At 42.4% G+C, this 919640-nt stretch overlaps 5 protein-coding genes across 6 annotated transcripts; 3 read left to right on the forward strand and 2 right to left on the reverse strand.

Moving 5' to 3' along the window:
• The first annotated feature begins 6996 nt into the window (after nt 1–6996).
• LOC132393888 (probable G-protein coupled receptor 150) lies at nt 6997–10887 on the forward strand. The gene is made up of 2 exons (XM_059969299.1): nt 6997–8313; nt 8448–10887. Exon 1 carries the CDS (start codon nt 7074–7076, stop codon nt 8238–8240), a length of 1167 nt encoding a protein of 388 aa, XP_059825282.1. The 5' UTR covers nt 6997–7073; the 3' UTR covers nt 8241–8313; nt 8448–10887.
• A 598-nt stretch (nt 10888–11485) lies between these two features.
• arsk (arylsulfatase family, member K) lies at nt 11486–46313 on the reverse strand. Its single transcript, XM_059969298.1, has 8 exons — nt 46108–46313; nt 41275–41404; nt 29712–29871; nt 18358–18640; nt 16316–16487; nt 14719–14943; nt 13555–13776; nt 11486–12684 (listed from the first exon to the last, which is right to left on the reverse strand). Exons 1-8 carry the CDS (start codon nt 46288–46290, stop codon nt 12404–12406), a joined length of 1656 nt encoding a protein of 551 aa, XP_059825281.1. The 5' UTR covers nt 46291–46313; the 3' UTR covers nt 11486–12403.
• Nucleotides 46314–46522: 209 nt separating this feature from the next.
• On the forward strand, nt 46523–257370 carry skic3 (SKI3 subunit of superkiller complex). Its single transcript, XM_059969300.1, has 41 exons — nt 46523–46572; nt 59166–59259; nt 64387–64530; nt 81463–81554; nt 83771–83846; nt 98489–98629; nt 103574–103672; nt 105013–105121; nt 105490–105630; nt 108550–108651; nt 116235–116371; nt 117804–117884; nt 119313–119416; nt 130209–130335; nt 133039–133218; nt 133758–133882; nt 136980–137233; nt 139657–139759; nt 147732–147914; nt 149743–149887; nt 157062–157140; nt 160626–160687; nt 160913–160969; nt 161191–161259; nt 162740–162814; nt 170391–170532; nt 172009–172102; nt 185098–185175; nt 192765–192889; nt 195892–196015; nt 200047–200268; nt 204791–204863; nt 205763–205816; nt 205975–206086; nt 218658–218786; nt 219205–219329; nt 221091–221249; nt 222217–222369; nt 226429–226559; nt 235035–235158; nt 256838–257370. Exons 2-41 carry the CDS (start codon nt 59170–59172, stop codon nt 256913–256915), a joined length of 4698 nt encoding a protein of 1565 aa, XP_059825283.1. The 5' UTR covers nt 46523–46572; nt 59166–59169; the 3' UTR covers nt 256916–257370.
• Nucleotides 257371–259023: 1653 nt separating this feature from the next.
• On the reverse strand, nt 259024–295568 carry fam81b (family with sequence similarity 81 member B). 2 transcript variants are annotated; one of them, XM_059969301.1, is made up of 9 exons: nt 295440–295568; nt 293303–293370; nt 289917–290166; nt 275360–275478; nt 272908–273037; nt 271731–271837; nt 270135–270270; nt 264397–264592; nt 259024–261746 (listed from the first exon to the last, which is right to left on the reverse strand). In XM_059969301.1, exons 2-9 carry the CDS (start codon nt 293341–293343, stop codon nt 261610–261612), a joined length of 1116 nt encoding a protein of 371 aa, XP_059825284.1. In that variant the 5' UTR covers nt 293344–293370; nt 295440–295568; the 3' UTR covers nt 259024–261609. The 2 variants fall into 2 exon arrangements, with proteins under 2 accessions (XP_059825284.1, XP_059825285.1); XM_059969302.1 differs by having other exon boundaries at nt 293303–293402.
• Nucleotides 295569–307503: 11935 nt separating this feature from the next.
• Nucleotides 307504–907610, forward strand: LOC132393891 (multiple C2 and transmembrane domain-containing protein 1-like). The gene is made up of 22 exons (XM_059969303.1): nt 307504–307959; nt 372792–372866; nt 429297–429411; nt 443669–443811; nt 470404–470483; nt 481982–482093; nt 483920–483958; nt 488832–488996; nt 506104–506234; nt 553460–553640; nt 598250–598343; nt 626739–626841; nt 655691–655793; nt 656711–656812; nt 657035–657109; nt 694599–694718; nt 760450–760569; nt 789453–789512; nt 854510–854619; nt 859856–859965; nt 895289–895386; nt 907174–907610. The coding sequence occupies exons 1-22, from the start codon at nt 307504–307506 to the stop codon at nt 907246–907248; spliced, it is 2667 nt and encodes an 888-aa protein (XP_059825286.1). The 3' UTR covers nt 907249–907610.
• Nucleotides 907611–919640: the final 12030 nt, after the last annotated feature.

Below are 919640 nucleotides of genomic sequence, written 5' to 3' on the forward strand. Positions count from 1 at the left end.
ATCTGGGTGGAATGAGTCTCTGGCTGAATGTACTCCTGTGCCTAACCAGTACATCATGGAGTGGATGGGAGACATTGTCCAAGATGGCATGCAACTTGGACAGCATCCTCTTTTCAGACACCACTGTCAGAGAGTCCAGTTCCACCCCCACAACTTCACCGGCCTTGCGAATGAGTTTGTTGATTCTGTTGGTGTCTGCTACCCTCAGCCTGCTGCCCCAGCACACAACAGCAAACATGATAGCACTGGCCACCACAGACTCATAGAACATCCTCAGCATCATGATGTTCAGTGTAGAACACCACTCAGGGACTTCAGCAATATGATTTCTTATTTTTATACCTGTATGTTTTTCTGCAACGGTAACCATATTGTGCTGTATGCTGTTGGTAAAGTCTTTTGCACCTTGGCCCCAAAGAAACGCTGTTTCATTTCGCTATATTCATATATGGTTGAATGACAATTGAACTTGAATTTGATACTTGATTGAATGCCATCTCCTTCACCTCTAAAATAATCCTTTTCTGGATTAATGAACATTGTTAAACAGCATTCTGTAAACCCATTCATAACTTTAGCACCATCCCCAAATTAGTAGCTGAAACAAACTCAATGGATAAGTGGCAAAGGTGATTGAAGTTTCAGAGTAAGTGTGGAGGGGCCACCGTGGTGGTGATGGTCAGCAGCCAGATTGGTGCGTTTGGACCCAGATCGGCAGCATTCAGATCCGGGATGGAGCTCACTCTTTACAGAAGGTCAGAGTTTATGTGGCTGTGCTCCATTCATCTCTATGCAGACGGAAAGATGTTCCCGATATTATGAGAGTTCTGTGATTTTTGGACTGTACTTTATATTGGTTTCCTTCAGTTTTTCACCCTTTATTCTCTTGTGGCCGATTGGCAGTGGGTGATCTGTTAATTTTTGTGTATGGGGGGGGGGTTGGGGGTTTTGAAGCTACTTTCGCTGTTTTTTTCTGTCAGGGAGGCGGTCGGGGATAGTTATTGTATCAGTTTTTCTGTGAGGGAGGAGGTCGGGGATAGTTATTGTATCAGTTTTTCTGTGAGGGAGGAGGTCGGGGATAGTTATTGTTGCTGTTTTTTCTGTGCGCGAGAGAGTGGGGAACTTGGGGTCTGCGAATTTTATTTCTTTTCTTTTTCATGATGGGAAGAGTTGATGTCTTTTCTTTGAAGGGCTATGGGGAGATTGGGGATGAGAGGAAAATTGCATCAGCCATGATGAAATGGCGGAGCAGATTCGATTGGCCAAATGACCTAATCCTGCTCCAATATCTTACTGTCTTATGATCTTCAATCAACTCCCATGGTCTTTCTGTATTTTATAGCTATCTGGAAAAGACAAATATCAGAGTTGTGTACTTTGAAAATAAGATGAACCTTTGAATCTTTTTTCTTAATTTGGTCTATTTCTTTAATCTGGTATTTCCTCATAGTAAAGCTTCCCATAGTACCTGATCATTACCACCAAGAAGCGCTGAAATTAACTTCACATCAAAACATACCTGATGGGCCAAAGGACCTAATTCTGTTTCTACAGCTTGTGATCTTATAATGAATAATGTGTGGCTAAGGAGAAATCATAAAAGCAAATATGATAGAGAAAATAAAGCAAACAAAATGAATGGATCCTGAAGGCAGAAAATAAGGGAAATGATTGTGTGTCCCGTGAGAGTACTCTAAAGACAGGGAAAGTGTATGAAATGATTGTGTGTCCCGTGAGAGTACTCAAAATACAGGGAAAATACAGGAAAAATCTCACTCAGCATTTATCAGAGCAGAATTCTCAGTTCCTTAACCCAGGGTAGAGGTTATGGTCCTCATTTCACCAATCAGACAAGAAACCAACCTCCTGATGAAGGGTTTTGGCCCGAAATGTCGTCACTACCTCCTCCCATAGATGCTGTCTGGCCTGCTGAGTTCTGCCAGCATTTTGTGTTTTTAAACCAATATCATTGTTAGCATTCTGCTTCTGAATTAGATCAGTGAGTCATTGTTTGCAATTGCAACCTTAGACGGTTCTTTCAAGGACATCAATGTACCTCTCATATGGAGGGATAGTTTAAAATAATAATTGATATGGCTGTTGCATTAATGATGCAGATGAGGAAGTTATTATCTGACCTTAGATATTGACAGGAGGAACAGGTCACAGCTGCAGCTAAAATTTCCTGCTGTCTTTGCTTCACTCACAGAGATCAAGTGCTTGTTTAATTAGCTCTTATCCTTCATTTTAATTTTCTTCTAACTCTCAGAATATGTATTATTCATCAGAGAAAAAGTAACAATAAGCAGGCTCCTCATTAGTGTCTGCCCTCTAACAACAATATTCACACGTTCAGAGTTTCCATGTTATACAATGGGGGAGTCTAAGACCACAGAGGGGTGTCCAATTAGAACAGAGATGAGGAGGATTTTCTTTAGCCAGAGGGTGGTGAAACTGTGGAATTCATTGCCACAGACGGATGTAGAGGCCAAGTGTTCAGGTATGTTTAAAGCAAAGATTGTTAAATTCGTGATTAGTAAGGGTGGGCAAATGTTACGGGGAGAGGCAGGAGAATGGGATAGAGAGGGAAAATAAATCATCCATGATAGAATGGCAGCGCAGACTCGATGGACTGAATGGCCTAATTCTGCTCTGACATCTTATGGAGATATACTGCCTCACCACTCAACATGCAATTGGGCAGCGTTCCAGCAATCATTATTAAACACCATGCAGGTTACAATAAATGTAAATTTTTATCTAATTTGGATGTGCAGTAGAGAGCATCCTAACAAGCTGCATCACTGCTTGGTTCAGAAACCTGAGGTGGACAGGAAAGCTCTTCAATGGGTGGTCAAAACTGCCCTGTGCACCACAGGCAGCAGCCTACCTGCTATCAAGGACATAGATACAGAAAGGTGCTGGAGAAGGGCCAGCAACATCATAAAGGATCCCACCCACCCTGCACATGGACTGATTGTCCCACTCTCATCAGGGAAGAGGCTGCATAGCATCCACATCAGGATCACCAGACTGAAAAACAGTTACTTTTCCCAAGGAATAAGACTCTTCAACCCAGTAACCCACCCATCTGCAGCACCGCACCTTCCCCCCACCAGCAACACTACTTTATAGCAACATACACAAATTTCTGGAGGAACTCAACAGGTCAGGCAGCATCAATAGAAATGAATAAATAGGTGACGTTTCAGACCAAGACCCTTAATCAGAACTGGAAAGGAAGGGGGAAGATGTCAGAGTAAAAGGCAGGGGGAGGGGAAGGAGGACAGCCAAAAGCTGAAGCCAGATAGTTGGGGAAGGTCAAGGGCTGAAGAAGAAGGAACCTGATAGGAGAGGAGAGTGGGCCATCGGAGAAAGGGAACCAGGTGGAGGTGATAGCCAGGTGAGAAGAGGTAAAATGCCAGAGCGGGGAATAGAAGAAGAAGGGAGAAGGAGGGAAACATTTTTTTATCAGAAGAAGAAATTGATATTCACATCATCAGGTTGGAGGCTACCCAGATGGAATATAAGGTGTTATTCCTCCATCCTGAGGGTGACCTCATCTTGGCACAAGAGGAAGCCATGGACCAACATGTTGGAATGGGAATGGGAATGGGAATTAATATGTTTGGCCACCGGGAAGCTTTGTTTGCTTTTGGTGAATGGAGTGGAGATGTTTGATTAAGCAGTCCCCCAATTTATGACGAGGCTCACTAATGTAGAGGAGGCTGAATCGGAAGCACCCCACACAATAGACAACCCCGGCAGATTTGCAGGTGAAGTGCAGCTTCCAAACCAGGCCATCAGACTGATTAATTCATGCAGATACAATTGTATTTACTCTCCTGTTGTACATACTGTTTATTATAATTTTCTATAAATTGCACACTGCACATTTAGACAGGGATGTAAAGATTTTTACTCCTCATGTAAGTGAAGGATGTAAGTAATAAAGTCAATTCAATCCAATTAGTTCAGGTGTAGAACTTCAGCTGCTCTCAGAGAGATTAGTGAAAAGTGACGATTGGACAAGGGAGTCACAGAGGGAGCAATCCAGCTGACGTACAGATTCCTGTGCTGAATGTCACTTTATGGACTTAAAGTTAATCTACATATATAATCTACCTTATGTATTTATACTTATTGTTTTTCTATTCTGGTCTTTTGCATATTGTGTGTGTTTTTGTACTGACTTGGATCTGGAGTAACAATTATTTCATTCTCCTTTACACTTGTGTACTGGAAATGACATTAAGCAATCTTAGGTCTTGGATATAATTTATAAATTAAAAGTTGAAAACCCAGAGTTTTAGACAAACTGTCGTGGTCCGGTCCGTAAGGTCTGTGTTCTGGTTCACAGTCTGGTCCATGGATTCCGGACTCCAGGTCTTCTGGCTGTCCGTTGTTTCAGTTGGGCTTAATCACAGGCACCTGATTCTCATTTTGTGGCTGGAATATAAGTGGGTTCAAGTGTGGTTGCTGGTTTGTCTTGTTGGTAGCCTGTCCTTGCCTCTGTGGGATAAGTCAGGCGGTCTTTGCTGTTACCCTGAGGCTGGACTGTTCCCTTCCTTCCCTCTGTAGCCTGGCCTGAAGCCTTGCCAGCAACCTCACCTGTATTGCTGTCAAGTTCAGCCGCTGGAGTGAGACTGGAGCCTTGCCACGCCAACAGAAGGAACTATCTGTCGTTGAGCTTGGAACTGTCTCTTTGTGGCCCTGTGTTTAGTGCCTGTGTATGAGTCCTGGCCCTACGTCCTGTCCCCAAGGAGGGGTCCTGGCTCTGTGTTCTGTGTTCCTGTGCTCCAGTCCAAGGCTCTGAGGAGATTCCTGTGCGTGTTCAAGGTTCTAAGGAGGTTTCAGTCCGTGTCCAAGTCGTAGCCTAGTCCCCCAGTCCTGGTCTCATCCAGGACTAGTGTCCATGTCCAGCTATGCCTCTCCCTGCTTCTGCTTTGCTCTCCCTTGGCCTAGGCTCTGTGTTTCTGCTCTCCCGCGATCAAGACCAAGTCTGAGCTTCATGTCCTCATCCAGCCCTGGAGCCCTGTGTCCTGCCCCCCATATCCAGTCCTCGCCTGGATCCAGTCTGAGCCTGAAGCAAGACCAAGGTTCTGGGTCCCTGTTCAGTCTCTGGAGTCCTTGTCCAGGTTCCTAGTTCCTCATCCAGGTCACACTTTCCTACTCTAGTCCTAGCCCATGCCCTGTCTGCTAGTCTTGTCCAGTGTTGTTTCTTCCCCACTTCCCTTGCTTTCTTGGTACACCTAGCCCTCTCCCCAGTAATTCAGTGTCAGTATTTCGCATTTGGGTCCACTCCCAATGCCCACCTTATGACACAAACACAGGAATCAGAGACCCAATTAATATAAATGGAGTTAAAATGGAGAATAGGTTCAATCAAACATGCATGCAGTTTGAACATTAGAGCCAGGAAATTTTGAAAATACATTCAAAGTATATAAAATAAATAATGACTAAAATGATTTTCAGTCTTTGCTGATAAGCCGGGATCTTTGATGACCTGCTTTCCCTTCGGTTTGAGGTGGCCTCTGAGGCAAGAGATTCTGTCACCTCTGAGGCAAAAGGTATTGGATGGGTCAGGAAGAGGAATAGTTTGGGAGGTCCTGTTCTTCTTCCACCGGGCTTTTCTGTGCTCCCAATGAAAGCTTAATGCTATCTCAAACATTCCTCTTTACTTTGAGTGGCTAGTGGACAGGAATTCCCAGTTGTTGCTGGAGATTTTGGAGTTTTCAATGTAATTTTGAGAACTCCCTCTAATCTTTGGTAACACACGAAATGCTGGAGGAACTCAGCAGGTCAGGCAGCATGTATGGAGAGGAATAAACAGCTGATGTTTTGGGCTGAGACCCTTCATCAGGACTGGAAAGGAAGGAGCAAGTGAAGCCAGGTGGGTGGGAAAGGTAAAGGGCTGAAGAAGAAGGAATGTGATAGGAAAGGATGTAGACCATGGGAGAAAGGGAAGAAGGAGGGGCACTGGGAGAGGTGGTAGACAGTTGAGCAGAAGAGGTAGAAGGTCAGAGTGGGAATAGAAGAAGGGAGGGGAGGGAAATTTTTACCAGAAGAAATTGATGTTCATGCCATCAGATTGGAGGCTACGTAAACAGACTAGAGAGGTTGCTCCTCCACCCTAAGAGTGGCGTCATCATGTAGAATGGCATTGGGGATAGGAATTAAACTGGGAAATTCCACTCTTGGCAGATGGAGTGGAGGTTCATGGCCTGCTCTACTGAGGCAGTGAGGTCACACTCAGGTTGGAGGAACACCTTATATTCTGTTTGGGTAGCCTCCAACTTGATGGCATGAATATAGATATCTCGAACTTCCGGTAATGCCCCCCCCCCCACTTCACCATTTCTCCCGTCCCCCCACCTTCTAACTCTGAGTCCTCATCTTTATTTTCTCCAGTCCTGCTGAAAGGTCTCAGCTTGGAATATCGACTGTACTCTTTCCCATAGATGCTGCCTGGCCTGCTGAGTTCCTCCAGCATTTTCAGTGTGTTGCTCGGATTTCCAGCATCTCTTGTGTTAACGTAGAACATTACAGCACAGTACGGGCCCATTGGCCCACGAAGTTGTGCTGAACTCTTAACCTACTCTAATATCGATCTAACTCCTCCCTCTTACATAGCCCTCCATCCTTATGCCTAACTAAAAGTTGCTAATTCAAACAATCTTTTCAAAAGTGGTAGTTGTTTAGGCATGGAGTGCCAAGAGTTTTCTCCATACTTGAAACTCCATATAAAGTTGGCCCCTGGTCTAGTCTTTAATTCAGAAACGGCACCAGCTTACATTAAAAGTCTGAAACACTAGACTACAGTGGTATCACCCGAGGCGACAAAAGCGATAGGTCTGCGATAAGAGCGTGCGTGTATTTCTCAGTGAAATGACAGGCAGAGAAAGCCAGCGAGGACGTCAGAGATGTCCTGCCGCCGACGTGAACTATTTGGGTTAGTTTAATCGCTCTGCGTTGTCAGATGCCGCGGGTAAAACACACAGATAGAGATCTTCCGATTTCAACGCCCTACCCGTGAAAATAATTTCACATTTATAAACCGACGAAGTGTAATGGAGATGGCGATAACTTTGGACAACGCGATTCAAGCCAACTTCTCTCCGTTAATGTGGACTATAGATGCATTAAGTAATGTAAGCGAAGTACTTGAAGCCCCGTTTTACAAGAGACGCAGCAGGATCATCTCCGTAACCCTCATTTTCACCCTGGCTTTCATGGGGAACCTGACAGTGGTGTATAAAATCTGTGGCAGCAGAAGGAAGCGGAAAATTGATTTCCTCGTCGCTAACCTGGCGGCGGCAGACCTCTGTGTATCTATCATGACTTTGCTCTCTCAGGTCGTTTGGGAGATGTTGGAAGATGCGTGGTTAGTCGGTGATCTTGCGTGCAGATTTTCCAAAGTTTTCCAGGTCTTTGGACTGATTGCTTCTTCGAATATTATAGCGACTATCGCTTCGGAAAGGTACCACGCCACAGTCAATCTAAAGGAAAGTCCTTTCCCCACCAAGATCTTAACGATTATATCGTGGATCTGCGCTCTCATATTCGCAGCTCCCCAGGCGTTCATCTTCAAACTGACCATACAGGAAGGAAACGGAAAATGCCTCAGTACCTTTGGTCAGATGCATAAATGGCACTTCCAAATGTTTATAATATTTGGAGCTATTACTGACTTTTTTGTTCCCTTTTGCATTTTGTGCGTGGCCTTCACAAGAATCCTCTGGACCGTTTGGAGGAGAGCGTCGTTAATCGAAAACTGCACAAAGGAAGTACAGCGCGATGGATCCTTTCCAACCATTGCTCCCAAAAGCTCAATCCCAAGAGCCAAGATAAAGACTTTGAAGATGACTTTAGTAATTATTATATCCTTTATAATTTGTGGGTTGCCTTATTTTGTCTTAGAGATGAAAATTGCCTTTGGGACAATACCAGAGGCGCACACTGATTTAATCACGGTCCTTGGAATCTTGGTGGTTTCCAATAGCGCTGTCAACCCCTATGTCTATCTGTTCTTTAGGACCGATAACGTCCATTTAAGGCGACTGGAGAAGAGAGTGTGTTTCTCGTGCCTGAAAGGCTACAGAGAGGAAACATTCCACAGAGAATTATGCGCAGTTGGGAAACGGATGGAGGACACCAACATCACCGCTTCCGAGGATGACGCGGCTCACCATTTAGCTTCTGTGGACAACGGCTCGTCTCCCGTCTCCAGTCTGTGACACCGCATCCTGTCAAACTTTTCTGTGAGGAGTGTCTCGCTCAGTTTCTGTTATTGTTGGTGGAGATTGGACGGTAAATTGCATAATTCCATTATCTGGATCATTTCAAGCTGGAAAGCAAATGTGAAACAATTAAGTAATCGATCATTTTCCTTCTATTAAATCGTTATTCCTTCTTCAGCTATCTAACATATTTCGTTCTGTTAGCGATACAGAGATGATCGGCATTAATCGCTTCGTAGGGCTCTGCTGCTCGTGACAGGGAGAGAGAGAGAGTGACAGAAAGCCACAGCAGGACTGCTCTACAGCACTGGGAATCCACTTATTCTGGAAACTACACCAATATTTTGATCATAGGATTCTCCCAACAATGCAATGAGATTTTGTAAGAATCCTGTCAGTTACTTAACAGCAGATTCGACAATCCTAAACTATAAAATATACCAATAACTTTGTTATCTTTCTGCTTGGAAGTGAGCATTTAATTGTTTTACGCTTTTTTTTTGTAAAGAAAATATTGTTCGTGTAATGTTTTATTAATTTTTTCACCAACTGTAATCTTTCAATTTATTTCTTGCCTTGTAGCTGATAAGGAGAATTAATTTCTGTCTCACACACACACACACACACACACACACACACACACACACACATTTGCAGATGCTGAAAAACCAATGCAACACACTCTAAAAATGCAGGTCAGGCAGCATCTGGAGAGAAATAAAGAATGGATGTTTTTAGCTGAGACCCTTCGTCAGGAGCCACACACACTTCCTTTTTCCGTTGTTCTGGCAGTGTGTCTTCAAAGGTAATAAGACAACAAATTGGAACCGTCCATCCCGTGTTCTTCCAAGAATTGTCACTCAGAATGGTGTGGGGGCTAGGGCTAAGCTGTTCTGAAGAAACCTAACACAGTTTAAGTTATTATTCAGTTCTTTAAGTTTTGGACTACTTTGTCCTTTAACTTGCCAAGTAAAACAAAAAATAAGTCAGGAAAATCTGGTTAGACAATATGGATCCTTCAGTTTTCGTTCTTTTTTGCCAACCTGCAATCTCATTTTTCCTGGCGACTTTACAGTTCACTGTTACTAAAAGACAACTTTCATTTTGTGTTTCTGTTGTGCCTTTTTTCCTGGTACATAATTCAATACAGAAATCCTATTTCTTATTTGAAGATACAGCACAGTAACAGGCCCTACCAGCCCAAACCACCTGTTTACACCCATATGACCAATTTACCTACTAACTGGTAGGCTTTTGGAATGTGGGAGGAAACCAGAGCACCTGGAGAAAACCCAAGCATTCCACAGAGGAAGTACGAGTTCACTACGGACAACAGCGGAATTGAATCGGGGTCACTGCCGCTGTAATGGTGTTACAGTAACTGCTACACTAAAATGTTAACATTAGGACCTTTCATGATTTCAGTTATGAAATTCTGATACATAATGCATTGGGGGAAAATCAGTCACCAACTTGCATACAGCTTGATCTCACAAAGATCAATATCATATCACATTTAATATACAATTTTTGTGAATGTTAACTGAAAGACTGATATGACTAAAGCACAAGTTTGCTTCTATAGAATGCCTTGGAAATTATTCACAGGTAGCTTTAAAAGTGCTTTGATTTAACATCACAGTTGAAGGATGGAATCAGTGATGGTCTCACAGGTATTGATTGCACATTCACATCTCTACAGAGGCAAATTAACCCACAATGATTATGACTAGTAATCCATATGGACACCACAGTCCCAACAGAATGTGCTAATAGCAAGAGGTTTACCTACATTTAAAAAAAATGGCTTTCAATGACATTATATCTTTCATATCTTCAACATGTCCAAAAAGAGTTTCCAGCCAAGTAAATAGCTTTTAAAGTGCAGTCATTGTTGTAATACAACTGTGAAGCAGGGAACATCACAACTGACATGCACACAAGTTTCCAGAGCAGTAAAGCCATGAAGAGCAGATAAATGTTTCAGTGATGTTAATGAAGAATAAGTACAGTATGGTGACATTAGAGTTATTGTGCAGTTGTTTTATTCAAAGTAAATCTCGCAAATTAATATATTTACACATTTGATTAGTCCACAAAGCAGTTCTGTTTTGTAATATAGAGAAATATGTAAACTTGAGCTGGGGAGTCATTAATGGATAAATAAACTACTGATTAAATGTGAAATACCAACTGGATCTGGAATTTCTCTAGAGCAATATGATATATGAGAACAATGTACAAGTTACACAGTAATCTCATATGGATTTCAGTACAAATATTTGTTTCATACATATTCCCAAACAATGTAACAGCATTCTCTAAAATGGTGAGCAGAAATTAATACTATAATAACACAGCAGTTTAAAACAAAAGTACAAATTCTGGGCTGTCAATACAACAATTATTAGTTAATAATTTGTGCACTAATAAAATCACTGCAGCACTATATGAAAAGAATAATGAAATGTCTGACTTTGACTGGATCAATAGACAGTAGGTGCAGGAGTAGGCCATTTGGCCCTTCTAGCCAGCACCACCATCGCTAGGCATTTTCTGTTAAGGGGGATGGGGAAAGAGATCTGGGCCTAAGGGTTCAGGAAGATGCATGGGGATGGGAGATAGGGAATTGAGGTGGAGTCGTTTATCACAGCATCAATTTGAAGTATCAGTACCTGTGTTTGAATGATATTGTTTTAAAATACCAAACAGATAGGAATTGTAACAAAGTCAGTGATAGGTTCTTGGAACATTGCAAATATGGTGCATGATGAAACTCAAGGTCATTACAGGTGATTCCACTCCTGTTCAAATACATATGAATGAAACTATCCAATCACTGTCACAAATAGGAAGCATATCAGGATACTCTGGTCAACTGTGTTACAGGGATACAGATACTGAGAAGGGGAAATTGTCCTAAAGTCAGAGTATCCCATTTGTGACTATAATTAATATGGAGTTAAGGGGATGGGGGCAGAGACCTGGAGTCAAAAGGGGGGGATAGGGGAGATCTGGAGTGAAAAGGAGGGTGGGAGGAGAAGACCCAGAGTCAAAAGGGGAACAGAGTCAGAAGGGGGATAGGGTGGAGGGGAAAAGATTTGGAATCAAAGGGGGGATGGGGGTAAGAGATCTGGAGTTAAGGGGGATGGGAGAAGAGATCCAAAAAGGGGATGGGGGTGGGGGAGAAAAGATCCAGAGTTAAGGGGGACAAGATACAGAATTAAGGGAGATAGAAGGAGATCCAGACTTAAGGTGGAGGGGTGGGGAAAGAGATCCAGACAAGGGGGACAGGGAACGTGATCCAGAGAGGAGTTAGAGGCAAGGCATCTGAGGAGAAAAGCAAGGAATTTCAGGAGGGGAAATTGAAGATGAGGTGTTTGATGAGAATGTTTGACAAAAGCTGTTTGATAAGAGGTGATTGACCTGAGGAGTTGGATGTGAGGAGTTTGAGGAGAGGAGTTTTCCACTGAGGCTAGGGGAGAAAAAAACCAGAGGTCATGGTTTAAGGGTGAAGGGGGAAAAGTTTAAAGAGAACATTAGTGGGGGGCTTCTTCACGCAGACAGTAGTGGGAGTGTGGAATGAGCTGCCAGATGAAGTGGTGAATGCGGGCTCACTTTTGACATTTAAGAAAAACTTGGACAGGTATATGGATGAGAGGGGTTTGGAGGGATAGGGCCCAGGTGCAGGTCAGTGGGACTAGGCAGAAAAATGGTTTGGCACAGCCAAGAAGAGCCAAAAGGCCTGTTTCTGTGCTGTAATGTTCTATGGAGTGTGAGATGTGGAGATAGAGAATCAGAGTTTCAGCTGAGGAGTGTTGCTTGAGTTGAGGAGCGTGATGTGTGGAGTTTGAGGTGAGTTGAATTTGGTGAGGGGTCTGGATAGAGGAGCTTGAAAAGAGGGGTTTGAGATTGGGTCTGACAAGCTCCAAGAGCGGGAGTTCCCAACCTATTTTATACCATAGACCCCTACAATTAACTGAGGTTGGAACCCCTGCCGTAGAAGTAGAAGGCCAAGGAAGGTAGACCTGCATTTCATTGGTGAGTGTATAGTTTCTGACTTTACATTTGTGGACAATATCTACTGTCTCCAAAGTTCAGCAAGTAGATAAGTGGAAAGGACTAGACATGGATCCTTGTAGGTAATAATACATGGAAAACTATATGCCAATAGTTGAATTTAACCAATTTTCAATTGCATTTTGATAAAATACAGGATTCTTTTGCCAACTCTGGTGCCACCGGAGGTTGGCAATAACATTTGTGTAATTCTTTCCCAGACTTTCTTTCCATTTGCTGAATTGAAGCTTGTTATATTGATGAACAGATCTGGATACCTCTGGGTAATCTAATATGGAGCGAAGTTTCTTATCAAGAGTCCTTGTAATTTTTGTGTATTTGGTCGCCACATTTATCAATTCATCTGGATCAGCAATCAGATCTGAAGAGAGGAAAAAACATTATTATCATTAAACAATCTAAAATCAACCATAGCAGAAGGGTAGGTCATGGCAAATGTTTTGAAGATGGTTACCATTCTCAAACACAGATTCTGGGAGGAAAAAAACTGTGGTCAGTGAGATTGGCTTTCCACAGGCAGGCAGGGACTGGGGTCAACAAGTGTAGTTCAGCACAATCTTGCAAAATGGCTTTTATCCTTTCCTAACATTTTGTTTGGGAAAATAGACACACAACTGAGGATCAAACTGAGTGTTCAACATTACATCTGAAACTAAATACAGCGCTGAGTGGCAACGTTCATCTTAGACCTTGAGATTATTAGCAGTATTAGACCACTTGGCCCATTTCATCATGGCTGATTTATTATCCATCTCAATCCCATTCTCCTGTCTTCTCCCTGTACCTTTGATACCTTTACTAATCAAGAAGCTATAAACCTCCACTTTAAATATAGTCAATTATTTGGCCTCCACAGCATCTGAGGCAATGAATTCCACAGATCCACTATCCTCTAGCTAAAGAAATTCCTCATCTCCATTCTAAACAGACGTCCCTATATTGGAGCAAACACGAGGAAATCTGCAGATGCTGGAAATTCGAACAACACACACAAAATGCTGGTGGAACACAGCAGGCCAGGCAGCATCTATAAGGAGAAGCACTGTCGATGTTTCATGCCGAGACCCTTCGTCAGGACTGACTGAAAGGAAAGATACTAAGAGATTTGAAAGTAGAGCTCTTCAGGTTCTGTTTTGAAACAAACATACATATTTGGAATGACTGTCATTATTATCAATTTGTTCTGTCTTATAAAGGAATTAGAAAGTGTTTTTTTTAAAATAAGACTTACCAAACAGTTGGGAAGGTACTGAAATCCCATCAGCGTAGGTTATGTACTTCCACCTGCTAGTCCGAATCATGTAGGTGGAAGCATTAACGTTGCAGCCATGAAACTCACTAAATACCCAGTCAGGTCGGGAATTTTTCACAAAAATATTGTTTGGTGTTCTTCTTAGCAATGGGAGTAGAGAATATCCACTTAGGTTTTTTGGAAGAGGGATTCCCACAATATCTGTATGGAAAAGTAAGTGGATTTTCTAAACAAGATTGAAAATCATTGTAATGAAATAAAGTAAGAAAGAACTGAATTTAGTTCATTAACTGCATTTATAACTGTACTTAATCCATTCAGTCCAGTCAGTGAGGGTTACCCTGTAGTCATTCCTTTCAGCATCAAATATACCCATTTGGATACTCCTGGGGCGGGGTTGACCTATCAGGGCACAACAGCAGCAGCCAGACCAGTGACTGTAGCTAGCCCTGAGGATCAGTGTGGAAAGGTAAAGTCAGGCATAGTGGTAGTGATAGGAGTCTCATTAGTTAGGGGGATGGACAGGAGATTCTGTGGCTACAGGAGAGAAACTAGAAAGATGTGTTGCCTTCCAGATGCAAGGGTCCAGGATATCTTGGAGCAGCTGCAGATGATTCTCAAAAGGGATGTGAGCAGCCAGAGGTCTTGGTGCATATTGGCACAAATGACAGGTAGAAAGGAGGAAGGCATCCTGCGCAGTGAGTATAGGGAGTTAGGGAAGAGGCTAAAAAGTAGGTCCTCCAAGGTAGTAATCTCTGACATGAGAAAATCTGCAATTGTGGAAATCAAGGCAACACACACAAAGTGCTGGAGGAATTCAGCAGGCCAGGCAGCATCTATGGAAAAGACTAAACAGTTGACATTTTGTGCTGAGGTCCTTCATCAAGACCCATAGGATTTCTTGTTTAATTGTGGATTAAAAAGGTGCCAAGAAATTAAAGCTAATGAGACTACCCAATTTTAAATTCCTTAGAGTCTGCAGTTCAAGAAATTTTCATTCTTTCAGGATTATAATGGACTAGATTTTATTGGGATGATAGCATTACCTCCTGCATTACACAACCTTGACCAAATACTGTATAATTATATTTACTAAATTTTAAGGCTCAGACATTAATCTCAGACAATCAAAAAATTACGTACCAAGAAGAGTTGGATAGATGTCCACAAGAGATACCAAATCTGATATGTGTTGTCCTTCTGAAATACCTGGTCCAGTTATCAGCAAAGGCACATGAGAACTTCCTTCATACATGCTCATTTTATAGAACTGACGATGCTCCATTGCTAACTCACCATGATCAGAAGTAAAAATTAAGTAAGTGTTGTTTTGGAGTCCAGTGTCATGAATAGTTGTTAAAATCTTACCTGTGTAAAAATAGAAACAATTGTCCAAATCTATTAACTTAAACTTTGTCAGAATGATCTGGAAAAATCACAAAGTTAAAAAAAAAATTCTGATAAGGTTCATACATTTTTGAGCTGACTTATTCATCTAGAATAGATAGAGATATTTGTAAAGATGTCATCAGTGAGGCCTAATTTGGTGTACTGTGTGCAGTTTTGGTCACCTACCTTCAGGAAGCATATCAATAAGATTCAAAGAGTGCAGAAAAAATTTACAAAGAAGTTGCCAGGACTTGAAGACCCAAGTTATAGAGAAAAATTGAATAGGTTAGGGCAATTTTCCCTGGGCCATAGGAGAATGAGGGATGATTTGACAGAGGTATACAAAATTATGAGGGGATAGATAAGATAAATTTTTCATTGAGGTTGGGTGAGGCAACAACTAGAGGTCATGAGTTAAGGGTGATAGCTGAAATGTTTAAGGAGAATATGAAGGGTAACTCAGAGGGTGGGGAGAGTGTGGATTGAGTTGCCAGTGCAAGTGGGTTCAATTTCAACATTTAAGAGGAATTTGGATAGGTACATGGATGAAAGGATTATGGTGGGCTGTGGCTTGGATGCACACTAATGGGAATAGGCAGATTAATAGTTTGGTATGGACTGGATGGGCCAAATGGCCTGTTTCTGTGCTGAGGTGTTTTATGACACTTTGACTCTGTATGAGAACCATGGATCCCCCTCACCCCCACGGCCTTCTAGGCCTCCACTCTGCAGACTTCAGGCAAGATCTTCAGGGTAGTTATCTCCAGTGTAGGAGAAAACAGAAAAATGTGCACGATAAGTGGATGGCATATATAATAATTTCATTTAAAATAATTCAGCAATGTCATGATAACTGTTTTTATATACCTCCCTATCACCCTTGTTCAAATATCAATTCCATCTGTAATGGTTGTGACATTTTCCAGAATGCTTCTGAGAGGTTTTCCCTTTTCTTTAACCATGTCTTCCTCTCCACCACAGTTGAAAGAGCTCTGAACTGCATCTGATCCATTTTTCAAATCTTTGCTCCTGTGATTAACTAGATCACTGGGCAACACAGCTTGAAAGGCCAGAATGGCCTGTTCCACACCATATCTCAATAAATAAATAAAATCTTTTACCAATGACTTCAACCATCAGCAAATTCTGCAATGCCCATGAATGGCAGCATAATAGCAGAGTTCTGTGGAGTAAAGGGGAGGAGTAGTGGCAATGAATACTATCAAGTTTGCAATACAGTGACGCAAGTGGAGTTCACACTGTTACAAACCTGCAGGATAAGCAAGCTAATTAACACATATACTGCTAAACAGTATCCAATACAACCTTTCATAAATAAGGAAGCACTTACCTAGCATTGAGTCAGTTTCAGCACACATTGCATAGTAAAATGCTCTGATGTCCCTGATCTCCTGATCTGTGAAATTGCCAGTACAGTTCTTGGTATAGGAGGAATAAAAGTCCACAGGATGCATTCCAGTGAAAGAAAGCCACTTTGGAATCCTGACTGCTCGATGATTCACCTTGAATTACAGAAACCAAACAAATTTCACAGTACATATATCACCATATGCAATCATAAGATTCATTTTTTAGCTGGGGGGGGGAATCATGGTAAATGCAAGAAACACAACAGAATCGATGAAACACCACATCCAATAGGACAGGCATACAACAGTGTGCAAAAGACAACAAACTGTGCAAATACAAAAAGAGAGAGAAACAAATTAATAATAAATAAATTATGAATATCGAGAACAGAAGATGAAGAGTCCCTGAAAGTGTGTCTGTAGGTTGTCTGGAGAGGATGAAATTAAAATTTATATTTACATGTTAAGAACCTAAACTAAAGAAACCTCCAGATCCTACCATGTCAAAATATTTCCTACAATACTGTTTCAAAGTACAAGCGCTTTATTATTCTTTACCATTCAACGCATTGAAATAATATATCATTGGGCATTGGGCCACAATCTCTGTCAGCACAAATCACCACAAAGCTGTGTACTTAGCCCCCCATTCCCCACTCTACTCACTTTACACTGATGACCCTGTGGCTAAGCATAGCTCCAATGCCATATTCAAGTTTGCTGAAGACACCATTGTATGTTGACTCAAAGGTGGTGATAAATCAGCAGAAAGGAGGGAGATGGAAAATCTGGCTGAGTGATGTCATAACATCAACCTCTCACTCAATGTCAGCAAGTTGGTTACTGACCTCAGGAGAGGGAAACCAGAGATCCATGAGCCAGTCTTTATTGGAGGATCAGAGGGAGAGAAGGCCAGCAACTTTAAATTCCTAGGTGTTGCTATTTCAGAGGACCTATCTTGGGCCTGGCACGTAAGTCCAATTATGAAGGAAGCACAGCAGTGCCTCTACTTCCAGAGGAGTTTGCAGAGATTTGGCATGACAGTTAAAAGTTTGACAAACCTCCATAGATTTGTGGAGGAATATATATTGACTGAAACATCACAGCTTGGTATGGAAACACCAAAGCCCTTGGATGGAAAATCCTACAAAAAGTAGAGAATTTGGCCCAGACCACCACGTGGGAAACCCTCCAAATCATTGCACATATCTACATGAAACACTATCATAGGGAAGCACCATCCATCATTACGGACCCCCACCACCCAGGACATGCTCTCTTCTCATTGCTGCCATCAAGAAGAAGGTACAAAAGCCTCAGGATCACACCACCAGGTTCAGGAACAATTACTACCCTTCAGCCATCAGGCTCTTGAACCAGAGGGGATAACTTCACTCAATTTCACTTGCCCCATCATTGAAATGTTTCCACAACCAATGGACTTACTTTCAAGGACTATTCATCTCGATATTCATTGCTATTTATTTATATTTGCATGTGCACAGCTTGTCTCCTGCACTCTGGCTGAATGCCCTGGAAGGGTTGTCTTTCATTAATTCTGTTGCAGTTCCTGTTCTTTGATTTGTTGAGTATGCCCACAAGAAAATGAATCTCAGGGTTGTATATGGTGACATTTATATACTTTGATAATACCATTTACAGAACTTTGATATATTATATAATAATATAACATTGGGCACCAGGTAGCATAGTGGTTAATGCCATGCTATTACAGGTTGGGGAATTGAATTTTGACGTCCCTGTAAGAAGTTTGTATGTCCATCCTGTTGCCGCGTAGGTTTTCTCCTACAGTTTAAAGAATTCCCAGTTGGTATGTCACTGGAAATTGTCCCATGATTAAGCTAGTGTTAAGTCTAGGGTTGCTGGACAGTGCAGCTCAAAGAGCCAGAAGTGCCCATTCTATCGCTAAATAATTAAAGGTAAAGAATGAATCTTGACTAAAATAAAGAGAACCACATAAATATAACACTAAAGCAAAGGTATTGTCAGCTCCATAGTGTACCTTTTTAAGCCAATATGGTGATGTTTTAAACGTGGACCCTCCACATGCTTCTCCCATACTTGGAGTTGGATAGGGATGAGGCAAATTCAGACCCAAACTCAGAACAAATGGTTGATTTAGCTGTGTTGCTTTGTATCGTATCCATTCAGCAGCCTTATCTACATTTTTCCAATCACGGTCCATGACTCTTACAGTTGATTCATTACCAACCAGCTCTGCTATCGGTCTACCTTCTTGTCTGAGCAAAAACTTGACATCCCTGGTCCAGGCTTCGACACGATTACTGAAATAAATAAGAAATAATGTTAGCGTCATAGAGTGAATGGTAGGGCAGAGAGGTGTAGGAGCACATATATGTAGTTTGCTGAAAGTGGCATCATAAATAAGCAGAGTGGTGAAGAATGTGGCCTTCATTTGAGTTTAACTGCTGAAATGCTATATTGCAGTTGTACACAAAGTTGATGAGGTCACACCTGGAGTGTTTTGGTTACCCTGTCATTATCTGGTTTATGAGAATGCTGCCAGGCCTTCTGGGTCTGATCTATAGGGAGAGTTTGAGCAAGATAGTACTTCATTCCCTGGAACATAGGAGACTGAGGGACGATCATACAGAGGTGTATAAAATCATGAGGACAAAGATGAGACCATGGACATGAGAGCAGAATTAGGCTATTTGGCCCATCAGTTCTGCTCCGCCACTTCATCATGGCTGATTCATTTATGATAGAGTGAAGCCACACAGTTCCCCTCCACCAGGAAAAGGGGAGGAAAATATAGAGGGCATAGATTTAAGGTGAGAGGGGAAGATTTAAGAGAGACCTGAGAAGTAACTTCTTGGTCATGCATAAATGAAATGAAACCAGTAACATTTAAAATCTGAAAGGTAAAGAGTGATATGGGCCAGATCCGAACCAATGGGACTGGCTTAGATGGGCACTTTGGTTGCACATGGGCAAGTTGTTCTGAAGGGCCTGTTCCCATGCTGTGTTCTGCAGTGACTCTACAACTCTGGGTCTGCTTTTGTTCTCAATCTGCAAAAAAACAAATTATTCTAATCACAATAACAAATTATTATAATTCAGTCCAAAATAGGATTTTTAAAAATCCTATTTAAGAATGCCAGAGTCCAGGGATGTCTCTGATCGGGTGCATGACATCCTGGTACGAGAGGGAAAGCAATTAGAAGTCGTGATACATGTTGGGACCAACCACAGAGGCAGGAAGAGGGATGAGGTCCTGAAGTGTGAGTTTTGGGAACTAGGCAGAAGGCTGAAGAACAGGACCTCAAGGGTGGCATTCTCAGGATTGCTGCCAGTGCTAAGTGATAATGATGGAAAGACTTGGAGGAGATGGCAGTTGAATGCGTGGCTGAGGAGTTGGTGCAGGGGGCAGGGTTTTAGATTTTTGGACAATTGGGATCTCTTCTGGGGAAGGTGGGACCTGTACGGATTGGATAGGTTCCACCTGAACTCGAGGGGGAGCAACATCCTTGCTGGTAGGTTTGCTAGCATGGTTCGGAGGATTTAAACTAATTTGCAAGGGGGATGGGTCCCGGAGCGATAGAGCAGTGAAAGGAGTGCATGGAGTAAAGCCAGATCTAACATATAGAGAGGCTTTGAGGAAAGAGCAGCAGAATAAAGGGTATAAAGGTAGTAAGGTAGAAGGGCTAAAGTGTGTGTATTTCAATGCAAGAAGCATCAGGAACAAAGGTGATGAACTGAGAGCTTGGATACATACATGGAATTATGATGTAGTGGCCATTACGGAGACTTGGCTGGCACCAGGGCAGGAATGGGTTCTCAATATTCCTGGATTTCAATGCTTTAAAAGGTATAGGGAAGGAAGGGAAGGAGGGGTGGCATTACTGGTCAGGGATACTATTACAGCTGTAGAAAGGGTGGGTAATGTAGCAGGATCCTCTTTTGAGTCAGTATGGGTGGAATTCAAGAACAGGAAGGGAGCAGTTACTCTACTGGGGGTATCCTATAGGCCCCCTGGTAGCGGAAGAGATACCGAGGAGCAGATTGGGAAGCAGATTTTGGAAAGGTGCAAAAATAACAGGGTTGTTATCATGGGTGACTTTAACTTCCCTAATATTGATTGGCACTTGATTAGTTCCAAGGGTTTAGATGGGGCAGAGTTTGTTAAGTGTGTCCAGGATGGATTCCTGTCATAGTATATTGACAGGCCGACTAGGGGGAATGCCATACTAGATCTAGTATTAGATAACAAACTGGGTCAGGTCACAGATCCGTCAGTGGGTGAGCATCTGGGGGACAGTGATCACCGCTCCCTGATCTTTAGCATTATCATGGAAAAGGATAGAGTCAGAGAGGACAGGAAAATTTTTAATTGGGGAAGGGCAAATTATGAGGCTATAAGGATAGAACTTGCAGGTGTGAATTGGGATGTTGTTTTTGTAGGGAAATGTACTATGGACATGTGGTCGATGTTTAGGGATCTCTTGCAGGATGTTAGGGATAAATTTGTCCAGTGAGGAAGATAAAGAATGGTAGGATGAAGGAACTATGGGTGACAAGTGAAGTGGAAAATCTAGTCAGGTGGAAGAAGGCAGCATACATGAGGTTTAGGAAGCAAGGATCAGATGGGTCTATTGAGGAATATAGGGTAGCAAGAAAGGAGCTTAAGAAGGGGCTGAGAAGAGCAAGAAGGGAGCATGAGAAGGCCTTGGCGAGTAGGGTAAAGGAAAACCCCAAGGCATTCTTCAATTATATGAAGAACAAAAGGATGACAGGAGTGAAGGTAGGACCGATTAGAGATAAAAGTGGGAAGATGTGCCTGGAGGCTGTGGAAGTGAGCGAGGTCCTCAATGAATACTTCTGTTCCGTATTCACCAATGAGAGGGAACTTCTCATGAGTGAGAATGAGTGAGGTTGATGTTCTGGAGCATGTTGATATTAAGGGAGAGGAGGTGTTGGAGTTGTTAAAATACATTAGGACGGATAAGTCCCCGGGGCCTGATGGAATATTCCCCAGGCTGCTCCAAAAGGCGAGGGAAGAGATTGCTGAGCCTCTGGCTAGGATCTTTATGTCCTCGTTGTCCACAGGAATGGTATCGGAGGATTGGAGGGAGGTGAATGTTGTCCCCTTGTTCAAAAAAGGTAGTAGGGACAGTCCGGGTAATTATAGACCAGTGAGCCTTACGTCTGTGGTGGGAAAGCTGTTGGAAAAGATTCTTAGAGATGGGATCTATGGGCATTTAGAGAATCACAGTCTGATCAGGAACAGTCAGCATGGCTTTGTGAAGGGTAGATCATGCCTAACAAACCTGGTAGAGTTCTTTGAGGAGCTGATCAGGCATATAGATGAGAGTAGTGCAGTGGATGTGATCTACATGGATTTTAGTAAGGCATTTGACAAGGTTCCACATGGTAGGCTTATTCAGAAAGTCAGAAGGCATGGGATCCAGGGAAGTTTGGCCAGGTGGATTCAGAATTGGCTTGCCTGCAGAAGGCAGAGGGTTGTGGTGGAGGGAGTACATTCAGATTGGAGGGTTGTGACTAGTGGTGTCCCACAATGATCTGTTCTGGGACCTCTACTTTTTGTGATTTTTATTAACGACCTAGATGTGGGGGCAGAAGGGTGGGTTGGCAAGTTTGCAGACGACACAAAGGTTGGTGGTGTTGTAGATAGTGTAGAGGATTGTCGAAGATTGCAGAGAGACATTGATAGGATGCAGAAGTGGGCTGAGAAGTGGCAGATGGAGTTCAACCCGGAGAAGTGTGAGGTGGTACACTTTGGAAGGACAAACTCCAAGGCAGAGTACAAAGTAAATGGCAGGATAATTGGTAGTGTGGAGGAGCAGAGGGATCTGGGGGTACATGTCCACAGATCCCTGAAAGTTGCCTCACAGGTAGATAGGGTAGTTAAGAAAGCTTATGGTGTGTTCGCTTTCATAGGTCAAGGGATAGAGTTTAAGAGACGGGATGTAATGTTGCAGCTCTATAAAACTCTAGTTAGGCTACACTTGGAGTACTGTGTCCAGTTCTGGTCGCCTCATTATAGGAAGGATGTGGAAACATTGGAAAGGGTAGAGAGGAGATTTACCAGGATGCTGCCTGGTTTAGAGAGAATGGATTATGATCAGAGATTAAGGGAGCTAGGGCTTTACTCTTTGGAGAGAAGAAGGATGAGAAGAGACATGATAGAGGTGTACAAGATATTAAGAGGAATAGACAGAGTGGACAGCCAGCGCCTCTTCCCCAGGGCACCACTACTCAGTACAAGAGGACATGGCTTTAAGGTAAGGGGAGGGAAGTTCAAGGGGGATATTAGAGGAAGGTTTTTCACTCAAAGAGTGGTTGGTGCGTGGAATGCACTGCCTGAGTCAGTGGTGGAGGCAGACACACTAGTGAAGTTTAAGAGACTACTAGACAAGTATATGGAGGAATTTAAGCTGGGGGGTTATATGTGAGGCAGGGTTTGAGGGTCAGCACAACATTGTGTGCTGAAGGGCTTGTAATATGATGTACCATTCTATGTTAAAGAATTTTCTTAGAAGTCAATCATGCCATCTGCTTTGAACAAGTAGAAATAATACAGGAGGAGAGGAAGTAGGTGTCCATTATGTTTCACTCTGGCTCTATGTTTCCAATCTTTAACTCCTAAAGGTGTAATTCCTTGAATTTCATCAGCAGCAACATTTCATAATTCATAAATATTCTGCAATAGATTTCCTTTCTTCTGATGGTAGCTGCAGGGAGATTTTGAAAAATGATCGCTGGCTACTTCGACTGTTCAGAGTTACCTGATGAAAAACAGTACTAATTTAAAACATATTAACCATTTTGCAGAAATTGAACTAAAGATCGGAACATATTTAATTGGGAACCATAAATGGAATGGGATTTGTTTAGAAAAATTTTGTAATTTTGAATTACTTAACTGCGAGAATAATTTTACACTTTGCACAAGTTTAGCATGGTTTGCAGTGTCAAAAGAGCACAAACTTTGGTAAGCAAGGGACAAAGGCCCAGGTTCAGAGTCAATTTGAAATAATTAATAATTAGTTTATTTTTGGTTCAGTGAATTAATGTGATGGTAAATCTGAGATACCCTGGTAAGAACATGACTTTCTTCCTTTCCTCTTTAAAGTAAATAAAACTTCCATCAGAATCAGGTTTAATATCACTGACATACAGTATGTTGTGAAATTTGTTTTGTGGCAGCAGGACATTGGAATACATAACATTTACTACAAATTACTTTATATATTATGTATGGAGTATATACACACAGACAGACATACACATAGTCAAAACTTGTATCATAAAACTAGACAAAATTACAAATATAAAGAATAAATAACCATGTGATAATTTAATTTATTTGTTAACAAGGTTGTCAATGACAGACACTATAGGTAATTGCTGCACTTGTCATGTATGTGGAATCTGATGGATACCTGCAGGCTTTTCTACATATCATTTGCGCTGAAGTCTGCAGAGCAGAGATAGGAAAAATTACCTGAACACTTTGGCTAAAGTTACAGCCACACCCTTAATATTAAGTAATCATTTCTATTAGGAGAGTCTGACCAAGAATGAAACTGGTTAAGGGATCCAGAAAGTACAATGAAGAATTCTTAATGTCTGCACTTTTCAACAGGTATAAAATGCTTGCAGTCTGTTTGGATGACAGCAGAAATTGAGGAAAGGAGAAGCACGTTGAATTTCAAAGGCGATGTGCTTGCACAGTTCCATGTTGAAAGGAATTTGCATGGGAGAGGGGAGATTCCATTCTCATCATACATTTAAGATTTAATAACATGGAAGAACATGGGCATGATTGAAGGGGAAGATTTCGATGAAGGAATATGAGCAGCCAGGATCCAATTTATAAAGCAGAAGAATAACAGAAATAATCTCAGGATTTTTACTTGAATCTTAAGTAAATTAACATTGGCTCAATAAGATCAGAGAGTTGAATGTGTGCTTAAAGATTAGTAATTGAGAAATTGGTTTCAATTCATGGAACTGGTACATTACTGGGAACAAAGAAGAGATAATGTGCAGATGCTGGAAATCCAAAAAACATGCTCTAAATGCTGGATGAACTCAGCAGGCCAGGCAACATCTATGGAAAAGAGTACAGTCAACATCTTGGGCCAAGAAAATAGAGGAGGCCATGGATTGACATATTGGAATGGAAATGGGAAAGCAGGTAGGGGGATGTGGAAGCTGAAAATTAAGCTGCTGACCCCAGAGAACATTAAGGAAGTAGAGAGGGTGTACACATGTTGGAGAACTTTGAAAGCCTTCTTTGATTCCCCTGTTCACTGATGCAAAGCAACCAAGAACATCAAGACATTTTTCATCCGCAAAGGGATCCAGAAAGCAAGGCAGGGTCAGAAGGATCTGCGTAAACTCCAGACAGAGTTGCAGCAATTTCTCTTTCTGCAGTTGAAGAGGGTAGATGTGAGTGAGGGCTACGAGAGATGAAGAGCCAGCAAGTCCAGCACGTTGCCAGCGAATCCTCCAAGATCTTCCGATCAAGGGTCCAGACCATGGAACAGGACGAGACATACTCACGTTTCTTCTTCCAAAAGGTGCATGGGGGTGGGGGAGCTCTGCGATCCACAGCCTTAAGGAAGAGGACGGCTCAGTCGTGTCCTCACAGACAGACATACTGAGGATCTGTAGGTCCTCCTATACTAGTCTGTATGACAGAAAGGCCACAGACACCACAGCCTCCCAGAACTTCCTGTCATCTATCACACAGATCTTTGACGATGGCAAGCGGGAGAGTCTGGACCAGCTATTGACTCTGGATGAGTTGACTGGCTTCAACCATTCCTTTGAGTCAAGTAAGGCTTCCAGCAGCAACGGCTTACCAGTTGAGTTTTATTCGGCTCTGTGGGACTGGATAGGCCCAGATCTGCTGGAAGCGTATGATGCTATGCTTCTAGCCAGCAACATGTCAGAATCCATGAGGAAGGGCATCATTACCCTCATCTACAAGCAAAAGGTTAAAGGGAGGACATTAAAAATTGAAGGCCCATATCACTTATGAATGCATACTATAAGATCCTGTCCAAGGCTATCGCCAACAGAGTCAAGTCTGGTCTGGGACAGGTGATCCACCCAGATTGTAACTGTGCTGTACCGGGCAGGAAGATGTTGGACAGCCTCGTGCTGCTGAGGGACACCATCACCTATGTGCAGGATAGAAGTGTGGACACCTGCCTGGTCAGCTTGGATCAGGAGAAAGGCTTTGACAGGATCTTAGACACATACATGATGAATGTACTCTCCAAAATAGGATTCGGGGAGAGAATCAGGAATTGGATCAAACTGCTCTCCACAGACATCTGTAGTGCAGTCCAAGTCAATAGGTAAGAAACAGACAGCTTCCCCATCAAGTCTGGAGCCAGGCAGGCCTGCCCGCTCTCTCATCTTGTTTGTGTGTTGTATAGAACCCTTTACCAAAACCCTTTGAGGAAGGATCAGGGCATAAGAGGGGTGACGCTGCCAAGTGAAAACCTCCCTGTACATGGACGATGTCACCATCTTCTGCTCGGATTCGATGTTAGTTCACAGGCTGATTAGCATGTGCAACCAGTTTGGGCTGGGTCAACCACACGTAGACCTAAGTCATGCTCTTTGGCAACTGGCCTGACTGATCCAGCGTCCCCTTCACCATCAGGTCCGATTATGTGAAGGTGTTGGGGATCTGGTTTGGAGGAGCCGAGATGAACAATAAGAATTGGCTGGAGCGGACTGCCAAGGTAAAGCAGAAACTGGGACCGTGGGGCAGGTGCTCCCTATCAATAACAGGGAAGAACTTGGTCATCAGGTGTGAGGTGCTCTCAAGGCTGCTGTACCTGGCGCAAGTGTGGCCCATCCCCTTCTCCTCCAGCTCAGAAATCACCCGAGCTGTCTTCAGGTTCATCTGGGGATCAAAGATGGAGTGGGTCAGAGGGTCACCATGCACAAGTCCCTGGAAAATAGGGGCAAATTCGTTCCCAATGTTGCCCTCATCTTGATAACCAGCTTCATATGTGGCTGCATCAGGTGGTGAGTGAAACCCAGACACGTGGGCACCAAGTACCACTGTGTGCCAGGTTCTACCTGTCGCCCTGGTTATGAAGGATGGGTCTGGTCCCATTCCCACGCAACGCCTCAGTCAGCTGTATGTTGCCACACTACCTGTCCTTCGTGGAAAAGTTCTATCAGAACAACGCCTTTGACCACAAGGCCATCAGGCAATGGTCAACATGGAATGTCCTGCAGACACTGCAGAAGAAGGATATGATGGACATAGTTCATGATTTTCTGAGCAGACGGTCCAGGTCACTTGGCAAACGTCTCATCACCAGACCTCACCAACAGGCACCAAAACCTAGCCTGGCTGGCAGTGAAAGGGGCCCTCCTAGTCAGATCCCTCCTGTACGCCCGGAGGTGTGGAGGAAGATGAAAGGGCTGGTGTCACGCTTCATCCCCAGCAGCTGCATAACAGAAGACTCTCTGCTCTATGGGCTGTTCCCGGGTACGCACACGGAGACAAACATCCAGTGCTGCTGACAGATCATCAACTCGGTGAAAGACGCTCTTTGGTCGGCCCGAGACTTGATGGTCTACCAGCACATTGAGATGTCTACGGTAGAATGCTGCTGACTGCCACATTCTCGGCTGCAGAAGTACATTCTAACGGATGCACTGAAACTTGGTGCAGCCACCGCAAGGGCTCGGTGGGGAAGGACCACTGCATAGAGATCTTCTTCCACGGGAGAAGGAGGGGTTGGGTGGTGGGGAGTATATCCCTCAACTACAATTGTATTGTCTAATATGAACACAGAGTGGCATGTGAGTGTCTGAAATATTTTAAGTTGCATGGAACGTAATGATAATGTCTGTAAAGAATTAAGCATTATTGAATGATTTATTGCAAATAATTTTATTGTGAATAAAGTTTATCTTGATAATAAGAAAATGAGAATGGGAAGTGGAACTAAAATGGGTAGCCACTGGGAGATCCCGTTTCTGCTGGTGGTCAGAGTGTAGGTGCTCGGTGAAATGGTCTTCCAATCTATGTCAGGTCTCACTGATATACAGGAGGCCACACTGGGAGCACCGGACACAGTGTATGATCCCTAAAGGCTCACAGCTGAAGTGTTGCCTGTGAAGGAGGAGGTATAGCACTTGTTCCTCTTTCAAGGATAAGTGCCATTACTAGGGAAGTGGGTATCTGTTCTGGTAGAACAGACCGAACCTGAATTTGGGAGAGACAAGCAAACTTAAAAGTAGTGCCGTAGATGAGGCTTTAAGGTGAGGCAGTGTGGAAGTGGATTCTAGTGAAGGCAAATTTAATAAGGTCAACAGAAAAAATAGGACAGGACAGGATACTGAAGAATAAAATTATAACAAGATCCTGCCATTAACGTTCAACAGCGTTGAACGTCTCGGTGAGCGTCTTTCACCGAGTTGATGATCTGTCAGCAGCACTGGATGTTTGTCTCCGTGTGCGTACCCAGGAACATACCAAGCTTCCCCTTCAACTAACCCTATTCTGGCTCGATCCTTGCTTCCTCATAAATAGTAGGCTGGAGAATTGGTAAGTGAGAATCACAACTTAAAACTTGTACAACTAGGTATCACAATCAGAGTGGCTGTATGTTAAAGACTTACTGCTTCATTTGGTTGCCCAGTGTATTTCAAGTAAGATTCTGAGGAGTCACAAAGCTAAGCTCGCTGCATGGGACTTGCAAAGGCTGATGGCCAGGAACAGATCAGGTTGGTAGTAGCCACGATAAATAGCAGTAGGTAGGATTTAAGCAGGGCAGATAAAACATATTTTAAAAGGCTGAATTTCTTCAAAGAGAGAAAGAGATTTGTCACACATACCTCGGAATATGAAGTGAAATGCATCGTTAGGTGTCAATGACCAACACATTCCGAGGGCAGCCTGCAGGTGTTACCAGCTGCTGGTACCAACATAATATGCCCACAGTTTACTAATCCTAACCTGCATGACTTTGGAATGTGAAGGAAACCAGAGCACCCAGAGGAAACACAGAGGTAACAGAGGGACATACAAACTCCTTACAGGCAGTGCTGGGGATTGAACCCCAATTGGGAATTGCTGGGCCTGTAAAGTGTTGCACTAACTGCTACACAACTGAGTTGCCCCGCAATCTCTCTGACTCTGTAATCATTTGTTTGAACACCTATATAATTTCATAAACCTCAGTTACAGCATCACACAAGCATTAAAGAACAGTCTACTATAGATTCTTGAACAAGAGAAAACCTGCAGATGCTGAAAATCAAAGCAACATACACAAAATGCTGGAGGAACTCAGCAGGCCAGGCAGCATCTATGGAAAAAGTATAAACAGTTGATGTTTCAGACCAAGACCCTTGGCCCGAAATGTCAATTGTTTACTCTTTTCCATACATGCTACCTGACCTGCTGAGTTCCTCAGCATTTTGTGTTTATTACTACAGATTCTCTGTGGGATTTTCCTTCTGCCTGAATCTGCAGAATGCATTTTTCCCAATCTGTACAGCAGTTTAACAGATTAAATAGGGTGGACTTGCATAATATGTAATGATCCAAATGTGAAAATATTTTCCTTGTTTACTTGGTAAAAGTCGACATCTTGGTGATTTTTTTGCAGACATACCATTTCTGCATCAAAATGTTGCTTTCACAATGAAATAAGATCATCAATGCAGATATGATCTCACAGCTATTAGTACAATTGGCCGAAACATATTAAAAAAAATATGGTAAAAGACCATTTGATTCTAAAACAAAATATATCTCCTGCAAGAAAGTGGCTACTGAGTGTATTTTCATGGTTTTCTACTGCTGTAGCCCTTCCACTTCAGGGTTTGATATGTTGTGTATTCAAAGATGCTGTTCTGCACACCACTGTTGTAACACGTGGTTATCTGAATTACTGTTGTCTTCTTGTCAGCTTGAACCAGTCTGGCCATTCCCCTCTGACTTCTCTCATTAAAAAAGCCTTTTCACCCACAGAGCTGCTGCTTACTGGTTGTTTTTTCATTTTTCCACACCATTCTCTGTAACTCTAGAGACTGTTGTATATAAAAATCCCGGGAGATCACAGTTTCTGAGATTTTCAAACCACCCTGTCTGGCCCCAACAGTCATTCCAAGATCAAAAACACTTAGATCACATTTATTCCCCATTCTGATATTTGGTCTGAACAACTGAACCTCTTGACCATTCCTGCATGCTTTCATGCATTGAGTTGCTGCCATATGATTGGCTGATAAGATATTCGTGTTAATGAGCAGGTGTACAGGTGTACCTAAATAAATGGCCACTGAGTGTATAGTACTTTCCCAAAACAAATTCAGCCTTACCTCACTGAGTGGTGTCCTGAAGTATAATCAGTTTTTCCATATACTTTTGTGTAATAGCCATGATTCTGTAGGACTTTCATCCAGGTGGGGTAAACAGGGTTCAAGCACTTGAAATTATTCCAGGATTTTGTTAAATGAACAAATAAGCCACTCCATAAGGCTGAAAAAAAGAATAATCAATACTTTTCACAGCTTTATATGTAGGAATGAAATTATCAAAGTATGAGAAAAACTATGGATATAGTGCTGAAAGCTAGTGGGGTACTCAATAGGGCGGGGGTGCTACAGCACAGTAGATTGGAATATGGTGAGAGAAGACTTACAAAATTAACCAGGTCCTAGAAAAAGGCAAATTTAAGAACACAACACATAATATCAAGGGATGGCCACACATTCTGTTTGAGCATTTACCCCGAAACATTAAAAAAAACCAGTGAAGTCCAGCTGATGGCGTAGTGGCATCAGCGTCGGTCTTCAGAGTGAACGCTCCCGAATTTGAATCCAAAAACCTGGCGAAGGATGGGCTCCACCATGTTTAAGATGCCCAAGACACATCGTATGATAAGCAATCACCAAAAAAAAAATTGGTGTAAAGAGCTTGTCATGACGGTGTTCCGATGACTCCACCAGGAGTTAAGGGTGCACACACACACACACACACACACACACACACACACACACACACACACATTATAAAAACCATGGCTGATCATGTGTCTCAAGTCCAGTTTTGACTCTATCCCCATATCTTCTAAATCCCTTGCTACCCAAAAATATTTTATTCTCAACCTGAAGATATTCAACTATTGAGCAACTATAAATTTTCAAGGTACAAAAATCCAAGGACACCCTCACTGGGTGAAGTAATTCTTTTCATATCAGACCTAAATGACCAACCTCCTTATTTGAAACTTTACCTGACACCTCAAGATTGCTCACTTCTCAGCATCTACTCTGTAAACCCCTGCCAGAATTTTGTACTGATCAATGAGATATCTCTTATTATTCTAAACTTGAGTGAGATTGGCCAATCTTATCCAATCTTTCCACATAGTATAGTCCTCATATTCCAGGAAACATTCTGGTGAAATTCCCTTGCACTGATACCAAGGCAAGGGTAGTTTTCTTAAAACATGGAGATCAAAACTGCCAAGACTTTCTGATGTACCGCAAACCCCTTGAGATGATAATTGGTTGAATTCTTTGCCTAAATGAATATACCAATTCTTCTACATCTTGTGAACCAACATAACAAAATCCATCTGAGTGTTGATGAAAAGAAAGTTTTATCTTATTCTTATCAAATGTGCCTAATCCCACATTTTCCATCTGCCACCTCCTTGCCCATTTATTCATCCATTCTTCTGGGATTGTTCCATAAACCAACATTTCATTTTATGTCATTAAACTTTTCATAGATAAATCAGATGTGACCAGTTGAGGTCTTAGTAATAGCCTGGCAGTACCCACTAACAACAATTTACACCATCAGAACTTCCATTTCCTGATCAGTTATCATTTTGGACTCACTTTAAAATTACGTATTAATTCTCTTTGCTTTATAGTCTTCCTCTGCTAAAAGAAGTCTAAACAAAAACTCCTTTTGAAGGGACACAGTTATTTCAGACAGAGCCATATTAGCTCCAAAATGTAAAAATCAAGCACATCTTTTATTAGAGGCTTAAATTATTGCAATCCTTCAAATCAGGGATTAGAGACAGGATTGCAATTCTCAGTGAAACTATAAAAACCATGTACTAACAATTAGCATTACACTATTACAGTTTGGGGAGTCAGAGTTCGGAGTTCAATCCTGCACGCTCTGTAAGGAATCTGTATGCCATCCTCATGGAATGTGTGGGTTTTCTCCAGGTGCTCCGGTTTCCTCCCACAGTCCAAAGACGTACCGGTTAGTAGGTTAATTGGTCATTGTAAATTGTCCTGTGATTAGGTCAGGGTTAAATCGTGGGGTTGTCGGGAGGTGCTGGGCAGCGCAGCTCAAAGGGCTGGAAAGGCCTATTCTATGCCGAATCTCTAAATAAATAAACTATAAAGCTAATTGCCCGACTAAGAACTAATTAGTAGCAGAATTAACAAAGTGCACATTTGGTGCACAATGTCTTTGAAGAATCATTCACTTAATTAAACCATGGAGCTTGCTGTTGCAGGTTACTAATGAAGAGTTTTGATGATTTTGAAGTAAAAAGGAAATTATTAGATGGATCAGTATTGCTTTCCTGACCAGCTTAAACCAGGACAGAATTAACTGAAAGCAATTTCTTAAAATATAACACTTACGTTGAGAATTGTCCCCCCCCCATTTTGAAGGTGGTAGAGGCGAATACAATAGGGTCTTTTAAGGGACTCTTAGATAGGTACATGGAACTTAGAAAAATAGAGGGCTATGCGGTCAGGAAATTCTAGGCAATTTCTACAGTAGGTTACATGTTTGGCACAGCATTGTGGGCTGAAGGGTCTGTAATGTGCTGTGGATTTTCTATGTTTCTATGTATTTTCTTTATTTGTTTTTAAGACTTGATTAATCTCTTTTGCAGGTTGCATTCTACAAGCAGGATTTGACTTCAATTTTTTTAATAACATGGGGGAATTTGATACAGATATTCTATATCCCAGTTCTGTCATTTCACCTCTTAATATGTTATGTTATTTGGTAATCTGTCGACTTCTCAAATTAAGTATGTATCTAATTAAATGGGACCCATTGTTCCTATATGTTCCAATGATTCACTTTCACAGTATGCAGACATCTTTACATCCCATTATACACAATTGATGATGTATCACGAAGGATAATAAATCAGCCATGATGGAGAGGGAGAGAGATGCAATGGGCTGGATGACTTAATTCATCTCCTATATCTTAAAGTTTTATATAATTTTAAATGAATCATTTCAAAGTATTAATCCTCATTAATCTACAGATAACCATATAACAATTACAGCACGGAAACAGGCCATCTCGGCCCTTCTAGTCCGTGCCGAACGCTTACTCTCATCTAGTCCTACTGACCCGCACTCAGCCCATAACCCTCCATTCCTTTCCTGTCTATATACCTATCCAATTTTACTTTAAATGACAATACCGAACCTGCCTCCACCACTTCTACTGGAAGCTCGTTCCACACAGCTACCACTCCCTGAGTAAAGAAATTACCCCTCGTGTTACCCTTAAACTTTTGTCCCCTAGCTCTCAATTCATGTTCTCTTGTTTGAATCTCCCCTACCCTCAATGAATAAAGCCTATCCAGATCAACTCTATCTATCCCCCTCATAATTTTAAATACCTCTATCAAGTCCCCCCTCAACCTTCTACGCTCCAAAGAATAAAGACCTAACTTGTTCAATCTTTCCCTGTAACTTAGGTGCTGAAACCCAGGTAACATTCTAGTAAATATTCTCTGTACTCTCTCTATTTTGTTGACATCTTTCCTATAATTCAGTGACCAGAACTGTACACAATGCTCCAAATTCAGCCTTACCGATGCCTTGTACAATTTTAACATTACATCCCAACTCCTATACTCAATGCTCTGACTTATAAAGGCCAGCATACCAAAAGCTTTCTTCACCACCCTATCCACATGAGATTCCACCTTCAGGGAACTATGCACTATTATTCCTAGATCACTCTGTTCTACTGCATTCTTCAATGCCCTACCATTTATCATGTATGTCCTATTTGGATTATTCCTACCAAAATGGAGCACCTCACACTTATCAGCATTAAGCTCCAACTGCCATTGTTCAGCCCACACTTCTAACTGGCCTAAATCTCTCTGCAAACTTTAAAAACCTATTTCATCATCCACAACACCACCTACCTTAGTATCATCTGCATACTTACTAATCCAATTTACCACCCCATCATCCAGATCATTAATGTATATGACAAACAACATTGGACCCAATACAGATCCCTGAGGCACACCACTAGTCACCAGCCTCCAACCTGACAAATAGTTATCCACCACTACTCTCTGGCATCTCCCATCTAGCCACTGTTGAATCCATTTTACTACTTCAATATTAATACCTAACGATTGAACCTTCCTAACTAACCTTCCATGCGGAACCTTGTCAAAGGCCTTACTGAAGTCCATATAGACAACATCCACTGCTTTACCCTTGTCAACTTTCCTTGTAACCTCTTCAAAAAATTCAATAAGGTTTGTCAAACATGACCTTCCATGCACAAATCCATGCTGACTATTCCTAATCAGACGCTATCTATCCAGATATTTATATATACCATCTTTAAGAATACTTTCCATTAATTTACCCACCACTGATGTCAAACTGATAGGCCTTTAATTGCTAGGTTTGCTATTTATTGTAGATATCGCTCTTTTTCCTAATCAAGTTTCCAATATCCCTTGAAAACCATGGCACTGTCAAACTTTTAACCTTTCCTTTCAACTTAACAGGAACATAAAGATTCTGTACCCTCAAAATTTCACCTTTAAATGAACTCCATTTCTCTATTACATCCTTCCCACAAAACAAATTGTCCCAATCCACTCCTAAGTCCTTTCGCATCTCCTCAAAGTTAGCCTTTCTCCAATCAGAAATCTCAACCCTGGGTCCAGTCCTATCCTTCTCCATAATTATATTGAGACTAATGGTATTGTGATCACTGGACCTGAAATGCTCCCTACCACATACATCCGTCACCTGACCTATCTCATTCCCTAACAGGAGATCCAACACTGCCCCTTCTCTAGTCAGTACCTCTATGTATTGCTGCAAAATTTTTTTTCCAGGTATTTCCAGGTATCAATCCATGCTCTAAGCTCATCCACCTTTCTTACAATGCTGCTAGCATTAAAATAAATGCATTTAAGAAATTCTCCACCTCTTCCTCTCTGTTTATCTCTAACAGTACAAAGATCTTTACTGTCTTCTTTTTCTTCCTTCTCCCATACATCTGTTCCTACACTCTGGTTCCCCTCCCCCTTTGTATCCTGTTTAAATCCACTGCAGCCTCTCTAGCAAACCTACCTGCAAGAATACTTGTCCACCTCCAGTTCAAATGTACACCATTACGCTGGAACAGGTCCCACCTTCCCTGGAAAACTGCCCAATTATCTATAAATCTGAAGTCCTTCCTCCTGCACCATGTCTTCAGCCACATGTTGATCTGCACTATCTTAATATTTCTAAACCCACCTACACGTGGCACTGGAAGCAATCCTGAGATTGCTATCCTGGAGGTCCTGTCCTTTAACTTGGCACCTAGCTCCCTAAACTCACCTTTCTGGACCTCCTCACTCTTCCTACCCACGTCATTGGTCCCTACATGGACCACGACATCCGGCTGCTCACCCTTCTTCTTGAGAATACTGAGAACTCAATCCCAGATGTCGTGGACCCTGGCACCAGGGAGGCTCAGACCATCCGGGATTCTCGATCTCTTCCACAGAACCTCCTATCTGTCTCCCTAACTATCGAATCCCCTATCACTACTGCTCTCCTCTTTTCCCTCCTTCCCTTCTGAGCTGAGGGTCCAGTCTCGGTGCCAGAGACGCAACCACTACAACTTGTCCCTGGTAGGTTGTCCCCACCAACATCCAAAATGGTATACTTATTGTTGATGGGAATGGTCACAGGGGTGCTCTGCTCTTCCTGTCTATTCCCCTTCCCTCTCCTGACAGTCACCCAACTACCTGTCACCTGATTCCTAGGGATGACTATCTCCCTGAAACACCTGTCTATTTCTGTCTCTGCCTCCCGAATGATCCGAAGTTCATCCAGCTCCAGCTCCAGTTCCCTAACATGGTTTGTCAGGAGCCGCAGCTGGATGCACCTTTTGCAGGTGTAGTCATCAGGGACAACAGTGTTCGCCCTGACTTCTCACTTACTGCAAATGGAGCACTCGACTGCCCTAACTGCTGCCTCCATTACCTACTCCTAATCTAATTAGATTAATTAAAGGAGCTTACCCAGCCTTACCTCACCAGGAGTGAAGCTCATACTCAGCCTCTGCTCGCTATTTAAATTCTCCCGCTGCCTCACAGACCGACTTGCACATGCTTGCGCAGTTGTGCCCCGTTCAAACCTCGCCTCTGCCTGTTCTCGCCAAAGCCTGATTGAGCCAAAGCCAACCCACTCTGCCTCAATCCACTCTGACAATGGCTGCTACGACGATGGCTGTTGTATATGGCGGTCTTCCTTTTTACAACTTTGGTGCATTACATAATGCGCCTGCGCAGTCTGGCCTCTTTGCTGCGATCAGTTAAAAAAAAGCTTCTTTTACCTCTTCCTTCTCTGCCTCTTGCTGCGATTTAAATCTCACCCTTCTGTAATAATTATTATTATCAACAACACAAAATATGTTTAAGTTCTATGTTGAGTTTTAAATCTATATTTTGTTTAGTAAAAATCATTTCACAGATTAGAACTGTTCAACTTCAAAACAACATGAAGTGATGCAATTGATTTTGTTACAATGGAAATCCTACTAGCTTTTGTCCGCAGTGAACACCAGGTGACAAAATTATTTTATAGCAAAAATCATTTGAGCAGACAGTGCAAACCAATGCAGGGTTAAAGTCATTGATAATGGACTGGTAATTTGGTGTTCAACTCAGTTTTATATTGTTCTCTCTCTGTTTTACAGTGATTGTGTGAGCTTTCAACTCATGGAAGCCCCAGGAGTGTTTTCCTTTTCATTCTCTTATCACTGACAAAATTAAACAAAGCAGATTGTCTTTTTAAACATGATAACTTTTTTATACTTTTGTAAATTTTTTCCAGATATCTATTTTTAAGGTAATCGGGTCAGAAAAATAAATAATAAACTATTTGAAAAGATATGTCTGTAACAACTATCTCATGTAGATTGCTTCTAATCTTGGCATACAATTATGTATATTCTGTGAACAATTATTCATGAAGAGCTTCCTGTCATGACATCATCGCCACTTAACAAGCAAGAACTACGGTGCTCTATTAGTTTGTTAACTCTGACAGAGTTATTTTGAACTTCTCATATTCTGTTATGACTTTGAATCAGCCATTGGGTCCATTGAGTATATGCAAACTCTTCAAATATTCATATTCCTCATTTATTTCCCTGTAATCAAGATGAATATGATGAGAAATATTTTACTCAGAGGATAATAGCAAAAGAGAGGGCATATAACAAAGCAAAAATTAGTGGGAAGACAGAGGATTGGAAAGCCAACCCTACAGAGAGCAACTAAAAGAATCATTAGGAGTGAAAAAGATGAAATACAAAAGCAATCTAGCAAAATATATCAAAGTGGATAGTAAAAGCTTTTCAAGTATGTAAAAAATAAAAGAAAGATGAGAATGGATACAGGACTGCAAGAAAATGAGACTGGAGAAATAATAACAGGGGCTAATGGAGATGGTAGATGAACTAAATTAGTATTTTGCATCAGTCTTCACTGTGGAAGACACTAGCAGTGTGCCAGTTGTTGAAGGGTGTGAGGGAAGAGAAGTGACTGCAGTTACTATTACCAGGGAGAAGTGCTCAAAAAGGTGAAAGACCTAAAGGTACATAAGTCACCCGGACCAGATGAACTGTACCCTAGGGTTCTGAAAGGGTTGCGGTAGAGATTGTGAAGGCATCAGAAATGATCTTTCAAAAATCATTAGACTCTGGCATGGTGCCAGAGGACTGGAAAATTGCAAAAGTCACTCTACTCTTTAAGAAAGGGAGAAGGCAGCAGAAAGGAAATTATAGACCAGTTAGCCTGACCTCAGTGGTTGGGAACATGTTGGAGTCAATTATTAAGGATGAAGTTGTGGAGTACTTGGTGACACAGGACAAGATAGGACAAAGTCAGCATAGTTGCTTAAAATCTTGCCTGACAAACCTGTTGGAATTCTTTGAGGAGACAGATAGGATAAATAAAGGGAATGCAGTGGATGTTGTGTATTTGGACTTTCAGAAGGCCTTTGACAAGGTGCCACATATGAGTCTGTTTACTAAGTTAAGAGCCCATGGTATTACAGGAAAGTTACTGGCATGGTTAGAGCATTAGCTGATTGGTAGGAGGCAGCAAGTGGGAATAAAAGGATCCTTTTCTGGTTGGCTGCCAATGACTAGTGGTGCTCTGCAGGGGTTGTTGTTGGGACCACTTCTTTTTATGCTTTGTATCAATGACTTAGATGGTGGAATAAACGGCTTTGTTGTCAAGTTTGTAGATGATAAGAAGATTGGTGGAGGGGCAGGCAGTGCTGAGGAAACAGGTAGGATGCAGAAGGACTTAGACAGATAAGGAGAATGGGCAAAAGACTGGCAAACGTAATATAATGTGGGAAAATGCAGGGGTGTGCACTTTGGTAGTAGAAATAAATGTGCAGACTATTTCCTAGGGAGAAAATTCAAAACTCTGAGATACAAAGGGACTTGGGAATCCTTGTGCAGAAAACGCTAAAGGTTAACTTGCAGGTAGAGTAGTTGGTGAGGAAGGCAAATTCAGTGTTAGCATTCATTTCAAGATGCTGAGGCTTTCCAAGGGACTGGTGTGGCTTCACCTTGAGTATTGTGAACAGTTTTGGGGTCCTCATCTTAGAAAAGATGTGCTGGCATTGGAGAGGGTCCAGAGGAGGTTCATAAGGATGATTCTGAGAAAGAAAGGAATTGAATTGAATTGACTTTATTTCTTACATCCTTCACATACGTGAGGAGTAAAAATCCTTGTGTTATGTCTCCGTCTAAATGTGCAATGTGCAATCATATGATCATATGAAGAATGTTTGATGGCTCTGGGCCTGTACTTGCTGGAATTTAGAACGATGACAGGGAGATCTCATTGAAATGTTTTGAATGTTGAAAAGCCTAGACAGGATGTGGAAAGGATGTTCTCCATGGTGGGGAAATCAACGACACGGTCTCAGGCTAGAGGGGTCTTCATTTAAAAAAGAGATGCAGAAAAATTTATTTAGCCAGAGGGTGGTTCATTTGTAGAAATTAATACAACAGGCAGCTGTTGAGGCCAGATTATTGGGTGTATTTAAGGCAGAGCTTGATCAGTTCATGATTGGACATGGCATCAAAGGTTATGGGTACAAGACCAGGGAGTGGGGCTGAGGAGGGGGAAGAAAGGATCAGCCATGATAGAGTGGCGTAGCAAACTCAATGAACCAAGTGGCTTAATTCTGCTGCTATGTCTTAAGGTCTTATGATCTAATAACTTCTGGAATTACCAAAAGATCAATGGAAAAGCATTTGCTGAATATACTTGAGAATTTTTTGGATATTATAAGAATTAAGTTCATAGAGGAAAGTGGAACCGAGATAGGATTCAGCCATGGAGTGGCACAGTAGCATAGTGCTTCTCACGATGCAGGTGACACAGATTCAATTCCCACTGCTGCCTGTAAGGATTTTGTACGTTCTCCTCATAACTGCATGGGTTTCCTCCGGGTGCTCTGGTTTCCACCCACAGTCCAAAGACATACCAGTTGGTAGGTTAATTGTTTTTTTGTAAATTGTCCTGTGATTAGGCTGGGTTTAAATCAGGAGCTGCTGGGGAGTAGGGTTCAAAGGACCAGAGGAGCCTGCTTCACTGGCAAAGGAAAGGAAGTTACAGGCCAATTAGCCTAACCTCAGTGGTTGGGAAAGTGTTGGAGTCGATTATTAAGGATGAGGTTTCAAGGTACTTGGAAACTAATGATAAAGTAAGACAAAGTTAGCATGGTTTCTTTGAAGGGGAATCTTGCCTGACAAATCTGTTGAAGTTCTTTGAGGAAGTAACAAGCAGGGTACACAAAGGAGAGGTAGTGGATGTCATTTCCTTGGATTTTCAGGTGTTTGATAAGGCGCCACACATGAGGCTGCTTAACAAGGTAAAATCCTATGGCATTACAGGAAAGATACTGGTATCGAAAGCAGAATGGCTGACAGGCAGGAGGCAGTGAGTGAGAGTAAAAGGGGCCTTTTCTGATTGGCTGCCAGTGACTAGTGGTGTTCCTCAGGTGTCATTATTGGGACTGCTACTTTTCACATTGTTTGTCAATGACTTGGATAATGGAATTGATGGCGTTGTGGCAAAGTTTGCGGATGATATGTGGAGAGGTAGGTAGTGCTGAAGAAGCAATGCGATTGCAGTGGGTGTTGGACAAGTTGGAAAAATGAGCAAAAAAATGGCAGATGGAATACAGTGTTGGGAAATATATGATAATGCATTTTGATAAAGAGAACAATAATGCAGACTGTTATCTAAATAGGGAATAAATTCAAACATCAGGGGTGCAGAGGGACTTCGGATTCCTCTTGCAAGACTTCTAGAAGGTTAATTTACAGGTTGAGTCTGTGGTAAAGAAGGCAAATGCAATCATGGCATTTATTTCAAGGGGAATAGAATATAAAAGCAAGGAGATAATGCTGAGCCTTTACAAGACACCAGTCAGGCCGCACTTGGAGTATTGTCAACAGTTTTGGGCCCCATACCTCAGAAAGGATGTGTTGTCATTGGAGTGAGTTCAGAGGAGGTTCATGAAGAATAATCCCAGGAATGAAGGGGTTAATATACAAGGACTCCTTTGGGACTGTATTCACTGGAATTTAGAAGAATGTGGAGGGACCTCATTAAATCCTACCAAATGCTGCAAGAACTAGACTGGGTGGACATGGAGAGGACATTTCCTTTGGTGGGGATATCCAGAACTCGAGGGCACAGGCTCAAAATGGAGGGGCAACCCATTAGAAAGAGGTAAGGAGAATTTTGTTTTTAGCCAGAGAGTAACCAATCTGTAGAATACCCAGCCACAGACTGCAGTGGAGCCAAGTCCATGGGTATGTTTAAGGTGGAATTTGATTGTCTCCTGATCGGTCAGGGCATTAAAGGTTAGGCTAAGAAGGCAGGTGTATGGGGTTGAGTGGGATCTGGGATCAGCCTTGATAGAATGGTGCAGCAGACTCGATAGGCTGAATGGCCTAATCTGCTCCTATGCTTTATGGTCAACGCTGCATCTCAATCAATCAATCAATAAATAAATAACATTTTGGAATGGGAGATGAGGAGGCAAGAGGGACTGAATGTTCTAGTCCCATTTCTCCATTTTATGTTTGTAAGTTCATAGATGATCATTGAGTTAATAACATAAGTACATTTTGAGAATTTTTTTTCAAAGTGTAATATCTCGTTCCCAACATGCTGCATGACAGAACAGATCCAGTGTTTTATTACATGAATCAGATGGCGCCGGTAACTGGTGACTCTGCACGTGCTCTGCCGAGCAAACTGTCCTCATTTTGTTTTTCCTCACAGATCAAAATTTCTCCACTTACTTTGTTTCTTCAGAGTATGCTGGAGCTGGCTGTTGCTTTGTTACAGTGTGAATGATTATTAATCATTTGCAATGTAGCCCAGGAAAGAAGAACATTAAAACAAATGTGATATCATTTAGCCTTTTCTGAAAGTTGCTTCCTGTCCTTTGTGCTGCGGTTCTCACCCTGCTGACACAGCTGAGGTATGTAAATAGCTCATTAAGTACCATGTGTACACATCAACATGTTTCAGTCTGCAACAACTGCACTTAAAATGACACAGAATATAAACAATCATACCTGATCGAGAAGGACAGCAAATTGGAGAATTGCTATAGGTATTGAGAAAAACTGCGCCATTGTCTCTCATCAGGTTTATGTTGGGAAGATTAATTGTCTGGTTCTGTGGGCTGAATGTCAATCTTCCATCCTAGAAAGAGATGCACAGATCAAAAATGTATCAATATAATGGAAATAGAATCAAACATCCAATCCTTCCACAAGGAAAGGAGAAATTATGTGAAACAAAATTATATTTCTCTATGAATAAAATGCTGCAATAATGATGAACTTTCAACACTCAGGTTAAGTTCTTTTCCACTCATGGCCATACAAGTTGACAGGGTGGTAAAGAATGAACATGCATGCTTGTCTTTATGAACTGAGACATCAAGTTCAAAAGTCCATAGATAACTTTACAGCTTTATAAAACTTTAGTTGGGCCACATGGAGGACTGCAGTCATTTCTGGACACCCCAGGAGGCTTTGTAGAGGTATAATAGAGGACCACCAGAACCTATTAGAGGGCATGTAGAATAAGGATAACTATAAGCCTACAGACTCTCACAGCTACCTGGATGATTCCTCTTCCCACCCTGTCTCTTGCAAAAAGGTTATCCCCTTCTCACAATTCCTCCGTCTCCGCCGCATCCGCTCTCAGGATGAGGCTTTTCATTCCAGGACGAAGGAGATGTCTCCCTTTTTTAAACAAAGGGGCTTCCCTTCGTCCACCATCAACTCTGCTCTCAAACGCATCTCTCCCATTTCCCGCACATCTGCCATCACCCCATCCACCCACCACCCCACTCGGGATAGGGTTCCCCTTGTCCTTACTTATCACCCCACCAGCCTCCAGGTCCAATGGATAATTCTCCGTAACTTCTGCCACCTCCAACAGGATCCCACTACCAATCACATTTTTCCCTCCCCCACTCTTTCTGCTTTTTGCAGGGATCGCTCCCTACGCTACTCCCTTGTCCACTCGTCCCCCCCATCCCTTCCCACCGATCTCCCTCCTGGCACTTATCCTTGTAAATGGAACAAGTGCTACACCTGCCCTTACACTTCCTCCCTCACCACCATTCAGGGCCCCAGACAGTCCTTCCAGGTGAGGCAACACTTTACCTGTGAGTTGGCTGGTGTGGTATACTGCGTCCGGTGCTCCCGGTGTGGCCTTTTATATATTGGTGAGACCCGACGCAGACTGGGAGACCGTTTCACTGAACACCTACGCTCGGTTTGCCAGAAAAAGCAGGATCTCCCAGTGACCACACATTTTAATTCCATGTCCCATTCCCATTCTGATATGTCTATCCATGGCCTCCTCTATTGTCCAAATGAATCCAAACTCAGGTTGGAGGAACAACACCTTATATACCGGCTGGGTAGCCTCCAACCTGATGGCATGAACATTGACTTCTCTAACTTCCGTTAATGCCCCTCCTCCCCTTCTTACCCAATCCCTGACATATTTAGTTGTTTGCCTGTTCTCCATCTCCCTCTGGTGCTCCCCCTCTCCTTTCTTTCTCTTGAGGCCTCCCGTCCCATGATCCTTTCCCTTCTCCAGCTCGGTATCACTTTCGCCAATCACCTTTCCAGCTCTTAGCTTCATCCCACCCCCTCCAGTCTTCTCCTATCATTTCGCATTTCCCTCTCCCCCCACTACTTTCAAATCTCTTATTACCTTCCCTTTCGGTTAGTCCTGACGAAGGGTCTCGGCCTGAAACATTGACAGCGCTTCTCCCTATAGATGCTGCCTGGTCTGCTGTGTTCCACCAGCATTTTGTGTGTGTTGTTTGAATTTCCAACATCTGCAGATTTCCTCGTGTTTGCTCTTTAAAAACATTAACTGTTCATTTCCTCCATGGATGTTGCTTGACCTGCTGCATGTTCTAAATGTCCAGCATCTACAGTCTCTATTGTGTCTGTATTAGTTCTGCACTTCCACAAGAATCTTGAATACTTTGTTTCTATAAGACACTCATGTCCTTCAACACAACTCAGATCTTCAAAGCTTCAAAGCCTCATGGCTTTCCATGTCCTGATCTCTGCCACTGAAAAGCCTAAATAATTAATGTCTAAAGTCAACACAATTCTTTAAGCGAAGCCACTTCATAGCACCGGGGTTTCCTCTCACTGCTCTATTCTCTATATATCCATGACTGTGTGACTAGGCATAGCTTAAATATCATCTATAAATTTACTGATGATACAACCATTGTGGTGACGAGAGGGTGTACACGAGTGAGATACGCCAATTAGTGGATTGGTGCCGCAGCAACAACCTGGCACTCAATGTCAGTAAGACGAAAGAGCTGATTGTGGACTTCAGGAAGGGTAAGATGAAGGAGCACATACCAATCCCTACTGAGGGATCAGAAGTGGAGAGAGTGAACAGTTTCAGGTTCCTAGGTATCAAAGATCTCTGAGGATCTAACCTGGTCCCAACATATCGATGTACTTGTAAAGAAGGAAAGACAGTAGCTATACTTCATTAGGAGCTTGAAGAGATTTGTTATGTCAACAAATATACTCAAAAACTTGTATAGTTGTACCATGGAGCGCATTCTGACAGGCTGCATTACTGTTTGGTATGTGGGGGGTTGCTACTGCACAGGACCGAAAGAAGCTACAGAAGGTTGTAAATCTAGTCAGCTCCATCTTGGGCACTAGCCTACAAAGTACCCAGGACATCTTTAGGGAGCGGTGTCTCAGAAAGGCAGCGTCCATTATTAAGGATCTCTAGCACCCAGGGCATGCCCTTTTCTCACTGTTATCATCAGGTAGGAGATACAGAGGTCTGAAGGCACTCACTCAGTGATTCAGGAACAGCTCCTTCCCCTCTGCCATCCGATTCCTTAATGGACATTGAAGCTTTGGACATTACCTCACTTTTTTTAATATACAGTATTTCTGTTTTTGCACATTTTTTAAAATCAATTCAATATGTGTAATTGATTTACTTGTTTATTTATTATGCATTATATTATTTATTTCTTTTTCTCTCTCTCTGTCAGATTATGTATTGCATTGAACTGCTGCTGCTAAGTTAACAAATTTCACGTCACATGCCGGTGATAATAAACCTGATTCTGATTCTGTCCAGTCCTCACCATCATTTTGAAATGGAAAACAGATGGATAAACTATCTACCAAAATCAACTGTAAGCCAGTTGCATCAAGGTTCTCAACTTGATGAGGTTCTGTACACATTTGAGATTAATGTAAAGATGTCACAGACAGCATGCCAGTCAACTCTGTCACAATCCTTGTCCCACTGACAGGAAAGATCAACTGGAGGAAGCAGTGCATGGGCTATTCACAGGGAAGTGTAGAACTCTACACTTCTCTGAGCCCGTGTAGCAGGTACTACAGTAGTGTCACAAATGTGAGAAAATCTGCAGATGCTGGAAATTGAAGCAACACACACAAAACCAATGGTCCTGATGAAGGGTCATGGCCTGAAGTGATGACTATTTAGTCTTTTCTATAAATGCTGTCTAGCCTGAGAGCTCCCCCAGCATTTTGTGTGTGTTATTGTGATGCTATTACAGCTCAGGTGTCGGAGTTCAATTCCAGTAGCGTCTGTAAGGACCTTGTATGTCCTCCCCATGTGTGCATTGGTTTCTTCCGGGTACTCTGGTTCCCTCCCACAGTCCAAAGACATACCGATTAGTGGGTTAATTGGTCATTGTAAATTGTCCCATGATTGGGCTTGGGTTAAATCAGTGGGTGGTGAAGCTCAAAGGGCCGAAAGGGCTTGTTCTGCACTGTATCTCTAAATAAAAACAATAAAGTCATCAACATTGATTCCATATGCTGTGAATTCTCACATGAAATGTTCAAGCTATTCAGGGAATAACTTCTAATCAGACCTAGTGAAATTTAGGCTATGCTTTGAGCACCATACAAGGGGAAGATGCAGTTAAAGGGAAAGAAATGGCTATTGCAAACTAAGAGAGATGGAATAATGGCAGTGGTGGCAGAGCAGGTGGTAAAGTTTTATTAATCAATTATCTATCTGGAGTTCATTTAAATTGAAGATGTATGAGGACAAGAGGAGCAAGGAAACAACAATGCTGGAACTGAAATCAAGTGCGTTTCCAGAAATTTATAATAAAAAGGAACAGTGGAAATGGATGACACATAGGTGCCACCTCAGAACTTCGGTGACGTGGATGTTAGCTGCCATCTCTGTGGAGATTAAAATATTTCCCTATATTTCTGCAGGTGCTCTTGTTGCTTTCCAATTCCACCAGTATGGTGTACAGTGAACAAGTTCAAGTTTATTGTCATCTTACTGTACATATACAGGATACAAACATACAAGGTTCCGCTGGACCACAGTGCACCCACACAACATATATCACACACAGCACAGAAACCAAAATATTATTCAATAAATAAGTGAATAAAAAATTCTGTAATTCAAAATGAATGTAGTAAAGTGTAGCACGCTGTTTTAGTATGAGACTTCGGTGGTGGCAGGATGTTCTTTAGTCTCCCAACCTGAGGTAAGAAGTTGTCATTTACTCTGGCAGTCCTAGTCCTGGTGCTCCTGTATCTCCTTCCAGACAGTACTGGGTCAAAGAGATTGTGGGATGGGTGATAGATGGGGGTCGTCAATATTGCTTTGGGCCCTTCGTCTGCAATGTTTCCACTAAATGTCACAAATCGCGGTGATCCTCTCGGCGGGTTTTACAGTCTTCTGTACGTTCCAGCAGTCTGTTTCCTACTAAATGGGGAAACAAGTTCCTGAACAAACTACAGACTGATACATTTCATTTACTCCACAGCTCTAGTAGTTCAGAAACGACAACTCACAATCTTTAGAACGCTCAGTATTTCCCTTACCAAAGAATCACAAGTGACCAGTACAATGTTGGGTCCGGGGACGTGTCTTTGCTGCTGCCCCGTGGGGCTCCGAGAGGAGCTGACATTGTTGTGCCGGATCTCCGCGCTGACGACGGCGAGTAGGAACCACAGCGCAATGAAGACAGTTCGGGTGGAACGGTTTAAACCCACTGCACATTCCATCTCCTACAAGTGACAGACAGGCGCGAACTACAAATCCCATCAGCCCTTCGGTCCAACAGGATCATGTGATCATGGACCCATTTCTAGCTGAGCAAAAAACAACTAAATCAGGGGAAATCATGGATGTCTTTACCGTTTTTACCGAGGTATCTGTGAATCAATTGTTTTAAAAATAGTCCGGTTTTGCGCAGTGAAGAATGTGACCCTTAACCCCAAGCGTCATGTCGGTGAATACGTGGAGGATGCTGGGCTTGATGTTTCTGTGCAGAGGAGGGTGAATGGGTGAGTTGTGGGTCTTCTGTTCACTCATTGACTTGGGAGGAGAGGTGGTACTGTTCTTTGAGCGATTGGATGGAATAGTTAAAGAGAAGTCGTTACCATTGAATCAGAATCAGGTTTTGTATCACTGGTGTATGTCATGAAATGTGTTGTTTTGGAAGCAGTGTATAACAACTGTAAATCGCAGTAAGAAATATATTTGACAATAAATTCAAAGTTAATTTATTATCCAAGTGCATAAGTGTCAACATCTACAACGCTGAGATTCGCTTACTCAATAAGACCGTAATGGAATAATAACCATAATAAAATCAACGAAAAGTGCAAAAAGAGAGCAAAAATAGTGAGGTTGTGTTGATAGGTTCGTTGTCCATTGAGAAATTTGATGGTGAAGAATAAGAAGCTGTTCCTAAAACATTAAATGTTTGTTTTCACACATGTGGTGCGGAGTGCTGTGAACTTCCCATGATTCAGGACATTTACAAAGACAGGTGTGAAAAAAGGGCCCGTAGGATCACTGGAGACCCGAGTCACCCCAATCACAATCTATTCCAGCTGCTACCATCCAGGAAGCGGTATCGCAGCATAAAAGCCAGGACCAACGGGTTCCGGGACAGCTTCTTCCACCAGGCCATCAGACTGATTAACTCACACTGATTTGAGTGTATTTCTATGTTACATTGACTGTTCTATTTATTATAAGTTACTACGATTGCACGTTACACATTTAGATGGAGACGCAACATAAAGATTTTTACTACTCAGGTATGTGAAGGATGTAAGAAATAAAATCAATTCAATTCTTGTACCCGCCCCCCCCCCCCACCTACCCCTCCGATGAATGTTGGTAGCAGGACAGTTTGTAACTGAGGAACTGAAGTAAGTAGCTAAAGAAGAGGGCAGCGATGAGGCATTGTTTGCAATACTCTGTAAGGAAATTAAGAAGAGGAGTAGGCTACACAAGCAAAATGCTGGAGGAACTCAGCAGGTCAGGCAGCATCTATGGAGAGGAATAAGGAGTTGGCATTTTAGACTGAGATCCTTCCTCAGGAATGGAAAGGAAGGTGGTAGAAGCCTGAATAAGAAGGTAGGAGGAGAGGAAGGAGGACAAACTGGCAAGTGATAGGTGAGGGGGAAGGTGAGTGGGTGAGAGAGGAAGGGGTGAAGTGATAAGTTGGGACGGGAAGGTAGAGAGGGGTTAAAGTGACATGCTGGCAGTGGAATGTAGTTGGGTGGGGATGAGTGAGAGCTGGGAGGGATTGGTAGAAGAAGTAAAGGGCTGAAGAAGGAATTTAATATGAGAGAACAACATCCCAGGCTGAGTACTCAGGGAGTGTGCACATCAGCTCACAGACATCTTTAACACTTAACTCATCCAGGCTGCTGTCCCCACATGCTTCAAATCAACCACCATCATCCCTGTACCGAAGAACTCTTACACCTTCAAAGCTAAATGACCACTAGAGATGGTGTTGAAGGCAATGATCAGGAACTACTTTGAATGGCTGGCAGCAGCACATATCAAAAACTGCATTCCTGCCTCATTGGACACTTGCCAACATTTGTTTATTTATTTATGGAGATATTGTGCAGAATGGGTCCTTCCAGCCCTTTGAGCCGCATTGCTCAGCAAACCCCCGATTTAATCCCAGCCTAATCACACCAGGGCCATGGAAGACAGACAGGTGGGTCACAGTCAGGAGGGAGAAGGGGAAGAGTCAGGTACTAGAGAGTGGCTGTACCCCTTGACAATAAGTACTCCTGTTTGAGTACTGTTGGGGGGGAACAGCATACCTGGGGGAAAGTGCAGAGTCTGGCCCTGTGGCTCAGAAGGGTAGGGAAGGGAATGGAAAGGCAGTAGTGATAGGGGACTCTATAGTTAGGAGGTCAGACAAGCGATTCTGTGGACGCAGGAAAGAAACTCGGATGGTAGTTTGCCTCCCAGGGTCCGGGGTGTTTTGGATTGCGTCCATGATATCCTGCGGTGGGAGGGCGAACAGCCAGAGGTCGTGGTACATATTGGTACCAATGACATAGATAGGAAAAGGGAAGAGGTCCTGAAAAAAGACTACAGGGAGTTAGGAAGGAAGTTGAGAAGCAGGACTGCAAAGGTAGTAATCTCAGGATTACTGCCTGTGTCACACGACAGTGAATATAGGAATAGAATGAGGTGGAATATAAATGCATGTCTGAGGAATTGGAGCAGGGGGTAGGGATTCAGATTTCTGGATCATTTTGACCTCTTTTGGGGCAGATGCGACTAGAATTGTTGGGGGGTGGGAACCGAAATGAAGAGACTGGGGAAGAGGCGGTTGGCTCACAAATAAAGAAAGCTTGTAGACAGTACGAGAGGGAGGATAGGCAGGTGATAGAGAAGGGACGCACTCAGACAGACAGTTTGAGATGTGTCTATTTTATCGCAAGGAGTATTGTGAACAAAGTGGATGAGCATTGAGCATGGATCAGTACTTGGAGATATGACGTGGTGGCCATTACAGAGACTTGGATGGCTCAGGGACAGGAATGATTATTTCAAGTGCCAGGCATTAGATGTTTCAGAAAGGACAGGGAAGGAGGCAAAAGAGGTGGGTGTAGCACTGTTGATCAGAGATAGTGTCACGGCTGCAGTAAAGGTGGACATCATGGAGGGATTGTCTATGGAGTCTCTGTGGGTGGAGGTTAGGAACAGGAAGGGGTCAATAACTTTACTGGGTGTTTTTTATAGGCCGCCCAATAGAACAGGGATATTGAGGAGCAGATAGGGAAGCAGATCCTGGAAAGCTGTAATAATAACATACTTGTTGTGATGGGAGATCTTAATTTCCAAATATTGATTGGCATCTCCCTAGAGCAAGGGGTTTAGATAGGATGGAGTTTGCTATGTGTGTTCAGGAAGGTTTCCTGACACAATATGTATATAAGTCTACAAGAGGAGAGGCTGTACTTGATCTGGTATTGGGAAATGAACCTGGTCAGGTGTCAGATGTCTCAGTGGGAGAGCATTCTGGCGATAGTGATCATAATTCTATCTCCTTTACAATAGCATTGGAGAGAGATAGGAACAGACAAGTTAGTAAAGCATTTAATTGGAGTAAGGGGAATAATGAGCCTATTGGAGGAAATTGGAGGCTTAAATTGGAAACAGATGTTCTTAGGGAAAAGTATGGAAGAAATTTGGCAAATATTCAGGGGAAACACGAGGAAATCTGCATATGTTGGAAATTCAAACAACACACACAAAATGGCGGTGGAGCACAGCAGGCCAGGCAGCATCTTTAAGGAAAAGCACTGTCGACGTTTCGGGCCGAGACCCTTCGTCAGGATTAACTGAAAGGAAAGATAGTAAAAGATTTGAAAGTAGTGGGGGGAGGGGGAAATGCAGTCTCGGCCCGAAATGTCGACAGCGCTTCTCCTTATAGATGCAGCCTAGCCTGCTGTGTTCCACTAGCATTTTGTGTGTGTTGTTTAAATATTCAGGGGATATTTGTATGGAGTTCTGCATAGGTACTTTCCAATGAGACAGGGAAGTTATGGTAGGGTACAGGAACCGTGGTGTACAAAGGCTGTAGTAAATCTAGTCAAGAAGAAAATAAAAGCTTACGAAAGAGCAAGAGGATAAGATGTGAAAGAATAGGGCCTATCAAGTGTGACAGTGGGAAAGTGGTATGGAACTGGAGGAAATAACAGAGATGCTTAATGAATACTTCAGTATTCACTATGGAAAAGGATCTTAGTGATTGTAGTGATGACTTTCAGCAGACTGAAAAGCTTGAGCATGTAGTTATGAAGAAAGAGGATGTGCTGGAGCTTTTGGAAAGTATCAAGTTGGATAAGTCGCCAGGACCAAATGAGATGTACCCAAGGCTGCTGTGGGAGGCCAGGGAGGAGATTGCTGAGCCTCTGGCGATGATCTTTGCATCATCAATGGGGACGAGAGAGGTTCCGGATGATTGGAGGGTTCCTTTATTCAAGAAAGGGGGTAGAGATAGCCCAGAAAATTATAGAGCAGTGAGTTTTACCTCAGTGGTTGGTAAGTTGATGGTGAAGATCCTGAGCGGCAGGATTTATGAACATTTGGAGAGGTATAATATGATTAGTAGTAGTCAGCGTGGCTTTGTCAAGGGCAGGTCGTGCCTTACGAGCCTGATTGAATTTTTTGAGGACGTGACTAAACACATTGATGAAGGAAGAGCAGTAGATGTAGTGTATATGGATTTCAGCAAGGATTTGATAAGGTACCCCATGAAAGGCTTATTATGAGAAAGCAAGGAGGCATGCGATCCAGAACTGGCTTACCCTCAGAAGGCAAAGAAGGTTGTAGACAGATCATATTCTGCATGGAGGTCTGAGACCAGTGGTGCACCTCAGAGATCTGTTCTGGGACCCTTACTCTTGTTTTTTTTTTGTAAATGAACTGGATGAGGAAGTGGAGGGATGGATTAGTAAGTTTGCTGATGACACAAAAGGTTGGAGGTGTTGTGGATAGTGTTGCTGTCAGAGGTTGCAGTCGGACATTGATAGGATGCAAAATTGGGCTGAGAAGTGGCAGATGGCGTTCAACCCAGATAAGTGTGAAGTGGTTCATTTTGGTAGGTCAAATATGACGGCAGAATATAGTATTAATGGTAAGACTCTTGGTAGTGTGGAGGATCAGAGGGGTCTTGGGGTCCGAGTCCATAGGAAGCTCAAAGCAGCTGCGCATGTAAGGACATGTTCGGCACAGCTTTGTGGGCAGAAGGGCCAGTATTGTGCTGTAGGTTTTCTATGTTTCTTTGTTAATCAAGGGACATTTTACAATAACCAATTAACCTACTAATTGGTACATCTTTAGACTGTGGGAAGAAACTGGAGCACCTGGAGGAAACCCATGCAGTCATGGGGAGAATGCACAAACTCCTTACAGGCAGTGGCAAGCTTTGAACCCGAGTCGCCTGTACTATAAATCGTTATGCTAACCACTGCACTGCAGTGCAGTTCCGATATGCCCACTGGCAGAACTGCTCTACAATAGTTGTCATAGCATCTGTCATTCACCTGGTCCTGACACACTTAGAAAACAAGGATGTCAACTGCTGCAAGATATAGTCTGTGAATCCTTTGCAATTTCCTGGTTTTCTGAATTTTTTACTCATAAAAATGTTGACTGATGTTCAGCTAAGTCACAGTAATAGACCTACACAATCTGCTTAAACTAATAACACGCAGACAATTGTACCTCTCGTCACTTAAACAATCACAATCTAGGTTCGAAAAGTATGTGAACCTCTGAGGTGATGCCTTCTGCAAAGGCTATTTGGAGTCAGGTGTTCCAATTAATAGAAACATAGAACCATAGAAAATCTACAGCACAATACAGGCCCTTCGGCCCACAAAGCTGTGCTGAACAACTCCCTGCTTAGAGATTACTAGTCTTACCTACAGCTCTCTATTTTACTAAGCTCCATGTACCTATCTAAAAGCCTCTTAAAAGACCCTATCATATCCGCCTCCACCGCCATTGCCGGCAGCCCATTCCTTGCTACCCCTGACATCTCCTCTGTACTTACTCCCCAGCACCTTAAACCTGTGTCCTCTTGTGGCAACCATTTCAGCCCTGGGAAAAAGCCTCTGACTATCCACATGATCAATGCCACTCATCATCTTGTACACCTCTATCAGGTCACCTCTCATCCTCCTTCACTCCAATCATCCCCCTTTGCTCCAAATGAGGAGAAATAATGAGATGAGATTGGAGGTGTGGATTGTAGAGGTGGCCTGCCCTTTAAAAAAGACACAAAGTCATGTTACTGACAGAGCCTGCTCTTCTCTAGAAAGATCTGTTTATGTGTACCATGCCTCGATCAAAATGACTTTCAGGGGACCTTAGAAGAAGAATTGTAGAGATTTATAAAGCTGGAAAAGGCTACAAAAGCATTTCTAGATACCTGAGTGTTCATCAGTCCACAGTAAGAGAAATTTGTCTACAAATGGAGGAAATACGATACTGTTGCTACTCTTCCTCGGAGTGGGCATCCTGCAAAGATCATGCCAAAAGCTCAATCTGCAATGCTGAAAGATGTGAAAAAGAACCCAAGGGTGACAGCAAAAGACCTGCAGAAATCTCTTGAACTTGCTGAACTTGTCCATATGCCCTGTATAAGAAAAAATATTGATCAAGAATGGTGTTCATGAAAATACACCATGGTAGAGACCACTGCTCTCCAAAACAAACTACATACACATCTCAAGTTTGGAAAAGACCACCTGAATGTTCCACAATGCTTCTGGGACAATGTTCTGTGGATAGCTGAGACAAAAGTAGAATTTTTTGGTAGAAATTCAGATCGCTACGTTTGGAGGGAAAAGGGCACTGCACACCCACACCAAAACCTCATCCCAACTGCGAAGCATGGTGGAAGGAGCATCATGGTTTGGAGCTGCTTTACTGCCTCAGGGCCTGGACAGCTTGAGAGAACAATGAATTCAAAATTGTATCAAGACATTTTACAGGAGAATGCCTGGATGGTTGTGGTCTGTCACCTGAAGTTTAATAGAAGTTGGATGATACATCAAGACAATAATCGGAAACACAAGAATAAATCAACAAAAGAGTTGTGTAAAACGAAGAAAATTTGTGGTTTGGGATGGCCAAGTCAGAGTCCAGACCTTAACCCAATTGAGATGCTGTGGCATGACCTTAAAAGGGTTGTTCATGCAAGGTATCCCAGAAATATTGATGAACTGAAACAGTTTTGTGTGGAGGAATGGACTAAAATTCCTCCTCACTGTTGTGCAAGTCTGATCAACAGCTACAGGAAATGTTTTTTGGATGTTATTGCTGCTAAAGGAGATTCTACCAGTTATTAAATCTGAGGGTTCATATACATTTTCCAGCCTGGACCGTGAATGATTAAACAATTGTTTATGTGTTATTAGTTTAGGCAAATTTATTTTGACCTAGATGAAGATCAGACCACATTTAATGAGTAATTAATGCAGAAAACCAGGTAATTGCAAAGGATTCATAAACCTTTTCTTGCAAATATGTGTCACAGTGCTGTTTGTGGATTTCAGTTTGGCATTCAGCACTATTGTCCCATAGATCTTAGTAAACAAACTCCTACTCCTTGGTCAAAATACACCACCATGCCACTTGGTGTTGAATTTCCTAACCAGCAGACCTCAGGTAGTCAGAATGCACAACTACTTCTCCCTCCACATCATCCTTACACATGGATACGCTTGTATCCATGAGCTAACCCCTATTGATATCAGTGGATGTGGGGTTGAGAGGGTAAACAGCTTTAAGTTCCTCGGCATTCATTATCACCGAGGACCTTGTGTGTACACACCAGCTGTGTGGTGAAAAAGGTACAACAGCACCTCTTTCATCTTGACGGTTGAGGAATTTTGGTATGGGCCCCCAAATCCTAACAATTTTCTACAGAGGCACAATTTAGAGAATCCTGACTGGCTGCAACACTGCCTGGTATGGGAATTGTACCTCTCTTAATTGCAGGACTCTGCAGAGGGTGGTGCGGACAGCCCAGTGCATCTGTAGTTGTGAACTTCCCATGATTCAGGACATTTACAAGGACAGGGCCCGTATGATCATTGGGGACCCAAGTCATCCCAATCACTATCTATTCTAGCTGCAACCATCCAGGAAAACAGTACCGCAGCATAAATGCCAGGACCAACAGGCTCCGGGACAGCTTCTTCTACCAGGCTATCAGACTGATGAACTTACGCTGATTTGAGTATGCGCTATTAACTGTCCTATTTATTATAAATTATTATGATAGCACATTGCACATCTGGATGGAAATGTACCGCAAAGATTTTTACTTCACATATATATGAAGGATGTAAGAAATAAAGTCAATTCAAATTCAGTGATGTGTGCTGAACCCATTGCTGTACACCCTACTCACATGTGACTACACAGCCAAACACCCCAAGCAATTAAATTGTCAAGTTCGCTGATGACATGGCAGTGTTAGTGCTCATCAGCACAACAATGAGACAGCCTACAGTTAGAAGATGGAGGGGCTTGCTACCTGGTGCCAGGTAAATGATCTCTTCGTCAATGTCAACAATGCAAAATAAATGGTAATCGACTTTGGTAGAACTCGCAACCCTCGTTACATCAGTAGCACAACACTGGAACCTATGAACAGTTCCAAATTTTTGAACAGTTTCATTTATACTTCATATCATTTTACAGATGTGCAGTAGAAAGCATCCTGACAAGATGCATCACTGCATGGTGGGGAAACTGCATTGCAGCAGTCAGGAAGGTCAAACAATAGTAGTCAAAACTGCCCAATGCATCACCAGCTAGAAAAGAACCAGTAACAACATGAAGCAAATGGGACAACAGGCCCACAGCAGAGGCCATCTCGTTGGCTCTTCACTGAACCCTGGAACATCTGGATAGCAAAGATGCTTACATCAGGATGGTCTGTATCGACGGCAGCTTGGCATTCAGACCCATCATCACCTCAAAATTAATAAGTTTCAAGACCTTGGCTTCAATGCCTCCTTGTGCAATTGGATTCTGGATTTTCTCACTTACAGACCCAAATCAGTTTGCACTGCTCCCCAATCTCCATCAGCACAGGTGCACCGCAAGGCTTTGTGCTTGCCCCACTGCTCTGCTCATTTACACATATGACTGTGTAGCTAAGCATAGCTCCAATACTGTATTGGTTTGCTGATGACATCATTCTCGTAGGCCGAATCACAGATGGTAATGAATTAGCACACAGAAGGGAGCATGAAAATCCAGATGACTGGTGCCACAGCAACAACATCCCTCTCACTCACTGTCAGCAAGACCAAGAGGCTGATTATTGGCTTCAGGAGAAGGAAATCAGAGGTCCATGAGCCAGTCCTTATCGGAGGATCATAGGTGGAAAGGGTCATCAACTTTAAATTCCTCGGTATTATATTGGATGACCTGTCCTGGACCCAGCATGTACGTGCAATTATGAAGAAAGCATGGCAATGCCTCTACTTCCTTAGAAATTTGAGAAAATTCCATCAGATCAAATATTTTGACAAACTTCCATAGATGTGTGGTGGAGAGTATATTGACTGGTTACATCATAGGCTGGTATAGAAACACGAATGCCGTTGATTAGAAAATCCTACAAAAGGTAGTGGATACGGCCCGGTCCACCATGGGTAATGCCCTCCCCACCATTGAGCACATTTACATGAAATGTTGTTGCAGGGAAGCTCCATCCTTTATCAGGGACCCTCACCATCCAGGCTATGGTCACTTCTTGCTTTCTTTCTTTTTCAATCTTTTTATTGAGTTTCATATAAATATAAAAAAACATAACATAATAATGAATAGGTTATGAATACAATAGACTTAAGATTACATTAATAATAGGATAATGATATCCTATTAAACATCAACAACAAAAAAGTACATTAATCAATCAAGTCTATATAATTATATATGAAAAAAAACAAAACTAATCATCAAAAGAAAAAGAAAAAAAAATTAAAAATGTGTGAAAGAAAATATATATATGAAACAAACACTGAACTAAAACTAACATGGGCAATAATAACAGTTTATAAGTATATGATAGTGTCAAAGAACTCCGGAACTCCATACCTGAACAAGAATAAACAAAGAGAAGATCTGGGAAAGGCCAAATTAATTCGTATGAAAATGTCGGATGAACGGTCCCCAAGTTTCTTCAAATTTAATTGACGAGTCAAAAATAGTGCTCCTAATTTTTTCCAAACTCAGATAAGAAATAGTTTGAAAAAGCCACTGAGACGTGGTAGGAGGGTTTACTTCTTTCCAATTTTGTAATATAGACCTTCTGGCCATTAATGTTACAAAAGCAATCATTCGTCTGATTGAAGGAGAAAACTGATTACCATCCTCATTTGGTATACCAAAGATTGCAGTAATAAAGTTAGGTTGTAAATCGATGTTCCAAATTGAGGAAATGGTAACGAATATGTCCTTCCAATAGTTATGTAAAGTAGGACATGACCAAAACATATGGGTCAGTGAAGCCACTTCTGAATGACATCTATCACATTGAGGGTTAATATGAGAATAAAATCGAGCAAGTTTATCTTTAGACATATAAGCTCTATGTACAATTTTAAATTGTATTAAAGCATGTTTAGCACATATAGAAGAAGAATTAACCATTTGTAAAATTTTTTCCCATTTATCTGTTGGTATATTGTATCGAAGTTCACTTTTCCCATTGTTGTTTAATTCTGTCAGACATCTCTGGTTGTATCTTCATAATCATGTTGTAAATAAAAGCAACTAATCCCTTCTGACAAGGATTTAAGGTAAAAATCAAATCTGAGAAATCCGTTGAAGTTGAGTTGGGAAAAGATGGTAAAACTTTATGTAAAAAATTTCTGATTTGTAAATATCTGAAGAAATTAGATTTAGGTAATTTAAATTTATTGGAAAGTTGGTCAAAAGACATCAAAGTACCTTCAAAAAAAAGGTCACGAAAACATTTTATACCTTTCCTTTTCCATATGCTAAAGGCTTGATCTGTCAAGGAAGGTGTAAAGAAAAAATTAAATAAAATAGGGCTATCAAGCACAAAGTTTTTCAAAGTAAAAAATTTCCGAAATTGAAACCAAATTCGTAATGTGTGTTTAATAACAGGATTAGATATCTGTTTATTAAATTTAACTAAATCAGCAGGAAGAGAAGAACCAAGAACAGAGAATAAAGAATATCCCTTTACTTCATTGCATTCCAAATTTACCCACTGCGGACACAATAATGAGTCCAAATCTAATTTCCAATACGTTAGGTTACGAATATTATTCGCCCAATAATAAAATCTAAAGTTAGGCAAAGCTAAACCACCATCTTTTTTAGATTTTTGTAATTGCCTTTTACTTAACCTGGGGTTTTTGTTTTGCCACACAAATGAGGAAATTTTTGAATCAATGTTGTCAAAAAAGGATTTAGGAATAAAAATTGGTAAGGCTTGAAATAAATATAAAAATTTTGGTAAAATCATCATTTTAATAGCATTAATCCGACCAACTAATGATAAGAATAAGGGAGACCATCTTGTAGTAAGATGTTGTATTTGAAGAAGCATAGGTAAAAAATTCAGTCTAAATAAATCTTTATATTTCTTGGTAATTTTTATACCTAAATGGTTACTTCTTGCTGCTGTCATCAAGAAGGTGGTACAGGAACCTCAGGGCTCACACCACCAGGTTCAGGAACAATTATTACCCCTCAGCCATCAGGTTCTTGAACCAAAGGGTATAACATCACTCAACTTCCCTTAACTTCACTTGCCCCTTCACTGAACTGTTCCCATAAACCATGGGCTCACATTCAAGGACTCTTCATACCATGTTCTCAATATTTATTGCTTATTTATTTATTATTACTTTTCTTTTTGTATTTGCCCAGTTTATTGTCTTTTGTACACTGACGCTCAGGTGAAGTTATTGATTCTAGTATAGCTATTCTATTATGGATTTATTGAGGATAGAGTTCAGAGGATGTTCGTAAGAATGATTCTGGAATGAAAGGATTAACGTATGAGTAGCATTTGATGACTGTGGGCCTGTACTCACTGGAATGAGGGGGGGGGGATCTCACTGATACCTATTGAATATTGAAAGGCCTATATAGGTTGGATATGAAGCATATGTTTCCTATAGTGGGTGACCAGAGAGAACTGCCTCAGAATTGAGGGATGTCCATTTAGAACAGAGGTAAGGAGGAATTTCTTCAGCCAGAAGGTAGTGAATCTGTGGAATTTATTGCCACAGATGGCTATGGAGCCAAGTGGGTATATTTAAAGTGGAGTCTGATAGGTTCTTGATTAGTTGGATAATCAAATTTAATTGAGAAAAGGCAGGAGAATGGGGTTAAGAGGGATAATAAATCAGCCATGGTAGAATGTTGGAGCAGGCTCAATGGACTGAACGGCCTTGTTCTGTTCTTATGTCTCAATCTCTACCAGAAGGATGTCAGGGTTAAGGTTTTTGTATGGTGGGTAAATGGAAGGCTCTGCCAGGGTAGTGTAAGAGTCACATATATTAAGACACTCTTAGACAGACAGACATACTTTATTGATCCCGAGGGAAATTGGGTTTCATTACAGTCGCGCCAACCAAGAATACTGTAGAAATATAGCAATATAAAACCATAAATAATTAAATAATAATAAGTAAATAATGCCAAGTGGAAATTAGTCCAGGACCAGCCTATTGGCTCAGGCTGTCTGACCCTCCGAGGGAGGAGTTGTAAAGTTTGATGGCCACAGGCAGGAATGACTTCCTATGACGCTCAGTGTTCCAACATAGACACATTAGACACATAGACGATAGAAAAATGAAGGGTTATGTAGGAGGTAAGGGTTTGACGGATCTTACAGTAGGTTAAAAAGTTAGTGTAACATTGTGTGGCCTTAAGGGCTTATACTGTGCTGTATTCATACGAGCCGTGTCGTCTCATTTCTCTGGATGACCATTTTGACAATAGTCATGTTGTTAAAACTAAATACAGCCTTGAAATTGAAATACAGACACTTTTGTGAAGTCTGTATTAATTGTGTTCTAATTTTATTTTTCATTTGCAGGACAATGTCCAGTAAAGAAATAAAATCCATTTTGAAAAATGCAAGAGAAGCTATTAGAAATAAAGAGTATAAGGAGGCACTGAAACATTGCAAGGTATTGTGAGAAACTTCTTCTTGATTTCCATTTGAATATTGCTTCTGTATGCCAGTATTTAGAGTTGTACAAAGAACTGAATTCCAATGTTTTCATCTCACAAAGCTGTATCAGGTAGTTGGACAATAAAGTAGAGCATCTGTGGTTCAGATGCCATCACAAGTCGTATTTACAAGAACTGTTACATAACCTGTAGAATGTTAATCCATGTATCCATTATTCTTTGACTTTTCTGTAACTGGATCTTGGATTTCTTGACAGAAAAAACCCCAGTCAGTCAGAGTTGGCAGCAATATCTTAAGCTCCGTCACGCTGAGCACTGGGGCTCCCCTGTGCTTTGTGCTCAGATTGCTGCTGTTCACGCTGCTGATTGATGACAGTACTGCCAGATCTGGCTCAAATCGCATTATCGTTGGCCTCATCAGCATCATTGATGAGTCTGCATACAGAGAGGAGGTAGAGGGGCTTGTCAAATGATCTGAGAACAACAACTGGGGTGTCAATGTGGACAAGACAAAAGAGATGATTTGGACTACAGGCTGACCATTCTCCATTGCACATCAATGACTCTGTTGTGAAGAGAATAAAGAGCACGAAGTCCCTTGGAGCGCACGTAACAGATGATCGAACCTGGACCCACAACTTCTCAATAGCCGAGAAGGCACAGCAGTGTCTACACTTTCTGAAGAAATTGATGTGTGAAAGATTCCCGGTCCCTGTACTAACAGCTTTCTTCAGAGCACAGTTGAGAGTGTCATGTCTGGCTGCATCATTGTGTGGTACAGAACCTGCAAGGTAATTGACTGGAAGGCTCTACAGAGGAGAGTTAAACCACCAAGAAGGTCACTGGGGTCTTCCACCCACTCCCATTTGAGACATTTACAGATGAAGGGTTGAAGCATTGTTAAAGATCTTGGCCACACATCCCATTATCTCTTTGACACCACACACAAAATGTTGGAGGAACTCAGAAGGCTAGGCAACATCTATGGAAAAGAGTAAACAGTCGATGTTTCAGGCTGAGACCCTTCTTCAGGACTGGAAAAGAACTGGAGAAGTCAGAGTAAGATGGTGGGGGAGGGGAGGAAGAAGTACGAAGTGGCAGATGATAGGTGAAACAGGAAGAGGGGAAGGGGGTGGAGTAAAGAGCTAGGAAGTTAGTTGGTGAAAGGGATAAAAGCTAGAGAAGGGAGAGTCTGATAGGAGAGGACAGAAGAAAGAGAAGAGGAGGAGCGCCAGAGAGAGGTGATGGGCAGGTAAAGAGATAAGGTGAGAGAGGGAAAAGAGATTGGAGAGTGGTGAAGGAGTCGAAGGGGAGGAGCATTGCTGGAAGTTTGAAACATCAATGCCTTCAGGCTGGAGGCTACCCAGACAGAATATAAAGTGTTGATCTTCCAGCCTGAGTGTGGCCTCATCATGATAGTAGAGGAGGCCAAGGACTGACGTGTCGGAATGGAAATGGTAAGTAGAATTGAAATGGTGGGCACCAGGAGATCCCACTTCTTGTGGCGGATGGAATGAAAGTGCTCAGTGAAGTGGTCTCTCAATTTAGGTCGGGTCTCACCAGTATACAGGAGAAATCATTGAGGTGAAGACCCATTCTGCCAGATGGAGAGGAGTGGTGGAGAACGGGAACTGGTTGAGTCTGTTGTGCATCCTCTATAATTCCTCCTTCAGCTCCTCCCATTTTTTTTCAAACCAAAGGTGTAGCCCTGGGCACTTGCATGGGTCCCAGCCATGCCTGCCTTTTCATCAGATATGTGGACAAGTCCACGTTCTAAGCCTACAATGGCAATGCTCCCCAACTTTTCCTACATTACATCAAATGCCTTGGTGCTGCTTCTGCATCCATGCTGAGCTCATTGATTTCAGCAACTTTGCCTCCAACTTCCACCCTGCCCTCAAATATACTTGGTCCATTTTTGACACTGCTCTCCCCTTTCTTTATCTCTCTGTCTCCATGCCTACTATTATAAACCCACTGACTCTTGCAGCTATCTGGACTATACCTCTTCTCACTCCGCTGTAAAAAAATGCCATCCCCTTCTCTGTTCCTCTGTCTCCGCCACAATTGCTCTCAGGATGAGGCTTTTCATTCCAATAAGTGAAATGTCCTCCTCCTTCAAAGAAAGGGGCTTCCCTTCCTCCACGATCAACGCAGCAATCATCTGTGTCTCTTTCATTTTGTGCGCATCTGCCATCCTCTCACCACCACACAAAGGACAGGATTCCTCTTGTCCTCACCTGCCACCCCACTAGACTCTGCGTCCAGTACATAATTCTCCGTAACTTTCGCCATCTCCAATGGGACCCACCATGAAGCACCTGTCCCTATTTTCCTCCCCAACCCCCCACTTTGCTGCAGGGATCGCTCCCTATGCGACTCCCTTATCCACTCATCCCTCCCCACTGATTTCCCTCCCGATACTTATCCTTGCAAGCAGAACAAGTGCCACCCTTGCTCTATACCTCCTCCCTCACTACCTCAAACAGTCCTTCCAGGTGAGGCAACACTTCACCTGCAAGTCTATTGTGGTCATTTACTATATCCGGTGCTCCCAGCATAGTGTCCTGTATATTGTAGTTTGGGAGTCTGCTTCGCCAAGTACCTACACTCCATCTGCCAAAGATGTGGGATTTCCTGATGGCCACCCATTTCAATTCTACTAGCCTCCTCTAGTGCTGTGATGAGACCAGACTAGATCGGAGGCACAACACCTTATATTCCATCGGAGCAGCATCCAACCTGGTGGCATGAACATCTCTTTCTTGAACTTACAGTAATGGTTTCCCTCCTCCTCTCCTTCACCATTCCCCATTCCTGTTTCCCTCTCTTCTCTTTTCTCCTTACCTGGCTAACACCTCTCTCTATTGCTCCTCCCCCTTCCCTTTCTTCCATGGTCTTCTGTCCTCTCCTATCGGACTCCCCCTTCTTCACCCCTTTATCTCTTTCAACAATCAACTTCCTAGCTCTTTACTTCACCCCTCTCCCACTGTCTTACTCTGAGTTCTCCCCTTCCTTTTCAGACCTGAAGAAGAGTCTTGGCCCGAAATTTCAACTGTTTACTCTTTCCCATAGATGCTGCTGGACCTGCTGAGTTCCTCCAGCATTTTGTGTGAGTTGCTTTGGATTTCCAGAATCTGCAGATTTTCTTGTGTTTGTGATATCACAATCTCTTTGACCCACTACCACCAGGAAGGAGATACAGGAGCATCAGGACTCGGTAACAGCTTTTCCCTCAGGCTTTGAGAGTAATGAATACCCTGCTACCACACAGGTCTCATCGTTAGTATAGCATGCTGTTTACTGTTTACCTGTGTGGCGCTTTACCACATACATTTTGAATTATATTTTATTAACTTATAGTAATATTTGTTTAATGTGCTGTGTGTGATATATGTATTGAGGGTGCACTGTGGTCTGTAAGAACATTGTTCAAAGATGACATTAAGTTTATTATTAAAGTAAATATTTGTTACCATGTACAACTTTGAGATTCATTTTCTTGCAGGCGTACACAGTATGTCCAAGAAACACAATAGTATCAATGAAGGTCTGCACCCAACACGATGGACGAACAATCAGTGTGCAAAGAGCAACAAACTGCAAATAGAAAAGAGAAAAATATTAATAAAAAATAAATAGGCATTAAATATGGAGAACATGAGGTAAAGAGCCCTTGAAAATGAGTCTGTAGGTTGTGGAAACAGTTCAGTGAAGCTGAGTGAAGTTATCCCCTGTGGTTCAAGGGCCTGATGGTTGATGAGTTATGATTGTTACTGAACCTGGTTGAACCAAAGGGTGTGAGTCTTGAGGCTTCCTGATGGAAGTAGCGAGAAGTGAGCATGGCCTGTTTCGTTTGGGTGTATATACGTACAGTCAGATGGCAATAAATTTGAACTTGAACTATGTCAAAGACTTTCTTTTAGTTGTCTAGGATCCTAATTCTAAGTCGCCAGTGATTTATGGGATTTCAGTGCAATTAATTAATTTTTTTTACTAAATCAAAATTTTTTCATTCCTTTTTGTTAGACTCCTGGTTCCTTGGGTGCTGTTTTTTATTTAGTCAGTGTTTCTGGTTTATATCTTCACACTTCTGTTTCAGGCACAGCTGTAAAACTTTTGGCAAGTTCTTCTGCACTCCTTGTTCAAGTTCAGTTTATTGTCACTCAGCTATACACACATACTGCTAAATGAAGCAATTTTTCTCTGGTCCAAGGTGCACTACGCAGTTCATATAATTCACACACATAACACAAAGTAATATTACTACAGGAAAATCAACAAATAATAAGGTGCATACATGATACAAATTAAATTTAAACAGTATTACACTATTGCACTTCATACGTCATGAGACCATATGATGAAATTCATATGTGGTGGCAGGGAGTTCACTATTAAACCAGGCTTGGATGATAGGGTAAAGTGATGCCAGGTCATGATGTTAGACTGTAGAAGTGTCCATTTCTGTTGTTGGTGGTCCATAGAGTCTCATGGACACCAGCTTTGAGCAGACAGTTCTGTTCTGTAAATACATCCCTTTCAATAAAAGTATTGGAAGAAAGCTTGAACTAATTATTTCTGAACTAATTATTGATTTCTGGACATGCTGATTTCCTAGTTGTTGCTTTCACTTGTTTAAAGAGATTTTATTTCTTAATTTTCTTTTCACCACTGAAAATTGAGTGCAGGTGCATCTGGATGCTTAATATTGCCATGTAACGGTTCCAAGTTACTCTGATAAAGTTAAAGACAGAATAAGGTTTTATCTACTCTGCTCCAGGTGCACTTCAAATATAAATATTTTTCATTTCCTTTGCATTTGATTAAGATTAATATTTCATACCAAGACTATAAACACTTGAGTTTGTAAACATTGTATGTCACATGTGGCTTGGCATTCAATTTGGCATTTTGTCAGATTAACCGAGCCTGAGTTCAAATCTATTGGATATCAAATAGTTAATTGGTTATACAGTATAACTTGTGGATTCACTTTAAAAACTGCAAACTTTAAATTTGTTTTATTGGTCCTCTAACATTATCTAGGGAATTAATCTGGCTCAGAAATTCTATCGGGGTTAATTCTCACATAGTTGAATGGTTGTTTTCTAATTGTTCAGGCTGTTTTGAAACAAGACAAAAATAACTACAATGCTTGGGTTTTTATCGGAGTTGCTGCAACAGAGTTGGATCAGCCCGAACAAGCAAAGACTGCATATAAAAAAGCTACAGAACTTGAGCCTGACCAACTGTTAGCATGGCAGGTATGTTTGTGATTAATTGTGTCCTTGCAAATTAATGAGCAATGTTTCTGTGATTCAGAAAATCCATTGTATGTACAATAATATAATGCACAACACAGTTTGATATTTGCTGCTACGCGTTTCAGTTGAGTTATATCTCTGGACTTAAGGCTGCTAAGTTATAGGTTTGGTTTCTGATTTTTAGTGCTAGTTCTTAATGGAGGAGTGAAATATATTTTACCAATAGTGAGATGGACTTTTAGATTTATTTCTTCAGTTATACATTTGATCGCTTGAGTGATTGCGAATCTCATATGAGATTGTCAGCTTGATGCTGCTTGTGTTCAGGTGTATGTCTCCATTTCATATCTTGCATCAGTTCTACTTCTGCTTTCCTTTCTTTGTCAACCATTACATTCTGTTTCTAATTCCATGTGGTTGATGCTGGGAACTAATCAGGAGAAAATGAAATGAACCATAATTGGGGCTGTGGTCAGCAATAGGAGGCTGGAGAGTGTGTTGCAGGTTATGCTGGGATTTCAGCAGCAGGAGCAAAATGACAGGGACAGTTTCAGAGTATATGTCTGTGAAGTATGTCTGTGAATGGGCTGAATGGCCTAATTCTGCTCCTATGTTTTATGGCCTTATGTTAACAACTAGAAAGCCAGCAGTGAACAAGGGGCGGCCAAGGAACTTTCAAAGTAAATCAAGGGATTGATTTTGGTATAGTTAAGCAAGGTTAAGATAACACTGTGACCACAACATTGACCTGCAGGATTAGAGAGCCTGAGTTATAGGGAGAGATTGGCCAGGCTGGATCTTCATTGCTTGGAATGTCTGAGAATGAGGGGTGGTCTTAAATAAATGTTTAAAATGATATGCATAGTCAGAGTTAGGTTTATTATCAGTCTTACATGGCATGAAATTTGTTTTGCAGCAGTATGGTGCAAAGAAATACTGCAAATAAAAGGAATAATGAAGTAGTGTTCATTGAATTTTCAGAAATTTCATGCTGAAAGGGAAGAAGCAGTTTCTGAATTGTTGACTGTGGGTCTTCAGGGTCCTGTACCTCCATCCGGATGGTAATGCGAAGAAGTGAACATGTCCCAGATAGTGAGAGTCCTTACTTTTCCCCAGGGTAGGGAAGTCCAAATCCAGAGGGTATCAATTTAGAATAAGGGAGAAGATTTAAAAGGGACTTGATCTGCAGCTTTTTACATAAAAACATAAGAAATAAGAGCCATCTGTGTTTCGCCATTCAATAAGATCTTGGCTGATCTGACCACGGACTCATTTCAACCTAATGTCTTTTCTCCATAACCCTTAATTCCCTTACTATGCAAAAATCTATCCAACCTTGTCTTAACCTTTTACATGTAGGAGGTGGTGAGTTTATGGAACAAGCTGCCAGAGGACATATTTGAAGCAGGTATCATTTAAGAAGCAGCTGGATAAGAGCATGGATAGGCGGAGCCTGGTGATATGTGCAGGAAATTGGGGCTAGCTAGGGTGACACCGTGGTCACCGTAAACTCATTGGGCAAAATATAAGATACATATAAGATTATTAAGGGATTGGACACGCTAGAGGCAGGAAACATGTTCTCGATGTTGGGGCATGTTTAGAACCAGAGGCCACAGTTTAAGAATAAGGGGTAGGCCATTTAGAATGGAGTTGAAAAAAACTTTTTCATCCAGAGAGTTGTGGATCTGTGGAATGCTCTGCCTCAGGAGGCAGTGGAGGCCAATTCTGTGGATGCTTTCAAGAGAGAGTTAGATAGAGCTCTTAAAGATAGCGGAGTCAAGGGATATGGGGAGAGGGCAAGAACAGGGTACGGATTGTGAAAAATCAGCCATGATCACTGTGAATGGCGGTGTTGGCTCAAAGGGCCGAATGGCCTACTCTTGCACCTATTGTCTATTATGGCCTTTATCTATGTTGTACCACTCTGACTCTAAAAAAAAAACTTCCTTATACCTTTATATCTTCTAGTTTGCGTTTATTCAATTCATTGTTCTTTAATAAAGGCCGTTTTTAGCATCAGACTGAAAAAAAGCCTGCTTGTTGTCTTTGTGAATGTTTTCAGGCAATAAATGTGCTATCAGTGATTGCAAGTTAAATTGTTAGATGTAAGATTTACTTTATAGTTATAATCTAAATTTTTGGAGACCATGTTAAAGAATTGGTGTATGTAGATCTGTGGAGTAAGGAACAGTCTTCAGAATGTTTTCAGGAAATTGAAGTGAAATGGTTACCTGAATTGTTTTCCTTATTTTTTGTTACTGTACTAAGTGTTTAATTTTGTTCCACATCAATGGTCACTCTTAAATTTGGGTCTCTTGTTCTTTACATCTTAATTGTGCTATATCTTGTTTGAATTATAGGCATTATATATTCAAATAACAACCTTGTAATAAAGAGCCTTGCTTTGTAATATGAGTTCTCACAATTGGCATGGTCAAGAAAGAGGATCAAATCAAAAAACGATTTCAAATAGTAAATTCTTAATGATAGGAAAGACATGAAAGAATAATACAGTTTAAAATATTTACCACTTCCAGATAGAGAACAATAACTTCTTTCACTCCTACCCAAAACAACCTGAAGCAACAGTGTTTTACTGACTGATCTTTTCTATTTTACCTCCTTATCTCTGCATAATATTTTGTTGCTCATAATTGTAAGGTACACTCCCGGTATGACTCTTTGAAAGAGCAATGATGTATATTTTCAGTTTTTTCTTTGATTGTATTAATGACTGTCAGTCAAATTTGGAACCTGCTGGGGATTTGTCCTTTTATCTGTGACTGCTGGATATAGAAATATCCTGAAAGAAGGCTGATAGGTCATTAAATTAAGACACATTGCTACTTATCAATATTTAATGATGGTGATCTCTGGCAGTGGTCTAAGATGCTTGTTATTGAATATGCTAGTTTCATTACCTTGAATTTTCTTTTGCCATTATCCAAAGAATTAATTCAGAGTCATGCAGGCAGCTCATCTAGAGCATTGCTCTTTAAATAATAAAGCCTGTTTTAATTTTCTCCTCCACATGATGACAAATCTCCACTTCACAAAATTAGTAAGTAAATACAAGCAGGCTTTTTCCACTGAGGTTGGGCGAGACTACAACTAGATGTCATGGGTTAAGGGTGAAAGATGGAAGGTTTAGGGGGAAGATGAGGAGAAACTTCTTCACTTGGAGGGTGGTGAAAGTGTGGAACAAGCTGCCAGTGTTAGTGGTGGTTGCAATTTTGATTTCAACGTTTAAGAGAAGTTTGGATGGGTACTGGCTGGGAGGGCTGTGGAAGGCTATGGTCTGGGTGCAGGTTGATGGGAGTGGCAGTTCAGCTAGGATGAGATGGGCCAAAGGGCTTGTCTCTATGCTGTAGTTTTCTATGATTCAAATATTAACAACACAAAACACAAGTTAGTCAATGCCACGTTGCTGTCATACCCTCTACATCCAGCACATTATCCTCTGCAACCTCTGCTGTTTCCAGAGGGAGCCTATTACTAGGCATGTCATTACTCCACCCCCACTCCTCCAGCACTTTCTGCAGGTATTGCTTCTTCTGTGATTCCCTTGTCCATTAGTCCCTCCCCACTAATCTCCCAACCGGAACTTATCCCTGCAAGTGGCCTAAGTGCTTCACCTGCATGCACACCACCTTCCTCGCCTCCATTCAGAGCCTGAAACAGTCTTTCCACTTCCCCTGTGAATCTGATGGGATTGTCTATTGTTTCTGGTGCTTCAGATGTGCTGGCGGCCTCTGCATTGGTGAGACCTGTGGTAAGTTGAGGGAACCGCTTCATTGAGCATCACCACAGCATCCGCCACAAGCGGGACTTCCTGATGGCCAAACATCTTGATTCCGATTCACATTCCAGTTCCAACATTTTAGCTCATGACTGCCTCTTGTGTCAGGATGAGGCCAGTCTGAGTGGATGGGTGTTACGTGATCAGCAGCAATGAATATTGAATTGAGTCAGGTTTTATAAACAAACATAAACATTTATTAAACTCTGCTCAATAGAACTGAAACGTAAACAAACGACTAACTTAACTGGAAGTTACCTGCTATATGGCAATTTAACAAACAGCTGAGCTCTGGAATAGTTCTTAAGGTGGTAAATTCGAACACAGTCTTAAAGTGGTAAATTCGAACACAGTCTTAAAGTGGTAAATTCGAACACAGTCTTAAAGTGGTAAATCCGAAGTCCAAGTGGTTTATACAGTCAGTAAGGAGAGACCATATAAAAACTGATTTCTTCGAAGTAACGATGATCTGCCGATCCTACAGCCAAGCAATGCCTTGTCCAAAGGATTCACGACGAAGGAAATAAAATGGCTTAAAGGAACTGATCTTTTTGCTGGAGGGTGAACACTACACAAACATAGAACATAGAATAGTACAGCACATTACAGGCCCTTTGGCCCACAGTGTTGTGCCAACCCTCAAACCCTGCCTCCCATATAACCCCCCACCTTAAATTCCCCCATATACCTGTCTAGTAGTCTCTTAAACTTCACTAGTGTATCTGCCTCCACCACTGACTCAGGCAGTGCATTCCACACACCAACCACTGTCTGAGTGAAAAACCTTCCTCTAATATCCCCCTTGAACTTCCCTCCCCTTACCTTAAAGCCATGTCGTCTTGTACTGACCAGTGGTGTCCTGGGGAAGAGGCGCTGGCTGTCCACTCTGTCTATTTCTCTTAATATCTTGTACACCTCTATCATGTCTCCTCTCATCCTCCTCCTCTCCAAAGAGTAAAGCCCTAGCTCCCTTTATCTCTGATCATAATCCACACTCTCTAAACCAGGCAGCATCCTGGTAAATCTCCTCTGTACCTTTTCCAATGCTTCCACATCCTTCCTATACTGAGGCGACTAGAACTGGACACAGTACTCCAAGTGTGGCCTAACTAGAGTTTTATAGAGCTGCATCATTACATCGCGTCTCTTAAACTCTATCCCTTGACCTATGAAAGCTAATACCCCATAAGCTTTCTTAACTACCCTATCTACCTGTGAGGCAACTTTCAGTGATCTGTGGATATTTACCCCCAGATCCCTCTGCTCCTCCACACTGCCAAGTATCCTGCCATTTACTTTGTACTCTGCCTTGGAGTTTGTCCTTCCAAAGTGTACCACCTCACACTTCTCTGGGTTGAACTCCATCTGCCACTTCTCAGCTCACTTCTGCATCCTATCAATGTCTCTCTGCAATCTTTGACAATCCTCTATACTATCCACAACACCACCAACTTTTGTCTGCAAACTTACCAACCCACCCTTCTACCCCCATATCCAGGCCACTAATAAAAATCATGAAAAGTAGAGGTTCCAGATCCGATCCTTGTGGGACACCACTAGTCACAACCCTCCAATCTGAATGTACTCCCTCCACCACGACCCTCTGCCTTCTGCAGACAAGCCAATTCTGAATCCACGGGCCAGTTTCCCTGGATCCCATGCCTTCTGACTTTCTGAATAAGCCTACCATGTGGAACCTTGTCAAATGCCTTACTAAAATCCATGTTGATCACATCCACTGCACTACCCTCATCTATATGCGTGGTTGCCTCCTCAAAGAACTCTATCAGGCTTGTTAGGCACGATCTGCTCTTCACAAAGCCATGCTACCTGTCCCTGATCAGACCATGATTCTCTAAATATCCATAGATCCTATCTCTAAGAATCTTTTCTAACAGCTTTCCCACCACAGACGTAAGGCTCACTGGTCTATGATTACCTGGACTATCCCTACTACCTTTTTTGAACAAGGGGACAACATTGGCCTCCTTCCAATCCTCTGGCACCATTCCCGTTGACAACGAGGAAATAAAGATCCAAGCCAGAGGTTCAGCAATCTCTTCCCTTGTCTCATGGAGCAGCCTGGGGAATATTCCGTCAGGCCCCGGGGACTTATCTGTCCTAATGTATTTTAACAACTCCAACACCTCCTCTCTCTTAATATCAACATGCTTCAGAACATCAACCTCACTCATCTTGTCCTCACCGTCATCAAGTTACCTCTCATTAGTGAATACTGAAGAGAAGTATTCCACAGCCTCCAGGCACATCTTCCCACTTTTATCTCTAATCGGTCCTACCTTCACTCCTGTCATCCTTTTGTTCTTCGCATAATTGAAGAATGCCTTGGGGTTTTCCTTTACCCTACTCGCCAAGGCTTTCTCATGCCTCCTTCTTGCTCTTCTCAGCCCCTTCTTAAGTTCCTTTCTTGCTACCCTATATTCCTCAATAGACCCATCTGATCCTTGCTTCCTAAACCTCACGTATGCTGCCTTCTTCCACCTGACAAGGTTTTCCACTTCACCTCTCACCTATGGTTCCTTCACCCTACCATTCTTCCTCACTGGACAAATTTATCCCTAACATCGTGCAAGAGATCCTTAAACATCAACCACATGTCCATAGTACATTTCCCTGCAAAAACATCATCCCAATTCACACCCGCAAGTTGTAGCCTTATAGCCTCATAATTTGCCCTTTCCCAATTAAAAATTTTCCTGTCCTCTCTGATTCTATCCTTTTCCATGATAATGCTAAAGGTCAGGGAGCGGTGATTACTGTCCCCCAGATGCTCACTCACTGACAGATCTGTGACCTGACCCAGTTCGTTACCTAATACTAGATCTAGCATGGCATTACCCCTAGTCAGCCTGTCAACATACTGTGACAGGAATCCATCCTGGACACACTTAACAAACTCTGCCCCATCCAAACCCTTGGAACTAATCAAGTGCCAATCAATATTAGGGAAGTTAAAGTCACCCATGATAACAACCCTGTTATTTTTGCACCTTTCCACAATCTGCCTCCCAATCTGCTCCTCGGTATCTCTGCTGCTACCAGGGGGCCTATCGAATACCTCCAGTCGAGTAACTGTTCCCTTCCTGTTCCTGACTTCCACCCATACTGACTCAAAAGAGGATTCTGCTACATTACCCACCCTTTCTGCAGCTGTATCCCTGACCAGTAATGCCACCCCTCCTCCCCTTTTCCCCCCTCTATCCTTTTAAAGCACTGAAATCCAGGAATATTCAGAATCCATTCCTGCCCTGGTGCCAGCCAAGTCTCCGTAATGGTCACTACATCATAATTCCATGTATGTATCCAAGCTCTCAGTTCATCACCTTTGTTCCTGATGCTTCTTGCATTGAAGTACACACACTTTAGTCCTTCTACTTTACGACCTTTATATCCTTTATTCTGCTGCTCTTTCCTCAAAGCCTCTCTATATGTTAGATCTGGCTTTATTCCGTGCACTTCTTTCACTGCTCTATCGCTCCGGGTCCCATCCCCCTTGAAAATTAGTTTAAACCCTCCCGAACCATGCTAGCAAACCTACCAGCAAGGATATTGCTCCCCCTCGAGTTCAGGTGCAACCCATCCAATCTGTACAGGTCCCTTCCTGATCTTGCAGGGTTTATCTCAGATGCAGGCCACTAATCCTGAAGGAAGACTCAATAACGTCGATCCTTAACAAATTCGCTGAACGACACCAACTTTACTCGATCCTTCGGGTTCCTGTACTTTGGTAATGTCTTCACTCTCCAATGCTAGACTGTAAAGGTAAATCAAAGATGCAACAAACCAGAATTGGCAGCGACTGGCGAAACTGCCGGCATAACGGTTTGCACCTTACAATAGAAAGTAAAAACTCCACTTTAAAATGAAACTGCGTCATGAGACGAATACGCAGCAAAAGTAACTAACAATCGAACTACCCTGCATCACAACAGGGGTTTCCCCTTATATACCTGTTGGAACTTGCCATAACATGACCTCACCGGTGGGAAAGTTGTATCATGTGACCTCATACTGGCAGGAAAATTACATCACCCCACCATCACAAGACAATTACATCATGCTCACAAGATACTCAATTGCATCATGGTCATAAGACAGTCACAAGATACCCCCGGGGTATGTTAACATGGGCAACACCTGTGTATCCTCCAACCTGATGGCATGAATATCAGTAAACAAATTCCACCCCAACCCCCATCTTCTGTTCCCCACTCCGACCTCTTACCTCCTCTCACCTGCCTATCACTTCTCCCTGGGTCCCCTTCTTCTTCCCTTTCTCCTATGGTCCACTCATCTCTCCTATTGGATTCCTTCTTCTCCAGCTCTTTACCTTTCCCACCCGCCTGGCTTCACCTATCACCTTCCAGTTAGCCACCTTCCCCCCTCCCCCTTTATTCTGGCATCGTCCCCCTTCCTTTCCAGTCTTGATGAAGGGTCCTGGTCAAAATGTTGACTGTCTACTAATTTCTACAGATGCTGCCTGATCTGCTGAGTTCCTCCAGCATTTTGAGTGTGTTGCTTCCAACTGAATCTTCATTTTGTTTTCAGAAAGTCTTAATCAAGAACAACATCTATCAAATAAATGGTAATTGCAATAAACTTGCAATTTTAAAAAAAGTTAGAAATGTTCCTTTTACTCATGGTTGCTGGTGAATGATCAGTAAAACATGTTTTGTGATTGGTATATTTATTCAATGATGTGAACTGAAATGTGTTGCAAATGTATTTAACAAAAGATACAATTCTTAAAATGAAACCATCAAAGCTATCTAAAATATATTGGAAATACTTCCAGTCACTTTGTAAACAAATTGGTATTGAGTAACACACTTAAAATGCAGGAGGAGCTCAGCAGGTCAGGCAGCATCTATGGAAATGAATAAGCATTTGACATTTCAGGCTGCAACCCTTCTTCGGGACTGCAAAGGAATAGGGAAGAAGACAGAATAAAAAGGTGGGGAAGGGAGTAAGGAGGACAATCTAGAAGGTGGTAGGTAAGGCCAGATGAGTAGGGTGTGGGGTGAAGTAAGAAGCTGGAAGATGACAAGTGGGAAAGGTAAATGGCTGGATGAGGGGCATCAGGGGGAGGTGATAAGAGGCTAGTACAGGGAGATGAAGAAGGGGAAAGGGGAAATTAACAAATTGGAGAAATTGATGTTTATGCTGTCAGGTTGGATGCTATCTAACTGGAATATGAAATTGGTATTAATGTCTATAAATGGGTGAGGACATTTAGAAAAATCTCAATTAGAACTAAAGGATTTTCTAAAATGAAAAAATGTAAATAGAGTGACCTGTATTTGAGATTACAGTACAGAATCCAACACAGTCTTGTTGGCAGTTTGCAAAGACAATATAGGCAATAGGTGCAGAAGTAGACCATTCGGCCCTTCGAACCTGCACCGCCATTCTGAGATCATGGCTGATCATCTACTATCAATACCCAGTTCCTGCCTTGTCCCCATATCCCTTGATTCCCCTATCCATAAGATACCTATCTAGCTCTAAAAGCCACTGAGATGTGCTGAAGGCACAAGGGAACACCACCTGAACTTCACCTCAAAGCCTTGCAGCATCTTGACTTTAGATGTCTTCATTGTAGCTGCATTTAATTTCTGGAACTTCCAACCCAACATTTATTGTGTTACCTTAATGTAGGGAAGGCAAATGCAATATTAACATTTATTTCAAGAGGTCTTGAATTCAAGAGAAGGATGTGATGCTGAAGTTTTATAAGGCACTGGTGAAGCCTCACTTTGAGTATTGTGAACAGTTTCGGGCTCCTCACATAAGAAAAGATGTGCTGGCATTGGAGAGGGTCCAGAGGAGGTTCACAACGATGATTTCAGAAATGAAAGAGTTAACGTACAAGGAATGTTCGATAACTCTGGGTCTGTACTCGCAGGAATTTAAAAGGATGAGGGGGGTATCTCTTTGAAACCTTTTGAGTGTTGAAAGGCCTAGACAGATTAGATGAGGAAAGGATGTTTCCTATGGTGGGGGAGTCTAGGACAAGAGGACACAGTCTCAGGATAGAGGGGCATCCATTTAAAACAGATGTGGAAAAATTTCTTTGGCCAGAGTGTGATGAATTTGTGGAATTTGTTACCACACGCAACTGTGGGGGCCAGGTTGTTAAGTGTATTTAAGGCAGGGCTTGATAGGTTCTTGATTGGATACAGCATCAGAGGTTACGGTCAGAAGGCCAGTGAGTGGGCTGAGGAGGGGAGAAAATGATCAGCCATTATTTATTGGCAGAGCAGACTCAGTGGGCCAAATGGCCTAATTCTACTCCTAACTCTTATGGTCTTATTATACAGGTTAATACATGGCTAAGGAGTTGGTGCAGGAGGGAGGGCATAAGATTTTGGGCTCTCTGACAGTTTGCACCTGAATTGGAGGGGGATTAGTATTCTAACAGGAAGGTTTGTTAATGCTGCAGAGTGGGGTTTAAACTAGAGTTGCAGTGGAAAGGGACCCAGAGAGCCAGAACAGTTAATGGAGAGGTTGTGGAGGCAAATGTTAGTAAGACTTCAGACAAAGTTAGGAATCAAAATGTTGAGTATGGTGTGACTAGTGTCCTAAGCTACGTACATTTCAATGCAAGAAGTATCATGGGAAAGGTGGATGATAGTGCTAAAGATGAGCTAGCTGGTTTACAAACAGAGGCAATATGTAGTGAGGAGGAGCTGTTGATAGGGCAAAATTGTAATCAATAAGATGAGTTGCAACATAACAGGCAGACAAAATCAAAAAGGGTGAACACAGGACTGAATGTGTTATATTTGAATGTGTGCAGATTGGTGAAAAAGGTAGATGAATTTACAGTACAGTTGCAGATGGGCATGTATGATGTTGTAGGCATCACTGAATCATGGCTGAAAGAAGGTTATAGCTGTGAACTTGATGTTCAAGGATACACATTGTATCGAAAGGACAGACAGGAAGGTAGAGGGGGTGGCATTGCTCTGATAGTGAAAAATGAAATCAAATCATTAGAAAGATGACATTGAGTTGGAAGATGTTGAATCATTGTGGATAGAACTAAGGAACTGCATGGATAAAACGACTCTGATGGGAGTTGTATTCAGATCCCCAAGCAGTAGTAAGGATGTGGTCAACAAATTGCAACGGGATATAGAAAATGCATGGCAGAAGGGTAATATTAAAATAGTCATGGGGGATTTCAAAATGCAGGTAGATTGGGAAAATCAGGTAGGTGCTGGATTCCAGGAGGATGAATTTCTGGAGTGCCTACGAGATGGGTTTTTAGAGCAGCTTGTGGTTGAACCCACTTGGGTCAGCTATTCTGAATTAGTTGTTGTGCAATGAACCAGAATTGATTAGAGAAGTTAATGTAAAAGAACCCTTGGGTGCAGGTGATCATAATATGTTCATATTCACCCTGAAATTAGAGGAGAAGCTAAAGTCAGATATATCAGTATTGCAGTGGAGTAACTGGAATTACAGAGGCATGAGAGAGAGTTGGCCAGAATTGATTGGAAAAGAACACTGGCAGGGATGACAGCAGAGCAGCAAAGACTGGAAATTCTGGAAGCCATTCAGAAGCCACAGGATATATACATCCCAAAAAGGAAGGTGTATTCTAAAGGCAAGATGATATTACTGTGGCTAACAAGAGAAGTCAAAGCTAACATAAAAGCCAAAGAGAGGGCATATAATAGAGCAAAAATCAGTGGGAAGTTAGAGGATTGGGAAGCTTTTAAAAACCAACAGGAAGCAACTAAAAAATTCATTAAAGTCAGACAGACAGACATACTTTATTGATCTCGAGGGAAACTGGGTTTCGTTACAGCCACACCAACGAAACCCAGTTTTCCTCGGGATCAATAAAGTATGTCATGATACAAAAGTAGCTAGCAAATAATATTAAGGAGGATACCAAAAGTTTCTTTAGATACATAAATGTAAAAGAGTGGCGAGAGTTGATATCTGACCACTGGAAAACGATGCTGGAGAGGTAGTAATGAGGGGCAAGGAAATGGCAGATAAACTGAATATGTATTTTGCATCAGTCATCACTGTGAAGACAGCAGCATTATGCTGTAAGTTCCAGGTGATGGGTCATGAAGTGTGTGAAGTTATCATAACTAGAGAGAAGGTTATTGGGAACCTGAAAGCTCTGAAGGTAAATAAATCATCTGGACCAGATGGTGCACACCACAGAGTTTTGAAAGAGGTGGCTAAAGAGGTTGTGGAGGTATTAGCAATTATCTTTTGAAAATCACTAGGGTCTGGAATAGTTCCAGAAGACTGCAAAATTGCAAATGTCACTCCATTCTTCAAGAAGGGACAGAGGCAGATAAAATGAAACTGTAGGTCAGTTAGTCTGACCTTAGTGGTTGGGAAGATGTTGGAGTTGATTATTAAGGATGAGGTCTCAGGGTACATATGTTAAAATGTGTCGTAATCAGCATGGTTTCCTCAAAGGAAAATCTTGCCTGACAATTCTTTGAAGAAATAACAAGCAGAATAGACAAAGGAGTATCAGTTGATGCTGTACTTGGATTTTCAGAAGGCCTTTGACAGTGTGCCACACTTGAGGCTGCTTAACATGCTACAAGCCCATGATATTGCAAGAACGATTCTAGCATGGATAGAGCCGTGGCTTATTGGCAGGAGGCAAAAAAATGGGAGTAAAGGGAGCCTCTTTTGGCTAGCTTCCAGTGACTAGTGGTTTTCCACAGGGGTCTGTGTTGGAGCCAATTCTTTTTACGTTATATGTCAATGATTTGGATGATGGAATTGATTGCTTTGTTGCAAAGTTTGTAGACGATACTGTTATGAACCCTATAACTGGGTGTCTTACCAGCAAAGATAGGAGTATCCGTTGAAGTCTGATGATACTATTTTTAACAGTATTTATTAGTAAAAATACACAAAATAATATCAATGCAAATATACAGATAATATACGACATCAATACTAAACCTAAAAGTGCGGGTATAATAATAATCAATAAGAAATAAGCTCTATCGTTGTCTAGGGGATAATGAATTGTCCGATGGAAATATAAAGTTCAGTTCAGTTCAGTTCAGTTCATGCAGGCTGCAGTAGTTGTTGTTCGTGGTGTTGCAATTGTTGGAGAGAGAGAAAGAGAGAGAGAATAACAGCTATTAACTTGCCGATTTTCCTTTTACGATCTTGATCCATCTCCGTCCTTTAGCTAGACCGTTCCGTAGAGGACTCGTCACCCAGGCAAGGGTGGACACACACACAAGCCCCCCCCACCGGTCTTGTAGCGTCTCTCCTGGTGCATCTGAGGGGTGTTCCCCAGACCCTACTTTTATCCCCACTCATGGGGTTTCAGGTGTCAATCAGGTTGGGATGATGCAATCCCTCAACCAGACCACTCTGGTTGCCCCCTGAGGGGTTTCAATGAATAGAACAGTACTCAATACAAGATTCTTTCTCCAAGAGACAATCGCAGTAATCTCTGTCTTTGTCAATAGGAGACATTCCAACCTGTGCTATGCCCCTCTCTCATAAATTTGTATGAGCTGTGTATCTCTCTCATTTCCTTTGATAACAGCATCAGAATAGTAGCGATTTGCGATTCTCCGGGGGGGGGGGGTGGCATTGGCGATTCTGTACCCTTCTGCCCATCAGAGTTGCTCCTCATTCGTAACAATATGAAGATAGGTGGAGGGGCAGGTAGTTTTCAGGAAGTTGAGAGGTTACAGAAGGACTTAGATTAGGAGCAAGGGCAAAGAAATGGCAGATGGAAGACAGTGTCAGGAAGTGAATGATCATGCATTCTGGTAGAAGAAACGAAAGGGAAAGGGTATTCTCAAAATTGAGAGGAGTCCTTGTGCAAGATTTCTAAATGCTTAATGTGCAGGTTTGGATTGTAATGAGGAAGGCAAGTGTGATTTTAGCATTAATTTCAAAAGCCCCAGAATATAAAAGCAAGGCTGTAATGTTGATACTTTAAGAAGCACTGATGAGATGTCACTTGGAGTATTGTGAACAGTTTTGGACCCCTTATCTGGGAAAGGATGTGCTGAAACTGGAGAGGGTTCAAAGGAGATTCGCCAAAATGATTCCAGGATTGAATAGCTTGTCATATGAAGAGCATTTGATGCCTCTGGGCCTGTATTCACTGGAATTCAAAAGTATGAGGGGGTGACCTAATTGAAACCTATTGAATGGTGAAAATCCTTGATAGAGTGGATGTGGGGAGATGTTTTCTATGGTGGGGTAGTCTAAGACCAGAGGACACAGCCTCGGAAGAGATGAGCGTCCTTTTAGAATGGAGATGAGGAATTTCTTTCTCCTGAGAGTGATGAATCTGTGGAATTCTTCACCACAGGCAGGTGTGGAGGCCAAGTCTTTATGTATATTTAAGGTTCTTGACTGGTCAGGGCATGAAGGGATATGGAGAGAAGGCAGGAGATTAGGGCTGAGTGGAAAATTGGATCTGCCATGCTGAAATGGCCAGAGCAGACCCAGTGGGCCAAATGGCCTAATTCTGCTCCCGTATAATAATAATAAGAAGAAATACTTTATTGATCCCGAGTGGCAAATTCTTTTGTTACAGCAGCAACATTTAAAAACACACTTAGCAGTGTGCAGACATAACTCATAAGAAAGTAGAGAATAATAATATACACAATAATAATTACCTGTGTGCAATAATAATGTATGAAATGATAAAGCAGAGACTATTGTACTATGAAGTGTGTTCTGTTGAATAGAGATGATCTGTTGTATATGCTGATTGCATTTGGTAGGAAAGATTTTCTGTGACAGGGGAGCTGAATGAGTCTGTTTGAAAGGGTGCTCTGCTGCTTATTTAGAAGGTCATGGAGAGGATGTGCCAGATTGTCCATAATGGATAATAGTTTTTTTAGCGATCTCCTCTCCACCACTAACTCAAGAGTCTGGGTTGTAGCCAAAGATGGATCCAGCCTCTTTGAGGCTTTTTGCATCACGAACACCGATGCTGCTCCCAACATAAAGCTGCAGAGGAGACTGCACTTGCTAGAACACAAAGTACACTGCAGATGCTGTGGTCAAATCAAGACGTACGAACAAGCTGGATGAACTCAGCAGGTCGGGCAGCATCTGTTGAAAGGAGCAGTCAATGTTTCGGACCGAGACCCTTCGGACCTGATGAAGGGTCTCAGCCCAAAACGTTGACTGCTCCTTTCAACGGATGCTGCCTGATTTGTTGAATTCATCCAGCTTGTTTGTACGCCTTGACTTGCTAGAAAAGACTGATTAAAAGATCTCCAACATCCTGCTGCACGCATTGAAGGATTTCAGCTTCCTTAGAAAATAGAGTCTGCTCTTACCCATCTTGTAAATTGCCTTGTTGTTGGTTTTCCAGTCAAGTCTTGTTGCCGAGGTGAACACCCAGGTGTTTGTACTCCTCCATCACTGCAACTACTTTTACCAGAATGTATCCAGGACTTGTCACAATCCTCTTCCTCCTAAAATTGATCACCACCTCCCTTGTTTTGGCCCCATTCAAGAGCAGATGATTCCTCCCGCACCACTCTACAAACATGTCCTCCAGTCCTCTGTACTCCAACTCCTGCCCATCTCTGATATACCCAGCCACCGTAGAATCATCAGAGAACTTCTACAAGTGACAAGACTCAGAGTTGTACTGAAAGTCTGAGATGTACAATGTGAATAAAAATGGAGACAGAACAGTCCTTGTGGTGCCCCAGTGCCATTCACCACCACCACTGCAGACAGAAAACTACCCAGCTGTACAAACTGGATATCACATGTACCAAGTTATAGTGAAAACTTTGTCTTGAATACTATCCATACAGATCAGATAATTTACAGTGTATTGAGGTAGAACAATGTAAAATAATAACAATGCATAATAAAGTGTAAATGCTTCAAAGTGAAGTGCAGGTTAACAATAAAGTGTAACATTATAGCTGAGTTCATAGAACATTGGCATTTTAGTGTGTCAGTAAGCCCATTGTCTCTGTGATAGAAGTTTAAGGATAAGTGTTCAAAAACCTCAGTGGAAAATGTATTCAAACAAAAATAAGACAATTGTAAATGAAGTAGACTAGGGTAAAGATAATTCAGTTGCAGAAATGCAAGGAGAATTGGAGTGCAGGTTGAAGTAAGTAACATAAGTAACAGAATGACTTGTATTTTCTGTGGTGCCTATGCAAATACTTTCATCCATTGTGATTTGAAGTTCAGTAGAAATGGTAATGGGAAATGACCATTTTGGAAAATTGGTTCTCTGCTTATAATTTTGATTACCTTTTATAGTTAGAATGTAATGCAACAGTTCTGTAATCAATTTTAGCAGCCCCATTTTTGTCTCCTGCCAAACTGTTGGCAGTGTGGTTTTGTTATTTTTGCCATACATGATCATATTTGGTTTTGTGCATGATCTTATTTGGATTTGTGGGGGAATTGATCCAGAAATTGAGACAAGCTAGGCTTCTAACTATAAGATACAGCAGTTACATTACCTTGGTGCTTTATAAAATTTAGTCATGTCATCATTAAAAGACTTACTACAGTCTGTAATGATCTAGAAGGATTTTGAATTAATCAGGATGAGAATATTGCGAGGAGTTGGCGAAGGTGATAGATATGTGGATCATGTTGTAGGGTCCATTGAAGGAAGTGACGATTTGGATAAACTAAGCTTTCCGAGGTTTGGAAGGTCAGTCAAGAAAACGTATATGTCTTTTGAGGTTGTGATGATAAATGCATTGGGGATGGTTTCATTTGCATTAGTGAAAATCTTGGCCATTAATATGACAGAAATGGAGATAGGTTTACTTTGTCTAAATACAGAAATTCTGTGCCTATTAGGGCTTGGGTGATGAATAGTCTGCTTTATTTCATTGCCACTCTCTTGCCTCTCTTACAAGCTATGCAAGACAAGTTTCTCACTATCTCAGTACGTGTGACAATAACAAACCAATTTAATCCTTCCCCTGATAACAATCATATCTTCTCCAATTACTGCCAAACAAAAGTCTTATTTGCTTTCAGGGAGAAGAATTGTGAGCAAGTTTTCTCCAGTTAAATTCTATTAAAATTTAATTTGTATAAAAACCAAGGAGGGTTTCTAATGCAATTTCATGTTCTTTCAGGGTTTACAGAATTTGTGTGAGAAAAATAATACATCTGATAACAGACATGAGCTCTTGGGAGTTTATCAGAAGCTAATAGAACTGCTTGAAAGGTAAACAATGTAATTCTTTTGCATGTAGTTAAATTAAGTCCAGTTGTTTAAGAGATAGCTCTGTTTGTCTATGCCAAATCTTAATGCTCTTGGAAATATAAATCTTGCCAGATAATAGATTTTTTTTCCTCTCTCAAGGTCAAGGTTCAAGGTTCATTTTATTGTCAAAGTATGCATGTATAATATAACTCATATTTGTCTTCTCCAGATAGCCAAGAAATACACCTGAAAAAGTAAAAGAAACAAAACTTGCAGACCCAGAATTAAGGGAGGTACAGTTCCCATACTAGGCAGTGGTGCAGCCAGTCAGGATGCTCTCAATTGTGCCCCTGTAGAAGGTTCTTAGGATTTGGGGGCCCATACCAAACTTCCTCAACCATCTGAGGAGAAGGAGGCACTGTTGTGCCTTTTTCACCACATAGCTGGTGTGTACAGACCACGTTATGTCTTCGTTGATGTGGATGCTGAGGAACTTAAAGCTGTTTACCCTCTCAACAGCTCCATTGATGTCAATAGAGGTTAGCCCACCTCCATTCCTCCTGTAATTCACAACTAGCTCCTTTACTTTTGCAACATTGAGGGAGGGGTTGTTTTCTTGATACCACTGTGTCAGAGAGATGACTTCTTCCCTGTAGTCCACCTCTTTATTGTTTGAGATTAGGCCAATCAATGTAGTGTCATCAGCAAATTTAATTAGCAGATTAGAGTAAAGGAGGGGACTTAGTACACAGCCCTGAGGGGCTCCTGTGTTAAAAGTTAGAGGGGTGGAGGTGAGGGAGCCCACTCTTACCTCCTGCTGGTTATCTGACAGGAAGTCCAGGATCCAGCTGCACAAGGCAGGGTCAAGGCTGAGGTCTCTGAACTTCTTGTCGAGCCTGAATGGAATTATGGTGTTGAATGCTGAACTGTAGTCCAAGAACAGCATTCTCACATGAGCATCCTTCTTCAGATGTGTAAAGATGGTATGTAGAGTAGCAGCTATTGCGTTATCTGTTGTAGGCGACTTGTAGGAGGTCCAGTTTGGGTGGTAGCAAGTTGCAGGCGTAATCCTTGACCAGCCTCTCAAAGCATTTGCTTATTATTGAGGTGAGTGCGTCAGCGCGCCAGTTGTTCAGGCATGTTACCATGGTCCTTTTTGGTACAGGGACAATGGTGGATAATTTGAAGCAGGAGGGCACTCTATACTGGGAGAGGGAGAGATTAAAAACACACCTGCCAGTTGTGCTGTGCACATCCTGAGTACTTGCCCTGGGATGCCATCCGGTCTCAAAGCCTTGCGACTGTCCTCTGATTGGAAACCTCTTCATACTTCAGCCTCAGTGATGACCAGCTTGCAGGATGCAGTGGTGGCATTCCTTGGAGGCTCAGAGTTAGTGATAGCAAACCAAGCATAGAATCGATTGAGCTCATCTGCGAGAGAGGCCACAATGTTGGCGGCACCATTACATTTGGCTTTGAAGTCAGTGATGGTATGCAACCCTCGCCACAAGTTACATGTGCTATTTGTTGTGAATCTTGACTCAATCTTGTCCCTGTATTGTAGTTTCACAGCCTTGATAGCTTTGCACAGATCGTAGCTGCTTTTCTTGAGCTCGAGCTGATTGCTGGCAATGTAAGCTCTGTGTTGCACAGTAAGTGCTGCTCGCACAGAACTATTGATCCAGGGTTACTGGTTCGAGAAGACCCTGACCAGCTTCTGGGGGACAGTGTTGTTGATGCACTTCCGGATGAAGCATGTGACTCCATCCATGAACTCGGAGACATTCTCATTTCAGAAGAAATTTCAGTCGACGTCATCGAAGCAGTCCTGCAGCACAGTGACTGATTGGTTGGACCAACAGTGGATGGTTTTAACTATGGCTGCCTCTTGTTTCAGCTTCTGCCTGTATGTCAGCAAAAGCAGTATTGAAGAGTGGTCTGATTTTCCAAAAGATGGGCAGAGGAGAGCTTTGTAAGCGTTGTGGAAGGGAGTGTAACTGTGGTCAAGTGTCTTATCTCCACGAGTTTTGGAGAGACTTTGGAGAGACTTTCATCAGTGATGCTTGATTAATGTCACCAGCGACAATGAAGGCAGCCTCTGGGTGTGCAGTCTCCAGTGTGTTAATGGTCTCGTAATCAATAGAATTGCAATTTCTTCTTTTCTAAGTAAGTGCTTAATGATACTCAATACATTTTGATTGGGCAGATACGTAATTCCTTTTTGTTCTGTTTTGCAGTTCTGATAAACAAAAATGGTATGAGGTCAGCTTAAAATTAATCGATCTCTATCATCAAGAGGAAAAATACTCAGAGGTGAGCATTTAATGCATTTTCAATTCACCGTGCAGCATTACTGCATTATGGTGGGATGGAATCAGCAGCCAAAACTTGCAGAATATGTTTGTGCAGTTTGTTTTGCTCACATTTTATTGCTTTTGTTGATGTTTCATTTATATTCAGAATATCTAGCCTGGAGAAGGCTACCTACTTGAATTATGTGGTGATGTTTCTTCCTTGATGGTTAATTTTAAGTTTTTGAGCCATCGTGAAGGGTAATTTCACCACATGGCCAGGTTGTATCTGGCTTGTGGGTGAAGGTATTGATTATGCTGCTTGAATATTGCTACTCCTGTATTTCTCTGATCGTTAAGTCACTGGTGAGTTCAGAGCTTTGGAGGTAAGGTCAGGAGAATTGCCACAGTGCTTTTAGTGATGTTGGTAGATTTTGACTCCAGTATTGAAGCAGCTTGAGTATTAGCAAATTTCTTTAAAATGAATGACTTCAAGAAAATGCTGTGTAAGAGATATCTGCTATTGTTGCTATTAATATTGTCCTATTAATTAGAGTCATGTAGCCAAGGAACCGATAGAGCACAATGTCCTTGCCTATCTTTGAGTTCCCATCATTGAGTTCCATTTTCCTGCCATTGGCCAGCAGCTGTCTATGCTTCGGTGATTGATGAACTCATCTAGATATCACTAAAATGTTTGCACAGTCTCTCCCGCCACCACCCATCAGGAACTTTCCACGTTCCTTTCCAAGCCTGCTGATTCTCACTTGCAACTTATACCCTGTCACAAGAGAAAATCTGCCAATGCTGGAAATCTAAGCTGCACACACAAAATGCTGGAGGAACTCAGCAGGCCCGGCAGCATTTATATGAAAGAGAGCATAAGAAATAGGAGCAGGAGTAGGCCATCTGGCCCATCGAGGCTGTCACACCATTCAATAAGATCATAGCTGATCTGTCCGTAAACTCAGCTCCATCTACCTGCCTTTTCCCCATAACCCTTAATTCCCCAACTATGTATAAACCTATAACCACATAACAATTACAATACAGAGACAGGCCATCTTGGCCCTTCTAGTCCGTGCCGAACACTTACTCTCACCTAGTCCCACCTACCTGTACTCAGTCCAATACCCTCCATTCCTTTCCTCTCCATATACCTATCCAATTTTTTTTTAAAATGACAAAATCGAACCTGCCTCTACCACTTCTACTGGAAGCTCGTTCCACACAGCTATCATTCTCTGAGTAAAGAAGTTCCCCCTCGTGTTACCCCTAAACTTTTGCTCCTTGACTCTCAACTCATGTCCTCTTGTTTTGAATCTCCCCTACTCTCAATGGAAAAAGCCTATCCACATCAACTCTATTTATCCCCCTCATAATTTTAAATACCTCTATCAAATCCCCACTCAACCTTCTACGCTCCAAAGAATAAAGACCTAACTTGTTCAACCTTTCCCTGTAACTTAGGTGCTGAAACCCAGGTTATATTCTAGTAAATCTCCTCTGTACTCTCACTATTTTGTTGACATCTTTCCTGTAATTCGGTGACCAGAACTGTACACAGTACTCCAAATTTGGCCTCAGCCATGCCTTGCACAATTTTAACATTACATCCCAACTCCTATACTCAATGCTCTGATTTATAAGGGCCAGCATACCAAAAGCTTTCTTCACCACCTTATCCACATGAGATTCCACCTTCAGGGAACTATGTACCATTATTCCTAGATCACTCTGTTCTACTGCATTCCTTAATGCCCTACCATTTACCATGTATGTCCTATTTTGATTAGTCTTAGCAAAATGTAGCACCTCACATTTATCAGCATTAAACTCCATCTGCCATTTTTTAGCCCACTCTTCTAACTGGCCTAAATCTCTCTGCAAGCTTTGAAAACCTACTTCATTATCCACAACGCCACCTATCTTAGTATCATCTGCATACTTACTAATCCAATTTACCACCCCATCATCCAGATCATTAATGTATATGACAAACTACATTGGAACCAGTACAGATCCCTGAGGTGCACTACTAGTCAATTGCCTCCAACCTGACAAACAGTTATCCATCACTACTCTCTGGCATCTCCCATCCAGCCACTGTTGAATCCATTTTACAACTTCAATATTAATACCTAATGATTGAACCTCCCTAACGAACCGTCTGTGTGGAACCTATCTAACTGTTTCTTACATTTTGGGTTCAGATGAAAAATAAACTTGTTATAGAACATAGAATAGTACAGCACAGTATAGGCCCTTTGGCCCACAATGTTGTGCCAACCCTTAAACCCTGCCTCTCTATAACCCCACACCTTAAATTCCTCCGTATACCTTTCTATTTCTAGTAGTCTCTTAAATTTCACTAGTCTATCTGCCTCCACCACTGACTCAGGCAGTGCATTCCACACACCAACCACTCTCTGAGTAAAAAAACTCCTTGAACTTCCCACCCCTTACCTTAAAGTCATATCCTCTTGTATTGAGCAGTGGTGCCCTGAGGAAGAGGTGCTGGCGGTCCACTCTATCTATTCTTCTTAATATCTTGTATACCTCTATCATGTCTCCTCTCATCCTCCTTCTCTCCAATGAGTAAAGCCCTAGCTCCCTTAATCTCTGATCATAATGCATACTCTCTAAACCAGGCAACATCCTGGTAAATCTCCTCTGTACCTTTTCCAATGCTTCCACATCCTTCCTATAGTGAGGTAACCAGAACTGGACACAGTACTCCAAGTGTGGCCTAACCAGAGTTTTATAGAGCTGCATCATTACCTCGCGACTCTTGAACTCTATCCCTTGATTTATGAAAATTAACACCCCATAAGCTTTCTTAACCACCGTCTCTCCCTGTGAGGCAACTTTCAGGGATCTGTGGACAAGTACCCCCAGATCCCTCTGCTCTTTGCACACTACTAAGTATCCTGCCATTTACTTTGTACTCTGCCTTGGAGTTTGTCCTTCCAAAGTGTACCACCTCACACTTCTCCGGGTTGAACTCCATGTGCCACTTCTCAGCCCACTTCTGCATCCTATCAATGTCTCTCTGCAATCTTCGACAATCCTCAAAACTATCCACAACACCACCAACCTTTGAGTCAACTTGCCAACCCACCCTTCTACCCCCATATCCAGGTTGTTAATAAAAATCACGAAAAGTAGTGGTCCCAGAACCGATCCTTGTGGGACACCACTAGTCATTATTATCATGGTTTATGGATGCTCTTCTAATTTTACTATAATGTCTTTTTTCTTAATTTTTTTCCTCTGAATTGGATATACACGTTAATACTCTGTAATAATGATTTATTTTTTAAGATGTCATTTCTTCTTCCAATGAGACTTTGCTTTCCGTAAGCATTTATTTGCTTGTACTTGAAAATGGGACGAATGTTTTGGATTTTTGGACCTTTTTTTTTATATATTGTAGTGATTATTGAATCCTTTTTTAATCCTACTTTGATGACCTTTTTTTTAAAAAAATTTTTAATAGATTGGTGAATTTACATTTATATTCTGTAATATGATTTTTTCAAAATGTCGTTTCTTCTTCCCATAAGTCTCTGTTTTTGAAACGTCATTTTCTTGTATTTGAATATGGAATCTTTTTTTTTAAAGGCATATTACACTATTTTAAACTTTAATGTTTATCCTTTTTTATTAATGGTCTTTTGCTTTATTATATTATTTTTTCATTTTGATTGATATATATTCTTTCTTTTTACAACCCTGTATTTATATCTGGGTGTTATATAGTCTTTTTTTTTCTTTTCATGGAGTTGCCATCTTGAAATGGGGGTAATATTAGTATTAGTTTGTGCGCCTGCCGCTTGGCTTTTTCTCGTGGGGTTGGGGGAGGGGGTAGGGATCTTTTTTCACGCTTTTGCTTTTTATTTTTTTGCTTTTAGTTTATGGGCCGACTTTAGATTATTAATATTATTGAAGTGTCATGTTCTCCGGTTGCTCCTGAATCATTTTTCCTTCTTCCTGAATTATGGGTTATGTGTCTTTTTAACCTTTTATGATATACACAATTAATATTGGCATGATGGATAAGTCTATTAACTTTATCTCTTGGAATACTAATGGTTTAAATCATCCGATTAAACGTAAAAAAATATTTAAAGTATTCCTTAGACTAAATGCTAATATTATCTTTGCACAGGAGACCCATATTAGGAGGGAGGATAATCAGAGCTTTTTTAGGTTCTAGAAGGGTCAACAATTTCACTTGAATTGTACCGCCAAAATTAGGGGTGTGTCTATTTTTATAGACCCCTCAATTTCGTTTACACATCATGAAATTATTTCTGATCCACAGGGCAGATTTTTGTTGATAACTGGCTCTCTTTTTAATCGAAAAGTGGCTCTAGTTAATATTTATGCTCCAAAATTTGACTGCCCTGAATTTTTTAAACATTTATTTACTTCCCTCCCTAATCTAAATGAATATATGTTGATAATGGGTGGAGATTTCAACTGTTGTCTGAATCCTTTGATGGATAGATCTAAACCTATTCGAATTCTTCCAAGTAGATCAGCCTTACTTATTAATTCCTTTATGGTTGATTCGGGAATTACTGAAATATGGCAGTTTTTGAACCCTAAAGATAAAGAATTTTCATTTTTTTCACATGTATATCACAGTTATTCTAGAATTGATTACTTCCTTATTGATCATCGTTTATTAACAGGTGTTACTGATTGTAAATATGATTCTATTGCCATTTCGGATCATGTACCTTTGAAGTTAACTATCAAGATTTCGGACTCTTTCAATAATACTAGATCTTGGAGACTTAACGCTACTTTGCTTCAAGATCCAGAATTTATCACCTTCATAAAACAGCAAATTGACTTGTTTTTTTCAACAAACTATACCGAAGAGATTGACAGAGGAATACTTTGGGACTCTTTTAAGGCTTTTATCCATGGACAAATTATCTCATATTCCGTCGGTAAAAGAAAACAAAGATATTTAGATATTGCTTTATTAGTGGATAAAATTAAAGAAATTGATAAAATTTATTCCGTGACTCCTACCAAAGAACTCTATAAGAAGAGAGTTGAGCTTCAAATGGAACATAGCTTATTATTATCTCCTTCAATTGAGAATCAATTAATTAAGACCAGGGCTCAATTTTATATTCGTAGTGATCGAACTGGTAAATTGTTAGCTAACCAATTAAAAGCTATTTCGACTAAGCGACAAATTATTAAAATTCGTAAACAAGACGGTAATCTGACTACTGATCATAAAGAAATTAATAATACTTTCCAAGATTTTTATAAATCTTTATATCAATCAGAATTTGATGGCAATATGTCCATGATGGATAATTTTTTTAACAATTTGAATATTCCTAAACTGGCAGATGAAGATCGGAGCTTGTTCGATGCTCCTATTTCTATGGCCGAAATAGGAGAGGCTATCTCATCAATGAATTCAGGGAAAGCTCCTGGTCTTGATGGTTATATTATAGAATTTTTAAAAACTTTTTCTTCTTTGCTTTCCCCTTGGTTAGGTGAAATCTTTAATGATGCATTTACTAAGAAGAGATTACCCCAGTCTTTTTATGAAGCTACTATCTCTCTAATTCTTAAAAAAGATAAGGATCCTACTCTATGTGCATCTTATCGCCCTATATCGCTATTAAATGTAGACTCTAAGATTCTTACAAAAATTTTAGCTATTAGATTAGAAAAGTTACTATCACAAATTATTTCAGAAGACCAAACTGGTTTTATTAGGAACCGGTATTCCTTTTTTAATGTTAGAAAATTGATTAATATAATTTATACTTCTTCACCCACAACCCCAGAATGTGTTATTTCATTAGATGCTGAAAAATCTTTTGATAGAGTTGAATGGACATACTTATTTAATGCCTTGAGAAATTTTAATTTTAGTCCTAATTTTATATCATGGATTAAATTAATATATTATAAACCTGTTGCTTCTGTTCTTACAAATAATTACAGATCCTCTTTTTTTCAATTATCTCGTGGTACGAGACAAGGTTGTCCCTTAAGTCCTTTATTATTTAATATCGCATTAGAACCTCTAGCCATTGCTATTCGTGAATCCCCTGATATTTTTGGTATTACCCGTAATGAGAAGTTATACAAGTTATCACTTTACGCTGATGACTTGTTGTTATATATTTCTGATCCTGACAGGTCTATTCCCGCTATTTTATCCTTGTTGGTTCAATTTGGTAGTTTTTCTGGTTATAAACTAAACTTGGATAAGAGTGAATTATTCCCTTTAAATGCGCAAACTTTATTGAATGACAGGATACCATTTAAAGTTGTTACTGATAACTTTATTTATTTAGGTATAAAAATTACCAAGAAATATAAAGATTTATTCAGATTGAATTTTTTACCTATGCTTCATCAAATTCAACAACTTACTACAAGATGGTCTCCTTTATCCTTATCATTAGTTGGTCGGATTAATGCTATTAAAATGATGATTTTACCGAAATTTTTATATTTATTTCAAGCCTTACCAATTTTTATTCCTAAATCTTTTTTTGATAACATTGATTCAAAAATTTCCTCATTTGTGTGGCAAAATAAAAACCCCAGGTTAAGTAAAAGGCAGTTACAAAAATCTAAAAAAGATGGTGGTTTAGCTTTACCTAATTTTAGATTTTACTATTGGGCGAATAATATTCGAAACTTAATATATTGGAAATTAGATTTGGATTCACCATTGTGCCCACAGTGGGTAAATTTAGAATGCAATGATGCACAGGGATATTCTTTATTCTCCGTTCTTGGTTCTTCTCTTCCTGCTGATTTAGTTAAATTCAATAAACAGATATCCAACCCTATTGTCAAACACACATTACGAATTTGGTTTCAATTTCGTAAGTTTTTTACTCTGAAAAACTTTGTTCTTGATAGCCCTATCTTACTTAACTTCTTTTTTAAACCTTCTTTGACAGATCAAGCTTTTAGCATATGGAAAAGGAAAGGTATAAAATGTTTTCGTGATCTTTTTTTTGAAGGTAGTTTGATGTCTTTCGACCAACTTTCCAACAAATTTAAGTTACCTAAATCTAATTTTTTTAGATATTTACAAATCAGAAATTTTTTACATAAAGTTCTACCATCCTTCCCCAATTCAACTTTGATAGATTTTTCAGATATGATTTTTACCTTGAATCCTTGTCAGAAGGGATTAGTGGCTCTTATTTATAATATGATTATGAAGATACAACCAGAAATATCAGGTAGAATTAAACAAGAATGGGAAAAAGAACTTCAATATAATATATCAACAGAAAATGGGAAAAAAATTTACAAATGGTTAATTCTTCTTCTATATGTGCTAAACATGCTTTAATACAATTTAAGGTCGTACATAGAGCTCATGTGTCTAAAGATAAGCTTGCTCGGTTCTATTCTCATATTAACCCTCAATGTGACAGATGTCATTTAGATGTGGCCTCATTGACCCACATGTTTTGGTCATGTCCCACTTTACATGACTGTTGGAAGGACATATTTGCTACCATTTCCTCAATTTGGAATATTGATTTACAGCCTCATTTTATTGTTGCAATTTTTGGTATACCAAATGAGGATGGTGATCGGTTTTCCACTTCAATTAGACGAATGATTGCCTTTGTAACATTAATGGCCAGAAGGTCTATATTACAAAATTGGAAAGAAGTAAATCCTCCTACCACGTTTCAGTGGTTCTCTCAAACTATTTCTTATTTGAGCTTAGAAAAAATTAGAAGCACTATTTTTGACTCATCAATTAAATTTGAGGAAACCTGGGGACCGTTCATTCGACATTTTCATATGAATTAATTTGGCCTCTTCCAGACCTTTTCTCTTTTTATTCCTGTTCTGGTATGGAGTTCCGGAGTTTTTGACACTATCATATACTTATAAACTGTTATTACTGCCCAGTTTAGTTTAGGTTTAATTTTTTTTTCAATATATATTTTTTTATTGTATTTTTTAATTTTTTTTTCTTTTGATGATTATTCTTACTCTTCTTCATGTATAATTAATATAGGTTTGATTGATTAATGTACTATTTTTTTTGCTGATATTTTAATAAGATATTGTTATCTTATTACTAATTCAACTTCAAGTCTAGTGCACTTATAACCTATTCAATATTATGATATTTTTTTTATATATGAAATTCAATAAAAAGATTGAAAAGAAGAAAGACATCTCCTTGGTACCTATTTCCAAGTACCTTAAAACTATGCCCCCTTGTGTTAGCCATTATAGCACTGGGAAAAAGTATCTGGCTATCCACACGATCAAAGCCCCTCATCATCTTATACACCTCGATCTGGTCACCTCTCATCCTCCATTGCTCGAAGGAGAAAAGGCCAAGTTCACTCAACCTATTCTCATAAGGTACGCTCTCTAATCCAGGCAACATCCTTGTAAATCTCCTGTGCACTCTCTATAGTATCCATATCCTTCCAGTAGTGAGGTGACCAGAAATGAACACAGTACTCCAAGTGGGGTCTGACTAAGGTTTTGTGTAGCTGTAACATTACCTCATGACTCTTGACCTCCGTCCCACTGTTGATGAATGGCAACACACCTTACGCCTTCTTAACAACACCGTCAACCTACGCAGCAGCTTTGAGTGTTCAGTGGTCAAGGACCCCAAAATCTTTCTGATCCTCCACACTGCCACGAGTCTTACCATTTATATTATGTTCTATCTTCAAATTTGACCAACCAAAATGAACCACTTCACATTTATCTGGGTTGAAGTCCATCTGCCATTCTCAGCCCAGTTCTGTATCCTATCGATATTACGCTGTAACCTCTGACAACCCTCTGGACTATCCAAAACACCCCCAAACTTTGTGTCATCAGCAAACTTACCAACCCACCCTTCTACTTCTTCATCCAGGTCATTTATAAAAATCACAAAGAGAAGGGTTCCCAGAACAGATTCCTGGAGAACAGCACTGGTCACTGACCTCCATGCAGAATATGAACCATCTACAACCACCTTTGCTTTCTGTTGGCAAGCCAATTCTGGATCCACAAACCAAGGATATTGCTGATTGTAGTGATGACTTGCAGCAGACTGAAAAGCTTGAGCATGTTGATATTAAGAAAGAGGATGTGCTGGAGCTTTTGGAAAGCATCAAGTTGGATAATTTGCCGGGACCGGATGATATATACCCCAGGCTACTGTGGAAGATGAGGGAAGAGATTGTTGAGCCTCTGGTGATGATCTTTGCATCATCGATGTGGACGGGAGAAGTTCCGGAGGATTGGAGGATTGCGGATGTTGTTTCTTGATTCAAGAAAGGGAGTAGAGATAGCCCAGGAAATTATAGACCAGTGAGTCTTACCTCATTGGTTGGTAAATTGATGGAGAAGATCCTGAGAGGTAGGTTTTATAAACATTTGGAGAGGTATAATATGATTAGGAATAGTTAGCATGACTTTGTCAAGGGCATGTCGTGCCTTAAGAGCCTGATTGAATTTTTTGAGGATGTGACTAAACACATTGATGAAGGAAGAGCAGTAGATGTAGTGTATGTAGATTTCAGCAAGGTAATTGATAAGGTACCCCATGCGAGGCTTATTGAGAAAGTAAGGAGGCATGGGATCCAAGGGGTCATTGCTTTGTGGATCCAGAACTGGCTTGCCCACAGAAGGCAAAGAGTGGTTTTAGATGTGTCATATTCTGCATGGAGGTCGGTCACCAGTGGAGTGCCTCAGGGATCTGTTCTGGGACCCTTGCTCTTCTGATGACACAAAGGTTGGAGGTGTTGTGGATAGTGTGGAGGGCTGTCAGAGGTTACTGCGAGACATTGATAGGATGCAAAACTGGGCTGAGAAGTGGCAGTTGGAGTTCAACCCAGGGAAGTGTGAAGTGGTTCATTTCGGTAGGTCAAAAATGATGGCAGAAAATAGTATTAATGGTAAAACTCTTGGCAGTATGGAGGTTCAGAGCGATCTTGGGGTCCAAGTCCATAGGACGCTCAAAGCAGTTGCATAGGTTGGCTCTGGTTAAGAAGGCGTATGGTGTATTGGCATTCATCAATCATGGAATTGAATTTAGGAGCCGAGAGGTAGTAGCAGCTATATAGGACCCTGGTCAGACCCCGCTTGGAGTACTGTGCTCAGTTCTGGTCACCTCACTACAAGAAGGATGTGGAAGTCATAGAAAGGATGCAGAGGAGATTTACAAGGATGTTGCCTGGATTGGGGAGAATGCCTTATGAACGTAGATTGAGTGAACTCGATTTTTCTCCTTGGAGCAACAGAGGATGAGAGGTGACCTGATAGAGGTGTATAAGATAATGAGAGGTGTTGATTGTGTGGATAGTCAGAGGCTTTTTTCCCAGGGATGAAATGGTTGCCACAAGAGGACACAGGTTTAAGGTGCTGGGGAGTAGGTACAGAGGAGATGTCAGGGGTAAATTTTTTACTCAGAGAGTGGTGAGAGCATGGAATGGGCTGCCAGCAACGGTGGTGGAGGCAGATACGATAGGATAGTGGTCGCCAACTCATCGATCACGATCGACTTGTTGATCTTTGAGACTTTCCCAGTAGATTCCGAAAAAAAAAATAAAAACACAAGTACTGTTGAGAGATTGTTTCTGGATTGGGGGGGTGTTTTAGTTCTGTTGTTTCTGCTCAGTGTGCATGTGTGTAGCTCCCCCGCCACGCACTATACAGTGTACTTCAGTGGTCCCCAACCACCGGGCCACGAGGAAACGATATGAGTCAGTTGCACCTTTCCTCATTCCCTGTCACGCCCACTGTTGAACTTGAACACACGCGAGGTCATCAGTTGCCTAAACACAGTGATATGCTCGTGCCAGGGATCACTGGTTGGTCTCACATGGCCGGCGGGAAGTGTTGTTGCTACTGGCCTGGAGCACAGACAGATGGGTGCCCCTCTGAACCTGTTTACCACACCGAATGTTCATGGGGAACCCGGTGCTAAAATATTTACAGATGCCCTAATTCATTCCGTAAGTAGCAGAGTAGCTATCTCGCTGCGATCTAATGAAAGTCATCCCTCCAGCCAAACTTTTGTCGGGTAATAGATCCTACAGGGGGGGTGGGCAGGTGACCTGTTGCACAGCTGGCTTGGTCGGTTGGTCACTCTCTACGGACTGCAACCGCCGCGGTCCCAGTACGGGAACAGCTGCACCTGGCCAAGGCGTCTGGCGGTGGGCGGGCAGGAGGTTGTCTAATGAGGCAATGAAGCCCTCAAAACTGCTTCGGTACCTTGAGTCCAAGCACCCTGCACTTAAAGATAAACGTGTTGTTTTTTTCCCAGCGGAAAAAACGTGAGCAAGCGGGACAGAAGCTAAGTGCCAAGAGTCGCGTAAACTAAATTGGACATAAGGAACCTGCTTTGAGTATCGCTGTATTCCGGTCATGTTTAACACCCCCTACCCCCGCCCACCCCTGGTCGGCTGGTCTGCAAGAATATTCTCAATATTAATCCGGTCCACGGTGCAAAAAAAGGAGTGGTGACCCCTGGTGTTCATACTTGGTTTCTACTTCTGGGTTGCAGGGTTTTACTTCTGTTTTTTTCTGCCCTGGTGCGCATGCATGTAACTAATTGATTTGGGGTTGATCTTGCCTTTCACTAAGGCTGAGGTAGGGAATCTTGGGCTTCATAAGGTTGGTGACCACTATGATAGGGTCTTTTAAGAGGCTTTTAGATAAGTACATGGAGGGCTATAGGTAAACTTACTAATTTCTAAGGCAGGGACATGTTCAGCACAACTTTGTGGGCCAAAGGGCCTGTATTGTGCTGTATTGTGCAATGTTTCTATGTCTCCTTGGATCCCATGCCTCCTTACTTTCTGAAGGAGCCTTGCATGGGAACCTTATCAAATGCATTACTGAAATCCATATACACTACATCCACTGGTCGACCTTCATCAATGTATTTTGTTGCATCCTTAAAGAATTCAATCAGGCTCGTAAGTCATGACCTGCCCTTGACAAAGTGATGCTGACTATCACTAATCAGATTATGTCTCTCCAAATGCTCATATATCCTGCCTTTGAGGATCTTCTTCAACAACTTGCCCACCACTGAGGTCAAACTCACTGGTCTATAATTTCCTGGATTACCTCTACTCCTTTTGAACAAGGGAACAACATTTGCAACCCTCCAGTCCTCCGGTTCTTCTCCCATCCCTATTGGTGATGCAACGGTCATCGCAAAAGGCTCGGCAATTTCCTCGCTCGTTCCCACAGTAGCCTGGGGTATATCTCACCCGGTCCCTGTGACTTATCTAATTTAATATGTTTCAAAAGCCCCAGCACATCCTCTTCCTTAATGTCTGTATGCTCAAGCATTTCAGTCCACTATAAGTCATCCCCACAATTGCCAAGGTTTTTTTCCCTGGTGAATATTGAAGTAATGTACCTCCGCCACCTCTTCCAAGTTCATGCACGTGTTTCAACTATTGCGCCTGATTAGTTGATTCTTACACATTGTTCTTCACATTGTTGTAGAATACCTTCGGGTTTTCCTTAATCTTTCTCACCAAGGCCTTCTCATGGCCCATTCTGGCTCTTCTAATTTCATTCTTAAACTCTTTCCTTGCAACCTCTTGGAATTTTTTAGAGCTCTAACAGTACCTAGATTCTTGAACCTTTTTGTAAGCTTTTCTTTTTCTCTTAACTAGATTTTGTACATCTTTTGTACAGCATAGTTCTTTAATCCTCCCATCCTTTCCCTGCCTCAATGGAACATACCTATGACAAACTCCCTGCAGGTGTTCCCTAAACATTTGCCACCTTTCTGCTGTGCATTTCCCTGAGAACATCTGCTCCCAATTTATGCTCACAAGTTCCTGCCTAATAGCATCATATTTTTCCTACCCCAATTAAATGTTTTCCCAAATTGTCTGCTCCTGTCCCTCTCCAGTGCTATGATGAAGGAAACAGAGTTGTGATCACTACCTCCAAAATACTCTCCCACTGAGAGATCTGAAACCTGACCAGGTTCATTTCCCAATACCAGATCAAGTACAGTCTCTCCACTGGTAGGCTTATCTACATATTGCGTCAAGAAACCTTCCTGAACACACCTAACAAACCCCATCCCATTTTAAACCCTTTGTGCTAAGGAGATGTCAATCAATATTAGGGAAGTTAAAATCTCCCAACTCCCTATTATTATTGCACCATTCCAGAATCTGCCTCCCTATCTGGTCCATGATATCCCTGTTACTATTGGGGGATCCGTAATAAAATACCCAATAGAGTTATTGCTCCTTTCCTGTTTCTAACTTCCAGCCACACTGACTCAGTAGACCATCCCTCCATGACTTCCTCCTTTTCTGCAGCTGTGACACTATCCCTAATTAGCAATGCTATGCTCCCACCTCTTTTGCCTCCCTTTCTGTTCTTTTCAAAGCATCTAAACCTGACACACTCAGCAGCTATTCCTGGTCCTGAGACATCCAAGAATCTGTAATGGCCACAACGTCATAGTTCCACATATTGATCCATGCTGTAAATTCACCTGCCTTGTTTATGATACTCCTTGCATTGACATAGACACATCTCAGCCCAGTAGGATGAGTAATCTTTGCTGTAACATCTTCCTGTCCTTCCTCACAAACTCCCTACAAGCTGGTTCCACCTGTGCTCCAGCCTCCCCATTCTCTGCCTCTTCACTTTGGTTCCCACCCCTCTGCAAATCTAGTTTAAATTCTCCCCAACAGCGTTCGCAAACCTCCCTGTCAGGATATTGGTCCCCCTTGGATTCAGGTGCAACCTGTCTTTTTAGTAGAGGTCAGACTTGCCCCAGAAGAGGTCCCAATGATCCAAAAATCTAAATTGTTGCCCGCTGCTCCAATCCTTCAGCCACTTATTTATCCTCCACCTCATTCTGTTCCTCTACTCACTGTCACGTGGCACAGGCAGCAATCCCGAGATTACTACCTTTGCAGCCCTGCTTCTCAGCTTCCTTCCTAACTCCCTAACTCTCTGCTTTCAGGACCTCCACCCTGTTCCTAACTATGTCATTGGTACCAATATGTACCATGACCTCTGGCTGCTCACTCTCCCATTTCAGGATATTGTGAACATGCTCAGAAAAATCATGAACCCTGGCACTAGGGAGGCAAGTTACCATCCTTGCTTCTTTTTTGCGCCCATGGAATCACATAAATGTTCCTATCTGTGACCGTTGACACTTCTGGAAGAACATTGACCATTAGCTCCCTCAATATCACATTTATTTATTTGCCTGTGTGTCTACCTACTTACTTAACCAAGTACCCACCTACTGCTGAACAGGCCCTTCTGGCTCATTGAGCTGTGCTGCTCCAGCAATTTACAATGACCAATTAACCTACTAAACAGTACGTCTTTGGTGGAAACGAACAAGCACACAGGAAGAACATACAAAATTTCTTACAGAAAAAGTCAGAATTGAACTCTGACACCCCAAGCTGTAAGAGTATCGTGCTACTCACTGTGCTACCATGACCAACTCCCACTCATCAGATGATCACTTAGTGACTCCTAATCGACTTCTGCCAGCTCCTGCCTCTTGGATTTGAAATCTGTCTTCCCCATGTTCAGGTTCTTGTTTTCTAGTTCATCCACACCCTTTTCCTTAGGTATCTGAATTCTCTCTGGATGGTGTCTCCGTTGCAGGCTGCTAAAACATGGAATCGATTAATACAGCTAAAACAACAAGATGGAGCTGAGAAGCAAGAACTTCATCAATTGTGGAGGAAGATGATCCAGTTACTTGTTGGCAATATAGAGAGTCAAGATAACGAGACTCAACAATTGGTAACAAAGACATTTTTTTCTTTCTTGCAACACGAGTGAATCTGCAGATGCTGGAAATAAATAAAAATACAAAATGCTGGCAGAACTCAGCAGGCCAGACAGCATCTATGGGAGGAGGTAGTGACGACGTTTTGGCCCGAAACGTCGTCACTACCTCCTCCCATAGATGCTGTCTGGCCAGCTGAGTTCTGCCAGCATTTTGTGTTTTTCTTTCTTGCATTTTGTTGTAGCACAGAAGGAAGCCATTTAGTCTATCAAGGTCATGCTGCTTCTCAGCATTCACATAACCTCCAATCAAATTTTCTCCCTGAGTTAACATACAATATTGTGTCAAAGTCTTTGGTACATATGTATTGCACTGTATTCCTGCCACAGTAAAAAAAGGAAATTTCATAATCTAAATGATAATAAACCTGATTCTGATAGGGGTCTCTATTGTGGACTGAGAGTGGGAAGAGGGCAAGGAGAATGGAACCATGGTTGAGAAAAGGGCAAGGTGGAGGGGAGGGAGCATTAAGCACCAGAGAGATATTCCGTAACGATCTATAAACCAATAAACCAATTGTTTGCAATCTAATGACCTTGGTATGACTGTCTGGGTAGTCTCCAGCCCCTTGGTATGACCGTCTGGGTAGTCTCCAGCCCCTTGGTATGAACATCGAATTGTCCAACTTCCAGTAATTCCCTCCCTCTCCCTTCCCCATCCCACCTCTACTCTGTCTCCTCTTCTAGCTGCCTATCACCCCTCATGACTCTGCCTTCTTCTACTACCCATAGTGCTTTCCCCGTAGATTCCTTCTTCACCTCTTCTGCCTATCCCCTCCCTGCTTCCCCTCCCCCACCCCTTGACCTTTCCTCTGATTGGTTTTCCACCCTCCCCCCACCTTCTTTAAAGGGCCCCTGCCCCCTCCTTCTTCAGTCCTGATGAAGGGTTTCAACCCGAAACGTTGACTGCTTCTTTCAACGGATGCTGCCCGACCTGATGAGTTCATCCAGCTTGTTTGTACGTCTTGATTTGACCACAGCATCTGCAGTGCACTCTGTGTTTAATGACCTTGCCTGATGTCTGAGGGTTGTGTGTGTTTATATCCACACCAGAGTTCAAAATAAGTTTATTATTGGTATGTATAAATTATATAACCTTGAGATTCGTCTCTTTACAGGCAGCCAGAAAACAAGAAACCCAAAAGAACCCAATAATAAAAAACCAACAACCGCACCCCCCCCCAAAAAAAACCCTGGCACTCCTTCTCTGCCACCTGTCCCACATCCCCCTGCGGAACCTCACAGTCTGGAGGATAAATTTGAATCACTGGCATTTTCTTTTGTATTCCTCGTTCAAACATTCCTCTGCAAAAATCCTAAAATTGTTTTTACTCTGTAAATATGGTATAAACATGTAGTTTTATTAATGCTGCAAAGTATAGATCAGTTTTTTAAAAATCAATAATTGCATTTAATGTGTTCAAATTAATAATATACTGTGTTTTCAAGAAAAAAGTTGAAAGGTGTTTTAATTGTGTTTTCCTTTCAAAGGGGTAAAATGTAGAACTTCATCTTTTAGTGAGTTTGCTATGGAGAATTGCAATTTATGGTGATTTGTGATCACAGCAGGAAGTTCTGTAGGCACGAAGGAGATTCCCAGATATGTATTTTGCCTTTTGAGTACCAGGGTCTGGGCTGTCTTGGATCGAGTCCTCAGCAATCTTAAGTGGCAGGGTGAGCAGCCATAAGTCATGGATAATATAGGTTCTGCATAAGGAGTTCAGGGAGTTGAGTGCTAAGTTAAAAGGCAGGACCTCCAGGATTGTGATCCCAGAATTGCTACCCGTGATGCATGCTAGCGAGTCCATAACTAGGAAGATTATACAGTTTAATACGTGTCTAAGGAGTTGCTGTAGGAAGGAGGGTGCAAGATTTTTGGATCATCGAACTCTCTTTCAGTGAAGTTGGGGCCCATACAGAAGGGATGGTTTGCACCTGAACTGGAGAGGGATTGATATTTTAGTGGGAAGGTTTAATAATTTAGGAATCAATAGGTCGACCACGGTGTGACTAGTTTTCTGAGCTGCATATATTTCAATGTAAGAAGCATCGTAAGAAAGATGGGTAAGTGCTAAAGATGCGGTAGCTTGTTCAGAAACAGGCAATATGTGTAGTGAGGAGAGGCTGTTGATCGGACAAAATTGCAGTCAACAAGATGAGTTTCAGAGTAAAAGGCAGACAAAATTGAAAAAGGTGAATACAGGACTGAAGGTGTGAGTGTGTGCAGTATGGTGAATAAGGCAGATGAGCTTGTAGCACAGTTGCAAATTGGCAGATATGATGTTGCAGGCATCACTGAAGCATGGCTGAAAGATTATTGCTGGGAGCGTACTATCCGAGGATTCACATTGTATTGAAAAGACATGCAAGAAGGCAGAGGGAGTGATGTTGCTGTTTGCTTTATAAAAAAAAATTGAAATCAAATCATTAGAAAGAGGTGATATAGGGTCAGAAGGTGTTCAATCATTATTGTGGACAGAGCTAAGGAACTGTAAGGGTAAAAAGATTTTGATGGGAGTTGTATACAGACCCTCAAATAGTAGTAAGGATGTGGCCTACAAATTACAATGGGAGATAGAAATTGCATGCCAAAAGGGGAATGTTACAATAGTCATGGAGAACTTCAGGTTGGTGCTGGATTACAGGAGGGTGAATTTCTAGAATGCCTATGAGATGGCTTTTTAGAACAGCTTGTGGTTAAGCCCTCCAGAGGATTAGCTACTGTATTCTGGATTGAGTGTTGTGCAATGCACCAAAATTGATGAGAGAGCTTAAGGTAAAAGATCCCTTAGGGTCAAATGATCATTGTATGATCAAATTCACCCTGAAATTTGAGAATGGGAAGCTAAACTGTCCTTGAACCTGGTAGTGTGAGTCCTGAAGCTTTTGTACCTTCTGATGGCAGCACCAAGAAAAATGTGGAATAGGAAATTAGGAAGGTCCCACAACAAATGAGCTCACTTTAAGTATTCTTTATCTTGTTATTTCATGCTCTCGTTATTTTTTGCTATTTATTTATATTTGCATCTGCACTGGGTTGGGGGCTGGACCCTCCCAACGGTGCAACTCTTCAGTGTGAATGACAAGCTGGATTGTCTGCGGCTGACCCAGTGCGAGACGCTCTGATTTGCACTTGCCTGCTGAACCAGCATGAGATGAGGAACTGTTAGATTCCTGTTTATTGTAGAAATCTGGCTTCAGGACAGTCAATTTCAGGCCATGACACTCAGAGACTTGTGCTAATCTCCACTGTAATACCGATGCGTCTGACTTTAGCTTCCCATTCTCAAATTTCAGGGTGAATTTGATCATACAATGATCACTTGACCCTAAAGGATCTGTTACCTTAAGCTCTCTCATCTGCATATTTCCTCATGTTTGGGGATCAAATCTGATGTGATGCGACCTCAATGAATATACTGAAATCAGGTTGGCAACCCCAGCTGTCTGATATTTTTTAAATGAGTCATGCTGTGACTCAGCAATGAAGCCTTTATGACTTATTACCATAACAATAAAGGCCCCAGTTAACTGTTGTCAGACAATTTTTTACTTCGTCCTTATGATGCACATGTTTTAAAGATTTTCAAATTGCCGTAACTGACTAGCTTCTAGAGTGTGACCCCTTGATTGTAAAATAGAATTTTAAAAGTTACTTTTAGAACTTAATGTCATAATTAAGAATTACAAGTTAATGTTGTATAGTTATTTTATCCTTGTAAGGTGTATATCCCTTTCTATTGTTTAATCGATGATAGTAATTTAGAAAATACTTAGCGTCACATTCCAGCCCTAGATTTGAGCATAAATTCTAGATTGGGGTATTCAAACTCTGGGGCTTGGACCATATTAAAGGTTGGTGTTGAAGACAATAGAATAACATAGTGACTGGTATTTCTGTACAAATGGTGAATCAAGGAAGAGAAGCTGCTTAGCATGTGCGTGTTGCCAACTGGTACACAGCTTTCTACTGGCCATGAAGCCTACACATGATGCAGTCTGTACTCTGATCATCTGACGCACTATTCAGTTATTTCCTTGATTCTTTATCTGAACAGTCCCTAACCCTGTTTTGATGCCACCCAACCTTTACTCTGTATCACTTCCCAGTCCACAATGCATGGGTTCAAATATTAGAGACCCGTCAGCTGCCCATCAAGGAATCACAGTGTCTTTTATCTGGATTAAAGAAGTACTTTGTTTGAAGTGAGTTTGTCAAAGCTGCATCTGCCATCAAGTGGGCATCAAATCCACTGGTCACATTTTCAGGAGCAGTCGGGGACCTTCCTAATCTCCTATTGGACATTTTTCGCAGTGATGCCACCAGGTAGAAAGTATAAGAGCTTCAGCACTCACACCACCAGGTTCAAGAACAGTTACTGCCCCTCAGCCATCAGGCTCTTGAATAAAAGGAGATAACCACATTTACCTATCGAGGTGTTCCCACAACAAATGATCTCACTTTAGGGGCTCTTTATTGTGTTATTTCATGCTCTCATTATTTATTGCTAATTATTTATATTTGTATTTGCAGTTTATTGCCTTATGTGCTCTACTTGATCTTTCATTGATCCTGTTATAGTTGCTGAGTATACCAGCAGAAAAAAGAATCTCAGGGTTGTATGTGGTACCATACATGTACTCTGATAATAAAATTTACGTTGAACTTTAAATTGCCCATTTAACTTCCATGAAGACTGACTGTGACATTGCTAGGTGTGAGACTTTGCTGGGTCAGATCAGGCTGATGGATTTTACAACTTCATACCAGTGACTTTCTTATTAGCTGTAATGCATTGCAGGATATCCTGAAGTAAATAAAATATTATACCAGCGCACATTGTTTATAACATTTGTCTTTCATCTATTGTCAATTTGTTTTCATTTTCTCTGTCGTAGTTGATCACTGCATTTGAAAATGCCCTTTCATCCCTGGACAAGATTCCGAGTGACAATCATCAGCAGCTTTCTACTGACTACATTAAATTTCTATCAACAGTAAGGATGCATGTCATTAAACTCCTGACATAGAGTAACAATACTAATTATAGATTCAGCTATATATATTGATATTAAGTCTCTGGAAAGTTATTATGTTCTATAAGAAGAGTGTCACAAGAATTCTTATATCGGTAGTATGTGATTTATTTTGTCTTAGACTTGTTTTCACCAGGTTTTTGCTTTGGAAAATTGACACTCTCAGAAATTCAGATGCTGCTTCTGTAAGTATGCGTGTATTTGTAGTTGATCTTGGAAATGCCAGAGTATGTACAGAAGGAAAGGTTTGCACCTGAACTGGAGAGGGACTAATATCCTAGTGGGAAATTTTGTTAATGCTGTACAGTGGGGTTTAACCGAGAGCTGCAGGGGGATGGGAACCAGAGTGCTAGAACAGTTAGTGGAGAGATTGTAGAGGCAGATGTTGGTAAGACCTCAAGACAAAGTTAGAAATCAAAAGTTTGAGCATGATGCAATTCGTCTGCTGAGCTGCATATATTTCAATGCAGGAAGTATCGTAGGAAAGGCAGGTGAGAGTGCTGAAGATGAGGTAACTGGTTTATAGATAGGCAATGTGTAGTGAGGAGAGGCTGTTGATAGGGCATAATTGCAGTCAAAAGGATAAGTTGCAATATAAAAGGTGGACACAATTGAAAAGAGTGTATACAGGACTGAAGGTCAACGCTTGATTTATTCTAAATAACTATTTGGTGAATAAGGACTCAGAGTCAACGAATGGTTTTTGTAATCATTTTATTTTGTAATATTTCTGAATAAAGTATATTTTTGAAAAAAACATCACTGAGCATGCCGGAAAGAGAATTATAACTGGAAGCTTAATGTCCAGGAACTCAGAATGTTGAGGGGCGATCTCATTAAAACCTTAATGGTGAAAGTCCTTCATGGAGTGCATATGGAGAGTCTGAGACCAGCGGACACAGCCTCAGAATAGAGGTGTGTCCTTTTAGAATGGAGTTGACGATGCATTTCTTTAGCCAGAGGGTGGTGAATCTATGGAATTCTTAGCCATAGGGTGCTGTGGAGCCCGTCTTCATGTATCCTTAAGGCCGAGGTTGATAGATTCTTGATTGGTCGGGGTATGAAGGGATGCTGAAAGAAGGCAGGAAAATGGGGCTAAGAGCAAAATTGGATCAGCCATGATGAAATGGCGGAGCAGACTTGATGGGCCAATTGCCTAATTCTTCTTCTAAATCTTGTGGTCTTGTGATTATGGTTTAAAACGCTTTTACTGTTAGTACTATGTAAATTATAACATTTTTACAAATACTAACATTCAGTGTCAAAGTTTTCATATTTTTATTTTTTAACTTTTGTTTCAGTTGCCACATGGAGGAGATAAGCTAAAACTAACTTGTGAGGCATTGATAGCTCAGTATCCTAATTCGTCATCTTCACTGGAAGTACTGTGCATGTATTTCATCCAAACAGGTAGTTAATGAATTTTCAAAATCTTATAGTTGTTACACCTTTGGGAGATGCATTGTATTTGAAGCCCAATATTGTACAATTTACTTGTAGGTGAATTGAAGGTTACATTGGCTGATTTTAAGTCGTGGTATGCTGAATTGATACCTTTAAAGTTTATTGGTTTTTTAAACCATTTAAACCATTTGTCTTTAATCCTTGTTCCCTCAGTTTTGGTGTTTCCCTTTTAAATGTTAGTGGCAAGTTTCTCCAGCATGTGGGGATGTTGTTATTTGGAAAACAGTGAAAAATGGGATCATGTCAGTGTGCTTTCCATCTTGGTGATTCACCTGTACATAACTAAACGACTGCTACTTTCCCCTTTCACACAGAGTGCTTCAGTGAAGAGGCTCTACAGTGTTATACAAGGCTTAGTGAGATGGAACCTGCAAATGGACTCGGGCTTATTGGGCTTGGAATCAAAGAAATGCAAGAACAAAAATATGAAGAAGCTGCAAAATACCTGAGCGAAGGTGAAGTGCACACATCAATGTAATATGCCATTTATAATGACTCTCGTGTGGCAGTCCTCTGAAACTACCTGTGTACTCACTATCAGTTATAATTAATCAAACAGTGATAATATAGATTATTTGCTTATTATTTGGGCTAGTGTTTGCTAATGCTGATTATTTTGATTCGTAGATCATTGTGATTAGTATAATTCCCTTCTGCATTTTTGACCAGACAAGGATTAAAATGGCTGGTTTGTTCAAAAAACTTGTGTGAATCCGAAAATAAAAATGATTGAAATTGAAGAAAGCAGAGTATGGAAATGTATTACCTATGTTGCTTGTAATCTTTGAGTGGTTGTTATGGGTATTCAGAATCAAGAGGTTCAGGAATATTTTGTTCTGTCTTTGTCCCAGCTGCTTTTGTCCCCTTCACGTAGAGTTCATTGACTTTGAAATAGAAACATAGAAAACCTACAGCACAATACAGGCCCTTCGGCCCACAAAACTGTGCCGAACATGTCCTTATCATAGAAATTATCTAGGGTTACCTATTGTCCTCTGTTTTTCTAAGCTCCATGTACCTATCCAGGAGTCTTTTAAAAGACCCCATCTTATCGGCCTCCACCTCCGTTGCTGGCAGCCCATTTCATGCACTCACTGCTCTCTGTGTAAAAAAAAACTTATCCCTGACATCTCCTCTGTACCTACTTCCAAGCACCTTAAAACTGTGTCTTCTCGTGCTAGCCATTTCAGCCCTGGGGAAAAATCCTCTGACTATCCACACGATCAATGCCTCTCATCATTTTGTACATCTCTATCAAGTCACCTTTCATCTTCCATCATTCCAAGGAGAAAAGGCTGAGTTCACTCAACCCATTCTCAATCTCAATCTGAAATAAAAACAGAAAATCATCAGACAGAAAGACAGACAGACAGACATACTTTATTGATCCCGAGGGAAATTGGGTTTCGTTACAGTCGCACCAACCAAGAAATATAGCAATATAAAACCATAAAGTTCAGGACCAGTCTATTGGCTCAAGGTGTCTGACACTTCGAGGGAGGAGTTGTAAAGTTTGATGGCCACAGGCAGGAATGACTTCCTATGACGCTCAGTGTTGCATCTGGGTGGAATGAGTCTCTGGCTGAACGTCCTCCTGTGCCTAACCAGTACATTATGGAGTGGATGGGAGACATTGTCCAAGATGGCATGCAACTTGGACAGCATCACTGTCAGAGAGTCCAGTTCCACTCCTACAACATCACTGGCCTTATGAATGAGTTTGTTGATTCTGTTGGTGTCTGCTACCCTCAGCCTGCTGCCCCAGCACACATCAGTAAACGTGATAGCACTGGCCACCACAGACTCGTAGAACATCCTCAGCATCTTCCGGCAGATGTTAAAGGACCTCAGTCTCCTAGGGAAGTAGAGACGGCTCTGACCCTTCTTGTAGATAGTCTCAGTGTTCTTTCGTATCCCCAGATATTTGTAATCCTCCACCATGTCCACACTGACCCCTTGGATGGAAACAGGGGTCACCGGTGCCTTAGCCTTCCTCAGGTCCACCACCAGCTCCTTTGTCTTTTTCACATTAAGCTGCAGATGATTTTGTTCACACCATGTGAGAAAGTTTCCCACTGTAGCCCTGAACACCGCTTCATCTCCCTTGCTGATGCATCCAACTATGGCAGAGTCATCAGAAAACTTCTGAAGATGGCAAGACTCTGTGCAGTAGTTGAAGTTGGAAGTGTAGGTGGTGAAGAGAAAGGGAGACAGGACAGTCCCCAGTGCTACTGACCATTCTGTCTGACACACAGTGTTGCAAGTGCACGTACTGTGGTCTGCCAGTCAGGAAATCAATAATCCATGACACCAGGGAAGCATCCACCTGCATCACTGTCAGCTTCTCACCCAGCAGAGCAGGGCAGATGGTATAGAACACACTGGAGAAGTCAAAAAGCATGACCCCCACAGTGCTTGCTGGCTTGTCCAGGTGGGCGTAGACACGGTTCAGCAGGTAGACGACGGCATCCTCAACTCCTAGTTGGGGCTGGTAGGCGAACTGGAGGGGGTTTAAGTGTGACCTAACCATAGGCCAGAGCTGCTCTGGAACAAGTCTCCAGGGTCTTCATGATTGTCATCAGCAGGTTAAATAGCAGTTAGAAAGAGGATGTTAATATTTGAAGTCTTAGACTTTGTCTCTTTTCAGAACTGCGAAGGAAAGAAAAATAACGTTAGTTTTCAGTAGCAGAGAAGATGGGGAAGGGATGGATAGAGCACAAGGAATATTCCTGATTGGGTGAGACCAATGTAAAGTGGCAGTTAGAACCCTGCTCTCTGCAGTTTTAAGGCCCTGGAATGTGCACAAGTAAAAGCTGAACTGAAAGGATGACAGGAATGGCCGGTTCAGATACAGACAAAAACTGCCGATGTTAAAATCTGGAGCAGCATTCATCCTTCACCCCCTCAGCTCACCAATAACCTCAGGTTTCTGTTTTACCAATTCCCTGCCCCAGTCCTTTATACTAGCCATCTCCTCTTTCCACTTTAAGTCCCAATGAAGTTTTGAGCTGACATGTTGATAATTACATTCCCATCACAGACTTTCAATGTGATCCTTCTGCAGATCACTTACTCCAGAAAGAAAGAGTGTGTGACCTAAACTTGGAGAATTTGATTTTCAAAAGGCGATAGTGAGCTATGACAAAAAAATGAGTCATTGTGCCTTGTAATGGTGCAGGAGACAGCAGACAGATTCATGTAGGAGTTGGATGTTGAATTAAAGTGGGACGACAGGATGCTCAGGATTGCTCCTGCAGACTGATCACCTGACCTGTTTCTTAGAGGAGAGGCAACTGTACTTTGGATGAACATTAATTGTGGGAACTACCTGTCATTCATTGTGTATTTTGAGATGGTTGTCCTTGGTGTTACAGGCTTAAAGCACGCACGGTCGACAATTGTAGCCTGGCTTTATCTAGCAGAAATCCAGCTCCGGATGCACAAGTATGAAGAAGCAATTGACACTTGCAGACAAGGTGTGGAATTTGCATATTTCATAAGCTAATTGATAAACCATAATGCTGTCCACAAGTACCTTGAGTTTTGCATTTTCCTCTCTTACAAGTAATCAGTTGTTTGATTGTGGTGCTTACTGTTATGTTTTTCATTGTCTTTATCCCTTTATTAGACTTTATTTTATTCAACCCCTCCCCATTGTCACTTGCGGATCTATAGTTTGAGAGGCAGCTTCAGTTCTGTCGTGTCATAATTTGTACCATTTTCTGTTCTCCAATTATCTTTACACATGCTAACCAACTCCAAATCCTCCCCATAGAGTTTTCATTGCCTCATATCTACTCTACTTTATCTCCTTATTACTGTTCAATTTTATAATTGAGAATACTCTGAGATACCTAAACTTTGAAATGTTGGCTTCAGAATCCTGGAAGTTCAACTCCACATTAATTGGTGTGTCATACGATCATTTAAGAGCAGAATTAAGCCATTTGTGTCATGGAATCAGCTCTGCCATCTCACCATGGCTGATCTAATTTTCTTCTCAGCCCCAATCTCCCGCCTTTCCCCGATTTCCTTTATGCCCTAATCAATCAGGCATTGATTAACCTCTGCTTTAAATATACTTAAAGACTTGGCCTCCACAGCTGCTTGTGGCAAAGAATTCCACAGATTCACCAGTCTCTGGCTAAAGAAATTCCTCCTCCGTTCTAAAAGGATGCCCCTCTATTCTGAGGCTGTATCCTCTGGTCTTAGACTCTCCCACCATAGGAAACAGACTCTCCACATCCACTCTGTCAATGCTTTTTGCCATTCATAGAACATAGAACTCTATTGTATGTTACAAGCCACTCGGCCCACAAAGTTGTGCTGACCATGTAACCTACTGTTGAAACTGCCTAGAATTTCCCTATCGCATAGCCCTGTATTTTTCTAAGCTCCGTGTACCTATCTAAGATTCTCTTAAAAGACCCTATTGTATCTACCTCTAGCGCTGCTGGCAATACATTCCACACACCCACCACTCTCTGTGCAGAAAAACTTGCCTCTGACATTTGCCCTTGTACCTACTTCCAAGCACCTTAAAACTATGCCCCCTCGTGTTAGCCTTTTCAGCCCTGGGAAGAAGCCTCTGACTATCCACATGATCAAAGCCTGTCATCATCTTATACACCTCTATCAGGTCACCTCTCATCCTCTGTCACTCCAAGGAGAAAAGACCAAGTTCACTCAACCTATTCTCATAACGTACGCTCTCTAATCCAGGCAGCATCCTTGTAAATCTCCTCCGCACTCTATATAGTATCCATATTCTTCCAGTAGTGAGGTGACCAGAACTGAACACAATACTCCAAATACACCTTCTTGGCAACACTGTCAACCTGCACAGCAACTTTGAGTGTCCTGTGGACATGGATCCCAACATCTTTATAATCCTCCACACTGCCAAGTGTCTTACTATTTATATTATGTTCTGTCTTCAAATTTGACCAACCAAAATGAACCACTTTACACTTATCTGGGTTGAGGTCCATCTGCCACTTCTCAGCCCAGTTTTGCATCCTATCGATGTTCCACTGTAACCTCAGACAACCCTCCACACTGTCCACAACACCCCCAACCTGTGTGTCATCAGCAAACTTACCAACCCACCCTTCTACTTCCTCATCCAGGTCATTTATAAAAATCATAAAGAGGAGGGGTCTCAAAACAGATCCCTGTTGAACACCACTAGTCACTAGAATATGAACCATCTACAACCACCCTTTGCTTTCTGTGGGCAGGCCAATTTTGGATCCACAAAGTAAAATCTCCTTGGATCCCATGCCTCATACTTTCTGAATGTGCCTTGCATTGAGGAACCTTATCAAATGCCTTACTGAAATCCATATACACTATATCCATTGCTCTACCTTCATCAATGTGTTTTGTTACATCCTCAAAGAATTCAATCAGGCTCATAAGGCATGACCTATCCTTGATAAATCCATGCTGACTATCCCTAATCAGATTATGTCTCTCCAAATGCACATAAATGCTGCCTTTCAGGATCTTCTCCAACAACTTGCCCACCACTGAAGTCAGACTCATTGGTCTATAATTTCCTGGGTTATCTGTACTCCCTTTCTTGAACAAGGGATCAACATTTGTAACACTCCAATCCTCTGGTACTTTTTCTGTCCCTATTGATGATGGAAAGATTATTGCCAGAGATTCAACAATTACCATCCTTGCTTCCCACAGTGGGCTGGGGTATATCTTGTCCAGACATGGTGACTTATTTAACTTAATGTTTTTCAAAAGCTTCAGCACATCCTCTTTCTTAATGTCTATATGCTGAAGCATTTTAGTCCACTGTAAATCATCCCACAATTGCCAAGGTCACTGCTGAATACTGAAGCAAAGTATTCATTAAATACCTCTACTACCTCCTTCAACTCCATGCATACATTCTCACTATCATACCTGATTGGTCCTATTGTCACATGGCTCATCCTCTTGCTCTTCATATACTTGTAGGATGCCCTCAGGTTTTCCTTAATCCTGCTCGCCAAGGCTTTCTCATGGCCCCTTCTTGCTCTCCTAATTTAATTCTTAAGCTCCTTCCTGGCAACTTAGTAGTTTTCTAGAACTCTAACAGTACCTAGTTTCTTGAATGTTTTGTAAGCTTTGTTTTCTTCTTAACTAGATTTTCTACATCCTTTGTACACCATGGCTCTTTTACCCTGCCATCCTTTCCCTGCCTCAATGGAACATACCTATGCAGAACACCATGGAAATGTTCCCTGAGCATTTGCCACATCGCTGCCATGCATATCCCTGAGAACATCTGCTCCCAGTTCTGACCCAATAACATCATATTTCCCCCTACCCCAATTAAATGTTTTCCCAAATTGTCTGTTCCTATCCCTTTCCAGTGCTATGATGAAGGAGACAGAGTTGTGATCACTACCTCCAAAATGGTCTCCCACCGAGAGATCTGACAGCTGACCAGGTTCATTTCCCAATACCAGATCAAATACAGCCTCTTCTCTAGTTGGCTTATCTACATATTGAGTCAGGAAACCTTCCTGAACACACCTAACAAACTCCACCCCATCTAAACCCCTTGCTCTAAGGAGATGCCAGTCAATATTAGGAAAGTTGAAATCACCCATTACTACAACCCTATTATTATTGCACTGTTCCAGAATCTGCCTCCGTATCTGCTCCTCGATATCTCTGTTGGTATTGGAGGGTCTATCAAAAACACCCAGTAGATTTATTACCCACACTGACTCAGTAGGCAATCCCTCCAGGACTTCCTCCTTTTCCGTAGCCGTGATATTATCCCTGATTAGCAATGTTAATTCCACTCCTCTTTTGCCCCCCTCCCTGTCCTTTTTGAACCATCTGAAGCCTGGAACACTCAGCAGCCATTCCTGCCCCTGACATCCAAATTTCTGTAATGGCCACATTAATGCTCCATGTACTGATCCGTGCTCTAAGTCCATCTACCTTGTTCATGATACTCTTTACATTAAAACAGACACATCTCAACCCACCTGCCTATCCTTCCTCACAAACTCTCTCCAAGCTGTCTCTGCTTGGTGCCATCTGGCCTATCCTCTGCTTCTTCACTTCAGTTACCACCTCCCTGTGAATCGAAGTTTAAACCCTTCCCATTAGCATTAGTAAACCTCCCTCGCAGGATATTGGCTCCCCTTCAGTTCAGGTCCAACCCATCCCACTTGTACAGGTCACCCTTTCCTCAAAAAAAGTTACCAATGATCCTAGAACTTGAAACCCTGCCCCCTGCACCATCTTCTCAGTCACTAATTTGTCTGCACTCTCTCTGTTGTGACCTCCCCTAGCTCATTGCACTGGGAGTAATCTGGAGATTACTGCCTTGGAGGTCCTGCTCTTCAGCCTCCTTCGCAACTCCGTAAGCTTACTGTGCGGGACCTCTACCCCCCTCCTGCCTATGTCATTGGTACCAACATGTACCACAAACTCTGGCTGCTCATCCTCTCATTCAGAATATTCTGCAACTGCTCAGAGACATCCTGGACCGTAGCACCCAGGAGGCAACACACTATCCTGGCATCTGTTTTGCTGCCACAGAATCACCTATCTGTCCCGCTAACTATCAAGTCCCTTATGACTATTTCTCCTGCCCTTCTGAGGCTTAGAGCCGACCACAGTACTATTGGTTTTGCATCTGCTTCCTTGCCCAGATAGGTCATCCCCCTCAGTAGTATCCAAAGGGGTATACTTGTTGCTGAGGGGAATGGCCACAGGGACACCCTGCACTGACTTCTTTCTCCCTTTATCTCTCTCAGTGTTCATTTATCTACTCCCTGAATTCTGTACTCTTGGGTGTAACCATCTGCTCAAAAATCTAGTCTATCAATTGTTCTGCCTCCTGGATGATCCTTAGTTCATCTAGCTCCAACTTGAGCTCCTTAATGCGGTCTTTCATGAGCTGGAGTTAGCTGCACTTCTTGCAGGTATAGTCATCATGGAGACCATGAGGTTCCATGAGTTCCCACATCCTACAAAATCTTTCCTGTAGTACCATGGGCTTGTGTGGCACTTTGTCAAAGGACTTCTGAAAATCCAAATATCAACATCAAACAATTCTCCTTTTGTCTATCCTGTTTGTTACTACTTCAAAGAATTTCAACAGATTTGTCAGGTGAGATTTAACCTGGAGGAAACTATGCTGACTATGACCTATTTTATCATGTGCCTCCAAGTATCCTGAGACCTCATCCTTAATAATCAACGCCAACATCTTCACAACTGCTGATTGGAGTTAAATTCTCTGATTATTCTCCTATCTGTTACCTTTGGCCATTGATGTTTAAAATTGATATTAATATTGCTGAAGTCCATCTATTATTTGTTAACTGTTTAGTGATACTGCTGATGTTCTGATAGTGTATCAATTACCTGTAGTTACTATCAAGTCACTAATAAGCAACAGAACTAGGGCCTCTGTACCTCCCTCTGTAATTGGATCCTTGACTTCCTAAGTGGAAGACCACAATCTGTGTGAATTGTTAATAAAATCTCCTCGCTGATGATCAACACTGGCACACCTCAGGTGTGTGTACTTTGCCCACTGCTCTGCTTTTTCTGTATGCACGAATATGGCTAGGTATAGCTCAAATGCCATCTATAGATTTGCTGATGATACAATCATTGTTGGCAAAATCTTAAATGGAGACGAGAGGGTGTACAGGAGCAAGATATCCCAGCTAGTTGAGTGGTGTTACAGCAACAAACTTGCACTCAATCTTGGTAAGACGAAAGAGCTGATTGTGGACTTCAGGAAGGCTAAGATGAGAGAACACAAACCAATCCTCATAGAGGGATCAGAAGTGGAGAGAGTGAGCAACTTCAAGTTCTTCAGTGTCAAGATCTTTGAGGATATAACTTGTTCCCAGTAGATCGATCCGGCTCTAAAGAATGGAAGACTGCAGCTGTATTTCTTTAGGAGTTTGAGGAGATTTGATATGCCAGCTAAAATACTTAAAAACTTCTTCAGACATACCGTGGAGAGCATTCTGACAGGCTGCATCACTGTCTGGTGATGGGGGTTGGTGGTGATGTGTTACTGCAGAAGATCAAAGCAAGCTGCAGAAAGTTATAAAATAAATTAGTTCCATCATGGGTACTAGCCTCCAAATTATCCAAAAGATCTTCAAGGAGCAGAGCCTGAGGATGGTGGTGTCCATCATTATGGACCCCACCAGCCAGGAAGGGCATACAGAAGCCTGAAGGCACACAACCAGTCATTCAGGAACAGCTTCTTCCCCTCTGCCATCCAATTCCTAAATGGACATTGAACCCATGAACAGTACCTCATTTTTTAAATATTATTACTATTTTTATTTTAACTATTTAGTGTGTGTGTGTGTATTTTCTTACTGTAATTGATTTATTATCTATATTACCATGTACTTATTATATTGTACTGCCTCTGCTAAGATAACAAATTCCACAGCATATGCTGGTGATATTAAACCTGGTTCTGATTGTGACTGATGTTCTATGCTAATGATCCAGTGATGTGAATTTGAATCCACCATCACAACTGGGGAATTTCATTTGAACTGATTTAAAAATTATGAAAAAAGCTCACTTCCTTAAATAAACATGGAAGTGCAGGCAAGTAGTAAATGCCTACCTGGCTCACTAAAGTCTTTAGGAGGGAAATCTGGTGTTTTCATCTGTTTTGACCCGTATGTGATTAATTCTCAGTTTAGGGGTAAGTGGGGTTGCACAATGCCAGTGGTTTCTACATTTCATTAAGGAATAAGAAAATTTAAATGTTTACTTACATCGAGCTAAATTTCCTCCTAGCTTTCTTGTATAAGCCCACTCAATGTGCTTTTTCCACACAATTTCTCCTCTTTGCAAGAACAATGAGAGGGATAATTTTTTTTTGCAAATTATATCCAGTAATATTGATTCTGGAGATCAAAGACAAAATCATTACAGAATTAATACTTAGTCCAGAAATGTATTAATTGTAACATTGTTTTCATCTGTTTGATCAGTATATTATTATGCATCATAAACTAACAGCTGCCAAAAATTCCATTCAGGAATTTAATTGAAATTGGGCCAGAATTCTGGTCTTTGTTCCCATTCATCACAATGTGTGTCCAGCTTTTTCATAGTTGCCTGTTCAGTTGGGATTGAACCAGTTAAACAGTGAATAGATGGATTCAATACAAGTCTAACTTTTTTGGCAAATACGTTAGTGTGTTCTAATTTGAAGTGTGTTTTGACATTGACCTGATTGCCACTGAAGGATTACCAGTCTTGGATTATTCGTTTCATGTTTCTGCCATAATGGAAAAGGCAGCATGTGACCTGACAGTAGCAGAGCTACTTTACTAGTCTGTGAAAGGTTCTGTTATTGCCCATTCTCTTCATTTATTACGACTGCAAGTCCCTACAAGGGATTGCGCGGACTGCTGAGAGGGTCATCGGGATTTTTTTTCCACTCATCAGAGATGTTTATCAAGAGCGCTATGTATGCAAGGCACTTATCATTGTCAATAATCCCTCCCACTCCTCCAATAATCTCTTTGACCTCCTATCATCAGACAGGAGGTGCTGTAGCATTCAAATAAGGACTGTTAGAATGGGAACAGATTCCACCCCCCCTCCGTCCCCCAGACTGTAAGACTACTGAACTCCCTGCCACCATATTTGTGGTGATACTACTTTGTATTGTGTGAGTTATATGTACTGTGTTGTGTACTTTTGTCCAGAAGAACTTTTATTTGGTGGTATACTTGTGTGCAGCGTAATGACAATAAACTGAATTTGAACTTGAAAAGAACTCGGTCTTTCTAAAAATGTTGATGAATGATACTAAGCAGCAAATTCTATAGCTTAAAAGTAATTGGTGTAGGACTTATTGCAAGTCTGTGAAAGGTAATTTTAAACATCTATACCCAAGTGTGTGAGTGTCTGTGTAATTGTATTACAACAGTAAGTTTGCTGATAGATTAAGACTTTTTTGTAGATATTCACTGGAAGTGAGGTAGGAGCTAAAGTTTGCCAGAGTTTTCTGACTTTCTTCATTGATGACTATCTGCAGGTGTGAGATGGTTGGAAATGAATATCCATAATGGAAACAGTCATCAAAAGCCCAAACTTCTTCATTTGCAAGTAGAAGCTCTGGTCAGGTCTGGTGACCCAAATCATGCAGATCTCGCCTTTGGTATCTTTGAGCAGGTATGTTCCTGACACTGATTAAACACTGACTATCTGTTTCCGATGCGAGTCCTTTTACAATTAGTATTAATGTAAATCACATCCAAAAGCTTAATAGATGATTACTGGCGCAGAATAGAGACAATTCAGATTTTTAAAAAGAGCAGGACTGAAATTCTAGGGCTTTCAGACACTCTGAATATTTCCATTTATTATGTATGTCTTTTATAATTTTGTTCGGTCATGAAAATACAATAAGTGACATATCTGAATCCCCCTTGCCTCTGATTAAATAGCAAATATTTAGCGATAAAGTTCAAAATATATTTATTATCAAAGCAGATATATGTCACCATATACAACCCTGAGAATCTTTTTCTTGTGGGCATACTCAATAAATCCAAAATAGAATAATAACCATAATACAATCGATGAAAGACCGCACCAACTTGGCCATTTAGCCAGTGTGCAAAAGGCAACAAACAAAAGGAAAATAATAATAATAATAAATAAGCAATAAGTGTTGAGAACATGAGATGAAGAGTCCTCAAAGTGAATCCATAGGTTGTGGGAGCATTTCAATAATGGGGCAAGTGAAGTTGAATGAAGTTTTATCGTTTAGTTCAAGACACTGACGATTGAAGAATAATAACTGTTACTGAACCTGGTGGTGGTTTCTATACCACCTTCCTGATGTCAGCAGCGAGAAGAGAACATGTCCTGGGTGGTGGAAGTCCCAGATGCTTTCCTACAACAAAACTTCATGTAGATGTGCTCAAAGGTGGGGAGGGCTTTACGTGTGATGGACTGGGTAATGAATGAGCCATAGTTGACATAGACTTTATTAAAACAATTATAGATGAGTGTGTCTCCACAAAATCATTCACAGTATTCCCCAACCAGAGACCCTGGATGAACCATGAGATTCACAATCAGTTGCGGCCCAGATCAGTGGCATTCAAGTCTGGTAACTTGATACTAATGTGATCCACTTGTCAGCAGTGTGGGTTCACTGCTGGTGCTTTCTTTGGCTTCACATCGAAGGAGGTTTTCTAATTGCTTTGAATTGATAACGTTATTTTTTTTAATAACTAGTATGCAACTTGTGCTTTCTGGAACAGACAGACATACTTTATTGATCCTAAGGGGAAATTGGGTTTAGTTACAGCTGCACCAACCAAGAATAGTGAAGAAATATAGCAATATAAAACCATAAATAATTAAATAATAATAGGTTAATCATGCCAGTGGAAATAAGTCCAGGACCAGCCTATTGGCTCAGGGTGTCTGACACTCCGAGAGAGGAGTTGTATAGTTTGATGGCCACAGGTAGGAATGACTTCCTGTGACGCTCAGTGTTACATCTCGGTGGTTGTAATTGAAATGTTACAGATCATTTGAAGAGCAGTTAACTGATCTCTGTGTAAAATTGTGGATATATTTTCCTTTCTAGTTTCCCAATAATGAACCTGTGCTACTTGGCATGAAAGGTCAAGCTTATTTGAACAAAGGTCTGATGGAAGAAGCATCTCAGGTTGTTCAATGTTTTAAATTGTTTGGGAATGAAATACGAATGAGTACAATCATGCTATTTGGACAGTTATTAAAAATGTTCACTTTGCAAATGTAGCTCAGACAATAGACAGTAGGTGCAGGAGTAGGCCATTCGGCCCTTCTAGCCAGCACCGCCATTCACTGTGATAATGGCTGATCATACATAATCAGTACCCTGTTCCTGCCCTCTCCCCATATCCCTTGACCCCGCTATCTATAAGAGCTCTATCTAACTCTCTCTTGAATGCATCCAGAGACTTGGCCTCCACTGCCTTCTGGGGCAGAGCATTCCACATATCCACCAGTCTCTGGGTGAAAAAGTTTTTCCGCATCTCTGTTCTAAATGGCCTACCCCTTATTCTTAAACTGTGGCCTCTAGTTCTGGACTCACCCATCAGCGGGAACATGCTTCCTGCCTCCAGTGTGTCCAATCCCTTAATAATCTTATATGTTTCAATCAGATCTCCTCTCATCCTTCTAAATTCCAGTGAATACAAACCCAGTTGCTCCAATCTTTCAACATATGACAGTCCCGCCATTCCGGGAATTAACCTTGTGAACCTATGCTGCACTCCCTCAATAGCAAGAATGTCCTTCCTCAAATTTGGAGACCAAAACTGCACACAATACTCCAGGTGGGGTCTCACCAGGGCCCTGTACAGCTGCAGAAGGACCTCTTTACTCAATTCCTCTTGTTATAAAGGCTAGCATGCCATTAGCTTTCTTCACTGCCTGCTGTACCTGCATGCTTGCTTTCATTGACTGATGTACAAGAACACAGAGATCTTGTTGTACTTCCCCTTTTCCTAACTTGACTCCATTTAGATAGTAATCTGCCTTCTTGTTCTTGCCACCAAAGTGGATAACCTCACATTTATCCACATTAAACTGCATCAGCCATACATTTGCCCACTCACCCAACCTGTCCAAGTCACCCTGCATTCTCATAACATCTTCCTGACATTTCACACTGCCACCCAGCTTTGTGTCATCAGCAAATTTGCTAATGTTACTTTTAATCCCTTCATCTAAATCATTAATGTATATTGTAAACAGCTGCGGTCCCAGCACTGCACCTTGTGGTACCCCACTGGTCACAGCCTACCATTCCAAAAGGGACCCGTTAACCACTACTCTTTGTTTCCTGACAGCCAGCCAACTTTCAATCCATAGCCAGCCAATTTTCAATCCATATTGCTTTCAGTACATTTTCTTTCTAGTAAACGTAACACGAGTAACAAGCTAATATTTCTGGTAGAGCAAAAATGACGGTAAAATAGTATTCAGTGTTTTTGCAGTTGTTTCTGCCCATCAGTAATGATCCAACTATATATCAACAGATACCTCGTATAATTCTAACTTTTTTTTGCTGAGAAGATAAAGCAATGTTTTCCCATTCATCAAACAGATTTCAACAGATCTTACTAGATCTCATCCTGACATGTCCGAGTCATGGAAACTACAAGGACTCATTGAATATACTCTGAAAAATTATATGCAGGCGGAACAAAGGTATGAAAGGCAAAAGAAGCATGATTATACAGCTCTATTTCCCATTCCACAGAATCTTCTGAACATTTTGTGCTTTCAGATTTCTGGTATTTGTAGTTTTTGTTTTGGATTTCATTTTCTCTAGCTTCTCAGTGCCTTCTCAGATGCTCCATCTCTCTTTTCATCATTGTAGATAAAATATTCCTGTCATGATCCAGGCATTCCCATAAATCAGTGAAGGTGTCATTTTTTTTTCAGGAAACTTAAAGCATTTTCTCTGTCGCTGGTAACTTGCTGTTTTGGGAGTCTGGTGTCAAACCTTTGATCTATGTGACCCACCAATCTGAACTGGAAGTTTATAATGAGAGTGCTGATGGAAGAGATTTTGCTGAGGGAGAAGAGCCGAATGTAGATTTGCCTCATCTGCCAATGGTTTATTTGAAGAATTTTGTGAAAGCAGAGATAGTGGTATCTCTTTGGTACTTTGAGATTTATTTATATAGTCCATGTCCATAACATATACTGCTAACGCTGTACACCATGAGTACAAATGTTGGGTTAGAGGTTGGAGCAAGAAGGCTGCGAGTGATGGCTGATTTCGGGAATGAAGGCAGTTTTTGCTACATGGGGTAAAAGAGGCAAGACTGCGCAGGCGCGTCACATCAGCCAGTAGAGCGCGAAAGGTTTAGAAAGAAGACCGCCATATCCAGCAGGCAGCGGATTGAGAGGCAGCAGAATGATAGGGCTTTGGCTGAACGGGCTTAGGCGATAATGGGACAAGGCAAGGTAGGTTCACTGGTGTTAACTGCAGAAAGGAGGAAGTATGTGTGTGAGGCTGGTGTTATGTGCTTGGTGTCAGATATGACAGGCTCTGGAGTCTTCCAGCCTCCCAGACGGCCAGATCTGCACCCAGTGTGTTGAGCTGCAGCTCCTAAGGGGACTTAGTTAAAGAACTAGAGATGTAGCTCAGTGCAGGTCAAGGAGAGCGAGGAGGTGATAGAGAGGAGTTATAGGCAGGTGGACACACCGGGGCAATGGGAGACAGACAAGTGGGTAACAGGAGAGGGAAGGGGAAGAGTCAGGTACTAGAGAGTACCCCTCTGGCTGTACCCCTTGACAATAAGTACTCCTGTTTGAGGACTGTTGGGGGGGGGACAGCTTACCTGGGGGAAGCAACAGTGACCGTGCCTCTGACACAGAGTCTGGCCCTGTGGCTCAGAGGGTATGGAAGGGAAGAGTAAGGCAGTAGTGATAGGGGACTCCTCAGAATATGCTGATAAGCCTACAAGAGGAGAGGCTGTACTTGATTTGCTATTGGGAAATGAACCTGGTCAGGTGTCAGATCCCTCAGTGGGAGAGCATTTTGGAGATAGTGATCATAATTCTATTGTGGCGACCCACTTTCTATGCAGGCCAATCGGCTCACAAGATGGCGCGTGCGTCAGCAGAGAGGCCAGCCCCAAAATGGTTGCTGGGCCACCTTCTTCACCAGCAAGGAGAGAAAGCCCATGTGCGGGAAGAGACTTTTGTAATGCACCTCTGACGTCATTTCTGCCCGGAGAGGGCAGGAATGGAACTGCGTAAAAGCCAGTGTCACAAAGTTTGAATAAACTAGTCTGGAGTGCAACTTACAGACTGTGTGTCGCTATTTCTAGCTCTGTGTGTAGCACATTGCTACATTGGTGACCCTGACAGTCCAAACGGGATTTGGACCAAAGATGATCGACTTTTCATCTGTTCACGCAGTTTCGCTAAAACTGTCAACTTTCTGGATGCTGCGAGCACGCGTGTGGTTTAGCCAAGCAGAAGCCCAGTTCCAGATTCGGCAGATAACCTCTGATTCCACGAGTTACTATTATGTGGTGAGCTCCCTTGACCAGGAGACAGCTGCCCAGGTTGAGGATTTTATACAGTCACCCCTGGAAGAACAAATATGCAACGTTCAAAGCGGTGCTTATAGGGACCTTTGGCCTCTCACGGCGTGAGCGGGGTGCCCGCTTGCTGCACCTGGATGGTTTGGGAGACAGACCACCGTCAGCATTAATGAACAAGATGCTGGCCCTGGCTGAAGGACACAAACCCTGCCTCATGTTTGAGCAGGTGTTCCTAGAGCAACTGCCTGAGGACATACATCTGCTGCTGGCCGACGCAGATTTCAGTGACCCCCGGAAGGTGGTGGCCCGGGCAGATGTGCTGTGGAAAGCCAAGAGGCTAGAGCAGGGTGTCCGTCGGTCAGATTACCAGGCCACGTGCCCAACAGCAGGCCAGACCAGGCCCAGCAACAGAGCACACACAACCCAGAAGCAGGACTGAGGAGGTCAATGAACAGTGGTGTTTCTACCACCAGCGGTGGGGCACAGAAGCCTGACATTGTCACCCACCCTGCAAGTTCCTGGGAAACTCCAGGGCCAGCCACCGCTAATGGCTATGACAGCTTGCCACCAGGACAGCCTCTTGTACGTCTGGGACAAACAGTCGGGACACTTCTTCTTGGTCAACACTGGGTCAGAAATCAGCGTCTTACCCCCAACAGGGTATGACACCCGCACAGGAAGCCAGGACTCACCCTGAGGGCTGCAAACAGCAGCACGATACTGACCTACGGCACCTGCACAGTGCAGTTGCAGTTTGGCGCCTGCTGGTTCAAGTGGGACTTCACACTGGCCGCTGTGGCCCAACCACTCCTGGGGGCGGACTTCTTGTGAGCTCACAGCCTGCTGGTTGACTTGCAAGGGAAAAGACTGGTCCATGGCAAGACTTTCCAGATGTTCTTCCTGGGTGAAGTGAAGTTGCCGGCCTCACACCTGGACTCTGTTACGCTGTCTGACAATGAATTCACCAGAATCCTGGCAGACTTTCCATCGATTCTGGCACCGCAGTTCACGGCAGCCATGCCCAGACATGGGGTACAGCACCACATTCTGACCCAGGGACCACCCCTCCACACCTGCGCACGAAGGCTCCCCCCGGAAAAGCTCCGCCTGGCGAAGGAGGAGTAAAAGAGGATGGAGGAATTGGGGATCATACGGCAGTCCGACAGCCCATGGGCCTCCCCCCTGCACATAGTGCCCAAAGCAGCCAGGGGCTGGAGACCATACAGCGACTACCGCAGACTGAATAAGGCTACAGCTCCTGACCGCAACCCTGTGCTTCACATACAGGACTTTGCAGCAAACCTGTCTGAGGCAAGCATCTCTTACAAAGTAGACCTCGTCCGGGGATACCATCAAATCCCAGTACACCCTGAAGACATCCCCAAAACAGCACTCATCACCCCGTTCGGCCTGTTTGAATTCCTCTGAATGCCGCACAGACGTTCCAGCGGCTAATGCAACTTACAGACTGCGTGATGTTATTTCTAGCTCTGTGTGTAGCATATCGCTACACTATCTCCTTTACAATAGCATTGGAGAGAGATCGGAATAGACAAGTTAGAAAAGCGTTAATTGGAGTAAGGGGAATTATGAGGCTATCAAGAAGAAATTAGAAGCTTAAATTGGAAACCAATGTTCTCCGGGAAAAGTACAGAAGAAATATGTTCTCCATAGGTGCGTTCCAATGAGACAGGGATGTTATGGTAGGGTACAGGAACCATGGTGTACAAAGGCTGTAATAAATCTAGACAAGAAGAAAAGAAAAGCTCACAAAAGGTTCAGAGAGCTAGGTGATGTAAGAGATCTAGAAGATTATAAGGCTAACAGGAAGGAGCTTAAGAAGGAAATTAGGAGAGCCAGAAGGGGCCATGAGAAGGCCTTGGCGGGCAGGATTAAGGACAACTCCAAGGCATTCTACAAGTATGTGAAGAGCAAGAGGATAAAGCATGAAAGAATAGGACCTATCAAGTGTGACAGTGGGAAAGTGTGTACGGAACAGGAGGAAATAGCAGAGGTACTTAATGAATACTTTACTTCAGTATTCACTATGGAAAAGAATCTTGGTGATTGTAGTGATGATTTGCAGCAGACTGAAAAGCTTGAGCATGTAGATATTAAGAAAGAGGATGTGCTGGAGCTATTGGAAAGCATCACTTTGGATAAGTCGCCGGGACCGAATGAGATGAGTAGTCCCCAGGCTATTGTGGAAGGCGAGGGAGGAGATTGCTGAGCCTCTGGTGATAACCTTTGCATCATCAATGGGGATGGGAGAGGTTCTGGAGGATTGGAAGGTTGCGAATATTGCTCCTTTATTTAAGAAAGGGAGTAGAGATAGCCCAGGAAATTATAGACCAGTGAGTCTTACCTCAGTGGTTGGTAAGTTGATGGAGAAGATCCTGAGAGGCAGGATTTATGAACATTTGGAGAGGTATAATATGATTAGGAATAGTCAGCATGGCTTTGTCAAGGGCAGGTCATGCCTTACGAGCCTGATTACGAGGATGTGAGGATGTGACTAGATCTGTATATGGATTTCAGCAAGGCATTTGATAAGTTACCCCATGTAAGGCTTATTGAAAAAGTAAGGAGGCATGGGATCCAAGGGGACATTGCTTTGTAGATCCAGAAGACAAAGAGTGGTTGTAGATGGGTCATATTCTGTGTGGAGGTCAGTGACCAGTGGTGTGCCTCAGGGATCTGTTCTGGGACCCTTACTATTCGTGATTTTTATAAATGACCTGGATGAGAAAATGGAGGAATGGGTTAGTAAGTTTGCTAATGACACAAAGGTTGGAGGTGTTGTGGATAGTGTGGAGGGCTGTCCGAGGTTACAGTGGGACATCAATAGGATGCAAAACTGGGCTGAGAAGTGGCAGATGGAGTTCAACCCAGATAAGTATGAAGTAGTTTATTTTGGTAGGTCAAGTATGATGACAGAGTATTGTATTGACAGTAAGACTCTTGGCAGTGTGGAGGATCAGAGGGATCTTGGGGTCCGAGTCCATAGGACGCTTAAAGTAGCTGTGCATGTTGATTGTGTGGTTAAGAAGGCATGGTGTATTGGCCTTCATCAATCGTGCAATTGAATTTAGGAGCTGAGAGGTAATGTTGCAGCTGTATAGGACCCTGGTCAGACCACACTTGGAGTTCTGTGCTCAGTTCTGGTCACCTCACTACAGGAAGGATGTGGAAGCCATAAAAAGGGTGCAGAGGAGATTTACAAGGATGTTGCCTGGATTGGGGAGCATGCCTTATGAGAATAGGCTGAGTGAACTCTGCCTTTTTTCCTTGGAGCGATGGAGGATGAGAGGTGACCTGATAGAGTTGTATAAGATGATGAGAGGCATTGATTGTGTGGATAGTCAGAGGCTTTTTCCCAGGACTGAAATGGTTGCCACAAGAGGACTCCGGTTTAAGGTGCTGGAGAGTAGGTACAGAGGAGATGTCAGGGGTAAGTTTGTTGCTGGCAATAGTGGTGGAGGCGGATACAGTAGGGTCTTTTAAGAGACTTTTGGATAAGTACATGGAGCTTAGAAAAATAGAGGGCTATAGGTAAGCCTAGTAATCTCTAAGGTAGAGTCATGTTCAGCACAACTTTGTGGCCTGAAGGCCTGTATTGTGCTGTGGGTTTTCTATGTTTCTACACTTCGTGACAAATGTTAAGCCACTTTGCTTTATTGGAGAGAAAGGTGAATTACATCATTTATGTTTGTTTTATGTGAAAGATGACTCGCAGTATATGGAAACTGGTCCATATTCTTCAAAGTCTCATCATGGTTGTTTAATTTGAGGTTCCAGGAGGCTGCTGGAACAGGGGCTTCCAAATCTACCTGTCATTGATACACTGTGTTAAACCTTACTTCTAAGTATTACCCGTTACCCGATGCAAGAACACATAGTACTTCGGAAGATAAAGCAACAGCTTTTTTTTATTAGTAGCTTGCTACTAGGAAGAATCTTCCTTCAGCACTCTCTTGGAATCTGCACAGGGGTCTCCAATTACTTGTACTAGCATGGCTCTTTTATACACATGTAGTCATGTAAACTTGTTAGGCAGTTGTGCAATTTCTTCTTTACTTGCCCAGCAATAGTAACATAAGATGCTTGTAAGGTAATTGATCATTTAGAGAATTATTGTTCTAAGAACCTGCTTAGCTTGGATAGTTCCCGTTTACTTCTAAGAACCTGCATTAGGACATTGTCTCATCAGGCGGTTCTTTACTTAAACCTTGGTCTAGCAATTTCAAGAACAATGTCTAGCATGTTAAGAAAACAGTGTATAATTAACACAGCATCCTCTGGTGTGTCAGCAACATCAGAATTACTCTTTGATCCCATCAGCTGCACCTTGAAGACTCGTGGAGCAGAGAAGTTGGAGGCTAAACAATTCCCCATTTGCACTCTAGTGCTATTTCATTCCAGCAAAAGAATATTCAGGAGTTTTTGCAATGAAAAAATCTTGCTTGTTGGATCTGTTGATATTTGTATAGCTTTCATTCAACAAATATAGAATACAGGTAATTTTCTGAAAGGCTACCATTATAGAGATTATCTGCCATTCATCTTGGTTGATGTAGGTAAAGGCATTTGTAAGGTTCAGATAGTTCCATCTGGTCATTGCTGCTCCTTGCAGTTAGTTTAAGCTGTTGAAGATTATGTCCAGAGATAGTACTTCTTGATAGTCAGCAAGCACTTTGGAGTAGTTCTTTGGCCACTAGGAGGAGATAATTGTTTATCTGTAACTTCCTGTGATAAGAGAATAAGACCAAAAGATACAGGGGCAGAATTAGGCCATTCAGCAATAGGACATCCCTCACTTGTTACCTCAAGTTCAAAATAATGTGTGTGTCAGTTACAAGGGAGATTATGATTGATTACTAACAATAGTTTAAACTAAGACGTTGAAAAATCCTGTTTGGAAATTCTATTTGCAACTATTAAAGTAAGAATTTAGAATTTGTTTAAATCTTCAAAACATCCCACAGTGTAAGGAAGTAAGAGTTTTTATGTAATGACTCCATTGCAATGTCGAAACATGAGAATTTAAAAGTCTAGGCTTGTAGGAAGAAGCTATCCTGTAACTTGCCGGTCCTGGCTTTAATGCTATGGTAGCATTTGCTAGATGGAAGCAGCTGAAACAGCGTATGGTTCAGGTGACTAGTGCTCCCAATGATCTTTCATGCTGCCTTTCTGCGTCTGCTGCTGTAAATATCCTCAATGATGGGAAGTTCACATCCATGGATGCGCTGGGCAGCCCGTACCACTCTCTGTAGTGCCCAGTGATCAAGGTTGGTGCCGATTCCGTACCAGGTGGTGATACAGCCAGTCAGGATGCTCTCAATGGTGCCCCTGTAGAAGGTCTTGAGGATTTGGGGGCTCACGCTGAACTTCTTCAGTCACCTGAGGTGGAAGAGACACTGCTGTACTTTTTCTGCCACAAAGCTGGTGTGTACAGTCCAGGTGAGATCATTGGTGATGTGAGTACTGAGGCTGTCTCATTACCGCTAGAAATAAGTCCAATCAAAGTCACGTGGTCTGCGAATTTGATCAGCAGATTGGAGCTGTGTGTGACAGCACAGTCCTGGGTGTAGAGTAGAGGAGGGGACTCAGGACACAACCCTGGGTGGCATCTGTGTTGAGGGTCAGAGGAACAGAGTGAGGGTGACCATTCTTACCACCTCTTGGTGATCCAATAGGAAATCCAGGATCCAGCTGCACAGGGCAGTGTGCAGGCCGAAGTCTCTGAGTTTTCTGTCAAGTCTGGAGAGAATTTTGGTGTTGACCGCTGAACTGTAGTCCAGGAACAGCATTCTAACATATGCATCCCTCCAGCTGAGTGAGGGTGGTGTGTAGTGCTGTGGCTATTGCGTCACTGGTAGATTGGTTCCATTGGTAGGCAAATTGTAGGGGGTCCAGTCTGGGTGGTAGCATGCTGCAGATGTAGTCTTTAACCAGCCTCTCAAAGCACTTGCTTATAATTGAGGTGAGTGTGACAGGGCGCCAATCATTCAGACATGCAACTTTGGTTTTCTTAGGTACAGGGACAATGATGGATGATTTGAAACAGCAGGGCACTACACACTGGGAGAGGGAGAGATTGAAAATGTCTGTAAACACACCAGCCAGCTGTTCCACACACACTTGGAAGACGTGCCCTGGGATGCCATCCAGCCTTGCTGCCTTGCAGCTGTTGACATGCTGGAATGTTCTACATACCTCAGCCTCAGAAGTGACCAAGGTGCAGGTCTCATTGGCAGCTTTCCTCGGATGTTCAGTCCTAACAACCTCCAATCGAGCATTTAAAAAAAAACATTTAGCTTGTCCAGGAGCAAGAAGGCAATGTTGGCTGTACTGCTGCGTTTCCTCTTGAAGTCTGATGGTGTGTGGTCCTTGCCAGGTGCTGTGTGTGTCATTGTTGTGGAGTTGTGGCTGGATTTTGACTGTGCTGCAGTTTTGCCACCTTGATGGCTCTATGTAAATCATAGTGGCACCTCTTGAGCTCCTGTTGGTCTCTGGAGGCGAAGCCGGACAGATATTTGGGGAACAATGTCTTCAATGCACTTCCGAATGAAGCTTGTGACCACTTCTGTGTATTCGGAGATGTTCTCAGCTCAAAGTACCTCCCAGGTGATGCTATCAAAACAGTCTTGTAACATTGAGTCTGATTGGTTGGACCAGCATGGGATAGCTTTCACTATCGCTGCTTCCTGCTTAAATTTCTGCCTGCAGGTGGGCAGGAACAAGATGGAGGAAATGTCAGCCTTTCCAAATGGAGGGCGGAGAAGTGCTTTGGAGGGGTTGCGGAAGGGAGAGTAGCAGTGGTCGAGTATGCTTCCTGCCCGTGTGCTCACCTTGATGTGTTGGCAGAAGCTCAGGCAAACTTTGGTCAGTGATGCTTGGTTAAAGTCTCCAGTGATGACGAAAGCAGCCTGTGTGTGTGTGGTTTCATGGATATTGATGGTTTCACAAAGCTCATTGAGAGCCAGGTTGGTATCGCCCTCTGGTGGGATGTACACAGCTGTAATAATAACAGACGTGAATTCTCTTAGCAGCCAGAAAGGTCTACATAGCAGCAAAAAGTACTCCAGATCCAGGGAGTAAAAGGATTTGAGAGTCTGTGAACTATCTGGGTCGCACCAAGCATTTTTCATTATGAAACATACTCTACTTTTCCCAGAAAGATCTTCAGACCTGTCTACTCAGAGCACAGAGAACCCAACTGGTTTGATGGCTTGCTGTGGTACTTTCTCCGATAACCAGGTTTCGATAAAGCATAAGATGTTCCAGTGCTTTGTTTCCCGTTGGTAGGAGATTCTGAATCTCTGCTCACACAATTTGTAGTCCAGGGACTGTACATTGGCCAGGAGTATGCTAGGGAGCGGCAGCTGATTTGCGTGCCGTCTTAACCGAACCAAGATGCCGGCTCTTCTTCCTTGCCTCTGGCGACGCTGCCTGGTAATACTGGTGTGGTGAATGAACCTCCCGTGGCTTGTGCGAGCAGGGAGTCCCGGTGGTAGGGAGGCAGCACGTTGTGACTGAATCCAATCTTTTCAACGGTCAAAGGAGTCAATCGATCATATCTGATGTGACTTTCAGCTTCTTGTAAGAGAAGTTCAGAGAGAAGGAGAGAGAGAAGCAGAAAATTACAACGCCAATTTGGAGTACAGTAAACTTAACGGCTGCCGTACACCACGCCATCTTGGTAGTATGTTCAAACAATAGTTGTAATAGGACGCTTCAATGAATTTTGAAGTTGAATATTGCAGCCTGATGTCCTTTTCATGTAAAACGGTCACATGTCGTATCAAAATACAGTGTTGGGAAATGTGTGGTAATGCAATGTGGGAGAAGGAACAGTAGTGCTGACTGTTATCTAAATGGGAAGAAGGTTCAAACATCAGAAATGTAAAGGAATTTAGAAATCCTCACGCAAGACTCCCAGGAGATTAATTCACAGGTTGAGTCTGTGGTAAAGAAGGCAAATGCAATGTTGGCATTTATTTCAAGGGGAATAGAATATAAAAGCAAGGACATAATGTTGAGGCTTTATAAAACACTAGTCAGGCTGCACTTGGAGTATTGTCAACAGTTTTGGGCCCCATTTATCAGAAAGGATGTTTTATCATTGAAGATAGTCCAGAGGTTCACAGGGACGATTACAGGAATGAAGGGGGTCAACATATGAGGAGCGTTTGGCAGCTTTGGGTCTGTACTCATTGAAATTCAGAAGAATGTGTGTAGACCTCATTGAAACTTACCAGATGTTGAAAGGAGTAGATAGGGTGGATGTGGAGAGGACGTTTCCTATGATAGGGGTATCCAGAACTAGAAGGCACAGCCTCAAACTTGAGGGGCGACCTTTTAAAATGGAGGTAAGGAGGATTTTGTTTTTAGTCAGAGAATAGTGAATATGTGGAATGCTCTGCCACAGACATGGTGGAGGTCAATTCCGTGGGTATATTTAAAGCGGAAGGTAATTGTTCCCTGATTGGTTAGGGCATCAAAGATTATGGTGAAAGGCAGGTGTTGAGTGGGATCTGGGTCAACCATGATGGAATGGTGGAGCAGACTCAACGGGCTGAATGGCTTTATTCTGCTCTGTCTTATTGTCTTTTGGTCTAAGTTCAGTTAAAAATAATATAGTTCCAATAATAAAAGGTTTGCTTTTGTGCAATAAAACACCAGCGACTTGTAATACGAGGCAAGACAAAGCTGACTTCCTGACATAATGCTGCCTCCAGAATGGTTGGTCTGATCCTTCTGTTGCAGTTTGACCTGGAGGCTAGAGGAAGTGAAATGAACTGCTTAACAAAATTGCCCAGAGATTTTACAATGTCATTGTTCTTTCCTATAACATAAGTCTTTGCCTTTTCTATCAACCTAGTTACTTCCTCTTTAGAAGAAAAAGTCAGATAACAATTGAACATGTATCCTTACAGTTTCCGGAAAGCTCTGAAAATCAAAGCAGACTGTGGAGATTATTACTTCTACCTTGGACTGACTTTCTGGTTCATGGGAGAGGAGACGAGAAAAGATAAAACTAAAACTGCTACACATTTATTAAAGGTTTGTGAGAAGATGATTAACATTACTCTTAGAACTTTCATATTTTATAAATAAACACACTAAATACATAATATTGTTTTACAGAAGAAAAGATCTGTTCTTTAAATGAAATTACAGAATCTAGCTCTTGCATACCATATACAGGTGCTGAGACAGACAGACATACTTTATTGATCCCGAGGGAAATTGGGTTTCGTTACAGCCGCACCAACCAAGTATAGTGTAGAAAAATAGCGAAATAAAACCATAAATAATTAAATAATAAGTAAGATTATTCCAAATGGGAAAAAAGTCCAGGACCAGCCTATTGGCTTAGGGTGTCTGACACTCCGAAGGAGGAGTTGTAAAGTTTGATGGCCACAGGCAGGAATGACTTCCTATTATGCTCATTGGTTGGAATCAGTCTCTGGCTGAACATACTCCTGTGCCTAACCAGTACATTATGGAGTGGATGGGAGACATTGTCCAAGATGGCATGTAACTTGGACAGCATCCTCTTTTCAGACACCACCATCAGAGAGCCCAGTTCCACTCCCACAACATCACTGGCCTTACGAATGAGTTTGTTGATTCTGTTGGTGTCTGCTACCCTCAGCCTGCTGCCCCAGCGCACAACAGTAAACACGATAGTACTGACCACCATAGACTCGTAGATCCAGCTTTTTCTGGTGGACAGCGTGCAAGTGCTCAGTGAAGCAGTTCCTGTCCTATGTCGGATCTCACCAATTATACTAGAGGTCAAACCGAGAGTGCCAAACACAGTAAATGACCCCAACAGATTTGCAGGTGAGTTGTCGTCTCACCTGGAAGGACTGTTTGGGGCCCTGAATGGTACTGAGGGATGAGGTGTAGGGGCAGTGCACTTGTTCCACTTGCAAGGGTAAGTGCCAGGAGGGAGATCAGTGGGGAGGGATGAATGGACAAGGGGGTCACTTAGTGAGCGATCCCAGTGGAAAGCAGAAAATTTGGCGGGGGGAGGAGGAAAGATGTGCTTGGTGGTGCAATCCTGTTGGAGATGGCAGAAATTTCAGTGAATTATGTGCTGGGCGCGGAGTGGTAGGTGAGGAGAAGAGAAGCCCTATCATTGGTGGTGTGGTGGGAGGATGTGATGAGGGCAGCCATTATTGGAACTGTCTTTTTTCACTGATATTCCTTCTGCCCAGTGTTACGTCCATAGCCCCCTCCTTTGTGAGAATCGTAAGATCACTGTTGGGTTGGGTCAAGGGGGCCCAGGAAATGGGAAAAGAGATGTACAGGGTGGCTCATTTCCCCGGCGATGTAAAGCTACGGGACCTGGCCATTGTCTCTTGGAGACCAATTTGTGGATTGAGCTACTATACTACGTGAACGCCCTCAGGCAAAGTGGGCTGGTTGAGGGAGAGAGTGCACACCCCCAACCTGATTGACATCTACGACCCTGCGAGTCAGGATAAAAGAGGGTCTGTAGGAACAGTCCCTCAGACGCACCAGAAGAAACGTTAAGTGACCACGTAACAGCAGGAAGCCATCGGAAGGAGGCCACGTGCGTTCAGTTCCGTGGCTGGAATCACGGAAAACAGTTTTTAGCTAACAACGGGGGAATCCGCTCCCCTGACTCCACAGATTGGCATCATAAAAGACTTGGGCAAGTTTAAACTGCATCGCTTTTAAACCCAACAACACTGCAGCCTGAACGAACTGATAGTGACTGTTATCTTTCCATTGGACAATATATTATCCCCTAGACAACAATAGAGCTATTTCTTCTTGATTATTATTATACCCGCGCTTTAGATTTAGTATTGACGACGTATATTATCTGTAGGTTTGCATTAATCTTAATTTTGTGCCCTTTATCAATAAATACTTTTAAAAATAGTACCATCAGACTTCAACAGACCTCTCTATCTTTGCTGGTAAGTGATCCAGTTATGGGATTTTGTAACACCAGTTTGTGATTTCTTTTGGGACACGTCATTGTTTTGTATTTTAGTGTTACGTTTAACCCTTCCACTGCTTACTTGGAGAGAGCAGTGAAAGCACTGTGAGGTGTTTGATGGTGTTGTCTGCTTCAGCAGCTTTTTGCAGAAGCAGATGGAGACCCAGTCTGTGTGCAGGGTGGAAAATCAGTCTGAGATCTTCATTGAAGTAAGAACATTCCAAGTAGTACACATATTCGAAAATCTGACATTGTAGACTGCCACGCTAGCAATACATCAATGTACTGGCATTTCCTTGATTCTATTTTAAGGTGTTTAATGGTACCTAAATATGCTACAAATCCTATAAAATGGAAAATGTAGAGTCATACAGCACTGAAATGGGCTTTTCTCCTCAACTGGTCAATGCAAACCACAATTCCCATCTAAGCCAGTCCCATTTGAGCAGTAGTTGCGTAGTGCCTAGTGTAATGCTATGACAGTGCCAGTAACCCAGTTCAATTCCGGCTGATATATGAAAGGAGTTTGTACGTTCTCCCCGTGGCTGCATGGGTTTCCTCTGGATGCCCGGATTTCCAAAGACATTGGGCTAGTAGATTAATTGGTTACATTAGTGTAATTGGGTGGTGCTGGCTTGATGGGCCAGAAGGGCCTGTTACCATGTTGTGTCTAAGATCAGTTGTCCGTGTAAACTGAGCGAAGTATTTATTTCAGTTTGTTTTGAGTTTCACTTCTGATTGAGGAAACTTACTTGTTCACTTAAGATTTTATTTTCCAACTGCAGGCTGCTAAGTTGGACCCATACAATGGAAAAATATTTCGCTATTTGGGCCACTACTATCAAGACGTAGTCAAAGATAAAAGCAGAGCCCGAGGCTGCTATAAAAAAGCCTTCGACCTCAACAACCGTGATGAAGAAGCAGGCGCTGCAGCTGTTGATCTTAGTGTTGAACTTGAAGATATGGTATCAAAACTTGTTCTCCTTATTTTGTATTTTGAGAACATTTAAAGATTTGTCATTGAAGCCAAGATTAGAATTATGGTTCATTAAGTGTCAGTTTACTTCTTAGGGTGGCACTTCCGTACATCACAGAGTAGATATTCCTTTGTTAAAGGAGAACTCTGTTGGTCCAAATGATCTTTTAGCCTGCACTGTTTTGTGTACTATCAGGACACTGTGCCTGAATTGTATCTTACTGTAATTGTTTTAAGTGTCACTAAATATGTCCTGCCCACAGATGCCTAGTGGGTTGGATATAAAATTGGTATAACTCACTGAAAACATCATTTCAAATCAATGTGTATTTACTTCGTTACTGTTTGTGTTAATTGCTAACCAGGTAAATATTAAATTCTGTCATCGGTTTTCACAAAAATTTAATTTGTAATGTTCGAAATTTGCCTTAAGTAGTTTTCCAAAGCTTAATAAGACAAACTTCTGGTTAATTAAAGTGTATTAATTAGCAAACATTGAAACACATTTCAAATTGTCTTTTCCTATAGGAAACCGCTCTTACAGTTCTGAGAATAGTGACTGATCAGTCGAGTGCTGGGACCGCAAAATGGGCTTGGCTCAGACGAGGACTTTATTACCTGAGAGTCAACCAGTATTCACAAGCTATTGCAGAGTAAGGGATGTTATTTGAGCACTACTGATTAGCAGTTTCATTTGAGAAGGTGTAAGGAAGTAAATGGTGGGGTGTTCTTGGGGCTTTGGGGTGTGAAGACAGGTTGTACTTGAATCTAAGGGGGACCAATATTCTTGAAGGTATATTTACAAGAGCTGTTGGGAGTGGTTTAAACTAATATGGCAGGGGAATAGGAACCAGTTTGATCGAGCTGAGGATGAGCCAACAGGTTTACAAGTAGATGATGGGTGTGACATGAATGTAAGGAAGGACTAGCCAATGATTGGGTACAAATGCAGACAGAGCAAAGAGTTAAATTGTACCACAGATAAAATTCAAAAGGGCAAAGAATACAGCACTGAAAGGTACTGCATTTAAATGCACATAGCATTTGGAATAAGCTGAACAAACTCATGGCACAAGTAGAGATTGGTTGGTATGACGCTGTGGGCATCACTGAATTGTGGCTGAAAGGAAACCATAGTTGGAAGCTTAACATCAAAGGATATACTTGTTATTGAAAGGACAGGCAGGAAGTCATAGGCGGTGGTCTGGCTTTGCTGATAAGAGATGGAATTACATCTTTGGACAGAGATGACATAGTGTCAGCGAATGTTAAACCTTTGTGGGTGGAGTTAAGAAACTGCAAGGGTAAAGAAAATCATTATGGGAATCATATATAGACATCTGAATAGTAGCTAAGATGTGGGGTTGAGATTGCAAAGGGAGCTGGAAAAGGCATGTAATACGGGTTATATCACAATTGTAATGGGGGACTTCAATATGTAAGGGAAATCAGGTTGGTGACGGATTGCAGGAGAGGGAATTTGCTAAATACTTAGGAGATGGCGTTTTTGAGCAGCTGGTGCTTGCACTTACTTGGGGAAAGGTGAGCTTAGACTGGGTGTTGTGTAATAATATGGATCTTATTAGGGAGCTTAATGTAAAGGAACTCTTAGGAGGCATTGATTGTAATATGATTGAATTCATACTGCAGTTTGAGAGGGAGAAGCATAAATCACATGTATCAGTATCACAGTGGAATAAAGCTTGCCTGGGTGGATTGCGGGGGATACTGGCAGGCATGACGGCAGAGGAGAGGTGGCTAAAGTTTCTGGGAATAGTTCACAAAGCGCAGGATAGATATTTCCCACAGAAGGAGAAGTTCTCAAATGCAGGATTAGCCCATCGTGGTTAACAACGGAAGTTCAGGACTGCTTAAAATCTAAGGAAAGGGAATATAAGGTAGCAAAAGTGAGTGGGAAGATGGATGATGGGGAAGATTCTAAAATCCAACAAAAGGCAACTAAAAAAGCTGTAAGAAGGGAAAAGCTGAAATATGAGGGCAAACTAGCCCTTAAAATAAAGCAGTATACTGAAAGTTTTTTTTCTGTTATGTTAAGTATAAAAGAGGGGTGAAAGTTGATAATTGGACCACTGAAATGTGCTGGTGAGTTAGTAATGGGGGACAAAGAAATGGCAGAAGAACTTAATAGGTATTTAGCATCAGTCTTCACTGTGGAAGACTCTAACAGTATATCAGAGGTCTGTGAGTGTTAGGGAGCAAGAGTGAGTGCCATTACTATTACAAAGAAAAGAATGATAGGCAAACTCAAAGGTCTTAAAGTCGATGTCAACTGGACCAGATAGATTACATCCAAGAGTCCTGAGAGAGGTTGCTGAAGAGATAACGGATGCATTGGTCATGATCTTTCAAGAATCACTTGATTCTGCCATGGTCCCGGAGGACTGAAAAATTGCAAATATCACTCCACTCTTTATGAAGAGGGGAAGGCAAAAGAAGGAAATTATACCTCAGTGGTTGGGAAAGTGTTGGAGTCTATTTTTAAGGATGAGGTTTCGGGGTACTTGGAGACTAACGATAAAATAAGTCGAAAGTCAGCATGGTTTCTGTAATGGGAAATCTTGCCTGACAAATCTGTTAGAGATCTTAGAGTTAGTTTCCTGATCGGTCAGAACACCAAAGGATATGGCGAGAAGACAGGTGATTGGGGTTGAGTGGCGGATGGGATCAGCTGTAATGGAATGGTGGAGCAGACTCAATGGGCTGATTGACATAATTCTGCTCCTGTGTCTTATGGTCTAAGGCGCAGAGACACAGATCTCGAGTTGGTGTGATGGGGGCGCGGGGCGTTTAGTGTGCGAAGACTCAGAGGCAGAGATCTCGAAGCAGTATGATAGGTGGTTTTGGAATGTGAAAAGACAGTGTAATAGTTCTTGAGTCAATATGATGGAGGGTTTAGGGCTTTGTGGTTTGAAGAGGCAGTGTCACAGATCTAGAGTCGGTGCACTTGGTGAAAAGAAAATGAGCGGTGGAAGATGAAAGCAGCTGAATGCTTGGTCTTTTGTGCTTTGGACAGTTATTAGGAAATTATTGGGAGGATCAGAAATATGTTTAAGGTAGTTAAATTATACTTTTTCTCTTTGGCATTAAAAAAAAGGTTGTTGCATACACAACTTTCAGAATTTAGACTTCTAAAACCATTTGATGGAAAAGTTAATATCTAGATCTAAATGTTTTGACTTACTAAGTAATCTATTATTTTTGATATTATTATGTTTAATCTTTTTATGTTTTTATTTTCCATGTTTGCATTTTATCCCATTATAAAGTACTTTGAACTACATTGTATGAAAAATGCTGCAGAAACACAGTAAATTATTATTATTGATAATAGTTCTACAGATCTTGTATGTGGAATATTTGTTTTTGGCATAAAACCTACCCAGTAAAATTATTCCCTACACAATTGAGGGATTGAAATATTGAAGCCAGAAGGAAATCACTTCAAGCAGACAAGCACAGTGATAAAAACACAAAATGCTGGCAGAACTCAGCAGGCCAGACAACTTCTATGGGAGGAGGTAGAGACGACGTTTCGAGCTGTCATCACTATCTCCTCCCATAGATGCTGTCTGGCCTGCTGAGTTCTGCCAGCATTTTGTGTTTTTATTTATTTCCAGCATCTACAGATTCACTCGTGTTGCCTTTGAAAGCACAGTGATAGTTTTGTCTTGAAATTTATTGTATTATATTGAAGCTTATAGCTAAGTTAACATCCATTTTTATTTTAAGCTTGCAAGCAGCTTTGAGAGCAGACCCAAAAGATGCCAATTGCTGGGAATGTTTAGGAGAGGCTTATCTCAGCCGAGGAGGTTATACAGCTGCTTTAAAAGCCTTCACAAAAGCCAATGAACTCAATCCAAATGCTGTCTACAACATTTACAAGATAGCAGCCATCAAACAGATCATTGGCAAGTATGCTGATGCAGTTACAGAGTATAAACAAATAGTTCAAAATTCGGAAAACTATGTGCCAGCCCTCAAAGGTAAGTTTTCAAAAATTTTCCTTCTTAACAATCTTGGAATGCACATTGTCCAATTTCTTTTTTAATGAGTGTTCTGAAATTAAAAGTTGTGTTCTGAATTACCTGTTTCTTGAGTTCTACAAATGTCCTAAGAAGTTCAAAAGTACATAAATGATATACATGTGCAGTTTAGTCTTGATTATGGCAAATAGCATAATTGGTCAATGCAGCCACACTCAACAGTTATTTGTACACTGTTTTATAGGATTGTTTTTATATTTTTGCTTTTTGTTTTTTACGCTGCAGCATATCTGGAGTAACAATCATTTAATTCTCCTTTACACTCGTGTATTGATGAATGACAATAAACAATCTTGAATCAGAGCAGAATTATTATTATGAGCTGTAATCCAATCTCAGTGAACTTTCATCAAAATTTCAAAGACTAATTCACTGGTGTCACTAACCAGCATATAAAGTTAAACATATTGATACCAGTATTGTGATTTTTTTTTATATCATAACATTCCAACTAACATGTTTTTCAGTGCAAGTCATCACAAATGATGATATACAGCACTGGAACTGTCCAAACCATCACAATTTAAAGATTTTAAATCTATGTGCTTTTGTGAGTTGTTTTATGTTATAAAAGCCTGATGTTCCTAACCATTGATGCCACCGATATATATTATCTTTGCTATATAGCATAATAGAAAGGATAAAAAAACAGAGCAGGTGTGTCTAGAGGATGGACACGGGGCAGGGCAAAGCTGAAGGACTCTCTGGAGAAGGGTATGTGTGTACCATCTGGGCTGTTGTAGATTGAGCATCAACATGTGAAGGAATATGAATGAACATGTTCAAAACATTTCATTGGAGTAATATGGTTTTTAAAAAGTAAATGAATGAAGGGATTTCACATCTTTGAAAATGAGTAAATGTTGAGGTCTGGAGGAAATTGAGCCAGAGAAGCATGGGACAATTCAGTGATCCATTATGATTTTTCAGTCTTTCCTGGTGATAAGAATGATGCCAGAGGTTAAGAATATTGCTGACTTTAGAGTGTTATTTAAAACTGAGATAAATCAAATAATTGCAAGCAACTTCGTTTCACATTAATGGAGAAAAAGTGATTGGAATTCTCTGAAAGGATTAGTCTCAAATCATAATATTGACAAGCTTGGGTGAATTGGAAGCTGTCAACATAGATCTGTTAAAGGAGTTGTTACAGCTGACCTGTCTGAATGTAACAAGGTGGTCAGTAAGGGTTGTGCATTTGATGTTTAGTCAGCCTTTTGACAAGTTCTCACCTGGCAGTTTGGTCATAAAAGACAAAAAAAAATAATGTGCAATCCTTTAGGAAATGGAAAATCGCAGCCCACATCCACTTTCTGACTTGTGAGTTAGAGACAAACGGCTTCTATAGCCGACAGAGCTAATGATCAGGTCTTGTTCAGGAATGTTTTGGGAAACACACCAGCAGAAGCCGTGACAATGGAAAATGTGATGTTTTAGGCCTGCAGTCAGCCCCTCTACATTCTGACTCGGGAAGTATGAGGATGGGGAGATTGCACTGGTAATTCTTGCAATTGGGTCAGAACAGTAAACTTTGGCACTTGAGCTGAAAAGAAAGCTTCTTTCAAATTCTTTACCAAGAATTAGTCCTGAGTATTGTTAAAGCTAATGGCTTTAACTTCCCAGCTCATAAGTGTAATTACAAAGAAAGCACAGTAATGCCTCCACTTCCTTAGGAGTTAGTGAAGATTTCAGCATGATATTTACATATTTGACAAACTTCTATACATGTGTAGTGGAGAATATATTGACTGGCTGCATCACAGCCTGGTATGGAAACACCAATGGCCTTTAATGGAAAAGCCTACAAAAAGTAGGACTCTTCATCTCATGTTCTTGATATTTATTGCTTGCTTATTTATTATTACTATTATTTCTGTCTTTTTGTATTTGCACAGTTTGTTGTCTTCTGCACTCTGGTTGAGAATCCAAGATTTTGCAGTCTTCCATTGATTTTATTATAGTTATTGGTCTATGATAGATTTAGTGAGTATGAACATAGGAAAATGATTCTCAGGGTTGTTTATGGTCACATACTTTGATAATAAATTTACTTTGAACTTTGGAAGCTTTTGGGCTGAGAAGGGGAGAAGGAAGAAATATGTGCACTCTTCTGAGCGATACTTCTCTGATTCATAGTTACTCAGAATGAGGCAGAAGTCTCTTCATTCACTGAAAACCTTCACAGAAAAGTACAACTTGAAAGGCAAGAGAAAAAATGTAGGCAACTCAATATTAATGTCATCTTTTTTTCAAAATTCACTGCAAAATATACAAAGTTTTATCTTATTAGATAAAATGTAATAGGATCCTCATTCCTCTCTTAAGGGTAAAAGCACATCCAATTTGCAGTTTTCCTTTTCTAGGATTAGGTGAATGCTATTTAATGATGTCCCGAAGTGCCCTCAGCGATTTCTTGGATGGACAAGCCTTGGATGCAGCTGAACAGGCGCTACAGTACTTAGCTGGGTGAGTAATGATAAAGCAAGGGGTTCAATGAACACAGCTACTTTCGAACTCACCTCTTTGAAAGCCTACTTGCCAAAAGTTAAGAAAAATTCAAGAAACCCTTCACACCAGTGGGGAAAATAGAATACTTTTTTTCGCAAACTGGTATGTTTTTAGATCACAAGATCATAAGATGTAGGATCAGAATTAGGCTGTTTGGCCCATTGATTCTGCCATCTCATCATGGCTCAACAATTTTCCTCTCAGCTCCAATCTCCTGCCTTTTCCCCGTATCCTTTCATGCCCTGACCAATCAAGAATCTATCAACCTCTGCCTTAAATATACATAAATGCTTGGTTTCCACAGTTGCCTGTGGCGAAGAATTTTTCAGATTTTCACACTCTGGCTAAATAAATTGATCTTCATCTCCATTCTAAAAGAGCACTCCTCTATTCTGAGGATGTGTCTTCTGGTTTTAGACACTCCCACCATAGGAAACATTCTCTCCACAGCCACTCTATCAAGGTCTTTCACCATTCGATAGCTTTCAATGAGATCATTCCTCATTCTTCTGAATTCTAATGAATACAGGTCAGTCATTCTTCATATGACAAGCCATTCAATCCTGGAATCATTTTTTTGAACCTCCTTTGAACCCTCTCCAAGTGAGGCCTTATTACATGCTTGTTTTTATTTTCTAGTCCTCTTGAAATGAAGACGAACATTGCATTTGCCTTCCTCAGCACAGACTCAATCTGCAAATTAACCTTTAGGCAATAAGACCTTACGAAGCAGGAGCAGAATCAGCCCAGCGAATCTCCTCCACCATTCCATCGTGGCTGACCCCGGACCCCACTCAACCCCATACACCTGCCTTCTTGCCATATCCTTTGATTTCCTGACCCATCGGGAAACAATCAACTTTCACTTTCACTATACCTATGGAGTTGGCCTCCACTGCAGTCTGGAGCAGAGCATTCCACAGATTCACTACTCTCTAGCTAAAAAAAAAACCCTCTTACCCCTGTTCTAAAAGGTCACCCCTCAATTTTGAGGCTGTGCCCTGTAGTTCTGGATACTCTAACCAAAGGAATTGTCCTCTCCACATCCACCCTATCTAGTTCTTTCAACATTCGGTAGGTTTCAATGAGATGCTCCCACATTCTTCTAAATTCCAGTGAGTACAGGCTCAAAGCTGCCAAACACTCTGCATATGTTAACCCCTTCATTCCTGGAATCATCCTCGTCAACCTCTTCTGGACTCTCTCCAATGACAACACATCCTTTCTGAGATATGGGGCCCAAAACTGTTGAGAATACTCTGACTAGTGCCTTATAAAGACTCTGCATTATATGCTTGCTTTTATTTTGTATTCCCCTTGAAATAAATGGTATAAATTTAATTATCTAAATCATTGACAAACAATGTGAGAAGTCCAACCATATACTGACCCCTAAGGAACATCAACTAGTCACTGGCAGCCAACCAGAAAAGGTCCCCTTTATTCCCACTCATTGTCTCCTGCCTGTCAGCCATTCGTCTATTCATGCCTGCAGCTTTCCTGTAAAGCCTCATTTATGGCATCTTATCAAATCCAGTCCACTGTTGACATCCACTGTTTCTCCTTTGTCCACTCTGCTTGTTACTTCCTCGAAGAACTCTTAACAGATTTGTCAGGCAAAATTTCCCTTTACAGAAACTATGCTGACTTTGACTTATTTTATCATTAGTCTCCAAGTACCTTGAGACTTCATCCATAATAATGGACCAACAATTTCCCAACCACTGAGGTCAGGCTATCTGGCCTACAATTTCCTTTCTTTTACCTTCCCTTCTTAAAGAGTGGAGTGGCATTTGCAATCTTCCAGTCCTCCAGGACCATGCTGTAATCAAGTGATTCTTGAAAGATTGTGACCTATGCATCTGCTATCTCATCAGCAACCTCTCAGGATTCTGGGACGTAGTCTACCTGGTTCAGGTGACTTATCATCTTAAGACCTTTGAGTTTGCCTAGCACTTTTCCCCTTTGTAATACAATGGCATTCATTCCTGCTCTCGGACATTCACGGACCTTTGGCACACTTTTAGTGTCGTTCACAGTGAAGACTGATGCAAAGTACTCATCAAGTTTATCTGCTGTTTCTTTCTGCCCCATTACTACCTCAACAGCATCATTTTCCAGTGGTCCACTATCAACTTTAACCTCCCTTTTAGTCTTTATATAACTGAAAAGACTTTTGGTGCCCTGCTATATATTATTAGCTAGTTTTCCCTCATATTTCAGCGTTACCCTTCTTATAGCTTTTTAATTTGCCTTTTGTTTTGTTGGATTTCAGAATACGAATCAGGTGTATTATCACTGGCACATGACGTGAAATTTGTTAACTTAGCAGCAGCAGTTCATTGCAATACATAATCTAGCAGAGAGAGAAAAATAGTAATAAATAAAATAAAACGTAATAAATAAACAAGTAAATCAATTATGTATATTGAATAGATTATTAAAATATGTGCAAAAACAGAGATACTGTATATTAAAAAAGTGAGGTAGTGTACAAAGCTTCAAAGTCCATTTAGGAATCGGTTGGCAGAAGGGAAGAAGCTGTTCCTCAGTTGCTGAGTGTGCGCCTTCAGGTTTCTGTATCTCCTACCGGATGGTAGCAGTTAGTGAGAAAAGTGCATGCCCTGGGTGCTGGAGGTCTTTAATAATGCATGCAGCCTTTCTGAGACACCGCTTCCTAATGACGTCCTGGGTACTTTGTCGGCTAGTGCCCAAGATGCAGCTGTTACGTATCCCATAACTGGATAACTTACCAGCAAAGATAGAGAGGTCCGTTGAAATCTGATGTCACTATTTTCAAACGTTTTTATTTATAAAGGGGCACAAAAGTAAGGTTAATACAAACATTCAGATAATGCACGTCGTCAACACTCAATCTAAAACGCGGGTATAGTAATGTTCATCATTAAGAAGTAATCTCGACTGTTGTCTAGGGGATAATATATTGTCCGTTGGAAATATAAAAGTCACTCAGAAGTCTGCAGACTTTAGCCTTTCGGGAATCGCTGGGTTTCACGTGTTTTAGAGAGATCGGTAAAAAACGGAAAACTTGCCCAGGTCTTTATGAAGCCATTCCGTTAAATCAGGGGAGCGTTGTTTCCTCGTTGTTAGTTCGAAGTCCTTCTCGGTATTCTCAGCCACCCGCTCCCCAGGCAAAGGATTTAGGAGCGCACGTGGCATTGAGTGGCTTCCAGCCACAGGAGTACTGAGCAATGGTGTGTCCTTCGGGTGCGTTGCTGGGGTACCACCTCCTGCAGTCCCCTTTTATCTTGACTTGCAGAGTTGTAGATGTCCATCAAAGTAGGGTGATGCAATCCTCACCCCCACATTGCCCAAGGGTGTCCATGTCCCTGATAGCTGTCACATAGCAGGGACATGCACGTCACACAGGTGCCTCCAGAACCAAAACCGTTGCATTGTCTCCCACTTCCGAGACCCGAATTAATAGCGATCTTGCGATTCTCCGGAAGGACGGGGCTGCTCCCGCTCCTTCGGCCCCTCTGAGCTGTGGTACCTTCATAAAACAGCTGACTAGATTTACAACCTTCTGCAGCTTCTTTCGGCCCTTTGCAGTAGCCCCTCCATACCAGACAGTGATGCAGCCTGTCAGAATGCTCTCCACTGTACAACTATAGAAGTTTTGGAGTGTGTTTGTTGTCATGCCAAATCTATTCAAACTCCTAATAAAGTATAGCTGCTGTCTTGCCTTCTTTATAACTACATCGATATGTTGGGACCAGGTTAGATCCTCAGAGTTCTTGACACCCAAGATCTTGAAGCTGCTCACTCTCTCTACTTCTGATCCCTCCATGAGGATTGGTACGTGTTCCTTTGTCTTACACTTCCTGAAGCCCACAATCAGCTCTTTTGTCTTACTGACGTTGAGTGCCAGGTTGTTGCTGCGGCACCATTCCACTAGTTAGCATATCTCACTCCTGTACACCCTCTCGTCACCACCTGAGATTCTACCAACAATAGTTGTATTGTCAGCAAATTTGTAGATGGTGTTTCAGCTATACCTAGCCACACAGTTGTATATACAGAGAGTAGAGCAGTGGGTTAAGCACACACCCCTGAGATACGCCAGTGTTATTCGTCAGCGAAGAGGATATGTTATCACCAATCCGCACAGACTGTGGTCTTCCGGTTAAGAAGTCGAGGATCCAATTACAGAGGGAGGTACAGAGGCCCAGGTTCTGCAACTTCTCAATTAGGATTGTGGGAATGATGGTATTAAATGCTGAGCTAAAGTTGATGAACAGTATCCTGACGTAGGTGTTTGTGTTGCCTAAGTGGCCTGAAGCCATGTGAAGATCCATGGAGAATGCGTCTGCTGTTGACCTATTGTGACGATAGGCAAATTGCAATGGATCCAGGTCCTTGCTGAGGCAGCAGTTCAGTCTAGTCATGACCAACCTCTCAAACCATTTCATCACTGTTGATGTGAGTGGTACTGGGCGATAGTTGTTAAGGCAGCCCACATTATTCTCCTAAGGCACTGGTACAATTGTTGCTTTTTTGAAGCAAGTGGAAACTTCTGTCCATAGCAGTGAGAGGTTGAAAATGTCCTTGAATGCTCCTGCTAGTTGGTTGGCACAGGTTTTCAGAGCCATGTCGGGTACTCCATTGGGACCTTCTGCCTTGCGAAGGTTCACTCTCTTTAAAGACAATCTAACGTCGGCCTCTGAGACGGAGATCACAGGGTCATCAGGTGCGGCAGAGATCTTCACAGCTGTAGATGTGTTCTCCCTTTCAAAGTGTTCATAGAAGGCGTTGAGTTCATCTGGTATTGAAGCATCGCTGCCAGTCATACTATTGGGTTTCACTTTGTAGGAAGAAATATCTTGCAGTCCCTGCCAGAGTGGCCGTGCATCTGATATCACTGCCAACATCGTTCGAAATTGTCCCTTTGCCCTTGAAATAGCCCTCTGCAAATCATACCTGGATTTCTAGTACAGGCCTGGGTTGCTGGACTAGAATGCCACAGATCTAGCCTTCAGCAGATGACGTACCTCCTGGTTCATCCACGGCTTTTGGTTTGGGAATGTACAGTAAATCTTTGTTGGCACACATTCATCCACACAGGTTTTAATGAAGTCAGTAACAACTGAAGCATATTCATCCAGGTTCGAAGATGAATTCCTGAATACAGTCTAGACCATTGATTCAAAGCTGTCCTGTGCTTCTCCTGTCCATTCGTTCTTGGTCTTCACTGCTGGTGCTGCAGTCTTCAGTCTCAGGGAGTAGAAGTACAGCCAGGTGATCAGACTTCCCGAAGTGAGGGTGTGGAATAGCACGGTAGGCATTCTTGATGGTGGTGTAACAATGGTCCAGTGTGTTGTTTCCTCTGGTATTGCAAGTGATCTGTTGATGGCAATTGCTCAGTGATTTTTTTTCAGACTGGCCTTGTTAAAATCTCCCAAAATGATGGTGAATGTCTTAGGGTGCGCTGTTTTGTGCATGTTGATCCGATTGCTCAGATCACCTAAAGTCTGATTAACATTGGCCTGAGGTGGAATGTAAACTGCTACCAGAATGACCCCAGAGAATTCCTGTGGTTTGTAAAAAGGCCGACACTTTACTGCTAGATATTCCAGGTCAGGTGAGCAAATTGGGACAGCACTGATATATTTGTGCACCAAGAAGAGTTGATCATGAGGCATACTCCTCCACCTCTGCTTTTGAGAGACTCAATCAATCTATGAAGACGGTGTATAATAAACCCGTCGATCTGAATTGCTGCATCTGGTATGAAAAGGGTTAACCAGGATTCTGTGAAACAAAGGACACACAGAGTCCTAACGTCCCTCTGATTTAGCACCCTGGCTCTGAGGTCATTGACCGCATGTTCGCCAATAAGATCATCGGTATAGGGAGTTTAAAACCCCATTTCCTTAAACACTCTTGCAATCATTATCTCTGCCCATGCTTTCTCTGATGTTTCCTTCGTGGACCCTTCCGACCACAGAATGTTGTTTCAATTGGTTTTAAGCAGTGATAGTTTGTTTAAACACATTAAGACATCTTTGTTGACCTGTACTGACCTTGGAAACAGTTGTGCTTTTTAGCTGTATCAGGCTGAAACGGGAATATTTAATTGTATCCATTGAGAGTACTGCTGCTACTTGAGTCGTGCCTAGGCACCCCGGAGGAACTTCCCAATCATCCAACTCCCCAACTTACTTTTGCTACCTTATATGCCTTTTCATTAGATTTTATTCAGTCCTTAATTTCCCTTGTCAGCCACAGTTGCCTACTCCTGCCATGCACAAATTTCTCATTCTGTGGGACATATCTATCCTGCGCTTGTGAACTATTCCCCGAAACTTCAGCCATCTTCACTTTGTTGTCATCCCTGCCAGGAATCCTGAACAAGGATTCCCAAGACCCTCTTTGCCTCAGTTTTTTGTATTTCTCTCCATTTTGAAAACCCTTTCACTTCTTCTACCAAAGTGCATGACCATACACATTTCTGACACCGTATTCCATCTGCCATTTCTTTGCCCACTCTCCAAATCTGTCTAAGTTCTTCTGTGGCTTTGCTTCTTCAAAACTACCTGGCTCTTCACCCATTTTCATATCATATGCAAACTTTGCAACCAAGCCATCAATCCCAATATCCAAATCATTGACATATAATGTAGAAAGAATTGGTCCCAACACAGACCCCCTGTAAAACACCACTAGTCACCATCAGCCAACTGGAAACGCCTGCTTTTATTCCCACTCTTTGCCACCTTCCAATCAGCTACTGCTTTATCCATGCTAGCATCTTTCCTGAAAAGCAGCCTCGTGTGGCACCTTGTCAAAGGACTTCTGAAAATCCAAGTACACAACATCAACCAGTTCTCCTTTGTCTATCCTGCTTGTTAATATCTTCAAAGAATTCCAACTGATTTGCCATGTGAGATTTTCCTTTGATGAAACCATGCTGACTACAGTCTATTTTGTCATGCGCCTCTAAGTACTGTGAGACCTCATCCTTAATAGTTGATTCCAATATCTTCCCAACCACTGAGGTCAGACTAACTGGCCTATGGTTTCCTTTCTTCTGCCTCTCTTCCTTCTTGATGAGTGCAGTAACACTTGAAATTTTCCAGTCTTCTGGAACCATTCCAGAATCTAGTGATTCTTGAAAGATCATTACAACTGCTTCCCTGATCTCTTCAGCCACCTCATTTAGAACTCTGGGGTGTACACCATCTGGTCCAGACCTTTCAGTTTCCCAAGAACCTTCAGTCTAATTATAGTAACTTCACACACTTCATGCCCCCTGACACCTGAAACTTCTTTTTCTTTTGACACAAGAATAGAGGTGTTGTCGATCGTCTGGAGGGGTGTCAGAGGTTACAGCAGGACATTGTTAGGATGCTGAACTGACCTGAGAAGTGGCAGGATGAGTTCAACAGCAGGGTCTCGGCCCAAAACGTCGACAGTGCTTCTTCCTATAGATGCTGCCTGGCCTTCTGCGTCCCACCAGCACTTTGTGTGTGTTGCTTGTATTTATTTGAAATGGCTTTAACTGTTTTTGAATTATGTATCACATTTGTGAAGCAAATTTGTCCCATTCATCCACGTTTATTCAATGTTGGACTCAAGCATCAGCCTAGATGCAAGAAAGACTTTTAATTACACTTGTCTTTTGTTCATTTACGGATCTTGCTGATTTAAAAGTGGTGCTGTTTGAGTGGTGTGACATGCCATTTCATGGGCAAGTTGAGCATGAACTTGATGATTATGAACATGATAAAATTTAGGCTGAGGTAAGTGGAGGAATTTTTCAACCATGTAAGGATAAATCTGATTTGTACAACATTCAATTAATTTTGTAGTTATTGTAACTGACCCTAGCATTTGCTCCCGAATTATTTACCTTAGTGTGACTGAAGAAAAGAAATGTCAGTTTCATTTTGTGTGTTGTGTATTGTAGAGCTGTGAGGTATCGACCCGATGTGTCTTGCCTATGGAAACTAATTGGAGACACGTGTACCACACTCCATGTCCTGTCAGCAGCAAAGCTTCATGTTCAAGTCCCTTTAGTTCTCTTTGGACAGGGTGAAATTTCTAATTTGCAAACATTAAACAAAAATGAAGTTCTTCACCTAGGAGGAAGGTAAATTATTTTCAATTTAAAAGTTGCAATTTTAATCTTCTGGAGATGGTTTATCAATTTTATAAGATTTTTTTTTGCCCTTTTATGCTCTTGTGTATGTAAAGGGAAGATTTCCACACAGGCAATTTTCCTTGAGCGTACCCATACAAATTAAGAATGAAATCTTTAAACTGAAGAAAAGTATGTCATTTGAAAGCTAAGTTAATCACTTAATACCATGATGCTGGAAAGTTTGTGAACCCTGTGGAATTCTCTCTATTTCTACATAAATATTACCTAAAATCTTATCAAAGTTAATGTAAAAGCAAAAGAGTGGGCATACAACAAAGCAAAAATTAGTGGGAAGAGAAAGGATTGGGAAATTTTAAAAACCCTACAGAGTGCACCTGAAAGAATCGTTAGGAGGGAAAGGATGAAATATGAAAGCAAGCTAGCAAACAATATCAAAGTGGATAGTAAAAGCTTTTTCAAGTATGTAAAAAAAAAGTGATGAGAGTAGATATAGGACCACTAGAAACTAAGGCCAGAGAAATAATAATGGGGGACAAGGAGATGGCAGATGAACTAAATGAGTATTTTGCATCAGTCTTCACTGTGGAAGAGATTCGCAGTGTGCCAGATGTTTAAGGGTGTGAGGGAAGATAATTGAGTCCAGTACTATTACAAGGGAGAAGGTGCTCAAAAAGTTAAAAGCGTAGAACGTATGAACGTAGAGCATAGAAGAATGAGAGGGGACTTGATAGAGGTCTACAAGATTATGAGAGGCATAGGTAGGGTGAATAGTCAGTACCTGTTTCCCAGGGCACCAATAGCAAACACCAGAGGGCATATGTACAGAATTAAGGGAGGGAAGTTTAGGGGAGACATCAGGGGTAAGTTTTCTACACAGAGGGTTGTGAGTGCCTGGAATGACTTGCCAGAGATGGTGGTGGAGGCTAAAACATTAGGGGTATTTAAGAGCCTCTTGGATAGGCACATGGATGAAAGAAAAATGGAGGGTTATGGGGTAGTGTGGGTTTAGTACTTTTTTTTAAGGATTATATGGGTCGGCACAACATGGAGAGCTGAAGGGCCTGTACTGTGCTGTAGTGTTCTATGGTTCTACAAGAGTAAATCAACAACAGAATGGTTTCATAAGAAGAAAATTCGTGTTTTGGGATCACCGATTCAAAGTCCTGACTTTAATCCTGTAGAAATGTTGTGGAGGACCTGAAGCAAGCTGTTCATGCAAGGAAACCAACCAACATCCGAGTTGTAAGGAGGAATGGCCTAAAATTTCTCCAAGCCAATGTGCAGGACTGATCAACGCTACTGGAAACATTTGGTTGAAGTTATTGCTGTATAAGGAGTCACACCAGTTACTGAAAACAAAGGTTCACATACTTTTTCCAAAAAAATGAATGTCATCTTGGATCATTTTTCCCAATAATAAATGAAAAAGTATGGTGTTTTTTGTTATTTATTGGGTTCTCTTTATCATGTTTTAGGACTTAAGTGACGATCTGATCATGTTTTAGGGTATATTTATGCAGAAACACTGAAAATTCTACAGGATTCACATACATCTGTAAATCTAATGTGATTTAAGTTCCTGTGTGTTGAGGTTGCTAATCTTCTGAGTGCTAAATTTCAAACTTTAAATTAATTTAGCTTGAATTTCATGTAATCCAAAATCATGAATGAAAATTGGTTATGTTGCAAAGCTACATTTTGATCTTTTCAACTGCAGTTTAAATTGTGAATCAAAATTACAATTCTATATTTTCAATTGTATTTATTGTACAACAAAGTAGTCACTTTTAAGAAATGGAACTCTATTGTTTCTTAGGTGCTATGTGCGAGCCCTTACGTTGAACTCTACATGTGCCAGTGTGTGGTGTGACCTTGGTGTGAATTATTACCGACAGGCACAATACCTAGCCAGTATAGGAGAAGAAAATACAGTGCATGAGTTGCTGGAAAAATCACTACAGGTAAAAAAAAAGAAATCTGAAACAAGAATTAGAAGATAAATTTTTAATATAATAGTCCAGATTGTAAAATAAAAATGTGTTGCAACAGATTGACTTTTCTGATACTGTTTCTTTGCAAGAATCTAATCGTGAAGTGTGATTTTTGTTTTACTTTACTGCCAGCAATCATTCAGTTTTTGTCTACACTAAAAACGTACTCTTCAATGTATTACCTTATTAATTATCACCCAATTCCCAGAAACATGGTTATGTATTTCCCCCTCCCAAAAACTATTCATAATTTTTATTTAAAGATATTACTCAGAATAGGCCCTTCTGGCTCTCCAAGTTGTGGCACCAGTAACCCCCTGATTTACCCCCAACCTAATCACAGGATAATTTACAATGACCTCAGTAGGAATAAGTCTTCATTGGTCAGTCAGAAGACACTTCAATTTAATTTGCGTGACGAAAGAATTTCTGAATAAACTTCATTTTAATTTTTTCTCTGTTATAATCACAACTATTTAAAATGTCTTTCTTTTCTTTTTCAAAGAAACATAATATAATAATAAATAGGTTATAAATTCTTAAGACTTGAAATTGAATTAATAGTAGGATAACAATATCCTATTAAAATATCAACATAGAAACATAGTGCATTATCAATCAAGTCTATAATAATTATATGAAAAAAATAAAAATAATCATCAAAAGAAAAAGAAAAAATTATAAAAATACAGGCAAAAAATATAAAAAAAATACTAACAGTTTATTTGTATATGATAGTGCCAAAAACTCTGGAACTCCATACCTGAACAAGAATAAGTAAAGAGAAGGTCTGGAAGAGGCCAAATTAATTCATATGAAAATGTCGAATGAACGGTCCCCAAGTTTCTTCAAATTTAATTGATGAGTCAAAAATAGTGCTTCTAATTTTTTCCAAGCTCAGAAAAGAAATAGTTTGAGAGAACCACTGGAACGTGGTAGGAGGATTTACTTCTTTCCAATTTTGTAATATAGACCTTCTGGCCATTAATGTTACAAAAGCAATCATTTGTCTAATTGAAGGGGAAAACTGATTATCATCCTCATTTAGTATACCAAAAATTGCAGTAATAAAATGAGGTTGTAAATCGATATTCCAAATTGAGGAAATGGTAGCAAATATGTCCTTCCAATAGTTATGCAAAGCGGGACATGACCAAAACATGTGGGTCAATGAAGCCACATCTGAATGACATCTGTCACATTGAGGGTTAATATGAGAATAGAATCGAGCAAGCTTATCTTTAGACATATGAGCTCTATGTACAATTTTAAATTGTATTAAAGCATGTTTAGCACATATAGAAGAAGAATTAACCATTTGTAAAATTTTTTCCCATTTTTCTATTGATATATTATATTGAAGTTCTTTTTCCCATTCTTGTTTAATTCTACCTGATATTTCTGGTTGTATCTTCATAATCATATTATAAATAAAAGCCACTAATCCCTTCTGATAGGGATTTAAGGTAAAAATCATACCTAAAAAGTCCATTGAAGTTGAATTGGGGAAGGATGGTAGAATTTTATGTAAAAAAATTTCTAATTTGTAAATATCTAAAAAAGTTAGATTTAGGTAACTCAAATTTGTTAGAAAGTTGGTCGAAAGACATCAAACTACCTTCAAAGAAAAGATCACGAAAACATTTTATATCTTTCCTTTTCCATATGCTAAAGGCTTGATCTGTCAAAGAAGGTTTGAAAAAGAAATTAAGTAAAATAGGGCTATCAAGAACAAAGTTTTTCAGAGTAAAAAATTTACGAAATTGAAACCAAATTCGTAATGTATGTTTGACAACAGGGTTGGATATCTGTTTATTGAATTTAACTAAATCGGCAGAAAGAGAAGAACCCAGAACGGAGAATAGAGAATATCCCTGTGCCTCATTGTATTCTAAATTTACTCACTGTGGGCACAATGGTGAATCCAAATCTGATTTCCAATAAATTAAGTTACGAATATTATTCGCCCAATAGTAAAATCTAAAGTTAGGTAGAGCTAAACCACCATCTTTTTTAGATTTTTGTAATTGCCTTTTACTTAACCTAGGATTTTTATTTTGCCACACAAATGAAGAAATTTTTGAATCAATGTTATCAAAAAAAGATTTAGGAATAAAAATTGGTAAAGTTTGAAATAAATATAAAAATTTCGGTAGAATCATCATTTTAATAGCATTAATCTGACCAACTAATGATAAGGATAAGGGAGACCATCTTGTAGTAAGTTGTTGAATTTGATAAAGCATAGGTAGAAAATTCAATGTAAATAAATCTTTATATTTCTTAGTAAGTTTTATACCTAAATAGATAAAGTTATCATCAACAGCTTTAAATGGTGTCCTTTCATTCAATAAAGTTTGCACGTTTAAAGGGAATAAATCACTCTTATCCAAGTTTAGTTTGTAACCAGAAAAACTACCAAATTGAGCCAACAAGGATAAAATAGCGGGAATAGACCTGTCAGGATCAGAAATATATAACAACAAGTCATCAGCATAGAGTGATAACTTGTATAATTTCTCATTACGGGTGATACCAAAAATATTAGGAGATTCACGAATAGCAATGGCTAAAGGTTCTAATGCAATATTAAACAATAAAGGACTTAAGGGACAACCTTGTCTCGTACCACGAGATAATTGAAAAAAGGAAGATCTGTAATTATTTGTAAGAACAGAAGCAACAGGTTTATGATATATTAGTTTAATCCATGATATAAAATTAGGACTAAAATTAAAATATCTCAAAGTGTTAAATAAGTATACCCATTCAACTCTATCAAAGGGTTTTTCAGCATCTAGTGAAATAACACATTCTGGAATTGTGGGTGATGAAGTGTAAATTACATTGATCAATTTTCTAATATTAAAAAAGGAATACCGATTCCTAATAAAACCAGTTTGGTCTTCTGAAATAATCTGTGATAATACCTTTTCTAACCTAATAGCTAAAATTTTTGTAAGAATCTTAGAATCTACATTTAATAGTGATATAGGGCGATAAGATGCACATAGAGTGGGATCCTTATCTTTTTTAAGAATTAGAGAGATAGTAGCTTCATAAAAAGACTGAGGTAATCTCTTCTTAACAAATGCATCATTAAAAATTTTACATAGCCAAGGGGAAAGCAAAGAAGAAAAAGTTTTAAAAAATTCTATAATATAACCATCAGGACCAGGAGCTTTCCCTGAGTTCATTGATGAGATGGCCTCTCCTATTTCGGCCAAAGAGATAGGAGCATCAAACAAGCTACGATCTTCATCTGTCAGTTTGGGAATATTCAAATTGTTAAAAAAGTTATCCATCATGGACAGATTGCCATCAAATTCTGATTGATATAAAGATTTATAAAAATCTTGAAAAGTGTTATTGATTTCTTTATGATCAGTAATCAGATTTCCGTCTTGTTTACGAATTTTAATAATTTGTCGCTTAGTCGAAATAGCTTTTAATTGATTAGCTAACAGTTTACCAGCTCGATCACTATGGATATAAAATTGAGCCCTGGTCCTAATTAATTGATTCTCAATTGAAGAAGATAATAATAAGCTATGCTCCATTTGAAGCTCAACTCTTTTCTTATTAAGTTCTTTGGTAGGAGTCACTGAATAAATCTTATCAATTTCTTTAATTTTATCCACTAATAAAGCAATATCTAAATATCTTTGTTTTCTTTTACCGACAGAATATGAGATAATTTGTCCACGGATAAAAGCCTTAAAAGAATCCCAAAGTATTCCTTTGTCAATCTCTTCTGTATAGTTTGTTGAGAAAAACAAGTCAATTTGCTGTTTTATGTAGGTGGTGAATTCTGGACCTTGAAGCAAAGTAGCGTTAAGTCTCCAAGATCTAGTATTATTCGAAAAGTCCGAAATCTTGATAGATAACTTCAAAGGTGCAAGATCCGAAATAGCAGTGGAATCATATTTACAATCAATAACATCTGCTAATAAACGATGATCAATAAGAAAATAATCAATTCTAGAATAACTGTGATATACATGTGAAAAAAATGAAAATTCTTTATCTTTAGGGTTCAAAAACCACCATATTTCAGTGATTCCTGAATCAACCATAAAAGAATTAATAAGTGAGACTGATCTATTCGGAAGAATTCGAATAGGTTTAGATCTATCCATTGAAGGATTCAAACAACAATTGAAATCTCCACCCATTATCAACATATATTCATTTAGATTAGGAAGGGAAGTAAATAAACGTTTAAAAAATTCAGGACAGTCAAAGTTTGGAGCATAAATATTAACTAGAACCACTTTTCGATTAAAAAGTGAACCAGTTATCAACAAAAATCTGCTCTGTGGATCAGAAATAATTTCATGATGTGTAAACGAAATTGAAGGGTCTATAAAAATAGACACATCCCTAATTTTGGCAGTAGAATTCGAGTGGAATTGTTGACCTTTCCAGTACCTAAAAAAGCGTTGATTATCCTCCCTCCTAATATGGGTCTCCTGTGCAAAAATAATATTAGCATTTAGTCTATGGAATACTTTAAATATTTTTTTACGTTTAATCGGATGATTTAAACTATTAGTATTCCAAGAGATAAAGTTAACAGGCTTATCCATCATGCCAATATTAATTGTGTATATCATAAAAGGTTAAAAAGACACATAACCCATAAATCAGGAAGGAGGAAAAATGATTCAGGAGCAACCGGTGAACATGACACCTCAACAATATTAATAATTTAAAGTCAGCCCATGAACTAAAAGCAAAAAAATAAAAAGCAAAAGCGTGAAAGAAGATCCCTACCCCTCCCCCAACCCCACGGAAAAAAGCCAAGCGGCAGGCGCACAAACTAACACTAATATTAGCCCCATTTTCAAGATGGCGACTTCATGAAAAGAAAGAAAAGAGAAACTATATAACACCCAGATATAAATACAGGGTTGTAAACAAAAAGAATATATATCAATCAAAATGAAAAAATAATATAAAAAAGCAAAAAATCATTAATAAAAAAAAGATAACCTTTGAAATTTAAAATAGTGTAATATGCCTTTAAAAAAATTCCATTTTCAAATATAAGGAAATGACGTTTCAAAAACAAAGACTTATGGGAAGAAGAAACGACATTTTGAAAGGACCATATTACAAAATATAGATGTAAATTCACCAATCTTTTTTTTAAAAAAAAGGTTATCAAAATAGAATTAAAAAAGGGTTCAATAACCACTACAATATATATATAAAAAAAGTTCAAAAATTCAAAACATTCATCCCATTCTCAAATACAGGCAAATAAACGCTTACGGAAAGCAAAGTCTTATGGGAAGAAGAAACGACATTTTAAATAATAAATCATTATTACAAATTCTTAACATGTATATCTAATCCAGAGGGAAAAAAAATTAATTAAGAAAAAAGACATTATAGTAAAGTTAAAAAAGCATCTGTAAATCATGATAATAATAATAAAAAAAAACCAGGTCTACAGACCAAAATAAAAAGCTATACCGCAGCTTCATAATTTAAAGCCTAAAACGGAATGGCGTCTTCTCTCCAAAAGTTCTCCACATAACACATAGTTCAAGTTGTACTAGAAGAGCGATATTCTTCAACGAATTTCTTCGCTTCTTCCGGAGTATTAAAGAAACGCTGACTGTTGTCGCTCAACGTAATTCTGAGATTCGCTGGATATCTTAAAGCTTGTTTAAGTCCAATCGAATGAACCTCCGCCATCACCGGTTTAAAAGCAATTCGCGCCCTCATTATCTCGAATGAATAGTCCTCCACAATACGAAACTTGTTGTCTTTGTGAGAAATCATACCTTTCTGACGAGCTAATCGAATTAAAAGCTCTTTCTCCCGAGGATAATGGAGACGGACAATCACAGCTCCTGGCTTGTCTTTCGCAGCCGAAAATCTCGAAACTCTGTGGGCACGATCAATAGTAGGTTTAACCCGCAAAGCGTCCTCGCCAAAAATTTCCCACAATAAATTAGAGAAATATTCAGTTAAGTCACCAGACTCGAGATTTTCTGGAAATCCAATAATTCGCAAATTCTGTCTGCGAGACCGGTTTTCAAGATCGGTGATTTTAAACTTATACTGCTCCACTATTTTAGCGGTCGATCGTACCTTCTCCTCCAAAGTTTCAATTGTTCGTATTTTTTCACAAATTATCTTGTCAAGAGCTGCAAACTTTTCTTCATGGCGTTCAGTAACTGCTGCCTGCGATTGAAGCTTGATATCAAATGATTTAACGACTTCTTCAAGCTCCGATATTTTCGCAGTAAGTTTGTTTTCCAGACTTGCAAGTTTAGTATCCAGTTTAGTATGCAGAAGATTGGAGATTGCATCGAGAGTTATAGGGTCTTTAGACGATTTCTTAGGTACAGACATTTTAAGTTTGAAAAAATTAAATCCAGTGTTATTTTTAAAAAGAAAAATAAATCATAAATAACAACCCATATGATTAAGTACGAAAAGATTTGATTAAAGGGTGATTATAGCTTAAAAAATGAAGAGGGCCTAAAAGGCAGATGTCTACGTCGCCATCTTGAAACTCGACCCCCTATTTAAAATGTCTTATATTAATTTGGATTTTGTGGCTGGCTTCTCTGCTAATTTACACCAAATAAATCCTTAATCTTGCCAAAATTAAATCAGAAATACTAAAATTTGTAGAATTATAAAAAATTCAAATTTGTGTATCTATGACATAAAAAAAAGCTGTGAGCAGAAATACTATATGCTCAAGCATCTGCAATCATTAAGCAGTACATTTGCCTAAAGTAGATTTGACTGACAAAACTGGCCAGGTTTCAGATAGGAAAGAAGAATTTAATATGTGTATTCTTAGCTGGAGCTGAAGGCCAGTTTTATGAAAATTTTCTTCATTTGGTTTGGACATAATTGCATTTTTTTTTACTAAATATTGCCTTAATATTACTGAGTCCCCAAACTATTCTATTTATTTTTATTAATGAATACATCATCAAATAGGCTCCAATTGATTTATGCAACTTCTTTATTCACCCCATCTCATCCAAATTTTTCCCCATTTGTGAGAGGCCCTCAGGAAAATCAGTAAATAAAATTTGCTCCTTGATATTACCTGACTTCACCTAATTTTAAAACATTTACAATAACAAAACTTTTTTGAAATATTCAACAGTGCCTTAAAAAGTCTGTGATGATGAACAGCAAAAGTCATCAATACTGGAATGCACTTGGAGTTGTTGCCAGTCACAAAGGTACTGTCAGATATAGTTTTATTCTTATCAATCTTCTATTGCCTCATGTGCAGCTTAATCCTTGTAAGCAGGCTGATCCTCATCACTCTAATAGTGCAAGTTTCAATCACAAACTCCGTGGCTGAACTTGGAAAGCAAATGGTCATAGAACATGGAAAAGGCTCTTTGGTCCACCAAGCTCACTTTGATTCTCAGCCACCCATTTGTGTGCAGTTCTGCTTAGCTACCTACATGAATGACATCAATGAGATTGAAAGAATATAGTTAAAATTTACAAGGATTTTGCCAGAACATGAGGACTGAAAAACAAAGGGAGATTTGATCAAATCAGAATCAAGTTTATTATCACCGGCATGTAATGTGAAATATGTTAACTTAGCAACAGAAAAATATAAATAAATAAAATAAAAATAATAATAATAAAATTGAACAAGTAAATTAATTATGTATACAGTCGGCCTTCCTTATCCACGGATTCCACATGCGCAAATTCAACCAACCGCCAATCGTGAAAACCAAGTGCTCTTCCAGCACTTGTTGTTCGAGCACGTACAGACTTTTTTTTCTTGTCATTATTCCCTAAACAATGCAGTATAACAACCATTTTACATAGCATTTACATTGTATTAGGTATTATAAATAATCTAGAGATGATTTAAAGTATACGGGAGGATGTGCGTGGGTTATCGTGCATCGGGATCGAAAAAAATCGGAAGTTTTCTTACTAAGTAAGTCGGAACAGGTTCATCCGGTATTATTTAGCGTCAGTTAGTCAAACGTTTGTCTTAGTATATAATATATAATTTACCTTTCTATGCATATAAAACACTTAAGAACTTATGTTTCAGCACCGGGCTCAGGAACGGAAGTTCTCAGGACTCGGGGACAGACTGCTTTCAAGTGCCGGGTTAATGTGGAGGATCAAAAATTCAAAACTCCAAAACCCAATAATGAAACCACTGCGCTGCTTAGTAATAATTGTAGCTTTCATCGGCGCAGAGCCTTTCTCACTTTATCCTTTAAAATTGTTCCGATCGTTGACCGACGTAGCCTAACGCTTTTCCAATGACCGATGGCGTTTCACCTCTTTCCGCTCACTTTATTATTTCCACTTTATTTTCAATCGTGATCGTGATTATTTTCGTGAACAGCAACACTGTGCGTTCAGAGCTCTGGTGCCGGGTCCTAATGTCCACTGCACTGAGACAGGTTAAATAAGGTCTGGGGTTTCGCTGGGTCCTGAGGTCCACCGGATTGAGACAGGTTGAATAAGGGACTTGAGCATTGGTGAATTTTGGTATCCACGAGGGTTCCTGGAATCAATCCCCTGCGGATAAGGAGGGTCGACTGTATTGAATAGATTTTGAAAAAATGGAAAAACAGAAATACTGTATGTTTTTTAAAAAGTGAGGAAGTGTCCAAAGATTCAATGTCCATTTAGGAATCAGATGGGAGAGGGGAAGAAGTTGTTCCTCAATCGCTGAGTGTGTGCCTTCAGGCTTCTGTATCTCCTACCTGATGGTAACAGTGAGAAAAGGGCATGCCCTGGGTGCTGGAGGTCCTTAATAATGGACGCTGCCTTTCTGAGAAACCGCTCCCTAAAGACATCATGGGTACTTTGTAGGCTTGTGCCCAAGATGGAGCTGACTAGATTTACAACCTTCTGCAGCTTCTTTCGGTCCTCTGCAGTACCCCCTCCATACCAGACAGCGAGGCAGCCTGTCAGAAGGCTCTCCACAGTACAACTATAGAATTTTTGAGCGTATTTGTTGATATGCCAAATTCCTTTAAACTCTTAATAAAGTATAACTGCTGTCTTGCCTTCTTTATAACTACATCGATATGTTAGGAGCAAGTTAGATGCTCAGAGATCTTGACACGGAGGATCTTGAAACTGCTCACTCTCTCCACTTCTGATCCCTCTGTGAGGATTGGCATGTGTTCCTTCGTCTTACCCTTCTGGAAATCCACAATCAGCTCTTTCGTCTTACTGACGTAGAATGCTAGGTTATTGCTGCGACACCACTCCACTAGTGGCAATCTCACTCCTATACGCCCTCTTGTCACCACCTGAGATTCTACCAACAATGGTTGTATCATCAGCAAATTCATAGATGGTATTTGAGCTATGCCTAGCCACATGTCATGTGTATATGGAGAGTAGAGCAGTGGGCTAAGCACACACCCCTGAGGTGTGCCAATGTTGATGGTCAGTGAGGAGGAGACGATATCACCAAATATTTATACAAATTTATGATGGGTATTGATAGAGTAAATGCAAGCAAGCTTTTTCCCCTGAGGTTTGGTGAACCTGGAACTAGAAGTCATCGGTCAAAGGTGAAAGGGTCAACATTTGTATTCTGAACATCCTTATTAAATCTCATTTAATTTTCTTAATATTGAACAGAACACTAATCAGTCTTCATTAACAAAATTTGACTCCATGTTATAGTGGTAAATCTCATATAATAATGGAGAGGTATAGCACAGAAAAGGACTTTGAGATCCATTTGCACTTATTCTATTTTAATCCCATATTCCCCAGATTTTATCACATATTTACACACCCAGTTTGATTTACAGTGGGTATTTAGCCCACCACTGTGTTAGATTGTACTAGGAATGGTAGGACACAGGGGAGGAGCTGAATCCTACCACTGTGTTCGATTGTACTATGAATGGTAGGACACAAGGGAGAGAGCTAAAAAGACAATGAAAGCATGTGTCACAGGTAGATAGGATAGTGAGAAACACATTGAACTCTGGCTTTTATCACTCAGGGAGTTGAGAAGAGGAGTTGGGACGTTATGTTCCTGTTGTTTACATTGTTAGTAAGGCTGCAGGATGTACACTTCTGGTCACTCTTTATAAGAAAGATGTGGTTAAATTCAAAAGGGTTTGTGAGGATGTTGTTAAGACTGGAGGACCGGGAATATAGGGAGAGGTGCTTTGGTTTCCTCCGACAGTCCAAAGATGAACCGGTTGGTAGGTTAGTTGGTCATTGTAAATTGGGCAGGGATCTGCCCAGTAAATTGATAGAGGAAGGGCATGGAGGGATATGGACTGAACATAGGAAATTGGAACATGGTTGTCATGGACTGGTTGGGTGACAGGGCATCTATCCATACTGTATTGCTCTTGTGACTTTACAAATCTACACAATTTTCAGATGTGGGGGGGAAGACAAATCTTCCTAAGGAAACCCATGGAGTCAAAGGGAGTGTGTGAAACTTCCACACACAGTACCTGAAGGGCTGGATTGAACCTGGGTTTCTGGCACTTCCCCTGTTAGAGGATCTGTGCACATATACACCCAGCTCCAGGATTTAACCAATATTGTCTCCCTTTTTTTCCAATGCACATCATTTCACACATATCTGTATCAAATTTCAGTTACTGCTTGTCTGTTTATTCACCCAACCTGTATATATCTATATCAGGTTGAATATTCACAGATCTAAATTAGTTTTCTTGGTGTGATACAGGTATTGAAAATTATGCTCTCGCACAGCATGCATTTATTAAGTCTGTTCAGGTTGAACAAAATGTAAGTAAATTCATTATTTCTCTTTCATATTTAACAGCAAATACATTTTACTATTTGTCTTTAATTTGCATTCACTGTTGCTAAAATAAAGTGGTTTTCAAAATGATATGAAGAGTTATAAGTTAAAATATGCAATTTTGAATTAAGAGTAATTGCAAATCTTTTAAAAAGTACAATGATGATGTTTACACCTTGATCTTTAAATGTTATGATCTCTTGTATTAGAATGTGGTGGCATGGACCAACCTGGGGGCAACTTATCTGAAGAATGAAAACATTGAGGTAAGTATTGAGAATGTGAGTTATTCAACTACAATATAACTGAAACTCATGATTATTTAGTAATTCTACACTCATTTAAGGCCTGTTAATTTTATCCCTCAGGTACAGAAATCACTGTTACAAAGCCCTCTAGAAGTACAATAGTTTATGTGTGATTTTAAAGACTGACTGCCATTTTTGATGTTATCACCATATTTGTTTCCCCTGTGCTTCCATTCCAGCTTGCCCATGAAGCCTTTAAAGTAGCCCAGTCTTTGGAACCCTCATATGTTATGTGCTGGATCGGACAGGTATTTACAGTTTTTGCAAAATTTCATTCATTGTAATATTTCTCTATTTTCTTGCAAATATTAATACTGGTGTGCCTGGTATAAGCTTAAAAATTGTACAGAGGACATTCAGGGAACTAAGGATTCATCTGTTTTATTGAAAAATATATTTTGACGTTTTTCCACATTCTGTTGTTAAGTTTTGCAACATTCTGAAAGGATTTTGGAACAAAATAATGCAGCATATTAGCAATAAAAGTCATAAGGCCTTGGTTGTTTGAGGTCAACCATAGATGTCGTGTTCTACCTGAGAATGTTATATGCAGGACAGGGCAGTGTGATATAGAGAGCAAGCCGTTGCCCGTGTAGCAGTCATGTAGCTGTCTTTTAAAATTGTTATTTATTGTATTGTACTCCTGCCGCAAAGACAACAAATTTCACAACGTATGCCGGTGATATTAAACCTGATTATGACTCGGAGGCTGCCTCTCTCCACACAGCTGATGAATCCAAAGGACCAACAGAGACCAATACAGTTTGGCACCAGCAGTGACACAGGAGTTGCCAGTCAGTGTTGAACTCAATGTAACACCTCCTGAGGAGCTCCAGCTCCAGATTCAGATTTTACTCTCAAAGCCTTCCTCATGAGTGGGTACAGTTGCAAAGCAGCAGAGGTTTGAAATTCAGAGAACTGCAGCTGAGAACTCCATCTGCCTGAAGTGAGCTGTGTTAAGGCCAATGTCACTTACTCTGTCAATAGAAATGGTTCTGCTGGGCGAAGTAGCTAAGCCACACATGAAGGTCAGGAGCTGGCCTTGGTTGTCAGAGGCTACTTGAGACACACAACTGAGAGCATTTAATAGTGGAAGCTTATCCCCAATAATTCCTGCCCCCCAATTATAACAACCTTAATGAAAAACTACAATGCGAGGAAATCTGCAGGTGCTGGAAATTGAAACAACACACACAAAATGCTGGTGGAATGCAGCAGGCCAGGCAGCATCTGTAGGAAGAAGCACTGTCGACGTTTCGGGCCGAGACCCTTCATCAGGACTAACTGAAAAAAAAGATAGGAAGAGATTTGAAAGTAGGAGGGTGAAGTCTCTTACTATCTTTTCTTTCAGTTAGTCCTGGCGAAGCGTCTCAGCCCAAAACATCGACAGCGCTTCTCCCTATAGATGCTGCCTGGCCTGCTGCGTTCCATCAGCATTTTGTGTGTGTCGTTAAGGAAAAACTATATTGCTGTGATCCTTTGATACAATAATGACCCATTTATATAGTAACTTCATGTGGGGCAAAAGCGTTCTATACTTCTGATGGCTTTTGCTTTAATTTTGATGTATTATTGCTTTTCCTATTGAATTAAGACTACATGCTGTTTAATTGTCAATATCATTGTTTCATTCTCAGTGCTTCTATACAAATATTGATTTTTTTCCACTTCCATTGACAAATTATTTTCTAATGGCAGTTGTAATTTTTGGTTATGTGTTTTTTGCAGGCACTTATAGCAGAAGCTGTCGGCAGCTATGAGACAATGGACTTGTTCAGACATACAACTGAGCTTGGTGTCAATGTAAGTGTTCTAATATATTAATTGTTCGTACTGGATTAATTTTAATCAAATCTAAACTATGGTACGATTAAATCAAATTGATTACTATCAATATTACTAAGATGTGGGAATTGTTGGTGTTTTAGTTTGCTGTCCAAATAATATCTGAGTGAGCCTGGCATCCCTTCTTCATGTGAAACAGCAGTTAAAGATCCGATTGATGTTGCTGCCCTGCCATTGACTTCAAAGCCAGCATTTGCCTCGATTAAAGATCACGAAGTGGCTGTTTTAGAATACATCATTCTCCACTCTCCTCACTGACGACATGGTTCCTACTCTCGTCTCTGACGACATGGTTCCTACTCTCCTCACTGATGACATGGTTCCTACTCTCGTCTCTGACGACATGGTTCCGTCTCTCCTCACTGACGACATGGTTCCTACTCTCGTCTCTGACGACATGGTTCCTACTCTCCTCTCTGACGACATGGTCCCCACTCTCCTCACTGACGAAATGGTTCCGTCTCTCCTCACTGACGACATGGTCTCCGCTCTCCTCACTGACGACATGGTCCCCGCTCTCCTCACTGACGACATGGTTCCTACTCTCCTCACTGACGACATGGTCCCCACTCTCCTCACTGACGACATGGTTCCTACTCTCCTCACTGACGACATGGTCCCCGTTCTCCTCACTGACGACATGGTCTCCACTCTCCTCACTGACGACATGGTTCCTACTCTCCTCACTGACGACATGGTCTCCGCTCTCCTCACTGACGACATGGTCTCCGCTCTCCTCACTGACGACATGGTCCCCGCTCTCCTCACTGACGACATGGTCCCCGCTCTCCTCACTGACGACATGGTCTCCACTCTCCTCAGTGACGACATGGTCCCCACTCTCCTCACTGACGACATGGTCCCCACTCTCCTCACTGACGACATGGTCCCCACTCTCCTCTCTGACGACATGGTTCCTACTCTCCTCACTGACGACATGGTCCCCGTTCTCCTCACTGACGACATGGTCTCCACTCTCCTCACTGACGACATGGTTCCTACTCTCCTCACTGACGACATGGTCTCCGCTCTCCTCACTGACGACATGGTCTCCGCTCTCCTCACTGACGACATGGTCCCCGCTCTCCTCACTGACGACATGGTCCCCGCTCTCCTCACTGACGACATGGTCTCCACTCTCCTCAGTGACGACATGGTCCCCGCTCTCCTCACTGACGACATGGTTCCTACTCTCCTCACTGACGACATGGTCCCCACTCTCCTCACTGACGACATGGTCTCCACTCTCCTCACTGACGACATGGTCTCCACTCTCGTCACTGACGACATGGTCCCCGTTCTCCTCACTGACGACATGGTCCCCGTTCTCCTCACTGACGACATGGTCCCCACTCTCCTCACTGACGACATGGTTCCTACTCTCCTCACTGACGACATGGTCCCCACTCTCCTCACTGACGACATGGTCTCCACTCTCCTCACTGACGACATGGTCTCCACTCTCCTCACTGACGACATGGTCTCCACTCTCCTCACTGACGACATGGTTCCCGCTCTCCTCACTGACGACATGGTCTCCACTCTCCTCACTGACGACATGGTCCCCGCTCTCCTCACTGACGACATGGTTCCCACTCTCCTCACTGACGACATGGTCCCCGCTCTCCTCACTGACGACATGGTCTCCACTCTCCTCACTGACGACATGGTCTCCACTCTCCTCTCTGACGACATGGTTCCTACTCTCCTCACTGACGACATGGTCTCCACTCTCCTCTCTGACGACATGGTTCCTACTCTCCTCACTGACGACATGGTCCCCGTTCTCCTCACTGACGACATGGTCCCTACTCTCCTCACTGACGACATGGTCCCTACTCTCCTCACTGACGACATGGTCCACACTCTCCTCACTGACGACATGGTCTCCACTCTCCTCACTGACGACATGGTCTCCGCTCTCCTCACTGACGACATGGTTCCTACTCTCCTCACTGACGACATGGTCTCCACTCTCCTCACTGACGACATGGTCTCCACTCTCCTCACTGACGACATGGTCCCCACTCTCCTCACTGACGACATGGTTCCTACTCTCCTCACTGACGACATGGTCCCCGTTCTCCTCACTGACGACATGGTCTCCACTCTCCTCACTGACGACATGGTCCCCGTTCTCCTCACTGACGACATGGTCTCCGTTCTCCTCACTGACGACATGGTCCCTACTCTCCTCACTGACGACATGGTTCCCGCTCTCCTCACTGACGACATGGTCTCCACTCTCCTCACTGACGACATGGTCCCTACTCTCCTCACTGACGACATGGTCCCCGCTCTCCTCACTGACGACATGGTCCCTACTCTCCTCACTGACGACATGGTCTCCGTTCTCCTCACTGACGACATGGTTCCCGCTCTCCTCACTGACGACATGGTTCCTACTCTCCTCACTGACGACATGGTCCCCGCTCTCCTCACTGACGACATGGTCCCTACTCTCCTCACTGACGACATGGTCTCCGCTCTCCTCACTGACGACATGGTCCCCACTCTCCTCACTGACGACATGGTCTCCACTCTCCTCACTGACGACATGGTCTCCACTCTCCTCACTGACGACATGGTCCCCGCTCTCCTCACTGACGACATGGTCTCCGCTCTCCTCACTGACGACATGGTCTCCGCTCTCCTCACTGACGACATGGTCCCCGCTCTCCTCACTGACGAGATGGTTCCTACTCTCCTCACTGACGACATGGTCCCCGCTCTCCTCTCTGACGACATGGTTCCTACTCTCCTCACTGACGACATGGTCTCCACTCTCTTCACTGACGACATGGTTCCTACTCTCCTCACTGACGACATGGTCTCCACTCTCCTCTCTGACGACATGGTCCCCTCTCTCCTCACTGACGACATGGTCCCCGCTCTCCTCACTGACGACATGGTTCCTACTCTCCTCACTGACGACATGGTCCCCGCTCTCCTCACTGACGACATGGTCCCCACTCTCCTCACTGACGACATGGTTCCTACTCTCCTCACTGACGACATGGTCTCCACTCTCCTCACTGACGACATGGTCTCCGCTCTCCTCACTGACGACATGGTCTCCACTCTCCTCACTGACGACATGGTCTCCACTCTCCTCACTGACGACATGGTTCCTACTCTCCTCACTGACGACATGGTCCCCGCTCTCCTCACTGACGACATGGTCTCCACTCTCCTCAGTGACGACATGGTCCCCACTCTCCTCACTGACGACATGGTCCCCACTCTCCTCACTGACGACATGGTCCCCGCTCTCCTCACTGACGACATGGTCCCCGCTCTCCTCACTGACGACATGGTTCCTACTCTCCTCACTGACGACATGGTCCCCGCTCTCCTCACTGACGACATGGTCTCCACTCTCCTCACTGACGACATGGTCCCCGCTCTCCTCACTGACGACATGGTCCCCACTCTCCTCACTGACGACATGGTCCCCACTCTCCTCACTGACGACATGGTCTCCACTCTCCTCACTGACGACATGGTCTCCGCTCTCCTCACTGACGACATGGTCTCCACTCTCCTCACTGACGACATGGTCCCCGCTCTCCTCACTGACGACATGGTCTCCACTCTCCTCACTGACGACATGGTCCCCGCTCTCCTCACTGACGACATGGTCCCCGCTCTCCTCACTGACGACATGGTCCCCACTCTCCTCACTGACGACATGGTTCCTACTCTCCTCACTGACGACATGGTCCCCACTCTCCTCACTGACGACATGGTTCCTACTCTCCTCACTGACGACATGGTCCCCACTCTCCTCACTGACGACATGGTTCCTACTCTCCTCACTGACGACATGGTCTCCACTCTCCTCACTGACGACATGGTCCCCACTCTCCTCACTGACGACATGGTCTCCACTCTCCTCACTGACGACATGGTCCCCACTCTCCTCACTGACGACATGGTCCCCACTCTCCTCACTGACGACATGGTCCCCACTCTCCTCACTGACGACATGGTCCCTACTCTCCTCACTGACGACATGGTCTCCGCTCTCCTCACTGACGACATGGTCCCCACTCTCCTCAGTGACGACATGGTCTCCACTCTCCTCACTGACGACATGGTCTCCACTCTCCTCACTGACGACATGGTCTCCGCTCTCCTCACTGACAACATGGTCCCCGCTCTCCTCTCTGACGACATGGTCTCCACTCTCCTCTCTGACGACATGGTCTCCACTCTCCTCACTGACGACATGGTCCCTACTCTCCTCACTGACGACATGGTCCCCACTCTCCTCACTGACGACATGGTCCCCACTCTCCTCACTGACGACATGGTCCCCGCTCTCCTCTCTGACGACATGGTCTCCACTCTCCTCACTGACGACATGGTCCCTACTCTCCTCACTGACGACATGGTCCCCACTCTCCTCACTGACGACATGGTTCCTACTCTCCTCACTGACGACATGGTCCCCACTCTCCTCACTGACGACATGGTTCCTACTCTCCTCACTGACGACATGGTCTCCACTCTCCTCACTGACGACATGGTTCCTACTCTCCTCACTGACAACATGGTCCCCACTCTCCTCACTGACGACATGGTCTCCACTCTCCTCTCTGACGACATGGTTCCCACTCTCCTCACTGACGACATGGTCTCCGCTCTCCTCACTGACGACATGGTCTCCGCTCTCCTCACTGACGACATGGTCCCCACTCTCCTCACTGACGACATGGTCTCCGCTCTCCTCACTGACGACATGGTCCCTACTCTCCTCACTGACGACATGGTCTCCACTCTCCTCACTGACGACATGGTCTCCGCTCTCCTCACTGACGACATGGTCTCCACTCTCCTCACTGACGACATGGTTCCTACTCTCCTCACTGACGACATGGTCTCCACTCTCCTCACTGACGACATGGTTCCTACTCTCCTCACTGACGACATGGTTCCTACTCTCCTCACTGACGACATGGTCTCCACTCTCCTCACTGACGACATGGTCCCTACTCTCCTCACTGACGAAATGGTCCCCGCTCTCCTCACTGACGACATGGTCCCCGTTCTCCTCACTGACGACATGGTCTCCACTCTCCTCACTGACGACATGGTCTCCACTCTCCTCACTGACGACATGGTCCCCGCTCTCCTCACTGACGACATGGTCCCCGTTCTCCTCACTGACGACATGGTCTCCGCTCTCCTCACTGACGACATGGTCTCCACTCTCCTCACTGACGACATGGTTCCCACTCTCCTCACTGACGACATGGTCCCCACTCTCCTCACTGACGACATGGTCTCCGCTCTCCTCAGTGACGACATGGTCCCCACTCTCCTCACTGACGACATGGTCCCCGCTCTCCTCACTGACGACATGGTCCCCACTCTCCTCTCTGACGACATGGTTCCTACTCTCCTCTCTGACGACATGGTCTCCACTCTCCTCACTGACGACATGGTCCCCGCTCTCCTCACTGACGACATGGTCCCCACTCTCCTCACTGACGACATGGTTCCCGACCCGCTCACTGACGACATGGTCCCCACTCTCCTCTCTGACGACATGGTTCCTACTCTCCTCACTGACGACATGGTCTCCGCTCTCCTCACTGACGACATGGTCTCCACTCTCCTCACTGACGACATGGTCCCCACTCTCCTCTCTGACGACATGGTCCCCGCTCTCCTCACTGACGACATGGTCCCCGCTCTCCTCTCTGACGACATGGTTCCTACTCTCCTCACTGACGACATGGTCTCCGCTCTCCTCACTGACGACATGGTCTCCACTCTCCTCACTGACGACATGGTTCCTACTCTCCTCACTGACGACATGGTCTCCGCTCTCCTCACTGACGACATGGTTCCTACTCTCCTCACTGACGACATGGTCTCCGCTCTCCTCACTGACGACATGGTCTCCGCTCTCCTCACTGACGACATGGTTCCTACTCTCCTCACTGACGACATGGTCCCCACTCTCCTCACTGACGACATGGTCTCCACTCTCCTCACTGACGACATGGTCCCCACTCTCCTCACTGACGACATGGTCTCCACTCTCCTCACTGACGACATGGTCCCCACTCTCCTCACTGACGACATGGTCCCCGCTCTCCTCTCTGACGACATGGTTCCTACTCTCCTCACTGACGACATGGTCTCCGCTCTCCTCACTGACGACATGGTTCCTACTCTCCTCACTGACGACATGGTCCCCGCTCTCCTCACTGACGACATGGTCCCCACTCTCCTCACTGACGACATGGTCTCCACTCTCCTCACTGACGACATGGTCCCCGCTCTCCTCACTGACGACATGGTCCCCACTCTCCTCACTGAAGACATGGTCCCCACTCTCCTCACTGACGACATGGTCCCCGCTCTCCTCACTGACGACATGGTCCCCGCTCTCCTCACTGACGACATGGTCTCCGCTCTCCTCACTGACGACATGGTCCCCTCTCTCCTCACTGACGACATGGTCCCCGCTCTCCTCACTGACGACATGGTCTCCACTCTCTTCACTGACGACATGGTCCCCACTCTCCTTACTGACGACATGGTCCCCATTCTCCTCACTGACGACATGGTCTCTGCTCTCCTCACTGATGACATGGTTCCCGACCCGCTCACTGATGACATGGTTCTCACTCTTCTCATTGACTACATGGTCCCCACTCTCCTCACTGACAACATGGTCTCCACTCTCCTCTCTGACGACACTGTTCCCTCTTTCCTCACTGACGACATGGTTCCCTCTCTCTTCACTGACAACATGGTCTTCTCTCTCCTCTCTGATGACATGGTTCCCACTCTCCTCTCTGATGACATGGTTCCCTCTCTCTTCACTGATGACATGGTTCTTCACTCTCGTCACTGATGGCAAACCCTCCCACGTGGTTCCCCACTCTCATCGCTGATGGCAAACTGTCCCACATGGTACTCAATTGTTGTGATTTATGGCTTACTGTTCCAGTGATGTGAGAAACATTCATCTCTACCATGCATGGCTCCAATACAGAAACTGAATTATTATCAGCAGATAGCCTTGCTCCTTTGTACGTGAATTTATGGCCTATTCTGGAATGTCAACTTCGCTTTTTCCCTCTCTGTAATTCATTATGCTTTTGTTACACAATTTGGAATTAATTTCAACCATGCAGCCTCTTTTTGAGTATTTTCTATTTATTCTTCAGACCTCAAACTTGATTGGTTAAGATTGTACTGTTTGCTTGCATTCCATGTTTCTTGATTTTCTCAGTGCTGCCTTAAGAGCTGAAAATTTCAAGTTTTCAAGCTGCTCCAGTGTTAAATACAGCTAATGGCAGACATTACTTCTGTTCCCTTCTATAGCAAATGCTTACCCATTAAGTTTTTTTGTGTTGTGTATAAAAATTGAGTCAAATATGTCAGCAACTTTGAATTTAAATGCCAGTGCAATTTAGGATTGAATTGGTAAAGCAAAATTGCTGAAATTTTGCTCGAATTTATTTTAATTTTAGAATGTGAAAAGTAAATAGAAAAACTCTTCTTTGTACAGACTGAAGGAGCTAAAGGTTATGCACATTGGGTTTGCACAACACTGCAGGATAAATCAAACAGAAATTCCGAACTGTACAAATACAACATTGTACAGATGAATGCAATAACTGCTGCGCAAGTTGTCATGAGCAAGTATACAGGTAACGTAAAGTGCTGTGACAGGCTGGGCATTTAAATATGAATTCATGTCCACAGTTTCTTTAAATAGAAATACTTTATACCAAAACATTGCGATGTTTTTATGTATATATAGCAACCCACGTAAAATGCTGGAGGAACGTAGCAGTTATGGCAGCATTTATGGAAGAGAAAAAATTGTGCACCACAGTAATCTAGAATATAGAACAGAGTGATCTAGGAATAATGGTGCATAGTTCCCCGAAGGTGGAATCTCATGTGGATAGGGTGATGAAGAAAGCTTTTGGTATGCTGGCCTTTATAAATCAGAGCATTGAGTATAGGAGTTGGGATGTAATATTAAAATTGTACAAGGCATCGGTAAGGCCGAATTTGGAGTATTGTGTACATTTCTGGTCACCGAAATATAGGAAAGATGTCAACAAAATAGAGAGAGTACAGAGAAGATTTATGAGAATGTTACCTGGCTTTCAGCACCTAAGTTACAAGGGAAAGATTGAACAAGTTAGGTCTTTATTCTTTGGAGCATAAAAGGTTGAGGGGGGACTTGATAGAGGTATTTAAAATTATGAGGGGGATAGATAGAGTTGATGTGGATAGGCTTTTTCCATTGAGAGTAGGGAGGATTCAAACAAGAGGACATGAGTTGAGAGTTATGGGCAAAAGTTTAAGGGTAACGCGAGGGGGAACTTCTTTACTCAGAGAGTGGTAGCTGTGTGGAACGAGCTTCCAGTAGAAGTGGTAGAGGCAGGTTCGGTATTGTCATTTAAAGTAAAATTGGATAGGTATATGGACAGGAAAGGAATGGAAGGTTATGGGCTGAGTGCGGGTCAGTGGGACTAGGTGAGCGTAAGCGTTCGGCCTGGACTAGAAGGGCAGAGATGGCCTGTTTCCGTGCTGTAATTGTTGTATGGTTATATGGTAATGTTTCAGTTTGTGCAATGATATTACAGCTCAGGGCGTCAAAGTTTGGAGTTCAATTCCGACTTGGTCTGTAAAGAGTGGTACATCCTCCCCATGAACACATGGGTTTCCCTGGGTGCGTTGGTTTTCTCCCACGTTTTAAAGCCATCCCGGTTAGTAAGTTAATTGGTCATTGTTCTGTGATTAGGGTAGGGTTAAAAGGGTGAGTTGCTGGGTGGTGTGGCTCATTGAGCCAGAAGGGCCTATTCCACACTGCATCTCAATAAATAAAGTATCAACATTTTGGGCTGAGACCTTTCAGCCAAGTGAGGTGTAATAGAAGTTTCAAGACTCCCTTCAAAGTACAGTGATTAAGAAAACAGACGTCATAGGCCTGGGAGTGATGGTAGTAAATCCAGTGAGGTCATGCAATAGGGCTTCGCTTGTTTGTGTTTATAAAATAAGGGTTATCTATTATAATCCAACATTGTAAATAGGGTACGTAGCAAGTGATTGGCACTGCTCTTTTGTTTGTAGTAGATAACAGGAGACACCTTAACTTATATTTTGAACAGAGAGAATTCAGATTGATCCAGTAGCTTTCACAATGTTGGGTTACTTGAATGAATATCTAAGCCTGAAGAGACAAGCAGCGGAGGCATATCGCAGGTAAGGTTCCATTATAAAATAAAATTGCTTTGCATGCATTACTCTGAACCTGAATTTCTTAAATGTAAGTAAGTTACTTCAAAGTTCTTTCCTCCAGGGTGGAAACGAATAAGCAATTCATGAGCTTAACTTGGGAATAAAAAAAATTCTTGCATCTATTAGGTTTTAAAATGTAGTGTTGTTCATTAAGGGTTGGTGAAAAAACCTTCTCTTCAGCTCATGAACAAGATGTGAGTAAAGTTAAAAATGAAAAACATTAATCAATTCTTTTAGCAGAAAGGTGGAAATGGAAACTGGCAGCAGGTAGTCTGGTGGTTAGCATGACATGATTACAGCTCGGAGTGTTGGAGTTCACAGTTCAATCTTGATGTCTTCTTCATGGTTCTTCCCATTTAATGAGAGAGTTTCCTCCCACAGTTCCAAGGTGTACGAGTTACTGATCATTGTAAATAGTCCCTTAGGCAAATGTTAAACAGGATTGTCAGGATTGCTGAGCAGTGCAGCTCAAAGAGCCTGTTCTGTGCTGCATCTCTGAAGTCAGCTTGATAAAGTCACTAAATAGCTATTATCAACTAATCACCTTTAGTACCAGAGGAAATAACACTGGACATTGCAAATACCCATGTCAGGATGCTGTTTCTTGACTATAGCTCAGCATTTAACTCCACCATACCTACAGTCCTGATCAAAAGGCTGAAGAATCTGGCCTGTGTACCTCCCGCTGCAACTGGGTCCTCGACTTCCTAACCAGTAGACCAGCAGTCTGTGCAGATTGGAAATAGCATCTCCACTTTTCTGACACCTAACACTGATGCTCCACAGGGAAGTGTGCTTGGCCCACTGCTCTACTCTCTCATGACTATGTGGGTAGGCACAGCTCAAATAGCATCTATAAACTTGCTGAAGATAAAACCATTGTTGGCAGAGTTTTAGAAGGTGGCAAAAGGGCATGCAGGAGAGAGATGTACAGTCAGTTGAGTGGCGCTGCAGCAACAACCTTGCACTCAGTGTTACAAAATGAAAGAGTTTACTGTGGACTTCAGGAAGGGTAAGACAAGGGAGCACTAACCAATCCTCGTAGGAGGATCAGGAACTGGCAATCAACCCCCAAATCCTTCCTCCTGCATAAAAACGGCAAAACGGATCAGGCACATTGACCCACAAATCCTCCACTCTGCACAAGAAAACAAACAAAACAGATCAGGCACACTGACCCCCAAACCTCCCTCCCTACACAAAAAAATGAGAAGATTGAATGAGAAAACAGAATATAAAAACTATAACACTGAAAAAAGATTTTATTGTACATGTCCGCATCCAAAACCCAGCAAGTCCTGGGCAACGTTCTCCTCAGCAGAAGGCTCTCCCTCTCTGGTACTGTAGAAGAGCATTCAAAAGACAGGCAGCAGGTGCTCACCCTCTGTACTCACTTCGATGCTTGAATTGCCTTGTTGCTTTAGTCAGTGAAATGGAGCCAAACATTGGCTTGCGTCCTGTTCTGCTACTTGCCTACTGGGAGGTTGCGCATGTTGTCTCTGCCTTTTGGAGACTGCAGAGCACTGGAACACAGACAGACAGACATACTTTACTGATCTCAAGGGAAATTGGGTTTCATTACAGTCACACCAATCAAGAATAGTGTAGAAATACAGCAATATAAAACCATAAATAATTGAATAATAATAAGTAAATTATGCCAAGTGGAAATAAGTTCAGGACCAGCCTATTGGCTCAGGGTGTCTGACACTCCAAGGGAGGAGTTGTAAAGTTTGATGGCCACAGGCAGGAATGACTTCCTCAGTGTTGCATCTCGGTGGAATGAGTCTCTGGCTGAATGTGTTCCTGTGCCTAACCAGTACATTATGGGGTGGATGGGAGACATTGTCCAAGATGGCATGCAACTTGGACAGCATCCTCTTTTCAGACACCACCGTCAGAGAGTCCAGTTCCATCCCCACAACATCACTGGCCTTACGAATGAGTTTGTTGATTCTGTTGGTGCCTGCTACCCTCAGCCTGCTGTCCCAGCACACAACAGTAAACATGATAGCACTGACCACCACAGATTTGTAGAACATCATCAGCATCGTCAGGCAGATGTTAAAGGACCTCAGTCTCCTCAGGAAGTAGAGACGGCTCTGACCCTTCTTGTAGACAGCCTCAGTGTTCTTTGACCAGTCCAATTTATTGTCAATTCTTATCCCCAGGTATTTGTAATCCTCCACCATGTCCACACTGACCCCTTGGATGGAAACGGGTCATCGGTGCCTTAGCCTTCCTCAGGTCCACCACCAGCTCCTTAGTCTTTTCCACATTAAGCTGCAGATGATTTTGCTCGTACCATGTGAGAAAGTTTCCCACCGTAGCCCTGTATTCAGCCTCATCTCCCTTATTGATGCATCCAATTATGGCAGAGTCATCAGAAAACTTCTGAAGATGGCAAGACTCTTTGCAGTAGTTGAAGTCGGAGGTGTAGATGGTGAAGAGAAAGGGAGACAGGACAGTCCCCTGTGGAGCCCCAGTGCTGCTGACCATTCTGTCTGACACACAGTGTTGCAAGTGCACATACTGTGGTCTGCCAGTCAGGTAATCAATAATCTATGACACCAGGGAAGCATCCACCTGCATCACTGTCAGCTTCTCACCCAGCAGAGCAGGGCAGATGGTATTGAACGCACTGGAGAAGTCAAAAAACATGACCCTCACAGTGCTCACCGTCTTGTCCAGGTGAGCGTAGACACGGTTCAGCAGGTGTTTGTTTCAACACCCAAACAATCTCCAAACTTCTGCACTCGCCTAGATGTTTCAGTCGCCATCAATGCTTTAATCAGTGAACAATAGAAGCTATACTCAGTGAAGGGGTCAAATTTTGGCTCATGTGCCATCTCGCTACGAGGTTCACTCATGCTGCCTCTGCTTTCTGGAATCTCTGGCGACCATTGAGGCAGCATTAAGAAGAGGGACGCTTCACGTCTTAATAAGCTGGTAAGGAAGGTGGGCTGTGTCGTGGGCACAGAACTGGAGAGTATGAAATCGGTGGCAGAGCGGAGGGCGCTGAGTAGGCTACGGTCAATCATGGAAAACCCTGAACATCCTCTGCACAGCACCATCCAGAGACAGAGAAGCAGCTTCAGCGGCAGGGTGCTGTCAATGCAGTGCTCCTCAGACAGGATGAAGAGATCATTACTTCCCAACGCCATTCGGCTCTACAATTCAACCACCAGGGGCAAGACATGTTAAAGTGCCGGGGTTAGGACTGAGCTTAAGTTACCACTCAATGCACTTTAGTGAACTATTTAAGAACTTTTTAAAAGCTATTTATTAATGCTTTTTGGGAGGGTGATTTTAGATGCATATCATATTTATACTGAGTTAAATACTGTATGTAATTAGTTTTGCTACAATAAGTGTACGGGACACTGGAAAAATGTTGAATTTCCCCTTGGGGATGAATAAAGTATCTATCTATCTATCTATCTATCTATCTATCTATCTATCTATCTATCTATCTATCTATCTATCTATCTATCTATCTATCTATCTATCTATCTATCTATCTATCTATCTATCTATCTATCTATCTATCTATCTATCTATCTATCTATCTATCTATCTATCTATCTATCTATCTATCTATCTATCTATCTATCTATCTATCTATCTATCTATCTATCTATCTATCTATCTATCTATCTATCTATCTATCTATCTATCTATCTATCTATCTATCATTGAAGCACCCAAACGATCTCCAAACAGCAAAACATTGTCTCCAACAGTTTCAGAATCACATCCAAGACAAGAAACAAATGTTGACATCTTCTGGATAGATCATGTAGATCATGGAACCATAAAAGAGGTGAAAAAGATGGTTCTATGATCTTTCCAGAAGATGTTGACTATAAAGGATCTCTGTACTCGGGCACCATCTTAACTGGAAGTTCCTGAGTGTCAATATCCCTGAGGATTTAACCTTGACACAACAACAAAAGAAGGCAAGACAACTGCTATATTTTATTAACAGTTTGAGGAGGTTTGGTTTGTGAAATGCAACACTTGAAAACTTCAACAAATGTACCATGAAAAGCATTCTGGCTGGCTGCATCACGGTCTGGAATGGGGGGCAGGGTTGCTGTACCAGATCAAAATAAGTTAGAACCATAGAACATTACAGCACAGAAACAGACTTCTTGGCTGTGCCGAACCATTTTTCTGCCCAGTCCCACTGACCTGCACCTGGGCCATATCCCTCCAAACCCCTCTCATCCATATACCTGTCCAAGTTTTTCTTAGGTGTCAAAAGTGAGCCCGCATTCACCACTTCATCTGGCAGCTGATTCCACACTCCCACCACTCTCTGCGTGAAGAAGCACCCCCTAATGTTCCCTTTAAACTTTTCCCCCTTCACCCTTAACCCATGACCTCTGGTTTTTTTCTCCCCTGGCCTCAGTGGAAAAAGCCTGCTTGCATTCACTCTATCTATACCCATCATAACTTAATACACTTCATTCTTACATTTATACACCTCAAATCTCCCCTCATTCTTGTGCGCTCCAGGGAATAAAGTCATAACCTATTTAGCCTTTCTCTGTAACTCAGTTTCTCAAGACCCGGCAACATCCTTGTAAACCTTCTCTGCACTCTTTCAACCTTATTAATATCCTTCCTGTAATTAGGTGACGAAAACTGCACACAATACTACAAATTCGGTCTCACCAATGTCTTATACAACCTCACCATTACATTCCAATTCTTATACTCAATACTTTGATTTATAAAGGCCAATGTACCAAAAGCTCTCTTTACAACCCTATCCACTTGTGACGCCACTTTTAGGGAATTATGTATCAGTACTCCCAGATCCCTCTGTTCTACTGCACTCCTCAGTGTCCTACCATTTACCTCGTATCATCTACCTTGGTTTGACCTTCCAAAGTGCAATACCTCACACTTGTCTGCATTAAACTCCATCTGCCATTTTTCAGCTCATTCCTCCAACTGATCCAAATCCCTCTGCAAGCTTTGAAAACCTTCCTCACTGTCCACTACACCTCCAATCTTTGTATCATCAGCAAATTTACTGATCCAATTTACCACATTATCATCCAGATCATTGATATAGATGACAAATAACAATGGACCCAGCACTGATCCCTGTGGCACACCACTAGTCACAGGTCTCCACTCAGAGTAGCAATCCTCCACTACCACTCTCTGGCTTCTTCCATTGAGCCAATGTCTAATCCAATTTACTACCTTTCCATGTATACCTAGCAACTGAATCTTCCTAACTAACCTCCCATGCGGGACCTTGTCAAAGGCCTTACTAAAGTCCATGTATACAACATCCACTGCCTTCCCTTCATCCACTTTCCTGGTAACTTCCTCGAAAAACTAATAGATTGGTTAAACATGACCTACCATGCACAAAGCCATGCTGACTGTTTCTAATAAGTCCCTGTCTATCCAAATACTTGTAGATCCTTTCTCTTAGTATTTCTTCCAATAATTTACCTACTACCGATGTCAAACTTACCAGCCTATAATTTCCTGGCTTACTTTTTGAGCCTTTTTTAAACAACGGAACTACATGAGCTATCCTCCAATCCTGACCTGTGGATATCGACATTTTAAATATTTCTGCCAGGACCCCAGCAATTTCAACACTAGTCTCCTTCAAGGTCCGAGGGAATACCCTGTCAGGTCCTGGGAATTTATCTACTCTGATTTGCCTTAAGACAGCAAGGACCTCCTCTTCTTCAATCTGTATAAGTTCCATGACTTCCCTACTTGTTTGCCTTGTTTCCATAGACTCCATTCCAGTTTCCTTAGTAAATGCAGATGCAAAAAACCCATTTAATATCTCTCCCATTTCTTTTGGTTCCATACATAGCTGACCACTCTGATCTTCAAGAGGACCAATTTTATCCCTTACTATCCTTTTGCTCTTAACATACCTGTAGAAGCTCTTAGGATTATCCTTCACCCTGACTGCCAAAGCAACCTCATGTCTTCTTTTAGCCCTCCTGATTTCTTTCTTAAGTATTTTCTTACTCTTTTTATACTCCTCAAGCATCTTATTTCCTCCCTGTTGCCTGTACATGTTATACATATCTCTCTTCTTCTTTATCAGAGTTCCAATATCCCTCGAGAACCAAGGTTCCTTATTCTTATTCACTTTGCCTTTAACCCTGACAGGAACATACAAACTCTGCAATCTCAAAATTTCTCTTTTGAAGGCCTCCCACTTACCAATCACATCCTTGCCAGAGAACCACCTGTCCCAATCCACACTTTTTAGATCCTTTCTCATTTCTTCAAATTTGGCCTTTTTCCAGTTTAGAACTTCAACCCAAGGACCAGATCTATCTTTATCCATGATCAAGTTGAAACTAATGGTGTTATGATCACTGGAACCAAAGTGTTCCCCTACACACACTTCTGTCACCTGCTCTAACTCATTTCCTAAGAGGAGATCTAATATTGCATCCTCCCAAGTTGGTACATCTATATATTGATCTAGAAAAATTTCCTGAAGACATTTCACAAACTCTAACCCATCTAGACCTTGAACAGTATGGGAGTCCCAATCAATGTGTGGAAAATTAAAATCTCCTACAATCACAACTTTCTGTCTCTTGCAGTTATCTGTTATCTCTCTGCAGATTTGCTCCTCCAATTCTTGCTGACTATTGGGTGGTCTATAATACAACCCTATTAATGTGGTCATACCTTTCCTGTTTCTCAGCTCCACCCATGTGGCCTCAGTAGACAAGCCCTCTAATCTGTCCTGCCGAAGCACTGCAGTAATATTTTCCCTGACTAGCAAAGCCACCTCCCCACCCTTCATCCCTCTGCCTCTATCACGTCTGAAACATCGGAACCCTGGAACATTGAGCTGCCCGTCCTGCTCCTCCTGTAGCCAAGTTTCAATAATGACTATGATGTCATAATTCCATGTGTCAATCCAGGCCCTCAGCTCTTCTGCCTTTCCCACAATACTCCTTGCATTGAAATATACACACCTCAGAAGATTAGTACCACCACACACAACCTTACTATTTGTGACTTTGCATGAACTGCTAACATCATTTATTTTCTCCTCCATTCCACTATCTACTCTGGCACTCTGGTTCCCATCCCCCTGCATATCTAGTGTAAGCCCTCCCCAATAACATCAGTAAACCTCCCTGCCAGTATATTGGTCCCCCTGTGGTTCAGGTGTAACCCGTCTCTCTTGTACAGGTCCCACCTGCCCCAGTAGAGGTCCCAATGATCTAGAAATCTGAAACCCTGCCCCCTACACCAGTTTCTCAGCCACATGGTCATCTGCCAGAGCATCCCACTCTTACCCTCACTTGCACATGGCACAGGCAGCAATCCGGAGATTACTACCCTTGAGGTCCTGTTTTTCAACTTCCTACCAAGCTCTCTATACTCACTCTTCAGGACCTCCTGACTCTTTCTATTTATGTCATTGGTACTGAAGTGTATCACAACATATGGCTGCTCACCCTCCCATTTCAGAATGCTGTGCACGTGATCAGAGACATCCCTGACCCTGGCACCCGGGAGGCAACAAACCATCCAGGAGTCTCTGTCACGACCACAGAATCTCCTGTCTGTACCCCTGACTATGGAGTCCCCTATCACTACCACTCTCCTCTTCTTCCACCCTCCCTTCTGCTCTGCAGAACCAGACTCAGTGCCAGAGATCTGGCTGCCACTGCTTGCCCCAGGTAAGCCATCCCCCCTCCAACAGTATCCAAATCGGTATACCTGTTCTGAAGGGGAATGGCCACAGGGGAACCCTGCACTACCTGCCCTTTCCCCTTCCCTCGCCTGACGGTAACCCAATTACCTGTGCCCTGTTCCTTAGGTGTAACTACCTCCTGTAAGCTACTATCTATAATCTGCACAGTCTTCCAAATGATCCGGAGGTCATCCAGCTCCTGCTCCAGTTCCTTAACGTGGTCTGCTAGGAGCTGCAGCTGGATGCACTTCTTGCAGATATCGTTGTCAGGGACACCAGAGTTCTCCCTGACTTCCCACATCCTGCAAGAGGAGCATTCCAACATCCTGCCTGGCATATTCTCTAGTCTGAACAAAAAAAAAAGAAGAAAACAGAAACTTACCGGAATCTATCCTCGCCTGGGCCTGTTTCTCACCGAAGCCTGATTGAGCCTAAGCCATCCCACTCCGACTCAGTCCACTCCAACGATGGCCGCTGTATATGGCGGTCTTTCTTTTAAACCTTGGCACGCTATATCACGCGCCTGCTCACTAGAGCCTCTTTTCCTTGATCAGTTAAAGAAAAGAAAAACAACCTTCCCTCCGCGATTCTTCAGTCTTCCACTCTCAGCCGCTTTCTTCAATTGAAAAGACTGTTGAAAGTTTTTCTCCTCCTTCTAAACCTTGGCGTGCTACGTCATACGGCTGCGCAGTAGAGCCTCTTTCCCCCGAAGTTGCAGAAACTTGTAAAGTTAGTCAGCTCCATCATGGATACCAGCCTCCAGAGTATCAAAGACATCTTCAAAGAGTGGTGCCTTGGGAAGGTGATGTTAATATTAAGGATCCCAACCATCCAGGACATACCCTCTTCACGCTGTTACTGTCGGGAAGGAGATACAGAACCCTGAAGGCACACATTCAGCGATTCAGGAACAGCTTCTTTGTCTAAATCATCCAATTCTAAATGGACATTGAGCCCATGAACACTGGCTCACAGCTTTTATATTTCTGTCGTTTTGCACCTTATTTTAACTGAACTGTTTTAAATATAAAAAATATAATTTTACTTTTTATTTTCTCTATATTTATTTATTATGTATTTCATTGTTCTGATGTTGTTAACAAATTTCACAACATGTGCTGGTGATATTAAACCTGATTCTGAAATAAAAAATTAAAATGAGGAATGCCAGAAGTTAATCAACAGTTAATGATGTTAATTAGAGTGATCCATAGACCTCCCTCAAATGTTTTATTAATAATGTGGTTTCAACATCCCTCAAGGCGAGTAGGTGCTATTATTTTGAAAGGAAGTTAATCTCTTTCAAGGGTTTCTTCCACTTTAATCAGAACTTACTGAAAAATACATAGATTGGTTTGGAATGTGTGAACAGAGTTAGGGTTTAAACATTTTGCCCAAGGTTTTGCAAAATCTATGCAAATTGACCATGGATTGGTTACCTAATTACAGGAAGGATATTAATAAGGTTGAAAGAATGCAGAGAAGGTTTACAAGGATGTTGTCGGGACTTGAGAAACTGAGTTACAAAGGTTGAATAGGTTAGGACTTTATTCCCTGGAGCGTAGAAGAATGAGGGGAGATTTGATAGAGATATATAAAATTATGATGGGTATAGATAGAGTGAATGCAAGCAGGCTTTTTCCACTGAGGCTAGGGGAGTAAAAAAACAGAGGACATGGGTTAAGGGTGAAGGGGGAAAAGTTTAAAGGGAGCATTAGAGGGAGCTTCTTCACACAGAGTGGTGGGAGTGTGGAATGAGCTGCTAGATGAAGTGATAAATGTGGGCTCATTTTTGACATTTAAGAAAAACTTGGACAGGTACATAGGTGAGAGGTGTATAGAGGGATATGGGCCAGGTGCAGGTCAGTGGGATTAGGGAGAAAAATAGTTCGACACAGCCAAGAAGGGCCAAAAGGCCTGTTTCTGTGCTGTAATGTTCTATGTATGGAAAAATTAAGAGATGCATTGCAGGTTAGTTTTGTACTTTTGTTCTGTTGCCTCCATACCAGGGTTTTCATCGCAGGACCTGGAGATGTCAGATTTTTGACTCTTTGGTTTGGTGGGCTCTGCATTTCATTTTTGAAATTGAGACAATATTTTCACATTTTCATTGCACATTGCAGAATTTGTGCTTGTCTCAGAATGGTTCGATAGGTTCTAGAGAAAGAGGCAGATCTAATCTGCCAACATTTGATAGAACTGTCATGTTACGTGGTATGATCCAGATTAATACTAGAGGCAAGTGGATTGGGAGAGTAGTCATATATTACAGCTAGTGGTACTGCTTGTCAGCAATGTGATGATTTAAACCATAAGACCGTAAGATTTCAGAGCAGAATTAGGTCATTTGGCCCATCAAGTCTACGGCATTTCATCATGGCTGATCCAGGTTTCCTCTCAGCCCCATCTCTTGCTGTCTTTCCGTATCCCATCATGCCCTGACCAGTCAAGAATCTATCAACCTCTGTCTTAAATATACATGAATTCATGGCCTCCACAGCTGCCTGTGGCAAGGAATTCCACAGATTCACCATTCCTTGGCTCAATAAATTCCTCCTCAGCTCTGTTCTAAAAGGATGCCCGTCTATCCTGAGTCTTTGTCCTCTGTTCTTAGACTCTCATATCATAGGAAACATCCTCACCACATCCCCTCTATCATAAGTTTCAATGAGGTCCCACTCATTCTTCTAAATTCTACTCCGTACAGGCCCAGAGCCATCAAACGCTCTTCATATGACAAGACATTCAATTCTGGAATAATTTTTGTGATTTCTTTTGAATCTTCTCCAGTGTCAGCACATCCTTTCTAAGATAAGGAGTCCAAAGTTGTTCATGATACTCAAAGTGAGGTCTCACCAGTGCTTTGTAAAGTCTCAATATTACACCCTTGCTATTATTTTGTAGTCTTCTTGAAATAAATCTTAACATCACTGTTGTCTCAACCTGCAAGTCAACTTTTGGGGAATCTTGCCCTTAGCACCTCAGTTTATTGTATTTTCTCTGGATTCAAGATAGTCATCCCTTTCATTTCTTGACACTTTTTGACACTATTCCATCTGCCATTTCTTTTGCTCATTCTCCAAATCTGTCTGTCCTTCTGTAGCCTCTCTACTTCTCAAACTACCTGCCCTTCCACCTATCTTCATGTCGTCTGCAAACTTTGCAACAAAACCATCAATTCCATCATCCAAATAACTGACATATTGGTCCTATCACCGACCCCTGTGAAACACCACTAGTCACCAGTAGCCAGCCAGAAAAGGCTACTTTTATTCCCACTCTTTACTTCCTGCCGATCAGCCACTGCTTTATCCATTATAGAATACTTCCTCTAATACCATGGTATTGTAGCGTGTTAAGCAGCCTTGTGAATGGGACCTCGTCAAAGGCCTTCTGAAAATCCAAATACACAACATCAACCAATTCTTCTTTGCCTATCCTACTTGTTACTTTATCAAAAATTATTGGAGTGGGATACATAATGCCCTACAAGACATCTTTAAATGTGAAATTCCCTTAGAGAGTAAGACCATATATTCTGGATATATACCTCAAGAATAGTTAAAAAGAGATAAATATTTAATGAATATACTGCTGATGGCTGGTAAAAAGGCCCTTACCTGGAAATGGTTATCACAGGAGAGCCCAACTTTAAATGTATGGATAGAAATTACAATGGACATTTATAGAGAAGATAACAGCATCTGTTAATCATAAGTTGGAACAATTTGATTCATACTGGGAAAAATGGTTTAACTACGTAACACCTCATAGGCCTGAATTTATTCTCACAAGTCAATGAATATGTTGTAAAAAAAAAGATCACTCCCTACTTTGTACATTGTTTTCTTATTTCGATTGTTCTTTCTCTCCTCTCCTTTCTATAAGTGATTGACATGAAAATGACATGCCAGCATTTACAAAGACATAATAGTCAAGTAATATCAAAAATAAAACAGCACTCTGGGTTTTTCTGATAATGTACCTATAAACATTTACTATTAATCCATTCTGAATTGAACTGACTTTATTTCTTACATCCTTCACATTCATGAGGAATAAAAATCTTTACGTTATGTCTCCGTCTAAATGCGCAATGTGTAATCTGTAGCAATTTGTAATAAATAATATGTATAACAGGATAGTCAATATAACATGGAAATATAATTCTATCAACATGAATTAATCAGTCTGATGGCCCGGTGGAAGAAGCTGTCCCGGAGTCCTGGCTGTAATACTAAGATACTGTTTCCCGGATGGTAGCAGCTGGAACAGTTTGTGGTTGGGGTGACTTGTCCTTGATGATCCTTTGGGCCGTTTTTATGCATGTGCCTCTGTAAATGTCCTGAATAGTGGGAAGTTCACATCGACAGCTGCACTGGGCAACCACTCTCTGCAGAGTCCTGCGATTGAGGAACTTACAATTCCTATACTAGGTAATGATACAGCCAGTCAGGGTACTCTTAATTGTGCCCCTGTAGAAAGTCCTTAGGATTTGGGGACTCGTGCCAAATTTTTTCAACGGTCTGAGGTGAAAGAGGTGCTGTTATGGTTTTTTCGCCACATAGCCAGTATGAACAGACCATGTGAGATCCTCGGTGATATGTATGCTGAGGAATTTAAAGCTGTTCACCCTCTCAACCCCAGATCCACTGATCTCAATACGGGTGAGCCTGTCTCCATTCCTCAACCAGCTCCGTTGTTTTTGCGACATTGAGGGAGAGATTGTTTTCTTGACACCGTTGTGTCAGGGTGATGACTTCCCCTCTGTAGCCTGCTTCATTATTATTTGAGATAAGGCCAATTAATGTAGTATTGTCAGGAAATTTAATTAGCAGATTGGAGTTGTGGGTGGTGACACAGTAATGGGTATACAGAGAGTAAAGGAGAAGGCAAGGGCACAGCCCTGAGGGGCACCTGTGTTGAGGGGCAGAGGTGACAATCTCTGTAATGTGCAGTAAAATGAGGAAATTCTAGAGTCTAGATTTCAAAAATAAACGGCATACTGATAAGACTACCTTGGCTTGAGTCTGAAGATGAGGGATTGGAACACAGCAAAGTTTCTTCTAGAATTAAGGCTGCTTGAAAAAACAATTGATAGAGAAAATAGTTAATGAGCAGAGTTAATCAAGAATGATAGGAAGCTGACTGAAGATAAGCACTCGTCTTATACTTCTATTAAATGATTGTATTTTGGAAAATAGTTTTCATTTTGATAATTATCTGTTGCATTAATTTTCAGAGCAGTTGTGCTGTTACAAAATACAGAAGACAACGAGAAACTTCCATTCGCTCAAAGAAATTGGGCTCGAGCCTTATGGTAAGTTGCTACAAGATTATGGATAACATGAATATAGTCTGTCAGAGTAGTCATCCTCCATTTTTTCTGAACACTTAATATATTTCAAATAATATGAGTATTATTAATATGACTAATATAATATGAACATAGTTTACTTTCAGTTAATTCTGTGCAAGGCAGCAGATTTAGTTTACATTTTTTGTCATTGTCTTCCCTTTAAACTATTTTTTGAGGATAATAACCGAATGTAATTACAAAACAGTGTGATAGTGCTTTACAGTTCCTGCAACCTGGGTGCAATTCGCGCTGCTGCCTATAAGGAGTTTGTATGTTCTCCCCATGTTCATGTGGTTTTCTCTGGGTGCTCTGGTTTCATCCCACAGCCCAAAGGCATACCAGTTGGTAGGTTAATTGTTCATTGTAAATTGTCCCATGATTAGGCTTGCGGGAAATTGAAGTTTGCTGGGTGGTGCCAGATGAGTTTATTCTGTTCTGTATCTCAATAAATAAAAACAAAAAAATTTTTAAAACTTACCAAATTAAATTTCAATATTGGTATTTTGGTTGGTACTTGTGAGGATGTCTACACTGAATAATATAGAGATGTTCTTTGACATTTTATATATTTAGTATCTATATAACATTTGCTCTTGTATTACTATATATGTAGAATGCATGATAACACAGAAAAGGTTGGGATTTATCATGGCTGTTGTTGGGAGCATCCTAAATGGGTATGTGAGCATACCCACACCCCTCGTGGGATTTGAAGAAATAGGACTAGAAGTTGGCCAGTGGGCCTTGAAACTACCTTCTGATTCAGGCAGTAATGCCTGATCATCAGCTTCAACTGCATTTTCTCCTGTAGACCAAAAACATCTGATATTTGAATGTTATTGTCATAGCATCTACATTCTCTGCCCAAAGAATTACAAATTCATAATCCTTTGAGAGGAGATATTCTTTCTCATCAGCATCTTAAGTTGTAATCCTGAGATGGTCCTGTCATTCTAAATTCCCTCAACAGCAGAAATTTCTTGGCAATGTTTATCCTGTAAAGTTCCCTCAGAATATAATTGTCTCTTGTTCTTCCAGATTCCAATAATTTTAGCCCTATTGTATTCTACTTTTCCTTATAAAGTGATCCATCAACAGAAAAATTAAACTGATACTATAAACCTTCTTCACATAGTATTCTGTCTCCAGTAGTAAGCACAAAACTATACAGTAAGCACCCATACTTCTGCAGAAAAAAATTGTCTTTGTATTCCATGCCTCTTGCAGTAAAGACCAGTGTTCAGTTTGCTGCTTTTTAAACTCTTCTCAGGCTTCCAGCAGGGTACAGGTATCAATTTTAGCTGACATTTTGATGACAAACTCTGCCATCTTTATCAATGGTGATGCCTAGATATGTCTAGTCCAGTAATATTTATACTCCTGTTGTCCATCCCTCCTGATTGGTTAGGCCTCATCTAACCAGGTTTCTGCTGTCCCACCTTGCTCGCAATTGAATTTCAGTTCTTACTTAGAGAGAGGCCTTCGACTTTGTTAAAATTCTTTTCCTCTAGTTTTATTTCAGTGGCTTTCTTCACCAAGTTGTCCCAAAAGTCATTGGTATGGCAAAGTAGTTTTCTACCGTCAAGGTCAATCCTTTGGCCTTTGTGAATGCAGTGCTGTGCTACCACTGATTTCTCCAGATAATCCAAATTACTTTGCCGCACCAATAGCTTTTGGGACCGTCTGGTGAAGAAAGACATTGAAATAAAACTAGAGGAAAGGAATTTTACTTAGGTCTCGCTCTAAGTAAGATCTGGAAATCAATTGCAAAGAAGTTAGGAGAGCAGAAATCTGATTGGATGAGAACGAGCTGATCAGGAGAATGGACTATGGGGATATAAGTACCACCTGACTAGAATGCCCAGGCATCATCCCTGAAGAAGATGGCAGAGTTTGTCATTGAAATGTCGGTTAAAATAAACACCTGTACCCGGCTGGAAGCTCGAGAAGAGTTTGTTCGTCATGTACGTCAGGAAAGCACTAGATCGTTTTTGCTGCCTTAGTTATGTATAATAATTTTCTTTGTTTCTCATACAAAGCCCATAGTTCTCTGAACGCAAAGTTCTGCAGGTGCCCTATCAGAAATATTCTTTGTTCTACTCATAGAGGCAGGTGCATTTACAGACATTTTAAATCTCTTCCTCTTCTCCCAGTGTGGAGTTCCCTCTTGTTTCAAAATGTCCCCCATTGTTCCTGTACCTAAAAATATCAAGGTAACATGTCTGCATGACTAGCGTCCTATCGCACTCACCTCAATAATAAGCAACTGCTTTGAGAGGCTGGTCAAAGACTGCACCTGCAGCAAGCTACCATCCACACTGGACGGTTCACCTACTGACAACTGATCAACAGATGACACAATAACCACAGCTCTATTCACCGTCCTTGCTCATCTGGAGAAGAAGGATGCTTATGAGAGAATGCTGTTTCGGACTACAGTTCATCATTCAACATCGTAGTTCCATCCAGGCTCGACAAGAAGCTCAGAGACCTCAGCTTCACCCTGCCTTGTGCAGCTGGATCCTGGACTTCTTGTTAGATTTCCGGCAAGTGGTAAGAGTGGACTCCCTCACCTCCAACCCTCTGACTCTCAATACAGGAGTCCTCCAGGGCTGTGTACTAAACCCCCTCCTTAACTCTCTGTATACCCATGACTGTGCTGCCACTCACAGCTCTAATCTGCTAATTAAATTTGATGAAGACACTATGCTGATTGGTCTAATCTCAAATTATAATGAGGCAGACTAAAGAAAGGAAGTCATCTCTCCAACACAATGGTGTCAAGAAAACAACTTCTCCCTCAATGTCGCAAAATTGTGGACTACAGGAGGAATGGACACAGGCTCATCCCTGTTGACATCAATGCATCTGGGGTTGAGCTGGGGATCAGCTTTCAATTTCCTGGCATACATATCACTGAGGATCTCACGTGGTCTCTACATGCCAGCTGTTTGGTGAAAAGAGCACAACAGTGCCTGTTTCACCTCAGATGGTTGAAGAAATTTGGTATGGGCCCTCAAATCCACAGGGGAACAATTGAGAGCTTCCTGACTGGCTGCATCACTGCCTGGTATGGGAACTGTACTTCCCTCAATCGCAGGACTCTGCAGAGAGTGGTGCAGACAGCCCAGCACATCTGTAGATGTGAACTTCCCACTGTTCAGGATGTTTACAAAGACAGTTGTGTAAAAAGGGCCCGAAGGATCATTGGGGACTGTATCCAGAGATACCGGCCACGTGACAGATGCACTGCCACCTGGCTGGTCGGAGGACACACCACATGCCAATCAACATTTGGTCCCTCCCAACTAATCAATGCGCACCTAAGTTATTGGTCACCTTAATTGGATTATCTCGCCCAGCCCCATGCTATAAAAGGTGAGACTTGGCCCTGGCTCACTCTCTCTTACAGACCACCTCATTGAAGGTAAGTGCATTGATTTATGTTTGGGAAGGTCTATCGTTTGTCCTGGTAAGGGAGCCGCAGCTATCCAAGGTAAAGGAGGATAGCTGTCACTGTGCTTTTCCCTTGTTCTTTGTTTGTGTAACCGTACCCTGTCCCTGCACCGTTTCCTGTGTATTGTAGTTGCTTGTGTTGACCCAACTTCCCCTTTAATAATAAATTCCTTATTATTAAAACTGTGTGTGTCCAGGCCTCTACTGTTGAGACTCAAAGAACCAGTTATTTTCCATCACAACAGGGACCCAAGTCACCCCAACCACAAACTGTTCCATCTGCTACCATCTGGGAAACGGTATCGCAGCATAAAAGCCAGGACTAGCAGGCTCAGGGACAGCTTCTTCCACCAGGCCATCAGACTGATTAATTCACACTGATACAATTGTAATTCTATTGACTGTCTTGTTTGTACATACTATTTATTACAAATGACTATAAATGTACACATTGCACATTTAAACAGAGACATAACAAAGATTTTTGCTCATGTATGTGAAGGATGTAAGTAATAAAGTCAATTCAATTCAGTGGAGCCATGAAAATGCACTCACCCCATGATGTCCCCGCTGATCAATGGGTACCCATTCAGATTCAATCCATTTTTTGATTTAAGACGGCACTGGGGAATCTCAGCGGCTACTTGCTGGTGGCAAATAAAATAGAAAACAACAAAATACTTTATTAATCACTCTTTTTCTTGTAAACAATCACTGTAGACATTAGCCTGTAACTTCCCTGTTGGAGTTGAGCTTTTCAACCACCTGTATACTCTGGCATTTATGTGGGCTGAGCTGAAGTCTTGAAGGTTTAGGGCGGTTGCGGCAAGGCAGGTACAAGCTGAATCAAGGTGTCTTAGTCCAGGCTGGAAAGCAGGGAATGCACCCAATGTATGACCATTGCTGGAGCAGAATTTGATCCAGCAGAACAGAGTTGAGGTAGACCCAAGACCGAGAGTAAGGAAAGACCCGAGGTTTCGTCGATTTAAGCACTGGGCTGGAGGCGAGGGATGGACTTGTTCAGTTCGCTGCTCTGCAAGGTTAACTCGTCTCTGCACTGAACTGTTTGTGGACAACAGGAGGAATGGAGACTGGCTAACCCCGATTAACATCAATGGATTTGGGGTTGAGAGGGTGAACAGCTTTAAGTTCCTTGGCATCCACATCATTTATGACCTGGTGTGGTCTGTACAGACCAACTGTGTGGTGAAAAAGGCACAAAAGTGCCTTTCACCTCAGATGGTTGAGGAAGCTTGGTATGGGTCCCCAGGTTCTAAGAACTTTCTACAGGGGCACAATTGAGAGCATCCTGACTGCATCACTGCCTGGTGTGGAACTGTACCACTTAATCGCAGGATTATGCCGAGAGTGGTGCAAACAGCTCAGATCATCTGTAGTTGTGAACTTCCATTGATCCAGGACATTTACAAAGACAGGTGTGAAAAAAGAGCCCGAAGGATCATTGGGGACCCAAGTCACCCCAACCATGGTCTTTTCCAGCTGCTACCATCCAGGAAATGGTATCACAGCACAGAAGCCAGGATCACCAGGCTCTGGAACAGCTTCTTCCACCAGGCCATCAGACTGATTAACTCAGGTAGATTTGAGTGTATCTCTATGTTATAGTGACTGTTCTATTTATCATAAATTATTATAAATTACTACGATTACACATTCAGACGAGATGTAATGTGAAGATTTTTACTCATGTATGTGAAGGATGTAAGAAGTGAAGTCAATTCAATTATGTATGTTCTGCCATTCAATCATGTCTTGATTTTTTTTTTAAATCCCTCTCAATCCTTTTCTCCTGCCTTCTCTAATATTTGATTAAATCAGGGTTTCTCAACCAGTATTCCGTGAAACCCTAGGGTTCTGTGAGAGATCGTAATTTAAACAAAACTAAGCAGCCTTTTCGCATATTGCATGATGCTAGCCCTCGCAGTGGTGGGCACTGACCGAGCAGCCCCATTAGTAATCTCAGCCCATTATGGCAATGCTCAGTAGAACTATGTTTATTTGTTTGAGTCCATTCTCAGTTTTTGACACAAGATAGGGGAGGCTGTTAATAATTAGTGAGCGTTGTATTGCACGGAGGGGAGGTTGGTAGGCTGATAATTGGTGAGCGTTGTATTGCACGGAGGGGAGGTTGGATGGCTGATGAGTGTGAAGAGTGTTTTCTGAGCATTGAATGGACTTGTCCAACTTGGGCTGTGATGCTAGCCTCTTCCTCCTAAATTACCTCCCCAAACATCCCCTTACGTGATGCCGATTGACCTATGGGAGCCAATAAACTACCGGTGTAGTAGAAAATTGCAGGGAAATTTTCATTCTAAAGATGTCCAGTGTAGTGATTATTGAAGAGGAGGTATGAGATGGAGGAGGAAGATTCTAGACCTACGGACAGTTCTGATAAGTTAACGACAAAGGTACAATCTTCTAAATCATTTCACTGCACTAGTTCAACAATTGACACACAAAAAAAAAGTCCATCTTTACAATGAAAGCTGCTTATCACTGGGCTTCACATGGACTGGGGATCCGAGTTGTCCTTTTCCAATGTGCCTAGTCTGTGGTGGGCAACTTACAAATGTAGCAATGGCTCTGGCAAAACTGAAAAGAACTTGACTTAAATCACAGCCATATGACACAGAAAAGTGCTGATTATTTTAAATGTCTACTTGAATCTCAAAACAAATAGATTAAAGCTTCTGTAGATAAGGTCACAGTCAATAAAAAGGCTGAAAATAACATCATAGACAGTAAAGAGCATCAGGGAGCAAGTTATTTAGTAGCTTTATGACCAGTTCATGACAGAATGTTTAAAAAACTGTGTGGAAACCTGGACAAAGAGCACACCATTCTCCTGTTACATTCAGAAATCCGGTGGCTTAGCAGGGGAAGAGTTCTCAACAGGGTGTTTGAGCTGAAAGGTGAGTTGCAGGAGTGCTTTCAAGAAAATACTCCTGAGTGCTTTGAAGATGAAGAATAACTGCAGGAACTAGCTGACTTAACAGATATTTTTCATCATGTGAACCATTTGAACAAGTCTCTGCAAAGCCCTGGGGAAAATGTTTTGACTTTAAGTGACAGGATTCTTGGATTTAAAAATAAACTGAATCTTTGGAAAAAATCATGTTGCAAAAGGAAATCTTGAAATGTTTCCACTGCTGCTTGAGCTTGAGAGTGAGGAAGGATATCAGAAAGTCTTGAGACTTACTGAAAACCACTTAGAAGAACTGCAGAACAAAATCGAACAGTATTTTTCCTCGTTTTCAACACAAGTGGGTGACTGACTGGGCTGAGGGTCCCTTTCTCTGAATCTTCTGTTCAGCCTGAGAACTTGACTTTAAGAGAAGAGGAAGAACTTAGTGAGCTGCACTCCGATCATGCACTCAAGATGAGATTTACTGACCTGCCCCAGGACAAGTTCTGGACTTATGTGAAAGAAGGGTAGTATCCTGCCATCTATAGGAAAGCAATGGACATTTTTCTGCAGTTTTCAACTTCTTACATGTGTGGCCAAGCTTTTGCTTCTTCAGCAAGCATCAAGAACAAAGATAGAAATCATCTTATTTCAGTTGAAGGTGAAATCTGTGTGTGCTTATCTCAGGTTTGATCCAGAACTGTGAAATTTATTATGTTTTCCTTATGAATTTTAAAAATTTATGAAAGGGAAAGAAAGATTAATTTCAAGGAAGTTAAGCTAAAAATTTATTCTGTACTCAAAAGAGCATTGACAATTGCCTTTGCATTATTATATCTACAGTTTACTGATCACACTAATGTGGATACAATGATTTTTATGCAGAGGTTCCCTTAGAACTGAAAATTATTTCAAGGGTTCCTCCAGGGCAAAAAGGTTGAGGAAAACTGGATTAAATCATACCTCAATGCTCTTAAGCCTTTTAACATAATTTTTTGGTGAACTCTATAGTACTTTTGCCTAATTCTTTCCAGTTGTGTGAGCTTGTCCTGAAAAGCATTGATCACTAAATAAGCTTATCTTGTAGTTTGGACACATGCTGTGAAGAAGAATACATCTTGTGTGCCATGTCTTGCTGCTATATCAAAGTACCCTTTCCTTGTTTCAGTGTTGCAGGTCACTATCAGGAATCCATCCAGGTTTATAAGTCGAATCCGCTCATGGAGCTTGATGACATTATTGGACTTGCCTTAGCTTATTTCAAGAAAGGACAACTTCAGGAGAGTGCCAAAGGTGAATATAGAATTTTCATTAACTAAGTACTTAGGAATTATCTGTTGTCTTGATATTGAGTACTCATTTATTCTAACCTTAACTGTATAGGTCTCAAATTCAGGCAGAGAGAATGTGATGTGTGGTTTACTTCTACTTGCTGACTGCATCACACAAGGTGCCGAACTTGTGATACCTTCACATTATGGTGATTTCATTCAACACTGACCGTGCTCCTCATTGGCTGGACAGATCAGTACTGAATCAATGTTATGAGTGATTATCTCTCTATAAAGACCATCAGATATAGGAGCAGAATCAAGTTATTTGGCCTATCAAGTCTGTTCTGCCATTTCATCATGGCTGATCCAATTTTCCTCTCATCCCCAATCTCCTTCCTTCTCCCTGTATCCTTTCATGCCCTGACTAATCAAGAATTTATCAACCTCTACTGAAATATACTGAATGACTTGACCTTCACAGCCATCCATGGCATTTAATTCCACAGATTCACCACCCTCTTGCTAAAGAATTCTTCCTCATCCCCACTCTAAGTAGACATCTCTCTGTTTTGAGGCTGTGTCCTGTGGTCCTAGACTTCCCTGCTATAGGAAACCTCCTCTCAACATCCACTCTTATTGAAACCTTTCAAAGAGGATCTACATTTTGATAGCAGAAAATTCTAGCAACTGGAAAGTCAAAGTGGCCTATAAAACATAAAGGTCAAGCACATGTTTTCCAGATGTTAACCTGAATTCCTCTGACAGAGATACCAAATAGGAGGTGCTTTGTTTCAGAAGTGGAGCATGAGGTTCTGCTGATGTGCTCTCAGAAGGTTCTGAGACTGTTGTCATGGTGGAGTCTGGCAACAGCTAGGCTCAGTTTAGAGCCTGTCATTTGTATTGTTTATGTGGTGACACACTTAATGGACCCAACCCTAATGCTGAATCTGAGGCCCAATATGACAGAGTAAGCAACAGCTACCTTGATTGTATAAGCAGTGGAATAATCAGACCATTCATGCAAGCATGGCTGTTGCCACGAATAGCAATATGTTATTATACAAATATGATTAGACATTATGGTGTGCAAAGGTGGCATTATAGCAAACTCCCAGTTGTATTAGGATGACAGAAGTCCTATCCAAAAAGGTGAAAGTGGCTCCATGAATCATAATTGTTTTCTATTTGGAAGATTTGTACACTCATTCTGCCAGTAAGCCAGTCCCCTCACTTGAACTTCTTTTTTCAAGTTGGAGTAAGAAGCTTGTTGATCCAAATCAGATTGATGTTGTCTTGAAAGGTTATCTGCATTTCAGCCGTATACCTCTTTCTACCACCACTCCGGATATCTGCATTTCATCCGTCTGTCTGTCTGTCCCACCACTCCGGATATCTGCATTTCATCCGTCTGTCTGTCTGTCCCACCACTCTGGATATCTGCATTTCATCCGTCTGTCTGTCTGTCCCACCACTCCGGATATCTGCATTTCATCCGTCTGTCTGTCTGTCCCACCACTCCGGATATCTGCATTTCATCCATCTGTCAGTCTGTCCCACCACTCTGGATATCTGCATTTCATCCGTCTGTCTGTCTGTCCCACCACTCTGGATATCTGCATTTCATCCGTCTGTCAGTCTGTCCCACCACTCTGGATATCTGCATTTCATCCGTCTGTCTGTCTGTCCCACCACTCCGGATATCTGCATTTCATCCGTCTGTCTGTCTGTCCCACCACTCTGGATATCTGCATTTCATCCGTCTGTCTCTCTGTCCCACCACTCTGGATATCTACATTTCATCCGTCTGTCTGTCTGTCCCACCACTCTGGATATCTGCGTTTCAGCCGGCCGTCTCTCTGTCCCACCACTCTGGATATCTGCATTTCAACTATCTGTCTGTTTGTCCCACCACTCTGGATATCTGCATTTCAACTATCTGTCTGTTTGTCCCACCACTCCGGATATCTGCATTTCAGCCATCCGTCTGTCTGTCTGTCCCACCACTCTGGATATCTGCATTTCAACCATCTGTCTGACTGTCCCACCTCTCTGGATATCTGCGTTTCAGCCGGCCGTCTCTCTGTCCCACTACTCCAACAGCAACTTACCTGGAGCTGTTCTGCTGTCATTGCATTATGATAAGCTGAGATGCACAAAAGACATCCACATGGTGATGACTTTATGCCCTGAATTTTTGTTTTCTGTAAGCCCAGGCAAAAAGTGACTTTGCTATCTGATATTGGACCCTTCCCACATCTGCATGCGTGTTCAGATGTTATTAATTAAAAGAAGATCATTGAGTTCCAAGATGGCAGTACTTCTGGCAAATCAGCTGTAACTGCTGATGGCTGTAACAATCTGCTTTTTTGGGAGACATTCACTTTGTGAATTTGCTAATGTTTTTCCTAAAAATTACACCTCACGCATTTCATCACACATATGACTCTTGCTACTGAAAAATAGGTGCCAATCTCCAGAATTTATTGCGAACTATCTCTCAATGTGAAGTGTTCTTGGATTAAGCAATTCGATTTACGTACGACAGTGGCTGCCATTTAAAGCTCTTGTCACTGCAATTTTATTTTAGGGAATTCATGGAACAAATCAATTTAGAGCAACACACACTAAATGCTGGAGGAACTCAGCAGCATCTGCGGAAAAGATTTCAGTCAACATTTTGGGCTGAGACCCTTCAGCATTCCTGGAGAAAACATGCTGAGGAGTCAGAGTTAGAAGGTGGGAGGAGGGGAGGACGAAACACAAGATGATAAATCTGTTTTGATGTTGGAATATGCCCAAGGCACCATTTATATGCCAGCTTGCTTAAAGGGAGGCATTCCATAATCTTATTATCTATATCCAATGAACTGCAATTATTTTCATTTTGCAATCTACTGGTGCACTTTTTATTCTTCCTGTATTCAGATTAATTTTGTAAGTTATATAATGTATGGAGTTTTTGGTTAGGATGCAAGTTGATTTGCTTAAATTCTGACATTTCAGCCTATTTTTTTTTGTCAGCTTATGAAAAGGCTTTAAGTATTGTCCACACAGAGAAAGAGAAGGCTCAGATACTGATTGCACTGGCCATGATTGAGTTCAAATGCAACAGAATGGACAACGCTAAGACTTTACTTTTCAAGTGGTGAGCATTATTAACTTTCCATTCCCATCTCAATTTCAGAGCATATCTTCTTTCGGTTTATATATGTTGATAATTAAAGAAAGACATAAATAACATTCAGAATTCCTATATCTTCAGTGACACTAAGTTAAGAAAGGACCAAGAAGTAGTAAAGGGGAACCACAAAATAGCAGATGAAATGTATAAGTATTTTGCATCAGTCTTCACTTATGGAAGTTCCAGGTGTCGGGCATGAAGTGTGTGAAGTTACTCTAACTAGAGAGAAGGTTCTTGGGAAATTGAAAGGTCTGAAGATAGATACCTGGACCAGATGTTGTACACCCTAGAGTTCCAAAAGAGGTGGCTGAAGAGATTGTGGAGGCATTAGAATTGATCTTTAAAGAATTACTAGATCCTGGAATGGTTCCAGAAGACTGGAGAATTGTAAATGTCACTTTACTCTTCATGAAGGGATAAAGGCAGAAAAAAGGAAACTATGGACCAAGTTAGTCTGACTTAAGTGGTTGGGAAGATGTTGGAGTTGATTATTAAGGATGAGGTCTCAGGGTACTTGGAGATACAGGATAAATTAAGCCACAGCCAGCATGGTTTCCTCAAGGGAAATCTTGCCTGACAAGTCTATTGGAATCTTTGAAGAAGTAACAAGCAGGATAGGCAAAAGAGAATCGGTTGATATCATGCACATGGAGTTTCAGAAGGCCTTTGACAAGGTGCCACACATGAGGCTGCTTAACAAGCTGCAAGCCCATGGTATTACAGGAAAGATTCTAGCATGGATAAAGCAGTGGCTGATTGGCTAGAAATAAAGAGTGGGAAGAAAAGGAGCCTTTTCTGGTTTTCCACTGGTGACTAGTGTTGTTCCACAGGGGTCTGTGTTAGGACCAGTTCTTTTTATGTGATATGTAAAGTTGTATGAGATGTAATGTTGAAACTTTATAAAGCCTCACAATGGTGAGGCCTCACTTGGAGTATTGTGAGCAGTTTTGTGCCCCTTATCTTAGAAAGGATCTGCTGAAACTGGAGAGGGTTCAAAGGAGGTTCACGAAAATGATTCCGGGATTGAATGGCTTGTCATACGAAGAGCACCTAATAGCTCTGGGCCTGTATTCTCTAGAGTTCAGAAGAATGAGGGGTGATCTCATTGAAACCTATCGAATGGTGAAAGCCCTTGATCAAGAGGATGTGGAGCAGATATTTCCTATGGTGGGAGCGTCTAAGACCAGAGGACACAGCCTCAGAATAGAGGGGCATCTTTTTGAAACAGAGGTGAAGAAGTTTTTTTAGCCAGAGAGTAGTGAATCTGTGGAATGCTTTGCCACAACAGCTGTGGAGGTGAAGTCTTCACTGATATTTAAGGCAGAGGTTGATAGATTCTTGATTGGTCAGCACATGAAGGGATACAGGGAGAAGGCAGGAGATTGGAGCTGAGGGGAAAATTGGATCAGCCATGATGAAATGGCAGAGCAGACTCGGTGGGCCAAATGGCTTAATTCTGCTCCTACATCTTGCAGTCTTAGGGACCTTTGCTCAAAAATGTACATTTTTGATTTACTTTCTTTAGACTTAGTATGAACTATCAGGTAAGTAGTTGCCCACTGTATAAAAAGGCTGGAATTTCTCTGTGAGGAAGTGAAAGAGTACAGTCGGCCCTTCTTATCCACGGATTCCGCATGGACGGATTGGGAAAACCCAGAAGTTCTCTCTCCAGCACTCGTTTGAGCATGTACAGACTATTTTTTCTTGTCATTATTCCCAGAACAATACAGTATAACAACTATTTACATAGCATTTACATTATATTAGGTATTATAAGTAATCTAGAAATGACTTAAAAGTACAGGCAGTCCCTGGGTTATGAACGACTTCCATTCCTAAGTCCGTCTTTAAGTCGGATTTGAAGTCGGAACAGATACATCCGGTATTATTTAGCGTCAGTTAGTCAAACATTTTTCTAGTATATAGTACATATTTTACCTTTCTATGCAGATAAAACACTTAAGAAACATTTGTATTTCAATAATTAAACCACTGCATTGCTTAGTAATAATTGTAGCTTTCTTAGGGGCAGGGCCTTTCACATCCATTAAAATTGTTCCGGTTGTTGACCGACTGTAGCCTAACGCTTTTCCAATGACCGATGGCATTTCACCTCTTTCCGATCGCTTTATTACTTCCACCTTATTTTCAGTTGTGATTGTGATTATTTTCGTGAACAGAAACACTGTGGATTCAGAGCTGCGCCGGGTCCTAATGTCTACTGCACTGAGACAGGTTAAATAAAGTCCGGGGTTCCACTGGGTCCTAAAGACCACCGCACTGAGACAGGGACTTGAGCATCCGCGTTTTTTGGTATCCGCAGGGGGTCTCGGAACCAATCCCCCGCGGAAAAGGAGGGCCGACCCTACTTCAAAGCGAAAGATTGCTTTCCTGGCAAATTGTTTAAAATGTACTTGTGGTAGTTAAAGGTAAAGATCTCTTTTAAAGATTAACTTTATTTGCCACAATGGTTGTGTCAGCAACTAAGAGTCTGAGCATGTATTGTGGGCAGCCTGCAAGTGTTACCACAATTCTGTCGCCATCGTAGCATGCCCAGCACTCACTAACCCAAACCCGTGTGTGGTTTGGAATGTGGGAGGAAACTGGAGCACCTGGAGGAAACCCATATGTTCACAGGCAGAACATACCAACTCCTTACAGACAGCAGTGGCAATTGAACCCCAATGTTAGAGCTGCCACTGTAAATCATTATGCTAATTGCGGTGCTACCATGCCCCCCCCCCCATCTATAATTTGAAGAGATAAGGAGTTACAGGAAGTTGACCAAATATCAGGAAAATAATTCCAAATAAGAATGTTTGAGAGGATTCTGCTAATGAGGGTGGGTGTGTCTGACCCTCTACTACTTTACAGATTATGCTGAGGCTTTGGGTAGTTAAAGATTAAATCATGTTAAAGGTGATAGGTTAGCTCTGATACATTCTACCAAGTTTATCTGGCTATGTTGAAGGTGTGGCTTGTTCTGAAGTATGTCTTCCAGATGAGACAACATTATCATTTGCTGTTTCCTGCTCTCTCAGCTTCTTTGCTATTACATGGAATTAGTTGAATTCTACGGTGGTGTTGTCCTTAAAGTCAAGATGAATTATCTATATGGCATCTCAAGCTAATGGTGATGCCACATATTTCTGCCTTTACATTTCTACATTTTGGCATTGTTGAAGTTGGGGTTTTCATGGTTGAATTAGTTATTTAACGTCACTGTTTGTGCGGGATTGCACACTGTTCTGCTCTAGTTCATTCATTGGTTGTGGAGCTGGGCAAACCACTATTCCCACCCTTGCATTATTTGGTCTGAGCTGCAAGTTTTAAAATTGTTATTACTTATTCAGTCTATCCTTATTGGAACACATGCACACATATTCAAAGAGAAGTAAGAAAGAATAAAAAATAAATGACCTCAAACAGTCTTGAGGGGGGTGTTGGGGGGGGATGTTGTTATCACTTTCCCGGCTATAGGTTGACTCATTATAGAGCCTAATGGACGAGGTTAAGAATGCCCTTGTACAGCACTCTTTGGAGAAGTGCAGTTGCTTTGTCAATTACTAAAAGTCCTCCTCTTTTCAGCCAAGGTAGCATGTAGAGGGTGAGAAACATTTCCAGAATTGTCAGGATTTTCCATAGGGTCTCTTGTTCTAACACAGCTTCCAGTGTGTCCAGTTTGACTCCTATAACGGAGCCAGCCTTTCTAATCAGTTTATAGGGCCTATTGGTATCACCCATGTTGATGGCATTTCCCCAGCACACCACCGCATAGAAGATTGAACTGGCAAAATAGATGATCTGCAGATATATCTGTTGACTGTATGTGAGCCTGGTTGTAAGATTTACTGACTCAAATACACTTGAAAGCAAGGCATAAGGCACTAAACAAATTACACAGTTTTTCTCTTTTAATTTGTGATTTGTAAGTATTTGGATATTAGAATACCACAAATTCCAGAGTTAATTGTACTTTTGTTGTATTTTAACAGCTCCATGTTGAAAGAGCCCAGTATAGAAAGTCTGCAGGCACTGTGTGCTTTGGGACTCTTGAAGAAGGACACCACCCTAACTACAGCAGCACTGAATGAACTACTCAAACACTGTGATAAGAACAGTTCCACTTATGAAACCTGCCTTCTGTCTTCAGGAATGTTTTCTTTGCAAGATAACAGTTTAGCTGTACAGAGACAGGCGGCAAAAGCTGTTCATAGGTAAGACAAATGAATTTAAAACCTACTTTAATAGACGGACTAGAATTCATTTTTTTAACTAAAGAGAGATAGTTTGAATTAAAAATATGATCTTTATCTCCTTGTAATCTGTATCCCAGCAGAAAAATAATTACCAGATATGCACCCATTTGCAATGTTGATTATTTTGGTCAGAAATGTGAATCCTGCTGTCAGTTACTTTTAAACCTGATTCAAATTCCAGAAAACTAAGCAGTGGATCATAATTAAAACCTTCAGTTTAATTTGAACTGAAGTGTTCCAAACTATTCTAAATTTGAAGCAGTTGGTTTAGTTTATACTTATTACCCTTTTGTACTTGGAATTTCTCGTTAGTATCAAAAGTGGAGTGTGAAAAATAATTGATTTCTTCATTATAAAATTCAAAAAACTTCTTGATATAAATCAGTCAGAGGCTTAAATTAAATAAATTGAATGATCTTTATTGTCATGATACATCGGTACAATGAAACTCTGTTTGGTTTCCTCTCAGGCAGTCAATCAAAGCGGTCGATAAAAACAAGACAGTAATAGAAAAACAGTATTAAATAGATAAGTAGCAGAAAATATGTTGCTTCAGCACCAGAATATCATAGTAATGCACAAAGTGCCGTTAGTGCAAGTATTTGAGTCCTTGTGTGTGCTCACAGTTTCAGTCATTGTTCTGTGGGAGTGGTGTGATGGAGGCCACAGCTCTGGGGTAGAAGCTGTTCCTCAGTCTAGTTGTTCTGGTTCTCAGTGTCCTGAACCTTTTGCTGGACGGCAGCGGGTCAAACAGGGAGTGGCCAGGGTGTGTGGTGTCTTTGGTTATGCTGATTGCTTTCCTCCTGAGTCAGCTGGAATAGATGGTGTCCAGTCCTGGGAGCTCCATCCTGACAATTAGCTGGGCTGCCTTCACCACACAATGCAGGTGTTGTCGCTCAGCGGCTATGCAGCTAGCATACCACACTGTGGTGCTGTTGGTCAGGATGGTTTCAGTTGTGCTTCTGTAGAAGTTAAGCAACAGCTTTTGTGGGAGTTTGGCCTGTTTCAGCTTTCTGAGGCAAAAGAGTCTTTGATGTGCCTTTTTTACAAGCATTGAGTTGTTGGTGATCCATGTCAGCTGCTTTGACAACATAACTCCAAGGAACTTTAGGTGTTCCACCCTTTCTACTACCTCTCCATGTATATGGAGGAGTGTGTGTACTCTGTCCTTTGATCTGCTGAAGTCAATGATCGTCTTTTTTGTTTTAGAAGTGTTAAGGACCAGGTCGTTGTCCTTACACCACTCTGTCAGATGATCTACTTCGAGCCTGTAGGCTGTTTCATCCTCATCTGAGATCAGGCCAACCACTGTGTTATCGTCTATAAATTTAATTATAGAATTTTAGGTGTAAATGGGGGTGCAGTTGTGTGAAGAGTGTGTAGAGCATAGGGCTCAGCACACGGCCCTGCGGGGTGCCTGTGTTTGAAATGAGGGTAGTGGAGGTGTGCTTACCAACTCTGACTTGCTGTGGTCGGTCTGTGAGAAAGTCCATGTAATATTCCAGTAATCCTATTCTTATAGGCTTAAATGAGTTATGGCAACCGTAATACAACTGATTATTTTAGACCTTAAGATTTTGGAACTGAATTATGCCATTTGGTCATAGCTAATCCAATTTCCTTCTCAGTCCCAAACCTGTCTCCCCCACACTCCCCTCCCTGTATCCCTTCATGCTCCGACCAATCAAGAATCTATCAACCTCTGCCTTACATATACATAAAGGCTTGGCCTCCACAGATCTGGTATAATGAATTCCACAGATTCATAACTCTTTGGCCAAATAAATTTCTCGTCATATCCGTTCTAAAAGGATGTCCCTCTATTCTGAGGCTGTGTCCTCTGGTCTTAGACTCTCCCACTATAGGAAACACCCTCTCCACTTCCTCTCTGTCAAGGCCTTACACCATTTGATAGGTTTCAGTTAGGTTACCCCACATTCCTCTGAATTTTAGTGAATACAGGGCTAGAGCCCTCAAACGCTCTTCATATAACAAGCTGTTCAATCATAAATCATTTTTATGAACCTTGTTTGAACTTTCTCCAGTTTCAGAATGTCCTTTCTAAGATAAGAGGCCCAAAACTACTCATAATACTCGCAAGTTAGGCTTCACCAGTGCTTTATGAAGTCTCAACATTACATCCTTGGTTTTATATTCCAGACCTCTTGAAATGAATGCTAACATCACATTTGCCTTTCTCAACACAGACTCAACCTGCAAATGAACCATTAAGGAATCTTTCACAGTATTCATATGTCCCTTTATTTTTTCATGCTTTCTATCCATTTAGGAAATAATCTTCCCTTTTATTTCTTCCACCAAAATGCATAACTTCCCAACAGTGTATTCCATCTGCCACTTACTTGCCCATTCTCCTAATCTGTTTAAGTCCTTCTGTAGCCTCTCTACTTTCTCAAAACTACCTGCCCCTCTGCCTATCTTTGTATTGTCTGCAAACTTTGCAAGAAAACCGTCAATTCCATCATCCAAATTGTACACTTCATGATCCCTGACATCTGGAACTTCCACTGTACTGTTGGTGTCTTCCACAGTGAAGATTAATGCAAAATACTTACTCAGTTTGTATGCCATCTCTTTGCCCCCCTCCCCCATTACTGCCTCTCCAGCATCATTTTCCAGTGGTCTGATATCCACTCTCACCTCTCTTTTACACTTGATGTGTCTGAAGAAATTTTTGGTATCCTCTTTAATACTATTAATGACTTTTTTAGTTGCCTTCTGTTGGTTTTTAAAAGCTTCCCAATTCTTTAACTTCAGTAATTTTTGCTCTATTAGATGCTCTTTATTATTCTGCTCTTTGGCTTTGACTTCTCATGTTAGCCAAGATGGTGCCATATTGCCTTTAGAGTACTACTTTCTCTGTGGGGTGTATATTTCCTATGCTTTCTGAATTACTTCCAGAAATTCCAGCTATTGCTACTCCACCATCATACCTACCAACTGTTCTTTTCTAATCAATTCTTCCCAGCTCCTCTCTCATGCCACTGTAATTCCCTTTACACCATTGTAACACTGATACATCTGACTTTAATTTCTCCTCAAATTTCAGGGTGAATTCAAACATATTATCACTTGCTCCTAGGAGTTATTTTACCTTAAGCTCTTTAAGCAATTCCAGTTCATTGTGCAACACCCAATTCAGAATTGCTGATCCCCCTAGTGGGTGCAACCACGAGCTGCTCTAAAAAGTCATTTTGTAGGCATTCTAGAAATTGCCACTCTTGCGATCCAGCAGCAACCTGACTTCCCAATCTACCTATGTATAGATAGTCCCCATGATTATTATAACATTTAGCACGTATTTTCTATTTCCCAGTGTAATTTGTAGACCACATCTTTGCTATTGTTTCAGGGTCTGTATCTAGCTCCCATCAGGCCCTTTATATCTTTACAGTTCTCCCTCCGCTCTGTCCTCAACAGTTTAATACCTCCCAGCCTACGTCACCTCTTATTTAATGTAAGTAGTGGCTTGGGCTTGTCATGTTAATTCATTTTGCAGAGGTCCTTTTTAAGGTTGGTTAGTTCTGGCTGGTATTAATGGTTTGCATTCAGTGAAATGGTCATGAATGCAAGTGAGATTGCATTCTCCAGAATAATTACTGGTGATTGATAAATTAAACCCAAAATATTAAAGAAATTCTCATTGGGTACAGTGTGATTGGCAGAAGCAAATCAATTTTAAGCTAACTCAAAGATTTTGAACAAAATTATAAAATTGTTTATAATTTATCAGTTATTTTAAGTGCTACAGTTTAGTCATGAATGACTAGTTTGTGTCCAGAGCTCATCCAAATCTTGTGTTGACCACATCTAACTTTACCAAGTGTGCTTATTAATAGAATGATTTACAATTATTTCTTTAGCCAAGTGTCAAACAGATTAAGTTAAATGCTGGAAATTTGAAATTGATGCAGAAAGGGGTGCTGAATGAAGACTGTAGGCATGGATAAGAGTGACCCTGGTGTCTGACCATTTGTTTAGTAGCCTAGGAAGAAGCAGTTCTACCAGCTAAATGGCTGGTGTCTCATCAGAATGCAGTCTTTATAGGTCAGATTTACAGAATGGCTGAAGGAAATGGAAATAGGTGTGAGCCAGTTACTAAGCATAGTAATCTGCATAATACACATTCATACTAAAGTTACAGCTGCATATCCAACAGATTAGACTCTGAAGATTATTGCTTTAACTCAGTAGGTATTTACTTGTCCTTTGTCACTGCAATTTTACTTTGATAATTTTAATGCATATTCAGATAAAATTTGTTGTCCTCCTATCATGTTGCTAGTAAAAGGAGATCTCAGTTTTGCGATGTTTTGAACTAAACTCTGTGTATGTATTTGTGAGATTTACCAATCTCACCACCAGATAATCTGTTTGTTGTAGAAATTTATGTGTAGCTTAATTGAGTTAACACATATTGCAGATTTTAAAACCTAACTTACTATACCATCCCTCCCAGCAATCCAGCTGATCCTGCCCTTTGGACATTATTGTCCAGGATCATTCCTCAACACACTCCCCAAAAGGCAGATGTAAGTAGCCAATATATTTTGTCTGAAGTCCTGTTGAGATACTTAGAAATGTGTATTGTTGATATTTCTAATCCCACATTCACCATAATTAAACTTTCACCATAGACACTGACATGAGTAGGTTTATCATATCCACAAATACGAATTTATAAACATTATGTGCCTTGTGACATGGTAAGGGTTAAAATTGAGTGTCCAGTCATTAAGAATGTATGGTGATGGGAGTAGATTCGGAGGCAGAAGAAGAGCAAGTCGGTTCTTTGAATTTCCTTTATGACTTAAAGCTTAAAGCATTATACAACCTGGAAAATTGGTTCAGATTTAGATTTACTTATCACATGTGCATCGAAACATACAGTGCAATGTGTCATTTCTGTTAACCAGCACACCCAAAGATGTGTGGAAGGGGTAGCCCACATATTCCAGTGCCAGCATAGCATTCCCACAATGTTCAAATGTTCAATACAATAACAACATATAAGCAGTAACAACAGAACAAAATGACAGCAAAACCAGCATCTTTCCCAAATTCCCCTCCCAAATTCCACCCCCCCCCCCCGTACGCACTCTCATATACAGTCACACTCTCACAGACGCGCACGCACACCTCCATCCTCAGCTGGTTGTCACCATTGAAACACCGAAAGCAACTGACACCCATCACCTCCATCCATGGCCACAATCAGAAATAAATAGTCCTTGATCAACAATGTCTATCACTGATATTTGCCTATAAGGAGCACTGAATTTACGTTCATTAAGACAATATTCTGTTAACAAAAGTAAGCTCTGTTGATGAAAGTAAAGTAAAGTTAATCTCTTGTGGGAAAGATAAAAGCTGTGCACTGAATTGAATTTATTTCCATTTACCTTTCTCTGACAAATGTTTGTTTTTGTAGGGTGGGGTCGTGACAGGTATTGTCGCACAGATCCTAAGTTCTCATCATTCAAAGGTAAATTCAAACTAAGAAGTGTCTACATGGCTCTTTTTGTTCAGTCTTCAGATTAATGTATCAGTTGTCTAATATATTATTAAAAGATGTAGCATTCTTTAATCTGACACCCTATATGGGATGTTTGAATTTATACATTTGATTTTCTTCTCTTCTAGAGTGCTGTGTTGTTCAGTGCTGTTAACCAGTTAGCAGCAGGAAAACATGCTGCAATTGATAAAAAGGATAATGCATTAAAGACCATTCAAAAGGCAATTCATCTGTATCCAGGTATGCTGGTCTGCTGGCCATTACTGCTGCCTTTCACACAACCAAATACCTTTTAAATATTCATCGGTGAGAATTTTAATTATATTGAAAGCATTTTGTTGATGGAGTTATGTGTCCCACAATATTCTGTGCATATTCAGCTATGTAGTCAGGTTATCAGGAAAAAATGAGCACTGAGATAGTCTGCTAAATGGTGCAGTGATACCACATCTGATTTTAATTCTGACTCCAGTATTCAGTGTGGCTACAAGCAGCTGTGAGCAATCATCATCCACCAAAAAAATGGAATTGGCCCCATACCAGTTTATTATCAAAAACTTTAAAAAATTAATACCAGTAATCTGAAACAAAATGATGGCAATATGAATCAAGTCAAGCCTCATCCTGTTGAGAATGCCATTAACTCTGTCAGAACTGGAGAAGCGGGAAGTCTGTGTTGTAGATTTGTAAGATATGGATGTCTGTGATGGGGGGAGGTCCAGGTGATGTAATATTTTTGGAGGTGTGGAGTTAGTAAACTTCCAGTTGGAGAAACAAGATCTAGACTGGGTGATTGCTTAGTGGCTGCCTATCAGTATTTGTCTATGTATGGTTTCTTTTATCTCTATTCCATCACAACACTCATAATTCTACATTTAATAGTATACAGTGAGTTCTGTTTAATTGGAGCAGCAACTTATTTGAGAAAACTCTTAAAGAATAAAAACAAATCTAGAAAAAAGCCAGGATTCCCTTTGTTCATTTGGGATCCTATGCCACTTAGTTGAGGGAGGAGACTGCTGCCAAACTATTTCTAGCTACTGTCAGTCACGTTCACGTCGTGTGGTCATCAGACACTACACTGTGCTTAAAGCAAACAATTTTTAAATGGCGTCAGTTGAGTGTGCATAAAGCAGTGATTTTTGTCGCTGATAATTAGCAGGAAATAAGAAGTAAGACAATTCAGAAATGTTTTGCTTACTGTGATTTCAAGCCTTTAATGCTTGGAAATGTGCAGGAGTGAAAATGAAACTATTTCACTACTTCATCATGTTAGGAATACAAAGAGTTTGAAGGTATCGACAACCATCTTGAATGTTACCCCCTGTAAAAACAAGCTGACCTGCAACCCAGGTCACCTTTGACCTGTATAATGCCATAAGATGTGGGCGCCAAATTAGGCTATTCAGTCTATCAAGACGGCTCTGAAACTTCATCATGGTTGATCCCGGATCCCATTCAACCCCATACACCTGCCTTCTCACCGTATGCCTCGATGCCCTGAGCAATCAGGAAGCTATCAACTTCCACTTTGAATATACCCACGGACTTGGCCTCCAACGCAGTCTGTGGCACAGCATTCCACAGATCCACCACTCTTTGACTAAAAAGAATTCCTCCTAACCTGTTCTAAATGATCGCCCCTCAGTTTTGAGGCAGTAAGAGGTCACTTGGGGTCTTGGTATGGAGTAAACGTGTGTGCTGGGAGCTGTGCCTACTTTCACCTTTTGCCTCACCCAAATAGCAGATGATTCTATTTTGTAAGTGACTGAAGTGAGCTGTAACAGTCTGAATGAAATGACAAAGCCAGGTAAAGGGAAGAAACAAGAAAAGAGTGCAGGAGAAGAAGATACTGGCAAGGGCTTCGCAAAGCTAGCAGGCCCAGAAGAAGCTGAAGCCAATGCTGCTAGGGCCCCAGTCCCCAGTTACCATCGAAGAAGTCCTTGAGATGATAAACAAACTGTACAGTTTGGTAGATGGGAGACATGCAGAGCATAATAAGTCAATTATGAATCTAACAGCGACTCTAGCCAAAGTCAGTAAGCATGCTTCTTTAACGGAGGGTGCCGCCGAATCATATGAGAGACGAATTGAAGAGTTGGAGAGGTGGCTTGATAGCCTGATATCCCAAAACACGCAGCTACCTTGAAGCTCGATCAAAACATTCACATTATCGGGGTTCAGGAGAAAGCCAAAAACAATAAGCCGATAGAATTTGTAGCCATGTTTCTTCTGAAGTTGCTGGGGAAAAACATTTCCACCATCCGATTGAAGTAGACACTGGAGCCTAGCACTGGCTAAAAATGGTAGGCCAAGAGCTATTATTGCGAAGCTACACCATTACCAGGTTAAAGAGCCTGTGCTACGGTTGTCCAGGGAGAGAACTCTGCTGCTATATGACGGACATCCAGTGTTCATTTACCCGGATTTAACCTCAGCTACCATGAAACGTCAAGATTTTCAGCATATTAAGAAGAAATGCAAAGCCAGGAAAATTAGTTGTGGATTCTAGTATGCAGCAACATTTGTGGTTATGGTTAACAATAGTACCAGTACATTCAGCACTGCAGCTGTAGCGGAGGAGCTCCTGAGCCGAGAAGTTAAAGATTGGCATTGGGACACCATATAAACCTAAAAACGGATTAATGCTGGGTTACTGGATTCGTCGTTGATCGATAGCGGCTTCATCTGGAGACTGTTATGTTCAGCGCATGAGGAACTGAAAAATAAGCTCACACTAAGATGTGGGTGAAGACTGATTGTTATTGTTTATTTTTATATTTCATGGTGTATTTGTGAAGAGGTGTTTCTCCCGTGTTTAGTGAGTATTGGGTAGTTATCTTGTTATTCCGGGCCATTTGTTGGCCCGTGGATATAGCTTTCTCTAGGTTAGGGGTATGGAAGTACTACTCCTGGTGTGTTTTTATCTCTGGGAGGGTTTTTTGTGTTTCTCAAGGGGTTGTTACAGCACATCTATTTGTTCAAGTTACTGTTTGTTATGCTGCGACCATACAGCATATTTTTCTCTGTTAAGCAGCAGATATGGCATCTAATTTGCATATGCACAGCATTGTTGAGGCTAAACTTGTCAGCTGGAATGTACGGGGGATGAACAGTCCACTGAAGAGAGAGGGAAGGTGTATGCACATCTTCGTACACTCAAAGCTGATATTTGTTTTCTCCAAGAAACGCACATTAAGAAAACAGCAGAGAAATTGTTTTGTCCCTCCTGGGCATCTCAGGTCTACCAGTCGGATTTTAGTACTAAAACTAGAGATGTTGCAATCCTAATAAAAAAAACCATACCGTTTGTCCACACACAAACTATCACTGACCAGAGGGGCAGATATGTAATAGTAAGTGGAGTATTAAATTCTATACCATTGACACTAGTAAATGTGTACGGGCCCAACTTTGATGATCCAATTTTTTTTCAGAACCTCTTTAAGGCCATGCCTAATCTGTCTGACTCTAACATAATTGCAGGTGGAAACTTTAATCGCATCTTAAACTCCCTCCTAGATAGACAACATCCCCAAGTTTGTTCATTTAAAAATAGTGTAACACTTAATAATCTCATGCAATCGGATAACATAGTGGATATTTGGAGGCTTCTTAATCCCACGAAGAAGGATTTTTCATATTTCTCCGCAGTACACAAATCCTACTCTAGGATTGATTATTTTCTGTTAGATTCGAAATTGGTCTCATCAGTAATCAGTTACACTTACCATAATATACTTATATTGGATCATACTCCTGTCTCCCTTATATTCAAATTGAACCACGAAAGAGGTGAATATAGTTAGCAGTTAAATAATGCTTTGCCAAAGGATAAGGATTTTTGCTCTTATCTTTCAGATAAGATAGATCTATACTTAAGCACCAATGATGTGTGCGATGTTGATGATTCCACTCTTTGGGAGGCTGAAGGTGGTTATTAGAGGTTGCATAATAGCATATGAGACAGCAGAAAAACGAAGATTCAAGAAAAGGTTAACAGATGATCAGTTGGCAAATCCGGAAGCCTCTTATAAATCAGGAAGCAGAATTACTTAATAAGATTACTGCCTTATGGTATGAGTATAATTGTATAATGTCCAAGAGTGTTGCAAAACTACTGACACAAGTCAGGCAGAGATATTTTTGAGCTTGGTGAAAAACCCCATAAGTTATTAGCCCATCAGTTAAGACAGATGCAGGCCTCCAGGGCCATACATCGTATAAAGCCAAAAGATGGCTTTTTATTGACAAACTCAGAAAAAATTAATAAGGGTTTTGCAGAGTTCTGTGCTAATGTTTACCAATCACAATGTGGTCCGGATGTTGAAGCTATAGAAGCATTTTTAGATAATCTGAATCTGCCCACACTGTCAACAGATTCAGTAAATACACTTGATGCTGATACAAGCCTAGATGAGATCAAGAAGGTCATTTCTTCCCTCCCCAATAATAAGGCAGCGGGTCCAGATGGTTTTAGCATGGAATTCTTCAAAGTATTTGGTCCAAAATTGTCATCTCTGCTCTTCCGAATGTTGAATCACTGCAGGACAGCTTCCAGTTTGCCACCTACTTTATGTAAAGTCAATGTTTCTCTGATTCCAAAACTAGGTGTTTTCATCATATCACCCTATTTTGCTGCTGCCCACTGAAACCAAAATTCTAGGGGAAGTCCTGGCCAATAAGTTAAAAGAATGCATTTGTTCTATTATTCATCCAGATCAAACTGGCTTTATGCCAGGTAGACATATGCATTTTAATTTGCGTAATCTTTTCAATATTTTATATACAAAATATGCAGAAGAGGCTGTCACGCACAAAATGCTGGTGGAACGCAGCAGAGCAGGCAGCATCTATAAGAAGAAGCACTGTCGGCGTTTCGGGCCGAGACCCTTCGTCAGGTCAGGACAGGTCGGAAGAGGCTGTAGTCATTTCATTAGATGCATAACGTGCATTTGATCAAGTGGAATGGCCATATATGATGTTTGCACTTAAGAAATTTGGATTTGGACCATCTTTTATTAAATGGATTGAGATAATTTATTCACAATTGCTTCTATTATCACCAATCAGAATATTTCCTCCCTTTTGCAATTCATCGTGGAACTCGTCAAGGCTGCCTCCTTTCTCTGTTTTTGTTTATAGCTATCATTGAGCCACTGGCTATTAGCATCAGACAGGACCCTTTGATATCTCCCATTGATATGCATGGACATAAACATCACTTTTCATTATACGCTGACGATGTCCTTTTATATATCTCCAGCCCACAAACATCAATACCCGCCCTTCTGACTCTAATTAATAATTTTAGTAGTTTCTCAGGTTTCTCTGTTAATTGGGATAAGAGTGATCTAATGCCAGTCACTGCAGTGGTTAATACAGAGTATGTACAGTCTGTTCCCTTTAAAATAACTTGGGATAATTTTTCCTATCTTGGTGTAGTGAATAATGACTTTTGGAAAACCCTTCCAACTTCTTTGGTGGGGTGGGGTGCAATCAAGATGATTGTACTGCCATGATTTCTTCATCTTTTCCAGTCAATTCCATGTTTTATTTCTCTGTCATATTTTAAGCAATTGGATTCAGTTATTATACCCCATTTGGAATTATAAAGTCATTAGAATTACTAAAAAACACTTGTCAAAGCCCAAGGAAGCAGGTTGTTTTGCCCTACTGAACGTTAAAATGTATTACTGGGCTGCCCACCTATCCATTCTTGCATGGTGGAGAAAAGGCCTGCCCTCTACCTCAGACTAATGCCCAGCATGGTTACTCATAGAGCAAGTTCTTTGTAAGAAGACTTCCTTACCAGCTCTCCTTAATCGCAGTTAATAAGTCACATTTTAGTAACAGCTTTGTGGTTGGCAGCACTATAAGAATTTGGAAGCAGGTTCAACTACACATTAAGGCCCCAAAAACTTACATTGACACTCCGATTTGTGACAATCATTCCTTTTTGCCTGGCCTGAATGATACTGTTTTTCCTTCCTGGAAACAGAGTGGCATCTGTAGTGTAGGTGACCTATATACTAATGGAAACTTTGCTTCATTTGCACAGTTACAAGCAGTTTACAATTTCCCTGCATCTAGTTTTTTTTTAGATATTTACAAATTCAAGATTATGTTAGGAAATATATACCTATCTGCTGCATGACGCAGCTTGCAACGGCCACTCCGGAGCTGATATCTGTTATTTGTTAAGTGGGTGCTGTGCGCAATCCTAATCTGATGAAAAATGGATGTGGGAGCATGGAGGAACATCTGGAAATCTCCAGGAAGGTCCTCTTCGTTAGTGCTGCTGCTGTGAAGTCCGGTTCTCTGCTGAGAAGAACAGGTCCCCAGTCCTTGGGTTCACGCTGCCGGTGGCTGTTGGCGGGGGCGTCTTAATACACTCGGAAGAGGATGGTGCTCAGAGAAGCTGTGCCGGAGGGGATGGTCGGAGGCTTGGAGTTTCGACAGACTCGGGGTCCGCTGCGGTCAGGGTGTGTGCTTTCACTGTGTGCTGTGTCTGTGAGGCTGAGTCCAGTAGCGCCATGGAAGTCCATAGCGAGGGTATTCCCTTCTGCCGCTGGCATGGGATGGTGAGTCTGTCGGGACCCTGAGGGCTTGTGGAAACTGTGTGGTGGTTTCTTTTGAACTTATCATCTTTTAACATCTTTGGGCTATTTTTACTGTGCCTGTGGTCTGTTTTTCATAATTATGCTATTCTTTGCACTGTTGTAACTACGTGGTTTCGTGCAGGCCTTATAGCTTTAGTTTTTGGTTTTGTTTCGTCTGGTGGGTTTGGAGCTCCTTTCCGGGAAATGCGCTAAGACAGGAGCACGATATTAATACACAACAGCCTCTCCAGACTCTGGATTGGGGATTGCCAAACATCATGTAGATTTTCTGGTGTAGTCTGTTTTGTCATGTGCTTTTGTGATATCATTCTGGAGGAACGTTGTCTCATTTTTTAACTGCATTACACTTGTGGTTTCTAAATGACAATAAACTGAAACTGAACTGAACTAATTTCGAAGTTTTAGACAAACATGAGTCCCTGGAGGCAATAAATAAATTTGATTCGGTTACTCATAGTGCCGCATCCTATTTTTATCAGATCCTACATAATGGAGCTCGGGTGAACACTGCAGGTCTTAAATAGGCATGGGTGGATGAATTGGGTATAGAACTGACAGAGGAGGTGTGGGATGAATGTTTAGAGTATACATGATTGTTCGGTCAATGTCAGACACAGACTTACACAGTTTAAAACAACACATGGACTCCATTATTCCAAAGGAAACTTGCACAACTTCTACCCTGATGTTTCACCAGTTTGTAATAGATGTAAATCTGAGAACAGTAACTTGTCACATTCATTCTGGTCGTGTTGTAAGCTTTATGCATACTGGAAAAGTATTTTTCACTGTTTCTCTGAGGCTTATGGGAAGCGGTGGAAACTGGACCCACTCATGGCCATCCTTGGAGCAACAAGCTCCCCATCTTCAGCCAATAAGTATGAAAAAATGGTTGTATTGTTTGGAATGGTGATTGCTAAGAAGTTAATCTTGCAAATATGGAAAATGGACTCTGTGCCTACGTACGATCTGTGGCTGAGAGAACTGGCAAATACTTTACATTTGGAGAGACTGAGACTATGTAATGGAGACAGAAGGGACATCTTTGAAAGGATATGGGGCCCTGTATTGGACTTTCTTGTGCGGTGCACCTCTGCTGTCAATGTTTACTTTTGCCTTTATATTATTCTCCCTTTTGCTGCTCAATATTTAATTTGATTTTGTTAAGGTCATGGTTTTTGTGGATGTGCTGTATTTTGTTCGTTTGTTAAAAAAATATATTTAAAAGACAGTTTTGAGGCTGTGCCCTCCAGTTCTGGATACCCCCACCAGAGGAAACATCCTTTCCACATCCACCTTAACTAGTCCTTCCAACATTTAGTAGATTTCAATGAGATACTGATGCATTCTTCTAAATACCAATGAATACAGGCCCAAGGCTTCCAAACGCTCTTCATATGTTAACCCCATCATTCCCGGAATCATCCTCGTGAACCTCCTCTGGACTCTTTTCAATGACAATACACCCTTTCTGTGATAAAGGCTTAAAACTGTTGTCATTACTCGGTGTGGTCTTATAAAGCTTCAGCACTACCTCCTTGCTTTCATATTATATAAGGCTTCAAATAAAGGCCAACATTGCATTGGCCTTCTTTACTTCGGACTCAACCTGTGAATTAACCTTCTGGGAGTCTTGCACGAGGACTTTCGAGTCCCATGCACCTCTGTTGTTTGAACCTTCTCCCCATTCAGATAATAGTCTGCGCTATTATTCCCTTTACCAAAATACGTTATCATATATTTCTTAACACTGTATTCCATCTGCCACTCTTTTGCCCATTCTTCCAATTTGTCTCAGTTCTGCTGCAGTCGCATTGCTTCCTCAGCACTACCTACCCCTCCACCTGTCTTTGTCATCCACAAACTTTGCCACAAAGCCATCAACTCCACTATCTAAATCATTGACAAACAATGTGAAAAGTAGCGGTCCTAATACTGACCTCTGAGGAACACCACTAGTCACTGGCAGCCAACCAGAAAAGGCCCCCTTTATTCCCTCTCACTGCCTCCTGCCTGTCAGCCATTCCTCTATCTATTCCTCTATCTATATTTTCTGTAATGCCATAGGTTTTTTTCTTGTTAAGCAGCCTCGTGAGGCACCTTATCAATTGCCTTCTAAAAATCAAAGTAACTGACATCCACTGCCATTCTCCACCCTGCTTGTTACTTCCTCAAAGAACCCCAACAGTTTTGTCAGACAAGATTACCAGAAACCATGCTGACTTTGATTTATTTTATCATTAGTCTCCTTGTACCCCGAAACTTCGTAGTTAATAATGGACTCCAACACTTCCCCAAACACTGAGGTTAAACTACCTGGCCTATAATTTTCTCTCCTTTGTCTTCCTCCCTTCTTAAAGACTGGAGTGACATTTGTAATTTTCCTGTCCTCTGGGATCTGCCAGATTCTTGAATGATCATGACCAATGTATCCATTGTCTTTTCAGCAATCTCTTTCAGGACTCTGGGATGTAGTCCATCTGCTCCAGGTGACTTTATCTACCTTAAGACCTTTGAGTTTGCCTAGCACTATTTTTTGTGACTTAAGCTATGGCGAGCTTCCTTAAGGGTTTGTGGATATTGCTAATCCAATATTTCTTCAGGATCTCAATGATCCTTCCAGAAAGAATTATTTACAGGAGACTGAAAAACTTGATATTAAGAAAGAGGATGTGCTGGAGCTTTTTGGAAGCATCAAGTTGGATAAGTTTCTGGGACTGGATGAGATGTACCCCAGGATACTGTGGGAGGGAGGAAGGAGATTGCTGAGCCTCTGGCGATGATCTTTGCATCATCAATGGGGTAGAAGAGGTTCCAGAAGACTGGAGGATTTTGAAATGTTGTTCCCTTATCCAAGACAGGGAGTAGAGATAGCCAGAGAAATTATAGACCAGTGAGTCTTACTTCGATGGTTGATAAGTTGATGGGAAAGATCCTGAGAGGAAGGATTTATGAACATTTGGAGAGGCATAATATGATTAGGAATAGTCGGCATGGCTTTGTCAAAGGCATGTTGTGCCTTACGAGCATGATTGAATTTTTTGAGGATGTGACTAGACACATTGATGAAGTTAGAGCAGTAGATGTAGTGTATGTGGATTTCAGCAAGGCATTTGATAAGGTACCCCATGCAAGGCTTATTAAGAAAGTAAGGGGGCATGGGATCCAAGGAAACATTGCTTTGTGGATCCAGAACTGGCTTGTCACAGTAGGCAAAGAGTAGTTGTAGACGGGTCATATTCTGCATGGAGGTCGGTCACCAGTGGTGTGCCTCAGGGGTTTGTTCTGGGACCCCTACTCTTAGTGATTTTTAGGAATGACCTGGATGAAGAAGTGGAGGGATAGTTTAGTAAATTTGCTGATGACACAAAGGTTGGTGGACTGACAGAGGCTACAGCGGGACATCGATAGGATGCAGAACTGGGCTGAGAAGTGGCAGATAAGTGTGAGGTGGTTCAATTTGGTAGGCCAATTATGATGGCAAAATATAGAAACATAGAAAACCTACAGCACAATACAGGCCCTTCAGCCCACAATTGCTGTGCCGAACGTGTCCTTACTATAGAAATTACCTAGGGTTACCCATAGTCCTCTGTTTTACTAAGCTCCGTGTACCTATCCAGGAGTATCTTAAAAGACCCTATCGTATCTGCCTCCACCACTGTCACCGGCAGCCCATTCCATGCACTCACCACTCTCTGTCTAAAAAAACTTACCTCTGACATCTCTGCACCTGGTCCCAAACACCTTAAAACTGTGCCCCCTCATGTTTGCCATTTCGGTCCTGGGAAAAAGCCTCTGATTACCCACACAATCAATGCCACTCATCATCTTATACACCTCTATCAGGTCACCTCTCATCCTCCGCCACTCCAAGAAGAAAAGGCTGAGTTCACTCAATCTGTTCTCATAAGGCATGCTCCCCAATCCAGGCAACATCCTTGTAATTCTCCTCTGCACCCTTTCTATGGTTTCCACAGCCTTCCTGTAGTGAGGTCTGACCAGGATCCTATATAGCTGCCACATTACCCCTCAGCTCCTAAACTCAATCCCACAATTGATGAAGGCCAATGCACCGTATGCCTTCTTAACCACAGGCTGAACCTGCACAGCAGCTTTCTGCGTCCTCTGGACTTGGACCCCAAGATCCCTCTGATCCTCCACACTGCCAAAATTCTTACCATTACTATTATATTTTTCTGGTCTCATCTATAAACCCTTTAGTCCCTAATTCTTCATATAGGATTTAAATTATTTCCATCCTGATAATATTGTGCCTTTTGCAACTGTGCTAACTCATCTTCCTACGTCCAGTCCTGATGAAGGGTCTTGGCCCGAAACGTCGACAGTGCTTCTCCTTATAGATGCTGTTTGGCCTGCAGTGTTCTACCAGCATTTTGTGTGTGTTGTTTGAATTTCCAGCATCTGCAGATTTCCTCGTGTTTCATCTTCCTACTCCTGTATTTGCTGCATTTTTTTAAAAAAAATGGCCTTTGTCCTCCCTAAGAAGTGAAGAATAATCTGAACACTGAGTATGAACTGCAAAAGGCTTTTGGATGTCTTTGGTTGTCTGGCTGGTGTGCCCTGCATTTCCATTCTAACAGTCGGTGTCCACTGACTGCAAACAATCATTTTGATCTTTTTGTTTCTGAATTACATCTCTTTGGTCTTTCCCTTTTGAGGTTAAATTGTTTCAGCTGTCTAAGTTTGAAGAAAATTGTAACTCAAAAACAAGTTTCCAATTTCAGCAACGAATGTGTCTGGAAATCAAGGAAATTACATTCACCATTGAGCTAAACATCTGTTGCTTACTGTCATGTAGAGCTCTAAAATCTGTCCATTATGTCAGTGGCTAATCACGCAAATGCCATGGAATTAATATCAATAACAATTAACCATAACTGGACAAAATTGACCAAAGGCTAAGGATATCCATTTGAATTTATTTACCAGGATGAAACTGAAATAACGTCTTTTTTTTTCATAGAAACATAGAAAATAGGTGCAGGAGTAGGCCATTCGGCCCTTCGAGCCTGCACTGCCATTCAGTATGATCATGGCTGATCATCCAACTCAGAACCCTGTACCTGCTTTCTCTCCATACTCCCTCATCCCTTTAGCCACAAGGGCCATATCTAACTCCCTCTTAAATATAGCCAATGAACTCGCCTCAACTGTTTCCTGTGGCAGAGAATTACACAGATTCTGTGTGAAGAAGTTCTTCCTCATCTCAGTCCTAAAAGGCTTCTCCTTTATCTTTAAACTGTGACCCTTCGTTCTGGACTTCCCCAACATCAGGAACAATCTTCCTGCATCGAGCCTGTCCAATCCCTTTAGAATTTTATACGTTTCAATAAGATCCCCCCTCAATCTTCTAAATTCCAGCGAGTATAAGCCTAGTCGATCCAGTCTTTCTTCATATGAAAATCCTGCCATCCCAGGAATCATTCTGGTGAACCTTCTTTGTACTCCCTCTATGGCAAGAATGTCTTTCCTCAGATTAGGGGACCAAGACTGCACACAATACTCTAGATGCGGTCTCACCAAGGCCTTGTACAACTGCTGTAGAAACCTCCCTGTTTCTATACTCGAATCCACTTGCTATGAATGCCAACATACCATTTGCCTTTTTCACCGCCTGCTGTACCTGCATGCCCACTTTCAGTGACTGGTGTACAATGACACCCAGGTCTCGTTGCACCTCCCCTTTTCCTAAATGGCCGCTATTCAGATAATAATCTATTTTCCTGTTCTTGCAACCAAAGTGGATAACCTCACATTTATCCACATTAAATTGCATCTGCCATGAATTTGCCCACTCACCTTACCTATCCAAGTCATTCTGCATCCTCTTAGCATCCTCCTCACAGCTAACACCGCCGCCCAGCTTCGTGTCATCCGCAAACTTGGAGATGCTGCATTTAATTTCCTCGTCTAAATCATTAATATATGTTGTAAACAACTTCAAAGCATTTAAGTTTTAAAAAAAAAAGGCCTGATAAATGTTTTCATAAAATTACTAAAGAAATGCCTTTATCTTTAAATGTGAAATTTGGGCAATGGCTTTACTGCCTCCATGTTAGAACTGTAAACAAGGGAAGCAGCAAGGTGCAGCATGGAGGATTGAAGGATGTTTTACCTAGTTTTTCAGTTAAATGAATGTATTTTTTATTTGTTTCACTTTGCAGATGATCCCACTGTGTGGGCCAGTTTAATGGCAGCATGCCACATGGAGAAAACATTATCTCATCTGAGTGGTACAACACCTAAACTGACTGCAAATGAGGAGCTGTTCATTACAGCAATCTCTACAAAAAGTATGTAATTTACATGGTAAATTGCCTACAAAAATCTGCAATACTTTATTTCAGTATTACCCAAACTTTAAACTGCCTTTTGAAAAGGGGCAAAAGGGGCTTATTGATGTATCTGCAGTATTTTGCTGCTGTCACAGTAGCTGAAACACTTTCATCTTAATAATCTGGAATCATCTCAACATTGTAGTTGCCTGCTAAATTAAGCTGATATTTCTGTTATCTGTGCTATTGCCTAATACTGAAAGCATCCTTTTTAAAATTCATAATTATTGGATTCAGATCTCAAAGTCACCCCAGATGCTGTACTCTATATTTAGTGATCTTTGGCCTAGGGATTCTCAGTAGTTTGGCATGTTATGTCTTACACTGGATTATTTTTTGGGTGGAGCAATGATAACTAATACATATTATTTTACAGTAAAAACAAATAAGACCATGCCAACATTCTATCTTCAATCCCTGGAGAACTGGTCTCTGCAACAGGCTGCAACTGGGCTCAAAGAAATGGGCAGGCATTGTGATGCGGAAGCCTTCTGCACTAAGGTACTGTACAGTTCACTATGAAGTCTGGTGATTGTTTTTATACTCTTCAAGTAAAAACCTTGCAGTGTATTTCATTCATCCTCCTTAGTGGTATGTTTAGAAAGATGAAAGAATTCTGATTAATGCACTATTGTAATCATTACCAAGTGTCAAGAGAACATAATTGGACAAGGTCCTCATGGTTTTATGAATATAAAATCATGTTGGAATAATTTATTAGTTCTTTGAGAATGTGTATAGCAGGACTTGGATGTTCCAGTTATAGAGGTGAAATGACTTCCAGAATGCTAAGTTTAGTTTTGGTCTTTTGAACGCTGGAGGTTACTTGATTTTGAAGTAATGTAACGGGATTTTACTCGATTGATTCTTGAGATGCAAGGACGATTCCGTGAAGGAAGATCAAGTAAAATGGACTTATGTACTTAATTGTCTTAAACAATTGAAGAATGATGCAATTGATGATGCCTGGTATGGATTCAGAAATACGGCTACGCTTAGCAAGAGACCCTGGAATTATAGGACTTCATCTCAGGAGGCACATCTTCACTGAGGGGGTTGAAAAACTAACGTATTTGTATTCTTAATGATCAGTTGAGCATATCTAGGCTGAAAGGGTTTTGGGAAATGAGAAGGAAAGTATTGAGCAAGAATATTGACCTTGATTTGGCTGAATGGTTGAGAAACTCAAAGGGCCATGTTCATTCTCCTGTGTATTTATTCAGTAATGCCACTCAGATATGAAGTATGCATCTTCAGATGGAAAAACTTTTAAGGACTGGATCAAGATGGATCTGGCTTACAAAACCCAGCTGCCACAGTAGCATGAGATTAGCATGGCGCTATTACAGCTCTGGATGTCGGAGTTCGTAGTTCAGTCCTGGCGTCCTCTGTAAGGAGTCTGTACATCCTCCCTGTGGAATGTGTGTGTTTGCTCTGGGTGCTCCGATTTCCTTCCTCACTCCAAAGAGTTAGTAGGTTAATTGGTCATTGTAAATTGTCCTGTGATTAGTCTAGGGTTAAATCTGGAGTTGCTCGGTAGTGTGGTTTGAAGGGTTGAAAGGGATTATTCTGTGCTGTATCTCTAAATAAATTTAGTCCCTGCCAGTCTGTGCTCACCAGGACTAGAGGTTGTGGAGTATTCTCATCTCTCCACTTTGTAGGCTTGGATCAAGAATGGAATGGATTTAGTAGCAGCAGATGTAAATGCCATGGCTCTACCCACAGAGTGCTGCTGACACATTTGGCAGCTGCACTCACAGCTTCAACTGTTTTGAAAGCCTGTAAGTGAATTTATGATCTTAAAAACTAACACAGTATAATTAAATCATAGTAAAATACATGTAACAATCATGTAAATTAATTAAAATAGTGCTCAATACTCCCTAATGTATAGGCCAAAGATTCCCATTGGAATCATCGGAATCCCAGTGAGACGGTGCTCCTGGATTTACTACACTTTAAATAAACGTCCTTCAAAACCACCCATAGGGTTTTCCTCCAAAATATTTCCTGTCATCACAAACAATCTGACTGTTTTGAAAGATGCTATGTGATTTTGTATATCAAAGTAGGACTTCTGTAGGAAGATGCTTCACAAAATTGTATTTTAACAAAAATCCATTGAGCCAGAAAAGACGATATTCAAACTTGGTGAAATAGTTTCACAGAGAATTTTAAAGAGATAGTGGACATATTGAGGTTAGACCAGATTTGCAAAGAAAAAAATTGCTTGTATTTTATTGACACTTTCTTTTATTTTAGGTACTTAAGAGCCACCCAGACCATCCTGCAGTGTTCCTCGTGTTGAGACAAGTTCAGTGCGAGCAACTCTTGCTTTCCCCCCAGCAGCTTCCAGAGACAGTTTTAGAAGAGCTAAAGAAGGCAGTGATGTCAAACTTCACATCAGTAACAGCTTGGCATGTATGTTCCGTGTTTGTGTGCTTTGTTTTTCTTTAGTAGTTGCGTTTATGACCCACTTTGCATCACATTCTAAAGCAGTAATTTATAAACAATTCATAATTTCTGTATTTCTTAAAACAAATTCTTTAACATAAATTGTCAGCATCTTTGTTAAGCACTCGGCATTCACCACTGACGGAGTCATTACTTCAGTCATAGATATCAGTGGATTCCTTTATAAATGAGCAATCTGACAGTCATGAAAATTGCTTTCTGTTCCATCTGTACATTGAAGCAATGCCAATAGAATTAGAAGACATAGCTTAATAGAAAACAGTGCTGTTAATAAGACTGGCTTGACTTAATGCTCTTTTCATTTGTTACATAGTAACCCTAATGGTAAATGTATTTTACTGTGTATTTAGAAATCATTCCATTAGTGTGGTTTTGGATCAGTGAGTAAGTCACATGCCATTTTTTTTACTATAACATAGAAGAGGCCAATCAATTCTTTAAGCATGTGCCAACTCTTGAAGTATTTGTATCAGTCCCATGAATTTTTATATAACTTATTCTCATCACATGCTCCCCTATTCTGCCACTCAAGTAATTGGTGCAATTTATAATAGTCAATTAATATGCACTGTGCCTTTTGAATGTGGGAGGGAATTGGAAGCGCGAGGTGAATTGCATGTGACCAGTGGGAGAATGTGCAATTTCAAGATAGTATATGATAACATGTATGTACTTTGACAAAAAATCTACTTTAAACCAGATACAAACAGAGGTGAACTATGGTCGTTGGAGCACGCAAAATGTTCCAGAATCCTGCTTTTGAAACTTTGGAAAAGAAAATTCTTTAATCCAGCACAGTTGCTTTTTTTCAGCTCATATTTTAAGGACTCATGAGCTTTTAGTGTTGATTAAAATAAGAATAAAACATTTGGCATGAATCTCTGTTCATTTTTGAATATCTGTTTCCCACTAGTGGTTGGCAGAAATATATAAATCTCAGGGTTTGATGGGAGCTGCGGAGATGTGCTACAGGCAAGGATTGCAGCTGTCTTCCCAACAAGGTGATGTGAGTGGCAAGTTGTCAAGTCTGCTCCGGTTAGCACTGCTCGCTCTTCAGCTCAGCACGGTGAGAATCGCTGCAAGTTTATGAACAATATTTCAAGCTAGTTTGATTTTTTTCCTCTTCCTAGATCAGTGGTTGTCAACCTGGGGAACACAGACCCCTTGCTTAATGATATTAGTCCATGGCATAAAGGTTGGGAACACCTGTCCTAGATGTTTTTGATACACTGGCATTTTCAGAAGAAGCTCCATTTTATCCTTTATTTATAAATATGCTGCAGAATTTTAAAAATTCATTGAGGTCATTCATTGCTAATTTGCAGCACTACAACATTGCAGCTGTTTACTGCAGTCAATAAATATGATTAAACTGTTGATTTTCTGGAAATTAAAATTAGAAACATTGCAATATCATTAATTTATGAGGAAGTTTATGATGTTTTAGGCAGAGTAGAGTAGATGCTGTCATGCTTTCCTTTTTTATACTGCTCATGAATTTGAAAGGGAAAACACACCTTTCACTTGTTTCACAATTTCTAATGAATATGTAAAAGCACTTTGTGCATCTGGCCCACTAAGTTTATTGTCTTCTCTATGAATAGACAGCCTAGGTTATTACTATGTCAAATGGTGCAAGTTGAATCATCTGCTGCTCAACATCAGTAAGACAAAGGAGATGATGATGGACTTTAGGAAGACTAAGTCTGCACTGCACACTGTTACTATTGATGGTGAGGATGTGGATGTGAGGACCTACAGGTACCTGGTGGTGCACCTGGATGACAAACTTGAGTGGAGCACCAACACAGAGGCTGTGAACAAGAAGGGCCCGAGTCATCTCTACTTCTTGAGGAGGCTGAGGTCCTTTGGAATATGCAGGCCTCTCCTTCACATGTTCTACCAGTCTGCTGTCACCAGTACAAACGTCCATGTGATGGTGTGCTGGGGCAATGGTATCAATATGGATGATGCCAACAGGCTCAACAAGTTGATTAGAAAGGCTGACTCTGTTATCAGAGTCAAACTGGACACACTGGAGGCTGTGGTAGAACAAAGGACTCTATGGAAGATCCTGGCAATTCTGGACAATGTTTCTCATCCTCTTGCTCTTCATATACGTAGAATGCCTTGGGGGTTTTCCTTACTCCTGTCTGCCAAGGCCTTCTCATGGCCCCTTCTGGCTCTCCTAATTTCATTCTTAAGCTCCTTCCTGCTAGCCTCATAATCTTCAGCATTTCTATCATTAGCTGGTCTTCCATAGAAGCTGCCTGGCCTGCTGAGTTCCTCCAATATTTTGTGTGTGATTCACTGAATGCAAAATATTCACTGAGTTCATCTGCTATCTCTTTGTCCCCCATTATTATTTATTTAGCCTCATTTTCTAGCAGTTGTATATCCACTCTTATCTCTCTTTTAGTTTTTTATATACTTGAAAAAGCTTTTTCTATCCACCTTGATATTGTTTGCTAGCATGCTTTCATATCTCATATTTTACCTCCTGATGATTAATTTAGTTGCTTTTTATAGGCTTTTTAAAGCTTTGCAAGCCTCTCTCTTCCTGCCAATTATTGCTTTGTTGTATACCCTACTTTTCCATTATTTTTGACTTAATGTGTCAGCTACAGTTGTACTATTTTGGCATCTGTGTATTTCTTTGTTTTTGGAATACATCTATCCTGCACCTTCTTCAACTTTTCCCAGAAACTCACACCGTTGCTGCTCTGCTGTTATTCCTGCCAGCAACTCCTTCCAATTTACTTTGGCCAACTCCTCTCATACCACTGTAATTTCCTTTACTCCACTGAAATAGAGCTACATCAGACTTTACTTTCTCCTGATCAAATTTCAAGTTGAACTCAGTCATATTGTGATCATTGACTCCTAAGCATTTCTTTACCTCGAGCTCCCTAATTGCCTCCAGTTCATTACAGAATGGCCAATCCAGTACAGTTGATCCCCTAGTTGCTCAGCAACAGACTGATCTAAAAAGCCATCTCATAGTTATTCAACAAGTTCACTGTCTTCAGATCCATTACCAATCTGATTTTCTCAATCTGTAGTCCACATCTCAGCTACTGTTGTGAGGCCCATATATAACTGCCATCAAGGTCCTTTAACCCTTGCAGTTTCTTAACTCAACCCACATGGATTCAGCTTCTTCCAATCCTATGTCACTTCCAATTCTAATGATTTGATGCCATTCTTTACCAGCAGGGCCACGCCACCCTATCTGCTGATCTTCCTATCCCTCTGGTACAATGTGTAACTTGGACATTCAGCTCCCAACCACAACCATCCTTCAGCCGCGATTCAATGAGGTCTACAACATCATAACTGAGGGTCTATAAAAGTGCAACAAGATTATCCAGCTTGTTTCTTATACTCCGGACATTGAGATATAACACTTTGAGTAATGTATCTGCTACCCTTTTTGATTCTGCATCCCTAATGTACTGATACTCACCCTGACACCCTGACATTTTGCCCTAACATCTTCCTGACCATCTGACTGCATGCTATCTTTGCTTTTTTACCATCTGTCCTATCCTGAGTTCCTTCACTCTGATTCCCGTCCCCCTGCCAAATTAGTTTAAATCTTCCCCAACAGCTCAAACATCCTGCCTGTGAGAATATTGGTCACCGTTGGGTTCAGGTGCAACACGTCCCATTTGTCCATCTCTTTCCCCAGAAGAGATCCCAATGATCCAAGAACCTGACAACTTGCTCCCTGCACCAGCTTCTCAGTCACAAATCAGCCTTTTTCTACCCTCACTGGCCCATGGCACAGGTAGCAAGCCGGATGTTACTCCCATGGAGGTCCTGCTTCTCAGCTTTCTAAATTCTCTCTTCAAGATTTCTTTGCTTTTCCTTCCTGTGTCATTGATACAAAGATATCTGGCTGTTTTCTCTAACCCTCTTAGAAAGGATGTGCTGAAATGGTCCAGACTGACCGCTGGTCAATGCTTATTTACGGAATAAGGTAGATGATCTTGCAGTACAGCTGCAGATGGGCAGGTATGATGTTGCAGGCATCACTGAAAGACGAGTATAACTGGGAGCTTAATGTCCAAGGATGCATATTGTATCAAAAATACAACAGTGGTGGCATTGGTCTGGTGGTGAAAAATTAGAAGGTGACATCGAGTCGGAAGATGTTGAATCATTGTAGATAGAGCTATGGAACTGCAAGGGTAAAAATACCCTGATGGTATTTGTATACAGATGGTATTTGTGCAGGATTCCCTAAAGAATACTTTGTAGGTTGAGTCTGTGATGAGGAAAGCAAATGCGATGTTAGCATTCATTTCAAGAGGACTAGAATATAAAAGCAAGGGTGTAATGTTGAGGCTTTATGGCACTGGTGAGGCTTCACTTGGAGTATCGTAAACAGTTTTGAGCCCTTTATCTTTGAAAAGTTATTCTGAAATCAGAGAGGATTCAAAGTAGGTTCATGAAAATGATTCCCGGATTGGATGGCTTGTTATATGAAGAGTGTTTGATGTCTCTGGGCATGTATTCACTGGAATGCAGATGAATGAGAGGTGACCTCATTGAAACTTACCGAGTGGTGAAAGGCCTTGATAGAGTGGATTTGCAGAGGATGTTTCCTAAGGTGAGGGAGTCTAAGACCAGAGGACACAGCCTCAGAATAGAGGGTTGTCCTTTTAGAACGGAGTTGAGGGGGAATTTCTTTAGCCAGAGAGTGGTGCATCTGTGGAATTTTTTGCCACAGGCAGCTGTGGAGGCCAAGTCTTTACATATATGTAAGGCAAAGGTTGATAGATTCTTGATTGATCTGGACATGCAGGGATATGGAGAGAAGGCAGGAGACTGGGGCTGAGAGGAAAATTGGATCAGCCATGATGAAATGGCAGAGCAGACTCAATGGGTCAAATGGCCTAGTTCTGCTCCTCTGTCTGACAGGTTCTTCAGGTCTCATGGTCTTGTGGTAATATTTGCTATGAGTGATATATATTTTGTGGGTGCACTGTGATTCAGAGGAACGTTGTTTTGTTTGGCTGTATATACGTAGTCAGATGACAATAAACCTGCACTTGAATAACTCTTTAATTGAGCCTACCATATTACCTTATAAATTTACATTTTGCCTTCTTTTTGCTAGTTAAAACTTCAGAACAATCGATGGACATCCCTGGTGAAGGAAGCAGCTGGTGAATGTCAGAAGATCTGCTTCTGCCCTCTTGCTGCTCTGTTTCAAGCTCTTCTGCAATTTACACTGAAAATGGGAGCAAGGTAATTTCGTAACATTACTAAAACTTCAGAGACTAATGTTATTGAATCATCTTCAAGCTATTTTTAAAAATACAATACCCCAATATTTTCCCTCATATTGATCACCTAGATAATGACATCGTTGTTCTTTGGGTCACCAAGTTGAAACATTTCACAGTATATCTCTGATCACATATGCTGCCTGCTATGTATTGGTGGTATTAAATTGCTTGATTTTTACTACATCTTAATAAACCAATTTAAGAACATAATGTTGCAATTTATTAGAAGACTTTTGCTGCTGCTGAATTTTGCCATGACTCTGCATGGATAGAGTTCTATAATACATTATTGAATTGAATTGACTTTATTTCTTACATCCTTCATATACACGAGGGGTAAAAATCTTTGCAATACGTCTCCATTTAAATGTACAGTTTAAAGCAATCGATAATAAATAGTATGTTAAACAGGACAGTCAGTGTAACATAGAAATAGTGAGATAGGTTATCTGTGAAGAATAGAAACAGGAAGTGTGTCTGTGAGGCTGGTGTTCTGTACTAGGTGTCAGATGTGGGAAGTCTGGGAGACTCCCAGCCTTCCGGAAGGCCACATCTGCACCAGATGTGTCAAGTTGAAGCTCCTTAGTGATTGGGTTAGGGAACTGGAGATGCAGCTCAATGACCTTTGAAAGTGAGGAGGTGATAGAGAGGAGTGAAAAACAAATAGTCACACTGGGGCCTCAGGAGACAGATAAGTGGGTAACAATCAGGAGAGGGAAGGGCAAGAGTCAGATACTAGCGAGTACCCCGTGGCTGTCCCTCTTAACAATAAGTTACTCACTCCTGTTCAAGTACCTTGGTGGGCAGAACAGCCTACCTGGAGGAAGCAACAGTGGCTATGTATCTGGCACAAAGTCTGGCCTGTGGCTCAGAAAGGTGGGGAAAGGAAGAAAGCATCAATAATAAGGAACTCTAAAGTTAAGGGGTCAGACAGGCGATTCTGTGGAAGCAGGAAAGAAACGCGGATGGTAACTTGTCTCCCAGGTGCCAGGGTCCGGGATGTTTCCGATCGCGTTCACGATACCCTGAAGTGGGAAGGTGAACAGCCAGAGGCCATACTACATATTGGTACCAATGACAGGTAGGACAAGGGAGGAGGTCCTGAAAACAGACTACAGGAAGTTAGGAAGGAAGTTGAGAAGCAGGACCTCAAAGGTAGTAATCTCAGGATTGCTGCCTGTGCCACACGACAATGGGTATAGGAATAGAGTGAGGTGGAGGATAAATGCGTGGCTGAGGAATTGTAGCAGGGGGCAGGGATTCAGACTTCTGGATCATTGGGACCTCTTTTGGGGCAGGTGTGACCTGTACAAAAAAGACGGGTTGCACTTGAATCCGAGGGAAACCAATATCCTGGCAGGGAAGTTTGCTATGGCTTTTGGGGAGAGTTTAGACTAGAATTGCTAGGGTTGGGAACCGAACTGAAGAGATGGAAGGAGGGGCTGTTGGCTCACATATAGATGGTTTGAGATGTGTCTATTTCAATGCAAGAAACATCATGAACAAAGCAGGTGAGCTTAGACTGTGGATCAGTACTTGGAGCTATGATGTTGTGGCCATTACAGAGACTTGGATGGTAAAGGGGCAGGAATGGTTACTTAGAGTGCCAGGATTTAGATTTTTCAGAAAGGACAGGGAGGGAGGCAAAAGAGGTGAGGGTGTGGCACTGCTGATCAGAGATATTGTCACAGCTGCAGAAAAGGAGGAAGACATGGAGGGATTGTCTACAGAGTCTCTGTGGGTGGAAGTTAGAAAGAGGAAGCGGTCAATAACTCTACTAGGTGTTTTTCATAGACTACCCAATAGTAACAGGGATATCGAGGAGCAGATAGGGGAACAGATTCTGGAAAGATGTAATAATAACAGAGTTGTTGTGCTGGGAGATTTTAATTTCCCAAATATTGGTTGGCATCTTCCTAGAGCAAGGTGTTTAGATGGGGTGGAGTGTGTTACGTGCGTTAAGGAAGGTTTCCTGACTCAATATGTAGATAAGCCTACAAGAGGAGAGGCTGAACTTGATCTGATATTGGGAAATGAACCTGGTCAGGTGTCAGGTCTCTCAGTGAGATAGATAACAATTCTATCTCCTTTACCATAGCATTAGAGAGGGATAGGAACAGACAAGTTAGGAAATTGGAGTAAGTGGAAATATGAAGCTCTCAGGCAGGAACTTGGAATCATAAATTGGGAACAGATGTTCTCAGGGAAATGTACGGCAGAAATATGGCAAATGTTCAAGGGATATTTGCGTGGCGTTCTGCATAGGTACGTTCCAGAGAGACAGGGAAAGGATGGTAGGGTACAGGAACTGTGGTGTACAAAGGCCGTTGAAAATCTAATCAAGAAGAAAAGAAAAGCTTACGAAAGGTTCAAAAAATGAGGTACTGATAGAGATGTAGAAGATTATAAGGCTAGCAGGAAGGAGTTTAAGAATGAAATTAGGAGAGCCAGAAGTGGCCGTGAGAGGGCCTTGGAGGACAGGAGTAAGGAAAACCCAAGGCATTCCACAAGTATGTGAAGAGCAAGAGGATAAGATGTGAGAGAATAAGATCAATCAAGTGTGACAGTGGAAAATTGTGTATGGAACCAGAGGAGATAGCAGAAGTACTTAAAGGATAACACGAGTGAATCTGCAGATGCTGGAAATAAATAACAACACAAAATGTTGGCAGAACTCAACAGGCCAAACAGCATCTATGGGAGGCGGTAGTGACGACATTTCAGGCTGAAGCCCTTCATCAGGAGTGAAGTAACATGGGATGGTCAAGGGGGGATAAAAAGTGGGTTGAGGGATGAAGTAGAGAGCTGGGAAGTGATAGGCTGAAGGTAAATGGGCTGGGGGAAGGTGGAGAAATATGGGAAATAAAAGAGCAAGAAAGGTAGGGCTGGGGGGAGATTATAGTGAGGGGGGAAAAAGAGAGAGGGAGAACCAGACTAAAATTATAGATAGGGATGGGGTAAGGGGGGGGGCAGTGGTATAAACGGAGGTCTGTGAGTTGAATGTTCATGCCGGCAGGTAGGAGGCTACCTAGGCAGGAGATAAGGTATTGCTCCATTGACCTGCGTGTGGCCTCATCTTGACGGTAGAGGAGGCCATGGACAGACATGTCGGAGTGGGAGTGTGAAGTGTGTGGCCACAGGGAGATCCCGCCACTGCTGGAGGACTGAGCGCTGGTGTTCGGCGAAACGGTCTCCCAGTCTGCGGCGGGTCTCCCCAATGTATAAGTGGCCACATCGGGAGCACCGGATACAGGATATCACCCCAGTTGACTCGCAGGTGAAGTGGTGCCTCAACTGAAAGGACTGTCTGGGGCCTGGGATGGTGGTGAGGGAAGAAGTGTGGGGGCAGGTGTAGTACTTCTTCCGTTTGCAAGGATAAGTCTCTGGGACTGGATGAGATGTACCCCAGGATTCTGTGGGAGGTGAGGGAGGAGATTGCTGAGTCTCTGGCAATGTTCTTTGCATCATCAGTGGGGACAGGGGATGTTCCGGGATTGGAGGGTTGCAGATGTTGTTCCCTTATTCAAGAAAGGGAGTAGAGATAGCCCAGGAAATTGTAGACCAGTGAGTCTCACTTCAGTGGTTGGTAAGTTGATGGAGAACCTGAGAGGCAGGATTTATGAACATTTGGAGAGGCGTAATATGATTAGGAGTAGTCAGCGTGGCTTTGTCAAAAGAAGGTCATGCCTTCCGAGCCTGATTGAATTTTTTGATAATATGACTAAGCACTTTGATGAAGGTAGAGCAGTAGATGTAGTGTATATGGATTTCAGCAAGGCATTTAATAAGGTACCCCATGCAAGGCTTTTGATAAAGTAAGGAGGCATGGGATCCAAGGGGGGCCTTGCTTTGTGGATCCAGAATTGGCTTGCCCACAAAAGGCAAAGAGTGGTTATAGAGGGGTCATATTCTGTATGGGGTTTGGTGACCAATGGAGTGTCTCAGGGATCTCTTTGTGATTTTTGTAAATGATCTGGATGAAGAAGTGGAGGGATGGGTTAGTAAATTTGCTGATGACACAAAGGTTGGGGGTGTTGTAGATAATGTGGAGGGCTGTCAGAAGTTACAGTGGGACATTGATAGGATGCGAAACTGGGCTGAGAATTGGTAGATAGCATTCAACCCAGATAAGTGTGAGGTGGTTCATTTTGGTAGGTCAAATAAGCATATAGTATCAATGATAAGACTCTTGGCAGTGTGGAGGATCGGAGGGATCTTGTAGTCTGAGTACATAGAACGTTCAAAGCTGCTGTGCAGGTTGACTCTGTGCTTAAGAAGGCATGAGGTGCATTGGCCTTCATCAACTGCAAGATTGAGTTTAAGTCCCAAGAGGTAATGTTACAGCTATATGGGACCTGGTCAGACCCCACTTGGAGTACTGTGCTCAGTTCTGGTTGCCTCACTACAGAAAGGATGTGGAAACCATAGAAAACGTGCAGAGGAGATTTACAAGGATGTTGCCTGGATTGGGGAGCATGTCTAATGAGAACAGGTTGAATGAACTTGGCCTTTTCTCCTTGAAGCAACAGAGGATGAGAGGTGACCTGATAGGAGAGTACAAGATGATGAGAGGCATTGATCATGTGGATAGTCAGAGGCTTTTTCCCAGGGCTGAAATGGCTAACATGAGAGAGCACAGTTTTAAGGTGCTTGGAAGTAGGTACAGAGGAGATGTCAGGGGTAAGCTTTATTTACGCTGAGAGTGGTGAATGCGTGGATTGGGCTGCCGATGACAGTGGTAGAGGCCAATACAATAGGGTCTTTTCAGAGTCTCCTAGTTGGGTACATGGAGCTTATAAAAGTAGACGTCTATGGGTAAACTTAGGTAATTTCTAAGTAAGTACATGTTTGGCACAGCATAGTGGGCCAAAGGGCCTGTGTTGTGCTGTAGGTGTTCTATGTTTCTAAATACAAATGGATCAGTGTGAATTGATCAGTCTGATGGCCTGGTGGAAGAAGCTGTCCTGGAGCCTGTTGGTCCTGGCTTTTATACTGTAGTACCATTTCCCGAATGCTAGGAGCTGGAACAGTTTGTGGTTGGGGTGACTTGGGTCTCCAGTGATCCTTTGGGTTTTTTTTACACCCACGGCTTTGTCAATGTCCTGAATAGTGGGAAGTTCACATCTACAGATGCACTGGACTGTCCACACCACTCTCTGTAGACTCCTGCCATTGAGGGAAATGCAGTTCCCATACCAGGCAGCGATGCAGCCAGTCAGGATGCTCTCAATTGTGCCCCTGTAGAAAGTCCTTAGGATTTAGGGGCCCATACCAAACTGCTTAACAATCTGAAGTGAAAGAGGAGCTGTTGTGCCTTTTTCACCACACAGCTGGTATGTACAGACCATGTGAGAGCCTTGATATTGTGTATGCTGTGGAACTTAAAGCTATTCACCCTGTCAACCCCAGATCCAATGGTGTCAATAGGGGTTAGCTTCTCCATTCCTCCTGGTAGTCTACAACCAGCTCCTTTGATTTTGTGAGATTGAGGGAGAGGTTATTTTCTTGACACCACTGTGTCAGTTTGATGACTTCCTCTCTGTAGGCTGCCTCATTATTATTTGAGATCAGGCCAAACAGTGTAGTGTCATCAGCAAATTCAATTAGCAGATTGGAAAGTGGCCAGTGAGTGAGTGGGCCAGTGAAGGAGTGGAGATTTGAGGCTTTGACTCAAGAGATTCTGGCAGTTTTGGCAGTTGGACTGCGCAGTCAAGTCAATCAAGATTTGAATAGCTCAGACTCTGCAGAAAGCAGCTGACTGGGCAATCGAGGTCAGGTGACCAAGCAGTTTGAAAAGCTCAAACAAATAAATAGAGGGTTACCTCAAGCGGAGCGGCCTGTGGAAAGCAGCTAGTGAATGAGTGGGACAGCGAAGGAGTGGAGATTTGAGGCTTTGACTCGCGAGGCTTCGACGAGAAGAGGCTGAGGACGAGCTTCACTCCAAGTGAGTTAAGGCTGGGTAAGTTCCTTTCAAAGGAGAAAGTTTCAAAAGTTGAGGCAAGTATTGGGTAGTCATGGCAGCTGAGATCGGCCCCGTGGTTTGTTCATCATGCAGCATGTGGGAAATCAGGGATACTTCCAGTGTCCCTGACGACTATGTGTGCAGGTAGTGTGTCCAACTGCAGCTTCTGGCAGACCGCATTGAGCGTCTGGAGCTGCGATTGGATTCATACTGGAGCATCCGTGATGCTGAGAAAGTCGTGAATAGCACGTTCAGTGAGTTGGCCACACCGCAGGTAAAGGCTACATAGGCAGAAAGGGAAGGGGTGGCCACTAGACAGCGTAGCAGTAGGCAGATAGTGCAGGAGTCCCCTGAGGTCATCTCTCTCCTAAACAGATATACTGTTTTGGATACTGTTGGGGGAGATGTCTCATCAGGGGAAGGCAGCAGCAGCCGAGTTCATTGCACCATGGGTGGCTCTGCGGCACAGGAGGGAAGGAAAAGTAGTGGGAGAGCTATAGTGATAGGGGATTTGATTGTAAGGGGAATAGATGGGCGTTTCTGCGGCTGCAAACAAGACTCCGGGATGGTATGTTGCCTCCTTGGTGCAAGGGTCAAGGATGTCTCTGAGCGGCTGCAAGACATTCTGGAATGGGAGGGTGAACAGCCAGTGGTCGTGGTGCACATAGGTACCAACGATATAGGTAAAAAAACGGGATGAGGTCCTACAAGGTGAATTTAGGGAGTTGGGAGATAAACTAAAAAGTAGGACCACAAAGGTAATAATCTCTGAATTACTACCAGTGCCACATGCTAGTCAGAGTAGAAATAGGAGGATATTTCAGATGAATGTGTGGCTTGAAAAATGGTGCAAGAGGGAGGGATTCAAATTTCTGGGGCATTGGAACCAGTTCTGGGGGAGGTGGGACTGGTATAAACAGGACGGTCTGCACCTGGGCTGGACTGGAACCAATGTCTTAGGGGGAGTGTTTGCTACTGCTGTTCAGGAGGCTTTAAACTAATGTGGCAGGGGGATGGGAACAAGTGCAGAGAGACAGAGGGGTGTAAAATGAGGGTAGAAGCAAAAAGTAGTAAGGTGAAAAGTAAAAGTGGCAGGCAGGCAAATCCAGGGCAAAAAGCAAAAAGGGCCACTTTTCAACATAATTGTATAAGGGCTAAGAATGTTGTAAAAACAAACCTGAAGGCTTTGTGTGTCAATGCGAGGAGCATTCGTAACAAGGTGGATGAATTGAATGTGCAGATAGTTATTAATGAATATGAGTTGGGCTCCATGGTGACCAAGGATGGGAGCTCAACGTCCAGGGATATTCAATATTCAGGAGGGATAGACAGGAAAGAAAAGGAGATGGGGTAGCATTGCTGGTTAGTGAGGAGATTAACGCAATAGAAAGGAAGGACATTAGCCTGGAGGATGTGGAATCGATATGGGTAGAGCTGCATAATACTATGGGGCAGAAAACGCTGGTAGGAGTTGTGTACAGGCCACCTAACAGTAGTAGTGAGGTTGGGAATGACATTAAACAGGAAATTAGAAATGCGTGCAATAAAGAAACAGTAGTTATAATGGGTGACTTCAATCTACATATAGATTGGGTGAACCCCATCTCGGTAAGGCTGATGTATCGGAGGCAGATGAGGCAGATCTCATTTGATTGTTGCACTGAGAATTGGTTATCAGCAGAGTATATATATAATCTGATAAATTTTACTTTGAACTCTTAACTCTTGGAAGTTCAGTCCTGTACAGTGTGGGGAAGGCTGACCCACAGTGCAAGCATATTCTGCTTTGGTGACAAGTTCTAAAGTGTGCTCCGGGAGATGTGTCACTAAGATCCTGCATAGCAAAAATAAGACAGAACTACTGGAATATTTCTGCAATAAAGACACACATACATTACTGTTCTTAACATGTAGGTGAAATATTATATTGATTTTTCAGTGAAACTGAAATCCTTTTAAACATCTACACATATCCTGTCCACCTAAAAAAAAATCATAGTGGATAACTTCACATTTTTCCCATGTGAGATGGAGAGCTGGAAGACAGGCTGATGGGATTCTGAAAGTGTGGTTGTTAATGATCTGGTGAAAATCTTTATGGAAAGGTCATGAACATGGATTTATTGAAAGGAAATGTGTAAGCATATTGAGGGCAACAAATCAAAAGATGAAGTATCAGGCTGAGCTGAGGTTAACAAACGATGAGGGTAAGGATTAATGCTGATGCCCAGAAGCAAAGGGACATAGCAGGATGAGTGAGTAAATAGTAAAAAAAAACAAAAGATGAGAGACGTAACTGTGGAGTGTTTAAATTGATACCAATGGAGTAGGGGAACAGGTTAGGTGTAATGTGTTGATAAAGTAGTTTCAGTGTGACAAATGTAATAAAGTGTATCAATTCCAATTCTAAGCTTTGAGAAGCTTAAGTGGTCAACTAAGAGAGTGAATTGATAATATATATCCATCCTCCAGGGAGACCCGACGGCTGCTGGAGAGAGTCGTATATCAGCCAGGTTATTCTGAAAGCATTGCATCAGTTGCACGCTGGTACCTCCTCCGACATCTGTGGGCCAAAAATGATGACACACTTATTACGGTAAGGCTAAACTATGTTAAATCAATGAATTGCATGAAGATTCAAAGTACTGAGGAACTCCAGAGCTGCTGAATTATTTTTTAAGTGTGCTCATGGGCATAATGTGGACAAAATCAGATTATAGATAGATGCTTTATTAATCCCAAAGGAAATGACAGAGTCACGGTAGCATTACAAGTGCACTGATATAGAAATGTTAGAAGAGAAGAAAGAAAGAATAAAAAAAAGTTTCCTTGAAAATAAGATGCACAAGATTTACAAGATTTCCAGGTTCACAGTGCAAGAATTACCATAATTATACAGTAATGGGTGCACAAGAAGTGACGGTTTTATTGCACATGATAACTGCAATAAGAGTGTGTGGTAAACAGATGTTAATAGCACTCTAATAGGAGGGGGTCATCACTTCCCCGGCTATACCATCAACACCAATAGTAACAGGAAGCAGTGCAGGCTTGATCTTCCTGAAGTCCATCTTCATCTCCCTTGTCTTACTGATGTTGATCTGCAGATGATTCAGCTTGCACCATTTGACAAAGACCTCCACCGGGGCCCTGTATTCATCCTCCCGTCCTCTCTTCATACACCCAGTTATATATACATATTAAGATGTTGCGAACAGCTGTAAAAATGTATTTTAGCCTGATGTTAGTTGTAGCATTTTGGGCTATACAAGAAAAATAATAAATTTACTTTGCTTAGTAGCATTTCTTATCTTAATTAGCATTGTTCCTCCTCTAAAACTTATTTGTCTAACATTTCAAAAGGTTTCAAAGGTACATTTAATGTCAGAAATGTGTACAATATACACCCTGGAATTCATTTTCTTCTCAAACATCCACAAAAACAGGAGTGCCCCACAGAATGAATGACAGTTAAATGTTACAACCCCAAAGCCCCCACAACTCCCCCCTACCAAGCATAAGCAGCAGGAAAGCAACAACCGCCCCCCCAAACCAGCAAAAAAGCAACGACTGTCCCCCAAACCAGCAAAAAAGCAACGACCGTCCCCCAAACCAGCAAAAAAGCAACCGTCCCCAAACCAGCAAAAAAGCAACGACCCCCCACACCAGCAAAAAAGCAACGACCGCCCCCCACACCAGCAAAAATGCAACGACCGTCCCCAAACCAGCAAAAAAGCAACGACCGTCCCCAAACCAGCAAAAAAGCAACGACCGTCCCCAAACCAGCAAAAAAGCAACGACCGTCCCCAAACCAGCAAAAAAGCAACGACCGTCCCCCAAACCAGCAAAAAAGCAACCGTCCCCAAACCAGCAAAAAAGCAACGACCCCCCACACCAGCAAAAAAGCAACGACCGTCCCCCAAACCAGCAAAAAAGCAACGACCGTCCCCAAACCAGCAAAAAAGCAACGACCGTCCCCCAAACCAGCAAAAAAGCAACGACTGTCCCCCAAACCAGCAAAAAAGCAACGACCGTCCCCCAAACCAGCAAAAAAGCAACGACCGTCCCCAAACCAGCAAAAAAGCAACGACCGTCCCCCAAACCAGCAAAAAAGCAACGACCGTCCCCAAACCAGCAAAAAAGCAACGACCATCCCCAAACCAGCAAAAAAGCAATGACACCCCACACCAGCAAAAAAGCAACGACTGTCCCCAAACCAGCAAAAAAGCAACGACCCCCCACACCAGCAAAAAAACGACCGTCCCCAAACCAGCAAAAAAGCAACGACCTTCCCCAAACCAGCAAAAAAGCAACGACCGTCCCCAAACCAGCAAAAAAGCAACGACCGCCCCCCAAACCAGCAAAAAAGCAACGACCGCCCCCAAACCAGCAAAAAAGCAACGACCGTCCCCAAACCAGCAAAAAAGCAACGACTGTCCCCCAAACCAGCAAAAAAGCAACGACCCCCCACACCAGCAAAAAAGCAACGACCGTCCCCAAACCAGCAAAAAAGCAACGACCGTCCCCCAAACCAGCAAAAAAGCAACGACCGTCCCCAAACCAGCAAAAAAGCAACGACCGTCCCCCAAACCAGCAAAAAAGCAACCGTCCCCAAACCAGCAAAAAAGCAACGACCCCCCACACCAGCAAAAAAGCAACGACCGTCCCCCAAACCAGCAAAAAAGCAACGACCGTCCCCAAACCAGCAAAAAAGCAACGACCGTCCCCCAAACCAGCAAAAAAGCAACGACTGTCCCCCAAACCAGCAAAAAAGCAACGACCGTCCCCCAAACCAGCAAAAAAGCAACGACCGTCCCCAAACCAGCAAAAAAGCAACGACCATCCCCAAACCAGCAAAAAAGCAATGACACCCCACACCAGCAAAAAAGCAACGACTGTCCCCAAACCAGCAAAAAAGCAACGACCCCCCACACCAGCAAAAAAACGACCGTCCCCAAACCAGCAAAAAAGCAACGACCTTCCCCAAACCAGCAAAAAAGCAACGACCGTCCCCAAACCAGCAAAAAAGCAACGACCGCCCCCCAAACCAGCAAAAAAGCAACGACCGCCCCCAAACCAGCAAAAAAGCAACGACCGTCCCCAAACCAGCAAAAAAGCAACGACTGTCCCCCAAACCAGCAAAAAAGCAACGACCCCCCACACCAGCAAAAAAGCAACGACCGTCCCCAAACCAGCAAAAAAGCAACGACCGTCCCCCAAACCAGCAAAAAAGCAACGACCGTCCCCAAACCAGCAAAAAAGCAACGACCGTCCCCCAAACCAGCAAAAAAGCAACCGTCCCCAAACCAGCAAAAAAGCAACGACCCCCCACACCAGCAAAAAAGCAACGACCGTCCCCCAAACCAGCAAAAAAGCAACGACCGTCCCCAAACCAGCAAAAAAGCAACGACCGTCCCCCAAACCAGCAAAAAAGCAACGACTGTCCCCCAAACCAGCAAAAAAGCAACGACCGTCCCCCAAACCAGCAAAAAAGCAACGACCGTCCCCAAACCAGCAAAAAAGCAACGACCGTCCCCCAAACCAGCAAAAAAGCAACGACCGTCCCCAAACCAGCAAAAAAGCAACGACCATCCCCAAACCAGCAAAAAAGCAATGACACCCCACACCAGCAAAAAAGCAACGACTGTCCCCAAACCAGCAAAAAAGCAACGACCCCCCACACCAGCAAAAAAACGACCGTCCCCAAACCAGCAAAAAAGCAACGACCTTCCCCAAACCAGCAAAAAAGCAACGACCGTCCCCAAACCAGCAAAAAAGCAACGACCGCCCCCCAAACCAGCAAAAAAGCAACGACCGCCCCCAAACCAGCAAAAAAGCAACGACCGTCCCCAAACCAGCAAAAAAGCAACGACTGTCCCCCAAACCAGCAAAAAAGCAACGACCCCCCACTCCAGCAAAAAAGCAACGACCGTCCCCAAACCAGCAAAAAAGCAACGACCGTCCCCCAAACCAGCAAAAAAGCAACGACTGTCCCCCAAACCAGCAAAAAAGCAACGACCGTCCCCCAAACCAGCAAAAAAGCAACGACCGTCCCCCAAACCAGCAAAAAAGCAACCGTCCCCAAACCAGCAAAAAAGCAACGACCCCCCACACCAGCAAAAAAGCAACGACCGTCCCCCAAACCAGCAAAAAAGCAACGACCGTCCCCCAAACCAGCAAAAAAGCAACGACCCCCCACACCAGCAAAAAAACAACGACTGTCCCCAAACCAGCAAAAAAGCAACGACCGTCCCCAAACCAGCAAAAAAGCAATGACCCCCCACACCAGCAAAAAAGCAACGACCGCCCCCCAAACCAGCAAAAAAGCAACGACCGTCCCCAAACCAGCAAAAAAGCAACGACCGCCCCCCAAACCAGCAAAAAAGCAACGACCCCCCACACCAGCAAAAAAGCAACGACCGTCCCCAAACCAGCAAAAAAGCAACGACTGTCCCCCAAACCAGCAAAAAAGCAACGACCGTCCCCAAACCAGCAAAAAAGCAACGACCGTCCCCCAAACCAGCAAAAAAGCAACGACTGTCCCCCAAACCAGCAAAAAAGCAACCGTCCCCAAACCAGCAAAAAAGCAACGACCCCCCACACCAGCAAAAAAGCAACGACCGCCCCCAAACCAGCAAAAAAGCAACGACCTTCCCCAAACCAGCAAAAAAACGACGACCGTCCCCCAAACCAGCAAAAAAGCAACGACCTTCCCCAAACCAGCAAAAAAACGACGACCGTCCCCCAAACCAGCAAAAAAGCAACGACCGTCCCCCAAACCAGCAAAAAAGCAACGACCGTCCCCCAAACCAGCAAAAAAGCAACGACCGTCCCCAAACCAGCAAAAAAGCAACGACCGTCCCCCAAACCAGCAAAAAAGCAACGACCGTCCCCCAAACCAGCAAAAAAGCAACGACCTTCCCCAAACCAGCAAAAAAACGACTGTCCCCCAAACCAGCAAAAAAGCAACGACCGTCCCCCAAACCAGCAAAAAAGCAACGACCGTCCCCCAAACCAGCAAAAAAGCAACGACTGTCCCCCAAACCAGCAAAAAAGCAATGACCCCCCACACCAGCAAAAAAGCAACGACTGTCCCCAAACCAGCAAAAAAGCAACGACCCCCCACACCAGCAAAAAAACGACCGTCCCCAAACCAGCAAAAAAGCAACGACCTTCCCCAAACCAGCAAAAAAGCAACGACCGTCCCCAAACCAGCAAAAAAGCAACGACCGCCCCCCAAACCAGCAAAAAAGCAACGACCCCCCACACCAGCAAAAAAGCAACGACCGTCCCCAAACCAGCAAAAAAGCAACGACTGTCCCCCAAACCAGCAAAAAAGCAACGACCCTCCCCCAAACCAGCAAAAAAGCAACGACCCCCCACACCAGCAAAAAAGCAACGACCGTCCCCAAACCAGCAAAAAAGCAACGACCGTCCCCCAAACCAGCAAAAAAGCAACGACCGTCCCCCAAACCAGCAAAAAAGCAACGACCGTCCCCCAAACCAGCAAAAAAGCAACCGTCCCCAAACCAGCAAAAAAGCAACGACCCCCCACACCAGCAAAAAAGCAACGACCGTCCCCCAAACCAGCAAAAAAGCAACGACCGTCCCCCAAACCAGCAAAAAAGCAACGACCCCCCACACCAGCAAAAAAACAACGACTGTCCCCAAACCAGCAAAAAAGCAACGACCGTCCCCAAACCAGCAAAAAAGCAATGACCCCCCACACCAGCAAAAAAGCAACGACCGCCCCCCAAACCAGCAAAAAAGCAACGACCGTCCCCAAACCAGCAAAAAAGCAACGACCGCCCCCCAAACCAGCAAAAAAGCAACGACCCCCCACACCAGCAAAAAAGCAACGACCGTCCCCAAACCAGCAAAAAAGCAACGACTGTCCCCCAAACCAGCAAAAAAGCAACGACCGTCCCCAAACCAGCAAAAAAGCAACGACCGTCCCCCAAACCAGCAAAAAAGCAACGACTGTCCCCCAAACCAGCAAAAAAGCAACCGTCCCCAAACCAGCAAAAAAGCAACGACCCCCCACACCAGCAAAAAAGCAACGACCGCCCCCCACACCAGCAAAAAAGCAACGACCGTCCCCAAACCAGCAAAAAAGCAACGACCTTCCCCAAACCAGCAAAAAAACGACGACCGTCCCCCAAACCAGCAAAAAAGCAACGACCTTCCCCAAACCAGCAAAAAAACGACGACCGTCCCCCAAACCAGCAAAAAAGCAACGACCGTCCCCCAAACCAGCAAAAAAGCAACGACCGTCCCCCAAACCAGCAAAAAAGCAACGACCGTCCCCAAACCAGCAAAAAAGCAACGACCGTCCCCCAAACCAGCAAAAAAGCAACGACTGTCCCCCAAACCAGCAAAAAAGCAACGACCGTCCCCCAAACCAGCAAAAAAGCAACGACCTTCCCCAAACCAGCAAAAAAACGACTGTCCCCCAAACCAGCAAAAAAGCAACGACCGTCCCCCAAACCAGCAAAAAAGCAACGACCGTCCCCCAAACCAGCAAAAAAGCAACGACTGTCCCCCAAACCAGCAAAAAAGCAACGACCGTCCCCCAAACCAGCAAAAAAGCAACGACCTTCCCCAAACCAGCAAAAAAACGACTGTCCCCCAAACCAGCAAAAAAGCAACGACCGCCCCCCACACCAGCAAAAAAGCAACGACCGTCCCCAAACCAGCAAAAAAGCGACGACCTTCCCCAAACCAGCAAAAAAGCAACGACCGTCCCCCAAACCAGCAAAAAAGCAACGACCGTCCCCCAAACCAGCAAAAAAGCAACGACTGTCCCCCAAACCAGCAAAAAAGCAACGACCGCCCCCCACACCAGCAAAAAAGCAACGACCGTCCCCAAACCAGCAAAAAAGCGACGACCTTCCCCAAACCAGCAAAAAAGCAACGACCGTCCCCCAAACCAGCAAAAAAGCAACGACTGTCCCCCAAACCAGCAAAAAAGCAACGACCGTCCCCAAACCAGCAAAAAAGCAACGACCCCCCACACCAGCAAAAAAGCAACGACCCCCCACACCAGCAAAAAAGCAACGACCCCCCAAACCAGCAAAAAAGCAACGACCGTCCCCAAACCAGCAAAAAAGCAACGACCCCCCCAAACCAGCAAAAAAGCAACGACCGTCCCCAAACCAGCAAAAAAGCGACGACCCCCCCAAACCAGCAAAAAAGCAACGACCGTCCCCAAACCAGCAAAAAAGCGACGACCTTCCCCAAACCAGCAAAAAAGCAACGACCGTCCCCCAAACCAGCAAAAAAGCAACGACTGTCCCCCAAACCAGCAAAAAAGCAACGACCGTCCCCAAACCAGCAAAAAAGCAACGACCCCCCACACCAGCAAAAAAGCAACGACCCCCCACACCAGCAAAAAAGCAACGACCCCCCAAACCAGCAAAAAAGCAACGACCGTCCCCAAACCAGCAAAAAAGCAACGACCCCCCCAAACCAGCAAAAAAGCAACGACCGTCCCCAAACCAGCAAAAAAGCAACGACCTTCCCCAAACCAGCAAAAAAACGACGACCGTCCCCCAAACCAGCAAAAAAGCAACGACCTTCCCCAAACCAGCAAAAAAACGACGACCGTCCCCCAAACCAGCAAAAAAGCAACGACCGTCCCCCAAACCAGCAAAAAAGCAACGACCGTCCCCCAAACCAGCAAAAAAGCAACGACCGTCCCCAAACCAGCAAAAAAGCAACGACCGTCCCCCAAACCAGCAAAAAAGCAACGACTGTCCCCCAAACCAGCAAAAAAGCAACGACCGTCCCCCAAACCAGCAAAAAAGCAACGACCGTCCCCCAAACCAGCAAAAAAGCAACGACCTTCCCCAAACCAGCAAAAAAACGACTGTCCCCCAAACCAGCAAAAAAGCAACGACCGTCCCCCAAACCAGCAAAAAAGCAACGACCGTCCCCCAAACCAGCAAAAAAGCAACGACCGTCCCCCAAACCAGCAAAAAAGCAACGACCGCCCCCCACACCAGCAAAAAAGCAACGACCGTCCCCAAACCAGCAAAAAAGCAACGACCTTCCCCAAACCAGCAAAAAAACGACGACCGTCCCCCAAACCAGCAAAAAAGCAACGACCGTCCCCAAACCAGCAAAAAAGCAACGACCATCCCCAAACCAGCAAAAAAGCAATGACCCCCCACACCAGCAAAAAAGCAACGACTGTCCCCAAACCAGCAAAAAAGCAACGACCCCCCACACCAGCAAAAAAACGACCGTCCCCAAACCAGCAAAAAAGCAACGACCTTCCCCAAACCAGCAAAAAAGCAACGACCGTCCCCAAACCAGCAAAAAAGCAACGACCGCCCCCCAAACCAGCAAAAAAGCAACGACCCCCCCAAACCAGCAAAAAAGCAACGACCGTCCCCAAACCAGCAAAAAAGCAACCGTCCCCCAAACCAGCAAAAAAACGACCGTCCCCAAACCAGCAAAAAAGCAACGACCGTCCCCAAACCAGCAAAAAAGCAACGACCGTCCCCAAACCAGCAAAAAAGCAACGACCGTCCCCCAAACCAGCAAAAAAGCAACGACCGTCCCCCAAACCAGCAAAAAAGCAACGACCGTCCCCCAAACCAGCAAAAAAGCAACGACCCCCCACACCAGCAAAAAAGCAACGACCGCCCCCCAAACCAGCAAAAAAGCAACGACCGTCCCCAAACCAGCAAAAAAACAACGACCGTCCCCAAACCAGCAAAAAAGCAACGACTGTCCCCCAAACCAGCAAAAAAGCAACGACCGCCCCCCAAACCAGCAAAAAAGCAACGACCATCCCCACACCAGCAAAAAAGCAACCGTCCCCAAACCAGCAAAAAAGCAACGACCGTCCCCACACCAGCAAAAAAGCAACGACTGTCCCCCAAACCAGCAAAAAAGCAACCGTCCCCCAAACCAGCAAAAAAGCAACGACCCCCCACACCAGCAAAAAAGCAACGACCGTCCCCAAACCAGCAAAAAAGCAACGACCCCCCACACCAGCAAAAAAGCAACGACCCCCCCCCCCACACCAGCAAAAAAGCAACGACCGCCCCCCACACCAGCAAAAAAGCAACGACCGTCCCCAAACCAGCAAAAAAGCAACGACCCCCCACACCAGCAAAAAAGCAACGACCCCCCACACCAGCAAAAAAGCAACGACCGTCCCCCAAACCAGCAAAAAAGCAACGACTGTCCCCCAAACCAGCAAAAAAGCAACGACTGTCCCCCAAACCAGCAAAAAAGCAACGACTGTCCCCCAAACCAGCAAAAAAGCAACGACGGTCCCCCAAACCAGCAAAAAAGCAACGACCGTCCCCAAACCAGCAAAAAAGCAACGACCCCCCACACCAGCAAAAAAGCAACGACCCCCCACACCAGCAAAAAAGCAACGACCCCCCAAACCAGCAAAAAAGCAACGACCGTCCCCAAACCAGCAAAAAAGCAACGACCCCCCCAAACCAGCAAAAAAGCAACGACCGTCCCCAAACCAGCAAAAAAGCAACGACCGTCCCCAAACCAGCAAAAAAACAATGACTGTCCCCAAACCAGCAAAAAAGCAACGACCTTCCCCAAACCAGCAAAAAAACGACGACCGTCCCCCAAACCAGCAAAAAAGCAACGACCTTCCCCAAACCAGCAAAAAAACGACGACCGTCCCCCAAACCAGCAAAAAAGCAACGACCGTCCCCCAAACCAGCAAAAAAGCAACGACCGTCCCCCAAACCAGCAAAAAAGCAACGACCGTCCCCAAACCAGCAAAAAAGCAACGACCGTCCCCCAAACCAGCAAAAAAGCAACGACTGTCCCCCAAACCAGCAAAAAAGCAACGACCGTCCCCCAAACCAGCAAAAAAGCAACGACCTTCCCCAAACCAGCAAAAAAACGACTGTCCCCCAAACCAGCAAAAAAGCAACGACCGTCCCCCAAACCAGCAAAAAAGCAACGACCGTCCCCCAAACCAGCAAAAAAGCAACGACTGTCCCCCAAACCAGCAAAAAAGCAACGACCGCCCCCCACACCAGCAAAAAAGCAACGACCGTCCCCAAACCAGCAAAAAAGCAACGACCTTCCCCAAACCAGCAAAAAAACGACGACCGTCCCCCAAACCAGCAAAAAAGCAACGACCGTCCCCAAACCAGCAAAAAAGCAACGACCATCCCCAAACCAGCAAAAAAGCAATGACCCCCCACACCAGCAAAAAAGCAACGACTGTCCCCAAACCAGCAAAAAAGCAACGACCCCCCACACCAGCAAAAAAACGACCGTCCCCAAACCAGCAAAAAAGCAACGACCTTCCCCAAACCAGCAAAAAAGCAACGACCGTCCCCAAACCAGCAAAAAAGCAACGACCGCCCCCCAAACCAGCAAAAAAGCAACGACCCCCCACACCAGCAAAAAAGCAACGACCGTCCCCAAACCAGCAAAAAAGCAACGACTGTCCCCCAAACCAGCAAAAAAGCAACGACCCCCCACACCAGCAAAAAAGCAACGACCGTCCCCAAACCAGCAAAAAAGCAACGACTGTCCCCCAAACCAGCAAAAAAGCAACGACCCCCCACACCAGCAAAAAAGCAACGACCGTCCCCAAACCAGCAAAAAAGCAACGACCGTCCCCCAAACCAGCAAAAAAGCAACGACCGTCCCCCAAACCAGCAAAAAAGCAACGACCGTCCCCCAAACCAGCAAAAAAGCAACCGTCCCCAAACCAGCAAAAAAGCAACGACCCCCCACACCAGCAAAAAAGCAACGACCGTCCCCCAAACCAGCAAAAAAGCAACGACCCCCCACACCAGCAAAAAAACAACGACTGTCCCCAAACCAGCAAAAAAGCAACGACCGTCCCCAAACCAGCAAAAAAGCAATGACCCCCCACACCAGCAAAAAAGCAACGACCGCCCCCCAAACCAGCAAAAAAGCAACGACCGTCCCCAAACCAGCAAAAAAGCAACGACCGCCCCCCAAACCAGCAAAAAAGCAACGACCCCCCACACCAGCAAAAAAGCAACGACCGTCCCCAAACCAGCAAAAAAGCAACGACTGTCCCCCAAACCAGCAAAAAAGCAACGACCGTCCCCAAACCAGCAAAAAAGCAACGACCGTCCCCCAAACCAGCAAAAAAGCAACGACTGTCCCCCAAACCAGCAAAAAAGCAACCGTCCCCAAACCAGCAAAAAAGCAACGACCCCCCACACCAGCAAAAAAGCAACGACCGCCCCCCACACCAGCAAAAAAGCAACGACCGTCCCCAAACCAGCAAAAAAGCAACGACCTTCCCCAAACCAGCAAAAAAACGACGACCGTCCCCCAAACCAGCAAAAAAGCAACGACCTTCCCCAAACCAGCAAAAAAACGACGACCGTCCCCCAAACCAGCAAAAAAGCAACGACCGTCCCCCAAACCAGCAAAAAAGCAACGACCGTCCCCCAAACCAGCAAAAAAGCAACGACCGTCCCCAAACCAGCAAAAAAGCAACGACCGTCCCCCAAACCAGCAAAAAAGCAACGACTGTCCCCCAAACCAGCAAAAAAGCAACGACCGTCCCCCAAACCAGCAAAAAAGCAACGACCTTCCCCAAACCAGCAAAAAAACGACTGTCCCCCAAACCAGCAAAAAAGCAACGACCGTCCCCCAAACCAGCAAAAAAGCAACGACCGTCCCCCAAACCAGCAAAAAAGCAACGACTGTCCCCCAAACCAGCAAAAAAGCAACGACTGTCCCCCAAACCAGCAAAAAAGCAACGACGGTCCCCCAAACCAGCAAAAAAGCAACGACCGTCCCCAAACCAGCAAAAAAGCAACGACCCCCCACACCAGCAAAAAAGCAACGACCCCCCACACCAGCAAAAAAGCAACGACCCCCCAAACCAGCAAAAAAGCAACGACCGTCCCCAAACCAGCAAAAAAGCAACGACCCCCCCAAACCAGCAAAAAAGCAACGACCGTCCCCAAACCAGCAAAAAAGCAACCGTCCCCCAAACCAGCAAAAAAGCAACGACCGTCCCCAAACCAGCAAAAAAGCAATGACCCCCCACACCAGCAAAAAAGCAACGACCGTCCCCAAACCAGCAAAAAAGCAACGACCCCCCACACCAGCAAAAAAGCAACGACCCCCCACACCAGCAAAAAAGCAACGACCCCCCAAACCAGCAAAAAAGCAACGACCGTCCCCAAACCAGCAAAAAAGCAACGACCGTCCCCAAACCAGCAAAAAAGCAACGACCCCCCACACCAGCAAAAAAGCAACGACTGTCCCCCAAACCAGCAAAAAAGCAACGACCGTCCCCAAACCAGCAAAAAAGCAACGACTGTCCCCCAAACCAGCAAAAAAGCAACGACCCCCCACACCAGCAAAAAAGCAACGACCGCCCCCCAAACCAGCAAAAAAGCAACGACCGTCCCCAAACCAGCAAAAAAGCAACGACCGTCCCCAAACCAGCAAAAAAGCAACGACCGTCCCCAAACCAGCAAAAAAGCAACGACCGTCCCCCAAACCAGCAAAAAAGCAACGACCGTCCCCCAAACCAGCAAAAAAGCAACGACCGTCCCCCAAACCAGCAAAAAAGCAACGACCCCCCACACCAGCAAAAAAGCAACGACCGCCCCCCAAACCAGCAAAAAAGCAACGACCGTCCCCAAACCAGCAAAAAAACAACGACCGTCCCCAAACCAGCAAAAAAGCAACGACTGTCCCCCAAACCAGCAAAAAAGCAACGACCGCCCCCCAAACCAGCAAAAAAGCAACGACCATCCCCACACCAGCAAAAAAGCAACCGTCCCCAAACCAGCAAAAAAGCAACGACCGTCCCCACACCAGCAAAAAAGCAACGACTGTCCCCCAAACCAGCAAAAAAGCAACCGTCCCCCAAACCAGCAAAAAAGCAACGACCCCCCACACCAGCAAAAAAGCAACGACCGTCCCCAAACCAGCAAAAAAGCAACGACCCCCCACACCAGCAAAAAAGCAACGACCCCCCCCCCCACACCAGCAAAAAAGCAACGACCGCCCCCCACACCAGCAAAAAAGCAACGACCGTCCCCAAACCAGCAAAAAAGCAACGACCCCCCACACCAGCAAAAAAGCAACGACCCCCCACACCAGCAAAAAAGCAACGACCGTCCCCCAAACCAGCAAAAAAGCAACGACTGTCCCCCAAACCAGCAAAAAAGCAACGACTGTCCCCCAAACCAGCAAAAAAGCAACGACTGTCCCCCAAACCAGCAAAAAAGCAACGACCGTCCCCAAACCAGCAAAAAAGCAACGACCCCCCACACCAGCAAAAAAGCAACGACCCCCCACACCAGCAAAAAAGCAACGACCCCCCAAACCAGCAAAAAAGCAACGACCGTCCCCAAACCAGCAAAAAAGCAACGACCCCCCCAAACCAGCAAAAAAGCAACGACCGTCCCCAAACCAGCAAAAAAGCAACCGTCCCCCAAACCAGCAAAAAAGCAACGACCGTCCCCAAACCAGCAAAAAAGCAATGACCCCCCACACCAGCAAAAAAGCAACGACCGTCCCCAAACCAGCAAAAAAGCAACGACCCCCCACACCAGCAAAAAAGCAACGACCCCCCACACCAGCAAAAAAGCAACGACCCCCCAAACCAGCAAAAAAGCAACGACCGTCCCCAAACCAGCAAAAAAGCAACGACCGTCCCCAAACCAGCAAAAAAGCAACGACCCCCCACACCAGCAAAAAAGCAACGACTGTCCCCCAAACCAGCAAAAAAGCAACGACCGTCCCCAAACCAGCAAAAAAGCAACGACTGTCCCCCAAACCAGCAAAAAAGCAACGACCCCCCACACCAGCAAAAAAGCAACGACCGCCCCCCAAACCAGCAAAAAAGCAACGACCGTCCCCAAACCAGCAAAAAAGCAACGACCGTCCCCCAAACCAGCAAAAAAGCAACGACCGTCCCCCAAACCAGCAAAAAAGCAACGACCGTCCCCCAAACCAGCAAAAAAGCAACGACCGTCCCCAAACCAGCAAAAAAGCAACGACCGCCCCCCAAACCAGCAAAAAAGCAACGACCGTCCCCAAACCAGCAAAAAAACAACGACTGTCCCCCAAACCAGCAAAAAAGCAACGACCGCCCCCCAAACCAGCAAAAAAGCAACGACCGCCCCCCAAACCAGCAAAAAAGCAACGACTGTCCCCCAAACCAGCAAAAAAGCAACGACTGTCCCCCAAACCAGCAAAAAAACAACGACTGTCCCCCAAACCAGCAAAAAAGCAACGACCGCCCCCCAAACCAGCAAAAAAGCAACGACCGTCCCCAAACCAGCAAAAAAGTAACGACTGTCCCCCAAACCAGCAAAAAAGCAACGACCGCCCCCCAAACCAGCAAAAAAGCAACGACCATCCCCACACCAGCAAAAAAGCAACCGTCCCCAAACCAGCAAAAAAGCAACGACCGTCCCCAAACCAGCAAAAAAGCAACGACCATCCCCACACCAGCAAAAAAGCAACCGTCCCCCAAACCAGCAAAAAAGCAACGACCCCCCACACCAGCAAAAAAGCAACGACCCCCCAAACCAGCAAAAAAGCAACGACCGTCCCCCAAACCAGCAAAAAAGCAACGACTGTCCCCCAAACCAGCAAAAAAGCAACGACTGTCCCCCAAACCAGCAAAAAAGCAACGACTGTCCCCCAAACCAGCAAAAAAGCAACGACGGTCCCCCAAACCAGCAAAAAAGCAACGACCGTCCCCAAACCAGCAAAAAAGCAACGACCCCCCACACCAGCAAAAAAGCAACGACCCCCCACACCAGCAAAAAAGCAACGACCCCCCAAACCAGCAAAAAAGCAACGACCGTCCCCAAACCAGCAAAAAAGCAACGACCCCCCCAAACCAGCAAAAAAGCAACGACCGTCCCCAAACCAGCAAAAAAGCAACCGTCCCCCAAACCAGCAAAAAAGCAACGACCGTCCCCAAACCAGCAAAAAAGCAATGACCCCCCACACCAGCAAAAAAGCAACGACCGTCCCCAAACCAGCAAAAAAGCAACGACCCCCCACACCAGCAAAAAAGCAACGACCCCCCACACCAGCAAAAAAGCAACGACCCCCCAAACCAGCAAAAAAGCAACGACCGTCCCCAAACCAGCAAAAAAGCAACGACCGTCCCCAAACCAGCAAAAAAGCAACGACCCCCCACACCAGCAAAAAAGCAACGACTGTCCCCCAAACCAGCAAAAAAGCAACGACCGTCCCCAAACCAGCAAAAAAGCAACGACTGTCCCCCAAACCAGCAAAAAAGCAACGACCCCCCACACCAGCAAAAAAGCAACGACCGCCCCCCAAACCAGCAAAAAAGCAACGACCGTCCCCAAACCAGCAAAAAAGCAACGACCGTCCCCAAACCAGCAAAAAAGCAACGACCGTCCCCCAAACCAGCAAAAAAGCAACGACCGTCCCCCAAACCAGCAAAAAAGCAACGACCGTCCCCCAAACCAGCAAAAAAGCAACGACCCCCCACACCAGCAAAAAAGCAACGACCGCCCCCCAAACCAGCAAAAAAGCAACGACCGTCCCCAAACCAGCAAAAAAACAACGACCGTCCCCAAACCAGCAAAAAAGCAACGACTGTCCCCCAAACCAGCAAAAAAGCAACGACCGCCCCCCAAACCAGCAAAAAAGCAACGACCATCCCCACACCAGCAAAAAAGCAACCGTCCCCAAACCAGCAAAAAAGCAACGACCGTCCCCAAACCAGCAAAAAAGCAACGACCATCCCCACACCAGCAAAAAAGCAACCGTCCCCCAAACCAGCAAAAAAGCAACGACCCCCCACACCAGCAAAAAAGCAACGACCCCCCAAACCAGCAAAAAAGCAACGACCGTCCCCCAAACCAGCAAAAAAGCAACGACCCCCCACACCAGCAAAAAAGCAACGACCCCCCCCCCACACCAGCAAAAAAGCAACGACCGCCCCCCACACCAGCAAAAAAGCAACGACCGTCCCCAAACCAGCAAAAAAGCAACGACCCCCCACACCAGCAAAAAAGCAACGACCCCCCACACCAGCAAAAAAGCAACGACCGTCCCCCAAACCAGCAAAAAAGCAACGACCATCCCCACACCAGCAAAAAAGCAACGACCGTCCCCCAAACCAGCAAAAAAGCAACGACCATCCCCACACCAGCAAAAAAGCAACGACCGTCCCCCAAACCAGCAAAAAAGCAACGACCCCCCACATCAGCAAAAAAGCAACGACTGTCCCCCAAACCAGCAAAAAAGCAACGACCCCCCACACCAGCAAAAAAGCAACGACCGCCCCCCAAACCAGCAAAAAAGCAACGACCGTCCCCCAAACCAGCAAAAAAGCAACGACCGTCCCCACACCAGCAAAAAAGCAACGACCCCCCAAACCAGCAAAAAAGCAACGACCGTCCCCCAAACCAGCAAAAAAACAACGACCGTCCCCAAACCAGCAAAAAAGCAACGACCGTCCCCAAACCAGCAAAAAAGCAACGACTGTCCCCCAAACCAGCAAAAAAACAACGACCGTCCCCCAAACCAGCAAAAAAGCAACGACTGTCCCCAAACCAGCAAAAAAGCAACGACTGTCCCCCAAACCAGCAAAAAAGCAACGACCCCCCCCCACACCAGCAAAAAAGCAACAACCGTCCCCAAACCAGCAAAAAAGCAACGACCCCCCACACCAGCAAAAAAGCAACGACTGTCCCCCAAACCAGCAAAAAAGCAACGACCCCCCACACCAGCAAAAAAGCAACGACCGCCCCCCAAACCAGCAAAAAAGCAACGACCATCCCCACACCAGCAAAAAAGCAACCGTCCCCAAACCAGCAAAAAAGCAACGACCGTCCCCAAACCAGCAAAAAAGCAACGACCGTCCCCAAACCAGCAAAAAAGCAACGACCCCCCACACCAGCAAAAAAGCAACGACTGTCCCCCAAACCAGCAAAAAAGCAACGACCCCCCACACCAGCAAAAAAGCAACGACCGCCCCCCAAACCAGCAAAAAAGCAACGACCATCCCCACACCAGCAAAAAAGCAACCGTCCCCAAACCAGCAAAAAAGCAACGACCGTCCCCAAACCAGCAAAAAAGCAACGACCCCCCACACCAGCAAAAAAGCAACGACCCCCCACACCAGCAAAAAAGCAACGACCCCCCACACCAGCAAAAAAGCAACGACCCCCCAAACCAGCAAAAAAGCAACGACCGTCCCCAAACCAGCAAAAAAGCAACGACCCCCCAAACCAGCAAAAAAGCAACGACCCCCCACACCAGCAAAAAAGCAACGACCGTCCCCAAACCAGCAAAAAAGCAACGACCCCCCACACCAGCAAAAAAGCAACGACCGTCCCCAAACCAGCAAAAAAGCAACGACCCCCCACACCAGCAAAAAAGCAACGACCCCCCACACCAGCAAAAAAGCAACGACCCCCCAAACCAGCAAAAAAGCAACGACCGTCCCCAAACCAGCAAAAAAGCAACGACCGTCCCCAAACCAGCAAAAAAGCAACGACCCCCCACACCAGCAAAAAAGCAACGACTGTCCCCCAAACCAGCAAAAAAGCAACGACCGTCCCCAAACCAGCAAAAAAGCAACGACTGTCCCCCAAACCAGCAAAAAAGCAACGACCGTCCCCAAACCAGCAAAAAAGCAACGACTGTCCCCCAAACCAGCAAAAAAGCAACGACCCCCCACACCAGCAAAAAAGCAACGACCGCCCCCCAAACCAGCAAAAAAGCAACGACCGTCCCCAAACCAGCAAAAAAACAACGACCGTCCCCAAACCAGCAAAAAAGCAACGACTGTCCCCCAAACCAGCAAAAAAGCAATGACCCCCCACACCAGCAAAAAAGCAACGACCGTCCCCACACCAGCAAAAAAGCAACGACTGTCCCCCAAACCAGCAAAAAAACAACGACCGTCCCCAAACCAGCAAAAAAACAACGACCGTCCCCCACACCAGCAAAAAAACAACGACCGTCCCCCAAACCAGCAAAAAAGCAACGACTGTCCCCCAAACCAGCAAAAAAGCAACGACCGTCCCCCAAACCAGCAAAAAAGCAACGACTGTCCCCAAACCAGCAAAAAAGCAACGACCCCCCACACCAGCAAAAAAGCAACGACCGTCCCCACACCAGCAAAAAAGCAACGACTGTCCCCCACACCAGCAAAAAAACAACGACCGTCCCCAAACCAGCAAAAAAGCAACGACTGTCCCCCAAACCAGCAAAAAAGCAACGACCGTCCCCAAACCAGCAAAAAAACAACCGTCCCCAAACCAGCAAAAAAACAACGACTGTCCCCCAAACCAGCAAAAAAACAACGACCGTCCCCAAACCAGCAAAAAAACAACGACCGTCCCCCAAACCAGCAAAAAAGCAACGACTGTCCCCCAAACCAGCAAAAAAGCAACGACCGTCCCCCAAACCAGCAAAAAAGCAACGACCGTCCCCAAACCAGCAAAAAAACAACGACCGTCCCCAAACCAGCAAAAAAACGACCGTCCCCAAACCAGCAAAAAAACGACCGTCCCCCAAACCAGCAAAAAAACGACCGTCCCCAAACCAGCAAAAAAGCAACGACCGTCCCCAAACCAGCAAAAAAACGACCGTCCCCAAACCAGCAAAAAAGCAACGACTGTCCCCCAAACCAGCAAAAAAGCAACGACCCCCCACACCAGCAAAAAAGCAACGACTGTCCCCCAAACCAGCAAAAAAGCAACGACCGTCCCCAAACCAGCAAAAAAGCAACGACCGCCCCCCACACCAGCAAAAAAGCAACGACTGTCCCCAAACCAGCAAAAAAGCAACGACCCCCCCCACACCAGCAAAAAAACAACGACCGTCCCCAAACCAGCAAAAAAGCAACGACCGTCCCCAAACTAGCAAAAAAGCAACGACCCCCCACACCAGCAAAAAAGCAACGACCCCCCACACCAGCAAAAAAGCAACGACTGTCCCCAAACCAGCAAAAAAACAACGACTGTCCCCAAACCAGCAAAAAAGCAACGACCGCCCCCCAAACCAGCAAAAAAGCAACGACCCCCCACACCAGCAAAAAAGCAACGACCGTCCCCAAACCAGCAAAAAAACAACGACCGCCCCCCGAACCAGCAAAAAAGCAACGACCGTCCCCAAACCAGCAAAAAAACAACGACCGTCCCCCAAACCAGCAAAAAAGCAACGACCGTCCCCAAACCAGCAAAAAAACAACGACTGTCCCCAAACCAGCAAAAAAGCAACGACCGTCCCCCAAACCAGCAAAAAAGCAACGACTGTCCCCCAAACCAGCAAAAAAGCAACGACTGTCCCCAAACCAGCAAAAAAACAACGACTGTCCCCAAACCAGCAAAAAAGCAACGACCGTCCCCCAAACCAGCAAAAAAGCAACGACTGTCCCCCAAACCAGCAAAAAAGCAACGACCGTCCCCAAACCAGCAAAAAAGCAACGACCCCCCAAACCAGCAAAACAACGACCGTCCCCAAACCAGCAAAAAAGCAACGACTGTCCCCCAAACCAGCAAAAAAGCAACGACCGTCCCCAAACCAGCAAAAAAGCAACGACCCCCCAAACCAGCAAAACAACGACCGTCCCCAAACCAGCAAAAAAGCAACGACCGTCCCCCAAACCAGCAAAAAAGCAACGACCCCCCAAACCAGCAAAACAACGACCGTCCCCAAACCAGCAAAAAAGCAACGACCGTCCCCCAAACCAGCAAAAAAGCAACGACCGTCCCCAAACCAGCAAAAAAGCAACGACCCCCCAAACCAGCAAAAAAGCAACGACCCCCCAAACCAGCAAAACAACGACCATCCCCACACCAGCAAAAAAGCAACGACCGTCCCCCAAACCAGCAAAAAAGCAACGACTGTCCCCAAACCAGCAAAAAAGAAACGACCGTCCCCAAACCAGCAAAAAAACGACTGTCCCCCAAACCAGCAAAAAAACAATGACCGTCCCCCAAACCAGCAAAAAAACGACTGTCCCCAAACCAGCAAAAAAACAACGACCGTCCCCAAACCAGCAAAAAAGCAACGACTGTCCCCCAAACCAGCAAAAAAGCAACGACTGTCCCCAAACCAGCAAAAAAGCAACCGTCCCCAAACCAGCAAAAAAACAACGACTGTCCCCCACACCAGCAAAAAAACAACGACCGTCCCCAAACCAGCAAAAAAGCAACGACCCCCCCCCACACCAGCAAAAAAGCAACGACCGTCCCCAAACCAGCAAAAAAGCAACGACCCCCCCCCACACCAGCAAAAAAGCAACGACCCCCCCCCACACCAGCAAAAAAGCAACGACCGTCCCCAAACCAGCAAAAAAGCAACGACCGTCCCCAAACCAGCAAAAAAGCAACGACTGTCCCCCAAACCAGCAAAAAAGCAACGACTGTCCCCCAAACCAGCAAAAAAGCAACCGTCCCCAAACCAGCAAAAAATAATGACTCCCCCAACGAGCACTCAAGCATGCAGCAAAGCATCAATAAAGACACAGACTTGCAGTACCCCAAGACTACTCGTTAACCTGTTAATTTGACATACCACAAGCTCTCGCTTTCTCTCCCTCTATTAAGGGAGAAAGAGGTGTCTCTTTTTCACAGTTATGTCACGGAGACATAACAAAGCAACACTCTGATTTATTATGTTAAAAGTCTGTTGTGTTGCTTTTTCCGAGCTCTGTGCCCAAAGAACTCAGGTCTCTGGGCACACAGCCAGCAGCCAGCTTACTGTATTCGATCTTCATCTTCCATGATACACCAACTTTCTGCGGCTGCCCACATCTCGAGGCCACCCGCCTCCAGAGCCATGAAATCCCGGAACCCAGTCTTCCAGCACGCTAGTCTTCTAGGCCGCGTCCTTGGTATATCCAATAGCGGCCAGTCGTGAGACCCCGCGAGCGTGTCCCATTCCCGCAAAGAACTAAAGTCAGCGTGTAACTCCAGGTCAGGGTCTTCAAAAGAACCCTGAAAGGGAACAATAGAGATATTGAAGATAGAAATAGCAAAGGAGTCACTGTTAGGAAATTTAAGAGCAGTGGAGATATTAGAAAATAGAAAATAGGTGCTGGAGTAGGCCACTCGGCCCTTCGAATTGAAAGATGTATTTCAATGGGTTGAAGGTGGTCTTCGTTTAGTATCTTAAGATCTCCAAGTTCACTTTCATACCTCACTTTCAAACCTATTATGCTGATTTGATTCCTTAAGGTTGTTATTGTGGGGGCAGGGGGCATTGTGGGGGGGTTTGGTAGTGGCGAGAAGCTCCCACTACCTATTAAAAGCTCCAAATGGCATGTGTCTCAGAGTGTCTGAGAACCAAGTTTGGCTCCTGGCCTTCAGGTCTATTGTCTCATCATTATAGATTGTGACCGCAGTCTGCGTCCTGTCTCGGCCGGTGTACGTTGTGTGTGATCGCGGTCTGCATCCTGTCTCAGCCGGTGTACATTGTCTGTGACTGCAGTCTGTGCCCTGCCCCAGCCAGTGTACGTTGTCTGTGACTGCAGTCTGCATCCTGTCTTTGCCAATGTACGTTGTGTGTTACCACAGTCTGCGTCCTGTCTCGGCCAGTGTACGTTGTGTGTGACCACAGTCTGCGTCCTGTCTCGGCCGGTGTACACTGTGTGTGACCGCAGTCTGCACCCTGTCTCAGCCAGTGTACATTGTGTGTGACCGTAGTCTGCGCCCTATCTCAGCCAGTGTACGTTGTGTGTGACTGCAGTCTGCACCGTCTCAGCCAGTGTACGTTGTGTGTGACCGCGGTCTGTGTCCTGTCTCGGCCGGTGTATGTTGTGTGTGGCCGCGGTCTGTGTCCTGTCTCGGCCGGTGTATGTTGTGTGTGACCACGGTCTGTGTCCTGTCTCGGTCGGTGTATGTTGTGTGTGGCCGCGGTCTGCGTCCTGTCTCAGCCGGTGTATGTTGTGTGTGACCGCGATCTGCGTCCTGTCTCGGCCGCTGTATGTTGTGTGTGCCCGGGGTCTGCGTCCTGTCTCGGCCGGTGTACATTGTGTGTGGCCGCAGACTGTGTCCTGTCTCGGCCAGTGTATGTTGTGTGTGACTGCAGTCTGTGTCCTGTCTCGGCTGGTGTATGTTGTGTGTGACTGTAGTCTGTGTCCTGTCTCGGCCGGTGTACGTTGTGTGTGACCGCAGTCTGCATCGTGTCTCGGCCAGTATTATGTCACGTGCGACCACAATAGTGTCATAGATTTATCTGATAAATTTTATGTTTATGAAGCATAGAATGATCAAACGTTTGGTCAAAATAACCTGTTCTAAATGAATTTATTGCGCTTGCAGGTTTTACTTCAGAATGCACAACTGAAAGGGGATTCCAGAGTCGAAGAACTGTACCAGAAACTTAATGAGTCTTCATAATCATTAAATTGGAACAAAGATCTGACCATGAATGTGTGAACAGTAAACTGTAACACGGGGGCTGTGGCTTTTGGCTGCTAACATTACTTGGATGTCTGATGTTCTAACTGCAGTACCTATGGCTGGCTGACTTTTCCTGAAGCAATACCCCTCCCTTTGCTCAGTGCACCTTGGATGTCTATGTAAAAAAAATCATGTATCATCTGGATCAATACTTTCTCTTCTATGCAATCATTGTATTGTCCTGTGTTTTACATTTGAATATTTTTCATGGTCAAGGAGTATGCCAATTTTTTTATTTGAAGATTATTATAACTTGACAATGAAGGTGTAATGTGTGATTACAGTGAAACAATCATGTTTGACCATTTGCTGCACAGTTCATTACAGCATAGCAAGCTATGCATTCATTACTTCCTACTGAAAGTTACAATTAAAACTTCTATTTAACTTCATGCTTATCATTAAATTCACCATTCTGATGTTCTCAATTATTTTTAACAAATATTGCTTCATCTTTTGCACCAAATGTATTCAAACATCTCATTTGTTACTGGGTTATTGAAGTGAAGTTTTAATGCTGTGTCTGCACAGGAACTGTTTTAAAAATGCAAACTGGAGCTGGCGCTGGAAATTTGGAATTAAAACTAATCATGAAGCATCTGTGTACAGAGAAATTGTTAATGGCTGATGAGATTCTATATCCAGAATTACTGCTCACGATACACACATTTGTGCTGCTGGTGGCTGCAATGGATGCAGAGAGCCTATAGGTTTGGCCCTGTCCCTGTGCATCTTTAAATTCAGTTAATGGGTGAAATGCTGGTAGATAAGATTCTCTCTCCAGAATCACTGCCACAGTAGTCTATATATCTGTGCAGTTGTCTGACTGCAATGGATGCAGAGTGCCTGCTTTGGCCCTCTGCGTCTTTAAATTCAGTGCCATGGGCCCACCGAGGAATTGGATATCAGACAATGTTTTGCAGAAGCCTCACCTTCAAAATTCCCAGACAAGCTTACAAAGCTGGGCTGCTTTGCTAATTGAAATGGGTTGTAAAAGCTGTTCAAATTGAAGATAATGAAACACTGAAAACAAAACAAATACAAGTAATTTCAAAAACTAAATCAAAGCAAATTTTTTTTTTCACCTAGAACTATCTGGTCTCAGATTCTGCACTGTTAGACTTTCTGAAGGAACAAGAATAGATGCAACACCATCTGTCAATTTGGCAAGTCAACATGGAAAATTTGCAGCCAACCTCTCTTTCCTCTGAGCAGTAGCTGTTGCAGTTAGAGCTACCAGCATCGCATTAAGAGTTGCAGTTGAAAGCTATGGGGGAATCATGACTGTCAACAGATGTCAGAGTGGATGGGTAATCACAGCACAAACAAGAGAAAATCTGCAGATGCCGGAAATCCAAGCAACATATACAAAATGCTGGAGGAACTAAACAGACTCATCTATTTGTCTCCAGTCCAGCTGAAGGGGCTCACCCCAAAACATTGACTGTACTCCTTTCCATAGATGCCTGTCCTGTTGAGTTCCTCCAGCGTTTTGTGTGGGGAATCATATCAGTCAGTTTGCAATAGAAATGACAAATAATGACTTGATTGAGCTTTTTTAAACTTCCATTTATGTAAAATATGAATCAACAAAGGATATCAGAGTGGGTGATGGGGGAATGTTATAACAGTCTAAAATAATTGGAATACAATCAAAATCCTACCTTCTCAGCAAGTTGAAGACTATAACTTTCCAATACTTGCCTGAGCAAAACAGCAAATAAAGATAAAGGGCAGGAATCAACAAAAGAGCAGGAACACAATGTTATGATCAAGAAAAGTTTGGATAGGTAGGAGATTGGGAGAGGTACGGAAGGGCCATGGTCCAGGACAGGTCAATGGGACTCGGCAGACTAATGGTTCGCCACAGACTAGATGGGCTAAAGGGCTGTAATACTTTGTGATTCTTTGTGAAGATAGTGCAGACATTTAACAACATGTAATTTTCTTAAAATAGTCAAAGGCAAATGAGTGTTAATGATCTGTTTTAGGATGCATATCTTTGTTAGGTACAGTATTGACAAAATAAATGACATCAACAGAGCCTAGGAAAATATCTGCACTTTATTCTGAAGTATAATGTTACACATTTGTTTTTATGACAAAATGAATCAGGTGCTATCATCAAGATGTACTCAGCTGTTAGCTAAATTAAAATTAATAAACTAATTTAAATATGCCATACAATTGATTCCCACAGTAGTTAATAACTAAATCAAAATATAAATGCACTTGGACTTGCAATATAACTGCATTTAGCTGCCTTAATTTTAGTAGTTTATATAAATGCCAGATACAAAACTGTATAAATCTTTGGTTAACTATATACAAATGATGTTTTGATGGACAGTTCTAGTTTGTACATGAGGTTATGAAATAAGCATGGTGTCAAAGATATAAAATTTAAGCAGTGCTGGAAATGCTTGACGGTCAACCAGCAGGTGTGAAGTGTGAAAAAGCCATTGTTTCTGGTTAATCTTCAGGAGGATAATGTTTTCCGTTTTTTCAAAAAAGAGAAGAGATGAGAAGGAAGATGGCGAGGGAAGTTCTGTGACACAGTGAGAAAGGAGAGGAGATATGATGTTAAACTGCGCTTGATAAAACAGAAAACGGTAAAAAATGGATTTGAAAGGTGATCATTAAAGTAGCAGTATCATTTAAAATTGTTGAATTTGGACGTCTGTACTGTGTTTGGATTAAAGAAGAGGTGCTGACTTACAATTTTCTATTGACCATTCTTGGAACAATACAGGATTCAATGTTGGGGTGGGACAGGGAATTAAAACCCAGAAACTTGAATATAGGTAGTCTTCAAAACAGGCACCTTATTCATAAATGTTCTCTTCAATTTAGAGGGGGATATGCATGAGCAGTCAATACAGTACACTAGCTTGAAATAAACAGTCACTTTCACCTGAATGCAGGGATATATGATAGTTGGAGGGAGCAAGTGAAAGAGCAGATGTTTATGGTGATTAAAATTGAAAATGTATTAAAGTTTAAATTGCTCGGCATCCAAATCATTTCACGTGGTCTGTACACACCAGCTGTGTGGTGAAAAAGGCACAACAGCACCTCTTTCACCTCAGACAGTTGAAGTTTGGTATGGGCCTCCAAATCCTCAGGGCTTTCTACAGGGGCACTATTGAGAGCATCTTGACTAGCAGCATCACTGATTGGTATGGGAACTGTACCTCCTTTAATCACAGGACTCTGCAGAGAGTGGTGCAGACAGCCCAGCGCATCTGTAGTTGTGAACTTCCCATGATTCAGGACATTTACAAGGACAGGTGTGTAAAAAGGGCCCGTAGGTTCATTGGGGACCCGAGTCACCCCAATCACAATCTATTCCAGCTGCTACCATCCAGGAAGCGGTACTGCAGCATAAAAGCCAGGACCAACAGGCTCCAGGACAACTTCTTCAACCAGGCTATCAGACTGATTAACACACGCTGATTTGAGTGTATTTTTATGTTACATTGACTGTTCTATTTATTATAAATTACTATGATTGCACATTTAGATAGAGATGTAACATGAAGGTTTTTACTCATGTACGTAATGAATGTAAGAAATAAAGTCAATTCAATTCAATAGATTTTAGATTTAAATATAACCATATAACAATTACAGCATGGAAACAGGCCATCTTGGCCCTTCTAGTCCATGCCCGAACGCTTACTCTCACCTAGTCCCACTTACCTGCACTCAGCCCATAACCCTCCATTTCTTTCCTGTCCATTTACCTATCCAATTTTTTTAAATGACAAAATCAAACCTGCCTCTACCACTTCTACTGGAAGCTCGTTCCACACAGCTACCACTCTTGAGTAAAGAAATTCCCCCTCGTGTTACCCCTAAACTTTTGCCTCTTAACTCTCAACTTATGTCCTCTTGTTTGAATCTCCTCTACTCAATGGAAAAAGCTTATCCATGTCAACTCTATCTACCCCCTCATAATTTTAAAATACCTCTATCAAGTCCCCCCTCAACCTTCTACGCTCCAAAGAATAAAGACCTAACCTGTTCAATCTTTCTCTGTAACTTAGGTGCTGAAACCCAGGTAACATTCTAGTAAATCTCCTCTGTACTCTCTCTAATTTGTTGAAATATTTTCTATAATTTGGTGACCAGAACTGTACAAATTGGATACCAATGGATTTTTTCTGACATTGTCCTGCTTCATTCTGGGTACCATTAAGATTAAAGGATAAATTAGACAGTGTTTCATAATTATTTCATTATATGTGGACAGAGTTGCAGTGTCTTTAATTATACAGTTCACTACTGTTCACCAAAGCAACAGATAAGTTTTCAAAAGCAGGGTTACATGTCATTAGAAATATCTTGAATTAGTTGGACAATGACAAACTGAGAATTTTCTGAGGCAAATTATCTTTCTTTTGTTGTCATGTGGAATGTAGCTATATATTAGAGAAAACTAACGGAAACATGTAATTCCAAAAGAGATTTATTATTCATTTTAGAGCTGCATAAACTACCTGGGTTATTAATTTCAAACTATTTCACTGTTGGAACAAGAAGGAATATAAAACCCAGACTATATGGTGTGTAAATAAAAAGTTTCAATTGTTTGCTGGTTACAGATATCAATCAGATCCTACAGAATTTTATGGATAGCGTTTACGATCAATTATCTGTCGTCGGATTTGTTTTAAGTCTTTCTGAACCTTTTCTTTGTCCAGTTTTATCTTCCTGTCACTGATTTTATTCAACAAATTGATTGATTCCTTAATAGATTGAAATCCTGTTAAAGAAAATTTGGATTTCAGAAATTAATATAATCTAAAATGCAATTTAATTATTCATAGACATAATTATAAGTAATATATACCATATCTGCATTCAACTTACAGAAGGTAATAAAATAACTTTAAAAATATATTTTGCTCCCACTTAACATAGACTTGAAAGAAAACTATATTATGAACTTGTTACTTTTCTGAACATTAATTTCTAAGGTCATACTGTAATTAAATTATGTCACCATTGTAGAATTAAAATGTGATAGAAATTTGTTTTGTTTTGTCACTGCTGTGAAATACCAGAGCAGAAGTTCATTTTCACTTCAGTCACTGAGGCAGTCAAATCTTGTCACCTGGGGCTGGGTATGCTCTGAAAGTCAAACCTGGATTTGCTTTGGAAATTAAAGGCTTGCAACTAGATCTGGTGTTGGGTAGGAACACTGCTATCTGAAATGGAGCTTCAGCACACGAGCAAATATTACTTTAAATTAGTTTGTGTTAGTTGAATGTTTCTCCTTGCTTTGTTTTCATTGATAGTTTGTGTGTTTTTTTAAATTATTTCTTACAGCTTAAACGTATTTAAGTGTACTAATTAATTAATTAATTTGGTTAGTTGTATAAAATGTGCGTTTTGTATCTGAAGGTTGACAAGGTGCTTACAGATAACATGTCAATTTTATAAGGACACTTGTGGAAGAGAGGGTCCCCAGAAAATCGTTCTCCCCAACCAGAAGTCATGGATGAGCCATGAGGTCTGCAATTTGCTGAGTGCCAAATCCTCTCACTCAAAGTTGGGAAAACCAAGGAGCTGATTATTGACAATCGGAGGTCCATGAGCTTGGCCTCCTCAGGAGATTAGAAGTGGGGAAGATCAGGAACTTTAAGTTCCTTGGTGTTATCATTTCATCCTGACCCAAGCATGTAAGTGGTATTGTGAAGAAGGTATGGCAGCGCCTCTACTTAGAAGCTTGCAATGATTTTGCATGCCATCTAAAACTTTGAGAAACTTCTACAGATGCATGGTAGAGAGTATGCTGACTGGCTGCAATGGTATGGAATCACCAATACCTTTGAAAGAAAAAACCTACAAAAAATAATGGTCATCCCAATCCAACACAGGTAAAGCCCTCCCACTACTGACCAAATCTAAAAAGAGCACTTTTGCAGGAAAGCAGCATCCATCATCAGGGACCCCCATCGTCCAGGCCAAGCTCTCTTCTCACTGCTGCTATCAGGAATAAGGTACTGAAGCCTCAGAACCCACACCACCAGGTTCAGGAACAGTTATTACCCCTCAACCATCAGGCTCTTGAACCGAAGAGAATAACTTCATTCACCCCATCACTGAGCTGTTCCCACAACCTATGGACTCACTTTCAAGGACTTTACATCTCATGTTCTCAATATTATTTACTACTTAGCTATTATTATTTTGCTTATTTTTGCATTTGCACAATTAATTGACTTGCACATTGGTTGCTTGTCCACAAATGTGTGAAAATCTGTGGATGCTGAAATTCCAGTGCAACACACACAAAGTGTTGGAGAAACTCAGCAGGCCAGGCAGCGTCTATGGAAAAGAGTATACTGTCGATGTTTTGGGATGAGACCTGAGATCCAGCATTTTGTGTGGGTTGCTTGGCCACCTTTGTGTGTAGTTTTTCAGTGATTCTGTTGCATTTCTTTATATTTACTGTGAATGTTGCAAAAAAAATGAATCTCAGGGCATATTAGTACTTTGATAATAAATTTACTTCTTTGAATATAACTTTAAATTAATGTTTTAGTAAAAGTTTCTTTTTATAACACTTGAATGACAATTACACTGTATAAATTCAGATTAAACACTGGAGCAGGTTCTGGCATTGTACAAAATGTCCTGTTGGGCATCCCCAGATTGCTTACATTTTCTTTTACATTGAAAAAGTTACAAGTGGTGTGAATTGATAAGTCACATCAAGAGCATCATGGCATCATATAGTTCAATTGACAGTGGTATTATTGAAGTACACACTATGTTAACTCTACATTGAAATCTTAACATCTTCATAGATCCGCTCCTTAGAATTTTAGATTTTCAGGGATCACCAGAGTTCAAACTCCTTCCACTAATCCATTGTTCTGGCATCTGAACTGGCTTAATTGGGAATAACCAGTCACCTTCCTGATATCCGGTTTCAATGGGAATAACCACTCACCTTCCCAATATCCAGCTTCATTGGGAATTACCACTCACCTTCCCGATATCTGATGTCAGTGCGAATTGTCACTCACCCTCCCAATATTTGGTTTCAGTGGGAATTACCACACCTTCCTGATATCCGGTTTCAATGGGAATAACCACTCACCTTCCCGATATCTGATGTCAATGGAAATAACCACTGACCTTCCCAATATCTGATGTCAGTGGGAATTACCATTTCCCTTCCCAATATCCGATGTCAATGGGAATAACCACTCACCTTCATGATATCCGGTTTCATTGGGAATTACCACTCACCTTCCCAATATTTGGTTTCAGTGGGAATTACCACTCACCTTCCTTATATCCGATGTCAATGGGAATTACCACTGACCTTCCTGATATCTGATTTCAGTGGGAATTACCATTTCCCTTCCCAATATCTGATGTCAATGGGAATAACCACTCACCTTCCCGATAATCACTCTTTATGCTTTCTATTTCAAGCCAGATACTCTTCTCCACTTTGGCAAGTTTTTCATTAATCTTTGTGTCAGAGTATTTCTTCCTGTTGAGTTCAATATCCAAACCTTGTCTGTCTTCTAATTTTTCTAGTCTCACTGAGATGTGATTAAGTTTCTCGAATATTTTCTTCTCTACAAGTTCCTACAGAAACAAAAAAAATAAGTTAACTCCTTTTTAAAGCAGTTTATTCCTCCATCTCTCCACAAATGATGTTTGAGTTCAATCTGTGACAAAAACTGGCATGTTTCTCCTTCTCTGCATTTTTTTATGAATCTCCTCTAAATGCTTCTGTCAGGGAATGTTAACCAAGTATACTATAAATCTGTTAATAAAATGTAGTTCAAAATGGAAGTGAGTTTCTCATTGTATTGAGTTTCTGCGTAAAGTCTGTTTTCAAACCTCTCGATCTCCCTTTCATTTTCTCCTTTGACCATCAAAACCCACTGTCATGTTTCCTCACATCCCCAATCCACATGTCCAGGACGAAGAATCTCTGCACAAATGTCAAAATATTGACTGTTTATTCCTTTGCTTGACCTGCTGAGTTCCTCCAGCATCTTGTGTCTGTTACTCTGGATTTCCATTATCTGCAGAATCTCTTCAAGTCAAGTCAAGTCAACTTTTATTGTCATTTCAACCATAATTGCTGGTACAGTACATAGTAAAAATGAGACAACATTTTTCAGGACCATGGTGTTACATGACACAGTACAAAAAAACTAGATTGAACTATGTAATTAAAAAAAAAACGAGAAAGCTATACTACAGACCTACACTGGACTGCATAAAGTGCACAAAAACAGTGCAAGCATTACAATAAATAATAAACAGGACAGTAGGGCAAGGTGTCAGTCTAGGCTTCGGGTATTATGGAGTCTTAAAGCTTGGGGGAAGAAACTGTTATATAGTCTGGTTGTGAGAGCCCGAATGCTTCGGAGCCTTTCCCCAGATGGCAGGAGGGAGAAGAGATTGAATGAGGGGTGCTTGGGGTCCTTCATAATGCTGTTTCCTTTGCGGATGCAGCGTGTAGTGTAAATGTCTGTGATGGCAGGAAGAGAAACCCCGATGATCTTCTCAGCTGACCTCATTATCCGCTGCAGAGTCTCGCGATCTGAAATGGTGCGATTTCCAAACCAGGCAGTGATGCAGCTGCTCAGGATGCTCTCAATACAACCCCTGTAGAATGTGATGAAGATGGGGGGGGGTGGGAGATGGACTTCCCTCAGCCTTCGCAGAAAGTAGAGACGCTGCTGGGCTTTCTTTGCTGTGGAGCTGGTGTTGAGGGACCAGGTGAGATTCTCCGACAGGTGAACACCAAGAAATTTGGTGCTCTTTACGATCTCTACCGAGGAGCCGTCGATGTTCAGCGGGGAGTGGTCACTCCATGCCCTCCTGAAGTCAATAACCATCTCTTTTGTTTTGTTTACATTCAGAGACAGGTTGTTGGCTCTGCACCAGTCCATTAGCCACTGCACCTCCTCTCTGTAAGCTGACTCATTGTTCTTGCTGATGAGACCCACCACGGTTGTGTCATTAGTGAATTTGATGATATGGTTCAAGCTGTGTGTTGCAGCACAGTCATGGGTTAGCAGAGTGAACAGCAGTGGACTGAGCACACAGCCCTGGGGGGCCCTCATGCCCAGTGTAATGGTGTTGGAGATGCTGCTCCCGATCCAGACTGACTTGAGGTCTCCCAGTCAGGAAGTCTAGGATCCAGTTGCAGAGGGATTTGTTCAGGCCCAATAGGCTCAGTTTTCCAATCAGTTTCTGAGGGATGATTGTGTTGAATGCTGAAATAACGTCTATGAACAGCATCCGAACGTATGTGTCTTTTTTGTCCAGGTGGGTTAGGGCCAGGTGGAGGGTGATGGCAATGGCATCATCTGTTGAACGTTTGGGATGGTACGCAAACTGCAGGGGGTCCAGTGGGGGGGGGGGCAATTGGGTCTTGATGTGCCTCATGACGAACCTCTCGAAACACTTCATGATGATGGATGTAAGTGCAATGGGACGGTAGTCATTTAGGCAGGACACTGAAGACTTCTTCGGCACGGGGACGATGGTGGCGGCCTTGAAGCACGTTGGAATGGTGTCGCTGCTCAGGGAGATGTTGAAGATGTCGGTGAGTACATCTGCTAGCTGGTCTGCACATCCTCTGAGCACTCTACCAGGAATGTTGTTTGGTCCAGCAGCCTTCCGTGGGTTGACCCTGCACAGGGCTCTTCTCACTTCGGCCACAGAGAGCCATAGCACCTGGTCACTTGTAGGAGAGGTGGACTTCCTTGGTGTCACGTCATTTTCCACCTCAAACTGAGCATAGAAGTTATTCAGCGCATTTGAGAGGGAGGCATCACCTGCACAGTCAGGTGATGTTGTCTTGTAATTGGTGATGTCCTGGATGCCCTTCCACATGCGCCATGTGTCACTGCTGTCCTGAAAGTAACTGTGGATTAGCTGGGCATGTGCACGCTTTGCCCCTCTGATGGCTCGGTACAGATTGGCCCTTGCTGTTGGTAAAGCTGCCTTGTCGCCTGCTCTGATGGCGGAGTCGCGGGACCTCAGCAGCGCACGCGCCTCTGCGGTCATCCATGGCTTCTGGTTGGTACGTATAGTGATGGTCTTGGACAGAGGAACATCATCAATGCACTTGCTGATGTAGCTGGTTACTGATGCTGTGTACTCCTCTAAGCTGGTAAGAGCCGCCATCTGTTGTGCCAGTCAGTGTTCTCAAAGCAGTCTTGAAGAGCAGAGATGGCTCCTGCTGGCCAGGTTTTCACCAGCTTCTGAACTGGTCTGAAGCGCCTGACGAGCGGTCTGTATGCTGGGATTAGCATAACAGAGATGTGGTCTGAGTATCCGAGATGAGGGTGTGGCTCTGCCCGGTACGCGTCGGAAATGTTTGCATAAACCAGGTCCAACGCGTTCTTCCCCCTCGTTGCAAAGTCCACATACTGATGGAATTTGGGGAGCACTGATTTAAGGTTCGCGTGGTTAAAATCACCGGCGACAATAAACAGTCCATCAGGGTGTGCGTTCTGCAGTTCGCTAATAGCCCCGTACAGTTCACAGAGCGCCTCCTTAGCATTAGCGCTGGGGAGGGGGGGGGGGGGAATGTAGACACCGAATATAAGGACAGAGGTGAATTCCCAAGGCAAATAAAATGGTTTGCATCGAACTGCCACAAACTCCACTAACGATGAGCAGTGTCTGGAAACCAGCACAGAGTTCTCACACCATTCTGTGTCGATTTAAACACAGACACCGCCACCGCCACCGCGGACCTTACCGGAGACAGCTCTATCTCTGTCCGCACGAAACAAGGCGAGCCCGTCTAGCTGAACGGCAGCGTCCGAAACCCCATCAGTGAGCCATGTCTCTGTGAAGACAAACGCGGAGCAAACTCTGTACTCCCGCCGAGTATTATGTTGGAGTCGGATGTTGTCCATTTTATTGTCCAGGGAGCGGACATTGGAGAGCAGAATGGACGGGAGAGCCGGCCGGCTAGGGTTTGCTTTGAGCCTGGCAGGGACCCCTGCCCGTTTACCTCGCTTCTGCTTCCTCGCACATCGCTTTCAACGTCTCCATCTCCGGCTCCCAGCATCAGGCAAGTCCGAGGATTGTAGGCCCGTTCCCCTCAGCAAGCCGACATCGCGTAATTCAGCCAGCAGATGTGTATGGAGGTTTGTTTTTGGGCGATCTCTGTATTGTAGAGATACAGAAATGGCGATGGCAGATAGCCCCTCTGTTATTCATGTGCCCTAATCGAAAATTGTGTATCAAACTTAAAATAGAAAATTAACTTAAAGTAACACCGGGTCTGAAAGGCCGCTGCTGCCGTGCCGCGCTGCCTCTTGTGTTTATGTTTTCTTAACTCTCTTTTATGCCCGTCACCACAAAATTATTCATGAGATCCGGCTAGTTAATCCTCGTCGTGCTCTCGATTCAGAGGATTCCACTGGTTGTGGTCAACTATGGATGTTGTGTCTGAGCTGTTTAAATGAAACGCAAACCAGGGCAGTACGATATGGAGAGCAAGCTCCCCATGCAGCTGATGAACCCAAAGGAATGGCAGAGACCAATACTGTTTGGCACCAGCAGCATAGGACTGAACATAGGACTTCCTTAGGGCTCCAGCTCCAGATTTTCCTTGGGTTTACTCCCAAAGCCTTCCCAACTCTCAATTCAAAAAGCCATGAATTAACACTGGGTTAGCTAAATGGATTTGTCCTAATCTATTCAACCTTCCCCTATAACTGAGGTCCTCAAGTTCCGGCAATATCCTCTTTCAAGCTTATCGACATCTTTCCTGTAGGTAGATGACCAGAGATGGACACAGTGCTCCAAATTAGGCCTCACTAATGTCTAATACAACTTCTAATCGTTACTGAATAACTGATAAGCATGAACTTATGAAATAAGATGCTAATGTTTCAGTTAATTGCCTGTTTCAGTCACTCAGTACAGATAGCACTGTTGTGAAGAACACAGAGCAATACAGTCTCTTTGGCCCAAGATGTTGTGCAGACCTTTTAACCAGCTCTGTGATTACGACTACAACATGTTATTTGTTCTCAATGAATGTTTAATAGGCTTGAGCACATCATTTTCTTGCATCAGTTATCTTCTTACAAACTCTGTCAGATTGCCTGCATGTGCTTCCATTCCTATCAATGAAAATCCATCTGCAGATCTCCATTTCTACAGTAATGTCTGGAATTCCCCATCTTTGTTAATTTTCCATCACTTCCTGCCTTCTGCTCCTCATAAGCTTCCTCTAAACCTCTGCCGAACCTCCGCTGCCCCGCAGTGAATTTGGCTCACCCACAGCTCCATTTAAATGACCCTCAGTTAATCTCTAAGCTTCAGTACATTAAGTTAAAAAAATCCTTTTGAGACATTGCTTGAACTTATCACAATAAACTGTTGGTGTAAATTCTTCTTTAATGAACAGATTTTGTAGTCCTTGGACTTGTTACATGATCCCAGGATTTTCCTGATTTTGCACTATTTGTTTTTTGTACAGACTTCACTTCTACACCTGTTCATTAATGCAAATATCCAATCGGCTAATCACCAGCAGCAACTCAGTGCATAAGTACCTGCAGACATGGTCAAGCGATTCAGTCAGACCAAACATCAGAATGGGGAAGAAATGCCACCTAAGTGACTTTGACTGTGGAATGGTAGTTGGTGGTTTGAATATCTCAAAAACTATTGATCTCCTGGGATTTTCACATGCAACATTCTCTAAGAGAATGGTAGGAAAAACAAAAAACATCAGTGAGAGCAATTCTGGGGGTGAAATGCCTTGTTAATAAGAAAGGTCAGAGGAGAATGCCCTGATTAGTTCAATCTGACAGGAAGACAGCAGTAATGCAAGAAACCACCTTAGAGCTTCTCTAAACACAATATGTTGAACCTTGAAGTGGACGGAGTACAGCAGCTAAAGATCACACTGGGCTCCATTCCTGTAATTAATAAAATGGCTGATGAGTTTAGATTTCTTGTTGTAATTTAGTTTTTATTATTATGTATTGCAATGTACTGCTGCAGCAACACAACAGAGTTCACAACATATATCTGTGATAAAATTTGATTCTAATTGCATACTTTATTAGCATTCTGTGCGATTGATTACTCTAGCTAGCTTTTATTCAGTGTGAAAATCAATTAAACAGCTTACTGTTTTCTCTTGTATCAAGTGTAATAAGCGGTTGACACTTAGCCCGTGTTCATTCTCGACTTTCTCCAGTTTCTGCTGTGCCCACTCTTGCTGGTGTTGTACTTGTGCACGTACTTCACTCAGAACAGAATTAATCCTGCAGAATATTGTTCAGTGACTTATACAATTCATGGAACATTCAAACATATCTTTTACAGTACTCTCAATAAATTAGTCACAGCCTCAAATGAATAGAAAGTAAAGCTGATTTGCTGAAGTGGATTTGTTACTTGCAGTGATTTTTGGGAAACAGTTTAATATCACCATTCTAATGATTCCTGTACATCAGAGCATTATGCCATGTAAGGCAAGAATTCAAATCAGTGAGAAGCCCCTATTATATTTGGGAACAATGCAAAATACTTGTCATAAAATCTGGATACGAGATTTTTTTTCTAAGTAATTCCCCTCAATCGTTTAGAATGTAGAAGATTGTGAGGAGATTTGATAGAGGTATACAAAATTATGAAGGGTATAGATAGGGTAAATGCAAGCAGGCTTTTTCCACTGAGGTTAGCTGGGATTACAGCCAGAGGTCCTGGGTTAAGGGTGAAAGGTAAGAAGTTTAAGGGGAACATGATGGGAAACTTCTTCACTCAGAAGGTTGTGAGAGTGTGCAATGAGCTGCCAGCACAAGTGGTGCATGCAAGCTCAATTTCAATGTTTGAGAGAAGTTTGGATAGGTATGTGGATGGTAAGGATATGGAGCACGATGGTCCCGGTGCAGGTTGACACAAATTGGCAGCTTAAATGATTCAGCATGGCTAGATGGGCCAAAGGGCCTGTTTCTGCGTTGTAGATTTCAAAATTAATCTATGACTCTAACGTAATAGTATGTAAATTTATTTTTGATTGTGCCAGAGTTCTATATATAAAATCAGTTTGCTGTTGGAATTGGTTTATTATTAACACGTACTGAGGTACAGTCAAAAACTAGTCTTGCATACAGTCCACTGTCTGTCAATCAGATCATTACACATTTGCACTGATGTAGAATAAGGTAAACAAGAACAATGCAGAATAAAGGGTAAAAGCTACAGAGAAAGAGTGCAGTGCTGGTAAACAATAAAGTACAAGATTATAACGAGGTACAGTCCACCTTATCATCGCAGATTGGTCCGTTCATGAGTCTGGTAACAGTGGGATGGAGCTGTCCTTGACCTTAATCTTTCAGCTACATCACGGTATTGTCAAGGTCAATGTTAAATGGAACAGTTTGACAACTGTCTTATTTCATATTATACACCTCCACCACATTCATAAGAAGTCATTCCTGCCTGTGGCCATCAAACTTTGCAACTCCTCCCTCGGAGTGTCAGACACCCTGAGCCAATAGGCTGGTCCTGGACTTATTTCCACTTGGCATGATTAACTTATTATTATTTAATTATTTATGGTTTTATATTGCTAAATTTCTACACTACTCTTGGATGGTGTGGCTGTAACGAAACCCAATTTCCCTCGGGATCAATAAAGTATGTCTGTCTGTGTGTTAAAACAAAAATCCACAGCAATAAAAAATTACAAATATTTCTCCATATGAGAATAAATGTTTACTTGAGATCTTGGAGCTGAAGTTGATGATGTTGTTCTGCTCTTGCTGTCCTTACTTTTGTGTTTTGTTCATGTTTTGAGTTATCAATTTTCATTAGTAGCTGCATCACCTATGCAAAAATCAATGACAATCGGCAATTTCCAGCTTCTATGAAAATCATTTTGCTGATCAGAATTACATTTTTCTTAAACTTCTGTCTGTCAGAGTTTCCTTACTCGAAACAATCTACACGTCTACAAAAACAATCCAGTTGTGACGGAGCAATCAGAATCGTGTCCATTACCTTCGTATTACCATCAATGTGAAACTGAGCGAAGGCACAGCAAGCTGTGAGTCCTGCTTCTCTGCTGTTATCCCACATCTCAAAGATGCTGGTACATCTATTCATAGATGTAAATTGCCACTCTCCCTCCACCTTCTTATTCTGGCTTCTTCCCCCTTCTGTTCCAGTCCTGTGGAAGGATCTCAGCCCAAAATGCCAACTATTTACAGTATTCCCCTCCATAGATGCTGCCTGACCTGTTGAGTTCCTCCAGCATTTTGTGTGTGTTGCTCTGGGTTTCCAGCATCTGCAGAATCTCTTGTGTTTCTGACTGTGAAGTCTCTCTGAAGTATGCCTACCCTGAAGAAGTTTAAATCTCTTCAAAGGGAGTTCAGTGAGATCCTTTCTGTTGCTCTCCAGCTCTTCAACCATGTGATCCTATCATATTCCTTCTTCTTCAGCCCTTTACCTTTTCTACTTTTCACCTCCCAGCTTCTCACCATGCCCCTCTCCCCTCCATACACCTTCCCCCCTTGCCTGGCTTCTCCTATCACCTACCACCTTGTATCCTTTCCCCTCCTCCAACTTTCTTATTCTGCCTTCTTCCCCATTCCTGATGAAGGATCTCAGCCTGAAACATCAATTACTTATTCCTCTCCATTGATGCTGCCTGACCAGCTGTGTTCCTCTGGCATTTTTGAGTGTGTTATTACGTGAAAATGGATAGGCTACAGATATGTAAGCATGGTATTGGTACAGACAAGTGTTCTCAACTACCTTCAACATTGGAAACTAAAAAATAATATATAGAACAGTAAATAATCTTATTTTTCTTGTTTGCATTTGATGTAGTGGATAAAATGATTTAAATCAAAAGCTCAATTCAAATAATTTAACATAAATTATTTGCTACCAACCTTTTCTTCCAATTCTTTCATTTGCAATTTGAGAGAAGACTTGACGTCTTGAATTTCTGTCTTTGCTTTCTGTATCTCAGTCGTATTTACATTAACATCACCAGCAAGCTTGGAGATACTGGCATCACATCTTAGGATGGAAAACAGTACTTTAAAATCGCAGCATTGCTTTAATAGTCAGGACATCAGATTTCCTACATATCCAATTTTCCTTCTTGCTCTGCATTTGAGTGATTGCATTCCTTCTGTAAAAGGATAAGATGCTTCTAATCTTCAGGAGGTTATCTTTAAAATTATATTTTCTTTTGTTATATAGTTTTATTTGTAATGCAAGAACAATCATGAGATAGAGATCAGGAAGGCAAAGCTAATGAACAAGTTGGAAGAGGGAAGTGCTCTTGGACAAAAATTAATTTAATCAAAGATAGCTTGAACCAGTCAACCATTCAGTACAAGATGCTAAAAACAAAATATTAAATTATTACTTGGATGATATTTTATTGCCTAACGGATAAGAGAAGTCTTGAAATGACACCAGCTGTTATCTCGAAAACTACAGATCCAAATCTTTTAAGTTCTCAAAAAAAAAACCGTGAAAGTTCAGGAAACATTCAGTCAGTACTTAGTTGCACAAAAAGAAAAATTAAATAGCAAGTGGGTGTCCCAAGTAAAAACTGGAACTTCAGATCCTCAAAATCATAACCTCATAGAATTCTAGGTTTTCTGAAAATCTATTTTATTAGTATTGTAGAATTTCTCTACTTTGATACATGCAGGCCAGGAAATATTGCAGCACAGTACAGGCCATTCGGCCCAAAATGTTGTGCCAGCTTCTTGACCTACTCCAAAATCAGTCTAATCTTTTCCCCCACACAGCTCTCCATTTCTCTATGTGCCTATCTATGAGTCTCTTAAACGTCCCTAATGTATCTGCATCTACCACCACCCTTGGCAGGGTATTCCATGCACCCACCACTCTCTATGTTTAAAAATATCATAAGACGTAGGAGCAGAATTAGACCATTCGGTACATCGAGCAGTTCCGCCATTATATCATGGCTGATTTATTATCCCTCTGAACCCCATTCTTCCGCCTTCTCCCCACAACCTTCAATGTCCAACTAATCAAGAACCTATCAAACTCTGCTCTAAGTATACCCAATAACTTGGCTTCCACAGCTGTCTGTGGCAATGAATTCCACAGATTCACTACCCTCTGGCTAAAGAAATTCTTCCTCATCTCTGTTCTAAATGGATGGCCTTTTAAAAGGCTGTACCCTCTGGTCCTATACTATCCCACTATAGGATACATCTTCTCCACATCTAGGCTTTTCAATATTCGATGTTTCAGAGAGATGCCCCCCGCTTTTCGTCTAAACTCCAGTTGGTAAAGGCCCACAGCCATCATACACTTCTCATATGATAAACCTTTCATCCCAGAATCATTTTCTAGAAAATCCTCTTGACCCTCTCCAATGCCAGCACACCTTTTCATAGACAAGGGGCCCAAAACATTGACAAAACTCCAAGTCCAGTCTGACCAAAGCCTTATGAAGCCTCTGCGTCATATCTTGCATTTGTACCTTTGACATTCCCCCTATTCTAGCCTTCAATCATCTTAAAATTAGGTCTTGTTAGATCCTGGTGCTTTTGTAATCCAAATGTTCTCTGGAAGTCAAGAATGAGGCATCAAACCTGTTGCTAAGCAATTTCATTTGGTGTTACAAGAATAAAGAATAAACAAAGAAAGAGAAGCTGAGAGAACAAAGGAAAGACAAAGAAAAAGTAGTTGTGATCATCTCGGACGAGAACTAACATAAATTCCTGTGATAACAATTCACCTGTAAAATAGTCAGATTCAAGTAGTGTGACACTTGCTGCAGAAAACTAAGAAGCTTCTAGAAATATAGAGGAGCAACTTTACCATAATTACTGGAAAATTCACTGAACAGATCCATGAATATAGTTCAAAATTTAAAGTAAATTTATTATCAAAGTATAGATATGTCCACCATTTGATTTCTTGTGGGTATACTCAATAATTCCATAGTAAGATCAATAAAAGACAGCACCAACATAGGCATCTAACCCGTGTGCAAAAGACAACAAATTGCAAATACAAAAAGAGAGAAACAGTGATAATAAATAAACAACAAATATTGAGAACATGGGATGAAGAGTCCTTGAAAATGAGGCCTAGGTTGTTGAAACATTTCAGTGATGGGGCAAATGAAGTTGAGTGAATATAGGTGATTACATAAAAATACATGCCAGCACAGGAAAGTGAAACTACAATTATACACACCAGGCCAACACCTCCCTTGTATTAGCGATTTCCACTCTGGAAACAAGTCTAGCTATCAGCATTCTGAGCAACCGCAAGATCCTCAAAACAAGAGGTATGAATAAACTCGTTCCATTCTCTGCCTGACTTGGTCTCCATTCCACATACCTGGCAACTCTTCCACGTAGGTCCCCAATACCCATCAAATGCTTCTGATCCATGCTCAGAACTGCATAGCTAGTGCCGACAGTCACATCATCTCTTGTTCTAATATGCTTTTCCAGAATCTAGGGGAAATACAATATTTTATTTTCTGTGTTTACCATGTACAGTATATTTTGTAATTGTGGTGCAACTCCATACTCAGGATGTGACCTCAACTGGTGATGAAACATCTGCAAGCTAATGGCTGAGCTCAACAAACACCACATCAAATGCCTTAACCCAAACTACCAATATTCACCACCATCCTGTATATAGTACATGCACTGGTACCTCCTATACCTAATAAAGTGGCCACTGAGTGTATGTTAATGGCCTTCTGCTACAAGGTTCCACATGTTGTGCATTCAGGGGTATTCTTCCCACCACTGTTGTAACGTGTGGTTATTTGAGATACTACTGCCTTCCTGTCAGCTTGAACCACTCTGGTCATTCTCCTCTGACCTCTCTCATTAACAAGGTGTTTTCTCCCACTGAACTGCCACTCTGGGTGTTTTTTTTTGTCTTTCACACCATTCTCTGTAAACTCTAGAGAAATTTCTGCGTGAAAATCCAGGAGATCAGCAGTTTCTGAGATATCAAAATTACCCTACCCAGCACCAACAATTATTTCACAATCAAAGTCACTTAGATCAAATTTCTTCCCCCATTCTGATGTTTGGTCTGAACAACAACTGAACCTCTTGACCATGTCTGCATGCTTTTAAGCTTTGATTTGCTGCCAAATGATTGACTGATTAGATATTTGGATTTACAAGCAATGGCTAACAGACTGGTGCAGAGCCAACAACCTGTCTCTTAATGTGAACAAAACAAAAGAGATGGTTGTTGACTTCAGGAGGGCACGGAGCGACACTCCCCGCTTAACATCGACGGCTCCTCGGTAGAGATTGTTAAGAGCACCAAGTTTCTTGGTGTTCACCTGGCGGAGAATCTCACCTGGTCCCTCAACACCAGCTCCATAGCAAAGAAAGCCCAGCAGCGTCTCTACTTTCTGTGAAGGCTGAGGAAAGTCCATCCCCCACCCCCCATCCTCATCTCATTCTACAGGGGTTGTATTGAGAGCATCCTGAGCAGCTGCATCACTGCCTGGTTTGGAAATTGCACCATCTCGGATCGCAAGACCCTGCAGCGGATAGTGAGGTCAGCTGAGAAGATCATCAGGGTCTCTCTTTCCGCCATCACGGACATTTACACTACGCACTGCATCCGCAAAGGAAACAGCATTATGAAGGACCCCATTCAACCCTGATTCAATCTCTTCTCCCTCCTGCCATCTGGGAAAAGGCTCCAAAGCATTTGGGCTCTCACGACCAGACTGTGTAACAGTTTCTTCCCCCAAGCTATCAGACTCCTCAATACCCGAAGCCTGAACTGACACGTTGCCCTATTGTCCTGTTTATTATTTATTGTAATGCCTGCACTGTTTTTGTGTACTTTATGCAATCCTGTGTAGGCCTGCAGTCTAGTGTAGCTTTCTCTGTGTTGTTTTTTTTACGTAGTTCAGTCTAGTTTTTGTACTGTGTCATGTAACACCATGGTCCTGAAAAATGTTGTTTCATTTTTACTATGTACTGTACCAGCAGTTACGGTCAAAATGACAATAAAAGTGATGACTTGACTTGTACAGACATACCTAATAAAGTGGCCACAGAATGTATAAATATTAAAATGAAACCTCCAACTTTATTTTTTTTGAGGGACTAAAATGATAGTAAGTTAAGGAAGGAATATTTTTATTGTTTAAGTCCAATGTTAGGAAAAGAGCAGCACTATGGTGTTCCACTGTTCCTTGTCCGTCTGGAAACAAAGATTCAGGCTTCGACCCATCAGTGTGGAGCTTAAGGTATTCCAATGGACCACATGGGCTTCCCCCAGGTATTGCAGTAACCAAGCAAGCATCCCAAGGGAATTCTGGGAGGTAGATGAATTGGTACCGCAAATTGCCCCATTGCAGGTAGGTGGCAGAAAAATCAGTGAAGGGAGCTAGAGTTGACGGGGGGAGGGAATGACATTGTGAGCGGAACCATGAATTGACTGATTGTGGATTTGAATTGGGTTGTTGTGGACTCTGTAGACATGATGCATGGATGGGCACATGTCTGTAACCCGTGACTTTATGATTCAAACTTTTATTGGCCAAAATGAGTAACTAATTTCAAGCAGCTCTATCTAAAGTGCAGTTAACTGTCCTCAATACAACCACAGCACTTATCCACATGGATAGTGTGGCAGTTAGTGTAACACTATTACAAAAGCACCATAAGACATAGGAGCAGAATTAGGCTATTCAGCCCATCGAGTCTGCTCCACCATTTCATCATGGCTGATCCAGGATCCCAGTCAACCCCCTACACCTGCCCTCTCACCATATCCCTTGATGTGCCGACCAATCCAGAATCTATTTGAATATACCCACTGACCTGGCCTCGACTGCAGGAATTTTGCACAAGGAATCCTAAGTCTTCTTGCACCTCTGATGTTTGAATTTTCTGCCCATTTAGATTAGTCTGCACTTTTGTTCCTTTTACCAAAATGCATACATGCCCCAACACTATATTCCATTTTGCCACCTTTTTACCCATTCTTCAAATCTGTCAAAGTCCTGCTGCAATCACATTGCTTCCTCAGCACTACCTACCCCTCCACCTATCTTCATAGCATCCACAAACTTTGCTACACAATCAACAATTCCATTATCGAAATCATTGACAAACAATGTGAAATGTAGATGTCAGCAATCAGGGTTCAATTCCTGCAGCTGTCTTTGAGGAGTTTGTGGGTTTCCTCCCATATTCAATGACGTATAGGTTAGGGTTAGTGAGTTGTTTGTATGCAATGCTGGTGGCAGATGAGTAGTGGCCTTGCGGGTTGCCCCCAATGACTGCTTTGGTCATTGATGCAAACAACACATTTCACTGAATGTACATGTGACAAACAAAGCCCAATGGAATGACATTGGAAAATAACTAGTTAAAATACTTTGGGACATTTCTGTGTTGTGGCATTCACTCCGTTGGAAAATACTGGAATTTTTCCAAGCTGATATCATGAAAGATAGAAGGAACATGACATTATTCTGCATTTGTAGCCAGAGCAAGTAGTATTTTCCTCATGCATCATTTCATCTCCCAACACAATGCTTGTTGTTATTTCCCTAATGAGATTGCACAGTAAAATTAAACATCTCTGAATAGGAGGGCAAATCTTTCAATGGGATGGGTCTGCTGCTGAAACACTCATCCAAGCGAAGACTTAAGGAAAAATAAATGGACTTATGTAAATATAAAATAGCTTTGGGCATCAGAGTTCGGAGTTCAATCTCAGCGTCCTCTGTAAGGAGTTTGTATGTCCTTCCCATGGTGTTCTCTCTGGGTGCTTCAGTTTCCTCCCACAGTCCATAGACATACCAGTTAGCTGGTTAATTGGTCATTGTAAGTTGTCCTGGGACTGGAAGCATAAATTGGGAACAGGTGTTCTCAGGGAAATGCACAGCAGAAATGTGAACATAGAACATAGAATAGTACAGCACACTACAGGCCCTTCAGCCCACAATGTTGTGCCGACCCTCAAACCCTGCCTCCCATATAACCCCCCACCTTAAATTCCTCCATATACCTGTCTAGTAGTCTCTTAAACTTTACTAGTGTATCTGCCTCCACCACTGACTCAGGCAGTGCATGCCACGCACCAACCACTCTCTGAGTGAAAAACCTTCCTCTGATATCCCCCTTGAACTTCCCTCCCCTTACCTTAAGCCATGTCCTCTTGTACTGAGCAGTGGTGCCCTGGGGAAGAGGTGCTAGCTGTCCACTCTGTCTATTCCTCTTAATATCTTGTACACCTCTATCATGTCTCCTCTCATCCTCCTTCTCTCCAAAGAGTAAAGCCGTAGCTCCCTTAATCTCTGATCATAATCCATACTCTCTAAAACAGGCAGCATCCTGATAAATCTCCTCTGTACCCTTTCTAATGGTTCCACATCCTTCCTATACTGAGACGACCAGAACTGGACACCGTACTGCAAGTGTGGCCTAAATAGAGTTTTATACAGCTGCATCATGACATTGCGTCTCTTAAACTCTATCCCTCGACTTATGAAAGCTAACACCCCATAAGCTTTCTTAACTACCCTATCTACCTGTGAGGCAACTTTCAGGGATCCGTGGACATGTACCCCCAGATCCCTCTGCTCCTCTACACTACCAAGTATCCTGCCATTTACTTTATACTCTTCCTTGGAATTTGTCCTTCCAAAGTGTACCACCTCACACTTCTCCGGGTTGAACTCCATCTGCCGCTTCTCAGCCCACTTCTGCATCCTATCAATGTCTCTCTGAAATCTTCAACAATCCTCTACACTATCGACAATACCACCAACCTTTGTGTCATCTGCAAACTTGCCAACCCACCCTTCTACCCTCACATCCAGGTCGTTAATAAAAATCATGAAAAGTAGAGGTCCCAGAACAGATCCTTGTGGGACACCACTAGTCACAACCCTCCAATCTGAATGTACTCCCTCTACCATGACCTCTGCCTTCTGGAGGCAAGCCAATTCTGAATCCTCCTTGCCAAACTTCCCTGGATCCCATGCCTTCTGACTTTCTGAATAAGCCTACCGTGTGGAACCTTGTCAAATGCCTTACTAAAACCCATCTAGATCACATCCACTGCACTACCCTCATCTATATGCCTGGTCACCTCCTCAAAGAACTCTATCAGGCTTGTTAGGCACAATCTGCTCTTCACAAAGACATGCTGACTGTCCCTGATCAGACGATGATTCTCTAAATGCCTATAGATCCTATCTCGAAGAATCTTTTCTAACAACTTTCCCACCACAGACGTAAGGCTCACTGGTCTATAATTACCTGGATTATCCCTAATACCTTTTTTGAACAAGGGGACAACATTCACCTCCCTCCAATCCTCCGGTACCATTCCCATGGACAACGAGAACATAAAGATCCTAGCCAGAGGTTCAGCAATCTCTTCGCTTGCCTCGTGGAGCAACCTGGGGAATATTCCATCAGGCCATGGGGACTTATCCGTCCTAATGTATTTTAACAACTTCAACACCTCCTCTCCCTTAATATCAACTTGCTCCAGAACATCAACCTCACTCATATTGTCCCCACCGTCATCAAGTTCCCTCTCAGTGGTGAATACCGAAGAGAAGTATTCACTGAGGACATTGCTCACTTCCACAGACTCCAGGCAGATCTTCCCACTTTTATCTCTAATCAGTCATCCTTTTGTTCTTCACATAATTGAAGAATGTCTTGGGAATTTCCTTTACCCTACTCACCAAGGTCTTCTCATGCCCCCTTCTTGCTCTTCTCAGCCCCTTCCTTCTATCCTATATTCCTCAATAGACCCATCTGATCCTTGCTTCCCAAACCTCATGTATGCTGTCCTCTTCCACCTGACTAGATTTTCCACTTCACTTGTCACTCATGGTTCCTTCACCTTACCATACTTTATCTTCCTCACCAGGACAAATTTATCACTGACATCCTGCAAGAGATCCTTAAACATCGACCACATGTCCATAATCCATTTCCCTGCAAAAACATCATCCCAATTCTCACCCGCAAGTTCTAGCCTTATAGCCTCATAATTTGCCCTTCCCCAATTAAAAATATTCCTATCCTCTCTGATTCTATCCTTTTCCATGATAATGCTAAAGGTCAGGGAGCGGTGATCACTGTCCCCCAGATGCTCACCCACTGACAGATCTGTGACCTGACCCAGTTCGTTACCTAATACTAGATCTAGTATGGCATTACCCCTAGTCAGCCTGTCAACATACTGTGACAGGAATCCATCCTGGATACACTTAACAAACTCTGCCCCATCTAAACCCTTGGAACTAATCAAGTGCCAATCAATATTAGGGAAGTTAAAGTCACCCATGACAACAACCCTGTTATTTTTGCACCTTTCCAAAATCTGCCTCCCAATCTGATCCTCGGTATCTCTGCTACTACCAGGGGGCCTATAGAATACCCCCAGTAGAGTAACTGTTCCCTTCCTGTTCCTGACTTCCACCCATACTGACTCAAAAGAGGATCCTGCTACATTACCCACCCTTTCTGTAGCTGTAGTAGTATCCCTGACCAGTAATGCCACCCCTCCTCCCCTTTTCCCCCCTCTATCCTTTTAAAGCACTGAAATTCAGGAATATTGAGAATCCATTCCTGCCCTGGTGCCAGCCAAGTCTCCATAATGGCCACTACATCATAATTCCATATATGTATCCAAGCTCTCAGTTCATCACCTTTGTTCCTGATGCTTCTTGCATTGAAGTACACACACTTTAGACCTTCTACCTTACTACCTTTATACCCTTTATTCTGCTGTTCTTTCCTTAAAGCCTCTCTATATGTTAGATCTGGCTTTACTCCATGCACTTCTTTCACTGCTCTATCGCTCTGGGTCCCATCCCCCTTGCAAATTAGTTTAAACCCTCCCGAACCATGCTAGCAAACCTACCAGCAAGGATATTGCTCCCCCTCGAGTTCAGGTGGAACCCTTCCAATCTGTACAGGTCCCACCTTCCCCAGAAGAGATCTCAATGGTCCAAAAAACTAAAACCCTGCACCTTGCACCAACTCCTCAGCCACGCATTCAACTGCCATCTCCTCCAATTCTTACCATTGTTATCATGTAGTACTGGCAGCAACCCTGAGAACGCCACCCTTGAGGTCCTGTTCTGCAGCCTTCTGCCTAGTTCCCAAAACTCACACTTCAGGACCTCATCCTTCTTCCTGCCTATGTCGTTGGTCCCAACATGTATCATGACTTCTCGTTGTTTTCCCTCTCATACCAGGATGTCATGCACTCGGTCAGAGACATCCCAGACCCTGGCACCCGAGAGGCAACAAACCATGCGGGTGTCCTTCTCACGTCCACAAAATCTCCTGTCTGCTCCCCTGACTATAGAGTCTCCAATGACGACAGCTCTCCTCTTCTCTGTCCCATCCTTCTGCACCACAGGGTCACCACTAGAGGCCCTGCCACCGTGGCTCACACCTGGTCAGTCGTCCTCACCAACAGCATCCAGGGCGGTAAACTTACTCAGGGAATGGCTACAGGAGTGCTCTGCACTACCTGTCCACTCACCTTTGATTTACCCCCTCAGACTGTCAACCATCGACCTGCTTCCAGCAGCCTAGGTGTGACTACCTCCCTGTAGCTCTCATCTATGACTGCCTCATTCTCCCTAAGGAGTCAAAGGTCATCCAGCTGCTGCTCCAGTTTCCTCACACCGTCTTCCAGATCGCCCAGCCGCAAGCACTTCCAGCAGATGTGACTCTGTGGGAGAGGGGAGTTCCCTCAAGACTGCCACATATCACAGGGGAGGCACATCACCGTCTCAGGAGGCATTGTCAAGACTAAATGGGAACAAGCTCGTCCTCTGCCTCTTCTCGTCGAAGCCTCTCGAGCTAAAGCCTCAAATCTCCACTCCTTCACTGGCCCACTCACTCACAGTCTGCTTTCCACAGGCCACTCTGCTTGAGGTAACCCTTTTTTTTGAGCTTTTCAAACTGCTTGGTCACCTGACCTCAATTGCCCAATGAGCTGCTTTCTGCTGAGTCTGAGCTATTCAAATCTTGATTGTCTAATTAACGGCTCTCTGCTGAGCTATTCAAATCTTGATTGACTTGATCGCACAGTCCAACTGCCAAAACTGCCAGAATCTCTCAAGTCAAATCTCCACTCCTTTACTGGCCCACTCACTCACTGGCCGCTTTCCACAGGCCGCTCCGCTTGAGGTAACCCTCCATTTATTTGGCAAATGTTCAGGGGATATTTGTGTGGTGTTCTGCATGGGTACGTTCCAATGAGATGGGGAAAGGATGCTAGGATACAGGAGCCATGGTGCACAAAGGCTGTTGAAAATCTAGTCAAAAATAAAGAAAAGCTTATGAAATGTTCAAAAACTAGGTAATGATAGAGATCTAGAAGATTATAAGACTACCAGGAAGGAGTTTAAGAATGAAATTATGAGAGCCAGAAGGGACCATGAGAAGGCCTTTGTGAGCAGGATTAAGGAAAACCCCAGGGCATTCTACAGGTATGTGAAGACCAAGAGGATAAGACATAAGAGAATAGGACCAATCAAATGTGACAGTGGGAAAGTGTGTCTGGAATTGAAGGATAGAGCAGAATTACTTAATGAATACTTTGCTTCAGTATTCACTATGGAAAAGGACCTTGGTGATTGTAGGGATGATATACAGCGGATTGAAAAGCTTGATCATCTAGACATTAAGAAAGAGGATATGCTGGAGCTTTTGAAAAGCACCAAGTTGGATGTCTCCAGGACCAGATGAGATGTACCCCAGGCTACTGTGGGAGGTGAGGGAAGAGATTGCTGAGCCTCTGGCAATGATCTTTAAATCATCAATGGGGACAGGAGAGGTTTTGGAGGGTTGCAGATGTTGTTCCCTTATTCAAGAAAGGGAGTAGAGATAGCCCAGGAAATTACAGACCAGTGAGTCTTACTTCAGTGGTTGGTAAGTTGACGGAGAAGATCCTGAGAGGCAGGGATTATGAACATTTGGAGAGGTATAATATGATTAGGAATAGTCAGCATGGCTTTGTCAAGGGCAGGTCGTGCCTTATGAGCCTGATTGAATTTTTTAAGGATGTGACTAAACATATTGATGAAGGAAGAGCAGTAGATGTAGTGTATATGGATTTCAGCAAGGCATTTGATAAAGTACCCCATGTAAGGCTTATTGAGAAAGTAAGGAGGCATGGGATCCATGGGGACCTTGCTTTATGGATCCAGAATTTGCTTGCCCACAGAAGGCAAAGAGTGGTTGTAGATAGGTCATATTCTGCATGGAGGTTGATGTCCAGTGGTGTGCCTTGGGGTCTGTTCTGGGACCCCTTCTCTTCGTGATCTTTATATATGTCCTGGATGAGAAAGTAGAGGGAAGGGTTAGCAAATGTGCTGATGACACCAAGGATAGTGTGGAGGGCAGTCAAAGATTACAGTGAGACAACAATCTGATGCAAAACTAGGCAGATGGATTTCAACCCAGGTAAGTGTGAGGTGGTTCATTTTGGTAGGTCAAATTTATGACAGAATATAGTATTAAGGTGTTTTGAAGTAGGTAAAGAGGAGATGTCAGGGCTAAGGTTTTTACACAGAGAGTGGTGAGAGGGTGGAATGAGCTGCCGGTGATGGTGGTGGAGACGGATACGATATGGTCTTTTAAGAGACTCCTGGATAGGTTAGAAAAATAGCTTAGAAAAATAGAGGGCAATAGGTAACCCTAGGTAATTTCTAAGTAAGTACATGTTTGGCTCAGCATTGTGGGCTGAAGGGCCTGTATTGTGCTGTAGGTTTCCTATGTTTCTGTGATTAGGCTGGGGTTAAAATGGGGGCTGCAGTAACCCTTGGCTATTGCACTTCGTGAAGCTAAAGATATTCATGGAATTTTCATAAATGGCACTGTTCATAATATTTCTCTTTATGCTGACGATCTCTTAGTTTATATTTCATATCCTGAAGAATCCATTCCTAGTTTATTGAAGTTATTAAATGATTTTGGAAAGTTTTTGGGATATAAACTGAACTGTCATAAAAGTGAATTATTTTTCCTAAATGATTTGCTTCTATATATGATGACATTCCTTTTAGAGTTAGACTCATTTAAATATTTAGGTATTATTATCACTAAAAATCATAAAGTCCTTTATGAAGCTAATTTGGTTCCTTTAGTGGATTTTATGAAGCAATTATTTTGTAGATGGAATCCACTTACACTTTCGTTAGTCGGTCGAATTCATGCAGTTAAAATGATGATTTTACCAAAATTTTTATATGTATTTCAAAATATCCCTATTTTTTAACTAAGAAGTTTTTCGATCCGGTTGACTCTATTATTTCATCTTTTGTTTGGAATAATAAAAGACCAAGAATTGGTAAATAACACTTACAAAAATTTAAAAAAGATGGAGGTCTTGCTTTGCCTAATTTAAGAATATTATTGGGCTGTCAATATACGTTATTGTGAGGGTATCCACTTTGGTGGCAAGAACAGGAAGGCAGATTACTATCTAAATGGAGTCAAGTTAGGAAAAGGGGAAGTACAATGAGATCTAGGTATTCTTGTACATCAGTCAATGAAAGCAAGCATGCAGGTACAGCAGGCAGTGAAGAAAGCTAATGGCATGCTGGCCTTTATAACAAGAGGAATTGAGTATAGGAGTAAATAGGTCCTTCTGCAGCTGTACAGGGCCCTGGTGAGACCCCACCTGGAGTATTGTGTGCAGTTTTGGTCTCCAAATGTGAGGAAAGACATTCCTGCTATTGAGGGAGTGCAGCATAGGTTCAGAAGTTTAATTCCCGTAATGGTGGGACTGTCATATGTTGAAAGATTGGAGTGACTGGGCTTGTATACACTGGAATTTAGAAGGATGAGAGGGGATCTGATTGAAACATATAAGATTATTAAGGGATTGGACACGCTGGAGGCAGGAAGCATGTTCCCGCTGATAGGTGACTCCAGAACTAGAGGCCACAGTTTAAGAATAAGGGGTAGGCCATTTGGAACAAAGATGCGGAAAAACTTTTTCACCCAGAGAGTGGTGGATATGTGGAATGCTCTGCCCCAGAAGGCAGTGGAGGCCAAGTCTCTGGATGCATTCAAGAGAGAGTTTAGATAGAGCTCTTATAGATAGTGGGGTCAAGGGATATGGGGAGAGGGCAGGAACAGGGTACTGATTGTGTATGATCAGCCATGATCACAGTGAATGGTGGTGCTAGCTAGAAGGGCTGAATGGCCTACTCCTGCACCAATTGTTATATGTGTTCTTGGTTATATTGGGCTGATCGAGATGAACTACCGCCTTGGGCTGATTTGGAATTGAATGCTGTGAAACAGTTTCATTTAACCTCATTATGAGGAGCTTCTTTACCTGTACAACTGACCAAAATTACTAATTTAAATTTATGTCCTGTAATTAAGCAGTCATTATGAATTTGGTTCCAGTTTTGTAACATTTTTAATCTTAAAAAATTTAAAACTTTTTAGTTTAATTTATCAAAATTATTTATTTAAACCTTCATTAAGTGATCCTACCTTTCTTTTTTGGAGGAATAAAAGGGTTTATTCCTTCATGGATCTGTTCCAGGATGGCTGATTGATGTCTTTTGAGAAATTAGTAACTAAATACTCTCTCTCTCTCATATTCGCATTTCCTGCGATAACTTCAGGTCAAACGCTTCTTATAAAATACTTAAGTAGTTTTCCATATATACAAGATTCTGACCTGTTGGATATTATTTTAAAAATGAATCCTTTAGTGAAGGGTTTTATTGGGAAAATTTGTAATTTATTGTTACAACGGCACAATTACCCATCACTTAAGATTAAGCAAAATTGGGAGAGAGAGCTTAACATGACCCTGATAACAGAAGATTGGTTGCGGATTTTGAAGTTGGTTAACTCTTCTTCGATCTGTGCCAATCACTCTCTATTTCAATTTAAAATTGTACATCGTTACTATTTGACAAAGGAGAGACTGTCTAAAATGTTTTCTAATGTTGATAGTCAGTGTGACAGATGTAAAACCGAGACAGCCGCATTGACACATATGTTTTGGTCGTGTTCTGTATTGAAACATTTTTGGAAGTCTATTTTCTCTACAATTTCTAAAGTTTTAAAAATTAATTTACAACCTAATAAATTGACAGTTTTATTTGGTATAGTCCCTCAATATATTCGTGGTATTTCTCTATCAAGCCAACATGTAATTGCATTAGTTACATTATTGGCCAGAAGGGCTATTTTGTTGAAATGGAAAATGTTTCTGCTCCTCCTTTGATACAATGGGTCTCTCAGGTGATGTTATGTCTTAGTTTGGAGAAAATCAAAAGTCGAACTTTTGATCCTCGATTTGATTTTGAGAAAAGGTGGGATTCATTCGCCTGCTACTATCATCTGATTTGAGTTAATTAATGTGGTTTCCTTCTGATTTTTTTTAAGTGGATTTGAGCTGGCGGATTGATTTTTTTTCTGTGGAAGCTTGTATGATGTCTTGCTCCGGGTTGTGCTCCCAATGGGTATTTTTGTTTGTTTTTTTTTCAGTTAGTAGGGATTCTTTTAGTTAGTAGGGGTTCTTTTTTCCCTTCTTTTTCTTTCAAAAAAATATTCTTAACACTTATTTTCTCTTATTATTATTGATATATTGCTTAGCTTTGTCAATCAGTTATTTGCTAATTTAACTAATTTCCTAATTTTGAACAATTTCTCTTCTCTTCGGTATTCACTAAGGAGAAGGATATTGAATTGTGTAAGGTGTGGGAAACAAGTAAGGAAGTCATGGAACCTATGACGATTAAGGAGGTGGAAGTACTGGCGCTTTTAAGAAATTTAAAAGTGGATAAATCTCCGGGTCCTGACAGGATATTCCCCAGGACCTTGAGGGAAGTTTGTGTAGAAATAGCAGGAGCTCTGACGGAGATCTTTAAGATGTCATTAGAAACTGGGATTGTGCCGGAGGATTGGCGTATTGCTCATGTGGTTCCATTGTTTAAAAAGGGTTCTAGAAGTAAGCCTAGCAATTATAGACCTGTCAGTTTGACATCAGTGGTGGGTAAATTAATGGAAAGTATTCTTAGAGATAGTATTAATAATTATCTGGATAGACAGGATCAGATTAGGAGTAGCCAGCATGGATTTGTGCGTGGAAGGTCATGTTTGACAAACATTATTGAATTTTTTGAAAAAGTTACGAGGAATGTTGACGAGGGTAAGGCAGTGGATATAGTCTATATGGACTTCAGCAAAGCCTTTGACAAAGTTCCAAATGGAAGGTTAGTTAAGAAGGTTCAGTCGTTAGGTATTAATGCTGGAGTAATAAAATGGATTCAACAGTGGCTAGATGGGAGATGCCAGAGAGTAGTGGTGGATAATTGTTTATCGGAATGGAGGCCAGTGACTAGTGGGGTGCCTCAGGGATCTGTTTTGGACCCAATGTTGTTTGTAATATACATAAATGATCTGGATGATGGGGTGGTAAATTGGATCAGTAAGTATGCCGATGATACTAAGGTAGGAGATGTTGTGGATAATGAGGTGGGTTTTCAAAGCTTGCAGGGAGGTTTATGCCGGTTAGAAGAATGGGCTGAACGTTGGCAGATGGAGTTTAATGCTGAGAAGTGTGAGGTTCTACATTTTGGCAGGAATAATCCAAATAGAACATACAGAGTAAATGGTAGGGCATTGAGGAATGCAGAGGAACAGAGAGATCTAGGAATAACAGTGCATAGTTCCCTGAAGGTGGAGTCTCATGTAGATAGGGTGGTGAAGAAGGCTTTTGGAATGCTGGCCTTTATAAATCAAAGCATTGAGTACAGAAGTTGGAATGTAATGTTAAAATTGTACAAGGCATTGGTAAGGCCAAATTTAGAATATTGTGTGCAGTTCTGGTCACCGAATTATAGGAAAGATATCAATAAATTAGAGAGAGTGCAGAGACGATTTACTAGGATGTTACCTGGGTTTCAGCACTTAAGTTACAGAGAAAGGTTGAACAAGTTAGGTCTCTATTCATTGGAGCGTAGAAGGTTGAGGGGGGATTTGATCGAGGTATTTAAAATTTTGAGAGGGATAGATAGAGTTGACGTGAACAGGCTGTTTCCATTGAGAGTAGGGGAGATTCAAACGAGAGGACATGATTTGAGAGTTGGGGGGAAGAAGTTTAAGGGAAACACGAGGGGGTATTTCTTTACTCAGAGAGTGATAGCTGTGTGGAATGAGCTTCCTGTAGAAGTAGTAGAGGCCAGTTCAGTTGTGTCATTTAAGGTAAAATTGGATAGGTATATGGACAGGAAAGGAGTGGAGGGTTATGGGCTGAGTGCGGGTAGGTGGGACTAGATGAGATTAAGTGTTCGGCACGGACTAGGAGTGCCAAGATGGCCTGTTTCCGTGCTGTGATTGTTATATGGTTATATACTGACATATTGACTTAATCTATCTTTTTTTGTTAATCTTCAATAATAATTAATAAAAATATTTTTTAAATGAAAATGAAAATGGGGGTTGCAGAGTGGCTGAAAGGTCTATCCACACTGTATCTCTAAATAAATTTCTTGGGCTTCTGTGGAGCTTGCAGCCATACCGTGGGCACATACAACAGCCAGTCATATAAGGGGCAACACAGTAGCACAGCAGTTAGTGGTACGCCATTACGGTGCCAGTGACCTAGATTCAATTACCACAGCTGCCAATAAGGAGTTTGAATGTTCTCCGCAAGGACGGATCTGTTTCCTTCGGGTGCTCTGGTTTCTTCCTATATCTTATGATCTATGACCTTATGATCAAAGACGGACTGGATAGTAGGTTAACTGGTCACATGGGCTGGAAAGGCCTGTTCCTGTGCTGTATCTCTAAATAAAAATAAATGCAAAAAAATCCCCTCACTCACATAGAATCCACAATATTCACTGTCGACTTAAGCAAAATAAATTACATACTTCGATATCCGTACTGAGTTGTTTGAGGATACTGGTTATAACTTGTATGTGGCTTTCCAGCAGCTGGTGGGATATTCTCTCCAGTGTGTTGTTGCCATGGTTTCCCCTCAGGTAAGTACTGATGTCCTCTTTTATCCGAAAAGCTTGCTCCAGGAGTGTTGCTGTGGTTCTTTCCTGGTTAGATATGCGATCATCCATGCTTTGCAAGTGGCTTCTAGAAACTAATGGCATTTGCAGAAGGGAGTGCTCCCTGCATAAGGAACAGCAAAATTCATTTTATTTTGCAACTACTGTATATGTATAATACGAGGAAATTTGATATGTCACCAAAGACACAAATTTCTACTGATTTATTGTGGAAGGCATCCTGACAGATTGCATCACCACCTGGTATGGAGGGGCCAGTGCCCAGGATTGGAAAAAGCTGCAGAAAGTTGTAAACTCATCCAGCTCCATCATGGGCACTCACCTCACAAGCATCCAGGACACCTTCTAAAGGTGATGCCTCCAAAAGGCAGCTTCCATCATTGAGGAAACCCATCACTCAGGACATGCCTTCTTCTCATTGCTGTCATGAAGGAGGAGGTACAGAAGCCTGAAGACACACACTTAATGATTCAGGAAGAGCTCTTCCCCTCTGCCATCTGATTTCTGATTGAACAATGAACCCATGAACACTACCTCACTTTATGCTATAGTTCATTTATATATATCTTACTTATTGTAATTTATAATGTTTTATGCATTGTAATGTACTGCTGTCACAAAACAACAAATTTCATGACTTATGTCAATGGTATTAAACCTGATTCTGGTTCTGATTCTGACTTGCATAAGAAAATATAAAAAGACAACAAGACTTGACTACTCAAGCCTGGTCTGGCATTAAGTAAAATCTTAATTGATTAGACTGTAACTTACCTCTAGACTCCTGTCTACAAAGATCCTACCTCAGTTATTCTTTTAAGATGAATAGGCTCATGATCCTCTGACAGAAAAAAATACTCATATCATTCTTGCCCTTATCTATAAACAGATTCTGAATTTTTAATTCTTTTCCAAGAGGAAGCTTCATATTAACATGTCAGGCTACGTAGGCTACAGAGAACAGTCCATGTTCCAAGCCTTCCCTGGTAATGCTCCCCAACTCCTCCTCCACTACACTGACGACTGCATTGGTGCTGCTTCCTGCACCCACGCTGAGCTCATCAATTTCTTCAACTTTGCCTCCAACTTCCACCCTGCCCTCAAATTTACTTGGTCTATTTCTGACACCTCTCTCCTCTCCCTTTCTCAATCTCTCTATCTCCATCTCTGGAGACAAACTCTCTACCAACATCTTTTATAAATCTACTGATTCCCATGGCTATCTTGATAATACCTCTTCTCACTTGATCTCCTATAAAAATGCAATTTACTCAGTTCCTTTTTTTTTGTGTCACATGTGTTCCAAAGACATGGCTTTCCTTTTCAGAACATCAGAGATGCTGTCTTTTATACAACAGGGTTTCCCTTCCTCCACCATTGATGCTGCCCTCACCTACATCTCCTCCATTTCCTGAACATCTGTACTCATGCCATCATCCTGCCACCTTAACAAGAATAGAGTTCCTCTTGTCCTTATCTACCACCCCATGAACCTCCACATCCAACACATCATTCTCTGCAATTTCTGCCATCGCCAAAGGGATCCTATCACCAGACTCATCTGTACCTTTCCCCTCCCTCCCCCACTCTCCACTTTCTACTGGGATTGTTCCCTAAGTGATTCCCCTGTCCATTTGTTCCTCTCCAGCAGTCTCCCTCCTGGCACTTACCCCTGCCCCTCCATCTCTTCCCTTACCTTCATTCAGGGCCCAAATAGTCCTTTCAGGCAAGGTAACACTTCATCTTTGAACATGCTGGGGACATCTATTGTATCTGGTGGTCCCAATGAAGCCTCCACTACATTGCTGAGACCCATTGTAAATTAGGAGACTGTTCGTCAAGCACCTCCACTCCATCTGCCAAAAGCAGAACTTCCTGGTGGTCAAACATTTTAATTCCCATTCCCATTCCCATTCCAACACGTGAGTCACAATGAAGCCACCCTCAGGGTGGAAGAGTAACATCTTATATTCTGTCTGAGTAGACTCCAACCTGATGGTGTGAATATCGATTTCTCCTTCCAATAAAAAAAATCCTCACCCTCTCTCTCGTCCTCTTTTGTCCACTCTGGCTTCTCACCTGCCTATCACCTCCTCCTTGGTCACCTCCTCCTTCCCTTTCTCTTAAGATCCACTCTCCTCTCCAATCAGATTCCTTTTTCTCCAGCACTTTATCTCTTCAACCGACTTAGCTTCACCTATCACTTTCTAGTGATACTCCTTCCCCCCCCTTCCTTTCCAGTCCTGAAGAAAGGTCTCAGCCTGAAACATCGACTTTATTTCCCTCTATAATTGCTCCTTGATCTGCTGAGCTCCTCCAGTATTTTATATGTTCCTCTAGTTAGATATTAGTTTGGATTAGTGCAAAGGAAATGCCTCCAAGAACTGGATACAGATGTGGCAAAGACAACTGGTTAAAGAACCAGAGACCAAACATCCTGGCTGTAAGATACCAACTGTAGAAATCCCTGAGAACATTGTTGCAACACTACCGATTACAACCACTTCATCAATGGTGTTATGTTTATTAAGATCTGGAATGTATTTTTCCATCATCTTTTCTAAGCCCCTGAAAACCCAAAATAGTACAATCTGCTACCATAGTTAACCATTCGAAAAGCTGGTCAGTCACTTATATCCCTGGGTGGCATGGTAACTCTACGGTTACTGTAATGCTTTACACCACAGTCTGTAACATTCGGGTTCAATTCTTGTAATGAGTGCTAATCGGGTGTCCGCTTAAATAAAATGAGTACCATGGAATCCCTGAGCCAATCAAAATAAATTTAACAAGCTGAAACAGAAAACCCAGGAGACCACATTACAAAGAGTGAGTCACTCGAGAGAAAAACAAGCAACAATTATCCTTTCCAGGTGCTCTAAAATCCTTAAATCCCAAAGTTCTCCAGCTCCCCATACAGGCCCAAAGGGCTCAGCACACCTGCCACTGGCTATAAGGAGTTTGTAAGTTCTCCTACACCCACATGGGTTTCCACTAGGTGCTCCAGTATCCTCCCACATTCCAAAAGACGAGTTAGTGAGTTGTGGATGTGCTAAGGTAGCACCAGAAACATGGTGACACTAGTGGGCTGCCACCAGCACACCCTCAGACTGTGTTGATTGTTGATGTAAACAATAAATTTCACTGCATGTTTTGATGTACAGGTGACAAATAAAGCTCATCTTTAATTCATGCAATTTTGCAAAACCACAAAGTAAAATATTATATCTAAAACTTACTTCTCTGGAATCTGAAGGGGTAGCAGGTTTTCTCCAGACATTTTTTGAAGATCAAAAACAAGAGGTGACTGCAAATATTAAGAACAAGAAAATATAGTACCTATAACAGAAAATACAATATTATTCCTACTTAATCAGATTGTACTATTTCTCAAAATAAACTGACATGTCAACAGGTAGTCTTGAGGAAGCAGAGAGTATGCATAAAGATTTAGGCAGATTGGGAAAATGAGCAAAAAGGTGGCAGATGTAATATCGTTTGGGAAGTGTATGGACATGCACTTTGGTAAAAGGAATAAAAGCATAGACTATTTTCTAAGTGGAGAATAATTTCAAAAATAAGAAATGCAAGGAGACTTGGGAGACTTTATGCGGGATTCCCTGAAGGTTAACTTGCAAGGTGAGTCTATGGTGAGGAAGGCAAATGCAATGTTAGCATTCTTTTCAGGAGGACTAGAATATAATTTGGAATTCTTTGGCCTGTTAGAATTCTTTGAGGAGATTGCAAGTAGGATAGACAAAGGGGATGCAGTGGATGTTGTATATTTGGACTTTCAGGGGCCTTTGACAAGGTGCCCCTCGTGAGCCTGCTTACCAGTTAAGAGCCCATGGTACAACAAGAAAGTTACTGGCACGGTTAGAGCACTGTCTGGTTGGTAGGAGGCAGTGAGTGGGAATAAAGGGATCCTTTTCTGGTTGGCTGCCAGTGACTAGTGGTGTTCCCTGGGGTCGGTGTTGGGACCACTTCTTTTTATGCTGTATATAAATGATTTAATAGACAATAGGTGCAGAAGTAGACCATTTGGCCCTTTGAGCCGAATTTAGATGATGAAATAGATGGCTTTGTGGCCAAGTTTGCAGATGATACGAAGACTGGTGGTGGGGCAAGTACTGTTGAGGAAACAGGTAGGATGCAGAAGGACTTAAAACGGATTAGGAGAATGGGCAAGGAAGTGGCAAATGAAATACAATGTTGGAAAATGCATGGTCATCCACTTTGGTAGTAGAAATAAATGTGTGGACTTTTTCTAAATGGGGAGAAAATCCAGGAATCTGAGATGCAGAGGGACATGTTTCCCATGGTGGAAGAGTCTAGGACAAGAGGGCACAGCCTCAGGATAGAGGGGTGCCCTTTCAAAACAGAGATGCAGAGAAATTCCTTTAGCTAAAGGTGGTGAATTTGTGGAATTTATTGTCACATGTAGATGTGGAGGTCAGGTCGTTGGATGAATTTAAGGCAGAGCTTGATAGGTTCTTGGTTGGACGTGGCATCAAAGGTTACAGGGAGAAGGCCAGGAACCGGGGTTGAGGAGGAGAAAAAAAAGTATCAGCCATGATTGAATGGGGGAGCAGACTTGATAGGCCAGATGGCCCAGTTTTGCTCCTATGTGCTATGGTGTTACGGTCTTATAAAAGCAAGAATGTAATGCTGAGGTTTTATAAGGTAATGGTGAGGCCTCATTTGGAGTATTGTGAGCAGTTTTGGGCCCCTTATCTAAGAAAGGATGTGCTGAAGTTGGAGAGGGTCTAAAGGGGTTCATGAAAATGATTCTAGGAACTAAAGGCTTGTCATATGAGAAGTGTTTGATGGCACTGGGCCTGTACTTGCTGGAATTTAGAAAAATGGGAGGGCTGTCATTGAAACCTATCTAATATTGAAAGACCTCAGTCGAGTAGATGTGGATGTTTCCTATTGTGAGGGAATCCAGGACCAGAGGGCACAGTATTAGAATAGAGGGGCATTGATTTAGAATGAAGACGAGGAGGAAATTCTTTAGCCAGAAGGTGGTGAATTTGTTGTCACAGCCAGCTGTGAAGGCCAAGTCTTTGGGTACATTTAAGGGTTGAGGTTGATAGGTTCTTGATTAGTCTGGGGGTGAAAGGTTACAGGGAGAAAGCAGGAGAATGGGGTTGAGAGTGAAATTGATCAGCCATGTGAAATGGTGGAGTAGACTCGATGGGCCAATTGGCCATGTTCTGCTGGTATGTCTAATGGTCTTATGGTGTTATGGACAAGGAGACAAGGATGTGGACAATGCACAGGATTCGGTTGCAAACAACTTCGAACAGGCAGATACATTGCTTTTTCGTCGGAAAATTGCGAAGAGCACAAGGTACGGTTATGTGTAAAACTCACGAGTGTTTAGGCCGAGATAACGTCCTTGTGTTCAGGAGCTCGGGTCCACCCAGTGTCTTCCTTGGTCGATAAAAGAAAGTGGCAAGCAGCCCTGTGTCCCGTTTGTAAACCGGATCAATTGCACGGAAGTGTGGTTCTGAATACGGGTTTGTTTACTGCGGTTTCCAAGTTACCGCAGGATGGCCAGCACAAAGGGAGAAGAAAATCATGTGTTTGCAACACCGGTAGGATTAAACAAACAATAAAGTAAATATTTCACAAATTTTTATCCTGACATTGCTTATTTAAGCTATTTCAGCGTCCCCGCGCCTTTTTTTTTGGAAAAAGTATACGTAATTATTTCAAAAAGTAGCAAAGAGGATTTCCTTTCTTAAGATAAATCAGTCGCTTGTCTACATCAGGAATCAATTTATTCGCCATGTACGCCGAGATATTATTAGTAATTTGTTTAGGTGTGTTGCTGCGCACTAGATCAAGCCACAACATTCAACAATTATGAAAATAAAAAATTACTTAACAAAAAAGTTAGAGGTTAAACACGAATATGGAATAAAATATGCACAGATATATAAATACTACAAAGTATTTACAACATAAAGTGTTATAAAAAGGGTTTAGTGTTTAAAGTGCAGTGAACTGTATATAACTTAACTTAAAAGTTGGTACCATGAGATGGAAAAACGTAAGAAGTTCTTTTATGTGCAGATTTAATTATTTCTAGGCTTGAAAAACGAAGTATTTACTGATGTGCTGTCCAAATTAGGTTAAAATCAACTTGTCGTCGAGTTCAAAAGAAATGAGACCAAACATTATTTGAAGGTGCGGTGTATGGTAATAATTTAGCACCGGCTTCCCTCCCTCCTTCCCTTACACTCACAACCCATTCTCTCCTCCCCTCCATCCCCACCCTCCCTTTCTCTCAGCCCCCTCCTCTTCCTTCCCTTCTCTCCCTCCCCTCACTCTTCCTTCCCTTCTACTTCCCCCTCCCCTTACTCCCCTTCTTTCCCACCTCCCCTCCACTCACTCAAGTTACCCCTTCCTTCCCACCCCTTTCCTCCCCTCCCCTCACTGCCCTTTCCTCGACCTTCCCTTCCACTCCCTTCCTGTTCCCACTTTCTCTCCCTCCTTCCCTACACTCCCCTCCCCTCCACATCCCTCCCTTTCCCTCCCCCTTTCCTCCCCTTCCCTCTCTTCCTTCTCCCCCTCTCCTCTCCCCCTTCCCTCTCCCCACATTAGCCTAGTATGCCCCCAATTGGGATGGTGAATGGGAGGTGTGGATGGAGAACTTAGTAAAGTAAACATGTTGTATGGCGAGAAATTCAAAGCATCATGCATTTTGAATGTACACACACCTGTGTACTTCCCACATTCCAGGTTGGCAGCTTTTCATCGATGAACCTTGTTTTTGTTGAGTTTATTCTAATCAGGCTTGGTAAGACAGTGATGTTTCCAAGTCAATATGTGGTGTTGCTAGTGGTGAAACAGATACTAAATGAACTCCAAATAGAGAATTAGTGAAAAGATCTCAATATTTATTCCTGTTCAACTTCAATTTATTGTCATTCAATAGTACACATGAATACCACCAAACGAAACAACATTCCTCCAGACCAAGTAATATTACCACAAATAAATATGCCTCAAGAGCGGAGCAAGGGTGGACCCAAACACAGGACACAAATACGTTTTGTAGGGTTAATTATATAGTGTTTATTAATAGTTACAAGGAAAACCCTGACGCAAGGATAGAACAGAGAGAAATCAAGGAGAGGGCAAAGCGGAAGCGGGAATAAGCGTAATGGACTAGGACTCAGGCCCTGGACTTAGGCTGGGACTCAGGGCTTGGGCTAGGACTTGGAACTTGGAGACCCAGCCTTGGACTAGGTTCTAGGAACTCAGAGCCAGGACTCAGAACATGGACCTTGGAGCCTGGAATATAGAACTCAGGACCCTGGACTTAATGCTTGAACCTCAGCAATTGGACTTGATACTTGAACCTTGGAGCTTGGACTTGATACTTGAACCACGAAACCTGGACTTGGACACAAATAGACAACTCAAGGTAGTGGCAGACAGCTGGACCTACCCTGCGGAGGAGAGGACAAGAAACACTGAGCCAGGGGACCTCCCTGGACACAGGACAGAGTCGGGACTCTTTTTGACGCAGGATCAGGACCCTTCTAGGGCACAGGGCCGGGACCCCTTTTTGACACCGGACATGGAGACAAAGACCACACAATGTTAGACAGTTCTTTATCTGGACACAAGTTTGCTCCAAGCAGTGCGGAGCTCTTGACTCACCCCGGCAGGTTAATTTTGATAGACCCACTCTGGCAAGGGAAGGCGGCTTGCTGGCACTTGCTTCAGGAGGAGACTTAGCTTGCTCTGGCAAGATGACTTTGGCTCACACTAGCTTCGGTGACTTTGTTGACACTCCATAATGCTCTTGCGCCGAACAGCTGAAAAATGGATACTTATAAACTGCCATTCAGTTGAGAGTAAATTGCCTTTAATCACCAAGCCCGAGGGACATGGGAAAACAGGGAATTAAAGGGAAACAAGGTGTCAATGGTCCCAGTAAAACATCCAACTGGATTATGTGACTGTGGTAGGGCAGTAATACACCTAGATGCAACTAAACTGCTGGAAATAGAAGAAAAAGAAGAAGAATGGTCCCGATCGTAACACAAACAAAGGAAATTTGAAGGGAACCCGATCTAGACCATGACAAAATAACAATTACTAAGGTGTATTTACGATACCCAAGCTAAAAGGAAACAGTATAATGCTACTGGTGCCTCATATGAGATCAGACAAGGTGGTGGCAGGGAGTTCAGTAGTCTCACGGCTTGGCGAAAGAAACTTTTCCCATCCTAACATATGAATGGTACCTCCTGCCTGATGGTAGATGATCAAGGAGATTGTTGGATGGATGGGAGGATCATTGACAAGGCTATGGCCCCTGCCTAAACACTCCTGATAAACATATCCAGAGTCCAGTTGCAAAATGTCATTTTAGAATCAATGTTGGAGATGAGGGGAAATTATTCTGCTAATGTTTCATGAAACAGTCAGTCAGATCTACACAACAGATGGCAGGAAATTGAGCAACGCCTTTAATGGTGATATGGCAATTACATTTGCAGCATCCTTAACTGTGGTATATTTTGTATTAGATTTGCCTGAAGCAGGCAATGTCCTTTGAAATAATTTCCGAATGCAGTGTGTTTAGGTGATGAAAGGCATATTCTTGGGCTTTTTCCTACAGCAAAATGAATTAATCTAATATGAATAGATTAATGTATCCAGATTGAAAACAGAAAATTGCTCAGTATCATATATGAAAACAATTTTCATTAATTTTAAGGTCAGGTAATTCACAGATGGAAGACAATGAAATGTTTTTGTTTCTGTTAAGTACATTTTCAACTGTTTAGTATTTTTAAGCAATAAATTCAAAGGAAAGTAATAAAGAATTGTTTTGTCTTACAGTACACGCCCATTGAAATTTGCATTTCTGATTATGCAAATATCCTTGCAGCAGATCATGAACATGACCTTGTGAACATCTGGCACATTCAGAGCAGTTTGACCTGTTGTGCCGAGAAAGGAAAATATAACACGCCACGCTATCCAAAATGTGGTAACATGTGAATTCCATTTGTGCAGAACTGATAGGAGACTGGTTTCCCACAAAGACAATGTCCATTTGCCCCTGCCGAGGCATGGTGTGTGAGAGACTGGCACTGTTGAGACAGAGTGACCGCACTGTTGTCTCACATTCCTGACCATGTACAGTTTACATGTTCGCTCTGTGATGGAGTGGATATCCACCAGCTTCATAGAGAGTAATACAGTACAGAAGCAAGCCATTCATCGCACCATTTCCATACTGACCATTGGGTACCCATTTGTAGTACTTCACTCTTCCAGCCTTCTCTGCCAACATGCTGGAAGAGTGTCTAGAACTCAATAAATGCTCTCAATACCTCTATCTCATTCAGTGTATTCCAGTTTCTCCTCAGACTTTGTGCCAGGAAACGTAAATGCTTGACCCAAATGGAGAGGAGCGGGGATGATTCAGCAGTGAGTGATTACTTTAATAATAAACTGCAAAATAACAAGCCACAAGGGGCCACAAAACAGACACTTAACATGACAAGGTATCAAGTCACTGAAGGCCAGGAGTAACAGGTTGCGGCTGGCTGATTCAATGACTGAACAAGGTTTGTGGATGAGAGTTGGGTTTAAATAGGCTGCAGGTGATGAGTTGGAAATGAGTGACAGGTGACTCCTGTTAGCTGGGTGGGGATTGAGAGGTTCCTGACACAATGAGTGAAATAGGCTTCCTCTGATCCCCACTAGGTCTCGTACCCCAAGACTAAACTGATATTCTTTGGTTGTATGTACCCCTGATTTGTGTAAAAAATTTCCTTTCCCAACCTCCTATGTTCCAGTGAAAACAGCCCTCACTTGTCGAGACTGACTGCTCATAACAGAGATGTTCCATCATCCTCTGCACCTTCTCCAGTATTGTTACATCTATCCTCAGAATCACCATGAAATTTGTTGTTTTGCACCAGCAGTACATTGTAATGCATAATAATGATAAAATACATAAATTACAGAAAGAAAGAAATATTAAAGCCATAAGTAGTTCAAAAGAGAGGGAAAATTGTGAGCTATTGTCGGTGGATTTGTTGTCCATTCAGAAGTCTATTGGCAGAGGCAAAGAAGCCATGGTTGCAATGTGGAGTGTGTGTTTTCCAGCTCCTGCACCACTTCCTTGGTGGTAACAATGAGAAGAGGCCATGCCCTAGGTGATGGGGGTCTTTAATGATGGACACTGCCTTTTTGAGGCATCGCCTTTTGAAGGTGGATGCTGGGGAGCCTGGTGCCCATGATGGAGGTCTGATTCTTATGAACAGAACTGTAAGGAATACTTTAGCTGAAGTCTCGCCAATGTTTTATAAATTTAAAGCATATAATTAAATGCAGCATCTCCAAGTTTGCAGATGACACAAAGCTGGGCGGCGGTGTTAGCTGTGAGGAGGATGCTAAGAGGATGCAGGGTGACTTGGATAGGTTAGGTGTGTGGGCAAATTCATGGCAGATGCAATTTAATGTGGATAAATGTGAGGGTATCCACTTTGGTTGCAAATACAGGAAAACAGATTATTATCTGAACGGTGGCCAATTAGGAAAAGGGGAGATACAACGAGACCTGGGTGTCATTGTACACCAGTCATTTAAGGTGGGCATGCAGATACAGCAGGCTGTGAAAAAGGCAAATGGTATGTTGGCATTCATAGCAAAAGGATTTGAGTACAGGAGCAGGGAGGTTCTACGGCAGTTGTACAAGGCCTTGGTGAGACCACACCGAGAGTATTGTGTGCAGTTTTGGTCCCCTAATCTGAGGAAAGACATTCTTGCCACAGAGGGAGTACGGAGCAGGTTCACCAGATTGATTCCTGGGATGGCAGGACTTTCATATGAAGAAAGACAGGATCGACTAGGCTTATACTCACTGGAATTTAGAAGATTGAGGGGGTATCTTATTGAAACATATAAAATTCTAAAGGGATTGGACAGGCTAGATGCAGGAAGATTGTTTCCGATGTTGGGGAAGTCCAGAACGTGGGGTCACAGTTTAAGGATAATCAGGAAGCCTTTTAGGACCGAGATGAGGAAAAACTTCTTGACACAGAGAGTGGTGAATCTGTGGAATTCTCTGCCACAGGGAACAGTTGAGGCCAGTTCATTGGCTATATTTAAGAGGAAGTTAGATATGGCCCTTGTGGCTAAAGGGATCAGGGGGTATGGAGAGAAAGCAGGTACAGGGTTCTGAGTTGGATGGTCAGCCATGATCATACTGAATGATGGTGCAGGCTCGAAGGGCTGAATGGCCTACTCCTGCACCTATATTCTATGTTTCTATACGTGCCCTTTTCTATTCAGTGCTCTCAAACTAATGAAGACCAGTATCCTATAAACCACCTTAGCCATGTTGTCTACCTGCATTGCCACCTTCAAGGATATTTTGGACCGTGCTGCAAGGACTCCCTGTTCCTCAGTACTTTCGAGGATCTGTTGGATTGGACTGTAAATTGTTATTTTTCTTGTAGTTTAACACCCCCACGATTGTTTGTATGTTTATATTATCACCTTTATACATGTGAAGTTTTTCGTGGTTACACTTGCCTCTGTATTTTTCTGGAAACTTCAGTGGTGTTGTGTCACATTACTTGACTCTTACCTTTTCATTCGTTAAAATGTTATCAATGGAATACAATCGATACAGCAAAACGCCGGCCCTTTATCCATGACGCCCCACCCCAACCCTCGACAAAGCCAATTAACCCTAACCGACTCACGGTACAATTGACCTGTGGGAGGAAACCCACTCGTCCCCCGAGGGGGAGATATAGATGGAGCCAGAAATGAACTCCGAACTCCCACGCCCCGAGCTGTAATAGCGTCGCGCTAACCGCTACGCTACCGTGACACCCGTTAACAGTATCGGACCTCCCTTGAGTAGTTGCTCTTTCCCTGTGCTTCCCTTTTCCCCGATCTCTCTCTCGCCATGCTTCCTCCTTTCCATCCTTCGCTCTTGAAATGCGTAGCAACAGGTTTTATGCCTCATTCTTAACTTGCGAGGGACCTTTGGATTACAAATACACCAGGATCCAACAGTTCTTACCATTTAGTCCTCATTAACTAATGTCTATCCGGATTAATTCTGACCATTTCTCAGTTTCTCCCGCCCCCCGTATTTTAACCAGCTTTAACAGGAGCTCTATCGAGAGTGTCCTGGCCAGCCATCACTGTCTGGTACGGGAACTGCGAGGCGCCTCACAAGTCTCTACAAAGGATTACAAGGACTGCTGAGTGGATCGTTGGTGTCGCTCTTCCGCCCATGAGATAATGATCAGGAGCGCTGTGTACGCAGGGCTCTCCCATCTGCCCACAATCTCTTTGATCCCGTATCTTCAGGCAGCAGGTACCGGAGCATTAGGACAAGAACTGTTAGAATGGGAAACAGCTTCTTCCCCACACAACTGAACTCCCTGACACCACGGGTCTCATTATGAGTGAAGCGCCAGTCACATTATACTATTTACTTTTTAACTTATATGATATATGCAGCTTATTATTTGTTATTATAGAACATAGAATAGTACAGCACATTACAGGCCCTTCGGCCCACAATGTTGTGCCGACCGTCAAACCCTACCTCCCATATATCCCCCCACCTTAAATTCCTCCATATACCTGTCTAGTAGACTCTTAAACTTTACTAGTATAACTGCCTCCACCACTGACTCAGGCAGTGCATTCCACGCACCAACCACTCTCTGAGTGAAAAACCTTCCTCTAATATCCTCCTTGAACTTCCCTCCCCTTACCTTAAAGCCATGTCCTCTTGTACTGAGCAGTGGTACCCTGGGGAAGAGGTGCTGGCTGTCCACTCTGTCTATTCCTCTTAATATCTTGTACACCTCTATCATGTCTCCTCTTATCCTCCTTCTCTCCAAAGAGTAAAGCCCTAGCTCCCTTAATCTCTGATCATAATCCAGACTCTCTAAACCAGGCAGCATCCTGGTAAATCTCTCTGTACCCTTTCCAATGCTTCCACATCCTTCCTATTCTGAGGCGACCAGAACTGGACACAGTACTCCAAGCTGCATCACGTCTCTTAAACTCTATCCCTCGTCTTATGAAAGCTACCACCCCATAAGCTTTCTTAACTACCCTATATACCTATGAGGCAACTTTCAGGGAACTGTGGACATGTACCCCCAGATCCCTCTGCTCCTCCACACTACCAAGTATCCTGCCATTTACTTTGTACTCTGCCTTGGAGTTTGTCCTTCCAAAGTGTACCACCTCACACTTCTCTGGGTTGAACTCCATCTGCCACTTCTCAGCCCACGTCTGCATCCTATCAATGTCTCTCTGCAATCTTTGACGTTCCTCTACACTATCTACAACACCACCAACCTTTGTGTCATCTGCAAACTTGTCAACACACCCTTCTACCCTCACATCCAGGTCATTAATAAAAATCATGAAAAGCAGAGATCCCAGAACAGATCTTTGTGGGACACCACTAGACACAGCCCTCCAATCTGAATGTACTCCCTCCACCACGACCCTCTGCCTTCTGCAGGCAAGCCAATTCTGAATCCACGGACAAACTTCCCTGGATCCCATGCCTTCTGACTTTCTGAATAAGCCTACCATGTGGAACCTTGTCAAATGCCTTACTAAAATCCATATAGATCACATCCACTGCACTACCCTCATCTATATGCCTGATCACCTCCTCAAAGAACTCTATCAGGCTTGTTAGACATGATCTGCCCTTCACAAAGACATGCTGACTGTCCCTGATCAGACCATGATTCTCTAAATGCCCATAGATCCTATCTCTAAGAATCTTTTCCAACAGCTTTCCCATCACAGACGTAAGGCTCACTGGTCTATAATTACCCAAACTATCCCTACTACCTTTTTTGAACAAGAGGACAACATTCACCTCCCTCCAATCCTCCGGTACCATTCCCGTGGACAACGAAGACATAAGGATCCTTGCCAGAGGCTCAGCAATCTCTTCCCTCGCCTTGTGGAGCAGCCTGGGGAATATTCCATCAGGTCTCGGGGACTTATCCATCCTAATGTATTTTAACAACTCCAACACTTCCTCTCCCTTAATATCAACATGCTCCAGAACCTCAACCTCACTCATATTGTCCTCACCATCATCAAGTTCCCTCTCATTGGTGAATACTGAAGTATTCATTGAGGACCTCACTCACTTCCACAGCTTCCAGGCACATCTTCCCACTTTTATCTCTAATTGGTCCTACTTTCACTCCTGTCATCCTTTTGTTCTTCACATAATTGAAGAATGCCTTGGGGTTTTCCTTTACCCTACTCACCAAGGCCTTCTCATGCCCCCTTCTTGCTCTTCTCAGCCCCTTCTTAAGCTGCTTTCTTGCTACCCTATATTCCTCAATAGACCTATCTGATCCTTGTTTCCTAAACCTCATGTATGCTGCCTTCTTCCACCTGACTAGATTTTCCACTTCACTTGTCACCCATGGTTCCTTCACCTTACCATTCTTTATCTTCCTCACTGGGACAATTTTATCCCTAACATCCTACAAATGATCCTTAAACATTGACCACATGTCCATAGTATATTTCCCTGCAAAAACATCATCCCAATTCACATCTGCAAGTTGTAGCCTTATAGCCTCATAATTTGCCCTTCCTTAATTAAAAATTTTCCTGTCCTCTCTGATTCTATCCTTTTCCATGATAATGCTAAAGGCCAGGGAGCGGTGATCAGTGTCCCCCAGATGCTCACCCACTGACAAATCTGTGACCTGACCCGGAGGAACATTGTTTCATTTAGACATGTATATGGTTATAGCTACTGTGTTGTGCACCTTGGTCCAGAGTAACGTTGTTTCATTTAGAAATGTATACATTGGTTGAATGACAATAAACTTGAACTTGAATATCAGGCTGCAACCTATGACTACTATCAACCAATCATTGTGTCATCTAAGAGCGTACCTCTTATATCATATGCAGTCTTTCACGTGTTACATACAGCAAGGGAGCAGCTCTGTTAAATGACACTAATCACTGGCATCCATTCACAAAAATAAATCTCTACATCTGCCTCTTATCACCAAGCAAGTTTTGGATCCTATTTATTAACTTGCCTGGAATCTTACACTCAGTGCCACTTCAGGCCACTTTATTAGGTACGCCTGCTCGTTACTGCAAATATCTCATCAGCCAATCATGTGGCAGCAACTCAATGCATAAAAGCAGCAGACATGGTCAAGAAGTGCAGTTGTTGTTCAGACCAAACATCAGAATGGGGGAAGAAATTTGATCTAAGTGTCTTTGATTGTGAAATAATTGTTGGTGCTGGGTAGGGTGATTTTGATATCTCAGAAACTACTGGTCTCCTGGGATCTTCACACACTACAGTGTCTAGGGTTTACAAAGAATGTGCAAGAAACATCCAGTGAGTGGCAGCTCTATGGGTAAAACACCATGTTAATGTGAGAGGTCAGAGGAGAATGGGCAGACAGGTTCAAACAGTAATACAAGGTGATAGTAACTCAAATAACCATGGGTTACAACAGTGATGTGCAGAATAGTATCTCTGAACTCACAACACATCAAACCTTGAAGTGGATGGGTTACAGCAGCAGAAGACCAGGAACATACACTCAGTGTCCACTTTACTAGGTACAGTACTTAACAGAGTGGCCACCAAGTATATACACCCCTCACCGTTTGGGTAAACCTCCCACGTGGGACCTCTCCAAGGCCTTACTTAAGCCAGCACGTCTGTTGCATTGTACTCATCAATCTAATTGAATAGTTTTTGTTCAAACTGCGATGCTGGCGGGGCCTCATTGGTCTCTGTCTTCCCCACTGTTTACCTATCGCACTTTACATCCAATAATTTTGCTGCAACTGATGTCAGGCCCACAGGTCAGTAACTGCTAGGCTTTCCTCACTGCCCTTCCTGCAAAGTGAAAACCACGTCTATTGGTGTCTATGCTGCGATCAGTGCGTATTTAAAAATCTCACCTGGGCTCCCTTGTCTTCGCTTACCTACATAACAGCCTGCATTAAATCTCATCTCGTGTGACTTTAACACTAGTGAAGTAAACACCATTTATAGAGACTAGCATTATGCTAGAGGCACCACAGTCGCCTAGCGGTCAGGGTGTCGGAGTTCAGAGTTCGGTTTCTGTGTCCCCTGTACATCCTTCATGTGTGTGCGTGGGTTTCCTCTCACTTACTGATCAGTGGGATAATTGGTCGTTGTAAACTGTCTCGTGAGTAAGCTAGGGTTAAGTCAGAGGATTGCTGAGTGGCGTGGGTTTTTGGGCTGGAAAGGTCTGTTCCACGCTGCATCTCAACATCTATCAATCAATAAGCGGATACATGGATGAACAGATAGATAAATTAAACCCCACAAATAAACAAACAAATTAATTCACCAACACACATACAAAATGCTGGAAGAACTCCGCAGACCAGGTAGTATCTATAGAACAAAAAGTATAGTTGCGTTTCGGGCTGAAACCCTGACTGTGCTCTTTCCCATAGATGCTGCCTGGCCTGCTGAGTTCCTCCAGCATTTTGTGTGTGTTGCTCAGATTTCCAGCATCTGCAGATTTTTTCTTCTTTGTAATTAATTCACCTTCTCTTTTATCTTTCATCCCAAATTCCAGTTAGCAGTTTAACTGGTTACTGTCACTTTTTTGCGCTAATTTTTATTTTGCGGTTTATAGTCTTAGTATTGTACTGCTGCTGCAAAACAACAAAATTCATGTCAGTGATAATAAACTTGGTTCTGTTTCCTTCGTGAAGGGGAGATGGTAGACGTGTATTGGCAAATAAGTTGTAAGGCACGTGAAAGGTGGTTTGTCAATCTTCGTGTGTAGTTTTTCACCGATTCTATCATATTTCTTTGTTCTATTGTGAATACCCGCAAGAAGATGAATCTCGGGGTAGTATATGGTGACATATATGTCGATTGATAATATAATTACTTTTGATAATTTTACTTTGAAGAATGAGGCTGGTGGAATCCGGCATGGATTTGGAGGGCCGAACGGCTTCCTTTGTGCCGTTATGACTATCAGGGCAAATGCAGGATCACATTTAGTGTAAATGTTTGAACTGAGTTTTAACAAAATCCGCAAGTTCGGAGAACCACCCCCTTCTGAGACGTGCTGGCCTGATCAATAGGAGGTCGCAGGCTGTGTGTGAACCCGCTTCCTCCGACGTGAGAGGCGAATTTGGCGGTTCAGATCAATCGTGCCCACGGCCAGCAGGTGATTTGCCTTAGAATGGATTTACTGATCCAAGCGTTTTGCTCTGTGGTTATCGCACGCTCCTCGGGAGTTGTCAGCCTGAGTGGTTAGTGCTGGTTAACTGTTGAATGAAAGCAGAAGACAGTTCCGAAGAGAGCGGCGGCTGCTCGATCTCTCCCTGAGTTTGAAGCAGGCACTGCCGCAGAATGGACGAGGTCGCCGAGCCCGACGCCAACACCAGGCAGGAATCCCACTCCCTGCACACTCGCCTTCGAAAACACTTCCAAAAGACCAGACCCTTCCTTAGCCCAAAAACCGCGTCCGAGCAGAAGGGCGAGGGCGAGGGCAAGGGCAAGAAGGAGACAGCGGGGAGAGTGATTTGGAAAGGCAAGAGGCAAGTGCTGGACCGTGTTTTCTCGTCCTCGCAGCCGAACCTCTGCTGTTCGGGAGCTTCACGGGACCTGCAGGATTCCCGAGCCGGGGCTAAACTGCTCTCTGAGTCCAAACAGGTGACGCCAGTGAGGCAGAGGGCGATTTTCGCCAGCGTGTGGTCGGCTGTGACACACCAAAAGCGCCCGGCTCAGGGTGCAGACGAATGTTCGAAGCGCCCCGAGCCCGCCCGAGAGCAGGAAGCGAGCAGCCTGGCCGGGACTGCGGAAACTGTGAGTAACGGCTGCGAGTGACAGCCCCTCTGTTTTGGCGCAGTGTTCAGGCTACACACGTAGCAGCTTGTTTTCCGCACGGGTACTAGGGGTCGAGTACTCGAACCTGAGTGTGTGAATGTCTGCATCGCGTTTACTCTTCACGGACAGTAGTGGGCAGTAATCTGGTCTGGGTCTCGGTCCAATCCGCAGTAAATTGGTAGTAAATTACTCTGAACACACTAGGTAAATGTTTGTGTTTTGGCTGGGATTCCATGCAAAGCGGAAGATGCAGCGCTCGGGATTCAGACCGAAGCTTCTGTCTGGGAGAGCTGAGAAACTTTGTGACCCGGGTTGAACGGTTGGGGCACCGTTTGCAGTTGTGCAGACATCTCGGCCAGCCTACCCAGGGAAATCTCACCGACATGCTTTCGGCTTTGAGATCTGTCGGATAACTTGTGGTTTCCCATTCCGATCACATCGGTGTCTGCACCAGCTCGGGGCTGCACCCATCCTGAATTTGGCGATCACCCTGCGGCAACCGGCAGCAGGCGAACCGCGAACATTGGCATCTGTATATCCGGATCTACAGCGACTGTTCAGTCACTGGAGAGTGATCCTTGAATAGAATACCCTGCCAAAATATACAGTTCCGATCAGTCACTAGTAACCTGAATCATCGAACAGCACAGACCCAGGCCATTCGGCCCATCCAGGCCGTGCTGAACTGTTACTCTGACAAATCACAGACAATAGCTCGCTAAACACCCACTCCCATCCATGTACATATCCAAATTTCTCTCAAATGCTGAAATCAAACTTGCATCCACCACTTGAGCTGGTTGGTCGAGCACGCTCGCATTTCCCTCCTTTGGTTGAAAAAATTCTCCTAAACCAGGGGTTCCCGACCTTTTTAATGCCATGGACCCCTACCATTAACTGAGAGCTCTGTTGACCCCAGATTGGGAATCTCTGCCCTAAACATTTCACCTTTCACCTTTAACCTGTGACCTCTAGTTGTAGTCACCCAACCTCAGTGGAAACATCCTGCTTGTATTTACTTTATACCCTCATAATTTTGTATACCTAAATCAAATCTCTTCTCGTCTTCCTGCATTTTTAGGCATGAAGTCCTAACCTAGTCAACCTTTCCCTGTAACACAGGTTCACAAGACCCCACAATAACCCCGTCTCTCTTGACCCTTCTGCAGCCTTTTCATCTGGGGATCACTTGACATGCTTCTCTGCCTGTCTGTGCTTCAGTCTCTTTCTCGGGGCAACACAGTGGCAAAGCTGCTGGTAGGCAGTGCCGGCAAAATGGTTTCAGTCCTGATCTCCAGTCGCTGTCTTTGTGGAGTTTATCCTCTTCACCATGTGGTTTTCCACTCGGTGTTCTGGTTTCCTCCCGAATCCCAGAGGTGTGCATTGGTGGATTATTTGGCCAATGTAAATTGTCCTGACGAAGGGTCTCAGCTTGAAACATTGACTGCTCGTTTCTATGGATGCTGCCTGACCTGCTGAGTTCCTCCAATGTGTTTGTATGTGTTGATTGGACCACAGCATCTGCTGTGTACTTTGTGTAAATTGCCTATGCTCTGTAGGTTGGTGATAGAATCTAAATCTGATGCTATTTAGAGGTATAAGTACAAACATAAGAGATTCTGCAGATGCTGGAAATCCAGAGCAACACACACAAAATGCTGGAGGACTCAACAGGTCAGGAAGCATTAATAGAGAGGCATAAAGAGTCAATGTTTTGGACCAAGACCCTTCATCAGTTCTGTGGAAAATGGTGTAGGATTAGTGTAAAAGGTTGCTTGCTGCTCAGTGAAGACTAGGTGGACAGAAGTGCTGATTTATGGTAACTTTTCCATAAAAGTCTGATGGACTCATTTGTGAAACAGGTGTAGGAATTATATCTGGTCTTTGGAGCCTGCTTTGCTCTTCATTAGATCAAGGCTTCATTTCTCACTTCTTCACTTTGTATTGAGTTATCTCCATATCCAGAAATCTATCAGCCACTCAGTCTGCAGGAGGAACACCAACCCTCAATTAGACTGTTTAGAAGGGTGTAGAACTGGGGTTCCTAACCTGGGTTCCATGGACCCTTCGGTTAATAGTAAAGCTTCATGGCATAAAAAAGGTTGGGAATCCCTGGTTTAGAGGAATGGAAAGTGACATAATTGAGGTACAAAGTTCTGAGAGCATTGTCCATTATCCTACTAATGGCTCAAGGGTGTTCAGGAACCTCACAGCCTGGAGTAAGAAACTGTTACCCAGCCTGGCGGTCTTTGTTCTTGCACAGTGTATCTATCACCTGATGGTGGGAGGTCAAAAATAACTTGCCTGATGGGCAAAGTTAAAGATTAGCATAATTTGTCATATAAACATTGCAACATACAATGAAATAAGTAGCTTACATCATCACTTGTTAGGTGCTGGGGGCAGCCTACCAGTGTTGCCATGCTCCTGGTGCCAATGTAGCATGCCCACAACTTACTAAACCCAGCCTGTACATCTTTGGACTGTGGGAGGAAACCAGAGCACCCAGAGGAAACCCACATGGCCATGGAGAGAATGTACAAACTCCTTACAGACAGAACTAAACCCTAATCTTCCAATCGCTGTTGCTGTAAAGTGTTGTGCTAACGGCTGCACTACCATTTTTCGCTAAAGATGGAAAACCAGGCAGCAAACGTCAGTACTAAATACACTATAGTCCTTGAAGACCATAGTTGCCCTAAAGAGTTTTAATAATCAATCTACTTCCTGACTTACTTATATTTATTGTTTACATGTTATTTTGCCTGCACATTGGGTGTTTGATGGACTTTATTTTAATGGGTGATTATTGTGAAATAGAAGAGACCCTCTGGCCCTTTGAGTTGTATAGTCCAGCAATCCCCCAGTTTAATCCGAGCCTAATCACAAGACAATTTAAAACAAACGATTAACCTACCAACCTGTATGCCTTTGGACAGTGGGAGGAAACCCATAGAGTCATGGGGAGAATGTACAAACTCCTTTCAGGTAGTGGCAGGAACTGAACCCGGGTCTCCCACACTGTAAAGCATTGGGCTAACCACTGTGGCACCCCATTTTCTTTGTTTATGGCTGCCTTTAAGGAGACAAATCTCAGGGTTCTATGTAGTATACATACTTCGATAATAATTGTATTTTGAACTTTGAAAACACATTGGTTACTTGCTTCTTAAAACTGGGAATTGGCACGTTCATGTTAGATTGAATTCCTGTTTCAGATTTCTAACATTTTAACCCTCTGCCCGACTCACAACTGACCATTCCTGAAGGAAAAGATTTCAAAGTTCTATGTAAATTTATTATCAAACTACGTATATCACCATATACAACCCTGAGATTCATTTTCTTGTTGGCATTCACAATAGAACAAAGAAATACAATAGAATCAATTAACGCACAAAGACTGACAAACAACCAATGTGCAAAAGGCAATCTGTGTAAATACAAAAAAAATCAAATAAATAAATCTTATATTTGCTAGTATTTTCACTGCTGGGGTTAAGCTTAACTTCTACCTTGCAAATGAATGCTCCAAATTATTTTAGTAAACTGTCATTTGTAATTTCCTATCTGAGAGCTGTAGGGTTTGCAGCCTGTGAAATTCTGGCCCTTGCCTCTTCCATCTCCCACAATTCTGTGGTCTTACCATGTTATGCAGTCTTGTCATGTGACCAGCCATATGCTCTGATGATAACAGCATTGCATTACATACCCAACTTTACAGGCACACCCAATATCTATCATGTGGAAATAAAAATATGACAGTGTTAACCAATATACAAACCTAATTGACTGGGATCTTGTAAATAAAGCAATATCAAATTTCATTGCAGAATTATGCTTCCTTCAAATTATTGATTGTCCAAGTACACATTTGTGTGTGATTTGCTGCTGGGTTAACAGGTCTCTACAGGATGTGACTGTATAATTCCAAAAAAAAATTATGACTCACTTAGTAGTAACACTTGGCAGAGAGTAATCAAATGCTTTTAGCCAATAAAATGTATGTGATCTTGTTAGTATTGGTATCTAGAGGAGCCTTGGACTTTGCTGCACAATCTCTCCTGCTTGTACGAAGGATGTTTTGCTGAGTTGTTCATTGGTGGTGGAAATGGTGAGGCCTGAGGTAATGATTGGTACTAACCCTGCTATCACTTCATTCAGAGGTGCTGGTGTGTCAGCTGTATACACTGCAGATCAATGGTCTGACTGAAAATGAGTTTTCAATTCAGTTTTTTCAAAATGGGTAGGTAGCGCACTGCTGTATCAGTTAGTGCCCACTGGTCAGGGTTGATTCCCAATGCTATCTGCAAGGAGTTTGTATGTTCTTGTCTTTGTACATTCTGGGAAATGGACTCAATGGGTTGAATGGCCTAATTCTACTCCTTTGTCTTGTGGTCAGACCAGAAGTATAGGAGCAGAATTGGACTATTCAGCCCATCGAATCTGCCCTGCCATTCCCTCTTGGCTGAACCCGGACCCCACTCAACCCCATGCACCTGCCTTCTTGACATATCCTTTGATGCCCTAACCCATCAGGAAATGATTAACTTCTGCTTTAAGTATACCCACGGATTTGGCCTCTACTGCACCCTCTGACAGAGTATTCCACATATTCGCTACTTGCTAGCTAAAGAAATTCCTCCTTACCTCTGTTATAAAAAGTTGCTCCTCAGTTTTGAGGCTGTGCTCTTTAGTTCTGGATGGCTCTACCAGAGGAAATATCCTCTCCACATGGGTTTCAGTGAGGTCCCCCACATTCTTCTAAATTACAGTGAGTACAGGCCCAAAGTCACCAAATGATCCTCAAACCCCTTCATTCCCAGAGTCGTCCTTGTGAACCTCCTGTGGACTCTCTCCAATGACACTACATCCTTTCTCAGATAAGGGGCCCAAAACTGTGATTGATACTCCAAGTGTGGCCTGACTAGTATCTTGTAAAGCTTCAACATAATCTCCTTGCCTTTATATTGTATTCCTGTGAAATAAGTGCCAACATTGCATTTTCCTTCTTTACCACAGACGTAATATGCAAGTTAATCTCCTGGGTGTCTTGTACGAGGACTTCCAAGTTTCTTTGTACATCTGATGTCTGAACCTTCTCCTCATTTAGATAATAGTCTGCACTATTGTTCCTTTTACCAAAGTACCTTTTCATACATATCCCAACACTATATTCCATCTGCCACTTTTCTGTCCATTCTACCAATCGCATTGCTTCCTCAGCACTACCTACCCCTCCACCTGTCTTTGTAGCACCACAAACTTTGCCACAAAGCCATCTATTCCATTATCAAAATCAGTGATAAACATTTTGACAAGTAGTGGTCCCAATACTGACATCTGAGGAACACACAGATTTCCATTATTTCCACTCACTGCATTCTGGCTGTCAGCCATTCTGCTATCCATGCCAGTAACTTTCCTGTAATGTAACAGGGATTCATCTTATTAAGCAGTCTCATGTGTGGCACTTTATCAAATGCCTTTTGAAAATCCAAGTAAATGATATCCACTGCCTCTTTGTCCACCCTGCTTGTTACTTGCTTGAAGAATTCTAACAGATTTGTCAGTCAAGATTTCCATTTACAGAAACCATGCTGACTTTGACTTATCATTAGTCACCATGTACCCTGAAACCTCATCCTTAATAATAGACTCCAACCCTTTCCCAAGCACTGAGATTTGGATAACTGGCCTATAATTTACTTTATTTTAACTTCCTCCCACCTTAAAGAATGGAGTGACATTTGCAATTTGCCAGTCCTCTGGGACCATACCAGAATCAAGTGATTCTGAAGGATCATGACCAGTGCATCCGTTATCTCTTCAGCAACCTCACTCAGGACTCTGGGATGTAGTCCATCTGGTCCAGGTGACTTATCCACCTTAAGACCTTTGTGTTTACCTTGGACTTTGTCCTTTGTAATAGCAATGGCACTCACTCCTGCTCCCTGCCACTTATGGACCTCTGGCACACTGCTAGTGTCTTCCACAGCGAAGACGGATGCAAAGTACCCATTAAGTTCATCTGCCATTTCTTCATCCCCCATTACGACCTCACCAGCATAATTTTCCAGAGGTCCAATATCAACTCTCACCTCCCTTTTACTCATTACATAACTGAAAAATATTTAGTATAATGCTTTATATCAGTGGCGAGTTTGCCCTCGTATTTCATCTTTTCCCTTATAGCTTTTTTTAATTGCCTTTTGTTGGATTTTAAGAACTTCCCACTCACTTTTACTACTTTATATACCCTTTCCTGGGCTCTTATGCAGCCTTTAACTTCAAATGTCGGCCTTCTGCCATTTAAGAACTTCTTCCTCTGTGGGTCATATCTATCCTGTGCCTTGTGAACTATTCGCAGTAACTTCAGCCAACTCTGCTCTGCCGTCATCCCCACCAGCATCCTCCTCCAATCCACCTGGACAATCTCTCTCAAGCCTCTGTAATTCCCTTTATTCCATTGTGCTACTGATACGTGTGAGTTATGCTTTTCCCTCTCAAATTCAATCGTATTATGCTCACTTCCTCCAAAGGGTTTTTTCATGTTAAGCTCCCTAATAAGATCTGGGTTATTGCACAACACCCAGTCTAAGATAGAAACCCCAAGTAGGCTCAAGCTCAAGCACAAGTTGCTTGCAAAAGCCATCTCATAGGCGTTCAATAAATTCCCTCTCTTGCAATCTGACACCAACCTGATTTTCCCAATCTCTTGCATGAAGTCCCCCATCAGTTTTGTGACATTACCCTTATTACATGCCCTTTCCAGTTCCCTTTGCAATCTCAACACCACAGCTTGGCTGCTATTTGGAGGTCTATTTAAGATTCCCATAATGTTTTTTTTACCCTTACAGTTTATTAACTCCATCCACAAAGATTCAGCATTCCCTGTCACCCTGTGGTTCTCTGCATCACCATGTGGGATTTTACAAGGTCTTCCAGCTTCTTCCGCATTCCAAAGAGTTTCACTTAGGATTAGTAAGTTGTGGCCATACTATTCTGGCTCCAGAAGTGTAGCGAAACTTGCGGCCCGCCCAGCACAGTCCTCGCTGATTTGATTTGATACAGATGACACATTTCACTCAATGTATCGATCCGCATGTAACAAGTAAAACATTTTTAAAATGTTTTGTTGCAGCTTTTTGCTTGAATATGTAAGCCAATAATGATGGTTTCAAGACACTTATTTTTCACTTTCCATCATAGCTTTGTCAATAAGTTACAGGTTTCTCAAATTACAGTGACATTGACTACAATACTGTGTCCTTCCCTACCACTACCACCCCGTCTGGATCTGAGATAGAGCCAGAGTCTCATTTCTTGTAGGAATCGCATTCAAACAGGCTTCCAAGCTCTTATTCTCAACCATCTGTCTCATTATTGTCCAAAAAAACCCTGCATTCCTCCTCTATCAACCGTACAACCAACACTCCTGTCTCTCTTGCACTTCTGGGCAGTCAACTCTGATCCGTTTCCTTTGTTCTCACTCAAAAAAGGCAGTAAACTGCTTTTCACTGGATAATATCTGATTCTGGGGATGCTTATGTTTTGCTCGTCATGTAGTACTTTTTAATTTAGAGGCCATCACGGTAACAGGCCCTTCCAGTGCTACAAACCTCTGCTGCCCAGTTCCACCCATGTGGCCAGTTAACCTAGTGACATGTATGTCTTTGGGATGATCGTAGCACTTGAAGAGAACATACATGTCGAACGGACACTGAGAGAAAGTACGAACTCCTTACAGCCAGTGGCGGGAATTAAACCCTGAGCCTGGTGTTGTAAGGCAACACGTTATCTGCCATGATACCATACCACCCTAATAATAAAACATTTATTATTCCTGACTTTCTCATATTACCTCTCCTGCATGGACATATTTAATCTTTCCATCCAGTTTTACCTGCATTAAACCAGCTAGAAACATAGATAAACTCCCTCAACAACACCCAACAAATGCTTGAGGAACTCAGCAGGTCAGATAGCATCTCTGGAAAAGAATAAACATGATGTTTTCAGCCAAGACCCTCCTTCAGGGCTGAGAAGGAAGGGTAAAGATTCGGAATAAAAAGGCAGGGGGAGGGAAAGGAGGGCAGCTGTAAGGTGATAGGTGAAGCCAGGTAGTTAGGATAAGAAAAGGGCAGGGGAAGAAGACCATGTGACATAGGAGCAGAATTAGACTATTCAGCCCATTTAGTCCACTCCGGCATTTCCTCATGGCTGATCCTGGATTCCATTCAACCCCATATACTTGCTGTCTCACCATATGCCTTGATACCCTGACCAATTAGAAAACTACCAACTTCTGTTTTGAACATACCCACGGACTTGGCCTCCACCATGGTCTGTGGCAGACTAATCCACAGATTCACCACTCTTTGACTAAAGAAGTTCCTCCTTACCTCTGTTCTAAAGTGTCACCCCTCAATTTTGAGGCTGTGCCCTCTAGTTCTGGATGTCCCCACCAGAGGAAACGTCCTCTCCACGTCCACCTTATCTAGCCCTTTCAACATTCGGTAGGTTTCAATGAGATCCCCCCACATTCTTTTAAATTCCAGTGAGTACAGGCCCAAAGCTGCCAAACACTCCACATATGTTAACCCCTTCATTCCTGGAATCGTCCTCATGAACCTTCTCTGGACTCTCCAATGACAACACATCCTTTCTGAGATAAAGGGCCCAAAATTGTTGTCAATGCTCTAAGTGTGGCCTAGTGTCTTATAAACTGTCAACATTATCTCCTTGTTTTATATTCTATTCCCCTAAAATAAATACCAACATTGAGTTTGCCTTCTTTGCCACAGACTCAACCTGTGAATTAACCTCTGGGAATCCTACAAGAGGACTCCTAAGTCCCTCTGCACCTCTAATGTTTAAATTTTCTCCCAATTTAGATAATAGTCCGCACTTTCATTTCTTTTATCAAAATGCATTTTCATACATTTCCTATCTCTGTTCCATCTGCCACTTTTTTTGCCCATTTTTCCAATTTGTCTAAGCCCTGCTGCAATTGCATTGCTTCCTCAGCACCACCTACCCCTCCACCTATCTTTGCATCATCCTCAAACTTTGTCACAAAGCTATCCATTCCATTATCTAAATCATTGACAAACAGTGTCCCAACATTGTCCCCTGAGGAAAACCTCTCATCATTGGCAGCCAACCAGAAAAGGCTTCCTTTATTCCCACTTGCTGCCTCCTGCCTGCCTGTCAGCCATTCCTCTATCCATGCAGTATCTTTCCTGTAACACCATAGGATTTTGGCTTGTTAAACAGCCTGATGTGTGGCACCTTATCAAATACCTTCTGAAAATCCAGGTAAATGACATCCACTGCCTCTCCTTTGTCCACCCTACTTGTTACTTCCTTGAAGAACTCTATCAGATGTGTCAGGAAAGATTTTCTTTCCAGAAACCATTCTGATAGTGACATTTTATCATAAGAAGAAATCTGATAGGGGAGGAGAGTGGATCACCAGAGAAAAGGAAGGAGGAGGGGTTTCCTTCAATGTCATTGGATTCTCCCTTTTTGATTTGTTTTATTTTTATGCCCCTCATTAAGAAAGCAAAGTGTCCTTTAATGAATATAAAGTACTGAAATAGAACAAAATTGACTGACTGTCATCCTCTTCCTTTGGAGAGTTGCCTTCCTTAAATATATTCTGTGGTCCTTTGGAGGCCAATTCCTCTTATTTCAGGAAATTTCATCTTCATTTTATTTTTGCCATGTAAAGTGATTAGTCTATCTTTTCTTTGGGAAGTTAGAAGAAGACAGCAGGAAACATCTGGTTTCCCTTTTCAACAGTTATTTTTTAAGTTAGAAAATTTACTATTATATTTCCCTTTGTGTAACCTGGTGTGCTGGCTATTTTGATATACTTCTTCCACCAATGGATCCCTGCACACTCCCCAAATCTCAATCAGAATTGGCTTTAAGATCACTGATATAATGAAATGTAGCTACTCTTCTTTCAATAGGTTGGGCCCAGGATAGATCCTCAGATATTGAAATTGAAACTGCTCGATGAGAACTAGAGTGTGATGCAAGACCAACTCTAAATTATCCAAGTCCATGATTGGAACAGAGACTCTGATCGTATCTCACTCAGCTACATGCTTCCTCCCAAACTAGTGATCGCAGTACAACCAAAATTCTTGCTGGAGCTTTGATTGCCCTCAGATGTGGCTGCTTTTCAATGTAAAAGCTGAGTGTTCAGTGAGGGACTAGCTTGGTGGGGAGCAGGTGATCAGAGTTACTACTTGTCAGCAAACAAGACTTCAACCTGAAAATAAAGTTTCTTGTGGTAGCTATCAGTCTGTTGTCCCGAGGCTCTGGGCTTGTGTGTTGGCCAGGGTGAACCAAGTTCGAATTAAAATACAATCTGTTCCAAGTCATACCTGTTAGTAGGTTAGCTGGTCATTGTAAATTGTCCCCAGATTAGGCTTGGGTTAAATCCGTCATGCTGGGTGGTTCGGCTCGATGACCAGAAGGACCAGTTGCCCACTATCTTTAAATGAGTAAAAGCATCCACTCGATTTTTGAGTTTCTCCTGTTGTATCCAGTCAATAATGGCAATATCCTTTATCTCCAGTGATGTGCCTAGTATTTGGAATGTTGTACTCTGAATGATTTAGCCAGCAGGATTCCCTTATGGTTTTGGTCCATGATTGATCATTTAATGCATTCTAATATCTGATTTACTAATTGATGTGAGCAAAGTTACAGTAAATTCAATTTATTGTCCATGAGCACCACCAGATTTAAAATTTTTCCGAAGTAGCTTTAAAATGCTACGACTGGGGTTCAATACCCGCTGCTATCTGTAAGGAGTTAGTTCTTTTGTGCTTGTGTGCAATTCCTGCGGGTGCTCCCATTTCCTCGCACCTTCCAAATACATAAGAGTTAGGGTCAGTAAGAGTGGGCATGTTCTGTTGATAATTTTAACTTGCCTATAGTTTAAATGTAGTCTTGTTATTTAATGTGTTAATAAAGAAGTGCACACATTACTTTATCACAAATTTGGTTTTTAAATACTTTGATAACTATTTCAATATAATTGGTGTCTTTTGCAATTTTGTATATTGTATTTTATATATTTCAGTACATTATTCTGAGAAGGATCCATTGGCTTCACCAGACTGCCAAAGGGGTCCTTGACATAAAAAAAGAACCTCTGGTCTAAATAAACTTCGTACACCCTGGGCCATTTTATTAGTCCCCTCTTGGCCACAGAGTGTGTGTTCATGGTCTTTTGCTGTTGTAGCCCATCCACTTCAAGGTTTGGTGTGTTGGCCATTCAGGGAAGGTCTTCTACACTTCACTATCGTCTGAGTCTGAGGCTTCTGTCAGCAGGAGTTGACCATGTATATTGCATCCTAGCTGTCTACATGATACACAAGCCTGGGCAGTATGATATGGAGAGCAAGCTGTTGCCCATGTGGCAAACTGCCCCTCTCCATGCATCTGATGAACCCAATGGAATGGCAGAGACTGATACTGTTTGTAGCAGCAGTGCTGCAGAAGATGCCAGTCAGCATTGAATTCAATGTAGGACTGCCTTAGAAACTCCAGATTCTTCCTTTGGGGTTTACTCCTGAAGTCTCCCCATGACTGGCTATAGCTGCAAGACAATGGAGGTCTGAGATCAGAGTTTTCTTTCTCCTAGATCAGCTGCTAGCCATGGCCAATGAGCCCTATCTGCTCGAAGTGACAGAATTTAAGGCATCAGTAACCTCCCTTTGCCCCCTTCTCCTGTCGGTAGAAATGGTTCCACCGGGCTTAGTAGCTAAGCCACACGTGAAGGCCAGGAGCTGGACTTGGCTGTCAGAGGCTTTTTGAGGTGCACACCATTGGGAGCATTTAATAGGTAGTGGGAACTTGTCCCCATTGCCACCCCTGGCTATAACAACCTTAAGGAACCTGTTATAAAGTGTGGTTATTTGAGTTACTATCGCCTTCCTGTCAGCTTGAACCAGTCTGGCCATTCTCCTCAGAAATCTCTCATTAATGAGGCATTTTCACCCACAGAACTGCCACTGACTGGATTTTTTTTTGTTGTTTTTCACAACATTCTCTGTAAACTCTAGAGACTGTTGTGCATGAAAAGCCCAGGAGATCAGCAGTTTCTAAGCTATTCCAACCAGCCCATCTGGCAGCAATGATCTTTCCATGGTCAAAGTCACTGAGATCGCATTTCTTCCCCATTCTGGAGTTTGTTTTGAACAACAAGTAAATGTCTTGGCCAGCCTTGCATGCTTTTATGAATGATTGGCTGATTAGATATTTGCATTAATGAGCAGGTGAACAAGTTTACCTAATAAAGTAGCCACTGAGTGTATAATAGTTTCTTCTTGAAATCATTGTCCCAATGTAAGGTACCTCATGTTCTCCACACTCAATCTCATCTGGCCCAATCAAGATTTAACAATGGTCAAAGTTGCCCATGGTTCATTTTATTTGGCTTTGGATATCCATTTTCTTCTCACTGTGGACTTACCCAGTTTGGAAATTGGCATTTTGCCTGAATTGTTCATCAAGGAGCTTCACCCACTCATCTTCTAACAGTAAATTGTTGTCCAGGCTTTGTTTCTTCATCACTTCTCGCTGACATATCAAGCAAAGCTATTCATTCACTTTCAGCATCTTACCTGGACATTTATTATTGTCACATGCACCAAGTTGTAGTGAAAATCTTGTCTTACATCAGCCTTGTCTTCCTCCTTCCTTTCCAGTCCTGCAGAAGGTCTTGGCCTGAAACTTCAGCTGTTATGTAGATGAATCCTGGCCTGCAGAGTTCCTCCAGCATTTTGTGTTCCTATAGATCTGACCAGTATACAGTGCATTGAAGTAGAACAAGGTAAAATAACAACAATGCAGAATTAAGGTGCACCATCTGCAAAGAAAGCGCAGAGCTGGTAAACAATAAGGTGCAAGGTCATAATGAGGTAGTACAAAAAAGCTGGATGAACTCAGCAGGTCGGGCAGCATCCGTTGAAAGATCAGCTCTTTCAACGAATGCTGCCCGACCTACTGAGTTCATCCAGCTTTCTTGTACGTCTTGATTTGACCACAGCATCTGCAGTGTACTTTGTGTTTATAATGAGGTAGATTGTCCCTCTCGTCGTACAAAAGAACAGTTTAAAAAGTGTGTTGTAATGGATCTTCAGCTGTACTTGAACTGGGTGGTATGGGTTTTCAGGCTTTTGTATCTTCTGCCCAATGAGAGAAGGGAGAAGAGAGCACATCCAGGGTGGCTGCTTTATTGAGCTGGTGAGAAGTATAGAGAGAGTCCATGGAAGAGAGGCTGGTTCCTGTGATGTGTTGAGCTGTGTCCATAACATGTGATTTCTTGTGGTCACATGCAGAGCAGTTGCCATATCAAGTCATTAAGCATCCAGACAGAAAGTTTTCCACAATTCATCAATAAAAATTGGTTAGGGTTTATGAGGCCATGCTGAAATGGAGATGAGGTGTTGGTGAGCTTTCCTGGTTGGACCAGGAAAGGTGTTGTTAAATTGACATCAAAACAATTCTATTACCTCCATTTTAATGTTTACTGCAAATAAATTTCAATTATAATGTGAGATAAACTTATAATATTCTGCCTTTTAATCAAATTTTAATAAAAATATTTCATTTTGCTCAATAATTCTACATTTGGATTGAAGTTCATATTTTTGTGCATATATCTGGTAACAGTGGGAATTTCAATCTTCCAGTAATATAAAGCTGCATCTAACCTTTGATCATGGCCTGAAAGATTTATATCATTCGATTTATACTACATGAACAAATCTAGTTTTCTGTAATAAGGAGAAATGAAGTCAACTGGGCTGGATTCTCTTAAAGGATTTCTGTGTAAGGAGAGACTGGGCTAACGACAGTTTCCCCTAAGCCATTAGACTCCTCAATTCCCAGAGTCTAGTGTCTCTGTCTCTGTCTCCCTCTCTCATTTTTGCTCATTTCTTTCTCAATTCCTGCAAAAACATTGTTTACATTTACATCATTTATTATTATATTGTAATATGCCCTTTACTGTGCCCATTGTCTTGTTTATTTTGTACCATCTTGCACTGTTTTGTGCACTTTATGTAGTTCCGTGTAATTCTGAAGTCTAGTGTAGCTTTGTGTTGTTTCATGTAGCACCATGGTCCTGGAGGAACGTTGTGTTCGTTTTTACTGTGTACTGTACCAGCAGTTATGGTTGAAATGACGATAAAAGTGACTTGACAACTTGAGAGGAGAATGAGGGAGGATATCCTATAGGCTCATCAAATGGTAATAAGGAACAAAAATGCCATTGGCATTTTGCTGAGGGATTTTTTTTTCACAGATCTTCCAGCAATCAGCTGGAGAAAGCAGAAGTTCAAAGTAAGTTTTATTATCAAAATATATAAATGGGTGGGCAAGGAGATAAGGTGAGAGAGGGAAAAGAGGATGGGGAATGGTGAAGGAGACGAGAGGGTGCCCATCACCTCCCTCTGGTGCCCCTCCACCCCTTTTCTTCCATGCCATTCTGTACTCTTCTGTCAGCTTCCCCTTCTCCAGCCCTGTAGCTCTTTCATTAATCAACTTCCCCTCCCCTTCCGGTTTCACCTATCACTTTGTGTTTCTCTCTCCCCTCCCCCCAACTTCTAAATCTACTCTTCAGCTTTTTATTCTGCAGTCCTGCCGAAGGGTCTTGGCCCAAAACATTTGATTGTTTATTCATTTCCATAGATGCTGCCTTCATGGACCACTCTCCTCTCTGATCAGATTCCTCTTTCTCTGGCCCTCTAACTTTTCCACCTACCTGGCCTCCTACCTTTTCCACCTACCTGGCCTCACCTGTCTCCTTCTAGCTAGCCTCCTTCCCCTCCCCTCCCCCATCTTTTTATTCTGGTATCTTCCCCCTTCCTTTCCAATCCTGAAGAAGGGTCCCTCCATAGATGGTGCCTGATGTGCTGAGTTCCTCCAGCAATTTGTGTGTGTTTTGTGTTATTTAAGAAAGGCCTAGTGAATTGCCTGGTAGCAAGTTTACAAACCCAACTTGTCAGCATGACAACAAACCATGTTAGAAACACAGTGTCCTGAGCTTGCACACCCTTTCAAGCTTCCCTTCTTCAATACTTTAAACCATGATTTGAGCAGTGGGGAAAATAATTATGTTATTGTCTTGTGTTTTATTGTTAGCAACATAGTTACTGTTAGCTTGGAACCTATTCTGTGAGCCAGCACCTTTATTGCATTGGATTGAGTGAAACATGTTTATTCACTCAACCATTAAAAATGCACATTCTACAGCACCAATCTGGTCACTCTAATTTACAAACAAGCTCCTGTTTAATATACCTCTCAAGCTGAGTGTTGTTAGGAAAATATATTTGCATTTTGACAGTATTTATAAATAATGTAGTCTGTGGCCATTTTATTCGTTATCTCCTGTGCCTAATAAAGTGGCCACTGAATGTATGTTGGTGGTCTTCTGCCGTTGTAGTCAATCCACTTCAAGGTTCAACGTGTTGTGTGTTCAGACATGCTCTTCTGTACACCACTGTTGTAACACATAGGTATTTGAGTTGCTGTCATCTTCCTGTCTGTTTGAACCAGTCTGGCCATTCTCAGAATCAGAATCAGGCTTATTATCACCGGCATGTGTTGTGAAATTTGTTAACTTAGCAACATAATATACCAAAACCCCCCCAAAATAAAATAATAATAAATAAGCAAATCAATTACAGTATACATACATTGAATAGATTAAAATTGTGCAAAAAACAGAAATAATATATATTAAAAAAAGTGAGGTAGTGTCCAAAGATTCAATATCCATTTAGGAATCGGATGGCAGAGGGGAAGAAGCTGTTACTGAATTGCTGAGTGTGTGCCTTCAGGCTTCTGCATCTCCTACCTGATGGTAACAGTGAGAAAAGGGCATGCCCTGGGTGCTGGAGATCCTTAATAATGGACGCTGCCTTTCTGAGACTCCGCTCCTTGAAGATGTAGGCTAGTACCCAAAATGGAGCTGACTAGATTTACAATCTTCTGCAGCTCCTTTTGGTCCTGTGCAGTAGCCCCTCCATACCAGACAGTAATGCAGCCCGTCAGAATGCTCTCCACAGTACATATATAGAAGTTTTTGAGTATATTTGTTGACATACCAAATCTCCAAACTCCTAATGAAGTATAGCCTTCTTTATAACTGCATTGATATGTTGGGACCAGGTTGGTTCCTCGGAGATCTTGATACCTAGGGACTTGAAACTGCTCACTCTCTCCACTTCTGATCCGTCTGTGAGGATTGGTATGTGTTTTTTGGTCTTACCCTTCCTGAAGTCCACAATCAGCTCTTTTGTCTTACTGACGTTGAGTGCCAGGTTGTTGCTGCAACCCCACTCCACTAGTTGGCATATCTCGCTCCTGTACACCCTCTCGTCACCACCTGAGATTCTACCAACAATGGCTGTATCATCAGCAAATTTATAGATGGTGTTTGAGCTATGCCTAGCCACACAGAGAGAGTAGAGTAGTGGGCTAAGCATACGCCCCTGAGGTACATCAGTGTTGATCGTCAGCAAAAAGGACTTTTCTCATTAACTGCTGCTCACTGACAGTTTTTAAAACTTTTCTCACCCTTTTCTGCAAACTCTAGAGACTGTTGTGGAGATTCTACCAAATTCTTGCCATAGAATGTGTATTTTTGTATGCTCCATTAACGAAGCAGTCACAAGATGGAATCGGCCGGCCCTGAAGAAATTTTATGTGACAATACAGAATGTTTCAACGTATGTGACAAATAAAATGAATCTTTAATCTTCATTATAAAGTAAAATATGAGAAATGGATATTGCTACTTTAAATCTAACTTCAATGGCATGTTGTAAAGACAGAGTTAGTTTTTTTGATAGCTTAAACTTTATAGATTATCAACAAGATACATATAGGCTAATGGCATTAAGAGTAAAATCTGAGTATATGCTTCTTCGGCTCAGCAGTTTCTTATCAGTTAACTTGCCTAGTGAATCTCAATATCGGATAATGGAAAGTAATGTGGGTGTTTTCCATGAGACATTCAAGGAAATGGTTATATTCAATTTGTGTTACTGTACAGGATAAGCAAGATTTTTATCTATTCATAAATATTTACTAAGCAAATTGTCAAGTTAGCATTAATACACATCTAGGTTTTCATCATACTCACTGCCTGTTATGCCGCTGGCTTTTACAACAGTTATGGAGGTCTCTCCATCTTTGTCTGTCCTTGGCCACCAACCATGGAAGTTCTGCGTGAGACTCAGCCTTGAGTTAAATCCCCAGACGTAGAGGACTGGTGGACAGCTCTTAGCCTGGCCTCTACCCTCTGACCAGTTTGGCATGGGTGACCCTATCAAGATCCAAACCATAAAACCTTGACTCCAGCCAGCATAGCTCTCTTGCAAGCCTCCAACACATCAAGGTTTGTGGTTCTCCAGGAGAATTTTCACCATAGGCAGCATGATAAAAATGGACTTAAATTTTCTCTTCTAATTTTGTTCATTGTTGAAAGCATTTTGTATAATTTGTTTATTTTGTGAATGCTGCTTATCTGATGCTCTGCCTGTGATGCTGTGACAAGTAAGTTTGTCATTTCACCTTTGTGCATCTGACAATAAATGGTGGTCTAACTTGTGGCACATGGTTTCATCCAGGTAGGGCCATCTATTGTTGTCTCAATCTTAATTCAAGGTTTGAAATGCCATTTGATTAAAGGATCCCTGGGAGGAATGCTCACCTATTGACTTGGTGCTTCTTGCTGAGAGATTGGGAGTGAGAAATTTTAGAGGTTTTTGAATGTTTCTAGTTTGGCGTTATTGGTAGTAAAAAATCAATTGAAGAAAATGGCACAAAACAATTGTCCTCAAGACTATGTTCAGCTCAAGGAATCCAAACCATTCTCAAGATACCATTGTAGGTATAACACACAAAATTCTGGAGGAGCTCAGCAAGCCAGGCAGCATCTGTGGAAAGAAATAAACAGTGGACACTTCAGGCTGAGACCCTTCATCAGAACTAGAAAGGGAGAAGCCAAACTGCTGAGTTCCTCCAACGTGTGTGTGTGTGTGTGTGTGTGTGTGTTGTTCTGGATTTCTAGCACCTACAGAATCTCTTGTGTATTTCATAGTAGCTGTCCTCCTCCAGATTTGGGAAAGGATGACTTGATCCAGAACTAAATTCAAAACCAGGACATATCCAAGGAATGAGAGCTGCCACTGTGTCTAATGTTTCTGTGGCAAATAATGCCATTGTCACAACTTCTCGAGTTGTCATTCATTAAATGCAAGCTGTTGAATAAGCTTGCTTTGTCAGCCTGCATAAAGATTTGGAAACATACATTCCAGTTCTTATAGCTAGCAATCACATTGCATGAAGGATTTCTATGACTCTCCAAGGAGTGGTGGTTAAGCTGTCACCTTCAGTTTTACCCTCATTCACGGCTGTGCATGACAGTGGTTACTGCATTTTGTCAACTGCTGTCATCTGTCACCAGATTTTCAGTACCTTCTGCATTCTGCTGAAGGAAGAAATTGGTTATAGTGACCAATTCACTATGGCTTCACTTGGCTTGTTGTGAGTGGTTCTGGAAAAGGGTAAATTTGAGTTATATCGTCATTAAGATTAGGAGATACTGATGGAAAGAGAAGTCAAACTACAAAATATCAGTTTTAACACAAGATAATTAAGAAAAAGGAATGTAGCTATAAAGTTATAAAATTATACACATGTAGAGCATGACAGCAAGCTATTCAGCCCACCACTTTAATGCCAATCATCTACACTAGATGGCCACTTTATTGGGTACACCTGTACATCTCTGATGCAAGTATCAGCAATTCAGTGCAGAAAAGCATGCAGACATGGTCAAGAAGTTCTGTTGTTGTTCAGAGCAAACGTCAGAATGGGAAAGAAATTAGATTCAGATTCAGTTTATTGTCACTTAGAAACCACAAATGCAATGCAGTTAAAAAATGAGACAACGTTCCTCTAGAATGATATCACAAAAGCATATGACAAAACAGACTACACCAGAAAATCCACGTAACGTTTGGCAATCCCCAATCCAGAGTCCAGAGAGGCTGCTGCGTATTAATATCGTGCTACCATCTAACGCATTCCCCAGAAAGGAGCTCCAAATCCAAATGTGATCTAAGTTACTTTGACCGTGGAATGATTGTTGGTGTCAGGAAGGGTGGATGGAGTATCTCAGAAACTGCTAATGCCTGTGATTTTCATGCACATCAGTCTCTAGAGTTTACAGAGAATAGTGTGAAAAACAAAAAATAAAATCTTGTGAGCAGCAGTGGTCAAAAATGCCTTGTTAATGAAGGAGGTCAGAGGAGAATGACCAGACTGATTGAAGGTGACAGTAACACAATAGTGCTGTGCGGAGGAGGATTGCTGAACGGACACGTCGAACCTTGAAGTGCCCAAAGGGGACCCTACCCGGTACTGGAATCATGTACAGCTGCAATTACCTGCATCTCTGCATTATTTACTCATAAAATGTGGTCTGATATTCATCTAAGTTGCAATTATAGACAAACACAACCAGCCTAAACTATTAACACACAAACAATTGTACTTCTCAGTATTGACAACAAGTACACCATTTGAATAATCACAGACTCGATTCAAAAAAAAAGTATGTGAAACCCTGGGGTAATGCCTTCTACAAAAGCTATTGGAGTCAGGTGTTCCAATCAATGAGATGAGTCTACAAAAACATCTCTGAAGACCTGCGTGTTCATCAGTCCATGGTAGGAGAAATTGTCTACAAGCGGAGGAGATTCAGTATTGTTGCTACTCTCCCTCGGAGTGGGCATCCTGCAAAGATCGCACCAAGAGCACAATGTGTAATGCTGAAAGTGGTGAAAAAGAACCCAAGTGTAACATCAAAAGACCTGCAAAAACATCCAGAGCTTGCTAAATTCACAGTTCATATGTTCACGATAAGAAAAACACTGAACAAGCATGGTGTTCATTGAAGGACATCACAGAGGAAGCCACTGCTCTCCACAAAATGTCTCAAGTTAGCAAAGGACCAGCTGGATGTTCCACAAGGTTTCTGGGACAATGTTTTGTGGACAGATGAGAAACAAGTTGATATCTTTTGGCAGAAGTGCACACCATTATGTTTGGAGGAAAAAAGGCACTGTACACCAACACCAAAACCTCATCCCAACTGGAGTATGGTGGAAGGAACATGATGGTTTGGGGCTGCTTCAGGGCCTGAACAACTGCAATGAATTCAAAACTGTATCAAGACATTTTACAGGAGAATGTCAGGGGAACGGCCCGTCACCTGAAGTTTGATAGAAGTTAGACAATACAAGACCATGATCTAAAACACAAGATTAAATCAACAACGGAATGGTTTACCAAGAAGAAAATTTGTGTTTTGGAATGGCCAAGTCAGAGTCCAGACCTTAATCCTATAGGACTGTGGCACGACCTTGAAGAGGGCTGTTCATGCAAGGTATCCCAGAAATATTAATGAACTGAAACAGTTTTGTATACAGGAATGGTCTAACATTCTTTCTCACTGTTGTGCAAGTCTGATCAGCAGCTACAGGAAACATTTGGTGGAGGTTATTGCTGCTAAAGGAGTTTCTGCCAGTTATTAAATTCAGGGGTTCACATGGTTTTTCCATCCTGGACGGTGAATGATTGAATAAAGTGTTCAATACAGGTATGAAAAGTACAATTGTTTGTGTGTTATTGGTTTAGGTAGAAAGTGTTCGTCTATTATTGTGACTTGAATGAAGATCAGACCTCATCTTATGAGTAATTAATGCAGAAAACCAGGCATTTGCAAAGGGTTCACAAACTTTTTCTTGCAACTGTACCTAGTAAAATGTCCACTGAGTGTATATCCTTGCATTCCAATCATTAAAAGCAAACAGTTACAACAAGCTGTTATGAATGCAAATAATATGTGTTGGATTTCATTTCAAAAAGTTTTGAGTACAGGATCAAGCAGGTCTTGCTGTAGTTATACCTTAGTGAATATTGTGTGTAGTTTTGGTTTCCTTGTGTAATGAAACATACATTTGTCATGGAGGGAATGCTATAAAGTTCCATCAAACTCATGTTGGTGATAATTTGGTCAGGAAGAGGTTAGATTGACTAGGCTTAGATTGATCTGAGTTTAGAAGAATCTACAGTTTAGATTCTCAAATTAGGAATCACTATCTCAGAAGACTGGCAAAGACATTTAGGACTGGTATGGTGATGGGTGCCAAGTTACTTGAATATATTTAAGAAGGAGATGTCTAAACACAAAGATATGTGTTGGCATGGGGAGAGAATGGTAGTCAAATGGAGGATGAGCCAGGGCCATTTTGCATCGCAGGGAAGATCTGAAGCGCCAAATAGTCAACACTTCCTTCTCTCTATTATGATTTCTCTATTCAACAGGAATAGCAGCAGTCTCAGCAGTTCTTCATTTAAAAATAAGTGAAAACCTTTAAGTTAATTAAAGTTAGTTATTAATAGTTTAATACATCTTAAAACATTGAATTTCATAATATAAATGTCCTGCAGTGTAATGTACTGTTATAATAATGTGCTCCTAAGCCAGTGTAGCATTAGGAGTCTTCACTTTCTTTGACTGTGGCTTTAAACAGAAATGATAGACTATTCAGATTGATGCCTCCTGATCTCTGATATTGTGAAGTTATCTACAGCAACAGATTGCAGCCATAGCACAAATACAACGTTATGCACAGGACATTATGTGCTGATTGTTTCTTCCCCTCCATAGATGCTGCCTGACTTGCTGAGTTCCTCCAGCATTTTGTATGTGTTGACTAAGATTTCCAGCATCTGCAGAATAATGATGTTGAAGAGGTTTATGCTTGAGTAGTTTACCACTGTCATTAAAATGCAGTTATAACATTGTTGAGTATGCCACAATGAGCTGACATTGGGACCACCATTTTCAAATTTTAGAATAGTTCAGTTATTCTTTTTGTACCTTGCGTGACTAACTACATATCAACTACTTCATTTAGCTGTTGGCTGGCTTTTTTTATAAGCTATTGTACAACTATATAAGGGTTGTTTAAAAAAAAATGCCACAGGAAGAGGTTTGAGGTGTGAAAGACATTTTATTGGTGTTGAGACATTTTCACAAACACATTGCTCCGAGGTGGCTGGTCTAATAATGCAGTGCCTCAGCTGCAAACTGATCATAAATATGCTACCCCCGGAAGTGTTTTCATCTGAGTTGGAAGTTTTCTCTTTGCCTGCTGTGGCTTTCTACTTGAATTCCTGAATGAGAAGAAGGACACAACGATTCTACCATAAAGTGGGAAGCAAGGCAGTAAGAGGTGAAATCCTGCACCATTGTGGGTGTGTATGAATGTGTGTTGAGGAAGAACTGGGTCTTAAGTAGAGGACTTGGTGTGAAGGCGTTACCAGCATTTATAATTTTAGCTCTGCAAGTGACCGTGGGTACTGAAGTTCCTATGTGGGCTAATGCTGCACCCTCTATGGAAGTAATTGGTTCATTATTGTCACAAGAAGGGTGGCACAGTCATGTAGTCGTTAGCACAATCCTCTACAGTACAGGTGACCTGGGTTCAATTCCTGCCGCTACCTGTAAAGAGGTTGCACATTCTCCCTGTGGCCGTGTGGGTTTACTCCGGGTGTCCTAGATTCTTCCAACAGTCCAAAGACATAACGGTTGGTAAGTTAATTGGTCACTGTAAATGGCCCTTTGATTAAACTAGGATTAAATCAGGGGGTTGCTGGGCAGCATGACTTGAAGGGCTGGAATGGCTTATTCCATGTTGTATCTCAATAAATAAACACATGTATAGCAATGGAGGAAAAGGCTTTAATCTGCATTCCATCCGGAGAGATCACTCCATTGGTAAGTGCATTGAGGTAGTACAAAATGGGAAAACCAGTGGAGATGATGGTTTTATATACAGATTATGTATATATAGCACTATAATCTGTTGATACAGCGAGAGAGAGATTATATTATTCAGCATCATGTTTAATATCACTGGCATATGTCAAGAAACTTGTTGTTTTGCAGTGGAAGTACAGGGCAATAAATTACAATAAGAAATATATAAAAATGAATTAAGTAGTGAAAAAGTGAGTGAATTGTTCATAGGTTCACTGTCCATTCAGAAATCTGTTGGCAGAGTCGAAGAATCTCTTCCTGAAATGTAGAGCATGAGTCCTCAAACTCCTGTATCTTCTCCTTGATAGCAGCAATGTCTCCAATGCCTATACCTCTCCAATGCTCCTATATCTTAAGGGTTTATGGTTGTGGTTACAAAGAAGGTAGACTAATGGCAAATTGCAAGGGTCATGAACACTGAGCTGAACTGAATATGCCTGGACTCCTTCATTCTTGTGTTGTATACCTTGTATTTTTTCACTCGCTTTCTTTAGTTACCAGTTGCACAATTTGATTTTTGTTGTACACGGGGGGAGTGGGGTTTGCTGTTTTCTTTGAATGAGTTCCATGATGTTTCTTTGTTTCTTGTGTGTCCGTGGGAAGATGAAACTCAGGTTGTATACTTCGATAATAAATTACTTTGAATCTTTGATAAATCAAGGATTTATCTTTATTGTTAAAGTTGTCTCTTCAAAAATCTTAAGCATTTGATAGAAGTTGTCCTTGCCCTGACAGTAATGATTAGGACTGGTCATTTCCCACTGTACATAGTTATTACTGTCTTGTCCTGAAAAGGAGTGGTGCCACTTAGTGTTGGCTCTTCTTACTGTCACGGTTGAGTAGCTGACAGTGAGTGCATGCATCAGGTCTGACACAAGACAATATACACGATGCTGATGTAGAGTATAGAAATAAAAATGTAATGAGTTCCGATATGGAGTAAGAATGATTAATGGTGTGGTGAATTGTACATTATCTAAAAATTACTGTACAGTTTATAGCTAATGTGCAGGAAAAGACATGGATGAGTTTTGACCACTTTTGCAATGTTATTTCTGTTTCCTGAGCATTTTAGACCATAATACATAGGAGCAGAATTAGTCCACTCATCCCATCGAGTCTGCTCTTCCTATTGATCATGGCTGATTTATTATCCATTGACAGTGACAAATTAAGGGGGACAAAATCAAAAAGGGTGATGAATACAGGACTGAAGGTGTTGTATTTGAATGTACGCAGTGTATGGAATAAAGTAGATGATATTGTAGCATAGTTAGGTTGGCAGGTATGATGTTGTGGGCATCCTAAGTCATGGCTGAAAGAAGATTATAGTTGGGAACTTAACATCCAAAGATACACGTTGCAGAGACCAAGGGCAGGTAGGTAGACAGAGGGGATGGGGTGGCTATGTTGGTTAAAAAAAAAATGAAATCAAATCCTTAGAAAGAGGTGATATAGGATCAGAAGATGCAGAATTCTTTTGGTAGAGTTAAGGAATTGCAAGTGGAAAAAGACCCAGATGAGAGTAGTGTACAGGCCTCCAAACAGTAGCCAGGATATGGGATATAAATTACAAGGGGAGATAGAAAGGCATGTAATAAGAGCAATGTTACAATAGTCATGGGGGATTTCAGTTTGCAGGTAGATTAAGAAAATCAGGTTGGTGCTGGATTCCAAGAGAGGGAATTTGTAGAATGTCTATGATGTGTCTTTTTAGAGCAGCTTGTGGTTAAACCCACCAAAGCAAAGGCAATTATGGGCTGTGTGCCGTGTAATGAACCAGATTTGATTAGGGAGCTTAGGTAAAGGACCCCTTGGTAGACTGTGGTCATAATATGATAGAATCGATCCTGCAGTTTGAAGAGGTGACAATAAAGTCAGGTATTTCAGTATTGCAGTGGAGTAAAGGGAATTACAGAGGTATGAGAGAAGAGCTGGCCAAAATTAATTGGAAAGGACTCTAGCAGGGCTGACAGCAGAGCAGCAATGGCTGGAGTTTTTGGGGGTAGTTCAGAAGACACAGGATAGATGCATGCCAAAGATGAAGAGGTATACTTAAGGGAGGATGAGGCAACCATGGCAGAGGTGGGAAAACAAGAACAGCATAAAAGCAAAAGGGAGGGCATATAATATAGTAAAAATTAGCATGATTAAGAGATTGGGAAACTTTTAAGAACGATAGGCAACTAAAAAGCCATATGGAGAGAAAAGAGGAATTGTGAATATCTAGCTAGTAACATCAAAGAGGAAAGCAGAAATTGTTTTCAGACAAATAAAGAGTAAAAGAGAGACTGAATATCGGACCACTGGAAAGTGACACTGGAGAGATAGTAATGAGAGACTACAAAATGGCAGATTTTTGTGTCTGTCTTCATGGTGAATGGCACTAGCAGTATGCTGGATGTAATTGTGAGTGTAATTGTTATTACTAAGGAGAAGTTGTTTGAGAAGCTGAAAGGTCTGAAGGTGGATAAGTCACCTGAACCAGATGAAAGAATTGGCTGAAGAGAATGTGGAGGAATTAGTAATGATCTTTCAAGAATCACAAGATTCTGGCATGGTTTTGGAGGACTGAAAAAATTGCAAATGTCATTGCACTTTTCAAGAAGGGAGAGAGACAGAAGAAAGGAAATTACAGGTTAGGTAGCCTGACCTTAGTAGTTGGGAAGATGTTGGAGTCGATTGTTAAAGATGTGGTTTCGGGGTGCATGGAGGTACATGATAAAATGAGCCAAAGTCAGAATGGTTTCCTTGTGAAAATCTTGCTTGACAAATCTGTTGGAATTCTTTGAAGAAATAACAAGCGGGTACAGACAAGGAGAATTGGTGGATGTTGTATGCTTGGATTTTCAGAAGGCCATTGACAAGGTGTTACACATGAGGCTGCTTAGCAAGATAAGGACCCATGGTATTACAGGACCGATATTAGTATCGATCGAGCATTGGCTATTTAGCAGGAGGCAAAGAGTGGGAATAAAGGTAGCGTTTTCTAATTGACTGTCAGTGACTAGTGATGTTCTGCAGGGCGAATCACAAACGAGAAAATCTGTGGATGCTGGAAATCAAAACAACACACGATGCTGGAGGAACGGGGACTTCTGGTGAGGCACGAGGCAAGATGGCAGCACAGTACTGAGCGCTGACATATAACCCTCCTTTTTCACATTTTTAGGGCTCATAGATGGTCTTACTACAAACTTGAGTTGGAGAAAGATCTAACTAAAGACATAACCTCAAAAAAAGATCCAAATTCAACCAAGAAACAAGATATCAGCAGATGACACCAAGCTAGCAATTCATCTGAGGAAATAGCTACGTTAATTAAGCAAACAACGGCAATGGTAATGGAATCGCTGCAAAAAAATGGTAGCCCACATGCTAATGAAATTGCTGGAAAAGGCTCTCGACCCCATACAGAAACATATGGCAGAGAATGGCAACATTCTCCGGTCGTTAAAGGAGCAAGCAGACATTCATGGTAAAAGATTTAGCACAGTCTTCAACAAAATAGACAACATTTGGTTTAGCTTACGCAAGAATGAGAAAGATACTAGCTCCTGTCTCGCAGAGGTGACTAAGATACGGAAGAAGTTAAACGACTTGGAGGACAGATCCAGAAGAAACAATGTGCGGCTGGTTAACTTACTGACCGGTGCTGAGGGCGTCGATCCGAGGGGTTATCTCCAGGAGATGCTGCCTAATTGGATTCCAGCGCTCAAGATCTCCCACATTGATGAGAAGAGGATGTTTCCTGTAGTGTGGGAGTCTAGGACTGGAAAGCACAGACTCAGAATAGAGGGGCATCCATTTAGAACAGAGAGGAGGAATTTCTTTCGTCAAAGGGTGGTGAATCTGTCAAATTTGTTACCACCGTAGACTTTGAAGGTCAGGTTATTGAATTTATTAAAAGCAGAGGTTGATAGATTTTTGATGTCAGGGTGTGAAAGGCTATGGGAAGAAGGCAGGAGAAATGGGGTTGAGAGGGAAATGGATCAGTCATGTTCAAACTGTGGAGCAGACTCGTTTGGGCCATATGGCCCATTTCTGCTCCAATGACTTGTCTTTAACACCCTGACTAATCAAAAACCTATCAACCCCCACTTTTAATAACTTGGCCTCTACAGCCATATATGACAATGAATCCCACAGATTTTACACCCTCTAGCTGAAAAAATTCCTCCTTATCTCTGTTCTAAATGGATGTCCCTCTGTTCTGAGTCTGTGCCCTCTGGTCCTAGACTTACCCACTACAGGAAACATCCTCTCCACATCCACTCTATCTAGCCTGCAGGTCACCCTTGGGCAAGGTCTAGCACCTGCTTAGCCAAACCCCCCAGCTGGTGTATTTCATATGTCCCAGTAATGTGACCTCTGACACCAGGAAAGCAATCTCTAAAGAGTAATGATAATGGCTGGGGGTCACTCATTTTATAAAGACACTGCTCAGAAGAAGGCAATGGCAAACCATTTCTGTGGAAAAAAAAAATTGCCAAGAACAATCATAGTAATGGAAAGACCATGATTGCCCATGTCAGACAACGTGACACGTAATGAATGAACGTACCCTCTGCCTCACAACTGTATCCATGAACCTTTTGACTCTTCCAGGTCGTTAACAAGCACAGTCTGACTGCGTAGTGAGAGAAGAGCAAGAAGTCAAGTCAAGTCACTTTTATTGTCATTTTGACCATAACTGCTGATACAGTACATAGTAAAAATGAGACAATGCTTTTCAGGACCATGGTGTTACATGACACAGTACAAAAACTAGACTACACAAAAAAAATGAAGATACAACATCATTCTTTACACTTCATCCAAGCTACCAGTTTAGGTCCTGACTCTCATGTACATTTAGAGGCCAGAGATGGGATCTGCACAGGAATGTAAGAATCAAGATCAGAGACTGCTCCACTGTCCTAAGATCACAGTTCACCCACTCTCAGCCTCAACACCACTTTCTTGTATGCTTGCCTCTTACCCCTTAACTCTCTTGAAACTGACATGTCTGTAAACCTCTAGTGTGATTACATTCAGTTTCACAGTTCTCAGCAGTAACAGAGTTCTCTAAGATACACAACTCTCAGATAAAATTCCTGCTTATTTCTGCCCGGTACTGGAGGAGCTCAGCAAGTCGGGCAAGATCTATGGAAGGGAGTAAGCCATCAAAGTTTCAGGTCAAAATGCTTCTTTGGGACTTTGTGTTGCTCAAGATTTCCAGCATCTGCAGGATCTCTTATGTTTACATTTGTGCCTAAGCTGAGTAATTATGAAACTAGAGTGAGAGTAAGTGTTCTGCACAGACTAGAAGAGCCAAGATGGCCTGTTTCTGTGCTGTAATTGTTATATGGTTATAGATTTGTTAGTTCTAGACACTATTTAACCTCCCCCAAATTACTCTGTGCCCAAACTAAAGAGAGATTGCCCTAGAATGTTATGCTTCAATACAGAGGCCTCTCATTCTTCTAAACCTCAAACTGCTCTAACTTTTCTCATATATCAATTCCTACAGCTCAGGAATCAACCTCACAAAGCTTCTCTACACTGCCTACGATACAAATATATCATTCCTTAAATATGGGAACTGGAGCGTATGGGGTATCTGTGGTGGAGGTGGTGTAGAACCTCTGGTGAAGGGGCTCCTCATGTCCTATAAGAAGAAGCTCAATCACCTTTGGTCTTCACCTGACGCACAGCTCTCAGCTGTGGCTCCAAGCAGCTGTTTGCATGTGACAGCAGCCACATCACAAATCAAGAAATGCCCCAGTTGTGATGAATCTGTGCCACTGGGCCAGATTTCTGAGGTTGAGAAAGTGGAGCTGCCCCAGTGCAACAGCTTTTATGCTGTAAAAAAAAAACTTCCACACAGGTTTCCTGACATAGCGGAAAACCAACACCAAACATAAGAGCCACAGCGTTCTGCAGAATGAGGCCATAAGACCATAACGTGTTTCTGCTCGGCCATTTCACCATGACTGATCCAATTTTCCCCTCAGACCTCCTCTGCCTTCTCCCCTAACCCTTCATGCCCTGACTAATCAAGAATTGATCAAGAATTGAGAACACCTTTGTCACAGATCAATGCCTGTCATCATTTTATACACCTCTATCAGGTCACCTCTCAACTTAAGTCACTCCAAGGAGAAGACATATTCTCATAAGGCGTGCTCTCCAACCCAGGCAACATCCTTGTAAATCTCCTCTGCACTCTCTCTATAGTATCCATAGCCTTCCTGTAGTGAGGTGACAGTACTCCAAGTGGCGTCTAACCAAGGTCTATATAGCTGTAATATTACATCAGACAACCTATTTTTAATATTCCATACTCTTTGTTATAAAGCCCATGAGCCTTCCTAATTACTTGCTGTTTCTGCCTGCTAACTTTCATTTCATGGTTCTGGGCACCACAGCTCCTGAGGAGAAGTTGGACTGCGTAGTGGGAGAAGGTTCAAAATAAACGAGCAGGGGAGGTTGGGACATTCTGCATGCATCAGTTCCTGAAGAGACATTGGATTGTGCATACAATAATTAGGCAATTGGCTAGGACCAATAAAAGGGTAGGCTCAAGGGTAGGCCTTTGTAGGAGCAGGCCAGTGTTAGAATGGGGAGCTCAGGCTTTGTTTGGCTCATTTAGGTTTTGGCAAGGAGATACATTTTATTTCTTATTACACAGTTAGAGCAGTGGACATGCCAGGCAGGCATGGTCAAATGCTCTTCTTGCGGGATGTGGGAAGGCAGAGAGACCTTCAGTGTCCCTGACAGGTGTATCTGCAAGGTGCATCCCCTGCACTTTCTTCAGACTATGTTAAGGAACTAGCTAGGACATATAGAGAGGTAGTTACACCCAAGGTGAGAATGATAATCCATCTGTGGAATCAAAAGTGATGGGGGAGATATTGAATGATTTTCCTTCCCTCTTTATTTACCCAGGAGACAGACACCAAGTCTATGGAAGTGAGGCAAAGTGGCATCAACTTTATGGACCCTCTACTGTACTGTTTATGTAGGAGGAGGTGTTTGCTGCCCTGAGGCAAATCATGGTTGATAAATCCGCAGAGCCTGACAAGGTGTTCCCTCAGACCCTATAGGAGGCTAGTACAGAAATTGCCGAGGCCCTAGCAGAGATATTTAAATCATCCTTAGCCACAGGCAAGGTACCAGAGGGTTGGAGGATAGCTAATATTGTTCCGTTGTTTAAGAAAGGCTCCAAACTTAAACCAGGAAATTATAGGCCAGTGAGTCTCAAATCAATAGTGGGCAAGTTATTGAAAATTATTCTATTCTATGTTATATGGTTACATGGGATCGGATATATAAGTATTTGGATAGAAATGGAGTGATTAAGGATAGTCAGGATGGCTTTGTGCTGGTAGGTCATGTCTAACCAATCTTAGACCACAAGATTATAAGATATCCAAGTAGAATTAGGCCATTTGGCCCATGTAGTCTGCTCTGTCATTTCATTATGGCTGATGCACTTTTCCTCTCAGCCCCAATTTCCTGCCTTCTCCCCTCATCCCTTTAAGCCCTGACCAGTCAAGAATCTCTAAACCTCTGCCTTAAGTATACGTAAAGACTTGGCCACCACAGCTGTCTGTGGCAAAGAATACTGCAGATTCACCACTCTCTGGCTAAACAAATTCCTCCTTATCTTTGTTCTAAAAGGACATCCCTCTATTCTGAGGCTGTGTCCTCTGGTCCCACCATAGGAAACATCCTCTCCATATCCATTCTATCAAGGCCTTTCACCATTCGATGGGTTACAATGAGGTCACCCCTCATTCTTCTGAATTCTAGTGAATACTGGCTCAGAACCATCAAAAGCTCTTCGTATGACAAGACGTTCAATCCTGGAATCATTTTTATGAACCTCTTTTGAACCCTCTCCAGTTTCAGCACATCCTTCCTATGATAAGGGGCTCAAAATTGCTCACAGTACTCCAAGAGAGGCCTCACTGGTGCTTTATGAAGTCTCAACGTTACATCCTTGCTTTTACCCTTTAGGGTATCCTGCATAAGGAATTCCGTGTCCCTTTGCACCACAGTTTTTTTTGTATTTTCTCTACATTTAGAAAATAGTCAACCCTTTCATTTCTTCTATCAAAGTGCATGACTGGACACTTCCCGACACTATATTCCATCTGCCACTTCTTTACCTATTCTTCTAATCTGTCTGAGTCCTGTAGCATCTCTACTTTCTCAAATCTACCTGCCCAACCACCTATCTTCATATTGTCTGCAAACTACTCTATCCACAATGATTCATCACCTTCTGCCCCTATGTCACCTCCTTCTAGTGATTTGATCTTAATTTTTGCCTATAGAGCGTTACTGCCTCCTCTGCTTTCCTACCTATCCTTTCAATACAGTGTGTATTCTTGGACATTAAGCTCCCAGCTATAATCTTTCGGCCATGATTCAGTGATGCCTTCAACATCATACCTGCCAACCTGCAACTGTGCTGCAAGTTCATCTAGCTTATTCCATCAGATTCACCACCTTCAGTCCCTTGTCGATTTGGTCCACCTTTGTAACTATGAAAATGGACAAGGGAGAGCCAGTGGATGTAGTGTACCTGGACTTCCATAAAGCTTTTGATAAAGTCCCACATAGGAGATTAGTGGGCAAAATTAGGGTACATGGTATTGGGGGCAGAGTACTGACATGGATTGAAAATTGTCTGGATGACAGGAAACAAAGAGTAGCGATTAACGGGTCTCTTTCGGAATGGCAGGCTGTGACCAGTGGGGTACCGCAAGGTTCGGTGCTGGGACCGCAGCTGTTTACAATATACATTAATGGTTTAGGTGAAGGGATTAAAAGTAACATTAGCAAATTTGCTGATGACACAAAGCTGGGTGGCAGTGTGAAATGTCAGGAGGATGTTATGAGAATGCAGGTGACTTGGACAGGTTGGGTGAGTGTGCAAATATATGGCAGATGCAGTTTAATGTGGATAAATGTGAGGTTATCCACTTTGGTGGCAAGAACAGGAAGACAGATTACTATCTAAATGGAGTCAAATTAGGAAAAGGGGAAGTACCACAAGATCTAGGTGTTCTTGTACATCAGTCAATGAAAGCAAGCATGCAGGTACAGCAGGCAGTGAAGAAAGCTAATGGCATGCTGGCTTTTATAACAAGAGGAATTGAATATAGGAGTAAAGAGGTCCTTCTGCAGCTGTACAGGGCCCTGGTGAGACCACACCTGGAGTACCGTGTGCAGTTTTGGTCTCCAAATTTGAGGAAGGATATTCTTGATATTGAGGGAGTGCAGCGTAGGTTCACAAGGTTAATTCCTGGAATGGTGGGACTGTCATATGTTGAAAGATTGGAGCAACTGGGCTTGTCTACACTGGAATTTAGAAGGATGAGAGGGGATCTGATTGAAACATATAAGATTATTAAGGGATTGGACACACCGGAGGCAGGAAGCATGTTCCCGCTGATGGGTGAGTCCAGAACTAGAGGCCACAGTATAAGAATAAGGGGTAGGCCATTTAGAACTGAGATGTGGAAAAACTTTTTCACCCAGAGAGTGGTGGATATGTGGAATGCTCTGCCCCAGAAAGCAGTGGAGGCCAAGTCTCTGGATGCATTCAAGAGAGAGTTAGATAGAGCTCTTATAGATAGCGAGGTCAAGGGATATGGGGGAGAGGGCAGGAACAGGGTACTGATTGTGTATGATCAGCCATGATCACAGTGAATGGCGGTGCTGGCTAGAAGGGCCGAATGGCCTACTCCTGCACCTACTGTCCATTGGCTATTGATGTTGCAACTCATTCTGTTGACTGCAATTTTGCCCATTCAACAGCTTCTCCTCACTACACATTGCCTCTTTTTGTAAACTAGCTACCTCATCTGCAGCTCTATTATCCAGCTTTCCTACGATACTCTTGCATTGAAACATTAGCAGCTCAGGACACTAGTCACACCATACTCAACCTTTTGATTCCTGACTTCCTCCGAGGTCTTATCTACGTCTGCCTCCGTAACCAGCCTCTCCACTAATGTTCTGGCACTCTGGTTCCCATCCCCTTGCAACTCTAGTTTAAACTGCACCACACAGCATTAGCAAACCTCCCACTAGGATATTAGTCCCCCTCCAGTTGAGGTGCACACTGTTTCTTTTGTACAGGTTCCAACTTACCTGGAAGAGAGCCCAATGATCCAAAAATCATATGCCCTCCCTCCTACACCAACTCCTTAGCCACGTATTAAACTGTTTAATCTTCCTAGTTCTGTCTCACTAGCATGTCGCTATCCCGAGATCCCAGCTCTGGAGGTCCGGCCCTTTAACTTATCACCTAACTTCCTGAAATCCCTGTGCAGAGCCTCATCACTTGTCATTGGTACCTACCTGGATCATGACTTCTGGCTGTTCTCCCTCCTACTTAAGAATGCTGAGGACTCGATCCAAGATATCCTGGATCCTGGCATCTGGGAAGCGACATACCATCCAGGAATCTAGTTCTTGCCCACAGAACCTCCCATCCGTTCCCCTAACTAACAAATCCCCTATCACCACAGGATGCCTTTTCTCCCCCAGCTTCTGAGTCACAGAGGCAGACCCAGTACCAGAGACTCGACCACTGTGACTTTCCTCCGTTAGTTCAACCTGCCCACCTCCCCACCTCCCCATCAGTATCCAAAGTGATATTCTGTTGTTGAGGGGGATGGCCACAGGTGTACTCTGCACTGGCTCCTTAACCCCTTTCCCCTTCCCAACTGTCACCCAGTTTCCTGCGTCCTGCACCTTGGGTATAACTGCTCCTCTATATGTCCTAGCTGTCACCCCCCTCCCAAATGATCCAGAGTTCATTCAATTCCAGCTGCATCTCCTTAACACGGTTTATTAGAATCTACAGCTGGGTGCACTTCTCACAGTTGTAGTTGCCAGGGACACTGGAGATCTCCCTGCTATCCTCATCCCGCAGAGGGTCATTCCACTGTCCTGCCTGTCATCCCCACTGTTCTAGCTGAGCGGATATAAAACAAAGGAAAAAAATGAGGTTTTCCTTCCTTTGCTTCCTCTGACTGAAACCTCTTTTAGTTGAAGCCTTGAAGAGCTAAAGCCTTAAGATCACTGCTCTGACTCTGTTCACTTAGACAATCGCCACTGTGATGATGGCTGCTGAGTTTGACTTCCTTTAATTTTCAGGCCATAAGACGTAGGAGTAGAATTAGGCCACTTGGCCCATTGAGAATACTCTGCCATTTAATTATGGCTAACCCTATTTTTTCCCTCCTCAGCCCCACTCCCTCAGCTTCTCCCCATAACCTTTGATGCTGTGTCCTATAAAGAACCTATCAAGCTCTGCCTTAAATACACCCAACAACCTGGCTCCCAGAGCTGCCTGTGGTAATAAATTGCACAAATTTACCACCCTCTGGCAGATTTTTCCACATCTTTGTTTTGTATGTATGCCCCTCTATCCTGAGGCTGTGCCCTCTTGTTCTAGACTCCCCCACCAGAGGAAACATCCTTTCCACATCTACTCTGTCCAGGCTTTTCAACATTCAACAGGTTTCAATGAGATACCCCCTTCATCCATCTAAATTCCAGTGAGTACAGACCCAGAGCCATCAAATGTTCCTCATATGATAACCTTTTCATTCCTAAAATCATTCTTGTGACCTTCCTTTGAGCCTTCTTCAATGCAAGCACCTTTTCTTCGATGAGGATCCCAGATATGTTCACAACACTCAATGTGAGGCCTCACCAGTGCCTTATAAAGCCTCAGCATCACATCCTTGCTCTTGTATTTTAGACCTCTTGAACTAAATGCTAACATTGCTTTTGCCTTCCTCACCACCTACTCTACCTGCAAATTAACCTTTAGACTGCCCTACACAATGACTCTCAAGGCCCTCTGCGTCACAGATTTTTGGATTTTCTCCCCATTTAGACAATAGTCTGCATATTTATTTCTTCTACCAAAGTGCCTGACCATGCATTTTCCAACATTCTATTTTATTTGCCTCTCTCTTGCCCATTCTCCTAATCTGTCTAAGTCCTTCTGCATCCTACCTGTTTCCTCAACACTATCTGCCCCTCCACCAATCTTCAAATCATCTGCAAACTTGGCAACAAATCCATCTATTTCATCATCTAAATCATTCATATACAGCATTAAAAAGAAATGGTTCCAACACCGACCCCTTCAGAACACCACTAGTCACTGTTAGCCAACCAGAAAAGGATCCTTTTATTCCCACACACTGCCTCCTACCAGTCAGCCAATGTTCTAATCATCATAGTAACTTTCCTGCAATACCATGGGCTCTTAACTTGGTAAGCAGCCTCATCTGTGGCACCTTGTCAAAGGCCTTCTGAAAGTCCAAATATACAACATCCACTGCATCCCCTTTATCTATCTTACCTGTAATCTCCTCAAAAAAAACTCCAATAGGTTCGTCAGGCAAGTTTTTCCTTTAAGGAAACCATGCTGACTTCATTCTATCTTGTTCTGTGTCACCAAGTACTCCATAACCTCATCCTTAACAATTGACTCCAACACCTTTCCAACCACTGAGGTCAGGCTAATTGGTCTATAATTTCCTTTCTGCTATCTTTCTCCTTTCTTGAAGAGTGGAGTTACATTACAACTTTCCAGTCCTCTGGCATCATGGCAGAGCCCAATGATATTTGAAAGAGGATTAATATCTCCACAATCTCTACCATTACCTCTTTCAGAACTCTAGGGTACAGTTCATTTGGTCAGGGTGACTTATGTACCCTTAGGTCTTTCAGCTTTTTGAGCACCTTCTCCCTTGTAATAGTAACAGTACTCACTTCTCTTCCCTCACACACTCTGATGTCTGGCACACTGCTTCTGTCTTCCACAGTGAAGACCGTTGCTAAATGTTTATTTAATTCATCTGTCATCTCCTTGTCCCCTCTTTATTTTTTGATCATATTACGGTCACTTTCCCCTTAAAGGTTCTTTTACTTTGAGCACTATAGAGTTTAGACCAGTGGCCAATCCGGACATCAGAAGTTTGGAGGAGTTCTCTTAGTAATCAATCTCAAATGCCTATTGGTCGCTGGTCAAAGCTCTATTATGCTGCCATGAGCCCCTCCTGCCTTTTATCCTTGGGCAGAGGACCTGATTGAAGCCCCCTCCTCTCCAAACTTCCGATGTTCAGATTGGCTGCTGGTCAAAGCTCAATTATGCTGCCACAACCTGCTCCTGCCTTTTATTCTCAGGCTGTGAATCTGATCCAAACTTTTCCAAATGTTGAAGTCCCCTCCTCTCCAGACTTCTGATGTCTGGATTGGCCACTGATCAAAGGTCTAGAGTGCATAAGGTAAAGGAATCTTTAGGGGAAAGTGATCATAAAATGATCAAATTCACCCTGAAATTTGAGAAGGGGAAGCTAATGTATCAATACTTAAGTGGAATAAAGGGAATTACAGAGACATTAAAAAGTAGTTGAGGTTTTGGGGTACTTGGAGACTAATGATAAAATAAGTCAAAGTCAGCATGGTTTCTGTAAAGGGAAATCTTGCCTGACAAGGCTGTTGGAGTTCTTCAAAGAAGTAACCAAGTAGGGTGGACAAAGGAGAGGCAGTGGATGACATTATCTTGGACTTTCAAAAGGCATTTGATAAGCTGCCACACATGAGGCTACTTAACAAGATAATATCTATCATGTTACAGGAAAGATACTGGCATGGATAGAGTATTAGCTGACAGGTAGGAGACAGCGAGTGGGAATAAAGGAGGCCTTTTCTGGTTGGCTGTCAGTGACTAGTGGAGTTCCTCAGGGGTCATTGTAGAGACCACTACTTTTCAGATTGTTTGTCAATGATTCAGACAATGGAGTTGATGGCTTTGTGGCAAAGTCTGCAATGATATGAAGATAGGTAGAGAGGTAGATAGTGCTGAGGAAGCAATACAATTGCAGCAGAAACAAATTGGAAGAATGGGCAAAAAAATGGCAGATGGAATACAGTGTTGAGAAAATATTTTATTAAAAGGAACAATAGTGTGGACTATAATCTAAGTGGGGAAAAACTTCAAACATCAGAGGTGCAGAGGGACTTGGGAGTCCTTGTGCAAATTCCCAGACGGTTAATTTACAGGTTGAATCTATGTTAAGAAGTCAAATACAATGTTGGCATTTATTTCAAGGGGAATAGAATATAAAAGAAATTGGACAAGGCTGAGTCACTCTGCACTTGACACTCGTCAGGCTGCACTTAGAATATTGTCAACAGTTTTGGGCCCCATTTCTCAGAAAGAATGTTTTGTTTTTGGAGAGAGTCCAGAGGACATTCATAAGGATGATTCTGGGAATGAAGGTGGTAACATATGAGGAGTGTTTGGCAGTTTTGTGCTGTACTCACTGGAATATGGGGGAATCTCATTGAAACCTACCTAATAATCAGATGAGGTGGATATGAGAGGATATTTCCTCTGGTGGGGTTATCCAGAACCAGAGGGTACAGCCTCAAAATTAAGGGGCAACCTTTTAGAACAGAGGTATGGAGGAATGCTTTTAGCCAGTAATCAGTGAATCTATGGAATGTTCCACCAGGGACATCAGTAGAGGCCAATTCTCTGGGTATATTTAAAGCAGAAGTTGATAGTTTCCTGATTGGTCAGAGCATCAATGGATATTGTGAGAAGGTAGGTATGTGCAGTTGGTTGGGATCCAAGATCAACCATGATGGGATTTTGGAGCGGACTTGATGGGCTGAATGGCCTAATTCTGACCAATGTCTTACTGTCTCATGGAAGCATCTCCTATCCTGGCACCAGGGAAGCACCATACCATCTTGGCGTCCCTGAACACACCCAAAGAATTTCATGCCTGTTCCTCTGATTATGGAATCTCCTGTTAACACTGCCATCGTCTTCATCTGTCTGGTCTTCTGAGGCACATCACCAGACTGAGTGCCAGAGACTCAGCCAATATGTCTCCCTGCCCCAGTAGGTCATCCCCCTCAATAGAATATAAAGTTATAGATTTAACCAGGGGAATGGTCATGTGTGTATTCTGCACTGGCCGTACTTTACTCCTCCTCCTCCTGACAGTCACCCAGTTACATGTCTCCAGCAATCTCGGTCTGACTACTTCCTTGTAGCTCCTGTCTATCACTTCCTCATTGTTGCGTTTGAGTTGAGAGTCATTGAGCTGCAGCTCAAGTTCCTTGATATGTTCTGTCAGTTGTTGCAGCTCAGTGCAGCTGAGGCAGATGTGTTTATCTGGGAGACTGGAGGTCTCCCACACACCATATAAAACACTGCCTTTGGAGCCATTCTCACTAAAACACTATGCCCTGACCGATGGGGAATGAACAAATAAGAAAAGCGGAGAGAAACTTAGCAGATATGTTACCTCATCTGAGCCTGATGAGCCAATGCCACTTTAAAGACTGGCACACTCAAAAGAATGGCTGTTCCAAGATTGGCCGCTGCACTTGCACTTGAGTTATTTTTATTGGCCCTTTCTAATGAATCCTTCCTGTTGATTGGTCGCTCTTCAACTCAGAGCAAACAGCCACAAAGCTTTGCTTTTAAAATCTTATGGAGTTTTTTGAGGTAGTTACCAGAAAAGTGGATAAAGGCAAGTCAGTGGAGGTTGTCTACATGGACTTTAGCAAGGCATTTGACAAGATACCAGATGGGAGGCTGGTCAAGAATGTCCATTTACTTGGCATTCAAGATGAGTAAATTGGATTAATCTTGGGCTTTGAGGAAGAAGACAGAGAATGGTAGTAAAGGATTGTCTCTGAATGGATACCTAAGATTAGTGGAATGCCATGGAGATCGGTGCTGGGTCCACTGTTGTTTTCACGTATGTCAATGACCTAGATGATAATATGGTTAACTGGACCAGCAAATTTGCAGATGAAATCGAGATTGGGGTGTAGTGGACAGTGAGGAAGGCTATCATGGCTTGCAGAAGATCTGGATCAGCTGGAAAAATGAGCTGAAAAATGTCAGATGGAGTTTAATGCAGGTAAGTGCGAGGTATTTCACTTCAGTAGGACTAACTAGTGTGAGTCTTACACAGTGAACAGTAGGGCACTGAGGAGTGCAGAATAACGAAAGGATCAGGGAATACAGGTCCATAATTCATTGAAAGAGGCATCACAGATAGGGTTATAATTAACGGTTTTGGCACATTGACCTTCATCAATTACTGTATTAATTACAGGAGATTAGATGTTATGTTAAAGTTTCATAAGATGTTGGTGAAGCCTAACTTGGAGTATTGTGTGCAGTGTTGGTCAGCTACGTACCGGAGAGATGTAAATAAGTGCACCCTCTCACAAGAACTCTTACACCAACTGGGCTCGTTAGCTGACTCTGCTGACAGCCATGTGACTAAGTGGTGAGAAGGCCACCTTTCAGAAACTATATGCCTCTAGGGCTGGTATGATCTGTGGTTCTACAAAGCAGGAACGTTAGGATGCCGCAATTAGGGAACAATCTGTTTTGGCGAATGCATGTAAATAATACTACTGGTAGCCCAGAAATGACAGGTCATACACCAAGATAAAATTATAAAGCAAGTATATTTACCAAATTTTCTTTTCTTTTTGTAATTTATTTTTTATTGAAGTTCATCATCAAACATTTCCATAAGATGTATTTCAGACATTGTACATATATATCATATATATCACAAATCTCCACATAGTATTTATCTGAGGTACACACTTACAGAAAAGAGTGGAAAGAAAAAAACAAGCAAAAGGAAAGAACTATGTACAAGTAGGGAGTGATTTTTTTTTTTACAACAGATTTATTGATTTGTGAGAATAAAATCAGGCTTATGAGGCATTATGTAGATAAACCATTTTTCCCAGTATGAATCAAATTGTTCCAGCTTATTATTAACAGATGCTGTTATCTTCTCCATTTTGAAAAAGTCCATTGTAATTTCCATCCATGTATTTAAAGTTGGGCTCTCCTGTGATAACCATTTCCTAGTAAGAGTCTTTTTACCAGCCACCAACAGTATATTCATTAAATAGAAACATAGAAAATAGGTGCAGGAGTAGGCCATTCGGCCCTTTGAACCTGCACCACCATTCAGTATGATCATGGCTGATCATCCAACTCAGAATCCTGTACCTGCTTTCTCTCCATACCCCCGATCCCTTTAGCCACAAGGGCCATATCTAACTTCCTCTTAAATATAGCCAATGAACCGGCCTCAACTGTTTCCTGTGGCAAAGAATTCCACAGATTCACCACTCTCTGTGTCAAGAAGGTTTTCCTCATCTCGGTCCTAAAAGGCTTCCCCTTTATCCTTAAACTGTGACCCCTCGTTCTGGACTTCCTCAACATCGGAAACAATCTTCCTGCATCTAGCCTGTCCAATCCCTTTCGAATTTTATATGTTTCAATAAGATCCCCCCTCAATCTTCTAAATTCCAGTGAGTATAAACCTAGTTGATCCTGTCTTTCTTCATATGAAAGTCCTGCCATCCCAGGAATCAATCTGGTGAAACTGCTCTGTACTCCCTCTGTGGCAAGAATGTCTTTCCTCAGATTAGGGGACCAAAACTGCACACAATACTCTAGGTGTGGTCTCACCAAGGCCTTGTACAACTGCAGTAGAACCTCCCTGCTCCTGTATTCAAATCCTTTTGCTATGAATGCCATCATACCATTAGCCTTTTTCACCGCCTGCCCACCTTCAATGACTGGTGTACAATGACACCCAGATTTTGTTGCACCTCCCCTTTTCCTAATCGGCCACTGTTCAGATAATAATCTATTTTCCTGTTCTTGCACCCAAAGTGGATAACCTCACATTTATCCACATTAAGTTGCATCTGCCATGTATTTGCCCACTCACTTAACCTATCCAAGTCACCCTGCATCCTCTTAGCATCCTCCTCACAGCTAACGCCGCCGCCCAGCTTTGTGTCATCTGCAAATTTGGAGATGCTGTGTTTAATTCCCTCGTCTAAATCATTAATATATAATGTAAACAACTGGGGTCCCAGCACTGAGCCTTACGGTACCCCACTAGTCACTGCCTGCCATTCTGAAAAGGTCCTGTTTACTCCCACTCTTTGCTTCCTGTCTGCCAACTAATTCTCTGTCCACATCAATACCATACCCCTAATACCGTGTGCTTTAAGTTTACACGCTAATCTCCTGTGTGGGACCTTGTCAAAAGCCTTTTGAAAATCTAAATATACCACATCCACTGGCTCTCCCCTATCCACTCTACTAGTTACATCTTCAAAAAATTCTATAAGATTTGTCAGACATGATTTTCCTTTCACAAATCCATGCTGACTTTGTCCAATGATTTCACCTCTTTCCAAATGTGCTATTATCACATCTTTGATAACCGACTCTAGCATTTTCTCCACCACCGATGTCAGACTAACCAGTCTGTAATTCCCCGGATTTTCTCTCCCTCCTTTTGTGGGGTTACATTAGCCACCCTCCAATCCTCAGGAACTAATCCAGAATCTAAGGAGTTTTGAAAAATTATCACTAATGCATCCACTATTTCTTGGGCTACTTCCTTAAGCACTCTGGGATGCAGACCATCTGGCTCTGGGGACTTCGCTGCCTTTAATCTCTTCAATTTACCAAACACCACTTCCCTACTAACATGTATTTCCCTCAGTTCCTCCAAATCACTAGATCCTTGGTCCCCTACTATTTCCGGAAGATTAATTATGTCCTCCTTAGTGAAGACAGAACCAAAGTAGTTATTCAATTGGTCTGCCATGTCCTTGTTCTCTATGATCAATTCACCTGTTTCTGACTGTAAGGGACCTACATTTGTCTTGACCAATCTTTTTCTTTTCAAATATCTATAAAAGATTTTACAGTCAGTTTTTATGTTCCCTGCCAGCTTTCTCTCATAATCTTTTTTCCTTTTCCTAATTAAGCCCTTTGTCCTCCTCTGCTGATCTCTGAATTTCTCCCAGTCCTCAGGTGTGCCACTTTTTTTTTGCTAATTTATGTTTCTTCTTTGGACTTGATACTATCCCTAATTTCCCTTGTCAGCCACGGGTGCACTACCTTCCCTGGTTTATTCTTTTGCCAAACTGGGATGAACAATTTTTGTAGTTCATCCATGCGATCTTTAAATGCTTGCCATTGCATATCCACTGTCAACCCTTTAAGTATCATTTGCCAGTCTATCTTAGCTAATTCATGTCTCATACCTTCAAAGTTACCCTTCTTTAAGTTCAGAACCTTTGTTTCTGAATTAACTATGTCACTCTCCATCTTAATGAAGAACTCCACCATATTATGGTCACCCTTGCCCAAGGGGCCTCGCACGACAAGATTGCTAACTAACCATTCCTCATTGCTCAATACCCAATATTTATCTCTTTTCAACCATTCTTGAGTTATATATCCAAAATATATGGTCTTACTCTCTCAGGGTGTTTCACATTTAAAGATGTCTTGTAGGGCATTGTGTATCCTCCTCCAATAGTTTTTGATAACAGGGCAGTCCCAAAAAATATGATAATGATTTGCATTTTGATTTCCACAATTTCTCCAGCAAGCAGAGAGGTTACTATCAAAATGGGATTTCTGAGAGGGCGTAATAAAATATCTTATCAAGTTTTTCCATCTAAACTCCCTCCATTTCTGTGAACTGGTACACTTCCATTGATACCTCCATATTGTTGTCCATTCTTCCTCAGATATAATTATCCCTCATTCCTTCTCCCATTTTGATTTAATGTCTGAAGTCGAATGTGTTTTAAGATTTGACAATCCCTTATATATGCTTAAAATGACTCTACTACCATTATCTGAATTATATGCTTTTCTGAAGAGCTCTAACAAGCATGTATTTGCCTTGGTTCCATTTTTAAGCATCTCATTAACATATTGTCACATCTGTAAATATTGATAAAAATCTTGTTTTTCTAATAAGTGTTCCTCTTTAAGCATTTCGAAACTGAACAGTGTTCCTTCTTTCATTATGTTGCAAAGAACTGTTATTCCTTTAACTGTCCAGTCCTTAAATCTAGCTTCCAATTTATTTGGTGTAAAATCCATGTCATATGCACACCATTTAAGAATTGCAATATCTCCCTCTAGATTATATTCTTTTATAGTAGTTTTCCATATTTTAAGAGTCAATTTCACCCATGGGTTATCAATAGTATTTATGTACCTTTGCAGGTTGTTATCAGCCAAAATTGCTTGTATGGGGATGGGAAGTACCCGCTCCTCAATGTTTTTCCATTGAGCGTCATATGATGGGTTGCACCAACATATCACAGCTCTCAACTGTGTGCAAAATAATAATCTCTAAGAGAAGGTAGGCCCCATCCCCCCTTTTCCTTTGCTATTTGCAAAGTTTTGAGATGAACTCTAGGCCTTTTACCCTGCCAAATATACCTTGATAACATCTTGTTCCATTCATTGAATTGATTTTGATTAATCTCTAATGGTAAGGTCTGAAAGAGATACAGCAGTCTGGGTAGTATATTCATTTTAATAGACTCTATTCTTGAACTGAGACTGAAAAAAGGAATCAGGCTCCATCTTGCCACATCTTCCTTAATTTTTTTTATATAAAAGCTGATAATTACATTCTGATAATTTTGCCAAATCTTTTGGCATAATGATGCCCAAATATTTGAAAGACTCTGTGTGCCATGCCCAAGGGTATCGACTTTCAATTTCTCTTGGTGGGCTATAATAATATGAAAGTAATTGGGTTTTATCTATGTTGATCTTGTATCCTGATAATTGACCATATTGTTTAAAGGATTGCATCAATTTAGGTAAAGTGTATGTTGGTTGCCCTAGATAGATCAAAATGTCATCCGCATAGCAAGCCAATTTATGCTCTGTCCCTTAATAGTAATTCCCCTGATATCTTCATTTTGTCTGATGTATTGAGCTAATGGTTCCAGATATAACGTGAAGAGTAGTGGTGACCATACACAACCCTGTCTCCTGCCCCTTTCTAGGGTAAGACTGTTTGATAAGTATCCATTGATTTTAATCCTAGCAGTAGGATTATCATATAGTGTCTGTATAGTTTTAATAATTGTGTCTTGGAAACCAAATCTATGTAAAACTCTGTAAAGAAAATTCCAATGAACCGAATCAAATGCTTTTTCAGCGTTCACACTTATCACTATTGCTTCAATTTTATTTTTTGTACATGATCCATAATGTGAAGTGTCTTTCATATATTGTCTTGTGTCTGGGGTTGTCGTATAAAACCTGTCTGATCGTTACATATCAGTATGGGTAGAAACTCCTCTAATCGTTTGGCCGTGATGGAGGTAAATAATCTATAATCTACATTAAGAACAGATATTGGTCTAAATGACCCACATTCCATTTTATCCTTGCCTTCTTTCAGTATAGCTGAGATTATCACTTCCTTCCACCTGGATGGCATTTGTGCCTTTTTTAGAGCCCAGTTCAGTGTGGGGAGTAAAACAGAAATTAATTCATTTTTAAATTCTTTGTACCACTCTGTCGTATACCCATCTGATCCTGGTGACTTGTTTAATTTAAGCCTACTAATTGCAGCTTTTAATTCAACTTCAGTTATGTCAGCAGTCATCGTTCTATTTTGTTCTTTGCTTAATGTGGGTAACTCTATAGAATTCAAGAATGTGTCATTTTGGGTTATGCTTCCCCCTGGAACTTTGGAATATAGAGTTTTGTATTCAAAAGCTTCTTGAATTTCACAGCTTATTTTTTTATCATTTTCATTCTTGGGTCCCTAATTCTATGAATTGTATTTTCTGCTATCTTTTTTTCCAGTTTCCACTCCAGTATTTTCATAGATTTTGATCCACTTTCATAATGTCTCATAATGTAATTTCAGAAACATTAAGTTTTTCCTGATTTCTTGCGTAGCCAAATTATTTATTTCATTCCTAATTCTTTTAATTTCCCCTAATATATCCTATGCCAAATTCAATTTGTGTTTTCTCTCTAGTTCCTTCAGCCTATTTTGTAATTCCTGTAATGTTTTATTCCTTATTTTTTTTCTTATATGAAGATATCGCTATAATTTTCGCTCTTAAGACCGCCTTCAGAGTATCCCATAAAATGGGAGGTGAAACCTCTCCATTATCATTATATTCCAAGTAGAGACCAATTTCTTTTTTAATTTGTTCCTTAAAGTACAGATTATTGAGTAGACTTGAATTTAGTTTCCAAATAGTATTCTTTGGTTGTAGGTCAAAATCAACAGATAAATATATAGGTGCATGTTCACTTACATCTATTGTCCCAATTCCACAGGTATTTATTTTGTCTTTGTCTTTTTCAAATGTTATGAAATAGTCTATTCTTGTATATACAGAATGTGGAGCAGAATAACAAGTGTAATCCCTCCTGTCAGGGAAAAGGTCCCTCCATTTATCAATTAAACCAACATCCTCAAAAAGCGTATTAACTTTCTTATGTAAAGATTTTGTTTCATAGGTTTTTCTATTGGAAGAGTCTAAGTTTGTTTGTTATTGTAAATTTAAGTCTCCCCCATATATCAGGAGACTTTCTGTTTCTGTTACCATAATATCAGTAATATTCTGAAAGAAACCAATATCACTTTCTGGGGGTGCGTATATATTCAATAGAGTAACTGAATTGCCGTCTATATTCCCCCTTACCAGAATATATCTGCCTTCTTTATCTCCCATTTTGAATATTTTTTCAAAATTTAGCTTACTTGAGATAAGAATAGCAACTCCTCTCCTATGTCCTGATTTATATGAGGAGAAAAACAGATTAGTGAAGCCCAATCTCTTTAGTTTTTTATGCTTATTATCACTTAAATAAGTTTCCTGTAAATATACTACATGGGCTTGTTATTTTTTCATTTTGGATAATTACGTTTGATTGGATTTAATAGCCCACTTACATTAAAAGAAATGAATTTTACCTTGCCCTTAGCCATCTGTCAATGTATCATTGAAATTAGAATAAAACTTAATCGATCTACTCCCTGAACAAATAAGAACCAAGAAGCTCAAATAATAACAAAAATGGTAATGAATATGTGATTCCAAGGCTGAGGTCTCTAGTAGATGACCCTGCGTTGAGCTAGAGGAAATATCTAGCTGTGGGGGATAACCCCTCCTACTTGTGAGTTGAGGGCCCCCATTGCAGTAATCATAAAAGTCAGTGAACAAATCCATTACACAGAAAAGATTTCCCTATGTACTCCTATATGTACAAATGTTTGTACATATATACACATTACATACATACACATATATGCACACATATATATATATCTATATATATATATTCATATATACTCATTTTGGTGGGGAAAAAGGAGTAAGTGAGCGAATAAAGAATAACAACTAAATAATATAAAATCCACATTATAATAAGTATTTTTCGAGACAGGTATATCACCGTGTACTTTTGCTTCTGTTTAGCTTCTCAACATTTTTAAAGTTCGCCAAACCTTATGGCTCTTCTGAAGGTGGTGAGGACTGTCTTTGGGAAACTCCCTATCTCTTCCTAATATATTTCTCTCGGCCTCCTCACGTCTCCTGCCTTCTTGATTCTCGCACTATTTCCCAAGCGGAGCGGGATAATTCCTCAGCCAGGCTTTCCCTTGTTTTGGTCATACTGACGGGCAACCCTCTGGCCTTCATGTCTGTAGTCGCCTCTTCCACTGTCTGGTACAACCACGTCCTATTGTCATAAAACATTCAAAGTTTAGCAGGGTACGGAGTTTGAAATCTAATCTTATTTTGGTTTTAGTACTCGCTTTACTTCAGAGTATTCTTTGCATTTCTGAAGGACCGCAGGGGGTAATCTTGGTCAAAATATATTAACTTATCCTCGAAAAACACTCTCTTCTTACCCCAGGCCCTTCGTAGAATCTCCGCCTTGGTTCTGTATTTGATGAGTTAACGGGGCTCAATACATGTTTTTCCGGAGGAGCGAGTGACTTAAGCTGCCATTCTCGACGATGATGTCACCGGAAAACCTCTTTACCAAATTTTCAACTTTAACAAACAGTTCGTGGAAAAAGAAGTAGATAAAAGGGCCCATTACAGTTAAGTGATTCCAATGTGCACATAAACTTTGGAGCTCATTCCGGAGTACTCGGTGGTTTAATGCTTTACCCACCTGCTGGACCCAGAGTCTGCGACTCAGACCGTTATCGTAGCTGTTTACACTGCTCCTCATTTCAAACTGTTCTGAGACATCACACTGAAATGTGAAATAATTCATGAACTTTCCAACTGATATAGATCATAATTTGATATATTCCAGTCTAGCTTCCTGGAACTATGGCTAACTAATCAATACTATTGGGATGAATCAGTAGATTTATGTCAGTCACAGACTGATCAGAGATTTGAAAATAAAGTGCTGTACTTGTCCATCACCGTGTCTCCATCACCCTGTTACAGTTCTCCAGAAGCATGCCCCCATCACTATTACAGTTGTCCATCACCCTGTTACAGTTGTCCAACACCATTTCCCAGTCTCCCTGTTCCAGTTGTCCAACACCATGTCCCAGTCTCCCTGTTACAGTTGTCCAGAAGCATGTCCCTGTCAACTTGTCATAGTTGTGCAACATCATGTCCTTTTCTGAGAGAATTTTAGCAGTTCCTTTACACATTTATAGATGTCTAAACATTTCTATAATCTTTGTGAGTCTTTGTTTATGTTATATGAATTTTGCTGCTTTTTTCTAGCATGTAACTTGAACACAAGTTCGGAAAGTGGCATGATGTTGCTTTAATTTTCTCAGTAAAAAATCCTATTAATTTTAAACATAGTGATTCTGTAAATAGAAATATAGAAAACCTACAGCACAATACAGGCCCTTCAGCCCACAATGCTGTGCGGAACATGTACTTACTTCAGAAATTATCAAGGGTTACACATAGCCCTCTACTTTTCTAAACTCCATGTTCCTATCTAGGAGTCTCTTAAAAGACCCTATTGTATCCGCCTCCACCACCGTTGCCGGCAGCCCATTCCACACACTCACCACTCCGCGTTTTTTTAAAAAAAATCTCCCCTCTGACATCTCCTCTGTTCCTACTTCCAAGCACTTTAAAACTGTGCCCACTTGTGTTAGCCAAATGATACAAATCTGTAGAAAAACAGAAAATTTTGGAGGATCTCCATAGATCTGTTGGCATCTATAGAGATGAATAAGCAGTTAATATTTCCGTCTGACACCCTTCAGGAAAAGATGTTATGAATATGGCAGTTATTTATCAAATTGATTTCTCCTCATGCGGTGGTAAAATTTTGTGTGGTATCTTCCATGTGCCAGTCTGCTGATATTAATTTTGGATCAGGTCTCCTGTAGGATGAAGAATGATCCTGGTATTCATTGGGCAGGTACATGGGTAGGAAAGTTGGTTCGAACTCAGGCAAATGGGACATCTCTGGTGGGCACCTTGGTTGGCGTGGACCTGTTGGCCAACTGTCCTGTTTCCACGTACTACAACTCAATGTCTCTGTGACTCCCTCAGAATTAACCTGTGAGGTTCCTTAAGGTTGTTATAGTCAGGGTGGTAATGCGGATATGCTCTCATTACCTATTAAATACTCCCAAAAGTGTGCATCTGAAATAGCTTCCAACAACTAAGTGCAGTTCCTGGCCTTCACGTGTGATTAGGCTCTAAAGGTGGAACCATTTCTACTGAAAGGAGATGGGGCAAAGGCACCTTAAAACCAGTCACTTTGGGCAGCTGGAGCTCACCAACTGTGCTTGGCAGCACATGTCGGTGAAGGAAAATTCTGATGTCAAACCTCCAGTGCCTTGCATCTATACCCACTCTTGAGGAAGGTTTCAGGCATAAACACTGAGGAAAAATCTGGAGTTGGAGTTCTAAGTGAGTCCTACATTGAGTCCAACAATGACTGACAATTTCTGTGATGCTGCTGGTGCCACCCTGTATCGGTCTGTGCTGTTCCTTCGGATTCATCAGCGATGCGGAGGGGAAGAGCCAACTCCATGGGCAACAGCTTGCTCTCCACTTTATACTGCCTTGGCCAGCATACTGGCTTGCATGCCATGCAGACAGCTGGGATGCAACATCCATGGTCCACCCCAACTATTGGAACGCTCTCTGAATGGTCATCTATTTTTGGAACCGAAAAGGACGGAGGAGATCTTAAGTAGATGTTTGTGTCTGTACAGTATTTACTCCGGAGGTCAACACAGAGTCTACAGAAGTGATGCAAAGCAGCAGTGAGGTCATGGGCCCTGTACAGAATACAGAGGAGGAGGTGTTTGCTGTCCTGAGGCAAATTAGTGTGGATAAATCCCAGGGCCTGACAAGGTGTTCCCTCAGACCCTATGGGAGGCACGTGCAGAAATTGCCGGAGACCTAGCAGAGATATCTCAAAGTTCAAAGTAAATTTTACTATCAAAGTACACATATGTCACCATATACATGGCTGAGATTTGTCTTTTTGCATGCATACTCAGCAAATGTATGGTATCCATGGTAGGGGATTCTAGGACAAGAGGGCATGACTTCAGGATTGAAGGGTGTCCATTTAGAACTGAGATGCGGAGAAATTATTTTAGTCAGAAGGTGGGGACTCTCTGGAGTTTGTTGCCACGAGTGGCTGTGGAGGCAAAGTCATTGGGTGCATTTAAGGCAGAGATAGATAGGTTCTTGATTAGCCAGGGCATCAGAGGGTATGGGGAGAAGGCAGGGGAGTGGGGATGACTGGAAGAATTGGATCAGCCCATGATTGAATGGTGGAGCAGACTCGATGGGCCAAATGGCCTACTCCTGCTCCTATATCTTATGGTCTTAGAGTAACTATAACAGGATCAATGAAAGATCAACCAGAATGCAGAAGGGAACAAACTGTGTAAATGCAAATATAAATAAATAGCAATAAATAATGAGAGCATGAGATAATTTATTACTGGAAAGTTACTGACATGGTTAGAGCACTGGCTGATTGGTAGGAGGCAGCAAGTGGGAATAAAGGGATGCTTTTCTGATTGACAGTCAGTGACGAGTGGTGTTCCACAGGGGTGGGAGTTGGGTCTGCTTCTTTTTGTCTGTATATCAATAATTTAGTTGATGAAATTGATGGCTTTGTTGGCAAGTTTGCAGATGATAGAAAAATTGGAGGGACGGGTAGTGTTGAGGAAACAGGAAGGCTAAAGTAGAAATTGGACAGATTAAGAGAATGAGTAAGAAAGTAGCAAATGAAATACAATGTTAGAAAATACATGGTCGTGCACTTGACAGAAGAAATAAATGTACAGACTATTTTCTAAATGGAGAGAAAATCCAAAAATCTGAGATAGAAACAGAGAAAACCTACAGCACAATATGGACCCTTCAGCCCACAAAGCTGTGCTGAACATGTCCTTACCTTAGAAATTACCTAGGGTTACCCATAGCCCTCTATTTTCCTAAGCTCCATGTACCTGTCCAGGAGTCTCTTAAAAGACCCTATCGTATCCGCCTCCACCACTGTTGTTGGCAGCCCATTCCACGCACTCACCACTCTCTGGGTAAAAAAACTTCCCCCTGACATCTCCTCTGTACCTACTTTCCAGCAACTTAAACCTGCACCCTCTCGTGCTAGCCATTTCAAAAGCCTTACTATCCACACGATCGATGACTCTCATTATCTTATACACCTCTATCAGGTCACCTGTCATCCTCATGAAGGATTTTTGATTCAAAGGCATTGATGTTTCAATACCAGGCTGTGATGCAGCCACTTATCACACTCTCCACTGCACATACAGAGGTTTGTCAAAATTTTAGATGTCATGCAGAATCTCCGCAAACGCCTGAGGAAATGCGTTCTTTGCAATTGCATTTACGTGCTGGGCCCAGGATAGGTACTCTGAAATAATAACACCCAGGGATTTAAAGCTGCTAACTTTCTCCACCTCTGATTCTGCAATGAAGACTGGGTCATGGACCCCTGGTTTCCCTCTCCTACTCTATAATAAGTTCCTTGGTCTTACTGACATTGACTGAGTGAGAGTTGGTTGCTATGTGACCACTCAACAAGATTTTCAATCTCCCTCCTATTTGCTGATTCATCACTGCCTGTGATTAAGCCTGCTACAGTGGTGTCATCAATTATTACTCCTGTTTGAGTACTGTTGGGGGGGGGGGGTGGGGACAGCCTACCTGGGGGAAGCGACAGTGACCGTGCCTCTGGCACAGAGTCTGGCCCTGTGGCTCAGAAGGGTAGGGAAGGGAAGAGGAAGGCAGTAGTGATAGGGGACTCAAAAGTTAGGGGGGGTCAGACAGGCAATCCTGTGGATGCAGGAAAGAAACTCTGGTAGTTTGGCTCCCAGGTGCCAGGGTCTGGGATGTTTCGGATCGCATCCAAGATATCCTGCAGTGGGAGGGAGAACAGCCAGTGGTCGTTGTACATGTTGGTACCAATGATATAGGTAGGAAGAGGGAAGAGGTCCTGAAAACAGATGACAGAGAGTTAGGAAGGAAGTTGAGAAACAGGACCGCAAAAGTAGTAACTCGGGATTACTGCCTGTGCCACATAACAGTGAGTATGAGAATAAGATGAGGTGGAGGATAAATGTGTGGCTGAGGGATTGGAGCAGGGGGCAGGGATTCAGATTTCTGGATCATTGGGTCCTCTTGGGGTAGGTGTGACGTGTACAAAAAGGATGGGTTGCACTTGAATCCCAGGGGGACCAATATCCTGGTGGGGAGGTTTGCTAAGGCTACTGGGGAGAGTTTAAATTAGAATTGTAGGGAGGTAGGAACTGAACTCAAGAGATTGGGCAAGAGGAGATTGGCTCACAAATAGAGAAAGCTTGGAGACAGTGCGAGAGGGAGGATAGGCGGGTGATAAAGAAGGGACGTGCTCAGACTGAAGGTTTGAGATGTGTCTTTTTTAACGCAAGGAGTATTGTGAACAAAGCAGATAAGCTTAGAGTGTGGATCAGTACTTGGAGCAATGATGTGGTGGCCATTACAGAGACTTGGATGGCTCAGGGACAGAAATGGTTACTTCAAGTGCTGGGTTTTAGATGTTTCAGAAAGGACAGGGAGCGAGGCAATGGAGGTGGGGGCGTGGCACTGTTGACCAGAGCATCACCGGAGCAGAAAAGATGGACGTCATGCAGAGATTGTCAATGGAGTCTCTGTGGGTGGAGGTTAGGAACAGGAAGCGGCCAATAACTCTACTGGGTGTTTTTTTATAAGCCGCCCAATAGTAACAGGAATATCAAGGAGCAGATAGGGAAACAGACCCTGGAAAGGTGTAATAATAACAGAGTTGTCATGATGGGAGACTTTAATTTCCCAAATATTGATTGACATCTACCTAGAGCAAGGTGTTTAGATGGGGTGGAGTTCGTTATGTGTGTTCAGGAAGGTTTCTTGACACAATATGTAGATAAGCCTACAAGAGGAGAGACTGTACTTGATTTAGTATTGGGAAATGAACCTGGTCAGGTGTCAGATCCCTCAGTGGGAGAGCATTTTGGAGATGGTGATCATAATTCTATCTCCATTATAATAACATTGGAGAGAGATAGGAACAGACAAGTTAGAAAAGCATTTAATTGGAGTAAGGGGAATTATGAGGCTCTCAGGTAGGAACTTGGAAGCTTAAATTGGGAACAGATGTTCTCAGGGAAAGGTACGGAAGAAATGTTGCAAATGTTCTGGGGATATTTGTGTGGAGTTCTGCATAGGTACGTTCCAATGAGACAGGAAAGTTATGGTAGGGTACAGGAACTGTGGTGTACAAAGGCCGTAATAAATCTAGTGAAGAAGAAAAGAAAAGCTTACGAAAGGTTCAGAGAGCCAGGTAATTTTAGAGATCTAGAAGATTATAAGGCTAACAGGAAGGAGCTTAAGAAGGAAATTAGGAAAGCCAGAAAGGGCCATGAAAAGGCCTCGTCAGGCAGGATTAAGGAAAACCCCAAGGTATTCTGCAAGTATGTGAAGAGCAAAAGATATGAAAGAATAGGACCTATCAAGTGTGACAATGGGGAAGTGTTTATGGAACCAGAGGAAATAGCAGAGGTACTGAATGAATACTTCAGTATTCACTATGGAAAAGTATCTTGGTGATTGTAGTGATGACTTGCAGCAGACAGAAAAGCTTGAGCATGTCGATATTAAGAAAGAGGATGTGCTGGAGCTTTTGGAAAGCATCAAGTTGGATAAGTTGCTGGGACCGGATGAGATGAACCCCAAGCTACTGTGGGAGGCAAGAGAGGAGATTGCTGAGCCTCTGGCAATGATCTTTGCATCATCAGTGGGGACGGGGGAGGTGCCAGAGGATTGGAGGGTTGTGGATGTTGTTCCCTTATTCACGAAAGGGAGAAGAGATAGCCCAGGAAATTATAGGCCAGTGAGTCTTAGCTCAGTGGTTGGTAAGTTGATGGAGAAGATCTTGAGAGGCAGGATTTATGAACATTTGGAGAGGTATAATATGATTAGGAATAGTCAGCTTGGTTTTGTCGAATGCAAGTTGTGCCTTACGAGCCTGATTGAATTTTTTGAGGATGTGACTAAACGCATTGATGAAGGAAGAACAGTAGATGTAATGTATATAGATTTCAGCAAGGCATTTGATAAGGTACCCCATGCTAGGCTTATTGAGAACGTAAGAAAGCATGGGATCCAAGGGGTGGTTGCCAATCTGAACTGACTAGGGTCTACAAGTGAGAAAATCTGTGATCCAATTGTAATTGCAGTATCTTCAGCGTATTGATTAGTTCTGAGGGGATGATCATATTGAACGCTCATCTGTAGTCGTTAAAGAGCATCCTGAGGAATGCACCTTTGCTGTCCAGATGTTCCAGGATTGAGTGAAGAGCCAGTGAGATGACATCTGCTGTGGTCTTGTTGCTCCAGTAGGAAATTGGAGCTGATCCAAATCACCAAGAGCTGATGGGTTTCATCACCAATCTCTCAAAACATTTCATCACTGTGGATGTAAGTGCTACTGTATGATAGACATTGAGGCAGATAACCATGCTCCTCTTGGGCGCTGGTATAACTGAAGTCTGCTTGAAGCAGGTAGGTAGCACATATTGCTGAGAAATTATAGGCCGGTGAGCCTGACATCCATAGTGAAAAATTATTGGACTGATTTGATGGTCAATATGCCTTTGCACATGTTAGATCATGTCTAACCAATCTTATAGAGTTTTTCGAGGAAATTATCAGGAAGGTTGATGAAGGCAAGGCAGTGGATGTTGGCTACATGAACTTTAGCAAGACATTTGACAAGGTCCTCCATGAGAAGTTGGTCAGGAAGGTTCAGTCGCTTAGCATTCAAGGTGAGATAGTAAATTAAATTAGATATTGGCTTTGTGGGAGAAACCAGAGAGTGGGTAGTAGATGCTGATTGCAATTTGCCTATCGCCACAATAGGTCAATGGCAGACGCAATTTCAATGGTTCTTCACATGGCTTTAGACTACCTAGACAATACAAACACCTACGTCAGAATGCTGTTCATCGACTATAGCTCAGCATTTAATACCATTATTCCCACAATCCTGATTGAGAGTTTGCAGAACCTGAGCCACTGTACCTCCCTCTGCAATTGGATCCTCGACTTCCTAACTGAAAGACCACAGTCTGTGTGGATTGATGATAACATATCCTCCTTGCTGAAAATCAACGCTGGTGCACCTCAGGGGTGTGTGCTTAGCCCACTGCTCTACTCTCTGTATACACATGACTGTGTGATTAGGCTTAGCCCAAACACCATCTATAAATTTGCTGATGATACAATCATTGTTGGTAGAATCTCAGGTGCTGACACTCTAATTTTTTTTCAATATACGATATTTCTGTTTTTGCACATTAAAAAAAATTTATTCAATATACATAATTGACTTGTTAATTTATTGCTTTGTTTTATTCATTTTTTTTCCTCTCTGCCGGATTATGTATTGTATTGAACTGCTGCTGCTAAGTTAACAAATTTCACGTCACATGCTGGTTATTTTAAACCTGATTCTGATTCATTTCTCTGGCTGGAAGACTGTGTCTCCTGGAATGTCGCGGTGATCAGTGCTGAATACTTTGTTGTTTGTCATCTTTATCAATGATCTGGATGATAATGTGGTTATCTGGATCAGCAAATTTTCAGATGACATCCAGATTGGGGGGGTGTAGTGGATGGCAAGGAAGGCTATCATGGCTTATACCCGGATCTGGACCAGCTGGAAAAATAGGCTGAAAAGTGGCAGATGAAATGTAATGCAGACAAGTGCAAAGTTTTGTACGTTAGTACGACCAGCCATGGTAGGTTTTACACAGTGAATGCTAGAACATTGAGGAGTGTGGTAGAACAAAGGGATCTGGGAATACAGGTCCATAATTCACTGAAAGTGGTGTCACAGGAAGTGTTGTAAAGAAAGCTTTTGGCACTTTGGCCTTCATAAATCAGTCTATTGAGCACAGGAAATAGGAAGTTGTGTTGAAGTTGTATAGGACATTGGTAAGGCCTAATTTGGAGAATTGTGTGTAATTTTGGTCACTTGACTACATTGAGGGGAGATTGAGGGGAGGTTTGATAGAAGTATACAAACAATAGATAGTGTAAATGCAAGCAGGCTTTTTCCACTGAGGTTGGGTGGGACTACAACTAGAAGTCAAAGGTTAAGGGTGAAACAGAGAAGTTTAAAGGGAGCATGAGGGGAAGCTTCTTCACTCAGGGGTTCTTGAGTGTGGAACGAGTTGTCAGTGCAAGTTGTACATGTGAGCTCGATTTTAATGTTGAAGAGAAGTTTGGATAGGTACATAGATGGTAGAGGTATGGAGGGCTATGGTCCTGGTATAGGTCGATAGGAATAGGCAATTTAAGTGGTTTGGCATAGACAAAATGGGCAGAAGGGCCTATTTCTGTGCTGTACTTTTCTGAATCTACGACCAGACCATTTCACAGGAGGCCTCACCAATATCTTGTACAACTTTGACATAACATCCCACTAGTTTTCTCTTTGACAAGAATTGAACTTGACCCTGCATAAGTGTTTCACTATTATTTGCTTCAACTTTTCCATGGAATAACAAATTCCACATCTTACTATTATCAGAGTAAGAAAACAAGGAGCTAATTCTCGTTCAGAACACTATCTTCTGCTGCTTGTTATCTTGGGGGATGTTTTATTCTCCAGGGGTTTATTTCTGATATTTCCTTTCTTCACAAAGCTGTAACAATTCTGCTTGTGGTCTTTTCCACTTCTCTCATTTGACAATAAGTTAGAAAGAAAAAATATGTATTTGTTTTATTTGTCACATGTACATCAAAATATCTCGAGAAATATGTCATTTGTGTCAAATCAAATCTGCAACAAAAGTGCTGGGGCAGCTCATAATTATCGCTACATTTTTGGTGCCAACGTAGTATGCCTGCAGCTCACTAACCCTAACCATGCGTCTTTGTATTGTGGGAGGTAACCAGACCACCCTGAGGAAACGCATGTGGTCACATGGAGAATCCCTTTCATATGCACCTATTTCCAGTCATTACCTTTGCTATGTGATTTCACTCAGTAAGCACTACTGGAGCTCTGCATGATTCCACACCTGAACTTTCAAAAAATCAAAAAGCCACCTTGAAACGCTGTCAGACTTCCAAATTCCTTCATCTTCTGGGGCAGTGTTCTGCCATTCATTGTGTTAGCACTGTCTGACATCAAAGGCATTTATTTGTGTAATTGTATGTGGGCCCAAGATATCCATGCTATGAGGGTCAATTACATTCACTTCATAAACGTAGTATTTACCCTCGTCATTATGTGCTGTGATGTATGACCTGGGTGAACAAGGTCTTCATCTGTCTTTTATCTGCTTACTCTATTCTCTATCCATGACCATTTGGCAATTTTTTCTACAGAAGTAGTTTGCCATTGCCTTTTTATGGACAGAGTCTTTACAAGACAGGTGACCCCAGCCATGATCAATACTCTTCAGAGATTGTCTGCCTGGTGTCAGTGGTCACATAACCTACACTTGTGATCTGCACCTGCTGCTCATACGACCACCCACCACCTGCTCCCATGGCTTCACGTGACCCTGATCGGGGGCTAAGCAGGCTCTACACCTTGCTACACCTGCAGACCAGCTGAGGGAAGGAGCACCTTACATCTCCTTTCGTAGAGATGTATCTCCACCCCACCACCCAAAATGTAATGTTACAAAGTGTATTTTTAAGAACAAACAACAGAAAGTCTGTAGATGCTGGAAATCCAAGCAACACAGATAAAATGCTGGAGGAACTCAGCAGGCGAGAAGCATCTATGAAAAAGAGTAAACAGTTGACGTTTTGGGCCGAGACGCTTCAGCAGGACCTGCCAAAGGTTTTTGGCCTGAAATGTCGTCTGTGTACTCTTTTTTCATAGACGTCTTTTTCCATAGACGCCTCCAGCATCTTGTGTATGTTGCCTGGTACTTTTAAGGAGCAATTTTTAAAAAGAGAAACAAGATGTTTGGAAAAATACTGAAATTGTTCACTAAAAATAATTCATTCATCATGTCAAGAATTTGCTTTGGGTTGTTAATTATGATTTTTAGAGAGGAGTTTGAGCTTTTCTCATAATGGTTTTAACTTGGCAATAATAGCTGATTAACTGCTTGTCACATAACACGTGCTACCTTCTTATTCCAGTTAAGCATCACAGCAGCACAGAGTACTCTTTGGTGGTCTGCTACGCAAACGGAAGCCTGAATCATGCTTCCTTTGGGGTTTGAACTACTCGTTCAAAACAAAACAATTACTGTAAATGCAAATACAAACTTCATGCAAACAGAACAATGAGGAGACATTCAGGAAATATGAAGGAACATGCATTTTTGATTTAGCATTACTTTTACTAGTGCAATTTTTATCAGCGTGACAATGAACTATTTTTACTACATGTTGCTTTTGACATAAAGCAAAAAGAAAAGTCAACAGTAACATTGAAATTAATGTTCAGAGTGAAAATGTACAGAAAGAAGCAAGCATCTTGAAGGTAGTTGCAACTCCTTAGAAATTGGAGTTTGCTATTGAGAACTTGGAAATTGGAATCTTCCATTCCCCCTTCTCTCTTTCTTCATCCCCGTTTTGACTTCCCTTTTACCCTTCCTTCCTCCTCAACTGCCCTCCACCTCCCACTGTTTCCCCTTTTTCCCATAGTCCACTCTACTCCTATCAGGTTCTTTCTTCTCCTGCCCTTTACCTCTTCTACCTATCTCCTCCCTGCTTCTCACTGCATTACCCCCACCACACACCTACCTTCCCCCTCCCCTGGATTTGCCTATCACCTTCTAGCTCTTCCCAATCTTGCTTAATGGTATTGGTCCTTGGCATAAAAAAGGTTGTGAAACCTTACACCTTTCCCTCCCCCTTATTCTGTCGTCTTCCCCTTCTTCTCCAATCCTGGTGAAGGGTCTCAGCATGAAATATCGACTGTTTATTCCCCTCTAGAGATGCTGCTCAACCTGCTGAGTTTCTCCAGAATTTTGTGTGCATTGCCATGAGAAGAGAAGCATGTTTTTGCAGACAGTGGTAAAACTTTGAGCAGGAACTAAACTGAAAGGTCATTGACTGAATCAAGGATTTTTACTTCACAAATCCTCTCTGATCTGCTGATTATTCCCAACATCATCTGTTTTATTACTGATTTCCAGTGTCTGCTTTTTGGGAAATGTAGTGGAAAATCCAATTAAAAGATATCTGCTTTTAAAATGTACTCTCTTCTCAAGCAGATTTAGATGAGTGTAAAAGTATGAGATTACCTAAACATATTTACAATCCAGTTTTCTCTTTAACTATTCTGTACTAAGTAGTTTTGTTTGTGACTGGATATAACTGCAGAAGTCCAGTGACAAAGTTAGTTGTGGAAATAAAAGTCAGTTGCCTGGAGACGGAGTGGAGCTTCCTTAGTGGTACTGCTAACTCAAAACATGTGTTTCATCTTAGTTCCTAAATGTCCTATTTAAATTAGACTTGTATTTGCATGAAGGATTACCATTTGAGAGCATTTGGCTCTGGGCCTGTACTTGCTGGAGTGCGTTGGAGGCTAAGATCAGAGTCCACAGCCTCAGAAAAAAGACGAGGAATTTCTTTTGCCAGAGAGTGGTGAATTTGTAGAATTTATTGCCGCAGGTGGCTGTGGGGGCCAAGTCTTAATGTACTGTATATTTAAGGCAGATGTTGATGGGTTCTTGATTAGTCAGGGCTTGCAGGGATATGTGGAGAAGACAGGGGTTTGGGGTTGAGAGGATAATTGGATCACCCATGCTGAAATGGCCGGACCAGACTTGATGGGCCAATAGGCCTAATTCTGCTCCTATATCTTATGGTTTATCTATCTGTTTAATTTTGCAAAACATTTCAAACCACAATGGTTTTGTATAAGGTCCCACCAGTAAGAAGTTTAAGAGCAAGTGACACGCTGGAAGTTGGATGGAATTCAGCTAAAATGTGAGATTTCTGAACACCCTGCTACCACCCACTACACATTATTTATAATCAACACCAATAGCAGTATTACTATTATACATTTAGCTATATGTTGTACATGCACTTCATGTCAACTTCTACATTTTCTGGATAGTTTGTGTGTTATCTTATTGTGCTAACATGATTTTATCTGCTGTAGTTATATGTGTGTTGTGTTTTGCATCTTAGTTCCTGAGGAATGCTGTTTTGTTTAGCGGTACATTTGTATGTTTGAATGACAAATAACTTGAACAGTGAGTAGGTGAGGGTCTCTACCAGTAATGGTATAGATGTTAGGAAGATCTGTGCAAATGTACTACTGAAAAAGAACCTTGATGGACCAGTTTTTTTTTCTCTTTACTTTATTTTCATTCATCCTGTTCTATATACATCTCCTCCTTATTAACTCTAATTAACAAACACTGACATCCTCTCTCTGCTACCAGCATGACCACAATTGTCATGCTCACTTCAGCACATCTTCTTACGTATTCATCTTGTTCTCTTCTATGTAAGACAATAAGACTTGGGAGCAGAATTAGTCCATTTGACCCATCGAGTCTGCTCCACCATTTCATCATGGCTGATCCATTTTCCCTCTCAGCCCCAATCTCTTGCCTTCTCCCTGTATCCCTTCATGCCCTGACCAGTCAAGAATCTATCAAACTCGCCTTAAATGTACATAAATACTTGGGCTCCACAGCTACCTGTGGCAAATAATTCCACAGATTCACCACTTTCTGGCTAAAGTAATTTCACCTCATCTCCATTCTAAAAGGACGCCCCTCTATCCTGAGGCCATGTCCTCTGGTCCTTCAATCTTCTACCACAAGAAACATCCTCTCCATATCCATTCTATCAAGGCCTTTCAACATTCGATAGTTTTCAATATGGTCACTCATTTATCTGAATTCCAGTGAGCACAGGCCTACAGCCATCAAACGCTCTTCATATGACAAGTTGTTCAATCCTGGAATCATTTTTGTGAACCTCCTTTGAACCTTCTCTAGTGTCAGCAATCCTTTTTAAGATAAGGGGCCCAAACTCGTTCACAATATTCCAATTGAGGCCTCACCAGAGCTTTGTAAAGCCTCAACAGTACATCCTTGCTTTTATATTCTGGTACTCTTGAAATGAATGCTAACATTACATTTGCCTTCCTTACCACAGACTCAACTTGCAAATTAACCTTTAGGGAATCCTGCACAAGGACTCCCAAGTCCATTTGAGCTCAGATTTTTGAATTTCTCTCCATTTAGAAAATAGTCTACCATTTTATTTCTTCTGCCAAAGTGCATGACCATCCACTTCCTAACATTGTATTCCATCTGCCATTTCTTTGCCTATTCTCCGAATCTGTCTAAGTCCTTCTGTGGCCTGTCTACTTCCTCAAAACTACCTGCTCCATCACCTATCTTTGTATTGTCCACAAACTTTGCAGCAAAGCCATCGTTCTGTCATCCAAGTCATTGACATTTAACGCAAGAAGAATCAGTCCTAACACAGACCCCTGTGGAATACCATGAGTTACTGGCATCAAACCAGAAAATGGCTCCCTTTCTCCCACTGTTTGCTTTCTGCCAATCAGCCACTGCTTTACCCATGAGACTATCTTTCTTGTAATGCCATGAGCTTGTAGCTTGTTAAGCAGTCTCGTGTGGCACTTTGTCAAAGGCTTTCTGAAAATCCAAGTGCACAACATCAACTGCGGAACACCAGTGGTCACTGGCAGCCAATCAGAAAAGGATCCCCTAATTCCCACTCACTGCCTCCTACCAACCAGCCAATGCTCTAGCCATGCCAGTGACTTTACGATAATACCATAGGCTCTTAACATGGTAGTCACCCTCATGGTTCGCACCTTCTCAGAGGACTTCTGAAAATCCAAATATCCCCTTTATTTGTCCTATTTGTAATCTCCTCAAAGAATTCTAATGTGCAAGATGTTCCCTGAAGGAAACCATGCAGACCTTGTTCTATCTTGTCCTGTGTCACCAAGTACTCCATAACTTTATCCTTGGCAATCGACTCCAACATCTTCCCAACCATTGAGGTCAGGCTAACTGGTTTATAATCTCCTTTCTGCTGCCTCCATCCTCTCTTAAAGAGTGGAGTGACATTTGCAATTTTCCAGAGTTCAATGATTCTTGACCGATCATTATTAATGCATCCACAATCTTTACCGCTATCTCTTCAGAACCCTAGGGTGCAGCTTATCTGGCCTGGGTGAATTATGTACCCTTAGGTCTTGCAGTTTTTTGAGCACCTTCTCCCTTGTAATAGTAACTGCACCCTCTTCTCTTCCCTCACATCCTTCAACATCTGGCACACTGCTAGTGTCTTCCACAGTGAAGACCAATGCAAAATACTCATTTCATTCATCTGCCATCTCCTTGTCCCTCATTATTATTTCTCTTGCCTCATTTTCTAGCAGTTCAATATCCATTATTATCTCTTTTATTTCTTATATACTTGAAAAAGCTTTTACTATCCACCTTGATATTGTTTGCTAGCTTGCTTTCATATTTCATCTTTTCCCATATAATGATTATTTTCTGTAGGTTTTAAAAAGCTTTCCCAATCCTCTATCTTCCTGTTAATTTTTGCTTTGTTTTATGCCCTCTCTTTTGCTTCTATATGAGCTTTGATATCTCTTGTCAGCCATAGTTTTACCATTTGAGTATTTCTTTGTTTTTGGAAAACATCAACTCTGCACCTTCCTTATTTTTCCTAGAAACTCAAGCCATTGCTACTTTGGGGACATCCCTGCTAGCATCTTCTTCTAATTTACTTTGGTCATCTCCTCTCTCATACCACTGTAATTACCTGCATTCCACTGAAATACTGCTACATCAGACTTTACTTTCTCCCTCTCAAATTTCAATTTGAAATCAATCATATTGTGATCACTGCATCCTAAGGGTTCTTTTACCTTAAGCTCACTAATCACCTCCAGTTCTTTATATAATACCAAATCCAGTCTAGCTGATCCCCTAGTAGGCTCAATGACAAACTATTCTAAAGAGCCATCTGGTCGGCATTCAACAAACGTACTCTTGAGGTCCGTTATCAACCTAATTTTCCCAATTGACCTGCATGTTAAAATTTCTCATGACTATCATAGCATTACCCTTTTGACATGCCTTTTCGATTTCCTGTTGTAATCTGGGGCCACATCCCAGCTACTGTTTGAAGGCATGTATGTAACTACCAACAGAGTCCTTTTCCATTGCAATTTCTGAACTGCACCCACAAGGATTCAACATCCCCTGATCCTGTGCCACATCTTTCTAATGCTTTGATGCCATCCTTTACACAGCATCATCACCCCTTCTGCCTGCTTTCCTATCCCTCCAGTACGATGTGAAACCCTGGACATTCAGCTCCCAACTATAACCGTCCTTCAGCCACAATTCACTGATGTCCACAACATTATACCCGGCAATCTGTAAAAGTGCAACAAGATCATCCACCTTATTTCATGTACTCTGTGCATTAACATATAGCACTTTGTGTACTGTTTTTGCCTTTCTTGTTCTGCATCTCTAATACACTGAAACTCACCCTGCTGGGTGCAATCTTGTCCTATCATTTGCCTGCCCTTCCTGCCAGTCTGACTACACGCTAACTTTGTTTTTTTTTACCATCTGTCCTGTCCCAAATCTCTTCACTTTGGTTTCCACCCGCCTCATAGTAGTTTAAACCCTGGCCAACAGCTCTAATGAGCCTGCCTGTGAGAATATTGGTCCTCTTCTGGTTCATGTGCAACTTGGCCTTTTTTATGGATCACACGAGGGGTGATTGATAAGTTTGCGGCCTAAGGTAGAAGGAGTCAATTTTAGAAAACCTAGCACATTTATTTTTCAACATAGTTCCCTCCTACATTTATTGAACACACTTAGTCCAGTGGTCATGGAGCATACGGATCTTGGACCTCCAGAAGGTGTGCACAGCATGGGTGGTTGATAAGTTTGTGGCCTAAGGTAGAAGGAGTTGAGTTACACAACTCTCGTTACATGCACATGCAGGTCAACTCTGAGTAATTATGCAGGAAGTTTGAAGTTAATAACTCATCTCCTTCTACCTTAGGCCACGAACTTATCAATTGCCCCTCGAACTTCCCCCTGAAAGAGATCCCAATTGATCCAAGAACTTGAAGCCCTGCTCCATGCACCAGCTTCTCAGTGACAGATTAATTTGTCAGATTATCCTGTTTCTACCGTCACTGTTGTGTAGCACAGGCAGCAATCCAAAAATTATTACCCTGGAGGTCCTGTCTCGCAGTTTTCTGCCTAGCTCTCTAAACTCTATCTCCAGGACCTCATTGCTTTTCTTTCCTATGTCATTGGTACCAATATGTACCAAGACATCTGGCTGTTCCCCCTCCTCCTCCAAAATGCTGTGGACACAATCTAAGACATCCTTGATCCTGGCATCTGGGCAGCAGCATACATTCAGGTGTCTTATTCATGCCCACAGATCTCCTGTCTCACTTCTTTCTGATGATTTGCTTTAGTTTTTTGCAGAACAGAGCTATGCCACCGCTCTGATTGCCTGCCTGTCCTTTTGACACAATGGACATCAGCACCTGTCTATAATCTTCATTCAGCCATGATTCGGTAATACGCAAAGGGTCATACCTGCCAATCTCTAGCTGTGCTACAAGATCATTATCTTATTCTGTATACAGCATGCATTCAAATAGAGCACCTTCTGTCCTGAATTTGACCCCCTTTTCAATTTTGGCCCCATGTTACATTGCAACTTATCCCACTGACTTCATTTTGCCCTATCATCTGCCTGTCCTTCTTGACTGTTTCACTACACACTACATCTGCTTGTATACCAACTGCCCCAACCTCAGACCTACCACTCCCATTCTCACCCCCCCGCCAGATTAGTTTAAATTCTCCCCAACAAGTCTTGCCAACCTTCCATGAAGGATATTGGTCTCCCTTCAGGTTCAGCTGTAACAGTTTTGTGTAGGTCATATCTCCCCCAGAAGAACTCCCAATGATCCCGAAATCAGGGGTGTGTGTTTATCCATTGCTCTACTCTCACTGCATGGATGTGGCTAATGTATGGCATTTTGGTATTGATGTCAGCTAAATCACTTCACCAACAAGTTTCTGAAGAGTATTTCCAGGGCTCCTATTAGGATCATCCATCAATAAGCCGACCAGTGAGAAATGTCTGTACTTCTGTGTCATCCATTTTTAATGCACACTTGATGTTTTATCACCCAGACTCATTGGGAAAATAATTAGCAGTTTGCATTGATGGACCAGTCATATGCAAATAGAGTGCCACAGATGCATTGAAGGGGAATTAATAAATTTTATGTATTGTCATGCAAATCACTGATAATTAGCAATTATAAATTGTACTCAGACATGGTACCATAACTCCATGTCACTGCTTTAAAGCATTAGACTACTCACTATATTAAAGCATTGAAATGTGATCTTTCTTTTCTTCCCAGGGACATTTGACCAACCATCTTAAACCTTCAATAGATGCAGGGAATTTTGCAATGCCCAGCTGTGGTGAGCCTCTTGTAAGTATTGCAGTTTATCAGTTCATCCCTGTAATATCTGATTTGGCAATAGAGCTGCTGATCTGCCTCCTTTGTGTCCATTTGTATGTGGATTTGTTATTTTACAGAATTCCATGTTTCATTGCTCTTAATTGAACAGTTTGTTCATAAGACATAGAAGCAGAAATAGTCCATTCAGCCCATCGAGTCTGCTTCACCATTCCATCGTGGCTGATCCCAGATCCCACTAAACCCCACAACCTGCCTTCTCACCATGTCCTTTGATGCCCTGACCCATCAGGACTGACCAACTTATGCCTTAAATATACCCAGCAACTTGACCAACACCACAGGCTGTGTCAGAACATTCCACAGATTTACTACTCTATGGCTAAACAAAATCCTCATTATCTCTGTTATAAAAGGTCACCCCTCAATTTTGAGGCTGTGCCCTCTAGTTCTGGACACCCCCACCATAGGAAACATCCTCTCCACCCCCACCCTATCTAGACCTTTCAACATTTAGAGGTTTTCAATGAGATACTCTCGCATTCTTCTAAATTCCAGTGAGTACAGGTCCAAAGCTGCCAAATGCTCCTCATGTTAACCCCTTCAGTCCTGGAATCTTCTCTGGACTGTCTCCAATGACAACACATTCTTTCTGAGATACATGGCCCAAAGCTGTTGACAATACTCCAAGTGTGGCCTGACAAGTGTCTTATAGAGGCTCAGTATCATATCCTTGCTTTTATATTCTAATCCCCTTGAAATAAATGCCAACATTGCATTTTTATTCTTTACCATAGACTCAACCTGTAAATTAACCTTCTGGGAGTCTTGCATGAGGACACTGAAATCCCTGTGCACCTCATGTTTGAACCTTCTCCTCATTTGGATAATAGTCCTTTTACCAAAATGCATTTTCATACATTTCCCTGCACTGTAATCCATCTGTCACCTTTTTTTTAACCAATTCTTCCATTTGTCAAAGTCCTTTTGTATTGCATTGCTTCCTCAGAACTACCTACCCCTCCACCTACCTTCGTGTCATTCATGAACTTTGCCATAAAGCCATTAATTCCATTATCCAAATCATTGACAGTATGAAAAGTAGTGGTTCCAATATTGACCCCTGAGGAACACTACTAGTCACTGGCAGCCAACCTGAAAAGGCCCTTTACATTCCCACTCACTGCCTCCTGGGTGTCAGCTATTCCTCTATCCATGCCAGTTTCTTTCCTGTAAAGCCATAGGATTTTTATCTTGTTAAGTAGCCTGTGTGTGGCACCTTATCAAATGCCTTCTGAAAATCCAAGTAAATGACATCCATTGTTCACCCTGTTTGTTGCTTCATCAAAGAACTCTAACAGATTTGTCAGGTAAGGTTTCCTGTTACAGATCCATGCTGACTTTGACTTAATTTATCAGTAGTCACCATGTACCCCAAAACCTCATCCTTATTAATAGACTCAAACACTTTCCCATAATTTCCTTTCTTTTGCCTTCCTCCCTTCTTTAAGAGTGGAGTGACATATGCAATTTTCCAGTCCTCAGTGACCATGCAAGTGGTTCTTGAAACATCATGACCAATGCATCTGTTATCAGTAACCTCTCTCAGGATTCTGGGGTGCAGTTCATCTGACCTAGGTGACTTATCTACTTCACGACCTTTGAGGTTGGCTAGTACTTATTTATTTGTAATAGCAACGGTACTCACCCCTGCTTTCTGATACTCACAGACCTCTGGAACGCTGATAGTGTCTTCCACAGTGAAGACAGATGCAAAGTACTCATTAATTTCTTCTGCCATTTTTGTCCCCTATTACGACCTCACCAGCATCATTTTCCTGTGGTCCAATATCAATTCTCACCTGCCTTTTATTCTTTATATAACTGGAAAAACTTTTAGTATTTGGCTTTATATTATTGGCTAGTTTGCCCTCATTTTTCATCTTTCCCCTTCTTATAACTGTTTTAGTTGCCTTTTGTTGGATTTTAAAAGCTTCCCAATCATCCAACTTCCATTCACTTTTGCTACCTTATATGCCCTTTCCTTGGCTTTTATGCAATCCCTAACTTCCCTTGTCAGCTATGGTTGCCTACCCCTGCTATTTGAGAACTACTTCTGTGGGACATATCTATCCTGTGCCTAGTGAACTATCCCAGAAACTTCAGCCATCTCTGCTCTGCCGTCGTACCTGCCAGTATCCCCCTTCGATGCACCTGGACAAGCTCCTCATGCCTATGTAACTCCCTTTACTCCACTGTGATACTGATACATGTGATTTATGCTTCTCCTTCTCAAACAGCAGTATGAATTCAAAGAGCAAACACGAGGAAATCTGCAGATGCTGGAAATTCAAGCAACACACACAAAATGCTGGTGGAACACAGCAGGCCAGGCAGCATCGATAGGGAGAAGCAATGTTGACGTTTCGGGCTGAGACCCTTCGTCAGGACTAACTGAAAGGAAAGATAGTAAGAGATTTGAAAGTAGAGGGGGAGGGGGAAATGCGAAATGATAGGAGAAGACCGGAGGGGGTGGGATGCAGCTAAGAGCTGGAAAGGTGATTGGCGAAAGTGATACAGAGCTGGAGAAGGGAAAGGATCATGGGACGGGAGGCCTCAGGAGAAAGAAAGGAGTGGGGGGAGCACCAGATGGATCTCAGGAGAAAGAAAGGAGGGGGGGGGGAGCACAAACTCAGGTTGGAGGAACAACACCTTATATACCAGCTAGGTAGCCTCCAACCTGATGGCATGAACATTGACTTCTCTAACTTCCGTTAATGCCCCCCTCCCCTTCTTACCCCATCCCTGACATATTTAGTCATTTGCCTGTTCTCCATCTCCATCTGGAGATGCTCCCCCCACTTTCTTTCTCCTGAGGCCTCCCATCCCATGATCCTTTCCCTTCTCCAGCTCTGTATCACTTTCGCCAATCACCTTTCCAGCTCTTAGCTGCATCCCACCCCCTCCGGTCTTCTCCTATCATTTCGCATTTCCCCCTCCCCCTCTACTTTCAAATCTCTTACTATCTTTCCTTTTGGTTAGTCCTGACGAAGGGTCTCGGCCCAAAACGTCAACATCGCTTCTCCCTATCGATGCTGCCTGGCCTGCTGTGTTCCACCAGCATTTTGTGTGTGTTGCTGTATGAATTCAATGATATTATGATCACTGCCTCCTAAGGATTCCTTTACATTAAGCTCCCTCATATGATCTGGGTTATTGTACAACACCCAGTGTAAGATAACCTTTCCCCAAGTAGGCTCAAGCAGAAACTGCCCTTAAAATCCATCACATAGGCATTCAACAATATCTCTTTCTTGTGTTCTGACACCAACATGATTTTCCCAATCCCCTTGCATATTGAAGTCCTACATTACATTTTTGACATTACCCTTATTTCATGCCTTTTCCAGCTCTCTTTGTAATCTCAATCTCACATATTGCCTACTATGGTGGTCCTGAAAAACATTGTCTCATTTTTACTACGTACTGTATCAGCAGATATGGTTGAAATGACAATAAAAGTGACTTGACTTGACTATTTGGAGGCCTATATATATCTCCTATAATTTTTTTTACCCTTACAGTTTCTCAGCATTCTCTGACCCTATGTCACCTCTTTCTAAAGATGTAATTCCATCTCTTACCAACAGAGCCAGACCACCACCCCTGCCTTCCTGCCTGGCCTTTCAATACAAAGTATACCCTTTGACGTTAAGCTTGATGTTATGGCCTTCTTTCAGCCATGACTCCTGGATGCTGACAACGTCATACTGACCAATCTCTAATTGCGCTACGAGTTCGTCCACCTTATTCCGAATGCTACGTGGATTTAGATACAGCATCTTCAGTCCTGTATTCTTCAACTTTTTGAGTTTTGCCTCTGTGGTGTAATTTAACATTTGCTGTGTCTGCATTTGTACCCCAACATTGGCTTGTCCTTCCTTACACTCATGTTACATCCATCATCGACTTGTCATGATGCAGACACTGATTGTTCTTGGCAAATTTTTCTAGGGAATTGGTTTGCCACCTTCCGGGAAATGTCATTACAAGGCTGGTGAGTCCAGCCATTATCAATACTCTTCAGAGGTTGTTTGCCTGGTGTCAGTGGTCGCATAACCAGAGCTTGTGATGTGCACCAGCTGCTCGTGCAACCATCCACCACCTGCTCCACTGGCTACACATGACCCTGACTGGGGGGCTGAGCAGTTGGTACATCTTGCCCAAGAGTGACTTGCAGGCTAGTGGAAGGAAGGAGTGCCTTACATCTTCTTTGGTAGAGATATATCTCCCCACTGCCACCCCCCACCCACCCAAACTGAACAGTGGTGGGTAAATTAATGGAAAGTATTCTTAGAGATGGTATATATAATTATCTGGATAGACAGGGTCTGATTAGAAGCAGTCACCATGGATTTGTGCGTGGAAGGTCATGTTTGACAAATCTTACTGACTTTTTTGAAGAGGTTACTAGGAAAGTTGATGAGGGTAAAGCAGTGGATGTTGTCTATATGGACTTCAGTAAGGCCTTTGACAAGGTTCCACATGGAAGGTTAGTTAGGAAGGTTCAATCATTAGGTATTAATATTGAAGTAGTAAAATTGATTCAACAGTCGCTGTATGGGAGATGCCAGAGAGTAGTGGTGGATAACTGTTTCAGGTTGGAGGCCAGTGACTAGTGGTGTGCCTCAGGAATCCAATGTTGTTTGTCATATGCATTAATGATCTGGATGATGGGGTGGTAAATTGGATTAGTAAGTATGCAGATGATACTAAGATAGATGGCGTTGTGGATAATAGAGTAGGTTTTCAAAGCTTGCAGAGAGATTTAGGCCAGTTAGAAGAGTGGGCTGAAAGATGGCAGATGGAGTTTAATGCTGATAAGTGTGACGTGCTACATTTTGGTAGGACTAATCAAAATAGGACATGCATGATAAATGGTAGGGCATTGAGGAATGCAGTAGAACAGAGTGACCTAGGAATAATGGTGCATAGTTCCCTGAAGGTGGAATCTCATGTGGATAGGGTGGTGAGGAAAGCTTTTGGTATGCTGGCCTTTATAAATCAGAGCATTGAGTATAGGAGTTGGGATGTAATGTTAAAAGTGTACAAGGCATTGGTGAGGCCAAATTTGGAGTATTGTGTACAGTTCTGGTCACCGAATTATAGGAAAGATGTCAACAAAATAGAGAGAGTACAGAGGAGATTTACTAGAATGTTCCCTGGGTTTCAGCACCTAAGTTACAGAGAAAGGATGAACAAGTTAGGTCTTTATTCTTTGGAGCATAGAAGGTTGAGGGGGGACTTGATAGAGGTATTTAAAATTATGAGGGTGTAGATAGAGTTGACGTGGATAGGCTTTTTCCATTGAGAGTAGGGGAGATTCAAACAAGAGGACATGAGTTGAGAGTTAGGGGGCAAAAGTTTAGGGGTAACAAGAGAGGGAATTTCTTTACTCAGAGAGTGGTAGCTGTGTGGAATGAGCTTCCAGTAGAAGTGGTAGAGGCAGGTTCCATATTGTCATAAAAAAAAATTGGATAGGTATATGGACAGGAAAGGAATGGAGGGTTATGGGTTGAGTGCAGGTCAGTGGGACTAGGTGAGAGTAAGTGTTCGGCATGGACTAGAAGGGCCAAGATGGCCCGTTTCCATGCTGTAATTGTTATATGGTTATAGTACATTTCTTGTAAATATGCTTTCCCTTTTGGGTTTACTGGTCATACAAGGTCACAAGTTCACTGTAACACACAGAAAATGCTGGAGGAACTCAGCAGGTCTGGCAGCATCTATGGAAATGAATAAACAATCAATGTTTCGGGCAAGTTCACTGCTGAGCTTGGAAAGTAGTTAATTACAATTCACTGCTAAAACTGAAATGAAGGAGAATAAACTCTGCCAATTTTCCTTCATTATGATCTAATAAGCTGGAAAGGAAGCCTATGGATGGTAAAGGGCTGGGCCTCATCCCAAAGACACAACATTCTGCTGTTGACGAGCAACACACAATGCTGGATGAGCTCAGCAGGTCAGGCAGCATCTGTCAGCCAGCAGGACTCCTGAAATATCCACTGTTCATTTCCCTCCATAGATGCTGCCTGAGCTGCTGACTTCCTCCAGCATTTTTTGCTTTGCCTTGCTTCTCAAACTTTGTAGAAAATACTTCACACACTTGCAAATAAAAGCATGATAGTTTTTCTTCAGAGTGAAGAAAATCTGAATGCATAGAATTGGAAAACTGAACAAAATGGCAACTCTGATTACTTTGTGTTGGGCATGTTGTTCCTTTCCAGAACGATCTGGGAAAGGTCAGTGTACGATGATCTCAGGTGGCTGGGTTGAAAAGCGTTGGATACCAAAGGAGGTGTAAGGTGCTCCTTCCCTCCACTAGCCTGCTGGTCTCTCTTGGGCAACATGTAGCACCTGGTTAGCCCCCCGAACAGGGTTAGGTGAAGCCACAGGAGCAGATAGTGGATGGTGGTATGAGCAGCCGTTGCAAATCACGTCCTGGTTATGCGATCGCTGACGCCAGGCAGACAATCTCTGAAGAATATTGACAATGACTGGGCTCACCTGTCTTGTAAAGACACTGCCAGAAGAAAGCAATGGCAAACCACTTCTGTAGAAAAATTTGCCAAGAACAATCATGGTCATGGAAAGGCCATGATTGCCTACATCATATGACAAGGCACAAAACAAACGTGTGAGTTACTAGACCACTATGATTGGCATCAATAACAACAGAAATGGTTACTGTGAGCTGTTCATGTTGTATATGAAATTATTGTGATACTGGAGTGGATTCTGCTCTTTCCACCTAAGCTCCTGAATTAGTGGTCATGGGTAATGCAACAGATGGTGGCATATATGTATTAAATTGACTTTATTTCTTATGAAGTTTGGACATTCTTCACATACATGAGGTGTAAAAAATCTTTGTCACACCACTATCTAAATGTGTCATGTGCAATCATAGTAATTTATAATAATTTATAATAAATAGAACAGTGGATGTAATACAGAGTAAACTGAAATCAGCATGAGTTAACCAGTCTGATGACCTGGTGGAAGAAGTTGTCCTGGAGCCTGTTGGTCCTGGCTTTTATGCTGCGGTACCATTTTCTGGATGGTAGCAGCTGGAATAGATTGTGATTGGGATGACTTGGGTCCTCAATAATCATACGGGCCCTTTTTACACACCTGTCCTTGTAAATGTACTGAATCATGGGCAATTCACAACTACAGATGCATTGGGCTGTCCACACCACTCTCTGCAGAGTCCTGTGATTAAGGGAGGTACAGTTCCTATACCAGGCAGTGCTGCAGCCAGTCAGGATGCTCTCAATTATGCCCCTGTAGAAAGTTCTTGGGATTTGGGGGCCCATACCAAACTTCCTCAACCGCCTGAGGTGATAGAGGCACTGTTTTGTGCACTTTCCACTACACAGCTGGTGCGTACAGACCATATGAGGTCCTCGGTGATGTGTATACTGAGGAACTTGAAGCTGTTTACCCTCTCAACCTCAGATCTATTGATGTCAATAGGGGTTAGCCTGTCTCCATTCCTCCTGTAATCCGCAACCATTTCCTTTGTTTTTGCCACATTGAGGGAGAGGTTGTTTTCTTGACACCACTGTGTCAGAGAGATGATTTCTTCCCTGTAGGCCACCTCGTTATTGTTTGAGGCCAATCAATGTAGTGTTGTCGGCAAATTTAATTAGCAGATTGGAGCTGTGGATGGCGATACAGTCATGGGTATACAGGGAGTAAAGGAGGGGAGTCAGTACGCAGCCCTGAGGGGCTCCTGTTTTGAGAGTCAGAGGGTTGGTGGTGAGGAAGCCCACTCTTAACCATCTGCCAGTGATCTGACAGGAAGTCCAGGATCCAGCTGCACAAGGCAGGGTCAAGGCCGAGGTCTCTGAGCTTCTTGTCGAGCCTGGATGGAATTATGGTGTTGAATGCTGAACTGTAGTCCAAGAACAGCATTCTTACATAAGCAACCCTCTTCTCCAGATATGTAAGGTTGGTGTGTAGAACAGTGGCCATTGCATCATCTGTCGATCAGTTGTGCCGGTAGTCAAATTGTACTTTCTCTTGCTAAATGTATTTGCCCAATTTGCATATTTCCATTTCAGCTGTCACAGTCTTTCCATTCTTATCCCATGAAAGTTAATACAGAATCAACAAAAGTATTAGTAACACATAACAAAAGAAAGAGAAAAGCTTTGGCAAAGGAACTCGAAAACAGTCTGGAAAGGATGTCATTTCTTGTCAGAATTACTTTTTATTTCATATGCAGTAATATGGTTCACATGAATGTCCTAAGGACAGTTTTCAAAGTTCAAGGTAAATTTATTGAAGTATATACAGTATATGTTACCATATTGTTTCACGGGCATTCACAGTAAGTACAAAGAAACACTATATTCAATGAATAATTATACACAAAACAAACACAGACAGAGAACCAATTTGCAAAGGAAGACGGAATGTGCAAATATAAAAATAAATTAATAATAATAACATAAATTAAAATAATAATAAGAACATGAGGTGTCGATTCCTTGAAAGTGTGTCCATAGATTGTGGAATCAGTTCATTGTTGAAGTGAGTGAAATGATCCTCTCTGGTTCATGTCCCTGATGGCTGTAGGGTAATGACTGTTCCTGAACCTGATGGTGTGGGATGTAAGGCTTCGGTACCACCTTCCTAATGGAAGCAGTCAGAAGAAGAGAGGAGAAGAGAACATGGCCCAGATGGTTGGGGGGGGGGGGTGCCAGAAGAGAGCGTGGCCCTGGATGGTGGGGGCCATGCTTTCATTGAAACAGAAAGGCAGAGACCTTCAGCAAGCCAGATGTAAAGAAAAAGGTAACAAGAACAATAACTGAGTAAGGCAGACACTGCAGAAATTTATTTCTCAAGGTCACGGCACATCTTTATCTCATAAGTGACTTAAAGGCATAAAGCAGTAATGTGGAGAGCCTCATTTCTGATTGGAATTGTGAGGAGTTGAAATAACAGAGTCATTGAGGATGATACTGAGATCCAAACTGGTTGTCATTAGAATCTGTGTGGTTGCCATTTAAGACGGCCTGTCTTCAGTTCCTCAATTCCTGTTGTTGGTATATAATAAACAAAGAAAAGCCCGTCCAAGATAGTGCACCCAATAAACTTCATTACAGAACTACACTCTCTGTAGCTGAGCTTCTAGAATTGGTTCTGCATTCTGTGATTGTTTTACCTTGTTCTTTAAGGGGTATTGTATTGTGAATGTCCACGTGAATGAGAGTTGTATTTGGTGACATACAAGTACTTTGATAATAAATTTGCTTTGAACTTTGAAATTTTGAATGAACGATGTAAAGATTTAATCTGTATAAATGTATCCAAGACGAGCTCTTCACTGTCTCTCAGTACATATGACAATAATAATTCAATATAATACAATCTGAAAATTTTCCTACATAAAATTGATTTGTATTTCTGCCTCATATTTGAGATTCATTTAATTTTAATGAGCTTGGGTATGCTTTTCCTTAAATATCTTTCAATATAAGTTGTAATTATTGGGACGGCTCGATAACATAGTGTCTAGAACAGAAGGCGACCTAGGTTCAATTCCCACTGCTGCCTGTAAGGAGTTTGTATGTTCTGCACATGACTGCATGGGTTTCCTCTGGGTGTTCCAGTTCCCTCCCACATTGCAAAGACGTATCAGTTGGTAGGTTAATTGGTCATTGTGAATTGTCCTGTGATAGGCTGGGGTTAAATCAGGAGATTACTGGGCGGCATGGCTCAGAGGACTGGAAGGGCCAACTCTGCTCTGTGTGTCAATAAATAATTAAATAGTCACTGATTTATTCATGATAAGTAACATTTGATTGACTTTAACTAATGTCTCATCATAACGTAAGATACGTAAACATATGACAGCAGTAGTCATCGTCGTCGTATTTTTTTAATCCCATCACCCCTCGGCTGTTGACAGCTGCTCTCCAGAGTTCCCAGTTTGATCAGCTCAGTTTTCACCACACAACTTACATATGTCTTCTAGGTGAAAATCCTTTCTGTCCTGGGGTGAGGAGCTTTTGTTGGTGTTTCTGTAGATTTGAGGTTTGATGGGATGGGGTTGCCAGCCCAATGTCCAACCGTCCTCCTCTTGCAGCTGGGCATGGGCCGTCCATGACGGCGTAATAGCAGCAATGTAGCATGTAATGATGAACTGGACACAAGCTGAAGACAGGATCCCGTTGAGAAATTCTGACTTTATAGAGATTGGCTCTCCTGCTTGTGTGGAGAATCAGTGTTCTTGTGAATGACCTGCAACTGCACTGTCATTTCAATATCATTTGTTTGTTATGTCATTTTGTTTGGCGTGGGCCATCTTGATCTTTCCATGACCTTGATTGTTCTCAGCAAACTTTTCTGCAGAAGTGGTTTGACATTGTCTGGGCAGTGTCTTTACAAGAGAGGTGACCCTAGCTGTTATCAGTACTTTTCAGAGATTGTTTGCCTGGCGTCAGCGGTTGTATAACCAGGATTTGTAATACGGACCAGATACGACCACCCATCACCTAACCTTGATTGTGGGGGTGGGGAAGCAGGTGCTACACCTTGCCCAAGGGTGACCTGCAGGCCAGCATCTCACACCTCCTTTGGTTGAGAAGAGTTTCCACCCCACCAGCCCAATATAATTATTGTGAATATATCATTTAAATAATCTTCTTCCCTTTCTGGGACATCATTGCCACTGTGACTACTGTGGGTACACACCAGAATTGGGGAAAAATCGATGGCTGTCGTGCCAAACAGTCTGGAGTTGGCAGTGGAAACTCTAACATGGTAGTCCCATAGAGAGGCATGATTATATGTTAGTAGTTAGCAGCCTAGCTGATGTGAGTGCAGCGTATGTTTCAGTGTGAAGTTGTGGGCTTGACTCTGGTAAAGTATTTCATGTTTTTTTTATTACATAGTAACATGGTGCTTAGGGTGGCACTGTTACAGCACCAGTGACCAGCAGTCAGTTCCATTGCTGTTTATGACATGGTGACATGGTGCTTAGGGTGGCACGGTTCCAGCACCAGCGACCAGTAGTCAGTTCCACTGCTGTCTGTGAGGAGTTTGTACATTCTTTGTGTGGATTTCTCTGGATGCTCGCATTCCCAGCATGTACGGGTTAGTAATTTAATTTGTCACCTGGGTGCAGTTGGGCGATAGGGGCTTGTTGGCACAGAGGTGTATCTCTAAATCAAATAACTTAAAAGAACATTCTACATATCATAGTGCTTGTCGCTGTAGGTCACTGGGAGCAGCTCTTCCCGGCCTACCCACCTTCTGCAGTTAGTGACTTCCTTCAGCAGTACTGACTCTTGTGCACCTTTGTTAAATGTTCCACCAATCTATTAAATTAATTAATACATCAACCTATTAAAACCAGTGACAAAAATCTCTTATTTTGTAATGTAAACAAAAACAATGGAAATGGGTGACAGAGGTTTTCAGCTGTAAACTCTCACAGTGATCAAAAATACTCTACCAATCCATGTAGAACACACATTGAACAGTACAACACAGGAATAGGCCCTTCAGCTCACAGCATTGTGCTGAACCAATTACATTGGTAATCAAATGGTCAATTAAACTAATCTCTTCTGCTACACAATGTCCATATCCTTCCATTTCCCTCACATTCATGTGCCTGTCTAACCACCTCTCTAAAATCTCTAATGTATCTGCCTCTACCATCATCTTGAGCAGCGCATTCCAGGCACCCACCACTCTTTTTTAAAATCCCCTCCCACCTCCTTTGAAAATACCCCCTCTCACCTTAAATGCATGCTCTCTGTATTAGACATTTCAACTCTTGGAAAAAGATGTTGCCTGTCTACTCTATCTATGCCTTTTATAATCTTGTAAATCTTTCTATCAGATCTCCCCTCAGCCTCCCATGGTCTAGAGAAAACAGCCCAAGTTTGTCCAACACCTTGCTACAGCACTTGCCCTCCAATCCAAGCAACATAATGTTAAGCCTCTTCTGCAAAGCCTTGATATCCTTCCTGTAATGAGGCAACCAGAAATGTACATAATACTCCAGATGTGGCCTAACTGGAGTTTTATAAAGCTTCCTGATTTTTTAACTCAATGCCTTGACTAATAAGGGTAAGCATGCCATGTGCCTTAACCTCCCAATCAATCTGTGTAGCCACTTTCAGGGAGCTATAGAACTGGACCCCAGATTTTTTTTAAAAACAAAATAAACTTTATTCAAAAATAAAATTATATACAATAAGCCATTCAGTGGCTCTCAATCCTTTACAACTGTTTCCATTACGGTCTTTACATTTTCACACTTTTCGCCACCCACGTGGCACTCCATATTCCATATTTACATTCCCTTGTTGAGGTGTATACATCCCACCCCCCTACCCCGCAACTCCCGTGGGAAAAGAACCTTAGATTGTGGTCCTTCCCCACTGGGCCCTTGCAGTGGCTGCACCAAGTTTGAGTGCGTCCCTCAGCACGAACTCCTGCAGGCGAGAATGTGCCAGTCGGCAGCAGGAGTAAGAGTGGGCACTTCCCCTTTGTAAGTTGCAGACACATTACCAAAAGAGCCCACTAGTTTCATGCACTGATAGACACTATTCCATCTGCTCACAAATGAAATCCTCATGAGTCAGTAAACACTGTAGGGTTATCCATCAGCATCCTGCTTGATGCAGTATCTCTTCAGTTCTTTCCAAAAACAATCTGTCTACTCTTTGTAAAAAGCTATGCCTGAATAGTGATTCATGACTAGAAAGGAATAAATGTAAGTATAATTTAAAACAAGCAGACCATGTAGCCTTGAGCCTGATCCACCAATCAATAACACGATTACTGATCACATCTTGACCTTCAATGTATGATCCTTCCTGTTTCTCATTTCCTTTGATTTCCTTCTCAATCTTAAAACAACTTGGCCTTGAATATAGTCAATGACTCAACCTCCACTTACAACTCATTCTTAAATCTTTAGATGGAAATGTGTAGACGTGACTGTCAGACAAAACAAAAATCAAAGAAATGATGGTGAAAAGCTTCCTGTGACCAGATAGTTTCCTGATGTCTCTCCATAAAATGGGGTTCTACTGTGCAGAGAACAAACTGTGTCCAAAGACAAGTCAAGAATAGAAAATATTTGGAGGAGAGTAAAAATAGCTCAGTAGAAATATGTGCTGATATTTGGGAGCAGATAGAGTCATAGAAAAGTTCAGCACAGGAACAGCACGTCAGCCCATCTAGCCCATGCTGAACCCATTTAAACTGCCTACTCCCATCAACCTGCACTGAGACCATTGCCCTCCATACCTCTGCAATCCATTTACCTACCTAGCCAATCTTATGACAATAACTGAATGCAGAAAAGCATGCAGACACAGTCAAGAGGTTTAGTTGTCCAGACCAAACATCAGAATGGTGAAGAAAAGTGATCTATGTGGCTTTGACCATGAAATGATTGTTAACGCCAGGCAGGGTGGTTTGAATAAGATCATGAGATATTGGAGCCTAGGCCATTCAGCCCATTGAGTCTGCTGCACCATTCCATCAGGACTGATTTATTATCCCTCTCAACCCCGTTTTCCTGTATTTTTCCCATAGCCTTTGACACACTGACAAATCAAGAACCTATCAGCCTTTCCCATAGTGGGTGCAACCACAAGTTGCTCTCAAAAGCCATCTTCAAATTCCCTCTCTGGGGATCCAGCACCAAATTGATTTTCCCAATCTATCTGAAAATTTAAATCCTCCATGACAATCATAACATTGCCCTTTTGACAGACTTTTTTCTCTCTCCCATTATCATTTGTATTCGGGCTACTGTTTAGAGGCCTCTATATAACTCCCATCAGGATCTTTTTGCTGTTGTAGTTTCTTAACTCTACCCACAAGGATTATACATCTTCTGTTTCGATGTCACCTCTTTCTAAGGACATGATTTCATTTTTTACCAATAGAGCCACTCCAAACCCTCTACCTACCTGCCTGTTCTTTTGATATAATGTGTATTTGGGAATGTTAAGCTCCCAACTATAATCTTCTTTCAGCCATGACTGAGTGATGCCTGCAATGTCATACCTGTCTATTTCTAAGTGCGCTACAAAATCACCTACCTTATTGTGTATACTGCGCATGTTCAAATATAATAATACATTCTATCCTGGACTCATCACCCTTTTTGATTTTCCCCGCAATGTTACACTTCACCTTATCTCACTGACTGCATTTTTGCCCTATCATTTGTCTGTCCTTCCTCACAGTCTCACAGCACTTTGCATCTGCTTGCATACCAACTGCCCCATCCTCAGCCCTATCGCTCAGGTTCCCATCCCCCTGCCAAATTAGCTTAAATCCTCCCCAAAAGCTCCATAAATTGGGTTGGTATTTCTATTAGTGACGGTGATTGCAAGATTTGGATTTAATTCCCACTGCTGTCTTGAAGGAGTTTGCATGGGTTTCCTCCAGGTGCTCCGGTTTCCTTCCACATTGCAATATCCGGACAGTTTAGGGTTAATAAGTTGTGGGCATACTATTTTAGTGCTGGAAATGTGGTGACATTTCTGTGCAGCCCCCAGCACATCCTCAGACAGTGTCAGTCATTGATGCAAATAGTGCTTTTCACTGTAAGTTTCGATGTACGTGTGACAAATCAAGCTAGTCTTTAACCAATCAGAAGTTACAATGCAAGAGACTTTGAGCCAGAAAGTTGTCATTTCAAATGCCCCTCTCAGAGCATAAAAAAAATCCAATTCAATGCTCTTGTGTCATAAAGAGACAACCATGCAAAGTGGCGGAGCTGTTATTTCAGTGAGTCGTTAAACAGATTTTGTGAACTTTCCAGGATGGTCACACCTCTTTCAATTCCATGCAAGGAGCCGAAAAAGATGGGGAGATCGTAAATGCATTTTTTTGTATCTGTCTGCTGAGTAAATACTGATGCAGCGTCTATAGTGTGTGGCAAAGTGGCATCAACTTCATGGACCCTGTACAGATTACAGAAGAGGAGGTGCTTGCTGTCCTGAGGCAAATTAGGGTGGATAAATCCCCAGGATATGACATGGTGTTTCCTCGGACCCTACGGGAGACCAGTGCTGGGGTCCTAGCATAGATATTTAAATTATTATTAACAACAGGTGAGGTGCTGGAGGATTAGAGGTTAGACAATGTTGTTCCACTGTTTAAAAGAGGCTCTAAACAAAAGTCAGGAAATTATAGGCCGGTGAGCCTAACATTAGTTGTGGGAAAATTATTGGAAGGTATTCTAAGGCACCACACCAAGCATGGTAGGTTGTGTCTAACTAATCTTAGAGTTTTTTGAGGAAGTTAGCAGGAAAGTTGATGAAGACAAGGCAGTAGGTCCATTGTTGTTTGTCATCCATTTCATGATTGATATGATAATGTGATTAATTGGATCAGCAAATTTGCAGATAACACCATGATTGGGGGTACAGTTAACAGCAAGGAAGACTATCATGGATTTCAGAGGGATCTGGACCAGCTGGAAAAATGGGCTGAAAAAGGCAGATGGAATTTAATGCAAACAAGTGTGAAGTGTTGCACTTCGGTAAGACCAATCAGGAGAGGTCTTACACAGTGAACGGTAGGGGACTTAGGAGTGCGGTAGAACAAAGGGATCTGGAAATGCATGTCCATAATTCATTGAAAATTGTGTCACAAGTTGATAGGATCATAAGAAATGCTTTTGGCGCATTGGCCTTAATAAATCAATGTACTTGAGTACAGGAGATGAGATGTTATGTTGACATTGTGTAAGATGTTGGTGAGGCCTAATTTGGAGTATTGTGTGCAGCTTTTGTCACCTACCTACAGGAGAGATATAAATAAGGTTGAAAGAGTACAGAGAAAACTGACAAGAATGTTGCTGGGTCTGGAGGACCTGAGTTACAAGGAAAGATTGAATAGATTAGGACTTTATTCCTTGGAATGTAGAAGATAGGAGATTTGGTAGAGGTAAACAAGTTGATGAGGGATATAGATAGTGTAAATGCAAGCAGACTTTTTTCCACTGAAGTTGGATGGGACTACAACCAGAGGTTATGGGTTAAGGGTGAAAGGTTTAGGGGGAACATGGGAGAATCCTTCAGTCAGAGGGTTGAATGAGCTGCCAGTGGAAGTAGTACCTGCCAGCTTGATTTCAATGATTAAGAGAAGTTTGGATGGGTATATGGATGGTAGGGGTACAGAGGGCTTTCCTGGTACAGGTGAATGGGAGTGGGCAGTTCAAATAGCTCGACATGGACTAGATGGGCTGAACAGCCTATTCTGTGCTGTACTTTTCTATGACTATGACTCTAAGTGGGGGGGGGGGGGAAATGTCCTTATGCTCTAATCAGTTCTGCCCGCACTGTCAATATGCCCCATTGGCTGTAATGTATCTTTTTGACTTTCTAGCAGCATAAAAGATATAATTATATGGTAGTACGCAGTGGGGGTGGGGGGGGGGGGGTGGTGTTGGTGGCTGTGGTGCATGCTCCACGACCCGCCCCAGCATTCCTAATGACCAGCGCCATTTATTGTTCTTGTGTTAAGGTGCATTTGTGGGATTATGGTGGGATGTTCAAGTTCATTTATTGTTACACTTTAGCTTGGGTTATACAGTTATTTTCTTGTGTGTTTGTGGGTCATCCTGACTGTAACTGGGGTGTGTAATAATCATCTCCCCTGTCTGTATGTGACCCGGTCTGTATAGCACCCAGTCTGTTTCTGTGGTTGTCACATTAAACAGTTAGCTGAGCTAAAGGAACTTCTCTCATTTGTCATCATGGACTGAATGCGCCCCACAATAAATTTGCAAATTTCTTTTCATATCTTTTCCTTTTTGTCCAACTTTGCAGTCCTCTTCACAAATATTCAACTGCTGCATCGAGACATATTTGGAAGTTTGTGGTCAGAGAGTATTTCCTTCCTGTTGTCTCTCTATCACAGATGAAGTGCCATCACATCCAGTGTTTACTGCTATCCTCACTAATGTTTATGTCATCTTCTCTCTTTCCTTTCCACTCTCTCTGGCAAGTGACCATGCTTTATGAAACATTCTCAGATGACAAAGGATAAAAGGAATTGTGTTTTATTTCTGTGAAACTGGAATCTATGTCTATTTAGTGGCTTTTTGTACTAGTTTCAGTCACTGCAGCATGTAATTGTTTTTCCCTCATTCCCCGTCAGAAACATAGAAAATAGGTGCAGGAGTAGGCCATTTGGCCCGGCGAATAACAGCTTTAACTGTTATATTTCATTTTTGATATATTTGTATTGACTTTTACAATTTCTGTTGTTTTATAAGACCATAAGATGTAGGAGCAGAACCAGGCCATTTGGCCCTTTTGAGTTTGCTTTGCCATTCCATCATGGCTGATCCATTTTCCTCTGAGCCCCATTTCCTGCCTTTTTCCTGTATTCCTCCAGGCCCTGACTAATCAAGAACCTGTCAACCTCTGCCTTAAATATATCCAATGTCTTGGTCTCCACAGCTGCCTGTGGCAACAAATTCCACAGATTCACCACCCTGTGGTTAAAGAATTTCCTCGTGTAATGTATGCAGAATGTGATATCTCAGTAACTCAGTTTAATTTTAATTTTTCCATCTGTCCAAGTTACTATATCCTTATTGAATCTCTTTTATCTCCCGTGGTTTTATAATTAGTTTACATTCTAAACTTAGTAACAGTAGATGTTGGAAATGCTCAGTTGGACAGGTATGATCTCTGGAAAGGGACACCAAGTTGATGCTTTAGGTCTGAGATCCTTTGCATACATATAGTGAGTATTGTTTTCATTCAAGAGTCTCACTTTGCAAGGTCCCTCCATTACTTCTGTAAACTTTTATTTTCCTTTCCTATCATAATAGGGTCCCCAGTACCTTTCAGTGTCCTCCTACACTTCTACTGGAAGTAGAGGGAAGATATTAAGGTTGCCAATTCCTGTGGGTGTCCTCCTACGGTCCTACTGGAAATAGGAGGACACAGCCTCAAAATTGAGGGGTAACCCTTTAGAACAGTGCAAAGGAGAATATTTTTAGTTAGAAAGTACTGAAGCTGTAGAATGTTCTGCCACAGACTGTGGTGGAGGCCACGTCTGTCTGTATGACACAAAGGTTGGAGGTGTTGTGGATAGTGTGGAGGGCTGCCAGAGATTACAGTGAGACATTGATAGGATGTAAAACTGGGCTGAGAAGTGGCAGATGGAGTTCAACCCAGATAAGTGTGAAGTGGTTCATTTTGGTAGGTCAAATATGATGGCAGAATATAGTATTAATGGTAAGACTCTTGGCAGTGTGGAGGATCAGAGGGATCTTGGGATCTGAGTCCATAGGATACTCAAAGCAGCTGCACAGGTTGACTCTGTGGTTAAGGCATACGGTGTATTGGACATCATCAATCGTGGAATTGAATTTAGGAGCTGAGAGGTGATGTTGCAGCTATATAGGACCCTGGTCAGATCCCACTTGGAGTACTGTGCTCAGTTCTGGTCGCCTCACTACAGGAAGGATGTGGAAACCATAGAAAGAGTGCAGAGGAGATTTACAAGGATGTTGCCTGGATTGGGGAGCATGCCTTATGAGAATAGGTTGAGTGAACACAGCCCTTTCCACTTGGAGCGACGGAGGATGAGAGGTGACCTGATAGAGGTGTATAAGATGATGAGAGGCATTGATCATGTGGATAGTCAGAGGGTTTTTCCCAGGGCTGAAATGGTTGCCACAAGAGGGCACAGGTTTAAGGTGCTGGGGTGTAGGTACAGAGGAGATGTCAAGGGTAAGTTTTTTATGCAGAGAGTGGTGAGTGTGTAAAATGTGCTGCCAGCAATGGTGGTGGAAGTGGATATGATAGGGTCTTTGAAGAGACTCTTGGATTGGTACTTGGAGCTTAGAAAAATAGAGGGCTATGGGTAAGCCTAGTAATTTCTAAGGTAGGGACATGTTTGGCACAACTTTGTGGGCTGAAGGGCCTTTATTGTGCTGTAGGTTTTCTACGTTTCTATGTATGCTTAAGGTGGAAGTTGATTGTTTCCTGATTGGTTAGATCAACAAAGGACATGGCGAGAAGGCAGGTGTATGGTTTGAGTGGGATCCAGGTTCATCCGTAATGGAAAGGCGGAGCAGACTCGATGGGCTGAATAGCCTAATTCTGCTCCTATGTCTTATGGTCTTATAATAGGGTCTCTAATACCTTTTGGTGTCCTCCTGTGGTTCTAGTGGAATTACGGGAAAAATGCTAGGGTTCCTGATGCCTTTAGGTGTCCTCCTATGGTCCTACTGGAGATAGAGGCAAAGAACAGGTGGAATTCCAGGTCCTGTACACAGGTATCAACATTTCTTTACCTAAACTTTACAAAAACAATATACTGGTTTTTTGTCCTAAAATCAAAGTTAAATTAATTAAATCTAACAAAATACCTGAATGTACGATCTTATAATGAGATAATAATTTCCATTATGAATTTTTTCTGGAACAAATTAGTACATTAAATATTAAAAACCTCAAGCAGAAATTGTAATAATGAAATAGTGGTGAAGTTTGGTAAAGGAAAAAGAAAGAGAAAAGTTTTCTGTGCAAGTTGCATTGGGAGTGAGTCATTGTTTGAAGTAGTGAGTGAGAGCGACATCTTGCAGGGTGGGAGCAATTTGAAAACTGCAGTCTGAATTGGGAGTGAGTCTCTTCGGAGTCACTTAAAAGAAAGGAAGTGTAAGCAGAGCAGCCACCATGTTAGTGGTCCAGCTTTAGCTCAACAGGTTTAGGCAAGAACAAGGTTGGGCAAACACAGATGGAGGTTCTAGGTAAAATTCTAGTATGTTTTATTTTCTATTAGTACATAGCTGATGCGCTGAGAATGGATCCAGAGGTAGGGGCATGTTCTTTGTGTGAGATGTGGGAACTCTGGGAGACCTCCAGTCTTGTTGATGACTACCACTGTAGGAAGTGCACTGACCTGTCTGGTATGGTGGGTTGGGGAGGCTGCTATAGAGGGTTGTAAATCTAGTCTGCTCTATCTTGGGTACTAGCCTACCAAGTACCCAGGACATCTTCAAGGAGTGGTGTCTCAGAAAGACAACATCCATTATTAAGGACCTCCAGCACTCAAGGCATATTATTTTCTCACTGTTACCATCAGGAAGGAGGTACAGAACCATATAACAATTACAGCACGGAAACAGGCCATCTTGGCCCTACTAGTCCATGCCGAACGCTCACTCTCACCTATTCCACTGACCTGCACTCAGCCCATAACCCTCCATACCTTTACTGTCCATATACCTATTTAATTTTTTTTAAATGACAGTATTGAACCTGCCCCTACCACTTCTACTGGAAGCTTGTTCCACACAGCTACCACTCTCTGAGTAAAGAAGTTCCCCCTCGTGTTACTCCTAAACTTTTGACCCCTAACTCTCAACTTGACCTCTTGTTTGAATCTCCCCTACTCTCAATGCAAAAAGCCTATCCATGTTAACTCTATCTATCCTCTTCATAATTTTAAATACCTCTATCATCCCCCCTCAACCTTCTACGCTCCAAAGAATAAAGACCTAACTTGTTCAATCTTCCTCTGTAACTTTGGTGCTGAAACCCAAGGAACATTCTGGTAAATCTCCTCTGTACTCTCTCCATTTTGTTGGCATCTTTCCTATAATTCAGTGACCAGAACTGTACACAATACTCCAAATTTGGCCTCACCAATGCCTTGTACAATTTTAACATCCCAACTCCTATACTCAATGCTCTGATTTATAAAGGCCAGCATACCAAAAGCTTTCTTCACCACCCTATCCACATGAGAGTCCACCTTCAGGGAACTATGCACCATTATTCCTAGATCACTCTGTTCTACTGCATTCTTCAATGCCCTACCATTTACCTTGTATGTCCTATTTTGATTAGTCCTACCAAAATGTAGCACCTCACACTTATCAGCATTAAACTCCATCTGCCATCTTTCAGCCCACTCTTCTAACTGGCCTAAATCTCTCTGCAAGCTTTGAAAACCTACTCTATTATCCACAACGCCACCTATCTTAGTATCATCTGCATACTTACTAATCCAATTTACCACCCCATCATCCAGATCATTAATGTATATGACAAACAACATTGGACCCAGTACAGATCCCTGAGGCACACCACTAGTCACCGGCCTCCAACCTGACAAACAGTTATCCACCACTACTCTCTGGCATCTCCCATACAGCGACGGTTGAATTAATTTTACTACTTCAATATTAATACCTAACGATTGAACCTTCATAACTAACCTTCCATGTGGAGCCTTGTCAAAGGCCTTACTGAAGTACATATAGACAATATCCACTGCTTTACCTCGTCAACTTTCCTCATAACCTCTTCAAAAAATTCAGTAAGATTTGTCAAACATGACCTTCTACACACAAATCTATGTTGACTGTTCCTAGTCAGACCCTGTCTATCCAGATAATTATATATACCATCTCTAAGAATACTTTCTATTAATTTACCCACCACTGACATCAAACTGACAGGCTGATAATTGCTAGGTTTACTCTTAGAACCCTTTTTAAACAACGGAACAGCATGAGCAATATGCTAATCCAATGGCACCATCCCCGTTTCTAATGACATTTGAAATATTTCTGTCAGAGCCCCTGCTATTTCTACACTAACTTTCCTCAAGGTCCTAGGGAATACCCTATCAGGACCAGGAGACTTATCCACTTTTATATTCCTTTAAAACAACCAGTACTTCCTCTTCTTTAATTATCATTGTTTCCATAACTACCCTACTTGTTTCCCTTATCTTACACAATTCAATATCCTTCTCCTTAGTGAATACCAAAGAAAAGAAATTGTTCAAAATCTCCCCCCATCTCTTTTGGCTCCACACATAGCTGTCCACTCTGATTCTCTAAGGGACCAATTTTATCCCTCACTATCCTTTTGCTATTAATATAACTATAGAAACCCTTTGGATGTATTTTCACCTTACTTGCCAAAGCAGAAGCCTCAGTGATTCAGGAACAGCTTCTCTCCCCCTGCAATTTGATTGCTAAATGGTCATTGAACCCTTGAACACTACCTCACTTTTTAAATATATATTATTTCTGTTTTTGCATGAATTTTAATCTGTCCAATATACATATACTGTAATTGATTTATATTTATTATTATCTTATGTTGTGTTTTTTCTTCTATATTATATATTGCATTGAACTGCTGCTGCTAAGTTAACAAATTTCATGACACATGCCAGTGATAATAAACCTGATTCTAATTCTGAATGGGGTTGAGAGGAAAAATAAATCAGATATGATGGTATTGCAGAGAATACTTGAACAGCCAAATAGCCTAATTTGCTGCTATGTCTTATGGTCTAATACAATTCATAAATATTGCTTTTCAACTGTTCTTATCCAAACACTGATTATGTTATTAATATGATATAATATGAACTTTTAATGATCCAACTTGGAGTTAGGAAAGTGCAGCCAGAAAGTACTTGATATCTAAAACTTAAATTTCAGGTGAATTTTTACAAACAGATACATTTTGTTTGTTTGTTGACAGACCTGAGTTCAATTCTGACCTCTGGTTTTGTCTGTGCTGAACCAGACAATAAGACATAGTAAAATTTGGTTACTTGGTCCATCGAGTTGTCTCTGCCATTCCATCATGATAGATTTATTTTCTCTCTCAATTCTTTTCTCTTTCCTTTGACGCTCTGACTACCCAAGAACTTATCAACCACCACTTTAAATATTCTCGATGAATTGGCCTCCCCCTGAAAGGAAAAATCCTCTCCATTTCCACTCTCTTGAGGCCTTTTAATGTTCTGTCTGTGTTTTCCCTGTATGTGCCATTTTTGTCCCACATCCCAAAGACATGCTGCATAATTGGTGAATTAGTACTTTTGATTTCCTCTCATGAATGGGTGAGTGGTAGAGTATAAGGAAGTTCACAGGAAAGTCAGGAGTGTAAAAGCTGGTTATTAGTATTAAACAGTGTTTTATAGTCAGTGGTCTGAATGGCCTGGATCTCCTTTGTGTGGCTTAATAAGGTCTCTGATTAATTGGGACTCAACATAATGGATTAAATTAATTAAAATTAAAATTTATTCATGCAATCACTATGGAGAAAAAAGGAACATGTTGTCAATGTTTTTACTGATGACTGGTCACTGGTCCAAGCAGAGATCAATCAAATGAGTATTAACTGCATTGAATTTAAAATGCTATTTTTCATAGATCAATCTATCTCAAAAATTTCATTGACACCTTTGTACTTTTCAAAGGGTTTGTTACATTTAATTGTGAATGATTGTGGTGTACTTTAATTTCCCACCTAATAGTGGGTGATTAAAAAAGGAAATGGGAATAGATGAGAGGATGAACAACCTGTCCTCCTTTTCCAGTTCTTTCTATTGGATGGTCCGCTTCAGGGTTAACTTTGAGACGAACTGCGTTTATGGAACTTAAGGCAGGCACGCTGTGAAAATGTGACACCATGATCTGCTGTAATTCAAGAAGGCAATCAGCACTTCCTAGTCAGTGATGTCTGCAACCTGCAAATGGTTATTAAGAATAATGAAGTGATACATTCGCATGACAGGTGTTAAATAGAGCAGCCTATAACAATAAAAAACGAGGACAATATAAGACCATAAGATATAGGAGTGGAATTAGCCCATCAAGTTTACTCTGCCATTTCATTATGGCTGATCCATTTTTTCCTTTCAGCCCCAATCTTCTGTCTCCTCCCTGTAAACCTTCATACTCTGACCAATCGAGAATCTGTTCACCTCTGCCTTAAATATACTGTACTTAAAGACTTGGCCTCTACAGCTGCCCATGCCAATGAATTCTACAGATTCACCGCTCTCTGGCTAAAGAATTGTCTCCTCATCTCCAAATATAAAATTAAGCAAGGAAATAGGGAGTTAAATTAAATTCCAATCAATATGAAACGATAACAGGCCCTCAGAGAGTGAAAGGAAAGACTTGTACTGCATGAATGATAACTGTTGCCATTTGATTCCTATTGATGTAGTGTGCTTTTGGCTATGCAGAGTGGCTGTCTTTGCCACTGGGTAAAATCAATTCTGTTATTGCAGTGACTACTTGTATCGGAATATTTTGCATATGAAGTTAGATAAACTGTGGTATTAATGATGTCAGTTACATAAAGAAATGTGATTATAGTTTCACAAACTGAGGTTCCACTAACTGTTTACTCTCAATGTGGATGAGAGACAAGTTCAAGTTTAATTATGATTCAGTTATACATGAATACAACCAAATGAAGCAGTTTTCCTGCAGGGCCAAGGTGCAAAACTCATTACCAACTGCACACAGCATACTGCAAGTACCACATAGCACACTAGCACATATGAATTATGATTTCAGAAAAACATACCGTCACAATGGAAAAAATAATATAACCAAGTCCCTAAGTGATATGACTGTGGAATTGCTGGTAAATTGCCCTAACCCGTTTTGTTCCTCCACTGGGCAAACACTGGAGGGTAGCTCCAACAGTAGGGGCCAGCCCCCAACCCAGTGCAGATTCCAGTACACATCATAGGGGCTCTCCTACATCACCTCAATGTCTCCTCTCCTAGTCAGCTGCAACACGTGACCCCACGGCCCCAGTCTAGTCCTCATCACAATTGAGACAATCCAGCTCCCCCACCGTCCAAACTAGTGAACTGGACTTGCAGTATTTTATGCTCCCAATGTCGTACAGAGTCTTGCGATCACAATAAAAACATTGTCCAATGGTACACAACAAGTCCGGGCATCAACACAGTCTGGAATAAATATAGAAATATTTATAGGAAACATTTTCTTGATGTTGGGGCATCCCATTAAAGGACTAACCTGTATGCTCACTAGGTTGATATGTGGGATGTTGTGGAGGAAGGGCATGGAGGTGGGCTTTTGGCTTTCACATGAGATTCCGCAGACTCTGCTTATACTTTAGACAAATGAAAGTAATTGAATCACTCCAAAGTTCAGAGTAAGTTTATTGTTAAAGTGCATATGTATATACAACCCCAAGTTTCATTTTCTTGTGGACATTCACAATAAATACAAAGGAAACAAAAAACAAAATAACAATAAATAAGCAATAAATTTTGAGAACATGAGATGGGGTGAGTGAAGTTGAGTGAAATTTTTCCATCTAGTTCAAGAGCCTGAAGGTTGAGGCATAATAGCTATTCCTGAACCTGGTGGTGTGAGTCCTGAGGCTCCCCTACCTCCTTTCTGATGGCAGCAGCAAGAAGAGAGCATGATGTGGATGGTGGGGTCCTTGATGATAGATGCTGTTTTCCTGTGACAACACTTCGTGTAAATGCGCTCAATGGGGGGGGGGGGGGGGAGCTTTACCTGGGATGGACTGGGCCACACCCACTTTTTTTTGGAGGATTCCCTGTTTAAGGGCATTGGTGTTCCCATACCCCATATCTATTGAAGTTAGTCATAGTTTTAGATGACATGCAAAATCTTTGCTTTTGTCATAATTGCACTTGCATGCTGGGACAAGAAAGGTTCTCCAAAATAATAATACTGATGAATTTAAATCTGCTGACTAGCTCCACCTGATCCCGAGATAAGGACTGGCTCGGGACCTCTGTTTCCACCTTTGTGGTCAATAATCAGTACCTTGGCCTTGCTGACAGTGAATGAGAGGTTGTTGTTGTGGCACCGGTCATCCAGATTTTCAATCTCCCTCCTAAATGCTGATTCATCACCAGCCTTGATTCGGCTAATGACAGTGGTGTCATCAGCAAACTTAAATATGGCATTGGAGCTATGCTGTGCCTCACAGTCATCAGTGTAAAGCGAGTAGAGCAGGGGGCTAAGCACATTGCACCTGCGCTAATGGAGACTGAGGAGGAGATATTCTTGCCGATCTGAACTGACCGGGGTCTGCAAGTGAGGAAATTGAGGATTCAATTGCACAAAGAAGTATTAAGGCCAAGGTCTTGAAGCTTATTGATTAGTTTTGAAGGGATGATGGTATTGAATGCTGAGCTGCAGTTGATAAAGTGCATCCTGGTGTTTGCATCGTTGCTGTTCAGGTGCTCCAGGGTTGAGTGAGGAGCCAGTGAGATGGCATCTGATAGGTAGGCAAATAGATGCAGATCCTGGTCGCTCCTCGGGCAGGAGTTGATGTTTCGTTACCAGCCTCTCAAAACTCTTCATCACTGTAGGTGTAAGTGCTACTGGATGATAGTCATTGAGGCAGTCTCAGACAGTGGTATAATTGAAGCTTGCTTGCAGTGGGCAATGCTAAATCGAGATCTCAGTCAGACTCTGGCTGTTTGGTCAGCATATAGTCTCCAGAAAACCCTGAATGTGCCTTGAGGGTTGGCATGTCAAGTTTGAAGAATAATCCAGTCTTTAGGACTGGCATTGTTTTGGCTTGTACAAAATTAGTGGGAACCAGCAGGAAGTTCATGGAGCTTCCCTGTAGAGCCTTTATCTGCAATAATCCATAAAATTATTGGGCACAGGAACAGAATTAGGCCATTTGGCTCATCGTCTATTCTGCCATTCCATCATGACTGGTTTATTATCCCTCTCAACCCCATTCTCCTGCTTTCTCCACTTTCACACCCTGATGAATCAAGACCATAGAAACATAGAAAACCTACAGCACAATACAGGCCCTTCAGCCCACAAAGCTGTGCTGAACCTGTCCTTACCTTAGAAATTACCTAGGGTTATCCAAAGCCCTCTACTTTTCTGTGCTCCATGTACTTGTCCAGGAGTCTCTTAAAAGACCCTATCATATCCTCCTCCACCACCATCAGCGGCAGCCCATTCCACGCACTCACCACTCTCTGCATAAAAGAAAAACAACAACTTACCCCTGATATCTCCTCTGTATCTGCTTCCAAGCACCTTAAAACTGTGTCCTTTCGTGCTAGCCTCTTCAGCTCTGGGAAAAAGCCTCTGACTAACCACACGATCAATGCCTCTCATCATCTTATACACCTTGATTAGGTCACCTCTCATCCTATAAACCTTCACTTTAAATATACTCAATTAGCCATCCATGGCTAATTGCAATGATCAATTTATAAGTGTTCAGTGAGAGCAGTTCTCACTGTGTCCTGTCTTCACGTGTGGAGTCACACACAGTAATATTAATGTACCTGGGTTAGTTTTTATAGAGGTAGTTCTATGAACCTGTTCATGGGCTTAATACGAACTCCAATGCTGGGGGTTGTCTGCGTCGTTTCACTGATCCTTCACTGAGGTGACCACGCTAAGATGATCTGACCAGTAACCCAAAGGAATGGTTTCACTGATGTAGTATCTTATGTGACAAAACAAGGAACCCAGTGTGGCTGGATCCTCCAGGGATTGATGGGCATTTGCACCAGATTTGGCAGCTCTGTGCACTGTCGGCAAACGTAGCCGTCTGCACTCTTAAAGCGAGGTGAAGAGCAAAATCTCCGTTGCTTAGCAGATGCAAGTCAGTTGAAGAGCATCCTTCCACTTACATTGTACTAAGGAACAAAACTGCTGTCATTTCTCATTTTTCCTTGTGATGGAGATAGAGGATTTTCAGCCCGTTGAATTCATATTGACTCTCAGAGCAATCCCATCCTTACCTAGAACTGCTTTTCTCACAGGCCCATTGGCACCTCCTTCACTCACTTCAACAGTGAACTGACTTGAGACTCACTTTCAAGGGCTTAACAACTCGTTCTCAATATTGTTTATTTACTTATTTATTATTTGTCTTTGCACATTGGTTGCTTGTCACTGTTTATTATTTATAGTTTTTCATAAATTCTACTGTATTTCTTTATTTTCCTGTAAATATATGCACGAAAATGAATCTCAGATTAGTATATCATGACATATCGTACTTCGATAATAAATTTCTTTGAACTTTGAATTTCCTATCAGTCAGCCTAGACAATTTTCTGTGGACAGTTAAGCCAGCAATCATCGTGTCTTTGGGATGTGGGAGGGAACTGGAGCACCCAGTGGAAAGAATAGCTCGGTCACAGGGAGAATGTGTAAACACCACAACAGACATCACTGAAAACGAAGACCGAACCCTGGTCCCCAGAACGGAGAGAAGAGAACTAAGTAATGGACCATTACTGTGTCGACCAGGTTTCTACAATTAGTACAGTTTTGTCACAAACTCTGCCATATTGCTTACAGTACAGTGACAGGCCAATCAGCCCTACTAGCCCCTACTGCCTAGCTATATCAATTGAACAAGTAGACTACTTTTACATCAATTAATTTTCACTTGTATTGTTTATTACTAAGTGCCTTGTGTTTGCATTAAGCATTCTATTAATGAAAGTACATGATCCTACTGGGTTATCGATTCAAAGAGTACATCACCTCTCAACAACTCAGCAATTAGCTTCGATTCACTCAAAAATCTATAATGTTTCCTATTAAGAACCTATCTAGGGCAATACGCAGGTATAACACCGTAAGACATAGGAGCAGAATTAGGCCATTCAGCCCATCAAGTCTGCTCCACCAGTCCAGCATGTCTGGTCCCAGATCTCACTCAACCCTATACGTCTGCCTTCTTGCCATATCCTCTGATGCCCTGACTGATCAACTTCTGCCTCAAATATACCCATGGACTTAGCCTCCACTGCAGTCTGTGCCAGGGCATTCTGCAGATTTACTGCTGTCTGGCTAAAAATATTCCTCCTTACCTCTGTTATAAAAGAATGCCCCTCAATTTTGACACTGTGCCTTTTAGTTCTGGATGGCCCCACCAGAGGAGCATCCTCTTCACATAGGTTTCAATGAGATCCCCCAGCATTCTTCTAAATTCCAGTGAGTACAGGCCCAAAGCTGCAAAACGCTCCTCATACGTTAACCCATTCATTCCCAGAATCATCCTCATGAACCTCCTCTGGATTCTCTCCAATGACAAGACATCTTTTCTGAGATAAAGGGCCCAAAATTGTTCACCATACTCTAAGTATGGCCTGATTAGTGTCTTATAAAGCTTTAGCATAATCTCTTCCCTTTAATATTCTATTCCCCTTGAAATAAAGGCCAACATTGCATATGCTGTCTATACCACAGACTCAACCTATAAATTAACCCTCTAGAGGTCTTGCATGAGTACTGCTAAATCCCTCTCTACCTCTGATGTTTGAACCTTCTCCCCATTTAGTTAATAGTCCACACTATTGCTCCTTTTACCAAAATGCATTATTGTCCATTTTCCAACATTGTATTCCAACTGCCATTTTTTTACGCATTCTTCCAGTTTCTCTAAGTCCTGTTGTATTTGCATTGTTTCCTTGGCACTACCTACCCCTCCACCTGTCTTCATGTAATCCACAAACTTTACCACAAAGCCATCCAAAACATCATCCATTATCCAAGTCATTGACAAACAATGTGAAAAGTAGCAGTCCTAATACTGACCCCAAGGAACACCATTAGTCACTGGCAGCCAACCAGAAGGCCCGTTTATTCCTGTCCTGACAAAGGGTCTCGGCCCGAAACGTTGACTGCTCATTTCAACGGATGCTGCCCGACCTGCTCAGTTCATCCAGCTTGTTTATACTGTTTATTCCCACTTGCTGCCTCCTGGCTGTCAGCCATTCCTCTATCCATGCCAATATCTTTACTGTAATGACGTAGGGTTTTATCTTGTAAAGCAGCCTCATGTATGGCACCTTATCAAACATTTTCTGAAAATCAAAATGACATTCACTGCCTCTCCTTTGTCCACTCTGCTTGTTGCTTCCTGAAGGAACTCTAACGGATTTGTCAGACAAGATTTCCCTTCACAGACACCATGCTGACTTTGACTTCTTTTATTATTAGTCTCCAAGTACTTTGAAACCTCATTCTTAATAGACTCCAAAACTTCCCAACCACTGGAGTCAGGCTGACTGGCCTACAATTTCCTTTCTTTTGCCTTCCTCCCTTCTTTACTCCACTCTTTAAGAGTGACATTTGTAATTTTCCAATCCTCCGGGATCCTCAAGTGATTCCTGAAAGATCACGGCCAAAACATTCGTCATCTCTTCAACTACCTTTCTCAGGACTCTGGAATGTAGTCCATCTGCTCTAGGTGACTTATCCACCTTAAGTCCTTTGGGTTTGCTTAGCACATTTTTCTTTGTAATAGCAATGGCACTCACTCCTGCTCCCTGACACCCATAGACCTCTGGCACACTGCTAGTGTTTTCCACAGTGAAAACAGATGCAAAGTACCCATTAAGTTCATCTGCAATTTCTTGTTCCCCCATTACTACCTCACCAGCATTATTTTACAATTGTCCAATATCAACTCTCGAATGCACCGGGGAAGCTCCTCTTTCATGCCTCTGTAACTCCCTTTATTCAATTCCGTTCATTACAGGTGACTTAAGCTTCTCCCTTTCAAATTTCAGTATGAATTCATTCATATTATGATCATGGCTTCCTGAGGGTTCCTTTATGTTAAGCTCCCTAAAAGATCGATGCTATTGCACAACACCCAATGTAGCCTTATGGTGGATTAAAACATGCATTTCCGAACTACAGATATTAAACCACAAGACCATAAGATATGGGAGCAGAATTGCACCATTTGGCCTATCAGGCCTGCTCTACAATTCCATTGTTGCTGATTTATTATCCTTGCAACCCCATTCTTCTACCTTTTCCCTATAATCTTTGATGCCTTTATAAATCAAGATCCTATCAACTTCCACTTTAAATATACTCGATGACTTGGCCTCCACAGCCATCTGTGACAATGAATTCCAGCAACTCACTATCATCTGGGTAAAGAAATTCCTCCTCATCTCTGTCCTAAATGGACATCCCTTTATTCTGAAGTTGTGCCCTTTGTCTCTGGAATCCTCCACTATAGGAAACATCCTTTCCATATTCATTCTGTCTATGCCTTTCAATATTCGATAGGTTTCAATGAGATCCCCTTCATTCTTCTAAATTCCAGTGAGTACAGGCCCAGAGCCATCAAATGCTGGACTGTCAGAATGGTCTGAGGGATTCAATAACTCAAATTTTCCAGAATAACAATGTATTTTGATGCTTATCCTTCCTTAAACTCACTAAAATAAACAGTGTGTAAACATTTTTGGCTTTTATTTATTTATCTTATTTTATTTATAGATACAGTGTGGTATAGGCCCTTCCTCTGCCCAGCAACCCCTGATAAAAGCCCTAGCCTAATCACGAGATGATTTACAAAATCCAATAAACCTACTAAGCTGTACCTCTTTGGACTGTGGGAGTGTGCAGGAAAACTGGAGTACCTGGAGGGAACTAGGTGTTCATGAGGAAAACGTAGATGCTCCTTACAGAGGATGTTGCGATTGAACTCTGATGCGCTGAGCTGTAATACCATGGCTAAAGGTGTAACGACTGAGATACTGTGGCTCTCAGCTTATTCTAAAGCCCAGTACCTTTCCTGGTGGGCACCATTCACTTTTCAGTCCAATGTACTCTAAGATAACTCAGGTGTTTGCTGCTGTTTGTACTGTCGAGGAAGAAAACTCAATGCAGATATACGTGATAACTCCAGCCAAAGCTGGCAGTAAATCTGCTCAGATGTTCAATGGAGCATATACAGGAGACAATTTTTTTTTAAATTTTTTTATTAGTTTTTCAAAACATTTTACAAATTAAAAACCCCAAATCCCAATGAGGAACATTAAAACAGTGCAAAATTAAGCATACAATAACAATATACTACAAAGGAAGAGAGTTTAGCAAAAAAAAAGCACCTGAATTAAAGACAAGTAAGCTTAGTGTCCTGGGAGGAGACAAGTTTATGGAGATATCCAAATAGGAGGGCAGAATCTAGAGCTAGATTGTTCAGCAGTAAAATCATGAATCATTATATGAAAAAAATAGACATTTAAAAATCTTCCATCCAATATAAGGAACAAAAGTGGTTAATATTAAAATAAATTATCCAAGATTTCTTTAAGTAGGTGGTGAAACTTCACTTGCCTTTTGGGTGAAAATGTCTCAATTGATTTCACTTCTGGACACCCTGCCTGTCTCTAATTTTATTTTATTTTATTTTATTTTATTTTTTTAATACTGTGTGGAACAGATCTTTCCAGCCTTTTGAGCTGTGTTGCCCTGCTACCCACAGTTTAGCCCTGGCCTAATCACGGGACAATTTACAATGACTAATAAAACTACCAGCTGGTTCTTCTTGGATCATCAACATGAGGGGTGCATAAAAGAGCTCCCTTTCAGTCAGGGTAGTGATTGAGATTTAAAAAGCAGAGCTTTGCAGCAGTTTCTCACACAAAATGCTGGAGGAACTCAACAGGCCAGGCAACATCTATGGAAAAAAAGTACAGTCGATGTTTCAGCCTGAAACCCTTTGGCAGGACTAGAGGAAAAAAGCTGAGGAGTTGATTTAAATGGTAGGGGGAGGGGAGAGAGAAACACCGGGCAACAGGTGAAACCTAGAGGGGGATGGATGAAGTAAAGAGCTGGGGAGTTGATTGGTGAATGGGACAGAAGGCCAAGAAAGAAATGGGGGATGAGCACCAGAGAGAGGTGATGAGCAGGCAAGGAGATGAGGTGAGAGAGGGAAAACAGGATGGGAAATGGTGAAGTTGGTGGGGGGGAGGGGTTACAGGAAATTTCAGAAATCGATGATCACCCCATCAGGTTGGAGGCTATTCAAATGAATATAAGATGTTGTTTCTCCAACCTAAGTGTGGCCTCATCATGACAGTGGAGAAGGCCATGGATGGACATATCGGAATGGGAAGTGGAATTAAAATGGATGGCTACTGGGAGATTCCACTTGTTCTGGCAGATGGAGCATAGATGCTCGGTGAAGCAGTCTCCCAATATACAGGAGACCACATCAGAGAACCAAACACAATATATGACCCCAACAGACTCACAGGTGAAGTGTCGCCTCACCTGGAAAGACTATTTAAGGTCCTGAATGATAGGGAGGAGGTGTAGGGGCAGGTGCAGCACTTGTTCCTCTTGCAAGGATAAGTGCCAGGAGGGAGATCAGTGAGGAGGGATGAATGGACAAGGGACTTGTGTAGGGAGCAATCCCTGCAGAAAGCAGAAAGTGGTGGGTAGGGAAAGATGTGTTTAGAGGTGGGATCACATTAGAGGTGGCAGAAGTTTCAGAGAATTATGTGCTGGATGAGGAGGCTGGTAGGTTAGGACATCAGGAGCCCTATCCCTGGTAGGATGGTGGGAGAATGGGGTAAGAGCAGACGCACATGAAATGGAAGAAATGCGGTTGAGGGCCACATTGATAGTGGAGGAAGGAAAGCCCCTTTCTTTTAAAAAGGAGGACATTTCATTAGTTCTAGAATGAAAAGCTTCATCCTGACAGCAGATGCGGCAGAGACAGAGGAATTGAGAAAAGGTGATTGGTGAAAGAGACAGAAGGCCAAGAAAGAAATGGGGGAGAAGCACCAGAGAGAGGTGATGAGCAGGCAAGGAGATGAGATGAGAGTGGGAAATGGTGAAGTGGGGGTCAAAGGTTACAAGAGGATATAGATAGGCTGCAGAGTTGGACAGAAAAAATGGCAGATGGAGTTCAATCCAGACAAGTGTGAAATAATGCATTTTGGAAGGACAAACCAGAAGACTGAGTACAGGATTAATGGCCGGTTACTTAAGAGTGTGGATGAAGAAAGGGACCTTGGGGTTCAAATCCATACATCCCTCAAGGTCGCTGCACAGGTTGATAGGGTAGTTAAGAAGGCCTATGGGATGCTAGGCTTCATTAACAGGGGGATTGAGTTCAAGAGTAGAGAGGTCATGTTGCAACTCTACAAATCTCTGGTGAGACTGCACTTAAAGTATTGTGTTCAATTCTGGTCACCTCATTATAGGAAGGATGTGGAAGCTATGGAGAGGGTGCAGAGTAGATTTACCAGAATGTTGCCTGGTTTGGAGAACAAGTCATATGAAGCAAGGTTAGCAGAGCTGGGACTTTTCTCTTTGGAGTGTAGAAGAATGAGAGGGGACTTGATAGAGGTCTACAAGATTATGAGAGGCATAGGTAGGGTGGGTAGTCAGTACCTGTTTCCCAGGGCACCAATAGCAAACACCAGATGGCATATGTACAAAATTAACCATATAACAATTACAGCAGGGAAACAGGCCATCTCGGCCCTTCTAGTCCATGCTGAATGCTTACTCTCACCTAGTCCCACTGACCCATACTCAGCCCATAACTCTCCATTCCTTTCCTGTCCATATACCGATTCAATTTTACTTTAAATGACAATACCGGAAATGACACTGTCATTTAAATGACATTTAGGGGAGACATCAGGGGTAAGTTTTTTTACACAGAGGGTTGTGAGTGCTTGGAATGACTTGCCAGGGATGGTGGTGGAGGCTGAAACATTAGGGGTATTTAAGAGCCTCATGGACAGGCAAGTGGATGAAAGAAAAATGGAGGGTTATGGGGTAGTGTGGGTTTTGTACTGTTTTTTTTTAAGGATTATATGGGTCAGCACAACATGGAGGGCTGAAGTGCTGTATTGTGCTGTAGTGTTCTATGGTTCTATGGGATGGTGTTTTTACAAGTATTAGGGTGGGACAAGGTATTGTCCAGGTAGCTCTGAGAGTCTGTTGGTTTATAATAGACATCGGGGATAAGCTGTCTCTGGAGATAGACACAGTGAGATTGAGAAAGGGGAGGAAGGTTTCCGAAATGGACCAGATGAACTTGAGAGCAGGGTGGAAGTTGGAGGCAAAGTTGATGAAGTCAAAAAGTTCAGTACGGGCGTAGGAAGTAGCACCAATGCAGTTGTCAATGTAATATAAGAAAAGTACGGGACAGTCACCAGTGTAGGCTTGCAACATAGACTGGTCCATGAGGCTGACAAACAGGCAGGCATAGTTGGGACCCATGCTGTCCCTTTTGTTTGAAAGAAGTGGGAGGAGCCAAAGTAGAAATTATTTAGAGCGAGGACGTTCCATAGGTGGAGGAGAGTGGTGGTGGAGAGAGGTAGCTGGTTGGGTCTGGTGTCCAGAAAAAAACAGAGAGCTTTGAGACCTTCCTGGTGGGGAATGGAGGTGTATTGGGGACTGGACATCCATAGTAAAAATAAGATGATGGGAGCCAGGGAACTTGAAATCTTTGAAAAGATCAAGAGCTTGACAGGTGTCATGGATGTAGGTAGGATGGGAATAAAACAATTACAAATCTGGAGACCATGTGGTACATAGTGAAGACTTGTTCCCAGATAGGATAAATGGGAAAGCACGTAGTCAAAGAGTGAGGAGCAGCAGGGATCACAGTGGGGGAGCAGTGATAGAGAGTTTCACTGAATTCCTGCAGGAGGAAAGATTTAAACTTCTTCAGGGTGGGCATCCCTGGAAGAAACTTCGCAGAGTAGATTATGTTGCAGTAGTTCTCTGACTTGAGGAGTGACCAGTCAGGAAGAGGGATTCATTGGAAGGGGCCAGTAAACATAATTCAAGTGCAAGTTTAGAGTGGCTTTGGCTCATCAGGTTCAGGTGAGGTAAAATATTTGATAAACTTCTCTCTTTCTGTTCTTAGTTGTTTATTCCACATCAGTTCAGGCATAGTGGTTTAGTGCGAATGGCTCCAGGGGCAGTGTTTTGTAGTGTGTGTGGGATGTGAGACCTCCCTATCTCCTGGATAAACATCTCTGCACCAGATGCACCGAGCTGCAGCTCCTGAGGGAACGTATTATGGAACTGACACTGCAGCTCGATGACCTTCGACTCATACAGGAGAATGAGCAGGGATTGGATAGGAGCTACAGGGAGGTAATCACACCTAGGTTGCGGGAGACAGGCCAATGGGTGACTGTCAGGAGAAAGAGGAAATGCACAGTCAGTACAGAGTACACCCACGGCTGTTCCCCTCAATAATAAGTATATAACTTCTGATAGTATTGAAGGGGACGAACGACCTGGGAGGGGGCACAATGTCTGGGATTTTGGTGCTGAATCTGGTGCTGTGGTTCAGAAGAGCAAAGAAGTGAAGAGAACTGCAGTGTTGATAGGGGATACCATAGAGGAACAGAGACGAGGTTCTGTGGGAGTGATATAGATGCCCCACTGGTGCCAGGGTCAGCAATGTCTCAGATTGAGTCCATGGCACTCTCAAGGACAAAGGTGAGTGGCCAGAAGTTGTGGTGCATATTGGCACAAATGACATAGACAAGGTGAGGAAGACTTGAAGAAAGATTTCATGAAGCTAGGTAGAAAGCTGAGAAACAGGACCTCCATGGTAGTAATCTCTGGTTTGCTGCCTGAGCCATGTGCCAGTGAGGGAAGAATAGGATGATTTGGGAGGTGAATGTATGGCTAAGGAACTGGTGTAGGGGGCAGTGCTTCAAATTTATGGATCATTAGAATCTCTTCTGGCAAAGGTATGATCTATACAAAAAGGATAGGTTACACCTGAACCCGAGGGGGTCCAATATCCTTGCAGTCAGGTTGGCTGGAGTTGTTCGGGAGGGTTTATGCTATTTTAGCCAGGGGATGGGAACTGAAGTGATCGTGTTGAGGATGAGGTCACTGGTTTACAAACAGAGGCAATGTGTAGTGAGACTTCAAGCAAGGAGAGGCTGATGATAGGGAAAAATTGTAGTCAACAGGATGAGTTGCAATGTTGAAGTCAGAATCAAAAGGAGTGAACACAGGACTGAAGGCATTTTGTTTGAATACGTGCAGTGAATGGAATAAGGTCGATGAACTTGTAACACAGTTACAGATTGGCATGTATGATGTTGTAGGCATGAAGCTGTTGGAGTCGATTGTTAAGAATGTGGTTTCAGGGTACTTGGAAGCACATGATAAAATAGGCTGTAGTCAGCATAGTTTCCTCAAGGGACAATCTTGCCTGATAAATCTGATGGAATTCTTTGAAGAAGTAACAAGCAGGATAGACAAAGAAGAATCGGTTGATATTGTGTACTTGAATTTTCAGAAGGCCTTTGACAAGGTACCACACATGAGGCTGCCTAACAACTAACAAGCTCATGGTATTACAGGGAAGATTCTAGCAATGATAAAGCAGTGGCTGATTGGCAGGAGGCGAAGAGTGGGAATGAAAGAAGACTTTTCTGGCTGGCTGCCAGTGACTGGTGGTGTTCCACAGGGGACTGTGTTGGGACTGTTCCTTTTTACATTATATGTCAATGATTTGAATGATGGAATTGATGGCTTTGTTGCAAAGTTTGCAGATGATACAAAGATAGGTGAAAGAGCCGATAGTTTTGTGGAAGTAGAGAAACTACAGAAAGACAGACAGATTAGAAGAATGGGTGAAGAAATGGCAGGTGGAATACAGTGTCAGGAAATGTATGGTCATGCATTTTGGTAGCAGAAACAAAGGTATAGACTATTTTCTATATGGAGTAAAAATACAAAAATACTGAGGTGCAAAGGGGCTTGGAAGTCCTTCTGCAGGATTCCCTAATACTTAATTTGCAGATTGAGTCTGTGGTGAGGAAGGCAAATGTGATGTTAGCATTCATTTCAAGAGGACCAGAATATAAAAGCAAGGGTGTAATGTTGAGACTTTATAAAGCACTGGTGAGGCTTCACATGGAGTATTGTGAGCAGTTTTGGGCCCCTTAGAAAAGATATTCTGAAACTGGAGAGAGTTCAAAGGAGGTTCACGAAAATGATTCCAGGATTGAACGGCTTGTCATATGAAGAGCGTTTGATTGCACTGGACCTGTACTCACTAGAATTTGTAAGAATAAGGGGTGACTTCATTGAAACCTATCAAATGGTAAAAGGACTTGATGTGGAAAGAATGTTTTCTATGGTGGAAGAGTCTAAGACCAGATGATACAGCCTCATAATAGAGGGGCATCCTTTTAGAATGGAGGTGAGAAGGAATTTCTTTAGTCAGAGAGTGGTGTGTGTATGGAATTTGTTGCCATAGGCAGTTGTGGAGAGCGTCTTTATGTATATTTAAGGCAGAGTTTGATAGATGCTTGATTGTTCAGGGCATGAAGGGATACAGGGAGAATGTATCCCTGGGGCTGAGAGGAAAAACGGATCAGCCATGATGAAATGGCGGAGCAGAGTCGATGGGTCAAATGGACTAATTCTGCTCCCAAGTCTTATGGTTTTATGGTCTTGGAAAGTGGGAGGAAACTGGAGCATCCCCCAGAGTAAATCATGGACAAGGGGATCATGTACAAATCCTTTAGAGGATGCCAGGATTAAACTCGCAAATACAAAGTCCCGTGTTTTGATGGAATTGCGGTAACCACTGCGCTACCGTAGCACCGCAAATTCCCAATTATTCATAGGAAACCTACAGCACAATACAGGCCTTTTGGCCCACAAAGTTGTGCTGAATATGTCCCTACCTTGCCCATAGCCCTCTATTTTCCTAAGCTCCATGTACCTATCCAAAAGTCTCTTTAAAGACCCTATTGTATCTGCCTCCACCACCGCTGCTGGCAGCCCATTCCACACACTCGCCACTCTCTGAAAACTTACCCCTGACATCTCCTCTGTACCTACTCCCCAGCAACTTAAGCCTGTCTCCTCTTGTGGCAACCATTTCAGCCCTGTGAAAAAGCCTCTGACTATCCACACGATCAATGCCTCTCATCATCTTATACACCTGTATCAGGTCACCTTCCATCCTCCGTCATTCCAAGGAGAAAAGACCAAATTCACTCAACTTATTCTCATAAGGCATGCTCCCCAATCCAGGCAACATCCTTGTAAATCTCCTCTGCACCCTTTATATGGCTTCCACATCCTTCCTGTAGTGAGGTGACCAGAACTGAGTACAATACTCCAAGTGGGGTCTGACCAGTCCTATATAGCTGCAATATTACCTCTCTGGTCCTAAATTCAATTCCACGATTGATGAAGGCCAATACACCATATGCCTTCTTAACCACAGAGTCAACCTGCACAGCTGCTTTGAATGTCCTATGGACTCGGACCCCAAGATCCCTCTGATCCTCCACACTGCCAAGAGTCTTACCATCAATACTATATTCTGTCATCATATTTGACCTACCAAAATGAACAACTTCACAATTATCTGGGTTGAACTCCATCTGCCACTTCTCAGCCCAGTTCTGCATCCTATCAATGTCCTGCTGTAACCTCTGACAGCCCTCCACACTATCCACAACACCTCCAACTTTTGTGTCATCAGAAAACTTACTAACCCATCCCTCCTCTTCCTCATGCAGGTCATTTATAAAAATCATGAAGAGTAAGGGTCCCAGAACAGATCCGTGAGGCACATCACTGGTGACCGACCTCCATGCAGAATATGACCCATCTACAACCACTCTTTGCCTACTGTGGGCAAGCCAGTTCTGGATCCACAAAGCAATGTCCCCTTGGATCCCATGCCTCCTTATCTTCTCAATAAGCCTTGCATGGGGAACCTTATCAAATGCCTTGCTGAAATCCATATACACTACATCCACTGCTCTTCCTCCATCAATGTGTTTAGTCAGATCCTCAAAAAATTCAATCAGGATCGTAAGAACGACCTGCCCTTGACAAAGCCATGCTTACTATTCCTAATCATAATATACCTCTCCAAATGTTCATAAATCCTGCCTCTCAGGATCTTCTCCATCAACTTACCAAGCACTGAAGTAAGACTCACTGGTCTATAATTTCCTGGGCTGTCTCTACTCCCTTTCTTGAATAAGGGAACAACATCTGCAACCCACCAATCCTCTAGAATCTCTCCCATCCCCATTGCTGATGCAAAAATCATCACCAGAGGCTCAACAATCTCCTCCCTCACCTCCCACAGTAGCCTGGGGTACATCTCATCTGGTCCCGGCAACTTATCCAACATCATGCTTTCCAAAAGCTCCAGCACATCCTCTTTCTTAATATTTACAAGCTCAAGCTTATCAGTCTGCTGCAAGTCATCAGTACAATCTCAAATCTTTTTCTATAGTGAATGCTGAAGTAAAGTAGTCATTAAGTACCTGCTTTTTCCTCCAGTTCCATACATACTTTTCCACTGTCACACTTGATAGGTCCTATTCTTTCACACCTTATCCTCGTGCTCTTCACATACTTGTAGAATGCCTTGGGGTTTTCCTTAATCCTGCCAGCCAAGGCCTTTTCATGGCCCCTTCTAGCTCTCCTAATTTCCTTCTTAAACTCCTTCCTGTTAACCATATAACAATCACAGCACAGAAACAGGCCATCTCGGCCCTCCTAGTCCTTGCCGAACTCTTAATCTCACCTAGTCCCACCTACCCACACTCAGCCCATAACCCTCCACTCCTTTCCTGTCCATATACCTATCCAATTTTACCTTAAATGACACAACTGAACTGGCCTCTACTACTTATACAGGAAACTCATTCCACACAGCTATCACTCTCTGAGTAAAGAAATACCCCCTCGTATTTCCCTTAAACTCCTGCCCTCAAACTCTCAAATCATGTCCTCTCGTTTGAATCTCCCCGACTCTCAATGGAAACAGCCTATTCACGTCAACTCTATCTATCCCTCTCAAAATTTTAAATACCTCGATCAAATCCCCCCTCAACCTTCTACGCTCCAATGAATAGAGACCTAACTTGTTCAACCTTTCTCTGTAACTTAAGTGCTGAAACCCAGGTAACATCCTAGTAAATCGTCTCTGCACTCTCTCTAATTTATTGATATCTTTCCTATAATTCGGTGACCAGAACTGCACACAATATTCTAAATTTGGCCTTAACCAATGCCTTGTACAATTTTAACATTGCATTCTGACTTCTGTACTCAATGCTTTGATTTATAAAGGCCAGTGTTCCAAAAGCCTTCTTCACCACCCCATCTACATGAGACTCCACCTTCAGGGAACTATGCACTGTTATTCCTAGATCTCTCTGTTCCTCTGCATTCCTCAATGCCCTACCATTTACCCTGTATGTTCTATTTGGATTATTCCTGCCAAAATGTAGAACCTCTCACTTCTCAGCATTAAACTCCATCTGCCAACGTTCAGCCCATTCTTCTAACCGGCATAAATCTCCCTGCAAGCTTTGAAAACCCACCTCATTATCCACAACACCTCCTACCTTAGTGTCATCAGCATACTTACTAATCCAATTTACACTGTATTATTTATGTATGTTAGCCCTATAATCTTCTAGATCTCTAACATTACCTAGCTCTCTGAAGCTTTTGTAAGCTTTTCTTTTCTGCTTGATTTATTACAGCCTTTGTACACCAAGGTTCCTGTATATATTGTATCAAGAAACCTTCCAGAACACACCTGACAAACTCCACCCCATCTAAACTCCTTGCTCTAGGGAGATGCCAATCGATATTTGGGAAATTAAAATCTCTCATCACGACAATTCTGTTATTATTACACCTTTCCAGGATTTGCTTCCCTATCTGCTCCTCGATATCCCTGTTACTATTGGGCGGCCTATAAAAAATACCCTGTAAAGTTATTAACCCTTTCCTGTTCCTAACTTTCATCCACAGAGACTCCATAGACAATCCCTCTCTGGTGTCCACCTTTACTGCAGCCGTGACATTATCTCTGATCAACAGTGCCATGCCCCCACCTCTTCTGCCTCCCTCCCTGTCCTTTCTAAAACATCTAAAACCTGGCACTTGAAGTAACCATTCCTGTCCCTGAGCCATCCAAGTTTCTGTAATGGCCACCACATCATAGCTCCAAGTACTGATCCACACTCAAAGCTCATCTATTTTGTTCACAATACTCCTTGCATTAAAATAGACACATCTCAAACTGTCAGCTTGAGCACTGTTATTCCCATACTGATTCCCATACTAAAGGACAGAATGTCTACTTGATGAATTCCAAAGCTTTGCATCTCTCATCAGCTCTCCGATTGTAAGGGAATATAAGATACTGTGATCAGTTGGGCTGTGTTAATACATCCCTTTATTAAGTTTAAAGACAGTCATGGAAAAGGAAAAGTTCCCAGTAACCAACTCAGTTCAAGTATTGTGCTAGGGAAAGGGGTAGTGGGAGTCTGCAAGTCGTCTCATGCTTCACTCTTGTAAAACTCAATGATTGTGTGTACAGCTATTTTGTTTGATTTGCAAGATTTCTGCGGGCATTTCTGTCTGCCATTTCTGTGTTTTACTGAGTTACTGAAATAAGTGCACCTGCTGTTATAGTAATTGTAAAGCAATTATGTTTGCGTTCCCAATAGTTGGCCAAAACAAAGGTGGCGATATATTAGTTAGCTCAGGTGCATTCTGCGTGAGCGATCATGTCTCTCCATCCATCACAGTCCCTGACCCTCCAAATTGTAGTTGTTGCCTCCCCTGTTTCTAACCGTGATGTTAATCCATCTATCATTCTCATTCTCGGTCAGACTCTGCTTTTCCTTCCAGCTTTCCAGTTGTAACTAAATGTTCTAATGTCTCTCTTCGCATGATGTGTCCAAAGAATTTTGATTGCTGTTTTCTGATTTTTTTATGTAATGTACGTTTTGTTTTTGTTCTCTGTAGAACTTCTTCATTGGTTATCCTGTCCGTATATGATATGCATAGCATTCTTCTGAGGAAGCTCATATCTGCTGCATCAATTCTTTTTTCCATTGTATTTGTGATGGTCTGTGACTCACAGCCGTACATCAATATAGGAAGAATGTAGCAGCTGAGAGTTCTAATGTGCATGTCAATTGCTATTTTCTTGTTCGTTAGGATGTTTCTCATTTCTGTAAATGCTGTTCTTGCCATTTCTATTCTTACTTTTATGTCTGTTTCACATTTGTCATCAGATGTTACCCATGATCCAAGGGACTTGAAGTTGTGAACTTGTTTCAGGATTTCATTTCCCAGTATGATCCTACAGTTTGGGATATAAGGTTAATTTGATATTACCATTACTTCAGTTTTCTTTTGTTTAAGGTTAGGCCAAGTCTTTCGCTCTCTGTGTTGATGGTAGGTACTCGTGTCTGTAAATTTACTTCACTGTATGTTATCAGTACTGTATCATCCACACAGCGGAGGTTGTTGATATTGAATCCTCCTATACTTATTCCAAGTAGGTCTTGTATGGGTCTCATGATGTTTTCACCGTACAAGGAGGTCAGGGCTGGTGATAGAACACACCCCTGTCAGACTCCTTGCTTTAATGGCTGATATTCACCAATCTTGTTCTCTTTCCGTATGGCTGCAACTTTGTAGCCAGTAGAGATTCCTGATTATTCTCAGATCTTTTCCATCAATATTAATATCTTTAAGCATTTTCATGATGACTTGGTAGTATATCATGATGACATAATATATTAATAGTAGTAGTGAAAAAGGATCTAGTGCTTTCCTGACATATATGATGTAGAAACTCTTCTTGGGCTTCCAGCCAGGTATAGGTATCGATTTTAATCAATTTTTCAATAACAAACTTTGCCAAATACTTCAGCGATGATGCCTGGGCACGTCTCATTTACACACCCATAATCCGTCCCTCCTGATTGGTTAGTCCTCATCCAATCAGGTTTCTGCTCTCCCACTTTGCTTACAATTGAATTCCAGTTCTTATTTAGAGTGAGACCTTTGTCTTAGTTAAAATTATTTTCCTCTGGTTTTATTTCAATGGCTTCCTATGCCAAGTGGTCCCAGAAGCCATTGGTGTGACACCATGGTTTTCTGCCTTCGAAGTCAATCCTTTGCTTCTGTGCTTCTTGATGCGGGTTTCCACTGTGTGTCCAGTTTGATGTATAACGGGGGACTAGGTAAAGACGAGTGAAATTCCAGAGAATATTGTAGTAAGAATTGTTATTACGATGTCTGCATAAAAATGATGCCATTAAGATGACTACTACAGCTGAGATTGAGATTCATTTATTTATCACATGTACATTGAAACATACAGTGAAATGCATCATTTGTATTAACAGCCAACACAATCTAAGGAGGTGCCTGGGGCAGAATGCAAGTGTTGTCACACATTCCAGCACCAACATAGCATGCCTGCGATGTTCAGCAAAACAACACAAGCAACAGCAATAACAAAACAGAACAACAATGACAACAAATAAAAACAGCAAAATAAGTCCCTTTCCTCCCTCCCACAGGCCTCCAAACCCAGCACAGGCCGACTCTGCCTTCAGCTTCCAGTATCAGAATGGCTTGGAGAGAATGTTTATTTTCCTGTCACATCCCATCAACTTTCTGAGCTGAACAGTGTGAAGAATTCAGTTGGAAGAGTGTACTCGTCAGCTTGAATGAATCTACATTTTCTCTTGTTACACTATGATAAAGTAGCAAAGTGCAACTCGTGACACGTTGTCATGTCAACAACCTCTCCCAGTGTCACCAAAACAAAAGAACTGTCCATTGACTTCAGGAAGTGGGGGTGTGTTGCAGATGCTTCTGTTTATATCTGTGGAGGCCAAGTCATTTTGAGTCTATATAAAATGAAGGTTGATAGGTTCTTGTATTTAGTAAGAGTGTCAAAGGTTATGGGGACAGGCAGGGTAATGGGGTTGAGAAGGTAATCAGTAATGACAGAATGGTGGCGCAGGCTCAATGGGCGGAATGGCCTAATTCTAATGTCTTATATCTTCAATGCTGAGGTTAAGAAAGTTGAGAACTTCAAGTTCCCAGGAGTTAATATCACTAACCGTCCACCCTGGTGTAATCACATTAACATCACAGCCAAGAAAGCTCACCAGTGTCTCAACATCCTCAGGGGGCTAAAGAAATTTCCCATCTGATCCTCATCAATTTTTATCAATGTATCAAGATTTGGTTTGGTAACTGCTCTGCCCCTGACTCCAAGAAACTACAGAGAGTTATAGATATACCTCTGCACATTACTGAAACTAGCCTGCCCTCCATGGTTTCTGTCTTTACTTCTCTCTGCTTCAGGAAAGCAGCCAACACAAAGACTCTAACCACCCTGCACATTCTTTCTTCTCTTCTCTCCTATCAGGCAGAAGTTCAAAAAGGCTGAAAGCACACACCAACTGGCTCATGGATAGCTTCTGTCCTATTGTTCATGCATTGAGTGGTTCCCTAGAATGACGAAATGGACTCGGACCTCAAATCAACCTCATTATGACCTTGTGCTGTATTGTTTACCTGTGCTGCACTTTGCTCTGAACTCTCGTCCTGTTTTACCTTGTACTACCTCAGCATACAGCCGTAATAAAGTGACCAGTATGAAAAGTGTTCAGGCCCTCAGTACATGTGACAATAGTAAACCAACTAACTAAAGGGATTGGAGAACCTCACAGTAAGAGTGGCTCTGTATCTGATGAAGAGAGGCCAAGGATTTGTGGCATTGTTGGAGAGAGATTTGGAGGTTGATATATTTTGTGTCTTGGAATGTTCCCAGGTGATTATTCCCTCAGTGGCCACTCCTGTACCTAATAAAGTGGCCACTGAGCGTTTGTTCATGGTTTTCTGCTGCTGTAGCCCATCCACTTTAAGGTACAAAGTGTTATGTGTTCAGAGATATTCTGTGCACCATTGCTGTGCAGTATTGTGTGGTTATTTAAGTTACTGTTCTGCGTTCAAGATACTCTTTTGCACACCACTGTTGTAACACATGGTGACTGACTGTTTATTAACTACAGAGTGTTCAACACCATCGTACCCTCACTTCTAATCAACAAGCTCCAAAAACTGGGCCTCTGTACCTCCCTCAGCAATGGGAGCCTTGACTTCCTCATCAAGAGACCACAGTCTGTGCTGATCGAAAATAACATCTCTTCCTCGCTGTCAATCAACAATCATTGGTGCCTCTCAGGGATGCATGCTTAGTCCACCGCTCTACCCTCTCTGCATTTATGACTATGTGGTTAGAACAGCTCAAATGCCATCTATAAATTTGCCAGTGTCACAACTATGTCAGTAGAATTTCTGCTGGTGATGAGGAGGTGTACAGGAGCGAGATAACTTCACTGAGTGCTGTCAAAACGAGAACCTTGCACTCAACATTAAAGTTCAAAGTAAAATTTATTATACATACATGTCACTGCATACAACACTGTGATTCTTTTTCTGTGGGTAAACAGGATCAATGGACAACAAACTGTGCAAATGCAGATATAAATAAATAACGAGCATGAAATGACAAGGAAAAGAGTCCTTAAGTGAGTGTAACTATTCCCTTTTATTCAAGAGCCTGATGGTTGAGGGGTAGTAACTGTTCTTGAACCTGGTGGTGTGAGTCCTGAGGCTCTTGTCCTCCTACCTGATGGCCTGGGTGGTGAGGATCTCTGATGATGGATGCTGCTTTTCTATAGCAAAGTTTCAAGTAGATGTGCTCAATGGTCGGGAGCATTTTATTCATGATGTACTGGGCTGAATCCACTACCTTTTGTAAGATATTTCACTTAAAGGCATTGGCGTTCCATACCAGGCCATAATTCAGCCAGTTTTCGCACTTTCCACCACACACACTGCTGGAAGTTTGTCAAGGTTTTTGACGACATGCCGTATCTCCACAGACTCCTCAGGAAGTAAAGGTACTGTTGTGCTTTATTTGCAATAATATTTATATGATGTGTCCAGGACAGGTCCTCTGAGATAGTGAAATCCAGGAATTTAAAGTTACTGATCCTCTTGACCTCTGATCCTCCAATGATTACTGGCTTATGGACCTTTGGTTTCCCTCTCCTGAAATCTACAATCAGTTTCCAGGTCTTGTTGATGACATTGAGAGGTTGTTATTAAACTACTCAGCAAAATTTTCAATCTCCCTCCTGAATGCTGATTAATCTTTCCCTTTGATACAATCCACAACAGTGGTGTCATCAGCAAACCTGTATATGGTGTTGGAGCTGTGCTTAGCCACAGTCATAGGTGTAAACTAAGTAAAGCAGAGGGATAAGCACACTTCCCTGTGGTGGTGCTGTGCTGATGGAGATTGTGGAGGAGCTGTTTTTGCCAGTCTGAACTAACTGGGACCTGCAAATGAGGAAATCTGGGATCCAATTGCACAACGGGGCATTGAGGCCCAGGTCTGGAATTTACTTATTAGTTTTGAGGGAATTATATTGAAAGCAATTGATAAAGAGCATCCTGATGTGTGAAGCTTTGCTGTCCAGATGTTTCAGGGTTATGTGAAGAGCCAGTGAGGTGGCATCTGCTGTACACCTGTTGCTTTTGTAGGCAAATCAATAAGACCAAGGAATTGGCTGTGGACTTAAAGGGAACACACACCAATCCTAACTGAAGGCTCAGAAGTGGAAGGGGTGAGCAGTTTTAAGTTCCTGGGTGTTAACATCTCTGAGGATCTATCCTGGGCTGAACAGATTGATACAATTACGAATAAGGCATGAGAGTGGCTATATTTCATGAGGAGTTTGAGAAGAATTGGCATGTTGCCAAAGACTCTTGCAAATTTCTACACATGTAGCCTGGAGTGCATTCTAACTGGCTGCATCATTATCTGGTATGAAGAGGCCACTGCACAGGATGGGGAAAAGCTGCAGTAAGTTGTAAACTCAGCCAGCTACCTCATGGTCACTAACCTCCCATGCATCCAGGCATTCAAAAAGCAATGTCTCAAAAAGGCAGCATACATCAATGAGGACCCCCAACACCAGGGCATGCCCTCTTCTCATTGCTACAATCAAAGAGGAAGTACAGGAGCTTGAAGGCACTCAACATTTCAAGAACAGCTTCTTCCACTCTGCCATCAGATTTCTGAATGGACAATTAACCCATGAACACTACCTCAGTATGTTTTTCCTTTTGTTCTGCCCCATCATTTAATTTAATGTTTCATAAATAGTGATTGTGATTTATAGTTTTTATTACTATGTATTGCTGCAGAACAACAAATTTCACAACATATGTTGGTGATATTAAATCTGATCCTGTCAGCTTTGGCCATTTTGGCCATTCTCTGCTGACTTCTCTCATGAGCAAGACTCAAAGAACTGCTGCTCACTTGATTTTTTTTTGTACCGTTCTCAGAGAACTCTAGATTGTGTTGTGTGAAAACCCCAGGTTATTGGCAGTTTCTGAGAATCTCAAACCACTCTCTCTGGCACCAACAATCATTCCACAGTCAAATTCACTTAGACCATATTTCTTCCCCATTCTGATGTTTGGTCTGAACAACAACTGACTTCTGGACCATGTCTGCATGATTGGCTGATTAGATACTTGCATTAACAAGCAGGTGTACAGGTGTACCTCATAAGTGGCTACTGAGTGTTGACTAGATCATACTGGGTACAGTAGTTCACTGAAAACCGTAGTGATTAATAGCCACTGCAGTGTGTTATTGATGATGGAGGCACCATGGTAATGTGATACTATTGGAGTTTGGAGTTCAGTTCCGGTGTCCTCTGTAAAACATTTGTATGTTCTCCCCGTGACCATGTGTGTTTCCTCTGGGAACTCTGATTTCCTTCCACAGTCCAAAGAGGTACCGGTTAGTAGGTTAATTGGTCAATGTAAGTAGTTCTGCAATTAGGCTAGGATCAAATCAGTGGCTTGCTGGGTGGTGTGACCCCATGGGCTAGAATAACCTATTCTGTGCTCCATCTCCCAATAAATAATATCTAAAAAAAAACTAATTGTTAAGCAGCAAACGCACAATTTTCATTTAACTGGTGTCTTCATTTGTGGTGCCCACTCCCCACACAACATGAGATGTGCTTTGGTTTCTGGGTAGGTCTGATTTCAATTTTCACATTATTGGTGCACATTCACAGTATGGTCTCTGCAAATTTAACTGTGGAATGAATGTTGGTGCCAGAGAGAGTAGTTTGAGATTCTCAGAAACTGCCAATATCCTGGGGTTTTCACACAACACAATCTAGAGTTCTCTGAGAACGGTACAAAAAAAAAATCAAGAGAGCAGCAGTTCTTTGAGTCTTGCTCATGAGAGAAGTCAGCAGAGAATGGCCAAAATGGTTCAAGCTGACAGGATCAGGTTTAATATCACTGACATATGTTGTGAAATTTGTTGTTCTGCAGCAATACATAGTAATAAAAACTATAAATCACAATCACTATTTATGAAAAATAAATTAAATGATGGGGCAGAACAAGAGGAAAAACATACTGAGGTAGTGTTCATTTGTTGTTTTGTAGCAGCAGTACAATGCAATATATAATAAAAACTATAAATTACAATCACTATTTATGAAAAAATAAATTAACTAAAGTCCAGAATAAAGTTTCTATGTTCTTTTTGAACTGAATATTCAGAAAATCAGCTTTGACTGAACTTTGTGGCTCAAGTTTATTGTAAAGTTATCGTGTGGCATAGTCCAGCTGCAATGATACTACAAGGTCATAAGACATAAGAGCAGATAAGGCCATTCAGGCCATTGAGTCTGCTAAGGCAATCCATCACTTGTTAATTATTATCCCTCTTAACCCCATTCTCCTGCTGTCTCCCTGTAACTGGATCCATTGGGTTGTTTGTCATCTATATCAATTATCTGGATAACTGGATCAGCAAATTTGCAGTTGACACCAAGATCGGGGATGTAGTGGACAGTGAGGAAGACTATCATGGCTTGCAAAGGGATCTGCATCAGCTGGAAAAACGTGCAAAGGGGCTTTAATGTGGGCAGGTGTGAGGTGTTGCACTTCAGTAGGATCATCCAGGGTAGGCCTTACACAGTGAACGGTAGAGCTCTGAGGAGTGTAGTAGAAGAAAGGGATCTGGGAATACAGGTCCATAATTCACTGAAAGTGGCGTCACAGGTAGATAGGGTCATAAAGAAAGCTTCGGCACATTGGCCTTCATAAATCAATGTACTGAATACAGCAGTTGGGATGTTAATGTTGAAGTTGAATAAGATGTTGTTGAGGCCTGTTTTGGAGTATTGTGTGCACTTTTGGTCACCTACCTACAGAAAAGATGCAATTAAGATCAAAAGAGTACAGAGAAAACTTACAAGGATTTACAAGGACTTTTGAGGACCTGAGTTAAAGGGAAAGATTGAATATGTTAGGGCTTTGTTCCCTCAAGCGTAGGAGAGTGAGGGAAGATTTTATAGAGGTATACAAAATTATGAGGGGTATAATCAAATCAGATTTAATATCACTGGCATATGTTGTGAAATTTGTTGTTTTATGGTAGCAGTACATTGCAAGACATAAAAACTGTAAATTACAGTAAGAAGTAAATATTTAAAAAAAATTAAATCCAATAAGTAGTGCAAAAAGAGAGCAAATAATAGTGAGGTGGCATTCATGGGCCCATTGTCCATTCAGAAATCTGTTGGCAGAGGGGAAGAAGCTGTTCCTGAAATGTCAGGTGTTGGCCTTCAGGCTCCTGTATCTTCTCCTTGATGGTAGCAATTAAAAGGGGCATGTCTGAGGTGAAGGGGGTCCTTAACAATGGGTGCTTTTGTTGATATTTTAATAAGATATTGTTATCTTATTACTAATTTAACTTCGTCTAGTATATTTATAACCTATTTAATATAATAATATGTTATTATTTTATATATGAAATTTAATAAAAAAAATTGAAAAAGAAAAAAAAACAATGGGTGCTGTCTTTTCGAAGCATCACCTTTTGAAAATGTCCTGGATGCTGTTGAGGATGGAGCCCATGATGGAGCTGACGGAGTTTATAACTTTTTGCAGCTTTTTCCCATCCTTAGCAGTGACCTCTCCATACCAGTTGGTGATGCAACCAGTTAGACTGCTCTCCAAGGTACATCTGTAGAAATTGCAAGTGTCTTTAATGATATACCTATTCTTCTCAAACCCCTAATGAAGTATAGCTGCTGTCATGCCTTCTTTGTAATTGGGTCAATATGTTGGGCCTAAGATAGACCCTCAGAGATTTTGACACCTAGGAACTTGAAACTGTCTGGTGTGCGTTCCCTTGATTTCCCCTTCCTGAAGTCCACAATCAATTCCTTTATCTCACTGATGTGGAGTGCAAGGTCGTTGCCACAACACCACTCGATCAGCAAATCTATCTCAATCCTATAAACCTCTTTGTCACCATCTGAGATTCTGCCAACAGTATCTGTGTCATCAGCAAGTTTATAGATGGCATTTGAGCTGTGCCTAGCTGCAGGATCATGGGTGTAGAGAGAGTAGAGCAGTGGGTTAAACGTGAGTTCTTGAAGTGTGCTAGCATCCATTGTCAGTGGGGGGAGATTTTATTTCTGTCCCAGTGAGGAAGTCAAGGATCCAGTTGCAGAGGGAGGTACAGAGGCCCAGGCTTTGGAACTTTTTGATTACAGCTGAGGGTGGGATTGTGTTAGCCAATAAACAGCAGCCTAGTGTAAGTATTATTATTGTCCACGTGATCCAAGGCTGCATGGACACCAAGTGAGACTGCATTCGCTGTTGACCTATTGTGGCAGTAGGCAGACTGTAGTGAGTTCAGGTCCTTGGTTTGGCAGGAGTTGATTCTAGCCATGACCAAGCTCCCAAAATGCTCTGTCACTGTAGAAGTGAGTGCCACAGTGTGATAGCTCACCCTACACTTTTTGGGCACTAGGGGAAATGCAAGCAGGTTTTTCCCACTGAGGTTGGATGAGACAACACCAAGAGGTCATGGGTTAAGGACAAAAGGTGAGATGTTTAAGGGGAACGAGGGGAAACTTCACTTAGAGGGTAGTGCGAGTGTGGAATGAGCTGCCAATGTAAGTGGTGGATGGGGCTTTGATTTCGACATTTAGGAGAAATTTGGATAGGTACGAGGATAGTAGGGGTATGGTGGGCTGTGATCTGGGTGCAGGTAGATGGGACTAGGTCGATAGGCTGAAGGACCTGTTTCTGTTCTGTAGAATGTTTCTGTTCTGTGACTGTGACACATTCTGGAAATGTCTCCAAATTTCACAGACAATGAATATTTTTGAAGTGCTGTAAATACCTCTGTTGTAGACAAGTGTAGCATTCAACCTAAACCCAGAAATTCCACTCCACACTCATCAGTGCTAGGACCAATCAGTTAGTAGTATTTTAGCAATCGCTGTAGAAGGAACGTTCAAGTGTCTACCTGAAGTACACATTTCAGTAACATTGTGCACGGGTCCAACTGCATTTGTAGAACTGAGGAGATACCAGCACTAATCTAATGTTTATTGTGGGGAGAAGCCAGAAGCAATGTGACCCAAATCAATAAATTTAGGCAATGCTAGTGAATAAACAGCTGGATGTCTTAATTTAACGTTCTATTTAAGCAGCTATTTAAGCGTTCTATTTAATTCAGAGTCAGGTTAGGTTTTTGTCATCTACTCCAGGATGCAATGAAATTCCTTGCCTGTGTAAGGGACCCCTAAACATTACTAAATGAAAACTGAGCACTAGTGTATTCGAACAGTTCATATACTGGTGAATTATAGTCAAAAGTGATGACATTCTGCAAAATATTCATTAAAAAACTGATGTTTAATATTATAAAACTCGAAGCTCTTTGAAGCATGTCTTGTCTTTCCCTTCATGGTTCAGTAATATTTAATTGCACTACTAATTGGAAGAAAGTGAAGTTGTTTTATAACCTGATGGCATTTTAAATTAATCTTAACAGGATGAATATTTATCAAATTAATCATAAGTCAACACAAGCGATGCCATTTATCAATAACATTGGACATTTCTATTTATATTAATGAGCAAGCAATATTTAAGTCAAATGCAAATTTCTGACTAGCCCCTGTACTGTATTGCCGCCTGTTACAGAAAGAATTCGGAGTCGGTGTGTGAATGTGGTGTGTAGTCTGACAGCATCTGATTGCCTTGAAAGTTTTTCTTGTGTTCACAAAACCCTGTTGGACCATGGTAATGCATAATATTACAAACCTGGTTCACTGGTTTATTGGTGAGACTGACTGCATGGCCTCGGTTGAGTGGGGACTACAACCAAGGCAGTGTCGCATGTCGCAGCTGCCGAGAGGACGAGGGCAGGCCTGTCCTGTGGGTGTTGCTCTGCAGTGTTCGATTGGTGGAAACAAGATAAATTGTGTGCGTGCATTCATCTGCAGACTGTGGAGGGCTTGTTCTTTGCCGACTGCATTCATGCTTCAGCAATCTACAGGATTGCTGTCGGATGATGGGGAGGATGTAGAAACTCCTTACAGAGGACACCAGATTTGAACTGTGAACTCCGAAGTCCTAAACTGTAACAGCCAAGAGCTAATCACTATGCTTCCCTTAGCCAGTACTTTTAGCTGCAACAAATTGTCTTCCCTTCCTTACTGCAGTTATCGTGCAAGGTTCAATAGGCTAGAAATTTATTCCCTGGAGTGTAGGAGAATGTGGGGAGATTTGATAGGCGTATACAAAATTATTGTGGGTTACAGATAGGGCAAATGCAAGCATGTTTTTCCCTCTGAGGCTGAGTGAGACTACTACTAGAGGCTATAGGTTAAGGTGCGAGGTAAAATGTTTAAGACCATAAGACATAGGAGCAGAATTAGACCATTTGGCCCATCGAGTCTGCTCCACCATTCCATCATGACTGATCCTTTCTCCACACCTGAACCCAGGTTCCCGGCCTTCTCCCTGTAACCTTTGATGCCATGTCCAATGAAGAACCTATCATTCTCTGCCTTAAATACACCCAACGACCTGGCCTCCACAGCTGCCTGTGACAACAAATTCCACAAATTCACCACCCTCTAGCTAAAGAAATTTCTCTGTTTGAAATGGGCACCCCTCTATTCTGAGGCTATGCCCTTTTGTTCTGGGCTCCCCCACAATCTGAAACATCCTTTTCATGTCCACTCTGTCTAGGCCTTTCAACATTCAAAAATTATAGTGAGATCCCCCTCATCCTTCTAACTTCCAGCAAGTATAGACCCAGCGTCATCAAACGTTTCTTGTGTGATAACCCTTTCTGTCTCGGAAGCATCTCCTTCCAATTTACTTTGACCAACTCCACTCTCATACCACTGTGATTTCCTTTACTTCACTGAAATACTGCTACATCAGTCTTTATTTTCTCCATATCAAATTAGAAGTTGAACTCAATTATATTGTGATCACTGCCTCCTAAGGTTCTCTTACCTTAAGCTTTCCAATCACCTTTGGTTTATTACATAACACCCAATCCAGTATAGCTGATCCCCTCATAGACTCAACAACAAACTACTCTAAAAAACCATCTTGCAGGCATTCAACAAACCCACTGTTTTGAGATCCATTACTGACCTAAATTTCCCAATCGATCTGCATGTTAAAAACTCCCAAGACTATTATAACATTACCTTTTTGACACACCTTTTCTTCTTCCCATTGTAATTTCTGGTCCACATCTAAGCTACTGTTGGGAGGCATGTATATAACCGCCATCAGGGTCCTTTTACTCTTGCAGTTTCTTAACTCAACCCACAAGGATCCAACATCTTCCAATCCTCCGTAACATCTGCTAATTTGATGCCATTCTTTACCAGCAGAGCCATGTCATCCCCTATGATTAACTTCCAATCCCTCAGAAACCATGGACATTCAGCTCCCAACCGCTGCCATCCTCAGCCACGATTCAGTGATGGCCACAACATCATACCCAACAATCTGTAGTAGTGCATCAAGATCATCCACTTTATTTCTTATACTCCATGCATTGAGATATAACACTTTGAGTTCTGTATTTGCTATCCTTTTTGATTCTGCATCCCTCATGAACTGATACTCACCTTGCTAGCTGCAATTTTGTCTTATCATCTGCCTGCCCTTCCTGACAGTCTGACTGCACACTATCTTTGTTTTTTTTGTCATCCATTTTATCCTGAGTCCCTTCACTCTGGGTCCCATGTCCCTGTCAAATTAGTTTAAACGTTCCCCAACAGCTCTAACAGACTTGCCCATGAAAATATTGTTACCCCTCAGGTTCAGGTTCAACCCATCCCTTTAGTACAGGTCCTACCTCCCCAAGAAGAGATCTGAATGATTCAAGAATCAGAAGCCCTGCCCCCTGCATTAGCTACTGAGCCACACCTTAATCTGCCAAATCATCCTGTTTCTGCCCTCACTGGTGTGTGGCACAGGCAGCTACCCAGAAATTACTACCCTAGAGATCCTGCTTCTCAGCTTTCTGCCAAGCTCTCTATATTCTCTTTTCAGGACCTCTTTGCTTTTCCTTGCTATGTCATTGATACCAATATGTTCTAAGACATCTGGCTGCTCTCCCTCCCTCCCCAAGATGCTGTGCATGTGATCTGAGACATCTTTGACCCTGGCACCTGGGAGGCAACATACCATTTGGGTGTCCTGTTCTTGTCCACAGAATCCCCTGTTTGTTTCCCTGACTAATAAATCCCCTATCATTACCACTCCCCTCTTCTCCCTCTTTAACTTCTGCACCAGTCTCATCCGTGTCAGGATGATAAGTACCCCAGGCTACTGTGGGAGGTGAGGGAGGAGATTGTTGAACCTCTGGCAATGACCTTTACATTATCAATGGGGACAGGAGAGGTTCCGGAGGATTAAAGGATTGCAGATATTGTTCCCTTATTCAAGAAAGGGAGTAGAGATAGCCTAAGAAACTATGAACCAGTGAGTCTTAATTCAGTGGTTGGTAAGTTGATGGAAAAGATCCTGAGAGGCAGGATTTATGAACATTCGGAGAGGCATAATATGATTAGGAATAGTCAGCATGGCTTTGTGAAAGGTCGGTTGTGCCTTAAGAGCCTGATTGAATTTTTTGTAATCTTGCATTGATATTTCATATTGAAGTGAGAGGGAAGAAGCAGTCATTACATTGTGACATAAGTCTGACAGAAATGTGAGTTTAGTCTGAGCAGCTGAATCCCAAACATCTCCTTCCATTTGTCAATTCAATGAATGACTACTACAAATATAATTTTACTTTCAAGTTGAATATAGCTAGAAACACTAGTAACAAGTTAAACCAAACAGTTATTGAGAGTTTGAAGCTGCCTGCTTTGAAAAGAAAAGAACATCAGTTTGTTTATCTTTGATATGTTGCCCGATTCATTAGCAGAGGGTTCTTGTCAAGAATGAGTCATAATCTGACAGATGCTTCTGCAGGGAAGACCGGAGATCATCTGTGTCTCCTGGGAAAGGTGGAAAAGTTTGAAAAGAGTGTGATAATTATCTCACCACGGTAGCGCAACACCATTATCTCTTGGGGCGTCAGAGTTCGGAGTTCAATTCTGAGCCATCTGTAAGGAATCTGTACTTCCTCCTTGTGAAAGCGTGGGATTCCTCCGGGTGCTCCAGTTTCCTACAACAGACCAGCTTGTAGGTTAATAGGTCATAGTAAATTATCCTGAGATTAGGATAGGGTTGCATCAGGGGTTGATGAAGCCACCCTCAGTGTGAAAGAACAAGATCTTATATTTTGTCTGAATAGTCTCTGCTGGTGTGAATATTGATTTCTCCTTCTGGTTAAAAAAAATAAATTCCCTCTCCTTCCCCTTATTTGTAATAATGAGCAGGTATGTCTAATAAAGTAACCACCGAGTGTAATATCACAAACACGAGGAAATCTGAGCGTAATATGAAGTTTCCTTTGAAGTTCTCTTTTAAGGTATCCAATTATTTCTTTTATTTACTTTCTGCAGGAGAACCAAGAACTTGGATCAAGTAAAATCGATCACCTGTTGGCAAGCACAGGGATGTACCAGTTGAACATCCTGCTAAAGAGTGGCCATAACCTGGCAGTACGAGATCGGGGAGGTAAGAAATGGAAGCATCTTTGCACCATCTGGAAAGAGCAGGATTTCCCGCTGGCCAACCATTTTAATTGCTATCTCCATTCCCATTCTGGCATGTTGGTCCATGGCCTCCTCTACTGCCATGATGAGCCCACTCTCAGATTGGAAGAGCAACATCTCATAGTCCATCTGGGTAGCCTCCAACCTGATGGCATGAACAATGATTTCTCTAACTTATTCCCCCCTCCTTTCCTCTTCTTCAGTACTCCACTTTGTCCCCTACTTACCTCTTCTCTGCTCCTCACATGCCTATCATCTCCTCCTAGTGTCCCTCCACCTTCCCTTTCTCCTTTGGTTCACTCCTCTCTCCTATCAGATTCCTTCTTCTCTAGCCCCTTACCTTTTCCACCTATCAACTTCTAGGTTCTTACTACATCTCCCCTCCCCACCCATGGCTTCACCTATCATCTTCTAGCTTGTCTTTCTTCCCCTCCTGTCATCTCCTTATTTTGGAGTCTTCTCCCTTACTTTCCAGTCCTTATGAAGGGTCTCAGCTCAAAACGTTGACTGTTTATTCATATCCATAAAGGTCGCCTGATGTGCTGAGTTCCTCCAGCATTTTGCGTGTGTTGCTTTGGATTCCCAGCATCTGTAGAATCTCTTGTGCTTTTAATAGATAAATGCCTTTGGAATGCAAGTCCCAACAAAAAGGCTTAGTACTTGGGCCCTTGGCTCTTCAGTGAAGCATCAGCCATCGATGACCTCCTGTTTCCATGGTCCTCTGAAGGTGATGGTTGGAGTTCATCAATGCTTCTGCCATCCACTGTATCCACTGTAAAGGGGACTGACCTGTACAGCTTCACCAGAGCCTTGCTGACCAGCCTTATTTGTTTCCACTTCTCACAATGGGGACGTAGGGTTGGACTTTGAGAGGCTCAACCAAAAATAAATAGGTTAAATTATACTGATAGTCACAGTGTGTCTTTATTTACTTACACTAACCATAGAAAGCAAAGGCAACAAATCCAAAGGGAAAAGGTATCAGTAAGCATTCGTCAAGGGTCCCCATGATAGGCTCATTCAGAAAGGCAGGAAACATCAGATCCACAGACTTGGAAGTGGTTCACCCTAAGAAGGCAGAGGGTGGTTTAGATGGAGTGCATTCTGCCTGGAGGGTTGTTGACCAGTGGCGTTCTGCACGGATCTGAACTAGGAATTCTGCTCTTAGTGATTTTTTTTTTATAAATAACTTGGCTGAGGAAGTGGAATGGTGGATTACACAAGTTTGTAGATTACACAAAGGTTGGTGGCATTGTGATAATGTAGAATGTGTTCGCAGGTTGTAACCAGACATTGACAGGATGCAGGACTGGGCTGAGAAGTGGCATATGGAGTTAAATCTGGAAAAGTGTGAAGTGATTCACTTTGGAAGGTTGAACTTAAAGACAGGATTCACATCCATAGGTTGCTCAGAGTTGCAGTGCAAGAGGGCCATTTTTGGGCTCCACGGTAGCATAGCAGCTAGTGTGATGCAGCTCAGGGCGTTTGGAGTTAGGAATTCAATTGTGATGCCATCTGTAAGGAGTCTGTACGTCCTGCCCATGGAATGCATGGGTTTTGTTTGAGCACTTGGGATTCCTCCAGGTGTTCCAGTTTCCTTCCACATTCCACAGATGTACAGGGTAGGTCAATTGGTCATTGGAAATTGTCCTGTGATTAGGTTACGGTTAATTGGGTTTGTCAGGGGTTTCTGGGGCAGAAGGGCCAACCCTGTGTTGTATCACTAAATAAATAAACATGTTGACAGGGTGTTTATGAGGGTGTATGGTATCATTAATTAAGAGATTGTGTTCAAGAGCAGATAATGTGGCAGCTCTCTGAAACTGTGGTTAGACCGCATGGAATATTGTGCTCAGTTCTGGTCGCCTCATTATAGGAAGGATGTGGAAGCTTTAGGGAGAGTGCCGAGGAGATTTACCAGGATGCTGCTTGAATTAGAGAATGTGTCTTATGAAGAAAGGTTGAGCAAGCTAGGATTTTGCTTTTTGGAGCGAAGGAGGATAGGAGGTGACTTGATAGAGGTGTTTAAGATGATAAGAGGTATGGATGGAGTGGACAGCCAGGGATTTTGTTCCAGAGCAGCCATAGCTAATACGAGAGAACTTACTTTGAAGATGATTGGAGGAAAGTATAGGAAAAATGTCAGAGATACATAATGCAGTAGGTGTGTGGAATGCACTCGGGGGTGGGGTAAAGGCAGATACATGAGCGATATTTAAGAAAATCTTGGATAGGCACATAGATGTAAGAAAATTGGAGGGCTGTGTGTGAGGGAATAGTTAGATACAGCTTGAATTTAGATTGTGAAAAGTTCCACAGAACACAGTGGGCCAAAGGGCCTGTACAGGTACTGTGGAGTACTGTTCTCAACCCCATGCCCTTAAAATGTTTAGAAAGACAATTGTCTGTTTAATTTAACAGAGGCATTTTATTTGAAAAATTGGGTTTCTCAGTCCAATAGACTTCCACTGGTTTATACTTTCTATGAGCCATAAATGGAATAAGGAAAACTGCCATTAGGGAATGTGTGTGTGTTAAATCACTGGTTAAAAAAAGCATTCCCTCCCCCTTTCCTCCTCTTCTATTCCCCACTCTGGTCTCCTATCAGGTTTCTTCTTCTTCAGCCCTTTACCTTTCCTACCCACCTGGCTTCACCTATCATCTTCCAGCTAGCCTCCTTCCCCTCTGGCCTCTTTTATTCTGACCTCTTCTCCCTTCCTTTCCAGTTCTGACGAAGGGTCTCAACCCAAAACGTCAACTGTTTATTCATTTCTATATATGCTGCCTGACCTACTGAGTTCCTCCAGCATTTTTTGTGTGTAGCTCTGGATTTCCAGCATCTGCAGAATCTCTTGTGTCCATCTTGTCAGCTTTTGGCTAGAGTAATCATAGGGAGATCGGATAGATGCTGGGGCCAGAAGTGAAGCCAGAGGAGAGAATTCAGGTTGGCAGCTACCTCTGGTAAATTTGTGCATGCAGGATAAAGCACCAACTTCTCCCATTGAACTAAAGTATAAAATGGAAAAGGTATGACCATGGCCCAGTATTCAGTTCCAGATACATCAGGATGATAGGTTAAGTTGCTGAAGTCATGGACATCTGGAAGACAATGTGTGGTATACATTTCTCAGACATATCATAGAATCAGAATCAGGTTTAATATCACTGGTATAAGTTGTGATATTTCTTGTTTTGGAATAGCAATACATTGCAATGCATAATAATAAAAACTATAAATTACACTAAGATGTGTATGTGTGTGTATGTATGTATTATATATATAAAGAAAATTAAATTAAGTAAGTAAGTAATGCAAAAAGAGAGGGGGAAATACTGAGTTAGTCTTCTTGGGCTTGTTGTCCATTCAGAAATCTGATGGTGGAGGGGAAGAAGCTGTTCCTGAAATGTTGAGTGTGTCTTCAGCCTCCTGTACCTCCTCCTTGATGGTAGCTATGAGAAGAGGACTTGTTTTGGGTGACAGGGGTCCTTAATGATGGATGTCCGTTTGAGGCCTTACCTTTTAGAGATGTCCTCGACGCTGGGAGGCCAGTGCCCATGATGGAGCTGGCTGAGTTTTAAAGCTCCAGCAGCTTTTTCTGATCCTGTGCAGTGGCCCATCCACACCAGACGATGATGCACCAGTTAGAATCCTCTCCATGGTACATCTGTAGAAATTTGAGAGTGTCTTTGGTGTGCTATATCTACTCGAACTCATATCGAAATATAGCTGATGTGTTTTCATTGTTATTGCCTCAATATGTTGGGTCCAAGATAGATCCTCATAAATGTTGACACCCAGGAACTTGAAAAAGCTCACCCAACAGAATTGTAGAGCACAGAAATATGCACTTCTGCCAATTTGTACAGTACTGTGCAAAAGGCTTAGGCACATATATGTAGCTAGGGTGTCTAGAACTTTTGCTGAGTACTGTATTTGTCATCATGGAGAATGAGAGATCTGAGAGAGGTGTGTATGATGATGAGAGACATTGATTGTGTAGAAAGCCAAGGGTTTTTTCCACCTTCCCTGTCCGCCTTCCCTGTCCGCCTTCCCTGTCCGCCTTCCCTGTCCGCCTTCCCTGTCCGCCTTCCCTGTCCGCCTTCCCTGTCCGCCTTCCCTGTCCGCCTTCCCTGTCCGCCTTCCCTGTCCGCCTTCCCTGTCCGCCTTCCCTGTCCGCCTTCCCTGTCCGCCTTCCCTGTCCGCCTTCCCTTTCCGCCTTCCCTGTCCGCCTTCCCTGTCCACCTTCCATTTCACCTTCCCTGTCCACCTTCCATTTCACCTTCCCTTTCACCTTCCCTGTCCACCTTCCCTTTCCCCTTCCCCTCTCTTCCCCACTTCTCCTTCTCTCTCTCTTTCTCCCCTTCTCCTTTCCCTCTACCCTTCCATTGGTTGTCAGTCTTTGTGAGGAGTTTGTCAATGATTCCATTGTGTTTCTCTGCTTTACTGAATAAGTGTAAAAATAAATAAGACATTTGTGAGGCCTAGTGTAGAGTATTGAACGCAGAGAAAAATTTACAAGGATGTTGCTGGGACTTGAGGACTTGTGTTACAGGGAAAGATTGAATAAGTTAGGACGTTATTCCCTAGAACATAGAAGATTGAGGGTCGGTTTGATAGAGGTATACAAAATTATGAGGGGTATAGATAAATACAAGCAGGTTTTTTCCACTGAGCTTGGGTGGGACTAGAACTGGATGACATGGGTTAAGGGGAGCATGAAGGGAAACGTTTTAACTCGGAGGATGGTGAGAGTGTGGAACGAGCTGCCAGTGCCAGCTGGACATCGGTTCAATGTCAACATTCAAAGGTTCAAAGGTCAAATTTAATGTCAGAGAAATGTATACAATATACATCCTGAAATGCTTTTTCTTTTCAAAACATCCATAAAAATAGGGAAGTGCCCCAAAGAATGAACAACAGCTAAACGTGAGAACCCCAAAGTCACCCCCAACTCCCCCCACCTGCGCGTAAGCAGCGGCAAGCAACAATCCCCCTTACCCCCACCAGAAAAACAAAAAAAGTGCACCTGCTACCGAGCACAAGTGTAAGCTAAGCGATAGCAAAGACACAGGCCTTGCAGTTATCCCAAAGACTATCACAATTCATCCGGCATTCGGCAGCCCACAGGTTCTCTCTCTCCCTAATAAGGGAGATGAAGGTGTCCCCCATTTTCACAGCAAGCAGGAGACATAACAGCAACCCACTGGTTTACGATGTCGGTTTTGTCGCTTTTTACGAGTTCTGTGCCCGAAGATCACAAAGATCTCAGATCTTCAGGCTCACAGCAAAAGATTTTCCAGCCTCCCCGACGACACACAAGTCTCCTGCCGCGACACCAACCTTCGATCCACCCGTTTCCAGAGTCTTGAGATCTTAGGCTTCCAAACACGAGGCAGCCTCTCAGGCCAACCCCTCAGCATGCCAGACAACAGCCGGTCCAGAAAAGCCAAGAACAGGTCCTATTCTTTGGCAAAGAACCAAAGTCTGCATGTAACTCCAGGTCAGGGTCTTCAAAGGAACCCTGAAAGGGAAAAATAAGGATATTAAAGATGGAAATGGAGCTGTTTCCAAAGATACAAGCAAAGGAGTCGCCATTTAGCGCCATCTTTACTCCACCTCCGTCTCCAGACTTTTAAGAGCAATTTGAATCAGTACATGGATTGGAGGAGTATGGAGGTCATGGTCCAGGTGCAGGCCAATGGGAGTAGGCAGTTTAAATGGTTCAGCATGGACTCGATAGGCCGAAGGGTGTGTTTCTATGCTGTAGTGTTCTATGACTCCAGTATGTTAAGCAATGGGAACGCTGGAACACAATGAGAAAGCAAATGGTACTGGTGGGATTAAAATGCACAGTGATCAGGTCTGATACACAGCCACAGTGGTAAATGACGCTGGGTGGTACTAATTACATTCTTGCCTGCCCCCTCTTACCATCTGAAGCTGGTGGTGAAGTCATTACAAAAATTCTAAAAACTTGGAGAAAACTTTTGCAGAGCATGGTTGCGAGAAGACACACTGTTTTCAGATAATGTTTGAGTGGAGGGGAGAGGGAGTGCCTTTACGGCAGGGGTTCCCAACCTGGGGCCAGAGAATCAGGGGTCCAAGGAATAAGAAAGGTTGGGAACCTCTCCCCACTATTGAACACATCTACAAGGAGCATTCGCACAGGAAAGCAGCATCCATTATAACCATATAACAATTACAGCACAGAAACAGGCCATCTTGGCCCTTCTAGTCCATGTCAAATGCTTACTCTTACCTAGTCCCACTGGCCTGCACTCAGCCCATAACCCTCCATTCCTTTCCTGTCCATTTACCTATCCAATTTTACTTTAAATGACAATATCGAACCTGCCTCTACCACTTCTACTGGAAGCTCGTTCCACACAGCTACCACTCTCTGAGTAAAGAAATTCCTCCTCGTGTTACCCTTAAACTTTTGCCCCCTAACTCTCAAATCATGTCCTCTTGTTTGAATCTGCCCTACTCTCAATGGAAAAAGCCTATCCACATCAACTCTATCTGTCCCCCTCATTATTTTAAATACCTCTATCAAGTCCCCCCTCAACCTTCTACGCTCCAAAGAATAACAACCTAACTTGTTTAGCCTTTCCCTATAACTTAGGTGCTGAAACCCAGGTAACATTCTAGAAAAACTTCTCTGTACTCTCTCTATTTTGTTGACATCTTTCCTATAATTTGGTGACCAGAACTATACACAATACTCCAAATTCAGCCTTACCAATGCCTTGTACAATTTTAACATTACATCCCAACCCCTATACTCAATGCTCTGATTTCTAAAGGCCAGCATACCAAAAGCTTTCTTCACCACCCTATCCACATGAGATCCCACCTTCAGGGAACTATGCACTATTATTCCTAGATCACTCTGTTCTACTGCATTCCTCAATGCCCTACCATTTACCATGTATGTCCTATTTGGATTATTCCTACCAAAATGTAGCACCTCACACTTATCAGCATTAATCTCCATCTGCCATCGTTCAGCTCTCTCTTCGAACTGGCCTAAATCTCTCTGCAAGATTTGAAAACCTATTTCATTATCCACAACACCACTTACCTTAGTATCATCTGCATACTTACTAATCCAATTTACCACCCCATCATCCAGATCATTAATGTATATGACAAACAACATTGGACCCAATAAAGATCCCTGAGGCACACCACTAGTCACCGACCTCCAACCTGACAAACAGTCCATTACTACTCTGTGGCATCTCCCATCCAGCCACTGTTGGATCTATTTTACTACTTCAATATTAATACCTAACGATTGAACCTTCCTAACTAACCTTCCATGCTGAACCTTGTCAAAGGCCTTACTGAAGTCCATATAGACAAAATCCATTACTTTACCCTCATCAACTTTCCTAGTAACCTCTTCAAAAAATTCAATAAGATTGTCAAACATGACCTTCCACGCACAAATCCATGTTGACTGTTCCTAATCAGACCCTGTCTATCCAGATAATTATATATACCATCTCTAAGAATTCTCTCCATTAATTTACCCACCACTGACATCAAACATACAGGCCTATAATTGCTAGGTTTACTCTTAGAACCCCCTTTAAACAATGGAACAACATGAGCAATACACCAATCCTCCAGTACCATCCCTGTTTCTAATGACATTTGAAATATTTCTGACAGAGCCCCTGCTATTTCTAAACTAACTTCCCTCGCAGTCCTAGGGAAAATCCTGTAAGGACCTGGAGACTTATCCACTTTTATATTCTTTAGAAGTGCCAGTAATTTCTCTTCTTCAATCATCATAGTTTCCATAACTACCCTACTTGTTTCTCTTACCTTACACAATTCAATATCCTTCTCCTTAGTGAATACCAAAGAAAAGAAATTGTTCAAAATCTCCCCCATCTCTTTTGGCTCCACACATAGCTGTCCACTCTGATTCTCTAAGGGACCAATTTTGTCCCTCACTATCCTTTTGCTATTAATATAACTGTAGAAACCCTTTGGATTTATTTTCACCTTACTTGCCAAAGCAACCTCTTAACTTCTTTTACCTTTTCTAATTTCTTTCTTAAGATTCTTTTTACATTCTTTATATTCCTCCAGCACCTCATTTACTCCATGCTGCCTATATTTATTATAGATCTCCCTCTTTTTCCAAACCAAGTTTCCAATATCCCTTGAAAACCATGGCGCTCGCAAACTTTTAACCTTTCCTTTCAACCTAACAGGAACATAAGGATTCTGTACCCTCAAAATTTCCCCTTTAAATGACTTCCATTTCTCTATTACATCCTTCCCATAAAACAAATTGTCCCAATCCACTCCTTCTAAGTCCTTTCACATCTCCTCAAAGTTAGCCTTTCTCCAATCAAAAATCTTAACCCTGGGTCCAGTCCTATCCTTCTCCATAATTATATTGAAACTAATGGCATTATGATCACTGGACCCGAAGTGCTCCCCAACACATACCTCCGTCACCTGACCTATCTCATTCCCGAACAGGAGATCCAATACTGCCCCTTCTCCAGTTAGTACCTCTATGTATTGCCGCAAAAAAACTATCCTGCACAGATTTTACAAACTCCAAACCATCCAGCCCTTTTACAGAATGGGTTTCCCGGTCTATGTGTGGAAAATTAAAATCTCCCACAATCACAACCTTGTGTTTGCTACAAATATCTGCTATCTCTTTACAAATTTGCTCCTCCAATTCTCACTCCCCATTAGGTGGTCTATAATACACCCCTATAAGTGTTACTGCACCTTTCCCATTCCTCAATTCCATCCAAATAGCCTCCCTAGATGTGTCCTCTAATTTATCCTGCCAAAACACGGCTGTAATATTTTCTCTGACAAGCAATGCAACACCTCCCTCTCTTGTCCGTCCAATTCTATCACACCTGAAGCACCTAAATCCTGGAATATTTAGTTGCCAATCACACCCCTCCTGCAACCATGTTTCACTAATAGCTACAAAGTGATATTTCCAGGTATCAATCCATGCTCTAAGCTCATCCACCTTTCTTACAATACTCCTAGCATTAAAATAGTTGCATTTAATAAACTTTCCACCTCTTCCTCTCTGTTTATCCCTAATGATGTGATCAACTTTATTATCTTTTTCTTCTTTCTCCCCTACATCTTCAGTCTGAGCGCTCCCCTTCTCTATCACCTACCTATCCTCCCTCACACACTGTCTACTAGCTTTCTCTATTTGTGAACTAACCTCCTCTCCCCTAGTCTCTTCAAATTGATTTCCACCCCCCAACCATTCTAGTTTAAAGTCTCCTCAGTAGCCTTAGCAAATCTCCCCGCCAGGATATTGGTCCCCCTAGGATTCAAGTGTAACCCGTCCTTTTTGTACAGGTCACACCTGCCCCAAAAGAGGTCCCAATGATCCAGAAACTTGAATCCCTGCCCCCTGCTCCAATCCCTCAGCCACGCATTTATCCTCCACCTCATTCCATTCCTACTGTCACTGTCGCGTGACACAGGCAATAATCCCGAGATTACTACCTTTGTGGTTCTTCTTCTCAACTGCCTTCCTAACTCCTTATATTCTCCTTTCAGGACCTCTTCCCTTTCCTACCTATGTCATTGGTACCTATATGTACCACGACCTCTGGCTCCTCACCCTTCCACTTCAGGATATCTTGGACGTGATCAGGAACATCCCGAACCCTGGCACCAGGGAGGCAAACTACCATCCAGGTCTCCTGATCGCGTCCACAGAATCACCTATCTGACCCACTAACTATAGAGTCCTTTATTGCTACTGTCTCCCTCTTCCTTTCCTTGCCCTTCTGAGCTACCAGGGCTGGACTCTCTGCCAGAGGCACGGCCACTGTTGCTTCCCCCAGGTAGGCTGTTCCCCCCCCCCCCCAACAGTACTCAAACAGGAGTACTTATTGTCAAGGGGTACAGCCACTGGGATACTCTCTAGTATCTGACTCTTCCCCTTCCCTCCCTAACCATGACCCACTTGTCTGCCTCCCATGGTCCCAGTGTGACCACCTGCCTGTAACTCCTCTCTATCAACTCCTCACTCTCCCTGACCAGATGAAGGTCATTGAGCTGCAGCTCCAGTTCCCTAACACGGTCCCTTAGGAGCTACAGCTTGGCGCACCTGGTGCAGATGTGGATGTCCGGGAGGCTAGGAGACTCCAGGACCTCCCACATCTGACACCAAGAACAACAAGCTGCCCTCACACTCACACTTCCCCTTTACTCAAATAACAGGAAAAACTGAAACCTAAACCTACCTTGCCTCACCCGCTTCCGCCTAAGCCCATTGAGCCTTTAAGCCTTCACTCTGCTCCCGACTCAGTCCACTGCCTGCTGTATAAGGCTGTGTTCCTTTTAAATCTTCCGTGCTTCACTGCCTGCCTGCAAGGAAGGGCATGAAGTGATACAGGGAGAAGGCAGGAGATTGGGGCTGAGAGGAAAAGTGAATCACCGATGATGAATTAACGGACTTGGTAGGCCAAATGGCTTAATTCTGCTCCTATATCTAATGATCTTATGGTTTTATGATTCTCTTTCACCATGTCTGCCGGAGCAACTTCATGCCTTCTTTTAGTCCTCATGATTTATTTCTGAAGTGACCTCTTGCATTTCTTATACACCTCATTCGTCTTGCCTGCCTGTGCTTACTGTGTACCTCTTTTTTCATATCCAGAGTCTCAAAATATCTTGAAAACCAAGGTTCCATTAAATTGTTATCCTTGCCTTTTATTTTGACAGGAACACACTTACTCTGTACTCTCAAAATTTTGTTTTTGATGGCCTCCCACTTTCTAAGTACACCTTTGCCAGAAAACAGCCTCTTCCGATACACATCTGTCAGATCCTTCCTGATCCCACCAATGTTGGCCTTTCTCCAATTTAGAACCTCAAGCTGAGGACTAGCCCTATTCTTTTACATAATTACCTTGAAACTAATAGCATTATGATCATTAGATGCAAAGTGTTCCCTCACACATACTTGTTTTGCCTTCCCTGTCTCATTCCCTAATAGGACCTGGTATAACACTCTCTTTAGTTGGGACTTCTGTGTATTGATTAAGGAAACTTTTCTGAACACATTTAACAAACTCTATCCCATCTAGTCCTTTGACAGTGTGGGAATCCCAGTCAATACGTGGAAAGTTAAAATTACCTACTGTCACAACCTTATGTTTCTTGCAACAGTCTGTGATCCCTTGACAAATTTGTTCCTCTAAATCTCTTGGACTGTTAATCCTATTAATGTGGTCATCCCTTTCTTATGAGTTCCACCCAAACAGTATCAGTAACCGAGCTCTCCTGTTGGTCCTGACTGAGCATTGCTGTGACATTTTTTTCCTGAGTAGTAATGCCACCGCTTCCCCTTTAATCCCTCCCACTCTATCATATTGAAATCAATGGAAGCCTGGAACATTGAGCTCCTACAACCAGATCTACTAATGGGTAGAATTGAATTGAATCGATTTTATTTAAATCTTACATCCATCCCACAGTATGCGGGAGTAAAAATCTTTATGTAATGACTCTGTTGCAATGTGCAGACCTGTGAATTTACAAGTCTAGTGGCTTGTAGAGAGAAACTGTCCCACAGCCTGTGGTCCAGGTTTTATCGCTGCGGTACCACTTGCCAGACGGGAGCAGCTCAAAAAGTTTATGGTTGGGGTGACTGGTGACCCTGATGATCTTCCAGGCCCTTTTTACAAACCTGCTGCTATAAATGACCTCAGTGATGAGAATTTCACATCCACAGATGCACTGGGCTGCCTGTACCACTCTCTGCAGTGCCTAGCAATCAAAGTTGGGGCAGTTCCAGTACCAGGCAGTGATACAGCCAGTCAGGATGCTCTCAATGGTGCCCCTGTGGAAGGTTCTGAGGATTTGTGGGCTCATGCCAAACAACTTCAGTTGCCTGAGGTGGAAGAGACACTGTTGTGCTTTTTTTTTGCCACAAAGCCAGTGTGTACAATCTCGGTGAGATCATCAGTGATGTGTGTATCGAGGAACTTAAAACTACTCAGCCTCTCAATTGCGGTTCCATTGATGTTGATCAGGATGAGCCTGTCCCCATTTCTCCTGTAATCCACAATCAGCTTTTTTGTTTTTTGGGCATTGAGGGAGAGGTTGTTATCTTGGCACCACTGTGTCAGGGTGTTAACTTCTCCTCTGTAGGTTGTCTCATCACCACTAGAAATGAGGCTGATCCAATGTCATGTCATCATAATTCCAGTTATTGATCCATGCCCTGAGCTTATCCATCTTTCCTACAATACTCCTTGCATTGCAATATATGCAGCTCAGAACGTTAGTCCCAACGTGCTCAACCTTTTGAGTCCTGACTTTGTACATAGGCTTAACAACATTTTTCTCCACAACCACTTTACTATCTGTCCTGGCACTCTGGTTCCCATCCTTGGGCAGCTCCAGTTTCAACTCCCATCGTGCAGCACTGGCAAGCCTTCCTACTGTGATGTTAGTCCCCCTCCAGTTCAGGTGCAAACCACCCCTTCTGAACAGGGCCCACCTTCCGTGGAAGAGAGACAAATAATCCAAAATTATGAGGCTCTTTCTCCTGCGCCATCTCCTTAATCATGTGTTAAACTGTATGATCTTCATATTTAGGTCCTCTCCAGCAAATGGCACAGGTAGCAATCCTGAGATCACAGCCTTAAATGAGCACCTAACTTCCTGAACTCACTTTTCAGGACTTTGTCACGCATCCTGCCCCTGTCATTGGTAATAACATGAACCGCGACCTCTGGCTGCTCGCCCTCCTACTCAATCCAAGATATCCCTGACCCTGGCACCCGGGAGGTAACATAGCATCCAGGAATCTCATTCTCATCCACAGAACCTCCTGTCTGTTGCCTATACAATGAAACACCAATCACCACTTGCAATATTGAAAGATGTGTGTTCAGAATGCAAAGTCATTATTCTCCAAAAGCACTGACTGGATTTCCATCACTTTTATGCTGGGTTAAACAGAGCAATTTCAAGACTGCAGACCAATATTACTACTGAATTTATGTTATGTCTTTCTTTTTGCCTGTTTATTTATTATTGTAGTATTTCTTTCTTTCTGTGTTTGCACAGTTGTGTTTTGCACACTGATTGTACAGTCTATCATTAATTCTATTATAGTTAATAGACTTATTGAGTATGCCTGCAAGAAAATGAATCCCAGGGTTCTATATGGTGATGTGTACATACGTACACTAATGAGACTTTTACTTTGAACTTTGCTAATCCTCCTGTTGTAATTGGGTACAAAGTCCTGATGTGGACATCCAAAGCCCCAACTTGCTCTGCCATTACAGAGAGAAAATCTTCCATGTTTATTGGACCATAAGACATTAGAACAACGTTGGACCATTTGTCCTCCTGACACTAACATCTAACTATGTATGACTGGAAAGTTTACCAAGCATGTTCTGTGCATAGGTGACAAATGTTTAAATAGCTTAACCATCAGTCCTTAAACAAACCCCTCCAATGCAATTTTTTTGGAAATGGTGTGAAAAATTATTTGCAAAGATTTGACAGATGATTAATGTACATAAATGTTGTCAAACATTTAATTGTTCTAAAAAATAATTTTGTTGTGCAAATATAAACACAAGAGATTTGGCAGATGCTGGAAATCCAGAATAACACACAAAATGCTGGAGGAACTCAGCAGGTCAGGCAGCATCTATGGAAATGAATAAACAGTTGACATTTCAGGCTGAGACCCTTCATCGGCACTGGAAAGGAAGGGGAAAATGTCAGAATAAAGAGGTGGGGGAGGGGATGGAGGATAGCTAGAAGGTGATAAGTGAACCAAGGAGGATAGGAAGGTAAAGGGCTGGAGAGGAAGGAATCTGATGGGAGGGAGAGTGAACCATGGCAAAAGGGGAAGTAGGAGGGACACTGGGGGAGGGGATAGGCAGGTGAGAAGAGGTAAGAGGCCAGAGTGGGCAGTAGAAGAAGGAGGGAGGGGAAGGAAATTTTTTATATCAAAAGCAGAAATCAATATTTACAGTATGTCATCAGGGTGGAGGAATTATGAAGTTTGTGGCAAATAACAACCACAGATATTTTGAAAGTGCATCTAATATATTTAATAGAAATATTTATATTTTTCAAGTTAATTTAAGATATTCACATAACTGTGATTGAAGCTGCTATTGAACGATTACTGAAGTATGCTGAATTCTCTTCACCATTTCAGGAACAAGTGATCCGTATGTGAAGTTTAAAATTGCAGGGAAAGAAGTCTTTAGAAGTAAAATAATCCATAAGAACCTCAATCCAGTTTGGAATGAAGACATTTCTCTTCTTATGGAAAGTATTGCAGAACCTTTGTACATTAAGGTAGGAGAACCTCTCATCTGTGTTTACGTGTTAATGAATATCAAAGGGGTGAGATTATACCTGGGCATAATGTAAATTGGAAAAACAAAAGTACAATTTCATCAGCAGCCTGCCTGATTTTTTTTTCTTTGGTGTCATTAAAAAACAGTGAAGTCTTCAACTTGAGTGGCAATACAAACAAGATAATAGCAGATTAATAGTTAGGTTTCCATGGTGACATTGAGTTACTCAGCATCTCCAGAAAAGGCCTTTGACCTAATCTGGCCATGTTGACCGAAGTGTCTTCCTTCATCTAGTGTCATTTGTCTAAATGTATCTGTTGCTCTTCTGAACCTTTCCGATCTGTCTTCCTGTTGAAATGATTTTAAATGTTGCAATTGTACCTGTCTCTATTACTTCCATATACCCACCCAGAGAGAGGCTTCCATCGTTGTCATCAATCATGGATGTTGCATCCTAGCTAATGATATGCAGGCCAGGGCAGTGAGAAGTGGAGAGCAAGCTACTGCCCATGCTGCAGGTTCCCTTTCTCTATGCAGCTGATGAATCCAAAGGAATGGAAACAGTTTGGCATCAGCAATATCACAGAAGTTGCAAGTCAGAATTGAACTCGATGTAGGACTCCCTTAGGGACTGCAGCTCCAGATTATTCCCTCAGGGTTTACTCCCAAAGCCTTCCCAATGAGTGGGTATGGCCACAAGGCAGCAGAAACTTGCGATCAGAGTTTTCCTTCTCCTAGATGAGCTGCCAACCATGGCTGATGAGCCCCATCTTTCCAATTGTCCCCTCCACCCTCCACTATCTGTATTATATCCATGCTCTAATATTTTTCATTGAAATTTTGTGCTATCATTAACAACAGTTTTCCCTGGCAGAATCTCCACATTGACCATAAGCAATGTTGAATTGTTTATCAGTGTAGATTACATGTTTTCATACTTCATTGTTCCTCCTCCTAACAAAATAAAATTGAGAGTGAATCTCAAAGATTTAGAAAGATTTATAGCCAAATATACTGTATTGTGATGTGAAACATTTAAACTGTGACCCTTCTGTTGAACACAAGTGGAAACAATGTGTTTTCATAATGTGGTTTAAGTAATCATAGACCAATCTTCTGTACAAATCAAATGCTCCAACATATAGTTTGCTGGGTGTGTTGCAGTGATGCTTGCCCATATGCATCAGACAGTTACATCAAACGTGATCTTGTCTTGGAGTTTGTGAGTGGTCCAAGTCCCGACATGACACAGGCTGGGTTTGAATGTTCTCTCAGTGAATGTTGGTTAAGGTCCAGTTCCTCCATAAATTAAAAGCAAGTATGTAACAAGAATCTCGCCTGACAGAGCCCACGTTGTTTCCTTAGGATGGGCCTGAATCAACCCCCTTGATCAGAAGTTCCTCATGTCTGAGGATTCGGAATATTTCTGCTGAGGCTTTATAAGGCGTTGGTTATTTAGAGACAGAACGCAGAGTAGGTCCTTGCTGCCCCAGCAACCCCTGACAGTCCCAATTTAACCCTGACCTAATTATGGGGCAACTTAAAATGACCTTACAAACTGGTACACCTTTGGACTATGGGAGGGAACCGGAGTGCTCGGGGAAAACCCACACATCCCATGTGGGGGACGTACAGAGACTCCTTAAAGGCGATGGCAGAATTGATCTCTGATGCCCTGGGCTGTAGAAGTATTGTGCTAACCGCTACACTACCATGTGAATAGACCACATTTTGGAGTATTGTGAGCAGTTTTGGGTCTCTTATCCAAGAAAGGATGAACAGTAATGGAGAAGATCCAGAGGAGGTTCACACGAATGATTCCAGGAATGAAAGAGTTAATGTATGAGGAGTGTTTTACAGCTCTGGGCCTGTACTCGCTGGAGTTTAGAAGAATGAGAAGGGATCTCATTGAAACCTATCGAATATTGAAAGGCCTTGACAGAATAGACATGAAGAGGATGTTTCCCATAGTGGAGGAGTCTAGGACAAGAGACCACATCTTCAGAATAAGGGATGTTCATTGAGAAGAGAGATGAGGAAGAATTTCTTTAGCCAGACAGTAGTGAATCTGTGGAATTTGTTGCCATGGATGGGGATGGAGTACAGGTTGCTGAATATTTTTAAAGTGGGTGTTGATAGGTTCTTGATTAATTGGGGCATCAAAGGTTACAGGGAGAAGGCAAGAGAAAGCTGTTGAGCAGACTTGAGGAGCCGAATGGCCTAATTCTGTTCCTATGTCTTACAAACACACTGGCAAGGCATAATATCCCATTAATTTTCATCCAGTAGATGGTAGTTTTCAAAGGTTCAGGGTTTATTTATTATCAAAGTATACAACAGTGAAATTCTATTCTCTGGGTAACCATGAATCCAAGAAAGAAAAGAAAGGCAGCACAATCATCAACCTCCAAAATCCCACCTCCCCACAAAAAAAAGGAAATAAAAACGGAACAGGCACATCAAGCACCAGATCCCTCCTCCTGCACAAGTAAATGAATAAAAATGAACTGGCACATCAAACTGCAAATCTCCCTCCCCTCACAAGAAAACCAAGAAGATCAGGTGAGAAAACACGTAATGTAAAAGATATAGGATTGAAAAATAGAGTCTCTACGAAGTCCAAATCTGAAATGCAGAGAAAACCAAGACAGTAGTCTCTGGGCCCGGACGCAGCAGCAAGCTCTTCCCTCTCCAGTACAGAGCAACTGATCAAAATGGTCTCCCCATCTGCTCTCATTTCAGTGCTTCAGTCTCCCCATCACTTTCACCGACAAACATTCTGATCTTGAATCTGCAAAATGGAGCCAATATTGCTTCGTCCTGCATCCTGCCCATTACGAAGTTCGTGCATGCTGCCTCTTGGAGACTGCAGAGAGCTGGAACACCCAAACTATCTCCAAGTTTCCACAAGTGCCTATTTCAACCACCCTTGTTGCTTTAATCGGTGAACAGTGGAAACTATAATCAGCGAAATGGGGTCAAACATTGGCTCATGTGGTGTTCTGCAGCTTGCTCACCGCGGTGTTCACTCGTGCTCTCTCTTCCTGCCAGAATCCTCTTGGAGGCTACAGAGTGCTGATGCACCCAAACAATCTCCAAACAACAAAACATGGGGTCGGGTTGTTCCAGAATCACATTCAAGATGAAAAACAAACATAGAAGACATAAAAGAAGTGAAAAAAATGGTTTTGTGATCTATCCAGAAGATATCGACCACATTGTTTGCAGGCGTCTTCTTGACCAAAGGTTTTAAATATTCCTCCACCGTCACATACGGCAAATCTGCCCAGGAGCAGTGACACTATTATAAATGACTGTGACATTAGCAAATAGTTATTCCTGATTAAAGCTGTCTCTATGCATATGTTAGAACAGCATCAGACCATAAGGCATAGTAACAGAATTATAGAAACAGAAATATCTGGCCCATTGAATCTGCCCCACCATTCCATCAGGGCTGATTTTTTATCCTTCTCAGTTCAATTCTCCCACTTCCTCCCCGTAACCATATAACAATTACAGCACGGAAACAGGCCGTCTTGGCCCTTCTACTCCGTGCCGAACACTTACTCTCACCTAGTCCCAACTACCTGCTCTCAGCCCATAACCCTCCATTCCTTTCCTGTCCATATACCTATCTAATTTTTTTTAAATGACAAAATCGAACCTGCCTCTACCACTTCCACACCTTTCATAACCTTTGATGTCCTGTCTAATCAAGAACCCATCAACCCCTAATGACTTCACCTGCACAGCCGCCTGTGGCAATGAATTCCACAGATTCACCACCATCTGGATGAAGTAATTCCTCCACATCTTTGTTCTAAATGAACCCTCCTATATACTGAGCCTGTGCTCTCTGGTCCTAGTCTCACCCACTATGAGAAGTATCCTCTCCACATCCACTCTGTCCAGGCTTTTCAATGTTTCATCAGTGTTGGTGAGATTCTCCCCCTCCCCCCATCCATTCTAAACTCCCATGGGTGGTGTGAGTACTGACTACGTCAGTGAGATATGCCTCATAGCCTTATTTAAAACCTGGACAAGTGTCCTCAAATCCACAGTTGGAGATTATCGACTGAAAACACTCCAACTAATTACATTGCAGGTCCAAATAAAGCACCCAGCCACACAGTGTGTAAATATTCTGAGTAAGATGCCTTCTGCTGGAACATTTCCCAGTCAAGTGATTCCACAGGATATTACCAATGGAAATAATGGAATTTAGAAAATCCAAAAAGGTTCAGAAATTCACTTCATTAAGAGAAAGATAGCTTGTATTCAATTAGCCTTCAGTAAGGGAATCAGAAACCGCTCCCCTCTCTCCCCCAAGTAACATCTCTCCACCCTCTCTCCCCCAATTAACCGCTCCCCACCCTCTCTTCCCCCAAGTAACCGCTCCCCATCCTCTCTCCCCATAACCACTCCCCACCCTCTCCCCAATTAACCGCTCCCCACCCACTCTCCCCGTAACCACTCCCCACCCTCTCTCCCTGCAAGTAACCACTCCCCACCCCTGCAAGTAACCACTCCCCAGTCTCTCTCCCCAATTAACCAATCCCCACCCTCTCTTCCCAATTAACCACTCCCCACCCTCTCTCCCCCCAGGTAACCACTCCCCACCCTCTCTCCCTGCAAGTAACCACTCCCCAGTCTCTCTCTCCAATTAACCAATCCCCACCCTCTCTCCCCCGTAACCAATCCCCACCCTCTCTCCCCCCAGGTAACCACTCCCCACCCTCTCTCCCCCAAGTAACCACTCCCCACCCTCTCTCCCCGTAACCACTCCCCACTCTCTCTTCCCCCAAGTAACCGCTCCCCACCCTCTCTCCCCATAACCACTCCCCACCCTCTCCCCATAACCACTCCCCACCCTCTCTCCCCAATTAACCGCTCCCCACCCTCTCTCCCCCAAGTAACCACTCCCCAGTCTCTCTCCCCAATTAACCAATCCCCACCCTCTCTTCCCCAAGTAACCACTCCCCACCCTCTCTCCCCCAAGTAACCACTCCCCACCCTCTCTCCCCGTAACCACTCCCCACCCTCTCTCCCCAATTAACCACTCCCCATCCTCTCTCCTTGCAAGTAACCACTCCCCAGTCTCTCTCCCCAAGTAACCACTCCCCACCCTCTCTCCCCAATTAACCACTCCCCACCCTCTCTCCCCAAGTAACCACTCCCCACCCTCTCTCCCCAAGTAACCACTCCCCACCCTCTCTCCCCAATTAACCACTCCCCACCCTCTCTCCCCCAAGTAACCACTCCCCACTCTCTCTCCCCAATTAACCACTCCCCATCCTCTCAGACAGACAGACAGACATACAAAACCCATTTCCAGAAAAGTTGGGATATTTTCCAAAATGCAATAAAAACAAAAATCTGTGATACGTTAATTCACATGAACCTTTATTTAACTGACAAAAGTACAAAGAAAAGATTTTCAATAGTTTTGCTGACCAACTTAATTGTATTTTGTGAATATACACAAATTTAGAATTTGATGGCTGCAACACACTCAACAAAAGTTGGGACAGAGGCATGTTTACCATTGTGTTACATCACCTTTCCTTTTAATAACACTTTTTAATCATTTTGGAACTGAGGATACTAATTGTAGTAGATTTGTAATTGGAAATTTTGTCCATTCTTGCTTGATATAAGTCTTCAGCTACTCAACAGTCTGTGGTCGTTGTCTGATTCTCCTCTTCATGATGCGCCATACATTTTCAATAGGAGACAGATGTGGACTGGCAGCAGGCCAGTCAAGCACACGCACTCTGTGTCTACAAAGCCACACTGTTGTAGCCCGTGCAGAATGTGGTCTGGCATTGTCCTGCTGAAATAAGCATGGATGTCCTGGGAAGAGACGTCGCCTTGATGGCAACATATGTCTCTCTAAAATCCCTAATATAAGCCTCAGAGTCAATGGTACCTTCACATACATGCAACTCACCCATGCCGTGGGCACTGATGCACTCCCATACCATCACAGATGCTGGCTTTTGCACTTTTCGCTGTTAACAATCAGGATGGTCATTTTCATCTTTGGCATGGAGAACTCGATGCCTGTTTTTTTCCGAAAACTAGCTGAAATGTGGACTCATCTGACCACAGCACATGGTTCCACAGTCTTTTGGTCCATCTGAGATGAGCTCGGGCCCAGAGAACTCGCCGGTGTTTCTGCATAGAGTTGATGTATGGCTTCCTCCTTGCGTAATACAGTTTCAAGTTGCATTTCTGGATGCAGCGACGGACTGTGTTAAGTGACAATGGTTTTCCGAAGTACTCCCAAGCCCAAGTGGCTATAATTGTCACAGTAGCATGATGATTTCTTAGGTAGCGCCGCCTGAGGGCTCGAAGATCACGCGCATTCAACAGTGGTTTCCAACCTTGCCCTTTACGCACTGAGATGTCTCTGAATTCTCTGAATCTTTTCACAATATTATGTACTGTAGATGTTGAAAGACCTAAATTCTCTGCAATCTTGTGTTGGGAAATGATCCTTTTGAACTGACTAACAATTCTGTCATGAATTTTGGCACAAAGGGGTGAGCCATGACCCATCCTTGCTTGCAAAGACTGAGCCTTTGATGGACGCTACTTTTATACCCAGTCATGATACCTCACCTGCTACCAATTAGCCTGCTTAATGTGGAGTCTTGAATATTCTGTGCACTTTTCAATCTTATTTTAACTCTGTCCCAACTTTTGTTGAGTGTGTTGCAGCCATCAAATTCTAAATTTGTGTATATTTACAAAACACAATTAAGTTGGTCAGTAAAACTATTGAAAATGTTTTCTTTGTACTTTTGTCAATTAAATAAAGGTTCACATGAAGTAACATATCACAGATTTTTGTTTTTATTGCATTTTGGAAAATATCCCAACTTTTCTGGAAATGGGGTTTGTACTTTATTGATCCTGAGGGGAAATTGGGTTTCGTTACAGCCGCACCAAACAAGAATAGTGAAGAAATATAGCAATATAAAACCATAAATAATTAAATAATAATAAGTTAATCATGCCAAGTGGAACTAAGTCCAGGACCAGCCTATTGGCTCAGGGTGTCTGACACTCCGAGGGAGGAGTTGTAAAGTTTGATGGCCACCGGTAGGAATGACTTCCTATGACACTCAGTGTTACATCTCAGTGGAACGAGTCTCTGGCTGAATGTACTCCTGTGCCTAACCAGTACATCATGGAGTGGATGGGAGACATAGACCAAGATGGCATGCAACTTGGACAGCATCCTCTTTTCAGACATCACCGTCAGAGAGTCCAGTTCCACCCCCACAACATCACTGGCCTTACGAATGAGTTTGTTGATTCTGTTGGTGCCTGCTGTTCCAGCACACAACAACAAACATGATAGCACTGACCACCACAGGCTCATAGAACATCCTCAGCATCGTCAAAGGACCTCAGTCTCCTCAGAAAATAGAGACGGCTCTGACCCTCAGCCACAGTGTTCTTTGACCAGTCCAGTTTATTGTCAATTCGTATCCCCAGGTATCTGTAATCCTCCACCATGTCCACACTCCCACTCTCCCCTCAAGTAACCACTCCCCACCCTCCCCCCCCCAAGTAACCACCCTCCACCCTCCCCCCCCAAGTAACCATTCTCCACCCTCTCTTCCCCTGTAATCACTTTGCACCCTCTCTCCCCCAAGTAACCACTCTCCACTGTCACTATCCAAATAAGCACTATGTAGTGATTGTGATTTGATATGTAAAAACAGTTACATAGAGCACTGGAGGGAAAAAGGAGATTTTATAGAGGTATCTAACATTCTGAGGGATATAGATAGGGTAAATGCAAGCAGTTTTTTTCCACTGAGGCTGGGTGAGACTAGAACTAAAGGTCAACTAAAGGATTAAGAGTGAAAGGTGAAATGCTTAGTGGGTACGTGAAGGGGCACTCCAACACTCAGAGGGTGGTTAGCGTGGAATAAGCTGCCAGTGTAAGTGCCGGATGTGGGTTCAATTTCAAAATTCAACAGAAATTTGGACAGGTACATGGATCAGACGCCTATGTAGGGTTGTGGTCTGACTGCAGATCACTGGGACCTGGTAGCAGTTTAGCCAGAACTAGATAGGCCAAAGGGCCTATTTCTGTGCTGTAGTCTTCTATGACTATATGATTCTACAACCGTATGTAAGACGAGCTTTTCACTGTAACTTGGTACAGGTGACAAATAATAAACCAGTTTCAGTATGTCCTGCAAACAAAAAAAGTCATTAGAAAAGGGAAAAATAAAGCAAGTAGATGGGCCCATGGCAGTGAGCTGACTCGATGGAGTGACAGAACTGAATGTGAACGAGAAGGTGCGGTGTGAGCTGACTCGATGGCGTGACACAACTGAATGTCAATGAGAAGGTGCGGTGTGAGCTGACTCGATGGAGTGACACAACTGAATGTGAACGAGAAGGTGCGGTGTGAGCTGACTCGATGGAGTGACACAACTGAATGTGAATGAGAAGGTGCGGTGTGAGCTGACTCGATGGAGTGACAGAACTGAATGTGAACGAGAAGGTGCGGTGTGAGCTGACTCAATGGAGTGACACAACTGAATGTGAACGAGAAGGTGCGGTGTGAGCTGACCGATGGAGTGACAGAACTGAATGTGAATGAGAAGGTGCGGTGTGAGCTGACTCGATGGAGTGACACAACAGAACGTGAACGAGAAGGTGCGGTGTGAGCTGACTCGATGGAGTGACACAACTGAATGTGAACGAGAAGGTGCGGTGTGAGCTGACCGATGGAGTGACAGAACTGAATGTGAACGAGAAGGTGCGGTGTGAGCTGACCGATGGAGTGACACAACTGAATGTGAACGAGAAGGTGCGGTGTGAGCTGACTCGATGGAGTGACAGAACTGAATGTCAATGAGAAGGTGCGGTGTGAGCTGACTCGATGGCGTGACACAACTGAATGTGAACGAGAAGGTGCGGTGTGAGCTGACTCGATGGAGTGACACAACTGAATGTGAACGAGAAGGTGCGGTGTGAGCTGACTCGATGGAATGACAGAACTGAATGTGAACGAGAAGGTGCGGTGTGAGCTGACTCGATGGCGTGACACAACTGAATGTGAACGAGAAGGTGCGGTGTGAGCTGACTCGATGGCGTGACACAACTGAATGTGAACGAGAAGGTGCGGTGTGAGCTGACTCGATGGCGTGACACAACTGAATGTGAACGAGAAGGTGCGGTGTGAGCTGACTCGATGGCGTGACAGAACTGAATGTGAACGAGAAGGTGCGGTGTGAGCTGACTCGATGGAGTGACACAACTGAATGTGAACGAGAAGGTGCGGTGTGAGCTGACTCGATGGAGTGACACAACAGAACGTGAACGAGAAGGTGCGGTGTGAGCTGACTCGATGGAGTGACACAACTGAACGTGAACGAGAAGGTGCGGTGTGAGCTGACTAGATGGAGTGACACAACAGAACGTGAACGAGAAGGTGCGGTGTGAGCTGACTCGATGGAGTGACACAACTGAATGTGAACGAGAAGGTGCGGTGTGAGCTGACTCGATGGAGTGACACAACTGAACGTGAACGAGAAGGTGCGGTGTGAGCTGACTCGATGGCGTGACACAACAGAACGTGAACGAGAAGGTGCGGTGTGAGCTGACTCGATGGCGTGACACAACTGAATGTGAACGAGAAGGTGCGGTGTGAGCTGACTCGATGGCGTGACACAACTGAATGTCAATGAGAAGGTGCGGTGTGAGCTGACTCGATGGCGTGACACAACTGAATGTGAACGAGAAGGTGCGGTGTGAGCTGACTCGATGGCGTGATAGAACTGAATGTGAACGAGAAGGTGCGGTGTGAGCTGACTCGATGGAGTGACACAACTGAATGTGAACGAGAAGGTGTGGTGTGAGCTGACTCGATGGAGTGACACAACTGAATGTGAACGAGAAGGTGCGGTGTGAGCTGACTCGATGGAGTGACACAACTGAATGTGAACGAGAAGGTGTGGTGTGAGCTGACTCGATGGCGTGACAGAACTGAATGTGAACGAGAAGGTGCGGTGTGAGCTGACTCGATGGCGTGACACAACTGAATGTGAACGAGAAGGTGCGGTGTGAGCTGACTCGATGGAGTGACACAACTGAATGTGAACGAGAAGGTGCGGTGTGAGCTGACTCGATGGCGTGACACAACTGAATGTGAACGAGAAGGTGCGGTGTGAGCTGACTCGATGGCGTGACAGAACTGAATGTGAACGAGAAGGTGCGGTGTGAGCTGACTCGATGGCGTGACAGAACTGAATGTGAACGAGAAGGTGCGGTGTGAGCTGACTCGATGGCGTGACACAACAGAACGTGAATGAGAAGGTGCGGTGTGAGCTGACTCGATGGCGTGACACAACAGAACGTGAACGAGAAGGTGCGGTGTGAGCTGACTCGATGGCGTGACACAACTGAATGTGAATGAGAAGGTGCGGTGTGAGCTGACTCGATGGAGTGACACAACAGAACGTGAACGAGAAGGTGCGGTGTGAGCTGACTCGATGGCGTGACAGAACTGAATGTGAATGAGAAGGTGCGGTGTGAGCTGACTCGATGGAGTGACACAACAGAACGTGAACGAGAAGGTGCGGTGTGAGCTGACTCGATGGCGTGACACAACTGAATGTGAATGAGAAGGTGCGGTGTGAGCTGACTCGATGGCGTGACACAACAGAACGTGAACGAGAAGGTGCGGTGTGAGCTGACTCGATGGCGTGACACAACTGAATGTGAATGAGAAGGTGCGGTGTGAGCTGACTCGATGGAGTGATAGAACTGAATGTGAACGAGAAGGTGTGGTGTGAGCTGACTCGATGGCGTGACACAACTGAATGTGAATGAGAAGGTGCGGTGTGAGCTGACTCGATGGAGTGATAGAACTGAATGTGAACGAGAAGGTGGGATATGAGTGTAATCAGTGGGACTGTCACAACTGAAAGTGAATGAGAAGGTCAGATGTGATACAACTGAATATAAACAGGAAGATCCATGGGATGTGAGCTCCATCTTCTGACTTTCATGATTAATACACCTACTGTTTTATTGGCTCAGATTTTGCAGACCATTGTAGTCTTTAAGAATGTTCTCCTGGGACGTCACGTGATGACGTAGGATCGAGACGCTGGAATCCAGCCCTCCCGTAAAAAAGTTAATAAATCAATGTCTAAGTGAAGAAAAGTTAATTAATACTTTTTTAAGGTTACTTATAAACTATTCCGGATTGTTTTAAGCCATGCCTCATAAACAGAGGACGAAGAAAACTGCTACCGCGAAGACCGCTCAAGTTGGAACAGAATCAAGGCCTACTTCTACCGAAGAACCGCGGACTCAGGTACAACACACCACCGGAGAAACAGAAAAGGAGACTGCGGCAGCATCGGCCATTTCTAAAGGGAAAGATCAACGAGAACTGCGCAAGCGTAAAGGAACGAGCATGCGCAAAAGAGAACAACCAGAACTACAAATCCCAGCAACGACTGAAACCGACAGTGAAAGTGAGTCTGAGAGAGAGACGGACTCTCTGGAAAAATCAGATGAAGATGGAGAAGATGAAAGTTCCTCTGAAAGTACAAAAAAAACTTTGAGGCAAATAATGCATGCATTAAAAGTAATTAAAAGTAACCAAAAAGTAATGACACAAAAAATAACAAACATGGAGGCTATGTTTGATAAAATGACAATTAAAAGTAACCAAAAAGTAATGACACAAAAAATAACAAACATGGAGGCTATGTTTGATAAAATGACAAAGAAACAGGAAAAAATGGAAAAGAAAATTATAGATTTGGACGTCAGAATGGAAGATATGGAGGGAAGAATGAAGAAGATGGAAGATGATAATGACGCCTGGACATCAGAAAGAAAACAACTCGTGGGAAAAATTGATAAACTTGAAAATTTTAGTAGACGCAACAATATTAAAATTGTTGGACTTAAAGAAGGCACCGAAGGAGAAGACCCAATAAATTTTTTTCAAAAATGGATTCCTGAAAAATTGGAAATGGGAGAAGAACCTTTAATTGAGATTGAAAGGGTGCACAGAGCTTTAAGACCAAGATCTCAAGATGATCAAAATCCGCGATCAATTTTGATAAGATGTTTAAGATACCAGGATAAAGAAAAGATTTTGAGGGCGGCTGCCCAGGGTGCTAAAAGAAGAAAAGGTCCGTTGATGATAGCTGAGAAACCAGTTCTTTTTTATCCTGATATAAGTTATAACCTTTTGAAGAGAAAGAAAGAATTTAACCCAGCTAAAAAGGTTTTGTGGGAAAAAGGTTATAAGTTTTCAATGCGTCACCCAGCAACACTGATAATTTTTTTGGAGGAAGGAAAAAGATTTTTTTCTGACTATCAAGATGCGGAGGTGTTTGCACAAAGACTTCCATCTATTCGTTGATTAAAAGCGGAGATTTCTAAATGTAATGGTTAAAGACGAAGACAGAGAAAGTAAATGGAACTGATGGACATTTAAGGACGATATAAGGGAGAAAAGTAATATTTTAGAAATATTAATTGAGAATGGTATGTTTTTTTTTATATATATATATCTTTCATGTTGCGGGGGGGCTGGGGAGCTTTGAATCGGTTACTACGGGATTCACGTGTGTAATCATGGCGATTGCCATGACCCGTACAATAGAGGGGGGTAATGTTGTGTTTCTTTTTTTTCACAACATTAGTAGGGGGGTATTTTGTTTTTTTCTTTATTTTCTATTTTTCTTCTATTCTTTTGCCTGGATGATTGGTGGGGACACACATAGCAACATGGAGACTTCTAAAAAGATTTCCCAGGATATAATGAGAGTTGAAAGATTAGGTCATATTAAAATTATTACGAACTCCATGGAGCATGTGGAGATCTTCCAACCACCAGGCATTCTTTCTTTCTTTCTTTCTTTTTTTTCTAAGGGGCAGTTAGGGGGGAGGGGTTAAGGGGAGGGGGTATGGGTTATATACATTGTTTTTTCATACTTTGTAATCATTTAAAAATGCAATAAAAAATTATTAAAAAAAAAAGAATGTTCTCCTGAAAGATCTAACAATCTTTATGAATGTTACTTTCCCAATATTGACTTCTATCAAGGCCCTGTTCTGTCTGATGTCTGATGTCCAGCAACACTGGTCTCACACCCAGGTGTAGCTGTCTCTGCTTGGTTATGAACAAGAAAAAAGGAGCATCATTTTTATCTGACTTTTTAAACTTTGTGTGAAGACTAAAATAAATTGAGAAGTATACATAAGATTTGTTAAAATGGGCTAACTAAACATTGAGGAGGAGGGAAATTTACTCAATCAGTGAGGTGGGCTGGTGGCCAGTCTTCCTGCGCTCAAATTAATTATTTATTTATTTCTTACATCCAAGAGGAAAAAATTCTTTATGTTGCATCTCATCACAACGTATAAGCAATAAAGAGTGGAAATGTGGGAGGACGTTGCCCAACACTAAAATTGTTTTTTACATATTCGTACAGTCAGACACAGCATGAGAACAATGACAGTGGCACAGCAAATTACCTGATCTTGTTGAATGTCGAGGGTTATAGTTTGCCAGGTCAGGTCCAACTCCACTAATTTATATTGAGTCCTGCAACTTTCTCTTTGTTTATGATATGGTACTTGCTTCATCTCTAACTTCCTTTTCAGGTCAGAAGAAAAAAATAGTCTTTTTTTTCTCCCCAGAAGGTTTGATCTACTAAATATTTCCAACATACTCTTTTCATTCTTGGTTTTTGAAATCTTGTATCTAGCTTTTTGGTCACATATTCTATGACAAGTTTCTAACTTCCTTTTAGACTAGAGGTGCTTAAATGAACAGCAACCACCAGGCAACCTCCTGTGTAATTGGATACCTGTTTGACTTTAACTTACCACCCTGCTCATGGACTATTTGTCCCACTCCCATCGGGGACGAGGCTATGTACCATCCACACCAGGAACACCAGACTCAAAACCAGTTACTTTCCCCAAGCAGTGAGGCTGATCAATACCTCTACCCACTAACTCCACCACTACTTTATTATTTACCATCAGTCACTTTATGTATGGCCTAGTATCACTTTATGGACATATAATCAATCTATGTATTTAAGCTACAGTACATTATGTATTTATATTTAATGTGTTGTTATTATTATTATTATTGCATTCTTTACCTTTTCTGTTTTTTTGTGCTGCATTGGATCCAGAGTAACATTTATTTCTTTCTCCTTTACACTTGTGTACAGGAAATTACATTAAGTAATCTTAAATTTAAACTTACAAAGGAAATCATATTCTATTTATAAGGGTTCCTATGTTGTTAAGCTAAAACAGAACTATTATCAGGATCAAAGCATAACATTTGTAATGATATAAAGCTGTCATTGTTAATGAACATCATGAATTTCAAACTTACTTACTACCCATTACACCACAAGCATTTAGGACAATGAAAGTCCTCCGTGGCTGGAGGCATTCAGGGCTTCCTTTGTCATGATGGAAGTTTTGTCTCAGTTTTCCTACTGTCAGTCATCTCCCCATGTGGAGACTCAGGAATACTATCACACTAAGCTGTAGAAGATTCTTCATTGCTGTTTCTGTAGCAATTTTTATTTTACCAGTCAGAGTTGTTAGCCCCGAGCTGACCCTGCAAACATGGAGGACCGATGGACCACATTTAGTCTGGCCTCTACTCTTTGACCTGGTTGGCATTGGTGACCTGACCAAGAGCCAAACCATAAAGCCTTGACTCTAGCCAACATAGCTCTTCTATTGAAACACTCAAGCCTCCAAATGACAACAAGATTGTGATCCTTTTGGAGGACAAAGTTCAGAGTAAATTTATTATCAAAGTATGTATATGTAATATACTGTATAAGATGTGAATGATTTTAAATTTGATTTGAGACTTTTTTGAGCTTTACTGCAGAAGTTAATCAAATCTTATTAAATGTTTTGGGCAAGTATTTGGAGTGCATGTCTAACTGGCAGTCCCTTTGTCAGTTGTTTTCCTCTTTCATCAACTGTAGATTTCTCAAACTATTAGTCTAATTTTGTGCCTTTTTGGATGTAAACCCTATTTGCCGATGCACTACCATGACGAGATCAAATTCATAAGCTTTGTCAATAGGTTTGAACACAAGGTACATTAGTTCCATGCAGAAATACTGAAAACGTATTAATCTTCAAATCTGTATCAATTTTCAGCCAGTGATGTTATTTACACAGGTGGTGAGAAAAGCTTGCTTTGACTTTGGCTGAAGGACAATAATGGACAGGGATTTGGCCAATCACGCATCAGGTCATTCAAGTGTCATGCATAACATCACACAAACAGTTGAATTAATTTAAACCTCTGACTGTTGGGGACCAAATGTCCCTGAGAATTCTAAATCGGTTACACCTTCAGCTCAGCTGGTGAGTTATAGTCCTATCAGTAACTGACTTTTTAAGCAAATATCAATGATAACCCACTACCATCAGACCAAATATAAACCTGCAACAACTTTTTAAAAAGTCTAAATATGGAATCAAACCGATAGTTCAAGAATATATAGACCTGCATTTTAGAAACAAATTAGTGATATTTATGGATGGATCAAAAGACCCTCGGTCTGGCCACACAGGTATTGCAGTCTACATTCCTCAGTGCAAAACTAGCATTAGGAAAAGAACATCAAACCATTTATCAGTGTATACAACCTAATTAATGGCAATACTGAGTGCATTATCTTGGATAGAAGAAAATAATGTCAAAAAGGCTATAATTTGCTCAGATAGTTAGTCTGCATTAATCTCTATTAAATCAAGAAAATCAAGTAGACAGGATATTTTATTGGAGATGCTATGCAAGTTGTATATATTAACCGAAAATGGGGTGGAAGTAAGCTTCCTTTGGGTTCCTGCTCACTGTGGTGTGGAGGGTAATGAAAAAGTGGACATTATAGCTAAACAATCACTCAAATCGTCTATAATAGAGTTCCAGATCCCTCTAAGCAAAGCAGAAGTCAAAAGCAATATAAAAACATTTATTGAGGAGACATGGCAGAAGCATTGGGATGAGAGTGAAACAGGGAGACAACTGTACAAAATACAAAGGCAAGTCAGATACCAAAGAATATCAGGTGGGCATAGAAAGATAGAAGTGATCATCAGTCGTTTAAGAATTGGTCACACAAGTCTTAATTACACATTATACAAAATAGGGAAACATCCAACTGCGTTGTGTGAATACTGCAATCAACCAGAAACAGTTGAACATGTATTGATAGAATGTAAGTATGAAAGAGAAAGAGTGAAGGTGATAGCAGCGCTTCAGATAAAAAAAAAAATTGCTGTGGGTATGAAAGACATTTTAGGTAGGAGTTCAAGAGAAATACGGACCTATATCATGAAGTATCTGAAAGACTCTGGTTGAGTATACAGGATTTAGGGAATGCAATTCTTTTCATTCCTCCTGTTTATCATAAACGATCCACACTCCAGTCCAGTAGGTGGCGGTAATGCACCTTAAAGCTGGTTTGCCAACCGCCAGAAAACAACACAAGAAGAAGAAGTTATAGTCCCAGGATGTCTATATTTCTAAGAGACTAAGTCAACTCTGCTGAGTTTATGCTAGCTCTAGATTTTATTTTTTGCAATTTATTGTTGGATTACAACATTATTTCAAGCAAGAAGGCAATGAAAGCAGTCCATTATCTGTGCTAGGTGTCTGTGCTGATTTTGTCCATTTACCATCAATCAAAAGAATATGGCAGCTTACACTGGACGAATCCCTCTGTTGATAACTATCAGCAACTAATACATAGTTCTCTAGTACTGAGGTGGTATTGATAACATTCTAATTATTCTGTATTTCATTTAAGTACATCATTTGTTACTCAGTTAAATAGTAGCTTACCCTTTTTATACCATTTTAACTATTTACATGAAACTTTGGCTAATTGGGGCAATCGCTTAATTGGGCCAAAATATACACTGGTCCCAATGTGTCCTAGTTAATCAGAATCAAAAGTTCTTACTTTCTTGGAACTATAGAAAAGCTTAGTGCAAAAAAATACACCTTAACAGTAAAATATAATTAAACAGAGACCCTTCACACAACCCTTCAAGTGGAAGAGGCTTCTTTTGTGTTATATGTCAATAAATTGAATGATGGAATTTATAGCTTTATTGCAAAGATTGGACTGATACAAAGATAGATGGAGGGGCAGGTAGTTTTGAGGGTAAAGGGAAAATACAGAAGAACTTAGACAGATTAGGAGAATGGGCAAAGAAATGGCAGATGGAATACAGTGTCGAGAAGTATATGGTCATGCACTTTGGTAGAAGAAATAAAAGGGTTGACTATTTTCTAAATGGAGAGAAAATTCAAAACTCTGAGGTGCAGAGGGACTTGGGAGCCCTTGTGCAGGATTCCCTAATGGTCAATTTGCAGGCTCAGTCAGTGGTGAGGAAGACAAATATAATGTTAGCATTCATTTTAGGAAGACCAGAATATAAAAGCAGGGCTGTAATGTTGAGGCTTTTTAAAGCACTTGGAAGTCTTGTGAGCTGTTTTGATTCCTTATCTTAGCAAGGATGTGCAAATACTGGAAAGGTTTCAAAGGGGTTTCACGAAAATGATTCCAGGATTGAATGGCTTGTCACATGAAGAGCATTTGATGGGTCTGGGCCTGTATTCACTGGAATTCAGAAGAATGAGGAGTGATCTCATTGAAACCTATTGAATGTAGAAAGTTCTTAATAGAAAGAATGTAGAAAGGATGTTTCCTATCATGGCAGAGTCGAGGACCAGAGAGTCTAGAGCCTCAAAATAGAGGGACATCCTTTTAGAATGGAGATTAGGAGGAATTTAGCCAGGGGGTGGTGAATCTCTGGAACTTGTTGCCACAGGCAGCTGTGGAGGCCAAGTCTTTATGTATATTTAAGGCAGAGGCTGATAGATTCTTGATTGGTCAGGGCATGAAGGGATACAGGGTGAAGGCAGGAGACTGGGGCTGAGAGGGAAATGGATCAGCCATGATGAAAATATGGAGCAGACTAGATGGCCTAATTCTGCTCCTATATCTTATGGTCTTGTGGTTTTATAACCTGTGAAGTAAATACTGATAATGGTTAGCAAAAAGTCACAAGAAGTTCTAATTGATTATGGGCACATTAAACTGAGGCCCATGTTCAAAATGTACAGTAGTTCAAATCAAAAGCCAGTAAATATAAACACTTTCAAACACGAGGAAATCTGCAGATTCTGGAAATTCAAGCAACACACACAAAATGCTAGTGAGATGCAGCAGGCCAAGCAGCATCTATAGGAAGAAACACAGTTGACGTTTTGGGCCGAGACCCTTCATCAGGACACTTTCATCCTCAGCAGAGTGGTTTATGTTTTCTGGGGGGAATTGGATTGAAACTAGATTATTATTAGACCATAAGACAAAGGAGCAGAAGTTGGCCATTCGACCCATCGAGTCTGCTCCGCTATTTCATCATGAGCTGATCCAATCTCCCCTTTAGTCCCATTCCCCCGCCTTCTCAACATAGCCTTTGATGCCCTGACTACTCAGATACCTATCAATCTCTGCCTTAAATACACCCAATGATTTGGCCTCCACTGCTGCCCGTGGCAACAAATTCCATAGATTCACCACCCTCTGGCTAAAAAAAGTTTTTTTTTCGCATCTCTGTTCTGAATGGGTGCCCTGCAATCCTCAAGTCATGTCCTCTTGTACCAGACTCCCCCACCATGGGAAACAACTTTGCCACATCCACTCTGTCCATGTGTTTCAACATTTGAAATGTTTCTATGAGGTCCTCCCTCATTCTTCTAAACTCCAAGGAGTACGGTCCAAGAGCGGTCAAACGTTCCTCATATATTAACCCTCTCATTCCCGGAATCATTCTAGTGAATCTACTCTGAACCCTCTCCAATGTCAGCACATCCTTAATTAAATAAGGAGCCCATCTATTATTGTCCATATTACTGTTCCATCTACCAAGAAACAGTGATCTGATATGGACTGAAGGTGATAGAGGAGGCCGGAGATAACCAAATATGGGGTTCTTAAAGCAGGGGTTCACAACCTGAGGTCCAGAGACCCTTTGGGTAATGGTAAGTAAGGTTTCATGGCATAAAAAGTGCTGGGAACCCCCATGTTAAAGTACTTAAAGATTAGAGGAAGTTACACAGGCAAAGCCAGTGATGGTTAAAGATCAGAGAGTGGAGCTAGTGAGTTTGCTGAAGAATGGAGAGTCAAGTAACAGAGATGTGGCTGAGTGGAAGATGGAAGTCCAACACAGATCTTTCACATATTTGATTCTAAATGTATCAGGCTTATAGACGCAAATTTCCATGGCCAGTATGCAAATGCAGGGACACAGACTGTTCACATTATTGTGGATGTACAGTAGGCAAGGGTGTCAGAGCTGCGGAATGGATCTTACACCACTTTCTTCATGCATTGTGTAATTAAAGAAAAGGAACAGTCGATAAACTTGGGAGTGGGGCCCAGAGGAGATGGAGAAGTGAAGCCATTGATCAGGGATTGGGTCATCTGGTCAGAACTATGGATAGTAAGATGGTTTTGAGGTGTTTGCTTTGAAACAGTGCTTGGAATTGGGGGCATGGGAAGATTCCTGACCAAGCCTGAGAATGATGCTGAGTTTGTATAATCTGACGGCTCGTGGGTGTGGATGATCTAAGAAAGATTACTCCTTATCTAAGAAAGGTGTGCTGGCATAGAAGAGGATCCAAAGGAGGTTCACAAAAATTATCCCAGGAATGAAAGAGTTAACAGATGAAGTGTTTGATGGCTCTGGGTCTGTACTCACTAGAGTTGTGAATAATAAGGGGGGGGGGGATCTCATTGAAACCTATTGAATATTGAAAGGCTAGATAGGGAGGATATGGGGAGGATGTTTCCCATAGTCAGTGAGTCTAGAACTGGACGGAATGGTCTTAGAATAGAAGGAGATCAAATTAGAACAGAGAAAAGGGGGAGTTTCTTTAGCCAGTTGGTAGTGAATCTGTGGAATTCATTGCCACAGTGGTTGTGGAGGCCAGGTCATGTGGAGGTTGATAGGTTCTTGATTAGTCAGGATGTCAAAGGTCATAGAGAGAAGCCAGGAGAATGGGGTTGAGAGATATAATCAATGAGCCATGATGGAATGATAGAACAGATGGGTCAAATGGCCTAATTCTGCTCCTATGTGTTATGGTCTTATGGAAAGCTGGCTGACTTCTGTTGGAGAGGCTTCGTTTAAATCGTGCTGCATTAGAAAAAAGTTAATTTTTCAAATCTTGTTGTCCTGAGAGGGCAAAACGCCTCACATTCATACGAGTGAACTCCTATATAGTGTTTTAAAGGAGTGTTATGTGGGAACTGAGAATATCAAGTGGGTGTCTAATGTGGAAAAGGTATCACTGGGGCACAAGGAGTTTACTTCTGGAAATTCTGAAAATAGGTAATTCAACCGGGAGATGATGAGAATCTCATTATCTCTGGTTCTCAACCCACTGGAAGGAATAATACCTAAATTAAACCTTGTACTTCCTCGGTTATGTACTTATAGTGGAATTTCACTTGGAGTGCAATCAAATTGTTCCCAAAGTTTAACATCTACTGTGGACCTACATAACCTGGAAATGTTTAAAAAATTTTACTTTCAAATTTCACTTTAAGGAGCATTCCTTTAAAACAAATAAATTATAAAATGTAATAATATAAGGCATTTAGCAGGAAAGGCAAATTCTTCAGCTTGAAAAACTCGGGCCAAATTTACAGAAAATAGACAAAACTATTTTCTAATTATGTGGGCAGATGGCAGAATTTTGTTTCTAAGTGAGTTGAACATTTAAAGACTTACAATGCATGTGTTTTTACTTAAATTAGTTTCCTTAAAGCACTACCAACATCTAGTATGTAAAATCCTCAAATAAATATGGAGGGTCTGGCCTGTTTAATGATTGAGACGAGCCTTGAGCATGAGGTTTTGAAACTAGCACAGAAGCACACAGAAAGCCAAGAGGTCCTGAATGTGATTTACATTTAAAATTCCAATTGATGTACAAAGTGGAATTGTACTCATTGAGTTATGTGCCACAGAAGGAAGGCTCTTTGTTTATGCTGAACAAGTTGCCAACCTGAGGTAGACCAGTTGCCTGCATTTTGCCATATCCCTTTAAATCAGGGATTCCCAAGCTTTTTTTAAAATTTCATGGAGCCTGGCCATTAAACAATGGATTAGTGGAACCCCTTCTCTAAACCTTTCCTATCCATGTACGTGTATTAAATATTGCCTTTCAAACATGGTAATTATCCCAGCCCCAATCAGTTTTGCAACTCATTTCATTTACCCACTGTGCTGTGTGTGGAAAAGCTACCCCTTGTGTCCACTCTTACCTTAAACAGATACACTGCTATCTTAGACACCCCTTCTCTGGGTGGCGAGGTGGACATACGTCTCTACCAAAGGAGTTGTAAGGTACTTGTTTCCTCTGCAAGACTGCAGGTCAACCTTGGGCAATGTGTAGCATCTACTTACCCCTCTTTCAACCCCTCCCCCGAATCAGGGTCACGTGAAGCCATAGGAGCAGGTGATGGATGGTCGTATGAGCAGATGGTGCACAAGTCCTGGTTATGAGACCACTGACACCAGGCAGACAATCTCTGAAGAGTATTGATGATTGGGGTCACCCATCTTGTAAAAACATTGCCCAGAAGAAGGGAATGGTAAACCACTTATGTAGAAAAATTTGCCAAGAACAATCATTTTCATGAGACTGTGACCGCCCATGTCATAGGACAGGGTACATACTGATGATGATAACTGTGAACATTCACCTTTCATCTATACCTTCACCTTTCATCTGGATAAAGAAAAATTGAGGACCATGCAGGAGGGAAGTGTTAAATTGACCTTGGGATAGGTTAAAAAGTTGTGTTGATTCTGATGTTTTAATCTAAGGTATTTTTCAGAATTCAGGAAAGAGGCACATAAGTTGTTGCTTCATGATGGTTTTATTAAGCATTGGTAAAACAAAGGAAATTGAAAACACAGTGATAGGAGCAGAAGCTAGCAGTAGAAGACTTAAATGTAAAAAAGACTAAGAATGGTGCTGACCTTTTGGTCAACTCTTTTATAAACATAACCATATAACAATCACAGCACAGAAACAGGCCATCTCGGCCCTCCTAGTCCATGCTGAACTCATAATCTCACCTAGTCCCACCTACCCACACTCAGCCCATAACCCTCCACTCCTTTCCTGTCCACATACATATCCAATTTTACCTTAAATGACACAACTGAACTTGCCTCTACTACTTCTACAGGAAGCTCATTCCACACAGCTATCACTCTCTGAATAAAGAAATACCCCCTCGTGTTTCCCTTAAACTTCTGCCCCCTAACTCTCAAATCATGTCCTCTCGTTTGAATCTCCCCTACTCTCAATGGAAACAGCCTATTCACGTCAACTCTATCTATCCCTCTGAAGATTTTAAATACCTCGATCAAATCCCCCCTCAACCTTCTACGCTCCAATGACTAGAGACCTAACTTGTTCAACCTTTCTCTGTAACTTAAGTGCTGAAACCCAGGTAACATCCTAGTAAATCGTCTCTGCACTCTCTCTAATTTATTGATATCTTTCCTATAATTTGGTGACCAGAACTGTACACAATATTCCAAATTTGGCCTCACCAATGCCTTCTACAATTTTAACATTACATCCCAAATTCTGTACTCAATGCTTTGATTTATAAAGTCCAGCATTCCAAAAGCCTTCTTCACCACCCTATCTACATGAGACTCCACCTTCAGGGAACTATGCACTGTTATTCCTAGATCTCTCTGTTCCTCTGCATTCCTCAAAGCCCTACCATTTACCCTGTAGGTTCTATTTGGATTATTCCTGCCAAAATGTAGAACCTCACACTTCTCAGCATTAAACTCCATCTGCCAACATTCAGCCCATTCTACTAACCGGCAAAAATCTCCCTGCAAGCTTTGAAAACCCACCTCATTATCCACAACACCTCCTACCTTAGTATCATCGGCATACTTACTAATCCAATTTACTACCCCATCATCCAGATCATTTATGTATATTACAAACAACATTGGGCCCAAAACAGATCCCTGAGGCACCCTGCTAGTCACCGGCCTCCATCCCGATAAACAATTATCCACCACTACTCTCTGGCATCTCCCATCTAGCCACTGTTGAATCCATTTTATTACTCCAGCATTAATACCTAACAACTGAACCTTCTTAACTAACCTTCCATGTGGAACTTTGTCAAAGGCTTTGCTGAAGTCCATATAGACTACATCCACTGCCTTACCCTCGTCAACATTCCTCGTAACTTCTTCAAAAAATTCAATAAGGTTTGTCAAACATGACCTTCCACACACAAATCCATGCTGGCTACTCCTAATCAGATCCTGTCTATCCAGATAATTATTAATACTATCTCTAAGAATACTTTCCATTAATTTACCCACCACTGATGTCAAACTGACAGGTCTATAATTGCTAAGCTTACTTCTAGAACCCTTTTTAAACAATGGAACCACATGAGCAATATGCCAATCCACCGGCACAATCCCCATTTCTAATGACATCTTAAAGATCTCCGTCAGAGCTCCTGCTATTTATACACAAACTTCCCTCAAGGTCCTGGGGAATATCCTGTCAGGACCCGGAGATTTATCCACTTTTAAATTACTTAAAAGCACCAGTACTTCCACCTCTTTAATTGTCATAGGTTCCATAACTTCCTACTTGTTTCCCACACCTTACACAATTCAATATCCTTCTCCTTAGTGAATACCGAAGAGAAGAAATTGTTCAAAATCTCTCCCATCTCCTTCGGCTCCACACGTAGCTGACCACTCTGATTCTCTAAGGGGCCAATTTTATCCCTCACTATCCTCTTGCTTTTAATATAACTGTAGAAACCTTTCGGATTTACTTTCACCTTATTTGCCAAACCAACCTCGTATCTTCTTTTAGCTTTTCTAATCTCTTTCTTAAGAGTCCTTTTACATTCTTTATATTCCTCAAGCAATTCCTTTACTTCATGCTGCCTATATCTATTGTAGACATCCCTCTTTTTCCAAACCAAATTTCTAATATCCCTTGAAAACCATGGTACTTTCAAACCTTTAACCTTTCCTTTCAACCTAACAGGAACATAAAGATTCTGTACCCTCATAATCTCACCCTTAAATGGCCTCCATTTCTCTATTACATCCTTCCCATAAAACAACTTGACCCAATCCACTCTCTCTAAATCCCTTCGCATCTCCTCAAAGTTAGCCTTCCTCCAATCAAAAATCTCAACTCTAGGTCCTGTCCTGTCCTTCTCCATAATTATATTGAAGCTAATGCTATTGTGATCACTGGACCCGAAGTGCTCCCCAACACACACATCTGTCAGCTGACCTATCACATTCCCTAACAGGAGATCCAACACTACCCCATCTCTAGTCGGTACTTCTATATATTGTTGCAAAAAACTATCCTGCACACATTTCACAAACTCTAAACCATCCAGCCCTTTTACAGAATGAGCTTCCCAGTCTACGTGTGGAAAATTAAAATCTCCCACAATCACCACCTTGTGTTTACTACAAATATCTGCTGTCTCCTTACACATTTGCTCTTCCAACTCACGCTCCCCATTAGGTGGCCTACAATACACTCCTATCAGTGTTACTGCACCTTTCCCATTCCTCAATTCCACCCAAATGGCCTCCCTAGAGGAGCTCTCTAATCTATCCTTCCAAAGCACCGCCATAAGATTTTCTCGGACAAGCAATGCAACACCTCCTCCTCTGGCCCCTCCTACTCTATCACACCTGAAGCAACTAAATCCAGGATTATTTAGTTGCCAATCACACCCTTCCTGCAACCATGTTTCACTAATAGCTACAACATCATAATTCCAGGTATCAATCCATGCTTTAAGCTCATCCACCTTTCTTACAATGCTCCTAGCATTAAAATAGATACATTTAAGATACTCTCCAAACCCCTCCTCTCTTTTCATCCCTAACAGTGCATTCAAATTTATTATCCTTTTCTTTCTTCCCCCCTACATCTTCGGCCTGAGCGCATCCCTTCTCCATCACCTGCCTTTCCTCCCTCACACACTGTCTATTTACTTGCTCTACTGGTGAACTAACCTCCTCTCCCATGGTTTCCTCAAATTGATTCCCACCCCCCCCCCCCCCATCTTACTAGTTTAAAGACAGATAGACATACTTTATTGATCCTGAGGGAAATTGGGGTTCGTTACAGTCACACCAACCAAGAATAGCGAAGAAATATAGCAATATAAAACCATAAATAATTAAATAATAGTAAGTAAATTATGCCAAGTGGAAATAAGTCCAGAACCAGCCTACTGGCTCAGGGTGTTGACACTCCAAGGGAGGAGTTGTAAAGTTTGATGGCCACAGGCAGGAATGACTTCCTATGTCGCTCAGTGTTACATCTCAGTGGAATGAGCCTCTGGCTAAATGATCCTGTGCCTAACCAGTACATTATGGAGTGGATGGGAGACATTGTCCAAGACGGCATGCAACTTGGACAGCGTCCTCTTTTCAGACATCGCCATCAGTTTCACCCCCACAACATCACTGGCCTTACGAATGAGTTTGTTGATTCTGTTGGTGTCTGCTACCCTCAGCCTGCTGCCCCAGCACACAACAGTAAACACGATAGCACTGGCCACCACAGACTCGTAGAACATCCTCAGCATCGTCCGGCAGATGTTAAAGGACCTCAGTCTCCTAGGGAAGTAGAGACGGCTCTGACCCTTCTTGTAGACAGTCTCAGTGTTCTTTGACCAGTGCAGTATATTGTCGATTCGTATCCACAGGTATTTGTAATCCTCCACCATGTCCACACTGACCCCTTGGATGGAAATATCCAAGATAAGGAAAATTCCATTCAAATATGTAGATAAGAGTCAGCCAGTGAGATATTCAGATAATGCAGTACCAAGAGAAGCTTCCAGAATCATACTTTTGTATAACCACTCGGGGAACACACTAAACTTGCACATACATACTGAGATTACTAGGGGGCATATTAAACTCTTGCATGCAGACAAGAACTACTTTGAGTACAAGCAGGTAATTACTTGTTAAGCTGCAAAGAAAATGACAATTAAACAGTTTAATCTAAGATTAAACAGTCGGATCCAACAGTTGACAGAACATTATGGGTTGAAGAGACTGCTCTCTGCTGTTATGTTCTATTTTCAATACCAATCATGATCTTCTAAATTTCTATGAGGTGTCCCTTCATTTCCATATACACCAGGGAGGAAAGTCAGCTCCAAGCTGCTGGTCTCCCCATATAGCTTGAACACTCCATCCCCAGTACCATCCTTGTGAACCTCTTCTGCACTTTTTCTATCTGAATGACATCCTACAGCTAGGCAACCAGCAATGCAAATTGATCGGATTGTGCCAGAAAATCTGATCAAGTGGAAATTCTGAACCATAATGTTTACTGTTATTAGAGCTAAGTTACATATTACTGCTTCTAATGTTGGTTTCTTTCATCTAGGTGTTTGACTATGACTTTGGGTTGCATGATGACTTTATGGGTTCAGCCTATCTGGATCTAACCAAATTGGAATTAAAGAGGTAAATGACATTACAGTCAATATATGTCATTGTCATTTTTTCTTTTAAATTTTTTCTTTTCATTTTAAATGGTTTAGGGGTGCAAGCAACATTCCATATGGATCATACTGTGGAAGTGTTAGATGATTTAGGAAAACATACTCGAAAGCAGAAAGTGTTAAGAATTGTGACGTTGCAAGCAAATCACCACAGTCCTTGTCAATGTGCCATCTGATATTGCACTAACTTGAAATTGTATACAGAAAGTGCACTGCAGATGCTGTGGTCAAATCAAGACCACAAACAAGCTGGATGAACTCAGCAGGTCGGGCAGCATCCATTGAAAGAAGCATCCGATTAAACGTAAAAAAATATTTAAAGTATTCCATAGACTAAATGCTAATATTATTTTTGCACAGGAGACCCATATTAGGAGGGAGGATAATCAACGCTTTTTTCGGTTCTAGAAGGTTCAACAATTCCACTTGAATTCTACCACCAAAATTAGGGGTGTGTCTATTTTTATAGACCCTTCAATTTCGTTTACACATCATGAAATTATTTCTGATCCACAGGGCAGATTTTTGTTGATAACTGGTTCACTTTTTAATCGAAAAGTGGTTCTAGTTAATATTTATGCTCCAAACTTTGACTGCCCTGAATTTTTTAAACGTTTATTTACTTCCCTTCCTAATCTAAATGAATATATGTTGATAATGGGTGGAGATTTCAATTTTTGTTTGAATCCTTCAATGGATAGATCTAAACCTATTTGAATTCTTCCGAATAGATCAGCCTCACTTATTAATTCTTTTATGGTTGATTCGGGAATTACTGAAATATGGCGGTTTTTGAACCCTAAAGATAAAGAATTTTCATTTTTTTCACATGTATATCACAGTTATTCTAGAATTGATTATTTTCTTATTGATCATCGTTTATTAACAGATGTTATTGATTGTAAATATGATTCTATTGTTATTTCGGATCATGCACCTTTGAAGTTATCTATCAAGATTTCGGACTTTTCGAATAATAGTAGATCTTGGAGACTTAACGCTACTTTGCTTCAAGATCCAGAATTCATCACCTACATAAAACAGCAAATTGACTTGTTTTTCTCAACAAACTATACAGAAGAGATTGACAGAGGAATACTTTGGGATTCTTTTAAGGCTTTTATCTGTGGACAAATTATCTCATATTCTGTCGGTAAAAGAAAACAAAGATATTTAGATATTGCTTTATTAGTGGATAAAATTAAAGAAATTGGTAAGATTTATTCCGTGACTCCTACCAAAGAACTTTATAAGAAAAGAGTTGAGCTTCAAATGAAGCATAGCTTATTATTATCTTCTTCAATTGAGAATCAATTAATTAGGACCAGGGCCCAATTTTATATCCATAGTGATCGAACTGGTAAATTATTAGCTAACCAATTAAAAGTTATTTCGACTAAGCGACAAATTATTAAAATTCGTAAACAATACGGCAATCTGACTACTGATCATAAAGAAATCAATAACACTTTTCAAGATTTTTATAAATCTTTATATCAATCAGTATTTGACGGCGATCTGTCCATGATGGATAACTTTTTTAACAATTTGAATATTCCCAAACTGACAGATGAAGATCGTAGCTTGTTTGATGCTCCTATCTCTCTGGCCGAAATAGGAGAGGCCATCTCATCAATGAATTCAGGGAAAGCTCCTGGTCCTGATGGTTATATTATAGAATTTTTTTAAACTTTTTCTTCTTTGCTTTCCCCTTGGCTATGTGAAATTTTTAATGATGCATTTGTTAAGAAGAGATTACCTCAGTCTTTTTATGAAGCTACTATCTCTCTAATTCTTAAAAAAGATAAGGATTCCACTTTATGTGCATCTTATCGCCCTATATCACTATTAAATGTAGATTCTAAGATTCTTACAAAAATTTTAGCTATTAGGTTAGAAAAGATATTATCACAGATTATTTCAGAAGACCAAACTGGTTTTATTAGGAATCAGTATTCCTTTTTTAATATTAGAAAATTGATTAATATAATTTATACTTCATCACCCACAATTCCAGAATGTGTTATTTCACTAGATGCTGAAAAAGCCTTTGATAGAGTTGAATGGGTATACTTATTTAACACTATGGGATATTTTAATTTTAGTCCTAATTTTATATCATGGATTAAACTAATATATCATAAACCTGTTGCTTCTGTTCTTACAAATAATTACAGATCTTCCTTTTTTCAATTATCTCATGGTACGAGACAAGGTTGTCCCTTAAGTCCTTTATTGTTTAATATTGCATTAGAATCTTTAGCCATTGCTATTCGTGAATCTCCTAATATTTTTGGTATCACCCGTAATGAGAAATTATACAAGTTATCACTCTATGCTGATGACTTGTTATATATTTCTGATCCTGACAGGTCTATTCCCGCTATTTTATCCTTGTTGGCTCAATTTGGTAGTTTTTCTGGTTACAAACTAAACTTGGATAAGAGTGATTTATTCCCTTTAAACGCGCAAACTTTATTGAATGAAAGGACACCATTTAAAGTTGTTGATGATAACTTTATCTATTTAGGTATAAAAATTACTAAGAAATATAAAGATTTATTTACATTGAATTTTCTACCTATGCTTTATCAAATTCAACAACTTACTACAAGATGGTCTCCCTTATCCTTATCATTAGTTGGTCGGATTAATGCTATTAAAATGATGATTCTACTGAAATTTTTATATTTATTTCAAGCTTTACCAATTTTTATTCCTAAATCTTTTTTTGATAACATTGATTCAAAAATTTCTTCATTTGTGTGGCAAAATAAAAATGCTAGGTCAAGTAAAAGGCAATTACAAAAATCTAAAAAAGATGGTGGTTTAGCTCTACCTAACTTTAGATTTTACTATTGGGCGAAGTTATTTGTAACTTAATTTATTGGAAATCAGATTTGGATTCACCATTGTGCCCACAGTGAGTAAATTTAGAATGCAATGAGGCACAGGGATATTCTCTATTCTCCGTTCTGGGTTCTTCTCTTTCTGCCGATTTAGTTAAATTCAATAAACATATCCAACCCTGCTGTCAAACATACATTACAAATTTGGTTTCAATTTCGTAAATTTTTTACTCTGAAAAACTTTGTTCTTGATAGCCCTATTTTACTTAATTTTTTTTTTAAACCTTCTTTGACAGATCAAGCTTTTAGCATATGGAAAAGGAAAGGTATAAAATGTTTTCGTGATCTTTTCTTTGAAGGTAGTTTGATGTCTTTCGACCAACTTTCTAACAAATTTGAGTTACCTAAATCTAACTTTTTTAGATATTTACAAATCAGAAATTTTTTTACATAAAATTCTACCATCCTTCCCCAATTCAACTTCAATGGACTTTTTAGGTATGATTTTTACCTTAAATCCCTATCAGAAGGGATTAGTGGCTTTTATTTATAATATGATTATGAAGATACAACCAGAAATATCAGGTAGAATTAAACAAGAATGGGAAAAAGAACTTCAATATAATATATCAATAGAAAAATGGGAAAAAATTTTACAAATGGTTAATTCTTCTTCTATATGTGCTAAACATGCTTTAATACAATTTAAAATTGTACATAGAGCTCATATGTCTAAAGATAAGCTTGCTCGATTCTATTCTCATATTAACCCTCAATGTGACAGATGTCATTCAGATGTGGCTTCATTGACCCACATGTTTTGGTCATGTCCCGCTTTGCATAACTATTGGAAGGACATATTTGCTACCATTTCCTCAGTTTGGAATATCGATTTACAACCTCATTTTATTACTGCAATTTTTGGTATACTAAATGAGGATAATAATCAGTTTTCCCCTTCAATTAGACAAATGATTGCTTTTGTAACATTAATGGCCAGAAGGTCTATATTACAAAATTGGAAAGAAGTAAATCCTCCTACCACATTCCAGTGGTTCTCTCAAACTATTTCTTTTCTGAGCTTGGAAAAAATTAGAAGCACTATTTTTGACTCATCAATTAAATTTGAAGAAACTTGGGGACCGTTCATTCGACATTTTCATATGAATTAATTTGGCCTCTTCCAGACCTTCTCTTTACTTATTCTTGTTCAGGTATGGAGTTCCAGAGTTTTTGGCACTATCATATACAAATAAACTGTTAGTATTGCCCATGTTAGTTTAGTTTAGTATTTTTTAAAATATTTTTTGCCTGTATTTTTATAATTTTTTCTTTTTCTTTTGATGATTATTTTTATTTTTTTCATATAACTATTATAGACTTGATTGATAATGTACTATGTTTTTCTGTTGATATTTTAATAGGATATTGTTATCCTACTATTAATTCAATTTCAAGTCCTATGCATTTATAACCTATTTATTATTATATTATGTTTCTTTTATATATGAAATTCAATAAAAAGATTGAAAAAGAAAGAAAGAAGCAGTCAACGTTCCGGGTCGAAACCTGAAACTGCCATCCTGACGAAGGGTTTCCACCTGAAACATTAACTGCTTCTTTCAGTGGATGCTGCCCGACCTGCTGGGTTCACCTAGCTGTTTTGGAAATTGTATCACTCCTTTACCTGAAACTAAAATGTGTGAGAATAGGCCAAATGTGAAATATGTAAAACTGAGCAGTAATTTAGCACCTTGCATAGATGCGAAGAATGCTCAGAGATGCAATGTGATGCAATGCTGTGTGGAAAGCGGCCAGTGAGTGAGTGGGCCAATGAAGGAGTGGAGACTTGAGGCTTTAACTCGAGAGATTCTGGCAGTTTTGGCAGTTGGACTGTGCAATCAAGTCAATCAAGATTTGAATAGCTCAGCAGAAAGCTGTTGATTAGACAATCAAGATTTGAATAGCTCAGACTCTGCAGAAAGCAGCTGATTGGGCAGTCGAGGTCAGGTGACCAAGCAGTTTGAAAAGCTCAAACAAATAAATGGAGGATTACCTCAAGCGGAGTGGCCTATGGGAAGTGGCCAGTGAGTGAGTGGGCCAGTGAAGGAGTGGAGATTTGAGGCTTTGAGGAGAAGAGGCAGAGGATGAGTTTGTTCCCAGTTAGTCTTTACAATGTCTCCTGAGACGGTGATGTGCCTCTCCTGTGAGATGTGGCAGTCTTGGGGGAACTCCCCTCTCCCACAGAGTTACATCTGCTGGAAGTGCTTGTGGCTGGGCGATCTGGAAGACCGTGTGAGGAATCTGGAGCAGCAACTGGATGACCTTTGACTCCTTAGGGAGAATGAGGCAGTCATAGATGAGAGCTACAGGGAGGTAGTCACACCTGGGCTGCCAGAAGCAGGTCGTTGAGTGACAGTCAGAGGGGGAAAAGTGAAGGTGAGTAGACAGGTAGTGCAGAGCACCCCTATAGCCATTCCCCTGAATAATAAGTTTATCGTCCTGGATGCTGTTGGTGAGGACGACTGACCAGGTGTGAGCCACGGTGGCAGGGCCTCTAGTGGTGACCCTGTGGTGCAGAAGGATGGGAAGGAGAAGAGGAGAGCTGTCGTCATTGGAGACTCTATAGTCAGGGGAGCAGACAGGAGATTTTGTGGACGTGAGAAGGAAACCCGCATGATTTATTGCCTCCCAGGTGCCATGGTCCGGGATGTCTCTGACCGGGTGCATGACATCCTGTTATGATAAGGAAAGCAACTAGAAGTCGTGATACATGTTGGTACCAACGAAATAGGCAGGAAGAGGGATGAGGTTCTGAAGTGTGAGTTTTGGGAACTGGGCAGCAGGCTGAAGAACAGGACCTCAAGGGTGGCATTCTCAGGATTGCTGCCAGTGCTACGTGATAGTGATGGTAAGAATTGGAGGAGATGGCAGTTGAATGTGTGGCTGAGGAGCTGGTGCAGGGGGCAGGGTTTTAGATTTTTGGACCATTGGGATCTCTTCTGGGGAAGGTAGGACCTGTACAGATTGGATGGGTTGCACCTGAACTCGAGGAGGAGCAATATTCTTGCAGGTAGGTTTGCTAGCATGGTTCGGGAGGGTTTAAACTAATTTGCAAGGGGGATGGGACCCGGAGCGATAGAGCAGTGAAAGAAGTGCATGGAATAAAGCCAGATCTAACATATAGAGAGGCTTTGAGGAAAGAGAAGCAGAAGAAAGGATGTAAAGGTAGAAAGGTAGAAGACTAAAGTGTGTGCACTTCAATGCAAGAAGCATCAAGATCAAAGGTGATGAACTGAGAGCTTGGATACATACATGGAATTATGATGTAGTGGCCATTACAGAGACTTGGCTGGCACCAGGGCAGGAATGGATTCTCAATATTCCTGGATTTCAGTGCTTTAAAAAGGATAGAGGGGGGGAAAGGGGAGGAGGGGTGACATTACTGGTCAGGGATACTATTACAGCTGTAGAAAGGGTGGGTGATGTAGCAGGATCCTCTTTTGAGTCAGTATGGGTGGAAGTCAGGAACAGGAAGGGAGCAGTTACTCTACTGGGGGTATTCTATAGGCCCCCTGGTAGCAGCAGAGATATCGAGGGGCAGATTTTGGAAAGGTGCAAAAATAACAAGATTGTTGTCATGGCTGACTTTAACTTCCCTAATATTGTTTGGCACTTGATTAGTTCCAATGGTTTAGATGGGGCAGAGTTTGTTAAGTGTTTACAAGCCAACTAGGGGGAATGCCATACTAGATCTAGTATTAGGTAACGAACCAGGAAAGGTCACAGATCTGTCAGTGGGTGAGCATCTGGGGGACAGTGACCACCGCTCCCTGACCTTTAGCATTATCATGGAAAAGGATAGAATCAGAGAGAACAGGAAAATTTTTAATTGGGGAAGGTCAAATTATGAGGCTATAAGGCGAGAATTTGTGGGTATGAATTGGAATGATGTTTTTGCAGGGAAGTGTACTATGGACATGTGGTCGATGTTTAAGGATCTCTTGCAGGATGTTAGGGATTAATTTATCCTGGTGAGGAAGATAAAGAGTGGTAGGGTGAAGGAACCATGGGTGACAAGTGAGGTGGAAAATCTAGTCAGGTGAAAGAAGGCAGCATACATGAGGTTTAGGAAGCAAGGATCAGATGGGTCTATTGAGGAATGTAGGGTAGCAAGAAAGGAGCTTAAGAAGGAGCTGAGAAGAGCAAGAAGGGGACATGAAAAGGCCTTGGCCAGTAGGATAAAGGAAAACCCCAAGGCATTCTTCAATTATATGAAGAACAAAAGGATGACAGGAGTGAAGGTAGGACTGATTAGAGATAAAAGTGGGAAGATGTGCCTGGAGGCTGTGGAAGTGAGCGAGGTCCTCAATGAATACTTCTCTTCGGTATTCACCAATGAGAGGGAACGTGAGGACAATATGAGTGAGGTTGATGTTCTGGAGCATGTTGCTATTAAGAGAGTGGAGGTGTTGGAGTTGTTAAAATACATTAGGATGGATAAGTCCCCAAGGCCTGGCGGAATATTCCCCAGGCTGCTCCATGAGGCAAGGGAAGAGATTGCTGAACCTCTGGCTAGGATCTTTATGTCCTCGTTGTCCATGGGAATGTTACAGGAAGATTCGAAGGATACGAATGTTGTCCCCTTGTTCAAAAAAGGTAGTAGGGATAGTCAAGGTAATTGTAGACCAGTGAGCCTTACATCTGTGGTGGGAAAGCTGTTGGAAAAGATTCTTAGAGATAGGATCTATGGGCATTTAGAGAATCATGGTCTGATGAGGGACAGTTAGCATTGCTTTGTGAAGGGCAGATCATGTCTAAGAAGCCTGATAGAGTTCTTTGAGGTGACCAGGCATATAGATGAGGGTAGTGGAGTGGATGTGATCTACATGGATTTTAGTAAGGTATTTGACAAGGTTCCACATGGTAGGCTTATTCAGAAAGTCAGAAGGCAAGGGATCCAGGGAAGTTTGGCCAGGTGGATTCAGAATTGGATTGTCTGCAGAAGGCAGAGGGTCATGGTGGAGGGAGTACATTCAGATTGGAGGGTTGTGATTAGTGGTGTCCCACAAGGATCTGTTCTGGGACCTCTACTTTTTGTGATTTTTATTAACGACCTGGATGTGGGGTTAGAAGGATGGGTTGGCAAGTTTGCAGATGACAGAAGGGTTAGCGGTGTTGTAGATAGTGTAGAGGATTGTTGAAGATTGCAGAGAGACATTGATAGGATGCAGAGGTGGGCTGACAAGTGGCAGATGGAGTTCAACCCGGAGAAGTGTGAGGTGGTACGCTTTGGAAGTTCAAACTCCAAAGCAGAGTACAAAGTAAATGGCAGGATACTTGGTAGTGTGGAGGAGCAGAGGGATTTGGGGGTACATGTCCTCAGATCCCTGAAAGTTGCCTCACAGGTTGATAGGGTAGTTAAGAAAGCTTATGGGGTGTTAGCTTTCATAAGTTGAGGGATAGAGTTTAAGAGATGCAATGTAATGATGCAGCTCTATAAAACACTAGTTCGGCCACACTTGGAGTACTGTGTCCAGTTCTGGCCACCTCACTATCGGAAGGATGTGGAAGCATTGGGAAGGGTACAGAGGAGATTTACCAGGATGCTGCCTGGTTTAGAGAGTATGGATTATGATCGGAGATTAAGGGAGCTAGGGCTTTACTCTTTGGAGAGGAGGAGGATGAGAGGAGACATGATAGAGGTGTACAAGATATAAAGAGGAATAGACAGAGTGGACAGCCAGCGATTATGACCGGAGATTAAGGGAGCTAGGGCTTTACTCTTTGGAGAGGAGGAGGATGAGAGGAGACATGATAGAGGTGTACAAGATATAAAGAGGAATAGACAGAGTGGACAGCCAGCGATTATGATCGGAGATTAAGGGAGCTAGGGCTTTACTCTTTGGAGAGGAGGAGGATGAGAGGAGACATGATAGAGGTGTACAAGATATAAAGAGGAATAGACAGAGTGGACAGCCAGCGATTATGATCGGAGATTAAGGGAGCTAGGGCTTTACTCTTTGGAGAGGAGGAGGATGAGAGGAGACATGATAGAGGTGTACAAGATATAAAGAGGAATAGACAGAGTGGACAGCCAGCGATTATGATCGGAGATTAAGGGAGCTAGGGCTTTACTCTTTGGAGAGGAGGAGGATGAGAGGAGACATGATAGAGGTGTACAAGATATAAAGAGGAATAGACAGAGTGGACAGCCAGTGCCTCTTCCCCAGGGCACCTCTGCTCAGTACAAGAGGACATGGCTTTAGGTAAGGGGAGGGAAGTTCAAGGGGGATATTAGAGGAAGGTTTTTTCACTCAGAGAGTGATTGGTGCGTGGAATGCACTGCCCGAGTCAGTGGTGGAGGCAGATACACTAGTGAAGTTTAAGAGACTACTAGACAGGTATATGGGGGAATTTAAGGTGGGGGTTATATGGGAGGCAGGGTTTGAGGGTTGGCACAACATTGTGGGCCGAAGGGCCTGTAATGTGCTGTACTATTCTATGTTCCATGTTTAATGGAGAGGAAGAATCCAAACCCATGAGATATCTAATATACTTGATACTACCAATGAATACAAACAATGGATGATATTTAATTCCATAAAAACACACTAAAGACTGCAGGAACTCAGCAGGTCAGGCAGCATCTATGGAAAGAAATAAAGAATTGACATTTCAGGCTGAGACCCTTCATCGGGATTGAAAAGGAAGGGGATAGAAGCCAGAATAAGAAGGTGGGGAGAAGGGACGGAGGACAAACTAAAAGGTGACAGGTTAAGCTAGGTGATGGCATGGGGGTGATGTGAAAAGCTGGGGGATAATAGGTGGAAAGAGAAAAGAGCTGAAGGAAGAATCTGACTGGAGAGGAGAGTGGACCATGTGAGAAAGGGAAGGAGGAAGGGAACCAGATTGAGTTGATCGGTAGGTTAGGAAAAAAGAAGAGATGAGAGAGGAGTCAGAATTGGAGAATGGGAAAATAGAGAAAGGGGAGAGGGAGAAATTTTAATTCCATTACATTGGATATTTAAAGAATATTGATGCCATTGGTGATGCCATATTTGTGGCTATCCCTAGTTGCTCCACAGAACTTCTTGATAAACAAGCAGGCCTTTGTTGTGATGGTGATTGGGTAAGGAATTGTGTTTTATTAAATTGATTTCAATGAAGGTAGAATGATACATTTCCAAATCAAGCTGAATAATAAGGAAACTTAGAGGTGATTAGCCTCATGTTTAGGAAAATGAGATGTGATTTTATTGACTAATGAAAAACCTAAAACCAGTGGATGTGGAGAGGATGTTTCTTTTTTTTTTGTAATTTATTTTTTATTGAAGTTCATCATCAAAGAAACATTTCCATAAGATGTATTTCAGACATTGTACATATACATCATATAATCATATATGTCACAAATCTCCACAAAGTATTTATCTGAGGTATACGCTTATAGAAAAGAGTAGAAAGAAAAAACAAGCAAAAGGAAAGAACTATGTACAAGTAGGGAGTGGTCTTTTTTTTTTACAACAGATTCATTGATTTCTGAGAATAAAATCAGGCCTATGAGGCATTATGTAGTTAAACCATTTTCCCAATATGAAACAAATTGTTCCAGCTTATGATTAACAGATGTTGTTATCTTTTCCATTTTGTAAATGTCCATTGTAATTTCCATCCATGTATTTAAAGTTTGTCTTATAGTGGGGGAGTCTAGGATGAGAGCACACAACTTTAACATACAAGTTATGACATAGATGAGGAGGAATTTCTTTAGCTAGAAGGTTAATTGCCACAGAAAGCTGTGGAGACCATGTTATTGAGTATATTTAAAGCTGATATTGATAAGTTCAAAGGTTACAGGGAGCAGGCAGGAGAATGAGGAGGATAATAAATCAGTCGCAGTGGAGTGGTGGAGCAGACTCAATATGCCGAATGGCCTAATTGTGCTCCTGTGTTTTCTGGTCTTACATTGTTCTGGTGGAAGAGCCTTGGTAATTTCCCTGCACTGATTTCTCTTCTTCAGTTAAACCGTGTCCATTAAAGGAAAGGATTGATATTGCATGGTACTCTCTCTACAACTTGAGAAAGAGCTAAGAATATTATTAATAAATTATATTCCAGTTTACTCAGAATCAGATTTTTAGTTTTGTGGCAGCAGAACAGTCCATGGCACAAAAACAAAGACTTAAGCTGAGAGAAGGCAGGAGACTGGGTTTGAGAGAGAAAATAAATCAGGATGGAATGGCAGAGCAGACTCAATGGGCCAAATGGACTAATTTTGCTGTTCTGTCGTGGTCAAAGCAGCCCTTTCTAAATTTGTATGGTTTTAACATCACCAACAAATTGCAAATGGAAATATGCAAAATCATCTTTCATAAATTTCTTTATATCAGGGGTCCACGTACCCCTTGGTTAATGGTAAGGGTCATGGCATAAAAACAGTTGGGAACTATCAGTCCTTTCATAGATACTGTATATCATCAAACTTCATTTCTACAATTAACTGAGGACAGTCCCAGTCTTAATTGACAGTAGAATTAACTTAAACAATGCACTGAGATGGAAGAGTCTTGTTCACATGTATATTAACCGTATACACTTTCTCCCACAGAGCGACTGAAGTGACGTTAAATCTGAAAGATCCGAGCTGTCCTGTTCAAACTCTGGGGAGTCTGTTAATGTCAGTTACTTTACTGTGCAGAGAAGGTGACCCGAGAGATGCTGTAAGTTTATAATTTTATTCTTCCATATGTGAGCTATACAAAAATAATTTCTCATCACTTTTAACAGCATTTGCTTTTCTGAATGCATCACAGTGACAGGTAAAACCTGTGGTTGCTTATTACAGCACAGAAAACTAATGGTCCAGGTCTGCTTAGTTTATGTACTACTGAGATGTGTCTGCATTTCCACACTATGAACCTGGAGTTGACAAAAATTATGCACGTTAATAAAATAACTTGTTTCATTTGATTCATTAAGATAATTTTTCAGTATGTTGGAATTGTCAATGCCAGGAAACAGATTCCAGAATTCTAAAGGGAAAGTGATCTGGATGAAAATTGGGCTCCTGATTCACGCACTGAGTCCTTTCTTCTAATTTAAAATGGAAGTGTGCTGTGTCTTTGTAACTATCACCAGCAGAATGGCATGGCTGTGCATTGTATGCACAAGCCGCAAAATAGTGTAGCTCGTTGTGTTTGGAAGGCGTGTATCACATGATGTTTAGGCCCTTGTGCTCCAGTTTTAAATCCATTAATTTAGGATCACTTCCCAACGATCACAGTGCAAGAGATGGAACCAGGTGGACACACCGTGAATGTAGTATTTTCCACTATTATGTAACGTGTCTGCTCATAATTTCTCTGTCCCTTTTGCTTTGCACCTGTTGTTACTGTCTCTAAGTATCTTTGCAGTGATGGATCATTCTTTTCCTCGTCCCTCCAGTCCCCTGGCAACTCTTCATGAGATTCCAAAGTGGCAATGCCAGAGCGACAGAGGCTTGCAAGAAATTCAGTTCCTAGATGGCAGAAAACTATATTCATAGAAACATAGAAAACCTACAGCACAATACAGGCCTTTCTTCCCACAATGCTGTGCCAAACATGTCCTTACCTGAGAAATTACCTAGGGTTACCCATAGCCCTCTATTTTTCTAAGCTCCATGTACCTGTCCAGGAGTCTCTTAAAAGACTCTATCATATCGGCCTCCACCACTGTCGCCGGCAGCCCATTCCACGCACTCACCACTCTCTGGGTAAAAAACCTACCCCTGACATCTCCTCTGTACCTAATTCTGAGCACCTCTTGTGTTAGCCATTTCAGCCCTGGGGAAAGCCTCTGATTATCCACATGATCAATGCCTCTCTCATCTTATACATCTCTATCAGGTCACCTCTCATCCTCTACCGCTCCAAGGAAAAAAGGCCGAGTTCACTCAACCTATTCTCATACGGCATGCTCCCCAATCCAGGCAACATCCTTGTAACTCTCCTCTGCACCCTTCACCCATGCGGCCTCCAACCGAAGTGGGATGAGTGTCACATTAAGCTAAGCTACAGGATTTGCTTAACTGCAAAGCATAAATTACTTGTGCAGAGACTACAGCAGGAGTTCAAAACATTAATAGATTGTTTATATTTTAGTATCAGCTTTTAATTTCCAAGTGTTGATGAGCTGTTATTATTTCTGATTAGGCTCTGGTTTTCAGCATGCTTAAGAGGCAGGTTCCCTGTTGAAAACTGATGCATTAGGAATGCACAGTACTTGGTGATCAAATTCTGGAGTTTAAAATCAAATAAACCAAAACTATAAATCCCTTGAAAATGCACAATTCAGTTGTTGAGTTTAGGGTAGACCTCTGATTTAAATAAGTGCCTTTCATTTAAATTTACTTATTAAACTTCTTTATAATTGCAAGGCTGAATAAGGTCTCCGCTATTTTCTCTGTTTTCTTCAGAGACAATGCTGGTTCCCATACAATTATCAATGGATTTATTATATTCAATATATTGCTTACTGGTATTTAAACATTTTGTCCTCTCCACAGAAAATGTATTTGAGAAGGAACTGGACAGCTTCCTGCAAGGTAATAGATAATTTCAATATAGTTTGAGCGGGTAATAACAGGCACTTTGTGTATAGCCTGAGGGTGCTTCACAAATAAAATCTGACACTAATCCTCACAAAGATATACACTCAGCTGCCACTTTATTAGGTACACCTGTTCATTAATACAAATATCCAATCAGCCAATCATGTGGCAGCAACTCAATGTATAAAAACATGCAGCCGTGGGCAAGAGGTTCAGCTGTTGTTCGGAAAATGGGGAGGAAATGTGATCTGAGTGGCTTTGACTGAGTACTTCAGAAACTGCTGACTGTGGTGAACTATGTGCCTGTCTGGACACGCCCCCTGCTGAATGCTCCTGTGGCTCCTCCCACAAGGCCCCTGTATAAAGGCGATCTGAGGCCTGACGCTCGGCCTCAGTCTCCAGGACATTGTATGATAGACACTCACTCCTGGTTCCTTCTTCCAGTCAATAAAAGCCGATATCTCGCCTTACGTCTCAGTGTGAGTTATTGATGGTGCATCACTGACCTAGAATTTCACACACAACGGTCTTTAGACTTTACAGAGAATGGAGCAAGAAACAAAAAAAACATCCAGTGAGTGGCAGTTCTGTGGGTAAAAACTCCTCATTAATGAGAGAGGTCAGAGGTTCAAGCTGACAGGAAGGCGACAGTAACTCAAATAAGCACATTACAACAGTGGTGTGCAGAAGAACATCTCTGAATGCACAACACATCAAACCTTGTGGATAGGCTGCAGCAGCAGACCACGAACATACAGGAGGTACTTAATAATGTGGCCACTGAGTTTATAGCTTGAGGGTGCTTCACAAATAAAATCTGACACTAAACCTCATAATATGCTGGGGAACACCCAAGCTTGTGTGATATTTCATTGATTCTATTATGGTTATTATTCTATTATGGATTTATTGAGTACACCTGCAAAAAATGAATCTCAGCGTTGTATATGGTGACATATATGCACTTTGATAATAAATTTACATTGACTTTGATATAGTGTATGTGGGTAAACTAGGGTAAGTACTGATGGAAGAACTGAGGTTTATTTTCAAGCAGGAAGAAGATGCGGAGAAGCAGCTTCCACTTTCCCATGCTCTGTTGTACGAAGCTGAAGTAACAATAAATATATGAAAATCAGATCTGATTCCTTCCTCTGCTGCCCTTGACCACCCACATGGGCTCAGCTATCACCTTCAAGCTATCCTCCTTCCCCTCTCCCCAACTTTTTATACTGGCATCTTCCTCCTTTCTTTCCAGTCCTGATGAAGGGTCTCAGCTTGAAATGTTGGTACTTTATTCCTCTCCACAGATGCTGCCTGACCTGCTGAATTCCTCCATCATTGTGTATGTGTTGCTATAAATAAAAGTGACTGCTGCCAGCATCTAGAGTTAGAGATTTCCACTTTTCAGGCGCACTGAGCTGAGATATGCTATGCCTGGTGCATTTCTCTTCAACCATGTGAGGAACTGTTCCACTGAGAAAGTGAGGGGCCTGAGATACTGGATGAATGCAGCTTCTGTATTCATGCTGAAAGACTCATTTGGCTTCAGTGCAGGATTCCCAAAAGCCGGGTATTTGTGGGGAACTTTAAGCCCTTTACTTACTTACCGCCTGTTACATCACTGACGTTTAAGGCAGCAATGGAGGTTCTCCATCTGTGTCACTGAGGCACACAAACCTCCAAACCATGACAAGGTTGTGGTGCTCTTGGAAGGTCAAATCCTTTGACCTCCTTACCCAATGAGGCTGAGTCGTGCATGCATTTATCAATTGAAGTCTGTAAGTTCTTTGGTCACTCTTCCACCATTCAAGCATGTATTTATTACCAATACTTTCCAGTTAAAACAGTTATGTTTACACTGTAGTGTGATAATTTAATACCCTTGTCCTGAGAAATTTCCACTGAAATGGCTGTACACTCAGATGCAGTGGTCACTCTGGGTCCAAATAGAAGAGCAATTTTTCATTTTTTATATCTTTTTCATGGTCACACTGCTGCATACTAAGAACATCCAGTACTACAGGTCTAACCCACTAGCAAGATATCTGGTAGTGGTGGAGCCGGGCTTGTTGAACCTGCTTCAGCAACCCAGGTGGTGCGTGAGTCAACAGATGGGTGAAATGTTTGGCTTGGACGTGACCCTGTTGGACATTGGTAACGTAGAATACTGTAAGCCCAGTTCACTGGTTCATTGGTGAGACTGACAGCAGGGGAGATGTGTGACCTCGGTTTTTGTACAGACAAGACTACCATGCCTCGGAGATGCCTGTGGCATTCACCAGTGAAAGAGACGCTAGAGCTGGTTGTGAGCAGCTGGATTCTGCACTAGGTTGGGGGGGGTGGCCCCTCCTGTTGGTGCTGCTCTCCAGTGCTCGCTCAGTAGGAATAGCCTCTGAAAGCCAAGTCTGACTCCTTGTCATCACATGTGGCTTAGCTACTCAGCCTGGTGGAATGGTTTCTACCGACAGGAGAAGGGGAAAACATAGGTTACGGAAAACCAGATGTCTTGGGCAGATCGGGCTTATCAGCCGAGTTTGGTAGTTTATCTAGGAGAAGGAAATGTCATAGCTGCTTTGCGGCTATACCTAATCATGGGGAAGGCTTTGGGAATAAAGTCCTTTACTTACTGCCTGTTACACTGCTGATGTTTAAGAGAGTAATGGAAGTCCTCCATCTGTGTCACTGAAGCACACAAGCCTCCAAACCAGGATAAGTTCTGGTGCTTTTGGAAGTTGGGATCTGCAGTTCAATGCTGACTGGCAATTCCTGTGACGCCACTGGTGCCAAACATTTCATCAGCTGCAGAGCTTGCCACATGGACAACGGCTTGCCCTCCATGTCAACTAGCCACAGACAGCTCGGATGCAAGACCCATGGTCAACCCTGACCAACAGAGCGCCTCAATACCTCGGGCTCAATTAACCAGAGAACTTGGTGAGGCACACAAAGGAGATCCAGGCCATTCTGACCACTGACTATTAAACACTGTTTAATACTAATGCTAGCTTTTATACTCCTGACTTTCCTGTCAACTTCCCTATACCCTACCACTCACCCATTGACAAGGGGAAATCAAAACTTAGTTCTAATTCACTAATTAAGAAGTATGTCTTTGGGATGTGGGATGAAAATGGGGCATCAAGGTAAAACAGGGTCTCCCCCTCTCTCCCCCCTCCCCACTCCCCCCCTCCCCCCCTCCCCCTCTCCCCCCTCTCCCCCCCTCCCCCCTCTCCCCCCTCTCCCCCCTCTCCCCCCTCTCTCCCCCTCCCCCCCTCTCTCCCCCTCCCCCCTCTCCCCCTCCCCCCTCTCCCCCTCCCCCCTCTCCCCCTCCCCCCCTCTCCCCCTCCCCCCTCTCTCCCCCTCCCCCCTCTCCCCCTCCCCCCCTCTCCCCCTCCCCCCTCTCCCCCTCCCCCCTCTCCCTCTCCCCCCCTCTCTCCCCCCTCTCCCCCTCTCTCTCCCCCCTCTCTCTCCCCCCTCTCTCTCCCCCCTCTCCCCCTCTCTCCCCCCCCTCTCTCTCCCCCTCTCTCTCCCCCTCTCTCTCCCCCTCTCTCTCCCCCCTCTCTCTCCCCCTCCCCCTCTCTCTCCCCCTCCCCCTCTCTCTCCCCCTCCCCCTCTCTCTCCCCTCCCCCTCTCTCTCCCCTCCCCCTCTCTCTCTCCCCCCCTCTCCCCCTCCCCCCTCTCTCCCCCCTCCCCCTCTCTCCCCCTCCCTTCTCTCCCCCCCTCCCCCCTCTCTCTCTCCCCCTCCCCTCTCTCTCTTCCCCCCTCTCTCTCTCTTCCCCCCCCCTCACACACACACAGACGCATACTCTCACACACACTTACACCCACTCCCACACATGCACAAACTCACCACAGACAACACCAGAGGTCAGAATTGAAGCCGGGTTTCCAGAGTTGGCTGTGTTCTGTTGTGTTGGAGGCTGGCCCCTCCCGTTGGTGCTTCTCTCTGGTGTTCCATATCGGGAAGACAAATTGGATTGTGCTTGTCTGTGGCTGCACTTGTGCAAAATGGGGAGCTGCTACAGGCATTTCTGCAGAAATGTGGCTCCAGGCCAAAATCCAAGCACAAGCAATCTCCAGGCCATGATACTTGGGGTTTGGGGCTATATTATTATTACTACTTTTATATTATTTTTGTAACTATATACTTTGTTATATTTATACATGTGGTGTGCTGTGTATGACTGTTGGTTCTGTGTTTTACACCTTGGTCCCAGAGGAACGCTCTTTCATTTGACTGTATTCATGTGTTGGGTTGAATGACAATTAAGCTTGAACTTAAGAGTTCAAATACCAAAACTATAAAGTTCAGAGAATATTTATTCCTTATACAACCTTGATATTTGTCTTCTTGCAGGAAACCACAAAATAAAGAAACAGAACAATCTGCATTGGGGAATTTCTGCACCAATGTCATGTTAATATTTAACTTGGAGAGGAATTTGTAATTGATGAGAGTGTTATTATTATTTGAAATTGTAATAATCGTGAATTATTACAATTTGTTATCTGGCTGGTGGTGTAGAGGCATCAGCACCGAACTTTGAAGCGAGTGGTCTCGAGTTCGAATCCAGCCAGCTCCTTGCACGCTTTCCATCTGTGCTGGGTTGAGCATCGAGCTAGCAACTCGGCCTCGTAAAAAAAAACAGGCAAATGCTAAGGATATGGCAGGGTTGCTGCCCGATGAGCCGCAAGGCATGGAGAGGAACAACAAATTATAATAACTGAATAATAATTCCTGTTATTCCTGATATTATCAATAGGAATCATTATTATTCCTAACCACACCATCAGCAATCAATATTTATATTCATTATTCTTTATTAATTCTAACTATTTTCCTGCTCCCGTTGGGTCCCGTCAGGCGCAGAATGCACGCCTTCTGGAGGCACATAAGAAGGATCAGCTGTGGAGAGGCGTTGTCAGTGTCACTCTCGTCGAAGGAAGAGACTTAAAACCCATGGATCCCAATGGCCTCAGTGACCCATATGTGAAGTTCAAAATGGGCTGTCAGAAATACAAGAGTAAGGTAATTTACAATTCACATCATGAATTGAGGTCTTTTGTAACTTAAAAAAATTAATTGTCTAGCTGTTCAGTTATATTAGTGGGCAATGTGTATGAGCTGTATGAAGAGAAAAGAATTTTAGCACAAGTATCTTATCAGTTGCTATGCAGGCCTCCCCATGACAAGGTACATGGACAGCACACAGACAGAGGAAAAAGCAATGGGAGTAGTATCAAGGCACAAGGAATCCCTTTCAAGTTGCTCATCATTGTGACTAATAAATATATCGCATCGTGTCTGGAACTAAATCATGGAACCAACTTGCCTAATCTTCCCAGAAGGAATCAGAATCTGATTTATAATCACTGACTTAGATTAAGTTAAATTTGTTATTTTGCAGCAGTACAGCGCAAAGACATAGAACTACTTTAAGTTATAAAATAAATAGTGTAAAAGTAAGGAATAACAATGTGGTGCTTGTTGATTCATGGACACAGCTGAGAAGTCTGATAGCTAAGAAGAATCTGTTCCTGAATCATTCACTGTGGAAGACACTAGCAATATGGTGTAAGTTTCAGGTGTCAGGAGTTGTGTAGTCTGTGAAGTTACCATTACCAGAGAGAAAGCTGTTGGGGAAACTGAAAGGTCTGAAGCTAGTTCAGTCATTTGGACCAGATGGTCTGCAGCTGCGGGCTCTGAAAGAGGTGGCTGATGAGATTGTGGAGACAGTAGTAATGATCTTTCAAGAATCAGTGGATTCTGGGATGGTTACAGAGGTCTGGAAAATTGCAAATGTCATTCCACTCTTTAAGAAAGGAGAGAGGCAGAAGAAAGGAAACTACAGGCCAGTTGGTCTGACCTCAGTGGTTGCGATGTTGCAGTTGTTTATTAAGGATGAGGTCTCAGGGCAGTTGGAGGCACATGATAAAATACACCATGGTCAGCATGGTTTCCTCCAGGGTAAATCTCGCCTGACAAATCATTTGGAATTTTTTTGAAGAACTAACAGGCAGGATAGTCAAAGGAAAATTGGTGGATGTTGTGTACTTGGATTTTCAGCTTTAACAAGGTGCCACACATGAGACTGCTTAGCAAACTATGAGCTAATGGTATTACAGGAAATATTCTAGCATGGGTAAAGCTGTGGCTGATTGGCAGGAGACAAAGAGTGAGAATAAAGGGAGCCTTTTCTGATTGGCTGCCAGTGTTCCACAGGGGTCTGTGCTGGGACTGATCCTTTTGACATTATATGTCAATGATTTGGATAATGGAATTCATAGCTTTGTTGCAAAGTTTGCAGATGATATGAAGATGGTTGGAGGGACAGGTAGTTTTGAGGAAGTAGAGAGGCAACAGAAGGACTTAAACAGATTAGGAGAATGAGCAAAGAAATGACAGATGGAAAACAATGTCAGGAAGTGTATGTTGATGCACTTTGGTAGAAAAATGAAAGGGTTTGTATGTTTTCTAAATGGAAAGAAAATACAAAAAACTGAGATGCGAAGGGACTGGGGAGTCCTTGTGCAGGATTCCCTAAAGGTTAATTTACAGATTGAGACTGTGGTGAGGAAGGCAAATGCAATGTTAGCATTAATTTCAAGAGAACTAGAATATAAAAATAAGGGTGTATGTTGAGGCTTTATAAAGCACTGGTTCAGTCTCATTTGGGATATTGTGAGCAGTTTTGGGTCCCTTATCTTAGAATGGATGTTTTGAAACTGGAGAGAGTTAAAAGGAGTTTCACGAAAATGGTTCCAGGATTGAATTCCTTGTCATATGAAGAGTGGTTGATGACTCTGAGCCTGTATTCACTGGAATTCCAAACACTGAGGGATGACCGCATTGAAACCTATCAAATGGTGAAAGGCCTTAATAGAGTGGATGTGGAGAGGATGTTTCCTGTGCTGGGAGAGTCTAAGATCAGAGGACACGGCTTCGGAATAGAGTAACATCCTTTTAGAACGGAGATGAAAAGGAATTTCTTTGGCCAGAGAGTGGTGAAATGGCAGAGCAGACTCTAATTCTGCTCCTATATCTTATGATCTTACAGTCTTGTTAAGTGGGCCAACAAGCTTCTGTGTCTCCACTGCAATGATAGGAAGAGGGCATGTTCTAGATGGTGAGAATTGTAGCTAATGGATGCTGCCTTTTTGAGATACTACTTCTTGAAGATGTCGTCAATGTTGGAGAGGTTTGTGCCTGTAATGGAACAGCCAAAGTCCACAATCCTTGGCACCTTCTTTTGATCTTGTGCATTGGAGGGTCCATACCAGGAGGTGATGCAACCACTGTTCATCAGAAGGAATTAGTAATCATCTTTGGAGATGTACAGAATCTCCTTGTACTCGTGATGAAGTGGAGCTGCTAGAGAGCAGTGTTTCAAGCAGGCTGCTTATCACAATGCTTTCAAGGGCTTTTAGGAGGGGCAATAAATGTGTTGGATGTTCTTGGGTTAGATTGTTTAATTGTTATTTTCTTTGCAGTTTAACAATTAATCATCTGCTTGTATGCACATGACAACTTATGCTTCCTTTAATTCTGTATGTATATGTAAGTTTGGTGTGTTTCCCTAATTATATACAAAGTATAATTCTGGAATCTTCTTTTTTCTTCGTTATTTGAATAAGAGTTATCTCATTGGTTGACTCTTATCTATAAATTCGAATGGAATATTCTTTATCTAAGGGTGTGAAAATAACTGCTCCATGCTGGGCACCATCTTAGTTCTTTTGTCACTTTCTCTTTGCTGAATAGACCTCATTCATTGTTTCAATTTTCCTTTGTTCTATCAATGCTTAATAAAATGATTGTGAAGAAATAGGGTTTGTGCCTCTTTCCCAAATTCTGAAAGAACCTGGATTAAAACATAAGAATACAACAAATGCTATGTTTCCCTGCTGCGCTCAGCTTCCAAAAATTAAATTTAAAAATTCAGTTAACATTTTGGAGAATAACCTATAGGATGGGATGTTTGAGGACATATGAAGTACTTTCTTAGCATGAATCTCTGTCTAAAGGAAAAATGTATTTTTATTCCAAACTCTGCGGTATCAGAATCAGATTTATCATCATTAACATGTCATAAACTTGTTGTTTTGTGGCAGCAGCACAATGCAAGGTATAAAAAATAATAAATTACAATCATGGTATTACAGGAAAAATACTAGTATGCATAGAAAATTGGTTGATTGGCAGGAGGCCAATTACTGAAGAGTGTGAATGAAGGGAGCCTTTTCTGGTTGGCTGCCAGTAAAAGGTAGTGTTTCACTTGGTTCAATATTGGAGACCCTTGCGTTTACATTATATGTCAATGATTTTAATGACAGAATCGATGGCTTTGTGGCCATATTTTCAGATGATACAAAGGCAGGTGGAAGTGCAGGTAGTGTTGAGGAAGTAAGGAATCTGCAGAAGGACTGAGACAGATCATGAGAATGAGTAATGAAGCGGCAGATGGAATAAAGTGTCAGGAAGTGTATGGACATCCACTTTGTTAGAAGGGATAAAGCTATCGACTATTTTCTAAACGGGGAGAAAATTCAAAAATCTGAGGTGTAGGATTCTCCAAAGGTTAATTTACAAATTAACCCAGAGGTAAGGAATCCAAATGCAATGTTAACATTCATTACAAGAGCACTAGTATACAAGAGCAAAGATGTGATGCTGAGACTTTATAAAGCATTGGTCAAACTGCACTTGGAATATTTTGAGCAGTTTTAGGCCCCCTTATTTAAGAACGGATGTGCTGGCATTGGTAAGGGTCCAGAGGAGGTTTGCAAGACTGATTGCTGGAATGAAAGGCTTATCATACAAGGAATGTTTGATGGCTCTGGGTCTGTACTCACAGGAATTTAGAAGTTTGGGGGGGGGGTGGTGGGGATCTCATTGAAACCTTTCAAACGTTCAAAGGCCTAAACAGAGTAGATGTAGAAAGGATGTTTCCCATGTTGGTTTTATTATTAGACTCGCCAGCTCTTGGCCTGTTGAATGCCTTCAGCTCCTTGTGTGTGTCACCGAGAGATCAGTGTTGAATGTATAAATTTGTTTGGGCATTTGGAGGTCAAGCAGGAGGAAGTATTGGGTCTCCTAATGAGTTACACTATTTGGCCCATCATGTCTTTTCTGCCATTTTTCTCCTCCTTAGCCCTACTCCCCAGCCTTCTCCCCATAATGTTTGATGCAATGGCCAATCAAGAACCTATGAATCTCCACCATAAATACACCCAACAACCTGGCCTCAACAGCTTCCTATGGTAACAAATTCCATAAATTCACAAGCCTCTTTCTAAAGAATATTCTCTGCATCTCTGTTTTAGATAGATGCCCCACTATCTTAAGGCTTTGCCCTCTTGTCCTAGACGACCCCACCATGGGAAACATCCTTTCCACATCTACTCTGTCTATGCTACTTACTTGCTCATTCTCCTAGTCTGTCTCAGTCCTTTTGCAGCCTTCCTGTTTCCTCAACACTACCTGCCCCTCCACTAATTTTTGTATCATCTGCAAACTTGACAACAAAGCCATCTATTCCATCATCTAAATCAGTGATATACAGCTTAAAAAGCAGTCCCAACATCGACCCCTGTGGACCACCTCTAGTCACTGGCAGACAACCAGAAAAGGATCCTTTTATTCCCACTTGCTGCCTCCTACCAGTCAGCCAATGCTCTAACCATGCCAGTAACTTTCCTGTAATATCATGGGCTCTTAACTTGGTAAGCAGCCTCACGTGTGGCATCTTGTCAAAGGCCTTATGAAAATCCAAATATACAGCATCCACTGCATTCCCTTTATCTATCCAATGTGTAATCTCCTCAAAGACTTCTAACAGGTTCGTCAGGCAAGAGTTTCCCTTAAGGAAACCATGCTGAACTTATCCAGCCTTGTCCTGTGTCACCAAGTACTCCATAACCTCATCCTTAACAATTGACTCCAACATCTTCCCATCCACTGAGGTCAAGCTAACCGGTCTATAGTTTCCTTTCTTTTTCTTTCTTCCTTTATTAAAGAGTACAGAGATATTAGCAATTTTCCAGTCCTCCAGAACTATGCCAGAGTCCAATGATTCCTGGAAGATCAAGACCATGATCTCTATCACAGTCTCTTTCATCTGTTCTGGGTGACTTCTGCCCCTTCAGATCTTACAGCTTTTTGAGCACCTTTTGCCTTGTAATAATAACTGCATCCACTTCTGTTCCCTCACACCCTTCAACACCTGGCACACTGATAGTGTCTTCCACGGTGAAGGCTGTTGCAAAGTACTCATTAAGTTCATCTGCCGCCTCCTTGTCCCCTGTTATTATTTCCCCGACCTCATTTTCTAATAGTCCTATATCCACTCTCATCACTTTTTTATTTTTATATACTTGAAAAGCTTTTTCTATCTACGTTGATATTGTTTGCTAGCTTGCTTTAATATTTCATCTTTTCCTTCCTAATAATTCTCTTAGTTGCTTTCTGTAGGTTTATAAAAGTTTCCCAATCCCCCAATCCAGCAGGCAGCAGTTGGAACGGGGATAGTCCTTTGGCTCGGTGGGCTTAGGCGCTAACAGGATGAGATGACGTAGGTTTACCTGTATTAACTGTGAAAAGGAGGAAGTATGTGTGTGAGGTCAGTTTTTTGTGCTCAGTGTCAGATGTGGGGGATCCTGGAGTCCCCCAGCTTCCCGGCCGGCCATATCTGCACCCGGTGTGTTGAGCTGCAGCTCCTGAGGGACCGAGTTAGGGAACTGGAGATGCAGTTCGATGATCTTTGCCTGGTCAGGGAGAACAGAGGTGATAGAAAGGGGTTATAGGCAGGTGGTCACATCAGTGCCATGGGAGACAGACAGCTGGGTCATAGTCAGGAGGGGGAAGGGGAATAGTCAGGTACTAGAGAGTACCCTTGTGGCTGTACCCCTTGTCAATAAGTACTCCTGTTTGAGTACTGTTGGGGGGGGTACAGCTTCCCTGGGGGAAGCAACAGTGGCTGTGCCTCTGACACAGAGCCTGGCCCTGTGGCTCAGAGGGTATGGAAGGGAAGAGTAAGGCAGTAGTAATAGGGGACTCTATGGTTACGGAGTCAGACAGGCAATTCTGTGGATGCAGGAAAGAAACTCGGATGGTAGTTTGCCTCCCAGGTGCCAGGGTCTGGGATGTTTCGGATCGCATCCATGATATCCTGCAGTGGGAGGGAGAACAGCCAGAGGTCGTGGTACATATTGGTACCAATGACATAGATAGGCAAAGGGAAGAAGACTTGAAAAAAGACTACAGGGAGTTAGGAAGGAATTTGAGAAGCAGGACTGCAAAGGTAGTAATCTCAGGATTATTGCCTGTACCATGTGACAGTGAGAATAGGATGAGGTGGAGGATAAATGCATGGCTGAGGGATTGCAGCAGGGGGCAGGGATTCAGATTTCTGGATCATTGGGACCTCTTTTGGGGCAGCGGGGACCTGTACAAAAAGGACGGGTTGCACTTGAATCCCGGGAGGACCAATCCCGGCAGGGAGGTTTGCTAAGGCTACTGGAGAGAGTTTAAACTAGAATTGGTGGGGGGTGGGAACTGAATTGAAGAGACTGGGGAAGAGGAGGCTGGCTCACAAATAGTGTTACGAACCCCGTAACTGGGTCACTTACCAGCAAAGATCGAGATGTCCGTTGAAGTCTGATGATACAATTTTTAACAGTATTTATTGGTAAAAATACACAAAAATAATATCAATGCAAACATATAGATAATATACGTCGTCAATACTAAATCTAAAAGTGCGGGTATAATAATAATCAATAAGAAATAAGCTCTGTCGTTGTCTAGGGGATAATGTATTGTCCAATGGAAATATAAAAGTCACTCAGTTCATGCAGGCTGCAGCCTTTGGGGACCGCTGGGTTTGCAATGGTTGGAGAGAGAGAGAGAGATTTTGAGAAACTTGCCGGCTTTCCTTTTATGATTTCGATCCATCAGAGTCTCGCTGGTGTGGCCGTTCACTTGTGGCCTCTCCTTTAGCTAAGCCGTTCTTCTGTGGCAAGCCCACCAAACCCAGGCAAGGGAAGGACGCACACGAGCCCCCACCGGCTGTCGCTATTAAACGCTGTCATGGGATTTCTAGCGTTTCTCCTGGTGCATCTAAAGGGGTTGTTCCCCAGACCCTCTTCTATCCTTACTCACGGGGTCTCAGATGTCAGTCAGGTTGGGATGATGCAATCCCTCAACCAGCCCACTCTGGTCGTCCCCTGAGGTGCTTCAATGAATAGTAGAGTACTCAATACACAATTCCATCTCCAAGAGACAATAGCCATTATCAGGGATTTTGTTTTGCTGAGGCCAGGACACATTCCAAACCTTGTGGATTCTCTCTCATTTCCTGGGTCCCAGACCCGAATTAATAGCAATCTTGCGATTCTCAAAAAGGAGAGGGCGACTTTGTACCCTTCGGCCCCTCAGAGTTGCGGCACATTCGTAACAATAGAGAAAGCTTGAAGACAGTGTGAGAGGGAGGATAGGCAGGTGATAGAGAAGGGATGAGCTCAGACCAAAGGCTTGAGATGTGTCTATTTTAATGCAAGGAGTGTTGTGAACAAAGCAGATGAGCTTAGAGTGTGGATCAATACTTGGAGATGTGATGTGGTGGCCATTACAGAGACTTGGATGTCTTGGGGACAGGATTGGTTACTTCAAGTGCCGGGTTTTAGATGTTTCAGAAAGGACAGTGAGGGAGACAAAAAGAGGAGGGGTTGTGGCACTGTTGATCGGAGATAGTGCTACAGCTGCAGAAAAGGTGGACGTCATAGAGGGATTGTCTACAGAGTCTCTGTGGGTGGAGGTTAGGAACAGGAAATGATCAATAACTTTAATGGGAGTTTTTTATAGGCTGCCCAATAATAACAGGGATACCAAGGAGCAGATGGGAAACAGATCCTGGAAAGGTGTAATAATAATAGAGTTGTTGTGATGGGAGATTTTAATTTCTGAAATATCGTTCACCATCTCCCTAGAGCAAGGGTTTTAGATGGGGTGGAGTTTGTTAGGTATGTTCAGGAAGGTTTCTTGACACAGTATGTAGATAAGCCTACAAGAGGAGAGGCTGTACTTGATTTGGTATTGGGAAATGAACCTGGTCAGGTGTCAGATCTCTCAGTGGGAGAGCATTCTGGAGATAGTGATCATAATTCTATCTCCTTTACAATAGCATTGGAGAGAGATAGGAACAGACAAGTTAGAAAAGTGTTTAATTGGAGTAAGGGGAATTATGCTATCAGGCAGGAAATTGGAGGGTTAAATTGGAAACAGACGTTCTCAGGGAAAAGTATGGAAGAAATGTGGCAAACGTTCAGGGGACATTTGTGTGGAGTTCTGGATAGGTATGTTCCAATGAGACAGAGAAGTTATGGTAGGGTACAGGAACCGTAGTGTACAAAGGCTGTAATAAATCTAGTCAAGAAGAAAAGAAAAGCTTACAAAAGGTTCAGAAAACTAGGTAATGTAGGAGATCTGGAAGATTATAAGGCTAACAGAAAGGAGCTTAAGAAGTAAATTAGGAGAGCCAGAAGGGGCCATGAGAAGGCCTTGGTGGACAGGATTAAGGAAAACCCCAAGGTATTCTACAAGCATGTGAAGAGCAAGAGGATAAGACATGAAAGAATAGGACCTATCAAGTGTGACAGTGGGTAAGTGTGTATGGAACTGGAGGAAATAGCAGAGGTACTTAATGAATACTTCAGTATTCACTATGAAAAAGGATCTTAGTGATTGTAGTGATGACTTGCAGCAGACTGAAAAGCTTGAGCATGTAGATTTTAAGAAAGAGGACATGCTGGAGCTTTTGGAAGGCATCAAGTTTGATAAGTCACCATGACTGGATGATATGTACCCCAGGCTACTGTTGGAGTTGAGGGAGGAGACTGTTGAGCCTCTGGCGATGATCTTTGTATCATCAATGGGGATGGGAGATGTTCTGGAGGATTGGAGGGTTGCGAACATTGTTCCTTTACTGAAGAAAGAGAGTAGAGATAACACGGGAAATTATAGACCAGTGAGTCTTACTTCAATAGTTGGTAAGTTGATGTAGAAGATCCTGAGAGGCAGGATTTATGAACATTTGGAGAAGTATAATATGATTAGGAGTAGTCAGCATGGCTTTGTCAAGGGCAGATCGTGCCTTATGAGCCTGATTGAACTTTTTGAGGATGTGACGAAACACATTGATGAAGGAAGAGCAGTAGATGTAGTGTATATGGATTTCACCAAGGCATTTGATAAGGTATCCCATTTAAGGCTTATTGAGAAAGTAAGGAGGCATGGGATCCAAGGGGACATTGCTTTGTGGATTCAGAACTGGCTTGCCCACAGAAGGCCAAGTGTAGTTGTAGATGGGTCATATTCTGCATGGAGGTCGGTCACCAGTGGAGTGTCTCAGGGATCTGTTCTGGGACCCTTGCTCTTCGTGATTTTTATAAATGACCTGGATGAGGAAGTGGAGGGATGGGTTAGTAAGTTTGCTGATGACACTAAGGTTGGAAGTGTTGTGGATAGTGTGGAGGGCTGTCAGAGGTTACAGCGGGACATTGATAGGATGCAAAACTGGGCTGAGAAGTAGCAGATGGAGTTCAACCCAGATAAGTGTGAAGTGATTCATTTTGTTAGGTCAAATATGATGGCAGAATATAGTGTTAATGGTAAGACTCTTGGTAGTGTGGAGGATCAGAGGGATCTTGGGGTCCAAGTCCACAGGACGCTCAAAGCAGCTACACAGGTTGACTCTGTGGTTAAGAAGGCGTACGGTGTATTGAGGAATTGAGTTTAGGAGCCAAGAATTAATGTTGCTGCTATATAGGACCCTGGTCAGACCCCACTTGGAGTACTGTGCTCAGTTCTGGTCGCCTCACTACAGGAAGGATGTGGAAACCATAGGGTGCAGAGGAGATTTAGAAGGATGTTGCCTGGATTGGGGAGCATGCCTTATGAGAATAGGTTTGAGTGAATTCGGCCTTTTCTCCTTGGAGTGACAGAGGATGATGGATGACCTGATAGAGATGGATAAGATGATGAGAGGCATTGATCTTGTGGGTAGTCAGAAGCTTTTTTCCAGGGCTGAAATGGTTGCCACAAGAGGACACAGGTTTAAGGTGCTGGGGAGTTGGTACAGAGTAGATGTCAGGGGTAAGTTGTTTTGCTCAGAGTGGTGAGTGTGTGTAATGGGCTGCCAGCAACAGCGGTGAAGGCAGATACGATAGGGTATTTTAAGACACTTTTAGATAGGCACATGGAGCTTAGAAAAATAGAGGGCTATAGGTAAGCCCAGTAATTTCTAAGGTCGGGACATGCTTGGCACAACTTTCTTGAGTATTTCTTTGTTTTTGGAATACATCTGTCCTGCACCTTCCTCATAAACTCACACCATTGCTTCTCTGCTGTCGTCCCTGTCAGTATCTCCTTCCAGTTTATTTTGTCCAGCAACTCTCTCATAGCACTGTAATTTCCCTTACTCCAGTGATATACTGCTATGTTAGACTTGACTTTTTCCTGAGCATGTTTCAAGCTGAACTTTATCATATTGTGATAACTGGCTTCTATGGGTTATTTTACCTTAAGCTTCTTAATCACTCCCCATTCATCACAGTATCCAATCCAGTATAGCTGATTCCCTAGTCGGTTCAAAGATACACTGCTCTAAAAAGCCATCTCATAGGCATTCAACAAACTCATTCTCTTGAGATCCATTACCAACCTGATTTTCCCAATCAACCTGCATGTTAAAAACTTCCATGGCTATCATAACATTGCCCTTTTGAAATGCTTTTTCTATTTCCTGTGGTCCACATCCCAGCTACTGTTGGGAGCCCTGCATATAACTGCCATCAGGGTTCTTTTACCTTTGCAGTTTCTTAACTCAAGCCACAAGGATTCAACATCTTCCGATTCCATGTCACATCTTTCTACTGATTTGATGGCATTCTTTACCAGTAGGGCCACACCACCCCCTCTGCCTACCTTCCTCTCCCTCCGATATAATGTGTAACCTTGGACATTCAGCTCCCAACTCCAACCATCCTTCAGCCACGATTCAGTGATGGCCACAACATCATACCTGACAATCTGTAGAAGTGCAACAGGATCATCCACTTTATTTCTTATACTCCATGCATTGAGAGATAACACTTTGAGTACTGTATTTGCTATCCTTTTAATTCTGCATCCCTCATGCACTGATACTCACCCTGCTTGGCTGCAGTTTTGCCCTATCATCTGCCTGCCCTTCCTGACTGTCTGACTTCATGCTATCTTTGCTTTTTTACCATCCACTCTATCCTGAGTTCCTTCACTCTGTTTCCCAACCTCCTGACAAATTAGTTTCAACCCTCCCCACAGCTCTAACAAACCTGCCCATAAGAATATTGGTCCCTCTTGGGTTCAGGTGCAACCTGTCACTTTTGCCACATGTCATATGGAAGAGATCCCAATGATCCAAGAACCTGAAGCCCTGCTCCCTGCATCAGTTTCTCAGCCATGCATTAATCTGGCAAATCATCCTGTTTCTGCCCTCACTGGCGCATGGCACAGGTAGCAATCCAGGAATTACTACCTGGGAGGTCCTGCTTCTGCCTAGCTCTCTGTATTCTCTTTTCAAGACCTCTTTGCTTTTCCTTCCTATGTCATTGATACCAATATGTACCAAGACATCTGGCTGCATCTCCTCCCCCTCCAAAATGCTATGGATGTGATCGGAGACATCCCTGACCCTGGCACCTGGGAAGGAGCATACCATCTGGGTATCCTATTCATGTCCACAGAATCTCCTGTCTCATGCTCGGAGTATTGAGTTCCCTATCACTTCCCTCTTCTCCCTCCTTCCCTTCTATGCCAGGTGTAAACATCTAGCTCCACCAATTATGTACTTAAATAAGAACCACTTGGTGCTCAGTAGGGAAGAGGGCCCTCATGGGATTTTTATTGTTAGTGATTGTTTAAATGAGTGAACATTCTATGTTCAGACAATCAACATGAATGCTGTCAATTTATCTTCAGCAATTATTGCATTGCTAATGAGAAAGTAATGTGCTACAACTACATGGATATTCTGACTATTATGGCATGCTGTCAGCTCAAGCGTGGTGGAATTATATCGATTGTAAATTGCATTAATTGTTAAGTGTGTAATTGTGTTTTCCCCATGCTTTCACTTCAGTGTTTGTCAAAGAAAATGAAAGTTCACTGAAACTTTAATTGGAATTAAAACTATATTGTGCTAGATGGTTGTAATATTGAAATCACTTAGCAACAGTTAAACAAATTATACATTTTGCTTCATTGTGGCAGAACATTATTTTTAAATTATTTTAGATAATTTGATTTTTATTGATTTAGAATTCACAATATATAAAATTGGTTTCATGAGAGTAAACAACATATTTATGACAGTGTGCCATTTATTTGACAAAATTATAAAGTAGATGTGCCTAAATCAATAAAATATTACTGCTTTAGTTCATCAAACACCAATGTTAAATTCATCAGATGAAAAATGAAAAGGTCTCCAAAATTTTTGTTCCATTATTGCCAAGTATATATATTGAATTATAATACTGCAGTTTTTATTGATCAATAAGTGTGGGAATATATAGAACATTTATTTATACATACAAATGCCATAAAAATGTCAATAACATCATGAAGGATCTCACCCACCCTGTTCATGGACTGTTAGTCCCACTCCCATCAGGGAGCAGGCTACATAGCATTCACACCAGGACTACCAGATTCAAAATCAGTTACTTTCCCCAAGTAGTAAGGCTGATCAACACCTCCACCCATTAACCCACCACTCCACCACCCCCAGCCACCACTACTATATCATTTCCTGTCAGTCACCGAATGTACAGGCATCCTGCGCCTAACGTCAGTTTATGAACACTCGATCAATCTACAGTATGTATATAAGCTATCCTTTGCATTTATATTTACTGTGTTTTTGCATTATTATTGTGTTCAACATCTTAATTTTTTGTGCTGCCATGGATCCAGAGTAACAATTATTTTGTTACTGCCGAAAGGTCTCAGCCTGAAACATTGATTGTACTTTTTTTCCGTAGATGCTGCCTGGCCTGCTGAGTTCCCGTAGCATTTTGTATGTGTTGCTTGGATTCCCAGTGTCTGCAGATTCTCTCTTGTTCTCCTGTTTAACAATTATTTTGTTCTCCTTTCCACTTGTATACTGGAAATGACTTTTTTTTTATTTGGAGCAAGAAGGCAGCGGGAGAGCACATAAGGATTTCTAGCAGGAAGACATTTTGAGTTCTTGGGGGAAGAGAGAGGCCAGACTGCGGAGGCGCATGACGTCAGCTAGTTGAGTGTGAACAGTTTAAAAGAAAGGCAGCCATATCCAGCAGGCAGCAGAGTGAAAGGGCTTTGGCTCAATGGGCTTCAGCAGTAACGGGATAAGGCAAGGCAGTTGTTGATTACAAAAGGGTAGTATGTGTGTGAGGCTGCTTTTCTGTGGTCGGTATCAGATGTGGGAGGTCCTGGAGTCTCCCAGCGTTGCAGACAGCCATATCTGTACCCAGTGCATCGAGATGCAACTCCTAAGGGACCATGTTAGGGAACTGAAGATGCAGCTCGATGACCTTCATCTGGTCAGGGAGAGTGAGGAGATGATAGAGAGGAGTTACAGACAGGTGGTCACTCCGGGGCCACGGGGGACAGAGAAATGGGTCACAGTCAGGAGAGGGAAGGGAAAGAGTCAGGTACTAGAGAGTACCCCTGTGGCTGTACCCCTTGACAGTAAGTACTCCTGTTTGAGTACTGTTGGGGGGGCAGCCTACCTGGGGGAAGCGACAGTGCACAGAGTCTGGCCCTGTGGCTCAGAAGGGTAGGGAAAGGAAGAGGAAGGCAGTAGTGATAAGGGACTATAGTCAGGGGGTCAGACAGGCGATTTTGTGGACGCCGGAAAGAAACTCGGATGGTAGTTTGCCTCCCAGGTGCCAGGGTCCGGGATGTTTCTGATCGTGTCCAAGATATCCTGCAGTGGGAGGGAGAACAGCCAGAGGGTGTGGTACATATTGGTACCAATGACATAGGTAGGAAAAGGGAAGAGGTCCTGAAAGAAGACTACAGGGAGTTAGGAAGGAAGTTGAAAAGCAGGACCTCAAAGGTAAGTAATCTTGGGATTACTGCCTGTGCCACGTGACAGTGAGAATAGGAATAGAATGAGGTGGAGGATAAATGCCTGGCTGAGGGATTGGAGCAGGGGGCAGGGATTCAGATTTCTGGATCACTGGGACTTCTTTTGGGGTGGGTGTGACCTGTACAAAAAGACTGGGTTGCACTTGAATCCCAGGGGGACCGATGTCCTGTTGGGCAGGTTTGATAGAGCTGTTGGGGAGGGTTTAAACTAGTTTGGCAGGGGGGTGGGAATCAGAATGTGCGTGCAGGGATTAAGGTAGAAGGACAAGGGCATGATGCTAAGAGTTCCGAGTTGATGAGGAAGGACAGGCAGGGGATGGAACATAATTGTAGCCAGATAAAGGGGTTGAAATGTGTCTATTTCAATGCTAGGAGTATTAGGAACAAGTAGGATGAACTTAGAGCATGGATTAGTACGTGGAACTACTAATGTTGTGGTCGTTACTGAAGCTTGGTTGGGGGAAGGGCAGGATTGGATGATGCAGCTCCTGAGGTTCAGGTGTTTTAAAAGGAATAGGATGGGAGGTAGAAAAAGGGGGGAGTAGTAGCATTGCTGGTCAGGGATAGTATCACGGATATAGAAAGGGAGGACGCTGCAGAGGGATTGTCCACTGAGTCGGTCTGGGTGGAAGTCAGAAATAAGAAGGGATCAATCACTGTTCTGGGAGTAGTCTATAGGCCCCCGAATAGCCCTCGGGACACCGAGGAGCAGATAAGCAGGCAGATTTTAGAATGGTGCAGGAAATACAGGGTAGCTGTTATGGGTGATTTCAACTTCCCTCATATTGACTGGCACCTCCTGAGCGCAAGGGGGATAGATGGGGCTGAATTTGTCAGGTGTGTTCAACAAGGATTCCTGACACAGTATGAGGACCGGCCGACGAGAGGAGAGGCTGTACTGGATCTAGTTCTGGGTAATGAACCTGGTCAGGTGACAGACCTCTTGGTGGGGGAGCATTTTGGTGAGAGTGACCACAACTCCCTTAGCTTCAGCATAGCTATGGAAAGGGATAAAATAAGACAAAATGGTAAAGTGCTTAACTGGGGAAGGGCTAACTTTGAAGGGATGAGGCAGGAACTAGCGAGAGTAAATTGAAAACAGATGTTCAAAGAGAAAAGCACAGAAGGAATGTGGGAGTTATTTAGGGACCACTTGAACTGAGTTCAGGATAGGTTTGTCCCACTGAGGCAAGGAAAAAATGGTAGGAAAAGGGAACCGTGGCTGATGAAACATGTGAGGCAACTCATCAAGAGGGAAAAGGAAGCATATGTTAGATATAAGAAGCAGGAGGTAGGAGGGGCTTATGAGAAATATAGGGTAGCCAGGAAAGAGCTAAAGAAAAGTCTTAGGAGAGAAAGCCTAATGAGAAGGCCTTGGCATGTAGAATTAAGGAGAACCCCAAGGCATTCTATGCGTAAGTGAAGAACAGGAGGATGACAAGAATGAAGGTGGGACCGCTAAAGGATAAAGAGGGCAACATGTACCTGGAAGCGGAGGAGGTTGGGGAGGTCCTAAATGAATACTTTGCTTCAGTATTCACAAGTGAAAAGGATTTTGATCAGGATGAGGTCGAATTAGAACTGTCTGCTGGACAATGTGGAGATTAAGGAAGAAGAAGTGCTGGATCTTCTTAAAAACATTAAGACTGATAAATCCCCAGGGCCGGATATGATACACTCCAGGTTGTTGTGGGAATTGAGAGAAGAGATCGCTGGAGCATTAGCTGTGATCTTTGAATCCTCTTTGGCTATAGGGGAAGTGCTGGAGGACTGGAGAATGGCAAATGTAGTTCCCTTGTTTGAAAAAGGTAATAGGGAGAATCCTGGGAACTGTAGACCAGTGAATATTACGTCAGTGGTATGCAAACTGCTGGAAAGGATTCTTAAGGATAGGATCTCTGTGCATTTGGAGAAGTACAGTCTACTCATGGGTAGTCAACGTGGCTTTGTGAAGGGAAGATCGTGCCTCACGAGCCTGATTGTTTTTTGATGAGGTAACAAAAGAAATTGATGAGGGTAGGGCCGTGGATGTGGTCTACATGGACTTTAGCAAAGCATTTGACAAGGTCTCATGAGAGACTCATCCAGAAAGTCATGAGGCATGGGGTAAGAGGAACCTTGGCTGTTTGGTTAAAAAATTGGCTTAATGGAAGAAAGCAGAGGGTAGTAGTGGAAGGAAAGTATTCTGCCTGGAGGTCAGTGACTAGTGTCATGCCCTCACTCTCCATGAAGTGTTGCAGAACTCCATGAGTCAGTCCTCGTCAAAGCATCAGAGTTGGAGACTTTAAATATCCACTCACTGCCTCCTGCCTGTCAGCCAGCTATCTATGCCTTCATCTTTCCTGTAATGCCATGGGATTTTATCTTGTTAAGATGTGTGGCACCTTATCAAACACCTTCTGAAAATCCAAGTAAATGATATTCACTGCCTCTCCTTTGTCCATCCTGCTTGTTACTTCCTTGAATAACTTCAACAGATTTATCAGGAAAGATTTCCCTTCATAGAAGCCATGCTGACTTTTGACTTATTTTATCATTAGTCTCCAAGTATCTCGAAGCCTCATAATAATAGACCCCAACACTTTCCCAACCACTGAGGTTAGGCTAACTGGTCTATAATTTCCTTTATTTTGCCTTCTTCCCTTCTTAAAGAGTAGAGTGACATTTGCAATCTTCCAGTTCTCCGGGTCTATGCCAGAATCAAGTGTTTCTTGAAAGATCATGACCAATGCATCTTGTTATCTCTTCAGCAACCTCTCTCAGGGCTCTGGGATGTAGTCCATCTGGTCCAGGTGACTTATCCACCTTAACATCTTTGAGTAGGCCTGGCACTTTCCCCTTTGTACATCAATATATTTTGGTTTGTTGGTAACCATGCAAAACTGTAGAGTGAATTTGTTCAATTATAATTTCTATGCAGCTTAAACTAAATAAATCTAAGTATAACTTGTGCTAACATTTCCAGACAATTTTAAAAACTCTGAATCCCCAATGGAGAGAACAATTTGATTTCCTTCTCGGAAATGAAAAGGGTGAGATCATCAATATCACTGTGTGGGACAAAGACTCTTTAAAGAAAGATGACTTCATTGGCAGGTCAGTCGTGATAGTTTCATTCTTTAAAATCTAATCTCATTTTTCTGCATAATTATATATATTTAGCCAGTCACTTAGTGACCTTGGTATTCTTAATGGATTTTTCTCATGTTTTGATCAAAGGACATTGATATATTTACAAGAACTGGTGGAAATCTAAAGCAACACACACAAAATGTGGTTGAACTGTTTTGATACCCTGGATGAAGAGTCTAGCCCTGAAAAATGACAGTGTATTCTCCTCCATAGATTCTGTCCAACCTGCTGAGTTACTCCAGCATTTTGTGTGTTTTAATATTATACTGTACGGTTCTGTGCAAAAGTCTTAGGTTAGATATATATATATGGATAGATATAGCTAGGGCGCCTAATACTTTGGCACAGTACTGTATTTGTTAATATGGAGTGGAGAGCAACTTTGTAAATTTGGTGAGATCAAAGGATGCTGGGATGTCTAAATAATCACAGTTCCTACAGTTACAATTCAATTTCAAGGCAACACACACAATGCTGGCAGAACTCAGCAGGTCAGGCAGCGTCAATGGAAAAGGGTAACGTTTTGGGCCGAGACCCTTCTTCAGAACAGTTACACTCAAGTTTGGTTTATTGTCACTCAGTCATACATATGCATACTGCCAAATGAAACAACATTCCTCCAGACCAAGGTGCATACCACAGTACGTATCATTCTCACACATAACCCCTAAAATAATATTACCATAAATAAATGTTCACACACATAACACAGAAAGTAATATTACAACAGTAAGTGATGAAATAATAAGGTCTGTTTCTTAATGAGGTGTCACCATCGAGGATGAAGCAGCCCAATTGACTGACGCCATATTAACCAGCCAGCACAATCATATCCTTCAACACTGGAGCACGTAGATTGTGCTGTGAACCATTTCTTACAACTCTGACACCATCATCCACCAACAAAGGCACGGGCAGCCGACATGGAGTAATGGCAAAGGCTGAAGCTTCTTTTCCATGTTGGATGCATACTGATTGGGAAATAGATTACCTGTCTTTAACCATTACTGAATTTGAATCATATGACAGAGGAGCAGAATTAGGCCATTCAGCCCATTAAGTCTGCTGTGCCATTTCATCATGGCTGATCCATTTCCTTCTCAAACCCATTCTCCTGCCTTATAACCATATAACTCTCCTTCTGCCTTCTCCTTATAACCTTTCATGCTCTGACAAATCAAGAATCTATCAAACTCTGCCTTAAATATACACAATGGGCGTGACCTCCACAGCTTCCGGTGGCAATGAATTCCACAAATTCTCCACCCACTGGCTAAAGAAATTCTCCTCATTGCTGTTCTTAATGGGTGTCCCTCTATTTTGAGGTTGTGCCCTTTGGTTCTAGACTTCCCCACTGTAGGAAATATCTTCTTCACATCCAGTTAATCTAGGCCTTTCAATATTCAACAGGTTTCAATGAGATCCCCTTTTCATTCTTCCAAATTCCAGCAAGTACGGGCCCGAAGTTGTAAAATGTTGCTCATATGATAACCCTTTCATTCCTGGAATCATTCTTGTGCCTTCCTGGAAGTTGCCACTCCCGGGTATGATCCCAGGAATGGAAGCAGTAATGTATGAGGAACTGGGCCTGTACTCGCTGGAGTTCAGAAGAATAAGAGGGGATCTCTTTGAAACCTTTCAAATATTGAAAGGCTGAGAAAGTGTGGATGTGGAGAGGATGTTTCCGACAGTGGGTGGTGATTCTGTGGAATTCATTGCCACAGAGAGTTCTGGAGGCCAAGTTATTGAGTATATTTAAAGTGGAGTTTGATAGATTCTTGATTAGTCAAGGTTATGTGGAGAAGGCAGGAGAATACGGTTGAGAGGGATAATAAATCAGCCATGATAGAATGGAGGAGCAGACTCGATGGTCCAAATTGCCTAATTCTGCTCCTTTGAAGTGTATCTTATAATCCTCGGCCCATATGAAGCAAAAAGGCCACAGCCTGGGAAGTTGATGCAAATCAAAATACATCAAGTCAAGTCAAGTCACTTTTATTGTCATTTCGACCATAACTGCTGGTACAGTACACAGTAAAAATGAGACGTTTTTTCAGGACCATGGTGTTATATGACACAGTACAAAAACTGGACTGAACTACGTAAAAAAACAACACAGAAGAGAAACTACACTAGACTAAAGACCTACCCAGGACTGCATAAAGTGCACAAAACAGTGCAGGCATTACAATAAATAATAAATATGCCAATAAGGCAGTAAGGTGTCAGTCCAGGCTCTGGGTATTGAGGAGTCTGATAGCTTGGGCGAAGAATCTCTCTGCAAGATTTGAAAACCTATTTCATTATCCACAACACCATCTACCTTAGTATCCCTCCACTTCCTGATGCAGTATTCCATCTGCCACTTCTTTTCGCAATCCCTAGTCTAAGTCATTCCATAGCCTCTCTACTTCCTCAAAATTAACTGTCCCTTCACCTATCTTCATAGCGTCTGCAAACTTTGTAATTGAGGCTATGTCCACACTAGACCGGATCATTTTGGAAATGCTGGTTTCACGTAAAAATGATAGGCGTCCACACCAAAGGTTTTTGAAAATATCTCCATCCACATTAAAACAGGTATTTGGGTGAATGTCCTACTGGGCATGCACAGGACACATCTACAGAAAACAAGCAACATGTTTGGTGTCGAATCTTGCTGTGAAAGTGCGCATTTGTCCAGTTACACACTAAAAAAACTTAAAACAAAATTGCCAAACAATGGACAGCTGTCGGCTCTCACGCAGGAGGACGTACAACTAAAAAAAAGCAAATACTGGAGCATATGGGGGCAATCGGCAGGGAGTTCACAGACAGAATGACCCAGCTGATGATGAACATGGAAAAACTGACTAACTCTGCTGCATTAATAAAGCACCTTGTTAAATGTATAAAACATATCTGCATCAGTGTTCTCTTGTATTTCCATACAATGTTACATTAGGCTGTTACACATCTATTGTCAGAGAAGTACTTGCATAAATAGGTAAACCATCTTAATACAAGCAAGGACAGAAAACAGGGCAAAGTGAGTATACTTATTTATTCAGTAAGTTATGGGTTAGAGTATTTGGTGAGTACATTAATAACTCTATTGGCTTCAGTCTTGTTGCCATCTGTTCTGAAATTGTTAGGTTGCATTCAAGAAAACAATGAAATGCCGCCATCTGTTCCGGCACGTCATGACAGCATTTCTAGAAATCTCCAGTTAGAAGATCTCCGGTCTTGCCCAAGCAGCATTTTCAAATTTACACTCTGGAGGGCGTTTTAGAAAAGCTCCTTTTTTGTGGAAGGAAAATGCCATTTCAGTGTGGACGGAGGGTCAAAACAAAGAGAAAAAGCTTTGGTTACAGATTTATCCAGTCTAGTGTGGACATAGCCTCAGTGTGGATGGAGAGTCAAAACAAAGAGAAAAAGCTTTGGTTACAGATTTATCCAGTCTAGTGTGGACATAGCCTCAGTGTGGATGGAGAGTCAAAACAAAGAGAAAAAGCTTTGGTTACAGATTTATCCAGTCTAGTGTGGACATAGCCTCAGTGTGGATGGAGAGTCAAAACAAAGAGAAAAAGCTTTGGTTACAGATTTATCCAGTCTAGTGTGGACATAGCCTCAGTGTGGACGGAGGGTCAAAACAAAGAGAAAAAGCTTTGGTTACAGATTTATCCAGTCTAGTGTGGACATAGCCTCAGTGTGGATGGAGAGTCAAAACAAAGAGAAAAAGCTTTGGTTACAGATTTATCCAGTCTAGTGCCTAATTTGAGGGCAAGATGGAAATTGGTGGCAAAGTGGATAAAGTTGACAAGTTCAGCACAGTACAGGAAGCAGCACCAATGTAGTTGTCGATGTAGCATAGAAAAGGTGCAGGATGGTCTCCAGTGTAAGCTTGGAACATGGCTTTGTAACATCTGTCATGTAATAATGTGGGCTCACAGCTTGTTCAGCAGCCTCATCTGTTGCACCTTGTCAAAGGCCTTCTGAGAATCCAAGTACACAACATCAACCATTTCTCCTTTGTCTATCCTGCTTGAATCCAACAGATTTGTCAATCGAGATTTCCCCTTGAGGAAATCATGCTGACTAAGGTGTATTTCATAATCTGCCTCCAAGTACCCCTAAACCACATCCTTAATAATTGACTCCAACATCTTCCCAACTGCTGAGGTCAAACTAAGTGGCTGATAATTTCTTCTGTCTCTCTCCCTTCTTGAAGAGTGTAGGGACAATTAAATTACAATTTTCCAGTCTTCTGGAAGCATTCCAAAACCTCGTGAAAGATCACTCTTGAAAGATCATTACTAATGCCTCCACAATCTCTTCAGCTTCCTCTTTCAAAAACCCGGGGTGTACACCATCTGGTCCCAGGTGACTTATCTACCTTCAGACCTTTGAGTTTCACATGGACTTTCTCTCTAGTGATGGCAACTTCATGCACTTCTGACCATGAAACTCTGAAACTTCCAGCACACTGCTAGTGTCTTTGAAGTAACGTTGACATTTATTCTTTTTTTCTGCAGTTTCTGCTGATCCTCCACAATTTCCCAAGGTTCCTACATTCAAGTAACTCTGGCATTTTCTATTCTGCTTTCCCAATGCTGTCAACTCTAAGATAAAGTTCTTAATTTTTTGATCTTATTTTTCCTCCTTTTTTAGCATCATCATTAAATCCAAGCCCTTTACTCAAGTGTTGGTAACCTCTCATAAAAGCCCCTCTTTCGTTAAGTTTCCATTTTTTCAGCCATCTGCTCTTCTCTGGCATTTCCCTTTGTGTTTCTTTGAAATGCAAGATATTATTTTACTTACTTAAGTGAACGTTTACTCTTGTGAGTGGCTTAACTCTGACAGTGTTCCAAAAAAATTGTCAGAATTAGTGGCCATACATGTTGTTCTGATCTGGACTTCTTTTGTAAAATTTGCGGTTTCTTCTCATGTTCATCCACAAAAATTAGCAGGCACAATCAGAATTAGAATTATTGCTGGTATGTGAATCGTACCAGAATTCATTGTGTTTCGATGCCAAGCATAAAACACAGGACAATACCATAACAGACAACACAATAGCAACCAACAATTTACAAGACAATAGTGCAAGCAGCCATGAGCAAAAATTTAGCAGAATGGTCACATGCACAGATGTCAATAATCAAACTTAAACAATTGTTATCCTATGAACAGACTCAACAATCATCAACAGAACAAGAAGAAAAGGAAAGACCATTGATGTTTACTGGATGAATGGTGATAGTACCATCAGCAGCCAGAAAGGTTTACTAGATTTACTAGGATGTTACCTGGGTTTCAGCAATTAAGTTATAGAGAAAGGTTGAACAAGTTAGGTCTCTATTCATTGGAGCGTAGAAGGTTGAGGGGGGATTTGATCGAGGTATTTAAAATTTTGAGAGGGATAGATAGAGTTGACGTGAACAGGCTGTTTCCATTGAGAGTAGGGGAGATTCAAACTAGAGGACATGATTTGAGAGTTAGGGGGCAGAAGTTTAAGGGAAACACGAGGGGGTATTTCTTTACTCAAAGAGTGATAGCTGTGTGGAATGAGCTTCCTGTAGAAGTAGTAGAGGCCAGTTCAGTTGTGTCATTTAAGGTAAAATTGGATAGGTATATGGACAGGAAAGGAGTGGAGGGTTATGGGCTGAGTGCGGGTAGGTGGGACTAGGTGAGATTAAGGGTTCGGCACGGACTAGGAGGGCCAAGATGGCCTGTTTCCATGCTGTGATTGTTATATGGTTATATAGGTTATGACATGTATCTTCCCTGCTTCTGTCCCATTGGGTATGAGGAGCAGAGTGTTACTCAATGTACATTTTGTGCATCTTTTGCAAAAATGATTTCCTAATTTTGTCCAGTAGGTGGCAAACTGCACCATCTCTTCAAAATGTTGCCATCATAATGAGCCCACAGTCAAATTTTGGTCCATAATTGTACCCCTCTCATAATTCTATTGATTATGGTGATACTTGAATCATAAAACATTCCTTGTGGTAGAATGAACTTGTAAAAGATTTTTGATTTCTCTACCTGTTTATTAATTTCCTGTGATTGTGGCAGCTGAAAGCCAATCATTTCAATCCAGGCACATTGGTATAAGAGGTTCATAAGAATGATTCGAAACCCATAACCCTGAGCCATTCTTCCATATAGTGTTTGAAAATTTATCGATAATTGAAGTGTTCCATTTCATACACAACTGCTCGTTATAAATCAGTCCAAGTGCAGATACTGGAGTCAGAGCCAGAATCAGGTTTGTCATCAGCAACATACAGTTTGCCCTGAAATTTGTTGGTTTGTGGCCGTATACATATATTGCCAAAATATGTACAAAAATAAAGAAATGGTGCAAAAAGAGAGGAAAATAGAAAAGTTATGTTCATGGGTTCATGGAAACATTCAAAATTTTGAAGGTGGATGGGAAGACACTGTTCCTAAATTGTTGTGTGTGTCTTCGGTCTTCTGTACCTCTTCTCGTAACGTAGCAATGAGAGGCGGGCAGGACCTAGATGGTGAGCTTCCTTTCTGATAGATGCTACTGTCTTGGGGTATCATGTTTTGATGATGTCCTTGATGGTGGGGAGGCTAGTGCCCATGATGGAGCTAGCTGAGTTTACAACTCTGTGCAAACACATGCGTTCATGGGGGTTGGAGCCTCCATACACGCTGTGATGCAACTAGTCAAAGTGATCTCCACAATGCATCTATAGAAGTATGCAAGAGTCTCTAGTGACATACACTTAGAATGAAGTAGAGCTGCTGGTGTGCTTCTTTTGATCCTGCACCAGTGTTTGGTCCAGGACAAATTCTCAAGCTGTTGATGACTAGGAACTTGAAGCTACTCACAATTCCCACTTCTGACCCCTCTGTTAAAGGAGGGGGGGGGGTATGTGTGTAAAATCAAGCACCTAGCAATTTCTGCCTTAAATACATCCAATGACCTGGCCTCTACGGCTACCTGTGATAACAAATTCCATTAATTTACCATCCTCTGCATCTGTTTTACATGGACGCATTTCTATAGAGGCTGTGCCCTCCTTGTCCTCAACTCTCCCACCATGGGAAATGTCCTTTCTACATCTACTCTGTCTAGGCCGGGGGTCGGCAACCTGCGGCTCCCGAGCCATTTGTGGCTCTTTCACCTCTGTGCTGCGGTTCCCAGTGGCTTTGGGAAATAATTGGTCAGTATTTAATTAAAATGTATTTTATGTTAGTTTGTTAGCTTTTGAAATGTAATTATGGTGATCTTGTACAACCTAAGTGTAGCGACACATTTCCTGCCACATCCGAAACGGCTCACAATTAGCCAGCATTCCGGCTAAGGGAGATAGCCTACGGGGGTTTGTGAGTACGCGTCTTTTGCAGCATCTGCGTCCATGGGGGCTGGGTTGAGGGAGGCTTAAAAGCAAGGCTGTTTAGTTCGAATAAAGCTATCTTTGACTGCAGTTTACTGACACCGCTACAACGTGTTTTTATCGCTGGCTGTCCAGACGGAAGGTGCTGAAACGCTTTGTCGCGTGTCTGGAAGCAGCCAGAGTGGCTGGAAAAGCTACACTTCATGGTAGACATGACAGCGCACCTGAACACGCTGAACACAGCTCTTCAGGGGAAAGGACGTACAGCCCTGCACATGTTGGAGGATGTTTTGGCATTCGAACGCAAGTTGACAGTGCTTGCCAGAGATTTACAGAAAGGCACTTTGTCTCACTTCCCCAATTTGAGAGAGTTCAAACAAGGTCACGACATGATAATTTCGGAGTATTTACATTCTGCAATCATCGCAATGCAAACATCGTTTGGGAAACGCTTCTGTGAGTTCAGAGAGGAAAAAAACACATTATCCTTCCCGGTCACTCCCTTAAGCATCGATCCTTCCCTACTGAATACGACTGCATTGGCAGGTGTGAGTCAACCTGATCTTGAGATGGAACTGGCCGACATAGCCGACAAAGACATATGGGTGTCCAAGTTTAGACGCTTGACAGCAGACCTTGAAGATGTTGCCCGTCAGAAGGCCGTTCTTGCTCAGAAACACAAATGGAGTGATATTGAAAACCTCACAGATGACAGCTTGCGATCCTGTGTAAAGATGAAGGTGACATCATACAGCCCTGATGTGCAGACGCTGTGCGCTGAGGTCCAGGAGCAGAAATCCCATTAACCAAGTATGATAAATATTTTAATTGCCTATTATTTTACTTATATTCATATTTTTTCATTGTTCAGTGAAATAGTCCTTTCATTTTTCAGGATGACAGCTGGCTGACGTTATTTTTGGTTTGCTGCTGGCGGAAAATTTAAGTTCGGCGTTTTTCATAAATACAAGAAGGACTCAAATAGACATTGAATATTTTACTTAAAAGTAACTTTCAACCCAACGTCTTTTTTTCGGAGTTCAAAATGTTTTTGTTGCATGCAGAAATGTAATTTTGTTTTCTCTGCAGGAGTTCATCAATTTCATAAATGCAACACATTATAGTTTGTTTATACATAGCATAAAGGCAAAAAAAACGTTGTATGCAGTGTTATTTCATTTTAAATGTCAAACGGGTTTTGCGGCTCCCAGTGTTTTCTTTTCTGTGGGAAACGGGTCCAAGTGGCTCTTTCAGTGGTAAAGGTTGCTGACCCCTGGTCTAGGCCTTTCAACATTCAAAATGTTTCATTGAGATCCCCCCCTCACCCTTCTAAATTCCAGCGTGTACAGACCCAGAGCTATCAAATGTTCCTCATATGATAACCCTTTCATTCCTGGAATCATCCTTGTGAACCTCCTCTGAACCTTGTCCAATGCCAGCACGTCTTTTCTTAGATGAGGAGCCCAAAACTGTTCACAGTACTCAAGGTGAGGCCTCAACAGTTCCTTATAACGCCTCAGCATCTCATCCCTGCTCTTGTATTCTAGACCTCTTGAAATCCCTTCAGCATGAAGTTTGATGTTTCTGAGTTGTCCAAACAAGCTCAGGCTCTCTAATGTTCCACATGATTTGGATAAGGCTCTAAATGGTTATATAGGAAGATATTCTTCCTCAGGATGTATAGAATGGAGAACTGAACTCAATAACAAGTGTTTGTTTTAACAAACTTCAGAGTATATTTAGGGAAATATTAATAGCTAAGTAGAAATTTTTGAATCAAATCAAAAATTGTCAATGAAAGCTGAATCAGACTTTTGTAAGATTTGCTTGATTGATTAATTAATTAATTTTAAGATACAACCCAGAAGAGGGTCTAACATCTCTTCAAGCTGCACTGCCCCAGGAACCCTGATTTAGCTCTAACCTAATCACGGAACAAATTTACAATGACCAATTAACCTACTAAATGGTACGTCTTTGGACTTTGGGGAAAACCCATGCATTCCATAGGGAGTATGTACAATATACCTTACAGATAATGCCATAATTGAGCTCTGAACTCCGATGCCCTGAGCTGTAATAGTGTGGCAATAACTGCTATGCTACTGGGGCACCTCAATTAATTGTTTAATTAGTCGTATGGTCATATTCAGCTTAGTCAGTGACATCGAAATGTTTAAATCAAGATGTTCCACACCATGCCTTTCCCAGTTTCATTCCTGTACAACAGAACAGATGGATTTTGGCAACAAGTAACAGTAGTCATCAAATCATTCATCTATGAAATCCAAACATGTCTGAATTATTTGTTCAAAGGGCAACTAAATACTGTGAAAATTGTCAAGAATTTTGGAGATTAAGTGCTCAAGTCTCCAGAGTGATCAAATTCTTATCTATTTTTAGCTACCAAAATCATTCTCTAGTTTAGACCATACAATATAGGAGCAGAAGTAGGCCATTCAGCCCATCAAAATAGATTGGGTACACTGATGAGTAACAAACATGTCAATTAACTAGCTTACGTTTGGATTTCTGGCTTCCATTAAGAGCTGCTGCTTTCAGCAAGTGGGATGTGGAATCATTGTACAGTTAAAGGGGACAACTAATTGCATTCCACCAGTTTGGTTTTGAATTTCCACAATTCCTATGCTGATATTCAATTATTGTGCGTCAAGGAAATAACCAATTGAAAGTTACAAGAAATAAAGGCAATCTTTAAGGAGGAATGTTAACATTGTGCTCCATACTTTCTTTAACTGTAACAATCATGATCTCTGAAAGACACTGGACCCTAGTGACTTTCCTTCATTAGATTCCCATAGGGATTGGAATTGGTTTATTATTGTACCATGTACCAGGATACAGTGCAAAGCTTGTCTTGCATACTTTCCATATGGATTAGATCATTATACAGTGCACTGAGGTAGAACAAAAAGTAGGGGATAAGTTCCAGTCCATGATGGGTAAAGTCCTCCCCACCCCTGAGCACATCTACATGAAACGCTGTCACAGGAAAGCAACATCCATCGTTAGGGATTCCTACCACTCTAGACATGCTCTCTTCTCCTTGCAGCCATCGGGAAGAAAGTACAGGAGCCTCAGGACTCACAGCACCCAGTTCAGGAACAGTTATTACCCCTCAAACATCAGGCTCTTGAATCACTCAACTTGTGTCTCAGAAAGGCAGTGTCCATTATTAAGGACCTCCAGCACCCAGGGCATGCCCATTTCTCACTGTTACCATCAGGTAGGAGGTACAGAAGCCTGAAGGCACACACTCAGTGATTCAGGAACAGCTTCTTCCCCTCTGCCATCCGATTCCCAAATGGGCATTGAACCTTTGGACACTACCTCATTTTTTTTAATATACAGTATTTCTGTTTTTGCACATTTTAAAAATCTATTCACTATATGTAATTGATCCACTTGTTTATTGATGTTATTATTTATTTTATTTTTTCTCTCTGCTAGATTATGTATTGCATTGAACTGCTGCTGCTTCAAATTTCACATCACATGCCGATGATAATAAACCTGATTCTGATTCACTTGCCCCATCATTGAAATATTCCTGCAATTCACTTTCAAGGATTTCATCTCATGTTATGAATATTTATTGCTTATTTATTTATTATTATTTTTGTATTATTATTATACTTATTTCTTTTTATATTGGCACAGTTTGTTGTCTTTTACACTCTGGTTGAGCGTCCATTCTGGTGCAGTCTTTCATTGATTCTGCTTTGGTTATTATTCTATGAATTGATTGAGTATGCCTACTAGGAACTGTGTCTCATGGGTGTATATGATGGCGTGTGTACTTTGGTAATAAATTTACTTTGAGTTTTTGAACTTTGAACAAGGTAAAACAATAATTGAATGCAGAATAAAGTGCAGTGCAAGAAAACAATAATGTCGGAGATCATATCGAGGTAAATTGTGAGGTCAAGAGCCCATCTTATTGTATGAGGGAACCATTTGGTTGTCGTGTAACAGTGGGATAGAAACTGTGCTTGAGACTGGTGATACATGTTTTCAGACTTTTGTAACTTCTGCCCAGTGGGAGAGGGGAGATGAGAGAATGTCAGGGGCAGGTGTTTTTGATTGTGCTCACTGCTTTTCTGAAGCAGCAAGATATATAGGCAGAGTCCATGGAGAGTCTGGGTTCCATGATGTGCTGAGCTGTGTGGACACGAGCAGACCAGCTGCCATACCAACGTGTGATGTATCCAGAGAGGATGTTTTCTAAGGTGCATCAATAAGAGAGAATCGAGGAGAACTTGCCAGATTTCTGTAGCCTTGGTCTGACGTTGTGGCCGTCACTGAGTCATGGCTGAAAGAAGGCCATAGTTGGGCGTCAACATTAAAGGATATACATTGTACTGAATGGACAGGTGGTGAAGCACAGGTGGTGGTGTGGCTTTGTTGGTAAAAAATGAAATTACATCTTTAGAAAGAGGACATAGGGTCCAGAGAATGTTGCAGGATAGATATGTCCCACAGAGGAAGAAGTCCTTAAGTGATGGGTTAGGCAACTGTGGCTGACAAAGGAAGGAAAGGGGACTGCATAACAGCCATAGAAAGGACATAAAAGGTAGCAAAATTGATAGGGAAGTTGGATGATTGGAAAGCTTTTAAAATCCCTCAAAAAACAACTAAAAAGCTGTAAGAAGGGAAAAGATGAAATATGAGAGCAAACCAGCCAATAACATAAAGCAGAATACTATAAGTTTTTCAGTTATAAAAAGAGTAAAGGGGAGCTGAGAGTTGATAATGGACCACTGGAAAATGATGCTGGTGAGGTAGTAATGGGGGACAAAGAAATGGCAGATGAACTTTATGGGTACTTTGCATCAGTCTTCACTGATAAGTCTTCACTGTGTAAGACACTACTGTGTGCCAGAGGTACATGAGTATCAGGGAGCAGGAGTGAGTGCCATTGCTATTACAAGGAAAAAGTGCTAGGCAAACTGAAAGGTCTTAAGGTGGATAAGTCACCTGGACCAGATGGACTACATCCCAGAGTCCTGAGAGAGGTTGCTGAAGAGATAAGAGATCCATTGGTCATGATATTTCAAGAGTCACTTGATTCTGGCATAGTTCTGGAGGACTGGAAGATTGCAAATGTCACTCCACTCATTAAGAAAGGAGGAAGGCAAGACAAAGGAAATTATAGGTCAGTTAGCCCCAAATCAGTGGTTGGGAAAGTGTTGGAGTCGATTATTAAGGATGAGGTTTTGAGGTATTTGGAGACTAATAACTAAATAAGTCAAAATCAGTATGGTTTCTCTAAAGAGAAGGCTTTCCCCACAAAAATGTTAGAGTTCCTTGAGGAAGTAACAAGAAAGGTGACCAAAGGAGAGGCACTGGATGTCATTTACTTGGATTTTCAGAAGACATTTGATAGGTACCACACATGAGGCTGCTTAACAAGATAAAATCCTATGGTGTTACAGGAAAGATACTGATATGGATAGGAGAATGGCTGACAGGCAGGGGACAGTGAGTGGGAATAAAAGGGGCCTTTTCAGCTTGGCTGCCAATGACTAGTGTTTTCCTCAGAAGTCAGTTTTGGAACCACTGCTTTTCACATGATTTCAATTATGCAAGACTCCCAGAGGGTTAATTTGCAGGTTGAGTCTGTGGCAAAGGAGGCAAATGCAATGTTGGCATTTATTTCATGGGGAGTAGAATATAAAAGCAAGGAAATAATGCTGAAGCTTTATAAAACCCCAGTCAGGCCGCACTTGGAGTATTACCAACAGTTTTGGGCCCTATATCACAGAAAGGAAGTATTGTCATCAGAGACCGAGACAGTCCAGAGGAGGTTCACGAGGATGATTCCAGGAATGAAGGGGTTAACGTATGACGAGCATTTGACAGCTTTGGGCCTTTTCTCACTGGACTTTAGAAGAATGCTGGAGATTCTTATTGAAACCTACTGTATGTTGAAAGGACTAGAGAGGGTGAATGTGAAGAGATGTTTCCTCTGGTTGGGGTACCTAGAACTAGAGGGCACAGCCCCAAAATTGAGGGGTGATCCTTTAGAATAGAGGTAAGGAGGATTTTTTTTAGCCAGAGAGTAGTAAATCTGTGGAATGCTCTGCCACAGACTGCAGTGGAGGACAAATCCATGTGTATATTTAAGGTGGAAGTTGACCGTTTCCTGAGGGGTCAGGGCATCAAACGATATGGCAAGAAGGCAGGTATATGGGGTTGAGTGGGATCTGGTATGAGACATGATGGAATGGTGGAGCAGACTCGATGGGCTGAATGGCCAAATTCTGCCCCTATGTCTATAGTTTTATGGTCTTACAGTCTTTGAACGTGATTGTGTTTGGCAAATTTTTCCACAGATGTGGTTTTCCATTGTCTTCTTCTGGGCAATGTTTTTATAAGATGAATGACCCCAGCCATTATCAATACTCTTCAGAGATGTCTGCCTGGTGTCAGTGGTCACATAACCAGGACTTGTGATCTGCACCGGCTGCTCATACGACCATCCACCACCTGCTCCCATGGCTTCACGTGACCCTGATCAGGGGACCAAGCAGGTGCTACACCTTGTCCAAAGGTGACCTGCTGGGTAGGGGAAGGAAGAAGCCCTAACACCTCCTTTGGTAGGGACGTTTTTCAGCCCCATCACCCTCATTGGAATATTATCAGACAAAACTTTTCATGGAGCAAACAGAAAACAAGAATTGTTAACCAAATGTTTGATCAAACAATATTTTAAGAAATATATTGAAGGAAGAATGAATTATCAAGATGTGTAGAGATTTAGAAAGAGAACTACAGAGTCATTAAACTGTTACAGTAGGATAAGTTTGAAAGGCCTAGAATGTGCATGCAGCCAGGATTGGTGAACAAGCCTAGCAGGAAGGCCAGGAAAGGATATAAAACTAAGCGGCCAGTGAATGAGTGGGCCAGTGAAGGAGGGGAGATTTGAGGCTTTGACTCGAGAAATTCTGGCAGTTTTGGCAGTTGGACTTTGCAATCAAGTCAATCAAGATTTGAATAATTCAGCAGAAAGCTGTTGATTAGACAATCAAGATTTGAATAGCTCAGACTCAGCAGAAAGCAGCTCATTGGGCAATCGAGGCCAGGTGACCAAGCAGTTTGAAAAGCTCAAATAAATAAACAGAGGGTTACCTCAAGCGGAGCGGCCTGTGGAAAGCAGCCAGTGAGTGAGAGGGCCAGCGAAGGAGTGGAGATTTGAGGCTTTGACTCGAGAGGCTTCAACAAGAAAAGGCGGAGGATGAGCTTGTTCCCAGTTAGTCTTTATGATGCATCCTTAGACGGCGTTGTGCCTCTCCTGTGAGATGTGGCAGTCTTGGGGGAACTCCCCTCTCCTGCAGAGTCACATCTGCCAGAAGTGCTTGTGGCTGGGCGATGTGGATGACCGTGTGTGAGGAATCTGGAGCAGCAGCTGGATGACCTTCGACTCTAGGGAGAATGAGGCAGTCATAGATGAGAGCTACAGGGAGGTTGCCAGAAGCAGGTCGTTGGGTGACAGTCCGAGGGGGGAAAGCGAAGGTGAGTAGAGAGGTAGTGCAGAGCACCCCTGTAGCCATTCCCCTGAATAATAATTTTACCATCCTGGATACTGTTGGCGGAGATGACCAACCAGGTGTGAGCCATGGTGGCAGGGCCTCTGGCCCTGAGTCTGACCCTGTGGTGCAGAAGGATGGGAAGGAGAAGAGGAGAGCTGTCGTCATTGGAGACTCAATAGTCAGGGGAGCAGACAGGAGATTTTGTGGACGTGAGAAGGACACCAGCATGGTTTGTTGCCTCCCTGTGCCAGGGTCCGGGATGTCTCTGACTGGGTGCATGCCATCCTGGTATGAGAGGGAAAGGAATCAGAAGTCGTGATACATGTTGGGACCAACGACATAAGCAAGAAGAGGGATGAGGTCCTGAAGTGTGAGTTTCAGGAACTAGGTAGAAGGCTGAAGAACAGGACCTCAAGGGCCGCGTTCTCAGGTTTGCTGCCAGTACTACATGATAACGATGGTAAGAATTGGAGGAGATGGCAGTTGAATGCGTGGCTGAGGAGTTGGTGCAGGGGCAGGGTTTTAGATTTTTGGACCATTGGGATTTCTTCTGGGGAAGGTGGGACCTGTACAGATTGGAAGGGTTGCACCTGAACTCGAGGGGGAGCAGGTTTGTTAACATGGTTCGGGAGGGTTTAAACTAATTTGAAAGGGGGATGGGACCCGGAGTGATAGAGCAGTGAAAGAAGTGCATGGAGTAAAGCCAGATCTAACATATAGAGAGTCTTTGAGGAAAGAGAAGCAGAATAAAGGGTGTAAAGGTAGTAAGGTAGAAGGGCTAAAGTGTGTGTACTTCAATGCAAGAAACATCAGGAACAAAGGTGATGAACTGAGAGCTTGGATACATACATGGAATTATGATGTAGTGGCCATTACAGAGACTTGGCTGGCACCAGGGCAGGAATGGATTCTGAATATTCCTGGATTTCAGTGCTTTAAAAGTGATGGGGGCGGGGAGGGGAGGAGGGGTGGCATTACAGGTCAGGGATACTATTACAGCTGCAGAAAGGGTGGGTAATGTAGCAGGATCTTCTTTTGAGTCAGTATAGGTAGAAGTCAGGAACAGGAAGGGAGCAGTTACTCTACTGGGGGTATTCTATAGGCCCCCTGGTAGCAGCAGAGATACTGAGGAGCAGATTGGGAGGCAGATTGTGGAAAGGTGCAAAATTAACAGGGTTGTTATCGTGGGTGACTTTAACTTCCCTAATATTGATTGGCACTTGATTAGATCCAAGGGTTTAGATGGGGCAGAGTTTGTTAAGTGTGTCCAGGATGGATTCCTGTCACAGTATGTTGACAGGCTGACTAGGGGGAATGCCATACTAGATCTAGTATTAGGTAACGAACCGGGTCAGGTCACAGATCTGTCAGTGGGTGAGCAGCTGGGGGACAGTGATCACCGCTCCCTGACCTTTAGCATTATCATGGAAAAGGATAGAATCAGAGAGGACAGGAGAATATTTAATTGGGGAAGGGCAAATTATGAGACTATAAGGCTAGAACTTGCAGGTGTGAATTGGGATGATATTTTTGCAGGGAAATGTACTATGGACATGTGGTCGATGTTTAGGGATCTCTTGCAGGATGTTAGGGATAAATTTGTCCTGGTGAGGAAGATAAAGAATGGCAGGGTGAAGGAACCATAGGTGACAAGTTAAGTGGAAAATCTAGGCAGGTGGAAGAAGGCAGCATACATGAGGTTTAGGAAGCAAGGATCAGATGGGTCTATTGAGGAATATAGGGTAGCAAGAAAGGAGCTTAAGAAGGGGCTGAGAAGAGCAAGAAGGAGGCATGAAAAGGCCTTGGCAGGTAGGGTAAAGGAAAACCCCAAGGAATTTCAATTATATGAAGAACAAAAGGATGACAGGAGCAAAGGTAGGGTCAATAAGAGATAAAAGTGGGAAGATGTGCCTGGAGGCTGTGGAAGTGAGCGAGGTCCTCAATGAATACTTCTCTTCGGTATTCACCAATGAGAGGGAACTTGATGATGGTGAGGACAATATGAGTGAGGTTGAAGTTCTGGAGCATGTTGATATTAGGGGAGAGGAGGTGTTGGAGTTGTTAAAATACATTAGGATGGATAAGTCCCCAGGGACTTACGGAATATTACCCAGGCTGCTCCACGAGATGAAGGAAGAGATTGCTGAGCCTCTGGCTAAGATCTTTATGTCCTCGTTGTCCACGGGAATGGGTCTGGAGGATTGGAGGGAGGCGAATGTTGTCCTCTTGTTCAAAAAAGGTAGTAGGGATGGTCCAGGTAATTATAGACCAGTGAGCCTTACGTCATGGTCTGATCAGGGACAGTCCGCGTGGCTTTGTGAAGGGCAGATTGTGCCTAACAAGCCTGATAGAGTTCTTTCAGAAGGTGACCAGGCATATAGATGAGGGTAGTGCAGTGGATGTGATCTAGATGGATCTTAGTAAGGCATTTGACAAGATTCCACATGGTAGGCTTATTCAGAAAGTCAGAAGGCATGGGATCCAGGGAAGTTTGGCCAGGTGGATTCAGAATTGGCTAGCCTGCAGAAGGCAGAGGGTTGTAGTGGAGGGAGTGCATTCAGATTGGAGGGTTGTGACTGGTGGTGTCCCACAAGGATTGGTTCTGGGACCTCTACTTTTTGTGATTTTTATTAACGACCTGGATGTGAGGGTAGAAGGGTGGGTTGGCAAGTTTGCAGACTACACAAAGGTTGGTGGTGTTGTAGATAGTGTGGAGGATTGTCAAAGATTACAGAGAGACATTGATAGGATGCAGAAGTGGGCTGAGCAGTGGCAGATGGAGTTCAACACGGAGAAGTGTGAGGTGCTACACTTTGGGAGGACAAACTCCAAGGCAGAGTACAAAGTAAATGGCATGATACTTGGTAGTGTGGAGGAGCAGAGGGATCTGGGGGTACATGTCCACAGAACCCTGAAAGTTGCCTCACAGGTAGATAGGGTAGCTAAGAAAACTTGTGGGGTGTTAGCTTTCATAAGTCGAGGGATAGAGTTTAAGAGACGCGATGTAATGATGCAGCTCTATAAAACTCTAGTTAGGCCACTCTTGGAGTACTGTGTCCAATTCTGGTTGCCCCACTACAGGAAGGATGTGGAAGCAATGGAAAGGGTACAGAGGATATTTACCAGGATGCTGCCTGGTTTAGAGAGTATGGATTATGATCAGAGATTAAGAGAGCTAGGGCTTTACTCTTTGGAGAGGAGGAGGATGAGAGGAGACATGATAGATGTGTACAAGATATTAAGAGGAATAGACAGAGTGGACAGCCAGCGCCTCTTCCCCAGGGCACCACTGCTCAGTACAAGAGGACATAGCTTTAAGTTAAGGGGAGGGAAGTTCAAGGGGGATATCAGAGGAAGGTTCGTCACTCAGAGAGTGGTTGGTGCGTGGAATGCACTGCCTTAGTCAGTGGTGGAGGCAGACACTAGTGAAGTTTAAGAGACTACTAGACAGGTATATGGAGGAATTTAAGGTGGGAGGATATATGGCAGGCAGGGTTTGAGGGTCAGCACAACATTGTGGGCCGAAGGGCCTGTAATGTGCTGTACTATTCTATGTTCTATGTTAATGCTCCAATTGGATTGTTTATGGGTGTATTTGTGTTAGGAACTCAGAGGTATTATGTGACAATTCAGATATGATGAACCTAAAGAATAACTTCATAGACGGTAGGGATGTGAAATAAAAAGAACTACACTGGAAATAATCAACTAATCAAGCAGCATCTCTGCAGAGAGAAATAGAGTTAATGTTTTCAATCAGTGACTATTCAGCACTAGGAAGATAGGCATTTAACATGTTTTCAGTTGCAGAGGAAACTAAGAAAAACAGAGAGAATAAAAGAGAAGGATTGTGACAGATTAGGACCGGTGGACTTTTCATATTATAGGTGGTAATAGTGCTGGATGGAAACTGATTGCAGAGACTAGTGAATTACAGGTAATATGTCAGAGGGAGATTCCTGAGAAGGAGAAGATAAGTGAATTCTGAAACTACCCAGAAAGACAAAGGAAATGTGAAGAATGCAATAGAAATACTCAAAGCACAGAAATTAATGTTTTCGGTTTGGAATCCAAAAGGTTGCTGTATGCCTGGCCAAAAGAAGAGACGCTGTAGATGGAGTGAACAAAGTAGGTGTGAAAAGTACAAAGTGGACAGAGTGTGTGTGAGAGGAACAGAGTGGACAGAGTGGGTGTGAGAGATACAAAGTGGGCAGAGTGGGTGTGAGAGGTACAGAGTGGCTGTGACATGTACAGAGTGGACAGAGTGGGTGTGAGATATACAAAGTGGACAGAGTGGGTGTGAGAGGTACAGAGTGGGTGTAAGAGGTACAGAGAGGGTGTGACATGTACATAGTGGACAGAGTGGGTGTGAGAGGTACAAAGTGGACAGAGTGGGTGTGAGAGATACAAAGTGGGCAGAGTGGGTGTGAGAGGTACAGAGTGGATGTGACATGTACAGAGTGGGTGTGACATGTACAGAGTGGCTGTGACATGTACAGAGTGGACAGAGTGGGTGTGAGATATACAAAGTGGACAGAGTGGGTGTGAGAGATACAAAGTGGGCAGAGTGGGTGTGAGAGGTACAGAGTGGGTGTGAGAGATTCAGAGTGGGTGTGAGAGATTCAGAGTGGGTGTGAGATATACAGAGAGGGTGTGAGTGGTACAGAGTGGGTGTGAGATATACAAAGTGGACAGAGTGGGTGTGAGGTACAGAGTGCGTGTGAGAGATACAAAGTGGGCAGAGTGGGTGTGAGAGGTTCAGAGTGGGTGTGAGATGTACATAGTGGACAGAGTGGGTGAGACATGTACAGAGTGGACAGAGTGGGTGTGAGACATACAAAGTGGACAGAGTGGGTGTAAGAGGTACAGAGTGGGTGTGAGATGTACAGAGTGGGTGTGAGTGGTGCAGAGAGGGTGTGACATGTACAAAGTGGACAGAGTGGGTGTGAGTGGTACAGAGTGGGTGTGACATCTACAGAGTGGACAGAGTGGGTGTGAGAGGTACAGAGTGGGTGTGAGATATACAATATGGACAGAGTGGGTGTGAGATGTACAGAGTGGGTGTGAGTGGTACAGAGTGGGTGTGAGTGGTACAGAGTGGGTGTGAGATGTACAAAGTGGACAGAGTGGGTGTGAGATATACAAAGTGGACAGAGTGAGTGTGAGGTACAGAGTGGGTGTGACATGTACAGAGTGGGTGTGAGATGTACAAAGTGGACAGAGTGGGTGTGAGAGTTACATAGTGGGTGTGAGATGTACAGAGTGGACAGAGTGGGTGTGAGAGGTACAGAGTGGGTGTGAGATGTACAGAGTGGGTGTGAGTGGTACAGAGTGGGTGTGAGATGTACATAGTGGACAGAGTCGGTGTGAGATGTACAAAGTGGACAGAGTGGGTGTGAGATGTACAAAGTGGACAGAGTGGGTGTGAGATATACAAAGTGGACAGAGTGGCTGTGAGAGGTACAGAGTGGGTGTGAGATGTAGAAAGTGGGCAGAGTGGGTGTGAGAGGTACAGAGTGGGTGTGAGATGTAGAAAGTGGGCAGAGTGGGTGTGAGAGGTACAGAGTGGGTGTGAGAGGTACAGAGTGGGAGTGAGATGTACATAGTGGACAGAGTCGGTGTGAGATGTACAAAGTGGACAGAGTGGGTGTGAGATATACAAAGTGGACAGAGTGGGTGTGAGAGGTACAGAGTGGGTGTGACATGTACAGAGTGGACAGAGTGGGTGTGAGATGTACTGAGTGGGTGTGAGTGGTGCAGAGTGGGTGTGACATGTACAGAGTGGACAGAGTGGGTGTGAGAGTTACAGAGTGGTTGTGAGATATATAAAGTGGACAGATTGGGTGTGAGGTACAAAGTGGCTGTGACATGTCCAGAGTGGACAGAGTGGGTGTGAGATGTACAGAGTGGGTGTGAGATGTACAGAGTTGGTGTGAGTGGTGCAGAGTGGGTGTGAGATGTACAGAGTGGGTGTGAGATGTACAAAGTGGACAGAGTGGGTGTGAGAGGTACAGAGTGGGTGTGAGATGTACATAGTAGACAGAGTTGTTGTGAGATGTACAAAGTGGACAGAGTGGGTGTGAGAGGTACAGAGTGGGTGTGAGAGATTCAGAGTGGGTGTGTGATATACAAACTGGACAGAGTGGGTGAGAGATGTACAAAGTGGTTAGAGTGGGTGTGAGATGTACAAAGTGGTTAGAGTGGGTGTGAGAGGTACAGAGTTGGTGTGACATGTACAGAGTGGACAGAGTGTGTGTGAGTGGTTCAGAGTGGGTGTGACATGTACAGAGTGGACAGAGTGGGTGTGAGATGTACATAGTGGACAGAGTGTGTGTGAGAGGTACAGAGTGTGTATGAGATGTACATAGTGGACAGAGTGGGTGTGAGATTTACAGAGTGGGTGTGAGAGGAACAGGGTGGGTGTGAGAGGTACAGGGTGGGTGTGAGTGGTACAGAGTGGGTGTGAGATATACAAAGTGGACAGAGTGGGTGTGAGAGGTACAGAGTGGGTTTGAGTTGTATATAGTGTACAGAGTGGGTGTGAGATGTACATAGTGGACAGAGTGGGTGTGAGGTACAGTGGGTGTGACATGTACAGAGTTGACAGAGTGTATGTGAGATGTAAAGAGTGGGTGTAAGTGGTACAGAGTGGGTGTGAGATGTACATAGTGGACAGAGTGGGTGTGAGATATACAAAGTGGACAGACTGGGTGTGAGATGTACAGAGTGGACAGAGTGGGTGTGAGATGTACAAAGTGGTTAGAGTGGGTGTGAGAGATACAGAGTTGGTGTGACATGTACAGAGTGGACAGAGTGGGTGTCAGATGTCCAGAGTGGGTGTGGCATGTACAAAGTCGACAGAGTGTGTGTGAGATGTACATAGTGGACAGAGTGGGTGTGAGATGTACAAAGTGGACAGAGTGTGTGTGAGATGTACATAGTGGACAGAGTGGGTGTGAGATGTACAGAGTGGTTGTGAGAGGAACAGGGTGGGTGTGAGATATATAAAGTGGACAGATTGGGTGTGAGGTACAAAGTGGCTGTGACATGTCCAGAGTGGACAGAGTGGGTGTGAGATGTACAGAGTGGGTGTGAGATGTACAGAGTTGGTGTGAGTGGTGCAGAGTGGGTGTGAGATGTACAGAGTTGGTGTGAGAGGTACAGAGTAGGTGTGAGATATACAAAGTGGACAGAGTGGGTGTGAGATGTACAGAGTGGGTGTGAGATGTACAAAGTGGACAGAGTGCGTGTGAGAGGTACAGAGTGGGTGTGACATGTACAGAGTGGACAGAGTGAGTGTGCGAGGTACAGAGTGGGTGTGAGAGGTACAGAGTGGGTGTGAGTGGTACAGAGTGGGTGTGAGATATACAAAGTGGACAGAGTGGGTGTGAGAGGTACAGAGTGGGTGTGAGAGGTACAGAGTGGGTGTGAGAGATTCAGAGTGGGTGTGTGATATACAAACTGGACAGAGTGGGTGTGAGATGTACAAAGTGGACAGAGTGTGTGTGACATGTACAAAGTGGACAGAGTGGGTGAGAGAGGTACAGAGTGGGTGTGAGATGTACTGAGTGGACAGAGTGGGTGTGAGAGGTACTGAGTGGACAGAGTGTGTGTGAGATGTACAAAGTGGACAGAGTGGGTGTGAGAGGTACAAAGTGGGTGTGAGATATACAAAGTGGACAGAGTGCATGTGAGAGGTACAGAGTGGGTGTGAGATATACAAAGTGGACAGAGTGGGTGTGAGAGGTACAGAGTGGGTGTGACATGTACAGAGTGGACAGAGTGGGTGTGAGATGTACTGAGTGGGTGTGAGTGGTGCAGAGTGGGTGTGACATGTACAGAGTGGACAGAGTGGGTGTGAGAGTTACAGGGTGGGTGTGAGATATATAAAGTGGACAGATTGGGTGTGAGGTACAAAGTGGCTGTGACATGTCCAGAGTGGACAGAGTGGGTGTGAGATGTACAGAGTGGGTGTGAGATGTACAGAGTTGGTGTGAGTGGTGCAGAGTGGGTGTGAGATGTACTGAGTGGACAGAGTGGGTGTGAGATGTACAGAGTGGGTGTGAGATGTACAAAGTGGACAGAGTGGGTGTGACATGTACAAAGTGGACAGAGTGGGTGTGAGAGGTACAGAGTGGGTGTGAGAGATTCAGAGTGGGTGTGTGATATACAAACTGGACAGAGTGGGTGTGAGATGTACAAAGTGGACAGAGTGTGTGTGACATGTACAAAGTGGACCGAGTGGGTGTGAGAGGTACAGAGTCGGTGTGAGATATACAATATGGACAGAGTGGGTGTGAGATATACAGAGTGGACAGAGTGGGTGTGAGATGTACAGAGTGGGTGTGAGTGGTACAGAGTGGGTGTGAGTGGTACAGAGTGGGTGTGACATGTACAGAGTGGACAGAGTGGGTGTGAGATGTACATAGTGGACAGAGTGGGTGTGAGATGTACAGAGTGGACAGAGTGGGTGTGAGAGGTACAGAGTGGGTGTGACATGTACAGAGTGGGTGTGAGATGTACAGAGTGGACAGAGTGGGTGTGAGATGTACATAGTGGACAGAGTGGGTGTGAGATGTACAGAGTGGACAGAGTGGGTGTGAGAGGTACAGAGTGGGTGTGACATGTACAGAGTGGGTGTGAGATGTACAAAGTGGACAGAGTGGGTGTGAGAGTTACATAGTGGGTGTGAGATGTACAGAGTGGACAGAGTGGGTGTGAGAGGTACAGAGTGGGTGTGAGATGTACAGAGTGGGTGTGAGTGGTACAGAGTGGGTGTGAGATGTACATAGTGGACAGAGTCGGTGTGAGATGTACAAAGTGGACAGAGTGGGTGTGAGATATACAAAGTGGACAGAGTGGGTGTGAGATATACAAAGTGGACAGAGTGGCTGTGAGAGGTACAGAGTGGGTGTGAGATGTAGAAAGTGGGCAGAGTGGGTGTGAGAGGTACAGAGTGGGTGTGAGATGTAGAAAGTGGGCAGAGTGGGTGTGAGAGGTACAGAGTGGCTGTGACATGTACAGAGTGGACAGAGTGGGTGTGAGAGGTACAGAGTGGGAGTGAGATGTACATAGTGGACAGAGTCGGTGTGAGATGTACAAAGTGGACAGAGTGGGTGTGAGATATACAAAGTGGACAGAGTGGGTGTGAGAGGTACAGAGTGGGTGTGACATGTACAGAGTGGACAGAGTGGGTGTGAGATGTACTGAGTGGGTGTGAGTGGTGCAGAGTGGGTGTGACATGTACAGAGTGGACAGAGTGGGTGTGAGAGTTACAGAGTGGTTGTGAGATATATAAAGTGGACAGATTGGGTGTGAGGTACAAAGTGGCTGTGACATGTCCAGAGTGGACAGAGTGGGTGTGAGATGTACAGAGTGGGTGTGAGATGTACAGAGTTGGTGTGAGTGGTGCAGAGTGGGTGTGAGATGTACTGAGTGGGTGTGAGATGTACAAAGTGGACAGAGTGGGTGTGAGATGTACAAAGTGGACAGAGTGGGTGTGAGATGTACAAAGTGGACAGAGTGGGTGTGACATGTACAAAGTGGACAGAGTGGGTGTGAGAGGTACAGAGTGGGTGTGAGATATACAATATGGACAGAGTGGGTGTGAGATGTACAGAGTGCGTGTGAGAGGTACAGAGTGGGTGTGAGAGGTACAGAGTGGGTGTGAGATTTACAGAGTGGGTGTGAGAGGAACAGAGTGGGTGTGAGTGGTACAGAGTGGGTGTGAGATATACAAAGTGGACAGAGTGGGTGTGAGAGGTACAGAGTGGGAGTGAGATGTACAGAGTGGACAGAGTCGGTGTGAGATGTACAAAGTGGACAGAGTGGGTGTGAGAGATTCAGAGTGGGTGTGTGATATACAAACTGGACAGAGTGGGTGTGAGATGTACAAAGTGGACAGAGTGTGTGTGAGATGTACATAGTGGACAGAGTGGGTGTGAGATGTACAGAGTGGTTGTGAGAGGAACAGGGTGGGTGTGAGATATATAAAGTGGACAGATTGGGTGTGAGGTACAAAGTGGCTGTGACATGTCCAGAGTGGACAGAGTGGGTGTGAGATGTACAGAGTGGGTGTGAGATGTACAGAGTTGGTGTGAGAGGTACAGAGTGGGTGTGAGATATACAAAGTGGACAGAGTGGGTGTGAGATGTACAGAGTGGGTGTGAGATGTACAAAGTGGACAGAGTGGGTGTGAGATGTACAGAGTGGACAGAGTGAGTGTGCGAGGTACAGAGTGGGTGTGAGAGGTACAGAGTGGGTGTGAGATATACAAAGTGGTCAGAGTGGGTGTGAGAGGTACAGAGTGGGTGTGAGATATACAAAGTGGACAGAGTGGGTGTGAGAGGTACAGAGTGGGTGTGAGAGATTCAGAGTGGGTGTGTGATATACAAACTGGACAGAGTGGGTGTGAGATGTACAAAGTGGTTAGAGTGGGTGTGAGATGTACAAAGTGGTTAGAGTGGGTGTGAGAGGTACAGAGTTGGTGTGACATGTACAGAGTGGACAGAGTGTGTGTGAGTGGTTCAGAGTGGGTGTGACATGTACAGAGTGGACAGAGTGGGTGTGAGATGTACATAGTGGACAGAGTGGGTGTGAGATTTACAGAGTGGGTGTGAGAGGAACAGGGTGGGTGTGAGAGGTACAGGGTGGGTGTGAGTGGTACAGAGTGGGTGTGAGATATACAAAGTGGACAGAGTGGGTGTGAGAGGTACAGAGTGGGTTTGAGTTGTATATAGTGTACAGAGTGGGTGTGAGATGTACATAGTGGACAGAGTGGGTGTGAGGTACAGTGGGTGTGACATGTACAGAGTTGACAGAGTGTATGTGAGATGTAAAGAGTGGGTGTAAGTGGTACAGAGTGGGTGTGAGATGTACATAGTGGACAGAGTGGGTGTGAGATATACAAAGTGGACAGACTGGGTGTGAGATGTACAGAGTGGACAGAGTGGGTGTGAGATGTACAAAGTGGTTAGAGTGGGTGTGAGAGATACAGAGTTGGTGTGACATGTACAGAGTGGACAGAGTGGGTGTCAGATGTCCAGAGTGGGTGTGTCATGTACAAAGTCGACAGAGTGTGTGTGAGATGTACATAGTGGACAGAGTGGGTGTGAGATGTACAAAGTGGACAGAGTGTGTGTGAGATGTACATAGTGGACAGAGTGGGTGTGAGATGTACAGAGTGGTTGTGAGAGGAACAGGGTGGGTGTGAGATATATAAAGTGGACAGATTGGGTGTGAGGTACAAAGTGGCTGTGACATGTCCAGAGTGGACAGAGTGGGTGTGAGATGTACAGAGTGGGTGTGAGATGTACAGAGTTGGTGTGAGTGGTGCAGAGTGGGTGTGAGATGTACAGAGTTGGTGTGAGAGGTACAGAGTAGGTGTGAGATATACAAAGTGTACAGAGTGGGTGTGAGATGTACAGAGTTGGTGTGAGAGGTACAGAGTAGGTGTGAGATATACAAAGTGGACAGAGTGGGTGTGAGATGTACAGAGTGGGTGTGAGATGTACAAAGTGGACAGAGTGCGTGTGAGAGGTACAGAGTGGGTGTGACATGTACAGAGTGGACAGAGTGAGTGTGCGAGGTACAGAGTGGGTGTGAGAGGTACAGAGTGGGTGTGAGTGGTACAGAGTGGGTGTGAGATATACAAAGTGGACAGAGTGGGTGTGAGAGGTACAGAGTGGGTGTGAGAGGTACAGAGTGGGTGTGAGAGATTCAGAGTGGGTGTGTGATATACAAACTGGACAGAGTGGGTGTGAGATGTACAAAGTGGACAGAGTGTGTGTGACATGTACAAAGTGGACAGAGTGGGTGAGAGAGGTACAGAGTGGGTGTGAGATGTACTGAGTGGACAGAGTGGGTGTGAGAGGTACTGAGTGGACAGAGTGTGTGTGAGATGTACAAAGTGGACAGAGTGGGTGTGAGAGGTACAAAGTGGGTGTGAGATATACAAAGTGGACAGAGTGCATGTGAGAGGTACAGAGTGGGTGTGAGATATACAAAGTGGACAGAGTGGGTGTGAGAGGTACAGAGTGGGTGTGACATGTACAGAGTGGACAGAGTGGGTGTGAGATGTACTGAGTGGGTGTGAGATGTACAGAGTGGACAGAGTGGGTGTGAGATGTACAGAGTGGGTGTGAGATGTACAAAGTGGACAGAGTGGGTGTGACATGTACAAAGTGGACAGAGTGGGTGTGAGAGGTACAGAGTGGGTGTGAGAGATTCAGAGTGGGTGTGTGATATACAAACTGGACAGAGTGGGTGTGAGATGTACAAAGTGGACAGAGTGTGTGTGACATGTACAAAGTGGACCGAGTGGGTGTGAGAGGTACAGAGTCGGTGTGAGATATACAATATGGACAGAGTGGGTGTGAGATATACAGAGTGGACAGAGTGGGTGTGAGATGTACAGAGTGGGTGTGAGTGGTACAGAGTGGGTGTGACATGTACAGAGTGGACAGAGTGGGTGTGAGATGTACATAGTGGACAGAGTGGGTGTGAGATGTACAGAGTGGACAGAGTGGGTGTGAGAGGTACAGAGTGGGTGTGAGAGTTACATAGTGGGTGTGAGATGTACATAGTGTACAGAGTGGGTGTGAGGTACAGACTGGGTGTGAGATGTACAGAGTGGACAGAGTGGGTGTGAGAGGTACAGAGTGGGTGTGAGAGGTACAGAGTGGGTGTGAGAGGTACAGAGTGGGTGTGAGAGGTACAGAGTGGGTGTGAGAGTTACATAGTGGGTGTGAGATGTACATAGTGTACAGAGTGGGTGTGAGGTACAGACTGGGTGTGAGATGTACAGAGTGGACAGAGTGGGTGTGAGAGGTACAGAGTGGGTGTGAGAGGTACAGAGTGGGTGTGAGTGGTACAGAGTGGGTGTGAGAGGTACAGAGTGGGTGTGAGAGGTACAGAGTGGGTGTGAGAGGTACAGAGTGGGTGTGAGTGGTACAGAGTGGGTGTGAGAGTTACATAGTGGGTGTGAGATGTACATAGTGTACAGAGTGGGTGTGAGGTACAGAGTGGGTGTGAGATGTACATAGTGGACAGAGTGGGTGTGAGAGGTACAGAGTGGGTGTGAGATGTAGAAAGTGGACAGAGTGGGTGTGAGAGGTACAGAGTGGGAGTGAGATGTACAGAGTGGACAGAGTCGGTGTGAGATGTACAAAGTGGACAGAGTGGGTGTGAGATATACAAAGTGGACAGAGTGGGTGTGAGAGGTACAGAGTGGGTGTGACATGTACAGAGTGGACAGAGTGGGTGTGAGATGTACTGAGTGGGTGTGAGTGGTGCAGAGTGGGTGTGACATGTACAGAGTGGACAGAGTGGGTGTGAGAGTTACAGAGTGGGTGTGAGATATATAAAGTGGACAGATTGGGTGTGAGGTACAAAGTGGCTGTGACATGTCCAGAGTGGACAGAGTGGGTGTGAGATGTACATAGTGGACAGAGTCGGTGTGAGATGTACAAAGTGGACAGAGTGGGTGTGAGATATACAAAGTGGACAGAGTGGGTGTGAGAGGTACAGAGTGGGTGTGACATGTACAGAGTGGACAGAGTGGGTGTGAGATGTACTGAGTGGGTGTGAGTGGTGCAGAGTGGGTGTGACATGTACATAGTGGACAGAGTGGGTGTGAGATGTACAGAGTGGTTGTGAGAGTTACAGGGTGGGTGTGAGATATATAAAGTGGACAGATTGGGTGTGAGGTACAAAGTGGCTGTGACATGTCCAGAGTGGACAGAGTGGGTGTGAGATGTACAGAGTGGGTGTGAGATGTACAGAGTTGGTGTGAGTGGTGCAGAGTGGGTGTGAGATGTACTGAGTGGACAGAGTGGGTGTGAGATGTACAGAGTGGGTGTGAGATGTACAAAGTGGACAGAGTGGGTGTGACATGTACAAAGTGGACAGAGTGGGTGTGAGAGGTACAGAGTGGGTGTGAGAGATTCAGAGTGGGTGTGTGATATACAAACTGGACAGAGTGGGTGTGAGATGTACAAAGTGGACAGAGTGGGTGTGACATGTACAAAGTGGACAGAGTGGGTGTGAGAGGTACAGAGTGGGTGTGAGAGATTCAGAGTGGGTGTGTGATATACAAACTGGACAGAGTGGGTGTGAGATGTACAGAGTTGGTGTGAATGGTGCAGAGTGGGTGTGAGATGTACTGAGTGGACAGAGTGGGTGTGAGATGTACAGAGTGGGTGTGAGATGTACAAAGTGGACAGAGTGGGTGTGACATGTACAAAGTGGACAGAGTGGGTGTGAGAGGTACAGAGTGGGTGTGAGAGATTCAGAGTGGGTGTGTGATATACAAACTGGACAGAGTGGGTGTGAGATGTACAGAGTGGGTGTGAGATGTACAAAGTGGACAGAGTGTGTGTGACATGTACAAAGTGGACAGAGTGGGTGAGAGAGGTACAGAGTGGGTGTGAGATGTACTGAGTGGACAGAGTGGGTGTGAGATGTACTGAGTGGACAGAGTGTGTGTGAGATGTACAAAGTGGACAGAGTGGGTGTGAGAGGTACAAAGTGGACAGAGTGGGTGTGAGAGGTACAGAGTGGGTGTGAGATATACAATATGGACAGAGTGGGTGTGAGATGTACAGAGTGGACAGAGTGGGTGTGAGATGTACATAGTGGACAGAGTGGGTGTGAGATGTACAGAGTGGACAGAGTGGGTGTGAGATGTACAGAGTGGACAGAGTGAGTGTGCGAGGTACAGAGTGGGTGTGAGAGGTACAGAGTGGGTGTGAGTGGTACAGAGTGGGTGTGAGAGGTACAGAGTGGGAGTGAGATGTACAAAGTGGACAGAGTGGGTGTGAGATATACAAAGTGGACAGAGTGAGTGTGAGAGGTACAGAGTGGGTGTGAGATATACAAAGTGGACAGAGTGAGTGTGAGGTACAGAGTGGGTGTGACATGTACAGAGTGGGTGTGAGAGTTACATAGTGGGTGTGAGATGTACATAGTGTACAGAGTGGGTGTGAGGTACAGAGTGGGTGTGAGATGTACAAAGTGGGCAGAGTGGGTGTGAGTGGTACAGAGTGGGTGTGAGAGGTACAGAGTGGGTGTGAGATGTAGAAAGTGGACAGAGTGGGTGTGAGTGGTACAGAGTGGGTGTGAGTGGTACAGAGTGGACAGTGTGGGTGTGAGAGGTACAGAGTGGGTGTGAGTGGTACAGAGTGGGTGTGAGATGTACAAAGTGGACAGAGTGGGTGTGAGAGGTACAGAGTGGGTGTGAGATGTACAAAGTGGACAGAGTGGGTGTGAGATATACAAAGTGGACAGAGTGAGTGTGAGGTACAGAGTGGGTGTGACATGTACAGAGTGGGTGTGAGAGTTACATAGTGGGTGTGAGATGTACATAGTGTACAGAGTGGGTGTGAGGTACAGAGTGGGTGTGAGAGGTACAGAGTGGGTGTGAGTGGTACAGAGTGGGTGTGAGATGTACTGAGTGGACAGAGTGGGTGTGAGATGTACAGAGTGGACAGAGTGGGTGTGAGAGGTACAGAGTGGGTGTGAGATGTACTGAGTGGACAGAGTGGGTGTGAGATATACAAAGTGGACAGAGTGGGTGTGAGAGGTACAGAGTGGGTGTGAGATGTACAGAGTGGACAGAGTGGGTGTGAGAGGTACAGAGTGGGTGTGAGATATACAAAGTGGACAGAGTGCGTGTGAGAGGTACAGAGTGGGTGTGAGATATACAAAGTGGACAGAGTGCGTGTGAGAGGTACAGAGTGGGTGTGAGATATACAAAGTGGACAGAGTGCGTGTGAGAGGTACAGAGTGGGTGTGAGATATACAAAGTGGACAGAGTGCGTGTGAGAGGTACAGAGTGGGTGTGAGATGTACAAAGTGGACAGAGTGCGTGTGAGAGGTACAGAGTGGGTGTGAGATGTACAAAGTGGACAGAGTGAGTGTGCGAGGTACAGAGTGGGTGAGAGAGGTACAGAGTGGGTGTGAGTGGTACAGAGTGGGTGTGAGATGTACAAAGTGGACAGAGTGCGTGTGAGATGTACAAAGTGGACAGAGTGAGTGTGCGAGGTACAGAGTGGGTGTGAGATGTACTGAGTGGACAGAGTGGGTGTGAGATGTACAAAGTGGACAGAGTGGGTGTGAGAGGTACAAAGTGGACAGAGTGGGTGTGAGAGGTACAGAGTGGGTGTGAGATATACAATATGGACAGAGTGGGTGTGAGATGTACAGAGTGGACAGAGTGGGTGTGAGATGTACATAGTGGACAGAGTGGGTGTGAGATGTACAGAGTGGGTGTGAGTGGTGCAGAGTGGGTGTGAGATGTACATAGTGTACAGAGTGGGTGTGAGGTACAGAGTGGGTGTGAGTGGTACAGAGTGGGTGTGAGATGTACATAGTGGACAGAGTGGGTGTGAGAGGTACAGAGTGGGTGTGAGATGTAGAAAGTGGACAGAGTGGGTGTGAGTGGTACAGAGTGGACAGTGTGGGTGTGAGAGGTACAGAGTGGGTGTGAGTGGTACAGAGTGGGTGTGAGATGTACAAAGTGGACAGAGTGGGTGTGAGATATACAAAGTGGACAGAGTGAGTGTGAGGTACAGAGTGGGTGTGAGATATACAAAGTGGACAGAGTGCGTGTGAGAGGTACAGAGTGGGTGTGAGAGATTCAGAGTGGGTGTGAGATGTACAAAGTGGACAGAGTGGGTGTGAGATATACAAAGTGGACAGAGTGAGTGTGAGGTACAGAGTGGGTGTGACATGTACAGAGTGGGTGTGAGAGTTACATAGTGGGTGTGAGATGTACAAAGTGGACAGAGTGTGTGTGAGATATACAAAGTGGACAGAGTGAGTGTGAGGTACAGAGTGGGTGTGACATGTACAGAGTGGGTGTGAGAGATACAGAGTGGGTGTGAGATGTACATAGTGTACAGAGTGGGTGTGAGGTACAGAGTGGGTGTGAGAGGTACAGAGTGGGTGTGAGATGTACATAGTGTACAGAGTGGGTGTGAGGTACAGAGTGGGTGTGAGAGGTACAGAGTGGGTGTGAGATGAAGAATGTGGACAGAGTGCGTGTGAGAGGTACAGAGTGGGTGTGAGATATACAAAGTGGACAGAGTGCGTGTGAGAGGTACAGAGTGCGTGTGAGAGGTACAGAGTGGGTGTGAGAGGTACAGAGTGGGTGTGAGATATACAAAGTGGACAGAGTGGGTGTGAGAGGTACAGAGTGCGTGTGAGAGGTACAGAGTGGGTGTGAGAGGTACAGAGTGGGTGTGAGAGGTACAGAGTGGGTGAGAGAGATACAGAGTGGGTGTGAGAGGTACAGAGTGGGTGTGAGAGGTACAGAGTGGGTGTGAGAGGTACAGAGTGGGTGTGAGATATACAAAGTGGACAGAGTGGGTGTGAGAGGTACAGAGTGGGTGTGAGATATACAAAGTGGACAGAGTGGGTGAGAGAGATACAGAGTGGGTGTGAGAGATACAAAGTGGACAGAGTGGGTGTGAGATATACAAAGTGGACAGAGTGGGTGTGAGATGTACAGAGTGGGTGTGAGAGATACAGAGTGGGTGTGAGAGGTACAGAGTGGGTGTGAGAGGTACAGAGTGGGTGTGAGAGGTACAGAGTGGGTGTGAGAGGTACAGAGTGGGTGTGAGATGTACAAAGTGGACAGAGTGGGTGAGAGAGATACAGAGTGCGTGTGAGAGGTACAGAGTGGGTGTGAGAGGTGCAGAGTGGGTGTGAGAGGTACAGAGTGGGTGTGAGAGGTACAGAGTGGGTGTGAGAGGTACAGAGTGGGTGTGAGAGGTACAGAGTGGGTGTGAGAGGTACAGAGTGGGAGTGAGATGTACATAGTGGACAGAGTCGGTGTGAGATGTACAAAGTGGACAGAGTCGGTGTGAGATGTACAAAGTGGACAGAGTGGGTGTGAGATATACAAAGTGGACAGAGTGGGTGTGAGAGGTACAGAGTGGGTGTGAGATATACAAAGTGGACAGAGTGGGTGAGAGAGATACAGAGTGGGTGTGAGAGATACAGAGTGGGTGTGAGAGGTACAGAGTGGGTGTGAGATATACAAAGTGGACAGAGTGGGTGTGAGATGTACAGAGTGGGTGTGAGAGATACAGAGTGGGTGTGAGAGGTACAGAGTGGGTGTGAGAGGTACAGAGTGGGTGTGAGATATACAAAGTGTACAGAGTGGGTGTGAGATGTACAGAGTGGGTGTGACATGTACAGAGTGGACAGAGTGAGTGTGCGAGGTACAGAGTGGGTGTGAGAGGTACAGAGTGGGTGTGAGTGGTACAGAGTGGGTGTGAGATATACGAAGTGGACAGAGTGGGTGTGAGAGGTACAGAGTGGGTGTGAGATATACAAAGTGGACAGAGTGGGTGTGAGAGGTACAGAGTGGGTGTGAGAGATTCAGAGTGGGTGTGTGATATACAAACTGGACAGAGTGGGTGTGAGATGTACAAAGTGGACAGAGTGTGTGTGAGATGTACAAAGTGGTCAGAGTGGGTGTGAGATGTACAAAGTGGTTAGAGTGGGTGTGAGATGTACAAAGTGGTTAGAGTGGGTGTGAGAGATACAGAGTTGGTGTGACATGTACAGAGTGGACAGAGTGGGTGTCAGATGTCCAGAGTGGGTGTGGCATGTACAAAGTCGACAGAGTGTGTGTGAGATGTACAAAGTGGACAGAGTGTGTGTGAGATGTACATAGTGGACAGAGTGGGTGTGAGAGGTACAGAGTGGGTGTGAGATATACAAAGTGGACAGAGTGGGTGTGAGATATACAAAGTGGTCAGAGTGGGTGTGAGAGGTTCAGAGTGGGTGTGACATGTACAGAGTGGACAGAGTGGGTGTGAGATATACAAAGTGGTCAGAGTGGGTGTGAGAGGTTCAGAGTGGGTGTGACATGTACAGAGTGGACAGAGTGGGTGTGAGATATACAAAGTGGACAGAGTCGGTGTGAGAGTTACAATTTAAAATTTAGTAAGTGGAAGATCAGGAGCACTCAGTGTATTGATTTTTGAACTTTTCTGCCGAGCCATCTGTTCATCTGTTTTAGTTCCCCTCGTACAGAGGAGTGCCTGTCACGAGTCCGTTACTAAGCGCATCATACAGAATTAGAAATGCAAATTTTTGCTTTCTTGGCTAGTTGAAATAATCAGTTACTTCTACTGAATACAGCTCTTTGCACAAGCAAGCTAATGTGAAAGTGAGCCATTAGAAGATCCTGTGATTTATTCATAACTGATACATTTATGGGGTCAATGCTTCATTAAATAAATGCTGCATCTTCAAAATAGCAAAGGGCCACTCTAATTATCCACTCTTCTCTTTTCCCTATAATATATTTTGTGATGATTAAATCAAATTACACACATATAATATCTCACTTCTGGTCAAACAAGAACATGAAAGTGATTAAGCTCTTTCAGAACCGTTACTTGTACTGAACTTTTCCAAATTGCACTTTACCTACGTAAGTACTCTATATATTGGATTTGATCATACTTTCATTGGGAAAATAATCATTCTCAAAAAGAATTTAATCCTAACTATACAATCTTTCTAACAATAAGCAAAAGTAGGGTCAATACCTATTTTATTATGGAGTTTCAGGTTGTCAGTTGTTCGGTCTTTCACTTTTAACACAATGAGTTCTTCGAATCAGTGTTATGGCACTCGGTGTTGGAACATTTTTGACCTTATGAATTGTGGTCTTGTATGCTCCTCGTGTACTGTTTATCTTAACAAGACTAATTTATAGATCTCTAACTACTAAAGAAGGCAACTGAAATGCAGGACTCAGCACTTGTGAGGTGCCAGTGCCAGGAGTCTTGGGATCGATATTGCAAGGATTCATTGGTGAGACTTGTTTTGGGGGTCTTTGAGGTTCATGTTGCCTGTGTTCCTGGATTCTAGTTATTCTTCTGCTGTTTCTGAGCAGTTTGATTGGCCTGATCGATCCATTCTGAGGTACTTCGGTGAAGAATGCTTTGCCCTGCGGCCTGCAGTAGGCTAGCAGCACAGCACTGAACTGAAGACTGCAGGACTCCTGGTTTGGTGTGTGATATTCTATGTGTTGTTCACTTTCTTTTTACTGTTTGCGCAAGTTGTTCTTTTTTCACACATTGAGTGTTTGATGTTTTCTTGAACAGGTTCCATGGTGTTTCTTTGTTTCATGACTGCCTGTGGGAGGGCAAATCTCTGAGTTGTATTCTGTATACAAACTTTGATAATAAATGTACTTTGAAACTTTGAATCATTGAATGATCAAAGTTCAAAGTAAATTTTATTATCAGAGTACATTTTATGTCACCATATACAACCCTGAGATTCATTTTCGTGTGGGCATTCTCAGCAAATCTATAGTATAGTAAGTGTTACAGGATCAATGAAAGATCAACCAGAGTGCAGAAAGCGACAAACAGTGCAAATGAAAATATAGATAATGAGAAAATGAGATAAAAAGTCCTTAAGGTGAGATCATTAGTTGTAGGAACATTTTCATGGTGGAGCAAGTGAGTGTAGTTATCCCCTTTTATAGATGGTTGAGGGGTAGAAACTGTTCTTGAACCTGGTAGCGTAAATCCTGAGGTTCTTGAGGCTTTAATAGCATAGTGTCTTCTACCTGATGGCAGCAGCGAGAGAAGAGCATGGTCTGGATGTTCAGGATCTCTATAGGTGAATGCTGGTTTCCAACAAAAGTGTTTTATGTAGATGCGCTCAATGGTTGGGTAGGCTTTATCTGTGATGTACCTTTTGTATGATTCCATCATAAATTGTAATTTTGGTTTTAAAATACAAGGAAGCAAATGTCTCCAGAGGGAACCCTGTACAGTCTGAATTTGTCTTTGGCTTCTGAAAATTTCAGTGGAAATGAAGCTATGTAACATTTGTTTCTAGATTTTACAAGAAGCTGTGACATCCAATGGCAAACCTCCATGACTCATACCAACCATTACCACTCAGTCTTCTCTGTAACATGCCCTCTATGTTGAGGTCTGTTGACTACTTTGAGGTATTTATGTCCAATGGTTTGACATATCTATCTCCATCTGCTCAATATAAGGAAATGTGGTAAATAAAATCCTCCTCACAGTTTGGATGCCTTCTTCTACTCTGCCTCACCTTGAACCATGAACCTCGCAGACAGAATAAGTAAACCCTCAACTGAAATGTGTAACCAAATCTGATATGCAGTTATTGACCCAACAGCTGCCTCTTCACTATTATTTTCTTGTGGTGATTTGTTGCCAATGATCCATAGATTCTCTAGAAATCTGATAATCAATTCAGTTTTAACAAAATAAAATGACAGATGCACAGGAGAATTTAACGTTGCTGCTCTTAAATTCCAAAATACCTTTCAAAGCAATCAGCTGAATGCTTGTGAGATATTTTAATCATTTAGCTTCTCCATTGAACATCTGACCTATATGGTGTGAATTTGTTATCAAAACATGCAAGGTGATTTTTTTGTAATCAAGGTGATTTTTAATAGCACAAGGATCTTGCAACATACCAATACCACATTATATAACAGAAAAGATGTATCATCTTTGCCAGGCTATTGTCCATCACTGCCAATATTAAGTGTCGTTTACTTTCCTTGTTTTATTGGCTTTGGACTCTACTGAAGGATGTGCATTAAAGAAGCTCATTCCGTGTTTCCATTCATCATTTCCAAGTTGTTACATATTTCCTCATTTTAAACATTAAGGCTCATGGGTTATTGGTTTGGATTTCTGAAGTGCCACAACCATTGGGAGATATCATGCATTGCTTAGGTTTGGTTTTGCTCAGAATCCACTGTTTACACTGATTCAATATGCTCAGCTAAATCTCCAAGTTTTTTCAGAAGAACGTAAATAATCTAATTATAGCACAATTGAAGTGCATCTGTAATTAAACAAAAAAAAATGGTACTTGAATTAAAGATTCTTGCATCTTTATAGCTGCATAACAATGGTGTGAACCAGTGTCATGCATACAAAATCTGTAATGCTACAAGGTAACTATCAGAGAAAATAGGGTCAGTACCTATTTAGTTCGAGAGTTTTCATTTAGAACTTGGTCAGAATTTCAGTATTAACACATTAAGCACAGTTGATTCCAGTTAATTGGGCCATTGGTTAATCAGGACAGCGAATAGGCAGGTAAATCCCTCCCCACCACTGAGCACATCAACACAATAGCAGCATCCATCGAAACGGACATACTCTCTTCTCGCTGCTGCCATCAGGAACAAGTCCCACACTACCAGGTTCAGGAACAGTTATTACCCCTCAAGCATTGGGCTCCCGATCCAGAGGGGTAAGTTTGACAAACTTCTATAGGTCTGCAGTGGAGAGTGTATGGACTGGTTGGTATGGAAACACTAATGCCTTTGAACAGAAAATCCTACTAAGAGTAGTAAATACAACCCAGTCCATCACAGTTAAAGCCCTCTCCACCACTGAGCACATCTACACAGAGCGCTGTCACAGGAAAGCAGCATCCATCATCAAGGACCCCACCACCAAGGTCATGATCTCTTCTCAGCGCAGTCATTGGGAAGATGGTACAAGAGCCTCAGGATTCACACTGAGGGATAATAACAGGAACAGTTATTACCCCTCAGCCAACAGGCTCCTGACCAGAAGGGATAACTTCACTCACCCCAACATTGAAATGTTCCCACAACTTATGGGGTCACTGCCAAGGACTCTTCATCTCATGTTTTTGATATTTATTGCTTATTTACTAATATTTCCTTTGTACTTGCACAGTTTGTTGTCTTTTGCACACTGGTTGCCTGACCATCCTTTTGGGTGTGATCTTTCATTGATTCTGTTGTGCTTCTTGTATTTACTGTGAATGCCCACAAGAAAATGAATCTCAGGATTGTATATTTGCACTTTGATCATTTACATTGAACTTTGATTCCCATCATTAATTTGGGACATCGCATCACTTATTCAGGGCAGGAGACTGTTCTGAACAGTTTCATAGAACATAGAACAGTACAGCACAGTACAGGCCCTTCGGCCCACGATGTTGTGTTGACATTTAAACCCTGCCTCCCATATAAACCCCCCCCACACCTTAAATTCATTCATACACCTGTCTAGTAGTCTCTTAAATTTCACTAGTGTATATGCCTCCACCACTGACTCGGGCAGTGCATTCCATGCACCAACCACTCTGAGTGAAAAACCTTCCTCTAATATCCCCCTTGAACTTCCCTCCCCTTACCTTAAAGCCATGTCCTCTTGTATTGAGCAGTGGTGCCCTGGGGAAGAGTCGCTGGCTGTCCACTCTGTCTATTCCTCTTAATATCTTGTACATCTCTATCATGTCTCCTCTCATCCTCCTTCTCTAAAAAGTAAAGTCCTAGCTCCCTTAATCTCTGATCATAATCCATACTCTCTAAACCAGGCAGCATCCTGGTAAATCTCCTCTGTACCCTTTCCATTGCTTCCACATCCTTCCTAAGTGAGGCAACCAGAACTGGACACAGTACTCCAACTGTGGCCTAACTAGAGTTTTATAGAACTGCATCATTACCTCGTGACTCTTAAACTCTGTCCCTCGACATATAAAAGCTAACACCCCATAAGCTTTCTTAACTACCCTATCTACCTGTGAGGCAACTTGCAGGGATCTGTGGACATGTACCCCCAGATCCCTCTGCTCCTCCACACTAGCAAGAATTCCTGCCATTTACTTTGTACTCTGCCTTGGAATTTGTCCTTCCAAAGTGTACCACCTCACACTTCTCCAGGTTGAACTCCATCTGCCACTTTTCAGCCCACTTCTGCATCCTATCAATGTCTCTCTTCAATCTTCAACAATCCTCTACATTATCCACAACTCCACCAACCTTTGCGTCATCTGCAAACTTGCCAACCCACCCTTCTACCCCCACATCCAGGTTGTTAATAAAAATCATGAAAAGTAGAGGTCCCAGAACAGATCCTTGTGGGACACCACTAGTCACAACCCTCCAATCTGAATGTACTCCCTCCACCACGACCCTCTGTCTTCTGCAGCCAAGCCAATTCTGAATCCACAGGCCAAACTTCCCCTGGATCCCATGCCTTCTGACTTTCTGAATAAGCCTACTGGATGGAACCTTATCAAATGCCTTACTAAAATCCATGTAGATCACATCCACTGCACTACCCTCATCTATATGCCTGGTCACCTCAAAGAACTCTATCAGACTTGTTAGACATGATCTGCCCTTCACAAAGCAAAGCTGACTGTCCCTGATCAGGCCATGATTCTGTTAATGCCCATAGATCCTATCTCTAAGAATCTTTTCCAACAGCTTTCCAACCACAGACGTAAGGCTCACTGGTCTATAATTACCTGGACTATCCCTATTACCTTTTTTGAACAAGGGGACAACATTCATCTCGCTCCAATCCTCTGGTACCATTCCCATGGACAACGAAGACATAAAGACCCAAGTCAGAGGTTCAGCAATCTCTTCCCTTACCTCGTGGAGCAGCCTGGGGAATATTACGTCAGGCCCCGGGGACTTATCCGTCCTAACGTATTTTAACAACTCCAACACCTCCTCTCCTTTAATATCAACATGCTCCAGAACTTCAACCTCACTTATATTGTCCTCACTGTCATCAAGTTCCCTCTCAATGGTGAATACCGAAGAGAAGTATTCGTTGAGGACCTCGCTCACTTCCACAGCCTCCAGGAACATCTTCCCACCTTTATCTCTAATCAGTCCTACCTTCACTCCTGTCATCCTTTTATTCTTCACATAATTGAAGAATGCCTTGGGGTTTTCCTTTATCCTACTCACCAAGGCCTTCTCATGCCCCCTTCTTGCTCTTCTCAGTCCCTTCTTAAGCTCCTTTCTTGCTACCCTATATTCCTCAATAGACCCATCTGATCCTTGCTTCCTAAACCTCATGTATGCTGCCTTCTTCCACCTGACTAGATTTTCCACTTCACTTGTCACCCATGGTTTCTTCACCCTTCCATTCTTTATCTTCCTCACTGGGACAAATTTATCCCTAACATCCTGCAAGAAATCCTTAAACATCAACCTCATGTCCATAGTACATTTTCCTCCAAAAACATCATCCCAATTCACACCCGCAAGTTCTATTATAGCCTCATAATTTGCCCTTCCCCAATTAAAAATTTTCCTGTCCTCTCTGATTCTATCCTTTTCATGATAATGCTAAAGGCCAGGGAGCGGTGATCACTGTCCCCCAGATGCTCACCCACTGAGAGATCTGTGACCTGACCCAGTTTGTTACCTAATACTAGAGTTGTATGGCATTCCTTCAGTGGGCCTGTCAACATACTGTGACAGGAATCTGTCCTGGACACACTTAACAAACTCTGTCCTGTCTAAACCATTGGAACTAAGCAGGTGCCAATCAATATTTGGGAAGTTAAAATCACCCATGATAGCAACCCTGTTATTTTTGCACCTTTCCAAAATCTGCCTCCCAATCTGCTCCTCAGTATCTCTGCTGCTACCAGGGGACCTATAGAATACCCCCAATAGAGTAACTGCTCCCTTCCTGTTCCTGACTTTCACCCATACTGACTCAAAAGAGGATCCTGCTACATCACCCTCCCTTTCTGCAGTTGTAATAGTATCCCTGACCAGTAATGCCATCCTCCTCCCCTTTCTCCCCCCCCCCCATCCCTTTTAAAGCACTGAAATCGAGGAATATTGAGAATCCATTCCTGCCCTGGTGCCAGCCAAATCTGTGTAATGGCCACTACATTATAATTCCATGTATGTATCTAAGCTCTCAGTTCATCACCTTTGTTCCTATTGCTTCTCCCATTGAAGTACATGCACTTTAGCCCTTCTACGTTACTACCTTTACTCCCTTTATTCCGCTTCTCTTTCCTCAAAGCTTCTCTATATGTTAGATCTGGCTTTACTCCATGCACTTCTTCCACTGCCATATCGCTCAGGGTCACATCCCCCTTGCAAATTAGTTTAAACCCTCCCGAACCATGCTAGCAAACCTTTTGTCAGTCACATACACTTCTGTGGCTGTTAGACATTACACCATGCTTCAAGTGAACAATTTTTAAATAGCATCAGTTGTGTGTGTTTGTGTTCAAACAGCAGTGATTTTTGTCACCAATAGTTGGCGAGAGTTAAACATACAAGTTTGGAAATGTCAGAAATGGGCAGGAGTGAATGTGAAACAATTTTATGACTTCAGCAAGTTAGGAGCTATGAAGAATTTGAAGGTATCAACAACCATCTTGAACGTTACATTGAAAACAGAGGTTTGGAGGATGTAATTGCAATGGCTGCCGGAAGTAAATTCCTTGTATGTGCACAGGTACTTGGCGATTAAAGTCTGATTCTGATGAAGGCAGTTCACGATGCACACTAGAGTTTGCACGGACTTTGTTCATTTGTGGTCAATCAAAAGAAAACAGCAGAGATTGAATTCCTCCATCAGTAAGTGTTAGAAACTATAAATTGACCACAAATTCCAAAATCCTCCAAAACCCAAATTTTTTTTAGTGCTGACCTGACTTCACAGTTGGAAAATTTCTCAAGATGCCAGGAAGGTTCCCAGATGATGCACAGGTCTCTGCACGCCACAGACAATTCTGAGAAGTGACCTGACATATGTAATGAACAGAAGTTCATGAAAAATAGAAAAATACTGCATAATGAAGATCTCAATCACGTATTGAAAGAGTGTATTCATCAGCGTCGGAGTGAATGTACAGTGCTTAACTGGTACGCTGAACATGAAGCAAGCAAAGATCTGTCATGACAAACTGAAAATTGAAGGTAATTGTGAATATTCAGCAAGCTGGTCGCAGACATTTAAGAAAAGGCATGGCATTAAATTTTTAAAAATTCTTGGTGATAAAGGATCTGCTGGTCACAAAGCATCGGAGAAATTCATTCAAGTATTTGCCAAGATTGTCACTGATGCAAATCATCAATAGGGAGTTTGTTCATTCTCCCTGTGGCCATGTGGTCTTCCCCAGGAGCTCTGGTTTCCTGCCACAGTGCAAAGATGGACCGGTTGGTAGGTTAATTAGTGCATAAGGCCATAAGTCAAAGGAGCAGAATTAGGCTGTTCAGCCCATCGAGTCCTCTCCGTCATTTCATCATGGCTGATCCTGGATCCCATTCAACCCCATACACCTGCCCCCTCACTATATCCCATGATGCCTGACCAATCAGGAATTTATCATCTTTTGCTTTGAATATGCCCATGGACCTGGCCTCCATTGCAACCTGTGGCAGAGCATTCCACAGATTCACCACACTTTGGTTAAAAAAAAATTCCTCCTTACCTCTTTTAAAAGGTCACCCCTTAATTTTAAGGCTGTGCATTACCATGCATTACCATACATTTTCCAACACAGTATTCCATCTGCCACTTCTTTGCTCATTCTTCCAATTTGTCTAAGTCCTGCTGCAATCACATTCCTTCAGCACTACCTACCCCTCCACTTCGTATCATCCACAAACTTAGCCACAAAGCCATCAATTCCATTAACTAAATCATTGACCAACAATGTGAAAAGCAGAGGTCCCAATACCGGCCCCTGAGGAACGTCACTAGTTCTGGCAGCCAACGAGAAAAGGCCCCTTTTATTCCCACTCACTGCCTCCTGCCTGTCAGCCATTCCTCTATCCATGCCAGTATCTTTCCTGTAACGCAGGAGGTTATTATGTGAGTCACCTTATCAAATGCCTTTTGAAAATCCAAGTTAATGTCATCCACTGCCTCTCCTTTGTCTACTCTGCTGTTACTTCCCCAAAGAATTCTAACAGATTTGTCAGGGAAGATTTTCCTTTACAGAAACCACGATGACTTTGACTTATTTTACCATTAGTCTCCAAGTACCCTGAAACCTCATCCTTAATAATAGACTCCAACACTTTCCCAGCCTCTGAGGTTAGGCTAACTGGCCTGGTCATTGTAAACTGTCCCATGATTATACTAGGATTAAAAATTGTGGGATTGATGGGTGGTGCAGCTTGAAGGGCAAGAAGAGCATATTCTGTGCTGTGTGTCAGTAAATAAATTAATTTACATGTGTGATGAACAAGTGTAAGACAAAAACTGCTTACCAGTAGTACATAAATTTAGAGTTGGGAATGATGGCGATGCCAAGGAGCTGCTGAATATCCACCTTGGCGGCTGAAGAAGTGACAGCTTACATTTCTGCTGGTTCTATACACACATATTTTCATGCACAAAATGTTTAAAAATATTATATAAAACTACCTTCAGGGTATATGTATAGGCCGGGGGTCGGCAACCTGCGGCTCCCGAGCCATTTGTGGCTCTTTCCCCTCTGTGCTGCGGCTCCCTGTGGCTTTGGGAAATAATTGGTCAGTATTTAATTAAAATGTATTTTATGTTAGTAGGTTAGCTTTTGAAATGTAATTCTAAATTTGAAGATTATGGTGATCTTGTACAATCTAAGTGTGGCGACACATTTCCTGGCACATCCGAAACGGCTCACAATTAGCCAGCATTCCAGCTAAGGGAGATAGCCTACGGGGGTTTGTGAGTACGCGTCTTTTGCAGCATCTGCGTCCATGGGGGCTGGGTTGAGGGAGGCTTAAAAGCAAGGCTGTTTAGTTCGAATAAAGCTATCTTTGACTGCAGTTTACTGACACCGCTACAACGTGTTTTTATCGCTGGCTGTCCAGACGGAAGGTGCTGAAACGCTTTGTCGCGTGTCTGGAAGAAGTGAAAACTTTCCTGGGCAGCAAAGGGCTCACCTTTCCTGAGCTGGAACAGCCAGAGTGGCTGGAAAATCTACACTTCATGGTAGACATGACAGCGCACCTGAACACGCTGAACACAGCTCTTCAGGGGAAAGGACGTACAGCCCTGCACATGTTGGAGGATGTTTTGGCATTCGAGCGCAAGTTGACGTTGCTTGCCAGAGATTTACAGAAAGGCACTTTGTCTCACTTCCCCAATTTGAGAGAGTTCAAACAAGGTCACGACATGATAATTTCGGAGTATTTACATTCTGCAATCATCGCAATGCAAACATCGTTTGGGAAACGCTTCTGTGAGTTCAGAGAGGAAAAAAACACATTATCCTTCCCGGTCACTCCCTTAAGCATCGATCCTTCCCTACTGAATACGACTGCATTGGCAGGTGTGAGTCAACCTGATCTTGAGATGGAACTGGCCGACATAGCCGACAAAGACATATGGGTGTCCAAGTTTAGACGCTTGACAGCAGACCTTGAAGATGTTGCCCGTCAGAAGGCCGTTCTTGCTCAGAAACACAAATGGAGTGATATTGAAAACCTTCTAAAACCGGACAAACTTGTGTTCGAAACATGGAATGCTATGCCCGACATTTATGTAAACATTAAAAAGTATGCGCTTGGAGTCCTGTCGATCTTTGGATCCACATATGTAAGTGAGCAGGTGTTCTCCAACATGAACTTTATTAAAAACAAACATCGCGCACGCCTCACAGATGACAGCTTGCGATCCTGTGTAAAGATGAAGGTGACGTCATACAGCCCTGATGTGCAGACGCTGTGCGCTGAGGTCCAGGAGCAGAAATCCCATTAACCAAGTATGATAAATATTTTAATTGCCTATTATTTTATGTATATTCATATTTTTTCATTGTTCAGTGAAATAGTCCTTTTATTTTTCAGGCTGACAGCTGGCTGATGTTATTTTTGGTTTGCTGCTGGCGGAAAATTTAAGTTCGGCGTTTTTCATAAATACAAGAAGGACTCAAATAGACATTGAGTATTTTACTTAAAAGTAACTTTCAACCCAACGTCTTTTTTTCGAAGTTCAAAATGTTTTTGTTGCATGCAGAAATGTAATTTCGTTTTCTCTGCAGGAGTTCATCAATTTCATAAATGCAACACATTATAGTTTGTTTATACATAGCATAAAGGCAAAAAAAACGTTGTATGCAGTGTTATTTCATTTTAAATGTCAAACGGGTTTTGCGGCTCCCAGTGTTTTCTTTTCTGTGGGAAACGGGTCCAAGTGGCTCTTTCAGTGGTAAAGGTTGCTGACCCCTGGTATAGGCTATACAAGTACTATAAATGAATTTCATGTTTAGACTTGGGACCCATCCCCAAGTTAATTCATTATATAGATGCAAATATTGCAAAGTCTAAAAAAAAATCCAAAATCCAAAACACTTCAGGCACCAAGCATTTCAGATAAGGGGTGCTCAAACTTTAATACACAGTTTTACAGTACTGCAGTAGTGTTGGTAGTGTTCTAATTTATTCTGTATTTCATTAGAATACATAATATTTTACTGTTAAACTGTAGTTTTTTTTTGATACCTTTTAAATTTTTCCCATGAAACCTCAGTTAAATGGGGCAGCCACTTAATTGGTCCAAAATGTACTGATCTGGATGTGCCGTGATTACCGGAATCCACTGTATTTGTGATCAGTCTTTAAAGTTTAATAGTTTTATCTAAATATGTCATGAACCGTAACTGGTTCAGTTAACTATTCAGTTATTGTCATTAATCAAACTTTGTATGCCACCAAACATAGCCAATCGCAAAGCAAACTTTTATGCTAAGTGCTATAACTTTGTCAGATTATGTTCCATGCCACAGATTTGAATTACAAGATCTAGGCAGACACCTCTGCAATGCTTCATTGTCAGAACAAATTTGTACCCATTTTTGTCTTGTAGAGGATGTAAAACCTCTTGAGAGCAAAACAGCAAAGTACAGCATGCCTATTCTCAGTGCTATGAACAAAGAGCTGAAATATAAACTAGAGTTGGTTGTCTGGACATTCACTGACAATGTCTTTCTCACAGCTCTGATTTGTGCACCTGTGCATTGAAGCACAGAAGTTAGCAACGTGTGAGAGGTCAGATCTGACGTCAGCTCCCACCACACTACCATTGAACCCAAGGGCAGAAATACCTGGCATAATGAAGATGGCTTCATTCATTTGAAATTTGGTCTAAAATATACAACCCTGCACTCACTGACCTCAACATCTCATGATTGCTCCCTGCTGCTCCGCCTCTTCCAACCTGAACCCTGAATAAGCAGTTCCTAAATGTCTGGCGATCTCCACCTTGAATATATCCCTACGCACTGCCACTGCAGCTTTCTGAGGCAGAGAATCCCACAGATATCTCACTCTCCTCAGGAAGAAATTCTTTCTCACTGCCTTCCGAAACAGGTGACTTCTCATTCTTCTTTGCTGCCTTCTGAAATAGATAACCCCTCATTCTGAAATTAAGTCTCATAATTTGACATAGCACTAAGGGAAATACCCTCTTGGATTCCTCCCAGTCAAACCCAGTCAGGTTTAGACTGGAAGATTGAATGTGCTTCATACCTGCAGTTCATAATCCAACAAAAATTTACTGTTGTCTACAGCCTTCAACAATGGTTAGGATGTTCAATACTTGGAGGAATGTAAATGCTTAACTAATCAAAGAGCAAATAAAAACTGCAGATGCTGAAAGTACAAAATGAACACAGAAAATGCTGGAAATAGTCTGCATCTGTGGATAAAGAAATGAGTCAATGATTGTGGTCAATGTCCATTTGAAATGAGAATAATTTAGTTACTCTCTCCACAGATTTACCGTTTGTTGAGAATTACCATTTACTGGTTTATTCCAGGTTTTAACTGATACTTACTTATTTTTAGACATCAAAAAGACCAAAAATAATTGAAGCCAATAATTTAACTGAAGTTTTTTAGGCAGTCAAATTTTTTTTTTTTTTTTGGTGATCCAGAGCAGAGTTGACTCTTCTGGCCCTTTGAGCCATGCTGCCACAACACCCCACAACCACGATTAACCCCAGCCTAATCACAGGATAATTCACCATGACCAGTTACCCTACCTGGTTTGTCTTTGGACTGTGGGGGGAAACTGGAGCACCCGAGAACCCTTGTTTTCCACGTGGACTTCTTACAGAGGATGGCAGATTGAACTCTGAACTCTGGAACAAACCAAGCTGTAATAGTGTCACGCTACTGTGGCTTCATGGTAACGTACTAGTTAGTGAGATGCTCAGGACATTGGAGATTGAAGTCTGATTCCAGTGTCCTCTGTAAGAAACTTTATACATTCTTCCCATGTGCATGTGCATTTTCTCCAGGTGCTCTGGTTTCCTCCCAAAGTCCAAAGACATACCTAGCAGGTAGATTTTTTGGTCCCTTGATTAGGCTATCAGTAGATTGCAGGGCAGTGTGGTTCAGTGGGCTGGAAGGGCCTGTTCTGTGCTTTATCTCTAAATAAAATAAGTCAATAAGTATTGAAAATGAACAATTGGTTATTTTACACTTTTTTTTTGTTTACAGATGTCAAGTTGATTTAACAGGCTTAAGTAAGGAACATACACACAAATTGGACCTTGCACTCTCAGAAGGAAAAGGTCACATAATACTACTGGTTACTCTGACAGCAACTGTTCCTGTCGGTGATTCTGATCTCGGCAAATTGGACAATGAGGAAGAATGGAATAAGATAATGACAAGATATGTACGTATTACTGGAAGTTAACATTGAAGTAAAGTAACATTGAAGTAAAGGAATTGCTCGAGGAATATAAAGAATGTAAAAGGAATCTTAGGAAAGAGATTAGAAAAGCTAAAAGAAGATACAAGGTTGGTTTGGCAAATAAGGTGAAAGTAAATCCAAAAGGTTTCTACAGTTATATTAAAAGCAAGAGGATAGTGAGGGATAAAATTGGCCCCTTAGAGAATCAGAGTGGTCAGCTATGTGTGGAGCCGAGGGAGATGGGAGAGATGTTGAACGATTTCTTCTCTTCGGTATTCACTAAGGAGAAGGATATTGAATTGTGTAAGGTGTGGGAAACAAGTAAGGAAGTTATGGAAACTATGACAATTAAAGAGGTGGAAGTACAGGCGCTTTTAAGAAATTTAAAAGTGGATAAATCTCCGGGTCCTGACAGGATATTCCCCAGGACCTTGAGGGAAGTTTGTGTAGAAATAGCAGGAGCTCTGACGGAGATCTTTAAGATGTCATTAGAAACTGGGATTGTGCCGGAGGATTGGCGTATTGCTCATGTGGTTCCATTGTTTAAAAAGGGTTCTAGAAGTAAGCCTAGCAATTATAGACCTGTCAGTTTGACATAAATGGTGGGTAAATTAATGGAAAGTATTCTTAGAGATAGTATTAATAATTATCTGGATAGATAGGATCTGATTAGGAGTAGCCAGCATGGATTTGTGCGTGGAAGGTCATGTTTGACAAACCTTATTGAATTTTTTGAAGAAGTTACGAGGAATGTTGACGAAGGTAAGGCAGTGGATGTAGTCTATATGGACTTCAGCAAGGCCTTTGACAAAGTTCCACATGGAAGGTTAGTTAAGAAGGTTCAGTCGTTAGGTATTAATGCTGGAGTAATAAAATAGATTCAACAGTGGCTAGATGGGAGATGCCAGAGAGTAGTGGTGGATAATTGTTTATCGGGATGGAGGCCAGTGACTAGCGGGGTGCCTCAGGGATCTGTTTTAGGCCTAATGTTGTTTGTAATACACATAAATGATCTGGATGATGGGGTGGTAAATTGGATTAGTAAGTATGCCGATGATACTAAGGTAGGAGGTGTTGTGGATAATGAGGCGGGTTTTCAAAGCTTGCAGGGAGATTTATGCCGGTTAGAAGAATGGGCTGAATGTTGGCAGATGGAGTTTAATACTGAGAAGTGTGAGGTTCTACATTTTGGCAGGAATAATCCAAATAGAACATACAGGGTAAATGGTAGGGCATTGAGGAATGCAGTGGAACAGAGAGATCTAGGAATAACAGTGCATAGTTCCCTGAAGGTGGAGTCTCATGTAGATAGGGTGGTGAAGAAGGCTTTTGGAATGCTGGCCTTTATAAATCAAAGCATTGAGTACAGAAGTTGGAATGTAATATTAAAATTGTACAAGGCATTGGTAAGGTCAAATTTGGAATATTGTGTACAGTTCTGGTCACCGAATTATAGGAATGATATCAATAAATTAGAGAGAGTGCAGAGACGATTTACTAGGATGTTACCTGGGTTTCAGCACTTAAGTTACAGAGAAAGGTTGAACAAGTTAGGTCTCTATTCATTGGAGCGTAGAAGGTTGAGGGGGGATTTGATCGAGGTATTTAAAATCTTGAGAGGGATAGATAGAGTTGACGTGAATAGGCTGTTTCCATTGAGAGTGGGGGAGATTCAAACGAGAGGACATGATTTGAGAGTTAGGGGACAGAAGTTTAAGGGAAGCACGAGGGGGTATTTCTTTACTCAGAGAGTGACAGCTGTATGGAATGAGCTTCCTGTAGAAGTAATAGAGGCCAGTTCAGTTGTGTCATTTAAGGTAAAATTGGATAGGTATATGGACAGGAAAGGAGTGGAGGGTTATGGGCTGAGTGCGGATAGGTGGGACTAGGTGAGATTAAGAGTTCGGCACGGACTAGGAGGGCCGAGATGGCCTGGTTCCGTGTTGTGATTGTTATATGGTTATATAAGTTAAATCATAATATCATTTTAAAGATTGTATTTGACAGAATAACAAGAAGCAAGAGATTATCAGTGAGGGAGAGGAGTTTATGTGTGAAGTTACTAAAATGAGAGGATTTACCAAAAGGTAAAATGCTTCAGGTGAGGAAGATAATGATACAAACTGATTTACACAATTCAGCAAAGCACATCAATCTCTCATTGAAATCTTTGATATTTTATTAAAATTGAAAGATAAGTTACTTTTCGTGGGAGAGTGGCTGAACCTGGTAAGGAATTGTATTTTAGGCAATAATTTTCTCTGGAACACACAGTATTTCAGAATTCCTATGTTTATTATTGCTGCACTTAACTACAATGAGATAACTGAAATTTGTTGGGAATATATGGTTTATTTTTGTTTCAGCAATGCAGTGATGTGTGACCTGAATCAGCCTTTGTTTGCCTACCTGCAGGAAATTATCACTGCCTGCATTAATATTCGTTCTCTCTATGCGAATATTGCTGTAGTATAAATATCCAAAGTGGTTTGTGTCTGGTACGGTGTCACATTTGTGATGCTCCAACCTCTCAGTAAACAACAGGTACATGTTTGTATTTGATTTATGGCTTGAGTTTGATTCCCACGTACATATTCAAAAGTTAATAAAATTTAGCAGTTCATATTCAAGTCTTCAAGTTTTCAGAAATCTGTGTTAAAAGATCTTTTGAAAGCTCTCAAAATAAAAGTTTTAATGTGCATTTTATTTTCTCATCTTCAAACTAAATGTAAAATTCAGTCACATGATAATTGCTGCTACCCAGGTCAGTTAATATATAATTATGAGGTCACTAATTAATCATATCTTGTTGCACATTACTACTCTATTAATACACCCTGCTCACTGGATTACTCTAGAAAGTGGTATTCTAAAAGCTTATTCCACAATCTGTTCCATGGTAGCATAGTGGTTAGCGTGATGGGGGGAGGGGTCAGTGTTTGGAGGTCAATCCCAGCATCCTCTGCAATGCGTTTGTGTGTCCTCTCCGTGGAATGTGTGGGTTTTCTCCAGGTGCTCTGGCTTCCTCCCACAGTCCAAAGACATACTGGTTAGTAGGTTAATTGGTTATTGTAAATTGTCCCGTGATGAAGCTAGGGTTAAATCAGGGGTTGCTGGGCTGTGCAGCTTGAAGGGCTGGGACGGCCTGTTCCACACTGTATCTCTAAATATCTAAAATCAAATCAAAAGCATTTCTTATCTTCGTTTTTCTATCTGAGTTTTCTCTGACCATATGGAATTGAGTACAGGAATCGGGACATCATGCTATAACTGTACAAGTCATTGCTGGGACAACAATTGTTCCATTCTGGTTGTCCCACAATAGGACAGATGTCATTAAGCTGGAGAAGGTGGAGGAAAGATTCACGGGGATGATATCAAGACTGAAGAGCTTGAGTAATAAGGAGAGGCTGGATAGGCTAGGACTGTCTTCCCTGGACTTTAAGTGGCTGAAGGCTTGCAGCTTATGCTGTTGGGCATGTTGTACTCTGCCTCCTGCCTGGATGTTGTATCATTCTTCTCTTTCTTTTCAACCGTTCAGCACCTAGCCAGATGACAAGGTTGTGTGTGTACAGTAGGCCACCACAAATCTTCTCTGCCAAGAGGCACAAAGCTCCTGGAGTTTCATGCTGTCATAATTTGTACAGCAGAGAAATGAGCCATTTGGTTTACCATCTTGTGACCATTTTAGCGATTGACTTATATTGACCATAAGATACAAGACAAAGGAGCAGAATTAGGCCATTCAGACCATCAAGTCCACTCCAGCATTTGCCTGCAGTAGGTCATACCCTTCCATGCCTCGTCTTTTGAAGGGCCTCTCCAACTGTGGCTGAAATGTAGAAGCTGCAAAATGGCACTGGCTCGTATGCTTCATCAATTAGTTCTAGATTCAAGATTGCTTAATGTTATTTGCAGTACACAATTGTAAAGGACAATGACATAATAGATAAAGAACACAGTAATAATAATAAAACACAATAAAAATAAATGCACAAGATGTCTTACATACATATATTGATTGTACGTCCATAAGGTGACTGACAGGAAATGATAAAGTAGAGGAGGGGTGGGTTTGTGGGTGGAGACGTTGATCAGCCTTACTGTTTGGAGAAAGTAGCTGTTTTGAGTCTGTTGGCCTTGGTGTGGATACTCAACATTTGACCTGCTTCAGGGGATTCATTCTTGCAGTGCTGAATATTTTCAGATGACGGTAGGTAAGGCTTACCTTTGAGTTTATAACAGGGTAGACAGAGAAGATGTTTCAGTGGTTGAAATGTCTACAACCAGGTGGTCAAAGTGTCAAAATCAAAAAGGAACGATAGGCTGATGTAGTGTAGCAGTGATCTAGCCTGTTGGGACCTCTGACGCAACAGGTTATGTGCTGGTGATAACTGGATGAGGTTTCCTTCAACCAGGCCAGGTTAAAGTCACCAACTATAATTGCACTTGAATCCTACAGGGAGTAATATCCTGGCGGGGAGATTTGCGAAGACTACTGGGGAGACTTTAAACTAGAATGGTTCAGGAGTGGGAATCAAATTGAAGAGACTAGGAGAGAGGAAGTTAGTAGAAATAGAGAAATAGAGAAAGCTAGTAGACAGTGTGTGAGGGAGGACAGGCAGATGACAGAGAAGGGGAGCGCCCAGACAGAGATGTAGGAGAGAAGGAAGAAAAAGATAATAAAGTTGTTTGCACTGTTAGGGATAAACAGAGAGTAAGAGGTGGGCAGTTTCTTAAATGCATCTATTTTAATGCTAGGAGCATTGTAAGAAAGGTTGATGAGCTTAGAACATGGATTGATACCTGGAAATATGATGTTGTAGCTATTAGTGAAACATGGTTGCAGGAGGGGTGTGATTGGCAACCAAATATTCCTGGATTTCATTGCTTCAGGTGTGATAGAATCAGAGGGGCAAGAGGGGGAGGTGTTGCATTGCTTGTCAGAGAAAATATTACAGCGGTGCTTTGGCAGGATAGATTAGAGGGTTCGTCTAGGGAGTATATTTGGGTAGAAATGAGGAATGGGAAAGGTGTAGTAACACATATAGGGGTGTATTATAGACCACCTAATGGGGAGCGAGAATTGGAGGAGCAAATTTGTAAGGAGATAGCAGATATTTGTAGTAAGCACAAGGTTGTGATTGTGGGAGATTTTAATTTTCCACACATAGACTGGGAAGCCAATTCTGTAGAAGGGCTGGATGGTTTGGAGTTTGTAAAATGTGTGCAGGATAGTTTTTGCAGCAATACATAAAGGTACCAACTAGAGAAGGGGAAGTGTTGGATCTCCTTTTAGGGAATGAGATAGGTCAGGTGATGGAGGTATGTGTTGGGGAGGACTTCGGGTCCAGTGATCACAATGCCAATAGTTTCAATGTAATTATAGAGAAGGATAGGACTGGACCCAGGGTTGAGATTTTTGATTGGAGAAAGTTTAACTTTGAGGAGATGCGAAAGGATTTAGAAGGAGTGTATCAGGACAATTTGTTTTATGGGAAGGATGTAATAGAGAAATGGAGGTCATTTAAAGGTGAAATTTTGAGGGTACAGAATCTTTATGTTCCTATTAGGTTGAAAGGAAAGGTTAAAAGTTTGAGAGAGCCATAGTTTTCAAGGGATATTGGAAACTTGGTTTGGAAAAAGAGAGATATCTACAATAAATATAGGCAGCATGGAGTAAATGAGGTGCTCGAGGAACATAAAGAATGTAAAAAGAATCTTAAGAAAGAAATTAGAAAAGCTAAAAAAAGATATGAGGTTGCTTTGGCAAGTAAGGTGAAAATAAATCCAAAGGGTTTCTATAGTTATATTAATAGCAAAAGGATATTGAGGGATAAAATTGATCCCTTAGAGAATCAAAGTGGACAGCTATGTGTGGAGCCAAAAGAGATGGGGGAGATTTTGAACAATTTTTTTTCTTCGGTATTCACTAAAGAGAAGGATATTGAATTGTGTAAGGTAAGGGAAACAAGTAGGGTAGTTTTGGAAACTATGACGATTAAAGAAGAGGAAGTACTGGCACTTTTAAAGAATATAAAAGTGGTTAAGTCTCTAGGTTCTGACAGGATATTCCTTAGGTCCTTGAGGGAAGTTAGTGTAAAAATAGCAGGGGCTCTGACAGAAATATTTCAAATGGCGTTAGAAACAGGGATGGTGCCGGAGGATTGGCATATTGCTCATGTGGTTCCATTGTTTAAAAAAGGTTCTAAGAGTAAAACTAGCAATTATCAGCCTGTAAGTTTGACGTCAGTGGTGGGTAAATTAATGGGAAATATTCTTAGAGATGGTATATATAATTATCTGGATAGACAGGGTCTGATTAGGAACAGTCAACATAGATTTGTGCATGGAAGGTCATGTTTGACAAATCTTATTGAATTTTTTGAAGAGGTTACAAGGAAAGTTGATGAGGGTAAAGCAGTGGATGTTGTCTATATGGACTTCAGTAAGGCCTTTGACAAGGTTCCACATGGAAGGTTAGTTAGGAAGGTTCAATCGTTTGGTATTAATATTGAAGTAGTAAAATGGATTCAGCAGTGGCTGGATGGGAGATGCCAGAGAGTAGTGGTTGATAACTGTTTGTCAGGTTGGAGGCCGGTGACTAGTGGTGTGCCTCAGGGATCTGTACTGGGTCTAATGTTGTTTCTCATATACATTAATGATCTGGATGATGAGTTGGTAAATTGGATTAGTAAGTATGCAGATGATACTAAGATAGGTGGCATTGTGGATAATGAAGTAGGTTTTCAAAGCTTGCAGAGAGATTTAGGCCAGTTAGAAGAGTGGGCTGAACGATGGCAGATGGTGTTTAATGCTGATAATTGTGAGGTGCTACATTTTGGTAGGACTAATCAAAATAGGACATACATGGTAAATGGTAGGGCATTGAAGAATGCAGTAGAACAGAGTGATCTAGGAATAATGGTGGATAGTTCCCTGAAGATGGAATCTCATGTGGATAGGGTGGTGAAGAAAGCTTTTGGTATGCTGGCCTTTATAAATCAGAGCATTGAGTATAGGAATTTGGATGTAATGTTAAAAGTGTACAAGGAATTGGTGAGGACAAATTTGGAATATTGTGTACAGTTCTGGTCACCAAATTATAGGAAAGATGTCAACAAAATAGAGAGAGTGCAGAGAAGATTTACTAGAATGTTACCTGGATTTCAGCACCTAAATTACAGAGAAAGGTTGAACAAGTTAGGTCTTTATTCTTTGGAATGTAGAAGGTTGAGGGGGGACTTGATAGAGGTATTTAAAATTATGAGGGGATAGATAGAGTTGATGTGGATAGGCTTTTTCCATTGAGAGTAGGGGAGATTCAAACAAGAGGACATGAGTTGAGAGTTAAGGGGCCAAAGTTTAGGGGTTAACACGAGCGGGAACTTCTTTACTCAGAGAGTGGTAGCTGTGTGGAATGTGCTTCCAGTAGAAGTGGTAGAGGCAGGTTTGGTATTGTCATTTAAAGTAAAATTGGATAGGTATATGGACAGGAAAGGAATGGAGGGTTATTGGCTAAGTGCAGATAGGGGGGACTAGGTGAGAGTAAGCGTTCGGCACGGATTAGAAGGGCTGAGATGGCCTGTTTCCGTGCTGTAATTGTTATATGGTTATACGTTTTATGGTTATAATTTCAAGTGTGTTGCAATGGCTGTTCCTAGCCTGCAGATGTTTTGATGCAGATGAGCGAGTGCTTGCGTATAATCCCCCACAGATTATATGACATCACTGTTGTGGGCTGCATCAAAGGTGGTGATGAATCAGCATATGGGAGGAAGATTGAAAATCTGGCTGAGTGTGTCATAACAACAACCTCTCACTCAATGTCAATAAGACCAAGGAACTGATTGTAGATTTCAGGAAAGGGAAAGCAGAGGTGAATGAGTCAGTAATCATCAGAGGATCAGAGGAGAGAGTCAGTAACTTTAAAATCCTGGGTGTCACTACCTCAGAGGACCTGTCCTAGACCCATCATATAAATATAATTGCTAAGACCGACAGCACCTCTGCTTCCTCAGCAGTCTGCGGCAATTTGACATGTCACCAAAAACCTTGACAAACTTCTATAGATGTGTGGTGGAAAGTGTGCTGACTGGCTGCATTACAGCCTGATATGGGAACACCAATGCCTTTGGATGGAAAATCCTACAAAAGTTAGTGGATCCAGCCCCGTACATCACAGGTAAAACACTCCCAACCATTGAGCACATCTACATGAAACATTGGCAGAAAAAAAACAGTGTCCATCATCAAGATTCTCACCACCCAGGCCATGCTCTTTTCTCACAGCTGCCATCAAGTAGAAGGTACAGGAGTCTCAGGACCCGCACTGTAAGGTTCAAGAACAGTTACTACTGCTCTACCATCTGGCTGATAACTAAACTCATTCTGTGTCTGGTGTTCCCACAACTGGGTCTCACTTTAAGAACTCTTTATCTTGTTATGTCATGCTCATTATTTATTGCTATTTATTTCTATTTGCATTTTCACAGTTCGTTGTCCATTGATCCTGTTTACAGTTACTGTTCTATAGCTTTGCTAAGTCAGCCCACAGGAAAAGAACCTCAGGGTTGTATGTGGTGGCATGTATATACTCTGATAATAAATTTTACTTTGAACTTTGAAAATAAGGGCCACAATAGCAACCTTTTATGGTTAACCTGGAATGTAAAAACTCTTTGTAATTTTCTAACTCAAGAGCTGTCTGACATGTTACTCTGAAGTTAGAGCTGTGGTTGGAGCATCAGGCAAATTTCAGTCAGAAGTGTGAACATCTCAGTATATTTTAACTTGGCCAGTAAGTGATATGTGTCTAGGAGTCTGCTGGAAGAGAAGACTATGAGCGAATTAATTTGGAAAAGAATTGAACAAAATAACATCTTAAGAAAAAATAATATGTCATTTCTAATACATTCAAAATGCTGAGGGAACTCAGCAGGTCAGGCAGCATCTATGGAGATGAATAAACAGTCAACGTTTCGGGCTGAAACCCTTCATTAGGACTTGAAAGGAAAGACGGAAGATGCCAGAATAAGAAGGTGGGAGGAGGGGAAGGAGAAAAAGCTAGAAGGTGATAGGTGAAGCCAGGTGATTGGGGAAGGGTGGGGGGGGGGTGAAGTAAGAAGCTGGGAGGTTAAAGATGGAAAAGGTAAAGGGCTGGAGAAGAAAGAATCTGTTAGGAGAGGAGAGTGGGCCATGGGAGATAGGGAAGCAGGAGGGTCACCAGGGGATGGAGGTAGGCAGGTGAGGGGAAGAGGAAGGTTAAGAGGGGAGCCAGAATTAGGAATGGAGAAAAGGGAAGGGGAAAATGTGTAATGGGGAAGCCTGCGAACCACCTCTGGTCATGCATCTGAGTTCAAACATTTTTGTCCAGCGTGCTGAAGTGATTATTTATATATGAAAATATTTTTTATTAAATACTGACTGCAATTTACCCAAAAAGCAGCTCTGTGCAGTTTTCCAAAATGAGCAGAGAGAGGAGCTGTTACACTGGATTTAGCCTAATCACTCACTCAGCATTTCAGGAATAGCTTCTTCCCCTCTACAATGTCAATGAACACTACCTCACTGATATTTCCTCTTTTTGCACTACTTACTGAATTTATTGTTATATATATTTATTATAATTTATATATTTAAGAATCATTACATATTGCAATATACTGCTGCTGCAAAACAACAAATTTCACGAGATATGTCAGTGATAAAAACCCAGATTCTGATTCAACGTACCTAAATTCCACAGAAAACGTGATAATTAACCCCCTCATTTTGTTATGCAGGCCATTATTTGAACACAAGTACAAGGCCCATAGATGTGAGAGTAGGAATAGAGAGCTTTACCAATGTGAAATATAATATGAAAATATTTTGGTCCCTAACAGACAGGCACAGAGTAACTAAATTTATTAAAGTCCTATCTTATCACGCAGTCAGTGCAAGAATTTCAAATGCATCAGAATCTGAATCAGGTTTAATGTCATTGACATATGTTGTGAAATTTGTTATTTTGTAGCAGCAGTACATTGTAATACATAATAATAAAGACTATAAATTATAAAAAGTATATATAAAAATTAAATACATAGTGCAAAAAGAGCGCAAATATAATAGAGAAGTCGTCTTCATAGATTTATTGTCCATTCAGAAATCTAATAGTGAAGGGGAAGAGACACTGAATGTGTCTGTACCGCATTCTTGATGGTAGCAATGAGAAGAGGCCATGCCCTGTGTGATGGGGGCCCTTAATGATGGATGCCCCTTTCTGAGGTATCGTCTTTTGAAGGTGTGCTGGATGCCAGGGAGTCCAGTGCCTGTGATGGAGCTGGCTGAATTTACAACTTCCTGCAGTTTTTCCAATCCTGTGCAGTGACCCCTCCATACCAGATCGTGATGCAACCAATAAATGCTTTACACAGATTAACAGGGCACTTGCTGTACTCTCTGGTAAATTCCTCCTTGCTTGCGACTCTTGAGTCAGCAGCTGCCATGCTCGTAGAAAATATAAATCCACATTGCCTTTGCAAAATAATGAAAGGTTCATTGGCACCTTTCAGATTTTGTTATAGATCTCTCAGGTGGGGCTGATATAACATCCGTCAATAATTCTACTGAAAATGTCGGCCTGAACACAATGAAGGAGCTACCATTTTGTAATCATGTTGACATTTCGCCTCGTTAATTGATACGAGGAATCGGATTCCCTTAACACAACCTCTTATTTATGTGGCTTTAATGCTTATGCAAGTTTGGCTGTGAAAGAATAAAGAAGTGGTATTTCTCAGGGCTAATGTTTTGAAGTTTCTGAAATAATATGAAACTGTGGGGGTGGGGTGAAAGGAGCTAGGAGAGTACCTGTGATTCTTTCCTTAATTTACTGGAATCATTTGGCAAAGCTGAGAACTATCTGTGGTCATGACCCTGCTATCAGGTTGAGTTAGCCTAGAAAATGAGTGTATTACAGTAATTTAACCATTTGTGACCAATGTGCAAATGCATCTTATTAAATAGACGTTTCAATTCATGTCATTAATGGGAAGGAACGTCTTCTCTGATGTCCTTTGATTTTCTTTAACGCACATTAATGGATGGCTGCCTGAAGGCATTTGAGTGACCTCCTTGGAATGGGGGCATGAAACCACTGGTTCCCCCTTTGTCACTCCTTAAATTCAGTCAAGCTAGTTTAGAAAGAAGTTGTTAGCATTCCCTTTTTATTATGACATTTCACAGTCATCCGATTTAATGTCCCTTGACCGAATTGTCCACTGTGAGACGATGGGCTTGAAATGTTATTTGGAGCGTTGATAAAAGGTGAGCAGTTATAAGATGACAGCAAGTCATAAAGCTGGTGGCGTGACATTAATTTTCTCCATAACAGAGATGGAATAAGACGTCACGATGACAAGCTGTCAATCAGTGCTGGTCCCTGTGTGTATCTCAGTGCCGTACGATAGGGTATTGCTTCTCCCATAATAGACCTGAACTCAAATGCCTTTGTTGACAGCTGCTGCCACACAGAAAATTTATTATACAGCCTTTCATTAAAAAAATAAAGAAGAATCATCTCCTGAGCATTTCAATCTTCTTTGTCTATTGGTGCCTGAAAGAATTTATATACAGAAAAAAATAATCTACTTTTGAGATTCCAATATTTAAAAGAAAATGTGGTGGGAGGGGGTTCCTGATAAATAATCAATTTATAGAAATTTGATGAACCTGCAAGATAATTCACATGGAAATATTGTGCCCCATTGGTACAGCACAACACAGCACAGTAGATTGGTACAGTATAGCACAGTGGATTGGTACAGTATAGCACAGCACTGTACAGTACAGCACAGTGTATTTGGTACAGTATAGCACAGCACAGTGTATTTGGTACAGCATAGCACAGCACTATACAGCACAACATAGTGCAGTGGTACAGTATAGCACAGCACAGTGCAGTAGTACAGTATAGCACAGCACAGTGCAGTAGTACAGTATAGCACAGCACAGTGCAGTGGTACAGTATAGCACAGCACAGTGCAGTAGTACAGTATAGCACAGCACAGTATAGCACAGCACAGTGCAGTAGTACTGTATAGCACAGCACAGTGCAGTAGTACAGTATAGCACAGCACAGTGCAGTAGTACAGTATAGCACAGCACAGTGCAGTAGTACAGTATAGCACAGCACAGTGCAGTGGTACAGTATAGCACAGCACAGTGCAGTGGTACAGTATAGCACAGCACAGTATAGCACAGCACAGTGCAGTAGTACTGTATAGCACAGCACAGTGCAGTAGTACAGTATAGCACAGCACAGTGCAGTAGTACAGTATAGCACAGCACAGTGCAGTAGTACAGTATAGCACAGCACAGTGCAGTAGTACAGTATAGCACAGCACAGCACAGCACAGTGTATTTGGTACAGCACTGAACAGACCAAGACTGTCACAATTTGTAATGAATTAAGTCACCAGTCAAACATAAACTGAGAATCCAAATGGTAATTAACCCTCAGGGTACTGAGAGCATTTCTGCAGAAAACCATTAAATGTGACATGACTTACAAATTTATGTCATTGTCAGGGAATAAGAGTTTTTTTTTATTCCCTTTTCTTCCAACCTTGTTCACTGTGATAATTTACTTCATTGAAGTTGTGAAGCCTAAAGAGGAAACTCAGACTCTGTTCACAGTCTGCACGTGTCACCGAGATGTTAAATCCTCAAATGTGCCCTTTAAACATACTTTTGAAATGTATTTGCACTTACAAATTGTTTTAAAATTTATTTATAAAGTGTATTGTGAATGGTTAGCATTTCTGCTGTTTCTTTCCAAATGACCTGCGATCTTTTCTCTGTATATTTACCATCCAAATTTTTTTCGGTGGAAAGGCAGGGAGATTATGCCAGGAGAACTTCTATGGCAGAATGTCTGGTATTGATTCAAAGTAATTTGCCTGAACTTTTAGCAAACAAAGTTTAGTGTGAATTTATCTGTAAAGTTGGTACAACTTTTAAATTGAGCAATCATTCAGCTAAACTGGCATATTTATGTCAGAAGTAACTATGAAATTATCCTTTTATGTTCATTTAACTTCAATATTCACATTTTCACTAGAACCATAGAACATTACAGCACAGAAACAGGCCTTTTGGCCCTTCTTGTCTGTGCCGAACCATTTTTCTGCCTAGTCCCACTGACCTGCACCTGGGCCATATCCCTCTATACACCTCGCACCCATGTACCTGTCCAAGTTTTTCTTAAATGTTAAAAGTGAGCCCGCATTTACCACTTCATCTGGCAGCTCATTCCACACTCCCACCACTCTCTGTGTGAAGAAGCCCCTCCTAATGCTTCTTTTAAATTTATACCCCTTCACCCTTAACCCATGTCCTCTGGTTTTTTTTCTCCCCTAGCCTCAGTGGAAAAAGACTGCTTGCATTCATTCTATCCATACCCATCATAATTTTATACCTCTATCAAATCTCCCCTCATTCTTCTTTGCTCCAGGGAATGAAGTCCTAACCTACTCAACCTTTCTCTGTAATTCAGTTTCTCAAGTCTTGGCAACATCCTTGTAAACCTTTTCTACACTCTTTCAACCTTATTAATATACATCTTGTAATTTGGTGACCAAAACTGCACACTACTGGTAGTGTGATCCTAGACTATGTTCCCTAAGGGTCGTCGTTTCTATTAGGGAACTTTTCATTCAGTTTAGTTCCTGCATGAACTAGCAATAGTGAACTCGGGAACCAGAGCCTCATTGTTACCTCAGCCCTGTAAACTTTTTTATATTTGCTCTGCAATCTGTTCCAGAAATTCAGCAAATGATTCCTACAAATATATATATTTTAAAATTCATTCACCTATTTCATGCCCAACCCAGATCCGATTCCTACTACGTTCTGATTGATTACCTTTATCCATAAGTATAGATACTTATTTCATGTAGGCTTATCTATTTTATAATGCAAACACAGTTTTTGACTTTAAGATTAAGTAAACCCATATTTCAGTAACAATTATTGTGTGATTTTCCATTCTATGCATTGTACTTGTGATCAAATATATGAATATATGTACTTGTTAGCTTCTATCAAAAGGTTTTTCTAGACTTAATCCTGTTCCTTAAAGTGTGATTTCCTGAATTAATGTCAACCAAATGACCAACAAATGATTAATCCAATGAAAATAGATTTATAAATTATTTTTGTACATAGGTACACTTGAAAGTTAAGGAGGAAAATGAACTGATTTTTCTTAATAGCATCTTGAACAATGTAAACAAGCATGTTAAGACAGAAACTCATTTCACTCCTTGTGGTATTTCTACAGGTCCAAACACTTGAATTGCATTGCTAAAAGAAATCAAAACAGGTAGCTGCCGTGACATAGTCCTCCCTTGATTTAATGTCACTAAAGGTTGCGTACTTTACCAGTTAGGTGGATATCTGAGTAATCGGAAAAGGGACACCTCAGGATATTGTGAGCAAGTGAAGCTGGTCGCTTGTAAATTGGATTAAAAATTAGCTCAGTAGCAGGAAGGAAAGGGTAGTGCTCTTGCAATTGGGAAGTACAGGGCTCAATGCTGAGATTCTTCTCTGTGTCACACAGCAGTGATGAATACGTACATATAAGCAGCCTGGATAAGTTTGAAATTCAAAGCTGGATAGCCGTATAAAAGTGAGGAACCAAGGCATAGACTACAGGGAATGGTCAAGAGACTGCGGTACATGAGCAACCAATCCAGCAACATATTAGATGAATTCATTTGGGGTAGGAAATTGAGGAAAGGGAATAGACTGCAGATGGTTGGATACTGAGCAGCAGAGAGAATCTTTAACATGTGTATGTGGTTTTCTGACAGTCTGTCAGTCATTGTCCATATATTGTCTTTCATTGATTCTACAGTATTTCTTATTTCTACTGTGAATGCCCACAAGAAAATGTATGTGTTTACGAAACATAGCTCCATGTTTAGATTTTGAATTTAAAGTACAATTCTATTATTCTGCACACAGTTAAATTATACACTTCTTTTGGACATAGGTTGTTTCTCATTGATTCTTTGTATCTACTGTCAATCACAATAAGGCAAATCTCAGAGTTATATATGGTGACAGTAAAAATAAAATTACTTTTAACTTTGAAGTTTTTTTTAGAACTTCATTTAATGGGAAAATTGGTTGGTTATCAGAATGGGATGCTGCCTTCCAATATTCTAACATCTTCCTATCAATATTGATTACAGTAATTGTGGGTGTTTCCAGGAAGGCTTGCTCCAGGACATATTCACCTGTGACCTTCATGTTCACCTTGTGAAACATCAGGGTATCCATACAGATTGTTTTAGTGTTGATGCACCATCAATAACTCTCTCTGAGATGTGAAGGCGAGATATCGGCTTTTATTGACTGGAAGAAAGAACAAGCAGTAGTTGACCACCATACTACATCCTGGAGACTGAGGGCCGGGCTCAGTCGCCTTTATAGCGGGGTCTGTGGGAGGAGCCACAGGAGCAGTCAGCAGGGAGCGTGTCCAGACCGGTATATGTAGTTCACCACAGGGAGACAGTGTGGGAGGAGCCACAGGAGCAGTCAGCAGGAAGCGTGTCCAGACCGGTATATGTAGTTCACCACAGGGAGACAGTGTGGGAGGGGCCACAGGAGCAGTCAGCGGGGAGCGTGTCCAGACCGGTATATGTAGTTCACCACAGGGAGACAGTGTGGGAGGAGCCACAGGAGCAGTCAGCAGGGAGCGTGCCCAGACCGGTATATGTAGTTCACCACAGGGAGACAGTGTGGGAGGAGCCACAGGAGCAGTCAGCAGGGGGGGGGGGGGGCGTCCAGACAGGTATATGTAGTTCACCACAGGGAGACAGTGTGGGAGGAGCCACAGGAGCAGTCAGCAGGGAGCGTGTCCAGACCGGTATATGTAGTTCACCACAGGGAGACAGTGTGGGAGGGGCCACAGGAGCAGTCAGCAGGGGGGGGGGGGGGCGTCCAGACAGGTATATGTAGTTCACCACAGGGAGACAGTGTGGGAGGAGCCACAGGAGCAGTCAGCAGGGAGCGTGTCCAGACCGGTATATGTAGTTCACCACAGGGAGACAGTGTGGGAGGGGCCACAGGAGCAGTCAGCAGGGAGCGTGTCCAGACCGGTATATGTAGTTCACCACAGGGAGACAGTGTGGGAGGGGCCACAGGAGCAGTCAGCGGGGGGGGGGGGGGCGTCCAGACAGGTATATGTAGTTCACCACAGGGAGACAGTGTGGGAGGGGCCACAGGAGCAGTCAGCGGGGGGGGGGGGGCGTCCAGACAGGTATATGTAGTTCACCACAGGGAGACAGTGTGGGAGGAGCCACAGGAGCAGTCAGCAGGGAGCGTGTCCAGACCGGTATATGTAGTTCACCACAGGGAGACAGTGTGGGAGGAGCCACAGGAGCAGTCAGCAGGGAGCGTGTCCAGACCGGTATATGTAGTTCACCACAGGGAGACAGTGTGGGAGGGGCCACAGGAGCAGTCAGCAGGGGGGGGGGGGTCCAGACCGGTATATGTAGTTCACCACAAGGAGACAGTGTGGGAGGAGCCACAGGAGCAGTCAGCGGGTGGGGGGGGGGTGTCCAGACCGGTATATGTAGTTCACCACAGGGAGACAGTGTGGGAGGGGCCACAGGAGCAGTCAGCAGGGAGCGTGTCCAGACCGGTATATGTAGTTCACCACAGGGAGACAGTGTGGGAGGGGCCACAGGAGCAGTCAGCAGGGAGCGTGTCCAGACCGGTATATGTAGTTCACCACAGGGAGACAGTGTGGGAGGAGCCACGGTCTTTGGGAGGGGCCACAGGAGCAGTCAGCAGGGAGCGTGTCCAGACAGGTATATGTAGTTCACCACAGGGAGACAGTGTGGGAGGAGCCACAGGGGCAGTCAGCAGGGAGCGTGTCCAGACAGGTATATGTAGTTCACCACAGGGAGACAGTGTGGGAGGAGCCACGGTCTTTGGGAGGGGCCACAGGAGCAGTCAGCAGGGAGCGTGTCCAGACCGGTATATGTAGTTCACCACAGGGAGACAGTGTGGGAGGAGCCACAGGAGCAGTCAGCGGGGAGCGTGTCCAGACCGGTATATGTAGTTCACCACAAGGAGACGGTGTGGGAGGGGCCACAGGGGCAGTCAGCGGGGAGCGTGTCCAGACCGGTATATGTAGTTCACCACAGGGAGACAGTGTGGGAGGAGCCACAGGAGCAGTCAGCGGGGAGCGTGTCCAGACCGGTATATGTAGTTCACCACAGGGAGACGGTGTGGGAGGGGCCACAGGAGCAGTCAGCGGGTGGGGGGGGCGTCCAGACCGGTATATGTAGTTCACCACAGGGAGACAGTGTGGGAGGAGCCACAGGAGCAGTCAGCAGGGAGCGTGTCCAGACTGGTATATGTAGTTCACCACAGGGAGACAGTGTGGGAGGAGCCACAGGAGCAGTCAGCGGGTGGGGGGGGCGTCCAGACCGGTATATGTAGTTCACCACAGGGAGACAGTGTGGGAGGAGCCACAGGAGCAGTCAGCGGGGAGCGTGTCCAGACTGGTATATGTAGTTCACCACAAGGAGACGGTGTGGGAGGGGCCACAGGGGCAGTCAGCGGGGAGCGTGTCCAGACCGGTATATGTAGTTCACCACAGGGAGACAGTGTGGGAGGAGCCACAGGAGCAGTCAGCGGGGAGCGTGTCCAGACCGGTATATGTAGTTCACCACAGGGAGACGGTGTGGGAGGGGCCACAGGAGCAGTCAGCGGGTGGGGGGGGCGTCCAGACCGGTATATGTAGTTCACCACAGGGAGACAGTGTGGGAGGAGCCACAGGAGCAGTCAGCAGGGAGCGTGTCCAGACCGGTATATGTAGTTCACCACAGGGAGACAGTGTGGGAGGAGCCACAGGAGCAGTCAGCAGGGAGCGTGTCCAGACCGGTATATGTAGTTCACCACAGGGAGACAGTGTGGGAGGAGCCACAGGGGCAGTCAGCAGGGAGCGTGTCCAGACAGGTATATGTAGTTCACCACAGGGAGACAGTGTGGGAGGAGCCACGGTCTTTGGGAGGGGCCACAGGAGCAGTCAGCAGGGAGCGTGTCCAGACAGGTATATGTAGTTCACCACAGGGAGACAGTGTGGGAGGAGCCACAGGGGCAGTCAGCAGGGAGCGTGTCCAGACCGGTATATGTAGTTCACCACAGGGAGACAGTGTGGGAGGAGCCACAGGAGCAGTCAGCGGGGAGCGTGTCCAGACCGGTATATGTAGTTCACCACAAGGAGACGGTGTGGGAGGGGCCACAGGGGCAGTCAGCGGGGAGCGTGTCCAGACCGGTATATGTAGTTCACCACAGGGAGACAGTGTGGGAGGAGCCACAGGAGCAGTCAGCGGGGAGCGTGTCCAGACCGGTATATGTAGTTCACCACAGGGAGACAGTGTGGGAGGGGCCACAGGAGCAGTCAGCGGGTGGGGGGGGCGTCCAGACCGGTATATGTAGTTCACCACAGGGAGACAGTGTGGGAGGAGCCACAGGAGCAGTCAGCAGGGAGCGTGTCCAGACCGGTATATGTAGTTCACCACAGGGAGACAGTGTGGGAGGGGCCACAGGAGCAGTCAGCAGGGAGCGTGTCCAGACCGGTATATGTAGTTCACCACAGGGAGACAGTGTGGGAGGGGCCACAGGAGCAGTCAGCGGGGGGGGGGGGGGTCCAGACCGGTATATGTAGTTCACCACAGGGAGACAGTGTGGGAGGAGCCACAGGAGCAGTCAGCAGGGAGCGTGTCCAGACCGGTATATGTAGTTCACCACAGGGAGACAGTGTGGGAGGGGCCACAGGAGCAGTCAGCGGGGGGGGGGGGGTCCAGACCGGTATATGTAGTTCACCACAGGGAGACAGTGTGGGAGGAGCCACAGGAGCAGTCAGCAGGGAGCGTGTCCAGACCGGTATATGTAGTTCACCACAGGGAGAGTGTGGGAGGAGCCACAGGAGCAGTCAGCAGGGAGCGTGTCCAGACCGGTATATGTGGTTCACCACAGGGAGACAGTGTGGGAGGAGCCACAGGGGCAGTCAGCGGGGGGGGCGTGTCCAGACCGGTATATGTAGTTCACCACACGGGGTCTGTGGGAGGAGCCACAGGAGCAGTCAGCGGGGGGGGCGTGTCCAGACAGGTATATGTAGTTCACCACACGGGGTCTGTGGGAGGAGCCACAGGAGCAGTCAGCGGGTGGGGGGGGGGGCGTCCAGACCGGTATATGTAGTTCACCACAGGGAGACGGTGTGGGAGGAGCCACAGGGGCAGTCAGCAGGGAGCGTGTCCAGACCGGTATATGTAGTTCACCACACGGAGACAGTGTGGGAGGGGCCACAGGAGCAGTCAGCGGGTGGGGGGGGCGTGTCCAGACAGGTATATGTAGTTCACCACAGGGAGACAGTGTGGGAGGGGCCACAGGAGCAGTCAGCGGGTGGGGAGGGGGCGTCCAGACCGGTATATGTAGTTCACCACAGGGAGACAGTGTGGGAGGAGCCACAGGAGCAGTCAGCGGGTGGGGGGGGGGCGTCCAGACAGGTATATGTAGTTCACCACAGGGAGACAGTGTGGGAGGGGCCACAGGAGCAGTCAGCGGGTGGGGGGGGGGTGTCCAGACCGGTATATGTAGTTCACCACAGGGAGACAGTGTGGGAGGGGCCACAGGAGCAGTCAGCGGGTGGGGGGGGGGGTGTCCAGACCGGTATATGTAGTTCACCACAGGGAGACGGTGTGGGAGGAGCCACAGGAGCAGTCAGCGGGGGGGGGGGGGGGGAGCGTGTCCAGACCGGTATATGTAGTTCACCACAGGGAGACGGTGTGGGAGGAGCCACAGGAGCAGTCAGCGGGGGGGGGGGGGGGGAGCGTGTCCAGACCGGTATATGTAGTTCACCACAGGGAGACAGTGTGGGAGGAGCCACAGGGGCAGTCAGCAGGGAGCGTGTCCAGACCGGTATATGTAGTTCACCACAGGGAGACAGTGTGGGAGGAGCCACAGGAGCAGTCAGCGGGGAGCGTGTCCAGACCGGTATATGTAGTTCACCACAAGGAGACGGTGTGGGAGGGGCCACAGGGGCAGTCAGCGGGGAGCGTGTCCAGACCGGTATATGTAGTTCACCACACGGGGTCTGTGGGAGGAGCCACAGGAGCAGTCAGCGGGGAGCGTGTCCAGACCGGTATATGTAGTTCACCACAGGGAGACAGTGTGGGAGGAGCCACAGGAGCAGTCAGCAGGGAGCGTGTCCAGACCGGTATATGTAGTTCACCACAGGGAGACAGTGTGGGAGGGGCCACAGGAGCAGTCAGCAGGGAGCGTGTCCAGACCGGTATATGTAGTTCACCACAGGGAGACAGTGTGGGAGGGGCCACAGGAGCAGTCAGCGGGGGGGGGGGGCGTCCAGACCGGTATATGTAGTTCACCACAGGGAGACAGTGTGGGAGGAGCCACAGGAGCAGTCAGCAGGGAGCGTGTCCAGACCGGTATATGTAGTTCACCACAGGGAGACAGTGTGGGAGGGGCCACAGGAGCAGTCAGCAGGGAGCGTGTCCAGACCGGTATATGTAGTTCACCACAGGGAGACAGTGTGGGAGGGGCCACAGGAGCAGTCAGCGGGGGGGGGGGGGGGTCCAGACCGGTATATGTAGTTCACCACAGGGAGACAGTGTGGGAGGAGCCACAGGAGCAGTCAGCAGGGAGCGTGTCCAGACCGGTATATGTAGTTCACCACAGGGAGAGTGTGGGAGGAGCCACAGGAGCAGTCAGCAGGGAGCGTGTCCAGACCGGTATATGTGGTTCACCACAGGGAGACAGTGTGGGAGGAGCCACAGGGACAGTCAGCGGGGGGGGCGTGTCCAGACCGGTATATGTAGTTCACCACACGGGGTCTGTGGGAGGAGCCACAGGAGCAGTCAGCGGGGGGGGCGTGTCCAGACAGGTATATGTAGTTCACCACACGGGGTCTGTGGGAGGAGCCACAGGAGCAGTCAGCGGGTGGGGGGGGCGTCCAGACCGGTATATGTAGTTCACCACAGGGAGACAGTGTGGGAGGAGCCACAGGAGCAGTCAGCAGGGAGCGTGTCCAGACCGGTATATGTAGTTCACCACAGGGAGACGGTGTGGGAGGAGCCACAGGGGCAGTCAGCAGGGAGCGTGTCCAGACCGGTATATGTAGTTCACCACAGGGAGACGGTGTGGGAGGAGCCACAGGGGCAGTCAGCAGGGAGCGTGTCCAGACCGGTATATGTAGTTCACCACACGGAGACAGTGTGGGAGGGGCCACAGGAGCAGTCAGCGGGTGGGGGGGGGCGTGTCCAGACAGGTATATGTAGTTCACCACAGGGAGACAGTGTGGGAGGGGCCACAGGAGCAGTCAGCGGGTGGGGAGGGGGCGTCCAGACCGGTATATGTAGTTCACCACAGGGAGACAGTGTGGGAGGAGCCACGGGAGCAGTCAGCGGGTGGGGGGGGGGCGTCCAGACAGGTATATGTAGTTCACCACAGGGAGACAGTGTGGGAGGGGCCACAGGAGCAGTCAGCGGGTGGGGGGGGGGTGTCCAGACCGGTATATGTAGTTCACCACAGGGAGACAGTGTGGGAGGGGCCACAGGAGCAGTCAGCGGGTGGGGGGGGGGGGTGTCCAGACCGGTATATGTAGTTCACCACAGGGAGACGGTGTGGGAGGAGCCACAGGAGCAGTCAGCGGGGAGCGTGTCCAGACCGGTATATGTAGTTCACCACAGGGAGACGGTGTGGGAGGAGCCACAGGAGCAGTCAGCGGGGGGGGGGGGGGGAGCGTATCCAGACCGGTATATGTAGTTCACCACAGGGAGACAGTGTGGGAGGGGCCACAGGAGCAGTCAGCGGGGGGGGTGTCCAGACAGGTATATGTAGTTCACCACAGGGAGACAGTGTGGGAGGGGCCACAGGGGCAGTCAGCGGGTGGGGGGGGGTGTCCAGACCGGTATATGTAGTTCACCACAGGGAGACAGTGTGGGAGGAGCCACAGGAGCAGTCAGCGGGGGGGGAGCGTGTCCAGACCGGTATATGTAGTTCACCACAGGGAGACAGTGTGGGAGGGGCCACAGGAGCAGTCAGCGGGTGGGGGGGGGTGTCCAGACCGGTATATGTAGTTCACCACAGGGAGACAGTGTGGGAGGAGCCACAGGAGCAGTCAGCGGGTGGGGGGGGGGTGTCCAGACCGGTATATGTAGTTCACCACAGGGAGACAGTGTGGGAGGAGCCACGGTCAGTGGGAGGAGCCACAGGGGCAGTCAGCGGGTGGGGGGGGGGTGTCCAGACCGGTATATGTAGTTCACCACAGGGAGACAGTGTGGGAGGAGCCACAGGAGCAGTCAGCGGGTGGGGGGGGGGTGTCCAGACCGGTATATGTAGTTCACCACAGGGAGACAGTGTGGGAGGGGCCACAGGAGCAGTCAGCGGGGGGCGTGTCCAGACCGGTATATGTAGTTCACCACAGGGAGACAGTGTGGGAGGAGCCACAGGAGCAGTCAGCGGGGGGGGGGGGGGGAGCGTGTCCAGACCGGTATATGTAGTTCACCACAGGGAGACAGTGTGGGAGGGGCCACAGGGGCAGTCAGCGGGTGGGGGGGGGGGTCCAGACCGGTATATGTAGTTCACCACAGGGAGACAGTGTGGGAGGGGCCACAGGGGCAGTCAGCGGGTGGGGGGGGGGGTCCAGACCGGTATATGTAGTTCACCACACGGGGTCTAGTGAACTTACTGAACAAGCAATGCAGAACCCTGAGCTAAGAAACTAGAGACCTGATATCAAGCAGTGGAAGTTATATTCAGTTAATAATTTGGAATTGAAATAAAGTAGTTATTAGTAATGATGACCACAAAAACTACTAGATTTATTATTTGGTTCACCATTATCCTTCAGGGAGGAAATTTGTGATCCTTACACATTAAGCCTACACACATAAATTTCTGGAGGAACTCAGCAGGCCAGGCAGCATCTATGGAAAAGAGTACAGTTAATGTTTCTTGTCGAGACCCTTCAGCAGGACTGCTGAGAAAAAGATGAGGGGTCAGAGTTAGAACTGCTGAAGGTTTCCACAGATGCTGCCTGGCCTGCTGAGTTCCTCCAGCACTCTGTTTGTGTTGCTCAGATTTTCAGCATCTGCAGATTTTCCCTTGTTTGTGATTACTTTTGAAACCAGTTCCATCAATGTGGTTGACACTTCAGGCTTTCGGGAATGGTTTAACAGCCTACACGATCTATAGGCAGTCATTGATGAGCAGTAAACGTCAACCTTACCAGTGGCATCTTCATCATCCCAAAATTGATAAAAATAAATAACTGAGGGTGTCACATGATGATTTTCACCACCTGCCAGCCCTGTTTAGAAAAGTGACTTGGTTACAACCCGACTGTATTCGTGGCCAGCCAGTCTTGAGTAGAAACTATGTTGGTAAGGATCCTGGTTGCTTTTCTATTCCGAGAAGTAAAATCCTGAGCAGAGGCAACTACACATGAAATGGTTTTGCAAAATCATAAGGAGAAGATAGTAAGGAAACTGGTCAAACTAAATTTATTATCACAGTAAATATGTGTCACCATATACAGCCCTGAGATTCTTTGTCTTGTGGGCATACTCAATAAATCTATAAAAAAATAACCATAACAGAATCAATGTAAGACCACCAACTAGGGCATTCAACCAGAGTGCAGAGGGCAACAAACTGCAAATACAAATAGAAAGAAATACGGTACAGGAGCTTGAAGACATGCACTCAACAGTTTAGGAACCATCAGATTTCTAATGGTCCATGCACACTATCTTACTGCTTTTGTTTCTCTCTCTATCTATCTATCGCAGAACAGGCCCTACTGGCCCACAGAGCCACACAAAGCAGCAGCCTACAGATTTGACCTCAGCCTAATCACAGGACGATGTACAATAACCAGTTAACCTACAAACCTGTACGTCTTTAGATTGTGGGAGGAAACTGGAGCACCCAGAGGAAACCCACACGTTCGACGGGGAGAATGTACAGACTCCTTACAGATGAAATTGAACTCCAGAATGACCTGAGATGTAATAGCGTCAGGCTGACCACGACACTACCATGGCTTATTGTACCTTGGAGTAATCTGTCATGCCAGCACTGGACTGCTGCCACAAAACCACAAGTTTTGTGACTTAGGAAGCAGCGAAAGCTGGGTCTGGGTTCGATTCTGATTCTGACGAAAAGGAGACATGGATTAATGTGTGCAGTATTGGAAACACGGGCAGGAACAAGAGCAGAGTACACAGCAAAACTGCAGTCAGGACTTTTTAATGCATATTCCTGAGCTAACCTTGCCGACTTAATACTTCAGGATTGTTCTGACGAAGGGTCTCGGCCCGAAACGTTGACAGTGCTTCTCCCTATAGATGCTGCCTGGCCTGCTGTGTTCCACCAGCATTTTGTGTATGTTGCTTGAATTTCCAGAATCTGCAGATTTCTTCGTGTCTGCGGGATTGTTCCTTGACTTTTTTGTGACTTTTAAACCAAGCAATAACTTTCACGTAAATGCTCCAATTTCTGTCACGAAAGTAGACATGTGTCACGTAGCGGTTAGCATGACCCTGTTACAGGTCAGTGCATTGGAGTTCAGTCCCGATGTCATCTGATAGAGTCTGGACATCCATCTTGTGGAATGTGTCTGTTTCCTCCAGTTTCCTCCCACAATCCAAAGACGTACCAGTTAGTCGGTTAATTGGTGATTGGAAATTGTCCTGTGATTAGGCTGGGGTTAAATCGGTGGGATGCTGAGCTGTACAGCTAACTGGCTAGAATGGTCTGTTCTGTGCTGTAAATAAATAAATGCATATGGATGTCAACATCGAGTCCATAGAGATCACTAGCAAATCTCAACAGTACTGAGGTGAATCATGCATGGAACACATGGCTCAACCTTACAAAGGAGAGGAACTGCACTGAATATTGTTACTGTTACATTAGAAAGGCACACCAGACCAGATGGCTTTTCTGTGTGATCTCTGCATGGAACAGGTATCAATGGGTCTATTCTTTTAGACTCTAACATCTCTGGATTTTACCCAAAGCATCAAAGACAAATGTAGATTTATTATTGAAGGCAGAGGTGGGGTGGGGGATTGTCTTTTGATTTTGCATTACAAGGTTGGAAATCCAACTGTTCACAGATCTTTGAACATCTTTGTACAGATAAATACACTCGGTTGCCACTTTATTAGGTACACCTGTACACAAGCTCGTTAATGCAAATATTTAATCAGCCTATCATGTCGCAGCAACTCAATGTATAAAAGCATGCAGACATGGTTAAGAGGTTCAGTTGTTGTTTAGACCAAACACCAGAATAGAGGAGAAATGTGATCTAAGTAACTTTGACCATGGAATGATTGTTGGTGCCAGACGGGGTGGTTTGAGTATCTCAGAAACTGTTGATCCCCTGTGATTTCCACACACAACAGTCTCTAGAATTTACAGAGAATGGTGTGAAAAACAAAAAAAAAATCCAGTGAGTGGCAGTTCTGTGAGTGAAAATGCCTTGTTAATGAAAGTGGTCAGAGGAGAATGGCCAGACTGGTTCAAGCTGACAGGAAGTTGACAGTAACTCAAATAACCACAATTTAAAACAGTGGTGTGCCGAAGAGCTTCTCTGAATGCAAAACACATTGAACCTTGAAGTGGATGAGCTTCAGCAGCAGAAGATCATGAATCTATTCTTTACTAGGTACAGGAGGTACTTAATAAAGTGGCCAAAGTGTACTTCTGAATATTATTTGAGTAGACAATTGGCTTTTGTTCTACAAGACCGGTGTTGGAACCCAGATCTTCACAGATCTTTGAAGGTCTCAATACAGATAAATAATTACTGAAGAAGAGACAGCAAGTATTTTCTATATGGAATGGAACTAAGAACATGGATATTATGATTGAATTGTTAGGCTACACCTGAACTACTAGGACACCATGTCTCAGGAGGATATGATTGCACTGAATTGGATACAGGGAAGATTTACAGTCATTTTCCCAGAAGTGAGAGAATGTTAGCTCAGAGGAAAAATTGTCTAGCCTAGGTTTTTTTTTTGGAATGGAGAAGGCTGAGTGGAGATTTAATTGGGGCGTTCAAATTTAAAAGGTGCCTGGAAACAACGGATTAAAGTACCCATTTCTCATGACAGACAAGAGCTAAGGGAATTAGCAGTAAGATTAGAGGATAGTTAACGAGTATCTTTTCTTACCCAAAGGATTTGAAGCATCTGAAATGCACTGTCTGTAAATGTTGAAGAGTGAAATGTTAAATTGTTGTAATAGGTTGCATTAACATTGCAGGATATACATCAACAATCTTTGACTCTTTTTTTAGTCCTTTAGTATGCATCTTATGCAGTGTTTTAATTAGGGGCTTGTCAGTGTTCTAAACAAGCGCTAACTTGAAGTGTTCTATATTCAAGCCAGGACAACATCCCATGCACCATCAGTTTCAGGTCATGCCTGACTGTGCTAATGTTACTTCTGTTTGTCAGAATCAGAATCAGGTTTATTATCACCAGCATGTGATGTGAAATTTGTTAACTTAGCAGCAGCAGTTCAATGCAATACATAATCTAGCAGAGAGAGAGAGAAAATAAATAATAAATAAAATAAAATAAAACATAATAATCAATAAACAAGTAAATCAATTATGTATATTGAATAGATTTTTAAAATGTGCAAAAACAGAAACACAGAATTATTAAAAAGCGAGGTAGTGTCCAAAGCTTCAATGTCCATTTGGGAATCAGATGGCAGAGGGGAAGAAGCTGTTCCTGAATCATTGAGTGTGTATCTTCAGGCTTCTGTATCTCCTACCTGATGGTAACAGTGAGAAAAGGGCATGCTCTGGGTGCTGGAGGTCCTTAATAATGGCTGCTGCCTTTCTGAGAAACCGCTCCCTAAAGATGTCCGGGGTGCTTTGTAGGCTAGTACCCAAGATGGAGCTGACTAGATTTATAACCTTCTGCAGCTTCTTTCAGTCCTGTGCAGTAGCCCCTCCATACCAGACAGCGATGCAGTCTGTCGGAATGCTCTCCACGGTGTTTTTTAGTATATTTGTTGACATGCCAAATCTCTTCAAACTCCTAATAAAGTATAGCCACTTTCTTGCCTTCTTTATAACCACATCAATATGTTGGGACCAGGTTAGATCCTCAGAGATCTTGATACTGAGGGACTTGAAGCTGCTTACTCTCTCCACTTCTGATTCCTCTGTGAGGATTAGTATGTGCTCCTTCATCTTACCCTGCCTGAAGTCCACAATCAGCTCTTTTGTCTTACTGACGTTGAGTTCCAGGTTGTTGCTGTGGCTCCGTTCCACTAGTTGGCATACCTCACTCCTGTATGCTCTCTCGTCACCGCCTGAGATTCTACCAACAATGGTTGTATCATCAGCAAATTTGTGGATGGTATTTGAGCTCTGCCCAGCCACACACTTATGTGCTAATGTAACTGTACCTGCTGTTGGTTCAGTGTTTTGCACTGTGGCTCTGGAGGAGCACTGTTTCATTTAGTTGTACACACATGTCTGGTTGAATAAATTTGACCTAACCATGACCTCAAATGCAAAAAAAAGGTTTTCAATCAATAAGTTCAGGAAAATTGCACTGTTCCACTCTCGAGGCAGAGAGTTGTACAAATGAACAGTATGAAAACAGCTCCATTGCCCATGCGAATTCCAGGTATCTTCTTTGGCAAGTCCCATTTGCTCGTATTAGCCCAGTTTAGAGTCTAAACCCTTCCTATTTGGGAAAGTGTCCATACCTCTTACCATCTCCTCTGTTCCATGTACTCACCTCCGTCTGTGTGAAAGACTTGCCCTTCAGGCCTCCTTCCTCATGTCTCCTTCCTGGGTCTCCTCCTCATGCCCACCCCTCAGGTCTCCTTCTGCAGATCTCCTTCCTTAGGTCTCCACCTCAGGTCTCCTTCCTCTGACAGCTTGTTCCATATTCCCACCTCCGTCTGTGTGGAAAACTTACCCTTCAGGTCCCCTTCCTCTGGTTTCCTCCTCATGCCTACCCCTCAGGACTCCTTCTGCAGCTCTCCTTCCTTAGGTCTCCACCTCTGGTCTCCTTCCTCTGGATTCCTCCTCAGATCTACTCCTCAGGTCTTGACCAGGAGGACTGGGATACTAGCAGGAATGACTGCAGAACAGAGGTGGCTGAAGCTTCTGGGAATAGTTCACAAGATGCACGATAGATATATCCCACAGGAGAAGTAGTTCTCAAACAGCAGGGCTAGGTAACCATAGCTGACAAGACCATAAGACATTGGAGCAGAATTAAGCAATTTGACCCCTCAAGTCTGCTCCATCATTCAATCATGGCTGATCTTTATTTCCCCTCCTTGGCCCCAATCCACACCTTCTCCCTGTAACCTTTCATGTCATGCCCAAACGAGAACCTATCAAGCTCTGCCTTAAATATGCCCAACGACCTGACCTCCACAACTGCCTGTAGTAATAAATTCCACAAGTTCACCATTAAAGAAATTTCTCTGCATCTCTGTTTTAAATACTTGTCCCTCTATCCTGAGGCTGTGCCCTCTTGTCCTCGAATCTCCCACCATGGGAAACATCCTTTCTATATCTATTCTGTCTGGGCCTTTCAATACTCAAAAGGTTTCAATGACATAAATTCCAGCGAGTACAGACCTAGAGCTAATCAAACATTCCTTGTATGATAATCCTTTCATTCCCAGAATCATCCTTGTGAACCTCATCCGAACCCTCTCCAATGCCAGCACATCTTTTCATAGATAAGGAGCCCAAAAACATCCCTGCTCTTGTGTTCTAGACCTCTTAAAATGAATGCTAACATTGCATTTGCCTTCCTCACCACTGACTCAACTTGCAAATTAACCTTGAGGTTGTTCTGCACAAGGAGTCCCAAGTCCCTTCATGTCAGATTTTTGGATTTTCTCCCGGTTAGATATTAGTCTGCACATTTATTTATACTACCAAAGTGCATGACAAAGCATTTTCCAACACACTGTATTTCATTTGCCTCTCTCTCTCTTGCCCATTGCCCACGTCTAAGTCCTTCTGCTTCCTACCTGTTTCCTCAACACCACTTGCCGCTCCACCAATCTTCGTATTATCTACAAAGCCAACTATTCCATCATCTAAATCATTTATATACAGCATAAAAAGAAGTGGCCCCAACACCAACCCCTGCGAAAAACCTCTAGTCACTGTCAGCCAACTAGAAAAGGATCCTTTTATTCCTACTCGCTGTCTCTCACCAATCAGCCAAAGCCCTAACCTTGCCAGTAACTTTCCTTTAACAACATGGGCTCTTAACTCAGAAAGCAGCCTCACGTGTGGCACTTTGTCAAAGGCCTCCTGAAAATCCAAATATACAACATCCATTGCATCCCCTTTATTTATCCTATATGTAATCTCCTCAAAGAATTTCAACAGGTTTGTCAGGCAAGGTTTTCCCTTAAGGAAACCATGCTGACTTTGTCCTGTCTTATCCTGTCTCCAAGTACTCCATAACCTCATCCTTAACACTTGACCAACATCTTTCCAACTACTGAGGCCAAACTAACTGCTCTATAATTTCCTTTCTGCTGCTTTCCTCCTTTCTTAACAAATGGTGTGATATTTGTAATTTTCCAGTCCTCTGGCACCATGCCAGAGTCCAATGCTTTTTGAAAGATCATTACTAATGCCACCACAATCTGAAAGAGTACCTCTTTCAGTACTTTCTCCCTTGAGTTGGGTTTTTGAGCACCTTCTCCCTTGTAATAGTAACTACACTCACTTCTCTCCCCTCACATCCTTCAACATCTGGCACACTGTTAGTGTCTTCTACAGTGAAGACTGATGCAAAATACTCATTTAGTTCATCTGCCATCTGCTTGACTCCTGTTATTATTTCTCCAACCTTGTTTTCTAGCGGTCCGATATCCACTTTCATCTCTCTTTTATTTTTTACATACTTGAGAAAGGTTTTACTATCCACTTTGATATTGTTTGCTAGCTTGCTTTTATATTTCATCTTGTCCCTCCTAATGATTCTTTTAGTTGCTCTCTGTAGGGTTTTAAAAGTTTCCCAATCCTCTATCTTCCCACTAATTTTTGCTTTGTTGTGTGCTCTTTCTTTTGCTTTTACATTAGTTTTGACTTCACTTGTCAGCCATGGTTGTACTATTTTGCTGTTTGAGTATTTCTTTGTTTTTGGAATACATCTATCCTGCACCTTTCTCATTTTTCCTAGAAACTCACACTATTCCTGCTCTGCTGTCACCCCTATCACCACTGCATCCCACTTCTCCTGCTTTCCCTTCTGCACCACAGACCTATGCCCACTGCCAGTAATTTGGTCTGTATGGCATTCCCCATAACAGTATCCAAAGCGGCATACCTATTATTGAGGGAAATGGCAACAGGGTGCTCTGTGCTAACTGCCTATTCACTTTTCCATTTCTCCTGACAGTCACCCAGCTAAGCGCCTCCTTCAAATTAAGAGTGATTACTTCCCTGTAACTCTGAATGATTAGCTCTTCAATCTCCTGTATAAACCAAAGGTCATCCAGCTGCTGCTCCAGATCCCTAACATGGTCTTCAAGGAGCTGCAGCTGGATTCACCTTATGCCGATGCCATTCCCTAGGAGACTCTAGGTCTCCCAAGACTCCAACATCTGACATGAAGAACACACAATAGTCATTTAGTACATTCAGTATAGTAGGAGGGAACAAAGGAAACATTAACAGAAACTTACCCAGAGCCAATGGCTCTTTTGAGCTGAAGCCTCCTCTAAACCAAAGCCTGACATACCTATTCTCACCACTGGCCCATTCTCAACAATGTCCGCCCTGCTTGTCCCTTTTGCACTGTTAAACAAGTGTCACTGACCTGCAGGAAACCTCGTTGCAGGGGCCTGCTCCTGCTGCTGATGAGGCTGTCGGACAAGGGAAGTTAAGGAAAGGGCATATAAGGTAGTGAAAGTAAATGGGAAGTTGAATGATTGGGAAGCTTTTAAAAACCAAAAAAAAAAGGCAACTAAATAAGTTATAACAAGGGAAAAGATGAAATATAAGGACAAACTAGCTGATAATATAAAGCAGGATACTAAAAGTTTTCTCAGTTATATAAAGAATAAAAAGAGGTGAGAGTTGATATTGGACTGGAAAATTATGCTGGCAAGGTAGTAATTAGGGACAAAGAAATGATTGATGAACTTAATAAGAAGTTTACTTCAGTCTTCACTGTGGAAGACACTAGCAGTGTGTCAGATATCTGTGAGTGTCAGGGAGCAGGGGTGAGTGTTATTGTTATTACAAAGGAAAAAGTGCTTGGCAAATTTAATGTCTTAAGGTGGATAAGTCACCTGTGCCAGATGGACTACATCCCAGAGTCCTGAGAGAGGTTGCTGAGGAGATAACGGATGCATTGTTGTGATCTTTCAAGAATCACTTGATTCCGGCATGGTCCCAGAGGACTGGAAAATTGCAAATGTCGCTCCACTATTTAAGAATAGAGGAAGGCAAAAGAACGGAAATTATAGGCCAGTTAGCCTAACCTCAGTGATTGGGAAAGTGTTGGAGTCGATCATTAAGGATGAGGTTTCGAGGTGCTTGGAGACGAATGATAAAATAAGTCAAAGTCAGCATGGTTTCTGTACAGGGAAATCTTGCCTGATAAATCTGTTAAAGTCCTTTGAGGAAGTAACAAGCAGGGTGGACAAAGGAGAGGAAGTGGATGTCATTTACTTAGGTTATCAGAAGGCTTTTGATAAGGTGCCTCACATGAGGCTGCTTAACAAGATAAAAGTTTGTGGTGTTCCAGGAAAGATAGTGGCATGGCTAGAGGAATGACTGACAGGCAGGAGGCAGTGAGTTGGAATAAAGGGGGCCATTTCTGATTGGCTGCCAGTGACTAGTGGTGTTCCTCAGGGGTCAGTATTAGGACCGTTACTTTCCACATTAACTTAGTGGAATTGATGGCTTTGTGGCAAAGTTTGCTGATGATACAAGGATAGGTGGAGGGATAGGTAGTGCTGAAGGAGCAATGTGATTGTAGCAGGACTTAAATTGGAAGAATGGGCAACAAAGTGACAGGTGGAAATGTTGGGAAGTGTTGGGAAATGTATGATAATGAATTTTGGTAAAAGGAACAATAGTGCAGACTATTATCTAAATGGGGAGAAGATTCAAACATCAGAGGTGCAGAGGGACTTCACAGTTCTCATGCAAGACTCCCAGAAAGTTCATTTACAGGTTGAGTCTGTGGTAAAGAAGGCAAATGCAATGTTGGCATTTATTTCAAGGGGAATAGAATATAAAAGCAAGGAGATAATGCTGAAGATTTATAAGACACTACTCAGGCCGCACTTGGACTATTGTCAATAGTTTTGGGCCCTTTTTCTCAGAAAGGATGTATTGTCATTGGAGAGAGTCCAGTGGAGATTTATGGGGATGATTCCAGGAATGAAGGAGTTAACATAGAAGGAGCATTTGACAGCCTTGGTCCTGGACTCAACAGAATTTAGAAGAATGTGGGGATATCTCATTGAAATCTACCAAATGTTGAAAGGACTAGATAGGGTGGATGTGCTGAGGGTGTTTCCCAAAGTGGGGATATCTAGAACTAGAGGGCACAGCCTCAAAATTGAGGGGTGATCTTTTAAAACAGAAGTAAGGAGGAATTTTTTTTAGCCAAACAGTGATGAATCTGAGGAATGCTCTGCCACAAGCTGTAGTTGAGGCCAAATTCATGGGTATATTTAAAGTTGAAGTTGATAGATAAGAATCTATTAGTCGGGTTAGATTAGTCAGGGCATCAAGGGATATGATGAAAGGGCAGGGTTGAATGGGATCCAGGATCAGCCATGATGAAATGGCGGAGAGGACTCGATGGGCTGAATGGTTTAATTCTGCACCTATATCTTATGGTCTTCTGGCCTTTCTTTGGACTTTTCCTCGGGTCTCCTCCTCAGGTCTCCTTCCTCTGACAGCTTGTTCCATATACCAACCTCCATCTGTGTGAAAAAAAAACTTATCCTTTATGCAGCTTTTGGTCTCCCACTCTGGTCTCCTTCCTCTGGTCTCCCCCCTCTGGTCTCCTTCTTTGGGTCTCCTTCTCAGGTCTCCCCCTCTGACAGCTTGTTCCATATACCCACCTTTGCCTCTATGAAAAATCTATCCCTCTGTTAAATCTTCTCCACCCCCACCCCGCCCACCACCCGCACCTTATCTTAGGTCTGTACCTTTTAATTTTAGACTCCATTTCTTTGTGGAAAAAAAAAGTTCATGGTAATATATGAAATAAAATTAGCAAAATGTAATAAATATCGTAAATTCATTGACTTTTGTAAATTTAAAATCCATCAGAATTTGCATTAATATTGATACAGGTTTCCCATTTTGTCACTTGAGTTCATTTAATTTCTCACAGACATCCAAACTAACCTAAATTTCACATGAAAGCACGCACCTAGATCTTTCATTAGCTCCGTAAACATGTGAACAGTCCTGACCTTGGAATTAATCCTTTAATACCTTCCGATCTATTATTTCTCATGTTCTCCTTATTTGTTATTTCTATGTTAGATATTTTCAGTATGGAGCTGCTTTTCAAGTACATTTCATTCTCCAGGGAATGTAGGAGAATTGGTAATTTACACTCAGCAGAAGTCGTAGAACATAGATTCTCAGCTGTATTCAGACTAATGCCTAAGAATGCTTTTGTGATTTGCAGTCAGAATAAAATGTAAGAGTTGTTAAAAATCTCAGACTGTGATACTTACATGGGATAGACTGTAAACCAATGAACAATTAACAGCTTTCCATTAGCACTGTTGAGTGTAGAGTTGGGCTATAAAATTATCCACTCAAAGACAGTTACCCATATTATTATGCACTTAATGGAACAGGCTTCCATTGTAATGAATAGGGAGCCATTCTGTCTTTGGAAGAACTATTCACAAGTGTATACTCTTGTTAAGTAGAGTAGAATCGAGTACATTTGGCTCTTTTTAATTTTCGTTGATTGTTTCATTTCATTTTTAGTTCACTTTCTCCCAGTTTAATCCTATGGGCTATTTAATGTCCTACATTTAGTTGGCAAATTGGGTCTGATAATAAGAGGGTTCTGTGGTTATTCATTGAAACTGCTCAGATTTAATTTGATGAAGCAGGGGACAATCTATATTGGCTCCATCAGTAAGTGGCTCTTTAATAACTGTTGTTCTTTCAAATAAGGACTTATGAGCAGCTGCGTTATTTCCCAGATGAGAAAAATAGCAAATGTTCTGTTGTGGAATCACCAGATTACTGGTGGTCAGAAGGTAACAATGTGGGCTGGGATGGTTTCCCCACAGAAATCAGGGAACAGTGCATTCCCATGATTTGAGCCACACACGTACATTGTTGAATCCGTTCTCTGGCTGTTTAGCTGAGCCTTCGAGTCCTTGTATCAGTGGGCACACACCGGTCCAGCCATACAACTATTGGCAAGGATTTTGGGTGCAGCTGGACTATTGAGTGGTGGAAGGTCTCTGGCATTTTGATCCATCTCTAAGGACTGGATCTCTGCCCAAGTCGAGGACTAATGATAAGGGTAGTGGTATAAAATGGAGATCCAGAGGAGAGAAGTGAAAAGGTGTAGTGGTTAGTGTAATGCTATTCGAGCAGCAGGACTTGCATGACTGACAGTAGTGAAAACCGAGAGGGAGCTACCGACATGATGAAGGAAGCCCTTGAACACTGCCAGGGATTGAGGACCTTCATTGTTGCCCTAAATGCTAGTATCATAACAGGAAGGAAGGAAGTAAGTATATAAATCTGTTGTTACATCAAGCTGACATCATGGAGGCCACAGGTTTTTTCCTCTAAAAATAAAGGTATCTCTTTTCTTGATGGAAAATCATCACTGTGACCTCTCTGGCATTGCACACAATCCTGGTATTACTGGAAAGAATGAAAGATTTGGTTCAGAGGAGTAGCAAAGCAGAATTACATGCAAAGTTGAATGATTAAGGATTTATATTAAAGGAGCATGCATTTTTTCCGGTGGCGAAAGGCATGAAGGCTAAGCAGCAACAAACATCAAGGAGAGAGTGACATCATCTTTCAGGCTGCTTTCAGCTGTTCGTATACTAATCAGATTTTCCTGGGAATAGTGACATTTTTTTATGTGGACAGTCAGCAGGATAGGGGTTTCTATAGGGGAATGCTGCAAAGTCATGGTTGGGTTTTACCATTGTTAAGTACGTTCTGTTGCATAGTGGAGAGTTGTCACTCACTCAGACTGGAGTTTGGTGAGATTTAGTGCCATGGTTTCTATGGAATGGAAGTGCTGTGGGGAACTGAATCAGAATCAGGGTTAATATCATTCACATACAGTATGTTGTGAAATTTCTATTTTCCATCAGCTGAACAAAGTAATACATAAAACATTATAAATTTCAATAGTGCAAAGAAGAGCAAAAATATTGAGGTAGTGTTCATGAGTTCATTGTCCATTCAGAAACCTAATGGCAGAGGGGAAGAAGCTGTTACTGAAACATTGAGTGTGTGTCTTCAGGCTCCTGTACCATCTTCTTAATGGTAGCAATGAGAAGGGGATCCTTAATGCTGGATGCCATCATCATCAAGTATTGAAGCTAGTATTGGTAATTTAGTTTATTATAACCATATAACAATTACAGCATGGAAACAGGCCATCTTGGCCCTTCTAGTCCATGCCGAACGCTTACTCTCACCTAGTCCCACTGACCCGCACTCAGCCCATAACCCTCCATTCCTTTCCTGTCCATATACCTATCCAATTTTACTTTAAATGACAATACCAAACCTGCCTCTACCACTTCTACTGGAAGCTACCACTCTCTGAGTAAAGAAATTCCCCCTCGTGTTACCCTTAAACTTTTGCCCCCTAACTCTCAAATCATGTCCTCTTGTTTGAATCCTGTCCTCTTGTTTCACAGGAAGGATGAACAGGATGACACTGGAATTGAACTCTGAACTCTGTTGCTCCGAGCTGTAACAGCGCCATGTTAACTGTGGTGGCCCAATGCTGATGGACTGTTCAAATGCTTTAGAATTCATTTTCTTCATTGATAAATTTTCATTTAAGTTTTTGTTATACTTCATAGTTTTGCCTTGTTTTGGTGTTCTGATGCTGAGTTTTTTTTAGAAGTATTCAGTATGATTATGTATCAGATATTTTGAAGGTAGTGTTTTTTTTTGCTCCTACCTTCCTCTCCTGGATTCTTTTGCTGGGCAGGGCATATCTGATTCTGGCATCTTTTGCAAGCTCTTTATTGTCCAGAGAACATCAGATGAACTCTTTATCTGCAATCAAGCAGCTGGAAAAGATTTCTCACAGACATTAGAAATTACAATTATTTTAAACTACCTCCTGTATTTAACCTTCAGTGAAGTACATCTCATTGATTTATTTTTATTGATAAACTACAACTTTTTGGTCAGCCTCCAGGTAAGTATTACAAGTTATTCCCTGGGCACCACTTTTGAAATTCCTCCTTCTCTAAATCGGATTGTCCTCATCTGTAGTTAAGTAAGAAAGAAAATGAGAAACGTCTTTCCCAACCTTAGACCAAATGGAAGAACTTTGGAAACATTGCAGTACTTTAACTAACTCAGAAAACAAAGTAGCTAATTTGTGCTGTAAGGTCACACAAGCCACATTTAAAGAATAAATACAGGTTTTTTTTGCAGAAAATTCTTTTTCTCATCAGTTCACCCATTATTGTCATTGGCAATATCCATCTTCTACTGAATGGACTCTAGCCTCTGCACCATCGAGGACATCTTCAAATGGCAATGCCTCAAGAAGGCGGCATCCATCATTAAGGATGCCCACCACCCAGGATGTGCCCTCTTCTCATTTCTACCATCAAGGAGGAAGTACAGGAGCCTAAAGATATACACTGAACATTTCAGGAACAGCTTCTTCCACTCTGCCATTGGACTTCTGAATGGACAATGAATCCATAAATACTCCTTCACTACTTTGCTCTCTTTTTGTGCTACTTATTTACTTCAATTTATACATATATATATATTTCTTATTGTAATTTATAGTATATTTTATATGTTGCACTGTACTGCTGCCACAGAACAGCAAATATTATAACATAAGTCAGTGATAATAAACTTGACTCTAATTCTTAGTGACACAACACAGAGCTGTTTTGTACAACCATCCAATTAATCTCAATCCCTCAACTCTACCTTTGTAACCACTTAATGTATTTTCCTGCCATTTTACTATTGAATCCATGACTTCCACTCTTTCAGGCTTTGCTTTTCAGATCACAGCAACTCATAATGTGAAGAAAAATAATAATTCTGAACTTGCACCTTCTCCTGACTGGCCTTTGATTCCTGTCTTCCTCTTATCTCTCACTTTTTACTTGCAAAAGGGGTGATGTTAGGAGCATTACTACTCCTAATTTCTTCCCTAGTGTAGGCCTTCCAAAGAACTTTGCAATTATTGAAAAACTTCTCAACTCAGGTCAATTTCTGGAAACAGAGCAGCTAACTTGTGTATGCCGGTCCTTCAAACAATATTTGTATTTAATGAAGTGTGGCTTATCACACTCAGATCCTCGCTTTTCATGATTCTATCACCTTTGTTTGCAATTCCCTTCAAAACTTTCTCTGACCCTTAGATTACAAACCAATGGCATTTCTAATGAAAAGTTGTTTTAAATTTGCTTACTTTACCCATCACTTGCTGTATATATCTTCTCGTTATTCAATCTGTTATGATCTGTCATTATTCTCCATACTTCTACCTAATCTTTTAACTTCCTATAATACAAGAATATCCTCCATAATTAGTTTAAAAAATACAGTTTAAATGTAGTCATGTCAATGACGACTTCAACTTTTCACATGTCATTTATGTAGGTGCCTTGTCTTTAAATTATCTAAGAATAGCAGTTCTGAATACCAAAAGTTCAGAAGGAATTCAGATGCCCTCTTGTAGAATATTTGCCAGTCAGTATGTATCTTCATAGAAAACAGTTCCAATTAAGAACCATGGCAAAACTCAAGGCCAAATTGGCTACAATCATATTCTGAGTTTTGCTCCCATCAGAGATGGTACTGTGGAACTGAGAGGATTAGAAAAATGGAAAATTAAATTAACTAATTTAAGACATGAAAAAGCCCATATACTAATCTGAAGGGAATGATTAATTTGACAACTCTAGGCTTTATTTTAGGCATTAACATTCTCAACGCTGTCTTAGCACACAGTCAGACGATGTTGAGCATGTTAATGCCCAGTACAAAGTACAGTGGATTCTGGTGAACTGGGACATGTCAGGCCAGTACATTTTGGCCCAATTAAGCGGCTGCCCCAGTTAGCCAAAGTTTCAAGGAAATAGTTAAAAGGTATAAAAAAAGATTATCTCCTGTTTAACTGAGTAACAAATTTTCCAGAAAGTGACCTGAGTTGAGAAGTTTTTCAATAATTGCGAAGTTCTTAAATGAAATACAGAACAATATCAATACTACTACAGGACTATAAAACTGTATATTAGTTCCCAATAGTTAGCGATGGAGGAATTCAGTGTATGCTACCATATTCTTTTGATTGGCTGTAAATGAACAGAGTCTGAGATAATTGATGGTCTTCATACAATTTTATCAACAATTGCATCCTCCAAATCTTCATTTTCATTATAACATTAAGATGATTGTCGATACCTTAAGATTCTTCATGGTTCCTAACTTACGGAGGTAGTGAAACCATTTCATTTGCACTTCTGGCCATTTTTGCCATCTCGAAGCCTGAATGTTTTGAGAAAAAATTAACAGAACTTTCAAAACCAGGATTAATCGTAGAGGGTTCAATTATCCTAAAAACTTGCCTCTATTTCCTGAGGGAATTCTTTGGAAATAGGGGATCAGTTATCTTTTACAGAGTAGGTACAGAGAAGCAGGACATATCTCCAAGTTTCATTTCCTAGTGGGGCTAATATTTTCTATTGTATTGATTCAAATATTATTGTATGTCTGTGCCCTGGATTTGTGAATGGATTTAACAAAGGGAAATAGCACTAGTCAGGCATCATAATCCATTATCTTTTGCCGTCACAACTTGATTTTCCATCCTGATTTACTTAGATAACCACTTATGTTATTTAGGTGCTTTAGAGTAATTCGGTCTACAGGATTTGGAAGTTTTATGAAACGTGAAGAGTTAAAATTTGCCTAAGCATGTTGTCAATGATCTGATTTAAGAGTTTCGTTGAGAAGGTGAAGTATTTAAGTGACTTTCCATTAGAGAGTAGCCACAGTCCCCTTGAGACAACTAATTTGTTCAGAGGCGGCTGTAACAATCCTCAGCATCTTGGGTATATATTATTATAATGATACAACTGCATAGACCCTGATTAATATTATTAATCCTCGTTAATTCCACTCAACAATTCAGGAATAGCTTCCTCCCATCAACATTACCTCACTACTTCGTTTTCTCTTATCACACTATTCTGTGCTGTAATTCATACTTTTTATTGTTATAATGTTGCTATGTACTGATGCTGTAAAAAACAAATTTCATGATATATGCCAATGATGTTTCTTGCTTCTGATTTTGATTCTAATTCTTCTGCCATCCAATTTCTGAATGGACCTTGAACCCATGACTAGTCATTTTCTTCTCCAAAAGGATAATTTCAGTTTATGGAACTTATTTCAGACCTCATTTGTTTTTACTCGGGTTTGAGTTAGACTTATAACAGAGATCCATGTTATAAAATAATTAATTTTATGAATGTTTAAGTGGGTTTGAAAAGTGTAAAGTATTGGTGGAATTAAATGTGTGTATTATGTGCATAGTTTAATGAGTTGCAAGGGATAAACATCAAATTTAAATTCTTTCAATGGCAACATCGAGTCTCCTTGCATTGTGTTTAGTAGCCTCACTAATAAACGTACTTTGACATTGTAATTGGGAATGGCTCTAGGCCTCTGTGCGTCTGCCTCATTTACCTTAATGGAACCCAGAAGAATATAAATGGGAATTTCCGAGCTTAACGAATTAGCTAGTATTTAAGTGGAATCAACAGTACAAGCCAGAACATTGAAAATGCCCATTGATTAACACCATAATCACCTTGTACCTTTGTAAGTTGATTTGTTGCAATTAGCTTCACAAATATCAGATATAATTTAGCAAAACTTCCTTGGTTCCTTACAGTCTTTGTTCCTCTGTTAAGCCAGAATTCATTCAGGGGCATGATATCTGCAGGGAACTCTTTTCATGTCATTTGAAATCAGAGGTCACTTTATAGAACTTGAGCTACCCACTGGAATTTGACGTATGTGTCATTAAATCAAAAGCTGCTAGAGCCTTACTTTAAACTTATTGCTAAAGGAAAGGAGAAACAACTGACTGGTACAACTCGCTTATCAGTCTCCCTGCTGAAATATGCCTCTGGCCAAATTCTGGCAATACTTTTCAAGTGATCAGGGTGGTGGGGAGCAAACTATTGTACTAGGCATATCATATGGTTCAACTGCGATAACTAACACAAGAATTGTTTAAGTTGACATTAGTCAAAACATTCAATGCTTTTTCAGGATTTTTGTATCTATAAATTGCCCCATATTAGTAAATGATGTAGAGGAATAATTCTAAAGGATAATTGATGGACTCAATGGCCTAACTCTACTCCTACATCTTCTGGTCTAAAGCAGGTGTACCCAACCCTTTTATGCAGTGAGCCCCTACCATGGACCCCAGGTTGCGAACCCCTGGAGAAAGGATATAGTTGCCAGTGCTAATTATTGTTTTAAAACTTATCTGTATAAAGATTATTAATGAAAATAATTTGGATGTAACCTATTTGGCCCATATATTAAAAGGATCAGCTTTCTCAAGAACCTAGTTTATTCACCATATACATTTACATATAGGCATTAGGAATTTGTTATGTTGACAAAAAACAAAATTCAACAATTATACAGAATAAAGAATTATATAGAAATAAATTTAGAAATACAAATATGGAATAAATGGTCATAAATATTAGCATACATATTTCATGTAAGCAGCATTATGAAGAGTGGTTTAAAGTGCTTGCAGTCCAGTAACTGATCTAATGGATAGAGGGGATGGGGATAATTAGAATGGTTGATCAGATGAACTGCCTGGGGGATAAAACTTTGTAGATAGCCTGATAGCCCTATAGGGCTTTCCAGAAGGGAGCTTTTGAAAAAGGCAATAACCAGGTAAAGCTCCAAAAATTATCTGAATTGATATTCTCAATACTGTCGTCATATGAAGCAGTGGGAGCATTAATGATATTTTGTATTGGCATAGAAATTCCTATGGCAATTCTTGTAAAAAAAAGTATAAAGAATATCTGAAGTAATTGTAAATTAACCGAACAATTGGTTCAGTTAAAGATGATTAAGCCTTTGTTCTTGCATGGCTGAAAGAAGGTTATAGCTGTGAGCTTAATGCACACTGTATCAAAAGGACAGGCAGGAAGGCAGAGGGAACGGTGTTACTCTGTTGTAAAAAATGAAATCAAATCATTAGAAAGAGGTGACATAGGGTCAGAAGGTGTTGAATCATTGTGGATAGAGCTAAGGAATTGCAAGGGTAAAAAGACCCTAATGGGAGTTTTATATAGACAAACAGTTGTGAGGATGTGACTTACAAGTTACAGCAGGAGATAGAAAATGCATGCCACAAGGACAATGTCACAGTAGTCATGGGGGAATTCAAAATGCAGGTTGATTTGGAAAATCAGGTTGGTGCTGGATTCTAGGAGGGGGAGTTTCTAGATTGCCAACAAGATGGTTTTTTTAGAGCAGCTCATGATTGAGCCCACTAGGGGATCAGCTATTCTGGATTGTGTGTTGTGCAGTGAACCAGAATTGATTAGGGACCCTAAGGTAAAAGAACCCTGAGGGGCAAGTGATCATAATATGATCAAATTCACCCCGAAGTATGAGCAGGAGAAGCTAAAGTCAAATGTAAAGGGAAGTACAGTGGCATAAAGGGAATTACAGAGGCTTCTGAGAAGAGTTGGCCAGAATTGATTGGAAAAGAAAACTGGCAGGGATGATGACAGACTAGCAATGCCTAGACTTTCTGGAAGCAATTCAGAAAGCACAGGATATATACATCCAACAGAGGAAGGAGTATTCTACAGGCAAGATGACAACCATGGTTAACAAGAGAAGTCAAAGTCAACATAAAAACCAAAAAGAGGGTATATAATAGAGCAAAAATTAGTGGGAAGTTAGAGGTTTAGGTAACTTTTAAAAACCAATAGAAGGCAACTAAAAAAGTTGTTAAGAATGTAAAGATGGAATATAAAGGTAGGCTAGCCAATAATATTAAAGAGGATACCAAAACTTTCTTCAGATACATAAAGAGAGGTTAGAGTGGATATTGGACCACTGGAAAATGATGCTGGAAAGGTAGTAATGGGGGACAAAGAAATGGTGGAAGAACTAATTAAGTATTTTATGTCGGTCTTCATGGTGAGAGACTCTAGTACTGTGGTGGAAGGTCCAGGTGTCGGGGGGCATGGAGCGTGTGAAGTTACCATTACTAGGGAGAAGGTTCTCGGGAAACTGAAAGGTCTGAAGTCACCTAGACCAAATGGGGTACGCCGCAGAGTTTTTAAAGATCTGACTGAAGAAATTGTGGAGGCATTAGTAATGATCTTTCAAGAATCACTAATTCTGGACTGGTTCTGGTTCCAGAAGACTGGAAAATTGCAAATGTCACTCCACTCTTCAAGAAGGCAGAGAGGCAGAAGAAAGGAAACTACAAGCCAGTTAGCCTGACCTCAGTGGTTGGCAAGATATTGGAGTCGATTGTTAAGGAAGAGGTCTAGGGGTACCTGGAGGCATCTGATGAAATAGGCCATAGTCAGCTTGCTTTTCTCAAAGGAAAATCTTGCATTACAAATCTGATGGGATTCTTTGAAGTAATAAAAAGCAGGACAGACAAAGGAGAATCAGCTGATGTTGTGTACTTGAATTTTCAAAAGGCCTTTGACAAGGTTCCATACATGAGGCTGCTGAACAAGCTATGAGTCTATGGTATTACAGAAAACATTCTAGCATGGATAAAGCAGAGGCTGACTGGCAGGATGCAAAGAATAGGAATAAAAAAAGCTTTTTCTGATTGGCTGCCAGTGACTGGTGGTCCACAGGGATCTGTGTTGGGACCAATTATTCTTACATTATCTGTCAATGATTTAGATGATGGAATTGATGGCTTTGTTGCAAAATTTGCAAATGATATAAAGATAGGTGGAGGGCAGGTTCTTTTGAAGAAGTAGGGAGGCTACAGAAGGACTTAGACAGATTTAAGAGAATGGGCAGAGAAAGGGTAAATGGAATACAGTGTCGGGAAGTGTATGGTCATGTAATTTGGTAGAAGAAATGAGAGGGTTGACTATTTTCTAAATGGAGAGAAAATACAAAAAAATGAGGTGTAAAAAGGGACTTGGGAGTCCTGGTGATGGATTCCCTGAATATTAATTTTCAGGTTGAGTCTGTGGTGAGGAAGGCAAAAGCTATGTTAGCATTCATTTCAAGAGGACTAGAATATAAAAGCAAGGGTGTAATGTTGAGACTATAAAGCACTGTTGAGGCCTCACTTATGAGTATTGTAAACAGTTATGAACCACTTTTCTTCGAAAGGATGTGCTGAAACTGGAAAGTGATTTTAGGATTGAATGGCTTGTCATAGGAAGAGTGTTTGATAACTCTGATCCTGTATTCGCTGGAATTCAGAAGAATGAGGGGTGACCTCATTGAAACCTATTGAATGTTGAAGGGACTTGATAGAGTGAATGTGGAGAGGATGTTTCTTATGATGGGAGAGTCTAAGACCAGAGGACACAGCCTCAGAATGGGTGGGCAAACTTTTAGAATGGAGATGAGGATGAATTTCTTTAGCCAGGGAGCAGTGAATCTGTATAATAAAAGCAGAGGTTGACAGAATCTTGATTGGTCAGAGAAGAAAACAGGAGATGGGCTGAGAGGACAATTGGATCAGCAATGATGAAATGGTGGAGCAGACTTGATGGGCCAAATGGCTTAATTCTGCTCTAATATCTTATGGTTTTATGGCACTGAAATAGGAAAAAAAACAGCAAAACACACACACACACAACACTGGAGGAACTCAGCAGGTCAGGCAGCATCTATGGAAAGGAATAAGGGGCTGACATTTCAGGCCAAACAATAGACTCTGTTAAAAAAATTAAATCTTTGCTCTTATGTGGCATAGTAATAGAAATGGCAGCAAAACACACACAAGGTGCTGGAGGAACTCTGCAGGTCAGACAGTGTCTGTGGGAAGGAATAAAGAGACCCTTCATCAGGATTAATTTCCATAGATGCTGCCTGACCCACTGAGTTCCACCACCATTTTGTGAGGATTACTTTGGATTTCCAGCATCTATAGAATCTCCTGTGTTTAAAAGCAGAATACAGATAAAGTGGAGCAATTGATGCTAGAAAAGCAAAACTGACTGTTCACTGTATTACTTTCCAGTCGTGGTTTAGATCCTTTCACAACCTCAGAGACATAGGATTCATCCAGATAAAGGTGGTCAAGGCAGAAGGCTTAATGGTGGCTGATGTCACAGGTAAGGAGAGGTCATTTTGTGCTTGTTCTGATATAAGAAGATTACAGAGAATTTTTTTCTTTAGCTTTGCCCATGCATGTTATATTGCTTGAAGTATTCACACAAATTTGAATAAATTCAAATTAAATTTGCATTGCATAGTTTTCTAAAGTATAATCCTAGAAATTTCCAAATTTAGTCAACTTAGTTTGAGAGTGTGTACTACAATGTTTTTTTAAAAACAGCGACAGTTTCATATGCAGTCTTATTTCTTTGAACTGCTTGTGTTTCTATATGTATTAAAGGTTAAAGAATGGTCCACGAGTAATTCCCACTCAAGTGTTTATTTGAAGCAAGAGACGATTTAGTGCCATCAGCAAATAATGAAATACTGTACTCGCTGGATTTAAGAATGAGGGGAGCTCTCATGGAACCTTACCAAATATTGAAACACCAAACTCGAGTGGATGTGGAGAGGATGTTTCCCATAATGGGTCAATCTAGGACCAGGGGGCACAGTCTCAGAATAGAGGGGTGTTCATCTGAGGGGCACAGCCTCAGAACAGTGAAGAGGAGGAATTTCTTTAGCCAGAGAGTGAAGAATCTGTGGAATTTGTTGCCACAGATAGCTGTGGAGGTAGTCATTGGGTATCTTTAAGGCAGAGGTTGATATGTTCCTGATTAGTCACGGTGTCAAAGTTATGGGGAAAAGGAGGGAGAATGGGGTTGAGAGTGATAATCAATCAGCCATGATGGAATGGTGGAGCAGACTTGATGGGCCGAATGGCCTAATTTGGCTTCTATGTCTTATCATCTTAATTGCCTCTGAATCCTCCATTACATGTAACAGAGCTAAAAATGTCGATGGGCAATGTAGGAAAAAATGCAACTGGTATGTAGTGCCACGTCAGGTTTAGGATATAATTTTCCAAGATTTTGAAACTTTTCAGTGGATGAAAATTCTCTTGCACATTGGTAACATTAGCTGAGTGACTCTAGAAAGAAGAAATCCAAAATTACCTAGCAGACAACTGAAAAATTGTCTTTAAGCAGTAACTGATGTCATCACATGGATGGTAAAATTACTTTTGGAACATAGGCTGTGCTTTAAATGGAGCTGTATTGTTTCCAATTTATGTTTGTAGTACTTCATTCTAGTAATTATTCTAGACATTTTCTTTGTGATGGTTTTAGTTACAGGAACCCAAAACCTATTAGCCCATTGAAACCCCTTTTCATTGGGAGTGTCTGGAAAAGCAGCTCGTTAGCTCCTCGCTAACAGCTGTTAGAAAGGAGAAACCCACCTTTCTCAGGCTCTGTCAGGCTAGGATGTATACAACTTTGGTCCCACTAAACCCCTGAAGTTGGAATGTCTCACCTCCACCCCAAACCCCAGTCTGTGTGAACACTGTGTGACTTATTGCAACCCCCTTGCAATCACCCCTCGGTAAGAAATAACAGATCATACACTGCATGCAGTTATAAAGAGGTGTATTTACGAATGTTAAGCAAACAGTTATAAAGGAAAAAGCAGGGCCCATTATACTTAAACAGTCACATGTGCACAGTGGAGCTGAGATCTTCCAGAAGCCGTTGTTTTCGATGCACCGACTGCTATTCACTGCTTCCTGGTGAAAGTTCCCCTCTTGGGCTCCACTGGTTCGCACATTCCCGCTGGACTGAATCCTACGGCAAGTTCTCTCCATCTCCCGCTGAAAAAGACCTTGACCCACCTCGGTGTTCGTCACAAAAACCGCTCCCCCAGAGTTCTCTAGAATCTTCTTCCAGTTCCACTCTCCTGATTGGATGACACACATTCCTAAGCATCCCTTATCTTTAACGGTAATCCAAACCACTGCCAGCAGAACACACTGCTTCCTCAGAAAGACTACTACATGAAAAACCCTACAACATTAGCAGTAAAATCTTTACCAGGGCGTTGCACAATCAATCAAGGTCCTGCTTAAATGTCTAACTGTCCAGTTCACAAATATAAATAGTAAATCACAGATCAGCCACTTGTTAAGTCTTTCATGATTGTTAGAATTGAAGAAACAGATCTTGCTGAAAGTGGAGTCTCACCTTTATGCAAAGAACCACTCATGTCAATCAGATTATCGCAAATAAATAATAGTTATTTGATCCAAGATCTTTGGCTCAAGAAAGTACCGGTGATTTTGTTAGATGCTTTGCAGATAACCAACAAAACTACTAATTATTGTACTAAATGTACTTTTTCTGGACTACAGTCACTGCTGTCTGTAATTTTCCTTTGGGAGTTGTGCTTTTGAACCATCTAAACGACCTGGCGTTTTTGCAGTATCCAGAAGGATTCAGTAAACTACACTCCCCATGTCGGCCATTGCTGGATGGGACGTCAGGGCAGATTGAAGCGGCAGGTCTAGGCATCAGAGCAAAAAGCAAACTGATCATCAGCTGATTTCAGCACTGAGCCGGATTAAAAAGATTAAGATTTCAAGGCTAAGGGTGGAGGTTGAACCTGTGTTCAGCTCACTACTCTACTTTATCCAGGATTCCCACCCGAGCCTGTACAGTTTCCCGGCGTCTGACCCGTCTCCCACTCTTGTTGATACCACCTTTGGGTGCAAGGTTGACTGGGTGCACGCGCCTCACCATTGAACTGGGCCCGTGGGGGGATGCTGCTGTTCATGTTTTGTGTGTTATTAGTTTAGTTTTTCAGTTGTGTGCACAATTTGTTCTTTATTCACACATTGGCTGCTTGAGGGTCTTTCTGGGGGGGGGGGGGGTCCTGGGTTCCATTGCATTTCTTTGTTCTCTGGCTGCCTGCAAGATGAATCTCACCATCGTGTACAGTAAGCAACTTTGATAATAAATGCACTTTGAACTTTAAACCTTCATCACCCCTTAGCATGAATGATCCTATAACAAGATCATAAACAGCAGAGCAGAATTTGGCCATTCAGCCCATCGAATCTGCTCCACCATTTCATCAGGGCTGATTTATTATCTTTCATATCCCATTCCCCTGCCTTCTCCGTATAATCTTTGACACCCTGACTACTGGAGAACCTATCAACCTCCACCATAAATATACCCAAAGACTTGGCCTCCACAGCCATCTGATTCACCACCCTCAGGCTAAAGAAACCCCTCCTCATCTCTGGTCTAAATGGACATGATTCTATTCTGAGGGATGTGCCCTCTGGTCCCAGACTCTCTCACTATAGGAAATATGCTTTCCAGATCCACTCTATCCAGGCATTTCAATATTCAGTAGGTTTCAAAGAGAACCCCCCTCGTTCTTCTAAACTCCAGTGAGTAAAGGCATGTTGGAATGGTGGAGCTATCTTGATGGGCCAAATGGCCTAATTTGTTTCTATGTCTTATGGCATTATTGTTTCAGTATTCCAAATGTCTGTTCTATCACATTTCTTGTGGTAGATTGTGAAAATGAGTTTGAGCCTTATCATCAGTAGGCAGCCATTGTCTATATTTTATAATTGAAACCTGGTGGACTGTCACAAACTAAAGACACTCTGTGATACTGGTCAGTGTCCTGCATAATGTCACACATTAACAAATTCAAAAATTCAAAGTAAATTTATTATCAAGGTACATATATGTCACCACAGACAACCCCGAGCTCCCTTTTCTTGTGGCCATTCACAGTAAACATGAGAAAAATAATAGAATAAATGAAAAACTACACAGAAACAAAGATGGACAAAAAACAAACGGGCAAAAGACAACAAAGTGTGCAAATACAAAAAGGAAACAAATAATAATGATAAATAAATGTGGCATTTATTTTAAAAAATGTCAGTTCCAGTTTTAAAAAGGGAGTGGGCCTGTTGGGACTCGTCTACGGAGCAGGAGAGAGGAGGCCCAGTGAAGGTCAGCCACTGGACAACAGTGTTATAAATACACTGCTGATGTCAGAGAATTCCAGATAACTGCTTAATTTCTAAAGAATCATTGCATTTCTGCCAATCATCAGTACCCTCCCTGGTCACCTTGCCTGCGCCCATTGCCTGTCGTTGCTGCATCTGCTGTCAAGTTTCAAGGTTCTAGTTTGTATAATGTCATTTCCAGTGCACAGGTGTAAAGGAAAACAAAATAATTGCTATTCTCTATCCAACGTGTGGAAACACACATGTTTGGAATGAGCTTCCCGTAGAAGTAGTAGAGGTCAGTTCAGTATATGGACAGGAAAGGAGTGGAGGGTTATGTGCTGAGTGCAGGTAGGTGGGACTAGGTGAGATTAAGAGTTCGGCACGGACTATGAGGGCTGAAATGGCCTGTTTCCGTGCTGTGATTGTTATATGGTTATATGGTTAATGTAATACAAAAAAAGATAAATAACACAATAATAATAATAAACACAATAGATAAAAATACATAAGATACCTTATACAGTATGTATAGATTGTCCATAAATTGACTCTATGATGTACATAAGGTGACTCGCATTTCCTCCAACACATTTCCCGTTGCTTCTTCTCCGCCATGTCTGTAGGCTGGGCGTACACCAATTCAAAATAGATGAACCAAATCATCAAATCTACCTGCTGACATGTGAAAATGTTTGAAATGCATTTCCTCCTCCATGTCTCTCACGAAGAAACTCACCACAGTGGCATAGAAACCCCACCGCCAACGAGCGTTTTGGCGCACACCAACGCATGCTCGCTATGGCGTGGAGCCTACGCAGAAGTGAAAATCAGGGCTACGGCATTGGCTACACTGTAGCCCATACACACAAGTATAAATCAGCCTTCAGTGGGTGGAGGTGTTGATCAGCTTGTTGGTCAATCTTCTCACTAGAAAATTCTGGCGAGGTAATTTCTTCCTGTGTATAGTGAATGCCTACTTCCTCCCTTTCAGAGCAAACTACCAGTGTGAGCTCTGATCCCTTCCTTCTTCATGTACCAAGGGTGTCCAGGCCTTCCCCCACCTCTCTCCTCAACATAAGAAGTCACTCCAATTCTTTCCATCTCCTCCTGTCTCCATCTTCCCTGTCCCTAGTGCTAGAGCACTACTATTGCCAAAAATTGGGCCTGTGGCCTTGGAAGAGGAAAACCAAGTGGTACATTGATGAACAAGACAATTTGTCTACCTGGATGTGACATTGACTGCTCACCTTTCTCCATTCCAGCACAGCTGTGCAGGAACACAGACATCATCTTCTGATAGAGGAATGGCCAGGCTGGATGGCTGGGGTGGTATCCACTAAAGTTTAATTTATGTTTTGATTTAGAGACACAGCCAGTGGCAAGCCCTTCTGGCCCAGCAACCCATGCCATGCTACTACACCCCAAGTGACCACTAACCCGCATGTCTTTGGAATGTGGGAGGAAACCCACGCGGTCACAGGGAGAACCTACAACCAGTGTGGGAATTGAACGCTTGTCACTAGCACTGTAGGGTGGTGCACAGACTGTTGCACTGCCTTGCCATTCCGAGAATAAGAATAGAGATGACATGACTGAAACATGTGAGATCCTGATGGCTTTGACAGTGATGATGTGGAGAGGATATTTCCTCTTGTAACAGAGTCAAGAACTAGGCGCCTTTGCTTAAAAATGAAGGGTTAACTATTGAAGAAAAAAAACGGGTGATATTGTTTCTTCTTTCAGAGGTGAGTTAGTGTTAAGAACTCCCTTCTTCATAGGATGGTGGAAGAAGAGCAAATATTCTTAAGGCAGAGGCAGATGAGGGTCCACCCTCAAGGACCCCATCACCCAGGATGTGTCATCTTCTCACTGCTCCCATCAAGGAGGAGATGTGCCATGGGGAGCATTCTTACTGTTGCATCACCGTCTGATATGGAGGGGCCACCACACAGGATCGGAAAAAGCTGCAGAAAGTTGTAAACTCAGCTAGCTCCATCATGGGCACTGGCTCCCCAGCACTGAGGACACCTTCAAAAGGTGATGCCTCAAGAAGGCAGCATCCATCATTAAGGGCCCCAATTCCATCAGAATTCTGAATGGACAGGTAAGCCCATGAACACTAACTCACACAAACACGAGAAAATCTGCAGGTGCTAGAAATTCAAGCAACACAAACAAAATGCTGGTGGAACGCAGCAGGCCAGGGAGCATCTATAGGGAGAAGCACTGTTGATGTTTCGGACTGAGACCCTTCGTAAGGACTACCTCACCATTTTTCCCTCTTTTTGCACTGCTTATTTAATTTAATTTTTTGATATGTACTTTTTGTAATTTATAGTTTTTATTAATATGCATTGGAATGTACTGCTGCCACAAAACAACAAATTTCATGACATCTGCCAGTGATATTCCATCTGATTCTGATAGATGCATAATAAGAAAGGAAATAAATGGTTATGACAGTGAGGAGTTGAGATCGGACATGACTTATTAAATGTGGAGCAGGCTTGAGGGGCCAAATCGCCTACTCCTGCTCCTAATCTGTATAATAATCTGTGAGCCAGGACCCTAAATGTGTGCCACCAGTACCATCGGGGGGGAATAATTCTTATAGCGATTTCTGGCAAGGTATGCACCCATAGTGCTAGAAGATATGTGATCGCATTCCACTGGTGGTAGCTTTCTTGCCTGCAAGAAGAACCTGGTGTGGACACTTGCAAGGCAAACAGATCCAGAGTCAGACAATCTCAAGCTGGACCAGCGACCAAGAACCAATCTCACAAGATATTGTTGGGTATCTGCCAACCATCAATTCACCAGCCACAGAGCTGACCACAGTATTTGAAATCCTGAACCAATCAGGGCTAATCAGGAAGGAACTTCATCGAGAAACAATTGTGGTAGTCATGGATCAAGCACTCTGTGCAAAAGCCACTGAAATTGCCTGGAAGCACAAAGAGCTCTTCTTCAACATTCTTCTCAGGCTGGGGACATTCCATACCATATGTAATGCCTGAACCATCCCAGGAAAGCGATTTTGGGATGCTGGTCTAAAGGACGTATGCATAGAGGCTGGAATTGTCACAGAGGGGTCCATCAATGGAGTCCTTGATGGTAAACACTACAATCATGCTGTCAGGGTCCACAAGTACATCTATGAAGCGCTAATGAGACTTGCATGGGCAGAGTTCACACTGTGGGTTGAGTACAATGTCCCGGAGAGGAGTGGGATGATCAAATCATTCTTAGACCATGTGAACGACATGCCAGTGAATCGAACCATCAGAAGTTGAACAATCTGCTGCAAAGTCCACTCTTAGCTGAGCTGATAACCCAGGAACACCTCCGTCACAACAATGGAGAGCTATCTGCGTTCTGGATAGCGTACTTTGACATGGTAGAGAATGTAGTACTCGGGCTTCTCTCATGAGGGGGACTGGGAGATGTACCTCCATGCTGTAAGAACCATGATCCCATGGTGCTTTTGCCTATGATAAGATGAATTATGCCAGGTACCTGACCTCTTACTTTGTTCAGATGATGAACCAGAGAAGAATCCTTCTGTGTATGAGGCCTACAAGATAGGCCAATTCTCAGTGCAGCTGTCAAGTAACAACCCCTTTGGGCAGATCCCTGTGGACCAGGCTATTGAAGCCACAGTGAACAAAGACACACGGACTCCCAGAGGCACATCACGGTTCAGCCTGAATGCTGGAACTATCGAGCATTACTGTGTAACAGCTGAGCACCGCGGTGCATTCCAGGGACAGTTAAGGGAGATGGTGCAAGGCAACAAATCAGAGCTTTGTCTTGTGGAGCTACAGCAGCTAAGAATCCAGAAAAATGAGGAAGCAGTTTCAGCAGTGGTTGCCTCATACATGAATGGGTCAACCCATTTGCAGAGAAGCGGGATCTCATTAGCATCTCTACGGCAAAGGCAGCCCCCAAGGACATTGTCTCCGACCTGATGAAGGCATATGAGATTGGTAAGCAATGCTATGCAACCTTCAAGGATGAGAGACCAGAGGAAGACCCACCAGCAAAGAATTTCCATGACCCAATGAAAACCAACAAGCTGAAAACATTCAGTGACATATGTAAGAAGAGAAAAGTGAAATCAAATGGGAGGGCGATCATCTTGAAAGCAAACAGGTCTTTGTTTGGACGCATCATAGTGATGGCACAAGGGCACAGTCTACGTATGGAGGATATCCTTTCTCATCCCTTTGGACCGTTGCCCTGGACCCTGTCCACACCAGAAGGATTGCTGAGAAAGACAAATAAAGCCACAACCTTGCAGAAAAATGTAGCAGTAGACGAGCCACTCCCAGGAAACTCTGCTACAGTGGTTGATGGAGTGAACTTGGTCCAAAGAGTGAAAGGTGATCAAGTTACTTTCAGAGATGTTGCCACAACAATTCTGGGTATGGCTTTGAGGGAAGGCAGTCAGAGTAGTAGAATAAATGTTGTGTTCGACACAGACAAGGAGAAATCTATCAAGAATAGTGAAAGATTTCTACAGGGTGAAGAGATTGGTCATGAGTTACAAGGTATCACAGGCACACAGATGGTGAGGCACTGGAGAAGCTTCCTGACCAAGTTAGTAACAAAAATAGTCTCATTAGCTTCATAGTCCATCAATGGAGGAAGGCAGAGTACAGAGCAAAGCTACAGGAGAAGTCTCTGTATGCAACTGTGAATGACAAATGTTACAGAATCACATCTCAAGACAGTGAGGAGGTGTCAGCTCTTCAGAGTCAACAAGAAGAAGCAGATGGCCGCCTACTTCTCCATGCTGCCCATGCCACAAGAGAGGGATACCAGTCTGTAGTGATCTGCTCAGAAGACACAGATGTCTTTATCATGTTTTTAGCATTTTGTGACAAGATTGAGGCCCCATTGTTCCAGAAGTGTGGCTTGTAGTCATCAGGAAGGTTGCTGCCACTGTTGGCATAGAAGTTTGTAGGGCTCTCATCATGCATATACAGAATGTGACGCTGTAAGCACTTTTGCAGGCAAAGGGAAGACAAGTGCCCTAAAACTCAGGACACATTCTTAGGGTTGGGTCAGGAATGGGAGCTCTCCCCAGAACTGATGGACAAACTGGAGGCATTTACATTTGGACCACCAAGCATCGACCACCAAGCTCAATGAGCTCAGGTATCACCTTTTCTGTGCCAAAAAAGGTGAAATCAGAAGTCATCAACTCCCACCATGCAAGGACTGCTTAACAAAACACGCACAGCGAACCAACTACCAGGCTGGTATATGGAGAAGATGTTTGGAGAAGGACCCACAAGTGCCAAGCCCTGCTGGCAGAGGATGGAAGATGGAGAGAGAAGAGGAGCACTGGATGGAAGGCCAGCCAGCACCCGATGCCGTCCTGGATCTACTGGCCTGTAACTGTCCAAAAAAATGTTCACTCCCAAGATGGATGTGTGTTGCAAATGGCCTCAGGTGTACTGACCTGTAGACTGGCAAGACTGTGAGATCCAGGCATCCACCTCGGAGAGTGTGGAAAGTTCAGATAAAGATGTGGAAGACGTGGAGGACTTTGAAAATTATTATGATTATTAATAGGTTATGAAAGTGTGGAAAACAAAGTATAGAAAGCAGTCTTTGAGTAAATATATTCGTTTTACAACCAAATGGAGCCTAGGTTATGGCCGTGTGGAACCCCACATTTGAATTATTATACTGTAATTCTATATGCTATGACAAATGCTTAAGATCGTTTTGATTTGATACAATGTGGAAAATATCATGACATTGATAAAACTCCAGAAATCTCTCCAAATGAGGTTTTTTACCTTTTGGGGGTGGGGTAACATTTTCTGCTGTACTGATGTTAATATAGAATATATACAAAAAGTGATTACTTATGTGAATTCCTGAATAAATTCTCTACAAATCCATGTGATTATATGTGTCCTAGGGTTTTTATTGACTTTTCCAAAATAAACAACAGACAAATATTTTTCTAAAAAGGAAATGATTCACTCTACTGAAATTGGGCACTGTACTGCAAGTGCCACCAATGACATAGTTTTCAATGCAGAATTTTATAACGACATTTGATGAAAATTGCTTGCACTTAACAAATTCACTGTGACAAATTTCAATGATGAGGGATCACTGATGACAAAATATCACTAGGTTGAATATATATGTTGTACTTTATATTGGCCACTTTACAGAAATGGTTATTTTAGGGTAGTGTTATAAAATAGATGACAGCACACATAAAGCTACCACTGGTACCAACCAACCCTACTGGCTCACGGACTATAAAAGAGTAGACTATTTGCTAAAGGAGAAAAAATCAAAAATCTGAGGTGCAAAGGGACTTGAGAATCCTTGCGAAGGATTCCCTAAAGGTTAATTTGCAGGTTGAGTCTGTGATGAGGAAGGTAAATGCAATGTTAGCATTCATTTCAAGAAGACGAGAATATAAAAGCAAGGATGTAATGTTGAAACTTTATAAAGTACTGGTGAGGCCACACTTGGATTATTGTGAGCAATTTTGTGCCCCTTATCTTAGAAAGGATGTGCTGAAACTGGAGAGAGTTCAAAGGAGGTTCATGAAAATGATCCCAGGATTGAAAAGCTTCTCATATGAAGAGAATTCATATAACTCATATTTCATAATTCCCGTATTCACTGGAATTCAGAAGAGTTGGTGGGGGGGAGTGGGGAGGAGCTTCATTGTAACCTAACACATGTCGAAAGGGCTTAATAGAGTTGATGTGGATTGGATGTTTTCTATGGTGGGAGAGTCTAAGACCAGAGGACACAGCCTCAGAATACAGGGGTATCATTTTACGACAGAGTTAAGGAGGAATTTCTTTAGCCGGAGAGTAGAGAACATGTAGAATTCTTTACCACAGGCATATTTAAGGCAGAGATTGATAGTCTCTTGAGAGGTCAGGGCTTGAAGGGATACAGGGAGAAGGTAGGAATTTGGGACTGAAAGGGATAATTGGATCAGTCATGATGAAATGGCAGAGCAGATTCAATGGGCTAAATGGCCTAATTCTTCTCCTATATTGAATAGTCTTAAGGTTGTATTTTTATTTATATGCACCATTCAGTGATAACTTGTTTAAAATCTCCAACTTAGGGTTTTTTTTCAATTCCATCAGCATTTCAAAAGTTTAATATCTTTAACTTACATATTTAATTTTATTACCGGATAATACTTTTTCCACTTTTATATGAACTGTTCATCTGAGTATTCTCACAGTGGATTGAATACCTGGAGGAGCTGGGCAAAGATTTAATTCGTGACATATACAGTAATTTAGTGTATTAAACAGGCAAATTAAATTGAGTCTAGAATTTTACGGCTGATTTCAGTATCTGAAGCCTTTGAACATTTACAGTCTTTTTCAAAGCTGCAACAATTTAGAAAGTTCCTCACTAGTTTTGTGAGGGGGAGGGGAGTAAGTAAATTTGAAAGCAACCACAGGAATGCACTGATCTTAAACAGGTCTAATCCTTGCACATGAGAGTACAGTGTACTGACTGAATCAGAACTTCACATCCCTCCCCCTTCACTCTTTTTCTGCTCTGCATTTCATCTCCCATCTTCCCCTCACTTCTCTCTGGATCCCCTCCTCCTTCATTTTCTCCCATGATTCACTCTCCTCTCCTCACCTGTCAGATTCCTTCTTCTTTAACCCTTTACCTCTTCACCTATCACTTTCCAGCTTCTTACGTCATCCTGTGCCCCCTCACCCCTCATCTATCACCTGTCAGCTTGTGCTCCCTCCCCTCCAGCTTCTTCCCCCTTCCCTTTTTGATCTGTTTGAAGGGTCTCAGCCTAAAACATAGACTATTTATTCCTTACAAACAGGAGAAAGTCTGCAGAGGCTAGAAATCCAAGCAACACACACAAAATGCATCTATAGAAAAGAGAAAATAGCCGCTACTTTCAACCAAGACCCTTCATCAGGACCCTTCATGAGTAGTGAAGAAGGTCTCACCGACTGTTCCTCTGTTCCATAGATGCTGCCTGACCTGCTGAGTTCCTGCAGCATTCCTGCCTCACCATTCTTCACTCTCGTAGCTTATGGTGGAGTTAATTTTCTATGAGAATGAAGTATCAGAGGCACTGGTTTGTGAGTTGTTGAGTAGCATAAGTGATCTGAGTATGAATGTAATTTTAACTTTTATTGCTGGACCAGCAGCTCAGTTTTCACCTCATCCACTTTCCCTTCCCACAATGGAACTTGAAGCCATTTATTACTATTAAGATAACTGGGAGCAGTGAGTGCTTTACCTTGAACATTAAGTGAAAGAATCTACTGTTTTACTGAAAATGCCATTAAGATTTCCGAGCAGATATCTCAAGAGATTTCTCACCGCGAGATATCGAATTTGCATCCCAATGTGAGATTTTAATACACAATAAATAATCATTTTCCTATGAACAGTCTAGTTGACATTATAGAAGTCTAATGTTTGATGGACAACTGCAGCAGAAATGGAGAATATTTCATAGCAAATGCTCGACACTTTAAATGAATTCCACAGAAGGCTCACTCAGCATTGACACAGCCCAGCATCACACTGAGCCATGCAGCTCAAAAGGATTCACAGTTTTGGTTAAGCTAAAATAACGGATGTGAAAAGTTAAAGGCTACTGTTCTCAAATAAACCACGAAGCACAGATCAAAAGGAGGAAAGGTTTTCCTGGTTACCCTATTCAATATTGAGGAGGCAGGTAATGAGGTGATTAGCACAACACTTTATAGTACAGGTGACCTGGGTTCAATTTCTGCCACTGCCTGTAAGGAGTTTGTACATTTTCCCCGTGACCAAGTGTGTTTCCTCCCACAGTCCAAAGACGTACCAGTTGTTAGGTTAAATGGTCATTGTAAATTGGTCCATGATTAAGCTGAGATTAAATTGGGGGATTGAGGCTGGAAGGGCCAATACTGCACTGTATTTCAATCAATAATAAATAAATTTATCTTCAGTCCTGGGGCAGCACAGGCCATTCAGGGTTCAATTATGACATAATCTGAATTAGAATCAGCTTTAATATCACTGACATGGGATATGAAATTTGTTAACTTATACATGATGAATTATTTATTGGCATACAGCACAGAGTAAGCTCTTCCGGCCCTGCCCAACAGTCATCCAATTTCATTCGAGCCTCAGCACAGGGCAATTTCCATTGACTACCAACCAGTAGTCTCTGGACTGTGCGAGGAAACCAATACGATCACAGGGAGAACGTACAAACTCCTTACAGGCAGTGCCAGAAATAAACTGACTTACAATAAGTATATTAATGTATATTAATAGTTAAGTTAAATAAATAGTGCAAAACCAGAAATTTTTAAAAATGTGGTAAGGTAGAGTTCATGGATTCAATGTCCATATAGAAATCAGATGGCAGAGGGGAAATAGCTGTTCCTCAATCGTTGAGTGTGTGCCTTCAGGTTCCTGTCCCAACTTCCTGATGGTAACAATGAGAAGAGGGCATGTCCTAGGTGATGGGGGTCCTTAATGATGGATGCCGCCTTTCTGAGGCATTGATCGTTCATGATGTCCTAGATGCTGTAGAGGGTAGTACCCATGATGGAGCTAACTAATTTTACAACTCTCCGCAGCTTACTTTGATACTGTGCAGTCGTTCCCCCCCCCCCACCCCATACCAGATATTAGTGCAGTCTGTCAGAATGCTCTCCATGGTGCATATGTAGAAATTTTTCAGTGTTTTAGGTGACAAACCAAATCTCCTCAAACTCCTAATGAAATATAGCCACTGTCTTCCCTTCTTCATAGCTGCATCTGTAAGGAGTTTGTACATTCTCCACATGTCCCTGAGTGCTTCCTCTGGGTGCTCTGGTTTCCTCCCACAGTCCAAAGACTTACGGGTTGGTAGGTTAATTGTTCATTGTAAATTGTCCTGTGATTAGGCTGGAGTTAAATCGGTGTGTTGCTGGAAGGACCTGTTTCGCACTGTCTCTCTAAATAAATAAATATCGCTAAAATAAATTAGCTGCTGATTATCTGATTGCAGTTGGTGAAACTTTATTTTATTTACTCTTGTGTGTTACATTTCTTGCATAATAACAATAAAGTATTTTATTGGCTTGGATATGCTTTAGAAGCTCCCTAGGGTACAAGGCTAGAAATGAATTTTAGTGCAGTGATTTCTGACTGAATTTAAAGCTCGGGCCTGACTGCTTAAGGCAATTGGGTCCTTTGTGTACATTTCTGTAAATTTGATCTGGATCCCCCAAGTGTATATGACCCACTTTTACACAGAGATTCCCAGACTTGTGCAATGACATCAAACACCGTGCAATTACATTTCGATGTCACTTGCCAATCTGCATTTTTGCACATGAAGATCTTTAAATAGTGCAGGGCAAAGAGACAGAAGCAGGTCCTTAACCTGAAAATAAAAGCCAGGAAGGCAATGTTTGAAGGTCATTAGCCTTACGTGGTCTACTGATGCTCAATCTTCCTTCCTGTTCTTGATGCTCAAAACATAAGGCTATAAGATAAAGGAACAGAATTAGGCCATTCAGTCCATCGAGTCTGCTCCAGAATTCACTGATAGCTGATTTATTCCCTCCTTACTGATGTCACGCACATTCAGCTGGCCCAGAAACCTTTTGGTTGCCACTGATGTATTTATTAATTTATTTACCAATACAGTGCAGATGGAACAGACTCTTTGAGCCACACTGTCAGCAACCCCAATTTAGCCCTAGCCTAATCATGGGACAATTTATATTGACCATCTTACCTACCAGCCGTTATGTCTTTGGATTGCGGGAGGAAACCCATGCGTATATGGGAAGGAATGGACAAGCTCCTTATGGAGTACCCTGAATTTGAACTCTGAGCTCCGATACCCTGAGCTGTAATAGCGTTGTGCTAACCACTACGCTATCATGACACCTTATGGACACTAATCATTCCTTTAACCCCTTCCAACTACCCAGTGATATGCCTGACCCACCTGCAGCTCTTGATGTTTTAAAACTCCTAATGTCTGAGCTATTCTGTATTTATACTGAAAGGGTTTGCCCCAGTGTAAAATAGAATTAAGGTGATGTACACGCAATTCATTTGAATTGCCCTTCCACTCTTGTGATCTTCCTCAGACCAAGCCAGGGTAAATAAAGTGGTCAGAAGTTTGCATGGTAAAACATTGAACATCCAACATAGTACAAGCACTTCAGCCGAAGATGTTGTGCCTTTTAACCTACTCGAAGATCAATGTAACCCTCTTTCCCACATAGCCCCCCATCTTTAAGACCATAAGACATAGGAGCAGAATTAAGCCATTTGGCCCATTGAGTTTGCTCCACCATTCCATCATTGCTGATTTATTATCCCTTTCAACCCTATTCTCCTGCCTTCTCCCTGTATCCTTTAACACCCTAATTAATCAAGAATCTGTTAATTTTCATTGTAAATATATTCAATGACTTGGCCTCCACAGCAGCCTGTGGCAGTGAATTCTACAGATTCACCACCCTCTGTTCATTTGTCTATGTGCCATATATTTATATTACAATAACTATTGATATTCTCAGATTTGGAACTGATTTACATTAAAGACAATTAGAATTTAAACTTATTTCCTTGACAGTAAGATTCAAAATGGAACTGCAAGGAATTATTACATTGGATTCTGCTAATTGAGATCTGTGCATTGTAGCCCAATTAAGCGGCTGCCTCAATGAGCCAAAGTTTCATGGAAATAGTTAAAGAGGAATAAAAAAGACAAACTACCATTAAACTGAGTAACAAAGTATGTAGTTAAATGAACAAATTAGAACACTATGAATACTACTACAGTACTATAAAACTGTATTAGTGACTAATGGTTGGTTTGATGGTTGTCTGTTATATCCAGTGATGACAGGATACCTGTGTGGGAGAGTTTTGAAAGTGGACATGCTATGCAAACACTATTTGGAGCCACATGTGAGCTGAGTGTATGCTGCCATGTTTTTTTGATGAACTATAAATGAACAAAATCAGTGTAGGCGCCTAGTATAGATAATGGGCTGCCTTCAAGAAATTTTTGACAATTGCGTCCTCCAAATCTTCATTTTCTTTTAAAATTCAAGATGATTGTTGATACTTTCAAATTCTTCCTAGTTCCTAACTGTTGAAGTAGTGAAATAATTTCATTTTCACTCCTGGCCATTTCTGACATCTCCAAGCCTCAATGCTTGAAACTGCAGTGAGCAAAATAATTCCAAATTGTCTTACTGCTTATTTCTTGCCAAATATCAGTGACAAAATTTACTGCTTTTTGAACACAAACACATGCAATTGATGCTATTTGAAAATTGTTCACTCTAAGCATGTTTTGTGTCTGACAGTGTGTTAAGCAATTTAGTAACTGTCAGCAATAGTCTCCTTTCCCATTGAAGTGGTATAGTGTCCCAAATGAAGGGGATCCTGGCTATTTTCTTGATTCAATTTTGTTCTTTATGAGTTGTCCCAAATAAGCAGCTGCCCCGATTAACTGATGACCCAATGAAGCGGAACACACTGTATCAGAGACCGGTTTTCGGGAGCTCCACCATGGGAGGTCCAAAATTTGACTCCAAAAGGAAGGGGTTGGGTATGGGGTTAGCAATTACATCCTGTAAAAACCCAGAGCTACAGAAACGCTAGCAGAAGCTCTGAAGACCTCATACCTGGGAGAGGAAGGATCTTTGACTAAAAGACATGTAGTTGTGTGGTAAAAGTGGAAGACATGGGCTGATCAAATTTCAGCCCAGGACAAAGGACTCCGGTGAGCTGCTGTCAATAGCCTGTGCCCCAGTAAAGGTGATGGGCTTAAGAAGAAGAAGACAGATGTATCATTATTTAAAGTTAAGGTTGGATCCTTGCTCTATATCCATCCTCCTGGTACAGGCTTCCAAAGAACCACAGGAAGGAATCTTTGGAATCAGTGCCAGAGTGGGTCCCTCCATGATAAATTGCTATTGGCAACACCAATCAGACATCACCTAGCCAACTGCTGTGGTTCAGCCAGTTGACAGTTTTGTTAAAAGGACTAGCATTTTATTTGTAGCAGAGCTGGAAGTGGGTGGGAAGGAGAAAGGGAATGAGGGAAGGACAAAAGGCAGGGGAAAGTAGGAACAGAGATAAAGGGTGAAGCTCGGAGGTGGGAGGGAGAAGAAAATCAGTAAGTAGAGAATAGCATGAAGGAAGGAGAAAGAGAGAATATACCAGCTAGTTGAGTGAGATATCCCAGGTAGTGGACTGGTGTTGCAGCAACAACCTAGCACTCAATGTCAGTAGACCAAAGAGTTGGTTGTGAACTTCAACCAGTCCTCACAGAGGGATCAGAAGTGGAGAGAGTGAGCAATTTCAAGTTCCTGGGTGTCAATGTTTCTAAGGATCTAACAGGGTCCTCCTAACATATCAATGCAGCTATAAAGAAGGCAAGACAATGGCCCTATTTTATTATGAGTTTCAGAAGATTTGTTTTGTCACCTAAAACACTCAAAAACTTCTACAGATGTACTACAGAGAGCATTCTGACAGGCTACATCACTGATCGGTGTGGGGGTGTGGAGATTACAGGACAGGATTGTAAGAAGCTACAGAAAGTTGTAATATTAGTCAGCTCCACCATGGGCACTGGCTTCCATAGTATCCAAGGCATTTTCAAGGAGCAGTGCCTCAGAAAGGCAGCATCTATTATTAAGGACCCCAACACCCAGGACATGCCCTCTTCTCATTGTTGACATCAGGGAAGAGGTACTGAAGCCTAAAGGCAAACACTCAGTGATTGAAAACAGCTTCTTCCCCTCTGTCATCTGATATCTAAATGGACATTGAACCCATGAACACTTAACTCACTACTTTTTTCTGTTTTTACACTATTTTTAACTATTTAATATGCATATATGTACTTACTATAATTGATTTACATATTTATTTTTCTGTATTTATCATGAATTGCATTGGACTGTTACCACTAAGACTAAGTTAACAAATTTCATGACATATGCCAGTGATATTAAACTTGATTCTGAATAAACTTTCCAAAATGCTGTACTAATCAGATTGTCAACTGTTAAATCAGCTATCTTTATAGAAACATAGAAAACCTACAGCACAATACAGGCCCTTCGGCCCACAAAACTGTGCCGAACATGTCCCTACCTTAGAACTATCTAGGCTTTACCCGTAGCCCTCTATTTTTCTAGGCTTCGTGTAGCCATCCAGGAGTCTCTTAAAAGACCCTATCGTTTCCGCCTCCACCACCGCTGCTGGCAGCCCATTCCCGCACTCACCACTCTCTGCGTAAAAATCTTACTCCTGACATCTCCTCTATATCTACTTCCAAGCACCTTAAAACGATGCCCCCTCGTGCTAGCCATTTCAGCCTTGGGGAAGAGCCTCTGACTATCCAGGTGATCAATGCCTGTCATTATCTTGGACACCTATGATATGATACATATATGATACATGATACATCTAGTCTGCAGCCAATTTCCTGCATCATTTTCTGAGCAAAGAGATTGTGAAATACAGAGAAGTACTCGTTTAATCCTGTGGCTGCATGCTGCGGTTCTGGGCAGTTACCACCTTGTTCTCTAATGATCCATATTCTTTCCCTGGATTGCTCTCTTACCCAAAATATGCTTACAAAATTTTACAGCATGAGCATGAGAAACTCTGCAGATGCTTGAAATCCAAGCAACGCACACAAAATGCTGGAGAAGCTCAGCAGGCCAGGCAACATCAGGACTGAAAAAGGGTTTCCACCTGACTCCATAGCTGCTGCCTGGCCTGCTGAGTTCCCCCAGCATTTTGTGTGTTACAAAATTTTGTGAGATTTTCCTTAATCTGCTGCATTATTGTAAGGGTTTACTTAATCGTATCCATTATTGTGTCCTATCTTTGACCTCCTAATTACTTTAGTAAGTGCTGGCCTCTTTCTAAATTCCAGTCTGCCTCTCCTTTGTCAAGTTTTCGATGTATATTTGCCATTTTGTTTTCTTTGTCCCATTGTCAGTAGCATAGCAATTCCAACCTCTTAATGTTCAAGAACCAAACAAGTCTTGTTTACTTTATAATTCTTTACACAGAATGCCCACAATACTTTTCCATAGGATTTTTACCTAATTTCACCAAGTTTTTGAGAGGTGTCAAAACACATACAGAAGCATGTGTTAGAGATGGTGAAATTCACATTCTCAGCACGAGTATTGTGATGCATCACTAATACAGAACCATCTTACCTCACAGAATGTGGCCATCAATCTCCTCATGATTACAAAGCATTTTTCTTTTCCTCTTTTCAAAGACTTTTCTAGAGCTCTGAAGAGTCATTTTGCAACAATTGAATACTACATTAACCCTTTCAATTAAAATGCAATTAGGAATACTTGGAGTGTTCTGAATGAGAGCGTTAAGAGAACAAATCACATTTGGTGAAACTGTGAATTCTTGTCTTGTTTAACTGAATACCACCACAGTGTTTCACTTCAATTAAGCCCCTCATAAAGTGCTGAGAGAGGACGATATTTTCTCTTTTATGAATGGCTCAGTGTGGAGCATTGCATTTCAATTGCTGGAGATTATTAACAAGAAAAAAGGGATTAATTGTTGTCATTAATACCTCATTTAACAACTCCCACATATTGATTAAGTATAACTGTTGTATCATTCGACAAAAACGAGTGGATTGAAATTTTATATAAATTAGTCTGGACCTATTCATTTTTTGACTAGACTGGCATGCTCTGAGGGAGAAAGCTTATTGTCATTAATCAAGTACTGTACTGTGCGTTAGCTGCAGTGTAATGTATGGTGGTGGAAACAACCATTACACCTATTAGTAGTACTGTGAAATTTGACTGGGTTAAAGTTGGCAGTTGGTCTGGAGAATAACCTATTTGGCTGTCTGTGGGCCTTAATTAAGATGTGTTCAATTCCAACCCGCTTACCGTGCCACAGACCAGTGCTCAGACATTTTCAGCTGGTCTAGCCCATGACTTTGACCTTCTGCGCCGTCCGAAGTTCCCTGGGGAACCGTTCAGCTCATGAGGTTTGATTTCACACTTCCAGGCTGCTTCGCCTCTCTTCACAATGACAGGGAGACAAAGCCCTTTAGTGTAGGGCTCACGGGGACTTGTTTAAATTGGAAACCAGAGAGGTGTCAAGGAAAAGGGTTATGGGCTACAGAATAGCATTTTTTTTAATAAAGAGCTCAGAGTCTTGAATCAGCTTAAAAGGCTGGGTTTACCAAAGGAGAAGTATTACCTCATGTTAAACCTGTATATTCCCATAGAGTTTTGCATTGTTCCGTTTGTTGAGTAGGAATTTTGTCTGTTTTGGTAAAGTAGAAATGTAGATATAGTATATGCACATACCACATATTTTTAAACTGAGAGGAATTGTTACTATCATTGAAGATTCAGGATTGTTTAATGTGATTTCCTATACACAGTGTAAAGGAGATCAAAGTAATTGTTTCTCCGGATCCAATGCAGCACAAAAAACCCCACAAAAGATAAAGAACACAATAAATATAAATACATGAGATAGCTTATATACATAGTTTGATTGTATGTCTATAAAGTGTCACTAGGCTGTACGTAAGGAGGCTGACAGGAAATAGTAGTGGAGTTAGTTGGGTAGAGGTGTTGATCAGCCTTACTGCTCAGGGAAAGTAACTGTTTTTGTGTCTGGTGGTCCTGGTGTGGATGCTACGTAGCCTCCTCCCTGATGGCAGTGGCAGGGTGTGTGGGATCCTTCATGATGTTACTGGCCCTTTTCTGGCACCTTTCTGTATGTGTAATAAGAAATGATTAATTTTTGACAGCATAAAGGTGGCACTAAATCCAACAATTTAAAAGCATAGGCAAATAACTTGGGGAATAGGAGTTCATATCACATGATGGAAATGTATGAACTAAATTCAGTGTGAGAAAGATAATAATGTTGTGTTCTAATATTTTGTGTAAAAATCTAACTGGCTCAGCAATGAACCGTGGGAACGAGACTTGATGCCCTTCCCTGTCCTGAGATGCATATGATTTCAGTCAGAATCAGGGTTAATATAATTTGTTGTTTTGCAGCAACAGTACATTGCAATACATAATAACAAACACTATAAATTACAATAAAAAGTATATTAAAAAATAAGTAGTGCAAAAAGAGAGGAAGAATACCAAGATAGTGTTCGTGGTTCATTGTCCATTCCGAAAATAAAAATAATAAGAGTCATGAAAATCTGAAATATGAACAGAATCACACAGTGGTTGAAGCAACTGTGAGAGGAGGTGAAGAGTTACTATTTCAGGTCGGAGACTGGTTCTAAATGAAGGATCTTTGACGTGGAATGTTGCCTCTCTTTCTCTCTCTCCTTGACCTGTTGAGAGTTTCCAGCAGATTTTGCTTTCTTCATGGTTTATGGCTAATTCTAATTCCCTGTTAGAAATCTCAGTAAGCTTGTGAGTTGTATTGAACCCAGTAAATTAAGATAAAATAACATAAAATATAAATTGGTGATGGATTAGCACCTATAATTGTAATCTGTGATCCTTCCCATCTGTCCAAGAATCTCTTTGACCCCCTGCCATCAGGCAGGAGGTACTGTAGCATTAGGACAAGAACTGTTAGAATGGGAAACAGCTTCCTCCCCCAGGCTGTGAGATTAATGAACTCCTGGCCACCACCCAGGCCTCATCTTGTATAGAATATCAGTAGTGTTCTGCTGTTTACTTTTTAACTTGCGTAATAAATGCGGCTTATTATTTGCTAATTTACTACTGGTAATATTACATGATTTTTTCAGTGTGAATTATAAGTGCTGTGTTGTGCACCCTGGTCTGGAACAACATTGTTTCATTTGGTGGTATACACAGTAAATTGACGTTGAACTTGAATTTGTAAAGCTTTTTAATCTTTTGTTATTTAGTAGCTAGTTTCATTATAAATATGATAAACATTCTCTATCACTTTTATAGACTTGTGTATAAAGTGTTTTCATATTTATAATAGTTCTGTTTGCATTATGAATTTCAGAACTTTGGAGAACTCTACATGCACATTCTCGACTTAAGTATCACAATAATGATTTTAAAGTTTCATAATTGTCAAGTTCTTGCCTTATGTACAGAAAACGACATAAAACATCAGCCCATTCTTGGCTCTTTACCTTGAATAAGAAAATTGGGAAAAATGTTGTGTTGGCAGTATAAATTCAAAGAAGGAACATTTTGATGTCTACTGGGACCATTGTAAAGTTGATATTGGGTTGACCATTTGGAATTCTGTTTGCTGCCTTTGTGTATCACCTAATGTGTTCCAGATAAGGAAGAGCAGTCAAGCTCACTCTTTTTGACACAAAGTTATCATTCCTATAGACCTAACTGCATATTGCATTAATTAAAACTGGATTTTTAAAAAAATCTGATGAAACTAAAAAAACAAACAATTAGAACAGAGAAGAGTGCAGCACAGGTACAGGCTCTTTGGCCCACAGGGGCGTCACTGTAGCATGGTTAGCACAACACCGCATTCATTTCCAGTCACTCTCGAGTTTGTACGTTCTCCCTGTGACCGTGTGGGTTTCCTCCTGGTGCTCTGATTTTCTCTTACAGTCCAAAAATGTACTGGTTGGTCATTGTAAACTGTCCCATGATCAGGCTGGGATTAAATCGGGATTGTTGGGCTGTGCTGAAGCTGAAGCTGAAGGGCCTCCTCTGCACTGAATCTCAATTAATACGTAAATACTTTATGTATCTCCATTGCTAAAAGATTAAGTCAAATCATTAGAAAGAGACGACATAGGGTCAGAAGGCATTGAATATTGTGGATAGAACTAAGGAACTGCAAGGGCAAAAACACACTGATGCCCAAACAGTAGTAATGATGTAGTAAACAAGTTTTAATGGGAGACAGAAATGCATGCCAAAAGAGCAGTGTTACAACAGTCATGGGAAATTTCAGTATGCGGGTAGCTTGAGAATGTCAAGTTGGTGCTGGATTAAGGGGAAACTTTGAGGATGCTTAAGAGATGGCTTTTTAGAGCAGCTCATGGTTGAGCCCACTAGAGGATCAGCTATTCTGGATTGTGTGTTGTGTAATGAACCAGAATTGATTAGAGAGCTTAAGGTAAAGGGACCTTTAGGAGACAGGGAATTACAGAGGCATGAGAGAGGAACTGACCAGAATTAATTGGAAAAGGAATGACAGCAGAGCTGCAAGGGCTGTAAGCTCAGGAAACAATTCAGAAGGCACAGAATATATACATCCCAAAGAGAAAGAACTATTCTAAAGCCAAGATGATACAACCATGGCTAACAAGGGAAGTCAAAGCCAACATAAAAGCCCAAGAGAGTGCATTAGTGGGAAGTTAGAGGATTTGGAAGCTTTTAAATGCCAACAGAATGGAACTAAAAAGTCATTAAGAAGTAAAGAGAAATATTAAAGTAAGCTAGCCAATAATATTAAAGAGGATACCAAAAGTTTCATCAGATGCATGAAGTCTAAATGAGAGGTGAGAGTGGATATTGGGCCACTGGAAAACAATGTTGGAGAGGCAGTAATGGGAGACAAGGAAATGGTGGGTGAACTGAATAAGTATTTTCCATCAGTCCTCAATGGGGAAGACACTGGCAGTGTGGTGGAAGTTCCATGAAGGTACCATTAATTGAGAGAAGGTCCTTGGGAAACTGAAAGGTCTAAAGGTCGATAAGTCACCCAGACCAGATGGTGTACACCCCAGAGTTCTGCAAGAGGTGGCTGAAGAGGTTGAGGAGATATTAGTAAAGATCCTTCAAGAATCACTACATTCTGGAATAGTTCCAGAAGACTGGAAAAATGCAAATGTCACTTCACTATTCAAGAAGGAAGAGAGGCAGAAGAAAAGAAATTATAGGCCATTTATTTCGAGGGTTGCTGGTGGTGTGGCTTGAAGGACCAGAGGGCCCACTCTGCATTGTATATCAATCAATCAATAAATAAATAAATCTGTCACCATTACATATGAATTTTTGAAACTGCTTTACCTGTTGTTGCATATTCAGTTAATCTATTGTCTAACAAGTGTGACATAGTTTGGCCTAAGAAAAAATTAAAAATAAATTCACTTGAATTAACCAGTTTACTAGTTTGACCCATCAAATTACTTACAAAAAAGAGACCTAAATCTTTGAGTATGTTCTATTGCAAAGTCACTGAGCAAAAAACATAATTGAAACAGAAAATATGTTTATGTTTAATAAAATGTTGTTTTCCTATAGGTTTTATCTTAATTTAACATTTAGCACTCTTCACCATAGGAGGGAGGGCATTCTAACTACAGAATAATTGAAATGCAAGCTAGAACAAAGATTTGCCAGTTTATTTTGGTGAAGATTACAAGCGAAAACTACATGCACAGTATAAATTGTAATTGTTGTGCATGTATTTGCATGCTTCAACATGCATGTATTTACATGTTTGTGATTATTTTGCATGTATTTGCATGCTTTATGTAATTATTTTGCATGTATTTGTGCGCTTTAATTGAGATCCCCTTTTGTGTTCATCGTGACTCACCAGTCAGAAATATGCTCACAAAACAAACTTCATAGACAATTGTCTGCTTAACCTGAACCCTAACCCTGAATACATGAATGGTTTCAGCATGGATGTAGTCCAATATATCTCAGTGCTTGTTCTAAGTATCTCTTGTGTTTCCATCTTTTTTCTGTCTCTCATTTTTCTCAAGTATCTCTCATTCAGTTTTTTCTGTTTGAGTGCTTTGTGCCTCTTAGTTTATAAGCTTATTGTATGGTGGACAATGGTTTTCAAATATATAATTATTTGTATAGCTGTTTGACAAACTGCTTTTTTCTGGTATCAATGAGCTAGTCTGAATTAGGTGTGAAGTATTCTGTGGGCATATGAAAGGCCTGTTTGATCTATATGAACTGAGAAGTTGTAGCTGTCACACTGTGACAGACTTCACTAAGATATTTATTTCTGATTTAGGGGCTGATATATTAAATATTTTGCCAGTCTGTTGCACGAACAAGTTAAATGGTGCGGAAATGCAGAAAATTCCCAAATTTTAGTAAATATGATGGACACTTTTATCCTGGCCTCTGCAGGGTTGTCACTGTTGCATGGCAGTTAGTGCAACACCAGCGAACACTGATTGGGGTTAGATCTCACTATTGTCCATTCTCCGCATGACCACAGGGGTTTCCTCCCACACATTAGGATTGATGATGATGCAGGGATCGGGTTAGTGAGTTGTGGGCATGTTGTATTGTCATTGGACGCGTGGCGACACGAGGAGGCTGCACCCAAGTGTAGTCCTTTCCTTAGACTGTGTTGCTTGTTGATGTAAATCAATGCATTTCACTGCATATTTTGATGCATGTGTGACAAAATAAAGTTAGTTTAATGTAAAAGGTACAGTTGCACTGAGCAAGCTCAATTATCCCAGTGACACTATTCCAGATTGGGCTGTTCCGGAGTTTGGAGTTCAATTCTGGATCTATTCTGTAAGGAGTAAGTCTCTGTATGCCCTCCCCGTGGGGTTTTACTTGCTGCTCCAGTTTAGGCTAGGGTTAATCAGGGTTGTGCGGATGCTGAGGTGGTGCGGCTTGAAGGCCCCGAAAGGCAGGCTCTGTAACGTATCACGAAATAAATAAATAGCTAGAAATTAGTTAGAGAGATAATAGACAATTCTGTTGGATGTGGAAGAAAAAATAAATATGTTAACGTAATCTCAGATATCCAGGCTGTTGAAAAGAGCCCAAAATCAAATGTAATTTGTCTCATTGAATTAATTAAAGGATCACATCAATAGTCCAATAATCTGCAATGCTCATTATAAAGCTAATTTCCTTTCTGAAGTGCAATAATTCAAACTAAAGTGAGTACTTCAGTGTCGGCCTAACACGATCGCTATGTAATTATGGTGTAACATAATCTAATTGGTCTATGGCAGATTAGTATGTGTCGGTTTTGTGGAAGATTAAAATGTCTTAGTTTACACTTGAAAATATAGTGGGTGGGGGAATGAGGTGATGTATTGCAGATTACTGTGGTGTGGATGATTTAGGAACTGTACTGGCAAAGTGCAATCTGCAGATTACTGTGGTCTGGATGATTTAGAAACTGTATTGGCAAAGTGAAGTCTACAGATTACTGTGGTGTGGATGATTTAGGAACTGTATTGGCAAAGTGGAATCTGCAGATTACTGTGGTGTGGATGATTTAGGAACTGTATTGGCAAAGTGAAATCGGCAGATTACTGTGGTGTGGATGATTTAGAAACTGTATTGGCAAAGTGAAATCTACAGATTACTGTGGTGTGGATGATTTAGGAACTGTATTGGCAAAGTGAAGTCTACAGATTACTGTGGTGTGGATGATTTAGGAACAGTATTGGCAAAGTGAAATCTGCAGATTACTGTGGTGTGGATGATTTAGGAACTGTATTGGCAAAGTGAAATCGGCAGATTACTGTGGTGTGGATGATTTAGGAACTGTATTGGCAAAGTGAAATCTACAGATTACTGTGGTGTGGATGATTTAGGAACAGTATTGGCAAAGTGAAATCTGCAGATTACTGTGGTGTGGATGATTTAGGAACTGTATTGGCAAAGTGCAATCTGAGGATTACAGTGGTGTGGATGATTTAGGAACTGTATTGGCAAAGTGAAATCTACAGATTACTGTGGTGTGGATGATTTAGGAACTGTATTGGCAAAGTGAAATCTGCAGATTACTGTGGTGTGGATGATTTAGGAACTGTATTGGCAAAGTGAAATCTACAGATTACTGTGGTGTGGATGATTTAGAAACTGTATTGGCAAAGTGAAATCTGAGGATTACTGTGGTGTGGATGATTTAGGAACTGTATTGGCAAAGTGAAATCTGAGGATTACAGTGGTGTGGATGATTTAGGAACTGAGTTTGCAAAGTGAATTCTGCAGATTACTGTGGTGTGGATGATTTAGAAACTGTATTGGCAAAGTGAAATCGGCAGATTACTGTGGTGTGGATGATTTAGAAACTGTATTGGCAAAGTGAAATCTGCAGATTACTGTGGTGTGGATGATTTAGGAACTGTATTGGCAAAGTGAAATCTGCAGATTACTGTGGTGTGGATGATTTAGGAACTGTATTGGCAAAGTGAAATCTACAGATTACTGTGGTGTGGATGATTTAGAAACTGTATTGGCAAAGTGAAATCTGAGGATTACTGTGGTGTGGATGATTTAGAAACTGTATTGGCAAAGTGAAATCTGAGGATTACTGTGGTGTGGATGATTTAGGAACTGTATTGGCAAAGTGAAATCTGAGGATTACAGTGGTGTGGATGATTTAGGAACTGTATTGGCAAAGTGAAATCTGAGGATTACTGTGGTGTGGATGATTTAGGAACTGAGTTTGCAAAGTGAATTCTGCAGATTACGGTGGTGTGGATGGTTTCAGAATGATGTTGGCAAAGTGGAATGTGTAATTTCAACCATCCTATTTTCTTGATGAATAAGGCTGTCTGACAGTTAAAGCAATATATGACAGAGAGGTCAAAGAAGGCAGGAGAGAGAAAAAGGGAACTAATTTGTAGAGCCTCTTGTCATGAAGTCAGGACATTACTTTGAGTTCACACCCAATGAAATAATTTATGAAGCCTGTTTGTAAGTAAATAGAAATTGCAGCAAACAATACTGTATTATGGGTCATGCTTGTCTCTGTATTATGGGTCATGTTCGTGTCTGTATTATGGGTCATGTTCGTGTCTGTACTATGGGTCATGTTTGTCTCTGTACTATGGGTCATGTCCGTGTCTGTACTATGGGTCATGTTTGTCTCTGTACTATGGGTCATGTCCGTGTCTGTACTATGGGTCATGTTTGTCTCTGTATTATGGGTCATGCTTGTCTCTGTATTATGGGTCATGTTTGTCTCTGTATTATGGGTCATGTTCATGTCTGTACTATGGGTCATGTCCGTGTCTGTACTATGGGTCATGTCTGTGTCTGTACTATGGGTCATGTCCGTGTCTGTACTATGGGTCATGTCCGTGTCTGTACTATGGGTCATGTCCGTGTCTGTACTATGGGTCATGTTTGTCTCTGTATTATGGGTCATGTTCGCGTCTGTACTATGGGTCCTGTTCATGTCTGTATTATGGGTCATGTCCGTGTCTGTACTATGGGTCATGTCCGTGTCTGTACTATGGGTCCTGTTCATGTCTGTATTATGGATCACGTTTGTCTCTGTACTATGGGTCATGTCCGTGTCTGTATTATGGGATATTAAGCAGCAGGCAGGAATTCATTTTAAGCATTTTATCTGAAAGGCAGCTCCCCAACAGTATGCAGTGCTGCACTAGATCAGCCAAAATTGATCTCTGTGAATCTCTGTGAACTGATATTCTAGATTAAATATTTTACATCTCAATTAAACAAATAAAGATCTGATCCATTTTTCAATTTGCCGTACTACAAGTAATTGTCACTTAGGTTGTATTTCCAAATTTATGCTAAATGTGATATTTAAAATTCTGTTTCTCCAGGGAGCAGTGACCCATTTTGTGTGATTGAATTGAATAATGACAGACTGCAGACACATACTGTCCATAGGAGTCTCAGCCCTGTATGGAACAAAGTCTTCACATTGTGAGTATCAGTACACTGATGTGATTTTCCACTTATTTTTCCTACAAATGTGATGTCCTGGTTTCCGGAGCTCTTGACAGTTCACACCAAGAGCAGCAGCAGAAGCAAAGTGTGCAGTGCCTAACGCAGCACACAGAAGGTGACTGCAACTTCAAGTGTGCCTTCTAAGCAATTAAGTTCAACAGTCATACACAGTACAAGGCACAGATAAGATAGCAGTAAACATACAGTTACACAAAGTGTATAGCGCAGCCAGAATTCCTGCAACTATGAATGTTGCTGAGAAAAGCAAGCTTGCAGTCAAACGGAGTCCAGCTTGCCTTCCACCAAGCAAACACTGGTGTTATTCTTTAACATGTTTATTTTATGAAATTAATATTAACCACGTGGTTTTGTAAGCTAAATACGTTAAAGAATAAGTTTTTAAACTCTATGTTTGCCTTCCCCTTTTCTTCATAAACACAAGAGATTCTGCAGATGCTGGAAATCCAGAGAAACACACACAAAATGCTGGAGGAACTCAGCAGGTCAGGCAGCATCTATTGGAAAGGAATAAACAGCTGGACTGGAAAGGAAGGGGGAAGAAGCCAGAATAAAAAGGTGGGAGGGAGGGGAGGAGTACAAACTGGAAGGTGATAGTTGAAGCCAGGTGAGATGGAAGCAGGTGGTTGGGAGAGGGAAAACGAAATGAGAAGATAGGCGGTGATAAATGGAGAAGATAAGGGGCTGAAGGAGGAATCTGATGGGACAGAAAACTGGACCATGGGAGAAAAAGGAGCAGGAGAACCAGAGGATGGTGATCAGCAGATGAGGAGAAAGGAAAGGGGTAAGAAGGGAGCCAGAATGGGGAATTGAAATAGAGATAATTTATCTGTCATTCCAGAAGCAAAGGCCCAGTATTGTTCTGCACCTAGTACTATTCATAAAGAGGCAGTGAGATGTGGGATTTTTCCGTCATTTTGCTTGTAAATGGAGGAAACGGTATGGAAACACCAATGCCCATGAACAGAAAAGCTGACAAAAAGCCCAGTTCATCACAGGCAAAGCCTTTCTCACATTGAGCACATCCACAAGGAGTACTGATGCAAAGGACCAACATCCATTATCAAAGATTCCCACCATCCAAACAGGAGGTACAGGAGCCATAATGTTCAGGAACAGTTACTACCCTTCAACTAATAGGCTCTTAATCCAGCAGGATAACTTCACTCACCTCAACTCTGATCTTATTTCATGACCTATGTACTCACTTTCAAGGTCTCTACAACTGATATTCTCAGTATTTATTTTCTTATTTTGATATGCATAGCTTGTCTTCTTTTGCACATTGCTTGTTTGTCAGTCTTTGTTGTGTGTAGATTTTTACTGATTCTTTTGTACTTCCCTATTCTATTGCAAATGCCTGGGAGTAGATGGATCTCAGGGTAGTATATAGTAATATATATTAACTTAAGTAATATGTTTATCAGTTGCTGGAGTAGACTGCATACTTGCATTGCAGTAGTGTGGTTCAGGGAAATTAGAATTGGAATCAGTTTGAATATCGTTGGCATATGTCATGAAACTTGTTTTTATAAATTACAATAAAAAATGTAAACAATATTTAGACCCACTATGTAGCTAGGGAGATTCAACCTTTGCACAGTAGTGTAGTCATTTTATGTATTGTACAGTACTGCTGTCGCCAAAGAAAAAACAAATTTTGTGACATATGTGAGTGATGATAAACCTGATTCTGATCTGGGTCTCTATTGTGGACTGAGAATGGGAAAGGGGCAGGGGGAGGGGAATCATAGTTGGGAAGAGGGGAATGGAGAAGGGAGGGAGTGGGAAGTTTCAGAGAGACATCCTGTAGTGATCAATAAACCAATTGTTTGGAATCAGATAACCTTGCCTGGTGTCTCAGGAGTGGGTGTGGCTGGATCCTTGCCTCACCCCTGGCCCTGGAACTTCTCACACCACTTCTGCTGTGCTTCAGCCTCACCATTCCCAACATCCTTTTCTCCTGATAGATTTACAACCTCCCTCTCTGCTTCATGTTGATAAATACAGTTCTGTGCAAAAGTCTTAGGAACCCTAGCTATATATATGGGATTAAGACTTTGTATGGTACTGTATTAAAATACATTAAATAAATAGTGCAAAAGGAGAGGAAAAAATATTGAGGTAGTGCTCATGGGTTCAATGCCCTTTCAGAAATCTGATGGCAGAGGGGAAGAAGCAGTTCCTAAAATATTGACTGTGTGCCTTCAGGTTCCTTTGCCACCTCCTTGAAGGTAACAATGAGAAGAGGGTATATCCTGGGTGGTGGGGGTCCTTCGTGATGGATGCCACCATTTGAAGATGTCCTGCATGCGGGGGAGGCTCACCCACGATGGAGCTGGCTGAGTGCACAACTTCCTGCTAAAATGTCAATAGATCCTGCCACCTTGCAACAGAGAGTATTTTCAAAGTTTCAAGATAAAATTTCCATTTGAGCTGTAATTCATTAAGTAATTCTTGACGTTGTCTATTAAGTACATAGTAGAAGTTAATAAAGACATAAGTGTAGGGAAGAAAGACAGAAAGGCATTTACATTTTTTTTTTACACGATGGTCAGAGAATGCAAAGTCAGGGCGCTGATTGTGTCTTTACGTACAAGCTAACATCATTTATCAAAGCGCAGCTAACTGCAATGTCTGCTGCTTAAACCATAGAAAAAAGTCCATAATTGCTTCATCCCATTCAGAAAGGTCAGGTCACTTATCTCTTAAATTATACAGAATAATGGAAGTGTTTGCCATGTTCATTCTGGCTGAAAGTGATGGCACCCTGTCAAAGCAAGATGTTCCATTCATTTAATAGAATGTAATCTGATCTATTGAGTCATTATTGGTTTATGTTGTAACAACCTACAGAAAACTGCATGTGATGAATTTATACAATGAGTTCTGCATATTGTTCTGTACATGCAAGTATCCATGTATCCATCCATCAAATGATTAGCCAAAAGGGGTTGGGCACCTTCACTGTGGAGAGGATTGCTGAAGTGATTATTTGGTGAATCCAAAAATGAGCAGATGATTTGTTCTGATATTCAAACTGAAAGTTACCCTCAACTGGCTTTGGATCTCAAACATTTTTTCAGGAATGAGCAAAAAGGAAGTTGTATAAGGATTTCTTAACATTGAAATGTTTGCAGAGTCATTAACAGAATCTGCAGGTGCTTGAAATCTTGAGTGACACATACAAAATGCTGGAAGAAATCCAAGTTCTCCAAGACAAGAGTCCAGATGAAGAGCCTCGGCCCAAAATGTCAACTATTTGTTCTCTCCATAGATACTGCCTGTCCTGCAAAGTGTGTGTTACTCTACATTTCCAGCAGCTGCAGAACCTCTTGTTTGTAATAACTCAAAGCCAGTTAGATTTTTGAAAGATATAAAACAATTTTGCTCCAAAGATTTGAAAAAAGCACCTTTTATACTGTTAATCTGAAAACTGTAAGGAAGATCGGTGTGTCACTCACACACTGTTGTGGAAATTGTGTGCATTGAAAGTCTCTTCCCCCCCTATTCTTCCACTCCCTCCCTTTCCTACTTCCTCTCTCACCCCCTCTCCCTCCCTCTCCCCCTCTCCCTCCCTCTCCCCTCTCCCTCTCTCCTTGCTTCCCTCCACCCCTCTTTCTCCCTACCACCCCTCCCTCTCCCCTCTCCAACCCCTCTCTCTCCCTCTCTCTCTCCTCCCCTCTCTAGCCCCCTCTCCTTCCCTTCCCCCTCTACCCTCTCTCTCCCTTTCCTCCCTCCATCCTTCCACCCCTCTCCCTCCCTGACTAATTCTGTTCCAATATTCAAGAAGGCAACTAGGGATAATCCTGGGAACTATGGATTGGTGAGTCTCACGTTAGTGGTAGGGAAGTTGCTGGTGAGAATTTTTAGGGATAGGATTTATCAGCATTTGGAAAACCATAGTTTCATTTAAAGTTGACTAAAATTTAAAGAGTAGATTTAAAAGGCTGATTTCTCAAACTTCTGGTAATGCCCCCCCCCCTTCACCATTCCCCATCCTCTTTTCCCTCTCTCACCTTATCTCCTTGCCAGCCCATCACCTCCCTCTGGTGCTCCTCCCCCTTTTCTTCCTCCCATGGCTGTCTGTCCCCTCCTATCAGATTCCTCCTTCTCTAGCCCTGTATCTCTTTCACCAATCAACTTCCCAGCTCTATACTTCACCCCTCCCTTCTCAGTTGCGCCTATTACCTTGTGTTTCTCCCACCCCTCTCCCCCAGCTTTTAAATCTACTCATCTTTTTTTCTCCAGTCCCGCTGAAGGGTCTTGGCCCGAAATGTTGACTGTACTTTTTTCCATAGATGCTGCCTGACCTGCTGAGTTCCTCCAGCATTTTGTGTACTTTGCTTGAATTTCCAGCATATGCAGATTTTCTCAGTTCAAAAGTCAGGAAGTTATGCTGCAGCTTTATAAAACTTGATAAGGCTGCATTTGGAGCATTGTGTACAGTTTGGTTACAGGTCACCTATTATAGGAAGAATGTTGATTCTTTGGAGAAGGTGCAGAAGAGGTTTACCAGGATGAGAGAGCATGTGCTGTGACGAGAGGCTGGACAAATATGGGTTGTTTTCTCTGGAGGAGCAGAGTCTGAGGGGAGATCAGATAGAGGTTATAAGATTATGAGAGGTATAGACAGAGTAGACACTATATCTTTTTCCCAGGGTTGAAAAGTCTGACAGCAGAAGACTTGCATTTCAGGTAAGGATGGGTAATTTCAAAGGAGATGTGAGAGGTAAGTTTTTTACACAGGGGGAGTGGTGGGAGCCGGAAATGCACTGTCTGGGGTGGTGGTAGAGGCAGATACATTAGGGACTTTTAATAGATGTTGAGATAAGCACATGAATGTGAGGAAACTGGAAGGATATGGACGTTGTGTAGACAAAGGGGATTAGTTTAGTTGGCCATTTGATGACAAGTTAATTTGCTTCGCCCCAGCATGGTACTGCACTGTGTTCTATTTGACTTATTTGACTGACGTAACTCTCCTCTACTGCTTTATTCATAGTTGAGAATTGAAAATTGAGAAGTTCAGTTGAACTTGGGGAGGGTTGAATTTTAGCAGCACAGACATGCACTAAACTTCAGTTGTATTTTAGTTCTTTACTCTAAGTGCGGTCTCACCGGAGATTTGTAGAGTTGCAACATGACCTCTCTACTCTTGAACTCAATCCCCGTTAATGAAGCCTAGCAACCCATAGGCCTTCTTAACTATCCTATCAACCTGTGCAGCGACCTTGAGGGATGTATGGATTTGAACCCCAAGGTCCCTCTGTTCATCCACACTCTTAAGTAACCGACCATTAATCCTGTACTCAGTCTTCCGGTTTGTCCTTCCAAAATGCATCACCTCACACTTGTCCAGATTGAACTCCATCTGCCATTTTTCTGCACAACTCTGCAGCCTGTCTATATCCTTTTGTAACCTTCGACCACCTACAACTCCAATCTTCGTGTCATCCACAAACTTACTCACCCATCCTTCCGCCTCTACATCCAGGTCATTTATAAAAATCACAAATAGCAGGGGTCCCAGGACAGATCCCTGTGGCACTCCACTAGTCACTGACCTCCAGGCAGAATACTTTCCTTCCACAACTACCCTCTGCTTTCTTCCTTGAAGCCAATTTTTTATCCAAACAGCCAAGGTTCCAATTATCCCATGTCTCATGACTTTCTGGATGAGTCTCTCATGAGGGACCTTGTCAAATGCTTTGCTAAAGTCCATGTAGACCACATCCACTGCCCTACCCTCATCAATTTCTTTAGTTACCTCTTCAAAAAACTCAATCAGGCTCATGAGGCACAATCTTCCTTTCACAAAGCCATGTTGACTGTCCATGAGTAGACTGTACTTCTCCAAATGATCGTAGATCCTATCCTTAAGAATGCTTTCCAGTAGTTTGCATACCACTGACGTAAGACTCACCGATCTATAGTTCCCAGGTTTCTCCCTATTACCTTTTCTCACTGCTGCCATTAGGAAGAAGGTACAATAAATCAGTTCCTACATATCCAGGTTCAGGTACAGTTATTACCCTCAACCATTTGGCTCTTGAATCAGAGTGGATAATTTCAGTCAACTTCACTCACACCAACACTGAATTAGACCCACTTCCAAGGACTCTACATCTCATGTTCTCAATATTCATTGCTCATTTACTTAACATTTTCATTATTTCTATTTTCCTCTTTCATTTTGTATCGACAAGAGTTTGGTGTCTTTTGCACATTGGTTGTTTGTCTGACCTTTCATTGATTCTATTGTGTTTCTTGTATTATCTGTGATTGCCTGCAAGTGAATGAATCTCAGGCTTGTATATGGAAACATCTATGTACTTTGATAATAAATTTACTTTGAACTTTGAATACCATCATTGAGCTTTGAAGGGGCCTTTCAGGCCATCACTCTTCATGTTGCTGTGAGTCAGATGTAACTAGGTGGGTTTTGTTCACTAGTGGCCATTAGGACTAATCGTCTCTTTATTAATCAAAGTCTCATTTTGGTAAAGTCTCGAAGAGCCAGTCTTTTCTGGTGGCTTGTAGCAAGTTGCTAATAATTCAATTTCACATGGACTTTTTCTTCTGGTGTTGTTTGATTTGCTAACACTTTTCAGTGCTACATCAAACAAAAGGATGTTTACAGGAAAGTGTCTAAACTTTCTATTAACCAAGCTACCTATTAACTGCTAAAGCACAAAGTTATTTGACTGCAGTGAATATAGATCATAAAACAAAACATTAAGTTTAGAATATATTACAATAGCCTACAATTTGTAGTCTATGGTTGAATAGTTTGTCCGTGGGCTCACACAGAAAGAGTACTCACTTGCCCAAGGTACTAAACAGCAGAAAATACCAATCAAATCTCAGAGCTAGAATTTTAGAAAATGAAAGAAAATTTAAAAATGCTAAAAATTGGAATTCAGAGAACAGTAACAGCAGGAAAAGTTAGGGTAATACACACAAAATACTGGAGGAACTCAACTGGGATGTCCTAATGAAGGGTCTCAGCCTGAAATGTCAACTGTTGACTCTTTCCCATAGATGCTGCCTGGCCTGCTGAGTTCCTCCAACAGTTTGTGTGCGTTACTTTGATTTCTAACGTCTGCAGATTTTCTCCTGTTTGTGAACAAGAAAAGTCAAGGTCGTTTGAAACTGGAGTCCATGAGAGATATTTTAAAACACGTTTAGTTCCATGAAATATTTCTAAATGAGTGTGATATAACGGTTCACTAGAACTTTAAATCATCTCTCAGAATCAATTTTCTTGTAGGATTCAGTATGGATTTGAAATATATTCTGAACTTTGTCTCCCCCTGCATGACAGGAAGAACTTGTACTTGTTTTGTCAACTGTACTTATCAAATTAGTTTAGAGAATATTCACCTATCTTAACCAATACACTTGATGGCACCACAGTAGTGTAGCAGTTAGCGTGATGCTATTACAGCTTGGTGTGTTGGAGTTCAGAATTCAATCCTGCCGTCCTTTGTAAGGATTCTCTGGGTGTTCCAGTTTCCTCCCAGTCTAAAGGAATATCAGTTAGTAGGTTAATTGTAAATTCCCCCAAGATTAGGCTAGGATTAAGTTGGGGGGTTGCTGGGTGGCATGGATCAAAGGGCCAGAAAAGCCAGTTCTGCAATATATCTGTAAATAAACCTGCCAGTTCACATTAAGCCAGTCTAAGTATATACAATGGCTCTGAGCCGAATTCTGAAGATTTCCCATTCTGGTAGCCAGACCCCAACTACTTTGTCTGTGTCAAATCTGCTTTTGGTATCTCGTTTACTGAGTGTGACAGATGTGCTTGCTGAAGGCTGCAGTAAGTCAGCCAATTGACAGCTTTGAGTACCTGCAGCACTACAACAGCTGTTGCTTCGTACACTGACACCAGCATCTAGATCCCTTTTTGCTTTCCTGTTTATTACTCTAAGGTGCTAAATTATTTCAATTTCCAAGCACCCTTCGCTATGTTTAGAGGAAGAGATAATATAACTTCAATGTTCTGAAATTGCAATATAATATTCTGGCATCTTCCCCTTCCATAAGACCATAAGATATAGAAGAACTGGGCCATTTGATCAATCGAGTCTGCCCTGCCATTTCATCATGGCTGATCCATTTTCCCTCTTAGCCCAAATCCCAGTATTCCTTCATGCCTTGTCTAATCAGGAATCCATCAATCTCTGCCTTAAATATATCCAATGACCTGGCCTCCACAGCCATCTGTGGCAATGAATTCCACAGATTCACCACCCTCTGATGAAAGAAATTCCTCTTCAGATCTGTCCATTTTGAGGCAGTGTCCCGTGCTCTTGGACTTCTCCAGCATCGGAAACATCCTCTCAACATCCACTCTATCAAGGTCTTCCGACATTCTTCTGAATTCCAGTGAGTACCAGTCCAGGGCCATCAAATGCTCCTCATATGATAAGCCTTTCAATTCCAGAATCATTTTTGTGAACACAAGAATATCTGCAGGTGCTGGAAATCCAAGCAGCATGCACAAAGTGCGGGAGGAACTCAGCAAGTCAGGCAGTGTCTATGGAAAAGAGTAAACAGTCGCCATTCTATAAGAGCATAAGATATAGGAGCAGAATTTGGCTATTTGACCCATCAAGTCTGTCCCGCCATTTCAGCAAGGCTGATTCACTTCTCCTTGCCCCAATCTCCTGCTTACTCCTTCATGCCCCAACCAAATGAGAATCTATCATCCTCTGCCTTAAATATACATAAAGAATTGGCCTCTAAAGCTGCCTGTGGCAAAGAATTCCACAGATTCATCACTCTCTGGCTAAAGAAATTCCTCCTTGAGTCATTCTAAAAGGACACCCTTTATTTTGAGACTTTGTCCTGTGGTCTTAGACTCTCCCACCATTGAAAATATTCTTCCCACATTCACTCTATCAAGGCCTTTCACTATTTGATAGGTTTCAATTAGGTCACCCCTCATTCTTCTGAATTCCAGTGAATACAGGCCCAAAGCCATGAAATGTTCTTCATATGACAAGCCATTCAATCCTGGAATCATTTTTGCGAATCTCCTTTGAACCCTCTCCAGTTTCAGAATGTCCTTTATAAGAAAAGGAGCCCAAAACTACTCACAATACCAGTGCTTTATAAAGTCTCAACATGATATCCTTGCTTTTATATACTAGACCTCCTTAAATGAAAGCTAACTTCGTGTTTGCCTTCCTCACCACAGACTCAAACTGCAAACTAACCTTCAGGGAATCCTGCACAAGGATTCCCAGCTCCTTTTGCACCTCAGTTTTTTTTTGTATTTTCTCTCCATTTAGGAAACAGTCAACCCTTTCATTTCTTCTACCAAAGTGCATGACCATACACTTCCCAACACTGTATTCCATCTGCCATATCTTTGCCCATTCTCTGAATCTGTTCAAGTCTTTCTGTAGCCTCTCTTCTGCCTCAAAGCTACCTACCCCTTCACCTACCTTCATATCATCTGCAAACTTTGCAACAAAGCCATCAATTCCATCACCCAAATCATTGACATATAATGTAAAAAGAACCAGTCCCAACACAGACCCTATTGAACATGGCTGGTCTCCGGCTGGAAGCCAGAAAAGGTGCTCTTTATTCCCACTCTTTGCTTCCTGTCAGTCAGCCACTGCTTTATCCATAATAGAATCTTTCTTGTAATACCTCGGGCTCGGAGCTTGTTGAACAACCTCATGTGTGGCATCTTCTCCAAGGCTTTCTGAAAATCCAAGTGCACAACATCCACCATTTCTCCTTTGCTTATCCTGCTTGTTATTTCTTCAAAGAATTCCAACAAATTTATCAGGCAAGATTTTCCCCATTTTATCATGTGCTTCCAAGTGTCCTGAGACCTCAACCGTAATAATCAAATTGACTTTATGTCTTACACCCTTCATATACATGAACTAGTTTGGCAGGGGGGTGGGAATCAGAATGTGAGTGCAGGGATTAAGGTAGAAAGAAGGACAAGGGCATGATGCTAAGAGTTCTGCGTTGATTAGGAAGGACAGGGAGGGGACAGAACATAATTGTAGCCAGTTAAAGGGGTTAAAATGTGTCTATTTCAATGCTAGGAGTATTAGGAACAAGGAGGATGAACTTGGAGCATGGATTAGTACGTGGAACCACGATGTTGTGGCCGTTACTGAAACTTGGTTGGAGGAAGGGCAGGATTGGATGATGCAGGTCCCGGGGTTCAGGTGTTTTAAAAATAATAGGATGGGAGGTAGACGAGAGGGCGGGGAGTAGCATTGCTGGTCAGGGATAGTAACACAGCTATAGAAAAGGAGGACGCTGCAGAAGGAGTGTCCACAGAATCAGTCTGGGTGGAAGTCAGAAATAGGAAGGGATCAATCACTGTGCTGGGAGTAGTCTATAGGCCCCCAACTAGCCCTCAGGACACCGAGAAGCAGATAAGCAGGCAGATTTTAGAATAGAGCAGGAAATACAGGGTAGTAGTTATGGGTGATTTCAACTGCCCTCATATTGACTGGCACCTCCTGAGTGCAAGGGGGATAGATGGGGCTGAATTTGTCAGGTGTGTTCAAGAAGGATTCCTGACACAGTATGTGGACCGGCCGACGAGAGGAGAGGCTGTACTGGATCTAGTTCTGGGTAATGAACCTGGTCAGGTGACAGACCTCTTGGTGGGGGAGCATTTTGGTGAGAGTGACCACAACTCCCTTAGCTTCAGCATAGCTATGGAAAGGGATAAAATCAGACTGATGCATCGTCAATAACTCTGAGACGTGGGTTAAGGTAGGCTTTTATTGGCTGGAAGAAAGCACAAGCAGCAAGTGATCATCACACAACATCCTGGAGACTGAGAGGCCAGGCTCAGGCCTCAATGGCCTTTATACAGGGGTCTGTGGGAGGAGCCACAGGAGCAGTCAGCGGTGGGGGGGGGGGGGGGGCGTGTCCAGACAGGTATATGTAGTTCATCACACAGACAAAACAGTAAAGTGCTTAACTGGGGAAGGGCTAACGTTGAAGGGATGAGGCAGGAACTAGCGGGAGTAAATTGGAAGCAGATGTTCAAAGGGGAAAGCACTGAAGTAATGTGGGAGAAGTTTAGGGACCACTTGAGCTGGGTTCAGGATAGGTTTGTCCCACTGAGGCAAGGAAAAAATGGTAAGAAAAGGGAACCGTGGCTGATGAAACATGTGAGGCAACTCGTCAAGAGGAAAAAGGAAGCATATGTTAGATATAAGAAGCAGGAACTAGGAGGGGCTTATGAGAAATATAGGGTAGCCAGGAAGAAGCTAAAGAAAGGACATAGGAGAGATCGAAGGGGGCATGAGAAGGCCTTGGCATGTAGGATTAAGGAGAACCCCCAAGGCATTCTATGCGTATGTGAAGAATAGGAGGATGATGAGAATGAAGGTGGGACCGCTAAAGGATAAAGAGGGCAACATGTGCCTGGAGGTGGAGGAGGTTGGGGAGGTCCTAAATGAATACTTTGCTTCAGTATTCACAAGTGTAAAGGATCTTGATCAGGATGAGGTCGAAGTAGAGCGGGCCTGTATGCTGGACAATTTGGAGATTAGGGAAGAAGTAGTGCTGGATCTTCTTAAAAACGTTAAGATTAATAAGTCCCCAGGGCCAGATATGATACCCCCCAGGTTGTTGTGGGAATTGAGAGAAGAGATCGCTGGAGCATTAGCCATGATCTTTGAATCCTCTTTGGCTACAGGGGAAGTGCTGGAGGAGTGGAGATGGCAAATGTAGTTCCCTTGTTTAAAAAAGGTAACAGGGAGAAACCTGGGAACTATAGACCGGTGAGTCTTACGTCGGTGGTATGCAAACTACTGGAAAGCATTCTTAAGGATAAGATCTACCAGCATTTGGAGAAGTACAGTCTATTCATGGACAGTCAACATGGCTTTGTGAAAGGAAGATCGTGCCTCATGAGCCTGATTGAGTTTTTTGAAGAGGTAACAAAAGAAATTGATGAGGGTAGGGCCGTGGATGTGGTCTACATGGACTTTAGCAAAGCATTTGACAAGGTCCCTCATGAGAGACTCATCCAGAAAGTCATGAGACATGGGATAAGTGGAACCTTGGCTGTTTGGATAAAAAATTGGCTTAAAGGAAGAAAGCAGAGTGTAGTTGTGGAAGGAAAGTATTCTGCCTGGAGGTCGGTGACTAGTGGAGTGCCGCAGGGATCTGTCCTGGGACTCTTGCTATTTGTGATTTTTATAAATGACCTGGATGTAGAGGCGGAAGGATGGGTGAGTAAGTTTGTGGATGACACGAAGATTGGAGTTGTAGGTGGTCGAAGGTTACAAAAGGATATAGACAGGCTGCAGAGTTGTGCAGAAAAATGGCAGATGGAGTTCAATCCGGACAAGTGTGAGGTGATGAATTTTGGAAGGACAAACCAGAAGACTGAGTACAGGATTAATGGTCGGTTACTTAAGAGTGTGGATGAACAAAGGGACCTTGGGGTTCAAATCCATACATCCCTCAAGGTCATTGCAAAGGTTGATAGGGTAGTTAAGAAGGCCTATGGGATGCTAGGCTTCATTAACAGGGGTTTGAGTTCAAGAGTAGAGAGGTCATGTTGCAACTCCACAAATCTCTGGTGAGACCGCCCTTAGAGTATTGTGTTCAATTCTGGTCACCTCATTATAGCAAGGATGGAGAGGGTGCAGAGAAGATTCACCAGGATGTTGCCTGGATTGGAGAACAAGTCATATGAAGCATGGTTAGCAGAGCTGGGACTTTTCTCTTTGGAGTGTAGAAGAATGAGAGGGGACTTGATAGAGGTCTACAAGATTATGAGAGGCATAGATAGGGTGGATAGTCAGTACCTGTTTCCCAGGGCACCAATAGCAAACACCAGAGGGCATATGTACAAAATTAAGGGAGACATCGGGGTAAGTTTTTTTACACAGAGGGTTGTGAGTGCCTGGAATGACTTGCCAGGGATGGTGGTGGAGGCTAAAACATTAGGGGTATTTAAGAGCCTCTTGGACAGGCACATGGATGAAAGAAAAATGGAGGGTTATGGGGTAGTGTGGGTTTAGTACTTGAAGGGCCTGTACTGTGCTGTAGTGTTCTATGGTTCTATGGTTCTAACTGTATCAACATTAGTTAATCAGTCTGATGGCCTGGTGGAAGAAGCTGCCCTGGAGCTTGTTGGTCCTGACTTTAATGCTGTGGTACCATTTCCTGGATGGTAGCAGCTGGAAAAACTTGTAGTTGGGGTGACTTGGGTCCCCAATGATCCTTTGGGCCCTTTTTACACACCTGTCTCTGTAAATATCCTGAATAGTGGGAAGGTCACATCTACAGATGTGCTGGGCTGTCTGCACCACTCTCTACAGAGTCCTGCAATTGAGGGAAGTAAAGTTCCCATACCAGGCAGTGATGCAGCCAGTCAGGATGTTTTCAACTGTGCCCCTATAGAAAGTCCTTAGGATCCGGGGGACTCATGCCAAACTTCTTCAACCATCTAAGGTGAAAGAAACAAGTGAGATCCACAGTGATCACCTCTCAACCCCAGATCCATTGATGTCAATAGGTGTTAGCCTGTCTCCACTCCTTCTGTAGTCCACAACCAGCTCCTTTGTTTCTGCAACATTGAGGGAGAGGTTGTTTCCTTGACACCACTGTGTCAAGGTGATGACTTCTCAGTAGGCTGCCTCGTTATTATGTATGTAATATAGTGTGTGTGTGTGTGTGTGTATAGGAGGAGTACACAGGGAAATCTTTTCTGTGTAATGGATTTGTTCACTGACTATTATGAATACTGCAACTCACAAGTAGGGGGGGGGTTATCCCCCACAGCTAGACATTTCCTCTAGCTCAACACAGGGTCATCTACTAGAGACCTCAGCCTTGGAATCACATGTTCGTTGCCATTTTAGTTATTATTTGTGTTTCTTGGTTCTTATTTGTTCAGGGAGTAGATCAATTTTTATTCTAATTTAAATGATACATTGATAGATTAATACAGATGGCTAAGGACCAGGTAAAATTCATTTCTTTTAATGTCAATGGGCTATTAAATCTAATCAAACATAAGAGAATTTTACCAAATTTGGAACAATTTGATTCATACTGGGAAAAATGGTTTAACTACATAATGCCTCATAGGCCTGATTTTATTCTCACAAAACAGTGAATCTCTTGTTAAAAAAAAACAATCACTCCCTACTTGTACATAGTTCTTTCCTTTTGCTTGTTTTTTCTTTCCACTCTTTTCTATAAGTGTGTACCTCAGATAAATACTATGTGGAGATTTGTGATATATATGATTATATGATATATATGTACAATGTCTGAAATACATTTTATGGAAATGTTTGTTTGATGATGAACTTCAATAAAAAAATAAATTACAAAAAAAAAGAGATAAGGCCGATAAATGTAGTATCTTCTGCAGATTTAATTGGCAGGTTGGAGCTGTGGATGGTGACACAATCATGGGTATACAGAGAGTAAAGGAGGGTGCTTTGGACACAGCCTCAAGGGGCTCCTGAGGGTCAGAGGGGCAGAGGTGAGGAAGCCCACTCTTACCAACAACCTGCAGTCTGACAGGAAGTCCAAGATCCAGCTGCACAAGGCAGGGTGAAGGCTGAGGCTTCTGAGTCTCTTGTCAAGCCTGGATGGAATTACTGAACTGTAGTCCAGGAACAGCATTTTCACAGAAGTATCCCTCTTCTTTAGATGTATAATGATTATGTGTAGAGCTATGGCTATTGCATCATCTGTTGACGGTTGTGTTGGTAGTCAGATTGTAGAGGGTCCAATGCAGGTGGTAGCTTGCTGCAGATGTAGTCCTTGACCAGCCTCTCAAAGCATTTGCTTATTATTGAGGTGAATGCGACAAGATGCCAGTTGGTCAGTCATGATAGCTTGGTCTTATTAGGTACATGAAAATAGTGGATGTTTTGAAGCAGGGGGGTACTCTACAATCCAACATCTTCCCAACCACGGAGTTCAAACTTACTGGTCTATAGTTTCCTTTTTTCTACTTCTCTCCCTTCTTGAAAAATGGACAAATCTAGTGATTCTTGAAAGATCATTACTAATGCCTGCACAATCTCTTCAGCCACCTCTTTCAGAACTCTGGGGTGTACACCATCTGGTCCAGGTGACTTATCTACCTTCGGACCATTCAGTTTCCCAAGAACCTTCTGTCTAGTTGTGGTACTTTCACACTCTTCACACCTCCTGACTCCTGAAACTTCCACAATTCTGCTCGTGTCATCCACAGAGAAGGCTAATGCAAAATACATATTCAGTTCAACTGCCTTCTCTGCAGTGCCATATTCAAGCCATCCAATATCCACTCTCACTTTATGTATCTGAAGAAACGTTTAGTACCATTAGCAGTCTTGATCCTGGCTCTTAGCCCAAGACATCAACTGCTTACACTTTTCCACAGATGCTGCCTCGCTTGCTGAGTTCATCCAGCATTTTCTGTATGAATTGCAGATCAATCAGTGGGCATTTTTTGTGAGGAATAGTGTGAACTTTAGTCTTGGAGCACAAATTAATCCAAAGTGGTATGGATTTGGAGAAGCAGATGTCTGACTGAAGTAACTGAACACTTTGACACGGCAAGAATTGTTGTTGAGGGAATCTTGTTGCTGATAAGCTCATTAGAAACATAGAAAACCTATAGCACAATACAGGCCCTTTGGCCTACAAAGCTGCGCCAAACATGTCCTTACCTTAGAACTACCTAAGCTTACCTATAGCCCTCTATTTTCCTGAGCTCCATGTATCCATCCAGGTGATTCTTAAAAGACCCTATCGTTTCCACCTCCGCCACCGGCAGCCCATTCCACACACTCACCACTCTCTGCTTAAAAACTGACCCCTGACATCTCCTCTGTACCTTCTTCCAAGCAGCTTAAAAGTATGTCCTCTCGTGCTAATCATTTCAGCCCTGGGGAAAGCCTCTGACTATCCCGACGATCAATGCCTCTCATTATCTTGTACACCTCTATCAGGTCACCTCTCATCCTCTGTCACTCTAAGGAGAAAAGGTGAAGTTCACTCAGCCTATTCTCGTAAGGCATGCTCCCCAATCCAGGCAACATCCTTGTAAGTCCCTCTGAACCCTTTCTATGGTTTCCATGTCCTTCCTGTAGTGAGGCGACCAGAATTGAGTACAGTACTCCAAATGGGGTCTGACCAGGGTCCTATATAGCTGCAACATTACCTCTCGGCTCCTAAACTCAATCCCACGGTTGATGAAGGCCAATGCACCGTATGCCTTCTTAACCACAGAGTCAACCTGCACAGCTGCTTTGAGTGTCCTATGGACTTGGACCCCAAGATCCCTCTGATCCTCCACGCTGCCAAGAGTCTTACCATTAATACTATATTTTGCCATCATATTTGACCTACCAAAATGAACCACCTCACACTTATCTGGCACTTCTCAGCCCAGTTTGGCATCCTATCAGTGTCCCGCTGTAACCTCTAACAGCCCTCCACACTATCCACAACACCTCCAATTTGGTGTCATCAGAAAATTTACTTACCCATCCCTCCACTTTCTTATCCAGGTCAATTATAAGAATCACGAAGAGTAGGAGTCCCAGTATAGATCCCTGAGGCACACCACTGGTCACCGACCTCCATGCAGAATATGACCCATCTACAACCACTTTGTGCCTTCTGTGGGCAAGCCAGTTCTGGATCCACAAAACAATGTCCCCTTGGATCCCTTGCCTCCTTACTTTCTCAATAAGCCTTGCATGGGGTACCTTATCAAATGCCTTGCTGAAATCTATATACACTGCATCTACTGCTCTTCCTTCATCAATGTGTTTAGTCACATCCTCAAAAAATTCAATCAGGCTCATAAGGCATGACCTGCCTTTGACAAAGCCATGCTGACTATTTCGAATCATATTATGCTTCTCCAAATATTCATAAGTTCTGCCTCTCAGGATCTCAGTATCTTCTCCATCAACTTACCATTGATTTCAGCAGGTCTTATGAGAAGGCACGGTGGGGGGTGGGGGTGGGTGTGTGGGTGTGTGTGTGTGTGACAATCATAATACACAGAGCAGAATTAGGCCATTTGGCTCATTGCGTCTGCGCCACCATTTCATCATAGCTGATCCATTTCCCTTCTCAGTCCTAATCAGGCATCTTCTCTCCATATCTGCCTTAAATATCCCCAATAACCGGGCCTCCAGAGCCACCTGTGGCAACAAATTTCAGAGATTCACCACCTTCAGGCTGAAGGAATTTCTCCTCATCTCCATGCTAAATGGATGCTCCTCTACTCTGAATCTATGTCGTCTGGTCTTAGACACTCCCATATGAAACATCCTCTCCACATCCACTCTATCAAGGCCTTTCACCATTTGATAAGTTTCAATGAGATCATTCTTCTGAATTCTAGTGAATACAAGCCCAGAGTCATCAAGTGCTCTTCATATGACAAGACATTCAACCCTGTAATCATTTTCATGAACCTCCTTTGAACCCTCTCCCATTTCAGAATGTCCTTTATAAGGTAAGGGTTCAAAACTGCTCACAATACTCTAAGTGAGGCCTCACCAGTGCTTTATAATGTCTCAATATTACATCCTTGGTTTTATATTCTAGTCATTATGAAATGAATTCTAATATTACATTTGCCTGCCTCACCAGAGTCTCAAACTACAAATTAACCTTTAGGGAATCCTGCACAAGAACTCCCAAGTCCTTTCGGGCCTCAGTTTTTTGTATTTTCTCTCAGTTTAGAAAATAGTCAACCCTTTCATTTCTACTACCAAAGTGTATGACCATATATTTATTAGCACAGTATTCCATCTACTATTTCTTTGCCCATTCTCCTAATCTGTATAATTCCTCAAAACTCCTTGCCCTCCACCTATTTTCATGTCAACTGCAGACTTTGCAACAAAGCCATCAATTCTATCATCCAAATCATTGACACATAATGCAGAAAGAGTTGGTTCCAACACAAACCCCTGTGGAACATCACCAGTTACCACCAGCCAATCAGTAAGGCTCCCTTTATTCCCAGTCTTTGCTTGCTGCACATCTGCCAATGCTCTATCCATGATCCGATACCTACTCTCACCTCTCTTTTAAACTTTATATATCTGAAAGAACTTTTGGTATCCTGTTTAATATTATTGGCTAGCTTACCTTCGTATTCCACTTTTTCCTTCCTTATGACTTCTTTAGTTGCTTTATGGTGTTTTTTCAAAGCTTCCTATTAATTCCTTCACTGTTATAGGCTTTTTCTTTTGCTTTGACTTCTCTTGTCAGCCATGGTGGTTGCATCATCCTGTTTTTAGAATACTTCTTCAGGATGTATATATCCTGAGCTCCCAGAACTTCCAGCCATTGCTGCTCTGGTGTCATCCCTGCCAGTGTTCTTTTTCAATCAATGCTGGCCAACTCCTCTCTCTTGCCTGTGCAACTCCCTTTACTCCACTATAATACGGATAGATAGATCTGTCTTTGTCCAAAACTGGCACAGGAGCAAGGGACTGAGATGAAAATTGATGGGTATCTTTGTGACTGAATGGCAACAGCAAGGCCACTCACAAAGCTTTCATATTTTGTTATATAGGTAAATAAGATTTAAATGTAGGAGGCATGATAAATTTTGAAGATATAATTTGTGTTTGACAAGTTAAGGATGGTTTTTCACTTCAGAGAGACATCAATAATCTTCTGTTCAGTTGACCAGTAAAGGTTCCATTTAACAGTTCTTATAATCATTATACTGTATTCTGTTTAACTTCAATAACGTGAATGGGCATTTTTGTTTTAGAGATGATGACTATGTTCTATCGTTAGAATAAAGCCAGCCACAGTGTAATTTCCTGTTATGTTTCCAAGTTATCTAGATCATCTACATGCCCATGTTACATCACATCTATACAGGTTTTCTTCTCTGTCCATTCTGGAAATCCCTTGAAGATCTGTTCTTGACTTCCTCCTCCTCCTCCTTAACTAACATACTCTATGTGGACATCAGTCTTGATTACAGGGCCAACTCTACTTCTTCGACCCTCTCAGATACATTGTCAGTCATTTCATAAATTAATCTAATTTCTCTGCTTTTTTATTGTTATTTCACTAGCATTTTGCCCATTGCCTCTCATTAGTGGCCCAGTTTCATCCACTTTCTTAGCCAGTGTAATCCAGGTTCTTGTCACTCTAGCTGAAGAAGGTTTCCCCACTCTCCCCCAGTAACACCTCTAAATCTCATCCCCATTACTTCAAACCTAGTTCTATCTGAGTATGGGATGAAGAAATGTTTCCTAGTTTTATATAGCTCAGCCACATCCCCACTTAACCTCCTCCACCCCAGGGAGTACACCCTAGCTTCTCCCAATTCTCCACATAATAGAACTAAGCCAGGCAACTTCCTGGTGAATCTACTCTGCATCCTCACCAATTCCATTCCATCTTTCAAATACCCCAGGCAAGATCTGACCATGGTTTTATAAATTTGGAGCATTACCTCCCTACTTCAGTATTTAATGGCTTGACTCAAGAGGGCCTGTATCGCATATTCCATCTTAACACTGTTATCTATCTGTGTTGTCTCCCTCAAGGACCTTAAACTTCAGGGAACCTCATTAGCGTCTTCATGTCTTTGGTCAACTTATTGATCTACAGCTATGTCATTCATGTACAGTACATCACAAATAGCAGTGACCTAGCACCTGCAAGGATGTAGCAGCATCTTTGTGGGTCAGTCACGTGTCCTAGCATCATTCATGTTGGACATTTCCACTTGCATATCCTAGAACCATCATTGTGGGACACTTCCATTCAAGTGTTCTAGCAGCTGCAAGGACCTAGCACCATCATTGTGGGACAGTCACGTGTCCTAGAACCATCATTGTGGGACAGTCACATGTCCTAGTATCATAATTCTGGGACAGTCACATGTCCTAGCATCATCAATGTGGGACACTTCCACTCACGTGTCCTACCACCATCATTGTGGATGCTGTAAATCTTGTGCAACAGACACAATGCTGGAGGAACTCAGCAGGTCAGACAGCATCAATGCAGGGATAAACTGTTGGCATTTCATACCAAGTCCCTTCATTAGATCTTGTTTATTCCCCTCCATTTATACTGTCTGATTGGAGTTTCTCCAGCGTTTTGTGTGCGTGTTTCTACTTCTGTCACCCTCTGTCTCCTGTGTGAGAGGAACTCAGTGGGTAAAGCAGCATCTTTTGATGTAATGGTTGATGTTTTAGGCTGTGACCCTGAATCAGTACTTGAGAGTATGAAGGGTCGATAACCAGTATAAATAGGTGGCAATGGGTCCAGGTCCTTGCTGAGGCAGGAGTTCAGTCTAGTCATGACCGACCTCTGAAAGCATTTCATCACTGTCGATGTGAGTGCTTCTAGGTAATAGTCATTAAGGCAGCTCATGTTATTCATCTTAGGCACTGGTATAATTATTGCCTTTTTGAAGCATGGGAACTTCAGCCTGTAGCAGGGAGAAGTTGAAAATGTCGTTGAATACTCCCGCCAGTTGGTTGGCACAGGTTTTCAGGGCCTTACCAGGTACGTCCACCTTGTAAGGGTTCACCCTCTTTAAAGACAGCCTTCCATCGGTCTCTGAGACAGAGGTCACAGGGTCATCTGGTGCAGCAGGGATCTTCACAGCTGTATTTGTATTCTCCATTTCAAAGTGGGCCTAGAAAGCATTGAGTTCACCTGGTAGTGAAGCATCGCTGCCATTCATGCTATTAACCATATTAATATAACCATATAGAAAATACAGCAGGGAAACAGGCCATTTTGCCCTTCTAGTCCATGCCAAATGCTTATTCTCACCTAGTCCCACCTACCTGCACTCAGCCCATAACCCTCCATTCCTTTCCTGTCCATATACCTATCCAATTTTACGTTAAATGACACAACTGAACTGGCCTCTACTACTTCTACAGGAAGCTCATTCCACACAGCTACCACTCTCTGAGTAAAGAAGTTCCCCCCTCATGTTACCCCTAAACTTTTGCCCTGTAAGGGTGTGGTGAACTATGTGCCTGTCGGGACACGCCCCTGCTGACTGCTCCTGTGGCTCCTCCCACAGGCCCCTGTATAAAGGAGACCTGCGGCCTGAAGATCGGCCTCAGTCTCCAGGACCTTGTATGATAGACACTCACTCCTGGTTCCTTCTTCCAGTCAATAAAAGCCGATATCTCGCCTACGTCTCAGTGTGAGTTATTGATGGTGCATCAATTTTATTGACTGGAAGTTTTAAAACATGGAACCCGTTTTGCGTCCGGACCGGTTGGATTTGGACCCTCAAGACCCTGACGCAGCTCTCGCTTTTGAACACTGGCTTGCATGCTTCCAATCGTACTTGGCGGAGCTTCGTGCGACTGAACCCGCCGTTATGCACAGAATCCTACTCTCGAGGGTCTCCTCCAAAGTTTACTCCTTTATCCGGGACCTGCCGACCTACGAAGGGGCACTGGACGCCCTCAAACGACAGTACCTGCGGCCGGTGAACACCGTCTACGCAAGACATCGCTTAGCTACCCGGCAACAGCGGCCTGGCGATAGAGAAGGCCAACGCTCTAGAAGCTGCGCGGCATAACGCCGACGCTGTCCAGTCGCGCGATTCCCCACCGGTTTCGTGGACGCCTCAGACCCCGCCACCGCCGGCTCCCGGGAGCGAATTCGCCAACGCCGCCGCCAGTCGCCATTCCACGAGCTCCCCGACCCAGACCACGGCTGTGGCCCGTAAGAAACTCGTGCTTTGTTATTTCTGTGGCCAAAAGAAACATCCTCGACAACGCTGTCCAGCGCGAGAAGCGACCTGCTCCAGCTGCGGAAAGCGGGGCCACTTCGCCAAGGTCTGTAAGTCTCAACCTCGAGCGGAGTGCAGCGCTGCGGGTGAAACGTGGGGGCCGCCATCTTGCATGCCGGGATGTGGGCGGCCATCTTTGTCGACGTCAGCACGCCCCGCCCCCGATCCTCGGATGCTGACCGGGTACCCCGGATGTGAGCGGCCATCTTTGTCGGCGTCAGCATGCCCCGCCCCCGACCCTCCGATGCTGACCGGGTACCCCGACGGCGATCCAACTCTGGACACTGTGACTCTCGACCAAAGCGCCCCACACCAGCTTGCAAGATCCATGATGGACATCCAGGTGGAGGGGCATTGGACTGGATGCCTGTTTGACACGGGCAGCACTGGGAGTTTTATTCACCCGGACACAGTGCAACGCTGCGGACTTGCAACGCGGCCGGTCAGTCGGAGGTTCCATTTGGCCTCTGGGTCGCAGTCCGCAGACTTCCGGGCGGGTTGTGTAGCGACTTTGGTGGTGCAAGGCACAGTATATCGGGACTTTGAACTGCTGGTCATGCCTAATCTGTGTGCACCTGTGCTATTGGGGCTGGACTTCCAGAGCCATCTCGAAAGTGTGACTATGGTATACGACGGGCCCCTCCCACCACTCACTGTCAAGAATCCTCAGTTTTGTGGGACTTCTTCACATACCCCGCTACTGACCACACACACACACGGACACACACATCCCATCCAGAACCAGGCCAACAGCTGCGCTACCGACACTTGCAGCCTCTCCACTCTCAAGATCCCTCCCCCACCGCTGTTCGCCAACCTGACCCCCGACTGTAAACCTGTGGCAACCAAAAGCAGGAGGTACAGCGCGGGGGACCGGGCCTTCATTCAGTCGGAGGTGCAGCGGCTGCTCAGGGAGGGGATCATTGAGACGAGCACAAGCCCTTGGAGGGCCCAGGTGGTTGTTGTTCGGACTGGGCAGAAAAATAGGATGGTGGTGGACTATAGTCAAACCATCAATAGGTTTACGCAGCTTGACGCATACCCCCTACCCCGCATCGCGGATATGGTCAACCAGATTGCTCAGTATAAGGTGTACTCGACAATAGATCTGAAATCCGCTTATCACCAGCTCCCCATCTGCCCAGAGGACCGCCCCTACACCGCCTTCGAGGCGGGCGGCCGGCTCTATCACTTCCTGCGCGTCCCTTTCGGTGTCACGAATGGTGTCTCTGTCTTCCAGAGGGAAATGGACCGGATGGTGGACCAGTACCAACTGCAGGCCACATTTCCCTATCTGGATAACATCACCATCTGTGGTCATGACAGGCCAGATCACGACGCCAACCTCCAATGGCTTCTCCAAGTGGCCGCAGCTCTGAACCTTACTTATAACAGGGACAAGTGTGTTTTTGGTACCACCCGCCTTGCTATACTTGGGTATGTCGTGGAAAACGGGGTTATTGGGCCTGATCCCGAACGTATGCGCCCCCTGTTAGAGCTCCCTCTTCCCACCACTCTCAAGGCCCTCAGACGGTGCCTGGGGTTTTTTTCCTATTACGCCCAATGGGTCCCCCATTACGCAGACAAGGCTCGCCCCCTGGTCAAGTCTACCTCGTTTCCCCTCTCTGCTGAGGCCTGCGCGGCCTTCAACTGCATTAAAGCGGACATTGCCAAAGCTACGATGCATGCAGTGGACGAGACCGCTCCCTTCCAAGTGGAGTGTGATGCCTCCGATTTCGCTCTGGCTGCTACCCTTAATCAGGAAGGCAGACCAGTAGCATTCTTTTCTCGCACCCTCCAAGGCTCTGAAATTCGGCACTCCGCGGTGGAGAAAGAAGCCCAGGCCAAAGTGGAGGCTGTTAGGCACTGGAGGCACTATCTTGCTGGCAAAAGATTCACTGTGCTGACCGACCAGCGCTCAGTTGCGTTCCTGTTCAGCAACCAACAGCGGGGCAAGATCAAAAATGATAAGATTTTGCGGTGGAGGATAGAACTCTCCACCTACACCTATGATATCCTGTACCGGCCTGGCAGACTCAATGAGCCCCCTGATGCCCTATCCCGGGGAACATGTGCTAGCACACAGCTCGACCAGCTGTACGCCCTTCATGCACAACTTTGCCATCCGGGGGTCACCCGATTTTACCATTTTGTGAAAGCTCGGAACCTGCCGTACTCCCTGGAGGACATCAGGACGATGACCAGGGACTGCCAAATTTGTGCCGAGTGCAAACCGCACTTCTACTGTCCTGACACGGCACAACTTGTCAAGGCCACCCGCCCTTTTGAACGCCTGAGTGTTGACTTCAAGGGCCCCCTTCCCTCCACTGACCGCAATGTCTATTTTCTCAGTGTTATTGATGAGTTCTCACGGTTCCCCTTTGCCATCCCCTGCCCCGACACCACTGCCACGTCCGTCATAAAAGCCCTGCACCAGCTCTTCACTCTGTTCGGGTATCCCTGCTATATCCACAGTGATAGAGGGTCCTCCTTTATGAGTGAGGAGCTGCGCCAGTACTTGCTAGCTAGGGGCATTGCTACCACGAGCTATAATCCCCGGGGTAATGGCCAGGTAGAGCGGGAGAATGCCACAGTGTGGAAGGCCACACTTTTAGCCCTTAAGTCCAAAGGGTTGCCGGTCTCTCGATGGCAGGAGGTCCTCCCTGAGGCACTGCACTCTATCCGCTCTCTGTTATGTACGTCCACCAATGCCACCCCTCACGAACGCCTATTCTCTTTTCCCAGGAAGTCTGTCACTGGGACCACCCTACCAGTTTGGCTGACGTCCCCGGGGCCAGTGCTGCTCCGGAAACATGTGAGGAGCAATAAATACTCCCCGCTGGTGGAGAGGGTTCACCTTCTCCATGCGAACCCCCAGTATACTTACGTGGTCTTGCCTGATGGGCGGGAGGACACGGTCTCCATCCGCGACCTGGCACCCGCAGGTGCAGCAGACCACTACCCTGAAGGCTCTCCGGTAACTGTGAACCCTGCACCAGAGGTGACACCGTACTCACCAGGCCCTACACAGACTCCTCACGACACTTGTATACCGGGCGTTTCGTACGCATTTATACCAGGCGCCTCGCACATGCATGAGGGATCACCGGCGCCTAGTGGGCAAGAACACGCGCAACCCCCGTCCCCTGTGCAATCGCCAATGTTGCCGGCACCTATGCGATCACAGCCGGTGCTACATAGATCGCAGCGACAGATTCGACCGCCTGATCGGCTTGACTTGTAAGAACCTTCGCTACATGAGGACTTTTTCAAACGAAGGGGGGGTGAATGTGGTGAACTATGTGCCTGTCGGGACACGCCCCTGCTGACTGCTCCTGTGGCTCCTCCCACAGGCCCCTGTATAAAGGAGACCTGCGGCCTGAAGATCGGCCTCAGTCTCCAGGACCTTGTACGATAGACACTCACTCCTGGTTCCTTCTTCCAGTCAATAAAAGCCGATATCTCGCCTACGTCTCAGTGTGAGTTATTGATGGTGCATCAAAGGGTTTCATTTTGTAGGAAGTAATGTATTGCAAAACCTGCCAGAGTTGTCGTGCATCTGATGTCGCCTCCAAACTCATTTGAAATTGTCCCTTCGCCCTTAAAATAGCCCTCTGCAAATCATATCTGGTTTTCTGGTAAAGGCCTGGGTCGCCAGACTTGAATGCCACAAGTCTAGCCTTCAGCAGATGACCTGTTGTGGTGATAGGCAAATTGCAGTATGTCTAGGTCCTTGCTTAGGCAGGAATTGATTCTAACCATAACCAACCTCTTAAAGCACTTCTTCACCATAGATATGAGAGCTACTGGATGATAGTCATTAAGGCAGCTCATCCTGCACTTCTTGGCCATCGGTATGCCTTCTCTCCGTAACCTTTGGTGCCCTGACTAATCAAGAATCCATCAGCCTCTGCTTTGAATATTCCCGATAACTTGGCCTCCACAGCCATACGAGGCCATGAATTCCGCAGATTCACCACCCTCTGACTGAAGAAATTCCTCCTCATCTAAGTTCTAAAGAAATGGCCCTGTGTGCTGGGACTGTACCCTCTGGCCTAGCTCCTATTGGAAACATCCATTCTATCTGGGCCTTTCAATATTTGATACATTTCAGAGATCCCTCCTCATTCTTCTGAACTCCAGGGAATACAGACCCAGATCATGAAACCCTCCTCCTACATTAACTCTTCAATTCCTGGGATCATTCTTATGAGCCTCGTCTGGACCCTCTCCAATCCCAGGTTATCTTTGCTTAGATAAGGGGCCCAAAACTGTTCACAATATTCCAAGGAAAGCCTCACAAGGGCCTTATAAAGCCTCACCATTGCATCTTTGCTTTAAATTCTGGTCCTCTTCAAATGAATGCTAACATTGCTTTTGCCTTCCTCACCATCAACTCAGCTTGCAAATGTACATATTTTCATCTCATTGCTCAGTAGGAACATCAGTTTCACTTAACACACACGAAATACTGGAGGAACTCAGCTGACCAGGCAGCATCTATGGGAAAGAGTATTGTCGATGTTTCAGGCCGAAATCGTTCAGTGGGACTGGAGGAAGAAAAGCTGAGGAGTAGATTTAAGAAGTGGGGGGAGGGAAGCAAGAAACACAAGGTAACGGGTGAAATCTGAAGCGAGAAGGATGAGGTAAAGAGCCAGGAAGTTAATTGGTGGAGACAGAAGGCCATGGAAGAAAGAAAAGGTGGGAGGAGTACCAGAGGGAGTCGATGAGCAAGGAAGGAGATAAGGTGAGCATGAGAAAAGGGGATGCGAAATGGTTAAGGGGGGTGCAGGGTGGGGGGCATTACTAGAAGTTTGAGAAATCGATGTTCACGCCATCAGGTTGGAGGCTACCCAAACAGAATATAAGGTGTTGTTTCCCCAGCCTAAGTTGGCCTCATCATGAAAATGGAGGAGGCCATGGAAAGACATTTCAGAATGGGAATGGGAAGTGGAATTAAAATGAATGGCTGCTGGGAGATCCCACTTTTTCTGGCAGACAGAGTGTAGGCATTTGGCAAAGCAGTCTCCCAATCTACACTGGGTCTCACCTATCTACAGGAGACCACATTGGGAGCACCAGACACAGTACATGACACTGACATACTCATAGGTGAAGTATTATTTCACTTGGAAGGTCTGTTTAGGGCCTTGGTTGGTAGTCAGGGAGGAGGCATAGGGGCAGGTGTAGCATTTGTACTGCTTACAAGGATAAGTGCCAGGAGGGAGATCAGTGGGGGTGGACAAAGGAGTCCTGTAGCGAGTGATCCCCGTGGAAAGCAGAAAGGGGGGGGGGAAGGAAAGATGTGCTTGGTGGTGGGATCTGGATCTTCATCCTTAACAATTGATTCCAACATCTTCCCAACCACTGAGGTCAGGTTACCTGGTCTATAATTTCCTTTCTGCTGCCTTCCTCCTTTCTTAAAGAGTGGTGTGACATTTGCAATTTTCCAGTCCTTTGGCTCCAATGATTTTTGAATGATTATTACTAATACGATTATTATTACTAATGCCTCCACAATCCCTTCCGCTATTTCTCTCAGAACCCAAGGGTGCAGTTCGTCCGGCCCGGGTGACTTTTGTACCCTTAGGTCTTTCAGCTTTTTGAGCACCTTCTCCCTTGTAATAGTAACTGCACTCACTTCTCTTCCCTCACACCCTTCAACATCTGGCACACTGTTAGTGTCTTCCATAGTGAAGACCGATGCAAATTACTCATCTGCCATCTCCTTGACCCCATTATTATTTCTCCTGCCTCATTTTCTAGTAGTCCTGTATCCACTCTCATCGCTTTTTTATTTTTTACGTACTTGAAAAAGCTTTTACTATCCACGTTGATATTGTTTGCTAGCACAGTTGTACTACTTTGCCATTTGAGTATTTCTTCATTTTTGGAATACACCTATCCTGCACCTTCCTCATTTTAACCAGAAATGCACGCCATTGCTGCTCTACTGTCATCCCTGCCAGCATCTCCTTCCAATTTACTTTGGCCAACTCCTCTCTCATACCACTAATTACCTTTACTCTGCTGAAATATTGCTGCATCAGACTTCACTTTCTCCCTAGCAAATTTCAATTTGAACTCGATCACATTGTGATTAGTGATTCCTAAGGGCTCTTTTACCTTAAGCTCCCTAAGCACCTCTGGTTCATTACATAACACCCAATTCAGTATACCTGATCTCTAGCAGGCTCAACAACAAACTGCTCTAAAAAGCCATTTCTTAGGTGTTCAGCAAACTCACCCTCTTAAGATCCATTACCATCCTGATTTTCCCAAAGTGCATGTTGAAATCTCCCATGACTATCATAATAGTGCCCTTTTGACACACCTTTTTCTGTTTCCTGTTGTAATCTGTGGTCCACATCCCAGCTACTGTTGGGAGCCCTGCATATAACTGCCATCAGGGTTCTTTTACCCTTGCAGTTTCTTAACTCAGCCCACAAGCATTCAGCATCTTCTGATCCTGTCACATCTTTCTACTGGTTTGATGCCATTCTTTACCAGCAGAGCCATGCCACCCTCTTTGCCTACCTTCCTGTCCCTCCCATACAATGCGTAACCTTGGACATTCAGCTCTTAACTACAACTATCCTTCAGCCACAATTCGGTGAAGGCCACAACAACATACCTGGCAATCTGTAATAGTGCAACAAGATCATCCACCTTATTTCTTATACTCTGTGCATTCAGATTATCACTTTGAGTGCTGTATTTGCTACTCTTTTTGATTTTGCATCCCTCATGCGCTGATACTCGCCCTGCTGGCTGCAATTTTGTCCTATCATCTGCCTGCCCTTCCTGACAATCTGACTGCACACTATCTTTGAGCTTTTTTTAACCATCCGTCCTATCCAGAGTCGCTTCTCTCTGGTTCCCACCCCCTGCCGGATTACTTTTCATGCTAACTTTTCATGAGTTACTCTTTATCTGGTTTCTGTCCACCTATACATTATTTTATGAAGTTTAGTATTTGTTGTTCATTATCTTATATTTTCCCCCTTTCCACTGTTTTCTATTCAGCAACATTAAAGACATCCACTCGGTTCTGGAAGTGACAGTTTATGATGAAGATCGGGATCGCAGAGCGGACTTTCTGGGCAAAGTTGCTATACCTTTGCTAAATGTAAGTTTAATCTGGCAGTTGCATGCTTTATTTTCCTTGTTTAAAGAAATTTCAGTCTGCGTGTGTCAGTTCTCAAGCAAGGTTTGCAGTAATATGGCGAAAATACTCGCACGCACAATCTAAAACATGCGGAATACTCGCACGCACAATCTACAACATGCGGAATACTCGCACGCACAATCTACAACATGCGGAATACTCGCACGCACAATCTAAAACATGCGGAATACTTGCACGCACAATCTAAAACATGCGGAATACTCGCACGCACAATCTACAACATGTGGAATACTCGCACGCACAATCTAAAACATGTGGAATACTCGCACGCACAATCTACAACATGCGGAATACTCGCACGCACAATCTACAACATGCGGAATACTCGCACGCACAATCTAAAACATGCGGAATACTCGCACGCACAATCTAAAACATGTGGAATACTCGCACGCACAATCTAAAACATGCGGAATACTTGCACGCACAATCTAAAACATGCGGAATACTCGCACGCACAATCTACAACATGTGGAATACTCGCACGCACAATCTAAAACATGTGGAATACTCGCACGCACAATCTACAACATGCGGAATACTCGCACGCACAATCTACAACATGCGGAATACTCGCACGCACAATCTACAACATGCGGAATACTCGCACGCACAATCTAAAACATGCGGAATACTCGCACGCACAATCTACAACATGCTCAATCCACGGCCGTGCGGAATCCCATGATACTTTTTTTTTGACAGACTTGGTGCTGGTAATGAACAGGTACTTGTCAAAGTTGCCACAGTTGTTTTGGGTTCTCTGTCAGTTTCAGCAGATCGGGGTCAAAGGTGGCTGGGTGTGTGTATTCAGCAGAGACCGAGAGACAGACGGCTGTCATGTCCTTTTCCCACAGATTCAAAGCGGAAAAGAGAAAGCCTACGTCTTGAAAAACAAGAATCTGACAGGGGCAACAAAGGGGGTCATCTATCTTGAAATGGATGTGATTTTTAATGTTGTAAGTGTTAACTTTGTCTTTTTATACTGGATACAAACTTTTTGATTGGTTAATTCTCATTAAAGATCCTTTATGAGTAATTTATGCTACATAAATCATTTATTTTCCTCATGCTTTTCTCTGTAGACCACCAGTGTAATTTTTTTTTCAATCCTGTGATTGTCATGGGAAATACTTTACACTGAGACTGAAACATTTTTGTCCCTCTATGATACATTGCAGGTAAGAGCAAGTATCAGAACTATCACTCCCAAAGAAGAGAAGTACATTGAAGAGGAACAGAAAATCTCCAAAGAGGTAAACATTGCCACATTGAAATGTTTTTCAGTGTATTATCACAATATTCTTTCAAAGTACTGTAATACCAGTGATCCAATATGCACAGTGAAGTTTTTCAGTAGCCATCAGTTGTATCTGATTAGTTTGCCAATACTTTGGTGATATGTAAGTAATTTAGTTTTCTAAATTTACCCAAAGAAATATACATTCATCTAACTTGATCATTTTGACAGCAAAGTTATTGTTTGGTCTACAATTATGTGTTGCAGTTATAAAACCATGGGGGTACATGGACACAGAGTTTATACTCAAACAAGGGCAAATAGGAACAGAATTAAACCATTCGGCCCATCAATTCTGTTCTGCCATTTATTTTTCCTCTCAATCCCATTCAATGCCCTTACTAATTAAGAACTTATCAACCTCCACGTTAATGACTGTGGCAATGAATTCCACAGACTGGACTGTCTTAGGAGGGAATCTTGGTTAGCATGGACCAGTTGGGCTGGAGGGCTTGTTAAGGTGCCCTTTTACTCTAACCGAGTGGTGGCAGGTTGAAATTTGCAGGTTTTGTTTCTGCAGATGCTAGAAAACCAAAGCAGCAGCACACAAAATGCTGGAGGAACTCAGTAGGTCAGGCAGCGTCCATGGAGACAAATAAACATCTGACTTTTCAGGCCAAGACCCTTTATCAGGACTGAAAAGGAATGGGGAAGATGTCAGAATAAAAAGATGATGGAGGGGAAGGAAGACTCACTAGAAGGTGATATGTGAAGCTAAGTGGGTGGGAAAGGTAAAGAGCTGGAGAGGAAGGAATCTGGTAGGAGAGGAGAGAGGACCGACCATAGGAGAAAGGGAAGAAGTTATTTTGTAGAAATATTTTTCATCTGCTGTTTGGCACAATATTGTAGCCAGTTCAGTTAAACTGTGTAGAAAAGTATAATTATTGGGAAATGCTAACAATTTCATGATATGACTGGAGACATTTCATGGCAACATCCACAGCGGATGCCATAATGCTCTGGCTGCAATGTATTGGACAATTGACATTTCCTGGCTTCACTTTCCATGGAGATCAAAAACAGAACAGAAGCTACATTTATCCTGTCCATTTGCTCCTGAGTTAGACCTGGATTGTAGTGTGGCACTGAAGCAAAATAAGGGCATAATATTATTAATGTCTATTCTTGATTTGATCAGAATTCAAATCAGGTTTACTATCACTGACAAATGTCATGAAATTTGTTAACTTTGTGGCAGCAGTACAATGCAATACATGATTAATTGGAGAAAAATAAAAGTAATTATATATATATATATTAAATTAAGTAAGTAGTGCCACAAAAAGAACATTTTTTTAAAAAGTAGTGAGGTATTGTTCATAGGTCCTTTCAGAAATCAGATGGTAGAGAGGAGTCGAAACTTCCTGAATCATTAAGTGTGTGACTTCAATCTTCTGTACCTCCTTCCTGATGGTAGCAATGAGAACGGCACATCCTGGGTGATGAGGGTCCTTAATGATGGACGCTGCCTTCCTGAGTCACCTCTCCTTGAAGATATCCTGGTTACTATGGAGGCTAGTGACTAATTTTACAACTTTCTGCAGCTTATTTCAATCCTGTCTGTGGCACCCCCTCCCACCCAGTGGAGCTTTGATATCCAGAAAGGATGTCAATCAGGTTTTATTGTTGCAGAGGAGTTTATTTTTTTATTTTATTTATTGAGGTACAGCACAGGATAGGCCCTTCCCACCCATCAAGTCACACTGCCCAACAACCCCCAGGTTAACCCGAGCCTGATCACAGGACAATTTACAATGACCAATTAACCAACTAATCAGTATATCTTTCGACGGTGGGAGGAAACCGAGGATCCAGAAGAAACCTACACATTCCATGGGGAGGACATAAAACTTCTTAAAGAGGACACAGGAATTAAACTCTGAACTCCATCACCCTGTGTTGTAATGGCATCACGCTAACCACTACGTTACCATGCCACCAGATGGAGCATGACTGGATCCACTCAGGTCACTCAATTACATTGTGCAAGTATCTGCTTCTGCCCTGAGCTTTGTCACTCAGCTTGGAACTGACTGGTCAAAACTGAGCCAAGCTAGACTTGCCTGAGTGCAGCATTGGGGAAACAAAATGTGCATCAACATGTTGGGCCCAAGATAGATCCTTTGGGATGTTGACACCCAAGAGCTTGAAAATATTCACCTTTCTACCACTGTCCTTTCAATGAACACTTGCATATTCTCCTAATTTCCCTTTCCTGAAGTCCATAATCAACTCTTTGGTCTTACTGATGTTGAGAATAAGTTTGTTATTGAGACAAGACTTGAATAGTCAATCTATTTCACTTGCAGCTTGTCAGTGTAATGACCATACGGATTCAGTTCAGCTTGTCTATGTTTGCATTCTTTCATAATAACAAACAGGTACTGATTTTACTAACAGTGTTTAGATAGAACATCAGCAAAGATGTATTTTGAACATAAGTTACAAAGCAAGTTTTAATTAAATTCTGCCACGTCACCTCAGCTTCATATTCCAGTAAATCCTGATGCAGGTTTTCAAACTCTTTCCTCCCAGGTACTGTTCCACCTGCTGAGTTACTGAATCCAAATCAGAATCAGAATCTGATTTTATATCACTGGAACAACAGCACATTGCAATAGATACTAATTTTAAAAACCGTTGTAACACTCACACGATCGGCTGGTGTATGTCTAGGGGAAAATCCATCCACCCGCCAAATCATGTCTCCCGTATACGTGGATACTGTGAAATGCACACTGATACAAACTCGCACACACAATATCAAACCGCACACCATGTATGTTTACAGAATACACTTTATAAATCTTACTAGAACTAAGTGATTAATAGCGATACAATATACATGAAAGAAAAGAAAGGAAAGAAAAGGCGCCAAAACTTATCAGGGTTCAGACAATTCGTGCACAATCTTTGGAGCTCAACCATTGAAGTCTTCAGTCCACTATTCGATCTTCTCTGACCTCCGCGACCCACCGCCTGGGACTAACCTTGGTGGTCGACCAGAGCACATCCAGCACTGTTCGCCTTCCTTGCGATCTCCTCTCCAACTCTCCAAAAGCCCACACAACACCAGCTTACAGATCCACAAGAAAGAATAACATCTATCCCAATTGGTTATCAAATCAATACAATTCTTGTTATCAGTAATTATAACCCAAATAAGCTGCGAGAGAAAGCACTCTCTCACCAGTTGCCATAACAAAGAAGCATTCTTACTTTTAACTTAACAAAGAAGCCATTTTGATTAACATACGCAATAACATAAAGAAGAAACCCCTTACACTATAGATTACTATAACTAATATAAACATTTAAATTAACTATTGCGAAAAGGGAGAAATTTGTGTATTAATAGATTTTGAAATGTTTTAAAACAAAATTGCTTATTGAAGTATCCATGGAACTCACTGTAATAGTCCTAAAAAGAAATATTTGATGATTCCCATTGGAGCTGCACACAAACCATTGCCACTCATTGGTGCCATTTTGATCAATCCAATTATTACTTCTGATACCTGCAATTCCTGTAAATGCCTTCAAGTTTCTTCCCCCAAGCTATCAGACTCCTCAATACCCAAAGCCTGGACTGACACTTTGCCCTATTGTCCTGTTTATTATTTATTGTAATGCCTGCACTGTTTTTGTGCACTTTATGCAGTCCAGTGTAGGTCTGTAGTCTAGTGTAGCTTTCTGTGTGTTGTGTTTTTTTTTATTATGTAGTTCAGTCTAGTTTTTTGTACTGTGTCATGTAACACCATGGTCCTGAAATATTTGTCTCATTTTTACTATGCACTGTACCAGCAGTTATGGTCGAAATGACCATAAAAGTTGACTTGACTTGAGAAAATGAGCCTTAATATGGTAAGATATATGAACTTTGTTAATAAATTTATTTTGAACTCCGAACTTTGCAAATGTGGCTCCTGTGAAATTGGAAGCAGTCTTCATCTCATGTTCTCGATATTTATTGCTTATTTATTATTATTACTTCTTTCTTTTTGTATTTGCATAGTCTTGTTGCCTTTTGCACAATGGTTGATCTCTCAAGCTGGGGTGTTATTTCTGAGTCTCACTGTAAAGTGAACTTGGGGCACCACAATAGTGCAGCATTTAGGCTGATCCTGTTACAGCTCAGGGCTGAGTCTTGGCATCCCACAGTCCCAAGATGTACCAATTAGTAGGTTAATGGATCAGTGTAAACTGACCCATGATTAAGCTAGAGTTCAATCAGGGGTCATTGGACAAGGGATGTCCTTCTATTTTGAGACTGCAGCTTCTGGTCCCAGACTCTCCCACTACTGAAAATATTCTCTCCATGTCTATCTCAGCCTTTCAATACTTGGTAGATTTCGATAAAATATCCCTGTCCGATGGTTTAATAAGATTGAGCAGTTTTCTGTTAGTTCTGAAGATTACCTCCACTTCCACTTGCATTTTGTAGGAGATGAGAAGTTATATTTTGGCAAGAAAGACAGAGGAAAGTGCTAGGGCAATTATATGATCTTGTTTGATTTTGTTTCTCATTGAGTGGTTCAAAGGTTCACTTTATTGTCAAAGTATGCATGTATAATATAACTCCAATATTTGTCTTCTCCAATAGCCATTAAATACAGAAAGACTATGCATGTTGATGAAAGAAAAGATGTCAACTCTGCCCCAGCATGAAAAAGAAACAAACTTGCAGACCCCCAAATCCCTGCTTACCTGCAGCAAAAACCATCTGCATTAAGAGAAACACGAGGGGGTATTTCTTTACTCAGAGAGTGATAGCTGTGTGGAATGAGCTTCCTGTAGAAGTAGTAGAGGCCAGTTCAGTTGTGTCATTTAAGGTAAAATTGGATAGGCATATGGACAGGAAAGGAGTGGAGGGTGATGGGCTGAGTGCGGGTAGGTGGGACTAGGTGAGATTAAGAGTTTGGCACGGACTAGGTGGGCCAAGATGGCCTGTTTCCGTGCTGTGATTGTTATATGGTTATATGGTTAATAACAATCAGCTACCCTGTATGCATAACAGTCCCCAACCCCCTCACTCGCAGAAAAGAACAGTGACAGTAGCACCAAACACCCAGCCCACCTTTTACACACAAAATTTAACAGATCACCCACGTGCCAATCGTCCACAAGTAAACACTGAAAAACTGAAGGAAACCAATATTAAGTCCAGTCCAATATTCACATAGGTCTCCGAATACGGGAAATGTCTTTTCACTGCATTCATTGAGAGCAACCACATGTTATCAGTCATTCGGTAAAGAGTGACTGCCTACCCGAGTCCAAACACACCGATACGGGTCAAACACCACCGGCCAGTGACTAACACACCGATACGGGTCAAACACCACCGGCCAGTGACTAACACACCGATACGGGTCGAACACCACCGGCCAGTGACTAACACACCGATACGGGTCGAACACCACCGGCCAGTGACTAACACACCGATACGGGTCGAACACCACCGGCCAGTGACTAACACACCGATACGGGTCGAACACCACCGGCCAGTGACTAACACACCGATATGGGTCGAACACCACCGGCCAGTGACTAACACACCGATATGGGTCAAACGCTGCCGATCTGGGTCCAAACACACCGATATGGGTCAAACGCTGCCGATCCGGGTCCAAACACACCGATATGGGTCGAACGCTGCCGATCCGGGTCCAAACACACCGATATGGGTCGAACGCTGCCGATCCGGGTCCAAACACACCGATACGGGTCAAACGCTGCCGATCTGGGTCCAAACACACCGATACGGGTCAAACGCTGCCGATCCGGGTCCAAACACACCGATATGGGTCAAACGCTGCCGATCTGGGTCCAAACACACCGATATGGGTCAAACGCTGCCGATCTGGGTCCAAACACACCGATATGGGTCAAACGCTGCCGATCTGGGTCCAAACACACCGATATGGGTCAAACGCTGCCGATCTGGGTCCAAACACACCGATATGGGTCAAACGCTGCCGATCTGGGTCCAAACACACCGATATGGGTCAAACGCTGCCGATCCGGGTCCAAACACACCGATATGGGTCAAACGCTGCCGATCCGGGTCCAAACACACCGATATGGGTCAAACGCTGCCGATCCGGGGCCAAACACACCGATATGGGTCAAACGCTGCCGATCTGGGTCCAAACACACCGATATGGCTCAAACGCTGCCGATCTGGGTCCAAACACACCGATATGGGTCAAACGCTGCCGATCTGGGTCCAAACACACCGATATGGGTCAAACGCTGCCGATCCGGGTCCAAACACACCGATATGGGTCAAACGCTGCCGATCTGGGTCCAAACACACCGATATAGGTCAAACGCTGCCGATCTGGGTCCAAACACACCGATATGGGTCCGAACACTGCGGATCCGGGTCCAAACACACCGATATGGGTCGAACGCTGCCGATCCAGGTCCAAACACACCGATACGGGTCAAACGCTGCCGATCTGGGTCCAAACACACCGATATGGGTCAAACGCTGCCGATCCGGGTCCAAACACACCGATATGGGTCAAACGCTGCCGATCTGGGTCCAAACACACCGATATGGGTCAAACGCTGCCGATCTGGGTCCAAACACACCGATATGGGTCAAACGCTGCCGATCTGGGTCCAAACACACCGATATGGGTCAAACACTGCCGATCTGGGTCCAAACACACCGATATGGGTCAAACGCTGCCGATCTGGGTCCAAACACACCGATATGGGTCAAACGCTGCCGATCCGGGTCCAAACACACCGATATGGGTCAAACGCTGCCGATCTGGGTCCAAACACACCGATATAGGTCAAACGCTGCCGATCTGGGTCCAAACACACCGATATGGGTCCGAACACTGCGGATCCGGGTCCAAACACACCGATATGGGTCAAACGCTGCCGATCTGGGTCCAAACACACCGATATGGGTCAAACGCTGCCGATCCGGGTCCAAACACACCGATATGGGTCAAACGCTGCCGATCCGGGTCCAAACACACCGATATGGGTCAAACGCTGCCGATCCGGGTCCAAACACACCGATATGGGTCAAACGCTGCCGATCTGGGTCCAAACACACCGATATGGGTCAAACACTGCCAATCCGGGTCCAAACACACCGATATGGGTCAAACGCTGCCGATCCGGGGCCAAACACAACGATATGGGTCAAACGCTGCCGATCCGGGTCCAAACACACCGATATGGGTCAAACGCTGCCGATCTGGGTCCAAACACACCGATATGGGTCAAACACTGCCTATCCGGGTCCAAACACACCGATATGGGTCAAACGCTGCCGATCCGGGGCCAAACACACCGATATGGGTCAAACGCTGCCGATCTGGGTCCAAACACACTGATATGGGTCAAACGCTGCCGATCTGGGTCCAAACACACCGATATGGGTCAAACGCTGCCGATCTGGGTCCAAACACACCGATATGGGTCAAACGCTGCCGATCTGGGTCCAAACACACCGATATGGGTCAAACGCTGCCGATCCGGGTCCAAACACACCGACATGGGTCAAACGCTGCCGATCCGGGTCCAAACACACCGATATGGGTCAAACGCTGCCGATCCGGGTCCAAACACACCGATATGGGTCAAACGCTGCCGATCCGGGTCCAAACACACCGATATGGGTCAAACACTGCCAATCCGGGTCCAAACACACCGATATGGGTCAAACGCTGCCGATCCGGGGCCAAACACACCGATATGGGTCAAACGCTGCCGATCTGGGTCCAAACACACTGATATGGGTCAAACGCTGCCGATCTGGGTCCAAACACACTGATATGGGTCAAATGCTGCCGATCTGGGTCCAAACACACCGATATGGGTCAAACGCTGCCGATCTGGGTCCAAACACACCGATATGGGTCAAACACTGCCGATCCGGCTCCAAACACACCGATATGGGTCAAACGCTGCCGATCCGGCTCCAAACACACCGATATGGGTCAAACGCTGCCGATCCGGGTCCAAACACACCGATATGGGTCAAACGCTGCCGATCCGGGGCCAAACACACCGATATGGGTCAAACGCTGCCGATCCGGGTCCAAACACACCGATATGGGTCAAACGCTGCCGATCCGGGTCCAAACACACCGATATGGGTCAAACGCTGCCGATCTGGGTCCAAACACACCGATATGGGTCAAACACTGCCGATCCGGGTCCAAACACACTGATATGGGTCAAACGCTGCCGATCCGGGTCCAAACACACCGATATGGCTCAAACGCTGCCGATCTGGCTCCAAACACACTGTTTTAGGTCAAACGCTGCCGATCCGGGTCCAAACACACCGATATGGGTCAAACGCTGCGGATCCGGGTCCAAACACACCGATATGGGTCAAACGCTGCGGATCCGGGTCCAAACACACCGATATGGGTCAAATGCTGCCGATCCGGGTCCAAACACACCGATATGGGTCAAACACTGCCGATCCGGGTCCAAACACACTGATATGGGTCAAATGCTGCCGATCCGGGTCCAAACACACCGATATGGGTTGAACGCTGCCGATCCGGGTCCAAACACACCGATATGGGTCAAATGCTGCCGATCCGGGTCCAAACACACCGATATGGGTCAAACACTGCCGATCCGGGTCCAAACACACTGATATGGGTCAAATGCTGCCGATCCGGGTCCAAACACACCGATATGGGTCAAACGCTGACAATCCGGGTCCAAACACACTGATATGGGTCAAACGCTGACAATCCGGGTCCAAACACACTGATATGGGTCAAACGCTGACAATCCGGGTCCAAACACACCGATATGGGTCAAACGCTGACAATCCGGGTCCAAACACACTGATATGGGTCAAACGCTGACAATCCGGGTCCAAACACACCGATATGGGTCAAACGCTGCCGATCCGGGTCCAAACACACCGATATGGGTCAAATGCTGCCGATCCGGGTCCAAACACACCGATATGGGTCAAACACTGCCGATCCGGGTCCAAACACACTGATATGGGTCAAATGCTGCCGATCCGGGTCCAAACACACTGATATGGGTCAAACACTGCCGATCCGGGTCCAAACACACCGATATGGGTCCGAACACTGCTGTTTCAGTGACAAACACACCGATATGGGTTTAACGCTGCCGAGCTGATGACAAACATGTCTATCTGGCTGTTGACGTGTTTTAAACATAAGGTGAATGTGGAATAGGTCAGCGTTGGCTCAGCACAAGACGGTCGGGAGCCAGACTGGCACATTCAGCCCCGGGTCAGTATTCAAATCCGTTCGGCGGAGTAGGTCAGCATTGATGGTCAGGAGCTGGATTGATCAGTTTGATCCCGGGTCAGTGGATTTGCTACTGTCCACATATGCAATGAAAAATCGTTTCCCATATTCTGAGGTTTATGTGATTATTGGGCTGTATTCTATATTTGACCTTTAGTTTTTCAGTGTTTTCTTTCATGTGTTTGATTGGCGGGTGGGTGATCGGTTAATTTTTGTGTACGAGAGGGGAAGATGGGGATTAGGGGTCACTGTCGCTGTTCTTTTCTGTGAGTGCGGTGGGTAGGGGATTGTTAACTGCAGAGGGTAGTTGTTTGTGTTTGTAGCTGTTTTTTGCTGTGCATGGGTGGTGGGGTTTGGGGTCTGAGTTTTGTTTCTTTTCTTTCATCAGCAACCATGGTCTTTCTGTGTCAGTGGCTATCTGGAGAAGACAAATATCAAGGCTGTATTGGTCACACATACTTTGACAATAAAATGAACCTTTGAATCTTCTGAAACTTTGACCATCTCATACTGTTAGGTACCCCGTAACTGGGTCACTTACCAGCAAAGATAGAGAGGTCCATTGAAGTCTGATGGTACTATTTTTAACAGTAATTATTGATAAAAATACACAAAAATATTATCAATGCAAACATACAGATAATATACATCGTCAATACTAAATCTAAAAGCGCGGGTATAATAATACTCAATAAGAAATAGCTCTATCGTTGTCTAGGGGATAATGTATTGTCTGATGGAAATATAAAAGTCACTTTAGTTCATTCAAGCTTTAGGCTGCAGCCTTCTTTGGTTGGAGAGATAGACGGAGTTTTAACTTGCCCATTCCTTTTATGATGTCAAATCTTCGAGAGTCGTTGGGGGACTGGGTTCCCCTTTGTGGTAAGCTAAAGCCATGCTTCCATGGCAAGACCCACCAATTCTGAGGCAAATGGAAAAGGGCGCACATGGGCTGTTTCCACCGGCTTTCACTATTACGCTGTTACAGGAGTTCTAGCATTTTTTCTGGTGCGTCTGAGGGGCTGTTCCCACAGACCCTCTTTTATCCTGACTCACAGGGTCTCAGATGTCAATCAGGTTGGAATGATGCAATCCCTCCACCAACCCCACCCCTCGGTTCATTGCCTGGGGGCTTCGATGCATCGTACAGGATTCAATACACAATTCCGTCTCCAAGAGACAATAGCCGGTATCAATGGTTCCGCCTTTTGGAGGCTAGGATACTTTCCAAACTCTTTGTGGACTCTGCATGTCTTTCTCTCATTTCCTGGGTCTCCTGAACTGACTTAATAGTGATCTTGCGATTCTCAAAAAGGAGGGGGCTATGTTGTATCCTTCCGTCCCTCAGAGTTGTGGCACATTCGTAACAATACCAAGCTATCATTGACCCCCTCTGCACTCACCTCATAGAAATCTGCAGCACATTACAGGCCCTTCGGCCCACAATGTTGTGCCGACCACGTAACCTGCTCTAGAAACTGCACAGAATTTTTCTGCCACATAGCTCTCTATTTTTCTAAGCTCCATGTACCTCTCTAAAAGACTCTTAAAAGACCCTATTGTATCCGCCTCTACCACTATCGCTGGCAGTGCATTCCACACACCCACCACTCTCTGTGTAAAAAAAAAACTTACCTCTGACATCTCTCTTATACTTACTTGCAAGCACCTTAAAACTATGCCCCCTCTTGTTAGCCATTTCAGTCCAGGGAAAAAGCCTCTGGCTCTCCACACAATAAATGCCTCTCATCATCTTATATACCTTTATAAGTTCACCTCACATCCTCCGTCGCTCCAAGGAGAAAAGGCCAAGTTCACACAACCTATTCTCAATAGGCATGCTCTCCAATCCAGGCAACCTCCTTGTAAATCTCTTCACTCTCTCTATAGTATCCATATCCTCCCTGTAGTGAGCTGATCAGAACTGAACACAGTACTCCAAGTGGGGTCGAACTAAGGTCTTATACAGCTCTTGAACTCAATCCCATGGTTGACGAAGGCCAACACACCATACACTTTCGTACAACACTGTCAACCTGTGCAGCAGCTTTGAGTGTCCTATGGACGTGGATCCCAAGATCTTGCTAATCCTCCACACTGCCGAGAGTCTTACCATTCTGTCTTCAAATTTGACCTACCGAAATGAACCACTTCACACTGGGGTGAATGCTATCTGCCACTTTTCAGCACAGTTCTGCATCCTGTTAATGTTGCACTGTAACCTGTGACAACCCTCCAGATTATTCACCACACCCCCAACTTTTGTGTCATCAGCAAATTTACTAACCCACCCTTCTACTTCTTCATCCAGGTCATTTATAAATATCACAAGGAGGAGGGGTCTCAGAACAGATCCCTGTGGAACACCACTGGTCACCAACCTCCATACAGAATACAAGCCATCTACAATCACCCTGTGCCTTCTGTGGGCAAGCTAAGGTCTCCTTGGATCCCATGCCTCCTTACTTTCTGAATGAGCCTCGCATGGGGAACCTTATCAAATGCCTTACTGAAATCCATATACACTACATCCACTGCGCCACCTTTATTACTGTGTTTTGTTCATTTAGGCTCATAATGCATGGCCTGCTCTTGACAAAGCCATGCTGACTATCCCTAATCAGATTACCATCTCTCCAGCTGCTCATAAATCCCATCTCTCATTATCTTCTCCAACAACTTGCCCACCACTGTCAGCCACTGGTCTATAATTTCCCGGGTAATCTCTATTTCCTTTCTTGAACAAGGGAACATTTTCAACCTTCGATCCTCTGGTACTTTTCCTGTCCCTATTGATGATACAAAGATCATCACCAGAGGCTCAGCAATCTCCTCCCTCGCTTCCCACAGTAACCTTGGTATATCTCATCTGGTCCCGGCGACTTATCTAACTTAGTACCTTTCAGAAGCTCCAGCACATCCTCTTTCTTAATGTCTATGCACTCAAGCCTTTCAGTCCACTGTAAGTCATCCTCACAATTGCCAGTTCTTTTCACAAGTGAACACTGAAGCAAAGTATTCATTAGGTATCTCTGCTACCTCCTCTGACTCCATGCACATGTTTCCATTATCCACCTGATTGGTCCTATTCTCATCCTCTTGCTCTTCACATACTTGTAGAATGCCTTGGGGGTTTCCTTAATCCAGCTCACCGAGGCCTTCTCATGGCCCCTTCTAGCTCTCCTAATTTCATTCCTGAGCTTCTTCATGGCACCCTTGTAATTTTCTAGAACTCTAACAGTATCTAGTTTCTTGAACCTTTTGTAAGCTTTTTTCTTCTTAATTAGATTTTCTACATCTTTTGTATACCATGGTTCTTTTACCCTACCACCCTTTTTCTGCCTCAATGAAACAGACACTTACAGAACACTGTGTAAATGTTTCCTGAACGTTTGCCACATTTCTGCCGTGCATTTCTCTGAGAAAATCTGATCCCAATTTATGTTCCAAGTTCCAGCCTAATCACATCATATTTCTCCTTACCACAGTTAAACGTTTTCCCAAATTGTCTGTTCCTATCCCTCTCCAGTGCTATGGTAAAGGAGATAGAATTGTGATCATTACCTCCAAAATGCTCTCCCACCGAGAGATCTGACACCTGACCAGGTTCATTTCCCAACACCAGATCAAGTACAGCCTCTCCCATAGTTGGATTATCTACATATTGTGTCAGGAAACCTTCCTGTACACACTTAACAAACTCCACCCCATCTAAACCCCTTGCTCTAGGGAGATGCCAGTCAATATTAGGAAAGTTAAAATCACCCATCACAACAACCCAATTATTAATGCACTGTTCCAGAATTTGCCACCCTATCTGCTTCTTGATGCCCCTGTTACTGTTGGGGGGGGGGGGGGTTATAAAAAACACCCAGTATTCTCTTTCATATTATTGGCTAGCTTGCTTTTATATTTTATCTTTACCATCTTAATGATGTTTTTAGTTGCCTTCTGTTGGTTTTTAAAAGCTTCCCAATCCTTTAACTTTCCACTAATCTTTGCTTTATTGTATGCCCTCTCTTTGGCATTTGTTGGCTTTGACTTCTCTTGCTGACCACGGTTGTGTCATCTTGCCTTTGGAATACTTCTTCCTCTTTGGGATGTATATATCCTGGTTATATTGGTGTAATAGGATTGCTGCTCTGCTGTCATCCCTAATAATTCTTTTCCAATCAATTCTGGCCATCTCCACTCTCATGCCTCTATAGTTTCCTTTACTCCACTTTAATACTGATCCATCTGGCTTCAGCTTCTCCTTCTCATATTTCAGTGTGAATTCAAGCATATTATGATCACTTTCCCCAAGGGTTTTTTTTTTACCTTCAGCTCTCTAATCAATTCTGGTTTATTGCACAACACCCAATGTAGAATAGTTGATCCTCTCTTGGTCTCAACCACGAGCTACTCTAAAAATTTATCTTGTAGGCACTCTACAAATTCCCCCTCTTGGAATCCAGCACCAACCTAATTTTTCCATTCTACCTGTATATTGAAATCCCACATGACTATTTTAACATTGCTTGATGAGCTCATGAGAAGAGAATAAATAAAAGACTCCAAAATAATTCTGAATCCTCATGTACACCTTTTTAGAATCATTGTGGCAACGAAATGTATTTGAAGCTGTATAATATTGTGGCGACCCATTTCCTAGCGTATCTGAACCGACTCACAATTAGATAGCCTATGGGGGTTTGCGAGCACAGAGCTTTGGAGCCTCTGCGCCATGGGGGGCCGGTTGACAGAGGCTTAAAAGTGAGGCTGAAGTTTTCGAATAAAGTTTTTTCCTTCGACTGCAGTTACCGACTCCATGTCATAATTTTAGCGCTGCGTGTAGCACACCGCTACAATTGGTGACCCCGACGGTTCAAACAATTTTTGGACCAGAAATGACCGACATCGCCTCTGTTCATGCGGTTTCGTTGAAACTGCCGGGTTTCTGGACACAGCGACCGACCCTATGGTTCCAGCAAGCCGAAGCCCAATTCCACGTTCGCCGGATCACCTCAGAAGACACCCGCTACTACTACGTGGTGAGCTCCCTCAAACAGGACACAGGCCCAGATCGCGGAGTTCGTACAGTCGCCCCCGGCAGACGGCAAGTACACGGAATTCAAAGCCCTGCTCCTCAGGACTTTCGGACTCTCACGGCGCGAGCGGGCTGCCCGTTTACTGCACCTGGATGGCTTGGGTGACAGACCTCCATCGGCTTTAATGAATGAGATGTTGTCTCTGGCCGACGGACACACACCCTGCCTCATGTTTGAGCAGGCATTCCTGGAGCAGCTGCCCGAGGACATACACCTGCTGCTGTCCGACGCGGATTTCAGTGACCCCCGGAAGGTGGCAGCCCGGGCGGACTTGCTGTGGAACGCCAAGGTGAGCGGGGCGTCCATCACACGGATCTCCCAGCCACGCTCCCAGCAGCAAACCAGTCCAGGCCCGGCCGCAGAGCCCGCCAACCCCCGGCCCAATGAACACTGGTGCTTCTACCACCAGCGGTGGGGCGCAGAAGCCCGCCGTTGTCGCCCGCCCTGCAAGTTCCCGGGAAACGCCAGGGCCAGCCGCCGCTGATGGCTATGGCGGCTGGCCATCAGGATAGCCTCCTGTATGTGTGGGACAGAAGGTCGGGACGCTGGTTTTTGGTCGACACTGGTGCCAAGATCAGCGTTTTACCTCTGACGAGTTACGACACCCGCAGCAGGGCACCGGGGCCCCCCCTGAGGCCCATGAACGGCAGCACAGTAAGGACCTATGGCACCCGTCAGGTGCAGCTACAGTTCGGCTCCAGCCAGTTCACGTGGGACTTTACACTGGCCGCCGTAGCCCAACCGCTTCTGGGTGCGGATTTTTTGCGGGCTCACAGCCTGCTGGTCGACCTGCCCAGGAAGAGACTGGTACATGCCGAGACCTTTCAGACGTTCTCCCTGGGTGCAGCCCAGTTGCCAGCCCCTCACCTCGGCTCCATCACGCTGTCCGACAACGACTTCACCAGGGTCCTGGCGGAGTTCCCATCGGTTCTGGCACCGCAGTTCACAGCGGCCATGCCCAGGCACGGTGTACAGCACCACATCCCGACCCAGGGACCACCCCTCCATGCCCGTGCTCGGCGGCTTCCCCCGGACAAGCTCCGACTGGCGAAGGAGGAGTTCCAGAGGATGGAGGAATTGGGGATCATCCAGCGGTCCGACAACCCATGGGCCTCCCCCTGCACATGGTGCCCAAAGCGACGGGGGGCTGGAGACCGTGCGGCGACTACCGCAGGCTGAACGAGGCTACCACACCGGACCGCTACCCTGTGCTGCACATTCAGGACTTTGCAGCAAACCTGCACGGCGCACGGATCTTCTCCAAGGTAGATCTCGTCCGGGGATACCATCAAATCCCGATGCATCCTGACGACGTCCCCAAAACGGCTCTCATCACCCCTTTCGGCCTTTTCGAGTTCCTCCGCATGCCGTTCGGCCTGAAGAATGCCGCACAGACGTTCCAGCGGTTAATGGACGCGGTGGGACGGGACCTGGACTTCGCGTTCATCTATTTGGATGACATCCTCATAGCCAGCGGCAGTCGTCAGGAGCATCTGTCCCACCTCCGTCAACTCTGCGCCCGACTGAGTGAGTACGGTCTTACAATCAACCCCGCCAAATGCCAGTTCGGACTCGATACCATTGACTTCCTGGGCCATAGGATTACTAAAGACGGGGCAACCCCTCTGCCCGCTAAGGTAGATGCGGTCCGCCACTTCCCCCGACCCACCACGATCAAAGGCCTTCAGGAATTCGTCGGTATGGTCAATTTCTACCGCCGCTTCCTCCCTTCAGCTGCCCGGATCATGCGCCCCCTGTTCGCCCTGATGTCGGGTCCGAGCAAGGACATTACCTGGGACGAGGAGTCCGCCGCCGCTTTCGTTCAAACGAAGGAAGCTTTGGCGGACGCCGCAATGCTAGTACATCCCAGAATGGACACCCCTACCGCCCTCACAGTGGACGCATCCAACACGGCAGTCGGTGGGGTGCTGGAGCAGCTCATCGCAGGTCGCTGGCAACCCCTGGCGTTTTTCAGCAAACACCTGCGGCCACTCGAGCTCAAGTACAGTGCTTTCGACCGGGAACTGTTGGCGCTCTACCTGGCAATCCGGCTTTTCAGGTACTTCCTAGAAGGTCGGCCCTTCACCGCGTTCACGGACCACAAACCGCTTACCTTTGCGTTTACGAAAGCATCCGACCCCTGGTCGTCCCGCCAGCAACGCCACCTGTCCTACATCTCTGAATACACGACGGATGTCCGGCACGTCTCGGGTAAGGACAATGTCGTGGCGGATGCGCTCTCTCGCCCTACCGTTCATGCCCTTTCCCAAGGGGTAGACTTTGAGGCACTGGCAGAGGCGCAGCAGGCAGATGAGGAGATTCCGAGTTACAGAACCGCAGTCTCCGGTCTGCAGCTCCAGGACCTCCCCGTGGGCCCAGGTGAGAGGACCCTACTGGCCACCGGCCAGCCCCGTCCCGTCGTCCCGACAGCATGGCGGCGCCGTGTTTTTGACTCCATTCATAACTTGGCGCATCCCTCCATCCGGACAACTGTCCGGATGGTTTCCAGCAGGTTCGTTTGGCACGGACTCCGCAAACAGGTCAGTGAATGGGCCAGAACGTGCATGCACTGCCAGACAGCCAAGGTGCAACGGCACACCAAAGCCCCACCGCAGCAGTTCCATCCCGCCCACCGGCGTTTCGACCACATTCATGTGGATATCGTGGGCCCCCTGCCAGTGTCGCGCGGAGCGCGTTACCTCCTGACTATCGTGGACCGGTTCACAAGATGGCCAGAGGCAGTCCCGCTCACCGACACCACCTCCAAATCTTGCGCCCGAGCCCTGATCGCCACCTGGAAATCTCGCTTTGGTGTCCCGGCCCACATTACCTCCGACAGAGGCGCCCAGTTCATCTCCAGCCTGTGGTCAGCTATGGCCAGCCTTTTGGGGACTCAGCTGCACCACACAACTGCCTACCACCCACAGTCGAACGGGCTAGTGGAGCGTTTCCACCGTCACCTGAAGTCGGCCCTCATGGCCCTCCTGCGAGGAGCCAACTGGGCGGACGAGCTTCCCTGGGTCCTACTCGGCATCCGCACAGCGCCCAAGGATGACCTGCATGCCTCGTCGGCCGAGTTGGTATACGGCGCGCCCCTGGTCGTCCCCGGGGAGTTCCTACCAGCCCCAAGGGGGCAAGAGGAAGAACCCGCAGCAGTCCTGGGCAGACTACGCGAGAAGCTCGGTAACCTGGCCCCCATACCCACTTCACAGCACGGGCGGCCCCCGACCTGCATACCCAAAGACCTACAGAACTGTAAGTTTGTGTTTGTACGAAGGGGCGGGCATCGGCCACCGCTGCAGCGGCCATACGAGGGGCCGTTTATGGTGCTCCGGAACAACGGGTCCACGTTCGTGCTGGACGTTGGGGGGAAAGAGGAGGTTTTCACGGTGGACCGCCTCAAACCGGCCCATGTGGACCTGGTGCAACCGGCTGAGTTTCCAGCGCCTCGGCGCAGAGGCCGACGTCCCAAGCAGGTTCTGGCCCAGACTGTGGACATTGGGGGGTGTATCGCTGGTTCTGGGGGGGGGTTATGTGGCGACCCATTTCCTAGCGTATGCGAACCGACTCACAATTAGATAGCCTACGGGGGTTTGCGAGCACAGAGCTTTGGAGCCTCTGCGCCATGGGGGGCCGGTTGACAGAGGCTTAAAAGTGAGGCTGAAGTTTTCGAATAAAGTTTTTTCCTTCGACTGCAGTTACCGACTCCGTGTCGTAATTTTAGCGCTGCGTGTAGCACACCGCTACAATATCTTTTTTCCCATTCTAATTTTGCTTTTCATTCACTTTTCCGGCTTCTCGTCAAGCTGTCAAGCATCTTTAGCAATTTCTAAATCCCTAATAACAAATTTCCTCAATAGGTCCCTAGCTACATACTTGCAGTTCCAGCCTTCGGTTGGTCTTCTGGACCAACAGATCAAATTTCCTTGGTAGTTAATCACCTGTTGGATCAGGTGCCCAATATACTCTGACACAACAGTGAGTTAGATAAGCATGTTTAGTCTGGCAGTGTGGTAGTTGCTGCTCTGTCTGATGGTCTAAGAGTTGATATGTCCCACCCTGAGGCAGTTCTCTCTGGTGTTCTAGGATTTGATATGTCCCACTCTCTGGCAGTTCTCTCTGGTGGTCTAGGATTTGATATGTCCCACTCTCTGGCAGTGTGGTAATTGCTGCTCTCTCTTGTGGTCTAGAATTTAGTTTGTCCCACTCTTCTCGCAGTGTGGCAGGTATGTTTTTTGGGTCTGTAGCACTAATATATGATATGTCATTAGGAACTGATGAGTTAAATTCATTAATTCATTAGTTAAACTTTCAAAATCAATATTAATGCTTTACAATCTATTGCCTGTGAATTTTCAAGTCATTTTTTCTATCTTAACATCAACATTTTTGAAGCAATTAGTCAGTGAGATGGCCAAGGGCAGGTTCGCTGTCTTGCCTTATTAAAAAATCTAGAAATTTATTTCCTTGTAATTGATCAGTTGCCTTTTTTTTATTCTGATTTAATCTGTATTTTTCATTAATTGGATTTTAGTTCCTTACAGTATTGTGTAACAGAGGAGAGCAAAATTAAGTCTTCAACCATTAATACTGACCCAAGGGAATGAAGCAATATAAATTAGAGTCTAGATAAGTTTTTTTTATGTAAATATGAAGGTGGCTAGATTTTTGTAGTCAGGGAAATGATCTCAAATGTAAGGTAGGCTGTTCAGGAAATACATCTTACAGTTAGAGGTCACTGTTATAGGTACCTCCTCTGGTCATCCAAGTGTGTATGTCTGTGTTCTTCAGCTGCTGTAGCCCATCCACTTCAATGTGTGCTGTGTTCAGAGATCCTCTTCTGCACAGCGCTGTCGTAACTCCTGTGTATTTCAGTTAGTGTCACCTTCGTGTCAGCTTGAACCAGTCTGGTCATTCTCTGACATCTCTTATTAACAAGGTAGTTTCTCCCACAGAACTGCTGCTCACTTTTTTTTTCACACTATTCTCTGTAAACTCTAGAAACCAATGTGTGTGAAAATCCCAAATCAGCAGTTTCAGAGTTCAAAGTTCAAAGAGATTCCATGGTATACTTTCAAAGAGGTTGGGAAACCCTCATTAAAGTCCTGTTCAATGTCAGTCCCAAAAACTGATCAACCGGTTATTTATCACTTTGCCATTCTAAGGTGCACAAGAATAGATGGATGTTATAAAATCATATAAATGCATATTCTCTCTTGTTATTTAACCTTTCATGTAGGAAACCTCTAGTCATACAAATATTAATTAGAGCAAATGAGCTTTGCAGCTTGAACTGCATCTGTGGAACCTCCACATTCGTCAAGTACCACCAATTTGTAATGATCAGTGTGTGCAAAAATCATGTGCTGGGCAGTATTTTGCCCAGTGAAAGCAACACGTGTGCACTGAATTTTATGTAGTTTATAGAGGTACTCAGCTGTCAATTAGAACTTTGATCTTCTCTAGGACAGATCATGTTTTCTCTTGTTCATCTGCACTCTACACATGGTAGGCCTACAGTGGGTAATGAAGGATTTTCTTGCTGGAGTTTTTGTACACCAGCTATATGTAATTTGCTTAATAAGTGACACTTTGAAAAGTCAGTTTTCCAAATTTCACCCAACTTCTTCCCACCTGCAAATTCTCTAGTAACTTTTGCATCACAATATACGCAGCTGACAACAGTTCCTGTATTGTACATAAATATTTCTCATTGCTGCACGTTCCTGGCCTCATGAGCTTTCGGTGTAGCAGTTCCTACTGCTTCATTGAGCTATTCTGTTTAAATGAACTAGCAGTTCTTTTACACTTCACACCCTTTGTTTTCTTGGAATTCGATAGAGTGAATCAATAATTTCTTCAATAAAAGCAGTATAAATAAGCCAGTTCAAAAATCTGCAGACAAATCATTACAAACTCCACATTGTTAACACCGTCCGCACCAGAAAGCAGAAAAGGAAGTGTGATTGTGTACAATCATGAAAGATACTTAACCATATTAACGAGGTACGGAGTGACAACCATTTATGCGCAATCTAAATTCCTTTGTGCTTTAGCAGCAAAAGATGTGTGTGCCCGCACACATGCACAACTTAGAGGAGACATTGCCACCAACCCTTTGTTTCTTACTCCCAACTACAGCATCCCCGGCATCTTTTATCTCTATGTATTAAATAAGCTTTTATAAATTGCCTTACATTTAAGGTGAGAAGGTGTAAGTTCAAAAGAGATCTGAGGAGCAAGTTGTTTTTTTTTACACAGAGTGGTAGGTGCCTGGATTGCCTGGGCTGGCGGTAGAAGCAGATACATAGCAGACGTTTAGACAGGCCATGAATGTGAGGAAAATGGAAGGATGTGGACATTGCGTAGGCAGAGGGGATTAGTTTACTTGGCCATTTGATTACTAATTTAATTGGTTTGGTACAGTATTGTGGGCTGAAGGGCCTGTTCCTGTGTTGTACTGTTCTAATGTTATCTGAGCCAAAGGAGAAATGATGGGGAAAGAGAAGAATCAGGTTTTTTTATGAGGTTCTTAAGAATGATAAGTTTAGCAAAAGAAGGTTGGAGTACAATGTGTAAAATCAGAACTACTGATGGTTATTTTCCACATAAAATCAGACTTAGGTTTGCTGACAATGAGTGCGAGATTGTTGCTGTGACACCATTCAACCAAATGATATCACTGTACCATATTTCATTTCTGTATACCTCCTGTGATTCTACCAACAACAGTGGTGCCATCAGTAAATTTGTGGACTTGTAGACAAAATAAGTGCAGGATTATGCTTAACAGGTCTGACAGCATCTTCAAACAAATCTATTAACTGACCCATATGTTTCCTTGTGTTGATGTTTCACGTCATTATATAATATTTAACATTTTTCCATATTTAACATTTCAGATTTATAATCATCATAGCAATTATTATTGTCTATAATAAAAAAGATAATGTTACCATTGGTGGCTTAAGGGGAGGGGAGTGGCTCCACAGATTCATCTGAACTCTTCAGTACAATGCCAGATTTGCCTTGGAGATTTGGACAATGTAAATTTCTTCCTGCAGAGCATTTCATGACATGAATAATCTGATTTGCACACGACTGCAGCTATATCATCCATCTTTCTATATTCTTGTTTAACATGTCTCTACATCTGGATATATTTCACTTGTATATATAGTGTATACAGTACTGCACAAAAGTCTGAGGCGTATATACATACATATACACACACACACATCAAGGGTACCTAAGACTTTTGTGCAATACTGTATTTGTCAACATGGAGCAGAGAGTGAGTTTGTAAATCTGGCAGGAGCAAAGGATGTTGGGAATAGAGAGGGTGGAGCACCATGGTGGGAATGTAGGGCAAGAGGCAGAGAAGGAGTGCCAGGGGTGGGAGGGATGGCATGGGTGAAGATAAACCCAGCCCTGAGGCACCAGGCAAGGTCATTCGATTCCAGACAACTAGCTATTAATCATTACAGAATGTCTCCCTGGTGCTTCCTGCTCCTTCCCCTCTCCCTTCCCCCTTTCCCTGCCCTCTTCCCACTCTACGTCCTACTGTGCAAAAGTCTTGTGATATATATGTGCCAAAGACTTCTGAACACACAACTGTATTTGTTTGCATTTCCTGCTCTTCAGTCTTTAAAATTTTTTTCCTAATTTATGTTCAGACCTTTCCACTCATTGGCAGTACATTGACCGTACTAGTAATGGAACTCCCTCATGTAACATAATCAGAATCAAAAACAAGAGAAAATCTGCCGGTGCTGCCTGACCTGCTGAGTTCCTGCAGAATTTTGTGTGTGTTGCTCAGGTATATTATCACTGATATAGGTCATAAGATTTATTGTTTGCAGAAGTAGTACAGTGCCAGGATTAAAAATTACTACAAGTTGCCTTCTTCGTATGGCTGCCATCAGGGAGAAGGTACAGGAGCCTGAAGACACACACGCAACATTTCAGGAACAGTTTCTTCCCCTCCATCATCAGATTTCTGAATGGACATTGAGCCATGAACACTAACTTATTATTTTTCCTCTCTTTTTGGACTACTTATTTAATTTAATTTTTTTTTATATACAGTAAATATTTATTGTAATTTACAGTTTTTAAAAATTATTGTTTATTGCAATGTACTGCTACCTCAAAACAACGCATTTCAAGACATATGCCGGTGATACCAAACCTGATTCTGAAAATAAAATATGAAAGGTGAATAATGAGGTAGCTGATGGATTCATGGAATCCTCAAAAAGCTGGTGGTGGAGGAGAAAGAGGCTGTTCCTAAATTACTGTGAACATCTTCCGACTTCTGTACCTCCTCCCTGATGGGAGTGGTGTGAACAGGGTGTATCGTGGATGGTAAAATTACTGTGAGCATCTTCCGACTTCTGTACCTCCTCCCTGATGGGAGTGGTGTGAACAGGGTGTATCGTGGATGGTAAAATTACTGTGAGCATCTTCCGACTTCTGTACCTCCTCCCTGATGGGACTGGTGTGAACAGGGTGTATCATGGATGGTAAAGGTCGTTAGTGATGGATACTGCCTTCTTGAGGCACCACCTTTTGAAGTTGTTCTCAATGGTGAGGAGGGTTGTGTCCATGATGGACACAACATTTACCGAATTTTGAGCCACACACTCATGAGTTTGGAGAGAGTACCCAGCTAGTAAGTTATTTATTGTTCTCCAGAGCTAAATCCTCAAAACATCTGAGAGAACATGGCATCGTTCTTTGGAGTAGAATAAAAATACATTAAACCAGTGAATCTTTGGGGACTCATTGAGTCATAGCAAACTACAACATAGGAACAGAACCTTTGGCCCATCTAGTCCTTGCTGAACTATTAATCTGCATAGTCCCATTGACCTGCACTCAGACCATTTCCCTCCCATTATGTTTTTTAAATGTTGAAATCAAACCTGCATCTGGCAAGCTGTTCCACAATCTCACCACCTTCTGAGTGAAGTTCCCTCTCAGGTTCCCCTTAAACATATCACCTTTTACCCTTAAGCCATGACCTCTAATTCTAGTCTCAACCAACTGCAGTGAAAAAAACCTTTGCTAATTAACTCCATTAATTTGTTTCTATTAAATAAACTGTAGTTAATCTCAGTGCATACCTGTTGGTCTTGCTGTCAAGAAACCAGTGCAAAACATGTGCTGGTGACTTGTGAAAGTGGCCTCTGTTCTCTTTTCAATCTACATGCATAGTCAAATAGTTTCATTGTGTGTCTCTATATATCTCCCCAGGACAGGGGTGGGCAAACTTTTTGACTTGAGGGCCACAAAGGGTTCTAAAATTTGACAGGGGGGCTGGACCAGGAGCAGATGGACGGAGTGTTTTGGTAATACACCTCATAAGAGAAAATAAAATATCATGGGATATGTAGAAAACATGTGCTTTAATTTCAATTGAAAATGAACAAATGCATTACAACAAAATATCTGTCTTTGAAGTCCCATGGTATTTAGCTATTTATTGAAATGACTTTTAAAACACTGAAAATTAAATGAATAAAATACAGCTTTTTAAAATAGTAACAGTTATTATTTTAAAGCACTGAAAATTCTGTTATCCTTCAAGATATTATCATCATCACTCTCCTCCTGACTGTCTTTATTTCAAAAACGGTAGGAGATGCAGGTCTACTTGTCCTGCTCCTTCTTATTCAATTGTCCCCTGTGCCAAAACTCAACAACGACCCGCACACTGACAGAACAGTGAGAGCGCGCCAGTATGCGGAGCGCGTTATTTGATCTGGAGCGCATTTTTTATTTTAAGAACCTACGTGTACCTGCGCACTACTCATGTCCATCACTTAACAGAAATGACATGTAACATGTAAGGCTTATTGAAAAAAAATATTTTCAAATGCATTTTTTACATAACACAATGAAGAAACTTATTTTTAATTTCAGTGGGAATAGTGTTGTTGGTCTCCCTTTTTAGCCAGCGCATCAAAGTCTGGATTTAGTTTTGTTGTGGCGATTCTCAGGATGGATCTGAGGTGTTGGTCAGTTAACTTGGATCTGTGGCTGGCTTTGTTGAAGTTCATGACGCTGAACGCCTGTTCACACAAATAGGTCGAGCCGAACAAAGAGTAAAGCGCAAATGTGGAGTAATACGCTGCACCTCAACAAAGGTCAATGTGTAGCGGTGTGCTACATGCAGCGCTAAAATTACGACACGGAGTCGGTAACTGCAGTCGAAGAAAAAAACTTTATTCGAAATCCCCAGCCTCACTTTTAAGCCTCCCTCAACCTGCCCCCCTGTGCACAGGCTCCAAAGCTCTGTGCTCGCAAATCCCCGCAGGCTATCTCCCTTAGCCGGAACGCTGGCTAATTGTGAGCCGGGTCGGATGTGCCAGGAAATGGGTCGCCACAAATGTATATAGAGTGCGTCATCTATTGGGAAAACGCCAGAATTGCGGGGGAAAAACGTTAACAAGGTTTATTAATATAATTTCATCAAGTTCTGCGGGCTGGATTAAAAAGCTTAATGGGCCGTAGTTTGCCCATGCCTGCCCCAGGACTTTCAGGGTGCGTACTCCCGCCTTAACCTATCAATTGTCTACCCTAAATTACTATCTAATATACATTAATAACAAACTAATCAAAGGGGAGTTGATGAGCATGTGTGAGAGCAACAACTTTCAGGTGTTACATGACAATAAGAAATGAGATCATGAGAGTTGGCTGGCTCCCAGCAGGTAAAGTAACTCCAGCACTCATTAGCAGAGGACATTATAAATAAACCCAGGTTAATGCCAGTTTAAGGAAGGTTATTTGATCTGAAGTGTTAACTTGTTTCTTCTTTCCAGAGATGCTATCAGATCTAACACTTGGTTTCATTTCTGATTTTATTTTGATTTCAACACTTTTAATAGAAGTTTGAATAAGTACATACATGGGAAGGGTGTGGAGGGCTATGGTCCAGCTGCATGTTGATTGGACTAGACAGAACAGACCAGATGGGCTGAAGGTCTGTTTCTGTGCTCTAGTGCTCTTTGACTCTATTTACAACATCTGTAGTTTTTTGATTTTCATTGTTGCCTAGTAATTACTGAGGTAGGGACATGTTCGGCACAACTTTGTGGGCTGAAGGGCCCGTTTCTATGTTGCCATTAAATATATATTCCAAACTTGTATTTTGATAAATATGATCATCACTGGAACTCAAGAGGGAAATGTTATGGCTGGGACCTTTGCCCCATGTGACCAGCATGTGAGTTTCATCCATCCACATTGACCGTTTACCGAGGTTACGTTCTCCTGATTAGTCCACTCATTAACCACAAAGAATTTCTGGAATCATACACAGCAGCTGTAAATCACATGCATTAACGTATAACACAATAGATTCTGCAGATGCTGGAAATCCAGAGCAACGTACATAAAATGCTGGAGGAATACATTCAAAATGGTCAAGCACCATCTTTGGAGAGGAATAAGCAGTTGACATTTCGAGCTGAGGCCCTCTTTCAGGACTGAGCAGGAAGGGGGAAGATGTTAGAATAAAAACATGGTGAGAGGGGAAGGAGGATAGCCAGAGGGTGACTGGTGAAGCCAGGTGGGTGGGAAAGGTAAAAGGCTGGAGAAGAAGGAATCTGAAAGGAAAGGAAAGTGGACCACAGGAGAAAGGGAATGAGGAGGAGACCTAGGGGGAAGTAATAGACAGGTGGGACAAGACAAAAGGTCAGAGTGGAGAATAGAAGAGGGGAGGGGCAGGGAAGATTTGTTTATCTGAAGGAGAAATTAATATTCATGCCATCAGTTTGGGCATACCCAAACAGAATATAAGGTGTTACTCTCCCACCCTGAGGGTGGTCTCATCTTGGCACAAGAGGAAGCAATGGACTGACACATTGGAACAGGAATGGGAATGGGAATTAAAATGTTTGGCCACCGGGAAGTCCACCTTGTGGCAGATGGAGCGGAGGTACTCAACGAAGCGGACCCCCAGTTTAAGGTGGGTCTGTCCAATGTAGAGAAGGCCGTATTGGGAGCACTGGACACAATGTATCAGTCTTGGAATGTTGGCAGCAATGGCCAAATTCCCTTGACCTGCCAAGGCAGGGAGAAGTTACGAACCTTTGGAAACACGGCATCAATGACATCACCGATGCACTGAATGCCCTAAACAGTGACGTGCATGGACTCATCCTCTGAGTGACAAGCACAGAGTGATCGTGACCTTCACTGTGCAGAACAGTCCATAGTTCAGGACATTACCAGATCTCTACCTGCAGATGATGACAAAGCTGTACGTTCAGTAACCTTATAAATCATTGTTGCCCAATGCGATCTCCCTAAAGTGCTGGTGGATACACCCCATCTTCAGGTTCAAAGTAAATTTATTATCAAAGTATGTATATGTCACCATACTCAACCCTGAGATTCATTTTCTTGTGGGCATTCACAGTAAAACAAAGAAATACAATGGAATCAATAAAAACACTACACACCAAGGCATGTGCAAATAAATAAATAAAAGGTAACAAATGTGAAAATATAAAAAGAAAATCAATAATAATAACAAACAAAGAAATAAATAATATTGAGAATACGAGTTTAAATTCCTTGAAAGTTTGTCCCTAGGTTGTAGAATCAATTCAGTGTCCATAAGACATAGGAGCAGAATTAGGCCATTCAGCCCATTGAACCTGCTCTGTCATTCCTTCATGGCAGGTTTATTATCCCTCTCAACCCCATTCTCCTGCCTTCTCCTGTAACCTTTAGCCTTTACTAATCAAGAATATATCAACCTCTGCTTTAACTATACTCAATGACTCGTCCTCCACAGCCGACTGTGGCAATGAATTCCACAGAATCACCACCCTCTGGCTAAAGAAATTCCTCCTTATCTCTGTTCTACATCGACATCTCTCTTTTCTGAGATTCTCCTGGACTCCCCCAATATAAGAAACATTCTCTCCAGTAAAGAAAATGCACTCTCATTTTCAACTCCTTTGAAAAAGAACTCTTATCATTAGCCTTTCATTTCTGAGGCCCATTGAAACAACAATTAGGGAACTCTCTGTCTTCTTCAAAATACTGATCAAACATCATGATTTTATGATTAATTCCTGTAATCTTTCAAGTAAATGAGCTTTACAATTGAATATCTAGGCCGTAAATTTGGAATTAAATTGCCCAGTATGTTCAGTATGTTCCAATTAAGTTTATTTTTCCTTATATTCAGTCATCTATATTTCATAAAATTTAGCCTCTGGGTTTTGGTTAATTGTGCTTTCTGAATTACGTCAACTAGCAGAGTCATGTTTTATTTTTAAAAGTTCTTAACTGATAACAGTGTGACCTTGCATATCCAAAAAGATGTGTTCACTTTCATTAGGAATTTGCAGAGTAATACGTGACTCTTCTCCTTTGGCATAGCAGCTCACAGGTATTTTACTCAGTGTTCATGACATCTAACTGCAACACTTCAGTCCAGTTTAAACCCTATTATTTTCAAAGTAAAGTCAAAGTTCAAAGAAAATTTATTATCAAAGTACACATGTCACCACTTGCAACTCTGAGATTCATTGCCTTGTAGACATACTCAATAAATCTATAGGATAATAACCATAACAGAATCAATGAAAGATTGCACCAACTTGGACGTTCAACCAGAGTGCAGAAGACAACAAACTGTGCAAAGACAAAAAGAAATAATAATTATTAGACAATAAATATCAAGGACGTGAGATGAAGAGTCCTTGAAAGGAGTCCATAGGTTGTGGGAACAAGTAGTGATGAGGAGAGTGAAATTGAGTGAAGTTATCCCTTTTGATTCAAGAGCCTGATGGTTGAAGAGGTAATAACTGTTCCTGAACCTGGTGGTGAGAGTCCTGAGGTTCCTGTACCTTCATCTTGATGGCTCAGTGAGAAGAGAGCATGACCTGGGTGGTGGGGGTCCCTGATGATGGATGCCGCTTTCCTGCAAAAGGGTTTCATGAAGATGTGCTCAATGGTGGGGAGAGCTGTACCTGTGATGGACTGGGCTGTATTCAGTACGGAACTGCATTACAGGACATTGGTGCCATGCTGATAAGGACTGATAAGATCTTTCAGTCCTCAGGCAGATGCTTCCCTTTCCATTATAGTTTATTATCCAAGCACTATCTTTTATGTTGTGCTGTACTTCACATGGTTCAATTAAAATGGGGATAATTAAAATTAATTTTCTGCAAAGTTATATTTGATCAAAGATAAAGAAGATAGAGACATGGCTCATTCCACAGATTTATTATCTGTTCCCAAGAGGTTTTCATTCTTAAGAAGTATGATACTGATTTTGAACATTGAGATCCCTTTCTCTGTTATAATTGAATTTTTGTAGCAGCGATGCTATCAGATCTGGTCGAGCAGTGCCGCACCAATGCGGAGCTGGGGATCTGTCTTCAGATATCTACAGAACTAAACAAAAATCAAACTGAAGCTGCAGATGCTAAAAATCCAAAGTACCATCAGAAAATGGTGGAAAAACTCAGCAGGTCAGGCAACATCTTTGGAAAGAGAAACAGTTAATGTTTCAAGTGAGAGCCTTTCATTGGGATTGAGTTCCAGTGATGGGCCTAAACCTGCTGAAGTTGATGACAACCCATCTCCAGGTAACAGCAGGGTTTCATTTTGATATCCATAACTCAATTTTGTCCATGTCAGGAAGTACATAAAGCCTGCTTGATCATGGGCACTAACTTCCTTAGCATTGAGGACACCTTCGAAAGGCAATATCACAAAAGGTGGTATCTGTCATTAAGGTCATAGCCTCTTCTCATCGCTACCCACAGAGAGGAGATACACAAGCATGAAGACCTATACTTAATGTTTTAGGAACAGCTTCTACCCCTCCACCATCAGATTTCTGAACAGTCCATGAACCTATGACCATTTGCTCTCTTTTTGCATTAATTGCTTATTGTTCTTATATGTCTTATTGCACCTAATAGTATTTTTTTTTGCATTGCAATCTGCTTCTGCCATAAAGCTGCAAATGTTCTGACATATATTAGTGATAAAGATTCAGATTCTAATGGCATTGTATTCAATGGCAAATAATGGCAGTGTTCAGTTCTGGTTGCCTCAGTATGGGAAGGATCTGCAAGTTTTAGACATTTACCAGGATGCTGCCTGGATTAGTGAACATGTCTTATGAGAAAAGGTTTTCTGTTTAAGCAAAGGAGGATGAAAGGTGACTTGATAGAGGTGTACAAAATGATCGGAAGCTGAGATAGAATGGACAGACAGTGGTTTTTCCCTTGGGCAGCACTGGCTAATAACTGAGGAGATATGTGTAAGGAGAGTGGAAAAAAGCTGGAAGGAGATACTGCATCAAGGGTAGATTTTTACATAGAGGGTGGAGAGTGCATAGAACACACTGCTGGGTGCAGGTCGAAACACATACATAGAAACATAGAAAACCTACAGCCTATAATACAGGCCCTTCGGCCCACGAAGCTGTGCCGAACATGTCCCTACTTTAGAAATTACTAGGCTTACCCATAGCCCTCTATTTTTCAAAGTTCCATGTATCTATCCAAAAGTCTCTTAAAAGACCCTGTCATATCCGCCTCCACCACCGTTGCCAGCAGCCTATTCCACACACTCACCACTCTCTGAGAAAAAAAACTTACCCCTGACATCTCCTCTGTACCTATTCTCCAGCACCTTAAACCTGTGTCCTCTTGTGGCAACCATTTCAGCCCTGGAAAAAAGCCTCTGACTATCCACACGATCAATGCCTCTCATCATCTTATTCACCTCTGTCAGATCACCTCTCATCCTCCATCGCTCCAAAGAGAAAAAGCAAAGTTCACTCAACCTATTCTCATAAGGCACGCTCCCCAATCTAGGCAACATCCTTGTAAATCTCCTCTGCACCCTTTCAATGGCTTCCACATCCTTCCTGTAGCGAGGCAACCAGAACAGAGCACAGTACTCCAAGTGGGGTCTGACCAGGGTCCTCTATACCTGCAACATCACCTCTCAGCTCCTAAATTCAATTCCACAATTGATGAAGGTCAATACGCCGTATGCCTTCTTAACCACAGAGTCATCTTGCGCAGCTGCTTTGAGCGTCCTATGGACTCAGACCCCAAGATCCCTCTGATCCTCCACACTGCCAAGAGTCTTACCATTAGTACTATATTCTGCCATCATATTTGACCTACCAAAATTAAGCACTTCACACTTATCTGGGTTGAACTCCATCTGCCACTTCTCAGCCCAGTTTTGCATCCTATCAATGTCCCACTGTAACCTCTGACAGCCCTCCACACTATCCACAACACCTCTAACCTTTGTGTCATCAGCAAACTTACTAACCCATCCCTCCACTTCCTCATCCAGGTCATTTATAAAAATCATGAAGAGTAAGGGTCCCAGAACAGATCCCTGAGGCTCACCACTGGTCACCAACCTCCAAACAGAATATGACCCATCTACAATCACTCTTTGCCTTCTGTGGGCAAGCCAGTTCTGGATCCACAAGGCAATGTCCCCTTGGATCCCATGCCTCCTTACTTTCTCAATAAGCTTTGCCTGGGGTGTCTTATCAAATGCCTTACTGAAATACAATATACTAATCATCTACTGCTCTTCCTTCATCAATGTGTTTAGTCACATCCTCAAAAAATTCAATCAGGCTCGTAAGGCACGACATGCCCTTGACAAAGCCATGCTGACTATTCCTAATCATATTATACCTCTCCAAATGTTCATAATCCCTGCCTCTCAGGATCTTCTCCATCAACTTACCAACCACTGAAGTAAGACTCACTGGTCTATAATTTCCTGGGCTATCTCTACTCCCTTTCTTGAATAAAGAAACAACATCCATAACCCTCCAATCCTCCAGAACCTCTCCCATCCCCATTGATGATGCAAAGATCATCGGCAGAGGCTCAGCAGTCTCCTCCCTCGCCTCCCACAGTAGCCTGGGGTACATCTCATATGGGCCCGGTGACTTATCCAACTTGATGCTTTCCGAAAGCTCCAGCACATCCTTTCTTAATAGCTACATGCTCAAGGTTTTCAGTCTGCTACAAGTCATCACTACAATCATGAAGATCCTTTTCCATAGTGAATACTGAAGTAAAGTATTAATTAAGTACCTCTGCTATTTCCTCCGGTTCCATTTACACTTTCCCACTGTCACACTTGATAGGTCCTATTCTTTCACGTCTTATCCTCTTGCTCTTCACATACTTGTAGAATGCCTTGGGGTTTTCCTTAATCCTACCCGCCAAGGCCTTCTCATGGCTCCTTCTGGCTCTCCTAATTTCCTTCTTAAGCTCCTTCCTGTTAGCCTTATAATTTTCTAGATCTCTAGCATTGCCTAGCTCTCTGAATCTTTTGTAAGCTTTTCTTTTCTTCTTGACTAGATTTATTACAGCCTTTGTGCACCACAGTTCCTGTACCCCACCATAACTTCCCTGTCTCATTGGAATGTACCTATGCAGAACTCCACACAAATATTCCCTGAACATTTGCCACATTTCTTCTGTACCTTTCCCTGAGAACATCTGTTTCCAAGTTATGCTTTCAAGTTCCTGCCTGTTAGCCTCATATTTACCGTTACTCCAATTAAACACTTTTCTAACCTGTCTGTTCCTACCTCTCTCCATTGCTATTGTAAAGGAGATAGAATTATGATCACTATCTCCAAAATGTTCTCCCACTGAGAGATCTGACACCTGACCAGGTTAATTTCCCAATACCAGATCAAGCCTCTCCTCTTGTAGGCCCTTCTACATATTGTGTCAAGAAACCTTCCTGTACACACCTAACAAACTCCACCCCATCTAAACTCCTTGCTCTGGGGAGATGCCAATCTATATTTTGGAAATTAATATCACCCATCATGACAACTCTGTTATTACAACTTTCCAGGATCTGTTTCCCTATCTGCTCCTCGATATCCCTGTTACTATTAGGGACTTTTACACAGAGAGTGGAAGGTGCATAGAACACACGCCTGGGGTGCTGTTAGAAGCATGTACGTTAGGGACATTTACATGGAGACTAGAGGGTGCATAGAACACACGCCTGGGGTGCTGTTAGAAGCACGTACATTAGAGACATTTACACGGAGACTAGAGGGTGCATAGAACACACGCCTGGGGTGCTGTTAGAAGCACGTACATTAGAGACATTTACACGGAGACTAGAGGGTGCATAGAACACACGCCTGGGGTGCTGTTAGAAGCACGTACGTTAGAGACATTTACACGGAGACTAGAGGGTGCATAGAACACACGCCTGGGGTGCTGTTAGAAGCATGTACGTTAGGGACATTTACATGGAGACTAGAGGGTGCGTAGAACACACGCCTGGAGTGCTGGTAGAAGCACGTACGTTAGAGACACTTACATGGAGACTAGAGGGTGCATAGAACACACTGCTGGGGTGCTGGTAGAAGCACATACGTTAGGGACATTTACATGGAGACTAGAGGGTGCATAGAACACACTGCTGGGGTGCTGTTAGAAGCACGTACGTTAGGGACATTCACATGGAGATGAGAGGGTGCATAGAACACACACCTGGGGTGCTGTTAGAAGTAGGTTTAAAGGTCAGCACATTTTGTGTGGAAAGAACTGTGCTTTGTCATATTGTATGTTTAAAGAAAGCACTTGAGACTGGTAAGAGAAAACAGTTACAAACAGTGGAGAGGGAGAGGGAGGAACCTAGTTCTGCCATTTTTAGGAATGAATATATTAATGTACTGTACATTACATTTTTGAATTTAATAATGAAACAGGAACTCATTCAAAAATAGAGATGTCTATAAATCAGATGTTGTTAACTCAGGACTATCTGTACACCATGCAGTTTCTGTGTGCTCTTTATTTTTAAGCCATTACCAAGCTGTTTGATGTTATTATAACTTTATTCATAAATATTAATAATGTCTTACATTTAGAATAATCTTTAGTTTATATGATTTGAATGAAGGTCAGAAGGAATTTTAAGATTTGCTTGTCAGTTTCCAACTTTATCCAGAATTGAAAGGCTGTACATTGATTTAAAATAGTCTCTGGAGATCAGGCCTGTCAAGTATAACTGCACAGGAATTCCATATCATATCAATTAAACTTTAAATCTTGACTTCCATCAATCTATATTCAAAATTTGTTCACACTTTATTTTGTTTTAATCTGATTCTCCGAGCTTTTGTTAAATCTCCCTTTTATTTTCAACATTTTAATGAGGAACTTCCTGAAAGATACAGTGGTGGTAATAATAATGATAATAATAACAATAGTAAACACTGCTAGAACAATCTGTAAGGTCCTAGCAATTGAGAAATGAGTGTGCTTGGCTCAGGTTTTACCAATTTGAGCTGAGAGAAAAAGAATATTATTATCTTTATTCATACAGCACATTTCTTTCATATGGCAGAGTTCAAAGTGCTTTGCAATGGGATAAAAGTACAAATATGAAAAATAGTTATAAAAAGTAAAGATAAAAGACAAAGAGATGTTTGTTAAAAGCAACGCTAAGTAAATAAGATTTGAGCAGGCATCTGAGAGTCAGCTGAATCCACACCCCTCTATCACTTCATGCTCTGACCAATCAAGAACCTATCAACCTCTGCCTTAAATATACATAAAGACTTGGCCTCCACAGCTGCCTGTGGCAAAGAATTCCACAAATTCACCACCCCCTGGCTAAAGAAATTCCTCCTCGTCTCCATTTTAAAAGGATGCCTTGCTATTCTGAGGCCGTGTCCTCTGGTCTTAGACTCTTCCGTCATAGGAAAGATTGTCTCCACTTCCACTCTATCAAGACCTTTCACCATTCAATATGTTTCAATAAGGTCACCCCTTATTTTCCTGAATTCTAATTAATAGAGGCCCAGAGCCATCAAATGCTTTTCAAATGACAAGCCATTCAAGGCTGGAATCATTTTTGTGAACCTCCTTTGAACCCTCACCAGTTTCAGCAAATCCTTTCTTAGATAAGGGGCCAGAACTGCTGACAATACTGCAAGTGAGGACTCACCATTGCTTTATAAAATCTCACCATTACCTCCTTACCTTTATATTCTAGTCCTCTTGAAATGAATGCCAACATTGCATTTGTCTGCCTCACCACAGAGTTAACCTGCAAATTAGCCTTCAGGGAATCCTGCACGTAGACTCCAAAATCCCTTTGCACCTCAGAGTTTTGGTATTTTCTCTCCGTTTATAAAGTAGTCAATCCTTCCATTTATTTTACCGAAGTGCGTGACTGTTTGCTTCCTGACTCTCTATTCTATCTGCCACTTCTTTTCCCATTCTCTTAATCTGTGTAAATTTGTCTTCTGTAGCCTCTCTGCTTCCTCAAAAGAAACTGCCTCTCCAGCTCTCATGTCGCCTGCAAACTTCAGTAGCCAAATACCAACTCTCACCTCCCTTTTACTCTTCATATTGCTGAACAAAGCATTTTGTATCCTGCTTTTTATTATTGGCTAGTTTGCCCTCATATTTCATCTTTTCCCTTCCTATAGCTTTATTAATTGCCTTTTGTTGGATTTTTAAAACTTCCCAATCATTTAACTTCTCACTCATTTTTGCTACCTTATATGTCTTTTCCTTGGCTTATGTGCAGTCCTTAACTTCCCTTGTCAGAGTTGGTTGCCTAGCCTTGCCATTTGAGAACTTCTTTGGGACATATCTACCCTGTGCCTAATGAATTATTCCCAGAAACTGCAGCCATCTCTGCTCTGCCATCATCCCAGTATCCTCCAATCCACCTGGGCAAGCTCCAGTCACAGTGAGGTCACTGTGGTGACCTCAAGGTAACAGTGAGAAAAGGGCATGCCCTGGGTGCTGAGGGTGCTTCATAATGGACGCTGCCTTTCTGAGACATCGCTCCTTGAAGATGTCCTGAGTACTTTGTAGGCTAGTACCCAAGATGGAGCCGACTAAATTTACAACCCTCTGAGGCTTCTTTTGGTCTGATGCAGTAGCTTTCCCCCGCCCCCCCCCCCTCCCAATACCAGACAGTGATGCAGCCCGTCAGAATGCTCTCCACGGTACATCTATAGAAGTTTTTGAGTGCATGTGTTGACATACCAAATCTCTTCAAACTCCTGATGAAATATAGTTGCTGTCTTGCCTTCTTTATAACTGCATCGATATGTTGGGACCAAATTAGATTCTCAGAGATATTGACACCCAGGAACTTGAAATTGCTGACTCTCTCCACTTCTGGTCCCTCTATGAGGATTGGTTTGTGTTCCCTTGTCTTACCTTTCTGAAGTCCACAATCAGCTCTTTGGTCTTACTGATGTTGAGTGTGAGATTGTGACTGCAACACAACTCAACTAGCTGATATATCTTGTTCCTGTACACCCTCTTGTCTCCATCTGAGATTCTACCAACCATGGTTGTATCGTCAGCAAACTTATATTTGAGCCATGACGAGCCACATAGTCATGGGTGTGGAGAGCGCAGACCAGGGTAGGTCTTACACAGTGAATGGTAGAGAACTGAGGAGTGTGGTAGGACAGAGCAACCTAGGAAAACAGGTCCATAATTCCTTCTGTGTGGTGTCACAGATGCATAGGATCATGTAGAAAGCCTCTGGCACATTGGCCTTCTTAAATCAAAGTATTAAGTGAGCACTAGAATTGGGAAGTTATGTTTAAATTGTATAAGATGTTGGTGAGGCCAAATCTGAAGTATTGAGTGCAGTTTTGGAAAGTTTATAGGAAAGATGTCAATAAGATGAAAGATTGCAGGGAAATTTTTCAAGGATGTTGCCAGGACTTGAGGACCCAAGTTACAAGGAAATGTTGACTAGTTTAGGACTTTTTCCCAAAAAGAGCATAGTAGATTGAGGTGAGATTTGATAGGGGAATATAAAATTACGAGGAATAGACTATAGATAGGGTAAATGTAAGCAGGATTTTTCACAAAGTTAGATGGGACTAGAACTAGAGGTTAAGGGGAAACGTGAAATAGTTAAGGGAAACTTCTTCTCTCAAAGGGTGGTGAAAATTTGGAATAAGCTGCCAGCAGAAGTGGTGCATGCGAATGCAATATCAATGTTTAAGAGAAGTTTGGATAGGTACATGGATAGTAGGAATATGGAGAGCTATGGTCCAGATGCAAGTCATTTGGAGTAGGCAGTTTAAATAGTTTCAGCATGGACGGTCTGGACTGAAGGGCCTGTTTCTGTGCTGTAGTGTTCTTTGACCCAATACATCGATTGTCTGTTTCCTTGCACAGGTGTTGCCTGACCTGCTGTGTTCCTCCAGCTGTTAGTCTTTGCTCCCGATTCCAACATCTACTGTCACTTGTGTCTCCACTTCCTTTTTATGTGTTTGGAATAGAAAAATGAGCCACAATATCAGATGTGGTACTTTTTACCTACCCTGACTGATTGGGACCTGTTTAAAATAGTATTGTAATGACATGTCATATTTGCTTACTACATTCCTAGCCACAATCAACCTAATTATTTGCTTCTATTATGATCCACACTACATTGGTACCAGCTTCAGTAAGACACACAAATCATAACCCAATTAAAACTCAGCAGCTTCACAGGTAAGTAACTGCACAGATGTCTTGTTTTCTAGTATTTTTGCTGGGATGAAAGAAGGGCTTAGATAACTCAACCTGGGCGGTTCAGTTGTGTAGCAGTTAGTGTAACACTACTACAGTGCCAGGGACCCGGGTTCACTTCCACCGCTGTCTGGAACGAGTTTGTACACTCTCCCCGTGACCATGTAGGCTTCCTCCAGGTGCTCTGGTTTCCTCCCACAGTGCAAAGTTGTACAGGTTAGGAGGTAAATTAGTAAATGGGTGTAATTGGACAGTGAGAGCACATTGGGCTGGAGAGAGCCTGTTACTACACTCTATCTCTAAATCAAAAAATATAGACAGAGTCTTATGGAACCATATCTCAGGAATGTCTGGGCCTCTGCTGACCTCAGTTTAAAACTAATAATTTTATTTGTGGCAATGAATTAAGCCCATTTCCTTCAATTGTGTAAATGTGCTTTTGTAATATCATGAGTGGCTAGGACAAATAATGGTGCTGTTCATGGGCCTGTTGTGCGTTTCAGCTCCTTCAGCAAAACTACTACCGTGTGAGGCGCTGCATCATGGTGCTGGTTACTACTGGCCGCTTCATCAACAGTTGCTTTGAGTGGGAGTCGACACAGCGGAGTCTCACTGCCTTCCTGGTATGTACAGTTCAGGATTACCACAGACATGTTGACAGGTTTTAGATGTACAAAATGAAATTCACTATTATGCACACAGATTTAAACTAGTTTGATTTGTTGAGCAATGGTTTTTGATTCAGTGAAGTAATTGCTTACTTATAAACATGATAACATTGTGGACATAGGAGCAGAATTAGGCCATTTGACCCATTGAGTCTGCTCCACCATTCCATCATGGCTGATTTCTTATCTCTCAAGCCCAGTCTCCTGCCTTGTCCCTGTAACCATTGGCACACTGACTAATCAAAAAGACTATGTGTCAACCTCCACTTCAAGTATACTCAATGATTTAACCTTCACAACTGTCTACGGCAATGAATTCCACAGATTCACTACTCTCTGGTGAAAGAAATTCCTCATCTCTGTTCTAATGGATATTTCTCTATTCTGAGGCTGTGTCCTCTGGTCATAGACTCACGCACTATAGGAAACATCCTCTCCACATCCAATCTAACCAGGTCTTCTAATATTCAATAGGTTTCAATGAGATCTGCCCTCATTCTTCTAAATTCCAGTGAGTACAGGCCCAGAGACATCAAACACTCCTCATAGGTTAACTCAGAATCATTTTTTTTTAACCTACCTAGGACCCTCTCTAAAGTCAGCACGTTTTCTTAGATAAGTGGCCCAAAACTGCTCACAGTACTTCAAGTGTGGTCTGACCAAAGATTTATAAACCTCAGCATTACATCTTTGCTTTTATGAGTCCTCTCAAAATGAATGCTAACATTGCACTTGACCATAAGACCATAAGCTATAGGAGCAGAATTAGGTCATTTGGCCCATTGAGTCTACTCCGACATTTCATCATGACTGATCCAATTTTCCTCTCAGCCACAATCTCCTGCCTTTTCCACATATCCCTTCATGCACGAACCAATCAAGAATCTAACAGCCTCTGCCTTAAATAGACATAAAGGCTTGGCTTCCACAGCTGCCAGTGGCAAAGAATTCTACAGATTTGCCAATCTCTGCCTAAAGAAATTCCTCATCATCTCCATTCTAAAAGGACACCCCTCTATTCTGAATCTGTGTTCTCTGGTCTTAGACTGTTACACCCTAGGAAACATCCTCTCCACATCCACTTTATCATTCGATAGGTTTCAAAGAGGTCACTCCGCATTCTTCAGAATTCCAGTAAATACAGGCCCAGAGCCATCAAACGCTCTTCAAGTGACAAGCCATTCAATCCTGGAATCGTTTTCGTGAACCTCCTTTGAACTCTCTATGGTTTCAGCACATCCTTTCTAAGATAAGGGGCCCAAACTTACTCACAATACTCCAAGTGAGGCCTCTGCAGTGCTTCAAAAGTGCTTCAACATTACATCCTTGCTTTTATATTTTTGTTCTTTTGAAATGAAAGCTAACATTGCATTTGTCTTCCTCACCACAGGCTCAACATGCAAAGTAACCTTTAGGGAATCCTGCATAAAGACTCTCAAGTTCCTTTGCACATCAATTTTGTATTTTCTCTCCATTTATAAAATAGTCAATCCTTTCATTTTTCTACCAAAGTGCAAGACCATACGCTTCCTGACACTGTATTCCATCTGCCATTTCTTTGCCCATTCTCCTAATCTGTCTAATTCCTCCTATAGCCTCTCTACTTCTTCAAACTACCTGTCCTTCCACCTATCTTTATATCATCTTCAAACTTTTCAACAAAGCCATCAATTCTATCATCCAAATCATTGACATATAACATAAAAAGAATTGGTTCCAACATGGACCCCTGTGGAACATCACTAGTCACTGACAACCAGTCAGAAAAGGCTCCCTTTACTCCCATTTTTAGCCTTCTGCCAATCAGCCATTGCTTTATCCTTGCTAGATTCTTTCCTGTAATACCTGAGCTTGTAGCTTATTAAACAACGTCATGAGTGGCACCTTGTCAAAGGCCTTTGTGAAAATCCAAGTACACAAAATCAACCGATTCTCCTTTGTCTATAATTCCAACGGATTTGTCAGGCAAGATTTCTTCTTGAGGAAACCATGCTGACTTTGGCCTATTTTATCATGTGCCTCCAAGTACCCTGAGAGTTCATCCTTAATAATCAACTCCAACATCTTCCCAGCCACTGGGGTCAGGCTAACTGGCCTACAGTTTACTTTCTTCTGCTCTCTCCCTTCTTGAAGAGAGGAGTGACATTGGTAGTTTTCCAGTCTTTCAGAACTAGAACCATTCTGGAATCTAGTGATTCTTGAAAGATCATTACTAATGCCTCCACAATCTCTTTAGCCAGATCTTTCAGAACCCCGGGGTGTACACCATCTGGTCCAGGTGACTTATCTACCTTCAGACTTTTCAGCTTCCCAAGAACCTTCTGTCTAGTTGTGGTACTTTCACACTCTTCACACCTCCTGACTCCTGGAACTCCCACCAAACTGCTCGTGTCTTCCACAGTGAAGACTGATGCAAAATATCTATTCAGTTCATCCACCAATTCCTTGTCCCCATTACCTCTCCAGCATCGTTTTCCAGCAATCCGATATCCATTCTCATCTCTCTTTTACACTTTTGGTATCTGAAGAAACTTTTGGTATCCTGTTTAATATTATTGGCTAGCTTACTTTCATATTCCAACTTTACCTTTTTAATGACTTTTTAGTTGCTTTCTGTTGGTTTTTTTAGCACCTCCCTGTAGCCATTATCTGTCACCTCCTCATTCTCCGTATGATCTGATGGTCATCCAGCTGCAGCTCCAGTTCCTTAACACAGTCTCTGAGGAGCTTGCAGTGCAGTGCACCTGGCGCAGATGTGGTTATCAGTGAGACTGGAGGTCTCCCAGGGTTCCCACATTTCACTCAAAGAACATACCACTATCTCTCGACCCATTCTCAGCTTAGCCACTACATACTAATCGACAAAGAAAGAAAAAAAGAAACTTACTATACTTGGAAACTCTGCTTGTGCTTTCCCAAGGCCTTAAAGGCTGATTGGGTCTTAATTTTAATGGGAGTTGTGAAAGGCTGATGAGATGCAGTGTGTGCACACTCTGAGACAATGAAATACGGCTCACTTTAACAGCTGATGTCTCATCTCTGTTCATTCGCTATGTGGGTTATAGGATACTGCTCAAGTATAGAAACTAATTATATCCTAACCTGAATGCAGAGGCTCCATGGTAGTGTGGCAGTTAGTGGGACACCATTACAGTTTGTGGTGTCGGAGTTCGCATTTCCTTCCCAGCAGCATCCTTCCTGTAGAATTTGTGGGTTTTCTCCCACTGTCTAAAGACGTCCCATTTGGTAGGTCAATTGGTTCTTGTAAATTGTCCTGTGATTAGGTAACAGTTCAGTCAGGGTTGAGTGCAATGGCCTGGAGAGCTGGAAAGGCCTATTCCACACCCTATCTCTAAGTAAGTAAATCAATAAATAATTTGATATTCTGGAGTAACTTAAAGGAACACAAAGCCAGCTTTAGTCCCTTGCTGTCACCTAACCCAGCAAACTCCTAAGCAACACACAAAATGCTGGAAGAACACAGCAAGCCAGGCAGCGTCTATGGAAAAACAGCTGATGTTTTGGGCCAAGACTCTTCATCAGTCTCAGCCCAAAATGTGTATTGCTTCCTCTTTTCCACTGACGCTGCCTGACCTGCTGAATTCCTCCAGCATTTTGTGTGTGTTGCTTTGAATTTCCTCATGCCAGCAAACTCAGCTTTTTTTCCTTAGGACGCACTTTCACAATTACTTCAGTTTCACAGAGAAGCATTGAAGTTGTGATTTCCAAATTTATGGAGTAAAATAATTTTTAAAGATAAGAAATGTGTGACTCAATGCACATAATACACTAATAGCTTTCCTCTCTTAAACATGAGAACATATTAGTAAGGTCAATAAAGATCTCCTCTCATTTGAAAGTGAGAACTATTACAAAAAAAACCTTACTTCTCACCTTAGTTTCCTCTTTCTTTGAAACATTTTCATTGTCATAATAGTCTCTTCATAATTATAGAATTCATGCAAATAATTCTGGAGGATTAACACTGTAGGGTCTCTCTAGCCTTAATGTTTGTTTGAATGCAAGGTCAGGAATAAACTTCTGACAACAAAGCAATTCCAGATGTTAAAGGTGCAAGAGGATTTCTGAGAAACAGCAACATCTGCCTGCCCAGAGGATGTTGTGACATTTAATAAAAAGAGTCAGACTACAGAATAGGTTAATCAGCAGATATCCTGTATCTTCAATTATCCTTTACATTAATTTTTCTGATAAATAGAAAAGGTGCAATTTTTTTTAGCAGGAGTTCACATGTTAAAGTCAATACATCATTTTAATGGAGGAACTTTTCACCTTATTTTTTTTAAAGAAGTACAGGTAATTTGCTGGGCCAGCACTTTTGTCTGCATTCTCATCTATGTGACACCATTCAACGTTTACACTTCATATTTCACACAGTTAATTTCAGGTCTCAAGGTCCATTGGGATTTGAACAGCAGTGCTACATAAAAGAGACAGTGTATTGATCAGTTAACATTTCTCTCGCACTTTTTTGTATGCTTTGAAATTAATGAGACTTCAAGACAAAAATGTCAAAGAACTCCTATAAGCTATGATGATTAGTTTTACATTTACAGTCTCTGGTCTGCTCAAATTAATAAATTGTGGATTATTGAGAAAGCCTTGCTTCTGCTTACTGAGCACATTGAGAAGTGCTGCATTCTCCAAAGGGAGTTCTCTCACTCAAAGTTTGGGGCAATCTTCAAATTCACAGTTGGGCGAGTTTGATTTTATTATTAACTCTTTAGGAGCAAAGTACAGATGGAATTCATTAATTCATTAATTAATAACCTATCTCCAGCCGAAATAACAAATTACAGATGGAATTCAATAGTTTTGAATATCATTTTGGATAGGAAAACCGAGGCTTCCAAATTTCTTCTGTTGATTCCTGAAATATATTTTATTTAATTGCTTGCAAAAAGCATGTTTTTTTTAAAACAATTATTACTGTGTTGAGTTCTTCACTCCTTTGAAAGGAAGGAGAGAGGACTTCAACACAGTAACTGAACACCGATTGCTTTATTTTGAATAATATTCACAAAGGCTGGAGAAACTTGGCAGTTCAGAGAGGAATAAAGAGTAAAGATAAAAAAAGGAATTAAGAGTCCTGATGAAAGGTCTTGGTCTGAAACATTGACTGTTTATTCCTCTTCATAGATGCTGCCTGGCCTGCAGAGTTTCTGCAGTATTTTGTGTGTGTTGCTTTGATTTCCAGCATCTGCAGACTCTGTCTTGTTTATTATTTGTGTAGTTACTTTCAATACCTGCTGCACGGTGGAGTGGATGGAGTGAGTGAACAACAAATGTGGACTGCTTGCCAGTACTGTAAATTCTTGGCCAAAAAAAGTAATTAACAAATAATTTTTGAGCTTCATTCCTCACTGGCACCACAGGTTGGGGCATTCCAGAGTTCTGAGATAACTTTCGGTGCTGTTCTGTAAGGTGTTTGCATTTTCTCCCTGTGAGTGTGGGAATTTTCTCTGTGTGCTCCAGTTTACTCCCACAGTCCAGGTAAGTTAATTGATCATTGTAAATTGCCAGTGATTAAGTTAGAGGTTAATCAGAGTTGTAGCATTGCTAGGGGACATGGCTTGAAAGGCAGAAGGCCTACCATTAAATAAAAAATAAAATAAAATTCAGAGCAACAGAATTGACTTTTTACTTTAATACCTTTCCATTACTTATCAATTTTATTTTGCCTTTCGTGACATCGTGTACCTCATTGGAGTTTTGAATATTTGGCTGTGCAACTTGAAAAAGAGACCATCTAATTTTTGGTGAATCACACAGCCATGATTCCTCACTTATAGATTATTTTACTTTTAAACTTCACATATTGTCCTTTGAGAGAACAGGGAACTGTTAAACTGTACTGTACAGTGCCTGGGGCAGATAGTTATTAAATCTACTCTAGAGCTTCATTTTGAAGAAATACCAAAGGCAAAATTTATTTCTGATTTTTTCTTTTCTATTTCAATAAAATATTAATGATGAAATCTTTTGAAGTTAAAAAAAGACTTTTTCCCTGTTCTGATGTTAACCTTTGCTCCATTGTAAATAATATGTATACAACATACATTTGGAGTCTTTTCCAAGTTTAGAACATCCTATTAGACCCCCATTATTGTAGGCCTTGAGTTAATCCTGCATTTCAAAGCAATTTACGTAAGCTTTTTGGGCATCTTATTCTAACTGACTGCTGAGGCACGTCAAGGTTCACATGTAGCTGAGGAAACTATGTAATAACATGCTGTTTTCAGACTACAGTAAAGAAAATGAATAAATGGGAAAAAACTGATTAAAGTAAAATACCCTGTTTAATAACACTAATAGGTGATTTCTGAACAGACACAGTGCTCTATAAAATGATGCAGTTCTAAATCACATTTTCAAATGTCGTTGTAGATGGCAAAATATTACCTGCGGGCTGTTTGTTTATTATTAATGTGCACTGTTATGGTCTTGAACTTGGTTGCTGGTTATGGTTATGGAACCATTATTCTAGGGTCTCAATGTTAACAAACATAGGTCACTAACCAAAACAGGATATTTCTGCAGGAAGTGGCCACCCAATCAGAAGCTTTTTGCGTAGCACTTCTTTGAACTATTTAGCTTAACTCTGTAAGGTTCGTGGACCTCCAATATTTGGAAGCAGGAAGAGAGGCGGAGATGTTATGATGTGTTTCGGGTTTCTGACTACTGCTTTTCTTACTGATTTTCAGGGTAAACTGGCTCTGGTCTGCAGTCAACGAGCAGCACAGTGCTAAATTCACCTGAACTGAACTAAACTGAACATTCATAGACTGTTTTAATGACTGTGGTTTGATGTTTTATATTCTCTTTTTTTGTCACTTCTGTGATTTGTCCCTTTTATCTTTATTTGGGTGTATTGGGTGTTTGATATTTTAGAAACATAGAAAACCTACAGCACAATACAGGCCCTTCAGCCCACAAAGTTGTGCCAAACATGTCCCTACCTTAGAAATTACTAGGCTTACCCATAGCCCTCTATTTTTCTAAGCTCCATGTACCTATCCAAAAGTCTCTTAATAGACCCTATCGTATCCGCCTCCACCACCATTGCCAGCAGCCCATTCCACGCACTCACCATTCTCTGCGTAAAAAACTTGAATAGTTTAATGATGTTTCTTTGTTTCATGGCTGTCTGTGGGAAGACAAATCTCAGGGATGAATACTGCATACATACTTCAATAATAAGTGTACTTTAAATCTTTGAAACACACACAAAACGCTAGAGGAACTCAGCAAGTCATCTGACACAAATCATAGTAAGTCAATCATCATGGTTTCCTTATTAACTCTCAATTGCAAATAACAGTAGTTCATGAAAAGTAGAACGAGGATTTTGGCAAGATTTGACAAAGGCCTAAATCATACACCACACTAGAAATCAAAAGTTCATGAGATCCAAGGGGAAGTAGTAAGTTGGATTAAAGATGATAAAAATGGCAGAAACCTAAATGATAATCACTGGAAGATGTTATACAGTTAGGTCCCAATGGATAGTCCCATGTCTTTTGTGGAAAACCTCAAACAGTTTCAAATGTAGGAGCCACATACAAAATGCTGGAGGAACAAGGCAGGCCAGACAGCATATATGGAGAGAAATAAAGAGTTGACATTTCAGGCTGGAACTCTTCATCAGTGCTGGAAAGGAAAGGAGCAGAAACCAGAATAAGAAGGTGGTGGAGGGGACGGAGGACAAGCTGACAGGTGAAACCAAGTGAAACCAGGTGAAGGGGAAGAGAAGTAGGTGGAGAATGATGGCTGAAGTGAGGTGATAGTCAGATGAGATAAAGGGATGAAAACAAAGGAGTCTGATAGGAGAGGACAGTGGATTATGAAAGAAATGGAAGGAGAGTGAGAGAGGGGGGCATACGTAGATACATAGGAATCTTGGAAGTACAGATTCCCCAATCATTCTACGGAAATTTAACACATTGCTCAACAACCATGTGAGCTCTGACATAAAGAACTTTTCCTGCTCGTCACCAGATCTTGGTGCCAGATATCAGATATGCTGGTTTGAGGGGTTAGATGGTGAAGTGAATATATCGGTTAACCAATAGCAGGAGCCCAGTTAATTGTAGATAAATATATTGGGGCTGCAGGGCACTTAAAGAAAATAGTTTTACTTGTCACATGTGAAAGGTCTTGTTTGCGTCAATGACCAACATAGTCTGACAATGTGTGCCCACTAGAGTCACTGTAATTCCAACACCAACATAGCACCCCACAACTCACTAACCCTAATCCATGTGCCATTGGAATGTGGGAGGGAGCCAGAGCTCCTGAAGGAAACCCACGGGGGTCTTAGGGTAAATATAGAAACTCCTTACAGAGGGTGGCAGGAATGAAACTGCAGTCGCTGGTGCCGTAAAGTGTCGTGCTAATCACCACATAATGTCCTGCCCCTATATTACTATGCTGCCTTATTCAATTTCCTGTTCTACGCGGGCTGCTCAAATGCAGGAAAGGTACTAAACTAATCAAACTAGACTTCCTTAACTCCTTTTAGCATCTTGGTGTCCTGAGCATGAGAAAGTGCAATTAAGACAGAGACACAAACTCCTTAAAAGACTTTTGTAGGTGATCTGCCTGATAGGCAGGTTGGGTAACTGCAATCAGCACAACTTCTCCCTCTTCCACCATTCCACCATTCATCCCAACAGCCTGCTTTTATTGAAACTGAAAGTAAGCAGGATGGAGCAGGGTTTGAGACGGGCAACATTAGAACCAGAATTAGGTTTATTATCATTACATACTGTGTGCCATGCAATCTGTTCTTTTGTGGCAGTAGTACAGTGAATACATAGAAATTATGATAAAGAACAATAAGAATATGGAGTATATAAAAATAAAATGAATATAGTGCAAAAGGAAAACAAAACAGTTCAAAAACCTGACGGCAAAGGGGAAGAAGCTGTTCCTAAATTGTTGAGTATGTATTTTATCTAAATGGGGAGAAGGTACAAACATCAGGGGTGCAGAGTAACTTAGGAGTGCTCATACAAGACTGCCAGATGGTTAATTTACAAGTTGAGTCTGTGAAAAGAAGGCAAATGCAATGTTGGTATTTATTTCAAGGAGATAATGTTGAGGCTTTATAAGACACTAGAGAGGCTGCACTTGGAGTGTTGTCAACAGTTTGGGCCCCTTATCACAGGAAGGACGTGTTGTCATCGGACAGAGTCCAGAGGAGGTTCATGGGGAAGATTCCAGGAATGAAGGGGTTAACGTGAGGAGTGCTTGGCAGCTTTGGGCCTGTACTCACTGGAATTTAGAACAATGCATGATGTTTCAACCTACCGAATGTTGAAAGACTAGATAAAGTGGACATGGAGAGGATGTTTCCCATGGTGGGGGTATCTAGAACTAGAGGGCACAGCCTCAAAATTGAGGGGCGACTCTTTAGAACAGAGGTAAGGAGGAATTTATTTAGCTGGAGAGTAGTAAATCTGTGGAATGCTCTGCTACAGACTACGATGGAGGCCAAGTCCATGCATATATTTAAGGCAGAAGTTGATTATTTCCTGATCAGTCAGGGCATCAAAGGATATTGCAAGAAGGCAGGTGTATGGGGTTGAGTGGAATCTGGGGTCAGCCATGACGGAATGGTGGAGCAGATTCGATGGGCTGAATGGCCCAATTCTGCTCCTATTTATTATGGTCCTATGGTCTTATCTCAAGCTTCTGTACTTCCTCCCTATGGTAGCAATGAGAAGAGAGATATTCTGTATGGTGAGGGTATTTAGTGACGGATGCCACCTTCTTGAGCTGTCACCTTTTGAATGATGGAGAGGCTAGTGCTGACTGAGTTTACAAGCCTCTGCAGCCTTCTCTCTGCTTAAGATACAGGAACAGAAATAGGCATTTAGGCTCTTCAAGTCTGCTCAGCCATTTCATCATGGCTGATCCATTTTTCCTCTCAGCCCCAGTCTTCCCCCATATCCCTTCATGCCCTGACAAATCAGTAATCTACCAATCTCTGCCTCAAATATACAGAAAAACTTGGCCTCTGTGGTAAACTATGTATACCTGTCTGGACATACCCCTCTGCTGACTGCTCCTATGGCTCCTCCCACAGACCCCTGTATAAAGGCAATTGGGGCAATGCTCCTCCCTCAGTCTTCGACATGGTCGTGCTCCCTTTTCGCTGTTAATAAAAGCCTATCGTTCACTTTTAGTCTCCTAGAGCTATTGATGGTGCATCAGCCTCTTCAAATGCCTTAGCAATGAATTCCACAGTTTCACTATACTCTGGCTAAATAAGTTCCTCCTCATCTCCGTTTTAAGAGGACACTGCGCTATTCTGAGGTTGTGTCCTTTTGTCTTAGACACCATAGGAAACATTCTCTCCACATCCACTCTATCAAGGCCTTTCACCAAATGATAGGTTTCAATTAGGTCACCCCTCATTCTTCTGAATTCTAGTGAATACAGGTCCAGAGCTATGAAACGCTCTTCATATGACAAGCTGATCAATCCTAGAAAAATTTCTTGTGAACCTCATTTGAGTCCTCTCCAGTTTTATCTATGATAGATAAGGGACCCAAATCTGCTCACAATACTCCAAGTAAGACCTTTCCAGTGCTTTATAAGGCCTCAACATTACACCCCTGCTTTTATATTCTAGTCCGCTTGAAATGAATGCTAACATTGCATTTGCCTTCCTCACCACAGACTCAACCAGCAAATTAACCTTCAGTGAATCCTGCACAAGGACTCCCAAGTATTTTAGTGCCTAAGGTTTTTGTATTTCCACTTCATTTAGAAAATAATCTATCCTTTTATTTCTTCTACCAAAGTGCATGACCGTACAATTCCCTACACTGTATTCCATCTGCTACTTTTTTTTTACCCATTCTCCGAATCTGTCCAAGTCCTTCCATATCCTCTCTACTTCCTCAAAACTACCTGCCCCTCCATCGATCTTCATATCATCTGCAAATGTTGCAACAAAGTCATCAATTCCATCATCCAAATATCGTGAGAATAAACAGTCCCAACACAGACCCCTGTGGAGCATCACTGGTCACCAGCAGCCAACTAAAAAAGGGCCCCTTTATTCCCACTCTTTACCTCCTGCCAAGCAGCCACTGCTTTACCCATGCTAAACTCTTTCCAGTAACTGCACTGGCTCTCTCATGTGTGGCACCTTGTCAACGACCTTCTGAAAACCTAAGTGCACAACATTAACTGATTCTCCTTTGTCTATCCTGCTTCTTATTTCTTCAAAGAATTCCAACAGATTTGTGAGACAAGATTTTCTTTGAGGAAACCATACTGACTATGGCCTGTTTTATCATGTATCTCCAAGTGCCCTGAGACCACATCTTTATTGTCAACTCCAACATCTTCCACTGAGATCAGACTAACTGGCCTAGAGTTTTCTTTCTTCTGCCTTTATCCCCTTCTTGAAGAGTGGTGTGACATTTGCAATTTTCCAGCATTCCAGAACCAGTCTAGGATCTAGTGATACTTGAAAGATCCTTACTATGCCTCCACAATTTCTTCATCCTCCTCTTTCAGAACCCTGGGGTGTACAGCATCTGGTCCAGCTGACTTATCTGCCTTGAGAATTTTCTGTTTCCCAAGAACTTTCTCAGTAGAAATGGTAACATAGCACATGTCATGCCCCCAACACAAGGAACTCCCACCCTACGAGTGTCTCTCACAGTGAGGACTGATGCAAAGTACTTATTTGGTTCATCAGCTATTTCTTTGTCCCTTGTGACTACCTCTTGAGCATCATTTTCCAATGGTCAGATATCCACTCTCACCTCTCTTTTACACTTTCTATACCTGAAGAATCTTTTGGTATCCTCTTTAATATTATTGGCTAGCTTACTTTCAGATTCAATTTTTACCTTCTTAATAACATTTTTAGTTGCATTCTAATCACAAACAAGAAAATATGTGGATGATGGAAATCTAAGCAATACACACAAAATGGTGGAGGAACTCAGCAGGCCAGGCAGCATCTATGGAAATGAGTACAGTTAACGTTTCAGGCTGAGACCCTTTGGCTGTCCTGGCTAAGGATCTGGGACTGAAATATCAACTGTACTCTTTCCATAGATGGTGCCTGGCCGGCTGAGTTCTTCCAGTATTTTATGCGTATTAGTTGCTTTCTTTTGGTTTTTACAAGCTTCCCAATTCTCTAACTTCCCACGAATTTTTGCTCTATTATATGCCCACTCTTTAATGCTGACATTGACTTCTCTTGTTAGCCATGGCTGTGTCACCTTGCCTTTAGAATATATCTTCCTCTTTGGGATTCTTATATCATGAGCCTTCCAAATTGCTTCCAGATATTCCGGCCATTGCTTCATCACTGCCACTGTCATCCCTGCCAGTTTTCTTTTCTAATCAGTTTTGTCCACCTCCTCTCTCATGCCTCTGTAATTCCCTTTATTCCACTGTATTACTGATACATCTGACTTTAGCTTCTCCTTCTCCAATTTCAGGATGAATTCAATCATATTATAATCATTAGCTCCCAAGAGTTCTTTTACTTAAGGTCCCTAATCAATTTTGGTTCATTAGACAACACCCAATCCAAAGTAGCTGATCCCCCCAGTGGGTTTAACCATGATCCACTCTAAAAAGCTATCTGCATATTAGACTAATGCAACCAGTCAGAATGCTTTCCATGGTACATATGTAGAAAATTGTTAGATTCTTTAGTGACATACCAAATCTCCTCAAACTCCTAATGAAATACATATGCTGGGAAGCCTTTTATGTAATTGCACCAGTGTACTGGTCATAAGATACATAGATCTTAAGAGATGTTGACACCAGGAACTACTCTCTCTTTCCTCTCTGATCCTTCGATGAGGATTGGTGAGTGTACCCTTGACTTCCCTTTTCTGAAGTCTACAATCAATTCCTTAGTTTTACTGACACTGAATGCAAGGTTGTTGTTGTGACTCACCAGTCCTGAATTCACCTCTTTTTGTCAATTACAATTCCTTCCAGGACTTGTAAATTAGTATCTTTTCCCGTAGATTATGAAAACAACACCAAAATACTGAAGTAAAAACTGCTCCGTGGAGCATTCTGATTATGATGTGTACAATCTGTATCCAGTATAGTAGCTTAAGGTCAAAATTAAATTTGTGATTTAGAAATTAAGATGTGAATTTTGGAAAGTCAGGATTTGAACTGCTAATCAAAATATTACAGGATTATCATTAATATCAAAAGTTTGTTTGCCCAAGGATAAGATGGTACTCCTGAATTCTTGATTGATATATCAAATGTCCCAGTTATGACTGGGTTTGCAGTAGAGGAGAACACAGACAGTGTCTTGGGGTTTGCAGATGTCAGAACATGAACTCATCTGATTGCTCACTGGGGCCGGCTGTTTTGTTGCTAGCGATGCCCTTGGGGGAGTTCTGGAAAGAACACACTGCTGAAGGTGTTTTAGTATTGTTATTATTCTTGCCGTGGATGAGAAAAGTGCCGTTTCTCAGTTCTTCGCTGCATTCTTTACTGCTGTGCTCTGGCTGTTTTGCACCTTTTTTACTACAAGTCAGAGGAGCAGAATTAGGCCTCTTGGCCCATCAAATCTGCTCTGCTATTTCATCATGGTTGATTTACCTTCCTTCTCAACACCATTCTTCTGCCTTCTCCCCGTAACCTTTGGCATCCTTCCTAATCACAAACCTATATATTTAAACCTCTGCTTTAAACGTACTCAATGACTTGGCTTCCACAGCCGTCCGTGCAATGAATTCCAAAGATTCACCATCCTCTGGCTAAAGAAATTCTTCCACATCTCTTTTCTAAATGGACACCTTCTATTTTGAAGTTGACTTCTCTGGTCCTAGATTTCCCCACTATCGGAAAATTCCTCTCCATATCCACTCTATTGAGGTTTTCCAATATTCGATAGGTTTCAATGAGACCTCCCATCATTATTCTAAACTCCTATGAGTGAAGGCTCAGAACCATCAAACGCTCCTCATATGTTAATCCTTTCATTCTGGGATTATTCTAATGAATCTTCTCAGGACCCTCTCCAAAACCAACACACTATCTCTGAGATAAGAGGCCAAAACTTCTCACTATACTCTGTGCAGTCTGACCAATGCCTTATGAAATCTCAGCATTGCATTTTTGTTTTTATGTTCTCATCTTCTCAAAATGAATGCCAACATTACATTTACTTTCCTCACCACTAACTCAACTGTTAGGGAATCCTACTTGAGGACTCCCCAGACACTTTGCATGCTAGATTTTTGAAATTACCCCCATTTCAAAAATAGCGCTTTCAAAAAGCATTAATTCATGATTCCTTTTCCTGACAATACTTATTTTATAATTTATTGTCACTTTATGTCTTTGCATTGTACTGTTGCAGCAAAATAATAAAATTCATGTCAAGTAGGACCATAAGACATAGGAGCAGAATTAGGCCATTCAGCCCATCGCACAGTTCTGCCATTGCATCATGGTTGATTTATTATCCCTCTCAACCCCATTTTCCTACCTTTTCCCCGTGATCTTTGACATACTTCCTATCAACCACCATTCTAAACATATCCAATGACTTGGCCTCCACAGCCACCTGTGGCAAAGAATTCCACAGGTTCAGCGCCCTCTGGTTAGAGAAATTCCTCCTCACCATGCCTTTACCATATTTTTCATTCTCAAAACAAAACTAAAGATAATTTCTATAGGTCAAGCTGTTTGGTGGTGGTGTTCTAAGTTTAGTGTTGAACAAAAGAAGGATTAAACTGGTCAATATAGTGTTTATCAGTGAACGGCCATGTTAAACTTTCAGATGAATAATGGAGTCTGAGTATATTTCCAAATAAAATCCACCTGTTTACAGCAAGACTGTTATTAGAAAATGCACATTTAATAATATTACTTGTAAAATGTTGCATTTATTGACAGTTACAAAGTAGTTGAGTTGAAAATACACTCAGTGGCCACTTTATTAGATACACCTCTATACCTGCTCATTAATGCAAATCACAAGTTATATTGATATAAGTTATAAGTTAAATAACAATATTAAGTTATGCTGTAAATACCAAAGAAAGGATTTATACCTCTTAGAATTTGAACTGTAGCAATTATTCAGGGTGTAATGATGAAATGTATTTTATGCCATAAGGCATAGGAGCAAGATGAGGCCATTTGGCCCATTGAGCTGGCCCACCATTCTATCATGTTTGATCTATTATTCCTCTCAACCACGTTCCCCCGCCTTCTCTCTGAAATGTTGACACCCTAATTAATCTGATCCTGGTTTCAATAGACACAATCACTTGACCTCCCTGCCATCTTTGGCAATGAATTCCACAGATTTACCACCTTCTGACCAAAGAAATTACTTCTCATCACTAAAGAGATGTCCTTCTAAAGAGATACCCTTCTATTTTGAGGCTGTGCCCTCTGGTCCTAACCTCCCCCTTTCTAGGTAACTTCCTCTCTGTATATCTATATCTATATCGATCTATCCACACTCTCTCTCTCTCTCTCTCTCTCTCTCTCTCTCTCTCTCTCTCTCTCTCTCCCTCTCCCTCTCCCTCTCCCTCTCCCTCTCCCTCTCCCTCTCCCTCTCCCTCTCCCTCTCCCTCTCCCTCTCCCTCTCCCTCTCCCTCTCCCTCTCCCTCTCCCTCTCCCTCTCCCTCTCTCTCTCTCTCTCTCTCTCTCCTCTCTCTCTTCTCTCTCTCTCTCTCTCTCTCCCTCCCTCCTCTCTCTCTCTCTCTCTCTCTCTCTCTCTCTCTCTCTCTCTCTCTCTCTCTCTCTCTCTCTCTCCTCTCTCCTCTCTCCTCTCTCCTCTCTCCTCTCTCCTCTCTCCTCTCTCCTCTCTCCTCTCTCCTCTCTCCTCTCTCCTCTCTCCTCTCTCCTCTCTCCTCTCTCCTCTCTCCTCTCTCCTCTCTCCTCTCTCCTCTCTCTCTCTCCTCTCTCCTCTCTCCTCTCTCCTCTCTCTCTCCTCTCCCCCCCCCCACCTCTCTCTCTCCCTCTCCCTCTCCCTCCCCCCCCCCCCATAAAAAGTATTCATCCCCCCTTGGAAGTTTTCATTTTTTACACTGTTGAATAGTGTAAATATTAAATTTGGATTTAATTCAGTTTTGACACTATTCAATGGAAAAAAATTCTTTCATGTCACCATGAAAACAGATCACTACAAGGTGATCTAAATTAATTACAAACATAAAACATAAAATAATTGATTGCATAAGTATTCACCCCTTTTAGTATGACACACCAAATCATCACTGGTGCATCCAATTGTTTTAGAAGTCACATAATTAGTTGAATGGAGATCACAGTATGCAGCCAAGGTGTTTCAATTGATAATAGTGAAAATACACCTGTATCTGGAAGGTGAGTCAGTACCCTGGCAAAAAACATACCATGAAGACAAAAGAACACTCCTAGCAAATCTATGAAAAGGTTATTGAAAAGTTTGCTAGGAAGCATATGGGAGACTGAAATCAGCTGGAAGAAGGTTCAAATTGAGCTTTTTGGCCATCGAACTAAACACTATGTTTGGTTTGGCATAAGCTGAACACTGCACATCATCACTGCAGTAGGCCCTGGAAGACCAGTGAAGGCAGAAGGGTAAACGAATGCAGCAAAATGCAGGGAAGTCCTGGAGGAAAACCTGATGCAGTCTGCAAGAGAGACTTGTTTTCCAGCAAAACAATGACTCCAAGCATAAAGCCAAAGCTACACAGGAATGTCTTAAAAACAAGAAAGTTAATGTCCTGAGTGGCTTTCAGAGTTCAGGCCTCAATCTAATTCAGAATTTGCAGTTGGAATTGAAAAGGGCTGTTAGTCATGATCCCATGCAATTTGACAGAGTTTCAGCAGTTTTGAAAAGAAGAATGGGGATAAATTGCGTTGTCCAGATGTGCAAAGCTGATAGAGACCTATCCACACAAACTCGGCTGTAATTGCTGCCAAAGGTGCATCTACTTAATGCTGACTTGAAGGGGGTGAATACTTGTGCAATCAATTGTTCTGTGTTTTATATTTGTAGTAACTTAGATCACTTTGTAGAGATCTGTTTTCACTTTAACATGACAGAGTCTTTTTCAGCGGCTCAGTGTCTAAACCCGGAATTACATTAAATATGCGTGTGTGTGTGTGTGTATTAAATAGGTAAATTATTTAATATAAGTAGTGCAAAAATAGAAATAAAAAGGAGTGAGGTAGTTGTGGTGAACTACATATACCTGTCTGGACATGCCCCCCCCCCCCCCCGCTGACTGCTCCTGTGGCTCCTCCCACAGACCCCGGTATAAAGGCGATTGGGGACTCCGCCCCGGCCTCAGTCTGCAGGATGCAGTGTGGTGGTCAATTGCTGCTTGTTCTTTCTTCCAGCCAATAAAAGCCTATATCTCGCCTCACGTCTCAGAGAGTTATTGATGGTGCATCAGTAGTGTTCATGGGTTCATTGTCCTTTTGGGAATCCTATGGCAGAGGGGAAGAAACTGTTCCTGAATTACTGAGTGTGTGCCTTCGGGCTTCCGTACCTTGGTAACAGTGAGAAGAGAGTATGTCCTGAGTTGTGAGGGTTCTTGATGATGGACACCACCTTTCTGAGTCATTGCTCCTTGAACATGTCTTAGATGCTACGGAGGCTAATGCCCATGATGGAACTGACTAATTTTACAACCTTCTGCAGCTTACTTTGATCCTGTGCAGTAGTACTCCCACATACCAGACAGTGACACAGCCTGTCAGAATGCTCTCCATGGTACATCTGCAGAAGTTTTTGATTGTTTTAGGTGACAAAACAAATCTTTTCAAACTCCTGATGAAATATAGCCCCATCTTGCCTTCTTTATAGCTGCATTGATATGTTAGAACCAGTTAGATCCTAAGAGAGATTGAAATTGCTCACTCTTTCCACATCTAATTCCTCTAGAAGAGTTGGTTCATGTTCCCTCGTCTTACCTTTTCTAAAGCTATGCCTATCCACACAGTCATGGGCATGGAGAGAGTAGAGCAGTGGGCTAAGCACACATCTCTGAGGTGTGCCAGTGTTGATTGTTAGTGAGGTAGAAATGTTATTGCCAATCTGCACAGAATATGGTCTTCTGGTTACAAATATCGAGAGAGCTAGTGTGCCAAAGACTTTTGTACAGTTCTATATTTGTCAATGTGGAGCGGGGAGCAAGTTTGTAAACCTGTCAGGGGCAACAGATGTTGGGAATGCAAGGGTGGAGTGCTGCGGGAGGGGTTTGGGACAGGTGGCAGAGAAGGAGAGCTGGGGCAGAGGGTGGAAGGTGTCACAGGTGCAGACACCAGGCAAGGTCATTTGATTCCAAACAGTTGGATTATTGATCATTACAGAATGTCTCGCTGGTCCTCCCTGTACTCTCCCTTCTCCCTTCCCCTTTTCCAAACCATGATTTCCCCTCTCCTTGCCCCCTTCCCACTTACAGTCCACAATAGAGACCCATATCAGAATCAGGTTTATCATCACTCACATATGTCATGAGATTTGTTTTTTTTTGTGGCAGCAGTACAGTGCAAGACATAAAATTACTACAGTACTGTACAAGTCTTAGGGACCCTAGCTATATACTGTATTTTGTGCCTAAGACTTTTGCATATTACTGTATACTAAAGTCTTGTCAGTGTAAGTCAGTTCCCAGCTAAAACATATGAGTGAGACATGTCCTCGACTTTAGCACTTGAAGAAAACCTATTGTTTAAAATAATCCAGAGCAATAGAATTCGCCAGTGTTATCCCATCAGGAAGCAACCCAGTTTAATCAGCCAGCTTTTTGCTGCCGCTAACAATTTGCAATGACAAACCAAGAATGGCTGACCTGGACCTACACCTGCTTGGCAGATATGGTTCAAACATGTTAAAGGACTTGCTGCTCCACTTCCCTTGATTTTTGCAGAAGAAACTTCAAAGCTCTCTAGGCTCCACAAAAGGAGCTCTCTTCCTTCCTCTGGAAGCTGCCAGCTAATGCTGAACTGCAGTTGCACATCCCAGAGGTAAGTTGGTCCGCATCTGGACTGATATTCAGCACCAGAGATGATTGAATTCCCATTACAATTGCCATAATAGATCCTGAAAATTCTCCATATTTGGAACTGTACCAACTTCAGTAATGTTTGCAAGAGAAAAGTTGGTTCAGATACTATTATATGCGGATCTGCATATCCTGTTGCCTAGAGCTAATAAAACTTTGGCCTTTTCTCTAACTTTTCTCAAATATATATTTTTGGCCTCATCATCCCTACTGAGGTGTAAGCCGCAGGCGGTAGCTCACCCGAGTCCTCTGTCCTGGGCCAGTCTTTCATGCTGTCTCCAGGTGTGATCCTTCTTCTCCCGTGATGAGGTCTTTGGAGCTTTCACTGATGTTTCTGTAGTTCTAGGTTAATATGAGATGGGGTTGCGAGCCCCATGACCAACCCTCCTCCTTTCGCAGCCAGGCATGGGACTGTCCGTGATGGAGTGGAGATTTAAGCTCAAATATGAAGGCTTTATTGTTGACCATACCACCATTTTCAATATGAAGTGCACTTTTTCTGTCCAATTTAATGCTGGAACTAAATACAAAAATATTATAATGCACAATTTTATGTACATAGCATAGTGGTTAGTGATTTACAGCACTAGCTGTAAGATTGGGGTTCAATTGGCAGATGGAGTTCAACCCAGGTAAGTGTGAAGTGGTTCATTTTGGTAGGTCAAATATGATGGCAGAATATAGTATTAATGGTAAGACTCTTGGCAGTGTGGAAGATCAGAGGGATCTTGGGGTCTGAGTTCATAGGACACTCAAAACTCCTGCGCAGGTTGACTTTGTGGTTAAAAAGGCATACGGTGCATTGGCCGTCATCAATCATGGGATTGAGTTCAAGAGCTGAGAGGTAATGTTACAGCTATATAGGACATTGGTCAGACCCCACTTGGAGTACTGTTTTCAATTCTGTTTGCCACACTACAGGAAGGGCGTGGAAACCATAGAAAGGGTGCAGAGGAAATTTACAAGGATGTTGCCTGGATTGGGGAGCATGCCTTATGAGAATAGGCTGAGTGAACTCTGCCTTTTTTCCTTGGAGTGATGGAAGATGAGAGGTGACCTGATAGAGATGTATAAGATGATGAGAGGCATTGATCGTGTGGATAGTCAGAGGCTTTTTCCCAGGCTGAAATGACTACCAGGAGAGAACACAGTTTTAAGGTGCTTGGAAGTAGGTTTAGAAGAGATGTCGGGGTTAAGTTTTTTACACAGAGAGTGGTGAGTGCGTGGAATGGGCAGCCAGTGACGGTGGTGGAAGCAGGTACATTAAGGTCTTTTAAGAGACTGCTGGATAGGTACATGGAGCTTAGAAAAATACAGGGCTATGGGTAACCCTAGGTAATCTCTAAAATAAGTACATGCTCAGCATAGCATTGTGGGCCGAAGGGCCTGTATTGTGCTGTAGGTGTTCTATGTTTCTATAATTCCTGCCGCTGTCTGTAAGCTCCCCATGACCGTGTGGGTGCTTCAAAGGCATAGAGGGTAAGTTTGTTAAGTTGTGGACATTGTGTGTTGGTGCCAGAAGCATGGGGACACATCTGGGATGCTCCCAGCACATCCTTATTAATGCAAATGATGTATTTGTGTTGATTTTCTCTGTACATGTGCTAAATAAAGCTAATCTTTCTCTTTAGTCTTACCACCTGTGACTGCAGTGAATTTCGAAGCAATGGAAATATTGTATTTATCTTTCAGTTTCAGAGTGCAGCAGCCTGAATGTTTGATTGTGCATTTGAAGATTAGGCAGTACTTTATTTTGCACAGATAATACCAGAGTTACTAATGTTATTGTTTTAGTCTTGCCAGATTGTAGTTCTAATTTATGTGAGAAATGTTGTGGAAATATTGGATTAGAATAGATGGGCTGTTTAGGTGATGTGAGAGGAAAGCTAGAGTTACTGACCACACTCTCTCAGTGATCGCATTACCATTTATCTTTCTATCCATACACCTGCAAATTAAGTTATCTCCGATTTCACCACAAGAGAACAGACCCATTGTGATGGGCAACAGTGTTTGTTTCTGGGAGAAAATGATGCCAGTTCTGGTCCTGAAAGGAAGACAAGGGCATTATTTCTCATGGGACAGTAAGCATCACTGGTTTTGCAAGAAAACAAATTGGTTGTAACTTTATCGAGCATTTAGCACGGAAGAGTCACAAACAGACACTGTAGTACATTCGAAGTGAAGAGAAAGAACAGTTGTTCAGTACACAGGGAATGTAAGCAATTTAATTTTGGGCTTTCTTTATCAAGGCTGATTTGACAATGAAGTTGAAAATATTTTGGTTGCAATCTCAGCACCAAACACCTGTTTTAGATTTCAGTAAGTAAAGTTCTGTGAGAAATGCTACATAAATGTTTGTGCCATTTTGTGTATCTGTGATACATTAAAATTGCAGTTTTCCCGAGGCCACTACAAAATGTCAATAAGGTATGTTATTTCTTTAAGGCAGGGTCACCTCCCAGAGCAATGAACTCCCTATTACTCCTTCTGTTCCTGAAGCCAAACTTTGTTTGACTTGACCTTAGTTAACTTGAAGCAGCAATGGGCATAAACTCAGGGGCTGTGTTAAGCCTCCACTCCTTGTAAAAATGAATAATTAAAATTCCTGACTTCATACTGAGTGTCAGCTGCTGAAAAGTACTAGTTAGTGCCCATCTGGTCGTAAGCTGGAGATCTGCACGGATAAGAGGCATTTGCCCCCAAGAAACAATGGAAGTACTATTGCAAGCATATTAGAAAAATGTATCTTCTAACTAAATGGACAGTGGCAAGGGATTACTTGCTTTCCAAGGTTACTTAGTTAGTCTAAGGAAATGAGTGTCATGTTACCTTTCAAATAAAATAAAAGGGAAATCCTTCATTGAGAGTTTTCAAAAGTACAGCAAAATGAATTTTACTTATCAGTAGAATACATATTTGAATTCTCATTGTGACAGTCCTTACTCAGTTCTGTACATTTTGACAGATTTTATTATGATGTGTTGTTTTGTGCTGACACAATCTAGGTTTAATACTGTAATGTAAAATTGGATGTGCAAGGTGGATAATTAATAATTATATTCAATAGTAATCCTTAATCCTCTTGAAAATATATGAACATGTGAATTCATGCATTGGAATTATAACAGAATGAAACTAAAAGTTGAAATTACTGGATGTGCCAATCTCAGGAAATTAAATGGACATTGCACCTCAAATAGCCTCTGGCCTGACAACGAAGTCCAGCTCCTGGTCTTCATGAGTGGCTTAACTAAGCCCGGTGGAACTGTTTCACCTGACTGGAGAATAGGCAAAGGCAGGTTACTGCTACCTTAAAACTAGTCACTTCGGGCAGATGGAGCTTGTCAGCTGTGTTGGCAACTCATCTAGGAGAAGGAAAGCTCTGATCTCAAACCTCCACTGCCTTGCAGCTATACCTACTCATGGGGAAGGCTTCATGAGTAAACCTTGAGGAAAAATCTGGAGTTGAACTTCCTAACCAAGTCCTATATTGAGTTCGACGCTGACTGGCAACTTCTGCGATGTTGCTGGTGCCAAATTATATTGGTCTCTGCCATTTTTTGAGTTCATCAGATCCACGGAGTAGGGGAGGTTGCTATGTGGATATCAGCTTGCTTGCTACATCGTACTCTATATATCTCTATCACTCTCTGTACAGTGACTAGTGGTGTACTTCAGGGGTCAGTATTGGGACTGCAACTTTTCACATTGTTTGTCAATGATTTGGAAAATGGAATTGATGGCTTTGTGGCAAAGTTTGCAGATGATACGAAGATAAGTGGAGGGATAGGCAGTACTGAGGAAGCAATATGATTGCAGCAGGACTTGGACAAATTTGAAAAACGGGCAAAAATGTGGCAGTTGGAATACAGTGTTGGGAAATGTATGATACTGCATTTTGGTAAAAGGAACAATAGTGCAGATTATTATCTAAATAGGGAGATGGTTTAAACATTAGTGCTGTAGAGGGACTTGTGCAAGAGTCCCAGAAGGTTAATTTATAGGTTGAGTCTGTGGTAGAGAAGGCAAACGCTACGTTGGCATTCATTTTAAGCAGAATAAAATATAAAAACAAGGAGGGTCAGTATTATAGTTCCACTGACCAGGTTCAATTTCGGCTGCAGTTTGTAAGGAGTTTGAATCTACCCATTGATACCATGTAGGTTTCCTTCAACGTTCCAAAGGCATACCATTTGGTATGATAATTCCTCACATGGGTGTAAATGGGTAGAGTGGGCTCTTTCGGCCAGAAGGACCACTTACCTTCCTGTATCTCCAAATAATTTTAAAAACTAATGTCACGTTAATCTCATCTTGGCCTTAGGTGTACTTACAATACCTGCTTGTTGCTGAAATCCTTGACTCCAGCATTGAGTCTACCTAGATCAATCATACTGATCACACGTATGAACCCCAGCTAGATTCCCATCTAGGTCATTCTAACACATTCTATCAACCCCTTCCAGAATCCAGATTCCCCCTCGATCACACTGACCACATCCCATCAACCCCTTCCAGAATCCAGATTCCCCCTCGATCACACTGACTGCTTCCTATCGACCCCTTCCAGAATCCAGATTCCCCCTCGATCACACTGACCACATCCCATCAACCCCTTCCAGAATCCAGATTCCCCCTCGATCACACTGACCACATCCCATCAACCCCTTCCAGAATCCAGATTCCCCCTCGATCACACTGACCACATCCCATCAACACCTTCCAGAATCCAGATTCCCCCTCGATCACACTGACCACATCCCATCAACCCCTTCCAGAATCCAGATTCCCCCTCGATCACACTGACCGCATCCCATCAACCCCTTCCAGAATCCAGATTCCGCCTCGATCACACTGACTGCTTCCTATCGACCCCTTCCAGAATCCAGATTCCCCTTCGATCACACTGACCACATCCCATCAACCCCTTCCAGAATCCCGATTCCCCCTCGATCGCACTGACCGCATCCCATCAACCCCTTCCAGAATCCCGATTCCCCCTCGATCACACTGACCACATCCTATCGACCCCTTCCAGAATCCAGATTCCCCCTCGATCACACTGACCGCATCCCATCAACCCCTTCCAGAATCCAGATTCTCCCTCGATCACACTGACCGAATCGCATCAACTCCTTCCAGAATCCAGATTCCCCCTCGATCACACTGACTGCATCCCATCAACCCCTTCCAGAATCCAGATTCTCCCTCGATCACACTGACCGAATCGCATCAACTCCTTCCAGAATCCAGATTCCCCCTCAATCACACTGACCGCATCCTATCGACCCCTTCCAGAATCCAGATTCCCCCTCGATCACACTGACCGCATCCCATCAACCCCTTCCAGAATCCAGATTCTCCCTCGATCACACTGACCGAATCGCATCAACTCCTTCCAGAATCCAGATTCCCCCTCGATCACACTGACCGCATCCTATCAACCCCTTCCAGAATCCAGATTCCCGCTCGATCACACTGACCACATCCCATCAACCCCTTCCAGAATCCCGATTCCCCCTCGATCGCACTGACCGCATCCCATCAACCCCTTCCAGAATCCCGATTCCCCCTCGATCGCACTGACCACATCCCATCAACCCCTTCCAGAATCCAGATTCCCCCTCGATCACACTGACCGCATCCCATCAACCCCTTCCAGAATCCAGATTCCCCCTCGATCACACTGACTGCTTCCTATCGACCCCTTCCAGAATCCAGATTCCCCCTCGATCACACTGACCACATCCCATCAACCCCTTCCAGAATCCAGATTCCCCCTCGATCACACTGACCACATCCCATCAACCCCTTCCAGAATCCAGATTCCCCCTCGATCACACTGACCACATCCCATCAACCCCTTCCAGAATCCAGATTCCCCCTCGATCACACTGACCGCATCCCATCAACCCCTTCCAGAATCCAGATTCTCCCTCGATCACACTGACCGAATCGCATCAACCCCTTCCAGAATCCAGATTCTCCCTCGATCACACTGACCACACCCCATCAACCCCTTCCAGAATCCAGATTCCCCTTCGATCACACTGACCGCATCCCATCAACCCCTTCCAGAATCCAGATTCCCCTTCGATCACACTGACTGCTTCCTATCGACCCCTTCCAGAATCCAGATTCCCCCTCGATCACACTGACCACATCCCATCAACCCCTTCCAGAATCCCGATTCCCCCTCGATCACACTGACTGCTTCCTATCAACCCCTTCCAGAATCCAGATTCCCCTTCGATCACACTGACCGCATCCCATCAACCCCTTCCAGAATCCAGATTCCCCTTCGATCACACTGACTGCTTCCTATCGACCCCTTCCAGAATCCAGATTCCCCCTCGATCACACTGACCACATCCCATCAACCCCTTCCAGAATCCCGATTCCCCCTCGATCACACTGACTGCTTCCTATCAACCCCTTCCAGAATCCAGATTCCCCCTCAATCACACTGACTGCATCCTATCAACCCCTTCCAGAATGCAGATTCTGCACCCTCCATACACTGACACTCTACACTTACACCTCACACCTCACCGCTACTGGGCACTGACACAGTCACTGTCCTATTGTGTTTCTAACAGTCCTGCTGCTCCCTGAGAGAGTCACTTTGTCATTTTATGTGGGAGTCACCTTATGTACAGATACTCCCCCTCCTCTCATCACTTTATGTACATACAATCAGTCTACCTAATAAGCTAATTTTATGTGTATATACGACTACACTCAACAGCTACTTGAACATTGTGTTTTACAGAATTGCTTTTGTATTTACAGTATATTGTGTTTTTTACTGATTGTGTTGTCTTATGTTACATCGTATCAGGAGTAACAATCATTTCACTCTCTTTTACACCCATGTTCTATAAAAAATCTTCAATCTTAAATATTCTTCTAAATTCTGATACACACAACCTCTTCAAACTTATAATTTAACTTCTAAGCTTTCTCTGAACTACCTTCAGTGCGATTAAGGAACAACTGTACAGTTTATTCCAAATGTTATGGCCAATCATATGGATATGGCAAGACAACTCTATTTTTATACTACACTTTTGTTTCTCATTCCTGGTTAGTTTATGTTTGGCCTGTTAAATTTGTGTTTTTCACCTATGAGGACACTTCATCTGTCAGATTTCTGCTCAAATACTTACCTATCTGTAATTTTCTTTATAACTTCCCAAGTCAACCAGAAATTTGGATGCTATAAAAGACCATAAGATATCTGAAACAGAATTTAGGCCATTCAGTCCATCGGACCTATTCCATTATTCCATCATGGCTGATTTATTATCCCATTTAACCCCATTCTCCTCCCTTCTCACAGTAACCTTTGACAACCTTATTATCCAAACTACAGCGATGACATGACTATCATTGGCTGAATCAAAGGTGGTGATGAATCAGCATATAGGAGGGAGATTGAAAATCTGGCTGAGTGGTGTCTCACTCAAGATCAGCAAGACCTAGAGACTAATTTCTGACTACAAGAGGAAGAAACCGGAGGTCGATGAACCAATCCTCATTGGGGAATCAGAGGTAGAAAAGGTTCTTTTGTAGTCAACATTTAACATTTTAATTTTAACATTACAATTTAATGATGTTAACATTTCAGAGGATCAGTCCTGGGCCCGGCACATAAGTGCTGTTACAAAAAAGGCTCAGCAGTGTCTCTACTTTCTTAGAAGTCTGCGAAGATTCAGCATGTTATCTAAAATTTTTTAGTAAACTTCTTTAAATATGTAGTGGAGAATATATTGACTGGTTGCATCATGCTCTCATATGCAAGCACCAATGTCCTTGAATGGAAGAGCCTAATAAACATACTAGATATAGTCCAGTCCCTCCCCACCACTGAGCACATCTACACGGAGCACTGTCCCAGGTAACCTGCATCCACCACCCAGGCCATGTTCTCTTCTCACTACTGCCATCAGGAAGAAGATACAGGAGTCTCTGGATCCACAACACCAGGTTTAGAAACAGTAATTACCCTTTAAGCTGAAGAGTCCTTGAAAGTGAGTCCCATGCTCCTTGAAAGTGGGAACAGTTTAGTGATGGGGTGAGTGAGGCCCCGAGCTCTAATAACGCCACATTAACCACTACGCTACCGTGGTCAGACAGACACGTCAATAGATTGGGGATAGGAAGAACAGTTATTACCCCTCAACCATCAGGTTCTTGAACCAGACGGGGATAACTTCACTCACCCAATCACTGAAGTGTTCCCATAACCTATGGGATTCATTTTCCAGGACTCTTCATCACAGTCTGCCTGCCATCAGGGAAATATAGTGCCTATAAAAAGGATTCAGCCCCTCCCCCAGAAGTTTTCATGTTTTATTGTTTTGCAACATTGAACTGTAGTGGATTTTTTTGGCTTTTTTGACACTGATCAACAGAAGAAGACTCACATGTCAAAGTGAAAACAGATCTCTACAAAGTGATCTAAATTAATTACAAATATAAAACACAAAATAATTGATTGCATAAGTATTCACCCCCTTCAAGTCAGTATTTAGTAGATGCACCTTTGACTGCAGTTAAGCCTTGACTCTGTATGGATAGGTCTCAATCAGCTTTGCACATCTGGACACTGCAATTTTCCCCCATTCTTCTTTACAAAACTGTTCAAATTCCATCAGATTACATGGGTGTGAACAGCTCTTTTCAAGTCCAGCCACAAATTCTCAATTGGATTGAGGTCTGGACTCTGACTTGGCCACTCCAGGACATCGACTTTGTTGTTTTTAAGCCATTCCTATGTAACTTTGGCTTTATGCTTGGGGTCATCGTCTTTCTGGAGGGCAAGTCTTCTCCCAAGTCACAGTTCTCTTGCAGACTGCATCAGGTTTTCCTCCAGGAATTCCTTGTATTTTTTTGCATTTAATTTACCCTCTACCTGCACAAGCCTTCCAGGGCCTGTTGCAGTGAAGCATCCCCACAGCATGATGCAGCCACCACCATGCTTCATGGTAGAGATGGTGTGTTTTTGATGATATGTGATGTCTGGCCTATGCCAAACTTAGCATTTAGTCTGATAGCCAGAAAGCTTAATTTTGGTTTCATCAGACCATAGAACCTTATTCCAGCTGACTTCAGAGTCTCCAACATATCTTCTGGCAAAGTCTAGCTGAGATTTTATGTGAACAGTGGTTTTCTCTTTGCCATTGTCCTATAAAGCTGTGACTGGTAAAGCACCCAGGCAACAGTTTTTGTATGTGAGTCTCTCCCATTCAGCCATTGTAACTCCTCCAGAGTTGGCATAGGTCTCTTGGTGGCCTCCCTCACTTGCACGATCTCTCTGTTTTTGAAGATGGCCTGCTCTAGGTGGATTTACAGCTGTGTCATATTCTTCCTATTTCTTGATGATTGACAACTGTACTCCAAGGGATATGAAGTGATTTGGGAATATTCTTGTATCCATCTCCTGACTTGTGCTTTTCAATAACCTTTTCACAGAATTGCTTGGAGTGTTCTTTTGTCTTCATGGTGTAGTTTTTACCAGGATACTGACTCACTGGTAGTTGGATCTTCCAGATACAGGTGTATTTTTACTACAATCAGTTGAAATACCTTGACTGCACACAGGTCTCCAAACACAGATCTCCATTTAACTAATTATGTGACTTATAAAACCTATTAGCTGTGCCAGTGATCATTTACATAAAGTACACTGCAGATGCTGTGGTCAAATGTTTGTACGTCCAGTGATAATTTGGTGTGTCATACTAAAATGAGTGAATACTTACTCAATCAATTACTTTGTGTTTTATATTTGTAATTAATTTAGATCACTTTGTAGAGATCTGTTTTTACTTTGACACAGAAGAGTCTTTTTCTGGTGATCAGTGTCAAAAATACCAAATTAAGATTAGATTAGATTAGATTCAACTTTATTGTCATTGTGCCAAGTACAGATACAAAACCAATGAAATGCAATTAGCATCTAACCAGAAATGCAAAAGAATAGTATTATTTACAAAATAACTGTAAATAAAAAGTAAATACTACAGCATGCAAATATAAAAGTACTGAGACAGTACAATATGGGTGTACTGCTTAGTGCTGTGATGTGAGGTTCAGCAGGGTCACAGCCTCAGGGAAGAAGCTCTTCCTGTGCCTGCTGGTGTGGGAGCGGAGGCTTCTGTAGTGCCTACCAGATGGGAGGAGAGTAAATAGTCCATGGTTAGGGTGAGATGCATCCTTGATAATGTTTCTCACCCTGCCCAGGCAGCGTTTATGGTAGATATTCTCAATGGTGGGCAATTGGGTGCTGATAATCCACTGGATAGTTTTCACCACCCGCTGGAGTGCTTTGCGGTCTGATACAGGACAATTGCTATACCACACTGAGCTGCAGTTGGTGAGTATGCTCTCAATGGTACAGCGGTAAAAGTCCATCGGTATCCTGGGACAGAGGTGAGCTTTCTTGATGCCCTGCAGGAAATAACCACCGTGGTTCAACGATGTAAATCAATAAAACATGAACGCTTCTGGGGGGAGGGGGGGATGAATACTTTTCATAGACACTGTGAATACAGAAAGGACTAGTAACATCGTAAAGGACCCCACCCACCCTGCACCCTGCTCATGGACTGCTGTCCCACTCCCATCAGCGAGGAGTCTATGTAGCATCCACACCAGGATCACAAGGCTCAAAAACAGTTACTTTCCACAAGCAGTAGAATGATCAATGTTCAAAGTAAATTCATTATGAAAGTACATATGTCACCATATACAACACTGAGATTCATTTTCTTGTGGGCATACTCAATAAATCCATAATAGAATTATAACCATAACAGAATCAATGAAAGACCACACCAACTTGAGCATTCAACAATTGTGCAATATACAATAAACTGTGCAAATAAAAACAGAAAAAATACTAATAATAAATAAGCAATAAATATCAAGAACATGAGATGAAGTGTCCTTGAATGTAAGTCTATACCTCCACCCACTAACCCACCCCTTCGCAACCCAACCACCTTTATTTATCATTTTCTGTCACCTTATGTATAGACATTCCTATGCCTAGCATCACTTTGTGGACATTAAATCAATTGATGAAGATAAGATATCTTAAGTATTTGTATTTTTTTTATCATTGTATTCTTTATTTTACTGTCTTTTTTTTGTGTTGCATCAGATCAGAATATTTTGTTCTCTTTTACTTTTGTGTACTGGAGATGGCATTAAACAATGCTGAATACTGTTAAATCTTGAATGTTGCACTTTTCCCAAACCCTTCTGGAAAAGCAAATGCAAGACATCTTCCAGTTGCTCCCTCCTATCCAACTAGTTTGTTAGATTTGCTAGATTTCAAAAACTCTAGCAAATTTGTCAAACATTATATATAACCTTTCATAAAAACCATGTGACTTGCTTGACTGAATCATCGTTTTCTAAATGACTTGTTGCTACTCAGCTTAATAATTAATTCCAGCATTTTCCCAAAGACAGATATCATGGCAATATTTTTCTGACTTGCTTCTCATTCCTTTTGTTAATTCATTAAGTTAATGCATAGGCTGATACTTGGTAGACGAGATGCACTTAGTGACCACTTTATTAAGCACCTCCAGCACCTGAAATAAAGTGGCCACTGGGTGATGTTTGTGGCCTTCTGCGCCTGTAGCTCATCCACTTTGAGATTCAACATAAAGCTTGTTCTTCTCCACACCACTGTTGTAATGTGTGGTTATTTGAGTTACTGTCGTCTTCCTGTCAGCTTGAAACAGTCTGGCCATTCTCCTCTGACCTCTCTCATTAACAAGGCATTCTCACCCACAGAATTGCTACTCACTGGATTTTTTTTTTTGGTTTTGCACCATTTTCTGTAAACTGCTGAGTGTGAAATTCCTAGGAGATCAGCAGCTTTTGCGATAATCAAACTACCTTGTCTGGCACCAACAATCATCCCACAATCAAAATCACTTAGATCACATTTCTCCCCATTCTGATATTTAGTCTGAACAATAATGAACCTCTTTACCATGTCTGCATGTAATTATGTATTGAACTGCTGTCACATGATTGGCTGATGAGACAACAGGTAGCGTGATGCTCAGGGTATTGGAGTTCTGAGCTCAATTCTGATGCCACCTGTAAGAAATCCTCTGTATGACCACTTGGGTTTCCTCCAAATGCTCCGGTTTCCTCCCACAGTCCAAAGACAAAACAGTTAGTAGGTTAGTTAGTCATTGTAAATGGTTGTGTGATTAGGCTAGGGTTAAATTGCTGAGAAGTGTGACTCACTGGGCTGGAAAGGCTTATTCTGTGCTGTATAAATAAATAAATAAATATTTGAATTAGCAAGTACCTAATAAAATGGCCACTGAGTGGATATTGCCAACAATCTCAATTAGTATACCCTCATTAACACGATAAAATATTACACAGTGCATCATGAGAGGACTGTGCACTCAGGAAAGGAGATAAGGCTTGAAACGTTAGATTTTGTTAGATTTTAAGGAAGAAGGGGAAGTTTGAAAGCTGAAAAGGTTTAAGAAGAGAATTTCAGTGTTTTGGGTTGAGGCACTGACCCCACTAGTATAGTGAATAGAATCAAAGATGATTAAGCTGTGGCCTGAATAGCCTTTCACACCATTGTAAGCAAGTTGTAAAACAGAATGCTCCCTTGATCTACATGACAGAACAATTTTCAAAGAATCTTGAAGCATAATGATGCTTTAAAGTTCTCTTGGCTATCCTGAAAATTCATTTTGTCTTATTAATCTGAAGCCTTCAAGTTCAAGTTTGAGTCCTCTTGGAAAGGATTGTGGGGAAGGATAGTTAATCTATAAAAGCAGTAAAATGAGATTTCCAATGCAAATAACATTGATTTTGAAATTCTAAAGGATAGATTAAAGTCCTTGTGCACTGTGCCACAGAACTTTGACAAAAACTGATTGTGAGATATCATTATGTATTTACAATGCAGTTCAGTAAATCTGCATGTTGCATCGTGAGTCTCCATGTTATTGGGAGATGGCTGGACACACACCATGGACTCAAGATCTGCAAAGTTTGAAGTACATTTATACAACCGTAAGATTCATTTTCTTGCAAGCATACACAAAGCAAAAAAACACAACATAATTCATGAAATACCCCACACCACAAAGACCATCCAGTGTGTGAAATTGTGCAAACAATAAAAAAAGTGAACAAGTAACACAAAAAACGTGAACCACAGAGTCCCCAAATGTGAGGCCACAGCCATGGAGCCAGTTCAGTGCTGAGGTGAGTAAATCTCAGTGTTGAGTTCATCAATGACCTTAAGCCCAGTTCTGATCTCAGCCCATTTATGAGTAGCTGGATGTAAGCTACCCCCTCCTGCCCTGAACATTATGACTTCATCACCTTTCCCATCAAGTTTTCCTGACCCTGAAACTTCCCTGTTTTCCATTGCAGAAACAGGTAGAGGGAAATCCCTGAGTACTTTATTCCATGCATCCCTTAGGCTTTATGCACAATGGTACTTTGACCTCTGGATATAATTTCTGGGTAATTATTTCTGATACGCTGCAGGTTGAAAACCATGGAGAATTGTAAGTGATCTGTGGAGACACATAAAATAAATTGCAACAAAAACATGATACTCCAGCATTTCGAGTGTCTTTCTCAGGATATCCAGTATCTGCAGAATCTCATATATTTATGCTTAGTTATTCTAGCATTTAAAGAATTTTGAATCTGAGTGGATTGTGATAAACAAGGAAATCAGTAGGTTTATCAGTGCTAGCTCTCAGAACAATCCCATTGTCCCCACTTATTACCCAGTACCTCTCTTCTCTCATTCCCCAGTTTCCTCATCAGCCATCTACACCGGGAGACAATTCCGCTGGCAGTCATAATAAGAGAGGAAACTGTAGCACCTCAGAAAATCCCACCGAGTAACAGAGAATGTGCAAACTCCACCAAGTGAGCATGTGAGAAAATTAAACCTGGATCTCTGGAGCTATGAGCATCTTTTGTAGTTAAATCCCCTCTGTGCCACACTGTGATATCCTATCCCACTGCTCCCCACACTGTAACTTGGTCCTGTTAATATACAATTTTCTGATTTATTTATGATTGCTGAACAGACAAGGCTTGGCCACATGATTGACACAAGGAGATAAAGACTTCATGTTCCTTGAGTAACACGCACAAACTGCTGGAGGAACTCAGCAGATGAGGCAACATCTATGGAGGGGGATTATCAGTTGATGTTTTGGGCTGAGACCCTTCATCAGGACTGGAAAGGAAGGGGATAAAAGCCAGAATAAAAAGGCGGTAGGTGGGGAAAGTGCACGAGCTGGCAGGTGATAGGTGAGGGGAGGTGGGTAGGTGGGGAAAGTGCACGAGCTGGCAGGTGATAGGTGAGGGGAGGTGGGTAGGTGGGGGTGGAAACTGGGAGGTAAAGGACTGAAGAAGATGATTAAAACTACTTTGTGTTTCTTTGCACTCTCTTATCCCCTTCCCAAGTGCGGTGTTCCTTGTCAGACAGTAAGGCTCACATTTAAAAGCTGATTTATTTTCTATAAATGTGGATTTAGTAAATGCAGATGAAGTGGTTTGTTCTACAAGGATCTATCATTGGGCCCTTTTCCTTGTATAGACTGCCCAGTTAGCATTAAGTGTTACAGAAGGGCCAACTTCCACTTATAAAGTAACAGCACCAAACTCATTCTCTTGACCCTTATTTCACCTCAGTACTGTCTGCCTGTCTGTTCAACATCCAATTAACTTCTGTTAAAGACGTTGAGTTTGGCTGCCACCACCAATCTCATTACCTAGCCATCAGTATCAGCAATGTTCCTGTGGCAGTGAACTTGACCTCATTTGAACTAATCATCTGCTTGTTAACCATATTTGATATGAATGTTACATTACTGTGAATGTTATATCCTCAGCCAATTTTACTTTACTCTTATTTTTTTTTACTACTTTTCTTTGTAATGAGGAGTCAACAAGGAAATTATGGGCTGGTGAGCCTGAGGAAAGTTATTGGAAGCTTTTCTAAGGGAACAGATATATGAGTACTTGGGTAGATATGGACTGATTAAGGATAGTCAGCATGGCATCATGCATGGAAGGATGTGTCTAACCAAACTTGAAGAGTTTTTTGAGAAAGTTTCCAGGAAAGTTAATGCAAGGCATAGACGTTGTCTCCATGGACATTGATAAGACACTTGACAAGGTCTCACATTTGGTTGGTCAGGAAGGTTCAGTCGCTCAGCATTCAGGATGAGGTAATAAATTGGATTAGACACTGGTTTTATGGAAGAAGCCTGAGAGTGGTAGTGGATGGTTGCCTCTCTGACTAGAGCCCTGTGACTAGTGGAGTGCCACATTGATCTGTGCTGGGTTCTTTGTTGTTTGTCATCTATATCAATGATCTGGATGATAATGTGGTTAACTGGATCAACAAGTTAGCAGATGACACCGAGATTGTGGGTGTAGTGGACAGTAAGGAAGGCTATTATGACTTGCAGAGGGATCTGGACCATCTGAGGAAATGGGCTGAAAAATGGCTGATGGCATTTAATGCAGACAAGTGTGAGGTGTTGTATTGGAAAGTTAAAAGACAGATTAGTCCAACTCCAAAACTACAACAACTAGACAATACTTATGCAGTGTTTAAATTGGTTGAGCAATTTTAAAGCATACAGTTGGTCTTAAAATTACTTTACAATGTGTATATTGGTGTGGAGGGAGTAAGGAAGTTATACTGAAGTAAAGATCAGTCCCAACCAGAGAAATAGCAAAGGAACATCTAGCCTGCTTGAATGTACAGAGAGTTTGTACCTTCTCCCCGTGACCCCGACTTTGCTCTGAGTGCTCCAGTTTACTCCAGATTCCAAAGACATATGTGTTAGGGTTGGTAAGTTGTGGGCGTGCTATGTTGGCACTAGAAGCATGGTGACACTTGCTGGCTGCCCCCAGCACATCCTCACACCGTATTGGCCATTGACGCAAAGTAACACATTTCACATAAGGTTTCGATGTACATATGACAAATAAGGCTAATACTTCTCTTTAATTATCTGTTACCCCAAGTAACCGGAGTAAGCCAGGTCTCACATGGAGTATGAGCACAATTTGAGTCAGATATGCTCTTCCTTTAGAATACCCATTCGTGGTTTCTCTTCAGTCTGTTTCTACTTACAGCTACCTGTATTCTGTTGCAGAAAAACATGGGATCAATAGTAACACAGATATGCTTGAATTCTTGCACAATTCCCTGAAGTCAGTTTATTTATTTTTATATTTTATTGAGATACAGCTCATCCGGCCCTTCGAGGGAAGCAACCCAACAACCCCTGATTTAACTCTAGCCTGGGCAACTTACCCTGGCTAATTAACCTACTAACCTGCACATTATTGGAAACCAGAGCACACGGAGGAAACCCATGCGATCACAGGAAGAACGTAGAACGTAGACAGCGGCAGTAATTGAACCCGGGTTGCTGGTGCTGTAAAGCGTTATGCTAACTACAACGCCACCGTGCCTTGGTTCAGTGCAAGTCTCTGAAATTGAGCACTTTAATGAGTGAATATATTCAACTAAAGATATTTCAAGACAACAATCTTTACCAATTACAATAAATCATTTAATAGCCAGAAGAGATAAACTAGGTTATAGTTGGTGAGTGGTTAAAACCAGGTTCTCAATGTTCTATATCCATTAGCCTATAGCAAAGTGCCGTATACCTTCTTCAGATTCATGGTGTACATTGTACACGCATTATGTTACATGGAACTTTCAAATCAATGCAATGATTGTGCTGTCTTGTTGCTGAAGTATTGTGATTTCACCACTAGGTGGTGATGTTGCCTCAGAAATAATAGGCAGGTCCTAATTATAGAAAAGATCTGAAAAAATTTGTGTTATTAAATTAGAATTTCCTCAATTTATTTTTCCTAATTTAAACCTACATATAGGATTAATAGGCAATCAGATCTACAGCAAAAATATTAGGTGTATATGGTAGCATGTGGTTAGAGTGATGCTATTACAGCTCAGGGTGGTGGAGTTTAATTCCAGCGTTCTTTGTAAGTAAGTTTGTACATCCTTAAAGTCTTCCTCCTGGGGTTAGGCTCAGGTTGGATGATGCGGCTCAAAGGGCCTGTTCCACACCACACTTAAACAAACATATGCTAAAAAAGACCTGCAGATGAACCAGGCTCAAACAATGTAATGAGTCGGCCATTAAAGGCCCACTCCAACGGCTACCTCTCACCACTGACACACATAATGGTTGCATGGAGAGGACACGGGGTGCAGAGAAGAGAGAAGGAGTTCCAATATGCGAAGAAAAAGACCTAATTCACCACTGACATCAAGTTCAAGTTCAGTTTATTGTCGGTCAACCGTTCACATGTATTCCATCAAATGAAACAATGTTCCTCCGGACCAAGGTGCACTCACGCACATAACACAAGGTAATATTACCACTAATAAATTAACAAATAATAAGGTGAATACAGTATATGATACAAGTTAAAAAGTAAACAGTATATTGCTACTGGCATGTCAAACGTGGTGAGACCCGGGTGGTAGCAGGAGGTTCAGTAGTCTTTAGCCTGGGGGAAGAGGCTGTTTCCCACCCTAACAGCTCGTGCCCAAATGCAATGTACCTTCTGTCTGATGGTAGAGGGTCAAACAGGTTGTTGGATGGATGGGAGGGATCACTAACAATGTAAAGGGCCCTGTGTACATAGTGCTCCTGATAAATATCTCTAAATGGAGGATGAGAGACCTCGATGACCCTCTCAGCTGTCCTTGCAATTCTTCATTGGAACTTGAGGTTAGTTAACTTGCAAGTTCAGGTTAGGATGAGTCGCATTCCACTGAACGCTGTTGTGATCAGCAATTCGGTAAATAGGTAAGGAGTTCAATCTCTGATCTATTATATTCAGCACTGTTGACTCTTCAGAGTGAAATTTGACGGCTTCTGATAGGCTGGCACGGTAGCACAGCGGTTAGTGCGACACTATTACAGCTCTGGGTGTTGGAGTTTGGAGTTCAAATCCGATATCATCTGTAAGTTCCCCCCACGGAATTCAATCCTGGCATCTTCTGTAAGGAATTTCTCTGGGTGCTCCCACTTTCTCCCACTGTCCAAAGGTATAGTTGTTTGTAGGTTAGTTGGTCATTGTAAATTGCCCTGTGATTAGGCTAAGGTTAAATCAGGGGTTGCTGGGTGGTACAGCTCAAAGGTCTGTAAGGGCCTATATCGTGCTCTATCTCTAAATATAGTCAGATAGATCAATCAGTCAATCAATCCTTAGTGTTTGCCTGAGATCTCACTTTTAGTCACCCAGAAGAGCACAGCATAGCACAGGCTGCTCAGTCCACAAATCACCTCCTATTCTCCTTCACTCCAAAGAGAAAAGCACTAGCTTTCTCAACCTATCCTCATAAGACACACTCCCTAATCCAGGCAGCATGCTGGTAAATCTCCTCTGTACCCTTTCTAAAGTTTCTACATCTTTCTTCTGATGAGGCAACCAGAAATGAACATAATATTTAAGTCTGATCTAACCAGAGTTTTACAGAGCTGTAAAACTACTTCATGGTTCTTGAACTCAGTCCACCAACTAATGAAGTCATGGGGAGAACGTACAAACTTCTGACAGGCAGCATCAGGAGTTGAACTCCACTCGCTAGTGCTGTAAAGTATTACGCTAAGCATGACATTTCCATAATGTTCATTGCTCTGCCTCTCCAACTGCCACCAGAGTCATGGATTGGGAACATCGTGAGCATCTTTTTTTCTCTGTGTAAGGCTCTGAAACTGTCAGGTGGTTAAGTCTTCCTAAAGTTGGAAGTGTAAGGATGAAAGGTTACGGACCCCCATTATCCAGGACATGTCCTCGTCTTATTGCTGCCATCAGGTATGAGGTACAAAAGCCAGAAGACACACACTCAACATTTCAGGAACAGCTTCTTCCTCTCTGCCATCAGATTTCTGAATAGACACTGAGCTACCATGTATACTACCTTTCTACATTTTTCTCTTTTTGTACTTTTTATTTAATTTAAATTTTATTAAATTTTAATAAAATTAATCAAATTCAAATTAAGTTAATTTAAACTCTTATTTAATTTAATTGTATATATATTTGTTATCATAATATATAATTTTCAAAAATTATTATGCATTGCAATGTACTGTTGGAACAAAACAACAAATTTCATGACATATCCCAGAGTAATTAAACCTGATTTGAATTGTGAGTCACGCGTGCTTCCCAGAAACATGGCTGTCACCGTCAGGAAATTCTTCTTACCTCAGCGTTGAGGGGATGGAACCCTTTTCTGCTGATAGGAAAAGCTGCTGCCAGCAGCTTGGCAAGCAGTGTATTCCACATTCCAGTCACACACCACATGAAACAGTCTTTCCTCTTGTCACAATCAATTCTCTTCCCCTTTTGTTTTATACCTGTGACCTCTGCTCCTCTCCCCTTGCACCAATGGGAAAACTGTGCCCCAATCCCTCAGCATTTTAGATACATCTATCAGCCTTCTCTTCTCTAAAGTAATGGCTTTAATTATTAAAGTCTTTGTCAGTATTTTAAGAGACATTTTAAATTTTTAATCATTTCTGATTTAAAAAAATTATTTCATTGTTAATAATTTTCAATTTTTACTGAACCTTGGAGGCACTTGAAAAACTTGACAACTATGGCAGGTGTCAAAGCATGGCTTTGCATCACGAGAAAGATTTTTTAGTGGAGTTCTGTTTGTGGTACACCCATGTCTCAGTGTATTGCGCAGGGTCTGTTGCCAGAATGGTGTTTCTCAAGGTGGATAGTGTGGAGAAAGAAGGCGTGTGGCAGGCCTGCTCTCACCATTGAGACTAGAAAGTTGGGGAGTCAGATTACAACTGTATTAGACTTTGATCAGGCCACGTTTGGAATGGAAAAGTCTACAGAAAATGGTGATATGGCCCAGTCCAAAGGTAAAGCTCTCCCCACCATCGAACACAGTTACATGGTGCGCTCTCACAAGAAAGCAGCATCCATCATCAAGGACTGCCACCCTCTGCACCATGCTCCCTTCTCACTGCTGACACTGGACAGTTCAGGAGACCTGGGCCCCACACCAGCAAGTTCATGAACCTATTACCCTACAACTGCCAGAGTCCTGAACCAACATGAGTAACTTCACTCACCACAACTCTGAACTTGATTCTACAACTTGCAGACTCACTTCCAAGGACTCCACAATTCATCTTCCCAGTATTGCTTATTTTTCATTTTGCACAATTTGTCTTCTTTAGCATGTTGGTGGTTTATCAATCTTTGATTATGTATAATTTTTCATAAATTCTATGGTACTTCATTATTTTTCTGTGAATGCCTGTAAGCAAATGAACCTCAGGGTAAGTTATGGTAGCACATATGTACTTTGACAATTAGTTTACTTTGACTTCAAGTGTTGTGTGTTGTTTGGTCACTGTACAAAAAGAAGAATGATGAAACTATGGAGAAGATGTTGAAGAAATTCACCAGCATGTTGCCTGAATTGGAGTTTATTTGCTATAAGGCGAGGTTGGACTGTTTTCTCCAATCCAGACTTGGATTGTATTCTCTGGGATGATGGAGGCTGACAGGCAATCTGGAACTTTTTAAAAACAGGAGGAGGCACAGATAGGCTGGAAATTCAGTGTCTTTATCCCAGTGGCATGGTAGCGTAGCAGCACAATGACACAGTGCTAAATTGAACTGAACTAAACTGAACATTCCTGGACTATGTCAATGACTTTGTGGTTTGATCACAAATATGAGAAAGCCTGCAGATGTTGGAAATCCAGAGAAACACACACAAAATGCTGGAGGAACTCAGCAGGTCAGGCAGCATCTGTGGAAAAGAGTACAGTCAACATTTCGGGCTGAGACCCTTCATCAGGATAGATGAAGGACCACAGCCTGAAATATCAACCGTTTACTCTTTTCCATAGATGCTGCCTGGCCTGCTGAGTTCCTTCAGCATTTTGTGTGCGTTGATTGTGGTTTGGTGTTTTATATTATGTGTTTTTCAATTGTGTTTTGCTGTTTGTGTAATTTGTTCTTTTTTTTTTGCTGAGGTTTTAATGTTTTTGGGTTCCATGATTTTCTTTGCTTCCTGACTGTCTGTGGAAAGACACATCTCAGGGTTGTATACCATAGGTAATCATATAACAATTACAGCGCGGAAACAGACCATCTCGGCCTTTCTAGTCCATGCTGACACTTACACTCACCTAGTCCCACTAACCCACACTCAGCCCATAACCCTCCATTCCCTTCCTGTCCATATACCTATCTAATTTTACTTTAAATGACCATACTGAACCTGCCTCTACCACTTCTACTGGAAGCTCATTCCACACAGCTACCACTCCCTGAGTAAAGAAATTCCCCCTCATGTTAACCTTAAACTTTTGCCCCCTAACTCTCAAATCATGTCCTCTTGTTTGAATCTCCCCTACTCTCAATGGAAAAAAAGCCTATCCACGTCAACTCGATCTATCCCCCTCATTATTTTAAATACCTCTATCAAGTCCCCCCTCAACCTTCTATGCTCCGAAGAATAAAAACCTAACTTGTTCACCTTTTCCTGTAACTTCTGCTGAAACCCAGGTAACATTCTAGTAAATCTTCTCTGTACTCTCTCTATTTTGTTGATATCTGTCCTATAATTCGGTGACCAGAACTGTACACAATTCTCCAAATTCGGCCTTACCAATGCCTTGTACAATTTTAACATTACATCCCAACTCCTATACTCAATGCTCTGATTTATAAAGGCCAGCATACCAAAAGCTTTATTCACCACCCTATCCACATGAGATTCCACCTTCAGGGAACTATGCACCACACAGCATACATAATTTAATAAATGTACTTCAACTCTACAGCAGTCAGCTGTAAGATGGGGTCTTGATTGCTGCTGTTGTCTGTAGGAGTTTGTACGGTCTTCCCATGATTGCACGTATTTCCTTCAGGTACTCTGGTTTCACCCCACTTCAAAGTACGGATTAAGGTTGGTGAGTTGTGGCATGCTACATTGGCATCCGAAACATGGTGAAACGTATGGTGGTCCCGGCACAAAATGTAGAAGAGTCTTGGTCCAAAACATCGACTGTTTATTCATCTCCTGCTGAATTTCTCCAGCATTTTGTGTGCGAGCTGATGGTATTTAATTTGAGGAAACGAGGACTTGGTAAACATGAGGTTTGTATCAGCAGAAGGTGATGAGGGAAGCTTTCTGAACTGCAAGTTGCAGTTCGCAGTGGAAAGGCACCGGTGCATCACTTTGCAATCCCGTGCAGCGATGGCCGATCAGGGTCAGCCTGTAAGGAGTTTGTGTGTTCTCCCTGTGACACTGCGTGTATTCTTTGAGAGCTCTGTTTCCCCTCACAGTTCTAAGGCAATAGTGACTTCTGGGCATGTTATGCCAGCACCACTTGTGGGCTGTCCAGCACAAATCTCACTGATTTGATCTGACACAAATGATGCATTTCACTCTATGTTCCAATGCTGCAATGTACAGACTGCTGCAATCAGACTATCTCTGATCTTTAATTCCTCTTCCCATCCACTTATTTGCTAAGCTATATAACTCTTATAGTGACTAGTGTAGGTTTGTATGATGTGAATTGTAGCTTCTGAGCTGGATAATGAAGTCAATGTGGGAACACAGATACTTCCAGTGAATTGATGACTGCAAAGATTGTGAGCTGGTGAGTTCTGATGTTAATCACGTGGCACCTATGTGTCCTCCTGAGATACGGAAGCCTTGGGCCCCACATCACCAGGTTCAGGAACAGTTATTAACCATCAGGCTTGTGAACCAATGTGAGTAACTTCATTCACCATTCCTCTGAACTGATTCCACAACCTACAGCAGTGAATATAAAAATGCAAGCACAAGGAAATCTGCAGAAGCTGGAAATTCAAGCAACACACACAAAATGCTGTTGGAATGCAATAGGCCAGGCAGCATCTATAGGAAGAAATACAGTTTACATTTTGGGTCTTGGCCCAAAACATCGACTGTATTTCTTCCTGTAGATGCTGCCTGGCCTGCTGTGTTCTACCAGCATTTTGTGTGTGTTGTCACAACCTACAGGCTCACTTTGAAAGTCTGTTTACAATTTATATTCTCATATTATTTTATGTACATTATTTGTCTTTTTTGCACATTGGCTGTTCGTCACTTTTTGTTTATGCATAGTTTTTTGCTAATTGCTTTATTGTCCTGTAAATGCCGACAAGAGAAAAAAACTGGAAGTATACCGCAGCATATAAATAAATACTCTGATAATAAATTTGACTTGGATTTGACTTTGACATTGATGCACGTCTTCAAGATTCTTGATACTATTCCAAATGCTTCTTTAGTACTTAGATGCAGTGGTTTCCAGTTAATTGGGCCATCGGTTAATTGGGGCAGCCACTTATTTGGGACAACTGTTAAATAACAAAATCTAATCAAGAAAGTAGCTGGGACTCCCTTTGTTTATTTGGTACACTCTGCCTCTCAATTGGGACAGGAGACTGTTGCCGAACAGTTTCTAACAAGTGTCAATCATATGCAATTGTGTGGCCATTAGACACTACACCATGCTGAGTGAACAGTTTTTAAATAATCTCATTTGTATACACAGGATGAATTCCTCCATCAGTAGCTATTAGGAAGGCACAGTTTTATACTACTGTAGTAGTTTTGGTGGTGTTCTAGCATGTTCTGTATTGCATTTAAATACATAGTTTGTTACTCAGTCAAACCGTAGTTTATTTTTTAAAACCTTTTTAACTATTTCCATGAAACTTTGGCTAATTGGGGCAGCTACTTAATTGGGCCAAAGTGTACCCATCCCAATGTGTCCCAGTTAACAGGAATCCATCGTATTTATGTCAGTGGGGATGGTGTCGATTTTCTCAGCAGATCCTTGAGTCTTCTCCAGCACCTCCCATGTTGGAGCCAGAGTACCATGCCTGCTTGATGTTGAGGATGGAAGTGCCATGGACCGTGTATTGACGACCTTGTTACTGGGATTATTAGCTTGAAACAGTTCAAATGTTTAAAGTAAACTTATTGTCAACGAACGTCTATGTCACCAGATTCTATATTGAGATTCATTTTCTTGCAGGCGTTCACAGTAGAATATGGAAATAAAGTAAAATCAATGAAAAACTGCACACAACAAAGATTAGCAAAAAACCAATGTGCAAAAGAAGACAAACTGCAAATAAATAGATGAATAAGAATGATAATAAATAAGTAACAAATAAATAAGGAAAATGAATTGTAAAGTCCTTAGAGTGAATCCATTGATTGTGGAATCAGTTCAGAGTTGAGATGAGTGAAGTTATCCATACTGGTTCAGGAGCCTGATGGTTGAAGGGTAATAACTGTTCCTGAACATGGTGGTGTGGGACCATAAGACAATAAGATACTGAATTCGGCCACTCAGCCTATTGAGTCTGCTCTGCCATTTCATCATGGCTAATCCCGGATCCCACTCAACCCCATACTCCTTCCTTCTCACAATATCCTTTGATGCTCTGATCAATCAGGAAACTATTAACTTCCACTTTAAATATAGTCACAGACCTGGCCTCCACCACAGCCTGTGGCAGAGCATTCCACACATTCACTACTCTCTGGCTTAAAAAATCCTCTTTACCTCTGTTCTAAAAGGTCACCCCTCAATGTTGAGGCTGTGCCCTCTAGTTCTGGATACCCCCGCCATAGGGAACATCCTCTCTGCTTCCACTTTATCTAGTCCTTAAACATTCCGTAGGTTTCAATGAGATCCCCCACATTCTTCTAAATTCCAGTGAGTACAGGCCTAAAGCTGCCAATGCTCCTCATATGTTAACCCCTTCATTCCTGTAATCATTCTTGTGGACCTCCTCTGGACTCTCTCCAATGACAACACATCTTTTCCAAGTGTGGCCTGACCAGTGTGTAGTAAAGCTTCAACATTATCTCCTTGCTTTTATATTCTATTCCCCTCGAATTCAACGCCAACATTGTATTTGCCTTCTTTACCACAGACTCAACCTGTGAATTAACCTGCTGGGAGAATTGTACAAGGACTCCTAAGTCTCTCTGCACCTCTGATGTTTGAATTTTCTCCCCATTTAGATAATGGTTTGCACTTTTGTTCCTTTTACTAAAATGCGTTACCATACATTTCCCAACACCGTATTCCATCTGCCACTTTTTGCCCATTCTTCCAATTTGTCTAAGTCCTGCTGCAATCACATTGCTTCCTCAGTACTACCTACCCCTCCACCTATCTTTGTATCATCTGCAGACATTGCCACAAAACCATCAATTCTATTAACCAAATCATTGGCAAACAATGTGAAAAGCAGCAGTCCCAATACTGACCCCTGAGGAACACCTGAGGTTCTTGAACCTCCTTCCTGATGGCAGCGGTGAGAAGAGAACATGGCCTGGACGGTGGGGCTCCATAATGATGGGTGCTTCTTTCTTGTTGCAGTGCTCCTTGTAGGTGTACTGAAAGGTGGGAAGAGCTCTGCTTGTGATGACTTGGCTGTAACTACAACTTTCCTTTCTTGGGCACTGATGTTTCCCTACCAGGCTGTGATGCAACCTCTCCACCGTATATCTATCGAAGTCTGTTGCAGTTTTAGATGACGTGCCAAATCTGTGCAAACTTCAAGGGAAGTAGAGGTGCTTTTGTGCCTTCCTTGTGATGGCACTTACAGTACTGTGCAAAAGTCTTCGGCAGAAAAGTATCTCTGAGTGCACATATCAAACCATGAAAGGGATGGGCTACAGCAGCAGAGAGAGAGAGCTAGGGTGCCTAAGACTTTTGCATAGTACTGTAGTCATTTAGTAATTTTATGTATTGCACTGCATTGCTGCTGCAAAAAAAATGAATTTCATGACATATGCGAGCGATGATATACCTGATTTGGATATGGGTCTCTATTGTGGACTGAGAGTTGGAAGGAGGCATGGAGAGGGGAATCATGGTTGTGAAAAGGGGAAGGGAGAGGGGAGGAGGCAGGAAGGACCAGAGGGTAATGATCAATAAACTAGTTGTTTGGAATCAAATGGCGCCATCAGATGACGTTCAGATGCTGTTCATAGACTTCAGTTCAGCATTCAACACAACCATCCCTCAGAAACTGATTGGAAAGCTGAGCCTACTGGGCCTGAACACCTCCCTCTGCAACTGGATCCTAGACTTCCTGACTGGGAGACCTCAGCCAGTCCGGAATGGGAACAGCATCTCCAACACCATCACACTGGGCACAGGGGCCAGGGCTGTGTGCTCAGTCCACTGCTGTTCACTCTGCTGACCCATGACTGTGCTGCAATACACAGCTGGAACCACATCATCAGGTTTGCCAATGACACAACCATGGTGGGTCTCATCAGCAAGAACGACGAGTCAGCATACAGAGAGGAGGTGCAGTGACTAACAGACTGGTGCAGAGCCAACAAACTGTCTCTGAATGAGAGCAAAACAAAAGAGATGGTTGTTGACTTCAGGGGGGCATGGAGTGACCACTCTCTACTGAACATTGACGGTTCCTCAGCAGAGATCGTTAAGAGCACCAAATTTCTTGGTGTTCACCTGGTGGAGAATCTCACCTGGTCCCTCAACACCAGCTCCACAGCAAAGAAACCCCAGCAGCATCTCTACTTTCTGCAAAGGCTGAGGAAAGTCCATCTCCCACCCCCCCCCCCCCATCCTCATCACATTCTACAAGGGTTGTATTGAGAGCATCCTAAGCAGCTGCATCACTGCCTGGTTTGGAAATTTCACCATCTCGGATTGCAAGACCCTGCTGTGGATAGTGAGGTCAGCTGAGAAGATCATAGGGGTCTCTCTTCTTGCCATTACAGATATTTACACTACATGCTGCATCCGCAAAGCAAACAGCATTATGAAGGACTCCATAAACCCCTCATACAATCTCTTCTCCCTCCTGCTGTCTGGGAAAAGGCACCGAAGCATTCAGGCTCTCACGACCAGACTATGTAAAATTTCTTCCCCCAAGCTATCAGACTCCTCAATACCCAGAGCCTGGACTGACACCTTGTCCTATTGTCCTGTTTATTATTTATTGTAATGCCTGCACTCTTTTGTGCACTTTATGCAGTCCTGGGTAGGTCTGTAGTCTAGTGTAGTTGTTGTCTGTTTTTTTTCTCTGTGTTGTTTTTTAACGTAGTTCAGTCTAGTTTTTGTAATGTGTCATGTAACACTATGGTCCTGAAAAATGTTGTCTCATTTTTACTGTGTACTGTACCAGCAGTTATGGTTGAAATGACAATAAAAATGACTTGACTTGACTTGCCTAGTGTCTCAGGGATGTTTGTTTCTGCACCTGTGCCCCACCCTCCCTCAACCCTACCACACCTACTCTGCCACCTGTCCCACTCCTCTCGCATGGTTCTGCACCCTCGATATTCCCAATATCCTTTGCTCCTGCCAGATTTACAAACTCACTCTCTGCTCCACATTGACAAATGCAGTAAGTCTTAGGCACCCCAGCCAGGTATATGTGGCTAAAGTTTGTGCATGGTGTTGTATGTGCTAGACCCTGGACAGGTCCTCTGATATGAAGCTAATGACCCTCTCCACTTCTGATCCCCTAATGAGGATCCTCGGGTAATCCCCATATCTTTCCTATGAATCCAGAGGATTCTACAACATCAGTAATAGTGCACACAGCTCCCTGATGTTGCTCATCCGGATCTCAGAGGGGATCACTGGCACTTTGTCAATGAAGGATTTTGTGCAAGTCTGACATGTTGTTCTTCAAACACCTGTTTCATAGAACACAGAGCAGTACAGCACAGTGCAGGTCTTATGGCCCACAATGTTATGCTGACCTTTTAACCTGCTCCAATAGCAATCTAACCCTTCCTTCACACATAGCCCTCCGTTTTCTGTCATCGCTGTGCCTACCTAAGGGTCTTTTAAATAATGTATCTGCCTCTGCCACTACCTACCATGGGCTGTGTAAGAAAACCTGCCTCTGACATCCCCACTATAATTTCTTCCAAGCACCTTAAAGTTATGCCCCCTGGCATTAGCCATTTCAGCCCTGGGAAGAAGTTTTTGGCTGTCTGTGCGATCTATGCCTCTCATCATCTTGTACACCTGTAAAGTCATATGTATTTCTCCTTCCCTCCAAAGAGGTCAAACATCACAATGTCTCTGGGTTCCCTCGTTATATCCTGCTTTTTATGGATGTGGACAATGAGATGGTGAATTCATAGTTGAGCCCGTTAGGAAGTCATGAATCAATGTCATACAACTCTACAGCATAATGGAAGATCACTTAAAGGAAATCAGAAACTATTTATGGTTTATTTGCTGACTTATTTCATTGAGAGCTGCTGTAATTTCATTCATTTCAAACAGAAATATTCAACTTTATTTGTATATTTGATTAATGTTTGAAAAGCCTGATGTTGTTTTCATGTATTTAATAGATTCCACACATTCCACTAGTGGCCTGAGAGGAATTCCAGTGATTTTAAATAAAATATAAGGATTGTAAGGATGCTGTGCAAAGCTGGACAAGCTATGAGAATAGAGGGAGGAGGAAAGTCTCTGGGTATTTTCCTTCAGAGTAAGATGTCTTCATTTCGCAAGTGGTTGTGACTGAAATCTGCCAAAAACTGTAATCTCAGAGCAATATCTGTCTTTATGTATGGCTGTCTTGTAAAACAGCAGCCAGTATGTGTGCCTTGTGAGCTGTGGGAGCAAGGCTGAGGGTAAGGTAATGTTTATGAATGGGAAGAAACATTTTCAAGCCATCAACATTGCTAATAGGTGGGCAATAATTGAGCTGTGGATTCTTAAAATTCAGAATCATACTGAAATTCGTCATGCAATTTATTGTGTTGTGGTAGGAGTGCAGTGCAATGCAATGCATAAATTGCAGTAAGAATATACAAAAATACATCATGTAAGAAACAACAAAAATCCTGAGTTTTTGCTGTGGCCTGCTGTTTAAAACTGAAGTCCATCACATCCCATGTGAGATTTTTAAAATACTTCCCTCATTTCATTTCTGGCAGCATGTCAACATTATTTCCCCATCTGCCTCCTCATACATATTCTGGGGAGTTTTTAGTCCCTTTATAGGTACTGGATTTTTAATTACCATGCAATGAAACCTGGAATAATTGCCGGCTGAAGATTACCAGCACAACATTGGACCAGGTGCCCAGTCACTCTATTGGCTGCATCTGTACTCCTGCTTGGTATGACTAGCGTGGCCCTCTCCTTCATGTGGCCGCAGCTCAATGCATAAAAGCATGCAGACGTGGTCAAGGGTTTCAGCTGTTGTTCAGACTAAACATCAGAATGGGGAAGAAATGTGATCTAAGTGACTTTGACCGTGGAATGATTGTTGGTTCCAGTTGGGGTAGTTTCTGTACCTCAGAAACTGCTGACCTGTTGGGATTTTCACACACAACAGACTCCAGTATACAGCGAATGGTAGGAAAAACAATAACACATAAGCATCCAAGCAACACACACAAAATGCTGGAGGAGCTCAGCAGGTCATGTAGCATTTATGCAGAGGAATAAAGAGTCGACCTTTCGGGTCTGATCAAGGGTCTTGGCCCAACACATCGGCTCTTTATTTCTCTCTAAAGATGCTGCCTGATGTGCTGAGTTCTTCCCACATTTTGTGTGTGTGTGCCTTGAGAGCAGTGAGGAGGCCTAGAAGGATGTCAAAGCCTTGCAGGTCCAGTGAAGCAGGTTCAAATCAGACCTTCAGTGCTGTCTGTGTGGTATGACGCTAGTATTCCCATTTCATCTCACACAACAAAACCATCTCTTTTTGCATTGTTCGTTTACTTTTAATATATTCTTACATGGATGGAACAGGTACGGAGGGCTGTGCCCCAGCTGCAAATCGATGGTACGAGGCAGAATTATCCTGTCTTACATAGACATGCACCTCACACTTTGCATCAACCTGTCAACCTTCAGGCCATGCCACTCAGGACTTGTGTTAATATCATGTTGTGACCGTATGTGCTGGATTGTAACTGTATGTGCTGTGTGTGACTGTATTTGTTTACTTAGCAATACAGCGTGAGTAGGCCCTTCCAGCCCTATGAATCATGCTGTCCCGGCAACCCCCAATAAACCAATCAACCCTAGTCTAATCACAGGACAGTTTGCCAATTAACCTCCTGACTGGTACATCTTTGGGCTGTGGAAGGAAACCAGAGCACTTGGAGAAACACACTCATGCCACCGGGAGGATGTAGGGAGTCCTTACAGACAGCACTGGAATTGAACTCCAGACTGCAAAAACACACCATGCTCACCACCACCATGGTGCCCACGATATGTACTGTGTTCTGCACTTTTGCCCCAGAAAAATATTTTATTTAACTGTATATGTGAGCATGGTTGAATAAGAATAAACAAATAGCAGTTTGGCACCAATGAGATGGGCTGAATGGCCTGTTTCTCTGTGTGGTGCCCTATGACCCTATGACTTGATGGCTTGATGTGGCATACTTCCATGCTGAATGCAGTAAGAAGCATGAGAGAATTTCTGAAAGTTGGAGCTGCCTACGTCTCTGTAGCAGCTTCTCTCTCCCCTTGGCTTCTTTTTTGTGTCCGGCATGGGGAGCACGACTTTAATGCCTAACATCTGTCCCTAGGTGTTTGCAGGAAATGTGCTGAAATTAGAGGACCCCTTGGAAGTCAAACAATTCATATTTCAGCACTTTTTTGGTGTGTAAATTATGCTAACAAAGTTTCAAAGTAAATTTATTATCAAAGTACATACATGTCATCGTATAATACCCTGCTATTTATTTTCTTTCATGTATTCACATTAGACCAAATGTATTTTTGGCTAGGATCATAATGTCCATTAACCTATGAACAATAGCAAACATGAGGAAATCTGTAGATGCTGGAAATTCAAACAACACACACAAAATGTTGGTGGAACACAGCAGGCCAGGCAGCATCTATAATGAGAAGCACTGTCGACGTTCCTGATGAAGGGTCTCGGCCTGAAAAGTCAACAGTGCTTCTCCTTATAGATGCTGCCTGGCCTGCTGTGTTCCACCAGCATTTTGTGTGTGTTGTATGAACAATAGCTCTCTTTTTGCACAATAATGCCGTAAGATATAGGAACAGGATTAGGCTATTTGGCCCATCGAGTCTGCTCCACATTTTATCATGGCTGATCCATTTTCCGTCTCAGTTCCAATCTCCTGCTTTGCCCCACCCCTGTATCCCTTCATGTCCCAACCAATCAAGAATCTATCAACCTCTGCCTTAAGAATACATACAGACTTGGCTTCTACAGCAGCCTGTGGCAACAAATTCCGTAGATTTACCACGCTCTGGTTAAAAGAATTCCTCTTCATCTGCATTCTAAAAGGACGCCCTTCTACTCTGAGGCGGTGTCCTCTGGCCTTACACTCTCCCACCATAAGAAACATCCTCTCCACATCCACTCTGTCAAGGCCTTCCACCATTTGATAGATTTCAATTGAGTCACCCCTCATTCTTCTGAATCCCAGTGAATACAGGCCCAGAGCCATTAAACGCTCTTCATACAAAAAGCCATTCAAACCTGGAATCATTTTTATGAACTTCCTTTGAACCCTCTCCAGTTTTATATCCTTTCTAAGATAGGGGACCAAAACTGCTCACAATACTCCAAGTGAGGCCTCACCAGTACTTTATAAAGTCTGAACATTACATCTTTGGTTTTAAATTCTAGTCCTATTAAAACGAATGCTAACATTGCATTTGCCTTCTTCACCACAGACTCAACCTGCAAATTAACTTTGAGGAATCCTGCACAAGGTCTCCCAAGCCCCTTTGCACTCATATTTTTGTATTTCTCTCCATTTAGTAAATAGTCAACCCTTTCATTTCATCTACCAAATTACATGACCATACACTTCCCAACACTGTATTCCATCTGACACTTCTTTGCCCGTTCTCCTAATCTGTCTGGGTCCTTTTATAGCCCTTCTACTTCCTCAAAACTACCTGCCCTCCCAACTTTCTTCATATCATCTGCAAACTTTGCAACAAAGTCATCAATTCCATCTTCCAAATCATTGACATAAAATGCAAAAAGCATCGGTCTCAACACAAACACTTGTGGAAGACCACTAGTCACCGGCAGCTAGCCAGAAAAGAATCCCTTTATTCCCAATCGTTGTCTCCTGCCAACCAGCCACTGTTTTGAATCTTTCCTGTAATACCATGTGCATGTAGCTAGTTAAGCAGCCTCATGTGGCACCTTGTCAAAGGCCTTCTGAAAATCCAAGTACACAACATCCACCAATTCTCCTTTGTCTATCTTGCTTGTTACTTCTTCAAAGAATTCCAGCAGATTTGTTAGACAAAACTTTCCCTTGAGGAAACCATGCAGACTATGGCCAATTTTATCATGTGCTTCCAAGTACCCCGAATGACCTGTCATATGAAGAACACTGGATGGCTTTGGGCCTGTATTCACTAGAATTCAGTTGATTGAGCGGTGACGTAATTGAAATTTATCAAATGGTGAAAGGCCTTGACAGAGTGGGTGTGGAGAGGATGTTCCTATGGCGGGAGAGTCTAAAACTAGAGAACAGCCACAGAATAGAAGGCATCCTTTTAAAATGCAGATGAAGAGGAATTCTTTTAACTAGAGAGCAGTAAATCTGTGGAATTTGTTGCCACAGGCAGCTGTGGAGGCCAGGTCTTTATGCATATTTCAGGCAGAGATTGATAGGTTCTTGATTGGTCAGGGCATGAAGGGATATGTGGAGAAGGCAAGAGATTGGGGCTGAGAGGAAAATTGCATCAGCCATCATGAAATGGCAGAGTTGACTTGATGGTCCAAGTGGCCTAATTCTCCTCCTATATCTTATTGTCTTTTGGTCCTATTGTAGCGTAGCAGTGATCTGGTGTGTTGGAACCTCTGGTGCAACAGGTTCTGGCTGCATAATTGTATAATTACAATTATAATATATATTTTATATGTATTAATGGTTATGTATTAAACAAATAATTCAAAAATATATTGAGGTGGTGTTAATGGGTTCATTGTCCATTCAGAAATTTGATGGCAGAGGGGTAGAAGCTGTTCCTGAATCATTGAGTGTGTGTCTTCAGACTCCTGTACCTCCTCCTCCCTGATGGTAACAATGGGAAGAGGACGTGTCCGGGTGTTGGGGGTCCTTAATGAAGGATGCGGCCTTTTTGAGGCATCGCTCCTCGAAGGAGCCCTGGATACTGAGGAGACCAGTGCCCAGAATGGAGCTGACTGATTTTCCAATATGCTGCAGCTGATTTCGATCTTATTTTGTTTTGATAATTTTCTGTGCCTTGTCATGCCCTTCGATCTCCACGAAATGTTGCAGAGCCACCTTCCTGGCCATTGAATCTCACTGTTGATCTCATCCACCCAGTCATCAGAGCTGACTTCGCATGCTAGGACAGGCATGTCCCTATCCCTATGTCCCAGTATGAGACTCGCTGCCTTCTCTCACCTGGTTTAGCCCACCTATCAAAAATATGTACCGACATATGGTGACACCCCATACACCTCACTGGAACTGTACTGTTGCCATAAAACAGCAAATTCCATGATCTATGTCTACGGTACTAAAATGTGATTATGATTCTGGGGTTCTGAGGGGCACCCAATTTAATACGAGAACTAAATGCAAAAATGCTGCAAGGCATGCATAGCATAGCAGTTAGTTCACAGCACCAGCTGAGAGTTCGCGGTTCAATTCCTGCAACTGTCTGTAAAGAGTATGTACATTCTCCCTGTGATCACATAGTGTTCTTCCAGTTCACTCCCACATTCCGAAGACATGTAGATTAGGGTTAACAAGTTTTGGCATGCTATGTTGGCACAGTATGCATGTTGACACTTGCGGGCAGCCCTCATCACACCCTCGGACTGTGTGGATGGTTGACACAAATTACACATCTCACTATGTTTCAATGTTTTGATGTACATGTGACAAATGAAGCCGATCTTTATAAAACAGCTTTTTGAAGTGATTTATAGAAGTGATGATTGCATGAATAACACCAATCTGCCTCCACTAAACTTCCTAATCCTCCAGTATCATATATCTGCAGAGAGGTGGGGACACAGCTTAGTGCATAGTGGAAACCACCCATCCCTCATGGACTTTGTACTCTTGCTGCCTCAGTATTTCTGCCAGCATAATCAAAAACCTCACCCGTCCCAGGCACTCTCTCTTCTCCCCCAACCCATTGGGCAGAATATACAAAGCACATGCCGCCAGGCCAAGGGAAACTTCTATCAGACTCCTGAATGGACCCCTTGTATTATGAGATAGACTCTTATATCTATATCTTTGTAATCTTTTAGTTCAGGGTTTTCAAACCTTTTTTTTATACCATTGGCACCTGCTATTAACGGAGGGGCCTGTGGACCCCCAGGTTGGGGGCCCCAGGTCACGTTTGATGTTTGCCTGCAGGGCACTTTCTTTATTCTGCACTGTTGTTGTTTTACTTTATCTTACCTCAATCACTATGCAATGATCTGATTTGTATCAACAGGTTGCAAGACAATTTTTTTTGGTAAATATGACAACACTAAGCCAGCACCAAATAACAATGAATTAGTTACACTTAGTGGCCTATAAGGTATCTCCTGTAGCTAATCCAGTGGCCATTCAGTGTATGTTCGTGGTCCTCTGCCGCTATAGCACATCCACGTCAAGGTTTGATGTTTGTGTTTTCAGAGATGCTCTTCTGCACACCACTGTTGTAACATAAGAACATAAGAAATAGGAGCAGGAGCAGGCCATCTGGCCCATCTAACCTGCCCCACCATTCAATAAGATCATGGCTGATCTGTCCGTAAACTCTGCTCCATCTACCTGCCTTTTCCTCATAATCCTTAATTCCCCTACTGTGTAAAAACCTATCTAACTGTATCTTAAATATATTTAGTGAAGAAGCAGTTAGATAGGTTTTTACACAGTAGGGGAATTCCTGAGCAGAGAATTCCACATGTTCACCACTCTCTGGGAAAAACAGTTTCTCCTCATCTCCGTCCTAAATCTTGTCCCCTGAATCTTGAGGCAATGTCCCTCAGTTCTAGTAACACGTGGTTATTTGAGTTGCTGTTGCTCTCCTGTCAGCTTGGACCATTCTGACTATCCTCCTCTGATCTCTTTCATTAACAAGGCATTTTTCAACACAGAACTGCCCCTCACTAGATTATATTTTTTTTTTGTTTTTTGCACCATTCTCTGTAAATTCTGGAGATTGTTGTGCACAAAAATCCCCTGAATTCAGCAGTTTCTGAGATACTCAAACCACCACCTCTGGCACCAACAATCATTCCACAGTCAAAGTCACTTAAATCACATTTCTTCCCCACTCTGATGTTTGGTCTGAACAACAACTGAACCTCTTGACCGTGTCTGCACGCTTTTATGCATTGAATTGCTGCCAAATGATTGGGTGATTATATATTAGCATTAACTAGCTTTTGTATGGGTGTACCTAATAAAGTGGCCACTGTGTTTATATCTGTAGTAGCAATCTGACTATCATGATATGTATGCCAATAGCATTATTGAAAGGCAAAGACTGATTTTGATTTCTGCTTCTTGAGAGCTTTGTTGCTGTTTTTTGCTCCAGTTTTGCTGGAGGATGTTGCAATAAATCACACAGACAAGAAACCTTCATGATGAGTATCTGTGTTGATCCCCATTCCCCCATTCCTGATGAAGGGTCTCGGCCCGAAACGTTGGCTACTCTTTTCTCACGGATGCTGCCTGACCTGCTGAGTTCTTCTAGCGTTGTGTACATATTCTGTGTTGATCCTGCCTGCTTGTTTCAACTAGAGTTTCATATTGGCCTTCACACCTTTGGGCAATAACTATTCAGAGACCACATGTTCAAAGCAGCATATCTGTGAGTTACAAATGAATATATCTTCAGATTGGCCTCTGATATTTCTCTTTATTAATCAGTCGCTGCTGGAATTGAACTTGAATCTCTGATGCCACAAGCTGCAGTAACGTTGCGCTAACCACAATGCTACTGTGATGTCCTTCTGTGCCTTATTTCCTACTGTCCCAGAATAAATCCATCATGGCACCATGGTCATGTAGCAGTTAGTGTGACACTGTTGCTGTTTGGGGTGTTCCAGAGCAGAATTCAATTCCAGTGTCATTCTATAGATCCTCCCTGTAGAATGCATGCTTCCCCCAGTTTCCTCCCACAGTCCAAAAACATACCGGGTAGGTTAATTATCCTTTGATTAGCCTAGGGTGAAATCAGTGGTTGAAAGGCCTATTCCACACAGTATCACTAAATTAATTAAATAAATAAATAAGGTTGCTGATGGGCACTATTTCATGTTGAAGTTTAATTGTCATTCAGTCATACGCATGAATTCCCATGGATGCAGTCAAACGAAACAGCGGTACTCCAGGGCCAAGGTGCATTATACAGTACCAACAGTCATACACAGCACAAGGTACATCTGGTACGTACAGGGTACAGAGAATAAGGAGTACAGTGGTCAAAGAGTGTTGGATACAAGCAAGGCTAACAGGATCTTCTAGCCCAATAAACTCATGCCACACACTTACACCCATGAGACTAATTAAGCTAGCCTGTGCTTCTTTGAAATGTGGGAGGAAACTGGAGCACCCAGAGAAACCCACGTGGTCATGGGGAGAATGTACAAGCTCCTTACAGACAGCAGTGGGAATTGAACCTGGGTTGCTGGCACAGTGATAGTGTTATGCTGGCATACCTTGTGACAATGTAATACCTCAGGTTTCTAATCAATATTTATTTTGAAGATCAGAGCAGAAATAAACACAGGTGTATAAATACTTGTAAAATGGGTAGATTGGCCAGTAATTCCTCATCATGTGTTAATCTAAATTTTAATCTTCACTGAATAATAATTGTGTTCACTCATCAATTAAGTGAATGGAATGAAAGTCACTGTAAAGTGAATTGATGAATGGTTTAGGGCCGAAAATTTGCCTGTTTCTTCCTCTCTAGAGATGCTACCTGATCTGCTGAGTTCCTCCAGCATTTTGTGTGTGTTACAATGTAAAGAGTATGCCACCACCTACACAGATTATTGTCAAGATATCTGTGACTACTTCAAATTGATTTGAACTCCTAATGCAGAGCATTAAGAGCAGGTTGATGACTTTATTTCTTGCATCATACACTGGGATGCTCTCTACAGTTACCTGATGATGAGACCTTAGCCTTTGGCCGGGAGCAGATGTCATCAGGTGGTGCCCAACCTTCATAGAGTGTTTCGACCTGAACCACTACACTCTCAAGCTGGTGGGTCAACAGTGGTGACCAAGTCACTGCCCATCTGCTCCTGACTACCAGCTCAACTCCTCTCGCCTGCTCCATATCCAGCAAGGGGCCCTGCCTGCCTCCTCCCCCATCCTGCGAGCTGCTCGGTTCTTGCTCTTTTCATCAAGGCCCAGCACAGACAGCAACCTCCATGCCAGCTTCACCAGGAACCCTTTACAGCCGATCTCCCTGGGAAATGTCCACGTCTGCCATCCTTTGTTCCTGTACTCCTGAACTAAGGACTAGTATTTTAGGGCCTTCTTCTCCCGAGCCTCCTCATATCCTTTCTCCCATGGTACTGTGAGCTCCACCAGGATGATTTTCTTGTCTTTGGTGGACCACACTATGACGTCTGGTCAAAGGGTGGTTTGCACCACCCTTGGAAAGTGCAACCTCCTCCCGGCATAGAGCTTCCTCTTCACCCTCATCTCCACCCTCCTCTCCACCCTCCTCTCCACCCTCATCTCCACCCTCATCTCCACCCTCCTCTCCACTCTAATCTCCCATGATTTGGCAGTTTGCAGCAGATTGGCTTTAGGCCTCTTTGATATGACTAGCTTGGTCCTCTCCTTGATGAAAATGCCTGCCCTGTTTGCCTCTCTGCCAGCTGGCCTATTTTCACACCTCTTCCACTCCAGTGTGTCAGCAAGGGACAGCAGGACTCTGTCATGTCGCCACCGATACCAGCCTTGTGTTAAAGCTGTTTTGTATCCTGTTTTGAATCCTCCTTGGTTTTGTATCCTGCCAGTGAAGCCCAAAGTTACGGTCCTCTCTCAGCCCCCATGTATGCTGCTGTGATGGTGTAGGGAGAGTGTCGTACACAGAGCGTAGGAGGAAAGAAAAGCAGGAAGGCTCCAATCTCTAAAGCTCAGCTCAAGTGACCCTGCTCTTGGGAAGATCCCATTTCATCCAACACCACTGCCTTCGATACCAGCCTTTCATCCTAAATGTTCCATACCTCTGCCTGGACTATGTCACACCTATCTCTTGAACTTGCACTCCCCCATTGTTGGAAGTCTGCAGAGCCGAGGACTTCTGTCCCCAGGCAGGGGTTGCCAATGATGTCTCACAATTGCAGGGAGCTCACTGCCTCGTGTGTGGTTGAGTTGGCAGCCCACTTTTGGCTTGATTGTGACTCCTGCTTAGTTTATTAGCTTGTCATTGAAGCCCTTCAGTGTTAACACAACTCTACACTTTGTCACCTTGAACACCTCCACTACTGATGACAATGGGAGCTGTAGCTGGCTTGGTTTCATATATAGCCCCACTAAAGAAAATCTTGGGGGAATTCCCAGGCTCCTTTGAAGATGTTTGTTGATTTTCCTGTTGATGTCTTCTACAGTGATCACCATGAAAAGCCAGAGCAGCCTTGGTAGAAGACCATGTTGGTACAACAATGTCTTAAATTTACCAGGGAGTCTGGTTTTGTCGACCTTCTTCAGCCACTTCTCAGTCTGCTTCATAGTGTCGGTAATGTTGGTGCTGTCCATCATTACTGCATGAACCCACTTTCCAAGACACTTTACTGGGTTGTCCTCTATGGATGGAATGACTGTACTTGAAGACTGAACTTGCTAGTAACCTTACCCTTTTTGATCACAATGCATCTGGACTTCCTGGATTCAAAGATCATGCTAGCCCAGGTAGCTACCTTTTCCAGGGTTTCCAATACCCATCTTGCTTGGACATGGGATACAGTGATTACTGTGATGTCATCCATGAACCCCTGTATTGCAGGTTGTCATATGCTGGGCTCCGACACTGGGCCTCAGGTTACGTCTGCTGCTGCTGATATGAGGAGGTTCATACCCATGACAAACAAGATGGGGGAGACGGTACAGCTGGTTGGATTCATTTTTTGGAGGTCTTGCCACCTGGTTGTAAAGTGGGCTCAAGTGGAGCGTAGTTTGTATCCTCCTTGGTTGCTGGTGATCCTGTCTCGTGTTACTGATGGGATATGGTGATAGTTCAGGCCAATCTGGATGAGGTCGTGTGGAAGAAAATTCTTAAAACTGGAGTTCATTCAGTGCTATTATTATAGTCAAGGAGATAATGGGATCTCTAGACTTCTCAGTTTCTGTGGCAGGTTGTTGAGATGTACATTGCTTCAATTGTGGAAGGTCTACACTGCCTTATGGGTGTCTAGTCTTGATCTGTCAAGTCTTCTTTTTCATTTGATACAATTGTGCCACCATACAACACAATGAAGGTTTGGTTCATTATGAACATGAGGCTCAGCCTTTGCAATGACTGCACAGCAATCACTTCTACAGAACTACCATGGCTCTCCCTGCATGCAGAGTCATCTCCAGTAGAACAGACAGATGAGATCTGCAGTAAGAACCAATGATCTGCAATGCTCCATGGAGAGCAAAGGACATGATGAGGCACTGAAGAACTGATGGCCATCCTCTGCAACCCAGGAAGACCCCAGTTGTGATGCTTGTTCATACCACTGGACCCGGACTTCTGAGGTTGAAGGAGTGGAATTGCCTAGTGAACTGGCTTTTACAATTTAAAAACTCTCCTGGACAGGTTTCCTGTCAGCGTCAGGTACTATGACCAACCAGCACCACCACCATGGACAACTACATAGACCTGTTGTAGTGGGGAGAACAAGGTCGAACAGAGTTATCCATGATTGGATAAATGATTAGATCCATGATTACCTAGGAAGAGTTCCTCAGGTCTTAGCCAGCTCAGTGTGTGGGAGATGTAACAGACCACTCTTGAAGCCCACACCAAGTGCACATTTTGTAGACTAGTAATTCTCAGTGCACCAAGCATGTAGTCCTTAGTGCATGTATTTAGTCTCTTTTCTTTATCATTTATGATAAACATTATAAAAATTGAAATGCCTTTGTGGTATTTATTAATAATTATTACCAATACACTCAGTGGCCACTTTATTAGATATGCATGTACCTGCTCGTTAATGTAAATATCTTATCAACCAATCATGTGGCAGCAACTCAGAATGGGGGAAAATGTCACCGAAGTGACTTTAACCATGGAATAATTGTTGGTGCCAGACGGGGTGGTTTGAGTATCTCAGAAACTGCTGATCTCCTGGAATTATCATGCACAACAGTCTCTAGAGTTTGTGAAAAACAACAAAAAAAGACACCAAATGAATGGCAGTTCTGTGAGTGAAAACGTCTTGTTAATGAGAGAGGTCAGAAGAGAATGGCCAGACTGGTTCAAGCTGACAGGAAGGCGACAGTAACAGTTGCCTACGGTAACAGTAACAGTGGTGTGCAGACAGCATCTTTCAACACACAATATGTCAAACCTTGAAGTGAATGAGCTACAACAGGAGAAGACCACAATCATAAACTCAGTGGCCACTCTGTCAGGTACCTTCTGTTCCGAATAAGTTGGTCACTGAGTATAAAGCTCGAAGGTACATTTAATGTCAGAGGAATGTATACAATATACATCCTGAAATGCTTTTTCTTCAGTTCAGTGTCCTCTTCACTATGTCCAGGACCAATTAAATCTTCTGTCTAGAAATGGATTTTATCTGATTTGCCTAATTGCTCATTGGGAATTACAATATTAGGAAAAATAATTAAAATGATTTTTGGATGGTTTATATCCAAAAATATCCACCAACTTTGAGTGTAAAAGAAAACATGAATTTACTTGCATCCAATACAGTTGAGTTTGGAAGGTTTCAGTGCACACAAGTCAGTTGAGAGGTTGCCAATCAGGTCAGCTGATGGTAACAGAATGTTTAAGAGCAACAACAACAAAAGCCCCTGGTTCTACTATACAGTCAGATCTTCATGATCTCTTGGCTTTGGTTTGGGGGTGTGGCACTGCTGATCAGAGATAGTGTCACAGCTGCAGAAAAGGAAGAAGTCATGGAGGGGTTGTCTACGGAGTGTCTATGGGTGGAAGTTAGGAATAGGAAGGGGTCAATAACTCTACTGGGTGTTTTTTATAGACCATCCAAAAGTAACAGGGATGTTGAGGAGCAGATAGAGAAACAGATTATGGAAAGGAGTAATAAACAGGGTTGTTGTGATGGGAGATATTAATTTCCCAAAAATTGATAGGCATCTCCCTAGAGGGAAGGGTTTAGATGGGGTAGAGTTAGGTGTGTTCAGGAAGGTTTCTTGATACAATATGTAGATAAGCCTACAAGAGGAGAGGCTGTACTTGATCTGGTATTGGAAAATGAGCCTTGTCAAGTGTCAGGTCTCTCAATGGGAGAACATTTTGAAGATAGTGATCACAATTCTATCTCCTTTACCATAGCATTGGAGAGGGATAGGAACAGACAAGTTAGGGAAATGTTTAATTGGAGTAAGGGGAAATATGAGACGATCAGGCAGGAACTTGAAAGCATAAATTGGAAACAGATGTTCTCGGGGAAACGTACAGAAGAAATATGGCAAATGTTCAGGGGATATTTGCATGGGGTTCTGAGTTCCAATGAGACAGAGAAAGGATGGTAGGGTACAGGAACCATAGTGTACAAAGGCTGTTGCAAATCTAATCAAGAAGAAAAGAACAGCTAATGAAAGGTTCAAAAAAACTAGGTAATGATAGGAATCCAGAAGATTATATGGTTAGCAGGAAGGAGCTCAAGAATGAAATTAGGAGAGCTAGAAGGGGCCATGAGAAGGCCTTGGCAGACAGAATTAAGGAAAACCCCAAGGTATTCTATGAGTATGTGAAGAGCAAGAGGATAAGACATGAGAGAATAGGACCAATCAAGTGTGACAGTGGAACAGTGTGTATGGAACCGGAGGAAATAGCGGAGGTACTTAATGAATACTTTTCTTAAGTATTCACTACGGAAAAAGATCTTGGCAATTGTAGGGATGACTTACAGTGGCCCGAAAAGCTTGAGCATGTAGATATTAAGGAAGAGGATGTGCTGGAGCTTTTGGAAAGCATCAAGTTGGATAAGTCACTGGGACCAGATGTACCCCAGGCTACTGTGGGAGGCGAGGGAGGAAATTGTTGAGCATCTGGGAATGATCTTTGCGTCATCAATGAGTAAGGGAGAGGTTCTGGAGGATTGGAGAGTTGTAGATGTTGTTCCCTTATTCAAGAAAGGGAGTAGGGATAGCCCAGGAAATTATAGACCAGTGAGTATTACTTCAGTGGTTGGTAAGTTGATGGAGAAGATCCTGAGGGGCAGGATTTATGAACATTTAGGGAGGCATAATATGATTAGGAATAGTCAGTATGGCTTTGTCAAAGGCAGGTCGTGCCTTACGAGCCTGATTGAATTTTTTGAGGATGTGACTAAGCACATTGATGAAGGAAGAGCAGTAGATGTAGTGTATATGGATTTCAGCAAGGCATTTGATAAGATACCCTATGTAAGGCTTATTGAGAAAGAAAGGAGGCATGCAATCCAAGGGGACATTGCTTTGTGGAACCAGAACTGTCTTGCCCACAGAAGGCAAAGAGTGGTTGTAGACAGGTCATATTCTGCATGAAGGTCGGTGACCAGTGGAGTGCCTCAGGGATCTGTTCTGGGACCCTTACTCTTCGTGATTTTTATAAATCACCTGGATGAGGAAGTGGAGGGAGGGGTTAGTAAGTTTGCTGATGACTCAAAGGCTGGGGGTGTTGTGGCTAGTGTGGAGAACTGTCAGAGGTTACAGCGGGACATTGATAGGATGCAAAACTGGGCTGAGAAGTGGCAGATGGAGTTCAACCCAGATAGGTGTGAAGTGGGTCATTTTGGTAGGTCAGATATGATGACAGAATATAGCATTAATAGTAAGACTCTTGGCAGTGTGGAGGATCAGAGGGATCTTGGGGCCTGAGTCCATAGGACACTCAAAGCCGCTACGCAGTTTGATTCTGTGGTTAAGAAGGCATACGGTACATTGGCCTTCATCAATCATGGAATTGAGTTTAAGAGCCAAGAGGTAATGTTGCAACTATGTAAGACCCTGGTCAGACCACACTTGGAGTACTGTGCTCAGTTGTGGTTGCCTCACTACAGGAAGAATGTGGAAACCATAGAAAGGGTGCAGAGGAGATTTACAAGGATGTTTTCTGGACTGGGGAGTATTCCTTATGAGAACAGGTTGAGTAAACTCGGCCGTTTCTCCTTGGAACGACAGAGGATGAGAAGTGACCTGATAGAGTTGTACAAGATAATGAGAGGCATTGATCATGTGGATAGTCAGAGGCTTTTCCCCAAGGCTGAAATGGCTAGCACAAGAGGGCATATTTTTAAGGCGCTTGGAAGTAAGTACAGAGGAGATATCAGGGGTAAATTTCTTATGCAGAGAGTGGTGAGTGCGTTGAATGGGCTGCCAATGGCGGCGGTGGAGGCGGAAACAATAGGGTCTTTCAAGAGATTCCTGGATGGCTACATGGGGCTTAGTAAAATAGAGGGCTACGGGTAAAACCTAGGTAGTTCTAAGTTAAGGACATGTTCAGCACAGCTTTGTGGGCCAAAGGGCCTGTATTGTGCAGTAGGTTTTCTATGTTTCTATGAAATGGGAACTGCACAACCAGAGACATCATTTGATGCCAAACCAACACCTGCAAAAGGTCAGGCACATTGATATAATTAATGCCCTATCTAATGCGTCACCTAAAAATATAATCTATCCATCTAAACTGTAAGCGGATCATGTGTTACTGAAATGGCAGAAGTGTGCAGTCTAATTTCTAGACAAGAATACAGTAGCACGTTCTTACAGGAGTGAGATATTCCAGTTAGTCGTGTGGTGTCACACCAACAACCTCACACTCAACACCAGTAAGACCAAAGAGCTGACTGTGGACTTCAGAAAGGGTAAGATAAGGGAACAGAAACCAATCCTCATAGAGGGATCAGAAGTGGAGAGTGGATAGAGTGAACATTTTTATGTTCCTGGGCGTCAGTATCTCTGAGGACCTAACCTGGAAGCACTATATTAATGCAATTGTAACGAAGGCAAGACAGCGGCTATATTTCATTAGAAGTTTGAGGAGATTTGATTTGTCAACTAAAACACTCAAAAACTTCTGCAAATGTATTGACTGGCTGCATCAGGTATCAAGCTATGCCTGTTATTGGGGGTATTACACAAGACTGAAGTAAGCTGCAGAAACTTGTAAAATTAGCTCCATCATGGCTAGCATCCCCTGTAGTATCCAAGACATCTTCAGGATTGGTACTTTAGGAAGGCGACGTTCATCATTAAGTATCCCCACTACCCAGGACATGCCCTTTTCTCACTGTTACCATTGGGAAGGAGGTACAGAAGCTTGAAGGCACACACTCAGCGATTCAGGAATGGCTTCCCCTCTGTCATCCGATTTCTAAATGGACATTGAACCCATGACCACTACCTCACTACTTCTACATATCTGATTTTTTTTTGCAATACTTATTTTTTTAAGTTAACTATTTAATGGACACACATATACCCAACGTAACTCAGTTTTTTACCCATATTTATTTATCATGCATTTCATTGTACTACTGCTGTAAGGCTACAAATTTCATGAAACATGCTGGGATATTAAACCTGATTCTACTTTTGATATTTATAAAACATTTTCAGGATTACAATTTGCTACACTAACTCAATCCACCATTTACTTCAGTCTACAAATGTGAAAAAAATATAAAGCTGAACAGACATTGGTTAATCTGCTTCAGTGAATGAGGCTAACATATCCCTTTACTATTAGTACCTTCAAAGTTCAAAGTAAATTTATTATCAAAGTACATATCTGTCACCATATACAACCTAGTGATTTGTTTCCCTGCAGGCATACTCAGCAAATTTGTAACAGAGTCAACTGGACCGCACCAACTGGGCATTCAGCCAGTGTGCAAAAGACAACAAGCTGTCCAAATACAAAAAGAAAGATATAATTATAATAAATGAATAAGCAATAACTTTTGAGAACATGAGATGAAGAGTCCTAGAAAGTGAGTCCATTGGCTGTGAGAACAGTTCAGTGATGGGGCAAATGAAATTGAGTGAAGTTTTCCCTCTGGTTCAAGAACCTGATGATTGAAGGGTGATAAATGTTTCTGAACCTGGTGGTGTGAGTCCTGAGGCTCCTGTACCTCCTTCCTGATAGCAGCGGTGAGAAGGGAGCATGTCTTGACTGGTGGGAGTCCCTGATGATGGATGCTGCTTTCCTGCATCACCGCTGAGGAGTATAAAGAAATGTCAACTAGGCATTAGATTGTGGGAACACAAAAGCCTATCAGATCACTAAGAGTTTATCTTCTTTGGATTTCCTTTTATGGTGTGCACTGGTGAGAAATATTATGGTACCTTGGAGGCATGGGAGACAAAATCAAATCAGTATTTGTCATGTATTTTCATGGAGGTGCCACCTTGATCATTGTTTGAATATATCTCAGACACAATCACTCGATGAATCATTAAGTAATAAAAGACCAAGTGTCAGCTGATAAGAATAGCAGTTTAAACCAAAAAAGACACAGCTCACTGAACTCTTTCAGAAGAAAAGATATAGTATCTTATTAAAAATACAAATCAATGAGACATCTGATATTTATCAGGGGCGCTGCGTACGCAGGACCCTTAGCAGTTTCGATGATCCCTCCCATCCGTCCACCTATCTGTTTGACCTCCTTCCATCAGTCAGGAGGTATCGTAGCATTAGGTGAAGAACCGTTGGGATGGAAACAGCATCTTCTCTCAGGCTATAAGACTACTGAAATCTCTCCCACCATCCAGGTCTCTTCACACATCCAGCACTAGTAGCGTTATACCATTTACTTTTTAGCTGATATTGTATATGCACCTTATTATTTGTTAATTTATTTGTGGTAATATTACTTTATGGGTTATGTGTGAGTTACATGTACTGTGTTGTGGACCTTGAGGAACATTCGGTGGTATACCTGTGTAGAGTTGAATGACAATAAACTCTATTTGAACTGAAATTTAACCTAAATAGAGTTATACTGTATTTACTAACAAAGTGACTCTGTATTTAAATATATTTTACTGCAGAATAAGTGAAGTTGCTAGTCACAGCTAATATTTGCAACATAATCTTACCTGACGTCTATAATACCAAGTTGGTGGATGCCTCCAAATATAATTCATTTTAGCTGATCAAGTAACACACAGTAGTGTTGTCCAGTCTCTACCATCAGCACCCATTGTGATGTTTAAGAGGATTGAATACACACAAAAGTACATGAAACAATCAAAAACAGACAATGAAATGTGTTCTTTATGATACTGGACTTGGGTTGGTGTTGATTGACAACTTGCCTCATTATCTTTCTAGGTCTACCTGGTTTTAGTTTGGAACTTTGAACTCTTTATGATCCCATTGATGCTTCTCATTCTGCTCTTCTACAACTATTGGTTAATTAGATCAGGAAAGGACAATACTTTACGCTCAATGGTAAGATTCACATTTTTGTCACTTCTTATCCTAATTAGCCTTGAGCTAAAATGTATTTGGTTAAGAAATTATTGGAGGTTCAACGCTTTTTGTGCAAATGCGAGGAGTATTATGAATAAAGCAGATGAGCTTAGAGCATAGATCGGCACTTGGAGCTATGATGTTGTGGCCATTACAGAGACTTCGATGGTACAGGGGCAGGAATGGCTACTTCACGTGCCAGGCTTCGATGGTGCAGGGGCAGGAATGGCTACTTCACGTGCCAGACTTTAGAAGTTTCAGACTCGGAGCACGAAGGCTGCGAGTGAACTGCTGATTTTTCGGAGCAAAGGGAGTTTTTTTACGACTTGGGTTAAAGAGAGACAAGACTGCGTGATGTCGGCCAGTAGAACACAAAAGGTTTAAAAAGAAGACCACCATATCCAGCAGGCAGCATCGGAGTGGGCAGCGGACTGAGAGGCAGCAGAGTGGTAGGGCTTTGGCTCAACAGGTTTAGGTGGTAACGGGACAAGGCAAGGTAGGAAGTGTGTGTGTGAGGCCAGTTTTCTGTGGGGTCCTGGAGTCTCTCAGCCTCCCAGACGGCCATATTTGCACCCAGTGTGTCGAGCTACAGCTCCTGAGGGACCGTGTTGGGGAACTGGAGATGCAGCTCGATGACCTTCGCCTAGTCCGGGAGAGCGAGGAGGTGATAGAGAGGAGTTACAGGCAAGTGGTCACACATGGGTCATGGGAGATGGACAAGTGGATCACAGTCAGGAGGGGGAAGGGGAAGAGTCAGGTACTAGAGAGTACCCCTGTGGCTGTACTCCTTGACAATAAGTACTACTGTTTGAGTACTGTTGGGGGGGACAGCCTACCTGGGGGAAGCGACAGTGCTCAGAGTCTGGCCCTGTGGCTGAGAAGGGTAGGGGAAGGAAGAGGAAGGCAGTAGTGATAGGGGACTCTATAGTTAGGGGGTCAGATGGGCGATTCAGTGGATGCAGGAAAGAAACTCGGATGGTAGCTTGCCTCCCAGGTGCCAGGGTCTGGGATGTTTTGGATTGCGTCCAAGAAATTCTGCAGTGGGAGGGAGAACAGCCAGAGGTCGTGGTACATATTGGTACCAATGACATAGGTAGGAAAAGGGAAGAGCTCCTGAAAAAGGAGAACAGGGAGTTAGGAAGGAAGTTGAGAAGCAGGACCGCAAAGGTAGTAATCTCGGGATTACTACCTGTGCCATGCGACAGTGAGAATAGGAATAGAATGAGGTGGAGGATAAATGCATGGCTGAGCAATTGGAGCAGGGGGCAGGGATTCAGATTTCTGAATCATTGGGACTTCTTCTGGGGAAGAAGTGTCCTTTACAAAAAGGACAGGTTGCACTTGAATCCCAGGGGGACCAATATCCTGGTGGGGAGGTTTGCTAAGGTTACTGGAGAGAGTTTAAACTAGAATTGTTGGGGGGTGGGAACCAAACTGAAGACACTAGGGAAGAGGAGGTTGGCTCACAAATAGAGAAAGCTTGTAGGCAGTGTGAGAGGGAGGATAGGCAGATGATAGAGAAGGGACATGCTCAGGCCGAAGCTTGAAATAGACTGAAGGTCTATTTTAATGTAAGGAGTGTTATGAACATAGTGGATGAGCTTAGAGCATGGATCAGTACTTGGAGATATGATGTGGTGGCCATCACAAAAACTTGGATGGCTTATGACCCTATCCACCTGTGACATCACTTTCAACGAATTATGGACCTGTACTCCTAGATCCCTTTGTTCTACCACACTTCTCAGTGCTCTACTGTTTACTGTATAAGAGCTACCTTGGCTGGTCCTACTGAAGTGCAATACTGTATTAAATTGCATCTGCCATTTTGCAGCCCATTTATCCAGTTGATACAGATCCCTCTGGAAGCCATGATAACTTTCCTCACTATCCACTACTTACCCAATCGTAGTGTCATATGCAAATTTGCTGATCCTGTTTATCAGGTTATCATCCAGATCATTGATATAGATGACAAACAACAAAGGATCCAGCACCAATCCCTGCAGCACTCCACAAGTCAGAGGCCTCCAGTCTGAGGCAACCCTCCACTACCACTCTCTGGCTTCTCCCAGAAAGCCAGTGTCTAATCCAATTTACTACCTCATCCTGAATGTTGAGTGACTGAACCTTCTTGACCAGCTTTCCTTGTGGGACCCTGTCAAATGCCTTACTAAAGTCCATGTAGAGAACATCGATTTCCTTGCCTTCATCCACTTTCCTGGTAACTTCCTCAAAAAAACTATGAGATTGGTTAGACATGACTGAGCACACATGAAGCCATGCTGACTATCCTTAATCAGTCGATGTCTATCCAAATACTTATATTTTTGGTCCCTTAGAATACCTTCCAATAACTTTTGCATAATTGATGTCAGACTCACTGGCCTATCATTTCTTGGTTTATGTTTAAAGAATTTTTTTAAACAAATAAATACATAGGCTTTACTTCAATCTTCTGGTACATCCCCTGTCACTAGGGATGAATTAAATATCTCTGCAGGGCTGTGATAATTTCTGCACTTTCCTTCTGTAGGGTCAGGGAACACCTTTCCAGGCTCTGGGGAATCTTCCACCTTGATTTGCCTCACGGTAACAAACACCTCCTCCTCTGTAATTTATATGGGGTCCATGAAGTTGATGCTGCTTCTATAATGCTGCTTCTATGATACTGCCTCACTTCTATAGACTCTGTATCCATCTCCTGAGTGAATACCATTGCAAAGAATTCATTTAAGATTTCCCCCATCTGTTTTGGCTCCACACAAGGATTACCATTCTGATCATCCAAAGGACCAATTTTGTCCCTAGCGATCCTTTTGCTCTTAACATATCTGTAGAATCCTTTGGGATTCTTCTTCACCTTGCCTGCTGGAGCAACTTTTTGCCTCCTTTTAGCATTTCTAATTTCCTTCTTAAGTGTTCTCTTGCATTTTTTGTACTCCATTGGCACTTCATTTGATCTTGTTTGCCTATATCTGCTATGGACCTCCTTTTTTCTCTTAACCAGGGCCTCAGTATCTCTTGAAAACCAAGGCTTTCTACACTTGTTATCTTTATCTTTTATTCTGATAGGCACATACAAGCTTAGTAATCTCAAAATTTTATTTTTGAAGGCCTCCCATTTTCCAAGTACATCTTTGCCTGGAAACTGCCTATCCCTATCAACATTTGCCAGATCATTTCTAATACCCTCAGAATTTGCCTTCCTCCGATTTAGAATCTCAACCCTTGGACCAGACCTATCTTTTTCCATGCTTACTTTGAAACTAATGGCATTGTGGTCACTGGAAGCAAGTGTTCCCCTACAAAAGTTTCTGTCACCTGCCCTGTCTCATTCCCTAATAGCAGATCCAGTATTGCACAGTCTCTCATTGGGACTACTATGTACTGATGAAGGAAAGTTTGCTGAACACATTTGACAAACTCTATCCCATCTAATCCTTTTACAGTATGGGATTCCCAGTCAATATACGGAAAGTTAAAATCACCAACTATAGCAACCTTATAAGAGGAAAGAGTGAGCCAGAGTGAGGAATAGAAGGGGGAAATTACCGGAAAGAGAAATTGATATTCATGCTGAAAGAACTCAGCAGAGCTGAGCAAAGTTGAGTATACTCAGCCGGCCAGGCGAAGTGAGTTAATGTTTCATGTTGGAACAGTGAGTGAACAATCTGGTCTGAAGTTACCCCATGACTAGAAGTCTAGGAATACAGAGAGAGAGCAGGCGTGCTGATAATTCAGTCTGATTAATGAACATTGTGGGGGGGGGGGGGCAGATATCACATAGAATTTTTGCAGAAATAGAAGAATGAAATGAACTTTTCAGAAAGGTAAAGGGGAGAAGAGGGGTGTAAAAGTAAGAAAAAGACTAAAATAAGACCAGCAGACATGGAAGTAGAACTAGAGCATCCAGCCCATTGAGATTGCTCTGCCATTCCATCTTAGCTGATTTACTATCCCTCCCTGCCCCATTCTCCTGTCTTCTCTCCGTACTTTTAACACCCTAGATAATCAAGAACATATCAATCTCTGCTTTAAATATACTCAATAACTTTGTTTCGCAGCCATCTGTGGAAATGAATTCCATAGATTCAGCACCCTCTAGCTGAAGGGACATCCTTCTACTCTGAGGCTGTACCCGTGACTCCCCCACTATAGGAAACATCCTCTCCACGTCTACTACATCTAGGCCTTTCGGCATTCAATAGGTTTCAAAAAGATCCCTCCTTCATTCTTCTAAATTTGAGCCATCATGGCAATGAATACCAGAGATTCACCACCCTCTAGCTGAAGAAATTCCACCTTATCTCTGTTGACCTGTAATAGTTAATCAAATTAAATTAAATTTTTAATATACTTGAAGTTTTAATTCCAATATGCTTTCATGATTTTCACTTTTTAAAGATCTGCACAATTTATGATTTTTTTTTCTTTACCTTGGGCCTTAATATCTTGAAACCAAATTCTTTTATGCTGAAATGTAGTTGTTGAATTATGGGTATTGCTGATAAGGTAATTGGTGCCTTCACGTATTCTCAATATTGTAATGACTAAAAGTGTAAACACAAGAGAGTCTGCAGATGCTAGAAATCCAGAGTTACACACACACACAATCCTGGAGGAACTTAGGACTGGTCTTGGCCTGAAACATCAACACATTAATATTTTCCATAGATGCTGCCTGGCCTGTCCAGTTCCTCCAGCATTTTGTGTGTATTGCTTGGATTTCCAGCATTTGCAGATTTTCTTTTGTTAGTGATATGTGTCATTTGGCATGGTAGCATAGTGATTAGCACAATGCTTTACAGTGCAGGAGACAAGAGTTCAAATCCCATCAGTGCCTGTAAGGAGTTTGTACATTCTCCCTGTGACCACATGGTTTGCCTCCAGGGGCTCCAGTTTCCTCCAAAAGTCCAAAGATGTATCAGTTGGTAGGTTAATTGGTTATTGTAAATTGTCCCATGATTCAGTTACGTTTAAATCGGGGATATGTTTTGCAGCATGGTTTGAAGGCCTGGAAGGATCTGTGCCGCACTGTATCTGGATAAATAAATAACCTAATATATTTGCATCAACAATCAACTCACCCAATGTTGTGCTGGCGGCAGCCTGCAGAAGTATTGCCACATTGCATGCCCACAATGTTCATCAAGAATTCATAATGCTAGGGTAGATGTTTTGCAGGTCCCCTTTGCTCTCTCCCTCCTTTGTCAAATAATGCCAGCATGGTGATATTCAAGATGGAATCAGTGCAGTGTGTACAATGGAGCCATTGGCCTCTCAAAGCAGACATGATCTATAGAATAATCTGTAGCCATATTGCTATTTTTGATGTTTAAACCTATTAGACTACAAAAACATATATAAGAGCAGTATTAGGCCATTTGACCCATTGAGTCTGCTCTGCAATTTCATCATGGCTGATCCAATTTCCCTCTCAGCCCCAAACTTCTGCCTTCTGCCCATATCCCTTCATCCCCTGTCTAATCAGCAATCTACCAAACTCTGCCTTAAATAAACCACATGACCTGGCCTCCAGAGTTGCCCGTGTCAACAAATTCCACAGATTCAGCACCCTCTGGCTAAAGAAATTGATTCTCATATCCATTCCTAAAGCACGGCTCTCTATTCTGAGGGTGTGTCCTCTAGTCTTAAACTCTCTCACCATAGGAAGCATCCTCTCCACATCCACTCCATCAAGCCCTTTACCATTTAATAGATTAAAATTAGCCGCCTTTTATTCTTCTGAATTCTAGTGAATATAGGCTAAGAGCCATCAAACGCTCTTCATATGACAAGCCATTCAATCCTGGAATCGTTTTCGTGAACCTCCTTTGAACCCTCTTCAGTTTCAGCACATCCTTTCTACGATAAGGGGCCCAAAACTCCTCACAATACTCCAAATGAGGCCTCACCAGGGCTTTATAAGTCTCAACATTGCATTCTTCCTTTCATATTCTAGTTCTCTCAAAATGAACGCTAACATCACATTTGCCTTCCTCACCACAGGCTCAACCTGTGAGTTAACTTTTAGGGAATCCTGCACAAGGACTCCCAAGTCCCTTTGCACCTCAGATTTTTTGTATTTTCTCTCCATTTAAAAAATAGTCAACCCTTTCATTTCTTCTACCAAAGTGAATGAACTTACACTTCCTGACACTGTATTCCATCCGCTGTATCTTTGCCCAATCTCCTAATCTGTCTAAGACCTTCTGTTGCCTCTCTACTTCCTCAAAACTCCCTGCTCCTCCACCTATCTTCATATCATTTGCAAACTTTACATCAAAGCTATCAATTCCATTATCTAAATCATTGACATATAACTTAAAAATAATCAGTCCCTATAGACCACCACTAGTCTCCAGCAGCCAGCCAGAAAAGGCTCCCTTTATTCTCACTCTCTTCCTTCCGCCAATCTGCCTCTGCTTTATCCATGTTGGAATCTTTCCTGTAACACCATGGGCTCATAACTTATGTGTGGTACCTCATCAAGCGCTCCGGACCAGAAAATCCAAGTACACAACACCAATCGATTCTCTTTTGTCTACCCTCCTTGTTATTTCTTCAAAGAATTCCAACAGATTTGTCAGTCAAGATTTTGCCTTGAGGAAACCATACTGACTATTTTATCATCTGCCTCCAAGTAACCTAAGCTCTCATCCTTAATCACCAAGTCCAATGTTTTCCGAACCAATGAGGTCAGACTAATGGGCCTATCGTTTTCTTTCTTCTCTCTTCTTTCTTGAAGAGTGGAGTGACATTTATGATTTTGCAGTCTTCTGGAACCATTCCAAAACTAGTGATATTTGAAAGATCATTACTAATGCCTTCACAACTCTTTAACCACCTCTTTCAGAACCCTGGGGTGTACACCATCAGGTCCAGGTGATTTATCTTCCTTCTGAGTTTCCCAAGAACCTTCTGTCTAATTATGGTAACTCACACACTTCAAGACCCCTGACACCTGGAAGTCCTATCATACTGCTATTGTCTTCCACAGTGAAAACTGTTGCAAAATACTTATTCAGTACATCTGCCATTTTGTTGTCCCCCACTACTACTTCTCCAGCTTTGTTTTACAGTGGTCCAATATCCACTCTCACCTCTCTTTTACATTTTAGGTATTTGAACAAAGTTTAATATTATTGGCTAGGTTACTTTCATCTTCCATCTTTCTCTTCTAATGACTTCTTAGTTGCCTTCAGTTGGCTTTTGAAAGCTTCCCAATCCTCTTCCTACGAATCTTTGTTTTATTATATGCCCTCTCTTCAGCTTTTATGTTGGCTTATATTAATGATTTCCTTCATTTTTAAAAAAAATTATAAAAATTCTTAAAGTAGCTACACCCAGTAGCCACTTTATTAGGTGTATCTGTTCCCCTGCTCATCAATGCACATACAATATTTAATTAGCCAATCATGTGGCAGCAACTCAAAGTATATAAGCATGCAGAACATGGTCAAGAGGCTCAGTTGTTGTTCAGACCAGACATCAGCATGGGGAAGAAATGTGATCTAAGGGACTTTGACTGTGGAATGATTGTTGGTGCAAGATGGGGTGATTTGAGTATCTTAGAAATTGATGATTCCCTTGGATTTTCATGCACAACTGTCTCTAGAGTTTGGTGCAAAAAACAAAATAAAACATCAAATGTGCAGCAATTCTCTGGGTAGAAGCACTTTGTTGATGAGCAAGGAAAATGGCCAGACAGGAAGGTAACAGTAACTCAAATGACCACATGTTACAACAATGGTGTGCAGATGAGCATCTCTGAATATTCAACACGTTCAACCTTGAGGTGAATGGGCTACAGCAACAGAAGACTACGAACATAAACTCAGTGGCTGCTTCATTAGCTACAGAAGATAGCCCATGCTGTGGCTACTGAGTGTCTGTCCTGCTGTTTGAAATTATTTTTCGATATTTGGTGATTGGAGGAATGTATAGCAGGGATGTCAGATTTAAGTTCTTTGCACATAGAGTTGTGGGTGTGTAGAACACCCTGTATTATGGGTTGGTAGAGGCAGATACATTAAAGGCATTTAAGTAACTCTTGAATAAGCAGATGAATGATAGAAAAATGGAGGGTTATGTAGGAGAGAAGGGTTACATTGATCTTACAGTAAGTTAAAAGTTTGACAGAACATTGTGGGCTGAAGTGCCTGAACTGTTCTGTACTGTTCAAATTCGTTTAGTTGTCATTCAACCATACATGAAACCCATGAATACAGCCAAATGAAACAGCGTTCCTCCAAGGCCAAGGTGCAACACGTGATACCAACAGTCATTAACAGCACAAGGCACATATAGCACATACTAGATGGCAATAAACATACAGTTACATAAAATATAATGTAGCCCAAGTCCCTGGGTGTCATGTCCTGTAGATTGATGGTGCATGGGACGTTGGCTTTGAGAACAAGCCTACAGTAGCTCAGTCATCAGGTTCTAATGCAGCTGTTGCTGAACACAATTGAGCTTGGCTTCCACCAAGCAAACTCTGGAGAGCAGCCCTAACCCACCCCACCCTCTGGCTCTTGATCTCCCCCCCACCTCTCCGGATGACTGCAAACGGCAATCCCATGGCATGAAGACCTATTCCATGCTGCAAGTGAGGCCATGTAGCTCCCCCACCACTGGTCTCGCCAATAAAACAGTGAAGCAGATTTTCTGTATAAGACCCTTCTATGTTCTATGTTACATTACTTGTTCGGGTAACCTTGCTGACAAGACATGCAGGTTTTTATTGAAGCCTCAATAAGTGTTGGAGACCCACACACAGAACTCTGAGCTTCTCTAATGACTGTTATCTGCACTCTCTGTGGTTATCCTTATATTCCCACCATTGTACTCCTCATGGAGCACATTAGCAGAGTCTTGCCGTTCTGACATTACACAGGCATTTCAGAGTTATGGTTTATATATCATAATTATTTGAACTTTTCAAGGTGATTGTAACAAAGTGGTCACGGAATAAAAATCAGAAATAAATGAGGCATAAATAATAAATAGAATAAGCGAGGGAACAAAGGTTGTTGCTGTCGGAAGGGAACACAGGGCATCTTTTCATTTTTTCATTGACTCCGAGTTTGTATCTGATCTCACACAGCGCATCCTTGCTCATTGCTTTCCTTCCCTCTACCTTAAATTAGAAATGCCAAAACTCATTGTAGACGGTATAGAGTAATGCCTTGTGATGCCATAAATGCAAAATACTGAGCCTACATATTAGTTTCTCTAGAATAATTCAGCTCGAACCCTTTGTCACAGCTTTTTCAGTTCTGTTTATTCTGAGTTCAGTTCTTCCCTGCCGTGAAATGCGACGTGCTTGGGAAGGCAACAAAAAAAAAACTAGCAGGCAAACCCTGACTGACAAAAGATTTCATTTTTGCCGTATTTCATTTGACAGAACAGAGTTTTTTTTTAACAAACTAAACGAGTCAGTCTTTGACAATGAGATTACTTAAGTGCTTAGCTCTTTTTATATTTGCTTATGTGATGTTTTGCTCTTAGACAAATAGAATCACCGGATAACAAGGCAGTAACTGCTGAGATGTGCCTAAATCCCTGTGTAGACATGGTTCAGTTACTTTTAATGTTCAGCAGCCTGGAGGCCTAACAGGAGATCACATTTGGGGGAATCTAGGACCAGAGTGCATGGCCTCAGAACAGAGCAGGGCTTCCCAACATTTTTTATGTTTTGCACACTTCCCATTAACTGAGGGGTCCATGGGCCATCTCAAATAGAGGGACATCCATACAGAACATAGATGAGAAAAGTTTCTTTATCCAGAGTGTAGTGAATCTGTGGAATTCATTGCCACAGATGGCTGTGGAGGTCAAATCATTGTGTATACTTTAAGCAGAGGTTGTTTGATTCTTGATTCGTCAGGGTGTCAGACGTTCCGGGGAGAAGGCACGAGAATGGGGTTAAGAGGGAAATGGATCAGCCATGAGGGTATGATGGAGCAGACTCAATGGGCTGAGTGGTCTAACTCTGCTCCTAGGTCTTATGGTCTTCTTTGGCCGTATCATAATCAACATTGATGAAATTGTCTTGCCAAATTCTGGTAGTTCTTGGTTGCTAACTGACAAGCTTCAAAGTCCAAAGTAACTTTATAAAGTACTTATATGTCATAATGTGCAACCCTGAGATTCATTTGCTTGTGTGCAGTCACAGTAAATACAAGAAGCACTAACTCTAGAAAAGCTGCAGATGTTGGAAATCCAAGTCCCGATGAAGGGTCTCAACCCAAAACATCAGCAGTTTATTCATTTCCATAGGTGCTACCTGACCTGCTGAGTTCTTCCAGCAATTTGTGTGTTTTGCCCCAGAAGCACAAGTTTATTCTAGGACTCTTATTTACTTAGCTTCCACATCCCTTCCTGCCTCCTCCACCTTTATCTAAGGAACTGTGCAGTCCCTAGGTAAACTGTAGAAACAATATATTATTAAAGTGAGTGCACAGTGAGAAAGGGGTAGTTCCATCTGCAAAAGAAACCAGTAGGAATTTTGGGATGATTCAGTTTTACAGGGAATTACAACCCATGTAATTTATGTTTCTTGAAAGGCAGTGCTGTGTACGTTGTCTGTGACATCTCCAGAGTTCTTTGCTTGTTGGGCTTCTTCGATGAAGCTGGCCAGTGGATTTACCTTATTGAGCTCAAGTATGAGTTGGATTTTGAACAACAATGTTGGGAACTTGGAGACCAGTCCTGCTGCAGCACAACATTCATTCCTTGAGGTGGCAGGAAACTCCATCTAGCTGAGGTGCTAACACACAGCTTGTTGTATGCCTAGAGGAAGGCAATGAATCTCAGTGAATTAGCTCAGGGCTAAGGCTGCAGTAGAAGTCATTGACCATTTGAAAAGACACTTGTACAATGACAATAAATTAGTGAGAATTAAGATAATTGAAAAAATAAAGATTGTTGTTTGCTCTACCTCAATTTTCTGAATGTTTAAACAATTATTTCATAATCATACTTAGAGCAGGGGTTTTTAAGCCTTGGACCCGTGCCATTAACTGAGGGATCTATAGACAGATGTTTTATTGCTCACATCTACATGAACGTGGATGAGTGCGGGGAGAAGGCTCAAGTAGGCCAAAAGCATTGACAGTGATCGACTGAACCTCATGATCTGTTTCTGCACTGGAATACTTTGAACCATAACTTCAGCCCTAAAGGCCATAAAAAATAGGAGCAGAATTAGGCTATTTGGCCCATCGAGTCCACACTGCCATTCCGTCATGGCTGATTTATTATTCCGCTCAACCCCATTCTCCTGCCATCACTGCCCCATTGTTGAAATGTTCCCACAATCTATAGACTCACTTTCAAGGAACTTTACACCTCATGTTCTTGGTTTATTTTTATCTATGTATTATTCTGTATTTGCTGTTTGTTGTCTTTTGCACACTGGTTGAATGCCCAAGTTGGTGCAGAGTTTCACTGATTTTGTTATGGTTATTATTCTCTTATGGATTTATTGGGTATGCCCACAATCTCAGTGTTGAATATGTTGGCGATAATCCAAATGCTGAAAGATCAGGTGTGGTTGGAGTAGGAAATATCGTGCCTTTGTGGAATAAGTCTGAATTTTGTTTTGTTGAGTCACTATCATAGGGGCCCTACAATTAGCCTCACAAGTGTCCGTCCCAACCAGTCAGAGTGGCAGGAAAATTAAAGGCAGGAACAGCTACAATTAGCAGTACGGTAATAATCCTTAAAATATTTATATATAAACATGAGATTCTGTTGATGCGAAAAGTCGAGGAGCAAATTCAAAATGCTGTAGTCAGGTAGCATCTTTCATCTATGTTCAGGCTGAGACCCTTCAACTGGACTGTAAAGGGAGGGGGGAAGCAGCCAGAATAGGAGGTGGGGAAGAGGGAAAGGAGTACAAGCTGGAAGGTGATAGCTGAAACCAGGTGGGGGGCAAGGTTTGTGGATGGGGAGAGGCGGGTGAAGTAAGAAGCTGGGTGGTGGTAGGTGGAAGGGGCAGGAGAGGAAGGAATCTGACTGGAGAAGAGAGTGGACCATTGGAGAAAGGGAAGGAGGAGAGGAATCAGGTGAAGAGAAGAGAGGAAATAAGAAGGGAGCCAGAATGGAGAATGGAAAATGAGAGGAGGAGGGAGGGGAAAGAAATGATCGAAAGTTAGAGAAGGTTCATGCCATCGCTTGTGTATAAGATGATGAGAGGCATTGATCATGCGATAATCAGGGGCTTTCTCCCAGGGCTGAAATGGCTAACACGAGAGGGCACAGTTTTAAGGTGCTTGGAAGTAGGCACAGAGGAGATGTCAGGGATAAGATTTTTACACAGAGAGTGGTGAGTGCGTGGAATGGGCTGCCGGTGGCAGTGGCGGAGGCAGATACGATAGGGTCTTTTAAGAGACTCTTGAGTAGGTACATGGAGCTTAAAAAAATAGAGGGCTATGTATAACCCTAGGTAATTTCTAAAGTAAGTACATGTTCGGCACAGCATTGTGGGCTGAAGGGCCTGTACGGTGCTGTAGGATTTCTATGTTTCTATCAGGTTGGAAGCTACCCAGGTGGAATAAGAGGTGTTGCTCCTAAAAACCTGAGAGTGACCTCACTGCAGCAGGAGAGGAGGCATGCACTGACATGTCAGAATAGGATTAGGGACAGGGATTAAAATAGATGGTCATCGGGAGGGAAGGTACATAAAAGATTTATTTGCAGAGTTACTAAAATGCCTTTTAAAAAACACCTGTGGTAAGTCACAGAAAATGCTGGAGGAAATCAGCAGGTCCAGCAGCATCTACGGAAATGAATAAACAGTTGACTTTCAAGCCGAGACCCTTCATCAGTTCTGGGGGAAAGAAGATGAGAAGTCAGAGCAAGCAGGTCGGGGAGGGGAGGAGAAAGCACAAGGTGGCCAGTGAGAGCTGCAGCTGGGAGAGGAGGAGTGGGCTGATGTAAAAAGCTGGGAAGTTGATTCATGAAAGAGATAAAAGGCTAGAAAAGGTGGGGGGGGGGCATCGAAGACCATGGAAAAAGGGGCAGGGGAGGAGTACCAAAGGGAGGTGTTGAGCAAGTAAGGAGAGAGAGGAATGTGGAATGATGAAGGAGAGGGGGACAATTATCAGATGTTGGAGAAATTGACGATCATGCTGTCAGGTTGGAGGCTACTCGGAGTCCTGAAAGAGGCTGCTGTCGAGATCACGGATGCACTCGCGATAATCTTTCAAGAATCACATGATTTTGGCATCGTTCCGGTGGACTGGAAAATGTCACTTCACTCTTAAAGAAAGGAGGATGGCAAAAGAAAGGAAATTTAGGCGAGTCACTCTAACTTCAGTGGTTGGGAAAGTGTCTATTATTAGGATAAGAATTGGAGGTACTTGGAGACTAATGATAAAATGTCAAAGTCAGCATGGTTTCTATGAAGGGAAATCTTGCCTGACGAATTTGTTAAGAGTTTGTTGAGGAAGTAACAAGCAGGATGGACAAAGGAGAGGCAGTGAATGTCATTTACTTGGATTTTCAGAAGGTGTTTGATAAGGTACCACACATGAGGCTGCTTAACAAGATAAAATCCTATGGCATTACAGGAAAGATACTGACATCGATAGAGGAATGGTTGACAGGGAGCGATTGGGAATAAAAGGAGCCCTTTTCTGGTTGGCTGCTGGTGACTGGTGGTGTTCCTCAGGAGTCAGTATTGGAACTGCTACTTTTCACATTGTTTGTCATTGATTTAAATAATGGAGTTGATAGTTCTGAGGCAAAGTTTGTGGATGAGGGTTAGGTAGTGCTGAGGAAGCAATGCAATTGCAGCAGAACTTAGACAAATGGGAAGAATGTGCAAAAATGGGGCAGATGAAATACAGTGTTGGGAAATGTACAATATTGCATTTTGGTAAAAGGATCAGTAGTAAGAACTATTATCTAAACGGGCAGAAGGTTCAAACATCAGAGGTGCAGAGGGATTTAGGAGTGCTTGTGCAAGACTCCCAGAAGGTTAATTTGCAGGTTGAGCCTGAGGTAAAGAAGGCAAATACAATGTTGGGATTTATTTCAAGGGGCCTAGTGGATAAGGCATCGGTCTAGTGAGCTGAAGGTCACTGGTTCGAGCCTCAGCTGAAGCAGTGTGTTGGGTCCTTGAGCAAGGCATTGCTCTACGATGACACTGGTGCCAAGCTGCTTGGGTCCTCGTGCCCTTCCCTTGGACAACATCAGTGGCATGGAGAGGGGAAGGGTTGCAGCTTGGGCAACTGCCGGTCTCCCATACAACCCTGCCCAGGCCTGCGCCCTGAACCTTCCATGGCGCAAATCCATGGTCTCACAAGACTAACGGATGCCTATATAAAAAAAAAGAATATAAAAGCAAAATGGTAATGCTGAGCCTTTATAAGATACTGGTCAGGCCACACTTGGAGTATTGTCAACAGTTTTAAGACCATAAGACATAAGAGCAGAAGTAGGCCATTTGGCCCATCAAGTCTGCTTTGCCATTCAATCATGGGCTGATCTAACTCTTCCAGTCATCCCCACTCCCCTGGTAACCAGCAGCCAACCAGAATAGGATCCCTTTATTCCCACTCTCTGTTTTCTGCTGATCAGCCAATGCTCCACCCATGCTAGGAACTCCCAAGTAAGTCCATAGGATTTTATCCTCATGTGTGGCACCTTGTCAAAAGCCTTCTGAAAATCCAAATATGCCACATCTACCACATCTCCTTTGTCGACCCTGCTTGTAATTTCCTCAAAGAATTGCAGTAGGTTTGTCAGGCAGGATTTTCCTTTCAGGAAACCATGCTGGCTTTGGCCTATCTTGGCCAAATTCAGGTACCCCGTAATCTCATCCCTAATAATCGATTCCAACAACTTCCCAACCACTGATGTCAGGCTAACAGGTCTATAGTTTCCTTTCTGCTGCCTCCCACCCTTCTTAAATGGCGGAGTAACATTTGCAATTTTCCAGTCATCTGGTACAATGCCAGAATCTATCAATTCTTGAAAGACCATTGTTAATGCCTCTGCAATCTCTCCAGCTACTTCCTTCAGAAGCCAAGGGTGCATTCCATCAGGTCCAGGAGATTTATCCACCCTCAGACCATTAGGCTTCCTGAGCACCTTCTCAGTCGTAATTTTCACTGCTCCTACTTCACTTCCCTGACACTCTTGAATGTCTGGTACACCGCAGATGTCTTCCACTGTGAAGACTAATGCAAAATACGCATTCAGTTCCTCTGCCATCTCTGCACCTCTCATTACAATATCTCCAGCATCATTTTCTATTGGTCCTATATCTACCCTCAACTCTCTTTTGCTCTTTATATACTTAAAAAAAAGCTTTTAGTATTTTCTTTGATATTAGTTGCAGCTTCCTTTCATGATTAATCTTTTCCTTCCTAATGACCTCCTTAGTTTCCTTCTGCAAGTTTTTAAAAGCTTTCCAATCCTCTGTCTTCCCACTGGCTTTAGCTTCCTTGTATGCCCTCTCTTTTGCTTTTACTTTGGCTCTGACTTCACTTGTCAGGCATGGTAGTGTCCTTCTTCCATTTGAAAATTTCCCTCATTTTTCACAGAAACTCCAGCAATTGCCACTCTGCTGTCCTTCCTGCAAATGTTCCTTTCAAGTCAAACTTGGCCAGTTCCTCTCTCGTGCCATTGTAATTTCCATATCTCAGAAAGGATGTGTCGGCATTGCAGAGAGTCCAGAGGAGGTTCACGAGGATGATTTCAGGAATGGAATGTTTAACATATGAGGAGTGTTTGACAGCTTTGGGCTTGTATTCACTGGAATTTGGAAGAATGCGAGGGGATCTGATTGAAACCTACCAAATGTTGAAAGGACTTGATAGGGTCGATGTGGAGAGGATGTTTCCTTTGGTGGGGGTATCCAGAACTAGAGAGCACAGCCTCAAAATTGAGGGGTGACCTTTTTAGAACAGAGGTAAAGAAGAATTGTTAGCCAGAGAGTAGTGAATCTATGGAAAAGTCCATGGGTATATATAGGGCTGAAGTTGATCATTTCCTGATCGAACAGGGCGTAAAAGAATATGGTGAGAAGACAGGTGTATAGGGTTGAGTGGGATCCAGGATCAGCCATGATGGAATGGTAGAGCAGACTCAATGGGCTGAATGACCTAATTCTGCTCCTATGTCTGATGGTTTTAAGGTGTTGCTCCTCCAACCTGAGTGTGGCCTCATCATGACAGTCATGAACTGACATATCGGAACAGGACTGGGAAGTGGAGTTACAATGTGTGGCCTCTGGAAGATCCTGCTTTTTCTAGCAGACGGAACATAGGTGCTCGGTGAAACGGTCTCCCAATCTACGCTGGGTCTCACCGATACACAGGAGGCCACACCTGGAGCACCGGATACAGTATATGACCCCAACAGACTCACAGGTGAAGTGTCGCCTCACCTGGAAGGACTGTTTGGGACCCTGAATGGTAGTGAGGGAGTTGGTGTAGGTGAAGGTGTGGCACATGTTCTGCTTGCAGGGATAGGTACTTTGTTTGTGGACCTGTGGTAAGTGTTTGCCAAATGTCATAGGAAAGAATTAGAACTGAAGCTGGGCTAGGTGGTATTGTCTATTACACAACGTCATGTCGTTTCTGAAGATGTATGTTCAGCAAATGATAAGCACAACTGATTTAGTTTGCATACTGCTTCTCATCTTCTCCTCATCTAAAACAACAGTGTTTGAGTTACTGTCGTCTTCCTGTCAGCTTGAACCAGGCTGGCCATTCTCCTCTGACCACTCTCACTAACACAGCATTTTCACCCACAGAACTGCCACTCACTGGATATTCGTTTTGTTTCTTGCACCATTCTCTGTAAACTCTAGAGACTGTTGTGCATGAAAATCCCAGGAGATCAGCAGTTTCTGAAATACTCAAACCACCCCATCTGGCACCAACAATCATACCACAGTCAAAGTCACTTAGATCACACTTCTTCTGCATTCTGATGTTTGGTATAAACTACAACTGAACCTTTTGACCATGTCTGCATGCTTTGATGCATTGAGTTGCTGTCACGTGATTAACTGATTAGATATTTTTTGCATGACAAGCAGATGTACAGGTGTACCTAATAAAATGGCCACTGAGTGTGGAATTCTTCAAGCTGCTGTTTCTGAAAAGAAATATTGATGGAACGGCAAATATTCATGGTCAGCAATGTACCACTTCCATCACTGGTTTCTTCGGTTGTGCATCCCTGTATCGTGTCACCACTTACATCAAAGGAGTTTGCACATGTAAATACACAGACAAATAGACCATAAGGTATAGAGCGAGAATTGGGCCATTTGGTCCATCGAGTCTGCTTTGCAAATAGAGGAAATACAAATATAAGAATAAAGTGGCTGTAGCATATTTAATTTCTTTCATACTTTGTGGTAATTTATGATCTTTCATTCATTTCATCATTTTCAAATAAATTATGCTGCAAATCATTGCTATGGTTGAAGGTAGAAATATGAATCATATTTATGTGAATTCATCTGACATCTTTTTGTTTGTCATCTGTTCATGAAGTTCTGTTGTCTAGAACCGATACTATGTAAAATCAGTATGCTACATTTGAACTATTTTGTGTTCTCGACAAATATTAACTATTTATTTAATTATTTGCTTAAATTCTACAAAACTATTTGTGGACTTTCATGTTAATAATAATAATAACTTATTTATAGAGCACTTTTCATAGTTCAACATCCTTTACAATGGGATAAAGTGTAAACAAGAAAATAAAATAAAAAATAAAAATAACGTGACAATAAAAGACAAAAAGATATTCATTAAAAGCAAGGTTAAATAAATCGATTTTTGACTAGTGTTTGAAAGTGTCAACTAAGTCTGAATCCCTTCCAGTTTTAGGTACAGTTTAGGTGCGTAGTTCAAAGAAGCTGACCTGCTGATTATCTTTTGCGGGAATTTGTTTAAATTGAAGAGACCGGCAGAAGAAGACATGAAAGTTTGCACAGGGTTATAAAATAAGAGGGATTCTGTGATGTATTCCAGTCCCAAACCATTGAGATCTTTAAAAGCAAGGAAGAGAACTTTAAAATTAATTCTCTAAATTACAGGAAACCAATGCAGAGCAGGTGTTACAGGAGTGATATGTTCCCTCATCATGGTTTTAGTTAAAAGTCTAGCATGGCATTCTGAATGAGCTGAAGTTTGTCAATAAATTGCTTTGGAAGGCCAGTAGAAAGAGCTCTGTCAACGGCATACTCATTCACTTGCTACCATCTGGAAATTCACCAAAGTAATTATTATTAATATGAGAGTTCAGATAGTGTCATTAAGCTCCTTGGGTCTGAAAACAATATGGGGGAAGTGATGACTTCAAAGCGAAACCATGTTTGTCTTCCCCCTAGTCTCACACACAACTCTGGTTGTGAATAGAAAGCAAATGTTTCAGACATGGTTCACCCAGCCACTGAACTCCTAAACTGCCTCTTCTGTTCCACGTTTTGAAATCACAGAGATCTTCCACATGTGACCTTCCAATACTCAGCCCAACATTTTCTTCTCTTTCCTTGACCTGAGGTCCATTGCTACATTGTGCCAGTGACCTGCTCAATGCAGCTTCTCTCAGGTAGGTTGTTCCCCCCTCATCCAACAGTATCCAAAGCAGAATACTTTTTATTGAGGGGAATGGCCAGCAGGGTACTCTGCACTGGCTGCTTATTCTCATTTCCTCTCCTGACTGTCACCCAGGTCCCTGCATCCTGCAACTTAGGAGTGACTATCTCCCAGTAGCTCCTGTCTATCACCTCCTCATTCTCCCATATGAGCTGAAGGTTATTAAGCTGCAGCTCTGGTTCCGTAACACGTTCTCTAACTAGCTGCAGTTTGGTGCACCTCTTCCAGGTGTAGTTATCAGGGAGACTGGAGGTCTTCCAGAGTTTCCATTTCTTACACATGCAATATACCACTACTTCTGGTCCTGTTCTCACCGCACTAGCTATGTACTAACAGGGAAACAAAGCTAACTGGAAACTTACTTGTAGCTTGTGCCTGTTCCATCCCAAGCTGGATGAGCCAAAGCCAACCACTCTAACACTGCCCCACTCCAATAATGGCCTGTGATTACTGCTATCAGAAAAAATAATACAGTAGTGACAAATTCTTTGTCTGTGAAATGTTGTACCAAGCCTATCCTGCAGAGGGAGACAGAGCTCATGAAACCAATTGAACTGGGTTCTTTTACCGAGCATCTGCCAAGCCCAGGCGGAAAATGCCTTCGGTCATCTGACATATCCACAGTGAAATTTGTAGCTGATGTGTTATTATATTCAAAAACCATATTATGCCCAGTGGGAAAAAAATTAGGAATAAAAAGCAAGAAATGAAAACAGTATCTCACCACCCAGAGAAGAGATTTTCCAGTGTCAGTGCCATCTGTAAGTGGTGTGTGGGCAAGGCTGTTTCTTAATTGTTAGTCACAGTTAAAGGCTGAATTTTTCAAAATTACAAGTTAAAAAAGTCTACCAAGTCTGATGTAAAAATAATTGTGCAAGTCCACTGTTATAGGAAGGAATCTCAGAGTTGTATTGTGTATACATATTAGTAAATGTAGTTAGAATCTTCGAATTTTCAACCACATTTAAACTATAGTCTACTTCACACTGAGTTTAAACAGAAAAAGAGTGATTTTATTGCAATTAAGTTCAAAAGTTTAGCACATTGGCTTTCATAAAGTAATTAAAGTACTGAGTACAGGACTTGGGATGTTATATTGAAGTTATATAAGAAGTTGGTGAGGCCTAATTTGGAATATTGTGTGTAGTTTAGGTCACCTTCCTGCAGGAAAGTTAACAGTAAGATTGAAAGAGCGCAGAGAAAATTAACAAGGATATTGCCAAAACTTGAGGACCTGAGTTAGAGGGGAAGGATTTCATTCTTTGGAATGTAGGAGAATGAGGTGGGATTTGATAGGGATATACAAAATGATAAGTGATTTAGACAGGGTAAATGCAAGCTGGTTCCTCCCTCTGAGGTGGGTAGGACTACAGCCACAAGTCATGGTGAAAAGTTTAAGGGGAACCTGAGGGAAAACTTCTTCACTCAGAGGGCAGTAAGTGTGAAATGAGTAACCAGCACAAGTGGTGCATGCAAGCTCGATTTCAATATTTAAGAGAAACTTGGATAGGCAAATGGTTGAGTGGGGTATGGACGGCTAAGGTCTGTGTGTGGGTTGATGAGACTAGGCCAAAGGACCTTTTCTAGGCTATAGTACCCTATAACTCAGTATCTCCAGTGACAAATAAATTAAACCTGTTCACTCTCAGACCATGACTGTGAGCAGTCTCACAGAGATACCAGAATCTGTCAATTCTTGAAAGATCACTGGGAAGGGAATTTCCAGAGGAATGCACCCACGTTGTCTGAATCAGTGTAAAAAAGCTTTAGAACTTCTGTAGAAACATGGCCTCTCAATATCCTGTTAAAACTTGAATCATAGAAGGCAAAGAGTGGTTGTGGATGGGTCATATTCTGCATGGAGGCCGGTGACCAGTGGTGTGCCTCAGGGATCTGTTCTGGAACCCCTTCTCTTTGTGATTTTTATAAATGACCTGGATGAGGAAGTGGAGGGATAGGTTAGTAGGTTTGTAAGACTCAAAGGTTGGAGGTGTTGTGGATACTGTGGAGGGCTGTCAGAGGTTACAGTGGGGCATTGATAGGATGAAAAATTGGGCTGAGAAATGGCAAATGGAGTTCAAACCAGATCAGTGTGAAGTGGTTTATTTTGGTAGGTCAAATATGATGGCAGAATCTAGTATTAATGGTAAGACTCTTGGCAGTGTGGAGGATCAGAGGGATCTTGGGGTCCAAGTCCATAGGACACTCAAAGAAGCTGCGCAGGTTGACTATGGTTAAGAAGACCTTCATCAGTTGTGGAACTGAATTTAGAAGCTGTGAAGTAATGTTGCAGCTATATAGGACACTGGTCAGACCCCACTTGGAGTACTGTGCTCAGTTCTGGTCACCTCACTACAGGAAGGATGTGGAAGCTACAGAAAGGAAGCAGAGGAGATTTACAAGGATGTTGCCTGGATTGGGGAGCATGCCCTATGAGTATAGGTTGAGTGAACTTGACCTTTTCTCCTTGGAGCGATGGAGGATGAGAGGTGACCTGACAGAGGTGTACAAGATGATGAGAGGCATTGATCGTGTGGATAGTCAGAGGCTTTTTCCCAGGGCTGAAATGGATAGCACGAGAGGACACAGATTTAAGGTGCTGGGGAGTAGGTACAGAGGAGATGTCAGGGGTAAGTTTTTTCACTCAGAGAGTGGTGAGTGTGTGGAATGGGCTGCTGGCAATGGTGGTGGAGGCCGATACAATAGGGTCTTTTAAGAGACTTTTGGATAGGTAGGTGGATCTTAGTAAAATAGAAGGCTATGGGTAAGCCTAGATAGTTCTAAGGTAGGGACATGTTTTGCACAGCTTTGTGGGCCGAAGGGCCTTTATTGCGCTGTAGATCTTCTATGGTTCTATGTTTGGAGAGGAGGCTCAGCAGACAGATGTCTTGGTACACAGGAAGGAAAAGCAAAGAGATCCTGAAAAGAGAATTTAGAGAGCTAGCTAGAAAGCTAAGAAGCAGGACCTCCAGGGTAATAATTTCTGGATTGCTGCCTGTACCACACACCAGTGAGGGTAGAATGAAGATGATTTGGCAGATAAATGCCTGGCTGAGAAGCTGATGCAGGGGGCGGTCTCTGTCCGCCAGAACAAGTGGGATCTCCCAGTAGCCACCGGTTTTAATTCCACTTCCATTTCCCTTTCTGATATGTCCATCCATTGTTGGGATGAGGCCATACTCAGGTTGGAGGAACAACATCTTTTATTCCGTTTGAGTAACCTCCAACCTGATGGCATGTACATCAATTTCTTAAACTTCCGATCATGTCCCCCACCCACTTCACCATTCCCCATCTCCTTTTCCCTCTGTCACCAGATCTCCTTGCCCGCCCATCACCTCCCTCAGGTTCTCCTCTTCTCCTTGTTTCTTCCTTCCATGGCCTTCTGTCTCTTTCACCAATCAACTTCCCAGCTCTTTATTCATCCCCTCCCCCTCCAGCTTTCACCTGTTACCTGGTGATTCTCTCTCCTCCACCCACCTTTCAAATCTACTCCTCAGCTTTTTTTCTCCAGTCCTGCCGTAGGGTCTCAACCCAAAATGTCAACTGTACTCTTTCCCATAAATGCTGCCTAGTCTGCTGAATTCCTCCAGCATTTTGTGTGCATTGTAGGGAGTCAACTATACTGAATTGGCTGTTATGTAATGAACCAGAGGTGATTAGGGAGCTTAAGGTGAAAGAATTCTTAAGAGGCAGTGATCACAATATGACCGAGTTCAACATGAAATTTGATAGGGAGAAAGTAAAGTCTGACATAGCAGTGTTTCAGAATCAGGTTTATTATCACCAGCATGTGACGTGAAATTTGTTAACTTAGCAGCAACAGTTCTTAATACATAATCTAGAAGAAAAAAAGTAAAAATAACTAAGTAAATCAATTAGTGTATATAATTAATTAGATTAAAATTATGCAAAAGCAGAAACAATAGATACTTAAAAAGTTCAGTAGTGTTTATGGGTTCATTGTCCATTTAGGTGTCAGAGAGCCAAGGGGAAGACGTTGTTCCTGAACTGCTGAGTGTGTGACTTCAGTACAGTAAAGGAAATTACGGTGGTATGAGAGAGGAATTGGCCAAAGTAAATTGGATGGAGATGTTGGCAGGGATGTCAGCAGAGCAGCAATTGCTTGAGTTTCTGTGAAAAATGAGGAAATTGCAGGACATCTGTATTCCAAAAACAAAGAAATACTTAAATGGCAAAATAGTGCAACCATGGCTGACAAGGGAAATCAATGCTAATGTAAAAGCAAAAGAGAGGGCATACAACAAAGCAAAAATTAGTGGGAAGACAGAAGATTGGGAAGCTTTTAAAAACCCACAGTGAACAACTAAAAGAATCAGTAGGAGGGAGAAGATGAAATATGAAGCAAGATAGCAAACAACATCAAAGTGGATAGTAAAAGCTTTTTCAAGTACATGAAGAATAAAAACGAGATGAGAATGGATATAGGACCGCAAGAAAATGAGGCTGGAGAAATAATGGGGGATAAGTAGATGGCAGGAGAACTAAATGAGTATTTTGGATCAGTCTTCACTGTGGAAGACAGTAACACTGTGCCTGATGTAATGTGTGAAGGAACAGAAGTGGGTGCAGTTACTGTTAATAGAAAGAAGGTGCTCAAAAAGCTGAAAGACCTAAGGGTACATAAGTCACGCAGGCTAGGTGAACTGCACCCTAGGGTTCTGAAAGAGGTAGTGATAGAGATTGTGGTGGCACTAGTAATGATCTTTCAAAAAGCACTGGACTTTGGTATGGTGCAGGAGGACTGGACAATTGCAAATGTCACTCCACTCTATGAAAGGTGGGAGGCAACAGAAAGGAAATCATAGTTAGCCTGACCTCAGTGGTTGGGAAAATGTTGGAGTTAGTTGTTAAGGATGAAGTGATAGAGTACTTGGTGACACAGGACAAGATAGAACAAAGTCAGCATGGTTTCCTTAAGGGAAAATCCTGCCTGACAGACCTGTTGGAATTCTTTGAGGAGATTACAAGTGGTATAGATAAAGGGGATGCAGTGGATGTTGCCTATTTGGACTTTCAGAAGGCCTTTGACAAGGTGCCACACATGAGGCTGCTTACCAAGTTAAGAGCCCATGGTATTACAGGAAAGTTACTGGCATGGTGAGAGCATTGGCTGATTGGTAGGAGGCAACGAGTGGGAATAAAAGGATCTTTGTCTGGTTGGCTGTCAGCGACTAGTGGTGTTCCGCAGGGGTTGGTGTTAGGATCACTTCTTTTTATGCTGTATGTCAATGATTTAGATGATGGAATAGATGGCTTTGTTACCAAGTTTGCAGATGATATGAAGATTGGTGGAGGGGCAGGCAGTGTTGAGGAAACAGGTAGGTTGCAGAGGGCTTAGACAGATTAGGAGAATGGGCAAGGAAGTGGCAAGTAAAGTATAATGTTGGAAAATGCATGGTCATGTACTTTGGTAGTAGAAGTAAATGTGCAGACTATTTTCTAAACGAGGAGAAAATCCAACAATCTGAGATGCAAGGGGACTTGGGAATCCTTGTGCAGAACACTCTAAAGGTTAACTTGCAGATTGAGTCGGCGGTGAGGAAGGCAAATGCAATGTTAGCATTCATTTCAAGTGGTTTAGAATACAAAAGCAGGGATCTGATACTGAGGCTTTATAAGGCACAGGTGTGGCCTCACCTTGAGTATTGTGAATGGTTTTAGGGTCCTTATCTAAGAAAATATGTGCCGGGATTGGAGAGGGTCCAGAGGAGTTTCACATGGATGATTGCAGGAATGAAAGAGTAATCATACAAGGAACATTTGTTGGCTCTGTGTCTGTACTCACTGGAATTGAGAGGATGAGGGAGGATCTCATTGAAAGCTTTTGAATGTTGAAAGGTCAAGACAGAGTAGATGTGGAAAGGATGTTTCCCCTGGTGGGGGAGTCTAGGACAAGAGCGCATAGCCTCAGAATAAGGCATCCATTTAAAACAAAGATGCAGAAAAAATTCTTTAGCCAGGTAGTGGTGAATTTGTGGAATTTGTTAACACAGGCAGCTGTGGAGGCTGCCTGTAGGTGTATTTGAGGCAGAGCTCGATAGGTTTTTGATTGGACACGGTGTCAAAGGTTATGAGGGGAAGGTCAGGGTGTGGGGCTGAGGAGGAAAAAAGAAAGGATCAGTCATGATTGAATGGTGGAGCAGACTCAGTGGGCCAAATGGCCTAATTCTACTCCTATGCCTAATGGTCTGAAACAGGAGTTGAACAACAATCCATCTCCACAACATCAAGAGGCCAAAGGATACTTAAATCCTCATCTCAATAGCATCTTCTGATGCTGATTCATAATGCCATTACCTGAACCTGTTAGTGAAGATATGGAGACCGACTCACAAACCATACTGTTCAAAAAGCTGTGAGAATCCAATTGCATTCCTCCCCTCGGTTATTCAGTGGGCAAAGAGAAGCTGGAATCCATACCTTTATAACTTTGCTTAAATTACCTAAATGAACAAAGGTGGTTAAACTCAAATCTTTAAAATTCAAGATTCAAGATTGTTTAATCTCATTTCCTGTACACAAGTGCAAGGGAAAACAACATAATTGTTACTCCGGATCTGATGCTACACAAAAATAATCACAATAAGATAAAGAACCAAAAAAAACCAATAAATATAAATACTTAATACATCTTATATACATAGATAGCTTGTTTGTCCATATTGCTCTGCCATAGACTGTGGTGGAGGCCAAGTCCATGGGTATATTTAAGGCAAAAGTTGATCATTTCCTGGTCAGTTAGGGCATCAAAGGATGTGGCGAGATGGCAGGTGTACGGGGTTGAGTGGGATCCGAGATCAGCCATGATGCAATGGCGGAGCAGACTCGATGGGCTGAACGGCCCAATTCTGTTCTTATGTCTTATGGTCTAAAGTGACAGTAGGCACAGGAGTGTCTGTACATAAGGTGACTCTGGCAGGAAATGATGAAGCAGTGCTGGTTGGGGGAGTGTAGGTGTTGATCAGCCTCACTGTTTGTTGAGTTGGTGGTCCTGGCGTGGATGCTACCTAATGGGAGTGGGACAAATCTGAATGTGAACCATATAACAACAAGCAAATTCTTCTGTGTCCATGGAAAATTAGTTTATTTCATTCACGATTACCCTGGATAATTATTCATTATTGTTTCCCTGTGAGGGAAGTGGATTTTTCAGGAAGTTAAATAGCTCAGGATGTAAAAGAAGCTTTTCACTATGGTCTCTGAAGATCAATTTCACTCCCACTGATTTGAAACAAACTGCACTGCATAAATAGTCAAATTCCTACAAAGTCAGCAGCCAAAAGGTTAATGAGAAGTGGTCATAGGTTAGTAAATCTCTGCAGCTTTTGACAAACTGACCATGCATTGTAAAACAGAGTGATCAAAATGACTAATAATGAGGTTATTGAATCTGTGTGAAGTCAGCTGAACCGTGGGTGCAGTGGACTGACCTCAGTGTTTCTAGACAGACCTCAATCCATACAATGTCAATAACCTATTATTACATTTACACACATAAAATGTAAATCAATTCCCACACAAACATATGTTGTGATCTCTTTATGTGCCATGGCTCCAGAAAAAATCAAGACCAGACCAGCCAGATTCACTGATCCCCAACTCGGTCATGGGGGTAGAAATAGTTATTTCCCTGGAATCCACTTTAACTTTCACTAAAATCACTAATGTTTAGATTTATTTGGGTTTTTACTTCTGGATACTATTTGATGCAAAGGAAATAATTGTTTATTTATGATTTATGAACGAAGGATTAAAAATTAAAACTATAGACTTTTTATTTGCATAGATATTATCATAAGGTTCAAATTATCATTGCACTTAGAGAATTTTGTTTGTTTTGGGCTCTGTAGTTGTGCAGAGAGGCATCCGAGAGGACATAACCTTGCGAATGAAACAGTATATTTTTCCAGAATTACAAAGCACGGTTAAACCTTCTTTGTGGGTGGTCTCATCCAGTATTGTGCAGGGACAAAGCAGAACCATTTTCAAATACAGACAGCAATCACAAATTGTATCTTGTGTGAAAGGTGCAGAAGTTACAGCTGACTTTGAACCAGGATAGCTTTATAGTAATATAGTCATATAGTAACTGAGAGATGGGCACATACTCTGCTGATGGTCTTGATTAACAGTGAGTTTGAACCATTTTTTTGTCCATTCCTAATCATGACAAACTCCATTCTAGGTCCTTGTGCACACTTTGTCTTGATAAAGTAGTGAAGTATTTACTTACCCTTTAGTAAAGCTTCAATCTGGTCTTGTAACCAGGGCTGTAGCGCATAATAATGCATGGCAGCTCACTGTTATAACTGTGACCTAGAATGGGAGAACTTGAGAAACTATGGCAAATTCAGGTTTTGATTTGCTGCTGAACATTCGGCAGAGATTTCCTAAGTGAAAAGATGTAGTTATCTTGTCAATGAAATCATTTGATTATGAAGGGTTATTTGAAAAACTGAGTAACTAATCCTGATGTAAAGGGTTCATCCTGAAAACAATGGAATCTGTGATGTGCGAAACACCTCCGCATTGTTGTCTTGTAAATATAGTCATTTGCTTTGGGAAAAATAGAAGTTCATGCCCTGAAGTAAACACCATAGAATAGTAAATAGTGTTTGAAGATGAATTTGGATTGATTTGCTATACTCATTAATGAATTGAAGGTATTAGAGAGACCTATGTTTCTATATTGCCCAGTCTATAAGCTTTCAGTGAATTAGCAGAAATAAGCAGGCATGACTTTCATCATTGCCTCATGACATTGTGTAGTTGACTGTATAAATTGTTAGACATTGTGGGTGATTTCCAGAGCCACTTTTACATTAGATACATGTCAATGAGGAATGCAAATATTACACCAGGGAATGCTGCAAAAGAACATATTATTGTAACAAAATGCAGTTCATATTGCTTGTATCCAATGTATTGTAAAATATTCAAGTACTTTTTACGAAGTACCCTTAATTGTACCAGTAAGATTGTATTGTTGAGATTATCTTAAGACAATTAAATATCTGAGTTTTACTCGAAGATTGTTTTGTCTAGAGGTATATAAGTTTGTCTAATGATGATATTTTCTGCAATTTAAGGGTCATTGATTAATAAAATGCAGAGAAAAATTGTGCATTGTCAATGTTTACTAGACCTGTGGAGAGCAGGTTTCCTATACTGGCTGAGTCTAGGACCAGAGGGCAAAGCCTCAGAACTTCAAAGTAAATAGAGGGACATCCATTTATACTAGAGATGAGAAGGATTTTTTTTTGCCAGAGGTTGGTGAATCTGTGGAACTCATTGCCACAGGCGTCTGTAGATGCCAAGTCATTGAGTACATTTAAAGCAGAGGTTGATAGGTTCTTGTTTAGTCAGGGCATCAAAGGTTACAGAGAGAAGGCAGGAGAATGGGGTCAAATATAATAGAATGTTGAAGGGTTGAGTGGCCTAATTCTGCTCCTAACAGAATTCTTGTCAAAGAGTTCGTCTGTAAGTTTCCCTGTAGGACATAGGGTCCCCAGACACCTAGTAGGGGTCCATAGCATAAAAAATGTTGGGATCCCTGTTGCAAAGCGTTAGAGCCAGTGAAACAAAAAACTTCACACCTCCCCCAGTCAGTTAATCAGATCAACCATTGGAGTTACCCGCACCCCCCCCCCCCCCCATCTCAGATGTCAAGTTGGTGCCAATTTTCCCATTTAGTTGATATCAGAATCAGGTTTAATATCACTGGGAAATGTCATGAAATTTGTTGTTTTGTGGCAGCAGTACATTGTTATACACAACAAAAAACTGTGTTGCAATAAGAAGTACGCTATAAAAAATAAATTAAATAAGTAGTGCAAAAAGTGCGATAGTGTTAAGGTCCATTCAGAAACCTGATGGTGGAAGGGAAGAAGCTGCAGTGGTGTTTGAAACAAATCAGAGTTCTGGTGTGACCACAAATAGATATCTGGTAAACCTGCTCAGTGACAGAAATTCTTTGGCTTTCTATGTATATCATTGTCGCTCATAGAGCCTTGTTACATGTGAGTTTGTTTCCATGTTTCTCTACATTACAACAGAGACCTCAAAAGAGAGTTTAAAATTTATCTCATTGTAGTGCTATTTATGAAGTACGACCTCATAGTAATCCCAGTCTCACAACTGTATGGTTTATCTTCACATTGCTGGTGACTAAGGCATTTTCTGTTTTCTCTCTCACAGCAAGAGTTAGAAGAGAGCTTGATAGCATATGAGGAGGATGAAGAGGACGGAGCTGACAAGGTAATTATCCAACAAACACCTCTGTTTTCTCTCAGGTGCTAAGGACTTTTGTTTTTCGACCTGATGGAGCTCTGAAGACTGGAAAGGAGTGTTTGAAGTGTTTGAGTACAGATAATTGGAGAGAGCTGTTTATCATCCTAACAACTGTTACTATTTACAATGGGGAAGGGGAAAACCTTTTTGCAGGCCTCGAAGTTAAGCAATTTTTTAATACATGTATGTTGGTGTGGTCATGCAGGTGCAAGTACATTAGAGAAAAAGGTCACCCTCTGTACAAAAGAGAAATGACAAACTTCTGAAGGAGAAAGCTGAGTTTTAGAACTGGTGGCTGGTAAAGATACAGAGTGAATTGCTGAGTGCATCTGAGAAAATAATGAATAAAAAATGAAATACTGTAACAACTGCCAGACATTTAAAATGCCTCTGCAGTTTATTGGAAAGTTTTCCTTATATGTTACTTTGTCATAACTACACAGAGATAGCATTGTACAAGATGATGAGAGGCACAGATCAATTGGACAGCCAGAGACTTTGTCCCAGGGTGGAAATGACTAATATGAGAGGGCATCATTTTAAGGTGATTGGAGGAAAGTTTAGGGATGATGTCAGAGGTAGGTTTTTTTGCATTACTGATGTCAGTGGTGGGTGTAAGGAACAAACTGCCAGAGGTGATACTAGAGGCAGATGCATTAGGAGTCTTTAAGAAACTCTAAGATAGGCACACGGATGATAGAAAAATGGAGGGCTTTGTGGGAGGGAATGGTAGATGGATCTTAGAGTAGGCTTAAAGGTCAGCACAACATCATGGGCTGAAGGGCCTGTACAGTGTTGTAGTGTTCTGTGTTCTATCATTTGTATAGATTTGACTGATTTTATTGCTCATAAAGAATAAAAGATGCTAATTATAATAATTACATAGCAGAAAAAGAATGCTACTGAAGAATTAGAGAAGGAAATAAGCATGCTGTGTTAAAATTGCCCCAGGAATAATCAGAACACACAAGGATAATATAAATAACTAAGGAGATGTGAAGATTGTTTTGGCAATCTATATTACAGGTTACAAACAGTGTGTTTAGAAATTGAGTAATTGCTGTAAGGATGATGGAACACGAATAGGTGCAGAACGATGGACAAAGAGAATGTCAGAATTTCAAAGCTTGGATGCTTTGTAAATCTCCCACGTGAAGCCTGAATGGTTGTGTTCGTCATATAAGCACATGATAAATGATTCGCTTTGTAATGCAAGCTCTTGCTTCTCTTGTACTTATCTACAAGATAGAGTGTGACATTAGAATATTTTCCTTTTTCTGGCAAGAGCTCTTATTCAATCATCAGAAAAATGGAAGTCTGACTTGTAAGTTCTCCTCTGTCTTTTGATAAGATGTTGATATTGTTTGATATTGAGAGGCCATGTCCACTTCTTGCTGCTTCCATCAGGAAGGAGGTTGCATGCCCGAGATTGAGGAACAATTACCCTTCAACCATCAGGATCCTGAATCACTCACCTCAACTCTGAACTGATTCCACAGCCAACACTCACTTCTAAGCACTCTATAGCTCATGTTCTGAATATTAGTTATTGTTTTTTTGTATTTGCCAAATTTGTCACCTTTTGCACATATTTGTTTGTCTTTGTACGTAGTTTTTCATTGATTCTGTGGTGTATCAACTGTGAATCCTCACAAGAAAATGAATCTCAGGGTTGTATTGGGTGACATATATTTACTTTGATAATAAATTTACTTTGTTTGAGTTGCTTCCTGTGGAAGTTAACAAAAAGGGGATTCACAGTATATCAAAGTTTAAAGATAAAGATACATGATTTAATTAAATAGTTCTGTAAGTTTTCACAGCAGCCAATAAGAATTTTTTTCTAAATTTGAACATATTTGCAGGCACTTCAGGATCACTCTCTTATAGCCAATAACTTGTCCAAACATCCTCATGTGTAGAGCTACTAAATTTGACAACTCTATCTAAATGATTATTCAGGTACCTTTAACATGCTAATTAATGCTTTAATGTTCTATTTTGAAATATGATCCCAAAATTAGCAAAAGCACAATACAAAGTGAACAAAAATCACAGTTTTGTCAAAGTAAAATTTATTATCAAAGTACATTCAATGGTTCAACGGTTTGATTTAATATCAGAGAATGTATACAGTATACAACCTGGAATTCTTGCTCTTCACAGGCATTCATGAAACTGAAACAAAAATGCAAAGAATGAATGACAGAAAATGTTAAAATCCCCCGCCGAGAGAGAGATATCACTCAAGTGAAGGTGCCTTCTTTTGACAGCAGCATACATTACCTGTGCTGTCTCAATGTTTCAATCTCCCATGATGCCTCAGTCAGTGACTTTGGCGAGAAATTGAGTTGTCCACAGGGTCGCACCATGAAGGCACATGTCTTCCAGGGTGCACCTGGAGGTATCGAAACGCCAGGCTACTTGGCGAGTCCGAGAGTGAGACTGAGAATGTACTGCCCATGGAGAACTGTGCTTTGAGCTACAGCTGCATATCATGGACTCTTACCTTACCAGCCACCTTGAAAAGAGAAAAATAATTTTTTTCCTGAACAGTTTCTCAGGGTTGTACATGGTAACATCTATGTACTTTCATAGTAAATTGACTTTGAACTTTTACTTTGAATGTTTATGTTATCATATACTACTTTGAGATTAATTTTCTTGCAGGCATTTGTAGGAAAATAAATAAATGCGATAACATTTATGAATAACTGTATTTAAACAAAAATATTTAAACAGCCAATATGCAAAAGGAGACACATTGTGCAAATAAATAATACTGGGAACATGAATGAAAAGAGTCCTTGAGAGTGAGTCTGCAGGTTGAGTTGTGAGTGAAGTTATCCATGATGGTTTAGGAGCCTTATATTTGTCATGAACCTGGAGGTGTGGGGCCTAAGGCTTCCGTACCTCCTGCTTGATGGTAGTATTGGGAAGCAAGCATGGCCTGGATGGTGGGGGTCTTTGATGATGGAGGCTGCTTTGCTGCAACAGTGTTCCAATCCTCAGCTTCAGGTTATTCCCTTTACTTATTAAACATTAGTAAGTAATGCTTTTCTCCCCCACCCTTACAGAGTTTGGCAACAGACTAAATCTGAAACCAAGCTTTCAAGTGTTAAGCTGCTTTAGAATGTGCATTCATGTAGCTGAGGCCAATGTTCAAAAATAAATTATTGAAGTATCCTGCCCACCCTGCTCATGGACTATTCGTCTCACTGCCATCAGGGAGGAGGCTGCGTGGCATCCACACCAGGACCACCAGACTCAAAAGCAGTCACTTCCCCAAACAGTAAGGTTGATCAACACATCCGCCCACTAACTCCACCACTACTTAATCTTTCCTGTCAGTCACCTTATGTACAGCCTAGTGACACTTTATGGATGTTCAGTTGATCTATGCATTATGTATTTATGTTTATTGCATTTTTTATTAGTGATCTTTATCATTTTTTGTGCTTCATTAGATCTGGCATAATAATTATTTTGTTCTCCCTTACCCTTGTGTACAGGGAATGACATTAAACGATCTTGAATCTTAAATCTCGAATCTCTGAAACAGCAACCTAGATAAGTGGGAGGTGAAGAATGCATATGGTATGCTGGCCTTCAGTGAGCCCAATACCCAGCAAGAATAGTTAAAAATAACAGTTGAGCGAATCGATATCTGGGTATGGATAGGCTCATTAACACTGACCTCTGAGGAGTAGAATGAGTGGATTCATTATAACAGTGACTTTCCCCAAGCAGGACGGCTGATCAACACCTCCACCCTAACCCTAACTCCTCTCAGTCACCTTTTGTACAATCACTCCTGGTCTAGCATCATTTTATGGACATACAATCCATATTTATAGACTCTATGTGTTTATATTTATCCTTTTTTTATTATTGTGTTCTTTAGTTGTTTTTTTGTGCTGCATGTGATCAGGAGTAACAATTATTTTGTTTTCCATTTCACTGTGTACTGGAAATGACATTTAACGATTATGAATATTCTTGAATACTAACACCCACAAGGTGGTATATATGGAATAAGTTAAGACTTTATTTATCATATTGTTACGTACCCCGTAACTGGGTCACTTACCAGCAAAGATAGAGAGGTCCGTTGAAGTCTGATGGTACTATTTTTAACAGTATTTATTGATAAAAATACACAAAAATAATATCAATGCAAACATACAAATATACGTCATCACTACTAAGTCTAAAAGCGCGGGTATAATAATACTCAATAAGAAATAGCTCTGTCGTTGTCTAGGGGATAATGTATTGTCCGATGGAAATATAAAAGTCACTTTAGTTCATTTAGGCTGCAGCCTTTGGTTGGAGACAAGAGAGAGAGTTTAAAACTTGCCCATTCCTTTTATGATTTCAATCCTTCGAGAGTCGTTGGGGCTGATTTCTCCTTTGTTTTAGCTAAAGCCGTTCTTCCGTGGTAAGGCCCACCAGTTCCGAGGCAAATGGAAAAGGACGCACGTGGCTTTCCACCGGCTTTCGCTATTACGCTGTTACAGGATTTCGAGCGTTTCTTCTGGTGCGTCTGAAGGGGCTGTTCCCACAGACCCTCTTTTATCCTGACTCACGGTGTCTCAGATGTCAGTCAGGTTGGGATGATGCAATCCCTCAACCAACCCCCTCTGATCATTCCCTGAGGGCTTCCATGAAGTACAGTACTCAATACACAATTCCGTCTCCAAGACACAATGGCCGTTTTCCATGGCTTTGTATCGCTGAGGGCCAGGACACATTCCAAACGTCCCTCTCTCTCATTTCCTGGGTCTCCTGACCTGAATTAATAGCGATCATGCGATTCTCAAAAAGGAGGGGGCTACTTTGGACCCTTCGGCCCCTCAGAGTTGGGCACAGGCGTAACAATATAAACATGTAACAATTACAGCACGGAAACAGGCCATCTCGGCCCTTCTAGTCTGTGCTGAACACTTACTCTCACCTAGTCCCACTGACCCGCACTCAGCCCATAACCTTCCATTCCTTTCCTTATCCAGAAGGAAATTATTGTTGCGACATTGCTCAGTCAGAAATACATATACAGTACATTATGATACAAAATGTTAGCATTGACATATGAAAAAGAATACAAAATGTGCATTAAAAAATAATAGTGCGAAGTACAGATGTGCCATGAAGCCATATACTTAAGGAGAAGTTGTAGAGTGTTATAGCCACAGGGAAAAAGGATCTCCTATGGCGTTTGGTGTGCACCTTGGTGGAATCAGTCTGTGACTAAAGGTGCTCCTCGGTTTGTCCCATGTGTCATGGAGTGGGGTAAGAGGGATTGTCCGTAATACTTCATAGCTTCTACAGCATCCTCCTCTCACACAACTACTTGGGAATCCAGTTCCACCCCCAGAACAACAGAACCAGTCTTCCTGATGAGCTTATCAATCTTCTTGGTGTCAGCTGCTTTCACCCTGCTGCCCCAGCAGACTATGGCAGAGAATAGAATGCTGGCCACCACTGAGTTGTAGAACATCTGCAACATAGACTACAGGCGTTGAATGACTAGAGCGTCCTCAGAAAGTATAGTCAGCGCTGTTTCTTCTTGTATAGAGCCTCTGTATTTTTAGACTAGTCCAGATGAGTTCCTGAGTGTTTCTAGTCCTGGAGTACTTCCACATCCGTTGCCTTGATGGAGGTGAGAACTCAGGGGTGTTTTCACCTTCCTGAAGTCCACCACCAGTTCCTTTGTCTTAATGTATTGAGCTGCAGGTGATTCGGCCCACACCCCTCAACCAAGTTGTCCACCACTCTTCTGTACTCAGCCTCTCGACCCCGGCTGATACAGCCCACAGCTGCTGGATCATTCTACAACTTCTGCAGGTGGCAGGGCTCAGAGTTGTATCTGAAGCCCGAGGTGTAGATGGTGAACAGGAAGGAGGACAGGACAGTCCCCTGAGGTGCCCCTGTGCTGCTAACGACAGTATCTGATACATAGCTCTGCAACCTCACATACTGTAGCCATCTGGACAGGTAGTCTGTAATCCAGGACACCAGTGGAGCATCCACCTGCATCTCTGAGCTTGCTCCCTATTAAAGCATGTTGTATGGTGTTAAAAGCACTGGAGAAATCAAAGAACATGATTCTCACAGTGCTACCTGGCTCATCCAGATGAGTGTAAGCCGTTGAAGCAGGAAAATAATAGCGTTCTCAGTAATATGTGCTCAGTAAGCAAACTGCAGTGGCTCTTGTGATGGATTTGCAGTAGTCCGGAGAAATGTCAGGACGTGTCTTTCTAATGATTTCATAACATGTGAGGTCAGTGCCACTGGTCTGCTGTCACTGGGCATGGTGGGACATGTCTTCTTGGGTACTGGAACGAGGCTGAATGATTTCAAAAGCACAGGGACCCTCTCTAGGCTCAGGCTCAGATTAAAGATGTATTGAAAGACTGCACCCAGATGAGTAGCACACACCTTGAGAACCCTTGGGCTGATGCTGTATGGGCCTATAGCCTTGCCTGGGTGAAGTCTGATGAGATCTCTCCTTACTTGCTCAGCAGTGACAGTCCATGTGCCATTAGCTCTCCAGTGTCCTTGGAGGGAAGTGGAGGGCAAAGGTTGAGCGGAGTGGAGCTGGGGTGGCTGGGTTGTAGAGGGGTAAACAAAAGCCTCCTCATCAGCTGTTGATCCTGTCCAGGTCCCCTGGTCTCTGGTCTTTTTGTACCCTGTAATCGTTTTCGTACTACTACACACATCCTTTGTGTTGTGCTACTGTAGTTTCCTCTCCAGCTTCATCTCGTGGCAGTCCTTGCCCTGGGCGATCTTCTCCCTCAGTTCCCTCTGAACCAGCCTGATCTCCTCCCTATCTCCATCTCTGATTGCCCTTTTCTTCCTGTTCAGAATGGCTTTGATGTCTTTGATGATCCAAGGTTTATTGTTTGGGAAATAGCGTACAGTCCTATTTGGAACAGTATAATCCACACAGAAGCTGATGTACCCTGTAATGCATCAATGTTCTCTCCATGTGGACTACAGAGCACCTCCCAGTCAGTCCCTTCAAAGCAGCCCTGCAGGGCCTCATTGGCTTCCTGTGACCATTTCATAACAGACATCTTGATCACAGGTTGCTGCTGGAGTAGAGGCTTGTACAAGACCTGAAGCTGCTCCAGGTTATGACTGATCTGCCAAGGTGGGGAGGGCTATGGCACTATATGTGTCCTTAGTATTTTCATATAGCAGATCCAGTGCCGGCAGCCAGGTCACTGGCTGGCACTAGTAGCTTTATGCGAAGCTCTACATTACCATGCTCCCTAACTTCTCCCTTCTTTATGCAGGGGGTGGTGAGCGTGTGGACTGAGCTGCAGAAGAAGTGGCTGAGGCAGATACAGTAGTATCTTTAAAGAAGCACTTGGATCTCCGTTGAGGAGTAGGGCTTAGAGGGTTACGGGAAATTGGGACTAACTGTGTGGGCATTGTGTGCTGTATTGCTCTATGATGATGTCGTGCAGGTGAGGATGAACAGGTTCACTGGCAGTGGGTCAGATAATTTAACTGACAGGCAGCAAAAAGCTTGGGGTCATCTTGCAGGCTAAACAAGAGACTTATGCAAAGCAGTCACCTTTTATTCACTAGATATAACCTTTTTAATGGAGATGGCATCTTAAGCAGTAAATACTGAATATTAAACTGAAAAAAGTTCAAGTTCAGTTTATCACCTCTCCCTGATGCCCCTCCTCCTTCCTTTTCTCCTATGGTCCTTTTCCACTCACCTGGCTTCTAGCTTGTCCTCCTTCCCCTCCTCCCACCTTTTCCTTCTAGTGTCTTTCCCATTGCTTTCTAATCCCATAGAAGGGTCTTGGACCAAAGCATCGAACGTTTACTCATTTCCATAAATATTGCCTACCTTCTGAGTCCTTCCAGCATTTTGTGTGTTGTAGTTGTAGTCTGGGTACAATTTTTGATTTTTAATTAATGTCAGCATTATTTTTTTCTCCTAAGAGAGAGATTGAGAAGTTGAGAATTAGAAAAAGTCAGACACAGACCATATGGGAAATCTGGAAATTGGTAGCAAAAGTTGATCTTTTTTCCAGCTTGGAGCAAGAGAAGGAAGTGTATTTGTATACAAGAAAGAAAGACTGATGTCAGGATCTGAGTGGGAAATGACTTTGTATACCAGAAAGAAAGAGTGCAGTTGGGACCTCAAATCACTCAGCCAAAAGAAAATCTAATTAATATGTATAAAATAAGCATAATCGTAAAGTATGCACTCTCTAGAAGTGCAATTGATTCATTTGTATAAAGAAATATCAAAAGCAAACATCAGATATATTCATATATAATATCTACTGTTTATTGGGACAAACATTTCTCCTCAGTTACATGCCCGAAAGCGGGATAATGCAGTGTATGTTCTGCACTTCCATAAAATCTGATTTCAGTGAAGGTGAATTTCAGAAACACAACATCTAACCTTTATTCTATTCTATATTTAATGCATGCAATTACAAATAAATATCTAGCCTGCAGCATAAATACTTATTAACTCCTTTGTGAAATTATCATTAAGGGAAAAGAGATGAAGGTTTTCTGGAGCACTGATTCACACTCTTCCAATCTATTCCATATCATAACCAATTACAAATGGCAACTTGTCCCTTTATCTGCTTCCATGGTCCATTCTTCTCTTGATTATCATTTCATTTGTGATATTAATTTTAATGAAACTGTTAACATGCATGGAAGACCTGTGCTTTGTCTATAATGGAATCTGGCAATGGATTTATAAATATAGCATTTATTCACCATGATCAAAAGCAATAGATTACAAAGCTCTTATGTTTGAGCATACATTAAGAGTGGCACACATATATCACATTGTAGCGTGATGATGTATGCAATTAACATTTTTTCATATAACCTGTAATTAATTATTTAAACTAACAAGAATGCTCAAACAATATATACATTACTCAAATATTATTGAAATGTGAAATACACAACAAAACTTCACACTTGCTGCCCGTGACTCTGAAGGGGCTGTTTTCCCTTTTTACAAGCATTGTGATTTTCTTCCTGTAGGTTCACAATAAATTGAAGCTCGCTGTGGGACAAATTTGTCTGTTCTATTGCAAGCAGCTCAAAACTCCTTTTCATTATTCCTGTGTTTGTTCAAGCTGAAAAATATTAAGGTCAGGTCAGAGGCTTTTTAAAAGATGAAAGTAAAAGATTAATAAATGTGCCAGAGCCTCATTCTAATTGAAGCTGAAGCATAAACTGCAAGGATGTGAAATATGTCCCAGATGTTTAACCTCGGCCTGTGCCTCTGCAGGGCCCTTGCAGCACAAGGCACCCATTAGCCGTGTAACCTTTGTACTCAGGGGTAAATGGGGTATTACATGGCACAGAACTCGCACACCTGTTTCCCATTCAATAAGGACCCCTCTTGGGCGTCGGATAAGCCCCTGCATGTGTTTCCATTTAGCAGATTATTGGCTGATGGTGAAAAGTGTCTTTCTTGGAGCCAATGTAGATATTAGTCGCTTAGTCACAATGAAAGGGCAACTCAGTGGCTAATTGATGAGTGCTGGCTTCATAACTGGTATAGGTAATGGAAAAAGGGAACTTCTGTTTTCAGAACTGTGCACAGGTTAGTTTAAATTTATAGCTATTAGAATGAAAAATTCTGTGTGGCAGAAAATATATAATATAATTAATGGACTTAATTATGTTGTAAGCACTTATATTTTTGCGTCAATTGTGTTATGAGTATGGTGTTGTAGCTACATTATATGAGGCACAGTACTGTGCAAAAGTTTTCCACACACACACACACACACACAGGTAGGGTGTCTAAACATTTTTGCACGGTACTGTATTGGTTAACATAGAGTGGAGAGCAGGTTTGTAAATCTGGTGGGAGCAGAGGATGTTGAGAATGGCAAGGGTGGAGGAGTGTGGGACAGGTGGCAGGGAGGGAGTGTGGAGCAGGTGCAGACACAACCAACCCTGAGACATCAAGCAAGGCTGTTGATTCTAAACAATTGGTTTATTGATTACAGAATGTCTCTCTTGTGCTTCCTGCTCCCTTCCCCTTTTTCTAACCATGATTCCCCTCTCCCTGCTCCCTTCCCAATCTTAGTCCACAAGAGAGACCCAGATCAGAATCATATTTATCATCACTCACATATGTCATGAAATGTGTTTTTTTTATGGCAGCAGTACAGTGCAATACATAAAATTACTACAGTCCTGTGCAAGAATCTTATGCACCCCAGCTGTATATACTATATGTGCCTCAGACATTTACACAGAGCGGTACATTAAAATACATTAATCCTATACACCATGCAACCTGCTAAATAAACACCCAAATAATTAGCAGATGACTTTGGCAATTTTACTGTTTGTTGTAGTTTTCTGGATTATTTGTTATTCTATTTTGGGGCCTTTTATTGTTGTATTCACTTTTCTCTCTATCTTTTGTACACCTTGATAAGGTTTTAGGCCTTTGGACGTTGGTTAATATTGCCAGCTTTCCAGAAACCTATTACTAAAACACAGCTGAACTGCCTAAGCTTGAGGGCACTGTAGTTTGTTCAATTTGACGCTCTTCTAAACTTTTAGACTGCTGCCACGTACCCACAGAGGTCTGTATGTCACCATTTCAATTGGCGTGAAATAAGAAGGTTTTCAGTATGACATAGGAAACATTGGATCATCAAAAGGTTGAGCAAGTGTGCCTGGTTGGGCTGGATAGTCTATCTTTTAAGTTGCCCACACTAGATGCCCAAAACAAACTGATCGTATCAAGGGCATTTGTAGATTTGTGCCTGATACTCAACTTCATGGGTGGCAGGGTGGAGATTCATCTCTACCAAAGGAGGTATAAGGCTCTCCTTCCCTCCACTAACCTGCAGGCAAGGGGTAGCACCTGCTTAGCCCCCCCCCCCCACCACCTCACCGATCAGGGTCACGTGAAGCCATATGAGCAGGTGGTGGATGGTCATATGAGCAGCTGGTGTATATCACGAGTCCTGGTTATGTGACCAGGAAAAATGTAAACACAAGAGATTCTGCCGATGCTGGAAACCCAGAGCAACACACGCAAAATGCTGGAGGACTCAACAAGTCAAGCCGCATCTATGGAAAAGAATAAACAGTTAACACTTCACTCTGAGACCCTTCATCAGGACTGAGAAGGAAGGGAGAAGACATCAGAATACAAAGGTAGGAGGAGAGGCTGCACATGTTCCTGAATCACTGAGTGTATACCCTTAGACTTCTGTACCTCCTTCCCTGTGGCAACAGGACGGAATTAAAAATCTGGCTGAATCGTGTCACAACAACAACCCCTTACTCAATGTCAGAAAGACCAAGGAGCTGATTATTGACTTCAGGAGTAGGAAATCAGAAGTCCATGAGCCAGTCCTCATCGGAGGATCAGAGGTGGAGAGGGTCAGCAACTTTAAATTCCTCAGTGTTTTGCATTTCAGGGGACCTGTCTGTCCTGGGTGCAGCATGTAAGTGCATTTACAACAAAGGAAACACAGTGCCTCTGCCTCCTTCAGAGTTTGCAAAGATTCAGTTTCACATCTAAATCTTTGACAATGTGTGGTGGAGAGTATATTGACTGGTTTATCGCAGCCTGGTGTGGAAACTCCAGTGCTCTTGTACAAAAAATCCTACAAGAAGTAGTGCATATGGCCCAGTCCGTCTCGGGTAAAACCCCCCTACCACTGAGCACACCTACACCGAACTTCACAAAAAAGCAGCATCCATCATCAGGGGCGCACACCACCCAGGAGATGTTCTCTTCTTGCCTCTGCCATCAGGAAGGTGGTACAGGACTCACACCACCATGGAGATAACTTCACTTCATCACTGAAATGTTCTCACAGCCTATAGATTCACTTTCATCCCACATTCTCGATATTTTTTGCTTATTTATTATTATCATTTCTATCTTTATGCATTTGCACAGTTTATGGATTTTGCACACTGTTTGAATGCCCAGGTCAGTGCGATCTTCCATTGATTCTATTATGGTTATTACTCTATTACGGATGTATTGAATATCCCCACAAGACAATGAATCTCAGGCTTGTATCTGGTGACATATATATTTACTTTGATAATAAATTTACTTTGAACTTTGAACATGTGTTTACCTACTGAAATAACTATACTAAAGTAGCAAGTGTGAACACAGATTTCATGTAAGTTCAGCTGATCACCAATTCTATCCTAATAGATCATTTAATTAGGTTCTGGTTAAAATGGCACCACCAAACACGTGACAGCTCTCTGGCAATCAAAAGTTAAGACATACAACTAAAAACACCTTTTCTGAAGTGTTAAATTATTGCCACAGACAGTGAAGGGGTGAGCGATGGTGAGGTGAGTTTGGGAAAGAGCCGCGATGGTGTGGCATAATTGTTGCCTGTACAAGAGGCCCAGGAGCAAGGTTAGATCACTCTGGGAACCAAAAGAAGTTGGGGCTTGGGCAGAGGAGATTCGGTGCTTGTACATCAGTCCAGGATCGAGGTTGATTTGCTTTGGGGGCTGAGCTGATTTGAAGAGTTGGGGAGTGGCGTCGGGCTGGGCAGTGAAATCTGAGCCCAGAACAAGTCTCTGGGCAGCATGGTCTAGGCCAGGGGTCAGCAACCTTTACCACTGAAAGAGCCACTTGGACCCGTTTCCCACAGAAAAGAAAACACTGGGAGCCGCAAAACCCGTTTGACATTTAAAATGAAATAACACTGCATACAACGTTTTGTTTTGCCTTTATGCTATGTATAAACAAACTATAATGTGTTGCATTTATGAAATTGATGAACTCCTGCAGAGAAAACGAAATTACATTTCTGCATGCAACAAAAACATGTTGACCTCCGAAAAAAAGACGTTGGGTTGAAGGTTACTTTTAAGTAAAATACTCAACGTCTATTTGAGTCCTTCTTGTATTTATGAAAAACGCCAAACTTAAATTTGCCGCCAGCAGCAAACCAAAAATAACGTCAGCCAGCTGTCAACCTGAAAAATAAAAGGACTATTTCACTGAACAATGAAAGCATATGAATATACGTAAAATAATAGGCAATTAAAATATTTATCATCCTTGTTCAGGTTGACTCACACCTGACAATGCAGTCGTATTCAGTAGGGATGGATCGATGCTTAGGGGAGTGACCAGGAAGGATAATGTGTTTTTTTCCTCTCTGAACTCACAGAAGCGTTTCCCAAACGATGTTTGCATTGCGATGATTGCCCAATGTAAATACTCCGAATTTATCATGTCGTGACCTTTTTTGAACTCTCTCAAATTGGGGAAGTGAGACAATGTGCCTTTCTGTAAATCTCTGGCAAGCAACGTCAACTTGCGCTCGAATGCCAAAACATCCTCCAACATGTGCAGGGCTGTACGTCCTTACCCCGTTGAAGAGCTGTGTTCAGCGTGTTCAGGTGCGCTGTTATGTCTACCATGAAGTGTAGCTTTTCCAGCCACTCTGGCTGTTCCAGCTCAGGAAAGGTGAGCCCTTTGCTGCCCAGGAAAGTTTTCACTTCTTCCAGACACGCGACAAAGCGTTTCAGCACCTCCCCTCTGGACAGCCAGCGATAAAAACACGTTGTAGCGGTTGCTACACGCAGTCAGTAAACTGCAGTCAAAGATAGCTTTATTCGAACTAAACAGCCTTGCTTTTAAGCCTCCCTCAACCCGCCCCCCATGGGCGCGGATGCTGCAAAAGACACGTACTCACAAACCCCCGTAGGCTATCTCCCTTAGCCTGAACGCTGGCTAATTGTGAGCCGGTTCGGATGTGTCAGGAAATGGGTCGCCACAAAGTCTTATTTAGATTGTACAAGATCACCATAATCTTCAAATTTAGATTTACATTTCAAAAACTAACAAACTAACATAAAATACATTTTAATTAAATACTGACCATGTAGCGGTGTGCTACACGCAGCGCTAAAATTACGACACGGAGTCGGTAACTGCAGTCGAAGGAAAAAACTTTATTCGAAATCTTCAGCCTCACTTTTAAGCCTCCCTCAACCTGCCCCCCATGGCGCAGAGGCTCCAAAGCTCTGTGCTCGCAAACCCCCGTAGGCTATCTAATTGTGAGTCGGTTCGGATGTGCCAGGAAAAGGGTCGCCACAACCAATTATTTCCCAAAGCAACAGGGAGCCGCAGCACAGACGTAAAAGAGCCACATGCGGCTCCGGAGCCGCGGGTTGCCGACCCCCGGTCTAGGCCCAGAGCCTTTCTCTGCCATGGTGCTCGGTTCTTAGTATGTGATACGATACACTGTTCAGACAGTTCAAAATGCCTGCCCAGCTTGGAGGTGAGAACCAATTTTCACTCCTCTCTCCAGGGCAACGGAGCCTTTCACTGTTCCATTGTTTGGTCACTTTAAATAGCATCTCAGATGGACTAAAAAAGCAGGGTGTCTGGATCTGGGCTGGCAGATGATTTTGCTGGCTTTCCACGACGGTAACTCCCCTCTCTCCATGGTGCTGAGACTATGAAGACCATCACGGCTGCTATGCTGCATGCCCACTAATTGTGATGAACTGATAATGAGGCTTTGGGCTTCCTCCAGGCTGCTCCAGGGTTCAGTTCTGAGGATTTAGTTTTTGGTTTGGATTGTTGTCGTCCACTTCAATAGCTCGCAAGTTTTGTGTCTTTTTTTTAATTTTCTCTTGCATATCAGGTGTTGCTCTTTTTTTATTCCTTTTTTTCAATTAGGATTTTTTGGGTTTCCTGCTTTGACTACCTGTGAGCAAACGGATCTCAAGGCTGTATAACTTATACATTCTTTGATAATAAATGTACTCTGAATCTTTGAAATACACTGATGTCTCCCTCTCTTCACCTTCTGAAAAAGTGTGAAGTGATTCAAGTTGGTAAGTCAAATTTGAAGGCAGAATACAGGGTTAATGACTAGATTCTTAACAGTATGGAGGAATAGAGAGATCTTGGGGTCCATGTCCATGGATACCTTGATGTTACTATGCAAGTTGATTGGGTGATTAAGAAGACTTATGGTGTACTGACCTTTATTAGTCAGTGAATTGAGTTCAAGAGCCTCAACGTAATGTTACAGCTCTATAAAACAACGGTTAAACCACACCTAGAATATTGTGTTCAGTTCCAGTCATCTCATAGGAAGGATGTGGAAACTTTGGAGAGGAGACTTAACAGTATACGTTCTGAATTAGAGAGCATGTCACATAAAAAGGTTGAGCAAGCTGGGGCTTTTCTCTTCAGAGAGGAGAAGGCGACTTTATAGAAGTGTACAAGATGATAGGTAGAGTGAACGGCCAGAGACTTTATTTCTAGGTGGAATGGCATAACTTTAAGGTGCTTGGAGGGAAATATTGTGGGAATGTGAGAGATAGGCTTTTTACACAGATTGGTAGGTGCGTTGAATGGGCTGCCAGGCATGGTGGTAGAGGCAGGTACATTAGGGACATTTAAGAGACACTAACACATGCATACAGATAAAATGAAAATGGAGAGTTACAGTGCCTATAAAAAGTATTCACCCCACCCCCTGGAAGTTTTCATGTTTTATTGTTTTACAATGCTGAATCAAAGTGGATTTAATTTGGCTTCTTTGTCACTGATTAACAGAAAAAGACTTCTTGTGTCAAAATGAAAACAGAGCTCTACAAAGTGATCTAAATGAATTACAAATATAAAACACAAAATAATTAATTGCATAGTCGTCATTATGGCTAGCTCTCAAGTTCAAGGATGATGGTCTTCATTCTGTTGATCTATTTATGGGTTCTCAAGTGGCTTATGAGTCCAATCATGGCTTTGAAAGTTCTTCCGCATACAGGAAAGGTTGTTCCAGATGGCAGATCGGGCTTTGGTTGTTGCTGCCTCTCTTTCCATTTTCTTCTCTTTTCTTCTAATTCTGCACAACTGTTGGCTTCAAAAGTTGCTGTTCCTTCTCAGATGATGGCTTGCCAGAGTTTCCTGTCCTTGGCATTGGTTTCCCAATTGCTGATGCCAATGTTACATTTCTTCATGTTGGCTTTTAAGACGTCTTTGAATCTCCTCTGTTGTCCGTCCCTTTTACATTTGCCTTCTTTAAGCTGGGAGTAGAAGATTTGTTTCGGCAAACGTTTGTCTTTCATCCGAACAACATGACCGCTCCATCTTAGTTGGCTCTTGATGACGTAGGCTTCAATGCTTTTTGTTTTTGCTTCATTTAGCATGCTGACTTTGGTTCTTCCATCTTCCCAGCTGATACTTATGATGTTTCAAAGACAGCGTTGATGGAACTTTTCATGTGCCTTCAGATATTGTTGGTATGTTGTCCAGGTTTCTGATGCATACAGGAGCATTGGGATCACCACTGCTTTGTACACTAGCATTTTGCTGTCTGTTCGCAAGTCACGATCATGAAAGACTCTTGTTCAGAGATGTTCCAGCACATTTAAGACGATGTTGGATCTCGTCATTAAGGTCAACATTGGAGGAGAGGTGACTTCCAAGATACAGAAAGTAGTCCACATCTTCCAGGGTTGTTTCTCTAAGTTGAATTGATGATTCTATCTGATTCGTCTCAGTTGGTGACAGTTGGTAGGTGATCCGAGTCTTCTTAAAATTGATGGTAAGTCCAAGTTTCATGTGTGCACGGTTGAAGGCAGTCAGAATCTGTTGTAGGTGGCTTTCTGAAAGAGCTGCAACACTGTTGTCACCTGTGTATTGGAACTTGATGAGGGAACTCGTAGATGTCTTGTTTTCGGACTTGAGACGGGCAAGATTGAAAAGTCTGCCATCTGTTCTGTAGACAATTTTGATTCCTGGGGGTAGGTCGTCCTTGATGATGTGGATGATTGTCACAATGAAGATGGTGAACAAAGTTGTGTCAATCACACATCCCTGTTTTACTCCTGATCTGACTTGAAAAGGCTCACAGTTACTGTTGCTGACCATGACTGTGGCAAGCATGCCATCGTGGAGGACTCTCAGAATGTACTTTTCAGGGCATCTATAGGTGGATAGGACATCCCATAGGAGTTCCCTTGATACCGAGTCAAAGGCCTTGGTGAGGTCGATGAATGCCATGTACAAAGGTTAAAGTTGTTCACGACATTTTTCTTGTAGTTGTTGCATTGTGAAGATCATGTCGATTGTTCCACATGATGGTCTAAAACCGTCTTTGTCTCTGGAAGGATCTTCTTGGCTGAAGACTTGAGCCAGTTGTTCATGATGTGGGTGAAGATCTTTAGTGTTGTTGCTAAGAGGGAAATTCTATGATAGTTTCTGCATTCAGATCGATGACTTTGCTTTTGTAGATAGTAATGATTACTGAGTCTCTAAAATCTGCTGGTACATCTTCATTTATCCAGATCTTGATGAGAAGTTGATGCAGTTGATAATGAAGCAGGTTACCTCCAATTTTGTAGACCTCAGCTGGTATTCCATCGAGTCCAGTGGCCTTGTTGTTTTTCAAGGTTTTGATGGCTTCCTTGACTTCTTCAAGTGTTGGTATTTTGCTTAGGGAGTCGTCAACGGGCTGTTTTGGAATGTTGTTAATCACATTCCTGTCAAATGAGACTGTTTGATTTAGAAGTTCTTGAAAGTGCTCCCTCCATCTAGAATTCATGTCAGCATTGCTCTTCAGAATGGTTGAACCATCTTTGCTTTTGAGAGGAGCTTGACCGTGAGTGGATGGGCCAAAAATAGCTTTAATTGCATTGAAAATGCCTCGAGTGTCATTGGTGTCTGCTAGTTGTTGGATTTCCTGAGCTTTCTTCCTCCAACATTGGTTTTTCAGGTTTTGGGTGCTGTTCTGGGCTGCAGCCCTGCATTCCTGAAAGCTCAATTTTGGTTTCATCAGACCATAGAACCTTATTCCAGCTGACTTCAGAGTCTCCAACATGCCTTCTGGCAAACTCTAGCTGAGACTTCATGTGAGTTTTTCTCAACAGGAGCTTTCTCTTTGCCACTCTCCCATAAAGCTGCACATATCCCACCCACCTACATCCGGGATATATCCTATGCCCTCCACCTCTTCAATAACTTCCAGTTCCCAGGTCCCGACCGCTTCATTTTCACTACGGATGTCCAATCCTTATACACTTCAATTCCCCATCAAGGAGGCCTCAAAGCCCTCCGCTACTTTCTTGATAATAGACCTCACCGGTTCCCCAACACCACCACACTCCTCCAGTTGGTGGAACTGGTACTCACACTTAATAACTTCTCTTTTGGCTCTTCCCACTTTCTTCAGACGAAGGGTGTAGCTATGAGCACTTGCATGGGCCTCAGCTATGCCTGCCTCTTCGTGGGTTATGTGGAACAGACTATGCTCCAAATCTATACTGGTACTGCTCCACAACTTTTCCTTCGCTACATTGACGACTACATTGGTGCTGCTTCCTGCACCCATGCTGAGCTCGTCAATTTCATCGACTTTGCCTCTAACTTTCACCCATCCCACAAATTCACTGTGTCCATCTCGGACAGTTCTCTCCCCTTTCTCGATCTCTCAATCTCTATCTCTGGAGACAGACTGTCCACTGGCATCTTCTATAAACCCACTGACTCTCATAACTACCTCGACTATACCTCTTCCCACCCTGCCACATGCGAAAATGTTATTCCCCTTTCCCAGTTCCTCCGTCTCCACCGCATATGCTCCCAGGATGAGGCTTTCCATTCCAGGACATCTCAAATGTTTTCTTTCTTTAAGAATCGTGGTTTCCCTTCTGCCGTCATCAATGATGCCCTCATCCACATCTCCTCCATTTCCCACACTTCGGCCCTCACCACATCCTCCCGTCACCACAACAGGGACTGAGTTTCCCTTGTCCTCACCTACCATCCCACCAGCCTCCAGATCTCACGTATTATCCTCCAAAACTTCCGCCACCTTCAACAGGACCCCACCACAATGCACATCTTTCCCTCTCTACCCCTCTCCACTTTTTGCAGGGATTGTTCCCTCCGCGGCTGCCTGGTCCACACGATCTCCCACCTGGCACTTATCCCTGCAAGCATAAGTGATACACCTGTCCCTACACCTACTCTCTTACCACCATTCAGGGCCCCAACCAGTCCTTCCAGGTGAGGCAACACTTCACTTGTGAGTCTGTTGGGGTCACCTATTACATTCGGTGCTCCCGGTGCAGCCTCCTCTACATCAGTGAGACCCGACGCAGACAGAGACACCTCCGCTTCATCTGCCACAACAGACAGGATCTCCAGGTTGCCACCCACTTCAACTCTGCTTCACATTCCCATTCGGATATGTCCGTACATGGCCTCCTCTACTGCCATAATGAGGCCAAACTCAGGTTGGAGGAGCAGCACCTCATACACCGTCTGGGTAGTCTGCAGCCCCTTGGTATCAACATCAAATTCTCCAACTTCCGGTAATTCCCTCCCCCTCCCTTCTCCCATCCCACTTTCACTCTGTCTCCTCTTCCAGCTGCCTATCACCCCTCTCATACTTCTTCTACTACCCATAGTGCTTTCCCCTTACATTCCTTCTTCACCTCTCCTGCCTATCTCCTCCCTGCTTCCCCTCCCCCACCCCTTGATCTTTCCTCTAATGAGTTTTTCACCTGGCACCTACCAGCCTTCTCCTTCCCACCCTCCCCCCACCTTCTTTATAGGGCTGCTACCCCCTCCCTCTTCAGTCCTGATGAAGGGTCTCGGCCCGAAACGTTGACTGTTCATTTCCACGGATGCTGCCCGACCTGCTGAGTTCCTCCAGCGTGTTTGTTCGTGTTGATTTGACCACAGCATCTGCAGTGTACTTTGTGTTTCCCATAAAGCTGTGACTGGTGAAGCACCCAAGCAACAGTTGTTGTATGTGCAGTCTCTCCCATTCAGCCACTGATGCTTTTAACTCCTCCAGAGTTGTCATAGGTCTCTTGGTGGTCTCCCTCACTAGTCCCCTTCTTGCACGCTCACTCAATTTTTGAGAATGGACTGCTCTTGGCAGATCTACAGCTTTGTCATATTCTTTCCATTTCTTGATGATTGACTTAACTGTACACCAAGGGATATTCAATGACTTGGAAATGTTCTTGTATTCATCTCCTGATGACCTGTGCTTTTCAATTACATTTTTGTGGAGTTGCTTGGAGTGTTCTTTTGTCTTTATGGTGTGGTTTTTGCCAGGACGCTGACTCACCAGCAGTTGGACCTTCCAAATACAGCTGTATTTTTACTACAATCAATTGAAAGACCTTGAATGTACATGGGTCTCCAAACATAGATCTCTAATTAACTACAAACAAGAGAAAATTTGCAGATGCTAGAAATCCAAGCAACACACACAAAATTCTGGAAGAACTCAACAGGCCAGGCAGCATCTGTGGAAAAGAGTACAGTCGCCGTTTCAGGCCGAGAGCCTTGGGCAGGACTGGAGAGAAAACATGAGGAGTTGGGTGGAGTGGAGAGAGAAACACAGGTTGATAGGTGAAACCAGAAGTGGGTGGGATGAAGTAAAGAGTTGGGTAGTTGACCGGTGAAAGAGATACAGGGGAAATTGAATAGGAAGACAGAAGGCCATGGAAGAAAGGAAAGGTGGGGGGGGGGGGAGTGCCAAAGGGAGGCAGTGGGCAGGCTGGGAGATCAGGTGAGAGAGGGAGAAGGGCATGGACACTGGTGAGGTGGGAGGGGGCATTACCAGAAGTTAGAGACATCAATATTCATGTCACGATGTTGGATGCTACCCAAACAGAATATAAGGTATTGTTTCTTCAACCTGAACATGGCCTCATCACAACAGTAGAGGAGATCATGGGTTAACATATTGGAATGGGAATAGGAATTGAAATTAAAATGTGTGTCCACTGTGAGATCCCGCTTCTTCTGGTGGACAGAGTGTAGGTGTTTGACAAAGCAGTCTCCCAATCTAGGTCGGGTCTCACCGATATACAGGGGGCCACACCGGGAGCATCGGACACAGGTTCACAGGTTGCATTGCCTCACAGGAAGAACTGTTTGGGTCTCTGAATGATAGTGAAGGAGGAGGTGTAGGTGCAGCTGTAGCACTTGTTACACTTGCAAGTATAAGTTCCAGGAAGGGAGATCAGTGGGGTGAGACAAACGGACAAGGGAATCGCTGAGGGAGTGAACCCTGTGGAAAGCAGAAAGTGGGGGGGGGGGGGAGGAAGATGTGCTTGTGTGCTTGTTGGTGATCCCACTGGAGGTAGCAGAAGTTTTGGAGAATTGTGTGCTGGACGTGGAGGCTGGTGGGGTGGTAGGAGAGGACAAGAAGAACCCTATCCCTGGTGTGGTGGCAAGAGGATGGGGTAAGAGCAGACGTGCATGAAATGGAAGAGATGCGGGTGAGGGCAGTGTTGATGGTGGAGGAAGGGAAGCCCCTTTCTTTGAAGAAGAAAAGCGTGAGAAGTTTAAAAAGAAGACTGCTATATCCAGCGGGCAGTGTTCGGAGTGGGCAGCAGAGTAAGAGGCAGCAGACTGGTAGGGCTTTGGCTCAATGGGCTTAGGCGGTAATGAGGCGAGGTAGATTTACCTGTGTTAATTGCAGAAAGGAGGTATGTATATGAGGCCGGTCTTCTGTGCTCAGTGTTAGATTTGGGAGGTCCTGGAGTCTCCCAGTCTTCTGGACGGCCATATCTATATCCAGTGTGTTGAGCTGCAGCTCCTAAGGGACCATATTAGGGAACTGGAGATGCAGCTCAATGACCTTCATCTGGTCAGGGAGAATGAGCAGGTGAGAGAAAGGAGTTAGAGGCAGGTGGTCACACTGGGGCCACTGGAGACAGGCAAGTGGGTCACAGTCAGGAGAGGGAAGGGGAAGAGTCGGGTACTAGAGAATACCCCAGTGATTGTACCCCTTGAAAATAAGTACTCCTGTTTGAGTGCTGTTGGGGGTGGGGGGGACAGCCTACCTGGGGGAAGCAACAGTGGCCGTGCCTTTGGCACAGAGTCTGGCCCTGTAGCTCAGGTGGGTAGGGAAAGGAAGAGGAAGTCAGTAGTGATAGGGGACTATAGTCAGGGGGTCAGACAGGTGGTTCTGTGGACGCAGGAAAGAAACTCGGATGGTGGTTTGCCTCTCAGGTGTGGAGTTTTGCATCGGTATGTTCCAATGAGACAGGGAAGTTATGGTAGGATACAGGAACCGTGGTGTACAATGGCTGTAATAAATCTAGTCAAGAAGAAAAGAAGAGCTTACAAAAGGTTCAGAGAGCTAGGTAATGTTAGAGATCTAGAAGATTATAAGGCTAACAGAAAGGAGCTTAAGAAGGAAATTACGAGAGCCAGAAGGGGCCATGAGAAGGCCTTGGAGGACAGGATTAAGGAAAACCCAAGGCATTCTACAAGTATGTGAAGAGCAAGAGGATAAGACATGAAAGAATAGGACCTATCAAGTGTGACAGTGGAACCAAAGGAGGTGGCAGAGGTGCTTAATGAATACTTTACTTGTAATGGAAAAAGATCTTGGTGATTGTGATGACTTGCAGTGGACTGAAAACCTTGAGCATGTAGATATTAAGAAGGAGGATGTGCTCTTGGAAAGCATCACGTTGGATAAGTCACTGGGACCAGATGAGATGTACCCCAGGCTACTGTGGGAGGTGAGGGAGGAGATTGCTGAGCCTCAGGCGATGATCTTCGTATCATCAATGGGGACGGGAGCAGTTCCGGAGGACTGGAGGGTTGCAGATGTTGTTCCTTTATTCAAGAAAGGGAGTAGAGATAGTCCAGGAAATTATAGACCAGTGAGTCTTACTTCAATGGCTGGTAAGTTGATGGAGAAGATCCTGAGGGGCAGGATTTATGAATATTTGGAGAGGTATAATATGATTAGCAATAGTCAGCATGGCTTTGTCAAGGGCATGTCATGCCTTACGAGCCTAGTTGAATTTTTTGAGGATGTGACTAAACTCATTGATGAAGGAAAAGCAGTAGATGTAGTGTGTATGGATTTCAGCAAGGCATTTGATAAGGTACCCAATGCAAGGCTTATTGAGAAAGGAAGAAGGCATGGGATCCAAGGGGCCATTGCTTTGTGGATCGAGAACTGGCTTGCCCACAGAAGGCAAAGAGTGGTTGTAGATGTGTCATGTTCTGCATGGAGGTCGGTCACCTGTGTGGTGCCGCAGGGATCTGTTCTGGGACACTTACTCTTTGTTATTTTTATAAATGATCTGCAGGAGGAAGTGAAGGGTTGGGTTAGTAAGTTTGCTGATGACATAAAGGAGATTTACAAGGATGTTGCCTGGATTGGAGAGCATGCCTTATGAAAATAGGTTGAGTGAACTTGGCCTTTTCTCCTCGGAGTGACAGAGGATGAGAGGTGTCCTGATAGAGATGGGTAAGATGATGAGAGGCATTGGTCATGTATATAGTCAGAAGCTTTTTCCCAGGGCTGAAATGGTTGCCACAAGAGGGTACAGGTTTAAGGTGCTGGGCAGTAGGTACAGAGGAGATGTCAGGGGTAAGTTTTTTACTCAGAGAGTGGTGAGTGTGTGGAATGGGCTGCTGGCAACGGTGGTGGAGGTGGATACGACAGGGTCTTTTAAGAGACTTTTGGATAGGTACATGGAGCTTAGAAAAATAGAGGGCAATGGGTAAGCCTAGTAATTTCTAAGGTAGGGACATTTTTGGCACAACTTTGTGGGCTGAAGGACCTGTATTTTGCTGTAGGTTTTCTATGTCTCTATCCATTCTGGAATGACAAGTCTTATCCTGAGAGCTGATGTGGTGGGGACTGAGGAATTGGGAGAAGGGGATGGCGTTTTTACAAATAACAGGGTGAGAGGAGGTATAGTCCCAGTAACTAAGAGTCCGTGGATTTGTAATAAACATAAGTTGATAAGCGGTCTTCAATGATAGAGACAGAGATTGTGTAATGGGAGGGAGGTGTCAGAAATGGACCAGGTAAATTTGAGGTCGGATGAAAGATGGAGACTAAGTGGATGAAGTCAGTGAGTTCAGCATTAGTGAAGGAAGCAGGTGCCTCGCTCACCTCATCTCCTCTCCTGCCCATCGCCTCCTCCTGGTGCCCCTCCCCCCTTTTCTTTCTTCCATGGCCTTCTGTGCTCTTCTATCAGATTCCCCCTTCACCAGCCCTCTATCACTTTCACCAACCAACTTCCCTCCCCCTTCAGTCATCTTGTGTTTCTCTCCCCTCCCCCACATTTTAAATCTACCCCTCAGCTTTTTTTCTCCAGTCCTGCCGAAGTCCAGCCCAAAACATCAACTGTACTCTTTTCCATAGATACTGCCTGGCCCACAGAGTTCCTCCAGCTCTTTGTGTGTGTCTGCATTTAACTTATTATGTGACTTCTGAAACCAAATAGCTACACCAATGATAAATGGGTGTTTCATATTTAAGGGTGTGGGGGGGAGTAATACCTACTCAACCAATTATTTTGTTTTTTGATATTTGTAATTAATTTGGATCACTGTAGACATCTGTTTTCACTTTGACATGAAAGAGTCTTTCAGTGTCAAAAAAGCCAAATTGAATCCACTGTTAATCCACAATTAAAATAATAAAACATGAAAACTTGCAAGGTGGTGAATGCTTTTTTATAGGCATTGTATGTAGGAGGAAAACGTTAGACTGATTTTAAAGTAGGTTAATGGGTTGGCACAACATTGTGGGCTGACTTGCCTGTAATGTGCTCTGCTGTCCTATGTTCTATATTAAAATGCCAAAATGTACTAAGAAATCCATGAAAAATATGCAGAGAGCATGATATCTTTGCTAATTTTGATATACAGGATTCCCTGTTGAGACAGGAACATTATGGGAACCCATCTCACTTAGAGCCATAGATCTGTCTTGCAAACGTGTTTTCATCACTGGTCGACCCACTCTCGCTGTTTTCATGTAATTGTAGTGATAGAGGTCAAGTGTTAAGAATACAACATATAAAAACATTTTCTTTGAAAATTATAATTCCAGCTCCCAATTAGAATGTTGCCAGTCTGTGCCACTGCATTTAGGGTACTTTGTTCTGAGGTAATGCTAATATATGGACTATTTCTGAGTAAAATGAGATGACCTCAGCCCGGATATGACTGCAGTTGTTGTAATTTCTTTGACAGCACCAATACCATACTGATGAAATACAGTTAAGAAGGTCCATATGTTATGAACTAGTGCAATACCAGACTGATTCACTACAATGAAACAGGTGAATGCAGTTAATCCAGTGTATGGAGGGTAATAATACTTATAAATCACCAAGTTAGAAATGAAAAATAACATTTATTGGGATGTGAATATAATATTTCAAAGGAACACGTTGCTAATTTCTTGTCCAAAATGTTTATTTTTGTAGAATTGTTGTTAGTGTTAAATTGTATCCACCTCAGCAATTCTGTTGGATTTTTGAGTGGAACAACTGAGAGAGTTTTTGTCTGGATGACATTCACCTGCATGCTCTTTAGATTTTTTATTGCAAGAATTAAATGCAGATGCAAGTCAAGTCTGTGACCAAATCACACTGAATTTGCTTCCTGCCTAGAAATTTTAAACAAAGTTTTAGTTAAATCTTTGATAGGGCAAGTGAAATTGAATGAAGTTATCCCCTTTTGTTCCAAGAACCTGATGGTTGAGGGGTTCTAACTGTTATTGAATCTATTGGTTTGAGTCCTGAGACTCCTGTACCTTCTTCCTAATGGCAAAAGTGAGCATTTCCTGGGTGGTCGGGTGCCTGATGATGGAAGCTGCTTTCCTCTTATAACACTGCATGCAGGTGTACTCAATGGGAGGGAGCACTCGACCTGTGCTGAACTGGAATGTATCCACTACTTTTTGTAGGATTTTCCATTCAGCACTGGTGTTTTCATACCAGGATGTGATGCAGCCAGTCAATATGCTCTTCACTAAACAGCTATAGAAATTGGTCAAATTATTAGCTATCGTGCTAAATCTTCGCAGGCTTCTGAGGAAGTAGAGGCACTACCATACTTTCATCGTAATTGTACTTGCATACTGGGCCTAGCACAGATCCTCTAAAATAATAACACCAAGGAATTTAAAGTTGTTGACCATCTCCACATCTAATCTTTCAATGAGCACTGGCTCATGGACCTCTGGTTTCCTCCATTGGAAGTCAACTATCAGCTCCTTGGTCTTGCCTACATTGAGTAAGAGGTTGTTGTTCTGTCACCACTCAGCCAGATTTCCAATCTCCCTCCTATATGCTGATTCATCACCATCTTTGATTCGGCCTATAACAGTAGCAGTGTCAGAAAACTTGAATATGCAATTGGAGCTGTGCTTAGCCATGCAGTCTTAAGTGTAAAGTGAGTAAATCAGGAGGGCAAGCACAGAACCTTGTGTTACTTCTATGCTGATGGAGATTGTGGAGGAAGTGTTTATTGACAATCCAAACAGACTGTGGTCTACAAGTGAGGAAATCGAGGATCCAATTGCACAAGGAGGTATTAAAGTCAAGGTCTTGAAGGACTCCTTCCCCCTTCCTTTCCAGTCCTGCTGAAGGGTCTTGGCCTGAAACGTTGACTGTTTACTCTTTCCCATAGATGCTGCCTGAGCTGCTGAGCTCCTCCAGCATTTTGTGTGGATTTCCAAAGCCTTCAGATTTTCTCATGTTTGCCCACTTCAACCACATCCTCTGGCATATAACAAAGTGGTCAATGATGGTATATATGACCATAATTTTGTTTTATAGGAAAGAACTCCTGGTTCAGTTATGTATCTCATAGGAGGAAGGTAGCCATCCTCGTTCACTTTGACCTGAATATGACTCTAGATTTGCAGATAAGAACATAAGTTGTAAGAGCAGAATTGGGCCACTTAGCTCTTTGAGTATAACATAGGCAGAGTTATTGATCGTGATGACCGTTATCAGGAAACATTTGGAGGAATATGGCCCTAATGTGTATGTGGGACTGATTTAGGAGAGCTGAATGGCCTATTTCACTGCTGTAGACTCTTACTGTCCATTACACCACTGGCGTTTAGGGCAGCAACAAAGGTCCTCCATCTCTGTCTGATCTTGGCCATCTTCTCTCTTTTGCCCAAGTGCGGTTCATTCCTGCCTCTACAGTATGCCATTTTTCCTCCGCCTTTCAGTGGTCCAGTGAACTGTTGTCTTGATGACTGAATTGGCCTCTCTTCTCATCACATGCTTGGTCTTGGGGGGTGTTCAGGGCTCCCTTCACTGTGTCAGTAGCTTCCTCTCAGTTTTCACTCCTGTTAGTCATGCAAGTCCCGGTGGAGATTCAGGAATACCATTGCATTCAGATATAGAAGGATTCTTCATTGCTGTTTCAGTAACAGTTTTGTTTTCAAGCCAGGGTTGTTAGCCCTGAGCTGAACCCCCCAAACCGGGATGACCAGTGGACCACTCTTAGTCTGTCCTCTACACTTTGATCTGTTTGGCATGGGTGACCCTACCAGGACCCAAAGCATAAAGCCCTGGACTCCAGCTCATTGAGGCACACAAACTTCCAAACCATGACAAGGTTTTGGACCTGAAGGAAACCAAAACTTTGTAATTTGATAAATCTTCTGGACCTGATGGAATGCACCCTCGGGTTCTGAAGGAAGTAGCTGGAGAGACTGCGGAGGCATTAACGATGATCTTTCAAGAATCAATAGATTCTGGCATTGTACCGAATGACTGGAAAATTGCAAATGTTACTCCGCTATTTAAGAAGGGTGGAAGGCAGCAGAAAGGAAACTATAGACCTGTTAGCCTGACATCAACAGTTGGAAGATTGTTGGAATCGATTGTTAAGGATGAGATTACGGAGTACCTGGAGGCACATGACAAGGTGGGCCAAAGCCAACATGGTTTCCTGAAAGGAAAATCCTGACTGACTAGCCTACTACATTTTTTTGAAGAAATTACAAGCAGGGTAAACAAAGGAGATGTAGTAGATGTGGTGTACTTGGATTTTCAGAAGGCCTTTGACAAGGTGCCGTACAGGAGGCTGCTTAGCAAGATAAGAGCCCATGGAATTACAGGGAAGTTACAGGTGGGGCATTGGCTGGTTGGCAGAAAACAGAGTGGGAATGAAGGGATCCTATTCTGGTTGGCTGCCAATAACCAGTGGAGTTCCACAGGGTCAGTGTTGGGACCGCTGCTTTTTACCATGTATGTCAATGACTTGGACTATAGGATTAATGGATTTGTGACTAAATTTGCCGATGATACAAAGACAGGTGGAGGAGCAGGTAGTGTTGAGGAAACAGAGTGCCTGCAAAGAGACCTTGATAGTTTAGGGGAATTGGCAACAAAGTGGCAAATGAAATACAAAGTTGGAAAGTATATGGTCATGCACTTTGGTGGAAGAAATAAACAGGCAGACTATTACTTAGATGGGCAGAGAATTCAAAATACAGGGATGCAAGGGGACCTGGGAGTACTCGTGCAGGATACCCTAAAGGTTAAGCTCCAGGTTGAGTTGGTGGTGAAGAAGGCAACTGCAATGTTGGCATTCATTTCTAGAGGTGTAGAGTATAAGAACCGGGATGTGATGGTGAGGCTCTATAAGACACTCATGAGGCCACTGTTTGTGTACACTTTTGGGCTCCTTATTTTAGAAAGGATATACTGACATTGGAAAGGGTTCAGAGAAGATTCACGAGAATGATTCCAGGAATGAAAAGGTTACTGTATGAGGAATGTCTGGCAGCTCTTGGGCTGTATTCCCTGGAGTTTAGGAGAATGAGGGGGGATCTCATAGAAACATTCCGAATGTTAAAAGGCCTGAACAGATTAGATAAGGCAAAGTTATTTCCCATGGTAGGGGATTCTAGGACGAGAGGGCATGACTTCAGGATTGAAGGATATCCATTTAGAACAGAGATACGGAGAAATTACTTTAGTCAGAGGGTGGTAAATCTGTAGAATTTGTTGCCACAAGTGACTGTGGAGGCCAAGTCATTGGGTACATCTAAGGCAGAGATAGATAAGTTCTTGATCATCCAGGGCATCAAAGGGTATGGGAGAAGGCAGGGGAGTGGGGATGACTGGAAGAATTGAATCAGCCCATAATTGAATTGTGGAGCAGACTCGATGGGCCAAATGGCCTACTTCTGCTCCTATATCTCATGGTCTTACGGCCTTATAGGTTATGGTCCTCTTGGGGAGGGGGGTGACTCTGCAGAGTTGATGTGAAATAGTCTTTTCCATTCAGACACTTGGAAATGGGCAGTAAATTCTGCTGTTGTTTGTCACATCCATTTCACATAAAGTTCTCCTGTATTGTCATCTGCACATTGCTGATATGTCTACTGGTACAGTAAATAAGGTGAGAAGCAAATTGTTTTCATAAAGGTATTTGTGAAGGCAAAAAGAGAAAAACAAACAGAATCACTTGTATTTTATAAATAAGCAGTAGCTGATCAGAGCTTGAGCACATAATAGTTATCTTTAATTAGTGTGCATGTCCCTAATGCTTATTTTAGTCATATTGCAAAGCATTACTGGATCTCCAGGTTAATTCAACTTTTCAATTTAACTGCTGTTCAAAAAGAAGTACAACTTGCAGTTTTTTACAGGGGGAAAATGAGTGTAGACCGAAACATGGAAGGGGGAGGGGGAGCCTAGGACCAGAGGGCACAGCCTCATAATAGAGAGATGTCCAGTGTGGGTCAGTGTGACTCCCGTCACTCCAGTGAGTGTCAGTGTGGTTCCCCTCACTCCAGTGTCAGTCAGAGTGGTTCCCATCACTCCAGTGCATGTCAGTGTGGTTCCCCTCACTCCAGTGTGGATCAGTGTGGTTCCCCTCACTCCAGTGTGGGTCAGTGTGGTTCCCGTCACTCCAGTGTCAGTCAGTGTGGTTCCCCTCACTCCAGTATCAGTCAGTGTGGTTCCCCTCACTCCAGTGCATGTCAGTGTGGTTCCCCTCACTCCAGTGTTGGTCAGTGTGGTTCCCCTCACTCCAGTGTTGGTCAGTGTGACTCCCGTCACTCCAGTGAGTGTCAGTGTGGTTCCCCTCACTCCAGTGTCAGTCAGTGTGGTTCCCGTCACTCCAGTGCATGTCAGTGTGGTTCCCCTCACTCCAGTGTTGGTCAGTGTGGTTCCCCTCACTCCAGTGTGGATCAGTGTGGTTCCCCTCACTCCAGTGTGGATCAGTGTGGTTCCCCTCACTCCAGTGTGGATCAGTGTGGTTCCCCTCACTCCAGTGTGGGTCAGTGTGGTTCCCCTCACTCCAGTGTGGATCAGTGTGGTTCCCCTCACTCCAGTGTGGGTCAGTGTGGTTCCCCTCACTCCAGTGTGGATCAGTGTGGTTCCCCTCACTCCAGTGTGGGTCAGTGTGGTTCCCGTCACTCCAGTGTGGGTCAGTGTGGTTCCCCTCACTCCAGTGTGGGTCATTGTGGTTCCCATCACTCCAGTGTGGATCAGTGTTGTTTCTGACACTCCAGTGTGGGTCGGTGTGGTTCCCCTCACTCCAGAGTGGTTTCCGTCACTCCAGTGTCAGTCAGTGTGGTTCCCGTCACTCCAGTGTGGGTCAGTGTGGTTCCCCTCACTCCAGTGTGGGTCAGTGTGGTTCCCCTCCAATCATTTGATCTTTGCACTCAGATCTTTATCTAAATCTTTGGATTTCAAAACTGTCAATGAAATTATCTTTCTCTGGATTAAATTGAAGAAATACATTGGCTTTTAGCAGGAACATAAAGCATCAAATCAGATCAATATCTGCAAATATTTATAAAAGTGAGATAGGAATATCATATAAACTCTCACAGTCTTATCTATTCCCTCCCTCTTATTTTAGGTATATTGTTATCAAGGTCAGTAAATGTGTGTAGGCAGATTATACAATGTCTTTTATAAGAAGAACAACGTTGATTTTAGACAGATTCGATTATTTTTACATGAGATAAATATGTTTCAAGGATGAGAGTTGGAAGCCGTTTTATTATTTATCCAACCTGCTTTCTAGTAAGTGACACTTTGACAGTTCAAATTTAGGACAATTTTGACACCATTTTGTGGATTAGTAAAAATTACAAATACTAGTTGTAGCTTGATTATTTTTAATTTTATTTGAATATTCTAGTTAAAATGCACTAAATACAGAACTGTACAAAAGTCTTTGGTGCATATATAACGTAGGTGGCCACGACATTTGCACAGTACTGTGTTTGTCAATATGGACCATAAATGAGTTTGTAAATTTGACAGAAGTAAAGGTTGTGGAATGGAGAGAGTTAAGTACCACAGGAGGAGTATGGGTCAGTTGGATGAGGAGTAGTGCCAGGGGCAGGGGGCATCGTGGGTGTAGACACACCCAGCCCATAACCATCAAGCAAGATAATTTGATTCCAATCAATTGGTTTATTTATCATTACAGAATGTCTCCCTGGTGCTTTCCGCTCCCTCCCCTCGTCCTTCCCATTTTCCCAACCATAATTCCCCTCTCCCTGCCCCCTTCCCAGTCTCCATCCATAACAGAGACCCATATCAGAATCAGGTTTATTGTTATTTACATGCATCATGGATTTTTTGCAGCAGCAGTACAGTGCAATATATAAAATTACTACAGTACTGTGCAAACATCTTAGGCACCCTAGCTATATATATATTCCCAAGACATTTGTACAGTACTGTATTGTCCTGGAAATAATCACGGTTCTTTTGGAAAAGTTTATCTCAAGCGCCATTGATCAGAAAACTGGGATTCATTTCCCGTGCTGTCTAAAGAATTTGTATGTTCTCCCCATCACTGCTCAGGTTTCCTCCCACAGTCCATGTTTCAGGTTATGAGCTTGCTGGAAGCATGGTGACACTTGCAAGCTGCCTCCAGCACTTCAAACTGTGTTGGTTTTTGACACAAATGACACATTTGACTGTATTGATGATTCTATGTAAGTGTGACAAGTAAAGCAAATCTCATCTTATCTGTCCTGTGATAAAAACAAAATCTCAAGACCATTGATTTATTCATTAAATGAAAATCATAGCCATGGATGTCCACTAAAATTAATTTATTAATCTGGATGTAATTGATTGCAAGTTGCATCCACGTTCATTTGAATATACAGTAGATTTTCATAGCTTCTGAGCAGTAATCTGATTTGAAACATACTTTCAGTGAGCGAGAGATATCTATTGTAGTTATGGTGATAAAATTATCTTAACAACATCTGTGTCTGCTTTCTTTTAACATTGAAAATGAACTTGTAACTAATTCTGCAGTTTGACCTCTGTAGGAGCAGGTCATGTATGTTCAGCAAGCTTCACAAATACCGCCTGTTAGGACTTTACATTATTGATGATACTTTTTTCTTTTGGAATAATTAATGGAAAAATGTAGTGAGAACAGATGTTGGGCTTAGCCAACTGAGAATGCATCTATAATTTGAAGACCTGAAAGTACTAATGTATGATATTACTGTTAGCAGAAGCACTAACCACTCCTGTAGAAAAATTTGTCAAGAACAATCATGGTCATGGAGAAATCATGATCGCCCACATCATACAATATGAAACATACCGAATGAAAATTAGTAGAAACAGTGTTTCATGATTGATTAATTGCAAAGAATAGATAATAACATATCTTTTTAATTTCATTCAGCATACACATATATATGAAACATTAAATCCAGAGGAAAACAGTGCTGAAGGTCCTCTGAGATCACTACCATTAAAATAAAGTCTAAATTAGGATGATAATATGGCAGAGACAGAAACGGGCAAGAACAGTGTCATCGGAAATGATCAAGTGACAGGAGTGTCCCATGTAAACAGACGGCTGTTCGTTAAGTGTTTCAAGATGAAATCAGTGCCACAGCTTTATTAAAGATGCAAATTAGATTCGGTGTGAGAAATGAGCAATGGAAACATGGCTATCATGGGATATTTTTGACAACATGATAATCTAGAAATAACACAACATTCTGATGACTATTGGACATAAGCCAGTTCTTATGGTCGCCGTTCATATAATTCTGATTTGGAAAGATGAATGCAGATGAGTAAGTGTCAAAGAAATCTTTAATTCACACTTACAGTTCTCTGCAAATGTCTTGGGCACATATATAGAGCTAGAGTGCCCAAGGCTTTTACACAGAGTACTGTCGTAATTTTATGTATTGCACTGTACTGCTGCCACACAAATAACAAATTTCATGACATGAGTGATGATAAATATGATTCTGGTCTGGGTTTCTATTATGGACTGAGAGTGGGAAGGGGGCAAGGAAAGAGGAATCAAGTTGGGAAAAGAAGGAAGAGGGGAGGGTGAGGGAAGCACCAGATCAATAAACCAATTGAAATTGGAATCAAATGACCTTGCCTGGTGTCTCACGGCTGGGTGTGTCGGCACCTGGCACACCTTCTCTGTCACTTGACCCACACCTCTCACATGGCATTACATACTCGCCATTTCCAACAGCCTTTGCTCCCGCCAGATTTACAAACTCCATGTTGGTACAGTACTGTGCAAAAGTCTAACTTCATTAAAGGATAGCAAACAATTCCCATCTGTTACTGATGTGATAGTTGTCATCTCTGTTCATTGTTAAAGGTTGCTGAGTACAATCGAATCATGACAAGTCTAGGGTCTAAAACACTCTAGCTATAGTATATATGTGCCTAAGACATTTGCACACTACTGTAAATAGTATATTTATGAACCATTACTCAATGTTTATATTGAGAACAATGCACAAGACTATTATTCTGTGCACAGATAAATATTACACTTTTTATGCGTTCCTCCTACATTGATTTACCAGGCTAATTCTGTGACATCCATTTCACATAATGGATAAAAGTAAATGATGTGAATAACTTCACTTATCTCAACACTGAACTGATTCCACAAACTATGAACTGAATTTCAAGGGCTCTACAACTCATATTCTCAGTATTTTCTGTTATTTTTTTTATTGTTCTTTGTATTTGCAGTTTATCTTCTTTTGCACATTATTTGATCATTTTTGTTTGTGTGCAGTTTTTCATAGATTCTACTTTGTTTCTTTTTATCTACTGTGAATGCCTGCAAGGAAATGAATCTCAGAGTTCTATGTAGTGACATGTATGTACTTTAATAATACATTTGCTTTGAACTTCGAACACAAGATTAAGTTCTCTAGTTAGAAATGGAAGTGACTGTAATTGAAAGCAGTGCATGTCTTTGTCATGAGTAGAAGTGTTTGGGAGGTCCTGGAAAGTCTGCATATAGGTCACTAGGGAAAGTCTGCGTATAGGTCGCATGGGGAAAGTCTGTGTGTAGGTCACTAGGGAAAGTCTGCATATAGGTCGCATGGGGAAAGTCTGTGTGTAGGTCACTAGGGAAAGTCTGCGTATAGGTCGCATGGGGAAAGTCTGTGTGTAGGTCACTAGGGAAAGTCTGCATATAGGTCGCATGGGGAAAGTCTGCGTATAGGTCACTAGGGAAAGTCTGCGTATAGATCGCATGGGGAAAGTCTGTGTGTAGGTCACATAGGGAAATTCTGCATATAGGTTGTGTAGGGAAAGTCTGCATATATTTCACATAGGGGAAGTCTGCGTATAACAATGCAAGACCAGTTATCAATGACAATCTTGTTCTTTTAGCTTTCAGGTTTGTAAATTATAGAATTGATTTTTGTTGGAATTAAATTTATCTTCATTTTTTCAATACCCCTGCAGTGCTTACCACATCCTGTTTAGTTCTGTACAAAGATTCTAGTTGATCTGACCTTTAAAGGATAGCAAACAATTCCCATCTGTTACTGATGTGATAGTTGTCGTCTCTGTTCATTGTTAAAGGTTGCTGAGTACAATCGAATCATGACAAGTTTCAGGAATCTATTAAAATAAAGTGAGCAGAAAATCACAAAGCAATTTTTTTCCTATTAAAAAAAGCACTCTTCACTTTTGTTAACTTTGATTTTCAGTGTTTCGTTTTCCACAAGACTTTACATAACCTTGCACAGTGGTTTTTCACACTAGATTCCGGTAAATTGGAACAGATAGGGACCAGTACATTTTGTCCCAAATAAGTGGCTGACCTGATTAACTGATGGCCCAATTAATGGGAATTCCCTGTACCTCACAGCACCAGCAATCAGAAATCGGGGTTCAGCTCCCGTAGCTGTCTGTACAGAATTTGTATGTTCTACCCGTGACTGCATGGGTTTTTTCCAGATGCTCTGGTTTCTTCCCACTTTCCAAAAAAGTAAGTATAGCTAGGGTTGGTAAATTACAGACGTGCTGTGTTAGTGCTGGAAGCACAGAGCCCGTTGGTGGCTGTCCCCAGCACCTCAGTCTGTGTTTGTTGTTGACTCAAATAACACATTTTACTGTATCGGTGTTTGGATATACATTGACAAATAAAGCAAACCTTATCTCATAGAAACATAGAAAACCTACACACAACACAGGCCCTTCGGCCCACAAAGTTGTGTAGAACATGTCCCTACCTTAGAAATTACTAGGCTTACCTATAGCCCTCTATTTTTCTAAGCTCCATGTACCTATCCAAAAATCTTTTAAAAGACCCTGTCGTATCCACCTCCACCACTATTGCTGGCAGCCCATTCCATGTACTCAGCATTCTCTGCATTAAAAACTTACCCCTGACATCTCCTCTGTACCTACTCCCCAGCACTTTAAACCTGTGTCTTTTTGTGGTAAACATTTCAGCCGTGGGAAAAAACCTCTGACTATCCACACGATCAATGCTTCTCATCATCTTATACACCTCTATCAGGTCACCTTTCATCCTCCTTCACTCCAAGGAGAAAAGGCCAAGTTCACTCAACCTATTTTCATAAGGCATGCTCCCCAATCCAGGCAACATCCTTGTAAATCTCCTCTGCATCCTTCCTGTAGTGAGGTGACCAGAACTGAGCACAGTACGCCAAGCGGGGTCTGACCAGGGTCCTATATAGCTGCAACATTACCTCTCGGCTCCTAAATTCAATTCCACAACTGATGAAGGTCAATACACTGTATGCCTTCTTAACCACAGAGTCAACCTGCACAGCAGCTTTGAGTGTCTTATGGACTGGGACCCCAAGATCCCTCTGAACCTCCACACTGCCAAGAGTCTTACCATTAATACTATATTCTGCCATCTTATTTGACCTACCAAAATGAACCACTTCACACTTAACTGGGTTGAACTCTGTCTGCCACTTCTCAGCTCAGTTTTGCATCCTATCAATGTCTCGCTGTTCCCTCTGACAACCCTCCACACCATCCACAACGCACCCATCCTTTGTGCCATCAGCAAATTTACGAACCCATCCCTCCACTTCCTCATCCAGGTCATTTATAAAAATCACGAAGGGTAGGGGTCCCAGAACAGATCCCTGAGGCACCCCACAGGTGACCGACCTCCATGCAGAATAAGACCTGTCTACAACCACTCCTGTGGTAAACTTGCAGAAGGCACCATTTCATAGTCATCTGCTAGGAGATGCCATTCAAAGGATGGCATCCAATTGATTTATTTTGGAAACATGTTTTGTATCTGAACTGGGCTTCATCATTCCTGGCTGAATAGAGATTGGGTTAAAATATATTAAAAAACTGTGCCATGGATTGCAGAAACTTAACCATAGTCCCTACATTTCCTTTCATTATTTCTATGGTTGTAATCAGGTTCTTAGGTATAAAGCATAGTAACAACTGCTTCTATGTAATTTCCCATAAGTGTAGAAATTGCCCTGGTCACTCCCAGAATAAATCTCCTCTGCTGAACTGGCAGAAGCTGCACAGAAGCTGTGCACCTTTGACAACATTCCTGCAAGCTGCATTGGAGTATAAGAATTTGTTGTGAGTTGCTCTCCGCAGATCGACTCATTACTTCTGTTAGAAACATTTATCTTTAGACTACCTCAGTACATTGTGTGATGTACACCATGTACATTAAAACATTTGCAAGTTTTTGACAAGAACCGGCATTTCGGCCTAACAAAGCTTACCAAATTCCAATTCACATGTTGAAATAACTATCGAGTCTCAAAGGTACTACCCTCAACTACACAACTAGTTAGTTTTTTTCATGTGTCCACAACTCGCTGTGTAAAGAAATGCTTCCTGATGTTAGACTGAAATCTTCCCTTAACCAGTCTCCACCTATGGCCCCGTGTCCTTGCTGATGGATTAATTGATTTTGAAGTAACAGCTGGCATCCACCTTACTTAAGCCTTTAATGAGTTTGAACACTTGTATCACGTCTCCTCTTCTCTCATTCTATGTCTACTTAGACTAAAAAGATTTAATTCTTTCAGTCTTCCTTCCTGCTGACCTGGAATGAGTCTAGTCGCTTTTCACCAAGACAAGCATTTTACTGTACCTCTGTATATGTGATGTGACAATAACAAACCAGTTCCAATTCCTTCTGTAGCATCAGAGAGGGAGTACTTGGAAGGAGAGAGAATTCATTGTGGGCTGAAGGGCCTGTTCCAGTGCTGTACTAACTTTAGTTGTTGATTGTGGGCACTTGGAAGAAAGCGATGTCATATTACTGGGGTACTGAATTGAAATCCATTTACTCATTTAGCACACTGGAGTGTGGGGGTTATTTGGCTCCAACCTTTTTCCAACCCATCAATCAGCCTTGCTCCCAAGACTCTTGAAGTTTCAAATCCATAAGGCCATCCGGTTCTTGGCTCCTCAATGCTCCAAATCAACTCCAGTCCATTAACCCACAGGTATCTAATCCACCTGAACAGACCATCTACCTTCCCTCCGCTCGCAGTTCATCAAATGCCAACCAGTTACCAACTATTCCCAACCCTGGACTTGAGTGGAACTCCATATCCAGGGAACTGAGCAACTGGATAAGACATAGGAGCAGAAATTAGGCCACTGAGACTGCTCTGCTATTCCATCATGGCTGATTCTTTTTCCCTCTCACCCCCATTCTCCTGTCTTCACCCTGATAAGATCATAAGATATTGGTAAAGAATTAGGCATTTGGCCCAATCTGAATGGGAAGTGGGAAATGTCAGTGTGAGTCATCCCAACACTTACAACTATCGTATGTTTAATGAAACAGAAGGATTTGATTGTCACATTGGATGGTCAGTTGGCATTGGACTAGAGTTACTATACCTGTAAAGCTGAACATCAGGCAACTGATGTTCTCCAGTAAAAGACATCTGAACCATTTACTAAGGTTTTGTTCCCAAATTTTTTTATGTTACCACCACCTTGGCTCCCAGCACCCCTCACTCCCTTTCTGACCATGACATTAAAACTATAAAGAATTTTGATTTAAGATGCACAGTGAAAGAAAATAGGAACTGCAAGTTCAAAGCAATGACAAATAATTGCAAAAAATTTAAAATCTATTCAAAGCTACAAATAAAGTTATTTTATTTGATTACAGTAAGAACTATTTTCATCATCAGTTTTAGCGTGTGTATTAGTAATCCAACTATTCACTATTTTGTTGCTTCTCACCTTTCAATGAGATGAGTGGGTTTGGTACAGTGATATCAGCTTCTCAACATCAAGCTGAATGTCACTCAGGAGTCTCAGATCCCCACCTTCGGTAAACTGCAGATTGTTTCATTGCTTTGAAGACATTGGGTGACTCTACTGAAACTGCTCCACTAAATATGATGTTGGAAAGGGAATAAGGAACATCTTGACCTTTTTTCACAGTGAAGGATAGTGTTCAGAGATTTATTTCTGCAGCCAAAAGACATGATATGATTTTTTGAACGTCTGCGTCAGCTCAGTCATTTTGTAGCAAGACTAGTTCTTCCACCATCCTTCCTGTTCATTTCTCATTACAAGTGTTCAGGAATGGATTTATTACCCAATCTGGAACTTGGATAGAGAGAAGATCCCGAATCTCTCTGACATGTCCTTATGCAACTCACCCAAGTGGGCACAGTATACTCAAAGATCATCATCTGGTATTCTTTCTTCCACTTCCAACTCAGGCTCATAAATTGAAATAGATCATGATGGCCAATGTTGCACATAAGTAAGGTTAACTTGGACAGAAATGTGGAGGTGATTGATTTATCTTTGATAAGATTCAAAACTTTGTGAATAACTCTGACAAGAAAGCAATGCCATGCAAACTGTTCTAGGGTTGATTACTGAATAAAGCATTCAAGTGTTTAATCACAGTTTTAGAAAGTATATAAAAGCATTTCAGGTAGTATTCTTTTGAGGGCCATCTGACTTCTGTGTGCAACAGCAAGCATTCAAACCCAATACATAAGTTTCAGTATCATTCTCGGTAACATGCATCATTCCCAATACATAACTCTCAGTATAGTCAAGAATTGGGAGCATAGGACTTGATTTTATTTACCGCTATGATAACAGTATTTAATGATATGTGCAGCCATTCAAAAGGGCAGATTCAGAACTTTACCCCATTGAACACCATACCCTAATTCACAAGAACTGCCTCACTGCGTGGTTAGAGTATGGGAATCGTACTAGTTAGCACTGTACTACAGTAGTGAATGGCCCAGAAATAACTTGGGTTCTTCAGTCCAGATTTCTCATGATATGCCAAATGCAGAAGTGTCACATTGCTTTTCAACAACTATAAGGTGTTTCAAGCAAAGTCTAAGAGAACAGTGGGTTAGCAAGGGATGAGGTGATTATATGATCATTGTAATCAATTGTGAGGTACCAAAGATCGAAAATCAATTCTTAAATTAAGCTTGTAATCCCTCAGCTGATCCTCTTGCTACTGAGCATTCCCCCACTGCCTCCTTTATCTTTATCACCCCCTTAGAAACTCCCACCACTCCCTGGGGGGCGGTGATAGCACCCACTTTGGAAACCACAGATTTATATGTAAGCTGGAATCCAATAGTTTCATGAATAATTCCTTAATCACTTTATTAAATTCCAGTTTTTAAAGCAAATTGAAATTCTCAAGTAATGTTGCCTACTATTTAAAGTCAAATTCCCATGGTTTTATTTTGCTTCATCCATTATATAGATTGTTATACTTAAGGCACAACTACTCCAATCTATTCTTGTGCCATCTTCGTCACAGCAAACAAATGTTTAGGTTCAGGAATTAATTGCCAACACTATATTCCAACAGCAAATGGCTGGTTCTTTGTGGAGTTTTATATGGGTGGTAATGGGTACCACAGTAGCATTGTGATTAGTGTGATGCTGTCACAGGTCATCAGAGTTCGGGGTTCAGTCCTGGCATCATCTGTAAGGAGCTTGTATGGCCTTTTGTGTCCATGTGGATTGTCTCTAGATGCTCCAGTTTCCTCCCACAGTCCAAAGACATACCAGTTAGTTAGTTAATTGGTCATTGTAAATTCTCCCATGTTTAGGCTAGGGTTAAATCAGCAGGAGTCTGGGCAGCACAGCTTAAAGGTCCAGAAGCCCTTTTCCACACTGTACAGTTGGCCCTCCTTATCCATGGGGTATTGGTTCCGGGACCCCCATGGATACCAAAAAACACGGATGCTCAAGTCCCTTACTTAACCTGTCTCAGTGCGGTGGACTTTAGGACCTGGCACAGCTCTGAATCCGCAGCATTTCTGTTCATGAAAATAATCACGATCACGATTGAAATTAAGGTGGAACTAATAAAGCGATCAGAAAGAGGTGAAATGCCATCGGTCATTGGAAAAGCGTTAGGCTACAGTCGGTCAACGATTGGAACAATTTTAATGAAGCATGTGAAAGGCCCTGCCCTGATGAAAGCTACAATTATTACTAAGCAACACAGTGGTTTAATTATTGAAATACATATGTTTCTTAAGTGTTTTGTATGCATAGAAAGGTAAAATATGTACTATATACTAAGAAAAACGTTTGACTAACTGACGCTAAATAATACCAGATGTACCTGTTCCGACTTCAAATCCAACTTAAAGACGGACTCAGGAACCGAACTCATTCATAACCCAGGGACTGCCTGTACTTTTAAATCATCTCTAGATTACTTATAATACCTAATACAATGTAAATGCTATGTAAATAGTTGTTATACTGTATAGTTTAAGGAATAATGACAAGAAAAAATAGTCTGTGTATGCTCAAACAACGAGTGCTGGAGAGAGAACTTCTGGGTTTTCCCGATCAGCGGTTGTTTGAATCCGCGGATAAGAAGGGCCGACTGTATCTATAAATAAATATACCTCATTGTATAAGAGAAGTCCATGGGTTCAGCAACACTGAATAGGCCAAATTTTCTGTCAATGCGGGCACTATGAATTTACCTTAAGTGCAGAGGAGAGTACAAATGATGAGAAATGCACCAGAGTATAAAGTTGATGGCAGGATAGGGGAGGCACGGTAGCACAGTGGTTAGCACAACACTTTACAGTAGCAGGATCCTGGGATCAGTTCCCACCACTGTTTGTAAGGAGTTTGTATATTCTCCCCATGACCACAAGGGCCTCCTCCAGGTGTTCTGGCTCACTCCCACAGTCCAAGGACATACCAGTGGTTAGTTTAATTGGTCAATGTAAATCGTCCCATGATTAGGCTGGGGTTAAATTGGGGGGTTGCTGGCTGGAGCAGTTCGAGGAGCTGGAAGAGCTTATTCCGCACTGTATGTCAATAAATAAATAAATAAATAAATAGATAGATAGATAATTTCAGTAGCTTTGAGGGACAGGGTGAGTTGTACAAATTGATTGAATGATTCAGAAAGCATATGGTGTGTTGGTCTTCATTAGTCAGTGATTGAGTTCAAAAGCCACGAGGTAATGTTGCAGATTTACAAAATTCTGCTTAGAACACACTTCGAATATTGTGTTCAGTACTGGTCACCTCAGAGCAGGAAGAACATGGAAGCTTTATAGAAGGTGCAGAGGAGATTTACCAGGATGCTGCCTGGATTAGAGAATATATCTATGAGTGATGGTTGTACGAGCTAGGGTTTTTTCTCTTGGAAGCGAGGGAGGTTGAGAGGTGACTTGATATAAGTGTATAAGATTATAAGAGGTATAAAAATAATGGACAGTCAGTGCCCTTTTCTCAGGGCAACAATGACTAACATAAGAGGACATAATTTTAAGGTGATTGGAGGAAAGGATAGGGGGGATTTCAGAGGTACACACAAAGTGGAGAGTGCATGGAATGCACTGCCAGGGGTGGTGGTAGAGGCAAATTAATTAGGGACATTTTTAAATGTTAGTCTATATTCTTTGGTGTATATAAGAATAAGAAGTGACCTTGTGGAAACAAATTAAAGTTACAAGTTTAATAAATGGCAAGTTTAAACTTGTGGACATCTAGGAGATCTTTAAATATGCACATGGATGATGGAAAAATGGAGGACTGTGGAAGGAAAGGGAAAGATTGATCTTGGAGTAGGTTAAAGGGTCAGCACAACATCCTGGGCCAAAGGGCCTGTCCTGTGCTGTAATATTCACTAAAGGGAAAACACTTACTATTCACTGGACTCATTTCTTCCATGACCACTTTCAATAACCACCCTCCCACCTACTTTGCTTCATCAGGGGATTTCTCAGACAAGGTCATGTGCAAATACAACTCTTGACCAACTCTTGGGGAGAGACTAGGGCTGCAGTGGCAATCTGAATAATTCCACAATTCATCATGTCTGAATCAACACTTTTAAAACTAAATCAACCTGACATTGTAGCTAATACCTAGCCTTGTCCTCGCTGCCCCATTGGATTTATGAGAAAGTTTGTGTCCTGTGGTTACTTAAGGTTGTCATTGCTGGGGAGCTGGTGGAGATAACTTCCCAATATCTATTAAGTGCTTCCAATGGTGAGCACCTCAAATAGCCTCTGACAACTAAGTCCAGCTCCTGGCATTCACGTGTGGCTTAGCTACTAAGCCAGTTGGAACTGTTTCTACTGACAGGAGAAAATCTCAGCCAGTTAGCCTAATCTCAGCAGTTAGGAAGGATAGGTCTGGACCCAGTTTTGAGATTTTTGATTGGAGAAAGGCTAACTTTGAGGAAATGTGAAAGGATTTAGAAGCAGTGGATTGGGACAATTTGATTTTTGGGAAGGATGTAATAGAGAAATGGAGGTCATTTAAAGGTTAAATTTTGAGGGTACAGAATCTTTATGTTCCTGTTAGGTTGAAAGGAAAGGTTAAAAGTTTGAGAGAGCCATGGTTTTCAAAGGATATTGGAAACTTAGTTCAGAAAAAGAGAGAGATCTACAATAAATATAGGCAGCAGGGAGTAAATGAGGTGCTGGAGGAATATAAAGAACGTAAAAAAAATCTTAAGAAAGAAATTAGAAAAGCTAAAAGAAGATATGAGATTGCTTTGGCAAGTAAGGTGAAAATAAATCCAAAGGGTTTCTACAGTTATATTAATAGCAAAAGGATAATGAGGGATAAAATTGATCCCTTAGAGAATCAGAGTGGACAGCTATGTATGGAGCCAGAAGAGATGGGGGAGATTTTGAACAAATTCTTTTCTTTGGTATTCACTAAGGAGAAGGATATTGAATTGTGTAAGGTAAGGAAAACAAGTAGGGTAATAATGGAAACTATGACAATTAAAGAAGAGGAAGTACTGGTGCTTTTAAAGAATATAAAAGTGGATAAGTCGCTGGGTCCTGACAGGATATTCCCTAGGACCTTGAGGGAAGTTAGTGTAGAAATAGCGGGGGCTCTGACAGAAATATTTCAAATGTCATTAGAAACGAGGATGGTGCTGGAGGATTGGTGTATTGCTCATGTGGTTCCATTGTTTAAAAAGGGTTCTAAGAGTAAACCTAGCAATTATCGGCCTGTAAGTTTGACGTCAGTGTTGGGTAAATAAATGGAAAGTATTCTTAGAGATGGTATATAAAATTATCTGGATAGTCAGGGTCTGATTAGGAACAGTCAACATGGATTTGTACATGGAAGGTTATGTTTGACAAATCTTATTGAATTTTTTGAAGAGGTTACGAGGAAAGTTAACGAGGGTAAAGCAGTGGATGTTGTCTATATGGACTTAAGTAAGGCCTTTGACAAGGTTCCGCATGGAAGGTTAGTTAGGAAGGTTCAATCGTTAGGTATTAATATTGAAGTAGTAAAATGGATTCAACAGTGGCTGGATGGGAGATGCCAGAGAGTAGTGGTGGATAACTGTTTGTCAGGTTGGAGGCCGGTGACTAGTGGTGTGTCTCAGGGATCTGTACTGGGTCCAGTGTTGTTTGTCATAAACATTAATGATCTGGATGATGGGGTGGTATATTGGATTAGTAAGTATGCAGATGATACTAAGGTAGGTGGCATTGTGGATAATGAAATAGGTTTTCAAAGCTTGCAGAGAGATTTAGGCCAGTTAGAAGAGTGGGCTGAAAGATGGCAGATGGAGTTTAATGCTGATAAGTGTGAGGTGCTACATTTTGGTAGGACTAATCAAAATAGGACATGCATGGTAAATGGTAGGGCATTGAGGAATGCAGTGGAACAGAGTGATCTAGGAATAACAGTGCATAGTTCCCTGAAGGTGGAATCTCATGTGGATAGGGTGGTGAAGAAAGCTTTTGGTATGCTGTCCTTTATAAATCAGAGCATTGAGTATAGGAGTTGGGATGTAATGTTAAAATTGTACAAGGCATTAGTGAGGCCAGATTTGGAGTATTGTGTACAGTTATGGTCACCGAATTATACGAAAGATGTCAACAAAATAGAGAGAGTACAGAGGAGATTTACTAGAATGTTACCTAGGTTTCAGTACCTAAGTTACAGAGAATGGTTGAACAAGTTAGGTCTTTATTCTTTGGAGCATAGGAGGTTGAGGGGGGACTTGATAGAGGTATTTAAAATAATGAGGGGGACAGATAGAGTTGATGTGGATAGGCTTTTTCCATTGAGAGTAGGGCAGATTCAAACAAGAGGATATGAGTTGAGAGTTAGGGGGCAAAAGTTTAGGGGTAACACGAGGGGGAACTTCTTTACTCAGAGAGTTGTAGCTGTGTGGAACGAGCTTCCAGTTGAAGTGGTAGAGGCAGGTTCGGTATTGTCATTTTTTAAAAATTGGATAGGTATACGGACAGGAAAGGAATGGAGGGTTATGGGCTGAGTGGGGGTCAGTGGGACTAGGTGAGAGTAAACATTTGGCACGGACTAGAAGGGCCGAGATGGCCTGTTTTCGTGCTGTAGTTGTTATATGGTTATATGTTGAGAGGATTGGCTGACAGGCAGGAGACAGCGAGTGGGAATAAAATGGGCCTTTTCTGGTTCCCTATGTTGAGTTCAATGCTGACTGACAACTCCTATGATGCCACTGCTACCAAAATGTGTTGGTCTGTACCATTCCTTCAGATTCATCAACTGTGTTGGGAGCAGGAGCCTGCTGTATGGGAAAGAGCTTGCTCTCCATAATTGTACTGCCCCAGCTTGCTTACTGGGTGGCATATCGTATACACAGCTAAGATGCAACATCCATAGCTGACCCTGACCTATGGAGAGACACTATCATTGCACCCCATATCAATACTATACCTGTCAGGCAGGCTTCCTTCTATAACTAGGAGCTCATATCCCATATTGGACTGTTGGCAACCATATTCAAGATGGGATTGCTCTATCTCTCCAGGGATAACAACAGTTCCTGCCTCAGAGCCTGCCTTTGGCACCCATACTCAATGTCTTGCTGAACTTAACATGTTTTGATATATTTGTGGTGAACTACATATACCTGTCTGGACACGCCCCCTGCTGACTGCTCCTGTGGCTCCTCCCACAGACCCCTGTATAAAGGCGATCAAGGCCTGAGCCCGGCTTCTCAGTCTCCAGGATGTAGTATGGTGGTCACTCACTGCTTGTTCCTTCTTCCAGTCAATAAAAGCCGATATCTCACCTTACGTCTCAGAGTGAGTTATTGATGGTGCATCAATATTACACCTATCCATTAGCCTTACAGTGACCTGAAGTCCATTTGTCTATCTCAGGCTGCTGCATTCCCGAAGATAAGCTGGTTAATTGACTGTTGTGATTGTCCCTCGTGTAAGTTGGTAGCAGAAAGACTTAAGACCGTTTTGCTAGAAATATGTGAAAGAGAGCAAGTTGTAGTGGTAAAACTTGAGTGGAAATCCAGCTCACGATAACCAGCCCAACAGGTTTATTTCTTCTTCAGGTTCAGAGTCAGATTCACTTCCTTATCAGATATATGTCAAAACATACAGTGAAATGTGTGGTTTGTGTTAACCTAAGGATGTTGTGAGGGCAGCTCGCGAGTGTGGCCACACAACCCGGTACCAATGTAGCACGCTCCCAGTGTTCAGCAGAATGACACCGTGAAGGCAGCAAATCAGTGAAATTCATTGCCAATGATCTCCTTACTCTCCTGTACAAGCAGAAGGCCATTCAGCTGTTGCTCCAGATCCCTAAGATGATCTTCAAGGAGTGGCAGCTGGATGCACTTCAGGCAGACGTAGTTCCCTGGAGACCCAGAGTCTCCAGGACTCCAGCATCCAGGATGAATGACACACAATGGCCATTTAAACCACACCATGTGCATCTGCCATAGTAAGAAAAAAGGGAAAATTAACAGAAACTTCATCATATGACATTGGCAGAATGGAAAAAGCTGGCATACCAGAGAACTGCATATTCTATTTTGAGAGCAGATGTCTGTTGGCAGAGATTTAAGATAAACAACCATTTCAGAGTGAAACATCCAGAATGCTGGAGGAACTCAGCAGGTCAAAATATGCTCCGAGTCTTTTCACTTCAGGTTGGGTGAGACTAGAACTAAAGATCACAGATTTAGGGAGAAAGGTGAAATATTCAAGGGAAATTTGAGGGAAAACATTTTCACTCAGAGGATGGTGTGAGCTAGTGGGACGAGCTGCCGGCAGATTCAATTGTAACATTTAAGAGAGTTTGAATAGGTACATGGATGGGAGAGGTATGGAGGAAATGGTCTATGTGCAAGTATATGGGACTAGGCAGAAGAACGTGTTGGCATGGGGATGATGGGCCGAGAAACCTGTTTCTGCACTGAGCATTCCAGGTTTATTAATTATGTCTGCCCTTCAAAAGGCGATACCTCAAAAAGGCAGCATTGATCATTTAGGACACCCACTACTAGGGACATGCCCTCTTCTCATTGCTACCATCAAGAATGTTCTGGACAACAGACCTAACCAGTTCCCCTCCACCACACTCTCCTCTGCCTCGCAGAATTTGTTCTCACTTTCAATAATTTCTCCTTTGGTTCCTCCCACTTTCTTCAAACAAAAGGTATAGCCATGGGCACTTGCATGGGTCCCAGCTATGCCTGCCTATTTATTTTCTACTTGGAACCGTCTATATTGCAAGCCTACACTGGTGACTGTCCCACACTTCTCCTACGCTACATCGACGACTGCATTGGTGCTGCTTCCAGCACCCATGCTGAACTCGTCGACTCATCCACTTTGCCTCCAACTTCCATCCTGCTCTCAAATTCACCTGGTCGATTTCCGACACCTCCCTCCCCTTTCTCTATCTCACTGTCTTTATTTCCAGAGAAGGTTTATCCACTGATGTCTATTACAAACCCACTGACTCTCACAGCTACCTAGACCATAACTTGTTCCACTCCTACGACTTGTAAAAATGCCATCCCCTTTTCTCAATTCCTCTATTTCCACTGCACCTACTCTCAGGATGGGGCTTTTCATTCTAGAAAGAAGGAAATGTCCTCCTTTTTCAAAGAAAGGGCTTCCCTTCCTCCACCATCAATGCTGCCCTCAACCTTATCTCTCCATTTCACGTACACCTGCTCTTACCCCATCCTCTCGCCACCCAACCAGAAATACGGTTCGTCTTGTCCATTCCTACCACCCCACCAGCACATAATTCTCCAAAACTTCCACAACCTTCAATGGGATCCCACCACTGAGCACCCCTTTCCCTCCCCCCCCCCAAAGTTCCTGCTTTCCACAGGGATTGCTCCCAACCCAACTCCCTTGTCCATTCATCCCTCCCCACTGATCTCCCTCCTGGCACTTACCCTTGCAAGTTGAACAAGTGCGCTTCCCCTACACCTCCTCCCTCACTACCATTCGGGGCCCTATACAGTCCTTCCAGGTGAAACGATACTTCACCTGTGAGTCTGTTGGGGTCATTTACTTTGTTCATTGCTCCCCATCTGGCCTCCTGTACATCAGTGAGACTCGATGTAGATTGGGAGACCACTTTGCCAAGCATCTATGCTCCATCTGTCAGAACAAGCAGGATCTCCGTGTGGACATCCATCTTAATTCCACTTCCTATTCCCATTCTGATATGTCCATCCATGGCCTCCTCCACTGCCGGGACAAGACCACAGTTGGGTTGGAGGAACAATACCCAATGTTCTGTTTGAATAGCCTCCAGCTGAAGGGTTTCATTGCAAAATGTTGACTGTACTTTTTTCCACAGATGCATAGATTGTGCCTGGCCTGCTGAGTTCCTCCAGCATTTTGTGTGTGTTGGTCAATGATTCAGGAACAGTTTCTTCCCCCCACCATTAGATTTCTGAACAGTCAATTAACTCATGAACACTACCTCAGTATGTTGTCCCTCCCTTTTTGCACTACGTATTTAATTTATTTTTCTTTATATATGTGTATTTCTTATTGTAATTTATATTTTTTAATATTATGTACTGTAACTTACTGCTGATGCAAAACAATAAATTACACGACATATGCCAGTGATATTAAACTGAATTCTGATTCTGATTCTGATCCCCCTCAATCTTCTAAATTCCGGTGAGTGCAGGCCTAAACCCATCAAATGTTCCTCATGTGTTAACCCTTTCAATCTCAGGATCATTCTCATGAACCTCCTCTGGATCCTCTCTAAAAACTTTACAAAGCAAGGTTCTGATACAACACTTGTGTATTATGCCAGAAATTATTGTTTGGTCAACCTGATGGAATCCAACAGCCCTCACCAGCAGTGGAACTTAGTCTATCTAAAGGAGTGCTCCAGCTTTCACCCCAGTGAGAGTTACCTTTTGATAGTAATTGTGTTAGAAAGTGTAGAATTACATCTTTAACTTGTTCAAAAGCTGACTGCCAAAGTTAAAAACCACTTTTTAATTGTTTTGGAAATTTTAGTTTAGGCTGAGAAATCAGTGGATTACCAAACATTTTTATAACACTTGAATCATAATGAAATAGTTTGAAGGATCTGAAAATGCAAAGGAAAACATCTTTTTTACATAAAGTGCGGGTTATAATCTCGAAGTCATTGCCTATAAGAGGTTGTGTGTGTACCTTAGAATAGCAGTTAGCACATTGCTTTAGGGTTAGGGTTAGGGTTCAATACCCAATGCTGCTTGTAAAAAGTTTGTACATTCTCCCTCTCCAGGTGCTCTGGTCTCTTTCCACTTTCCAAAGATGCATAGTTAGGGTTAGTAAGCTGTGGGTCTACTATTTGCTGCCGAACACGTGGTGGCCCTGCAGGCTGCCCCGGCACGATCCACTCTGATTTGATTAGAAAGAAAAACCATACATTTCACTATTTCAATGTTTCAGTGCTTCAATATATGTATGACAAATAAAGCTAATCTCTTTTTAAAAATCTCTTTAATCTCTTTAGTAAAGCTAATCTCATGCAAGCAGAGGCAATTAGGGCTTTTAAAAGGGAATGGATAGGGGCAGGGGAAAACGCTTGTGGATGTTATGTCCAACAGAAATGAGCAAGGACTGGGACGGTAATGACCTCTTTACAAAAGCAATTGGCCAAATGATCATTTACACTATTCTGTTCTTTCAGCATGCTTGTGTGAACTTCAGTCATAACACACACCAGAGTTTTCAACACTGAAACATACCTATTGGAAACATTACAGTAGATGAATTGGAATATTTTGTAAAAAAAACTTTAAAAATATGTAATGGTAGTATTTAAACATATTGCTAAAAAATGTTGGAACCTTCAAAAATGCACGTGATAACGTGAAGACGCATGCAGTTACTAACTAGCTGACAATTTTTGTCTTATTCATGTATTTGCAAAGGCCAAACCATGTGGGCCACTGTGATTTAAAATACTGAAGTGAGATAACTAATAGTGTTACTAATTAAGGTGTGAATTTATCTTCATTTGATTTGAGTTTCCAGATTGTGTGCTAAAGTGCAAATAGCTTCTTTCTTTCATGAGGATGGGGGTGCTTGGTAATGCAAGTATGCACTTGCCCATCACTGGCAAACCAGCTAATTGGATGTCGCTACAGATTCTCTTTCTCACAGTGATTAAACAAGTGGTGATTACTTTCACCATTTTGTGAATTTAGTCTGTTAACCAACCTGTGATAAACTTCAACTTTCTTGAATGTGAGAGAGAATATGTGATTTAATTTAGTTTGCAGTCGACCAGCTAATAAATGAGGAAAAGGGCTGTTAAGATACCTCGCAAAAGGTAAGTGATTTTTTGCATAATGCTTCTTTGCTGCTCACTTAACTACCTCCCCTCACCTCCATCAATAAAATTAGCATTAATGGCTAGCATATTTTGTAAAGAAATGTGCTATTGCACAGCTGCCTTTTGAAAGGATTGACAGACAATATATTTAATTGCTTGAAAGGTGCTATTATACCATCCATATAGAATAAGTGAAAAAAAATGTTATTTGTTAAGTGTGTACACAAGACAGTTTTTTTATCATGGAACATCTGTCCGTTTACACTTACTATTTAACAAAGTGGTAATGCATAATTGAGCAAGGTTAGGTTCTTCGCAAGGTTGACAGGAAATAGTGTATTTCTTATAATGAAGAGTATTTCTAGGTACATTACATCAGGAGACTTAAACGTATTAAACCTTGTTGCATAAAGCCTGTGGTCTACATTTAAGTGCTGCATTTTCTGAAACTGATAATATAGCAATACTAATGTTATTAACAATGGTGAGAGGGAATGGTGGCTGCTGTTGTCCAGAGCAGTACTTTATCGCTGTTAAGTGCTTCTTTTGAAAACAAAGCTGATTATGAATTATGGCTGGCCAATGCAGCATATGTTCCAGTACAGTCCAGTAATAAATGCAAATGCCCACAATGATTTACAAAGCAGCAAATTAGTCAGATGGATCTGATAATAAGTGGAAGGTGAAAAGTTCATGATAGTGCTACGTACCTTAATGTACAGACGGAAATGATCACACTGCTTTCTCTGCATTGATATCTTGGATGTGACGTAGCAGAATTGAAGGATATATTTAAAATTTAGCATAAATGAATGTGTAATGTATTATGAAGAGTATACTTAAATAATTTTATTTGGCTGATGTAAAGTTTAATGCAGATTTTGGACCACCAGGTATTATCTTCACAATTTGCATCTGATTGAATTCCATTTCAATCATAATGATACAGTATGGGAGACAATCTTAAAGTAAGATTCCATTATGTATCTACTGATCCATACTCTGAGCTAATGGATGGGGGGGGGTGTACATAATTGACTGCCCATTTGTGAAATTACAGTTTCAGCTAAGAGTGGTGTAGACTTTCAATGAATCGTACCCCACATTTCATTCGAACCTATAATGGGGGGGCATCCTAGAGTGGGCAAATCTTAGGAGTGGGCAGTCTCAGGACAGAGGGTCGTTGAAAGTTCAAAGTAAACCTATAATCAAAGTACATATAAGTCACTGTATACAAGCCTAAGATTCATTTTCTTATGGGCATACCTAATAACTCCAATAACTGCAATAGAATCAATGAAAGACTGCTCCAACTGGGTGGATAGCCAGTGCGCAAAAGATGACAAACTGTGCAAATACAAAAAGAAAAAAAACATAATAACAAGTAAGTAAGAAATAAATATCGAGAACATGAGATAAAGATGAGTCCATAGGTTACGAGATAACCTAAAGCTTTGAGAAACTTCTATAGATGTGTGGTGGAGAATATATTAACTGGCTGCCTCACAGCCTGGTATGGAAACAGCAATGCTCTTGAATGGAAAATCCCACAAAAAGTCTTGGATGTATTCCAGTCCATCACAGATAAGGTCCTCCCTACCACTGAACACATCTGCACAGAATGTTGTCACAAAAAGCAGGGACCCCAGCACCCAGACCATGCTGTCTTCCTGCCACTGCCATCAGCATGAAGGTACAGGAGCCTCAAGACCCACACCTGCAGGTTATTACCCTCAACCATCAGCTTTTCGAAATAAAGGGGATAACTTCACTAACCTTCATTGCCACAGAGTGGAGGCTATTTAGTATGCGATATTTAAAGCGGAAATGGATAACTTTTGAATTAGAGAGTGTGTGAAAGGTTACAGGGTGAAAACAGGAGAATGTGTTTGAGTGGGATAATAATAGTGGAGCAGTCGCAATGACACATGCATGGATTCTGATTGATTGTCAGAAAACCTGCAATCAATCACATAACTATCACTATCAATATATAAATATCATCATCAATTTAAAAATACATGTAAAAATTCTAGGTATTTCATAAATTAGGCAAATGTTATGGCTTCTGATAGCAATCTGTCAATTCATTCTATAATTAGCCATGGATTGGAATGGAAACTGCACTGGGGCAGACGGGAAGGCTCTAGAATGGTACTCGAAGCTGCCCAATGTATTGCTGGCACCAGCTTCCCCACCCTCAAGGACATACAGTCAGAAAGATGCCAAAAAAAGGCCAGTAACATCATAAAGGATCCCACCACCTTGCTCATAGAGTTTGTCCCACTCCCGCCAGGGAAGAGGCTACATGACAACCACACCAGGACCACCAGACTCAAAAACAGTTACTTTCCCCAAGCAGTAAGGCTGATCAACACCTCCACCCACTAACCCACCCCCACACCCCCAGCCACCACTACTTTATCATTTCCTGTCAGTCACCTTATGTGTAGACACTCCCATGCTGAGCATCACTTTATGGAATACAATCAATCTGTGTATATAAGCTATCTGATGTATTTATATTTATTGTTTCTTTTTTATTAATTTTTATTATCTTTTGTGGATCTGAAGTAACAATTTTCTGGTTCCCCTTTACACTTGTGTACTGGAAATGACATTAAACAATCTTGAATCTTTATGAAGCGTGCAGAAAATAAGAAGATTAAACTAAGTGGAAGAATTAGAAAGACAAATGTCTCAAAACTGGATTTCACTCTTCATTGGAGTGCTAAATATGTGCTGAGTGTAGGACTAACACCCAATCTGTTAGCTCACAAAACAGTCATGAAATTTGTCAAAAATATGTTTGAAACAGTGCCAGAACGGTTTACACCCAGAATTGTGTGCTGAAACAGGACATGTGCAAGCCCCAATGAGACTACACTCAATTTAGCACAGCTGGAGAGATTTAGCTATTCATCAATGACAAAGAAAACCAGCCCCTAAAGTTATGTTCCTCAGGTGAAAATCGAGAATGCCAACTGTGCCTGCCATGGAGAAGAAAGAGAGTACAGGACAGAGGGGGTAACATCAGGTTCATTGAACAGAGAACATTACAAGCACTTCAGCTGACCTTTTCTAAGATCAATCTATCTCTTCCCTCCTACATGGCCCTCCATTTTTCTATCATCCATGTGCGTAAGAATCTCTTAAATGTACCTGCCTCTACTACCAAACACATTCCGCACATCCAACTCTCTCTACATAAGAAAACCTACCTCTGACATCTCCCCCATACTTTCCTCTAATCACTATAAAATTATGCCCCTCGTATTAGCCTCGTAAAAGTCTCTGGCTGTCTACTCAATGTCGGCCTCTTTTCATCTTATACACCTCTATGAGGTCACTTCTCATCCTTCTTCACTCCAGGGAGAAAAGCCCAAGCTTGCTTAGCCTCAAGGCATGATCCCTAATCTAGACAGCATCCTGGTAAATCTCCTTTGCACCCTCTCTAAAGCTTCCACATTCTGCCTATAGTGAAAGGACCAGAGAAAATGTATATATACAGTATTTCCATATTACACTCACAACATAATTGTCTTTTGTATACCCTGACAAACAGTGTAGCAAGCCACCTAAAAAAGTTATAGCAGCTGGACCACCTTGCATGAACTCTGTGGCTCCTGACAGAGCACTGTGGAAGTACCTTCATATAAAAGACCAGTGTATTTTAAGAAGGTCATCCACCACCATTTTCTCAAGGGCAGTAAGGGAATGGCGATAAATGTTGGTTTTCACAGCAAAGTTCACACATTGTAAAGCAATGTTAAGCCTTTGTAGCCCACATATAGCAGCTCAAAGTTCATAGTTCAAAGTAAATTAATTATAAAAGTACATATATATCACCATATACAACCCCAATTCATTTTGTCTAGGCATTCACAGTAAATACCACAAACACAATAGAAGACCACAACCAACAGGTCAGACAAACAAACAGTGTGCAAAAAACCACAAATTGCAAATACAAAAAAATGAATAAATAAACTATAAATATTGAGAACATGAGATGAAGAGTACATAGACTGTGGAAACAGTTCAGTGAAGGGGTGAGTGAGGTTATCCCTGGTTCAATAGCCTAATGGTTCAGGGGCAACAACTTTTCTGAACCTGGTGATGCTCCAGTACTGTCTTCCTGATGGCAACTGTGAGAAGATCGCATGAAGGGAGGATGAGGCATCAGTGACTGACAGGGAAAGTCAAAGATACCATAAAATCAAAAGAGAGGGTGTATAATATAGCAAAATTTAGTGGTGAGTTACAGGATTTTGGAACTTTTAAAAATCAACAGAAGGCAACTAAAAAGCCATAAAGAGGGAAATGATGAAATATGAAGGTAAGCTAGCCAATGATATAACTGAGGATATAAGAAGTTTTTTCAGAAGAGTAAGAAACAAGAGTGGATATCAGACCACTAGAACATGACCCTGGAGAGGTAATAATAGGGAACAAAGAATTGGAAGATGAACTGAATAAGTATTTTGCATCAGTCTTCACTGTGGAAGACACTAACAGTATGGTGGAAGTTCCAAGTGTCAGGGGGCATGAAGTGTGCCAAGTTACCATAACAAGAGAGAAGGTTCTTGGGAAACAGAAAGGTCTGAAGGTAGATATATCACCTGGATTGGATGGATCACACCCCAGGGTTCTGAAAGAAGAAGCTGGAGAGATTGTGGAGGAAATTAGTGATGATCTTCCAAGAATCACTAGATTCTGGAATGGTTCTGGAAGACTGGAAAATTACAAATGACATTCCACTCTTCAAGAAGGGTGAGAGGCAGAAGAAAGGATACCAGTTAGTCTGACCTCAGTGGTTGGGAAGATCTTGGGGTCGATTGTTAAGGATGTGGTTTCAAGGTACTTGGAGGACATGATAAAATAGGCCATAGTCAGCATGGTTTCCTGAAGGGAAAATTTTACCTGACAAATATGTTGAAATTCTTTGAGGAAATAACATCAGGATAGACAAAGGGGAATCAATGGATGTTGTTGGATTTTCAGAAGGACTTTGACAAGGTGCCACACATGAGGCTATTTAACAAGATTAGAGCCCATGGTTTTACAGGAAAGATACCTGCATGGAAAGAGCTTTGGATCACCAGCAGGAGGCAAAGATTCAGAATAAAGGGGCCTTTCCTGGTTGGCTGCTGGTGAGTAGTGGTGTTCCATAGGTGTCAGTGTTGGGACCGCTTCTTTTCACAATATATGGCAATGATTTGGATGGCAAATTTATGGCTTTGTGGCCAAGTTTGTGAATGATACAAAGATAAGTGGAGAGGCAAGTTGTGTTGACGAAGCAAGGACTCTACTAAAGGACTTACACAGATGGGGAGAATGGGAAAAGAAGAGGCTGATGGAATACAGTTTAGCGAAGTGTATGGTCATGCACTTTGATAGAAGGAATAAATGCATAGATTATTTTCTAAAAGAGGAGAAAATTCAAAAATGTGGACATGTGGTCGATGTTTAAGGATCTCTTACAGGATGTTAGGGATAAATTTGTCCCAGTGAGGAAGATAAAGAATGGAAGGGTGAAGGAACCATGGGTGACAAGTGAAGTGGAAAATCTAGTCAGGTGGAAGAAGGCAGCATACATGAGGTTTAGGAAGCAATGATCAGATGGGTCTATTGAGGAATATAGGGTAGCAAGAAAGGAGCTTAAGAAGGGGCTGAGAAGAGCAAGAAGGGGGCATGAGAAGGCCTTGGTGAGTAGGGTAAAGGAAATCCCCAAGGCATTCTTCAATTATGTGAAGAACAAAAGGATGACAGGAGTGAAGGTAGGACCGATTAGAGATAAAAGTGGGAAGATGTGCCTGGAAGCTGTGGAAGTGAGCGAGGTCCTCAATGAATACTTCTCTTCGGTATTCGCCACTGAGAGGGAACTTGATAACGGTGAGGACAATATGAGTGAGGTTGATGTTCTGGAGCATGTTGATATTAAGGGAGAGGAGGTGTTGGAGTTGTTAAAATACATTAGGATGGATAAGTCCCCGGGGCCTGATGGAATATTCCCCAGGCTGCTCCACGAGGCAAGGGAAAAGATTGCTGAACCTCTGGCTAGGATCTTTATGTCCTCGTTGTCCATGGGAATGGTACCGGAGGATTGGAGGGAGGCGAATGTTGTCCTCTTGTTCAACAAAGGTAGTAGGGGTAGTCCGGGTAATTATAGAACGGTGAGCCTTACGTCTGTGGTGGGAAAGCTGTTGGAAAAGATTCTTAGAGATAGGATCTATGGGCATTTAGAGAATCATGGTCTGATCAGGGACAGTCAGCATGGCTTTGTGAAGGGCAGATCATGCCTACCAAGCCTGATAGAGTTCTTTGAGGAGGTGACCAGGCATATAGATGAGGGTAGTGCAGTGGATGTGATCTACATGGATTTTAGTAAGGCATTTGACAAGGTTCCACATGGTAGGCTTATTCAGAAAGTCAGAAGGCATGGGATCCAGGGAAGTTTGGCCAGGTGGATTCAGAATTGGCTTGCCTGCAGTGCAGAAGGCAGAGGGTTGTGGTGGAGGGAGTACATTCAGACTGGAGGGTTGTGACTAGTGGTGTCCCACAAGGATCTGTTCTGGGACCTCTACTTTTTGTGATTTTTATTAACAACCTGGATGTGGGGGTAGAAGGGTGGGCTGGCAAGTTTGCAGATGACACAAAGGTTGGTGGTGTTGTAAATAGTGTAGAGGATTGTCGAAGATTGCAGAGAGACATTGATAGGATGCAGAAGTGGGATGAGAAGCAGCAGATGGAGTTCAACCCGGAGAAGTGTGAGGTGGTACACTTTGGAAGGACAAACTCCAAGGCAGAGTACAAAGTAAATGGCAGGATACTTGGTAGTATGAAGGAGCAGAGAGATCTGGGAGTATATGTCCACAGATCCCTGAAAGTTGCCTCACAGGTAGATAGGGTAGTTAAGAAAGCTTATGGGGTGTTAGCTTTCATAAGTCGAGGGATAGAGTTTAAGAGACGCGATGTAATGATGCAGCTCTATAAAACACTAGTTAGGTCACACTTGGAGTACTGTGTCCAGTTCTGGTTGCCTCACTATAGGAAGGATGTGGAAGCATTGGAAAGGGTACAGAGGAGATTTAGCAGGATGCTGCCTGGTTTAGAGAGTATGGATTATGATCAGAGATTAAAGGAGCTAGGGCTTTACTCTTTGGAGAGAAGGAGGATGAGAGGAGACATGATAGAGGTGTACAAGATATTAAGAGGAATAGACAGAGTGGACAGCCAGCACCTCTTCCCCAGGGCACTACTGCTCAGTACAAAGACATGGCTTTAAGGTAAGGGGAGGGAAGTTCAAGGGGGCTATTAGAGGAAGGTTTTTCACTCAGAGAGTGGTTGGTGTGTGGAATGCACTGCCTGATTCAGTGGTGGAGGCAGATACACCAGAGAAGTTTAAGAGACCACTAGACAGGTATATGGAGGAATTTAATGTGGGGGGTTATATGTGAGGCAGGGTTTGAGGGTTTGCACAACATTGTGGGCCGAAGGGCCTGTAATGTGCTGTACTATTCTATGTTCTATGTTCTATATCAGCGGTGCAAAGCAACTTGGACAGGGGCCTTATGGTTAAGTTGCAGATTGAGTCAGTGGGAAGGAAGTCAAATACAATGTTAGCATTCACTTTGAATGGACTAGAGTATAAAAGCAAGGATGTAATGTTGAAGCTTGACAAAGTACTGGTGATCCTCATTTGGAGTATCATGAGCAGGTTTGGGTCCCTTATCTAAGAAAGAATGTGCTGTCAATGGAGAGAGTTCAGAAGAGGTTTACAAAAATGATTCGTTATCATTAGACTAAGTGCCCTATTACATGAGGAACATTTGATGGCTCTGGACTTCTACTTACTGTGATTCAGAAGAATGAGGGAGTTCTCATTGAAACCTATTGGATGTTGAAAAGCTTAGATAGAGTGCAATTGGTTGAGGATATTTTCTATGGTGGGGGAGTGTAGGACCAGAGGGCATAGACTCAGGATAGAGCGATGTCCATTTATAACAGAAATGAGGAGGAGTTTCTTTAGCCGGAGGGTGGTGTATCTGTGGAATTAATTTCCACAGCTCACAGTTGGGTGTATTTAAGATAAGTTCCTGATAAGTCAGGGCATGAAAGGTTACGGGGGAAAGGCAGGAGATTGGGGTTAAAAGGGAAATGGATCAGCCATGATGAAATAGTGGAGCAGACACAATGAGCCAAATAACTTCATTCTGTTCCTATGTCTTATGGTGTAATGCATTTCTAGCAAGATCATTATTAAACATTCATTGGCAAATTTACAGCTCTATTAGTGAACATAAAATATGGATACAGAGAAGACTTTACCTGCTGCTTGTTCTGACATATAATAAATCACAAATCTGTTGCTGTTAATATCTCATCTCTAGTTCCTCTTTTGCTCCATTTCATTTTTTTGTCCAGATTATATATAATTTTTAATTTATCTTTATAACCTTAAAATAACATCTTAAAAGACTTGACTTTAACAAGGTGATGAATATTCCAGGTCTCTGAGTTTTGAATTATTAAATCAGATTACTTTTTCTTAATGAGTTTTTTTTAAATAAGTAATTTAAGCAGTTGTGAACAGAGCAAGATTTTGCCGGAATATATACCATAAAACATAAATGAAAGAAAATATAGATATGGAAAAATTGTAGAATTTTTCTGTTTTACAAATACTGTTTTCAGAAACTTTCTGTTGTAGCTACAATTTTTAAAGTAAATGCAATTATCCAACCATCTTGCAAGAGAAGACTTAAAAGTTGCATTTCAACCTGTATCATTGGGTCCACAGTTGTTCAAAGCAGTCTTATCAATTCTATTAGCTAAAGCAACAGCTGGTTAGAGAATAAACAAGCAAAGTTCTTCATTGCCTATGTTATTTTTCCTTAAGCCTTCAACACAGGAAATAGAAAACAGCTAATGGTTAATGGGGCATGTGGAACTGGTTTAAGTAAAGCCGAACTCTGATCCCTTTCACCGCCTCCTCTTTCCTGTACTATTTTGTGCAGAAAATGTCAACAAATTTCTTCAGTCCTTTGCTGAATTTTTGAATAATTTCACACAAACCTAACTCAAAACAGATGCACAAAAGGAAAATGTAGTCTTGTCTTGTACTTCTCATGTACTTATAAAAAGAAACAGCTCCAAGTTCCTAGAGTGTAGCTTCCTATTTATCTTTGAATGTCAGTTTGAAGCTTTTTTCAAAGACATACAAGCATTGATTATGAAAGGTAAAAAATAAGCAACAGAGCTTAGACAAGTTTGCTTTTATATACTTATTTCCCAAGATCAAGTACCGTTTTCCTGTAAAAACTGAATGGTGGCTGACAAGGCCAAGACAGGAGCTGCAGCCATTCCACGTTAACAGAAAATATTTGAATTACGGAATGGATTTTAATACTTTGATTTGGCCAACAGTACAGCAAGATTGATACATATGACAAATGATCTTATAGAGATCAAAGATGTTGAAGCAGTACCAGGAGATGCTTTCTATATTTTCAGTTGAAGTGACATTACTTTTGTAATTTCAATAATTGTCAATATGTAGAAATGCAGCAGGGTAAATTGTTCAGTCAATAATTAATGATGTTAAGTGTACATGTCACATCATAGGGTGAAGATCCTCTTTTAATGAAACAGCAGAACAGTTTTCAATGGAATTAATCACTCAGTAACTAAATCAAATTCTTTGAAATCAGGCATTTCAAAGCAATGTTTTCATTAGTAAGTCATTAATTATGCAGATCCCCTTTCATCCCTAGAAGAAAACTTTCAGTGTGCATTTGCCTCGAATCTCAATCCCTGTTGGTCATACTAAATGTGCTGTAAGGTAACGTCAGTATCCAGCCTCTAAAATTCATTTTGTTACTTTCAGTGGAATAAAGTTCATAAAGGCAGAGGCTTCACTCTGTAGAACTTTCTCTTCTCGAAACCAGTGATGAACCTCTGGACAGCTGTTTCTTAACCAGTAAATCACCTTGCCTTTCTGTAGTTTTTCTTTCAGTCTAATGATGAAAGGTTCTTCAAACATATTTTACCAAAATACAAACAGAATATTTAAAATACAAACTTAATCTATTGTAATGAAAGACTCAAACTTGTAAAAAAAATATGTAAAACTGAGAGTAAGTAGGAGTTTGGTGAATTAACTGAAATATGAAAAGGGGTAAAAAAAATGTAGAGGTCAATTTGCAAATAATTTAGAATAGTTATGCATCTTCGGATTGAGGATTGGAGGAAAGACAAAGGCAGGAATAACAAATTAATTTTTATATTGTAGAATGGTCAGTAGCATATTTCATTCACTAACTGGGACATGGTATTAGCAGAAAAATGTTTAGAAAGAGAGTGGGAATAACAATGCAGTCATACCCTGAGCTGTGATTGTCATTCATTTAAAATAAATATTTTAACATTCGATTACAACAGAACTGATTGGAGTTTTTACTGTTAGCAATGCGTTAATTTTACCCCTTGAGTATGGATGGGATTGGAAGAGGTGGGTGAACAGTTGTGCTAGAAAGAAGTCCAGTAGAAATCCCATGCCAATCCAGTTTACTTCTGCACTTAGCCTGAACAAATCAAGCTGCATGTAATAATATATCCCAAAGCAGAAGATCAGAAATTTCAATTAACATTCTCTCATGAGTTGGTAAGAGTTTAGAACTTTAACTCCTGGATTTTTCAGGCTTACACAAATGGAACTAAAGTGAGAGCACAACCGCAATGGATGAAGGCTGTTGATATGGCAGAAAGTCTGGCAAATACTAAAATCTCAGATCTGCTCTCATGAGAGGCTTTGTGAAAGGTCCCTGTGGTTCTGGGTGAATTGAAGGAAAGATGCAGAGGCTCCAGCAGGCTAATGGGAATGGCCAAGATCAGGAAATAGAATATCAATGGAAAAATGTGTGAATTCATGTGCTTTTATAGAAAAATACAGAAACTGGAGTATTTTCAAAGAGTGAGAGATTTAAAAGTAGTGGTGATCAAAGGAACACTGTCTCTGAGAAATACAAGTATAATATTGATAGCAGACCTCAGGGGTTAAAGTGGTCTTTCTTACTTCTATGTCTTATGTGTTATGTAACCACAATTTCTTTCAAAATAAGTTGATAACATCTGCCTAATTTTAAGCAAACCTTTTGCTCTATCTTTTATGAATGGCTTTGGGCCACATAGTTAAGAAAGGATGTGCTGACATTGGAGTAGGTCAAGAGGAGATTTATGATAATGATCTCAGGAATTAAAGGGTTAATGTATGAAGAGCTCTGGGCCTGGATTTTTAGAAGAATGAGGGGATATCTCATTGAAACTTACTGGATATTGAAAGGCTTAGATATAGTGAACGTGGTGAGGATGTTTCCAACAGGATCAGAAGGCAAAGCCTCAGAGTTAAAGGATGCCCTTTAAAACTGAGTTGAGGAGGAAATGCTTTAGCCAGAGAGTTGTAAATCTGTGGAATTCATTACCACAGATGACTGTGGAGGCCAAGACATTGGGCATATACTGTATAAAGTTAGGGTTGATAGACTCTTGATTAGTCAGGGTGTTAACGATTACAGGGAGAAAGCAGGAGAGTGGGGTCGAGAGGGATATTAAATCAGCCAAGATGGAAAGGTAGAGCAGACTCAATTGACTGAATGGCCTAATTCTGCTTCTAGTTTTATGGACTATGCTTTTGTTCTGTATGCCCTGTGTGTTGACTATGTTGGGGCAAAAAGGACAAAATAAATTTCGAGAATATGAAGTTCAAATTAGACCAGAAAATTAGAAGCATGGGGTACAAATTCATGAAAATTGTATTTAAAACAGATATTGCTAGAAATATTTGCTCAAAGAAATATCTTAAAAAATTTGCATGGTGAGAAAAAAACATTAAGGAGAATTGATAATGGAATTTGTGGATCTTGGAGACGGAGGCTTTGATAAACGGAATGCATTTCTGATCCTATACTTTTCCTGTGGTTTAGATTGCACCTTTTAACACCACATTCATTACATTTTCAAACAGCAGTCTGTTTTTCATGAAAAATGGAGATTAGTAAGGGCACAGGGTTAAGAACCTTGAAATTTTAATAGCTTTTTACTATGCTTAACCTAACAAAAACAATCGTTTGAAGACACTACCAGGCTTTGCACTTAGACAGTAGGGAGGGTAATAATTCAAATGACCAGTAATCTGTGTTCACATTTTTCTGTGGAATTAAGTTTTATAAGAATTCACACATAATGAGTTTTAACAAATGTTTTTACTATTTGCTCTCACGGTAGCATTAACAGTTAGCACAACGCCTTACAGCACTGGTTGTAAGATTAGGATTCACTTCCCATTGCTGTCGATAAGAAGTTTGTACATTTTTCCTGTGACTGTGTGGGTTTCCTCCCACATTTCAAATGCATACAGGGTAGAGTTAATAAGTTGTGGGCATACAATATTGTTGCAAGAACTGTGGCAACATCTGTGGGCTGCCCAGCACAATCCTTGCTGATTTGAGTTGCTGCAAATGAGGCAAAAACTTTATGTACTATATACAGTACTGTGCAAAAGTCTTAGGTACATATATATAGTTAGGGTGCATAAGACTTTTGCTCTATACTGTAGTTGTCAATGTGGAGTGGAGAGCAAGTTTATAAATCTAATGGGAGCAAAGGATATTGGGAATGGTGAGGATGGAACATCGTGGGAAAGGTGTGGGCCATGTGGCAGAGAAGGAGTGCCAGGGACAGTGAAGTGGGGGTTTTTGTGGGTGCAGTTACACCCAGCTCTGAGATACCAGACAAGTTCATCTGATTCCAAACAATTGGTTTATTGATCATCACAGAAATGTCTCTCCAGTGCTTCCTGCTTCTTCCTCTCTCCCATCCCCCTTTCCCAACTGTGATTGTCCTCTCCCTGCCCCTTGTTACTCTCAGTCCACAATAGAGACTCATATCAGAATCAGGTTTATCATCACTCACATATGTCATTAAATGTCTTTTTCCAGCAGGGGGAGAACAGTGCAATACATAAAACAACTACCGTACAGTACTTTGCAAAAGTCTTAGCTCTATGTATGTGCCTAAATCATAGGAAAATCGGCAGATGCTGGAAATCCAAAGCAATACACACAAAATGTTGGAGGAACTTAAGAGTTGACATCTTGGGGTGAAACCCTCCATCAGATCTTGGCCCAAAACGTCAAATAGTTACTCTTTTTCATAGGTGCTGCCTGACCTGCTGAGATTCTCCAGAGTTCTGTGTGTATTGCTTTATATATGCCTATAACTTTTGCACAATACCATACATGTGATCTATCAAGTAAATCTTTATCTTTATAATGCTTATCAATAAGAAAAGGCAAGATTAATACTATCATATCACTTTGACCAGTTCAGATATATTAAGATGCTTTACTTTTCAGCCTGTCCTTGCAGTGATTCTGTACTATGGTGATAAGTTTCAGTTTGCTTCTCATTGCAAAGAGCTAATGCATTTACTGAGGTTTTTCCTCAACTTGTTATGATCACTAAGGTCAACCAAAGGTTGGGACAAATTTTTGCGTAACCATTTGCAGCAGAAGAGGGTGAGAAGTGACTTGTTAGAGATGTATAAGATGACAGAGTCATAGATTGGACAGTCACCAACTTTTTCCAAGGGTAGCAATTACTAGCATGAGGGGGCATAATTTTAAGGTGACTGGAGGAAAATATAGTTGGTGATGTCAGAGGTAGGTTCTTACAGAGTGGTGGATGCAGATACATTGTGGAGAATTAAGAGACTCTTAGACAGGTACATAGGTGAAAGAAAAATGGAGGGTTATGCAGGCTGGAAGCATTTGATTGATCTTGAAGTGGGTTAAGAAGTTGGCACGATACCGTGGGCCAAAGGGCCTGTACTGTGCTCTACTGTTCTATGTTGCATGATCTCTTGTGATGTAACCATTTCTAATTCCTTCCTAACAACCCTGTGAAATAAATTGAGGCACACTGAAAAAATTTAGCTTGTGATCCTGAAACACAAGTGAACCAAAAGTGTTGTAGTCTTGCATGCTCTGTGAAAATCAAAGGTCTATGAAATCTGAGAGGCATGTATATTTTCCTAGATTAATCAGGTTTGTAACTAGCCAAAGAGTTATAATAGTCACAATGCTATAATAAACATCAAGAGTCAAAAACATTTGAATCAGGAGCTGTTAACCCAAAGAGTTTACAGTTGACTTAAAGAATTGTTCCCAGTGCCGGAGCCATGTATCTATTTTCTGTCTGTCTGTATTGTATTTTGTGGCATGTTTATTATGGGTAATTTGTCATATGGGTTGGGCCATGGTAGTTATGTATTCTCTCTTTGTCAGTTAGTCTAGTTAATTAGAGGCAACTGGGGAATGATATTCTTTGTTGACCGCTTATTTTGCTAATTATGCTTATTTATGATCTTTGCTAAATTATGCTAATTTGAAAGTTAATTACTCTTATTTCACTATATCACTAATTTAGTTTTGTTAATTTTTTATCAATATAAGATTGTTCAACTTTGCTGGATCTGTAATAAAGGATCGAACATACATTTTTCGATTTGGAGCTCAGTTATTTGGAAGTGCATCAGACAGCATTGAATCCCATACCCAAATATCTCAGTGGTTTTGGTTTGTTTTCAAGTAACAGCTACAGACTGCATTTATTTCCTCACATGACAAAAATTAAAATGGAAACAAGGTTTATACTGTCAAATTTTCACCGTGTAAATATAGCAAAGAGCAAAAATGTTGTTTGTTCTTTACTCTCAGGAATCGGAAAGGAAAACTTTGATGGACAAGTTGTTTGCTATCCAAGAAGTGTGTATGGCTGTGCAAAACGGCCTGGATGAGGCTGCCTGCTTTTATGAAAGGATAAAGAAGTGAGTGATGCCACATTATATTTGTCTGTTTTTGTGATGGACCTTGCATTCATTTCAAGCTAGGTGTGAAATGCTATCTTTTTATTTGTCAGGGAGCTCCAGTCCAAAGTGATGAATGATCTGAACCTGTCATTAGTTACCTTTGCACACACTAGTCTTTTCAATGAGAACCCGCTGTACTTGCTGATGTGTAATTAATCTTTTGGATAAATGATTTGTAGCTTTTGAAATAGAAAGTGGAATTCGTCTTTTTAGAGTTAGATGATGTTTTTAATTAACATGTGGGAAAAGACAAAGAACTGTACGATGCTAGTAATTGAATTGTGGCTATGCTGATTACAAAGTATAAAGAGTATGGCATTTAATAACTGAGATGATTTTATTTTAGAAAAATAGCATTCTCCTTTATTCTTTCATTTAGTAACACTAAGACCTCTGAATGCAACAAATTTCACAACATATGCTGGTGATATTAAAACTGATTCTGATTTTTATGCATAAAATAAATTCATTGATGACATATTTCAGGAATCATGATGAAGGAGCATAGCACAAAACATTGACTGTTTATTAATTTTATTGATGCTGCCTGACCTGCGGAGCTTGTGTGTGTTGCTCTGGATATCCACCATCTGCAGAATCTCTTGTGTTTATATTTCTAATATTTCCTCATCCATCTATTTTAAATGAATAGAATATTATATAAGAAATAAATAATGGAGGTGATTATTAAAGACATTTGTACATAGATAATGATAGTGTAATAAGTTTCAAAAATACATCTTGCCAAATTTTACAGAAAATACATCACTTAAACTTTAATGTGTACATTTCCCAACAACTATGGCAAAGGAGAAACACTAAATTAACAATCAACCTCCACAGGTTCTCAGCACGGTATGCTCACCTGTTGCAAGATTAATAAAATAGTATCCCAGCCTGAGCCTCCTTATCACTTTAATGAAGTTAGTGTTTTTGCACATTAATTATCCATTAAACACACCACACCAGGTAATGTAACTATATAAATATTTATTTAATGATATAATTATTAATGCCTAAGTACTATTTCCTTGCCCAGAATGTAAACAATTATAAGTGTGAATTCTTGTTCATTCAGATCATGAATTCTTCTTAGAGATAAAGAGATTAAAGATTATCTTTATTTGTCAGATGTGCACTGTAATGTGAAAATATGGAGTGAAATTTGTCTTGTGCATTGACACAAGCTGGACAGCTTGCATTCTGGAAGCTGTAGATTTTTCTCAATGTTATAGGAATCATGGGATATGCAGTAAACACAAAGTACACTGCAGATGCTGGGGTCAAAGCAACACATCCAACACACTGGAGGAACTCAGCAGGTCAGGCAGCATCCGTGGAAACGAGCAGTCAACATTTTGGACCGAGACCCTTCATCAGGACTGAAGACGGAGGGGGCAGGGGCCCTATCAAGAAGGTGGGGTGAGGGTGGGAAGGAGAAGGCTGGTAGGTGCCAGGTGAGAAAGCAGTAAGGGGAAAGATCAAGGGGTGGGGGATGGGAAGCAGAGAGGGGATAGGCAGGAAAGGTGAAGAAGGAATGTAAGGGGAAAGTGCTATGTGTAGTAGAAGAAGGCAGAATCATGAGAGAGGTGATAGGCAGCTGGAGGAGGAGGCAGAGTGAAACAGAGATGGAGGAAGGGAGAGGGAGGGAATTACCGGAAGTTGGAAAATTCAATGTTCATGCCAAGGGGCTGGAGACTACCCAGGCGGTATATGAGGTGTTGCTCCTCCAACCTGAGTTTGGCTTCATCATGGCAGTAGGGGAGGCCATGTATGGACATATCCGAATGGGAATGTGAAGCAGAGTTGAAGTGAGTGGCAACCTGGAGATCCTGTCTGTTGTGGTTGACGGAGCATAGGTGTTCGACGAAGCGGTCCCCCAACCTGCGTCAGGTCTCATCGATGTAGAGGAGGCTGCACTGGGAGCACCGGATGCAATAGATGACCCCAACAGACTCACAAGTGAAGTGTTGCCTCACCTGGAAGGACTGTTTGGGGCCTTGAGTGGTGGTAAGAGAGGAGGTGCAGGGACAGGTGTAGCACTTACGCTTGCAGGGATAAGTACCAGGTGGGAGATCTGTGGGGAGGGACATGTGGACCAGGCAGTCACGGAGGGAACAATCCCTGTGGAAAGTGGAGAGGGGTAGAAAGGGAAAGATATGCTTAATAGTGGAGTCCTGTTGAAGGTGGCGCAAGTTGTGGAGGATAATATGCTGGATCCGGAGGTTGGTGGGGTGGTAGGTGAGGACAAGGGGAACTCGGTCCCTGTTGTGGTGACGGGAGGATGGGGTGAGGGCTGAAGTGCGGGAAATGGAGGAGATGTGGGTGAGGGCATCATTGATCACGGCAGAAGGGAAACCACGATCCTTAAAGAAAGAGGACATTTGAGATGTCCTGGAACGGAAAGCCTCATCCTGGGAGCAGATGTGGCAAAGACGGAGGAACTGCGAATAGGGAATAGCATTTTTGCATTTGGCAGGGTGGGAAGAGGTATAGTCGAGGTAGTTATGAGAGTCAGTGGGTTTATAGAAGATGTCAGCGGACAGTCTGTCTCCAGAGATGGAGACCGAGAGATCGAGAAAGAGGAGAGATCGAGAAAGGGATTTGTAGTTCTTGCTGAAAGTGGCGTTGAGGTAGAAGATCAACAATGCTCTTGGTGAAACAGATATGGGGATTAAATAATCTACGTCCACTTGTATTTCCCATTCTCCAATAACTATACAATCCCTATTTCCTATTCTCTAATAAATATACATTTCCTATTTCTAATGCTCTGATAACTATATTGAACTGAACTGAACTAAACTGAATATGCCTAGGTTCTTTCTATGACTTTGTGGTTTGGTGTTTTATATTCTGTATTTTTTTCCACTCGTCTTTTGCTATTTGCGCAATTTGATTTTTTTTTTGCATGTGGTTAGAGTTGATGTTCTTCTTGGAACAAATTCCATGGTGTTTCTTTGATTCATGGCTGTATGTAGAGAAGATGAATCTCAAGGTTGTACACTGTCTACAGACTTTTATAATAAATGTACTTTGAATCTTTATATATTTCTGTTTCACTTTTATTTTGACTTAGTAATTGTTGTCTTTCCTCTTTCTTTTTCTCAATCTGAAATAACATTGAATTCTCCATTTCAATTTCACACCTTGTCTTTCAGTTCTTCTAATTTATTTTAAAACTTTAATCTCTCAGGTTTAAAATTTTGTATTATGTAAACTGTTGTTCACCCAATTTTTAACCCAAGATGAGCATGAACAGTTCTTAATAAGTGAGCTAGTCAAGAGGTGTTCTGGTCCATTGAAATCTGGCTCATTTTTTTAGATGGTCAGCATGCACACTGTTAGAAAACATTTCATAAAACATAGCAATTTTACCTAAGACATCAGTCACAGGGCCAGAGTTGACTCTCAGCCACCCAAATCTGTCCAGCCATTCAGTGTGTTTGGGGTGCAATGGTAGTGTAGTGGCTAGCGCAATAGCATGCCATCATGGGGTGCTGGAGTTCTGAGTTCAATTCCCACTGCTGCCTGTAAGGAATTTATACATTCTCCCCGTGACCACGTGGATCCTCCAGGTGCTCAGGTTTAGTAGGTTAATTGGTCACAGTAATTTGTCCTCTGATTAGGTGGGGGTTAAATCGGTGTGTTGGTGGTGGCATTCTCTTTGGCCTGGAAGGGCCTGTTCTGCACAGTATCTCTAAATAAAATAAATAAAATCAGAACTGATCTGCCTCAGGCCACATCTCTTATTCTCTTCCAATTCAATTTCTTGCTGTTTCAAAAATTTACTGTACCTATTCCTTTTCAAGTACTCCCAATTATCTGGCCTCCGCAACCCTATGAGGTAGAGAATTTCAAAGATTCACCACTCTCTACAGGAAGAAATTCCAATGCATCTCACTTTCAAATAACCATTCCATAATCTTTTAACTTTATCCTGTTGTTTAATATTCTACTGGAACCATTTACCTACTCCTTCTTCCTGAAGATTTAGAACAGAACATTACAGCATAGTATAGGCCATTCAGCCCACAATGCTGTGCTGATCTCCTTCCTGAGGGTTTAGATTAAGGTTCCAATACTTTTTATGCCATGGATCCCTACCATTAACTGAGGGGTTTGTGGACCACAGGCTAGGAACCCCTGATTTAGAACATAGACTATTGCAGCACAGTAGAGGCTATTCAGCCCACAAAGTTGTACTGACTTTTTAACCCTTCCTTCCCAAATAGCCCTCCATTTTTCTTTCAGCCACGAGTCTCTTAAATGTCCACAAGTTTAAACTTGCAGCTTATTAACTTGCAAATTAAGTTTGTTTCCACAAGACCACTTCTTATTCTTATAAACACCAGAGAATACAGATTAATCCTTTTAACCATTGTGATACCCTCTCTCAGGAATTATTCCAGCAAATTTCTTTGGTACTGCCTCCAGTGCAAGTATAGTAGATTCCAGTTAATTGAGACACATTGGGAGCAGTACATTTTGCCCAACTAGCTGAAATGTCATAGAAAGTTAAAAAGCTAAAAAAAAGACAAACTGAGATAGATAGATAGATACTTTATTCATCCCCAAGGGGAAATTCAACATTTTTCCAGTGTCCCATACACTTATTGTAGCAAAACTAATTACATACAGTATTTAACTCAGTATAAACCAAGTAACCAAGTATGTAATTAAATGAAATACAGAACAAATTACAACATTACCAAATCTACTACAGTACCATAAAACTATGTGTTTTCATTGATAACTAATCGTTATCAATGTAGGAATTCATCCCGTGTACACTGTCGTATCTTTGATTGACTGTAAATGAACAAAATCAGCACTGACACCTAATGCAGAAATGGACTGTTTTCATACAACCTTATTGACGATTGCATCCTCCAAATCTTCATTTTCATTGCAACATTCCAACTATTTTCTCTATTAGTTTTTATTCTTTAAGAGTTGCGCCAAATAAGCAGCTGCCCCAAATAATCGACAGCCCAATTAACCAGAATCCTTTGTATATCTTTTCTTAAATAAAGGGACTAAAGCTGCACATTGAATTGCAGGAGTGGTCTCATCAATACTCTGATTTATATTAAAAAAGTGTTTTTAATTCTCATGCCATGATTTTAGTATTGTCCTGTTTAACTGTGGTGACTCATTGCATGTAATCAAATATTTCTCATTTCTGTTCAAGTACCTTCAACTGGACAGTCCCATTCCTGAGCTGGCTGGCTGTTTTCATCCTGACTGTTGGCACAATTGTCCTTTGTTTTGTTCCTCTCAGATACATTCTTCTTGTCTGGGGTAGGTCTAACTTTCTTCACTTTGTTTTACACATTTCATCAATGTACTCATTGCCATTTTTGTTTGCTAGTGATTGTTTAGAGTTGCCTATTACCTTTGGTAGTGTGCAACAACTCCCTAAATCCGCAAATAGAAAAAGTGGTTGCTTGTCCTTTAAACTATTTACTTAATGTAAAGTGTACTAATATGCTTATATTGTAGGAACCTGATGAAGTTATGTCATTAATGAATTATCTTGCCCACCCACCTGACTACACCTATCACCTTTTAGCTATCCTTCTTTCCCTCCCACCAAACCTTTTTATTCTGGCATCTTCCCACTTCTGTTCGAGTCCTGATGAAGGGTCTCGGCTCAAAATGTCGACTCTTTATTCCTGCTAGACTCTTTAGACCTGCTGAATCTGTAGGGTAATGTAGTTGGTGGAACGATACAGAATTCACAGTCAACAACATTCAGTTGAGGTTCGATTTAAGAGGCTGGTCTGACGTGATGATGTAATTACGCAAAGTTGTTTATTGTGCTTGGTGTTCAGGGTTTGGAGTACAATAAGTGAATTGCTATGGTTTTCTGAAACATAAAATGCCTCACCTTTACTTACAAAAACCTACAAGTTCCTCCATCATTTTGTGTGGTTTTCAGCAAGGCATTTGATAAGGTACCCCATACAAGACTTATTGAGAAAGTAAGGAGGCATGGGATCCATGGGGACATTGCTTTGTGGATCCAGAATTGGCTTGCTCACAGAAGGCAAAGAGTGTTTGTACACGGGTCATATTCTGCATGGAGGTTGGTGACCAGTAGTGTGCCTCAGGAATCTGTTCTGGGACCCTTACTCTTTGTGATTTTTATAAATGACCTGGATGAGGAAGTGGAGGGATAGGTTAGTAAGTTCGATGGTGACACAAAGGTTGGAGGTGTTGTGGAGGGCTGTCAGAGGTTACAGCGGGACATTGATAGGATGCAAAACTGGGCTGAGAAGTGGCAGATGGATTTCAACCCAGATAAGTGTGAAGTGGTTCATTTTGGTAGGTCAGATATGATGGCAGAATATAGCATTAATGGTTAGACTCTTGGCAGTGCAGAGGATCAGAGGGATCTTGGGGTCCAAGTCCATAGGACACTCAAAGCAGCTGCGTAGGTTGACGCTGTGGTTAAGAAGGCATATGGTGTATTGGCCTTCATCAATTGTGGAACTGAATTTAGGAGCCAAGAGGTAATGTTGCAGCTATATAGGACCCTGGTCAGACCCCACTTGGAATGCTGTGCTCAGTTCTGGTCACCTCACTGCAGGAAGGATGTGGAAACCATAGAAAGGGTGCAGAGGAGATTTACAAGGATGTTGCCTGGATTGGGGAGCATGCCTTATGAAAACAGGTTAAGTGAACTTGGACTTTTGTCCTTGGAGCGATGAAGGGGTGACCTGATAGAGGTGTATAAAATGATGAAATGCATTGATTGTGTGGATAGTCAGAGGCTTTTTCCCAGGGCTGAAGTGGCTGCCACAAGTTGACACAGGTTTAAGGTGCTGGGGAGTAGGTACAGAGGTAAGTTTTTTACGCAGAGAGTGGTGAGTGTGTGGAATGAGCTGTTGACAATGGTGATGGAGGTGGATACGATAGGGTCTTTTAAGAGGCTTTTGGATAGGTACATGGAGCTTAGAAAATAGGGGGCTATGGGTAAGCCTAGTAATTTCTAAGGTAGGGACATGTTCGACACAACTTCGTGGACCTAAGAGCCTTTATTGTGCTGTAGGTTTTCTATGTTTCTATGACAATTCAAACAGATAACTCCAGTTTCCAAATCATACATAAATATTTCTCGTAGCTGAACATTCATGACCTCATGAGCTTTCGGTGTAGTAGTTTCTACTATTTTATTAAGCCATTCAACTTTTAACAAATTTGCAGTTCTTTTGCACTTCACACCCTTCACTTCTTTTGAATTCGACACAGTGAATCAATATTTTTTTCAATAAAATCTTAGTAAGCTATCTACAGGATTTGAAAGAGATCTTTGTAAACTTTACAATATGAACACTGTTCGCCAAAGATGGCTGCCGCCATGATGCAGCTGTAGAAACCTGAACAGGAAAGGTGAGGTGACGTAAATTGGTGATGTGCATTGTGCTATTTGAAAAACCGACTAATAGTTAACAGAAATATTTAGCTAAAAGATTAGTTTCAATAAGAGTAATTATTAATTACAACATTATTTTAGGTAACTAACCTTTTGTGCACAATTAATTTCCTTTGAGCGCTGTTTGAAAAACATGTGTGCGTGCGCTCACGTGCACAGCTTAGAGGGAAGCCATTGGCACTCACCTCAGTGCTGAACTAACTCTGCAGTTACGGCCTGCAGCCATTGGCACTCACCTCAGTGCTGAACTAACTCTGCAGTTACGGCCTGCAGCCATTGGCACTCACCTCCGTGCTGAATGTGGCTCCATGGATATGATCTGTTACCATCAGGCTACTGGACTGACTGCAGGGCTGAACGGGCTACATGGCTGTGGATGTGCATTTAGGCACTTTGCTTTTCATCTTTTGTGGATTGTTTGTTTGCTTTTTTCACTGTTTGCATTTGTTCTTTAGTTTTTGCACAGTGGGTCTGGGTTTGTGAATTCTATTGTGCTTCTTTGTTTTGTGGCTCCCTACAAGGTAATGAATCTGGAAGTGTATGTATTATACATACTATTGATAATAAACATACTTTTAACTTTGACTGCTTGACTTATCTGTAACGCTGTGGCCTCTTTCTCAGAGGACTATGGTTTAGGCTACAGTGGAGGACAGGTATAGCTTGAAACTTGATAGATGATGTTGGAATGTGACACACCTGAAGCTGCTGACCTTTGCTGAGGATTTGCATATTCACCAGCATATAAACAATCCAGTATAATTTTTCAATATAGAACACTGAATCCTCTAGTGACAGGAGCAACATTCATCTCTTGGTCAGTAAAAGAAATTCCTCAGACAAATTGTTTCATGTGCTTTTAGGAGAACGCCTCTGTACAAATTTGATTTTCACTGATAACTGAAATGTTTATGGGTTTTAAATACTATGAAAAACACAAAATGCTCGCAGAACTCAGCAGGCCAGACAGCATCTATGGGAGGAGGTAGTGACGATGTTTCAGGCCGAAACCCTTCATCATGAGTTCTGCCAGCATTTTGTGTTTTTTATTTATTTCCAGCATCTGCAGATTCACTCCTTTTTTTCTTTCTTTTTTTTGAACAGTTACCATTGTTTATTTATGCCATTTTCAGTTCACCACTTTCTTGTCAGTTGGTCCAAAAATTGTGAGACACGGAAATTCAAAGATTCTTGAGAACAAGCTTTCCAGCTTCATGTAGTCAGACTCTACCATGTGACAGAAACAATCCATGGACAACTAAAGATGAATCCTGTATTTCATAGGTCAGGTAGCATCTGTGGAAGGAGAAGCACATCTGAGGTGGAAATCTGAAAGAGAGAGAGAGAAAAACATAGCTCTCCATTGCAGAGAAAGTAAAAACGGCTTGGAACAAGCCATTTCTCTGATAGGATGGGGCCAAGATTGTAATGGTAATAAGCAGATAAGAAAGCCATCTGGTTGATAGGTTAATGCGAAGAGCTGGAGCGATTCACTCTTGTTGCCTTTAAATACTATGATATGGGTTTATAAAAAGAGTTAAGGAGAATTTGTTTCTATTTAGGATTTTGTTTGTTTTTGAACATACAGTGTAATCTTCAATTAAAACATCTTTCATAATACAATTACTATGTTAGAGGATTGGGAAGCTTTTAAAAACCAACAGAAGGCAACTAAAAATTCATTAAGAAGGTAAAGATGGACTATGAAAGTAAGCTAGCCAATAATATCAAAAAGTATACCAAAAGTTAATTCAACACGGAGGTGAGTTCCAGTGGCTGCAGGCCATAACCATCGATACAGTTCAGTGCTGAGTTGAGTGCTGATGGCTGTAGTTATCACATAAACCAATGTCAGCAGTGGTTATGGTAAAACCCATAAACTGCTCCATTTCACTTCTCTGTTTAATCATTAAATCTCCTTGAATTGAGAAATTAATACATTCTTTGGAAGTTATGAAGAGAGAATTCCAAGCTTTGTTTGTGGCAAGAAATATCCACATGCTTTCTTTAGGTGAAGGAAAATTAGGATGGGAATTACTGGATTAAAATGCATATCTAGTTCAGTTCCCATTTTAAAGCCTAGTGTTCTTATCTTTCTTTTAATAACTCAACTCTTTGTGTAACCATAAAGAGCAATTCAAACATAATAATAATATAAAGCAAGCAATTTTTAACGTTAATGTGGTTGTAGAAATTTAAAATGTGTAAAGTGATAGGAAGTGCATACTATTGTAAAACTCAAATATATTTTCTATTCTAAAATATATATACATAAAGAAATGAATTGCTTGGAGAAAAGTCATATATTTCTGAAATAATGAGAAAATCAAAATGATGTTTATCGAAGTATAAATTATAAATTTGAAATATAATTATACTAAAGTACGCATGCCGAAATTACAGAAAGGTTGAAACAACTGCCAACATAGTAAATTATTGCAACCTTGCATTCTGTCATGGAGCAAGTGTGGTATGGAGACAGATTAATATGCAGGGGCTGTTCAGTGGTAGCTCAGAATTGATAAGAGTCCAACACTTCATTGATGGCAAATAAAAGGAATGTGTAGCAGCCAATGCTGCTCTCTGCATTATTCTTGGAGTTGGTGCCCAGTGAAGATCACATGACAGCACTGGAGAGAATGCAGAGAACATTCATCCGGGTGTTGGCTTGGACAGAGCAATTCAATTATGAGAAGGGACTGGGGAGGCCAGGTTTTATTTTCCTGAAGTAAGGTATAAGATTCGTTTATACTGTTGTAGTATTATACTATATGAAACTATAAGGACCATAAGACATAGAAGCATGATTAGACCATTTGGCCCATCAAGTCTGCTCCACTGTTCAGTCATTGCTGATCCTTTTCTCCCCCTCCTCATCCTTCTCCCCGTAACCTTTAATGTTGTGTCCAATCAAGAACTTAACAACTTCTGCCTTGAAATAGACCCAACAAACTGGCTTTCACAGCTGCCTGTGGTAGCAAATTCCACAAATTTACCCTCTCATCCTACAGAAATTTTTCTGCAGCTGTTTTCAATGGACACTACTCTATCCTGACACTGTGCCTCTTGTCCTAGACTCCCCCACCATGGGAAACATCCTTTCTTTATGAATCATGTCTAGATCTTTCAACATTCAAAAGATTTCAATGAGATACCTTCTCATCCTTCCAAATTCTAGCAAGTACAGACCCAGAGATATCAAATGTTCCTTGTATGATAGCCCTTTCATTCATGGAAACATCCTTGTGAACCTCCTCTGGACCTTCTCCAATGCTAGCTCATCTTTTCTAAGATGAGGATCCATAAACTGTTCACAATACTCAAGGTGAGACCTCACCAGTGCCTTATAAAGCCTCAGCATCACATCCCTGCTCATTTGCCTTCCGCATCAATAACTCAACCTGCAAGTTAACCTTTAGGGTTTTCTACACAAAGACTCCCAAGTCCCTTTGTATCTCAGATTGTTGGATTTTCTCCCCGTTTAAAAATAGTGTGCACATTTATCTCTATTACCAAAGTGCATGACCATGCATTTACAACATTGTATTTCATTTACCACTTTCTTCCCCCATTCTTCAATCTGTCTAAGTCTGTCTTCAGCCTACCTGTTTCCTCAACACTACCTGCTGTTATCCAATCTTTAAATCATCTGCAAATTTGGCAACAAAGCCATCTGCTCAAAGAATTCCAACAGTTTTCTCGGGCAAGATTTTTGCTTAAGGAAACCATGCTGACTTTTCCCTATCTTGTCCTGTGTCACCAAGTACTTCATTACCTTATCCTTACCAACTGTCCCCAACATCTTCCCAACCACTGAGGTCAAGCTAACTGATCTATAATTTCTCCTTTCTTAAAGAGTGGAATGACGTTTGCAATTTTCCAGTCCTCTGGCACTATGCCAGAGTCAATGATTTTTGAAAGATCATTACTAATGCCTCCACAATCTATACCGCTACCTCTTTCAGAACCTTAGGGTACAGTTCCTCTGGTTCGGGTGACTTTTGTACCCTTTAGTCTTTCAACTTTTTTAGCAACTTCTCCCTTGTAATAGTAACTACACTCACTTCTCTTCCCTCACACCCTTCAACATCTGACACATTGCTAGTGTGTTCCACAGTGAAGACTGACACAAAATGCTCATTTAGTTTGTCTGCCATCTTCTGGTCCCCCATAATTATTTCTCTGGCCTCATTTTGTAGTGGTTCTATATCCACTGTCATCTCTCTTATTTTTACATACTTGAAAAAGCTTTTACTATCCACTTTGATATTGTTTGCTAGTGTGCTTTCATATTTCTCATCTTTTCCCTCTCTATAGGTTTTAAAATCTTTCCAATCCTCTATCTTCTCACTAATTTTTGCTTTATTGTATGCCTTCTCTTTTGCTTTTACATTAGTTTTGACTTAGAACTATTTTGTCATTTGAGTATTTCTTTTCTTTTGGAATACATCTAACCTGTACTTTCCTCATTTTGCCCAGAAATTCACACCATTATTCTTCTGTCATCCCTGCAAGCATCTCCTTCCAATTTATTTAAGCAAACTCCTCTCTCATACGACTGTAATTTTCTTTACTCCACTAAAATACTGCTACGTCAGATGTACTTCCACACTATCAAATTTAAAGTTGCACTCAATCATATTGGGATCACTGTGTCCTAAGGGTTCATTTATGTTAAGCTCCCTAATCCCCTCTGGTCCATTACATAACAATAGACAATAGGTGCAGAAGTAGACCATTCGGCCCTAAGAGACTGCACCGCCATTCTGAGATCATCTACTATCAATACCTGGTTCCTGCCTTGTCCCCATATCCCTTGATTCCCCTATCCATAAGATACCTATCTAGCTCCTTCTTGAAAGCATCCAGAGAATTGGCCTCCACTGCCTTCCGAGGCAGTGCATTCCAAACACCCACAACTCTCTGGGAGAAGAAGTTTTTCCTTAACTCTGTCCTAAATGACCTACCCCTTATTCTCAAACCATGCCCTCTGGTACTGGACTCTCCCAGCATCTGCAACATATTTCCTGCCTCTATCTTGTCCAATCCCTTAATAATCTTATATGCTGCAATCAGATCCCCTCTCAATCTCCTTAATTCCAGCATGTACAAGCCCAGTCTCTCTAACCTCTCTGCGTAAGACAGTCCGGACATCCCAGGAATTAACCTCGTGAATCTATGCTGCACTTCCTCTGCAGCCAGGATGTCCTTCCTTAACCCTGGAGACCAAAACTGTACACAATACTCCAGGTGTGGTCTCACCAGGGCCCTATACAAATGCAAAAGGATTTCCTTGCTCTTGTACTCAATTCCCTTTGTAATAAAGGCCAACATTCCATTAGCCTTCTTCACTGCCTGCTGCACTTGCTCATTCACCTTCAGTGACTGATGAACAAGGACTCCTAGATCTCTTTGTATTTCTCCCTTACCTAACTCTACACTGTTCAGATAATAATCTGCCTTCCTGTTCTTACTCCCAAAGTGGATAACCTCACACTTATTCACATTAAACGTCATCTGCCAAGTATCTGCCCACTCACCCAGCCTATCCAAGTCACCCTGAATTCTCCTAACATCCTCATCATATGTCACACTGCCACCCAGCTTAGTATCATCAGCAAACTTGCTGATGTTATTCTCAATGCCTTCATCTAAATCGTTGATGTAAATCTTAAACAGCTGTGGTCCCAATACCGAGCCCTGTGGCACCCCACTAGTCACCACCTGCCATTCCGAGAAACACCCATTCACCGCTACACTGCTTTCTATCTGCCAACCAGTTTTCTATCCATGTCAATATCTTCCCCCCAATGCCATGAGCTCTGATTTTACCCACCAATCTCCTATGTGGGACCTTATCAAATGCTTTCCGAAAATTGAGGTACACTACATCCACTGGATCTCCCTCGTCTAACTTCCTGGTTACATTCTCAAAAAACTCCAATAGGATAGTCAAGCATGATTTGCCCTTGGTAAATCCATGCTGGCTCGGCCCAATCCTATCACTGCTATCTAGATATGCCACTATTTCATCTTTAATAATGGACTCTAGCACCTTCCCCACTACTGATGTTAGGCTGACAGGACGATTGTTTTCTCCCTCCCTCCTTTCTTAAAAAGTGGGATAACATTAGCCATTCTCCAATCCTCAGGAACTGATCCTGAATCTAAGGAACATTGGAAAATGATTACCAATGCATCCGCAATTTCCAGAGCCACCTCCTTTATTACCCTAGGATGCAGACCATCTGGACCTGGGGACTTGTTAGCCTTCAGTCCCATCAGTCTACTCATCACTGTCTCCTTCCTAATGTCAATCTGTTTCATTTCCTCTGTTACCCTATGTCCTTGGCCCATCCATACATCTGCGAGATTGCTTGTGTCTTCCCCAGTGAAGACAGATCTAAAGTACTTATTAAATTCTTCTGCCATTCCTCTGTTTCCCATAATAATTTCACCCAATACATTCTTCAAGGGCCCAACATTGTTCTTAACTATCTTCTTTCTCTCCACATACCTAAAAAAGCTTTTGCTATCCTCCTTTATATTCCTGGCTAGCTTGCGTTCGTACCTCATTTTTTTCTCCCCATATTGCCTTTTTAGTTAAGTTCTGTTGTTCCTTAAAAATTTCCCAATCATCTGCCTTCTCACTCACCTTAGCTCTGTTATGCTTCTTTTTTTTAATGCTATGCAATCTCTGATTTCCTTTGTTAACCACTGTGGCCCCTTTCCCCCCTTTGAATCCATAACATCCAGTATATCTGATCCCCTGGTAGGCTCAATGACAAACTGCTCTAAAAAGCCATCTTTTAGGCATTCAACAAACTCACTCTGTTGAGATCCATTACACTGGACAACAAATCTTTTCAAAAGTGTTGCTTCCTCAGAATTTTTTTTTGTTTATGATAGACTGCTTGAAGATGAAAACAAGTATAATTTCAGACTACTTGTATCACGTCAGAATTTGGTGTAACAACAAATTAACTTTTATTGAATATAATGTGTTCAATTGCATAATGGTGCTGATGCTCTGCAATAGTTCAACTAAGTTACAAGTATTTTGTTAATGATTTTAATTTGTACTCAGTGTCTGAGGCTTCTCGCTTAAGTGTCCAACAATAATTTGCCAGTATTGATGGATTCCAGTTGCCCTGGTATCTTTTCTCCATGACCGCAATTCCTGGGGAAACCTTTCACCATGCTTGTCACTAACAGCACCAAGATTTGCAGGGAAGAAGTCTAAATGGGAATGCAGAAATGAATCTTTTAGTGACATGTTGCATTTTATGGTTTTATATGCTTGAAGCATGTTTTCAACCAACTGTATGTAGTTTGGTGCTCTGTAGATGCCAAGAAAAATTTCAACAACTTCCTTGAATGCCTTCCATATGATTTTCTCCGGTCCCACTAGAAATTCTTCAAATCGTCTGTCATTGATGATCTGTTTGATTTGTGGACCAACAAAAATGCTTTCCTTAATCTTGGCATCAGTCACTCTGGGAAGCATCTGTCTCAAATATCAAAATCCTTCATAGAAATCTTTGTGCTTGGTGATAGCAAATTCCATCCTTACAGTCCTAAACTCAATTATTATTACTAAAACCTGTCTTGCCATGCACCAGCCGCACCGCCTAAGCATGTCTGGACAAGATAGGAAACTTCCCAGCTTACATTGTAGGCAACATTTTAATTGACTTGAATTATGAATTGAAATAATAAACATAAGTGATTTCAAAAATGGTGCGTGATAGGGAAATTCCATGGTGATTTTCATGCTCAGTAGCCCAAAATTCATAAGGTATACCTAAAGGTATTCCAGAAGCAAAGTCTTTGTTGTCCAGTCTTACCAGGTATGAAGTGGTGGCTGAAGGATGGTTGTAGATGGGAGCTGAATGTCCAAGGTTACACATTGTAACAGAGGGATAGGAAGGTACGCAGAGGGGGTGGCGTGGCTCTGCTGGTAAAGAGTGCCATCAAATCAGTAAGATGTGACTTAGGATCAGAAGATGTCCAAAAGTAGCAGGAATGTGCACCACAGATTATAATGGGAAATAGAAAAGGTGTGTCAAAAGGGCAATATTATGATAGTTATGGAAGATTTTAACATGCAGGTCAATTGGGAAAATCAGGCTAATAATCTGTAGAAGTACAGCAAGTTCATCTACCTTATTTCTTATACTCCATGCATTGAGATATAACATTTTGAGTTCTCTATTTGCTATCCTTTTGATTCTGCATCCCTTATGCACTGATGCTCATCCTGCTGACTGCAATTAAGTCCGATCATCTGCCTGTCCTTCCTGATAGTCTAACTGCACACTATCTTTGCTTTTTTACCATCCATCCAATCTTGAGTCCCTTCACTCTGGTTCCCGCCCCTTTGCCAAATTGGTTTAAACCCTCACCAACAGCTCTAACAATCCTGTCCACGGTTTGTTAGAGCTGATCTCCCTGTCATTCAGGTGCAACCCGTCACTTTTGAACAGCTCATACCTCCCCCAGAAGAGATTCTAATGATCCAAGATCCTGAAGCCCTGCCCTCCACACCAGCTTCTCAGCCACTTATTTATCTGCCAAATCATCCTCTTTCTACCCTCACTGGCATGTGGAGCACCTGAACCCAGAAATTACTACCCTGGAAGTCCTGCTTCTCAGCTTCTAATTTCTCTCTTCAGGATCTCTTTGCTTTCCCTTCCCGTCTTTGATACCAATATGTACCAAGATATCTGGCTGCCCTCCCTCCCTCTCCCCCTCCAAACTGCTGTAGATGTGAACTGAGATGTCCCTGACCCTGGCACCTGGGAGGCAACATACCATCTGGGTGTCCTTTTCACGTCCACAGTATCTCCTGTCTGTTCCTCTGACTATTGAGTCCCCTATCACTTTGTGTTCCCCTCAGTTCTTGGCACCTAATTGAACCATTCTCACTGCCCAACATGGGGTGATGTCTTTCCCTTTGATCCTGGAATAATTAGGTATAAATTAAACCAAGTGCCTCCAGGATCAGCCATCCTGTTTTAACTGCAACATTGGATTTCTTTTCAAGTTAAGTGTATTTTTTGAATATGGAGAGTTTAGTTGATGTAGAGTTAAGTTCCTGTCCTGGCAGACAAATTTCTGCCTGCACCCCTAATCCAAAGACATGAGTTTGAATTTGGGTCCCATATCTAAGAAAGGAGGAGCTAGCATTGGATAGTGCCTAAAGAGAGTTTTCAAGAATGGTCCCAGGAATGAAGAGTGTTTGATAGCTCTGGGCCTGTATTTGTAGGAGTTTAGAACAATGAAGAGGGATCGCATTGAAGTCTATGAATAGAATGGGCATGAAGAAGATGTTTCCATTAGTGGGAGAGTTTTGGACCAGAGCACACAGCCTCAGGATACAGAGGTGAGGAAGAATTTCTTTACCCAGAGGGTGGTATATCTGTGGAATTCATTGCCACAATTTGTTATAGAGGCCAATTCATTGGGCATATTTAAAGCAGAGGTTGATAAGTTCTTGATTTGTAAGGGTGCCAAAGGTAATGGGGAGGAGGCAGGAAAATGGGGTTGAGAGCTATGTTCCCTAAAATAATGTAGTAATTAATAATTATACTTATTCAAAGTAATCTTATAGCTAAATGTTTCTGTTAACTAGTTAGTCAGTTTTTCAAATACCACAATGCACGTCACTAATTTACGTCACCTTGTGGCGACCCATTTCCTAGCGTATCCGAACCGACTCACAATTAGATAGCCTACGGGGGTTTGCGAGCACAGAGCTTTGGAGCCTCTGCGCCATGGGGGGCCGGTTGACAGAGGCTTAAAAGTGAGGCTGAAGTTTTCGAATAAAGTTTTTTCCTTCGACTGCAGTTACCGACTCCGTGTCGTAATTTTAGCGCTGCGTGTAGCACACCGCTACAACCTCACCTTTTCTGTTCCGGTTTGTACAGCTGCATCATGGCGGTACCCATGTTTGGTAGACAGTGTTCATATCATAAACTTCACATTTGGCAATGAACAAGTTAATGCCTTATGTCTAAAATAATCATGATTTTCTAGCTGAAAATACTGTAATAGACAGTTTAATGATTTCAAACTTTGCTCAAATGGTGGCATTTGTACATCAAAATGAACAGTTTTGCGACCTTGCACAGTTGGTGGACATTGGGGGAACCTTTCTTGTGTCTAGTGTGGACTGTGAGCAAGGTTTTAGTCTAATGAATCAACTCAAAAACAGGCTGAGAAACTGTTTAGGTGAATGTTATTTGGATATGTTAATGAGAATCAAAAGCTTTCAATTGGGTGGAAGTTCTATTAGTCTAGATAGAGTTTACAAAGAATGGGTAAATGCCAAAGACAGGAGAGAGAAAATATAACCGACTTAAATATGTATGTTATTTTGTTGTTATTCTGTGCAGTTTTATGTAAAATATTTTGTAAACCTACATAAACTGTGTGTGGATTCAGTGCCCATACTTTTGTCACAGGAAAAATTTTGCACAGCATAAGATTTTTGCGCACACTGACAACTAAAAATTAGAGGGAGCATTTGTTGAGAGGAATAATAAGTCAGACTGAGATCATAAGACATAGGAGCAGAATTAGGCTATCTGGCCCTTCGAGTCTGTTCCACCATTCAATCATGGCTAATCCTGTTTTTGTCTCCTCAACCCTAGTTCCCAGCCTCTCCCTGTAACCATGTTGCCATGTCCAATCATGAACCTGTCAGTCTCTACCTTAAATACACCCAACAACCTGGTCTCCACAGCTGCAAGTGGCAACAAATTTCATAAATTCACCACCCTAAAAGAAATTTCTCAGCATCTCTGTTTTAAATGGACGTCACTATCCTGAGGCTGTGCCCTCCTGTCCTAGACCCACCCACTATAGGAAACAACCTTTCCACATCTACTCTATCTAGGCCTTTCGACATTCAAAAGGTTTCAATGAGATCGCCCCTCATCCTTCTGAATTCCAGTGAATACAGACCCAGAGCTACCAAATGTCCTCTTATGACAACCCTTTCATTCGCAGAATCATCCTTGTGAACCTCCTCTGGACCCTCTCTAATGCTAGCATATCTTTTCTAAGATGAGGGGCCCTAAAGTGTTCACAATACTCAAGGTGAGGCTCACCAGTGCTTTATAAAGCCTCAGCATCACATCATTGCTCTTGCATTCTAGACCTCTTGAAATTAATGCTAACATGGCATTTGCCTTCCTCACCACCGACTCATCCTACAAGTTAATCTTCAGGATGTTCTGCCCAAGGACTCACAACTCCCTCTCCATCTCAGATGCCTGGATTTTCTCCCCATTTAGAAAATAGTCCGCACATTTATTTTTACTACCAAAGTGCATGACCATGCATATTCCAACATTGTGTTTCATTTGCCACTCTTTTGCCCACTCTCCTAATCTGTCTAAGTCCTTCTTATGTATGTGTATAAGATAATGAGAGCTATTGATCATGTGGATAGTCAGAGACTTTCCCAAGGCTGAAATGACTGCCACAAGAGGGCACAGGTTTAAGGTGCTTGGGAGTAGGTACAGAGGAGATGTCAGGGGTAGGTTTTTTTTTAATGCAGAGAGTGGTGAGTGTGTGGAATAGGCTGCTGGCAATGGTGGTGGAGGCAGATACGATAGGGCCTTTTAAGAAACTTTTGGATAGGTACATGGAGCTTAGAACAATAGAGGGCTATAGGTAAGACTAGTAATTTCTAAGATAGGGACATGTTCGGCAAAACTTTGTAGGCTGCAGGGCCTGTATTGTGCTGTAGGTTTTCTGTGTTTCTGCATCCTACCTGTTTTCTCAACACTACCTGCCCCTCCACCAGTCTTTATATCATCTGCAAACTTGGCAATAAAGCCACCTATTCCATCATCTAAATCATTTATATACAGCATAAAAACAAGTAGCCCCAACAACGACTCCTGTGGAACACCACTAGTCACTGGCAGCCAACTAGTAAAGGATCCTTATTCCCACTTGTTGCCTCCTACCAATCAGCCAATAATCTAACCATGCTAATAACTTTCCTGCAATACTATGGGGTCTTGAGAAGCAGCTTCATGTGTGGCACCTTGTCAAAAGTCTTCTGAAAGTCCAAATATACAACATCCACTGCATGCCTTTATCAATTCTCCTTGTAATCTCTTCAAAGATTTCCAACAGGTTCATCAGGCAGGATTTTCCCTTAAGGAAAATCCTAACTTCGTACTATCTTGTCCTATGACACAAGTACTCCATCACCTCATGCTTAACAATTGACTCGTAACATCTTCCCAACCACTGAGATCAGGTTAACCGGTCTATAATTTCCTTTCTGCTGGCTACCTCCTTTCTTAAAGAGTGGAGTGTCATTTGCAATTTTCCAGTCCTCTGGCACCTTGCCAGAGTCCAATGATTTTTGAAAGATCATTTCTAATGCCACCACAAACTCTAACGTTACCTCTTTCAGAACCCTGGAGTGCAGTTCGAATGGTCCGGGTGACTTATGTACCTTTAGGTCTTTCAGCTTTTTGAGCACCTTCTCTCTTGTAATAGTAACTGCACCCCATTTTCTAGTGGTCCGATATCCACTCTCATTTCTCTTTTATTTTTAACATATTTGAAAAAACTTGATGGGCCAAATAGCCTAATTCTCCTCCTGTGTCTTACAGGTTTATGGAATTGCATCAGGGCAGCTAGGGAATTTAAAATTAGTCTAATTAAAAGAAATTTAGAATCATGAAAAACTAGTGTCAGTAATTAGTAGATTCTGGTTAAAAGCCCACCTGGTTCTTGCTCTTCAATTCAAGGGCAATTAGAGATTGTTAATTAGAAAGGCAAATAATATGTTGGCCTTCATTATAAAAGGACTTGAGTAAAGCTGACTTACTACAATATATGCTGTATCTGTGCCTGGGACATTGTGTACAGATTTAGTCAACTTAAATAAAATGAAGGATATACTTATACTATATAGAAGGAATGTAGTGAAGGTTCACTGGACTGATTTCAGCAATGATAGAAAGAGAGATTTGAGAATATTAAACCTGGGGTCCCAAGCTGGGGCCACAGACCCCTCAGTTAATGGTAGGGATCCATGGCATAAAAAAGATTTGAAAACCCTGACCTAGGGCTCTGAAGAATGTGGGATCTCATTGAAGCACATTCTTAAGAGGGCTTGATAGGCTGGATGCAGGGAGGACTTTTGCCCTTGTTAAGGGCTCTCTAAAACAGGTATCAGTAAAACAGTTTTAGTCTGACATCATCAAGAGATCATGTGTTAGTGTTGTCTTCCATTCTCCTCATTAACAATAGCTTCTTCCTCTTGTTTTCCTCTGCCCGCAGGAAAAAAACACAGAGACAAGGTTATCAGTTTGGGTCTGTGTTGGAGGTTGTGATGGTTTGAAATCTCCCAAACAACTGTTCAAAAGCATTAGAATAGCACTATAGATGGTAAATCACTAGGCTTCTCCCCTCATTCTTCTACGCTCCAGGGAATAAAGTCCTAACCTATTCAACCTTTCTCTGTAACTCAGTTTCTCAAGTCCCGGCAACATCCTTGTAAACCTTCTCTGCACTCTTTCAACCTGATTAATATCCTTCCTGTTGAATGTGGAGCAGCACGGTTGTGTAGCAGTTAGCGCAATGCTTTACTGCATCAGAGATCACTTCCCACCACTGTCTGTCAGGAGATTGGAAATTCTCCCTGTGACCATGTGGGCTTTCTCTGGGTGCATTAAGATGCATGGAATCTGCAATGAATGGCCTGCTTGGATTCAGAGCTGGCTTGGGCGCTGTAGTGTTCTTGCTCAGGTGTAAGAGAATTCTGAACTAAACACCAAGGTAAACTGTAGTCAATGAAAACAGGATCACAGTAAGATTAACCATTTACTGTTCACTCTTCCATGTTAACGTATGGTGAAAACTGTTGATAAAACAGTACAAAATGTATACAGTATTTGTTTCCTTCTTGATATCACATTTACATCATAAATACTTGCAAAAGTAAAACTACAACAACTACATTACATTAAAGTGCAGCATACAGTCAGAATCTACCTATGACATTGACTGCTTTAAATACACTTCAACACAAACCATCCGCAACTCTTTAACTAACAAAAACATAAACCTTATCAACCGTCATTACTTTTAACGGAATCAGCGTTAACATTTTTAATTTAACACATCGATTATCTCATGAACTTACGGCGTTGCTTCACTGATTTTTCTAGTGCGTAGAAAGAAAACTTCTCTTGCGCTGATCCTGCACATATGAGCCCACTCCTTCCCGTTTCTCCAAACCAGTATTTTCCCACAAGACGCGGCGAAACCGGGTGTGACGTCATTGTGTGCCGCGATATATCACAGACAACGAATTTACTTTAAGCAATCTTAACTTTAACTAGAAAATTATAACAAACGAATTACTAAAGTGAAAATATTATAAACTAAACAAATGCCATAAAGGCAACACAGGCACAGAGGGCAGTGGCTGAACAGACTTATTCGAGCTGGAGGTCTGTAATTAGTGGTGTTCTGCAGGACCCTGTTTTTTGATATATATACGTGACCTGGATGAAAATGTAGATGGGTAGGTTAGGATCTCTCTTCAGGGTCTTTTTACCCTCGCAGTTCCTTAGAAATATACACAGTGACTCAACACTTTCCAACACTATGTCCTCTCTATTTAATGAGTTGATTTCATTCTAAACCACAGAACGACGATGCCCCCTCTGCCTTCCTGCTTGTCCTTTCAATACAATGTACATCCTTGGACATTATGCTCCCAGGTATAATCTTTCAGCCATGATAGAGTTTAAGGATAGAGTTCAGGATAGAGTTTAAGAGATGCGATGTAATGATGCAGCTCTATAAAACTCTAGTTAGGCCACACTTGAAGTACTGTGTACAGTTCTGGTTGCCTCACTATAGGAAGGATGTGGAAGCATTGGAAAGGGTACAGAGGAGATTTACCAGGATGCTGCCTAGTTTAGAGAGTATGGATTATGATCAGAGATTAAGGGAGCTAGGGCTTTACTCTTTGGAGAGGAGGAGGATGAGAGGAGACATGATAGAGGTGTACAAGATATTAAGAGGAATAGACAGAGTGGACAGCCAGCGCCTCTTCCCCAGGGCACCACTGCTTAGTACAAAAGGACATGGCTTTAGTGTAAGGGGAGGGAAATTCAAGGGGGATATTAGAGGAAGGTTTTTCACTCAGAGAGTGGTTGGTGCATGGAATGCACTGCCTGAGTCAGTGGTGGAGGCAGACACACTAGTGAAGTTTAAGAAACTACTAGACAGGTATATGGAGGAATTTAAGGTGGGGGGTTATATGGGAGACAGGGTTTGAGGGTTGGCACAACACTGTGGGCTGAAGGGCCTGTAATGTGCTGTACTATTCTATGTTCTATGATTTAGTGATGCCTACAATATCCTCCCTGCCAATCTGCAACTGTACTGCAAGTTTATCTACCTTATTCCATATCCTTCCTTACGCCCTTAAGTCCTGATGGAGTCGTCGTGGCGCCGTCATGACAAGCTTTGCAGCAGTCTGTTCCATCTGTCGCAGTTGTGTGCCAGAGCCTGGGTCACTGCAAGTGTTTTCCCTGTCCTTTCTTTAATGTTGTCCATCCATCTTTTCCTGTCTGCCTCTCCTTCTTTTCCCCTTCGCAGTTCCTTGTAGAATGGTCTTTGCAAGGCCACTGGATCTTGTTACGTGGCTGTACCATCTCAGCTCTCTTTTCTTCACCATTGCGAGAAAGTCTTCATGAGGGCCAATGTGGTGCTGGATGGTCTTGTGGACCTGCTCGTTTGTGATGTGGTCCAAGTATGAGATGCCCAAGATGTTGCAATAGCATCTCATTTCCAATGCCTGTAGGAGTCTGATCTTGTACTTCATGGTGATGTTGCTTTCCCTCCATATTGTCTTGAGTTTGGATAGTGCAGTCATTGTCTGTGTGGTTCTTGCCAGAACTTCTGGTCTTGATCCTTCATCACTGATGATTGCCCCCAGGTATTTGAACTGCTGCACTGTCTTAGGTTTCTGACCATGGATTGAGATGTTTGTTGTGATGGCACCATTGGCATTTGCCATGAGCTTAATTTTCTCGGACAGGGAGTATCTGTTTCTCAGGCTCAAAATATTTGAAGAAAAGGCATGCATTGAAGGTGAGAGCTCAATTGGTCCTGATGTGTCCTGTTCACCAGAACTCAATGCCTGAATGGTACAGGACATATGTAGAGAAAGAAGAGTGCAGAATTATATAAACTGGTTTGCAAAGCCTTCCTGGAGCATGCTAAGCCATGAAGACCAGACTATTGGGTGTCTATGACAGCAGACCTATCAGTAAGTTCATTGGTCCAACCCGAAGTGAGGTGGCATTGGTATTCTGCCAACGATGATGCAGTATCATAAGTGATTGTTTTTCTGATCCTTACCTCAGCTTAATTAACAACAGAATCAATCTCTTAAACTATCGCCCTGTTAGCCTAACGTCAGTCGTGGGGAAGATGCTTGAGTCCATTATTAAGGATGAAATAGTGGCACATCTAGATGGCAGAAATAGGATTAGGCCGAGCCAGCATGGATTTACCAAGGGCAAATCATGCTTGACTAATCTGTTGGAGTTTTTTGAGGGTGTAACAAGGATGTTAGACGAGGGTAAGCCAGTAGATGTTGTGTACCTAGATTTTCAGAAGGCATTCGATAAGGTGCCACATAGGAGATTGGTGAGTAAAATCAGAGCTCATGGCATTGGGGGCAGGGTTTCAACATGGATAGAAAACTGGTTGGCAGATAGAAAGCAAAGGGTAGCAGTGAATGGGTGTTTCTCAGACTGGCTGGAGGTGACTAGTGGGGTACCACAGGGCTCTGTATTGGGACCACAGCTCTTTACGATTTATGTCAATGATTTAGATGAGGGCATTGAAAACTATATCAGCAAGTTTGCTGACGATACTAAACTGGGTGGCAGTGTGACATGCGAAGAGGACGTTAGGAGAATACAGGGAGACCTGGATAGGCTGAGTGAGTGGGCAGATACTTGGCAGATGTCATTCAATGTGAATAAATGTGAAGTTATCCACTTTGGAAGCAGGAACAAGAGGGCAGAGTATTGTCTGAACGGTGTAGAGCTAGGTAAGGGAGAAATGCAAAGAGACCTAGGAGTCCTAGTTCACCAGTCAATGAAGGTGAATGAGCAAGTGCAACAGGCAGTGAAGAGGGCAAATGGAATGTTGGCCTTTGTTACAAGGGGAATTGAATACAAGAGCAAGGATGTTCTTTTGCATTTGTACAGGGCCCTGGTGAGACCACACCTGGAATATTGTGTACAGTTTTGGTCTCCAGGTTTAAGGAAGGACATTCTGGCAATTGAGGAAGTGCAGCGTAGATTCACTAGGTTGATTCCTGGGATGGCAGGGCTGTCTTACGCAGAGAGATTGGAGAGATTGGGCTTGTACACGCTGGAATTGAGGAGATTGAGAGGGGATCTGATTGAAACGTTTAAGATAATTAAAGGATTTGATAGGATTGAGGCAGGAAATATGTTCCAGATGTTGGGAGAGTCCAGTACCAGAGGGCATGGATTGAGAATAAGAGGTCAGTTATTTAAAACAGAGTTGAGGAAGAGCTTCTTCTCCCAGAGAGTTGTGGAGGTGTGGAATGCACTGCCTCGGAAGACGGTGGAGGCCAATTCTCTGGATGCTTTCAAGAAGGAGCTGGATAGATATCTGATGGATAGGGGAATCAAGGGATATGGGGACAAGGCAGGGACTGGGTATTGATAGTGAATGATCAGCCATGATCTCAGAATGGCGGTGCAGACTCGAGGGGCCGAATGGTCTACTTCTGCACCTATTGTCTATTGTCTAAATGAAAGAACCCTGGGGAAATAAACACACACCAAGATATAAACAAACCTTGCACAATGATGATTAAAGATTAGTTTTATTTGTCACATGTATATCGAAAGATTCAGTGAAATGCACTTGAATACTGTGCTACGAGGTAGCCTGCAAGAATCGCCATGCTTCCAGAATGCCCTCCAACATGGTATGTGTTGAAGTCACTAACCCTAATGGTATGTCATTGGATGTGGGAGGGAACAGGAGTATCGAACATTCGAAAGAAGACTTTCAGCCACAATGTTGTGCAGCAATCAGATAAAAAGCTCTCAGCTTCAATGCATGTCCTTTGGTATGAAACATTTTGAGCCTGAGAAACAGATACTCCCAATCCACTCTATCTATGCCTCTTATAATCTTGTAAATCTCTATCAGATCTCCCCTCAGCCTCTGGCACTCCAGCCTCTCACAATAGCACATGCCCTCTAAACCAGCCAGCATCCTGGTGAACCTCTTCCTAACCCTCTCCAAAAGCCTCAACATCCTGCCTAGAGTGGGATAACCAAAAAGCCTCTGACAATCATATGGATAGTCAGAGGCTTTATCCCAGGGCTGAAATGGTTGCCACAAGAGGACACAGGTTTAAGGTGCTGGGGAGTAGGTACAGAGGAGATGTCAGGGGTAAGTTGTAAGTGGTGAGTGCGTGGAATGGGCTGCCGGCAACGGTGGTGTAGGCAGATACGATAGATTCTATTAAGAGACTTTTGGATGTGGAGTTTAGAAAAATACAGGGCTATAGGTAACCCTAGTAATTTCTAAGGTTGTGACATGTTTGGCACAACTGTGGGCCGAAGGGCCTGTATTGTGTTGTAGGTTTTCTGTGTTTGAATGTTTCTACATTTCAATACATTTTGGCCCATTTCAGCAGCTGCCATGATCCAAACTTCCATGGAAATATTTGTAAGATATAAAAAAGACAAACTATTGTTTAACTGAATAACAAATGAGAACACTACCAATAGCTCTACAGTACTATAAAACTGTGTATTAGTTACTAATAATTATCGATCAAGGAATTCATCTGTTGTGTTCTTTTGATTGACTGTAAATGAACAAAATCAACACAGACACCTGGTTAAATAATGGACTGTCTTCATACAATGCTTTAGATGATTGCATCCTCCAAGTCTTCATTTTAACATTCAAGATGATTTTTGATACCTTCATAATTCCTAACTTGTCGAAGTATTTCATTTTCACTCTCAGCTGTTTCTGGCAACTCCAAGCCTGAATGCTTGAAACTGCAGTGAGCAAACCAGTTCTGAATTGCCTTACTGCTTATCTCTTGCTAACTGTCAGTGACAAAAATCATTGCTTTTAGAACACAAACACACACACAACTAATGCAACTAAAAACTGTTCGCTTGAAGCACAGTGTAGTGTCTAACGGCCATGAATGTGCACACATCTGATGCTAGTTAGAAGCTATTCAGCAACAGTCTCCTCTCTCATTTAAGTGACACAGTGTCCCAAATCGTCAAAGGGAATCCAGCTTATTTTATCAATTTTATTTTTGTTGTTTATGAGTTGTCTCTGGAATTCAGAAGAATGAGAGCGGATCTTATAGAAGCATACAAAATTTTGAAAGGGATAGATAAGATAGAAGTAGCAAAGTTGTTTCCATTGGTAGGTGAGACTAGAACTAGGGGACATTGCTTCAAGATTCAGGGAAAAGATTTAGGACAGAGATGAGGAGAGACTGTTTTTCCCAGAGAGTGGTGAATCTGTGGAATTCTCTGCCCAGGGAAGCAGTTGACGCTTCTTCACTAAATATACTTACGATACAGTTAGATAGGTTTTTACATAGTAAGGGAATTAAGGGTTATGGGGAAAAGGCAGGTAGATGGAGCTGAGTTTACGGACAGATCAGCCACGATCTTATTGAATGGCATGGCAGCATCGATGGGCCGGAAGGCCTATTCCTGCTCCAATTTCTTATGTCCCAAATAAATGACTGCACCAATTAATCAATAGCCCAATTAGCTGGAATTTACTGCATAAGCAGAACATGCTGCAGAAGAAACCCCACATCTAGGTGCTTCTATGAAAACAGTTTGATCCAAATTACTTTCCATTGGTAAAAACAAATTAATCTCCATGAACATTTCGGCTTCTCTTTCTCAAATTTCACAGTGAACTCAATCATGTTATGATCACTATTCTAAAAAGCCATCTTGTAGACATTCTACAAATTCTCTCTCTTGAGATCCATTGCCAACCTGATTTTCCCAATCCACTCACATGTTAAAATCCCCCACAATTATCATAACACTGCCCTTCTGGCAAGCCTTTTCTATTTCATGTTATAATTTGTAGTCCACATCACTGCAACTGTTTGGAGGCCTGTAGATAACTGCCATCAGGGTCCTTTTGCCCCTGAGATTTCTTAGCTCAACCCATATAGATTCTGTACCTTCCGATCCTATGTCAACTCTTTCTAATGATTTAATATCATTTCTTAGCAATAAAGTCACACCACCCTCTCTGCTTATTCTTCCGATACATTGTGTATCCTTGGATGTTCCCAGAGACATGTATCCTTTAACCACATCTCAGTGATGGCCACAATATCATACCTGCCAATCTGTAGCTGTATGACAAGATCATCCACCTTATTCCTTATGCTGTGTGCATTTAAGTATAACATCTTAAGTCCAGTATTTGGTACTTTTTGCTGTGATTGCACTGCAACTTATCCCAATGGCTGCAAATTTGCCCCATCACCTGCCTGTCCTCCCTGATATCTTTACTGCTCACTATCTTAGATTTATTTCTGTTTTTCCCCCTTCTCCACTCTATCATTCTGGTTCCCATCCGCCTGCCAAATTAATTTAAACCCTCCCTAACAGCTCTATTAAACCTTCCCGCCAGAATATTGGTACCCTTTGGGTTCAGGTGTAACCCGTCCTTTTTCAACAGGTCATACTTCCCCCAGAAGAGATCGCAATGATCCAAGAATCTGAAGCCCTGCCCGCAGCACCAGTCTCTCAGCCACGCATTCATTTGCCTGATCCTGCTATTCTTGCCCTCGCTAGAATGTGGCACAGGTAGCAATCCTGAGGTTACTGCCCTGGAGGTCCTGCTTCTCAGCTTCCTTCCTAACTCCCAGAAATCTCTCTTCAGGACCTCCTCCCTTTTCCTATCTATGTCATTGATACCAACATGTACCAAGACTGCTGGCTGCTCACGCTCTCCCTTCAGAATATTCTGGACCCGATCCAAAGCATCCCATACCCTGGCACCTGGGAGGCAACACTCGATGTGGGTATCTCTATCAGGCTCACAGTTCCCCTGTCTATGGAACCACCTATGACTACCGCATTCCTCTTCTCCCTCCTTCCCTCCTGCACAACAGCGCCAGACTCAGTGCCAGAGACCCGGTCACCATGGCCGTCCCCTGTCAGGTCATCCCCCACAACAGCATCTAAAACAATATACTTGTTGCTGAGGGGGGCAACCACAGGGGTGCTCTCCACTATCCAGGCATTTCCCTTCCCTCTCCTGACAGTCACCCAGTTTTCTGACCCCTGTAGCCTAGAGATGACTATCTCCCTGTAGCTCCTGTCTATCACCTCTTCACTTTCCCTAATAAGCAATAGGTTATCAAGCTGCAGTTCCAGATCCCTAACACGGTCTCTGAGGAGCTGAATCTCGGTGCACCTGGCGCAGATGTGGCCATCAGGGAGGCTGGAGGTCTCCCAGGATTCCCACATCTGACACCCTGAACAAAGCACTAACCCTGCAGACATGCCTCCTAATTCTATGGGAATGAAACAAGGAAAAATAATTCTACTCACCCACTTACCTTGCCAAACACACAAACTTTTTAAACCGTTATCTTGTACTGTTAGCTGTGTGAGCCCTGCTGTTCCTCCATCTGTCTGGGTTAATTCGCCAAAGGGGGAAAAAAGACCTATTTCTAAGTTAATAAGATTAATTAAAGGAGCTGACTGGCCTTACCTGCCTGGGAGCAAGTTCGTCCTCAGCCTCTGCTCACCGAAGCCTCTTGAGCCAAAGCCTTCCTACTCTGTCTCCCACTACTCCATTGCCCGCTCCCGTTAATTTGCTCACTTTTTACACTATCCTGCTATCACAGATGTGCTTGCGCAGTCGTGCCCTGTTCAAACTGCCGAAGAAATGACCTTTCCCCTTTCAATCTGCTCACTTTTTAAACTCTCCTGCAGTCTCAGAGGCCGATCTTCACGTGCTTGCGTAGTTGTGCTCCGTTCAAACTACCAAAGAAATACCGATACGTCGGTATTTCGGTGGAGTAAAGGACATTACAGTGGCATGAGAGAGGAACTGGCCAAAGTTGACTGGAAATGGACACTAGCAGGAAGGACGGCAGAGCAACAGTGGCTGGTGTTTATGCGAGAAGTGATGAAGGTGCGAGACAAATATATTCCAAAAAAGAAGAAATTTTTGAATGGAAAAAGGATGCAACCATGGCTGATGAGAAGTTAAAGCAAAAGTAAAAGCAAAGCAGAGGGCATACAAGGAAGCAAAAATTAGTGGGAAGACAGAGGATTGGGAAGTTTTTAAAAACTTACAAAAGGAAACTAAGAAGGTCATTAAGAGGGAGAAGAACTCTGAAAGGAAGCTAGCAAATAATATCAAAGAGGATACTAAAAGTTTTTTCAAGTATATAAAGAGTAAAAGACAGGTGAGAGTAGATATAGGACCGATAGAAAATGATGCTGGAGAAATTGTAATGGGAGATAAGGAGATGGCAGAGGAACTGAATGAGTATTTTGCATCAGTTTTTACTGAGGAAAACATCAGTAGTAAACCAGACACTCAAGGGTGTCAGGGAAGAGAAGTGTGCACAGTCACAATTACGACAGAGAAAGTACTCAGGAAGCTGAATAGTCTAAGGGTAGATAAATCTGCCAGACCAGATGGAATGCACCCTTGTGTTCTGAAGGAAGTAGCTGTGGAGTTTGCGGGGGCATTAGCAATGATCTTTCAAAAGTCAATAGATTCTGGCCTGTTTCCGGAGGACTGGAAGATTGCAAATGTCACTCCGCTATTTAAGAAGAGGGCAAGGAAATAAAAAAGGAAATTATAAACCTGTTAGCTTGACATCGGTGGTTGGGAAGTTGTTGGAGTCGATTGTCAAGGATGAGGTTACGGAGTACCTGGAGGCATATGACAAGATAGGCAGAACTCAGCATGGTTTCCTTAAAGGAAAATCCTGCCTGACAAACCTAGTGCGATTGTTTGAGGAAATTACAATAGGTTAGACAAGGGAGATGCAGTGGATGTTGTGTATTTGGATTTTCAGAAGGCCTTTGACAAGGTGCCGCACATGAGGCTGCTAAACAAGATAAGGGCCCATGGAATTACGGGGAAGTTACATACATGGTTAGAGCATTGGCTGTTTGGCAGGAAACAGAGTGTGGGAATAAAGTGATCCCATTCTGGTTGGATGCCGGTTACCAGTGGTGTTCCACAGGGGTCCGTGTTGGGGCCGCTTCTTTTTACGTTGTATATCAATGATTTGGATTATGGAATAGATGGCTTTGTGGCTAAGTTTGCTGATGATACAAAGATAGGTGGAGGGCCTGGTAGTGCTGAGGAAACAGAGAGTCTGCAGAGAGACTTGGATAGATTGGGAGAATGGGCAAAGAAGTGGCAAATGAAATACAATGTTGGAAAGTGTATGGTCATGCACTTTGGTAGAAGAAATAAACGGGCAGACTATTATTTAAATGGGGAGAGAATTCAAAGTTCTGCGATGCAAAGGGACTTGGGAGTCCACATGCAGGATATCCTTAAGGTTAACCTCTGGGTTGAGTCGATAGTGAAGAAGGCAAATGCAATGTTGGCATTCATTTCTAGAGGAATAGAGTATAAGAGCAGGGATGTGATGTTGAGGCTCTATAAGGCACTGGTAAGACCTTGGAGTACTGTGTGCAGTTTTGGGCTCCTTATTTAAGAAAGGATGTGCGGATGTTGGAGATGGTTCAGAGAAGATTCACTAGAATGATTCCGGGAATGAGAGGGTTAATATATGAGGAACGTTTGACTGCTCTTGGACTGTACTTCTTGGAGTTTAGAAGAATGAGGGGGGACCTCATAGAAACATTTTGAATGTTGAAAGGCATGGACAGAGTGGATGTGACAAAGTTGTTTCCCATGATGGGGGAGTCTAGTATGAGAGGGCATGACTTAAGGATTGAAGGGTGCCCATTCAGAACAGAGATGCGAAGAAATTTTTTTAGCCAGAGGGTGATGAATCTGTGGAATTTGTTGCCATGGGCGGTAGTGGAGGCCAAGTCATTGGGTTTATTTAAGGCAGAGATTGATTTAAGGCATCAAAGGTTATGGTGAGAAGGAGAGGGAACGGGACTAAGTGGGAGAATGAATCAGCTCATGATAAAATGGCAGAGCAGACTCGATGGGCCAAATGGCTGACTTCTGCTCCTTTGTCTTATGGTCTAACAATCTGAAGCTGTGTCAAGCATGTATTTTCTGCAATGGTAGACATTGTGTATTGGACAACTTCTGATAACTTTCCCAAACATACAATAGTGTGCAACTCCAGAAATAAATTATAGCAATTTATTTGTCCTTGGATGACTCAATCCTCAGACTTTTCTGTTTTAAACTAAATGTTAGGCAGGTACACTATCCAGAAGCATTCAATTATTAGATACAGTCATTTTCTGTAAGGGTGGCAGGATGGAGGTGTAAAGCACTCCTTCCTTCTGCTAGGCTGCACATCATCCTTGGGCAAGCTGTAGCACCTGCTTAGCACCCCCACCCCTTCAGGGTCACGTGAAACCATGGGAGCAGGTAGTGGATGGTCAGATGAGCAGCTGGTGCATATCACAAGTCCTGGTTATGTGACCACTGATGCCAGGCAGACAATCTCTGAAGAGAATTGATAATGGCTGGGGTCACCCGTCTTGTGAAGACTATCCAAGAAGGCAGTGGCAAACCTCTTCTGTATAAAAAATTGCGAAGGACAATTATAGTTATGTATGGGGAGGAGAGTGAGGGTGGTGGTGTGGGGAGGAGGGGGGAGTCTCCTTCATGGGCAACAATCTCTCACTACTTCTCACATTAAGGACAGATGGAAAACCATGCTTGGTCACGTCATACAACACGGCAGAGAATGATGAATGATGGTGAATTTACTATACCTATGTTTTAACGATTTATCACAATGATAAAATTATTTGAGACAATAGAAAACTCTAAAACTTGCCATTCAAATATAGTCATTGGAAAGTATAGCACAGAAGCATGCCCTTTGGCCCATCCACTCTGTGCTGAATACATTTAAACTGCCTGCTCCCATCGACCTGCACTTGGACCATAGCCCTTCGTACCCCGGCCATCTACGTATCTAGCCAAACTTCTCTTAAATGTTGAAATCGAACCTGCATCCACCACCAATGTTTTCCCTCATATTTCCCTTAAACACCCTTTCACCCTTAACCCATGAACTTGGTTTTAGTCCCACCCTACTTTAGAGGAAAAAACCTGTTTGCATTTGTCCTATCTATACCAGTCATAATTTTGTATACCTCTATCAATTCTCCCTTCGATCTTCTACATTCTAGGGAATAAAGTTCTAACCTATTCAATCTTTCCTTATAAATATATTCCAACAGTCCCAGCAATAATTACTGCAGACTGATTAATTATTCAAATAACTTTAATACATTGAAAAATTAGGCAGGAGTTCATCAAACTGTATAGAAAGCACATTGTCATATTTCACAATGTAGGGGTTGCATGGAGTTATATTAAGCAACTTCTGTTCACTGTGCTGACTGGCTCTGCAGTTAAGTAAAAATGTAATTTTCCTTATCTTTTAACAGTATATCAATTTAAAGTGAGATTTGTCTTATCATTCGCTTTGTGTGTGAAAGAAACAGGATTGTACTAGCTTTGATCAGGAAATTAAATTTGGAATCTGTAGTGATTCTCAGGAACTGTTAATAGCTATCACAGGGAAAGAATGGTAATTGGGTTCATTACCGTTTACAAATTGTTCATTTTCTGATCGCTGAGTAAATTAATATTGATGCAAAGGACTAAAGTTAAGTGCTCCTGACAGGCATTTGTTTTGCATAGAGCTATTTCAGTAAGAGAATTATTTTGCTTGGTGGACCCAGTGCAGAGCTTTTCTGTCAGCTTTACAATTGATGATACAAATAGAGCAGAAATATCTTTCATTGCTTTTCATTCTCATGGAAAGCTACTGTATATTTAGACTCAGTTACTAGAAACACATTGGGGGACCAAGGCAAAATTGTTCCTTATGTTCCCCACCCACCTGGCTTCACCTATCATGTATCATTTTCTAGCTTGTCTTCCTCCCCCCTCCCCCTACCTTTTTATTCAGGCATCTTCCTCTTTCCTTTCCAGTCCTGATGAAGGGTCTCAGACTGAAGCGTCTATTTTATTTATTTTATTTTATTGAGATACAGCGTGGAGAAGGCCCTTCCAACCCTTCAAACAATTCCTTAATTTAATCCTGCCCTAATCACAAAACAATTTACAATGACCAATTAATTTACCAACCAGTATGTCTTTGGGCTGTGGGAGAAAGCCCATGCAGACAAACTCTTTACAGGCAGCAGTGGGAATTGAACCAAGATCACTGGCACTGTAAGTGTTGTGTTAATTACTATGCCACCCTCAACTGTCAACTAGCACACACAAGGTGCTGGTGGAACACAGCAGGCCAGGCAGCATCTATAGGAAGAAGCACTGTCGATGTTTCGGGCTGAGACCCTTTGTCAGGACTAACTAAAAGGATAGTCAGAGATTTGAAAGTAGGAGGGGGAGGGAAAATGCAAAATGATAGAAGACTGGAAGGGGTAGGGTGAAACTGAGAGCCGGAAAGGTGATTGGCAAAAGGGATACAGAGCTGGAGAAGGGAAAGGATCATGGGACGGGAGACCTAGGGAGAAAGAAAGGGGGAGGGGAGCACCAGAGGGAGATGAAGAACAGGCAGAGTGATGGGTGGAAAGAGAGAAAAAAAAGGAGGGGGGAGAAACTAAACATATCAGGGATGGGGTAAGAAGGGGAGGAGGGGCATTAAAGGAAGTTAGAGAAGTCAATGTTCATGCCATCAGGTTGGAGGCTACCTATCCGGTATATAAGATGTTGTTCTTCAACCTGAATGTGGCTTCATTTTGACAGTAGAGGAGGCCATGGATAGACATATCAGAATGGGAATGGGACGTGGAATTAAAAGATGTGGCCACTGGGAGATCCTGCTTTCTCTGGTGGACAGAGTGTAGGTGTTCAGGGAAACGGTCTCCCAGTCAGCGTCGGTCTCACCAACATATAAAAGGCCACACCGGGAGCACCGGACGCAGTATACCACACCAGCCAATTCACAGGTGAAGTGTCGCCTCACCTGGAAGGACTGTCTGGTGCCCTGAATGGTGTTGAGGGAGGAAGTATAAGGGCAGGTGTAGCACTTGTTCTGTTTACAAGGATAAGTGCTAGGAGGGAGATCAGTGAGAAGAGATAGGGGGGACGAATGGACAAGGGAGTCGCATAGGGAGTGATCCCTGTGGAAAGCAGAAGGGGGTAGGGAAAGATGTGCTTGGTAGTGGGATCCCGTTGGAGGTGGTGGAAGTTACAGAGAAATATACGTTGGACCCAGAGGCTGGTGGGGTGGTAGGTGAGGACTGTTTATTCTTCTCCATAGATGCTGCCTGACCTGCTGAGTTCCTCCAGAATTTTGTGTGTTGCTTTTAATATCCAGAATCTGCAAAGTGTCTTGTGTTTGTGTCCTTATGTTTGATAAATCATTTTACATTTAGATGATTATGCATGTCATACAACTGGACACATGATAATGATATATCTAGGCAATGAACAAATATCATCTGTTGAACCTGAGATAGCAATGGGACTGAGTCGGAATGGATCTAGAAACAAGGAAAAATATTAAAAGAACATATATTATGGAGTTAATGCCATTAAGATTGAACCACAAATTGCATGATTTATTGTCTGAAAATTTTATACTATAACCTACATTTCCTGCAATGCTGAAGGAGGTCAAATATATTTTCAATAGAACTGAAACTAATTATTCTCTTTTGGAACTATTAAATGAGCTTGAAAATAATAGTAACAATAGATTCAGATTCAATTTATTTATCACATGTACATCAAAACATAAAGTTAAATGTGTTATTTGCACTAACATCGAACACACCCAAGGACCTGCTGGGGCAGCTAGTGAGTGTCACAATACATTCTGGCACCAACATAAAATATCATGTTCTGCAGAGCAACACAAGCAGCAATAGCAAAGTAAGCCGCTTTTGTCCGCACCCCGCACCCACTCATTCACACACAGACAGGCTTTAGCCTCAGGACGGGCCATCTTCAGGTCTCCAGTGGACCTTGTATTAGTCTAAGGATGAGGTGAACACAAAGATTATGATGAAATGTTTTGGAAGGCTGCTGAGTTTATTTTTAAACTTGACTGTTCCAATTCTCTATAACTTTGCTATTTATACTGTATGTGCACTATGAGAACTATTATCTGGGTTAAGTTCAGACAAACAATGTCTGGGAGGATGAGGGGCAGTCTGCCTGAGAGAGCTTTTGTGCCCTAAAGTTAAAATAGGTTTATTGTATAGCTTCTATAGTTGATCATTTTCAGACACAGACCACATTGGGCTGTCTATATAGAACAGGTCTCTGTAGGGCATTGTCTTTTTTGGCTTTTGATCTTCAGATGGCCTACTAAAGCCTAGCATTGCTCTTTAGAGAACTGCTTCATAATTCTGCACCAAAGTAAAAAAAAATTAATCTTTAAAAATAATAATTTAATCTACAAAAGAGCTTAGCCTTTCTGAGATTTAATAAGTTGAACTATTAAAATTTTACAAGATATTCTGTTCCCTTAAGAAATAAAAGCCCCACAGGAAAGACTGTCCAACTCTGACTAACAAGAGAAGTTAAAGATAGTATTAGGTTACAAGAGGTTTATAATGTAGTCAAAATATATAGTAAGTCTTGGATCTGAGATCTTTGATTTCAGCAAAGGATGTCTAACAATTCATATACAGACTGAAAATAAAAGGAAAGAGAACCAGCAAGTGACATAAGTATCGGACAGTTCAGCTCAATGCATACTACATACTTGCATTAGAAAATGGCACACTGCCCCAAAATTATTTCAGTAACTTCACAGTTATAAAAAGATATCACAGATATCAGAAAAGGATGGACTCTGGACTGCAAAAGTAAGCCACTTTTGTCTGCACCCCCCACCCACTCATTCTCACACAGACAGGCTTTAGCTTCAGGAGAGGCCACCTTCAGGTCTCCAGTGGACTTTGTATTAGTCTAAGGATGAGGTGAACACAAGGATCAGTTAACATTGGGTTCCACTAATTCTGCTTGCAAATTTCATTAAAAACTCAAGCTGAATTGATATAGAAAAATATAGAAATATTCAGCAAAGTTATTTGACAAATACTTGTAGTTAGAAATACAGATTTAACATTTCAATTCACTCACTTTGGTCAGGGATATTCAAGTTAAATAATAGTATATGTCTGAAATTAATTTGGCTTGTTTTGTAAACATTTTGTTTCAAACTATTTTCAGTACCACAATGTAAACATATTATAGCACAGTATGCTCATTGTGCACTGTTTTACTGAATTGGATAGCACTTAAAGCCTGCAAATGTTGGTTGATTTAATATATATTCCTTCGATTTTACTAAAGTCTGAATGATTTCATGTGGAATCTGCATTTTCATTTACAATTTCATAAAATTGACAGGCAACAGAATGAATTGGGCTATTTCTGAATGTCGTGTATTAGCAGAAATAAATAAGAAAAACTTTAATTCTCATAATGAACTGCTGGAATACTCAGCAGGTGAGAGGAAGATCATTAGAAAAGTGGGTAAAGTTAGAAATTAAACATGTTTTAAATTGCAGGGGAGAGGGGTGGGGGGCATGAACAGAATAAATAGGAATGATTGTGATAGGTTAATGACCAGGAGGAACTGAATATCAGAAATAGTGCAGTGAAGGTGAATGAATCAGGAGGAGATGAATAAGGATAGAGGAGAACAGAAAGAAACAATGCTGGATCTGTGAAATACATTACAGCTGCTGAATATTTGAATACAACAGAATGCTAGAAATGCTCAGCATCACAGTGTGTAAACCACTTTGACTGAGGAAACTAGAAATTAAAATACAAAGTTACCTGCCTCATTCAGCCATTAGTGTTACACATTCAAATACTCATAAGATTTTAACATCAACATTAAGAGTAGGACTGTGAGCTTCCTGAAATTTTGAAGTTATTGTAGCTGTCATGAGTGCATGAAGTTATTTTATTTAAATTTAAAGTTTCATTCAGATGACTTGATGTACAAAGGCTACTTAGTTCAAAGAAAAAGATCAAACTTTATGTATGAAAATGGGTGTAAGTCCTTAATATTTTAAATTGTAATCTATTCAGCATGATGATTCACTAATTTGAAATTGTGACTAGAAAGTTTTAGGCTTCTTAAATATACAAATCAGCAAGCTTTAAATCACCTATGTGAAAATAAAACACACTTGCAGTTGACACTACAGTCAACGTTTTGGCTGAAACATGTTGGCAGGACTGGTAACAGATATCTCAGAAAGGATGTGTTGTCATTGGAGAGAGTCCAAGGGAGGTTCACAAGAATGAATCTGGAATGAAGGGGTTAACATATGAGGAGTGTTTGGCAGCTTTGGGCCTGTACTCACTGGAATTGAGAAGAATGCGTGGTGAATTTATTGAAACCTATCGAATGTTGAAAGGATTAGATAGGGTGGATATGGAGAAGATGTTTCCTACAGAGGGGATATCCAGAACTAGAGGGAACAGCCTTAAAATTGAGGGGTGATCTTTTAGAACAGAAGTAATAACTCTGTGGAATGCTCTGCCATGAACTGCGTTGGAGGCCAAGTCTATGGGTATATTTAGGGCGGAAGTCGATCATTTCCTGATTGGTTTGGGCATCAAAGGATATGATGAGAAGGCAAGTGTATGGGGTTGAGTGGGATCTGGGATCAGCCATAATGGAATGGTGGAGCAGAACAATGGGCTGAATGGCCTAATTCTGCTCTTACATCTTATGGTCTTATTACTGCTATCTAGTTCCTGTTTCTTTGTTGTTCATGGTCAACTTAACAACAGACTGGGCATTTGCCCACCAGCAACATTTAAGTTTGAAATTGAAGCCAGTTTTAGGTCAGGCTCAACTAACTTTCCCATTGCTTGCATGTCTTGTATAGTACTTGCCTTTTATGAATACGATGTCTGTTCAGGTTGGATTCTGTTCAGTTGGGTTGCCTCCTTGAATTCTAGATGTAACTTTCATGATGTTCTGGTGTCAAACAGTGGATTGAAGGGCTACTGCCTGCTAGCTTGTGGAGTAAGGGGAAATTGAGGAGCAGCAGTGAAGACCAACAGAGGACTTTTGTTTTCCCCCTTGAGACCTTCTACAAAACTACCATTCTGTTGGCACTGTGTTATAGATGCAAGCCATCCAATACATTTCTGATCCATCAATAGCGTGGCTCTCACTAATTCAAATAAACTTTGCTTATTCTCTGTACTGGGGTATATTGAATTCCCAAGGAAGTTTGCAAGCTTGGAAACCTGCTTTAAATAGCATAGGAAAAGGTGCTTAACATTGTATCATCTGTTCTGCTGTGAATCAATGAGTTATTTTGCATTTTGCATCTTCCCATTATACAGTTAACTTTGTAAAACTTTTGTTTTAACAAAAAGTGCAAACAGTTGAATTTCAAATTAGTTTTCCTCTTAAGGAAACACTATAAGATCTGATAGTCATGTAATATTCAACTGATTGCCTGAGATCATGATTACAGAAGAACTGCAGAATGTCAGGATACTCTCCTGACTGTTGTGTAGTTTTAGTTTGCTGGTTGCCTCTCCTTGCTGCAGCTTTGACCTGAAGTAGATATCCAAGTGCAACCTCTTCCAGGCAGCTATTTTGCAGCTCATCATTTGGCCTAGCTCAGTGCAAGTTCTTCTCCATCAAACTTGACAGGTCCCTCCATCCCCTCCAGAATTGCTTTGGGAACCACTGAAGTTTGGTCACATAGCGCATGGCTGGCAAAAATATCCATAATGCCATTTGTTCTTGGATTAGAAATTGGATATTTCATTTGTGAAAATGAAAAAATAAAACACTTAAAGACATTAGAAAGCAATATATTTAACTTTTAAAATTGCAAAATTACATTGACTCCAAATTCTTTATCACTATTAAACTGAATAGGCCTTTAGACTAATAGCAGAATAACCCAGCATCAGTTAAGTAAGTAATCTATAAAAGTTTGTGTTCCCTGCAGAAATCTGAGCTCAGAAACAGAGCACAGACATCCCCTGAATTGCAATCAGCTGAGTGCAAGTTCCGGACTCTCACCTACATTCAGGAATCCCAAACATGGGCAAAAGCCAATAGTTTCAAACAGATCTGCTGGCTCTTAAACAAAATCCAAGATCTTAGGCTGTAGGATTTCAAACTGCAAAAGAAATAAATTAGGATCCCACAGCAACACATACAGGAACTTTATCCGGTGTCACTGCCTCCCAGGAGAAGTACTAATTATGCCTTAATTTGAGGAGGTTTACAAGAGTGATTACTGGAAAGAAAGAGTTATGGTATGACGACTGTTTGATGGCTCTGGGACTGTACTCGCTGGAGTTTAGAAGAATGAGGGGAGTGTCACTGAAACCTATCAAATATAGAGGGGTGTTTTCTATAGTGGATGTGTCTCGGACCAGGGGCCACAGCCTCAGAATAGAGGGATGCCCATTTAGAAAAGAGATGAGGAGGAATTTATTTAGCCAGAGGGTGGTGAGTCTGTGGAATTCATTGGCACAGACAGCTGTGGAGACCTGGTCATTGGGTTCATTTAAAGTGGAGGTAGATAGGTTCTTGATTAGTCAGGGCATCAAAGATTACAGGGAGAAGGCAGGAGAATGGGACTAGGAGGGATAATAAGTCAGCCATGATGGAATGGCAGAGCAGACTCAATGGACCAAATGGCCTAATTCTGTTCCTACATCGATATCTTATGGTCTTGAGGTGAGTTAAAACTAATAGATAGTGACATGGTCCATTAATGCAAAAATGAATAAGAAACCATGTAAGATGGTTTAACTGTGTACATAGTTTTGCTGATCTTACAGGTATGAATAGTCTCAATCGAATGTTGATTATATTAACCGCCTAAGAGTTGAGAAAAAAAAAGTCTGAGTTCCTTTCTTTAACATTTTTCACAGGTATCCACAAATTCACTAAAAAACTTCGCAATCCATATCTCATTGATAACAATGAACTGCTGGACTTTCTCTCCAGAGTACATTCTGATATACAAATGGTAAGTACCACTCTATCTGTTTAAAGTAACAAGAGAGCATGATTGTTAAACAGAACTGAACATCTTGGGTTTCAGAGGGCAAAATGGAGACAGACAAAGGGAATAGTATGGGAGGGGAAATTCATCATAACCTTTTGGAATAAATTCCAATCAGAAGTGGAAAGAACGAGTAATTTCAAGTTTCTGGGTGTCAATATGTCTGACGATCTAACCTGGGCCAAACATATCAAAGCAGCTATGATTTGGGGGTGTGTTGGTGGTTGCTATTGCACAGGATTGGAGTAAGCTGCAAAGAATCAGCTCCATCATGAGCACTAACACTTGTAGTATTCAGGACCTCTTCAAGAAGTGATGCCTCAAAAAGGCAGCGTCCATCACTAAGGACCCACATCGCCAAGGTCATGCCTTATTCTCACTGCCACTATCAGGAAGGAGGTACAGAAGTGTGAAGGCACACACTCAACGATTCAGGAACAGATTTTTTCCCTCTGCCACTCAATTTCTGAGTGGATGTTAAACTCATGAACTCACTACTTGTTTTAAAATTCTACTTTTGAACTACCTATGTAACCATTTTGTAAAGGTACTGTAATTCACAGTTTTCCCCCTCTATTATTAAGTCAACATGTTTCACTGATAATCCAGTGATGTTAAACCTGGTTCTGGTTCTCAAACTCCAAATGGGATAGCAACTTTTGCTAGTTGATTGGTCTTTTCCATCATGTCATGGAGTGATAGAAAAGTACAGCACAGAAATAGGTCCTTCAGTCCATCTAGTCCATGCTGAACCACTTAAACTACCTACTCTGATTGTCAAAATCAGAACACTGGTGAAATATTGGTTCTGATATTAATGTGTTCAGGTACTAAATTGAAGTTTTAATTTTCAATTATGCAGCTTTTTAGCTGCTCTAACAGTATGGCAGAGAGTAAACTTTCTAATTCCAAACAAGTAACAGTTCAGTATAAATAAGAGTGACTGAAGGACTCTGAACATAGAGCACTGATGTGAGAAATCCTGACACACTATGCATGATTTTCCTTTGTGTATTTGTATGGTCTCAGTGATTTACCGCAAGTACAATTTACAACTTGTAATCCTCACCAGTTTATTTTCAATGACTATGATATACACCCACTTGCCACTTTATTAGCTACACCCGTACATCTGCTCGTTAATGCAAATATCTAATCAGTCAATCATGTGGCAGCAACTCAATGTGTAAAAGTATGCAGGCATGTTCAAGGGGTTCATTTTTGTTGTTCAGACCAAACTTCAGAATTGGGAAAAATGTGATCTAAATGACTTTGACCATGGAATGACAGGGTTGTTTGAGTATCTTAGAAACTGCTGATCTCCTGGGATTTTAACATACACCAGTCACCAGATTTATGGAGGATGGTGTGAAAAAAGAAATACATCCAGTGGCAGCTCTGTTGACAAAAATGCCTTGTTAATAAGAGAGGTTAGAAGAGAATGGCCAGACTGGTTCAAGCTGACAGGAAGGTGACAGTAACTCAGATAACCACGTTACAAAAGTGGTGTGCAGGAGAGCACCTCTGCAAACACAACACATCGAACCTTGTAGTGGATAGGCTACAGCAGCAGAAGACCACAGACATACTCTCAGTGGCCACTATTAGGTACAGGAGCTGCCTAATAAAGTGGCCACTGAGCGTACAGTACAGGCAGTCCCCGGATTACGTACAAGTTCCATTCCTAAGTCCGTCTTTAAGTCAGATTTGTACATAAGTTGGAACAAGTACATCTGGTATTATTTAGCGTCAGTTAGTCAAACGTTTGTCTTAGTATATATTTTACCTTTCTATGTATATAAAACACTTAAGAAGCGTATGTACTGTATTTCAGTAATTCAATCACTGCGTTGCTTAGTAATAATTGTAGCTTCCATCGGGGCAGGGCTTTTCACATGCTCCATTCTTCTCACTTTATCCGTTATCCTTTAAAATTGTTCCGATTGTTGACCGACTGTAGCCTAACGATTTTCCAATGACTGATGGCGTTTCACCTCTTTCCAAATGCTTTATTATTTCCACTTTATTTTCAATTGCAATCGCTTCCCGTCAATGGAACAGAAACCCTGTGGGCGGCAGGTCTCGAACTCTGTTGGCTCCCGAGGTCCACTGGGTCCTAAGGACTACTGCACTGTATTCCCGGGATCCTAAATAGGACAAGTGGGGGCTGTGCTGGGTGTGGGTATTTGATCCTCCACAATATTCCGCATGGGAATTTAAACTGGAGCTGGCAGTGTTTTTTTTTTACGAGGTCGAGTTGTGAGCTCAACATCAATCCGGCACGGATAGTACGGGAGTCACTGGATCGACAAAAACCCGGCATGAGAGCAGTGTGTCACTGGATCGAACTCGGGAACCTCCGTTCTCGAATCGCGAGCCGGTGCTGATCTCACTGCGCTACCAGCTGAACGGTATTGGGGGGGGGGGGGTCTTACTAAGAAAATTTTAAGCCAAATACAAAGTTAAACACTCAACACAGTGTCAACGGCAACAACTTAAAATGGCGGATGGCGTTCTCCTTCTTCGGTTCGTAAGTACAAGTTGTCAGTAAATCAGAGGTTCATAACTCGGGGACTACCTGTATATCAAAATGGAAAAATAACTCTGGGTATGCAATCCCAGAAACACCATCAAAGATGAGAATGACAGTTCATTCCAAACATAGTATTTGTTTGAGTTCTTATATTTGATGACAAATATAAGAACTCCTACAGAAATACTATGTTTGGAATGAATTTATCCCCTCTCCACGCAGCCGATGAATCCAAAGGAATGGCAAAGACCAATACATTTTGAAACTTGTGGCATCACAGCAGTTGTCAGGTCAGTGTTGAACTCAACATAGAAATGCCTTAGGGACTCCAGCTCCAAATTTTTCCGTGAGGTTTACTCCAAAGTCTTCCCCATAATTGCATATAGCCACAAGGCAGCAGAGGTTTGAGATCAGAATTTTCCTACTAGATGAGCTGCCACCCAGGCTGATGAGGCCCATCTGCTGAGGTGACCAAGTTTAGGATGCCAGTAACCTGCCTTTGCCCCTTCTCCTGTCCGTAGAAATAGTTCCGTTAGGCTTAGTAGATAAGCCACATGTGAAGGCCAGGAGCTGAACTGGGTTATCAAAGACTATTTGAAATGGACACCATTAAGAGCTTATACCCACCACCAGCCCTGGCTATAACAACATTAAAATATCTTGCTTTGAACTGGATAAGATACAACAGCAGCTTTATATGAGGAATAAGATCTGTTTAGTTGAGGCTGTTCAGATAGGTGCATTGAACCACAAAAATACTTTTGAGGGATTAAAAAAAATGAAGATTACTATATAACCATATAACAATTACAGCATGGAAACAGGCCATCTCGGCCCTTCTAGTCTGTGCCGAACGCTTACTCACCTAGTCCCACTGACCCACACTCAGCCCTTAACCCTCCATTCCTTTCCTGTCCATATACCTATCCAATTTTACTTTAAATGACAATACCAAACCTGCCTCTACCACTTCTACTGGAAGCACATTCCACACAGCTACCACTCTGAGTAAAGAAATTCCCCCTTGTGTTACCCTTAAACTTTTGCCCCCTAACTCTCAACTCATGTCCTCTTGTTTGAATCTGCCCTACTCTCAATGGAAAAAGCCTATCCACATCAACTCTATCTGTCCCCCTCATTATTTTAAATACCTCTATCAAGTCCCCCCTCAACCTTCTATGCTCCAAAGGATAAAGACCTAACTTATTCAACCTTTCCCTGTAACTTAGGTGCTGAAACCCAGGTAACATTCTAGTAAATCTTCTCTGTACTCTCTCTATTTTGTTGACATCTTTCGTATAATTTGGTGACCAGAACTGTACACAATACTCCAAATTCGGCCTTACCAATGCCTTGTACAATTTTAACATTACATCCCAACTCCTATACTCAATGCTCTGATTTATAAAGGCCAGCACCAAAAGCTTTCTTCACCACCCTATCCACATGAGATTCCACCTTCAGGGAACTATGCATCATTATTCCTAGATCACTTTGTTCTACTGCATTCTTCAATGCCTATCATTTACCATGTATATCTTATTTGGATTATTCCTACCAAAATGTAACACCTCACACTTATAAGCATTAAACTCCATCTGCCATCATTCAGCCCACTCTTCTAATTGGCCTAAATCTCTCTGCAAGCTTTGAAAACCTACTTCATTATCCACAACGCCACCTACATTAGTATCACCTGCATACTTACTAATCCAATTATCCAACACTAGATATCACGATTTTTGAAACGATAAACCTCAAAATCATTCAGGCTGTTCATTATAATATTCTTGGTGGTGAAGGCATGATGAAATGCTGGAAGGATAGAAATTGACTTCAGGGATAGACAGTCATAGAGCACCACAGCACAAAACAAGCTCTTCAGCCCATCTAGTCTGTGCTGAAACATCAATCCACCTAGTCCCATTGACTTGCACCCAGATGATCGCCCTCCGTGCACCTCCCATCCATGTACCTATCCAAAGCTCTCTGAAATGAAAGGTACATCCACCAGATCAACTAGCAGTCCACACACTCACTACCTTCTGAGTAAAGAAGTTCCCCTTAAACAAATATATATAGTATAAATATATACAAAATTTGTTGGAATTGGCAGATAGATGGTAAATGGAATTTGGCACCAAGGAAAATTAAGTGTTACATAGAAAACTTACAGCACAATACAGGTCCTTTGGCCCACAAAGCTGTGCCGAACATGTCCTTACCTTAGAACTACCTAGGCTTACCCATAGCCCTCTATTTTTCTAAGCTCCATATATCCATCCAGGAGTCTCTTAAAAGACCCTATCGTTTCCGCCTCCACCACCACCACTGGCAGCCCATTCCACGCACTCACCACTCTGCATTAAAAAAACTTACCCCGACATCTCCTCTGTACCTACTTCCAAGCACCGTAAAAATGTGCCGTCTTGTGCCAGCCATAGTTACACTTTGGGAGGGAGAATAAGAGACAATGTAAACCTGAGGGGACAATTCTACAAGGAGTTCAAGAACAGACAGGTCTGAATGTGTGTATGCATAGTTTGTTAAAAGAGGGAGTGCAAATTGTAATCCCTGTATGAAAGCACAGAGGATCCAGACTATTATGAATACAGGTATTGAGTACAAGAGCAAAGTCACCATGATGAGATTTCCGATAAAAGCAGTTTGGTAACAGTGGAATATCTCATCCAAGCCTGGGGGTCACGCTTTAAGCAGAATGTGAAAGCTTTGAAGAAGTGCAGAAGACATTTATCAAAATATTTCTAAAAATGAGGAACTTTAGACATACAGAAACTGGGATTTATTTCCTTGGAACAAGGGAGGTTACATGGGAATTTAATAGGTTTATTTAAAATCACAAAAGGTGTGGACGGAGTACCCGGAGAAAAACTCATCCCATTACACAGATTTTGAACAAGGAGAAACAGAATGAAAGAGATTGACAAAACAACTAAAATAACATAAAGGTTGAACAAGTTAGGTCTTTATTCTTTGGAGCTTAGAAGGTTGAGGGGGGACTTGATAGAGGTATGTAAAATTATGAGGGGGATAGATAGAGTTGATGTGGATAGGCTTTTTCCATTGAGAGTAGGGGAGATTCAAACAAGAGGATATGAGTTGAGAGTTAAGGGGCAAAAGTTTAGGGGTGACATGTGGCAGAACTTGTTTACTCAGAGAGTGGTAGCTGTGTGGAACAAGCTTCCAGTAGAAGTGGTAGAGGCAGGTTTGATTTTGTCATTTAAAAAAAAATTGGATAGGTATATGGACAGGAAAGGAATGGAGGGTTATGGGCTGAGTGCAGGTAGGTGGGACTAGGTGAGAGTAAGCGTTCGGCACGGACTAGAAGGGCCGAGATGGCCTGTTTCCGTGCTGTAATTGTTACATGGTTATATAAGATAAACTTCTTTTTAAAATACAATGGGCAATGAGGGTTTAGAATTCACTGCTGGGATAAAAGTGGAGGCAGATTCAGTTATGGAGTTTTAAAAGGGGATGGGTAAGTAACCAAATTCCTGAAATACTTGAATCTGTGGGGCTCGGAGCTGGAATGTTTTTATATAGAGTTAGTATTAACTCAGCTGAATATCTAATTTACATTCTGTGATCCTGTATGCAATATAGGTTAGAATTTTTGTGGAGGACAATTGTACTGTTTATCATGAGGTATAGAATGTTATAGGCAGATTTGCATTTCAATTCTCACTTAACTTTAAACTCAAGGAAAATGTATTAGCAGTCCTAAAGATACATCAATTGTCCCTAAAGGTTGTATCCGTTACATGCAACATAAGTGATGAGTGTAGTTGCCTTGTATATTTGTATTCATAAATTCGCTTCATAGGGACTAGAATAAAAATATCATTATCACACGAAAAGAATATTCAGGGACACCTGTCCAGCTCCATTCTAGAAGCTTTGAACAACACTAATGGTATATCATGTGCAGTCATAAGAATGGTACATAATAAAAAGTTTTACGTTAAATCAACAAATACTACATTTTTCCACTTGTATTATAGACATTACATTTTCAGTCATGTTTAGAGATGAAACAATTTAAATATTTCTTTTGAAATTCATGAAAATAACATACCAATCACTTAATTACCAATTCATACTGTTACACCTGTGCCCCCCCCCCTCCTTTTTGAGAATCGCAAGATTGCTATTAAGTCAGGTCAGGAGACCCAGGAAATGAGAGAGAGACACACAGATTCCTCAATGTTTGGAATGTGTTCTGGGCTTCCGAGAGACCAAGCCACGGGAAGCGGCCATTGTCACTTGGAGACAGAATTGTGTATTGAGTACTGTACGATTCATCGAAGCCCCCAGGCAATGAACAGAGGGGGGTTGGTGGAGGGATTGCATCATCCCAACCTGATTGACATCTGAGACCCTGTGAGTCAGGATAAAAGAGGATCTGAGGAACAGCCCCTTTAGACGCATCAGAAGAAACACTAGAACTCCTGTAACAGCATAATAGCGAAAGCCGGTGGAAAAGCCCACGTGCGTCCTTTTTCATTTGCCTCGGAATTGGTGAGTCTTGCCACGGAAGAACGGCTTTAGCTAACACAAAGGAGCACTCAGCCCCCACCGACTCTCAAAGGATTGACATCATAAAAGGAATGGGCAAGTTTAAACACTCTCTCTTGACTCCAACCAAAGGCTGCAGCCTGCAGTTTTAATGAACTAAAGTGACTTTTATATTTCCATCGGACAATACATTATCCCCTAGACAACGATAGAGCTATTTCTTATTGAGTATTATTATACCCGCGCTTTTAGATTTAGTATTGACAACATATATTATCTGTATATAACCATATAACAATCACAGCATGGAAACAGGCCATCTCGGCCCTCCTAGTCCGTGCCGAACTCTTAATCTCACCTAGTCCCACCTACCCGCACTCAGCCCATAACCCTCCACTCCTTTCCTGTCCATATACCTATCCAATTTTTGCATTGTTTGCATTGATATTATTTTTGTGTATTTTTATCAAAAAATACTGTTAAAAATAGTACCGTCAGACTTCAACGGACCTCTCTATCTTTGCTGGTAAGTGACCCAGTTACGGGGTATGTAACAATACATGGAACTACAACTTTGTGGCCATTACAGAGACTTCAATAGTAACAGAGATAACAAGGAGCAGATAGGGAGGCAGTTTTTGGAACGGTGCAATAATAATAAAGTTGCATTGATGGAAGATTTTAACTTTCCTAATATTGATTGGCATCTCCTTAGCGCAAGGGGTTTAGATGGGGTGGAGTTTGATAGGTATGTTCAGGAAGGTTTCCTGACTCAATATGTAGATAAGCCAACTAGAGGAGAGGCTGTACTTGATCTGGTATTGGGAAATGAACCTGGTCAGGGGTCAGATCTCTCAGAAGCCTAAAGGCACACACTTAGCGATTCAGGAACAGCTTCTTCCCCTCTGCCATCCAATTCCTAAATGGACATTGGATCTTTGGACACATATTTTAAAAAATATACAGTATTCTGTTTCTGCATGTTTAAAAAAATCTATTCAATATATGTAATTTATTATTATTTTTTCCTGCTATATTATGTACTGCATTGAACTGCTGCTTCTAAGTTAACTAATTTCACATCACATGCCAGTGATAATAAACCTGATTCTGAATTCTACAAGTATGTGAAAAGTAAGAGGATGAGCCATGTGAAAATAGGGCCAATCAGGTGCAATAGTGGAAATGTGTGCACGGGGTCAGAGGAGGTAGCGGAGGTATTTAATGAATACTATACTTAAGTATTCACTAGGTTAAAGGACCTTGGCAATTGTGGAGATTACTTACAGTGAACTGAAACACTTGAGCATATAGACATTAAGAAAGAGGAAGTGGTGGAGCTAGATAAAAGCATTAAGTTAGATAAAGTCACCGGGACTGGATGAGATGTACCCCAGGCTACTGTGGGAAGTGAGGGAGGGGACTGCTGATAATCTTTATATCATGAATAGGGATGAGAGAAGTACCGGAATATTGGAGGGTTGCAAATGTTGTTCCCTTTGCTCAAGAAAGGGAGTAGAGATAACCTAGGAGATTATAGACCAGTGAGTCTGACTTCAGTGTGGGCAAGTTGTTGGAGAAGATCCTAAGAGGCAGGATTTATGAGCATTTGGAGAGATATAATCTGATTAGGGATAGTGTCAGCATGGGTTTTTCCAGGATAGATTGTGCCTTATGAGCCTGATTGAATTCTTTGAGGATGTAACAAAACATATTGATTAAGGTAGAGCAGTGGATGTAGTGTGTATGGATTTCAGTAAGGCATCTGGTAAGGTTCCACATGCAAGGCTCCTTCAGAAAGTAAGTAGGCATGGGATCCAAGGAGACTTTGCTTTGTTGATCCAGAATTGCCTTGCCCACAGAAGGCAAAGGGTGGTTGTAGATGGTTCACATTCTGCATGGAGAATGGTGACCAGTGGCGTGCCTCAGGAATCTGTTCTGAAACACTTCCTCTATGTGATTTTTATAAATGACCTGGATGAAAAAGTAGAAGGGTGGGTTAGTAAGTTTGCTGATGACACAAAAGTTGGAAGTGTTGTGGATAGTGTGGTTGTCAGAGGTTATAGTGGGACAACAATTGGATGCAGAACTGGGCAACTGGGCAACCCAGTTAACTGTGAAATGGTTCACTTTGGTAGATCAAGTTTGAAGACAGAATATAATGTTAATGGTAAGACTCTTGGCTGTGTGCAGGATCTGAGAGATCTTGCGTTCCACTGCTGTGCAGGTTGACAGTGTTGTTAAGAAGGCGTATGATGTGTTGGCATTCATCAACCATGGGACTGAGCTCAAAAGCCGAGAAGTAATGTTACAGCTGTATAAGACCTTGGTCAGACCTCACTTGGAGTACTGCGTTCAGTTCTGGTCACCTCACTACAGGAAGGATGTGGAAACTATAGAGAGAGTGCAGAGGAGATTTACGAGGATGTTGCCTGTATTAGGAAGCATACCTCATGAGAAGTTGAGTGAACTTGGCCTTTTCTCCTTGGAGCGATGGAGGATGAGAAGTGACCTGATAGAGGTGTATAAGATGATGAGGGGCATTGGTCATGTGAATAGCCAGAGGCTTTTCCCCAGGGCTGAAATGGATAACACAAGAGGCATAGTTTTATGGTGCTTGGAAATAGGTACAGAGGGGTTGTCAGGGGTAAGTTTTTCCACACAGAGAACGGTAGGCATATGGAATGCAATGCCGGCAGCGGTGGTGGAAGCAGAAACAATAGGTTCTTTTAAGAACCTCTTAGATAGGTAGATGGAGCTTAGAAACATGGAGGGCTATGCCCTAGGGAATTTCTAGAAGGTTTCTAGAGTAGATTACATTGTTAGCATAACACTGTGTATTGAAGGGCCTGTAATATGCTGTAGATTTCTGTTTCTCGAGGGGGAGCAATATCCTTGCTGGTAGCTTTGCTAGCATGGTTCGGGAGGGTTTAAACTAATTTGCAAGGGGGATGGGACCCGGAGCAGTAGAGCAGTGAAAGAAGTGCATGGAGTAAAGCCAGATCTAACATATAGAGAGACTTTTGAGGAAAGAGCAGCAGTATAAAGGTAGTAAGGTAGTAAATATTCCCCAGGCTGCTCTGCGAGGCAAGGGAAGAGATTGCTGAACCTCTGGCTAGGATCTTTTATGTCCTCGTTGTCCACGGGAATGGTACTGGAGGATTGGAGGGAGGCAAATGTTGTCCTCTTGTTCTAAAAAGGTAGTAGGGATAATCCTGGTAATTATAGACCAGTGAGCCTTATGTCTGTGGTGGGAAAGCTGTTGGAAAAGATTCTTAGAGATAGTAACTATGGGCATTTAGAGAATCATGGTCTGATCAGGGACAGTCAGCATGGCTTTGTGAAGGGCAGATCGTGCCTAACAAGCCTGATAAGAGTTCTTTGAGGAGGTGACCAGGCATATAGATGAGGGTAGTGCAGTGGATGTGATCTACATGGATTTTAGTAAGGCATTTGACAAGGTTCTACACAGTAGGCTTACTCAGAAAGTCAGAAGGCATGGAATCCGGGGATGTTTGGTCAGGTAGATTCAGAATTGGCTTGCCTGCAGAAGGCAGAGGGTCGTGGTGGAGGGAGTACATTCGGATTGGAGGGTTGTGACTAGTGGTGTCCCACAAGGATCTGTTCTGGGACCTCTACTTTTTGTGATGACTTTACTCTTTGGAGAGAAGGAGGATGAGAGGAGACATGATAAAGGTGTACAAAATATTAAGAGGAATAGACAGAGTGGACAGCCAGCGCCTCTTCCCCAGGGCACCACTGCTCAGTACAAGAGGACATGGCTTTAAGGTAAGGGGAGGGAAGTTCAAGGGGGATATTAGAGGAAGGTTTTTGACGCAGAGAGTGGTTGGTGCGTGGAATGCACTGCCTGAGTCAGTGGTGGAGGCAGATACACTAGTGAAGTTTAAGAGACTACTAGACAGGTATATGGAGGAACTTAAGGTGGGGGGTTATATGGGAGGCAGGGTTTGAGGGTCGGCACAACATTGTGGGCCAAAGGGCCTGTAATGTGCTGTACTATTCTATGTTCTATGTAATACTTTTAAGCAATTTACTGTTTATTAAAGGAAAAAAATTAAAATTCTTTGTTTTCCCAATATATAGATTGTAATATTAGAATGAATCTTCATTTAACTAAATAACCAGGCTAAGAATTTCTATTCTTTTTTCAAGTCTCTCTGGGAAACCAAGAATGCACAGTCCGAGCCTATATTTCAGTGTTGAAATTAGAGTATAGCAGCCCTAGCACTGGAGTCAATGTCTACTTGCTCTGGGGAAAGAAGGCAGAGCTTAGTTGCTGAGCTGTCAGTGGGGGAGAATTTGGAAACCAGTAACCATAGTTCTATTAATTGTAAAATATGTTTATAGAAAAAGACCTGGTTTCATCTTCTAGCTTGACCTCCTTCTCCTCTCCACCATCTTATTCTGACTTCTTCTTTCCTTTCAAGTCTTGATGAATGATTTTGTCTTAAGCATTGCTGGCAGCAGTTGACCAAGTGCTTTTATAAAAAACATCTTTAATATGAGAAATGTTACCTTTCTGTCTTCATCCCTGGCTGAACACTGAAACTGCCTACTGGAAGCCAGTAATTTTTCCATGCACCAAATTGATTGTACAGTTTTTTCCATTTTAACAAAGAACCATCTGATAATCTGGTTTATCAAAAATTCTCTTTAAACAGGTGCACTTCCATGAGCTGACGCAAGAATCTAGTCATGGCCTGCTGATTTTTAAGAAGAAAAACAATTCAGCCTAGTCAATGTTCCTTAACAACAGAGCTATGCATCTGCTTTCAGAAATCTATGATGAAGAGGTTCCCTTTGTTCATTCACTTATTTTGATACTTTTAAAGAAATAACATCTGTAAATGTTGTACAATATTGAACTGTATTTGAAAATACTTATTGTATAAATCACTTACATTCAACCTTTTGAAATTATGTTCTCATTGTATTAAAGCTTTGCAGAATGTACCTATTGCCTGGATCTTTATAATATATAAAAAGGTGGTAAATATTTACAAGACATCCTGTTGCAAGCAACCAGTCATTTTAAGTAATATTAGTGCATTACAAGTTTTGACTGTTTACAAGAACAATGTTAAAGACAATTCCAAAATAAAATAACCTTAAAAAATGATATAACCAACATACATCTTTTTCGACTCTTCATTGCTCGATCAAAAATTTAATTGTCCTTCACAAAGTTAATTAAAACAAAAGTTAATGAAGCAAATCTATAGTTTTGGGATCTATTCCAAGTATCTCCACAGAGGTGGAGACAAAAGTAATTGTAGATGCTGGAATCCCGACCAAAAAATACAAACTTCATCTCTGGTGGCAGAGGGATACATCGTCAATATTTTGTGTCAAGTCCCTGCATCAGAGTTTAAAGTGTCGGAGAAATTAGCAATATAAAGACCTGAAGGGGAGCAGCATTGTGGAAGCTGGCAGGCAATAGGTGGAAACAGGTGAGGAAGGGGTTGATGAACATGTGGAGCCAGGTGAGGGCAGAGAAGGAGCACTGAGAAGGTGATAAGCAGAAACTACAGTTTCTGGAATCTGTTAAGGATGGTAATGATGACATTGATAAGTGGAAATGGATAAGGCAGGATAGAGGGGCAGATGGAACGAGTTGAGGAAGCTGAAAGCAGATTTGGTGGGTTAAGCTATCTGGGTAATGGGTAGATGGAAGGTGTAAAGCTGAATAACAGTGGCGAGTGGGTTTGACTGGATGTAAGATCCTAGGTAGATTAGGAGAGAGAGAGAATGATTCCAATGCAGGCAACAGCATTTCCAGTTGACAGGGTTTAATAACTAGACTAAGAACCACATTATGGGCAAAATTCTGAATGACAGAAAGGCTAGGTTACAGCCACTGTTTTAAATCAGTCTTGAATAAACTACAATTTCTTGCAATTTGATATTGAAGAAACAAAAGCCATTCTCCTCAGCTCTGCATGACAAAGGTCATGCTGCCATCCTATTTTAACCAATAGTTTGAGTTGAGCTAGAGTATTTGCCTTGTCAACCCTGGGCTTAGCATCCATTCTCACAACTTCTACCACTGCTCAAACATTCCAGAGGTCCAACCAACACTGGGAGCAGAGCACTTCAAAGAGGTTATTCACGGGTTGGCAAAGCTAGTATAAAAGGAGAGCTTCATGGGCATTCAGACATTTCAGAGGTCCAATCAGCATCAGGAGCAGAGCACTGTGAATTAAATAAAAGTAGAGAAGGGGCAAGCAGGGCAGCGGTGAGAGTAGGAGCATCAGGCCTTGAAGAGGCTTCGACGGGAAGAGGCTGAGGCCAAAGAAACAGGTGAGAAGATTTGGTCTTGATTGCCCATTGTACAGTGCAAGCAGGATGGCAAATATGGCAGTGGAATGCTCCTCCTGTAGGATGTGGGCATTCATGGAACCTGATAGTCTCCCTGATGACTACACCTGCGGGAATTCCCTCCTAGATGATCCTAAGTTTATCAGCTCCAGCTCAAGAAAGATGGCATTAAGGAGCTGGAATTGGATAAACTTAGGATCACCCAGGAGGCAGAACAATTGATAGGTACAAATTTTGAACAGGTGATTACACCCCGACCACAAGACTCAAGGACTAGATGGGTAAACACCAAGACAGGTAAAGAGGGAAGTTAGTGCTTTCCTGTGGTCTTTCTCCTCAGCAACAAGTATACCCTTTTGGCTACTGCTGAGGGGGATGATCTGTCTGGGCAAGGCAGCAGCAGCCAGACCAATAGCACTGTGGTCAGCTCTGAGCCTCAGATGGGTAAGGTGAAGTCAGGCTGAGCAATAGTCATAGGGGACTTGATATGGGGACAGATAGGAGATTCTGCAGCAGCAAAAGAAAGGCCAGGATAGCGTGCTGCCCTCCGGGTGCTAAAGTCCAGGGTGTCTCTGAGCGGTTGCAGAATATTCTTGAAGTGGTGGGTGAGCAGTAGGAGGTCATGGTACATGTTGGTACCAATGACATAGGCAGGAGGGGGTAGAGGTCCTGCACAGTGATTTTAGGGAGCTGGAAAGGAGGCTGAAGAGCAGGACCTCCAAGGTGGTAATCTCCAGATTACTCCCAGTGCCATGAACTAGTGAAGGTCAGAACAAGAAGATAGTGCAAATGAATGAGTGGCTGAGGAGATGGTACAGAGGGCAGGGTTTCAAGTTCTTGGATCATTGGAAAGTTTTCTGGGGAAGGGATGACCTGTACAAGTGGGACGGGTTGCACCTGAATTGGAGGGGAACCAATATCCTGGGAGGGAGGTTTGCTGATGCTACTGGGAGGGTTTAAAATAGATTTATAGGGGGTGAGAACCGAAGTGAAGAGGCAGAGGATGGGGCAGATGCGCACAAGTAGTGACAGGTTGTAGGACGTTTATGAGGAAGGATTGGCAGATGATAGAGCAAAGAAGCACTCAGCCAGATGGTTTGAGATGTGTCTGTTTTAATACAAAGAGTATCATAAGCAAGGCGAAAGAAGTCGAGTGTGTATCAATACGTGAAACTATGAAATTTGTAACTATCAATTGTTTTGCCTCCTGGGTGATCCTAAGTTTATCCAATTCCAGCTCCTTACAGAGACTTGAATGACTCAGGGGCAAGAATGGCTGCTGAGTGTGCCAGGCTTTAGATGTTTCAAAAAGGACAGGGAGAGAGGCAAAAGAGTCGGTGAGTAGCATTGCTACTATCAGAGATAGTGTCACGGCTGCAGAAAAGGAGGAAGTCATGGAGGAATGGTCTACTGAGTCAATGTGAGCGGTAGTTCGAAACAGGAAGGGGGAAATAACTCTTGGTTATTTTATATAAAACCCCCCAATAATAACACAGCAGATAAGGAGGTAGACTCTGGAATGGTGCAATTGTTATGATGGGTGATTTGAACTTCCCTAATATTGACTGGCATCTCCTTAAAGCAAGGGGTTTATGGGGTGGAGTGTGTTAGGTGTGTCCAGGAAGGTTTCCTGATGCAATATGTAGATAAACCAACTAGAGGGGAGACTGTACTTGATCTGGTATTGGGAAATAAACTTGGTCAGGTGTCAGATCTCTCGGTGGGAGAGAATTTTGGAGGTAGTGATCACAACTTTATCTCCTTTACCATAGCGCTGGAGAGGGATACAACCAGACAATTTGGGAAAACATATAACTGGGATAGGGGGAAATATGATACTGTTAGGCAGGAACTTGTGAGCCTAAATTGGGAGCAGATGTTCTCAGGGAAATGCACTGCAGAAATGTGGCAAATCTTCAGGGAACATTTGCAAGGAGTTCTGCATCAGTATGTTTTGTTGAGGCAGGGAAAGGATGATAGGGTAAAACCATTGTATACAAAGAATATAGAAAATCTAGTTAAGAAGAAAAGCTTATGAAAGGTTCAAGAAACTAGGTACCGTTAGAGTTCTAAAAAATTGCAAGGGTGCCAGGAAGGCTCAAAATGATATTAGGTGAGCTAGAAGGGGCCATGAGAAGGCCTTGGTGAGCAGGATTAAGGAAAACCTCAAGGGATTTTGTGTTCAATTCTGGTCACCTCATTATAGGAAGGATGTGGAAGCTATGGAGAAGGTGCAGAGGAGATTTACCAGGATGTTGCCTTGGGCAAGCACATGGATGAAAGAAAAATGGAGGGTTATGGAGTAGTGTGGGTTTAGTACTTTTTTTTAAGGATTATATGGGTCGGCACAACATGGAAGGCTGAAGGGCCTGTTCTGTGCTGTAGTGTTCTATGGTTCTATGGATTCTACAAGTATGTGAAGAGCAAGAGGATGAGCTGTGTGAGAATAGGACCATTCAGGAGCAAGAGTGGAAATATATACATGGAGCCGAAGGAGATAGCAAAGGTACTTAATGAATACTTTGCTTCAATATTCACCAGTGACAGGGACCTTGGCAATTGTGGGGATGACTTACAGCAGACTGAAATGCTTAAGAAAGAGGATGTGTTGGAAATTTTGAAAGGTAATAAGTTGCCAGGACCGTACGAGATATATCCCAGGCTACTGTGAGAATTGAGGAAGGAGATTGCTGAGCCTCTGGCAGTGATATTGGCATCATCAATAGGGATGGTAGAAGTACCAGAGAATTGGAAGGTTGCAAACGTTGTTCCCTTGTTCAAGAAAGGGAATAGAGATAACCCAGGAAATTATAGAACAGTGAGTCTTACTTCAGTGATGGGCAGGTTGCTGGAGAAGATCCTGAGAGGCAGGATTGACGAGCATTTGGAGAGAGATAATCTGATAAGGGATAGTCAGCATGGCTCTGTCAAGGGCAGGTCATGCCTTACAGGACTGATTGAATTCTTTGAGGCTTTAACAAAACACATTGATGAAGGTAGAGCAGTGGATGTAGTGTATATGGATTTCAGTAAGGCATTTGATAAAATGCACGTTCAGAAAGTAATGAGGCATGGGATCAAAGGAAACTTTGCTGTGTGAATCCAGAATTGGCTTGCCCACAGAAGGCAAAGGGTGGTTGCCAATGGTTGTATTCTGCATTGAGGTCGGTCTCTCAGGGATCTGTTTTGGGACTCCTTCTCTTTGTGATTTTTATAAATGACCTGAATGAGGAAGTAGAAGAGTGGGTTATTAAGTATGCTGATGACCCAAAAGTCGGGGGTGCTATGGATAGTCTGGAGGGTTGTCAAAGTTTACAGAGCAACATCGATAGGATGCAGAACTGGGCTAAGAAGTGGCAGGTGGAGTTCAACCCAGATACGTGTGAAGTGGTTCATTTCAGTAGGTCAAAGTTGAAGACAGAAGATATAAAGTTAATGGTAAGATTCTTGGCAGTGTGGGGGATTAGTAAAATCTTGAAGTTTGTGTCCATGGAACACTCAAAGCTGCTGTGCAGGTTGTCAGTGTTGTTAAGAAGGTGTATGATGTATTTGCCTTCATCAACCGTGAGATTGAATTCAAGAGCTATGAGGTAATGTTACAGGTATATAAGACCTTAGTTTGATTCTACTTGGAGTACTGCATTCATTTCTGGTCACCTCACTACAGGAAGGATGTGGATACTATAAAGACAGTGCAGAGCAGATTTACTAGGATGTTGCCTGGATTAGAGAATGTACTTTATGAGAATAGGTTGAGTGAACTTAGTCTTTTCTCCTTGGAGCGATGGAGGATGAGAGGTGAACTGATAAAGGTGTATAAGATGATGAGAGGCTTTGATCATGTGGATAGCCACAGGCTTTTTCCCAGGGCTAAAATGGCTAACATGAGGGGGCATAGTTTTAAGTTGCTTGGATGTATGTACAAGGGGGATGTCAGAGATAAGATTTTCACACAGAGAGTGGTGGGTTTGTGGAATGCACTGCCAGCAGTGGTAGAGGCTAATACAATAGGGTCTTTTAAGAGCCTCTTAGATAGGTACACGGAGCTTAGAAAAATAGAGAACTGTGTGGTAGGGTAATTTTAGGCCATTTATAGAGTAGGTTACATGGTCAACACAACGTTGTGGACCAAAGGGCCTGTAATGTGCTGTAATATTTGCTTTCTACCCTTGAAATGCTATTCCACATTTTGACTAAACTTCTAAAGTTGTTTATGAAAGCTCACCAGGACAAATTTTCCATAATTAATACCTTGTAATTTCTCCCAACTTGCCATTACTGAGTTCCTTGACTGTCACACCCTTCTCTTACTATAGGCTATAGATATATTTGAAATAAAGTAGTCCACATCTTCCATCTCCCCCTATGGTTCAATGAGTCATATCCCATTTCAATAATCGATCAAGTCACTTCCTGTAGATGTGTAACTCCGGAACTGTTCATTCGTAATGGATATTGGGTTCCTTTCCCAGAAGGTATATTTTTAAAAAATCTTTTAACCTGAACATTGCCAGTTTGAGTGAGTTCACTCTGAGATTTTAGAATGAAGTTTGGGCCAGTGGTCTAGAATCAGAAACCCTACACAGTCAAACTTTGTAGGAACTGTTGATTATATGACTGCTATCAAAGTTCAAGAGACATTTCAGAAGTGTGAATTTGATATTTTTATATTTTCAGAATACCCCAAACTTTACACTTTAAGAGGTACTGCAGTAGCTCTAGTCCCTGCTGCAATTTTCCTGCTGGTGGTCTAACCAAGAGAATGCCTGTGTATGAGGTATTTTAATGTAGGGAAACTAATACACAAGCAGTCACCACATGTCCTGAACAGAGAAAGGGCCAGAATCCAAAGCAATACAAGATATTGCGAGTAGTGAGGAGGATAGAATGAGGTAGCAAAGGGATATTGACAAGTTGAATGAGTAGGCAAGAACAGGGCATAATGTAGAAAGAGATGTTACCATTTTGGTGCACAAAACAGTGAAGGGGAATCATTTTAAAAAGTGAGAAGTTACCTTGAAGAGATTTAGAAAATTCTACCCCTTCTAAGCCCAAGTGTTCTTGTAGATGATGTTATGCCTGCAGCCCCCTCCTTTGTGAGAATCGCAAGATCACTGTTGGGTTGGGTGAGCAGGCCCAGGAGAATGAGAGGGAGACGTGCAGGATGTCTCGTTCCCTGGCGATGCAAAGCTACGGGACATGGCCATTGTCTCCGGAAGACAATTTTTGTGGACTGGAGACTGTACTATGTGGACGCCCTCAGGCAAAGTGGGCTGGTTGAGGGAGAGATTGCATCACCCCCAACCTGATTGACATCTGTGACCCTGCGAGTCAGGATAAAAGAGGGTCTGTGGGAACAGCCCCTCAGACACACCAGAAGAAAAGCTAGCACTCCCGTGATCGCGGGAAGCCATTTGAAAGAGGCCACATGCGTTCAGTTCCGTTGCCTGGAGCTGGTGGCTGGTACCACGGAAAATGGCTTTTAGCTAACAACGGGGAAACCAACTCCCCTGACTCAAAAGGATTGGCCTCATAAAAGACCTGGGCAAGTTAAACCGTCTCTCTCTTAAACCCAAAACACTGCAGCTTGAACGAACTAACAGTGACTTTTATATTTCCATCAGACAATACATTATGCCCTAGACAACGATAGCGCTATTTCTTATTGGTTATTATGATATCTGCGTGTTTAGATTTAGTATTGACGACATATATTATCTATATGTTTGCATTAATCTTATTTTTGTGCCCCTTTATCAATAAATACTTTTAAAAAATAGTACCATCAGACTTCAACGGACCTCTCTATCTTTGCTGGTAAGTGACCCAGTTACTGGGTTCATAACAATGAGTCATTGAAAACTCAGCTTTGATTGGGAAGGCAAAGGCCTATTGGCTATTATGAGATGATTAAAGTTGTTTGTGAGACCTGGAGATATCCTTGGTATTGGGATTAACATTTCTCCCCCAATTTACATCACTTAAACAGATCATCTTGCTATCACTTTATCATTTGTATAGGAAGTTGCTGTGCAAAAATTGGGTGCCCATATTTTTGTCCAGAACAACAGTAGGTTGACAAGGTGTGGGATCCAAATAAGGAGTGAGGCAAATGGTAGACTGGAAGATGAGACGGAATTCAGTGACAGTAAGGTTAGTAGACAAAACAGGCAGAAAATGTGAGCAAAGACCATTGAATTGAATTATATTCAATTGATAGGTTAGGCAGATGAAATCAGGGCACGGATAGCTACATTGGACTGGGCTATAGTAATTAGAGAAACATGGAAAGGTCTGGCAGCTAAATGTTCTGGGGCATAGGACAGAAGTGGAGGGAAGCTCAGAGAGGTAAACAAGAGACTCTATTGATGCACAGTGGAAAGTATTCTGAATGGTTGTATTATGGCTTGGTATGGAAACCCCAATGCCCAGGAATGGAAAAGTCTTCAGAAAGTGGTGGATACAGCCCAATTTATCACAGGTAAAACCCCCTCCTCCACTGAGCACATCTACTAGTCATTCATCAATGACTCCCCAGACCACCCCATCCAGGCCGTGTTCTTTTCTTGCTACTGTCATCAGCCAGGAGGTATTCCATGCAGAAAGTACTGGAATAAACCCAGATCTGGATCTAGTAATGCTGATAACACAATGGCTACAACCTTACTAACTCAGCCAAAGTGTGACCCAGAGAGAAATTGTCCATGGCTGAGGAAGTTTAAGATTTAAGTTCTCAATTGAAATTCAGGCAGACCTTTCAAAACTGAATCTGAGAAATACTTCTAAACATACCAAAGTGTTGTAAGTATTTGAAATCATCTTCAATAAATACTAATTAATATAAAGCCCATTGTTAATTTTAAATCAAAAGTTGATAAATTGTTGATCAAATGTATTCAAGAATACGAGATAAAGGAGTATGACATAAGGACATAGATTAATCACATTCCCAAGAATGGAGGAATAAATATGAATATTCAAATGGCCATCTCCTTTTCCAAAATTTTAGCAAGCAATTTACTTACTTATTTTTATTTTAAAGATACAAGAAGGTTACAGGCCCTTCAGGCCTATTGACCCCACACTGCCCAATTACTCCATGTGACCAATTAACCTACATTTGTCTTTGGAATGTGGAAGGAAACCAGAGCATCTGGTCACAGGAAAGTCATATAAGCTTCTTACAGACAATGGTGAGGATTGATTGCTAGTGCTATAAAGGATTACGCTAACCACTACACTACTATGCCACCCCATTAAGCAGCAAATGTCCATGACAACGTGAATGGATGGTAATAAAAACACAAAAAGCTGGCAGAACTCAGCAGGCCAGACAGCATCTATGGCAGGAGGTAGTGACAACGTTTCGGGCCGAAACCCTTCATCAGGAGTGAAGTAACATGGGATGGTTGAGGGGGGAATAAGAAGTGGGGGGAGGGATGAAGTAGAGAGCTAGGAAGTGATAGGCTGGAGGGAAATGGGCTGGGGGGAGATTAAAGTGAGGGGGGAAAGGAGAGAGAAAGAGAACCAGACTAAAATTATAGATAGGGATGGGGTACGGGGGGGGGGCAGGGGTATCAACTAGGTCTGTGAGTTGAATGGATGGTTATGGTTGGGAGCTGAATATCCAAGGTTACATGTTATATCAGAGGGATAGGAAAGTAGGAGAGGGTTTGGCAAGGCTCTGCTGGTAAAGAATGGCATCAAATCATTAGAAAAATGAAACACAGGATTGGAAGATGTTGAATCCTTGTGGGTTGAGTTAAGAAACTGCAAGGGTGAAAGGACATTTATGGCAGTTATATACAGGCCTCCCAAAAGTAGCCGGCATGTGGACCACAGATTGCAACAGGAAATAGAAAAGGCGTGTCAAAAAGGCAATATTATAATAGTCATGGGAAATTTCAACATGCAGGTCTATTGGGAAAATTAGGCTGGAAGTGGATATCAAGAAAGTGAGCTGGTTGAATACCTACAAGATGGTTCTTTTGAACAGCTTGTTGTCGAGCCTACCAGGGGATCAGCTATACTGGATTGGGTGTTACGTAATGAAGTTGAGGAGATTAGGAAGCATAAGGTAAAAGAACCCTTAGCAGGCAATGATCACAATATGATTGAGTTCAACTTAAAATTTGATAGGGAGAAGGTAAGTCTGATGTAGTAGTGTTTCAGAGGAGTAAAGGAAATTACAATGGTATGAGAGGGGAGATGGCCAAAGTAAGTTGGAAGGAGGTGCTGGCAGGGATGACAGCATGGCAGCAATGGCGCGAGTTTCTAGGAAAAATGGGAAAGGTGAAGGATAGGTGTATTCCAAAAACAAAAAAATACTCAAGTGGCAATACAATACAACCATGGCTGACAAGGCAACTCATAGCTAAAGTAAAAGCAAAAGAAAGGGCATACAATAATGCAAAAATTTGTGGTAAGACAGAGGATTGGGAAGCTTTTAAAACCCTACAGAGAGCAACTAAAAGATCATTAGGAGGGAAAAGATGAAATACGAAAGCAAGCTAGCAAACAATATCAAGGTGGATAGTAAAAGCTTTTCAAGTATGTAAAAAATAAAAGAGGGATGAGAGTGGATACAGGACCACTAGAAAATGAGGCCGGAGAAATAATAATGGGGGCCAAGGAGATGGCAGATGAACTAAATGAGTATTTTGCATCACTCTTCCCTGTGGAAGACACCAACAGTGTGCCAGACACTGAAGGGTGTGGGGGAAGAGAAGTGAGTGCAGTTACTATTACAAGGGAGAAGGTGCTCAAAGAGCTGAAAGACTAAGTCACCTGGGCCAGATGAACTGCACCCTAGGGTTTTGAGTGTAGCGGAAGAGAATGTGGAGTTATTAATAATGAACTTTCAAAAATCATTGGACTCTGGTATGGTGCCAGAGGATTGGAAAATTGCAAATGTCACTCCACCCTTTAAGAAAGGAGGAAAGCAGCAGAAAGGAAATTGTAGAGCAGTTAGCCTCTCAGTTGGGAAGATGTTGGAGTCAACTGTCAACGAGGGTGCAAGTGGGAATAAAAGGATCCTTTTCTAGTTGGCTGCCAGTGACTAGTGGTGTTCCACAGGGAACTATGTTGGCACCGCTTCTGATTTTGCTGTATATCAATGATTAAAATGATGGAATAGGTGGCTTTGTTGCCAAGTTTTCTGATGTTACAAAGATTGGTGGAGGGCAGTTAGTCTTGAGAAAACAGGTAGCCTGCAGAAGGACTTAAACGGATTAGGAGAATGGGCAAGAGAGTGGCAAACGAAAAGCAATGTTGGAAAATGCATGGTCATGCACTTTGGTAGTAGAAATAAATGTGGAGACTATCTTCTAAATGGGGAGAAAATCCAAAAATCTGAGATGCAAAGGAATTTGGGAGTCTTTGTGCAGAAGACCGTAAAGGTTAACTAGTATGTTGAGTTGGTGGTGAGGAAGGAAAATGCAATATTAGCATTCATTTTAAGAGGTCTAGAATACAAGAGCAAGGATGTGATACTGAGGCTTTATAAGGCACAGATGAGGCCTCACCATGAGTATTGTGTACAGTTTTGGGCTCCTCATCTTAGAAGAGATGTGCTGGCATTGGAGAGGATCCAGAGGAGGTTCACAAGGATGATTCCAGGAATGAAGGGGTTATCATATGAGGAAAGTTTGATAGTTCTGGGTCTGTACTTGCTGGAAGTTAGAGGGATGGGGGGGGGGGGGGAAATCTCATTGAAACCTTTCAAATGTTATAAGGCCTAGACAGAATAGATGTGGAAAGGATGTTTCCCTTGGTGGGAGAATCTCGGGACAGGAAGGCACAGCTTCAGGGTAGAGAGGTGTCCATTTAAAACTGAGATGCAGAGAAATTTCTATAGCCACAGGGTGTAGAAGTTGTGGAATGTATTAGCACAGGCAGCTGTGGACATCAGTTCACTGGGTGTACTTAAGGCAGAACTTGATAAGTTCTTGATTGGACATGGCATCAAAGGTTACAGGGAAAAGGCCGGGGAGTGGGGCTGAGGAGGGGAGAAAAGGATCAGCCATGATGGAATAGTGGAGCAGATTTGATGGGCCAAATGGCCTAATTCTGCTGCTATGTCTTATGGAATTGTAAGCACTGAATTACAGTACACAAGAGATACATTTAGAAGCTGAACACATTTATTAAAGGCTTCATTAACAAGATGTGGGCCTTAGACCAACACCAGGAACACAAAGATCCTTCACTAATCTGTCCCTACCATACAACACTGCCCTACAACAATCAAGGTACAGGATAGTAGACCGAGGAACTCATGTGGAATGTGCGTACCGACTGTGTAGTGAAAAAAGCGCCAACAACGCCTCTTTCACCTCAGACGATTGAAGAGGTTTGGCATGGGTGCCCAAATCCTAAGAACTTTCTATCAGGGGCACTATTGAGAGCATCCTGACTAGCTGCATCACTGCCTAGTATGGGAAATTTACTTCCCTCAATCACAGGACTCTGCAGAGAGTGGTGAGGACAGCCCTGCACATCTGTGGATGTGAACTTCCCACTGTTCAGGACATTTACAGAGACAGGCGTGTAAAAAGGGCCTGAAGGATCACTGGGGACCCGAGTCACCCCAACTACATCTGGGAAATGGTACCACAGCACAAAAGCCAGGACCCCACAGGCTCCAGGACAGCTTCTTCCACCAGACCATCAGACTGATTAATTCATGCTGATACAATTATATTTCTATGCTATATTGACTATTCTGTTATACATACTATTTATTACAAATTACTATAAATCGCACATTGAACATTTAGAAAGAGATGTAACATAAAGATTTTTACTCCTC

Source organism: Hypanus sabinus, chromosome 5, assembly GCF_030144855.1.
Source record: "Hypanus sabinus isolate sHypSab1 chromosome 5, sHypSab1.hap1, whole genome shotgun sequence".
Classification (NCBI taxonomy): domain Eukaryota; kingdom Metazoa; phylum Chordata; class Chondrichthyes; order Myliobatiformes; family Dasyatidae; genus Hypanus; species Hypanus sabinus.

What these genes read in the sequence shown, in the direction of transcription:
- LOC132393888 (XM_059969299.1), top strand. Translation starts at nt 7,074, where the DNA reads ATGGAGATGGCGATAACTTTGGACAACGCGATTCAAGCCAACTTCTCT.
- arsk (XM_059969298.1), bottom strand. Translation starts at nt 46,290, where the DNA reads ATGGAATGTGCAGTGGGTTTAAACCGTTCCACCCGAACTGTCTTCATT. An exon ending in TGGTCACTTGTGATTCTTTG is followed by an intron (nt 41,405 to 46,107) that starts GTAAGGGAAATA and finishes ATCTCTTTCTAG; the next exon opens with GATGGAAGATTGACATTCAG. An exon ending in TCAGGACACCACTCAGTGAG is followed by an intron (nt 18,641 to 29,711) that starts GTAAGGCTGAAT and finishes TATTTATTTCAG; the next exon opens with TAATCGTGTCGAAGCCTGGA.
- skic3 (XM_059969300.1), top strand. Translation starts at nt 59,170, where the DNA reads ATGTCCAGTAAAGAAATAAAATCCATTTTGAAAAATGCAAGAGAAGCT. An exon ending in CTATGTGCCAGCCCTCAAAG is followed by an intron (nt 137,234 to 139,656) that starts GTAAGTTTTCAA and finishes TTCCTTTTCTAG; the next exon opens with GATTAGGTGAATGCTATTTA. An exon ending in ATGATGACACACTTATTACG is followed by an intron (nt 235,159 to 256,837) that starts GTAAGGCTAAAC and finishes TTGCGCTTGCAG; the next exon opens with GTTTTACTTCAGAATGCACA.
- fam81b (XM_059969301.1), bottom strand. Translation starts at nt 293,343, where the DNA reads ATGTCTGGAGAAAACCTGCTACCCCTTCAGATTCCAGAGAA. An exon ending in CTACGTGGAAGAGTTGCCAG is followed by an intron (nt 273,038 to 275,359) that starts GTATGTGGAATG and finishes TTCCATCCTAAG; the next exon opens with ATGTGATGCCAGTATCTCCA. An exon ending in ACTTGATACAAGAGAAAACA is followed by an intron (nt 264,593 to 270,134) that starts GTAAGCTGTTTA and finishes TTGTTTCTGTAG; the next exon opens with GAACTTGTAGAGAAGAAAAT.
- LOC132393891 (XM_059969303.1), top strand. Translation starts at nt 307,504, where the DNA reads ATGGACGAGGTCGCCGAGCCCGACGCCAACACCAGGCAGGAATCCCAC. An exon ending in AAGGTGACCCGAGAGATGCT is followed by an intron (nt 482,094 to 483,919) that starts GTAAGTTTATAA and finishes TCCTCTCCACAG; the next exon opens with AAAATGTATTTGAGAAGGAA. An exon ending in TTTTATGAAAGGATAAAGAA is followed by an intron (nt 854,620 to 859,855) that starts GTGAGTGATGCC and finishes TTTCTGTTCAAG; the next exon opens with TACCTTCAACTGGACAGTCC.